The sequence below is a fragment of the Acinonyx jubatus genome, chromosome C1, assembly GCF_027475565.1.
Source record: "Acinonyx jubatus isolate Ajub_Pintada_27869175 chromosome C1, VMU_Ajub_asm_v1.0, whole genome shotgun sequence".
In the NCBI taxonomy this organism is placed as follows: Eukaryota; Metazoa; Chordata; class Mammalia; order Carnivora; family Felidae; genus Acinonyx; species Acinonyx jubatus.
In genome coordinates, this window is record NC_069381.1 from 122,038,031 (window position 1) to 123,191,463 (window position 1,153,433).

At 39.6% G+C, this 1,153,433-nt stretch overlaps 2 protein-coding genes, 2 long non-coding RNA genes and 2 pseudogenes across 16 annotated transcripts; 4 read left to right on the forward strand and 2 right to left on the reverse strand.

Moving 5' to 3' along the window:
• Nucleotides 1–629: 629 nt before the first annotated feature.
• Nucleotides 630–964,452, reverse strand: NCKAP5 (NCK associated protein 5). 13 transcript variants are annotated; one of them, XM_027055919.2, is made up of 18 exons: nt 963,982–964,452; nt 821,969–822,098; nt 612,108–612,181; nt 520,487–520,550; nt 435,853–435,986; nt 314,912–314,999; nt 286,298–286,447; nt 207,951–208,019; nt 197,790–197,828; nt 189,177–189,296; nt 126,017–126,118; nt 114,442–114,630; nt 105,889–109,661; nt 104,988–105,165; nt 97,626–97,701; nt 60,059–60,373; nt 57,148–57,284; nt 630–2,162 (listed from the first exon to the last, which is right to left on the reverse strand). In XM_027055919.2, exons 2-18 carry the CDS (start codon nt 822,035–822,037, stop codon nt 1,881–1,883), a joined length of 5,859 nt encoding a protein of 1,952 aa, XP_026911720.2. In that variant the 5' UTR covers nt 822,038–822,098; nt 963,982–964,452; the 3' UTR covers nt 630–1,880. The 13 variants fall into 13 exon arrangements, with proteins under 13 accessions (XP_026911720.2, XP_026911721.2, XP_053070898.1 ...); XM_027055920.2 differs by lacking the exon at nt 963,982–964,452 and adding an exon at nt 928,775–932,928; XM_053214923.1 differs by lacking the exon at nt 963,982–964,452 and adding an exon at nt 868,220–869,266.
• LOC106974782 (uncharacterized) lies at nt 136,364–146,607 on the forward strand. The gene is made up of 3 exons (XR_008295286.1): nt 136,364–136,690; nt 140,455–140,546; nt 143,960–146,607. It is a non-coding gene; the product is annotated as an uncharacterized LOC106974782 (long non-coding RNA).
• LOC113598361 (uncharacterized) lies at nt 815,024–815,100 on the reverse strand (annotated as a pseudogene).
• On the forward strand, nt 891,858–898,660 carry LOC128314007 (uncharacterized). Its single transcript, XR_008295287.1, has 2 exons — nt 891,858–892,395; nt 897,742–898,660. It is a non-coding gene; the product is annotated as an uncharacterized LOC128314007 (long non-coding RNA).
• Nucleotides 964,453–1,081,744: 117,292 nt separating the features above from the next.
• On the forward strand, nt 1,081,745–1,101,766 carry LOC128311853 (protein shisa-9-like; annotated as a pseudogene).
• A 26,638-nt stretch (nt 1,101,767–1,128,404) lies between these two features.
• LOC128310969 (transport and Golgi organization protein 1 homolog) lies at nt 1,128,405–1,136,077 on the forward strand. The gene is made up of 5 exons (XM_027055915.2): nt 1,128,405–1,128,953; nt 1,133,301–1,133,322; nt 1,135,102–1,135,177; nt 1,135,269–1,135,379; nt 1,136,005–1,136,077. The coding sequence occupies exons 1-5, from the start codon at nt 1,128,920–1,128,922 to the stop codon at nt 1,136,035–1,136,037; spliced, it is 276 nt and encodes a 91-aa protein (XP_026911716.2). The 5' UTR covers nt 1,128,405–1,128,919; the 3' UTR covers nt 1,136,038–1,136,077.
• The last annotated feature ends 17,356 nt before the right edge of the window (nt 1,136,078–1,153,433 follow it).

Below are 1,153,433 nucleotides of genomic sequence, written 5' to 3' on the forward strand. Positions count from 1 at the left end.
TTTTAAGACCCCGTCCCATTCCCCCTCTCTCAGTCAAGCGACCCACCTTGAATACTCCCGGGACGCCACGGGGCTGAGTTCGTCTTCCTTGGAGCGGAGCCTTGCAGCAGGTGGTGTGGGAGCCTCGGCGCCCCCGCCCCCAACCCCGCACGTTGCCACCCTTCCCCCTGAGTCCCTGGGGAGAACCCATTTCTGTGGAAATCGCTTCAGAAGCTTAGCTCCTCTTCACCGCCTGCCCTTCCCGTCCCCGCGAGGAAGCTCTCTCAGGCCAGGACGCTGATTATTTATTTTCCCATCCTGCCAGCGGAGCAGGTCTGGAAATGGGCTTAAATGACTTTCTTGTAATTCCTCTGCAGAGATCGTTCCATATCTGCCTCAGGCTCCTTCTCTCCCTTTGCCCCCCCTCTTCTTTTCATTTCTAGTTGGTTAACCCCTCGGGGAGACTGAACGCTCTGACCATTACACCCTTGTCTGCAGACCCTGATCTTACAATTGGCTGAATTACTATCTCGGGAGCAAAGGGGGCCAGTTTATTTATTTCTTCCGGAAATTGATTGTCTGGAGCACGTGTGAGAGCAAACAACTGGGCCAAAGGATCCTTGAACAAGTTCTTTGCAGATTTCAGAGGGTGCCAACTGTGATAGAACTTTTATTCAGAAATGAAACAAAATAATTTTTTCAAAGTCTGAAAGACAATGATACTTTACATAATTTTCATTTAGGACAACAAAATTCAATATAACAAATTGCACAAATTAACCAAATAACACTGATTATACAACACTCTTTAAACATACAAACGTGTGCTGAAGTAACCATATAGATCCTAAAAATATTTCTATTAGGCCTACTTTACAAGCTCCTGTACAAAAGCAATTATAAATAATTCACATCTAGAAAAAATACAAATAACCTTTAAAATAGAATTTATCCTCACATATACACAGACTTTGTAGGGAAAAAAAAAAGATCTTAAAAAGTAAGAATTTTTTGTAGCACCAGCAATTCATTTTATTTTTAAAAAAGTGAACATGACATATAGGAATTTGCTTTCATTTCTAGTTTCCCCAGATTTTAATAAAAAGAGCAGGAAGATAAAAAATCAAATACTGTTGAGAATCATAGAGAAGCACTAAGCAGAAGAGGTTGTAAGAAAATGTTTGGAGGGAAAACCTGTGGTTGAACATAGAATTAGGTCACTTCTGATCCACATCCTTTCCCATCAGTGTCACACTTGAGTACCTGTTACATTTTTCAGTGGAAGCAGAATTACACTCACTCCTAGAACCTGAATCTCCCTGGTAACAATTTTGAAATTGCATTAGAATTAAAGTTTATATCACATTGAGATTGTGAGTTGGAGAGGACAGTGAGCCCTCTGGTTTTTGGCAGGCCCTGTTTTAGCTTTACAGAGTGTACCCACAAACAATTTGAGGACTAGGACAGTGAAGTCAACAAAACACTTTAGCTGGAAATTTTGAAAAATATATTATCAACTTCTAACACTTAGTACATCATTTCAAGAGCATGGCACTGATTCAATTTATTGCTGTCTTTTTTTTTTTTTTTTGCTACAAATATAATTTCTTTTCCAAAAATTTACAACTTCTGTACAAGTATTCAAAAAAAGTGCAAAATTAAGACTTCTGCATTGTGGGTGTGTTTACATCTAATCTTGGTGAAACACAACAAATGGAGTCTATTGCCCTGTCAGAAAAGGAAGCTCCAGTGGGTTACTTGTTATGAATCTGACAATGGAGGCTCCGTTGTTGCCATGGTTTATTGTTGCCATCTCTGTTCCCCTCCACACAACTGTTTCTTAAGTGCTCCACTTTCAGCTAAGAAAAAACAACAACAACAACAACAACAAAAACAGTCCTTTATACATCATTTGAACCCTGACTTGCACAGGAAGAGAAACTATCATATAAAGAATCACTCAGGGATTCCAAATTGTCTACCCCAGGCCTATCTGAGCTACTCAAAGATGCCTCTTCAGTTTTTTCTTTTTCTTCCTTTTGTCTTTCAACCGTGTTTAGAGAGTTCTTCTCTCTTTCTAACAAAATCATAGTTTTGCTGTTATATTTATTGAATGACTCCAGGGAAATTTTAGATAATCTATTCTCAGGATCTTCTTTTGTTTCTTCAACTTGTTTCAATTTCTGCAATAAAAAGAGGAAAATATTAGAAACATATTTCTTTGGAAAATCAAGTTATTCTATCCAATATTCAATTATTGTCTGTATAACGTGCAGTTTAAAGGGATAGAGAGAACTTACAAGTCTTTAACAACCATCTGGTATAACTAAAGGTAATAATAAAGGCTACTTTAGGGATAAATCAAGACTTTAATCATTTTACTGAGATAAATAGGTCCCGATTTGCAAACCAGTGAAGTGCCACTTAATTTCATTTTAAACGGATCCATTTGAAATTTGTTCAGGTAAAGTGCCTTATATTTCTTCACCAAAGTTTCAGACTCCTCTCTTTTCTTACTAAGTATTAGTAGTTGTCTTGTTTTTAAATATGGATAAGGGATTGAGTTTCAGCCAGAAGTTGGGGTTATATGGGGGGTGGGGTGGGCAAGGCATACAATCCCTTAAATTGCCATGGGAAGCATTATCATGTTTCTGTTTTCTCCCTTTATGAGCCCAAAGATATTTGAAAGAGATCTCCAGGTCTGTGGGCGTAGATTCTAGAAAGCCCAAAGGCGGGAAAAAACATAGTAACACTTCTGCCCATTAGTAACCTCTCCCTCCAGGAGGTTCCAGTAATACCACTCTAAATGGGGATATTTGTAGGATGCTACTGGCAGTCTCTAGGACTTTATAAAACACTGCAGCCATATTCAATAATTATCCTAGGTGAACTCTATAAACATGAATGTATTCTATTGCTCAAGTGGTTCCTAAGGTCTGAGATGAGAGAAGAGAGAGGTACAGATACAAAAGCAGCACATGTAGACGTGTTAAAGCCACTAAGGCATTTCCTCTTTGGGCAACAATTCTATCCAAACACCAGGAAAAGGTAGGAACAGGGGCTTGGACACGGTCATGATAGTTACCATTTATTAAGCATCCACCATGTAAAACTCAATGAATATATTTTATCTAGAAGCATTTTCATAGGGGACTTGCAATTTACACATCTTCATTTTAAAGAGGAAGAAAACAAAGCTCAGAGCAACAGAGCTACTCGCCCAAGGTCACCCAGCAAGTGGCAAGAGAACAGGATTTGAATTCCAGGCTGGCTGCCTTCCATGCTCTTGTTCCTATTAAACCATGCTCTTATGTAATAAAAGACAAGATGTCCTGTGTTTTTGTTTGTTTGTTTGCCATCCATATATTGTTCATTTTGCCACCCATATATTCCACTTAAGTAACTTGCCAAACCATCTCAATTGCTACTGTGCCAGACTCTGATAGTGCAGTTCTGTTCCCCAACCTACCACAACCCCCACACACATTGTTACAACGCATGCACACAGGCGCAATGAGGAAATGGTGTTCTGATCCAGGGAACAGCACACATAATCCAAGCCTATGATTCTCCTTTGCTAAATATTTAATAGAGGAAAGAAAAAGATATGTAAGTGGATGCCTTTGGTGTCCTAAGAGCAGGCCGAGACACAGTTTCTCTTTCCATTATGGAAATGGCATAATTCTATAGGAATATTTGAAAATCACCCTTGAAGTAGTACTTATTTCATTATACTGTTAATGTACAGGAGCATTACTCTCGGAGCTCATTTTCAACCCCAAATGGCTGCCTTGAAATCAAAAGCAAGCTAAGGAACAGATTTCTAGGTGATTACAGAAAAGTGGCTCCATAATTAGGAATAACACCATGCAAAAGCCCCTTTTCATTGCCATGCCAATTTTTAGACATTTCTAATAAAGAATTATATAGTACCATCCTAACAATGCACGGAGAACAGGAAATGCTTTGATGTACCAAATGTAGGTAAGTGAAGGACCTTCACTGCAATTTTCTCCTCACCTGAACACCTTCTCCCTTTCTCTTTATTCAAGAACCACGAGCAGTTTCCTTGCCTATTTCTGGTCCATATGGATCTCAAAGTCACTTAATAAACACTTAATAGAGAAGGGGGCATGACACAGGTGGAAGGTGTTGGTGTTAGTGTTGAGTATATACAGCTAGGTGGCAAGGGGAGCAGGCGAGGCCCTGGAGGCAGACACACCTGAGCCTGAATCACACCTTTCCCCTTTTATTGGCTGGGTGAGTGTCCTCCAGCTCCCTTCTGCAGGTGTAAAATCGTAGGACACACTTTTATTTCAGGATTGTTGGGAGTAGTCTAAGTAAAACACCTTAAGACCTGATACATAGTAGTAGGTGGTCAATAAATAACAGTAAGGCAGGATTCTTTTTCTAGACAGTGTTTCCGAAACTGCTCTACAGGCCATCAGCATGGGCATTATGGGAAAGCTTGTTAGAAATGCAAATTCCTGAGCCCCACCCAGACTTACTGCATCAGAGATGCTGAGGCCCAGCAGATGTTTTGAACAAGCTCCCCAGGTGATTCTGATACTTGCTAAACTTTGACAATCACCTAGTCTGGAAGAACTTGAAGTCTTGGAAGGAAGATAGATGCTAAGTATGACTCAGTGTATTGAGGTAGAGATGAAGACGGAATTATTTACCACTAAAACACCCACTGTGTCAGATATAAATAGTACGTCATGTTTTTCAAATGCTTCGTGCTTGTCAGTTTGTTTCTTCAGCTGGTTGAAACAAAGGCCTATGGAGGTGATGAAAATGAAGGAATGGCCCATTTTAAGAAAAATCACATGGCTTTCTCAGTCTTCCTTTTATTTTCACAGTTTTTAATGAGATCGTTCTTGACTATCAGAACAGTATCAGTGCAAGAGTGACCAATACAGCCACCTGGCACTTAGCCTCAGTGTTGGGTAGCGACACGGAGTGGTGAGGACTGCGGTCAGCTCAGAGCACGTGCCTGCTCTGGAGACAGAAACAGCTACTTAACATCTAGCTTACTGTCACCATGCGGAAACGTGGGCCCAGATCTTTAGATTTTAAAGAGGAGGCTATCAATGTAGAAGACTATTTGCTTGTGTTTAAGATCCTCTCATTTTTAATTAGTTTGCTCATATTAAGAAAAAAAACAAAATAGCAACCCCTCCGCCCCCGCACACTGTATATGTCCAATCTCAGTCTTCTCTCTGTTTGGACTTCTGAGGTAGAGATCACGTTTTATACATTTTATGTCCTGTCTGACCCCCTCCTCCTCCTTCCCCCACCAGCTTTCTCCCTAAAGGCCTTGTCCAGTGCTCTGTCCTCAATAGATTCTCAGTGGAGACTTGATGGGTTCAACCTTCTCTGGTTCAACCCTCTCTAACAGTCTCAACTATTTGCTTGGGTTTTGCCAGTGGTCCTGCCAGCTAAGAATAAAAGCACTAAAGTAGCTTCCTTCCCTGTCTCCAATTAGAAGCATACCAGGCTGTCCTCAACACTGTCTTGTCAGATCTCAGGTATTTTTAAAATTTTGAAGTCCTATAACATTTACATTTAAAATACAAGGAGGTCTTGAGGTCAAACAGTAATGTGCTAATGATGTATCTATCGAGTGGCAACAAAACTGCACATTGGTTGGCAGTGACTGTATGTGAAGGTGCTTTGCAAACTAATCATGGTAATAACAGCATTTAATTGAGAGTCTGCTCTGTGCAGACACTCTGCTAAGCACATTGCACAGCTTATCTGTTTTCATCCTCACACCAGTTCTGTGGCGGAAGGTGTCACTAGTAATCTTCATTTGGGGCCAATCGGGGCTTGAAGAAGTTAGGTAACTTGTTTAAGGTCAGGCAGCAGTACCTGTGGAGTGTGGATTTGGACCTAGGCAGTTTGCCTGCAGAGGCCAAGCTGTTAACCTCTATCCTGGAGACAGCTTTACAAATACCAGCCACTATTATCTTTAAGAGGAGCATCTGAAATAAGGATTACAGAAGAACAATATTAATGATAAGAAGCCCTGTGAAGGTCAGTGTTTGACAAGGATTGTGTTGGTTCCATAAGACATCTTCATTTCTTTCATATATTCATCTGGATTGTGATCAAACTAATGTACTACATTTGTCACCTATAGGTGGCAACAGTTGTACAGTTCACTTTCTGGTGGGGTTTTTCACTGCACTTGGGAACCAGGTATGGCTAAACAAGGCAGGGGAAAATATATTTTCATGATTAAAATACATAGCTTTGCATATTCTTAAAATACTTTTCTGCCTTTCGTGTAACCGTGGCGTTACTGGTGATAATTCAAGCAAGTGGATAGATAGAGTTTGCGGAAATCCCCTGGGAATTGTAACATAACTAATTTAATTCCTTGTAGTCAAACAGTTAATAGATCAATGAAACCAATCTGCTATGCGACGGACTTTGTGTGAATAAATGTGTGGTCTTGACTCTCAGAGAAAGTTCCACGGAAGAGGGGCTGTGGAAATGATTTTGATTTGTGAATATGACGGAGATATACGGTAAGTAAGAGGGATGGCATTCCAAGGAGTTGCCATTTAATAGGCCCCTGTTGCATCTGTACACCGTTCTGTGTCTACTTTAGGCCCATAGGTCATTGGAATAGTCTCTATCCTTGCCCTTTTGGGTTCTGTAATGGACATAATCACTGTAAAGGCAGAAACGCAGATCATAAGGGGTTCTAAGAACCCCAACCCGGTTCAGTTTTAAGTATCAGCTCAGTACCTGGGTTATTAATAATAAATAGCTTTTGTTTCCAGACAGCTTTCCCATCCAAGATTTCACTTCAGTCTTACATCACTCTGGAAGGTGAAAAGGCTAGTGTTGGCTGTTCTCTCCATGGGGTATTTATGGAATTTGTGGTTCATACAAATTCAAATTCAGGGGAAATTGGACCTGGAAACTCGGTCCCCAATTTTCAACACAGAAATGCATACCATTTTCTTCCAGAGTCAACAATGATCGTAGACTAGAGATTCTGCCTAGACCAATATCCTGAACTCTAGGAAGGATAAAATTGAAGGCTATATGGACCCTCACCATAAGGAAAAGATGGGAAAGATTATATAAAGTGATAGAGAAAAACTTAAATGGTAAACCAGAAAAAAAATATACACTTAATGACATCAACTTCAAAGAGGTGCATGCTATACATGTACAGCCAGAAACTCCTGCCCACAGGGGAGAAACAAGTAGTAAATTCATGACATAGTGTAATGGATTAGTGTTTTATGATGGAGGCTACTCTTTAATTATTTCAAAGAAGTTTGCATCCATTGATTATATCTTAAAACTTGGTGAGTATGTCTACTACAAGCTGTCAGAAAGAGATTCACATCTTGTGAAATTCAAAGGCAGCATCACTCCTCTGCTGGACATTAATACTTACAAAGAGGACTGGCATTTTTAGCACAAATTAATGTAAACATCAACATAACATAGTCTTATTTCTCTATTGCTGTAGAGATTTGCTGCCAATCAGTTTAAGAAGACATGTGGTAGGAAAATAGCTACGTTTATAAAGTGTTTTTACTATGTGTCATGTCCTGGGTTGAGTGCATTGAACAAATTATCTCATTTAATCCTTCTCCTCCCCATTACTTGCATTAATGTTAAAACACAGGGTAGAGAGGTATAAATATTCGCCACAAACTCCTGGCTAATAAGTTAGGGAATTAGAATTCAAGCAGAAGTAGCCTGACTACAGAACTTGGGATCTTAAACATTATGCCCTAGAGCAGGTATTTGGAAACCAGTGTTTAGTTCCCTGGAATTGTGTTAATTAGCTGTGTAACCCCTCTATGACTTAGTCTTTACATTAAAGTTTTTAGAATCTTCCTGCTCTGTAAAGCTCTGTGACTCTAAAATATTCTTAATTGGGTGTCTTCCATGCATCTATTATTGGCACAATAAATAGCTCTCTTCCTCACCTATGTTCTGAACAAACTGAAGAATAAGATGAAAAGGCTGGTGGGAGAATAAAATATCAGCTTCATTAATGGGGAAGCTTACATTGGAGAATGAAATTTCTAACTGCAAAGAAGTGAGTTTCCTCATACTCATTCTAGAAATAGGCTTGGTAACTAGGAGCCCTGGACAGGGGGCAAGTGTCATCCCATAAAGCTTACAGCACAGCCAGCCTGACTCCAGAGAGAGGGTGAGAAGAGGGGGAGGTGGGTTTAACATTCCCTGTTCTCCTAGACTTGCTAATTACATAAGCCAGCCCTCCTTCTTCCCTGGACAAGTGAATGAGGGGAGCCCAGAGATGCCAAGCTCCTAGGAAGTTACCCCCTCCTGGAAAGAAGCACTTGAAATTGGTAAGAAGCTTCCCCACCATGCTCCCTACCACCACCCGACCCTTTTCATTATGTATGGTGATGCAGATTGTAACTAGTCATAAATGCCCCAACGCCAAGAAGATGCAGGAAGTAACACTGGGGGGGGGGGGGAGGGGAATCAAGTTTATGAATGCTCTGCCACTTAGTTGTCATTAAAATTATTTTTACAAAGATGCAAAAAAACCTCATAGAGGGCAGTAGGTGAGGTTGGGCAGAAAAACCTCTTCATAGGCAAAGAAATAAGAGAGAGGTGAGTTAGTAGATGTGAAAGACATAAGAGTTGCCAGGTGGATGCAGATAAATCTAATAGAGGGGACAGTTTGGCTAATCCTGGACATAGGGTGCATGTTGAAGGTCTGATTTCCCTCATCCCTCTCATGATGAGTGAATCTTGGGCACTGGGAGGATGGATCCATGGCAGAGTTTTGTGTTATGGTCTTGTTGTGGGAATGGAGAAGAGGTATTTTAAGCCAGGGATTCTTGGTTGAAGTTGTGCGCACATTGCAAAGTCTACGTTAAGCGGTATTTGCTGGGGGAAGGCCAGTCTCACAGGAAAAGATGCAGCCGAAGTCATTTCTCTTTTCTCAGAGGCACTAATCTCTTCTTTAATGCCACCTCTTACTGTATTCCTGGCGGAGCTACTTTCTGAGTAAGACATAAAAATAGATAAAATGACCTTTGGTGAACACGAGAGACCCTCCAGACTTTTCTCGAGAGTTGTGGTGTTAACCCTGTTAACCTGGTCGAATTCCAACCTGGATAATTACTTTCTCCCTGTGCTCAGTTCCTTTTATTACCTCAACTGGACACATTACTCTTCACTTGCCCTTCTGAAAAATTAATGTGACGGATCGGTAATAGAGAACCACTCTCTCCATCCAACAACTGGTCGGGAGATGCGATTCAGCGCTTGGGGCACTCTCTGTTTCCTTACTGGGGTCCTGAAGATTCTTCAGTATCTCCAGGGCAAACTGGTTTTATTAGGTGAAAGAGTAATTTTCAGCTGAGATGTGTTTTTATGACTATATTATTAACTATATTGCTGTCCTTTACCAGGATCAATGGCTTTTAGTGACCTCTGCTGGAGCCCCTGAACCCAGAGGGAAAAAATGGAGCGTACTTTTTGGAAAAAAAAAAAAAAAAAAAAGAAAAAAAAAAGGCAAGCAGAGAGAAGGTCAGTAAGGGAAGAAACAGGGTGGCTAGAAAATAATATACCTTACAGAAAGAAAAAGCACTCAGCTCAGAGATAAACAATGGCCCTGAGGACATTTAAAACTAGATCCAAAGGGCAGTAGGAAAGAGAAGTCATTTTATCAGAGAGATCAGAAATGCTCCCACATATGGAAAATGGGGGAAGATGTGGGGCCAGGTGTGTCAGTGGGAAGAGAAAAAAGGAACATAAAGAAAATCACAAATGTAGCTCATGGCAGATTAAGGCATTTGGAAGAGGAAAGGCCTGTCATTATAAGTTTGAGTTAAACTGTTATACGAACATGCAAAGGACATGTTTGTGAGGTCTGTGAACTCTAACATTAGTGCCATTACATGCCCATTTAAAGTCATACTTTTTGATTTTTGTTTTCCAGGTTGTGGATGAATCCACAAATGTAATTTAAAATGTAGGCTGATCACCTTAAGTAATGCATTTGATGGGATCAATATTGTTCAATGTCTCCAAAAGTAAAAACCTGCAGTGTTTTAAAGTGACCTAGAATTGGGATAAGGAGCCAGCTCATTGATAGTGGCTTGTGTAATTAGCTTAAGTAAATGGAACATGCTAACCTCTGTTCTTAGATTCCTTTTTCTTCTTCTAGCACAATAATATTAACTACAAATTTTATTCAGGAATGAGAGTTGTATGCTGTCTGTGCAGCATAAAGAGCTCATGAACTTCATCAGAGGAAGATACAGCATGAAGGGGCCATCTGTGTATTCCAGCACCAGAAAGCTATGTTTTCACTTTGGACTGATAGATCTGAGGCTGCTCTAATAAGAACAAAAATACTCTCATTTGGAGGATGATGAGTGTAAAAACGTTATACTAATTTTTCCCCCCATGGAAGTTCTCCGTCCAAAGATCTCCAATACCATCATAATGGTGATCATCATAAAAGTGTATCTGAAAGTGCCAAGTTTTTATTACGATGTATTCTGTGAGGGCCAAAGCCAGGGAGAAATATTCCGTGTTCTTCATTAACTGAAAATTGGCAACCTGAAATTACTTCTAATGGAATTTGGTAGACCATTTAAGAGCTGCAGTACACCATGGCAGCCAATCTCTTAGGCACTTTACTACAGTCATTGAGTCCAATGGGACTGTACAGTAAGTTCATCCAGGAATGCACAGATATTTGTACATGTTAGAATGTTCACTCTCTTCATATTTAAGTTATTCATCTCCTAATGCAGTTCATGTTTCAGCTGTAGGACTGGTCAGCCTTCCCATTGGATGCAGTTATTCCCAAGGATATGTGACATATTGAGTCCTGGAACCAGGGCAACTCAGAATCAGCAATTTATTGATCCTTGTTCTAAAGAGAAGATTCCTTGGTGGCAATTGTTCTAAAGATTTAGGAACATTAAGCTTTACATTCTGTATTGTATTCTATTGTATTGTGACAATTGTAAGATGCTCTTATACCTCATTACCCAGTAAACATGAGGGATCCTAGGATGGAAGGATGTGCTAGTTGGGACAATGTCAGTGGAACGTGCTTTCATTCTGGATTCCATCCCTTGCTCTGCCACAGTATGACAGCAACAGTCATTACCTCAACTCTGTACCCAGATCTTCACGAATATTTAAATATGGATTATGCTGCTCTTGCCACATCACTTATTTATTTATCTATTTATTCAACAGATATTTATTGGGCACCTAATATGTATTACATGGTATTCTAGACCCTGGGGATAGAGTGGTATACGAGGTAAAGCTACTGCTCACATGGAATGTACATTGGAAAAAGTCTTTAGTATCATGTCAATATAGAACAAAACTTCAGATATTTTAGGAGATTAACCCCTGAGAAATGGGCTGGAATAGTCTATCCAGCCTGCTCTTTGGCCTAATAATGGCACTTTAGAACTCAAATATCTTGTCAATCTCAAAGTTGTGGCTCTGTCCATTTTACCCCAATCCGAGTTTGGAATGAATGCCCTCAACTTGCTTAGCGTCTTTTGATCTTCTTCCATTCTTAGTCTGTAACAGCTTTTGGGCAAAACATTTTTCACAGGTTAACTAATTACTATTTCCATTCACCTTTCTTAACCACCCTGGGCCTAGTCATCTCCTAAATTCAACATGCTTAAATGAGAATTTCTTCTCTTTTCTTTAGTTCCATATTGTTGCCAATGATAACCAAGTTTTACAACCTGATCCTTTTTTTTTTTTTTTGTTATTCAGAGATACTCATTCTGTTTCTATAATAACTCATTCAAAGGATCTTTTCCTCTATGAATTCCTGGCCTAAATGTCCAAATTGTCCATTTGACTCTGAACTTATATCCATTCTATTTTATAGGCTGCTTCCATATCAATGTTCCACTTCTCCATTAGATTATATACTTCTTGAAGCCATGGACTAGATTTTTTTCTGCTTTCTTTCTCAGATTCTGACACTATGCCTTGTATCTCTTGGAGTTGATATTCATTGCATATCCATAAAGGTAGTCCGTATTAGATCTGTTTTTACTACACCATTTCCTCGGGACCTCATAGACTTGACCAAGTTTTCTGTAATGTCTGCTTTTCTGTGCTGAACATGTAAAATAAGATCATTTCAGATGTTCACCTGACTTGTGATAGTTTGGCCCCCCAGACATATTAGCAGGGGCATGGCCTCTTGGATTCCAGGTTAGCATCACGAACCAGGATGACCCTTGCAATATTGGATGTCTGACTATTATCTACTTCAAAAAAAGCAATCTCCTATCTGCGTCAAGGGCAGAGACATGTGCACTCACACACAATGGCCATGCTGGTCGGGCAGCTGTGCTCTGAGTCAGCCTCTCCCTCCTGAACCCCGGTGGGTGTGGCCAGCAGTTGGGTGACATGGCAGCTGCCATCATTTCCTGGAAACCCAGAAGTGCTAGCCAAGATAATAAAGCTTCTCAGGGGATGAAATGTTATTAAAAAGAACAGGCCCATGATAGATGGCACAGACATTGGCTCTCATTCTTAAATGCTTCCTTCAGCCAGCGAGCGCCGCCTCACCTGATCTGAGCCAGTGGCAGGCAAGGTGCTCAAGTTCAGATTCTTATCTCCTTAAAACAGGGGTGGGGGAGAACTTGGTGATGGGAGTTACAGTGTGAACATGAAAATGATGACATTCTTAGGGGCAGCAACCAGAGTGACTGTTGAGGTGACAAACCCACCGACATTACTGGGTATATCAAATCAAGAAATTAAACTGCATGGAGATTACATTACAGCTGCCTTGGTACAAAATTCTAGAACGAGGCAGCATGTGGAAGGTTTCTGTTCTGTCTCTGCCACCTGTAATAGATTCAGTTGGCAAACTGACTCCTGCATTATAAAAGGTATTCTCTTCATAAACCACCTAGGCTGGCTCAGTGCGACTTTATGAGGTTTAATTCAGCTATCCACTACAATAAAAAATAAACTTTATTTTTGTGTCATATGCACAGAACAATTTAATTTTTAAATTAATGTAAAAGCGAAAGGCGCCTTGCTCCTAGTGAAGCAAGTTTGCCCCACACAGCTGTGTAAACAGAACTCAATCGCTACGAGAATTAAGTGTGGATCAACAAAATCAATAGTTAATTGTGTAACTCAGGGTCTTTCATTTCAGATCTAATCTGTAAAGAAGGTCCAGGGAATGTTTGTGTTTTGATTTTCTTAAGATATTATTTAAAACCTTTCTGTCAGGCACAAGAGTTCACTCAGTCTTCACATCATTTCCCTAACTTATTTGGCTTGTGAGCAGTCAAGGTCGTACTGACCCTTCAGCCTCTCCAGTCTTCACCTTCTAAAGTTCAGTGTCTTTATCAGCCAAGCCACCTCATTCGGGAGTCTGGCTGGCACTAATGCTGAAAAAAACTTTATTGCAGAAAACAACCCAACGTGATAGGTGTCTCGGCACCAGACATGGCTGCATTAGTTGTATTATGAACTACCTTTTGGTCTATTTCACCACACTATGTATAACAACTAGGCAGCCACCTTCACCCCCACCCCCATCAGTAAAATATATTGTGCTGTGAAGATGCACGGTTTTGTGATGTGGCAACAACACATAGGTTAAGCCAGTAAGAACAAATATGCTATCTGTTCCAGCAATCTGAAAGGGACCCGAGGGAGGGGGTGCTCTTTGAATAGAACCTATAAAAAAAGTCATCCAATCTCATTAGCCCAAATGGATGAGAAGGGAAGGAGGGCAGGGAGGCCTCCTTTGCAAAGGGGATAGTATAATAACATTCAGAAGACCACGGGAGTAACAGATGGACTGCCTTGACCCTTGTTATATTATGGCAGAGCTAAAAATGTAATGTTTGAACTTCTTTTCCCTTTAAAGTGTAACCTTTCATATAATAAGTTAAGTCTTTCTCTCTCTTACATATTGTTAGAAGCCTTCATCCATTTTGGGGACTGAAGGCAAAATAATTCTGGAAATAATGAATCATTTTTCTTTTTCCAGCATGTCCAGAAATCCCATGATTATTTTGCTATTGCAGACAATGACCTTCTCAAAGGAGGCCTATCAAACATTCAAGATAAATAATGAGAGGGTCTCTTTTTCCTGCCTCAAGGAAAAAACTGCATGGAGGGAAGGTGTTTGTGAAAGCCTCATTATGTTCATCTCAGGAAGGGCAACAGCGTCCTCCAAGTGAAATAGAGCAGCACGTGTGTTTGTGTGTGACCAGCGGCCCCATTCAGCGGGACTCCCAGGCAGCATCCTTACAGGGACCTTCAGGGAGACACCTAAGCTTTTCACCCAGTAAAGCTGGAATTGAATGGTTCACTGGTGACAGATAGAGCACGTTTTAAACTTCTTGACTTGTAAGCTAGTTAACTAAAGGAGAGGAAGCTCTGGTTAATGCCTCCTTCCAACAGTATAGAAAAACATGGTTTAGGCAGAGTAGGGCCCAGGAGCTAAGAATAATCATAATGAATCTCCCCTTCCTCCCATAGCTCCATCTTCCCACCAAGCAGCAGATACTCAAAGGGCAAAAGGAGCCTTTCTTTTGTTCTCCCTATGGAAGCAAGGTCTAAGTAGAGAGCTGCAGTTGAAATAGCAACTTTCCCGTGATTTGAGCACTCTGGGGATGCACAGGAGTATGGGCCAGCTTATCAGAGAAAAAGTTATCTGTCCACCCTTTTATGTCTCTGTGGACAGCTGTACTCAAGTCTCTGTGGACAGATGAGGACACAGACTCTAACTTCAGGAGTAGGTACAAGACCTTCCCAGATATGCCTCCAGTCTCCTCTTTATCTTTGTTGAAACTCCTACCTTGCCCCATAGATGGCTAGTGGATGGCCTGGTTCTAGACCAGGGGAAGAAAATTCATTGCCGGTGAGGAGGATCTGACATAAGCACAGATGGGTGGATGGTGTGAGTGGGTAGTGGGGACTGTGGTGAACTCAAGAGCACCTGCTCCAGTCAGTCAGTGGGGCAGCTAGTGCTTATTTAACGAACATCTACGTAGTACTTATTATTACTATCACATATAGGGTAAGGAATTATCAAAACACACTTTCACAATGAAGACCGTGTGCATTTCTATAGGCTTGCATTGCACCTGTCACTGCCTGTTCTGTGACTTCCTTCTATGATTTTTTTTTTAATGTATAGGATTTAGGTTGATATCTAGGAATATAGCAAGTCTAGTAGTTTGTGGTTTTTTTTTCCGTGTCAAAATGAAAAGCCAGTGATGAAATAGAAAGACATTTCAAAGATATAGGGCTCCCTATGGAAAGGGGAAGGAGAATAGGGGAGTGAGAAAGAAAGTGCTCTATTCCCAGGCAAGCTCAGGAATCAATGTGTTCAACTAGGCAGTATCCAGTGGCAATGCAGGGGCAAGGGTAAAAAAGCAATCTCAAAAGTAATCAGGATACAAATGATCCAGGGCTTTAAAGATAAAATTGAAACCGTTCAGCAACACCTTGAAAACAAGCCGGTAAGCATGCAGATAAGGATCAAGCACATTACTTAGCTGGCCAGCTGAGGATGGCAACCAGCTGAATTTTGAGCCCAGAAAGGCACTTAGTATCTCTGTGTTCTGGCTCACATATCTTCCTCTCTCCAGAACGTCCTCCCCACTTTTCACGCCAGCCAATACCCACTCATCTCTGGAGATTTGGATGGAGGAAAATATTCTATGAATTCTTTTCTAGCCAGAGCCTTGACCACTTCCCCTTTTTGTTCTCACTTCATTCTCTGTGCAGACTATTATCATGGCATCAGTGGGCCTTGGATGTATATAGTGGTGGACACAGCTCAGTCTCCTGGGTAGGCTATGACCCTCTTTATCTTTTCATCCCTTGTGTCCAGAACATGCCTGACACATAGGAGGTCCAGAAACATGAGTGGAATGAACGGAGGATGCTAATTATATTTCTTATTTACTGATCATCTTTTTTCTTTTCTATAATGTTTCCTTATCTTTTACCTAATGCCGTTTATTGCCTTTGAAAGTGATTGAGTCCCAAGGATAAGATGCTGTACTGTCTGGTAGGGAACATTCATTTATTTCCCAAGGGGTAGTTGATGGTCTAATTACCCAGAAGACACTTAAGTTTCCTTTATTTAGAAAGTAGCGATAATAACCTCCCCAGTAAGTAAACAGGAAAATAGATTTTCATTTTCAAAAAAATTTGATTAACATACAATTTTCAAGGAGTATTTCTATTGCCACAAACCAAGCTCCTCACAATAACCAGCAGCACTGGTTACACAGATTAAAAGACATTAAATAAGTCAAGATTATATCATGTAGCAATGGGAAGATTAATATGTCAGTGAGGCTTTCTAAACATCCAAGTAGTTTCATGGGACAGAAAGAAATCCTCATTGTGCTCAAAATGGGGGAATTGCCTTAGAATGAAGGTTTGAGAATACTATGATGAATTTCAAGAGTAGTGGATGTCCTTAAAGAATACAAGAGATTTTGGAGAGTTGTTGAATGACTGCATCCCCTAGATGTAGGGCAGGGTGACAGCTTAGGGTCAACTCGGGAGATGCTCAGCCTGGATTGTGTCCTTAGGCACACAGGGGAGAAATGCAGTGTGGCAGAAACAGATCACTGTAACAGGTAGCAATTTTTCCCATATCAGAACTAGCATCGGCTACAGTCGTGCGGGTGGGGGACAATTCTCTTTTCCTCAACTCTGTGAAAACCTAGAGTTTCAGTGAGTTAAATGTGAGTGGGCCGGTGTTTCTCTTTGCTGGATTCAGCGCATATGGTTCCTCTGTCGTGTGTATCTACAATTCTCTTAAGTTACTGGAAAAAATACTTTTTCTTCCATCAGTGTTAAAGAAGTCACTGGCAAACTGTCCCTTAAATATTCCTGTTGGGTGATATCAAAGGATTACTTAAAGGCTGTTCTAAAGGCTATTCCCCATTGGAAAATGACTAGGAAAAAGACATTTCAGGCCAGGTCTGCTATGCATAGATACTTACATACACACATATGCGTGAGCGCACATGCACACACACACACATCCTTCTGATGCTTTCAGGGGATGGCTATAGAAATGTCATTTGAAGCAAGGAAAGAAAAAAAAATCACCCTCACAAAAATGTTTAAATGAATTTTGGTCTCCTGGTCAGGGCCAATAAAGATCTCTTGCTGTGAGCCAGCTCGAAAAGTAATGCGGTGAAGGATGTTACACTTTATGTGGTCTGAATGTGATTAGTGATTAGCACGGGTAGCCTCGGTCAGCTGGGAATAGCAATCAGGGTTTCTCTCCTGCAACCCTGAAGGGCTACAAACACGACTGGCTTCCATTCCATACAATGATGGGATATTAACTGAAAACCTAATTAACCTGTAAATGAATTATGGCCTAAGAAATACACTGTTTTATAATCAATTTTAAGTGAGTCTCTAACAGAAGATAAGAAGAAGAAAAAGCTGTAAAATTATAAGAGGTTAGTACATTCTGTTCACTGTGACTGATGATTTTGAGGGAGATAATTTTACAATCCATCAAATTTTAGTCATTTCAAAAATCATGCCTCCCAATGTATGCTGTAAATTAATTTTAAAATTTACATATTCATTAAAAATCGTACTGAAAACAGCAGGAAGTGAGCCCCATTTGAATAATAAAATAACTTGTTATTGCACTGGAGATAAAAAAACAAAAAAAAATTAAAAGATTTTTATTTGTTGCTAATAATCACATAAATTGCTATCTGAGTTAGTTAAACCAAGAATTTACATTCACCAGAAACATTGCCATAGTATTACAGATAATCCCCCAAATTCTCATTTTGGATGGAGGAAGCAGGTCTTGTAACATGTAAAAATCACCGGAAGAAAAACAGGAAGGTGAAGACCATGGCTCTTAGCCTGCTGGGTGTGCATGTCTGAGGCAGGGCTACAATCACCTTGGGGGGAGGGAAAGGGGTTTGCAGACAGGAAAACATGGCCTGGCTCTGGGGAGGAAGAACACTTGACTTATTATTATTATTATTTTTTAAAACCTCTTTATTTTACTTTGCAAAATCTATTTGGTTGGATTTCCCATAAAAAATGGAAGGCTTGCCTGAGGTACAGAACATTCCAGATGTCTGCATTAGCCTTGACTGCTGAGGGGCTGGTGACCAGCAGGGGTTGACTTCACAACACCAGGGACGTAATTGGAAGGGCACAGAATTGTAATTAGAGAGCGAAGCCATGCTACATCTGAGTGAACACAACCATTCGCTCTAGATTAACCTCATAATAGACCATCGACTCAAAGATCTGGCCCTACGGTATGAACAGTCTGGATTCATCTACAGAACAATGAAAGAGTCAAAGGAAACAGAGTGGGTATGAGGCACCGTGTGAATTCCCTAGTAGAATGTACAATCCACTGGGCAGAACAGACACAAGGTGATGTTCTCTTCAAATTCTGGGGAGAGGTGGGGGAATGACAATAACTATTTGCCATGAAATTCAGTTTCTTCGTGGCTCTTTCTTTCCACAGGGGATTCAAGATAAGATATTACCATTATCTTTAAGAAGACAAGAGATCCCTTTACGAAGTGCTGTTGGTGAGGTGCTTGGCTTACACTGGCTCCACTATGCAGAATTCACTGCTTGAGTGTACACATGGCTAATACTAGGCACTTGTGTGGCAACTGCTTGCTACATGCCCATGGCAGGCAGTGCGTACCAATCTCTGTACCCCACGCCCCCAAACGTGGATACAACCTCAGACCCCTTTTCATACACTGATTCAGGCAACTTCTGCCCATTGGTTGTTGATATCATTTGAGATGAAGGCTATTTGGTATCGCTGCTTAATGTGTGTGTCTGTGTATCTGTATACATATGTATATGTATATGTAATATATACATATATACATGCACACATATATACATACACTGAGGTATACTAATGTATATAAATATACTTACATATCAGAGTATCTTTATATTAATGGGGGAGGTAGGTCTCTTAGTGTATGTGGCTAATATTAAATATGTATATTGATGTCTTAGTATATGGAGAATTTAAGTTATCTTTGACTCTTCTCTTTCTCTCATACCCACATCTACCAGTTTTATGACAAATTGCCTGTGTGTTCTCAGATGCATTCCTCTCCTTTTTCTTGCTTTGCTCTGCATCATAGGGAATGACATTTTCCAGGTTCCTACTCTATGTGGCTTCTGGGGAGACTCAGCCAATAGCAAGCAGTGGCAGAAGACTAGAGGACAGGAGAAGGGGAAAAAACAAGGCACTTCTTCCCTTCTCTGTGACCTGTGGTGTTCCTGGAAGCAGCTTCTCTAAGGCTCCATCTCCTGTCAGATAGTCCCTCCCTGCCATGGTTCCATTGGTCTAGCTACTGGGCTTTATTGATACCTTTTGCTATTGTCTCTCCACCCCTAGGAGATGACTGTCACTTCCTGCCTCTGCTTGTCCCTGGATTGACTAACTGTCCCCTATAGAGCTCAGTTATTCCATTATGTAAGTAAGTGATTCCCTGTATTAAATTCTAGAAAGACTTAGAATGGTTCCTGTTTCATGCTAGACTCTGGCCAATACAATCATCTAATTCCATTTGATCTACTTTTTAAACATACCCTAAATCCGATAATTCTCCATCATTTGTTTTCTGCTACCATGTTAGGGCAGGATACCATCATCTCCTGCCTGGATGACCACAGTGGTTTCCTATTCTCCATATAGCAGCTATAGCATTACTCAACAACCGTAAATCAGATCAGATCAGATCACTCCCCTATTCAAAATCCTCCAACAGTTTCCCTTTGCCAAGGATGAAACCTAATGTTGCTGCCACACCCACAGGGTCCTATGTAACTGGTTCCCGGATTCTTGTCCACCCTACTTGTCTTCCTCTCTATCTCTCTGCTCCAGCCATAATGGTCTGGATATAAGTAGAAAAATATGAAGCATGATCCTACTTTATCTCTGCTGATATGTGTCTCCTTTAAATAGTAACATTTCCATGTTTCACCTCCTTCAACTTTCTTCAAATGTCCCCTCTTGAGATAGAATTATCCAATCACTCTCTCTGAAGCAGTACCCTTATTTCCTATCTAGTTATTCTGCTTGACTTTTTAATAAGCTAAATCACTATATTACCTTTTGTCTGTTTATTATCTTTCTTCTCTATAAAACATTAAATCCATACAGGCAGGGGCTTTACCTTTTTTATTTTTAATTTGCTTTGCTCTCAATGCCTAGAATGCTACCAACTAAATAGTATGAACTTTATAAATATTCTTGAATCAGTGAATATGAATGCTAAGCCTATATCAGACTGTGAAAAACAAGTAACACGAAGGAATAATTAGTTGTATTATTAAGAATACGAATAAACATATAAACACTTTTCTATTTAAATTAATATACATGTTCAAAATGGAAACTAACTGTAAGCCACGGTGTTGCTTGGTAGTTATGAAACAAGCTAAGTTAGTGAGTGAACTGTACTCTGATTTTATTCTTTCCCATGTTCACAACCCTACATCTGTCCTTTTCAGGCAACTTTCCTTGGTACCTATGTTTAGTGCACTTGTACACGATGTGGAAATACTCTGAAATTCGCATTAGTGAAAGGGAACCAGATAGTTTGTAGATAAAATCCTTTGGTTTACTTGTTTCAATTATATAAAGTAGAAAAATATATCTGAGATGTCTAGAGCTATTGTCCCACCACCAACTTCTGGCCAGCATTACAGCTATGAATGACCTCTTGTTTAAGGGACCTGATATTGATAAATCCTAAGAACTCAGTAAGTCAAACCTGATTTCTTCCTATTTAAGTTGAAAGTCTTAATACTTATCCTGTCATCTTTGCTTTTTGACCTTGAGAATTCTCATGGGTTGATGTGTCCCCTAAAAAGATATGCTAGCCTCTAATACCTGTGAATGTGACTTTATTTGGAAATACAGTCTTTGCAGATGTAATTCAGATGCAAGTTAAAAGGAGTCATGTTAGAATAAGATGGGTCCTCAATCCAGTACAACTAGTGTCCTTATCAGAAGAGGAAGAGAGTCAGACATACACAGAGGGGAGAAGATGTGGAGAGATACAGGGAGACACACACACAGAGGGAATGCCATGTGAAGACACAGACATACAGAGGGAAGGCAGCCATGTGATGATAGAGACAAAGAGGAGTGTTGTGTGGCTGCAAGGTAAGGAATCCTAAGGGCTGTTGGCAACTACCAGAAGCTAGTAGTTGGCCCTGCTAATATCCTGATTTCAGACTTCCGGCCTCCAGAACTGTGAAGGAACGCATTTCTTTTCTTTTCATTTTTTTAAGTTTATTTATTTATTTTGAGAGAGAAAGAGACAGAGAGAGAGAGAGAGAGAGAGAGAGAGAGAGAGAGAGAGAGAGAGAGAGATGAGAGTGAGAGCTAACAGGGGAGGGGAAGAAAGAGAGAGGGAGATAGAGAATCCCAAGCAGGCTCCACACTGTCAGTGCAGGGCCTGATGCAGGGCTCAATCCCTCAAACAAATCAAGAGCAGAAATCAAGAGCCTCAGGCTCAACCAATAGAGCCACCCAGGCACCCCAAAAGAATGCATTTCTGTTGTTTTAAGCCCCTCAGTTAATGGTGTTTCATTACAGTTTGCAGCAGACCTAGGAGACTAATAGATACTTGATACTCTCTAAAATATCTGTTATTAACAGAAGCCATTTTAAGGCACTAAAATTCTAGGTTTATCATCACATGCTTATTAGGTGTTTTGTTTTTTTAACTGCTGAGGAGAAGTAAAGCAAGCTTTTTTTAGTCATTTTTTTTTTTATTGGACTTAAAAATGTGATGCTGAAGGGGTGCCTGGGTGCTCAGTCGGTTGAGTGTCCAACTTTGGCTCAGGTCATGATCTCGCAGTTTGTGGGTTTGAGCCCTGTGGTGGGCTCTGTGCTGACACCTCAGAGCCTGGAGCCTGCTTTGGATTCTGTGTCTCCCTGTCTCTTTTTGCCGCTTCCCTGTTAATGCTCTGTCTCTGTCTCTTTCTCTCAAAACTAAATAAACATTAAAAAAACGTGATGAAGATTAAAAAAAAAAAAAACTTTGGTTTAACTGTGCCAGGTGAAATTGTGAAATTATGGTTGCATTAATTTTATAAAATATTAAAAAAATAATTCATTTGAAAAGGAAAATAATCAGAAAGGAAGTTATATTTAGAGTATCAGGAAATGATGGAGTGCAACATTTGTAGAAAGCTTTTGATGCTAAGCTGTGCTAATGTGTTAGTTGCCCTGTTTCCCTTGTTGGCTCACTCCATGACTGGTAGAAAATTGTAATCAACATTTCCTTGCAAATGTGTACTTGGCTCAAAACTCTTAGAGTTCCAAGGTTCTTTCTCTTTAAAAACATATTCAAATTCAATTCCCCCTTAAAATTTGAAAATGCTAGAATTAGGCACAAAATTCTACTTCTACCTAGAATTTCTCCCCACAGCACGCAAGTGGAATATAACTGGAAGGCTGTAAATATAAAGGGCTTAACTTTCTTCTCTCACTTAGGGATGATATGCAAATGAGGGAGTTACAGACCAAGTTAAACTCATGCCAACCAGAGGGCCATCTGGCATAATGATCAGAATATGACCAACTCATTTGAACCCACTCTTCTTGGAGTCCCTATTGCATCATGAAAGTTAAGGCTGGTCCAAAAATTTGAGTCAGAGATGAACTCAGGTGCTCTCCCCCGAACTCCAGCATGGTCCTCAATAAAGTTTTGGACCCACTTGGGTCAGGTTTTGCTTATAATGGAGGAAGAAGTCTCATCTTGGAATGGAAAAGACCATTTGATATTTTCTTGGTAAGGAGAAAAAAAAAATCTCAGAATGAACATCGTTTCTGCCCCAGAAAGTATATCGAGAGAAACCTGGTTCAGTGATGGAAAAAACAATCTAGAAGGATGTAGATGTCAGAGCTTACTATGTCTGTAAGGTAGGAATGGCCTTTTGATTCTAGAGCTTCTTTTTATTCCTTGCTTGATTCCTGGCCATAGAGCCCACTTGTGCCTCATAATACCTAATTAAATGATGGGTCATGACAAATTTTCAATGGAACTGCCTCTATCAAGAGGAAATGTGTCAGTCTTAATTCTACTGGTTACATACTATGACCTTTGGTGCATAAGGTGGGAATGATTAAAAAAAAAAGTAAGCCATAGAGAATTCCCATATCGTGTAAAATTGTGCCTGTATTTGAAACAGGCTATAAGGATACTTTTTGCTATTCCTATTAACTTCAGCTCATGTACCTTTACATTTCCCTCATTTGACTTTTAACCTTTTACACTATACAATTTACAATTTTATATCTTTCCTAATGTTCTATTGTTTTTCATTTCTTTTAACTCTTAAAACCTTTAAAATCATCTCACTTCAGAAATGTATATCCTTCTTAGCTTTGTTGAATTCCTTTTTCTATTGAAGATTAGATGTGTCTTCACATACCACCTATACTAGCAGTTAACTTTCATTGAGTATTTTGGCTTCACTCAACCCAAAGCTAATAAATCATGGTTTTGTTTGTTTGTTTTTTACATTAAACACTTAGGGAAATTAGTTGGCAACAAATGTGCATATATTTATTTTAAAGTTGCAATTATGAATTTACATGGACAGAGAATGAACAAATAAAATGCATTAGCTTTGTATGTAAAAATGAGGCCATGACGACCCCACAGAAGGGAAAATTTAATGACTTCTATTTTTCAGTAGCACATATAGGTTTCTTTTGGTTGATCCATTCTATACAGTCTAGTCCTCCTTATGACCAGGAGTTTACATGTACAAAAAGCTTATTAGCATTGGGATGCTACAATTTTTGTGAGCAGTTAATGCTATTATTTTATTAAAAGCTAATTGGCCCATGTAGAGATAGTGATCATGCAAACACCTATTAAATACTTCCTGTGTTCAAGGCACTGTGATAGAGGCCCCATATACATCATCTCCTTGTGATTCCATAACTTAATGGAGGTAGATTCTCTTATACCCATTATAGAGGTGACAAAACTGAGGTTCAGCAAAGTTAAGGAGTTTATGTAAGGACAGAAAAGGCATTAAGTTCTAGAGCTCATAGTCTTTTTATTGGGATCATTAGAAGAAAGTTAAATTGTCTATATTCACTGGCCATAAATGTGGACAGATATTAAAAGCTCTCAGAATTGAGGGAGAGAAATCAAAACTAAGGAGTAATTCTCCTAGATTGACAGTTGGCAATGCTTTATATGATTACATTAACCATCTATAAGTAGGTCACACTAGAATAATTAAAAGAGAGCAGGGGCGCCTGGGTGGCTCAGTCTGTTGGGCGTCTGACTTCAGCTCAGGTCATGATCTCACAGTCCGTGAGTTCAAGCCCTGCAGTCGGGCTCTGTGCTGACAGCTTAGAGCCTGGAGCCTGCTTCAGATTCTGTGTCTCCCTCTCCCTCTGCCCCTCCCCTGCTCATGCTCTCTCTCTGTCTCAAAAATAAATAAATATTAAAAAAAATAAAAGAGAGCAAATAATATAGATCTCTGAATGGTGGATGGTCTCATGTCCCCATGCTTCTAACAACGGTCTCTTAAATGGAGAGCTGTCCTTGTGTTGTCTGTCAGGATGTGCTCAGAGGATATATGCAGTTCAGTATAGACCAAACACCATGATAAGTGCCACGTAAGTTTATATTTTACTTTGGGAAATTTTGTGCATTTATATTTAAAATGTTTATTTATTCTGAGAGAGAAAGAATGAGTGAGCATAAGTGGGGGAGGGGCAGAGAGGGAGAGAGAAAAATCCATGTGGGGCTTTATCTTATGACCCCATCAAGAGCTGGACACTTAACTGACAAAGCCACCCAAGTGCCCCAATTTCGTGCATTTAAACTGCAGAGCTGTAAATCGCAAACTATCCAAATCATCTTTGTCATTCTTTATTATTAAAAATACTGGACCCCCTGAGAGAATGTCATATTAGGTCCTTTTCTGTTCTGAAACTTACAGGCTTCTCAGGATATGAAAACAACACTGGAAACACTAACAAAAATAGAAAGAAAAAATGGCATCATTGTTTTCTGTTGAGCCTTTTGTGATTTTTCTAGAGGCTTCCACAGGTCAGCTTAAGGTACCATCTTCAGGTACCATCTATGGAAAAAAAATTTCCATATCCTGAAGAAAGCTAAGTGTATATATGATGACATTTTTCATTTTAATATAGTTGATCTATTTTCCAGACTGTAGAAAACCAGGAAATGACTTTTCATTTAAATATAAGTTGAAACCCTTTGGGAAAGTAAAATAATTCAAGAAATATGGAGAATGGCTGTTTCCAAGCCAACAGGAGAAAGGGAAAGTCTTTTTGGTTTTCAAATCAGTTGTTAGGGAAAACGTTTTTCTTCCCATCAAACTTTCACTTTTCCTTCTTTAAAATAGATTAATCATAGCTGTGTATTTGGTTTTCTGCCTGCTTGTTAAAATGTGGAAAATATGAATAGTGGCTTCAAACTTTTATGAGTAAATTGTCATTTTGTGCCTTTTATTAGCCTATATTTCAAACCTCACATTGTGGGAGCTCACTGCTTACTTCTGAGCCTTTCACTGGTAAGAATATGCTAATGGATTATGCAGACCATGTCTTTATGAACTGACAGTACAATTCCAGAGGACAAAACAGCTTCCAACCATAATTCAGTAGCAAAGAAGTGTTTTGTCAACCAATTTGATGGGTTTCTGGAGTTCACACATTTTAGGACCTAATAACACGCAGACACTTGTGTATCTTTTCCTGCTTTGAAAAGACCAAACTCATTCTGTGCTTTTTTACTTATCTTCTAAATTTTGTATTAATTTTTTTAGAGATCAAAATAGCACGAGTGTAAAATTATACAACCTGCTTTCATCTTCAAAATGACTCTTTAGAGCATAAAAGGCAGCCATATTTGGCAGACCTGCCAAAATGTGAATATGGCTATGTGATGGACAAGTCATTGAACTTTTCTATGGTTCAGTTTTATCATGTTTAGCATGAGGACTAATGCAGAGTAGTCAGAACAGTATGTCTCAACCTGTGATCCCCAGACCAGCAATATCAGCAGTACCTGGGAACTAGTTAGAAATGTAAATTCTAGGGCCCTACTCTGGTCCCAGAGAACCAAAACTTCGGGAGTATGCTAACTGTGTATTAATCCATGTATTAACAAACCTCCATGTGATTCTGATGCACACTCAAATTTGAGAACCGCTGACATAATGAGTAAGAGAACACAGCTCTTAGCTACAATCTCATAGTGAATCAATTGTAAAACCAAACTGTTCCATCAGCTGCTGCTGCATGGACCCCTTTCCTACACACAAAGTGCTGGACAATCATTTGAAAGTCCCTAATGTTATGCCAGACACTGTGCAAGGTGCTGGGCACAGGGATTAAGATGTGGTTTCAGCTCTGAAGGAGCTGATACAGGTAGAAAAACACAAATAGTTTTGCTGTCTTTAGAAAAAAAAACAACAATACTTATTTCTATGGCATGTTTCCTACTTAATTTGACAATTCAAAGCATCATTCTTTGATCCCAAAGATAAAAATGGTGACGTTAGAAGTCAACACTGGGTTTCCCGGGGCCAACTAGAGGGAACCTGAAATCTACCCTAAGTTTCCATTTTGAAAGTTAAAGGAATGAAGAATACATGATGACAAATGATATAGGGATGATTGTATTGTGCTGTGCTGTGATTCACAATGGCTACATCTGTCAGACTTTTTGACAAATGGCCTCAAATATTCCCCAATTAAGTGAACTGCGTAGAATTGAACAGTTGCTGGGAATAAAAGAATGTGTCCTTCCATTTTGGGGAATAAATTTACTCCCATTCACACAAGGATGGGTCATCATTAAAAGTGTTTATGTGCCATAGGAAAAAATAAAATATAAGAAGGCAGTGGACGTAATGCATCCTCTAAGGACCTCCCAGCCAGTGTCAATTTGGCAGAGTTTGTGATGGGCAATGAGGAATGACAGCTGCTCCCTGGTGCCACTCTTGGATGCTAAGGACCCAGAAATGAAAGGAAACTTCAGCTTCTTCTCTACCTACCTCCCAAGCAATGGGAAGACATTTTAGATGATTAGTTGGCCTTGGGGAAAGAGGTGGAAGAAGCAAGACTAACAAGCCGTAAACAGGTCAGCCTAGAGGTGCAAGAGAGCCCTTGAGATACAATTATCTTCCCCTAAGAGTTTGGACTCCGAATCCAAATAGTCCCCAAGGCTCACACACTGTGAGGGAATGGCAGTCTGTTCACACCACTTACAGAACACTTATCAATTTCTAGTTCTTGTCTTTTCTGTTTTTCATCATCATATCTTGCCTACCACCATCATCATCAAACCCACTGTCTCCTCCATGTCACTAAGTTTCCTTATGGAGATTACCTTTAGCTGTCATTCCCCAGCATCCCCATTACTTTCTTCCAGGATCACTATAGGTCTAGGAACTATAGGTCTAGGAATCTCTGACTTACTGAGTGATTTCTAGGATTTTCTAGTCTGTTTCCAATTGAAGATAAAAAATATTCTTTATTGTTAGATTTCCCACAAGATTGTGAAAAATTTTCAAATAGCTGACATACTCAATTGTTTGCATCCAAGCAAATGCTGTTCTTTTCAATATAGTCACCTTAGACATATATAAATTTATTCTAATAATTCACTTTGGAATATTTTCTTCTGAGGTTCTTTTCAGAATCAGTTTATCAGATTCATTACTTCATAGCCACATTTGGTATTGACCAAAGATGGTATTATTGCCTGGATTCGCCAGATTTGCATCCGAATGATGCTGATTCCAAAACCCAAATTCACCTCCAGTGGATGAAGATATATGCTCCCCTGAAGGGAATATGGACATCATATTAATTAATGAGCTGGATTTTCTTTCTCAATTGAAATGGATAGACATGAATTGGTTGAGTCATTCATTCATTCACTCAATAAACATTTTTTTTTCAGCACTTATTTTGTGTAATCATTGCTGTCAACACAGAGCCTGATGTGGGGTTTGAAGTCATGAACCACGAGATCATGACCTGAGCCAAAATCATGAGTCTATGTTTAACCAACTGAGCCACCTAGGCACCCCAAAAGTTCATAGTCTTTTAATCTCTAATAGTATTTTGAATAAATTCAGCATTACTGACATAAATGTATAATTCCTGGCACTCATTTAGATGTCTAAGTTTTTTTATTTTTTAAAAATTAAAAAAAAAATTTTTAATGTTTATTTATTTTTGAGAGAGACAGAGACAGAGTGTGATTGGCGGAGGAGCAGAGAGAAAGGGGGACACAGAATCTGAAGCAGGCTCTAGGCTTTGTGCTGTCAGCATAGAGCCCAATGCGGGGCTCAAACTCATGAACTGTGAGATCATGACCTGAGCCAAAGTTGGATGCTTAACCGACTTAACCACTTAACCACTTAACCAAGTGTCCCAGGGTTCTTTTTTTTTTTTTTTTAACGTTTATTTATTTTTGAGAGAGAGACAGAACACGAGAGGGGACAGGGCAGAAAGAGAGGGAGACACAGAATCTGAAGCAGGATCCAGGCTCCAAGCTATCAGCACAGAGCCCCACACAGGGCTCAAATTCCCAAACTGTGAGATCATGACCTGAGCCCAAGTCAGACGTTTAACCGACTGAGCCACCCAGGTGTCCCAAAGTTCTTTTCTTTTAAGTTTATTTATTTATTTATTGAGATTGAGAGAGAGAGAGAGAGAGAGAGAGAGAGAGAGAGAGAATCCCAAGTAGGCTCTGTTAGCACAGAGTCCAACACAGGGCTTGAACCCATGAACCATGAGATCATGACCTGAACTGAGATCAAGTGTCAGACACTTAACTGAGTGAGCCACCCATGCAGTCCTTGGATGTCTAAGTTCTAATTTGTTAGATAAATATACAATGATTATTTAAAGTCATTCCTTATTCATATGTGATCACAACTGTGACAAAGACAATTGTCACCCAATATCTAATATGCTATTCTTTCTTTTAATATTTGAACCTCCTGAGGTTTAATTGGATTCTTTTTCTCCCACCTACAGACCACGTTTCATAAGTACCTTTGCATATAGGTATAGTAATATAACTAAGTTCTGACTGCTGGGACCTGAGTGAAGCCATATGTGTATCATTGAGGGCATATACATAAAATAGAGAGCTTTGTCCTCTCATTCTTCTTTTCCCCTTTCTGGGCACTGAAATATGGATGAGGTGCTGGTGAGTCAGCTTTGGATGTAAGAATGAGGTTAATACCCCAGCAGATGGTGAAGTAACAAAAGGAACAGAAGTATCTGGATGGGCTTATGGAGCAATGCCAGCAGGAATCATCTTCCTACTTCTGGACTGTAATTGAGAGGGAAAGAGACTTTTCTCTTGATTGACTTATTGTGTTTTGGGGTCTAACCTAAGACTAGTCTATATTCCAAGTCTATATTCCAATATATTCCAGACATATTTCAAGTCACATGTCTTTTCCATTTTGAACATTTAGAAGAAAACAAATTAAATCCTTTCATTCATCTCTACTCTGTACTGGGTCATCTAGATACAGCCTATGCCTGCTTTTTAAAGAATTTTTCCACCATGAATGATAAAAGTATCCTTCCTTTGGTCTCTATATCTCTTTCAGAAGCTCTGAAAGCTCCTAGCAAAACCACTCCTCCACTCATCTCCGTACCACCATTGTCGGGAGAAGTTTAGAGGAAAAAGTTCTTCAGATAAGAATGCACTACCCTGCAACTCCACATCATCACTGGCAGAATGCTTCTGGAAAGACCTCTACTATCCTCTTTACAACACAATAATATCCACAGTCTTGCCATTATTATTTTCTTTGGAATCTCATGATTAATCTCATTGAGCCCCATACACGTGTTTTTATTACTAACCACAGGAACCTTAAGGCTCTGAGGTCATTCATAATTCCCTAGACTATTACGTTCATTTGGGTCTGTATAACCTCCTTTAAGGATCAGTTTGCCACCCCTCCTATGCCCCTGTGCTCTTGAAACCCAACGCTAATTAATAGAAAAATTATCTTATATAATCTCAACCTCTTTTCTGAGTATTCACTTAAACTTCTAGTTCTTTTTTGGGGGGCGCCTGGGTGGCTCAGTCAGTTGAGCGTCCGACTCGGCTCAGGTCATGATCTTGCGGTTTGTGAGTTGAAGCCCCACGTTGGGCTCTGTGCTGACAGATCAGAGCCTGGAACCTGCTTGGGATTCTGTGTCTCCCTCTCTTTCTGCATCGCACCCCCCCCCCCCCCCCGCCCACGCTCTGTCTCTCAATAATAAATAAATGTTAAAAAAATAAAAAAAACTTCTAGCTCTTTTTTTTTTAATGTTTATTTTTGAGAAAGAGAGAGAGAGAGAGGAGGGGCAGAGAGAGAGGGAGACAAAAGAATCCGAAGCAGGCTCCAGGCTCTGAGCTATCAGCACACAGCTCAACGCACACAGCTCAAACTCAAGAAATGCGAGATATGACCTGAGCCAAAGTTGGACACTTAACCAACTGAGCCACCCAGGTGCCCCAACCTTCTATTTCTAACAGAAATCAGACCTCTGGGGAAATGACTTCCCATGGAGTCCTCTCAAGTGGTGGCTACTTTCTTCCCTATATCCTTTGTATCACTGGACCTGGAGGTGGAGTACGTATCTTTCTCTCCTTCCTTGTTGCCCCAGGATTGATTTTCATGCTGTCTGACTGCCACCCATTTCCCGTCCTTTTTATAATCATCTATGGATTTCCTGGTCATTTATTCTAATTTACTAAAGACTGTGGTTCACTATCACACTCTCCAATACAACTCTATTCACAAATCTTGATGATTTCAATGTCCATGCAGATGATCCTTTGAACACCCTGGTGTTCTCTCTCTCTTTTCTATTTTATTTTATTTTATTTTATTTTATTTTATTTTATTTTATTTTATTTTATTTTATTTTATTTATTATTATTTTTTAAACTTAAAAAATATTTATTTTTGAGAGACAGAGAGAGCATAAGTGGGGAAGGGGCAGAGAGAGAGAGAGAGAGAGAGAGAGAGAGAGAGAGAGAGAGACAGAATCTGAAACAGGCTCCAAGCTCTAAGCTGTCAGCACAGAGCCAGACGCGGGCATCAAACCCACAAACCGTGAGATCATGACCTGAGCTGAAGTCAGCTGCTTAACCGACTGAGCCATCCAGGCATCCTATGTGTCTTCTCTTTTCTATAGATCTTGTCTTCTACCCACTTCCACCACCACCTAGTGAACACCTCAAGAACCTCAATTTTAAATTTCTCACTCTCTCAGTTTCCTTGTTTACCAGATTACTTCTTCTAATACCCAAACCCAACTTAACATTAAGTCCAGCTCTCTGCCTATTTCATTATTGCTGCTGAATCTGCAAATAGATAAATACAAAACCCTGCTTATTGGTCTCATTTAATTCACAAATACTAGCTTCAAGCTGACAATCCTCATAATTTTTCTAGTCTCCCCTCTTCTAGACTGTTTCACACGTTCTCTTCTTTCTTCAAAATTTCAATACATCCTTAATATTTAGTCTCTGCTGATGACCCTGCTGTCTATTTTCCTGAGAAAACAGAATCAATCAGAAGAGAATTTTTATAAGGTCCTGCCCATATCATATCTAACTGCATCTGCCCATAAATTCTCCTACCCTCTAGTCATCATGGATGAGCGTCATGCTCCTCTCTAAGAACAACTCTCCCCCCCACCCTTGTACACATCTCCAACAACATCAATTTTTCTCCAACTTTCCTGGATTATTTCCATCAGCATACAATGTTTGGCAATTTCTCCTAGTTTTTAAAAAAAGCCCTCTCCAGTGCCCCATTTATCTATGCCCTGTTGCAAAAATACTTAAAAGTTTTATATATACTTACTGTCTCCAATTCCTCTCATCCTACTCTTTCTTGAGTTCTCCCTAATCAGAATACTGACCTATCACTCAACTGCTATTTCTCCTGTCAAGATATTCAGTGTCCTTCAGATTACTCCAAAGGTTAATTTTCAGTATTATTTGACATATTTAATATCTTTTCCACCTTGAGAACTCTTTCATAATCATATCTTCATAGAAAAGTCTAGTCAGGTTTCATGTAAATTGCTGTGCAAAGTCCCAGTCATATCAAATTCTGAATTAGGAGGTATTCACCTGTACATGGAAAATACTGGAAGGAAATGAAACAAATAATGAAGAAGGAAGACCCAAGAGCTTGTCTTTAAAACTGATGATGCTCACATTTTAGAAGAGATGTCTGTAAGCTAGAAAAACCTTTAGAATTTGTATAGTCCAACACTTCTGTTTTATAATGAGGAAGACACTGAGGCCCGGAGGAGTAGTGATTTCTCCATTGTTATAGAATGGCAGAGTTGGGACTAGCACCTAGGACTTCCACCTTGGAAGCTTACTTTAAGCAGCTTACACTGCTATACCTCTGATATATATATATATATATATATATATATATATATATATATGTGTGTGTGTGTGTGTGTGTGTGTGTGTGTGTGTTAATAAATACTTTAGAAACAATTATATAAATAGATATACAGAATAATATATGTACAAAATATATAAATATATATATACATAGAAATATCACATATATACATATATATGTACATATACAAACATATAACATCTATGTATATATATTTTCTTAAGATTGGTTTTTCCTGAATGAAAGAAAGAGCTCATGAACTCCCTCTCTGTCCACTGCTCTCCTCTTAGATATCCCTACTTGCTTTCTGGGGCTCAAGCCCATCTTCCATTAAGACAGAGCTGATACTGAAGCAAAGGACTATAGGAAGCCCTTGATCTGGCAGACCACTGGCTGAATATAAAACTCACTGCCCTGTAGCACCTTTTTTGTTCTGCTGATGAAAAGAAGCTGGATCGGGGGATTAGGGAGACTTAGCTCTGGTGCTGGCAAACTCACTGCGTGATGTTGGATCTCATCTGAACCAAGAAGAGGCTGTATTAAGTAAAGTCTTCATTCTTCCCTTCTACCCTGAACTGCCCCACTGCAGGGTACCTAGAACCCCCAAGTTACCTATAACTTTTCCTCCTGATCTTTGCTCCCTCTCCATGATCTACTGCCACCTCAGCACTGAGCTTCTTGCCTACCTGATTGTCTGTCTTGATTAGCTGAACTGACTTCTATAGGTGGGATTACTGGACTATATGATCTGGGGTTTTTGCCAGCACCCTTCCTATCTAATTTGACTCTTGGTTCAGGCTACTGTTAGCTCCTTCCCAGTATCCAACATGACATGAAAGAATGAATAAGCAATGGGGAAAGCTGGTCTTGTGAGGCAAGAGAGGCAATACAAAAGAGCACTAGAGGGGCGGCTGGGTGGCTCAGTCGGTTAAGCGGCCGACTTAGGCTCAGGTCCTGATCTCGCGGTCCGTGAGTTCGAGCCCCGCGTCAGGCTCTGTGCTGACAGGTCAGAGCCTGGAGCCTGTTTCAGATTCTGTGTCTCCCTCTCTCTGACCCTCCCCCGTTCATGCTCTGTCTCTCTTTGTCTCAAAAATAAATAAACGTTAAAAAAAAAATTAAAAAAACAAACAAACAAAAGAGCACTAGAGCAAAAGGAAAGACAATAAAAGGGAAGATGAAAAGAATGGCATTATGACACTCAAGCATAACACTCTCTGATACTGATTCTGGCCTAGAAGAATATAAGGAGCCTAGGGTAATATGTGACTTGTAACTAAAAAGAGTGTGGCATTTAATACTGATTAAGAGTCCATGAGGTGTCAGGGTGGCCCAGTCAGTTGATCATCTATCTGACCCTTTTTTTTTTTTAATGTTTATTTTGGAGAGAGAGACAGAGCATGAGCAGGGGCAGAGAGAGAGGGAGACACAGAATCCAAAGTAGGCTCCAGGCTGTGGGCTGTCAGCACAGAGCCTGACGCGGGAGCCCGACATGGGAGCCCAATGCGGGGCTTGAGCTCACAAACTGTGAGAGCATGACCTGAACAGAAGTGGGAAGTTTAACCAACTGAGCCACCCAGGCACCCCTCTGACTCTTGATCTCAGCTCAGGTCTTGATCCCAGGGTTGTGAGATCCATGTTGGGCTCCACACTGGGTGTGAAGCCTGCTTAACAAGAAAATGAGTCCTTCTAACATCTAAGAAGGTTGCAAAAGGCAAAAATTGGAGGTAGATAATTTGTGGGTGTGCAACTCATAAAAAAATGGAACACTGGAAAGTTCTAGAATTCTAGAGGTCTCAGATCAGGCTATTCTTTAATGGTCACTTTTCCTACAGTTATTTTAATATAAAACAGATTTAAAAAACTTGGCTCTCAGATTCCCAGAATGGGATTAATCACAATCTAATATTCATGACAAATTATTGGACTACACATGGTCCTTTTTCATTAATGATATTTATTTATTATACTATAATGAATGACTGTGGAACCACTACCTAATCCAAGGACTAGGATGTTTTAAAATTTCTTATGTCTGCCTACTTGTTCTTCTGTATGCCATCCTCTGCCTTCCCTACATAAGTAACCACTATGATAAATCCTGTTGTTATCATTTCTTGCTTTTCTCTTTGTTAGTTTTATCACATACGTAGGTATGATAAATAATGTTGTTTAATTTTCTTGTTACTGAACTTTATAAACAGGGTATCATACTACAAGCATTCTTGTGAGACTTGCATTATTCATTAAATATGTTACTTACATAATTCCATAGACTTGGTTCTAGCTATGGTTCTTTCCATTTCCCTGTTGCATAAGATTTTACTGTGTGAATATGGCACAATTTGTTTTTCCATTAACATGCCAATGAACATTCTGGAGGTTCCCAGATGTTTTTACAATTACAAACTGCTGTGGATAGCCTAGGGCAACCTTCCTGGCACTCATGTGCTAGAAGATCACAAGGGCATGTTTCTGAGAGTGAAGTCAGTGGATAAAGGAGCATGAAAATAATCACCCTTAAACAACAATGCCAAATTCTTTTTCAAGGTGATTCTTACATTTACACTCTCAAAAGAAGTGCAAAAGAGATCCTGCAATTTATGTCCTTCTTCAACACAACACATTATCAGAGTTTTAAATTTTTGTCAATTAAATACATATAAAATGGTATTTCAATGATGTCTTCATAAAACTTTTCCTGATTACTAACCTAGTTAAGCATCTCTTCATGTGTTTACTACTCATATAATTTTTTCTATTCTTTAAAATGCCTTTTCATGTTGTTGGACCTTTTATCTCTTAAATCCTTATCTTTTTCTTATTAACCTACAGGAAATCATTACATATGTATGCATGGTGCTAATCTTTGTTAGCTATATGCGATGACAGTCTCATTTCTTAGTTTGTATTCTGGATTTCTTTTTTTATAAGGTATCCACTGATGAACAGAAGTTCTTAATTTTCATGTGCTTTTAATGCTTTCTGCATCTGGTTTAAGCAACCTTTCTTTTCACTCAACTCAAAAGGAATTTTTAAAAGTTATAGTTCTAGTTAATTGTTATTGTTATTAGAAGTACAGTAAACTCTTTTATATTGATCTTGTGTCCAGTCGCCTTGTAAAACTTTCCTGCTATTTCTAGTAAATTTTTTCGGTAAATTCTTTAGGGTTTTCTGTGGACATATCTATAACATTTAAACTAAAGGAAAGAAATAGTGGTATACAAAAAGAAAAGAAAAAAACAACAACAACTCCAAAAACCAAAAATATTTGATCACAAAAAAGGAAAGAGAGGAGATAAAAGAAACGTGGAAACATAAAAAATGAATAAGCTACATGTTGTGAAATAATTAGAAGAATAAGAATATAACCAAATAAAGATGAAAGAAGGGGAGATGATAAAAAATAAGAGTAGAAATCAATAACATAGGAATTAAAAATATTAGGTTTAGCAAAGTTAAAATTAATTCTTGGATGAGACTTAAAATTTGACAAATCAATGGTTAGCTTGATTTAAACAGAAAAGGTTAAGTAACTTATTAATAAAAAAGGGGATGTAACTACATATATAGTAGGAATTAAATGGATAATAAGCAAATTCAATCAACTGGTGTATGTCAATAAACATGTAAACTTAGACCAAAGGTCCATATTCCCATAAAAATTTATATTATTTATCAGAACTGACAGAAGATGAAATAGAGAGCCTGAAAAACTTTATAACTATTAATGAAATGGAAGCAATCACTAATCTTTCCACAAAGAATATATCAGGTCCATATATAAGTAAGTTTTTTTTACACTTTTTCAAAGACTAGATCATTCTAACTTATACAACTTCTTAAAAAATAACAGAAACAGGGAATACTCTCCACTCATTTTATGTAACCAGTATTACTTTGGTAGTAAAGTACATGAAAGTACGAGGTAAAGAAAGCATAAGAAAATAACAACACTGAGCCATTTCAACCCATTTAATAAAATGAATTAATAATAAAATAATAATAATTAAATGGGTTAATACATAAATATGGATGTAGAAATCTTTAGCAAACTATTAGCTAACTAAATTTATCAATACATACAAAATATATTATAATGTAGCTAGATTAGATTAATCCCAAGGATCTAAAGCTGGTTTGACATTTAAAATATATAAGTATCTTTTGGGGCGCCTGGGTGGCTCAGTCGGTTGAGCGTCCGACTTCGGCTCAGGTCATGATCTCACAGTCTGTGGGTTCGAGCCCTGCGTCGGGCTCTGTGCTGACAGCTCAGAGCCTGGAGCCTGTTTCAGATTCTGTGTCTCCCTCTTTCTCTGACCCTCCCCTGTTCATGCTCTCTCTCTGTCTCAAAAATAAATAAACATTAAAATATATAAGTATCTTTTACTTTATTAAGAGATTAAAGGTAAAAATCACATGGTTATCCAAATAGATGCATATATACCTTCTGATAAAAAAAAAAATCAACATGAATAAATGATTAAATTAAAAAAAAAAAAAACTAGGGTTCTTTGTTAACTAGGGTTAAAAGAAATTATCTCTAACCTGATAAAGTTAATTTACCAAAAAATAAAAGCAACAACCAAAAAAGTTATAATGAACATCATCATCCTAAGAAACATTGGAAGTAACCCCTTTAAAAACCAGCAATAAGACAAGAATGCCTATCGTTGCCACTTCAACATTAACTGAAGTTTCTTTCTTCTAAAAGCATACATCCTTTTCAGAGAAGCTCATATCAACCTTCCCTTTAAATGTAACTCTAGAAACAGGTGTTCTTAGACTCAAGGTATAGTGTTCTGAAGAGGTAGAACACTACACTCTCCCCCAAAGTCATTATCAAATTTCTTTTCAAAAATAATGCTCAGCAGCATGGCACATTTTAACAGTCATTTAAAGAATGGAAAAAAAGAGGAAACGTATAATTTTACATAGTTAGTTGTAAATCTAGGAGCATTATCCAGGCTAAATATCATCTCATTCTGGGACCAAGGAATTAAACTCATTTTGCTTTTTCTTTTTCAACAAATGCAGAGCTTAAAGAGCAGTTTTAGCCCATAATTTTGTTCATCTTATGATCCAACTGGTATTATGCTGAAAAACATTTGTAATTTAACTGTATTATGTGTGTGAACTTTGCACTACAAGGAGAACTAAAGAGACATTTTATGGCACTGAAATGATAATTTTTTAAAGCCTTTTTTTTTCCTTTTGAGAAAGGTGTCAGAGAATCTGTTCATTTATGCTTTGGGTTTAGTGAAGAGAATGACTTATTTCAGGACCAATGACTTTTGCTCATTTAACAAATATTTATTAAGTGCCTCTTGTGTGCCAGACACTGTTCTAGGCACTGGTGATACAACAGTGAACAAAACAAAACATTCAGTCCTTATGTTGTTCAATGTCCAGAAACACATGGATGCTATTCAGTAATAAACAGGGCAAGGATGAGTCCAGGAGGGCCTAGAGTGAGGGTCCCCTGTCCAATATGTGCTTTCTTCCTCTCTCTGAAAACCTTTCATTACTACATTTTAGGTACAAGAAAAGCGTCCAAATTTATCACCTTCCAGGCTTCTCTCACTGCTCCATACTAGAGCTACACCTCACTGAGTTTTTATTGGTAAATTAATTTATAGTAATAACAATAGCCTGAACTGAAAGAGCATCTTTCAGAAAGGTATGTTGCATATGCTGTCTCATTCAAATCTTGCAGTTAGGTGTTATTATATTATTTGACAGAGGAGAAACTGAGGCTCAGAGAAGCTCAGTGATACTACATATTATGAATAGTAATTTGACTCTTAAGAATTCATGAACATTTTCTGGTATATCTGGTTGACTGATTCATTTTCTCAGGCATGCATGCATTCATTCATTCATGCATTCATTCTTTCATTCACCATCTCAGCAAATGCTGAGTTATATATCAAAGAAAATTTTGGATTTCATGTTGTTGTCCCTGAATGCTGAGTGTAGTCTTTATCTACAATCCATCAATGCACGGATATTCCCCACCTATGTAACACTGTACAACCCAATGTACGCACATTTTCCTTACCTCTTCCTTCGCCAGTGTATGGCATAGAAAAACTCAATAAACAATAGTTTGAACAATTAGAGTTTTTTTCCAACAGAATAATATCATTTGTAAAGTGATGAATACCCTAATTACCTACTAATGGGAGAATCCAAGCAGAGGCTGAATAAGGATAGGATGAGGAAGATTCATTAAAGTATCCGTTGAATGCCAGGAATTAGGAGACTATGGCACAAAACAAAACAAAACTCTTCACCCTCATGGAACTTACATTCCAGTGATAGGGAAGTAGATGAGAGGACTCACAAATTCTCTTCCAACACAAAATCTCTAGGTTATTAGACATGGGGATAAAAGAAAGAGAGAAAGTGAGTTTTTTGTTTGTTTTTCAGCAAAGGCTATAGGACAGATTCATATGTAAGCACAGATTCTGGGAAGAGTGACTGCAAATCCAAGTCTGTTCATTATCTGTGTCTGTGCTGACCCTCTGCTCACCTTTCAAACTCACTGGCACACATAGATCACAACCACTGCCAGTTGGCACTGGCTTTACATTACAAATTACTCTCATAAAACCATATGTCCTTCTGTTCTGTTAACTGCCGAGGGGGAAGGCTGGCAGGAACTGCAAGTCACCGCCCTCTTCTGACCCTCTCTTCATTCCCCAGCTCATTCACTTGTCCATAGGAAAAATTCCCTTCTCCTTCATGCCCACTCAAACTTGACTCTTCAAGGCTCACTCTAGAAGTCCCTCCAGGAAGATACCATGACTACTTTATTCCTTTTTCTGGGAACCCTGTTGGCACTCAATGTCAAACGCACAGACCATTCAGTTACCCAGGACTTCAAAAACATTCAGTGAGCCCTTGCCATGTGCTAGAGATTCAGTATAAAAGGTCACAATTCCTGCCATTAAGAAACAAGTAGGGGAGACATATGAGGACCGTAGCAATTTGACAGTTATGGTAAGACTAGAGTACCTCAGGGGCACCTGGGTGGTTCAGTTGTTAAGCATCTGACTCTTGATTTTGGCTCAGGTCATGATCTCATGGTTTGTGGGATCAAGCTCCATGTCAGATTCTGTGCTGACAGTTTAGAGCCTACTTGGGATTCTCTCTCTCTCTGCCCCTCCTCTGCTTGTGCACTTTCTCTATCCCCATCTCAAAAATAAATAAACATTAAAAAAAAAAAAAAAGAGGGCACCTGGGTGGCTTAGTCTGTTAAGTGCCCAACTCTTGATTTTGGCTCAGGTCACAATCTCAGTTTATAGGATCAAGCCCCATGTTGGGCTCTGTGTGGAACGTGGAGCCTGCTTGGGATTCTCTCTTTCCCTCTCTCTCTGTCCCTCCCCTGCTCATGCTCTCTCTCTTTCTCTTTCTCAAAAATAAATAAATTAAAAGAAACCCTTTATATGTTAAAAAAAAAAAAAAAAAGGACTAGAGTACCATGGAATCACAGAGGAGGGACAGAAGCCTAAATCTAGAGTTCTGACTTTGAAAGCATCTACTCCACTTGAAATGAGAAATAAGACTTCATTTGATGTGGGAAGAAAGACACTATGATAGTTCAAAATGTAAAGTCACAGAGGAGTTATGAGAGGGGACAGGCGGGTATGGGTAGGGGTGGGAGGCTCTGTATCATCCTTTTGGGAACTTATTTATATGCAGCTGGTCTTATTAGTGGATTGTTTTAAAAATCAAAGTATAATTTTCATACAATATTCTATAAGTTTCAGGTGTTCAACACATTGATTCAATATTTTTATGCATTACTAAATGATTCCCATGAAAAGTATAGTTATATCCCCATGACTTATTTATTTTATAACTGGAAGTTTGTATTATTTATTTAATGTTTATTTATTTACTTTGAGAGAGAGAGAGAGACAGAGACAGAGACAGAGACAGAGAAAATGAACATGAAGTGGGGGGGCCCAAAGAGGGAGAGAGGAAGAGAGAGAATCTCAAGCAGGCTCCAAACTTAGCATGGAGCCTGACGTGGTGCTCATTTTTGAAACTGAGAGATCATGACCTGAGCTGATATCAGGAGGTAGATGCTTAACCAACTGAGCCACTCAGGAGCCCCTGTATTTCTTTTAATGTCCTTCACCCATTTCATCTGCCTCCCAACCCCTAGCCACTCTGGCAACCGACAGATAATTTTCTGTATCTAGGAGTCCATTTTTGTTTTGTTATTTTGTTTTTTAGATTCCACATATAAGTGATATCATATGGTATTTGTCTTTCTCTCTGTGACTTGTTTCACTTAGCACGATACCCTCTAGGTCCATCCATGTTGTCACAAATGGAAAGATCTCATTCTTTTTTATAGCTGAGTCATATTCCACTGCCTATCGCTACCACATCTTCTTTATTCATTCATCTGTAGGTGCTTCCATATGTTGGCTATTGTAAATAGTGCTGCTATAAACATCAGAGTTCATGTACCTCAAGTTTATAATTTTTCTCTACAACTAGACCCTAAGCTCCGTGTGGGGAGGACCATGTCTCGTGTTCCTTCTCTATTCCCCACAGAACTTAACTTAGTAATGATGCATGGTGAATTTCTAAAAGTACTGAGTCTCCTCACAATCAGTGTAAAAGGAGAGACTTCACTGTCTAATTGGCCTAAGATCCTTCTCTTGCACATTTAACTTCCTTTCCTTCCACATGTTCAGGCCTCTAATGTAAGTGCTTCAAAGATCAGTTAGTAACAGAAGGATAGTACACTCTATGAATTGCCCAGAAGGCTCTTGAAAACAAGCACTTCTTTATCTATACATAGGTCTTCTGATCTTTTTCCATCAATTAGGCCTCAAGGTGAAATGACTTAACACAGCAAACTCCAAACTCCAGAATGTGGGGATAAAAGGCTCAGGCTGGCCAGTTAAATCCAGCCTTTAAATGTGGAAGAAACTGGGATCTTTTTGTTTTACCCAGTTACCAAATTGTCTCCCTCATGTCATAAAAGAAATGGATTGACTTTTTCTTTTGTTAAATTATTCCTTTAAAATAAAACTGACTTGAAACAACTGGATAGTCAAATTAAGAAGTTAGAGCCATATGTGAGGAAAATTCCAAACTGTATGGGTACAAGAGTAAACATGAGGATCATTTTTTCCCAATAACTTTGGAGTGGGAAGGGGCTTGTCATAAAATAAGAGATTTATGAGCTTGTCCATATGAAAATAAAACCTTCTGCACTGCAAAGAGCATCATATGTGATGTCACAAGCAGATGAAAATCTGAGAACATTTATTTTGTATTATAAACAAAGGAATAATATCCCTAAACTGAGATGAAAAAAAGACTAACAAACCAATAGAAAATTGGGCAAAGGTAGCAAACAGATGATTTATAGAAATAGAAACACCAGTGGCATTTAAGTAAGTTTAAACAAAAGTTCTCATCCTCACTCTTTTTAAAAACATTTTTAATGTTTATTTATATTTTGAGAGAGAGAGAGAGGCAGAATGTGAGTTGGGGGAGGGCAGAGAGAGAGGGAGACATAGAATCCGAAGCAGGCTCCAGGCTCTGAGCTGTCAGCACAGAGCCCGACGCGGGGCTCAAACTCACAGACCGCGAGATCATGACCTGAGCCGAAGTCAGATGCTAAACCGACGGAGCCACCCAGGCACCCCTCACCCTCACTATTAATAAGAGACATCAAATTCAAACCATACTGGAAAATTATTTCTTCTGTGTAATATTGACAGGACACAGAAGTTGACCTTGAATTTGTAGGTGAGGCTTTGGGGAACAAGGCATGTTGATCACTGCAGGTGGATGTGAAAGCAGCACAAGTCCCCCGAAGATACATTCACTTTTTGACTCAACAGCCCAATTTGGGAATCTATTCCATAGAAAACTAGTTAAATTAATTATAACACAGCCACACAATATAGCTGTGCAAAAGAACATGGGAGACTTTTATGTGCTGACATAGAATGGTCTCCAGGATATACTGCTGAGTGGAAGAAAGCAAAATGAAACAAGATGCTGACAGTGTAGATAGTAAGCTTCCTTCTGAACACAAAATATTTATCTGCATTTGTTTGGTGTGCACAAAGACTGGGAGGATAAACAAAAAAACAGTAAAAATGGTTACCCTGTATGGGGCTAGAGGCACGGAGATTGAGAAGGGACTTCTGTGATCAATGCAATAAGATCAAAGTCTGAAAAATGACACCTGAGGGAGACTGCAAGACCTTCTCCAAATAGCGGAGACTGCTGAATACTGAAGCATGAAGCTTGACAAGTAAGGGAATGCAGCATTTGTGCTAGCATGTGTGATAGAACACTGGGCAGAGGGATGGGAAGACACCTGCTTGTTTCAAGTTTTGTATTTGAGTCCTTCCACACCTCTTAAAGAATCATGGGCACAGGATGCAATGAATGATGTCAGCACAGCTTTGGGCCTTCCCTAAAAATATTGAGCCTATAGACTTTTCTACAGAATCCTAATTAAGGCTCAAGGAAGGCACCTGATGGTTTCTGGGGGCAGGGGGGTCCCAGGATGAAAAGGGTCAAAATGACCTAATTATAGCACCGGATGGGCCAAACAGATCAAGAAGGTGAAAAAGATGAGAGGGGAAGAAAACACTCTTGAAAATGCTTTTGGGGGCTCATAAACAGGGAAGCTGGGAGCCAACCACCAGCCTTCTCTGCCTGCACAAGAGGGAGAGCCAGCTTGGCCAATACCATGGAAAGGACACTATCTCCTTTTCTAATTAAATTCCTTAAAGAGTGGGCTGATTTATTAATTTATAATAAAATCTCTGGTCTAATTAAAAATGGTACTTTCTCCCACCTGATGTAACTTCACCATATTTCTGATTCCCATGTAATTGAATCTGAAAACAATGATGCTGAGTGATAGCTTGGGATATTGCTACTTACTGTGAAAATAAATAATAAGGAAGGAGAATGCTGCTTGGCTTGTTTCAGGGAAGTTTAAATCACCTCTTTCTCACTTCGACTGAATTTTAACAACATTTAAAGATAATATGATATTTCCCATAATGAAACTGTATAATGTTGGCTAATTTATGGGAGAGGTTTACCTCTCTGAGGCTTTAGCATCCCGTTAATTTGGCCCACAGTTTGCAAGGTCTCTGAACTCCCCCACCCCTATCTCATATCCTCAACCTTAAATTCCAGGATTTGTTTTTTTCTTTCAACCCATTGTACATAATATTGCTCATATTTATTTAGCACTCTGCAAATTGGAAGACTTGTGACATCTATTGTCATGTCTCAACTGCTCTGGGAGAAGGAGGCAAGGTGGGCATCATGTGGCAGACAGAAGGGAGGCTCAGAAAAGTCAACACTGGTCATCCAGGATCACAAAGTCTATTTACACAGCTTGACCTAGAACCCAGGTGTCCTAACTCCTGATTGTGGGCATGTCTAACATTTCCAGCCAAATGACCAAAGCTTTTGGTTTCTAGGTTCCAAGAGATTCACAGGGCAGCTAGTTGTGTTATTCACTGAATGATGCTTGACATTTTTTCTTGGCAAAACTCCTGTTTGCTGCTTAGGAAGGAACCGTGTGTGTGTGTGTGTGTGTGTGTGTGTGTGTGTGTGTGTGTGTTTCCCCATGAACTCACCTGCTTGGTTGTACCGTATGTGTATGTTTCTAGGTTTCTGGCTGGTTGAGGAGGAGCAAATTGGCATGGGAGAATGTTAGAAATGATCCCTTTCTCTATCCTTGAAGTTTAAGAAGAAAGCACTCTAAATAATTAGGATATACCCATCTTCTTTCCCTTCATACCTCAAAGGTTTGCATACCGTATTCCTGTTTTGCATACTATAATAATTACTTCTAGAAATAGTTACTTCTGAACACTAAGCCCCTTCTTTTTCCTACTTACCCCATTTCTTCAAGAGCCTTTCTTCTATTGACCTCAGCAGTTTTATTCCTGATATTTATGTTAATCTTCTAAGTCTTACACATTCAGAGCGAAGAGTTCTGGCAAGAGGCCCTTTCCAAATGTCACTATGTGCTTTTTAGCCAAAAATGAAACTCTAAGGTTCCCAAGGAAACCCAAACACCTGTTGACTATGTTTTTTCTTCACTTTTCATCTAATTGCAATTTACCTAATTCACTAGAGCAGTGTGAGGATTAACTGTCCTCTGGTTTCTTTCAAGTCTATAAAGGATTTCCGCCTCCTCAGGGCATATGTTCTCTAAGAGAGACAGAAATGAAATACTAATAAGAGATTTCATGTACAGCAGTCTCAAATAGTCTGTGCTCTGTGTTACCATTTCAGGCAGTTGGTGTCTCCCTACCACCCTCTGACAAAGGCTCTGGTCATGCGGTCAACAGCCCAGTGTGAAAAGCCCAGACAGACGCATGAACTTCTTTTCAAAGCCCGTTGGAGGAAGTGCATTTTAACTACCCATTTAGGTGCTGAATCAGGCCTGGGGTGCCTGCTGGGAAGGAAGAGGGATTTGGCTGCTATCATATTTTGGCATAAATATTTGACAGCTTGTCCCTCCCAATGAAAATTTCTGATGCCTTAAAGGGTAATCTTCCCTTGGCTTCTTCCCGGTTTTGTTGACATTTTGTGCAGGATAATACTTGGTTATTGGGGGCTGCCCTTGTGCATTATGGGATGTTTAGCAGCCTCCGCAGGCTCCACACACCAGGTAAGAGTCCCCTACCTCTGAATGTGAAAATCCCAAATGTCTCCAGAGATTGTCAAATGTCTCCTGGGGGCACGACCATCCTGTTTGAAAGCCAAATCCTGTGTGAACACTCACGGTATTACTTGGATTATGGGCAACCTCTACAAAAAAGCCATCCTTCAATAGGCTCATGGGGCTGTCTTGGAGGTCCAGCAAGCGACATCCCCTTCTGCTCCCCCTGCATGAGGCTGAGAGGACGCACAGTTTCCCAAATGATGTGTCATCCAATTCACTGCTTAGATATTTTGTTTCAGATCCTTTGCCCAGTTTCTTTCTACCCTGGCAGCCAAAGATGGCTAATTTGCACAGCATTAAGTATTATTTGCTCCCCCCACATATTCCACAACAACAAGGGATTTTTTACTTTGCAATTCTACTTTGCAAGCTCCTGTTTAAATGTTTCAGGCTACCACACATTTGAAGTTGAGAAGGTAGCACTGGGGGTGCTGTGGTAATGACTGGGGGGAGAACGTCCGTCAAAGAGTGACAAACTCCAGGAGGGGGGCGTCTCTTCCCTCCAAAATGTCTCATTAGGGTCCCAGACTTGGCCTCCCTCTCCTCTATATCCCACAGTCCAATTTAATTGAGCGACGGCCTCGCCACGGCACACTGCTCTTTCGACAGGAGGGTAAACTCATTCTGTCCATCATGACATTTGCTTTCTTAAGGGCCTCACAATATGCAGCTTAAATAATTAAATTCAGGTCACATCTCAGCCTCCGTTTTCAAGCTTGTCTGAAGGCACGGTGGGTTTTTATTTTTTTCTTCTGATGGTTACATTTTGACCATGTGATTTTTAGAAGCCAGTGGGGTTTTTGCTTCTTTGGTTTTATTGTTGTACATGACACTTCTTCCCACTGAAACCCCCAAACCTCAGCATAGTACAAACCCCCTCCAAAAGCTGAACAAGGGCTGTGGGTTTTCTGATGGTGGACAAAAGGTGACAGAGAGAAACTTGAGACCCTGGTTACCATAAGGGTCTCAGAACAGCCTGCTTGTCATGGTCAGTACTTTTCATTTGTCACCCAGGAAACTTTATTGCTAAGAGATGAATCCCTTGTGTCTTATTGCCTGTGTCCATTTACCTTGAGTTGGGATGAGCTTGTCAAAAATAAAGCAAATCTTTAAAATGACCTAATAAGAGTGAAGTTCCAGGAAGGACTAAGGACAGCTCTTACCTGGAGTGTCCATTTTAAACAATAGATATCTCTGGGGGAAACTGGGAGTGATTATAATGAGTTTGGATTTTGTTTAACCTAATGCTGATTTTGCATATTACAGAGATTTGTCATCTTTAAGTCATATGCCAGATGAATGCTTTAAAATAGATGCAACTTTGTGTGAATTTTCTATAATATAGCAAAATCTGATTGCTCTATTAATAGCCAAAGTCCTCGGCCTTGGGAAGGCAGGGTGGCAGCGTTTTTAAAATTCATCATCTCTGCATAATTAGTTGTGAATCTCTAAGTATTCAAGCTGAGGAATTAACCAGGACCTGGAGCTGTTATCCTTCAGGGTCCCTTTTAATATTGTTCCACAGTCATCATTTCCTTGTGTTTTTCTAATTACTGCAAAACCAATTGTTTTTAACTCAACTGTCCTAACTCTTTACAATTTGTTGAATGTAATCACCTTCAAAGGAAGAAAGTACACTTCGTGTTCAGAAAATTGGAGCTTGATTAGATCAGAATCATCAGGTGGCTATGGGACCCTGGTTCTGAAGCTTCACTTATTTGACATGATCATTACAGTTTGAGGGCATGGGGCTCAAGGAAGGAGGGAGTGTTCTTGAAAGTGAGCTCAAAAATGTGATCCATAGATCCTCGTGGGATTTAATTTGGAGAAGCAGATTTATGAAAACTCAAAAGAAATAGGAATTTAGCTTTCTTACTCTGAGAAGCCAACAGTATGGCCCTGGGCAGTAGAACACAACTGTTTAGGGTCCTTGATGATCTCCTCACTTAGATGGTGCCTCAGGTTTAGAAGCATCCAGGGAGCAGGGCTGTCACTAACCTGGCCTCAACCCCCAGTGTCCAGCATTGGTATGGACACCAAGCAAGGGCCGAATAAACCAAAATGAACTAGTTTAGAGGCCAATCATCTTCTTTGCTTTTATTCTTTTGCCAGTCTCATTTACCTATCCAGTTATCCAGTTCAACATGGAAATTTTCAAAGAACAAATATGGCAAGAACAAAGGTTTTCAATCTTGATTTGTCTCTTTCAGATCTCAAGGGTATGATGCATTTTCATCAGTAAGACTGACTGTCTGTGACAACAATTCCCAAAGTGGGGAAGAGATTATGAAAATCAAGCCAGGGTTCATGGAGCCATATGAAAGAAACAAAAAAGCAACGGATTCTGAAATGCCTCCTCAGCACCCATGAAGAATCATCATTGAAGAATAAGCTAAAATTCTACATCCTTAAAAAAAAATGGAAAATGGATTCATTGCTTTCTCCAGCACAGCCACCAGGGAAAGAGAAATGTCCTAGTAGGTAGCAACTCTGGGTCTTTATTTCTCGGAACAAGGAAAAGTCCAAATGGAGCTTGATTAGAGGAGCTAACCAAAGGCCTTAACAAGTTTTGAGAGTTAGTTATAATTTTATTCAATATTTATGATGTTGTTTAACATTTATTAAACTAGGCCTTGTGTTAAGTGCAGAACATAAATGAGGGGCAATCTTGGCATTAGTGAGAGAGTTTATTGTGCAAAGAAATAAGTACAATCTCAAGTGACGAGTGGCAGAAATAAAATCAGGGTATTACAGGAGAACAGATAAGGAAGAGTAATTGAGGTATGGCTGATGGAGGAGCATCTGGGAGGACTTCCTAGTCTGAACTGAATCTTAAAGACTAAGTTAGTAGGAGTTACGTGAAGGTTAGAGAAGAAGGTATTGATATGAAAGATATTCCAGGAAGTGAGATCACAAGAGCAAAGGTATGGAAGACCCTAACAGCATCATGTATTCAGGACAGAGGGAGCATTCTGATGACACATAAAATTTGAGACAGAAAATGGAAAAAGATGAAGTAGGAAAGGCAAGGCCAAGGTGGGCCTTGCAAACCTTATGGAGGAGGAGATTGGATTTTTGTTTGTGGGTAATGGAGAGTCCTAGAAAAGCTTCCAGCAAAAGGAACAACATGATAGGATGATGCATTTGTTGGGGGGGGGGGGTGGGACTGGCAAGTGGGCTGTGTGGACCAAGGAAGGCCCTACGGGGGCACTGGTAGAGGAGCTAGAAAGAGGGAATATTCGAGAAGTATGTGGTAGGGAAGCCAGCAGGCTCTCAGGACTGCCAGAATGTGGAAGGTGAGAGAAGAAAGAGTCCAGGAAAACTAACTTCACACACTATATTCCTAAAAGAAGGGCAAGACCACCAGTTAAGACAGAGAGCCTGGGAAGTAGACGTTTCTAGAGAGAAAAAGACCGGCTTCAGTTTGTACTTCTACCATTGAGGTACCTGGGGGGATTGGTAGTGGTGGTGCGCAGCCTGGTAGAGGAGCTAGAAGCTTGAGAGACAAGCATCAGCTAGAGACTGTTATTTGATTTTTTACTAAACAGGTCCAGCAGGTTTGGCAGCGGTGAGACTCCCCTACCTCCCTTCAGAGATCGGGGCTCCATTGCTGCAGCTCGCTGGGTCTTGCCTCATCTGACATTCTGCCCCTGGCTTGCTCTCTCTCCCCATCCCCTTCCACCTCTGCCCCATGCTCATGCCTTCTCCAAGCCCCTGTATGCAGGAAAGAGGCAGGAATGTTTGTTATGCCTAGCTTGGCAAATGAGAGTGGGCATCTCTGTGGAAACAAAGCCAGAAAATTACTTCTGTTGGAAACCTCACCCGCTGGGCCACCTACCCAGCTCCTAAATCCTGCTCCTGCTGCTCTGCTCTAACAACCTGGAATTTTCAAATATATTTCAAAGTTAAGCTAAAGAAACCAACCTTGAAAGAAAAGACGTGTATTTACTTTAGTGTTTTATGAGCCCGTAGGCAGGGTTTTGGAAAGTAGGTTTCTTTGGCCACATTCAGTATGATTTAAAGAAGCAAGTGGGGAGGAGAAAACAAGGGAATGTGGGGTCACAGGACACTCCGTTTGAAAGGAAAGGCCTCCCAGGCATGCTGTCATTGGCAGGGCAAGTGGCTAATGATGGAGCAGTGGCCTGGGGGAGGGGTTGGTGGGTAGTATAAGTGTATGGGGTGCGAGGCAGAGGTCCCTGACTCTGCATTTCCCACAAACCATGGAGGGACAGACTGCCAATGTCAAGTGCCTTCCTCTACCTGTGGGAAATTGCAAGAAGCCAGGGAGAGAGGGCGTATTTGAGAAAGGACCATATCTCGGAGAACATCCAATAAAGCTTCCTGGTCTACTGGCAATTCCATTCTGCAGGGTGGGGACCTCTATTACAAAATCATGTTACTTAAACAGGCAAGGGTGGGTCACTTTCATAGGTGCATGTGATGAAAACCAGGCAAAATGGTGACTGGAAGGGAAGACAATCTTAACCACATACCCAGGACATGCATTCCTTGTAGTGTTTTTCTCTGAATCGTTTCTATTTCCTTTTCAGATCAATTTTGCCAGCATTTAAGAAGTTAACACTGCTGCATCCACCATACCTGCCCCTTCCTGGGGTTTCTTGGAAGCCAGCATGCACCCACAGCCACGCCAGCTGTCTGCATACATTCTTTCTTCCTGGCAACACTGTCATCAGCCAGGATGAGCGGCTGCCTGCTCTGTGAGGGTGTGTAGATGACAGAGCTCTGGCAACAAGTTCACTATTAAAGGCAGAGGGCAGGTGCCAGGCTAGAGGAAAGCGTCTTCTTGCTGGTGGTGCTGCTTCCAGAGTTACTCTACCTAGACCTCAGCTTCTTATCCAAAGAAGCACCATTCGCTCAGAGGCTGCAGCAATACTATGAAAGAAGCCACTCCTCTCAGATGGGATTTGCTCTGGGTAGAGAGATTAGGATGAGCAAAGTGAGTATATTGAAAAAACAACTCAGTCTGAGACTCCCTTCCTTTTGCAAAAAGATCAAAAAGAAAAGTTAAAGGAACAAGTTCACTGTTTACCAGGATCCCTGGCCATCCCCTAATGTTCATTTCTGATTGCTTTGCATGACTCATTTAAACAGAGCAATGTTAAAATTTGCACCCTAAAGTAAGTTCTTTCATACTCCAGTAGCTGTTCATTGACACAGTTTGGTTTAATCTCTTTCTCTCTCTCTATTAAGTTTATTTATTTATTTTGAGAGAAAGCACAAATGAGCACACATGAAGTGGGGGGAGGGGAGGGAGGGGCAGAGAGAGAATCCCAAACAGGCTCCTCACTGTCAGCGAGGAACCCCATGCAGGACTTGATCCCACAAACCATGAGATCGTGGCCTAAGCCAAAATCAAGAGTCGGATGCCTAACCGACTGAGCCACCCACACACCCCTGGCTTAATCTGGTTTCCTTTTCTAAGATGTTTTCAAATTGCCTTTGGACCATCTTCCTCTTCCTCCATTTACTTCCCTCCAAACCCCAACCACCCCTACTCCCCACTGGAAGCCCACTGCCAGAGGGAGAGACAGGATCACTGAATACAAAGCTTGTATCAAGCTACATACGGAATCATGGAACTCCCCCTCAACCTCTGACATCTTTCTACACCAGGCTCCTAAGACACCACACTTCCCTGGGTCTACTGCTCCCTCCCTACTTGCTTCTGCTCAGTTTCCTTTGGGGGCTGTTTCTTTTCTCCCTGACCAGTCAACTTGGGAGGACCAAGTCCTCTCTCTATCAATACTCCTTCCCCTCCTGGCCTCACTTGGATCTGCTATGTGCTGATGCTCAAATTTACATCTCTAGACCAGACCTCATCTGCTGAGCTGCAGATGCCTATAGTATGCTGCCTACCCAACACCTCCACCTGCTTCACAGGCAGCTCACACTGAGCATGTCCAAGATGCTTCCTCAAGCTCCAACCTCAGCCTTCTCCATTTCAGTCAGTCAGTCCCTTCCAGGACCCAAACATCAGATCCACCCTTGACTCTGCTTTTTCCTTTACCCCCACCCTCTAATCTATCAATAAATTATGTTGTCTTTTTAACTAGACCTGGAATCAGACCATTCTCACTCCCTGTGTTATATTAGATGGATGTGGCTATTAATATTTAAGTTTAACTTAATTAAAATAAAAAATAAAATAGAGGAAAAAATGGAATGGGCCAAGTAAGAACTCATACGAAAACAAGAGCAAAAATTAAATTTAAAAATTAAATTTATATTTCCTTTCTTATACTAGCCACATTTCAAGTGCTTATGGGCCACATGTGGCTCGTGGCTCTGGTACTGGACAGTGCAGATGGAGAACATTTCCATCCCTGCAGAGAGCATTACTGGCCAGTGCTGTTCACTCCTTTCACTGAGACCACCCTGTTCCAGTCCATCTCTTGCCTGGATGACTATAATAGCCTCTGAGCTGATCTTGCTTCTTCAGTCTTCATGACATGGCAGCCAGAGTGATCCTTTGGAAATATCTCAGGTTATGCCTCTCCTCTGCCCAAGGTTATCTAAAGATTCCATGCATGTCTATCAGAGAAGAAGCAAAGTCCTCAGAATGGCAAGCAAGCCCTTATGAGCTCTGGTACCTTTTACTTGTCTGACCTCATCTCCCCCACCTTCCAAACTGATCTGACCACAACCACGCTGGCCTCCTGCCACTCCAGCCTCCAGGTGTCCAGCCTCCTGGGGTTTCTTGGAAGCCAGCATGCACCCACAGCCACGCCAGCTGTCCCTTTGGCTGGTCCCTTTGCTGAGCATGCTTTTCCCCCATATGTCCTCCTGGTTCACTCCCTCTACTCCTTCCAATCTCAAACACCACCTTCTCAGTGAGGCTTATTTAGACACCTTTTAAAAATGTTAACCTCCCCCCAGGGAGTCCTGCCCTCCCGTACCCCACCCTGCTTCACCTTGTCTTTTCCACAGCACTTATCTCCTTTCAGCAAATGATATGCATTTACTAGTTAATCATATCTATTGTTTACTCTCTGGCGGGGAATTTTGTCTAGATACTCACTGCTGGAGAGCTGGCCCAGAGGAAGCTTTCAATAAATATTTGTTCAATAAATAAATGGAATTTTGGACTTGGAGGGGGCCGTGGAAATCATTCTTTAATGGAGCAGCTGAAGGTCAAGTTAGCTGGAGGTGAAGTGAGTCACTGTGGACCCACAATAAGTTCAAGGGAAAAGCTTGGACAAGGAGCTGGCCTGCCCCTAGGTGTCTTCTGGGCAGTCCCATAACAATGACCTTCCTTTCCCCTTTCTCTGCCATAACCAGAGGGGCACTGACAAACCACAGGGAGCAGCAGGGACAACAAATGGGGGGACAACAACCTAACTACTATGCCAGGGGTATTTGTCACTTCCTTCCTGGTAAGACTTTGTATGACTTAACCATTGGTCTTGCTTCTCAGATGACTAGTAGGAAGCAAGGAACAAATTGGAGGCTCAGGTTAATGGCCAGTGCTGGTCACTACTTTCACTGAGACCACCCTGTCCCAGTCACTAACATCTCTTGCCTGGATGACTATAATAGCCTCTGCGCTGATCTTGCTTCTTCAGTCTTCATGACATGGCAGCCAGAGTGATCCTTTGGAAATATCTCAGGCTATGCCTCTCCTCTGCCCAAGGTCATCTAAAGATCCCATTCATGTCTATCAGAGAAGAAGCAAAGTCCTCAGAATGGCATAGCCAGAATAGGCCCATATGTTATGTTGCCAAGACTCTTGGAAACTGGAAACACACATGCTTGATAGGTTTTCCCTAAAGCAATATAGCAGTCTTGTTTTAAAAAAGAAAGTCATGCTTTCATCATATAATTGATAAATTAGTATTAGAAAAAACGTTGATTAGTATGACAAAATGATTCTCCATTGCATTACTGAAATACTTTGGACAATCCAGAGTAGATTACAAGGAAAGTAGATCCCAGATCCCAGTTTGTGTTATGGGTCCATTTGTCCTCCTGTAGCTATAAGGAAAGGCCATCTGAATATACACATTTTTAAATGCCTAGGGATGATGGTTTTTCTGCTGCCAATTCTGATTCAAGAAGAAAATACAGTGAGCAAGTCTGAACTTCAGAAACAGATCTGTTCATAACGGCATGGCTCACAGGTGCAGAGCTACACAGCACGATATTAGTAAAAAGCCTGGAAGACTCCATCCATGGCTCACTGGATGATTTAACTTGCCAGAGGATGTAATTAAGAACAAAGTTATCTTTCTAGTCATTCCTTCATTACAGAGATAACTCAATTGGAGACTTTTTGGGAGATGCCAGATTTGGAAATAAAATCCTTATAGACTGCACTGAAATGTCATGAAGATTATACCAGAAAACAAATTGATACACATAGACAATCTTCTGTACATAGCAGAAAATTAGATCTCAGGAGAAAACGCGGGGCTAAGATGTAAAGTCAAGGGTGGGGGCATGGAGGCAGAGTACTGTGAAAGGCAGAATCAGCGGCTTCCCAGAGAGAGAGGAGCCCCGAATGCCCAGGTGCTCCCAGAAATTACCTTGGGTGGCGCTCTTCATTGCTTTCACTAACTTGCCCCTTCCAGCTCCAAAACCATTATTTCCATAGTGCAGGTCACTGTCACTATCACTGCCACCACTGGCAGAGTACGCACACATTCTGGGTACCTTGTCCTGAATAAGTAATACGAGACCGTTAAGATTATTCACGCAAGTCAAAACGGGGCAGAACATCCTATGAGAATGGCAAACAGTTCACAGTTGGCTGTCATTGTGCGCACAGAATTCCATTCTGCTGCCCCACCCCCAAGAACAACTCTGCTTTTCCTTTCTATCTGCCTCACGCCGAGCTGGCACAGTTTACTCAATTATTGGAGCTGCAGAAACAGGGCTGTGGTAATGAAGCCATTGACCACTCGGAAGCCATTGTCCCAAGCAGAGGAAAGTCCCTGCATTTACCTGCTCTGCATTTTGTACCCTTCTTTATGGGGTCTTATTTTTCTCAAGTGCCTATTATGAGCTGCTCATTTAAGCCTAATGGCTTATTTGTTTAACTGATCTCAGCATTGGCTTTCGAGTATCAGAGGGTATGAAAAAAAAATCAACCTTAAGCACAAAAGAATGCATGCTTGCCTAATTTATAATTTTCTTCTACCCCTTGAAAGGACAGGAGCCTTTAGAAGTGTGTGATTGCTAACCCGATATAATCCTTGAATCGAGTGAAAATTCATGGGTTGAGGGACTCAGTCTCCCCTCTTGCTCACATGCACACACAGCCTGACTCTTGAGACATCACTGGTGTGGTGATGCAGCCCTGCCAGGAATTGCTGAGGTGGTTGATGGTGTACAAACCATTTCCCCTTTGTGCATAGAATCAGAATACTAGATCCAAGATTGCATCCCGGTGTACGGAATTATAAAAGAATGTCTTTTAGGTTTGAAGGCTTTCCTGTTAGAGCCTATTATACCTCACCCATCCTAGACAGTTCAGGTACAGATGTATGGGATGGGTCTCTAAAGTCTGTTAGGGAGGATGTCATTCAGTTGGAAATTATAAAAACTCATTTTAGGATGTAAGCTCCCTCAGCTAGGGTTACAAGTTCAAGCAACAATTCATTTCCTTTATACCTTCATTCATGTATTCATTCATTCACCCATTTAACAAATGTTTATTGAGTGTCTATTCTGTGCCAAGAGGTGTGTTAGTCTCTGGGGTTACAGAGCTCAATACAAGAGATACCGGTAGCCCAGCAAGGATGATGTCCTCATGGATAAGTGTCCTGGCTGTGGTTCTACGGGAGCCCCACATCTAGAGTTCCAGCAGGACCCCAGTAACATTTTCTGGGTATGATGAGATGCACATTTTCATCTCTCCATTCAATAAACACTAGTGGAACCAGGCACTGTGATGGTGCTAGAAATATAAGCTAACTCTTGCTTCTAAATTTCCTTCCCTGGTAGTCAGCAAAGCAGGGTTCTAAGTTCCAAGCCACAGCAATCACTCTCTCAAATCAGAGCAGGATTTCCAGTGGGCAGAGCTGGGGCAGGATGAGGGAGAGAACCCCAGAGAGGGGTATGTATTTGGTGGGCATATATGTTGGGGGAAGAGTGTTCTTCCCTCACATACAGGGGGACAGCAGTCCCTGGGCTGGCACTCAGTTGTTATTACATTTACTTTCTTGGACTTGCCTAAACCTCTTTGCCACTGTCACCACCTGTTGGTTTTGAATGATTTCCCTTCCAACTCTGGGTGTCTTTAGGGTTTTCTCAACTTTCCAGTTCCCAAAGCAAGCACAGAGTCCTTGGGACAGCCCATGGACCAGCAGCATCAGCATCACCTGGGAATCTGTCAGAAATGCTTGGACCTCAACCCAATAGTACCAAATCGGACATGGTATGCATGGATCTATAGCTGTCCAGGTGATTCTGATGCCCACTCAAATTTGGGAATCATTGATTTGGAGGAGTCTTAACATTTTTATGTTTAAATTAAGGCGTGATAGGGGCGCTGGGTGGCTCAGTCGGTTAAATGTCCGACTTCGGCCCAGGTCATGATCTCACAGTTCATGAGTTCAGGCCCCGCGTCAGGCTCTGTGCTGACAGCTTCGAGCCTGGAGCCTACTTCAGATTCTGTGTCTCCCTCTCTCTCTCTGCACCTCCCCAGCTCATGCTCACGCTCTGTCTCCGTCAAAAATAAATAAACTTAAAACAAATTTTAAATTAAGGCATGATAAAGTACACTGGCTTACTCTTTTCCCATTTAGGCTCCTGCTCTTGACAGGCTACCCTTCTGAGTGTTAGACATGGAATTCTGAGGGCTGAATTCTAGTCCTGACTCCTTTCCTGTGGACCCTGAGCATGGTCCAGCTTCTCTCTGGAGTTGTGTTCTCTGCTGTAAATTGAGACTCTGGGCCCAGAGGGTCTCTCTCTCTCTCCTTTTCCATAACACCATGCTGAGGTGCTAAAGGCTGAAAGAAGGTTCGGCCCCAGTGACTGTGGGGGACCCCAGATGTGGGCTAATTTGGTTATCTTCTCAACATAAGTTGGTAGAAACTCTAGTAGAAATAGCAATGGGTGCGCCTAATGCCACAATTGGGAGAGGCAAAGGCAGCAGGAGTGGGAAGAGTCAAGGAAGGGTGGGGGAAACTCTGATAATTGATCCATACGTTCCTCTTCCCCCACCGTGTCACTATCAGGTGCCACCAAAGACACTGAAGGGGCCCACCCCCAGGAAGTTGAGAAACAGTGAACAGTTTGAATATGGCCCAGGTAACTAGCTGGAAAAGGTAAACAGGAAGAAGCCTAGAAGAGAATATCAGGTAACCCCAAGGGATGATAGAATGTCCTTGAGCCATGAGCAACTTCCCAGGTCCAATCACACATCAGGAGGCATATGTGTGCCATCTCAGGGTGGATGAAGATCCCATAGCAAAACGACGGGACTGAAGACACAGAGATCTCACTGACACTCTGACACTGGCAAGTCACTGGCCTACCCCAGACCTCAGTTTATTCCTCCCTAAAAGAAGTATAATTATACCTCCTTTATCTGTCTCATAGGAGCAAGGTAAAGGTTAAAAAGTAAGAAGAAAATAATGAAAAAGTATCACTGAATCATTCTTAGTGGTGTTCTTATCTTGGGAAAGTTCTATGCCACCTAGTCTGGACAGATCATCTATGCCTCAAGAATCTAGGCACAGATCTGTGGAGGCGTTTCACTTCCTCCCAACAATCCATGCTATCACTTAATAATTCAGGCAAAAAGGTGAGCTCTGGACCTTAGTTTTTATTCACCGAGCCAATGGCAAATTTGGTTCAAAAGTTGAATCTATTGTAAAAGTGTTTAAGGAGATCATTGTTCACCGTTGGGGCAATAAGTGGAGGTACCCTTCTGTCAGCCTCTCCCTTACCTGGGTCTCAGCCGTGGGGGCTGCACAGCCCCAGTCTGGAAGCTGCTCAGTTGCCATTGTGTTTTCGGCATATTCAAATGACGAGCCGGTCTGAGGCCTTGGCTCTGCTTCATTCTGCTTTTGGGAATTGATTTTTCCTAAATGAGAAAATGTACGTCAAACCACAATCAGCTTTCTTCAACTCTTTACAAGTTCAGGGAGGGAAGTGAGGGAGACATTCAAGAAAAAAAAAGTCCAAATACACTCAAAGCTGGGTAGCCCAACATTCTGTCCCCTGTAAATCTGTGCTAATTAAACATCTGCATTGCATGTTGTGTGTATCTGTAGAGGATGTCCACCTTGGAGAGCTGAAGGCAAACTTTCTCACAAAACGTTGATAGACTTTTCACATTAGGAAGAGGTTAGGGGGAAAAATCATTTGGGAAACAATGATTAGTCCTCAAATAGTGTTATCCATCAAATAACAAACAGGTTTCCTTTTTGGATCACTTCTCAGAACCTTCATTGTGCTACTGGAAGTTGTCATGATGTCCAAAAACAGGATTTGAATTAGAAGCCCTTCCCAAAGATACTTGGGCAGGGAACCCTTATTTTCCTAGAATACCCATTATGGTCATTCCCAATGCACTCATAATGTACAACGGGAAACTTTGCTCTTAAAGATCTGGCAGGGCAGTGCTTCTCAAGCTTTTATGTGCATACGCACCAGCCGAGTTTTTGTTAAATTGCAGATTCTGAATCAGGAGGTGTAGAGTGCGGGTCTGAAAGTCTCCATTTCTGAAAAGCTCCCAGGCGATCCTGATCCCAACTAGCCGATGGATCACACTTTGAGTAGCAAGGGCGCAATTAGCAGGGAATGATTAAAGAAAGTGCCTCGATTACCCTTAATAGTAGATTAACCTGCAGAGTGTACTCCTTCCTTGTGCCAGAAAGGAGAATTGCTATTATTATCCTCCAGCCTCAGTGATTACCGACAGGACATGCTGTGATAGCCTCTCAACAGCATTCTGCTTGTGAGCAGAAGTGAAGTAATTGTATTTTCATCAGCACTGAGAGGTTTGTACAGTTACCTCTATTTTTGATAGGGGAATAAGTGAAAAACCAATTCAAATACAGGCATTAGGGGAGCCTAGGGGGCTCAGTCTGTTGAGCATCTGACTTCAGGTCAGGTCATGAACTCACGGTTCATGAGTTCAAGCCCCATGTCGGGCTCTGTGCTGACAGCTCGAGCCTGGAGCCTGCTTCGGATTCTATGTCTCCCTCTCTCTCTGCTCCTCACCTGTTCACATTCTGTCTCTCTCTCAAAAATAAATAAAGATTAAAAAAATTAAAAAAAAACAAAGAAAACAAATACAGGAATTAAACAGGAAGTGACTCCTCCTCTAGGCAGGAATAACCTCACTCTCCTTTTGTTCCAGCTGGTTTTCCATTCCCTGGCTTTTTAATTGAGTAACCAATGGCCATAGAGAAAAGAGAAGCCTTGGAAAGGCAGCCCTACCTCTGGACCACAGTGATGGCATCATTTGATAGATAGGAAGCTTTGGGGTGGGAGACACAAAAATACCCTGCAGTTATGTTGACCTCACTCTCTACCATATACTACTTTTTTATAACTCTTCATGACAATTTAATTAAGACACAAACCTCCAAAATCCAGCACAGTGGATATTAGCAGCAAGATCAGAACAATCTCCTTCCAATCCCCTTCTTATGAAGCAATTCAAGGCTTGTGGTTTCTATTCAATTTGTTATAATGACAGTGTTTAATCATGAAGTCTACTTGGCAGCCCGCCGCTGAATTGAGGTCACACATGTGACTATTCAAGCATGGAGCATATAATCTATAACTAAGATCTTGCCCCTGAATCTCTGGAGGCTGTGTCATTAATTAACAATGCATTTATTTAAAAAATAATATGCATTACAGCCTTTTAAAATGTAGCCTTGGCTTGAAACGAGCAGAAGTTTGTGATGAAACATTCATGGCAGTTAGTATTATTGTATGAAGAACTCAGCCATGGGATTAGCTCAATCACATTTATTCAAAGATATTTAATTAAATGCCTTCTTTTCTAATTTCTCAAAAGCCTATAGTATAATTTCTACTTGTGGCTCCTTTCTAGTCATCAAATTATAAAAGAAAGTGTTTAGAGTTCTTGTTCATATGCTTATGCACGTCATAAATGCAACATAAGCCATGCAAGTTAAAAATTATTTAGTATCATCCTGCACTGCAATAAATATTTTTAATCTTGAGGGAACAATGAAAAAAAAAAAAACTTTGACCCTTAGCCTGCTCCTGTCTTTAATCATGGAAGCTTGTTTCAATTGACGGTGACGAAGGGCGGTACGTTTCAGTGCAGAGGCTCATTCCACTGCATTGCAGCTAATGCACAATCTACTGCTGAGATATCAAACAAAGTTTTTTATAGTTCAACATATAAATATATTTGAGCAGGATGGGAATATGTCAGAAGACATACATTTCTGGTTAGAGGGCAAACAACATTTCAGCTAAATTTATGTCTTGAGGCTAACCTGGTCTATATTCAGATTTAGGTTTTACAAGATAAAATCCTATGGGTATGTTGTGTTTTTTTTTTTTTTTCTCTTAATCAATTTATATATCCATATACCTGTGCTTAGGTGCTTGTTTCCTTTATATGTGTGTACACTCTTTAATGTAATGCTAAGAGTAGATGATGTTTAACAGTCGTCTTTTTACTTTTTGGTTGAGGATTTACAGGGATTTTCATGCATCCACGTTTCCATTGGGCAGAGGTCACTGACTGACCTCCTGGTGGAAACCTTCTCTGCTGCATGTTTTCCATTTTTTTTTTTTTTTGTTTTTTAGCAAGTGCATTATTTTGGTGTGGAAACAATCTAATTTGGAAGGTCATAGGTGTTTTACCTGAGGAGGCTGGTTTGGGGAGGCGACTTTCAAAAGGACGCATCCCCCTGGTGGTCATGATGGGGTCGGATGTGGAATGAACAATGGCATTATCTGCAGAGACATGGCTGTCTGCAGAGGAAGGCACTTCTCGTTCAAGGGTCTGAGCTCTGATAGAGGAAGATGCACAAAGTGTTGGCTGGAGAGGCAGGATGGGTTCGGTGTCCTCTGGGGAGTCTGGGTGGCATATGTACCGCCCTGTGGAGCGATTTCCAGAGTCTGGGAGTGGGAAGGTTCCGATCCCACTGTCCAGTGTCCTCATCAGGCAGTTTGATTCTAGACAAAGTAACAACATAGTGAGGATTAAAGAATATTCACATAAAGGAATAAAAGTATCACAGGCATTTGTATCTAATCTGGAGGAAGGGAGATATCTAGAAGGAAGAAATACTATTAATGGGGTAGTAAATTTCCAGTGAGTGGCATCATAAGATTTAATTAAACATGGAGATACTCCCTTCATTTAATATGAGGTAAGGCAGCCAGCCATTCCTGGCAGTGAGAGTCACATATACATTTTCCTGGCTGGTTCTCCAGAATTATCATACAAAAAGAACAGTCATTAGAGACCAAAACATATTTTTGGTAAGCTTTATTTCAACTGGGAATCATATGACTTCAACCAATTAGGTGAAACTTATTAACCGAAATATGATGAGTAGTGAGCACACATAACACATTGAAGTGATGTCCTGACAAAGGTAATTGTGCATCTCTTACATGAATTATCATCCACTTGTCAGTTAACGGAGTCTCTGGCCTCTCAAATTTAATTGTGAGGGCAAGTAATTCACATGCTACAGGGATCATCCCCAAACATACCTTACCCATGATAACATCACTGTATCAAGTGGGCTTCATTTGGCCCAAGTGCCATTTGAAGTCAATTTGTTGAGAAGACCACAGAGCCACTTCATGTCTTTCAGTGACTTTATGCAGTGACAAAACCCATCAGTACCTTCGGATATCTTGTCACTCCCAGAGATCTCACTACTCCCTAAAACAAATCAAGTTGGTTTCACCATATGGGGGTAACATATTCTGCTGTGTCTCATCTTTAAGAAATTTTATACACAAAGTTCAGTATATGAAAAATTTATTATGTATTTCACTTCTAAAATGGTGGTATGATTTACCAAAGCCAATGAGACAGCTTCCAAGATCTGTTTGTCACCCCAAAAGTCTCATGTTTATATGACAATCTTCGAATAAAGCATCCTTAGTAAAGTTTTTGTCAGCAGCTTATACACCTAAGACTAAGTAAGAGGCACAATTCAGCACCCTTTTAGGCATGGCAGAGAATATAACGGAATAGGGCATAATCTTTGCATCAAGAGGCTCAACAGTGAATATTTTACAGTGAACAATGGTTTGGAAAATGGTAAAGTCAATAACTATTACACGACCCCAACACAGGATTCTTAACCTCTTGAGGTCTCAGGTTCCTCACAGGATTGCTGTGAGGATAAAAATGTTTGCCAGCAAATTTCTAGAATTGAGAATGACACCAAGCATACTGTGAAGTGGCTGGAGGAATTAAATAATGAACAGTGACATACACAAAATACTTAGTATATATATTAGATATTAGCAGATAGTTTATCCATCAGTGCTTTTCTTACATAATCGCCTTTGATGCTGAGCAACTAGTATCAGAATTCCCAAATCTGTCCATTCCCTACCCTCTTCCTCAAAACCTCTTTGCTGTAAATGAGTGGAAGAATTCTGGGAATTTCCTAATAGTAAGGTAAAAAAACAAAAGGGTAGGGGTGTGGACAGACGTGGTTGTTGTAAGTTCTAGTAGGTTTGATGCTGGTTTTGGAAGCACTGGGAAGACAGTCCCTATCAAAGGAGAAGCTTCTGTTTTCAAAGGGATATTTAGTGGGAAGATGCAGATATGCTCTTGCATTTAGCCATCTCCTATGCCATCTGATCTCAGATACTGGTTAGGGATTGCAGGGGCCTTGATTCATACGACTATGTTCTGGGTTAGGCTTTTGTTTTGCAGGATCACAAGGGCTAAGTTTTAGTTCCATTCATTTCAAGGCCTCCACCTGGGCAGCTTTATTCTCTATCAATTTTAAAGATTATTCTTTATCTTCTCCATTCATTTTCTCCTCAATTAAGGGGACCTGATTGTTACAGAAGGGCCTTTTTGAAAATGAACAGATGTTTGCATGGGGAGGCATTGCCAGACGAGTTCAAAAAAAAGACCCTGCTATTCAGAATTTGAGGTCCTTTTTTCATTTTAGCCTAGAAACACAAAACCCCTCGGCTTTAGCATATCTGTGCGTTGTACTTGGGGCAATTCTAAGAGGCTGAACTACTTCAATATCATACAGGAGCATGTGGGCCTTCATCAGAACTGGTCCAGTGTCCGGGAATGGGAAATGGACTCAAGGCACACAGCAGTGGAGGTGTGTTAGTCTCCACGTGCCCCAGGCTACCTCCTGTAATAATTTACTCCCAGCACCTTCAGGACTGCACCTGAACTAAAGAGTGCTCAGCAGGAGGAGGCAGGTGGAGCTCTTTTCCTTTTGTGGGCATGCATCATCAAATCCGGTTACTTATTGTGGCCAAAGGACTTTACTCCTTTCTTTGCATCAGTCTTCATCTTCCAACCTTATAAGGTAAGAACTATTATCACCATCTACAAATGAGGAATCATAGCTCAAAAGGTCCAAGTAACTTGCCCAAGGCCTTACACTATAAAAAAAGAGTTTGGATTTGAATCCAGTCAGATGTATTTACAAAGACCATGCTCTTAACCATCAAGCTATCCTGATACTTGCCCAAAGTACGGATAAATCCAGATGTGGGGTCCACTCGTTTAATAGCCATTGAGGCAGCCTTGTGAATGCAAAGCTCACAGAATGCCCCTCTGCTCCTAAGCAGGAGTTCAGCTTCTCCTATGGAATTGGAGCAGGTGCCTGAATTCTAGCTGGTTCTCCTGCTCCCCATCCTGAGGTCTGAGTCTACTGTTGACATTCTCTGTGTCTAGGTGGTTGTTGCCCCATCATGCAAGATGCCTGCACGCCCTGATCTGCATGGTTCCTGAGAACCACTATTGCTCAGTAACTCTTCCCTCTACCTTCTTCAGTTGCATCCGTAGACTTCCATGCCAACATTTTTCTGGCCTTAATCTTTGCTCTCTGGACTAGGTGATAGGCATTGTCTTCAAGGACAGTTTTTCTGGCTTTGTCTAAGAACTCTCTCCCCTACAAGTATTTGATGGGGAGCACTGAATCCAATCCTCTCAAATGGAGACTCAAAAAGCAAAATGAGATCCATGGCTGCCTCTTTAGTGAGCTTCTGGGGAAAAGCCACAGACACCAAAGCCTGTGTGTGCTGGCCTGGCCTAGCACAGAAAATTTTCTGGCCAAGACAGAAAATAGGGTAAGGAGGGGTATTGGGTAGGAAAAATGATGAAGGCTGTTTAAGTATGGTACTCTTTGGAAAATACCAAAATTTTCTGGTTTCTGTCTCCTTAAATCATTTTTCTTTCCCTTCTTTCCTTTTACAATACTGTCATACCAGAATATATAAAACAGGACTTTTGGTATTCCTGAGTTCTCAGATTCTCTGAGAAGTGTGTGACACTAAACTCACAAACCACTTGCTATTAAAGTCATTTTTTATTTCTAATAATTACAGATGCCAAATGTAGTGAATTTGAAGAACTCATTTGTAAGTACCTATGAAAAGAGGTGTAGACAGTCAGGGACTCAGACACCATTTGCCAAGTTTCACCCTCAAGCAAATTTCTCCAGAATTGCATCAACCTTTGGAGGTGGAGTTTATATTGAAAAATGCTGACCCCTTTGTTATGTACTTTCTTTAAGGTGCTGTAAGTTTCTGACAGTTCATAAAAATACTGTAACCTGAGAAAGTATAAGATATTGTACTTCTGAAGTCAGTTTTTTTTTTCTGAGAGAATTATAAGAACCACAACGTAATTAAATGGCTGTGATAGGAACAAAGTTCAAAGTGGCAAGCTGACCTTGCATCTCAAATGAGTTGACAGTCTTGATCTTGACAAGACTAAGTTCACATTTGTGGCTGTGAGAACAGATGCCAACAGGGCCTTGCTAATGAGTTCAAGGGTTGGGTCTCTGGATGGACCAGCAGGTTTCATTCTTCCAAGGTCACCAATCACTCTTGTGACCCTGGTCAGCCCTTCCATGTACTCCTCATTGTCCCATTTGCCTTTATCTCCCATTCTCCCAAGGTTAAGTTCTCTCACTTATGGGCACCAACCAGCCCTAGACATTTCATCAATGACTCACAGTGGTGCTTCCCAGTCCTTTTAAAGTCATGGCACATACAGAAAATTGTAGCTCACTGAGGAAAACACTGGCTACACCAAGGAAAACACTGGCTACTTGAGAGCTGAGGGCTCACCATCTCAGCACCCCTGAGTCCCATTTAGGGTGTCAGCATCAGAATGGCAGGGAATCTTTTACAGGATGGATTCAGAATCTTTTGCTCACCCCTCGAATCTACCACCTTGTAGATCTCTGGCAGGCAAGGAGATGGATACCTTTTTGGTCTCTTAGCAGCTGATACAGAAATTTCTATGCCCTCCTTCTTTGGGAAAAAAGCTCAGAGTCCTTGGGTTAGGAATACTGTCTGGCATCAAAGCTTCAGTACAGGGGAACTGTACTGTACATAAAAGGGAGAAAAGCAGCCCATGAGTGGGTGAGTAGTCAGAAAGGGTGAGGTTCTGCATTGGATGGTGGCAGAGAAGAAATTCTGGAGAAACCTTTCTACTGCAGATTTGTCAACTGTTAACTTAGGGTGCACAATGTAAAATCCCCACTCAGTTCACCAAGGAGCATTAGCACTTAATGCTCCTTGTACCAGAAGCCTCAGCAGGTGGTTTTAGTTTTCCAATCTGAAAATTAGATCATACAGCCTTCTTCATGGGGGAGCACTGAGGACTAGAAACATAGCACCTAATACACATAGCATGGTGCCTGGAGCAGGCACAGAGCTAACATTCAGAAAACAGCACAATTCTCAAAATCAATGTTATTAGACTGTAAACATCCTGGGGGCAGACTGGATCTTATTAATTTCTTATATAAGTCCATTCCTGATTCTATATTTTCTTTTTTTCAACAGTATGGTAATTATATGCTGATAGAGCTGGTAATAACAATAGGCTGATCAAATATTCTCCATCATCAGTGCTCAGCACAGCACTGACACATAGATAGTTCTCACTGAGTGTAATGAAAAGAATGGGTGGAGAAGAAAAAAAATTGCTCTAATCTTTAGAAAATTCTTTCTGAAATTAAATTGAATATGAAGCTTTCCTTTTGAAATCCCAATCGGCTGCCTTTTGTTCTGACTCTAGCAACTAAAGAAAATAGCTGACTTCCTTCTTCTGTATAGCTATTTTTCACATACAGCCAGACTTCATTAATTCAGATAGCCAGAGGGATAAGATCATTGAGAGTTATTGGATATTTTAAAGACCAATTTCTTAAGACTTCCAAGCCGTTAGAACAAGAGTCCATGACCAAGACAAAGGACAGCTCCTGGGATGATGTTTCGGTGTCCTCCTCAGTCTCCTGCCCCTCCTCCTCCACCCCCCAAAGCATCACTGGTCTGAAGGTTTCAGATCTAACAGGAGCCAGAGTGGCATCATCACCCTGGCCCTCATCCTCAGGAATTCTTGATGCCATGCTGAGTGCTGGAGTCCCACTTGACATCAGTGCCCTTAGTACTGTAAGAACTAAGCTCTTATAGAGTCAAGTTCCTGGGAACATTTGTAGTGAGTAGATGAGATTATGCAGTAACATCTTATATGTATTTACACAAAACAATGAGTTTCTCTCTTTTAAAACAATTTGTTCTCTCATGTGGATTGTCTAGGCTTCTTCCAAACTTGTTTTGTACTATTTCTTTACACAGTAATGTTATCTTTAAAAATAGCTGCAAAGGGAAAAGTTTATTTCCAGCACTGTTTCAGTTAATATAAATTTCCAGGTTGGTGGAATCTGAATTAGCAATGATTTTGAGTGTTTGGAAAATGTGGCTGATTTTCCCTCAGCCTTCTCCTCTACGGATTAAAGTGTCTCGAACGTTTTCTCACACAATTCTCTTTTCTCACACATTTTTGTGATCCTGTGGCACAAATCTTAATTGCTTGAGTTTGTAAACTCAAATTCCTGGTATTATTAATGTATTTGTCCAAAGAGATTATTTCACAGAATAGGCTTGACAAAACCTGACTTGAGTTCTAAGTTACTCAGAATATTCAGAAGAATGAAGTGAAAAAGAATAGGTGAAGTGGAAAGGAACAGGGCTCAGAGCCGGAAAGAGAAGGCTTGAAGACCTGTGGGGCTACCCGCTAACTGTGTGACAACAGGGTTTGGAAACTATTCTGACCCCATACAATGACAGCACATTTGTAATGAGCCTGGCACAGTGCTCATGACAAAGCAGGTGCTCTGTAAGTTTCACAAGTGGTTGTGAGGGAAAGGTGGGGGCCCCTCACATACACTGTCATGGAGCCCAAGGTAAATCAAATTTCCATCTGCGTGGTTAGTATATTACTGCAGCACCTGGGTACATTTTACCAAACAACTACCTTGTGGTTGTTTTCCTAAGAGATTACCTTTTGGCAACCATTTCCTTAGGCCGGGGGGTGGGAGGTAGGGGGTGGGGTGGGGAGGGGGGCAGTTACCTGATTGTAATCATTAATGAGCAATTGTGAAGATCCAGCAAAGTACTTGGAGTTGGCTGCAAGCTGCCTCATATATAGAAAAGGTGGAGTCTGTTCTCTCAAGAAGTCCATTTCGGAGTTGGCATCTGAAAGGCTTTTTAAAAGCCTAGATGAATGATGTTTACTGATGTCGCTTTACCTACAGACTTATTACATTCTCGGGGAACATTCAAAAATTAGTAAGCCATGATTTTCAGTTAGCAAGGGTACGGCTCATCTATCCTAAACAGTGTACTTGCTCCCAGGCAGTGATCTACCCTCTCTCACAGAATCAAACAAACTACTTTAGTAACCGCTGATTTTTGTCCTCTTACGCACTAATAAGTCCTAGAAAAGTGGAAAATTTAAAATCCAAACTCTTTTTTACTTTGAGCATTTCAATCCTATCTACAAGTTTCAGCCCAGAAATGCAGTGAGGATCCAATACAATGCACCAGCCAGAAAGGGTGTCTATATGGGTGCTTAATATTCATGCCACATTATTAATTGGCATGCTTTCTTCTAATGCAAGTGGTCATGTAAATAAATCTTTGTATGAGTTCTCTCCAGGTTCCTAAACATCTTTAAGCTACGTGCGGTGTTGGCACCAGAAATTCAAACCACAGATGGGAGAACAGATCTCTTTATTTGCACATCCTTCTCTTCATCTGTATGACTGAAACAAGTTAAAAAAAAAATAATCCTGTTGCCAACGCCACAACAATTACATGGAGGTTATTCACTCTGAGTTGGCTCCATGGTTTTTTCAAAGTCGTCAGAGATGACTATATTGGCTATTTATTCACAACAATGGGGTAACTTTGGCTGTGGCATTAAGATGACCTTTTGGAAGAGTAAATTCAATTTGATGGCTTTGGAATGCATGAGAATACTCAGCCTCTGAATTCCAAGTGGATTTAAGCTTTCTGAGACTTGAAAAGTTTATAGAAGAATGGGAATTTGTTTTCCATTCCCCTACACTCTCTTTGATATAAAGGAAGACCTGGATGTTGGATGTTGGGGGTCTGGGATTCTATTACACAGGGAATGAATATGAGAAAGAATACAGGAAATTAACATGACAAAAAATTAGAGGGACAAACCAGACCATGGAATTTCTTTGTAAATATGAAGATAAGTTATTTAAACTGACATAGAAGAAATGCCACCTTAGGCTGGGGTTGGTTTCTGGTGAATAAACATTCTGCATCTGATAGTAGCATCACATAAAATACTGTAGTGAGATGTCATTTAAGAATATAAACTGGAGAAGGTTAGAGATGGGTTCTAAATGCCCGTGTAGACCATCAATTCATACAAATACTTCTTGAATTTAGTCCCATATGCAGCTGGTAAAACCCTTGAAGGAAAAAAAAAATCCTTTGCTTGCTATGTGTTCCTTCCTGTCACTGACACTAAAACAACGTTTAAGGTTCTGAGGGTGGTCTTGGTCTAGTATTTTGGGATTTGTTACGCAACTTTCCAAACCCTTCTTGATTTTAAAAATGTTAATAATTATCTCTATTCTCATATCCCCCCCAGACTGAGCAATCTTGAGATCTTCACATATTCCTTCATTTCATGCTATGCTACTATGCTTGTTGTATAAAACTATGCTCAGACTTGTATGCAATATTTACTGTGATATAGAAGAGTATGACCAGTATGGTTTAACTGACAGCATCTGTTTGAATTGGTCAGCTGATCTAGGAACTTTGATCACAGACTCCTACATCCTATTTTGGGAGTCACCACTTCAGGTCAAAGTCTTAGATGATGAGTATACACATAGATCCCTCCTAACTCTCCTAAAAAGCAATGCCTACCCCTTGACCACTTTCCTATCCATATGTCAAGTCCTGCTCTCTTTACTTTGATATTATTCTAACTTAAAAGAAAACAAAACACAAACACAGTACTCTCATTAGCCAAACTTTCTAGAATATAACAATGTGGAACCACAATGGTTCCAGCCCTGATCTGTGATCACAATGTTTTATTTGCAGAAATGCGAGCTTATTTCTCCCTCTTGTTTCCTGTTACCCTTGTTCATTCTCTATCCATGACAGAATTACTCTATCCTCACCTTTTTTCCTCCCAATCTAATTATAACTTAGCTGTCTGCATCTTCTTTAAATATACTTTTGGACTGGTGCTCATGAACGGCATGTTAAATATCTAAACAAATGATGTTTACAGATTCTCCTTTGTTTGCAGACTCATTATATTCTCAGATTACATTCCCAAATTAGTAAATCATGATTTCCTTGTAGAGAAAGTACAGCATATCCATCCCAAAGGTTATCCTTGAATCTGTTCAATAATCTAACTTCTCTCCTACATTCATTCCATCTCTATCTGTCCTGCCAAAGGAAGTGAAAAGTTAAACAATTATCTGGTGAATCTGATAGACACAGATGGCTCTTATGGGTAATTCTGTGTCTCTAAATCTCTTTTACTCCATATCAGGTTTTCTGAATTATATGGACTACTGCCTCTATTCTCCATTTCACCTGCCTAGATAATATCTGCTTTGATGAAGCAACTGAGGGAAGGGAGGAAAGAAAATAAATTGGGGGTAAGGTGTTGCAGGAAGAGATTCAAAACAGTTTGATTTGGCAAGAAGCATATAAAAACAAAGAAACACGGGGAGATGAAGACATATCAACTTAATAAATAACAGATAAAAATTTATTAAAGATGTTTACAAGAGCTAAAGCATCTTATGTATTATTACCCAAACTTTTTTTATATTAATTTTTTACATGCTCTAAAATTGCAAATTATTTCAGTTTGTTCATATTACTGTAGTTATAGATATTTAATGAAAGCCTCCAGAAAGATACAAATGTGAAGTTCATAGATGTTTTTCTCCATTTGTCTCTATTTAATCAGTCTCAATGATTTTTTAAATTATATGCAGAAAGGAAGAAAGCCTGAGTCTTCATACTCCTAAACTTTTTTTTTTTTTAATATTCACTTTAACATACCTTACTTGCTTGGTTCAGGATTTTAATTATTATATGGTGATCTATTTTAAGTGAATATTTAAGGACCATTTATTTTTCTTTTATGTGACTTCAGTTGAAATGTGGGTGAAGAGAAGGCTGAGGTTAATGTGAGCCTATCTTTCCATTTCAGCTGCCACTCTCCACTCTCCAATATTCCATGGTTGTCTCTACAGGAAGATAATAAAGAAGTAATGAAATCCAACAGACCAATGGATATGGATATAGGTAAAAATACAGAGAGGTTTTTGCTTCTGCCCATTAAGTATTAACTGCAACAATGCTATTAAATACTTTTTCAGATATTGGACAGTAGGCAGCATACGACTTGACCTCCGAATCATGGGAAACAAATGAGGTGAGCCCTACAATCTCCCCAGCCTTCTTCCTGACTACCGTTTCCAGACTGAACTACAGAGAGAAGGAATACAGAGCCTGCAGGTCCTGCTGAATTGAAGAGATAAATATAGGTGCGTGCGTTTGTGGGGTGGGGTGGGGATCAAGGTTGCTAGAATTTGCAGGGCTGTATATTGTAAAGAAAAGATAATAGCAGAGGTATGCCTAAAGTCTTTGGCCCTGTACTAATCTGAACATGCATGAGGTAACTACATTCATGATGTCAGAGAAACAATTACTATGAAGCACTAAGTTAAATAATTTCTTGAGCTCACATAAAGCTGAAAATAGTTTATGTTTCCACCATTCAGGGAGGCTAGGCTTTCCAATATATGGGCTATAGGCTAGAGTTCTAAGAAGGGACATACTTAATAATGAGGCTAAATTATACTTTGAATAAAGGTTTCCCTGAACAAAGAACAAAACTTGAGAGTAAGCCTTGAAAAATAAAACTAATCTGCAAATACTTTTAAAAGAATCCTAGAACAAAGTCCAAAAATTTTTATAGGACTACTGAAATCTGGCACCCAACAATGTAAAATTTATAATTTCTGACATCCAGTCAAAAAGCACTAGGCATGCAAAAAACAGAAAAATATGATCTGTAATCAGGAGAAAAATCAATCAATAGAAACAAAAGCATTGATAAGAGATAATGATGTTCAGGAGAAAAATCAATCAATAGAAACAAAAGCATTAATGAGAGATAATGAAATTATCATAAAGAACCTTAAAGTGTTTTTTTTTTAATCTTTTTTTAACGTTTATTTATTTTTGAGACAGAGAGAGACAGAGCATGAATGGAGGAGGGGCAGAGAGAGAGGGAGACACAGAATTGGAAGCAGGCTCCAGGCTCTGAGCCATCAGCCCAGAGCCCGATGCGGGGTTCGAACTCACGGACCGTGAGATCGTGACCTGAGCTGAAGTCGGATGCTTAACCGACTGAGCCACCCAGGCGCCCCAAGAACCTTAAAATATTATAGATATTATAAATATGTACAAAGTTATAAAGTAAAACTTGAACATAATTAAGAGATATCAGAATAATAAAAATACTCAATGAAAATTATAGACAGGAAAAAAACTACTAAAATTGGAAAAAAAATACACTATCTAGGATTTATAACAGATTAGCAGAGATATCAGAAAAGAAAAAACCAACAGTGAATTTGAAGACATAACAATATAAATGATCCAAAATAAAGTATATAGAGAAAAAAGACTTAAAGAAATAGAGCATCAGTGACCTTAGAGTCAAAATGAAGTAGTTTAAATATGTATAACTGGAGCTCCAAAAGGAAAAAGAGAAAAGAGAAGAAAACTTACGTGAAGGAATAACCAAAAATGTACCATATTTGATAAACTGTAACCCCAAATCTAACAGACTCAATGAACCCCAACCAGAACCAACATGGAGAAAACTCCAGTAAGACATATCATAATTAAGTTGCTGAACATTGATGATAAAGACAAATCTTAAAAGCAAATGAAAATAAAGATACTTTACAGAAGAACAACGATAAAACTGACAGTAGACTTCATGTCAGATGCTATATAATCCAGAAGTCAGTAGAATTACATCTTTAAAGTGCTGAGAGAGGAAAAAAACTATTAACCTTATAAAATTAATTTCAATTAATCAACTTTTCAATTATTGTAAAGATCAAGGAAAAAGAAATATTTTAAAAACAAACAAGAGCTGAGTGAATTCATTGCCAGAGGATTTTTAGTGTAAGAAACATTAAGTGTATTTTCACAGGCAGATGGAAAATGAGTATCAGGTAAAAATCTGGATGTAGGAAAAAAAAAAAAAACACCAGAAATGGTAAGTATATGTTGTAATATAAAATGTATTTCTATTTTTAAATCTTTTTAAGGATAAGTAACTAAAGCAAATATAGCAGCATATTGCAAGGTTTCTAATATATGTAGACATAAAATATAACAATAGCATAAAGGAGGGAGAGGTTACAAGAAAGCAATCTATGATATATTATTTAAGATAGTGCTAAAATAAAGATGTAGACTACATTTAAGCATTACATTGAGCATTAAGGGATAACCTGCAAGTAGATATAAAGGGGAATTATGAAAAAAATGACTTAAAAGAAGACAGAAAAAAATGCAAAACTATGAAGAACAGAGGGGACAAGTAAAGGTAACATATTAAGATGGCAAATTTAAACCCAACCATTTAGATAATTACATTAAGTGTAAATGGCTTAATCATGCTGATTAGTAGGCTGAATCTGTCAGGTTTGGTTACCTCAAAAAAAAAAAAAAAAAAAAGCAAGATCCCATTATATTCTACCTATGAGAAATCCACTTTAAATATGTTCATGGATTAGAAGATTTAATACTAGGGGTGCCTGGGTGGCTCAGTCAGTTAAGTGTCTGACTTCAGCTCAGGTCATGATTTTACAGCTCATGAGTTTGAGCCCCATATGGGGCTCAGAGCCTCGAGCTGCTTCAGATTCGTTGTCTCCCTCTCTCTCTGCTCCTCCCCTGCTCATGCTCTCTCTCTCTCCTTCAAAATAAATACATTAGAAAAAAAATTTTAAAAAGAAGATTCAATATTATTCAGATGTCAAATCTCTCCAAATTCATCTGTAGATTCAAGGCAATTCTAATGAAAACACTACCAGTCTTTCTTACAGACAGTGACAAACTGATTTTACAATTATTTAGGAAAAATATTTGGAAAAAGTATTAATTTTTTTAACTTTTTTTAATGTTTATTTATTTTTGAGAGAGAGAGAGAGCAGGGGAGGAGCAGGGAGAGGAGATGCAGAATCTGAAGCAGCCTCCAGGCTCTGAGCCATCAGTACAGAGTCCCACGCAGGGCTCGAACCCACAAACCATGAGATCATGACCTGAGCTGAAGTCAGATGCTTAGCCGACTGAGCCACCCAGGCACCCCAGGAAAAAAAAAATATATATATATATTAAAAGTAAAACAATGTTAGAGGACTGATGCTACCTGAATTCTATGTGGCTATATGTGGTACTGGGTGAGGAGTTGCACATTAGACCAGTGGAACAGAACAGACATTCCAGAAATAGACTCACACATATATTGTCAATTGTCAAAGATGACAAGATAATTTAATGTAAGAAAGATAATGATTTGAAAAAAGGTACTAGAAACACTACATACTCATATGGAGAATAATGAACTTCACCTCTTTCTTCACACTGTATACAAAAAAGTATAGACTAAAACATAAGAGTGAAAAACCATAAAAGTTCTAGAAGAAAACAGAGGTTATCTTTGCAAGCTTTGATTAGGCAACAGTTTCTTAAATAGAGCTCAAAAGCAAAAAACATAAAAGAAAAATGATAGACAATCAAAATAAAAAAAAAACCTTACTATTTAAATACACTATAAAGAAAATTAAAAGGCAACCAGCAAGCTATAAGAAAATGGCAAAAAAGTATATCTAATAAGGGGTTTGGATTCAGAATAAAAAGAACTCTTATACTACTAAGAGAATAAACAATTCAGTACAAAATTGCACAAAATTTTGAATGCCTACATCACCAAAAAAGATATGTGCATGACAAGTAAACATAGGAAAGGATGTTCAACATCATCAACCATGAGGGGGATGCAAATTAATATCACAGTGAGATACCACTACATTCCCATAAAAGCGGCTAAAACAAAAAAGACCAATAATAATAAATGTTGATGAGAACGTGGAGTAAGAGGAACTCTCATACATTGTTCTTAGGATCACAGAATGGTAAACCACTTTGGAGAACAGTTTGGCTGTTTCTTGTAAAGTTAAACATACACTCATCATGTGACCCAGCAATAACACACTTGCTCAAGAGAAGATAATACATATGTCCACCCAAAGACTCATACACACGTTTAGAGCAGTTTTGTGTATAATAGCCCAAACTCCAAGTAACCAAAGTGTCCACTGGTGAGTGCATAGATAAACAGATGTGGTATATCCATACAATGAAATACCAATTGGTAATGAAAAAACGAAAACACAACTGTGAAGACATACAATATGGATGTTTCTCAAAAGCATTTACATTAATTAAAAGATTCTATTCACATTAAATTCTAGAAAAGGCAAAAGTATAATGATAGAAACAAATCAGTGGTTATTTGGGACTAGTGATGTTGAGAGTAGATTTTATGTAAAGGAACATAAGGGAATATTTGGGGGTGATGAAAATGTTCTGTACCTTGATTGCCATAGTGGTTACACAGCTCGTACACTACTCAAAACTCATGAGACAATATACTTATATAAGCCTGCATTTTGTTGTATACCAATTATGTCTCAATATTCCCGATTCTAAACATTATATGCTCAGCCTTCTGATAAAGAGTTCATGAAATCCAAAAGTGCAATCCTGGTTGAACATGGCTGAATAGAGGAACCGGGCTTTCTGAGGTATAACCTTGAATTCTCCTTACAGGCATCTGAACATCATCCTGGGAAGGAAGGGTCTTCAGGAGGCACCAGGGAGCCAACTGAGGCTATTCCTTAATCCCAGATCAGGCAGCACACAAAGGACTTTGTTTATTCCTTTCTCCTTTCAACAATCCTGGAAAGTAGCTACTATTATCCCCATTTGACAGAGGAGGCAAGCAAAGCTCTGGGAAAACAGGGTCACTTGACATAGTGCAAGTCTGACTCCAAAACCCAGGCCCTCTCTATTCATTAACCTGCCTCCAAGTAGGGTTGGTGACCCCTAGTATCAGAGATCCTGCCAAGTACTGTAGAGCCCAGTATTTCTCTTGCTTGGGGGTGGTGCACAGACTCCTGGATTCTCTGGATATGTGCCTGACTCTCCTCTGCAAAGGACCATAGCCACTGAATCGTGACTGGACATACCATGTGGAAATGCATTTGACCTTCACCATCCCTCATATTTCTGCAGAATAACAACATTTGCAGATTGCTAACTACAGGGTGAATGCTGTACTTGTGTCAGATCATGATAAAATATGCAGTGGACACATTTTACATACAAGGAAACTGAGATTTAAGAAGGTTAATAAAGTTGTCCATGGTCATGTAGCTACATGTAGGAGAGCCAGGATTTGGAGTAAGGCCTATACAAATCACAAAAGCTCGTAGGGCTGACTGCTACATGATTTTAGTGTTGTCTTCTATATTCAGTTTACCAAGCACTCTGAATCAGTAAGGATGCCTTTGGTGGAAAGTAACATATTAAATAGTAAGGATGCGTTAGCACATAGTCCAGAATTCAAGCAAAGCTTCAGGGCTGCCTTAATCTAGAGCCTCTGTCTCCACCTCCCTGCGGTTGTCTTGGCTCTGCCCATCCTGTGTGTCAGCTTTGGCTTCATGTCTGTAGGAACCAGCTCTAGGAGCTCCATACCAGTCAGCTGTATACTCCCAAGTCCAGAAGGAAAGAGAAGCTGGCTCTTCATGTGGTTTCTCTCTACACCTCCAACCATTCTGTCCCCTGAAGACTAGCCAAATGAGGTCACAAGCTCATTCCTGGACCAATCCATGTGATTTGGAGAAAGCCATTCACTGACTGGCCCAGGCCAAGTTTCTTGAGCCAATTGTTTGCAGGGTAAATTACCATAAATGCCTTAATAACTTCATACCCGAGGTGGAAATGAATATTGGGAGGCCAACCATAATGTTTGCTACATTCTTTCTCAGTTGTTATTTCAATAGAAATTTACAGCAATGCTATGCCTCAGTGACAATCTCCTCTTTACAGATGAGAAAACAAACAGAATATGTATGTCTCAGGAAACAGGGACATGTGCAGCAGCTAGGATTCGAAGTCATGCCTTCTCATTCCAAGTCAACAGCTCTTTCTCCAACTTGGACAACTGCTATGACTGTACCCCACTTGCCCTCTTTAGACCACATTCCAAGATGTTGCTGAGAAGATACTCATTTTCGAGCTCTGAGCTTCTGGTATGTATCATCATTTTTTCCTAATTCAGTAACCACTCCATTACGGACTCCAGTGAACCATTTATAAACAAGTCAGGAGGCTTTTTTTCAGCACTTCATTTCTAATGAGGTTTTATAGCTATCATTTAAAATAAATACATAGTCTGATGTACCTTAAAACCTATTTAGTGTTTTGTAGACATTCTGCTCTTTTCCCTCTTTAATTTCACTTTCTAAACAATCTCATATTCAAAAAGACTGTCCTTTTCAAATTCTTCTTCCACATCTATGGTCAACACACTATCAAAACATACCCCTGGCCTCTGGCTCTCATCAGCTCTATTCATTCTCTGTAACAGACCTAAAAAGAAGGTTCTGGCCTTTGTGCTTTTAAAGCGAGAATGTCACAAAGGTAGTATCTTTTTCCTTAAAAAGATGAATAAGATTAATAAGATGGGGAAAAAAACCCTCAAATATCTGCTTAACTACACAGGGCATTGTTTCAACTAGAGTTCCAACAGAAATGGGGAAAGATAAAAGGCTGGTGGATGATTGTGGCTTCAGTACCCAGCAGAGCCCCAGATGTTAGTAAAAGGAATCCCTTGCACCTTGGGTCTATCTTACATTTAAGGCATGCTGTCATGAACCTGATGTCCTTTGATTTTCTTGGCAATAATGTGCTGAGTTGGGGAAGGCAGAAGTCAGTATATCCAATTTACAGACACAGAAACCAAGGCAGCAATCTGCTTACTAATAAGGGACAAAACTGTAACTGAAACTTAGGTATTCTTCTTCCAGGTTCAGCGCTATTTACACCACATTATTTTGATACCTAAAAAGTTAGGAAAGATGTATGAAAGATATGAAGGCTCAGAAATTAGTTTATCACCTCTAACTCCAGATTTTAAGTTTGAATGTTACGTATTTTTGGCCTTTCCTTGGTGTTAAGGAAAAGTAAACAAGACTTGACAGAAAATCTGATGAGAAGCTGCAATCATTGTGACCCAAGGCCAATACATAAAAATTCAAAAGATGTTATCAAGAATATATGTTGGTACCAACTAGGGCAACTGTCATAACACGGCCTTATCATTGCATGTTAATTAATATCGAATGCTATCGATTCTTCAGACAATGCGTCTCTCTGCAAGAACAGAGGAAAGAGATGAAAGAGGCATAAAAAAAGACTCTTATTTTTCTCAATGTGAAGAACTGGGAGTAATGGGGGGAGGTCTTTAAAATAAGGAGCCTAGCTGGAGCATGAGGAAAAGATCACAATAGGGAAGTGACCATGGTGAGGAGGTGAGGAGGAGAAGAGGAGGCTGAATGGAATCAGGACCTCGGAGGCCATATTGAAACATCTGGAGCTCAGCCTGGAGATTTTGTTTGTAAACAGTGTTGCTGGGGAAGCAGAAAGAAAAGCTATAACCAACAGCATTGCTGAAGGTGAGGTTAAGGAGGAAGCCAGAGGCAGCTGAAAGAGCTTCAGGATGTAAAGGCTGGACATGTCTCTGGGAAGCCCAAGCAAGTCATAGGACACTTAGTGATCCCTAGGCCCTCTCTCTCCCCAGCTGATTGGAAAAGGGTCAGGAATGGAGCAGAATGAGGCAGAGGTTGAGTGGGCCTTTCTGTGGGATCCTGAGGACTGTGGCAGAGGGGAACATGCTAGAATGTCGAAGGTTTTTGATAGCTAAATCTGCTTAAGTGTGCTGGGGAAGGAGAAGCTTTACTCTGAATGACACAGCTCAACCTATTTGTTTCTGAAGAATTCCTTTTGGCTTCTATTCCAGATGCCTGTAGAACATCACCCTACAAATGGAGTTTATTATCCTTGTAAATACACACTCACTAATGAGGCATGGCTTATTGTGAAGCAAGGCACGTGCCCCACAGCCTGTGTCTGATCCTACTCCAAGACCTCCATCATCCCAGGACACTTCACTCAACATGGCAGGATTCACATGCTTGATGCAAAGCCTGACTGGATTCAAGGATCCTTGTGCAATTAAGGAAGCAGGGGCAGGTATGTGGATGTGACTCTAAGGTGTCACTTTCTCATATGGAGGTTGGCGAACAATAAGAGTTTCTCACTCCATGCACAGCAGATTGCTTTCTGTCTGGCAGCTTAATTACAACATTCTATACAAGTTATATCTATAAATGAAGGCCTAGCACAAATTCAGCACAGCACCTCACACACTGTGGAATCCTGGACATGCTGCTTTGAGGGGAGGAAGGCCATTTAACCCCATTCCTGGCAGCCCAGTCTTCTTGCAGAGCAGAGCAGCACGCAAATTGCACAGTGTGCTAATTGTCATCCATGCCTCTGGCCAATCAGCACAAGTGCTTACATGGAAAGCAACTCCCACTGATTTCAGCAGGAGCATCTCATGAACACCTGAAATCATCATTTTTGCTCTTAGAAGAGTTTGCTCTAAAACACAAATTCTAATAGGGATCTATTACTATGTAATGAATAAATATTCCATGCATGTGTGCATGCATTTTTCCAGGGGCCTTGGGCCCTTTCATCCTGCAAATGCCTCTTGAATCTTTACTCCCATTGGATTGAGAGGAGCTCATCTGTAGAGGGCACACACCTCTTTGAGGAAGTTCACATCTTACAGATGTCAGAATGAGTTTTGATCCCAGATTCGGTTGAAGTAAAAAAGAAAAAAAAATCTAGCTTTGTTTGCTCATGTGAAAGTGGAATGCTCAACAGGAGGGCTCCCAATACCTGGGGGTCCACTAGGGCCTCCCACTCCCCTGTTTTACATAAATGGTGATGATGTGGGCTGTCTGATATTTGACTCCTGGCATTTGCAGTCTCCCTAGCCCCTGCCCAGTTTATAGGATAAATTCATCTGCTCATTTTTTCCTTGGCCCAGATGAAGCAAACTGGTAGTCATCTGCACAGATGACAGCAGTTCAACTTCCTCTAACTAGCTGATATTCTAATCATCTTGTTAAAATCTAATTACGTGTATTGTACAGAGAAACAGAACCAGTAGGCTCTGTGTGTGTGTGTGTGTGTGTGTGTGTGTGTGTGTGTGTGTGTGTTATAAGGAATTGGCTCATACAGTTATGGAGTTATGGAGGCTGGAAAGTCCCAAGGTCTGCAGGGAAAGTAGGCAAGTTGGAGACCCAGGAGAGCCAATGGTTCAGTTCCAGTCTAAGTCCCAAGGTTTGAGAACCAGAACTGTCAGTGTACTTCCAGTGTGAAGACCAGCAGGCTCGAGATCTAGGAAGAATTATTATTTCAGTCATTTCTAGTCTGAAGGCAGGAAAAAAACTAACACCCCAGCTCAGAGGCAGTCAGGCAAGAAAGAGAAGTCTCTCTTACTTTGGGTAGGGCCAGTCTTTTTTTTTTTTTTTTTTTTTTTTTTTCTGTTCAGGCCTTCAACTGATGGAGGAAGCCCACTGCACTTAGAAGGGCAGTCTGCCAATGTAACTGTTAGTCTTCTCCAAAAACATCCTCACAGAAACATCCATAATATGTTGATCAAATATCTGGGCACCCTGGGGCCCAGTGAAGTTGACATATAAAATTAATATCACAGTAATTAAGGAGCGGTTGTTTGTGGCACACAGTGATGATTAAGAAGCCAAAATGTGTGTGGGGGGCATTTTTAAATTAAAACATAATTTTTATACCCCCTTCAAATAAGCACATGCAAGATGGCCGATTTAAGATGAGCTTAATGGAAACCATCCTGCTAATACCCTCCTCCTCCCACCCAAACCTTGGAGAGACATTGCTATTACTTAGGAATGAAATCACTTTTTTAAAACTGCTTTCCTAACATTTTATGATGGAGACTTCTCAAACCTTATGGAAATTGACAGAGAATAATGCTAAGTTCTCTTCCCAGATGAGGCAAATGAGGCACAGGGGGAAGAAATAGCTTGTCTAGCATTGTAATATTTGGAAAACAAATGTGTCTGCACTTTAAGAACTCAGGATTGCATCCCCCTGCCTCTTTTTAAAAAGTGTGTGGTGGCAATTTCCTCGTGTAGAAAATGATGGATATGTTGGTTATTAAAGAGCTGATTAAAAAGCAGGTGGAAAGCAAAGGGTTTAGGGGCTATTACTTTTAAACAGGGGGAACTCCAGTAGGTGTCCCCACAACAAGGTAGCTTCTCTTTTGAGACATCTGGTGCTGGTGTGGGGTACCAGATTTGTTGGTATTTGGATAGCATGCTGGCAGTCGTTGGCCCATCCACCTTCTAGAGACTTACTACTTGAGTGTGCCCCTGCTGAACTTCAATTGTCAGTAACTACACCTCTTCGCCCGAAGGTAACAGCCCCAGAATCAGCCCTTGGCTAATCAATGATGGGAGGTGGTGACGAATACCCAGTTTCCTCAATCCTTAGGTAGGGAAACTCTGCAACTGGGGTGCTATAGCCTAGTGTATTCCTTCTGTCACTTACATTGATAGCCACGGCTGGCAGCAGGTGTGTGTGACCTGTGTCCTGCTGTTGCTATCTTGAAATGCTTAATAACTTTTAGACAAGGGGCCCTGCATTTTATTATACACTGGCCTGTGGGAAATATATGGCCAGTCCTGGTGGTAGCTGGCATGATAACCCACCCTTTATTGGTTGATTCCCCTCCCCTGTCTGACTTCTACTAATTGTTCCTGTACTAATAATTGACTCATCTCTAATCCCTTTTTACAGGGTCTACTTCTGGGAGACCCCAAACTAAACTGTTGCAAATGTCACCAGAATCCTGACAAAAACACTATGAAGAATTAACAAAAGCCATCCTACTAGTTTTTAAAAACAAAACAATAATGCACATGGGTTTAAAAATTACTAAAAATAGTGTGGTGATTATATAAGCTGTCATTTCCACACCATATTGTAATATCTAGGGAGGTTTTATAAGCAAGTAGTACCCAACTAAGCTTCCCAACTTTGCTGCATCTCAGATCAAGCGCCCAGGTGAATCCAGCACGCAAATATCTCCCTGAAGAAGTAGGCCAATAAATAGCAGCAGAGTTGACATTTAAACAATGGCTCTGAACGCCATCTGCTTTAAAGAAATTATTTGTCTTTGCCAGCATGTCAAGAAGAATGAGTTCACGTAATTTAGGAACTCCTAAGGCATATAAATTCTTGATTATTTACAATGACAAGACTATCTATAGCCAACAAGTTTCTTTTAGTAATATCCGACATAATGTCTTAAAAAAGGGTCAGGGAAATTGACCTAAGAGGAACATACTAGAGCGATTCAATCTTCAACTAAAGTTTAAGAAAGAGATGTAAATAAGGATTCTGGTTCCAAATAAGATCAGCTGAGCTCACCAAATCCAAGAGCCCATGTCGTCTCTCTTTTTGTATTCCTAGAGTCTAGCGCAAAGCCTGGAATAGAGTCAGTGCCTAATCGATAATTAGGAACTGACTGGAAGTTTTATGGCTGTGCCTTTGAGGTTTGAGTACCAGAACATGAAATCGTCTCACCTCTCCTGGGGAAGAAGCTCTAGGTTTTCCCGTTGGCCCTATCTTACACACTGAAATTTGTTAAATGGGTGTAAAACCAGTGCATGAGGACCAAGTGAGAGGAAGAGACGGGTGGGACACTGCATGTGGTGGATGGTTGTGGTTTAGGTGCGTTGGCAGCATGTGGGGGACGCAATACTTGAGAAATGGCTGGAGAAACATAAAGCCATGTTAGGTCTTTCTCTCCATGTGTGAGATGTACATCCAGGAACTTCTATGACCAAATCCAACCATCCTTAAGTCATATTGGTTTTCACTGTGAATCCTGTTACCACCTTGTGGTGAACTATAAGACAGAAAACCTCGTTGAGCCTCACTTTCCTCATCATTTAGAGAGATGATATCCAGATTAGTGGCTTTGTAACAATGGACAGATATCCTGACTACTTCCCTCACCTTCCTCAGGATACATAAATGTTAGTGCAGTTTGATGGTTAAGTGAAGCTGTCCCCAGAAAGGCTAGGCTTTTTAGGCTGCTTACTGGATAAATATTAAGGACAGAGGGGTTAAGAAGTCATATAAACCCATTTGGAAATGTTTTAAAATTTAAGAGTTTTTCCTGACCAATTTTGGAACATGATGTATCTTTCTGATCGAGTTGTATGAAAACAGTTTTCAGTGAAAATTCTTTGTCCAAAATTCTTTTGGACATACAACCAGTCCAGATAAAAAATGTGGGTGAGAATTTAAAGATGAAAAAAAAAGGTAAAGTTTTGATTACTAAGTGGAACACACTAATTTTGTACCAATGGGGGAAAACAAATCCCCAGTACCTGGAGAGTAATGGAAGTGAGGTAAGAAGGGAATTAATTATCTTTTTTTTTTCCTTCAGAACTATTCCTGGATGCTTTCCCTTTTTCCTGAATGAAAACGCTCCCCATGCTACTTTTCCAAGCTGCTGTGAAGGCCTTGCAGTCAAAGTGACTGCTGAGCCTAGGATCACACCTGACACCACCAATCACAAGACAGCGAAGGTGGCTTAGCTCCTATATTTTCCACAGATGACACTTATGTATGCCATTGACTCATGGCATTGATAATGACACTGATGCCATGGACAAGTAGAGCTGTTTGAAACTGAATGCAGTATCTCTGAAACCAAGAACTAACCTGAATTCTTTCTGGCTAGATTGGGAATCACACAGTTAGGAGCTCCAAGATGGGCAGCCACATGGGGGCCCATTAACCTGTACCTCTGACTCATGTTTGTCCTGTTTGGAGTACCTTAAAGACTGTAAAGTCTTTGTGTCCAAAAGTACCATACCATGTACTGTCCATGGAAATGTCCTTCTTGTGTCCATGAGGATGACCCTATCAGTGACTACCATGACACTATCTCAGCCTGGATGGAGACATTCAAGTCAGCTTCAGATTAACTGCGAACCTTTAAGGGGAATAACTGAGGCCAATTTTGGTCTCACACTGCTGTATGGAGTCCTACTGATAATAATTTTTCTGTAAGACGTTTTGGACAAGGGCCAAGGTGACAGATTGCAAAGAAAAGAGTTGTCGTAGCAGGTCTGACAAGGCTTACCTTTAGAAAGGCCTGATTGCAAGTCTGGCCCTTTACTAGCACTGGGGAACGTGGATTTTGAGAGGGTTCCCAGCACCCTAACTGATGAGAGTGACTCACTATGCCTAAACCGTTCACGTGAACAATGTGGTTTGTAGTAAACACATGCTTTCCTTTGGGGAAAATGGGATCTTTATATGTGCTGGTCAAGATGGTACCTGTGCGATCAGCCCCCAATAAAACCTTGGCTCTGAGTCTCTCAAGAGCTTCTCAGGGGGACAGCATTTCACATGTGTTGTCATAACTTGTTGCCAGGGGGATTTAGCATGCCCACAGGAAGGGGACCCTTGGAAGCCTGGGCCTCATTACCTCTCAATGATGCTCCATGTGACATTTCCCTTTGGTGGTTTTGCTTTGTATCCTTCACTGTAATAAGTCATAGCTATGATTACAACTAAAAGCAAAACAAAACAAAAATGAAAGAAAATGATATCCATAGATACCTATACTTTACCCAGTATCTATCTTAATAATAACTAGACTAACAATGAAGACGAAGAGTTGAGTTCTTGCTAGCCCCTGGCATAGCTGTCAAGCACTCATCTGCAAAAAGCTCATTTCCTGCTTCCAACAACACTTCAACGTAGGTCCTTCTGTTATCTCTGTTTGGCAGATGAGGGAATGGAGGCTTAGAGAAATTCAGGAGCTTGCTCAAGATCACAGCATCTGTTAGGTGGCAAAGTGGGACCTGGAACATAGGCCTATGTGACTGCATCCCCCTGGCTGGGATTTGAGGGGATCCATGGGAGCACTAAAAAAAAAAAACAAAACAAAAAAACGCAAAACTTTAGGCAAATGCACGATGGGTGACGCTACTGTGACAGATGATAACTAAGTCCAGCCCATAAATTGTGAACATGTTTTGAAAATTTCTCCTTTACTCTCCTTTACTGTGATTGAAACCCCGTCTTCTCACAGATTTATGAGAAGTGGGGACTTGACATGGACGGGCATCTTGAAGATCAGGTATACCCCCATTCCCTCAAAGAGTGTTAGAAATTGGTCTGGGCCAAAAAAAGAAAAAATAGAGACTACATAAAATAAATTCTCATCTTATGATTGAGGAAACAGAGAAATGCAGCATTTTGCACTAAGACATTAAATCCCAGACTGGGCTTTGGATCCTGACTCCATTCATTTCCTCAGGACACTGCCTCCTCCTTGCCACTTTTCTCTTTAAAATCAGACTCCAATGTAACCCAGTATATGAAGAGTGCTTGTATTTATTATTTTTTAAATTATAACTTACATAGGAAAGTGACCTGTCTTGAAGCAGAACTATACACAAAATACTTCTGACATCGGAGAAACATTCTGATGACTGGGTCAGTGGTGAAGCGAATTAACACCTTTGGAAATATAATCCACTCATCCAGAAGCAGGGCAGCAGATGCCCACTCCAAGTGTGTTCTTACACACATAGGATTCCTTCCAAATGGACTCTGAAGGCAGAACACATGGCTGAGTTTCAAATGGGCAGAAAGTCACCTTAAAGCATATTTCCCCTCCATTTGGGAGTTGACACAATCGAGTTACAGGCAGAGACTGTTTATCAAGGTGGCATGAAAGTCTCTCTTCAAATTCCTCCTGCTTTTATAATCAAACAATAACATCTCCAGAGTATAGGTTTTAGCTACATAAGAAACATATTGGAAATTGATTCAATGCTGCTGGCTTGGCTGTAACAATGTTTCATAACCCAGTAACCTCTCAGTTTGTTCTTCCCCCTTCCCGAAAGCTTTTAGCTGTACCAGGGTGGCAAAGCATAGATAAAGCAAACATCATCCTTTTATCTGATTGTGTGCAAAATGAGTGGAGAGGCACTGTACCACTGATAAGATGATTGCTAAATGAGTCTTCTCAAATTCTATCAGTGGGCTTATGGAAGAAATTAAGACTGACATTGATAAGTTACTTTCTCAGGCACTACCTTTTTCACAAATGAGGGCTTGTCTTTCACAGCAGTTAAGCCCTATTTGCACGTGTATGATTCATTAAAAAGTGCCCTGATCAGTTCCATGTTGTAACAGAGTCACTGAGATGCCTTCCTTTCTCTGCATCCTGTTCTCTTCTCTAGGACGCTTCTTGAATATGGATTCATGCAAGTCAAGACCACCCTATTCCCAAGATCACGTTTCTTCTTTCCTTCCTTAGTAGCATATTTCATTACACAACTCAATTTTCATCTCTACAATTTTCCATTGCCTTCACCTGATCTATCATTCTGGCACTGTACACTTCCCTTGTGCTAAGGTATTTGCTCCAATGTGCCAGACTTAATGAACGTATTACTGGGATTCCCCATGGACTGGATGTGAGGATCACCTTAATTGAGGTTTTTTTGTTTTTTTGTTTTTTTCATCAGATATATACTATTGAGTTCTTACAGTAGGAACAGAACCTTCCCAGTGTCTGGAAAGCTACAAGTTCCTCTCTGGCAGGATCTCTCTCTCCTTCCTTTTTCCTCCCTCCCTTTCCTCCTTCCTCCCTCCCCTCCCTTTCCTTCCTTCCTTCTTTCCTTCCTTCCTTCCTTCCTTCCTTCCTTCCTTCCTTCCTTCCTTCCTTCCTTCCTTCCTAAATCACATCTACTTCTCAGTCACTAATTTTTCATCACCTTCACACATAAGCGGAACTGCTGGCTTTAACTGCACTTAAAGCACAGTCGGTTCAGCCAATCCATAACGTGTGGCCAACTCAGAAACATCTGTGGTCGACTGGACAAGAAAGAGACAAAAATTCAAGAGTTTCCCACAATCTCGGTTTCTGACGTATTCCTCTGACACTTGATGTACTTCAGAATTGATGATGAGTAACTTAATATGGGTGGTCAGGGCCGTGTTCCTTTCCTCCCCCCTCCCTCTTCTCTAGGCCAGTCTCTCTTCTGGAGATGCTAAAGGGCCAGCCAAATGGTAGGAGGGAATGGAGTGTGGTGACGGATGCATGGTATAGACCAGAAGGATAAATGGAAGAACCATTCAGCCCACAGATACACTTGCCAAAATATATTTGTGTTTTGTTTTGGATGGTATTTTAATTTTTATCTTTTTTTTTAAATTGTCAAACATACTATAAATACGGGAGTAGATACAACATACAGATTCATTTAAGTCACCACCATAAAAGAACACCCATAGCCAACCCTAACAACAGAAAGAGTGTTTTTAAGACACTCTTGTGCTCCTCTCTGGTCATATCCTTCTACTCCGACCTCTTCATAAGACAATCACAGTGTTGAATTTCATGTTACTCATCAACTTTCCATGTTATTTTTGTTTTTACAGTGAAAAAATGACATTTTTATTAAATTTATATATAAGCTCATCTACAGAGTTGTACTGATTTATGATGTAAACATTTATTACTGTGGATACTGGTCTAAAAGTTTGAAAGACATGGCCATTCAAAAAAGCTTGGCAAGGACATCAGGGAATATGTGGCAGGGTGACCACAGAAACATTGTCATAAGACAAAAAAATGGAAAACAATCCAAATGTTCATCGACAGGAGAAAGGATAATTTTTAAAATATGCATGCTATGGAATACTATAGAGCAGTGAAAACTAATAAATAGCAGGTGCATGCACCCTCATAGATTCATCACAAAAACAATGTTGATATAAAAAAAGCCAAATGCAGAATACTTACAGTATGATTCTAGTTGTATAATGAGCAAAACTAAACAAAACTGTAATAAGGCTATCCAAATAAAAATGAATATTAAAAGATTACATGTGTATTATATATATGTGTATATATATATATATATATATATACACATATATATATGCACACACATATACATGCATACATACATACACACGACAATTTCTTTACCCATTCATCTGTTGATACACTTAGATCATTTCCATATCTTGGCCACTGTGAATAACGCTGCAGTGGATGTGGACATGCAAATGTCACTTTGAGATAGTGATTTTACTTCCAAATAGAAAATAGAGGTATCACACAACGCAGCAACCCCACCTCTGGATATGTATCCGAAGGAAATAAAATCCCTATCCCAATGTGCAGATTTCCTTTTATTTATCTTGCTTGGAACTAATTTGGCTGTCTGTAACTGAGAATCAGTACCTTTTTTTAATTTAGAAAATTCTTAGTCATGAATTCTTTTGATATTATGTTCACCCTGCTCATTCCATTCCCTCCTTCGTGAGCTATTATTAGATGCATGTGGATTTTATGATCTCTTACTTAATGTATTTTACCCTCTCCTTCACTTATCCACCCCCTTGGTTCTCTGTGACACATTGTATATAATTGTTCAACTCTGTCTTTTAGTTGAGTAACACTCTCATCAGTGGTAATCAATACTAACAGCTTTTGATTTTTTGAAGTTCTTTGTATCCTTTTTTGATATCAAACTTTCATTTGTTTTTTCCTTTGTTACTGTTCATTTCCATTTGTGTTTCCTTGGAATACATTAAATACTTTTATTTTACATTCTCTATTGGATAATTCTCAATTCTGCAGTCAATGCAGGACTTATTCTATAGCTTGCCTTTTTTTCCTTCCCTGCCACTCGCTAATGAAATCGTTATTTCCCCTTCTTAGTGATCTTCTATTGTGATTTAATCTTCCTTGGAATTTTATCCGTGTGTAAAGTTTAGAGTGGTTGCATCAAGAGAAGATCTGCATTGGATTCTGTCAGGTTCCTACAAGCACTATCACCTTGAGTCTGCACTTTTTAAAACTTTTCATTACGATAAATTTCAAATATTCTCAAACAGTGGGGTTGCACAGCTCGAAAAATATTAATATTCTGCCATTCATGTCTCAACTATTCCAGTTTCTTCCAGTTTCTTCTCTGTAGTATTTAAAAGCACAGTTCAGAACACTTAAAAAAAATTCAAGCTGGGGGATTTAGGGGACACAGAGAGTGAATGAATGCCTTGATCCACAGGAGTGTGAGCCAAGGATTCAATCTTCAGAGGAGACTTTTTTTTTTCCCTTTTTTTCTTTCTTTCTTCAGCTAGAGTTAAGACTGAGTTGAGGCTAAGTTAGGAGCTTATCCTTACGGTCTTCCTCTGGGTTTGTTGCCACTGCTCTTGGGAATCCAGCCTGATGCGGGTGGGGAAGGTATGTTTTTGATCTAACACCTTGCCCTGCTCAGCCCCTGGGCTCTCATTATGTCAATAGTTTAGCTCCTTAACACCAGGCTCCAGGGAGGATGACAACTGTTCCATGTCATCCATATCTGAGGGACTTCAGTACTAAGTGAAAGTGAAGGCAAACTAGGACAGCTGGTCACCCTAGCCCTTGGTCATCAGACACTGGCACATACCCTGTGGGTAAGTGCTGGTTACAGCACGTCCCCCCCACTCCCCGCCATGGATTCTAGCTCTCTTGCCGTCCCTGCCTCTGACACATTCCTTGTAGGCAGCTCCACCATGCATTTAAAAGAATAAGTGTATTTTTATATTATATTCTACACTTTTAGTTGTGAAATTCTGGGAAAGGACTTTGAAATTCTAATTTGAAATATTGCCAGATAAAAGAAAGTCTCTGAGGATTTGCTTTTTACAATTGAGCCCGCATTTTAAAATGTATCATATGTCACATAAAAATCTATATTTTTTGGCTTCTGGTGAAAAATGGAAGGACTTGGTTACATAGGACCAGCCTTCTTCTACAGTGACAATGGAAATTGACAAGTAGCTGCTCCCCTGGGGTGGGTTGTATTGTCTTCATTCCTTAAAACTCCCATCACTCATGTAATATATGCTTGTATATGTCAAGTCTGGACTATCTCACTCATTGAACCGGGGGCTTATTGGAGTTTTCAACCCCTGACCAAGCAATCTACTAAAGGGATCCTTGAACTGTGGTGCCTGCAAGGTGGCCAAAAAAGTACCTAGCCATCATTTAGCATTCTTGGGGGTTGCTTTGGTTCACAACTATGGACTGAGCTGGGTTTGGATGCTGGCTCCATTCCATACCAGCCACGTTGCTGAACAGAGTATGTAACCTTTCAAGACATCCATTTCCCCACTTGGAAAGGGTGACCACAGTATCTAAGCTGCAGGGTTGCTGTGTGGATAAAGCAAGGCAACATACATAAAACACGCTGGTCAGTGCCTAGCATATAGAAAGTTTTTAATAAACAGTAGATATTCATATATGACCATCTTACTTCTTTCAGAAATTTACTGTCACACTGGGCAGGTTTCTGGTTCAGGGTCTGAGGCACTCTGCTTTTTGACCTTGTTTTGACCTTCTGCCTATTCCTCACTGTGCCATAAGTTACATACATGTGCTTATGTTTACTTTAATTGAATGAACTTCCTCTTAAGAAATTGAGGGAACTCTACAAAATGAGGTCTATGTATAGCTATTTCAGATTCTCCAACTTACACTGTACAGTGATAGGCCTTGGAAAAATGTGGGAAAAAGGGCAAAAATTATTTAATGTGTCTACCATTACCTATTTGGTGAGCCCTTTCCCCTTCTCGCACCTGGGTTAATTCCTGCCACCCACTAGGGCTTCAGGTCTGCCTCTGCCTCCAGCAGCTGAGTGTCCCCATCTGAAGAACACCATGCTTACCTTTCCTAAATGTCAAGCCATTCCTTCTTCTGATTCTCATTTCCCTGGAAGGAGAATATACCAGCCTCATGACTCATCCCTTTAGGGTCTTGCTGGTACTAAGCTGAGAAATGCACTACTGCTATTAGTCAGTGAGGCTCAATGTGCACCCTTTCCAGAGACCAGGTATTGTGTAACAAGCCACTTGAGGGCCTTTCCTAAAGGGGTCACCAAAGGGTAGGAAATTCTAATATGCTACCAGGAGAGATCTTTTGGGGCAGAGAGCCCTTTGGCAACCCTTAAATAATCCTGGGTGTCTACCCTTTCACGTAAATATGTGACTCTATTCATCACAGCCCACCATTCAGGAGGAATTTTAAAAGTTGGAACATGAACATGAAAGTGATTGGATGGCCACTTCTGATCATGTTAGCCTTTCTTTAAAAATCTCCACAGTCTGTGTGTTATTCTGTAGGATAAATTTCAAACATCTAAGGCTGGCTTTCAAGGTCTCCACAATCTAGTCTCATCTTACAAACCAACTGTATCTGTACCTTATTCTCAAAAATTACTCTCTACTCTAGCCAAGCTGGTGTTCCATTAACTATCGTCCCCTGCAGTATGCCACATTCCTATCTTCAGGCCTTTGCTTACCCTCTTGCCCTTGAGTTGAAAGACATCTCCCTGTCCCCTTGGCTGATGAGATCCTAACCTTTAACGCAGTGGTTCCCAAACCTTGCTCCCCACCGGAATCACTTGGGGATCTTTAAAAAGACACTAATGGGTAGCTCCTATCTCCAGAGCTTGTGATGTGTTATGGGGTGTGACCTGGGCATCAGCATATTTAAAATTTTTTATGTTTATTTACTTTGGGGGGGAGGGGCCAAGATAGAAGGAGATGCATGAAACAGGCTCCAGTCTCTGAGCTGTCAGCACAGAGCCTGATGTGGGGCTCAAACCCATGGACCACAAGATCATGACCTGAGCCAAAGTTAGATTCTTAACAGACTGAGCCATTCAGCTGCACCTGGGCGTCAGCATATTTAAAGACTTCCCAGGGGATTCTGATTTGCAGCAAAGTTTGGGAAACACTGGTGTAAATGGAAAATTCACTTTAACTTCAATATCTTATTCTCTTACTTTTGTCTTTTCCTCACACATGAAAATCAACCTTCCTGGCTTTACCAAAGCTGGATTCTACACCAATCTGTACACTCATATGTATGCAGAGTATTCCTGTAACTTAATCTATCATCACAGTGTATCTGTTGGCTTTTCTGTCTCCCTACTAGATGGCTGTTCACAGAGCAGAGGCACTGTGTCTTACTCATCCCATATCCCCAGCATCTAACCCAGGTTGTGGTTTGTAGAAGATACTCAGTATAGGCTTGTGGACCTAAATAGAACTCCGCTTCCTTGTGTAATCTATAGGAGCAAATATTTTCCAGGAGTAAAAAAAAAAAAAAAAAAAAAAAAAAGTCATACATTCAACTCTCCAAGTCTACAAATCTCTATCTCTAGTGAAAGAAAAACAAACAAACAGAGGAAGGGAGTCACAGACCAGACTTTAGTAGGCTCATAAATACAGAAATCTCCACCAGAGCCTCAGCTAGTGACTCTCTCTGGTAGTTAGAGGAAAGTACTTATCAGAAACAAGTTTACAGATGACAACAACAGAAACCCAGCCACAAAGGAATGAAAAAAACAAAACAAAAGCAAAACCAAGGAGGATGACCTGTAATATTCCAAGCACAGGACTTAGTATGTAATGGATATTCAGTGGATGAAAATTGATATTACTCTTTCCAGTCCTTGTCAGAAGAAATCAGATGGTCCTATTTCCATGGTTCTACCTTCATGACAGGTGGATTCATATTTCAGGCTGTCAGATGCAAAGCTTCCCCTTTAGAGTTTGTCACTTGCAGTTGTAAATTGCAGAACTCTATGTAGTCACATGGAAGTGTCCTTTCCCAACCTATTACTTTATACTACCTCTTAGATGTCCAATTTAGGTACACTACTCCATCTTATTCCCCATCCATCGACATTATTATCTAAATAGTTCTCAGTTCAGTGCCAGTCTGTTAGCAGTCAACAGAACATCATTTACTAAAATTGTAATTGAGAACATTTGTACTTCCCACTCACATTTTGTTTTGATCAATAACTCGCCCTTTCTACAATTAAGCTTAAACATGTCGGCACACTATTTAAAATGTGACATTTGACTTAAATAGCCATCTACTCAAAAGTTGTAAAAGTCTCATCAAGTTTCTACAATATGCTTTAATTTTATTTTTAGTATGAATGACACTCCCTGCATACAAAATTCCTAAATTTTTTCAAGTTTTCTCAGTGGGGAAAATTGGTAATATTCTCAAAATGAGACAGATTATTATCATTAACTTTAATTGACCAGCACCTATAGTCCTGAAAGGCCTGGTACCCTCTTGGTTTTAATTCTAGAGAAAGGAAAATTCTAGATACATTATATTTCAGAGAAGATTTATGTGAGCTTTTATATACTTTGTGGGTGACTAAGTATATATTACTCATAGACACAGTGGTGGCAAACTAATCCCAGATCAATATATTTTCTCAAAAAGTTACTCAAGATTAACTATACTAATAGAGAGTGGTTGTTCAGGTCATGCAAAACAAAAACTAAGCATACATCATTAAAATTCTGTATTTTCCAAAAACTCTTCAAATTTATTTTCTATAGTTTTCTTAAATTACAGTGACAATTTATGTTTCTACCAAGGAGGTAAGCTTGGTAGGGGGTGAGCAGCAGGCTAAAAATGGTATGTGTCCTCTGAAAGCCATTGCCCCTTTCTTCCAAAGAACTTCCTTTTTTGTTTTTCCTCCTGGACATATGGCTTGCTGCCTGGCATGTTTCCTATCCTATGTACTACATACTGGCCAATGGCAGAAGGCATGGGTCAACTGCTAGGAAGTATTCAAAAAGGGATCTTGCTGGTTGGAAAGTGAATGGTTTTTCAAGCCATCTTGAACCATGAAGTGGCCTTGGGAATGGAAAACATATAAACCAGAGGGGCAAGATAGGAGAAGTCTGGCACTGTCCTAACATCCTGGATTACCTTCTTCTGGACTGTTCTGTGTGACAGCAAGAAAATTCTGTTGTTATTTAAACCGCTGTATTTTGGGGTATCATTCACTTCCATCTGAATCTAACCCTACTGATACTAATAATTAAGGGAAATCCAGTCTTGGATTGAAAATAATTGTGGTCTGGGTAATTCAAGCTGTATAATCTATGTACAGATAATGACGGTTGACCATATTGTATTAGGTCATTAATATTGATGAGGGAGCAAAAGGCAAGCTAAGGACAAAGCAAAGCTAACACCCTTGCACCCCCTAGCCCCAACCATGTTGCAATATGTTTGCAACTGTCTTAATGATTTACAAGAAAAAAGCAATCTCTAGAAACCTATAGACTCAATTTCCTGGAGCCCTAATATCTCCCCTCCATAGGACAGAAAATCTTATATGATCACTCTTCACAGCCCCAGTGCAGCTTTTTCTTCCCATGATCCTGTCCCTATGCTTTAATAAAACCACCTTTTTACACCGAAGACATCTCAAGAAAGTTGGCCGTAGGTTCTGAACCCCAACACTCCAAACCACATCAATATTAATATAATAAGATATGTTCCAGAACTCATTCCATTCAGATGAGATCCACATCTAGGTTTTGATTCTTAAATTCTCCATGTAACTGAGGTACTTGATTCAAGCGTCTGTGAGACTTTCTCTTTCTCTCCTAAGAACCACAGCCAGAGACACTTTGACCTCAGCCCAGGCCTTCTCTCCTCTGCTGTGTGAAGAAGCTACTGCATTCCTAGACCTTCATTGGAATGTGACAATAGAAACTATGTGTCATATGACCCTTTCATCCTTTCTGTTTGTATCAAACTCCAGACTGGGCACAATGCGATGTGGATTCCATGCTGTATGGCTGAGTGAGAAAAGGTTAGGAGAACGAGGTCTGTATATTAGGCAGAGGTGAAATGGTGATTGTAGCCGGTTATCTAAATCTTCTCTACTTGGCTCAACACAGCTTTGTCCCGCTGCTTAGCCTTCAGGCAGTCTATTTCTCAAAAGTACAGTTATATGACAAAATAATTTTTCCTCCCTGGCACTGTGCCTTGTGCTATTTATTGTCTGAAATCAGGTTAATTCTGTCCATTCTTCCTCACCCCATAATTTGCTCAAAGCAGTGATGTGAATGCCTGAAACTTTAATAAAAGTTTCAAGAGTTCCTCTTAACTGGAGGTAAAACTTTTCTTGAGTCTTTGTTATAATGCAAATATGTGACCTGAAAAGATACCTGCTTCACCTATTACTCCACTGATGTGAGTTAGTCTACCAGATTGGCTAGCTAAAGTCTAGGAGAGAGCAAGGGATAATGAAATGAAATGAAATGTCCCAGGAAAATGGAAATAAACTGGTGAATAGTCTGATAAGTAAGTCAAAGGGGATCTTTATTGAGTACCTGTTATCCTCCTGCATAATATATTAGCTGCTGGCTAAGGCCAGTTTGGGGAAGAATGGAAAAAGGAGGAGGACAGAAAGATCACTTGGGGGAAATTCCTGAGGTGGGTAGGAGGGTACCAAGCAACTCCACAGAGCTACCCAAAGAAAGCCAGATTCTTGGGGCTAGACAATGCCCTTTGTCATGCTCTCCTTTGGTCATAGGAGCCAGAAGCCTTCCTTTAGAACTAAGAGACAAAGAGGGCAACCAGCCAACAGGGGAGGGTAAATAGATTTCATGCAGCCATGGGGCACTGGGACATTTGACCATTGGGCTATTGGACAGATTATTCTTTGTAACTCTTTTAAATTTGGAGAAAATAATACATATCCTTCATTTCACTAGAGCCTACCATGAATCCTTGTTTTCTTGGATATCATTCAATTCTGCTTGGTTTCTTCCTTAAACTCCTCAAAGACATTTCCTCCTCTTTAGAGGAATTTCCAGATCCTCTGCCTCTGCTTAGAGGATTATTTTTGATACTATCACTGGCCAGTGTTCTTAATATGAAACAATGTTTTTTGAATTCCTACTGATCATTTAATCCCATTAGATAATTAATATAATACACAGGGTGAACCTATTATAGTTAAATAGCAGGAAAGAACAATTAGAAATATGAGCTTTGTGATCATTTGTGTTAGCACTTCTATTAGGCTGGGCTAGTCATTTTCTTGTTGTTTATTAACGTGGAAGTCTGACATTTATCAGGGTGATTTTAAAGAAAAAAATCTAGTTGTATTATTTTAGTTAATTTATGAATCTTGAATTTCAATATAAAACAGGCTTAGTTAACACTACTTTATGTTATAACCAACTCCTAATATTTATTAAACTAACATGACAAAAATGTAAACATTCAGATTCACAAATTTTCTGATTATTCTTCTTTGTTAATGACATTAGCTGTTATTTGGTTAGAAGGATAACATATTTAGATTTGCTCGGTTGCAAAGCACATTCTATGCTTATATAACATTTTGAGGCTATGTGACAATACTTAGCTTAGACAAAATGAAGAATACTGGGTTTACCAGCATGCTAAAAATACCTTCTCAGTCATTCTTGTGGAATAAAGAGAAATACCCACTTGTTTGTTGAGTCTCCTTCAGTCTTCAAATGGATGAAGTTTTTACAAGGTTTGCAGTGATCTTATGGATTGATTAACCCAGGGAATGTTCTCAACCCTGTCCTCTCTGCTACCTTATGCAGTAAACAGTAGCAATATACTGACTTTCCCAGCATCCTTTGCAGCCAGGATTGTCTTTATAATCTGGTTCTCCTCAACGACATGTAAGATGGAGTCTAGGGGGTGGATTGTGATGGAGCTTTTACTCTTCCTTATACTTTGCACCTTGAATATAAAGGAATGCCCAGAGTGGTGGAAATCAATTTGCAACCCAACAGGTCTGAGGACAAAAAGCCAGGGCTTTTGATAACATTGTTGACTTGCTACCCATCTTTCATGTTTTCCTTTTTCCAGTTTTTTTAATTGTGTAAAATGATCAAATGGCTTTATTCCATATAATGATTACTCAGATTTGCAGTTGTTGTTTTATTGGTAGCTGATAGCAGCTTATTCACATAGTTCCCCCCTAGTTTGAGGAGATAAATCTCCATAGTGTGAAGACCAGGTCAGGTCTCTGTCATAAGCATGGTCCAAATTTACTTCCAGGAGAGTACTCTAAAGCAGCACTTTCCAACAGAGCTCTGTGTGATGATGGAAATGTGCACACAGACCACATAGGATATGTAGCCAGTGAGCACGTGAAATGTGTGCAGTGCCACTGAGGAACTGAATTTTTAATATGACATAGTTTTAATGAATTAGAACTGAACCTGAAATGGCGACATGTGGTGACTAGCTATTGGGTCAAACAGTGCAAACCTAAAAAATCACTAGCCTACGAAAGCATACATTACTGTAGTTCTTTTAAAAAAAAATCAGCCTCTAATTTTATATGTTATTTTACAGGCCCAAGAACACCTCATTATAGAAAAATGATGATCCAGCAGGGCATTACATAGTGTCATGTTTGAAGGTTGTTAAACAATATTTAACTTGCATATTAGCTAGCTACACAGAACTGATACCAATTTAAGCATTTTACATTGACAACTATAATAAAAGATGTCTTCTTGGAATAATAATCTTATTCAGACTGCACTCATTCAGCTGTTTGTTAAGGTTTTTGGCTCCTCAATTACAAATGGAAAGGATAATAATGGAGTGCCGGTCTCATTAAGCTGTGGGGGTACAATAACTCTCTGAGAGAAACTGTAGATTACAGTTTGCAGAAGACTTCCGGGTACACGAGAAAACCAGCCATGGAGGGTCTCTATAGGACCCAAAGAGTGGGGAGGTGCTTGGAGCTGGCAGCTGAAGATACAGGAGCAGTGGATACTCTAACCAGACTAGAAACCAGAAATGTGTGGGGCTGTCATTCCCTAGAACATAGGATTCGATATCAACTGCTATACCCAAATGTGATTGGAAGAAATTATTCCATCATGCCTTGGTATCTGGTGTAAACCTCCTTAATTGGCATGCTTGCTTTCATAGCTATTTTTAGAGCCTGAGGAAAAACTAATTCTGTCATCGTCCAAGGTGGCTGCTATCACCTGACAGGATTATAGTCACAGACAACTACTCCACCAGTTACCTCCTGGCTGCTGAAAACAGGTCAGCAAAAGGTCAGCAAAGTCTTTTCGTGTTGGGAAGCTGAGTTCCTTCCACCTAGGCCTAGGCACGATTTTAAGAAATAGCTGAACAAATCAAACTTATTTCACACACACGGATACTTGTAATCAGGGTTCTAACAGAAATGATGAAGAAAATGAGTTGTGAAGTTTCGGCAAGCCATGTACACTGAAATCTATTAGGTTCTGTGTGTAAAACATATTCAATTAAAAAATGATCCCATTTAAGAAAGCTACCACCCCGCATTTCTATGGCAGTTGTGCAGAATGCTTCTTGAGACAATTATAGAAGCTGGATCGATTCAAAGTTGATTTTTTTCCTCAGAGAAATTATTTACACTCAGTATTGTTTTCATTTCATCCTGACAAGTACCTACTTCTCATCAGTTTGCAGCGCATTGCTCTGAAAACACGCATGTTTTCTCTATAGGTCCTGCTTTGAACCCCTTACTTTATGGTAGCTTCCAATGTCTGAGAAGATAAAAGGAAGCCTGTGTGAGAGGTTAAGACCCAGTGCTCACAGAGGTGAGGCATGGGATGTGCTCTGTAGGAACACACTGTATCTGCAAGAAGGTTGCATTAAAAAAATATCACCCATGAAGATGTACATGACGTGGATGTTTACCTATGATGTGGCTCTGAAATGTGGTCTCCGCGATCACATCTTCATCCTCTTGCAGGTCTCCGCTTGCTTCTTTTATCTGTGGCAAGAAGAAAATACTGTAAGTTCTTCTTTATTACATTCAACAGATTGTCTGCAATCCTCAGAATGATGGTTGGTTCTGTAAAAAATGTGGGCATGTGTGACTCAGGGTGTGTATGTACATATACGTATACAAAGACTCTTCATTCACTTGGCTTTATGACAAGTTTTAATCACAAAAGCATATTTTCAGAAATATAACCCCAGACCTGAAAATGAGGATTTTCAGGGTAACTAATTCTCCAAAAAAAAATTAGAGATAATAGCTTTGGCTTTTAATACTTAATAAAGTCATAGCTGTTAGGAAAAATTAAAGTCAAAGGACATATAATTCCTCCAGAGACAGTGACTTTCACCACAAGTTATTTTAATAAGAAGAAAGAAATATACTTAGATCTCCTGACCCTTTCCTGGAATGTAACTCTCTAAGAAAATTGTTTTTTTTGTTCTTTCTGTGATGAAACATAAGGTGACTATGATGTATGCTTAGTGGACTAGAGCAGTGACACATTCATATCGATTTTTTAGGTCAAAAACATTCCCCTTATATTTCAGTTGAAATATCCAGATGCTGAATGGGGTAGCATTCAGCAGAACTCTAGAGACCTGAATAAAGTCACAGTGTTTTACAAATGAGAATTCTGAGATCCAGTAAGTTTCCATAAACATATTGTAAGTGGAAATGCTGGGATTACAACTCAGGTCCCCTCCTTCTCAATCTAGTGACAGTAGTAGCAACAATAACATTATCAGTACCAACCATAATTTAAGATTTTTTTAAGTATATTTATTTTCAGAGAGAGAGAGAGAGAGAGAGAGAGAGAGAGAGAGAGAGAGAAAGCAAGTGCAAGAGTTGGGGAGGGGCAGATAGAGAAGGAGAGAGAGAGAATCCCAAGCAGGCTCCTAGCTGTCAGTGCAGAGCCCGATGTGGGGCTCAAACTCACAAACCGTGAGATCATGATCTGAACAGAAGAGTCAGATGCTTAACTGACTGAGCCCCCCCAGTGCCCCGGTACCAGCCATAATTTAAAAAGCAAGCTCTTAAATACTATAGAGCAGGAGCTGTTTGAGCTCTTAATGCCTATGATCTCATAATCCTTAGAATAATGCTAGGTGCTATTGTTAGCCTCCTCCTCCTGAAGAAACAGACAAGTAATTACCCAAGTGGTGGAACCAGGATTCAAACTCAGTAGTACCGACTCCAGATTTGTGTTCATTTGAGGGAAATTTGTTGTTCTCAAATGTCCATTTGACTATGCCAGTAGACTTGGCTTCAATATCAAGGCAGCTTGTGGTCCTTGGCAGAATGACCCAAAAAGCCCTTTTAAAATATATCCCCATCGGTCACCTGGGCAGCCAATGATAATGATGTGAACCATGCACTGAATGCAATGGAGTTCTGCTTAGGCACATGCATTAGAGGCTGTCAGTGGACATGTGCAGGGGCTTGAGTGGAATGCCAAGAAACTCTTATTTCATACTTGCAATGTTGAAAGTCATATGGTACATAATGACCTTGAGATACATTTAGCTTTTACCTGTTTTTCATATTTAATGGAATAAGACCAATATTTATATCTTAAGACTGCAGTTCCAATATCAGAATGGAATTGGTGCTTATTCTGTATATGCTGATAGTCAGATGGTGGTGGACTCAAGAGAATATGTAGATGGCTACCTGAACCTCACAAGGAGAGACCAAGGGTTCAATATCCAGAGGCCATGCTTCCTCACTTTCTTTCCTCATTAGCCTTTTGCTCTGCAGGCATCCCCCTGTTTGTTAGCATGTCCAGAAGAGGAAAGTTAGGGAATGGGGCAGGCTGTGGTGGGGGGGAAGGCTTCATCAATAATCTCTGTTTTCAGTAGTGGACATTTATGCACAGCAGAGAAGAAAAATGCCATGAGCATCAGCAAGGCTAATGTGTTACTTATTTGCCTTCCAAGCTTTGCCTAGCTCAGGGATCTGTTTGTGACAAGGCGATCAAAAGACTCACTGAAAAAGGGATCCCAAAACACCTTCATTTCCATCAACCCAATCTGAAGCTTCCAATCACATTTATAGACACATCAAGGAAATCTGCTTGTATTTTCAGTGCATACCAACTCTTATGCCAACATATTTAATGTTTTTCCTTACCTGTTATGTAAAATAATATTTCCTTTAGGTTTTCCTAAACTGGGGGTGCCCTGCTAACCTGCTGGAATATAGATGAATCATCATCTTTATCAGCCTGTGAGATTCTAAACTAAAGATTCCAATAATTAAAATAAGATTCTCATCTTACAGATGAGGAAAAGAGGCTCATACAGGGTTAGTGATCTCTTCAAGGTCAGAAAGGATTTCAGTGTTAGAGGGGGCACTCCTGGCCCCTATTCATTGCTATAATTAAATTTTTCATAGTGCATGATACTGTCACAGATGTCCTTTCTAGACCTTCCCAAGAACTAGGATATTTTTTTAGTGTTTGGCAGTTAGATATGTAGGCAGTACTCCACGTATGTAGATGGCTCCACGTATATATAAGCAACATTTTTATTTAAGAGTAGCAAAAATTTTCCGAGTGTATGTATGTGTGTGTGTGCACGCACGTGTGTGTGTGTGTGTGTGTGTGTGTGTGTGTGTAACTTCCCTGCTTCCCTTCCCTTCTTGTTTCTTAACCAATCTGTGGAACTTCACCACCACTTTTCTCCAAGTATCATATTCAAGACAGAAAAAAAAAGGCCATCCTTTTGTCCTACCTTCCAGCTCTCTGTCAGAACTTTTCTAGGGCGTTCTGTGCTTAACAGCAAATGTTAAACGTGGCCTCTGGGTATTTATCAGAGGAACAGGGCTTGCAGACAAGGTCCCTGGTTCTTTCAGCTTTCCTAGGCTGATGACCCGTGAGGAGTAGATGACCCATGAGAGGAAGATCCAAAGATGGGTGAAGAACTAGCAAAGGAGTGGAAAATGAGGCATGCCTCAGAATGGCATACTTGTTAGTTCTAATCATCTATACAAGTAGATTCCAATGTGAAGTGGCGAGGAATTAAAAAAAAATCCATTTGCCTATGGAAATGAGGGGCATGATTTGTTTTGGCAGCAGATTCCCCTTGCTAATTATATTTTTCATTGGCTGAATTTAAAATGAATTTTCATTCTTGATCGCACAGGGTCTGGGTATTGGTGAGTCATTGTAGGAACTTTGCTGGGGATCAGGGGCTGCCAACTCAAGATTAAGAATTTGCCAAAGATAGGCACAAGTGGGACGATCTTCACGTGACAAAGCCCTTCAAAGATAGGAGTGGTCACAAAACCCAGAAGTTTGGCTCAGAAAAGAATAGTGATTAGAGATGTAGAATTTTCTCAAGCATTGTTCTACCAGAAACAGACACAACCTAATGTCAGTAATGTCCTATTTGATAAGAAGTAGCAGGTAATTCAAGCAATAACTATGGGCTATTTTCGGTTTAAGTTTGTTGTCAGTATGTCAGGGGCCTTCTAATGGTACACCTCCAACTTCTGTCCATCTTTTGGGGTCTGCAGTTGTAGTTAAGAACTGTACCAAATACTAATCCCTAACAGGAAACCAGTAAAGTGTCACTGTGCCCATTATATTCTATTCACCCCTACAATTAGAAAAGACAGGGAGGAATGAATTTACAAAGGACCCTGAAGGAAAATGGAAAAAATAATTCAACACATGCACACACAGACACACACCCAACATTTGGGGATACCCTTCATTTGGAATTCTGCTTCTATGTCTTCTATAAATCATCCCAACATAAACTGCTTCCCAAAAAACAACATTGTATTGTCAACATTTATTGCAAAGGAACAGAATATAATGAACTTAAGTGAGACAAGAAGCGATCTTTGGAAGGAAAACTCGAAAAGGCATTACTTTTAGAAAAAGTTAGTCATTTAAAAAAATTTGCAGGAGGAGGGCAAAATATGCATGCTTCTTATTAGCATCAAAATGCATTTAGTACAGAACTGTTCAATTAAGGATGTTGAAATTACAACATTTTGCAGAACTTAATCAGATGATAACAATTTGCGTAATTATTGTACTATTTTATGCTATTTCATCACCACCGTATCATTTTCATGGGATAGTATTTGATGCTTTTTTAATTAGCATATGTGATTTTTTTCACACTATGGGACACTGGCTGAAAAAAATACTCATAATTTAAATTAAAATACCCATATTAAAACGGCCATCTCTTCCCAGTGCATGAATAAGGTATACGATCTCGTTAATTTTGTTAACAATTTTTATTTTGTCCAGTGATAGTCAAGTAGGAGCCTGGAGCTGTCTTCCCTTGAGACTTCTTATTACACAAAATTATCTGAATCCATAGGAAGGAAGGATTTATAACACATAGCAAGTAGAGTGCATTTCTTTCTTTCTTATTTACTTAATACCTATGCAATCTTTCCTGGGGATGCCTTTTCCCCTCTTGTCATGATTTTATATAATTCAAGTAGAAGTACAAAGTAACATGGCCCTTGTCTAAATTACACAAAAATTAGAGCTAAGTGGTCTGTGAATGATGGCCTAAATGGGGACATAAGCCTCTAATTAAGGTTCTGAAAAGAGAAAAAGATTGAATTCAGCAAAGAATTAATGGGACTTTTACACATATTTTAAAATGTATCTAGCAATCCTGAAAATGGGTATTGATATGCAGCTACCAGTGAATGCAGTGCAGGTCTGCTACATACATGAATTTGTTACATGTATGGAAATGCTCATGTATCAGCATAGATTAGAATACAATCCCTGAGGACCCTCATAACTGAATATAGTCTTGGTGTGTAAAGGGAAGAGATGGTGGTATATTATAACATTTTGAACAGTGATTTCACTAAAAAACAAAACAAAACAAAACCCATGTGACACGTAATGTATTATGCGTAGCTACTGTTTTCATCCCGAGTGAATACTGTCAGAAAGATTCTCTGCAATAGAGTTTAAAATAAGCAAATGGGAAATTTACCTTGAGCTCTAGTAGGGGAAAATTCCCTCAAACTCTGAATTTTAATAGGTTTGTGGGCATTCCCATCAATGTGCTATGGTATTAGAATATATCCTATTTTGCAACGAATTTCCTTCCTGTACAGGCTGATAACATATAATAAATAGGTTTTCACTGCTAGTCTTGTACTAGTCCCAAAGGAGACTATGGCAATGTCCTTTTTGAAATTAGTAATTTTAGTCCATTCCACATTGATGATTATGGAGATGAAACAAAAAAAACCCACTGCATTTTACATTAAAAAAAAAAAGACTAGGTGGTCAACTATCCAGGTTAATAATATTCCTCTGTATGGAAAAGCTTCCCAGCATGACTAATTTCCTCTTGCAGCTAACTAGAAAAAATTAGCATATCCCTATTGATTATGTATTTTGGGGTGGTTAAGTAATCTTTGTACTTCACAGAAAATAATAAGAATGTTTCTTGCTAATATTCTGGAAGGACCAAAGGACACTTATTACTACCCTGAAATATAGTAATATAGAAATATAGTAATTCAGTGAAAGACTGAAGACGAGAGACAAAAAGCACGAGAGACAAAAAACACTTCCTGTAGTGTTAGGAAGTAACGAGAAAGTAAAAATGAAATTGTGAAAGCCAAACAAAGGTTTTTTGTTTTTTTGGTATTTCTGTGCAGCAAAGATATATACCCTAAGCTGTCAGAAACATATTAAATGGGGCATAGTTAAATTGAGTGCCTCTGATAAGAGGCTCTGCCAGGCTATCAAAGTTTTAGATCAGTTGGATTGAATTTCTGGCATATTGCACGTTTCCACACTGTTCATTCTCTCTTTCCTTTCGGTGACACTACAAGGGCAGCCTTACATATGCTTATAATTTGTGATTTTACAATGCGGGGGACATCTACATTTTCAAAGAAGGGAGGATACCATGGAAGCCCAGAAGAAAAAGGAGGGGGGAAACTTTTGCAAGGACCTAGTTTGCAATATGACTTCAGAGCATTTGAAAAAAAAAAAAACAAAAAAACAAAAACTTTATAGCTCTTCCGAGTCCAAAGCTATTTGAAAGAAAAATGTGCATTTGTGTTAAATTAAATTATGTCTATGAAATTCTAAGGGACCCTAAATATCAAGAATTCATTAAACTAGTAATTAATAATAATGAATGCCAATCATGATTACTTCTAAAATCTCCTGTGAAACACTCTAGAAAAAAAATGTATAATTACTTTATATTTCAGGTTTTCCCTAAGAAAATGGTAGTATGTACCATATTTTACAATCTCTTTTATTATACTACAAAAACATATGGATACAGTAATTCTATAAAAAGAATTTCTTTTTGTTTGTGGAAGTGCTTCAAAACTTATACAAAGGAACAATAAATATCACCAAATCAATTATGCAAGAACAGAAAGAAGGTAAGGAGAGCAAATGCAATTTAAGGTAATTTTAAAACCAAAATATTTGAAACAAGCATATCCTGGGGAAATATAAAAATACTCTTTCATTTTTTAAATATTTATTTTTGAGAGAGGGAGAGGGAGAGAGAGAGAACGAGAGAGAGCTCACATGAGGAGGGCAGGGGAAGAGAGAGAGGGAGATAGAGAACCCCAAGCAGACTCCATGCTGTCATCACAGAGCTAGACTTGGGACCAGATCTCATGAATCATGAGATCATGACCTGAGCCAAAACCAAGAGTCAGCCACTTAACAACTGAGCTACCCAGGCCTTTTCGTTTCTTAAAAGAAATTACCCCTGAGTTGAGCTTTTCACTTCATAATTAAGAGACTCAATAATAGGGAATCAAGTTCCAAAATAGATTTCTTCAATACTTTCTGTCTAGGTGAGAGGAATTGGTACATACAGCTTTCAGGGAAAAAAAAAAAAAAAAAAGAACAGTGCTTAAATCGAGCCATCAAAGTAGCCAACAATCTCTCCAATTGTTTAGCGCTATTATGTTTTATAATCATGTCCACGCCTTTTTGTGTTGCTGGAAATGATCATCAAAACAAATCCCCTGCATAGGAGGCTAATCTGAAGATGACACCAGCCTGTCAGTTGCAGGCACTCTGGTTATACTGCCCTGAAAGGCAGCTAACCCAGAAAAGATCCTGGAGGCAGCGACTCCATTTGCAATATTGCTCTCACTTCTCTGCTGTCACCAGGTGTCTCTCCTTTTCCTTGAACTTTCTCCCCCCATTCACCTGATAATCTTGTGCTTGTACATTGCCATCAGCTTAGCTAGAAAGAACCCAACCAGATTCACTTCATAACCAGGATGGGGGGAGCACTTACCAGGGAGCTTTTCGGTATTTCCACATCGGCTTTGGTTTTGATGTTTTTCTTGTGGTTTCCTTGAGTGCTCCTAGAGCTGCTGGTGAGGCAGGAACCCTGGGAGCTGCCCTTTAACACACTCCTGCAGGAAACATTATTTGATCCACTTTCTGTCTGTTGAGCGGCTTTCTTATCAACTCTGCAGGTAGAAAGTGATTCCTCTGATAAATTACATTGCTCTTCTTCAATCACTACTTTTCCCAATCCTTTGATGTTTAAGATAACCTCTTAGTATCTCTTTGTCTTTAAACCTTTGAGTAATAAATGTTTGTCAGTGGCCTTGATCAGATCTTCATCTGACATCCCAGGAGTGTGTCAGTTTAGATTTGATATTTATTTATTTATTTATTTACTTACTTACTGCTTGTGAGATGGGGGAAGGAGGGAGCAAAATAAAAGCCACTGAAGAGTGATTGCTAAATACATGTCTGGCTTGAGATCAGCAGGAAATATAATTACCTCTGGAACGTTTCTAAGTATACGTTTGCTTGCTTGGCACAATCAATGAGGTCGGCATACCTTAAAACGTATGTGTAATTTTCTTCCATTTCATGCCATGTGGGTACAATCCACGGTCCCAGTGTAGGCTGAATTTCTATCAACCTTGATAAAACTTACCATTCTTTAATTTCAAAGACCATTGATTTGGTTAACAAAGTAACATGGACTAAATTATCATTTTATGGCTAACTTTTATTTCATTGTTTAAATTCTGGCTAATGTACAAAAGACTGCTGCCACTGTGCATTTCTGTTTGCATGAAAACATGCTTGACTAGCATTTCATGTGCAGGAAGCAAACGACCCTCCCTGTTTTGGGGGGGGACCCCTTGACACTGCCACCCTCTTTGCCAAGACCTTACCTGTTCAAAAGTTCCGTCATAAATGCATCTTTCGTTGAACATGTGACAGGGCTGGGTCTACTTCTTGGTTCAAACTTCGTTTGGTCATAGATGTCTTGTGGGGTCTTCAAATTATTTTTGCTTTGTAAACTATTGTCCGGACTCTGTGCCAACCTAGTGTTCCTGGCAAGCTCATTTTCCATTTTACACTGCAGCTCAGGCTTCTTTTTCTCTTTTTTTCTCTCCGATTTTAGCTGTTTGTTTCCAAACCCCAAACCTTTTGCATCCTTTTTTTCCACTTTGGTTTTGGAGACATCCATTTTCTTGCTACTGAGAGCTGGAAGTCGACTCCTCCGAAAACCAAACCAGCTGGCTAAAGAAGGCCCCGGCTTTGGCTTCGCTTCCACAGAGGGGGACTTTGTTTGCACTTGGCCCTTTTCCACGTTTTCCTGAATGCACAACATGACCTTTTCTTCAATTGTGGGTGAGAGGGGGGCTTCGGGGCTCACAGCACCAGTCCTGGTTGTAGAAGTATCTGGACACCTTCCAGAAGTTTCTAGCTTGGAGGTCCTGCTTGTTTCAAAACTGTGTGGATGCTCTGTCCTCCCCAGATTCTGCGGGGCTCGTGGGCAATCTGTTGGGGCGGGTGGGCATGTGTAGTGGTCACTGTTTGGTTCCTCAGGGACAGCCATGGTGGGACATCCTCCCTCTGCATAGCCCTGCTTGTCTTCCATTCCACAGGGGGCAAGGAGCCCTTCAGATGTTGGAGGGACCCTCAAAGGCAACTTGCTTGGGCTCCCATGCTGGCTACTGGGGCTGCTGCCTGCACTCCCTAGGGAGCCTTGCCTGGTGGAGAGATGTCCCAGAGGCCTCCCCACGCTGGGGAGACTGTCAGACATGGGAGCAGAAGGGGTCTTGTTGGGCGAGACTTCCGCGGAGGAGCTCTGTCGGGTGAGGGAGTTGCCTCTCTCAGCGGTGTTGGTAATAATCTGAGTTCGAACTTTGCCTGGCCCTTCCATGGGGGGAGTAGGGGGCTTGTCACCCGAGTGAGCACTGAAACTCTGGCTGCGGGCTTTGGCTCCATTCATGCCTAGAGCTGGTTTTAAGTGTGGCTTATTGGAGGAAAGGGATCTTTTCACAGCCCTGTTTTCTACCCCATCTTTTCCATCAGCCCCAAGGATGCTATTATCCAATGACTCTGGCATTGCCGTTTCCAGGGGAAGCCCTTCAGCCAAACTGCCTTGTGCCTGAAAACACAGTGGAGTCACAGTTCTTTCTCCCACTGTGGTCTCCATGCTCACTGGATTCCCAGCATCCTCTGGCTTAGCCTTGCTCACAGCCACAGAACTTTTAGAGGCTTCATTCAGACTGTCTTTTTCATGTTTCCCTGGCACTGTAGAACTTTTCCTGAGCAATTGGGGAGATTTCATGAGAACTCTGAACCCAACCGGGAGGCGAGTTTTCAGCCCTTTCTCATGAGCGCTTTGACAACCATGTGGGGTGTTATGGCTTTTGGAGGAGGGTGATGATGAGTGACTGTTACCCTGAGATGATGGTGACTCATTCGCCCCTAAGAAGGCAGGCTTGGGTGAGGTGGGGACACAGTCATTCATTTGTCCTTTTCTTCCTGGGGACACACTTTGGGGGGACGATATTTCCAGTGGCTCAGGGGCTGAAGGACAATTCTTGGGAGTCTGTAACCCTGTGTCTGCTTGTGTGATCCCAAGCGTTTGGTGAGGTGGGGTTCTGGGGACACCTCTCTTTGGAGAGACCTTTAGGGGCCCTGGGGCCATCACAGCAAATGAGCTGGTTGGGGTATGAGCAGAACATCTGGTTTGAATCACTCTTTCTGTGGAGGGCAGAGGGTGAGTGAAGATAGGCTTTTTGAAGGCCATAGAAGGTTTCTTCCCTGGCACTTCTGTCATGATCTGATTAGAAGAGATAATAGGAGCAGAGGATCCCTTCAGAGGTGGGGATTTGAATATGGTCCTTGCTGTTTCATTGGGGACCCTGGTGTCGGGCTTGGCAGATGAGGGTGGTGGCAAATAGTCATAACTGGGCCTGACGAGAAGGGAGCCTGACCTGTCTGGAGGGGGTGGGGGGGAAGGTGATTTCATCCCTGCCTCTGGCCCAGGGTCACAGTGTTTGTCCCTCGTCGGGGGTTCTCCATTGTCACCTGGCTCATTGAGGGGCCTTGGCAGTAACTGTGATGCTGGAATCTGACTCTTGGAGCACTGGACCCAATCCTTTCTGCTGGACATTTTGGAGCCATGAGGAAGTTGGCCAGGGTGTTTTGGAATGTGTGAATCTGGCTGCAAATCAAAAAGGGGTGCTGGGCCCTCAGTCTTCTTGAACCGTGAGAGCTTCCCAGGAGCTAAGGCTGGTGATTTTTCAAGAGACACTGGGCCCAATGAGGGCACTCTTGAGGAGAGTTCAGGCTCTATCATTTTTGATTTCTGAGGTGAAGACTTGCCCCTGGCAGGGATTTTTGTCAGACTTTGTTTCTGATAGATACCCATGGACACTGAAGACCTAGAATTACTCTGGCATGACACAGTGAGTGTTGGTTTGGCCGATCTTGGTCGCTGAGTATTTTGTGTGACTGTCCTGGGGCTGAAAGAGCCAGCGGGTGCCACAGTAACATTATCTATGTCATCTTTTGGAATGTTTTTCTCAGTTTCCTCTTCGGGTCTCTTCAAGAAAGTGTAGTCTCTTGCTGCAGCTCCTGGCTGTAAATGAGCCATTCCCTGAGGTAAAATTTCAGTGTGTTCTGCCTTGGGTCCAGTAGGGGCCGGATTGATGGAAATTTCATTTCTGGTAACAGTGACAAAGCCAGTCTGGTGAGAGCTGAATTCAATAGGCTCGCCATCTTCCGCGTCAAATATGACGGTAATGCATTCTTCTGAAGAAGTCCTTTTTACAACCCTTTGCTGCTTAATGAAGCTAAACGTCTTTGGTCTACTCTCTAAGGGGATGGGCACTTGTTTTTCCTCCTCATCAGGAGACCCCAGTTGAGATTTTCCAAACCCCATAAGGATGTCCAGATTCTCCATGGATCTGTCAGTGTCAGCAGTCAGTGACAAGTCTGAATGGCTTTTCTCGTCACTGCTACCGATGTGCAATTCATCAAAGGCTTCATTGTCATCGGTGTCTGAAAGCTGTAGACTGAGAGCCACACGGCCCTGACCGCGTGGCTCCCTCTCTCTCTGTACTTGAGGCGCCTGCACACTTGGGCACAGCATCCTCTCCAAGGGGCAGTTGCTGGCACAACTGGTCCGATTCTCAGGCCTTTCCCTGGGGTAAACTGAGGACATGCCTTCTGTAAAGTGTTTTCTATTCAGCTCCCAGCCAAATAGGCTGTCAGAAACACTGTGGGTTAATTTATGACTGTGCAGCCTGCAGCCCTGACTTGGAGCTGCCTGGAGCAAGGCTAAGGAGGAAGAGTCCTCATCAGCATCATCGTGGGAATCTGTGTCATAGACAAATGTCTCATGGGGCTCCTTGCTGGGGCTCCTCGTGTCAGTTGGTTTGCAGTGGGGATACCCCTTGATGCTGCTACTCTTAATTCCTGGAGAATATATTCCTTCATTTGAGTTCATGCAATCTTTATAACCCCATTTTGTTATCACTGATGGGGGTTCAAGTAACACCTTTCGCTTCTGTAGCTTTCTTAGTCCTTCCAAAATGTGACTTTCCTTGATACGAGTGGGAGGTAGTTCATCTGTTGGACTAGCGAAGCCACTTGGGAGCGAAGAGTCAATACTTAGCCTTTTATCCCAGTTTTGTGATGATTTCTAGGAAAGAAAAGTACATGTCAGACATCACTGAATCACGTGGATCACAACTACCAAAAGGAAAAGTCCGTGATTAGACTTGATTCTGGTGGTTCAGTATTCCTCTATAAATGCATACCTTAATTAATTAATGTTAATTAATCATTAACTATGCAGCAAATCCCTGCTTTGCCAGCTTCTGAGCTAAGTAGCCCATGATGTAATAAAGTAGTAGATAAGGACCCTGCCCTCAAGGAGCAAGCAAGCCAGCAGAGGAGAGGAGACTTGACACAAATAACCAGAAGTCAAGGGGGCAAACGAGGAGTATGAATGTAGTAGGAACTCCAGAAATTCAGAGAGAGGTCAAACCTCTGTTTGGAAAAGCCATGAGAGGCATATAAGAAGATTTTTGGTGTGTGTGTGTGTGTGTGTGTGTGTGTGTGTGTGTGTGTGTGTGTCTGTGTGCGTGTGTCTGTGTTTCAAACCTCCCTAGCCCCTAAACAAAGGATGAGTTTGCCTTGGCTGAAACCTGGGGGAAATGATCTCCAGGTAGAAGAAGTGGGATGGCAAAGACCAAAATAGTGAAGATATGTTGAAGGTGCACTTAGGAAATAATCAGAAGACAATATGACCTCATTGTACAGTATTTACAAGAGGTAGAGTGGGTAAATGGAAAAGCAAGTTGGTCCCTATATTAATGGTCCCTTCCATTCTAAAATTTGATAGTTCTGGGTCTTCATAACTTTCTTTGATAGAAGGGGAACATCTGTGAAACACATACATACATCTAACAGTGGGACACTGGCTGCTAGAACCCTATAGTAATGATTTGCCTACCATGAAAGGTCAATTTTCTGTTCTTCATACCATCCCAAATACTAGTGCTGATTTTGACTAAGAATGACACAGAAAAACCATTCTATCCTACACAGACCTTCATATTTCTCATAGTATTGCTAACCAGAAGTGGAGGGCAGAAGTAGAGAAGTAGCATTTACTGACCATCTGCTGTGTAGCAACCACTGGAACAGGGCTTTGATTTAATATTCAGAACAACACCACGAGGGAGATATTATCAATTCTGTTTTACTAGGGAGAAAACTGAGAGGCAGCATGGTTAGTCTGTTTAAGATTACACATTTAAGGAAGAGTTGGAACAAAGGTTTCAAAAGCTCTGATTTCCAGGGCTCTTCCTGGGACTCGGTTCCAAAGTAGCATTGCGGAGATTCGAACCCAGGCAGGCTGGCTCTCGAGCCTGCATACCCATTGGCAATTCTATGTGACTGGAGCCAAGTCTCTCTGTTCTCTTCTCTATATTGTCAATGTCATAATAGAGATCATACATAATCGTAGACAATCTTCACACCCCTCGCACCCCTCTCTTGAATGGAACCTGCAGAGTTTTATCGCATACCAAGACTCAGGGAAATCGGTGGGATTTGGGCACGGACCTCAGTCTTTTTTTTTTTTTTTTCAAGGTTATATGATTAAAGGTGAAGAACTTCTATGAGTGAATCTGGTGGTTTCAGATGTGTGCTCTGTGCCCACCTTGCCTAACAGTGCAACTTCTCTTGGCATCTCCATACCAGCTGCCCCCGCCCATAACTGACCACAAACCATGTGCAGAGGTTGAAAAAGTGTCAGAAACTTCATGTTGGAGCCTTGGCTTTTTAGTAATCTGTGAACATTTGGTTACATCTAAGACATTTCCATTAAAATTACTCTTGCTATCTACAACACATGGTGTTTATTTTTTTTATCTGTTATTTGTTGATTGTTTTTAAGTCAAATTATATATTTTCTTTAGAAAACTCTCCAGTATCAGAAGTTGCTGTGGATAGATGCTATTTGGTGATGCCACCCCTTTCCTCTCCTTTTCCTCTATGCCAATAAAACTTCTTTGGAAATCAGGAGAAATCCCATTAGTGAGTTTGGGTATTAGAGACCAACCAGTGGGAGGGCTGCCCCTCCTTGGGTTTCTAAGAAGCTCCATGATCCTGATAGTCACGTTCACAATAAGAAGAGAAGCCAGGCAGAAGTACTCTGCAAGAGCTTGAAAAGGCAGATTTGTTAAACCCATAGAAGATGTGCTCAGCCGAGCTCCCTCTGCCTCTTTAAAGCCTGGCTTCCTGAGGTTGGATTCATCCCAGGGCCAGTGGCCATAAACCTCCCAGGGCCCAGCTCTCCATCCTGTGGAAAACCAATTGAGGAATGTGGTTAATCTCACAGGATAGAGAGCTGGGCCCTGGGAGGTTTTATAGTATTCAGTAATTCAGTAATTTTTATATAGTAAATATATAGTATTCAGTAATTCAGTAATATTATAGTATTCAGTAACATGAGAAAAGTTTGGAACAATCTGGAAACTTGAAAAAAAAAGCATGAATCTTCTATAGGAGAGATGAGGGAGGAGCTGGCATTTCCACAGGCAGCTTCATGCTGTGCCTGGAAAACAGCTGCTCTGGGAGGCAGTGCAATTGGCTGAAGGATGCTGCTGATAACATAGGGGCCTAGGTTCCACGTCCATAGTCTTTTTCTATTTCTTGACTGGACAATGGTTTCACACAGCTTTTTTTTTTTAATAACATTCTTGGTCTTAATGTAACCAGTCCATCCCAATAATTTGAATAATATTTCAAGCTTGGCTGATTCAACAGGGCCACGACAGCAGAATGGCAAAGAGTGAAAGTTCTGGAACCAACTAACCAGCTCTGCCACTTACCAGCTATGAGATCTTTGGCTAGTTACTTAATTTCTCAGCAGCCCAATTGCCTCATCTGTACAATGGGGGAATAGGCAAACCTACTTAAATAGGCTCTTATGAGCACTGAATGAGCTAATACTTGTGAAATACTAAAAGAGCTGGGTGGCACATGGTAATTATTCATGAATTAGATCCAGATTTCTCCATGCAGAGCAGCCTAATGCATCTCTTGCAGGCTTCCTTTCTGTTTCTATAGAAAAGAATATTAAAAAAAAATAATTGTGAATTATGAAAGAGCCATTGGTCATATATTTATTATTATGCAAGTTATTATTGTAGTCATGTGAAAATTCATAATACATGACTTTATTATGTAAGTTAATACTAAATGAGTACTTGGTACATGGTAAGAACTGTAGAAGTTTCTTAAATAATATAAATTTAAATGTCTTTATGGGCTGGGTCTAGTTTGCTAGGTCCTTGAAAACTGGGACTATGTGAGATGTGACAGGTGTGCTGGTACTCCAATTCATTCTGAGACAGGACCTTATGAAATTTACAGATGACCGTCACCTGAGTGTAAAAATTACATAAGAACCTAATTTCTCCTTTCTCAGGGAAGAGGTTTCCCTAAAAGATCAAGGATTGCTTGAATTGTAAGAATTTCGGGAAAAAGAAAAGAAAAAAAGGCAAGGCAAAGGACAAAAAGACAAAGGCTCTGAGGGGGGAAGAGAGGGAAAGGGGGAGTGAAGAGAACAGAGCAAGGGCTCTGGAGCCAGTGACAACCACAAAGAGAGGGAACATTCCTGACCATCTTCCCAGTTTGTTAAGAGTCAGGTTCCAGCAGCCATTATTCAGAACTTTGAACATCTACTCAGAAGGAACAACTTTGATAATATATACATGCTGTATTAGGAATCTGAGTCCAAGGGAATAAGCTCTAAATTCCACTTTGAAATTTTTTTCTGAGTTCTTGTTCAGAGTATGACAAAGCTACTCCCTCACTATTATTTTCTGGCAGTTATGGAGCCCTCCTGGCTTCTATGCTTCCAAATCATAAATGGGAGTTTACGCATATGATAGGAAAATGACCTCTGAAACTTCTGATTCAGGGTTTCCATTGTTGTGTACTTTCTGCTTTTCTTCAATATGGGGAAAGGGCAGAAGTAGCTCTTCCACACCCTCTGCTTATGGCAGCCTGTACAGATGCTTGTTCGCTTGTGAGGGCCCACCTAGCAGATGGGAGGCATCCAGCAGCAGGAGTTACCTAACAACCTGGTGAAAAAACTCCTGGCATCTAAGTCAGCGCATGCCTGCCTCCAGTGGAGGCACAGTCCCTGTCATCTACCATGGTATTTTCTCTCTCTGCCATGCCACCCTCCAATTTATAGTCAATTAGTGCTTTATGAGGCTATAAAACTGAGTAAAGGAGGTCAATATAATACATGCCATGCTTGAGTAGTAAATTCCTACAAAGCTAATGATACTTTGAAAACTTTCGGCCATTTATTCTGAGATGATGTACCATCCTCCCTATCATCTGGGAAGAAAACAACATTCACTTTGAGTTCTCAAGGGATGCTTAGTCGGGGATGGCTTGGCCAGTGGCCTTGCTCACTGTCATTTGCAGTGGGCATTAGCAAGTCTTTCTGAGCATCGCAGCAATAGAAAGTGTCCATAAAACTAATTGGAAACATCTGAGTTGGCCTGAAACATCTCACTTTCATTAGGCCAGGGCTCTGGGTTCCAAGTTGATATGAATCTATGAGCTTGGTGGGCTCCAGCAAAGCACAGAAGGAAACTGTCTTTTTCCTCCCAACTCCCCCTCCTCCCCCAATGCTGTCCAAGTCATTTGGGTTAAATCATCCTTCCACCCCTCACTTGCTGTGGGACTTCTGGCAAGTAACTTAACATTTCTGAGCCAGCTTCCTCTCCCATATAATGGAGGAAATGAGATCTCCCCATATAATTCTGTGAGCAGTAAATGCACAGGTACTCAACAAATGGTCATTCTCTTCCCACTGTCCACCTTCCTGCCAGAAGAGGATTCTTTCCTGGCTCACTCTGATGCTAAATTGTCTCAAAAGGAAGCCTTACCCTTTTCCTGAGGTTCTTTCCATCATGCCATGTGTGGGAGGAGCCGCTGGAGTTCTCACTGCAGGTGCTCGAAAGAGACAGCTCACTGCTGCTGCAGCTGTTTCGAGGACAGAGATGACCAGGGATGACGATCCCCAAACCAGGGCATTTCAAAGCAGGGGCTCCTGATTTTGCATTCGGCTGGCATTCCTAAAAAAGAAGGACAGCTCTGAGCTAAGGCTTTGCTTAGGGGACAGTAAATACCAACTTGACATCACAGTGAGGTAGAAGCAAATGTAGCCTAGTGCTTAGAAGGACAGCTTTTGGGGTCAAACAGCCTAGAGGTCCAAATCTTGGCTCTGCCTCTTGCTAATATACTAGGAGGAATTATTTAATCCCTCAGAGCTACATTTGTTCTTAAAGTGAATAATGATACTATTATCATTACTGCCTACCTTACAGAGTTACCACAAAGACCAAATGGGGTTCTAGATTAGAAGCGTATCACACAGTACCTGGCCTAAGTAGGTACTTGATTATGATGAACTGCCATCACAATGGCAGAAATATCACAATGGTAGTTTCCCACTTTCTCCAGTCAGATGGGTCAAATAATCAGATCCATATCAAGCCATGACCAATGGCACAAAAGAATGAAGACAGAGTAGCATTTTTGGCTGTAGGGTTCAAGAGCATGACCACTACACTGGGAGTTTAGTGACCTGGATCTCAGGCTGCATGTTGCCCCTGGCAGGAGACACTGAGTAAAGAAAGCATTTAACTTCCATGCACCTCAAGGTCTTCCTTTGTGTGTATGTGGGGGGGGGGGGGCAGTTCCACCAGATTGTTCTGGCCCCGCACACAGCATCATTCTGAGTCAGGAATCAAATACCCGGGAAGTCATGTCTAGTGGCACATCAAACTGAGGAATTAGGGGGTACTGTTGGAAAGGTTATGGAACTTTCCATATCATTTGGCCGTCTAAATGGTAAAGACTGCCACATCAACTAGATCTGGGTTCCATGACAAAGACCCAGGTGGGGGCACAGGTGACAAAGTTGTAAACATCTAAAGCACATCCTGACAGCCATATTCTTGGCCCCTAATGTAATAGATGAAGCTCCATGAGCTGGACAAGCTAAATTAATTTAGCATCCTGATCACGAGAAGAAAGTCTCTCCATTACCGTCTCATTCCACTCTCCTATCTATATAAAGCTTTGTCTCAGAAGCTCTTTGATGGGGAACCATCTGTCTTTGTGTCATTCACAGAATGGCAAAGCCTCTTACTTATGCAATTTATTGACACTTTATGGGTGCCTTTATTACCTGAGTACTTATCACTGTTCTCCAAATGCAATTCCAGCTGACAGTGACTAAATCCCCACTGGAGGAAGGAAAGGCATGCTGTTCTGGGAGTACTCAGGGAACATGCTAACCCCCCGCATAAGTACAAAGGGTATATTTAATTTCCTCTCTAATAAATATCCATAACGCTTAATAAGGTTAGGTTTTCAACATCAAGCATTTGCCTGCTATCAATACTTCATTTTTGCTGCATAACAATCCCTTTAAGTGATCTAAATATGCTAAGAAATTTTACTATTCCATCCCCCACCCCCGAAATTTGGCTCTAAATAGCACTGAGAGGAGAAACTTGTCTAAAAATTCAGCATTCAGCAGTATCTGTTGATTTATGACCTTGTTACTGCTGCATGTAACTTACTTAAGGAGAGTTTATTATTTGTACCTTGACAGATGTCTACAACCAGTAGTGCCTCTGCACAGGTTGCCTGACATCGACACTTGGGCCACTGCGTACATCTAGGACAAACTTTCAGAAGTAACACATTACACTCCCCTTCTACTCGTGCACTTTCCTATTTTCACCATCCCCAAACCTCTTTCATATTTTGTTGCTTGAATAAGCAGGGTGGTGGTTTTATTTAGGACTGCCTCTGCTCTGACAGACTGGTCTGTTCTCCAGAGGGAGATTGTGACTGTGTCCTGTGAGACCATCTAGATCTAAATTTTTTCTTTTCTTTTCTTTTTAATGTTTATTCATTTATTTTGAGAGAGAGAGAGATCTGGGAAGAGGCACAGAGAGAGGGAGAGAGAGAATCACAAGCAGGCTCCGCATTGTCATTAAGTAGCCCAACATGGGGCTGGAACTCATGATTCATGAAATCATGACTTGAGCCGAACTCAAGAGTTGGACACTCAACCATCTGTGCCACCCAGGTGCCCCTGATATAAATTTTTCTAATGGCCCTTTTCACACTCTGCATGGCTTTCGGTTACCGTTTGTACTCTACCTTTTCTCGAAAAACCGAAACTTTCATGATTTCCCTCTGTCTTTCCCACCTATTCCTTCCTACTATACCTATCAAAATTATATCTATTTTTACAGCTCAACTCCATTCCCAGGACACTTTTTACAAATAAGCATCCTTGCCCAGTTGTTTCCCATGTGTGTACCTCCTGTATGGATGCTGGATTAAGATGACAGGGAATTTAACCTCAGAGCTACCAAAGGGAGGAACTGCTGCATCTGCCTTTGACCATGAACTTGAGATGAGCAGATGTGATGGAGCATACTTCAGGGAGGTGGAGAAGACCTATTACTGTCATATAGAGACCGGTGGGGTTGGGGGTGCTTAAGCAGAGAAGTATCTTCCAAGTCAGGCTTCTCATACTTCAATGTGTACATGTATCATCTGGGATCTTGTTAAATGCAGATTCTGAGTAATTCTGAGGTGGAATCTGATGTGTAGTATTTTTGACAAGTTCCCGGGTGCTTCTATGCTGCTGTGCCAGGACTTTGAGTAGAGGGTCCCTAGGGGAAGGTATGAAAGAGGTCTACCTCTGATGTGGGTTGCTTGGTAGCAAGTTGTATTACCACACGGCCTGACCTGGACTTTGGAGCAGGATGAAGGGAATGGTCTGAGCCTACCCATGGACCAGTGCAGTGGGGAGAGACTATGCATACGTGTGTAGGGGGGTGGGGGGGGGGAACTTACAGGGTAATTCCTTAAAAGAAGAGGAAGGGTCAGTCCTCCATATTGGATATTCTCCCATATTTCCCCCACATTAGACAATCAATATTTGAAGTTAATAAGGGACCTAGAATCTCTTACATCATGGCTGCAATGCGAGCTCCTTTTTCCTGAAGTCTCCTTCATCAGCAAATGATTATCAAGCAGGATTATCTACTCCAGTGAATAACTAACTGTTGTGTGGTTGAGTGCTTGAACTCTAAGGCCATTTATTAGGTTTAAACTCTGGCCCTTCCACTTGCTAACTCCTTAACCTTGAGAAAGTTATTTAACCACTACATGCCTCAGTTTCCTTATTTGTAAATGGAGATGATGAAAGTACATATCATATAAGATCACTGTGAAATCTGGACAGCCCCTGGCATACAGCAATGCTTAGTAACATTTAGGTGTTGCTACTATTTTTTTTTTATATACGTGTGTCTTGACTCTCAAACTAAATCACAAGTTTACAGTCTCCCTAAGAGACTCTATGTTATACTTTCTTGTGGTGCCAGTATTGTCTGATACCTTGCACACAGGAACTGGACTGAGCAACAGCCAAAAGTGTGGGTGCCCTTTATTTCTGGGAATTATTGATATGAAGTTCTGGAGAGATATACTAGCAGATACTGCTCTTTGTTATCATTCCCCATCTTTGCCACGGTGTTCTGTGGCTGTGGCATAGTGCCGATTATGAAGAACAGAAGAGTGCTAAACGGCAGGAATCTTATTATTGCCCCAATACGGTTGGTGGGTACTGTGGTACATGAATTTTATATATTGTGGGATTTCATCCTCACCACGATTCCCAGAAATAGAAAAGAAATATCATTATGCTCATTTCTCAGATGGGGAACTTGAGGCACAGTGGCACTGCTGTCTTGCGTAAGGTTACCAAGCTAGTACAACATTCTGAAGTCAGGCCCACATCCTAGCCATTATTCTATGGCACCAAGTAAGGACCTTAACAATAAGCAGAAATCCTGGACATATACAGACCATAAAGTACCCAACAGGGAAGAGATCTAATTAGCAATAGATGATTATTATTCAAAAGATTTTTGGCCCAAAAAATGTATAGTGGTTTCCACTGTAACATTATCTTAATTACGTTGACTTCATTGGCAAAATACACCCCTTTTGCACTAGTCGAAATGTTTTTTTCTCATTGTGTATTTTAGATTACTACCTTGGGTGACTCATGCTTTAACATCCTTAGTGTGAGAAATACAAACAAAATCTGTAATTAAAAAAAAGAAAGTAAGGAGAGAGGACTGTCTACCCTAGAGAAACCGGGACAACCTGAGGGGCCATAGGTGGGTGACTGCAAACTAGGGGAGATAAAACGGGCTGTGTAGGCATGGAGAGGAGGGATCCCCTTCTGCAGACAGACAAAGGGAAGAGAAATTGTGGCTGGGGAAGCATAGGACTGTATCTGGACAACACAAAAAACATCAGATCGGGATGGAGAGAGATCCCATCTGTAACTGCAGGTTAGAGGATCTCTAACTGCAGATCCCATCTTCGGACTGGGGCTGGTTGCCCTGTTCATGCACCTGGTGAGGAGGGAGCCACCTCCAGGTTCGGTGGCAGATCAGGGGCACGGTCCGCAGCAGGAGAAACCGGCCCCCTCCCCTGAAGTGCTGTGGCACAGGACAAAACCAGCCAGGACCACATATCAGGAGGCGCTTCCCCAGTACCGGGGTGCACAGAGAGGGAGTTTAAATCCCAGCCAAGCACCAAGGCCACAGTCGGAGGAGTGAGACAGACAGCCTAGTCTGTGCCCATGGCATAGTAAGGATGGCTTCAAAGGAGTGATTTGGGACACCAGGTCGTGGAGGAGACACTGGGGGGTTGCCATTTTTCTCCCACCACCACCAAGGTGGGGGTCTCAGGGAACTGACCTCGGGGCCCAGTGGAGGTGGGACCTGTCTACACCAAACCACGCCCCTCCAAGCCAGGTAACCGTGTATCTACTGGAGTGGGATAGACATTGTGGAACCAGACAGACCCCCTCCTCCAGACCAGTGCTTCTGCATTGCCTGGATTAATTCTAGGACAATTCTCACTATATAGATATATTCTTCCTTCCATTTCTCCTTCTTATCTCTTCCCTCCTCTAGGCTGGTTACTATGGCTATTGGTTTGTTTAAACGGCCATATTTAATCCATTCTCTTGATACAGGTTCTTCTTTACATTCCTTTCTCTCTCTCTGGAATAATCAACCAGTACAGTTTCTCTGTCTGGGTAACTTTACCTTCGTTTCTTTTTCCCCTACCTCCTTATTTTCCTCTGTCTATCTCTGGATTAAGCCTTTTAGTTTCTCTGCCTGGTCATTGTTCATTTTTTCTTTTTCCCCGCCCCTGTCATTTCTGTCTTTGTGTGTGCTCTTCTATCAGCACCACCTCCACCCTGTTCTTTACTTGTAGCTCATGTTTCTGGTTTTTTGCTTTTGGATTGTTTTTAGTTTTTTGATTTTGTTGGTTTGTTTTATTGGTTTGTGTGTCTGCATGCTTTTGTTTCCTGTTTGTCTGTCTGTTTTCCTTTCCAGGGCTACTTCAGGGAACAAATCTAAGTACACCTGGTAGAGGGTCCAAAACATCACTACAAGTAGGGAAATAAAATAACCAAAGTCACAACACCAGAGAGCAAGTAACACTCTCCAAAAAACACTTACTGAAGGGCCAGGCCCAGGACAGTGTATGACCCTCTTTAATATAGCAGTGCTCACAGGTGCAGAACACATAACAAACTTTTAAAACTCATAAGGGACAGAAAACTAGCCAAAGTGATGAAACAGAAAAATTTTCCTCAAAAGAAATTCCAGGAAGAAATGACAGTTAAAGAGTTAAAGAATTGATCAAAAAAGATATAAGCAACATAACTGAACAAGAATTTAGAATAATAGTCATAAAATTAATTGCTGGGTTTGAAAAAAGCATAGAAGACAGCAGAGAATCTATTGCTGCAGATATCAAGGGACTAACAAATAGTCATGATGAATTAAAAAATGCTATAAATGAGGCGCAAAATAAAATGGAGGCAGCCACAACATGGACTGAAGAGGCAGAGGGGAGAACAGGTGAATTAGAAGATAAAATTATGGGAAAAGAGGAAGCTGAGAAAAAGAGAGATAAAAAAAAAATCCAGGATCATGAGGGGAGAATTAGAGAACCAAGTGATTTAATCAAATGGAACAATATCCATATCATAGGAATTCCAGAAGAAGAGGAAAGAGAGAAAGAGGCTGCAGGTGTGCTTGAACAAATCACAGCTGAGAACTTCTCTAATCTGAGGAAGGAAACAGGCACTGAAATCCAAGAGGCACAGATAACTCCCTTCAGATATAACTTGCATTGATCTTCTGCACAACATATCATAGTGAAACTGGCAAAATACAAGGATAAAGAGAGAATTCTGAAAGCAGCTAGGGATAAACGGGGCTTAACATATAAGGGTAGACACATAAGGGTAGTAGCTAACCTATCTACTGAAACTTGGCAGGCCAGAAAGGAGTGGCAGGAAATTGTCAATGTGATGAACAGGAAAAATATACAGCCAAGAATCCTTTATCCATCAAGCCTGTCATTCAGATTAGAAGGAGAGATCAAGGTTTTCCAAAACAAACAAAAACTGAAGGAATTCATCACCACTAAACCAACCCTATAAGAGATCCTAAGGGGGACTCTGTGAGTGAAATGTTGCAAGGACTAAAATGTACCAGAGACATCACTACAAGCATAACCTACAGATATAACAATGACTCTAAACCCGTATCTTTCAATAACACCGAATGCAATGGACTAAATGCTCCAATCAAAAGACATAGGGTATCAGAATGGGTAAAAAAAGCAAGACCCATCTATTTGCTGTCTACAAGAGATTCATTTTAGACCTGAGGACACCTTCAGATTGAAAGTGAGGGGATGGAGAACCATCTACCATGCTACTGGAAGTCAAAAGAAAGCTGGAGTAGTCATACTTATATCAGACAAACTAGACTATAAGTTAAAGGTTGTAACAAGAGGTGAAGAAGGGCTAATGCCCTAATTACAGGGTCTGTCCATCAGGAAGAGCTAACAATTATATATGTCTATGCACCAAATTTGGAAACACCCAATTATATAAAACAATCACAAACATAAGCAATCTTATTGATAAGAATGTGGTAATTGCAGGGGACTTTAATATTCCACTTACAACAACGGACAGATAATCTAGACAGAGAATCAGTAAAGAAACAATGGTCCTGAATGATACATTGGACCAGATGGACTTGACAGATCTACTTAGAACTCTACATCCCAAAGCAGCATAATATACTTTCTTCTTGAGTGAACATGAAACATTCTCCAAGATAGATCACATACTGGGTCACAAAACATCCCTCAATAAATAGAAAAGAATTGAGATCATACCATGCACACTTTCAGATCATAATGCTATGAAACTTGAAATCAACCACAGGAAAAAGTCTAGAAAACCTCCAAAAGCATGAGGTTAAAGAACATCCTACTAAAGAATGAATAGGTCAACCAGGCAATTAGAGAAGAAATTAAAAAATACATGGGATAAACAAAAATGAAAATACAACAAATTAAACCCTTTGGGATGCAGCAAAGGCAGTCTTAAGAGGAAAATAAATTGCAATCCAGGCCTATCTCAAGAAACAAGAAAAATCCCAAATACAAAATCTAACAGCACACCTAAAGTAACTAGAAGCAGAACAGCAAAGATACCCCAAACCCAGCAGAAGAAGAGAAATAATAAAGATCAGAGCAGAAATAAACAATATAGAATACAAAAAAACAGTAGAGATCAATGAAACCAAGAGTTGGTTTTTTGAAAAAATAAACAAAATTGATAAACCCCTAGTCAGGCTTCTCAAAAAGAAAAGAGAGAGGACCCAAACAGATAAAATCACTAATCAAAATGGATTTATTACAACCATTCCCTCAGAAATACAAGCAATTATCAAGGAATACTATGAAAAATTATATGCCAACAACTGGACAACCTTGAAGAAATGGACAAATTGCTAGACACCCACACACTACCAAAACTCAAACGGGAAGAAATAGAAAATTTAAACAGACCCATACCTAGTAAAGAAGCTGAATCAGTTATCAAAAATCTCCCGACAAATAAGAGTCTTGGACCACATGGCTTCCCTGGGGAATTCTACCAGACATTTAAAGCAGAGTTAATATTAATCCTCCTCAAGCTGTCCCAAAAATATAGACATGGAAGGAAAATTTCCAGACTCATTCTATGAAGGCAGCATTACTTTGATTCTAAAACCAAACAGATACCCAGCATCAAAAAAGAACTACAGGCCAATATCCCTAATGAATGTGGATGCAAAATTTCTCAACAAGATACTAGAAAATTGAATTCAACAGCATATAAAAAGAATTATCTACCATGATCAAGTGGGATGCATTCCTGGGCTGCAGGGTTGGTTCAATATTCACAAATCAATCAATGTGATACATCACATTAATAAAAGAAAAGAACCATATGAACCTGTCAATAATGCACATTTGACAAAATACAGCATCCTTTCTAAATAAAAACCCTCAAGAAAGTTGGGATAGAAGGAACATACTTAAACATCATAAAAGCCATTTATGAAAAGCTCACAGATAATATCATCCTCAATGGGGAAAAACTGAGAGCTTTCCCTCTGAGATCAGGAACACAACAGGGATGTCCACTCTCACTACTGTTGTTTAACATAGTGTTGGAAGTCCTAGCATCATCAATCAGACAACAAAATGAAATAAAAGGCATCAAATTGGCAAAGAAGAAGTCAAACTTTTACTTTTCACAGATGACATGATACTCTACACAGAAAAACCTGACAGACTCCACCAAAAGTCTGCTAGCACTGATACATGAATTCAGCATAGTCGCAGGGTATAAAATCAATGTACAGAAATCAGTTGCTTTTTTATACACCAATAATGAAGCAGCAGAAAGAGAAATAAAGAAACTGATCTCATTCGCAATTGCACCAAAAACCATAAAATACTAGGAATAAACCTAACCAAAGATGTAAAAGATCTGTATGCTGAAAACTATAGAAATCTTACGAAAGAAATTGAAGAAGACACAAAGAAATGGAAAAACATTCCATGCTCATGGATTGGAAGAATAAATATTGTGTTAAAATATCAATACTACCCAAAGCTATCTACACATCCAATCTAATCCCAATCAAAATTGCACCAGCATTCTTCTCAAAGCTAGAACAATCCTAAAATTTGTATGGAACCACAAAAGACCCTGAATAGCCAAACTAATATTAAAGAAGAAGACCAAAGCAGGAAGCATCACAATCCCAGACTTTAGCCTCTACTCCAAAGCTGTAATCATCAAGACAGCATGCTATTGGCACAAAAACAGACATATAGACCAATGGGATAGAATAGAGACTCCACAATTGGACCCACAAAAGTATGGCCAACTAATCTTTGACAAAGCAGGAAAGAATAGCCAATGGAAAAACGACAGTCTCTTTAACAAATGGCGCTGGGAGAGCTGGACAGCAACATGCAGAAGAATGAAACTGGACCACTTTCTTACACCATACACAAAAATAAAGTCAAAATGGGTGAAGGACCTGAATGTGAGACAGGAAACCATCAAAACCCTAGAGGAGAAACAGGAAAAAAACCTCTTTTACCTCAGCTGCAGGAATTTCTTAGTCGACACATCTCCAAAGGCAAGGAAATTAAAAGCAAAGATGAACTATTGGGATCTTATCAAGATAAAAACCTTCTGTGCTGTAAAGGAAACAATCAACAAAACTAAAAAGCAACTGATAGAATGGGAAAAGATATTTCCAAATGACATATCAGATAAAGGGCTAGTATCCAAAGTCTAAAATAATTTACCAAAACTCCACACCTGAAAAAAAAAATCCAGTGAAGAAATAGGCAGAAGACATGAATAGACACTTTTCCAAAGCAGATATCCAGATGGCCAACAGACACATGAAAAGATACTCAATGTCACTCACCATCAGGGAAATACAAATCAAAACCACACTGAGATATCATCTCATGCTGGTCAGAGTGGATAAAATGAACAAATCGGGAGACTATGATGCTAGAGAGGATGTGAAGAAATGGATCCCTCTTGCACTGCTGGTGGGAATGCAAACTGGTGCGGCCACTCTGGAAAACAGTGTGGAGGTTCCTCAAATAATTAAAAATAGAACTATCCTATTACCCAGAAATAGCACTGCTAGGAATTTACCCAAGGGATACAGGAATGCTGCTACATAGGGGCACTTTTACCCCAATGTTTATAGCAGTGCTTTCAACAATAGCCAAATTATGGAAAGAGCCTAAATGTCCATCAACTGACGAATGGATAAAGAAGATGTGGTTTATATGTACAATGGAATACTACTTGGCAATGAAAAAGAATGTAATCTAGCCATTTGCAGCAACATGGATGGAACTGGAGGGTATTATGCTAAGTGAAATAAATCAGGCAGAGAAAGACAGATACCATATGTTTTCACTCATATGTGGATCTTGATAAACTTAACAGAAGACCATGGGGGAGGGGAAGGGAAAAAAAGTTACAGAGAGGCAGGGAGGCAAACCATACGAGGCTCTTGGATACTGAGAACAAACTGAGGGTTGATGGTGGGTTGGGGAGAGGGGAAAGTGAGTGATAGGCATTGAGGAGGGCACTTGTTGGGATGAGCACTGGGTGTTGCATGGAAGCCCATTTGACAATAAATTATATTTTAAAAAACGATATGGATGAAAAAAAAGGAGAGAGACAGAGTGAATGAAGGCAAGAGTTTCTTGGATATAAATTGCACACTTAAAAAATTCCTGACCTTAAGGCCATATTATAGATTGGAAGGCATTAAGGTCTTCATGAATGTTTAAAGTGACAGCATTCCACTGAAATTTAATTCCAATCTAAATTGAGAATATTTACCTTTGATATAGAATATCCTATCTACATTGATAAAGTTATACAACAAAATCAAAAGCCAATTATCCACAAATTTTCATCTGTCACTGTTTTAAGTCTAACATTTTTCATTACATATTTATTTGGCTCTTGTATTTTTCAAGTTACTTTCTTTATGTCAATGAGAGTTAAAAGCCATGCTGGTTAAAGTTTTGCCAAATAAGCACAAAGCTAACCCTAGCTAAAAAAAATGTACAGCCCATGAATTTTTAAAAGTTCATACATAATATATCATAAAAGTAGGATGAATAATATAGGACATGGGCTTTAATAAAAAGCTCCTTGACCATTTCTCAGAGACTTTGAGATGTAATCAATACCCAAAAAGGTATCTTGGGGACAAAGTCAAGATTTATATTTTTGCCAAGAGTGACACTTTCTGCTTACTCTATCAGCTGGGGGACATAATATTGAATTTCAGAGAACACAAGAAAGGAAGGTATTTTTATCTGCCTGACAATGCTTCAAGGATGCGCTTTATGGTTCACTTGTGACATCATATTTGATGGAAGGAAAATAACCCGAACAAGCACTCTGAAGGCAAGAGGGAAACTCACATGAATCTCAACATCAGTTCGTGACTGCGTCAGACTTCGGCTTCTTTCCATGTCTGAGAGCAAATCTCCAGATGAAAGATCTAAGATGCGTGAGTGAAGTTTCTAGGTAAAAAGCAGAAATGTTGCACAGTGGTGATTTAATTGTTTGTTTCCAAATCCTGGCTTGGCCAGCTAAATCTCAAAGGAGTTGACATTTCTAGATTAGATAATACATGTCCTAACCCAAAACGTTTATTCTAGTTTATGAGCAAGCCATATGTATGTATGTGAAAACTATAGCTTATAAATAGTAATCACACGCTCACTGTCTGTCAGTTGTGCTGGAAAGTATTAGTAGGAAAAAATATGTAGGAGGAAAAATGTGAATCATCCAATACACTTACTGGCTAGTATGAAAAATAACTTTCAATATTCACATTAGAAAACAATCACCATGTTAACCTTATTATGTTGAATAGTGGTTAAATCTGAGCAAATAATTATAAAAGTGACCTTATTTCTAAACAGCATTGATCTTGTAAAATCTTCCCTTGGATACATTTTAACTCAAAGTCATTAATGTCATCTGTTAGGAACAATTAATGTGAATAGAAAATAATTGCATCTGGGAGCTGGGGACGTGGAGGATTTTGCGCATTAATATTCACATGCTATTTGATTATATACTCAATTCTTTATTTCAGCTTTGCTTGGGAGGCCTGCTTAACCAGGGACATTTCACTATGTTAATCTTTATACTAATTACTAAGGCTTTTCTGTGGACATTAAATTTGATCTGTTTAATTGCAAATACAATAAAACTCATGATTTATGTCTAATGTTTCTGCAAGGCTGATGACATTTTAAAATGGTACTTGTAGCCTGGTTTGTCTTGGTTACAACTTTTGTGACTTCAGACACTAAAAAATCGAATTGAGTAAGTAAATAATGTGGCTAGGCGTGCCTCCCTCACCTCTGAAAAGTTTTTCAATTACTTTTTCTCCCTGGAAAGGCCTTGCTGCATACAGATGTTGATCCAGGAAATGTCTGAGCTTCTGTGTCACTAATTAGTGTTAGGATCATCTTAGAGTACAGGGGTGGCCCCACCGGTCACTCTGTTCTTGCAGATGTGCCATTGTCAGCAGGGACTCTAAACTCCACTAAAATGAGGCACATTTGACTCCCCTCGGACTGAACTTGCATGACAGCCCCTATGTGTGTGGTTAGTTGGCCACTCAACGAACATGCCTTCAGCACCTGCTGGAGGATGAGCACTGAGGTAGAACTGTGCTGCATCCCTCAGCAGGAGGGCATATTTTCTATTATGGATCATTGTCCTCCTTCCCAGTGAAGCTCTAAATCACTATTTTCTTCAAATCAAAAAAAAAAGTTTTTTAAAAATATTTATTTTTGAGAGAGGGAGAGAGAGAGGAAGACACATAATCCAAAGTGGGCTCCAGGCTCTGAGCTGTCAGCACAGAGCCTGATGCGGGGCTCAAACTTAGACTGTGAGATCTTGACGTGAGCCAAAGTCCGATGCTTAACTGACTGAGCCACCCAGGTGCCCCTAAACTCTATCTCTACCCCCATAGTGGGGATTGAACTCACGGCCCTGAGATCAAGAATCGCATGCTCTACCAACCTAGCCAGCCAGGCGCCACCCGCCAAACCCCCCCCCCCCCCCGCCAAATTTTTAAATGTTTACTTATTTTTTAGAGAGAGATAGCACAAGTGGGGGAGGGGCAGAGAGAGACAGAGACACAGAATCTGAAGTAGGCTCCAGGCTCAGAGTTGTCAGCACAGAGCCCGATGTGGAGCTTGAACTCATGAACCTTTAGATCATGACCTGAGCCAAAGTCAGATGCTTAACTGACTGAGCCACCCAGGCACCCCCACTGTTTGCTTTAGACCAATACTTGTGCTTTCCTCAATCTGTGTTTGTGGGGCTCCTTTGACCAAAAAGGGCATAAATTTTAAACCAGCTGCCTGTTATTTTGAAAATTCTAACTTTTTCAAAAGAGCTAAGACATCAATAGGTCACTAGAGACCTAGTGACCTATTGTTTCTGTGCAATTTTTAGAATCCTTAGCTTGAGCTCCCTCTAGAAACTGAGTCAGCTGGGGGCAATAGTCATTTAATCCCCGGGACCTACCACAGTGTGTAATAGTAAGTAGCGAGTACCCAACTGATGCTTGTTGTAGTCTATAAAGAAAAAGATGTCTTTGTATTTTTTCTACCCACATATACATTTTAAAGATTGAGAGACTGCCAAAAGAATGATAATGTTCTGAGACATAAGGATCCATTTATCAATATGCAAACAGTCCAAGTTATAGGAAATGACATTCAAGAAAAGAAATGATGATTTTGAGTGGTATATCATGTGATATTGGGGAAGAGTCCTTCTAGGTTAGCTATCTGATGTAATTTGGTTCATGGTTGCTCTTCATTCCTTATCAAATATATGATGTCATCCTTTGCTTTCTGTGTGAATCTATGTATGTATAAATGCATCCTCCTAAATGATGTTATATTTTAGCAGTTTATATCCAAATGCTCACTTCCCCTCAATTGAAATTAGTAACATGGTGTGAGAGAGGGGGCAGGTCCTAGGACAAGGGGCCAGGTGATCTGAGTTCCAGCTCTAAGAGTTTTACCAGATCTTGGGAATGTAACTGCATCTCTGTCTCTGATTCCTTGCTGGGTATGGAGGGATGGAAGTGGCTACTTAACCTACCCCACAGGTAGGGAGAGGTGTTGCCATGGTTAGGAACAAAAACAGACAGGACAGTGTGTGGAAATTCACATAGCCTTACACCAATTACTGGTCAAAACTGAGAGTTGTTGGTAGGTAATTTCTTAAATGCTAAGGTACACATGGATCCTCTGTTGTTAGAGTTTCCACACATGTAAGGCAAATTTCCACATATGCAAATATGACTTGGGAAACAAAATCTATTTCTGTGTTAAGGCGGTAGGCAAGAAAATAGTGGGTAAATATCATCTTTTCACACACTTTGCCTTAAATAACCAAGAAAGCTCAAAAGTCCATATATGTTACATTTATTTTTTGTTGTTGTTACATTTCTTATAAGAATAATTTTTATGAAAGGCTTATATTTTCACATATGTATAGGTATATATAATACCCTAGTGAACATATTCTCATGGACACGCACATACAGGGTGTACAAGAGAATAAGCACATCACTTTTCAAACTGGTACTGTGATGTTATCTATGCTTAGTAACGATCTTGGCGTGGAACACCTGGGTGGTTCAGTCAGTTAAGCATCCAACTTTAGCTTGGGTCATAATCCTGCGGTTCGTGAGTTTGAGCCCCACATCGGGCTCTATGATGACAGCTCAGAACCTGGAGCCTGCTTCAGTTTCTGTGTCTCCCTCTCTCTCTGCCCCTCCCCTGCTCGCATTCTATCTCTCCCTCAAAGATCAATAAATAGTAAAAATAAATAAATAAAGATCTTGGTGCAAAGTAGGTAGAATATAGGTATGGGGAATTCAATTAAAGTTATTGTCAGAAAGAGTATAACTGACAGGAGAATACTGTGACCTCTTGAAAGAAGTCTCCCTGCTTAGTTAGAGGGAAAATTCTCAGCACATACCTATCTATAGTTCATGTTCACGGCTAATGTCCATCTGGATAAAATCTCTCACCTGAAATAATTCAAACTTAGAATTTTTAACCTGAAAATCGAGAGGAATCTTGGATTGAGATGTGAGTTTTTAAATGTTTTAGACATGAGAGGTAGCAAGATTATTCAGTAGAGGTTTAAAATTGACCTCACATCACCTCTTATATTATCTCAGTAACTTAGATTCCACTTGGTGTTAGAAATACAGATTCCCAGCCTCACACATTTCCAAACCAGAGGTCAGTGAGATCCGTTTGCTCAAACGCTCCCTTTGATGGAGACAGTCTACCCCTCCCTTCCTTCCAGACTGGTATTATCCAGTCCCTCTCACTTTTGAGCTGATGCTTTTGTCTATCTTCTCATGGCACACCTTCGGTGCTCCTTCCCACCCACCTAAAAACCTGCTCATACCTCAGGATTGCATTAAAACCCTACCTGTAAGGTTGTCTGTCATCAGTAGCCCATACTGGATTCCACACTTAGCCAGATGATATCCCTGGCCCATTTTGGCCCTGAACCTGAGGGCCATGATGGCTGAATGGCTCCTGTATGTAGGGTCTATTTTCCTAACAGGGTGATCAGCTCTATGAGAATGCAGGTCAAGCCCTGTATTTCTGCTTTGTCCCTGTGGCAGGGACTGGCTAAGTGTCATGGAATGGATTTCCTCTTTTCTCTGGGCACATAGTTAGATGGCATTTCCCTCCTTTGCAGTGAGGTGTGGCCATGTGACATAGTTAGTTCTAGTCTGTGGAGTGTGAACCAAAGTGATGTTGTTCCTGGCCCAGGAATACCTTTGGTGTGTGGTGTGCTAGGCTCTTTCCCCTCCACTGGTTTGATGCAGCCAACTGAGCATAACAATCTTGTAAACCATGTGTTAAAGATGGAGCCACCAGGGAGAAGGAATTTGTGTTCCTGAATTGCCGACTGAAAGGGTACCACCTAGGGACCAGAGATAACTTTTTGGACTTTCAATGAGGAAGAAATAAATGTGTACTGGGTTTGAGACATTATTCACTTGGGGGTTTGCTATCATGATTAATATTAGCCTGGCTGAGATAGTCCTCCTCTGAGATAAGCACTCTGTAACATACAGGATAGCCACTCCATCAGTCAGTCAACAAACACAGATTCACACACACACATACACACTACACATACAACACATACATAGTCACACACGTATATAGGGTTAGGTCAGCAGCCCAAGGGGACTTCTCCCCCTGAGGACTTTCAGCTTCACAGGGAAAAGGTATGCTTTCTGTCACTATGTAGAGACAGGGGTGGGGATTTATGTGATGTGCTAAAGTGTATTGCAATCCATAGTCAGAACACTCCCTCATGCCAGTATAAAATACCAAGCTCAGCTCTGGGGGGCCTGGTGATGCTGGGGCGGCTAGTGCCAGAACCACACCAGGTCACTGATATTTGGTGGATGACCCTGTCTTGGGTCTGCCCGCAGTATGTTCTCTGCACGGTTCTGAATCTGTAATTCAAAGCAGAGAAACGTTCCCTTTGACAGACTGTGCCCAGGGCCAGCTGCTCTATATCTGGTGGGATGAGGGCAGAGTGGCCCCTTCAGAGCAGCAGATACTGATTTGGCAGCTCGCCAGTTAACGATGGTAGTGGAGACTGGACGTGGCGGTGCACTTGGGCCTTCAGAGCTGGGCTGGGGGACCAGTTTCCCTTTTCCTGTTTCTCTCCTCACTCACGGAGCTGCAGTTGTCCGGCGCTCAGTGAAGACTGTGCATTTAATAGAATTCTGCCTCTGGGTTTTTGCTGAGGATGGAAATGAGGTCTTCACTGTAGGGCTGCTGATTTCTGAGGTCAGGAAAGCACTGAATCCTCATTTAGTGGCACAAGGTGAGGGTAAAAAGTATATCTTTATCTGAGAAGTTTGGGCAGCGTGGGAAACCAGGCTGGAAACATCAAGTGGACCAGGGTGATAGAGCAGGTTCTGCGTCCATCAATGTACTTCCTAACGTGTGAAAAGGAACGTGTGGGTTTTTCATGCCAAGATCTCAGAAGTTATTAACTCAGTGTAAGATGTAAAGAGGAAAGGGCTTTTCTCCCTTTAGTCTGATTCGGTGAGAGAATTATTCTAGGCTTATAATCACTCATACAATTTATTCTCCCCTCTAACTATGCAAATCCAAATATCTGTAAAAAAGAGACGTTATGGGAGTGGATATGGTGTACATCTGATTAATGGGTTCTACCAACATGAGTAATTTAGGCTCAGCAGCAGAGGTAGAAGTGAATTAGTGTTTTTAACGTGATTTGCCTCAATACCCTTGATTTACTTGACCTTGGTAGATACTACTGTGTGGATATCCAGAATTCTACCTCAGGCCTGTTGTATATTCTCTCCAGAGTTGTTTTTTTCTCTCTGTGAAAAAAGTCTCTCAGTTAAAGGGGATGGCTTCTGTGCCCACAATTCCTGAATTCCTGTTTTATTTATCAGGTGAAAAGGTCTGTTAATTGCCACACGAACTACTGCTAAACCTTCTTTAGTGACATTTTCCTGAATTCTGTTCACAATATGCTCCACCCATTTGAAGGTATCTTCTACTCTCAAAAGTGCATGGCAGGATATTTAGAAGACAGACGCAAGAATTTTTCAAAATCTGCCCCCTCACCATTGGCATCTTTAACTGTTCAGCATCTGGCCCACGAGATGGGATATCAGGGCGTCCTCCTCCCCTCCTCCTGCCTGCTCCTTTGCTGCGCACTGCTGCTCCCACTCTCTTGGCTGGCTGCTCGTTTGAACTTGGACTTTTTTAAGGGATCACCCTCACTTGCAAATCTAGTGGCCTGGATCCCGGGCTGATTTCTCGAGTGGAAGAACTCATTGCTTTTTCAGCTCCGGCTTTGTTTGCTGATCACCCTGACTCCACTTTGAAGAGCTCATCTCAACTCACAGCCTCCAGAAAGCTTCCTCGAGCCTCACTCCTGCTCCCTCAACTCAGCCCCAGGTTGGCCCTGGGGCTCCTGTTTCATCTCCTTTAATCCCACCACACGGGAAGCAAGTCTGGAGTGCACTATTATGAAAGCCTCTGGGTGTCTTTTGATACTCCTAACTTCAGACGATTTCCTACAATTTCACCACCTTTCTGGATAGTCTCTGTTACAGGGGCAGAAAACACAAGTGGTGGATTTGGTATGTTTAAGAGACATGTTCTAAATATGGCTCTGAGCTAGACATAACCAGGTGAATAAGCTTTGTTCCTCCTGTTGGATAACAAGGCAATTTTCATAGGTATGTGTAGGCTCCGGAAGGAAGTTCAAAGAAATATCAATAGCGTGGAGACTGATTAAGATAATTTCTCCTTGGAAGCTTTACTCACCAGATTATTATCCAAAACAAAAACAAAAACAAAAACAAAAAACAAACCAAAACAACCAAAAAACAAAGTTTTACTTTATGCACATACTTAGACTTAATATTTTTGCCATATTCAGGAAATGTGATTTTTCATCAGCCCTTCCAGATACCATCAGGAGAGCAGACCCCTGGTTCACATGTTATAGGTTTCATTCCATTTCATTAAGAATTTATTATAAAACAGAACATGACATAACTGTATATTATATAACTGAGTATAAATGATCATTTCTTAGATTGACAAAAATTTGAGCCTAGGACAAAAATCTTTCTGGATAAGAGCTGATGTTTAATTAATTATGCCATTATTTCCATTTTGGGATACAAAGATAAAACATAATATCTGCATTCAGCCACCTTGCTGATGCGACAGAGTATGATTTTCAAATGTTCTCCTGGAAGCTTTTTAAAAAACACTTTCACCAAGATTTGATCTCACTTCAGAGTCTGAAATTTTATCTCTCTCTCTCTTTTTTTTTTAACCATATACAACAGTTCTTGCTGCAATTATATTTTTCCCGACAACTTCTAGACTTGCCCTGAATATCAATCTTTAGATGCCCTGGGTACATTCTGTTTCACTCTGGATGCCTCTGTAAATGACATGGTCCTACATCCTCTTTTCTACTTCTCTGGGATCGAAGGTTATAAAATACTTTTGAAACAATTATTCCAGAGCTATATTCAAAACCTTCTTTAAGGGTCTCTGCTACAATGACAACCTGATTATCTGGTGGCTGCCTAAGGGAGCATTTGGGTTTGGTGACTAGGAAGTTCATTTGGGCACTTCTGCAGCTTAAACTGATGACTGGAGTATCTCAAATCTGTCCTGTCCTCTGAAACTCCATTAACAGTGCCCCGAGGACCCACAGGGTAAGAACCAGCAGGAAGATGAATGGAGATGAAAAGAGCAGACCTTGCCCTTGGGAACCTCCACTCTAATTAGTTCAACAAGAAGCATTTATGAAGCATCTACTGTGTACAGAGTCCCGACTATGAACTATGAACAGACTCAAGGAAGCTCATTAGTGGAGCCCACTCAATATCAATGAAGAGCCCACAGAGATGAGACAAAAAAAAAAAAAAAAAACCATAAGAATTCTTAAGGCAGAATATGCAAAAGAGATCATGGTAGAGTAAGGGTGATACGGAGGCAGAAGTGGGGAGGGATGGGGGTCAGCCTGGTAACACAGTTACATATGAGTAAGATAACGTTCTGTGTAATAAATGTTCACACAACAAGGGCTTAGTTCTCACTCTCAAGCTTCCAAACCTCTTGGTCTCTTTATAGAAAACAACAACAAAAAAGATTCAGAAATATTTAATATGTAACAGTGAAGTGGCAGAATGTTGGGAATGTAGGGTTAGGGGTTCCACAGCAGGCCACCTGTGGGCAGGTGGGGAGCCAGTTCCGAAGAGTGATTCACACTTGCTTGCCTGTGAACAATCTCAAGACTCTCTGAAGCTTTCCTTTTGTGTTCTTCCCTGACTCTGATCTGAGACAGGAAATGATTCAGCACAGCCTGAGCCTATTCTGGGATCTAAGAGATACAGAAGTGCTGTGAAACTTCCATTTTTGTCACTAATTACTTTAACAGGTACTTTAATAAGTGCTTGCCAATTGCCCCTGCTGTTTTGTAAAATTATCTACACTGCATTTTACATTTTTAATCAAGCTTTATTTTTGAGAAGTTTCCTGGATTGCTGAAGCTTTTGCTTTTTACATGTAGGGGGACAAATTTTCCCTCTGATTTCATAGAACTAAAGAAATTAGGCAGGGGTCGGGGGTGGGGGGGGACCTGGCCTGCTATTTTAACCAGGCCTATTGGAAATTTTGGTGGTGGCCACTGGAGTTGAACACACCATTTCTTAGGAAGAAATGAATCACTTCCCGCCCTGTGGGGTACGAAGGCTCTGTATGAAGTCTCTGCCCTGAATCTCTATCTCATGGATCCTCACGCTAAATGTGGAAGAAGTTACTATCTTAACTTTTAGGGATGAAGAAATTCAGGTAACCAAATCTAAGGAAGGGATCCAAAGTCAAAAGGTTATATTCCAGTAAGAAGTAGAGCCAGGATTCTTTCTCAGATATGTGTCCTTCTAAGTCCAGACTTCCACATTCTGTTTGCTTCTCACGTGAAGAGAGGGAATTGGTCTCTTTTGCAAGGTGAGTTGTTTATTTCTGCCTAAGTGTTTAGCCCATAATTTGGGTCACTCCCATCAGTAGCTGTAGACATTTTCTGAGCTGTGTTTAGCATCAGGTATGTCTTTCACGTATATTATTCTTTGAAACGCTCATCATCACCCATAGTAAGGACATCATCATTCCCATTTTATAGGTAAGAAATTGAGGTACAGAAGCTAAAAATCTTGTCTAATGTCACATAAATAGTATCCCAGGTAGTATGAGTGCAGGGTTCATTCTCTTAATTTCTATAATTGGAACTGGCTTATGATGGTTCGTTATATAAAATTTACAAAAATAACAATACAAATTAATTAGACAAGACAAACCATGTAAGATTAAAAAAAGAAGTACCTCGAAGTATAATGTAATACCTTCCCTTCCTACACTCAAACATCATTAATTCATTTATCAAAAAACATACTTTCATTATTATTATTTCATTATTATTATGATCGGTAATTTTATTGGTACTGGTGATGTTTTTATTTCCTCTTTAGAGCTCCACATTCTTTCTGGAAAACACAATTTTGTATATAAATTTGGATCTAACTTAAAATAAAACTAACGAGAAAAACAGCAAACATTTATAGACTATATGCCAGGTGCTATGCTTAGTGCTCCTATTATTTTTTTCTAATTTAATCCTTATAATCACCTCATGAGGTAGAAACTATTATAACTTTGATTTTTCAAATGAGAAAATTTAAAGAACAAGAGCAGGTGAGGTACTGTTCAGTCAGGGATTTGAACCTGGACTCATATGTCACGCCTGCCTGTGATAGGGTCCCCTCCCTAAGGAAAAACACAACAAAACAAAAAACCTTAAGGCAACCTGGCTATACGCATACCTGACAACATCCCTCATGACTTTCTAACATGAGAGCACTTAATTAGACCACGTGTTTGTGTGTTACCATATATGGGAGACAAAGAAGTAAAAAAGGTATTAAAAAACTATGCCACATGGCATTCAGGGCTGTTTCTAGGGTACCAACCCAACTGAGCCGTACTGGCACAAATAAAGTTACTTCCTGGAAAGAAAAGCCTCTATGTCATGACTCTGTGCTAGAATCCTGCCACATGACCTCTTAGGACACCACATTCTCTGCCACTGTGATGTCTTACCTAGGACACAATGATGAACAAACACAGTCCCCACCCCCAAAGGCACAGGTAGGAAGACAAGCCATCGGGCACCCTCACTGTCATGTGCCATGTAAATCTCAGCAGGGGGCTCCATGGAGGCTTTCCTGAGAAAAATAGCTAAATCGAGAATGTAGGAACAAGAAATGATGACTCAGGTGAAGGAGCCAAGAAAGGAGGGGGAGAGAAAAAGGCCTTCTGGGCAGAACGTATGCAAAGGTCCAGAGATGAAAGAGTGTGACATCTTTCTGCAAACCGTTGAGCAAGACCATGGAGGCAAAAAGATGAGAGAGACATCTCAGCAGTAAGGAACCTGTGGCAAGTCATACAGTGAGTAGTAAGGGCTCAGACTTGAACTCATCACTGTCTCCAAGGCACATGCTTTCCCCTTTATCCCTTTGCCAGGCCCACATTTTTTCCTAATGCTGAACTTAGCTGTGGCCTCCGTTACTCTTATCCATGTAAACAAGCAAGGCGAGGTCTATAAGAAGGGACTGGAAGGGTCCCTGGAAAGAAATGCAGACACGGTGGAGACACACAGAGCTTCTGTGCCTTTGAGGAGTGCTTCTTGGTTGCAGGGAAGGCAGGGGGTTCAACCTATGATGCTTACTTCACCGCTGCATGCTAAAACTGTGCAGATTGCTGCTAGCACTCCAGAGGTCTCTAATCGCTAATCAAGAAGACACAGGGTGACTCCCTTGGTGAACCAAAGGGGTTCATTTTCCAGGCTGTTGGCAAGAAATCATACCTGGGCCCTACTCTCTTCTTGCAAGTACAACAAGGAGACATCAAAATAAAGAGTGCCTAGCACTAGAAGATTAAACTCCAAGGAAGGGGAAAGGTCTTGTTGGTGTTTTGGAAACAAACAAAACAAAAAACAAAAAAACAAAACAAAACAAAAAAACAAAACCAAAAAAAAAATGGAGAATTATATATAAGATGTGTGCCTCCTTACATTATTAAAAGAAAGCTGAGAACAAGTGAAATTCAGAGTTTGGGAGATATCTGCTGGGGCCTTCACAGACTATAGGATTCACCCTCATGGCACTTCCTGGCATGGAGTCTAGCGTTAAGGACTAGATCAGACGCCCATGAAAATGACTTTTGTGCTATGCACTCATCTGCATTTTATAGGCCAGTGTCCTATAAATGGCCTTGTTCTAATAGGACAAGTTCCTGGAGTCCCATTCATTTAATATTTGTGAAGATGTATTACGTAAACTCAATTTCTGGCTGAACGTTCAACGAGGGCCCATAGTCTCACTGCCCCTGATAGTTAATACTAAGTTGTACATTATCAGGTTTCAGACTTATTACTTCAGTTTGCTTTATAGGCTTTGTTGCCACAGATCCACATCAGTTTCCCTGTGGCTTTATCCCCACAGCAGTTTTTTAAATCCACTGTTACTTTACCCCATGGTAAGAAATGCCTCATGGTGTTACAAACAAGCAGTTGAAAATTGTTATTTATGTGGCTCCCTAATAGCAATTTGAAATATAGGGCATAAAATTACTAACTTACAATACTGTTCAATATTAACAGTGGGAAAGGTAATATGTTAAACAGACATTAAAGGATTAGCTGTAAAATACATTTCACTAAGCTAAATCATTTCTTGGCAAATGGCAGTTTTCAGCTATTACGTAGGATTTATCAAGTCAAGTGGATTTATTTTTATTTTTCTATTAGTTTGCTAAATATATTCTATATTTAAATTTCAATCTTGTGGATTTTTTTCCCTGGCATATTAAGAGAGGCTGTTGAAAACAGAATGTGAAATAGAAGTGATGCCAGACTTTCAAGTCAAAATCGCTCCTTGGTTTCTCCAGCAAATCCTCCAGCAAATCGACTAAAGACTCAAATGTAACATCCAAGAGAAAAGTAAATGGATATGATTTTACAAACATTTGTATGACAGATTAGGGAGTTACAACTGCATCAGAGAATACAGTAAAAAGGCATGTTCTCCACAAGACATGAAACAGTGTTTCTACTCTTTTTCTTTCTTTCTTTTTTTTTTTTTTTTTTTTTGCTTCAGACAACACTTTGTTCTAATCAAGCATGTTCAGTAAACGTTTATGTATTTGTGAATCAGGCACGGAGGAAGAAGGTGGAAAGAGAAATTCCTAATCTCCCAGGGTGGAAATTGTGAAGTATTAAATGGATATCCGATGCATAAATACAAATAACATAATCTATTTTCTTCTGAGGCAGTCACCAGTTACAATAATCCTAAAATTATCCTATCTTCTCAAATCCCTCAAGATTTATTAATTTTCATAAACTGCTTTGATGGAAACTTTCTTAAAAGGTGCAAAGTAACCTTTCTCGAGCTCTCCTTATACTTCAGATCATGGACAGCATTTTCAACCTCAGAATACCAAAAGTGATTTCCTACTTTTCAAAGGAATTGGTTATGGATATATAAATAACTATTACAAAGAAATGAGCATTATGGAGCAAAGAAACTGCTCTTATACTCATTTGAGAAATGATGAGAGGATCCAGATTCCCAAGAAGTAATTATTATTATAAAATTAAGGGTCTGCTTTGAACACTTGTTAATCATCAGCTGGTTTTAAAGACAAAATTTTTTTTCCCCAAGACTGTGAGTCGCAGACTATAAAGATTTCTCCCCAAATGTCCCTGTTAATAATTCTAAATGGCTTCAAAACATTTATTACATATAAATTTTTACTTTTTTTGTTCAGGTGTTTTATGTGGGATGGTAAATTTCTTTTCATAAATACTTTTATATTGATCAAAAACTAATGGAATAAGACGCCCTCCAACTTGAGTACATAAAAATACAGTCAGCGTGTAAAATGTGAGTCACTTATTCAGAAAGCCAGTGGTTGGTTCCCGGAAGATGTCACCTAGCCCAGCAAGTCACTGAGCTAGGCTAGGATGGAGTCCGGGCCCACGCACTGCGGCCATATTCATCGCATCACCTGGACACCTCCATCAACTGGAATCCAATGAACCCCAACCCTTGATTAGCTGACTTACTTATTATTACCTTTTTACCTGACATATTTAAGACAAAGATGATCAACAACTAGAAAACTAGCTTTTAAACATTCAGGATAAATCCTGGGTCTGAGTTTACACATTACTCCCTTCCCCATTTGCCACATCCATAACCAGGGAGGCAAGGCTGGCACGTGGCCAAGGTATGATCCGGCTTGGGTTCAGATCCTGGCTTTGTGTAATTTAAGGCAAGTTACTGTACCCTTTGAGCCTTAGTTTCCTTTATGGATAATAGTAACAACATCAACTCAAAGGGCCTCATTGCAGATTTGATGTTCAAGAGAAGGAACTCTGGAGTTATAAGGTTGTGGTAAGAATTCAATTCACCAAGGGGTTTGGACACATGAAATGCTCAACAAATGTTAGCTACTTTCATAACCAGTGACATAACTTGTGCAATGCAGGGGACCATTTGTAAAAAAAAAAAAAAAAAAAAAAAAAAAAGATACTAAGAATTTCACAGTGGTGACAGAACAGTATTACATCAAGCACAGGGCCCTTCTAGCCCCTGTGTGACTGTACAGATTTGCACCCAAGAAGTCCACCCTGGCTCTTATCTTCTCTGATTATTTATTATTAGACTCAGAAAGATACTCCCAGACCAGAAAAAGATCTGGTTATGTTCCCTTTGCTAAGCTTGCTGAGGTAAGAGTAGACTTGAATCTTAACATAATTTTCAAAGACAGAATAGCCTGATTCCCACCCCCTCTTGCATCTACCCTCAATTAGTGTCAGTGCCAAAAGTATGCCTGATAGTATAAACCAAAAAGAAGTCCTGAGACAGCTTCCTAATATCATTTCCAGTGAAAAGCCACCATTTCGGTAGCATGTAGGTGATGATAATTTGCAACACGAGACCCCAAACTCCAGAAAATGCCAATAGCAGGGTATCCAGTTGAGATAGAAAAAAAAAGACACAGAGCAAGGGAGAGTGGGGTCAATATTTCTTGGAAAATCAGTTTTGTCAATTCTGAGGTAGCTGCTTTATAATCAGAATGTTAGGTAGGAGTGGCTTGTTCTAAGTCCCTCCTGTTTCCACTTATTTCCTTTCCTGTTCCTACAGGAAGATTGCCCATATCCTGGAAAATGCTCCTGCCTGGACAGGAAACATGGGAGGAATCCCTTGCTGAGACATCAAGATGGCTCCAGGTGAAAGTAAGCTGAGCTGTGTCTTATATTCACATTTTCATTTCTGTGCCCACCCACCTGACTTTCCTGTCCCACTCTTTATTTTGTAATGTTTATTTTTGAAAGAGAGAGAGAGAGAGGGCGCATGCATGAGTGGGGGAGGGGCAGAGAGACAGGGAGACATAGAATCTGAAAGCAGGCTCAGGGCTCTGAGCTGTCAGCACAGAGTCCGAAGCAGGGCTCGAACTTGTGAACTGGAAAATTATGACCCGAGCCGAAGTTGGATGCTGAACTGACTGAGCCACACAAGAGCCCCATTTCTTGTCCTACTCTTTAGCAACCCCTTTGTCATAACACTCCCTGATGTTCCCAATCCTGAAATTCACTTATACTTATCCTGTTGCTATTCATGGTCTCTAACATGACAGATTCAAGGAGCAGTTCTTAGTAAAAACCCTAGGCAGACAAACAATGAAGTTATATAAAATGGCAAATAATGACTTCAGAATTCTACCCATATAACCTTTCCAGATAAATCTCTGAGAACAGTTTCCTTTGCCACTGCACTATCTAGACATGGCCTCCCAAAGGATACATATAAGTCACAGCACCAAGTTTCTCCTATTCCCCTCCCTAAACTGTAGTGTGTAGCTATAATTGCCAAGTACAAAAACAGCTATTATTATATTATACCATGTGGTACCACTATCACATATCTCTCAATATGAAAATCCTTTAGCAATGTCCAATTAACCTTAGCCTGGGCCAAGACAGACTCTGTCATGTGCCAGCAAAGAACCATGTAGCCTGCTGCTGGTCAGTGGAGTAATTGTGAACCTCTTAAATTCTTTTTTCACATTTACTTCTTGAATCTGTCACCAGACCCTAGAACCCTCTGAAAGAACTAGGCAGTTTTCAGTACAATCTCATTATTGACATTTATGTTGATTGATGTTGGCTCTTACAGAATTGGAATCTGCAGATCAATTTCCTTATTAGATTCTTTCTCACTGCTGCCATAATCATTTTATCACATAGGCTGCTGCTATCAAATGCTGCTTTGTCACTATGTAATGGGACAAGCCAAACCAGTTCCTCTAGTCTGTTACAAGAAACAGAAAATTCTCCTGGTTTTAAATCTGACTTTCCTCAAATTTTAAGAAATTCCTGGATAATTATACTTGAACATCCTCTTTGTAAAAACTATGCCCCATGGAGGAACCAGTGATAATCTTAAGGTAAGTGCACACAATACTACTTAGAACCATTTGTCCTTTCAGAGACTGTCCAATGTCAAATTATGAAACAGGTGCCATCCACATGGTGACTTTTGCCAGCTAGGTAGAGCAGGTGATCATGTCAGGGTCTCTGGTAGGCTTCCCAAACCTGGCCAGGTAGTTTTGTGTAAAGGGGGAGAAACAAACCCTCCAAAGTGCTTCTAGCTCCACAAGTGGTCATCATTTGTAAGAGAGCTAAGAAAACAAAAACAAAAACAGGGTGGCTGTCATCAGAGGATGCATCCCTACTCTAGAGAGAACAACTCAAGGGTATTAAGTAAACATTGCATGGAAAGAATAAATAATCATCCTTGTATCTACACAGGCCTGCAATTCCTAGGAAATATACAGACTTTGGGGTTCCTTAATGTGAGAGCTCAGAGATCCATGAGTAGAATTCAGAGCCTTTGTGAACTTGGAGGAAAAAACAATGCATCTTTAGTTTCACCAAACTTGAACTAAAATTTAACATTTCCGGGGCGCCTGGGTGGCTCAGTCGCTTAAGCGGCCGACTTCGGCTCAGGTCATGATCTCGCGGTCCGTGAGTTCAAGCCCCGTGTCGGGCTCTGTGCTCACAGCTCAGAGCCTGGAGCCTGTTTCAGATTCTGTGTCTCTCTCTCTCTGACCCTCCCCCGTTCATGCTCTGTCTCTCTGTCTCAAAAATAAATAAACGTTAAAAAAAATTTAAAAAAATTAACATTTCCTTCAGTTGTGAATGTAGGCATGAAACTACAGTGGTATTAATTGGTGACTCTGTCACTACAAGAGATCACAGACATCTTCATGTCACATTGCAGTTGTAGTAATATCTATAAATATTATATATTGGAATCATTACATAAGAACTAAGTTAGAACTTCCATTTGAGCTTTTTATTTCATGCTTTAGGAATGAAGCTCATCTTACATATTTTTCAACACCTTAGTAATGGCACCTCAGTATAATCGGTTTCCTTTTATAATCCCATGTCTTCGTGCATGTAATAGCATTGTTCTGAGAAGGGGACCAAAGGCTTCTCTGGTCTAAAAAAAAACTGGGCCATGGCTAAAACATGGTTATCAGCCTCAATTACGTCACTACTCCCGAACCCTCCATCTCACGTCGTTTGTGATGTGGAGACGTTCTGTTGTGGCTCTGACTTCCCACATGTGTGAGGAAGAATGGGTGGATTTCAGCCATCCTGGGTCCTGATGGTTACCTCCAGCACCTGGTAATGCTGGCTCTGGTTGGGCAAGGAACGTACATTAATTTGAATCTCCACTAAAATAAATGAGCTTTCTTTTCATTGCCAAGCTGAGCTCTACAGCTATGATTGTTATGTATCGTTGCAATCTAGGCCTTAATGGCATTTTAGCCCTGTGGTGGGTTCACAGAGAAACTATTTTCAAACTTCAAAAGGCCATTAAAACATGTGCAGATGTCTGGAAAATTAATACTATTATCTAACTCTCACCCTTTGCCTGTAGGAGGCAAGGAAGAGACAAGGCTCAATAAAGATATTAGAGATCAATACATGGTCATAAAGCAAAGTGCTGTCCTTCCGGGGAGTGCGGGTGGTGACAAGTAAGGAAGCTGACAGTGCTTTTGAAGACATTTTCTCATTAGATTTTTTTGTCAAAGTCATTCACGTAATCTATTAAAAATTTAAAGAGAGAATAGGGATGGCATGGAAGGTAGAAGAAGGGAGAAAGAGATAAAGATAATTTTCTGCTACCCTACTTCAATTTTGATGTTCAAGGTCCTGAGATCTCAAGAGTGGAGGTGTTCATTCATTCACATGACAGAACCCGGATTTGTCAAGGTTAATGTTGAACAAGTTACAGTTTCTGTTCTCAAGTGTTTTGAATTTGAGAGACTTCAGCACATTCTGTAAATTCTCAGGATACAGAGATATTCTCATAGTTTCAAGGCTTTTATAAAGTTTTTAGAACCATGGTCTCTTTTCTTCCTTTTTATCATTTTATTTCTAACAGATTTTATTCTGTAAGTGTCCCAGCTACCCCAATAAAACATGAAAACAAGACTTAATTTTTTATCACAGAATGGAAGCTTTACACTTTTGTTAAAGAATTTCTTTTAGAGAGTTCTTCAATATAGAAAGAGGAAAGAGAAAGAAAAATGTTTTAGAAGACATTTTCAGCAGTTTTTTGTCTGTTTTCTCAGATGGATGGAGCTGACCATGGGAAATATACTGGAAATTCTTAAAGCATTATATGGAATCATCTCTACAGATAGCCCTTCATCAAAAAACCTGAAAACATTAACAGACTGTGGGTAGCACATCTGTTTAAATTCAAGAATAAAGAAGACTGTGTCAGCCTCAGCCAAGATTGCACCTACCTGTAAGAAACAGAAAAACTGACTCTAAGGGGCTTAGACATAAACAAATCTTAGGCATCTGTATTCTTACAAAGCAAGAAGTTCGGAGCCAGGTGGTCAATGAGATTACGGGGGTTATTTGTTAGTACATCATAACCTAGCTTATACTGACAAAGCAAGCTCACATGAAATGACACCCAAAAGACCTGTGGCAAAGGGTCTAAAACAGGAGCATGTATTAGCAATCTCTCAACCATATTTTAATTTCACTGGGGTAATTGTGGGTAACACATCCTTCCAAATGGAAAGTTTTCCTTTTCAATTTCAAATTAAGGACTCTCAGGATTGCATTCAGCTGTCAACAACAACAGCAACAACACAAAAAGCCTGACTTACAATGTCATAAGCTTATAGTAGCGTTTATATTTCTCACACAGCAAGATGTCTGGAGGTAGGCAGTCCAGAGCTGGTGGTGTAGTTCATTCATATCATCAGGAAGTCAAACTCTTCTCATTCCTGTCTTGTTCTGCCATCTTTTGTGTGAAGGCTCATGCTAAGATAGCTGCTATATTTCCTGGCATTGCCTCCACCTTCCAGATAGGAAGAAGGGGTAAGCATAAATGAACACTATAGCTGTGTTTCACCCCTTTTATCAGGAAAACAAAAGCTTGCCATAAATCCCCACAGCAGATTTCCACAAAGGTCTCACAGGCCAGAAGCAGGTCAACCTGGACTCTCTTAGTACAAAGGAAGCTGAGAAACAGCATATTTGTCTTTCTAGTATCTGGGGTAGAAGAAATAAGGAAGAAAGGTGTCAGCTGAGTGTGGTGGTCATGAATGCTACTTACTAAATATGTCCAATTCTCTTTCCTTCTCGGGACATGTCTACTTGTGTTTCTTAACGCCTCTATGGTTGAGTGGGGCCATATACTTAGTCTGACCAAAGCATTTTTAATAGTGATGTGAAACCATCCATAGCTCTCTTCTTCTCAGCCTGGTGATTGGCAATGTTTGAGATGGTGGCTACTCCATCAGTAATGTCTCCTGAGTGTCTAAGATGTGTGGCTGGCTCCCGTGCTGACCTACAAAAGTAATCTAGCATAAGAAACAAATCTTTGTGTCTGAAGCCACATATATTTTGCAGTTGTTTGTTACTACAGCTTACCATAGCCCATCCTGACTGATTCAATGAGTCAACTTAAAATGTCAGCCAGAAGGAACAAGTTTGAGAGGCAAGTAGTCTCAGGTAGGCCAATGTCTTAGAGATCTCTGAAGCAATACTGATTTCAGTGGGATGATATCCTGAGGCCAACTTTCTCTACTTCAAGTGCAGTTAAGTGGTCTTTAATTCATACTGTTATAGCTGTCCTTGTACTGCCCATGGGACATAGACAAATTATCCCTCTCTCCTGTGTCTCTACACAGGTGAGTAGCTAATGAAACATAGCGTGTTCAAGGTAAGCCACCAAATTTAATATGAACTTCCAGGATGACCACCCACAAAAATTTAATGTATGATAATGACAGATGGCATAGTTTATGACAAGCCTAGTTAATGATACAATTCACATGTCTGCATTGCTGAGACTGCCCTTAAGAGGAAGCCAAAAAAAACTAGGGGTGCGGGGAGGTGACTAAGAGTTAAAGCATTAATGGCCTCTTCAGTTACATTAAGAATCTGATTTTATCTCTGAATATACTATTTCACAACCTCAGCAAAGTCAATAGAAATTCATTCAGTAGTGACAGGGCTTTTCCACAAGGACTCCAAAGCCACCAGTATCAAGCCACTGTAACAGAGGCAAGTCATTTGGGAGAAGAAAGGGGACATTAGGAGACTTTAGTACAAAGGAGGTGGATTGCTTGACTAGCTGTTTCAAGTTTCACTGTTGTTCATGTTTCATTTTTAACTACTACCCCTGGTCTTACCATGGGATGAGAGAAGTAAGCCACATGGATTTGCGCCAGCAAAACGCTTAGTTCCACAAAAGATAGCAACACCGAATCTTCCACAACATGCTTCTGTGCTAAAAGTCACTTAACATAACTTCAGGCTCATCTGGATGGAAATGTGTGGAGAGTAGGGGGAGCAACAAGGAGAGTACTCAATGGCTACAAGTGTCAATGCTGATTCAGTCCCTTCGAGACAGTCCTGTTCCAGTTCCCACTTGCAAAGGCCAAAGCTTAGTTTGAAAACAGCAATGGAAGAACAGAAGGTCATTGTCACGTAATGCTACACTTCCAAGGGAGCTTTCAAGTGCTCCTTTAAAAGAAGGTATGTGAGGGGCACCTGGGTGACTCAGTAGGTTAAACCTCTGACTTTGGCTCAGGTCATGATCTTGTGATTCATCAGTTTGAGCCCCACATCAGACTCTGAGCTGTCATGGGTTCGAGCCCCGAGTCAGGCTCTGTGCTGACAGCTCAGAGCCTGGAGCCTGCTTCAGATTCTGTGTCTCACCCTGTCTCTGCCCCTCCCCTGCTCACATTCTCTCTTGGTCTCTCAAAAATAAATAAACAAACCTTAAAAGAAGATGTGTGATAAACTCTTCCTTTTCTAAACTCCAAGTACACCTTCCCTGCATGTGTACCTGCCTCATTTTGTGTGTGTGTGTGTGTGTGTGTGTGTGTGTGTGTGTGTGTGATCTTCAAGTGTGAATTTTTAAAGCAAACATAAATATTGTAACTTTAGGGGCATTGATAATAACGGTTATAGCTATAGTTCCTTCTAAATATTTCAATGGATTCCCACTCTTCCATAAAAAAACATAAACCCTTTAAATCTTTGAATCATTTAATTTTATGTATTCTTTTGGTATTTCATTTGGGAGTTATGGGGTGTGAAATATGCACCATGATGAGAAAACAATTAACCAGCACACCTGTTGTTTATGCATATCGTATTGAAGAAGGGCCAGCTGGAGCTATTATTTTAATCCACAGTATGGTGTCAACCAGGGGGCTATCAGAGGTGACCTGATGACACTGAATTATACTTTCATTTGTATTACATGCCTTGCACTTGGCCCTGATGCTGGAATGATACTTCTCAAGTTAAAAATGTGTCTTTAACCCATAATTAGTGAGATTTTCAGATTTAGTAGAAAAATTAAAGTTCAGATTTACTACAGAAGTAGTAAGTGATAGAATTGTGTTTTTTTTTTTATTTTTTTAACCTTTATTTATTATTGAGACAGAGAGAGACAGAGCATGAACGGGGGAGGGTCAGAGAGAGAGGGAGACACAGAATCCGAAACAGGCTCCAGGCTCTGAGCTGTCAGCCCAGAGTCCGATGCGGGGCTCGAACTCACAGACCACGAGATCATGACCTGAGCCAAGTCAGACCCGTAACCAACTGAGCCACCCAGGTGCCCCGTAAGTGATAGAATTGTATTAATAACAGAGAAATTGCCATTTATTATATTACTATAAAACAGGGAATTCACAGGTAAACAGGTAGGGAAAAACTGGCCATTCTAGATTTGTTCCTAATACAAGAGGAGAAATATTCTGTTTGCTACCTTTCATTAACAGACTGTTGATAGTAGATGGAAGCAATGCATATTTTAAAAAATCTTAACCTCTGCTTTAAAATTTGATTTGGGGCACATGAAACCAATAATTATATATCTGGCATGCTAAATGTAGATATGTGGGGGTGGAGGGTTATTTTGTTTAAGACAATGGTTTTCAATCTATCAAACCTGGTGCCCCTTGTAAACAAATATTTTTTAATTCCCCATTTGCTGTATGCCAGTGATTTTCACAGTTATTATAACTTACTATACAGTAAAGAATTAACATTGCAGGCCTGACTGCTATTTCTTAAAAGGCTTGCTTATAACATAGGCCCTGGGCTGGAATCTGAATTACAGAAGGTTCCTACTGTGCTTACTGATCATGGTAGTTGACTGTGCCTAAATTGTTTATACAAATAATGTGGCTCATGCAGAATACCTGCTTTCCTTCTGGGAGTCTAGAATTTGGGTGTGTGCTAGGCAGAGGGTGCCTACCTGACCAGCCCTATTAAAAACCCTGGGAACTGATGCTGTATGAGCTTTTCTGGTCAACAGTATTTCATATGTGCTGTCACAACCCACTGGGGAAGCAGGTGCATCCTGTGTGACTCAAACAGGAGAGTTCCCTTGAAAGCTTGTGCAGGTCTCCCCAGACTTCACTCTATGCCCCTCTGCCGACGGCTGAGTTTGCTTTGTATCCTGTCACTACAATAAACCTTAGCTGTGAGCACAACTAAATACTGAGTCCTGTGAGCCCTCTTAGCAGATCGTTAAACTTAGGGGTGGCATTGGGGACCCCTGAAACACACACACATACCAACTTCAAAAAAATACATATAATATATAAACTTATAGGAAATGAAATATATGTGTAATTTGTAATAGAACAATACGCTTGTCAATATGCAAATGCTCAGGCATTACTCTCCTACAGGGTGTAACGAAGTGGTCAGATGCCTGCACCGTGGAATGACCACAGCTGTGACACTATAAACACAGACTCTTACAGGTTTCTTGTGCTGGAGACTCAAATATAATGAAGACCGCTACAAACAATGGTGTGCTTTCCTCGGATGGGGAGCAATTCTTGGTGAAACTCTAAACAAAACAAAGCTCAATTCTTCCCTTAAAAAATTCTGACCAAATTCAGCTTACATTAAAACCATACCCAAAATACTTTGAGTTTCTGCGTAAAACAGTGTGAGATGCTCTGCTCAGATAATCATGCGCCCACAGTAAGATCAGGTGGGATGGATGAGGCAGCAAGGTGCACGGGGCTAGGTGTGGCATCTTTGCCTCCAGTCTCTGAAACGCTTCCTAAATACGCGCCAACCAATGATATGCGCCAAACACCTCCTTCACAAGGTGCACCGCTGCTCTGTTCAGAACTACTGGTCTTGGAGAACACATTAATGACTCTGTGGGGCCCAGAAGTGGGGCTTATGGGGAATCTGATATCAGGCGGATGGAGATGCTAAGAGTTAATGATAACATCAAGGAATAAAATAAAGAGAGTGGGTTTCCCTAGTAGCTGAGAGCAGACTTCAGTTCAAATTAGTCTAACAAACCTTTTGTAGGCACGTACAATGCGGTGGGAAAGGACAAGGCAAAAGCAGAGGCCAGGAGAGAGAAAGTGCTTATATTTAGGGGCAAAGAGTCACTCCAATTATCCCCAGAGGTGATGATACAGAAGGGGCTGCTTTTCATACTTGAGCGGAAGACCACAAAGAGAGGGTGGCAAATATGAAGTGTGTCTGTCATTCAGCTGGGGACAGAGTGTGGGGGTATAGTCATAAAAATAGTTACAAATGCAACAACTAAAACTGTCACCAGCTAGACCCCAGACCTGACTTTTAATGTCCACCTGCTTGTACTCATTAACCTTTATCTTACATTCTTCCCTAAGCTCTTCTTTCTGGTTTGCCTCTTAACTCAGGCAAATGAGACCCTAAACCACCCCTCGGGTGATGGTGACTGTGCTGACAAGGCATCCCACTGGCCGAGGCCACCCAGACTGCTTGAGCTAACCCCATGACCCAGGCCTGTGCAGATGGACTGTGGAGTGAGTCCTGGAATGATTGGCAGTTAGTTTTACCTCTTTTAATACTACAATCTCCACCCAAGGAGGCACCTCAGCCTCATTTGCATAACATACAACGTATGTATAGGCATGTTTCCTTAAGGCACACGTGTGACCTTATGGCCGCCTCTAATCCAGTGACAAGACTTCCTGATCTAAATATTCATCCTAATCCATTCACCCTCTCTGGGGAGTCAAAGCTTTGGAAGCGATTCCTCACATGATTTCCTTTCTTTGTGCAAAAACTCACTTGGAGTTTCTGACTCACCAAGGAGCAAAGTCACACTGGTTGGGTTACAAAATGAATGCACAGCTACTGTGCGTCAGGCCAGGTCCTTCCTTATGTGTTATTTCAATCCTCACAACTTCCCTGGGAGGTGGCTATGTTTATTAGTTCCATTTTACAGATGGAGAAAACAGAGGTGGGGAAAGGTAAAACAACTTGCTCGAAGTAAAAACCTGGACGATCTGGCTCCAGAGTGCGTGCCCTTAAGTTCTATGCCATGAACAATGCATGGGAAGCTGTTATAATCACACACAAAATTTCACCGGATTTTCACAGTCTGTTGATTCATGATCTTAAAGTCTGTTTACTGATTCTTGTTTTTGAATAAAGGCCTCTAAAAATAGATGGTTTAAATGTATTTCAGTTGAGTTTCTGAGATGTGATGCAGCTGCCGCATAGCTTTTACAAAGCCCAAGGTTGACCCTGTACCTGTTTTAGTTCACAGAGGGGCCACTACTATATAATGAAGACATTGGTTAAGACATTGGCTTTGAAGTCAGACTCAAGTTCACATCCAAGCTGAAGCATCTACCAGCTGTGTGATCTTATTTGTTATCTGCAAGAAAGGAATATGTTTCCTCATAATATTTTATGGTAATGAACGGATACCCTCCAGGGAAAGCACCTGATGGCACACTGAGGAGTGCTCATTGAACAGTCGTTCTTATCATGACTCCCCTCACAGTGCACAATCATGTACTTGGTTCAGTCCCAGAAGGCAACTGCCTCTCAGGCCACCCCTCTGGCAGCCTGGTGAGTGTGCTGGCTCAGCACAGAACAAGATGGAGAAGTAGGTGTTTCCTGTTGGCATTCTCCTGTCCAAAGTTCCCTGGGAGTCTTAATGCCCAACACACACAGCGCCCTTCTACAGCCCTGCTCTGAGGCCTGTGCAGGCCCAGTCTGGGCTGTGCTCCATATGACAGGTCTGTCTTCATGATGGCATAGTGCCATCTCAGCTGTCAGCTAAGAGACTTCGTGTCTCATGAAGAAACTGGGGATGGAAGGCTGAAGTGATGATAAAAAAGCACTTACAAATATTTATTTGCATTTACTAAAATGATAGCAAGTCATCTCACCAAACGATGAAAGTATTAGCTATGCTTTACTTATGTCAGAGTAATAATGGGTACAATGCAATTAGTTTCCAGTTAACGTACACAGTATGACCTTTGTAGGGAAATAAAGTTTGGATTCTAGTCTTGCTAACTGAATGCCTTTGGGCAAGTTTGAAGTTCATTTCATTATCTACAAGGTGAGGGCAAGAATGCCTACCTTATAAAGTATGGGGCAAAAATAAACGAGAGAATTTATAAAAAGCATCATACTTACCCCACAGGAAATTCTCAGTAAGTGGGAGCTGTTACTATGATCTACAACAGGGACTTGCGAACCTATGGGCTAAATCCCTGTTTTTGTAAATATATTTTTAAAGGAACACAGCCATGTTCATTCATTTATATATTATCTATGGATGCTTTGGTCTACAATGGCAGAGTGAACAGTTCAGACAGATACCTTACAGCCTTCAAAAACTCAGATTGTTACTATCTGAGCCTTTACAGAAAAAAAAATGTTTTCTGATTCCGGATCTAGAGTAGGAGTTTTTCAAGCCGTTGCATTCATCAGAATCACCTGTAGGGCTGGATGAAACCCACACTGCTAGGAGTTCCCAGCTTTCTGGTTTAGATCTGTGGTGACCTGAGAATTTGCATTTCTGACTTGCTGCCAGATGATGGTAATGTTGCTGGGACAGGAACCTCACAGGGAGAACAAACCATCTAGAGAAACTTTACCCACCTCTCCTTTCTGCAATTTCAATAGTATACATACATATCATAGGGTTGTTCTGTTGCTGTTGATACAGACATAAGAGGTATTTATATTCTCTATCTGGCGTTCCCGCCAGATTTTCAGATTGCATGACTAGTGAGGACAACTTTTCATCCCTTGGTCCCTACTACAGTCCGAAGACATGACAGATAAGACTCAAGGTTTCTGCTCCTCTTCCGCTGGCTAGAGTCTGTTCCTTTCTTCTAACTGAAGCAGAAGCAGAAGCAGAAGCAGAAGCAGAAGCAGAAGCAGAAGCAGAAGCAGAAGCAGAAGCAAGGTTTGAGTTTACTTCCTTTCAGCTTCCTTTAACCCTCCACCAAGGCTTTACTGAAGTATCCATTCTCATGTTACCCTTTTGAGCTCCTTTCCAAGTTTCAAAAATTATATTCGGTGACATGCACAGAAATAAAAAAATACCAGAAAGTTCTTGTAAGTGGGACTCCAGTTTTTATTGTTGTCATTGCTGTTCAATGTTCCGTTTGGTTGCTTTTTGAAGGAAGTGGGGAGATGATTGGCTCATTGGTACTTCTGATTATTACGCTAAGTGCTAAGGACAGATAATCCCTTGCTGTTTTCCCCCTTGCTGAGTTACCAGGAACTCAGGAGAGTAAACAGTATTTTAATCCAAGGAACAAAGGACCAAGGTGCAATGTGGGCTCTGGTGGTTGACAACAAAAAAAGATATTTTGGGGACATGAGTCATCCCCAAATCACACCACAGAGATAATAGCACAGTTGACCTTACTCTACCCATCTACTGAGTACTTGAATATCCTTAATATTGCTTCCAGCAGAAGTGAAAATAGTACAAAGCAACTCTCCTCTCATTGGGGTGGATAAAGGTACATATTTATCATCTGCTCAGTGACATCCGGAAGCTGGTCAGTGTTTAGAAGAACAAAATAGAGTAATTATCAAAAGAATATCAAGTGGATCAATGGCATTCAGTGGCCTTTTAATTTAAAACAATTATATATGAATATATATTTATTATAAATATAAAACTGTTTATCATAAGAAATACATATCCTTATAATAAAACTTCAAATAACATAGAAGCATATGGAGTAAAAGTTTAAGTCTTTTTAACAATTTCCCCCTCTTCTCCACCCCCAATCAGTTCTTTTTCCCAGAAGTAACCGTGGTTTATATATGGTGTGCATCCTTCCAGAATTTACAAACACATGCTGCATTAATTATGCTTTTTTGTTTGTTTGATGTAGTTTTGATGCTTTCACATGGCGGAGGCTTGCCGACCCTAGAGAGATGATTTCTCCTAGGGTTGGCCATTTCCTAACTGTAGTAAATACTCATGGAAGGGTTGTCTTTCATATGCAAACTAACCAATCCAAAGCCCCTACTCCTCAACTATCTCCTTTATTGGACTCTTCTACTCTATTACACTGTCACACAGTACCCCTGCCCTAATCACCTCAGGGTTAAACTTCAGACACCTAAGGGCACCCCTATACCCCAGAGCCTGCTGAAATTATTCAAACTAGTCAGTCCTAAATCTGTTTACTCTGCCTCACCGGTTCTTTCCAGCATAAACTACAGTAAAGGTCCTTGCCCACGTTTTCCCTGAACTCCTTCGTCATGATCAACCCTGGTGCTTCCCTGGGCAGCCCCTGCATAGCAATGGCATATATCATTCTCTTGGAACTGGAACAAAGGATCTTTTCAATGGTGATGGTCTCCTCATGTGCTGGCCTCAGCATACCTGACTAATAATAAAACTTGCATCTTAAAACACATACTAACACACACACATATATATATATATATGAGCTGATGACAGTACTATGAATATTGTTCTCCAAATTTTCATTTTCTTTTCTTTATGAAATAGAATATTTTGAAATTATTTTTGTGTTCAGTAGATGTAGGTAAATCTTACTCATTTTTCTCACTTCACAGGGTTGTAGCACATGGAAGAACCAACCATCCTACTTTGGTTGTTTCCAAGTCATTGTTCTGAACAAGGTTGCAATAAACACCACAATAAATCTATACATGAATGTGTGCAAGAATTTCTGCAGCAGAGAAACCAAGATTAAGCATTTCTGAGACTGAGAACATATATACTTACATTTTTTTTAAAAGTTTATTTATTTTGAGAAGAAAGAGAGAGAGTGTGTGGAAAGGGCAGAGAGAGAGGGAGAGAGAGAGAATCACAAGCAGGTTCCACACTGTCAGCACGCAGCCGGATGCAAGACTTAAACTCACAAACTGTGAGGTCATGACCTGAGCTGAAATCAAGAATCAGACACTTAACTGTCTGAGTCACCCAGGCTCCCATACATTTTTGCAATAAGGAACCAAATAGCCTTACACACACACACACACACACACACACACACACACACACACACACGTACCAATTCATACTCAACTATATTTGCTTTTCACGTGCCAAATACTGGATGTCAGTTTTTAAAATTTTTGTCAGTTTCTAGTTCTTATCAAAGTACATAAAATAGCCTAACAGGATCTGATTTAATTTTCATCAATCTGGGGAATTAATATTGCTATTCTTGAGTCTTCTCATCCATGGACACTGCATTCTTCCATAATATATATTTCTTACTATCCAATACAATTTTATAGTTTGCCTCACCTATGATTCATAGAGCTCTTAAACAGGCTTATTTCTTAATTGTGTTTATTGTGTTAATATTAATGCATTTCCTGTGATAATTTTCTAATTAGTCCATATATAGAAATGGTGTAGAAGTTTTTCTACTTTTATATTACACATTAAAGAATTTTCTCTCTGTAAAGTTTTTCTAGGAATACTTTGGATTTCATGGATAACGTTTTTCAGAAATAATAACAACTTGGGGTGCCTGGGTGGCTCAGTCAGTTAAATGTCCCACTTTGGCTCAGGTCAGGACCTCACAGTTCATGGTTTGAGCCCTGTGTCAGGCTCTGCACTGACCACTCAGAGCCTGGAGCCTGCTTCAGATTCTGTGTCTCCCTCTCTCTCTGCCCCTCTCCCACTCCCACTCTGTCTGTCTGTCTCTCTCTCAAAAATAAATGAACATTAAAAAAAATTGAAAAAAGAAATAACGACTATGTGTCTTTCTTTCCAATACATATGCCACATATATCTTCAGTTTTCTTATTGACCAGTAAAAATTAAATAGCAGTACATAAAAATTTATTTATATTTTTTATGATTTGAATTTAAATGTTTCAACTTTCAATATTAAAAATGATACTTGCTCTTGGATTCTAATAGACAATTATTATCAAGTATCTTTTAGCTTTTTTTTTCTCTTTAACTAATGAAATATAATTTCTGGCAACCATTGAGATGATCATATGAATTTTTTTACTTTTATTATTTTTAAAAATTTTTAATGTTTATTTATTTTTGAGAGAGAGAGACAGAGAGACAGAATGTGAGCAGGGGAGGAGCAGAGAGAGAGGGAGGCACAGAATCTAAAACAGGCTCCAGGCTCTGAGATGTCAGCAAAGAGCCCAATGCGAGGCTTAAACATATGGACGCTTAACCAACTGAGCCACACAGGCGCCCATCTTTATTTTTTTAATTAGAGGATTACATTAATGAAATTACTAAAGGTAGAGTTTCTTTGTACTACTGGAATTAGCTTTGCTTGGCTATAATTTGTTGTAACTTTTAATACATCACTGGATTTTTCAAACAACGTGTTGATCTTTATAAAGACTGCATTGCAGGGGGAAATGAGAAAAGTTCCTTCATGCATCAAAATCATAAGACTTTCTTTAATACTGAGTATGGCCAAAATACCCTTTCCTCCCATTTCTTACCTTTTCCCAAAATTGCTTAGTGATCTACAGAAGAGGGTAGGTCTTTTACTTACAAGTGTTTAGATTTGAAAGAAAAAAAAATGGTACATTTGAGAAGAGGTCAAATATGTATTTGAAAAACAAGGGACCCACGGAATTTGATATGAACAACAGGGAAAATGACATACAAGCTTTTAAGTACTTCAATTGAATGTGATTGATAGAGAAAAACATCAAACTGTCTTGTTTGGTTTTGCTCCTAGTTCATTTCATAACTTTTGGAACATGTGACATAAAGTTCTATTGATTAAGGGGGAAGAGGGCTGGTTAACTCTTCATTCCCCTCCCCCATGGATGTAGAAATGCACATATTTTATCTATGTATCCATGAAGCTATAAATATGCCTTTCTAAGAATGTAACTGACATTATTGTAAGAGCCACTTGAGGAAAGTGAGCATGGGGAGAAGTAGAGAAAGAACCTTGCTGGTAATAACAGCAATCTAGAACTGAAAGCCAGATAAAGACTGTTATATGTCCTGCTTCTTAACACAGTTCAAATTTCTCTGTGGACTTCAGTCCACCAAACATAGATGAGAGAAGGCTGCATTCCTTTTACCTCCCAGACCACAGAGCTGAGAACACTGGGGGAGTCCTCGAAGTGGTCCTTGTGGTTGGCAGTGAAATCATGCCCACCTTGTTTTGTGCCAGTTTTGTTGTTCGCAGGAACAGCTTCATAGGGAACCACTGACTTGGAATAAAAGGCAAGTCTCCATAGGATGTTATGTATCAACATTTAAGATTACTGTGTTTTTTTTTTTTTCTGTATGTGTTTCATGAGTAGAGGCTTAGACTCTGTGTTCATGTGGGCTCTTGTTGCCCAATGTCACTATCTGAGTTAGCCTACCCTTCTAGAATGGGAGAGAAAACTTCCCAGCCGAAATGGTTTAAGTAACAATAAAAATCATCTGTGTCAAAAAGATCAGGTAGTACACTCTTGTGAAGGTGTTGCTACTTTGTTGAGGGAAGGATCTTTGCTGTTCCAGCTTCTTTCTGGGTCATTGGGCGGCGAAGGTTTCCTACCTTCTCTTGAGATGATTTTCTTCTTTTATCTTCTATAGAACATTATGCATTCAATTTTACTGGTATAAAGCTCTCCTTATCTGTAGTTCACACCATTTTCTAATTCCTAATGTCACTTATTTGCATTTTTACTCATTTTTTCCTACAACAGGCTTGTTCAAATTTCTCTTTGTTGGGGATGTCTGTTGATTTTTTTTCACTTCCCTGCCTTTCCTGGATTGATTAATTTTTCTTTGTTCCAATTTTCACTGAAATAGTTATTATACTTATCATAGCCCTATTCTCATTGTTTTCCTTTTAATCTTTAACTGCCAGTTAATTTCATGTCAATTAATTTTATTTTATCCACATAAAATACATAAAAGTTTAAAATTCCAATATTACTAAATGGTTTATAATTAAAACAAAAAATTAAAAGTCTCTTATCCCACCCTTCTTTACCTCTTGGGCCTATAATCTACTACTGGTTTCCCTGGTATTTGGCTTCAGCTTTTGGAATAATCATCATAGTTATGGCTTATAAAGTGCTTACTGCGTATCAGATACTATTCTAAAAGTATACACACAGAAAAGGAAACCATCAAAAAAATGAAAAGCCAACCCACTGAAAGGGAGATCATATTTGCAAACCATATATCTGATAAGGGGTCAATATCCAAAACACATACAGAACCCATACATCAACAGCAAAGAAATAATCTGATTAAAAAACTGGCAGAGAATCCAAATAGACACTTTTTCCAAAGAAGATGTACAGCTGGCCAACAGGTACATGAAAAGTGCTCAACATCACTAATCATCTGGGAAAAGCAAAAGAAAACCATAAAGAAAAATCACCTCATGCCTGCTAGCATGGCTAGTATCAAAAAGACAAGAAATAACAGGTGCTGGTGAGAATATAAAGAAAAGGGAATGGTTGTGCTCTGTTGGAGGAAGAGTAAATAAATGCAGCCACTATGGAAAACAGTATGGAGGTTCCTCAAAAAAAAAAATTTTTTTTAAATTGAACTACCATGTGATCCAGGAGTTCCACTTTAGAGTATACATGTTCAAAGGAAACGAAATCATTGTCTTTAATAGACCTCTATACTTCCACATTCACTCCGACATTATTCACAAGAGCCAAGACCTAGAAACAATGTTCAAAAGTGTCCATTGATGGATGAATGGATAAAGAAAATACACACACACACAGACACACACACACAATGGAGAATTATTCAACCATAAAAGAGAAGGAAATCCTGCCATTTGCAACAACTTGATAGACCTTGAGGACATTATCTTAAATGAAATTAAACAGAGAAAGACAAATACTGAATGATATCACTCATATGTGGAAGCTAAAAAACAAAACAAACAAAAACCAAAAAAAACCAAAAAACAAAAAACAAAAACACCCAAAATGTCCAAAAAGCAAAAAGCCACAAACTCATAGAAACAAAAAATAGATTGGCAATTGCCAAAAGTGAGGGGTGGATGGTGGGAGAAATGGGTAGAGATCAAAAAGTACAAACTTCCAGTTATAAGAAATAATTTTTTAAAAGTAATAAAAATATACATATGTCATTTAATTCTCATTATCTTTTATTACTGGTGGGAAAATCACAGTTCAGAATCATTAAGGAACTCTCTTAAGGTCACACAGCAAGGAAGTTGCAGAACTAGGATTCAAATTAAGGCAGTATCTGTTAAAAAGAGGTACTGCCTCTCAAAAATGCTTTGCTAACATGTGTTACAGTTATTTCTTGATTTATCAACTTTAGACATCATCTACTGACTTTGCATTATAGTAAATAAAGACTAACATCTCCTGTTACACACCCTCTCCTCCTGCCCCTTCTTATCCTTCCAACACAGTAATCTGCAATTGCTATTTATTTTTTAAATATATTTATTATTTTGAGAGACACAGTGGGAGGGACCGAGAGAGAGGGAGAGAGAGAATTCCAAGCAGGCTCCATGCTGTCAGCACAGAGCCTGATGTGGGGCTTGAACCCACAAACTGCGAGATCATGACCTGAGCTGAAATCAAGAGTCAGATGCTCAACCGACTGAGCCACCCAGGTGCCCCTGCAATTGCTATTTAAATCCATAACAATTATATTATCAGGGCCATTGATTGCACAGTTAACCAAACTGCACTATTTGTAATAGGCTATTTCATAATACTATTTCAAAATAGTGACGCTTTTAAGAAACAATCCCTTATTTTCTTAGAAGTAGCTTTAACAAAATCCTGTTTTGTTCGGAAAACCTGTATTTTTTTTTTATAAATCTCCAAATGACCCTCAATATTTTCCATATGCTCAGATATAAAGTTTCCTTTTTCTTAAAGTTCCTGATTTTTTTGTTTTTGTTTTTTTTTCCCCTAGAGCCCCTTCCCAGAGCCCTGGGGTGAACTGGTTTCAGAGCCTGCTGCACAACATTTTATTTTATTTGTGGGTCTACCCTTCACCATCATTTTCAGTCTTCTCTTTGTTGATTTGCTGTGTCAAATCCTCCATTAGGAGAATATCACGTTTTCCTGCTTACTACTCCATGGTAGCTCTAAGAAACAGGACACCTGCTAGTTTTAGTCTGAGTCCCCATAAGCTGGAAAGTATCTTTAGTCTACCCTCATGCTTGATTAATGTTTGGTTGGTTATAGCAGGTTGAACACATCATTTCACTGTCAGCCCAACAGTGATGCTACTGAGAAATCTGATGCCATTCTGTTTGTAGTTCCTATTTTGTGACCTATAATTGCCCTCTTAACCCCTTGATGACTCCTGCCTTTAAGGAGCTTCTTTTTTCCCCAAGTGTTCTAAAATTTCATGATACATTTCACGTTGGTGTTTCTTCAATCCCTGCGTTAGGTACTCATTGGACTTTTCAGTTTTAATGCTTGTGCTTTTTCCTGCTTGGAAATTACCTTATTCATTTCATAATTGCCTTCTATTTTCTGTCGTCTCTTTCTGGTATTCCTATTCCTTACTCCTGCATTGTTCCTTTAATTTCCTTATTTTGGGGATTCTAATATTTCATCTCTTTTCTCAACTTTCTGGAAGATTACCTATATTTAACACTACAACCCTTCCATTGAATCTTTTATTTTGGTTACCACAGTTTAATAGTGAAGAATTCTTAAATTTCTCTCATCTCTTTTCAGGGTAGTAATTTCTTTACCAATGGATTTAGTATTTTCTCTCATATTTCTGTTACGTCTGGGTCTCTCTTTCCCATTTGTTTTGGTGTCTTTTATTTTTGAATTTATCCTGAAATGGCTGCTCATTCTTGATTGCCCATAAACATAGGAGAAAGTATTTCTACAGCTGATTAGAAGCCTCTGCTCATGGGCGGGGCTTGTCTGTGGCTGGGCTCAATGAGGATGATGAACTGACCTTCCCACCGGGGAGAGCCCCAAATGTCAGGAATTGGAAGCTGTTCATCATTTCTGAAATGAATCCTCCAAGCCCTTTCCCGGGCTGGAAGCAGGGTGTTATATATCTGCATGTTGATGTTCTGGCAGCTAGACGGAAGAAGGGCAGGTATGGATGGGACTCTATAGTGCAACATGCAGACTTTCACTTAACTCCTTTGCAGCCCTAGTATCCTTAGCACGGAATGCTCCCTGCTCAATTTCTTCACAGGATCAACCCTTTACTGCTCTGTGCATGGGTGTGAGTGGTGATGAGTGAAGTGAATCTGGAGGTCTAGCCACAGACACAACCCTCCTCTCTCTAGCACCTGAGGGTCTACCAAAGGTACCCTGAAAGAGTTCTCCAGGGAGAGTTACTTGCCCAGTGTCAATACTTAGGCTGCAACTTCTTCCATTTCATTAATTCTGCTCCTATTACTTGACTGGCTTTACTTTTCTAAAGGCTTATAGAGGTCTTTGATCTACTTTTGTTTCCCCTTCTGTACTGTTTTAGTGTCATGGGCTAATTTCTTATTTCTACAGCAAAAGAGTCCTGGGAGTAGAAATCCTGGCTGAAAAAGAAGTATGTATTTTTAATTTTAAATATTTTTATTTTTATTAGAGAGAGAGAGAACACAAATAGGGGAGAGGGGCTGAGGGAGTGAGAGAATCTTATGCAGGCTATACTATCAGTGTGGAGCCCAACGCAGGGCTCGATCTCACAACCCTGGGATCATGACCTGAGCCAAAATCAAGAGTCGGATGCTTAACCCACTGAGCCACCGAGGTGCCCCTAATTTTAATACATACTGATGGCTGGCTTTGCAAAACTGTAACACATCATAAACACGAGAGTACCCTCTCCATAATATTCATTACAGTAAATTAGTATTATTTCTCTCCTAATTATTGCTATAATTGGATTAAAATATATCTAATTGCTGCCTAAATGTTAATTACCATGAATTCTAGTGAATTTCAGTATCTTTTGAAACGTTTGTTGACCATTTGGGTTTGCACTTCTATAAACTACTCTCTCATATATTTGCTCCATTATCTATTGTATTGCATGTTCCGCTTGTCAATTTGTAAGAGCTTTTTGTATATCACAGATATTTGTCTTCTGTGTCACAAATATTTTTTCCTCTGAATCCATCTGTCTACTAACTGTGTTAATGGTATTTTTTTAAGTACACAAAGTTTTTATTATTTATAGAATCAAATATATTCACTTTTATAGCTTCGGGGTCTTCATTTGATTACACATGTGGGATCCTGTATTAGTTTGTAATATCTATCATTTCCGTTACATTGACATCTGTACTCTACCTAGAGTTTGTTTGTTTATAGGGAATATGATAACCAAGTAGACCTATTTTCTCTATACCTATTTTTTTACAGATAGTTGGCTAGTAGTATAACCACCATCTTTCAAATAATCCACTCATTTTCTGCAGAATTAAAATTCTGACTTTATTACATGTTATATTTTCAAATATATTGAGATCTATTTCTGAATCTTGTATTCCATTCCCCTGGTCTGTTTGTCTATCCCTATGCCAAGACCATATTGATTATTTTTAATGTTTATTTATTTATTTTGAGAGCGAGTTAGTGGGGGAGGGGCAGAGAGCAGGGCAGACTGAATCCTAAGCAGGTTCTGCACTGCCAGCACACAGCCCAACCTGGGGCTCAAACTCACGAACCAGGAGATCATGACCTGAGCCAAAATCAAGAGCCAGATTCTTAACTGACTGAGCTGAGCCACTCAGGCACCCCAAGACCATGTTGATTTTAAACAGAGTACATTTACTGTATGTTCTTATCTAAGGACACAGGTTCCCCTGACATTTCTTCTTTTTTCACACTTTTCTTAATTTTTTTCTTCCTAAGCATCTATTCTTCCAAAACCATGTTAAAATAATTTAATCTAATTCTAATATTTTGGTGTGTGACTTCTATCATGGGGTCCACTACATTTCTTTCTTTTTTTTTTCCTCAGTGTATTTCTTTTAAAATGTCTTCCAAAATGCCTTACAGTTTGAGCCCTGACTATAAGAGGAGTTGACTTTCTGTTTCCATTCCTAGGTGTTTATTATTACAAGAATAGGCAGGAGCTACTAATTTTTGTTTTATTTTGCCTTCAAATAAACAAGGTTACCATTTTTACTACTTTAAAAGAAATTAGAGATGATTTCCAAGTATGTATTTTAAAATGAGTAAAAGAAATAGTTGTTAAGTTCTCCTTTTCCAAAATTTATATCTGCCATTTCATTTTTGTGTCTTACCGCATTTACTGGAAACTCCAATACAATGTAGGACAATAATGGTGATATCAAGCACTATTGTTTATTTTCAGATTTTAATTGAAATTATTTCTGTGGGGTTTTGTTTGCCAAAGAATTGCTACATATTTTCTATTATATGTAATTTGTTTCCATCTTCTCCATCTTTCTTAGAAATTTTAGTGGGAATGGGTACTGAGCTTTTCAAGTATACTTCCAATATCTTTTATCTTGGTCCTATGGCTTTTCCATTTTAATTTGTTCAAGTTGTTATACTGCGTTATGTTGACATACTTCCTGATATCGAAGCACCTGGGCATTTCTGGAACTACCTCATTTGGTTATAGTGTATTGTTAAAGATATTTCTTGATTCTGATTGCCAATATTTTCTTTAGAGTATGTGCATCTAAATTCATGAAGGCTGTTTATCTACAGTTTTCATATATGTACTATCTTTCCCTGGTTTTGTGTTATAGTTATGATGGTTTCATCTTTCATATAATCTGAAATGATTCAGATACTATTGGTATTACATACTTGTTTAAAGGTCAGGCAAGGCTCAGCTATAAGCCTATCCGTTCCTGGGAACTTTGTGAATGGTTAGTCTTTAATCACCTTTCCAGGGTCTTCTGCTGTACACTTCATTTTTTGTTTTTTTGGTCTATATTTTTTTAGGCAATAGTGACTTCAAATGTGTTGCTATAGACTGGATGTGTATTTATGATAAACTTTTATATTTTTTTCTCTCTTGTATCTTCTGTGACTATGTTTTTTCTCATTCTAATATAGTTCAGTTCTCCTCTTTTCTTTCCTTATTTCTTTTTGGTTAAATGAGAAGATTAACATTTTATTGGTAGTTTAAAAATATCTTTTGGAAATATACATATTAACACACATATAAATTTTCTATTTATTAATTTCAGCTTTTACTATTAGGTAATTTCCACTTTGTATTTTCCTTTGGTTTATCTTGTCCTTTTCATAATTTCTTAAAATGAAGGGTACCTGGGTGGCTCAGTCAATTAAGTGTCTGACTTTGGCTCAGATCATGATCTCATGGTTCATGAGTTTACGCCCTGCTTTGGGCTCTCTGCTGACAGCTCAGAGCCTTCAGCCTGCTTCAGATTCTGTTTCTCCCTCTCTCTGCCCCTCCCCTGCACGCACTCTTTCTTTCTTTCTTTCTTTCTTTCTTTCTTTCTTTCTTTCTTTCTTTCTTTCTTTCTTTCTTCCTTCCTTCCTTCCTTCCTTCCTTCCTTCCTTCCTTCCTTCCTTCCTTCCTTTCTCTCTCTCTCTCTCTCTCTCTCTCTCTCAAAAATGAATAAGCCTTTTAAAAAGTCTTATAATTTCTTAAAATGTGGATTAAGTCACTTCATTATTTTTCTGTCCTTTCTAATACTAACAACATTTATAGATATTCAATTTCCATTTTGCTATGTCCCATACACAACTTCTGCTTTTGTCACCTGCCCATAGATTCTGGGCTGATGTCTGTATCTTTTCATGGCTTTCTAGATAGTCTGTAATACCAGATTTGCCATCGTCTTTGATCCAAGGATTGTCTAGGAGTATAGTTTATAATTTCCAATTAACAATACGTTTGACAACTTTTTATAATTTATTTTGTCAGCTTATTATCAGAGAAACAGCCTATAAAATCCACACACTTTTTATTTCATTAAGGTTTTCTCTGTGGCAAGGCATAATTGATCTTTCCAAGTGTTCTGAAGGCATATGAAAATAATGGATATGCCTTATTGAAATGATACAGGGTTTTGTATATAGCTATTATGTCAAGATTATTGATTATATTATTTGTATCTTTATAGCCTACCTACCTATTATTTGTCTATCAAAGTTGCCCATTTCTAAAAGAATCCATGTCTTTGTGTTCTGAAGTCTTCCTATAATAGTAGGTAGTATATTTTTTTACTACATTCTCTTGGCATTTAGGCTGGCTGCTTTGTAAAGTAGCTGCTGTGGTATTTGGTGCATACAATTTTATGACTAAATTTTTATTCATGGCTTATAATTTTTTTATTATCTAATGTCTCTCTTTGTCTGTTTCAGGCTTTTAATCTTAAATTTCACTCTATCTGTTATAATTCCTCCATAACTGTTTTATGTTTGCATTATTTGGGGATCTTTACTTATTCATTCATTCATTTCCCCTTCACTGCTTTTTTTTTATTTTGTTGGTTTTTTTTTGTTTTTTTTACATCAATCGCTTACCATTGGGTGTTATTCTCTAACACAATCTGAAGATCTCAGATGGGGTCTATCTTACTTTAGATATCTTATGTTATATTGTTCCCTTTTCTCTTACCAATTCAATATTTTAATTTGCTATGTGTTTCAATGTTTTCCCCTTGCTAACTTAAAAGTTCTAGTGTTCTTCTGCCCTGAATAGTACACATATTTCCCACACATTTGAAAAAAAAGCCACGAGACCAACTTTTTCCCCCACAGAGACACATTTCTATCTTTCCACTTCCCTGACATCCTCATTTAAGGCCTGGAGAATACTTACTTCTGCTTCCCCCTACTCTTTCTCACCTTTGTTCTTCCCTTCCCTCACTACTCCCCACTGTAAGGTTTCACTAAGGACAGCTTAACATTTTAAGATATAGACAAACAGAATCTTCCTTGCAATTATGAGTCATTTGTTTTGAGCCATACGAAATACACATATTAGACATTCTCAGAAGTCCATCGCTATAAACATATGTGTATGCTTGCCTATGTGTCTATAGCATGTCTCTATATACATAAGTTATTGTATTATTCTCAAATTTATAACATTTTCCTGCCATTGATGTTATTTTAATTTACTTTTATTCTAAGTAATGCTTTTCAACTATATAAGTAATATATGAATACATTTTCACTGTAAAGAATTCAAACAATACAAGAAAGAGTCATGTGGCCATCCCTCATCCTATTCCCTTCCCTAACGCAGCCACTGTTAGAATATAGCATGTAATTTTCCAGACTATTTCCCATACACACACACACACACACAGACAGACATATATACATACATACACACATGTGTATTTAATATAAATGGTATCACGTGATCTGTACAGGTTTGCAACTTTACTTAATATATTTTAGAGATCTTTCTTGGTGAGTAAATATAGTTGAACATAATTTGTCACATAATACTGTATAGCATGTGTGTAGCATAGTTTTTTGATGGACATTTAGGTTGTTTCTACTAATTTGCTATTGAAAACAATGTACAACCTTTTACATGTCACCCTTTAACATGAATGAGGGCTTCTGTAAACACTGGATCTATGGAATTGCTAAGTCAAAGAGTAGTGTTTTACTATTAAATTGCTACCCAAGAATTGCTGTACTTAACCAGCATTGCATGGAGTTTAGATTTTCAATGACAGTGCATGATGATCCTCTCTAGCATTTTTTTTATGCCTTTCTATGTGCATTACAAAATGGCTATCATATCCATTCAGTGAAATGACACTGTGTTCAATGTAGTAAATGATAGTATTTTTCCAAATACCTTTTATATGTCTGTGTGTTGAAACACTACTATATGTGTACTATAGGACTAGAGTATCCATTTCCTGAAATAACACTATTTTGCACGTAGCAAACTCTTGGACAGAACTTAATATGATTAAATTTTTTTTACGCTAGTATGTTGGGGGAGAAAAGGTATGTTGTGTTTCAATTTCTACTTAGTAGCAAGGTGAGCATCTTCTCATGTTACCTTAGCTATGTGTGTTTCCTCTCCTGTCAACTGCCTATTTTCATTTTTTGTCTTCTTTCTGCATCTTTTTCTAACGTAAAATTCTAACTCTAATTCACAAGTTATCTATTTATAGAGTTTAATCCTTTATTATAATATATGTTAAATTATTTCTCCCAGTCTGTTACTTATGTTTACCTATGTTTATGGAATACTTGGTCAACACAAATTTTTAAATTGTGAAGTAATCAAATGTAAAAATTCTTTCTTTTAATATGTCTTGGTTTTACACCTTGTTTGAGAAAGCATCTAACACACTAAGATTAAAAAAATATTCTTCTGCAGGCATCTAGGTGGCTCAGTAAGTTGAACATGTGACTTTTGATTTTGGCTCAGGTCATGAACCCAGGGTTGTGGGATCAAGCCTTACATTTGACTCCATACTGAGTATGGAGCCTGCTTAAGATTCTCTCTCTCCCTCTTCCTCTGCCTCTCCCCTGCTTGTACTCTCTCTCTCCTAAAAAAAAAAAATTCTGTATTTTCTTCAGTATTTATATGGTTTTGTATATTTATGATATTAATGCATGTAAAATTTTATATTTCTTTATGGTAACATGGGCTGTAATTATTATTTTTTTCAAATGGATTGCTAAATGTCCTCCAACCATTTATGCATAGTTCATTATTACTCACTGCCACCTTTATCATAAAATAAATTCCTACCTAAAAATAGGCTTGTTCTTGGACTTCTCTTACATCAATCAATTTATCTCTTCTTGGTTCAAACCCACACCATTCTAATTATTACAGTATTTTTGTGTATTCTGAAATATCAAAGGATAATTTTTCCACACCACATTTTGTGTAGTGCTTTATTTTGAAAGCTGTCTTGGTTACTTTAGAACATTTTTACCCTCCCAGGTGTATTTTATAATCAGCTTGAAAAATCCCATAAAGAATTCTGTTGGATTTTGATTGAAAATGCATTCAATTTCAGATTGGCTCTAGAAGAAATAACATTTTTATAACATTGACTTTTCTCATTTCATGGATATACAATACTATTTCCATTTATTCATTTCTTCCCTCCTTTTCTAATTAAAAAGTTTTGTCATTCACTTAGATCTTACATGTATCTTATTAGGTTTATTTCTAGGTAGTTCAGATTTTTTATTTATATTATGAATGGAATGTTTTCCCAATTACATTTTCCAATGGGTTGTTACTGAGAGAGAAGAAACTTCTTGGCTTTAGTGTGTTTTAATGTCAAGCTACCTTGGTGAACTCAATAACCACCAAATTTTCAAAAATTTCTTAAAATTTTGTTTCTACTAATGAAAACTGTATTTTCCAGTACTAAGCATTTAATGTGATAGAATAAATTTAGAGTTAAGTTTCAGAATCGGCTTTCAAGTCTATGCGTACATATTATTTCATGCTGACTCAGCATTCAATGAGTCCATACCCCCATTCCATTCCTCTCCCACCCCAACCCCCCAAGATTAAGAGAAAGAAGGATTTCTGTTTCTTGCCAAATCCCTCATTTTACCTAGTGAGACCTAAAGAATTTAAATGACTTGTCCAAGGTCATACAATGCAGCACTGGCAGAACTAGATTAGCTTCTGGGAGGTTATTGCCATTTCTAATGTAATAAGAATAACAGTCACTTTTATAAATTGTATATGCTTCTAATATACAGCTTTGTCCGTTTTAGTATTCCATGATATTTGTGTAGGATTTTATGAATGTGTAAGAAATAGGCACATTTCCATGTCATGAAAATACTGCTGGCTTTCAATTATATTTCTAATTTTAATAATTTAATTAACTTTTATTTTAATTTTAATAATTTAACTTATAAATACTTTTCATAAGTAGGAAATGGGTCATATTTATATTGTAACACTATGTAAGTATTTCCAAAGTGGTTGAAGACAATTATCAAAATGCTTGGGAATGAAAGCCAATGAAAAGTTATTAAACCCCCAAAATGCCTTGAGCATTAAGAGTCAACGTGGTATAAAAATTGGGCCAAAAATATAATTAAATAGCTATTATCAGCAGTTTAATACACTATACTATGTACTTCACATACACTATCTCACTTAACTCCAAGACATACAACAACTAAGAGACAAATATTATTGTTCTTACTTTTTTTTCCCTTTCACAGAGGAGATACTAGAACTTTAGAGGCAAAATTGCTTGTCCAAGTTCAAGACATTTGTCAGTAGCAAAGACTGAAGTGGAGCTCAGGTGTATTTAACTCCAAAGCCCTTTTCCTAACTTATTTGTTTATTAAACTATTTTGCTTAGAATCCAGCTAAGGATATATATATCCACCCATTTGGCAACACTGCATAAGTACACCAAGTCCTGGGGACATTTTAAACTATTAACTGAGACACAAATGCATCTGTAACCAAAAAGCTTGTCATGTAACTTGCTGAACATTTTCCATGAGTGAGTCTGATGTAGTATTCATGACATATCTCATCACAAATTAAAAAAAAAAAGTCATTGTAGAAGAATTGATATATGCAAATACATGGATGAATATCAAACACATGCTAAATAAAATAAGCCAGACACAAAAGAGTATATATTATATGATTTCATTTATATTAAACTCTTGAAAAGGCAAAATGAATCCAGAGTCACAGAAAGCGTATCAGTGGTCGCCTGGGGCTGTGTACTATGGCGAATTGACTGGGAAAGTGAACAAGTGAATCTCTTGGGGGTAGATGATACCTAATGCAAATATTCCCTAGGAACAGGTCACAACCATTGGTTGAATTAATAATATACCATGTGGATCTTAAGGTTTTTTTTTTTTTTCAATCTGGTCAGAGAATAGCAAAATTCAGCTACTAAAATAAACAGTCTGGAAGCTTAGTGAACAACCAATTGTGATAATCCGTCTAGCTGAACAAAGGGCACACATGAACATCTCCAATGTTCTATTTTGATATAGGATTCATGCAGTGAGTTGTTGTTTCTTCCTTCTTGCAATGGACAAGAGATTGTAATGAGAAGATAATTTTGCATCAGAAGCAGCAGCTTACAGATTATCTCTTTCAATTTTTCTCATTCTTACGGCAAATTCTGCTACAGCATTCATAGTAATGGAATTTTGCACTCATATTATTATAAGATTTTTACATTAATTCAAGGATCTCAATGCTTGCCTTGAACAATGTCAAATATAATGGCAAAATATGAGCAAGACTTATTGGAAAACATCTGTATGCATCTCATAACAAAAAAATGCACAATACACTCTATTTTGAAATTCTGATTTTCTTCACATTAAAATTGCCTTCAAATATACCTATTATGCAATATGATTCCTATGACATGATCCTTTATTCATTATCCCCTCCCATTAATATTTGCTATGTAAGAGAGAAAAACAATCCTAAAAAGGAAAAAAAAAATGAAGACAATTCTCTCTCTTAAGAGAACTTGTACTTTGAATTTATAAAGGTGAATATTCAGGGATCTAGCACTCTTGGCCAAGTTCTGAAAACAGGTATGAAGGAAAAGAAGGATATGAAATAGAAAGTATCCAATACAAGGTGAATGAATAAAGGTAAAAGGACAGTTATAGTGCACATCATCAGCATAGATTAAATCTTAATTTAGGATTAATTTCTTAATTAAGGAAATTAATAGATAGGCTTCACAAGGTCCCTGGACATGTTGAGGTTATAAGCAAATTTTTCACTGCATGTAGGAAAAAAGCCTACTGCCTTCTAAGACTCTCCAATGATTCTGGCCATATGCCGCCCACATTCCCCTAGATTAGATACGTAGCTAATTCAGGGTATATCCCACTTATCCAACACTAGCGTATCTCATACACATATTGTTGCTTAAACATTCACTCTGAGCCACAGAGCTAAAAACCCGTAAGGATCTCCTTAGAGCTAAATATTCCCAGAGAATCCCCAGAAATATAAATTCCCAGGGAAATCCAAAAACAACCAAAAAGCCAAGAGCAGAGAGACACTGACTTCATTTTGGGTCTAACACCTCAGACTGGTTTATCAAAAATATTCCTGCTGAGCAAATGGATCACTTATTGCACTTTCCCTGTTCCCTTGCCTCCCCCACACAGGCCAATGACCTCATAGGCAGAGAAAGGAAAGAAGGCAGCATTTGTTCAACTTCTACTCTGTGACAAGCAATGTGCTTGGCATTTTGGACACCTTTCATGCTTTGTTTGGATGGAAAGTTAAGATTCTGGGAATCGCAGCAAACTGTCCTCACCCAAGCAATCTGTGGTGGAGTGTGGACTTGAATCCCAGCCAGCTTGGATCTCAGCAAATCTTTCTGCCCAACTACACAGTGTCTCCTGCCCCTCGCCTCAACCTCTTTGGTCTTCTCCCACAGGGAGTTGGATGTTTACAGCCAGCTCACTCCAGCTAAACCATTTCCTAGGGGCAACTGGGTGGTTCAGTCTGTTAAGCCTGCAACTTCAGCTCAGGCCATGATCTCACCATTCGTGAGTTCGAGCCCCACGTTGGGCTCTGTGCTGACAGCTAAGAGCCTGGAATCTGCTTCAGATTCTGTGTGTGTGTGTCTCTCTCTGCTCCTCCCCTGATTTCTCTTTCTCTCCCTCTCAAAAATAAGTAAACGCTTAAAAAGTTAAAAAAAAAAACAAAAAAAACATTTCCCAAAGCTGCCCATTACGCCACAAGCAAATTTCTTAGGACAAGCGCACCCTCGTCCTTCATTTAGGTGAATTTCAAATGTATTACTGCATGCTCATGGTGGGAAAGGTACAATGCTGGGAATCAGAGTGCCTGGCTTCTAGCCTGCTCTAAAGAGACTATGTGACCTTGTACCAGGCGCAAATCAATCTAACTATCAGATGGCGAGGCGGGTAGATTACACTATCTCGAAAGTTGAGATGTAATATTCCGAATCTATTATTCCTTGGCATAAACGTGTTTCTAGGGAAAGTCATTTGATCATGTTACCATATTATTAGATTCAGTGCCCTTATTCAGGGAAATATCAATTATGCCCACAATGGTTTAGTCCATAATTCAGATTATTAGGACATCACCCCAGTGTATTTTATTTGATTTGTATAAAGTGTAGCACATTGCTAAATCCAAACAGACCCTTAAATGCCATTTAACCAGATGATTTGCTGAAAGCTACTGCAGTATTCTTTGCGTGTGCAAGCCTGGGGAAAGTGATGAAGGTGAAGTTGGAGATGAGATGAAGCTCTGAAGCAGGAGAAGAAGGACCATGGCTGAAAAAACGCAACAGCCTCTAGGAATTTCATTTTCTTGTATTTAAAAAAAAGCATTAATAATCTAGGTTTCTAGTAAGGGTTCAGTGGGATGATTCTTGTCTACTAATAAGGTATAAAGTGACCTCAAAGCAGAAGAATCAGGCATTATTTTAGATCTTGATTTTGAGACATGAGTCTGACAGTTATTGATAAAAATGGACCCAGGTAAGGGATATAAGCTGCTTTATAGGCAAAAAAAAATCTGCTACAACTTGAATGTATAAAAATGACTTTATGGACAGGAGAATGTGGTATTTTCTTGTTTTTTCAACCACACAAAAGTATCCTATTACTTCACTTGTTCAGAGATTTCCATCAGAGCTGTGGAAAATTGGACTGGGGCTTGTGTATGTATTTATGTATGATAGTGGTGGTAGGTAGGTAGGTGTTCCTTTGTCCTTGAAGCCAGTCCCAACTGTTCTGGGGCAGCCAGGTACACAAGCCATGCATCGATCATCAGGGGAGGAAAGCACCTTGTCCTGGTATTATTTATCTCTGTCTTTCTGACCAGTTTGGAAGCCACTGTGAACCTAGTCCCAGCATATTTCTTAGCAAAGGCAGAAGTCCAGGCACAACTAAAGGCCAATCCCATTTGTTTCTAGTGTCTGACCACCCCAAGTTACACTGAGCTTCAGACCTGCCTGAAGTTCTCCCCTCATGGAGACACAGCCTGGTCTGGGCAGGCTTTGCTGAGAGATTCCAGATGCTTCTATGTGCCTTTTTGGTGTATATCCCTCATTCTCCCCTCCCTTCCCTGACCCATGCAGCCAAGACTTCAATAATATTCTGATAGGTTAAACATTTGTTCTGGAGTCTCCTGGATAGTTGGCAGCAGACTGCAAAATCACTGCCCGGTTCCAGAAAGTGGCTCTTGATTATGTCAGGGTAGGTCTCAGACAAGTGTACCCTCATGGCAAGAGAAGTGTTAGAACAAAGCCAAATCACTTTTTGCTCCTGGAAACACTGGTCTTTCATGTCAGAGTTTGGGTTACTTAATCTTTTTGTGCCAGGAATAAGATTTCCCTGGTGTGACATCCACTGATAGCAATGGACATTCTATGACTTGGAGTGCCAAGAAATTAATGCTTTAATCTGCATAATCAAATCCCCAGGTAAACATCACCATTCCTTTCTCAGTACTTTCTATCCCTTGCATTCCCAAATCCATCCTTGCATTTACCCAAAATTCATAAAAATGCAATACTTATAACAATTTTTACTGGGGGAGCTTTTAAGGTTCCTGTGATAAACATTTACTGCATGAAATTCACTAAATCCAGGATCATCAGGTTTTCTTATGCGTTTGAAATATGAAAAATATATACAGCCTGAATGTTGCATGCTATAAGGTACATTTCTTGAATTTACATTTCAATCACTTAGTCTATTTCAATATACTGTTGATTTATATTCAGGTTTTAAACCTCCATTTAATGTTAAAATCCTTAAAACAAACCGTAGCCACAGAGGGCTTTTCATTTTTCATTAGTTTTCTTAACTCAGCTTAACTCGATTCTTTCTCTGATAAAAAGCTAGAAAGAATTGTTGTTGAAGGGCACAGTGACAGAAGACTCAATTAGCATGACGCTCCTCACAGGTGTCTGTTTCCCTCCGGAGCTCAGTGGGTTAACCTGATATGGTTGGAAGGGACTGAGGAGACCAAAGGACACCAAATCAGGTTAAGGCGATTTTATGATTTTCGAATTCTGATTAAAGCCAGGATGTGTGGTTGATATAAATTCCAGTATTAAGCTTAGCCTGGAGTTTAGTCTGCAAATTGCTTTTTAGAACAAACAACTGTTCCTTGTTCAGTTTCGTGGCCAGCACCTCCTAAGACTTTCCTCACACCCCAGATAGTGTTAATCATTCTTTTCTCAACTCGTAAATATTTGTCTCATTTACTACTCGATCGCACAATTGTTTATTCATATTACCTGTCTCCTTATTGAAAAAAAAAAAAAAAAGAAAACCTGTGTCCTCAGTAGGTGATCAATGAATTGTTGAGATAATGAATACAGCAATATATTCTGGCTGTACTGGGAATATGACTGTGAAGTCTTGTACCAGGTGTTCTGAGCATGTACATCATATTGTAAGATAAACCCACCCTCTCTAGAGCCAAGAAAGAAAAGCAGGCTGAAGACCAAATACAGCCCACAGATGTTTTACTGGAGCTCTTTGGTATTACCAAATAGTTGAGTTGGGTGCCTATATTTAAAAATTGAGAGACTGACCACAAAAGTCTGCATCTCCAGGTTGTTAAAATACCTAAAGCTATGGAAACACCTCATCAGCATTTCTATGTGGTCACAACTGGCTGGAGCTGGCAGTGGAGTACAAAGTCCTTTGCTTATTCCTTTGACTGGCTCAGCCCCTCATGGCATTTCAGTTCGCCATGTTGGTCTTATGGCTTGAGATTTTTCAATGTCTCAGGTAGGAGGATGGTTTATGCAGAGGCAGCTGTACGCTCTTGAAAGCGATATTTGGGACACATCTAGTTTTAGGAGGCTACAAAGAACATGAAGCCAGGTGCCTTCCATTAAGTAACTTAAAATTTGGGTAGGGGGTTGGGACAGGAGAGAGAAAAACTCATACCTCTGAAAAAATATAGAAACATCAGTTCCTCGGCTAAAGGCATATCTATGCAACAAAATTCTCTACAGCTCCAGGGAACAAACAATTCCAAGATGAAACACAGATGAGACCCTAAGGTCTCACTGGCAACAGGAAGACATAAAGCAAATGCAAAAAACAAAAGAAACAATGTCAACAAAACTACAGTTCACTTAAAAGGAGAGATGAAGTTCTCCTCAGCTGTTCCAGCTTATCTCAACACAATATTGCAAAGTCTTTCTTCTCTTGTGTGCACAGTACACTAAGGACTGTGCACACTTCCTTCTTTCTTTTCCACTCCTCATGGTGGCCTCATTTGTGAAGCCATTTCCTTCTAACCTCCTCTGTTGGCAAGCCTTTCCATGTGCCTCAGAGATTCACTCAATCCTTAATTCACTCTACATTTACTGAGGCTCACCTTTGTTTAAGTTAAGTACTGGGAAGATTCTAAGGTCAATAAGGCAAGGTCGTGGTCCCTATGAAGATAAAAGCTAAAGCAAGCAAGTGAAGACTAGCAGTCATACCCTGACTTCCTTATAAAAGACCGCTTGTACCCCTGACCGTTACATAATGGTGACAAGAAGCACATCATAACACAGCATTTAGACATGATACATGGACAATTAAGGCCAGGGCCAACTGACTTGGGAATGAAGAGTAAACACGTATGAAAATAAAGTAGCCTACTTACAAGGTGACATATCAGTACAGCCTGGAACCTGGTGAGCAAGGTGTGTGTAGGACACTGAGGGGTGGGGATGGCATGATTTTATTCCAGGAGCACTTCCAAAGCATATACATATAAAACAGGATTGGAAGGAGGAGGGAGACCTTCCCCATGCCTTCACATCTTTGCACAGGCTGTTTCTTCAGGCTTGTGTTTATATTCTTCCTCGTCCCCGAACAAATGTCTATTCATGTTTCTAGACTCACAAGGAGGCATTCCTTCCTCTGTTAGTCCTTCCCAAAGCCCCTGACCCACCAGGGTTAGTCCTCCTGCCCTGCTGCCCTGACCCTGTAGCATCTCGTGCGCCTCTCACCACAGCACCACATTCTCCTTGGTACTTGTGGCCTACAACCGCTGAGGAAATGCATTTCACTACCGAATCCCCAGCACTAACCTACATTTGGTGCTTCAGATTGATTAAGTGAAAGAAGAGGGATAGCAGGGGTGGATGGGAGGGGTGGGAGTAACAGCATTTCCAACAGGGGAATGACATACAAAATGGAACAGTTGAAGGAAAACCTATGTTATGCTCTGTGGAGTGAAAAGTATTTCTGCTTGGCTAAAGTAAAGAATTTGTGTCAGAAAGGGGAAAAAAAAAGAAAAATGAAGTTGTTGAGGGTGAAGCAAGTCTATAGACGGCCTTGGATACATTACAAAGAGGGGAAAATCACATCTTGCCATAACCTGGAAGATTCTTCCCCATATTCTCTGCTACTCTTACTTGATTCCAAAACAACCTTGCATGGGGCATCTAATAATTGAGAACCCTGCCCTGCAGAAGCTGTGTGATCTTTCAAAGTGTCCTTTGCTTCTCAGAAAGGCCATTCTCCATACTCCAGACAAGTGAATACCCTTCCCAGAGCTTATTGCATGAGAACTCCTGCCGCACATTCCTACTATGTTTTCACATTTAACAGATATCCACAATGAAGCCACCAAAGTTCTCTGATCACGCAGGATAACAAATCACCACTGGCGGTGCTCTGCCATCCGGGCTCTGGTGTCACTCACCATCCCTACAATATCACGACAGACTCCTCCTGCCATCCTGTGGGTATTTCTAAATTAGATACTGGGTCCATAGAGCAGAGCCAGAGGCCCCTCCACACCTGGCACAGAACAGTCCTGAGGGAAGAGCTGATCAATTTTAGAAACTCATAAGGCAAATCTATATCTTTGCAGGGTGGGAAGCCAGGTAGCTGCTCTAAATATGTATGGATTTTTTTTTTTTTTTTGCCACTTCTCTTGACTCCTTCTTAGCTTGTGGCTCAAGAGAGGCCCAATCAATCCGAATGAAAAGCCTCCAGCTCCAGAAGTGAAGAACCATTGTCCCATTCTTTATCCAGTCCTTTACCCACTCACCTACTTCTCCCTTGCTGCTTTTTGTGTTATTCTAAAGTCTCCTAATTACTTCTTCTTTTCATCTCACTTTTCACCTCAACTCTGTATATTTAGAAAGTACCCTAAAGGCAGGTGTGCACACCTTTTAAAAAGCAAATATGTACAGTTAAAAACATTTAACTGGTTGATGTCTTCTAATTCTCAGAATGACCAAATACCCTGGAGAAGGTACCTTCATGTTGGTTGTTAATTGATTGTTCAGCTCTGGGTAGTTCTGCGTGGCTGTGTTCTTTATGCAATCACAAGTTCTAAGGTAGCAAAGAATGTAAACGCCTAAAAAAAATCCTTCTTCTCAGAAATAAAGAAAGGATTAAAAATATAAACTGGGTACCTAGCTACAGGGAAACTAATGGAAAAATATACCTAAGTGGACAGAAAATGGCATAATCTTCAAACTAAGATTGCAATCTCATCACAGTTAGAAACATCCCCCTCAAGAAGGAAAAAAAAAAAAAAAAAAAAAAAAAAAAGAGGTTAGAGTGGGAGAGAGCCAAAGCATAAGAGACTCTTAAAAACTGAGAACAAAGTGAGGGTTGATGGGGGGTGGGAGGGAGGGGAGGGTGGGTGATGGGTATTGAGGAGGGCACCTTTTGGGATGAGCACTGGGTGTTGTATGGAAGCCAATTTGACAATAAATTTCATATATTGAAAAAAAAAAAGAATGAAAAAAAAAAAAAAGAACATCCCCCTCAATAGTGATGTGATCAAGATGGTGATAGAGGTTGCTCCTGACTTCAGTTCCCCTCACAAGAAGACCAACCATCCCTAGATAGGACACCATTATGAAAGTTCCCAAATACAGGAGTGAGGCGGAAGCAGCCCTTTGGACTACAGAGACCAAGAAAGACCACACTGGAAGGGTAAGAGAAACAACTATACTGTGACTGCATCAACTCTCCAAAAGACTGACAGACCACTGCACCAAGAGGGCCCTTGGAGCCTATGGTTTCTCCAGTGGGAGAAAAAAGAGCCTGAGATAGACATCCAGGTCCCTCAGCATTGTGGGTCACTGCCTGAGAGGTTCATTTGGGTCTCATCCCATGGGGATTGCAGAGGACTCTGTGGAGCTTGAACACTGGAGATCAGATTGGGACAGAAAAGAGGGGCAAGGCTTATAGTCACCAGTGTTTGGATCTGGGCAGACCAAGTTCCTTCATGCAATGGCACCTGAGATTCCAGCCAGTGGGTTTGCCTATCTGCAGAGACAAGCCAGTGACCTCATGCCAGAGTACTCAGTATGCAGTTCTGTCTGGTATGGGTCCCTGAACAATGAGCAGTGCCAGCCTCTGGACCTGTTCTGCTATCCCACACAGACAGCAGAGCAGATTTGTAGCCCCAATTACTATTGTAGCTTCCAGCTCCACCTGACCAGGAAACCTAACCAGAGCACCTGGGAAGCTGTGTGCCCATCCTACAATGCCACTTATAATGGCATTTGAACAGAGAGCTCAGCCAGCAGCTCTTACCATCTGCAGAGACCAGCTGGTGGCCTCATACTGCCAGGAAACTTGGTGTACAGTTATGCCTGATTTGAGTCCTTGGTTAGTGAGTTTTCCCAGCTTTGAAACCTGTTCTGCTGTGCCAGCAAGGCAAGGAAGTGGGCTCAAGGCCCCACCTATTGTTGAGTATAGATCTCCATCTTACCTTCCCAGGAAGTATACCCAGAGCACCAGGAGGTTGCATGGCCCACTGTAGAGCCATGTTTTGTAGTGGTACTTAGAAAACCCAGCCAGCAGCTCTGCCCATCATCAGAGCGGATGGCCCTGTCTGACTAGGAGCTCAGTGAACAGTCTTTCCTGATTCTGGTCCACAACTAACAACGTATAACAACTTTGGACCCTGTTCTATGTCCCTGCCTAGGCAGGGAAGCAAATTCACAGGCTTGCTCAACTGCTATGTAGAGCACCCACCCCCACCCAATTAGAAAGCCTAATCAGCAAATGTGGAGCCCATTGTCCAGCTGCATTTTGGAAGGGACCCAAGCCAACAGTTCTATCCAACTGTTCACAGCTAGTGACACTTCCAACCTAAGGTCTAGATCAGTGCCTCACCCAAATGGAGACCCCCCCAATAGCAAACCCCATTTACTACCAGCTTGCCTTGCCCAAGAATGCTACCAAAGATATTCAGAAACCTCTTCAGAAACCTCTTCAGATATATAAACCTCCTGAAAAACAATTAGAATTATCCTCTTAAAGAAGTTTAGTAAACTACAAGAATGCACAGGCAACTACACAAAATTAGAAATGTAATGCATAAGCAAAATGAGAACTTTAGCAAAGATGAAGAAACCATCCAAAAAACAAACAAACAAACAAACAAACAAAAATCATAAAGCTGAAGAATACAATGACTGAAGAATTCAGCAGAGAGCTTCAGCAATAGACTCAACCAAGGAGAAGAGAGAATTAGTAAACTGGAAGACAGGTTATTTGAAATTCTCCGGTCATTGGAGCAAAAAGAAAAAAAGAATAAAAAAGAGTGAAGAAAGCATATAGCACTTATGGCACATAGTCAAGAAAGAACAATAAACACATTAGGAAAATCCCAGAAGGAGAAGATAAAGAGAAAAAGACAGAAAATATATTTAAAGCAAAAATGGTTGAAAACTTCCCAAACCTGGGGAGAGAAATGGACATCCAAATTCATGAAGATCAAAAACTCCTCAATAGGTTGAACCTGAAAAGGCTACACTGACACACATAATAACTAACTTTTCAAGTCAAAGACAGATAATTTCGAAAGTAGCAAGAGAAAAGTGACATGTCACATGCCTGGGAACTTCCATAAAGCTATGGGTAAATTTCTCAATAGAAACTTTGCAAGTTAGGAAAAATGACACACTATATTAAAAATATTGAAAGAAAAAAAAAAACTAAACCCCAAATACTATACCTAGTAAAGCCATCCTTCAGAAATGAAGGAGATAAAGACTTTCCTAAACAAACAAAACCTGAGGGAGTTTATCACCACTAAAACTGTCTTACAAGAAATGCTAAAAGGTGCTCTTTACATGGGAATAAAGGTATGCTAATTAATCTTATAAAAACACATATCTGTATGTGCAAAATTCACTGGTAATGATAAATATGTAATCAAAGACAGATTTTCTATTATTATAATGATGGTGCGTGTCCACTTACAACTTTGGTTTTAACATAAAAGAAAATGCATTAAAAATAAACATAAGTACAATAATTTGTTATTGAATATACAATATAAAAATATGTACATTTTAAAATCAATATCCTAAAATGTGACAGGGAGAAAAGAAAGTGTAAAGCTCCCATCTGCTATCCAAGTCTAATTGTTATCAGCTTACAATAGGATATTATAAATATAAAATATTTCAGATAAGCCTCATGGTAACTACAAAGGAAAAACCTATAGCAGTTATACAAAAGATTATGATAAAGGAGTAAAGCATATTGTTACAGGAAGTCAAAAAATCACAATAGATAATAGCAAGATAAAAAGCAAGGAACAAAACACCTACAAAATTAAAAGACAATTAACAAAATGGTAATACTAAGTCTCTAGCTATCAATAATTACTTTAAACATAAAGTGATTAAATTCTTCAATTAAAAGACTTAGGATGGCTGAATTGAGTTTTATAAAAAAGATCCAATGATATGCTGCCTACAAGAGACTTATTTTGGCTTTAAAGACACACATAGATTGAGAGTAAAAGGATGGAAAGAGGTATTTCAACCATGGTAAACCAGGAAAAAAAACAAGTAGCTATATTTATTTAAGACAAATGGACTTTACACTAAAAATGGCCAAAAGAGACAAATAATGTCATTATATAATTATAAGGGGGTCAATCCATCAAGAATATATAATAATTATAAATATTTATGCACCCAACATTGAAACACTCAAATATATAAAGAATATATTAACATAACTAAAGGCAGAGAGATAGCAGTACAATAATAGAGAATTTCAACACTCCATTCTTAACAATTGATAGATCCTACATACAGAGAATCTATAAGGAAACAGCAGATTTGAACACTATAGACCAAATGGACCTAATAGACACACACAGAACATTCCATCCAACAATAGTAAGATACACATTTTTCTTAAGCACCAAGGGAATATTTCCTAGGATAGATCATATGTGAGAAAACAAGTTTTAGCAAATTTAAGAATATTGAAATCATTCAAGCACTTTTTCTGACCACATTAGTAAGAAACTAAAAATCAGTAACAGGAAGAAAATTAGAAAACTTGCAAATATATGAAAATTAAACAATACACTCCTGAAAAACCAATGGATCAAAGAAGAACTCAAAAGATAAATAAAAAAGGTATCTTGAGACAAATAAAACTGAATACACATCAAAACTTGTGGGGCACAGCAAAAGCAGTTCTAAGAGGGATTTTTACAGTGATAAACACATGCATCAAGGAAAAATAACAATCTCAAATAAGTAACCAAACTTAACCCCCAAGGAGCTAGAAAAAAAGAACAAATTGAGCCCACAGTTAGCAGAAGGAAGGAAGTAATTAAGATTAGAGGAGAAGTAAATGAAATTGTGAACAGGAAAACCATATAAAAGAATAACAAAACTAAGGTTTGGTTTTTTGAAAAGATAAGCAAAATTTGTAAACATTTAGCTGGACTAACCAAGGGAAAAAAGACAGAGGATTCAAATAAAAAAAATTATAAATGAATGAGGAGACATTATAAATGATAATAAAGAAATACCAAGGATCATAAGAGACTACTCTGAACAGTTAAGTGCCAATAAATTGGGCAACCTAGAGAAAAAAAAAACAGGAAAAATGTCTAGAAATATGCAACCTAGTACAACTAAATCATGAATAGAAAATCTGAAAAGACCGGTAATGAGTAAAGAAATTGAATCGGTAATCCAAAACCTCCCAATAAAGAAAAGCCTAGGACCAGATGGTTTTGCTGGTGAATTTGACTAAACATTTAAAGAAGAATTAATGCCAATTCTTCCCAAATTCTTCCAAAAAACTGGAGTTTATAGAACACTCCCAAACTCACTTTACAAAGCTGGCACTACCAAGATACCAAAGACAGATAAGGATACTACCAGTAAAGAAAACTATAGGCCAATATCCCTGATGTATGTTGACAAAAAAATCTCAACAAAATACTTGTAAACTAAATTCAACAGCAAATAAAATAGATCATCCACCATGATCAGCTGGGATTGATCCCTAAGGCACAAAAGTTTCAACGCATGAGAATCAATAGAAGTGATACATCACATTAATAAAATAAAAGATAAAATCATACGATCATCTTAGTAGGGGCAGAAAAAGCATTTGACAAAATTCAATGTTCATTTATGATAAAAACTCTCAACAAACTGGGTGTGGAAGGAACATACCTCAACATAATAAACACCACAAGCTAACATCATACTCACTGCTGAAAGATTTTTCCTCTAAAATTAGGAACAAGACAACGGTGCCCACCCTCACCACCCATATTCAACAGAGTATTGGAAGTTTAACCAGAGCATTCAGTCAAGAAAAATAACTAAAAGCCAATGGAATCAGAAAGAACCAAGTAAAACTGTCTCTATTTGCAGATCCAACAAGCAATTAGACTTAATGAATTCAGTAAAGTTGCAGGATACAAAATCAACATAAAACATCAGTAGCATTTCTACACACAATGAATTATCAGAAAGAGAAATGAAGAAAACAATCCCAGTAACAATATCATGAAACCAATAAAATACTTATGAATGGATCTAACCAAAAAGGTGAAACATTTCTATACTGAAACTATTAAACACTAAATTTAGAAAGAAATGGAAGAAAACACAAATAAATGGAGATACCGATGCTCTTGGGTTGGAGAAGCTAATTTTGTTAAAATGTCCATATTACCCCAAATCATGTACAGGTTTAATAAAATCTCTATCAAGATTTCAGTGGTATATTTTACAGACATAGAAAAAAAAAAACCCTGAAATTAGTTTAGAACCACAAAAGACCCCGGAGAGCCAAAATAAGCCTGAGAAAAAAGAAGTAAGCTGGAGGCATGACATTTCCAGATTTCAAATATATTACAAAGCTACAGGACTGAATTTAAATGTTATTGGTAGAAAAATAGACATATAGATGAATGGAACAAAAGTGAGAGACTCTTCCCACCACTCCACCAAAAATACCCCATGCATATATGGTCAACTAATATCTGTCAAGGGAGCCAAGAGCACTCAATGGAGAAAAGACAGTCTTCAATAAATGGTGTTGAGAAAATTGGATATTCACATGCAAAAGAATGAAACAAACAAATAAAAACTCCTATTTCATACCATGCACAAAATCAACCTGAAATTTCAGGGTACAGGCTTAAATATAAGACCTGAAACCATTAAACTTCTACAAGAAAACACTGGGGGAAAAAAGCTCCTCAAAATTGATCTGGGTAATGATTTGTTGGATATGAAACCGATAGCACAAGCAACAAAATCAAAAAGAAACAAGAAAGACCGCATCAAACTAAATGATTCTTCACGGCAAAACAAATGATAAGAAAGAAAGAAAGAAAGAAAGAAAGAAAGAAAGAAAGAAAGAAAGAAAGAAAGAAAGAAAGGAAGGAAGGAAGGAAGGAAGGAAGGAAGGAAGGAAGGAAGGAAGAAAGAGAAAAGCCAACTTATGGAATGGGAGAAAATATCTGCATATCATGTTTCTGATAAGAGGTTAATATCTAAAATATATAAGAAGCTCATGCAACACAATAACAAAAAATCAAGTAACCCCATTTAAAATGGGCAAAGGGCCTGAATAAACATGTTTCCAAAGAAGCTATTCAAATAGTCAATTGAATAGCTATTCAAATAGTCAACACATTATTTTATTAATGTGTACATGTTTGATATAACTAATTACCAGCGAAATTCAAATCAAAACCACAAGCTATCATCTGATACCTGTTAGAATGCGTATTACCAAAAAGACAAGAAATAACCATGGAGGTTCCTCAAAACATTAAACATAAAATAATCATATGATCCAGCCACTTCTGGGCAAATGTCCAAAGAAAACAAAATCATTATCTCAAGGAGGTATCTGCACACTCATTTTCATTTCAGCATTACTTACAATTGCCCAGAGATGGAAACAGCACAAGTGTTCATTAATGAATGAATGGATAAAGAAAATGTGATACACACACACACACACACACACACACACAATCCAATGACACATGAATGAACAAAAAAAAATGTAATATGGGGCACCTGGTTGACTCAGCTGGTTAAGTGTCCAATACTCTTGATTTCACCTCAGGTCATGACCTCAGGGTCATAAGATCAAGCCCTGTGTCAGGCTCCATGTTAAGCATGGAGATTGCTTAAGATTCTCTCTTAAGAATGGAATATATACATATATATTCATTTATACATATGTATATATATGGAATATTATCAGCCACAAAAGAGAAAATCCTGGCATTCTGACAACATGGATTGACCTTGAGGTCATTATGCTGAGACAAAAAGACAAATACCATACTCAAAACTTCCAATTATAAGATACATAAATCCTGGATATATAATATACAGCATAGCGACTAGAATTGACAATACTGTATTGTATTGAAAGCTGCTAAGTAAGTAGATTGTAAATTTCTTATCACAAGGAACAAATTATAACTATGTGAGATGTTGGATGTTAACTAAACCTACTGTGGTGATCATTTCATAATATTTATGTGTATAGAGTCATTCTGTTATATACCTTAAACCTATACAACATATGTCAGTTATATCTTAATTACTCTGGAAGGAAAAATAATACAGAAAATGACATTGTTGCATACACAAAAAACACAAACAAAAGAAAATTCTTCCCCCCTCAAATTATTTCCCATAAAAAGGTCTGTAATTAAGTGTTGAACAATCACTGAGTACATACAATGAATACATATTATGAACAGTGATAATATCGGTGGGAGGTAAAATGCCACATTCAGCATGGTTCTTGCCCTCATAGAGATTGAAAGGAAAGGTTAGCATAAAACCCACAGTTCCTGGCATTTCCACTACATGCCTTCCACCATCCCTGCCATGAGAGATTAGGATTATATAATTCCATACAGGACCATGACCTGCTTAATTGTGTGGGATGGGTCATCAATACTAATGGAGCTTCAGCAAGGGGAAAGTTCCAGGAGCACTGCCATGGCCCTGGGGTCCTTGAAAGCTGGCAGCACCAGCCTAAGTCTCAGAGAACGGGATTCATTGCTGTGGGTAGTGTAAAGTGTATTCTCCTGTCAAATCAGACTGTTGAAATAGATTTACACTCTGAAAACAAAGATTTAGGGGAGAAAAAAATAAACAGAAGTACAAGAGAATTTTAAAATCCTCTAATATCATATGAAATAATACAGGGGCGCCTGGGTGGCTCAGTCGGTTAAGCGACCGACTTCAGCTCAGGTCACGATCTCGCGGTCCGTGAGTTTGAGCCCCGCGTCGGGCTCTGTGCTGACAGCTCAGAACCTGGAGCCTGTTTCAGATTCTGTGTCTCCCTCTCTCTGACCCTCCCCTGTTCATGCTCTGTCTCTCTCTCTGTCTCAAAAATAAATAAACGTTAAAAAAAATAAAATAAAATTTCTTTGTGATGATGGCAGATTGTTGTACAATTCTGCAATGATGTCAAAAAGTAAGACAACTTTGGGGCGCCTGGGTGGCTCAGTTGGTTGGGCGGCCGACTTCGGCTCAGGTCATGATCTCACGGTCCGTGAGTTCGAGCCCTGTGTCGGGCTCTGTGCTGATGGCTCAGAGCCTGGAGCCTACTTCCGATTCTGTGTCTCCCTCTCTCTCTGCCCCTCCCCTGTTCATGCTCTGTCTCTCTCTGCCCCAAGAATAAATAAACGTTAAAAAAAAATTAAAAAAAAAAAAAGAAATAATACCATAAAACAAAACACTAGCAAAAAAAAAAAACACTCTAGGAAGTGACAGCAAATGTTTACACCTTGGTTCTAAGCTGTATTCTCAACTGTTTGCGTGAATAATCTACATTACGTCATTTCTTTTCTTTCTATTTTGTCCTAAGGATATGGGTATTAGGACCTTTTGAAATATCCAATGAGAAGGAAAAGAAAAAAAAAACTGTGTTAGGCAAAAAAAATATAAGAATAATGTTTTATCAGAATAAGGATAACACAGGTGTCCAAAATAAGACAAAAACAGAACACAGAGGAGAGGGGAAAATCATGGATGCCACAAATCAAGAGGCTTTCAGAAATGTGTAAATATGGTCATTGCCCTGTTGTGATTTCACTGCAGAAGCCCTCTGATCCGACCTGATCACATGGTCCAGTTAATCAAAATGTCAGTTACGGTATGGAATCAGAAGTTCCTCATGATCATTTGTATTCCATAGAGGGAGCACAGCAGGGAGGGGGAAAGGAGGGACCTGAGCCAGACCATGGGTTTAGATTCCCACTCTGTCAACTACCAGCTGGGGGACTTTGTGCCTAACAGTCCCCATTTGTAAAAATGGGTGCAATGATACTTCCTGCCTCATCGGATTGTAATGGAGACTAAATTGGTGAGCATTGTAAAGGCTGTAGAACAGTATCCTACACATGGTAAGCACTATGCGCTTGTTAAATAACATTGTTGGTAGGGCCAAGGCCACTTCTTTGCCTGGGGATCCTATTATTAGAGTCTGTTTTTTTAGGAGGGAGGGATATCAAACACATGCTTTATGCGTTGTCTATGCATATGTCTTTGTTTCGTTTTTCTTAACAATGTAACAAGAACTTAAAATGATTTCCGAAGCAATATGCATACAGAATGCCTCCACAGTTAATATAATTCTCCAGCTCCCATAATTTTTTTAGTTAGGCACCTATATTTCATTTGATCATAAACATTTATTTAGTGACTTGCCTTTACAGACGGCTTTCAAGTATTCAACTTTGTTTTATATAAACAATTCTTACTGTACCCTATTTCATCCCTATATAGTAGTTTAAAAATTACATAATTACCATTTTAAGTACTACTTGCCTAAACATACTGAGTCACAAAGATGGCTCATTTATGGTAAGAATTCAACTCACCTCACAAGAGAAGTAAAGACACTTAGTAAAGAGTTCTCTACCAGTTTCCAATGTCTGATAAAATGACTGTTGTTTAACATGATTTACAAAAGGAAATGGTGAACGTTGGTTAATGGGCTCAAATAAGGTTAGTTAGAGACTCAAGTTCCATTAAGAACACTACCTTGGGATTTTATTTGCTGTACTGGCTTCTCAAGTCTTTAGAATTTAGCTCAACTTGTTTATTTTAATAAAGGGCCTTGCTACTGTGATTTGTTACCACCCCTAGTCCCAGAAATACCATTCCGGAAACTGGAATCACCACAGAACATTACTGCTATTCTTAAGAATTTAATTTTCAGGTTAGTTTCTCCCCCCCACCCTGCCCCCAGCATGTACCTGGTTCCTTTATAAATTTCCCAGATTTTTGTAAACTAGCCCATAGAACTTCTTTTTTGTTTCTCCTATACACAAAAAATTGCTACATAATATCTATGTAACCTCATTTTCTATTCCTAAGGACAAAGAACTGACTGGTTCTTATGAATTATTTTCTTTTCTACTTTTTACAGTCTATCTCCTAAAATCATAATGGGTTCAACAATCTTCTTTCTGTATTTCTCTTCAAGTGGGCACTTTACATTGTAGATAATCATTAGGCCGTTTCGGCAGGGAGCAACTAACACAGGTTTCTATGATATACAGAAAACTAGTTAGAAATGTACTGTACTGAGTCTCCAGTCTATGGGCAGAAGCTGTAAGGTCAATAATGTTTGGAACCAGGGGCGCTGGTGGATTTGCCATGCCCCAAAGCCACACACTCCAAAAGGTTAGGCTGGATGGGCATGACTGGGTAGTTCCAGAGCATCCACGCAAGACAGGAAAAGTTCAGAAGAAGTGAGGGCATAAACTTCCCTTAGGTGTATGCAAAATAACTCCCAACTTACAGAATATACTGGTGTCATTTATTCATTATTCCGTTCAACAAATAATTAAAGTGCTTCCATAGGTGCAAAGCACATACAGCCTGTTTTTATTTTTAGCCAGTGCTCCACTGTGTGTATTTGTGCCACCAGACAATGAAAAATACAAGTCACATAATGAACAGACCCCCTGAAAAGCCAGAAACTCCGTCTATCTGTGATAGATGGTAGAGCACAGGCATCCCGCTTTCTACCATTCTTCTTTACAGAACCATTAGCAACCTATCTTTTAGAAATGTTATTCAAATTAGAATGGCTCCCGAAAGTGAAGACTATTTGGGGAGGAATACAAAGTGGGTTGGCTGAAAATACCCAGTGAATAAACACTGAGTTCTATTGTTAGCATACGCATCATTCTCTGCCATTTGGATATGGATTTCAGAAATTTGTAACAACCAATGAAAAAGTTTAAATATCCATGGCACATGTGTTTACTCTGGAAATAAGCCACCATGATTCATAAACAGAAACGATAGATCCTTAAACATTGTTCTCAAAAAGCCTGAAGTTAAACTAAGCAAAATGGAAAAATTCATGTACATGCAACAGCTGTTAAAAGTAATTATAATATTGGATCTTGATACGAGAGCAAAAGAAATACAACTTTTTACAGATGCAAGATTCTCTATGATAAACATTTGTTGTGGTTGGGACCAGGAAACAGAGATAGACCAATTTTTTTCTGCATAATTTTTGAGTCATAAATTATGAATGATGCTGTAACAGATAAAGCAGAGAGGAAATTAATTTAGGAGATGAGATCTATTGTGCAATTCAGAGGCTGGTTTTAATTTGGGGAGGGGGAAATTATATTTTGATGTTCGGCTTTACCAAACATCTTTCTTTCCCTGAAATAACCTGCAATTTCTCATTATTTTCCTGAGGAGTCAAGGAAAGATATTCATACCAAAGTTCAAAGGGTAAATTAGCAACAATTTCCCAGCCATATGGAAAAGTGTTGTCCTGTAGAACTTCCTATGGTGATGAAAATGCCCTATCTATGCACCTTCCAAAATGGTAGTCACTGTCCATATGTGGCTTTTCAACACTTCAAATGCGGCTAGTATGTCACAGGAACTTAATTTTAATTTAATTTTCAATTTCCATTGCACCACATGGTTAGTGGTTACTGTGCTGGGCAGTGCAGTCTAGAGGATAGCTCTGTCTTTTCCCTTTCTCTCAGCCAATCAGGCCAGACAGCTGGGGATTATTTTTTGTACGTTGCCCCTGTGAAGCCTAACCCTTTGCTAGCTTAGCCTCAGAAGGGCTCTAAGCAAGGCTCATGGGAGCTTGTCTGAGCAAATATACACATTAACAGGATTTGAAAAAACCCAGAAAACAGCAAAGATCAGCCTTCCAGACCCCTTTGCCAATTCATTTGTCTCCCTGCAAATCAGATATAGTCTCTGGTGCTTTTTCAGGGATGGCTTCAAAATGATTCAAATGGCTTGACTTTCCATGACTTTTCATGTTATGAAGGAAAGTAAAGAAGGAGCTCAGGGAGAGCATTTAGATAAAGGCAACCTGAAAACACTGAGGCAGGATATAGGAGGAATCGTGTGTGAGCAGGAACTCCGCACAGAGAGAGGTATGAAAGAAAAACAAACCCCAGCAGAATTTTTGACTACAGAGGGAATGAAATGAAGAAATGTACTGTGGCATTGCATAAAACTCTTCTTTGCTTATCATGGAACGCAAGATTACTAACATTAGTCCCCAAAGTAATCAATTATTTCCTGACTCTATTCCAAAGTTTACTACAGGACACCTTCTGTCCCTTTTACCTGTTTATTATTTGTTGATGTATTTCTTTATCTAAACGTAGCTTTAAAAAGTCAGAAATTTAAGAGACATTCAATTTTAAAGACGTTCCTTGAAAAGGAAAAGAATCAGGGTTCTGATACACTATGCCTTGCCTATGGAGATCCTGGAAACTTTCAAACTAAAGTAACTTCTTGTCAATAGCATTTCAGTAGCAAAGATTGGTTCCACATAAGCACATACCTGAAGGAGCAGATCAGAAGTTGGTCTGATTCGCTGTTGGAACAGGATGCTTAACGTTCGATTCTGTTGTTCTAAATCAAACACTCTTGTTTTCAACTTTACACATTCCTCCCTTAGATCCTACAACAAACACAGTGAAAGAAAAAAAAAAGTCCATAACTGAAAGACACCCTTGCATATTATAACCATATTTTATCTGATATTTCAGACATATTAGTACAAAAACAGTATTTTTATCCTTCAAAGCCCCCAGGAATAAATCACACACGATGCTTTCTTCCACAGCCCATTGTCTGATAGAATTATTATGTGCAGGGAAGACCAATTTGAAAAAAAAAAAGTACCTTGAAATCAGAAGTGCATTAATCTAGTATGCTATTTTTGAAGATGGTAAATGTTAGCGATATGAAGTCAATTTAAGTTTCCACCTATATATTTTGCCTTTTCACTGTCTTCATAAAAGCAATCATAAAGCACAAACCACAAGGACAATAATGTTTTTGCAGTGAATAGAGATGTGATGAACTAAAGAAACTGTCACTTTTGATAGAGCCTTTTGCTGTCATTTGTGGAAACAAGTTGGAATTTTCAATGCTGGGGCTAATAGAGCCAGTGATGCATTTAGTGAGAGAGAGGCAACTCTGAAGTGAAGGCTTTAAAAGGCCACTTGAAACGGCCCATGCTCTGAACTAGTGCATTTCCATGTGTTTGGAGGGGTTCATCTTGGTGCTGGGGAAGAAGTTGAGTAACCGTACCTGGGCATCCTTCTGGAGCAGCACTTTCGAATAGTTCAAAGACCACAGAGACCTTGTCCCCAGCTTTCATGAGGGAGGCTAAGGCACAGGGGCTTTAGGATTCTCTGGAATATACCAAGGAGCTGTTCTGCAAACCGATTTGTGATAACGATATGTGCAGTGCTTAAATGTCTACATCCTCTTTGATGGGGGTTGAGAAAGACCAAGTAGAATAATGTCCCAATTCAGAGTTCTTTGAAAGCTGACCCTTTCCTACATGTCAAACTTGATATTTCTCTATTTCTTAATTTCTTTTTTTAAAGGCATCTGCTCTTGCCATATGAAGAACAACTGTCTGCTGTTTTGTTCTCAAACGCACTCATGCACTCCTGCTACCACCTGCCCCCACCTGCCATCATGTTCCCTTCTCATCTACCTCGTTGTTCATTGTGACTGATGTCCATTTCAAAATCTGTATCCTCTCTGACACTTCTTTAAAAAGTTTATTTTGAGAGAGAGAGTAAGTGTACACATAGGGGAGGGGGAGGGACAGAGAGACAGAGGGAGAATTCCAAGCAGACTCCACACTGTCAGCATGGAGTCCGATGTGGGGCTCGAGCCCACAAACCATGAGACCGTGACCTGGATGGTCACAACTGAGCCACCCTGGCTCCCTTCCTCTCTGATACATTTATCTGGCATCCCCCGAAGACCATTCCTTTTTCTGAACTCCAGTAAGCCTTCAGTACCTCTTCCAGGACATTTAGTATACACTGCTTTGTACTGATTTCATCTTTCATGCTCTAGACTTATCTTGTCAATTAGATGGCACATCCCTCAAAGGCAGGCATAAGAAGACAGACCAATAAACAACACCACAAGCAGTTTGTCCTTTCACTCTTTTATTCCATAACCTGGCAAAGCACCACATACAGTATGACCTTAATAAACTGTGTGATTATTTTGGTAACCGGGATGATGATGATGCCAAATTCTATTCTCTAGTGTTAGTGTGACGGAGGCTTTAAGTTTCTCAGCACTTCTAGTTTGTGCTTCTATATATTCTGATGTGGGACAGCTACACCCTTGCTAAAGCTCTGCAAGGAAGAGAGAGAGCACCAGGCAACAGCTCTGATCCCCAGGCCCTAAACAAGAGTCACACAGGTGAGTGTGCCTGTCCATTAACCTTGTGTCAACCTAAGTGTGAAGCCAGACAGTCCTAGCTTCTGAAGCTTTACCAGAGCCTCATTATATCCAGTTGTATTTCTTCTATTTACAGAGGGCAGGGAAATAGGCCAAGGTGTGGCTCACGGCACAACTTACACTCTCCTCATATTTTTAGTTAAATGGGTAGAGTTTATGCATAGGATGGTTACAACTGATTGTAACCTACAAATGCAGAGCATAGAAAAAGAAATGTCATGTTCTTTTAGGCAACCAGGTCCAAGATATAGGAAGGCAGCAGCCATTCAAGGCAGGGGCAGAAGTGTGTGCGCGAAGGGTGCTTGGGTGGCTTAGTCGGTTAAGCACCTGACTTTGGCTCAGGTCATGATCTCATGGTTCATGAATTTGAGCCCTGTGTGAGGCTCTGTGCTGACAGCTCAGAGCCTGGAGCCTGCTTCGGATTCTGTGTCTTGCTCTCTGTCTGTCCCTCCCCCACTCACACTATGTCTGTCTGTCTCTCTCTCAAAAATAAATAAACATTAAAAAAAGTGTGTGTGCACATGAGCAATATGCATTTGGCAGAGGCCACTTTGGGGGCCTAGGCACCGCTCACATTAAAGGCTAAACTTGTTTCCTTTATTTAGAATTCAACCTCTCTCTGTGTCTGACTTATTCTACTTTTTTCTCTTAACGTGCCTATAACTCCTCTGCACCCAAACACTAATTGTTTTCAGTACTGGTAATTAAGTAATTAATAAAACTTGACTGTGAGGTAAATAAATATTAATAGTACCTATTGTGTTGGAAAACATAATCATTCTCATCTGCAGGTGAAGAAATGCAAGTAGAAACACACAAGTAAGGGTTTGCAAGAAAGGAGACCTGTAAGGAATAGCACTGATGATTTTTTTGCAGCAAAACTGAGATACCTTGAAACAGTTCTTCAGATGGGTAAAAAGAAAAGAAAGGAAAAGAAAAGAAAAAGAAAAGAACACACACACACACACACACACACACACACATCCAGCTATTCTATAGAGATTTTTGGTACAGGTGCCCAAATTTCAATGGCCATTACTGTTACTTAAGACGGTAAAAGTTCGTTTAGCAGGGACACGAATTATTGACCTGGAAAACTGTTCATTGCTCTTGGCTCATCTAGATCAGCGCATGGCAGAGGGGGAAATAGAAGGCTTTAGGAATGTGACTGTGGTCTTACGATCATTGACAAACAGAATTGAGCTGGTCTGAGAATCTGTTCACATAAAAGCTCATAATTGTCTATATTGTTCTAAATTCTTGTTCTCTTTACTTAATTCATGGATGGTAAGTGATGTCAGATAGTTATTATCTTAAGAAAATGTATTAAAAACCATGGATGTGTGCCCATGTGCACACACATAAGCACAACCAGACTGGGCAGATGGAAAGAGCACGAGAGAAAAACAGTAATTTCTCTTACCACTACAGTGAGGCCTAGGCTGACATAAAGGGACATATGACACATATCGGCTGGCTACAAGAACCATTATTCTGACCCTGACAGTTATAGAGGTGAGACCTAGACTATCCTTCTGGTAAGGCGTTAGAAACAAATGAATTCTCCTCTGCTTAGATGCTATCACTGGTTCACAGTGGGGGCTGGGACACCTGTTCTCTCTCACATCCTTCTTTGTCTTTTTTCCTAGCATGTTCCAGGCCTCAAGACAAGTACCCCACTGAAAATATAGGGTTGTGTCTTCTGAAATGAGAAAGAGACCTTATATAAAATTTTATTTGGGGGAAAATGATGCCAACGGTTTGACTACATTTAATCTCACATAAGAAAGTACATGGGTCTTTGGGTCAAGAAAATAGCCAGACCTGTTTTCCTTGCAATCTGCATGTCACTAAAAATTGAAAATAGTAAGAGAGTAAAGCTGAATATGAGGGCAAAATATACTGAGCAATACTGGTCTAAAGGACCCTGTGTGTCTTCATGATCTCAAACCATAACTTCCCTGGAGTATCCATACACTATAATCCTGGTAAGTTTCATCTGCATTTGGGGCTAAAGAAGATTCTGGATCTACTTCTATATAGTACCTATGAGTATAGCTGCTTTAATGCATTTAGAGCTAAACCATTATCCATTGAAGTCAATTTAATAACATGTTGACTGCTTAGGAGTAGGACAGATACTGACATCACTAGAGTATTGTTGAAAACTATATCTGATTTTATCATGCAAAAATGATACTATAGTGGTAAAACTGCTTCAGATGGAATGCATATCATGGGAATACACATCAGATTGGGAGTTAGGGGTCTGGACTCTGGTCCTCATTACCCGTACGACCTTGAAGATGTAATTTATTCTGGTTTTGTCTCAGTTCCTTTACCTATAAACCGAGCGACTGCACAAAACAGGGCTTTCAAGAGAATGCAAGTCTCAGCTGCTTCGTGAGATGGCTTTTCAAGTGTCATCTAATTCCTTCCCTGAAGCTTAATGGCCACCATACCTACCTGCTTCTCCTTGTAACAGTCCTTCTCAGAGGCTGTCACTGATATATCCCTATCTTTTCCTAAGATGCCAAGACTTCTGTAAAAAGAAAAGTCCTTTCTCAGACTAACCAAGGGCCTCAACATCAAATATCTAAAAGGCACGGCAGATAACAGAGATGTGTGCCTGCATCAGGCCAGCCCTAATGAACAGAGGGTCGTTAGTCCTGTGGCAAACTGAATACTGCAAGCCTTCATCCCAAAGGCATTTGGATTAGAACATCATTAATCTGGGTGATGGCTGAATAGTTTATGTAATCATAGTAAATTAAGCCCATTACCAAAGCTAGTTGACAATCTCAGTATTAGATGCTTGCTGATAAGGTCCCTGGCAAGTGTGAGATTCTAGGGTCCAAAATAAGATGGATTCTGAGAAAGCCCAACTCCAGATTTCCAGAGTCAGTTTTGACTCCAATATATGCTTTGGAGATCTCGCATGGTTTCCTTGCTAGCCAGAACTGGAATGTTCCCAGAAGTTTTAAGAAATCCATTGGCTCCCTCACCTTTTTGTTCTATTTCCTGCAATCTCAACTAATAATTGAATTTCAATCCATCTGTTGATTTCCACAGCCTCATCCTGGCTGCTGAGCTACAGTGGGGAAAAACAGTAAGTGATCCAATGGAATCTTGGGGGCTGAACACCGCAAAAGGAAGCAGATGGATTTGGAGTGTAATAACCTTAGGCTGAACATATGGGCTTTGCCACTTCCTGCAATCAGAGCTACGGGAGCACTATTTCCTTAGTCCTATCTTAACCCTGCAATCAGAGCTACGGGAGCACTATTTCCTTAGTCCCATCTTAATGGGGTTGCGGTGAGAACAAAATGACTTAGTGCATTTAAAGTGCTAGACGTGAGGTATGAGTCCTTGTAAGTGCACAGTAAATATGAACATATCCTCTCCAGGGGACTGGATCCTGCACACACCAGAGCCAGCCAAGTAGACACAGGTGGCCTGACTGCCCCTCCACAAGGGATATATGTAGAAGTTTGGAGTTCTTTCAGACACAAGCTACAGAACTCTGTTTTGCATCTACCCAGTGGCTGCACTGCTGGATTCTATCACACAGAACCTTATGCCGTGTAGGGAAAGAAAACAAAAAAACAAAAAACACCATGTAAATAGTTGCTTATTCAAAAGAACATGAAGACAAAGCTAAAGTTGATATGCTGGAAAATGGCTACAAGAAAAAAGATTTTCTTCCAAGTTTGGTGATAGTGGCAAAAACATAACAAAACAAAACAGAAAAACCTATGGCAGTAAAGAACCTAGGACAGTTACATTTTCAGTGAGTGTAATTGACTTAATGAAGATAAAATATATTTCAGACAAGAATTTGAGGTGAGCCTGAATTATTGATTCACTTGCACTTGTAGCCTTGGACCTATGATTTGGAGTCATAAATGGAAGTGAGCTGGGTTTAATATTGTCACTTTAGCTTTATTGATCTAAAGGATGGACAATCTGCTGTCTTAAGGGAATCCACAGGTTTCTGAGATAAATTGAATTACTTGACTAGAACAGTATATGTACATTTAACAGAAAGTGATAAGTTCGTGGAAATAAAATTTTTTATCAGTATTGGGAAAAAGAAGTACATTGTTATTTCAAGATGCTTATCTCGGCCAATTCATGAGTGCCAGAAAAATGCTTCTTTGGTTGTTCGTGGTAGATTTTCTTTGTGTCATAACAAAACAATAAACTCTAAAACTGCATGGTTATGACTGTAATTTCACCTCAAAACAAATTTTTTTGTGTGACTTGGATAAATCACTCAAGATTTCTGCTTTCACTCTGTGCCAGCTACAACCTCTTTAGAATCAGTTTTTTCATCTGCATTTGGAGTACATTTTATTTCCTATACCATCCTCTTAATTAAAAAGAAATCTGAGTCCTTTTGTAGCAATTTTACGGTCCCTATAAAAACCAGGAAGCACACGTTTCTGCAGAACATGATTCTTTTGGAATCCTGGAAACTCCTGGCATCTCTTTTTGCCTCAGAGTGTCCCCGAGGTATGCTATCTCACATGGCACCATGTCTTCTATGTCTTATTGCTTAACGGTACCAAGGTAGATTTATCTGTTTACTAGTTATTACTTGGATTTGTGTAGCTATTTTTTTGTGGCTGACCTGAAAGTCCCATTTTCCTTTATATTGTATCTGATGGCTTCCTTTTCTCTTTCCTGAGGCACCGTTAAAAAAGATGGGCACGAGAAGGTTTCAACAGTTACACGTAGAGCTCTCAACAATGCTTCCTTCATTCCTAGGTTTGTAATTAAATGAGCAAAGAGTTTCCACCAGGAGGAAAGCAAATGAGAAATTAAAGCTTTTGAAAAAGAAAAAAAAATCAAATATGTTGTGACAGAAATTGTGAGATGCACAAAAAATCTGTTTTTCCCATTTTTCCACAATACTATGACAGTCAATTTTCAGCTGGGCACATACCCAGGATAAAGGCTTCATTGTCAGCTTCCTTAGGTGTGGCTGTGTGACTAAGGTCTGTTCAAGGAGATGTAAATAGGGAGGTAAGAAAGCTTTTGGAAGTCTCTCTTAAAAGGCAGCTAGTGTGTGCCCTTTACCTTCATTTGTTTCAGCTTTTCCTCCTTCCTGATGGCTGGAATGGGGATGTGTTGGCTGGAGCTAAGCAGCCATTTTGGACCGTGAGGTGACCTTGGGAATGAAGGTCATATTCCACAGAATAACAAGATAGAAACCAGAGTCCCCATGGAATTTATGGAGCAGAGTCACTGTATCAACCCTATACTGCCTACCTATAGATTTAGATATGAAAAAGAAATAATAGCTTAGGTTATTTAAGTTACCACTATTTTGGATCTCTGTTACTCACACTGGAACCTAATTCAACCTAATAGGTGTACTTAAATCTCTTTATTTATGTGATATTAATGCAAAATCTGAACCAGTTAAAATCATTTGAAACAGAAAGCCATGATATTTTAACAAAAGTAGTTGAGAAGAAAATCTAGCAAAAAATATTATCACAAGGCCTCCGTAGTGTAAATTAAAAATGGTATTTATTTACGTATCTCCATGAGAAGTGGTCAAGCCCTAATAAAATTATGTTTAATGAAAAAAAATTAAAATGTCACAAATTATTTTGCTATCATTAACCATGTATTCCAGAATATGCCACATGATCTAAGATTTTCTTTTACAGAGGAAGTCCTCATCTCACAGAGAGGTAATTCAGAATACACAGAGAGGTAATTTCAGATTTAGTAATCTGAAAGAACTAGAATTTAGCTTCTGAAAAACATTATAGAAAGAGATGGAAAAGTTTCAATAAAATGGACCAAAACAGCCAAATTTGAGCAATTATCTCCCTCTGCCCATTCTGGCCCAAAGACATGATTGATCTTCATACTATCTGAAGCCAGAATAGGGACATGGCATAGGAGAAGACATACAAATCTCATGCTCAAAAATCATCACTTGTTTTTATCCTTCAACTTTACTGGGGAATAATTGACAAATATAACTGTATATATTTAAAGTGTAAAATGTGATGATGTGCTACACCTTACAGGGTGGGATGATTACCAAGATCAAAATAACTAACACATCCACACCTCGCAGTAGTTTCTTTGTTTGGTGGTGAGAATGCTTAAAATCTACTGTCAGCATCTTTCAAGTATGTAACACTGCCATTTTTTTTTCCATTTACCATGAGCCAATCCCTATAGGAACTCCCCAATGTGCTTTCTTTCAAAGAATGGCCACTGCAGTTCTGGGAGGGGGGAAATGTTATCCCCACTCTACAGAAGAGGAACTAAGACCCAGAAAAATTAAATAATTTCCCTAACCTCTAAGACCTCTTCCCTGAATTTTAGGCTTCTGTTAATGCTGTCCATGAAAGCTATTCATTTTATAGGAATTGGAAGAATCCACTGATATATTTAATGTCTGTATTTACCAAATAAATGGGTGCATGGTAATCTTTCATCTTCTATTACTTTACAAGAGTTTGAATTTTAGGATTCTATTGGTCACTGATGTTACTTTGTATGCCCATCTAAAACACACACAATTTTAACCTAAGTGAATAAATAGAAAAGTATTGCATCTATCAATCACAATTTCCTAGTTTGACAATATGAGTTCCAACCTATTCACATAAGTACCTTGAAAATAATAAGTCAGAAAGTGACCTACCTTTTGAGTGAGCAGAGCTTGCACAACTTGGTTGGCTACCTTTAAAAAATAAAGAAAGAGTTGCCATTTATAATAATGAGACTTTAGATGCATAGACTCTAATTTACCAATGTGTTTCCCACAGCTTATTCTACCTAATTAGCTCCTTATTTGCCTCTTTCCTCCCCATGTAGAGAACCTGATTATTTTCATAATAGGCCTATCCTTCTAGGTAATATTTTGCTTTTTTCCAAAGGTGACCTTGTTGCTAATTAAGATGGTTAGGTTGGAAAGATCATTCATACCTTGACTTCCACATTTCCATATTTGGAAAAATAATATCCTTTCATATGTAAAGTACTCCAAGAAGGCTAAAAAATGATACAGTGTAAAACACAATCCTAATTATCTGTACACAATTTCTACACTTTGCTGATTTACAATGTCCTTTGCCTCTCCTTCCTATACTTCTGCTGTGTGACTATTTCACTATTTAAAATGACTTGGAATAGAGATAGGTTTGAATGGTGAAGGATGAGAGCAAATCATCGTTCTATCTATGTTCTTCTTACATCCCCCATATCTTAATTTGTGCCATCCTTTTGTCACTGCTACCAGTAGCAGAGTCTGATAGTTGGTGACTCTTGTATCTATTTCCCCCTTTCTACTAAGTAATAAACTCTGATTTTTTGGCTGAGTACATTCAAATACATACCCTACCCTTCCTTGTAGCTAAGTGTCACTTTGTGACAAGCTTCCAACTGATGAGTTATAACTAGACTTTTCTTGGGCTTATAGAAAGTATCTAAGAAGAAGAGGGCTCACCCTTCTTCTTCCTTTTCCTGTCTGGGATATAAAACTGATAGCTGGAACCTCAGCAGCTACCTTGACAGTGAAAGTCACTGAGCCTGGCCCTGATGATACAGGGAGTTAGTTGCACTATCTCTGTACTTCTATGAGAGAGGAAACATAAATGTCTACTTTTTTTTTTTTTTTTTTTAGTTTCCTCCAATATGCAAACATATGGAGTTCTAACTCATATATTAACATAACCCTAGTTTTTTTTCAGGTATCAGGCAAGTTAGGGCAGTAGGAGAAGCTCTCCTCAGTAGAAGCCCCTCTCAGCCCAAGAAGGTGAATCTTGATTAATTTAAACCAAACACAGCAATTCCATTTAGTGAATGGTTTAGGAGTGGGTATGTGCACCATTCCAGCCAAGGGCCTCATATAAAACTAGCAACATGTCTCTGGTATTTTGAAGATCTGGCATTTTCTCTAGATAACCATTCATCATTTCTCTGTGCATTTGTGCTAACATTTCTTTTTCACCTGCAGGTTTCAAAAACACTATATAGGAAACCACTCACTAAACTTGACCATAACCTTGAAACTATGTACCCATATAGCTACTATTGATGAAATTAAGGTGGGCAGGTGAATTACACAGTGTTTTTCAGGTAGTACATAAACTGTATACACTTAATGTGATCACTGAAACTTATAGCATTGAAGAGCAATATTTAAATGTCTTAGACATCAGGAGAATGTCTAATGTCTCATTCCTTTCTTCCTTCATTTATTTAGTATAAATATGTAGAGTATTTGCAAAGCTAGATGACTGGAATGTGTTCCTTGGTTCAAAGAGAATATAACTAGTAGGAAGTTGGCAAGAACACAATTATAACACAGTGTGATAGGCATGTAATCATCTTGGTAATTCTCACATTCAACCATAGCCTGACGGACACGCTTTCATTTTTTTCTCTTGATAACCTATTTATTTTTGGTGATACTCAACTATGTGTGCTTGTTCTCCTGTCTAGTATAGTGGAACAGATTAGGGTAAGAATGTTTTCATGGAGCTTAATTGTTTCTTTACTCAATATTGACAAAGTAGTGCATCCTTAACGACAGTTGGCTACCAATAAGTCTCACAGAAAATTAAAATACAGGCTGTCATCAACTGTGGTTCGGAGGCATTCACAGCACAAGCAGTAAATGATTAAAATCAGATTACCTATAATTGATTAGTTGGACTATAGGCAGAAGAGGTTTTTTTTTTTCTATCAGAATCCTTGCCAAATTTACATTGCTGATATTAAGCAAATTAGAGAGACCTTTCATTAAAACTAACTATAGTTTTGAAATAAAAGCATTATTGATTTATTTTTTTTTGAAATCCATCCCAAGTTAAAGAAACATATGTAAGGAATCTCACAGACAAAATTAAACTGTATTTTCCTTAACTGGTACTTTTTTCTTTTTCCTTTATCATTTAATTTATACATGATCATAACAGTGATAAATGCTATTCAGCCTTACAAATTGACCAATAGTGTCATCTTGAAAATCTTTCAGTTTTTAAACATTCATTCCAATTCATAAGTCACTGAGAATTTAAAGTCAAACTGGAGGTCATCCATTTTATTCTTGGCAAATTAAAAAAAAAATACAACAACAGAAGAATTCAACTATTCACGCAGCCTGAATCAGGAACAAGGCACCCAAATTAATTCATACCATAAATAATTTAATGCTTTTGGATCTCAAACTTTGGATTTGATTTACAGTCTCATAAAACTGCCTAATATCAATATTTTCTTTCCTTTCTCCAAACTGGTCCCTCACTTAAACCGGGCTGTGGAACAGTGGTCACATAAAATAGCTCTCTCCATGATTTAACGGGAGACATAAATGAATATCCTAACTGTAACAGCCCGCAGGAGGAAATACGTTCTATCTTTGCAATCCGAGTATGTTGCCCTATAGGCTCCATCTCTGACACAGCTCCTTCTGGCAGGTACTTTGGACAATTGCTCTACCTAATAATTGAACAAAGATACACGAATGCATTATTTCTTTACCTACTGACATGGGGTTATATTACCCAGAAGGACTCGCAGGTCCTCTGCAGAAGAGCAGGCCGGTTTGTACAAATGCTTTCCCGGGTACTGTCTATAAAGACAGTTTCCTGGGTTTCATTACTACTTTTAACAGCCAGCTTCCCCGAAGCATCAATAGAACAGCTGTTTGGAGCTTGCGCCTGCAACCTCTAATAGGTTCACAAGATGACCCCTGGAATGGGCCCCTGCCCTCATCATAGAATTACACCCTTAACACTTGGGTTGCAAATAATCACACACCCACAGGCCCAGCTAATGAGAACAAATAACTTCCAGTGTCACCTGACAGCTTTTCTCTCCAAAGAAAGGAAAAATAGCAGCTGGGCTGGGCCAAGGGGACTTGAGACACACTGAGCAAAGCTGACAGTCCTTAAGCCTCTGGCTTGTTTTACAACCTGCCTTAGGCTCTCTGTGGAGACCTCCCTGCTCTGCCTCAGTGGAGCAGGACTATAGGGGAGCCCGAGATGCCAAGGAGAGAGCCTAGGTACCTCTCTTTTCCCCTGGCTAAGAATTCTCTCAGACAAGCCAGCCCCTCTGATACCGGGCTCATCTTCCACCCACACAAGTCTTTGTTCTTCTTCTTCTCCAGCAGGCTTCCAGGTGGCATCTCCCACCCCCAGTCCCCTGTTGCTGCTGCACTCCCCAGGAAGCAGGTGGGCAGAGGGAGGAGTCAGGGCTGCGGTATTGTCTGCTCTTACTTTCAAAATCATCCCTGAGGCTGGATGCGAAGTCACACTGGTGTGGAATAAACCACACTTATTCCAAGAGGGAGCCAATCCTCACCACATCCAGAGGACAGCCAGGGCTGGGTCAAGGGTGGTAGAGTGAGAAACTCAAAATGCACCAAGCTCTGACAGGGCTCCTCCTGCCTCACAGTCCTGCTTTCATCCTTGCAGGTGCTATTTTATCATGCAGAGCAAGTGTCCTACCGGCACGCCCCCTTAAAAACCTTGTTAAGAAAGGACAAGTTTTGGAAATTGTGCTTTGGAGAAATTTTCAATGCTTCTGAGTTTGATTTATCATACTGAGACAGCTGGGGGTGAGCGAGTGGAGTATTGGGCAGAATCACGAGAAGGACTTGGGTTCAAATGCTGCCCGTGTTAATTATACACTGATATGTATGGGGGAGAGGGGGCAGCTTAACTCTATACATCTATGGAGGAGGGGGAACTGACTACCTCTCAAGTTGTGAAAAGTGCATGAGATGATAACTATAACCGGAAAAACCACCGTGGACAGTACCTGATAAAAAGCAGTCACCCAATGAAAGTTAAATCTGAATCTGAACATTTGAACTTCAAAGACTAAAATGCATTTTCAGGTAAGTAGTTAATGAAGAATGGTTTGAGAATAAAAGATGTTATTTACATAGGAATGAAGTGTTTGCATGTGTGCGTTTATAATATGCATGTATAAATATGAATCACTAAGTACCTATATTATTTATTTGCTCTGTAAAATACTGGGAGTGGGAGAAAATCATCTAAATGTGTATGTGGGATTGCAGGGAAAATTAACTGGGAAATTAATTTGGGGCTGGTAATCTCCATTCATTAATTTAGTCATTCAACAAATACACATCAAGTGCATCATATGGGCTACAGATTATGCTGGATCTTGGAGAAATAATGGTGAATAGAACACGGGTGCTGCTTCATGGTGGTTAGAGTCTGGAGCAGACACAAGAGGTCCCTTATCTGTTGATTTCCTGGTCCATTCTTGCAATGGGCATTTGAAGCATGTGAAAGCCACAAGCAGGATCATCCCCATCTCCATCGATAAGACACTGCTTTTCAAGATTCCTTAGGACCCAAGCGAGGGACACACACTGAGAATGTCTGATGATTCCACAAGTCCTGGCTTACAGCATGGGAATCAGAGAGGAAGGTCAGAACTGCCCTTAACAACGTACTATTGCCTTTATTTAGCCTTGGTTTAAAAGAAATTCTGGGGCTTTTTTTCTTTTACTGAACTACCTCCGAAGTCGAGTTTTTCCTGCCATTGTGCTCTGAAATAGAGAGCACAGAAAAGTCAAAGACCTCAAATGTGGATCCTCACTGACTATAAGGAACTCGCCCTATTCTGATGGTTTGAAGAGGAAGGCAGGTTCTCTAACTTCTTTGTGCAAAGGCTCTGCCTGGGAAGTCTGTTAGGTTGCCAATTTCCTCACACTCCATTCTGCTTGGATTTTCAGCTATTTAACTGAGTGAGGTATGAGGATCTGCACTTATTTTTATTTTTTTCTGTGTCAATTTTATTTTTCAAATTTTTATTTAAATTCCAGTTAGTTTTCATATAGTGTAATATTAGTTTCAGGTGTAGAATTTAGTGATTCATCACTTATATGTAACACCCAGTGCTCATTACAAGTGCACTCCTTAATCCCTATTACCCATTTATCCCATCTCCCCTACTTCAACAACCTCTCCTTGAGTAACCCTCAGTTTGTTCTCTATATTAAGCATCTCCTTTCTGGTTTGTCTCTCTTTTTTCCCTCCTATGTTCATGTATTTTGTTTATAAAATTACACATATTACTGAAATATGATATTTGTCTTTCTCTGACTGACTTATTTGGCTTGGCATAATACACTCTAGTTCCATCCACGTGGTTGCAAATGGCAAGATTTCATTCTTTTTGATGGCTGACTAATATTCCATTGCATACATAGACCACATCTTCTTTATCCATTCATCGTCAGTGGACATTTGGGCTCTTTTCATACTTTGGCTATTGTAGATAATGCTGCTATAAACATCCAGATGCATGTATGCCTTTGAATCCATATTTTTATATCCTCTGGGTAAATACCTTGTAGTGCAATTGCTGGGTCATGGCGTAGTTCTATTTTTAACTTTTTGGGGAATCTCCATACTGTTTTCCAGACTGGCTGCACCAGTTGCATTCCCACCAACAGTGTAAGAGGGTTCCCCTTTCTCCACATCATCACCCAAACCTGTTGTTTCCTGTGTTAATTTTAGCCATTTGGACAGGTGTGAGGTGATATCTCATTGTAGATTTGATTTGCATTTCCCTGATGATGAGTGATGTTGAGCATCTTTTAATGTGTCGGTTAGCCATCTGGATGTCTTCTGCAGAAAAATGTCTATTCATGTCTTCTATTTTTAAATTGAATTATTTGGGGAGGGGGTGTTGATTTTGGATATTAATCCTTTATCAGATATGTCATTTGCAAATATTTTCTCCCATTCTGTCGGTTGCCTTTTAATTTTGTTGATTGTTTCCTTTGCTGTGCAGAGCTTTTTATCTTGATGAGGTCCCAATAGTTCATTTTGCTTCTTTCCTTTGCCACAGAAGATGTATCGAGTGAGAAGTTGCTGTGGCTGATGTCAAAGAGGTTGCTGCCTGTGTTCTCTTCTAGGATTTTGACCTCACATTTAGGTCTTTCATCCATACTGAATTAATTTTTGTATATGGTGTAAGTGGTCTAGTTTCATTCTTCTGCATATTGCTGTCCAGTTCTCCCAGCACCACTTGTTTAAGAGACTATTTTTTCCCTTAGGATATTCTTTCCTATTTTGTCAAAGATCAGTTGACCATATAGTTGTGGGGCCATTTCTGGGTTTTCTCTTCTCTTCCATTGATCTATGTGTCTGTTTGTGTGCCAGTACCATGCCATCTTGGTGACTACACCTTTGGAATATAGCTTGAAGTCCATAATTATGATGCCTCCACCTTTGTGTTTCTTTTTTCAAGATTTCTTTGGCTATTTGAGGTCTTTTGTGCTTTGAACATCTGCATGTTTAGCAATTGCTGCACATCTTTCTGCAGAATGGGCGCAAAAACACACTTTGACAGGATTTACTTTTTGCTTGCTCAGATACTGTTGAGGAACTAGAAATAACCCAAAATTTCCACATGGGTCTGTTGCTCTTCTATCATAATATCCAAGTTTGGAAGAGCTTCTATCTTCTTACTGACACTTTCTGAAAATGTTCTCTAAAGCATAGCATTCAGAGGGCCTAAGTGCAACAGTTCTTAATCTTGGCTGAATATTGCAACTCCCTGGAGTCTTCAAAATTTCTAACACCCAGGCCCCACTTTAGACTAGAATTGGATCAAAATCTCCAAGGTGAAGCCTAGTTGGCAGTATTCTTAAACCTCCCCAGGTAACTCTGAAGTGCAGGTAAGGGTGAGAATCGCTTGGACTTCACCTGCTCCAGCTCCTTTGGCTAAAGATACCCTTTCAGTTCTGTCCCTTTCACTGCTGACTCACCCACTGTCTCTCCTGCTCTTTGGTGACTGTCTTATATGTTATCAAAGGCCCCAGTGCACCTCATTTTCTGTGTGAGTGTCTCTCATTTCATTCTTCTGTGATTAAGCATCCCCCTCACTTCTTCTGCCAGGCTGGGACCACCTTGACTTTCCAGATCTGCGTGACACTGACACCCAACAAATACTTATAGGATAGACTGAATCCATCTAGATGTAAGGCAATGGTTTGAGAAAATGTTCTTTTGCTTATTTTTATATGTGTCATTATCCTTCTGTCCATGGGAATTAGTCAGTTCTAAAGGAACTATGGGCAAAGCATTAGTGAGAATAAACAGAAATTCACTGTTTGCTAGCAAACTGTATGTCAAACAGCTAGATGAAGAAACTAGACTCAAACATGAAAACCTCCTACCTGCTTAAGAAATCCTTGGTGTTGCCTTTGTATTGCAAGGCAAGGAGATGAGGATCTAGGTAGCAGCAGAGGCGATGTGAAGTGGTGAAGTGTGTGGGCATGCATGTGTTCTGGCAAGCCTGTGTGTGTGTCTGGATGTGGCTCTGCGTCCTTCTAATAAACATACCCCTTTTTAAGGATACACAGAGGGGATTTCCTACTCCCAAGCGTTTTTCTCAAATCCTCAACATGTTCTTCTTTTCCCAGAAAATAACAATCAGTGCAAAAGGGATTGAAGCACATTTTAAATTTAGATTATACCCACTTGTGTATGTTTTATGAAACCCACTAGCAAGGAAATAACATACACGAGGCCTTACCTTGTTAGTTTGTCTAATTAGTCTAAAAAGCCTTGAAAACAATTTCCAGTTGGCATTATTACTACACTCAACTACCCCTTTGAGAACGTTCTCTTACAATGCATGGAAATGGATTGTCTACCCTCATGCAATTAGTTACAAAACAACTGGCATGTGTAATCAGGGGCCAGTATCATGAATACAAAACATCTGTATTGCTAAGAGGGGTTCTGAGCTGCCAACCACCTCTTTGGCAACAGTTAATTTTTGCAATCAAGAACAGAGGGACTCTCCCTCTAAAAATTCTGTCTTCAGAAGAAACTCCGTGCAAAATGGTTCTGTGGATGAAAAATTATGGTTGGCTCGACACATCCCGACAAAACCTTCAGCATGCAGGCAGAGGGAGCATATGGAAAACAAGACTATGAGTTTCCATGAAGAAGTGCTGTGAGCTTTTTGAGTGATGGGGAGGGATGACCAGTGGGAGAACTGGGACAAATAAGAAGTTTCTATGGTGTGATTCACATAAATTTGACTTCTGAATACAGATATGGTTTTCTCAGAAATTCTGTACAGGAGGTTAAAGTGAAACCTGGCTTATCGATACATATGGCCCAAGGGCAATATCTGTTTCTTTCTTGCCCTAAACTTTGTTGGACCAAGAGCCTGGGGCACAGGGTTTAGAAGTGCTAAACTGGCTTTGCTAGACTGAGTCATTGTTCCCCATTTATGTCAACTTACTTCAGCTATTCTTTCAATTTGGGGCCTTGTAAAGATGATTCTGAGTCTTTTTAAGTCCTGACAGGGCAGAGTACTGCAAATGCCATTTTGCTTGAGTAACTAATACATATGGCTAGAAATATTAAACAATGAAAGAACTTTCTGGAAACATGGTGAGGGTTCTTCAACCACACATCAGTAACCATAAGGCAAGGTGGTCCCTGTATGAAGACAGCGGGTCTCAAACTGTAGGGTGTATCAGTGTCATTTGGAGGGCCTGTGAACACACAGATTGCTGGCCCACTCCCAGAGTCCCTTAGGCTGGATGTCTGGGGTGGGGCCTCAGAATCTGCGTTTCTAGCAACTTCCCAGGTGAGGCTGATGCTGCTGGGTTCAGGGGTCACATTTTGAGAATCCCCGGTGGAGGAAAACAGCAGCCCCAACTGCAACTCTGAGGAGAGAGGCCACTTCGGGTTTAGAAGGAGGGGGGGAAGGTGTAAGGTGGCAGCAATGATGTCATAACTGAGATTCGAACCTGTGTTCTTTATGGAGTCACCCGTCACCTCCTGGGACAGTGTGGGGAAGGGGAAGAAAGATCAAGAGGGGTTTTTTGGAAAAGATTTTCCTAATTGTTAGTGAGGAGGAAAAGACTGAAGATATACATGCTAGTTTCCACCAGTAAGGTAATGGAATGCGATTAAATGTAGCTTTTCATACTTTCTTAAAACCTGTGTCAGCATTTCATATCAACCCTTAAGATCAACAGATATATGCAAGTTTTTCTTTATTTGGACAGATGACTAGAAAAGCCATCCCGTTAAAGTAATAACCACAGTCGCCAACAAAATCCCAGATGAGAGCATGTCTGTGAGGTGAAAGGCCAATCCCGGTTGGATGATCCAGCGGGGGCTGAGGGTATGATCCCGGGTGGAGTGTGAGGGGAATGGCTGTGAGGAGAACGAGACCCCACACACTCTTCAATTTCCCCTTTCCCACCATCCTTGCCTTTGTCTCTTTATTATCATCAAATAATACTTACCGGGTTTACTCACGTGTGTGGCTCTGTCTTCTTCCACTCTGCTCATATTTTCTTCCTCACTTCCCTTTCTCTTTGTGGCTTGTTCTCAATCTACTGATCCTTTCCCTCCAGCTGCCAACTGTGAACATCATCCCCACCCACTACATCAAGGGTCTGCTTTTTCAGACACGGCATCCAACTGGCGATGCAGCGTGCCTTGACATAGCTTTTCTCATTCACAGGCTGGGATCACACTTACTGGGAGGAAGAAATTTATCATACAGTGAGGCATACCTCAACTGTGCCACAAGAATATTAAGTAGTAACCAAAAGGAATTTACAGATGCCTGTACAGTGAAATAGGAAGAGAAGGGAAGAGGGAGGGAGGGAGAGGCTGACCTTCCTTCTCAGTGTCCACATACATGTTTGCAACCTTCCTTTGGAGATCAAAATGCTAATGTTCTGTGGAGGCTGCTAACAGACCTATATTAAGATCTGACCAAGGGAATCCTAAATAGTTCAGCCTTTTGTGAAGAGCCTTTCTACTCCGCTTACCTCATCAAGACATCTCTCATACTGTTCCCTTTGATTTTCATTTTCCAAAGCCAATGCTGAATTCTCTGCCTGCAGTGAGATACAAAAATAATACAAATAAATCAATGAAATGTTGTGTTAGGTGACAGCTTATTCAATACAGTTACTAAATATACCTCCTCGGGATCCAAAATAATCTTTGAGAAGAATCTTTGACAGGTTTGCTCTAAGTACTATTATAAATAACTCAGGGATGACTTGTGTCCTATCAACTTGTTCACAAAAGTACATTACCATTTCAAGAAATGCAAAAACTTGATATTCTGAACAGGTATCAAATAAAATCATGGCCTGATGTGAGAGTGTTCTGTAAAAAGATTACAATGTTTATTTCATTCTATGAAAATGTCAATGTAAGAAATGCCTTAATCCACTTCATTAAGACCTGTCACAGTTTCACAACCCAATATTTGTTTAGGCCATAGAAAAGAATCTCAGGTATATTCATGAAAGCATAATTCCAAATGCAAACCAAACACGTGGCTTTCCTTGTTAAGCAATGGCTTTTGAACATAAGAATATAATGAGAAATTTAAGAATTTTACTATATTTGAGTCCCTCCCCTCCCCCTCCCTTTTAAAAATTACTGCCTCTCTGCTCACCAGAACCATGTGGGTGTCTGAATGTTAAATAGGTTACTATAGGATACCAGGTTGAATATGATTACTACATTACAAGTGGAATAAAAACGGGAAAACGTCATGCTCATCAGCATATTAGGTTTTAGAAGGAACATGAAATGGTGACATGGGCACTGCCCTCCACATCTGGTGACCTGGGCCCCCTTCAGCTACTACTGGCTCTAGTCTGAATCCTGAACTGTCCAAGTTAACCTTCCCAAGGCTGCAACATTGACCACACACCCTGCTCCCCCAAACAAGCTCCCCCAAGCAAACTGGCTTCTACCTACCCTTCACTACCTACCCCTTCACCACAACCTGTCTTGACATTTGGAAGCGGGGGTATAGAGTTCTAAATCCGTTTTTACCCCCAAAACAACGATGGTGATTTTTAGGTGTTAGAAAGAAGGACCAACATTTTTCCCCTTATAGTTTCCTCCTACCTGTTTTTTTTAACTTTCTATTTGAAATAATTTCAAACTTGCAGATAATTTGAAAGTGGAAGGAACTCCCTCATACCTTCTCCTCAGAGCCACAAGCTCTGTAACATTTTGCCACATTTGATAGATCATCATCTCTTTCTTTCATTGTTTTTCCCTGAAACTTGAGAGGGAACTGCAGGCATGATGTGCTTTATCTCTAAATACTTTTGTGTATGTTTCCATTTTCTTATACAACCAAAGTACAGTTGTCAAATTCAGGAAATATTAATTCATACAATACAACAATCTTATCTTCAGTACCTATTCCAACTCATCCATTGTTCCAATAATGTCGTTACAGCAATTTTTTTTTTCCAGTCCTAAAACCTATCCAGGGTCAGGCATTGAATCTATTTGTCACCCATATAGGATCTCTTAATCTGGAACAATCCTTTGGTCTTTCATGTCATTAATTTCTTTTTCTTTTTTTCTTTCCTCCCTCCCTCCTTCCCTCCCTTCCTTCCTTCCTTCCTTCCTTCCTTCCTTCCTTCCTTCCTTCCTTCCTTCCTTCCTTTTTTCTTTCTTGGAAGAATACAGGTCAATTATTTTGTAGAATGTCCCTTAATTTGGGTCTGTTTCAAGTTTCCTCTTGCACACTTGTCAGGAATAGCACAAAAATGGTGTGTGTGTGTGTGTGTGTGTGTGTGTGTGTGTGTGTGTGTGTGTGATGCTGGGTCCTTCTCAGTGCACATAATTATGTCATATCCATATACCTGTTATTGGACATGTTAACTTTGATCATGTGGTTAAGGTGGGGTCTGCCAAATGTATTTCAAAATCACTTGCCTTTTGTAGCTAATAAATAAATCATGCAGAGATATTTTTAGACTATGAAAATATACTATTTCTCATCAAACTTTTATCAATTTATCTTAGCAACCATTGAATCTTGCCTGAACCAATGATTATTATGTTTGCACACGTTGATTTCTCACTCCATTATTCTACTTACACTTATGAGTTTGCATTTTTTCTAAGAAAGTGCTTTTCCTATTTGTTATTTACCTATATGAATACATGGGCTCTTATATTATTGAAAGGGTTCTAAGTCATTACTGAATTTATTTTGATGCCCAAATTGTTCCAACTTTAGAAAGGTGAACCCTTGTAACCTGTGCCTTTTGACATGTTTCCATCATTTTTTTTGATGTTTATTCATTTAGTTGGAGAAAGAGAGAGAGCACAAAGCTGGGGAGGGGCAAAGACAGAGGGAGAGAAGACCCTCAAACAGGCTCTGTCAGCATAGAGCCACACACAGGGCTTGATCCCACGAACCATGAGATCATGACTGAACCGAAGTCAAAAGTCAGATGCTTAACCGACCAAGCCCCCATATTTCCATAATTTTGAGAAAAGACTCTTTTTAGGCACAAGAAAATGTTTCAAGCCCACTTTGCTTTTTCTCTGCCCCATTCCTGAGATCAACCATTTCTCTAAGGAATCATGTTTGCTTTTTTGTTGGGGAATGATATTTGGAAACTATGATCTGAGTATTAATGTGTTCCCATTGCTACTGAGAGGTCATTTCTTCCAGTCCCTTTCAGTAAAAGGGTTTCTCTCTTCTTCTCTTCACTACACCTACACACACACACACACACACACACACACACACACACACACACACACTCCATCCCCTACAGAATTCTTCCTTGCCTTCTCCTTTTCTTATTTGTGTCTTCCTTTTCCGCAGGGAGAACACAGGCATTCACTATTATTACGTTTACTCATTTATTCAACCCTACTGCGCATACAAAATTGTTACAATATGAAAAACAGTAGTAAGAAGAGTTCACAATTTGTTTTTTCTTTAGAATGCAGGTATAAATAGTAACAATATTGTGTTCAAAGTTACTAGATTGGTAACTGTCCCCCTTTCATAACGGTTACGCTATTCATTCCTTCCTGGAGTTCAGTCCATTTGTTTCTGATGGTAGTAATATTTAATTTCTCTTCTTGTGCATTTCACTTCCACTTTTGAATATAGAAAGCGTTAATATGATTCCCAGTGTCAAAACTATACCAAAAGATATACTCAGCAAAGGGTCACTTCCTCTCCCACCCCTTGTCCTCCATGGCCCTCCACCTCTTACAGGTTCATTTATAGTGTTCTCTTCTCCCTTCTGTGTCTTACTTTATTGTTACTATCAAGTTACAATGATGTCCCTTGGCTCTCTGCAATTACATATGCCACAATTCCTACCAATCCTCTTGTCACATTCTTTCTGCTTAAATCAGCATGTTTCACATTCATGTCCCGTTCTTCGACCCTGCACCTATCCTTGTTTTAGCTTCTTTAACACATGATGATTGGAGGAGGTGGTCATATATTTTTCTTCATTTCTTTAGCATCTTAGAATTTTCCCTCTTCCTTTTTTCTATCAGAACCAGATCTTCAAATGGCACCTCTTCCTTTTTCCTTGCTTCCCTCTCTCCAGAAACATTGCTTCTCTGAGACAGTTATCTCAGGTCCTCCGCACTTTCAAGCCCTGCCCTACAGCCAGCACTGGGCACTTCCGGTCTCCATCCATGGCCAGTACTGGGAATGTTTTCCCCACACCCTCTGCTCCCACCCTCGCCTGGGACACACAGGCTTGTAGCCTTTGTTCTGTGGATATTTCATTTTTATCTTTCTACTTAACAGTGATTTGGAGTTCTAATGTTCTATTTTCCAGTAACTCAGAAGACATGGGTCATATGTGGTTTTCTTTGTGCCTCTGATGACTGCAATGTTTTCTTTGACAGATATATTAAAAGCCCCAGCTTTAGACCAGTTTGTTAGTTTAATCAACAATGAAATTCAGGTCGAGTGATCAAATGACAACGGGGCACAAAAGTTGAGGGAAATTGCTGGGAGAAGCCGTTTTGGATGTGGTCTTGCTAGTGTTAGATCATCTCACCCTATTCCTGGTTTGAGTCCCAGGATTCAAACCCCTGTTTCTTCTTCAGGTACCAGTACTAATACTCGACTTTGACTTCTTTCCTACATTCTTGTCATGGGTAGACATCTGCCACACAGCCCAGTGATTCCACCTCCGCTGATTATCTGCTTATTCAATATTGGTTATTCATAGGCTGTTTCTTCTCTTCGTTTCCCCCCCCCCCCCCCCCACCTCCCAACACTCAACTGAAAGCTGTTTCCTTTTGCTCGCTGCTGTTTCCTTCAGGGACTGTTGTGGCCTGTCACACTGAACTTCCTTCATACCTGCAGCTGGTGTTACCTCCCAGGTCCTCCCTCAGTCGAGGTGGGAGGACCGGTTCTAGGTTCTAGCCCCAGTGTGGCAGTCTATATGGCAATACCCATCATGAAACCTTTAGCGAGCCATTTAATGTTGCTGGGTTTACAGTTCTTTAGGTAATAAATGAAGGGAACAGCCTAGCCAATCTACAAAGCGACTTCCAGTTCAAATATTTGAATACTGTGAATCACAGGGGAACTTCCAGAATTCCAATTCTATAAAGTCGCTGCTTTCTTTGGAGAAACTGAGCTTGTGTGGGGTCTGCTGCTTTCAGTAAGGCAACCACACAAAGGATAATGCGAATAGATAAAGGAGAGAATGGCAATGCCAGTTTACATTGTTTTCACTTTAAACGTCTTGGAAAAACTGTGTAAGGAAGTAAAGCTGAAAATGGGAATTTATATGGGATGTCTCTCTCTCACTCCTACCCACAATATCATGTTGCAATAACACTACAATCGATCCATTCAGATAATTACCATCATTACACCACTTACATTACTTGCCTCACGTTTACTGCTCTGACAATCTATTACAGGCAAGCAAATTAAATACCTAAAGGGTTCTGGGGAAGACAAAGTCGTCACATTTATGGTTAATGCGTTCTGTTACAGAGACCAATTTAATTGATGTAATCCTACATATCCCAGGGGACAATAGAGATATTAACAATTATGCCGGTGAAGTTCAAATAATCTTGAACCTGTGATCTTCTTTAATGCATTTGCACTTATTATAAATTCAGGATTTACCTGCTACCAAGATGAGGCAACAGGGAAAAAAGAAAACAAAAGAAACAAACAAACAAAACAAACCTTAATTAAATGTGATTTAAAGAAACAGTGGATAATTTTATGGCAGGGATGGGAAAGGACAGGGAGAGAGGAAAAGAGAAGTAGGTGTTACTACTGAGACTTACAGAAATGACAACACAGGTCTTTTTTAACTTTAAGAAATTATGTTATTAACTCAGTATACTCAGAGGATGTAATTAGAGCATGCATGCTAACTAAATGCACTGGGTCTTGGTATTCAGTTTTGCCCTCTATAACAACCAAAAAATTTGCCAGACTTACTTCCTGATTTAGAGCTCCGGGTGGTTTCCTCACAACCCCCAGTCGCTGGGATCTAAGTTCCTGATTTCATCTCTAAAGTTCTCACACATTTTTATAAAACTGAATAGCTTTCTAGAGTAAATCTGTATCGTTTGGGTTTACTGTGGAGGATTACTGTAAATTAATTACTGTAAATATATACTTAAAAGGAACGATGTTTTTCAAAGGTCTTGCTCAGTGAATAAATGTTAGCCAAAACTTACAAATGACTGAACAGACTGATGCTTCTAGATTGCTGTTGCACATTAATTCTCTAAATGCTTATCATATTTGAAATCTCTCTATACCATAAATTAGCTTAATACATCTTTGATGACTAATGTCTGTGTTCCCCCAAACTCCATATGGTGAAATTGTAATGCCTGATGTGATGCTACTAGGAGATGGGACGGGTGGTCTTTGGGAGTGATTAGGACATGAAGGTTGAATCCTCCAAAATGGGATTAGATTTATATAAAAGAGGCTCCAGAGACCTTGCTAGTTCCCTTCCACCATGTGAGGACACAGCAAGAAGGCGCTGGCTGTGAACCAGGAAGCAGACCCTCAACAGATCTTGACCATGCCAGAGGCGTGATACTGGACTTCCTGGCCTCCAGAACCGTGAGAAATAAATTTCTGTTGTTTATACACCACCCAGCCATGGTTTTTTGTTACAGTGGCCTGAATGGAATAACACAACATCCTCTTCCATAGCCAAAGGTAGGATATTTCTGCGCAAGGAAGTTCCCTCTGCATTAAGTAACAATTCCACTGTAAGCTTTTTACCTTCCATAGCCTTCCCACTCACCTATCCAACATCCATCTATCTGTGTTTCTGCTTGAGAGCATGTGGCATCTCTCAAGGCAGGCCAGCCTCCTGGGTCTCTCGTGAGGACCCAGATCTTGTTTCCTGGGCTGCACGCCTTTGCTTCTGCTGCATTAGCCTGGAGTCTGCCCCACCTCCCTAGTGGCCCTTCTAAATCCCACTCAATATTTTGTGGTCTGATTCAAACATGAACCTCAAAAGCTAAAATGGGGGTGTATATTAAATTTTAAAAAGCAATTTCAGATGTACAAAACTATTTGGAAACCATTACAAAGAATCCTCCTACCTTTCACTCCCAATGCCTCAAAAGGTTACCTTTTTGCCACACTTACGTTATTACTTGTTTAAAATCAGAGATCACTAAAAGAATTTTTTTCAAAGTAAGATGCAGACATGATATCCCTTTACTCCTTAATACTGTGAAGAGTATTTTACGAAAATACTTTTTCTTACATAGCTGCTGTATAGTTATCAAATTCAAGAATTAACTTCCATACAAAATCCTAGTCCACTCTACAGACCTTGTTCACATTTCACCAATTATCCCCCTAATGTCCTTATTGAGTCCAGGATCAACTCCAGGTTCCCTGCACTTAATTATCATTTCTTTGTAGTCTCCTGTAACGTGGAATAGTTCCTTTGTTTTTCGTGACTTTGACATTTTTCAACAATACAGGCCAGCTATTTTGTAGAGTATCCATCAATTTGTTTCATGCTTCCTCATGGTTACATATAAGTATTTTTGGCAAAACTATCACAGCGATGATATCGTGTCCTTCTTGGTACATGACATGAAGAGATATGTGGTGCAGATTTATCTCATGACTAGCCTGCTAACTTTCATCACTCAATTAGGTTGGTATCCATCAGATGTGACCATGAAAAAGGTATTTCTCTTTATAATCAGTAACTATCTTGTGGGAAGTTACTTCAAAACTATATAACTACCCAAAGTCTTTGAGATTATGCAAATATCTAAATAGCCACACATTGTTCATATATTTTAGCATCCGTTGATAATTTTTTGCCTAAAACAATTATTACAGTGATGGTTACCAATAGCAATTTTTAAATCCCAATATTACTCCTATGTTCATTAGTTTGAACTCTATTATAAGGAGGGGGTCATACATTTTAACAATTAATTATAATGCCTTCAATTGGGATTAATAGTTTTATGAATATTGATAATATTCTCTCAAGCCAAACTGTAAGCCCTTTGGGACCAGGATGATGCCTTATATGCCTCTTTTCAAAAGAGTAAGATTTAAAATTTTACTATAGTTTTGGGTGGAGCTAAACTCACTTTGATATTTATATGTACTTAATACCAGTGAGTTTGCACAAGTAGGATGTCAGGCACTTTTACCAATGTGCTCTCTGTGGTGGTCACAGACATACATACAGATATATCCTGATGTATCTTTTTGATAAGAACTTATTCACAAGTGGGAAGTTAAACAAATGACAAACAATTTTTACTCTTTACATATGTCAATTTATTATTATGCTATCTATAGTTTCCAAACAACAACAAACAGTATACACCATCTGACACATTTTGACAACTGGCAGAATATTTAAAGTTTCTACTTCTCTATACTAAGCGGTATGAGAAATTGGGTTTTTGTTCCTAAAGTGATAATTTCACTCATCACTAGTATTACCATAGCGGTAGATTAAAAATGACTGAAAACGCTTTATGATGTATGTCCTATACCCTGGACTGACCTTATTGACTTGCCTGGCTAATAGAATGTAGCTGAAGTGCCATTATGGGGACTTCCAAGGCTAGACCATGAGTGTTTTGGCTTCTACTTTGGCCTCTCAGAACACTAGCTCTTGAAGTCTTGAGCTGCCACGTGAGAAAGCTGGTATGTTCACGTGGTATCAGGCCAGGGCCACACGGAGAGGCCCTGGAGGATGAGATGCCCTGTAGAGAGATACAGGCCAGGGAGCACTGAGAAGCCAGATATGGGAGCAAGGAAGCGATTTTGGAAATGGATCTTCTAATTCTAGGTTGGAAATGAATCCAGCTGTGTCCTTTTCAAATTCAGGACCCACACAGTTGTGGGAAAAATAAAACAGTCGTTTTAGGCCTCAAAGGTTACACAGCAATAGATAAGTGGAATGGACATATTTAGGAGATGAGCCAGAACATCAATTTTTCCCTGCATACATCCAGTTACTGATCTCTCACTGTTCTCCAAGAAATATTCTATGGAGGCTACAAAGATATACAAAATAGGGGCTACCTCAAAGAAGGAAATAGCCTCATAGAGGAAACAAATTAATTGCTCACATTGAAAGCTATCATACAATAAGACTAGAAGGAAAAATAATCAGCTAATTTTACCTGAGGTAGGAAGAGGGAACTTGACCTTTGAATGAGCCTACTCAATAGGCATTCAAACCAACAGCAAAAGTCCTCATTGGAATGAATAAAAGAAGTATTACAATTGTGAACAAAATACCAAGCAAATGACATCTGGCTTGTATTAGGAACTGGAAATTATCCCACCATGATAGAATCCTGGGTGTAGATACTGCCAAATTATTATGAAAGTGAATAATGTCAGGCGCCAGTAAATATCCACTGCAGAGAATATCTTGGGTTCAAGAGTGATGAACAAGAACAAACTGATGGAGTGCAAATGAAAGCAGTAGAAATGCAGCAGGGATACTGTGGTCTGGAGGAAAGAAGGCGGAAAGAGGAAGGAAAAAAGAAAAAGAAGAGAAGTCCAATCCACAGAACTTAAAAAGGATGCATCCCTGTGGCTACCTCTGCTGCAAAAGGTGGTCTTTTTCAGAATGTGTCTTCCCATCTGACTGAAAATCTTTCAGTTCAGCAAAGGTACACAGGTCAGAATAAGGGTAAGAAGGCTATTTGGGAAAGTGTGTTCCTTTACAACTCCCACCCTGAATTGGGGTCCTGTGGTACTCTAGTTAAATAACTTACTTGCTAACTACAGTGCCATCCAATTCGGGTCTCTGGGCCAAGGAACCTCACATCCAGCCTTTTGAACAAAACAAGGCATGCCCCAAATATCCAGAATTACACCATAGTCTGTTCTATTTTGAACTAGAAACACTAGGAGAATAAATCACCACAGGAGGGGCTAAGTCTGCCATTAAGCATGCCATCCAAGTATGCACATTTTGATTTAGCAGAGGCGTGGAAAGCCTGAGTACAAAGGACGACACCAAGAACTGGACTTGGATATTGAATCTCCTTCCCTTTATCACCATCAAATGAACCTGATGGGGTCTGTATCATTCACCTTATCATAGCCCGTCACTGTAGTGACTGTGCTAGAGATAGGTGGCTAAGGGGTATTTCCCACTGACTCTATTTAAGAGCAATAGTCTCTTATACCCAGGTGGTGTCTAGGGCTCCTATACATTTTGGAGGAAAATTCTGTCATCCTAAAAAATTCAGGTAATAGTTATGAGCTGTGCCCATCCACAACAGGAATGAACACAGACACTTGTGTATCCAAACATGAAGACATATCACCGAAATGTCCTTGATCTTGCACTCTAAAGACCTTAGGGATAGTCGCTAAGTCCAGGCCTAAAACAAGGCAATGGGCACATAAATTGAAATAAAACGTTATCCCTCTTTCAAGGAGTTCAGGATCCCATGCAATGAGAATGTGGTATGTAGTACCTGTCTGCAGGTTCATTTTTGAAGAATTAAATAGAAAACGTTTCACAGTGAAACTTCTGTGTACTTCCAGAATTTAAATCCTTAGGTGGGGCTCTAGACCAGTGGTTTGCAAACTTGGGTATGCATTAGGGTGACTTGGTGTGTTTGTTAGGTCAGCTTGTCAGGCACCAACAGTGTTTGGATTCAGCCCATCCAGGGAAGGACCCATGAATTTGCATCTCCAAGTTCCTAGGTGATGCTGATGCTTACTGGTCTAGGAACTGTATTTTGAGAACCAGTGTCTCAGTAGGATCAGTTTCAGAATGAAGGCAGTGGTTACTTTGCACCACCCCCAGCTGTCGCCAACTTTGAACGTCTCAGGAGTTTCTTACTGCTTTTCTGGATTTGGAGGTGGCCGCCATGTGTGTCTTCTCCACCGGAAGCCCTCAAAAATCTCTTGAGTGGAACAGGTGCCTGCTCTCTGCTTCCACAATGTATCATCTGTGTACCTCTAGGAGAGCACCTACTGTAAAGATTCTCACTTCATGTAGATGAAAACGTACAAGTTTGTGCTTTGCTTTCTCTTATTCATTTTATGAGTCTGCCTCTCTCCTCTTACCTCAGTGATTCTCACTGGGGAGAAACAGTCCCTTAGAGGATATATTGATGTGTGTCTCTGTTTCTGTGCGTGCATGCGAGAAAGGGCGCACGCGCGTGTGTGTGCGCGCGTGTGTGTGTGTGTGTGTGTGTGTGAATAGGAAAAAATGTGTGTCACTTGGACAAATATTATTTGATATTGTATTATATCTGAAAAATAATAAAAGGTAATGCTTTCACAGTAGAAACAGAAAAGAAACCTCCATAATTTTCTTGCCTACAGGGGACATTCAGGAAAGAAATCCATGTATGGAGTTGGGAGGCGGTAGGAGTGGTAAGAAGGGTATATCATCCTAGGAGCAAAGTCTGAGATTCTAATGGGAGGACACAGTGTGCTTTTTTAATTTCCTTTTTATTCTTATTTTTTATAATGGAAAGAGGCCTGGCCTTTGAAGTCAAGTAAGTGTTTATTTGGATCCTGGTGCTGCCTCTTGCCTGCCATGACCGCAGGCAAGTCACTTGGGCTCTGAGCCTGTCTTTCCTTGGTAAACAAGAGGAAAAGGAATACCCATCACTCCTTTGATGTTGAATGGCATGATGAATGTAAGGTACATCTAACACAGCGCCTGGCCCCTTACAGGATTCGATCAATGTCCGTTTCCTTCTGTCCTTTGTAGAACAACTCCCATCTGAATCTGGGCAGCTCACAGGCTTCTGCAGGGGGAGAGGCGTCAGCCAGGGGGTCTTTGTGGACTGGGGAGATTCTAGCCAAGAGCAGTGTAACATGGGCCCTCACACCTGGGTCTTTTAAACAGCCTTGCACATAGGTCAGCTTCTGGCACTGGCTCCCTTCATCTGAAGCCTTCTCTTCTCCTTTCCCTCCCTCTCTTACTCCTCATTCCCACTTGCCAGAGCCCATTTATCTACCACCCTCCCCTGCAGAAAACTCGCTATCACAGAGATACTCCCAACTTCCTTCACATTAAGATTCACAGCTGATAAATAAAGCACTAAGAGGATTTGCATTTTAAGAGAGGATTAAGGAGAGAATCTTTAATTGTAGCAATGGCTGAATTAGAAAGCGGGAAAGCAGGCAGGTTTGCAGGGGTGTAGGTTGGTCTGGGATAAGCCATCACATTTCACCTTGAAGCCATGTCACAAGTGATCACCTACTGGGCTCTCTTGTAAGGCCTAGAAGGACTTGATCATGAGATTCTCTACTATGTCATAGGGCAGTTGAAATGAACCATGTCCCACTTGGTTCTTCCCAAACTGAACATATGAAATAGTCATCTCTCTTGTGGGTTGTGGGTGCCACTGAGCCACTAAGAACAGGGTGCCACCTGTTCTTAGGTGCCTATTCCCTGCCACCCCTTGGCTACAGCACCCGCCACATGCAGTGCAGGGTGGTTGATATCCACCCAACCCCTGGCTCAGTGAAGGCAGACCATGTTGTTTCCTCCATCCTGCACTGCCTGGGACGCAGAAGGGTAACCAGACCATTTGTAATTCTGACCCTTTCCACGTACAATCCTTACTTCCCAGGGATGTAGACTGCAGCTATGATTATAAAAAGAAATTTTAATTGGTTAGGGGAATAAACACTTCTGTTTTATGCGTCCAAGGTGCTGTTTCTTGATTCTTCTCAAACTTACCTTCAAACCCTTGCCACTTGCCAAGGCCACAGATACAACGTGTTGGGAAATCACCACCGTTGCAGATTCCATCCCCACCCCTACACGCGGTACTATAAACTATAACAGAAAAGTCCAACTAAACCCTTTAGACTGATATGGAGTAAGAACAATCAAGCCAGGCTGAGGGAGACACAGGATAGCCAATGGCTCGGGGACCTGAGACAAGAGCTGCGCACAACCTCCCAGCAGCGGGACCACATTCTCACCTCCTCAAAACAAGCTCCTCTTTGTGAATGTGCTGGCAAATGTTTAACAATCCGCTCTCTGGGAGAGAAGAGTCCCACTTGGAAGTCTTTTCCAATTTCCATGGTGTAAATACTGCCACCATGATTGAGTCCAAGGCCCCAGAGCTCAGATAATAGTAAAATGGCATCACTGATTTGAAATGAGATATGTGCCCCTATGTTTATTGCAGCATTATTTATATTACTCAAACTATGGAGGCAGCCCAAATATCCATCAATACATGAATTTGTAAAGGAGATATGGTCTACATACACAACGAAATATTACTCAGCCATGGAAAAGAATGAGATCTTGTCATCTGCAACAACATGGATGGAACTAGAGGGTATACTGCTAAGTGAACAAAGTCAGTCAAAGACAGATATTATATGATTTCATTCATAGGTGGAATCTAACATAACAAAATGAGCAAACACACAAGCAAAAGCAAAAACAGACCCATACATAGGGAGAAAAAACTGGTAACTGATGGGAGTGGGGGCAGGATGGGAGGTACAGGCTTCCAGCTATGGAATGAATAAGTCATGGATGAAAGGTATAGCATAGGGAATATAGTCAAGGGAATACAGTCAATGGTATTTTAATATTGTTGTATGGTGACAGATGGTAGCTACAGTTGTGGTGAGCATAATATATATAGTTGTTGAATCACAATGTTGTACACCTCCAACTAATGTAAAAAAAATAGTAAAATGGGGGGCTCAGTTGGTTAAGCGTCTGACTTCAGCTCAGGTCATTATCTTGCAGTTCATGAGTTCGAGCCCCATGTCGGGCTCTGTGCTGACATCTCGGAGACTGGAGCCTGCTTCGGATTCTGTGTCTCCCTCTCTCTGCCCCTTCCCCACTCAGGCTCGCTCTCACTCTGTCTCTCTCTCTCCCAAAAATTAACATTAAAAAGTTAATAAAAAAATAGTGAAATGTAAAATAATCAGGAAGTGATGAGTTTTGAGTGTGTATTGTCTTTGCCGTTAAATGTAACTTACATAATTTAATTAATAATACTTGCTGTGTTTAATGACAGGCTCACAAAATTCTTGAAAAAATAACAGTTGGATCTCCAAAGCTGGTATGTGCTTCCTTCCACACACCATTATTCCCATCTATCATAGATCTTGAGACTATCTCTCCGATGGGGTAAATGTACCCATTTATATCTGCTAATACAAAAGGGTTTACTGATTGTGCTCTGCTTGGAATTTTATTCAGGAACCTACTTGACTCAGCAGTGACCATCAGGCCTCTCAGCTTGATGTCATTCCCAGCTCTGCTCTCTTCCTGAGGTCTGTTTATGTGATTTAGTTTCAGAAACTCAAGTGTCATATAAAGTGTCATAAACTGAGAGCACAGGAACCTCCTCCCTCATTTAATGAGGTGCCTTCCTTCACCTCTGAACTTGCTAAGGAGGTTAGCCTCACCACCCCTCCCCTGAAACTCTTTCATCCACCACTTCTCAGGCCCTGTCCCCAACCCCACACAAGCTGGAAGAGGAAAACTGATGCATTCAGCTTGCAAAAGACTGCTTTTGAGAGTCAGACATGTGTGGATTTAGGGAAGTGAAGATTTGTGGGTCTGATGAGTGTCTGTCTTTAAAGGCTGATGCAAACATTCTATTAGTCCAAACATTTAATTGCACTGTCAAATTATGCCTATTAAAATTGAAAATTTCAGCAATTCAACAAATTACATATTTGAGTTCAAGATGTAACAAACATTTTCCAATCATGACAGAGCCAACAATTTAGGTACTCTAAAATTCTTAGCAAAAGCAACCTTTACACATATCTCCCCCACCCCCAAGATGTGCTTCAGACATAGAAAATCTATGACTTTTAAGTAATTCCTCAACCTGAATCACCTGCTTCTTAGTAGAGGAAGACAACGTCTGGTCTCAGACATTTCTCAGACTATATTTACTTATATTTTGTTTTTCAAAATCTTGAGGAATGGGTATTTGTCCCCCGGTACCAAGAAGCAGGTGATTCAATTTGAGGTATTAACTGGGAATTCCTTGAGGAATAGGATTATTTGACTTCTGAACTATTCAGGAACTGAAGGACAAATGGGAAGAAAACAAGAGCAGACATCTGTGTTCCAGGAATCATTTTACGCCAAAGAGGAAGTTACTTAAAAAATGCAAATAAAAGTACAAAGATATACCATCACACACACACACACACACACACACACACACACACACACACTAGACAGGCACAAATTGAAATTTTTATATGCAAGTGTTGGCAACAAGAACTCTGAGATACCACAGGTGGGAGTGTACATTAGTTATACCCATTTTAGAAAAGTTTGGCTTACAAACAATAAGAGACTCTTAAAAACTGAGAATAAACTCAGGGTTGATGGGGGTGGGAGGGAGGGTAGGGTAGGTAATGGATATTGAGGAGGGCACCTGTTGGGATGAGCACTGGATATTGTATGGAAACCAACTTGACAATAAATTTCATATTAAAACAAAACAAAACAAAAAACAAAAAAAGAAGAGCTTGGCTTAACCTGATAAAGGAGGACAATCATACATTCTGACCCAGCAATGCCACTTCTAGGTATACTAACTATACACACCTGTGAACATATATACTAGGATGCCCATATACGTGTATTCACAATAGCTTCAAAATTCAAAAGAAAATTTACAGTGCATTGGATAATTTGTGGTAAATTTATATGAGAGAATACTACATAGAAGTAAAATACAGTGGAGTAAAACTACATGGATGAATCTTGCAATCACAGCACTGAGCAAAAGAAGCAAGATGTATATTTAAACATACATGTGTGTATGTATACACACAGGTGACTCTTGAACAACAGGGGTTTGAACTGCAAGGGTCCACTTATATGCAGATTTTTTCTACAAATGTAGCATATTTTCTCTTATGATTTCCTTAACATTTTTGTTTCTCCAGCTTACTTTAGTGTAAGAATACAGTATACTGTACATATGACACATGAAATACGTGTTAATCGGCTGCTTATATTATCAGTAAGGCTATTACTTAAGTTTCTTGGGATCAAAAAATTATATGCAGAATATCAACTGTGTAGGGGTTTGGTGCTCCAACCCATGTTTTTCAAGGGTCAGCTGTGTGTGTGTGTGTGTGTGTGTGTGTGTGTGTGTATACCTGCATACATATACACACATATATAAATATACACACACACAATACACACGTACATCAATACACTGACATGATTTCCTATACAGAGTCTAAACAGTGAAAAAGTTAAATTATATTGTTTAGAAATACATATATAAAAAGTAAAACTCTACTCCACCCCCCCCAAAGTAAGAGAAGGATCATTACAGAAATCAGATTAACTAGTATATCTAGTAGGGAGAAAGGAAGCTGTGGTAAGAGAGGAGCCCGTGCAGGAGTCCATGGTACTGGCAATATTTCATTTGTTAACCTTATGGCAGTTACTTAATTTCTTTGCTTTATCATTCTTATCTGTCAATGGACATTTCAAGTTCCTTTCTGTACCACACATCACAAACATATGCACACATGCTTATACAAACAAACCCACAAATAAGTGATAGAGCACTGGGCAGGACATGAGGGCCAGGCATTTCTGGAAGGGCCTCAGTGGGTTTGGGGAGCTGAGTTCCACAGTAACAGGTCAGTGAGTAGATAGTAGGTGACACTAGTTAGGGATAAGGCCACAGAGATGGAAGGAGCCAGATGTCAGGGTGAAGGAACAGGAGCAAATGTGTATTTCCCTTTTCTTTTAAGTTTATTTATTTTGAGAAAGAAAGAGAAAGCATGAGTGTGGGTGGGGCAGAGTGAGACAGAGAATCCCAAGCAGGCTCCACACTGTCAGTGCAGAGACTGCTATGGGGCTCAAATCCATGACCCATGAGATCATGACCTGAGCCAACGTCAGACACTCAACCAACTGAGCCCCCCAGGTGCCCCACAAATGCTTATTTCCACTAACTAACCCCAGCACCAGTGACTGAACGGACTGAAGAGAAGAGAGAGAGATGAGAAAACACATGACTGTCAAGGACGACATGGAGGAGGGGGAGAAAGACATGCATTTGAGAGACAATTCAAAACAGATTCATCAGCTCCCAACCAGGAGCTACATGAGGAGGAGAGCTGAGAAGTGAAGATGTCATGAAGGTTTTTATCTCAGGTCTCTGAGAGTGCGATAAGGTCTTTAGTAGAAATGGAGAACAAAGTGAGATAAACAATATTATGGGAGATTTTTAGAAAAAAGTCTATTGGTTTGCTACGTAATGATTTTTTTTCCTTCCTGCAGAGAAGACACAATGGCCACAAACGTATAAGCCTGGTTCTTACACAAGATTTGCTGGTAGTCACCCTAACTCCTCTCCTCTTTCTTCCATTGTTGGCACGTTTTCATGAAATTCTTAAAAATTTTTTTAATGTTTATTTATTTTTGAGAGAGAGAGAGAACAGGGGAGGAGCAGAGAGACAGGGAGACACAGAATCAGAAGCAGGCTCTGAGCTGGCAGCACAGAGCCCGATGCAGGGCTCAAACTCACAAACTGTGAGAACATGACCTGAGCTGCAGTTGGACACTTAATCGACTGAGCCACCCAGGCGCCCCTTCATGAAGTTCTTTTGTTCAGTCATGCCAGTGGCTCACACTAACTCTTCCCTCTCTCTTTAGGGAAGAATAACGTCCCTTTGCTTAAGAATCCACAAGGAAAACATATTAAGCTTTAGGAAGATTGTGGTTCACTTTACTTATGATGCATGACTTCTGGCCTTTCCACTCAGGACAACTGCCCTTCCACACAGGTGGAGGAGACGGACAGTGGAGAGTCAACGGAAGGCAACCTTCAGCCCTGCTCCCCACTTTCATCTACTTCCAACACGAGTGGGCAACAGCTGCCCTAAATGGAAGCTGTCTGCCTTTCTGCAAGGATAGAGTGCAACAGGTAGCATTGTGTCTAAGGCTAATCTAGTCTGGGTTTGGTCTTTAGCTGGAACTTACAAGGGTATATAAAACCCCTGGACTTATTTGTATCATTTGGTGTCTAGAGATTTCTACTCGGGTTACAAAAAAAAAATCTAAACAAGATCTGGTCATGAGAGAGGAGTTACCCTTGAATTTGTGGCAGCTCTCAAAATAATTCTGAAGAAATCATAAATTCAATTTTGTATATTTGAGATGCGAGAGTAAGTTCTAGAAAAGGTGTGTCCAGGAGTTGTAAGCATGGGTCTAATTTAAGACAAAGCCAGGGCTGGAGCCATTGCTGTACCTGGGATGGAGAAGAAAAAGGGAGGAGCTCTACAAAATGATGATGATGGTGGCAATGACAGTTAACAAGCACTGATGATGACCATGTGCCAGGCTTGGTGTCTAGCACGTAATATACTTCATCTTCAAAGGGAGAATCTGTTGTTCTCTCCACTTTGTAGAGAAGCAACCTGAGGCTCAAAGACATTTACTGACTGTCTTTAGCTCACACAGACCTGACAGAATCACAGGTATTCTAAATCAGTACTGTAAACACCTTACCATTCTGAACTCCCAAATGTTACCCTAAACTAAATATCCTTGTAAAAACCACATTTCCTGTTTCCAAGTCCAAGAGCTGAAAGGGGGTGGGATGTTTTCCCACTCCTCTTTAGAGAACTGGCAAAGCAGCAGGATTTGCTTTGAAAACGGTGGGGAAAGAAGAAAGCTAACACATTTATATACCATCCTAATTCCTCTCAATCCAGCTTTTAAAATTTCCTGGGCTGTTTTGTGTGGGTGAGTGGGTGGGAGCTGGCAGATATTTTTAAGCAGTTGGGACCCTGGGGTGATAAGGGATGAGGAGAACTGAAATGTAATTCCTTTTTGAGGCCTAGGATAAAAGAAGAGTAAACACCTCAGCTTATAGCTCAGCTCAGGTACAATAATAGACATGTAGGCTGAAAGCTAGCAGCCACCAATTTTATTAAAAGACTTTTTCTGTTTGAATTACACATCGCGCTACCAAGATAATATTGAATCTCTGTGCACACTGTGTACTTACCCAGTGATGCTACTCAGGAGGTATTTTATACCTAGATGACGTCTCATAGAGATATTTTAAGTATAAGCATAGTGTGATATCCAGTGATCTGGTTCTTTAGTTGAGTTTGGTGGTCTTAAAAACATTTTCTAGCAGCATGATGTGGCAGAGAAAACACGGTTTCAAATTCTGGCCACTTACTGTGGCAGTGATCAAGGTGTTTAATTTCTTTTGACTTTATTTTTCTCCCCTCGTAAACTTGCCAGACTCCCTAAAGCCTTTTCCAGCTATGAAATCCCAGACGTCCTCGAATTTATATAGTAATTACTGCAATACTAATCATCATAAAATCATATATTCTTAAAAGATGATAAAGACAATCAGACTTCTACTTCTGTCATGGTTCAAACAATCTCTTTTACAAAATTCTGAAATATACGGCCCTCACTTGTTCCCTTCTTTGAGTCCCTGAGGAGATCAGCCAACTCCTGCCAGAACTCACAAAGCCTAGCTGGCCTCGTTTCTCTAAGCCAGACTTTGATGCAATCTGTTGATCAGAGAGAAGGGTAACCAAACCAGAATGAAGTCTCATTAAGACAAACATAGATGAAATGTAGGGTTGTGTACAGCAAAGCTTATTTCCATGTCTCAACAGATGGCGAGGAAAACAATGTCTTGTTGATCTGGTTAGAGCAAATTATATATGAAGAGTTCTTCTATATAATGAGAGAGTATGTGTTGTGTGTGTGTGTGTGTGTGTGTGTGTACAGCATATGCCAGCACTGTAGGAATAGGAACCACTCAAGTACCCCAAAAGTAAGGTCTATGAAGAGTTTTGTAAAGTCCTATTTCATGTTGTAGGAAATCAGCAGTGACATATGAAGGGCTTGCAACAAGGTCCTAGAATTGTCAGAAAGGAGCAGTTACAAGTACTGTTCTAAATGTTAACACCTAATGCATTCACACTACTTCCTCTTACTATCATGTTTGTGAACTCCAGAAGAACTTTCTTTGCAACTTGTATAACATTTTCTGTTTTCCAGGTCTTACACATCAGTCTGGTGTACCAATCAAAATGTTTGTGATTCCTGTTACTATTGATTTTGGCCTTGGAGCAAACCACATAAAATAAAAAGATGAAAACCGAAAAGAATAAATAAATAAAAACCCAAAACAACACACACACACACACACATACACACACACACACACACACACCCCTCTCTACATACATACAAAATAGGGTTACTCAACCTCAGCACGACTAACATTTCGGACCAGATTTTTGTTGTCGTTGTTTTTGAGGGGCTGTTCTCTGGATTGCAGGATGTTTGGCAGCATCCCTGGCCTCCACCCAATACAGACCCATGGAACTTTCAGCTTTGTGAATGCATTTTATTACCTTTTAGACTGGGATATCAAGTCTAACTGAGTAATTTTATAAATAAAGGAAACTGGAGCTCAGAGATGTAAAATAATGACTGTCCACCCGACCATCATAATGCATCTCTTGGTATAAGACACAAGAAGACTGGAGCTGAAAGAGATCCCAACTTTATCAAATCCAGTCTCCAGGTTGCAGACAAGAATATGAGACCTCTCTTTGTAATTTTTCTGCCCTTCTACCCATTACACTGATCATCTGGATAACTGGTTCTGATAGTTTGAGTATTAAATAAATCTTCATTTTACCCTTCCAGGTGGCAGGATTTGGGCCCAATTTACTTGAGAAGATATGTTCACAGAGCATGTTCCCTTTGATCAAGTAAGTGACGACAGGTTGAGACAGCTCCAGGCTCAGGTCTCACACCTGCTGAGATCCACTCACGTCCCATGGCAGCCAGAGCACAATTATCTAGTCAATTGCTCTGGAGGGAACATCATCTCAAAAACATGACCAAGTTCACACCATCGTAATTAATCAGACAACTGCTTTAGTGTGATGGCAGTTAACACTTCACAGACGTGGAACTGTCTTTTTAGATCCAGAAAACACTATTCACATTAAGGCTGAGTTGTATTTACATAACCGGAGTCCCACATTTGGATGCTAATTAGCAAAATAATACCCACAATGCAATCCCACTTAAATATTTCACCTCTGGGTGGAAATACATTAAGTAAACAACATGTAGAATGAAATAGGATTGTGTCAGTATAATATATTTACAACAGAAAAAGTACTTGAAGTCCTGTATAAAAAAACAGGCTCTTTGTATTTCTTTAAGCTGTCCTAGAATTACTGTCTTTGAAAAATGTAGCTTTGGGATACTATCAAGACAGGACTATATAAAGAACTACTTTAAAAGAGCAAAGAGCAGAGTTGCTCTGTACATTAATTGCATGTAAGTGTATGTCAGGAGTTTGAAAGGGGCTGGTTGCAATTTGCAAATCCTAGTACAGGGTTTCAGCCATAATGATGTTAGATCATCTTCTCATGCTTGTGAGCAGAAATAAGACTTAGTCATACTTCTAGGTGACATGTATTTTGCTTTTCAAAACCAAAGGCCTTCATTTTCTGTTAGCATTTGAGCATTAGTTTGTTTCACAGCATTTGAGGATTCCTGAATTTCTGTGCATATTGATCTTTCACTTACCAACATTCAAATACAAAAGTACTTATTATTGTGCATCACAATGATAATAAAACTGACTTTAAAGTATCCAGGCAAAAAAAAAATACCACCTATATTAGTCTGGAATGAAGTATTCTTAAATCTGAGGAAGTCGATTATTTTATTATTCAAAGATCAACACAACATGTTAAGAAGTGAGCACTTTAAGAGAGGGCAAGGTGGGAAAGAGGCATTTATCAGGCACTGAGGGGAAAGCCAACGAGGGTTGATAGGTGAGATGTCCAGTTAGAACTTGACTAGCAACGCAAATCTCTGCTAGGTATCACTGATAAAGGTCAAGGGGAACAGAGTTATGACAGTGAACTTTAAAAATACTGACAGGAAACAAGAGTACTGGTTTCCATGTGCATTGCTTTGCTATTCACATAAAACCATTAGTCCCTTCACAGAAAGGTTTATTGATTTACACAGACACTCATTTGTCACATCCTGTAAAGTACATTAAAAGCTGCCCAAGTATTTCAAATGTACTCAACAAATATGCCTTCTCACCTGTGTGCAGTCTGGGGCCCTGGCTGTAAGATATTTTCAATGTGAAGCTCTTGATTCAGGAGAAAGCAGCAACTAAAAAAGTGTGTGTGGCCTTAACACCCCTCCCTGATGTCCTGCTGACAAGTCCCTCCCCTGGTTGGGGACTTCTGGTGCCAGATTTCTACATATAAGAGGATTGCAATGGGTTCAATGCAGAAGGGATTTGCCACAGAGGGGCAAGACATGGTTTCATCTTGCTCCTCCCCCATTCCCGGACTTCCTGTAGTTTGTCACTTCCACTAGCACCTGCCTGTCTGGCCCTGCATTTAGTGTGGGAGACAATACGGACTAATGCATTACAGTGGCTCTGTCATCGCCCATGTGGTGGTGAATTACAGTACCACAACTTATTTTTTTTTAATTTTTTTTAACGTTTATTTATTTTTGAGACAGGGAGAGACAGAGCATGCACGGGGGAGGGTCAGGGAGAGAGGGAGACACAGGATCTGAAACAGGCTCCAGGCTCTGAGCCATCAGCCCAGAGCCTGACGCGGGGCTCGAACTCACGGACCGCGAGATCATGACCTGAGCCGAAGTCAGACCCAAGAGAGCCCAACAACCTCCCATAGGATGAGCCCTGGGTGTTGTATGGAAACCAATTTGACAATAAATTTCATATCAAAAAGTAAAAACTAAAAAAAATAAAAATTCTGTTTCTCAGTCACACCAGTGACATGTCAAATGCTGTTTGTCTCAATGGCTACCATATCAGAGGACATAGCTAGAGAACATTCCCAACGCCAGACAAAGTCCTGGAGAGCACTTTCTAGAGGTTGATATACATTATTTTAATTTATTAACTAATGCTTTATAGGCATTATTATTTAATCGGAGGTACAGGCCCATGCCTGATAGTCACCAAAAATTATTTAATGTGTTGACTTGGGACATATATGGTGACAAAATTCAACTTACTATATCTTTATTATATTTTTTCTTCCAAATCATGTTTCCATCTTTATCTCAATTTATCTTCACAATATCCTTATGAAATAAATATGTTAGACATCTATCATTTCATCTCACCAAGAGGGAAACATATAAGTAGAGTATGTATATTCTATGAGCAATGTCTATCCTTTGGAGAGTTTTGGGAATAAGAAACAAATAAGGTAATAAATGCTGATCAGCAGTAGTGAAGTTCTCATTTTTCCTGATTTGAAATTACTAAGACCATTTTAGAAAAAAAGTGAAATGTACACAAAAGTATGAAGAAAACAAAAATTGCTCAAAATTACATAACCCATAGATAACCACCATTAACATGGGGTCACTAGACATCACATATGAGCAATATGGGACCCATGACTAGACATCACAGCTGCTGGCCATTGGGAGAGCCATTTTACTTCTCTACTGGACACCATTTGGGGCCTGACCAGCATTCTTTATTCTGGTAACAAACCCACATCTTCCATTTAGGGAAATACCTCATCCTGAGTCTACCTCCACTGGGAATGTGACACTGGGAATGGGGTCACTTTCTAGAGGTATAAAATGTATATTGTACATGACAGTTGATTTACTAAATGATGATTTTTTTCTCACTTAAAACAAAGTGGATATTTTCCCACACCATTAAAAATGATGACACATATACTGAATGCAAAAGCGTTTATTGTGGGATATATACTATAGATTATTTTACCTTGTCTCACTTGTACTAATAAAAATAATGCTACAAAGACTGTGCTTAAACATAAATCTCATTTTAAATCGTAAATTATTTCTTTGGAATGGAGCACCGCAAATAGAATTAATGGGTAAAAGCCTTAGAATGTTTTCAGTGATTCCTGATACACATTACCATTTGGCCTTCTGTAAAGGCCTTATCGATTTTCACTTCCCCTGGGGTGTATGTGAGTGCTACTCTTCCTTCTCCAGCACCGATTAGTACCATCTAAACATGTTGCCAGTTTTGTAGGCAAAACATCCTCTATTATTATTTAACATTTTATTTCTTTGACTACACGGGAGGCTAATTTTTTCCTATGTTTATTAGCTAATGGTATTTTCTCTCCTGCGAATTGTCTCTTTATATCCTTTGCGCAGATTCCTGTCACAATGTTTCCATTACGAATTTATATTAAATCTTCACGTATTGAGGATAGCAAAAATTGTTTTAGTTCTGATGTCTTCTCTTTTCCTGTCTTTTAATTTTGTTTGTAATATATTCAGGTTCATAACATTTAAATGTTTATAAAGTTAAGAAAATCTTTTTCCTTTGTGATTTTCTTCATTGACTTTATAATTAGAAAGTCCATTCCCACCCAAGAGCAATTAAATAGTCACTTTCCTCAAGTTTAATAATGTTTCAAATCCCCTTTTTGGTGCATTTACCTCTTTAACTCATATGGGATTCACATTATGCTGTCAGGTAAGTATCTTATTTTCTTTCCAAATAATGAAAAAATTGTTCCAGAACATTTACAGACGCAGCCTTTGTCTCCTGGTTGATAGGTGATATCTTTTTAAATTTATTTTATTAAAAAATTTAATGTTGATTTGTTTTTGTGTGTGAGAGAGAGGGAGTGTGTGAGTAGGGGTGGGGCAGAGAGAGAGGGAGAATGTGAAGCAGGCTCCAGGCTCTGAGCTGTCAGCACAGAGCCTGATGCAGAGCTTGAACCCATGAACTGTGATGTCATGACTTGAGTTGAAGTCAACACTTAACCTACTGAGTCACCCAGGTGCCCTGGCTTTTTTTTTTTTTTTTTGAGTTTATTTATTTATTTTGAGAGATAGTGTGTGGGGGGAGGGGCAGAGAGAAAGAGAGATAGAGAGAGAGGGAGAGAGAATCTCAAGCAGGCCCCACACTGGCGGTGTGTAGCCCAATGAGGGGCTCACCAACTGTGAGATCGTGACCTGAGCCATGGTTGGTGCTTAACTTACTGAACCACCTAGGCACCCCTGTGATACCTTTTTTAGAAGTGCTAAACACTTAAATATGGTAAAGTTATTGTCAGATGACTTATACTGTTTTATTGATTTACCTGATCTAGAGCTATAAGCACACTTTAACTACAAGTTGATACCATTTTAATACTTAATACAGTAAGCCATCATTTGTTATTCTTCTTCCTCTCAAATATTTCTTGTTTTTTTGTTTGCTTCTTTCTACATTGTCTATAGAATCATTAAGTCCTCCTCATTCCCCTCCTATAATCCAATTGATTTTCACTTCTTTTAAAAAGTTATAATCAACCTTTAAATTATTTGGGGAAGAAATATCAGTTTTGCAATATTTGGTCTTCCCCTGCAGGAACATAGCATACCACTTTATTAAATTCTTGACTTCTCTCGATAAGTTGTATACATTTCTTTAAATGAGTTCTACACTTTTCTTTAAATAGTACTTTATGACCTTCATTACAATTATACACTGAATTTTCCCCAATTATTTTTTGAACCATTATTCCTCACTGACAGAAAACAACTGATTTTTGTAATAGTCATATCTGACCACTTTATTACACTCTTTTATTAATTCTTAGGTTTATTTCACTTAATTTCTCAGGTTTGTAGTATAGAGAATGCCACCTGAAAATAACAATATGTTTTCCCTCCTTTCCAATAGCAGTGCAATTTTACCTTTGAATCATGTATTAAGGGAAGTGGCAGGACTTCCAAAAAGGCATTTACAAAGTATGCTAATCACTGGCACCATGGTCCTGACTATACTTCAATATCTACAGTATATTTTCCTATTGAGAGTGATAGTGGCTGCCAGATAAAACTATTTATCTTAGTAAGGAATTTTACTTTTAGTTCTAATTTTCTAAGAGTTTTAAATAGGGATTGGTTTGGAATTGTCTGCAAGACGTTTGGTCTATTTCTCTAAAGTGGCATGGGGTTTTCTTTGTCAGATTTGGGTATCTTTCCCTTCTACTCTAACTTCTGGAATAGCTAGCAGAACATGAGAAGTACCTAATACTTGAAATTTTACTAGAATCTTCCCATAGACCACTTGACTAGAGGGACTGAATTCCACTTTAAGTAGACGAGGGACAAATTAGCTGTTAAAGGAAGTGCCAACAACAGTGGAGAAGCAGATGGGCATTTTCCAGATGAGTGATGATGCTGCATGCAGGAAGTGATCTGGGACTTGTCATCACCCTACAGAAGCAATATGGTCTCATAACCCTCACTCCAAAATTTGGTTTGGATGTCGAGACTGATGATACCACGTATGCACCAAAAAGTTATGAAAAGATTTATTACTCACAAACTGAGTTTTTCCGGGGAGCTCTGAACATGGCTTGGGCAGCCAGCACTTGCAAGGTCTGAACTTTCTGACTGAGACAAAGGAAGGAGCACTTGGCCTTTCTTATCAACTTGCTGAGATGTGGCACAGAAGGGAAAGGAAGAGCGGTGGGATTTGAAAGTTGTCAGCAAATATCCAAAGTGGAAGCCAACTATTTATTACAGCAGAGGTTGAGGGAGGGGCACAGGAAGACAGACTTGATGATAGAGAGGAAAGGCAAGAAAACTGGTGTCTCTAAATGGCCTTAGGAGTTTGGGAGGCAGGAAAACAGTAATCCTCCTCCACATACTGAAAACTGCATGATGCATAAGGGATTTAGGGTACAAAAGAAATTGTTCTTTTATCTTCACTGGTATAACTTGAATGGCTTACTATTTGGAGGAAAATTTCATGGATTTATACCATGTACTAGAATCATGACTTCTGTACCATAATCAGAATATTTGTCATTGAATTCCAAAAAAAATTATTTTAAACAATCAAGAGTAGAAACAAAGAATTTAGCCTCTTCCTAGCATTATGTCTTCCATTTTGGTACACAGAATTACCTGTAGAATCCAAACAGACAAACTTTCTACAGTCATAAGCAACTGAACCAACACTGTGTAATAATACATACTTATTAATAACGTCAATAGCTAAACTTATTGAGAATTTACTACGTGCAAAAGTGCTTAATACTGCATGCATCATCTCATTCAATCTTAGGGCAATCTTAGGTATTCGTATTATTAGTCCTCCTCCTACCCCACTCCCTTTACAGAAAAGTGATGATCAAGGAGACTGAGCAATTTACTTCAGATCAAAGAATCAGTAAATGAGGGGCTAAGTTTTCAGCCTAGAACCCTTTGATTCCAAATCACCACTTGCTTTTAACCACTGAGCTGCACTGAATACCTTGTCTATGAACCTACACCATAATAGTGTGCGGTTCATAGGGTGGGTGTCTGAGCTCATTTGAATCCCAGCTTCCACTTACTAGCAATGTGAGCAAGTTTAAAAAAATTCTGCAAGTTACAATTTTCTCATCTTTAAAAACTAAGATATAACAGTATCTACTTCCTAGGGTTCTTGAGAGGACTGAATGATTAAACATTTTTAAGGGATTCAGTATATTATCTAGTACACATAAATTATGTGCTTAATCTAGGTTAACTCATTTTAGTAATAAGGTCATAGGTAGGAACATTAATTTTTACCTAGGAGTGGTGACAAAATATTTAGAATAATATGTAAAAAAGCACAAATACCTAGGAATTGAAAACCTCTGGGTTGACCTTCAACTGCAACCAATTATTACATAACCAAAGTCAAGCATTTCTGAGGTTGTATAAATACTTTTCCAACTTAACCTGATCTTTTGCCTAAAAGGTAAACCATTTTGAGGAGGACTTGAGTGGCTCAGTAGGTTAAGCGTCTGACTCTGGATTTTGGCTCAGGTCATGACCTCACAGTTTGTGGGATTGAGCTCCACATAGGGCTCCATGCTGAGCATGAAACCTGCTTGGGATGCTCTCTCTCCCTCCCTCTCTCTCCCTCCCTCTCTCTCTCTCTCTCTCTGCCCCCCTCCTTCAAAATAAATAGATATCTATAATAATTTAAAGAAAAAAAAAAAAAGTAAACCATCTTGAGTACCCTACCCGGCTCTAACATGGATGTTTCAGAGATTCAGATCTCTATGGCAATAAAGCCTCAGGTCTACTTCTTGCCAAGAATTTAGAGAAGCCTCTTCAGTTTAGCCATGAGGTATAAACTCCTACATAAAGATGTCTAATTTACTCATACAGACTCAAGTTCACACTCTCTTCTTTGCAGCATGATAAAGATACTTCCCATTGCGTATTCCTGAAGTTATCATTGGCATTAAATAAGGGGCAGAATGGCTGCCCTACAAGAAGACTCTCATCACTGGACAACACAACTTGGAACCATCTACATAACTATTCAATTTAATGTAATCATTCTTTAAAAAGCCTCACATTCAAAAGACGTTTATTTGGTCAATGCTTTTATTTTCATTTATTTATTTTTAAAGTTAATTTATTTTGAGGCGGGGAGGGGAATAAAGAGAGAGATAGGGAAAGAGAGAATTCCAAGCTGGCTCCATTTTGTCAGCGTGGAGCCCAACGCTGGGCTTAAACCTACAAACCATAAGATAATGACCTGAGTTGAAACCAAGAGCCAGATGCTTAACTGACTGACCCACCAGGCACTCCTGACCAATGTTTTTCTACGTTAAAGCTTGTTAGCTCCAAAAACCAGCTCATGGTATAAGTGGACACCTCTAATTGTTATAAATTCTTTCTTTAGATTTTCACCCCTAAAATCTTTATTAACTCCTTTTGCCTTAAGAAATATATTACATCTATCTATATATGATTCCATAAGAAAGCTTTTATAATATTCAGAGACCTAAGTGATATGTCTTCTTGATTTTTCTTTTCCCAAATTAAGTAGCTGTGGCCTGAGTTCTTTCCATCTTTCCCTACAACATGATTTTTAGATCCCTCTAAAGGCAAACTATTTCATTTTCTTTCCTTTTCTTTTTTTTTTTTTAAATACACCTTCTGGTTTGTCAATTTCTCTCTTGAAGTGAAACTATCCGGAACCAAACCCTTTAAGATGTGGTCTGCATGAGGCAGAATGTGGCAGGGCTAATCACAGTGTCTAGAGAAAACATTATCCTCCTATTAAGCATCCTCTGTCTGACTTGGCTCTTAGCACACTCTTGATTCATACTGAATTTATTTTTAACTACTGTCCCAAGTTTTCCTCCGAACGCTAATTGCTTTGAAGCTCCGGGATTTAACAAATTAATTTTTAACCTACAAATGCAGGAACTAACATTTATTCCTGTTAAATTTTATCTTGTTTACCACAGCCTACTGTTCTAAGATACTAAGATATCATAGAACATTCAGAATTATGATTTTGACAAGATCAAAGCTATTCTCCCTTCCCAGCTAGTACTACCTATACATTAAAACACTTGCTTGCCTTCTAATAGTCATGTCGGTGATAACATATGATGAGTAACGTAGTTCTGAAGATAGACCTCTGTGGCATAGGTCTGGAAAGATTTCTCTGAGTTAATTAGTCTTTATTTGGCTAGATCTGTGTACAATGGGGCAGCTGATTATGCATCTGTCCAACTGAGTGATCCACCAACACATTTCTTAATCCTCTCTGAACATTATCCTGAGTCAAAGGATAGATGCCTTAATGAAATCCTGATACAACCAATTTATAGCAGTCTCAAGATAAACAGTTAATTTTTTTAATCTGTTAAAAAAAACCACTTTATTTCTAGTGAGCTCATGCTGTGTCTTAGTGATTCCATCTTTATCATTTGTTGCTTTCTAGACATTTTCCAGGTACCAATATCAAGTCCCTGTGGTCTGGTTTTTAGAACCTTTTTTTTCCTTTATAGAAATAAGAGCTGTATTTTCCCATTTTTCTGGTCCTTTCGCTTATCTCCAATATGCCATTTCCTCAGGGATTATCAACAGTGGTTCTAGAATAGTATCCAGTACTTGGAATGCAATTTACCCAGACTGGAGAATGATGAGTCATCTAGGGTTGCTAACTGCCTTACCAGTCCTGGAAATCGATTCTCCCCTTGGGATAATGAACCCATCCTTCCCAGTGTGAGAAACACTTTACAGAGTCCACAGACAGAAAGTACGAGGTGACTAACTTTGCCATTTACTCTTCTTGCTGCTGCAAATGCTGCTGTTTCATGATGTTACCAAAAGGCCCAAGTGGTTGAGGAAACATATATGTTTTTTTTTTTTCTTCTCAGAAGGATGAGAATAGTACAAGGTTTTATTTATTTATTTATTTATTTTTTCAACGTTTATTTATTTTTGGGACAGAGAGACACAGAGCATGAACGGGGGAGGGGCAGAGAGAGAGGGAGACACAGAATCGGAAACAGGCTCCAGGCTCTGAGCCATCAGCCCAGAGCCTGACGCGGGGCTCGAACTCATGGACCGTGAGATCGTGACCTGGCTGAGGTCGGACGCTTAACCGACTGCGCCACCCAGGCGCCCCAAGAATAGTACAAGGTTTTAAAAAGCCCTCACCGAATATGCTAGGCCTTGTTAAATATTTTCTATAAAGTATCTCATTTAATTTCTACAATAAGGCTATGATAAAAGTACTGTGATTATTCCCATTTTACAGACGGAAAAAGCTTACAACTGGAGTAGCTAAGGAACTTGCCCTAGGTACAGCTAGTAAGATGTGGACTTGATATTCAAACTCAGGTGTTCCTGATATCAGTGACCATAAGTATTAACCATTATGCCACAGGGCAATTTATTTAAAAAATGTAAATTTGGTTGACACTCTTAACGTTTGGGTTTGGTAAATTTTGGCTTATTAACATTTATATTCAAATATGCTATTATTTTAAATTTGTGTCTCTTGTCCTTTGTAACAGTCCTTTCGTCTAGTGAATGTGCATACCCTTTAAAATCTGGTTTTATCATTGAACTCCCTGTGTGATTATGTCATTATGTTAAACAGCTCACTTCCTTCCTTCTCGCCCTACTATGGTTCAAGAGATTTGTTATGAGTGTGTCCATGCATGCACAGATGCTGCCACTGTCTTCAAAGCGCCTCCCACGTGCATGGCCAAGCTGCCCTTTGCCAGGGTAAGTGGCCTCTGTTAGATGAGAGGGCCCTGGTTTCCATCTTAAAGTGATAATGGAGAAATGTCTCTGCAGCACAAAAGTAGGAAGATTTGTTATTTCCTGGGAACCCATTATATGTGTCTATTCTACTTTGTGGTGGCTTCTGTCAACTCTGGGTCTGCAGCCAGGGGGCCCTCCCAGGCCCTCCAGCTGCTTGAGAGCCAACAATCACTGCTGCTGGCTGCTGGCATAACCTGGATGAGCTGGTGAATCAGGGCTGTTTGCACAAGCTATGAAAGTGCGCCAAAGAAGCTCATTGGTGAAAACAGCCAGGTGAGGGAACAGTTCACATAGTTACCTATTCAGCAGAGCCTTCACTCTCAGAGCCTTCTGTCCAAAGTCAGATGCTGACCTCCAGGGACAATACTGTAGTGACAGAAACAGGCAGGCATGGGGACCTCCTACAGGGCCACACGGGGACTGCTCTGCCTGCAGTCAGCCATGCTCTCCTTCTGTGGTATGATGCCATTTAGGAAAGATCACCAAATTTGAGCTCACGATGTAACAAGAGTTTCCCAATCATGACAGAGCCAAAAATTCAGATACTCTAAAGTTCTTAGCAAAAGACAGAAGTTTTAAACATATTTTAGCCCCCACATGTGCTTTCAGAGATACCAAATCTGTGACTTTCATGCATAGAGTGAATTTTGTGCTGATCCCAGGCCTGACATGCAACTTCATTTCAGTCAAGCACAAGAAGGGGAGTAAGACAATGTGTTCAGAGAACCCTCAGGCTTTAGATGGAACACTCAGACTTTTTCAGAATATCTAGGACCCACATTAGAACCTTCAATTCTTTGTGGGCTGTGTTCTCTTTCAGAGTGTCCATGACTTCACTGTTACATTTTCAATGAATCGTTTGCTATCTTACTTCTCAAAAACCAGGTAGGGCATACAATCTAACTCTTGCTTTGGTTCCTCTTGTTCCATGGATGCTCATTTGCTTTCTTAAGTTTTTCTTTATGGCCTAAAATAATAATAATAATAATAATAATAATAATAATAATAATAATAATAATAAAGGGGCGCCTGGGTGTCTCGGTCAGTTAAATGTCTGGCTTCAGCCTCTGTCATGATCTTGTCATTCCCAAGTTCGAGTCCCACATTGGATTCTGGGCTGACAGCTCGGAGCCTGGAGCCTGTTTCAGATTCTGTGTCTCCCTCTCTCTCTGCACCTCCCTTGCTCATGCTCTGTCTCTCTCTCTCTCAAAAATAAACCAACATTAAAAAAAAGTTTTCCTTTACTTCCTAAGAAGAATCAGATCCCTCCCAATGCTCAGAGTTAAGCACACAGTTATGACCCCCTCTTCTCCCTCTGCTCTCAGAGAGGGAAGCTACTTCTGAGACAGGTCAAGAATTTATGACAGACACTGCTTGCCGCAGCCTGAAATTCCAGCAGGCTAGCTGAGATCCCACACCACTACTTCTACTGATGCTTTCTTTCAAATCAGATGAGATTAATCATCCTCCACCTGCATACTCTGGCTTCATCTCTCAACCCTCCTGATATGCACTGTGCAGCTGTAAGCTACTCATTTCTGAGTACAACTTCACAAACTTCTAGTTTACTTCCAAACTTGACTTTTACCCCTAAAGGATATTAGAAAAAAACATGGTTTACACAACCTACTAATTGCATATTAAATAAACGGAATAAATTATTCATTTATTTAATAAACTAAATTATTGTGGTTTCTTTCCTGCACCTAACTTTTGGAGCTGGGCTATGCCCTGGATATGGGAGCCAAATCATAAATGTGGACGGTGCTCATTTACTGATAACCCACTATGTGCCAGTTGCCTACATAACATAATCCAACGCTGAAATGTTATGTGGTAATCATACAGGCCTACATTACTAATTTATAAGAAAAAAAATCAACTAATGGGCACAGATATTCAAGTCACATAGTGGTTCAGAGAATAGGCTCTGGAGCCACATGGCCTGGGATCTGACACTATTAGCTGTGTGATCTTAGCTAAGACTTTGAACCTCTCTGTGTCTCAATATCCTTTTGTGTACCCACAATAAGAGCAGCTGCTATAAGCTTTTGCAAAGAGCAATTACAAAGTGAAAAGTGCTTAGGACATGTTGGCTACATAGTTCTCTCTCAATGAACGTGAACTGTCATCTTAATTTTCATTATTATTTATAAACCAGGGATTGACCCACACGGCAGATTCTAAACATTACAGATGTGAAGAGCCGTTTTGGGCTTCCACCAAAATGACTCAGACAACACCGTGTACATCGTGCACTTACGGTAAAAATTTGTTGAATGAACATTTGAATAAACAGGCCTTCAATTTTTAATATACCCGCAAAGAACAGGACTAGCACCGACTGCATGGAGAAAATTCTCGTCATAATTTTCCATCTTCTCTATCCTCGATTAGCATACTTATCCTCTTCCTCAATCTACAAGTAAATTTGAAAAACTAATGGAATTCAGATTTATTTATGAAAATGAATCTGCTTCTTTGTCTAGGCCAATGGACCGAGTTGGTAATATTTCTCAAGGTGTTTTTTTTTTTAAGATTCTTAAAGGAAACATATAGTTAAAACTCAAGCCAGTTTAATACACCTTGAAAAATAAGCATAAGAGCCTTAATTGCCTTTTTCTTGGCATACATCAATTCCTACACATAAAAATGCAGCACCGAATAACAATAGTGAGCCATGTTCCTTTCAAATAGCACATCCTTGTGAATACTAGCTGTCTATTATGTTTCTTAAAATCTAGGAGGCTGAACCATATTTGTGAAAAGAAACTTTTTAATAAAATTTAAAAAGCCTAATTCTCGTGCAAGGAAGAAAAGCTAGAAATGTCTTTCTCTCTCTCTCTTTTTTTTAATTAATACAAAACCTCCCCACATGCTTCAAAACAGTAACAACGTGATGTTAATATAACTCATTATAACTGCAGTCGTTTATTATAGAACATTCTAGGCAAAAAATAATGCTGTGTAAAATATAAGAAAGAGGGAAGAGGACATTTGGGGAATTATAAGCAATTTCCTTTTCAGATAGAAGTTTATAAGTCCTAACAGAGTTCTGTTGTCCCTTTGACCAGTACTCACAAGTATTCCCATAGAATGATACTTCCATTGAAATATAACCCTACATTTGGGGAGCCTGGGTGGCTCAGTCAGTTAAGCATCCGACTCTTGGTTTCAGCTCAGGTCATGATCTCATGGTTCTTAAGTTTGAGCCCCACGTCATGCTCTGTGCTGACAGTGTGTAGTCTACCTGAGATTCTTTCTCTTTTCCTCTTTCTCTGCCCCTCCCATGCTCAAAGTCTCTCTCTCAAAATAAATAAACAAACGTTAGTGCGTGCGTGTGTGTGTGTGTGTGTGTGTGTGTGTATGTGTATATATATATATATATATATATATATATATATATATATATATCCTTACATTTTTTCTTAAAGTAGATTTCAGAAACCTGGATATATTTTTTTTCATTTTAGAAAATCAAAATGAAGTTATAAAAGTGTTATTATGCACATCAGTGACTATTTTCACATAGAGCCCCAAAATTTTACACTAGAAATAGTCACTGAAAATTCAAGTACACTCCCCATGTCCCACTGGTTTTTAGGGGAGCTAAAAAATGCCTTGACACTGGTGGTCAGAAATGATTCCTGGAATTGATTTCACTTATTAGAAGATGTGACCCTGCCTGTATCTCTTCTTTGTTCCTGATATCTATAAATTGAAGGGAATAGAATCAGAATCAACTGGAAGTTAAAAAGCAATCCCTCCCTCCCCTGACAAACACACACATACCAACTTCATTACAGAGTTTTTAAAGCCTAAATGGTTGGGTGTTATGGGCAGGAAGACTGTACTTTTTATAGAGAACACATGTGATCTTGTTGCACAGGCTGGTTGAAGGACCTCTTGGTTCTATGATCGTTGAAGTTATTCAGAGATTGAAGATCTGTGCATTTCACTATCCATAAATTTTATTTCAATAGAAAAAGTGATAGCTTTGGGGCACCTGGGTAGCTCAGTCAGCTAAGTATCTGACTTCAGCTGAGGTCATGATCTCGCGGTCCATGGGTTCAAGTCCCGTGTCGGGCTCTGTGCTGACAGCTCAGAGCCTAGAGTCTGCTTCGGATTCTGTCTCCCTCTCTTTCTCTGCTCCTCCCTCACTCATGCTCGCTCGCTCTTGCTCTTTCTCTCTCTCAAAAATAAATAAACATTAAAAAAATTTAAAAAAGTGATAGCTTTGTGATTCTGATGGTCACTGAAAATGTTATTGGAGGCCACTGGGTAAAAACATCTATCCCGCGAGGAAGTGTGCATCTCTGGATATGTGAGCTCTGTGGCTTCACCACTGAAGCAACACTGCTATGTTTTGACACCCCAGAGAAATCATCAGTTCCCATCCTGAGTGTCCTCAGTGGCAATTTAAGATGTAGCCAGAACTCAACCAGACATCAAGTAAAGCTATGGTGAACATGTCTGTGGCACACCTTTCATGTCAACCATGATGTTCCTAAGAATGTATCTAAGGACAGAATTTAAATGACAATTACAGATGTGCACAAAAGATTCAGGTGCAATATCCATATGATGAGCCTAAGTCGGGATGGGTCACTTGATGCACCTGCCAGACTTAAGGCCAGGGCAGTGCCGGTGTGTGTCTGCCTGAGTTCATGTTCTTTGGAAAGGAAGTCTGCAAGGCGAGAAGCAGAAAATTCCGCGGTGTTATATCATAAAGGAAAAGGAGAAGTGGGCATGCTGTGTGCTTTCCTATAGAGAAAGGGACAGGAGGCTCAAGTGGATGGGTCTATCTTTTGATAGGATTTGGGAACTAGTACTCTCATCCCCGGAATGACACTTTGGGGCCCACAGGGGAAAGGGGCGTTCCTGCCATTTTTTTTCCCCCTAGGAGACCTAGGGAATGCAAAGCAATAGGAACGAAATATCTGAGATAAGGCACAGCAGAGCCCTCAAGATTATTAGTTGTGCAAAACTGAAGACAGAATATAGCCTAGTGAGGGAGACATCAGGGTCCTTGTGGGGGTTCCTAGAGCAGCAGTCACAGAGAGGGCCTTCTCTAAATTGCTTTCCACCCAGGGCTGTGTGTATTGGAGGGTCAAGCAGGGAATGGGAGAATGTGTTTTCATGTACATATAAATGAGCTTTCTGGGGATTTCTGAAATAACTGTGGAGCAGTTGTTTTTGTGTATGTGGAGGGAGAAGAGTGAACTGAGCTTCTGTATCACCTGGAGGTGGGAGAAGATGGAAAAGAGCCAGCAACATTTGAGTCCTTCATGTGACATAATATGAACTCATAGGCAGATGAGTTAGGGAGATGGGGGAGTTACACTTATAATATAGTAAACTTGGAAACAAAGAAAATGTCCAACAGTAGTGAGTGAGAATTAAGTGAACTATCACACATCCATACAATGTAAGGCAGGGCTATATGACTCAAAGAATAACTGTGTATATTTTCTATGTATTTCACAGCCCACTATTCTCATTCTCACTGTTACTCCAAGAGCATCCTGAGACCTCAGTGAGCAGAGGCAAAGCTCAGAGAATTTGACTGTGAAAGTGAAGACAGTAATATTCATGTCTGCAGAGCCTGCCCCCTTTTCTTATCAGCATCCACAGATGGGAAATTCTGCTGCTGAAGGAAACGTGGGGGCAATTAAGAGGGGCTGGCAAGTTCCGCCTGGGGTTAAAAATGTCACCATGCGTACAGTGACCATAAACTTTATGATCAAGCACAGTCACTACTGAGACTGAAAGAAGGCACTAATTGGATGGACAACTGGGGCTTGCAGTGCCCCATTTATGCATGGGGCTGGTGGACCCCCTGCCACTGTTACAAATGGAAAATGGATCACTACACAACCATTAAAGCTGAATCTGTAAACCACACATCATGATGTGTAAAGACTCCACCTGTGACATTATAAAAAGTCATATTACAAAACGGTACATGTATATGCCCCCATTAAAATAGGAAAATACATAGAAAAGAATAACTGGAAGTCCACATGTGGAGAAGAATGATTATTCCTGGGTAACTGTATAAAAAGGATATTTAAATTCTATAGTTTTCAATTTATGTATTAATGAACATTTATTACTTATACAACAAAATTTTATGTAAAAAATATGAAAGAAAGTTGATGTTGGACCAAAAGTTTAAAACTTTTTTAATGCTTTTATTTATTTTGAAGGAGAGAGAGACAGAGCATGAGCAGGGGAGGAGCAGAGAGAGGGAGACATAGAATTTGAAGCAGGCTCTAGGCTCTAAGCTGTCAGCACAGAGCCTGATGCAGGGCTGGAACTCATGAACTGTGAGATCATGACCTGAACCAAAATTGGACACTTAACCGACTGAGCCACCAGGCACCCCCAAAGTAGAGTTTATATGTGGCACTAGATGCTTAATTCTGAAATACAAATTCTCGCCAACATTTGGAATTATGACTACTGTTTTTCAGTGGACTCAAGTTATAATTTTCTCAAGGATATGATCTGTGTCTTCTTTCATGTTTTACATATTTATAGGGATTGGGATAACACCAGTTTGTAGTGTGGATATAGGTTAATATGTGGCCTCTGTTCTGGGGTAATCAGATTGAAATATTACATTTTAGGTCTTGATTCTCTAATGCAAGATTTACATAACAGTGAGACCCAAATCCTCAGTACTGATGCCTATTAAAGCTCATAGAATGACTTCCATGTACCCTCTGTCAGGCAGTATTTAAGCCATCTACATGCTTTATTTAATTCTTACCATTATCCTATGAGAGACTATGAACTCTTATCATGCCTATGTTATAGATGGGAAAGCTGAGTTAGAAAGATGGGCAGTGACCTGTCCAGGGAACTAAAATGCATCATGTCTCCTCCATCTACAATGGCCTTTCTGAGACTACTCAGCTGCTCTTAAGTCCACTGGAAAAAAGAGAATTTCAGTGGTTTTCAACCTTGGTGAAGATTTTATGCAAATAGTTGTTTTTTTTCTTAATTTTAATATATACCTTTTTATAACTCACCTATAAGATACATACATTTGGTTGCTTATTATAAATAATTTGTTTACAGGTATACTTTACTGTTATACTGAAAAGGGCATTGCAATTATAGTTCACAGACTCAGGCAACATGGCCCTTTAACTTCCAAAATGAGTCACTTCTGGTTTGTCCTTTAATCTACTAGGGTGGTTTGTTCCTTTGTTGTAAAAACTTGCTGATGCTCTAGTGAAGGTATCTTTTCTGCTGTAAAATCTGTAATTCTATGATTATTTTTATTTGCTGACCAACCTGAAGAACAGACATAAACAGTGTTGATGAACGTTCTTTGACTTGACTGGCTCCAGACCAGGGAGACACAGATACGCTGGAGAACCTGTGTTCACGAGCAGAAGTGGGACTTCACTATCCAGTCCTCATGGGCTCTTGACTGAGGCCATCTGAAACACTAGCCTATAACTCTCATTCCTTTTAATGTGTCTTTAGGGCTACAAACCGTAAGACTTCCTTCCCACCAATCACTCCATCACTTTACTCTGAATTCCACTTACCTCATTTCATAAATTTACTTTCTCTGGGGATCTTTCTATTCCTCTGAAGAAGGACCAATTTAAATCATCATTAAATCATCACATTAAACACCAGTTACCACTGGCTACAAGCGGAGCCAAGAAGTGTATTATACCGTGTCTTAAAATGCTGTCCATGCCTTTTTAATTTTAACATAAAATCAGAACTAGCTATTTTATCATGGAGGATTTAATAAGTTTACCTTTTAAACTAATGGACTATAATGGGTTCCTTAAATTTTGCATGTAAAAACCCCTGGGATGGGAAACTTTCAATTTCTCCTTAGTAACTCATCACTATAAATCGGATGCCTTTAATATACTAAACACCAATGCCGTAAGGAGCTCAGAAGGAACTTGTACCATTTTCCTTCTGATGTTTCAGCCACAAGGAAAGGCTAGTTTATCTCTGAAAGGTAGCACTCAAAGCAATTTCATTTTATTTCCCTCCACAGAAGATAGCAGATATTTAAGCACTCCCATAAAAGATCTACCCTTAGATATTTCAGAATGACCAGTTTCTTGGAGATTTCATTGGTTTCTCTCTTGCCAGAGAATATTTTTTTTTCTAAATAGGTTTTAATTCTGTCATCGTACATTCAGTGAATATTTTATAATATAATATTGGTTTTTTTCATAGCCAGTAGTTAAATATTAATAGTAGAACGCATTTATTGGATCGTTTCCCCTCCAATTAAAATGTTGCACTAATAATGATAATGGTGATGATATTATAACATCGATAATGGCAATGCTATTGTAAAATAACAACATTTATTTTTGGTCCTTCTCCAACACTTTGCATTCATCTAGATTTCTAAAATAATAAAAAAAGGATGATAAAATCTAAGTTGATTCAAAGGTCAGTATAATGTAAATAACAATGCTTTCTGAAGATTCCAAGTTTAAGAAAAGCCATGAAAAGAAACTGTTTCCTGAATACTGCACAGTTAATCACAATCTGGTCCCTAAAGTTCTCCTACAGTGAAAGGTCTACACACTGTCAATTATCAGGATGAAAACTCAAAGTTGTTTTTAAAAATTCATGCTTTCAAACATCTGATTTCAAACAAAAGAAAGATATTCCCATTCATTCACAGAGTTGGCACCATGTTAAGTCCTGAATGGCCTGGATTAGCTTATTCTTTAACGATTAAAGGATCTAATGGTTCATTTCATGGGCCTACAACCTCAAGTCAAAGGGGGGAATAGAAATTGTCAAGTTTTCTTTATTTCAACTTAGCCAATGTGACATTTCATATGGCAAAGTGGATTTGCAGTGACAAGAGAGGAAACGGATTTACATGCATGGTTGGACAGTTGATATAGCCCTCTTGGTCTGGGGCGATAGAGAAGAGAGTGAAAACCACACATAGAGGCAGGACACTCCAGGATGGTGTTTACTTCAGCTACGAATTCATCAATTACCATGCCACTGAGAATCCCAAGATTATAATATGCCATGCAGTCAGAGGATGTGGAGGCGCAGAGCCTCTGGTAAAGAATGTTCCCGTCTATCCTGTTTTGATTGTGGGTTCTGCACAGTGGCACACAGAGCCCGTTGGAACCAGGGCATCTGGAGAGAGGGTGGGCGTGAACTGCAGCTGAGGGGGAATCGTTCACTGAACATACTTCACAGAAATTGGCTAAATGTTATCAAGCCACGAAATTAATGTCAACACCAATCATAGGATTAAATATACAACATTTGATGCAAAATCAATAGGAAGATGATGGTAAAGCTTCTGAAAACAGGTAAACTCGACCATAAATAAATCACATCAGAGTGAACAACAGAAAGAAAGGGAGAGACTGAAAGCAGAAGAAAGGAGATAGGAAAGAAACAATAGAGACGAGAAAGGAAAGAATAAAGGGCTAAGGGAGGAAAAAATATGATCTCTAGCAGACATGTTGTATACCTCCTACTGCACCATGCATCAGCTCTAGAGAAATTGAGAGTTTATGTGAAATACAGCAATTTGTCTCAAAATCATTGAAAGATGCTGAGGCTAAATGGTCTCTCATGCAGCTTTCTCACGGGCAGGAAGCACCTATAAAGCTAGAAGGAGAGGCCAAGCCTGGCTTGTCTCTCTACCTTAGGTACCAATGGGAGGAAAGGTGCCCTTGTGGCCTAGGTGCCAGTGATGGTCATGGTACAAATTGCTAGAATCCATTTAAAATCCAAATAGCAAGAGTGTTATCCCTTGGCTATTGCCTACATATCTAGCTGTGCCTATGTGAGTGAATGCCCGGGTCCCACCATGAACACCTTCTCCTCCTTATCACAATAGGCTTCTTATTAACTTTTCTTTGGTGATTAAACTACTAATGCTAAGGTTTGGGTATACTGATGTCAGTTCTGAGGTCAGACAGTTCTCAATCCCGTTTCACCACTTACTTAGCTTTGTTACCTGAGACAGGTTACCTACCCTCTCTGAGGCTCGTTGTTCCTGGGTAGGAACAACAACATGTACCTCAGAGGAGGTCCCTATTCCTATTTTACTCTCACATTCTACAAACATTCTCAATTATTCTCCTTGACTATGTACTGAACACTATCACTGGACTGGTTGACTAATATTGGACAAACTACATTTTAAAACAATGACTATAACAGATATAAAGAAAGGCACTATATAATAATAAACGGGACAATCCAATAAGAAGATATAACATTTGTAAATATTTGTGTCCAACATGGGGTACCCAAATATATAAAGCAATTAATAATGCACAAAAAGTTAGGCACACAAGAAAGAGGCCTCCTTTTGTTCACATATCACCTCAAAAATTGGGGGAGGGATAAGGGGAAAAGTCAAGCCAGGAATTAAGCAATGCTTAAAAAAATCAATGTGAAAATATTTGCTAATCATGCATCTCGTAAGGAACTGATATTCAGAATATATAAAGAACTTCTTTGACTTAACAACAAAAACCAAACAGCAGATTAAAAAAATGGACGAAGAATTTGAATTGACATTTCTCCAAGAATGATAGGCAAATGACTGATGAATATATGAAAAGCTGCTTAACGTCACTAATCATTAGGGACATACAAATCAAAACACAATGAGATATCACCTTAAAATGGCTACCGTTAAAAAAGGAAACAAAACAAAAACCGAAAATAACACATTTGCAAGAAGGCGGATAGAAGGATGGAGAAAGAGCCCTGAGTCTAAGACACGGTATGGGCTTGCAAATATGGCTATGCAGAGAGTTTGTTCTGAGTAAATACATCGCCCTAATGGCTTAAGCCAGCTTGCATTGGATTTTCTGCCATTTGCAACTGAGAGAGTCCTCACTAATAAGATAGTTAAGGAGGAAAGGCATGTTCTAGGAAGAGGGATCTACATATGCAACAGCCCAGAGGCCAAGTAACCAAGGGCCATTCTGTGTACATAGTTTGGTGAGAGCATTTAGTAGGTGTGAAGAGTGATGTGGAGAAGAAGCTGCAAAAGTGTGGAAGAGCCAGATTCTTCTAATTCAGTGTCACTCTGCCAGAGCCACTGTAATAAAATGCAAATATGATCTCAGAATTCCTCTCCCCTGCTTAAAATACTTTAACGACATCCCAAAGGTTTTAGGATGAAGTTCAAACTCATTAGCTTGGCACCCAAGGCTCCTGATGACCCGCCTGTTTCTTCTCTCTTAAGTTCCATTTCCCACATCTCTCCCATGGGTACCCTGTGCTCCAGAGAAGTGGAACTACTTACTGTTTTCCAAACATGCATGCTGTTTCATGCCTTTGTGCCTTCATTTTACATGCATTACATCATTTACTCCTCACCAGAGCCCCAGGAAGTGGGTGTTACTGTCCTCATTTTCCAGATTGGGGAAAACAAGGAGTGTAGAGAATTTGAGGAACATCAAAAGCCATACGGTCAGTAGAAAAGAGTGGGATTTGAACACATGTCTGTCTGACACGAAAGTTCTCATTCTTTCTTTGTTGTTGTCACTCATCCTACCTCTTTTGCCTTCTGGTCCATGGATCTGTATATTTCATAGACTGGTCTTTTAATGGACTAAATACAACTTCAGGATCTCTGGAGTGGGGCTGCAGAGATGCTTACCAATCAATTCAAGCTACTTTGCTACTAAAATTGACACTTGCATTTTCTTCATTTAGTCCACAAACATTTCTGAGCATCTCCTTTGTGCCAGGGAGTGAGCAAGGTGGTGGCACTACTGGGGTGATGTTTATAGCAGCACTTTCAACAATAGCCAAATTATGGAAAGAGCCAAAATGTCCATCAACTGACGAATGGATAAAGAAGATGCGGTTTATATATACAATGGAATACTACTTGAATATGAGAAAGAATGAAATCTGGCCATTTGCAGCAACATGGATGGAACTGGAGGGTATTATGCTAAGTGAAATAAGTCAGGCAGAGAAAGACAGACACCATATGTTTTCACTCATATGTGGATCCTGAGAAACTTAACAGAAGTCCATGGGGGAGGGGAAGGGGGGAAAAAGTTATAGAGAGGGAGGGAGGCAAACTATAGGAGACTCTTGGATACTGAGAAAAAACTGAGGGTTGATGGGGGGTGGGGGAGAGGGAAAAGTGGGTGATGGGCATTGAGGAGGGCACTTGTGGGGATGAGCATTAGGTGTTGTATGGAAACCAGTTTGACAATAAATTACATTTAAAAAAACCCCCAAAAAACACAAAACAAAACAAAAACTAACAAACAAACAAAAAACAAAGCTAGCCATAGCCCTTGACTTCATGGTGCTTACAGTGATCTACGCCTTCCACCTGATTCTCATTGAGAAGCCTTCCTGGCTACACACAAGAATGAATACCTTTTCGCTTTCATATACACATAGCACTCCATCATTGCTGCTGCTGAGGAAATATCATCAGCTGCGTTATTCTCAACCAACGCTCATGAGTTATATCAGAGATTAATTGATCAGGTAAATGGGATAAGGAGGAGAATAGACTGGGAATAAATCAATGAAGGAAATAGTGTGCTGTGTCTTATATAGCTGGGATCAATCGTGTTATAGCTCACTCAGCGAGGCCCCAGATTGCAAAACAGCCTGCTTGGAAGGGGTCATGAACAGGGCAAATCACTGATTTAACGACATAAAAAACTTTCATTGCTTTATTTATACTCAATTTCTTACTAAAGTGAACACTGTCTCTCAATAGTACTAATTCTGCAGGATAAAAAACTAGCAATGTGTTCTTTTCTATTAATTGGGAGAAACCTGATCATCATTCAATAGGCTCTTCGTGGAGAAAGAAATATGTAAGAATTAAGAATTAAAAAAAAGAACACAAACCACAAATTCAGCACCAATAATCCAGTGAAAATAAAAAAAAACTGTTTTAAGATCAAATCTTTAAAGGTACTGTTAGAAAATCGAATAATTACATTGTACATATTATTTGATAGGCTGGGTTATGGTAGAAAAACTGATGGAATTTTGCCAACAAAAATTATAATCAAAAAATAAGAAAAGATTATTGAGAAATGAAAAATTCAAAGGGAAATGTCTAGTGTCCAAAAGCACCTTTTGTGAACATAAACCTGTATCAGTCCTTCATTCCCCAGCGAGAGCTGGATGGTGTCTGAGAGATGAAAAGCTGGACGCCGGCCTGGTTGGGCTGAGTGAGAAGTGATTAAGGCATCATGGGAGGGAAAATGAGCAGCTGGTCCCATAACTGGTGGGAGAAGGCTTCTCACTGTCCTGCAGGGTGTGCAGAGGGGAGGGCACGCTGGTGCCCAGAGAAGCCTCTTTGGGCAAGCAACCTTCATACACCTCAGCTGCTATTCACGGGCAGGGGCTTTTTCTGCCCTGAAAATGTTGTTTGTGGCAGGAGACATTCTACGAGCAGAAAAAAAAAAGCCGTTATCCCACGTAGGAGAAAAGACAGTTTTTTGTTTTTGTTTTTGTTTTTTTTTAACTGCAGCGGCCATAAAAAATGGACTCATTTTTCTTGTGCTGTACCCTGGACCCAAAAAATAGTTTCAGAATTTCTAAAAAGACTGTATTGTAGATGGAAGTTTTGTTGCAACCAGCCAGTCAGAAGTGGGGATTAACTTAAAAAAGACTACATTTCAAAAAGGCCCTGAATCCCCAAATTAAGAAATGTAAAATGTTACTGAGAGATCTCTCCTTTTGTGTGTGTGCATTGATCATGTTTATTCAGTGAGTCACACTTGAAATGCAACATGTCAAATCCTAAAATAGTATTAATTCTTTTAAAACTACATGAAATTTCCCGTTATCAACACGGACCAATAAAATACAAACAGGCATAATTGGTGGAAGACAACCCTTAACAGCTAGTGCAGGTTAATCCTTTGGTGTGGATTAGATTATAAAAGGTATAAATGGCAATTAATCTCCAAGTCTTACATACACATTAGGGATTTTATTTGACTAAGCTTGGTGATTACGTGAGTGTTAACCAGAGTAACTTAAGAGGCAGGGAAGCCCCACACCAAATCACATTAAATTACACAGGAGCTGGAGGGATCCAAACTGAATTGAAGAATTAACATGGAAAAAAAAAAACTACGAAATATTTTCATTACAAGTTAAAGAATGTGAGATAGATCAGGACAGATTTTTTTAAAGCTATGGGATGAAATGGAGATTTAATAAGAGCAAGGCAGGAGGAAGATGCTACCTTGAGATTCAGAATTATATGCTTTTCATTTCATATCCCCACAGATACTAGCTGTGTCTTAGACATACCAGTTATTTGCTACTTTGGGGGGATGGTTAATTCTAGTCTGAAGATCATCTGTTATAGTTGAGAAAGTGATTTTGCCCACAGTGACATATTAAAGAGGGGGAAAAAAGCTATAAAATTGAGAGTTCTTGGGCGTCTGGGTGGCTCAGTCGATTAAGCATCCAACTCTTGATTTTGGCTCAGGTCATGATCTCATGAGTGTGAGAGTGTGGGGTCCGTGAGTGTGAGCCCCACATCGAGTTCTGTGCTGACAGTGAGGAGCATGCTTGGGATTCTCTCTCTGCCTCTCCTTCTCTCTCTGCCCCTCTCCCTCCAAAATAAATAAGTAAACTAAAAAAAAAATTGAGATTTCCAGATAATTAGGTATTAGTAACTACTATGCTTTAAATCAAGAACTGGGTTCTATCACTAAGCAGTATGCTACGGAAGTTCACAAAGCAATTTCATTTATTCCCTTTGCTCTTTCTCATGGAGAAGAGGCAAAGAGACAATGTCCTGCATGTTGATTTATAATTGTTTTCCAGTTTCACGTGTATGACATATATCTGTCTCTTCAAGTAGAAGCATATTTCCATCCTTCTCTTAGACTTCTCTATATGCCATCCACAGTGCTTCGAATATGGGTTTTAAATGCTGTGGGAAACAGCATGCGGGATGGGTTGAGGTCAAACTGCCTGGGGATCCAATTTCAGCTTCATCATTTAGTAACCAATTGATCTTGAGTAAGTTATCTAACCTCTCTGTGCCTTGGTATCTCCATCTGTAAAATAGTTATAATAATAGTCTCCACTCAGAGGGTTGTTGTGAGGATTATGTGAGTTTTTCACGAAGCTCTGAGAACAATGCCTGGCACATGGTGAGCAGTATATAAGTGTTACATTCAAATAATTTTTCTTTTTTGCTAAATGACCAAATATTGCTTTGCACCTATACCAGTTAATATTATTCAGCAATTTATGAGGCTTCCCTAACCAAGACGTGGTTTGAAAATTTGCTAAACTTAGAACAACTCTTACTATTTAAGATAAGCCAGAAGATAAACAATAGCTATGACACACATACCTATCTTGTACGATGTTTCATAATTATTTATTACTTGCTGAAAAACTTGAGTGGGCAAAGGGAGGAACAAAGCAGTCATGTTAACATCTAAACCTCATTAAAGTTTCATCTTCTTTTAAAGTCCAGGAAGACAAATGAGTTACCAGAGGAATTTCTTTTCCTCTGTAAGGCTTATACAGCTATTTGAACATAACTGCTAAAGTAAATTCAATGGGATCTCCTAAATGGCCAAATGTCACAGTGGGGGCAGGTAGGGGAGCTGACAGAGCCCAAATATCAGTGTTGGGTATAGATTTCAATGTCTGAGATGAAGTTGATATTAGACTCTTACTTACTGAGGCATTTTATTTGAAAAATATATAGTATGCTAATTTTTAATATGAACATTGAAAAATAAAAATGATTGTTAATTTATTAAAAAGCAAAATGAGTAAGTGACAAATCAGATTGAGGGAATTATCCTCTTAAAAAATATACCAATGATTACTTGGCATGGAAGGTACAGCAAATGACAAAAAAATGGCCATATTTTTTTTTCTTATCTCTGTATGTTTATCCTTTGCAATGTGACCTTGCCATCCTTCCCATCAAGATATGGGATCTATTTCCAACCTCTTGAATCCAGACTGGTCTTGTGACCTTCTTTGACTAATAAAATGGAGAAGTAAAGTCATAGGAGTTCCAAGTCTTGGACTTGACAGGCCTTGCAGCTTCTGCTCTCATTCCCTTCTACCATCATAGGAAGAAGACTGGTCTAGCCCACTGAAGGACAAAAGGTCACTTGGAAAAGACATGATCCATATCTGCTGAAGGCTTCTAGATCAGATAGCCAATCATCAGGCATGTGACTGAGGCCATCTTGGACATTTGCCAGATGACTGTGGCCACATGGGTGATCATTAAGAAGAACAGCATGAAAACCACCCAGGCCAAATTGTTGGCCCAGAGAATTATGAACAAATAAAATCATTGGTTGTTTTAAGTCATTAAAAGTGTGAGGTTAGTTTGTTATACCGCACTAGATAACTGATACTGATGGCTCTCAAACCTCTTAAAATGAAATCAAAATTAAAGAACTATAGACATTCAAAATGAGTCAAAGTAGGAAAAACACACAAAAGACTTTGCTGTTTCTACCTACGACTGTTTGACATAAAATATTTTCAAAATTAACAATTAACTTGGAGAATTCCTGGCTCTCCATGCAGAGGTAACTGGTTTTGCTTGATTTGTGTTACCTGAGCTAATAAAAAAAGGTAAAAGATAAAATATCATATTTCAAAATCTAGAAAGTATTTTGGGAACACATTTTAAGAAAATAAAGTCCATTAGATTTTTTTTAAGTGTATGAGAATCATTTTTTAAGTCTTTTATTGAGGGAAAGTACTAAGAAATGAATCCACATGTCTTTCCTTTAGCTGAGCATAAATCTCTAGTGACTGGGAGCAAGAATATGGGGAGACCTGTGGAACTTTGCTCCATGGTCCTCAACACACAATCCCCTCAAAATAGGGGTAAATTAAGTTCAATGTGTATCTCATTTCCTCTTGATTGCCCTCATATTTGTCCTCTTTTATGCCTATTTCTTCCTACTTTTGGTCTCTGCGATGGCTTTATGATGTGTCAACCTGGGAAGGCTGAATTATATTTCCCAGAATCTCCTTTCTTGTCCATTTCAGAGTCACAAGAAAGATGATTAGGAGATCTGGAGGAGGGAAATGAAGCCATAGACATTGTGTAGCTCACACACGTTGTTACCGATCTGCTGATTCAACCAGTGGCCATGAAGCAGCAACTGGGCCTGCAATTGTTCTATCTTTTGCTGGATCCCTCTTCACTTTTTCTGACTCCTGAGACAAGGATGTGTGCTTAGCTCTGTGACAAATGGCCCTTGCAGGATGCTGTTGAAACCAAGGTCAGAAGCAAGGATACGAGTTTCAGTTCACCATTATGGACTTCCACCTCATAGCTGTGGGCACCAGCCTACTTGTGATCTTCCCTGACTGCCTTCCCTGTAGACTTGAAGCTCCAACATCGGAGGCAGACACCACAGCCTTATGGAGACCATTTAACCAGTTCCCACATCTGCATAAGCCAAGTCCCTGTAGCATATTTGCTGGTTTTGGTTTTCTGGTTGAACCTTGACTGACACTGTCATTGTTTTGACCATGATGACACTAATAAGGTTATCTCCAGGTCAGTAGATCCTCCACATCTCTGGAGAAAAACCAAAGAGCCCTCAAGAGACTATAGAAGTGGCTTCAGAATTTCAGAGACAGTTAGTGGAGATGATGATAGAAAGATAATACATATATAGTACATACTATGTGCAGGTTCCCAATGCTAAAGACTCATTTTTTTCTACCAAAAACCCTATGAGATATGTACCATTATTTCCTCTTCCTCTGTGCTTTGATGGTCAGAGAGATTAAATAACTTGCTAGTAAGTGGAAAAGCCAAGAATTAAGCTCAGGCATTCCAACTCCATAATCTATGTACTATGTACTGTTATGCTCTATTACATGGCTTCAAATCAACCTGTATCTAATGGTTTTCATTCTATAGTTACCTCAGCTTTTAGAAACATTTCATGTGGGAAGCTAGCCTATGACAGTGTATCAGGACATCTCAGTGCTGTTCCTGATTTCTTATGTTGCTACTAACTATCTCTGCCTTGGAGAGGTCATGCTAACTCCCTTATTCATAAAATGATCTCCATGTTTTCTTCCAGCTATAAAAATTCACAATTCTATAATGTTCTGATAATGACGTTATAAGGTCTTTGAAGGAAAGCAATTATATACAATAAAATCAGATTCGAAAACCTTCGCCTATGGATTTTACTTCCTTGCATTTGCTTTTCATAACTTCCCATATCAAAAATTCCTCTGTAGCTTCCTATGTCATTATAATTATAGGTTTTTATTTTTTTCATATGTGAGGACCCCACTAATCTATTTCTACACACACACACACACACACACACACACACGAAGACTTGTGAATAACCACATAAGAAATATACTTTGACTGTGAATTGAAGAAATATATGACAAAGGCCAAATGCTACATATATACCAATATATGTACCAAATGCTACATTTGGTAATGCTTTTAAGAGAAGTTGTTTTTATTAAGTGTAAGAACATCTGAAGGCATCTGAAAAACATATTCACTGTACAGGAAAAACTGCATGGAGTTACTGATCTTTGGAAGTCTTGGAGTTACATTTTCCTTTCTCCCTGGGTTCTTGGAGTACACACTAGGCAAGTTTTGCTGAGCATTTCACTGTTATTCATCTATTTTAATTTTATTAAACTTACAGTACAAATGTAATTATTCTTATGAAATATATGTCAAAAATCAAAAGAAGAATAGTTCTAAATGCCACAGCTTTATCCTCTTTAGACTTACTGCCTATTTTTTGTTGTTGTTGTTTTGTTGTTTGTAAATCCGTAGGTTTTTGGTCTTATAAAAATTTCTGATCAGGAATGTCATGTCACTTAGTCACCATCTTTCAGGAAAAGATTTTACGAGAGTTAAAAAGTCAGGAGGCAGGTATCAAGTTGGAGACAGGGAAGCAATACAAGGTGTAAAAACAATCCAGAAAGACTGAACAATCAGCCCCAGAAGAGTAAGAGATGACTGCTTTTACAGGCTAGAGTCCAAATCAATGGCCTTCAGTATTTGGTTGAAGCCTGTACTGAGCTGATGGCTATAAAGTAAAACGGTAGTACTGGAACTCACCAGAAGGGTTAAGGTGACATTGCATTTGGAAATGTAGCAATAGCTAAACAAAACGTGGACATGATAGGAACAACAGCTGTGCTAGCTATTTTTCTTTTGTCTGAGCCTATGCCAGAAAGGGGCTTACTTTTCTGAGAGAGAGAGAGAGAGAGAGAGAGAGAGAGAGTGAGAGATACACTACATGCATGCATTATGATACTCCTAGCTACACACCCTAGAACTCATTACTTAGAGGACACACAGCAAAAAAAGGTCATGCACCCCATCCCTGGCACGTTACCATGGCAGTCTCAGTTACCTTCTAGGGACAACCTTGATGGGGTTTGAAAGTGATGAAGAGAGGATTAAGGGTTAACTGGCATAGTTCAACACTGCCACCTCAGACAAATCTTTTCTGATGATCCTCTGATTCTACCCTTCAACCACAAGCTGAACCACCCTCACTTCTATATTTTGCCAAACTTGTGCTATTATACATGGCCTTATACTGCACTTTAAAAGTACTGTATATATCTATCTTCCCCATTAGACTGTGACTGAGGGCAGGAACTATGTCTCATTCATTGATCTGTTCTTAGTATCTGGCATGGAGTCTGACTTATGGACAATGCCCAGGGAATGGGAAATGGAATTAAATAAATCCTGTTATTTTACCCTAGAGAGCCAAATTTAGGATAAGAATCCATGAGGAAATTTTTCCAAGTATGTGTACCAGTTTCTTTGGGGTTGATGACAACTGCCTTTATTTGTGCATAAAATAGGTAATATTTATTCTTCTGTAACTTCACAAAAGACAACAGCAAAAAGCCTTCAATATGGCCATGATCCAAATTAAAATTCTTCAACTCCAAAGAAATAACATGGATCTGATCAAAATGTATGAGTTGCTTTTTTTGTCACCATAATTTAAAGACAGATAAATGGTATTTAGGATTTATATATACATGTGGAGTCCAACCTCATTATGATGATTGTACCTAGAAGCCAGGGAGTTTTGAATCTTAAATGTATTTTCAGAAAAAAAAATGTATTTTCAGAGAGAAAAAAAACCTACAACAATAGCTTTAATTTAACTGGAGACATTTATTGCACAATCCCCAAAGAGCAGGATAAATTGTTGAGAGCATCAGCACACTGTCTATTCATCTGGCATATTAGCATGAAAGGGGGCTTTTTGCCCACTGGAGGCTGTTCTCTTCTCTACAGGATCTTGCTTTTGAGATCTGTGAAATTGCTGTTTCAAATACAGTACATTGAGATTCACTCTAATCTTAACTATGGAATTAAAAAAGTCATTATAACTTTAAGTATAACTTGTTGGTATATTTGGCCAAGTCACGAATCTTGCCCTTGAGACCAACATCTACATTATACCAGAAAATAGACACATGTACAGCCAATTATCTGTTTCTTTCAGTGATGGCACGCAAAAACTATGTAAAGGCATGGATAACTAAATATGGCAACAATCACTATATGGGAAAGATATTCTTTAAAGAATTATACAATGATCACAAAGTAAAAAGTAACTTTGAAAATCACAGTTAAAAACATACCTTTTAAATCAATTAAAAACCGACTTGGTGTTCAGACAAGGGTGACTGTTCCTAAGGGATCACATGTGATATGTAATACAATATGGTATCTATACAGCCCTCTGTGATCTAGTGTGGAAAACTATGTGGCCATCTACTTGACATGCATTCCATTTCTCCTATGAGAGTACAGTGTATAAAAATCATAGGGCTGGTCAGTATGGATCACGCTTTTTTAGGTCTTGTTACCCCAATTTACCTTATCAAATTAGGGTTATGCCATTCCTCTTGTGACAGTAATTGGTTAATATATCCAGAGGATAAACCAATCAGTACCTGGCTTTTTTCTGGCTTTTCTTCTTTTCAAGGTGCTACTCCAGGAAAGAGTATGTAATCCATTTTAGGCTCAAGAAGGGGAGGCTTCTGGAGATGGCTCTATATTTTTCAGGGACTCCTGTGAGAGATAGCTTTGGTAATATATTAAGTGGATATGAAACTTGGATCTGCTACAACCATTTATCTGCCTTGAGGGAGCCATCTTAGAATGATGTGAACATATGGAAAGGTCAAAGGCAATAAAAATTATACAGAAAGATGTAGCCTGAACCTTCACAAAGTTGTAGCAAAAGCCCAACCTATTTCTGGACTCCTTTAAAATGCTCGATATCGTGACCTCAGTTTTCTATTACTTGCGGCTGAGTGCATCCTGATTATTACAACAGTAAATAGGAACTGTGGTATCAGAGCTGATTTCTGAACGAAGAATACGATTTTGACAAGTATATAATAGGAATAGGAGTCTGCAGAGCCCTTTCCAGGGTCAAAAAATTGCAGGAATAAAAGCAAACAGATATAGAAGCATACAACGTGACCAGGTTCAAGTGCAGCATATAAGAAGACAGGTGGTAAGTGAAGCTGAAGGGCAGGTGACTGCAGTTGAGTGACCCTTCCAGAATGCTAACTCTGGTAACAGATGGCCACTGGACCAGAAGAGGGAAAGCTAAACACAGGTGGCTATCACAGTAATCCGGATGAGAGATAATTAAGACCTGGGCTTGCACACTGCTGAAGATGGAGAAGAAAGGATGAGTTCAAAGGGTGTGTCAATGACAGAATTGTGGTGTCATACTGCATGAGAGAGAGAGTAAAAAATGGACTGTGAGGTTTCGATCTTGAAACATCATTTGGTAAAGGCTAATGCCTTCCCATTAATCAGAAATAAGAATTCAGGCAGAAGCGTGAGTTAAGTCACATTAAATCATTTTTGGAATATGTTCCGTATGATTTTTTAAATGATAGTTACGGAAACAATCTAAATACAAAATAACAGGAAGTTAGATGAATTATGGCACATTTACTGAATGAGCGAAATACTATACAATGAGTTATTAACATTTTCCTGTGGATAGCTCACTTGATTGCTAATATTTCCATGCCAAACACATCCCCATAACAAAGGTTCTTCGCTTTGTGTGGCTGTAGCAAGATGGTGGGTTACATGTTCATTTCAACTCCATCTCTTTCTCTGCCACTAATAAATCCCTGGGCACCCAACAGTTGATAACCTTTATGAAAAAGAATGTCAAGAAAAATGCTTTAGACTTGGGGAAAAATAACTAAAAGAAGCACTGTTCTGATGTAATGCCAGTTTTGAAAATTAAGAAATATATATACACATGGGAAAAATAAAATATACACCACTATGTTTATAAACATTAACTTGGTGTGGTAGGATGTATTTTTTCTTTGGCTTGTTTATAGTTTTTTCCCCTAAAATGCACATGTATCAATTATATAATTTTAAAGGAACATTGTCTGTTGGGTTCCCCAGAGGCAGATAATGAGATAAGGATTTGCATGGAAGTGATTTATTAGGAAGTGTTCTCAGGAGAAGCCAGTAGGTGGACAGAGGAGTGAGAATAATCAAGGAAGGAGACCAATCGAGGGTATTAAATCAGATAAATCCAATTGGGGATGACTTGAGATCAGTCCCTCAAGGTCAAAGGAGCTGGAGATATTATTACCACTCCTCCTGTTCCTCATTGGTTAAGGGCTTCCCCTGTAGAGATAAAAATGATTCTCTGTGCAGGAAGGAAAACTTGAGGGCAGTCCACCCACCAAGAGAGACAGGTGTTGGTTGTTAGGAGCACATACAAAAATAGCAAAGGGATGTTAAGGAGTGTGCATGGCACACTGACTGCATCTGCTAGACATATTGATAATATGAAGTCTTCACTGTTTTGTTTAATAAATATGAAAGCCTTTATTTGATGACTATGTTCGTGCATATTAAAACTGTTTACTTTTAGGGGCACTTGGATGGCTCAGTCAGTTAAGCGTCCGACTTCAGCTCACGTCATGACCTCACAGTCCGTGAGTTCGAACCCGGCATCAGGCTCTGTGCTGATGGCTCAGAGCCTAGAGCCTGCTTCCAATTCTCTGTGTGTGTCTCTCTCTCTAACCCTCCCCTGCTCATGCTCTGTCTCTCTCTGTCTCAAAAATAAATAAAAACGTTAAAAAAACCTGTTTACTTTTGGTAAAAAAGTAAAAACCCCAGAGGACTGAATAATAATGTATTATTGGCTCAGAAATTCTACAAAGGGAGGTTTGAAAAGTCTTACATTTTAAAATGGGTATGTTAGAAATTAGGACCATTAGGATATAAAACTTGATGACATGTGGAGACACCAAATGTTGATTTCTTCTTGTTGTTACCAAGCCAAGATGGCTGAAACTTAGCAAAAGGAATCTCCCTTCCTGACAGCAACATGCCAAACTTTTAAGAACCTTTGCAAAAATCAATGGTGGTCTGAATTATTCAACTAGTGTAAAACAGGCTAGAGTGGAATGCAAACTACTTTGTTTCCATCGAAGATCTAGGACAGCCATCAATTATGAATCCCCAATGTAAATACTCCTTAGGAAGAAGAGAAAAATGCCAGATTTGAGAACACTAGCTAACTGAGTTGACCCTAGCTAAACCCCAGTGCCTTCTCCTATTTGCTAATAAGAAGAACAGACCCATTGGCACAACATAGGTTGGGAAGACCATGGGCTCTTGTTATGTTTCAAAAGGGACTGGACCAGGCTATACCATCTTCTGAGCTTTAAGCTCTTTTCTCTTTTCAATAAATATTCAGTATGTTGAACCTTTAAAAGGCATCTCCTTCTCCAATCCCAGAAGGCTCAGTCTATATGGGTGGCTGCCAAGGTGGCATAATTTAAGGTGTTCTGGAAAAATTCTGTTTATCCCCAAATAGCTTCTCTCTTCTAGCCTCTCAGCCATGGAAAATCAATCAAAATGGGATATTTTAGGAATCAAGAGCAACAATGGAGAGCAAAAATGAATAGGGATACTCAGGGATTCTTACTCACAGCAGAAGTGATTTTATGGATAGACTTCAAGAGTTCTGGGATCTCATGAAAATATTTGAGAAACATTGCATGCATACATGTGAGTACTGTTTTAGGTAATGGAATCTAGGAGTTACATTATGTTTTCAAGGTAATCCATGACCCATGAAAGGTTAAGGAAACAAAAGTGAGAGCACACCTGTATTCTCTATGCTTGACTGGCTACTAACTGGCCAGGTGATCTCATACTGAGACTTTTCCTCCCTCAGTTTAAGATTCATAAATTTCTGAGGACCTCACTTTTTCACTTGGTTAGTTTCAGAGCTCCAGCACAGTGCTTTTTTGTGCTGCTGTTGTGTTTGTTTGTTTGTTTTATTGTTTTTCGGAGAAGCAAATGGCCTTCTTTCAAAGACTACTGAGGAATATGTCCAAATACTTCTGTTGTACCTGTTCCTTATAGGTCACTCCTATAGCTAGGGGAAGAGTAATAAAATACAACAACATTGGGGCACCTGGGTGGCACAGTCCGTTAAGCATCCGACTTCAGCTCAGGTCGTGATCTCACCATTTGTGAGTTTGAGTCCTGCGTCAGGTTCTGTGCTGACAGCTCAGACCCTGGAGCCTGCTTTGGATTCTGTGTCTCCCTCTCTCTCTGCCCCTCCCCAAATCGTGTGTGCTCTCTCTCCTCTCTCTCTCCCTTTCTCTTCTCTCTCTCTCTCAAAAATAAATAAACATTAACACATTTTAAAAATATTTTAAAATAAAACAACACTACTGGAGAAAAGGGGGGAAGATACTTGGGGGTGAGGGAGCGAAAGAAGGAAGGAAGTCAGAAGGGGGAGGGAAAAAGAGATGGCTTTCACTAATAATATGGTGTTATCTATGAGGCAGAGTTGAACAGAGGTAATGGAAAGTGGTTGTAGGATCAGATTTTTGCCCTCCCTTTCACTTCCTTTGAGTATTGCTGCAACATTCAAAATTTTAAAAGCTCAGTTTTAAGAGGTTTTTAATTAAATTAGGATGCAAGGCAGGGGGAATGCATACATGTGTATATTCTCTTTAATTTTTACATTTTCAGTTATCAAATCATCCATGTCCTCCGATGAGTGATAAAATACAATAAAGTAGAATTTTTACAAGCCTCTTCATTTGTTTAATAGTGATGATGTGGAAAAATGACCTTTTAAAAACACTCAAACATTTAACTTTTGATCCTAAGTCTTCTCCCCACAGCTTAGTTTATTAAAACTGAACACATCTTGACACTATAAATTAGGAAAGACGAGAGGGCAATCCACTATAATTAGAAGTCTGGGCTAGGCATTCTAAGGGATAGATCACTACAACTATTATAATGCAGTTTATTGAAAATTTTATTGAGTCTCATTCATGCACAAGTAATAGAACTGCCACTCATGAATTAGGCTTGAATAAGAAAAGTCAAAATTGCAACAACTTCAGCAATCCCTGTAGACTGAGATCAGCCTTCTTTCATGCACAAATGTGCTTCTTTCATTAACAGAGGTAAAGGTAATACTATGGGGAGGGGTAGGCAGAGAAAACTTTTCCAACTCTTTTTGTGGATTCCACACTCCTGACTGTGTGCTCACTTAACACTGATCATCAGCATAAAACAGATTCTGATCACACAAGTGCTTGTATGGGCCCATTACACTTATTAAGTACCTAGTGTGCTTGGCATAATTCCTTAGTTTTATTTATGGGAAGAGACCAAACTGGGATTGAGACTAGAGACAGTCCCAAAGACATAACAAGAGCCCATGGTCTTCCCAACCTATGTTGTGCCAATGGGTCTGTTCTTCTTATTAGCAAATAGGAGAAGGCATTGGGGTTTAGCTAGGGTCAACTCGGTTAGCTAATGTTCTCAAATCTGGCATTTTTCTCTTCTTCCTAAGGAGTATTTACAGGACTCAGTAAACATTGGACCATAGATGCAGTTAACAAATATGGCCTCTACCACTGCACTCCTACACTTTATTGAGGTATTTACACTTAAAATATATCAAATAGAGAGACACCAATTTGTGGCTTGTAAATACTAGTTACACCTCATCCTCCAGGAACATAAAGTGATATAGAAACTGAGTAACAGTTAAAAATTAGTAAAAAGCTAAATAAGCAACAAAAGAGTAACATGGCAGCATATCTTTGACAATGTAGAGTGCAGCCATTGAAATTACAGTGGATTCTTATGATGAGATGTGAAATTTTAAAAAGTAAGTTGTAAAATGTAATATATTCTTTTGCAAGGATCTGAGCCTGTAAATGTTATTCTTTTTCAGAGATCTGGGTCTGTACTCATGCCAGATGATTTTAATTAAGAAAAACATACAGGAAAAAAATACAATAATAAAACAAAATAGGATGCTAATACTGTACCATGGGGAAGAATAGTTAAAATTATGAGTGATTTTGAACTCTCCTTCTGAATTTTTTATAATAACCTTATAAATTATAGTGTACTCATAATTAACTTTTATACTAATAAACACATTACTAACGAAAATAAACATTATTTACATTCATATATGAATTCAAAATTTTAAGTATTTCTCCTACTCTAACTTGATTCTTCAACTGCCACTTGAGGATAAAAGCAAAAATACTAAAAAACCAAGCTGTCAGATCTGAAGACGAAAGACAGTGAGTAAAACTTGGTCAAGTCTGCATTGTTGGTGGGCCACACCAGTTGGTCTGGAGCAAAATATGTCCTGAAAAACAAGGTTGCTAATACCCAATTTAGCATTCCTTTCTCCCCAAATCACAGTGCTATTTTTGGTATAAACTAAGTACATCTATTAGAGAATGTACTTAAGGGGAAAAAAAAATCCCTTTCTGTTATTGCTTTTGAGGACAAGATTTCTGTTGTTTCTACCTTCCAGCAACCATTGTATCATTCTCTGGCATCTTTCCCTGATTTTCCTTTGGTAGACCACTCTTCTCTCATTCATGGTCCATACAGATTTAGGTAGAACTAACTCTATCTCTCATGTCCATGGTTATGCAATGGCTGAGTTCAGTGGGCCAGCAGTCTGCACAGTCTAATGGACTCCAACCTCATTTAGTGTGAGTAAGCCCTGAGATCCTGTTGGACCTTAGTTGGAATAATATTCTATCCACTGGGGTTGCTAGGCCAGTAGCAAAGGAACCTAGTGCTACAAATGATCTTTATTCCTACATTTTGAAAGATCCTGTCTGAAAATGGAATAACCCAAAGAGGAGAACAGCTGAAAATACAATGGGATGTTTTCTAGTGATATTGTCTGAAACCTGGACCTAGCAATACCTGAGACTTGACGCTATTACTGGACTTTTCTTTTACATAAGTTGGTAAATTCTGTTATCTCTTTAAGCTAATTTGAATTTTGCTTTTGTTGTTACCTGCAGCCAAAAGATCCTGGACTCATATTTCTGCAATTATCCATCAAAATGTACACAAACATACTTTCTGGTCAAACAAATGCTTACTGATTAAAGAAACCACTGTAATTAGATATAAGGTTGTCAAAATTGTAATCATTCACCACTGTTGTGATCCATTGTACTTTCTCCCCTGGACAAATGTATTTGAGCACCTTTTAAGATACTAAATGAGAAAATACTGAATTAAATAGCTATAGCTATTTGATTTATCTCAAATGTATGTGGTATATAGTTCCTCAATAATTTTGGAAGGAAACAAATTACTTCAGATATGCTCACCCACATTGGGCAATCTAAGTGTCTATGGTGTTTAAAAATGGGTTTTGATCAACAGGTCTTAATTGACAAAGCAGAAAAAGGTGTTTAATTAGCCATCCTTATCATTAACATTAAACCTGAAAACATTTTTATTAATGGTCATAAAATATAATGTAGATTGGTGATTCTCAAACTTTAGCTTGCATCAGAATCACCTGTATAACTTGTGGGGGAAAAAAAAAAAAAACAATTCCTGGCCACACTCCCCAGAGTTTCGGATTCAGTGAGTCTGAGTGAGGTAGGGCCTGGGACTTTGCATTTCTAACAAGTTCCCAGATAATGCTGATGCTGCGGGTTGAAAAACTACAAGTTAAGGATCACTTGTTTAGATTCTTTTTTTTTTAAGTTTTGCATTTGGGCATAATTGCTTATATTTATTTGGTGTCTTTGTTTTAAACATGTGAGCTCACATCTTCTGACATGCAGGTATATTTTAGGTCTGAAAATTCTGGACATAAAGGTCATGATGTGCTTTAAAGGTGGATGAGGAATAACACACTTTAATCTGGGCAAAAGCTTGATTAAAATAACTCATTATGGAAGCCAATCAACCTTAATTTCCAATAGATGACAGGATCAGTCAGGCATTCTGCTATATCAAGCAAAAGTCAGGCTTAAATGTTGTCCAGCTGCATTTATTAGCAAAGATCAACAGGTCAAAGTAATCAAGATACCACAAATGCTTAGGTGACTCTCTACCTCTGCCTAATAGAACTAAGTGGTTTCTATCTGCCAATAGGGACAAGTAGCTCTTAGCAGGAGCAAATAACAGTTTAGCAAAACCTGTGTAATCTGCATCCAGTCATTAAAATGAGAGTACAAGTCAAAGAATCTGCTGATACCAGGTAGAAATGCCTTATTATTTTGTAATAATTTAATGATACCAATCAATTTCATTCAAGTAAGAGTTTCTTGGACTTGAAACTAGGGAAGGGTCTAAATTGAGTGTTATGGGGCCAAAGCTCAAAATCTCACTGGCTTTCTCTAGACTTGCTTAATGGGGTTTCTATATTGATAAACCACCACATTTCCCCCTATATTCCCATTTAAGCCTTAACCACTGATGAAGTAAGGATCGTTCATAGTTTAACAGCTAAGATTGCATTATAACAGAAACTTCATTATAAGTTCTATGTAAAATATCTTCTCTATCAATATGAACATAGTTCATTTTAGCATATCTCACTTGAAAAATATATACTTGAAAGGTAAAAATGTGCCAGCATTAGCTTTAAAGCTGGTAAATCACAATTGGCAATAAGGATTTTTATTTCTGTATGGTAAGGAGGTGAGATAACATAGAAGCACAGAGTTGGAGGAAATCTTAGACCTTCTGCTCAACCTCTTATACAAATGAGGGAAGCAAACTTGTAAAATGGCAATTTATTGTCACAGGAGTTTAGCTAGCTATGGAAACTATATTGAGGGTCATAAGTTTCTTATTTCCCCAATCGATAGAGGTGCCTTTTCAACACATCTGCAGATGACACAGAACAGGGTGGAGAACACAGATGTTGGGCACAAGACTCAGGATCCAGAAAGGTTCCAAGAGCCTGAAGCAAAGGATTACACTAGAATACATCCAGCAAAGTAAAATTTAAGTCAATACAATGCCCCACACTCTAGTCAAAAACCACCATGCCAGAAGGGGAAGAAAAGACATGGTGTCAGCACATGGCACAGAGGATTGACTTAGGGGTTACAATGAGCAGGTGGCCTCAACATTGGTCAACAGTGTGATCACACACCAGGTGTGATTTAACAGGTGTGCAGCACATGCAGAGGGGAAAGAGGGACAAGATTTTATTTTGCCCTTTACTGCTCAAGTGGTACCTGTCATTATGTTCTGTTGGATTTCCCACTCACCAGGCATATGGAAAAATGAGATTGGGGCTCCTGGGTGGCTCAGTTGGTTGAGTGTCAGATTCTTGATTTCGGCTCAGATCATAATCCCAGGGTTGTGAGACAGAGGCCAGCATTGGGCTATGTACTGAGCATGGAACCTGCTTAAGATTCTCTCTCTCTCCCTCTGCCCCTCTCCTTGCTTCACACATACTCTCTCTCTAAAAAAAAATAGTAAAAAAATTTAAAAATGAGATCAATCAGGGAGAAGAATCAGGATGGTGAATACACTGGAACTATGTTACATAAATGCAACAGCAGAAGAAACTCTGGCTATTGAGCCCACAGGAAAAAAGTCTTGGATAGGATGTGATGGGAGTTGTCCTTGAATGAGACAACTTGTCATGGAAGAGGAATGGAACTATCCCACGTGGCCCTGGGAGACAGAAAGAGCATTCTTTGGCAGAACTAGACTTCAGAGAATTCTAAACAATGAAAGTCACTCAAAGATGGATGATAGCTAAATAAAATTTTGGCTACCATTTTATTGAATCCTTATTTTGTGCCAACCTCTGTGCTGAGGATTTTTTGTTACCTCATTTCACCCTTCTAACAACCCTGTATTAGGTTCATTATCATCTTTAGTTTAAATATGGGGCAACTATAGTATAGAAAGCTTGAGTAACTTGTCCACAAAGGCATAGCTGGCTGGTGTGGTACCCTGGATTCAAATCCTGGCTCTCTGCTAAGCCAGGTGCTCGATCTCTGCAGCACACTTCTTTGGGCTGCTTTGAAAAATAGGTTACCTGCCATTGGCAGTGTCCTAAATGTAGGCAGACACTGAGTTAAACATAACCTTAATGTTCTCTTCCAGTGAGAAGAACCTGAGACTCTGTGCTTTGTAGAAATGGGAGAGCCACATTTTGAATGTCTAGCTATACTCATGTAAGGTAACACAGAAAAGGGTTTTTTTTATGAATAAGAGAAAATTACTCTACGAACATTGTGAAAATGCCCTGGGATTCTTCCTAAGTACCACTGTCAGCTAAGGAGTTACTGCCTTCCTGGGACAAAGAAGGGCACAGTGGGGTTGGGGCTTCAGGTAAAACATTTCCCCGAAAACATTTGCCTAAGTTTCTGAGGAAAGCAATCAAACCAAGACAAATGAAAGACTGGGACTGAGGGTAGACTTTGCCCAGGTGAGTTCAGGGGTTAGTGAGTCTGCTCTCATTCCAGAGGCACAGCCACTGGACAAACGCCATGAAAACAGAGGACAAGACCTGGGCTTGAGTCATACAACAGGGACAAGACCTAGAGGCAGGCTATAGACAGGACAGGCCCCAAAACTGTCCATTGCCCTATGCACCTGGTAGGGGAAAGGCTGTGCTATTGGTCCTCAGAAGACAGGAGAAGGGAATTTTGGATAATGTGTTCCGTACACCTACACCCCTGAGGAAATGAGGGGCCTGGGGAAGGGGCTCACAAACCTTCCACAGTCACACCTGAAGCATGAAACACTGGTGAGTGATTTATCCCTCCTGTGGGGGTGGGAGAAGGAGGAGGACTATCAGGGGTTTCTCCAACTCCTTAACTTAATGAGAAGACCAGAGGGCTGAACAAGTCACACAGGGGGTGTGGCAATCAATGCCAGCAATAAAATTGCCTAAGGAGCAGAAAAGAGGATCTGTAAGCACTTGGGGACTGATGAAGGTATGTCCCATCATCTGGATGCCTGATTAGTAGAGCACAGGTCACTCCTAAAAGGTCACTTTTCCCACAAGCTGGGTGAAAAGAATTTCCCCCGTCTTACCCAGACTTAAGATTCTGCTATTCAATTAAGAAGAAAGAAATAAGTGTCCCTTATACCACACTTTATGCTAGCTTTTAAATATAGTAGTCTTTGTGGCACAGAGGGTTGAGCATCCGATTCTTAATCTCAGCTCTGGTAATGATCTCACGAACTGTGAGTTCAAGCCCCACGTCTGGCTCTGTGCTCATGGTACAGAGCCTGTTTGGGATTCCGTCTCTCCTTCTCTCTGCCCTCTCCCAGTTGTGCATGCTCTCTCTCAAATGAATAAAACTTTGAAAAAAGAAAAGCATTACTTTTTCATTTAATGCATTTGTATATGTATTATTAGCCCATCTTAGAGACACTGTAGTGGAGGCTCAGACGTATTGATAAAATTCCCCAAAGTTAATAATAGGAGCAGGTTCTGAACCAAGGACTAAAGAGTTCAGTCTCTGAGCTCCTTTCTACCATGACGCCTCAACTTTAGGGAAATTTCAAAGTACAGAGGAGTCAAGAACCAAACAGGATAAGCTGTCTTTACCTTCATTTCTTTGGCTAATAGGTACAGACAAGTCCCATTTGGCTTTGTCAGAAAATTTGTGTTCATGTGACAGTTATCCCAAGATATTTGCATTTAACTATTAGACTCTTGGAGTGGGGTAGGGAGCTAAAACTAGAGGAAATGAGTGAAAAGGGGGATAACTGAGGACATCAGATGGGAAGACAAAGGAGGCTGGCTATGTGATCACCTCTCAGGCTGTTTTGGTAATCAATGTCCAAGTCTACTTCTGTAAAAGCAGCTGGGAGTGAGGTTCTCAGCCAGATACTTTTTAAGAAACAGGCTGTCCTCTGGCAGAGCCAAGATAGGTGACCTTCTAGGACATCCAGAGGAAAAGAGGCAACGGATATCATATCCAGGGCTGTCTTCAGGGTGAACACCCGGATTTAATTCAGTGGTAATGAGTAATGATGATATTTTTTGCTGGTCTTTGGAATTTATAATGACCCTATGGGAAACAGCTGCCCTCAGAAGTCATCTATCTTTCTGTGAGTGCTCACTAAAAACTCACTGCTCCCACTTCCCCAAACCATCTCTAATTTCTGTGTTGAAAACCAATGAGTAAGTAAAAACTTACAAAAGTGAGCTAGCAGCTTCACTTCATGAATGTTTTATCACCTTCCGAAGTTCATATATGAGACCAAATTATCACAGGATTCATTTTTGAAAAGCAAAAGTTAATAAGGCATTTGAGAAAGATGGATGAAGTCAATGAACAGGTGTTTCCTACACATACAATAAAGACTTCTTTCTCCCAGGGGCATGCTACGTCTACCCAGAGGATCAGGGTTCATTTAAAAGGTTACTTGTTTATCACATGCTTAATGTGGGTTCAAACACAGGTGGCAATCCTTAAATAAAAGAAAAAGCATGGTGAGACACAGAAATCGAATAGGAGAACTACAAGAATTACACACTTTCAAGTTGTTAACATTGGGATTTTTTTAAAAAAGCTCTTATCTTGGGTGTTAAAAATAATAAAAGACAACCTATGGATTCGTTAACTCTGCCTAAAAGTCATTACATGGTCTTGCATAGCAGCGTTGATTTAAAAATAAGATATGCTAATTTATGTACCAATAGAACAAACGAAAACTAGAAATGATGCAAAGTAGGTGAGTCTATCCTGGGCTTTGTCATTTCTTGGTTTATCAGTGTTAGTAATTATGTGTAATTTTAAAATAAAATGATTCCTTTAGCATATAGCACACAATTCCCCGCAGCCCATGAACGGAAGACAGCCTAGTACTATGACTATTATCTTGGCTTACGATCACTAAAGCAGGGCCCCTCTTCAGCTTTTAAACCTTTGTATTTATGTGTAGAGTCCATGGTCTGGAAGATGCAGGCAGACACCACAATTCAAGCCTGTGGGCACTGTCCAACAGGGATACAGGGTGAAACTGTCACTATCTGTCCTTGCCCTCCAGGAGCCCACACGTTAGGGCTGACAGGACACTTGTTTTCTTTTGGAACTTAAATCCCAGATAAGGGAAATGTGAATTCACAACACCACACTTTAGGGGACAAATATACTGCATTGCTTCACCGGTTTCAGTTGTCACCTGCCCCAGGTTGCCTTGTGAGAATTGCTTCTTATTCCTTAGAAAGGATTAATATATACTTTCTGCTATGAAATTAGCTCCAGTGCTGAGATACACAAACTTGCTACCAAAACTGAAATCATCCGGACCCAAGATGCATGGGGGCTTCTGAAGTCTTTCTCCAGTTCCTTGGCATCCTTATAGGTGCCTCCTGAAGGAATGCCCAAGGGATACAAGGAAGGGAGGGGAACGGGGACAAGTGTCTGCAGACTGGCTTAGATAATGATAGACTGTAGTGATGACTGTCTTTCTGTCTTTCTTTCTTTCTTACTCTATTTCTTTTACCATCAACACAGATCCCATGCATTTACTATTTCATATGAATCTTTTCTCTGTACTTTTCCTGAAGCAATGATACAAATGAGCCTCCAGAGAAAAGCAGGCTTCTTTATGAATGACTGGTGTGGGGGACTACTGTGGCTATATGCAGGTTTGCAGCTCGTTGTAACATGATCCATCTCAGCCGGTTATGTGCGGAGAGCAGCTGGCAGCAGGTGCCCAAATAGCTGCTGAGAGAAGTTAAAAGGGACTACTGCCTGCTGAGAGAGCAGAAGAATGGCTTTAAGGACTCCCTATAGCACAGCCTCCAGCAGCCAAGGGGGCTTTGGCAGGGAGGCAGGGAAAACAGCAGCAGCTGACAGCCTCACTGACAAGCAGTTGGAGAAAACATAAATTGGCCATTCAGAGTGAAGGTCTAGGGACCAAATGGGAGTCTAGGAGGTGGAGTGACAAATGGTGACAAGCTATTTGGACAACCTCAAAGGAGAGGCTGAGTACGAAGAGATCCATCCTCCAGGCTCTCTGTGTGCAACGTCCAAGATGAAAGACACCAGCACAGAGGCAAATCTTGGCCAGCTGGAACGCAGAAGCCCTGGTTTTGGAAATGACCATAGACCCAGGTAAACATTTTGCCTTCTCCCCTCCCTCCTCCTCACACCTCCACTTTGGCAAGTGAAAAGCAATCCCTCTGCACAAATAAATCAAGTTTAGAAACTAAAATATCATATGATTAATATAAGGTGACTAGCCGATTCATTCTAAACAACTCATTATGTGGAGGGAGAGGCAAACACAAATGAAATGAAAAGGATTATGCCCCACTGAATGTTTGGCATCCCAACTCAGAAGCAATGAGGATCCAGCAAAATGAAATCCGCAAAAAGAAATGTGATGAGGAAGAAGGACAAGAGACCCCCTGTCCCTGTCCATCTACCCAGTGATGAGAAGAAGCAGAGAAGCTGGTGAGTGAGTAAAATAGGAGGATCAGTAGTGAAAGACAGTCTAGAAGTTTGGAAGCAAAATAGCCCATTGTCCCTAAGTCACAAGATGCACTAAAAGAATGTCCATTCTCAGACACCCATGCAGCGTGAGGGGGCAACGCAGTTGTGTGCAATGCACATACACATGGTGTGTGTGTGTGTGTGTGTGTGTGTGTGTGTGTGTGTGTGTCTGCCTGTCTGACAGTAAGTAAAGGAGGATATAAGAGTGACAGAAGAGAAGGAGGAGGAACAAAGAATTCTTCTCTACCTCTTTGAAAAACTGCCTTTTATAATAAAGACATTAATTTTTTAAACAGACCAAACTTTAATCTGTTCACTATACATTTACTCCTAGCATGCACCTTACTAAAAGTATTTTTGAAAAATTCCTTCTTTTGGATTACCAGCTGATACAGTTTAAGATTCATATGAGATTATCAGATAAGTATGTTTTAATATTTTCCCCCCAAATGTGTTACCAGTACATTTACCGTATTTCTATCCGGCTGGCCTCAAGAGGTTGCAATGTTATATAATTGTTATAATTATTATATTCAGTATATACTTATTAAATAATGAGCATAATTTAGATTGGTTCTGATGATCTATGAAGCTTTTAACACCTTTGTGATGAGGCCTTCAGACTCGCTTTTGGGGCACTGAGAATTGGGTGAGGCCACAAGTGGGGTCTGCCTTCAAGAATTTACATTCATCTCAGAAAACACCCAGACACTGAATTTGGGGTGAAACAAAATCTGTTTCTTTTCTTATTTGTCTCTCTCTCATAAAACTAGACTGCTGGGGGATTTTTGGGTATTTGGGTTTCTCAGGAACCCATTTTATCACATGGACTTAGACACATCAGCACTTCAACACACTGTCTGCCCACAGTTGCTGCTCATTTGAAGCTGGAATGACCTACAGAGTTACTTCCCTCGAGTTACAACACCGTGCGGGAGGCAGTCTCCTCTAAATGAATTCATGATCAGCTTGGTATTTTATGAGATTACCAAAACCAATTTGACTTTGACCCTAGGCACAGAAAAAGCAAAAAGCAATAATGATGCCACATGAAAAGGTGTTTGTCATGCTTCTAAGAAAGTTCCTGTGGCTACGGCTACAAATGAGACACAAGTGACAGAAACCTCTCTGTCCTGAGAAAGAAGATCCAAACTTCCTGAACCGATTATGTTCCCTGATTGTAACTGTAAAAGGATTTCTTCTTTTTCCTTTGCTATGTTGAGACAGTGTCTTCACCCAACAAACAACAGGCACTTATTACAAACCACACCTTCTTGAAAGCACAGTGGAAACTTGCTTTCTAGGAGAGCTCCACTTCACTGTATTAGTTGAAAATACTTATGAACATGGAGCTCTGAAAGAGAGGTTGTACCGACTTTTGGTGTGCTATCACTAATGAGCCCCAATTAGGAAGCCAGGGATGCTACTGGGCACGCTGAGGATGTTTACATTTCCTAAGTTACATTCACAAATAAGACCAAAGATGTATTTTATGTGGTTCTAAAACAGAAGTGATTATCTAAACTAATACTGTGGAGATCCTTCCACCCATGGTCCTTTGCGTTTATTAATCTCTCCCCTCCCCCGCCATGTTCAAATCTCAAAATCCCTGATTCATTCTAGCAGTTGGTCACAGTGCTTTGGTAATAAAGTAAAACTGTGTATTTCTCACTCCCAAAGCAGAAAGGCTCTAGGGTTGGGGCTGATTTGAATGCTAATGAGTTAGATCCCCCTCAAAAGGCTGCCATGAGAAATCAGAGTAAGTAGATTCCTTACAACACTTCATAGTGTTAGAGTGGCCATGTTTCCTGACTCAGCTGCTAAAGGTAATACCTATGCATATAACAAGGACACATTTCTGGACCCCATTCTGGAGCCATTTCTCCCCCCAAGGCTGTGTAACATTTTCTCCCAGCAAATGAACAGAATTTATAGAATGCCCTGGTTCTGTAACTGGGACTGCTCATCAATCATACTGGTTTTTGAATCACAGCTTCTAATTTTTATTCATGACACTCAGGTATGTTACTTAGAAGCGTCACATCTAGGACAGCTCAGACACCCACTGTGGAAAAAGAACCAAGATTTGGGGTTTTGTTTTCCAATTATACTCATGACATACTAAGCTTAATCATACTTTGTAGATAAGGATTAAAATGCTAATTGGCTGTAACTGAGCAAATTGAGGACTTTTGATTAATCAAGCCAGCCAGCTTTCAGTTTCTGACATCAAAATTTATACTCTCCAGGAAAAAAACAAGGCCACGGCTACATAACATTAAACCAACACACAATTAACAACACTTTGTTCTAATTATCTGTGGGCACAATTAATGTTGGCTCTATGGTTCATTTTTCTTCTTTGATGGCTCTTAAATATTTATGGAGATTAGTCCTTGATGCATTAGCCTTCTCTAAGATCTGGGGTTTTCTTACAAGCTCCCACGCAAATCTGAGTAGGGCAAAGTAACACATTTATGCAGATTAACTCCTGACATATTGGCTGTTTTCTAACATCCGAGGTATTTCCATCAAGCTTCCCCCCAGATCTGGCCCCACAGGGGCATTGTAGCCACAGGTGCCCTAACACTTGAGCCCACCACCTCCCACTGAGGACTTTTTCTTTCCCCTCAGCAGTTGGTCATAACCAATAAAAGGTTATGTCTTGATTGAACAAGCTTCCAGGAGCTGGAAGGCCAGAAGGGCTGCTGTAAAACAGTGCTGTAGATGCTAACAAAACCCAAGGTAAGAGGAATCCTCGGCTGCCTATTACTGGGGAGAGTAAATTGCAGACAAGCTGAGCTCCCTCGCATCAATAGTAAAAAGACAGGCAGAAAGACAAGGAGAGGCGATCAAAGGCTTTCAGTGATTGGTACAACTTCTGTTTATGGCACGCACGTATTTTTCTACACTCCAAAGTCAGTGGGGGCCTAAGTTTCAAGGCCATAAATATTCTCCCCAAGACTCAAAACTGTTCACACTGCCACTCGTGTGTTTGTTTGGCCATGTTATGTTATGCGGTAAGCGGGACTGAGGCTCCTGGGGAACTACAGCTCCAGGGTACTGTGGGGGCTGGAGGGGCTGGAGGGGCTGTTAGTTACAGATGTCTCTAGACAGATTGGAGGTATGATTAGACAACTCCATAAATTGTAAAAAGGGGGGGCTGGCACCTGGGTGGCTCAGTCAGTTAAGCATCCCACTCTTGATTTAGACTCAGGTCATGATCTCATGGTTTGTAAGTTCGAGTCCCACACCTGGCTCTGTGCTGATGGCAAGGAGACTGCTTGGATTCTCTTTCTCCCTCTGTCTCTCTGCCCCTCCCCTGCTTACTGTCTATCTCTCCGTCAAAAATAAATTTAAAAAATAAGCTTTTAAAAAAAAGAAGAAATATTGTTAGCTCTTAATATATATGTGTTGGGTAGATGGGTATTTCCATGCACTTGCACACAGAGGACAGGAAAAGTACCCTAGACTCAGGCAGGCCCACTTGCTGGTGGCTCCTTGAGACTTGTTCAGGCTTTGTTGCTTTTATCAAGGTAACTCCCTCTGCTTCTCCTCTTACTGTTTGCCTGTAAAATTTGCATACAGCCTTAAAAACTTGGTTCAAGTGGCACCTTCTTATCTCTATGCATTCTTGAAAACAATCCAGTCAGGTACTTTTATCTTGGTGTTTCATTGATTCTCGTACATAATTTTTAATTTTTTTGGAAATTTTAACACACGTTATTATTTTCATTATTTAAATTAGCATATTTTTGTCTTCCTTCCAACAGCGTGAATGTCTCAAGGACAGAGAACATGTTCCATGGATCTTTGTAAGTCCAACATCCCATAGCAGTGAAGGTCTAGAGATGCCAAAGAAGGGAGAGAGGAAGGAGTGGGAAAAGACAGAAAGAGGGAGAGAGTGGCAAGGATGAAGAAGAAGGAAGAAGAGAGAAGAAGGAGAAAAGGAGGAGGTGAAGGAGGATGTGGAAGGGCGTTAGAAGAAAGAAGATAAGCACAGAAGGAAAAGACTATATCTAAGCACCAACCTACCTTCCTGAGTGATATGAAAGCATTTCTGACATTTAAGTAACCAAAACACTAGAACTTTGCCAGATCATGGAATTGATGGGCCTATCAGTCGAGATGATCCACCCTCCAATGGCCAGGGTATGAACACATGCCAATGTCGCCCCTCTCTGGAGTCTGGGAGTTCTCACAGAACTACTAGAAAGAGGAGCAATCCTTTCACTGGTGTTGCTGATTCAGTGGGACACTAACCTGGAAGCTTCTGGTTGTGTCTTTGCCAACACATAAAGAGAGCCTGCGTAACAGTGAAACCCACACAGAGTTGCCTGGGTGGCTCAGTCCGTCAAGGGTCAGACTCTTGATTTTGGCTCAGGTCATGACCTCATGGTCATGAGAGCATAGAGTCTGTGTGGGATTCTCTCTCTCTTTGTCCCTCCCCTGTGTGCATGCACTCTCTCTCTCTCTCTCTCACTCTCTCTCTCTCTCTCTCTCAAAACAAACAACAAAAACAACAACAAAAACTTACAAAGAAGAATGGAACCTACTTAGAGGAAGGCAAAGCTGAGAGAGGGCAGCTGCTCCCTGACCGGCCTGAACCTCGGCATTCACCTGTGCCTCCAGCCATCGTTATACCTCAGTCTGAGTTCTGGCAACATGCTATTGCCTAACTCAGCCAGAGTAAAGCCTCTATGATTTGTGATTGAAAGAACAATCACAAACAATACTTTGAAAGAAGAGCAGGATGGCCTGCATGGTGAAGTTTTCCCAAGAATTCAGATCTCTGGAATTGCTTGAGCAGCCCCTGAACCATCCTACCATTTTATCCTGTACTGAATAACCAGGGTGGCTCCCTAAAGGGTGGCTTGGGGGCTTTTCCCTAACTGTGCTGTCCCCACCAGAGTCACATCTGGAATTATTAATTTCAGAGAGCCATTTATTCTTAATTAGATATGAAGAGATCTGCCTATTTGCATAACTTTAAATTTTTTTAATGTTTATTCATTTTTGAGAATGAGAGAGAGAGACAGAGACAGAGGGCAAGCAGGGGAGGGGCAGAGAGAGAGGGAGACACAGAATCCAAAGCAGGCTCCAGGCTCTGAGTCATCAGCATAGAGCCTGACGCGGGGCTCGAACTCATGCACTTTGAGCTCATGACCTGAGCCAAAGTCAGACGCTTAACCGACTGAGGCACCCAGGAGCCCCTAACTTTCTTAAAAGAATGGTCATATTCTAATATTATATTAAAATATATGCATAAAAGTCTTAGGTACCAGGATTTTCATCACAACATTATAATAATGAAAAAGTGTCAACAACCTAAGTATCTAAACCAGAGATTAAATAAATGGTACTCTGTATCCATTTGACAAATTTTTGCACAGCCATTAAATCCTATTTTAAGAATTAAGATAGAAAAATAATATTGATGTATTTATTACACGAAGGAGCAAGCTACTAAACTGTATAATGTGATATTTTATCATTTTCTAATTTGATTAAGTACAACAGAAAAAATGGAAATAGACATGTCATATAACATATTTCTGAGTGGTATGATTACAATCTCTATTGCCTTGTATTTTCCTTTCTATGATATGACTGCTACTTTTATAATCAGAAAATTGCTAGTAAAAAGTTATATACTGACATAGGATTTTTTTTTTAACTTCAAGCCCCTTTGCTGAAGAGAAGTTTTTGTCTCTAATCCTAGCTTTGTGATTGTTGCTAGGTGACCCACAGTTGGATACAAATTAATCAGGAGAAAGATATACAGCAGATGCTTTCAGACAGGGATGTCTGGAGTTACCTGTCAGCAGACTGTCATAGAATTTAAAGATGAGAAGGAAACAGTTAAGGATTTCTATTCAGACTACCACCAGCGTACTGCTTTATTCCTTTAAAATTTCCTTTTATGTTATCTTAGGATAGGAGAGGGTAAAAGTGAGAGGAAGGACAAGGTAAGAACTTAAAGCTAACTGGGAATGTTAAGAAATGACACCTCCTCTCATCAGCAGAGAGCCAAAGCTAAGCCCGGTGTATCACCCCCAATGCCATGTCAGGGGAGCCATCCAGGCAGGGCAGAAGATGCTTCAGAGCACTTGTGGTTACAAGCTTTCCTCAGGCTCCAACACACTCTGGCACTGAGCATGTGAGGGTGGGACTTCTGCATCTGAGTTTGAGCATTCATGGAAAGGTCTACTCAAGACTGTGTTTGGTACTGAACTGAACCTAAGGTGTTTGAGGAGCTTTTAATATCACCCTAAGACTCTACCATCTGTGGTTTTCAATCCTGGCTGTGCATCTCAATCTCCCACAGGGCTTGACGACAACACAGATGTTGATTCTCCATTTCAGACCTCACGCGTTGGAGTTTCCTGGGTTGTCATCTAGGCACCTAAGTATTAGAAGCTCGGTTTCTGCCCGGGTTTCATCCCCTGTGGATTTCACTCCTACATTTCTATTTCTCTCTCCTGCCTCAGGGATTTTGTCTTTTCCACCGCATCACTCCCATTGGCACACTAGCATGACCTGAACAGTACCCTGCTTTTCTCTGCTGTTGTTTTTAAGGGCTTGTACTGTGTCTCTCTTCAGGCAGGACTGTCCCCATGTCGGCCCCACTTCACAGGAAAACTTCTCAAAAGATCCTCCTGTATGTGTTTTCTCCACCTCCTTGCCATCCTACCCATTCACATCAGAAACTGTTGTCATCCAGCTTTTAGCTCTCCCCATCCCTTGCCAGAGTCAGTGATGGATTCCGTGCTTTATCTTTCTTATTCTGTTAATGGTACTGACAAGGCTGCCCTTGAAACACTTTATTCTTTAGACTTCTATGACACCTCACCTTTCTGATTTTTCTCCTACCTCACTAATGACTCTTTCCCAGTCTTGTTGGCTAGCTCTTCATCCTCTGCCGGACCTCTAATGGAGGAGCACCCCCGGGGTCTGTCCTCTGCCCTCTTAAGGTCCACATTTACACTTACTTCAGATGTGGCCTTATTAAGTCCCATAACGTAGAATGCCATCTATATGCTGATGACTCTCAAATCTATATGCCTCCAGCCCTGACCTTGGCCTTGAGTATCCAACTGCTTACCAAACAACATCACTTGAATGTTTAGTAGGAATCTCAGCTTAACATGGACAAAACAAACTGATGATAGTATATTCCTTTCCCCAAGTCATCTTTCCTCCAAGCCTGGCTCTTTTCAGAGATCTACTACAACCCCATATTCAGTTGCTAAGGCCCGAACCTAAAGGTCACTCTTGATTTCTCACATTCTCTTACATTCCACAGCCAATCCTTCAGTAATGCCAGTAGGCTTTGCTTCTAAAATACATACTTACTTGACCATTTCTTATCACCATAACATAGTGGAACCACACTGGAGTTCAAATTCTGACTCTCACACTTATTGACTGCATAGCGTTGGGCAACTTACCTAGCTTTTAGGGGCTCAGTTTCCTCATTTGTAAAATGGAGATGATAATCTTATCTACCCATCCCCACACTGTTATTATAAAGATTAAAATAGTGTGTGTGTGTATGTGCACGTGTGTGCATACATGTGTATGTCTATATTCACAGACAGGTAGATAAACTGGAACAGTGCTTGGACATACTAAGCTCTAAGTCAGAGCTTGCCACCACTGTCACTATCATTATTCCCCTCTAGTCCACTGGTCTAATGATATTATTATATATTATTATTTCCTATTAGTCCTAGGTACCCATTCTAGACCGGTCTACTAACACCTCCCATCTAGACTCTAAAACTACCTCCCACTTGGACTTCCTGTCCTGCTATTAGCCCACAAGCAGCAAGACTTGTCTCTCTAAAGCACAAGTCAGACCATGTTATTTCCCTAGTTAACGATCGCTGATGACTTTACTTTAAATTTATAATTATATTCAAAGTCTTTTCTGTGACTGTGGCCTATAAGATTTTAAAGGGTTTGGCCGTTTTCTACTCCTCCGAATTCATCTTCTTCCCATTTTTTAACCTTATACCTGTGTCCTAGGGCAAAGATCTTTCTTTTGTTTCTCTAACTTGCCAACTTTTCTACCATATCTAGGCTTCCTCACCTGCAGTTTCTCTTTGTCCTTTGTCCACTGTCCATGTCTTTATTCAGTTGTCTCCTTTGTGTTACTTATGGCCTGGTATCAGCTGCCATTGTAGGTAAATAACTCCTCTGTTTCTATTCTCCACTCTCCATAGACTATCTCACCTGACTTTTCTTTTTCAGAGTCACCCATTTGTCTATTTATCTGTTTGCTTGCTTATTTATTACTTAAGTGTGTAATTTCTGTCTCTGTTCTCTGGGGTTTTGGACCATGAAAATTGATCTACTCCTAGTGTTTGGACTATAGAAGGTATTCAATAAGTATCTATTGACTATGAACTCAACATATAATTGTGATGTGCAGACAGCTTTGAGAATTACTATTTTAAACTACGTCATTTTAAATAGGAATTACTGATTAGCAAAAATGCTTATGCTTAGCACTTTAATTGTCATACTTTCATGGAAAGGTAAAACTGAGTAGAAAAAGCTGTTATATACTTTAACAGATTTAATTGCCATATTTTTCTGCACAAAGTAAATCTTTTATATAAGAATCCAAGTTCTTCTGACCTTGAGGCTATAGCTAAGGCATCAGCATTTACCTGGAGGCTCAGAACTCCCAGGTTGTCTCAGGCCTGCTCTCCCTCTGGCTAGAGTCTGGGAATCAGTGATGCTATCAGAGTTGAGAGTGAGAAAAGGGCATGTCCAGCCCTTTTCTAGTCAGGTGTGCAGCTGGTCAATGAGTGACGAGAAAGGGCAAGTGGGAATGTGGGGAGAGGGGCCTGAGGCAAGCAAATCATGTATTTCAAGGAACATGCCCATAAGCAAATCCATAAGCAATCCTGAGGCCAAAACCCAGGGAAGACACAAGATCAAGTCAATGGATTGTGGAGGTGAAGTCTGGGAAAATCCCTTGAATCAGTGGTCAGGGATAGGGTTGGAGAGAGGGGTGGTCCTTTCACAGATGTGGCCTGTGACAGGGAAGTGCTACTGAAATGATGAGCTTGATCCTAAGTTGAGTAAGCAGTCTCTTAAACACAAGTCTTGGAAATGAAACATTTTTAGAAAACACTACAACTGGCACTATAAAGTTACAGAAAATGTGCAAGTGGCATCTGAATGACCCATGTGGCCCTTATGACACAGATATAAAATACACCAAATGGCTCCTCCACCAGATATCAGGACCCTAAACAAATATTACAATCTAGGGAGGGGAAAGTAGTTGCTGGGTGGTGAGGGTAATAGTCTACCCTTCTTCATGAACACTTGAAAATTACTGAAACCAAGATACTGAGCAGAGAGAAAACAATTGATAAGGGGAGGGGGAGGAGGGGATATTAATAATTATTTTGATTTCTGGCCCTGGAGCTGTTTTTGGAAGGTAAATATCTTATTTAGCAAAATACCTTGATGAATTCTGGGAATGGGATTGAATGAGACCAGAATTGGAGTACAAGGACAGAGTATAGAGCTCTGCATAATTAGTGATGGGGGCCTTGGCCATGGGAGAAGGAGCAGGTGGGAAACACCTGGCCACCTCCTGTGCCAGGAGACTAAGAAAGGGGCAAGGGAGAAATGCCCTGTAGCTGGAGGACTTGGAGGAAACAGCTAACTAAAGACCAAGTTCAAAGCCCTTAGCTTTGAAATATTCTGCCATGGAGTACCCTTTAGTGAATATGTGTCTCCATATGCTTTGTGGGGTTGGGTTTTGGAAAAATTAAGTAACAGGATTCTGTTTCACATGAGGTTGATTCTGAAAGGAAAAGAAAGAGGGACTGAAGCTGAATCATGTAGTAACTAAGCCCCAGAAAGGACCACAACAGGGAACAATCCTGGGGTGGGGCTGGGAACACTTGACTCTCCTCAGGTCAGGGAATAATGTGTTGGGATAATATGAACTCAATTCTCAAATTCAGGGGCTCCTCAGATATTTTTTAGGTAGCTTTTGAATATTATTGCAATATTAATCATGAACATAATATTGGAATTTAAGTCTATGAATCTTCTTCTTTTGCACACTTTCCTGGGAACTGTGTGGGGAGTAGGAATTAAGAAAGGCTGATTTCCATCAGCCTATGGAACATCCCTCTCTACTTCCTCTAACACCAGGAGCCAAGAGATTAGGGTACACAAAGGTGAGTGTTTCAAAAATACACTGATGAAAAATATTTTTTGTTTTCCTAAAATCTTGTTATATAACATCAAATTTTGCCAAAGTAAGTTTGAAGCATTATGGTTAATTCCCCTGCCATCTTCCAGAGGAACATTTTGTTAAAGTGTATACATCTGGGTGGGGGGACTATGCCCAGCTCTGAGTGCATTCAATTTTCCTACAATAACTGCTAACTGAAGCAAAAGATCCTATACAGAAAGCACATGTAATAGATGTTTAAACATTAAATTAAGTAAAATATTAAATTCATATGTAAACTGTATGACACATATATATGGTTTGTATGTGTATTTTATATGCACACACATATATATTAATTAAAAATATAAATATATATAATGAATATCTATTTTTATTTTCCTTTCAAATAGATGGTGGTGAGCATTGTGGGCAAGGATAGAGTTCAGTTAATATTGAGCAAAAAATTTTAGGAAACGAGCAGTGACATTGTGACCAGAAGAAACTAATTTAGAAAATAAAATATTTTTGTGGATTAAAATTGTGCGGATTAATCACACTTAGAGATATCATCAATTGCATCCAACTAATGGACGCAAGACTTGTGGCCTGAAGTATAAAGATCTCCGTGAATGAAAAAAAAATACTGTTTCTCTCTTACTCAGCGAGGGTTTAAGAAACATTTGCTGCCAAAGATATTTTTAAAATACCTCTTAGCTTGATTAAATAAAATGTCCTTCACAAAGTTGTCTCAGTGACAATTAGATGAACTAAGAGCAACTGTCACTATAGTTAGGAATAGAACTAACAATTTAAGCACATGGTTCTGGGGAAATAAGAAACTGTAGTATCAACTCATTTCTACTATTACATCCAGGTAATTCAAACTCTAAACGAAGCTATGATTTTCTCAAAAGTCTCAGAGAGCAACCTCAGTCTCCCTTGAGAAGGTTTTCCCACCTTCCTCAGTGACTGTCTGAGAAATGACACAAGTATGAGAAGCTTTGGGAAATAAGGTTGATTCCTGGCTGTTTGCCCCAGGGGAGCTGCCAGAAGCTCCCTAAACTGACTTCTCTTGTGCCCCATGTTTGGTATCAATTGCTTAACTTGTCAATCCTTACTCACTCATTTGTGGAGTAGCTCAATTTTTTCATTCATAGTTCTTGTGTTAATCATTATAACCAGGTAAATAAGGACAAAAGTGATTTAGCAGAAGTCAGGAGCCTTGCAGTAGGTGGATGGAGGAGACCATGTGCCAGGCACCGCTGTGCAGACATTAACTCTGCATCAATGCCCTATAAGGTAGGTTACTGTTATGATCCCCATCTTTGCAGTTGAGTAAACAGAGGCACAGAGAGCCTAGTGAACTTACCAAAGATTTCAAAACTAGAAAGTAGTAGAGTTGGGATTCAAAAACAAAAAACAAAACAAAACAAAAAACCACATGAGAATCTGGCTCCAAAGTCCATAATCTTAACTCTTTTGCTTTACCTTTGCTGAGGCAATTAGTGTGGAAAGGGCATGCTCACTATAGACAACATGGTAGATTGGAGGCAGAATTGCAGTAACCAAGCATAGGAAATAAGACCTCTCTGGGGTCTTGTTTCTTCACATTAATTTTCAGGCTTCTGCAGACCCTACTGTTGAACTATATTTTGTAGATGTTAGCTGAAGGATCCTTGCACCTAGTTAAGATGAGATGCGCTCACCATAGGCTGGTTTAAAAGTAATTGTTCCTATTCTATGCTAAATCAACTCATAGAAAAAGGCATGTTCACTGAGTCTTTCAGCATGTGAGATATCAATCAAGAATAACTGGAATGTGGGGTCCCTGAGTGGCTCAGTTAGTTAAGCATTCAAGTTTGTCTCAGGTCATGGTCTCATGGTTCATGGGTTCAAGACCTGTGTTGGGCTCTGTGCTGACAGCTCAGAGCCTGGAACCTGTTTCAGATTCTGTGTCTCCCTCTCTCTCTGCTCCTTTCCCATTCATGCTCTGTCTCTGTCTCTCAAAAATGAATAAACGTTAAAAAAATAAAAAAAAGAATAACTGGAATGTTCTTTGAAGACTTCTATAAATGTTCAGGATTTAGCACTTGCAGGGATGTCAAAGGCCACTAAATAAAAGACCAGTGGTTCCAAAGCGCTCTGGAGGCTCCAAATCCTCCTTAAAGTACCCTTAGCTCAGCCTCACCTCTACATGTATCTGTTTTCTATGCTAAATTTCCACATAGGTTGTTATTGTTTTTGTTTAAGACATGCTTCAACTACTTAAAATTTTTTTTCTTGCAATCATCTTTATATAGTAATGGATATTTTATTTATTCACTCACTCAAGTATTCATTATATTAGGCATTGGGAAAACAAAGTGAAATACCACACAGCACCTTCCCTTGAGTGCATGCCATTTTAGGAGTACTGATCCAGTTTGAGGGCTGAACTGAATTTGAAATGAATTATTGTCCTATGTACACTTAAGGCATTCCAATCAGAGTCACTAGGGCAAGACTCTCAGTGCTACAAATTTTAACCGCTTACTCATCAATTGCAAATGATTCACAATGGGAGATCTTAGGATCCTATTTGTCTAGGAGAACCGAGAAAGGAAGACTTATTCTCACTCAAAACCAATGTTAATAAAAGAAGCAGAGCACTGTCATTTTTCCTCAAACATGAAAAAATTGTTTCATTTCTTACCTCTAGAGCTTTCAATCTTTCCAACAGCAGTTTGGTGTTTTCTTTCCCATCGTCGACACTGCTGCTTTCACTCCTCGAATCCTCATCCACCACCATGTGAAGACCTTCCAAAGCTTCCTTGTGTTTTCTCTCTTCCTCTGACAGTTTTTCCTGAAGTGAGAAAGAATTATTGCTTACGGTAATCTTCCCTGAAAAATAAACAAGAGTCTAAGGCATAAAAGTTTGGAACCTCTCTATTGCTTTTGCATTCTTTTGGGGCTGAGGTAGAGAAGATTTTGTTAAACAAATTCTCAGTGGTGCTTATATTAGTAAAACACAACAGAAAAATTAATGAATCCTGGCAGGATAAAGCCATTGGGTCAATACCTCTGAATGCACAAGTCCTCTACCCTGTTGGAGTTGACCCAGCCAACAAAAACCTTAGGATGGGATCATGCAGTTAATCCGTTTTTAGCTGCACCATGGAATTCAGCTGTACTCTAAAACTGGGAAAAAAGAATAAATCAACCCTTATACCTTGATTTGTGAAGAGCTTAGCTCCAAAACATAAGATCATTAAAGTCACTGGACATGCAACTATTTAATTATTCTAAGGGAAAATAAAGTATTATGAAATATTGAAATGATAGTGATTTCAGATTTCTAAGCTGAAACCAATTAGTTCCTTTGGCTTGATGACACAGCTCTTAAGGACCCTTTAGTTCCTTTTCTAACACTTCAGGATTTGTCGTATAGCCTTGAGGCAGACATAAAATGTTGTTATCTTGTCTTTCCTCCCTGTTGGAAGCTCCTCACTCAACCTTATCGCTGGCAGCTTTGGGAAGTTGAGAAGTGTTAATTTGAGCCTTATGATTGCCTCTTGTTTTCAAGGGAAAAAGAAATGTCAAGAGAATATCATATGAAAAGAAAAATCTCATCCATTCTATACATATATTAATACCCATGTGCTCCGGAACCAGGTGACATCATTCCATCACACTATTTAATTCTAACAGCACACTGCAGAAGTCCTTGTCTTAATGCAACTGGTTGTCAACCATGTGGGCTAAATTGCAACATCAGAGGTGAGAGACTTCTTTACATTTAGCACTAAATAAAATCATTTATAAATAAGAAGCACAAAAGCTAGAATTCTTAACCTCTATGTCCCTGTACAATCTACTTACAGGGGGAAAATTCAGGTTTTCAAACTGTTCCCAAACTGTTCACAAAAGTGCTTTGGAGGCTCCAAAAATGTTTAACTTATTTTTGAAAATAAATTATAAATTATGTAAAATATGTCTTAAAGTATAAATACATATATATAGATATACATGTATTTGTATATAGGTATATACATATACCTGGAGACCACATGGTAACTTGACTCATGCTACTCTTTTATACAGATTTCAAGATATAATTTCTTCTGTCATCTCTCTGTAGAAATGCACAATTGGTTAGGAAGGTGAGAGCTCTTTATGAAATCAGGCCTCGGCATGTTTAACCACATACAACAGGCAGACATGTTCACTTCTATAGCACATATATTTCAGCCCAGATAAATGTCAGGCAAGTTTAAGGTGGACATCCTCAGGGCAGGGCAAAAATCCAGGTTATGACAGCATTTTTATAGCTTTGATTCTTTAAGGTCTGGTCACTTGTCACACTTTCATTTCCATGATAAGGAACATAAAGTATATACAGTTATCAATTGAAATGAAGAGGTCCTTTTATTTCTCTTTTAAGATTTGAGACTGTAATTACAGTCTCAACACTAAACTTAGGTTGTAAAGCAAGTCATGTTTTAAAAAATGGCATCTACATCTATTTCTCTGTGTGAATCATGGTTTGCTCGTTCCTCCAATTCCACATGTTTTTTCTCCCCCTTCCTCCCTTTATGTCTTATAATAATTAGGATTCTACACCTAATTAAAACAAACAAGAGCTACTGGTGTGGAGAATGAGAAACCAAAAGACTTGGTTATATGACAACCGGATTCCAGATCTACCATTTACCTGCTTGGCAAATAATCTTGGGCAAACTCCTTAAATTTCAATAGCTCTTGGTTTCTATGTCTTCTAAATACCTAAATGAGGTTAATGCCCAAAAATAGAGCATACACACATATTTAGTCAATTCTCATTATTCCTGATAATTCTGTTCCATAAAGTTGCCATGAATTTATTAAAATTCTGTTCCATAAAGTTGCCATGAACACTGAATTAGCAAATACTGCTTCTAGGGAAAATACAGGGTATTTTCCTACAGGGTAGGCAACATTGTCAGCACTAATCAATACATAGTCTTTTTTTTTAATTTTTTTTTAACGTTTATTTATTTTTGAGACAGAGAGAGACAGAACATGAACGGGGGAGGGACAGAGAGAGAGGGAGACACAGAATCGGAAGCAGGCTCCAGGCTCCGAGCCATCAGCCCAGAGCCCGACGCGGGGCTGGAACTCATGGACCGCGAGATCGTGACCTGAGCCGAAGTCGGACGCTTAACCGACTGAGCCACTTGATTTATGAGTGTTTCTACTTAAAGATACCTTATTTAATATGTATTGTTAATTCATTTACATTGAACTAGCAGCCTACAGTTCTACAATGCATACCTGAACAAAGTTATCTAACACCTGTTTTCTCCATAAGGCACATCACAGCCTTCTTACACTTAGGAACACTAAGTAGCATTTCAGTCCTATGTTTGGAGGCCATTTTGAACAGCAAAATCACTAATAAAAAGCATAAAATATGAAAAGTGTGGTACTAAATAGAACACCAAAGGACATTTATTTACAGTAGGAGATCAAAAACAAGCAGGCAGAGTGGTGCCTTGTTTGACCTCAGCCGGGAATGTGTGTGTTAGGTGACTCAGAGTTTTCACTGTTCTGTGAAATTTACCATCAAAGCACTGCACATATTGACTGCAACCAAATTTTAGGGAGTAGATGAATTCAGAAATACAAAATCCAGACATAATGAGGATTGACTGTAGACACACACACACACACACACACACACACACAAAGTGTCTAGGCACAGTGCCTAAATATTATTATATGAAACAACTGGAAACGATTCAAGATGATATAGATTATATGTGAGTGCTTAGATTACATAAAATGCACGAGTGATTTTACACAGTTTGAAGAAAGGGCGATCAATGAGGACTGTGGGATGTAATTTCATGGTAATGTAACATGACTTATGCTTTGATACAGTGATCCAACTTGAATAGTTAAAGAGACAAACAGTGGGATTTTTTGGTTGAAGAGAAAACTGAAACAAAGGCCCCCAGGAAGGAATTAAGTTTTGTCCCTACTGGTTTATGAGAAAACCAGTTAGATTATATTAACACACAAAAATATAGAGAGAGTAGGTGAGTACAGGATTGTAGAGTAAAAAGAAAGGATTCTGGGAAATGAGTAATAAAAATTCAGACACCATTCATTAATTTGTTCATCCTATAAATGTTTATTGAGTGTGAACTATTGGCCATTTGCTGTTCTAGGTGCTGGATATATGGCAGACATGACAAAGTTCCTACATTCCATGAATTTATATTCTAATGATGGGAAACATTCCTAACGCCAAATCAAATCAAGAAGTTATATAATTGTAGCTAGTGGTAAATGCTATGAAGAAAATAAAACAGTATGATGTATGGTCAGCGGTGTGTCTAAAGAAAATTTTTAGATATGGTGATATCAATGTAAGGTGTACCAGCATAAGAGGAGGTGGCCATGTGAGCTGAGACCAAATGATGAGGAGGAAGAAGTCAAGCAACGGTCTGGGATAAAAGCATTCCAAACAAGTTAGAGCAAGGCCAGTGTCCAGAAGCAAGGCTAAGCTTTCCTTGCTGACCAGCTAGGAAGGAGTCCGTGACTGTAAGAGCATAGTGACTGTAAGAGCAAGAATAGTAGGAAATGTCATCAGAGAAAGAGTTAGAACATGGGAGGTCTTGCAGAGCATGAAAGGAGTTTGGATTTTATTCCAACTGCAATAGAGAACTGGAGGCTAATCAGGGAAGTGAAAGATTCTGGTTTACATTTTAGAAACCTCATCCTGACTGCCACAATGGGCTACAAAAGGAAGGAGCTAGGAGACTGGCAGGGACACCTTTATATAGGAAGAAATAAAAACTAGGAACACTGTGAACTTTTTAAACAAAAAATTTCCCAAAACAGTTCTCATACTAGATGGAAGGTCAGAAGCCCTGGATTCAAAGCCCAGCTTTTACATGTTTGCACCTTAATGGGAAAACCATCCAACTTTGTTAGTTCTCAGTTTTCACCCAGATGTGAAATGAAGCAGTTGGACTAACTGCTCCTTCCATGGCTAAAGCTCTAGCAATTCAATTGCACAACACAATTTTCAGGAAGGAAATGTCAATATGCTCAATGGTGGCAGAGATGACAGGAGAACAGAAAAAGAGCCTCTACATTTTGTAATAAGAAGGTTATTAGTGGGGACCTGAGAGCTAAAGTGTGATGATGGTACCCACATTGCCAGTGGTTAAGCAAAAAGTGAAAAAAAGAGATAATAGAGGCAATTTTCGTAGATGCTTATCTGAAAGTCTGGCAGGGATGGGAAGGAAATACAAAAAACCGTAGCCAAAGGGCATCACAGAGATAAGAGGAAGCCTTTCTCAAGACACAGAAAACTGAGCTGTTTGAGGAAATAAAGAGAAGAGGGACAGCATAGGTGGGAATGGTGAAGAGGAGACCTCCTAAGCAGAGGGGGCAGAGGATGAAGGACACTGATGGAAAAGTCAAGGTTTTTCAAATGTGGCCCCCTGAAAAATATCACTTTGCAGCTTAATTCCTGAGTTAGTGTTTCTATATCACTGGTTAATGTCTAGCTTAAGTTCTTAAAGAATGAAGATCTCAGAAACCAGGCAACACAAGGATGAGAGTGACCAGGGAAGAGATGGGAGCCATTAAAGGGCATAACACAAAGCAACTACAGCTGAAACCACAGAACACTGAGAAAAATGGGGCCAAACACAGGCTCAGAATCATTCCACCCCAGAGGTGAGGGAGTTGGAGTTTTTAGGCACCAACCACATAAGAATCAATGGTTGTGGCTACCTGCTGGGATGTCAGTTTCCTGGTATTTCCAGCCTGCCATAGGCAGTGAAACTATGCATACTTCCCACATAGAAGTACCCCCTGGCACAGACACTGATAGCTGGAAGTCAAAGGAGTACTCTAGATGATTCTGGAGCATGGGCAGGGCACTGCCAATGTCAATTACAGGCAAAGAAGAGACTTGCAACTGTTGTGATATGACACTGTCTAAGAAAGAAAGACATATCTGTCCACTGCTTAGACCAGTCACCATCCTAAAAGCACACTTTGCTGTGTTCTGTACTGTAAATGCCCTGAAACCAATCTGGAAGGTAGGATGATCTTTCCTGTCCTTTCCTTCACTTTTGTGTCCTAACCACTTACTGGTGTGAGAATGTTAGAGTATAATGTAACAACCAGAAAGAGGGAAGATAGAAAGGACATATACTACATAAGTAGGTGAGCAAGAGAAAAATAAGCAAAGAGAAAGTGGTGGAAGAGAGAAAAATCTGAGAGAGCTGGAAACACAGCTATACCGTACTTGACAGATCACTACTGTCCATTTCAGAAAAGCTAGCTACTGAATTTATATTAGATGTATAAAAGCATGACAATATATTTTTTAAATCAAGTATCTGTATTCTATCCACATGTAAATAACTCATTTCAACCAGATTTTAGTTTCTTTGCTAAATAATCATCTGTGATACACATGGCAAGAGAGAAGACAAAAACATCTGGTTGTGAATGAAATATATTCTCTTGAACCTCCACGTAGAAATAAATAAATAAATAAATAAATAAATAAATAAATAAATAAAAATAAGCCAAGTCTACTCCTGAGGATGTCAAACTGTGAACAGAATAAGTTGATTCCAGAGGTGACCTGTTTTCATGTTTTAGTTCTTTATGGACTTTAATCAGCAGTGAATTCTATAAAAGTGAGGCCACCACACAAACAACTTTCACTCCCCACATATTTTATATATGGTTGAGACCATAAGCTTGTTTGCCTCAACAAATACCAGCCAGTATGCAGGAAGCTAAAGATTTAGGAGCTCAGTTACTCTCCAAGGGTTTAAATCAAACTTTGCCTTGTCAGTACATAAAGCAATCCTTAGCGCTGTAAGTTTCTCTAAGTGGTTACCAGGGTAATGATTCACTTTTGGGGGAGCCCTCATCTTTTGTTCTCAAGTGGTCAGCATCATCAGGCCTGTGTAAAATAATATCAATCAACACAAAGCTCTGGGTCATATCGGTTCATCTCAGACAGATGACAGTCCAGGGAGCAGAGAGCATGCAGCGTAGCTCTTCAATGATGGCCAGCGACTGTTCACTCAAAAACACTGTGGAGGAAAACGATCATAATGCCCTTCCCCCAAAAGCATCTTTTACTCATCTTTGGGTCACCAGTTTCCCCCAGCCCAGCACACAGTGGGACCCAAGGAAAGTTTCATGTGGTCACCTTACTCAATAACTAGTTAATCCATCCATCCAATAAATAATTACTGAGCAGCTCCTATGTGCCAGGCACTGTGGAAGATGTCTTGGGAAGAAAGGTGAATAAAAACACAGGTGACCCCTGTTCTCGGGAGCATAGAGTCTTGAGGAAGGAGACAGTTACTCAAAATGTCACAAGCAAATGTAAAATAGTACGGCTATACGCATTGTGAGGAAGACTTTTCAGTTTCTCCAAGAACAAGTAACAGAAGGATGCAAAAGAAAGGCCAGAAAAGTGTGGGAGTTAGCCAGGAAATGACTATGAGTTGGGAAGAAGAGAGGTCAGTTTAAAAAGTCTGAAAGGAGGCCTGATGGGCTGATGGGACTATGCCACAAGTCAAGGAACTTTCCCTTTACCCTAAGGTCAGTGGGAAGCCATTGTTTTCCTCTGCACACCTGTGTATGTGCATGTCGAAGAGGTGACAGTGTAGATTTGTGTTCTCGACTAGCCCTGTGGTACACTGTGAAGGATGGATTGGAGGGAGGTTAGCATAGATGTGGGGAAGATAAGATACTACTGCAATCATCTAAGTAGGAGTTCACTGAACGATGATTAAAATGACAATTTCACAAAATGAGACCTCATAGTTTGTAAATCATCTTGTAATTTTGGTTGTTTAGTAAGAAGCTCCTCCCACAATGACAAATAACTAACACTTCCTTGGGTCACTGTTGTTCACGTAGTGGGCCAACAGCAATTGGCATCAGAGTCAGGGTGGCAGTGACAAGGAAGAAGTGTTGTTTGTTTAAAACGCAGATACCTTGGCCAACTATGGCACTAGTCAGTCACAGTGTCTAGGAGTGGGGCCAGGAATCTTTAATTTTAGAGAACACCCCAGGTGATTCTAATCCATGCTTAAGGATCTCTGGATGAAATGCGTAAGCATAAAACATAAATCACTTCAGATAAGCTTTTATGGCTGCATATTTAATTCTTTATAAATTAATATGTAAAATGGACAGATAACTAATCATCCAAACCAATACCCACTGGAGACTAAAGGGGGATAGTGGCTATTCGTAGTAAATTAGGACAGTAGGTATAAGCCAGGCAAACTGGGATATAGTCACCCATAACTTGCTAAATCCTACTTCAGTAATAGATGTCAAATATTGACATATAATAGAAACCACTCTATATTAGTGAGACAAGATGCCCTTGGGAAATTCCTATTTGAGGTCTGACACTTCAGTGCCCACCATGTTATGATTGTTCCTTCTCACAGATGGCATTAATAGTTTATAACTATTAATTCTGCAGCAAGGAACACTAAATTTCCAAGAGATAGTTTCTACATGTGCAGTGTGAAAGAGATACAACTCCTTTGCTGGGAAAGCCTTCCTAATTTAAAAATAATGCTTGCTTTCCCCTTTCTTTGTATTGAAAACATAAGGAGAAATCTGTCCATTAGAGATTTACATGAGGTAGGAAAGAGGCAGCTGGTTGTCACAATGATAGTAAGAAAAGTGATGAAAGAAGTTTAAACCTTCTGGCCCCTTCCCCCTCTTCAGTCCCACTGGGAGTGTAGTTGCCTGGTTATGGTACAAAGGCTTGACTTCAAGATGGTGGCCCTGTTGTCTCCTACCCCATCCCTGGGGTGTGATGCTAGGTCAGTCCAGGACTGTAAGGACAAATGAAGCACCCCAAGTCAGGGCAGAGGTAAGAGGCACTGTGTGTCACTATGTTGGCATTTTATTGGACAGGAGGAAAGGAGAGTCAACCTCATCCATTTCTTGAGGGCCAACAAGTTCCATGTCACTGTGATCTATTCTGATCCACGGTGGGAACAAAGGCCCTTTGTATCCAACTTCAGAATAAGTAGAAATAAGAAATCTACTTTATAGTCCTAGCTGTGCCACTAAACAGCTGTGTGATTTTAGTCAAGTCACATAATTTCTCTGTCCCTTGATTTCTTCATCTGTGAATAAAAAGCACAGAAATAGACTAATCCAAAGGTCTCTTTAAATTTATATGATTTTGGGGCGCCTGGGTGGCTCAGTCGGTTAAGTGGCCGACTTTGGCTCAGGTCATGATCTCGCAGTCCGTGAGCTCAAGCATCGCGTCGGGCTCTGTGCTGACAGCCCAGAGCCTGGAGCCTGTTAGATTCTGTGTCTCCCTCTCTCTGACCCTCCCCCGTTCATGCTCTGTCTCTCTCTGTCTCAAAAATAAATAAACATTAAAAAAAATTAAAAAAATTATATGATTTTGATCATCTGTAAAAACTCAGCTTGGGACGATAAGTATATAAAATACTGCTGAAAGTTTAGAGATTTTAATACAGAATTCTATTAAGATTAGATCCAAAAGATACCTCACCTCCTAAAATCTTTGTGCTTCTTTTCCAGCATGTATTTTTCTCTCTTTATCCTTTTTTTTCCCTTGAAAAACCCATTCCTCTTTTTGCTGTGTACTTCTCTTGGGCCCTAAGATACAAGTCACCTAATGTGGGGCGCCTGGGTGGCTAAGTCAGTTTAGCATCCGACTTCAGCTCAGGTCATGATCTCACGGTCCGAGGGATTGAGCCACATTGGGCTCTGTGTGCAGACAGTTCAGAACCTGGAGCCTGCTTCAGATTCTGTGTCTCCCTTTCTCTCTCTGCTCCTCCCCTGCTCATCCTCTAGCTCTCTCTCTCAAAAATGAATAAACATTAAAAAAATTAAAATGTTAAAAAAAAAAGAAGTCACCTAATGCAACCTTTGCATTTAGCACATTCCATTCCCTGCCTGTAAGAAACAAAAAAGGTCTGGTGAGCAACAGTAAGAGAGTTTAGGGAAAGACACTTCTAACACTCACAGGAAATGATGCCCAACCAGAATCCTTTCTGAGGGCATTTGCTGATGGGAGGAATGACAACAAGCATCTACTGGTCACCAGGCTTTAGAAATTTTTTTTAAAAAATTACTCATCTATCAATTTTTATTATTTTTTAACTCTGATGATTGGCATAAAGCCAACACACAGACACAGTGGGTGGACAGTAGTGATAGTTTTACTCTGTTCTAGCATATTACTTACTTTCTGATGGGGACTACCTTATCTCTTAGTCCTGCTCAAAAAAAAAAAAAAAAAAAAGAAAGAAAAAAAGAAAAGAAAAAGAAAAAGAAAAAGGAAGGAAGGAAGGAAGGAAGGAAGGAAGGAACCCACCTCAAGTACCCATAGTTTTCTAACCTGTAGACAGCAAAACAAAACCAGGGTGAATGTGAAGACACATTAAATTATCCAACCTTGGAAAGCTAGACAGTTGTAGAAGTTGGATTAGAGTTATTTCATTTTGAATATCCAACCATGTGTTAAATCCACTGACTAATTAATGGTAAAAATACTTTAGGACCGATCACATAAAGCAGAGACTTGGGAGATGTTAGCACGAAACGTCAAGTTCCTTTTAGGAAGTCAAAGGTACAACAAATAGCATCTAGTATTGGTATAACACCTCGGAGTTAAACCAAACAACCCCATAATACCATTTTCCATGCTCAGAGCAATGGGGACATAAGGCAGTCTAGACCCCCTTTACAGACAAGAAAACAAACTCTAATAGGCTATTAAGTGATTTGTTAACAGGAAGTCGGAGATCAAGAATTTAAAAGCAGTTCTGATTTCCAATGCCATGCTCTTTCCACAGACTCAAGTTCTTTCTTCTAGACTTTCTCATGCACCCATAGATTCATCCTATGTGGTAATTTTATCTGAGAATCGGGATATTTATCTAACTATGAACCATGCTGCTAACAACATCTCTTCCAAGGCTCCTGGGCCATTCCTCTAGGGAGTGGGTGACTTTACAGAGATGTCAGGTTTGGCCTTAGACTATCAGCAGAACAGGTTTAACAAACCACTACCACTTCCATAGTTAATGATGATTCAATTAGTTCAAAATATAAACACACACCATGATACAAGCTAAATGGAAATGTAGAGGCCAATCGTCTGGCCGACAGCCACCCCAGTGCACACTCGTGGCTTCAGCTTCTAGGATTTATTTACTCATTTGTTTTCTGGTGGTGGGGAGGGTGTACAGAATATATTGTCACTTTAGATAGCACTTCAGCAAATACTGTAACAACATTCCCAGGGACTGCTAGCAGCTTTTGTTCAGTACCAGCATACTAAATTTTAAAGGGGGAAAAATAGCGCCATATAAATCACAGGATTTTAAAAGAACATCCCAATTTGTTCACAGTTTAACATTACTACTGTCAGGCAAAACATATAAAACTCTTCTTTTTCATCCCCGGATTTGACTTACAAAGTGAACCAAGCACACAGTAAAATCCCCAAGATTAAATGTGTATGATGGATAAGAGAACAAAGTGTTTTCTTTATGTCTCTAATATGAACCCACGACCACTGGCATATCAATTCACATCTACTCCACATTATTCTCCACTCAAAACACTCCTCAATGTTGCAAACTATCTTCCATATTGAACAGTTCTGTGAAGTTACGTTAATAAATTTTCAGATGATGCTTTTATTGTCTGTTCCATCTATCAGCAACATTTATTTCCTCAAAAAAAAAGTTCAATTCTAAAGGCACTTTACATAAAGGAAAACTCTACTGTGGGAAAGGATGGTGTAAAAAACTGGGCCATAATTTTCATTAAAGGTATGCTCCAGATGGCTGGACATCTAAGAAGATTAACAACAGAAATTACATGTTTATAGTCCCTGGATGGTTGTCTGAGTGTAACCTGTGCAGAAAGAAACGAACAGCAGTCAGACTGTCATGTAGATGAGGAATTTCAGTGGCTAATGGTTAAACTTAAACACTCGGGGCTCATTAACAATAACTCATAAATTAATGTCAAAATTTGCACCCAATCTTTCTCTTCCTCCTCTGCCCCCTCGTGCCCTGTTCCCATTTTGTGAAAGAATTCATAGGACAGGGGATCCAGAGAGGCTCGAGTGGGAGGCTGAGCTCATGAATTGAGCAATGGCCATCCCAAAATGAACTGATAATTAGGCATTAACTAGTTAGCAGTATGTGGGTTGCTATATTACTGATGTCTTTATATATGTCTTCAATAGCTATATGTCTGAGATTCCTGGAGAACATTTTAATTTAAAGTAAATTCAAACAATTTAAACTTTTCTCTCTGTCCCCATAAATACACATTGTTGTATGACCAATATGTCCAAATTTTTGTTTCAGAAAATATGGTCAACACTATATATATATATATATTTTGATCACTGATGGCAGAAATTAATTTATCTTCTGTGTCTGTTAAACTCAAGTGAATTGGGAGGGAATTTTGCTTCTGCTAAGAGAGAATTCTTTAAGTGCTCAAATATAATAAGAAGAGTAACAACAACAACAACAACAACAGCAGCAGCAGCAGAGTGCCTGAGTGGCTCAGTTAAGTATCTGACTGTGGCTCAAGTCATTATCTCCTGGGTTCTGAGTTCAAGCCCTGTGTCGAGCTCTGTGCTGACAGCTCAGGGCCTGGGGCCTGCTTTGGATTCCATTCCTCTCTGCCCCTCTCTTGCTCTCTCTCTCTCTCAAAAATAAACAAACATTTAAAAAATTTAAAAAAATAACAATAGAACAACAACAAAATAGTTCATATGGAGAAGAGACTTTATCATTCTAATTTCAGTAAACAGACACTGTATGTAGTTCAACTGCTCCCAATTATAATTCAAGACCTTCAGGGGCAGGAATAACATTTTACATATCACACCACATCACTACACCCTGCACAATACAGAATGCACTCAATGAATATCCAATATTGTCGAAAATGATGATGTTTAATGAGGATGATATTACCTTGTTTTACTTCTAATGATACTGTGTGTAATATTAATGCTGAATGACTTAAATATTCATAAGAACTTTCGACAGACAACTATTTTTAAGCAAGTATTGTGCCATTAGAAACATAAAGCAATGGACTGATAGAATATTTGCATAGAAGATAAAAGCACCATTAAATTGATTTCCACTCTTAGAAAACGAGATTTTGCAAGCTTCTCCTTTAACTGACATGCCCACCAAATGTATCTCATACAGGAACACGTCAACTTTTAAGCCATAAAGTTATCTATCCTAAAATATCCTGGGAATTTCTGGAGACTCATAGACCCACTCCTAGCAAGGCATTGCATTCTTCCCACCTTTTTTCCTTCCCAGGGTTACCTAAAAGAAAAGCTCTAATGAGGTGCATTAGTTATACTTTTGAAAGTCAGAGATGGATTATATAGTTAATTCTCCTGAGGGCTCGTGTCAGATCAGACAGAAGCCTCACCTATTTGCACCTAAATGGAACTTAAGGATAAAGCAAGAATATCACATTTTTTCTAGCACAATTTACATAATACCTGATCTCTCTAGTCAGGCAAAGCTCATAGAATAAGACCCAACTGAAGATTTCACTGAAGAAATGTTGCCAGAAATACTGTCCTGGTGTGCTTTTTGACATTAAAACTATTATTTTTATCCCTAACCTCTGAAAGCAGCAGGAAGCTATCACTTGAGGTGCTTCTTTGTCATACAGTGGGATGTACATTCTGACAAGCCACTCTGAGCCACAGTGGGAGTGGTGAAGCAAAGGGCTGTCTGGTGAAGATACCTATAACCCTGTCAGATGATTCATCTTGGTGAATGAGGGAAGGAAAAATTCAGATAAATTAGCAAGAAATGAGCATGATCCTTAAAGATAATCAGAAAAGTCATTATATAAATATATATTTAAATATAAATATAAATAAATATATAAACATACATATGCATCACAAACTTGCATAGCCACTCTTCATGCAAAGTCACTGTGCATTTAAAGAATAACGAACTGGGCAAATTGTGGTTCCCGAGACAAACGCCTCTCCTACAGGTCTTCCAACTTGCCCTGACAAATAGTCTTCTAGATCCCACCTCTGGTCATCTTAGTGCTCCCCTGTTGCCAGAGGGAAGGAAAAAATATAAAACTAGCCACAGACCTGGTTTCTTGTTCCAGGTCTGCTGCTCCTGGGCAGTGTGGCCTTGTGAAAGTCCTTTGGTTATCTGTGACACCATTTTCTCACATGCAAAATGCAGTGGCTAGATACTGGAGGTAACTTTCCTCCTGAGCACCTTAGACTTGCTAACTATCCTGTTCATCTCCACACTATGACTCACCTTCCTGTGTCACACAGCAACTGCTCTCTTAGAGAATATGGATAGCAGAGACTGGCCACCTTATACACAGCCACATGACAATGAACAGCTGGCAAACACATCCTATGTACTTGATTACACTAATAATGAGATTATCCAACCCCTTCCAAGCAGCCCTCGTCTCCAAGATACCAGAAAACCAGTTTATAGACTCTCCCCATCACCACAAACACTAACCCTAAAGCATTCTGCCCATAACTCTGGCTACACAACACAGTAAGCATGCCAGTTTCACAGTGTGACATGCCATGAAACTCAGATGATTTTGTGCACCCAGAACTATCCCAGATGCTGGTAAAAGTGTCAGAAGCAACTGTGCTTCAGGCCATTCTGGAAATTCAGTTCCAAATGAAAGGCTTTGAACTTGTTGGGATGAGAGGGGTTCCAGGAGTTCCTTGTGAGGATCAGCCCTGGGTTCTGGCTGTTTACATCCTCTCTGCCAAGTTTATACTGTCTTTCCAGGGCCTGCCTTTCATTATGCCAAGGACAAAGTCTTCGGTAACTCTCTAAAACTTGCTAATTGTTTGAACTTTACAAAAGGAAAATAGGCCTCAAGCTCAGTTAATAGGCAACACTAATTAGGGTGAATTTAGAATCATGTCTTGTTTTCTTTGTGTCCATGATTCCTTCCTATTTATGCAAGTGAAATGGTTTTCCATTTCCAGCAGGGTCTTCCTACCAGCAGGGATTTCCTTGACACTACTGTTTCCTCAGACCTCTGCACTAGGGCTCACTCCTTCCAGGCTGAGATCTCCAAGCTGGGCCTACACTATGCTCTGGTTATTTTCCCAAGTGGCTCAGGGACCCAGCTGTCTCAGTGCCCTCATGTTCTCCCAACAATCCTGGCCTGCCTTCTACCCCTCCACTGCCTCCCCAGCAAAGAGCTCACTATAAATCCACGTGCTGCATATGACTGGGAATAAGGTCCCTAGGACCTCAAGAGGTTAAGCCAATCCTCAGTCATTACAGCTTGCATGGCTCAGTCGGGATCTGGACCCAGGCTGTTGGTCTCTTAAAGGCTTTAAGCTCACCCATAATCCTCTGGTGCCTCTCATCAGGATACCCATAATCCATTGCTGAACCTCACTGGAATATCCAAAATCCTCTGCTGTACCTCACTGGAGTTCCCATAATCCTCAGCTGTCTCTCATCACAGTATCCATTGAAGCAAAGGATCTCTCCATTTATCTGAATTTTAGTTTCTTTCAAGGACCAACCCACCTTCCACATTCTGCAGAAGGTCAACATGCCTCCTAAGCAAAAGGGACCAGGCCAGCTACTCCGGAGGAAATGCTGGTGGCAGGATAATGAAAACAAGACCCTGGCTGCAGGATGCTTTAGCATGATGAGCAAGAAAAGAAAAACATATAGCTGAATCTAATGCCTAGTCGTGTAATGGTTCTCAACCAGACTATGAATTAGAACTGACTTGGGGAGATTTAAAATTTTGGGTGCCCAGAACACACACCAGATCAATTAAATCAGAATCTCTGGGGTGGAACCAGGATATCACTAATGTTTAAAACTCTCTAGATGACTTCAAGGCATAGCCAAATGTGAGAACCACTGGTGTAGAATGTAATTAATGCTACCCCTGCAAGACTATGGGACTTGGAATCAAGAGGCTAAGTTGACTGGAGCCTAATGCTGTATGACCTTTAGAAAGTCAAGTGCCTCTGTCAAACTCAGTTGCTTTAAAGTGAACATGAACTTATTGTATTTTCTATTTTGAGAGGTTAATGTGAGGATCAAATGAGATGGCGTTGTGAAAGTCTACACTGTAAAACAGAATATTAATTGTTACTGTGGCAATTTTCACTACTGTTTCTCTAATGGTGTTGTCTAGATGTTTAGGAAAAATAGGTAATAAGAATTCGTGGAGGGGTGCCTAGGTAGCTCAGTTTGGTTAGGTATCTGAGTCTTGATATCAACTCAAGTCGTGATCTCGTGGTCATGAGATTCAGCCCTGTGTTGGGCTCAGTACTGAGTATACAGTCTCTTTGGGATTCTCTCTCCCTCCCTCTCTACCCCTCCCCCCCCTCAGGTGCATTCACACACACTCTCTCTCTCAAATAAATACATAAACATTTATATAAAATAATTATTAATGGAAAAGAAAAAATACAATAGTAGGGCTAGACAAGTTAAATATAGTGACCCAAGAGAAATACAACCTAATTCAGATCATAGGAATACATTTACAAGTTATTTTGTAAATGAAATAAGAAGTTTGTAAGAGCATGCTTGCAATGAAATTGTTTTCAGACCATCACTTATAATTACCACAGAAGTTTACTTACTCAGACTAAGATGTAAGCTTGGCATTAGTGGGGAGAAATGCATTTAACTGTGCTAATTTATTTATTTCTATGAAAAATTTTTTAACATTTATTTATTATTGAGAGACAGAGACAGACAGAGCATGAGCATGGGGGGGTTGGGGGCAGAGAGATAGAGAGACACAGAATCCGAAGCAGGCTCCAGGCTCTGAGCTGTCAGCACAGAGCCCAAAGCGGGGCTTGAACCCACAAACCACAAGATCATGACCTGAACCAAAGTCGGACGCTTAACCAACTGAGCCACCCAGGTGCCCCTGATTGTGCAAATTTATTAATTTAGTTCAAAAACAAAATTTATTGGGGGAGAATGACAAACCAACCAAATAGAAACATGCCTGGAAAAATGCATTTTGATCTGTTTACAAAACAATGCAATCATCATGAATGAGGATCTATCCTTGGCTATTCATTTAAACAGGTAAGGGAAGAATATAAGCCATTGTAAGACCCCAGTTCAATGAGCTTGCTCTAAATTTCCTTTCAACCTGTCAGTTTGCCACTTGGTACAGTCCACAAAGGACATGCAGTAAATGGTGCTGGGACAGCAGGCCACGACTTCAATAGTTCATTTTGATAGTATCAGCCTGAGGTCTGAGCCCTGAGAGTATGGGGGGGGGGGGGAGGGCCAAGAGGAGCAATGCTTCCTCTCTCCTTTGTATGCATATGATGCCTGGCAAACCAGAGAAATGATGGCTGTAATTTGCAAGTTGCATTTGCTCCTTTTTCTCTTCACTTCTTTATCCCTATGCTACTTCCTAACAACTCTGTTCCCTGGCACTACTGGTCAAGAGGGAGTCTCACCCAGACTTAACCCAGAGGCTTATAAACTCCTAAATTCCTTTAGAAAAAGTGTTTTCCTTTCCCCTTCCACTCTAAACCCCACATCCTAAATTCCAGTGTTCTGAGACAAGCAGTAAGAACAAAGCCCACAGATGTAACCAGTTCACACTAACATGTGAATGATCTTCCCTTGAGTATTTTATATTCTGGAATCTTTATTTCTTACAAGGGATGGTGCTTTAATGGATGGAATTTCACAGAACCATATCTAAGGGAGAAAATGTTGGCAGATAGGGTCTGGGGATGACAGATGGTGTAGTAGGAGGAGATATTACCACAAAGGCCAGCCCTATCTGGGAACCTGACCTGGGTTCAGCACTCTTGAAATGTTGACATTTCTAAGCGTTCCATCATTTTCTCCAATTCTGAACTTTTAGGTTCTCAATAGCCTCCATGGCGCTAGCCACTAAGGTAGACTAGAGTGGGGGCAGGATAAGAGGACAATCTGCCTGTGTGAAGAGAAAGAATGGATGAGTAGACAGGGCTACAAGTGTCATAAGAATACTAGCGACTGTGTGTTGAATACGTAACATGTGCTGAACACGTTACCATGTGCTATCCCCAGTTGTTAGATGAACCGTCTGGGGAAGCACTTTAAAAACGGCAGCCTTTCTAGTTAGCCTTATTAGGCCCATTATGGAGAAGAGAAATGGGAGACTCACGTTAAGTTGCCCAAGCTGACAAAACTGAGTGAGAAAAATGAGATCCACTCCCAGGTCTATCTGACCCCAAAACTTTGTCTTTAATCCCCCTTCATATGTTCTCCAACCATAATCCTTTATATGCATAGTCTCTAGAAAGTGAGGAGCTGCTGAGAGTTCACAGCATCCTTTTTCATGATCCACAACTTTCCTTTCCTCAGACTGTTTCTTCCCATTATTAATCTGAATGAGCTCTTACACAGGAAAAGGAAGAAAACACTGAGTACTGTTTGCATCTCTATTAGAATGAGGGGCCAACAGACTGACATGGGATGGAGGGGGCAATGCATGTTCATTGAACTTCTCCACTATCTCCACCCTTTGAGAGCCTGAGGACTTACCAAGCCCAGTGCACAGGAGGCAAATCCTCTGCCTTTGGGCACTGGCACAGCTGGTATAGGCCTTTAGCATCCTCAGCTTCAGTAACCTCTTGTTCCAGGCAATAGAAAAATAGGAGCAGGAGGGAAAGCAATCATTGAGTTGTCGTTGACCTTCTACGTTCCCCTCCACCTATAAATCAAATGTCCTTATGATGCTACTTCCTCCACTGCTCTTCACAGAGTTGGGCTGGCTAGAAAAGATCTCCAAGATCACATAGGTGGCCCTTTAGCAATGCTAGTGACGTTAGAATCACCTGGAGACATTTTTAAACACACCAAGGCCAAGGCTCTTCTGCTGGAGAACAGGTTCTAGGTCAAGGCTCAGGCAGGTTGAGACCTAGAACACTGCCTAACCCCATGTCTTTCAGCTGAGTTCTGGGAAAGACACATTCTGGAAGTGGGCCAGAATTCTCAAGCCCAGAAATTGCTGTACAGAGAGCAAAGACAAGCTCCTGAGCCTGCAAGGACTGTGGTTCTGCTCCTCAGACATGGTGGACAGGCCAATTAACACCTGAATCCTGCAATGACTTCAATGCAGACAGCAGACTCCTAGCCGACCACTCTCCTCTCACCGCACACACCGTGATTCCTCTTCATTGCATTGCAGTGCTTGGTGTGCAGATGAAATCAATAAGGACAATACAGCTGAAAGGTTACTGTACAGGAGCTCTCAATAATGAGTGTGTGTGTGTGTGTGTGTGTGTGTGTGTGTGTGTGTGTGTGTGTGTGTTGTCCAGCAGATGCTTTCCACTTCTTTCTTAACTATTTCCTAATTCCAAAATTGTACATTTGCCCCCACAGACTATTTTATCTCCATTTTAGAAGGCATTTAGCCAAGTCCTAAAACAAAGAAAATTACAGTTTTATTCCTTCAGGTGAGTTAAGAAAATAGGATCAAAGCTCACAGACTGATATCATCGTGATTTTGCTCTGTTCAAATTCATTTATTTCTAAGAGGAAGAAAGAACTGATGTGCCTGGTTAATGATGTGAACTACCCAAAGTGTCTGCATGAGTTACACACTTACTAAAGGGCAACATCTTTTGGTTTCTACCTACAGAACCTTTTGACCTAAGACATGTACTGGGTATTCCAAAGTAAAGTGTGGCCCTTCCTGAGATGAGTTGAGGAGAGCAGCTCTCAAGTTCATTGGCAATAATCAACTCGCCTGTATGAAGAGAAGGTGCTTCTCCAGGGCACCATTTTATTCATAAGTTACATTTGTTTTAACAGAGAGACCATATTCTGCTTTGACTTGGTAAGAGTTCCGTTCAGGGTCAAAACATCTAACAGAGAAAGTGTTCATGTCTGAGCACAAAATTTAGACAGAAATGGAGAATGAGAAAGTCGAGTCAGAACCCATTAAACCAGGGAATTTAAATTCCCGAGAAGAACAGAGGTAGTTATTTAAACTCTGAGTGCTATTATTTAAAGCCTCTGTTCCTTTCAAAGTATTTAATATGACTTTGGCATTTCATAGGTGAATGCTCTCCTCAGTCAGATGTCACCATATGAGATTGTTTTGAAAACTTCTGGAATTCTGGAAAGTCTTCTGTCGAGTGCAAAATCATTAAATTCTTCTTACGGAATAATTTCAAAGAGAAAATGATTTTATGAAAGACAATGTTCTTAGCTGTCCTGAACCTCATCACACACTTTGGTTTTGAGAAATCCTGTCTCCTTTACCTAAATTTACTATCTGAATAGAAGATGTTGCTTAAAACAAAACAGAATAGGACAAAAAGAGGAAGGAAACCATTTCCTCGAGGAGCAGTTTCAGCCATTTAAGACTTAACACACAATAAAAATACTCCTTTTATTACCATTACTCACTTCAGCAGCTACTCAAAGTTCACAGCAATTCAAAGAAAAGGCCAAATTTCTTAAAGCGGAATCAAAGGCATTTGAGATTTCCTGAGATTACAGGTCACAGACATACATAAAAAAGCTCAATAAAAATATTTCATATTCCATTGTGTATTATAATTTTATAAATGCCTATGCAAAGACTTAGCCCTCTATCAACAGACACTCAATAGAATTTTAAATCATTTTTTTTCCAACTGGTATGCACTCACAGAAGGTACTCACTTTTGATCTGTTTTTGCATTTGTTTACCACATTCTATTTAGATTAAAAAAGAACAGGAAAAAAAAAACACTTTTCTAAATCACTTGTATGAATTACAAACAAGCTCTTTAAAGAGTTCTAAAGAATTCAGCTCTCTTGGCTAATTAACTGCCAGAGCGCTTACTGAGATAAATACTGTGCATGAAAGAATCAGTATAGATGCATATGCATGCACTGGGCTGAGAATGGGGCTCTGAACCTCAACTCTTGTTTTCTCCTTTGCAAACTGTGGGAACAGGGGTGGTGGAATGGATGGATACTAAAGTACCTCACAGGTTCCCAACATACTGATGGACCAGAAGAGTCAAAATGACTCATCAAACTTGGGGAAAAAAATGACAAAACAAAAGAGATCATCCTAAAGAGGGGTCCGGAGAGCTCAGTCTGTTATGATTCCTTCAGGTGATTCTGCGACTCAGCCAGGAAATGGAGCCAGGAAACTTGTAGCTTCTAAAAATCACAGGTATTTCAATTTTGCCTTGCATTTACATATATTCATGAAAAATGGTTTTATGTTAAAAGTTTGAAAATATCACACTTGAAATACACTAGGAATATTGCTATTGAAAAGAGCTTTCTTAGAAAGGTAACTTTTGTAATTGATTGTTTAATATAATTTTTCGAACTTAACTTTTCTTTCTAGTGCACTGAAATTTTTTTCACTGAATTTTTTTAATGTTTATTTTTTGAGAGAGAGAAATAGACAGAGAGACACACAGCACAAATGGGGGAGGGGAAGAGAGGGAGGAAGACACAAAATTAGAAGTAGGCTCTAGGCTCCAGGCTCTGAGCTGTCAGCACAGAGCCCCACACAGTGCTTGAACCCACAGACTGAGAGATCATGACCTGAGCGGAAGTGGGACGCCCAACCGACTAAGCCACCCATGTGCCCTGAGTACACTGAAATTTTTTAATTTGCTTCAGTCATTACAGGGAAAAGAGGTGAAGTTTAAAGTCAAAACTTTCCCACTCCTGATAAGAATTCTAATTTGTGAAATAAGTAATATCTCTGCTGGGCAGGTCTTGAGCTAAATCCTAGCCTATGTCAGGTGCTTTCTGTGTACATAAAAGGGTCTGGATATATTCTTGATGACTGACAGATTTTAGGATAACTAGAAAGGATCCCTTTCCCCAAGCCATCACCTGGTTCATCATATCTGAGAATACTTTGAAGGAACTGCTTAAGGAAAAGTCATTTTGATTTGCAATTAAATCACTTCAAGTGGAAATGATTTGGGTAACACACTAGATTGCTTTAAACACAATCTACAGCATCAATGACTGAACTTAAGCCATAGTTGGAAATAATGGAGCTGGACTCAGAAAACACACAGCTCAGGGGTGCCTAGTTGCTTGAGCGTCTGTCTGAGTCTTGATCTTGCCTCAGGTCCTGATCTCATGTTTCTTGAGATCGAGCCCTGTGTCAGGCTCCTGGCTGACAGTGTAGACCCTGCTTGGGATTCTTTCTCTCCTTCTCTCTCTGTCCCTCCCCTGCTTGCATTCAAGCATGTGTGTGCTCTCTCCCTAAATAAATGAATAAACTTAAAAAAAAAAAGAAAAGAAAAGAAAAGAGGAAAAGAAAGGAAAGGAAAGGAAAGGAAAGGAAAGGAAAGGAAAGGAAAGGAAAGGAAAGGAAAGGAAGGGAAAGAAGAGAAGAGAAGAGAAGAGAAGAGAAGAGAAGAGAAGAGAAGAGAAGAGGAAAGGAAAGGAAAGGAAAGGAAAGGAAAGGAAAGGAAAGGAAAGGAAAGGAAAGGAAAGGAAAGGAAAGGAAAGAAAAGAAAGAAAAGAAAAGAAAAGAAAAGAAAAGAAAAGAAAAGAAAAGAAAAGAAAAGAAAAGAAAAGAAAAGAAAAGAAAACACACAGTTCAGGGCTCTCCACGGAGGTGGGACAGAGTAAAGGGGTATAGAGAGGGAGACTCAGACACTGATGCAATGTGCTCTCTGCTAGGACAATGACTTAGGCACCTTTTGGAAACAACTCTACATTGCATTGTTATGGTGATCTACTCACTCTGCTAAAAGGGTACAAAAGAGCTCAGGCAACCTAACAAGGGTAATGTGTAACTTTTGGTAATATGTAATTTAACCTCTCTGTGCCTCAGTTTCATCTTCTGTAAAATAAGGAAAATGATAGTACCTACTTCAAAGCGTTCTTGTGAAAATCCAGTGTGTTCACCCTTGTAAGATGATTAGAATACGACCATCCATAGTAGGTGCTCAGCAAGTGTTGGCCAGCAGTAGGTCAGAGTGCATACTGTTGCTAGAGGCACTTGGTGCCCATACTCTGCGTAGACCAAGCCATGCAGGACTGCAAAGAAGTGTCAAAATCCCAGAGTTCTAAGAGCAAGAAGAAACCCTAGAAATCCTCTTTCTGTTTTGAGGATTGGCTTTAGACTAGCATATTTTATGTAGTCCATGTATAAAAAAATAAGCCACTATTTAAGACTAAAAAACCCATAAAAACTTGAACTTCGATCTTCCTTTGAAACATAAGGCCACCTGCCCACACTGGTGACTTCTGGGTGGGACTGTTTCCCTGAGACCACACAGAGGCTCTCAGGGTGCCACTGTCTCCACCACTCCTGAACGTCCTTTGGCATTAAACCAGGTGTGGGTTGCCAGTGCACAGTTTTCAAAAGCAAGGCTTTTGTCTTTTAACAAAACAAACAAATCAACCCAAAAAAACCTCTCTCTGTACCTGTTTCCCTACCGAAAGTAGAAAAATAGAACGTGAACCCTTAGAGAAGATTTGACCTTTCTCATACCTGGTCCACTTGGGCCATTTACACGATTTGTTATAATGTAGGTATTGCATTTGTGATGTCTCATCTGGTTCAACACCTCTTCTCTTACAAATAAGAAAAATGAGGACCCCAGGGAGTTTAGGTGACCATCTGAGGTCCCAAGTCTTCTTAGTGGTGGAAGCTGTACCCACGTGCAGGTCTTTTCCCCCCTCTCATCGAAGTTCCTGCTTTTCCAGCCACTGTCTTCTTTGTAGCTACTGTAGGTTCAGTCTGTGTTCCAATGAAGAAGCAGGACAGGAAGCCTACCAGCTGCAACAAGAAGGCACCCCAGGCTGCTACAGACACCAGAAGCCTGTACCCGGGGTAATTCATCAACAGTGGTTGGATTATCCTTTCTCAGCCAGGTTTCCTGTCTTAAAGAGTCTTTTTTTTTTTTTTTTTTTTTTTTTTTTAAGATTTTATTTTTAAGTACTCTCTATACCCAATATGGGGCTTAAACTCACAACGCTGAGACCAGGAATTGCATGCTCTACAGACTCAGTCAGGTGCCCCCTGTCTGCCCCCCGCCTTTTTTTCTGTTAAATATTCTGATGGCTGAAGCAGAGGAAATGACCTTCCTCTCAAGCAACTGCCCCATTTCATCTATGCTTAATCCCACCTCCCTTTCATGTCTAATCATGATTTCTTTTCTTACTTCACTAAATGACATGGTGACCCAGGTGATGAAAAAACATAAGATGACACATAAGAAAACCCTAGACGCTTAAAGTGAATGAGCTGGAGAAAGAAACAAAACAGAGGAGAAATTGCAGCTGTTTCTACTTGTTCAGGTTCCTCCACCGACAATCTTTAAGTTTTCCCTTTCCTGCCAGCGAAATGAGACTGTCCTACGTACCAGGCCTAGCACTTTCCCTACGTACACACAATGATGCTATTTCTCTTACACATGTGGCTTTCCTACCCGAGAGATGACAGGCGTGAACACTACCGGAATTACTAATTTATCTCAGTTTACTTACACGTATTTATTTATTTTGTATTTTGACAGTGATTCTGTGAGCTGGGGGGCTTTAGAGTGTGCTCATTCCCCACCCTACCATCAAACTGTCCCACAGACAAGGGCTCAGTTTAATTCTATAGATCTCATTTAGGAAACTCAATGATCTATCTCCAGTTTTACCACTGAGCATTTGCCAGAGTTGAATCAGGCCTCTTAGACATAAAGGTGAAACAGGCTCACCCTTAGAAAGGAGCATGATAATACCTATTTTAGAGACTGATGGAATGAAAAAATGAGATCCATTCTGTGCCTTTGTAAACTATAAAGCACATGTGTGTCCTATGTGTCCTAACAGTCAGATGTCGTATTAAAACACTAGGGAAATAAGGTGTTCTGAGAAAGGCAGGCTGTAGGACTCAGGAAGAAGCTCATGACTCCTGATTCCATTTCAAGAGACAACAGAGACAGAAATAAACAAACAAACAAACAAACAAACAAACAAAGGGAAAACAGATTATTAAACATAAGTCCTAGTCAGGAGGAAGCGCCTCCAGGAAGAGCAGTGTGGCAAGTTTGGTGGCATCTTCCTGTGTGTTCCCAGAACCCATCTATGCAGGCTGCTCTTTTGGCCCCTATCACACTGTTGCATGTATTTCATTATTTGCCCTCCCTCCCTCCCTACTCTCCAACATCTTATAAATTGAGCTTTCCAGGAAAAGGCCTCTGTGAGACAGGCATCTTTGTATCTCCAGCACTTAGCTTGCTGTTGGCTAGGAACTTCCAGCCTGCTGGGTTAATGTTACTTAGTGTGACAGACAGACAATGCCCTTGCCCCCCCACCAGAGATGTCACAACCCAGTCCCTAAAATCTGTGGCAATGGCACCTCATGTGGCAAGAAGGACTTTATAGATGTGATTAAATGAAGGATCATGAGATGGGGAGATAATCCTGGATGTGCCCCACGTAATCACAGGATCTCTGTAAGAGGGAGGAAGGGAGGAGGATCAAACTCAGAAAAAAGAAACACAACAATGCAACCAGAGTTTGGAGTAGCCTAGTTTGAAGATGGAGTTAAAAACCATAAACCAAGGACTGCTAGAATCTGGAAAAACTAAGGAATCAATTCTGTCTTGAGGCATCAAGAAAGAATGTTATCCTTCCAGCACCACTAGTATACTTTTGACCTCCAGAATTATAAGAGAATAAATTTGTGTGGTTTTAAGCCACTAAGTTTATAATAGCTGAAGTAGGAAACAAAAACACTTAGATAAAAAGTAAATGCGTGCCTGTCATTTGAATGAATGGGCAAGTGAACAAAAAGAGAGAGCTCTGAATAAAAAAGGGAAAGACCTAGATTCAGGTTCCAACAATGAGCTGGGTAACTTGGGCCCCATATGTAATCTCTCTGGAACTCCTTGTGAAGAGCCAAGGGCATGGAGACAGACCGATTAGGAGTCAAGGCGCTCCTAGGCTATTTCATGCTGTGCATCTTTGGGCAAGTGTTCAGCTCTCTAAGCCTATGTCCTATCTATAAGATAGCAATAGTGACACAACTGTTGGGGGAATGAATGCGCTCCAGTCTAGTTACATTTAATGGGACTCTGAGTTAGGCGCATGTGAAACTAGGCACATAAAAATGTTACTAATGTCACTTCATGCACAAACCTTGAAACCATGACAATTCTCCAAATTAAAAATGAGTGAAGGCTTAAAAACTGTGAACAAACTGAGGGTTGATGGGGGGTGGGAGGGAGGGGAGGGTGGGTGATGGGTATTGAGGAGGACACCTGTTGGGATGAGCACTGGGGGTTGTATGGAAACCAATTTGACAATAAATTTCACATATTGAAAAAAAATGAGTCAAGGACTGCACAATGGTAAAGCTGGTAAACTGTGAACCACTGGCTGCCACATGGTGGGTCTGCTTTAGCTGCTGAACAGAAACACCCACTTGTCCTTTGCGGGAACCCATGTTGAATTATGCAAGTTAGAAACAATACAAGTAACAAATTATGAGAGGTCTCCAGGAACACACCCCTAGAACAAAATATGACCACCCTTTAATGCATGCAAAGCAATTACCATGGGTCTGGAACACAGGAGGCTATTATTCTGCTATTATTATATTAACTCACTGATAAAAGCCTCAGAATAAACACTTCCACGATGGAAAATGAACCAAACTCCAGCTTTCCCATGGGCTTTAGCTTTCCCTGGGCCTCCAGCTCCTGTCAGAGAATTCTCACAGTTGGAAAATCTGAGTCAGGTGTGCTAATAACACCCCAGATTATGAAGTAATAGATTTTCCAACTCTTACCTAAAACAAGGAGGTGTTAACTGTGTGCTCTACTGAGACCGCCATACACATCTTGCACACCCTCTTTGGGCCCCTCAGCCATATTTAGACTACAATCAGTGACATGACAAGGACCTTCTTGGGGCTCAGTGCCAACCAGCAACACTCTTCTTTCTCTTCTCTTCATTCTGTTCCTAGAACCCTCAGAGAACAAGGTTGTGCCTGGTACATACTACAAGCTCAATAGATATCTCTTGAATGTATAAGTGACTTTTATGGATCATACAGCCCATGTCTCTCTCCCATTTTCCAGACAATGAGCCACAGGCCAATTAGAGCAATGACTAAAAAATCCCTTCCATGTTGCATGAATTCGACTTAGTAACTGTCTCCTCCCAAGAGAGAGGAGCTAATTTCTCAAATCCAGCAGACTGGGTTATAGAGAGGAAATCGTTTAAATAACATTTTTAAAACTGTATCTGTTTTTCTAAGTAGCTTCCAGTTTCACAAAATGAATTCTGATGCTAAGTGCCCCATAATGAGGAGATCTGGAAAAGCATAAGAGCAACACTGAATTATTTAGCTCTAACTAAAGCCTGGTGTTACCTTGAGGAGGAACAAATGACTTATGTTTCAGATTCTTTTAGGCTGCACAGAACCACTTAATGCAGAACCAAGTCCTGTTTTACTTGTACCTCCATTTTCTACCAAAGCACAACTAATACTTGGGAAAACTTTAGAGCGAAGAGGACTTAAATCCTTATCCTAACTTCGGGTGACCACACATCAGGAAGAGCTGGGCAGGCATTCCTTGTGTAAAGACCACCCCTCGAGAAGAATCTAAACCCTTTCCCTAGAAATGGACGTTAGTGATATTTTTTTCCTACTGTTTTTTTGGAGCTAACTTTCATCTCTTCTCTGGTAGCTTAAGTCAATGGCTTGCACTGTTGTCCCTGGAGCTGGAGAACAGATGTCCCCCTTATCATAAAGTAGCCTTGTATGCTTCAAGAGTCAACTACTTAGTGCACACACTTCTTAAGGCTAACCATGCCTGGATTTCTTAACTTCGTGTAATACTATGACGTTTATTATCTGGTCCCTTCTGATCTTCTTCATAACAAGTTGGGTTGTAGACTCCTGAATCCATACACTGAGGGAAAATCATGTGACATGATCTTTACCAGACAGGTTTCCATGCGTGCCTCCCCAGACACTCTTGCTTTTTAGTCAGAAAAAAATCTAGGGTTGCCCAGTGTTTACCCCAAGTTTCTGCCCATTTCCTTGCCTTATTTAGCTGTTGGGGCTCCCTATGCTTAGTTGTACAATGGATAGCAGGTCTCTATTTGTGATTTTAAGTGATTTCCAGTAAAAGTCTTCAATTTCTCTATGTCAGGTGCCTGTGCTCTTTCTGTGTATTTCCCTTTCCCACCTTGCCAGCGCCGTCTCATCTGTGTGGCCAACTTGGGTCGTGCTCAGATCGGAAGCTCTTCTTACCATGCTGGCTGCTTTGCTGTGTTACAGAACCATGGAATGAGGATGATCAGAAGACAGTGACTGGCCGCTTTGTCTACCACTTACCAACTTGGACCTCTTCTGACTCTACAGTGCCCAAGGTGCAAGGCCACACCCATGAGCACAACATACAAGCATGACCTCATCCAACTCTTCTGAGTACCCCCAGTCTCACCATAAAGATTTTTATCTCATCAGGCCATTATTTACTTACTTTGAACTTCTTATTCTTCTTGAGCCTGCCATGCAAATTCACACTACTATACCTTTCTCTAGGCTACCCTGCTGTTGGCAACATCCTTCTTCCTGTTCTCTCTCAGGTCCCTAAGTGTCATACCTCTGAAATATACCAAGTGTCATACCTTCTTGGAGGTATGGCACTTAACTTCCCAGACAGGATGAGTCACTCCCCTCCATATTCCCAGAGAATGCTACAGATACCTCTGTTATCACCCTGACCATGGAATATACACTAAGGTACTTTTTATTTAATTATTTCGAGAGAGAGAGCGAGAACACAGATGGGGTAAAGGTAGAGACAGTGAAATCCCAAGCAGGCTGTGCACTGTCAGCATGCAGACTGATGCGTGGCTTGACCTCACAAACTGTGAGATTATGACCTGAGCCTAAATCAAGAGTCAGATGCTTAAATTGACTGGGCCACCCTGGTACCCTAAGTACTATGGTACTTTTATAGGTTTCTCTGTTTCACTATAAACTTATTTTTTTCAGCTTCTTATGACCCAATCTACAATTTGTTTCACAGAGTGCAAGATATAAAGGAGTTAAATAAACATGTATGTGATTCCTTAAGCAGAGGTGACTGTATGGTCCCCAGCACCTGGGTCTGGACCACACTTGTTTATTTATCTCTGGGTCAGGGAGGACAGAGTTAGAGAAATACAAGAAAAACAAGCCAACTGGTGCCCAGCCAAGAGTGAGAAACGTGGTGTACCTGATAGACCATTATATTAACAGTTTCTTCTTTTTTCTGCTCTGGAGGCCCTTGACTCTGCAATAGATTTCGCACTGTTTCTTCCATCCTGAGAAACAAACAGACAAAATAAAGAATTTCTTTAGAGATGGTTTGATTAACATGGGGCTATTCCAGTTAGAAATATTTCTTCAGTATAGTTCCAGTATAAGCTTATACCTGGAAATCTCTTTTCTCTTCTCTCTCCTTCATACCCTCCTTTAGGAAATCTGTCATGAAGTCCTTTAAAATTAGGAATGTCTCTGAGTTCTCTTTGTCTTTACCATTCAGGTCCCTATCATTGGCTTCCTGCATTTGTACTCATGCAAACATCTCCCACTATCCCTCTTTCCCTTTCATTTGACACAATGTCACCACATTAATCTTCCTGAAATACCACTTTGATTTTCTTAAATCAATTTTCAAAGTTGGTGACGAATATTACAGGAATGCATCTTCGCTGTTAACACACTGTTACATCTTTCCAGGGTGGTCTGTGTCAGCACACAAAGATCTATTCTTTTCAGGTACTTTCTGGTATTTCATGATGTGAATGCACCATACATTATTTAACCATTCCTCTACTGATGGAACTTAAATTACTTCAGATTTTTTATTCTTTCAAATAATAAACATCTACACATACAGCCTAGTGCACATTAATTAGTACTTCTATGGGTTCTAATGTAACATATATTGTATGTTATAATCCTATATTGTCTTACATTCCTACTTCCAATACCCATTCCCCATTGCCCAAAAGTAAACAGTAAAAAAAAACAACACATTTCCATTTCCACTTTGAGACACTGTCTCATGTTGTTACTCCTTGAAATGGCAAACCCTGCATCTTCTCATTTCCATCCATCTTTCAAAATCTACTTCAATTTCACTACCAAAGAAACATCTTCACAGCCTCCCTCCACATTTCCTTGAATTTTTACAGCCTTATGCTTTACATCACTCATTCTATCATTTAAAAACTCGCCACTTTAATGCTCAAATTATATGCATGTTCTTTCTTCTGAAATTAATTACAATATTTGGTATAAAACCATGTCATAGATTTCTTATGTGTCTCCCCCCAACTACAGATAAAGTGGGTACTCAGTAGACAGTTGCTATATGAATCCTTTGTTAATGCATTTTTAAAAAGTATTAAGTAGTTACTCTGTGCCAGGCATTGATCATGTATATTCAAACTGTGTTTGGATGGCCTTGTCTCTGGGGCCCATCTGTGAGGATACATGGACCATACTCTTAGGGGAAGACACCTGAGCAGGATGCTCTGAACACAGTGAGTGCTCTCTTGCCCAGAACCTGAGTTGGCTGTTTCTATCAGTCCCATCCTGAAGACTGTATTTCCGTGACTCAGTATGATACTAGTTTAAAAGACCTGAGGGAAAGCAGGCTCATCCAGCTTTTTTCTCTCACTAAAAGCTTCTGGCAAGACAAATTAAGGGCTCCAGGAGGCGACTGAATTCATGAAGTGGCAAGACCATTACAGTAAACAAAGGAGTACAGTTCCAAATGCCAAACTTTCTAATATGGCATAAAACTACTTAGTGGCAGAGTGAGGAAACTTCAGATGAACTGGGCCAGTTCAAGTCTAGGTTATAATTGGAGAAATTCTGCCTTCACAGGGCATGCCATCAAGATCCACTCAAAATTTTAGAAGACAGTGGACATTGATTATGAGCACTCAAAGAATGATTTGTGACTATATTTATCTAAGCCATCTCTTTGTGCATCCAAACAGGAGAGCAAAGTCTGGCTCCCTGTATTTTCACAAGTCTTACGTTATTAATGACACCAATAAAATTAAACAGTACTTTCAACTTGTTGAAGAACTCTCATCTACTAATCATTACAATGTACTTTTAAAAGATCACTACATCTATGTGGTGGATGAAAAGCAGAGACACAGAAAGGTTAAAGGTTAACTGACAGGATCACAGCTAGCTGGGTAGGTTAGGATGAAGCCATTTTGCCTGAATATCAAAGAGTGGCTACTTTCCACTAGATCTTATTTACATACAGGAAATGATTTTAAATGAAGAAGAGTCTTAACTTCTAATCAAGAGTTACCATGGTGAACATCTATTGGGTGCTGAGCCCAAAAAGGCAAAAACACCATTTCTGACCTTAAGCTCTGAGAGTGCTCACAATCTTGTAGAAGAGACAAACTGAATTTATTTACCAAAAAAAAAAAAAAAAAAAAGAAAAGAAAAAGAAAAAAAAATAGGGGTGAAGAAAGCACAATTCTGAAATATTAAGTGATCAGAGCCAATTTCTAATATTCTATTTCACTGTATGAAAAAAAAAAACAAATTATCTCTCAAATGGTAGCAGATTTTCCATGATGTTTGTCAAATCTGTCATAAACAAAAAAAGTAATGATAATGGTGAGGAGTTGCTCAAGATCAGGCAGCTTGTGTATGATAGATCAGGGACTGGCCCCCAGCATCCTAAATATCAGTCTATTTTCTCTACCTCAGTACAGAGGCTGCAGGTCTTTCTTATTTCAATCCGTATTTCATTCATTTATAAATATTTGGTTTAAAATGTGTCTCAAGTTTGTTAGATTCAGTTAAAATTAAATCTTGTCTTCTTTTAATAAGTTGAAATATACCTCTGTCAGTGCATATCTTGCTGAATTATCTCTTCTGTATAATTAAAAGTTCCATACAGAAGTTGCTAGATCAAAAAGAAAAACATCTATTCACCTTCCCCCATTTTTCTTGGCTTTATGTTGAGAAAAAAGAAAAGAAAAGAGAAAGAGGCAGGCAGGAAGTTGTTAGATTCTCAAGCAGCCAAGACCCACAGTAACACTGTGAACATCATTTTCTGGCACTACTTCATGATTAATTGAAACCAATTACATTTCCAAGCCATATCCTGGAACAGAGTTGCAGGGACCCATCCCAACCTTTGGTAAAAAATTAACTTGTCTCATCTTTTCATAACCTTTATGAATCTGGTCATAGAGAAAATAGTTTGAACCTGATGAGAAGATACGATTATTTATTCCCTGATGACATCTTCTTTCTTTTAATTCTCATTTAGCAAACATCTCTCTTCATTTTCCTGACAATCAAAGACTGTGAAGCACCATTCATTGTCATTTGAGGTCCAATGGTATTTTACTTTATCCTATTATTTTGATAGCTGATGCGTGAGGGTGTGCATTACCAGCCTTTACATAAAATACTTCCACTATCTGTTTTTCCAAATGTGGCTAAAAATAAGCCAGTTTCTTTTCCCAGGCCAGATGTGGGCAGAGATTTTCTTTTTTTCTTTTCTTTTCTTTCTATTTTTACAAACTGTTGATTGGCTTAGCATCATCCTCAATCATTGTCTTTTAGCTCTTTTTTCTTCTTCTTTTTTTTTTGGGGGGGGGGTGTCTAATCTGTGACTAAGTTCTTTCTTCTCCTAAATACTGGTCAAGTGGCAGTCAATGAAAAATACATAGACCTTAACTGCATTTGTTGACATGCTTTAAGCTTTAATGTATATTAAGAGAACTATTTTTAAAAAGTTAAGTTCTACACACATCAGAGAAAAAAACTAAATTCATTTGTCAACAGTGTATTTCAGATGCCATAGGTATAAATGTAGGAGTTTTTGCCTCATGAAGCGCTAGATACTGAGCAGAACATTAGACTGAAATGTTCTTTTGTGACTCCTCTGATCAGATATTCAGTTTAGCACAGGTTAGTTTTTGACAGAAATAGAACAAAATAAATGCAGAACAAGAAGCCACTCTCCCCAACTCAAACTGATAACTGATGGGGCTCTTTCAACTGAAAGCTGAACTGAGTCATATTTCAAGAAATATTTTAATGGGTGCTTGCAGATTAATCACATAACACATTAATAATGAAATAAACAATGAAATTACTCAATATTCTCTCACTGTCTCTTATGTGAGAGGTTGCAAGGTCATAATCCATTCATTTCTGCCTTATTAACAAACTCCGAGTTTCTTGAGGTCAGTGGCTCTGCCTTGTTGCTTACTTTATCTCTAGCAACTCAGCACAGCTACTGTTACGGGATAGGTATTCCATAAATTCTTTTTAAATAAATGAATGAATCTAAGTGTTTCTTCACTCATCCATCCCTTGGCTCCTTTTGATTTGCAAGCAGACCAATATGTAAATCTGAGTGGTCAGAGAGAAGTAGACAAATGAGAGGAGCCAGCAAGACTGGAGGGTAAGTCTTATGCTGACATTTGGGGCTAAAATGTCCAGCTCCTGGTCATTAGTAAAACAAACTAGCTATCTCTCAGAAATAACTCCCTGCTCTTTCTGTAACACTGAATGTGCAGTCTACTGTCAGTATTAGGCTAAACTAAGCTAAGCTAATTAGCTTAGATGGCTAGAACTGTACCTTAATGAGGCCAGGGTTCTAGATTCAGTCCCCAGCCTGGACATCCTTTAACACCATCGGACTCCTGGCTGACTAACCTCTGCACAGACAGTCCAGTGTTCTGCTTCTGGGGCAGAGAGGATAGAATTATCTAAATGAAAAACATATTTTGCATGACCTCCCATATCACTTGCTTTCAATTTCTTTTTCTCATTCCACTTCCATTGCTTTGATCAACAAGCCATTTTACCTCCCCATTTTAATTGCAGTACAAAGCTTTCTTCAAGTTTAGGAGTGGAAAGAAAAGCCTACTAATTTTCAATTCCAAGAGGAAACCATTCATGTGGAAATTTTGCTGGTTTAGTATAGGTTTCTGCCCAACTGAACCAACTTGTTTCCTCAGAAAATGAGAGTTTCCTCACTTAGAAGCTAGCATATCTAAGCATGTAAGCATGGACAATCCCCAGGTCCACTGTGACTTTAATGTTCTTAACCTAGTCTCTGCTGATCCCCACTGCTATAGTTAGGAACAGTAAATCTACAGCGAAAATAACTGAAAACTTCACAGAAACTGAAGCTCACTCTGGATAAATGTCGGAGGGCCAGAATCTCTTCTTTCTTTCCTAGATGATATATATTTTTAATTCAGCACAAATTTTGCAAGAATAATACTGTTGTCCAGAAACCACAGTGCTCTAATTCACTCGTGGGGATGCAACACCATTCATAAACAGATCGAAAGGTGCTGGTCCAATTTGAATTACTGCATCATATTCTCTTCAGGGCCATCTGTATGTGAGCAGAAAGCACCATAAATTTTCTCCTAGGCAGGCTTGTGCTGATCCTGCACTGGGAGCTTGCTGAATGGGGAGAGGCAGACATGGAAAAGGCAGGGAAGCAGAGATGCCATTCAGGGGAGAAGCCCCATTTTCCACATGGAGTTGAAGGGAATCCCCTGAATGTTAACAGGCAAATCTCAAGTGTTTTTGCTCACTGGTGGCAAAACAAAGTTGCATTTATGGATTTATGTGACTGTAGAGTTCATACTCATCCAGAGAGAAAAAGAGAGAGACTCCCATGGGTGTGAATGCCAGAAAGAAGTGTAGCACATCAGCTTTCACTATGGTTAACACTGGTTAACACTTTGAAGGTAGGGTTTGTACTATATACCAAGAATCCTTGAGAGGTCTGTAAAATGGGTTACTTCCCTTAATTGAGTGGAGGTTTTGGTTAATGCAATAATTATTAATTATTATGATGATGTCTTATTAATACAAAATAATTAATAGTCAATATAACCACCCATGTCCAGTCTCATGAGATCAAGAAGTTAGTAAACTTTTAAAGCTATCCTTGTATAATGAAGTTTCATAAACAAACCCAGATTTAGTTCTTTTTAAAATTTTCTCGGGTAATCCAAAGTAGGCATGTTCTTTGAGTCTGATACAGCTCAGAAAGCACTTGGAATTGCCAAGATAAGTACTTTTAATATAAATGTATTACTTGAGGGATAGATCTTTATAGTTCAGCATTCAAATGTTAGGGGAACTTTGAAGATAGCAGACAGTTCAATTTATTGTTAGCCTTCACTATTTATTCTTTTTAGCTATGTTGATATGAATAATAAAAAATACTTGAATATATCATAAGAAAAATTACTGAATTTTAATTAGAGGCTATTCTGTTCTAGAAAACTCATGTATCAACTTGGAACATCATTTTTCCATTTCTTAAAATGAGAATTTTCTAATTTTGTCTTAGTCAAGGAATAATAAAATGTGAACTGGACAATCAAGATTTCTTTCTTAATATTCATTATTAAACTTTTGAAACTTTAAATATAGCAATATAATGGTGTAACTCAAGATGAGTTCACTATGCTTCAGACAAGTTATGCATTTCTCCATAGTTGTAATTGGCTCCTCAGCAGATAGTTATAACCCCAAAGAATACATCAAACATATGATACTCTGTTCTCTCACAGTTCAGACCTGTTTGGGATATGACCCAGACAAATTAAATACTTGAATGAAATGATTGGACTTGATTCTCATTGGCAAACTCATCTTGAATTTGATTCTCATTTTCCATATCTTAAAGGCTTTTTATTTGGGGGGGGGGACCTTGACAAGTGTTAAGTCATTAAAGCTTAGGGAGGTTAAATCAACAGTGACACCGGATTTTAATAATGTACAAGGCACAGTAAGTAAAAGGTGCTAATCTGTGACTTTTTTTTTTTTTTTTTTTTTTGGTATGTAGGAGAAGATCAGGAAAATCCAGTTGGCCCTATTCGGTATCGAAGTATAGCATTAAATTTTCTGGAAAAATACAAGTATAATTTTGGCAAAGAAGTGCATTATGAATCCATAAAACTGGCTTCTGTATCCTCATGAATGTCCATAGGGCATTTTCACTGGGCCTGCTATTTAAATCACATAGTTCTTGTGGCGTTTGATCCACGATATTTCAGAGTGGTTTCTCTTAAGCAAGTAGATAGGGCAAAACCATAGCACATCCAGAGAAGTGGTGTTATCAAATCCTCTCCCAACCTCAACTCCTGTGGCCACAATACAGTCAGTATATCTCAGTCCCTGGCACTCCCTAAAGTGGCAAAAATGGGTGTGGGGGTAGATATTCTTACCAGCAATATAACTTAGGACAAATAACTTTCCCTTTCTCTTTCTTTTCTTTCTCTTTCTTTCTTTCTTTCTTTCTTTCTTTCTTTCTTTCTTTCTTTCTTTCTTTCTTTCTTTCTTTCTGAGAGAGAAAGAGAGAGGAAGTGGGAGAGAGAGGAAGAGGGAGAGAGAAAGAGAGAAAGAATCCTAAGCAGGCACTGTGCTCAGTATGGGGTCTGACATGGGCCTCAATCCCACAACCTTGGGATCATGAACTGAGTTGAAATCAAGAGTTGGATGCTCAACTGAATGAGTCACCCAGGCGCCCCAGAAAAATCACATTTTCTAAGCCTCAGTTTCCTTATTTGCAAAATGGATATTTCATGCCAGCTCTGCTTACCTCAGAGAGATGTTAGGAGGATTCAATGAAACAAAATGTAAAATGCTATATAAATTGGCATTTGTTTTCATTGTGGTTTATAAAGATAGTTCTTTTAGAAGTCAAGGCCCTTTGAAATAGAGATCCTTCGGCAGTGGTATTAGAAAGGCAAAGAACAGGCTCCTTGGGATTATCAGCCAATCAAGCTAATACTTTATGGAGGCACCCACCTTTATTGCCTTTTTCCAAAAAGTATAGAGAGATATAGCACTTCTCTCCAAGTTTCAGACAACAACTGGTTTGAAGAATAACTTACTGTATTGGTCATGATACAGTAGGTTATGCTCTAATAACAAACAATCCCAATAGCTCATTGACTAAAAAATAACTAAATTTCTTATTGATCCAAGGTCTGATCACCTTAGCAGTCAACTATTCTCCTGGAGTAGAGAGGTTCTATGTCCTGGTTTCCCAGGACAGTCCAGTTGATGTCTATTATACCGGTATAATTAGTAATAGCACCCTTTTTATTGCAAAAAGTGTCCTGGTTAGATCCCTGTCAGTGGAATAACTTAAGTATTCTGGCTTCTCTAACCTTCTCAGCATGAAACTTTCATCATTGCTGGGAAAAGAGAAACTGGAGAATGTTATAGGGATTTTTATTGCAGAACTTTCATTCCAGAACTTCACTTCAGTTTTAAGGCTATTGGCCAGAACTAGTCACATGGACCAAATAACTGCTAGGGCTGGTGATAAATTTAGTTTTGTGAGAACCCAGAAAGGAGAAGAGAGCCAGTTATTCGTGCTAACATAATGGCTTCCATACTTGTATTTTCAGAACTGAAGACATATATGGAACTACGTCTCAGTGACTGTCTACTCTGCCTGTGTAACTACACAAAGTTGTTTCTAGGTGACTCAGTGTCCAAATACAAGAAAGGCAAGAAGCACTGGTCTTCTTGCCCTTTTCTTATTGGGTATTACTTATCTCCCTCTGCTGGGCAACTGAGCTGTCACTGCTGAAACTTCTCTCACTTCCCAGCTAGATACTGATTGTCACCCTTCTTTCATTCATGCCAAATTGATTGCCAGCCTATGCAATTAGTCTCTCTGAGCCTTCTGAACTGTTCACAAACGTGTTTCCTCTGATCGAAGAATCTTCAAACAAACACCTTCAAAGTCTGCCTTGCTTTGAAGAACACACTATTAAGCTTCACTGTGACAATGGATAGTCATGTTTTTGATGCAGCTTATTTTATAGTAAATATCTGTCAACATGGAAAAACAGCCTGCACTGCCACAAAACTTTTGTAACCTTCCAAATTTTACTGGCAATGAAAATGAAAGACATACTTTCTCAGTGGTGTCAGTGGAGGGAGATATCTAATGTTTTACTACTGCTCATCCAATAGTCCTTGTTTAAAATATCATCACCATCCACGATATGGCAGTAACTGGCATGCTTGATCCTTAGAAACTCTGAAGTGTAGAAATGTGTCAAGATTTAACCAGTAAAAGTGAAAACTGGGGACAAGAAGTCAATTTAAAGTCTGCTTCTATGTTAGATTTAAAAAAAAAAGAAAAAAGGAAGCATCAGAGTAATATGCCATCCATATTATTTCCCAGAGTAAATTGTGGGATATCACAAAAATGCATTTTGTCAATCATCATAATCATCTCTTATTTGGATAGAGACATTTCTGTCAATTACCATAAGAAAAGGATTCCCTCCTTCCCCTCCTTGCCTATCCAAGCATCTTTCAGGCTCCAGTCTAAGTCTCACCTCCTTTTTCCCTGACAACTCTAGCCCATAGAAGTCTCTCCTTAGTCCATTGAAAAATATTTTTGCTGGAACACTCTGCAGAAAATCACCAAAGGTTCTCATTAGCAGTTCAGATTACCAGGTCCAACTGAGACCTAGTAAATCAGAATCTCTGAGAGTGGAAGCCAGGAATCTGTACCTTTTACAAGCATGTCCTTTCACATTAACCTATGAGAATCTATGTCTTACTCTCATGTCCTCCCCAAAACACTTACTCACATACTAGCTGGCACTGTTAAATATCATTAAAACAATTTCATGTCCAGGTTTCTTAGTTCTACAACTAATTTGTTATCTTGTTAAAGGCTCCAGTGTGTATCCCATGTCTTCTGTTACCCAAATCACGTAGTGGAGTACCAGTTGATCCTGGGTAAGTGGAACTTCCCTAAACTGTGGAGTTACTTCATTTGGGGTATATACAATGTTGAAAAATAAGGGGAAAAGTATATTTAGATGAATCTAATTTTAATTCCAAATGCAGAAAACTTAAAAATAACACTTGTGATATGAATACTCATTCATCTATTCAATCACTCATTCATTCATTTATCTGTTCCTTTATTTGATAATCATGCTTACTGTGTGCTTTGTGCTATTACTAGAAACTCAAATAAAGAAAAACTGCCAAGTGTGGGAGATAGGCAGGCCAACAATTACCCTACAGCAGCATCAGTGCCAGAAGAAAATGCTAGGGAGGTTTAGAGATATAAGAGGCTACCTCTCTTAAGGTACTGATCCATGCTACACTTTGGCAAAGGAGCAGGATTTGGCTTGATAGAGAAGGGATTTTCAAATGTAACTACTGCTTTCGTTTGCAATTTTTAAATTGCGTATTGTGAGTTCTCTTAATGAGAAATATACTTCAGTGCATGCATACTAGTCTATATGTCTACTGAAAATAAGGGTATTCCATTTTAGTTTTGTACAAGTGTTGGCATTTTAATCAAATGCAAAGCATTTTAGGAGCATGTGGGTGGCTCAGTCAGTTAAGCGTCCAACTTCTGATTTTGGCTCAGGTCACGATCCCATGTTTCATGAGATTGAGTCTCATATTGGGCTCTGTGTTGACAGCATGGAGTCTGCTTGGAATTCTCTCTCTCTCTCTCTCTTTCTCTCTCTCTCTCTTTCTGCCCCTCCCTAGCTCGTGTGTGCACACACTCTCTCAAAGTAAATAAAAAAATGAATTTTAAAAATGCAAAGCATTTTAAATCATTGTTAATACAAATCAGTTAAGGCTCTTCCAACTGAATTACATACATTTAAAGTTATGTTCATTGATTAATAGGAATTTAATAACTGCCCTTCACATAATGTCAACCAGGACCTCTAGGTAATGCTCCCCCAATGGGCACACATTCATAATTTGAGCATTTGTCTCCTTATGTTCCCTGTACATGTGTATTTTTCCCAACAATTTAGGATGTTTAGGTTTTCCCCAGTATTTAGAGTATGCCCTTCTTGGCCCTTGATGTCTATGAGAAAATAAAGAATAACCACATCAGAATATCTTTTGCTAAGAAAAAAAACTGCTCTAATAAAACTTATACCAATAACTGCAAAATTCCCCAACCACGAGGTTGACATTCAATTGTTTTCAAATGTTTCTTATCATGGAATACAAGTTTTTATATAGCACTATTATCGCACATTGCTGCACAATAAAATGGATGTTGAAAAATACAATGACTTTGGGCTAAAATAGTGTCCATTTGTCCTTGAATTTTCAATGCTACAAAATGAAAGCAAGGTTAGTTGGGAGGAAAGGGCAGAGAACCTATATAATGACATTAACTTCAAAAAATAAATTTACTTTGATAAGTAAAATCACCAGAGAAAGAAGCACAATTTTCAGATTTATTATAAAAGAAAAAAAGTAAACTAAGCAAAGATACTCAAAATCTGCCAAGTGATAAGATTTTTGAAATATAATTGATGAGCGGTAATACAGTTCACCTTTGAGCAACACATCTAGGGGCACCGACCCTCCAATGTAGTGGAGAATACACATACAGCTTTTGATCCTGCATAATTTAACTACTAATAGCCTGCTGTTGACCACAAGCCTTACCAATAACAAAAAAAAGTCAACACATATTTTGTATGTTGTATGTGTTCTGTACTGTATTCTTAAAGTAAGCTAGAGAAAAGAATGTTATTAAGAAAATCACAAGGAAGAAAGTTACAGTACTGTATGGAAATTAACCCATGTGTGAGTGGACCCATGCAGTTCAAACCCCTGTTCTTCAAGGATTAACTGTGTACTATGTTGATTAAACTACTGGAAAATACCATGACACCATGCATAGATATACACAGTGTTAACTACTTTGTATCTTAAAGCTGTGCTGCCTTGAAATGTTCAATCTATGGTCAAAAGTCCTTTTCCTGCTCCCTGCATATAGACAAAAGAAACTGCAGCCCTCTGCTTCCTGTCAATCCATGCGTTTATTGTCATTTTGACAAAGACTAAAAACCTACACTAAACGAACGTCAAAAACCAAGTAATAAGCAGCACATCTGCCTTTCTTCCGAGGATCTTGCCTCCCCCAGACAAAGAAGAGAAGCAGGCTTAATTGTGAAGTGCAGAGATTTCTCCCAGCTTGGGAAGAGGGAGGAAAGGGCCCCTTCTGCAATACCCGGCTACAACATGGGTCCCTTAGGACTTAATTATCTCTCTCTTGTTAGGCTATAATAGGGGCTCTAAAATGAAATTGCAGTTTTTCTCCAGCCAAGAAATTGATTAGTAAAGTTGTATAAATCAAATGTCAACATTCTTTTTATGTTTGAGTGTGGCCTGCAACCGCAGCCTGCAACAGAAGTTGTCATTATCACGCAACAGTTAATGAGGATAGCTACTGAGGCAGGGAGCACATCAATACCGAAGAGGAAATTTGCATCCACATTGACTGGTAGGGTTTTTGGTGGTGCTTATTTCCAGATTTTCTATATAGATGGAGTGGCTGATTATCACTCTATGAAAAACGTTGCTGGTGTCCTTGCTTGGACATCATACTCTCTAGGGGAATTCATTATGTCCATGATCATCTCAATGGCAATGCCAATTAGAATACTGACAGACATGGAGGCTTCTGAACCCTCTCTTCCATGGCTACTACTGGAACCCTGGATTCTGTTCTTCCCCACATCTTCTGGACCTTTGCTCTCAACCTGCCGTTTTGGCAGCTTTTTTGTTCTTTCCATGAGTTTCTGTTTTCATCAAATGTCAAATAAGTTAACATAAACTTTATCCTAGTGGAAACTTCTTTTCTCCCCACTTCTCCTTTTGCAATTTATCCATCCCTCTTGTCTCTCTACCCCCTACTGCCAGTAGTTTATATGTTCTGCTTTCACATTTCCCCCACCAAATCCATCTCAACAACTACCTTTAATCTGACTTTTGTTCTAACCACTATGACTAGAGTGGTTTCTTATCATCAGTAGACCTGAAATCACCACATTCAATAACCTTTTCAAAGTCTTTTGGGTTAAGCCATTTACCTACATTGGCCACCTCTTCCTTCTCCAAGTTTCCCTCTCTGTTGCTTTCCTGACTACATGCCCTCCCTTCCTATTTGAACACTTCTCTGCTTCCTATGGACATCTCCCTCTTCCATCACCAAAAATGGCCACATCTCCTGGCCAGGGTGTCATTCTCCCTCTCTCGGCTAGCTCTCTCTGTGTCTGTCTTTCTCTCCAAGCTCATCTATACCTATTTTGCTTCAGATTTCCAAATCTAAATCTCCAAGCCTACATCTGGCTTTTCAATAGCCCATCAGACATGCTCAAGTCAATGGTTCACCATAACCTAATGCACATGTGCCAGTTAGCATATCCTCCCTAGACACTCTACCCTATCTTGTCTTCTCCACTGGGACCCGGGCAGTCTTGCCAGCCTCTCTTATGCTTTCCCTGCTGGTTAAGCACGAAGCCTGGGAACTGCATCTTCTCAGACTCTACTGCCAGCTTTCAAGTTTTGTGAATGAGGTGCACTCATGATATTCTGGAAGCTAAAAGGAGGCATATGCTTTTTCTCCTCTGCCAACACTGGTGCAGACCCTGTGAGTTTGCCCCAGGTGGCGGGACTCTGTACTCCCTGTCACCTTTCTCATGGCCACACAGCTGCCGCACCACTGGCAGCAGCTCACAGTCTTTCTCCACCTTGGGTAGTAGCAGCAACCTCCCAACGCTGGACCACAAGCCCAACTTGACCTTGGCCGCTCGTAGAGGCCCCCCAACTTCTGCTCCTTGAAATGTGCATTTGTTTTGCAGGTATGTGCATATGTGGGCTAAGTCCCTCTGTGCTGCAAGTAGACCGTCATGTCTCTTTTCCTGACTGATACTCATCATCATCACCCGTCACTTGGAATGAAAGGTTTGTAGCCTCTTTTCAACTGTCTCCTCCTTCCTACCACTTCCCAAGGGTTCCCAATTCCTCCCCTTCGATGCCCTCCTCTTTTCTTGACCCATGTCCTGTCCCTACCTAGACCAGGCTCCATTTCCTTTTCTTAAACTTCTCTATAAGTGGTCTACCTAGTTCTCCTACCTAGTTACTTACTTCACGGTCCCCACCTGCATTAGGTCAATCTTCTTCAAACAATCATTCTTACTGTTTCAAGAATTTAGTTGAAAACCTTACTAAGACTCATCCTTGCTGCCTCCAGGGCAATGAGTGAACATGAACCAAGGCATCTGCAATATTTCCTTCTTCCCATGGCCTTATTTCCCCCTTTTCCTCCTCATATTCCATATGCACAGTCATTCATGGCTACGTGGAATTATGCTTGCAGTATACTCTTTGCTTTCCAGCCTCTGAACCTACTTCTTATTATATTCCCTTCTAGAATGCAATTTCCCACTACCCCTAGTGAAGCTCTTCAAATCCTTATTAAAGCATCAGTTCAAATATCACTGAAAATCCCCATATCCAAATGTATTCCTACAACATACTGAACCTAAACTATATAGCTCATGAGACCATTCCAATTTTTGCATCTCAACAGGTGTGCTGTCTCTGTGGCATATTATGGGTGCCACATAACTTTTATTTGAACTATGTTCTCTACACTGGGCTTAAATCTCTGGTTTGGACAATTGTGAAAACCAAGAAAACATGAGACTCAGTTCATTTACCATGTTTGTGATCCAGACTAGAAAATAAGATCTGGGTATGAAGGTCTTACCATATTTGAAGCCTTACCTATTCAATATTTAATGTTGTATCCAGTGAACCTCAAAAATCTCTTTGCCAAACTATAGTTTCATTTTGAGTATTGCTTGAAATTAGTGGATCATGAGAATATAAACTTTCTCATGTATAATTTTTCCATTTCAAGACTTTCTGCTTCATAGACAAGAACTAAGATTCTAAATGTGTAAATACATATATATTAATTTGAACCGTATGAAACTGCTGATATTTAACCATTTTTCATCTATAAAATGAGTTTTATATGGTTCAATCTAATAAATACATTAAAAGGATTTTGTTGCATAGTTACTTTCACAACCGGGTTTGCTTTATGTAGTAAGGTACAATAAACAAATGTACTTAAAAATAGATACATCTCATGGGAAAGGGCTTTAATAATGACAGCAATAATAATAGCAATACGTATTGAGCACTTACTATATACCATCCATCATGGTAAGAATGTTACCTAAATTATTTCTCTCTCTCTCTCTCTCTCTTTCTTTCTCTAATTTCTTATGATAACTCAGTTTTAATCACCATTTGATGAAATAAAAAACTGCTGTTTGAAGTGCCTAAGTAACTTGCCCAAGGTCACATAGCTATTAAACAGTGGAAGAATTTGAAATAGGGAAGATTATTCTAGAGTTGCTACTTTTGACAATATTAAAAAGTTAACTATTTTTTCTCCAGAGGGATTTTTGTTTCTTTTGCCCTCCTGGTGATACTAGGAAAAAGAATGAAGAGAAATGAAACTCAAGAAAGAATTCAAATGTCACCTCCTCTTAAAACCATTCTTTGTCTACTGGGGCTTTGATCTGTTTATTGTATTTCTCTATAGCCATTTATCTTTTTTTCCTTCTATGTTGGACTTAGCATATATTGCTTCCTCCCATAACTCCACATACATGTTTAAACTTCCCAATAAAATTGTAAAGTTCTGATAGGACAGTAAGCATGTCTAATATACTTCATTTCCAAGAGCAAGGAGCTCTCTTTTATTTCCATCCAAACACAGTCCTTCCTTCCTTCCTTCCTTCCTTCTTTCTTCCCTTCCTCCCTTCCTTCCTTCCTCCCTTCCTTCTTCCCTTCCTTCTATCCTTCCTTCCTCCCTTCCTTCCTTCCTTCTTCCCTTCCTCCCTCCCTCCCTTCCTTCCTTCCTTCCTTCCTTCCTTCCTTCCTTCCTTCCTTCCTTCCTTCCTTCCTTCCTTCCTTCCAGTAATTACTCGGCCTTAACATTGCAGAGTACAAACAACAAGATAAAAGACCCAGTCTCTACTCAAAAGGAACTTACTACTGTTCCACAGGGGCACACAGAGTGTGTCAACATAAACAATGGCACAGGTTGCATACCTTCAGAGAGCAGAATATAAAGAGGGAAGACACCAGCAGTGTGTGAGTTAGTTACTTCAGAGAGAAATTTTAAAAACTGATACTGTTTGGGTGAAGCCTAAAAGGTAAAGGAGGATTAGCCAATGGAAAACCTTGAGGAAAGCATACCCAAAAAGAGGGAACAGTGTGTACAAAGGCACAAAAGAGCCTGGAATATTTGGGTCACTGTAAGTGTTTGGTTTGGCTCAAACACTTGGTTTGACAGGACCAAACAAAGAAATGGGGAAGAAAGTTAGGTGAAAGAAAGGAAAAAGGAAGAGAACAAAATTTTCTCTGGAATTTAGAAAAATCCACATGAGAGGAAAGCAGTGGTCCCATGCCAAACAAGAAAACCAGATAAACTCAAAGCAACTGTCCAGTGACCAGATTGATGTCAATTACCTCAAGCCCAGGCCCATATACAAGAGAGCTTGGTATGTGGGATGTAAGAGAGTCACTATCACATGAAATTTGATGATTTATAATAGATTTGGGAAAGTTGGAAATACAGTCAGATGGACACAAAAAGCTGATGAAAACAAAGAAGGTCCTATTTCTACCTGCTCTGGTAATTGAAGCTCTTTAGCTGAACAGATGGTGCATTTCACCAAAAATCTGATGGAAACAAATCTTTACAGGCCTTCTGTATTAAGATATAATTTAGCAGCCTTCCCTGGAGGTTTGGCATGTTCTTTGTCTAAGTATAATATAATACAAAGAAACTAGTCTTTAGGAATCCTTAATTAAATAGTCTTAATGCTATATAATAAAATGTGGTCTAATTGCTATCCAAAATGAATCATAATAAGAGGAGGTTTTCCAAGTCTGGACATGTTGCTAACAACACTCAGTATAAGAAAGGATTTTATTATATTTTTTAGAAGTATGTGTCTGAAAGGTTCAGGAAAAGAGAGCTGAATCTGGACGAAAGAACAGAACTGATGGCCATATCCAAGGTGATTAACTTCACAGACAAGGCATCTGCTTGCCTAACGAGGAAAATGTATTTTGACAGAAGACTAGAAGATACAGTAATGCAATATTTATGGATTGCAACTCAAATGAAAACACCTTTTAATATGTAATCGAATGACATAACAAATTTATAATGTCTTTTCCATTTCATAAATTTGCATTGAATAATGACAAAGGGCAAGGAAACTACCCCATTGTTAACTGATTGATATGCAGTGTGAAATGTGTTCAATATTTATATTCTTTCCACACCAATCTTCTATTTTTATTTATATGATCATTTCCTGACAAACATAATATGAACAATGTCTGGAGAATTTTTATTAACAAAGTGCTAAGACAATACTGCTCTGCCTATATAAAACCATTTGCTAATGTCTGATGTCAACACCTATTTATATTATTTTTTTCCTCCCCATGTTTTCTGAAGGCAATCATTTCCCATTAAATTAATCCTCACCACCTTCAAGGCATTTGAGTATTCTTCTGGCATTTCACATTCTTTGGGAAACCTCTGGGTATTCAGATTCATTATGGAAATTCCTAAAACCAAAGCAGGGTGAGGATTTGGAAGTGTCATATACTTTTCTTTTCCTAATGTAGAACCAGAGGGCGATGCACAAACACAGTATTTCATTTTGCAGTTAAGTTCAGGTGAATTATTCAAACTTCAAAATGTGAAATATGCCACGATTACCATTATTAAAACCCCAGTAATGCCCCCACCCCTTTTTTTGGAATGGAAACATAGGTGAAGGTGCCCAATTAGTAATGAACAGAGAAAGCCACAGCATTCTTGCCTGCAGATTCTGAAGAAAAATCTTTTCTAACAGTTCAAATCTTCTTCATTTTACTAGACCATAGACTCATTTCACTGACAAATCCTTATGCTTCAGGACTTTTTTGGGGGCAAGTTTCTCCCTCCTTCCTGCCCTCTTCACACATGGAAGCAGTAACACTGAAAAAGGCTTCATGGACTGCAGTGGAGGCTCCACAACTATGAAGCTTCAGCTTTACAATCAAAATCATGCTTTATGATGGGTACTACTTCTCACCTACCATTTAATTTCTTGGGCTCATCCAAGATGGTAAAAAAATGAAAAAGCAGCAAATCTAAGCTCTTAATGGCAGGTGAGAAAGGGTAAGGGACAGTCTTTTCAAACCTTTCTGAGTCCTCTGACTCAAGTCCAAACTTCCTAGGATTCTCTCTTCGACCTCTCAGATCTTGTTGGTTTTTCAACCAACAATTCCTCAAGCAGTTGTTGTCAATAACACTGTTCACTATTCCATCACTCATATCTTGTCTTCCAGTGTTCCCTGCAGCGGTCTAGGTGTGTGTCCTGCTGATATCCCAGGCAAGGCAGAATGTGGCCATCTGACTCTTCATCCCACCCATATCACCTGGGAGAGCACAGGGTACCCCCACTTGTGCAATGGCTTACCAATCAAGTTGCCTTAGGAAACCACATAGAAGAAGCCTGAGGTCTTGTGGGCATGCTGTCCTGTTTTAGTCTTGTTTTTGAGTCAAGCATCATCAGACTGTCTGCATGCTGGCTACTAAGGTGTTAACTTCCTCAAGAGACAACACATTATTTGCATAAGGATCACAAGGAAGAGGCCAAAGAGCAAAATGGTTAGTATTACTATCCCTAGTTCCAGAAAGCCAAGGTTTTACTTCTACTAGATGTAATACCTCAGTGTCTCAGTATCCTCACCTCTTATACAGGATGTGAAGATGACAAGAGTTTTAAAGGATTGCAAGCACTGAAAACTGTACACAAGTGCTCCTCTTGCTCACGTTCTCAATGGGTGTGTGTTATCATTTGCTCTGGGATTGAGAACAATTAGCAACAGCCCCTGAAAGACAGACTCTGAAGGCTCTTTTCCAGTTTGCTTTTGTTGTGGGTATTCAGAGTCAGGAAGAGCACAAATCTTCATCTATAGAAACTGAAGGGAAATTTTATCTTCAAAAGAAACAAGCTCATGGTTGGCATTATGCAATGCCAAAGAGTGAGCCTGCAAATTGTGAGGAGTGGAGGGTGCCTCAAATGCTTCCAACCCTCTAGCCTGGTTGATTTTTAAAAGTCACCCATGAAAAGTTCATTTATTTACCTTAAATTATTGTCTATTAAAATGCAAAGACTCTTGGAAGGAAAACATATTAATGAAGGAAAAAGGCCTAGCCATAGGAATGAAGATAAACCTTAGGTGTGATCTTATTTCTTCTACTTTTCTACTGTACAGTATAATTTTATGGAATCTGCTTAACCTCCTTTTTATCAGGTATAAAATAGGGATACCTCATTGACTGGCAATTTAGAGTGGAAATCATATAAGGAAATCACATAGTTGAATGCCTGTTATACAGAAGGCACTCAATATGTTGCAGCTCTCATTTATTTTTATTATTTCAACTCACTGTGAGTAGTTTACCAGATTATTTGAAGCAAACATTCATTGATAGTAAAAGGTAGGAGAATGCACCATTGCAATATATAAGTGTAGGAACTCAGGTGTGCCACCCCAAAACACACCACTTTGGCATATTGATTATTCTCAGCTATAGGCACCTGAAAAGTGGCAAATTTAGGAAGAGGTTTTCTGTAAACTCCCCTTATCTGCCTAAAGACAGATCTTCCAGAAGCAACTCAACTGCCATCAGTTCCCTGTGTGTAAATCTCATCAGCCAGAGAAGAAGGACTCTCATTGAAGGGTAGGAGACTAGAAGTCCACACCACCCCTAGACCAATTTTGTCACACTATCATACCTCCTGTCTATAAGTGTCCCTTCACTTCCTAAAAACCGTTTGCCCTCCCCTAAGACCCCGACATCTCTCCTGCCTTTTCCCTAGTGGAATGACATTCAATCCCGAATTCTAAAGCTGTCTCTTCAAGTTACTCATTTTCCCTGGATATCTCCCATGTAGATACAAGGTGTACATGTTAATAAACTCCCATTCATTTTTTTCTTATTAATTTTTTATTTCAATAACTTTATTAAAGAAAGGTAGAGGGAAAGTTATTTCTCCTCTCATATAAGATAATTTGATAGAGGAGACAGAAAAGAAAAGGGGAGGGCACTAGCAAAGGTGCAGAGAATCAAGGCAGCAAGAGGCCAGTATAAGCAGAAGACACTAGAGCTTCCCCTGCTCTGAAAGCCAGGGCCTGACCTGTGTGTGACTTTGTTTCTCCCTTCACACTGTTTTACACCTTAATTAAAGTTTCTTAATTAAGTTCTGGAAAAAGTCCTTCAAAAACTCGGCCCTTGACTCTGATTATTCCCTGACTTTGCAGCCCCAGAAAAGAGTAACGAGGCCACACAAGACTGAGCAGGAGGCACCTGGGTCATCCCCACAGGGTAACAGGAACACTGGACTCAACTCCAGCATGCAGTGGGCGTACCTAATCATACTCAAGAAGTTGGGAAAGCTGCCTAAACCAATAACCCCTAAAAGAAGGAAGCTTATCGTCTGAAAACACAGATAATTATAGGTAAAATCACAATGGAATAAAGATAAAAACATAATCATCTCTGAAATGTGTGATAATGATTATAAAAAACAAATCCTCCACTTACATCTTCTGGTTTACCCTTGTTTTTAGTGAAGTTGAAAATGTCTGCCCGGGTCAGACCCTGCACACTGCTAAGGGAGCTGTGCTAGGTGTCACTGCCTGCTTTCTTTCCCAGGCTCTGCCACTGACCAGTCATGTGGCCTTGGGTGAGTGACGTGTTTCTGTTTCCTCATGGGTAAAATCTGCCTGTCATAAAATAGCTGCTCAATAAATGTTACATCCTAATTATAACTGAAATTATTTCTCAATTCAAATATTTATTAGCCATTTACCACATATTTAGACATTGGGGCAACCAAAGAAGACTCTGAGTGAGTCCATCTTTGTTCAGTGAAGGTACGAAGGTTGCTAGGAACATAGTGTAAAGAATATTCAGTGATAAGCCATAGAATTTGGCTTTGATTCCACAGCAGATTAGAAACAATGGGCGTTTCAGAGAAGAAAATTACTTAACAAAAGAGATGTCTGTGGACCCTGAGTCCTTTGGTGGTCAGCTAGAGACTGAGGGCCACTTGGTCCAGACAGCGGATGAGGTGGGTGGAGATTACAGAGGGAAACAGAAAATAAATAAAGAAATGCATAAAAGAGACACTTTCAGGAGTCAACAGGACTCAGAAATAGCTACATAAATGAGGAAAGCTGAAGGAAAGCCAGAAGGGACTGTATGTAGTTGCGTGCATTCTTCCCACAGAAGAATTTTAAGGGAAGCTAGTTGGGGCCTAGGTCAGTGTGAGTTTGTTTATTAACTTTTATTTTATTTTATTAAAAGAATTCTTCCCATAAAAAACAAAATCTAGGGACAATATAACTGGTTTCAAATACAATGTAGTGAGCTGCATGCAATTTTGCACAAAGCAGAGGCCAAGCAGAAGGCAAGTATGTATGAACTAGTCTGCCTCAAGGGGTCCGGGATATCTTCCCAACAAAAGGCAAAATCTGGGTGGTCTCATGAAAGGTGGAGAGGTATTCACCAAGCAGAGAAGTGGAGGAAGACTATTCCAAGGAGAGAGAGCAGAAGGTACAAGGATGCAAGGGTGGAAAACGGTAGAGGCGTGATGTCAAAAAACCATGCCAATTGCACCCAGATGAGCAATGTCCATGGCTTACTCTTGGTAATGGTGCAAATGCCAAAATAACCTCCCCATCCACCTTGGAGCACACACTAAATCTCCATCCAACACACTCCCTTAAGGAAGTCCTCGTGAAATAAACAGTTCGGACTAGCCTTCCGCTACTTTTGAAGGAAATCAGATCAGCCAGCTATGACAGGGCAAATATTTCTGATGCATTATGCATTGTAGTATTTCAGAAAGTAACACCCTTAAAGGAGAAATAGGTCACAAGATGCAGAGATTTTATTGGAAAGAAGTATGGACATATTTGGTGCCTAGAAATCTGGGTTCCCTTGCAGGGAGTGAATCTGGGGAACAGCAGGACGAAATTGGTTTCAGTGGGCATGAAGGCAGGAAAAGCTCAGAAATGAACAATGAATATATGCTAGAATGTTTATTTCTAGAGCTTTGATGAAAAATTTGTTTAATATATTTCTATTTATGAATGTGTGTATATATATATATGCACACATATGTGTATGTATGTATATCTAAACATATGAGTGTTATGTATATGTACATACACAAATGCACAGGATACTTAATCCATTAATTGTATTTGCTATTATGCAAATTTCTGTTCTTGAGCACAATAAAGGTCAATGGTATTCATACTTTTGAGATGACCCCCAATGATCTCTGCTTCCTGTCATTTATATGACTGTGAGGTCTATTTCCCTTGAGGATAGGCTGGAATTACTGACATGCTTCTAACCAACAACATACAGCCAGTTTAACGGGATGTCACTTCTGTGATTATGTTACAAAAGTTTGTGACTTCCCCCTTATTGGCAAACTCTCTGTATTGCTTTCTCTGCTTGCATGCTTCTATGAAGCAAGCTGCCATGTTGGAAAGGCTCATGTGGAAAGGAACTGAGAACTGCCAGTGGCCAAGTTGCAGAAAGAAAGTGAATCCTATCAATGCCATGTGCTCTTGGAAGACAGTCTATCCCCAGTGGACTCTGGAGGTGCTGACAGCCCCAGCAGACACCTTCAATGCAGCCTATGAAAGACCCTGCAGAACAGAATGCAGCTAAGCCATGCTCAGATTCCAGACGCACAGAAACTGTGAAGGAATGAATGTGTGTGAGGTTCTAAGCTACAGTTTTGAGGTAGTCTGTTACAGGGCAACAGATTACCAGCATAAGGGGCAAGTGTTAAAATATATCCTCTTTATTCAAACAAGGAAAACTGTAAAGTTTCCCTCAATATTGACTCTGACCAGCAAGAGTCTCCTAAACATATGGTTAATTTTCTCTCATATGTTTTTATATGTATTCTATTGTAATTTATTTACATTTCTTCATCCTATTTCCCTGTTGCTTTGTTTCTCCTTTAATTATAAAGCTTAGTTGTGAACCTACCATCTTCTTTATAATCAGCGAGGAACTTCTTGCCAACGCAGGTCTTATATAGAGGACTAGCTCTCTTTGATATATTCAATGTACATTCTTTATATTTGAGACATGTATGGATGTATTAATTACTTCTCACTGACATGACTGTAAACTACATGAGAGCATGAAGGATATCTAATCACACAGTGTAAAGATCTATGACCCAAACAGAATTGCTTGTACTTCATAGATCTTCAATGCATATTTGGAATTAATTTTGCAGATATAGTACAAGTATTCCATAGCTCTGCCATGCATACTTGGGATTAATTTTGCAAATATAGTACAAGATATTTCATAGGAAGTTCATAGGACTCTTGAAAATAAGTCACAAAAGGAGAAATTAGTGAATGTCCTCACTTACTACACAAATTTGAAATAAGTTATAAAAAAACATACTTTCTCTTCATATATATTTTTCAGTAGAATATAAGCCAAGGATGCTAACCACTGGACCCACATAAGGTATCAAAACAAAATAATTCAAAGGGAAGGTACACTTTTACATCACAGGGCTATCTACAAATATAGTGCTCATTATGCAATAAAATAATAGACCTTAATAAGCAAATACAAACTATGGCATTTTATTTAATTCTAAAAATTTAGAGTTAACTTATCTCTTACGAAGGATAAACAAAACATTTTTTAGAGATGTTGAAAACTCATTTACTTGTATTTAGCACAGAAAATGTGGAAGAAAGTTACACACTTATTTTAAACAATTATAATTTCCCAATATTGAAAACAACAGCTGTGGAAGAAAGTAATTAACATGATTTACTATATAATCATTATATCATTATATGCTATTTAGAAATACAGTAACAAAACTGAGTGGCTTTCTTGCTTGTGCTCATAAAAGACAAAACAAAACAAAAAAACCCTGTTTTCTCAGTCTTCTCATGCATCAATTGTGCTTTAAAACAGTTTTGTTCATTTATGAGAGAACATTTTATGACATGTTTCCTTGTATTTTGGAACTCATTACCCATTGCCAGGTACAGCTGCTTAGTATGTTTGCCTAGCCCCACCTACCCTGTGACAAATAGATCTAGTGCACATCTTCCTGGAGTGATAATGCATTTGACTATGTGCCACAGAAAAGATGATGATGAGTTTGAAAAGATAACCAAGTCTTCTACTTGCCTATTTCTGACTATGCTTTTAGGTGTTTTGCAAAGAATGAAAATACCAGGTGAATTAGTCCAATTACCCCCCTAGAGAAAGGGACAAAGAAAAGGAGTTTTCTCCCTTCACTTTACCATCCTTATTACTATCCAATTTTCTCAAACTTATTCCTCCCACTGCCTTTTGTGGTTGAAGTATGATGTAGCCAAAAGATTTAAAAACAGGCAAATATCCGAAACATTTTCCTACATAGAGTAAAATGTTTCTTAGCGCTGTATCTCTAAAAATAACTAAATGTTAGCTATCTATAGCTTAAAACTATTAATAAGTCAGCATATCATCTATTTGATCTATGTTTATTTGCCTTTATTTCCTTTTGAGGCTAATGATGATTTTTGAGAGTGTAAAGACTCATACTTTGTATGTTTCCAGAACCAGAAAACTAAGATCATGTCATTCAATGAAATACTATGTTAGAAAGAGTATGTGTAGAGGTGGTAAACAAGGTATTACTTCAAATTTCTAAGGGGTTAAATGTCTGTAAGAGGTACAATATACTGTCACTAGACTGTGCTGAGTGTTGTGCATAGAGGTGAGTTTTAAAGAAGAACCCATCACTTTTTAATTATGGCATCAACACTCCACTATCTGTTAGCAAGCAGTAGGACTAAAAAAGATAAGACCAAGAAGAGTGAATGCAGACTTTCTGAGTAACTACAGCCCAGAATTAAGGTAACAGAGGATTTTATAACACAGTCTATTTGGGATATTTCCAGTGGAGTCACTATAGGCCCAAGTTCATTCTTGAACTCCAGGGATGACAGTCATTGGGGTCGGTCCAGTGATGATAGCATATTTTCTCATCATGGCCATCTAAAACCACAGCCAACTACATCTGTCCTAATTTCTGTTAAAGAACACAATCAGGGGTCATTGTGAACTCAATTTCCATAAACTCCCCTTGCCTTGGGAATAAGAGGAGGCATTAAAGAAAAAGGTAAGGATGACAAAGAGTTCAAGAATTCAGAAAAACAACTGTCTCTCAACCTGAAGGGTATTTTGCTATTTTGACCAAAAAAAAAAAAAAAAAGGAAGAAAAGAAAAGAAAACTCCTTCAGAGGAAAAAGATGCAACTTTCTTTAAAGGCATTTAAACTTGCCTTATTAGATTTCATGTTTAGGCCCACACATTTTTCTTTTAATTTTTTTTAACGTTTATTTATTTTTGAGACAGAGACAGAGCATGAACGGGGGAGGGTCAGAGAAAGAGGGAGACACAGAATCTGAAACAGGCTCCAGGCTCTGAGCTGTCAGCACAGAGCCAGACGCAGGGCTTGAACTCATGGACCGAGAGATCATGACCTGCGCCAAAGTCGGCCACTTAACCGACTGAGCCACCAAGGCGCCCCTAGGCCCACACATTTTTAATCAAATGAGGGTTTGTCTGGGAGGCTCACAAAGCTTTGGGAAGACCAGTGCTACCTAAGGCTCCCAGAGAACTATCCTTGGTGCTGACTTCACATGCTTTCTGCCAACACTTCCCTTGCCTGCTATTTCGATGCTAATCTTTTCATAGACAAAGTCCCCCTCACTCCAGTCCAGGATGCTCTTTTGAGATACACTGCTCATCTGACAAATAGTTTAACCAAACAAGGATCTATCCAGACCTCTATCAACCCTGTCTCTTCTGCCCTCCTCTACTCCTGCCTAATTCATTAGGTAGCTACCATAAGAGTTCACTCCAGTCAGCATGACAGGTAGCTGTGAATTGTGCTATTGAATGGGGGTAAGAGACACACTGCCTTGGAACTAAATGCACTTAGGAGTGCAAGACATTCAGGAACAGTGAATACAGCTCTCCTCTCAAGAGACAATAAGCCCCTACGTCTATTTCTCCCTTGAGCTTGTAACCATGAAAACGACTTGTGACATCAAAACTACCCCAAGCATTGAGAGATGATGGTTCTACTCACATCAGTTCACACACATCACCCAGTATATAATACCCACAAACCACACTGCAAACACCCTTGAGTTTCTATTTCACTCACTGCAACTCCTAAAAGATTATAGATTATAAGGCACTAAACACAACAATTTACTGGCACTTATATTCTAGACCTGGTTGTAAGTGCTTTGTATGTGTTAACTCATACCATTTTCAAGATAATAATCTCTATGAGTAGCTATTATCATTATCACTCACTCACCTACCCCTCTTAACTTAGATGAAGCAAATAAGAGAGACAAGTTATGTGACTATCTCAAGGTCACACAGACTGTAAGTGGTACAGTGGAATATGCAATGAGACAGTTTGGCTCTAGTATCCGGTATCCAACCTGCTTCATGTCCCTGCCAGCTATATAGGGAACTTGTACAGGGAGGGGACTCTTACCTTAAAAGGAGGGCTGGACTAAAACACTTTGAATTCTTCCAGGCTGAAATTTTTGTGGTTCTAAGAACAGTTTTGCTTTTGTTTTTGCTTAAATAAATGGTCTTTCCCAAAAATGTATATTATATGTTAAAGTACAATTTATAAACATAATAATTATAATTTGTTTAAAAAATACTCATTTATTTGTTGCTTAATTGCTTAGTTATTCAAAATTTTCAGTTCTATATTTGCTTATAAAATACTATATGCAGTGTATTACATTGAGTCTGTACTTGTATTTTAAATTTATTGATCTTAGGATAAAATTCGTAGAGGGAATTATTTGACATTCCTCAGAATATATTTTCTCATGGACTCAAAAAATTTAATAATATAAATTACTATAATTACTAATATTTCTATTCCTATAAGAACAAAAACAAAATATCTCAATAAGTTTTGTTTTGTTTTGTTTTGTTTTGTTTTTTTTGCCAGATAACTATTAACTACCTATTAAATCAAACAAACTAAAAAAATCTTCTGGTAACTTTTTTCCTAAAATGGGCCACATACTTTTAAGTTTCATTGGTATGATCTGAACATAATTTAACCTTTCCACAGCCATTTAGGACAGTCATTATAACTATCAATTGCTGAGTATATATAATTTTCCTATCCTTTTTCTAATTTGTTATTTGTCTGACACTGTTAACACCATACTTGCTTCTAACAGTTATTTATATATATATACAAGATCTCCCTTACTGGATTTCTATGAACTTAGAAACTTTATAACCCAGTTGATTAACAATGCGTCTAAAATAGAAGCAAACTAATTATGAGTGAGAAGTGAAGTTCTCTCCAAAAAAACAGAGCGAGTGCATTTAGTATACAAATCACAAACCATTTGTTTTCACTTCCACAAAACATTTTGAGTCGTTTTTTTTTATATTCCCAGCTGTGTCCTAGGAAGCTGAACTCATCCCATCACTGAATTTCATACACATTTAATAGCCTTATCAGTAGCTGTAGCATTAACTATAGTAATGACATGGATGTGTATTTTTACATCAGCTGTGGTGCTAAGATTGTCACATGCATTATGACATTTTCATTTGCCACAACTTTCTGAAATGGGCATTATTGTCCATATTTGAATACTATCATATAAAGGTTACAGAGGTAAAGTAAGTTGACTCAGACAGTTAGAATGTGGTGGGGAAAGAATTCAAACCCAGGTCTGTATGACCAAGAGTAACACTAATCATTATCCTAATTGTGTGGAGAGAAGGAAGAAGTTTATTCAGGGGAGAATTTATCACTGGATAGAAACATAACTGTGGATCCAATTCAGCTTTTATAGGCTGTCTTAGTTATGTCCAGTTATGTCCAAAATACCACACGGTAACTTATAAACAACAAACATTTATTTCTCAGAGTTCTGGAGGCTGGAAAGAGCAATATCAAGGTGTCAACAGATATGGAGTCTAGAGAGGACTGTCTTCCTCGTTCACAGATGACCATCTTTCCACTGTGTACTATATGGCAGAAGGAGGCAAGGAGCTCTCTAGGGCCTTTTCTATGACAGCACCAATGCCATTCTCAAGGGCTCACTGCTCATGACCTAGTTACACCCCAAAGGCCCCACCTCCAAACACCATCACAGTAGAGATTCGGTTTCAACACTGAATTTTGGGATAACACAAACATTCAGTCTGTAGAAAAGGGCTTTCAAAAATGGTCCATATCTAAAAGTAGAAATGTTACCTGGTGTAGTATGAGCTAACACTAAGAAGGCTGAATCGGTCAATATTTACTGAGTATCTACCTTGTGGATTTCAATAATAAATAGCTTCTCAGGGCCTTGAAATGAGTGGTGCCTGCCCCATCTAAGGGTGCAGGCTAACAACTGCCCTCAGGACATATCAGGCTTCTCAACGGGAAGCAGAAAGAGACAATGGGGCAATGAGCAGAGCTGGAAAATGCTCACTGAATGTCCATTCCTGTTTGTTCTCCTCCTTCAAATAAGCCATAATCGACTTTGGAAACCTACTGGACAAAAAAGAAATGTTAACAAGGATTTTTCTGGTTATATAGCTAACCCCATTAGAAAACAAAATATCCCTGAGGGTCTGGTGAGATTGGCTGCCCAAATCAAGAAAATCCTCTTAGTTATGTACGCAGCTGTCAATGCAAACAGGCACTTTGCAGAAGCTGTTAGCCAAATCCCCCTCCTGCACAGAAACAGTGTTTCAGAAATGTGCTCTGTGGTACAGATTAGGTTTCAGTGAAGAAGATAAGAACTTTTATCACTGACAAATTTTCTCATCAAATCACATAATCAGGGCATTGATTTTGAGACAGAATGACCTTGGAGGTTATAGTGGGATGGCTAATGGAACAGTAGTGGTAGTGCCTATTCCTGGGATGATGGATGAGCAGCCAGACACCAGATTCCCCAACCAGGGTCTCATATTCAGTGTCTTTAGGGGCCAGGCAGGCAAAGCAAATCAAGGGGCTGGCCAGGGGAGCAATCCAGCCTCACTTCTATCTGATCAGGCCTGCTATACAGAGTTAATCCTGTGTCAAGAGATCATGCAATTCTCAAGAGAAGACAGAAATCCAGATTTTATAGCTATCTACATATTTTAAAATCAGAGAGGGGACCAACATCCCCCTCCCTTCCCAGACTGCCAGTATCATCTCTGACCCAGAGGACAGGCAGGTAACTCAAGATAAGTACAGGATATTCTGACTGGCAAGTTGGATGAAGCCTGGTTAGCATGTGGAAATTTTGATAAGATAGAAAAATTAAGCTATTAAAACAGTTATTTTTTATTATAAAATCATAAGTGCAGCAGGTACTCAGGCATAAGGTTAAGCCTTAGGGATAGAAGAGGAGTCAAGGATATCAGTACACATAATTTTTGCTAAAACACACACACACACACACACACACACACCTACCTGTGAAAGACCCCAAACTGTGCTTTTACATTTTGATGTGGCCATTTGGATGTCACAGGATCACAAGTGCAGCTTCCTATTATCCCTTTCAATAAAGATACCACATCCGATACCCTGTGGGAGTGGACAACATGTCTCTACAGTCAGTGCCAGGGCCAACTCTAGTTCAGTGGGTGGCACTTTTCAGAGAATGGTAAGGGGTGTTGGTCAATGTCTTGGCCAGTGGGAAAGTGGACAAATCAGATAATATTAGTTTCTGGTGGTCATTTTTGACCATAAACTAAGTAGCTTAAAACAACAGAAATTTGGGTCACGTGGGTGGCACAGTTGGTTGAGCATCCAACTTCAGCTAAGGTCATGATCTCGCGGTTTGTGAGTTCGAGCCCCGTGTCGGGCTCTGTGCTGACACCTTGGAGCTTGAAGCCTGCTTTGGATTCTGTGTCTCCCTCTCTCTCTCTCTGCCCCTCCCCTGTTCATGTGCTCTGTCTCTCTGTCTCTCTCTCTCTCTCTCTCTCTATGTATATATGTGTGTGTGTGTGTGTGTGTGTGTGTGTGTGTGTACCAAAAACAAATAAATAAACATTAAAAAAACCCCATAAATTTAACTGTTCACAGTGGTGGAGGCCATAAGTCCAAAATCAAAGTGTCAGCAGAGCATGGTCCCTTGGCTCTGGGAAGGAATCTGTTCTTTACCTCCTCCAGTTTCCAGTGACCATCAACATTCCTTAGCTGTGACCACAGCTCTCTCTGCTCTATCCTCACAATGTCTTCTCTCTCTTCACTTCTGTGCATTTTTCTTACAAGGATACCCATGATTACATTAAGGGCCCACATAGATAATTCATGATAAGCTCTTTCTCTTAAGATGATTGACTTGATCCTGTATTTTGCCATATCAAGTAATTTGCACTCTTTTGCCAAATAAAGTGTGAGTTAAGAGAAAGTATATATTAGTCTCTGACCCTAGCTCCTGTCATGGAGCTCCTAAAATCCTTATAAATTTCTAAGCAATAACAACACTAGGAATGTCTTTTGTTCTGCTGAGGCAACTATAAATGGGCTCCTGGATTAGGACTGGTTACCAGAAAGACTAAACCATGATTAGAAGCTTGCAATTTTCAACCCCACACTCCATTTTCCAGAGAGGGGAAAGAGGCTAGAAATAGTTAATAATTGATTGTGCCTACATGAAGAAGTCTCTATAAAATCCCAGTTATAAGGGGTTCAGAAAACTTCCAGGTGGGTAAACACATTCACATACCAGTGAGTAATGCACCCCAACTCCATGGGGATGGATACATTTGCACTTGGGATTAACCCAGACCTTGTCCTATGTATCTCTTCACCTGGCTGTTCATCTGTATCCTGTATCATATCCTTTAATACACTGGCAAACATAAGTAAGTGTTTTGCTGAGTTCTGTGGGTCACTCTAGCAAATAAATCAAACCTGAGGAAAGGTCATAGGAACCTCCAACGTGTAGCCAAATTGGACAGAAATTGTGGGTAACCTGGAGACTTTCTTCTTACAAATGCATCGGAAGTAGAGTGGCAGCAATCTTATGGAACTGAGCCCTTAACCTGTGGGAACTGACGCTATCTCCAGGTAGAGAGTGTTGAAATTGAGTTGGATTATAGGACACTCAACTGGTATTACAGGGAGTGGCTTGGTGTGGGGAAAATCTCGACACATTTGGTGATAAGAAGTGTCAGAAGTGAAATGTTTTGGGTGAGTAATAAAGGATGAATACAGGGAAGAAACACAGAGTAGGGGAGTTATTTCCTAGAAAGGAAAATCAAAAAAAATATTATTTTTTCTTCACATAAAGTGATACTTACAGGTTCTGGGGCTAGGGCATATGGATGTTTTTTAGGGAACCACCAATCATTCCACTATAGTGGCTAATTGAGGCAGGCAGCAGAGACCATTAAAGGTCTCCAGAAATTTAGAGCACTTCATAAGATCTCAATTCTGGGAAACCTGAGGGGGCTTACAGGATTTCAATAAATGAATTCAAGTAGATGAGATCAACAAGTGATCACTGTGACAAGGAAACCCACATGACAGGATCTCCTCTGACAGGAGGAGAAGGTGTGGGCAGCTGATGGCTTAGGAGTCCTATCCATGGCCTATTTCCATTCCCAAAGGTAAGAGAAGTCCCAGGACAACAGATAAGACTCAGTCTGACCATTGGTTTTTAGGCATCTTGGAAAGGTTCCGGATTAGCTGACCTGTCAGTTGGCAGATGAACAAATGCCTCTGAAACTGATACTGCTGAGAAACACACTCAATGACGTAACATACACCTCGCAAGCTCCCCTTTGCATAGACTATCGGGGGCCGAAATGCTATAGAGTAAGTTGAGTTCTTCCAATTTACCTTAGCTATTTAACTTTAAAAACAATTTTAATGTTTATTTATTTTTGAGAGACAGAGCATGAGCAGGGGAGGGGCAGAGAGAGAAGGAGACGCAGAATCCAAAGCAGGCTCCAGGCTCCGAGCTATCAGCACAGAGCCTGACTCAGGGCCCGAACCCACAGACCACGAGTTCATGGCCTGAGCCGAAGTCGGACGTCTAACCGACTGAGCCACCCAGGCGCCCACTATTTAATAAAGGAATATTTAAGTGATTTTGCAGTCATCATCAATACAGACACAAGGTTCTATTTTTCTTAGTACCAGAACCCCTGATCTTGAACTTAAGAAAATAGTCCAACTACCTTAAGCTTACGCATAACTAAACTCTACTACAATGCTGCATATGCCATTGTATGGCAAGGGTTAGCCCTGACCTAGGAGTTCAGATACCATGAGATTAGGAACACATCATTCCATCACCTGTATATGTATAGCAAGGGTTAGCCCTGACTGAGGAGTTCAGATACCATGAGATTAGGAACACATCATTCCATCACCTGTATATAAACACACTAAGCTTTTGAGCTGCCCCTGCAAGGCCAGGTCTGGACAATGGAGTGCTGAGCCCAGAGTCAGGCAAAATTTTCAGAGAGAATGCTAATGACATGTTCCTTAGTATCAGGCAGCCACCAGTGAGCTCTAAACACTGGTACTGTCAGCTAGAAAGTTCACAGAACCAGGAGAAAGTTCAGTGTACACACTCCTCAGAGAGAGGGGTCAGGATAAAAAACTGTTTCATGGACAGCTTTGTTTTGATTTTTTACAGAAACTTTTTTTTCAACTCTTTAATGATTTCTAGACAAATTACTCAACATTTACTGAGTATAAATTTTAAACAATTGAATATGTCAGTAAAATTCTAAGTGGAAATAAAAAAGAAGCCACTCCATCTGTGAAACTGTGTCTTAAGAGATACAGGGAAATAAATATAATTCTACTACTTTTCTGAACAATTTACATGATTTTAGACCATGGTGTTAAAACTCAGCAGACACAAATTGGGGTAGGTCATTGTCAAAATGCAGATACCAGGAATTCAACTCCAGAGTTTCTGAATCTGATTCAACAAGCACCCCCAAAGTAATTCTATTATAGGTGGTCCAGGAACCACACTTTGAAAAATACTTTCCTAAGGTAAATGGGTGCTAAAAAATTAATAAGAATTATTTGAGAAACATCTATTCATAATAAGACCATAACTGATATCAGTGTACCATAAACTGAAGTTGTTGATCAAACATGTCAGCTCAGGGATTTCAAACAACATATTTTTAATTTATTTTAAACATATCCTTTTTTATAATTTTTTTAATGTTTATTTATTTTTGAGAGAGGGAGAGAGAGAGAAAGAGTGGAGGGACAGAGAGAGAGGGAGACACAGAACTGGAAGTGGGCTCCAGGCTGTCAGCACAGAGCCCAACACGGGGCTTGAACTCATGAACTGTGAGATCATGACCTGAGCTGAAGTCAGAAGCTTAACCAACTGAGCCCCCAGGTACCCCTATTATAAACATATCCTTAATTTGGCGGATCCTTGATTTGGTTTTACCCCTTCCAAAGACTGCTTTTAAATCCTATATTCCTTTTACTCAGGGAGATTAACATCTTAAACATTTACAAAGGAAAAAAAAATATTTAAACCTTTTTACTCATTGAAAAGCACATCTAGCTTATCTTAATTAATAGAAATGATAATTAATGAAAATGTGCTACAATGCTCTTCAACCCTCAACTTTTGTCTAATAAAAATTATCTGGTAAGGAACAGCCTATACACTTTACTGATCCTCTTCCAGTTGGTTCTTGTGTGCTGGTATTCCCCAATATTTCTCACATTCTGCACTATGATACATTTATCTATGAATGTCATCCACCCCATGAAACTACATTCTTTGGAATTAGGGCGATGGCACTCTCCATCCTTGTATATGGCCTCAAACACTGCCTTGAACAAGACTGGTATAAATAAAAGTTTATTAAGTTGTGAAATGGAATATGTTCTTTTTAATTATATACTCCATTTTATGTGCATATACGTGTATTTTTAAAAAATCTATGTAAGTCCACCAATTTGTTTCCGGAAAGAAATTGTTTTCTAAAGAAGGAAAAATAAAAATGTATACAGGATACTGTCAAATTTTGAAAGAATCTCAGGCATATAGATGTAATCAGACATTGATGAGTTCCTTTACAAACGAGAAATGACTTAGATCCATTTGAAGTGGGAGGGTTGTGAAAAGTTGGGCTGGTCTAACCTTTGAGACTCACGCTACATCGGTAACATTACTGGTTACACGTAATTTCTCTATTTCTCCAGGCCATGCAAATTTAATTAAAAGATACTGAATTTTCTCCTAGATAATTTCTGGGCTATTCATTCAAATTTGGAGTAGATAAGAGGTTCAGAATGGCCTGAGTGCAATGACAAATGCTAACTTATGCAAGAGCAACATCCTAAGAATAGTGATGATTTTGTAAAATACCCAAAGAGATTTGCATATTTCAGATTCTTGAGTGGGGTACAAATGCCCATACATATGTGAAAACTATGAAATTTGGAAAAGCAGATACTCTATCTCTCTCTGAACTGATCCGGAAATAAAGTAGGGGAAAGAAAAGGCAAACTGTGTAAGGAGTGCTGAGGGTTCAGCAAGACATCTTTTATACACACTTTGACCTAGAACTGGAAAAAAACCAAGCCTCCCTGCTACAATAAATCGTAGAACAAGAATCACAAAGCCAATCACTATAATGGAAATGACTGTCCATTGTGATAAAAACAAGGATGGACCATGGCAAATTCAGATACAATTCTGATGATAGTACTGATAGCAAGAATTTTGCAAATAGTGTTCATTTATTACATGAACTTTAGCAATATTCTATATCTTAATTTTCCCCCATCATCTATACCTATTCATTAGGCAAATCATTTAAATCATATGTTTATGCAGTATTGATATGTAAATAGTTATGTGTATATAGCATTGAACTGGTCATTATTCTGAAGTCTATGAACAGAAGTTATCTTTTTTTTTAAAATAAAGTTTATTTATTTATTCTGAGCAAGGTAGAGAGAAAGCACAAGGAGAGGAGGGATAGAAAGAGGGAGGGAGAGAATCCCAAGCAGGCTCCACGATCTTAGCTCAGAGCCAGATGCAAGGCTCAAACTCAGGAACCATGAGATCACGACCTGAGCTGAAATCAAGAGTTAGCCACTTAATGGACTAAGCCACCCAGGTGCCCCTATCTTTTTTTTTTTTCTTTTTTTATCTGAGTTGACATTTAACTCAGTTCCATTTGAAGAAAGGTTGTCTTGCTTCATCTGTTAAATGAACTCCTATAAAATTACATGAGACAAAATATACACTTCAGGAAAGAACCTGACCTTGTTCAAACATCTGACCAATGCACTCAAGCACTAAACATAAGTCCTTTGTTCTGTATTGATTAAAACTGCAAACACTGACTCTTCTAAATAGAATATTCTTAGTCTCATAAGTAAGAAAGAAATAAATAACACCCAATACATATTACTTATAAAGTAAAGGAATAAATCAGGTTTTTATCCGAAAGATTTTTTTCTAACAAAATTCTCATTTAACATTATTCTCTTTGCAGTTTAAATTCTATAAATGACAAAAAAGCAAAGAATATCATATATTCCACTGATTTCCTCTGTTTTTATGATATGCTTGACAATTTCATCAAAAAATCATCTGATAATTAACTGTAGTCAGTTTTTAGAATTTGATTTAGTTTTTATTATAAGAAACAATCACACAATCTAAGTTTATAACAAGGCATCTTTCCAGGGATTTTCAAGTTTCTATATGAATTCAACAGCCCCAACACAATGAAATGGTAAGGAATAGAAAGCACCTACCACAATGTCTGGCAGAGTGAGCAGTTAGGAATTGTTTGGTGCTCACTAAATGGCTGCTGGTGTATAATGGCAAGTAAGTGGTTGAGGTGGGAGGAGGTGATACAGGCAAGTGGTATATTTCTTTCTTAGCCTCCATGTTAATGTTTAAGATATTCTTCTAAATGGAAGATGAGCAGACAGTAAAATAACTCCTACATGAATCCAAACAATTATTCAGTGAAACATAAAGTAAATATAATCATTACTTAAAATATATCTGATAGGTCACTGGACATGACAAACTTATGCTTCTTTTAAAATTGCTTTTCTATTGGCATACTAAATTTTTATTTATAATAGGAACAGTGTAACTACTCTGTAAACTAGTCTAGATGCATGTGCATGAGAGAGAACACATGTATGTTTTTTTTTTTAATTTCTTATAACTAAGGATTAATGTTAAAGACTTGAATCTAACAGATTTATCCATGTAGGACTTTCCATTGGCATTATTTAATCACAATTAAATAGATAAGTGAAAATCACCATTTCTTTAGGGTGGCCTGGTCTACCTAATTCTTGTAATGTACTTGTTCTTTTGTATTGGAAAAATACTAGAATTTATACAGATAAAATAATTCTAGAGGATCATCAAATATGTCAAAAATTCCAAAGAAATGCTTCTGATAAGTTTAAGGGTTTTTTTTTTCAAAAAATAAAAAAAATAAAAATAACTTTACATTACGGTAAAATAAGACCCTAGTCATTTTATGTAGAAAAAGATAGGATTCAGTAAGCAGAGAGGGAAACATTAGAGCCTGAGGTGACTGGATGATGGACAACCCAGCACCTAAAGCTATCAAGCCAATAATGGTAGAACCTGAGAAAGAACAAGGGGAAAGTGGAGGGGGAGGGCTGACCAGAACCTTATAAAACAAGGACCCTCGCCAAGAATCCTCAGGCATTCAGTTTCGAATGTCCGCTCTCTGTAAAGAGAGCTTTCTTACTATTCTTCCTTTCTAATTTTACATTCTAATAAACTTTTGCCTGCTGCTCATTTTGTGTCCACCTCTTCATTCTTTGAAGCAACGAGACAATGAATCCTGGGTATTGTGGTAAAAATCCCGCAACAATTTGTATTAACTATTTTTGAATTATTTTCTATATTCTTGAAGCTGTGGCATAGGAGTCCTTGCTGACCACAGAGACTGCTCTTAGTGGTGGGGGGGGGGGCACTACCTAATGCCTATAGAAAACAAACTGCTTTCCTTCAGATCACGCCTTTCATATGCAAACAAACCAATCCAGACACCAAACTTCAAAACATCTCTTCTATCTGGTTCTTAGATTCCAGGAGGTAATGTATTTCTGCCATAATCACCCATGGCCAGGCAAAAGAAACCTAGAGCAAGTACCTACAGTGGAGCTCACTGAAATTATTCAAAATCAATTCTAAACCTGCTTACACTGATTACCCTTTCCTAAGGAAATCATATTAAAGGCTCCTGCCTATGCTTTTGCTTTCTGACCAAGACTGGTGCGTCCCAAAGTGACCCTGGATGGAATGCTATGCCTCCCATTTCCAGGTAGATCTGTAAACACAAAATGTTTTCTTCATGATACTTATTTATGTTTCTGTGTGTCTTACCATACCTGATTACAACAAACGTCAGGTACATACTACAATACCATTAATTAGGTAATTAAAGATATCATTTGAGGAACACACCTGTCAGGAGAGGCACAACATTCCTTCAAACATCAAAGAAAGATGTTTGCGAATTTCAGTGGTAGGATCCAGGATCATGTTGTGGGCATCAGGACAAGTTGTGAGTGAGTGTGGGATTGGCTTCTATACTAACAGTATGGAAAGGCTGGCCTTCCAGAGGGTAGAGATTCTCATTTGATGTCCACTGGGAGTAGACAGAGAATCCCAGAGAACTCTGATGATATTTCTATTTGGGGTTTAACATTTTATGTCACATATTAGCTTGTAGAGAAGAGTTAGAACAGTTTGCCATGGAACTAATTTAGGTTTTAGTAGAGAAATAGAACAGAAGAGATTAAAAACAAAAACAAAAACAAAAACAAAAACTGGAGTTTAATCAGTGCTGAATATTTATACTCCTGTTTACCCATCCCATAGTCACACTTTGGCTGCTTTATGAGTAAATTATATATTGTCAAACTCTTCCTTAAATTTTCTAGCAATTACAAACTAAAAAATACAATTTAACAAAAATAGGGTAATAAGTTTGCTCATTGCTTGTAGAGTATCCTTGTTTCTAGGCCCTTTCTTCAGACAGAGCTAGGAAACATATGTGAATGATAACACATGCATATACACACACCTATACTTATTTTTATACCTACCCATAAAAAGCTTGCTGAATTTTTTTTTTAATTTGGGATAGTGTTAATTTATAAATTAAGGAGAACCTTAAATATTATTTTAATTAACAGATTAATTTTTCCATTTGTTCAACTCTATTTTTATGTACTTATTAGGTGTTTTCATAATTATCTTCATGTAGAAAAAAATAAATGGAAAATAATAGTATAAACAAACAGACAATGAATTTAATATTAGGTTAACTCTAAGACTGGAAGAAGGAGCATCAGATGAAGAAGTAATATATGACCATCACTTCACTGTAATATTCTATTTGTTAATCTGGGTACTGAGAAGTGTTTATTACATTATTCTTTATGAAATTTTGACACAAAATATTATTTAATTTTTAAAAATATATAAATGAAAAAAAAATTAAACATTTTCTTAAATAACTTTCCTTAAGACTTAAGTTCTTTTAAGAAGTTGTAAATTCTTAGAACAAGTGAATGCTTCAAAAGTAGAAACCCTCCAATAGAGCTTTAAATTTCATTAAAGACAGAAGTTACCTAGACTCTTAGAAATTGCTGAAAAACCATAGAGGGCAACTGGTAAAGTACTGCAAATCATTTACTTGATTTCAGAGAAAGCAAGAAACAAGTTCTGAAAATGGAAGTATCAGCATGATTTTTCTCCCGAAGGGAAATAACATGAAGGGTCAGGAGAATACATGGCTCTTTTTGTTGGAGTTGATGTTACAAGCATCCCTCTACCCACCTATCCTGTTGCTGGCTCCACCTCCACAATCCAAGTAAATTGGTAGGTTGACTCATCAAAATAACTCATGCCAAAAAAATATTTCTCAGTGATTTGCCCTTGTTCCCTCTTTAACAACAGAGACCCACTTAAAGTGCAATAGTCTGCACTTGTCCTCAGTAAATTCAATTACATTTCTTTCTGGCTACTTCAGCTGGCCATGATGATTGTAAATTATACCCTGCCCCCATCTTCCTGGCTAATTTTCATCCCCACAATGTGAACTTGATGGGGATGCTTTGTTTTTTCCACTCCAAAGTTCTTTTAGCAAGGACCAAATTATAAACAGTGCTGTGTTATGCACTTTTCAAAACCCTGTCTGTAGACAAAGTCTCAGCAACCCTCTGCACCTCACTTCTGGGATAACTAGTACCTGTTCATGCCCAAACCTCTGCTTTCTCCTGAACTTCCAATATTCACTAAAACTGCCAAGATTGGTGATCGTCCTGAAAAACCTTCGTATGAAGTAAGTCCAATCTGTGTAGGTTTGAAAAAGACAATAAAAAATATGCTGAATTATGAACTCCCAGAGTATTTTTTTCCTATGGATAACTGGAATGAGAAACTTTAAAAAATTTCTGCTATCATTTTTCAAAATGATTATTTTAACTTTAAACATGTAAGAACTCTTCAATTGCCTGGATGATTATGATGTAATTGCAGTTATAATTACAAAGGACTTCAATTCAATTTAATTTTAATTATTTAAAATTTGTAAACACTCCAGGAAAACCTCATTAAGCTGGCTGAACCAGCTCATTTGCAAAAGGGACCAAGGAGTCATCATTTACAATTATTCACATTACAACATCCATTCAACTCACACTAACCATTCTGATTAACTAGTAATCATACTCACTTGGGGTGAACAGCACTGACAAAGCTTGTTATAGCTTTTAAAAAATGATTTGCAAAGCTGCATATATAAAGCAACCCCCACATTCAAAAACAACCAGAACTTTGGCCTGTAAGCACACTGGAGGGTAAATAGAAAGATTCTCACAGAATACATGCATTTTAAAATATCTATGTGTAAAATTGATGTCTTGGAGTCCCTATCGATTCAGGTTTGTCTTTTTTTACTTTAAGATTACATGATCTGCACACCTTCCTCAGAGAAAGCACATCACTGTGATGTGAGGCTCACAGTCAATCAGGGGAGTGAGCCTAAGCCCTTGCATAAGCTGTGTTTAGAATTAAAGTGCCCTGCTGTAGGAGGGTAGGAGGGGGAGAGAGTGCTTGAGTACTAAGTGTAGGAAAACCCAGCTCAGTTGGAAGCCTAGATCTTTCAACCTCTGAATCTCTCCTTAAAATAACCCAAATACGAGTAACTGCCTCACAGAGTTTTGTGGAGGATTAAAAATGCCTGGCAAATAAATAGAAGATGTGCAATATGTATAGTTTATAACATTAAAAATGCAAAGCTAAGGGTTAGCGTTCTGTTACTTAGTTCACAGCTACTAACATTCTGGTGAATGATGTGTGTGAATATATTTTAACTAAAAAGGACTAAACTTTTCAGAAGCCATCATTGGTTAGCTTACTTATGAGAATTATAATAATTAGTGAATAAAGAATGTGGGTTATACAAAGCACACATGGATAATTTGCACAATAAAATGTTGTCCTATAACACACATTTTCTAGACAATATGAGGATTCCTGAATAAAGATATTTTTAGGCAAATTAAAATCCCACCTGGTGATATAACACTCATATTGTCACATTTAACCAGATCTATTCTCATCTATTATTAAAATTTTGGCACTTCCTGCAGAGACTTGGCTAGAAACAGAATAATAACAATAATCACTCTTATTGCTCACTTTTACAAAGGGCTTTTAAATTTCTGAAATGATTTTAAGATCCACTGTTTGAGTTTGTCTCCACAACGATTTGTAGATTTTGAGCATGAGCAGATTTTACACAAGTGCACCAAACAATCAGTGGTCATGGCTGTTAAGTGGCAGAAAGATTGCTTTATAATTGGTTTTACTTCTCTTTGGAAAAAACTGACACACTACATTCTGGCCAGGATGTTCTCTTCTCTACTGGGAATCCCCATTGCTCTGAACTACATTGCTAAGTCTTGTGCTTGTTGCTCTGGGACTCTGGCATGCTTTGGTCAGTCATCCTAAGTCCCAGCTCATCTTTCAATGTCTGACTCAAAGAAGCCTCACCAATGAATACTCAAGAGCTATCATGCCCAATGCTCTAGACAAATGCAAAAGACAAAAAGGTGTAGAGTTATAAAATTGGCCCAGAAGTTTCAAAAGAATGGAGACAAAGTAATATGGTAGTCCCCATTTATCTGCAGGTTCATTTTCCACGTTTTCAATTCCCCATGGTCAACTGCAGTCCAGTTGATGGATTGTCAGAAAGTCAGTAGTAGTCTAACAATGCATCACAATGCCTTCATCATTCACTTCATTTCAACGCAGAGGCATTTTATCATCTCACATCATCTCAAGAAGGGTGGGTATAGTACAGTAAGGTATGCTGAGAGAGAGACCACATTCACACAACTTTTATTATGATATATTTTTCTATTTTGTTATTGTTGCTAATCTCTTACTGTGTCAAATTGATAAATTTAACTTTATCAGAGATATGTAAAGAGAAAAACACCATGTATAGAGTTTAGTACTTGCCACGATTTCGGGCACCCACAGGGGATCTTAGAACATATCCCCCATAGATAAGGGGAGATGACTGTATTCATAAATAGGTAAATATCAATTTAGTCTGATGGGCTAAGACCCAATAAGAAAAGACAAATAATTATTCCACCGAGTTGAGATGAGTTTGTCATTGCTTGTTCTGCTGGCCTTTCCTATCTCTGACCATTCATTGCTCTTACTGGTAATTCACAATTTAGCACCTGCTGGGTTTCTCAGACTCTTGCATGTGCTTTATAGCTTTTCAGTTGGAGTATAAGGCACTTGAGGGGAGGGATTGGGTATCATCTTTCTCGTGAATAAATCAGCCCTTTCCATAGTTACAAAATTAGGGCTCAATAGAGATGAGTTAATTGTGTGTAGAAGATTCAGTGGGCAAGAAGGAAGAAGACTTAAGAGAAAGGTTTTTTTGTTTGTTTTTGTTTTTGTTTTTTTAAAGAAAAACATAGTAATGGTAAGCTAGTTTGGGGAAAAGAGGGATGGTTTTATATGGGGGAGTTTAGATGGGAAAAAAATGTGTAACCTTTGCACCATTTGAACTCTGCATTGTGAAATATATATATATATATATATATATATATATATGTATATATTTATATATATATATAATGGGATATTATATATATATAATGGGATATTATTCAGTCATCAAAAAGAATGATATCTTGCCATTTGCAATGGTGTGGATGGAGGTGGAATATATTATGCTAAGTCCGTCAGAGAAAGACAAATATCATACGATTTCACTCATATGGAATTTAAGAAACAAAAGGAATGAACATGGGGGCAAAAAAAAAAGAAAGGCAAACCGTAACACAGACCCTTAACTACAGAGAACAAACTGAGGGTTGTTGGAGGCTGGGTGGCTGGGGGAATGGGCTAAATGGGTGATGAACATTAAGGAGGGCACTTGTGATGAGCACAGGATGTTTGTTGTATGTAAGTGATAAATCACTAAATTCTACTCCTGAAACCAGTATCACACTATATGTTAACTAACTAGAATTTAAATAAAACCTTAAAAAATTAAATCAGCATTTTACTGGATAATAGAATGTAATCTCTCTTATTTCCAAAATGAAAACCATGAAAAGATGGTAACACACTTTGCACTAAATCTACTTGGAGAAGGAACAACATTTTCCTGCATTCACTCAATTCATCCTGGAATATAATACATAAAATTGTAATTCAGAGCACATTATCTATGCTGCTATTTATTTTCTGAAACATTAGTCCTGTAATACTATTCTACATTTTTATATTAAAATATGCTCTATAAGATTCATGCATTTATTCTCAGGGGAACTGATCTATGTAAGTTTTGTAAAATGTTGACCAACTATTTGAATGAAGAACTGAACCAAAGATCATTGATATTCTTCATTTATCACTAACCAGCCTTTGATAGTTGAAAATATTTGTTAATCATTCTTTGCCTCAATTTTATCACCAAAAAGAAAGAGAAATAAAAGTAGTTGCTTTGAAATGTATGTGTGACTGCACACATTTGTGAAATTCTCTGAGATTTTCCAACAGAAATGCTATTGGAATCATTAAAATTTAGTGAACCTTGGGAATTTGAATCCTTTAATACTCCAAAGGTAAAGTAATCAGATTAATGGATTTTTTTTTTTCTTGGTTAATCTTGTCAAGAGTCTAGGTTGTTCAAGATCAGATGTTTTCCACCTCTCTATTGAAAAAAAACTGACTTGACGCTTTGAGTCGAGAAATAAAAGCCAGCTTCCTAATTATTCCCTCTGTGTGGTCCTCTGAGACTATAGCTGATCTGGGGTTAAACTTACTCTTTAGCTAATTAAACTCCTTTTTTGTTTTTAATTAAGCAGCCCTAACGACCTTCCTTTATGGACAGCTGGCTGCGCTATAATCAGAATAAGTTTCTTATATTTAACATGGGGTAGGTGAGTGATGACCAAAAGGGTCTTAAGAAACAGCTTTTAGTTTTACCAAATACAACCAATAGTGGGGAAGGGGACAGGGAAGTGGGCTGGAGCAATTCCAAGACTGAAGTGGTCACAACCGAACAGGTGCAGGCTCGGCAAGGCCTGGGGACCTGGGAGGGATGTTCTGCCAGCATGCACAGCACGTCAAACCAGGTCTGCAGCATGTACCCTGAGCACCTCAAAGAATTAAAAGAGACCAGATGTATGGATTAAAGCCCATGACGAAACTGCCAATCCATTATTTTATAATGCACAGTGAATATCTAAAGAAATCAAGTCCTCCGCTCCCCCTGAGGTGATTTCATTGTTTTAAAATATTCAAATGTACCTGCTCTAAGCTACCATCAATTTTTTCTGAAAATGAGGTCTAGAGAAATGTAGGCTTTCAGTATGTATTTGTGGAATACTGCATGGACGAATATAAATGAATAAATGAAAAAGCAAAAGATCATTTATGAACCCAATTCCATATCCTCATTCTGTAGATGAGAAAGGTGAGGTCTAGAAAGGTTAAATGAAATACCCACGCCCCCAGGTAGGTTTTTTCAATAAATCTTTACTGAAGACCTACTAGATGCCAAGCAAACTGGGGGCTATAAAGATGATCAAAGCTGCCTTTCTCCTGTGCAGATGGGCTTATCCCTTTAGAATGTTTGAGACAACCCATTCATCATTGGTTTCCAGCAGCTGTGCAAGTAACTTTCAGGTTCACAAGTCAGAGGCTTGAAAACGTTGTTTTTACTTTTCGTCAATGACAAAATAAACATCATTACACCAAGTCAGCTTCTTATTTCTCTGAATCCTGTGGAGTACCCAAATTAGGATTTCACATACTAATCATTTACCAGGACCTCCCTCCATCTGGAGCCAGGCCACAGTTACTAGAGCATTCTTATTATAAAGCTAATGGTGGGCAATGATTATGAGGACAAAATGTTGGTTTTCCACCTTTCTAGAAAGGGATATGAAGGTGGAGGCCTGGGTGGGCAAGAGGAATGAAAAATGGAGGTTTTGCTGTTAAAAAGCATTTACATTTTACCTGAAGAAAAAAAATCTGTTTCTTCCTTAAACTTGTGAACAATTTAATGTAAAACATTCAATACCATTATGTTAAGATAAGCCTCTTTGAAAGAGTGAAAAAAAGAGAAAAGTTGCAAGAAGGCAATAATTAAACAGAATGTCAGAGAGAAACAGAATCAAAATCATAAGAGTACTACTTTTTTTAAGTTTTTTTTTTTAATTGAGATAGAGAGAGACAGAGAGAGCACGCGCTGGGGAGGGGCAAAGAGAGACAGAGAATCCCAAACAGGTTCCACACTGTCAGCACAGAGCCCAGGCTTGATCTCAAAAACTGAACTCTAAGACCATGAGATCATGACCTGAGCCAAAAATCAAGAGTCTGAAACTTAACCAACTGAGTTACTCAGGTGCCCCAAGAATACTACTGTATTCTTTCTGGGTTGAGGAATGAGAAACAGGAAAGAACAAAAATGTAGAAGAGAAAGGGAAGGGGGGAAGCACAGTCTTGAGATAATTTTTGGTTCCTATTCACCTGAGCTATAATTTTCAGTGATAAGCCAATCCCTGTTGTCCCACCTTCATGTGGTCAGCTGGCAAACTATTCTTCATGGCTCTGTCTCTGCTCCAGTCCTAGGAGAGCTTTTATTCTAGAGTGGCTAGACCTAACAAAGTATTCCTCCCCAAGCTGTAATTTTCAGGACAAAACGATACTGTCCAGAAAGCAAGATGGTGTCTACTTGAGTAATATAACTTATGGCTAGAAGGTTGCCGTCCGTAGTCTAGTGACCCAGAATCCTCAGGAAAATCAAATGCTCCACATGAGTGGCAAATACAAACTCACATTCTAAGAAGTTGCTTGACACCCACTTGCCAACAATTCCACTCATAGCTCTCCTTTCAGCCTCTTGATTTTACAATAAAATTTTCCTTTCTAAAATACAGCTTGGCTATGGAAATAAATTTTAATTATATAAATTTGCAAGGTGACCTTTAAAAAAATCAAAGGTTAACTTTCTTTACTGTCTAAATCCTACTGTGCCACGCACAGCCATGCAAATCAGCACCAGTCTAATCTGCTTCCCTTATGATTTCTACTCTCTTTGGCAGATTTCCATTTTGTTTTTTCAAGTCTAAGTTGCCTACAGGGGGGGGGGGGTGGGGGGGGGGTGGGGGTGGGCGTAAGATTTCAAAGGAAGCTCCAGTTCCTGGTGTCTTCATGTAACTTTGGTTTTAGTTACTAAGGAAATACTTCTTTGCAGCAGCTACACTATAAATCCTTTAATTCCTCCTTCTCCTAATTCTTAAGTAATCCATTCAAACTGCAAAAGCAAATACTATGAAAGCATTCCATAAAACACAGAGCTTGCAATCGGATATATATATGTGTGTGTGTGTGTGTGTGTGTGTGTGTGTGTGTGTGTGTATAAATAATTTTAATTTAAATATATTTAAATCTATATATATATAAATATATAAATATAAATAATTTTAATTTAAATATATTTAAAACTATACAATTTAAAATAATTTAAATATAATAAATTTTAAAAATAATATATATATAAAACTTCAAAATTTCATATTAATTTCCATTAGAAATTCAAATTCAAGTAGTCCATGCAGGGTAACTAGATGAATAGAGGCAGTGTATGATAGATAAAGTTAGTACATGCAACATAATCCTGCATTGTTTACCAGAATCAAGGAGGATGGCAAAATCAAGTCAGAGGCTGGCATAAAATTTAAGGCTAAAACTATCCGAGCTTGTAAGAAAACACAGGCGGCATTTAGTTATATACTAAATCTAAAATGCTTTGTTCCAAAATGTTTACTAACAAACTCAATTATTCCTTTCTCAAACAGTGACTGAGATCATACCTTGTCCAATAAAGTACTAGGAATAAAATGATATGTTACATCCCCTGCCCAAGAAGGAAGAGAACCTATACAGAAATAACCACAGAACAAAGAAAAATATGTTAAGGGCTAAAGAAAGACACAATATGCTATGACAGATGGATAAGAGAAGAATTTAATGCTGGTTGAGGTGTTGGGATAAGCTCTAATGTAAAGAGAGACATTCGTGCTAGGCACTGTTACCAGTGGACCATGCCAAGATGGTGGCTGTGAGAAGACGTATTCCATGCAAGAGCGCCAACACTGGGTATGTTTGCGAGTGTTGACATAATGGCAAGTTGGCCCACTGTCCTAGAAGAGGTGGATAGATTGAAGCCACAACCAGGCGAAGGAATTAGAGTACTGAACTTCAATACAATGGTGATGGGTACAATTTCAGGTGTTTTTAGTAAGACTGGAAATATAAAATGGTAAAACTAGAAAGTATTCTTTACAAGGTAGAATGACACATTCCCACTTTTATCAGATCTAACTTGGGGTTTCCTCATCTATTAGACCTCCAGGAGACCGCCGTGTGTCATCATTCAGCAAAATCATGAGTTAAGTGTTGACATGTATTAAAGCTTTGGTCTTTCACCAGGTAAGCATTTTCATTTCATCACACAAAAATAAAAACTTGATGAAAACACCTATAAAACATCCCCACTAATATCTTAAATTGACACACTTTTTTTGTTTGATGACTCTGAATCATTTCTAATGATCTACCTACCAAAAGTCGATTTTAAAAATAATGCATTATAATTCAGAGAATGAAGTAGGGACTCAGGAGTGAGGAGTGGGGTTATCAAAAAAGGGCCAACGTAGGGGAAGGCAGTTCTCATTTAAGAATCAGGGAGCATACAGATCCAAGGGTCACTAGGGAATTATAATGCAATCAACCAAAAGGGAAATGTGAATGAGTCACCCAACCAAAAGAGTACAAAACAATATCAAAGGTGATATAAAGAGTGAAGAACAGAAGGTTTTAAATAACAGCAAACAGCCTGAAGCACTTCATTTTTATCTTAAGGTATGGAATGTAGTAGGTCAGCCATATTGAAAAGGCCAGAGGAGGATATGCTAACAGATACCAGTTTATTTAAACATTAAAGAATTAAGATGCCATTTTATGCAAATTCAAACAAAAAATAATATCAAAATAAAATACATCATAGTTATAGTCGATTTAAGCTCTCAAATACACAGAGTGAAGATAAAATGACAATGTTGTGTGGCATTTATTGCATTATTTAATCTACCCAACAGTTATTCTCTCTCTCCAAGTCTCACAATAGCCAGATGCAGAGCTGCAGGAAAATATGACTTCCAGCAATAGTTCGTTCGTTCTTTCTTTCTTTCTTTCTTTCTTTCTTTCTTTCTTTCTTTCTTTTTTTTTTTTTTTTCAGTGAGGAAGTCAAAAGTACAACTATTCTTTTCTGGAATTTTCCATCTGGCCAGTCTGGTTTTGAGGTTCACCTGCCTTCCTTATGGGGTGGGGGGTGGGGGTGGTTCATTTCTCCATGAGCTTTAATAATAGGAACAGTAAGTATTTTCTTCTTAAGATCATTTGCAACACCTTAAGTTATTAAGATGCTATTAACCAATATGTAGATAGATGAACAGATAGAGAGACAGACAGGTAGGTAGGCAGATAGGTAAATAAATTCTATTCTTGCTACCCATCCTTCAATCTGTCCCTCTACCTACTTTTCTATTTTCCCCAGTTAATCAGATCACTCTTGAATCCCCAATATTAACCTATATTCTAGGCAGGAGAATTTCATGACTGAATCTTCTATCTGATGTGGATTCTCTTATCTGCACCATTTTTCTCTATGATCTTACCATCTGGAATATTTCATTTTTTATTTTTATTTTTTGCCTTTCTAGGACTATCCATAATCTCTCTACCCCTCAGTGGCCAGCTTACTTCTGGCCTCTTCATGAAAACTTCCTGAAAGGCAGTGTCTCTTCCCTGATTTCCTATACTCATTATCCCCACTGTAACAATTATACTCTATCATATATTAGTTTCAAATTATTCTACTATGTGATTCCATGCTCTTCTATAACTCTCCATTGCATCCAGAATGGTATCTGACAGTCTTTCAAAAGTACTTATTAATAGATAAATCCTAAAATTTCCTTTTTTAAAAAAGTTAAGGGCTAAGTAAATAACCTGATTTGCTTCTCTTAAATATTAAGCCTTCAAGTATCTTTCTGTTTCATTTTCAATGAAGATTTCTTATAATTACATATCAAATGCTAAATAACACTAGGTGTGAGAATTGTGCCTAACTAAATATGACCAGGGTAAAGACTACATGCACATCTTTTATCCTTTAAGTCAATAAGCACTTCTTAAGTGCATACTATTGATGACAAGCAGAAAAACTTTCCCTTGGATTTTTTTACAAAAAATGAATGTGCACATTTGACAAAAGCAAAACTCTTTTTTTTTTTACATTTATTTATTTTTGAGAGACAGAGAGAGGCAGACCACAAGTGGAGGAGGGGCAGAGAGAGAGGGAGACACAGAATCCAAAGCAGATTCCATGCTCTGAGCTGTCAGCACAGACCCCAATGCGGGGCTTGAACTCACAAACCGTGACATCATGAAGCTGAAGTTGGATGCTTAACTGACTGAGCCATCCAGTTACCCCCACAGCAAAACTTTTTTGAAGAAAGACTTACTTTCAGGCAATTTTGTTTAATTTTTTTTTAATTTTTTACTTTTTTGCAAATTGTGCTTAGGAATCTGTGGCTACAAAGCTGAAGAGTATCAGGGTGGTTGTTTTACGTTGCTCAAACTGGCAGCTTCTTGAGTATAGAACGATGAGGAGGACAGGGAAAGTCTCCTCACCAGCCAAATCAGCTGAGATAATCCAGTGATTACCATGAAAAATGACATATATTGCAGCCAGAGGACCCTACCCTCCCAGGACATGGTGAGATACCAAAATTGTTAACTCCAAAGAAATGCCTAAAAAAGTACATTCATTCTTCAGTGGGACTAAGAAAATCATCCCAGGAGCTAAACTTCAAACTACTTAAGATAAAGAATTACATTTAACAGCATAAATTTCAAAAATCAAAATTATGATATGATTGTAATATCTTACATATGTAATGACAAGTTCTTTTCTTTTGTAACTACAAATACAAAAACCAGTAACAGGTGGTGGGTATGTTCTGGGAAAGGAAAAAATCAAATTTTCATGGAAGGCCTTTTTTGGGAAGATTGATTTCAATTTTTTTAAACATTTATTCATTTTTCAGAGACAAAGAGGGACAGAGTGTGAGCAGGGGAGGGACAGAGAGAGAGGGAGATACAGAATCTGAAGCACGCTCCTGGCTCTGAGCTGTCAGCACAGAGCCCAACGTGGGGCTTGAACTCACAAACCACGAGATCATGACCTGAGCCAAAGTCGGACACTTGACCAACTGAGCCACCCAGGCACCCTGGGAAGAGTTGATTTCAAAAGGAAAAGTGCTTTTCTGAAAAAGTCCTACAGAATATATCTATCATGACAGGTTGTTGTAGAGCAAAAACCCAGTTTATTCAAAATTCCAGGTATCACCAAATATAAACACCACGGAAGGAAAGGTTTCCAGTGCCACTAGATTTTATAGTTGCATGTTCCTGTATACATTTTCATGGACTAGACTGATCTAAATATAAGAGACTATCTTCTTTCCCGTTTCCTAGCTGTCCCCGAAATCTACTTTGCTGCCAGCTACAATCCTTCCCCGTTTTTATTTAAAAGCCATCAAGAGTCTACAGTAGTAAAATTGAATGGAGATTTCAAACATGGACCAATTTTCCTTTCTTATGACCTATGAAGATAAATGCACACACAGTTGTAAGGAATACAAGCTTTGCCCAAGATATACACTAGAATAAAGAGACATCATTCTTCTTTCTGGAGAGAACTGAAGATTTATTAGAAGACAGCATGTCGGGCAGTCTTTCAAATATCTTATAATTTCGTTTGTGACATTCTTTCTTTCAGGGGCTTCATCATCCAGGCTTCTTTTCCCTCTCCTTGCTAGATTCAGAGGCAGCTTATAATCATGATAACTAACCCATCCACCATCCACGGAAAACCATGGGGATTGCCTGTACCTGTGAACCTGCAATTAAATAAAGGCACCGCATCTGTAACAACCATGGAGATGGAAAAAAGCAAAACTAGCTTCCAAGTCCTTGAATGCCAAAATATTCGAGAAAACTAGTTTGAAAAAAATTTTTGCATTATTAAGACTCAAGAAATTGGATTTTACACTGGAGTAGATTCAAATTCAACCACTGTATCTGAGTGCTGTTCCAGGCACTGTCATTGAGGTACTTGTATATATATTAGCTCATATGATCCTCAAAACCTTCTTAAGAGAGATTTAATCTGCATTCATAGTTAAGAAACTGACACTCAGAGAAGTGAGCCAGCCTGCTCAAGTCACAGAACCAGATGAAGAGCAGAGCTAAGACATGAACTCAGGTTTTAAGTACTCAGAGAGGACAGAATTAGAGAAACACATTGTCTGCTGGAACTTCCAAATCTCATCTTTGAATTTGTTGGAGAAAATGAAAATTAAGGAGTAGAAAAAGAGAGAGGAGTTTTCAGAGGAAGAAAGAAATCAGGCTTGTAATTGATCAAAGTCCTTCTCTTCCTGTAGGACTGAAGCTTTACTATTAGTACCTGGTGGCTTCTGGGCCACTAGATCTGTTCCATTTTAAGCAAACACCACCTTTCTCTGTCCTCCAACCATCAGGTGTCATGCACATTGATTCCTTGGGAAGTTCACAGAAAAACATACATCTTGCCTATCATGCAAAATATCATTCAAATCTTGCTGTGCTTCTGTTCTCTAAAATCCTTCTGATGAGCGTTAAACATGAAATGTAAAAAGTTATAGAGATGGAACAAGCCAAGTGTTAGAAACAAACCCTAGGTGCTATGCTTTTGTAAGGAATTAAAATGGCTAGGGCGAAACCATTAAAAATAAATTTAACATTCAACTTCCATCTCCACAGTGAAGACAAAAGGACCAATTACATATATTTGGTGTTATTTTGAGCTCTGGTTAAAGAGGAAATAGAGACCAAGGAAAAAGTTAACGTATCACTTTACAAGGTTGGTATCTATAACTTCTGTTAAATGAGGGATGAGGCAATGCTCTCTGCCAACATCACCTGGGTCAGGTAAGTGTATCTGCAGATTTGCAGTAGAGACATTAAGCAGAATTTTCAAAAGAATAGGGCAATGACTATTACTACAATGCCGAAGAGAAAAGTATAAATGCACAACCTGAGATATGAAGACTCAGCATCATCTTGAGGAAATAAACATTTCTGTGTCCTTCAAATGAGCTACTCAATAGTTGTGAAAAACAAAGCAATCCTTTCAGGTAGAAATTCATCAATCATTCTGCTTCTTCTTGCAGAAGTACTGAGGTATGGGATCCGGTGGATGGCTTGAGATACATTTTTAAGAGAAGGGCTACAGGTTTAAAAATATATTTAAAAGATAGTTCACATTTAATTTTATTTCTGGTGAGATTAATGTTCTACAACGTTGGATTAACTAAAATGCTCTGTGAAATAATTTGCTTGGTGAATCAATCTTCATAGTTCAACTGCTTACAAGGTTTACAAAGAAATCCTTATAAAACCAAACAAAGAGTCAGTAAAAAGCACCCATAAATTGACTCACATAGAAAAAAAAAACAAGACTATATTACCAATATATTTATATCTAAATAACAGAGTAAGGATTTGAATATGTTAGAAACATTGTAATTGGTCCAATCTTTCCCAGGGTGTTCTCTTCCTACTTCAAAGTGAGGGGACTAGAACAGTCAGGCAAAACCCAGCTCCTGTAAAAGGCAGTAGTATACATATTATTCCAGACAAGCAAAGCAAGGTCAATGCAATTCCCCCAAGAGAGACATCAGAATGACTCTAGATTAATTAATCGCAGCAGGAAGAAGCTGAGTGGCCAGAGATGTTGCTAAATTGCCCCTATAGAATGGACCAAGAGGCACTGGCTTCCTTAGGAATGAAATGGAGATGTGATTCCGAATGTCACATTTTGGATTTATAATCAATAATTCTATTGTCAGATCATTTACAACAAATGTGTTTATTTAGCTGGCATTGACAGGAAGCTCAATTTCTTATCTCTGAGCTATTTGAAGTTATATATATACGCTGCCAACATGCATTTATAAGTGCCGAATCTATCTGCAGTTTCTCTTTTTCTGCTAGGAAGAGTTCATATAGCTTACCAAAGAGCCTGACCAGATCATAAATCAAGGGGAAGCAATTTCTGATAACTGAATATGAGTTTCCTCTAAAGCTTTTATGTGACGAAAGTCTGAGGAGCTCTGTGACTAGCACAAAAGAAAACCCATCACAACCCCCCACCCCCATCAACTGCTGGCCTCTTTGTTCTAGAAAGCACAACCATAATCGGAAGGCTCTTTTCAGCACTGTGAAGCACATATGCCCTTAGAGTCAGGAAGGCCTCCACCGCTTAACTTTCTGTCTGCTCACTGCTCTCCTCACATCCAATATAAGCTGAGCAGAGTGAGTTACTACCAACTTCTGACTCCAGCCCAAGATATGTTTTCAATTTGCAAGAAAACTCACACTACCTAATTTGTATATCTTGTGAGGGGAAACTGCTGACATTTGAGAACGAGGAAAAAGCCTTTAAGACCTGCTACAGGGCAAATGACAGTAAGTATAAGGAATACCTAACCAACCTGTTGCTCCTTTAGAACTGCCCATGGCCATTGCCAACAATGAGAACTTTCTAGGTGCCAGGCACCATCAAATCAAACTCAGCCTCAGTGACTCATGAATTAAGATTCCTATTTCATTTCCCTCCTAGCAGAGATGCTGAGGAAACGTGGAAGATGCTGACATCAACTTATGCTGCCCTACCTTATGCAGTCTGCGTCTTTGCCTGGATTTTCATTGCTAGCTATAAAACTATAAATGAGACACCATCAGGGAACTGAACTGGATACAAACAAATTTGCAATGCTTTACCAAGTTGCCTTCAGAGCTACCCCCCACCCTGCCCCACACCCCTACCCCAAACAATAGTGATTACAACTGGGAGATAAAGCTTTAAGTACACTGATATTTTAAGTGCTGTTTTTTGTTTTATTACAGCTTTGCCTATGAGAAGAAATCTCTCTAAAAGGGGTCTTCTAACAATATAAAAATCACATATGTGCCAGAAAGAATGCTGAACTGAAAACCAAATTTGCTTCTAAGTAGATAATGCCACTTTTCCATGATTATACAACTGAAAGAACAGATTAAGAAAAACTGTTACAGAGTTTTTCTTTTACTGCAGCAAAACCATTTCAAAGAAAAGATAAACTCAGGGAACGATTACAAATGTTGTAAAAAGCCGAAGAAGCCTTGGTAAATAAGGAAGTTTTAAATTACTACTCACATAAAAATAAATGTTACTGTCCATCACTGCTCTGGGTAGGATACGCTTTGCATAAGGGATACTTAGATCCTAGAAGGAAGAACACTGAGAAGATTGTAATGCAAACTCCACATTGTTTATGAGTTTCTTCGCCTTCTAATCTCTCTGAACAGAACCATTTAGTAACCACACCCATGACATTTTCTTTTATTTCAAATTCTGCCAGAACTTAAAAGTTCACTGAAGTAAATGGACTGGTACGTCTGAGGACATGGTGTTAGTATCAACCTCCTTAGCATGTGACTAAAATAAGGGTGCTTCGAGGGGCTTTGCAACCAATGTTTTCACTGAGCAGCAACAGCCAAACTAGATTAAAATGAGGAGGACAATGAACAGTCCTGTAGCCTCACCCTTTTGCTGAATGTGTTGATTGCCACCAAATTATTAGAAGAGTGTTCTCTCATCTCCAGCCACCAGAGTAAGCAAAAAGGAAACATCTCATAAATCTACATTCTAACAGCCATACTTATAATTTTTAAAAAGCTCAGATGGTAAAAACAGCTGTGAAAAACCCTTTTGTGTCTTTTTCTCCTTCAACTGAAATCGTTCCCTCTTGGAGCGCCCGGGGGGTTCAGTCGGTTAAGTGTCCAACTCTTGGCTTCAGCTCAGGTTACGATATCACAGTTTGTGAGATCCCGTGCTTGAGATTCTCTCTCTCCTTTCCCGACGAATGCGTTCTCTCTTTCTCCCTTCTCTCTCCCCGCCCCTCCCCCCCACATAAACAAACAAACAAACAAACAAAATTAAAAATAAAGAAAATAAATTTAGGCTCTCTTTGTAAAAAAAAAAAAAAAGGAAACAATTTGTTCTCTCTTATAAGTTAGTTCACTATACGGAGGGATACAAAAACGTACTTCGGAGGGAAGATGGTACAGTTGAAAGGTTACTGACCGGGCATCAGGACACCTGTCTAGGTACACTAGGTGGCCTCATGACCTTGGCCAAGCCACTGAGAGGTCACGTTCCTGAAAGTTATAGGAGAATCTTGTTTGGTGGCTCATGTGTACTGAGGTGACATTACGAGATAATATGAATGTTTGGTAGAAAATTGTTTATACTGCTACAGTTCATGTAGATATCATTGATTCATTGTCCCTTCATCTTAATATGAACTGCTACCTCTATTCACCCTTAATGTCAAGTAGTTGAATAAAAGAAATGTTTGAAGGTGTATGTACACACATGCTTGCATATATATTTTTTTTTCTCATATGCTTCAGTTAGATAATTAGAACTGAAGGAAGCATAACTGATGAACTAGAAAATTTAGTACAAATAAAGCAAGAGAAAGCTGGAGCTTCAGTGCATCAATACAGCGAAAGACAAATTAAAGTCTTAATTACCAAACTGTAGAAGCTATTTAAAAATTATGATTCATGTTAAAAGAACTCACAATTGAAACAGCCTTGTCATCATATTTCCTTTTGTTTTCAATAAGTGTCCCCGTTTCTTATCATACAGAAAACTGTCTTCTTTTTTATCCTTTAAATGCCTCTTCCAGTGCCACAATTAAATTCAAATCCATCACAGAAAGTATAAACTAAGTTCTCTGGATAAGATACATAAATAGATACTGCCAAAGGAACTCAGTTAAGAGAATCCACCAAAGCAGACAAAGTACATTTGTTTCCAAGTCATCCTACGCACATTCTCTGTCTCCCCGCTCTCTTTCTGCCCTACACTCACACATTCCCTTATACACACATACGCTCATAGATGGAAAACAATGCAGACCTGGAATGTCACATGCTATACGTTTCATTATTCTGAATAAGAACAAATTCATTTTCCATGCAATTAAAAGGAAATGCCATACATCCCTTCACATGTAAAATCCTGTTGTGTATTTATTCTGGTCTCAGAAACATTAGACTAAACATTCTGCAATAATTGTTGAAATGGTTGAGGTAGGAGTGGGGAGGATAGGGAAGAAAAGGGAAATATTAATATCAGAGATAGCCTCTATAAGAACCCTCATTGGTATGGGACACTGTAGTGGAATCTATTTTTTCTAGAGTGTTTACCTCAATTTAAGCGGAACAGTGGCAAGTTTTAATTTTAAACAAGTTCTGACTTAGGAATTACTCCATTCAAGTATTTTTCTGAGTCCCTGGGGGAAAAGAACACCCAAATTTGGGAAAATTAAGGGAATCAAACGCCATTTTGTGCAGCTAATATTCAATACAATTTTTAAGGTGTGACATCATTTTATTATAAGAGTTAGAAGCTTGCCATCCATATTCTGGGATTTTATTATCCTTCATGTAAACTCCTGTTCTATATGTTCAATAGCTTATAAGACATTCTAACACAAGCTAATGCCACTTAAATTTAGTATATTTAAAACAGGAGACAATATTTCTCAGTCTGCCATCAAGAAAATAGGCAACCAAAATCACGATTACTTAGCACAAAGTTTGCTGGAGTCTAGCCTCTAAAAAGTGAACAAAAGGAATCCAGAATCATGTGAAATGGGAGTAGACACAGCTGATTAGGTTTTAGAGCTAACCTTAGCAGGAGGAGCCAAGAGTCAAGTGTGCAGCAGTGTGAAGTAGTCATTGCATGTGGGCCGACCCTGAGAAGAATCATGAACTTGGGTAGGATGTCTTTCTTCACATGATGGAGATTCCCAGGGAGGGATCCATCCATACCCCCAGTAGTTGCAGGAAGAACTAGGAAGTCCTGATGGGGAAGGGTCTGGAGAGTGCATCTCAGCAGTCACTACAGGTATTCAGCTGGCAGCTGAGGTAGAAATCTACTGGGAAAGGTGGGGTTTAAGGTCACCTGAATCTTTGTAGGCATACCAGTGCTGAGAGCCACTCAGATAAACAAAGCCTATACTTTGGGACCAGCAAGACAGAGCTACACAGGTCCTTCCTGCTTCCCTTCAGAGCCACTGAGAAATTGTCTTCTTAAAATATAAATCTTCCTGGTCTTTGGATGATCAATTGTTTTATGTCATCTGCATTGCTCTAGTCACAGTAATAGTATTAAGATGGCCATCGCCTGAATATACTGTTGGGGGTTTGAAGAAAAGGAAGTGAATGGCAATGGGCAATGCCATCCTGCTTAAATCCAGTACCCCAGGCAAATGTAACAAGGGCCCCCTTCTGGACGTCAGTTCATAGATTGGTTCCCTGATCAATGTTGGGACTGTTAGAACAGTAACTCCAACTCTTCCCCCAACAACAAAATTAAGAAAAGTTAAAACCACTGTGTGAGGAATTATCTGACTTCATGCAAGTCACTGGTGTCTGGGTGAGGACTGAAATAGTGGGCCACACAGAGGGGTCTGTACCATGACACTGCTTGCTCATTAGTGACTTACCTGTTACCCAAGGTGTCTGAAACAGGCTTCACAAATGGCCAAAGATTTCAGAATATAGATATACAGGAAATACTCTTTTCTAAAGGTTCAGCTGACACATTTGTAACTAAGCCAAAGATACAACATGAGTGAACCTTAAAAGCCAGTTAGGGATGAATGCAAATATGAATTAAATTCAAAGTTTGAAATCAGGAATTCTACAGTTGTAGATTATAGTTTTCTGCTGCTTACTCAGTCGGATAATACACATAAACTATGACACTGTGTTACAAAACTGTGCCTCAAGGACTAAGCAATACAGATTTCAGGGACCAACATTACATGGTGAGGTATTCATGATTCACAGAGAAGTTGAAAATTCAATGCCTTGAGATCTTTCTATATAGATCCCTTCCAGTCCAAGTAGAAAATAACTTACAAATGTAAAGCACTGAGACATAAAATTCTGTTATTCTGTATATCTTATTTTAGTTCCTTTCTAAGCCCACTTGCTAAATCATTTCCTTCTTTGGGGATATCTTGGACCCCTTTCAGATCCCAAATCTACTCTTTCTGTTCCCCACCTGCCCAGAGATGACCACTAAAGGAGATAACGTTCTGATGTGGTCACCTTCCCATGCTGCACACTTTTTCTTCTCATTTCCAATCAAAATCTTTTATTTCATTCCCCCAAGGACCTTCTCCCTATTAGGCAATTGATGAAATAATAAAAACTAGGTAATGGTAGCCATTGTTACCTAATGGGGTACCCACCCCAGATATAGACAGATACTAAAGTTTTATTCATCAGCCTTTTAAGCGCTATTATTGCACAGCAAAGTATGAAAAAAATGATAATATTACAGTAAAGCCTGCAGTTTCCTTCCAGCCCCATAAGATGGTGGGTTTGCTGAGGCTGGGTAAAATGGGAATAGTTTACAAGGTACTTGCTTGACAGTGACTGCGTGAATGAAGGCAGAAAAAAGGTACACGTGATTTACAGACAATAATAGATTAACAATTTAGAGTAATGGTAGGAACAAAAGTCTAGCACCTTATAATTAGAGAAGTCACTCAGTAAATATTTATAAATTTCATTGATTCATTCCACAAACATATGCTCTATTTGGAATCTAGTATTTGCTGTTCAGTAGGTACCTTTAATTATGTATTACAAAGTGATCATTTGTGGCTGAAATTTCAACAGTATGGCAGGTATGTCAGAAAGCATATTTGTACAGAGAAACCTTTGCAATGTAATTAATATCACCTTGCATATACGGCTATTAGAACTAGAGATGAACCAACCTGCCAAATTCAGACACTGATATTTACATATTGAGTTTGTCAATGAGGAAGAAAAAAAAGGACATTTCAGTGTGCGTTTACCATTTCCTTTTGTAAAAGGTGATATGAGAACACTGTCTCCTTACTTAATGAAAAATACAATTAGCACACTCAAGGCTGTTAGGAGAATTACCATGTAAGGATAATGAATGGAAACTAAAGAAAGACTAAATTAAAACAGGATGATATAGCTAATGAAATATGCCATGCCCACTAGGCCAACAGATCCTTCTCATCCAAACTCTGGATCAATTTTTAGGTAGGGCTGGTTATAGGAAGGGAGTCTTAGTACCCACTCCCCAGAAGAGAGAATTTCACATCAATCTACCTATACCCAAGAGAAGAGGGCAAGGAAATTTTTCTTACATCTTCTCTCCAGTGTACCTGAGGACTAACTTCTTGGTTCCCATTTCCTAAAGAGGGCCAGTCTCTTGCACAAATTCATGGAGTTAGAAATGCTCACCACCTTGCTGCCATTCTAGACTCCACAGGAAACCTGGATACCTTAAGGAATGAATGGCTCTTTCTCAAGTCACTGCTACTTGAGGCCTCAGCATAATAAACCAAAGAAAAATTCATGCAATAACTGCCAAATTCATATACCATACAGTTTTACTGGAGACGTGTGTGTGTGCACGTGCATGCACATCCACTTGTATAAGGCAGCTTATTTTCCAGAATATGTACCCAGAATATATATAGTTTTCAAAACTATGTATGTATAGTTTTCAAAAATCTTGCTTTTGTAGACATTATGTGAGTATCCAACCTCAAGACTACTTACTAATCTTAACAATTTAGTAGTTTAAATGTACATGAAAAGTCACTTCAGCAATTATAATTCTCACATCCATTAACTACTTCAGGGACAAACTAATGGAATAAAACTTTAGCCATAAGAAAGACAAAAAATGACACTAAAGAAGCAAAAGGAGCATAACTATTCATTTCCAGAAAGTTTTAACTGTAGACTAATCATATTGGTGGGGAGCAACAGAAGAGTTAAAAAGGTGTGAATTGCAGAAAAAGAAGGCACTATCAGAGTTATGTTAACTGCAGCATTATCTATAATAACCAAGGTATAAAGGCAACCTCAGTGTCCATTGATAGATAAATGGATAAGAAAATATATAGTGTACACAGTGTGCATACACATGCACTGGCATATTATTCATTCATAAAAAAGGATGAAATCTTGCCATTTGTGACAACATGGATGGACCTAGAAGGTATCATGCTAAGTGAAGTAAGTCTGGCCAATAAAGACAAATACCATGTGATTTTACTTATATGTGGAATCCAAAAACAAAGCAAATGAACAAACAAAAGGAAAAGAAAAAAAAAGATAAACAGATTCATAAACATAGAGAACAAACTGGCGGTTTCCAGAGGGAAGAGGGGTGGGAGATGGAAAGAAAAAAAAAAACAGGTGAAAGTGATGAAGAGGTATAAACTTCCAGTTACAAAATAAGTACCTCACAGAAAAGTACAGCATACCGAATATAGTTAATATTATATGTCAACTACACTTAAATTTTCAAAAACCTATTAGAATATTTTTTTAAACAGAAGGAAGACCTACAATTGGATTACAGTGGCCCCATGTACCAGGAATAGTGGAATGCCTATAGAGGAAGTTGTCACTCTATTACCTTTACCAGTTAAATTCTACTTAACAGAAATCAGAGAAAATTCATGAGGCTGGGCAGTCCTCTGATTTGCTAAGATGCTCTGAGTACAGAACCATGGGAGGCCTCTTATTCCTTCTGAGCCTCAGTATTCTTAGGCACAAATAAAATCCAACCCTCTTGCCAGTGATCTTAAAGCTATACTTGTTGAGTTCTGAAATTCAGCAAAAAAATATTAATACATTCCAGGATATCATATGCTTTGAAAGGGAGAGACAGGAAGATAATTAACATTTCCTAAGAGCCTCCTATATAAAGACACACTAGCACCATGGATAAAAGCAGAGGCTCAGAGCCAGACTGATGGTTTCAGATCTCACCTCTACCATTCACCAGTTCATTCATAGAGTGTTCTATGTATCAAATGAAGTAATACCATTGCATAGCATAGTAAGTGCTCATTACGAGTTAGCTATTGTTTTGCTACTTTGTGCTGGATCCTTCCTTACATGTTCATGTCCTCTCTTGCTTCAGTTATTTGCTGTGCTTTTCTGTTTCCCTAGATTCTTCTAATTCCCCTCACCTTTTTCCCTCCTGCCTTCCTTTCTTATGCCCTCTCAACATGTCACCATTTCCAGGAAGCACTGTGTGACCTCTCCAGATTGAAACAGGAGCCCTCACACTCCCATCTCACCATGAACTCCCACCATGTGTCTAACTGTAGACAACTTGAGAACAACATCAATCCCCAGGGTTCAACCCAATGCCAGGCATTTACAAGGACTCCACACTTACTGGATTAATATGTTCCTTTGCTGAATCCCTATGATAGCCCTACAAAATAGAAACACTACTATTTCCATTTTACAGTTGAAGTATATGAGGAACGCAAGACTGAGAGGTTTGAAGTAAAGATCCAAAGAACACATTACTAGTAAAAGCAGGTTCCAGGATATGAAAAACATCTGTCTGAATCCATAGCTCATGCTTTTTCCTGAGTCTACCCTCCACGTGAATGTGACATTATGGATTTAACGAGAGACTCATTTACAAAAGTGAATCTGTGCCTAAAATGACAAGCAAAGCACACAGGTTTGGTATAAATTATCAGCCTGGTTTCACTAAGGGAGATGTGCCAGCGAAATATCATCTTTAGAACAGCCTTCTCAAAGTGTGGTTCTTGGACCAGGAGCATCAGCATAATCTGGGAACTTGTTATAAATGCAAATTATTGGGCACCACCCCAGAACCACTGAATCAGAAATTCTGGGGTAGGCCCTGGCAGTCTGTATTTAATGGGTCTTCCATGTGATTTGAATGCTCAAGTTTGAAAATCACCTGTTTCAGGTATGTTCATTCATTGATAGGTACTCCTCTACTTCATATGCACAACCAGTGTAGAAGCGGGATGTTTGCGGGATGATACAGGTCTGTAACTCTTCCACTTAGTTATAAGCCAACAACATAGACAAACTTTCCACTGAAATCTTAAATACAATGAAATATATTAGGGGTGTTATGCAATTTATTTTGAGAAGATGATGCCATTAATTATTATTAACAGGCACTTTTAAAATAGAGTTTTGTTTTTCAAGAATCCCAACATTCTACTCATTCCAATTCCAGATCATTAGGTTCTTAATTATGGCACATTAAGTGTCATTTTTAATTCACTGGTGAATATTTATTGAGCAACTGTCAGCCAGAACTTCTCTACAAAATGGGATATGACGCCAACTAAACAATGTCCATGCCCAGAGTTTATGGTTAAAAGCATTCTAATAGCAAGCCAGTATGGCAATCAATGGTATTTCAAATGCAAATTTTTGCTTGTGAAAAATTAAATATGCTTAAAAATTAAACTATCAAGTCATGTTCAAGAACCACTATGTCTATAGCATTTTAAGCATCTACTCCCTCTCTCTCTGCCCTGCCCCCATTTGTACTCTGTCTCTCTCAAAAATAAATAAACATTTAAAAAACCTTTAGAATAAGGGGGAGGCACCTGGGCGTCCAACTTCAACTCAGGTCATGATCTCACAGTTTGTGACTTTGAGCCCTGCGTCGGGCCCTGTGCTGACAGCTCTTTCTCTGCCCTTCCCCACTTGGACTCTGTCTCTGTCTCTCAAAAATAAATATTAAAAAAAAATTTAATAAAAAAAGAATCCTTACAAAACTGACAGAATCCTCAAAATATTTACTTAAAACCCAGTTAAGGCTTCCAATTCTAAGATGCAGTAAGCATACTATCTATCCCACTGATCACAATAAAAAAGATAACTGAATAGAGTACATATAACATCTATTTTAAAACTCTGAAAAGTTAAAAAAGAACAGGTGGGTCAGAACTCAAGGAATCACTCATTAGGCAATGGAATTCTTGTTACTTTTTTCTTTCTAGATTTTTGGTCTAGACTTGAGGACAGCCCCAATTCTCAAATTGTAGAGCAGCTATGAGCAGAAAAATGTCCAAAAGAAAGCATCACTTTTTGGCCAGAAGACAAAGAAGGGGGACATTAGTCAACAAGTATATATAAAAGTCACTCTCCTCTCCTTTTCTCCCCTCCTCTCCCTCTTCTTTCCTTTCCTGTTAATTTCCCAGCCACATACTGAGTAGAGCCCTGATGATGAAGATGTGCTCATGCCAGGGAAGCAAGCATTCACATACTTAAAACTCTCTAGAAGAAAATGTCTATGACTCCTCTGAAAGGGGGTCTTCATGGTCAGAAGAGTGTACAGAAATTCCTCATTATTTTTTTCTTCCTATTTTGTAACAAAAGTTGACTCATTTGTGGAAGGCATACAACAGTACAGATAGGTTGAAATCTAGCTTTGTGGCTAGGGCCAGGGAAAGGGATACCCTGAGAGCTAGAAAGTATTAGGAAAATCACAGAGAAGAAGGTGAAGACAATGTATACCTATTATACCCAGGATAAAGTCCCTGGCTCACTCCCAACATACGCATATTTTGAACTGGCCTAAAAAAGCACATCAAGAGATCTAATAGCTAAACCAGAATGTAGACTACTGCCCAAGCCCCAGATGGATGCCAGCTTGGTGCATGTGCTAGACAGGTCTGAAGGGTACCACAGAAGTTCTGAAGGCTGCTAGAACCACAACTCACAAAAGGAAAGATGGGGCTCACGATCTAAGCCTAGTTAGACTGACTGCTTACTAAAACAAAAAGAACCAACATTCATCAAAAGACTTCAACAGAACACAAAGTCTCACAATGAGCAAAATGCCCAAATTAATCCAAAGTAATTTAGCATACAAAAAAATGAGAAAAAAATTAACTCTCAAGGGGAAGAAAAAAATGGATAGAAACCATTCCTAAAATTATGCTGTTAAAATTCCCAGCCAATGAATTTAAACTGTCTCTTATAATCATGCTCCACAAAATAAGGATAAGCACTCTTTTGCTTTTTGTTTGTTTGTTTTAATTTTAGTTATTTAACATACAGTGTAATATCAGTTTCAGGAGTAGATTTCAGTGATTCATCACTTACATGCAACACTCAGCGCTCATCACAACAAGCGCCCTCCTTAATACCCATCACTTATCTAGCCCATCAACCCACCCACCTCCCTCCATCAACCCTAAGTCCATTCTCTATAATTAAGAGTGTCTTGTGGTTTGGTTCCATCTCTCTTTTCTCCCTTCTTAATTTTATATTGTTTTTTTTTTAATTTTAAAAGACAAACACTCTTGAATGAAAAGATACAATTTTCATAAAAGAAAAAAATATATGTAGTGATACAAATAGAAATTTAGATACTAAAATTTTATTTTAGTTTATTTTCCAATGAGAAATAATTTGAGCTAAATTTTATTTTATTTTTTAATATAATTTATTGTAAAATTGGCTTCCATACAATACCCAGTGCTCATCCCAACAAGTGCCCTCCTCAATGCCCATCACCCACTTTCCCCTCTCCCCCTGCCATCAACCCTCAGTCTGTTCTCTGTACTTAAGAGTGTCTTATTGGGGTGCCTGGGTGGCTCAGTCAGTTGGGCATCTGACTTTGGCTCAGGTCATGATCTCACAGTTTGTGAGTTCGAGCCCCACGTCAGGTTCTGTTCTGATAGCTCAGAGCCTGGAGCCTGCTTTGGATTCTCTGTCTCCCTCTCTCTCTGCCCCTCCCCTGCTCATTCTCTGTCTCTCTCTGTCTCAAAAATAAATAAAACATTAAAAAAAATAAATAAAAGAGTGTCTTATGGTTTGCCTCCCTCTCTGTTTGTAACCTTTTTTCCCCCTTCCCTTCTCCCATAGTCTTCTGTTAAGTTTCTCATGATCTACATATAAGTGACAACATATGGTATCTGTCTTTCTCTGACTAACTTATTTCACTTAGCATAACACCCTCCACATTGCTGCAAAGGGCATGATTTCATTCTTTCTCATTGCCAAGTAGTATTCCATTAAATATATAAACCACATCCATTCATCAGCTGATGGACATTTAGGATCTTTCCATAATTTGGCTATTATTTAAAGTGCTGCTATAAAAATTGGGGTACATGTGCCCCTATGCATCAGCACCCCTGTATCCCTTGGGTAAATTCCTAGCAGTGCTAATGCTGGGTGTTAGGGTAGACCTGTTTTTAAATTTTTGAGGAACCTCCACACTGTTTTCCAGAGCAGCAGCACAAGATTGCATTCCCCCCAACAGTGCAAGAGGGTTCCCATTTCTCCACATCCTTGCCAACATCTGTTGTTTCCTGAATTGTTCATTTTAGCCACTCTGACTGGTGTGAGGTGGTATCTCAGTGTGTTTTGATTTGTATTTCCCTGATGAAGAGTGACATTGAGCATCATTTCACGTGTATGTTGGCCATCTGGATGTCTTCTTTGGAATGGTGTCTTTTCATGTCTTCTGCCCATTTCTTCACTGGATTATTTGTCTTTTGGGTATGGAGCTTGGTGAGTTCTTTATAGGTTTTAGATACTAGCCCTTTATTCGATATGTCATTTGCAAATATCTTTTCCCATTCCATTGGTTGCCTTTTAGTTTTGTTGACTGTTTCCTTTGCTGTGCAGAAGCTTTTTTTTTTATCTTAATGAGATCCCAATAGTTCATTTTTGCTTTTAATTCCCTTGCCTTTAGAGATGTGTCAAGTAAGAAATTGCTGTGGCTGAGATCAAAGAAGTTGTTGCCAGCTTTCTCCTCTAGGGTTTTGATGGTTTCCTGTCTCACATTCAGGTCTTTCATCCATATTGAGTTTATTTTTGTGTATGGTGTAAGAAATTTATTTTAAATTATTTTTATTAAATAATTTAAATTTAATTTATTTTAAATTTATTTTAATAAATTAAACTTGAAATTCACCATTCAGGGTTAATAGCAGAATAGAGACAGTTGAAGAAGGAATCTGAGAACTTGAAGATAAATAGAAAGTATTTTAAGTAAACAAGGACAAAAATAATATACACACAAATAATAATAATAATATACAAAAATAATAATAATGGACCAAAGGAACCATATCCAAATGTCTAACATTCATGTCATTGAACATTGAACTTGAGTGTCTAATATTCAAGTCATGGAAAAATAAGAGAAAAAAATGAAAGAGAAAAAAAATTTGAAGAAATAATGGCTGAAAACTTCCCAAATTTGATAGAAGACATAAACTGGAAAGTTTAAGAAGCTCAGTGAATAAGACACTAAAAAAAACAATGAAAACTGGAAGGTTTAAGAAGCTCAGTGAATAAGACACTAAAAAAAACAATGATAAAGAAGAAATCTTGAAAGTAGCCAGAAGAAAACACCACATGATACATATGAATGATTTAATAATTGGAATAAAGTGAAAATTTCTAATCAGAAATCATGGAGGTCAAAAGTGGAATTATATTTTTAAAGTGCTGAAAGAAAATAACTGAAAGAAAGTAATTCTGTCAACATAGAGTTCTTTATATAGTGAAAATATCCTTCAGGAACAAAGGTAAAGTAAAGGCATTCTCATATTAAAAAAGATAAAGGGAATTCATGGGCACCATAGCTGTTCTAAAAAAGATGGGCGTTGAGGAGGGTACCTGTTTGGATGAGCACTAGGTGTTGTATGGAAACCAATTTGACAATAAATTTCATTTAAAAAATAAATAAATAAAAAATAAAATAAAAGAGATGCTAACAGAATTTTTTCAGGAAGAAGGGAGATGATGCCAGAAGGAAATCTGGAATTTCAAGAAAGAAGGAAGAGCAAATGAAATGTTAAATATCTGGATAAATATATTATTATTATTTCTCCTCTTAAGTTCTTGGAAATATGCATGACTATTGAAAGTGAAAAAAAACCACTTTGTCTACTGGGGTTTTCAATGAAGGTACATCTACGTGTAATAACTACGTAACTACTACTTTGTACCAAAGGCTGACCCATTTGTGGAAAGGATGAAACAGTGCAAGTAGGTTAAAATCCAGTTTTGTGCCCAGAACCAAGGAAAGGCACACCCTGAGAGTTAGAAAGTATTGAGAAGAAGGTCAAGAAAATATAAAATACAAAGAGACCTATAGGGCTGAAGATTTCTATGTTCTACTTGGGGAGTTAAAATATTAACTCTGAGTATACTATGAAAAATTAGGTATGCATATTGTGATCCTTAGAGCTATCACTATAAAATCTATACAGGAATATATGTGAAAAACAACAGATAAGTTAAAAAAAATAAGAAAACAGGAAGTCACTTTAAAAAATTTTTTTAACGTTTATTTATTTTTGAGACAGAGAGAGACGGAGCATGAACAGGGGAGGGGCAGAGAGAGAGGGAGACACAGAATCTGAAACAGGCTCCAGGCTCTGAGCGGTCAGCACAGAGCCCGACGCGGGGCTCGAACCCACGGACCGCGAGATCGTGACCTGAGCCGAAGTCGGACGCTTAACCGACCAAGCCACCCAGGCGCCCCCAGAAAGTCACTAGGAGAAGATATGAACAACATTGTCAACCAACTGGAACTATCTTGCATATCTAGATCTGTAACCAGCACGCACGGAACAGTCACCAAGATAGCACACATCCTAGTCATAAAGCAATCCTTAACAACTTTAAAATAATTAAAATCATAAAAATGTTTTCTGATAACAAAATTAAAGTAGAAATCAGTAACAAAAATATCTGAAAATTTTCCAAATATTTACAAGATACTTCTAATTAATCCATGGGTCAGAGAGGGTGTCTGTCTCAAGGGACATTAGAAAATATTTTATACAAAATAAAAATGAAAATACAACACATCAAACTTTGTGGGAAAGGGCTACAAAGGTTGCTGGTGAGAAATTTACAGCATTATGCACTTACATTAGAAAAGAGGAATGTCCTGAATCAATCATGTTAGCTTCCACTGTAAGAAAGTAAAAAAGAAAAGCAAACTGCACTTAAAGCAAAGTGAAAGAATTAAATAATACAGAACAGAAATCAACAAAATTGAAAACAGGACAGTATAAGGAAAAACACAGTAATCAGAAAATAATTCTCTGAAATCTATCAATCTTCTTGCTCTTGGTGTCCAAGAAAAAAAGGAAAGAATATACAATTTAACAATATAAGTAACAAAATGGTGAATATCCCTACCGAACTCAAAGACATTAAAAAACTATAAAGAAATAGTATAAACAACCTTATACCAATAAACTCAATCACTGTGATGAAATAAACCAATTCCTTGAAGGACACAAACTACTGAAACTCACTCAAGGATAACAGACAACCAGATTAGTCATCTCTATTAAAGAAATTAAATTTGTCATTAAAAACCTTCTAAAAAAGAAAACTGTTGACTAAAATGGTTACACTGGTGAAGAGAACCAAACACTAGGGAAGGAACATTTGATTTTTATACAATCTCTTCCAGAAAATAAGAGAAGAGCATTTCCTGACTCATTTTATGAGGTCAACATTACCACTAGCACCCAAATCACAGACAGAAAATTATAAAACAGTATGCACTTTAACATAGGTGTGAAATTTCTCAACAAAATATTAGCAAATATATTCCAACAATATATCAAAATGATAGTACATCCCAAACAGTGGAGTGCATCATGGGAATGTAAGTGTGGTTTAACATTCAAAAATCTATCAAAGTGATTCAGTGTTAACAGACTAAAAAGATAAAAACACATGATCATCTCAAAAGATGCATTACAGAATGAGAATAGGTAATTTTTTAAAATGATAACTTTGGATAGATCAAGCTGCCTGATTTTAAGAGATACCATAATGCTACAGTAAACAACACAGGATGGTGTTGGCAATAGGACAGACATATCGATCAGTGAAAGAAAATAAAATCCAAAAAAAAAAAAAAAAAAAAAGGCCCACACAAAGAACAGGATAAGGAAACTTTCTGGGGTAAGAGAATTTGTTTTAATTTCCCAGTTGTGGTATTTACATAATTATGTGTATTTATTAATGCTAATAAAACTCTCTATAAAAAAGTAGATTCTTGTTTCAGTTAGGAAGAGTGTTCAGTTGCTTCTAACAGACTCAAGTTTACACAAATTATGGGATTATTTTACACTCACCAAAAAGACTAGAATTGGGCAGTCCAAAGCTACCAGAACTACTTGTCTGAGAGTGTCTTGAGTCTACAATACATATTAGTCTGCTCTGTAATCCTATGAGTGTAACTGCTTCCACCCTTGAGTTCAGTAATGGTCATATGATGACTGCTGGTGCTATAGCCATCAGGTTCAGATAAAAGGAAGCAGGAAGAGCAAAGGAAGTGGAGAAAGAAAAAGGGCAGCTGTCAGCTGAGTCAGCCCCATTAAACAGTGTTCCTGTAAACTGCATAAACAAATTCAATCCTACATAAATCGCACTATCTCTGCAAAAGAGCATGGGAAGGGTATGTTTTTTTAATTAAAACAAATGTTAATTTATTTTTGAAGGAGAGAGAGACAGAGCGTGAGTAGGGCAGGGCAGAGAGAGAGGAAGACGCAGAATCCAAAAAGGGCTCCAGGCTCTGAGCTGTCAGCACAGAGCCCAGCGCGGGGCCCAGCTCAGGGCTAGAAACTTTTGAACAGGGAGATCATGACCTGAATCAAAGTCCAGCGCTTAAACCACTGAGCCCCCAACGCGCCCCTGCAAAATGCAGTTTTAAAAGCTGTACTCACGGTCATCATCCACAATACAGAAATCTTGTTAATAAGAGGAGAAAGGGAAGAATAACTATGGAGTAGACAAATAGTTTATGTATTTAAACAACTAGTCACAAATTTGATACTAGTGGTTTGGGACTCTTCATTTTAGAAAAGCAATTCAAGTCAGTGGAATTCAACAAGAAAGGAAAACAGAGAACAGTGAATCCCATTCACATATTTGTAAAAGTAGAGCCCTACTTGTAATGCTTAGGAAAGGCAGTATGACACAACTGTTTTTACCAACATAGTTGTTTGAACATACACTGATACTCCATCCCTCAAAATTATAGAATCATCCTATCTTAGGGTTTTAGGATTAATATGAGTAAGTCAAATCAAACTGGAATTAACCACGCATGTTTTTTCTCCTTCTTGATGGACCAGAAAAAGAGACTCAGAAAGACATGTGTGTTTAGGTCATTCCTTCCTTCTCCATACACAGATTTTGCTGGCTGACCCTGTTCCAGAAGCGTGGATGCATGTGGTGATGAAAGGTCATTTCACGACTTCACACATTACAGATGGTGACTCTGGTAAAAGCTAGAAAAAGAAACTTCTCACTACTTACTGTTGCTAGCATTTTGTTTCCTGCCAACACAAAAACAAGTCCTGATGATGGGACAAAATGTTTTCTCCAAATGCAGTTTTGTCCTTGGAAATGCAGCAGTGTAGGAAACATGGAGGGAGGGGATGCTGGAGGGAAGACAGCTCCGTCGGAGGCTCAGCACTGTCACTAACCAGCTACTGAAACTTGTGCATGTTATTTCTATGACTCTCAACAAGCTTTGTATATGTGCTGCCGAAGCGAGCACACTCTCAACAAGCTTTGAACAAGGATTCTCATATCTTCATGTGTAAAATGAAAACCAGAATACAGTGACTTGTCCAAGAGTCACATACAGAACATGAACCCAGGTCTCCTGACTTCCAGACAGTGCACACTTGCCAAGCATATGATGTTTTTTGTCTAAGATGCCCATAGTTTCTCCCACTCTCTTCTACCTCTGTGCAGACAAGGGAAGATTGCAGAAAAGTAAAACAAAAGGCCAGCATGCTGGTTCCAGCTCTCTGACCAAGTACGTACGCAATCTTAGGCTCAGCCTCCTCAGCTATAAAACAAGAAGGCGATCCTAGACTAATGACAGCAAATGACCCCCACATATATTTGACACTGAACTTCATCAGATATTTTATCTTACAGCAGGAAATGTTATTGGATCACCTTTTGGGAAATGTGATCAGTGCCACTCAACTTCTCAAGTCATGACACACAGAAAATGAAGGTATGAGCATTCTATTCTAGCATAAATGGAAGAGAACACTTGAGGTAGGAACGTGAAACCACGCGGGTGCCCTGAGGGTCAAGGGGCAGTCAGTGCCTCTTGACTGACTGCAGTTTCAGCTGCCACACATGAGTTGGGAAGCCAGAGCCTAAACTCCAGCTCAGATTCTTAAGTGCATTCGATACCACTCTGGAACCTGCAGCTTTATGGTTCTTGTAAGACCCAGCTCTGGGTGGGGCAACTCCCTGAGATCTTTGCTGCCAGACAGCGAATTGGGATGAAGGTGGCAATCCTTACAACTGAGGAGACTCAAAACACTGTAAGAGGCAGACAGGAAAGCACCTACCTCACCAAGACAGAGGAAGGAAGATAAGCCTTTCATCTGCTCACTTTCCCAACTCCTATCTCATCGCCCCACCACCTAAACCAGACAAAGGCAGAGGAGAAAATGATAGAAGAACATCCCTCTTGAACATGATGCACAAATTTAGATTGCATTTTGATCACCGACTGCCTTTGTAGAACCTCCTTTCCCCATAAACCTATGTGCTGTTCTCTTCAACCTGGTTTCACCTGGTAAGGACTTCAGCCAATGAAAACACTATGGAATTTTTTGGTTTTTGCCCCAAGAGATAATCCTACTCTGGCCTAATCAAAATTAGATAAACACCCAGTGCCCAGAGATGACAGAATATAAACAGCAGGCTTTTCATATTTTACTGAAGTTGCAAAAGAGATGGAATACATGGAATAATAATCTGGAACAACTACACATTTAGTAACTAGGAAGTTCAAATCACTAGATTGCTATGCTACTTTTTTTTTTCTTTCTCTAAACTAAGCAAGCATTTAGAAGAAAAAAGACACACAACAAAACCCACTGACATCAGGGATTTATTCAGCAAAGCAATTTCCAGAGGCTATCCTGGAATCATTTCACATTCAGCTCAATATTCTGTATCTTCCACATCTATATCTTTTGTCCTATACAATGATAATTGATGGTCAGCATTACAGCCCTAAGGTCCTACAACACACTGAATCATCAAAGGGAGATTCAATTATATTCATAAGACTGGATGTGCCATAGCAGCAAAGGGGACTTAGAGATTGAGAAGGGTTGAAACAAAGGATTTTCTGGTTAACCCTTACTGAGTCAAAAGGAAATGAAAAAGATTCAATCCTATGCAATATTCTGGTTGATAGAGAGAGGTTTTGATATTTGAATGTGCATAAAAATGAGCATTTATGATCTTACAGCCAACTCAGCAGCAATTTTACTGGAACAAGATTTTGCATTTTTGCCCAGCAGAAAGTCGACTAACTTTTTATGGGGCTATGCTTTATGTGATTTTGCATAATTAAAAATATATTGTAGGTTTATTTTTGCTTTTACATAAATGATACATGGGCTATTTTAGAAACATGTAAAATATAGACTCAAAAGAATGGAAAAGATCTTTGGGAGTTTTACCACCAAGGAAAAGTCATTGTTAATATGTGGTAGGAACCATTATCACGTTCCTTTACCTAGGTGTATATACACACACACACACACACACACACACACACACACACACACACACACATATATATGTATTTTAATTTTTAAAAAAGATTTCCCCAAATCCATTTTAACCTATTATTTTACTTAACATTGCATTTAATGTTACATTTCAATAATTTCATGTAATTAAAATTATTCTACAATATTATTCTTAATGGTTGTAAAATACTCTGTCAAAGAGGTCTGGCGCCATTTAATGGTTTACCATTGTTGAATACAAGATTTGTTACTTGCTTTTCATTGTGATAAACAATGTTGCAACTGACAGCCTACAATTCATAGAATTCAATCTTTGCTTACTTCCATAGTGACCCATCTAGCACAGCACCTGGCACACTGGAGATCTTCAGTAAATAATGATTTCTTCAGCATACTTTCCAGAAGAGAATTGATAGATACAAGACTATGAATATATTTATGACATGTCAAAGTGCTTTCAGAAATTTTGGAACAATTTATACTCCTGACAGCGCTGTGTGAGGGATCCCAGAATAAATATTACTCTTAAACAAACAACCACCACCAAAGTATTCACTTGATTGCTATATTCTGAGTAACCATTAAAACACTACTGGGGATGTTCTGGAAACATGTCAGGGAAACTCAGACATGATATTGGATTGGTAAAGGTGACACGTCCCACATGAGTTACACTGTCCTAAGTTAGTCCCTCTAAAGTCAATGAGGCACTCCCTAAGAGAGGTTTTCCCAAGCTTTAAATCGGGGCCTGGCAAAATTCTCAGCTACTGCCTGTTTTGTAAGTAAAATTTTATTGGAACACAGCCACACCCACTGGCTTACCTGTTGTCTACAGCTGCTTTTGTGCTACGATGACAGAGCAGAGGAGTCACAACAAAGACATTGCAAAGCCTAAAATACTACTATCTGACCCTTTACAGAAAATGTTTGTCAACACCTTCTTTAAAGCTCTAAATTGACATTTGGTAGTGTGTGTGTGTGTGTGTGTGTGTGTGTGTGTGTGTGTGTGTGTGTTTAAACCTAACTAATGGTGGGGCGCCTGGGTGGCTCAGTTGGTTAAGCGTCCGACTTCAGCTCAGGTCATGATCTCACGGTCCGTGAGTTTGAGCCCCGCGTTGGGCTCTGTGCTGACAGCTCAGAGCCTGGAGCCTGTTTCAGATTCTGTGTCTCCCTCTCTCTCTGACCCTCCCCCATTCATGCTCTGTCTCTTTCTGTCTCAAAAATAAATAAACATTAAAAATAAATAAATAAACCTAACTAATGGTGTGTACCCATAAGAATCAGATAGCAATATTTACTGAATGCTGTGAGGCATGCTAATACTCTCAAATTGAGAGATGTCTCTAATTGTCGAGACAAGACAAATAGACATGTAAGAATCAGTCAACAAGAGCATTACAGCATTGGAAGACAGTCATGGAATGAAGAGTGGAAGTACAGAAACATTTCAAAGGAGGGAGAGAAAAGGTGGGATTGAAAAGTTAGCAAATTTCACTGACAGAAAGAAAGCACTTGAATTAAGCCACGCATTAAAAGAGCATGGCTGTGAAAGAAGAAGGGGGAGATTGTTCTAGAATCAGGAGCATCAGCAGAAGCAGAAAATGTGGCCACATGTGTACTGCTGGTGGACCAGAGCACCTAAGAAGATGTCAGGACATAAGGCATAAAAATACAATGTGCCTATGTGCTTTGAAAGCATTCATCTTATATTTAAAGGAAGCCCAGGATACATCTTTTACTTAATAGAAGAATCCTGTGAAGCAATTGTTTATCGTGCAATCCCCCTCTATACCTCATAATATCAAACTTTCATGTCCTTCAATTCTAATTCAGAGTTTTTTTCTCCAAAAATACGAACACCGATGCAAAAACTACAGTGAAAGATAAGAAAGCCTAGGGAAAAAATAGGGCCTGAAGACAAATACACAGAAACACAAAAGAAGGACCAGCAAAAGGATCTCCATCTCTTCATATGTGCCAAGCCCCCATTTAACAACGCATTTTTCTAAATCTGCCAAAAATACAATATGCTTATTTTCTAGCTCCTTTCATCCAAGCTAACACAAATGCCACTTCAAAATGAATGTCTTTATTTTTGTTGTTTACAAATTTTAAGATTCAAAATGCTTTTTAAAACATGCAAAGAAAGATACATTTACAGTGTGATCATTATTATTCAACAAATCTTCATGGGAAACCACACTCTTCTCAACGCTGTCATCAAGCACAGATGAATATGACGTGAAATATATTCTCTTTCTCAACGTCTTGTATGTGAAGGCGCAGGGGTAAGGGGGTGACCTTTTAGGAAAATGTGGTGTGCGGGAGAAACTTTTCAGAGAGATTTCACAGCAGTTTTTGGTGAAGGAAAGGTTAGTGAATAAATGTATCAAAAATGCCACCAAAGAATTTTTGATCCCAATATAAAATGTTGTCAGTGTTACTCTCAGCACACACTGTTCAGGACTGTATCACTGCTCCGGTCCGTTATCCTTGTGTTAACACACATCTGACTTACGTGATGTGTTACACACGTAGGTAGGTTTGAATCACAGAAGCAACAGGCGCAAGACTAAAGGCTTGTTTCCACAGAAAGAGTTAGGAAGGAGTCATAGCATACTGCTTTTTCACTAAATGAATATTCACTGGGAAGGCTGATGGGATGAAGGAGAGACGCCCAGTTCACTCTATTCATCTCCTCCTGGCCAGGGACCTCCTCCCCATTACCCAGGCTGCCAATGGAGTTCCTATCTTTCTTACTTCCTTCCTGGGAGTGCAAGGTCCACTCCCTTGAGAAGCAGTGGACTGAGAGTGGGAGCTCTCCTTTGGACATCTAGGTAAGCACATCCACCACCCCCTCAGGCAAGACCTATCCCTGGTGTCAGGTTATGGAAGCCGAAACATTTTGAGTTAATGACTCCTGTGAGCCCCAATGGCCTACTGTTTAATTGTGTAATTATAGACAGTTAAAAATGCATGATATGTAGTGGAGAGAAAACAGTTGGTGCTTCGGGAGCCATTATGGATTACAGTTTATGAAAATTTAAAGCTATGCAATATTTATATGAGCTGGGCTGCGCTGAGTTATCCTGTAAATGCGCCCTGTTCTGTGGCCATTGTTCCTCTCCAGAAGCTAAGAAAGGTAGATGAGGATCCAGAAAGATGCCACAGAGACTGAGGATTTGGAGAGAGAGCATCTTCAGTGCTCTGCTTCACAATACTCTTTAAGTTTCTGTGCTTCAGTGATCTTATTTGTAAATAATGTCAAGAAAATCCAGTCAACAACACATTTTAGTAACTATTTGATAGTTGCTCAAATTCTTCTATAAGAGGATTGCAAGGACTTTCTTTTTATCATCACTTGGATATTAGGGCTCCCCCCACCACAAAAAAAAAAAAAGCCCACACTGTATTAGTCAGCATTCTCCAGAGAAACGAAACCGATAGGGTATATATAAGATGGTATTGGTTATAGGAATTGGCTCCCATGATTACAGATGCCAAAAAGACCCACCATCTGCTGTCTGCAAGCTGGAGAATAAGAAAGCCAGCGGTGTAATGCAGTCTGAGTCCAAAGGTTTCAGGGTGGGCATGGGAGGGGGGCACAGAGAAAAGCTGCTGGTGTAAGTCTGGGAGTCAGTCCAAAGGTCTGAGAACCAGAAGCTCCTATGCCCAAGAGCAGAAAAAGATAGGCATACCCGGTCAAGAAGACAGAGACTTCTGGAGCACATGGGTGGCTCAGTTGGCTGAGCATCCAACTCTTGATTTCAGCTCAGGCTATGATCTCACAGTTCGTGAGTGCAAGGCCCACATCAGGCTCTGTGCTGACAGCCTGGAGCCTGCTTGAGACTCTCTCTCTTTCTTTCTCTGTCTCTCTCAAAAATAAATAAATAAACATTAAAAAAAAAAAGGACAGAGGGGCGCCTGGGTGGCTCAGTCAGTTGAGCGTCCAACTTCGGCTCAGGTCATGATCTCGCAGTTCATGAGTTCAAGCCCCGCATCGGGCTCTGTGCTGACAGCTCAGAGCCTGGAGCCTGCTTCAGATTCTGTGTCTCCCTCTCTCTGCTCCTTCCCTGCTCATGCTCTGTCTCTTTCCGTCTCTCAAAAATGAATAAACGTTAAAAAATTTAAAAAAAAAAGGAGAGAGAGATAATTCAACCTTCCTCTGCTTTTTTGTTCTATTGGGACCTCAGTCGATTTTGTTCTTTTGGGCCTTAAATGGGATGCCTGCCCATATTGGTGAGGTTGGATCAATATTCTTTACTAAGTCTGCTTACTCAAATGCTTATCTCTTCCCAAACACACTCACAGACACACTCAAGAACAAGTTTTTACCAGCTATCTGGCTGTCCCTTAACCCGGTCAAACTGACACACAAAAATCACATACACACCAAGCTAAAAGTACCTTAGATATCTTTGGGGATAAAGCAGTGGATTAGCAAGTATTTATAGGCCACCTGGCTGTTCTTTAAGGTTAGGCCTACTAAGGGTCTTACCAAGCATAAACCCATCCAGTCCACAGGTAGCAATGGAACTAGTCACCAGGAATATGCTGGAGATTGAGAAGGAAAAGTATAAAAGCAACAGTAAATAGCTACATAATCACTAAAACTTAACATTTGGTAAACACCTGATGCGAGATCAAATTGTATTCAATGAGGTTCATGTACTTAGTCTCTACAGGAACAAGGACTGATCTCTTTTCTTCCATCCTTCTCCCTCCTTCCAACCTCCCTCCTGCTCTTCCTCCCTCTCTCCTTTTGTCCCTTCTTTCCCTTCCTCAATTACTCCATTTGTTTGCTCATTCTTTCCCATTCACTGAGTCGCCAAAATTTAAGGAGATCTCACTATGTATGTGTCACGATTCGTGCTAAGTGCTAGCTAGGAACACAGCACTCATCTTTGATCTCAGTTCTTAAGGATTCAAGTCAACTGACAAAGAAAGGAGAAAGAACTTCTTTCTGACTACCTGAAGTATATGAAAGAACAATTCTAAGAAGTTCAGAGGATCTTGTGCAACTGCCTGTAGCAGTCAAAGATGACCCCAAAAAGGACGTGACCTTTGAGGTCGCGTTTGAAGGATGAATAGGAGTTGCTGAGCACAGAAACTGGATGAGGCGTCCCTGGCACAGCGAGCTGCATTCACCAGTGCATAGGAGCTTGAAGAACAGAGTGCATGAGGAAGCTAGTATGCCAGTCAGGGTGGACGAGTAAGGAAAAAAAAAAGTGAGGGACAGGAAAACGGCAAGAGAAGCAGTCACATTGCAAGGGACAACCTTGACTATCATATTGAAGAGAATTAAGTGCATCTGGAATGCATGGATAACAACAGAGTTTTACCTGGGAACCTGTCATCACCCTTTAGTGTAATGATATCATAGAAATACACGTGCTATGTGCAGAAACCATGCACCTGGTAGAGACAAAATATTATGGATATTTAGAGTCAGATCTGCTTTCAAATATGTACTGTAGGTACTAACTCTTTGACCAGAGCACGTTGCTAAAACCCCCCAGAATCTTGATTTCCAATTTGCAAAACACACTTTGTGGGGTTGATTTCAAGAATAATTGGGATGTGATGAGAAAATGCTTAGCCAAGTATCTTCACTAGGCTATGAATTTGTCTCTTGCCTTACCAGCCTGAAACACATCTACATGGTGTCTGTCTCTCATCTCTGATTTCAAAAGTCCGATCTCACCCTGCCCTTCAACTAAAATAAATACATAAATGAATGAAGCTTTCCGCTCCCCAAAGTCACCTTTTTCAAGAGCTCTATAGCCACAACCCATGACCTCAGCATCACTAACGTCAGCATGTAGTGTCCCACATACTCAGATGGTGCCCTTAGGTACTTTTTCACATGCGCCCTTCACAAATCTCAAGGCATTTTTCACATAGACCTTCCTCATCTCCCTCGTAGGTGGAGGCATGACTTTGCATATTCATAATAAATTTAAATATAAATCTTGACAGGAGCTGACAAAGTTTTCCTGTGAAAAGCCAGATATTAAATATTTTAGGCTTTCTGGGTCACATAGGTCTCTGTGGCATATTCTTCTTCTTTTTATAAACACCTCTTTAAAAATGTGAAAAAATACGTTCTTAGCTAGTTGACCACACAACAACAGGCAAGAGAGGGGGTGGGGGGCAGATTTGGGCTGTGGGATATGGTTTTAGTAACCCCTCGGTGAGGACAATAACGTGATAGTATCTGGCAGCATTCACAATACTTGCTTCAAGGAGTGCTGAACTGTTGCACTACTATAAGCTCCAAAAGTGTGCGAAGCTCACTAAATAAGCACCAGGCACCACTATTTTCAGCAAATTTAGAGATGATGCAGTATTTAACAGAGAATTGCAAAGCAGTAACTCTCTAGGTTGCCTTTGGGGAGAGAGAAACTTTATAACCAGTATGACTACAACTTTTTAACACATTGAATTAGATACAGAAAGGCACACTAACATACACACAATGACAATGAAAGAAAATACATGAGATTTTTAACAGTAGTGACAGGATAGATTTGGAGAGCTGTTTTTGTTTTTTTCATTTTGCTAGAATGCCAGATGGTATAAAAGAAAATCCACCTATTCCTTCTTGTCTAGTCTTGGAGTCACCTAAAAGTGTTAAGTCCAGTAAATGCACAATCAAACGGGAACTTTTTGTATTTTTTTAAACATGTATTTATTTTTGAGAGACAGATAGAGACAGATCATGAGCAGGGGAGGAACGGAGAGAGAGGGAGGCACAGAATCCGAAACAGGCTCCAGGCTCCGAGCCGTCAGCACAGAGCCCGACGCGGGGCTTAAACTCATGAACCGCGAGATCATGACCTGAGCCGAAATCGAGTCGTACGCTTAACCGACTGAGCCACCCAGGCGCCCCAGAACTTTTTGTTATAGGCCCACGTTTCAGGTCTTTGGGTAGGGACGCTCACTAATTGTTTCATTATTTGTTTAGATCCACTGCCCCATCCCTGGCACTCCACAACTCTAGGGACAGGGCCCCTACTGCATAGCAGGAGAAAGACTAAAATATACCACAAATGAGAGCCAGAAGCAGATGTCACCCCTTTCCCTATGAAGTAGTTAGAGGGCAAAGGAAGCCAGTAACGGTATTCTCTTGGTAATAAATGTCCCCAATATACACTCAATTGCATTTTCCACAGATAAGAGCCAACTAGCAAGCACACAAACTCCCTAGATATTGAACAATCAACACCTGCTACCAGAACCTTCTTCTCTCAGTTTCTAGTTAGAGAATTGTCTAACTAGAGAATTCTACATGCACAGTCTGAAGCAAAGATATAGTTTCAGCCTTAGAGTCAACATAGGACAAAGCTTTTCGCTACTTCCTGTACCACCTTTCTACATTACAAAAGTACTGTCAAAGCTCTTTGACTCATGGACATTAACTCAATATAATCTGCCTATCAGGCACACCTTACTCACAGTTTTGCGACAACCTTATGGCATTTCTTGGGACCCCAGCATTTAGTCCTCCTTCTCCTATTTCCCAGCCTTGCTTATCTGTCAGGTGACGCTTCCCAGCTCTGGCTCAAGGTCTGCATCCCCAAGCTGTAGAAGCTGAACTAAAAGACCTGTTGAAATCTTCTTTGATTATTCTTTGGCGTTTATTGAGCCACACCATACATGTCTCCTCTGCCCACTCACGGGACATACCAGTGTTGAAAGGAGAAACTCTTGGTTCCTGGGATGCTATCGTTCAAGTGGAGGAAGAATCTGAACAAACTGCCATTTTTTATTTGACGCCAGATCTAGTCTATTTTCCTTTTGAAGTCAAGTGAAATACCACATTAAAATAATTTGAGATCAATTGTTTACAGTGTTTTGCTTATATTTTCTCAAAAATAACACTGAGAGAGATCATATTTGCTTCATAATGACTGAGGAATATACTAACTGATTTGATTTTGTATGTGTGTGTCAGCCTGGGCAATAATTACTAAAGGGGACTGGATACATGTGGGGTGAAGAAACACTGAGAGAAAGAAAGAGCCTTGAGGTGATCTTAGAGGTGAATGTTTTGTGTTTCTATGATACAGGAATTTAGTTACCAGACAACGATGTTATCACATTGACATCTCTTGGGTACACTAAAAAAATAGAGAGAGAAAGTTACTTTTCAAGAGCCAGGACTGTAAAAGGTGGAACCAAGGAGAATTCTTGGCCATACAATTTGTTAAAAACTTCATCTGGGATCTATTAATCTCTGAGTTTAATTAAAAGTCCGAATGAACAAACTGCTATTTTATCTGATGCCCAGTTCCATTTGGTTTTCCTTCTGACACTAAGGGAGGCTGACTCGAACTTTTCTTCCCTATCTACTTTCATTTACTCTTGTAAATGAGTTTAGACCTAATGTGTGACCCCCCTGGGGCATTCTATAACTAAACTAAGTTACCGGGGAGATTTGCAAGTCCAGTAACAAAGTAATCCAAAGACCAAAAAGAACAGTCTAAAAAAATTGCTGTTTCTCTTTTTCGATCAATCCTCAGAATTAGAGGCAGAATTTATTGATAAAGACAGAGAAGTAATCCTCTGATAGAGTGAGTTGGTATATCCATGTTCTCCATACTCATTCAATTAATAGACTTCACTGTATGCAAACACTGATAAGTGGATGAAATGTGTTGTTTCTTAATGATCTAATCTGTATTCTAACAGGATATAGGCTCTGCTACACAAACACTTTGCTTGGTTATTTCCCCCAAACATTTATGCCTCAAAGTATGCAAGCCATTTATTTTGACAGTGGGGCTTGATGCACATCTCTGCTGTTAATAGCTCTGCAACCATTTTACAATGAAAATATCACACAACTGGAGCTAATCTCATTATTTTCCATATTAATAATTCTTACAGCAAGCAGAAGATCATCAAAACCCAGAATGGTAATACACAGATGTTTAATGTAGATGTTCAAGAGCTCCTAGCCAAGTCATTCTTTCTGTCAACAAATATTTATTGAGCAACTACTCTGTTCTAGGCACTGTGGTGTTTGTACATACTTTTAAATGTTTTTTTTTTAAGTTTTATTTATTTATTTTTGAGAGAGAGAGAGAGACAAAGACAGAGAGAGAGAGAGAGAGAGATTGATTGATTGAGCATGGGAAGGGCAGAGAAAGAAGGAAACACAGAATCCAAAGCAGGCTCCAGGCTCTAAGCTGTCAGCACATACCCTGACGTGGGGCTCGGACTCGTGAACTACGAGATCATGATCTGAGCCGAAGTCGGATGCTCAACCAACTGAGCCACCCAGGAGCCCCGTTTGTACATATTTTTAATAAAACAGACAAGGTTCTTTTTCTCAGGGAGCTGCCATTCCAGTGGGAACATTAGACCACTGAGTTTAACAAACAATCAAATGCATATTTACAAATTGGCATAAATATTACAAAGACTATACTTTTCCTCACCATAACCTTCCTTAAACACACTTCATTCCTGTCTATCAAAAGCCCAGTTCTATTCATAAGTTTGTGCCAAAGTTCTGCTACTTCTTTGTTTTTCTTCCCAATTCAAAAGTTAGCTGTAGATTATTTTAGTTTTGATCTGATGTGAAAATATTAAGCCTTTGGTTCCAAGAATTCCACATGAACAGCCTGAAATGAAGATAATTATAGTTCATGCTTTAGAGTTAGCACAGGACCTGAACAAAGCCTGTTGTTAATTCCTATGCCACTTTCTTCTATAACTTTATAAAAGCGACGTCACCTCTCTTTGACTCATGGGGACATTAACTCAATACAACCTGCCTATCAGGCACCCCTCATTCACAGCTTTGCAGTAATCTTCCAGCATTTCTATGAACACCAGTAGTTAGTCCTCATTCTCCTACTTACCAGGCTGCCTCATTTCCCTCAAACATGGAGTAGATTTACTCTTTCTGTCAAGACTTCTCACACCTCTTCTTTTTATTTATTTATTTTTTATTCTTGGTTTATTTTTGAGAGAGAGAGAGAGAGAGAGAGAGAGCGAGCAGGGGAGGGGCAGAAAGAGAGGGAGACACAGAATCCGAAGCAGGCTCCAGGCTCTGAGTTGTCAGCACAGAGCCTGACGTGGGGCTCAAACTCATGAAATGTGAGTTCATGACCTGAGTTGAAGTTGGACGCTTAACCGACTGAGCCACCCAGGTACCCCACACCTCTTCTTTTTAAATAAAGCTCAAGGTTTCTGTCCCCTCCTAAGCACATGTGCACAGGCTCTCCCACCTTTTCTTACCTCTAGCCCTACCTGCCTTGCCACCATACCCTCTCCTCTTACTACCCAGAGAGAGAAGGCTTCTTCTGCCTTTTGCTTTTGTTTAACACGTGTGGTGCTCTCACATTTTCAACTGTCCTGTTATTTATGGTAATGATTTTCAACCCTATCAGATGCAATGTTCCATTTTATAACAAATGTTATGTAATACTCTCTTTACTCTCCTGAAATGAAATTAACAGATAATATAACTTACCTACAACATTATTTCAAAAAAAAAAAATCAATATGATGCCCTAACTGTATTACAAAGGCAAAATAAAAGGGAAGGGGAGTCGTTTGTAATAAAATAGTATGTACTGAGAAAGGCCATCCTTGAATACATAATGAATTAAGCAAAAACATGCACCTGCATACAATTATAATGGATAATTTTGAATTTAAAAGAATTAAAACAGGGGCACCTGAGTGGCTCAGTCGGGTAAGCGTCTGACTTCAGCTCAGGTCATGATCTCACAGTCTGTGAGTTCGAGCCTCACATCAGGCTCTGGGCTGACCGCTCAGAGCCTGGAGCCTCCTTCAGATTCTGTGTCTCCCTTTCTCTCTGCCCCTCCCCCCACTTGTATGCTTGCTCTGTCTCTGTCTCTCTCTCTCTCAAAAATAATCAAACATTAAACAAATTTTCAAAAAAAATAAAAGAAATAAAACAATTTAAGTCCCATACAAGAAGCACAGAATATAAAAGAACAGAGGTAGAAGTTGGCACTAAAATAAAAAGTTTGGGTTAACAATACCAGATCGGATTTATTTTTATATGATAAGAAACAGAGGAAGACAGCCATAATTAGAACATACGAGACAAATTACAGACTGTCAAAATGGAGAAATGAGGAAGTATGCTGTTCTCATAAAGGACCTGAGCCGTATTTAAAAGTGAATCTTCTACATTTTCCGTTGAGTTATGACATGCAACAGGGTCATGATAATTACCATAGAAAACATCAATTATCCTAAAATCCCACCTTCTGCTGAGATGTGTGCTCTACCTTAGTTCTTAAAACACTTTGGATCACACACTCTTCAATAAGCCCTGAGAGGTAAGTCAGTTAGAGAAAGATAAATATCATATGATTTCACTCATATGTGGAATTTAAGAAACAAAACAGATGAACATAGGAGAAAGGAAGGAAAATTAAGATAAAAACAGAGAGGGAGGCAAACCATAGGAGACTCTTAAATACAGAGAACAAATTGAGGATTGCTGGTGGGATGTTGGGTGGGGGGATGGGCTAAATGGGTGATGGGCATTAAGGAGGACACTTGTTGGGATGAGCACTGGATGTTGGAGGTAAGTGATGAATCACTAAACTCTCTGCCTGAAACCATTATTACACTACATGTTAACTAACTTGGATTTAAATTTTAAAATAAAAAATAAAGAATAAATTAATTAAAAATAGGCCATGGGAGGTAAAGGATGAATGAAAAGGTGGAAGAGTAATTCAAGAAGCTGAAATAGGTTTGCGTGGCTGTCTCTTTGGACAGAATCAGAATATGATGGAAAAAATGCAGAAAAAATAAAATAAATTAATTTTTAATAATTAATGTTTCTTATCATGGTGTTCCTATATATATATATATACACATATACATATATATGTGTATATATGTATATATATGAATGTATATTATAGCAAAAATATGAAATATTTTTAAAGCAAGCTTTAATAATGAGAGTCAATGAGGTCTATTGAGCTTTACTTGTCTCAGTAATTTAACAATGTTTGATTTAAGTGTTTTAATCAGAACCTCCTATCTCTGTTACATATTTGTAGAAGGCAACTACAAATGTAGACAGGTGTTTGAAAACAGGAGTCTGTTCTTGTTAACTTGATGGTACAAATTATGATCCAATTGCTGACACAGCTTACCAAAATGGTGGGAAAAGCTCTTGTTAAGATCTATAAAATAAAGTACCCACACTGAAAAGTAGGTCCTTAATGGGAAAAAATCGGCATATATTAAAACTATCCAAAACTATTTTGGGTGTGTACATAAAGTGGAGTCAGTTTCCAGGCACTTATTTGTGCTTATGTGAATGTCCAGCAGAAGCAGGGGCAATTCTTAGTTTCAGAATCTTTACCACATATTGAAGGGCATCTAGCTTTCCTGGCTCTGACACGCTAAAAGCCAATAGTGCATCTATAGGAAGGAAGATAAAAACAGAGCCCCTACAATTTCAAAGCATCACTTAATGGGCAGTACTCTCCTAATTAGGACCATCACTTTGTTAGAAACCTTTTCAAAATCAAATCTCATAGTATTCTGCCTTCCAGTTCTGCCCTATAGCTTTTAATCTTACAACCTGTTTTTCAATATGCCTTGTTATCCACCACCCCAGGTGTATGAGGGTGAAAAATGACTCCTGAACAGACTTGTAAGTCAAATCTCTAGACCCTAAGAATGCTATCTTACTCAGAAAAAGAAGATTTGCAGCCATGATTATGTTAAAGCCCCTGAGATGAGTAGATAATCCTGGATTATCCAGGTGGGCCCTAAATCTGATGATAAGTATCCTTATAAGAGAAAGAAAGGTAGATTGGAGACAAACAGAAGAGGACACAGAGAAGAGGAAGAGGCAATGTGACCATGGAAGCAGAGACTGGAATGATGTGGCCCCAAGACAAACACTGCTGGTAGCTACCAGAAGCTAGAAGAGGCAAAGAACAGATTGTCCCCCATGGAACAGAAGGGAGCAAAATCATGGGACCACTTGATTTTGGATTTCTGGCCTACAAAACCATGAAAGAACAAATCTGTGTTGTTTTAAGCCACCAAGTCTGTAGTAATTTATTACAGCAACAAAGGAAACTAATGGATCAGATAAGTTGGTCACTGGCAGGGCAAAATTAAAATTAATACCATGTTTTGTTTACTTGTTTGTTTTCCCCTAAGACTTTCATATTCCCTAAACCGGGTTGAACACTGGGTGGGGGAAAGACCGAATGAAACATGTTTACTCTCTCATACACCCCACTCAGCATCTTGAAGGATATGAATCTCAAGCTTTTCTTCTGTATTACTCCATTACACAAACTAGAATAGAACAGCTTTTTCTCTTCTGTGATGAGATTCCATTTTATAAGCCGGAATAGAACCGTCCTCCATTCTTCAAAGCACTCACCTCCTTTTATTTATTTATTTATTTATTTATTTATTTATTTATTTATTTAAAAATTTTCTTTAACATTTATTTATTTTTGAGACAGAGAGAGACAGAGCATGAACGGGGGAGGGTCAGAGAGAGGGAGACACAGAATCTGAAACAGGCTCTAGGCTCTGAGCTGTCAGCACAGAGCCCGACGTGGGGCTCGAACTCACGGACCGCGAGATCATGACCTGAGCCGAAGTCAGCCACTTAACTGACTGAGCCACCCAGGCACCCCATTCTCACCTCCTTTTAAAGCTAAACATTCACTCCTGTGATTCTTTGGCAAATGCTAGTTTCCCTACAAGAATGCAAGCCCCTAGGGAACCTGGTGGTTCCGTCGGTTAAGAATCCAAGCCCCTAGAGAGAAGGACCTCTGGGTGTATCATCTCATCACTGTTTATTCTACAGCTTGGCATGGTAGCCACATTTAAACATGTATCTATAAATATGTTATGAGTGAATATGTATATACAACCATTTACAAATGTTTTGGTTAGGAAAAAAAAAAAAGAGACAATTGTCATTCGCTGCCACAGTAGCAGCAGCAATACATGTTTTTCCAGAATAAAGCAATGTTTTAATGAGTAGATTCTTCTACATACTGTATTTAAAATTTCTGTTTCGGTGGTCTCATCACCCCAATGTCTGATTCAATAGTTTATCATGGTCAGTTCTTGGCCAGTTTAGAAGGTTGAATTGTGCCCCCTCACTGACTCCAAGTTCATGCCCAAAACAGAACTCAGGGGATGTGAACTTATTTGGAAATAGGATCTTTGCAGATGCAGTTCAAATTAAAATGAGGTCACACTGGATTAGGGAGGGCCTGAAATCCAATGATTGGTGCCCTTAGAAAGACAGATTTACATACATGGAGACAGAAGTGACACATACACAAAAGGAAGAGGGCCAAATGACACAGGCAGGAATTGGAGGAGTTCAGCTACAAGCCAAGGAATATCAAGGACTGCTAGCAACCACCATAAGAACAAAAATTAGAAAAAAACAAACAAACTAACAACAACAAACACAAAGAGGAATCCTTCCCTAGAATCTTTACAGGAAACATGACCTTGCTGACACCTTGACTTTGGGCTTTTAATCTCCAAAACAGTAAGAAAACAAATTTCTTTTGTTTTAAGCCCCTCCCCCCCCCCCACCTGTGGTACTTGGTTATGGCCATGTTAAAAGCTAACAGACAATAAACCATGGGCATATTTTACAGTTTGTCCATGGTTCTTATAATGAGTCACCTCACCTTAGTAACACCATTTCTATTAGCCAGTTCTGGCCAACAGAGAATGATGGGGACTCAGGGGCTCAATTCCAGGTGAAGACTGCAAACCAGTGTCACCTGAGCAAGTGGTACTGCACAGATGGGCTCAGGGGCCAGGTGGGCTTCTTGGTTTTATCATGACCCTGTCTCTTTCTAGTTACAAGACCTTGGTTAATTTACTTAAGAGCTCTGTGCCTTAATTTTCTCATCTGTATAATGGAGATAAAACCCCTTACTCACTGATTTCATGCTCCATGTAAAATGCTTAGCATATTTACCTAGGACAGGATAACTCTGTTCCATAAATAAAATGAAAATAAGTCATCACTAAAAATAAGTCATCACTTCATCCAATAAAACAAAACTAACCAGGTGGTTGCTGTAATACAATTCTCACCAACTAAATACTTTTATTCTGTGTAAGGAGGACTTTATTTTCCTTACACATTGCTCAGGACTTTGACTCCATGAGTTGCCTTTAAATGTAAAAACCATTCCATTTTGGACCAGCAACACCTGCACACCACTTACGGATGCCTGAACTTGCCCAGCTTACAATATAGGAAGCTTAGCACCCAGCAATGATTTCTGAACAAAGCTCAAAGTCAGGAAACATTATGCTACTCACTGTGGATATTGGGAAACAAACCCTTCTTCTGTAAGGTTTTTATAATTAAACATGATGACATCTAATGATGTGTTCGACCTCTTCTCACTCGTGCAAAAACTTTATTTCTACTGGAAATGCAAGGCCTGCTTTCCTCCTTCTAAATAGTAAAGGAAAGAACATGTAAATATCTCTGCAGCAGTTTCTGGTACAGCTGGTGAGAGTGGGCAGGATACATACCAACTACTACTAGGGTTTTCAAAGAATATGGCTATGGTCCCTGCTCATTTTACCATTTGATAGAAGGGGAAGAGACAGATGCATGTAAGTGCTACGGAAAGGGCAACTTGAGAGATCCTGGTGGTAATGGAATGTTTTATTATTTTATTTTTTTGAGTGTTTCCTATCTTGATAATATTAATGTCAACATCCTGGTTGTGATATTGTACTCTCATTCTGTAAGTTACCATGGAGGGAAACTGGGAAATGGGACCATGAATATCTATGTATCATTTCTGACAATTACATGTGAATCTACAGTTTTCTCAACACAAACCCCCAAAACTTAATCAAAAAATATCCAGAAGCCTCCAAAATAAAAATAAAACACACACAGGTTATCTGAAAAATACAAAAAAAAAAAAAGGTGCTACATTACGAATTAATTCTTCTAAAACACAGACTAGGCAATGAATAACGTTCCTAGTATGGGACAAACAGTGGGGGTAGGAGAGCACTGCCTGATGAGAAAGAAAGGACATTGGGAGCAGTAAGGACATTGGGAGCTCTGAGCATGGGAGCAGTCCTGGGGGCCCTGTAATATCAGGTGGGAGCAATTCACTTGCTAGATTGCAGGAGGTCTGAGCAGCTCAGGCAGGGGCATGTGGTTTCAAGTCTTAGGGACAGGAGGACAGTCCAGTTGGTTGCAGGATGCTCAGGGGGGTTGGGAAGTGGCTATTTGCCAAACAATGTGGAAATATTTTAATATTATGGCATATATGTGTCTATCAAGGCACCAGTTGGTAAATATCGACCCTGGATAAGGCTGTGATGAATTGGATTCGCACAATGATAATAGCCAAACCCTGGAGCAGTCACATAATAGAAGAGAGCCATGAAGAGACATAAGAAAGCACCACTGTGCTTCAGTGCAGGCAAACTCAGTTCTACAAAGAGTCAGCAAGGTGAAATGTCTGAGTCCTCAAATTCTAGTTTAACATATTTTCTTACTTTCTAATTATATTAATTCAAGAACAAAATATCCTTGTTAAAGAATTAAACATTCCCATTAAGGCTGAATAGCATCTACCTTCCAATTTTTAATCTATTCCCCAGAGCTAATTACACTTCTTAATTTGGTAAACTCATTTCAGGTATGTGTATTCACACGCATTTGGTATTGTGTTGGATGTTAACTATGTGTTTACATATGTGGTAAGCAGAATTTTAAAATGTTTCCCTCAAACTTCCTGTCTATTCCCCAGAATGGTGAATATGATATCACACCCTGATTATGTTGTTATGTGGCAAAAGGAATTTTGCAAATATAATTAAGGTCGCTAATGAATTGACTTTGAGTTAATCAAAAGAAAGATTATTCAAGTGGGCCTAATCTAATCATACATGCCCTTTAAAAGTGCAGTTTTCTCTAGGTAGTAGCAGAGGGGAAGTCAGAGAGACTCAAACCACAGAAAGAATTTGAGGTACCATTGCTGGCTTTGAAAATAAAAGGCATCGTATGCCAAGGAATGCTGGAGGCCAACAGAAGCTGAGAGTGGTCCTCCAGACAGTCAGCAAGGAAATGGGACGTCAGTCCAACAACCACAAGGAAGTGAATTCTGTCAACAACTTGAATGAGCTTGGAAGCATATCATCCCCCAGAGTCTCCAGGTAAGAACCCAGCAGTCTGGCTTACACCTAGGTGTCAGCCTTGTGAGACCCTTACGCAGAGAACCCAGTTGAGTCCACTCAGACTTCTGACCAACGGAAGTGTGAGATAATAAATGGGTGTTTTAGACCACTAACTTTGTAGTAATTTGATACATAGCAATAGAAAATTGATACCACATATCATTCTGCAGTTTGTTTTTACTGAGAATTTGTTATAAATATAAGCAAATTAATTCATTCCTTTTTACCTACTTCTGTTCCACAGTATAAGTAGAAAAAAAATTTTTTTTTCCCAAAGATAGTTACCAAGAATTCCTCCCATCACTTACAAAGCTGCCACTTTCTTATTTCCCTCTCTTTGAATCTGGGCTGGCCTTGTGATGTGTTTTCACTATTAAAATCTGGTGAAAATGATGTCCTAGGACTTCAGAGCTCAGATCTTGAGAGACCTTAAAGCTTCTGATTTTGTCATTTTGGGATCCATGTAGCATGTATAAAAGCTTGAAGTGAACTACTGAGTGATGAGAGATCACCCTGGAGAAGAGTGAGGAGGAAGGAGAGGGAAGGCTGGGAGGGAGAGAGATAGAGACCTAGACAGACCCAGGCAAGCTTGTGGTTATCTCAGGAGTCTCTATGTGGAGCAGAAGACCGCTCAGCTAAGTGCAGATAGCACAAAGAATTATGAGAACAAATACTAAATCATTGCCTGTTTAAGCCACTGAATTCTGAGGCAGTTGGTTATGCCACAATAGATAACATTATAATAAATAAACCATGAATAAATTATGAACATTATATTTTCCTTATCGATTTCTCCTACTGTCGGACATTTTTTAAAGAGTTTATTTATTAATTTTGAGAGGCAGAGGAAGAGAGGGGGGTGCAGGGAGAGGGGGACAGAAAGAATCCCAAGCAGGCTCTGCATGATCAGCATGGAGTGTGAAGCCCAATGCTGGGCTCCAACCCATGAACAACGAGATCATGACCTGAGCCAAAATCAAGAGATGGATGTTTAACCGAATGAGCCACCCAGGCACCCCCATTTTTTTGTTTTCTAATTATTAAACTGGACCACGTGAAACTGACATTCCTGTAAGTCAAAACTGCTCAAACGTCATCAATTTCTTAAGGTTCCATCATACAAACACTCTTGTCATAAATATCCCTTCACATACCTCTGTGCACACGGAAGCAATGTCACTGCAGGGCAAATACTTAGTAGAACTGTTTAGTTGTATGATAGACACATTCTAAATTTTAACAGATGTTGCAAAATTGCCCACTAGAATAACTATCAATGTGCCTATTACCAATGTATAACGTTATCCTATGTCCCTTGATCTATATATTCCTAGAATTCCATTTTAACAAAAATAGGGCTCAACATGAAGCCTACTTCACATGGACAAATATAAAACTAAAGTAGTGCTGGCAACCTGATATAAAGTCCCTGATAATCCACAAGGCATTTTAATTTGAGTTTTAAATAGCCTACGGTAGGTGACTATTTGAGACTAGATAGACCTTCCTATTTGTACAATAGTTAAACTAACATAAGTCGTGTTTATGGTCTATGAGTAGAGCTTACCTAAGCACTGGGAATGGAACTGGAGTAGAGCTATACTGGGAGTGGAGGAGTGCACCAGCCTAGGTGGTCACACAGTTTCAGTGACACTAGAAGATGAAACATAAGGACACTGTGCTCCACAGATAACAGTGCTATCCATCCATGTGCCAGTATCATGATGGTTGGGAGGGTGAAATTTTGAGAAATGTTTAGAACATGTTTATAAGATGTGGCTTACCAAACATTTGTCCATGGCAGAGGCATAGACTCTTTTTATATAGCATTTATGTGTGGAAGGTGTACTTGTTCCCAGGATCAGTTCTGCTCTTTTTCTGTAATCACACAAATTTCACTGGGTATCTGGTCACACTGCCCACCTCTCTTACTTGATGATCAGAACGTTTACTATGAACAGGATTCAATGAGAAGGAAGGAAAATGGGAGTTCCCGGAAGATTTGGTGAGTGGTTACATGAGTATAGAGACGTCCTTGTAAAACAAAAGAGGCCAAACACCCAGAGGATGTAACAAAAATTGACGCTTAGCTCACAGCATGGCTGCACACGTCTTACCGCACAGAGACAGGGAAGAATCATGAACCCACATGGCCCCAGTTGACTGGCAGTTCACTATAAATTGTTTTGTTTTCTAAACATTAAAATCACATGTTGTGAAGCACATGGCAGCTAACACAATTTATCAGGGGACTTGCCAGAGCTAGGGTTGTTGGGTATTCCTGTGTGATCAGTAACCCATGTGTTTTCTACACTGGGGTGAACGCTGTTACCCAGGAAGGCAGCTGACACTCTCTCATCCCAGTGAAAAAGCTCCATCTTGATAAGTCACCTGCAAAGTCAGTGGCCTTTTGGCAATCTATTATACCCTTTTCAAAAGTTGCATATGTTTAGAAAACAAAACAATTTACTTCCCCCAAAGCAAATACGTAGAAAAAAAAATTCAAGAAAAGCATTCAAATAAATTAGAACTATTCCAAAAACAGAGTGGGGAATACCTTCTGAAATAACGTAAATACCTCAAATAAAAAATTTCCAAGGTAATGTGTTTTTAATCAAATGCATCAATCTCAAGTTTTTACAACATCTGCAAACTTGAATACGATTGTATAATGTGACCAAAATGCAATAAAATAATTGCATTAGGGTCTTGGCATCACTTTATAATAAGTGGACAGTAATTGTTGTTAAATTACAGCTGAATCTCTGCAGAATTAGATATTGCATCATATTAGGATCGAATGACTCTGTCATGATTAATGATACTGCAGTGAATACCAAGAGAATTAAAATGATTAGCCACTTATTCTAAAGTGTTGACATTTTTCCATGATTTTAGAGTAGTTTCAAAAGAACCTGGAAATTAAACTTATTGCTAATGGCTATGGAGATAAATCCAGAGACAAATATTCCTTAAAAGGTCAACTTTATTAATGAGAAAATATTAAAATTTTTTAAAAAACCACTTAGCTGAACTATCCACCTTAAATAACTAACAGCAAATGATGTGTTTAACGTCCTAGTTATATTTGAATAATACAGACATATAATTAAGGGTATTCAGCTATAATTAAAATCTTCATATTAATTCTCTTTCTAAATAATTTATGCACTTCAGGCTACATATGTGTGGTGAACTAAAAAAAAATGCATTACCAGTTTCAAAGAAGTTTATGTTATTCAATTGTAAGGTCTTTTGGCAACTTTTAAAAAAAAATTACAAAGAGTAAAAGCAAAAATTGGTGTTTAATTGTTTATGGAATATGTTTAGGTTATAAATTACTTGCAAAGAATTCTCAGGAGAAAATTTGGTGGCAATTCATTAGACCTACACTTGGCAGTGTCTTACTAAAGTAATCATACACCTGAAAATGGACATTAAAGAAACATTCATAGAAAGTGATTTGTGTTTTTCCTACTGCTTTAGTATTACTGAATATTACTTCCTAAGATAAGTATCAAATTACACAAGATATTGTGGTTCTTAGAACCAGCTATTCTTGGCCCCAAGAGTAATTTTGTAAATGACTGAGAAATGCAAATGCTATTAAAGAGACTAAACATATGGAAATAACAACTTTGAACTGGTACAAAAACAGCCACGAGCTGAAATTTTGAATTTGTGTCTAATTTACCCAATGATCTCTCTGGAATATGTTTTCTGCACACACGGGTTCAATATTTTTTTTTTCTGACCTGGTTTCCCAGTAAAAAATAAGGTAAGAAAGATACATGAAATACAACTGAGAAAACATGTAGAACTCTTCAGAATAAAGTTAATGTATCACCTCCAGGGTTTATCACTGTGATTAGGAGCCCTGCCTTCATCTTCTCAGAAACTCATGTATAAAATGGAACAAAATTTGAACACATAATATTGGGGTCAAGTAGCAACAGGATCAGGCATTCTTATTGCTTACAGCAAACTTGCAAAACTTTCCCCCAAAATCTTGTTTATTTGAAACTCCATGTAAATTATATTCTTAAATGTCCTTTCTCTTTTGATCAAATTAGGAGTAATACTTTCTATTTAAGCAGTTGAAATGAACTCTCTTCTGTGGCTTGGAGAAATACAGTTGTATTTCAAAATGCTTTACAATGATTTTCCCCATACAGATGTGAGATTAAAATTACCATTTTTTTAAATACTTTGTTTGTATTCTTAACATTTTTGTCATATTGACACTACACATAAATGATTTATAAAAATAACATTTTCTTTACAATTCAACAACAACAACAACAACAACAACAAAAAGCTAAAAGCAGACACTGAGGCATATGGAAAGGCAAACCCTTAATATCAAAAGTTGTTTCTGGATGTAAGTGGAAGAATGTTCCAATGGGGCTTCAAGTCTCACTCAGAGGTTTATGTTTGGCTCAATAGGGAAGAATGTTAGGAAGTAAGGATCTTCCCTTGGATGCTGTATAGCTGAATGCAATGAAAGATACAACATGCTAAAGATAAACTTATCATATGACATTCAAATCAGTCACTAGTGTCCTCAAAAACATATCAGAAAGGCCCCTAAAAGCACACCTTGGTTCTGAAAATGGAGAAGAAAGAGGAGTTTCTGGAAAAAGTATATCTTAGAAGAAAAAGTGATTTTGTAAAATCTTAGCCAAGGAAGGAATGATTGTAAGAGAAAGCGTGAGGTCATTAGGAATGCATCATGCCAAACTGACTTCTTCTTTAGTTTTCCTCTTTTTTTTTTTTAATCAATAGATTTCTTAGCTCTGGGAAAGGACATAGGTCAAAGCACAAAGGAAGGAAAAAAAGGAAGGAAGGAGCTGTTTTGTTAATCAATTTCCTACAAATATTTCGTTAATTGCTACTTGTCTAAAGCTCATTCAGTTGTTTCTTCAGGATCTTGATCTCAAAATCCAAGTTCAAACGTGTTTTGCTCTAATACATCTTCTACTTTATTCACACCTTCAATTGTCCCTAAAATATGCCTATGGCTCTGGCATTGCTATTGGCTCAGGTTTTTTTTTTTTTTTCAATGTTTATTTTTGAGAGAGAGAGAGACAGAGAGACAGAGCATGAGCAGAGGAGGGGCAGAGAGAGAGAGAGAGAGAGAGAGAGAGAGAGAGAGAGAGACAGAATCCAAAGCAGGCTCCAGGCTCTGCACTGTCAGCACAGAGCTCAACGTGGGGCTCGAACCCACGAACAGCGAGATCACAACCTGAGCCGAAGTCAGATGCTTAACTGACTGACCCACCCAGGCTCCCCATTTCAGATTTAATTGATAGGTCAGGCAAGCATGTAAACACACACACACACGAATGTATACAAACACGTTGGTCTCATGAGTCCTTTCCATTAATAATCATAAGAATCTGACAGGGTACAAATTTGGGACTGAGCTTCTGCAGAACTGGATTCAGGTCCCAACAGTGCAATTAGCTCGATGGGTGACTTTGGTAATGTCACCCTTCTTCAATCTCCCCATTTGAAAAATTCTGGACTTGGATCAAGGATATTCCTTTCAGCTATGAGTATGTTTTATCATCCATGAGTCATGTCTGCTACTTCACCCTATTTCTATAGTGCTAAAAGCTCATTTCTCTTCATTTTCCCCAGTGAGAATGATTGCTAGCTTTCCTCTTAGCAATCTCATTACATATTTTTACATATTTGTTGGTTATTATGTTTTCTTTCCGTCGCTTTTACACATGAATGAACAGCATACGTTATCTTCAGCTTCAAAAGCTCCAACTTCATTTTTCATTATTTTCTTTCATGGCTACTTTTTGAATCCTATTTCCTAATATCCACATAGGGTTGTGGTTGAGAGTGAAGTCTCTGGATTTAGGCTGCCTGTATTTGAAGCCACTTTCTGGAGGGGAAATTTTGGAATGGTCCTTTGAAGTGATGAATGGTAAGTATTCTTATTTATAAAATGAGTACATTTTAATAGAAGCAAACTCTTAATTATGACACTTATAAGACAGAATGCACCTTCAGCATGCACTGGAGGTCAGACACATAACTGACACTATTTAAATTATTATTTGGGGTGTTTTTATAGTTTCTGATACCTCCTCATCTCCAGGATGCCCCAGAAAACTGGTGCTTTCAACAGAATTTACCCAAATGAGCACTAAACAAAGCTGAAGAGAAATAAGTCCATCCACTTAGGAAGACATGGTACTTTCTTTTTAATAATTAACTACATGGCTAAGGTGAATTCTATTTATAATCATGCCCTAGGCCCTTGTATCAACTGCCTGAGCCCATGACCTCAGGAACAATATTTCAGTATTTCTGGCTAAGAGGTAACCGTTCTGAGTGGGGAGAGGACTCCTGCCTTCTTGACCCAAAACAAAATCATTTAAAAAACAGAGAAAACTACAGATCTTACAAAATAAAAATAAATAAAGAAATAAATAAAAGCCAAAAGTGTGATTCTTTCTTAATTGACAGAGAAATGAACCAGCTGTAGTGCTACCTCTGAACACAGCACCAAAGAGATGTGTCCACAAATCCACCAGAACTTCTACCTCCTGAAGATCTAATTTTTGCCAAATACCTAATTACATACCTTTGACTATGTCCTCCCTCACTGTCAGGAAACTGGAGGTGTTACTGGTGAGCCCAACAGTTCATTGCTCGATAAAACACTCATAACCTCAAAATGTAAAGTTGGTCACTCCCTCCTAAGCAACCACATTTGTTAAGCCAGACAGAGGTGGGTTTCAGAATCTTGAGTATGTAAAACTACATGAAACTGACACCAGTGTCAGGGGTTTGCAGAGAATGATGGTGAGAATGACCATGCTTTCTCTTTAGATCTCATTTCTGGTTTTTTCTTCCTCGATTACCTTCAGGACATGATCTTTTATATTACTGTTCTAAGTCTGCACTTTCCTGTGGCCTTTTATATGTTTTTCTTACACAAAAGAAACTTACCTTTTTTTCATTCATGTGCATCCTTCCTAAATACTCAAAGATCATGTCACCCAACCTGGCCCTCCTTCAGCTGTTTCCTTTAGGGTTCCTAAATGAATTTCATCAAACCTCAGAGATTTCAACATATTCAATTATTGAAGTGTGCCTTAACCTGCTTGCTCCAGATGAGAACTCACCCGGATGCTCATTAACTGTTACTGTATTAGCATCCTTTGACTATTAACCTTTATAGTGGAGGCTAAAGAGAAGAGTTGGCAATGATTTCCCAGCTCTCCTGCCAGGTGCCTGCCCCCCACCCCTCTAATAAGTGGCAGGCCGCCTCCTCTGGGAGAATCTTCTATCTTTTGGACACATTACCCAATTTCACTTCATTTTCTAAAACAAAAAATCGCATTGTCTTCCTGTGTTTTCTGCTCTATTCCTTTCATCCTTCATATTTTTACAGATATCTTTGGACTCTACTACCAATTGTACCTAGAATTTTTTTGTTTCCTCATTGAAAATTGTACACGAACATATATATGTATATATAAATATCCTCATAGGATTCTTTATTTTTAACCTTCAACCAGGGAACACAGATGCTTAAAATCATTTCATCCTAGATTTGCTAAGGGACATTACTTTTTTATTTACCAGCTGGTTCAGAAGGACAATATGTACATAGACATAATTACTGTCCTTTCTGCTGGTTTTAGTTTGAGAGATTCTCATTATTCTCATCTATAAGAGGATAAAATAAAATTTTCATTCAAATCTCTCCAACTCTCTTTATCACTCTACTTGGGAGCATTTCTTTTGTCCACCTACTTTCTAGAACTCTCTATGTTGCTCCATTCTTATGCCACTCAAAATTGGGCTGTGTCTGCGTTAGCCATTTTATTTCAATTAGTAGGTTCTTCATCCAAGCAACCCAGGCACAGTCAGCCTACCAGCATTCCACCATGCCAACCAGTGGTACCACCAAACTCTTACAAGGAATGCTGGGTTCCAGGATTAAAATCCAGTGAATCTTAACTGGTGTCCAGTACACTTGACAGGCATAGGAGCAAATGGGAACAGGGTCTGAAGAGAGGATCTCCATACCTATTTAGAAAAATGCCTTTGTAATGGTATATTTAAACTTCCCGCTTCTGTTTTTGGCTAAAAAGTGTTTTGTGTGTATGTGTGTGTGTGCACGCATGTGCATGTGTGTGTTTACCCTTTTCTCTCTCAACATGTTTATATTAAGCTTTCACAAGCAGGAAAATAAAACATAAATCCTGATCACTCAAGCCAAAATACAACCATATGTGCTCTTCTCACCTACCCACCATCCTTATATTTTATTCCTTCTCTCCCTTGGCAGATGTCTTCCCTTAAAAAAAAAAAAGAAGAAGAAGAAGAAGCAGCAGCAGCAGCAGCAGCAGCAGCAGCTTACAGTATTGGAAAAGGAAAGCACAGTGTGGGCTACATACCAGGGGATAACTTTTAGGAGATATCAAGAAAGTGGGGCCACCTCACCACATCTTTTAAAAGTCATCAGGGCCAGCAAGGCCTGCTTAGTGGCAATTATTTGAGGCACACCTATTAGGCATCTGCTCAGCTGCTATTTTTACCCACTCTCCAGAGGGAATATCAATGCTTTGTTCCCATTTATGCAGATGCCAAATAAAGGTCACCCTGTTTCAGAAAACATACAAACAGTGATATTTGTATTCAGTCATTTTTAGGTAATGACTTTTCTTCTTTTTCTTAAATGCTGTTTGGAAGTGGTGAGGCAGAACTTGTGTGACTATAAAAATGGTACTTTTTAAAAATATGGTTAGGCCAGATTATTGAAAGACCAGAATTGTGAAAACAGCTGCTTTGGAAGTATGAAAATTTTTATGGACTCATAAAACGTTACAGTGAGAAAGAACCCAAGAATTTATGTTAGAAATGAGGAAACTGAGGCCCCAGGATATTAAGGGAATTTCTCAAGGTCATTTAGCATCTTAGGGCTGAAGTAAAAGCAAAAATCAGTCTGGTGGGTTTCCCAGTACATGCTATTGTCTCACCCTTTTCAAATGTCAATCTTTTTGTTAACCTGGCCTTATACAGGAGAAATTTTTAGCCTATTCCACTGTTTGGATTCCACTGAATCCAAAAGAATGTAGTGTGAAAAGGTCATTTTTAAATTACCAAAGCTTCCAAAACGTTGGTTCAGAAAGGATCATCTAAATGCTCTTGCTGCTTCCAGGTAAAGTCACAGCAAACCCTCACCACTCTTCTCTGTCAAGTCCCAAAGGGTAGGAGGGCCCACTGCCAGTCCCCACAGCCTCCGTGTCATTACCTAACAGTACAGACTACAAGCTAGAAGGGTGATGATGGGCTCCCACAGGTTCTATGGGTCATGGATATGTCTGCAAGTCAAATCACAAACTCCATACCCTTGCATTTTGCTTTGCATGAACTCTATATTACTGCAAAGTTGTAGGACATAGTACTAATGTCATTTTAGAAATCTGAATTCTAGCTCAAAAGCAGCAGAACATCTCAATCTTTAAAGGAGATTTGCAACAAACTGCACAAAATGTCAATAACATGCATTAACATTAGTCAATCCATATGTTCTTTTGCTGAATTTTCATATGGAGAGCTTGTACAGTAGTGGCATATCTGCATGGAGTGGAGAAAATGCCTTTGAAAAACCTCCCAAACCCCCAACAGTGCTAGAAATCTGTCCATGATGAGCACCTCTAGTGAGATGTTTATTGAATATCCACTATGAAGTGGGTCCTATGTTATGTTCTGCAGATATAGCCATGGATAGATAGAACCCTTGGCCTTGGGAAGCTCAAATCTAATAGGAAAATATACCCTTAAGAATAAGTCAGGGCCTCAACTAAAAGGTTTTGTTGGGCTCATTTCATCATCTTATTTCTGTCCTTCTAGAAGGCACATTCCTCTAAAGTAGAAAATAACCTTTCAACATTATCTAGGTCACCTGCCTGGCCCTAGGCAAGAATAGGACTTAACCATTACTGTCATTTAAAGAAATTAGCCTCTTTCCAATAGTCTCTCTAATATGTCACTGTATTTCCTATTAGTATATAGTAATATTACTTCTAGCTTAAATCCCTCATGCTGTAATTCATGTTCCCTTCCCTTCTTTTATTGACTCTTTAGGGAAGATGGGATTTTAATAATTCCACTAATTTAACTTGAAGACTTCCTCAGTTTCCTGTTTTCTGGGATCCATAGTCTTGATTTATAATTAGGTAGGTAGTGTACATAATTCTCCTCCGTGTCCGTCCTAATCACAGAAGTCTGAAAATTGTACACAGCAGACACAGAATTATCTGCCAAGACAATGAACACTTTAGTCAGGATTTCACCAGCACTAAGACTGAGGCATGCCAAAAGACAGTGTTTTCTTTCTTTTGTTTTTCTTAAAGTTTATTTATTTTTTTGAAAGAGAGAGGGACAGTGTCAAGTGAGGAGGGGCACAGAGAGGGACAGAGACAAATCCAAGGAGGCCCAACACGGAGCTTGACCTCACAAACCATGAGATCACAACTGGAGCAGAGATTAAGAGTCACATGCCTGAGCCACCCAAGTGCCCCTCTGTGTTTGCAAGTCAACATTCCAGGACAGCATCTCTCTTTTTAACAACAGTCTTCCAGGGAGCCCCTTGTGAGACTAACAACAGTGACCTATCTCTTTAACTCTTCTTCCTAACCTAGGATCAAACAAGTTCACCAGCATAATAAAAGTTTTCATTTTGAATGAATGATGAATGAATGAATAAAAAAACAAGGAGTTTCTACTCTCACTATAATGACCCTTCTTATATAATATTTTTAATATTTGAGAGAAATTTGTCATGGCCCATAATTTGTTTTTTAATCAAGTCTCTTTAATAAAGTCATTCTCTTTTGTCTTCTTCCACATATTTGTTAAGGTCTAACCATTCACTCTTGCACAGAATTTGCAAAAGAAGCAATCCCATCAAACCCTTCCTGAGATTGAATAAAAAGTCCCTGATCATACATGAAAAGGCCTCAAATTACACAAACATTAATTTAAACAAAATAAGCTCCCTGAACACTCAGGATAATAGTGCTTTGCAGAATTCAGATCTTTTCTTGGCTGTAATGTATCGAAGAGCTATACAGTCAGGCCTTTAAACTCAGATGAGTTTATTTATAGAAACAAAATTCTACAAAGCAATTTGGAAATAATATGTGCTACTGAAAACCCAAATACTGTAAATTATCTTCAGTACTAAATCAAGGAATCAGCAACTCTCAACCATTAAATCAGTAATGTTTTCTATAGAGAATTCTGTCTCCTGTGTGCTTGCAAATGTAAACAGAGTTATTAAATAGTTACCACACAAGGATATAGAAAGCAGAACACTAGAAAGTGTTAAATTCATGATGTTGCTCTAATTTTAAGTTTTCATTTATACTTTTTGTAAAGGCTTAGAAAATCTGTTTCATTTAAGGATACCTGTATGTTATATATAAAAAAAAAAGCTATAATGATTTCATTATTTTTGAAGGTCTTTTTCAAATGAAGCATTCTTCCAAATTCAAGTAATTAAGTATATTAGAAATATTTCTCAAGAACTTATCCCATTAGGCATTTTCAATGGAATCAAGATTTTTCTTTTAAAAAATTAGAAAACCAAGTAGGAAGACATTTTCATGCAAGTATGTTAGGGAAAGTCCTTAAAAGGAGGTAAGAAAAAATAATAGCAACATAAATTCAATTATTGTTCCAAGTAGCCATAGAAACATGCAGAAACATGGTAATTCAAGTAAATAAATTATTCTCATTTTGCTCCTAGCTGACACAAATTACTCATTTCCTTGGACTTGATACAAGAAGGCTTCAGAGGAAAAGAAGAAATGCAATCAAAGAGCCAAAAAAAAAAAAAAAAAAAAAGCACATTACTCATCGTCTGCCAGCCTTGAAGTAACTGGGGTTTACTATCATCCCTCATCCCCCACAGCATTGCAGGAGATGTTCATGAGCCAGACTCTTACATGCTTAAATGATCTCATTCATAGATTTGATTTGCTTTTGTAGGCTCCTGCAACAGTTCTGAATGGTGGCATTGTGACTTCCAACCAATTGCAAAGTGCCTTTAGTTATTTGTTACCAATTAAGTATTGAAGTTTGCAAATGACATGCATTAAAAAGCTAACTGAGTTTATTTCTAAAATAAGCAGGGGCAATAAAATATTAACAACTAATAATAGGGCCTGGGCATCCACGGACCAGAAAGAACTCAGGCCTGAGTGGGCTGCCACTGTCCCAGGTGCTGGATGGTGGGTGGGTCCAGGGTACTAGAGAAGGAATGTATTAGTGCAGACAGCACCAAGAAGAGGGAAGCCTGAGAAACCTGAGCTTTTATCAACCAGGAGAGAAGTAGCGTGGCATCTTAATACCCTGGTGCATGTACCTATTAGGGTGAGATAAAGGGAAATATCATTTTGGTTAAGCAAATTGGCCTCACTCACATATTTACAGTTGCATTTTCTTGAAGAGGAAAGGAGGTGGGGTGACGTGCTAGAAGCTACACATAACCCATGGCTTTTCCAATCTGTGATCCCAAGGAATTATGCCACATATAAATATATGAAGGCAGGGTTACAACTCTGCCCTTTTGCTCTCCTACACTGTGTTCGTCGGCTAGGGCTACCAGAACACAAAGCCACAGACTGGGTAACTTAAATGAGCAATTTATGTTCTTGAAGTTTTCAAGACCAGAAGCCCAGATCAATTGGTCATCAGGATTGGTTTCTGGTGAGGACTCTCTTCCTGACTTGTAGATAGCCACCTTCTCAGTGTGTGCTCACATTCTGTATGCACAGAGAGAGAGAACAAGCTCTGATATATCTTCCTCTTCTTATCATAATCCTGTCCAATTAGGGCCCCACTGTTATGACCTAATTTAGCCTTATTTACCACCCCCCAACCTGAAAGGTGCCATGGCTTTACAGTTACATTGGAGATTAGGGCTTTAACATACGAAATTTGGGTGATATAATTCAGTCTATCACACATACCATGTGAGAGAAAGAGAGGCCTGCCCCCACATATTCTCTACTCTGACCAATCTAAATGAAAGTGAATTCAGAATTATTGGTAGAAACAAACAGCCTTTAAAAGCAGACTGCCAGTATAGAATTACCTGTCCTGTATTCATCCTGAGCCGAGCCTCACTGAGGGATGGGCCACCTTGACTAAAACCACACCTAATCACTGCCACTTTCCAATTTATCAGCCAGAAAATACTGATTAGATACCAATTTTATTCCCAGACCAAGGGGTTATACAAGAAGATCCACATGGTTTGGGGGGAAATGAGTGTATATACGAATCAACCAGTGGATAAATCAGCTTATTTCCATTTACTCAGTGAGAACCAGTCTTCATGACAGCCATGTGAAATCTGCACAGGTAGAATAATACACTACAAATACTACTGTGATGACTACTCTGTCATGTGTCTCTGCCATGGTCTCTATGGAAACAAGGATGTTCCCTAGCACAAAAGCATGTCCCAGAACAGACTGGGCCTTGGTACCTTTGGTGCAGGAACAGCAATGTAAGTGAAACTGTTTCTTCTTCATGGTAACCAGTTGCAATTCTACTCAGGAGCTCCATTCATATTGCACTCTTGTGAACATCTGGTGTACAGGATGCTTAGATTTAAAAATACAGAATAGTGATCACAGAATAAATGGTAAGTTAGTGGAAAAGCACATGATGTTTTAATTCTAGGAAAAGAGAGACACAGCAGAGTATTAGTAGAACCTTCCAAAAATAGAAACCAAGATTATAAGTGAATTAAAGGAGTATATGAGAGGACAATGAAACAATTCTGGATGAGATATAGAAGTGCAAAATTCTCCATACAAAAAATGGGAAGATCAAGGGCAGTACAAAATATAGAAACAGCATAAAACTTTGGAAGTACAATATAGAAGCACTTACTTGTTTTATGGCCTTAGCTCTCTGAACCTCAGTTTACTCATTTTTAAATAGATACAGTGCCATAGATTTCAGTGGCTAACAGCAAGGATTAAGTCAACACACACAAACCCAGGCACATATACGCACAGAATATCCATAATAGAGCCTGATAATACACAGTAAAAACACTCATAAGTATCTGCTGAAGGAATAGATGAACAGTAGAATTATCAGCTACACTTCTGATGCAAACTCTCAGCTGAAATACTAGCAACAATAATGGTAATGCCATTTTTAGTAAGACATAAAAATCTTAGAATCCCTTCCAAGTCTTTGTGCAGACAAAAGAGTAGCATCCATTTAGTTTAATATAAAATTATTGTCAGAGCTACTCTATAATTTGCCTCCTATAAATGTCCAGATGCCACTACATTGAGTGTCCAATGTCTAATGTCCAATGTAGTGGCATCTGGACATTTGTAGGGTAGAGCGGACGGTCTCATGATTGCCTTGTTCTATTAGAGCTGACCCAGAGTCAGATGTTTGCAGGGAGTCTATTGCTGGCCTTATACTTTGAATAATTTTTAGTATGAAACTTGTCCCCAAATGATAAGCCAGGGGGCAATCAAAGCAGTTGTCCTTGCTGAATTCTGTTTACAGCTGTTCCCCAAGAATATCCTTCCTTCTTCTAGTAAAGTTTTCTGCCAACTTTAACATAGCAGTGTCTCTCTGGCTGAGCACAACTGTATTTGTGTTGTAGAGTTAAGGTAGTATAGTCCAGTGCCCCCACCTTGGACACATCTATTCCTTCAAGGATGGTTTGAAAAATTAGGGATTTTTCTGGGGCGCCTGGGTGGCGCAGTCGGTTAAGCATCCAACTTCAGCCAGGTCACGATCTCGCGGTCTGTGAATTCGAGCCCCGCATCAGGCTCTGGGCTGATGGCTCGGAGCCTGGAGCCTGTTTCCGACTCTGTGTCTCCCTCTCTCTCTGCCCCTCCCCCATTCATGCTCTGTCTCTCTCTGTCCCAAAAATAAATAAAAAACGTTGAAAAAAAATTTAAAAAAAAAAAAAGAAAAATTAGGGATTTTTTTCCTGAATATGTTTTGAGCCGATGTTAATTCTACAAAGTAGACAGGCAACTAAAGCCTTTGAAATTGCTAAATACACTTTGAGAGCAAAAAAATAATTTTTTAGGAAGATTAATGTTCAGTTTGTATTTCACTTAAACTGTTATCAATATTTGCAAAGCCAAATGTAAAAAAGCAATAAAATATATCAAACCATGAAAGCAAAATTAAAGGTTTCTCGTATGAGTTGTAGAATTTAACCTAACAGTCCTATCCCAGGCATGATATATCAAGGTCTGAGCTGTGAGCACTAGGAGACTCCACTCTGATGCTTCTGTAACCCCTCTTTTCTATCAGATGAGGACTCCTTAGAGTCAAGAAGATGTGCCTCCCCTCTGTCCCATGATGCTCTGTTTACTTGTGAACCAGCAATTTCCTTCCAAATGGCCCTGAGCCTATTGCCAGGACCAGTGTGAGGCCTCTCTGTGCTCTTAAGTCCCAAGAAGTGACAGTAGGGAAGGAGTGTGGGCAGGGTAGACACCTAAAAGCTAGGGTATCTGCTGGGTGCACTAAAGCCCCTTGTGGTATGGGATGATGGGGCCTGGGGTAGGGAGAGAAAGGCAGATAGATAACCAAAGGATTGGGCAGCATGCTGGGACTTAGGAACTGGTTGTCGGTACAACCACAAGCCAGCAAAAAACACCAAGGAATGAGAGAATTTTAAACTCGAATTTGGTCTTCCAGGACCTGATGAAGGTATATTCATCAAGGTAAGAGACTAGAACATATTTCATTTGGCAGTTTGCTAGCTTGATTTATGATTTTTGCATATTTACACCTGTGGAATATGGCCACATTTCTTATACACTTGCCCTAGGCTCTGTAAATGTTAGGGGTCAGGCTGTAATGAAATTAACTTTAGAAAATTACAAGCATATAAATGAAAGAATAATTGTATTAAGTTCTGTTAATTTCTTTAGCAATATTAAGATTACAGCTAATAATCTACAAGAAACTGCATGTTTTTGAGGTTCTTTTTGTTTTTAATGAAAAGTTACAAACTTCTACAAAAGTAGAAGTTAAAATATAAGAAACTCACACAAATGTCTCCCTCTCTTTATGCCCTCCCCCGGCTCACACTCTGTCTCTCTCTCTCTCAAAAATAAATAAACATTTAAAAAAAATTTTAAAAAGAAACTCTCATCTACTCAACATACAGCTTCACTATAAAAAACTCAAAGCCAATGAGGCTTCATCATCCTTACTCCTGATTCTCCCTCACAATTATTAAAAGCAAATCACATATTTATGTCAATTTGTGTGTTTAGAACATGAAGCACTTTTTAAAAAAATGTGCCCATATATCACCACACTTAAAAACATGAACTATATCAAATGTTCAGAAAGTATACGAATCTTCCAACCAATTATTTTCACTATTTCTTCAAATCAGTATCCAAATAATGTTCCCACAACATCTCTTAAGACCCTTTATCTATAGGTTTTCTCACATCCTCTTTTCTTTCTTTGCAGTTTATTTGTTGAAGAAACCCGGCTGTTCTTCCTGTAAAATTCCCCATAGTTTGGATTTTTCCCAACTTATTCTCATGATGTTTCCCATAAATTGGTCATTAGATCTATAGGTTTGATTAGATTCAAGCTCATTTTTGTGTAAGATGTTTTCATAGATGGTGTTGGGTATTTTTTTAATGTCTATTTATTTTTGAAGGAGAAAGAGAGCGTGAGCAGGGGAGGGGCAGAGAGAGAGGGAAACACAGAATTAGAAGCACACTCCAGGCTCTGAGCTGTCAGCACAGAGCCTGACTCACAGCTTGAACTCACTAGCCATGAGATCATGACCTGAGCCGAAGTCTGACGCTTAACCGACTGAGCCACCCGGGCACCCCGGGTATTTCTATCATGCACACACAATGGGAACTGTTTCTCTCTGTGATGTTATCAGCCAATGATGCTCACTGCCTAGACCCATTATTTCATTAGGAGTTGCAATTCTAATGACATTCTTAATAACATTCTAATTATATCATCCTGTTTTTCATTTATTAACTGAAATATCCTATGAAAAGAAACTTGCCCTCCCACCCAACAGTGATTTAGTTATAGTTCTTAAAGAAAGGCAGGATAAATGCTTGCTTTTTTTTTTTACGTTATTTATCAGTTTTGAAAATAATGATGGGGCACCTGGGTGGCTCAGTCGGTTGGGCGTCCAACTTTGGCTCAGGTCATGATCTCACAGTTTGCGGGTTCGAGACCTGTGTCAGGCCTTTGTGCTGACAGCTCAGAGCCTGGACCCTGCTTCAGATTCTGTGCCTCATTCTGTCTCTGCCCCTCCCCCACTTGTGCTCTGTCTCTCAAAAAATAAATATAAAAATATTTTAAAAAATAAAAAAAATAAAATAATGAGTTGGTTCTCTAGCATCCTCGAAAATTTGTGTTGGGGTTGTTTTATACCATTATGAATGAAAGGATTTAAACATAGATGGTGCATTTCAATACACTGCAGTCATTACTCTTATTGATGCACAAATGGAAACATTTTTGACCGGTAGAAGCCTTTTCAAATTGGATCATGCAACGTTTTAACTACTGTCTCAGGATGACAACATTAACACTGCCTCCAAAAATATGATTACTAAAAATAATTACTTCTTTGCTTTTTTCCAGATAATTGAATTTATATTTTGTTCCATTTTAATTTCTATTTGACAAATAATAACATGGAATTAGTTTTAGGTGTACAACACATTGTGTCTTTTTGTTTTTATGTTGTGTGTATGTTTTTGTCATTAATAAATCCTAGTATAGATGTATAAAATTCTATGCCTGGAAGTCATTTCAAATGATTTTGTGCATGTGTAGTTTTGTCACCAACAGTGAGATGTGTTTGTTTTGTTGTGTTTTCAATGGGTGAAATTTTAAATGAGATGTTATAATTATATTAAATATTTTAATATTTCTGAAGTCAAATTCTTTTTTAATTTATTTTATTTATTTTTATTTCTTAAAGTTTATTTAGAGAGCAAGAGAAGTGGAGGGGCAGACAGAGAGGAAGAGAGAGAATCTGAAGCAGGCTCTGAGCTACTGGCATGGAGCCTGATGTGGGGCTCAATCCCACAAACCTGGGATCATGACCTGAGCCAAAAACAAAAGTCAGAGGCTCAACTGACGGAGCCACTCACGTGTCCCTCTAAAGTCAAATTCTGAAAGTTTATTCAGAGAAACTTAGCTTCTATTCTTGTTCCATTCTCTGTTCTAATATCTATAGCTATTTTTAAAGTTTTACTTTGTCCTTCTAAACACATTTCTTTCAATGTGTTTGTTTGCATGTCCACATACACATGTATACACAAATCCCACTTTCTTCTTAGATTAATTATAGTATATTAAGCATCTACTTTTCTCTACCTGGCACATTTTTCTCTTTCTTCGTGTAATTTGATGATTACATTTATATGAAAATAGGAGAAAAATATTGACTGAAACATTGAAAATGAGAAGGAAATCTAGATGAGGGTTTTTGAGAAGGGGTACAGTGGAGAGGATGGTGAACTCCATAAATCACCATATTTGTATCCAGCATTCATTTCAAATTTAACTGAAGATCCATTTCTCAAATTGTTAAGGGTTCATTAATCAAGCAATTCTTGAAAAGGACACACTGATATATGAATTTAATTAGTATAAAGTTTTATAAGTTTCGGAGTGAGTTGGTTTGAAAACACATGCCTACAACCACATTTTGTGTCTTGTGCTAAATGACAGAGAAACTTGTTAGTCATGTAGAACATACCCCAAGCAATAAATGGATCCACATGGATCCTCAAAGACACTGGAAGAAACATTTCAGAAAGTAGCATACATCTAAAACACTGTTTTTAATTTCTCCAAACACAAAGACTGAAGTAAAAACCTCCTCTTTGAGAATCTTAACATCTATTAATTTCATAGTATACAATAGAAAGGGAATATATGTCAAAGGACAAATGAGCCTGAATGGAATCCTGGCTTAGCTATTTAGTGGCTGTGTGACCTTTTGCAAATCATTCAACTTCACTGGGCTTTATTTCTCTTTTCTATAAAATATGGATGCTAATACTTCCTCATAGAGTTTGTCAGCGAAGAGATTACATGTTTAAAGCACATTCCCAAATCCCAAATGGTAAAAGGTCAACACTCAGTACACTTTAGCTCATTTTTTTTCTTTTGTGGATAACAAACAGGAAACATCACACAGTAATGGCTAAGTTCAAATCCCAGCTATAATACATTCAAGCTGTATGACAATGGGTAAACTATTTAACCCACATAGGCCACAGATTTATCATCTGTAAAAGAGAGATAATTGGAATATTTCCCATGGAGAGTTGCTTTAAGAATTAAATTACATGTGGGGCATCTGGGTGGCTCAGTCAGTTAAGCATCTGACTTCGGCCCAGTTCATAATCTCACAGTTCATGAGTTTGAGCCCCAAGTCAGGCTCTGTGCTGACAGATCAGAGCCTGGAGCCTGCTTTGGATTCTGTGTCTCCCTCCCTCTCTTCCCCTCCCTCACACGTGCTCTGTCTCCTTCTCTCCCTCTCTCTCTCTCTCAAAAATAAACATTAAAAATTTTTAATAAGAAAAAAATGAATTAAATTATAAGTAATATGATGGTTCCTCCATTACAAACTGCTATATCCCTGGTACCTAGAATAGTACCTGATATCTGGTAAGTTCTCTTTAAATGCTAATAAAAAACTAATGAGTTAAATATACATCTCATATATCTTATGTTTAAAGGGTCATTTTAGGGGTACCTGGGAGCATCAGTTGGTTGAATGTTCAATTCTTGGTTTCATCTCACGTCATGAGCTCACAGTTTCATGAGTTTGAGCCCCGCATCAGGCTCTGTGTTGACAGCTCAGAGCCTGCTTGGGATTCTCTCTCCTCTCTCTGCCCCTCCCCCACTCATGCACATGCTCGCTCTCTCTCTTTCTCTCTCTCTCAAAATAAACAAATATACTTAAAAAAAAATAAAGGGTCATTGTCGAAGTTTCCAGTGTGCAACTTTGCTGTTTTTTTCCATCTGAGAGTTCTCTCCTTGTGCATTTAGATGCTGTCCTTCTGTGCTTCATTCAGGTTTTATTAAATGATGGATGTTCTCACTGTCATTGCAACCTCTAAGGTCCTGGCCTTTCCTGAACTGGGCTTTCCATGAATTGAGGCAGTAACTACAGCCTTACTACTCTACCACTCAATTCTTTACTCAGGAGAGACTGCTTATAAAGTCCGAGTTTGCAGAATCTTGAAACCATTCAAATCTATTACAAAGACCTGTAGGGTATTTCCTGATAACATAGCGTGTGCTTTGGTGATTGTTTCTGAAAAGGCAATAGACTTGTAAGTGTTATATGTGTCATGCATATTGGAAGTATACTAAATATATTACTACTTCACTAGGGACTCTCTTGACAATAATGTGAATTGCTGAGGGAATAGAAATCAATTCTTTAAGTGTTTTCTGACACCAAAGGTGACCGCTGGGCTTCAGGAAAAGGGTTCAAAGTAAGACTGACTTGTGTGATTGAGATATTCATAAGATCAACCTGCAAAGGTAGGCCAGGCATTCTTTCACTACCCAGGATGCAAGGGGATGACAAAGGCCTAAATTCAAACAGCTAGTGTGAAATAAGGGCCTTAGCAGAACTAAGCTCGAGCAATACACAACTGTTAGCTGCTTCTGAAACCCATCACGGATACTCACACCTTTAGACCTATCTTTGCGTTCTGTTCTCTTAACCTAAAATGCCCTTCCTTCAGTTCTGTATTAAATCCTCCTCACCTACACATCCTTCAATAGTCATCTCAAATAAATCCCTTTCTGACATGCTCAGTTTTTCTTAGGTCATTTTTTTTTTCTCCCTTTCTTGCAGTAAAGATTTGATTTCATCTAGCATTAGTTTTTTTCAAGTGTGACTCTTTCTTTACCATAAGATCCTTAGAGAGAGGGGAAATGACTTATTTTGTGTCCCTCTACCTTGCTTAGCACAGTCAAACCAATTTTGTCATTTTCTTTTTAAACTGTCATACTTTTTGGTCTCAGTAGTTCTTGTAAAAACTTACTGCCTGTGCAACAATACTATCTGAGTGAAAAATTTTTAAAGTGAATAAAATAAAGTAATTTAGGAATCTGAAAGTGATTTAGGTAAATATGATACGGCAGAATAGCCAAATGTCATCCAGAGTAGGGGTTCAATAAATGGTAGCTTAATATAGCAATAGGGCCAATTGGAAATATTTACTTCAACATTTACAAAACACCTACTATGTATCAGGCAAAAGCTATAAGAAGTTTACATTCTACTGGGGGAATATACTATATTGAGGTCCAAAACCGTTAGCAAGAAAAAATATATACTTAATGTATTTACAATATGTATAATAATTAAGTGAGGAAAGTGGAATTAAAAAAAAAAAAAACATCAGAGAGAAAGTGAATTTGGAACTGGGTTTTATTAGCTAAATACATACTGTCCAAGTCCATAGCCAAGGGGAAATCTGGGTCATCTCAGCTAAATTCAATGACTACACAGTTCATGTAATAAATATAATTGTATTTTGGTGGTAGGCTAGATGTCTGAAGGTACCATTTTCATCATCAGTCCAGCTGGTTTGATGATGCTGTACAGAAATATACTAAGAAAGTAGAGGCTATAAAAGGGATACGCACTAAAGAGAGAGAACTACAGAAACTTCTTTATGGACTCTGAAATGGGAAAACAGTGGCTACCAAGATCTCCTTTTAATTTAATAGAATTTCATTAATCACTGGGGCCCAAGTTTCTTTGGGTACAATCTCAGTCAACTGATGATAAAGTCTAAGAAACCTGGTCAGTGGCAGAATGTCTACATATACGATCAAGGCTGAAATCTACATGAAACACAATTGTTTCTAATATTTTTAGTATCTTCATTTTTCTATCAATGATCATAAACTACAAAATGAATTAACGAGGAAATAGACAATATTTGTCCAGATGCCAGAAGTCCTGGGGTCTAGACTGAGATCCACCTAGCCATGTGACTGTGGACAAGTCACTTCATTTTGGTAAAGTTGTAATAGTGTTATTTATTAAAATTATGATATCAAAATGTGCCTTTGTTTACAATGCCAAAGGTTAAAGTGAAAACTGAATGAAATAATGTAAGGAATGGTTTTGGGAACATTGAAAAATAAAAGAAGTATAAAACATGATATTTGTGACTATGTTGCTATCAATAATAATAAAAATGCTTATTATAAAAGAGAAGTTTGAAATGTTGCAAAAACTACATTAAACATGGCAAAAGAAACTCATCTTTGTGCTTGGTGAAAATATATCCTGTCACTTGCTACTACTCCAAATGAAAGGTGAAAATCTTCAGTCACAAGAAAAATACAAAGAATTCTGAAACACAATTTTTTTTTAATTTTTTTAACGTTTATTTATTTTTGAGGCAGAGAGAGACAGAGCATGAACGGGGGAGGGGCAGAGAGAGGGAGACACAGAATCTGAAACAGGCTCCAGGCTCTGAGCTGTCAGCACAGAACCCAACGCGGGGCTCGAACCCATGGACCGCGAGATCATGACCTGAGCCGAAGTCGGCCACTTAACCGACTGAGCCACCCAGGCGCCCCCTGAAACACAATTTAATGAAAACCACAACATGTTTCTTTTGTCAGAAGCCCACAGCTTCAGCACAGCTAATTCTCTGTTTTATTCTCAGAACATTCCTAAAAGCTCCAGGCTGTTCGTTAACAGCAGATGTACATATTTATAAACAAGAACCATGTTAACTGAATAATTTTTCACAAATTATATCAAGGATCCCAAAGAAGAGTTCCAAGTGTTTACAGCCAGCACTCAGAGACACACTCTGTGGGGATACCATTCATTAAAGGCACTGCTTATGGACGAAAAAGGTAATCAGAAAATAATCCTCACTCCTCAGATTGCTGCCATTGCATTTGCCCCATACGCTACCATAGAAACACTCGTATAAATGTTATCTGAGGGTCATAAAACACTCTCTGAAAGTAAACTTTGCCCTATGGGAAGTAAACTTTTAATGCACCAAATTCCATTTAGTGCCCTGCAGACAGGAATTCTGCAAAGAATATTCTGAGAAAAGGCAACTCATCTTTTATAGGTGAGTACTCTATCATAGAAGCTCAGGAATGGAAAATCGGGTCTTCATCCTCCCCGGCCATCATGGTTTATGACTCTAAGAATGATGACTATTATCAAAATTTTACAGATTCACAGGGAAGGCCATTCTACAACTGCTCTTGGAAGCAAATTTCTATCATAAACACACTACCTTTAAAACTCTTCCATGGTTAACCTTAGTCGTACATAGTGCAATTCTGGCCTCATCTTTCTGTTTAAGTGAAGATATTCATTCATTCTTATATTCATTCATTCATTCATTCATTCATTCTTCAACCAACAAATGTTTATTGAATGCCTATTATGGAAAAGGTTATTGGTTGTAGTGTAAGAAATATATGGGGATATGAGAAAAGATCTCCACTCCTTAGGCAACAACCCTGAACTCCTTATTTAGATCATTACTAGCAGCAAAGTATAGAAACAGATGCCAATTTGCAGAAAATATGGAGGACAGAGAAACATGTTCAATTGCCCCAAGAATAGAAAACAACTAATTTAATTTAAACTGATAAACTCTGTAGGTCAAATGCTCCAGGTTCTTCAGTAGATATCTGAAAGAAAATCAAGTGATGGAAGGCAAACTATTCATTAAAAGAAACCTAAAATATATAACCAGTTTTATAACAAACAACCAAGACTAAACTAAAGTGTCTGGGGATGCACATTAAGTGATAACACTATTCAAAACACCAGGAGGTTATTGCTCTAAAACCAAGATATTAGTTATTTAGTTGGGGGGGAAGATGAAGGTTGAAATTGGGAAGAGGCCCCTAGGGCCCTCTGGGGGGCTAGCAGAGTTTTCTTTCTTGACTTGATGTTGGTTACAAGTGTTCACCTTAAAATAATTGAATAAGCCAGGTATTTCTTGTGTGGTTTTCTGTATCTGGGTTTTGCTTTTCCAGATGCATTTGTTAACATGGAATAACTCCTAATCTTTGTTAGTGAGAACGCAAAATTGCACAGCTACTTTGGAAAAAGTTTGGCTGTTTCTTGTAAAGTTAAACATATATTTCCTACATGAGTTTGTAATCCGATTCTTAGTTATATACCCAAGAGAAATGGAAAACAATGAAACTAGAGCATGAAAGTTGCAAGTTTATAGCAACTTTATACTCCTAAAACTGGAAGAAACCCATGAGTAGCTGCATGGATAAACAAATAGGTACTTTTTTTTACAATGGAATATTACTAAGCAATAAAAGGGAATGAACTACTGACACATGCAACAACAAGGATGCATATCAAAAGACACACTAGGTGGAAGAAACCAGACACAGAAAGTGAAATACTTGATAAATTAAGTTGTATGATTTTCTGGAAAAGGCAAAACTATAGGGAGGGAGATCAGTCATTGTTCATACATTTGGCGTATGGAATTGGAATGGACAAGAAAGGGAAATAAAGAAACTTTTCAGGGGCGGGAAAATATGCTATATTTTGATGGCAGCGGTAGTTATATGATGGTGTATGTTTGTCAAAACTGATCAAACTGTACACCTACAAAATGGATTTTCTGTAGACCTGACCAAAAAAGTATTTATTATTGACAGTAAGAATGAACATAGTTTACAATTTTAAAATAAAATGGATTCTATATCCTGTATTTTCTTAAAAGAAAAAAAAATAGGTTGGGGTGGGGACAGTAACACAGTAAGAGTGCGATGGGTAATTAAAAAAAAAAGTTTAGAAGAGAAACTAAATCACCGTTTTTGTTTGTTTTGTTGGTTGTTCGTTTTTACTGATGGCTATTTCTTCAGAGAAATTGTTTAAAAGTGAAAACAATTCTGGGTGTCATAAAGTTCTTTCTGTTCAGGCTTTTTCTGAGCCAGTTCAAATAAATCCTAAAGCAGACAACATCAGAGCCGAGAGCAATAATGGTTATGTCCACTGCAGAGGATTGTAGCTTCCTTTTGCCAGTCAGGTTCCTGAGTATTCAATTTTGTCTGTCCTCAGCAGAAATATTTCATCTGGGCACGGCAGCTTTCTAATCTTGATGTCTCCAGAGTCAAGTAACCAAAATAGACATGGTGAAAGCCCACCGTCTCCCCCTCCCGCACCGAGCTACACAAGGATCATAGTGTAGAGAGCAAGATAGTTCACTCCAGGTTCCCAACACAAAAGCCTGGTGGTTAGAACTTCAAGAAGGTCTGGTTACAACTTCACTCAAGTAATACATTTCAGTTTAAGTATAGTTTAAATTCACTGTCTTTTAAAAACTGTAAGAAGCATTATAAAACTATAAGCAATTCAACTTTTTCACTTTACAAATGAACAAACTGAGTTCTAAAAAGGTCGAATTACTTAACCAAAGTGATTAAGTTAGCTAGAGGTGAAGCTAGAGGGGAACCTGGGTGGCTCAGTCCATTAAGTGTCTGACTTTGGCTCAGGTCATGATTTCGCAGATTGTGAGTTCAAGCCTCCCATCAGGCTCTGTGCTGACAGCTCAGAGCCTGGAGCCAGCTTTGGATTCTGTCTCCCTTTCTGTCTGCCCCTCTCCCATTCGTGCTCTGTCTCTCTCAAAAATAAATAAACATTTTTAAAAATTTTTAAAAAAAGAAATGGAGCTAGAACCACATCCTAGAAAGCCCATTTAATAAGATGTTGCTCTGTGAAATAAAACCAAAACTATAGTCTGTGTTAATACTATTTTCACTACTAGAGATAAATAACACACAATATAACTTCTAAGTTTTCTACTCAACAACGTATACCTCTATTAAGAATTTAGGAAACATTTGACAATGTCATCATGCCTTATGCAGAAACAGAAATACAAAGGAATTAAGAAATGCTTATTATTAGCTGTTGCTCAGGGAGCTGAAAATGGTCTTCCCCATTCCCCCTCCCCCAGCCATTCTCTTATAGTTGGTTTTAGTCTCCCTCTGCTTTGCTCAAGCAAGAGCTTAAACACTAGATCACTAAGATATAAACTTTTTACATTAAAACATGATCCATACTATGTGAATGAGGCATTTTAAAAGATGCTATTTAAAAATCTTTCTTGGGGCGCCTGGGTGGCGCAGTTGGTTAAGCATCCGACTTCAGCCAGGTCACGATCTCGCGGTCCGTGAGTTCGAGCCCCACGTCAGGCTCTGGGCTGATGGCTCAGAACCTGGAGCCTGTTTCCGATTCTGTGTCTCCCTCTCTCTCTGCCCCTCCCCCGTTCATGCTCTGTCTCTCTCTGTCCCAAAAATAAATAAACGTTGAAAAAAAAATTTTTTAAATCTTTCTTCCATCTGTGTGATTTGAAGAAAATTTATCATTTAACCAGCACTGCCTTCTCATTTTAAACTTCTGGTAGATTTTCTCAAAGGAGATGAGAGACCTCCATTCTTATGAAAAGTCTTAGCTAGAAATATTGCTTATAGCGTGGAAATAGCAACTCCAAATCAACAGAAAATATCCCTCTATATTCATCAGGAGGAACAAGACGCTCAGGAGAACCAGCCCCTGTGACAGGTTAAAGTTGATAAAGGTCTGAGATGGGAACAAATGTAGAAAAGGGCAGAAGAGCTCTGTGCTATCGATTGTCCTAAGGTCAATTGACAGCTTTTCTCATCTTGTTATGTTTTACTCCTTCTAAAGATGTAGAGAAAATGTTCTTTTAATGCACCAGACAGATACAGAGGCAGAAGGGAATATGTGGGTAGAACATTTAAGGGCATATTATCCTCTTCAACACACACTTCTATGCCAGGTGCCTACAGCTTCCAAATGGGCAGCAGAAAATGAACCCTAGGATTCCATAAAGTTTCTGAGAGCCGATAATGTGAACAGCAACCAGTGAATGAGTTAAGTAGTAAAACCATCTCAATTTACGTCTCCTTCAAGTTCAGCATGCAGCTGACTGCACTTAAGCATAGCAATCAACTGTGATAGAAGAAATCCCAGTTACAGTAAGCAAAGAAATAGCTTCAAGGTAGCAGATAACTGTGCAGGGAGAGAAGGTCAGAACAGGTGAAAAGAAATCCTGGAGGTAGAGAGTGAAAGCTTGGACTCCATTTGGGTGATTTTTAACTACCCTTGCCTATTATGGGTGACAAAGCTTAATTGTTCCCTTTACTTAAACTTACACTGCATGGTGTAAATATGCACATACAAGCACTTGCATGTGCACACACACACACACGGGGAACGTTTCAAGGCTGTGGAGAAGCACTAACTAATTCCTAATGATGCTATGAGTGCGATATGGGTTGCTAACAGTAGATAGTTTATGAAATATGTCTTCGTGGTGGTGAGTCTACCAGGTTGATTCTAATTTAAAGCTTCAAATATACTGCAGCACAGAGCTGTCATATGATAACCATGTGTATTATTATTGCTAGTAGCACTAAGCAATCACTCATTTATTTCACCTGGCTTGATTCATGCTTTTGCATGATAACATGCCATTAACAAATATCAAGTTTGGCTGTCTTGAATTTGGATAAAAGTTCCCTTTATTTACAGCTACGCTATATATGTGGGGGTTTTTTGTTCATTTACATACATAAGTCTTTTCCATGTGGAGTCTACATTTTGTGAGGATACATACTGTGTTCTATTTTATTGTACACACAATAAAAATGGTTGATTGTCTGATAAGAGCAACAGCTTTCAGCAATAATCCACACATTGACTGTACTGCTTCCAAAGGAACCAACTCAAATACAGGTGTAAATCATGCATGGGTGACATGATATCAGAACTCTGTATTGCTGATTTCTCCACAAATCTGTTTTTTTTAAAATCATTGTTATTTTACCCACCTGGTTGGAGAGAGTGTTCCTTAAGCGCTTCTCTAGGTGAATCTAAGGGATGCACAACCACCTCATTCACTTAAGGTAATGACGCTGGGGGTTCCAACACTAATCATCTTTACATAGGAGGGAAAGCAGTGACATAGCCTCACTCACAGCATTATTACCTCAGCTGCCTAGAGATGCACACTTCAATAGAACAGTTAAAGGGAGGGTAGAGACAGCTACCCAATTATAGAAGGGTGGACACAAAGCTAATCCCACATAAAATGTGCCCAGACATGTATACCACACAGATGACAGGTCAAATAATCATTATGACATTTGGAAGGCATCTTTGATTTATATCACCAAATAGCAAGACAAAGAAGCCACCTGTCTCTAAGCACCACCCTATGGAAATGTTCCTTCATCTACGGCAACGGTTTAATTTGGAAACACCTTTTCTCTTCTCCATATTTATATTAAAGGATGTAATGGTCAGAATCAAGCTTGTTATGGCTTCCCGAATCATCCTCAGTACAGGCAATTTATGATTTATGAGCTTAGAGCTGATTATGTAATCTATGGTCACATCTCTCTCCCTTTTTTTATTACCCAAATTTTGGACCACTGCTGATCATTATACCCTAATCAGAGGTCAAGAGGAAAAGGGGGGGGGATTATAAGTGAAGGTTTGGTGGCCACATAAAAAGAGAATTACTCATGCAAACGTTTTTACAGATGTTTATGGCCTAAGTGATCTCCTTACTCATTACCCCAGATAATCACAATGTTCAGGTTTGCCTGGTAGCTTTAAGCCACCATATCACCTCACCGAAACTGCATAAAATCAAGCCCTGGACTAATTATGCTGCGGTGCTCATTCTGATGCCTGAACTCTACCTCATACATACACTTAATTGTCCCAGCTTCTAACTTCACTATCTGCTTTCTTCTCCAATGCCTCACCTCATCTTGAATCTGAGACTCAGTATCTCCTTTACTACTGTTCAGATGGCCCCATAGTGACAACACCATCAACTATACCAGGAAAATACTTCTCGTAGTTCCACCCAGTCCTCAGCATCTCATGTCTCTGTGCTCCAGGTTAATAAAAAAGGACTAAAAAGATACAACACATGTATATTTAGATGTTGCCATGAACTTGCAGTACAGTGCCTGACTTGAGAACCGTGAGCACTGGAGTTCTATTTTACTCATTATCATTTAGATATGAACCCAGCATTCCTATTTCACATACTGTGAACTTCATAAATTCCTTAACTTTGTAGACATAAGTGAGATTACAGAAGTAGCAGTACTTCTAAGAATTAATCCTACTCTGAACCATTTTGGACCACTGTCTATTATATCCTCCGGTGCCATCTCTGAAGGGGCCGAGGGATGTGTTTTGGTATGAGTTTGTTACCAGAGATAATGTCTCTCTCCCTGAGGAGTGGCAGCCTTTGTCTAGGAGATAACGATTACATATGCTGTTATACATTCCTTTTGATGTTGTCCACAAGGAATGTTAGAGGTAAATCAAATGCTCACTGTCAGAAAACATGTCAGGCCATGTAAGAATGATAACTTGCCACATTATCCTTTTATAGCTTTTATTTTCTATTATTATTTTATTAGTCTTATTGTAAAACTACCTTTTACTGTAAGCTACTTTGTGTCTTTTGAAAAGGTGAGTTACTAGCATTATTTTCAAAGTAAACTCATCCCACAAATACACTCAAAGTAAATCTACATCTCAGACAGCATGATGTACAAAATAAACTCATTAACCCAGGGAGAAGAAGGAGAAAATTATCCGTATACATATGGGCATTTAGATGCTGACCACATCCAAAGGTGATGAGCTATACAAATGTTCTATAATACAGAGAATTTTACAAAGACCTAAGTTATAGCAACAAGACTGCTCAAGTAAACATAACTAGAAATATCTCATAAACCACAGTTTAAGATGTGAAAGGTCATCAAAAACGGTTCAGTGGTTCTACTTAAATTATTGCCTAACTATCCTACCTGCGATATATGCTTTTTTTCCCCATCTATTGCTGAATTACATTAGTTCTTTGGCTGTAATTGGACTTGAACTTTTCAGTTCCAATGATGCTTTACATTAGGAAACTGAATATAGTGGTGGAAAATGTGGAGTGTAGAACCAATTACTATTTGTTCGACATATAATTATCTTCTCTTTCAGCTTAGGATGTAGCCTTGGCTCTGGTGCAACTCAAATCTGTATGGGTGTCATCTGATTTACAGCAGATGACCTGGTATCATATGAAAATAATTTACTGTGCCATATGTCTCTGGCTCTGTAAATCAATAGCTTGAATACAGAGACATCTCAATTAGACAGTGCAAGAAGGGTAGGGCAATCTACCTCCTCCTTTCCTATATCATTAAAATGGCAAGTATTACAAAGCAGTGCTTGTTTTAGAGTTGCTTCAAAAGTGGGGGCTGGATCTATTATTTCAAGTTGGGAGACATAAAGTGAGAGCTGCCATCAAACCAAATGAAAAATTGAGCACAAGGTTGTGTAAGTAATAGCTTATGAGGGGTGGGACAAACATTTGTTAAACTATTGATTGGTGCATTTCTACAGCACCTGTGTATTATCATGGGCTCAGAGAGTGGAATGGGATGTTAAATTATGACTCAGAATACAGAGGAGTCACCCATCCTTTCTAACCTGCTCCCCTAAGAAGTCTCTAAACCAAAGTCACAAACATTCATGGTATTCATCACAATGAAATAAATCATCTGTAGGCTCAACTTTGGTTTCTCCCTGCAATGCATTCAAAGCTTAAACTATCATTATAAAAGCTTCATAATGAGGAAGCCAAATCATCTATCACTGATCACATCCAAATCCCAATAGGAAATTAAACAGAAGATCCACATAGATTGATCGGAAAAGTTTTAAGGCAACTTCTCAAACTTGATTCTGCCTGGGATAACCTCAAGAAAGAGAAAAAAATAACGCAAAATTAATTCCCTGATTTTGCAAATGGTGAAGTGAAATACAGAAATGAAAGTAAATCGTCTTTCACAGAGTTCCCTTATCAGGTCCCAGGATTGGAACTGCACATGTCTGTGTTTTTTCCATGGAATTGAACAGACTTTAAATAATAGATTGAACCTTCAACTGGTCCCATAGTAACTATAATTGGTAGCTGAAAGATTCTGACTGTGCAGGAATTAAATCTAATCAGAAGCCTCCTTCCAAATTCAAGTTACGTCTTTTTAAAGGAAGGAAACACATTGACTTAGATTTTTTTAACCATTGGTAAATGTTTCCTTTAAGTACTGAGTAAGTGCTTCCTGAACAATTAGATTCACATTCTCTGTCCACTTTAAAATAGAATTATAATAACTGGTAAACTTTCATCCTCCTGGTTGGTCTTTCACAGGGCATTCCTACAGGCCACACAGCGACTACTTCTTCCTGGAAGATCCCTTGGAAAGCCATGAGAGAAGAAAAGACAACCAGATCCAATAAAGTCAAGACTATGTGAGGTGCAAATATCAAGTCTCAGCCAACCAGCTCCAATACTATCTGATGGCTGGGCCAGAAAAGAAGGTCTAAGCTCTTAGGAAATTAGCTTCTCAAATTCAAGAGAAGCTTTCACAATGAAAACTCAAGCACAAGTGCTATTGGTGCAGGAAGAGATGCACCTCCAGAATCAAGAGGCTCAGTTCAGAGGCGTACCTAGAGAATTGTTGCTGCAGACCACGCATCTGAACTCGGTTGCGCTCAGACTCCAGTGTCACCTCCTGCAACCGCTTCTCACTCTGAAGACGTAAGTGTCTCTCCTCTTCCAATTCATGCATCAGCTTCTCATGCTATAAAAGGCACAAAGGGAATGACTTTTTAGAAGGTGTTTCTTAATTACTATGAGAAAAAAATAATTAGTAAGAGCTGTCAGTTACCAACCGCTAAGTTGGACTTTATATATAAATTAATTTCATCCTCATTACAACCCCATCAAGTAGGTTCTATTATTAACCTCCTATTACAGATAAGAAAACTAAGGATCAGAGACATCTAAGTAATTTGTCATAAAAACCAGAAGGTAACAGTTATCAATCCTGCCTGATTTGTCTCTAATGCTTGAATAATTTTCACTAAACCAAGTGGCTTCTTGTGCAGATATGAAGATCTATGACCCAATAATGCTATCAAATATGTTGTAATTCAAGTAGTGATGAGTAAGATCATTAGTAGGCTGTTCAGAATTATTTCATACCTTCAATGTCTGGTATATGCTTTTAAAGAAACATAACTGACTTTTTAAAATTTACCATCTTAACTATTTAAAAAATTTTTAAGTTTATTTATTTATTTTTGAGGGAGGGAGGGAGGGGGGGAGAGAGAGAGAGAGAGAGCGAGAATAAGCGGGGGTAGGGGCAGTGCCAGAGACAGGGGGAGAGAGAAAATCACAAGTGGGCTCTACACTGACAGGGTGGAGCCCAATGTGGGCCCTAACTCATGAAATGTGAGATCATGACCTGAGTTGAAATCAAGAGTGGGATGCTAAAGCAACTGAGCCACCCAGGCGCCCTGAAACATAACTAATTTTTATACAATGGCCTGCAATTTCAACTTAATTAGGCCATGGAGTTGATGAGAATAAGGTTAAATAATTTGTTTTTATTTCTCTAATTAGGTTTTCACAGATAAAAATAGGGTAAACCACTCACTTTATTATTATCCCAGAAAACTAGCCCATTCACAAATGGGACTCAGGGTTTCAAAGGACTAGATGACTCAAAATAGATGGTCCAGCAAAAACTCATTCCAAAAACAAGGAGTCAAGTTGGCAAAAGAGTAGGGGAACCCTAATCTTGCCTCAGCCCTTGAACACAGCTAGATGAATATCAAATCGTTTTGAACACCCAAAAAATCAACCTGAGGACTGAGAAAACAAAACTGCACAACTAGAGGTAGAAAAATGGCCACATCATGGAAAGTAGGAGCTGCAGAGAGTTGATTAGGGGGAGAAAAGAACTGTGGGTGCTGTGATGGGGAGGGAGCACTGATCAGAGAGAGAGAGAAGTGAAAGAGAAAGAGAGAGAAAGAATGAAAGCACGCACAGGGGACTTCACAAGAAAAACTCTTCCTCAAAACCGCTGGCTGGGAAAAGAAGAGAGGATGACTACTACAAGTTTTTATAAGGAGCAGAGCACAGCATCTGGAGCACAGATTTGCAGGTCTGCACCATTGCCAAGGTTGTGCCTGGTGGGCCTTGTGGTACTCCGGTGGGGAAGGAAGGTGGAGACCCAGAAGTGGGCAGTGTGGTCTGAGGCTCCCCTGGGTCACAGGCAGAGAAACAGTTCTCCTGCTTGGATACATTTGGGAATGGAGGCACGGCCTCTGAGGGAGCAAAAGAATTGCCAGCACCAACATGCTGCCCTGTTTTCTAGCATAGGAACAAAGACACTGGGTGAGAGCTGCAAACTTTGGTGCCGGCTTTTTGTTGCACTTTACCATAAACTCTGAACCACTGCCCAATCGTGTAACCGATTTCTGAGACAAACCAGCACCGGCCACAGTGCAGTGAGACCCTCCCCCAGAGGATCAGTGCAGGTCCGAACTCTGGGAATCTCTAAAACTTGAAGTTCTTAAACCCAACCACACACCTGTGATAAAACACAGATGTACTGGCAGGCAGACATCTCAGGTACAGACAGGGTAAAGGCAGGGATCTGGCAGAAGCCAGGGACACAAGAGAGTTGACTGTTTGCTCTTTTGTGAGGGCTTCCTGAAGAGTGGTGGACAGTTGTCCACCTGGGGATGACAGAGTGGGATGATGCCATTTTGCCCCATGCCCAATGCACTGATGAAACTCAGTGAGCTAAACAGCAACATTCCTTGTGGGTTGGAACCACTTACACCAAGCCCCACCCCCCGGGCCCTGCAGGGGCATCTCCACCAGTTCAAGTCCTCCTGAGAATCAGTACAGCAGGCCCCACCCCTAGACCAGCACAAAACCTTCCCATGCACCAAGTCTACTGCTCAGAGGGAGCTGTAAAGCTTCAGCTCTAGGAGAAATAGGATCTAGCTTCCTGGTGTTTTTGTTTGTTTGTTTGTTGGGACCTAGCTTCTTTAAACCCTCAAACCAAAACACACCTAGGATCTAGTTTCCTTTTTTAGGGGGCTGGATATGGTACCTCTTCTTAATATAGGCATTATGTTCAGGAACATAAATACAATAGGTTTTCCTAACAATCACACACATTCAAAAACAGTGACCCGGACAAAATGACAAGATGGGGGAAGTCACCTGAAAAGAAAGAACGGTAAGTGGTCACAGTCAGGAATTTAATTATACAGAAAAAAAATAGGATGTCTGAACCAGAATTTAAAACAATAATCATAAATATACTAACTGGGCTTGAGGAAAGCATAGATGACACTAGAGAACCCCTTAATAGATAGAAGAATGAAAAACTAGTCACACTGAATTTAAAAAATGCTATAACTGAGATGCAAAACCGAATGGATGCAATTACAAGGATGGACAAAACGGGGGAACACTCATCTAAACAGAAAATCAACAAGTAAGCAAAAGCTTTGAATGACACAATGGACTAGATGGACTTAACAGATCCTAAAGCAGCAGAATAAACATTCTTTTTGAATGCACATGAAACATTCTCCAGAATAAATCACATACAGGTCATAAATCAGTCCTCAACAAGTACAAAAAGATCAAGATCATACCATGCATGTTTTCAGACCACAACACTATGAAACTTGAAGTCAAACACAAGAAAACATTTTGAAAGACCACAAATGCATGGAAATTAAAGAACATCTTACTAAAGAATGAATAGGTTAACCAGGAAATTAAAGAATAAATTTAAAAAATACATGGAAGCAAATGAAAATGAAAGCATGACAGTCCGAAAACCTTTGGGATGCAGCAAAGACAGTCCTAAGAGGGAAGTATACTGCAATGCATGGCTACATCAAGAAGCAAGAAAAGTTCTCAAATATACAACCTAAACTTACACTTTAAGGAGCTAGACAAGAAACAGCAAATAAATGTTAAAGCCAGCAGAAGAAGGCAAATAACAAAGATTAGAGCAGAAATAAATTATATAGGGGGGAAAATGATACAGAAAAGAAAAACAACTAAGAACTGGTTCTTCAAAAGAATTAATAAAATTTCCTAGTCAGACTTAACAAAAAGAAAATAGAAAGGACCCAAAAAGATAAAATCATGAATGAAAGAGGAGATATCACACCCAATACCACAGAAACATAAACAATTATAAGACAATACTATGAAAAATTATATGCCAACAAACTGGGAAATCGGAGAAAAATGGAAAAATTCCTAAAAATATACAAACTACCAAACTGAAACAGGAAGAAATAGAAAATTTGAACAGACCCATAAGCTGCAAAGAAATTGAATCAGTAATAAAAAATCTCCCAATGAAGTCCAGGGCCAGATGGCTTCCCAAGGGAATCCTACCAGACATTTAAAGAAGAGTTAATACCTATTCTTCTCAAACTGTTCCAAAAAACAGAAATGTAAGGTAAACTTCCAAACTCATTCTTAGAGGCCAGTATTACCTTGATTCCAAAACCAGAAAAAGACCCCACTAAAAATGAGGATTATAGGCCAATATCCCTAATGAGCATGGATACAAAAATTCTCAACAAGATACTAGCAAATCGAATCCAACAGAACATTAAAAGAATTATTCACCACCATCAAGTAGGATTTATCCATGGGCTGCAGGGCTGGTTCAATATTTGCAAATCAATCAATGTGATACACCACATTAATAGAAGAAAGGATAAGAAACATATGATCCTGTCAATAGATGAAGAAAAGGCATGTGATAGCATTTGAAAGCATCCATTCTTGATAAAAACCTTCTACAAAGCAGGTATAGATGGAACATATTTCAACATTGTAAAAGCCATATATAAAAGACCCACAACTAATATCATCCTCAATGGGAAAAAACTGAGAGTTTTTCCTCTATAGTGAGGGATAAGACAGGGATGTCCATTCTCACCATTACTATTTAACATAATACTGGAAGCTTTAGCCTTAGCTCTCAGACAACAGAAAGAAATAAAAGTCATCTAAATCAGCAAGGAAGAAGTCAAACTTTCACTATTTGTAGATGATATGATACACTAAATAGAAAACCTGAAAGGTTCTAAAAAATTGCTAGAACTGATACATGAATTTAGCAAACTTGGAAAATATAAATCAATGAACAGAAATCTGTTGCATTTCTATACACCAGTAATAAAATGGCAGGAAAAGAAATTAAGGAATCAATCCCATTTACAATTGCACCAATAACAGTAAGATACTTATGAATAAACCTAACCAAAGAGGTAAAAGATCTATACTCTGAACACAACAGAATAGTTATGAAAGAAATTGAATAGGACAAAAAGAAATGGGAAAAAACTCCATGCAGATGGCTTGGAGGAACAAATGTTGTTAAAATCTCTATACTAACCAAAGCATTAGACCTATTTAATGCAATCCTTATTAAAATACCACCAGCATTTTTCAAGAGCTAGAATAAACAATTCTAAAATTTGTATGGAACCACAAAAGACCTGAAGAGCCGAAAGCAATCCTGAGGGGAGGTGGGGGGGAAGTGAAGCTGGAAGCATCATGATTCAGGACTTATGTAGCAAAACTGTTGTCACCAACACAGTATGATACTGACACAAAAACAGATACTTAGATCAATGGAACAGAACAGAAAACCCAGAAATGAACCCACAACTACATGATCAACTAATCTTCAACAAAGCAGGAAAGAATACCCAATGGAAAAAAGACACTTTCTTCAACAAATGGCATTGGGAAAACTGGACAGGAAACAGTGGTTTTGATCTGTCCAGAAGAATGAAATTAGACCATTTTCTTATACCATACACAAAAGCAAATTCAAGATGGATTAAAGACTTAATGTGAGACAGGAAACAACCAAAATCCTAGAGGAGAAGATATGTAGCAACCTCTTTGACCTTGGCAGGAACAACTTCTTACTAGATAGGTCCCCAGAGGCAAGGGATACAAAACAAAAATGAACTATTGGCAATATATCAAGATAAGCTTCTGCACAACAAAGGAAACAATCAATAAAACTAAAAGGCAGCCTATGGAATGGGAGAAGATTTTTGCAAATGACATATCTGATAGAGGGTTAGTATGCAAAATATATAAACAACTTCTAAAACTCAACACTCAAAAAAACCAAATAACCCAGTTAAGAAATGGGCAGAAGGCATGAAATGACATTTTTCCAAAAAAGACATTGGCTGGCTAATAGACACTTGAAAAAATATTCAACATCATTCATCATCAGAGAAATTGAGATCAAAACCACCATGAGATACCACCTCACACCTATCAGGATGGCTAAAATTAACAACTCAGGAAACAACAGATGTTGGCGAGGATGCTGGAAAAGGGGAACCCTCTTACACTGTTGGTGGGAATGCAAACTGGTACAGCCACTCTGGAAAACAGTATGGAGGTTCCTCACAAACTTAAAAATAGAACTACCCTATGACCTAGCAATTTCACTACTAGGTATTTACCCACAGGATACAAAATTACAGATTTAAAGGATACATGCATCCCAATGTTTATAGCAACATTATCAACACTAGTCAAATGATGGAAAGAGCCCAAGTGTCCCCTGACTGATGAGTGCATAAAGAATATGTGGTGTATACACACACACACACACACACACACACACACACACACACACACACACACAAACGATGAAATGTTACTCTCTCACGAAAAAAAGAAATCTTGCCATTTGCAATGATGTGGTTGGAACTATAGCATATTATGCTAAGCAAAATGAAGTCAATCGGTATAAGACAAATACTGTATGATTTCACTCATATGTGGAATTAAAAAAAAAACAAAACAGATGAACATATGGGAAGTGGGAGGGAAGAGGAGAGAGGGAAACAAACCACAAGAGACTTAATGATAAAGAACAAACTGAGGGTTGATGGAGGGAGGTGGGTGGAGGAATGGGCTAAATGGGTGATGGACATTAAGGAGGGCACTTGTAATGAGCACTGGGTGTTATATGTATAAGTGATGAATCAGTAAATTGTATGACTGAAACCAATACTATTCTATATGTTAACTAACTAGAATTTAAATAAAAAATTGGAAAGAAAAAAAAACAGTCACAGAACTGGTAAAAAGTATGCAAACTCAGATCCTCCTGATGTTACTGATTCACCCATGCTAATGTCTTTTTGTTTTTGTTTTAGTTTTGTTACTAGAATTACTTTTTTTTTTTTAGCATGTCATTCTATTATGGCTATGGTTTCTACTAAATTAAGTATTTTGCATGCAGAATAGATTATCTTCTGATAAAAAACAAAGAACGGCTCAATGCCTGACTTTGAGGGACCTACGTTGTTTCAGGGGAGAAGGGAAGCAGAGACTGCAGGCTCCAAATAGGACAAGGTGACTCTGAACTATAGATTACTCAGGATGAAATGCAATTCACTGCATCAGACATATTCACCAGGAGTGATAGGAAAGGTGGACTTTCTCTAGCTCTAATTCATGGGGGAAAAGTTCTCCTGAGGATCATGAAAGAAGCATTAGAGTATGATCTGGAAATAAATCAAGATCTTCTAAAAATATTTGCGCATTCCCTTTCCTGTATATTTTTGACCACGCCCTTCCTCCTGGGAGGGCAACAAGTCCTTTCAGGTCTCTGTATTCAAAATTAAGATAGCTTCCAGGTTCAGCTTTGAGCCACCTCTCTGGAACTTCCCCACATCAAGTCTGTCTCCCTTCCCTGATTTCCACACCACCTACACACTTTACCACCCTGTACGCTCTTACTTACTTTCTTCTATTATTATTTTTCATGTGCATTTATCTATGATTCTCCACCTATATAAACATCTGTTTAAGATTAGGACTACATCTAATGTGCATATGTATTTTTGTACTTAGCATACTGGAAATGTTTTGTTTATTGATTCTTGAACTGGCGCTTAGCTAAGTCAGGCCTGTAACTTCTGTCTCGATCTCGTTGGTGGTCAATTTTTAATCTCCACAAAATCAGTTACTTCTGTCAGATTCAGAAAAAGTAAAATCAAACTCAAATCTTCTTTCTGTCATGTTCCTGCATCTTTGGCAAAGGAGAAAAACATGGTTTAAAAAGAAAAACATGCTAACTAAAGTCAAACCTATAGAGAAAAAAAATGGTAAAGTTTATATTACATGAATTTTATCATTTATTTATTTTAGTATTTATTTCACTATTTCTTATTTGTTTCCTCATTTATGTTTTATTTTTTTAATATAACAAACTGTCAGGTCAGGGGCGCCTGGGTGGCTCAGTCAGTTGAACAGCCAACTTCAGCTCAGGTCATGATCTCGGGGTTTGTGAGTTTGAGCCCCGCGTCGGGCTCTGTGCTGACAGCTTGGAGCCTGGAGCCTGCTTCTGATTCTGTGTCTCCCTCTCTTTCTGCTCCCCCCCACTCACACTCTGCCTCTCTCTCAAAAATAAATAAATATTTTAAAAAATAAATAAAAATACAAATACAAATACAATTTACTGTCAAATTGGTTTCCATATAACACCCAGTGCTCATCCAACAAGTGCCCTCAATATAAATATATTTATATTTTATTACATATATTTCACCACAATAAAAATATGAAAATAAAATCTACTCTGTTATTATACATAATCAACACTCCTCTCTGTATAAACTCATTGGACCAAAAGGAACATGGATAAGTTACCTATATTATAGAATTTGCAAGACTGTGCTTTGGTTCCCAAAACAAAACAAATGGTGTATGTTAAATAGTTAAAAAGCACATCCTATAAAAAAGGTGAATTTTAGCAGAGAAGACAGTATCCCTTCTTCTTTCACAAGTAAAGAATGTTACATAGATTCACGCATTGTCATATTGATGAATCCCCAAAATCTAAATAGGGAGCGCATTTTCCATATGAATAACTTTTTCTGTTCAATTTGTTAATGCCTTTTCAAATAAAAGGAAAATGATAGCCTTACAAAACAGTGAAAGTTCTAGGGAATTCTAGGACTAATGAGGCAAAAGTTGTTTACTAAAATATATTCCCTTTAAATGGTGTGTATTTCAATTAAACCATCAAAGCTTGACTCTAAGCCACATCTACTTTCTAAATGTAGGGAAAAAAAATTTTACCCAAATTATAAAACATGGATAAAAATAACAGTAGAATGTGTCAATAGACTGGCCAGATTTTTTTTAATAGTTGTATCCTGGATATAAACTGATCTGTCCCCAAAGTAATTTTGATTTTCCCCTAGGTTTGCTCTAGATCTTCTAGAGTAGGGAGTTTCGGGAGTGAGAGACGCAGAATAGTTGAGTGTTATTTATATGGTGCTGCTAGGTACTGAAGAGCAGTTAGTAAAAAACAGTATCACAGAAATCTGGGTTACAGTATTGGATGCGGCCAAATTTCTATGGCATGTCTCTTTCCATCGAACCCATGGGCTGGGCTGGCTGTAAGAAGCCATCTTAAAAAACGCTCTGAGTGTGTTTTTCAAAACTCACTGAAGATCACTTTTGTATTTCTCCCAGTTGTATTTAGCAAGTTCACCTCTTCCCTTTCTCCTCCTTGGCTTTTCTTACCATCGTACCTAAATAGCTACAGCAGGAACACAAACACTGGCCCACGGGCTAAGTCTAAGTGATGTGACACATATGTTCACAGGACACTTTGCCAGCCATACATTATTCATTCTGTTTAGAGTCATGGACTTTACTTTCATTCAAAAGGCAGGTTTGCATAGTTTTCTCAGCAAAAACTGACTCTGAGTGGGTAAACTTTCAACTCCATGTTCCTCTTCAGTTGATGCTTCTACCTATGAAATAAGTTCTATGAGAAAAATTTTGAGTTTGGAGAAAACTTTACAATTTACAAAATTTTCCTCCTTCATTGGTTCATCTAGTCCTCCGGACAACTTGACAACATCAATAGTTATCAATGCCATTTAAAGATAAAGAAAATGATATAAAGAGATGGAAGGTGCTTGCTCAGGGTTCCACTGTTAGAAATGATAGCTCTGGGACTAGAACCAAGTATTTTTTTCTGACCACAAGATTCCCTCCAAACCCCAACTTTTTTTCCCCTTGGGATAGTCAGTTCTGCTCTAACATTTATTTTTTAATCTTTTAATCCTTTATGTATTTATTTTTAAAAATTTTTAACATTTATTTTTGAGAGAAAGGGAGAGAGAACACAAGCAGAGAAGGGGCAGAGAGGGCGGGAGACACAGAATCTGGAACAGGCTCCAGGCTCTGAGCTGTCAGCACAGAGCTCATCACGGGGCTCGAACCCACAAAGCGAGATCATGACCTGAGGTGAAGTGAGATGCTTAACCAACTGAGCCACCCACGTGCCCCTATCCTTTATTCATTTTTATATTTGACATATTACATATTAGTTTCAGATGTACAACGTAATGATTCAATGTTTGTATACATTGAAAAATAATCACCACAAGAAGTGTAGTGATCCTCCATCATAATGCATAGTTACAAAGTTTTTCTTTTTATTCTCTTGTGATGAGGCCATTTAAGATTTATCCACTTAGCAACTTTCAAATATGCAATATAGTATTATTAACTATAATTGCTATGCTATTACACACCCCATGACTTATAAGTTTGTACTTTTTGACACCCTTCACCTCTTTTGCCCAACCCCCATCCCTCCTACCCTCTGACAACTGCCAGTCTGTTCCCTGAATCTATCAGTTTGGTTTCCCTTGTGGCTGAGGTTGGTTTTGTTTTTACATTCTGTATATGAGTGAGTATATATGGTATTTGTTTTTCTCTCAGTCTGACTTATTTTACTTAGCTTAGTGCCTTCAAGATCTAGCCATGTTGTTGCAAATGGCAAGAATCCTTTTGTGTGTGTGTGGCTGGGTAGTAATCCAGTGTGTGTGTGTGTGTGTGTGTGTGTGTGTGTGTGTGTGTGTGTGTACCACGTCTTCTTTATTCATCTATCCATCCTGGACACTTAGGTTGTTTTCATACCTTGGCTATTGTAAATAATGCTGCAACAAACATAGGGGGCATATATTTTTTTTAATTAATGTTTTCATTTTCTTCAGATAAATATCCAGAAGTTGAGATTGCTGGATCATATGATACTTCTACTTTTTAATTGTTTCGGGATTTTCCATACAGTTTTCCACAGTGGCTGCACCAATTCACATTCCCACCAACTGTGCACAAGGGTTCCCTTTTCTCCACATCCTCACCAATGCTTCTTATTTTTTGTTTTGCTTTGATTTTGATAACAACCATTCTAACAGGTGTGAGGTGATTATGTGTCTGTTGGCCATCTGCTTGTCTTCTTTGGAAAAATGTCTATTCAGATCCTCTGCCCATTTTTAAATCATATTTTTTTTGCTATTTATTATAGTTCTTTATGTATTTTGAATATTAACCCTGATGGGATATATGATTTGAAAATACATTCTCACATTCAATAGGTGGCCTTTTAATTTTATTGGTGGTTTCCTTTGCTATACAGAAGCTTATTTCTGTTCGATCTCATTTGTTTACTTTTGTTTTTGGAGTCAGATCTAAAAAATCAAAACCAAGACCAATGTCAAGTAGCTTACTGCCCACTTTTCCTTTCAGGGGTTTTATGGTTTTGGGTCTTACATTCAAGTTTTTAATCCATTTTAAGTTAAATTTTGCATGTAGTGTAAAATACTATTATAGTCTCATTCTTTTGCAGGCGGTCAGGCAGTGTTCCCAACACCATTTATTGAAGAGACTGCCCTTTTCATATTGTGTATTCTTGTCCCCTTTGCTGTAAGTTAATTGACTGTATAATCATGGATTTATTTCTGGCTCTCTGATCTGTCCCAATGATTTTTGTGTTTGGTTTTTATGCTAATACAATACTGTTTTAATTATGATATCTTTGTAATATAGTTTGAGGTCAAGGAGCCTGATGTCTCCAGCCTTGTTTTTCTTTCTCATGACTGCTTTCACTATTCAAGCTCTTTTGTGGTTCCAGACAAATTTTAGGGTTTTTTTCTATTTCTGTAAAAATGTCACTGGAATTTTGATAGGGATTGCATTAAATCTGTAGATTGCTTTGGGTAGTATGGACATTTTAACAATATTAATTCTTCTAATACACAAGCACAGAATATCTTTCCATTTATTTGTGTCTTCTTTCTTTCATTAAGGTCTTACAGTTTTTGATAGACAGGTTTTCTACCTCCTTAATTAAATTTATTCCTAAGTATTTTATTCTTTTTGATGCAAGATCATGACTAAGTACCTTTGGGCCCTCATTTCATTTTCTGGCCCTCAGCTTCATTTTCTGTTCTTCTTCCTGTGTCCGGTCTTTACTGGTTAACATTTCCCAGCATTCTGATCCCAGTTTTATTCTCTTCTAACCCTAAGCATCCCTACTTTGGACATGTCACCCACACTTGGGATGTAGTCCCTAAGAGCACTTCTTTAGGCCTCTAGCGGGGTGGCAGACCAGGGGCTTGCACCTTAGAACCAAGCTCCCGGACACACAAATACACCTCTTTACAAAGACTGGTGTGTTTCAGTTCATGTACAGTGACGGTTGGGGGTGGTAATTTGTCAAGAACTGTCTCTCCAATGGTTTCCCATGGTCTTCAGGAACACAAGCCACTTTGGTCTCCAGATCCATTTGCTCAGTGGGTCCTCTGGTAGCAGCCACAATCACCAGGGTATCAGATGTAAAGAAACCAGGGAACCAGATATGTGTAAAAGACCAGGGAAGCAGATATGTGTAAAAGCTTCCCTCTTGGGAGATAATGTCACTGCAGCATAGTGGCATTAGTGAGGCAGAGGCAGAGTCTAAGGATGGCATCTGTCCGTGCCTCCATCCCTGGAGAGAATGCCAAAAGGCACGTGCCCCTTCAATAGATGCTTTAAGATTAGCAAATGAAACTCCTTCACATATATATAGTTGGATGCTTTTCAAACTGCTACTCCTGAGCCAGACCCTGGGGTGAGCCAGTGTGTGCATGAGCCTTTTAAGAGCTGTTTCTTAGTTCACTATAAAGCCTTTGGGTCTCATAGAGGCAAGCCCCAGGAGTCTTCAAAGCAGATGTTTTAGGGGCTCATCTCTCAAGTATTGGTCTTAAGAGTTAGAGTGCCTGACATAAGCTACAAACCCTTCACTCCTTAAGGAGAGGCCCTGGATTTGTGAATTCCCTCCCAACTGCGAGTGGCTGAGCTGGGGATGGTTTACAGTGAGACTGGATCTCAGCCTCTCCTACTCTCCTGAATGAGAAAAGGACTTTTCCCATCTGATGCGAAAGAGATGTTCAGATGGTTTTCAGAGAGAACTTTCCATATGTAGTTGTAAATTCAGTGTATCTGTTGGAGGAGGGTAGTTTAGGATCTTCCTACAACACCATCTGGACCACCTCTTAACACTTATTTTAAAAGCATAAATGTGTTTTAAGGTAATGGCTCTGTTAGGGGACAATGTGAGCATGACCCAAATCTCACATTTGCTTATGCCTGATGTCATTCACAAGAAACATGAAGTGAACACAGAAAACTGCAGCCTGCTGAACCTAGTGTAGAAAGAACACAAATCATACATATCTAAGACAGATGGGCCCTCATTTAGTGTGCCCATTACGAGCCACCCCACCCATATCTGGTGGCACAACTTGCCCTCTGATTTCAGGCAGCCTTCCTGCCACCATTTAACAATAACTCACAAGCTGGAGCCTGCCCTTCCAATGACCCCTTCCACAAGCCAACTGCCTGTCTTTTTTCAAGGTGAAGTAGCATATTTATTGTAGTATTTATGTATTTCTTAACCATTTAACACATGTAAAACTTAGCTGTCATTTTTATTAGATTTCTGTCTTTTTTTTTAATGTGTTACTGACCAAGTTTTTGACTCTTGTGTCCTACTTCCATTTTTCCCACAAGCCATGTGCATTGAGTTTTAGGAATGCAAGGTTTGTGTTCTAATGAAGCTGACTGTGTATCACAGTTGAGAAAAATAAATCTGAATCAAAAGCAAAATTCCAAAGTCCTTTCCCTATTTGGGCACAAGCAAAGAGTTGGGCCTTTGACAAAGAATCAAACATACAAACAAAAAGAAAAGTGTATTATGTATACCAGTGATCTTGTTCTAGCTCATAGAGGTAGAGATCTCATCTCTATTTCATTTAAGAGCTTAACAGAGACCTTAAACTTCCTCAAACTTAATTACTATCCTCCAATTAAGCCCCCAGGGAAGAAAACTCCACAATTTCCTTAGATAATCCATTCCATTTTCTTAAACTTCTCTCCTGATAATTTTGTTAGACTTGCTTAAATTGTTTCAAGTATTGAAAAGCCATTTTTATCTGCATGTTCCCAGGAAATGGATAAAAATCTGTATATTCTAATAAACATAAAAAAGAGCTATGTACCCACATGTATTTGAGCAAAACCCACATGGATTTATTCATTCCACTCAGATCACAAATGTTTACTGAGAAGTTACAGGGTGCCAGACACTGGACCAGACCAGGAGACCAGCAAAAAGTTGAATAGAAAAGGTTCCTGACAGCAGCCTATTTACACACAGTGAAGAGGGCAGGTGCTAAATGAATTATCACACAGGTGAATGTTATCAGCATAAACTGATGGATAATTAAGGGTTTGCTGAAAGATGACAAGAGCAAGTGATAGTGTTTGGTGGCTTACAGGAAGGCTTCTCTGAGGAATTAATATTTAAAATGAGACCTCTGTGATGACTAGGAGTCACCAAGTAAAGAGAAGGGACCAGCACTCTTGCTGGGAAGGGTCTTCAGTCACACATGTGAAGAAGGAAGAGTAGCCCAGTATGCCTGGAGCCTGCTGAGCAAGGGGATGGGAATGGCATACGATAGAGGTACAGAGAGCAACGCATGGGCCATGGGGGACCATGAAGATTGTATTAAGGATATACGATCGCATCCTGAGTAAAACAGTAATTCATTGCAATCAAGTGAGTAATAGGATCTGGTAAAGAATTTGCAATTATCATCTGACTACTGTGTGGGAGAAAAATGAATTAAGAGTCTAAATAACAGAATGAGAAAATATTTAAATAGAAAATGGTGAATGCTACCAGCTTCTAGTTTAGGCTGTATTTGCTACTCACACGGTTTTGGACAAGCCACTTAAAAGTTAAATGTTTTAAGCTAGTTTCCTCTGCATACTAGAGAGAGTAAAATTGTCCAAGCCAATTTCATAGGATCACTGGGAGGAATGAGCAAAATAATGTACAGTAAAGCACTATAAAAACTTGAAACTCTCATATAAAAATAAGATATGACTAACTAGAATTATATAACTTTTTCATCTAATGTAGTTTAGTTACTTTTGATAAATTCCATAAAAATTTTAGTTTTTAAGAATCACTACATATTAAATAAATATTGTAGTTATAGACTATTCTTAAAATGCTCAAAATGTGTTTGAGTGGATCAAACTTTAATACATTTTAATGTAAGAACTGAAAGATTAATCACAGATATCATCTAGAATGCAGAAAATGCTGTGTTTAGACATCCCTAAAAAACATTATTTTTTTTAATCCCACTACCTAGTATGATTTTAAACAGATGGCTTGATCTGTAGGGTGCCAAAACTTCAGGGGTTAATACTAAGATATTAACACTGAATTTCAAATATAGAAAGTCAATAAATAACTCTATCTTGGGCCTAGTTATATTTGGTAATTCTAGCTACTAGCTAGTATGCTACTAGCAAAGTTAGTTATAGAAAACTCAAAGAATTTGGAAAAGAAAGAAGAATTTTCTTTACTTGCTATGAAAATTCTAGTACCATCATACATGGTCATGTGTCAGGTGAAACACCTGCTCTAACAAGAGAGGTGTCTCCCACATATGCTCCAGGTACTCTGTGTAAGTCCTGAATAGTGAGTGACATGGGGCATTAACTCATCCAGAGGTATTCTACGTAGACGACATTAAAAGAGATACATAATAATATGTAGAAAGGTATTCACTATATGTGTACATTTCAAAAGATTTCCTAAACTGTGTCCAAGTTATAATATTCTTGTCAAACACTTTATGATCAAAGAATCATGGGAAAAATACTACTACTCTTAAATAACAAAAGGATCGGGGTGCCTGGGTGGCTCAGTAGGTTAAGCTCCGACTTTGGCTCAGGTCATGATTTCACAGTTTGTGGGTTTGAGCCCTGTGTCGGGATCTGTGCTGACAGCTCAGACCCTGGAGCCTGCTTCGGATTCTCTGTCTCCCTCTCTCTCTACCCCTCTTCTGCTCGCACTCTGTCTCTGTCTCTGTCTCTCTCAAAAATTAAAAAAAAAACATTAAAAAATAATCTAATAAAAGGATCTAAAGTAAGAAATGAAAAGAGGTCATTAGAGAAGGTCATAGGGATTATGATATTCTTGGGTATTGATGAAAAAAATATATAAACTCATTCAAGAAATGCAGAATCTGGCAAACAAGTCACATGTGACACAATGGAGATTTTAAACTAGACTATTAGGAAAGATAGGTACATTTGATTCAGTAATACAAACATAAAGTGTGGTATTAAGACTCAATAATCAATTCAGAACTTCAAGATGTGCTTAGATTTGCTTATTAAATGGTGGCCAGACAGTCACAGATACTGCCATGTGTTCACCAATTAACATCTAATGTATACTGACACATTTTAAGATTATACAAAGACCCCAAATAACCATTCTAATTCTCTTGCTACCTATTGAAAACCTAAAATTGGCAAGTGATTTTTATCTTCACAAGTCCATAAACCAAACACATATCAGCAACAAAATCAAAATGTTATATTTACATGAAAACTCATTTTTAATGGAAAAAACTCTATATTAACCAATTTCTAGCAAGCCAATGTAAAATGGGTCCTGAATTAAGCTACAGTTATTACATCTAATTGCAGCCTCATTTTTGCTTTTTACACAAATTGCAATATATTTTCCCCATAAGGTTCTCTGAATTCGATATCTCCATTAGTTATGAAAGATTCAGTTATCTCAGAAGCAGAGAAACAGATAAGGAACCTAAGAATTGATTTTTTTAAAGCCCACACTGTTGGCTGTAACAGAAGAATCAGAATCAGATTTTGAGATGCTAGGATAGAAGCAGCGCAGTATACATCCGCAGTGCTGATAACATCGCCCAAGAGAGACAAAGCTTTTATTCTAACAACAACAACAAAAAAAATATACAGAGCTTGGTTTAAAAAAAAAGTGAGAAGGGGGAGAAATGGTGAGTGAGAGAAATGAATAAGAGAGTAGGGGGAAAGAGGAGGAAATTTCAAGGGTAAAGAAGACAGACGGGCACTTAGGAGGATCTTAAAAATGTCCTCAAGCTAGACAGGAGCTCTAAAAGAAAAGTGCCACAGGTGAGTCACTCCATAAGATTAAACTTTCTTAGGCAAAAATTATGCATATGAATATGTTTTTTTTTTTAACTTAGCAAAGGAATACAGATGTGAGCTTTATGGAAGGACTATTTCCAGGGTGGGTTATACAGAGAAGCACAATAAAATGAAGGCTTGGCATCTCAATATTGATATGGTTTGTAAAGGCATGTTGGAACAAATTATAAGAAATTGTGGTATCCTATAGAAAGAGAGAAAATGAAGCTGTCCTTTGCTTATAGTCAATGATCTGTATTATTTATCAATTGGAGCTATAAGTGAAAAATAAAACAGCAATACTATATCCACAATATAATGTAACACAGTTTTGATTATATTATCATACAGCTGAAAAAAATTGGAAAGTTATACATTGCTCCATTTCCCACATTTTTCATCACCTTAAGTGTCCTGATTTTCACCATCATGATTCCAGTGGGTGGAGTAAGCATGAGGCTGGTAGTCTGGGTTATTATCTTTTCAGTTCTTCTATTAGATGGCTGTGCAACTTTGGGAGATACAATTACCCTCTTTGGACCTCCTTTTAAAATGGTATGGTCCCTTTCAACTCCTACGTGTTATATACCCATGAACTTAGTCATAATTATGGTGATGGGGTTTAGGACCCCTTACTCCAAAATATGGCACCCTGCTATACTGAATATCTTAAGCTAAAGAGTTTGAGAAACTGTCAGAGGCAAAAAGGTCACTCCGACCTCCCCTCTTCCCTGCAACAGGTCATTAAATCCCCATGTGAGAGGAGCCCTTCCTATAGGAATGAGGAAGTAAGGCATTCTTATCACCAGAGATAGGGAATTGGGGGCCAAAATATCTGTACAATCAAACCTTGGAAAACTAACCCTTATCTTCCTAGTTACTTCTTTACCCTTCTACCCCGAGCCCTAATCCATCTGTCTTGTCAATTCTTCACAAATTGGTTCTTTGTCTAAAAGGTATAAAAGCTTCCTGCTTTGGGTCTTCATTCTCTTTTAAAGGCCTCCATGTATATGTAAAAATTAAAAAAAAATTGTGAGCTTTTTTCTTACAGTCTGTCTCATATCAGTTTAATTCTTAGACCCAGTCAGAGACCTTAAGAAGGTAGAGAACCTTTCCTCCCCTAATACATCAAGGAAAAACATAATTACTAATGATATGAAGAGTATAAGGAGATGAAATCTAATGTTTCTAAGATGGGGAGGGTGTACGTATGTGGGAGATTAGTCATAGTGTGGATTTCATTTGATAATGATAAAGGTGACTGGCATCCCCTGACAGATAACTAGGTGGGTGAAGCTGTGGATTGAAGAGGCTAAGGGCATGGTTTTTGGGGCTAGTGTAAAACAGGAAAGGCGATGTTAAAAGGTAACATGGGACAGCACACAACTGGGAAGAGAGGTGGTAAAATGCAGACCCCAGAGGCACTGGATTTAATTTGACTCCCAAACAACTGCAGGTCTCGGTAGATCTTGAGAAGAATGACAGAATCTAAATGATGTTTGAGCAAGATAATTCTTCCTCAGGGTAGACTCTAGAAGTGAAGGACTACTGTAACAGGGACAAGCATAGACTGCTTCTTTTTTATTACTGTCATTCATTAGCAATGGTTCCTTGAGTTGGAAAAAACCTTTCCACAGGGTTTTCTGGCTCACTGACTTTGACTTCAACAAGCTTCTCAGAAAGCCATTTCCTCCCAAGCCCTGTGAGTATCTGATCATTCTGGGGCTGACCAAGGAGAGCAAAACATTGAGTAATAAACCAAATGAGTTAGTAAGCTTGTTATCCATGGTCAGCTGCCTAATTCAGACACATTCTTTATTTTACCCCAATCATTTCCTTGAGTTTGTGTGGTCAAAAGGTTCGATTCTCAACTTAGAAAACAGCTTCATTTACCCTACCACTGGGTCCTCTTATAAGAAGTCAGTGGTTCCTTCTTTTCCCCTGGTCACAAATCTTTCTCTGTTGTCACGTTAATTGATCACAATTAACAGTAGCAATTAATTATTCTATCCCTTTGGGAGTTCTCAGAAGTCATTTTTTTTAAGTGCCATCCTACCTGATTGAAATTGTAAGTATTCTCTTCTGTTTTATGGATGCAGTATATTTCATATGCAGAATGGGGAGGATCTCAGTTCTTTGAGGATTTTTACTTCCAGTCCTCTGCCCTGAATGAATCTTTAGACTTTAGAATGGTTCTAGATTTATTCCCCAGTTCACCCCCACTCTGTTCCTTTTCTGTCTATCCCACAATGTCTAGTAGGCAAATGAATGGCAGCTTCAGCAGATTTCGCTTCCATTTCAAAATCCAAATCACTGTATTTCTCTCCTTGCTCCTTATTATAGAGGGTCCAAGATCTTGTGTTCTCTATTCTACACTCCTATCTTGAACTTCAGCTACATTTACTGTACAGGTTAACACCTGCGCCACTTTTCTCCACCCTAATGTCTCTTCGCTGCCCATCTAATTTATCCCGTACATTGGTGCTTCTAATATTCAACTTAGCTCTTTTTTTTCAAATTATAGGTCATATTTCTTGCTAAGCATTTCATATGCAATCATTACCTCGTATCTCTTCAAGCAACATGCTTTTCTTTAGGCAGGTATTGAGCCTTGCCCTTGGTAATGAAACCCCATAGAATATTAGCGTATCATTGAACATGTCAAAAGTGTTCAGTATACTCTTGTTGAGGTAAACTGATTCCTCTTGACCTCACACTACTCCTTTCCCTTAGTTGGCAGCCAGCTCTAGGTTTGCAAAAACTCTATCAATGACAACTTTCAGTCTTTAATCACTCTGAAGATAGTGTGATGAGATTTTCTTTGGTTTAGAAACCCCATAGACACAGTTTACCCTGTGTGTCATTTCCTGTCCTTTACACAGCCTATGTTTTACCTTCTCCCAGCAGCCCAGAGAATGTAATCCTAAACTTCATATTCTAACCCCTTATCTGCTTAGTCACTTTCTCCTTAACTGGTAAGTCAAAAATTTCTTTTCTTAGAGGATTTGAAGTGACTTCCTATAAAAGCATTTCTAATTCCATTATTCGGGGATAGCACATTTTACTGTTCTTATTGTTCATCCTACTAGATTTTACAGAATTGTAGGTGGAAAAAAAAAAAACCTATTCAGATAAAGAAGGCTTTTTTTCTCTATGATTAGAATCCTTATATTCCTGTCTTTCTTCACTGAATGGCTGTAATTATGTGTATGGGAAATTAGAGTATTTGCTATGATAATTATTCACTCTTCTAAAATAGGAGAATAATTATAATGTCACCAACAGACTGTTCAAGGTAATACTGGAGCTTTCATTTTAAATCTGCCGAGAAATAGCTTACGGGACCGTCCCCTCAGTAATTAATATTAATTTCTCACAATACATTTTATTCACTTGGAAAACACACTAGAATACCTTCCTATTTCACATTTCATTGTGGAAATGTCTCTTCGATATTTTTTTAAACAAAGCCCTGAGAATATCTGGATTGGTTTTTACATTGCCAGCTTCTATTATTTTATGATACTAGATTATATTAGAAACCTGAAATTTTATAACAACATGATTTTTAGAAGTCTGCCTTATCCTTGTTAGCAAATGCAAACTTTCACATTCTATCATTCCATTAAAAGGTCAACTATAATATTTAAAAGATCAATGTGGAACTAATCACAAGTTTTGGTTCACTGCTTTAGTATTTCATTTCACACAGTTACCAACTTAAGAAGAAATTGAAAATACTACATATTGAATAATTAGAGTGTGTTATTTGGGGAGGTAAGGGTAAAAGAAATATCATTTTTCATGGGGAAATCATGAAAAGCTTATAAATGAGTTGAGCGAGTATAGTTAATCTATAGAAAAGGAAAATGTATATTCTTAAAAGGCAATCTGAGCACCTCTTTTAAAAGTACACTAACATCTTGGTTAATCACATAAATAAAGGGGGAGATTTCAGTAGATAATCTCAGTTTCTAAGTGGTGGGAGATGATCACAAGAGGTAGCAAACAGAAAACATGGTCCCCTATTATACAAATAATAGTCATGAAAAACCAGTGTAGACTACAGTTACCACAAACAATGTCTGTGACATGGTTGGATCTCAAAAAGCTCACACAAAATTCATGGTTATAGGTCTTTTGTGTGCAATTTAAGTGAACAACAGTAATGTGTTCTCAGGTGCCCTGTTTGTAGTCTTCTGGCTTCTCTCCAGCTTCACACTCCTGGCTGAATGTTCAGACCTCTCACACGTACAAGTAGTCTCACTTGGACAGCGTAGTCAGACTTGAATGAGTACAACCAAACTGTCCAGCTAGGGTTTCATGTGGATGCATTAACATCTTTCCCTTTCTGTAGGTCTTGAAATTTAAGGGAAATGGAAATCTTTAGACTTGAAAGGCACTTTAGTTTATTAAGTACAACTGAGGTCCTAAAGGTACTAACCACTAAACAATCTAGTCTATCCTTTGTCACTGTGCACAGAAGATTGAACCTTCTTTGTGAAGCCTCCCTTCCCAGGTAGTTCAGAGCCGATTTTTCAAGAGCTTGTTGGAATTTTGCATCTGAACCAGTAGAAATTATAGGTAAAACTTTTATTTACATTTATAAATTAATTTCCTTTGCAATATAAACCTTTATATACACGCTTAAAATTAAACACCTACAAGAACACGGAAAAGCAACCAGCGAGAAAGATCACAAAAGATTTTAATCATTATTATATTAGTATATTTAAAAGCCATCCTAGAACAATTTATCTTCTTTTTCTGGAATTAACATTACTGAAAGCTAAGTGTTCTTATGAGGTCTTGAATGCTATAAAATGTGTTTCATCAGAGCGCCTAGGTGGTTCAGTTGCTTAAGCGTCTGACTTCAGCTCAAGTCATGATGTAGAGGTTCATGAGTTTGAGCTCCATACCAAGCTCTCTGTTGTCATCACAGAGTCCACTTTGGATCCTCTGTCCCCCTCCCTCTCTGCCCCTTCCTGCCTGCGCACGCGCTCTCTCTCTCTCTCTATCTCTCTCTCAAATAAATAAACATTAAAAAAATTGTTTCCTTCATTTTTACTGGTAGAGGATATTGGTACATTGCTCTACAAGTGTATGTTTTTATACAGACTAGAAATACCAGAATTTTTGAACAAAGGAACAGATTCAACATGTTCAAAGAAATGGTTCCAATTAGCGAGTTTTAACAGACATTAATTAGCATGGTCAAGGAAAACACATGTGCCATTACACAGGCATGCCATTCATCACATCCAAATACCTACAACAGCAGCTATCATCTCTTAGAATGAGAGGAATTACACACAGTCCACAAATTACAAAGGGTTCAGTATACTTATGTTATTTTATAAGCAATTATTGAATGCATAAAGCATACTACAGCACAGAGAGTCTGTGGATTTATTTCACTTTTTTTATGAAAAAAGGATTCATCTACTCAACAACATTGTAGCCACTGGCATTAAATTCAAACTGTGGCTTGTACCAGCATCCCCACTGATGTGAAAACAAGGAAACATGTACCTACGTTTAAAGAGCACCTACCTAGTTCTGGAAAATTAAAAAGGAAATTCTAGAAAAAAATCAAGAGAATTAAAAGTAAAGAAAAAAGAAAGGAATGCTCTTAGTATCACAAATAGGAATGATATTGATGTGGAATTCTGACTGGTAGTTCTAAGCACTTTCCACGTAATTTAATACCCACTGGATTTTCACAACACTAGATAGGAGGCACTATTTCCAAAGCAATTTTTTATTTTTAAGATTGTGAAGCTAAAGCCACGGGAAATAAACAGCAAAGCCAGAGTTTGAGCTCAGGAGATCTGATTCCAGGGTCATAGAGCTTGACTGCTTCCACTTAAAAGTACCAAGGTGTTTCTTTCCCAGTCTAGTAAACTTTCACCTCAACTGGTGAACCAACTGTCATTAATTTTACCCTTCACCTTTAGCCTTACCCTGTTAGACATGGGATGCAAGAGTGACTTAAGAGACGGTCTTAAAAAGAGATTGTCTTTGCCAGTAAGAATATGATAATGTAGTAGGACCAAGATGATCATATACCAATTAGCTGAAAAACCATGACTATTTAAAGCAAGGTCTGGTCAAATTTTTCCATCAGGAACCAGATGGCAAATAATACAGGCTTCATGGGCCCTATAGTCTCAGCTGCCAATACTCACTTCTGCCTTTGCTGACTTAAATAATATGTTGACAGGTGGGTGTGGATATATTCCAATAAAACTATAAAAAGAGGTAGGGTGTGGGGCAGCTCAGACAGAATTTGTGGACCCTTAATCAAGATTACCAGTTGACATCTCATGAAAATAAATCAATTCTAATCATTTATTTTCCAGGAGGTTGTATTTCTTTTATCCAAAATTCATAAAGTCCTCAAAAGCTATGGAGTTGGGGAACAATCTTTTTGTTGAGAAACATACACAATCGACATACTATCCCCCAAATTTACTGAAAATGTAGCCACTGTTGACAATCTGAAAAATTAAGTTTGGATTTTTCCAGAAAGGATGACCTTTTAACAGTTCTAGAAATCATGTAATATTTGTGCTTGTCAGTGTGCTATGAATAAATATTTTATCCATCTCTGTGTGATTATATCTCAGTACAAAGGCACTAATTTTATGTTATACATAGAATTATATTTTACCGTGTGGAGGTGAGCCATTAGCCACTGTTTCTTTTTATTCTCAGGAATAGATACTTCCCCCATTCCCTTGGAGAGGGAATAGAGTCTATAGTCATTTGCTCCCAGTGTCATTTAATGCAAAAAATTATTCAAATCACTTTAATTCAACAATTTATAAGGGACTTACTTCATGTCAACTAATCTCAGCATTAGATACTTCTGAATATTAGTCATAACATATGTACAGATAAACTAGTCATATAGATAAACATGTTTTTTTCTTTTAATTTTTTAATGTTTATTTATTTTTGAGAGAGACAGAGAAAGAGAGAGAGGGAGGGAGAGAGGGAGGGAGGGGGGGAGGGGCAGAGAGTGGGAGACACAGAATCTGAAGCAGGCTCCAGACTCTGAGCTGTCAGCACAGAGCCTGACACACGGCTCAAACTCACAAACAATGAGATCATGACCTGAGCTGAAGTCGGCTACGTAACCAACGGAGCCACCCAGGCACCCATTTTTTCATTTCAAAAGCCTATGAGATTTAACAGGAGCTGACAACTTTAAATGCTTTTCAATCATATATTCTCAGATGCTGAAATAAAATTTCAAGTCTAACCACTCATTAAAATCAATTCGGTGCACAATAAGACCCTTTAGTATACACATGACAGGCTGTAGCAGAAGAACCATTTCACCATCTCTCTACCAAAATTTTTATATTTACTATGTGCTAAATAAATTACTCCCCTACCACAGCCACTAATTCAGTCGTCATGACATCTGAATTGATCTGGGAGAAAAAGACTTAAATTTGTAATCTATACCTTGTGTAGCCCTTGAGTTGTGCCTCTTTTACTGATAATTTAACTCCACAAATTGGGTTTTCGTTCAGATTTTAAAGACTTCAAAACTTCACACATCCTTTTGTTTGTTATTCATGGATTGCTGTTAAACTAAATGTTTTCCATTCTGGGAATAATAGTTTCTCACAAAAATAAACCCAGGCCTTGACAAGCAACTCCACACCATCTTACAGCTTTCCTAAGAATGAACAGCATGAAAAACTACTACCTCCAAGAATTAAAAAAAAGAACACACTGACTTCAGTGCTTATGCAATGTTTACAAGTCTCTTAGAGCTGAATCATTCCACTATAACAAAACTTCATAAATTAGAAAGCTATTGGATGGTGAGCTTTCTGAGAATAACAATACATCTTTGTCCTTTATTACTGTTTCAAATCATTGCAACCATACTGCTCATGTTCATTTTTACATCTTCTCTGGTGACAAAGTTGTTAAACAGCAGTCTCTAGATAAAATGGGGGTACAAAATGTAAACAATGACTTTGTGTTTTGTGAGACAACTGTCCCAGGACAGTTTTATATGGCTTTACCACTTTTTTTTTTTTTACGTTAGTTGTTGCACTTTTAGACCCCAAATGCAAAGCATGATTTTACATGGGACTTTTTTACATACTCTAAGCTGTGAGTTCCTGGCATTTGTGAACACGTAACTTCCAGTTATTTGTTCATCACATGATTTCCTCCTTTAATACAAGTTCCAGTGGGAATCCATAGTGGATGTGAAGCATGGCAGCCAGCAGCATATATAACGTGTACTCTGTACAACCTTTCTCTAGGACACTAAATTCCCAAAGCATGTAACACTCTTTTCCATCAATAAGTATTTAGTTGTCTGGGTGAAAGCTAAAGCAAGTTGGGGGGAATAACACCAAACACTTCCAAATACAATAAAGAGGAAAACAAGCCCTTCAAATGCACACACTTTCAGTAAGTTATGCCATTCCTTTGCCTTCGTGTTTATTAGCCAAAAAAAGAACTCAAGGAACAAGGACTTTAAATCATTTGAACCTTGCATGTGTTTATCCGTGACAAACAGCAACAAAGGCATTTACAATTTTTATTAGCAGCAGTTGATATTTCCTGCCAACAGAGATGGTTTTGCATTGCAGTGAAGCAATTCAATGATCCAACTCCAAGGTTTTCAAAAGATGCTTTCTATTTCTTGCTCCAAGATAGCACTTCTAGGCCTTAGCTCAAAATTGCCACCAAGTGGACGGACAAACACTGCTCTGGCTGTACAGCAAATGGCTGCTTCCCACTCTGGGAGAACTGAACAAGTCATAACCACCAGCATTTACTGAATACCTACTACGCACAAAGTGTTCTTTTAGATACTGCAGATGATTACGAGCGAGAAGGCCAAAGCCCTATTATGGTGCCAGTGTTCTCTAAACCTCAAAGTATACATTTATTTATTTCTGTATACTCTCTAAGGGGAGACAATAGCCTGTTAATGCTACTGTACTGAGAACAAGGGCAACACTCAGCTTGGGGAAAGCTTTCTTATTGTCAACAACTATCTAATTATATGAACAAGAAGCTCCTGAATACATAAAATTAGAGTCATTTTTAAAACCACTGATAGCATCCAAGAGACCAATAAATTGAAGGTTATGTGGACCCTCCCCCCACTTTTACACTCCTTCATGGAGATGCTGTTCTAGAAACGATAGTGGTGGTCATCACTCACTGTAGTACTGTAACTGGCACTAGGCACTTGCACAGATGAAAAGCATCTGCATGCCTAGCTCCTCAGCTGCCTTTCTTCCCACTGGTTCACCCTGACCTTTCATACCATAGAGCTTCAGGTAGATGAAACTCCAAAGGGAGAGAAGCTGCAAACATATTTGACAAACCAATTTATTTAATGAAATATCAAATGTATTCACATGTGTGATTCTAAGTCCTATTTAGGCTAATCCTCAGCTTCTAGCATTATTTATTTTGCCCTATAAAACCTATCTTCTCTCTTGGAAGCATGGGCACCAAAGGGAGGAACAGTAACTTTTAATGGGCACAGTTAGAACTAGAAATTTTTATCTGAAAACCATAAAGCTTTTAAAAATGAATTTGCAAATGTAATTGAGCTTCTAATAGCTGCTACTGATAGTAATTAAAGAAATCTCATTTCCCTAAATTAAACATAATGAAATGTTTTTCAAGATCAAATAAAACTAGAAAATGCCATCAGGGTGATAGAATTTGCCTCTAAAAGTGGTATTCTGGAATTTGCAGGGAAGCTTCAGTTGCTAGCAAGAGCCAAAGGCTTATAGGGTGATGGGTAATAGGGAAGTCATTTTCACTGTTTTATATCAACTTTTATTGACTGATAACCGATCTGAAAGGCAGTATATTGCAGGGCTTCACATCGCAGTGCGCATGCAAATGTAACAGACATCCTTAAAGCTCTTCTGTTAGGGCCTTTAGGAGTTTGTTATTTAATTAAATGTCAGCTTGTCCTCAGTTCAACTTGTGCATTTCATACTTTTAATGTCTAATTTTTACATTTACATTACTTTTGTCTTTTCTTAAGGTATTTGGGGGCCAAAGTGACTATGACACCCTGGCCTCTGTTAACAGGCAGGGAAGCGCTTTAATAGTTCAGAACTGATCACTGCCTGCTGCCTCATTTCTTCATAGTCTAAAAAACAAACAAACAAACAAACAACATCTATATTTATTTCTCTCTTTCTCTTTATTTTAGCAGTTTAAATGTCTGGTGGTCAAGAAGTTTTTCCTTCTGTTGGATTTAAATATTGTGTGCCTTAATTTAATTCCTTGTCTTATTATTTAGACTTCCACAAAGCTAAGAAAGAATTAGTCTCACAACTCTTCATAAAAATGCTTTGTTCCAGGAGAAAATAACTAGGTCAACCTTTAGCCTTTTATTAACAGATGCCCTACCTCTCATACAAGTGGTATAAAGCATGAGAGGTATGCCTCTCATACATATGGTATAAAGTTTTTGATCATTTTTGCTACATTCCTCTGTTGCTTTTACATCCCCTTTAAAACTGGTTATCAAAATCAGATACAAAAACTGTAGCAAGAGTTAGATTACTGTCAAACTAGGCAAAGAAGCACTGATAGATCTTACTAAATTCCCGGGCTCTATGCTGCACCCCATAAATGCACAAGGGCTCTATGTGCATCCCTCCTATCTCCCCACACCACCAACCCTTCTCTTCTGAGAACCTTCCATTTGTTTACTGAAGTACATGTAATATGTAGTCAACAAATACCTATCTTTGACTAATGATTCTTTTCTAATTTTTGGTCTATAATGATCCCTCCCCCACCAATTTTTTTCCTCCATCATTAGTTCCTCGATCATCTTGCCCATTAAAATGGCGATTTGTTTCCTTAGCCCAGAACAGAGCATACTGCTTGTATTAATTAATTCATTGACTATTAATTCTTTATTTTGTGCCACGCACTTAATAGGTATTGCTAATTCAATTCAGACTAAGACAAGACTACCATCCTGAAGATATTTAAAATCTAATCAGTGATATTCCTTTCAAGTAAGATTTATTTTAAATCATTTTACTTTGTACATCTGTTTTTTAAAGTATAAATTAACTGTCCTATATTAACATTCCTTTCAAACTGAGGGATGAGCATTTGGTAACATTCTATGTGTTGACTTGGTCACTCACTCACAGGTTGCATTTGTGAAAATTCAGTGAGCTTTACCACTATGCAGCTTTTTTGTATGCACACCATACTTCAGTGAAAAGTTTAAAGAAGAGAAAATCTAGGCAATTTAGATACAACACCAGGAGCATGATTCGTGAAGGAAGAAACTGATGATCGGGACTTCATTAAAATTAAAAACTTATTCTCAGGGCAGTTGGGTGGCTCAGTCAGGTGATTTTGGCTCAGGTCACGATCTCACGGTTTGTGGGATCAAGCCCCACAGCTGCTTTGGATTCTCTCCCCCTCTCTCTCTGCCCCTCCCCCACTCTTTCCTCTCTCTCAAAATAACTAAACATTTAAAAAAAAACGTATTCTCTGTAAAGACTCTGATAAGAGAATGAAAAGATAAGTCAAACTGGGAGAAAATCTTTGCAAAACACTTATTTGATAAAGAACTGGTATCCAAAATATTCCAAGACCTCTTAAGACTCAACAATAAGTCACAAACTGATTAAAAATATCTGAATACACATCTCACCAGAGAAGTTATACATATGGCAAAAAAGCATATGCAAGGATGCTCAGCATTATATGTCATTAGGAAACTTGAAATTAAAAGGGCAATGAGATACCACTATACACTTTTCAGAATGATTAAAATCCAAAACAATGACAATACCAAATGCTGGTAATGATGTGGAGCAAGATGAATTATCATTCACTGTTGGTGAAAATGCAAAATAGTACAGCCAGTCTGAAAGACGCTTTGGCAGCATCCTACAAAGCTAAACATGGGCCTCCTAAAAAATCCATCAATTCCAATTCTGGGTATTTATCCAAATGAGTTGAAACCTTATATAAACACAAAACTTGCACATGAATGTACATAGTAGCTTTATCCATAATTGCATAAACATGGAAGCTACCAAAATATCCTTCCATAGATGAGTGAATAAACAGACTGTGGTATATCCATGCAATAGAATATTATTTGGTGATAAAAAGAAATGAGCTACCAAGTCATGAAAAGGCATGGAGGAACATTAAATGCTTATTACCAAGTAAAAAAAAAAAAAAAGAGAGAACATTGTAAATGCTGCAAACTATATAATTCCAACTTTATGACATTCTGTAAAAAAAAAAAAAAAAACCTAATAAAAGATCAGTGGTGGCCAGGGGTTCAGGAGTGAGCAGATGAATAAATAGGTGTCACAAAGGGGACTCTTAGGGCAGTGAAACTCTTCTGCATGATTCTATAATGGGGGATATGCGATATTATGCATTTGCCAAAACCCACAGAATTGAACATGAATGCAAGCTGTGGTCTTTAGTCAATAATCATGTAGCAATATTGGTTTACCAATTATTACAATTTTACATTGTTGTACCAAATGTACCACACTAATGCTAAATGTTAATAAAGGAGAAACTGGGGAGTTGGGGAAGGTGATATGGGAACTCTGTACTTTTTGCTCAATTTCTCTGTAAACCTAGAACTGCTATGTAAAAAGGCACAAAACAAACTGGTTTGATAGCTTCAAACTATTAAAAGGCTTCACTCAAATCTAATCAGAGTACTCCAGGGATCATAGACCCTGAATGTCTCCCTTCTACCTTTGGGATAAAGTTGACTTGTAGGCATACAATGCAGAGTTGTTGGTAATCCAGCCCACTCAGTCCAGCCCCATTTCCAGCCACTTCCTCAGGTGCAGTGTGCTCCTGGCACACCTCCCTATTGTCATTCTTATTGGTCCTAGAATACTTCCTGTCTCAGTAAATCTCCATCCCTTGGTCAATTTTGTCAACTCCTCATTTTCTTAAGCCCACTTTAAATAGCTCCCCACCTGGAAGTTTTCTTTGCTACTCTTGAGTAAAATGAGTGCCTCCTTCTTCTGCCTTCCAATCATATGCTGTCCTATTAATATTGTTACTGTTCATGTCTCTGCCTTATTTGCTGGGTATGAACAACTTGACAACTTGAGGACAAGGATCATGTCTGAATTATTTTTTCACTCTCTGGTGGAGAGTAGTTGTTCAGTAAGATTCTACTGAACAACACATCAATAAATGACATAGAGAAGCTCTTTAAATTACTATTAATAGTAACAATTGCAACTCACGTGAGACAAAGGTATAACGTCAATGTTAATGACGTAATTTCTATGAAGACCTGAAATAATATGGACTAGGTAGCTGCCATTCTGATTATATAATTTACCATTGCAATGACACTTAAAGGTCACAGTGGAATCATTTGTTCGTTAGACACACTCTTTCTCAAAGACCAGATGTCTCAAGTAAGACACTGGTAAGTGCTAGACCACAATCCAATTCATGGCTGAATCATCTGATGAGCGCCACAAGGGTAGAATGTCAATGTGTGATGGATTAGAGACAGATATATATGCTTTATATGCTAGACATGTCGAAGTCAGAGGCAAGCATTCTGTTTGGAAAATTAAGGATTCTGACTTACAGTCTTGACCAGGTGAAAAGCTAATTCTGTTCAGCAGTGTGAGTCCAAGATGAAATGTGATTGTGGAAGTATCACAAGTCATTCCCACCATTTAAACATGCATGCTAGGGTAAGAATCTATACCTGGGCTACATTTCTTTCTTCTTAAAGTCTGCTTTGGCAATTCTATCTACTCTGAAACCTGAAGCATTTATCTCTATGTGAGGAACTCTCCGGTCTGTGTGCCCCTTAATGCAGGGACAGAATAACTTCCATTTGCCCTCCCTGACTAATTCTATACCATTTTCCACGCTGATCTCTGTCCTGGGAGGATGCCCTAACTGGCCCTCATTCATGGGTTTTGTGCTCTCTGGCTTCCTGTCAGGGCTGGCTCAGAAGCAGCCCCAGGAGGAGATCAGAGGGGGATGTAGGAATGTGTATTTATTTACCTAACTCAATTAGTTCTCAATGCTATGTGTTAGAGCACATCAGAAACACACAGAAGGCGGCTTATTAACATGCAAATTGTTATGACCACTCCCAGTATTTCTCTTTCTGTAATGCTGGGGTGAAGCCTGAGCATTTGCATTTCTAACAAAGTCTCAGGTGGTGCTGATGCTGCTGATCAGAGCACCACTTTGAGAACCACTTGCACATTTCCCTCCCTGAAAGATACTTCTGAGTTACTAGTATCCTTCCACCCAAAGTCACCGCTCCTCTCAAAGTGATCCACCCCACATATGATTGCAATGGCCGACTTCATGTATCAACTTGGTGAGGCCATAGTACCCAGATGTTTGGTCAAACATTATTCTTGATGTTGCTGTGAAAATATTGATAAAATTAACATTTAAATCAGTATACTTTGAGTAAAGCTAATCACCTTATATAATGTGAGTAGGCCTCATCCAAGCAAGTAAAGGCCTTAATAGAAAAACAATGACCTCTCCAGAAGGAGGAGGAATTCCACCAATGAACTACCTGTGGATTTGAACTGCAACCCTCCTCTGGGTTCCCAGCCTGGTGTCCTATCCCAGAGATTTTGGACTTGATAAGCTTCCACAATCATGTGAGTCAGTTTCTTAAAATTATTTTCTCAATAGATATACAGACAGATAGATAAAAGAAAGAATACACACACATGAATTCATGCATACACACACATCCTGTTAGCTTTGGCTCTCTGGAAAACCCTAATAGAAGGACAGTATCCCTCCAGGAAACATGTTTCCTACATTTTTCTTCAGATAGGAGGATACCGTTTGACTGCTTTGAAGTCTCTGGTATCTGCACTGTGTCTTATGGTGTCCCTATTTCCACACTTTTGTAAACAGTCCCTAAGTAATACAATCTTCTTGTATTATCCTATTTCAAATGTGTCATCTATTTCCTGTAGATATCCCAGCTAGTACAATGCATCTTAAATTCAACGACTGGAAAAGTCAACTTGCCTTCTTTCGTTCTAAGCCTGCTGTTCCTGCTGTGCTCCCTCTTGTGATTAATAGCTTCCTCCCAAGCACCCACACTCGTAAGCTTAGCATCAGTTTTTGACTTCTCATAAATGTTGGTTCAACTTTCTAGGTTCTCTACAATTCTGGAAGTCTCTTACTACAGTGCATGTCTTTTTTTGTCTTTGTATCTCCAGAGCCTAACAGCATGTGCTAGTTACAGGCAGTCCCAAATTATGTGCTAATGAAATAAAAAAGTTAAAAATTTATATGGATTAAATATGCTTTCATATACACTGTTTCCAAATCCCAACAAGCAAAGGTCTTCCAATGAGCAAGACTGACTACTAACATGATGGGTGTTGGTTCTTCTTCAACAATAATAATTCTATCTATTCTCCATTCCCATTTCCAGAACTCTGCTTCATGATTCTATTATTTGTGACCCAGATAATTATATTAGCCTTCTAACCTGTTTTCTTGCCTCCAATCTCTTGTTCCTTTAATCTAGTTGCATCTTAAATCTCTGACCATGACTTTCTCCGTATTTCATGACGTTCTACTACCCAACTAAGATAATCCACATTTCTTAGTTTTTATTTGTGAGAGTCTTCAGAAGCTGGTCTCAAGCTAAATTCTCAATCAATCTTATCACTTCTTTGTATGCAATATCTAGTCCAAGTGCATTCACTTTAAACACATTCTGAGTATCTCCAACTCTGTCATACTAATCCCTTTGCTTGAATCCATTTGCTACTCATTTTCATATGCACCTGTCATAACCAAGCTCCTGTCCTGTTGCTGCCACTATGCCAACTTACAATGACTTCTCATTGACTCAAATACTTTCAACCGTTATTGCCCTCACCTCACATCTATAATCTATGTATACATGTCTCATTTCTCAAAATAGACTGTAGGTAACCAAATGACCTACCAAATGGTGCTCTACTTTTTGTACCCATCCAGCCTAAATCATAGGCATTGCCATAGCCCAACCATGGTACACAACACATCCTTCAATGTGTATACCTGTGGCCTACGAAAAGGTATGCCTCTAAGGAACCACTACTTTGCTCCTACTTCAGGGCATTAACAATACATAAAGGAAAGTGTTCCCATCTGCATGGGGTTTACAAATTTCAAAAGGGGAAGCAGACTCTATATTTAGCTAGTTTTACTGAGTGTTGTGAAAATAGCACTCTATTATATGCTTTGATTCATGGTTTCCACATTTCTGTGGTTTTTTGTGTAGTCTTTTATTTTTGTTTTTGTTTCCGTTTTGAGTAAGAAGTGTGTGTGTGTGTGTGTGTGTGTGCACGCTATTTTGTTTAAGATGTACTCCTAGGTAATGTAACTCAGAAGATTTTAACGTAGCCCAGGAATCTCCATATTAATGAGCACCCTAAGTATTTAAAATGCTAGTGATTTTTGTTTGTTTTTTGTATTTGGCTCCCACTTTGAGAAACACTGAAATAGTGTATAAAAGAAGAAAAGAAACAAAGACCTCATGCTATTGATGGCACGTTGTAAATAACACTATTAAATATGTCCTATTAATTGAAATGCTTATTAAATTAATTTTAATCTTTTCATTTAAAAATTCATGTAATCCAATAAATTAAAGTATTTTTCAACTGAGAAAATGATTCTCCATTTGCCTCACAAATCTTTACCCCACATAACTGAAGGTATACTAGCTAATGTTTTATCTCATAAAATACTGAGGGGTAGTAATATGGATATTATATGATATAAAACATATTATGCAATTCAACTAAAGGGTGAATGTGCTTCTAAATGAAAGACAGTATGGGTAGCCAGAGAGAGAAGTATTGCTCTATACATATAAAGCTAAGCAGAAATCAGACAACTGTCCTTTAGGAAATTTAAAATATTCCATCCCTCCTTTCTGTTTGCTCTTGGTTAGGGAGGTTTTCATTGAAACCTATTTGAGGCAAGTGCTGAGTATATTTGCTATCATTGTGTTCTTTGATCTCAGTATATTGGATGCAGCTGTAGAAATAGGTAATGTGGGCAAATACGAAGAAAACAAACTGCTGCCTGCAGATAATTTTTTTCTGGGCTGTTAAGGGAAATCCAAGATGATTACAAATTTTCCTCCATTTATTTTTAAGACAAGAATAGCGACACACACTTCAATCTTCAGAATAACAGTTTCACCTTTTGAACTCACTTTGAATTATGAGTCAAGAACATTGTGCTACATTAATTCATTTGTTCATTCAAAAATATCACCGAGATTTTATACCAGGCACATAAATAAGGCACCACCTACTCTGACAGTAGTACCCAGGTGTCCTATTCACATCCCAGAAAAATGGATTCTCCCTCTCCACAACAACCGAGTTATATAACCTGTTACCTCATTTCTACATTAGCTCTGACACTTGCTGTTCTACATACTTCAGTATTCTGTGGTCTCAATCCATTTTATATTCAAGCAACAGAACTGCCTTCTCAAATATAATTTAGATCACTAGCCATTGGTTCGATAACACAAAATGGTGTCTCAGGGATTATCAATCGTTCAATTAATCAGTCAATAACTAAAGTTATTGAGAACCTACTGCTGTTCTAGGCCCTGGGGGTAGAGGTAAAGGACAGAGGGAATAAACAACAAGTTTAACACGTGACTTTGGCTCTTAAAGACTGTGGTGGGCTGCATGACAGCACTGGAAAGATGTCCACATCCTAAACCCTGGAACCAGTCATTTAACAAAAGGGATTTGGCAGATGTAATTAAGGTCATGGGTTTTAAAATACAGAGGTTATTTTGGATTATAAAGATGGGCCCAATATAATCCATGAGACTTTCACAGAGGGTTTCTCTTGCTGGAGGCGGAAAGAAGTGGCAGTGGGAGGTCAGAGAGATTCCAAGCAAGAGGATTCAGGGCACCACCACTAGCTCTGAGACATAGGGACCCACGTACTAGGATTGGAAAGAGGCCTCTGGAAGTGAAGAGTGGCCCCTGCTTCAGGCAAAATGAGGCCCTCAGTCCCACAACTGCAAGGAACCAGATTCAGCCAACAACCTAAATGAACATGGAAGTGGATTTTCCCAGAGCCTCCCAATAAGAGTCCAGCTGACCAACACTTGATTTGTGACTTGTGAGACCAGGAGTGGAGAAACCAATCAAGCCAACCCAGATTTATGATCTACAGAACCTAAAGAAAATATTATGTATGTGTTGCTTTAGGCTCCGTAATGTATGTAATTTGTTATGGAAGCAATAGGGAACTAATACAAAGACCCTATAAGTGATCTATATGAGGGTAGTACTACTTTATAAAGCAACACATTCCATAATTAAGAAGATGCAGAGTCTCGTAAGAACCACTGACATAGTCCTACAAGGTTTGAAAAGATTCAGACAAGAGAAAAGCGTTTTTGTTTTGTTTTGTTTTTTAATTTTGTTAAATTTTATTTATTTTAGAGAGAGATAAAACAGGGGAGGGGCAGAGAGAGGGAGAGAGAATCCCAAGCAGGCTCCACATTCAACATGGAGCCTGATATGGGGCTTGAACTCACGAACCATGAGATCATGACCTGAGCTAAAATTAAGAGTTGGACACTCAACTAATTGAGCCACCCAGGCGCCCCAGGATGAGAGAAAAGTTAATGAGGCTTGTAAGAGTCACAGAAGACTTTGTGAAGGAAACAGAATTTGAACTGGTTGAATAAAGAAACTATTAGATAAAGAGAAGAAATCATTTTTAAAAAGTCAAACAATTGGCAGGGGCAGAAACAAGTAAATTGAGATGACTATGAGAAGGGTAGTTCAAAAGTGGCCAATCTTGTTGGTTAGCATGGGGAGTAAGGCTTACTTATTAAACAGCAGCCTGACAATTGTTCTTACGGGTCACCCTAGGTCAAAGTTTGGAAGAGGAGCAAAGGGAAGGGAAGCTGTCTGGGCACATGATGGGGGCCTCTCTTCCCATCCCTTTTTCATTCAGACTTTTTCCACATTGACGGGTTTTATATATTGAATTTCTGGGTAGAGCTGCATTTAAACAAAGATTACATGGCACTATCAGTTTACCAAGGCTACTATAACAAAGGACCACAAAAAAAGTGACTTAGAACAACTGAAATTTATTCTCATAAATTCTGCAGGCCAGAAGTCTGAAATTCAGGTGTTAGCAGGGCCATGCTCCCTCTGAAAGCACTAAGCAAGGGTCTGTTCCAGGTCTCTTCCCCGACTTATGGCTATATAATTGCAACCTTTACATGGCCTTCTCTATGTGTGCATGTCTGGGTCAAAATTTCCTTTTTTTAAAAAAATATTTATTTATTTATTTATTTATTTATTTATTTATTTATTTTGAGAGAGAGAATAAGCAAGGGAGGGACACAGAGAGAGGAAGAGAGAGAAGCCCAAGCAGACTCCACACTCAATGCATCTGCAGGGCTCCATCTCACAACTGTGAGAACATGACCTAAGCCAAATCAAGAGTTGGACATTTACCCAACTAAGCCACCCAGGTTCCCCTTTATTTTTTTTAATGTTTATTTATTTTTCAGAGAGAGAGAGAGAAAGAGAGAGAGTGTGAGTGGGGGAGGGACGGACAGAGTGAAGGAGACTCAGAATCTGAAACAGGCTCCAGGCTCTGAGCTGTCGGCACAGAGCACAACACGGGGCTGAAACTTGGGAATGGTGAAATAATGACCTGAGTTGGATGCTTAACCAACTGAGCCACCCAGGAATCCCCTTTCCTTTTTTTAAATAACAACCCCCATCTTTGGACTCAGGGCTGACCCTGCTGCATTAGGACATCTTAACTAATTACATCTTCAATGACTATTTTCAAATAAGCTCATGTCCTGAGTTATTGGGGGTTAGGACATCAACATATGAATTTGGGGGAAGACACAATTCACCCATTACCACGGCTAAAACAAAGTTTGAGAACTACATGTATCAATGAGCAATTCTGACCACGGTTGAAACCCCTTCATACAATAACTTACCTTCCAACGTGCCCAAGCCACACAATTTACTCATTCTTCTCCCCACCTACTACCTCCTTCCTCTCTTAAAACTTCCTATACCCAGGTCCAAGGTTCAGTCCCAGAATTTTCTCCTTTAGGAAAAATTCATATGATAACCTATTTCTAGGGACATTATTGAGCTTTATGTATTATATTAACAATAAGCTATCTTACTTGTTAATAAACTGCTTAGTAACCACTGCCTTGGCATTCTCTATGAGACTGGAGTCAATACCCATGACTCATCTGAATCTTCTTGTACCTATAACCCTGTTCTATGCACCCACTAAAATTAGTCCACCTAAAAATATATTCAAACACTACATACCTAAGAACAGTGAATTCAAAGCTTAATCTAAACTTTGTTCTGTAGAATTACATCTCTAGCCCAATATGTAATTCAAGCATACACGTCCCCTGTCAATGTGTCAACCACTGGGACTGGCAAATACTGCATAATACCCCTGTAAACTCTACTGCTGACGTTCTGAGACTCAAGCCTTCCACTCAAAACCTCAAAAGCACCACCTAGTGTTCCAATGTCAACATATGTGTCAACACACTACTGAGCAAAGGACAGTGGTGGTCGCCCTGGCAGCCAGCATACACTGCAGGTAAAAATTAAATCTTAGAAGCCCTCCAGTAAAATTCACGTTTGAAAAGTAACCACATCCCAGAAAGCTCAGGCTTGTCATAAGAAGTTTTTGCTTTATATTTTTTTATGCGAGTAGGTAATAAGATACATGGAACATTGGCGTATGCATAGACATCTTTGCCTATAAGTACCAAGGATCTATAGCTAAGGTAAAAAGTATAGATTGTTCTTAATTTCCTTAACAACTCTTTATTTAAATGTTTATTTATTTATTTCTGAGAGGCAGGATGGGTGGGGCAGAATGAGAGGAAGACAGAATCCCAAGCAGGCTCCATGCTGTCAGTTCAGAGCCCGACATGAGGCTTGAACTCATGACTTGAGACAAAATCAAGAGTTGGACACATAACTGATTGAGCTACCTAGGTACTCCCATAAAAAACTCTTGAAATATAGGTTTAGAGTCAAGAGGCTTTACAGGATTTCTTCACTCCCAAAGGACAATTTGGATCAGATTTGCACTTTCTCTTTCTTGTTCTTATTTTGTGCCCTCTCAGAGATCGTAGAGTCTATAATTATGCATTCACCACTTTCAAAAGCCTATGTTTTCCCCACCATACCACTAACCTCCTCAGAAAGGATGTTCCACAGAAGTAGGCGAAAGGCCAAGAAAAAAAATGTTTAAAGTTTTATGTAATTTTTATCACAGCCAAGGAGTGGTGTTGCAGAGACGTATCTTTTTTGTAAGAAGTCATTTAATTACTGCATTTAAAATTCGCAGAAAGCACTGTGCTGAAGATTAAAGATCTACATGGAAAAACATTGTTGAATTTAAAAAGTACCATACCCACATTTACAAGAGTTATAGCATCTTAAGTTGAAAAGGGATTGCTCTATGGAAAGCAGAAGTATAAATACAATACTTTAAGCCACAGCATCTTATTTATTTTTGGAAAAAGAAGTGCAGCACTTATTTATCCCTGTAAATATAGTGTTACTATGAGGGGAAAAAATCAAAGTGATCTATAGAAGCCCTAAATTCTTTCCTGAACATCCTTGGGATGGTGACTCTGCTCAACCTCCACACCTGATGCCACATTTTTACTCTTAAGGAAACACTGAATTGACTTCCTTGATGCAATACTTTTTTTTTTTTAATTTAGGAAATATTCCACTCAAGTCTTTACATCTTCACAACACACAGTCTTTTAAGAAGACAAGCCAGAAAATTGAGAGCTTCCCAAGCCACTTGTGACTCCTCTTAAATTACTTTCTGCAGTTAAAATAACTGTGTTTGTAAACCAAGTGCTTTTCAAGAGTAGGATCCCCCAAACAGCCATATGTTATTGTTTTCCATGGAAGAAAATGCATTATTGTGAAGGCTCAGTGACATAAACGTGGCACTAGAGAACTAGGGTGATGCTTTCACTTCCATAAAAGGAGAAATATAAAAGAGAACAGCCCAAGGAAACGCAGGTACGATGCTTCATCTCAACAGAGGCGAAACATGTTCTGAAATGTTCTACCTTTATATGTTTAAAAAAGATGGAGAATTAAGTTTCAAGGAACTTCGAAGTAAAAAAAGAAAACACAGCAAACAGCTCTTCGGAAACCTCAGGGGGAATTAGAGAACCATCACTCCACGTGACAAAAGCCCAGCATTTGGTCTACTTGGCGTCTGCCTGCATGATTGGCCTTGAAGGCCCCATTTACACTGGTGTTCTCAGATCACAGTTGTTTCTCATGCTTTAACTTGATTGGCTCCATTGGTGGCGGCACAAGGGCACTGAGCCGAACCCTCATTTGTCAGCAGCTCCAAACTGCCCGATGCTACTGGAATCTAAGCCTTCCAAAGTTCCTGAGTTACAACCGGCAACAAAAAATAATAATAATAATAATAAACTTTCCCCATGGGAAAGTGGGGACAAATATTTAACTTGCCAAAAGTTCTCAGACATTTTGGAAACCCTTTCTATTACATTTCCTTAACACTGAAAGTTGTCGGTCAACACTAAGTCAGGCCAGCTTTATACTTTTGCTGGTTTACCAGTAAAACCTCAGAATAAAAACTGTTTGGCACTGTAATTTTATTTTTTGCTTATTTTTATTTTTTTAACATTTATTTATTTTTGAGACAGAGAGAGACAGAGCATGAACGAGGGAGGGGCAGAGAGAGAGGGAGACACAGAATCGGAAGCAGGCTCCAGGCTCTGAGCCATCAGCCCAGAGCCTGACATGGGGCTCGAACTCACGGACCGCGAGATCGTGACCTGAGCTGAAGTCGGACGCTCAACCGACTGAACCACCCAGGCGCCCTGTGGCACTGTAACTTTAAAAGGCACAAGCTTCTGCATAAGGAATTTTATAATCCAGAGGGGCTGGAATTATATTTACCTATGTGTTCTTGAAAAGGTATAATGAGGAATAGAGTTTAATTTTGCTGCTGTTGTTATTTGTTTAAAGTTTTCGTTTTCCCATTAACCTCTCATTTTAACAGAAATTTCATTTTGATTTCTCAGGTACCTTGACACCTTAAGTTTTAGTTTCTCTGGCAAGCAGTGATTTCATTATAGATGAATTCCAATTCAAAGAACCCTGTTATTTAGAGGCAGCCTTATAAACTGGGTAAGAACCTTTTCCGCATACTTCGACTGAATAATTTATCTGTTTTCTAAGTCTGTATTCTCAAAACTTAGATATCTTAAATATGGGCATATCTCAACTGAACAAAAAGAGTGCCAACTGAACACCTACTTTAAGCATAGTAATGCCTAAGAAAACAGATGATATAAAGCAAGTTAGGCACCGCAAACAATGAAAGTACAATTCCAAGCCCATGGGCAAGAACTCCCATTTCAAACACTTCAACGTGTACAGATCCATTCTATGGGGATGCGAAGCACGGAAAAACTCCCCGTGGAGGCAGGCAAATATTCTTTCATGACAGATAAATTAATCCCTTTCAACAGTATGTGGTGGCTCATCCACGAAAACAACTATGGTGCCAAATGGTGTAAAAATTTCCAACCTGCTGCTGTGTTTCCATTTTCAAATATGGCTCATACCCACAAGAGGAGGGAGGAAAGGAGAAGGTTAGAAAAGTGGGCTCTGGAGGAAAAGCGGAGTATGAATCCAGGTTCTGCCTCTTTCCAGCTGAGACCTGGTGAGGTCGTTTACCCCTGGGTACCTATTTGCATCCTTTTCCTTGTCTTTGCCGAATTCAATAAAATAATAATGCATTAAATATATTTAACTTATGACTATGTATTATTACTGTTATACCTTATAACACAAATGTATGAAGTATAGGCTGGAGGTTTTGGTGACTGGGTAAGACTCTGCTCCTCATCTTGTCTATTACCATTCCTACTGAGAATCAAGTACCCATTTTTGGCAGTTCTCCGATGTGGCTTACAGATGTCCACCCTATTTAAATGACACACTCAGGTCTGGTTTGCCCAGATTCCTAAACCCCTGCCCTGTAGTCTCCAAGGAACCTCTTCTTTCCAAGAATCCACCCAAATTAAAACTTACAGCATGTGGGCTGGTATACCAGAAACACCCTGAAAATTGGAAAGTATATAACTTGTTTTAGAAGACAGTTGTTGGAAAACACCTTAACAAAAAGCAATAAGCTGTGTTTGGGCGTCTGAAGAGATTCCTCCTCCGAGGCATCATCAATCTGTACCAACATGCATGGATTTGTGGTCTTAACAGGTACAAAGAAGGACTAGATAATACTAAGTGTTGGCAAATACACAGAACAGTTCTTAAGCAGAATGGTTCTCAAAGGACAATGGTTTCGCCTCTCTTCCTTCAGGGGACATTGTCCATGTCTGGAGACACTTTTGGTTTTCCAAAAGGGTTCTGAGGGTGCTCAGGGTGCTACTGACATCTAATAGTGAGAGGCCAGGAGTGCTGCTAAACATCCCACAGTCCACAGACAACCCCCACAGAGAATCATCAGGCCCAAAATGTCAATAGCACTGAGAGTGATAAACTGATCTAAAGTTGCAGTAACTCTCAGGCACTGCTGGTGAGATTGCAAACTACACAACCCCCTTGGAAAACAATTTGGCATTACATGATAATGTTTGAGATGTTCATAGCCTATGGCCCAGCAATTCTGTAGAGAAGACCTTCAAGAAACTCTTCCAAGAGTCACATTTAGTATCGTTTGTAGAAGAAGCCCAAATTTCTATCAGTAGAAGAGGTCAATTATGGTATATCCATCCAATGTAAAACTACAGAGCAGTGCAAATGAGTGGATTGAAGATGCATGCCTTGAGAGAAAGAGAAAGCAAAATGACTCTCCCAGCAGAAGGGAACTGCAGCAAAGAGAGTTGTGGAGACACAGTTAGTGGGAAGTCCATGGCTGACCACAGAGACACTTTAGATTCCAGGGGATCTAAACTTTAGGCTGTGAAATAAAAATGTCCTCTTTCGTCACCAAGATCTAGGGATCATGCCTTCAATATTATTTGTCATCCTTGACCCCAAATTCCACTCCCCTAGTCACCCTCTGATTATTAATCAGCTCTTTATGTATGTTGGGGCCCATGAGGCAGAGCCCTGGAAGGTAAAAGCCTTTTGTTCTCATGAAGAGAAGATTTTCCATTACAAAAATTACTAAACTGAGTTCAATGTAGTCATAATTGTTTTCAGCTCAATTTGTGACAGAAATTTATATTATCTTTTGGTTAATTCTGTCACCATTTTCAGTCAACAAATGCTCCAGTGCCTACTATACGCGGGATGTGGTGTTTGGTGCTGTACAAACAGTGGGGACCAAAGAGAGGTCATCTCTGCTCTCCAGGAATGCCAGGCCAACTGAAGAATGTGCTCTGGAAATATCAAATGGGATACTGTGGTAGAAGTAATGGGGTGGGGTGCATCAGGGTAGGTCTGTCCAAGGAGGCAATATGGAACAGAGAGGAGAATATGGAAAAGAGTCAGCTATGCAAAGAACTGAGAAAGGAACATTCCAGGGAGAAGGAACTCTGAAATTTTAGAGAAAAACTAAAATAATTTTAATGTCGTATGCAATTTAATGTAATAGTCATTTTGCCTGGTTCATACTTTACAGAGATGTAATCATACTAACATCAAATTTGCTATCTTGTTTAATAGTATTTTATTAATATTTTTTCATGTAACCACACAATCTTCATAAAAATATGTTCCACAGGTGTTCTACACTTCAGCTATATGACCTTTTACTTAATCACTGCCTTAGCTTTCAGGTGTTTGTATTATTTACAATTTTTTGCCTTCTGAATAGCACTGAAATGAAGGTCTTTATTTACATAATTTCACTATCTTTTGTTTTATTGTCCTATGCCAATTTCCCCTATCTTACATTTAAACACAATACCCACACTAGGATAATGGAAAATGTTTCATTACTGATTCATCTTAATCACTTTTATATTTAAAATCCTTAAGTTTAGAGAACAGCTCATATTATCTAAGTCATAAAATGTCCTTCATTTTGGCACAGTCTCCAATGCTCTTCAAAATTCATCACATACATAAACTAAAGAACTGAACTAGAGCTACCAAAGACTTTAAAATTGGAAATCTGGTTTTAGGAGGCTGACATTTCTCTAGCTTGTGATTTAACGTATGTTTTTGCTTTTTGTAGTCTGGCAGTCAACCTTACATATTTCCTCTTTGAGATGGTTTCTGATCACGAGGCCACATTATATGACAGAATTACCTGGGACTACCTCTGAATTAAGTACCACTAGACTGAATCATGATAAAATTCAAAATTTCAGCTCAAAGGCTTTCTCATGTGTCTAGTACCTTGCGGGTCTTGAGGTTAACAAGTTGTGGTGTGTGAAAATCCCTCCTTCTGACACCAAACTCTGGCCTCTCTCAGAAATCCACTTACATAAAAGCAATAGAGTTGTCATATGATGAAACTCAAGTCCTTTGTGTTAACAGAAATGGTAAGTGATGATATTTAGTACTGGGATGATAAATGACAACCTGAAGAAATCGTCACCTAACTTGCTTGGCCCATTGCTCTGAATATCACAGAGGGGTTGAAGGCAGCACAATGATTTACCCATCATTGACTGATTAAACATAAACCATTGGAATAAGTAATATCTTTGCCATCACTGAAGACAATTCCAGTGTGAATCCTTTCTAAACTGCTTCTTGGTGAATGGCACAACAATAATCAAAGACTGCCTTTGCAAATTTGCTCAGAGATGATACATCACATGCATATATTTAAAACTCCCACCCTGAAGCGAAAGCAGGACAGGAAAATAGTTTTGTTTTGTTTTGTTTTTCTAAGAGATGAGAAAATTATTATTTTAGAGGTTAAGAAATCTGCTTGAAATAGTATATAATTAGTGAGGCAATGAACTCCGGTCTCCTAATTCCAAATCAACTGTTCTGTGCCCTGATATCCTACATGAAAGCATACTGGAAAGGGATGAGGTTCTAGTTCCAGCTCTGTCATGAATTCATAAGTCATATCACCTTATGCAAGTCAAGAAACTGTGGGGCTCAGTTTCTTTATTTATAAAGTGAAAAAATTTGATCACATGACCTCTAAATGTTGAAAATTCCATTAAAAAAATTTTTAAATAAAAATTTTAATGTTCATTTATGTTTGAGACAGAGAGAGACATAGTGTAAGCAGGGGAGGGGCAGAGAGAGAGGGAGACACAGAATCTGAAGCAGGCTCCAGGCTCTGAGCTGTCAGCATAAAGCCCAACACAGAGCTAGAACTCATGAGCCGTGAGATCATGGTCTGAGCTAAAGTCAGATGTTTAAATGACTGAGCCATACATGCGCCCCGAAAATTCCATTTTTCAAATTATTTTTTATTATTAATTATTCAATTTATTTAAAGTAAACAACAACCAAACAGTTTACCGATTTCTCCCAATTCCAACCCCTTCCCTTGGGCAACCACCACTCTCTTCTCTATATCTTTGAGCTCACTATTTCCTATTTGTTTTTAATTTTGGATTTCACATAGAAGAAATATAATACGATTTTTGCCTTTCTCTGACTTATTTAATTTAGCATAATACCCTCGAGGTCCATCCATTTTGTCACAAATGGCTAGATTTCAATTTTTTGTATGTATGAATGATATCCCATTGTTATATATACCACAGATTCTTTATTCATTTATCTGTCAACAAACACTTAGGTTCTTTCCATATCTTAGTTTTTGTAAATAATGTTGTAATAAACAGGTGGATGCATATATCTTTCTGAGTTAGTGTTTTTGTTTTCTTTGAATAAATACCCAGTAGTGGAATGACTGGATTGTATGGTATTTCTATTTTTAACTTTTTGAGGCACATCCATATTGTTTTCTATTATAGTAGCTACATCAATTTACATTTGTACAAATAGTGCATAAATGTTCCCTTTCTTACACATCCTTGTGAACAGTTCTTGTCTTATCGATGACAGTCACTCTAATAATATGTTATGAAGTAATATCTTACTGTGGTTTTCATTTGCATTTCCCTGATGATTAATGGTGTTAAGAACCTTTTCATGTACCTGTTGGCCATCTGTGTATCTTCTTTGGAAAAATGTCTATTTGAATCTTTCTTTGCCATTTTTTAATTGAACTTTTTTTTTGGTGTTGAGTTGTGTAAGTTTTTTTTTCATATATTTTGGATACTAACCCTTTATCAGATATGTCATTTGCATTATTTTCTCCCATTCTGTAAGATTCCTTTTCATTTTGTTGATGGCTTCCTTTGCTGTGCAGAAGCTTTTATTTTGAGGTAGTCCCAATTTGTTTATTTTTTATTTTGTTGTCTTAGTTTTTTGGTGTGAAATAAAAAAAAAAATCTTCACCAAGACCTATGTCAAGAAGATTAACCTGTATTTTTTCTTCTAGGAGTTTTACGGCTTCATGTCTTATATTCAAGTCTTTAATCTATTTTGAGTTAGAGCTTTGTGTGTGGTGTAAGACAATGGTCCACTTTTATTCTTAGCTGTCCAATTTTCCCAAAACCAATTATCAGAGAGACTGTCCTTGCCACAGTGTATACTCTTGAGCCCTCCGTCATGAATTAGCTGACCAAATATGCATGGGATTATGTCTAATCTCTCTATTCTGTTCTATTGATCTATGTGTCTGTTTTTATACCAATACCATACTTTTTAAATTACTATAGCTTTGTAATATAGTTGGAAATCAGGGAACCCAATGCCTCTAGCTTTGATCTTCTTTTTCAAGATGCTTTAGTTACTCAGGATCTTTTGTGGTTCCATACAAATCTTACAATCATTTGTTGCATTACTTTAAAAAATGCCATTGGAATTTTGATGGGGATTGCACTGAATCTGTATATTGCTTTAGGTGGATGGACATTTTAACAATATTAACTCTTCCAATCCATTAGCATGGAATATTTTTCCATTTATTTATGTCTTCAACTTATTTCATGACAATAGTTTTCAATACAGGTCTTTCACCTTCTTCATTACATTTATTCCTAGGTATTTTAATTTTTAATGAAATTATAAATGAGATTGTTTTCTGAACTTCTCTTTCTGTTAGTTCATTATTAGTGTATAAAAACACAACAGATTTTTGTGCAATGATTTTTTAACGTTCAACTTTACTGAATTCATTTATTCTAACAGTTTTTTGATGGAGTTTTCAGAGTTTTCTCTATATAATATCAGGTCATCTTTAAATAATGACAGTTTTACTTCTTTCTTTCCAACTTGGATACCTTTTATTTATTTTTCTTGCCTAATTGCTTCTGTTAGGTCTAATACTATTTAATAAAAGTAGGGAGAATGGGCATCCTTGTCTTGCTCCTGATTGTAGAGGAAAAGCTTTCAGCTTTTCACCAGTTGAGTATGATGTTAGCTGTGTTATTAGTGTTCAATTGTTGTCAGATATGGTCTTTATTGTGTTGATGTATGTTTCCATTGTAACTGCTTTATTGAGATTTTTTATCTCAATAATGGCTCTCATCAAAGGATGGTAGATTTTGTCAAATGGTTCTTCTGTATCTATAGAGATGACAATATGATCTTTATCTTTCATTTTATTAGTGTTGTATGTCACACTGACTGGTTTACTGTTGTTGAACCATCCTTGCATCCCTAGAATAAATTCCACTTGATCATGGTGTATAAGTTTTTTAACAGATTATTGAAATTGGTTTGCTAATACTCTGTGGAGGACTTTTGCATCTATGCTAATCAGGAATATCAGCCCATAATTTTCTCTTGTTGTGGCATCCTTGTCTAGTTTAGGTATTAGGGTAATGTTGGTCTCCTAAAAGGAGTTTGGAAGTGTTCCCTCCTCCTATTTCTTGGAAGAGTTTAAGAAAGATTGGTATTAATTCTTCTGTGAGTGTTTGATAGAATTTACCAGTGAAGCCATCTGGTTCTGAGCTTTTATTCAATGAGAGGTTTTTGATTACTGATTCAATCTTCTTACTATACATCAATCTGTTCAGATTTTCTATTTCATCATGAAACATTCTTGGCAGGTTGTATGTTTCTAGAAATGTATCTGTTTCTTCTAAGCTGGCCAATTTATTGGTGCATAATTTTTCACATTAGTCTCTTACAATCCTTTGGTATTGTAATTTCTGTGGTATCAGTTATAACTTCTCTTTCATTTCTGATTTTATTTGAGTCCTCTCTTTATTCTTGGTAAGTCTAGCTAAAGGATTGTTAATTTTGTCTGTTTAAAGAACCAGCTCTTAGTTTTATAACCTTGTCTATAGTTTTTATTCTCTGTTTTATATGTTTTTGCTCTAATTTTTGATATTTCCCTCCTTCTACTAACTGGGTTTCATTATTTCTAGTTCCTTGAAGTATCAAGGTAAGTTGTTCACTTGTCTTTTCTTGTTTCTTGAAGTATTCATTTACATGTATACATATAAGTAACCTCTATTTATCTTGTGTACCTCTTAACTAACAACTGTAATTATAGTTATATTTACTATGTTGTCTTTAATCTTCATACTAGATCTATAAATGATTAATCCACTAACTTTATAATTTAATGTTCCAGTGAAATTTATTCTTTCATATGTGTTCTTATTAGCAATAAGTACCCTCTCTTTTCAGCATAAAGAGGTCCCTTTAACAATTCTTGTATAGCCAGTTTAGTGGTGATAAACTCCTTTAACTTTTGCTTCTCTGGAAATCTCTTTATCTTTCCTTCAATTCTGGATGATAACTTTGCCATGCAGAGTATTCCTGGCTGGAAGTTTTTGTTCTGGTTGTTTTTTTTTTTTTTTTATAGTATTATTCATTTTTTCTTTTAGAACTTTGAATACATAGTGTGCCACACCCTTCTGGCCTACAACGTTTCTGCTAAAAAATATGCTAATAGTATTATTGAGAGGGAAAGAGGGCCCCTTGTTCATGTTCTCTGGCTGCTTTTAAGATTCTCTCCTTGGGGCGCCTGGGTGGCTCAGTTGGTTAAGCGGCCGACTTCAGCCCAGGTCAGGATCTTGTGGTCTGTGAGTTCTAGCCCTGCGTCGGGCTCTGGGCTGATGGCTCAGAGCCTGGATGCCTGCTTCCGATTCTGTGTCTCCCTCTCTTTCTGCCCCTCCCCCGTTCATGCTCTGTCTCTCTCTCTGTCTCAAAAATAAATAAAAGTTAAAAAAAAAATTAAAAAAAAAAGATTCTCTCCTTATCTTTAACTTTTGACATTTTTAATTATTATGTGTCTTAGTGTGTGTCTCTTTGGGTTCATATTATTTGGAACTCTCTGGGATTCTTGAACCTGGATATATGTTTCCTTCTCCAGATTAGGAAAATTTTTAGCTGCTATTTCTTCAAATAAGATGTCTGCCCCTTTCTCCCTCTCTTCTCCTTCTGGGGGCCCTATAAGGTGAATGTTAGTCAATTTGAGGTCCTATTAAGCCTCTTAAGCTACTCATTTTTTTCTTTTTTCTTTTTGTCATTCTGATTGGAATAATTCCACTGCTTTGTCTTTAAGTTAACCGATTCTTCCTTCTGCTTCATCTAGTCCCTTGTTGAACACCTCTAGTTTATTTTTCAATTCAGTCATTGTGTTCTTCAGTTTTGTGACTTTTGTTTAGTAGTTGCCTATACTTTCCATCTCCTTTTGATTAACTTCCCACTGTGTTCATGCATTCTTCTCCCAGTTTGGTGAGCATCTTTATGATGATTACTTTGAACTCTTTATCAGGTAATTTATTTATCTCTATTTCATTAAGGTTTTTCCCCCTCCAAGGTTTTATCTTGTTCTTTCATCTGGAATAGATTTCTCTATTCTTCATTTTGCTTGATTTCTATATAGTATATTTCTATGTTGATTTCTATACAGTAGATAAAACAACCACCTCTCTTAGTCTTGAAAGAGTGGCACTGTATAGAAGGACACTCTTTTGTTCAACCCTGTCCCAGATCTTAATTGTCTTTCAAACCTTTGTGCTTGTCCAAGCAGCCTATTATATTTTCGATAGCTCCCAGTAGTTGAGACTGTGTCCTGAAAAGGAGGATCTCAGCACCTAGATTCAGACTGACTGGACGCCAGACTCTCAGACATCAGCTTTTAAAAAGTATGCAAATATATATACAGTTCCATGGGACCACAAAGTATCAACCCTGCTGGCCACTAGAACCAGACAATCTGGAGGTGTCCTCTGTGTGGCAGTTGTAAAAATAGGGGCTCCAGACAAGTGTATAAGCTCTTTTCTCAGAGATACCAGCAAGCTGGAGTAAGGCAGAGACAGAATGCCAAGATAACACCCACATCCTACATTCCTTGAAAGCAACTCCACTGTGCACTAATGTGTGCTCAACATGAATCTTTGCCCACAGTCCAAAGTTCCATGACAAGCAAAGAGGCCTCCTTCACAGAAAGCCTGGGGATGTGTATGGAATAGGCCTCAGTCTGTTATTTGTGCAGTGCCCTGGGAGTGGTAGGCTTCCAAGTACTGCCTGTCTGACTACCACAGTTCCATGGGACCCAGGAATGAAAGCTCCCCACCTTAGCCAGCAGAGGCACATGATAAAGGTGTGTCCTCTGGCAGCAGCTTCAATAACCTGATACCAGATATAAAAACAAGGCCACCATACAAGTGTAAAGCTCATCCCAGCATACTCACAGTAGAGGGTGAGCACAAAGATAGTGCCCACCTTCTGACATCTCTGGAAAAACTTATAGCCATCCCTTAGATGCATGTTTAATTAGGAACATCCTCTCAAGCTGCAGTCATGATGATTAGCTAATAGGCCTCCTTCACAGAAAGGCCAAGCTCCTGGGTACTTTGCCTCTTGCTGTGCCCTGGAGCTGGTAGCTATTAAGAATTCTTTATTGGTTACAGTCCTGTGAGATCCATGAATATAAGTCCCAATGGCCACGAGCATCAGGTGAAGTAGATGTGCCCCTGGCAATAGCCACAAAAATCAGAGTACCAGACAGGGATACGAGCCCCTTTCTGGGTGATTCCAATTATAACCATGCCACGAGACCAGGATCACAAGCTCTATTGGTCTCCAGAATCAGGCTATCAAGAGGCATCCTCTGGGCACAGCCACAAAAAGAAGGGTACCAAATGCATGTAAAAGCTCCCTCCTGGGAGATCCTGGTGCTCTTGAGCATGACAAAGGGAAAGCATGACGATGGCACCTGCCAGTCTATATATCCAGAGAATGTTCCAAAAGGCTCCTATATGTGTGTGTTAGACTGCAGCTCCTTAAGCCGATGCTTTACTACAAGTGGGTGAGCCTCCTTTACTTAAAATTTGGACATGATTGGGGGCACCTGAGTGGCTCAGTCAGTTAAGCATCTGACTTTGGCTCAGGATATAATCTCACAGCTGTTGAGTTCGAGCCCCACATTCCGTTCTGTGCTAACAGCTCAGAGCCTGGACCCTGCCTCAGATTCTGTCTCCCTCTCTGCCCCTCCCCCTGCTTGCATGAGCTTTCTGTCTGTCTCGTGCTCTCTCTCTTCACTCTCCTTCTCAAGTATAAATAAATATTTTAAAAATTTAAAAATTTGGACATGATTGGTTGCCTCTGAGCTAGGTCCTGGTGTGGGTTGATCTGAGTGCATGAGCCTTTAAGAGATGTTTCTCAGATTGCTACTATCTTGTGGGTCTCAGGACAGCAGCTCCATTGGTTTTCAAAGTTAAATGTTTTGGGAGCTTGTTTCTCAGATGCATATCTTAGAAGTCTGGGTGCATGATGTGAATCCTCTACTCAGTTAGATGATCTGGATTTTGAGTTACCTCCCAGTTTGTGGGTCACCATTCTGAGGTGAAGTTTATGGGGAGATTGTGCCCTAGGTTCTCCTACCCACTTTGAAATGGTTTTCTTCTTGTCTAATGTGTAGTTGTCATATAGCCTACCTTTAGTGTTTTTTTTTTTTAAGGAAATTATTCCATATGTATCTGTAGTGTGAGTGTGTTCAAGGAAGAAGATGAGTCTGTGATCTTCTTAAGTTGCCATCTCATCAAAATTCTATTTTCTGTTACAGACTTTTTTTCTTATTTACATGAGAACAAAGTGTCTCCCCACTATACATTCCTGCTCCCCACTTATCCAGTTATACTCCTACCCATGGTAAGTATGTAGATAGTATCTGATTCAATAAGTGAACCTCAATGCCATAATATAATAGTGGTAACAGTGATGAAAAGATATTAATAGCTATTTTTAATTTTGTGTTTATTATATGGAAGGCACTATTTTAAGTGCTTTATATTACAACTCATTTAATCTTCATGATGGCCCTAGAACTAAGTAAAGTTACTATTCCCACCTACAATTAGAAAACTCGGACCTGGAGACATAAAATAATGTGTTCAAGGTCCGCTGGAGTCAAGATTCAAAGTCAAACAACATGATCTTACAGCACATGCACCTAACTTCTACTCTATGAAGCCACATTCCTTAACTTAAAATTTTGTCAAACTAGACTTTAAGAGTGAACTTCAACTAGGGCGCCTGGGTGGCTCCATCGGTTAAGCGTCTGACTTTGTCTCAGGTCATGATCTCTTCGAGCCCCACGTCAGGCTCTGTATTGCCAGCTCAGAGCCTGGAGCCTGCTTGGATTCTGTGTCTCCCTCTCTCTCTGCCCCTCCCTGCTCATGCTCGCTCTCTCTCTCTCTTTCTCTCTAAAAAATAAACATTAAAAAAAAGTGAACTTCAACTGATAAACATGATAAACATTCTTGACCACAGATCTTGCCTGAATCTGCCTTATCTAGAATAGTACCCTACTACTATGTGAAAAGACCCCAACCAGATTTTCCCTAATGTATTAATTCTTGTACATTCTTGATAGAGATGTCTGTACTGTTTATAAGGTCCCTTTCATTATAGAGACTCCTGACACCAAAGGAATTACCTGGGCAATGCCCCACTAAAAGAGATCTACTACAGTGTGAAGTCATCAGAATGGGTCCTACCCAATAGTTGGCTCCTTTCCTCTACTCCACCTGCTGGACTTTTTGTAGAGCTCCCTTCCTCTTTTGAGTCAGTAGAAAGTCAATTAATTCAATTTGCTATAAAATCTTCCACTCCTAGGAGAAACATTGAGACAAGAAAGTATAACGGGGAAAACAAAAAACAAACAAAAACAAAACAAAACAAAAAAACCTTCTACTTTTAACTCCAGGAAGAAAAAAACAAAATATGCACAGTTTTATTATCCATGTTCAGTATTAAATGAAAGTAATTTTCTTGCATTTTTGTAAGGTCACATTTGTTTTTTATGTTAATGGGGTAAAGTTTTCAGAGCAAAAAGGCTGAAATTATCCCTCAAATAAAAATAGGGTTCCTAAATGTGTGGTCTATGAATTTACCCAGCCCCAGTGCTTCCTCTCTGCACCATGGACAGTGTCCTCATCTTCTAAGTAGCCCAGCAAATGGAAAGAATGTCCTTCTCTCCTGGTAGCTCTGGCACTAAGGGGCCATGCTAGTCGTTCTCCTCTCCATTCTTCATCAATTTCCTTGTAGAGCTGTAGAACACAGCCCAGGACCCAGCATCCCAGCATAATAAGGGTGACTATATAAGAAAAGTCCACCAGCATTTGTCAGCAGCAGTAGATGCATACAAGAAACATCCTAAAGTTATAACAAAGACTTCTGAACAGCTCTCACCAATCTCGTCTAACTACCTTGACTCTGAAATGCCTAAGTTTACTGAAGTAAACCATAAGGCAACATATCAAAGTTTCTCACTGCTGTTGTGTCTCTAGAATTCCACCACCACCCTAATCCTGATACCACCAATGAGATGTGCTACAGTAAATCTCACTCCCACTAATCAAGATGGAAATCTTTTCTTTCCCAATTATGTCCAATTGCACAAATGAAGCAGCACATCTGTTTGCCTTTCAAGGAGACTCACCCAGGGGATTGTGGAGCCTTACTGACATAGCAACTAGATGGTTTGTCATCTATCTCTTCCTCTTATGGAGCGTTTCTGCCATCTTTTATCAGCAGTGATACACAGCTTCCTTTTTGTGACAGTATTAACCCAGGACTGCTGCTGTAAGCATCCAGACTGTGCTCGCCGCCTGCAGGGACTTCTGATGAGAGTTTATCAGGACTGCTGAGGCTGGCGCTTTTATATTAAAGTGGCTCCCATTCACAGTTATTAGTGTGTGTGTGTGTGTGTGTGGCAAGCCCACACCTACACGCACATCAGGCTAGCTCACCAAGAGAGGGCTTCATAGAGCAGTGGGAATCTGTTTCCAGTTAGAAAATAGGATCACTTCTGTGCAGTTGAAAAACTAATCTGATATGAAATGGACCTGGCAGAGTTTAGAAGTAATGGCTCATACCTAGATGTGGCTGCCAAAGTAAGGTATTAAAAGAGTTACCAGCATAAGGTATCACTGTGCAACTCAGGGTTGTTTGTAAAGCAATAAACAAACCAATAGATGTAAAAGATGCACTATATTCCCCAACCACAGTATAAGGAGGCTGAAATAACCAGACACTGACTTTTAGAACATGTTTTCCCTCGGATGACTTTTTTTAAAATAATTTTAATATGAGCATAATATTATATTCTACATAAGTCACAGAGATTCATGCGAAAGCAATCCTCTTTAAAATGGCTAGAAAGATAGGCATTTCCAATGGGAAAACATTGACAAAATGTATAATTTCATTGCCTTTGGGGGCGTCTTGTAAAAATGTAAGGCACAGAGTTGGCAACTTGGACTCTGGGGTCAGACAGAGTTCAAAGCCAGCTCTGCAATGCCCTAGTTGTGGGAACTGTACTCTGAACTAGTACAATGGGGGTATTAATAACAGGAGCCTCCTCCATGGGTTGTTGTAAAGAGCTTGTGTAGAGCCTGTGAAGACTAAGTGTTCCACAAATATTAGCCCTTGTCATCATTATCCTGAGCGTATTGTGGTTTCTGTCATTGTGGGTTCTCAAAGGACTCTGCAGGGGCTGTAACAAGGAAGTCTGCCTAGTAGCTTCTGGTATCACCCCTACCTTTATGACTTCCACTTTTGGCACTGTGTTCATAGTATTGTAATGGGTGGGGAAAATGGAAAAGGAATAGTGCATGCCTTACTCTAATGAGATATTCTATCCATATCCTGGCAACAATGGGAGTGCATACAGCCTATGTTGTGGAGCCTCCTGACAAGACTCCATTCAGGGCAATGGTGCAGTGGATGAATAATCTGAAGCCATCTGTATTCTCTTCTTTTCTAAATTTCCTTTCCATACTGTCTCTGTTGAGGTCCCACTTGGTTTTGCTTATGCTTTGGGTCTGAGACTCTTCTCAACTTAGGAGTAAACTTTCTCCAGTTGTCTTCAAAACATAACCATCTCCTTGACACTGTCATGTTCGTTCCTGCACTATTCACAATAGCTGAGATGTGTAAACAACCTAAATGTCCATCTACTGATAAACAGGTAAGGAAAATGTGGCATATGCATACAATGTAATATTATTCCGACTTAAAAGAGAAAGAACTACAACATGAATCAACTTTGAGGACATTATGCTAAGTGAAGTAAGCCAGTCACCGAAAGACAAATACTGTGTGATTCCACTTAGACGAGGTATCTACAAGAGTCAAATTCATAGACTCGAAGAGTGGCTCCAGGTGGTGGGTGGGTAATGGGGAGGTAATAATCAACAGGCATACAATTTTGGTTAAGACAAGTAAGTTCTAGAGATCTGCACAACACTGTGCCTGTAGTCAACAGTACTGTATTATCACATCAAATTTTGTTAAGAAGGTAAATCTCATGTTACGTATTCTTAGCAAAACAAAATAAACACATACACAAAACCATCTCTTGGTTTGGTGTAGTCACTCAGACAATAAGCTTCCTGAGTCTAGTAAACTAAACTAGTATACATAGTCACATGGATCCTGACACATTATAATTATATACAGCATGGCAATGATTTAATCTTGAGACTCTGAAGCAACATGGAATAATCAAATAATTTTTCACACTGGAATTTTAGACGTTTGAGCAGGTTGGTAGACAAAGGGAGAGTTTTGAGGCTGGATGCTTTTGAGGACATCTCTCAGATTATAATATATAAGCTACAACCTAACTTTCATACTGTGACATCAACCCCACAAAAGAAGAAACAGATGCTTTTGTGGAATGGTAAGGAAATGTAGGTTATTACATGTTTAATTAAAGATTCAGCCATTTTAATCCAGCAGAGATGTGATCCCAACTGAGTAGAAATGTGAGCTTTGAAGAATATAGTATATATATTTTTAATTTTTGTTGTTTTTTTGTTTGTTTTTGCTGATGTTGTTTTAATAGAGAAAAGCATTAGGACCTATCTACTCGTTACAGGGCTGAAAACAACCTCATGTTACCAGCCTCCGGTCCTGTTATCTGAGGCAGTCTCCCTCCCACCCCAAAGGCCACATCTGGTTCCATCAAGCTCAGAGTACCATGCCACATGCATTCCATCTGGAACTTGCTGAGGAAAGAAAGAATTCAACTTGGATTTTAAATGAATGTGGCTCCCTCTTCTGGTAGAAAGCAAGAATCAATAAAATTCTCTGAAAAGGAGAGCAGGGGATTAACCTCTCTCCCAGCTCCAGAAATATTTGTCAACACAATACTCCAAACTAAGGGACAGACCCTCCGTGGTTTTTATATTTTGATACAAATGCTAATGTGTCAAAGAGATCCACAGTAAAATGCATTAACAAGGGAAGGAAAGCACAGAAATCGTTCTTCAGAATAGAGAAAAATGAGACACTAACAAAAGAATTCTCCAAGGGCTATGTTTGAAGATAGCATTTGAGGTTAAAATAACTAAGTGTTTTCTTTAAATATTAAGAAATTGCCTTATGTTCCCTTGGTCTCTTAAAAAAAGAAGCCATTCCTATGAAGTTACACATGGATGGAGGGACTGAAAGACAAACCACACACTGTGACCAAGTACATATGTTAATATGCCAAATGCTCATTTGACACTTTGATTTTTTATCAGGTCAAAACTGTAACACTAAAATTATCTTCCATCACATCCCTACAAGTAGGTCTCGTGAAGGAACAGTTTGAGAAAGAGCATTTTGCATGCGAGAAATAAAAACTTGAGCCCCAACCGTATAATTGTTTATCATTAAGGCAAAAATGTAGACAACCGTAAGAGGTGTACCATATACCTATGCTTTCACGAATTTCAACAGCAACACCAATTTTGTATTGCTGATGCACACATGTGGCAATTCCTAAATAAATCCTAAAAGGCTGAGCACTCTAGGGGCCTAAGAAATGGTTAAACACAAAACAAAACAAAAGAATAATCCTAGCACTCCAAATAGAAGAGTCCATTTAGACCCCCAGATTTTGTCTCTTAACACTTCAGTGATTGCTAGATTATATTCACTCCTGAATGATCCCAATGTTTCTGGATCACAAACCCTGCCACTTGCTGGAGGCTACAGCCCAGATTTATCATGTCTTTATGAAAGAGTTTCAAGGCTGGATGCAATGTATTGTGCTCCCATGCAGAAGGTTCAAGTTCAGGAAGGCAGAGAGCTACACTCTCATGCCAGGGGCACCCAGAAAAAAACCCAGGTGCTATTTTCTTTGGTTTCTGAGGACGCTTCACTCACAACCTCAATGAAGATTAGGTAACTTATTCAGAAGTGGGGATGACAGGAGGTTGGGGATAGGATATTACCAAGACAGCTTGGAGAGATGTCACATTCTCTGTTCTTCTTATATAAAGAGGTGTATTGCAACTCTGGGGGGAGCCGGAAGAAAGCTAATGGATACGGAAACATCAAGTATCATGCATATCCACATATAACAGATTTATCAGGAATTTGGAAACCAGGAAAAGGGATAAAGAGAATGGAGAGAAGACAAGAAAATATGCACTTTTTTCACTGATAAAAATACATGTAATTAACATTGGTATAACAGCATTAACTAAAATAAAAAGCTTATTTAAATTTCATTGATTTTTCTACTAATATCCTTTCCTTTTTCCAGGATCCCAGATTGCATTTATTGCCGTGTCCTTCCAGTTTCTAGGAGTTCATCAGTCTTTCCTTGACTTTTATAACCTTGATAATCATCAAGAGTACTGATCAATTATTTTGTAGATAGATCTCAGTTTGAATTTCTCTGATGCTTTCTCATTACTGGAAAAAGTTTATATATTTTGGGGAAAATATAATACACACACACATGCACACGCACACACACACACACACACACACACACACACACACACTGTGTTCTTTTCAGTGAATCATATCAAGCAGTTAATAATGCCACTATGTCTTAATACTGGTGATTTTCATTATCTTGATCACTTCGTTGAGGTGTTATCTGCCAGGCTTCTCTACTGTAAAGTTTCTACCTTCTCTTTGTATTTGATATATATCTTGGGTGAGATCATTTGAGGCTTTTAATACTCAAGATTCTGCCCACTAATTTTTAGCCTCGATCAATATGGACTCATGGAAATCTATTTTATTCTGCAGGTTTAACTACAATACTGAGGCTTTCACATTATTCTCTCACTCAGATAGTTCCAGCTTTGCTTATTAAGATTTCCTTCAGGTTGGATCCTGTGTTCTTTTTGAGAAATTCCCATCTATTTGGGGGTGTTTCCTTACTTTCTGACACAACAAATATTTCAAGTTCATCTTGTATTTCCTGCTCCTGCTATGGAATCAATCACTTCTTTAGAGTCTCAGTTTATTTTATTGGAGATTAAGTGTTTTGAAACCAAGATCTGGTCTCAAGTTAAACTCTGTGACTGGAATGCCAATGGTTCAAGTCCTTTCAATGGACAGAGCAAGGAAATCTATGTATTTATAATAAATTATGCATGCATGTATATCTACATTTCTGTACCTATAACGTGTGTGTGTGTGTGTGTGTAAGTGGAGTATACACCATGTGCGTATGTTAAAAATACACACACACACACAACCATGAGTTTTTACTAATACCTCTAATCCCAAATATCAAAGGGTTCATTTTAGCTTTATCCATTTCTTTTTTGATAACTTCTTTCTCTAAGAGTAAAAAACCCAGTTTTAAATATCTGCAATCATCTACAATATACCTACTTGCTTAATTCTAGTATACAAAATTGTTTACGAATTTCTAGCCCGTACCCTGTGAGAAACATCTTACCTACTAGATGACAGCACTTATGTACAATTATCTTTATCTTTCACCTCACATAAGTATCCAATCAAAATACTGTTTTTCACCATTACTTAGGTTGGTTCTCCACTCACCTCCTTCACTTTATCTGTTAATATTTTAGAATATAGTTAATATAGACAGAATATAGAATATAGACAGTTAATATGTTACTGTCTTTATTCCATTGGGGGTTCCTCACACATCCTGATTGGTCTTAATCAGTTGCTTTTTTGAGGAGTATGTGGAGAGTATGGGAACAACCCTGTGACTCTAGAAGTCAGAGCTGTACAAAGATTCAGTGTGTCACTTTTTCCTCATCCCCCCTACCTTGCTCCCATTACCCACTTTTCCCACCCCTTATCCAACCAATACCTATAGGTAACCAATCACTTTATTCTCTCATTTCTTCTTCGTGTTTATTTCTTTTATACCAATGGGCAGATACGTGTATATTTCCTTATATGCCCTTCATTCTTACATGAAGAGTACCATACTATAGATATTCTCTTGGGCTCTAGTTTTTCATTTAACAATGTACTCTGGGAATCATACTACATCAATTCATAGAGATCTTCCTTTTTTGTTTTTCTTCTTCACATTCACATAGTATTCCATTGCATAGATATCCTACAGTTTATTCAAACCATCTCTTATGTATGGGCATTTAGGTTGTTTCCAGCATTTTGCAATTAGAAAGTGTTGAAGTGACTAACCTTGTGCCTGTGTGCTTTTACATTGCTACAGATGTATCCAAGGATAGACTCTTAGAAGTAGGATTGCCAGGTCTAAAGGCAAGTGTATATGCAATTTTGTTAGATAGTACCAAATTTCCATTCAGAAAGACCACACCAATTTGTGTTCCCACCAGCAGTGTATGATGGTATTTTTTCCAGAGCTTCGACAACAGAATGTGTTATAATATTGTGTAGTCTTTACCGTTTTTATAGGTGATAAATGATAGCTCAGTGTTGCTTTATTTTGTATTTCTCTAATTATGACTGAGTTTGAACATATTTTTCATTTGTCTGTGGCTCATTTTTATATATTTTGTGAATTGTATGTGCCCGTTTCTTTTCCTTTTTTTTTCTGTTGGATTTTTGATACACTGACCTCAGTTTTAAGGATTTTTAATATGCTAAGTATGTCAGTCCTTTGTTGTGATATACATTGCTAGTATTTTGCTCTAGCTTGTCAGCTGCCTTTCGGATTTGTTTACAGTGTTTTGGGTCATGCAAAAATGTTTAATTTTCATGTTCAATTTATCAGCCTTTTCTTGCATCTGGAGTTTGAATCATAGTTAGAAAGCCCTTCCCTAAACCAAAATTAAAGAGAAATTCATCTGTTTTCTTCAAGTATTTATAGTTTCATCTGTTACATTATAGTTTCATCTGTTACATTTGTTACATTTGAATTGTTACAATTCATTGTTTTTCACAATTGAAGTACACAGAATTTTTTTGGTGCTGATTTAAAGCTTCATATCCATTTATTCTCACAACATTCTAAGAATTGCCTTGATTTTCCTACTTTGACTTAGACCAAAGCTAACTCAGCAGTAAGTAACTTGGAGTCATCAGCTGGATCTGACCGTCAGACTGAAGCTTTATGCAGTCCACATTTTCCTCCTTTCCTTATCTTGTCTCTTCTGCTCAGTGTCTGCCTCTGTCTGTCTGTCCCACTCTCACCTCACAGATGGGAAGCTAGAACTCAAATGATAAGCTTAATTGGGTTAGGGGCAACAATGGAATGATTTCCTGACAGCCCATTCTTTATTGGAGGGTACACTCTAAGCTCCATATACCAGCCTTCATTGTGAAATACGAATGCCAGTGACCATGGTAAATCCATTAATAGGACTTGCTTCCCATTATTAGCGCCATCTGAGTCTGTTAAAAATCTTAACTAGGAGTTTAATTTCTCTACAGAGGGCTTTAAATTAATTAGGGGTTTACATGCTAACAAAGAGCCTGATACATTCATAAATCAGTCCGGTGTAGGAGGACTATGTGAAGAGAACGTCTATTCAATGGAGACCTCAAATCCAGCATCCCCGTTGGGCTCCCAACAAAAGGGTGCAGGTGTGGAATAGGCCACTGTGACAAGGAAGTCCCAATAATTATTTTGCATCACTTAAACCACAGCAGGTAATATAGCAAATCAAAGTCCCAGGCGCTCAGCAAGTGAAACCCACGTTACCATGAAAAGCCACATCATATCACTTTAACCTCTGTAAATGAATTGCCATAACACTGTGATTTATTTTATACCAAGTCCAAGAATTAAAAGGACATTGATCAAAATGATCTCCTTCTCCCCCCGCCCTCTTTTGTTAGGAATAGAAAGTAACAGATGGAACCACTTTTTTTTCTACCCCCCCCCCTTTTTTTAATGCAGGAAACATCACTTCAAGAACCTTTGAAATTGCTAGCTCCTTTTACCAAATACACTTGCCTTAAGGTTTATACTCACAATCTGTTGTTTGAAAAGAATGTTACTCTTATTTCTTTAGTTAATCACAAACTTGTACTTCCGAATCAAGTTTAAAAATGCCTAACAATGATTCCCAACCATATACATTTCCAAGTGATAGCAGTGTTGGGTTTTTTTTGTATCATTTGATTCAAAAACACTTGATGAATGCAAGTAATGACAGATACACTTTTAAAAGATTTTGTGTTTCATCTGCCACAATAATATCCAGCACTACATGAAAACCATGAGTGTATGTATGTGAGAAATGACTTTTTTCAATCGTGGATTCATTTTTGAATAATTTTGTATTTCACTTGACACAAAACATCTACCAATAATATGAAAGACATAAGTGTATGTATATTTTTTAAAACACTGTTTTATTTATTTTTTAAATTTTTATAGGGGGAGGGGTAGAGAGAAGGGGAAAGAAAGAATGCCAAGCAGGCCACACGCAGAGCACAACGCGGGGCTTGAATTCATGAACCGTGAAATCAAGAGTTGGACACTTAACTGACTGAGCCACCCAGGGGCCCCAAACGACTGCTTTTTTATAGTCTACAAAACTATCTAGCTTACATGTGGATTTATAATAGTAAATTGTCACTCTCTATGACAGTCCCCCTTGCAGTCATGTCTTTGTAATCTCTTTGTCCTTGCTATTCAGTCTTCACTCCCTTTCCCAACCACAGGGATCTGAATCCCACATGGTGGAAGCAAATACGTTTAAATCTATATAAGTAACATTTAATAATTAATTCCTCTTTGAGATGAAAACTTGACTATATCAAATTTATCCCCCTCCCCAAAAAGTGTTAAGAAATCAATAGTTTTAGAATATGAAGCCAAAAATTCTCAGTATAAATATAACATATAAAAAGCTATTGTGGCCTTAAGCTAAATAATCCAGGTTGCAGTTCATTTTAAGTTTGGGAATCACTGGAGTGAACACTAAGAATTTTAGTGAGTGACACAGGATTTTTTTTTCCCCTATACATATGATATAAAAAGCCACACAAAGTGTGTGTTTTCCATCTAGCCATGATCACAGCATTTGGTTAGGGTAACAATGATGTAGGCCCTGCAGAGTTCACTGCCATGGTGAAAAGACAGAGAGAGAGAGAGAGAGAGAGAGAGAGAGAGAGAGAAAGGAGAAGGAAGGAAGGAAGGAAGGAAGGAAGGAAGGAAGGAAGGAAGGAAGGAAGGAGAAGAGAAGAAAAAAGAAAACTAATGAAAAGAAAGGGAAAAGGAAACTGAAAGGGAAAGGGAAAGGGAAAGGGAAAGGGAAAGGGAAAGGGAAGGGAAGGGAAGGAAAGGAAACATTGTGTACCAAAGAAGAGGTATTTAATCACATTACCTATTCTGCCCTACCTCCACCCCAGTGTAAAGAGAAGTATGAATGACAGGGAGTAGGAATCCAGAATCCACTGCCCAAGCCTTTCCTCAGCCTCACTTTACCCTTTTCCACCATACAGATGTTCTCAGAATGCAAACATGCACTGTGCCAGCCAAATTTTAATAACAAAATAAAACAAACAAACAACCTCTTCCTCTGATCCTATAGTTCCCTGAGGCTATCACCTCAATTTTTGGCTAATACAAGTTTCTATAGATTGCGAAAGAGTGACCTCTATTTGAGATCCCAGCTTCTATTTTGGGCATTTTCTAGACTAGATTCCCATACTTGTGAGGCTATGATGAGGCACCTAACACAACTTACAGAACTAGTGTCAAAGAAGGCCATAGCAGGAGCCAGACCTTGCACCCTTGCCAGAGGGTAAGTGATCCCCTGCTCCCCATGATGTAGGCGGAGGACTTCCACCTCTGCCCAGGGCTAAGGAGGCACCTCCAGTCCTCTGCCCACTCTCTGTGGGATAGTGTCAGAGAAGGCCTGGGGAAGAGACGGCATTTTACACCATCACTCAGTGTTAAGGAGGCCAAATTCCCCTCACGTCACAGCAGGCCATGTGGGACAATAACAAGGCACTCCTACCCCTCTGCATCTGGGGGCATATCACTGAAGGTCTATTAGGAAGTTTGAATTCCCATTCCTGCTTGGTAGTAATGAGAAGGGTCCCCTTGGGTATCAATGTAGGCTGCTGGGGAACCCAGGCTTCTTCCCTAACCTGAGGAAGAACCTCTCCCTTCTGCTGGGCAGTGTCAATGAAGCCAGGAAAAGAAGAAGGTTTAAATAAGGTCCAGAATCTCACAGCACACAATACCCAAAAAGGTCCAGATTGCATTGAAAAAAAAAAAATCACTCATCATACCAAAACTCCAAGATCTCAAACAGAACGAAAAAAAAAAATCATCAATAGGTGCTAATTCCAAGAAGACAGAGATGTTAAAATTATCAAAGATTTTACATTGGCCATGATAAATAGGCTTTGATGAATAGTGATGAACATTTCTGAATCAAATGAAAACTAGAAGGTCTCAGCAAAGAAATTAAAGATATAAATGGGAATTTTAGTACTGAAAAACTCAATATAAAAAACAAGGGCTCGACAGCAGAATGGGGTACAGAGGGAAGCAGCAGAGAACCTGAAGGTAGAGTGGTAAGAAATACACACTCTGAACCACAGAGAGAAATCAGACTGAAAACAATATTGAACAGAGCCTTAATGATGTGTGGGACTCTAACAGAGGATCTACCTTTCATGTCCTCAGAATTCTGGACAGAGAGGAAATAGAAGGGTAGGGCTGAAAAAAACACTCAAAGGAAAAAAAGTGGGTGAAAATTTCACAAAGTTGACAAAAAGCATAAACTTACAGGTTTAAGAAACTGAATAAATCCAAAAAAGTTAAACCCAAAGAAATTCCATACCGAGATACATCACAGTCAAACTTCTGAAAATAAGTCTATGGGTACCTCTTGAAACCCATGAGAAAGAAATTACACCATACTTAAAAGATCAAACAGAATTTCAGGAGATTTCTCATCAGAAAACATGGACACCAGAAGAAAAGAGCATATTTTTCAAGTGCATAAAGAAAAAAAGTGTCCACCCAGGAGACTCTAGCCAGTTAAAATATCCCTTGGAATGAAAGGGAAATTAAGATATTCTCAGACAAAGGGCAACAGAAGAGAATCTATTGCAGTATATCTATCCTAAAAGAATATCTAAAAAAAATTCTCTAAATAGAAATGATTAAAAAAAAAAGGGAATCTTGGAACATCAGGAAGAATGAATATGATAAAAATATGAATAAATACAATAGACTTTCCTTCTCCTAGTAAAGTTTCTAAAATCTGTTGCAAAGTTGAAGCAAAATTTAAAGCTCTGGGGGTTATATTTACGGGATGAATCACTGGATTATACTCCTGAAACCAATACTACACTGTATATCAACTAACTTGAATTTAAATAAATAAATAAATAAATAAACAAACAAATAAATAAATAAATAAAATTTAAACTCCTGGTTATGTGGTTCTAAATATGTGCAAAGGAAATATTTATAATATTTATATTTAAATGGGGGAGAATAAAGGAATATAATGCAAGGTAAAATTTCTGTACTTGACTTGCACTGGTAAAATCATAGTACCAGCAGACTGATAAGCTATGTATATATAATGCAATACTTAGGGGAACCACTAGGAAAGCTGTATCAACACACAATTAAAAAACATTATAAGTAAATCAAAACATAATTCCAAAAAATGCTTAAGTAACCTGCAGGAAGGTAGGAAAAATAAAGGACAGAAATGAAAATAAACAGAAAATAAAAAATACAAGGACAGACTTAGGTCTTAGCATATCAAAAACTCCTTTGAAAGTAAGTGATCCTAACAGACCATTTAATATACAGAAAATTGTAGAGGAGATTTAAAACCATGATTGAATTATATGTCATCTACACTAAAAATAATATATAATATATAATACTATAATGATATGGTCAGGTTAAATGTACAAGGATGGAGAAAAATATATTATGCAAATATTCATCAGAAAATAACTAGAATGGCTATATTAATACCAGATAAAGTAGACTTCAAAGTACAGTAAGTGAGTGGAGACAAGAGAGGTATATCATGTGATTATAAAAGGGACAATTCACCCACAAGGCATGGCAGTCCTAAGTGTCCATGCACCAAACAAAACAACTAGAAAATGTGTGAAACAAAAACTAATAGAATGGAAAGTGTAAATATACAAATTTACAATTATAGTTGAAGTCTAACACTTTTCTCAACAACTGATAGACCAACTATACAGAGTATCAACAAAGATAGAGAGGAACTCAACAGCACCATCCATCAATGGGACCTAATTAGCATTTATAAAACATCCCACACAACAACACCACAACATACACAAATACTTTCTGGTCTCCATGGAGAATTTGCCAAGACAGACCACATTCTGAGCCATAAAACAAACTTCAGCTGGTGCTGGAGACATTGCACATCCATAGGCAAAAGACAAACCAACAGAAACAAAATAAAACAAAACTTCAAACTAAGTCTCTTTTCAGATTTAAAAATTAACTCAACATGGACTCAGGTTTAAAGGTAGGTATAAAAATGGTAAAACTTTTAGAAAACAGGAGAATATAGTTGAGACCTAAAGCAAAGCAAACAGGTCTTAGACTTGATGCCAAAAGCACACTCCATAAGAAGAAAAATGGAAACACTGGAATTCATCCAAATTAAAAACTTCTGTTTTATGAGATATTCATCTTAAAAAGATGTAAAGACAAGCCACAGTCTGGGAGAAAGTATTTGCAAACCAGAAATCCAACAAAGGACTACAATATACTAATAACCTTTGATAGAATATGCAAAGGACTCTCCAAGACTCAAGAGTAAAAATATTCAACAACCCAATCAGAAAATGTGTGGGCTGCACCCGGGTGTCTCAGTTAGTTAAGTGTCCAACTTCATCTCAGGTCATGATCTTGCGATCTGTGGGTGCAAGCCCCACATCAGGCTCTATGCTGACAGCTCAGAGCATGGAGCCTGCTTCAGATTCTATGTCTCCTTCTCTCTGCCCCTTCCTTGCTCGTACTTTGTCTCTCTCCCTCTCTCAAAAGTAAACATTTAAAAATGTGCAATAAAACACAAAGAGATTTCCAAGTTTATTTATAGAAAGCAATTAAGCACATGAAAGATATTCAACATTACTAGCCATTAGAGAAACACAAAAACCCAAACAAAATATCACTACACATATATGAGAATGGCTAAAGTAAAAAGGACGAACAATACCAAGGATGTGTAGAAACTGGATTACTTACACAATGGTGGTGGGAATGTCAAGTAGCACAGCTACTCTAAAAACAGTAGGGCAGTTTGGTAAAATACGAGTCATGTAACCCAGCATATTTCAATTCTGAGGTATCTATCCCAAAGAAATAAAAAATGTTGACACAAAAACATGTACATGAGTGTTTACAATAGACTTTATTAACAATAGTCCCAAACGGGAAGCAATCCAGATGTCCTTCACAAAGTGAATGATTAAACAAATGTGGCACATCCATACCATGGAATACTATTTATCAGTAAAAAGTGGGGGGGTGCCTCTGTGACTCAGGTGGTGAAGTGTCAGTCTCTTGATTTTGGCTCAGGTCATGATTTTACGGTTTGTGAGTTAGAGCTCCACATTAGGCTCAGCACTGAGCATGGATCCTTCTTGGGATTCTCGCACTCTCTGACCTGCTCCTGCTTGTGTTCTCTCTCTTTCTGAAAATAAACTTGAAAAAAAAAAAAAAAACGAAACCAACTATTGCTAGTTACAACTAACTGGATGAGTCTTCAGAGAACTATTTGGAGTGAAAAAGGTTATATACTATATGATTCCTTATTTATAACACTCTTGAACTCACAACACTATAAAAATGGAGAATAGACTAGTGACTGCCAGTGGTTAAGGAAAGGGGGTGGGAAAGAGGGAAATCCATAAAATCATAATAGGAGAGATCCATATGATGCTAAATATATTTTATATCTTGACTTTTTCAATGCCAAGTAATATCATGATTTTTACTATTTTGCAAGATATTGCCAATGGAAGAAACTGAATAAAGGGTACACTGGGATGTCCCTGCATTATTTCTTACAACTTCATATGAATGTATATTTCTCTCTCAAAAAAAGCTTAATTTAAAAAAAGCTAGAGAAATGATTATTTTTTTTATGAAGACACTTTCACTTCTTTCCAAACACCTTAAAACTCAGTGTTTTGGTAATTAACAATTAGTTTTATTAAATTTGTAAGGGAAAGTAAATAAGTAAAAACTAACCAGTTAGTTGTAGTCTCTAAATCACATGGTATTTCATTTTATCTTTTGATTATGAAAAGTAAATGTCTAATTCCAAATTATATCTAAAAAGAGAGTTTCCATAAAATACCAATATATTTTAGTAGACAATTAAGGACACTGAAGGTTGCCTACTTACAAAGAGCACTGGTGATCAGGGTTAGAGTTGATAAGGGTAACCTGACACTAAATTAATTCACTGCTTTTAAATTTAGTACATATTTGCACAATTATATACACATGCATACAGAATGTTCTTATTAGTACATACTGAGGTTAAAAATAATGACTATTTCAACAATAGCCAAAGTATGGAAAGAGCCCAAATGTCCATCGATGGATGAATGAATAAAGAAAATGTGGTGTATATATACAATGTCATATTATTACTCAGCAATCAAAAAGAATGAAATCTTGCCATTTGCAACTACATGGACGAAACTGGAGGGTATTATGCTAAGTGAAATTAGTCAAAGAAAGACAAAAATCATATGACTTCACTCATATGAGGACTTTAAGAGACAAAATAGATGAACATAAGGGAAGGGAAACAAAAATAATATCAAAACAGGGAGGGGGACAAAACAGAAGAGACTCATAAGTATGGAGGACAAACTGAGGATTGCTGGATGGGTTGTGGGAGAGGGGATGGGCTAAATGGGTAAGGGGCACTAAGGAATCTACTCCTGAAATCATTGTTGCACTATATACTAACTGATTTGGATGTAAATTTAAAAATAATAATAAAAAATAAAACAAGTTAATAAAAAAATAAGAAAATAAATAAATAATGACTATTTTCTAAGACTTTTTAAAAAGACTCATGAGAGATAAAAGGGGCAACAGTTTTCTCTGACAAGGGTTCACAGGTGGTTATTCTGTACCTGAAATTAACCAGCCAATCATTTAGGGCTATGTGCCTCGGTTTACACATCATCAAGCAATGAAGTGCTTTTCAGCAAATATAATATTGCAGTTCTAATAAAATGTTTTATCCAATAATTGAGTAAACATCTTCCTCCTCCACAAAGTCTTTGAAATGCATCTTATTCCACATATAAGGTAGGGACATTATTTTGTCTTTCTATTTGAACCACTAGCAACCACTAGATAAAACATTTGAAAAAAAAATTCTCCACAGATACTCAAGGAGATACTTTACTTGTTTGGGCCAAGAACAATGGTGAAAGCAATGGTGAGGATTAACCAATGTGGAAACTCAGGATAAATACCCTTGAAAGGGGACTTCATCACAGCACCTTTCATGAGCTCTTGGAATATCATGAAGATCAGAAAGTTTGAAACTGAATTTTAATGATAATTAGCAAAGAATTTTTGACAAATTTTCTAAAGCAATTCGATACAGAAAGTATGTCTGTTTAACAAATGGAGCTAAAAAAAAAGAAATAAATCAAAATTAGAATATATAATCTCAAAATAACATTGTTTCCACCATAAAAATGAAAACAGGTCTGACAGAGTCAAGATTATAAATTTTAGAATCTCATTAGAGAACTAAAGATATTAAGAAACATGAATGGACTGAAACTCAGGAACTGATGAATCCCCACTCCAAGGAATCAAGAGACCCATGGTGGCTTTCATCCTAAGAAAATGGATGGATGAGAAGTCTGTCATTGATGGGAGAAACCAAATAAAATGTTTATAAGTGTTTTAAGTTTGAGTGTGCTGGTATGTTTATTTAGAATCCTTAGGAGTCACAGCTACAAAAAGAATCTAAAAGGGCAACACTTTTGCCCTGCTGGTAGGAATGCAAACTGGTGCAGCCACTCTGGAGAACAGAATGGAGTCTCTTCAAAAAATTAAAAATAGAGCTACCCTACAACCCAGCAACTGCACTACTAGGTATTTATCCAAAGGATACAAAAATGCTGATTTTAAGGGGCACATGCACTGCGACACTATAAACAATAGCCAAATTATGGAAGAGCCCAATTGTCCATCAACTGACGAATGGATAAAAATGTGGTATGTATGTATGTGTGTGTGTATGTATATACATACAATGATATATTACACACTGATACAATGATATATTACTCATCTATCAAAAGGATAAAACCTTGCCATTAGCAACAACATGAATGGAACTCAAATGTATTCTGCTAAGAGAACTAAGTCAGCCAGAGAAAGACAAATATCATATTATTTCACTCATACGTGGAATTTAAGAAACAAAACAGATGAACATAGGGGAAGGGAAGGGAAAATAAGATAAAAACAGACAGGGAGGCAAACTATAAGAGACTCTTAAATACATACAGAGAACAAACTGAGGGTTGCTAGAGGGGTGTTGGGTGGGGGAATGAGCTAAATGGGTGATGGGTATTAAGGAGGGCACTTGTTGGGATGAGCACTGGGTGTTATATGTAAGTGATGAATCACTCCTGAAACCATTATTAAATTATATGTTAACTAACTTGGATTTAAACAAAATTTTAAAAATAATAATAAAATGGAATATGGCTTAAAAAAAAGAAGAATCTGTACCATCTGCCAATCTTTGCCCACTGTTTACTGAACCTTCACCTGGAAGCACTGGGTCAGAGAAAGAGAGCTGAGAAAGAATCCCCCTAAAGTGTGTGAGCATCAAGGACCACTAAGGCCAAGGGCAGGGCAAAGAAACCCGTGACATACACTTGACTTTCAGTAAATACTCATCATGGGCTGTTAGCTGATGGAGTGTCATAGAGATCTGAGAGAGAACTACCCCAAGGGACATATACAGAGAGAGAGAGTTCCTAAAGCTGTGGGTAAACAAAAGAACTAAGGGACACAGGCACTCCAGCTCTCCTTGAATATGCTGCTGCAACCCCTATTGCTAGAGGCAGGGCAACAAAGTGGAGGGTGATCCTTAAGACAAAGAAAAGCTCAGAGTGGGACTAGAAAGCAAAGAGTACTCCCTCTGACTCGAAACCTTATCAGGTGGGCTGTAAAGAAGTACATTTGTTTCACTTAGCATAACACTGTATGGAAACCAATTTGACAATAAATTTCATATTAAGAAATAAATAAATAAAAATAAAATTGGGTAGATAGTCAAAAAAAAAAAAAAAAAAAAGAAGTACACTTGATGTCAATTAGGTTTCCAAATATTGACAGTTAGGAAAAAGCAAAGGAAATATCTAGGGCCTCTACAATGCTCAGTATTCAAACCCTACCGAAGGAAATTTACTAATTCTGAACTTAAAAAAAAAATCACTTAGGGTTTCCATTTCTAGGAAAGAGAGCATGAACACTCAAGTCCATCTCTTTTACTGAATGCAAATATAAATCCTGGGCAGATGCACAGAACTGCTATCTGAGGACTCTGAAACGTAAATGATAGCAGGTATGCTGGAGAAGAACAGAATGAGAAGTTCTATCATATGAGTAGTGATTTCACAACTTTTTCCTCTCTGATATTACCTGGCCTGGAATCAAAGATGACCCAAAACTCACAAGTGCACACCAGGCCTGGACTAAGTTCTAAAAGCAGCCTTTTGTGGCCTCAGGTGCAGGAAAGGGAGTCCATACAGATTAGATAGTGGGGCTCTCTAATATTTCGTTGTTTCCTAGTTTCCCTTGTCTCCTCCCACAGCCCCAGGCAATTCTGCACTGCTGGTACAGCAGACAGATGGTACTGAGACAGCAGGGTAGGTATCCGAACTCTGAGGGAGGGGGGCCTTCTTTCTTCCTAGAGGAGCTTCAACGACAAGAGTGATGCAAATTCCTACAGCTTCTTTCTGTCTTTTGACTGCTTAGCTCATTGTACATCAAATACAGATGTAACTGTGGGGAGTGTGCAGAAGTGAAGGAAAACTAAAGCCTCAGCTTTCCCGATGAGAGATCAGAAAAGAGAATCTAGACAAGTAAAATAATGTCAGAGAAATCATGGAGACAAAGATGAAATGAGCAATCCCATAAAGTTGCATATGAACTCCTATGCCTACTTTTGAGATGTGTGTTTATATTTTAGTAATATATTTAATAATCAATGTGAAATGAGACTCACTTCTGGGCAGTGCACACATGGAACGAAACCAAACAGTGCTGTGAACACTATGAAAAGTGAAATGACATTAGAACCACAACCTACAGAAGGCAGGTCAGAACTTGAGATTTGAACCTAGTCTGGCAAATGATCAGTGAAAATAAATAAAAACATCCACATTCTCCTTCATATTCAAGAAAGACCAGGAGTCTCATGATGTAATATTCAAGATGTCCAGGACACAGTCCAAAATTACTCAGCAAATGAAGAAATGGGAAAATTGCAACTCACAAGAAAAAAGACAATCAACAGACGCCCACCCCTGGATGATACAGATGTTGGAATTTTTTAAGGCATTAGAAAAGCAAATATATCATTCTTTTACTTTTTTAATGTTTGTTCATTTTTAGAGACAGTCAGTGAAGGGAAGGGGTGGAGGGAGGGAGAAGGAGAGAATCCCAAGGAGCCTCTAGGCTGTCAGCATAGAGCCCAACATGGGGCTCGAACTCACAGACTGTGAGATCATGACTTGAGCTAAAATCAAGTCGAACACTTAACTGAGCCACCCAGGTGCCCCTTTCACTCTTTTCAACAGAAGAGCAAACCCTTGAAAAGGGGCAGGGAGATGGAAACAATATCTTACCAAAGAAATAGAAGATAAAAATAAAGAAAATGTTGAAAGTAAAAAATAGAAAACATAGGAAAAAAATTGAAAACTAAGAGACAGAAAAACCAAAATAAAAATTCACTGGATTAACTCAATAGCAGAATGGAGACAACCAAGAAACAACCTATGAATGTGAAGATACATCAATAGAAATTATCCAAAATGTCAAGAGATAATAAAAATGAATATAAACTCTGAGATCTGTGTGATACTACCAAAATTTCTGTGATTCAGAAGGATAGAGAAAAAATGGGGTGCAAAAAATGGTCAAATACATAAACTTACTAATTCAAGAGGCTCAATGAATCCCCAACAGGATAATTTCAAAGAATTCTATGTTCCAAAACATAGTTACACTGTGGGAAACCAAAGACAAAACAAAGCAAATACACAAACAAAACAACCAGAGACCAAAATTCAGGAAAAACAAATCTAATTACTACAGATTTCTCATCAGAAATCAAGGTAGCCTTGTTGGGATGAGCACTGGGTGTTATATGGAAACCAATTTGACGATAAATGTCATATTAAAAAAAAGTAACAATAAAAAGAAATAAAGGTAGCCAGAAGGAAGTAGAACATCATTTTTAAAGTTCTGAAAGAATGACCAACATTTAGAATATGAAATTTTTAACAAGTTTCATTTCATTAACACCAAAACCCAGAAAACAATTAGGGTTAAATTTAATAATTAGGTGTTCAAGAGCTCTGCACTGATAACTGTAAAATACTACTGACAGGTAGCATTTGAAAAAGATAGAGAAACAGATATAGGGAACAGAAGAGGGAATCCAAATATAGACTTGTACATCTAGAGGGAATGGTTTCCAAAAACAACACTAAAGGAAGCAAGGTCAATTCAAAAAATGATACAAAAATAAGTGGGTATCTGTATTTTTAAAAATGAACCCCAAGCCTCACTTCACACCTTGAACAAAAATTAAGTACCAATGAATCAAAGATATAAACATAAACCCAAACATATAAAGCTTCTAAAGGAAAAAAAAGAAGGTATTTCAGTCAATACAGGGTATGGCAAGATTATTTGATTACAGAAAGCGCTAATTGTGACTGACTGACTAAATAAATAAATAGAGTGTTATCTTTGTTAAAATGCTTTTGCTCATCTGGGGCGCCTGGGTGGCTAAGTTGGTTAAGCATCCAACTTTGGCTCAGGTCATGAGTTTGATCCCCGCATCGGCCTCTGTGCGGACAGCCTGGCGCCTGGAACCTGCCTCTGATTCTACCCTCTCTCCCTGTTCCTTCCCTGCTTGAGCTCTTTCTCTCAAAAACAAATAAACATTAATTTTTTTAATTAAAAAAAAATGCTTCAGCCATCAAAGGACACCATTTTTTTTTCAAATGAAGAGGCAAACCAAAGAATGGGGAAGAATGTGCAACACTTATTTTGACAACAGACTTGTATTCAAAATATATAAGAAACTTATGAAACTCAGTAAGAAAACTTTTCACTTCCCTCAAATAAGCACAATTTGCCAGACACATAAAGGGACAATAGGTGGATGAAAAGCGCTCAACATCTTCCATCATAAAGGAAATGCAAATTAAATCACAATGAGACACCACCATGTATCAATTACAATGTCTAAAATTAGGGGTGCCTGTGTGGCTCAGTCGGTTGAGCATCCCCACTTTGGCTCAGGTCATGCTCTTGTGGTGAGCTTGAGCCCCAGACCCTTTGCTTCTTACACACACAAGTTAATGATTACTGTCTGACTGTTTTCTCCATGTTCACATGTGTAAGATCTTGTTTTCTTCATGTTCACCATGTGGGTAATATCTTGTGAGCTCAATAAATAAGGAGACAAAACCCCTGTTTGGGGCTCTTGTCTCCTTCTGGAAATCAGCCCCTCTTGTATTCAATTCTTTATCCACTCTCTTGATGGACAAGAGAGAATTCCAGACTCATATTCTGAGACACAAAAGAGCCAAAAATACTCAGTGGAGAAAAGACAGTTTCTTCAATAATGATGCTGGTCACTTGGATAGTTACACTCAAAAGAATGAAATTAGACCCCAATCTTCCATACTCACAAAAATTAACATGAAATGGATTAAAGACTTAAATATAAGACCTGAAACTATGATACTCCCAAAAGAATATGTAATAACAAAGCTCCTCGATATGGCTCTTGACAATTAATTTTTGCACATGACACCTAAAGCACAAACAACAAAATAAAAAAAAAAAAAAAACAAGTGAATACAATAAACTAAAAACTTTCTGCATAGCAAAAGAAACTATCAACAAAATGAAAAGGCAATATGTAATGATTAAAAATATTTGCAAACCATATATATGATAAGGGGTTAGTATCCGACATATACAGGGAACTCTTATAACTCAACAGCAATAGTAGTCGTGGTAGTAAAAATAAATTTAAAGAATAGGCAAGGGACCTGAATAGATATTTTGCCAAAGAAAATAATATTAATGTTCAACAGGTACATGACAAGATGCTCAACATCACCAATCATTAGGGATATGCACATGAAAACAGTAAGATCCCACCTCATGCCTGTTAGAATGGCTAGCATCAAAAAGACAAAAGACAAAAGACAACAATGCTGGTGAAGGGTGTGGAGGAAAGGGAACTCTCAGGTACTCTTGGTGGGAATATAAACTGGTGTGGCCACTATGAAAAACAGTATTGGGCTTCCTCCAAAAATTAAAAATACAACTATCATATGATCCAGCAATTCCACTTCTGGGAATATGTACAAAGGAAATGAAATCATTATGTCAAATAGGTGTCTGTACTTTCATGTCCATAGCAGAAACTATGACAGGAGCTAAGACATAGAAACGACTTAAGTGTCCATCAGTGATGGATGAATTGATAAAGAAACTGAGGCATATGTATATGGAGGGAGACTATATGGAGAATACATACATATAATTCTATATATATATAATTAAATAAATATAGATAGGAGTGAGAATATAGATATAGAATATGTATCATATTCCATAATAGATATAATTCTATATAGATAGATATAATTTTATATAGCTATATCTATATAGAATATATATGGTATATATATAGAGGGAATATAAATAGAGAATACAGAAAATATTCTCTATATTCTATATAGATATATCCTATACAGAGATAGAACATATATCTATATAGAATCGTATCTATATAGAATTATATATATCTCTATATAGAACTATATCTATATATGCCTATATATATAGAGATATATAGAGAATGGAATAATATTAATTTATTAAAATTGAGGAAATCCCACCACTTGTGGCAACATGGATGGACCTTGAGAGCATTACACTAATTAAAGTTAAGTCCAACAAAGAAAGATAAATACTATATGATCTCACTTATATGCGGAATTGAAATTTAAAAAAGAACTCATTGAATTAAAGATGAGACTTGTGATTATGAGGGCAAAGGTACAATTGGATGAAAGTGGTCAAAAGGTACAAACTTCCAGTTATAAGATAAATAAGTGCTAGAGAAATCATGTGTAACATGAGAACTGTAGTTACCACTGCTCTATGATAGATGAAAGTCATTAAGAGTAGATTCTAAGAGTTTTAATCACAAAGAAAAATATATTTATAATATCTGCATGTAATGATGGATGTTAGCTGAACTTACTGTGGTCATCATTTTACAGTAAAGTTTAAGCCAAGTCACTATGCTGCATACCCCAAACTTATACAATGTTGTATGTCAATTATATCTCAATAGCTAGACATAAAAAAAAGAGATACAAGGAAATAACAAACCAACAAAAACAGTAATGGTAGTATGTCAATGGGACACAGGAGCCAACTAAAGTAACTGCTAATGGCCCAAGCTAGAACAATTTGAGCAAAAAAAGATTTTATACTGGTTGGTAATCTTAAATATAAACATCAATGCATTCATAATATAAAAAAAATGATAGAAAATAAATAGGAGGAAGAGACAAATATCTCAAGCAGAAGAATCCAAACTAATTTAGGTAGATACTCCACCCTCAAGGAGGTGGAACACAACTCTCCAACCCTTAATAATGGGCTATGCACAGTGACTTCCTTCCAGAGAGTACAGTATGGAAGGGCGTGGAGAGCACCTTTCCGGGAGGAACCTGACAAACACCACCTCAGTCAGGTGATCCAGGTATACTTCAACAGTCATAATTATATTGATAATATCCAAACCTCACATGAAATGATGAAAAAACACTTTAATTTGATATCTACATTTCAAAAATATAAACCCATCTAATCATGAAAAAAACATCAGACAAATCTCAATGAGATAAATCCCTAAAATTCACTAACCAATATTTGAAACTGCCAAGGTCATGAAAAGCAAGGAAAGTATGAGAATCTGTCACCACCAAGAATTTTAGGAGACATGCATAATGAGGTGACTCTGAATGAAATCCGTATTCTATATAAGATTCTGAAAAAGAAAAAGGGACATTCAGTAAAACTATGAAAATCTGAATAAAGCATAGACTTTAGTTAACAATAATGTATCCATATTCATTAATTGTGACAATTGTAACACAATAAGATAAGATGTTAATAAGTGGAGAAACTGTATGGGACATATGGGAACACTCTGTACTATCTGTGAAATTTTTTTGTAAATATTTAAATGTTGTAAAGTAAAAAAGAAAGTTTATTTTTAAATAGTGAGTTGGGATATGTCTTTCAGTTTCTTTTTTCAGCACCAATTTGTATAAAACAGCATTTCTTTCACTAAAGGTTTGGTTGAATTCTGTAAAATCATCAAAACCTCGCAGCTTTTTAGGGGACAGATTTTTAAAAACTTTTAACACAAAACAATTTTTAAACATTCATACAAGTAAGAAGAAAAGTACAAAAAATACTCAGCATCTATAGTTACCAAATATGGCCAATTTTGATTCCTCTAAATCACCTAATTCCTTTGTCCAGTATATTTGGAAGTAAACCTAGACATCAGAAACCTGGACAAACCTAGGAATTTTACTGGTAAATATTACTGCATGTATCTCTAGACAATAAGGACTCTTTTTTAAATATACAACCATAGTAGCCACAGTATACCTAAACATTAATAACTCTTCATCTCAAATACCCAATGTTCACATGATCCAAGTGACTTATCATTCTTATGCATAAATTGATAAGTTAGTAATTGCTGACAATTTTATGATATTTCTTCACTTTGTAATTCATTGGTTTTAATTTCATTATTTCTTTCTTCATTATTTAGGTTTTTTTAAATTCTTCATTACTATTTGACTGGATGATTAATTTTAAATCTATTTTTTGCCTATTTTGTGCATTTAATTTAAAGCTATACATTTCACTTTAAATTTTAATTTGATTGCATCTCAAAATTAGTGGTTCCATTGTCAGTGAGTTTAAATATTTTTAAGGTTCCTTATAATTTGTTTAAAAATGAGTTACTTAAAATATTATATTTTCATTTTCAGATTTACTCAAAAATTTCTGTCTATTAATGATTTCTAATACTACTGACTGAAAAGGGATCATGAAAACTAGGACACTGATGTATTTGTATAATAAGTATTTTATATTTTACATTTCATAAAAGCAAGGACTTCATTCTACTCTCTGCTGATACTATGTTGAATAAACAAATGAACAAAATAATATGTAGGGCCTATTTCCAAACTTCAGCACATTTACAGAAACATGTCCTGAAGTTTAGGACCTACCATTCTCAACTGTTCATAAATTAAAAGCCAAGTAGATAGAAATGATTTTTTAAGTTGGCTTTTATAAGGAAATTATAAATTTCTGCTCTTTCTCCAGGTATATATTGTGGATATATTTGAGCAAGTGATAAACACTGTGAATGATGTTTTGTCCCCAATGTTCCTCTTCTTTGGATGATACTTAGAAGTCAACATACTGACTGCTTTCTACATCAACCTATTTACACAATGAGACAAGTCCAAGCTTTTCAAACTGTTAAAAACACAATTTTTCAAAAATCAGTTGAACTTCCATATACTAATAGTGATCAGAAGGAGAAATTAACAACAACAAAAAAAAACATTTACAAGTGCACCAAAAAGAATAAAATACTTATGAATCAATTTAACCAAGTAGATAAAAGATTTATATGCTGAAAACTGTAAGACATTCATGAAAGAAACTAAAGGTGACACAAACAAATGAAAAGATAGTCTGTGCTCAATGACTGAAAGAATATTATTAAAATGTCCATGCTACCCAAGCAATCCATAGATTGAATACAATCCCTATTAAAATCCCAATGGTATTTCTCATAGAAATAGGAAATTTAAAGCTAAATAGACAATTTTAAGATTATGATGGAATCACAAATGACCCAGAATAGCCAAAGCAATCTTGAGAAAGAATAATTATATTACAAAGTTGTAATAATCAAAACAGTATGATATTGATATAAAAACAGACATAGAGATCAATGAAACAGAATAAAGAGTCCAGAAATAAATGCATGAATATTTGGTCAATTAATTTACAACAAAGGAGTAAAAAATATATATGAAAGTCTCTTCAATAAATGGTGCTGGAAAAACTGGACAGTCACATGCAAAAGAATGAAACTGGACCACTATCTTAGACCACACATAAAAATCAACTTCAAGTGGGGTAAATACTTGAATGAAATACCTGAAATCATAAGAATGCCAGAAGAAAGAATAGGGGTAAGCTCCATAACATTCTTGGCAATAATTTTTTGGATATGACACCAAAAGTAAAGGCAGCAAAGGCAAAAATAAAACAAACAGGATGATATCAAACTAAAAACCTCCTGCAAAGGAAACCACCTACAAAATGAAGAGGAAATACTTGCAAATTATATATCCATTAAAAGATTAATATCCAAAATATATACAGAACTCATAAAACTGAATAACAATCTAATTACAAAATAGGCAGAGAATCTGAATAGGTATTTTTCCAAAGAAGATATAAAGATAGCCAACAGGCACATTAAAAAGTGCTCCAATAATACCAATCATCCAGGAAATACAAATCAAACCACAATGAGATATAACCTTACAATAACACAATAATATTAGAATGACCATTGCACACAAGACCAAAAAAAAAAAAAAAAAAAAGTGTTGCCAAGGATGTGGAGAAAAGAAAACCCTTGTGCAATATTGGTAGTAGGAATATAAATTGGTGCAGCTACTATGGAAAACAGTATGGAGATTCCTCAAAAATTAAACAAAAGAAGTACCATATGATTCAGCAACTCCATTTCTGGGTATTTATCAAAGGAAATAAAATCAGTCTTGAAGGGCTATCCGTACTCCCATTTCACTGCAGCATTATTTACAACAGCCAAGACATAAAAACAACCTAAGTGTCCAACAACATGAATGGAGAAAGAACTCAGCCATAAAAATAAATTAATCTTGCTTCTGCATTTGCAACAATGTGGATGGACCTTGAGAGCATTATGTTAAGTGAAATAAGTCAGAGAAAGACAAATGCCATATGATCTTACTTATTTGTGAAATCTTAAACAAAAACAAATTATACATGCAGAGAACAGATTAGTGAATGCCAGAGGTGTGGGGGTTGGGGCATGAAGTGAATGAAGGTGGTAAAAAGGTACAAATTTCCAGTTACAAAATAAGTGGGTCCTGAGAACATAATATATAGCTTGATAACTATAGTTATAATACTGCTGTATTTTCAAATTTGAAAGTTACTGAGAATAAATCTTCTCATCAAAAAAAGTTCTCATCAAAAAAAAATTAAGTATGAGTAAAAGTTCTCATCAGAAACAAATTAAGTATGGTGATAGACGTTACCTAGACTTTTTTTTTTTAATGTGCATGGAGGGGCAGAGAGAGGAGAGAGAGAATCTTAAGCAGGTTTCACGCCCAGCACAGCACCCAATGTAGGGCTTGATCTTACCACCATGAGATCATTACCTGAGCCAAAAACAAGAGTTTGATGCTTAACCAACTGAGTCATCCAGGTGTCCACAGACTTACTGTGGTAATCATTTCACTATGTATACACCTATATCAAATCATGTGTTGTGCTCCTGAAGCTAATATAGTATGTTAATTGTATCCCCCAAAAAGGTAAAAGGAAACACTTAATTTGCCTTAGTCACATCCTAACCCCCTTCTTTGACTACTATTAGATAGAAAATCAGATGTATGACCTACTGGACTATTGCAAACAACAAACTTCTAATTATATCAAAACCAAATCCTGATCCCAAGAAAACTACTAACAAGAACTGATATTCTTAGAGACTATGGCTCCATGTCCATCCTGGCAGTGTCTGAGTATCTACATGCAGGATAAAATGGAATCTTAACAACAAAGTAAATGGACTTTCTTTGTGTCCTTAGTGCCTTGAGATGAGAAATCAAGAATTGATATTTTTCTTTTTCCCAAGTAGAAATTACTCAATGAGATGAAAAGGATCTATACAGAATCTAAGATTTGGCATAATTAGCCCAAGCATTTCAAAAATTGTGTTCAGTAGAATAATAGCATTCTTTGTAAATAATATCTCTGATACAAAACAAAGATAAAGAGTGGCAGAAATGATACCCTTCGAAAACTTTTTTTAACTTAAATTTAAGAAAACAGCAAATATACTTAAGCCATTGTTCATGTCATTTTTGAAATGGTCTCTCTGTGGTAATTTATTGTGCTATAAATATAAACAAAAACATTATTTTTAATGTAAATACATATTTTTTTAACTCAAACTCTTATTGTCATTCACAAATAAAATTGTCTTTGTAAATTTGGAGAAAAAAATATGATTAGAAGGAATCTGGCCTAAAAGTAATAAGTAAACTATCAATTTCTAGTAAATAAAACAATTTACAATAGTGTAAGAATCAACAATCGTTAATGAAAAAGTACAACCAGTCCAGGAGTTCATATAGATTTATAGGGGTATTTGGAATATGGTGAAGGTGACAGCAAAGGTTAGACTGTTTAATAAATGTTGTTGGGAAATTAATATCAATTTGGGAAAATATGTCTTTTCATCTCTGCCTCACACCAATTTAATTCCACAGAAGATGAAAAGATTTATGGCAAAAAATATATATACTTTCCAAAAGATAAGGATAATGAGTATCTGTACACTTTGGGGGTGAAATAGGTCTTTCTACATATAATAAAATTTAAGATGACATTAAAGTCTTAAGGACAGAATGGATTTTATGCGAACTGAGCCAGTGTTAGGGAGTAGACGCTGAAACAGAATCTCCTGGAATGAAGAAAAACAAGGTCTTAGAGCAGTCTGTGAAAAATAATGAAAAGTAAGTATAAAAACAATAGTGATAGTTATTCCATGAGAGAGTTAAGCGCAAAGGAAACAAGTATGAAATATCTAATTGCTGGAAGAAGGCTCACCCAGATAAATACTTGGGTTAACAGAACAAAAGAGCAGGCAGAATTGATAAAACCTGGTAACGTACATAGGTAACTACTGGCAAGCTCATGATCTTCTTACTTCCACAAATGTATCAACCAGCCATTACAAAGCAGTCTCTCTAGGGGCACCTTGGTGTGTCAGTGGGTTAAGTCTCCAACTTCAGTTCAGGTCATGATCTCACAGTCTGTGAGTTTGAACCCAGCATCGGGCTCTGTGCTCAGAGCCTGGAGCCTGCTTTGGATTCTGTCTCCTTCTGTTGGGCTTCCCCTCCTCTCTGTCTCTCTCTCTCTCTCTCTCTCTCTCAAAAATAAACATTAAAAAAAAAAAAAAGCAATCTCTCTACATACAGTGTGGTACTCTGGATTGAATCCTAGATCACAAAATGGAAATTATTGCAAAAACTGGTGAAATTCTAATAAAATCTGAAGTTTGGTTAATAGCAACATGCCAACAGCAATTTCTTAGTTTTGATAATTATGCCATGGTTCTGTAAGACACTAACATTATAACTCCAGATCAAGGGGATACAGATGTGAAACTTTCTTCTAAGTCCAAAATTATTCAAAAACAATAGGTGAGCTAAAATAATACAATAAGTTTCTCAAAAATGGTGCCTTGAGTACTATCTTAAAATTTCTAAGTAAAGAAATGTATTGCATAAAGTCAAATTTTTAAAAGGGCATGCTTTGCATTAAAGACTTTGATTATAAGAAGTTCATTGATGATTTAAAAGAAAGAGCTGACTCATTATTTTTTTTCAAAATACTTACTAAACTTTTCCATACCATTTTCCCTTTCATGTGGATAAAAATACAGAATACTGTAAATAGTAGTCTTTAAATAAAGTGATGTGGTTGTGATGAACTGCCTTCTGCTTTTGCTGTAGACATGACAAAGTTCTGGGCTTGTAACAGCAACAGTTAAATTTAGAGGATGAATAGAAGTGCCTGACTTTAGGAGCTGTCAGATACTGAAAGAATCAGGACTTCAGAAACAAATGAATCCTACGAGGAAAAAAGCTGAAGCATGTAATTAAGTAGAAAACCAGACTTAAGAGGAGAAAAACCTTGAGAAAAAGGGAAAAGAAACAAAATAAAGGACACTAATGAAAATCAGGGCTTATGGTGTCTCTAAGATTGCGATAAATCATAGAAGGTGGGGGGGGGGGGGGACAGTGATATGAATAGTAGTAAATCACATCATGTCACTGCATCACACAAAAACCTTCCAAAGGCTCCTATCACTCAGACCATCAGCCAGAGAACCCTGGGGACCCTGATGACTTACCATTCTGTCCCCAAACACACCTCTGACTTTATGTTCTACTATTCACTCTCTCCCTCACTCCTCTCCAGATAGTCTGTCTCCATGTTCTTCCTCGGGCACCCCAAGTCTTTGCACCTGTTCATCTCCCAACATAAAATGATCCTCCCCCAGATAGTACCATTATTCACTCCTTTGTGTCCTTCAAGTTTTGCTCAATTACTAACTTTTCAGTAGTAACTAACTTCACTACTATGAAACTTTATTTAAAATAGTGATTTCCTAGAACTCCCAATCTTTCCTACCCTCATCTTATTTTCTCATAGCTGCTTCCACCATCTATCACTCTAAAAACATTCAATGTCTGTCTCCACAAACCCTAGAATGTAAGCTCTCAGATTTTTGGCTGTTTTTTTTTCTTCCACTGATGTTTCCCCAGTGCCTAGAACAGTGCTGGGCACATAATAAGTGCTCAATAAATATGTGTTAAATCAGTCAACACATAAGTGTGATTTTTCTTTTTAAATTTTTTTTTTATTTTTAATGTTTATTTATTTTTAAGAGAGAGACAGAGAGACAGAGTGCGAGCCGGGGAAGGGCAGAGAGAGAGGGAGACACAGAATCTGAAGCAGGCTCCAGGCTCTGAGCTGTTAGCACAGAGCCTGACGTGGGGCTCAAACCCAAGAACTGTGAGATCATGACCTGAGCCGAAGTCAGGCACTTAACCGACTGAGCCACCCAGGCGCCCCAACTGTGATTTTTCATTACCGTAATTAAAATATGAGTAATAAAATACTAGAAACATCTCCAACGTTGTTTTCTGAGCAATGAGAGTAATTTTTTTGTCTCCCTGCATTTTCTGGGTATTTTCTACCCTGAACAATTACTTGCACAATATTTCAAAAGGGGCTTTTATCTTTTTAAAGACTAGTGAGTTATCTGCCGGAGATTATTTCAACTGACGTTCATTCACTGGCAATCAGAAAGATACATTCTTCAGAGGCATGTTCTTATGAGCTTAAATAACACTTAGCTATTACCAGGAAAAGCTCCTCATCATAAAAACTTTACATAAACAAATACTCAGTAACATGATCCACTAAGCTAATGGAACCATAAAATCCCAACCTCCTCATTTTGAAGATGAAAAAACAGAGAGCTAGAAAAGTTGTCACTTCTTCCCATTCAGTTAGGACACAGCTGATGACATGTACAACAGGAGCTAGCCTGAAACAAAAGACTGAAACACTGCAGAATGGCCTAGCCCATACACATTTCCCAATACAGTCCAGCCCCAAAGTCCAGACTGGACATTCTCAGTTTACTATTTGACTAAACCTTCACCTTCTCCAGTTTACTTCCTTTTCATTGTGCAAAGATGCTTGTGAGCAGTTGTTTCTTATCATTTGGACACTCAAGATTCTCTTTGCATTAAGATCGCCAGAAGAGCAAACAGTTGATCACTTAAGGATTTTAGCACAAAGGCCACTGCACCATTCCAGAATCCACTCAACATTCCGCCTCTTGCTCCAGACTTTTGCCTTCCCTGATAGAAGGGAGAGTCCAGCAGATTTTACAAATTTCTTATTCTTTTCGGTGGATGGATTGTCAATTAGCACTCAAAATCCAACAGACACAGACTGCAAGGTCTAAAAATGTACCACTTCTCTTTTTCATAAAAGATAATTCTTGTACTGAAAAACTGCACCTGTACCATTGTTTTGTCATAAGTGAGAAAAAAAAAATCTGCTGTTCTAGTTTTTGCTTAGAGGTAGCAACAGCAGGTAATCCACACATGTGCATACTCTGGGTCCCCAGACAGTCATCTCTGATGTTAGAGTGGCACACAGGCAGATACTGTGGCAAAGAGAGTCTATAAAATGAAGTTGCTATGGACCAAAACAACATATTGATTTTTTAGTACAATTCAAAACACAAGGAAACATCAGTTCTCTGAACAGCACACACTGGAAAAGACAGGGAGAAATATACCACTGTGGCGCACAGAAGGAAAAGGACAGATGATAGTCACATTAGCAAACATCCTAGTGTTCTTTTCGATTGTTTGTTTCTAAGTTCAAAGAACTGAGAGGCTTAAATTATGTCGAACTGTTCTTATCTGAAAACCCAAGATTGCTCATTTGCCAACACTGTGCTCACAGCTGGAAGCCTGGGTCTTCCGGAAATAAAGCCGTATAACCCTCTGAATGTTGGAACATCCTCTTCCATGTCCAAATACTTATTTCTTTTTCTCAGTTAATACAGTCTCCCTCCTTCCCCACCCCCACCCTCCCTCTGTCATTCTCTGTAAATGGCACAACTGTCCAAACTGCATTATGAACACATTATTTACCAATACATCATTAAGTCTGCTGCAAGCAAATATTTTTCTTAGATAGCCTTAATGCCACAAAATGCCTTTCAAGCCAGAAATCTCTGGCAGGGAGGTTCAGAATCAGGAGAAAGCAACCAGCACTTACCATGGCCCCCTCACTTCTTCTTTGGGCAACTTCTCGCTGCAGTCGGGCCACGGCCAACTTCTCCCTGGAGAAACAAAAGCACATGGTTAGTTGACTATTCTTCTCAGGGTAGAGGTACACTGGCATGGCTTTGAAACATTCTTTTGAGGTCTCCAGAGGAACTCCTTCCTTGGTTTAGCTCACTTCCTTAACTAAACTTTCTATAAATATTTGAAGTAGTTCATGCATTGTTTTCATTGAGTGTCATGACAGAGATTTTTTGTCTTGGATTTTATAAAAGCCAAATAAATGTTGAATGCTGCATAAAAGCTTCCCTTTAAGTTCATTAACATATGTAATTTGTAAATAAATTTTCCATGGCTAAAACATTTCAGTTGTCCTTTCTGTATCAACTTTGCTTGTATATAATTATTTTTATTTCTTTTGTTGCTTTAAGCAGATCGTGAATTTTATTGTTTTTATTTATTTAGTTTTTAAATTTTGCTTATTTTTGAGAGAGAGAGACAGAGAGACAGAGAGAGAGGGAGAAGGGCAGAGAAAGGGAGACAGAGAATCCAAAGCAGGCTCCAGGCTCTGATCTGTCAGCACAGAGCCCAACGCGGGGCTCAAACCCACGAACCGTGAGATCATGACCTGAGCTGAAGTCAGACATTTAACCGACTGAGCCACCCAGGCACCCCTGATTGTGAATTTTAAAAGGCAAACAGATATAAATCTGTATCATTCTTGAAATAATAATAGAAAATCCTTTACAGACTTGCTACATCAATGTACCATGCTGAGTCTTTTACCTGATCTTACATGAGTTTGACAACAATCTGATAATAGGCTTTATTATCCCAATTTATGTATTTGGAAACTGAGACTCAGACATGCTAAGTAACATACCAAGCTCCCAGCTGGTATGTAGCAGTATTAGGATCAAACTTCAGTTTAGTTTTGTTTTTTTTTTTTAATTTCACAAATCCTAAATAAAAACTTTGCTTATCATTGTTCAGAGCCTAGAAAATTTGTAAAATTTAAAAACCTTTTAGCATTCTTTATTTTACAGTGGGGTTTATCTAGTACCTGATTTCATTTACAAAAAAAATAAATACTCACTAAAATTTTAAGAATTCTTTGTAAGGAATTTTGGATAGCTTTTCAATTCTTAAAAAAAATAAAAAATAAATAAATAATAATAAATTTTTAAAAAACAGTATATAGACAAAGTAGGGACAAGTGAACATTCTAGTAATCTTCCAATCTTAATTTTAGCAAGGATTTTCCCTGAAATCCTTCTACTGCTATCAAGATGTGAAAACACTTGTGTGATATTTCATCCCTCAATCTTCCCCCTACACAGGATCACAGGACCGGCAATTTGCAAACAGCAAAAACAGCAAGGGAACAACTGGATGCCCAGCTGAGTGAGAGAACGACTCCTGTCCTAACCGCTTGGGTCTTTGAAGTGCCAACAAGGCATGTGCTTTACTCTGGTTACAGTTGAGTACATTTTTTAGTAGGGATAGTTCTATTTGAATTAGTGCCTACAGAGACAGGTTACAAGGAATAAAACTAGAATCAGGAGACTCCTGAGGGGACAAAGTTTTGGGAGCCTGGGGCAGGACCCATGCATAGGTCCTGTGAGAGAGGGCAACGAAATCAAGAAGACGAAGCCCAGAAGAGATTAAGTTATGCACCTCTCTTTGGGAGGCAAGCAAGGCAGAGATTATACATGTGTTCTCTGACCCAAGTCCTAATGATCAGATGAAAAGAACAAAGAACTGAAAAAGAAAAATATGACTGACTCCTGGTTTAATATGAAAAATAAACACATGGTAAATATAAAGACAAGGAAACTGGAGAAGAACATACCCTATACTCTAGGATTGAGCAATTCCACCCTGGGATATAAACCCAACAGAAATGCATATGTATGTTCAGTAAAAGACATGTACTAGCATGTTCATAAATGCATTATTTGTTATCACCTTAAGCTCAAAATGCATACCCCATTAACAACAGAATGGATAAACTACAACATAATTATATATGGGGATACCAGAAAGTACTGAGAAGGCTAACCACAATACCATATGGAATACCACAAGCATATGAAAGAAATAAACACAGAAAAGTATACAGTTTATGATTCCATTTATATAAAGTCCAAAGATAGGCCAATTAGGCCAGAAAAATAAAAGATGTGAATGTCAAAAAACGAAAAGGTAAAAAACCGTCTCTAGTCACAGATGACAGTTTTCTAAGTAGAAAATACTATAGAATTTTCAAAACAACCTAACAACTAGTAAGTGAATTTGGCAAAGTCACAGGATAAAAGTGAATACACAAAAATCAATTGTGTTTTTACATACTAGCATCAAACAAGTGGAACATTTACTTTAAAAATTTCATTTATGGGGCACCTGGGTGGCTCAATCAGTTGAGTATCCAACTCTTGATTTCAGCTCAGGTCATGATCTCACAGTTCATGAGACTGAGCCCCTAGTCAGGTTCTCTGCTGCAGTGCAGAGCCTGCTTGGGATTCTCTCCCTCTCTCTCTGTCTTTCCCCGGCTCATGCCATCTCTCAAAATAAATGAATAAATATTTTTAAAAACTATTTGTACTAGGGTCAAAACAAAATACTTAGGGAATAAATCTACTAAAGATTTGTCATACTACTACAGTGAAAACTATAAAAATAAACTCAGAACAATTAAAGGAGACCACACACACACACACACACACACACACACACACTCACACACTCTGCAGATCCAGATCTCTTGAAAGGGTCTTGGAAACACTCAGCATCCCAGGACCATGCATCAAGAGCTTAATCTAGAATATATAGAATTAGAAATGGAAGAACGGTTTGGAAAATTTCCTGGAAAATTTTCCAATCTTTATTCCTCATTGCTGAATCTTCAGCGAAAGATTTAATATATATAACAGCATGTTAATTTTCTACAAGAGCAGTTTAGCATAAAGAAGTCATTCTTAGAAACAGAGCAAGAGTCTAGCTTAGCACAATCATCCTACTAAATGACGAAAGAGCTCTCACACAGTTTAAAGGTTAGGAACATCACTGTTTTATTCTTAAAAGAATTTGCTTTTATAACACTATTAGGAATTGTCACACAGTATAGGTGCATGTCAAATCTTATAAAATTCCATTTGTAAGAAAAATTTAGTGGTTTAGCCATTACATAGTTTTTAAAAAGGAAAATATTAATACACCATGAATTTTATACTCTGCCCATATAGTATATTTTTAGTCATTTAATAAACAGTGAGTGAATCAATGTGAAAGGCTCATGTTTGAAGTAGCAGCATGTTAGCCATTCAATTCAATGAAACAGCAAAATATGTAGAACCTGGAAACATCAGCTTAGGCCTGACCTACCACCACGTGAATACAGATGCCCCGATTTCCAACAGGCATATGGAAATGCATGACGCAAACATGGAGAATCTCAATGTAGTCTGAGTCACAGAAAAGACCATCCCCATCCTGAGCCCTGCAAGCTAGTCCTCTTTACTTAAAAGTTGTAAAATTGGGTAAGTCTAGTTACTTGGGAGAGACCCTGATTCAAAGTCGTTAGGTAGTGAGTGAGCAGAATTCTCAGGAACAGCAAATACAACTGTCTCTTTAAGACCATACTCTGTAACTGGTTTAGATCATTGATTCAGGAAATGCAATACACATAATGTCATGGAGCATGAATCTCTAAGGCTTGCAAGTAACAGCTCAGGGTTTTCCATGATGTAGGTGGACAAGAACAGTGCCATCTAGGTCCCACTATAGCAAAGCACCCCCATTTTGACCTATTTAATGTAGTAAGTTTATGAACCCTATATCCTTTTAAAATAGTGTCAAGGCCACAAAACAAACAATGATTACTTTCTTGAGGTTCAGAACTTTCTATCTCCCAAATCTTTCATATCTTTGGTATTTCATGTATTGGCAGGGTTTTTGTTTTTAGTAGGGATTATATTTTATTTTCATATGAAGGAGTTTTCATTCTTTATAAAATTTAAGGAAGTGATAGAGTCATTGATGGGTGAAAGCATCTATGGTGAAATTCTCAGCATTTCTATATGTTCACATTTCCGGGCTCAAATTATCAACTTAGTCAAAGTATTAAAAATAAATGGGTCTGCCTTTTTACAGCCATCTCATTTGCCCTTGGGTTCAGCAGTCCCTTGGCAAACCATATCTTTAAACCCCCAAGGTCCCAATATATGTGTGAAACCAAATGGGACCAGCATCTTTTTCATGCAAATTCAGCGTTCTTAAAAACAGCTTTGTTTAAAAAATAAAGAAAGAATCCTTGACTTGCATGCTACCCAAGGCATATTAAACACAGTCACATACACATACACTCTTGCTCCTATTTGAGGACCTTAGCTCATCTGCTGGAAACAGACAACTGTGCTTTTGCAATGCATTGCTGTTTTGTTTTGTGTTTGTAGCAAAGCCAGTAGCTCATTATGAAGGGGGTATTGACTTTATGATTGCAAAACAAATGCCCAGGGATATTTTTATTGAGAGCTGTGGATTCTTCTTTACAGAATAGGGATAAAAGAAGGATATAAAGAATATACACACAATGAAACAAAAGAGACCACAAGCACTTCTCTTTCAGATAAATGCAAAGAGAATTTTTCTCTCCAAAAAAGATGAAACAGAACTATTTCACTTATTCCATTTTTTACCCAAAAGGTGAATTAGTACCAGGTTTCTGAAGTCTGTCAGTATAGCCCCAGATAATTTTAACTAAAGATAATAATGGCAACAGCAAAATTATTTATGTGAACCTTGGAACTTCACAATACCACTAATACGAATGCAATTTAAGTCCATGGGAAGAGGGTCCTCCATGAAGACAACAGGATGGTGGCATTTGTAAAATCCAGGAAAGACCTGCAAGGTCTGCATGGTTGGAAACACAGCAGCTTGCAAAGAATATATTCGGTTTGTGATGTGTGGAGACGGCAAACTGAAGGGCACTGCTGAGCCATCTGTTGCATGAGTGCCGAAGACAGGACTGTCTGGAGACAAATCAATGTTCTATTGCGACTCTAAAGGCAGCCCAGCACCCACCCTGAATGGGTGAGAATGAAACCAGTGAGCAGCCCCTGCTCTCCACTAGGCAGATGGGAACCCCCTGAGGATGCCCTGAAGGAAGAGCAGCACCAGCACACAGCCTAAGTGTGAAGAATTACGTCTACTCATTGTCAGTCTTAATGCCCCAAACTACTCCATACAAACAGTGCATTTGAAAGGTACAGATCTAAAGGCACATCAAGGCAGCTGTCAGTGTATTAGATACTCTGTGTTTTGATGAAGCTGCCAGACAATTTGTGTCATCTCTACTTGACTTTCCTAGAAAAATAAAGAGTAACAAGAAATAAAATAAAATATAATCAGAAATTATAATAAACTATAACAAAAACAGATATAAGGAATAAAGGATAGACGTGCTCATATATGTATTTAAAAAGAAAAAAATTCTTTGGCATCTTATAAACCCAAAGACATTGTGGTATTTAAAGAAGCCTGTAATAGCTCCCAAAATATCCTAACTTCATGTTAGTTCTGGTTCTTAGGTTAAGTTCCTACTTTCCACAGTATTTCAAATTATTTATTTTTTAAAGTTTATTTATTTTGCAAGAGAGAGAGACAGAGACAGAGAGAGTGCACGTGCATGCACATGAGAGGAAGAGGGCAGAGAGAGAGAGAGAAAGAGAGAGAGAAGGAACCGAGCAGGTTCCATGCTGTTAGCATAGAGACTGACGAGGGGTAAGATCATGACCTGAGCCACAATCAAGAGTTGGAGACTTCACCAAGTGAGCCACCCAGGCACCCCTCAAATTATTTAAATATATAAACAGTTATGTATGATATGATATACATACCAATCTCTTAATTTATTCAGAATATTCTGCTATGTGACCATGTAATCCAATGATGATGAAAATTCTGATTAATTCAGCAAATAATGTGAATTCGCTCTCTGCTTGGCACAGTTGTAGGTCCCGGGAAATATAGTCCACTTTCAGAGAGCTCAGGGTCTAATAGACAGCACACCAAAGCACACCAGTGTCACGAGAATGTAATAAACACAACAGAAGAACAATATATTCAAAGCTGGATTTTAACACTAAAGTGAGGTGATAATTTTATCAAAAGATTGAAATTGAACCTCCTTTACATGGGAAGGCACATTCTACTATTTCTAAAATCAAGTTGTTTTTTAAAGTTCATACTTTTCAGCAACAAGTCACATAGAGAAAGCAGGTTTTTTCCCACAAATATTTTAACTATTAAGAATCTCTGTAACATGTTTTGGCTGTTATTCCCTAAATGCCTCAAGGCATTTTAATGTAATGGTATTAGACTTTAGTGCCCCTTTGGGTCATGGTTTTATCCAGGTCACTTCTTTCAGAGACACGTGACTGACTTACTCTTCCTCTTCTGTTCCAAAGCATTGTACCACCATATCCCCAATTTAAAAAGGCAACAGTAATAGCTAACATTAGTGAATAATTACTATGTAAAGCACTACCCTCAGTACTTTACATGAAACATTTAAAGTCAAACAATGCCATGACATAGGTATAATTAACATCTCTGGGATATAAAGCAATAATTCTCAAAATTTTTGGATTCAGAGCCTCTTTACACCTTTGAAAACAATTACCAGGGACTCCAAAGAGCTTTTGTTTCTGTAGATTGTATCTATCAACATTTACCATATTCCATTTTAAAATGAGACCTTGAAAATACATATTAATTTATTTGAAAGAATAATAATTCCATCACAGGTTAATTTAAACAACACCTAACTACGAATATAACAAAACTTAGTAAGAGTGGTACTATTTTATTCATTTGCAAATGTCTTTACGATCTGGCTAACAAAAATTACATCTGAATTCTCCTATCTCCTTCTACATTCAGAATGTTGCAATGACACACGATGAGTAGCCTCTGGCAAAACAGTATATGCCCACAACAGAAGGACCATGAAAAAAGGAAAATAACGTTTTAGTATTCTTATAAAATTCGTCTTGACTTCTAGATCCCTGAAAAGGTCATAGGGCCCTTGCAGCCCTGTGGTTCACAATTTGAGCACTATTGATATACCTTCCATGAGGAAACTGAGGCTCAAATAGGCTGAAAAACATGCCCATCAAGCCACTGTTCTTAAATTTAAATGCCATCGTGCATGTTTTTCCAAACCTGCCAAATAGCAGTGAATCTCACTTGTTAGAACTTGTGCCTCTGTATCTACTATCACCTGTTACCATTATCTCTACTGCTAGAGAAGTAGTCACAAATAATGCAAGAAAATTTTGCAGTCTTTAAGGATGAAACATATTTCCAAACCATTTTTACGCCAATCAACATGAAAACCACTAACAGAACTTTTCTGGAATGCATTGAATTCCAAGTACTATGAACCTCCATTTCTGGCAGAATAGAATAAAAATGCTAATCAAACCCCCAATATAAACCTATGCTGAGGCAAGAATTCTGTTTCAAATAATACCCCCTCCCCCACGCCTGGCATTTTTCCCTACAAAGATACCACCAAATGCCTAAAAGGAATTAGAAAGATGATTACTGTCATTTATACCTTGGGGCAGAGAGCCACACTTAAAATCTTGGGCAAAGGTTTCAATTAATCATCAGCCTTCCCCATTTGTGAGCATGCCCTAAGAACAAGAGCATGGTAGTGACCTAGTATGTCTGTAAGGAGAGCAGGTCAGCTCCCCCAGGAGGCCTAGGACCATTCTCTGCACACAGAAGCGTCCTGGGGAGTAACCCGCATCAGAGGCATGACAATGCCTAGTGCCAGGTGTGCCTGTCGAGCAGGCAGATGGGGAGACCGGTGGCAGCCGTCCCTGCATAACAGTTAAATTAATTAGCCTTTCCAAAGCAGATCATTTAATTACTCATCCACTCAGATATTCAAGGCGAAAAAAACTTCAAGAAACTTCTAGAGATACAACACAGAGGAAACAAACTTCTTTATGCACTTTTTCCAATATATAATGTCCACGTTGGCCCCAAAACTTTGAAACACAAAAATTTACACTTTTATTACCGACTTTAAGGGATTTTATTAGCATCCACAATGTATAAAAGTCAGTAAGTTGAGTGTATGTTCTAAATTGGTGACCTTCATACAATTTTGTGCAGTAATTACTAACAGGGAGCTGGACAGAGCATGGCCAACATGCACACCCCACTGACTCTGAGAGAGAGCAGCTTAATAACGTTATGCTGTGCTAATTAAGGAATTCCCCTCTCTTCCCCCAAAAATAATTAACACAGACACTTTTTAAAGAGGTGTGCTGGAATACAGAGATCATCAGTAAAAACAAACCCTAATTTTAGCTACCTGCCTTTCTGAAGGCACATGGTCCTTCATCCACATGGTCCTCCTTATCGAGCTTTCTAGAGCTTCTACAATTTGTTTTTTCAAAGTTTCTAGTATTCCAAATACTGCACCACGTAAGTGTTCTTGAAACCATTCTTCCCTGAATGTTCCTCCATTCACAAAAATGAGGTCTCAAACCAAACATTCATTTTCATTTACAGATTCATGGATTCATCTAGAGAGTCACTCCTGCTGCCTATAGCAATCACCTGCCTACCTTTTTTTCTCCCCAACTGTGCTCTAAGACCCAGAGAACTGGGACTTTACGGTCTTCCTGTGTCCAAGGAACACACATACCTGTCAATGAATCAAGGATCATGCTTCAGAGCAAAGATGGCCTCACTGACTTGAGACAAGATCACAGGCTGCCTCCACCCATATACAGATACCAGAGGTTGGTCCCATGCCCAGAGCTTAATGAAGTGTGCCAATGTAACCACACAAGCTACCTGCAATCCCTACCGCTATCATCACATATGAAGCATTCTGCACATTTTAGATGTACCAAATAATATTGTTAATAAATAAATACACCTATGAAAGAATGAACTTGTATTTCTGGGTTTTCTCCTTTTTATTTTTATTTGGAACTGTGAGTCTTCACTAGAATAATACACATTAATTTTTATTAAATGTTAATTACAACATTTTTGATACAAAGGGGCTCTACTGATTTATTTAATGCAATACTGAGTTAAAGAAACTCCATTATCTTCTCCTCTCTTTGTTGGGGCACAGTGAAATCCCAAAGCTCCCCTACCTAATGTGTTTCTGAAATACCTATTAGAGCAAAAACCTATCCTTCCACCAAGTTTAAATGGGAATTTCTAGTCTTAACTTTTGCAGTAACTTATTTATTGAGCAGAAAGTCAGTTCAGGGACCTCAAAAATCATTTCCTCGAGATACAGCTTTTATGAACCATTGAAGAGCCACTTGACTCCTTAAACTTAATTTTCACTTCTGAGAAACCTAGATTCTAGACTGAGGATTCCTTATATTTCCATGTTTTTTTAAAGAAACTTGGAATTCCCCATGTTTTCATGCATTTCCCCCATATTCCTTCCCTTAATATTAAAATTCCACTAATAAGACACGATTCTAGCTGTGTATTATGTCTGGCAATTAAGAAAAACTTGGTAAACAACAGAATTGTATTAATAATGTTTGATTTTCTTCTATCAATTTTGGTAACATTCAAAAGTGATGGGCTGTATGTAGTTTCCTACATAAAGGGAATTCTAAGGAAAAGAAAACACGTACTAGCCATCTCCTAGGGAGCATTCCATACTGTTGATGTGCCCAACAACGGCCCTTATGTGACAATTAATTTTGTTTCCATGGCTTTCAATTATCAGTGGCCCTGAAATTACATTCTGTCTCCATTTTCATGAAGGTCCTAAGATACTACCTGTGACTAGACTTAAGGCATCTGTCTAGACTCAGAATAATAAAGCTTACAGGTTCTTAAGAGGCAAAAAGGTAATGCAGGAAGCCCTGGTGGACTATGATACAGCCTAGTTTATACCTAAAACCTCCTTCCGTCATTTTTGGGATGAGTTACACACACAAGGTGAATGCTGTTCAACAAAAGGGTGGCTTTTATGATAGACTGGTAATGCCATCAATTCATTCCACCAATATTATGCCGCCTCCTATGTTGGAGGCACTTTGGTAGGCTCAGTAGAAGATATAATGATGAGGAGGCTTAATTGTTGCCATCAAAGAGCATTCTGTGTCTACATACCGTGTTACAGGTCCCCCAAAACTCCTCTATAGAGGTCCTGACTCCCAGTAACTCAGAATGTAACCTTATTTGGAGGTAGACAAATTAACATAAAGTCATTAGAGAGGACCCTAATCCAGTATAACTGGGGTCCTTAAAGGGACAGATTTGAAGATAGACACACAGGAAGAATGCTATGTGTGATGGAGGCAGAGAATGGGATGATAATGTGTCTATAAGCCAATGGATGCCAAAGATTGCCAGCAAGCCACCAGAAGCTCAGAGAGAGGACTGGACAGATTCTCCCCTATGGACCTCAGAAGGAAGCAACCCTGTGACACTTTGATCTTAGACTTCTAGCCCCCAGGACTGTGAGATGATACATTTCTGTTGTTTAAGTTCCCCAATCTGCACTACTTTGTTAAGGCAGCCCTAGCAAAAAAATAAAATAAAATATGTTTGAACACAATGCATCTCTGTATATACAAGCATACACAAAATTCGGTAAAATGTAATGGTGCTCCAAGCTCAGCAGGACTGTTTACTTCTGATCAAAAAAGAAATGGAAGTCTTTATAGAGGAAGTGGTAGTCACATTTCACACAAGTTAAAAGCCATAAAAAGTCACAAGCCAAACATAGGAATTTATGACTATAAAACTATAAACTATTGACCGCAAAGCTGTTTTGTTTTGTTTTTTTTTTAATCTAAGGAGCTCATTTCTTTTACATGCCATTTCTCAAGCGAGTTCAAGACAACTATATGAAGGGTTTATTTTTTTAAGTTTATTTATTTGTTTTGAGAGAGACAGAGTGTGCAAGCAGAGGAGAGGAAGAGAGAGGGGGACAGAGGATCCAAAGCAGGCTCTGTGGTTAAAGCTTAACCTACTGAGCCACCCAGGTGGCCTTCCCTATATGAAGGATTTAAATGGCACACTTCATACCTGAACTTCCACAGGTATGCATTCTCTTAAACAGAAAAGAGTTTTAGTAATATCATCTTCCTATTCTTTTTACTCCCTCTTCTGTGATTTCCAGGATAAGATAAGGTGCTGTCTCAATGCTCCATTACAAGAATATTGACTTGGTTGGCTTTCTAGACCAGGGATGGTTTGCAAATACACTAGCTCACTCTCTGGCTGCCGTCCCCATTTCACGAGTATGCACTGGTCACTTGCAGGTGACTGAGAGTTAGGAGACCTTTGGACCTGGAACTGGTCTGTCTAGAGACAAAACCATAACCAGGCCCTCATCAGCTCAGGTCTCTACCCAACCAAACCATTATCAAACTTTAGGAGAACTATAAATTGCCTGACTTTCATAAACCATTCAACTTAATAATCTTCCCCAAAGCGTTCAGTATTTTTTGATGCTTTGATCATTTGCCAAATCATTTTTATGAGTCCGTAATCTAGCAGAACCAAGATCACCTACTTTCCTTTCAGAATCCTTTTCCCTGTTGAGCTTTGTAACCTGATTAGATTCTTCTTTTCTTATCTTTTCATATGGATGGTATGAATTTGATTTCTCCTGACTGCAAGAAACAGAAACAAACTCCAGAAAGAATAAGAAAGATGAAGCATTTTATTGAGAAGATTATGGTATTTCAGTAGCAACTGAATGGCCAAACTCTATGAAGGGCAAGAATAAGGGCACCTCCAAGGGAATCTGCAGCAAGAAGTCAAACACCTTCTCATTAGATGTTCCCATGAATCCCTGGCTCAGCTCTGGGGACTTGTGGCTTCCATTTCCCATCTCTTTCACATTTTAAACTCCCTGGAATAAAATCCTGATTGGCATAGCTTGCATGAGGCATACACTCTGGATTGATGAGCTTTTGGCCTGGGGTCAGAGTCATATAGCACTATCTTAGACATGTTCTGGCCCATTATGGACTCAGGACTGTTCTCAGAGAAGTAAACAAGTCTTAGTGTCTACCACATGGTTTGGTCATCTGCACTTCATATATGTCTTGTCTTTTTTTTGGAAAAAGCTTTCTACATATTTCCTAATTAAAACTTACTTGGACCTGTAGCAAAAATAAATAATCAGATATCTTTCAGATATCTTGTATTTTTTAATGTAATAATTTTTATATTCATTCCAACTAAGCTAACTCCATTTGAGATTTTCTGTTAAAACACCTAGCTGGAATTGAGCCTAGATGTGCTTTCTTCATATTGTCTTGGCCCCACCCACTATCACTATGACTTAAAAATTTATATTGAGCTCACTCCTCATTTGTTTCTTCTAGAATACAGAAATAGCCATTTGTGTATATATTGCTTTCTGGATATTGTCCTATAGTCTCCACTGTCAGCATGACTTAATTTATATTGAGCACACTGCTAGAAGTGTTATCAACTATCAAGCATGTACATGTTCACACAACATGTATAATATCAGAACTAGAGAGTACAATTTTAGGAGACACAACAAACCAGGAGATACCTTCCTACTCTAATTGCTATCCTTCACACCATTAACAGCAAGACTGTTCAAATTACCAACAAAAAGATTTTAAAAGACTCAGACAGTGTAAAGGGATGTCAGTGTAGAAAATCTAGAAGACAAAAGAGAAATTCTTATCTCCCAATATTCTTTGTAAATAAATAATCTAATGGTGGCCAAATATGTGTAATACTCAATTAGTGTCTGAGCTGACCAGTAGCTAAAAATCAACAAAAAAAGTAAAAAAATTGGAAACTTTAGAGGGAAGAAGGAAGAATAGAGATAAGAGAATAAAGCTGAATGTCTAAGAGATGAAAAATGAATGGCGACCAATCTGTGAAATAATTTAATATATGTTACATCAGGTAAGACCGTAATGGGGAGGAAGAATACTCTCAGATACAGGACCATCTAGGATACTCTCAACAGAGATAAAAGTCTTTTAGAAAACAGGAAAGCAACTGGTATGCAAACAAAACCAGATGTTTTTGAAGAATAATAATAGCACAACTACCGGGCCGAAAAATTCTGTCAAAATAGGTTACTGTAAACTTTCTGTTTATATGCAAAGAAACCTAAGCATTTATAATTACCATGTTTTATTGATATAGTAAGAGAAAAATTTTTAAATGAAGGCATCTTCTGATTCTTAAAACAAGAGAGGGGAAAAGCAAGTGGTAAGTGGTTCAAAGAGACAATAAAAAGCCACTTTCTCAAGGATGATAGACACCCACTATTCCTGAAGGCAGATGATGGTTAAAGTGGTGAGCACTATTCTTTGCACGCATTTTGGTTACTTTTAAGCTAAAGGAGAATATGAGTAATGATGACAATAATACTTTCACCGTGATATAATCCAAGCACTTTCCAGATGGTTATTAACTCATTTAATCTTCACCCTAACCACAAGGGGGGCACTGTTATCTCCAGTTCACACATAATGAAAATAAGGCACAGAAAGATTAGGTATCTTCCCCATGATCACAAAGCTCGTAATTGATGATGTCAGGATGTGGACACAGGACCTCTTGCCTCCAAAGCCCCCTTCTTAACCTTACTTCTATGCTGTCCATGTGATTCTAGCCAGACTTAGAATTTTCAAATTGCATGTAGTCGTTCAGAATGTGGACACTAAAAAAAAATCTTCATGTATTTCATAAGAAGCTCTCAAATCCTATCTTAATTCCCCTTGGCACACAGGAAACTAAAGAAGCAGAATAGAGTTGTGGTTCACAGAACAGACTGCGTGGGCTCTGAATCCCTTGTCTCCCACTTACCCATTCGATGACCTAGGGAAATTTACTTACCCTTTCTGTTACAGAGCATCATTATTTACAACCATGCACTGCCCCTTTTCTATAGGAGGATCTGACTTCCCTACCCCATTGGTATCAGCTTTGGTCATAGAAATGTGTGTGGAAAAAATGTGTAATTTTTAGGAAGCAACTAGGCAAGAGCCAGGACAAGGAGTACCATGTTCTCTTCTCTCATTATGATCAGCAGTGTTAGACAAAGAGGATGGCCTGCGCCCTGAAGTGAGGTTGCCTCACAGAAGAGCCAAAGACGCATCTCAGACATCTAGAAGAGTAAGAAATATGCCATCATTGTAACTCACTAGGATTCAGGGGCTGTTTGTTACTAAGACCCAACTGCCTCTCTTCACTCATACGTTCTCTGTTCCTCGATGCCCTAGCTGTTTCTAGGACTGTTGCAAGGATTAATGGAATTATTTTTATGAAGTATGTAGAACAGTGGCACATGAAGTGTTACTCCTTATAATTATTTTTATCTATAAATGGAGGGAGAGAGGTATTAGTGAGCCAGATACTAACCTGAAAAGAATACAAGCAGAGAAAAAGACTGCCAAAAGGAAACATCCCCAATACTAATCAAATCAAATGTCTTTCTGTTTCTCAAATTCTTTAAACTCAGTTCTCACATCATACTGGTTGCCCTTTAGGCTTTTTGCAAACTTCTCCTCAATGCTCCCTTATCAACCCAGGAATCTTATTTACTTGTTGACAATTCAGGGTTTTAATATTGCTGACCAGGCTCCAGATACTTTTCCTTCTACAAAATACAGTTACTTTGGCCATGAAGATATTCCTCCTCCATTTCCCTCAGCTGTCTTTCTGGAAACAGAGTTGAACACAAGTTTTCCCATCTGTGGAACACAATTTTAACGAGATAATAATAGCTGTTACCTCTGTTTCTAAGGGTAAAGGATTAGATAACTTTGACAAGTTTCTTTGTTTCATGAGTTTGGATTGGCTTTCATTTGTTAATGTGAAAATTTTTATGATAAAACTCTTGCCAATTAACTTTCCACACAACTTGCTTTCAGGGGACACCTCAGCTGACCACTCCAGGTAGTATAATAAGGTAGTCTCAATAATATTGAGACCTCTTATGCCCAAGAGGAAGATACTGTGAGCCTCCTTCTAATCCATTCTAGAAATCAGACCACTTAAGTGGGGTCCAAAGAGATCTTTGATATCATTACCCTTATTTTAATTTTTTTTTTAGTGTTTGTTTATTTTTGAGACAGAGGGAGAGAGTGTGAGTGGGGGAGGGGAGGGGAGAGAGAGAAAGAGAGAAAGAGACAGACAGACAGACAGACAGACAGAATGCTAAGCAGGCTCCAGACTCTGAGCTGCCAGCTGAGAGCCTGACACGGGCTTGAACTCACGAACTGCGAGATCATGACCTGAGACCAGGTCAGATGCTTAACCAACTGAGCCACCCAGGAGCCCCTCATCACCCTCATTGTAAAGATGGGAAAATGGAGACTCAAAGAAGGTGAATATCTTGTTGACAAAAATAAGTCAGTTGAAGAGCAAAACCTAGATAGAACAGAGTCATTATCTATAGGAGCCAAGCTAGTGCTATTTCCAGGGCTGATTGTGTTCCAGAGAAAACCACTGGGACACATGAGTGTATCTGGATACAATGAAAATATGTTAAAAATTCAGTCGACAAATTCATTCATTCCACGTAACTGAGCATTTTAACTGGGTTTTAATCTGACCTATTCACAAAAGCCAAATAGGTTACTGAGAAAGATACAATAACAGAGCCCCATTTTACAAAGTTGATATGTAAAGCAGGTTGGTAGGACTGAGTCAGTATCAGGGCTTAACTAAACTGAGATATAAAACAGAGACTGAATTAATTCATTACATCAAAATGCTTTATTTGGCAGTTACTTACTACATAAATAGCTCACCAGCTATTTTCCCCAAAATAATAATGATTAGAATGGCTATCATATCCAACAAAAAAAGTCTGAAACAGGCAATAGCAAGATCAATGTTCAGAAAATAAATACTGAAGGCAGCTATAGCTGCTTTTGGCTGTTATTGGAGGCAAATAAAACTCAGTTATTTCTAGCACTCATCACTTTAATGATTTCTAAATTTGCTTCTCTAAAAAAAATGTATCGGAGATTAATAAATTTACATGAAAACAAATAGAAGGTGTACATTGCTAAGGGCTTCACTCTCTTCACTTTCATTCTAGCCATTTTTCCCAAACCCAGAAGAAAGACATTCCCTAAAGCTTTGCATGGCTTCTGGCAAAATCATCTCCCATATAACTAAATAAAGAGAGGATGTATTTTTTTAGTGGATAATGATAAAACTGAGATTTATAGCTAAAAAGATTATTGATCACAAAAGCTTTGCTTTTTTTTTTTTCTTTTTCTTTTTTCCTTCCACTCCCTGGCTAAGTTCTCATGGCTAAAAGACAAAAGAGAAAACAAAACAAAGAGAAAGGGATTCTATAGGCACCCATATACAAGAAAGTTAAAATAGTTGAAAGTCACAATAAAAATAGATTGTCATAGATGGGAATTCCACTAGAGCAGGACAATACATTTGCTTTGGAGAAGGGCTCAATCCCTTTTTAAAAAAATTTACTGATAGACAAAGTCCAGAGCTGAAACACATTTGTGGGATCAAAGGCAAAGTAACTAGCAATGTCCTAGTTAGCTCAAAAGGAAAGCAAACCAAGCAACAAACAGACTCTCTTGCAAATGGAGAATGTCTTTAGTACAATACAATAAGACTGTTGTATGTGACACCTTGATAAATTAAAGAAACAGAAACACTGTCACAAAAAGAAAAGGAAGAAAGGAAGGAAATTCACAAACAGTGCCCACAAAAGATGGATAAGAAAGTTTTAAGAGAATACATGCATTGATTAAAGGCAAGCAAGGAAAACAAGATAGCTGCTCTATCTAGCTAACCCCCAGTGCACATGTCTATTGTATTGTTTCCTTTGGCACTGACTACAAGAGAGCTTCATCCTATGTCTCATAATGCTATTATTTATAAAATAGAAGAAAAACATCCTGATAAGAATATACCTCAATAGGAAAAAAGTCTCCTATATAATCTGAGTGAACAGATGAAAAAGAAATGCTTTTTCAAAGTAATAACAATTACAAAGCAACCAGTGAACAAGATAAGCACTTGCAGAAGGGAGCCACATGAAATCTATTCAACCAACCAGCTTTTCTGTTATGTGAATCCAAGAATGGATCACTGTCGCTCACTGGGAAAACCTGTGGTGTTGTAAAAATCAGCACCATCAGTATATGGTTGGGGAGAGGAATAGAGAAAAGAAATAGAGCAAAGGCTGACAATACAACTCCTTGTAATTCTTCATTCAACATTATGATCCTTGACCTACTGCATTTAAAGTCAATATGGAAGACACAGGATTTTGAAAAGTACACACATACACGGTGGCTCCTAATCTCCAAAAGTGAAAACTTGCAAAATAAGTATTTTGGGTCCATGATATTATCAACGCTTGTTTCTTGCAAGTATAAATAGAATGTTCAACTGTGTATGTGAAGTTATTTTCATAGTCTGGCCCCAAGTATTAGTGTCCCTCATACTAAAATTATTTTGCTGATACAGCACATTATATTGAAATAAAAAATCAAAACAGTGAATTACAAGTCAAGTTTATAAACAATCTGTTGAATATGGGTGTTTCCTGTTTTGTAACTTTATACACAATATGTACAGATAACTACATTTAAATACCAACAATTTTATATACTAAGTGCAAGGTGATCAGTTTTGCTAATTTTGATAATTTGCTAGAGGTAGGAAAGAACAAACAAATATACAATACAATTATTTGGCCAGTACTTACTGAGCCATTATCTTACTTACTGCTCTGTTATGATCCTACATGCATTATCTTACTGAATCCTCACAAATCTCTCTTTTTCACCCATTAGCAATCAGACCTTCTGAATGAAGCTCCTATACTTTAAGCCACTGCACTACACTCCTTCACAGCAGATTTTTGTGGTACCTAATTCGCTGTTGGCTACAAATGGAGTTTTATTCCGCTTTTGAAACATGATCAAACCAAGGATAATTCTGGCACTGATTCCCCAGCAGGTCTGTGGCAGGATAGGCCCCAAAAGACTAGGACCTTTAAGCAGACCCACACCCCAAGATATGGCAGATAGTTGGGAGCTCTTCTGATCAGGGTTCAATGTAGGAAACTCAGGCATGCAAGCGACAGGAGCACATTCTGACAGGGTACAGGTAAAAGTCCAGATTTCCAAGTCCAGAATGTCATGAAAGGCAGGGTCCTATAAAGGGATTTAAAAGCTGGTGGTCAGCTGAGGGTGTGAGGTTCAAGGACAGAACTCCCATGTCTGCAAGGTATGATGGCCAACAGTTAAGACTCTTCGATAAACTGAAGAATGTGGCAGAATTTCAAGATATTCACACAGAATGAAGCAAATCAGCACAAGAATGATTTGAACACACACCTAGGTATTTTTAAGTTTACTTCTCAAGAAAATCATAGTCTTTAAATGAAAAGTATCAGTTAACTATTGTTCTATTGAAACTATGGCACTATTAGTTTTCTGGACTCTGATAGGTATGTTTTGAAACATGGCAGGTCTAGATAGCTACAGCACTGATATTCCATGAGGAATGGGCTAGCTTTAGAAACATTAATTCCAGTACTGACTATTGTGTATTCTTTAACACATTGCTCATATCTGGAGACATCTGTTAGGAACAAAATCTAAGCTTGTACTTTTGTTGACTTATCTTCCACTTTAACTCTCAACTGTTGGCGATGAGCTAAACTTTACGGATTCATTCAAATTTCAGACAGAGAGACAACAGAAGGCTTGAGATCAAATTTTACTTTTAAAGTATCTAAGGTTTTAAAGATTGTCTTTGCTTTTTCAAAGAATTGAATATATTAAGGGAAGAACTATGGGATAAACATATTTTGATAAAGTATGCAATTTATTATTAAGTAAACATTTATATGAATATAGACATATATTTAGGGAGATGGACCCTGTCTTACTCAGTCTAGAGCTCAGTGCACATTAGGCCTTAGTAGATGCTTCCTGCAGTGAAATTACTTAATATCTGATTTCCAGATTCATTATCTTCAAACTTGAGTAATAACATCTTCATTCTTCATTATTCACACACTACACATTTGCAAATTTGCCTACTCAATAAAGTTTATTTGCAACCCCAAAATCAATACTTGAGGCATTTCACAATCACTTGCAGAAATGAACTGACCAACAAAAAGTCAGAACACCAACCTGCACAGTCCCAGATAAGGATGAACAAGGTGACACTCTGTAGCTTTCATAACTGTAAACAAGTGTCCTTTCCATTATTTATTTAGTGCCACATTTTTTGCACTTTTATGGTTTTTGTTGGTGATTTTGCTTTTTGAAATTGCACCTAAATGGAGAGATGAAATGCTATTTATTGTTCCTAAGCAAAGACAGACTGTTTTGTCTTATAGATAAAAATCATGTGTTAGATTAGTTTAATTCGGCTATGAGTTACAGTGTCATTGACTATGAGTCTAATGTTAATGAATCAATAATATATATTAAGTAAGGGTCCTTAAAGAGAAACACAAAAAGAACACACATGAAGTTATGTACTGATCAGTTGATAAAACTGTTATGACCAGAGGCTCACAGGAACCTGTGTATTTCTCCTGAAAGCAGTGCTTCAGCATTCGCTAATCCAGTGTTTGTGGAAACTTTATAGAACATAGCTACTACAACTGATGAGAATAAACTCTACTTTCTCCATCAAGTTTTTTTGTGTGTGTGCTTGTTTGTTTCTTTAGGTCCAGGAAAATGTAGGCTAATAATCTGGTGAAGTAACCAGCACAGGAAGGCACTTAAAGAATTTTTACTTACCTAAAAGCAAAACCATTGTCATCTTAGGCGTCTGCAAACAACACAACTGAAAATATCAAACTCAGATTCACTATATTCCATTGAAGAGGATATAAAAAAGGAAACTGTATTTAAATGTATCACTAAAGTCAATACATTAGAAGAGGGAAATATGAAGATATTTATAGTAAGTCAAAAGGCATCTGAGGTATTGGTCAGGATAATGTTGTTAGAAAACATGGTATCAACTCTGCTAATTATAAAATCATGGTCTCTTATGCATAAACCATTCAAACTAATCCAATTAAAGTGGCAATTCAAATGTGAGCATATCAGTGACAAGTCTATTACATCTATGGGTTTCAATTATGAAGTTGTTATGATAGTAAAAAAAAACCAGGATTTGAACATAAAGCACGCATAAGCGCAAAATCTTGTCAGCAAGAAATACCCCAATTAGATGAAACTACAGAATTTACTTTAGAAAATGTTAGTGTATCACTTAGCAAAAAAAAAAAAAAAACACAAAAACACACAAAAGTTTGCACCTTGATTAATTGAGAAATTCTAGTATTCTGAAACAGAGATAGATATGTGTATGTGTGTGTAAAAGTGTAACCAAGAAATTCTTTCTCAGTAGAGGTAAGACCATTTTAATTCAGATTTCACTAACTCAGAATCAAGAGCTAAACAGGTATTTTAACAAAATTACAAGGATAAAAGAATGATAAAATTACATTAAAGGAGGCTGAACTTGTAAAGCACAGTATTAAGAATTAAAAACAAAAACTTGTCAAGATTATGAAAGCATCTATTTACATATAACTTATTTATTCAACCAATATGCATTAATTCCCCAACAAATGTATTGAGTTCTGCTCTGGGCCAGCCATCAGAGATATCCCAGAGAACACGGCAGACACAGAACAGCATTTCTGAAGTTCAGATGCGAGTAGGTGAGACAGACTTGTCAAGAAATGCATTGCAAGGTGATAAATACAATTGAAGATGGAAGTGCAAAGCAAGAAAAACGTTACCAGGCTGAGGCTGGTACTATGACAAGAACCTCTTAAACATGTGTCTCATGTTTAAAAGCTTACATTAAAGTAAGGCTTCTCCAGGGGCCACTTTATCGACTTAACTCTAGTGAACAGAAATACCAGAAAAATAACACAGCTGCAATTCCAAAGGGGTGGGAGGGAGACCTCACTAACCCAGACCAGTTTGGACCTCTCCCCTCTCACTCTTGGGTCACTTTTGCTATCAAAACCACAGCCAAGTAACTAAGTTACTAAGCCAGAGGATAAAGGCATTGGACCCTTCCCATGGTGCCTCTGGCTGGCAGAGACCATGCAAGGAGAGCACTCCCAACTCTTCCCAATAAAAACTTGTCACGTAGTCTCTCCTGTGAGAAAGAATTAGATTTCCATTATCTTGAAGTTACCTGGCGTAGTCAATTGATGGGAAGTTTACCCACTGTAGTCCCCTTGTGAAAAATGACACTTGAATATTAGGAGCACCTACTTTATCCCTTTCTCATCCCCCTCTGTTTTTAAAACAATATGTATGTGATTTTATGTCCTTTTCCATGCTTAGGATCTGAACAGTTTATGTGTCTGAGGCTGCTGGAGAGGAGCAGGATTGGTTCAAAGAACTCAGTCCCCCACAAGTAGGTGCCTGCACACTAAATGTCAAGAGCCTAGAGCCAAGGAGGCCTTGCTGCTGAACATGAGCTACCTCTACCCACCCTGACTGACTGGGCTGTATTTAAAGTGACCTACAAAGTCCATTCCTCATCAGGCTTCCTTCCTGGAAGGAAGGTGAGTGCTCCCACTCCAGGCACTAGGGAGACACCGATGGGAAACAGAAAGAAGGCAAAGGTTCAGACATCTGTAAGATTTCTGGACATAAGGCACATGACAAATTAATTTGAACACGACATCAAAGAATGAGCAGAAAAACGAGGAAAGGAAGGCCAATATTTTAAATGTAAATTGCATAAACTGCATTGATATGTTAAAAAAAACAATTCACTCCTAAGATAAATTTAAAACAAAATTATTTATGTATTTTTATGTCTTTATAACACTTTTTATGTACATATAACTTAATGTATTTTGTATATATGTATATCTGTACATTTATATATTTCATGTATATATTATATATTTGTGCATATTTACATATATAGCACTCCATATATTTATGTATATATATCACACCAATTTTAGTGTTTATGTACATATAACACTATGTATATATAATGCTATATTTGTGTATATATAATACTAATACTCAACTGTATATTATACACACACATATGTGTGCAAATATATGACTGCTATTTACCCAAATCCATTTCCTGTTCTTGTAGGCACAGAGGTAAACAACATTTCCCTGCCTCTTTTGCAGTTACGATTCCAGTCAATGAACTCTGATCACAGTGATTTGTGCTACCCGTAAGGTTGACCCATAACAACATTTTACAGATGGTTCAATGCATTTTCCAATTTTGGCACATGAGGATGGAGGGGACCCTACAGAAATCTTGGAAACCACAGTTTGAACACAGTAGATCTTCCATCAACCTGGTTCCTTGAGCAACTGCATGGATGAAGTTTTCCCCACTAAATGTGAACATATATCTAGTTGTATTATATAAACAGAAAAGAGATTTATTAGCTAAACAACTAGAGATTTGAATTATTTTTATCACAGTCAAAACTACCCTCTCTATACCCTCACTTTTCTGGCAAACAAGGAGATAGAAGTTTATCACAACATCATAAATTCTAACATGTTTCCAATGCATCTTTCCTATCTCCCTTCTATTCCTGTGCTTGCCTGTCTTTCTGTCTTTGCATGGGGATGTGATCATATGAGTCAACAGAAAGAAGGACATTTATTTGAGCAGACTTCTGTCAATATCATTTTTAGGGGTGGAGGCCTAAGCATGCACGTGGCATCTGTGAGAGAAACTGACTGACAATCTTAACTTTTCAAAATGTATGCAGACTGCAGTGCCATTATTCCAAATCCAAAGACAAATACCACAGCCCCCAGAGAAACACAAATAAAACACTGAGTGTAATAATGAGCACACAGACATCAAAAACTAAAACCTAATCATTTCCAGCATTCTATCGGAAGGTTGTGATTGTGAGTGTGCCTTTTCTCGAGGCTGAGGACAGGAATGTAGAAGCGTGTCTGCAGGTTCTGGCATCTCATGGGCACAAGGAAACATGATTTTAGTGTAGGACTCAAGAAGGTTGAATTCAATGCATAATTTCACAGAAAGCCTCACATTAGCTGAAAAACTAGAACACAGGAAGCAATCTGGAGATCACAGCTCTAGTAAGCCAGCTAAGGAAATCTGGTTGTCCCTCCCTCAGGTTAGTGTCTCTACCATTCAGTACTTACACTTGTCTAAACTTTCTTTAAGTGCCTTCCAGAAAAGACTCCCAACTCTTACGAGGCAGCCCAAATGAATACCCTCAAAGGCAAAACATTCATTTTATTTTCAAATGAAGCAGCTCTGTGGTCACTTCTCCTCTATCTCTTTCTTTCCTAGACGAGGTTCCATGAAGACATGTTTGATGACCAGGAGAGCTAAGAGAGCATTTCAGATGCAGAGACTGAGCTCCAGCTTCTAGTTCTTCCTCCACCCAAATGTATGTTTCCACATAAATCACAACCTCTCTGTTCTCACTTTCCTCATGGCAAAGCAAGAGGAATGGATAAGAGGCTCAGTACGTCCTCTTCCAGCTGTATCAGTCTATGTGTTAGCTTGCAATTTATCTTCTATTCTAGGCTAATAACCACCCCAATTCCTTTATTAGGTCCTTATGTTAGACGTAAAATCCATAACGTAAAAACTGGTTTTAAAATGCCATTTTACAGTCAATCATGATGGATTCCCATAACTATGATTTTTTTGTACCTGACAATCAAATCAGTCAAATGCACTTATCAAAATCCATTTAATACATCATGTGCTGGCATCTTCCAAAATATGTTCCCTTATTATGTTTACCAGAAAGATTTTTTTAATGAGCAGCTGCCTCAAAATTAATTAATGATACAGCTCACACTATAAAGTTATAAGCCAAAGCCCATTATAACTAATGCATTTTCAGTGTAGCTCAAATTACAAAGGATAGTGAAACTCCAGATGATGGCCCATTTATTTAGAGCAGTATGTGAATCAACAAATATACAGAAACATGAAACAAACAGTCCTATTCTTAATGCATATTTTGAGTATATTCTGTAAATACTGTATGATGAAATGCTAGAATATTAAGGAAATCTATTGTAACTTATTTCTTCCTATATACTCTTAACGTTTTCTACTATATAACCAGACTATAGGAAATCAGAGTATTTAATTGTACCTGCTAGATTCCAATTCTTTCTACCCACAGAAATTCTCAAGCCAAGGAATTATTGTATAGCCCATTAGCTGATTTCCTTCAAACACCACCACTTTTCATTTATACCCTGCTCACGTACTACATTCCAAAGTGTTTTGAAGGAAATAAAAATGAGGTAAATAAAACTGAAACACTGCTTTGCCAACATTTTTTTTAAATCAAAATCAGGTGTAATTGAAAGAAAATGATTACATGCCTTGCTGGCATTTGTTCCATTTTTTAGAACAAATGTTCACACTCACCTAGGGGATGTTTCCATCTGCTTCTCTCATTTTGGTTTCCTTTAGCTTTAAATTATAATACATAGATAAATTACCAATATCTTACTACCTAAAAATATATAACTCTGGCCTGATTTTTTTCAAATACACTCTACCAAAAATGAGTTCTGTTTTTCTCAATTCAGATTTCAACAATTAATCTTTAAGTTAACAGAAAAAGAGATCCTATCACCATTTGGGGAAAATACAGATTTCATCATCATCCAAAAGTACTAATTCCAGAGCTGCACATCCTATACTTATGAACTCAGCCATGAAGAGAGAGTATCTATTCTTTTGTAACCTAAAATCCAAATTTAATGTGTAGGTATATTTTGAAAAAATAGAAACTAATAAAATAATAAGTTAAAAACATTAAACAGAACACAGTAGACAATACATTACAACTGGACATCAAGTCATATGCATTTGTGGCTCAGGCCAGTACAAAAGTGACATTGTGAAAACAGATGTGACAAACCTTGACCACACCAAACCCTGGTAAAAAGCCAAAGCTTCAGTACAGCATCCATACACGTTGGCACCCCCATGCCTCACCTCTGACGCCCCCAAAGTAGCTGCATAACTGATTTATTTTCCATCCAGATGGTTGGCGTCCTGTAGACAGACTTAAAATGCTAACTGTGTCTTGGGCATGCTTATTCAGTGAGTCTTGAAAGCCATTATTCACTAATTTCACGTGGAAATGAAATTTCAGCTTCCCATTGTGTACAAATAACTTGGCCACTTATACGACATACAAAAAGTGCTTTTCGCCAGGCAGGAGTGGATGGCTGGAATGCAAAAGCCTTCCTGTGTGCTTTCCTGGCTCGGGCCCAAGCCGGCATATGGCGGCCCCACCAACCACCTCCATATAGAATACTAGGTGAATGCTTTAAGCAAGCACTGATAATGTGATTTACAAAGCCCACACTGGACGGCTGCTGTTTGCCTCTATTTTCATTCAGGATAGAAGATTAATCTTTTCTCAAATAAAAGCATTTGATGACATTTTGTGCTCTCACATCCATCCTCCCAACATTACTCGCTACTAAAATTTTGGTATATCTAGAAATAATCTTGAGTTTCTAAGCTTTCTTACTTTACCATTATCTTACTCTTGAATGCAATTCTCAACATAGGCATCACCCTCTGTTTCAAGTCTGGAACTGGCAGGCAAAGAAAGGCTGGCTTTCAGAGAGCCAGTCAGAGGTTTTAGTAAAGCTCATGTGTTTTGCTTCTGTGCAACGTTTCCACACTGTGCTTATAAACAACTACTGATACTTTCTGGAATTTCATTCCAGAAATTGTTCTCTTTCACATGTCAAAGAACTCTCTTCCCTTCCCTCTTTGGGATTTTTTTCAGAATCAGCAATGCTACTCATCAGTAATAAATAAAATTTCACGGGTAGATATATATTAACATTTCACACTGTGGCTGAGGAGCTCAAAGTATTTTACAAACACTGCCAAAATCATCAGTGATTTCCAGCCCTGAAATCTGACTTTCGGATCTTCCCAAGAAGATTTATTTGCATCACGTTTGCAAAATACAATGTGTATTTATAAATACAGGCATTTATCTAATACTCAGCAACAGATGCAACAAGTCATATCCTGGGACTGGCAGAACTTCCCAGAGAAATGAGATATGCCTGCCTAGGGTGATCCTTTCTCTCTCCTTCTGAGGTATAAATGGCTTTTCCTCGTCTCCTACTTTTATCTACCCTACCAAATAGCTCTCTGTTCCTCCCCCCATATCTGTAGAAGGCTAATGACCCTCCTTGTCTTAGATACCCCAGGAATGTGTTTTTGTCCATTGCCCTTCCCCAGGCTTGTCTGCTATGTAACTGAATTTCAGGATGAGATGAGTGATATAGATTATGAAGATATTTAGGACAATAAAAATAAACATGATCAAGACAAAAGAGCTCAATCTTTGTTCTGCATTACTCATCCAATTTCTGAAAATAGCAATGCTGTCAGAGTCGACTCGGAAAATACCGTTTTCTTTTATTTTCTTTTTCTTTTTTTTTTTTTTAACAATAAAAACAACTGATAGTGCACTCAGAAAAATCAACTCTGACTTGTTCCTAGAATCACAGCCCACTAAAAGAAAGGGATATGGCCTTCCATCAAAAAAAAAAAAAAAGTAAACACAAGTTAAAAACAAGGAACTGGCTCCAGCATGGAGGTGACATCCAGAAACAAACAGTGATCATTCCAGAATTTCTAGAAGGGGCTTCAAAGGAGCAACCTGGTTGGAATGAGGAGAAAGGGTATTTGTCTTAAAGCTTTATTTGCAAAAGCAACTCACACTTATAATTGGACTGTGGGTTTATGAAGAGTGGCCAGAGCAGGTGGCCAATGTACATGCCATGAAGTTAACCACTTCAATAAAAAACCCTGGAAAGAATAGGACTACTGTATGCACTATCATTCAGACCCTCAGAAGTCAGCTTTCGTCTATCAGCTTTAAAACAATTGTAAATAATGGGGAAAAAACTTTGAGACACAATAATGGCACTCAAAAACTGCACAATTCTAAACTGAGAGACACACAAATATTGAAGCAAAAGTGAATGTCTATTCTTCTACTTATAGCACCTTGCAGGTCATTACTGGGAAGGTTTTTGTTTTAATAGAAGGCCTATATGATGGAGTACTTTTTACAAAAGCATCATTGGCACAAATATCAACTGACTACAAAAATAGAGTAACATGATATTCTTCAGTGTATAGTTTGTGTCCCAAACTAAAATACAAAACTATGTCATAATAATGCTTGTTTTAGATTTTAAGTGTATGTTGCTTTTGGCTGACCTTATTATAAAGAAAGTCAAAAGCAATCACTTTTAGGGTCCTTTGAGAAATCACCCTTCATTCCCATCTTAAAAACAAAGTCAGAAGCATAAAGCATGGATTCTTCTATAATTAAAGTGCAGCCCCATTTTTTAAATCATGAAAAAGAGTTTCAATTGATAGAGGGCGGGTCCACAAAGTTGTACCTGGAGAAAACCTTTTCCACAAGTCTGTTTTGAACAGAAAGGCAGCTCTTGTTGAATCTGGGATATGTGACAAGATTCTCACAACAAAGCAAGTCTGCTTCTAACAGACACTAGATTGAAGCATTACATAGCATTTCATGCAATGAAATGGAATAACTAAGCTACTGAAAAAAAAAAAATACTTCCTTGGTAGCTACCACGAAGCAGTGAAGGTAGCAAGAGAAAAAAAAAATGCTGTGACAGCATTTTCTTTTGATTCAGCCCAGTAGCTACGGAAACTATCTTTTAAAGAGCAATTGGTGCTCTTCCCTGCAAACCATATGAAATAAAACTATGTCTTAGCCTCACGGATTCCATGGTTGGAGGCTTCATTTTTCAACACGTTCAACTTATGTAAGCTCAACTCGAGCTTTAGCTCAGGTATTTGCAAGTTGAAGCTATCATATTTGACTGATACTGTGGATTTAAATTAGAAAACCCATGAAGGTGTTTCTGGATAAAGCTGCAAGGAGTCATAATGCTCAAATGAGGACAAGTAAACGTTTGTTAAATCTGCTTGATGTGCTCCAAGAAATGTAATGTTTGCTTCTTTCTATTTCTCTCTCTCTTCTTCTTCTATGAGGTAAGAACGGATGGAAATTCCCAACACTTGCCATGTCATCAGCCCAAGTGTTTTCTTTCCTGTGGCTGTACATACACCATAGGTGATGAGTGGCAATTCAGGGTCAAGAGTTTCCTCCTGATTTAAGATTTTTCTTTTGTGGCTCCCTCAATAGGAAAATTGTAGGCAAGCTAAAAAAGAGAGCAAGTCTATGGTCTGGCTTTTTTGCCTACGTGAATTTTAATCATAAACTATTTGAAATGGAACTCTCTTCAGAAATCTATTTCTAGACTTATTCACTCTAATTCTTTAAGGTTAACCATTTTATATCCTTAATGATATTCATTTTTTCTTTTGAAACACAATTTCATAAAGATGGATATTCTGTGTGCTCATTTTCCTACTCTAAATACCACCTTAATTCATCTTCATTGTGTCTTACTCTCTTCAGTCAAATCCCCTCAGAATCTATTCTTTTTTTCAGCATACAACCTTCTCTTATCAAAGAATCCAATTCTAGAATTTTCAAAATTATAATTGAGTAACTATTACCTTCAAACATGCATGACTTTGTCTGATTGAATTGGTCAGTGTCATCTTTCTCTTTAACCTCCAAACAATCTCACAAAACGTATCAAAGTATCACAGCCTGTTTACAGAATCTTACTTTGTGCACGGTTAGCATGACACTTAAAACATTAAAGGCTGTGGGAAAAAAAAGACATTATAGGCTGTGTATGATACAAAAGATAATCCTGAAGAACAATGAAGTACAAGATTTAAATGACATTAAGAATGATTATGAAATAAGAAAATTGAGACTATATGCTTAAAGCATATATGTTCAAATGCTTAAAGCATTTGATCCATTGAACAAAACAGAGTCAGAAACAGACTCACACATAGACAGTCACTTGATGTATGACAAAGATGACAAAGCAAAGTTTTGGGAAAGAACAATCTTTTCACTATATGATTTTGGGTCAGTTGGAGGGAAAAATGACTTTTTATCCTTTGGCCATATCACAAACCAAAATCAATTCCTAAAGGACTACAAATATAGAACTAAAAGGCAACATAACACAGCTTCTATGAAAACAAAACCAAACAAAACAAAAACATAAGAACATGTATCTTCAGGATTTGGGAATAGGCAAAGGTTTCTTAAGGAAGACACAGCAGGTACAAAGCATAAAGAGGGAAACTGACACAGGGGATTTATGAATAGTAGGGATACCTCTTCCTCAAGAGGCACATTCAAGAAAAAAAGGTAACCCATGGAGTAGGTATATGTATGTATACATATTATATTATATTATATTATATTATATTATATTATATACATTATATATTAAATTAAATATATATATTTGCAATACCTATATCCAATTAAGGACTTGAATCCATACCATATGAAGAACTACTAAAAATTAACAAGAAAAAAAAAGATATAACCCAAAAGAAAACCATGAAAATGACTTGAACAGACATATCACAAAAAAGAATAACTAAATAGTAAGCAACCAAATGAAAAGGGCCTCGACTTCATTAGTCATCAGGGAAATGCAAATAAAATCACAGTGCAATACTGCTATTACCCACCATACTGGCTAAGATTAAAAAAAAAGAAAAGAAAATATTAAGGGTCTGTCAGCAAAGATGTGAAGAATACAGAACTCTTGTATGCTGGTAGTGGGAGTGTAAATTGGCACAATCATTTGGGTGAACTGGCAGCATCTATTAAGTTGAACACATATACTCAGGAGCCAACAATTCCATTCTCAAGAATATAATCATTAGAAATATGAAACCATGTTTACCAAATACATGTACAAGAGTATTCACAGTAGTTTATACTCCTCAGAAAAACCTCAACCCAGGAAATACCAAAGTGCCCATCAACAGTCAACTGTATAATTAAATTGTGGTATATTCAGTTAGCAGAACACTGGACACCAATTGGAATGATCAATTTCCAACTATTTTCTTTTTTTTTTTTTAATTTTTTTTTAACGTTTATTTTTGAGACAGAGAGAGACAGAGCATGAATGGGGGAGGGGCAGAGAGAGAGGGAGACACAGAATCGGAAGCAGGCTCCAGGCTCTGAGCCATCAGCCCAGAGCCCGACGCAGGGCTCGAACTCACATACCGTGAGATCATGACCTGAGCTGAAGTCGGATGCTTAACCGACTGAGCCACCCAGGCGCCCCAATTTCCAACTATTTTCAACAATAAAGGCAAATATCATAAATACAACATTGAATGAAAAAAGAGAAAACAAGAATCAAATGTTGAATGACTCCATTTTTATAAAGTTCAAATGCAGGAAAACCAATATATGCTTACAGAAATCAGGATAGTATCGACCCATGACTGAAATGGTGAGGTAGTTTCTTGGGGTATTTTCCTTGACTAGTTACATTGGTGTTTCCACTTTGTTAAAAATCAGTGTGGTAATACTTTTGATGTGTATGTGGTTGTGGGTCAAAAAGTTTTCAAAAAATTAAAGGCACCATTCCCATTTTCAACAAACATAATTTTAAAGTCAGAGCACAGAGAGAAAAAACATGAGAATGTTTTTCAAGCAACACAGCACAATTAGTATCAATCAGCACATATTCAGCAAGCTCCTATACTCTTGGCCAGTATTTTAGGAATGATGAAAAAAAATTATAAACATAGGGGGAATGTCCGGCTTTCCAAAAGTTTATAAGTCAAGAAAAAGAACTAAGATTTAATTTTAATAAAGAAACAAAATAGAGAATAACAACAGACACTAGTTGATTATAATGCTGGGGCCCACAGCTATCAGACTTTCCCCTGGCTGTGCTACAGGGACTGGGAAAGAAAGAAAGGGACTGGGATTGAAATGACCAAGAAAGGCCTCATGGAAGATGTGGTCATAAGTGTAAAATACAGACCAGGGCAGTGATAAATTAATAGTCTGGAAGAGAAATGGGAATGATTCCAGGGAAGGAGAATCCTGGAGCAGATGAAAAGGAGACAGTAGGGAAGAAAATACTCAATAACAAACTGTATTCTGGTAGAGACAAATAGCAAAATCATTGTCCACCTTCCGATGGAATAATGACTTGAAAAAAAGCTTGTTAAAAATGTACTTATTCATTCAACTATAATTATTGTAATGTTATGGAGACTTTTCAAATTATGGGTCACAACATATCAGTGAGGAGTTCCTCAATCCAGCACTCCTTTCAACATCATCAAATGAATTTGGAATTTAACCATGTCCTGCATTCATTGCTTCCCCCTTGCTCTAGATCACAAATGTTGAGACCTTGCAAAATCATTGACATCCCATGTATTATTTAATGTAGTGTCGGTATGTATTTTTAAACTGTGTTCCATTTGGAAACACCTAATATGCATAGCCCTGCCCTAAGAAGGGTCAGGTATTTGGCTATTTGGGGAAGGATTTTGAGTTGGCTTCCCTTAAACTATCTTGATAGTTGTCATGTTTCTACATCAGTTTCACTCTATAAATCTAGCTTCAGGAAGGCTAATGGCTATTTGATGATAGAGCCATTAATGATGTGGATATTAAAAACTCTGACAAATGTAAAAAATATTTTTTACATAGAACAATTTTATTCTGTATTAATTTCCTGCCCCCTCACAATTTTGCAGCCTTCCATTAAAATCACATAAAAATTTCCCAACCCCTTCAAATTTTACAGCATTAAATTAAAATCCCCTAAGCAGCTTCCACCCATGCAGCCACCCCCATCACTTTAAATTAAAAGGAAAACTCACTAGGAACCCAAGGTCTCATGTAGTAATAGCATTCCAATCAGCTACACAAAGCATTTATTGTGGGACAATGTGCATGAAAAAAGACCCATTTAAATATACGAACGCATGTTTTCTTTATAGAAGCTCATACTGGGAGTAGAGAAGACCTTCAATTCATTCTGAATCCTGGAGACCTGGAAGTAGGCAGGCATGGACTACTTCAAGTGCACATTCACTTCCTCTTCTACGTAAATCTGTCTTTCCCCATATCTTATGGTTTCGCAATTTTTCCCCCTCACAACCTATTTTCTGCTGAGGTGACTTAAAGTCATGTCTGTCTCCTGTGACTTGTTCCAGAATTACTCTAAAATACTCGCAAAGATGTTGCTATATTAGGAAAAATGGATGGAAATTCTTAAAGTCCTTTCAGGGACTTTGCAGCTCCTCTGCCAGCCATGTGTTGATTGCTTCCTAATTGGCCCGTCACGTTACTGATGGAGTGTTCAAAGCAGTTTAGGAATTTATTCCCAAAAGCTGCATGGATATTCTAGATAAATTATTATCTTACTGCCTAGTTGGAAAACATGCTCAATGCTAAAAGGGAAGTGGTAATGAACTTGTCAACGTACAGTTGCTTTCATATTAGGTAGTCAGTCACACAACTTCTTCTAACGTCTTTAAGCCATTTTCAGAAGATGGCAGAATTATAATGCTGCACTAAGAGGGTGAGTTGATATGCACTGCTTCTCCTTGAGATGAACTATTCCTAAATATATACCCAATCATGCAGGGGTATGCATATTCCACCTTCTGCCATTTGCTCCTTAGATTTCTTTTTTTTTTTTTTTTTTTTTTTTTTGTCCTCTTCCTTAAACAAAACCACACAGGGCTCCACCAAACCAAAAGCAACCCACTGTTTCTGGACAGAGGTAGTGAGCATGTGCCCTACTCCCACACTCCCCTCCCATGGCCTTCCTCTACAGTGAGGTACATGGGACACTGACACGTGAGACAATTTCAGAGGAGGAACTGTTGTATGATGGAAAAAAAGGCAGGAGTGGAGCCAAGAGCCCTGGTTTCTAGTCCAAATTCTGACACCAGGTAGTGATGTGTCATTGGGCAACACATTTGGACTTTTTATGCTTTAGCTTTCTATTTTATAAAATTCAGGGGTGAGACTAGATAACTGCACTGCACTCCAGCTTCAAAATTCTGTTTTATATTTAGTTGAATAGTTTACACATTTGCAATGACATCCTTTACTAAGATGCACAGGGCACATATCAAAACCTTGACTCATTCTGTTTATTTTTCTACCAGATCAACAGACTCAACCCTCATCCCTGGAAGAACCAATTTCCTATTTCCTAAATTCCAATGTATACCTTCTCATTTACAACAGAAATAATCTCTTCACTACTGAGTTTTAGACTTGGCACTACCCAGTGATGTTACTCAGTATCTTACTTATGTTTTTCTTTCCTTAAGTTCTGTCAAGGAAGATACCTCTAAGTTCATTTGCCCTGAATTATGGATTTTCATTTAGTCACCCTCTTCCCCTGCAGCTCACAATGTGCATCAAATCCCTAATGCCTTCATATTCCCATTTAGGTAGCTGTGGTTGGAAAAATAATGCACCCTTCTCCCCAAAAAAGACGTCTACATTGTAACCATCAAATTTATGGATTTGCTAACTTAAATGAAATAAAGGACTTTGCAAGTGTAATTGAGTTAAGCATTTTGAGATAAGGGAGATTACCATAGGTAACCAAGGGAGGATTATCTACATGTCCTTTTATTTATTTTTTAAGTTTATTTATTTGAGAGAGAGAGAAAGAAAGTGAGTTTTGATCCCACAAACCACGAAATCATGATCCAAGCTGAAATCAAGAGTTGGATGCTTGACAGACTGAGCCACCCCAGGTGCCCCAAGTATCCTTTTAAAAAGGATGTGAAAAAGGGACACCTGGGTGGCTCAGTAGGTTGAGCGTCCTACTTCAGCTCAGGTCATGATCTCATGGTTCCTGAGTTCGAGCTTCATGTCAGGCTCTGTGCTGACAGCTCAGAGCCTGGAGCCTACTTTGGATTCTGTGTATCCCTGTCCTTCTGCTCCTTCCCTGATAGTGCTCTGTCTCTGTCTCTCAAAAATAAAAAAAAACAAACATTAAAAAAGTAAAAAAAAAAAAAAAAAAGGATGTGAAAGAGTCAGAGTCACAAAAGGAAATGTGACTCTTCTCCACGGAAGTGAGATCAGAGTGATCCCACTGCCAGAAGAAGCCATAATCCAAGGAATGTGAGCAGCCTGTGGAAGATGGAAGGGCAAGGAGTGGATCTTCCCCTAGAGCCTTAAAAGGAACATAATGCTGCCAACCACTTGATTTTAGGACTTCGACCTCCAGAATTGTAGGATAATTCATTTGAATTGTTTTAAGCGATTAAGTTTGTAGTAAGTTGCTAGAGCAGCAATAGGAAAATATCATAGTAATTATTAAGCTTTTTATCTTTGAATCCCCCCAAAAGAGATAAACCACATCCCCCATCACATCCTGTACCTCTACCAGTTCTAGCCATGGCTTGGATGTAAAAAATAATATATCCAAAGCCTGTATATCTACGCTGGAGTAGAAAACATCGATGCAGATATTCATGTGGAATACAGAGAAATGAGGAAGGAAAAGAGGAAGAAATGAGGAAATATTTATCACCAAACTACAAATATAGCTGTCAGACAAAGGTCCCAAATGAACAGATGAAGGGCTTATTGAGTTTGTTCCTGAGGGATACCTCCTTAAATGCTGTGTGCAGGCCCACCATAGTCCTGGCCCTGGGAGCCACTTCCCCATTCCATACCGCTGAGGGCACAATGGTAGTAAATTTTTCTGAAGTGGGAAAATAACTTCCGGGTAAACCCAGCCTGGGCAACCAAGGATCCCATGGCCCATGGCCCCAAGTGTCCTCTTAAGTCAGGGAAGACACAAGGAGGACCAGAGGCGAGTGTCATGAAAGCAGAGGTCCCAGTACATACTGTGGGGATCACTCCAGTCCGTCTCCAGCCTTGCTACAGAGCTGAACTCCAGCTGGCCATCAGCAAACCCCTGCTGAGCACTGACTCTGCATGCTGTACTGTGTTCCTCGCTCTTGGAAGCAATGCCACCAGGGAGTCTTTAGCCTGGCATAACACTCTGCTAGACGGGACCCACATTAAAAGGACCTGCTGACCCATACCTCTTACTTTAGCCCCAGAGCAGCCAAACCCATCATAAAGATGTTCCTCCTTAGCATTCTTCATGCTTTTTCTCATCAACCTTATGTCCCACCTCAGAGCATATTTCTGGCTCCTCTGGCTCTAGCTTAGATGTCCTCCAGCTGACACCACCTCTCTCTGTCACAAAAACTCTATGCTAGGCCAGATAATGACCCCCACCCATCAATATGTCCCCAGCCTAGTCCCTGAAACCTGTGCAAATCACACATGGCAAAAGGGAACTTTGAAGATAAAATTAAATTATTGCTCTTGAGATGGAGAGGTGATCCTGGGTCATCCAGGTGACCCAAATTTTATTACAAGAGTCCTTATAACAAGAGGAAAGCAGGAAGGTAAGTGTCATAGAGGAGGTGTGACCATGGAAGCAGAGGTCAGAGTGCTCTAACGGCTGGAAGGGGACCAGGAGCAAAGGAATGCAGGTGGCCTCTGGAAGCTGGAAAAGACAAGCAAATGGATTCTCCTCAAGAGCCTCAAAAAAGTACGCAGCCCTGACAACACCTTTATTTTAAACCTGAAAAATCCATTGCAGACCAATGACTTCCAGAACTATAAGACAATACATGAGTGCCATTGTAAGCCACTGCATTTGTGGTAATGTGTTACAGCAGCCATAGAAAACTAATACACTCTCTAAGACTGCTCTGGATACCACCATGCCCAGCCTGACCTGATCTGAGCATGCTTCTTCCTTTGTTCTCTTGGTCCTTCAATTAAAAAATGACACAAACACAGTCTCTATGTTTATAAGCTATCTGACCCCAAATCAACTCCAGTCAATGCTATGAGAGCTCCAGAGGAGGCATGTGATGTCTGCTATGGATCTAATGTTTGTGCTCCCCAAAATTTCATATGTTGAAGCCCTAATCCCCCATGTGAAGGTACCTGGAGGTGGGGTCTTTGAGAAATAATAATGAGTCATGAAGGTGGACCCTTCATGAATGTGATTAGCATCCTTACGAAAGACGTGATGAGAAGGCAGCCAGGAAGACATCCTTCCCCAGACACCAAATTGTTTGCCAGCACCCTAATTTTGGATTTCCAGCTTCTAGAACCATGAGAAATAAATGTCTGTCACTCAAGCCACCCAGCCTGTAGTATTTGTTATAGTGGCCCAAGCTGACTAAGACAAGGCACATGGTCTTGTGCCTTGACCTAGGAGGGCCCTGACCTAGCCAATGGAGGAAGGAAGTTTAAACTAAGACCTAAAGATAAGGGTTACACAAGAGAAGAGAGACAGGCAGCCAGCAGTGTGCTTTCACAAGCTAAGGAAAGAGAATGGGGGCAAAGGAAAGCAAGAGGAGAAGGCAGGGCCCAATCAGGCCCAATGCTGAGGCCTCAGCAAGAGAGATTTTTTTTTTTGTTCTAATTCAACCTAAGTGGGGAGGTTTTAACCAGAGGAATGACAGGAGATCTGCAAGAATCAGGTTCCTGACAGGACATCAGAGAATAGAGTCTACAACACAAAGGAAAACAATGGCTTCAAGCCTTTGAGTGTTTGATGAAATGTGTAAATATTTCCTACAAGGGACTGCTCATTAATCTGCAGCTATGTGATCGACCCTTAGCAGAAACAACTCCTCTCCTGCTGAGCTCACCAGTAAGCAGTGTCTTAAGGAAGTAGGATGGGGAGAGAAACACGCCATGGAGCATGGAGAAAGCATGCAGCCAGGATGGGCCCTGGGAGGCCAAGCCCCGGCAGGAGCTTAACCTGGGGTGGGCCAGCTGGCAAGCAGCCCAGGCCCCAGATGAGTGGGGACGGTTAGAGCAGGACCACCCACCTCAGCCACTTCAACAGGTCACTGCTGGCCAGAAGCCTGCATGGCTGGGACTTCTGTCTCACCTGGCACTCACTGCGGGAGTGGGAGTGATGCTTTCCTTGGCTGAATTCTCAGTCTCACAGTCGAGATGAAGCTGGGTACAAGCCACCCTTCAGGAGTGCTAAGAAACAGCACCAAACGATCCTCCAGATACCTCGAGGAGGGCAGAGGATGAGGTCGGCTGTTCCGGAGGCCAGCTCTGCCCTCCTGGGTATTTTGCTGCCTGCTAATTTCCCAGTGGAAAAGACCCCATGTGGGAAACAAATCTTCTCAGATTTATTTTTATTAAAGTTGAAAGCAAATATCTGCTGCTAGTCATAGAGCAACCAAACAGAAGACAGACAAATGTATGTATTTTGACCCAGACCCTAAAACTACCATTGAGCTCCCAAAGACAGGTCAGGCCTTCCATGAATATGTTGGTCCTTATTTGGTGACATGGCTCTCACCTCAGCAGGCTCAGGGATCTTAAGGAGGTCAACAACACTAACCACAATATCCAGTACATGAAAGATGACCCCCACCCCCAAAAGCATGGAAAAGCACAGAAGGCACCATACCCAACTTCTAAAGCAGAAGTTTGCTACCCACTAAGAATTTAGATGTGAAGTTTAGAAAATGCAAATAAACTCAGTGCATATAAAGAAACATGAACTCTTAACATTTATTTTTAAAAGCTTATTCTTTTTAATAGCAATGGAGATCAGACATGATACAAAAGCAGAGTTTCTGCTCTGTGAATAATCCACTGCATTTTGTTTATTTGAGTGGTTCTCTGAAATGGAGGCCTTAGATCCCAAAAGTAGGAGGAAGTCTCCTCATATTTGGCCTTGGCCATAACCCATTAAAATATTATTCTAATTTCTTTAGAAAAAAATTATCTCACAGACCTTGAGTTCAAGAATTAGAAGTACATAATGTAAGGGGAAGTTAGCTGCAGTAAGTTAATAATGCCCCTCCAATACCTGAAGCATCATTATTCACAAGATGATGACAGTCTAATCCCCACATCTGCTGATTAAACAAACAAGAGAACAGAAGCTTGGTTTTCAGGCTGGAGAGATGTTTATTAGTAATGGGGAGAGAGCTCATGGCAGTAAAGATTCCTGAGGAAAGTTCTAAAATCACTTTTCCAGAGATCTTTAAAAAGAAGGAAGAAATGTGTATGTTCAGGTCAGTTTTGAGGGACCCATGCCTAGAAGCAATTGAAGAGAGGGGAGACTCTTTGAGCTTTGCATTCTCAACACACAACTCTCTTTCTTGTTGCAGCCAAGCAGACACACAAAAGCCTAACCTTCCAACAATGTCCCAAGTCAGAGACATCTCATCACTGGCTGAAGCTCGGCCCCTCTCTGCACCAACAGACACCAACAGATCAGACCATAAGAGGTCTGTGAGCAAAGCTTGCCATGTTATGGTCACTTTTAAACTCCAAGGATATATTTCTTCTGCCCTGATGTTGATTTAGGCAAAGGAGGGTACACTAACATTCTCCAGCATTCTTGGCGGAGTGAGCTCAAACATTTCCTTTATGGCCCAGAGGTATCCAGAGTCAGGCTGCCCAGGAGCACCACCAAATGGAGAAAAGTGTCTCTTCAATAATGTCAACCAAAAAGAGAGCCCAGAAGGCTTCTAGAGTCCTAGTGTATGGTACCTACAAATTTAAATTTGGGATTGACTTGCTGCTGGTAGAGTTCATGTCCTGAATAATCTTCTGAAGCAGCCATTTACAAAAGCAAGCCACAATCTTTATCACTCTTCTTAACCAGATAGCAGTCCTGGGGTGCGTCCGCAGACTACAACTTTGTTGACATGTGAGGTGAAGACTTTGCCAGCAGCATTCTGGACAGAGGGATCCATTCACACCCCCAGTCCTCTGACAGGATAACTGATTCAGTATTTCAGGGTACAGATGCCATCTATCTAAAGCTGCCTCTCTCTGAAGTGGGCATCCGTAACATCATTCCTGGTGCAAAAATCAAGCAAGCAATCCCCAACTTTACCCATTCATTTATGATGACACAAAGTACACTGATAATGCTCAATGCATTTCAAAATATAATCTGTGTTCAGCTCTGTGGCCTGAGAAAGCAGATTCCTTAAGAAATACAGGAAAGGAGGAAAAGAGAACAAAGATATCTGGGATGTCTAATACATGCAGGCACTCTGCCGGACCTTTACATAATTTACTTCTTTTAACATTGATGACAAGCCTACAAAGTGGTTAAGGCAAGTATATTCTTCCACCTTTCCTGGAATAGACAGTGTGTGTTTGTGTGTGTGTGTGTGTGTGTATGTATGTATATAGATACATATATATACACATATATCCCACAAATAAAACAAATGAAAGCTGTAAAATAGAGAAGTGAAGGGCTGGAGCTCACAACGCAGACAGTTGTAGAATTACAAAACATCCTGCGAGCTCATGTCCTATCTAGCACCCTAATTGTCTTTTCAATACCCTGCACTCATGAGAATCACTTGACACTCACACCTCCTACCACCGCCACCCCCCGCCCCTTTCATCACACTGACCCCTCAAGTGGAAGCAATATGGACATGTGATGTCTGAGGTGCACAAGCCCTGGGTTGGAACTCTATTTCTGTGTTTTCAAGCTTTGTGCCATTGGGAAGGTCACGTGAGTTCCTAGTCCCAGTTTCTTTATCAAATGAGGATATAGGGCAAAGCCATGTGTACTACAGTGAGAGAAAAAGGGCAAAATGCATGCAAAAATGGCTTAAGATTATAAATTCAGATATGATTTGATATTATCACAAAATCCCTCCCAGACATGTTCTACCAGCTCCTCTACCACGTGAACCTCATAGTGACAGAAAATGCTTGACTTGAGCATGTTCTTTAGAAGAGCAACCATTAATTCCATTAATTCATAGAGTGGCAGAGAGCTAGACAGACATCTATCATATTCATGGCTCCACTGCAAAAGCCTGAGAAAGATATCCCTACAACTTTTACATGACAAGCAGGACTCTGATAGTTGGTTTCTAAAAATGGTCCACCAATAACTCATAGTTCTAGGTATTCATGCCCTGGTTTAGGCCCCTCTCTCACTGAAAATACATTGGTCTTGTGAATCACTATAACCTATAGAACATGGCAGAAGTAACATCCTGCCACTTCCAGGATTTAGCCTTAAGGAAGTCTAGGAGCTCTTATTTTTGCCCTGGGTCAGTATATAAGAAATCCTCCTGGAGCGCTGAGATGGAAAAATAACATGAATCACATGGAGATCTAGAAGTTTTTATTTTTTCCCTGAGTCACCACATAAGAAGTTCTGCTAGAGAGACGGGATGGAAAAATCACATGGAATGAGACCAATCCAGCCATATCTGCAAGCCAGCTGAGCCCAGCCTTCTAGTCATCCCCAACAAAGCACCAGACATGCGGGTGAGCCATCGTCAGTCCAGCCTCAAGGTGATTACAGCCCCGGCCAATAACATGAGGAACAGAAGAAATACCCAGCTAAGCCTAATCAACTTTCAGACCTGTATGAGGGAGTACAATAGTAATTGTTTTAAACCCTAAGTTTGGAGGTTCCTTATTATGGAGTAATAGATAAAAGTAACAATGAAGAGGATGGAGAGAGCTATCACCATTTGAACATTCACTATATGCCTCACCTTCTACATACATCATCTAAATTAATATTCACTACCATAGTGTAAGAAGGGCATTAAGACACCAATTTACACACGACATTGGGTGAGGTTGAACTCTCCAAGGCCAGGTAGAGATGGATTTGAAATCAGTTGTGATTGCTGAGCCCATTTTCTCAGGAACTGTGTTAACATTTCTCACTAAACATGTTACATAATTGTTGGTCTCTATTAAAGAGGGAGAGTATTGGGTTAAACAAACAAAAAAAAGGTTGTTAATTACTAGACATCTATTTTAAATAATATAAATGGAAGCCATGTGTTACAAGGAAAATAGCTTTCAACTAGGAGTCTGGAAACTTGAAATCACTAGCTGTGGGAAATTGAACAAGCAATTCAATTACCGAAAAAAGTTTCCTTTTATAAAAGATGAAAATAATAAAATGTTTTCTTAGATTTTTGTGGGTGCTATGGGATCAAAATGAAATAATGAGTATGAGGGACTTAGGCAAAGAAAAAAAAAAGTTTTCTAGAAATATGAAGAATTGTTGCTGAATTAACCGAGCTGTCAAGCACTTCACAGTTATCCCAGAAGTTCTCAGTTCCACTATTTGTATTTTCTTGCTTTCTTTAGGGATGAATGTTCACATAAATACTGGTCTGTTTTCAGAGCTTTGAAACACATCGTTTTTTTTTTTTTTTTTCAAATGGGAAATAAACTCAAAGACAACCATTTAATACATTACTTATTAACATTTTTGGAAGCAAAGCTAAAAAGCAGAAATCCTTGGGCTTCTAGTAAATGGCTATATTCCCCATTCCTTTGATCCATTGATTTATTTGAGTTTTGTCCCTCGGGGAAAACTAAGGTGTAAGCAATGGCTTTAGGGAATGTGTGTCCAGAATACTCATAGTCCTAACATAGGGTGAAGGAAGGTCTAGTGATACTGGATACCAGAAATTAGTACAAAATATAGCATGGCTATGTTGACTGGCAAAAAGTGAATATTTGGACTTACCTGCTGTTCTTTCAAATGAAATGAGATATAAAAATCCTCATAAAAACAGGCCCTTTGCCCTTTGGGCAGTCAGTGGCACCCAAGAGCACTAAGAGTCCTCTGAACTATCCATTTACCATTTTTTTTAAGTTTATTTATTTTGAGGGAAAGAGAAAGAACATGAGTGGGGGAGGGGCAGAGAGAGAGAGAGAGAGAGAGAGAGAGAGAGAGAGAGAGAGAGAATCCCAAGCAGGCTCTGTGCTGTGCTGGCAGCACAGAGCCAGATGCAGGGCTGAAATTCACAAACCGTGAGATCATGACCCAAGCCAAATCAAGAGTCAGATGTTTAACTAATTAAGCCACACAGGTACCCAGAGCTTTTGTTTTGGAAAGCAGATGGTGTCACTGGTAGTCTCACCCTTTTTTTTTTTTTTGTATTGGAAGAAAAATCTAATACCAAAATAAGATAATCAAGAGTTGTAGTAATGAACAACTTATGTATCAACTCCTAAGTAAAACATGACAGTGGTAAGGAACATGATTTTTATTAAAGGTTCAGTCAGTTGAGCATCCGACTTAGGCACAGGTCAAGATCTCGCAGTTTGTGGGTTCGAGCCCTGCGTTGGGCTCTGTGCTGACAGCTCAGAGCCTGGAGCCTGCTTCGGATTCTGTGTCCCCCTCTCTCTCTCTCTGCCCCTCCCTCACTTGCACTCGCTCTCTCTCTCTCTCTCTCTCTCTCTCAAAAGTAAATTAACATTTAAATTTTTTTAAATAAAAAAATAAAAATAAAATTATATTCTTCCCCAAACCCCAAAGCATATACATTTCTATTATATGAATAAACTAAATATTGTGGTTTCTATTTAAAAGTGGAAGGAACAATGGGTATATTAAGACTATATAAAACATTCAGTCTAATGCCCTATTAAAAACTTTCAAACAAACTAAGGGTGAAGTTAGAAATATAGTTTGATCTATTTGGTTTTAGATGTGTGATTTAGTTTGTGGGAAATGGTACTCATCTGTATATTAACATAATATGTAAGATACATGTGTATGTTTATACTTATGTGATATTATCTCTTGTTCACTGAACAAAATGGAAACTTACACTCTCTTCTTAAACTTAATTTTGTAAAAATAGAAACTATGAGAAGGAGCTAATTAAATCCTTCATTAAAATTAAGAACCCCATTAGGAAAAGTTGTGCCCACAAAACAACTATTGTACAGTGATTATGGTTGATTTGGCATGTCTTTGTTCCAACCTTCTTAAAATGCTGTTACAATTGCTTTTTTGTTATAAACATTAATAATACACTGTTCACGTTTGCTTTTATTTTTATCAAGTAACATGTATAACACTCTGAAAAATACTCTTAAATTTATATGTCAAAAGACAAGGTCAACATTCTTTTTTTTTAATTTTTTAAAAATGTTTATTCACTTATTTTGAGACAGAGAGAGAGAGAGAGAGGGAGGGAGGGAGAGAGAAAACAAGCAAGCAAGCAGGGGAGGGACAGAGAGAGAGGAAGAGACAGAGAATCCTAAACAGACTCCAGCACGTTGTCAACACAGAGCTGACAAGGGGCTCAATCCCATGAAACATGAGATCATGACCTGAGTGGAAATCAAGAGTTGGATTCCTAACCGACCGAGCCACCAAGGCACCCCTGCAAAGCCAATGTTCTTAAAAGCACATTCACCTGTGGAAACAACAACAACAAAAAAAACCCATGAAAATCTTGAGTGTGTCGTAACTTCTAACTAGAGAATAAATATGGCCACATGAACCATTAGAGATCATTGTTTTGCATTCATTACCATTCTACAATTAATGAAAAAAACATAAAAACATTCTACTGTTTAAAAAAAATCCCTGTCTAGATTTAGCACACTAGGGGCCATGGACAACTGTGCCCAGACAGAGAACTCCTTCTAAGCTGTGCCCCTCACCTCCCATTTCCTTCATCTGCCACACCTTATCTCTTAGATTCACAGGGCGATAGCAGGCCATTTTATGCTAACTAAACAAACAACAACAATAGCTGGACACATCATAATAATTCCTTCACAGCCAACAGTCTGTAACACACTTATGAAGAATATACAATCACTACTCAGGAAAGGAAAGGAGGATTTTTGCAATTATGCAGTGAATTTAGCCAATGAAGACAGCCAAATGAAGAATTCAGGGACCAACATGACCTTCTTTAGCCTCAAGGAGTCACCATGCTCAATGACACTGCTGCATCTACACAGTGTAAGTTAATTTAACAATAAGACACCAATGGGCAGAGATCCATCCAGGAAGAAGCAGAGAGAAATACAATTCAGGGTTTTCAAGGCCATGAGAAGTACAAATAAGCAATATAACTGGAGAATCACAAGGATTCAGACACTTTACGGAATTCCACACAACAAAAGAGAAAAATACTCAGAAATGTTCACACTAATAATGGCAAGTACTCTGAATCATTTGCAAGCTTCCAAACACACGAACAGGGTTATAATAGGTGTAGGAATGGAAAGAAGTAAATACAGAGAATAAATGAGTTATTAAGCATTTAAATGCATTTATATTCATAAATATGTAAGAAAACTGGGAAACTTATCATAACCAATTATTCCGATGAACAATTCTAGAGAAAAAGCAGTGAAGCTTCTCATTTAATACCACTGCATTATACTACTACCTATTTTGGAAAAGGAGTGTTAAGAACATTTCTCAAAGGCAGAAAATAGTCACAGAAAAAGAAAAAATCATTATTTTGTGTATTCTTAGGTGAACAGCCAAAAGCCAGAAGCATAACTCCCGTGCACAGATTAAATAGAAGGTGAAGACTAACCCTCAGAGACCAAACAGACAAATGATGGGACTCAACACCATGCAGTGACATCTCTGTATCTCTAGGGATGAATAAACTCAGGAGAGCTGACAACAAAATCTGCATGACTTCTGTGTGGTGTCCACTGTCATTTCTGATAAAGCTCCCCGCGATGAAGAAAAACAATAAAAGTAGCCTTGAGCCAGACAAAGAACTAGATTCCCAACAGTGGGGTGCAGGGTCTCTTCCCTGTGCTGCAGACAACCCCTTGGTACACAGAAGCCACTTCCTTCCAGAGGGAGATGTGATGACTGCATGGTGACATTTATGGCAGTATTACACCTGATGTGAGGCTTAAAATAGCAGGGCCATGCTTTAGTCATATTCTCTTGAGGAAACATTTGGACTATAGAACATCCCTCCAAAAAAGGTGCATGTCTACAAAGTTTAGAGTAAGTTCAGGTGTGTGTCTCAAGTTCAGAGTACATCTGGAGTACTTCACTGCTCTTGAGTGTCAAATAAGATACTAGAAATTCAGAAATCCAGAGAGAGTTTGCTACATAAGATTCCTAATGCAAAAGAATCTTAAAGTTTAGAGCCATTTTTCGTTCTCACACCTTGGCAGCTCTTTTTTTTTCTGGTCATTCAAAAAAGAGTAGGGGTTCTCACACTCCAGTAATTCCTGAAATCTACCTTCCTTCCCATTCTCAGGTTGTCCCCTAACCCAGTCCTCTGTATTGCTTGATACAGTCACTCTCCTAATAGCCCTGTGCTCTCCAGTCAGATCCCAATTTACACCATTTTCAGGCTCATTTTCCTAACTTTTCACCCAGATAGCCTGTAATTCAAAATTATCAATGGCCTCCAATAGCATTTCCCAAAGTAAGATCCACAGATATCTGCCCTCCCAAGATGTTCTATTACAAATGAATTCAGTGATTAATAATATTCATGGGGAAAAGGGCACCTGGATGGCTCAGTCAGTTAAGCGTCTGACTCTTGATATTAGCTCAGGTCTTGATCTCAGGGTCTTGAGTTCAAGCCCTGCATTGGGTCCCATGCTAGGTGTGGAGCCTACAGGAAGGAAGGAAGGAAGGAAGGAAGGAAGGAAGGAAGGAAGGAAGGAAGGAAGGAAGGAAGGAAGGGGGAGAAAGAAAGAAAGAAAGAAAGAAAGAAAGAAAGAAAGAAAGAAAGAAAGAAAGAAAGAAAGAAAGAAAGAAAGAAAGAAAGAGAAAGAGAAAGAAAGGGAGAAAGAAAGAAAGGGAGAAAGAAAGAAAGGGAGAAAGAAAGGGAGAAAGAAAGAAAGAAAGAAAAGAAAAGAAAAGAAAAGAAAAGAAAAGAAAAGAAAAGAAAAGAAAAGAAAAGAAAATTGGGGCAATGCTTAGAGATTAATAATGCAGATTAGCATATTAAAGCCTCTGAGAAACTCTGTAGGAGAGAAAATTTTTTTAACTTTTTCTCAGCTTTTCCTACCTTCAACCACAGGGTTGTGTTTTGACTCACACACCTACATCCAGCAGAACTACCACCTTTGGAAGATGGGCTTTGGGAAATGTTAGCCCAGAGGATAAAGTTGATATTGCTTAGCATGCATGCACTGACCCATATTAATGGGTTCCTGATCCACCTCTCCACCTGCTCCCACCTGTCTTCGGGGGCTGCTCAAGTGCCCTCCTGAGAGTCTGAGTGGAAGTCACCTACCTCCTGGCTCGCTCTTTCTCCCTGTTTCCTCATATCCAAGTCCACTGGGGTCAGCTTACATTCTCTTTCCCCCCAGGAGGCCTCTGTCCTAGAAGTCTCAACCACCCCTGCCCTCACTCGTTGCTTCATCTTCCAACTACTTTTACACATATTTCCTTTTTCTATTTCACATGGCAGGGGAGCGGGGGGCGGAGGGAAGGTGGGGAGAGGTTGGTGCCTTTGAGGATATGTCATACTCCACCTGGATAGTATACTCCTTGCAGGCATTTGTATCTTTTTTTTCTAATGTTTATTTATTTATTTTATCACAGAGAGAGAGAGAGAGAGAATGGGTATGAACGCGCATGGGGGAGGGGCATAGAGAGAGGAGAGGGAGAGAGAGGAGAGGGAGAGAGAGGAGAGAGAGAATCCCAAGCAGGCTCTGAAACTCCAGCACAGAACCCGATGTGGTGCTAGAACCCAGGAACTCTGAGATCATGACCTGAGCCAAAACCAAGAGCTGGGACATTTAACCAACTGAGCCACCCAGGCACCCCAGGCAGGCATTTGAATCTCTATAACTAGTTCTATAACTGACTTATATCTAATTGCATTTTATGATGATTTACTATGAATCCATAAAACCCGGGACAAGATCTTGTGCAGTGCAAGTGATCAATAAATATCTTCTTTTTTTTTTAATTTTAATTTTTTTTAACGTTTATTTATTTTTGAGACAGAGAGAGACAGAGCATGAACAGGGGAGGGGCAGAGAGAGAGGGAGACACAGAATCCGAAACAGGCTCCAGGCTCTGAGCTGTCAGCACAGAGCCCGATGCGGGGCTCAAACTCACGGACTGTGAGATCATGACCTGAGCTGAAGTCGGAAGCTTAACCAACTGAGCCACCCAGGTGCCCCTAAATATCTTCTTTTAATGTGTGTTTATTTTTGAGAGAGACAGAGACAGATTGTGAGTGGGGGAGGGGCAGAGAGAGAGGGAGACACAGAATCCGAGGCAGGATCCAGGCTCTGAGCTGTCAGCACAGAGCTGAGCAAAGAGCCCAATGCAGGGCTTGAACTCATGGACTGTGAGATCATGACCTGAGCCAAGTCAGATGCTTAACTGACTGAGCCACCCAGATGCCCCAGAATAAATATCTTTTAATGAAAATAAAGTGGATTTCTCCAAATATTTCAGTACAGAAAGAGGAAGAAGGAGACTATGTCAAGTCAGAATGAAACTCTCAGAGTGACTGAAATTTAGCAGAGTGGGTGAAGGAAGTTCACAAAGCAGCATGAGAATTCCAAAATTTCAACAAAATCATCACCAGTGCTGAAATGTCTAAGGAGAAACCACGGACCTGAGGTCATGTTCACCAAACTCTAAAGGGGACTGTCCTATACAAAAGATATGTTCCCTAATCTGGTCTTAAGGAGACATGATGATTTTCAGGAGGAGAAGAAAACATCCCAAATCAGATATTTTTCTAATTCCTAATACAGTAAATTCCTGTTTCCTTCCTTCTTTCTTTCCACCTGCCCTCTACTCAACACATTTATTGAACACCTGCTAGGCATTCAGCACTGAGCAAAAAAAAAAAAAAAAATATCTGGAAATGTCTCAGGGAAAATCAGAACAAACTATGAGGTACAGAAGAACAAAGGCTCCTACCTTGTGAAAGTCTTAGTGAAATGTAAGTACATTGTAAAACAGTGCATAAGACAACAAGGATGAGATAGCCTGAAATACTATCTTAAAGCTGACAAAAGCAGAAAGTGTGCAGAATCATGCCATTTCAAAGTTGCATGTTTCTTTTGTTTATTTGCTTCTTTTGAGAACTAATAACTTTCTGTCTCTAACTGTTGCATATTAGAATAATGGGCCCTGGTCATAGTCACTCTATGTCCAACATGTTGCCTGACACATGGTGGGCACTTAGCAACAGTCTGATGAGTCACTTACTGGACAAGAAAATGAATAAGGCAGGAAACAAGTCCTTCCAGCTATGTGTAGAAATGCTGCATTTGACTGAAAATTTTGGTGCTGTACGTCCTTTAAATCAGAACACAGTGGATGGTGAGCTGTAAAGAACAATCTATGCCTTCTTGAGTTAAACAAGTTTCCTTTAAAAATACCATTCTGAGAGATTAAAATTCAGATGCACAACAAAATATTTACATAGCCTACATGATTCCCTGTTAATGTTACGGTAATTTAGGCAAATTTACTATTCCTGAGATGAAACCATCACTCCAGAAATTTGGAAGACATTCTATTTCATACAGTTTTAATAGGAAAAAAAATGAAGAGTGACAGCTGAGTTTGGACATTTGTCACTTGGGAGAAGGTGGGGAAAATGGTACTACAATATTATAATATTAATACATTTAGGTAATTAAAAAAAACACAAAACAAGAAGTGATTACAAGTGAAAACAAAAGAGGAACAATCTGGGAGAAGTCAAAATGATGTACATCAGGTAAAATGTGTGTTGTGTACTGTTTGTTGATTGTGCCAGTAAGCTGAACTAATTTTACATTTTACGATGCCACCCTTAGCAATCAGCACAAGCACATGCGTGAGTATAAAACTTGGTATGAATTAGAGAACATTTTGGTAGCCTAAATCCCATGCCATTAAAAGAATAATCATAAAATTATTGATGATAAGGTGGTCTTTAGATTAAGGAAAAGCCTTCTAAGAGAAGGAAGATATTTCCCTGAAGGCATTTGCAATGAACGTGAACAAAGAACAGAAAAAAAGACAGAGATAAATTCCTCACTGGCTAATTAACAAAGCCCAATCTTTTCTTTCTTTCACTTCTACAATGCTGTCAACAGAATGTAGAGGATCAAGAGACTGCAGAACCCAAACATGACCCTAGATAATGTAGTTATTAAATAAATCGCATTCAACATTTCCAAACAATTCATTCAAAGCATTGGCAAAAACCACCTGAAGTAGGCTTATCTGGTAAGGATAACTCTCCCCTTTGCACCCCATAATATTTTGTTAATAACACCACTCTGGTACTTAAGTTTCTTATAATATAATATCTTTATAATGGAGAAAATAACATCTGTGTCACAGACAGCATGACTGCTTCCTTTAATAAAGAATGTGTCTGACACTCATCAGGGCTTAATAAATGACAGGTGTCTTTATTATGATGCTGTTCCTTCTTATTATGTTGTTATCATTATTATTATTTATCATATCAACCCCTGCTCTCTTGGAACTTGAAAGCAGAAAACGAGACTGTGGTTTTCATTTTTGCATTCCATGCAACCCAGCACAGCACCGTTCTCAGGCATTTGATGACTTAATGTTAACTGAAACTTTCTAGGGTTACCATATGGACTAAATTTTTTGTGCCTGAAAGAGAAAATTGGTCATCAGACTTGTAGAAGGAACTTGCTCCTCCTGAAAGTAGCTGCAATTGCTTTAAACTATAACTTCCCTATAATGGTTGTTGTCTGTGAGGTTCTGGGAGATAGTTCAGAAATGAGCTGAATGTGAAAAAGTCTGACTAGGTCCCAATCGATATGAAAATAACACTAAAAGACCTTAGCAGATAGCATATGCTAACCTTCTGTGCATTAGGGACAGTTCTATGTCCTTGATACATGTTAGATTTTACTCTTAAAAACTTACAAATGTATATGGTTTTTTTTTTTTTTCATGTTTTACAGGTAAAGAAACTGAGGTCATTTAGAGAGATTATAATTTTGGCCCAAATCACATCAATAGTAAATGCTATGGGAGTGTGACCCCAGATCTGTAAGACTCCCAAGTTTGAACCCTTAACCACTGAAACATACAATTTTAGTAACACTCTGAGTTCACAATCCATTTACAAGCCACAAACTTACCTCCACAGGAAGTGCTATGACTTCTTTCCAACATCTTCCCACACAGCATAAACTGATTCGTTTCCCTCCCTTTTCCTCAACTCTCCTACCTGAGTTACCTGAGAATCTAGTTACTGGCATCTTCCTTAATGAACTTTGTAGGTTACATTCTCGAAAGCAGTGTGAAACGGCCATGCCCTGAGAAGAGCAACAAATTTGTAAGAGCCAACCTGCTGACCGAGAAGTCTGAGCAGAAGGGGGCATGTAAAACAGAGTTTACATAGGTGGAAGAATAGAATATCCAGGAAGCAACTGCAGTCAGAGACAGCAGCCCTCAGCACTACTTCACTGCAGCAAGAAGGCCTTTCAAACACCCGCGTTCTGCGCCCTTCAAACTATACCTGCAAGAACTCCACAGGACAAAACCATCAGATATTTGAAAAGAAGATGCCTGTTTGCCAGGCATGAAATGCACAGTTCTGCAGAAAAACAAACAAACAAACAAACAAAACAAAAAACAAAAAACTAGGGGGGCTTGGAGCACAGACCCTATTCTCTAAAAGCGCTCCCCAGAAAATACCTATTGAATGAATGGATGAATGAATGAATGAATGATGGGCCCTACATTAGAGAGTTGTGGGGAAGACTGATGACTCTGAACCAGGCTGACATTAACCATCATCACCACAGTGCCAAAATCTCTGTTCCGTTCACACCTCTCGCATTAAACAGGGAAATGTGAGCAGTATGCCTGAGGTTGGGATCCACTGCACCTTCCTCTTGACTTCATCATTTTGAAACCTGAAGCTGCTGAAGTCTGTCAGAGGAGCGCCAATTAGGTCCATCTAATTTCCCAAACATACGTATATTTGTTATGTGTTTTTCATTGACATACAAGTTCTAAACTAAACTGTAAACGAAAATGTTATAATTTCTAAGAATGAAAATAATATATGGCAATGCCAAATACAGAGTAATGGGCTTTGGTAAACAAATTCTCCAGCAAAAAACCTAAGGAGAAAAAAAGGACACTCACAAAACCTACCCATCTAAAAGTTCCCACAAAGCCACATGGTACTAAACAGTAAAAAGCTACTTTGGTCATCTCCATTTCTTCCTAGTAACAGACCTTGCCCTGTGATTACCTCCTTGGCTTATCGGTTAATCTGGTCATACCCACAGCCAGCCTCTGGCCATAATAAGCTCTCAATGATATACTACCTTGCTTGCAAAACTTTGAAGAAAACGTTTCAAAATGACAAGGATGAGTATTATCAAGATGTTTGAAGTGCCAACCAAATTTTATAACTATCAGCCAGCATCCTAAAAATCATTTTTGGCGAAAAGTCATGAATGATATTCACAGCCCAGAAGTGAGAAAAGGCTTCCGTCCATGCTTAAGGAGGAGATGAGAAAATGAACACATCTACATGAAGCCTTCATACGCATTCTCCCTGCAGATGATAAAAAAGCAACACTGCCACTTATCCACCTGAGATATCCCCAGTTCTCAAAATAATGGGTAAAAATGATCAAAACCTTAATTGTCTTCATATGGCTCAGACAAGGCACATAAACTCTTTTATGCTCCCAGCACAGAAAATTGCTTCATTTCTAGAGTAAATATATACTAGAAACTTGCGGATATCTCAAGAATGCCTTGTAGCTAAAGAAAGTAACATCACTGCCTACTCATTTGGCTTAATTTGCTAGTCTCTCAGCAACTTCATGCTTACGCTTCCAACCCCTTTTAGATCCTAGGATGAGGCAACAGTCCAGAACCCTGGAAAGTTGCCGTCTCCAGCAGCCAGCAGTTTACTGAGCCACCATGGTCCCAGGATGGACTTTCTTCCCAGGATGCCTTCCTGGGAATGTGCATGTCCCATGCATTCCACTTATCTTCTCTAAGCTACATTCCAGTAACTAAGCTTCATAAGCTTCTTCTGAATTGTTTATTCTGTGTTCTAAAGCTCCATCCGCTGTTGAGATGATTTGCAAGATTCCTTTTCTTTTCTGTTAAGCAGGATTGGTGAGTATTACCGGGCCTTTAGGTGGAATCACCGCTATTTAAAATTCCTGCTGCCGAGATTAAAGGAGATAAAGCCTGTGAAAGCCTTTTGTAAACTGTAAAGTCCTGCTCATATGTAGTGTGCTGTTATAATATTAGCCATAATAGCAATAACCCCAATCCAGTTGTAACACAGGCTTTAAAATGATAATAGGCATTTGGGTCTTGTCTTTGCTGCATTCCCAACGGGGGCCTACACTGGTGCCCAGCAAGGGGAAGCCTCTCGAAGAAAGTTTTGTTTGGATGCATAAACGGATGACTCTAAAACATCACATACTTGTCCAAATTAATGTCCACAGGCAAAAGGAAGCTAGGCATGACAATTTAGATAATGAAAATACTTGGCAAAAATACTGTGGTGTTGAAAAGAAATACTGCAGAAAAAGTTCTTCTAAAGATAATTCCTTCAGTAATGAAATCTGGCCCTTTGCAATCAGTATTGGGGAGGGCAGGGCGTGGTGGTACAGGTTGGGGCAGGTATTTCCATTAGCCCTGAAAATTTGCCCTAGTTCAGGATAGCTTACAGGAAGAGGCTGCCATCCCAGAAAAAGCCTAGGGTAATAAGTATGAGGGGGTTAAAAGGAAAAAACAAAACAGAACAAAACCCAAAAGCAGCAAAGTCTATCCCAGCAATGGGCTTATTTTCAGGCTCTTTCCAGGGGTGGAAATGACCAAATTCTCTGTGGGAGAATTTTAGAAGTATTTTAGAAAATGCTTTTAGATGCATCTGTGCTAATCACTCTGGTCATTGAAGGGTTGATCTATTTTAAGGACCTGTATGCAGGAAAGGGTGTGGGAAAGAGGTGGAGGATGAAAATAGAAAGGAAGATGGTAGTGTCCAGGAACTGGGGACTCATTTATCCTACTCAACTGAAGCCTTGAAAATAAGAAGGGAAACTCTGGAGTAGCAGCTGGTTACTTAGGAAAGCAAAGGCTGGCACCGAATTTAACCCCAGAAGATGAGGATATCCTAACACCCTTTTTATCTAAGGGGCCGGGTGGGGTCTAGAGGAGAGAAGGAAGAGAGCCTGCTACCTGGGCGGTCTGCAGGGCTCCAGCGGTAGGGAGGGCCTCTGCATCAGCGGCTGCTAAGCTCCAGAAAATATCGTATTTCTGCCCATCAATCAGCATTAAGCTGCTCTGGGGGCTGAGCTTTCGGCACTGGTAGTTGCCAGTAGCAACAGGGCACACACTCCTCACTCCTGGCGAGCTGGGGCGGCAGCAGCAAGGGAGGGGGCGGTCAAGGCTACAGGCTGTGAGCTGGGTAGACAGGGTCAGGAATCCACTGGTGATGGGGGAGGGGGATGGGTGCTAGGTAGAGGCGGGCGTGCCCTGCAGGGGCCAGCCCAGGTAGCGGACCAAGCCACTGGCCTGTGTGGGTGGGAAGTTTTGGGGTTTCTGGTGGCACAGCAATGCCCTTGCCAACCTCAGCAGCCTGCCGTCCCAGCCTGGAAGTGTCTCACTCTGCTGGCATCTGGACAAGAGAGTCAAGGCCGAGAGGGCAGAAGCCAAGCTGGTACTGCTGGTGGGTGGGTTGGGGTTCTAAAGATCCACCCCCTCACCCGCCACCCCTCCACCCTTCAGAAGTCTCTGGAGAATGCCAACGTGGAATTATGTCTGCACGTGTGAGTGTTTTCGTTTGCACTTCCAGCACAAAAGCGAGGCCCCACAGGTGGAAAGGAGGTTGTGCCTCTGTGTGTGTGTGTGTGTGTGTGTGTGTGTGTGTGTGTGTGTGTGGTGCTCGGACTGCGTGTGGACCGTGAGATGGCTGAGGCACACGCACGCGGCTCCCACCCGCCGTCCCGCCTAGGGCGTCAGGGGTGTCTGGTCTCAGGCACTTGGGGAAGAGAGCCAGAACGGCGCGCCACCTCCCCGAACTTCTCCCCCTGCCGTTGGGATCCGGTAAGGTGGGAACGAAGGGCAACGGAGAGGGAGGTGGAGGGCAGAGGTAGACCCAGGAGAGCATAGGAGCGGGCACGGATGCAGGCAGCCCTTAGGCACCAATAGGAAGGACGGAGCTGAAAGGCCAGTGGACAGGCCCGGGCTTCGGGCGCAGGGGGCGCGCCTGCGAGGGGCGAGGGCTAGCGTCTCCTTACCTGGCCTGTGCTGGAGCATTTTGCAGCGGGGCGGGGGCGGGGTGGGTGCCACCCTCCCTGGGGGCCGACCCTGCAGTGCTGTCACTTCGGGGGGCAGCCAGGCGTTGGCCGCAGAACCCGGAGTTGACAAACTTGCCAGGTCCGGAGCGCGCAGAGGTGGCCCGGGCCACGCACGCCGCACAGCCCACGGCAGCCGGGACACCGCGCGCTCCCAGGAGCTCTTCCGCTTTGTTGTGTTCCACTGGTCTCCCCGCGCCTGCCTCTGGGTGTCTCCGCGCCCTCCCAGCAATGGGACGTTTCGCCCGCGTTCCGGGAGGCCCCTCGGGTCTGCGTGCCACTTTCCTCCCCGAGGCGCGTTAAAGAGCTGCCCTGGAGCGCCTGGCGGGGCTGCGCAGTGCGCTCCTACCGGGCGGCTCCGGCCCGCAGATTCCCGCCCCCCACCTTCTCCCCCTCCCCGCCCCTCCGCGGCACCCCCATCAGAAGCTGCTTAGGATCGGGCTGTCAAATCCAGCCCATCTGCTGCAATCGTAATCAGTCTCAACCGAACGGTTCTGACAAATCTCCGCCTGGAGCCGGAGTTGGGGAAGCCGGTGGGCTAGGGGCGGGGAGGGGAGGAGGGGGCCACAGGGGCGAGGGGGCGACAGGGGCTGTGTTCTGGGAGAGAGGGGCCTAGAGGCTTTCATTGTCTGTCCCAAACAGAGGAACTGAAATGGGAAATGGGGATCCCCAAAGCGAAATACTGTTTTCCTTTCCCAGTTCCTAGTAAGAAAAATCAATCCACCCTGGCAGGCCCTGGCATACCCCACCCCCATCCCAAGCCACTGCCTGCTGTGTCTGGGTGGAACGAATTTCTGCTAATGAACTACACAAACAGGTCCTGTAATCTTATCATCAGGCTGACCCACAGACTGGCAGAGATACCCAAAGTATTGTAATTGGCAGGTAAGAGCTAGAACTAACAGCCATTTGTCTGGAGTCAGAAGTTGATTCTCAAGTACATTTGGAAATAAAGCTTACAGAGGGAGAACCGGCCTGTCAGTGGCAAAGAAGCATAGCCCTTCCAGTCGTGTTGGCATTTCGGGAGATAAAAGGAACATTTGTTCTGGACAAGAAAATACTGAACTCGGTTTAGCCCCAAGTTAGAGCTTAAAGAATTTTCATAATTTTTTTCCCATTTTCTCGTGAAAATGCTTTTTAAAGAATATCTATTTTAACAGAAAGTGATGACTTCGAAAAATGATTTTTCCAAACTAGTTTCTTCTACAGATGAAATAAGGTGCTATACTTTGAACTATTTTAATGTGCCACTTCAGTATAACCACACATAGATCTACTGGTTATACCCTTACAAGGAAATAAGGCAAAAGTTTTTAAAAATCAGTAAAAATAACAGTGGTCCTACATATACATAAACAACTCTTAAAGCATCAAGAATACAACCAGCAGGATTGTGTATGGTTTTGTACATTCTTCTCAAGTGCTAGAAAATGTTCAGTTGCCCTGAAGGACGGTAGTTGTTGGGGAGAATAATTGGTTGGATAAACACATCACCAGTTGAAAAGCTGAAGGGGAAAATTTTAACCCATTTGTTCAGATAGGTATAAGAGCCATGCAAAAATAAGTATACTGTGAAAATTTAACACAGTTTGAAACTGGCGCTCAAAAGCATTCTTTTGCTTTGTGCTGTCGGTGAGAAATGTGGGCATGCCACATTAAGTGCCCACTTGTCTAGGCAGATATTGTGTCTTCTACTTTTTTTATAGCCCAGTGGTGCTTACAATAGCAGTATGTAGCTATGGGCTGATGGTTTGGAATTTTGATTTACAGGTCAGGATTAAAATCATATACATCACTGTGACTTGCTTGATAGGTGAGGGGAAAAGAGGCTCAAGTGTTACTTTTCCCAGTATGTAAATAATCTGAAGTCAAGTGCAGCTTCTGATCAGATTTTAAGACATTTTTATCAATATTTAAACATCTGAAGTTTTTCATTGTCAATTTGTTTAATGTGTTATTAATATTAAGACTTTTAATTAAAAGACTCATCAACATGGTGCCAAGAAATAAGGATTTCAGAAGAAGTCCTCTCCATCAGAATCAACTTTCATGCTGGTGACTAATTTAAAGAACAGTGTCCAGGAAACTGCTGTTGCCCAGGGGAGAAAAGAGCTAAGCTGAGAGACGCCAGGCTGCAAGCACCATCGTGGGTTCTGCTATGTCCTTCTCTCAAGTTGGTCGTTTCAATTGCATCAGGGCCAAGCAATTGGCCATAGGCATAATGGGTGGCCCCAACCTCCAATTCATCAAGTCCTTGGTTCTAACTTCAAAATATATCCTGTCTAGTTCTTTCAATTACTTATATGAGTGAAAAAAAATCACACAAATATTTTTGACTTTATGGAACTTACATTCTGGAGGGGAAGAACGACATTCGGAAAGAATACATAAGGAAATCGCATTCTCTGTTATAAGGTAATCAGTGCTATGGAGACAAAGCAAGGAAGGCTGAGCAGTATCCAGGTTTAAACAGAGAGCTCAGTGAAGGTCTCACTGAGAATCTAAGTGTAAGTGCATGATTAAAAGAGGTGAGGGAGTAGGGAAGCCATGCAGGTGTCAGAGACAAGAAGTTGGTACAGTGGCCCTTAGGATTGAGCCCAGTGAAGGAACTGCAGGTGGGTAGTAGGGATGGAACAGGGCGAGTACAGAGGGTTAATGGAGATGGTCTGAAAGGACAGATCACTGTGTGGGACCTAATGGGCCAATTTAAGGACTGGCTTCTACCCTAAGGGATATGGAAGGACAGGGACACAGAGGGTTTTGAGGAGAGAAGTTTCACGATCTGACTTTTGTTTTAATGGACCATTCTGACTACTATATTGTAAATTACAGGTGCAAAAGGAGGGAGGACGTGGGAAAACCTGTTATTAGGCTACTCTTAGACTCAACGTGAGAGAGGATAGACAGGGCCATGGCAATATGGATAATGAGAATTGGTGGCAATTTAGAATTGTTTTGAATTTAGAGCCAATAATATCTGCTCAGGACAGGGGATTGGAAAATAAAAAAGAAACAAAAGTAAAGAATAACTCCAAATGTTTTGCCTTAGCAACCAAAAAACACAGAGTTGTTATTAACTTAAATGGGGAAGCCTATGGGAGGAGCAAATTTTGGTGGAAGGAACAGGGGTTAAGTTTTGGATTTGTTAAGACTGGGATACTTATGAAATTAAACTTTAAATATAATTAAAGATCTCAGAATAGTTCCTAGACTTTGGTAAAGGCCATATGTTTGTAGCGGTGGACCTTGTGTTAGTGAAGTTTGTATTGGATGTCACGGTTATTATTGATGTTTACCAACCAAAAGGAGATATTGATTTAAGTCTCTGAATAAACATTCAAGGATTGTGTTCAGGGGACAAGTCTTAGATGGAGATGTGAATTTGTAAGCTATGTAATATATACATAGTTAAATCCATCACATCAAGTAGGCCATTAAGGCTGTGAGTATAGTTAGAAAAGAGAAGACATTTGAGAATGGAATCCTGAGTCATTCCAACTTTAAAAAGCCAAGAAGATGAAGACCAATGAGTAGAAGAGACCATCCTAAGGGGCAGCTTGGGAGAGAAAGTAAACTAGGAGTGTGGGCTTCTCTAGAAACCTAGTAAAGAAGATATTTCAGTAAGGAGGGAGTCATCTGTGAGCCACAGTCTCCCGATATGATTGGCATTGCAGAAAACTCAAGGAAAGGGGCACATGGGTGGCTCAACTGACTCATGATTTCAGCTCAGGTCATGTTCTCACAGTTGGTGAGTTGGAGCCCCTGCATCTTACTCTGTGCTGATAGCATTGAGCCTGCTTGGGATTCTTTCCCTCTCTCTTTCTGCTCCTCCCTGGCTTGCACTCTTTCTCTCTCTCAAAAATAAATAAATAAACACTTAAAAAAAAAAAAGAAAGAAAGAAAGAAAACCTAGGGGCGACTGGGTGCCTCAGTTGGTTAAGTGTCCAACTTCAGCTCAGGTCATGATCTCGCCTAAGTTCGAGCCCCGTGTTGGGCTCTGTGCTGACAGCTCAGAGCCTGGAACCTGTTTCAGATTCTGTGTCTCCCTCTCTCTCTGACCCTCCCCTGTTCATTCCCTGTCTGTCTCAAAAATAAATAAATAGAAGTTAAAAAAATAAAAAAAAAAGAAAACCCAAAGGAAAATAGAAGAAAACTATGAGAATATTCATCAAGGTTATTGGATAACTTGTCTAATGTCTGCTTATAATACTACATCCAAGGTGTCCTAGCACCCAGGCAAAGATGAGATGCATGAAAAATATTCAGTGTATGATGGATTAAGTAATGAATCAACCAAAGGACTAAATGCCTTATGCTGCAAAGTATTTCTCAAATTATGGCCCGAGGATGATTTTGGAGAGGTCTTCTGTTCTCTAAGTCAAAAGATATTGATGTAGGACAAGGTTTATAAGAGGGAATAGATTGGGAAACATGATGTGTTTCCCATTTATTAAGCAATGTCAATAGACAAAGACTTCTAGCCCATAAGTCTCATATTAAATATTTTCTCCAACCATATTTGATAAAATTTAAATTATTAACAAAGAAATAACTCACATACATACAGAAGTGAAAAAACACACTTCTGTAAGTAACCTTACAACTTGAGACAACAACCCACTTAAAATAAGCAAAAGATTCAGAAATATACTTTAGCAAAATATATATATATATATAAATAATAATTTTTAGTAAATAAATAAATAATTTTAATAAATAATTGCATGAAAAGTTGCTCATCATCATTAGTCACTGGATAAAAGCAACTTAAAATCACAAAGGAAAAGAGATATGCACCCCTAGATTTAGTGCAGCATTATTTACACAAAAAGATATGGAAGCAAGTGCCCAAGTTGTCAACTGTCAAGGGTCAACTGTATCTATAAAAGGTAATAACATACATGAATCTCTTCATGGCATTATGCCAAGTGAAAGAGTATCATACATTCTGACTGGCTTTTGCTTCATTCTGTTTGATTCTAAAACACTCTAGAGACAAAAAGCAGATCCATTTTTGCCTGAGGCTGGGGATAGAGATGGGACAGACTACAAAGATGCACAAGGCAAGTATGTAGTCAGAAATATTCTATATCATGATTGTGGTGGTGTTTACAAAACTGTCAAACTCATCAAGTTATATACTTAAAAACGTGATTTTTATTGTATAAGTTATAACTTAATAAAAATATTTTTAAAAAGATTTTGTTTTTAAGTTATCTCTACACCCAATGTGGAGCTTGAACTTGCAATCTTGAGATCGTTACATGCTACACTGAGTGAGCCAGTCACGTGCCTTCTTAATAAAAAAAAAATATTTTAAAGAATTAAGAATTTAAAGTGAGTACAGTTTGCTTGTTTGTTTGTTTTTGTTTTCTTTTTGTTTTTGTTTTATTTTAGTAGGGGAATTTTAGTGCTTTCCCATTTGAGAAGAGGAAGCTTACCTCAGAAATAACACCAGTTCACAATCCCCAATGAAATAACTGATTCAAGTAAGGATCACCAATAGATACTGAAAGATGGTAAAGAACAGGAAACTGAATATTCATATTTTAACAAATATCACTCCCTAATGTTTGCTAATTGCTAAGGGAAGAATTTATATTATACAAGGGAGAAATCACCTGCCATGTTCCTCCTTGTATGATGCCATATGAGAGTGTAAAACATTGCTTACGGAGTTTTTATTGCAAAGAAACATGTTCAACCTGAATCCAAGCAAGTCTTTTGACATAATTTTTAGCTTACATGAAATATGCAACCTAGAGAATTAGATAAATGACACCATAAGGAAACAATGAGGCATATGCAGGATAAAGGATGCTCCTGACTTTCAAAAAGCCAGTGTCTATGAACAGAACAAAGTAGGAAGACTAAAATAGATTAAGCAAGGTAGGGCATAACTAAGTGAAAGTAATGCGATTGGTCTTTCTCCAAAATGAACAGCTATGAAAGACATTGTGGGAACAACTAGACAAATGTAAGTCAGGCTGGTATTAGATAAGAGAAGTTTCATCAGTTTTGCTAAGGGTAAACATGATATTGTAGTTAAAAAGATTTTGTTAACGTTTATTTATTTTTGAGACAGAGAGAGACAGAGCATGAACGGGGGAGGGTCAGAGAGAGGGAGACACAGAATCTGAAACAGGTTCCAGGCTCTGAGCTGTCAGCACAGAGCCTGATGTGGGGCTCAAACTCACAGACCACGAGATCATGACCCGATCCAAAGTTGGCCACTTAACCGACTGAGCCACCCAGGTGCCCCATATATTGTAGTTAAAAAAGAAGTGGTCTTTATTGTAAAAAGACACATGCTATAGTATTTAGGTTGAAGTATCATGGTGTTTACCACTCACTTTGGAAAAAAATATACATGAAACAAAAATGTTAACATGTGTTGATGCTAACTTGTGCATAGATGAGTGTTTTATTCCCCTGGACTTTTAACTTTTCTATATATTTAATTTTTTTCTTAATAAAAAATGAAAAACTACAAACTTCTAACAATTATAAATAGATCAATAATTAATGTAAATGGGTCACTAATTAAGTATAAATAAATCAGAAAAATTAGAGATTAGTATCTGAAACTGACTGTATATCAACACTTTGAGAGTGGAAGGAACTAAAGCAGTACATCATGAGAAATACTTTAGTGCATATTCTAGAAATGAAAAAAAAAATGGTAGATGAATGTGCACAGCATCTAACCCAAAAGGATAGGAAAAGAATAACAATAAGTACATGGAATAGAGGAAATAAAGGTAAAATCAAAGTCTAATAAAACAGAACACAAAGTACTAGTACAAGATCAATAGAACAGTATTTGCCTAGACCAATGAAAACCAGAGACAACATAAATCAATAAGCTTAGGAGAAAAAAGGGCTACACAACTGAGAATACAAGAGAGATTTAAAATAATAGAACTACTTCACCATGAGCAACCTTAAGGCAATAAATTTGAAATCACAGGTAAGATGATCAACACCCTAAAACTTAAAAATAGGACACTTAATAAAACTCACTCAAGAATCAAAAGAATCTTGAACAATTTCATAGATAAACTCAGTGGTTGAAAAAAACAAACTCCTTGGGTATAATCAACAGGCCCATATTTCTTTATCAAGATATAATTCATGAATCATAAAATTCACCCAGTTAAAGTGCACAATTCATTCATTTTTGGCACATGCAAACTGTGCAACCACCATCACTTCCATCACTTAAGTTTGGAAGATTTTCATCACCCAATAAAGAAACTCACACTACCTAGTAGCCATCACTCTTTGCTCTCCAGCCAGAGGTAACCAAAAATCCATTTTGTTTCTCAACCAAATTTGCCCATTCTGGACTTTTCATATAAAGGCAGTCATACAATATATGACCTTTCGTGTTTGGTTTCTTTCACTTAAGCATAATAGTGTCAAGATTTGTCCACGTTGTACCATTTATCTATACTCCATTCCTCTCTTCTTATTGCCAAATAATATTTCCTTGTATGCATATACCACACTGTACTTATCCATTCATCAGCTAATGGACATTTTGGTTGTTTTTTTTTTGTTGTTGTTGTTTCTACTCTGTGGCTATTGTAAGTAAGTCTGCTGAAAACTTTCATATGCCAACTTTTGTGTGGACATGTTCTCATTATCTCCTGTGCATATATCAAGGCACACAATGTCTGGGTCCTATGATAACTATGTTTAACAATTTGAGCAACTGCTAAACTGTTCCAGAGGAGCTATCCCATGTTTGATTCCCATCAGCCGTGTATGAGGGTTCCAATCCCTCCATATTTTCTCCAACATTTTTTAGTATTTATTATTGATTATAGCCATCCTAGTGGGTATTGAGTGGTAGCCTTCTTTGTGATTTTGATTTGCATTTTCCTAATGGTTAATATTGTTCTGTATCTTTTCATCAGTTTATTGATCATTTGTTTATCATCTCGGGAGAAATGTCTTTTCAATTCCTATGCCCATTTTTAAATTGAATTATTTGTGTTTTTTGTTGTTGTTGTTATTGTTAAATTGTAGGCCCAGCTTTTTTTAAAGTAATTTTTACAAAACTTGGAAACAATACAAAACCTCTAATATCCCTATCTAACAAAAAAAGTTATAGGAAGTAGGAAAAGCATGCAGGAGGAGAAAGAGAAAGGGCAGGGGCAGGGAGAGAAGAGGAGGAGAGACTTTTATGAGTCTTGATACTTGATACTAAATACTTGATACCTTCATACTAAAAGTAAACATAGATCATATAGGGAAAAAATTAGTAAATCTGAAAAATCCTAAATAAAACAGGATATATCAATAGAAAAATAATAGCAATAATGGTAATAATAGTATAATATGACCAAATAAGGTGTAACCTCTAACACAAAGGTGATTTGGTCCTAGAAAACCCTATTAATTTCTAAATATACACATATTTTAGAAGATTAAAAAAGAGATCATTTCAATAGTTGCTGATTTTTTTTATTATTTTTTAATAGTTGCTGAAAATTTTAATAGCATTCAACATTTACTCATGATTTATAAACAAAAATCTTTCACAAGCTAGAAATAGATGAGAACTCCCTTATGTTGATAAAAGGTGCTTACCAAAAAATCTATAGCATGCATGATACTAAATAGTGAAATTTAAGCACATTTCCTTTAAGTTTTTGTTCTAGACAATGATGCTCATCACCACTCCTGTGCAATATTTTCAAGGTCTTAGAGCAATGACATAAAGAAACAAAAGATATAAGAATGAGAAAATAGGGGCACCTCAGTGGCTCAGTCAGTTGAGCATCTAAGTTTTGATTTTGGCTCAGGTGATGATCTCAGGGTTATGGGATCAAGCCCCATGTCAGTCTCTGTGCTAAGTGTGGAGCCTGCTTAAGATTCTCTCCCTCTCTTCCTCTGCCCCTCCCCTGCTTGCTCTCTTTCTCTCTCTCTAAAATTTAAAAAATTAAAAAAAGAATGAGAAAGTAATGAAAAAAAACTACCATTATTTATAGTCAATATTATCTCCATAGTAAACTGAAGAGAAACTAGAGGCAAATCATTAGGTACGTGAAAATAGTAGTGCGTTTACTAGATAAAAGAACAACATATGAAAATATATAGTGTCTCTAGGAAAGGTGACAAAATATGAAAAACAACATTTTTAGAAGATCTCTTTTAAAATAGTAAAAGAAAGTATATAGGAATGAATACTAAGATGTTAAAAATCTTTATATTAAGTACTTTGTTGAAGGGCATAAAAGCAGAACTAAGCAATTAGGAAAACAGAGTGGTAGATTGAAAGATGCAATCTCCTGACTTAATCCTTAAATGTGAAATACTATCAGTCAAAATCCCAGCAAGTTTATACACTGAACTTTACCAGCTGATCTTCAAATTCTTATAAAAAAGTAGGTGGCCAAAAATAACCAGCTAATCTTTTGGAAGAGTGACTGCACAAACATCCAAAAAAGGTCAGTCCCCTCCTTTGTGGGTAGAGAAGTGAGTGAGATAAATACATCAATGAGAACAAAGAGAATCTAAAAACAGAACCACATACATGGGATCAAGGTATAAGACAAATGTATCTATTAGTTAGAGGAGAAAGGCCTGGCAATTGAAACAATGGCATCAGGTCGACTTTCTATCTAAATAAAAAAGACAAAATTAGAATGCTACCTCAGACCATTCACAAAAGAATAAACTCAGATGAAAAACTCAATGTGTGAAAGAGAAAACCAAAGTTGGAAGACTGACACTACCCAATTTTAAGAGTTATTAAAAAGCTACAGTAATCAAGACAGTGTGGTATTTGTGAAAGAACAGACAGAAAGATCAATGGGACATAATGAACCAGAAATAGACCTCCATACAGTCAACTTATTTTTGACCAGAGCAAAGGCAAGACAATGGGGCAGAGATAGTCTCTTCAACAAATGGTGTTAGAACAACAGGATATTAATCATTCAATTAATCTAGAAACAGACTTTACACCCTTCACAAGAATTAACTGAAATGGATCACAGGGCTAAATTTAAAATACTAAACTATTAAACTCCTAGCTGATAACCTAGGGGAAAACCTGGATGACCTTCAGTACAGTGATACTTTTTAGATACAACACCAAAGATATAATTTATCAGAGAAATAATTGAAAATATTGACCTTATTACAATTAAAAACTTCTTCTCTGTGAAATATAATATCAAGAAAATGAGAAGACAAGTCACAGATTTGGAGAAAATATTTGTGAAAGATACATCCGATAAAAGACTTACCTAAAATATACAAACCATTAAAACTCAACAATAAGAAAACAATGCCATTTAAAAAAGGGCCAAAGACCTTAAAAGATACTTTACCAAAAAAGATACACAGATGGTAAATAATCATAAGAAAAGACGCTCCACACCATGTCATCAAGGGAAGGTGAATTAAAACAATAATGAGATACTACTTTATACCTGCTAAAATGGCCAAAATCCAGTGACAGCACCTCCTGGGGGCAAGGATGTGGAGCAACAGGAATTCTCATAGGTTATTGGTGGGAATATAAAATAGCGGAGCCAATTTGAAAATAGTTGGATAGTTTCTTACAAAACCAAACATAATCTTACCATATGATCCAGTAATTGTGTTCTTTGGTATTTACCCAGAAGAGCTGAAAACTTAGGTCCACATAAAAACCTACACATGGATACTGACAGCATCTTTACACATAGCTGCCAAAACTTGGAAGCAACCAAGATGTCCTCTAGCAGATGAATGGATAAACTATAGTACATCCAGACAAGGAATATTACTCACCACTGAAAAAAAACAATGAACTATCAAGCCATGAATAGCATGGGGATACCTTAAATGTATATTACTCACTGGAAGAGCCCAATGTGAGAAGAATATATGCTATATAATTCCAACCATATTATGTTATGGAAAAACCAAAACTACGGAAACAATTTAAAAATAAAGTCAGTGGCTCCTAGGAGTGAGGTGAGGGGGAGAGATGAATAGGCAGAGAGATGAACAGAAGGAATCTGATGGAAGTGAAAATACCCTGCATAATATTATAATGATGGATATGCCATTATCATTTGCCTGAACCCACAGAATGAACACCACCAAGAGTGAACCAAAGGTCAACAATGGCCTTGGGGTGATTATTACATGTCAATATAGGTTCACTGTTGGTAAAAATGTACCATTCTGGGGATTAATGTTGATAATGGGGGAGATTGTGCATGTATTGATACAGAGGGAATATGGGAAATCTCCATACATTCCCCTCAGTTTCACTGGAAACCTAAATCTGCTATTTAAAAACTAAAGTCTAAAAAAAAAAAAAAAAAACAAAAAAGAAACAACAACAACAAAAACCTCTTAATATAAAAAGCCAATCTATAAAACTTTTTGAAGCATGCTCTGGATTAAGACTTTCTACTTCAGGTTGGGAAGTAAAATGAAGTACATTGAATCTCTGTGGGGAAAAAAAACAAAAAAAAACATTACCATGAAGAAAAAGAAGTCAAGGCACAGTTTAGAAGAATCTTTTTTGAAAAATATATATCCTAATATGAATCCCAAAGAGAGAATTCAAACTGAACTTTCAACTTTTCTAAAAAAATAATGATAAAACCACTGGATGCATTTAAAGTAGTGATCACAGAAAAATTAACAGCACAGTTAACAATAAAAATTTGAAGATATAAATAAATTCTCAGTTCAAAAGGCCAAAAAGGGAAACTTAATCAGTGAAAGCACAGGAAGGAGACAAGAAGGATAAGAGCAACATGTACTGAAGTAGAGAACAGAAAAGCAATAAATACAGTTAAGAAATCAGAATCCATCTTGTTTCTTTTAAACAGATCACTACATAACTTAATCCAAAGCTGTGAAGGCAAAAAGAAAGCACAAATATGCAAGATAAGATATGACTATAGGAAATAACCACTGAAATAGAAAGAAAAATTAAGAGGGGACTAAACAGATCTCATCTCTATGCAACTAAATTTGAAAATACACATAAAATGGAATAAGTCTTTGGAAAAGATTTTACTGAAGTTGGTTCTATTCAGGATAGAAAACTTAATCAGACCAACTTTTTTAAAAAAGCAATAGAGAAAGCAATTAACTCTCAAGATTAGACCACTCCAAGATTCCATATTGTTTTTCCAGAACATGAAAAATGAAGGAAAACCTGGTAATTATTTTTATAAGGCAAGTATATCATTAACAGTTACTATGGACTGAATGCTTTTATTCACAATAAATTCCTATGCAGAGAGCTTACCTCCCAATATAACAGTATTAGGAGGTGGGGCCTTCGGGAGGTGGTCAGGATTAGATAAGGCTTTGAGGGTGAGCCCTCATTAATGGATTACTGCTCTCATAAGAATCATGAGACAGCCTGCTTCCTCCCTCAGCTCTCCACTGTGCAAGGATACCAGGAGAATGAGGACACAAGAAGTCAGTGGTCTACAACACAGAAGAGGGCCTTCACAAGAAGTCAACCATGCCGGCATGCTGATTGCAGACATTCAGCCTCCATAACTGTGAGAAATGAATTTCTTTTGTTGATGAACAAGAGAGTTTATGGTATTTTGCTGTAGCAGCCAAAACTAAGAAAACAATTTAATCTGATTAAAGACAGTTAAAAAGTATGATAGCCCAATGTCACTATATATCAATGCAAAAAATGCTAAATAAATACAAGCAAAATGATGCAAGACTACATTAAAAAATATACCATGACCAAAAGCCACTTGCATCTGGCTCAATATTAATATACCACATCACTAAATCTAATGAGAATAACCGCATGAGTCTCTGCACAGATATTTTTAAAGCCTTTGACAAAATTTAACTCCTTCCCTGATAAAAACTCAAAAATATAGGATTCTATGTATATTTTCTTCACATAACACACACACACACACACACACACACACACACACACACACACACATGGCCTCAATGTTCACACCAGTATCTTAGAGAAATACTTGAGGCATTTCTAGTAAAATCATGAACAAGGCAAGGCTGCCCACTGTCCCTACTACTATTCAACATTTTAGTGTCATCAATGCAGTCATACAACATAAATCAAATGGGAGCTAAGAATTAGAAAAAAATAAATACAAACTATATTTTCAGATGACATGATAGTACTCCTGAAAAAATAATGCCAATCAATGATAAAATTAATCCAAACAATAAAAATTCAGGTTCAATAAAATTAATATACATAAATCAATCACCATCTTATATACTGTTGGGGGGGGTATATTGTTCTAGAAAACCTCATTTACATTAGCAACCAAGACAATAAAATATTGAGGGAAAATCATAAGAAGAAATGTATAAAACCTGCATGAGGAAAGCTTTAAAATGTCACGAACCATGAAAGCAGACTTGGAAAAATAGAAGACCTTCACTCTGCTATGATACAATGACTCAGTATTATAAAAATGTCACTTCTCTCTAAGTGAATTTATAAAATTAACATAATGCCAATAAAAATACCAACAAGATTTTTTTGCAGCCAGACAAGTTACTACTGAAGTTCTTACAAAAAGTCTTGTAAGAATAGCCATTAAGAAAAGCTGGAACGAGAAATATAGTTCACTGTGGAGCAAACAAACTATAAATCTCCTGTAATAAAAAAAAAAAGTCAGGCACTGGTGCATGGATAGACAAATAGGGTAGGAACAGATGACAACATCCAGGAAGAGACCTGGGAACACGTGGAAATACATGATCCACCAAAAACAGCATTTCCAATCACAGGGACAACAATGGGTTTTTAAATGAAGAATGCTGAACAAATGACTGGCCACTTGACCAAAAAGAGCATTAAATTCACACGTAAACTATACAGAGCACAAACTGCAAAGAGATTCAGAATTTTAATATATAAAAAAAAATGAGGCCATATAAGAAAAACAGAAACAGGTAACCTCTCTATAACAGTGACTCAAAAAGCAGATACAGGAAAAAAATCAATAAATTTCAGTGTCTTTTTAGACAGCATGTTATATTTGTTTTTAATGGCTGTTATAACAAATGATAACAAGTGTAGTGGCTTAAAACAACACTAATGTACTGCCTTATCATTTACAGTAAAATTCCGAAGGTCTCACTGGTTTCAAATCAAGGTGGGGGGAGGGCTGCACTGCTTTCCAGAGACTCTAGAGGAGAATCTGTTTCCTTAACTTCTCTAGCTTCTTAGATGCTGTCCACATTCCTTAGCTCCTGGCACTTTAGTCCATCTTCAAAGCCACAATTGTGCAGCTGTATGACCTTTTTTTTCCAGCCATATCTCCCCCTCACTATAGCCAAGAATGATTCTTAGTTTTGAAGGGCCCACCTGAATAATCCAGGAATACACTTTCCATCTGAGGGCACTTAATTTAATTATAACTGCAAAGTACCTGTTGCCATGTAAGATCATCTATTTACAGATTCTGGGAATTAGAACATGGACATCTTTGGGAGCCATTATTCCTTCTACCACACATAGCAACATGAGCGCACATGCGCGTGCGTACATACACACACACACACACACACACACACAAATAATCAAAAGACTACTGATGTGCTAGGAGAAAATGTCTGTTATAAATCTTAAACAAAGACTAATATCCCTAATATACAAATACAAAGAACTCTAAAAGGAAGGGGAAAATCTTAAAAAATTAGTAAAAGTTATGGACGATTGACATGATGTGAAATTGGTCTCTGAGCATATGAAGTGTTCAAGTTTACTCATCACTAGAGAAAAGAAAATGAAAACTACACAGAGCTATAGCTTCTCATCTATTCCATGGTAGAAAATGGAGACATTCAAAAACTCCTTCTGTTGGTGAAACTGTGCATGAACACACATTCTCATATATTGCTAGTGAAAATATAAATTGGTACAAACTTCCTGAAGGAAAATTTGTCAACATCCAAAACACTTCATTTGCATTTACCATTTGAGTGAGCATTCTCAGGTTTTGGAGTTTCCCCTGAAAGCACACTTCTAACTATACAAAAATGCATAGGTACCCTGGTTATTCATTGCTGCACTGTTCATAATTTTAGGTTGTTGCTGAAAATGTCTCTGACTTATTATTGCTTTCATAGATTCCTCTTTCCACTTATTTGATGGCTCATCTTATCTTTCAGGGTGGATTATAAACTATTTTGCCATCTTTTACAGGCAGTTTCTACACTCTACAGTAGTACTGAATCAATGTTTCCTGATTTTTAAATTATTAAGGTTGGACAATCATTGTTTTGAAAGAAATTTCATTTTGAAATAAAGCTCTCATATAAACTAACACTGTATGACTTATTAATTTTAGATTTACCCCAGACTGGTATCTATTATACTAATTTCTACTTAGTTCTTACTAAGTTTCTGGGTTTTGTTTTTTGTTTGTTTTGTTTTTATTTTAAAGAAAGAGAGAGAGAGAGTGCGAATGGGGGAGAGGAACAGAGGGAGAGATAGACAGAATTTTAAGCAGTCTCCACCCTCAGCACAGAGCCTGCCACAAATCTTGATCTTACAACCCTGGCATCATGACCTGAGCTGAAATCAGGAGTCAGACACTCAACCACCTGAGCCACCCAAGTACTGCCTAAGTTTCTGTTTTATCACAGCCAGTCTTAATCAGATAATTTTGGTTTCTTCAATAATTAAACCTCTGTGGCCAGGGCTGAATTGAGCCCAGCTACTCAAAGCAAGATTCTACTGGACTTCCCACACTCTTTTACTGACAACTGAGCAGACCCTTGTTCTAGGATAGCATTATCATCATTAATAAAATGTGTACATAGAATGTACTTAAGGAGTGCCTGGTTACTCTCCTGGGGCTTGGTAACAATACAAATAAATACATACCATGCTCTATCAATCATTCTACTTTTAAACTTGAATGGCCTTTCATTAGTAAAGGTACTCATTCAACCATCATTTATTAAGTAGTTATTATATCAGACCCTGCGCCAGATTTTTAAAATCAAGTTTATGGTTTTCAAGCTAAAAAAGAAAAGGTGTATAACTTCAATCTTTAACAGCTAATTTTGTGTATTTTTTGTTTGTATTCAGATCCTGTCTTTACATTGTCTCCCAAAATCACTGCCTGTATTACTTATGTTAGTATGAACATATATATGTACATATATATGCACACATATTGGTATGTTTATATATGTGTATATATATAACTTGTGTATGTCTCTATAATCCCATACATGACTTTCATCAGAATACCTCCCTTTTTATTGGGAGCCTATTAGCAAAGTAGTAACATATGCACAAATTAGGGGGAGGACTCCCCTCCTTCACACATCTGCTTATTTTGCTTATTTGCGTTTGCTTACATCCACCAAATCAGGGCTCAGAGCAGCATCCACACATGTGTGAAATGACTGTGTAAGTGGGATAGTAGAATATATTTAAACTAAATTTGCATGTAGGAAATTCATTATCTCCTCCTCTACCCTAGCATGGGGATAGCTCCTGTGGTTTTCCAACAACCTATACAATGTAATCCTATGCAAGTAATATAAACATGTTTTTGAGAGGAACTCTAACAGAAAATTAATAGTGTGGTATCTTTCTCACTAGATGATAAAAGAATTTTACAAGGATCTTATCAATCCTCTCAGTTTTTACTTGATGAGTTATGGGTTTAGATTTTTTATTGTTTCTCATCACAGAATCACAGAGAGAATATGTTTACTGAAAAGAACCTAATACCATTCCTGCCTGCGTTATAGATGGGGAAATTGGGCTTGCGTGGTATTTAGGACCACACAAGGGATTCAGAGAGAAAACTACAAGTTGGCTGCAAAGTGTCCCCACCCACTTCCCAGACTGCTAGCCACTGGATTGATGGGGCTTGAGGTGCCTGTGGGGCTCAGCACAGCAGCTCTAAGCATGGGGGAGAAGGACATGGAAACACAAAGTCAAATTTGGAACGACCCGCAATGCTTCTTGACATATTCAGGAGTTGGTATGGATGGGGTTGTAAAACAACACAAGAAAGTATAAAAATTCATTCTAGATCAGGAATTGGCACTCACAGTAAAATCTTGCCTATTTTCCTAAAGTTTTATTGGGACACAGTCACACCCACTCAATTATGCACTTCCTGTGGCTGCTTTTGAGCTCCACATTCAGAGGTGGGTAGCTGTGACAGGGACCATAAGGATACAGCCAGTAAAGCCAAAAATATTTACTTTCTTGCCCTTAACAAAAAACGTTTGTGGGCCCCTGCCCTACATAATATTGCCCTCTTACCAGGCACTATAAACATGAATAAATACACTCTAAAAAACACTACTAACAATTATAATTTTGAGTTACACTTTGAAATAACTATGGTAATTAAGTACATGTTATAAATTCTAATGAGCCCTCAAGTTTCTGGTACAAGTTGTTCTACAGCATATACATTCCTATGGAATGTTAGTGACATTCCATTTTTAATAATAAGAATAGGAGGCATTTTAGCTAATTAACTTTTAAAAATTAAACCTAAATTAACTTTTTATAGTCAGTAATAACTACAGCTGAGATTGCTTCCAGATAATTAAATTATAATGTTCCTAATGAATGGATCCACTCTAACTTTCTCTACAAAGATAATTATAGTTGCTTATATAGTTTCATTTTGTCCTTTGTGCATACAAGATTATTGTACTTTCCCAAAATGTAAACATGGATTTTTATTGTTAACTATTTTTTAAAGTTTATTATTGTTTTAGAGAGAGAGAGAGGAAGAGAGCACGAGCAGAGTAGGGGCAGAGAGAGAGGAAGAGAGAGAATCCCAAGCAGGTTCTGCACTGTCAGCGCAGAGACCAACATGGGGCTTGAACTCCCAAACCATGAGATCATGACCTGAGCCAAAATCAAGAATAGAACACTTAACCAACTGAGCGCCCAGGTACCCCAAACATGGATTTTTAAAAATCTATTTTTTTTGAATTAAGAATACAACATTTACCAGATTTTGAAAATAGCCTATACAATTTTTAAATTGCAAAATTACTGTTTGGGCAAAATCGTAAATTCGAAGAAGTGTTATGAAAGAAATAGAATTTTGAGACATGTTATGGAAATATATGGGGCATAAGATAAAGGGAAGAACTATAGCTGAAATTGACATGTAAGGGATTGAAATAAAGTAGAACCATAATAAATTATTAATTTTTAGGAAATATATTTGGCCACCAGAGAGAATATGTTCTGTCTTTATACTATTTTTGGCCTGTATATGGAGTCAGGATAGGCTAGGTTACATTATGGTAACAAACGATCCCCAGATATCCCTGGATTAAAGTGAAAGCTTATTTCTTCTTCACACTACATGTTGGGAAGGGCCTGTACTCAGTCATTCTATGGCTCCAGTTTTATAATAAACCATCATGCTGAGCACTGATCGCTGCCATGCCAGAACAAAAGAGCACATTGAAGGGTTGCATATCTGTAACTAAATGCTTCAACTTGGAATGTTACTTTTGCTAGCCACTCATTGGCCAGAATGAGTCACATGACCTCTCCAACCACAAGGAAACAGGACTTGCAATTCTGTAATGTGCCTATAAGGGATAGAACTGGAAATATTTATTAATAACTCATTGAATATTTAATGATTAAGGACTCAAGCTGTGAGCCAAACTAGTTAATTGTCTGTGCTTCACATTCTTCATCTGTAAAATGACACAAACACCAAACCTCATAGAATTGTGAGGATTAAATGAATTAAATAATTGTAAAGTGCTTCAAAGAATACTGGTATAAAGTGTTATCAGTGCTTTATTTCAACCTTTGCACTTGCCACACTGCTCTTCAGAGTCAACAACAGAGGAGAGCTGTCTTAGAAATGCTGACTTGGGCCCAGCAGGGATGCCTAGGAAAAGAATTCTGGACAAAAAAAAAATACATGATCAAATGAAAGAAATCAAAACGCTGTATCTTCCTTCAACATACATTGATCCAGGAAGCAGGAGACAAGTCATTAGTGAGGTAATGGTTTAGTTAGCAGAAGTTGGAGGAACAGGGGGATAAAGACACCAAAAACTAATAGTAGGTCTTAAGAAATATGAAGGCCAAGGGTGCCTGGGTGGCTCAGTCAGTTGAGCATCTGACTTTGGCTCAGGTCATGACCTCATAGTTCATGGGTTCGAGCCCCGCATCAGGCTCTGTACTGACTGCTTGCTCCGTACAAGCAAGCTTACTCTATGTTATGCTTACTCTATGTTATGCTTACCCTATGTCTCCTTCTCTCTCTGCCCCTCCCCCACTCACACTTTGTCTCACTCTGTTTCTCAAAAATAAATAAATGCAAAAAATAAAAAAATTTTAAAAAATAAATATGCAGGCCAGAAGGTGAATAGAGCATGTGAACACACATGGACATGGTTAGTAGAGGATGCTGGATAGGGCTACTCTACAGTATACATATTTAAGGAACACAGTATGTGAATTGAATCTCCCTAAATGCGCTTTACAAAACTTCCATCAGGCTAGAACTGAGAGCAAAATACAAGACTCCAACTACCAAGGACAAAGCCAATAATAAAGAGGAGAAATGGGAATGAAGAGGAAGTAAACCAAGAATCAGTGTCCAGGAAATATAGTCAGAGAGCTCCTCCACCATAGAAACACAGCAAGTGGTAGACTGATGGCAATGTTCATTCCTATCAGAACTCCCGTTGCCTCAGCACTGGCAAGTGTGTTTGCTCTGAATCCCTAACCCATGACTGTCCACCCCTGACAACCCATGATGACCATGCATCCAAATGCATGCAAACAATCCTGGACTGTTAGGCACCAGATGAAGAGATGAACAGACATTATTTCCTCTTCCACTAGCTTACTGGTTAACAAGAGAGCCAGAGGAGTTATTGACCCACCTATAACATAAATCAGAATGAAGTAAGGAGTACAGAAAATGGAGAAGCCCATTTTCAGTATGGATTCAGAGAATGCTTTCTGGAGGAGATGGCTTTGTAACTGAGTTTTTTTTTTTAATGTTTATTTATTTTTTAAAGAGAGAGAGAGAGAGAGACAGCACAAGTGAGGGAGGGGCAGAGAGAGAGACATAGAATCTAAAGCAGGTTGCAGGCTCTGTGTGTCAGCACAGAGCCCAATGTGGGGCTCAAACCCACAAACTCTGAGGTAATGACCTGAGCCCAAGTCAAATGCTTAACTGACTGAGCCACCCAGGTACCCCACGTAACTGAGATTCTTAGAAGAAGAGGGATAAAAATTTGGAGGATGTAATAAATACCAAAATAATGGAATATCATGAGCAACCATGAAAGTATGGACCGTTTGGACCATTAGGAGTGGGTACAGGATAAATAAGTTTAAAAAATAAAAGGGAGCTTTTTTTCCCCATATATTTCCTATAGTGTCACAAATTCAAAAGATCATAGAGCTGAAAAGGAATTTCAGCTCAAATTCCTGCTTTACAAATCAAAGTCAGTACCCAAGTGACTTACCTGTGGTTACAGTGTCAGACTCAAGAGTAGAATTCCTACCATAATACTGAAAGTGTATGTTACTTTAAAAGATAAAAGATTCAAGAAAACAAAAATGATTATGAAGCTACTCTTGTGGTTTTTCTGTGAGCATTCTGCATCAGAAGCAAAGTGACTTACGTCTCTACGGTTATAAATGATATGAATAGAGTGAAATCGAATTATTCATTAAACCCTAATGTGTCTAATGGAGGGGTCACCACTTGAAGCTTGTGTGTGTTTAAGCCAAATAAGAGGAAGCTGCATTCCACAAAGTAGGGATTAATTTTATGGAACTTATTATCCAACAAGAGGTGGGAGAGGTTAGAAATACAAATAGATTTTAAGTGGCTTATATAAATTAATGACAGACTCATCATAGTTAATAAAAAAAAATGCTATGTTTGGGTCATGTTATAAATGTTTGAAGTTAGTATCAAAGAGGCCCCGCTTGCCAACTTTGCCAAAGACAGAGACGGCACTGGGCCATGATGCTCCTTGACAATTTTTGCTTCCATTTGTGAAAGCCTCCAAATGTTGCATTTCGAATGCCATGAGAAACTGCCAGGTTTGTGAATTGAAGATGGATATTCAAGGAGCCAATCTGTAACAATATATGAAGCAAGTCAACTATATCTGAAGTGTCTGCTTCCCAAACAAGTATAAAGGGTATTTTTACGCTCCAACTTTACATGAAGAATCAGGTCTTAGAAATCCCATGAGAAAGTTTTCCTAAGGATTTATCCACACTTTCTTCACTGGTTTGCTCAAATGAGAAGCAGGAAACCTTCCAGACATTTTGAACCTCTGACCTTTTTTGTGGTTTTCCCATCAACACATGCAAACCTCCATGCAGCAATTCAAAAATCTCTTCTCACTGCATTATAGCATGGCCGTATATTATCCCTGTATCTAGAACACTTCCCATTTCCAGCCCATTATAAAGGGGTTTAACTGCACGTTCCTTAGGAAAAAGAAGATCTCATTGGTTCATAAATGTAGGAACCCAGTATCATATATACCTATCTGGTTTTTAAAATGATTTTCCCAAGCTGCCCATAACTGACCCTTCCCAAATGTTTCCAGTTGATGAGTGAATAAGCTTTTGCCTTTCACCCAATCTCAGCTCATGCCTTCTCCTTGATAATATCAGGATATCCACATCTGATGATGGTCTGGGCTAATTCATTTACTCCAATGTCTAGCAGCCATTTGACAGGAAAAATAATCTACACGGTATTTATTGCAAAATCTTCACCATTGTGACAAAGATGAATGCGAACTTCACACCGTCATTTTTCAACTGTTATTCAAACTTGAAAATGGTTTTCAAATGTTAACATTAAAATTATGAAGAGGAAGATAATGGTTCTACTTTAAAACTGCTTGGAAATGGAACTTCTGTAACAATGCCTTAGCATTGAGCCAGAAAAATAAACTTGCCCACTAACATAGTAAATGGGCCAGAAATAAATCTGTCCAATATGGCAGGGGTTGGGGGTGGGAGCGCATAAAGAAGAGGCAGTGGAATTGAATTTCCAAAATAAATGAACTGAAACTTTTAACATAGTGTATCTTCAAAAAGCACGGTCTTCTTTTGTGAAATGTGCATATCACTGTCACAATATAGTTGAAACTGGAAAAATCTAGATATGAACCATGAGAAACATCTACAGCACTCTACTTTAATCTCTGTCTTCAGCAGAAAATCCAGTAGTTCCATTCACTTTGATGCACTCTATATAAATATTTTCTCATGAGCTTTGTTTCTCCCTTCTAGCATTAACCTCCCTGACAATCTTTGACTTTGGGACTTTAACTGTTAAATTAATAATTGTTCACTTCAGTGATGATCAGAAACTCACTCTCTTCTCCCTCCTGAAGGCAAGAGTAATTGGCCAACAAAAGTTCCACCAAGGTCAGGAATGGCCTAATTTACTTGTAATTATTAATTGTGCTTTGACCTTGTAACCATAAGTAAAGCCCTGGCTTTGGAAAAAAGAAGATGTGAAACAGGACATGGCAATTTAAAAAATAAGAGAATAAAGGCGCACTAGAGAAAAAGAGAACGGATTTTCTAAATTTAAAACACTCTTTACCCTTTCTTGAAATAATGATTTATATTCTTTGAGTCCACAAGAGACTAAGCGGATATGCATGATGCAATGCTGGAATTTTAGGTATTTTGCCTAAAGGTTATTAACAATTAGTACCACTGGGGGGAAAAATCATAAAGTTAGAATAAACAACCCTCTCTCAAAGGATGACTGGAACTAGACTTGTAATCTGGTCATAATAAAATATATTGTGTTTATATTAGAGCCTCGCATGTTAACAGGAGAATTGACAAACTAGAATAAATCTAATAGGTGGCCATGATTAATTGGGGTCTGAAAAGTAAGTTGTGTGGGGAGGAATGGAAGAACCTACATCGTTTCCTTTTGGAAAAATGAGCACTGAGGTCAAACATGCAAAATGGTCTCCAAATATTTAAAAAAGAGATGGTACACAGAAGAGGAAATAGTCCTTACAACTAGAACTACTGATGGCAACATTAGGGCTGGAGAGTGAGAGTCAGATCATTAGTCATCTGGCATGAAGGGGTGACTGGCCTCTTCCTGTCCAGCGTAGCAAAATCCACTCTACGCACCATCAGAAAGATGGGCCCTCAGCTTGGACTCTCACATTTGCAGTGGTACACAGCTCATTATCTCAAGCACACCCTCTTCTACATTAGAGGCTAGAAGCGTCAGAACATTCCTTTCTAGTGTTGAGTTGCCAACTCTCAGGTTCTAACTTACACAACTGGTTAACTAGTTCTGTCTTCATGAGTAACTCAGGATGTGGCTAATCCCTTCTCCACACGGCAACTCACTGGAGTTTTCACACAATTATAGGTCTATCCTTCAGTTTTCTATTTGTCAAACTAAATAACTCTAATTTCTTTCACCATGATTAATTTATTCTGCACATCATACCATTCTAGTCACTGGCCTTCTTGACTTTTGATGGTCTGTTATGTCCTCAAATGAAATCTGAAATAAATATCCTTGATACAGTGTCACCAGCAAGAATACCACATAGGACTTTTAATTGCCCCGTTCGAGAGAATCAGTTAATATGTGTTAGCTGAATACTTATTATGCTCAACCTAAGCTAGTCACCATTTTTTTTAAATTTTTTTTTAACGTTTATTTATTTTTGAGAGAGAGAGAGACAGAGCATGAACAGGGGAGGGTCAGAGAGAGAGGGAGACACAGAATCTGAAACAGACTCCAGGCTCTGTGCTGACAGCACAGAGCCCGACGCGGGGCTCGAACTCACGGACCGCGAGATCATGACCTGAGCCGAAGTCGGCCGCCCAACCGACTGAGCCACCCATGCGCCCCGCTAGTCACCATTTAATATATAGCAGAAGGCCAAGTGCTGACAATATCTGTACAATTAAAATTAAGGTACATGGGAACAGTTCTGGAGTTTTTGTAAGATGTGAATCATTACATGTACATTTGTAGTATAATCCCAAGTTAAGGGAAGATCAGAAAAAGAGTGGAGCCCAGGCAGGCTGAGGAATCCATGGGAGGAGTTATAGATCAGGAAGACCCAGACTGTAATTTGAAGGATGATACAAGTAGTCTGAAATGGAGACAAGGACAACAAGAGAGAGAGTATGTGTGTAGCAATAATCAGTAATAAAGGAGGTCAGGGTTGGTACGGACATGTGTAGCTAGATATAACAATATTCAGATTTGTACTGTACCATTTCCCATAGTACTTTCTTTCTTGTATTCTATTTCTGGGTATTTATCTGAAGGAAATGAAAACACTAATTCGAAAAGATATGTTTACCCTTATGTAGTTAAAATAGCCAAGATATGGAAGCAACCTGAGGATCTATTGATGGATTAATGGATAAATAAGATATATATTCATAAGTATTAGCTATAGAAAATTATTCAGCCATAAAAAAAGAATGAGGCCCTGCCATTTGTGACAACATGGAGGTGGGGGGCACTAAAGGGCATTATGCTAAGTGAAATAACTCAGACAGAAAAAAAAACACCTACCATATGATTCGGTTTATTGTGGAATCTAAAATAAGAACAAGACAAGATAAAACAGAAACATAAGAGTAGAGAGAACATAATGGGATTTCCAGAGGGGTGAGGGTAGAAGGAACAGGTGAAATAGGTGGAAAGGAGCAAGTGTTGCACACTTCTAGCTATAAAATAAGTCATGAGGATGTAATATTCAGGGCAGGTAATATAGTCAATAATCTTGTAATAACTTTGTACGGTGATATGAGTAAGTAGACCTATCTTTCTGATCCCTTCATAATGTATAATAGTAACAAATCACCATGTTACACACCTGAAACTAATAATGTTGTATGTCAATTATAACTCAATAAAGAATAGTAAGTAAATACATATGCTTGACTTTGCTAAAAATTTTCCAGGACTCCGATTTCCACAGGCATGTAATCTGGCAAACTAATCCATGAAAGAGTACGAAGAACTAAGAGAGTAATGTTAGGACTCTCATCAAGTGGCAAAAGTAAAGATTTCAGAGGTAATTTTCTGGATACCCAATTTCCTTTATTTCAAGCATGGGAATTCTAGGCAGTCCAGTGGGAGAAGTATTTTTGGATAGATGTAACTTTTGGTACATTTTAAATTACATCATCTTGGTAACAAATGGTCCCAAAGGCCAAAGTCCTGAATTTTGTATCTCATCCAAAGAATTTCTCTTTTAGAGTGGCCTTCTGTAACTGGCCCCATTTATATCTTCATTTCCAAAGCAAAGATACAAGAAAAAAATCAATTAGACAATAACAATGAATAAATCCAGGTAAATACACATTCTGGCTTTCAATTAACCAGCGAGTCTGTGAATCTCCAGGGACTACTGAAGAGCCATCATAAGACAATTCAATTTCCCTTAATAGGGACCATAACCCCAGAGTTGCTTTTTTTTTTTAATTTTAATATTGTGCAATTGACTTTTCTTATACCATGCTGTGCTCACAGCCTCTGTGGAAACTTAAACATTATTCAACAGGACAATTTCCTGAAAAACCTTTTGAAAGTGGTCACAGACTGTGACCTGCTCGGGTGCCCTGGGTCTGCCAGCATGCTGTTTTATTACCTTTGGAAGGTTCCATGCCAAAACACAGCCCAAGGATTAGAGCGTAAAGAAAACATGGTCCATATAAATAATGTTCTGCCTTCTTTCAAGAAGGGAAACTGTCACCTTCCACTCAGTAATCCCTTGTATCTGTCGCTTCTCTCCCAACCTCACCTCCCAACCCTTCAGGAGTCCTACAAGGTAATCAGTAAGAATTACAGATTGTGAACTCTCAGAAAGGACTGTTGAAAACACTTTTTTCACCCCTTTCTTATATCAATGGGAAACCAAGCTCCCAAATGCCTAAAACCTGTCCCAAGACCACAGCAAGTGGCAGCATCAGCACCTGCAAGCCACGAACTAGGAAGGATCTGTTACAAACTTAGTAATAGTACAGCACAGTCAGCAAACAATCTGAACAGAGACACTGATGATACTGTTGAGCCAAGCAATGCCAGCCCTAACTAGTCTGTAGTGGAGAGCAGCAATATTTTAGAAGAGAGTGCCCCTTATTTGTAATTACATTCTCTAAAGCACTTAGCTAATAAAACAGCAATTTCCTTGTACTTGTTGGCTGTCCTCTTTACTCACCTTTATTTTCCCCCACTGTTTTCCATGTCACTAATCCCCTGAAGACTCACCCTCTGTTCAGTAGCCTAAGTCAATGCTATTAGGTTCAACTGCACTCTGACTTCAAAGTCAATGTCCATCTTCATGAAATTTCTTACAACCTTCTCTGCAAATACCCCATTCTAGCCTTTAGATCAAGCCTTCATTCTGTTTTTAAAAGTAACTTGATGTGTCTAACATTTTTCTGCAACTCACTTTTACACAAGGTGGAAAAGAAATAAACGCTTGTGATTTCAGGTTTGGATTTTTAGCATAGATTTTTTTTTAACCCATCATAGTCTCTTAAGTCTTTTCTTTCAAAATTTAAGATATTCTTACATTGCTTCTATTGATGAGGTTCTTTGCATCTCAAAATTGGTAAACAAAGGGAGCAAACACTGGGGGCAGAAATACCAATTTAGAGCCTCACCCAGGATGTGCACCCATCATGCAGACATGGCACACCTTAAAACTTCTTACTGTATGACTGCCTTGTGAAAAAAGCATAAAGTAAAAGTCTAGTAAAGCAAGCACACTTCATGATATTTATCACTAATAACACATGCACCTCTTTATTAAGTGTCCCCATTTTAACTTTCTAAGAGTAATTGTCTTTAAATAGTATGCCCCCTTTAGCATTTGTACACCATACAGGCAGATGACTTTTTACTAGACTTCTTGACTTTTTTCTTGCACAGACTACAAATGAGCTCAGCTCATCCCCAAAGAACATATAAGCCCTTAATAAATTCTCTTCTTGAATCATGATTATTCCCTCCCATGGCTATAAAAGTGATTAGGTTGTCTAAAATGTGAATTACTAAGTTACAGAGTTGACTAAAATACTTCAAATTGTCTCTCTGGTTTTGAGGTAAACAAAGTTTCATGTTTGAAGTTTTAGGTCTTAATATAAGTGCTATGAGACACAAGAGTAATGAGAAGATCTGCTTCTATGGGTCGCAGACCCTAGGGGTACAACTGGCCCTCACAAGGAAATCAGAAAACAAGCATGACTGAGAACTACCTGGTTGGACCTGGTATAGTGGACATTTAGGGTGAGGACAGAGCCACTGGTACATGTCTGGAGTATTCTTGCTGAAGTGTTGTCCTCCTTAACTGGACTTGATTAGTGGAGATCTCCCCAATTGGTAAAACAGAGTTCATGGAGAAATGTAGGATTGAGAACTGGAGTGGTCTTTCTGTCCTAGGCAGATGGTTACAGATAGCGAAAACCTATGATTATCTCTACAGAGAGGACACGTACGATACTTCATGAGTGAGTATTCAGTAAAGAGCAACGCCAGATCATCAAGGCAGCCGGGTTCCATAAAGCAATCTCCGAGGGCTCCTGGGCCATGAAACCAGTCAGAGGTTGCCAGCCTCAGCCAACCTGACAACAGACATTCTTATCTTAGAAGTTTTTTCTGCCCTGAGATACCGAGTATGCCTTTACCAACTACTTTACAATTTCAACCTATTCCTGATTTTTTGATTCGAGGGCACACTTCCATCCTCAGCTCTTTGTTGGATTATTCATGAGTTCTAATTTATAATTCAAAAGTATTCAATATGCCATATAGTTAAAGCCTGAGGGGAAAAAAAAATTACAGTTTGCATTTCCTCTTTTCAGAGAGGCCAGATAGCTCTCCCCAGAGTTAAGAGGGTGGAGGTGAGGTTCTAGAAATCCCTGCTTGCTGCCAGCCCTCTAAGTACAAAGATTCACAAAGAATGAAGGTGTGTGTGTGGGGGGGGGGGGGGGAGAGGAGTAGATAAGCAGAAAAAGGCAAAAGGAAATTACTCCTTTTAACTTCATAGTTACTCACATAGCGATATGTAGTTATTGCCTAATAATCAATTTCTTAAAAAAAAAATCACAAGTATGCTTAAGCACTAAGAGGTTAGTAATTTTGTTCCATTAAAACTAAAATTAAATAGAAAGCTAGGGAAATTACCCCTTTCATTCCTTCTTCCACCAAAAAAAAAGGCACTTCATCATTTCTTACTGTGGGTGTACTTCAGCCTCAACACATGCATTTAGATCAAGTGGGTCATTTATATTGTTGCCTGCTGGAGTTTTTCTCCTTTCAACTTAGTAGGGAATATTTGGTATCTTTATTACCCTAAATAAATCTACAAAATGCCTTTTGCTTGCGCTCTTTGTTCTAACTTCAGATAAATAAATCACATTAGGTTCCTGGCCGTCATATTAAAATAAGCATGGACCTAAAGATAATAAATGTGTTTTAAGCCAAATGTTTTCAGATTAGATAGAGGTAAATATCTCTGGATGACCCCCGAATCCTATTGATGTTGAAATATTTGGGGGGATTTTGAGAGTATTTCTTGAAGGAAATAAACCTGTTTAAGCTAGAAGTAGAATTAATTTCAAATCACCTATGGACCTGCGTGTATAACAGGATTCAACACAAGCTTCCCATGGCAGCCATAAATCCATCTTTCAAGTGGGGATACTTCCCCAGTTGTCTTGAAGGGCAATTTTATAGCTTCATGGGTTCACCTAATGCCTTCATCTATAGTGTGCTTTATTAACTATAAAAAGCTCTAGACCTGAATTTCTCATCATCTTATATACAGTTATATTCAAAAGTCTTAAAGGCAGTGCAAACTACATCTATTCAGTAACTGATTCTCCCTCTGCTCTCATGCCCTCAGATTTGCTCCTCTTCAGGAGTCAGATCCAACAGCCCCTCCTCAGGGAAACTCCTGGACTTCTGAAGGACAGTCTCCTAAAACCTGTTTAACAGATTCTTCCCCCTAGGCCCATTGAATCACCTTGATAAATTTAAGTGAATTTTCTTTCAAACAAGATTTGGAGTGAAGAGAAGGAGAGAAAACCCATAGGGTTGTAAATAGCCTATTTTAACTATTTATTAGGTTAGGACCTAAATAGACCTTCTGTGCTGGAGTAGCACAGTCCTTTAAAGGGTGGACAAATTTTATTTAAAAAGGGGGTGGGGGGAGGGAAAATCCTGTATATAAAGTTGATGCAGAGTTTCACTGTGGCATTTTTGATGTCTCCTTGCCCCAGAAGGCCTCGGTTCAAATACTAGGCAATTCCCTTAGTAGTTAAACATGTAGACCACATACAGGTCACCTAAATAAACTATAATGTTGATGAATCCTCAAGTACAAGGTCAGATATGAACCTGAGTAATCTTCCTGTTCCGTCAATTCAGTTACATTTCTGGGCTTAGTTCTATTAGTCCCTTCTGCTACTGAACAGAAGTCACCTTAGAGACAAGAATGCCACCTCACCTGGGTCTTCAGAGCTGTGAGAAGATGCCTAAATGCTTCCTTGTCCCTTTAAAGCAGCACCATCAGGCTATAGTAAGCATCCTTTGGGATATGGTTCAGCCCACCAGCCCCCTGCACGTTGTCTAGGGATGACATAACTGGTGAAGCATGTGGCAATACCCAATTTCCAGAGCTCTGATTTATTCTCCCTTATGCTGGGCAGAGGGCATGACTTAGAGGCAATACTCTTATCTTGGCAGGGGTTTGAGACTGTCTGCATCTCTAAAACAACCCCTGGTGGGTAATTGAGAAATGACATTGATGGGTTTCCAGGGTGGCCCTTGTGCTTACACTTGCCCTATAATACAGCTATGATTTAGAAATCCAGCCCAAGGGTTGAGAGGAGGGGAAGATCATGCAAAGCACGCTAGCCCTGGTCTCCTTTGACCCCGGCAGAGTGAGACAGAGGTGCAGAGCTGGGGGACCATGTGCTCTTATTGAGTTGGCATAGCATGAGGTTTGCTTTCAGAGCTTTTATTGCTATTAGAGAGCACTGAGCTCTCTCTGTTTGCTGCACATTTTATCCCCCGGAGATAGACTCTTTTTATCCTGAAGGGATTTAGAAAACAAATCACAGTTCTTATTTTATTTGGTGTCCACCATTAAGAATTCATGCAGAGCAGTTTTACTTGTTGCCAATTAAGATCTCCCAGTGGAAGTCTATGATTACAGCAAAGGCAACCTGTTTAATACTCGGCATCTCCTTAGTCTACATAAATTAACCCCATGAGGGTAGAGATGGGCTAATTCTTAAGATGCCTGGATAATTTGATTTTAAAATCCAAGATACACAGAAGGTAAATCTCCAAGAGCTCTGGGCTGGACTTTTCTCAGGGCATATGTGCTGCTTCTTCTTACTTCCAGTTTACAACTATAAGTCAATTTCTAGGTAACCCATGAAGAAAGCATTTTCTTTTCTCAGGAACAGAGTAAGAGTATGCAGCCTCTCTATAAGCAGTTGTAACATCACTCACATTTTACAGAAATTGAGATCAGAGCTGAAATGAACTGCAGGCACTTGTGCCAATTATCTCCACCCAAAAATGTATAAAGACATTGAAATTAGGAAGACCATCAATGAGTGTTTGAAATGTGGATCATTTCATTTGAGTGTTCACACTTAGATAAGCAACATTTTGAAACATGAGAATGAAATACTTTTTGTCCATTTTTTTTCTTATCTCTTAACTTAGCATAAGAATCACAGATAAGCGAGAAAGCAAAAGTAAAAGTCTATTTTAAAGAATTTTGGAAACAAAAAAGACCCTGAATAGCCAAAGCCATCTTGAGAAAGAACAAACCTGGGGGTACCACAATCTCAGATTTTAAGATACAATACAGAGTTGTGGTACCCAAAACAATATGGTTCTGGCACAAAAAGAGATACACAGATCAATGGACCATGACAGAGAGCCCAGAAGTAAATACATGAATATGTGGTCAATTAATCCATGACGAAGGAGGCAATATACAATCTCTTCAATAAATAGTGCTAGGAAAACTAGACACATCCATGCATAAGAATGAAACTGGACCACTTTCTTATGTTGTGCACGAAAATAAACTCAAAATGGTTTAAGGACCTCAATCTGAGACCTGAACCATAAAACTCTATTAAGAAAACACAGGCAGTAATCTCTTGGACACCAGCCTTTACAACATTTTTATGGTTATGCCTCTTCATGCAAGGGAAACAAAAGCAAAAATAAACTACTAAGATTACCAAAGTAAAAAGCTGTGGTATAGCAAAGGAAACCACCCACAAAACAAAACAAAAAAAGCCACCTATTGAACAGGAGAAGATATTTGCAAATGATATATCTGATAATGGGTTAATATTCAAAATATATTTTTTAAAATGTATATAACTCAACATCAAAACCCACAAATAATTCAATTAAACATGGGCAGAAGACCTAAAGAGACATTTTTCCAAAGAAGAAACACAGATGGTCAAGAGACACACGAGAAGATGCTCAACAACACTATTCATCAGAGAAATGCAAGTCAAACCCATAATGAGATATCACCTTATACATGTCAGAATGGCTAAAATCAGAAAGAACTAACACATTTTGGTGAGAACTTAGAAAAGGGAACCTTCGTGAAGTTGGTAGGAATGTAAATTGGTGAAAACACTGTGGATAACAGAATAGAGGTTCCCCAAAACAATAAATATGGAAATATATATGGTCCAGTAATTCTACTACTGGGTATTTACCAAAAGAAAATAAAAACACTAATCCAAAAAGGCATATGCACCTCCATGTTTACTGTGCCATTACCTACAAGAGTGAAGATATGGAAGCACCTTAAGTTGCCACTGATAAATAATGTATGATTTTACACACACACACACACACACACACACACTGGAATATTACTCAGCCACAAAAAAATAATGAAATCTTGCCCATTTGTACCAACATGGATAGACTTAGAAAATGTTATGCCAACTGAAAAGTCAGAGAAAAACAAATACCATATGATTTCACTTGTGTAGAATCTAAAAAAAAAAAAAAAAGAAAAGAAAAAAAACAAAGTAGAAACAGACTCATACAGAGAACAAGAAGATAGTTGTCAGAGGGGATGGAAGATAGGCGAAAAAGTTTAAAGGTAAATGGATCAAGAGGTACAAACTTCATTTATAAAATAAATAAGTCAAGGAGATATCAAGTACAGCATAGGGATTATAGTCAGTAACATCGCAATAATGTTGTATGGGGACCAATGTAACTATACCTATGGAGGTGAGCATTTTGTAATGTATAGATATGTTGATCACTATGTTGTATACCTGAGACTAGTAACATTGTATGTCAGCTATACTTCAATAATCTTTTTTTCAAGTTTGGGTACACTAAAATTATAATTTTATCATTGGATGGGACAGGTCTCAGTGACTTTTATATCAATCAGGGATCTATACATCATTTTCAATTAGATATCTTACTTTCCTTGATGATGTAGGAAACCATCACATTTCACATTTCCTCCTTGAGGAAGCAGGAGTTAAATGCTTTACTAGGGCCAACATAGCCAATGATCAATAGTTGTTCAGATTCTTGGAATTTGGTGCTGAGGCTTGGGCTGCTCCTCAGAAAAATGATGATGAATTAGAAATTGCATTTTTCCTATATTTACATTCCCCTCTTACTAATAATCTGCACTCTTCACACTATTAGAGGACCTTTAATTACAGTACCCATCCCAGTAGCAGTGAATTATAGGAAGAGGGAAGAAATTGTTATAACCATGTTTCCGTATATATTTCTGTATATTCTGTATATATTTCTGTATATTCTGTATATTTGGTGACTGAACTGGATAGATCACTATTTCCCAAAATATGTTTCTTGGAATTTTGGTCAGAATAAATACTGCAAGAAAAATAGGATTTTTTTAAGAAGTCAAAGTTCTCTTTTATACTCTATTTTTGAAACTCATAGCACATGTTAGCCATTTAAATTGCTCTGAGAAATTCTAGAATTCAAACAATTTTAAAACTTGGTTTTACCTAATATATTTCAAATTTGGACACAGAGGAACCCATTTATAAAAATCTGAACATTTACCCGGGGTATTCATTTTTCTTGGAATGGGATTAAGAAAATGTTCATAGATCATTTAGATCACAGGTTCTCAACAGGAAGGAAAGAGGATTCTGACCTCTGGGAAACATGTAGAAAATGTCTGGAGACATTTTTGGCTGTCACAATATGGGGGGGAGAGGGAGGTACTGGTATGTGGTAGGTAGAAGCAAGACATGATGTTAGATAATTTATAATGCAGAAGACAACCTTACTTTTACCCCCCTCCCAAGATAATGGTCTGGCCCCAAATGTCTATAGTGCACTGACTGAGAATCCCTAGCATAGATACAGCATGTTCAAATGGGACTCTGATCTGGGATCTGTAGGCTAGCAGGTGGCACTTTGCATTCACCAGATCTTGTCATTTAATGTTGGCCATGCAGACCTTATTCTTTATGTACAGACTACTGATAACACTGTCTCCAAGTCAATCTATGAAAATCTGAAGTGAACACTTTGATATCATCTGGTGAAGTTATCAGCAAGCTGTTAGGTATCTCTGTTATTTTACTGATTTCTAACTTATGCTCCTGAAAGCTTTCTATGATATATATGTATTAAATGCTACAAAGTGATCCATCTGTATAATTAGAGAAAAATAAGGTTAAACATGTATCTGTAAATATTGTATAAATGTATTATTTTAACCATCATGTATTTCAAATAATCGCAGTGTTCAGTAATCTTAAAAACTAGCTTTACTGATAGCTTCTTTCTACAGAAAAGGAAAATTATTCCAGAAAGGACACCCCATGGCCAGTTTGGGAAGGCCAGGCCTAGAGTCCAAGGCTCCAAAACTTCTGGTCCTCTTTCCTTTTCTATAATCATGCTGCTTCCATTTTCCACACTTAATTTTATATGTGACATGAAAGAGTTATTACCACCATAAATATTCATGAATTCAATTTGTATCTCCCAACTGTTTGTGTTTGTTCTCAACTCTTAATTTGAGGCTGCGAATGGATAAAGGTTTCTATCAAATGTTACAAGAAAGACATTCTCAGTAGTCGTTTTCTTATAATCTCTCTTGTCAGTCAGATATATTTAGCCAAATCAGAAATGGCAGCAGATGATACAAAAATCATTAAGTGACGGGGCACCTGGGTGGCTCAGTCCGTTAAGTGTCTAACTTCAGCTCAGGTCATGATCTCACAGTCTGTGAGTTCAAGCTCCGCATAGGCCTCTCTGCTGACAGCTCAGAGCCTGGAGCCTGCTTCAGATTCTGTGTCTCCCCCTCTCTCTGCCCCTCCCCTGCTCATGCTCTGTCTCTCTCTGTCTCAAAAATAAATAAAAACATTAAAAATTGTCAAAGAACCTTCTTATGCTATTCTTAACCTTCCACATTAAAACAAATGAACATGCAGAAATTTAACAACCCACTTCAACATCTAGTAAACCAGTTGTCACCAGGAATGTTGATTTTTCTTCATCAAGCAGGGAGGTGCAGAGCAAACTAAGTCAGCCCACACTTGTGGTCAGATCTTACACTGGATTTTAAATTCTGACTCTACCTAGTCAGATGAATTCACACAAGTTTTCTGTTAATGTCAAAAAATGTCTTTTCTGAGCTAAATGACAGCTCATTGCTAGGCAGCTATATTTAAACTTCAAATTTCTTTGCAATTTGAAAACCAGAGACAGATTATAGGTCTATTTCAGTAGAATACTAAACAGGGCCCCCAAAATAACTAGTTATCTTGAGAGTATGATTATGACAATATATCTGTGTCACAGCAGATGTTTTATGCTATAAGAAACAATGACAATCTATTAAAGACTAGTGGGCCCTTCTATAAAAATAAGCTAAGACTTAATTTTTGTATCCCATCTTGTATCAATCTTCACTGGGTCCCATTCTTTTATCATTAGCCAAATAGCAACAGTATGTCATGTGTCTATCATGCTTTTGATCAATACTCAAACACTATAGCCATCAATTAATGCTGACTACAATTATTGTTAGAACATCTAAGCATTCAAGATTTGTCTGTTATATGTAGGTTGAAGTATAAATGGGAGGCCATCAATTAATATCAGCAGCAATGATAATAGCCCACTTCATGAAAATTATAGCAGTTACAAATCAAAAGCATAATAAAAATCAGAAAAAGTTTATACTGACTTATGGGGACATTTGTTTAAGTGTGCTTGAGACATGACATGCTATTCTTATGATATTCTGCACATCACCGATTTTACCCTAAGTCAAGAAAGTATTTTTAAAATTTAATCATAACCAGAAAGAATTTCCCACCTTGTTCACTGTCACTGGCATATCCCTCACCCCAAAACAATTTGGCTACAGTTGCAGTTATGATATTGTAATAACCATCAGAAAGCCTACCACTTTAAGTCAATCAAGATCTGCTTATAAAATATAACCAAGTATAATTTCATGATTCAATAAATAGTATATAAATCTGCTATTATTGGTTTTCATTTTCTTTTCAATACTACCCATTCCCATCTTCTCTCAGGTAGTTATTCTGACTATTCAAATGCCATTGCCCTTTATTGTTATTCAAATGAAGCCTTTTTATTAGATCCTCTGCCACTACATATAAGGCTCTACTTCTCCAGCAGCAATTATTCTATTTCTGAAGGAAAATAGAAGTGATTGCACACAAAATTCTGAGCTCTTCCTTTACGTTAGGTTAAGTCTATGCCTGAAATTGGATTTTCATTTAATCCTATCCAAGAAGACCAAAAGGTTTTTTATCAGCTATCTTATCAAAGCAGGAAAACATTCTTTTCCATGCAGGTTTTTTTGGTTCAAAACCCATGAAATCATAACTCCTTCCCAATGATGTATTTAAGACACACTTACTGACCAAATTAAACTCTAATTTGTTTTATCAGGTGGTGTTCATCTTTTTTTGTATATATTTTTCTTTAAAAAGATAGGGAAAACCAAATATCCTTTATAAATAGTTGGAATAAAATTTATAATTCATTTAAATAACTTTTACACCTTGGAAGAGATCTATGGGAAATATAAGCCAAAAGATACATAACTATAAACACACTGTTCCCAGTTTTATTAATACAATATACTGGTTAACAAAAGAAAACTTTACCAATACCAGGTTATAGCTCTAAAGAACATATCTAACAAATATCACACAGTTATATAAAATTAACTTGTATGTCTGTTAGCAGCAAGCAGACTCAAAAAATATTTTCTTTTGTTGTATCCTACGAGAAGTTTTTCCATGCACCGAAATAGACTGTTACTATAAGCACAGATCTGTTCTTAAGCAGGGAAACTGATATAAAGCACAGAACAAATGAAATTATTAGGCACTTTGCCTAAGAACTACAGTCCCTCAGAGAAGACAAATTTCAAGGTTATTAGGATTTGTTACAAGAGGCATGAAGAAAGGGCAGAAGAGCCTAGTACAGAGACCAATGGTGATACATTTGGATGAGATTGGACAAGAAAGCCACAGGGTTAGCAAATATTTACCGGCCATCTCTGTATACAGAGAGAGTACTCTCCCCCACCCATGCTGCCAAGAGATAAGAAATAAAGGACTTCAGGGGCTTACTGACCCTGGGGAGAAAAAGCTAATTACATTAAACAATTCTGGCACTATGGGAGGCATCATGTGATTCAGCACTAGCATATTTATTCCAGATAACAGGAGCCATAGGAATTTAGGAAAAGCAATGGCAGATTCCATAAGAGCACCTATGCAGAGCATGACCACATAGAAAATAACATCATAACCATTTTGATCAGCCTCAATTCCTAAGAGGCCCCAGGGACCAAGTATCTTGAAAATATGCCTTTTATGATATTAACCTTTTTTTTTTCCAAATTACCTATACCGATGTTCTCCCATAACTTTCTTTATCAAGAATCAGAGCCCACCAGGAAGAACAAAAAACTAAACATGAGAGGCCTATAGAATAGCATTCTTAAAATATCCTCCTTTCATATGAAGAGAAGCAGACATTTTAAGCAGCTGTATTCAACTTTTTAATTACAGGAAAACTCACTCTTTAAGCAGGCAAGGGTGAGAGAATTTGGGTTCTAGTTTCCACAATGTAAGTTTGCTGTGTGGCCTTGGACAAATTAATTTCCTGACCTTGACAAAGTGTCATGATTTGAGCAGGTCCTTGACTTAAGCACAACTTTTGGCACTATTGCTTTACTTTCATTAAAGGTATAAAATTCTCTAAGGACCCTCTGGTGATTTTTGCTTCCAAAGGTGATTTTGACATCAAGTGTAAGAAGAAAGTTTACCAACTCCCTGACTCTGTGATCAACACCAAAGCTATCAGGCCTGCTATAAGTCAAAGGCATGGATTTCACTCACCTCCATAGACTTCTGTGTTGTTCCTCGAGCTGAGTTAGAAGATGCTCAATATATTTATTGGAGTCCATGTATTCCTGTACATGTAGACACACAAAGACAAATAAAGCTCATTACAATAGTCACTGGAATTTGGATTATATTTCTCTTTGCAGAGAAGATTTTTGACAAAATAATCCCTGATCCCTCTCAGTTCTAGGAGTCAATGCATCTGTGACTTACATGCAGAGTTCCTCATAGATAAATATTTTCTCCATAAATTTGGATCATTCTATAAACAGAGAATTTGACTTTTACAAAGTTAGCATAAAAGCCCTCTTATTCACAGATGAAAGCTAAATTTCATGGTCATCTACACTGTGGTACACATATTTTACCATATAAAAATAAGTAAGCCAATGATGCTGCTGACCTTAGAAGAGTAAGAATAAAGTAGACAATACAGGTCTTGATTACACTGGTCTTATTATAATTACTCCCTAGTAAAAACACTACTTTAAAAAACTTTTAGTATTTATTTATTTATTTTTACTGTCTATTTATTTGAGGCAAGGGGCAGAGAGAGAGGGAGACCCTGAATCTGAAGCAGGCTCCAGGCTGCAGCTGTCAGGACAAAGCCTGATGCGGGGCTCAAACTCATGAATGGTGAGATCATGATCTGAGACAAAGTCGGATGCTTAACTGACTGAGCCACCCAGGCACCCCGAAATATTTATTTATTTATTGAGAGTGAGAGAGAGAAAGACAGAGTGTGCGCGCACGCATGAGTGGAGGAGGGACAGAGAGAATCCCAAGCAGGCTCCTCACTGTCAGTACAGAGCGCAATGTGGGGTTCAATCCCACAAACTGAGATCATGACCTGAGCCAAAATCAAGAGACAGATGCTTAACCAACTGAGCCATCCAGGTACCCCTGAAAACAATACTTTTGAACTATATAGAATGCTTTATATATTCACTGAGCATACTGTTTGCAATGATGAAACATGTCCATTTCCCTTTATCTCTTTATATAAAAACATAGTCTAATTAGTTTGGGTTTTTTTCCCCCCTTTGGTCTCCTAGAAAAAAAAATCTACCTTCTAAGAAGATATGAAAGCAAGGTATATATTTTTTCAATATGTCAATTTTTGTCAATCAAAATGTTTTCAAGAAATATTTCTGAAAAAATAATGAATTCCCTTACAACATGAGATTTATAGAAGTTTAAAGGTTATTAAAATGATTTTTTAATTAGTGATTTCTGAGTATGAGGTTCATATGCAATAGTTTCATTTTTCATCTATCAAGCAAAGCACAATGTGTAAAATTTCTGATGATTGATTTCATCCTGAACCTGATACTTCTTTTACTTTCTCTTTGAACATCTAGCCTGCAATCCTCTGTGTTTATAGCATATCTATACTATGGAAGAGTATGCAATGATTTCTGTGTTAAGGTACCCATGAAAGTTACTGTTTTGTTTCTTATGGATTTGAGATAAAATGAGAACTTTGATTAATAATGATTCTTTCTGAAATAGATTTGTTTTGATTAAGTGCTATGTTTAATCTATTGCTCCTATAAGAATATGCATTATAATGAGGGAGGGTAGAAACTACACAGTAAGAAGGGAGCTGATATTATGGAAAAAGTCCTTTCCTGAGTTTCTGGACCTAGATCTGCTCATGTAGCCCTTTTTACCTTTCTACAATATTTCAGTTAGACTAGATAGCACACCACATCCTTTCCTAGCTAAAACTGCTAATTCTCTAACAGTATAACTTTATTTCAGATGATTAGCGAAATAATATTCTTTTCCAGGTTAATAATTTAAACAAGACCATTGAGCATATTAAATCCAAAGCAGAAATCTGTTAATGAAGAAAGTTTTAACAGTTTGCAGATATGATATTATGTATCTTGATCAAGATTTAAAGATTTAGAACACTCAGTTACCAAAGACATTAATTTTCAAATACACCCATGAAATAAATTTTAAACAGGTTCCAGTTAGAAACAAATATATAAATCTCAAAGTCATTCATTCATTCTTCAACTCAATTGTTTTTTTCAAAATCTATTATTCTCCAAATGCTATTCTAAGTTTGGTTCATAGAGTAATAACCAAGAGGGAGAAAGTTCCTGCTCTCTAAGAGCTTACGCTCTGTAGAGGGAGGTAGTGAACACATGGACATCTGATTGGTGATATGCTATGAAGGCAACACACCAGTGATGAGAGAATTTAAATGGGGAAGGGCACCTCCCTGGTATAAGGTGGTTGGAAAGAGATCCAAACAAATGATATTTGAGCTAAGACCTGGAAGAGAAGAAGGAGGTAGGCATATAGAGAAAAGAGAGAGGAGTGAAAGGAAACAGCATATGCAAATATCCCCAATATGTGGTGCTAAAGGAACAGAAAGGAAGGCAGTGGGGCTGGAAACAGAGTGACTATGGTGTGGAGTCTAAAATACAGTTAGCAAGCTAAGCGAGGCCAAAGCATGAGCAAGCAAGCTCTGGAAAACGGTTTGCGCTAAAACCCATGGATTTGTTATTTTGTTCACTCTTCTTAGCTCAAGCAAGAGGATGAAGCTGAAAGGTATGTGATTATAGATAGGATCTTTCAATCAAGAGTTAGGTTCAAATCCTAGTTTTGGTACTTACCTAGCTATGTTCCCTAGGTCAAATTATTTAATCTCTCCAAGCTTTATTTCCATCATCTTCAGAGAGAGAACTCATAGTCAATTTACAGAGGTGTTCTAAGAATTTAATAGTTTAAGTATGCATATATTATAGTGTCTGCCAAGAGGTAAGCATAGGCTTTTTCATAATACCACTCACCTCTTCTCAAAGGCAAATCACTTCACAATGTGAAGGTAATATCCATTTTCTCTTATCTTACCCAACATCAAATTTTTGAGTGTATGCTTCTTCAATTACAGTTGCTGAATATTAGAATAGGATGTTAGAGATGAATAGTAAGAATACAGATTTTCAACCATTAGGGGCCTCTGAATTGGGATTTACAAGCTATTTCAAGTAATGATATGGGCTGTTTCAATTTAAAGTAGCTTCACCTGGGGTGCCTGGGTGGCTCAGACATTTGAGCATCCAACTCCTGATTTTGCCTCAGGTCATGATTTCAGGGTCATGGTATCAAGCCCACACTCAGCACAGAGCCTGCTTAAAATTGATTCTTCTCTCTCTCTCTCTCTCTCTCTCTCTCTCTCTCTCTCTCTCCCTCCCTCTCTCCTCCCTCCCTCCCTCTCTCTCTTGCTCTGCCTCTCTCTCTCCCTCTCCCTCCCTCTCTCCCCCTCCCTCCCTCTCTCCCTCACTCTCTCCCTCCCTCTCTCCCTCCCTCTCTCCCTCTCTCCCTCCCTCTCTCCCCCCCTCTCTCCCTCACTCTCTCTCTCCCTCCCTCCCTGTCTCCCCCCCTCCCTGTCTCCCCCTCCTTCCCTGTCTCCCCCTCCCTCCCTCCCTCCCTCTCTCTCTCCCTCTCTCCCCCCCCTCCATCTCCCTCTCTCCCCACCTACTCCGCTCTCACTCTCTAAAATAAAAAAGTAGCTTCACCTGCAAATAGACGGCCAATAGACATGTGAAAAGATGCTCAACATCACTAATCATCAGCGAAATGCAAATAAAAGTTACAATGCAATATCACTTCACACCTGTCAGAATGGCTGAAATTAAAAACACAAGAAACAGCTGTTGGCAAGGGTGTGGAGAATAAAGGAATCCTCTTGCACTGTTGGCGGGAATGCAAACTGTGCACCCACTATGGAAAAGAGTATGGAGGTTCCTCAAAACATTAACAACAGAACTACCTACCACAGGATCCAGTAATGCCACTACGGGGTACTTACTCAAAGAATACAAAAACATGAATCTGAAAAGATATATGCACCCCTATTCACATGCAATATTATTTACAATAGCCAAGATATAGAAACAGCCTAAGTGTCCACGGATAGATGAATGGATAAAGAAGATATAGGGGCGCCTGGGTGGCTCAGTCGGTTGAGCGTCCGACTTCAGCTCAGGTCAGGATCTCACGGTTCGTGAGTTCAAGCCCCGCGTCAGGCTCTGGGCTGATGGCTCAGAGCCTGGAGCCTGCTTCCGATTCTGTGTCTCTCTCTCTCTCTCTGCCCCTCCCCCATTCATGCTCTGTCTCTCTCTGTCTCAAAAATAAATAAACATTAAAAAAAAATTAAAAAAAAAAAAGAAGATACAGACAGGCACACACTAGAATATCACTCAGCCATAAAAAAAAGAAAAGAAAAGAAAACTTGCCATTTGCAACAGCATAGATGGATCTAAAGGGTACAATACTAAGCAAAATAAGTCAGTAAGAGAAAGACAAATACCATATGATTTCATTCATATGTGGAACTTAAGAAACAAAACAGATAAACAAAGAAAAAGAGAGACAAACCAGAAAACTCTTAAGTACAGAGAGCAAGCAATGCTTACCAGAGGGGAGCTGGGTGGGAGAGAGGTGAAAGGGATTAAAGAGTACACTTATCATGATCAGCATGAGGTGTTGTAAGGAAGTGCTGAATCACTAGATTCCACACCTGGAAGTAATATACCACTGTATGTTAACGAAACTGAAATTAAAATTTAAACAGCATGTACAAACTTTTAAAACAAAAAAAAAATATTAAGAATAATATAAAGATTCCCACTCTCTAACTGCTCCATGATAGCGAGACAATTTAGGTGGGAGCTCTCCACAGTGTCTGGGTAGGATACCCCTGGATCCAGCCAGGAGAACATTAGTTGCGTGAATACTAGAGTGTGCTATTGCTAAGGTGCAATGAAGAAGCTGAATCTAGTTCAGCAGATAGCGGTTATCACCAGGAAAATTCAACTCACGCAAAGGTTTCCTGACCTATTATTTTTTCTTAACTAAAACTTACACAAAACTTCATTGCGTCAGGCATTGGGCTAAGTACTTTTGCAGTATTTTCTCATTTAAACTCAATATCCCCAAAAGGTAGATACTATTATTATCCCCATTTTGAAAATGACGTAACAGACTTTCCAGGGTCACACAGCAAGGAAGTGGCAGAACCAGGATTTGAGTCCTGATATGAGTCCAGTACAGAACCACTCTGTATGTTCTTCCTAAACCCACCCTGCTGGCTGACTCATCCCCATTATGTTTGTATATGCTATTCCTTTTGCGTAGAACACTTAACCAAAATATCAATAGTGGCAACAGTAATAAAATTTATTATTAAAATTAAACAAATAAAGTACTTTCACCCATTTTTCCATTAAACTAACTACAGCAATAACTATCAAGTCCTAACCCACGTGATAATGGGAAACTGGAATTATGACTTTTCCCTCCTTTTGAGCTTTATTTTTCTCCATAGCGCTTTCCCTCTAACATCCAATATATTTTACTTGAGTACTTTCTGGTATTGCCTATACCACACTCATCTCTCTTCTCTTCTCAAACACACACACACACCTAACTGAAATGAATTGAGAAAAAAAATATGCTTATATGTACCTTCTGTTAATTTCTTCCCTGGCTGAAACAACTTGGGCAACATTCTCATACATTTATCATTTCTGTCCCCTGAATTGAAGAAATTGGTTAACTAATAAGAAATCCTTATCATTTTGTAAGAATAAAAGAGGGTTCCAATGGGAACCACTTTTATCCATCCATTTGGATATTAACTCCAAGGAAACAATGGATGGTGAGGGAAGATTGGTTTACAGTGAGCTACAGTCATTATGAAGTGCAACGTAGCTACTATATCTAGAGCAAGAGCTTGGATATCAAGCACATTCTGGATGTTACTAAACAGGGTCTCCACTATTTCAAAGTATCTAAGGCACAGGCAGAAAGAAAGGGCATGACAAGATTCCATCTCACTAAAACAGCTCCCCAGATTGCCTGAAAGACACTGGATATTTGGGAGAGCTTAGAGAAAAATTTTCTATACATTCAGATGGACAGAAAGTAGAATGGGCACTGTCCATAGAGTATCTGGATGGATCACTCCAGAATAAGCACACTGAAAACATACAACATAAAACCCATGACAAAGCACATCACGCTCAGTCACAGGACAGCATGTCACTCTGAAAATGATTAAGAAAAACATGAAAAGCGTTTTAGAAAGAACCTTAACATGTTCAGTAGTATCCAGAAAGAGTGGGACTGTCTGAAACATGCGCAGAAAGCTTTAAGGAAAGGAAAAGGTGCAGAGATGAAAAGACAGTCAAATTAATTTTGTAAAAATGGGTAAGCTGAAATAATAAAATGAAATAAAAAGGGAGGTGGGTGAGCTAAGAATTTCAAGGAAATATCAACCACCATTGCAAAATTGAAACCTGTTGATCCTACACTGGGATTTTTATGATGGGGTGATTCTCCCCATCATGGAATGATGCCTTAGTGAAGAGGGTCCAATGGGTGTTGGTGTAACGGCACTGAACTGGTCACACAAATGAAGTCTACTCCTCAAGTATCTCATCTAGAAACCATCTAGGTCAGGTCCTTAAATACTCTTCTGCACCTTCTATGGTAGGGTTCACTTAGTGTGTCTACCATCCAGTTAGTGAAGACTGAAACTACTATAACCTGAAAAAATACATATGCACATATCCCCATTATCCTTGGTGTGAGAGTTCACGGTCCACAACACAGTTTACCTGTGAAGACTGTCAGTGTCTCAGGCATTGCTTTGGCCACCATTTACTTCTTATGTCCTCACCACAAAGACTTGATCCAAAGTAATGCTATTAACTTGATAAACATTCTAATCTACTCATTTTCCTTATGAAAAAACCCACATCAGGTACAAGAGTAGAACTGATGATGAAATCACATACACAGTCCTGTGGAGGACAAACTAAATCTAAGTAAATTAAGTAAAAGATAAAGATGAAAAGAGAGACACAATGGGTATTAGGTCAGAAAACAGGTTTATCTAACAATTATGGCTTTTGAGTATTTTACAAGATTTGGAATGGAAACAATGATCTAAGAGATAATTAAATATTTCAGAATATAGAGGAAAAAAGAAGACTTGAATATACACATCAAAAGGGCTCATCACATCACATTCCAGGCAGAAATTATGGAAAAACTATCCACACATCCACTTGCATAAGAGTAAAAGAAAAATAGTGGATGGGGCATCCAAACTGACAAAGGGGTTTCCTACCAAGGATTTCAGGTAGGTTGTTCATAGTTTCCAGCCATCCCTGATGTCCACTGAAATAAGGTACATAGACATTGAGTTTTATTCCATAGATATCACCAATCAAGTAGCTATTCTATAACAAAGCAACAGAAAGATATTTTTAGCTATTCATGAACTCAGAAAGTAAAGCACCTAATTTAATTGAAAACATGTGTGTATATGTACCTTGAACTTACTTTAGGGTGTGTCTATATGTACATATATTCCAAATGTCCAAGAGATGAAAATGTACCTAATACATATATGTATACGTGCATGTGCATGTGTGCATATACACATGCATTCTAAACCTGGGTGATGCATAAAGGATTTATAACATAAAGCAAAAATTCAAAAGAATTTAAATGGATTTTATGTCCAAAAATGTAAATATAAAATTAAACAAAGTCCCAGAAGAAAAATGTAAAGTATACATTATATATCTTTGTCATGGACAGAGGAGGAGAACAAGAAAGAGGAAAGCAAGATCACAGAAAAGTCTCTGTACATAGGAACAAATTCTTGTTCTATACTTGACTTGATAATCATAAAAACTTAAGTACAAGGGTACATTTTGTCTACATGTTTAACAATTGAGGAAAGCAATTTGATAATAGATCATGCAAATTAAAACGTACATGTACCTTCGACCCAAAAACTACATGTCTAGAAAACACCCTGAGTAAATAATCAAATTAAAACAAATGACGTTCAGATATTATTTATGACAGCATGGAAAAACTGGATATAGCCTAGCTTCCAAAATTGCGGGAATTATTAAGAAAAAAGCACACTTTGGCCATTTTAAGAATTATATAATTTCTTAAATTTGTAAAGAATATGTAATAAAATGGAAAACACTATAATATTAGGAGATACATAGGATTTAAAACAATACAATCCTTTTTTAATCACAATTTTGAAAATATACACAAAATATTAAAAGAGAATAAAACATGGTATATGGTAGTACCATAGGTTAAATTTCTTCTGTATACTTCTCTTTCTAGTTTATGTTCAATATACAAATTTAAAAAGTGATTTTTTAAAGGAAAATACAGCCCCAGAAAATAACATCCACAAAGATGTTATAATTAAATTTTAGAAAGTGAGATCTAAAATATCACAATGCAGTAGTTTATGTTCTAAAGCTAAGCTAGTGTTTGAAACAATAGTCCTTCTTTTTTTATTACTTGCCCTTGTCAGTGTTCTGCTAAAAGCATTTCACCCAAGTTACGATTAGAGAGGAACACTAAGTTACACCATGATATATTTGTATAATATGCTTAAAAGTTTAACAAAGGTACAGCACTAAAAAGACATCTGCTTCTTGGCTAAAACTTATGCAAATTAATTCATTTTGGAGATGTATTTCAGGAAATTTGCCTTTCATTTCTTTAATGCACATGTTTCAAGGCAATTAGTATGAAACATTTAAAGCGATTAGAGGTTTATAGATACACCTAACATTGCATATCTGTGTAGCATAAGCCCATTTAATGTGAACCTCCTACTGTCTGATCTAGGTCAGTTCTGAGCAAGACCCATTATAAATGAATTCTAATGACGGGAGGATCTGATGTATCATTAGTTTTAAGTGGAATTTAAAATATAATACTAAAATCAAAGCTTGCAGAGATCCCAAATCCATCCACATAATCTTGATGTTATAATCAGTGTAAGTTACGGCAGAGTTTGTAAAAACTGTGTCAGCACTCTTGTACGGTTCCCAATTCACCTTTGGGCAAAGAAACACACACCAGGAGGCCAGCTGTTCAAATCACCGCAACTAACATTAAATACAGGGATTTCCATAATTAGAAAATGACTAACAACTGTAATAAATGATGTTGCCCTCAAAAATTATTTGTCACCTTAATGAAAAGTTGCACCTGTGCAGTGATTGTAAAAAGCTCAAACATACCAACTTTGGGAATTACACAGCACTAGACAGAAAGTGGCCTCATATTTAACTGGCATCTGTGCCAACATAAACTCTTCCAATGAGATACAAATCAATTCAGGAATACCAGCTCTAACAAATTGATCTAACTGCCATTATCTCTCCATCAGCCATCTCTTACTCTTCCTTGTTCACTCATCAAACAACTCAACCTTGCTTCCACTCACACTGCAAACTCTTCTGTGGAATTGTTCTGTTAGAGCCACAAGTGACCTCCACAGGTGTAATCACAGGTTCCTTATAATTAGTTCCTGCAGCACTTGACATTTTCAACCATTCTCTATGCCTTCTTGGTGTTCTGTGAAGGGGTTTCTGGTCTCCTGCTACTGCTCTGAGATCTTGGACTTTTTCCTTCCTTCTTCCAGCCCTTTATGTATCAAGAGTAGGGTTCCACTCTAAAGCCTTCTTTCACTTTCTGCTGGCAAATTCAGTAGAGTACCTGGGTTTTCAAAATCACTAAAAATCCAGAAGTTCCCAAATGTTTACTTCCGTGCTAGGTCACTCTTTTGAAGTCCAATCCTCTGTATCCTGCTATTTACCAAAACAGGTTCCTTTGGATGTGCACCACTCTTCAGAGCACATCTTACTTCATTTTTATATCCTCCAATACTTAGCAGAGAAGTTGGAACATTCCAAGTACTTGAAAGTGTGTTAAATAAATGAAAGCATCAATTTATTTATTCAGTTTCATAACAAGAGAATCTGAAATTATAAAACTATCACTCTGGTCTTCCAGAACTGCTTTTTTTTTTTTTTAATTGAAAAGGTTATAACAGTCTTAGGGGCATTCAGCAGTTTTTCCAAAATTACTGTATACTCACTTTTTTCCATTATTACAAATCAGAAATGGCTTCTCAAAGATAACCTAATGACAATTTTGCAAGAAATCAGTGTTTTTCTGATCTCCTAATCCTGAAGTAGATCTACAGACATTAGTTATCTATGCCATGGAAGTCATATGAGCTCGTAAGGATCAATACAATGCAAAAGTGATAACCAAAGTTTGCTATCAAATGGAGGGATAATTGATAGCATGATGAATAGAAAACCCTACAGAATACAAACACCTCATAACCTCTGCCATGTATGAACATTTCATTATTATCCATTAACAGCAACATCATAGATACATATAAAACCAGAGCCATTGAAAAGCTTTATTGCCTGCTATTTTTGTATCAAGGCAATGTAAGCAATACAAATCAAATTATTAGTACAGCTTAGCTGTACAATACATCTCAATTTGTTGGAGACTACCAACTTGTCCCCCGTTATACACATTCTGTTATTTCTTTTAAAGACAGCTTCCAGTTGGACACATGGCTTCTAAGCTAGAGATTCAATTTCCATCAAAGTCAATGCGAAGTTGTAACTGAATGCAAGCCAAAAAGACATGAGCAAAAATGGTCCATGCAATATCCAAACAATCTCCAACCCAAAGACAAGGTACTTGCCAATTATACATTCACCCCCCAGCTGGGAATGCTAACAACCTTGGGCCCAGAGACAGAAGGTTTATGTTGCTGATGGCAAGACTGACTGGTCTTAAAGTAGCTGTCCACCCACCCTAAACTTTCCCTTTGGCCTCATACATGAAAAAGAATGAAGTTTCTGGTTTATTTAAAACTCTTTATTTTGGGTCTCTATGTTACAACAGCTTGGTCTATACTGTAAGCAACAGTGTAAATATTAGTCAATAGTTTTGAAATTAATATAGCAAATACACAATGTTAAATACTAAGCGGCTAACTTTACATCTCTGTATTGATTTATGGATACAGGTTTGGAGTCACAGCTTTCTGAAGCACTTTGAGCACTTTGGCATCCTTCTATCTGATTGATCCTTCCAACAGCCTTGTGTCATGCTTACCATTTCAATGTACAATACAGAGGCTCAGATTGGGGTTAAATGATTTGCTTGGGGTCCAACAGTGACAGATTTCAAACAATTGCTCAATCTAGTACATTTTTCACTGCACCAGGCCAAACTGAAGCAGAGCATGCCCTTCCCACAGCCAACTGCTCTCAAGGTAGATTCCATATTGGTAAGACCAAAAATGGAAGCAGAATGACTTCATTGTCCCCTTCATTTAGGGAGATGTGGCTATATGCAATGCTGGAAAACAAGGTCAGAAATAAACCTCCAAATTCAGGATAATTATATAATCTTCCTAAATTTGGCTTTGGTTTTGCTTTGATTTGCCTGACCGGGTTGAACAAGGCCAAGGGAAGAAATTCGGTTGTCCTCTCATGTTTGGCATTCACTTCTCATAAATGGAATAAATCCAAACACACACCTTTTAATTTTTATCAAAATTGATAAAGATGCTATTACTGATAACTATGTATTATTTGAGGAAAAACATAAGAATTATACTTGGTTTTAGGTGGGGGAAAAAGATGTGATTATTGTATTTCTAAGCTATGTATGCTATTAATGGCAGTTTGGGAAATCAGTATGTATAGGTTAAATGAAGGAATTCACTTAGGTGGTAAAAATAACTCAACTTATTTTTAGGTGCACCCCCACATGTTGAAGGTGAAATGAGAAATAATTCTCCCTCTCCTAAAGTTCTGCAAGTCAGTAACATATCATTAGTCAACATGGCAGTCAATGGTGTACATACACACACACACACACACACACACACACACACACACACACACGAAAACAAATATTTAAGTGACATAGCAGAGTCTTCATTTCAACTTTGATCATTGCTTTGATGGAAAGACACTGATAGAACTTTGTATAAGTGGACATGCTCAGTTAGGTAGGTCACTAGCTGTTGTGGGTAGAAGAGTTCAGCCACAGAAAGTTTAAGGACTACTCCAAATCTGGTAACACATCAAAACACAGAATTGACTGATGAATCCATTTCATCATTATATTGTACTTTTCTCATGTTTTTTTCCACTCAAGTATTGGATCACACAGTGCCATTCCACTCATTACAGCATAACAGAGCCCCCTCAGTCTACTATCAGTGCCCTTCAAAATCTGGACAGTTGTGTTCTAATTTTATCTCCTATTACTCCTCCAAAGTTGTCCTGGGACACTGAAAAAGTCAAACTCCTTGCTTTTACTAAAAAGGTCAAGATATACACTATAATTTCAACACCTAGTATAGGACTTGGAAATATGTGCCCAGAGGTAAGCTGGCACCAATGTCATCTATCTCCCCAGTTAGAGCTTTAGGGCATTTTAAGAGACTTGTGCACTTGAAGCATCACCTGGGGGATCATAACACATTTGTTTACTCAGCCATGGTTCTCCTTTGTTCACCTGAATCATCTGAATCACCTGGGCTGATTAAAACAGATTGTTGGGCTCAACCCCAAAGATTCTGATTTGGTGGGTTTGGGATGGGGCTGGAGAATCCATATCCCCAACAAGCTCCCAGGTGATTCTGATGCTATTGGTCTAGAGACAACTTTTTAAGTATCATTGCCTTACTGTTACAGGCAATAGTTTATTGCTTAGCTCTATTACCATTCACTGTTCTCTTTAAAAAAATAATGATATCAGTGTAAATAATGCCTAATTCAATAAGCAACAAATATTTTTTAGTGTGAATTTATGTTCAAGCACTCTTCCAGGTCAGGGAATGCATCCATAAACAATATAGACAAAAGTATCCACCTTCATGAAATTTACATTTTTGTGGAGAAAACAGACAAAACAATTCAATTCAGTTAAGTTTTATTTAGAAAAATTAAAGAGAATAGAGGGAAAAGAGGAGTTGAAGTAGAAGACTCAGGTGAATATAGACTGATAAAGGAGGAGACAACACTTGAGCAAAGGCCTCAAGGAAATGAGGAAACTAACCCCAGACAGCTATCTTGGGAGGCTCATCATAGGCTGAGAGAAGAACAAATACAAAGACCTTGAGACAGAAGTGTGCTGGCAAGTTCCAGGAATAGCACAAACATGGGATACGGAGAAGAGACAGATCCTAAGGGTCTAACTATCCTGGTAAGAACTTTACTTTTGCTCTCAATGAAGTAAGGAACAATCTCAGGGGGATTTTACCTGAGGAGGGAAACCATCTCACTGAAGTTTGAAAACGATCCCTCTGCTACTTTTAAAGGCAAAAATGGGAGTGTATTTATACAACAGGAGCAGAAGCAAGGGGACCAGCTGGAGGCTACTGGCAGGAGAGGATAGTCACTTGGACTAGGACATCACAAGGAGAGTCATCAACTGTTGCATTCATATGTATTTTTGAAGATCAAGGTGACAGAATTTACTACCAGGTTAAATGTAAGAATAAGGAAAGAGTGAATAATCAAAGATAATATTTGGGTTTTGGCCTAAGCAATTGAATAATGTTCCATCTCCTAAGACTATGGAAAGAGCATGTTTGTATAGGGTGTTGAATAAATTGTTCTCCTGTGGGCAATTAGGTTTGAGAAGTCCACTGCATATGGAAGAGGGAATGTTGATGCGGACATTTGTCTTCAGATTAAAGGTCTGGGAGCCAGAAATTTGGGATTCCATAGTGAGTATGAATAGTATTTGAAACCATGGGACTGAGGTGAGATCACCTGATGAAGGAACAACACTGAAGAAAATGGGATCCAGTAATGGAAGTTTGGGAGGAGGAGAATGAGCCAATAAATTAAGGAGAAGCCAATAAGAGAGGAACAAGAAACCAGTATTTCAGAATAGTGTTTCAGGAAGAATGGAATAGCAAATGCAATCAGTGTTAAAGTAAGGAGGGCCCCCAAATTAACCATTGCAGTTTTCAATATGGGGGCCATTCGTGTCCCAGCAAAAGCACTTTTAGTGGAGTAGGTTTTCCAAAGTCCTCACTGGGGAAACTAAAGAGAAAAATTGTGCCAGGGGAAGACAGAAACTATGAGCAAAGTTTTCTAGAAAATATTAGGTGGTTGTTAAAGTTCAGTGTTCCTGAGAGGCTACAGAGGCTCTGGGGAAAATGGCAGATCCCAGGTCCCAGCCGAGAGATACAGATACTGTAAGTGTGCGAGTTAGGTGGGACCCAGATATCTAACTTTAAGAACTAGGGAGAAAGATGTTGCCAGTTATCCCTGAGGCACCTTTGGAGAATGGTCTCCAAAATAGTGATCTTGGTCATTTCTGAGGAGCTCACAAAACAAAACCAACCCATCACCAGCCATCAACCAACAAATCAAACCTTCCCTGAACCACTCACATCACCTATTCTATTGAGGCAAGTTGGGGCCTTAAGTTTGTTGACACTCCTGTATCATTAGCAAATAAGACTGAAAGTAAAGATGTTTTAGAAAAAGAACAGGTGGAGATGCCTGAGTGGTTCTGTCAGTTAAGCATCAGACTCTTGGTTTAGGCTCAGGGGATGATCTCATGGGTTTGTGGGTTTCAACCTCACATCGGGCTCTGCGCTGGCAGGAAGGAGCTCACTTGGGATTCTCTCTCTCTCTCCCTCTCTCTCTCTCCCCCCCACACTTGTACTGTCCCTGTCTCTAAATAAATTAATTTTAAAAAATAAATTTTCAAAAGAAAGAAAAAGAAAAGGAACAGGTGGTCCCACTCATGTCAGAGCCAGGAACTCTTGTAGGAAAATCCAGGCTGCCTATCCAAGGAAGATGTCCTTTGCCACACAAGAGGGTTATAAAAATATTTTTAAATGTTTCCATATTCATCTTCAGTAAGTGGCTTCCCTCAGGAGATGGGGTATTTCCTACCGGGTGAGGGGATTATTCATTTATACATTAACACATAAACCTTGTTTGCATTTTTATTTTCTGAGTCTGAAATATTCAAGGATTTGAGTATGTTGCCTGTTAAACTGCACTTCTCACTTGTGAGCACATAAATCACACTGGAGAAAAGAACATTGTTCCTGGAGCAAGGTATTTCAAAGACTTCCCTTCCACTGCCTCTGGGAGGGAATGGGTGTTACTCAGAAGTAGATGCCATTTATGTCTATTTTTCATTGTAAAAAATAAGAAAATGAAAGTAATGAAATGGATCTTAAATTTTCCTCACTTTCATGTGGCTGCAGGCTGTTGTTTTAATTATTTAAACATCCGGACTTGTTTTGGTGAAGAGAAACACTTACATTTTCCTGTTGCATTTTCTAAAACAAAAGGCAGCAGAACATATGAATTGCCACACTGACCACCATGTTCCCCTCTTACCCCTGAACCTGTTCTCCATATTAACATCAAATAATGTATATTGAGAGACCACGGGTGTCCCCCTGCCACACGCCACAGGAAATAACGGCTAGAAGCTCTGAGGAGATATGCTGTCCCCTCTCAGCTATCTTCTCAGATGCCACAGGAAATAACGGCTAGAAGCTCTGAGGAGATATGCTGTCCCCTCTCAGCTATCTTCTCAGATGCCATATTTTGCGAAGTATGTGTGTGTGCATGCACACACATAGAATAAAGCTGTATTGTCAATGCAAAATGCACAAAAGTACTAACAGCTAAAAATTATGCAAAGTCAGATTTTCATGTGATTGACAAAAGCTACAAAGCCACAGTCAAAAGCATTCCCAAGAAAACAACTAGTATGAAGAGCTGAACCAGAAAACCTTTAAGTTCACACCAAACTTTGAAAGAGTAAGTGGGTTCTCTTGGACAACAGTCTATGTAATTGATGTGAGCATAATATCTGTGGCCATCCTCCTCCCTGCACATACTAAAGGTCAAGTACAAGGGAAGTTCTAACTGAGGTTAAAAGAGAGATGTCCTCTATGGAGGGTTAATTTCATCCTGAGAGTCAGGGCCAGGAACCTGGGGTAGGGCGTGGGTTCTGTTGGAACACGAGGGTCTAAGAAAGAACAAACCACAGCTCGAATTCACTGGAGTCTGTGCCCGCAGACACTGTGAGCCTGTTCAGTAGAACCTTCTCAGTCAGGGCTGTTGGTGTGGATGACCCCTAATGTAATATGGAGGGGAGTAGGCCATTTCTTCAGCTGTAGCAACCCCAGTGCTGAAAAGAAAACATTTGAACTTGCCCAACATCCTTCAGGAAGAGGCCAATTCCACAGAAACAGATTCAGCTCCTTGAGGGCCAGTTAAGTGATATTTCAATATGGTTGCCGATGCCAACATCAATAAGGGTGCAATGGGCATGGAGGTGGGGGGAGAGAGCAAAACACATCTGGCTGCCACTCTTCCTTTTCATATCTTTAAATATGACCATAAAAATGCCAAGTGGGGACTAATAGGTAAGAGGGGAAGGCCCCTCTTTTGGCAATGGGTACCTGTCTCCTATAAATAAAGAGATTCCATCAGTTGGCTGACTCCTACTTTCATGGAGCAGCCCCTCTTTCCACTTTGGAGTCTTAGCTCTGCCAAGGCACATAGGGGAGAAGTTGAGCAGTGGTTAAACATGCACCCTTCTGAGACTACGGAACAATTTTCTCCTTTGACTTTGCCTTGTGAGACCCTGAGCCTACAGCTTCACTGAGTATCTGAAATAGCTTCCAGGAGAATCTTGCCTAGGAATCAGTTGCCAATCATACGAAGAAGATTTTAGCATAGTTTTGAAAGATGGAGAGAAAGGACTTATGAGGTTCAAGATACCCCAATAAAAAAATTCAGTAGCAAACTTTTTCATTTTTTTTCTCAGAGACGGGATTAAGTACTATCTGTTTCCTGGTACCTTCCACTCTCAACGCAGTAGCTTATTTTATGTGGAGAAAAAAAAAAAACCTGAGATTATCCTCCACAGTGCCCCAAATGTGGTATAAAATGATTACCACTCTTCTGATTAAAAAGTGTTTTTATTAGTGGTAACCCAAAGGTTACCCAAAGGATACAGCCTGAAGGAAACTGCACTGTTCTCTTGCTTGAAAGGTAATTAAAAAGCCATTTTGCCCTGACAGTGGAAACTCTCTGATTCAGGAGAAAAGAAGTTTCTTGTCTCTTGAAGGGCAAGACAAATTAAGTATGTGTTAGAATGTGGTGACACAAGTCTATAATGCTCCCACTTGGAAAATCTAAAGAGAAATATTGCTAACACATAGCAACTTTTAATTTAGAGCAAAACCTCATGCTCAGAGCTTCTATTTCTGTGTCAGTTCACCCCTGGAAGAGAAGCAGGGTGGTAACACACTGTGTTCTCTGGACCAGCATCATTAGCATCACCTGCAAACTTATTAAAAACATAAATTCTTGGGACTTTCCCTAGACCCGTGAATCAGAAATTCTCCAGGTAAGGCCCAGAAATATGTTTTCTTTTGGTTTTGTTTTAGTTTTTTTTAATGTTTTAATTTTTTTAATGTTTTTTAAAATGTTTTAATTTTTTTTTAATGTTTTAATGTTTTTGTTTAATGTTTTTAATGTATTGAGAGAGAGAGCACGAGGGATGGAGAGGCAGAGAGAGAGAGAATCCCAAGCAGGCTCCGTGCTGTCAGTGCAGATCCCAACAAGGGGCTTGCTAGAATCTACGAGCCACGACATCACGACCTGAGCTGAAATCAAGAGCCAGAGGCTCAAATGACTGAGCCACCCAGATGCAATATGTTTTTAGAAAGTCCCCTGAGGACTCTGATCCCACCCAACTTTGCAAACCACTGCTTAATCAACAGTTAATAAATTAATTACCCATCATCATTACATTCATTACCCACATGTTTCCCCCTCCCCAAATTTAAGGTTAACTGATTGCCCAAGTCTATAATTCATTTCTCTAGTTGCCCTGAGCATTGAGTAACAATGCAAGGTTTCTTTTTAACGTATCTTATTTTTGAGTGTAGGGTGCTAGAGAATCATTTAGTGACTTACTTCATTGCATCTGGTGAAAAATCTAAGTTTAATTAAAATAACGTAAAACCAGCAATAGCCACACCGCCATGAAGCCCACATTGCTACCAATCGTGGAGGTGCCATTTTACAAAACATGAGATCAGTACCCGTGATAAATAAAATGGTAGCAGGTGCACCTGTGCTGTTATTTACAATTTTTTCTTCAAGTATTTCCTCTAAAACTGCAAAAGCCTGTAACTGAATGGACTGTACAATGTCTGGGACCTGAAGAGTCACGGAAGTGCCTTGTACCCGAACAATCATCCAAGACAGGAAGTCCATTTTAAAAAATACATGTATGGGGTAGCCATGCAGAGAGTTCACTTACCAGTGGATAATAATTTAACTATCCTAATCCTTATTTTTGATGAAAATCAGCCACACTTAGACAAGGCAGATGTGCTAAATCAATTTAGGAAGGCAATTTACTGTGATGAGGTTGTTACTGAGTCAAAAAGAACATCAGGGAATTTATGCAAATATTTTGGGGAATTTGTTCTGAGTATGCAAATGCCACATAATTAGTTATCACACTTTTCATGCAAAATTAAATTTGCTATAATAACAAATCACACTCAAGAATAAGGCTAGTTAACATGAAAAGGCCCCTCATTTTTATGACTGAAAGGCTGCAAATTGAGGGTAAACTGCAGGTGAGTCTAATTCCAGCCTCCAGCATTGTTATTCATTTTAGTCAAACAAACCTACTACAACAAGAGGTGGCAGGATTTTGAGGATTTTGGACAGAACTTGTATGCATGAGGGAACTACACGAAGTAGAAGCAAATGGAGCCTCTGCTTTGGGACTAGGCTGTCTCAGGAACGATTAGCCAGATAGAGTATCTTTTACCCTTTTAGCCTGTAATTATTTTTGAAGGACTCAGTGCTATGGTTTAGTTTACCAGAAAAACAAAGTCAAATTTCTCTTTTGGACTATCTCTAAATTCTCACTACTGCTTGCTTTCTGCCTGCTCCAAGCTGACAGGCTGGAGAGAACTTGGACTTCAAGCACACTGGCTCTCTATGACTCATTCAGTCAGCATCCTCCCTGGTAGGTGGTCTCTAGACCTCCACTTGCTGGCAAAGCTCTGTGTCTGCTATCCTTGCTGAAAAATATGGGAATTGGGTTCTAACTACCTCCAGGCCATTTCAACTGTAGTGCACCCCTGCTTGCCCATGGCTGAGAAGTTTCTTAGTATGTGAAGTTTCAGTGCTAACACTGGGAAAGTCTTGAGAAAATTGGGACAAATTGGACACTCTTCCATGATCACCTTTTCCTCTATTACTATCAGCCTCTTTGCCCATTCCTCATAACTGGGCTTCAGTTTTTCTAAAAATGATGTGAGAATGAGCTCAGCCTTGAAGTTCAGTGCTATGGACCATCACTAACTCTAGGACAGACTTTTTTTGCTCATCCACCATCCACTGAAGCAGTGGCTGTTCATTCCAGCATGGACCATAACTCACTCAGATCTTGCTTCATCCTAAGTGGACTGCTCCACTTGGGACCAAGGGGTCACCATCATCTGAGGTTCACTCTCAGAGCTCTCCTCCTCTCAACTCCTCCCCCAGATCAGAGCTCCAAAGATAGGTCTGTCTACATCACAGCCATGCCCGCACCTTGGATACTGTGCTTATATCAATTTCTGTTCTGTGTCATTCACTGGGACGAATCATTCAACTATAATAGACTCAATTATACTCTTGGATTACATCTAAGTCCACACTAGTTCATTATTGATATTCCTGTTTTAGTGCTTTAAATAGACTTTGCTATCCCTTAAGGAAAGGACTGTTGTACTTTTTGAACACTCGTGCTCTCTTTTCTCACAGGATCACAAGCATTGGGCATACTGTTGCTTTAGAATCTAGACTACTCACGTGCTTTGCCACATTAGCATAGTGTATATAATGACAAAAACAGATTCTACTACCATGTTTTTTGGAAAAACAGGAACACAAAGCTGTACTGAAGCTAGGATACTCCAATGTTTGAAAGCTGCATTTATCCATTAGAGAGATAAGATGACAAAAATGGTAGGGATATTTTGTAAGAAGGGGGGAAGTGAATGATAACACCACAAGGTCTGTCTGGCTGCCTGCACATGGAGACATCTAGTTTCCTTTTAAATCTGGCTGTTTAAAGCACCTGACTTCTCCGGTTTCAAGAGCTCAATTACCTACTTCTTGCCACATCCCTAGCTTAACAATCAAGTATCCCTGGCAACCTTCAGTGTGTTTGACCCCTTCCTCTTCTATCTTTTTTAGACTGAAACACCAAAACCAGGATTATAACCAGATCAAGTCCCAATTCCCAATAGCTGTTTAATTCACTCCAGTTTGACAGTATTGCCTTCTCAACTTTAATTATAACTATGCCTTGTCTTTGCCCAATACTCAACCTAACTTGCTAAATCTTAAAATACCGAATGTTTATGCATTTACTTTCATGAAAGTTATATTTTTGTAAAAATTATGTCTAATTAAAAAAAAATTTTTTTTAACGTTTATTTTTGAGACAGAGAGAGACAGAGCATGAACGGGGGAGGGTCAGAGAGAGAGGGAGACACAGAATCTGAAACAGGCTCCAGGCTCTGAGCAGTCAGCACAGAGCCCGACGTGGGGCTCAAACTCACATACCGTGAGATCGTGACCTGGCTGAAGTCGGACGCTTAACCGACTGAGCCACCCAGGCGCCCCATGTCTAATTTTAAACATTTTATAGCTACTGTATCTCACAATCATTTGTAACGTATCATCCCTTCATTCATCACTTTGGTAAAGTCCATTTTATATACACTAGGTTTGCTTAGCAGAAAGTCAATAGATTTGATTAGACAGAGTCCTTCTAATCCGTAAAGACACAAGTAGTTCAAACAAATATTTTAGTACCCACTGTACAAATGACGCTCTGCTAAATGCATCAGCTTTGGCCTCTGAAAACAGGACAAAGCATGGATGTAGGAAAGTTATATATAGTAAATTACAGAGACCTATTTTATAATGAAAGGCTATCATTCCACCCAGGATTGAGGTCCAGAGGTATGATTAAAGCCTATTAAAACTGAACTTGTGGGAAAATAATTTATAAAAATCACATTTTACCTAAAGCTTTATTCTCAACATAACACCATCAAGTTAAATTATCTTTTACAACATAACAGTAAAACAAGTACTTCTATCTCCATTTTACTGATAAGAAATCTGGACCCATAAGGTTCAAATAACAATATTTGAGTAAGTACTTGAAAACAAAATGTGTAATCATCAAAAATGAAAGAAAAAATATTACCTTTATTTTCATAATTTTCCTAGCCCATAGAGAATATTCTTCAAAAAACTGCATTTCAGAATCTGTCCTGGGGTCAGAGCCTAGGACATGTAGAAGCTATATAGGCTACGAGTCCTCTGGGTTTCAGTTTCCTTTTTTATAAAATGAGGAGATGCAGCCAGATCAGTGGTCAGCAAACTTCAGGGAACATCAGAATCACATGGAGGGCTCGTTATAACACAGATTGCTAGGCCCACCCCTGGAGCTTCTGATTCAAGAGACCTGAAGCAAGACTTGGCAATGGGCATATCTCACAAGTTCCCATGTGATGGTGATGCTATTGGTCTAGGAGCACACTTTGAGAACTGCTGGACTATATTACCTCAAAGGCCTCTAAGATTTTTAATGTGGAAAGATTTAATTAATATTCTTCCATTTAGACCAGTTGCAAATAAGCATTCATTTATCCATCCAACCATCCATCCATCCATCCATCCTTTCATCTATTTGTTCAACAAATTGTTTTGGACATTTATTACTAGTGTGTTTTCAAATAGATCCCAGTTTGGGTAAAAGTGGAGAAAATGATTTAGTAGAGAAAATAATTTATATCCTTTATGGGTATTTGACAATACTCTTTAACTTCACTCCTGTGACCATGTAAAACCAGAAAAAATGAATTAAATCAGAGAAAGCATGTAAAAATGAGTAAGATAGTATCTGCCACACAAGATGAACTCAGCAAACATCAGCTGCATGGATCATTGACACACAGATAATCCATGGATCGCACTCGCTTTTCTTTTCTCACGGTATCGTTAGAGCGGCTAGCATCTCTCCTTTTTTCAGCATTTTGGGAATTTCCTCCGTATCATTTACTGGAGGTTAAATAAGCAAAGACCAAGGTTAAGAAACCAACGACCAAGACCATGCTGAAGAAGGGAGACGCTGGGTTAAGAGAGGTGAGGAGAATCACCTATAAGCAACATAACTGATTCCTAACACGAGTTACCCAATTAAAAACAAAATTCCTGCCTACACATTATGTACTAACATTCGTTAAGGCCAACTGCGCCTCAAGGCACACATTTCCTGTGCACCACCTCACTCCTGGCCATGTGGTTGGGGTAGGAGCAGGGAGGGGTGGGCGGCACTGGCAGCAAAAGAGATAAAATAAATAAAACTGGCAAAACCAGCACAGTTGTCTGTGGAATATGACAGAGAAGTAAATTAAACCTAATCACACTCCCAGACCAAATCACATTTCTAAAGGGCTAGAGTTCTGCAGACACATGTTTAAATAATAATAATATAATAACATTCCTGATGCTATTTTGATAAGACTCTAGCCCTCAGGTGCTCTTAGCTTCTTACTGTGAGAAATGGTTGTCCCACCTACAGCCTGGCACCAACCATTTCAAATTATGCCCAAAGCAACTCCCAGAAACTCCCCCCAGGAGCTGCTGAAAGTCACCCACACTGCGTGAGATAGATCTTGAGCTCTGGATGGAAATCTTAATTTCCAGGTCTGTCTTCTAAAAATACCAGCCCTCATATACAACCTTTAACCTCTTCTGGGATTCTAAGATACAACCAAAGTTTGAAATTAAAACTTTAAAAAGGCTGGACTGCATTAAATTTAGCTTACCTCTCCCTCTACAAACCAGAATGGAGGGGTAAACCAGGCCTTCCGAGCAAACAGCTCCCTTTCTGGCTCAAGGAGCACGAAGGACCCTCCTGGGACAGCACAGAAGGCCTGAATGGCATTTCAGTTTCTCTGAGCTTACTTGTGGCAGTAAAACGGACTCACTGAGAAAACCCTTTAACAATATTTACTTGGAATTGCACAAAAAAAAAAATATTTTAAAGGATTTTTAGGAAGTAGGAAAGTCTGTTTCACAGCCAGCTGTGTGAGACAGAACTGCAGGAAGGCTTCTGGAAACTTTCGGCGGTGCTGGAGCTTCCTAGCTGTGTGGCCTGGAGATGTGCTTCCTCAGCTAGGGCACAAAAAGAAACTCCTAGAATTTCTTCAAAGATGTCACGTGGGCTTTACAAAGAAGCCCTGATTTTAGCCAAACAGAAAGAATACGTTAGTGTCACACATGACCATCAATTGCCATCAAGTAAGAAAAGCAGAAAATACATATTTTATTTTTACTTTAATTTTATCTTCTGAGAGAGAGAGAGAGAGAGAGAGCGCGCACGCGAACACTTGCGTGCAAGTGGGGGGGGGGGGGCAGAGAGACAGAGACAGAGAGAAAGAGAGAGAGGACCCAAAGCCAGCTCTGTGTGACATCAGTGAGCCAGATGCAGGGCTCAAACTCATGAACCATGAGATCACAACCTGAGCTGAAGTCTGATGCTCAGTCCTTGGGCCACCCAGGTGCCCCCAAAATACATATTTTAAAATACACGCTGTATGCCATGCAATTTCAGAATCCGTGTATTTATTCACTCAGCAAGCTCTGTGACACACCTGCTTTTTGCAGTGCTAAGAGCTACTGAATATAATGGTGACAAAGATAGACAGGGTCCCCTTCCTCACTGCCATACATAATCCTCACATCCACCCAGGAGGGGGAAGGCACCATTATCTTACTTCATAAATGAGGAACTAAAGCTTGAACATGGTAACCCACTTCTCCAACTATACACAGTATGTGAGGGAGAGCCAGATGTTATAATGAGGACTCTGTGTCTCCAGAGTGTGTGCTCTAACCTTTAGGGAAAGATGTGTCCAAATACTGTAGGAAAACTGGACTACTACAGCCTGTAAAGACTGAATTTATGGGTGAGTGTCTACATAAGCCTAACAATAAGGTGCTTTTCTAACAGAAACTGGCTTTCTTTCATAGCACAAGCCCTTTGAGATTATGTTTACCGAGGGATTTTCATGCACTATAACTCATTTTTATTATTTCAACCCTAGCCTCCCTTAAGCACTGGCATCTCGGGTTTCTACCGCACCACTCTGCACTGGTTTAAGGGACACTGCATTGCTCGAGGTTATTGGTGGGCACCTGTGGTGGACATAATGTGATTCAGGAGATCAGGAAGCCCCCTTCTTTCTAAGAACCACTCCTCCCCTACCCTGTGGCACTGGATTCTTGCTCCCAGGGTGGAACCTGTGACCTGAATGAAAGGCAGGCAGCAATCACATTCCCCTGGAGGTATTGATGGGTTCAAGGATGCGCAATGAATCCAATCAGAGCCAAAGAGGTTTTGCTGGGACTAAGATGTGAAGAGCATCTTCTCTTTGCTGGCCTTGGGGTTGCCAGCTCAGCATTTGTTACAGGGATCATCACCACCTGTGTCCCTCACACTGTGCCTTTGACCTGCCTATCCTCTTTTCAACAAGCCTGAAGTGTACACTTCTACCAGACCTCATCAGCAAAACGCTGCTGATGATATGAGCTACAGAAAAGGTGAAACCATCCAGTAAATGTTACCATGGATGAAGGCATGATGCCGCCTCTCAGGAGTTATGATTAACAAATAAATATAATCATGCAGCTCTCTTTTACACTCATTTAGCAGGGTGGGCCGATTCAGAGATGAATGGCTCAGCATTTCTGGCAGAGGAAAGGCAGCTACTTAAGACAGTCCTGAATGAAAAACAATAAAACCCACCACCGGGCTGATAAGATGGGATCACTGAGGGCAAAGGGTCCTTAAACAACAGCTAACAGTTCTACCTTCCCTCAGAGATACTTTGCAGACTCTGGTATGAAATACTTTAAGGAAACCTGAAATTCTGGACATTAGCAATATTAACCTGAAGATTCATATCCTTCCACGCCCCCGTATCAACAGCCCTCTGTCCCATTGTAATGACATGTGAGATCTGTGACATCACCCACAGAGCAGGATTCAATGATGACTCATCCTTCTTTCCTCCCCCCCCCCCCCAAGGCCACCAGCATCCTGCTGCTCAAATGGAGTGCACAGACCTGAAGCATCAGCATCTCCTGGGTGCTGGTTAGAAATGCAGAGTCCCCGGGGTGCCTGGGTGGCTCAGTCCTTTAAGCGTCCAACTTTGGCTCAGGTCATATCTCACAGTTTGTGAGTTTGAGCCCCACATCGCGCTCCGTATTGACAGCTCCGAGCCTGGAGCCTGATTTGGATTCTCTGTCTCCCTCTCTCTCTGCCCCTCCCCCGCTCACGCTCTTTCTCTCTCTCTCTCTAAGAATAAATAAACATTAAAAAAAGAAGAAGAAGGAGGAGGAAGGGGAGGAGGAGGAGGAGGAGAAGAGGAGGAGAAGAAGAAGAGATAATGCAGCATGCCAGGTCCTGCCTCAGCACTAGGGGCTCAGAATCTGATTCTAATAAACTCCCAGCTACTTCCCCTGTACTGTGGGCCACATTCTGAGTAGAAAAGGTTTGGACTTCAGTGTTTCTTAATCTTACTTGATCATAAAGTTCCCCTGGGGAATCTTCTTACACTATTCTGGGCACAACCCTATTGTTGTGCCTATTCTGGGCCTATTACCTATTTCTGGGCAAAACCCCAAACCTCTCAAATTAGAATCTCCACAAAAGAGACTTGGGCATTTACCAGGCAGCCAACGTGATTATGGGGGGCAGGCAAAAATGGGAAACCCTGGGAATCAAATTTCCAGTGCCAGCCTGTGCCCTCAGCTGCTAACCCTTATCCTGCCTCAAATCTGTTGCTTAGCAGATGGAAACACACTACTGCTCCCACTTGGGCTATGTCTTTTTCCCTTTTTTCCCTCCAGAAAGCTGGATACCAAATGCTCCATCTTCAGGACCTACAACTTTTTTTTTTTTTACCTTTATATTGTTACGTGAGAAAGGACCTCAGAAATATTAAAATTCCAATTCTATGCAAAGAATGAAGATAGCTTAATAATCATGGTCCAGTGCCATTGCTATTTATGGTCTTAGTGTACCCAAAACGAAATGAAGATTCTAATTGTTCTGCAGGTTGTAGACCAAATGTATTGCTTGGACTAAATAAATGACTTTTTTTTTTTGAGGACTCACAAAATGCAGCAGTGTTAGTAATGGAAAAAATGGATAGAAATAATAACTCTCTCCCCCTAGGATCTAGGAAAACAGCATTTGAAAGGTTTTCTATATTGCTTGAAAACTAGTAAATATATTTAATATGGTTGCTAAAATTCTTCAGGCCTCTGAAAAATCCTTAAATATTAGTCCTTCCTTAGCCTTGGATTCTTCATAAGACAATAGGATTATTCATACCTGTAGGGTTCTTCCAGTGATAAGTCTAAAAAGGAAAAGGTATACCAGTGCTTGCCACTGTGGGGTGACCTTGTACTCCAGGAGACATTTATTTGGTTGTTGTATCTGGGAAAGAAGGGAGGAGGTCCTGGCAGCAAGTGGGTAAAGCCAGGGACGCTGCTAAGCCTCTTATGATATTCAGGACAGTCCCCACAATGATGAATTTTTCAGGCTGAGATATCAATGGTGTCAATGTGGAAAAATTCTGATGCAGACCAGGCACTGTCCACATCCTCAGAGCTCAAATATGAACATCACCCTACTCTCCACCTACTTCCATCAGCCCATAGTTACCTAGTCAGTAGAACCAAATTTGAAACCATGTTCCTCTACCTCCAAAGCTGTATTCTCTCTATTCCAACATGCTACCTCTCACTGCAGAAAAGACTATGGTAATCTTCCCATGTTGATTTATACGCGTCCCTGAAAATTGGAAATCTTGTACTCCGTCCTCAAATTCATTGAACATTGAACACTCTCATTATGCCGTTTTGGGTGGAAAGTAGCAAATGGAGGACTTGAGGAAGTGGATGAATCCCAAGATGCAGAAGGCTGGGGAAGACTAGTATTTTTTAATCTATTTTGTCTTCAACAGAGCAGCTGAGTTCTTATGAGAATCAAGATGTTTAAAACTTAGTATGTTTTTAAGAGGAAAACTTGAGATCCAAATGACAGAGGCAGAAGAAGAAGTTGAAAAAGATTAACACTTTCTGACTTCTCTTACCACCAGATACAGCTCCTAGAGGCTCCCTGGCCTGGACAGCACTTGACATACTTTGACAACCAAAATGTTAAAAATTTAAGAGCATTAAATAACGAACACATAACATAAACATGGGGAAAATACCAAACACTGTGAACTCAGTTATGATGTCTTGGTAACAAGGAGTGAAAGCAACCAACCCATCTACAAATGGAGAAAAATATATACAAATTTTATTCGAAAGGTAGACTGAATGCATGCCTCATGTTTAATTTAAAATGAACTTGCATTTCAACCTTGGATGAGTAGTGCTGAAATATGATTAAATGCTGGAAAGTTTCATGGAAAGAAAAACTTACAGCAATCATAGTATTAGATTTTTATTCCCCTAGGGTGTCTATAATCATAGGACAAATGATTAAATACACCCTTTATGTGGAAATGCCCTGTAGTTACCATGAACCTCTTATTATGAAGAAAAAGTAAGACAATAAAATGGAATTTGTTTAAGGAAACATTTAGAGTTTCATTTAACTATTTCCTTTACCCTCATATATCAGCCATTAAACCTCCTCTATTAAAATTTAAGAAGATAGAATTGAGTTTTCCACTAAGTTGTTGAAGAAGCCTGAGAGGGGGGCTATTTGAGAGGGGCTGTTCTAAGACAGAGGCTACACTGGCAGAGCCATCAGGAGTGGTTCAGTCTTCACGTCTGGCCTCGTCAGCTACTCCTACTTTGCAGTGCACTGACCTGTGGTGGACAAAGTGCAAGCAGGGGGTAGCAAAATGGCCAGTGGGCAAGGGAGGGGTTCGTTAGGGACTGCATTTAAAAAGAAGAGGGATGGGGCCCCTGGGTGGCTCAGTCGGTTGGGCAGCCGACTTCGGCTCAGGTCATGATCTCGCACTCCGTGGGTTCGAGCCCCGCGTCGGGCTCTGTGCTGACAGCTCAGAGACTGGAGCCTGTTTAGGATTCTGTGTCTCACTCTCTCTCTGACCCTCCCCCATTCATGCTCTGTCTCTCTCTGTCTCAAAAATAAATAAACGTTAATAAATAAATAAACGTAAATAAATAAATAAATAAATAAATAAATAAATAAATAAATAAAGGAGGGGGTTCCAGGCATGCTTCACAGTTTTCCAGTAGACGTAGCAAAAGAGAAAGAAATAATAGAAGCAGAGGAGCTCGAGGTGGAATTTACCTACCAAAGACACCATCAGTTTAATAAAGAATAGTTAAGCCTTAAAAAAGAGAAAAAGAGGGGTGCCTGGGTGGCTTGGTCGGTTGAGCGGCCGACTTCGGCTCAGGTCATGATCTCACGGTCCATGGGTTCGAGCCCCGCGTCGGGCTCTGTGCTGACAGCTCGGAGCCTGGAGCCTGTTTCAGATTCTGTGTCTCCCTCTCTCTCTGCCCCTCCCCTGTTCATGCTCTGTCTCTCTCTGTCTCAAAAATAAATAAACATTAAAAAAAAATTAAAAAAAAAAGAATAGTTAAGCCTTAAAAAAGAGAAAAAGAGGGGCGCCTGGGTGGCTCAATCTGTTGAATGTCTGACTGAAGTTTAGGTCATGATCTCATGGTTCGTAAGATCAAGACCCACATGGGGCCTGTGCTGACAGCTCGGAGCCTGGAGCCTGCTTCAGGTTCTGTATCTTCCTCTCTCCCTGCCCTGCTCCTACTCTCTCTTTCTCTCTCTCCCTCTCTCAAATATAAACATTAAAAACTAAATTAAAAAAAATATAGAAAGAGTCCAAAAGTCCATCAACTGATGGATGGATAAAGAAGATGTGGTTTATATATACAATGGAATACTACTTAGCAATGAGAAAGAATGAAATGTTGCCATTTGCAACAACATGGATGGAACTGGAGAGTATTATGCTAAGTGAAATAAGTCATTCAGAGAAAGATATATGTTTTCACTCATAAGTGGAATTTGAGAACTTTAACAGGACGATTGCGGGGAAGGGATGGGGAAAAATAGTTTCAAACAGAGAGGAGGGGAGGCAAACCATAAGAGACTCTTAAATACAGAGAACTGAGGGTTGATGGGGTATGGGGGGAGAAGGAAAAATGGGTGATGGGCATTGAGGAGGGCACTTGTTGGGATGAGCACTGGGTGTTGTATGTAAGCAATGAATCATGGGAATCTACTCCCGAAGCTAAGAGCACACTGTATACACTGTATGTTAGCTAACTTAACAATAAATCATACTTAAAGAGAGAGAGAGAATAGCTGATAAAATCGGAGGTGTGAAACGGGCAAAGCACTGGAGAGAAGCTGAAGGGGAGAATGGACTCGACAATGGGTGTAACATAAAGTCACCTAAATTGTGAAATTCAGGTTAGATACAAGAGAAAATATTTGTACTATGAGACATCAAATGATTACTCTATTAATTAATTTAGTCATCACAGCTAATTCTGGAATAGTGTGTGCATTTTATAACTGCTGAATGCTCCAGAATTTTGAATACACTAAAGAAGACAAAGGACTCTACTATGGGCTGAATTGTATACCCCCAAAATACATGTTTAAGTCCTAATCCTCAGAATCTCAGAATGTGACTGTATTTGAAGATACAACCTTGAAAGAGGTGAATACTATTAAATAAGATCATTAGGGTGGGCTCTAATCCAACATGACTGGTGTCCTTATGAGAAGTGGCCATTAGGACACAGAGAGGCACAGAAGAAAAACTATGTGGACATACCAGGAAAAGACAGCCATCTACAAGCTGAGGGGAGAAGCCTCACAATAAAAATGACCTTGCCAACACCTTGATCATGGATTTCTAGCCTCCATAACTGTGATAACATCAATGTTTGCTGTTTAAGACACCCAGCCTGTGGCACTTGTTACGGTGGCACTAGAAAACGAATACAGACCATCATACACTGTACAGGGAAGAAGAGTTCACCACCGCTCTTCCCAGCTTCACCAAATCACCCAAGGAGTCTTACAATATGAATTCTGGTCTTCTGATCTGTGGCTTTGGGACAAGTCTGAGGAATCTATGTTGCTTAAATGTTCTCCTGTTACCCTTGAGCTGTAAGCTTTAACCTGGGGGGTGAAGATGCTATGAAAATGAAAAAGAATGTAATACTGGGCACTATTTTCCAGAATTAGAAGGGAATAGGATAAAGAAAAGTGTTTTTTTTCCCCCTTAATATATCAATAACTAACTTTTTTAAAAAGATGTGTTGTATACTGTTTTTTAAAAGTATAAGCTCAGTCATTTAAGCATCCAACTTTTGATTTCGGCTCAGATCATGATGTCATGGTCAAGGGACTGGCCCCTGCATTGGGCACTGCACTCACAGCATGGAGCCTATTTGGGATTCTCTCTCTCCATCTCTCTCTGCTCCTCCCCTGTTTGTGCTCTCTCTCTCTCTCAAAATAAATAAATAAACATTAAAAAAAAGTACAGGTTTGTGGCATAAAACATCTATTAACAAAAAGAAAAATAGTTTGCAAGTCTCTTAATTATAACTTCATTTTTGATGTATAACTTACTGAATCACAGTGTTTGTGGCAGCTAAAAACTATTGAGCATACACTATATACAATTAACATATATTAATTTATTTAATTCACACATAGATGCACGCACACACATACACACACACCAATGTGGCATATAATTACTATTAGTCTACTTATTTTACAGATGAAGAAACTCTGGGTGAAGACGTGCATGTGAGTGAATGTGTGTGTGTGTGTGTGTGTGTGTGTGTGTGTGTGTGTGTGTGTGTGCGCAGTTTTAGGTGAAATATAAAAGGTACCCTAATTGTCCTTGACTGATACTAAATTTTTTACACTTATAATTAATATTCTTGTGCTGCACAGATTAACTTTTATCAGTTCTGGGGCTGAATATAAATATTTAGACTCTCTCCTTTTCTTGCTGGCAGGGTAGAGTAGTTTAAGACACCTTTGTGGAGAGGGTGTAAGATGAATAGCAAACAACTGATGAATTTCTCCAAAGTTTTACATTAATGATTAAACAGCATCATCTGATGACTTACTCAGCAGCTCACAGACAATAAAACATAACTAAATCTGTCAATTAGCATTTTCATCTTCTCTCCTGACAGAGCTTAATGGCATCTGCAAAATGCAATTTCCAACCCCGAGCTCTTTGACATTTTCTATTTCCTCCTGTGTTTCTCTCCCGTCGCTCCTGTTATGACTGAAAGCAGCAGCGTGTTATACTCCATGGTGGCAAATGCATCACCTGTGGTTGAAAGGAAAGCAATTATTGTGTCCTCGCTAAATCTCAGGGTTGACTTGGGTACCGCTTTTCCACTTAAGTGCATAAACAGCCAACCCAGGACCTGTTTTAAGTGGCTGAACCTTAGCGACAACAGCTGGACTGCAGGCTGATGCCACCTGAGGGTGTGGGACGCTGCCAGAGAAGAGCGCCTGCCCTTCCAGTAGCTACAAACACAGCACTCCACATTCCCACCTGCAAAGTGACAAACAATGACTGGGAAGGTAACATATGTACTTCCTTTTCCTGCTCCCTTGGTTTGAGGACAGTGATCCAAAGTGGAGGTTGGGCTGTCTCTCAGATGGTTCTCCAGCTGGTGGGAGTGGATACTATTTACACAACTGTCAGGAATTACATTTCTTTCTTCCCCAGGCAGCTATATTTAGCTCATGTATGTGTTACATATGTGTCAAATCCTGTCTAACTCTGCCATTTCCGAATAGTCAAGAAAGGATATTCCAAGTGATAAAGAAGTATGCCTTCAGGGAAACTTCAGAGCATCACTGGGGAGCTATGCATCTAATGGGGACATCTTCATTATTTCTAGGCTCAAGAGTCAAGTGCCCTGATAAAGAAATGCTCAATGTAACATTTCCTCTTGAATTATTTTTTAATGCACCTTTGCCTCTCTGTGCTAAAGAAATTGTCTCACTAACACCATCAAGCACCAAACGAAACATTCCATTCTAGACAAATACTGCAAGCCCCTATTAACCAGAATCCAATGAACTGATGCACATAATTAACCAGATTCAGGTCTAATACCCCATTTCTAGAAGAAATAATCAATGCTCAGGAGGATATTTCATTTCAGCCAAAGAAACAAATGTCAATGCTTTTTCTGGAGTCAGTTAGCTCAGTGGTCCAGTCTGCAGTGTCTTCTACAGAGAAAGAATTTTTAGAATATTGACCCTGAGGCAACAATCACACAGTCATCATAGAAAGGTAAAATTATGACCATGCCTGCACTTATGACTTGAACATTTCAGAAATATTCTCCATGCAACGGGACAAAAATTTGTAAAGGATGTTCATGATAAAGCAAATAGAAATGTATATTCATGAATATACACCTTAGCCTCTAGTATTCCAGAGTAAAAACTTTAAGGGCTGCCTTTACTCTGCCATTTGTTTTACTTTTGAGGGAGGGATGTAACCATTCTCTCACTTCACAGATAGGTGACTTGAGCTGTGAGGTTAAATGACATGCTCAGAGTTGGACAGCATGTCGATACCCAATGCAGGTTAGACGCATGAGCTTTGGGCTGAACATCTCATGAGTAAATCCATCACCACAGAGGAGGACCACTTGACACCACTTCTCTAAAAGGTTCCCTTTTGAGAGAAAATTCTGGATTTAAAAAAGGGGTTTCTACTACCCAACAATGGTACCTCTTCCTTGCTAGTTTTTTGGAATAATTAATTATGAGGCTAAGATTTGCCCCAGGTTGTCTGAATTGTCCCTTCGTGGTAACGAGCAGAATGAACGCAAAGCCTCTACAAATTAATCTACCCAGGGTTAGTTCAGAAAGTACAATTTCTATTGCTCTATCAGCTCCAAGAGTTTTACAGGCCGCAGGTGGTTAATTCATTTGTGAGCTGTTCTACACACACAGTCACACACACACACACACACACACACACACACACACACACACACACAACAAGGGATGAGAATACGCAGATGCAGTTTTTTTTTCTTTTTTTACATAAAACTGGATCCTGGAATTTGAAGAGGTATTGATGAGTGCATGGTAAATTGGAAGAACACAGTAGAGTCACTTGGTCTGACTTCGAAGCCTGCTCAGCCATTTAATACATAACCAATGTTCTCTGCTTCCTCACAGGACTAGGAAAAGCCATGGCCTTGAGGAGCTCAACAAATACAGTGTGGAAGTGAAGTCACACAGAAATTCTTAATGGCTGCTCATTCCTACAACTACGATGCATCAAAGTCACACACCATCACCTTTTCAAGAGTTAGTACTACAGTCAGGAGTGATGGCAATTGACCATCTTCCCATCTTCCTTCAAGACTTTCCATAATCATGTCTGAAAATGTCTTGAGAGTCAATCAGACTGCATTGCTAAACACGTTGGAATAAGATGGTCCTGTCAGAGAAAACTCCTCCAATCTTCTTTGCCTCAATTTTTTTTATTATATGAAATTTATTGTCAAATTAGTTTCCATAAAACACCAAGTGCTCATCCCAAAAGATGCCCTCTTCAATGCCCATCAACTACACTCCCCTCCCTCCCACCCCCCATCAACCCTCAGTTTGTTCTCAGTTTTTAAGAGTCTCTTATGCTTTGGCTCTCTCCCACTCTAACCTCTTTTTTTTTTTCCTTCCCCTCCCCCATGGGTTTCTGTTAAGTTTCTCAGGATCCACATAAGAGTGAAACCATATGGTATCTGTCTTTCTCTGTATGGCTTATTTCACTTAGCATCACACTTTCCAGTTCCATCCACGTTGCTACAAAGGGCCATATTTCATTCTTTCTCATTGCCACGTAGTACTCCATTGTGTATATAAACCACAATTTCTTTATCCATTCATCAGATGATGGACATTTAGGCTTTCTCCACAATTTGTGTGCCTCAATTTTTATACTATTTGTTGCTTACGTACATGGTGGAGGATGGCATCAAATACCTCGGGGAACCAAATGTGAAAAAGATGGGGAAGGATCTTGCAGCCTCCCAAGGGAGCCATGTGCATTTGTGAATCTAGTACAAGGTGGTGGTAAGTGCTACGGAAGGGACCCAATTTACTATGAGAAGGAGAAGCAGAGGAGGAAAGCCAGTTACCAATCTCTTCAGAGATGGTTTATTTCAGTGGAATGAGAATGGTTTATTTCAGTGGTATGAATGTTGATGCTGGAGTCAGCTGGCTTGGGTTCAAGGCCTGGTTCTGTAATTCCCTGGTTGTCTGACCTTAAGCAACTCCTTTAGCCACTTTGTGCCTCAGTTTTCTCATCTGTAAAATGGGTCTTACACTAATAATTATTCCTGCCTCATATGGGTTTTAAGAAGATCAAATGAATTAATTAATACTTGTAAAGCTGGCACTCCATAAAGCTAGGCCACTCCTTGTAAGCACTGAATGGGCACAGCGAAGCTCTTAATAGTGGCAATTAAAATTACGGTCATGGAGTGCAGGCCATGGGACAGATAGATATCAGCTCAGGCACTTTATGTTCATCATCTTATTTTATTGAATCTTCCCAGCAAGTAGCTATTATTTCCCCATTTCTTAAGTGATCACTCCCAAGAGTTGAATAACTTGTCCAAAGTCACCATAGGTGGTGAGTGGCAGAGTGGAGCTCAATCCTATGACTGTCCAGCTCCCAAGTCCATGCTCTTTCTATCACTCTACACTGTCTGCTACTGTTCTTCCATATTTGCACATAAAAAGAATTTCCTCCAGTGGGGTGCATGTAGATTTGGCTTCGTTATCAAGCTGTTCCCCATTCATAACCATCCCCTTCGAGAGGACTGATGCACGTCTTACAGAAGAAATAGCAGTGCATGCTAATTAAAGCGTGGAGCACCAGATGCTTTGCCAGAAAGTAATTAGTAAAATTCCTGAATTAGGGTGCCCCTCACACTGGTGCAGGGCAGAAAAACAGCTTCTGATGTTAGATTTTTCATCTTGAGAAGAGGGATCAGCTCCTTTAAGTCCTGGCTGAGCTGGGTCTCTTCTGTGAATCGAAGATGTGTAGATACCCAAGCACAATGTATAGACATCGAAGATGTACAGACATCCAAGCACAAATGACATAAATGAAGTAAATGTTCATTTACTTGTCATTGTTCACTACCTTCTTTAATAAAGGCAGACATTTGCTGAGTGCTAATTGTATGGCCTGCATTGTGCTAAGTGTTTTACATTAGGTATCTTGCTCAAGTTCTGTGTGGCCCAATGGTGTGAGCCTTATTGTCATCGACACTTGGCAGATTACCAAATGTGGGCACAGAGCCGGAAGGTAATCTGCCCAGCTTGTTGCATATCTGTGGAATGTCTCAATGGAGGTGGGATGCAAAAGTGGCAATCTGCTTTCTGATCTATAGTCACTGTGTTATAGTTTCTTCCCCTTTCACTCCTAACCAAAGCAACAAAATGTTTACTTGCAACAAGAAAATTGCTATCCCTCACAACAGAAATATAACCCAGATCCTAGTTCCTAGATTACTGGAAATTCTTCCTGTTTGACCACTAACTCCTGCTCTATGGGATGCATATACCTTTTCCCTTTCCTTTAGTTGAACAAACACATACAAGCAAAGACTGTGAATATTGCAATTCATATAGGGAGAGACCTAAAAATCAGTCTAGGGTTTGGGGGCTGGGTATCACCAAAAGAAAAGCTCCTTATCCTGTATGTATTTTACCTTTACTGTAAATCTTCATTTTAAATCTGTCACTCGCTCTATAAGAATGCACAGAATAAAAAACCATAAAAAGTTAAATAAGAATTTTAGCCTAATGATATATTGATTGTGCATACATGTCTTTATTTTTACATATTCTGTGTTGTCATAAAAACCCCATTAAAAGCTGAGTTTAAATAATTATTCACTTCTCATGTTACTATTGTAATCAATTGCCTATTATGAAAATTATGGCCATCTTTAAGAATTACTTTGCTAAGTGAAGTAATTACAACTGATATTTTATTTTCTATTTCAGTTCCCCAAATTGATTTTTTATGCTAATCTTTGTATGAAAAGTGGGATATAAATTTCTTAAAGCAAAATGAATGGCTAGTCAGGCTTCATGTTTGAAACTTTATATTGTATTTGGGGGTTTTCAAGGCAAGTTGCTCTTAAGAAGACATTGCTGATTATTCTATCTGTCAGCACTGAAGGAGGAAGAAATTTCTCCATTTTATGGTCTTAAGTATCTGATATTCCAAGAATACAGGGGTATAGGCCTTCCACAAATATAAGGGTTGAAAAATCACACCTTCTGTCTACTAAAATAGCCATAACTTCTTAGAGCTTCAAGAGAAAAGCAGGGAAGAGACAGATGCCATTTACAGAATGTCTTGGATGTACCTGACATTAAATGCAATGAAACATATTTTCGCAATTCCTTACAGTTACCTGGCCAGGCAGTTATTATTATCATTCATACACATAAGGAAACAAGTGCAGACAAGGAAGGCAATTTGTGTTCTATCAAACAGCTAACAAGTGGCTGTGCTGGGAATCAGATCCAGGTCTGCTGGTTCAAAGGCCACACTTTCTTGTTTTCTTTAACCCTGCCAAGTGCCAACGGCTTAAATGAACGTGTCTTAACACAAGGACTGAAACTCACGATGATTTTACCTTTTGACAACACTGTCTTGCTAATGTTTCAAATTGAAGAGAATGCCCACCCCAGTTGTTCACTATAGTGAACTGTAGAGGGAAATGCATGAAACCCACAGGGTGAACATGTGTTAGAAGCAAAGGTGTGAATAGTAATTATGGATATAAATGGAGTTAGTGAGTTGAAGTGAAAACCGCTCAGTGAAACAAGACAGTCGTCCTAATTCTAGAGGAGCTGATAATAAGCTGGGATGTTTGAATAAGTTCCTCCATCATTGTGGCCTTGAGATAACTCATTTGTAGAGTGAAGGGTTATACTTTTCAGGTAATGACTTCTCTTTTGCTACCAGAAATGACTAAAACTGAGTCCACTTCTAAAAGTGACATGCAGGAGGGCCTCTGTCAGGCAGACGTGAATCCCTAACGGCATCTCATGGCTTCAGGATCACAGCAGGCATTCATTAAATAATGTCACCCTGATTTGTCCCAGGATCCTGGGTGTCTATTAGTGACACATACATGACATTGCTATAATAAATACTAGACACTAAAAGCGTCAGATCCTTCAGGGGCTCCTGTGATAAATCAACAACCTCCTTGTGGCTATGTTAGAAGTCAGGCCTCTTAGCAATTGAGCTTTCACACCCCTCCCCACCCCCCACCCACCCTACTCCCAAACCCACTCCCCATCTTCTTTATTTTATTATTATAAGGAATGCAGGGCTCCTGGGTGGCTCAGTTGGTCAGGTGTCTGACTCTTGGTTTTAACTCAGGTCACCATCACACGGTTCTTGAGTTCAATGCCTGCATCAGGCTCTGCACTGACGGTGCAGAACCTGCTTGGGATTCTCTCTCTATCCCTCTCTCTCTGCCCCTCCCCTGCTCGTGCTTGCTCTCTCTCTTTCTTAAAATAAACATATCAACTTAAAAAAAAGGAATGCAACTTACAAATACATCAATGTAACGGACTATGTTTCCTTCCTACATGACATGTTCAGTTCACACTTAGCATATCTGGGTTTTGAGTTTAGCTCTGCCACTCCTTGAACTTAGCTGTACTCCTTAAACTTCATCCAAACTTCTCTGGGCTTGGAGTCCTTACTGGCTTGAGACGGCTCATGTCCTAGGTGCCCCAAATTCAGGGCAGCTCTGTTTAAGATGCAGGTTGATAAACTGGAGCTCTGCATTAATGCCCTGCTAAATGTCTTTGTTACAGGAAGGGGTTCAAAGCAGTCTGATGTAGAATTTTCCTGATTGTTTGGGGCTGACTTGTGTCCCACCAAAATCCATACCCACCCCAGTACTTCAGACTAGAACTATGTTTTAAGACAGAGCCATTAAAAAGGTGATTAAATTAAAATGGGGCTGTTAAGCTGGTCCCCAATCCAACACGACCGGTGCTCCTATAAGAGAAGACGAGGACACAGAGATGTCAGACACAGGCACAGAGAGACAATCACATGAACACACAGCGAGAAGGTGGCCATCTACCACAAAGAGAAGCTTCAGAAGAAACCACACCTGCCGATATCTAAATCTCAGACTTCTTCCAGCCTCCGGGACTGTGAGAAAAAAAATTCCCGCTGTTGAAGCCACTCAGAGTATGGTACATTATTATGGCAACTCTAGCAAACTAATATCCTCATTATACCAATAATAAATCTCCTGGGGAAAGATGCGCCATTCTTATGATAAATTTCATGCTTTCACAGAGAACACATAAACCTAAACAAATTTACCTTCAAACTTAGCAATTGATTCTTTGGACTATAAGCAAATGCTATGATAGGTGCTATACTCTAAGGTTTAAGTGTGTTTTACTCCATCAGGTACATATGTTTCAATCAAACTTTTAAGAAGTCTGGATTTAAACATTAGCAAGTAATAGTAAAAATTCTCAAAAATTTAAAGGGTACCATTAAAGGAAAAACTAATCGAATGATTTCTTGAATTATTTGTTTGAATCAAATTTCTAAATTTAATAATTTGGTTAGAAAAAAAAACATCAGTTTATCATTACTGGCACTTCGTTTTTAATGGGGTAAAGGACTGAAGTTCTGCACAAAGTAATAGCAACATGCTATTGTCGAGGGCTACCAATAAATGTTTAAAGATGTGAGAGTCCCATAAAACATACAAGTTACTACTAATAATGAAATTCTGCTAGGAAAAAATGCACACCCAGGGTCTGCCATTGCATTCCAGCTCATTAACAACAGAGAAAATTACATAAGCATCCACAGCCTAAGAAGACCTTGACACATATATTAGCAACTGGATAACGCACCCCTGTCATACAGTGCAGCTCTCATTCTGAGATTAAATACTATTGCACTGTCACTGATCAATTATGTTCATTCTTACAGCATTCTTACAGCAGAGATAATGGATATAAGGATCTATTTGATATGTCAGAGAATTGAGGCACTGATAAGAGATTTGCTAAAGCAAAACTCTATTAAGTGTTTGGAGTTGACAAGACTAGAACCCAAGAAATCCCTGGAAAAAGTACTCATCCTTTCCAGGAGAAGGTGCTATGACAAATATGCTTCAAAATACAAGGCCACTTTCCCTTTCTGTATGATCCAGCTATTGTTATATGCTAAGAAAAAATCGAAGACACTAATATAACATGAATTCTTGAGAATTTAACTAGCCATCTTCTCTCTCCTCCCTCAGGTCACTTTCACAACAGAGAGGAATGTTAAGTTGTATACATTTTTAAAAGTGAATCTGCCAGAGGAAAGAATCTTCTAGAAATAATGAGAAGTTTATGGAACGTCTTCTCTTTTGATCTTTAAGAAGAACACAAGGTTAAGTTGTGGGGGGAAACAAAAAGTTTTATGAAACAGGTCCCCTGGGCTGTGAATCCATGCCTCTGAGCTATTTTTAATAAAGCATATAAACAGTGGGTTGCTTTGGTCTTTGAAAGCTTGGACTTTGGAACAAGGAAGAATGAAGAATTCCATGACTTTTGACATTTAAGAATCTTTATGTGTGTGAAGGGGAGCTAACTGAACAAGTGGGCTGGGCTGCTAGGATCAGAGATAGAGGAGACCTACTTTAACCAAATATTGTTAATATGCTCAGTGGCGGCCATTAATTTATTTCTACTAAGACAGATAACCTTCTGTTTGATACCAGGAAGAGAAATAATTAAGAAAATCTAGAGCCAGAGCAAAAAAGATAGGGTATCTTTTGACAAGGTGATTCTTCAGTCTATAATTAGCAACTGATAAATTGCTATACGGGTTAACGTTGGGGAAGAACAGCTAGTTATTTAATACTAATCTCATTTACTTCTTAAACCACCTTTCACTGACATTCGCCCTATTTTGTCCCGTCCCATAAGGAGGCCATTTGTTTTATAGAAAACAAATTAATTTAAAAAGCATCAGTGTATACCAGCTATGGTTCTGGAAACATCATCATGGTCTTTGCTTTTAAAAGTTTGGTTTTGGGTGGGGGGGTGGCTGGCTGGCTCACTCAGTAGAACTTGTAGCTCTTGATCTCAGGGCTGTGAGTTCAAGCCTCACACACTGCATGTAGAGCTTACTTAAAAAAATATACACAAATAAAATTACATTTAAAAGTTTGGCTTCAGAAGCAAATGCAGTCATCACCACTGGCAATCATCTAGTTATTTCAGCCTCCTGGGGTTAGAAAGCCAATCCCCACCCCCATGTCCTGCACACTTGCTCTTTACCAAACTTCCCAAAATACATATTCCTTGGCCAGGAAATTACTGTGTTTTTTTAATTATGCCAACTGACACACACACACACAAGGCCAGCTTTTCATGAAGCACAGGGCAAGCATTTGAGAATTGCATCAGATCACAGAAATAGCAAGTTATTCTATTGACTAGTTGACTAGCATTTTTTTTTTTATAGCTTGGAGGTAAATGCCTTTCCGTTTAAATAGAGGATGATAGGGGCGCCTGGGTGGCTCAGTCGGTTAAGCGGCCGACTTCGGCTCAGGTCATGATCTCGTGGTCAGTGAGTTCGAGCCCTGCGTTGGGCTCTGTGCTGACAGCTCAGAGCCTGGAGCCTGTTTCAGATTCTGTGTCTCCCTCTCTCTGACCCTCCCCCGTTCATGCTCTGTCTCTCTGTGTCTCAAAAAATAAATAAACGTTAAAAAAAATTTTTAAATAGAGGATGATAAATTCTAGTTATCACTTTAGAGATCACTTTAGGAAAGAATGCTCAAAGAACTCATTTCCCCTCAAAAGTCCTTTTTTCTGGCCAAACTGTATGTTACCAAACAACATGGTATTTTAAAATTTGGGAGTTTCAGCTTTCTCCTTCCTCCCCTCTCTACATTCTGCAAATATTTATTAAGATTCTATTATGCATTAAGTTGGATCCAATAGAATGCAATTGGTTTGACTTACAAAAACGACTCTGGATACCCCTGAACAAAATGTGGGGAAAGAGGAGACAGGAAGATCTAATACCCACCCTCAAAGATCTTTACAATCTAATTGACAAAGCCAAGAAACAGATAATTAATGGCTCACAACAAGAGACCCTAATAAACGTAAGTTGAGTGACATAAAATGGTGAAGGTAGTAAGAGTTGAAAGATGGTGACAGTCCCCACCAGTGGAGTAGACAAGATTTCTTTGTGGAAGGATGGCAGTAAGCTGAATTCTACAAGTGTATTCTGAAAAAGAGAGGGCACTGTAGCATCCAAGCATTTCACTTCTTATGCCTGACGGAGCTATTTTCTCCTCTGTCTCAGCTCATATCTGGCAAGGGGCATCGCTGTTTCCAGACTTCCCAAAGAACATGACGAAAATGGTTATATTTAGTTATCATTTCATGTCACTTGCTTCATCTGAACCATACTAGGGGTGTTCACAGGTTTTCATAGGTCTTACTTTCCTTTCTTTTTTTTTTCTTTTCTATTGTCAATTCCATGAATCACCATCCACTTCTGAATGAATTACAAAGCCCATCAGATCAAATCTATTCTTGTTATCTCTTACAACCATGCTCATTTATCCCATAAGATAAATATTTATCACAGTCTATACATAGCTGTAAAAATGTCAAAATAGAACAAGGTAAGAACTGCCCAACGGGGTGAGACCTACCACCTGTCTCTGACTTGCCACTCTGGAAGTGAGCAATAGTTTTCCATTTTTTTTCTGTGTCCACACACCTGAACGCTCTCCTCACAACAGTAAGTCCTTCAGGCAGTGCTTCTAAGCAGCAGGGGAATGGGTTTTCTCACTGAGAGAAATAGAGCAGATGCTCCCATGGGAAGAGAGGTATGTAATTCAAAACAGACCCTCAGTAGGTGATGGGCATTGAAGAGGGCATCTTTTGGGATGAGCACTGGGTGTTGTATGGAAACTAATTTGACAATAAATTTCATATAATAAAAAATTAAAAAAAACAGACCCTCAAGTGATCTTGATGTTCTCCTCCTCATCCTCAGGTATCCACCATTGAAAATCACTCTACTGGATATATGAATTTTTTTCTTAACATCAAGCTCAATGAGCACCGTGCTATCTTGCCTTGATAGCTTGTTATCAATCTGTCATCTAAAAAATTACCTAAATAACTTTTAAGTTACCTATAGTTCACAATACTTTAAAAACTTACCAGCTGTTAAGTAGCACAGCACTTAACACACACACACCCTAGCACACACAACCACCCTAGATTATCTCTTTACCTATGTGTCTCTCCACTCACACTCTGAACTTCTCAAGGTCAAGAACCATTTTCTTTTTTTAGCTTGCATTTCCAGTACCTGACACAGGGCCTAAAATTTAGCATTACTTAGAACCTCATTAAACCACATTTTTGCCACTCATACATGGTCACATATCAGCAATTTCATAAGATTCAACTTAATTATCGTAAGCAATGATGGATGAATTGGAAGAACAAAAGACGAGCCAATACATTCTTGAGGGCCTCAGAGAAAAGAAACAGAGAAGAAAAGAAAACCAACATCTACTGAGATCCTGATGCAGTAGGTCTTGGGTTGGAGACAAGAGCCTACATTTGTAACCAGTCACACAGATGATCTTATGCATAACGTTCATGGACCACATTGTGATAAAGGCTGCTCTTTGGGACATAAAGGGAGTAGAATGTGCTTCTGGTCAATAAGGGGGAGATAAGAGACAAGCCTGCCTCCCACTTCTCCTGTCCATGCTAATCATCTTCATCTGACCCACAACTGGCTGTGTAAGCCAGATTCAGAGAGCCCAGGACAGTTTGGATGGTTGTCCTCAGGCCTTACACTACTGTACTTTTTACAAGGATATTTTGTCCTTTAGAAAGCACCAAGAAGTGCCTGAGTGGCTCAGTTGGTTGAGCGGCTGACTTCGGCTCAGGTCATGATCTTGCTGTTCGTGAGTTCGAGCCCCTCTTCAGGCTCTGGGCTGACAACTCAGAGCCTGGAACTTGCTTTGGATTCTTGGTCTCCCTCTCTCTCTCTGCTCTTCCCTGCTGGGGCTCTGTCTCTCTCTGTCTCTGTCTCTCTCTCTCTCAAAAATAAATAAACATTTAAAAAAATTTTTTTAAAGTCACCAGTAGCTTTGTGACTTTTGCACAACAATGCCCCCCATGTCTTCCCTTCCCAGTCTGCACGATGCATGCACGGTGTACAATTGTCTAGTTCCCGTGTCCCTGAGTTGTGCCTCTTTTAGGAAACAGTTTCTGCAAGATGCTCAGAGACAAAAGCACCCAGAGGTCACTGTGTTCTTTGTTCAGATGGCCTCAAAGGCTGAAAACACTGGGGTTATTTGGACAGATTTCATCGTGTTGTGATTAATTACAGCCTACACTTGACAGGCTAGGAGAAGGTCACCACAGTGGTTCCCACAGGACTCACACCATCTCTTTATGTCAGAATAGTAAGAGATGGGTGAGAAGGTGATCTCCAAAATAAGATGGCAGGAAGTAACCCTGTAATGTGGGCTGCAGGCTCGCCGGATGTAAACTCCCCTAATGCTATCTTCTGAGTAGTAAAGGTGAAGGTTTATTCTGTAAAATGCAGAAACACAAACGCTCCACGGACATGCAACCCGCAGATGCGGATATGTGATTGACGTGCATGCTGGCTAATGACTGCACGCGCTACAATTTCACTGGTGCTTTGAACCAGGCACTACTCATGAGGGACAACGCATTAAACTCATCATGTTATGTCACCAGACATACCATGCAGTGTTGACATGCAGTATCAACATACTAGCCATTAAGTATATTTGCCTGGGTTTCTTGGTTTTATTGCTACCATGAGGAATACCAAGAAAATATAGACATATTTAATTTAGACAGACACATGACAAGAAGACAAATGTTATTAGCTAAAAATGATAAATATGATATGCCTGTCAAAAGAAATCACATGTAAAAAAAAAAGAAAACAACCTGTATACTCATGTTTAGAGCAGAGAAATATTTCAGAGAACAATCATATAAGGAAAACATAGGGGAGAAAAAATAAGAAATTTGACCCTTTGAAAAATTGTCCTTCTGAAAATTACAATGAGACCCTCACCAAAATCTGACTTTCATTCATTCATTCTGTCAACCACATATCTCTCCATCCATCCACTCAATAAACGTTGACTGAATGCCAACTATGTCCAGGTACTATCATAAACAATTGAAATGTGATCCTACGCAAAAGTCATACTAAGTCCCCGTGCTCATGGAGCTTAAATTCTATTGGGGGAGACAGACTCAAACTCATAAATTCATAATCTGAATTCATATAGTCAGAAGCACTGGTATAAATGTCCAATAAGCTTTAGCAAGGGAGCACTTGATTTGTAGCTTTTGCCATAATGTAAATACTCCTACACTGGGCAACCTCAAACATCACCAATGCGATGTCATAATCAATGCAACGATGTGATATGTACCGTCAGAACTGTAGCAGAGTAGTATAAGCTGTATAAACAGTATATAAGCAGCTACAACTCATGCCTAGACATGGAATGAAGAAGCAAATCATGGCAAGGGGCTAGATATTACAGGGAATGGTGGATCTTTTAGGTAAGTGGTTGGAATAATTCTTGGGCTAATGACATTTGGGCAGTGACCTGAATGAAAAGGAAAGAAGCCATTAAATCATGAAGTAAAGAACTGAGGGGACTGGGGCAGAAACAGTAAGCACAAAGGCCCTGAGAGAAGAGATATTTGTATGTCTAAGAAACAGAAAGGCCACTGTGTGAGGAGAGGTAGGCAAGGGCTAGGTCATCTAGGGCTTTGTGGGCCCTGGGATGAATTTGAATTCTTTATGTAAAAGATAGGAATTCAAAGAAGAGTTCTGAGCCGGCAGTGATGTGACCTGACTTATCTTTTTAAACATTCAGTCTGGTTGCTGAGGAAAGAACAGAAAACAGTGCACTACAATAAAAGTGTCCCCTGCAAAGGTAGAAACATGATGACCACTTAGGAAGGTAAGAAATGAAAGTGGCTGGGAGTAGAATGGTAGAGGTAGATGTTGGAAGAAACGCTCAGGTTGGGATATAATCGACGGGTAAATCTACCAGAAGTCACTGATGGTGAAAGGAGAAAGTAAGGAGAAGGAGAATAGGTGAATAGGAGAAAGTAAGTGATAAGTCTAAGGCAATCTCAAGAATTGCTTAAACTTAACTACTATGTGAATAACAGTCTTAGCTACCAGGTAAATAAGAGGCTTGGCTATCATGTGGTACCATTAGCTGAGATGAAGAATACTGAGGCAAGAGCAGGTGTAGAAGCAAAATCACAAGTTCAGTGTTGGTCATTTTAGGTGAGAGTTACTGACATCCAACTGGAGATGTCAAGTAGGCAGGAGGATATACAAAAATCTTTTGCTTAGGGGAGAGGTCAAGAATGGAGATACAAATTTGGAAGTCACCTGCTATCACTAATCTTAGTGATTATGCCATTGAAGCACTGTCTGAGAACCATTCATTTAGAATGACGAGACTTCGACTTTAAGGGGCCCCTGGGGAAGAGGCAACCTGTTACAGGGAGATATGTGAGACCTATCTCTCCGCTGTCAAGCAATTCGTGTTCCTGAAGCTACAGTTATTAAGAGATGCTCCTTTTCCAGAATGACCCTGTTAATATCCATACAAATACCTATTAAACTAGAAAAAGATTTCTTACCTATCCACTAGAAAACTGTGTGTTTTGATGTTCAGAAGATAGAGCAAAGGTTCTCAGCCCTGGATACACATTATAATCCCCATGGAGCTTTGAAAAATACTAACACCGGGGTCCCACCCCAAGTGATTCTAATTTACTTGCAGCATGGTGGTAGGAGGCATGGCTTTATTTTTCAAGGAGTTAAACCGGACAAGGGATAAGAAAAGGCAGTGATAGAACCAAAAACCGGAAGTCCTCCACAAAGTTGAGGATGCTTTTTAAACTCATCTGGGAGGAGAGAAGGATGTGGTCTGAGAGGGGGTGATGACACTGTGATTTTGAAGGTGGTTCTGGATGTGGCACAGGAGGTGAGATGAAGGAGAGCAAAAAGATCACTGGGGATGAAGGAACTGAAATAACCGAAGGAGGCAGGGTGTTGGAAAATCTTTGGGAAGCTTGCAGTGTTTGTCTTTCTGTGTCTAGCTTATTTTACTTAGCGTAATATATTTCAGTCAATCCATGTTGTCACAAATGGCAAGGTTTCCTTGAAGTTTGCTGAGAAAGCAGATCTCTAGTGTGCATACACACACACACACGCACACACACACACACACACACACACACACACACACAATTTGCTTTGCCAATTATGCCTCAACAAAGCTGAAAAAAATTCATTCCAAGTTTCAAACAAGTACCTTTTACAATATAACTATTGATAAGAAGGGGCCCGTTCTTACATGCAATTTTATTTGGAGAATACTGTTTAGAAATCATTCCAATATTTAAATCTCCATCCTTTTATTTTATTAATCTACCTAGAGTGACAAAACACAAAATCTGCATTTCATTTTTGGGCAGTGGGAGTAGTTCTCAGAAACTATGAAGAACAATGTTACAGAATACTGTCTCAATATCAATCACTTCCCCAACATTCCCAGATGCCCACCACTGCCACTATGGATACCACTAACCTGCATGCTGTTTTGCGATTTGTATTCTCTTGATCATGAGAAAGAGAGGTCCAAAGATTACTAAGTGCAAAGAAAACTTCTTTTTCTTCCTGACTCTTGATTCCCTCATATTGTTAAAAAAAAAGAAAGAAAGAAAAAAAACCCCACAATGCAGACAACAATTTCCTGATGATGGTTAATGAATGAAGTTCAATATCCGGCAAAGACTATGACCTCCTGCCCAACGGGGAAGGGCTTACAAGAAATAAAAAGACATATAACAAAGAAAAGCTAAAGTTTTGAAAATCTCCAAAGATGTGCAAGCAAATAAAAAAATAAGCAACTACCAAAATATTTCTTGTTACAAGTTTTTCAGGATTGGTGACTTTCTCTTGTTCTGAGTAATATAAAATATGCTCTCCCCAAAATAACTCTCGAGCATATTTTTTTTTCAAAAGCAGTTTATTCTGAGCTCACATCCTTCCCTACCTCTCATTCCTTAATCTAAAAATGTCCTGTCAACTCTTCCCTTTCCACTGCTTTCTCTCTATCCACCAAAAGGGAAAGGGGTATATTTTAGTCACTTGTATGTGGTCAATCCAAACCTTGTTATCACCATGCTGTGGCCTTTGGTTTGGGGAAATGTCATTCTGTTTCCCTAGAAAGAAGAGACCATGGCATAATGAATGAATTTGCTTCTCCAGGCACCACTCTTACTGCCCCCCAGAAGACCAGGAGGAAAACAACATGTTAGAAGGGCAGCCCCAATGCCCCCTGCTACTCTTCTTCTAGTATTTCTCCTGGCAGAAATCTCAGAGAACATAAATGAGATGTTCAGAGTAACCTGCTGTCTTTATATTTTAAGCATCTCTTGAATAGGTTCAGTTCTTTCCAATACCACCACACCATTTTGTCCTCAACTCTTGCATGGTCTACAGAACTAGCCTGCTCACGTAATTCTGTGTTTCCAACTGACCTCTTATCTTCTCAGCAACCAGAGTAAGCTTAATTTTTTTTTTCCTTTTGAAATAAGTTTACACTCACAAGAAATGGCAAAATTAGGACAGAGAGTCCCTTGTCCCCTTCATTCAGCTTTCCCAATGGTAACATTTTACATAACCATAAACACAACCTCGAGGAAATGGATGTTGGTCAGTGCCGTTCTCTAAATTCAGAGTGATCCTTTAAAAATGCAAACCGGATCATGCCAACTCTTCCCCCTTTGATAAACCTATTACTGGCTTCCCATCAACTCTTAAGAATAAGGACTAAAATTCTTAAACTGGCCTTAAATACTGTCATCATCATTACGGTCTGGCCAGGATAGACCGGCTTCTTACATGTAGTGCCAACAAACTATCCCATTTAGCATTTTAGTACACTCAACAGTATTGAAACTGAGAGTTCTGTGTCTAGTCTGCCTGTGGAGACATCCAGCTTTTGTCTTGTGCCACTCCACTTCTGGCTCCTCAGCCCCTGTGACACAGACCTTCTGTAAGCTCCTAGGATAGGATGCTGGATGTACAATGCTTCTTCCTGTCCCAGGACCCTTGCACATGTTCTCTTTGCCTGAAACACTTTCCCTCCCCACTCCCCATTTGCCTTCTTAGCTCCTACTTGTCTCGGCTGAGCTAAATCATCACTCCGTCCCCAGACTAGGTCACATTTCTCTATTAAATGCCCTCAGCATGCCCTGGACTTCTCCTTTGAATTGCTTATCACAGCCATAATTTTATATTTGTTCCTATAAATAGAGTAAGTTGTAAGAAGTCAGAGGGCATATTTGCACAATATTGTATCTCCAGAACCTGCAGGAGCTTGCTACATGGGATATGATGACTTTGTAGCTGAGAACTGAATGAATAAAAAGCTCAGTTCACAGCTTCAGGAGCAACAAAAGCAAAGTGGTTAATGGATTTAAGAAAAAACAAAAGCAAAAATCTCTTGCATCACCTTTGTAGGGCGCTCCTCACATGGCTCATTTATAATCATTTCAAAACCCAGCTTTGGGGTGAGACAGACCTCAGGTTAAAACTTGGTGCCCATTAACTGAGGAACTTTGTGCTAGCAATTTAACTTTTTTAAGCCTTAATTTTTTTCATCTGTAGATAGCAGTAGTAGTAATAATAATACTAAAGTCATCTGCCCAATAATGACAATTATAATTATTATAATAATGTGATAATTATATAATTATAACAATTATTAAGTACATAATAATTATTATTATAAGTAATAATAGTCATCACACTTTTGCGAAGGTTGAATGAAAAAATGTACGGTGCTTAACACTCAGGCATTCCTAAGTGAACATGAACCTTATTATAAAGTTGTTTTAAGTATATCATTCCCATGTCTAAGACGATTTCCTTGTTTCATAGAAGACACGCAAGGAGGACTTATTGATCCTCACCTGGCACGGTCACCCCATCATTGGCTCCCCTTTGGTCTCCTCGGCTCCAACAAGCAATGCTATCCTTGCCCCCAACGGGGCCAAACCTGGCACCTTCTTTGACTTTTCACTTCTCTCTTCCACATGCCACATCCATCAGGAATGCTGGTCTGCTTTCTCCTTGAGATACATTGAGAACCCTGACACTCCCCATTCTACCTGCTGCTCCCCACCCCACCTTATCTACCTGGATGACCTTCAAATAGGTCTCCCTGCCTCTGCCCTTGCCCTGAAGAGCAGCCAGAGTGCCACTGTTAAAATGCAAGTCACATCAGATCTTTCTCCTGCCTAAACCTTTCAAGGCTTACGGGGCCCCATGGAATAAAGCAGGACATGTTTTGTGAAACCTGCATCCTCTCTTGAATTCACTCTGGTCATTCCCCCTTTCAGATATTCTCTCAAAAGAGAGTCTTACCCAAATACCCTACTTAAAGTCACAACCTCAACACTCTACCCCCTCCCTGCTATGATTTCTTCAGACCATTCAACACCTTCCATACCTTGTGCTTATTTATTTTCTTTATAATCTGTCTTCCCCACTAGAATGGCAGGTCCAGAATGGCAGGAAATTTTGTCTGTTTGGTCCCTGCCATCTCCCTAACATCTAACACTGTGCCTGACATGGATTAGATGTTCAGTAAATAGATCTGGAATGAATACAGGGGTGAGTGAATGAATGAATGAATGAATGAATGAGGCGCCACTGCTCCTAAGACAAGACCTGTCCCAGAAATAATTTGGCATAAGTTATGAGGCACAGACTAAAACTCTAAACCTGTGTCAGTCATGTGTTCAGAGGTCCAGGAAGAGGAGGAAAGTTAGGGCATACCTAAGCACATGCTGATGCCTGGCCTGCTGACAGCAGCTGCATCAGTCTTAGCATGGACAGTGATAACAGCTTGGTAGTAGCAACTGCCTCGCCACTTCGGGGCTGCTGAGTGGCTGAGTAGACAAGGATGAGTGTGGGTGCTATCCACAAAAAGGGAAGCAAGTGTTCACATTCAGATAGTGGCCTGAGCTGGTGGGCCTACCAGTGATGTACGTGGGCTGCCCAAATTCAGGAAGATGTCTCAAAGAGAAGACTGTGGACAGAAACCCTACTAGCTTGGGGGCCAAAATGAGTCCGTTCTGATACTAGCCAAATTAATTTCCTTTTGTCAATATGTATGGAATTTCCAGAAGCACATATGCTGAGAAACTCCCTCAATAGCCACTGTCCAGATGTTGTCAAAGTACAGGCCAAAAAAAAGAAATATTTAAAGTCGCTTGTCTATCTTGTGACTCCACAGCTTTTTGCCAAACAAACAAGCTTGTCTTGTTAGAAGCTCGAGAATGAGCCAAGGCTCTGGGTGGACTGGCCTTAAAAGAAACTTTGGGTCATATTCAAACAAACTTGGACCGAGAAAAGGACATTGAATTCTCAATTAGAATGAAGTTATTCACAAACTCAAGGGAAGTGAACTTTGACAAGAAAAATATGCAAGAGCTATAGTACTGAGACCTTGTAAAATCAGCCTGCAAATATGAAGCCTGGATTATCTACTACTATCACGAAAAGGTATGAAGCTTTTTGTACAGAAGGTACAAACTGGAATATTACTTAATATCCCAAGAAAGGAGACCTTCCCACAGTCTTTAAGGCTAGAAGGCACCTAACAGACACTCTGGTCTAGGTATCCCATATAAGTCCCTTCCAGATTCTTGCCTGCAGTCTCCCTTGATGTTATCACATCCGTTTGGGGTAAGTAACAAAATCTCCAGTAATCGTGGTCTAGGGAATTCTCAGCAGTTAGTCTGATACATAAACTAATAGACAAAGTCCTATAAAAGATAACTGAATCATTACCTGGCTTATTAATGATAAAAGCAAATTGATGGTCCAAGCCTTCTGATTCCTAACAGAATACCTTTACCACATTAGAAGGGTAAGCAAAATAAGTTAGCTTCCAGTTTTTCTAGTTTGTGTGCAAAACCATATATAACTTCCAAAATATTGAGACATTATAGCCATCTGGGCAACATGTCCTAAAATCTTAGAAAACAATCTTTAGTCAAAAGAGTGTCAGTCAATGTATATAAGGTATACAATAAAACAACCTGAAGAGGTCACTTTAAGTGACCAGAAATATTAACCACATACATTCTAACTAGCTTCTATAATAATGTCATTATCTAGATGAAAGATAAAGCAATTCTGGATGGTTAACATGGTGTACAATAAAATATTTACAGTTCTTAACATTTGTACTTAAAATAATTGCTTGAGGCCTTCACACAGAATCAAAATTAAACATTTAATAACTCATTGACCTTTATGTTTATCACTCCTAAAACTGGATAAGTGAAAACAGATATTTTATTCAAATGAAATCATAATATTTTTGTAGCTCAAATTTTTTTCTCTAGCTCAATTTGGTAATAGTGTGGTTCTTTACATGAGTGATTATGAGGCTATCTTAAACTGTAGTCATTGCCCTAAAGAAAATGTTTATGGCCTGACTGGGATAATTATATTCTCCTATTAAATATCACTCCTCCAGGGCTAGTTATTGTTGAGTATAAATGTGCCACTTTATATGCAAATAAAATGTACTGAGATTTGAATAAAAGGTTCTGCAAATATCTACTCACAAATCATCTTGTTATCATTCATATTAACAGATAGAACTTCTTAAGACAAGATGCTAATACCGCATACAAGAGACAATTCTTCCCTTGAACTTTGGTTTTCAAAATGTTTAGATACAGCTGGAAATATTTCCTCTTCTCATAGCTACAGCGGATTGGGATCTGCATTCTGAGTTGTATTTGGAGCCAAAAGATTTTACAGTATTGTGATTACTTATTACCAAAACGTGTTGTTTCTTCTGACCCCAATTTCTCTGCAATCCTTTTCTTACATACCTACACACCTGAAAAAAGTCAGGACACCTCAGAGTCCAGAGTTTCCAAGACTTCTTAAATTCAGCCTAGAAGAGAGCTTCCACAAACATTGCAAAGAGTATAGTCATTTCATGCCACATATGTGAATTTTCTCTTAAAAAAAAAACTATATTCTTTGAATTAGAGCTTTGAGCAAAAATAGCACAGTAAAACCCATGATTCTGTTTCTTGCATGTGAAGAAGCAATTTTTTTTTAATGTTTATTTGGCTTTGAGAGAGATGGAGAGACAGAGAATGAGTGGGGGAGGGGCAGAGAGAGAGGAAGACAAAGAATCCAAAGCAGGCTCCAGGCTCTGAGCTGTCAGCACAGAGCCCCACACGGGGCTTGAACTCAGGAACCCCGAGATCATGACCTGATCCGAACACTTGACTGAGCCACCCAAGTGCCCCTAGAAGCAATGTTTTTTATCTCAAATCCCATCTCAAAGCAGTGCCTTATATTTTTATTAACCACCTTTCATGGTGCTATGAAACAACTTTTTTTTTTTTAATATGAAATTTATTGTCAAATTGGTTTCCATACAACACCTAGTGCTCATCCCAACGGGTGCCCTCCTCAATGCCCATCACCCACTTCCCCCCCCTCCCACCCCCCATCAACCCTCAGCTTATTCTCAGTTTTTAAGAGTCTCTTATGGTTTGCATCCCTCCCTCTCTAACTTTTTTTTTCCTTCCCCTCCCCCATGGTCTTCTGTTAAGTCTCTCAGGATCCACATAAGAGTGAAAACATATGGTATCTGTCTTTCTCTGTACAACTTATTTCACTTAGCATAACACTCTCTAGTTCCATCCACACTGCTACAAAAGGCCATATTTCATTCTTTCTCATTGCCAAGTAGCATTCCATTTTGTACATAAACCACATCTTCCTTACCCATTCATCAGTTGATGGACATTTAGGCTCTTTCCATAATTTGGCTATTGTTGAAAGTGCTGCTATAAACATTGGGGTATAAGTGACCCTATGCATTAGCACTCCTGTATCCCTTGGGTAAATTCCTAGCAGTGCTATTGCTGGGTCATAGGGTAGATCTATTTTTAATTTTTTGAGGAACCTCCACACTGTTTTCCAGAGTGGCTGTACCAGTTTGCATTCCCACCAACAATGCAAGAGGGTTCGCATTGCTCCACATCCTTACCAACATCTATAGTCTCCTGATTTGTTCATTTTAGCCACTCTGACTGGCGTGAGGTGATATCTCAGTGTGGTCATGATATTATACATGGAAAATCCGATAGATTCCACCAAAAGTCTGCTACAACAGATACGTGAATTCAGCAATGTTGCAGGATACAAAATCAATGTACAGAAATCAGTTGCATTCTTATACACTAATAATGAAGCAACAGAAAGACAAATAAAGAAACTGATCCCATTCACAATTGCACCAAGAATCATAAAATACCTAGGAATAAACCTAAACAAAGATGTAAAAGATCTGTATGCTGAAAACTATAGTAAGCTGATGAAGGAAATTGAAGAAGATACAAAGGAATGGAAAAACATTCCATGCACATGGATTGGAAGAATAAATATTGTTAAAATGTCAATACTACCCAAAGCAATCTACACTTTCAATGCAATCCCAATCAAAATTGCACCAGCATTCTTCTTGAATCTAGAACAAGCAATTCTAAAATTTGTATGGAACCACAAAAGACTCCAAGTAGCCAAAGTGATGTTGAAAAAGAAGACCAAAGCGGGAGGCATCACAATCCCAGACTTTAGCCTCTACTACAAAGCTGTAATCATTAAGAAAGCATGGTATTGGCACAAAAACAGACACATAGACCAATGGAATAGAATAGAGACTCCAGAATTGGAGCCACAAAAGTATGGCCAACTAATCTTTGACAAAGCAGGAAAGAATAGCCAATGGAAAAAAGACAGTCTCTTTAACAAATGGTGCTGACAGAACTGGACAGCAATATGCAGAAGAATGAATCTAGACTACTTTCTTACACCATTCACAAAAATAAACTCAACGTGGATAAAGGACCTGAATGTGAGACAGGAAACCATCAAAACCCTAGAGGAGAAAGCAGGAAAAAACCTCTCTGACCTCAGCCGCAGCAATTTCTTACTTGACACATCTCCAAAGCCAAGGGAATTAAAAGCAAAAATGAACTATTGAGACTTCATGAAGATAAAAGCTTCTGCACTGCAAAGGAAACAATCAACGAAACTAAAAGGCAACCGACGGAATGGGAAAAGATATTTGAAAATGACATACAGACAAACGGCTAGTATTCAAAATCTACAAAGAACTCACCAAACTCCACACCTGAAAAACAAACAATCCAGTGAAGAAATGGGCAGAAAACGTGAATAGACACTTCTCTAAAGAAGACATCCAGATGGCCAACAGGGACATGAAAAGATGCTCAACGTCACTCCTCATTAGGGAAATACAAATCAAAACCACACTGAAACAATTATTTGAAAAAAAAAAAAAAAACAACTAGATGATGCATATTTTGTCCCTATCTGTGCAGAGTTAACAATATAAGATGAATACTAACTATTTAAGGAAGCAACAAAGAAAAGCATTTCATTACCGTTTTCACTACTTTCCTGCAGCTCTGCTATCCTTGCCTGGAGCCATCAGAGGAATATTGGAGAGCCAAGCAGCATGAGTGCTGAAGAATGAGCTCTAATTTTCTGGCCAGTGCACTGAACTCCCAGAGTCAAAGGATCAGATAGATGAATGGGAGCTAAAGGAAAGGATGTAAATGAGGACATCTCAGGGCTGTTTCACCAAATCAAGACATTAGCGCACATTTGGGAATGTAATTACTTATGTTGAAATGTGGAGAAAACCCTGTTTCCCACAACCTAGAAAGTCATTCATCCAGTAGTCAAAATTAAATATTTATACTTTTTGAGAAATACCTACAATTTTATTTTTGAAGTCAGAGTCTGACTATTATACTTTTTAAATCAGAGCTTAGGGGTAACAGGAGATATCAAGTTAGTAGCTGCATTAAATTGAAAGAAGTGGGAAGGCCTTTATGTTCTTTTCTAGAGAGTACAGAAAGCCATGTTCATTGTCAACATTTCTTCTCATACAATTCAAAGACAATTGGTAGACACCTGTAAAATGCCAAGGGGCTGAGATTCTTGATCAATCTGAAAAGCAAGACCCGTATAAGTGGTGTTATGGGATATATTTATTAGACTGAAATTTCCAGAAGGGTGACGTTCCTGTCTGCTTTGCACGTTACTGCTTCATTCTTGCTGAGAACAGTTCTCACCTAGTAAGCTCTCAAAAACGTTTGACAGAGAGATGAATAAATGAGTGCATGATTTTCCATTCTTAGATATTGCACTATTTCTTATCCATTCTTCCAAAACTATAGTCACCCAACACTTATTCCTAATACTTGGGACACACACACAGACACACACAGACATATGTGAAAATACTTTTCACTAGACTTTAAAAAAATTCTTCAGTGTCCATAATTACTTAGATGTTCTGCCTCAAAGCAGAGAAATGGACTAAATCTATCCTAAAAATGAAAATAGTTTCCATAATACAATAGCAAACCAATTTAATTAACACTTAATGGTAACAGGACATAGCTAAAATCACCCTCAGAATAATGAATTTAAGTAAAGATTGTCATGGATAGAGAAGGCACAAAAGGGCCAGCATGGAGTTCATTCTTGCTCCCTGATATTTGAGACAAAGAGATTAGGTCACTCGAAAAGTTTGGGCCTCAAAAATGACCTCTTTATCAATCTTCTTGTCTTTAGTCTTGCCCTCGCCTAATTCCAATTTGCAGAATGGAGTCGGGTATCTATCTAAAATGCAAATTGGGTCATGTCACTAGCTTGCTCAAAACCCATCAGTACTTCAGTAGCTCCTACCTACCTTTTTGAGAGCAACTGTTTTGGCTCATTTGCTTGGCATAAAAGGCCTGACTTGAACTGTATCCCTCCTACAGATCCAAGCCCATTTCCTTCCACCCCTGGCCTTAAGTGATGATAAAACGAACATGGTAGTTTTTACTTTGCTGAACACATTGCATTAATTCATACCTCTGGACCTTTGCACATACCACTTCAGTTGTGTGGAATACCATCTTCCCCTTTCTTCACATTGTTGACACTTCCTCCCTTTCAGACATGTCAAATCTCCTCTAAAGAATGCTTGATTACATGCCCTTCTGTTACAGTCCAGTATAAACATGAGCGTATCTCAGTATATGTGCTGTTACATTGGAATTAACCAATTACATGTCTGTCTGTTTCTGGCCCTACATTCTAAGTATTCCCATTACACAAATTATGTCAAAGTCATCTGTTTGCTTCTAGCCCCCATTTTGAAGTCAGAGTCACAGTACCAGTGGAACTAATATGTACTGAACCAAACTGAGTATGTAACATTATCTTGCTCTTTTGCCCATCAATACTGCCTAAATCTTCAATGTTCTGTTGTGGCCTGGGAGTTTCCAGAAATCATCATCTTCTTTTCTTATATAAATTGATTACTTGAGCTACTGATATCCTTCTTAATCTATTAGTAAATAACATTATATTAAAGACTTAGGTGGGAAACATACCAAAGCATGAGTTCACTTCGTGTGCTAACACTATATTATTAAAAATAATTATTTAAATTGCAAGGGATGTTTGCATTAAAGCATCACAGTTAAATTTTGTAGTAACTCAACTACACATAAACTTCGCATATCTGGAGTGCTTCTACATTTTTTTTTAATTTAAGAGCTCAAGCAAGTTTTATAAATTCAAAAAATAATTATAAAATCATTTCTCTGTGTCAGTCAAGTAAGGCCAACATATTCCCTAGAGAGATTTTCTTATAGTTGTGATAAACTCAGAAAAAAGTATGATAGAAATGCTATCTTCCCTTTAACAATGGTGGTTCTAGCTGGCCCTTCCTATTATCAATAAACACTGTGGACCCCAGTCTCCAATCTCCAGACAATACAGTGACTTAATCAATATTCTCCAAAGCACAAAGCACACAATCTTTTTTGTCCTTTGTGCATTTTTCACATCTTAGGATTGTCCCCCTTCAATCTTCCTGAGTGCCACCTACCCACACATCCATCCCACTGTATATCACTAGTCTTTACAATTTCTTCTGAGTTTGGTTTTGTTACTGTGCTGAAATCTTATGCATAATTATGTGAAGTTGCTATGGAGATTTTGTGTGATTTGTCATGAATAAAATCTATTGTGTTTGAGATAATTCTACATACTAATGACTCAGGTATCCATTTCCCTCCTTATTTTCTCTGGGATTATAACCAACTGCATATATTTGAATATCTATAAGCAAAAGTCATTTTATAAATAACACAACCAGAAAAGTTATTGAACTCACTACTAAGATGAAGTGCTTTAGTGCAGCCAGACCAGTTTTTCATGATTTAGAAAAAAACTTCTATTACAGGACTTTTTTGAATACCAGCTGAATTCTTGCCTGCATCCTTTAGGAAGAGATCCCAAAGAAGTTCTTTTACAATTATATCTCTTAGAATTCTATCACTGATTATCTGATATATATTTTGGCTGTATTATCACTTCGAAAATGTAATTTTGAAGAACGTATTAAACTATTTAAGTGAAATTAAGGACAAATTAAAAAAAACCTTACTAAAAATCATTTATTTGTCATTTTTATATGTCAAAGACATTTTGGAGGGGGGATCTAAGGGTGACATTAATTATTTGACATTAATCAAAGGCAGTTCAGACTAATGACTGGGATCTGAACCACAGAAAGCAAACTTTAGACCACCTAAAAAGGTTCATGATTTAATCTTTCTTGCCTGACCTCTCCACTACCAACCCTGGACAGAGGAAGTTCTGAAATATCATATCGATTATCATTAGACAACTCACATAAATCTCTCTTCTAGCCTCTAGATTGGCAAAGCCAATTTCAGGATCGTGATTGATCTTTGGAGACGGACACTCCTAAGTCACCTATAGGTAGAAGAGAATTTTGATGAATCTAGCAATATGCCGTCAGAAGAGTGGCATCCGGAGGATAAAGATAGAAGCTAGAGAAGTCAAATTTCAAATCAAAGGCAGACCAACTATAGAAACAATTCCTAGGCAACACTTCGTCTGAAAACACAACCACGTTACCAGTTTCGCAAAAAACCAGTTCTGAAAAGAATGTATGATATTCACTTAGGATAATTTAATTGATACCACAGGTACCTAGACAGAAACCCAGATGGAGCCGAGATAACAAGGAGATGAGAAGGAGGGGGAACAGAGCTGGAGAGACTGAGGTAGATGCTGTGGGACAAGTTAGATCAGAGCCAATGCTTGTGTGGTCCTTTTAAAGGTAGAGCTGATATTGTTTTGTATAAATCAGGGCTGGTGAGTAACCTTTAACTACTAAGGCAGAGAGGAGAAAGAACAAAAAATAATAAAAGGAAGGAAGAGGAAAAGACAGACATCACTAAACTGCCTATTCCCATGCTGTGATAAAGGAAAGGTAAAAAGGAAACTGTATAAGCAAACTTGGCAGAGAGGAAGTCTGCATGTCAAGGCTCCTGGAGGAATTTAGGTGCCCTGACAAAGGACTCCAGATCAGTCAGGCACCAGATGAGTCTGGACAGTAATGGGTTCCTTTCATTGCCCTGGTGGTAATGCAGTGAAGTACCTTCTTCCTCTAGATTGGCAAAATTGATTTCAGGGTCATGGTTAATCTTTGGAGAGGAACATTCCAGTCTCAGGATTATCCATGAGGAACTTGCCAGTTAGGGTCTTTAAAGTACCAGAGCAGGTGACAGATCGTGGGGAATTATTCTCTGTGCCACAGCTGATTAGAAGAAAGAAGTGTTTCTGGAAACAACAGAAGATCATCCATGGAGGAAAACAGGAGACAGCTTTTGTAAGAATGTGAACAGAAAATAAAACTAGTTTAAAAGGCTGCTGGGTAGAAGATCATGGCAAATCAAATTGGAGCTGGACAAGAACTCAGAAACTGGAGCTAACAAATGCTTAGAGGGTCTTCTCTTGGGAAGAAAAAATGACCAGCTCAGAGGGAGGATTCAGAACCATATTGCAAATGGTAGACACAGCATAGCAACGGTCAACCCGCAGCAGCAGACGAGGACCTGCTGTGGTCCCTGGACATTTCTTATGAGGCTTCAGGGGAAAGTGGGCTCCTGTCATATCACCAACCAGGGCTGTGGGCCTTTCCTGGTAACAGGTATCTGAGGTGAGAGGGAGAGCCTCACCCACTCCACAACCAACAAACATACCCCACTCTTAATTCAGGTAGAGCAATGATAAAAGCAGAGACACTGGCAGGGAGATCTCTGGTGGCTTTAAAACTCAGCAGAGAAAATGAGAGAAATCTTGAGAGTGCAGGCAGGCATGTCCAATTCAAGAATGTCTAAGAGAGGAAAGAGGATCATTTGGGGAGTAAATAGCTGAATGATTAGAAAAAGTAAAAAAGATTTGGTTATCTCAGTCAAGAATCCTTAAGCAGAGCGGCAAATAGAGATTCAGAATTTCCTCAGTATCCAAAGTCCTCTTATAAATTTTTTACAAAACTTTAATAAATACCTTTAAACAGTTTATCTCATATTAGTGGCATAAAAATAAATATTAAGTATATTCATAATATATTAATAAACAACTTCTTATCAAATACCGCCACATGGTCCAGGGTCATCTTTGTAGTTTTGTTCATGATTATCTTGTCAAAAGCTAATAAAAAGAGAACATAAGTAGACTAAATGGGCTATTCCTGCCACAAGTAAAGGCAAAAATGATATATTCACACATGAAACTAACATTATGTAGCTGGAAGTGTGAAAATTGGAAAGACAGCTGGTCATCTTCCATCACAAGACTGTACAAAGCAACCAAATGCAAAAGAACCTACACCTAATAGAAAAATCCACAGAAGACTAGTCAAGATATAAGTCTAGCAGATGCTTCAGCAAAACACCATGTGTCATTCAATTCATGTTATATATTTAAATTTTATCTGGTTCTGTAATTAAATGAAAAGAATTAGCAGTAGAACGTACGGAAGGAAAACAAGTGATGAAGGAAGAAAGAAACAAGTCTGTAAAAACAGTATCAAAAAGTCCAGGGTAAGTCATGGCTTACAAAACCTGGTGAAATCTACAGGGTGTCGAGTTACGACTGTGTTTAGAGTTAGATGAGAACAAGGACAGAATTGACTTACTGCTTGATGCAGATGATGTCATGCTAATACAGAAACTGGAGAAAAAGCAGAATCATTCAATTCCTGTATCGCTTCCCCCTTTGCTATCAAGGCAAATGATCTCCAGGTTGAAAAGAAGAGGAAAATGTGAAGCCCAAGATAAGTGACGAGATCCCAAAGGAGATCAGCAAGCTTCTCTGCATAAATCCAAGTCTCAGCAATAAATTACACCTTGGGGTAATAAATGGACTTCATATGGGATGAGGGAGGCATTGTTGGCCATCTCTGGGGAGTCATGAGGAGTCAGAGAGGGGTCCATATTAAAAGCAGAAAAATGTGTTTATTTATTAAGAACATTTCAGAATGGTTTTTATTTTCAAAATCAAAGGAATAAACTGCACTTAGAAACTACAAATCAGTTTCTAGGCCAACCTCTTGCCCCTCGCCCTCCAAACAAATCATTTCTAGAATGCAATGTTTTAAAAGAGGGTGTATGACAATTAGAAAAGAAATCAATGGTCACTTGGAGTTACAGGGGCTGCCTAAGAACAGCTCCCATCCATATCTTTTTGGAAAAAGTCAACAAGACTGAGAGGCAAAGTGAATCTGGAATTCTGTTGAGTGTTTAACAAAATAATGCTTGATGACCAAGAAGAAGGATACAGAAAGAGGAACAAGATGATGGTTTGAGGGAAGTGAAGCCAGAGAGGCACACTGCAGTGTCCTCTGTCTACCACGTGTGCTAAGGATGCGCCTAAAGACCATGAGATGCCTGGACTCAGAGTCAGAAATCCCATACTGAGTAACTCCTTCGCCTCTGCTGAGCACAAGCGTCCACAAATCTGGTGCGCTGCCTGTTTTTGTTAAGTCAAGTTTTATTGGAACACGGTCACTCGTATTTGTTTACCTGTCATCTGTGGCTGCTTTCGTGCTTCAGCGGCAGAGGAGAATAGCAGCAGCAGAAACCCATATGGCCCACAAAGCTAAAATATTTACTATGGAGCCCTTTACAGAAAAAGTTTGTCAACCCTCTGACTTGTCACATAAGCTAGGATGGAACATAACCTCTGATACTCATTTTCATCTTCCACAGTATTAGAGCGAGATGGTAGCAAATGCTTCGAGAGGGATTTAATGAAATAATGTATAGGTTGTAATGTGCTATATGTGTAGAAGTCACATGTTATTAACATCATTCTGTCTGGTCAAAGATTAATAGCAATGCTTTGCACATTAAAGACTTGCCAGTCTGCAGTACATCAGAGACTCCCCCAAAATACTGAATGGGCTTTTAGATGACTGGAGGGATGGATGGATGGATGAATGGATAGATGGATAGATGGATAGAAAAATGGCTGACTGGCTGGCTGAATGATAATAGTAACCACACCTTACTTGGCAATGACTATGTGCCAAGAAGCTGTTTTAAAGACAATGGCTTGTTTTATCCTTGTAACAGACATGGTACATTATTTATATTTTAATGCTGAGTAAAGGAAAAGAGATCTGAACAATAACAACAACAGTAGCAACAGCCAGTATGTGTGAGGTACTTGCTATGTCCCAACCACTGTGCTAACTACTTGTTAAATGTTAATTAACTGAACCTCTCAGCTCTCCCGTGAAGCAGGTATCAGCACCACCACCACCATAATCATCATCATCATCACCATCATCCCATAGTTAGTGATGAGAAGATGGAGGCCCAGCAAAGCTAAGTAATTTCTCAAAGTCAAACATCTGGCAGGTGGTGGAACTGAAATTCAAAACCTTGTCTTCCTGACTCCAATAGTCTAACAATCATATGCTGGGGCAACCGATTTACATCAGTGAGCCTAAGTTCATTGAGGATAAATGTCAAGTCTTATTAAAAATAAGTCATGATTAAAAATGAACTGTTTGAAGTGTCTGATGTAATGAACCTAGAAGCAGTTTCTAGGAAAAATTTGGGATCCAGGCACAAAAGAATGGCAAAAACAGTGTAGAATTCCCATGATATTCCATATCCAGCTTCCCCTGATGTTAACATACTGTGTAAATAGAACATGACACTAAGAACCAGAAAATTAAAATGGATACAGTACTGTTACCTAAAGATCTTACTTGAATTTCACCAGTTTTTCCACAAATGCCCTTCTTTTGTGCCCGGATCCCATCTGGGATCCCACTATGCACCTAGTTGCTATCTCTCCTAGACACTAACTAGTCTAGAGTTGCTAGACTCTTCTAGTTAGTAACAATTCTTTCCCTGTCTTTCATATGTTTGACACTTTGGAAGAATATTGATTAGCCATTTTCTCAGATGTCTCTCAATTGAGTTCATCTGATTCTTTTTTCCTCATGACTGGACTGAGGCTACCTGGTTTTGGCAACACTCCAGAAATACTGTTGTGTCCTCAGTGGATCATACCAGGGAGCTCATGATGTCAACATGTCTTGTTATTTGTTCTAACAGACTACAATCTCAGTAAGCTGACACTCATGCAGCCCAGGTGTTAACACACACACATACACGCACATAAATACAAAATCTAATGACAGTCCCAACTGTGTTAAGAAACTTTTGAAAACCATGAGCAAAAATATTAATATCAGTCCTACCTTTCTTTCCAATGTCTAGATTATTGGGAAAGTGCTAGGTTGAGAGAGAGGCTATGAGCAATCAAGTTGACTTGCTCTGCCTCACTGTATCCCTACTGGCTGGGGAAGCATGTTGACTGGACTCCGGTGTGTACATTTAGGCCCTGAAGATAAGACCAGCTTGGATCATACTTCAAACACTCATTCAGTTCCTGTGTGCTGGGCTAGCCCCAATCTCCTGTCCCACCTGTGGGTCAGCCTTATTGGATGATGGGCTCTAGGAGGAAGAATCTTCCAGAATTCCACCATTACACTTGACCAAATAATACCAATATATTCCTTGATTCTATATTTAGATTCAAAGATCTAAGTTCTGTGAAGATAAGGGGAGTTTATTTTTTCACATCTTCTTTAACAGCACATAGTCAACTTTAAAATTGCAACTGAACACAGAAAGAGCTCACTGTGCATATGCTAAAAATCTATCACTCTGCTCACACAGGCATAATTATGGAGGCTGTAAGAAAACTCACTTTTTATTTATTGATCTGATTTCTATAAGTTGCCTGCATTTCAACATTTTTTCTCTCATTTTCCTGCTATATTTATACTGTCTGAAAACTATAGCTTCATTCCATTTGAAATGCGGACACTCTACAATTCAGTCACTTTAAGAAAAAGCCTTTAATAATTAAAGTAGCAAAGGTGCACCCTGCTGGCTCTAAAATACTCTGGTAAGATGTTAGCCATCAATATTTCTACAGGAAATGCCCTATTCAACAATATGTCCTTATTATTTCACTTATAGACAATTATCTGATAGCGTGCATTTAAAACCTGTAATAAAATAATAGAGGGAAAAGAAGATTGGCTCATATTAAAAACACCTGTCTAAAAAAACCTGCAGAAGTGGGAAAACTAGCACACAAATTTTTTTGAAAGTTTAGTTTTTGCAATTTTTGATGACCATTTTAAGTAACAATTACCATTCTGAGAACCTTTCATTATTAATTGCTCATCAAGAGTAAAAGAATAAAGAAGATAAAGTCAGAAATGTGTTAGAGATTTTAAAAATAATACTGAGGATTTAAAGTTAAATAAATATTTTAATTAAATACCAGCAACTAAATAAACACTTATTTTGATGGAACTTCCTTTTCCAGTACTCATTAAATTCAAATGACATTTTAAAATTTATAATGTTCCAAATATTAACAACAGTAAGGAGGCATGTGAAACAACTTACTGATTTAATAAGTCTCCTATAATCAAGACTTGAAGGGACTTGAAGCATCACATGGGGTATAAACTGGTATGATCTTTCTGGAGGACAATCTGACACTATGCACATAGAAAAGTTTTAATAATGCATGATACTTCTGCTCTCCAGATTCATCATAAGGAAATGGTAACACAAATATACGATAACGTATGTTCATTTTGTTCATATGGCTTTACTTGTACTAAAACTTTGAAAATGACATAAGTCACCCAAATAAATTTTAAGACAAATGGTCCTCAACTTTTAGGCCTCCCACCTTGAAATAAGAGCTTCCAAGTAAGGTCCTTGCAATTCTCCTTCTATGCTCAATGTGAGCTCTATCCATCTGTCCAAAACAGACAGCCAGAACAAAACAATGGCAGAAACATCCACAACAAACCCCTTCTGGGCCAAGGAATGGTGGCACTCTCTGCCTGGCCAGTGAGCCAGGTCACATGGCTGCCACACTGCCCTCCTTAGTATCTCAGAGCCTGAGCAACTGTCAACATTTACTACAGCTGTTTTCACCAGAGCAGAGATGACCCTGGGGTGGAGGAGGGACTCAGTGGACCAATCTCTGGGTTCCCTTCTAGGGAGAAGAACTTTTATCTTGACTTTTATCTTACATAAGGGGTTGGTTTTCTAAGCGAGATTTTATCTGAAAACACTCACTGTTGTAATGACCCAAAGTAGTATTATTATTACTTACTTTTTTAAAGTTTTTATTTTAATTCCAGTTAGTTAGCATTCAGTGTTATATTAAGAACAATTCACGGGTGCCTTGGGTGGCTCAGTTGGTTAAGCATCCGACTTCGGCTCAGGTCATTATCTCGTAGATCATGAGTTCAGGCCCGGAACTCAGTAGGTTAAGTGTTGACTTCAACTCAGGTCATAAGATCTCAGTTCATGGGTCCAAGCTCCACATCAGGCTCTGTGCTGACACTTCAGAGCCTGGAGCTTGCTTCAGATTCTGTGTCTCCCTCCCTCTCTCTTCCTCCCCCTCTCGCGCTCTCTCTCTCAAAAATAAATAAAGATTTAAAAAAATTAAAAAAAAAAAAAGAATGATTCAGCAACTCCATACATCACCCTGTGCTCATCATAACAAGTGCACTCCCTAATCCCCATTACTTAGTTTACTCATCCCTCGACATTACCCCTCTGGTAACCATCAGTTTGTTGTCTATAGTTAAGAGTCTATCGTTATTATTTTTTTCAATTGAGTGCAAACAAGAAAAACAAAGTGCTAATTTTAGACACAGGGATTGAAGATTTCATCAATTTAGAACAGGGCTACAATCTCTCATTCAAAACCCTTTGTAGTAGATGCATTTTTCAGGGCTCCTGGCTGGCTCAGTTGGTAGAACATTGTGACTCTTGAGCTTAGGGTCATGAGTTCAAACCCCATGTTGGTCATGGAGCTTAATTAAAAACAAACACACCAAAATGTGAGGTGATTTGGGGCACCTGGGTCGTTCAGTTGGTTAGGTGTCCGACTCTTGATTTTGGCTCAGGTCATGATCTCACGGTTCATGAGTTCAAGCCCTACATCAGGCTCTGTGCTGACAGCTTTGGTTTCTCTGTCTACATTTCTCTGTCCCTTCCCCACTCATGCTCTCTCTCTCAAAATAAATAAATATTTAAGAAACATTCAGATGCTTTTTGCAAATCAGACTATTTTATATTTATCAGATAGTTAATAGAGAAATGTATTCTATATTATGTATCACTCCCAGGAAGGACTTAGGGCTGCAACTCACAGTCAATACATTAATATTTCTTATGTGAAACATATAAATGTCTGCACCAAATGAATTACATAAAAGTCATAAATTGCCTCACATCAATTTATATCAGGTTTTTCTGCCAACTGAGTTAGGCCAAACCTTTAAAAAAAAAAAAGAAAGAAAGAAACTTTTTTGATTTCTAGAACTGTTGGATATTGGGATTGGGGCAAAGGGACTGTGTGAAGACAAAGCTGGACTATCCGAGGAGTCGGAAGCAGAGGCCTCAGCCCAGTCAGACGCACCCACTGGACTGGTGCCAGCCAACGAAGGTTCAGTTAGAAAGGCAGAGAGTCAAACAGAAAGTTCTGTATCAAAGGTAGAAATAGCTCATCAAAGATGACAAGCAGGATAGGACTTCTTTCAGCAGTCAGTAATGATGTCTATTCTGATGTCATTCTTTAAAACATGGTTTAGAAAGGGCCTATATATGCTTTAATATCCAAACAATTCTGTAATCATTTGGGGAAGTGAAAATATGTGCACTTTGTCTTGTTAAGCAGGGAAAGCTAACAAGAAATAAGTATTTACCCCATTAGTAGATAAATAGATGATTGATAGGTAGACAGAACTCATACTCATGAGTACACATGGATTAAAAGAAATCTATCTGAAATGAAAAATAACAAATTGTTAATAACAGTCTTTATCTCAGGGTTGTACAAATTGAGCTAATTTTTAATTTTTGCTTTAAGTGTTTCTGTATTGTTTAGAAAATTTTTTAGAGTGAAAAAGTATTTTTATAAAAAGAAGCAGCTCTTTACCTTTGGTGACAAATGTAATTATTTGCAGTTTATATATAATTTAGATCTTCAGGGCTCAAGTAATTCACTCAAAGTCACAGTGTTCGTTTGTACCAAAATTGTATCTGGACTCCAGTCCTTTAACTTCAAGCCCTGCGCCCTCTCCATTTTTCCAAGGCTACATTTCAAAATGAGGCATGAGTTATGGTCCCTGTCTTGGAAACACTAATGACTGAGTAGAGGAGAAGACACATATAGATAGAAAGCAATGATCAAATATCACAAGATGCTATCTACTTAAGTAACTTCTGCAAATCCTTTTAGAATCAGTGTGTGGTGAGGGGATACATACAAATCTCAAATAAAAAAGTATAACATTATATCCCATACCCATCACAAGTCTCCATGAATTCAGAGGAGGAGAAGATTTAGAAGTACCAGAGAACACTTCATGGATAAAAGATGGATTTACTTTGAATAGCCCAAGATCCAGGGGGTTATTTCCACAAGGACATATCCAAACAGCACGGACAATGACTGACAGCAAAGATAAGATTCCTGTGTGGGGCATGTGGGTGGCTCAGAGGGTTCAGCATCCAGTTCTTGGTTTTACCTTAGGTCATCATATCACTCGTGGTTTGTGAGACTGAGCCCCATGTCTGGCTCTGTGCTAACAGAGTGGAACATGCTTGGGATTCGCGCTCTCCCTCTCTCTCTGCTCCTTCCTCACTCGCTCACACAGGCTTGTCCATTATCTCTCGCTCAAAAGAAACAAATAAACAAAGAAAAAGGATTCAGAGGCACCAGGGTGGCTCAGTCTGTTAAATGTCTGATTCTTGATTTCAGCTCAGGTCATGATTTCACGGTTTGTGAGTTTGAGCCCTGTGTCGGGCTCTGTACTGACAGTAAGGAGCCTGCTTGGGTTTTTGTCTCTGTCCCAATCTCTCTCTCTCTCTCTCTCTCTCTCTCTCTCTGACTATACTCTCTCTCTCTCTCTCTCTCAAAATAAATATTTTTTTTAAAAAAGATTCGTATGTGTTGGGGAGAAGGGGGCACTGACTAGACAGGTGGAGTGGGGCCAGATCAGGAAAAGCTTTGAGAGCTACACAAAAAGTGATTTAGATGTGATGAAGAGAGAAATGGGAGCAATGGACAACTTCACCAAGAAAACGGTATGACAAAAGCCATATAACTGGTGTGAATCGTCCAGCAGTGTATAGGATAGGATTGACAGGGGGAGCCTGCATAGCAAGAGGTCAGATACACGGCTGTGGAAATGATAACAGGCCATGCAAATTGACAAAGGATCAGAATCAGGGCTGGAAGTCAAAGGCTGAGTCACAAAGATGCTAAGGTTTTGAAAGAATGCCTTTGAAAACAGTGATCCCTTGACAGAGACAGATGATTTTAGTTAGGTTCACTATCTCTGAAGGGAGAACAAAGAATTAAAAAACATGAAGTGTTCCCGTTCATTAATATTATACTATGATTATTTAGCTTTACAGATTTGAGTACTGAGGCCAAGGGGCCATTCAAACTTCCAATTTGCAACAAAGTGTGATTCTGTCCTGAAACTGAGGCCACATTTCTGCTCATTCTGTGCAGCTATCACAAATGCAGGGTTAGGCCGACATTAAGGAGCACAAGTCAATACAATTAAAGGAAGCCAACAATTAAAAAAAAAAGCAAAAATCTTCCAAATATGAACACTAAATCAATAGCACTTTCTTTTCATGGTGGAATAGGACCTTATGTGGCTTGAATAGCATTCAAATGTGTTCTTCTGATTTATTTGTAAAAGAGAAAGATATTACAAACGTAGAGACTGGATAAAAATTTAAGCGTATGTGTCTTCCCTGTGTCTGCTTGGGTATTTTATATTTTGTTTGAAGTGTTTTTTAAGAAATGATTTATTATCTTCATCCAGTCTGCCTCACCAGGGACACCCCACTGGGTCAGAGTGGCCAGTTTAGTTGGGATCCCGGTGCTTCTGAACCTTTAAATAGACAGTGCTTTGAATTTCATCTCCGGGATCAGGTCACATCCAAATCCACTTAACATTTCACTGGTATGGTTTTTGATGTCATCAGAGACCTTGATGAAATTACAATCCTATTAGTCACGATGGGGGAAGACAGGAGACCTTAGGTGGCTAATGTTCCATTCATAACAAGAAAGAGACGTTTAGCATTTGTAAAGGGCATTGATTTCTGATAGTTCCCTAAAGAACAAGGCTCAAGTGAAGAAATATAACCAGAAAAGGCTTGGGGGAAAAAAAGACAGAGAAGGCAAAGTTGCACTAATCCAAACAGCTTTAACTCCGTATACTTTTTACAACTTTGCTTGAATAAAAAGAATTGTGTATTCATGTAAATGTGGGTAGGGGGAAGGGCAGTGCAGGACAGGAAGGACATGCCTTGCTCCACAGAGATTCTCTTACTTAGAAATCTGGGAAATTACACTGAGCCCTTGATTGATGCCAAAGAGGTGCCTCTAAATATAAAGGGTAAATGGAGGTTACATGGAAGGGGCTTTTAATCTGAGTGATAAATTGCCAGATTCCATTATGCTTAATGAGTCTCATCAATGCATAGCTGGACTCAAGAAAATAATAAGATCCCTTTCAGAGCCTAGTATAAACAAATTAGAAGAATTAATAATAAAAATCCTGTTAATGTGTATGCAGTTTTAAAAAGTTAATGAACTCAATTTTAAAAGTTTGGCTAATGTATTTTTAGCATTTAAAAGAAAAATGCCGGGTCATCAAAATGGATTCATTCTTTAGTTTCTTTTATGCAAGCATGTCCTGCATGAGACTTCAAGGATAACATTCCTTTTGGTTAACTCTTCTCCAGGGAGAGCCCTGCTTAGCAGTTCCAGGATGTGACAAAGAGTGTCGCAGGCCCTAACACGCTTAAGATGCTTACTGACCTGAAAGTAACAAATGAGATTCATTCAAGTGAATTTGCCCAGCCTCATAATATGCTTCCTACCCAAAAGGATACTACAGGAACACAGAGATTCTCAGTCACCAGGCTGGCTGGTAAAACACAAATCTTTTGATTCTTGATACAGTCCCAGGTAGCACACAAGAAACAGGATCTGAAAACATCTATGCAGGGCTCAAAATAGAAGGGATGGTCTCCCATCAGCTAAGACCCCTGAGCCTACTCAGGAGAAAATTTGCTGGTTTTGCATCAACAAATATTTGTGCAATACACCATCAGTCATGGATTAGAAATCAGGCTCTCACTTTTGGCCATCAGGATTCTTTGAAGCCATCATTTAAGAAAGAACCTCAATGCTCAAGCATATAATCAAAGCATGTGGGAGATGAGAAAAAAGGTAGCCTCTGTTTTATAGTTAAATCCCTAGGCGAGAAGACATAATCAGACATCTGTGCTTAGTTAGATTTCCATTAAAATGAATGCCATGTGCTCCGTAATGCAATGTGAAATAACAGAACTCATGGTTTTCCAATGGCACCAAGGGGCATGGAGATTGCTGGCAATGATATCCACCTCCAAAGTTAGGAACAAACCTGTTTATAATATTACAAGATAATATGTATAGTGTCTGGCACACAGTAAGCACTCAATAAATATTTCTTCAGATTTGAATGGAAGAGTGACTTCTTTTATATACAATCTGCTATATAAAGTTTGTACATCCTCTATTTTACTATAAAAATAATATATGTTCTCATGCACATCTGCTTCAACCTCTGAATCAATAAGGAATGAAAGCCAGTCTCTCCTCAAACATTTTCCCCCTGCTGGGCTGCTAATGGGCTGCATCCACACCTCTGAGGGCTGTGTCTTTAGCAGGCTTCCTCCTCCTGTCACTTGTTGCGGTCTCAATCCTGTTTTGTTTTTTTTAGCCTTTTTAAAATTTATTTTTATTTATTTTTTGCAGTTACTCACAAAGTCATTGAGTTTCAGGGTTTCAACAGATGTCTTTATGCAACCTTGTCCTTCACTATTCACAAACACACCATTACACTAGATTTTATAAGGGACAAAGAGTGGAATGAATCTAAAGTCTCAGTGTTTATGCAATACAGTGGAGTAAGAAACGAATGTACACACGAAAGGTTAATGATTTTAAGGCCACACGCGTGAGCAGGCCCAGAAGAACCATAATCAGTGAGGAAAGAACGTCGTGTTGCTGCTGGCAAAGGAGCTGAGATTTGACTTCATCCTGAAGGATGAGTAAGATTCATGAGTAAGATTCATGCATGGACAACTCTGGGAGGAGACAGTATAAAGAAGGTTAACTATTATGAGCAAGGATGATGAGGATGGGAAAGTATGTAGCTGGTATGGGGTCAGTGAGGAGACTGTTATGTCTGCCACAAAGGTTTCATTATGGGAACAATGAGGTAGATGATGGGCAGGCACGTGAACCCACCTTGGGGTCCTTCAAATGCCAGATTAAGGAACGAGATGTTATCCCATAGGAAAAAAGGAGCTATATGGGATTTTAAGCATGGAAGAGACAGTAACAATGGTCTGCTCCCCCTATTTCCTCTGACTACAGAATACTTTCTCAGAATCTCATCACTGCATGCTTGTTCCAAAACACTTATTTCTTTTCCCCATGTCCAGGGGCTCAGCCATTGAGCCACCCAGGCGCCCTGACTACTACCTGTTATACAATGAACAAAATATTTAATCTTGCTACTCCTCTTCCTTTCAACCACCCCATTTCCTTTAAAGCCCACTGCAATCACTGTAACTCAGAATTTCCTTATCTGTGACCAGTTACCACCACAGGCACCTTTTGGGTCAAATCTTCCCCTCCAATATCAGTACCTTCTTTGTAGAACTCACTTGGGCTCTGGGAAGACAACATAACAGGTTAGATCAGTGGTGCCTAGATGTCTCAGTGGTGCTGATTCTGTTGATGCAAACACTTCCCCATTAGGATGGGAAGCAAGTTGAAGAAACCTTCTGGGAAGCTCAAATCAGGATCTGATGACTCATTCACTCTATCTGGATATAGGCCAATCTACCAGTCCTTGGTGGCAATCCCTCCCCTCTTAGGCAAGCCACTCTCCAAGTAAATCCTCAATGAAGATACCTCCTCAGCGCTCTTTATGGTTGCTTTCATAACCTAGTTTCAAGGATGATATAAGTTTCAAAGAGATCAGCAGTTATGTTATGATTTCAAAAATCTTTTCCTCACTCATCCCAACCTACCACACCCTCCATGAGCATCTAAAGTATCTCTAAACCATGACTGGTTTCAACTCAATGCTCCCAAATGAAGTATTCATTCAAATGACTTAAGATTTGCTCTCTTTAAATATGTTACATTCCCCAAAACTCAAGACCTATCTGCTATTTAAAATATAATATACCATTTACTCTTAATGTGGGGCTTAGGGGCAACGATTTCCTTCACAGCCAAAAATCTGTGTATAACTTCTGACTCTCTAAAACTTAATTACTAATACCCTACTGTTGCCCAGAAGCCTTACTATTAACATAAACAGTTGTTTAACATATATTTTATATGTTACACGTATTACATATTGTATTATACAATAAAGTAAGCCAGAGAAAAAGAATTATTATTAACAAAAGCATAAGGAAGAGAAAATACAATTACAGCACCATACCTACATTTATTGAAAAAAGTCCATGCATAAGTGGACCCATGCAGGTCAAATCTATGTTGTTAAACAGTCAACTGAAAGTTAAAAGAAAAGATTCTGGAAACAGATTATCCTGGGTTCCAGTCCTAATCCTTCTGCTTACTTTGTGTAACTTTGATTACATTACATAAACATTTCAGTCTCAGTTTCCTCATCTATAAGATGAGAATGATACGGCTGTTGAGATGATTTAATATATATATTTGTCAAAAGGCCAGCATATGGTAAATACTTTCTAATGTTAGATATTATTAGTATTCCATTGTGTTTTTATGCTTATATATTATGTGAAGGCATTTATCCAATCCTCACTCAGTGTTGAAAAAAATGGCAGAAAAAAGCTATAGGTGTAGGACACCAGAGTAGAATAAAGGGATACTGTCAAGGGTCAAATGTTGTACAGAAAAGATGGCAGGAGAAGAGGGAGAGTGGACACCAGACCTGGCTTGCGTCAGAATTTGAGGCAGGAGTGGCCCTGCCTTGGCAAATGATTTACGTGAGCCAGATTTGCTTTCTAAGAAAAACAAGATTTTATCTGACAAAGAGGAGTACAGACAGCCTGAGAGGACATATAAGACAAAGTAAAGATCCCTTTAGATTCTCACAGGACTCTTCCTGGAGTTCACAGAAAAAAATCTCTCCATTTCCTTAGAAGATAAATATTTTGGTTTTAAAATAAATTATTTTAGAAGTCACAAAATGTAGTAGTATATTTAGCAATACCAATGCAAACAATGCTCTTATTGTCAAGGGATTAAGTTAAATTAGAGGAGTAAGAATAGATGACTATAGGCACACACATGTCACATACGAATAGGCTTGAAAACACCAGCGGGAGGGGAGAGGCACATAATACTTAGGTTCAAAGACTATATAGAAACCCATTGTATGTGCCTCGTAGAAAAATAAATATGTTGCACATTCTCAAATAGCCACCCTCCTTTCAAACATAATATTCAGCCAGTAGAAAATGAAAGAGGTAAAAAGTGAAACAGAATAGTAAATAGTAATTAAGCAAACTTTGTTTCCCAACAACAAAACTCAAATTCATGAACAGAAATTTTCTTTTTTAAAGTTTTTTAAATACACACACACACACACACATACACACACACACAGAATCCAAAGCAGACTCCAGGCTCTGAGGTGTGAGCACAAGGCCCAACCCTGGGCTCGAACCCACAAACCGCGGAATCATGACCTGAGCCGAAGTTGAATGCCTAACTGATTGAGCCACGCAGGCGTCCCCAGAAATTTTCTTCTATTTCCACTGTCTGTAACTCTCTTTTTCTTCCTCCCCATGGTACCACTGACTCACACAGTTTCTTCCCCCACACACTTCATGCACAGATCTCAGTGATTAGCAAATGTGATGCCATCATTAGAAGCAAAATGAAAGAGATCTGTTTATAGAGCAAAGTGGTCTGATCCTGGACCTGCCAAATTATTAGTTTAAACAAATGACTACAAATCCGTTGGCCTTAGTTCCCTATATGAAAGTGAGAATCCAGGTGAGATTCCTGAGGCAGGGCTGGGGACCAGTGCTTCCCAGGTGTATAATCCATGTGAACCTGAATGGCTGGCCTCTCTCACCTTACAAGGCCTGATCTGTAAGCCTTGTAAGGCTTACAAGAGGCTGACCCACAACCATCCTCCACTTCTCCCCATCAGTCACAAACCCAGGGAGGGGATGTATGGGCTTGTTAGCAGCAAATGAGTTTCCAGCAACTCAATAGTGCTGGCTGAACTTCCTCCTCCTTTCTTTTGGGGACCTCAGTTTTCCCATTCCCACATCTCTCCATTATCAAAAAGAGTGAGCAGCATATATGCGATCCTGATCACAGATGTGGAATAAAGGAAATTAGTCTGTGAGGCAGGGTTTGTTCCTTCTCTGTATGCATCCTGTGAGGGATCAGAGAGAAGATTCCCTGGTGTCTAACACTGTTCATTCTCTATCCCAAGAAAAAGAACTTTTCTTTTCTTTCCCAAGAAAAGGAACTTCCTAGACTTTGACCTTCATATTGATTCTCCCTTCTTTTATGTTATCCACCTCCACTTAGCAATTCCTTCCCCCAGACAGCACTGAGTTGCCTTAGTGTGTAACCTGTACCCAGGCTGATGAATCACCTAGATAGTCTCTCCAGTTGGGCATGCTGTTGCTAGGAAACACCAATGGGGTTTTGCCTTTGATTCTCAGAGCCCTCTAGGATGGTGGCTTCCTCTTCTCCTTAGATTTAGGGAGGACAAGTCTGCTTTGCTTGAATCCAGGTACATTGCCCTGCCTGTTTCAGGAAGCAATTTCCTCCTCAACAGTAAACTCCTCTTCCAGACTTGCACCTTCACCTATAGTTATCCCCAAATTCTTTCACCAACCCATCTTTCTTAGACCCCTTCTAACCAGATAAATCCTCCTGATTCGCTTCTCCATACTTTCAAGTCTTTCTTTTTTTTTTTTTTAATGTTTATTTATTTTTGAAGGAGAGAGAGACGGAGTGTGAACATGGGAGAGGTAAAGACAGAGGGAGACACAGAATCCGAAGCAGGCTCCAGGCTCTGGGCTGTCAGCACAGAGCCCAATGCAGGGCTTGAACTCACAAACTGTGAGATCGTGACCTGAGCTGAAGTCGGACACTAAACTGACTGAGCCACCCAGCCACCCCTCAAATCTTTTTTAATTGAACATATTCTAGTTGCTATCCAATGGCTGAAAATTTCTTTCTTATTTTCTTCTTTAACATCCCCTCTCCTACCACCACCACCCAAGTCCATCCTATCTCCAGCCAACATCAGGTCACACAGATGGCAAACAAATCACAAAATAAGCATGGGACCTACTTTTCTCTGTGCTGTTGGTCTTTAGGGAAAGGAGATGCATCTCCAAAGCACATTACAGTAAGACCCACACAACTGGAGAAGTAATCAGCCTCAGGAAAACACTTATTAGACTTTGTGCCTAAGACCAGATTTACCATCTTTCCTCTGCTCATAAATACTCAGAAGACTCCTGCAATTCCATTTTGGATACACCCCAAGCCAAAGGGCCCTCCAACAACTGGATTTCAAACTCTTCTAAGTGGGACAACCCTAAATTCATAAATTCATAAAAACAGCCACTCTCCATCCCTATGCCCTTCTTACGGTATTGCCACAGTCCTGCAGGAGGTAAGGAGAAGTAGTGTTTCTCTGGAAATGGTTCAAATCCCCAAGAGGATGGTTTTCAGGTTGAAAATTCTACCTGAACTGTTGGTTCCACCTGAACTGTTCCAGTTCCACTACCATATGAATTGGTAGATATTCAAAAACATACTGTTCCCATGATATTACCCTCTTTGTCATTTTAGAGCTTACCCACCCTAATTTCTCACATTCCAATATATATGTATATATTTTTTTCTATGGTATTAGTCATGTTGTAAAAAGACAAAATTAGGCCAGAGTTGGCCAAAACTATGAAATGAGCCAGATGAAATGAATCTACTAGCATATATTTAAATATCTGGAAAAATGGATAACAACCTGAAAGCCAATATTTTTCACAGTAGGCATGTAAATGAAAACAGAAATGTAAAAAGGTAAATGGGTCTAATGTCTAAATGACCAGCATAAGCAGGAAAAAGAATGCTTTAGAAGATGGCCATTAAGAGCAAGTCAGGGAAGTTGGCTCTCCAGGACCTAAGGCCTGGCTAGGCATTCAGGGAAGTGTGGTGATCCCCATCAAGGACTGGGCAATAAATGAAATCATGCACAGGTACAATAAGAATGAATAGAAGACATCAGAGTTTTTATTTCAACGCAAGTCTGGCACATATCATCAATAAACACAACAAACATCTGATGAGTGAATGAATGTATGAATGAATGAATGAATGAATGAATGAATGAATGAATTTATATAAAGAGATAGGTTTCAGAAATAGTGAATTACCCCCATGCATTATAAAAGATATCTCAAATTCAGTATACTCAAAGCTAACAAAAATGAATAATTTATAAGACAATATAATTGGTATTACCACTTGGGAACAAATTCCAATAAATGGTGATTCACAACTGAAACTCATCATGCTCACACCCAACTAAAACCATTTGCAATAGGGTATCACTATTCACCACTCACAAACCAGGAGTGTGGGCATCATCTTCAACTCTTCCTCCTTCTCTGTCTGCTAGGGTACTATGCCACCAAGTTCTCTTGGGCCTACATTCTAAATATTCTTTAACTATATCCCTTTCTCTCCATCTTCATGGCCAATGTTGTTATAGTTATGTCTTAATTGAGCTTCACCAAGACCCTTGCAAACACTTCCTGACCAGTCTGCCTGTTTCATACCCCCTCTCACCCACCCTCCAAACAGCAGCCATGGTGGTCATTCTAAAACTTAGATTTGATCGACACACCTTCCCGCTTCAAACCTTCCAGTGACTTCCCACTGTCTATAGGATCAAGTCCATAGCATTTAGGCCTCGCATATCTTCCCAATCTCATCTTTTGTCATTTCCTATCTTCACCACTCCGAGGCTACAGATATGAAAGGCAGAACAGCACTGTCATGAGCCAGTCTATAGTAGTAGCACTAGCTATTGCTGGGGATGTCTGTCTGAAATAGAGGCCAGGTTGTCACTGATATGTCCCATTCCTGTAGAGAACTTGGATTCTTTTTTGGACAAGCACACCCAACCTCACAGCTCTATAGGGAGGCCTGAAATCAATTCTGGGAACTGTTCATCTGGCAGCATGGGCAGAAATACATTAGCTATCAGACATAATGTTTAGGAGTTCCTGAGTAAAGGTATCAGGGAAATAAAACAAATTTTTAAAAAATCATACAGTGCCTCATCCTGCATTTCTGAGTCACCAAAATCTGTTCCTATACACCAGACTTTCTCATTCACCTACAACTATCCACTGGAAACTGATATATCTCTATTATTGCGTACTTTAGCTTAACTCTGCCAAACTAATGATCAAAATAGAAAATCTGCCACAAAATCCAACAGTACTATTAATTCCAAATTACCATGACTACAACTAATACTATTAATAACAGTAATGACTATTAATTCCAAAGCTTAATATAAATTATTTGAGATCAGCCAAACTTTAAAAGTAATAAGTCTGTGAGTGAATTTTTAAAAGCACACAACTTTAATAAATACAGTAGAAATGTTACAGCAACCTTCTTAAATTCTTAGTAAATGCTGCAGCAAAGCCTTTGCCACCAAGTACACTATTTAAAATTCACTAGACAAGTAGGAAATAAATTATTCCCATTATCATTCTTTACCTGGATCAAAACTGGGAGGAAAAGCAAAGGGAAAACACTCAAACGAAGTATTTCACATGAAGAACCTTGAGGTCGAACAAAGGAAGTTAGAAAATGGGGTTACAGAGCAACTTCAAAATCTACCTGGCCAGACATCCAGTGCCCCCCCCCTTATTTACTCAGAAATAATTCACAGACCACCTACTATGTGCAAAGCAGTGTGAGCGTTAGACTGAAGGCAACATTCTGAGTGTTCCAAGGAGTGCATATGACGTATAAAGACAGCTGACTTAAGGGCAGATGGAAAGCAGGGCAACAACGAGGGAGGTGAGAGCTGGCCAGGATGAGTGAAGGAGCCAGCAAAGCTAAAGGCCCCAAACCAGCCTTGGTACCACAAGTCAAGTGCAAGCTCTGACCCAGGCAGGAAGCAGGTCGGCCTGTGCCAGTGGTTGCTTTTACAAACTGCCCTGAAAGTCAACAATCACAGGGAAGCCAACCTTGGGCAAACCCAGGGTTTCTCAGGATGTGTCGTTATATGTACCCCAGGGGGGTTTGTGGGATGCCTGCAAGCAGCTCACAGAAGAATATATTTGTATCTTAATAGCTATGTATTTATTTCAGTGTGTATCAGAAAAAACATATAAATAAATAAAACTAACTTTTTATAATAGTTTTATAATGAGATCAACCTCATGATTTCATTAATTTTTGTGCTTCTAGTTGTATCAAGAAAAAATATAAAGAACAATTGTAGAGATAATATAAATAAAAAAGCTATAAGTGAATGATGGTGCCGGTCTTACATATAGAGATCAGAAAGATTATACTGAAATGACTGACGTTTGGAAAAATGGGAACTTAACCAAAGAGGGAAGGCATGTCAGTAGAACTGAAAAAATCTAATGTTAGTATCAAAATGATACACTCGGAGAGGTTTTCTTCTGCTTTTCAGATCAATTTCAGACACAAACCTATCTGAATTCTTATGTAAACTTCCAAATTTTCACAGAATAACCAGTTTGGGGAATCTGAATCCAACTTCTTAGCTCCCATCTGCCAATTTTTGCATCCAATTGCATAAAGTCAGACTGGAAGGGGTGTCTTCCCTCCAGAGCATACAAATCACAGCTTGGGGCTGGGGCCCCAAGAGTGGCAGGTGTAATTAACCTGGCCGACCTTCCTCCCCATGCCTCCTCGTCCCAGCACAGGGAGAGGCCCACAGCCGGGAAAGGGTATCAGAGGAAAGCAGCGTGTGTGCCACCGAGGAAATTAATTGAAAAGAACAAAACCTCCCTCCATTCTATCTCACCCCGATTCAGAACATCTTAATTGCAGAGAGCCTAAGCTCATTAAGTGCGGCTCAACGGTTGTCAGAAGATTATCAAGTATTAAATTTAAAACCTATATAGTCTTCACGCCTCCTGATAAAAGTTTGTAAGGGTATTTTTTCAGAAGCCCTGTCTGGAATGACTGTGCAGTGGTGATTTGCTAAGGAGCTTATCCTACCAATGCGGGTGTGAGTAATTTGTTTCTAATTATTTCAATAAATGGGCTATATAAGAAATCCGAATAACAAAGTAACTTATGCCACAGAAGAATAAGTCCTGGTGCTCTCAATGTCCAGATAAGTAACCATGCTATTAAGAGCTGCCTCGTAGATAATTGTAGTTTTGTATAAAGAGAACTCTATTTACATAATATGTCAAAGGTGTCTAACGCAAAATAGGGTTTACATATAACCTTGTTGAATCTGCAGAATGAATTCATATTCCACCCTTGCATTGGTCAAAAAAACATTATTTCACACTCCATCGCCCTAACAAATAAATTAATAAAGCTTACCGCTATTCCTGTAAATCCCGATATGTGTATCTCTCTGGATTCAATATAACAACAACTTCTTAGTCTTGCCCTTGCATGTCCTTTGAAGCACTCAGAGAGAGAGAATTATTCTCCAGACTGCCCCACCCTGCATCTGACCTCCAGATGTATTTCACCAAACTGGATTCTGGCCAATGCTGGGGAAGAAATCTCAAGGCCAGTGATGGCCTCATTCTTTCTTGTCAAACGAAGGAGGAAAGTTACCAGGATGCTCTCCTTCTCTTCTTAAAAACCTACAAAATACCAGGTTTTATATTTCCACAGTAAAATTCTAGTAAAGCACCCCAGGCTCTTTATCTTTACGTGGTTGTCAGGGCAGGGACAGTGGCCTTCTCATTTATTCTCCTTTATAACCCTAGTGTCTGGAACATGTGGATAGATGTTCACTACCTGGCCCATAGTTGGTGCTCAATAAATACGTATAGGATAGATGAACAAGCATTATTAGTGCTGTATCCCAGATATGAAGAAACAATCCATTGTGATATCAGGACAGCTCAAAGGTCTGTAAAATTCATGAGGCCTGTATTTACCAGGCATCTCAAACCTGTCTCTGTGTAAGGTATTTTGTAAGACATAAAAGAATAAAAATTGCGATTTACAGTCAGATCGAGGGAACCAGGGGAACACAACTAAAACACTGGCAAGCAAACGGTTTATGCACTTATTTGGAAATATGTTTCAATATTATAAGTGTCAAAAAGCAAAGAACAGAAATATGGAAGAGAAAGGAGAGAGGAAATCTCGCTTTGGGCTCCTTTGAATCTCATCCTGCAGGACTTAAAACCTAATTCCCACTTTTAGAAAGGAAAAAACCTATGTTTGTTTTTCCCTCTAAAATCTTTATCTGTTGTTTATGCTGTTGTTTATGTTTATATAGACAGACAAGATTTACACAAGCACAGGAAAAGTCCAAACTGTTCACACTGATTAATGATGTTATTAAAGTGAGGGCTAGGACTTGGAGAGGGTACTATTTCACCTTCTATTTTATGTATTTCTGCATTGTCGGAATTTCTAACAATGAGTAAGTATCATTTTTTATAGTTAAACAAAACAATTACAAATTTAAAAGGAAAACTACAATTAAGTAACTACATTTTATGGTACATATTGAGCATTCTAGGAGCTCAATAAAACATTAATTGTCCAGAATGCAATTAACCAAAGACCTCAATCAACTGGTATTTTTTACTGCATTATACTCTTAGGAAAAAGAAGCAAGTCTTATAATTCATACCGAGAATTTAGGGAGCAGTACTGTTTGTCAAAAGAAATCAGTTTGAGGGTATGGCTAACTACCAAACATTCAGTTCCTCTAACTTATCTACCTCCATCTTTGTATGCAATTATGAGTGCTGTTTAGACATTTGCTATTCTATGTGTGGCCTCGGACAAGCAGTCTGTCAGAATCTCTGGCCCCACGCAGACCCACTGAATCAGAAACTCTGGGGGTAGACTCCAGGAATCTGAATTTTAACAAAATCCCCAGCTCATAGATATGTACATGAATGTTGACAAGCACTAGTACAGAATATTAACCCTGAGTTGCTGCATGATTCTCAATCCACAAAGAAGGACATATTTATTTCCATTATATTGTCCTTTTAAAAACAGAAAAGTAGGCATTTTATATTTTCTGCAGGAACACTAAACAGTATTAACCGATAAACAAAATGAACTAGACACATAGTCATCCGTCTCTTATTATTCCACAAAATTGTTGGAAATGACATTAGAACTTAACACAATAAAAGATAGTGGAAAACTCCTGCTCCAAAACCACTCTGTGAAAAGTACAATCCTGCAATTACTTTCTTAGCCACTAAACAGCGCTCATGCATTGTCAGGACAAACAAATACCAGATCCCAAAACTGGGACAACAAGGCATGGCACTTAACATGATACCATTCCCCATTCCACACCAATGACAGACATTACCAATCAATCATGGCACTTTATCCTTCCAGCCAAGATGGTGCATCAGAATCCTCAACAGAGTACCATAGTTAACCATGGCCCATGAATCAATATTAGCATTTATGAGGAAATATTTATCTATATTTAAAAATTGCTAGAAATGATAATAGCCTGATTAAGGAATGGTAAATGAAGGATCTGTAATTTAAGGTCCCCCTGTGTAAACAAACCAAATGAGATTACAAACTGGCCAAAGATTATCCTCTGTATCTAAAACATACTTATCTTCATTCTCCAAACTGTTTGATTACAGAAGATAAAGATTAGCAATTAGAATCAATGATATTCTAGACCCAGAAGGACTCTTAGAGACCATCTAGCTCAGCTGTTTCCATTACACAGGAGGAAATATTGACCTAGAGAAATCACACTGGCCAAGTCACACAGCTAGTTATGGCAGAGTCCAACTGGGAATCGTTCTGTCTAACCAAGAATTCTCCCACTGTATCAAAGAGTTCCAAAAACCACAAGAGCCACTGGTAGGATGAACTGGGCATAATATGCATACAGATTTGGAGATAGAGGACAATATCATCCTCTAGTCTAGGGATGAACCAAATTCATGTAATGGTACACTGTTCTTGGTAGTACAAGCCCATCCTCAGCCATCAGGTGGAGTAGAGATAAGCTACAAAATGGCAAGTTCCACCAGGGGGCACTGCACAGCTACTTCTGGAAGTCTTGTAGGAAAGGGCACCAGGAAGGAATTTCACAGGTCAGCTTTGAGGCTATATTTGCAGAACATCTGTTCTTAGGTCTCCCAACGATACTCAGACTAAAGACGTCCAAAACAAACTCATGGTTGGCACTGTGTACCTGTGCCAAAGCAGCAACAACAAACCTAGTCCCACTCTTCCAGGTAGTTCTCTCTCAAAGAAACCACTATTTATACAGTTATGCCTGATGGAAGACTAGGGGTCGTTCCTGGTTCCTCCCTTTCCCCAACCTAAATCCAATCAACAACGCCATAAATTTTATCCCTAGATATTTTGGGAATTAGACCCTTCTATGTCCCCCATTACTTGGGTATCCTTGAATGCTGCCTTCTCTTGCCTAAAATTCCACAGCAGCTCATTAGCTGGTCTTCTCTTACTTACTATGCTCTTCTCCTCAGTCTGTTCACCATGTAATGGCCAGAGTGATTTTTTCAAATCAAAATTCTGTGTCACTCTCCTCCACTTAAAACCATTCAATACCTTCTCATAGGTTTTAAGAAGACGCTCAAGTCTTTACAGAATCTGACCCCCTCCATCTCTCTTGCCTTGCCCCTAAGTTTTCCCCCAACCTTCTGCACTCCAATACACTGGTCTCTCAGTTTCCTGGCTCTTCATTACTTCTTTTACCACAGGGTCTTTATACATGCTACCTCCTCTTTATTTTCCATCCTTCACACATCAGTTCCAGGCTCACTTCCTCAAAGAAACCTTTTTAGACTCCCCAGTGTAGGTCACTCCTCTACAATATATTCTCATGGGTAAGTATTTGTTTCCTTGGGAGGACTTACATGAGTTTACAATTATATATTCATTAGTCTCCTCACCCACCAACCTGTTCTCAGTTGTCTGCAGACTCCATGAAAACAGATCCATTCTGCTCACTGTTTCATCCTCAGTGTCTAATCAGACACTGACACATAGTAGACATCCAGCAAATACTGAGTGAATGAATGAATGAGTGAAGGCTTGGTGTTTTAGCTCATACTACTGCTCATGAAGCAACCAATAATCATTTGCAGCTTCCAGGCATGTATGAGAGTCAGGAATTCTAGGATTTCTGAGGAAAAACAGCTTCTTAGCTATATCAGTCATTCATAAAGCTTATCATCATAATTCTTCTGCAAATGGCCTGTGCCTGAGAGTGGTATCTATCCTAAGCTCCAAGAGAAGCCATTTCTCTGGGTTCAGACATCACTGCCATGACATCTTATATCCTGTCATCTCAGACTGATTCTCCCTTTCAGGTATCAGCCTCACAATGTGAGGCAGAAATGCCAAGTATGTAAGCACCCAAGTTAGTCTCAGGCATGGGATAATGATGAACCTGAGAACTGTCAGCAAAAGAACATACCAGGGGGCAGATCCTAATGCTCTGGTACTTGTGAGAGACTCATCATGGAAGGTCAACAGAGAACACAAGGTGTTCCTGCTCTATACCATAGTCTTAAGGCAGTTTCTAATATTCAAAACTGATAATTAACTATACTGAGTAATCCACATATTTCTGAAGTATGCCACAGCCAAGTGGACCAAAGTGTTTTCTAGAGAGTCGAAACAATTGGAATGTATGCTTTTGCGCTTGCTCATACATTCATGTGGCTCTCTCTCTCTCTCCCAACCCCACTGACCCTCATGTTCACTTGCTCGGGTTCTCTCTCTCTCTCTCTCTCTCTCTCTCTGTGTGTGTGTTCTCATTTTCCAAAGAACTCTAATGTTGAACAATGAACTAAATGTGTATCATACAAAATTACTTTTCTTTTACAGAGAACATCTAGGGACTTGTTCTGCAACAAGAGAATCTTGAAACTGTAATTAACGTTCAGTTAATTCAGTTAACAACCTGAATTACGGTACGGCTTTCAGGTCACCTAAATTATGCTTTGATTAGAACAGTTCCCCTATTTGGAAAATACTAGAAGCATCTCAATCAAATCCTCAGCAAAGACACCTTCAACCTTATCTCCAACAAATTCCCTCACTAAGAATGGTAGCTACTGTTCACATGGTGACACTTGTCTATTACTAAAAATATGAAAAGAAATTAGGTGCCCTGTGTGCAATTCCTGGCAACCTGGCCCCCTGCTGTCAATCCCTGCATCTGTACACACACCTGTACACATACCAATATCTTATAGGAAAAGACCACGTTTGGTACCCTTCAGGACCCACGATGGGGAAGACTGCTTCCAATGTCTTCTACTTTACAACTGGAGACTAATTTAGTCCCTGGAAATGTTGTGGGTTCTAGTCAGTCATGACTAGGTCCTTGACTTTCTGGTTTAAAGCACCTATTATATGCATATCAAAGAGGACATAAAGCTACATCTACATGGCCTGATGCATCGAGGAACATGGGCCTATTTCCATACTAGTTCCTCCTTTTAATCCAGCTCCCCAGTTTTCCTCAAAATCTTTGCCTTCTTTCTTATGGAATATGTTCTTTCTAATTGTAATTTTCCCATTTTCCAAAACTACAACACTCCTTGTTTTTTTCTTGGCTACTTTTCCATTTCCCTGTCAGGACTTCCATCTCCTCCTTGCCCTTCCCAAATGACTTCTTATTTCCTCTAAAGCATTAGTTCTACACGCTGGCTGCATGTCGGAGTCACTTACAGATGTAAAAATACACACACACGTGCATGCACCTATGTCTAGGCCCCACACTAGAACAATTAGGTCAGTACTCTGGGGAATGAAGTGTGGTCACTGATAATTTTGTAGGCCTTTCAGTGATTCCACTCATATACTCAGGGGTGAAAACCTCTACCTTACAATTTGTTTACCTAATTATACCTTTTAACTTTCATTCACATACTCAGAACTTATTTATCAATAATTTATTCATTTTTGCTTATTGAAAACTCCATAGGTATCATTTTGTTAGACACTGAGAATGGCTAGATATATAGATGTATCCCTCTTTGATGTTGATGTTCTGAATATTTCTATCCTCAGTCTCCATGTTCTTCTTACCTGTACTCCCTACTCCTCACCTGTGACAGCTCTCTGCCTTTATCATGATGCCAACTACCTTCTACTTCCTGAGAGCTCTAAATATTTAGTCCAGACACTCACCCTGATATTCAGACTAGGATATCTAACTACATATTGGACCTGTTGATTTGAGTGACCTATGGACAAGTCAAATTCAGCATGTCAAGAAAAGGTTCTGACTTCCCCCTGAACTCACTCTTCTTCCTACATCCTCTTAGTTGGTGGTCCCATCATCCAAGTTTAAACCTGAGAGTCTTGCTTCCTGTCCCTCTCTCCTGCACTCCCACCCCTCACGTAACTTTGGTGTTGTCTCCAAAACATTGTGTTCATCCACACTGTCAGTGCCCAATGCCCTAATTCTGGCTACTGATGGGTATCCCTGCCCATATTTTGCTAGCTACAGTCCCATCTTCAGCAGAATCACCAGAGAAAGTAGTCTAAAGGGAAAATTGACTCATGCCACTGGTTTTCCTTCATTCCTAAGTAAAATGTAAGGTCCTTAACCTGGCATACAGTGGCCTCCAAGATCTGATCCTACACAACTCTCCAGCCACTACTAGCATGGATTACTAACCCACAATTAAGGCTATTACAACACAAAATGGTGTACAGCTTCCATTTTTCAGCAGGGATCTTTCTCACTCCCACCCCCAACATTCCATTCAGTCACCTCAGTATGCAAAATTCAGCACCACCTACCCCTACACTCTTTGGTTAATTATATTGCCCTTATATTAAGTGCATATCTCAAACAATATACCACTATTTTTTTAATGGTATAATAACCTATCTTTGTTTCGATCTGCCCAGTTACATGGTGAACTCCGTAACTACAGTAACTACAACTGTATTATTACTGTTTTTGTTATTTTTTCTTTATATTTTCAAAATGTAGCATAATGGCTAGTATGTCTCAAGTACTCAGTAGCTACTTATGAAATGAATGAAAACTTCCCACCCTTAAGAAGCTTAAAATTTTTAAAAATATTATTTTAACTTTTATGTTCATTTATCAAATTTCAGACATAGTTTCTTTGCTCTCTAACTTTAAAAATGTACCCCCAAAGCCCATTACACTCAAATACAAATAAGACCATTTAAATCTACCTCACTATAATTTTCCAGGAATATAGAGGGATGATATATACTACTAAATTATACGATTGATGTAAAATGACACTCTTGGGAAGCAACAGAGCTTAAAACTGCCTTGGTGCTTTTCATAATTTAAATGTTTTGCAGAAAAAGTTCCCAGCAGAGGATGGAGTCTACAGTCATCTCCATATGGAAACCAAGTTACACAATCAGACAAATATTGAGGCTGGTCAGCCGAATTGAGTGATATTGACTGACCTGGTCCCACATTCAAGTCAATGAGTGCTTTTTGGAAACTAGACTTTTGGATGGTATACCAAATATGTGAATGAGTAGAGTAGAGCTTTCCTGAGGAGGAATTACAAATAAGCTTATTTTATTAGTGATTCAAGCCCTGAGTAATAAACTCAGTTTGACCCTGTCAAAATCCTACATCTAGCAGCATTTTGAGAATTTGTTGGTTCCACTGCTTCATTCCAAGTTGTTTGTAGTTTAGTTGAGCACACGGAAGCTTTCAGTTATCAAAAATGTGCTTAAATATGCACATCATTTCACATTCATCTGCACCTGCCTAGCACTCATCACCAGAGGCCCAGGAATATTCAGGGAACCACTGAACTGTGAGCAATAGTTAATAAAAAATTCCTGCAGTTTTAATTACAAACAAAAACCAAGCATGTTTCGACTCTATAAAATGGATCTGGAGTATCCAGGGAGCTGCTGCTGTTTATAACCACACATAAATTATATTCATCTTTCACATTGAGTTAGCGCAGCATCACAGATACACGCATAGATAAAGCCAGCAGGATTCAGTATCATAAAAATATTAGTTCTACCACCTGTTTCAGGAATTTTCTGGAACAAATAGAAACTAACAGACAATTTACTCATCTTTCCTATCATGGGGATTTTTTTTTAAGTCATCTTCCTATCCATGGAACTAAACAAAGGACTACTAAGAACCTTGATGCTATAAATATTGAGAAGTAAAATTTCTGTGAATTATCCAAAAATCATTAAGGGTAGGAAGAAACCAAGAAGTAAGCCACACATCACAGATTATCCTTCCTTTTGAGCTCGGACTACCAAGAATCATGGTGAAAGATGTCTGAGATTCTTATCAGGGCTTTAGGTCTCCATTTGCTTATTCCTTCATTTATCATGTATTTGTGACCAGGTCTTGTACTGGGCACTCAGCACACAAAGGCAAGTTAGAAAGGTCTCTGCCTTCTTTGCAGAGATGCCCTCTGTATAATGGGTGATTCACACAAGTAATCACACAACTGGGTAAATGTGAGGATGAAGACATGCCTCTTTTACTCACGTTTTCAACAAATATTTGGACTTGAGTTTTAGAATTCAGACACTGTATGAGGCACTAGTGAACTAAATCCAGTGCTTGCCTGTGAACTGTTTATAAAAGGTGTTCACACAGTAAATACACAATTACAAAGTAGTGAGATTGGGCCAGGGTAGGCCAAGTACACGGGAACATCTGTCAAGGTCCCCCAGTTCAGACACAGGGGTCAGGGAAATTCTGAGAAATGGAGCATCCAAGACAAGAGCTAAGGATGGACATGCACTAGTCTGATGGAGGAGGTGGTGGGTGTGGGGATGAGGGCAACAGGGAGAGGGAGCTGCATGTCAAGGGACCTCAATGCCAGAAGAACGTACGCACTGTAATGATTTAAAGACTAAAGTTGGGATCTATAATCTTACGCCAAAGAGTTTTTGTATGGCAAAAGGAACATGAGATATTACATGAGATATTACATGAGATAGGAATATCTCTGTTGTATGGCAAAAGGAACATGAGATATTACAATTCCTTAATATAAGATTTGTAAATGATTATTCAAACCTGGCAAGGGAATCCAATAAATAAGAATCTGGGGGGAGGAAGCTCAGAAAACACATAACAAAATTAGATCACATAAGGGGAAAGGCAACTCGATTCATCAAAAACGTCACCAGAAAGGTGTGAGGAGAAAGCAGACCAAAAAATTATGAATCGTCAGCCTCAAAGTTAAGCCCAGGAAGATAGGATCAAAGCTTTAAATCACATGTGAAAACGCCTAACCCAGAGCCTGGGACAGAAATATTTAAAAGGTAGATTTATTTACCTGGTCTTGAGATAATAGGAGGCACCATTCCTACTATTCCACTTGAAATGTTAAATGAGAGAAATGAATACTTAGCAGTATGCCTGCCGATATGTTGGCTGCTATTGCTGTCACTGCTGTTGGTACTGTTACTATCAGCTATGAGAAACCAGTTAATAATTTAGACAGTGTATTAGTTCAGTTAGGAAGGGCATTTCTTACTCCAGGAACCAACAGTTCAGGCTCAAATATTAAAGCTTTTGAAAGGGGTGTGGAGGGTACCCAGGCTGGGGTGTGAAGAGCATGCTCTGTCCTGAGAGAGATGGATGAACTGGAAGAATTATGTAACTAACTCAAGGTCGACCACAAACTTTTATTCACAGAAACACCCTTCAACACTATGAGGAGGACCCTTCTGTTCATATAGATATAGTAGCTGGGGCTGAATATTACCTTGAAAATACCCAAGCCTTGTTTGAGTCAGAACAGATAAGATCAATAAGCCCTTTGCATTGAAAGGTATTGATTACCATTTGGCCTTGTGGTTAACATGCAAGAGAGAGACTGAGCATCTAGTCATTATTTAAGTTGTGTGTATAAATATTTCAAGGAGATTCACAGAATTATCAGATCATTGTGTAGTCACTTCTGTTAGTTTCCAGGAAAAGAATCCTGTGTTCATCCACACATCTTCTATTCTCCTTAAGACACAAACTGCCACATACATAACAAAGATAAATTATCCCCCTACTCAGCACACCATTTTCCTAAGCCTACCCCCTCCCCGTTTTCTTTCTCTTTCACCTTCCCCATTCATTGGCTGTGAGTGTATCATGGAGGAATAACTGAATTACCAAGACATGAAAAATCCAACAGACAGGGCCAGCGAGGTCAGCAAGCTGAGGAAGGTTGTAAATATCCAAGTTGGAGTTTAATCAAAGTACATAAAGTTCAGTGAACTTTGTCTATTCCAGTAAAAGGGAGAAACAAAATTATTAGGCATAAAGCGAAACCCCAGCTAAATGAACAACATCATAAGGGCTTTTTCAGTTTTTCAGGCACTTGCATTTACCTGGCCTCAGGGTCTCCCCGCTGAGCTAAGCCAAGCTGGTTTTCACTGAATAAGATTTGCTTATCCCAGGCTGATGGTTTCCTTTTCCAAACCCACAGTGGAGCCCAAATGCATCTCACATTGTATGCAGACACCCAACATGGGTTTCAGGATATTTATCCTTGGCTTCTAAGCATGTGAGTTAAGATACATGGTGTATTAGCTTGCTAGAATGGCAGAAACAAAGTACTACAAACTAGTGGCTTAAACAACAGAAAGTGCTTTCTCACAGTTGTGGAGGTCAGAAGTCAGAGATCAAGGTGTGGGCAGCACTAGTCCCCTCTGAGGGCTGTGGGGGAGACTGTGTCCCATGTCTTTCTCCCAGCTTGCAGTGGTTTGCTGACATCTTTGGCATTCTTTGGCCTGTAGATGCATTACCACATCTCTGCCTTTATCTTCACATGGAGTTCTCCCCGTGTGTGTCTGTCCACATTCCTCTTTTTTTTTTTTTTTTTTTTAATAAGGACACCACTCATACTGGATTAGGGCCCATCCTAATGACCTCATTTTAAATTGACTACTTGTGTAAGACCCTGTTTCCACACAAGGTCACATTCTAGAGTGCTGAGAGTTATAACTTCAATCTAATAATGGAAGTAAGTAGAAATTCTTTTAAATACTATGAATTTTTAAGGGACACTATCCAATCCATAACACACAGTAACAACTTTACCATTATCATTATTCAGCTGAGTCTAATAATGGGAAAGACACAGGCTTGTAGTTAAAAGGACTTAGCTTGAAATTCTGCCCTGTCACATGTTCTGAGCTTCCCTACCACGTGAGACAGAGAAAATCCCTATCATGCAAGAATAATGTGAAGAAGAAGCAGGGAAAGCAACTTCTATAAAGAAGTAATGACAAACCTTGCACATTACAGATCACTGACAACCGTTTACACCCAGCTAAAATAACCTGCCAAGTCAGACCACTCTTTCAATAAAATAAACATAAGACAAGAAAATCAAACTTATTTATTTCCTTGTGAAAAATGAAACCTCTTAAAAATAGTTTCAAAAAAAATCTCTCAACTCTCTTTGTTTACCTCTGAGACTCCAAATACCCCTTTTTCCTATAATAAAGGTTTTTATTTATGGTGGTTCACCCAACTGTATAGAAAGCAATCCAAAGTAATCCTTTCTGTTTGCCTTTTTATATTTGAGTTTTTCTGATTCTTTGATTACAAACTCTTGGAATGGAAGAACAGTGTATTCAGTGATATATGAAAACATGTTCCAAAGATAGTCTTTTTATTGACTACCTTCTCTATGTAGTTCAATGGGAATTTAGTGAAATTGTTAAGGGCACCTCTGTTTTTAAGTGCACTGTCTACTGGGGTATTATTGTAATGCCTCTGTTAGGCAGAAGCCAGACATGAGCAGTGAAAGGAATGCCCTGAGGTAGAGTCCCATGTCCTTGAAGGGGAATGATAGAGACCCGAGCTGGAGGCAGGTAGGGTGATGAATAAACTACATATCAAAGACGTGGGGGTACAACATCCTGACCTGTGGCTGACAGATCAAGAGCCACAGGTGCAGAACACATACTCTTCTCTTCCACCTGTCAGGTTCCCCTAAACTCATTATAATGAATTTTCATGGCAGGTACAGCAACCCCATGGAGAAAGGCTACCTTGACCTGACAGTTCTTTTACAAACCTGATACAAAAACTCCCCCTCGCAACCTGTGGGAGGAGGCCCCCAAATGATTGGAAGCAGCCTCCATTAGAGACTACCCCACTCTTCGTTATAGCTCCTCCCAACCCAGAAAGACCCAGCCAATTCCAAAACAACCTAGGGGCTGGTTCCACCTAGGAACCTCCTCCTCTATCCCACCTTGAGAGTGTACTTTTGCTTTAATAAACTGCTTTGTGTTTGCCATTTCCTTCTATCTCTATTCTGAGCATGGAACCCCACATAAATCTTCTCGTGGGGAATCCAAGGACCCAGACCTCCATTCATACAATGCACACTCTCCCACTGGTAACACCTCTATCCTTATTATCTAAATCTGCTTACAGAAAAACCATTGGTGCATTTCTGGGGATTAAGTAATAAAGTGCCCTGGGGCTGCTAGGTAATATCAGGCAGGTTGTAGACTGCACAAGAGTGCCTCAACATAACCACTGTCAATTTTTATACTTATTATGACAATTCTCTAGCAGATAGTTGCAAAATCTTGTTCTACTATAAATGTGTAAATTATAAAAAATTTGTAATCTGTACAACAAGGGATGATTTCTAAAATTTGTATAAGGCAATGCCTGGGCTAACTTTGTCCTTGCTGCTGGTAATGCTTCCATGTAACTCTTTCAGGCTATTCTCAGGCAAGAAGATTGAAGCCAGAGGAAAAGAGCCCGGTGCCATCTTTAGCACCCGTCATTGTGAGGAACTGAACTGGAGAGAATCTTCTGAAGAGTCCCGTATCAGGGTCGGCTTCCACCTTAGTGTCAGCTGCTGGAGGACGATTTTAGTCAGGAGGGTGTCCTACAGGAGCGGTGAGTCTGCTGCCCATCAATGGTGCTCACCAGAGAGATGAAGGAGCTAAAATATGAAATTCTTTTTGGCAAATTTTCCACTTTCTGGTCCCCACAGAGCAGCAGAAATCTGATCCCTGCAGAACTGACAACTGTCTTCACAACTGAACTTTCTGGGGAACAACTGATGGAAGGTAGCATGTGGTAGAAATCTGGCATACTGGTATGTGATAAAGACCTTGATTTGGTACATTTTAACATATCAAAGAGAGATTTTTTTTTTTTAATTTATTTTTTGTTTGTTTGAGAGAGAAGGGGTTGTGGGCAGAAGGGCAGAGAGGGAGAAGCAGGCTCCATGCTCTGCGTGGAGCCCAGCACAGGGCTCAGTCCCACAACCCCAGGACCATGACCTGGGCCAAAATCAAGAATCAGACACTCAACCGAGTGGGCCACCAAGGCACCCCAAAGGAAGAGTTTTTTATTGTCTCAGTACAAAATAGCAATCTGACCAATTAGGTCAATCGATGGAATCACTCTGAACCATATATTCTAAAACTTAATGAGCATAAGAAGTAGAAGAGGGGCACCTGGGTGGCTCAGTCAGTTAAGTGTCTGACTTCGGCTCATCTCATGGTTCGTGAGTTCAAGCCCTGCATTGGGCTCTGTGCTGACAGCTCAGAGTCTGGAGCCTGCTTCAGATTCTGTGTCTCCCTCTCTCTCTGTTCCTGTCCTGCTTGCACTCTGTCTCTCAAAAAGCGAATAAATGTTAAAGAAAAAATATATTAAAAAGAATTTAAAAAAGAAGTAGAAGAAAAAGAGTTTGTTTTAAACAAATGCATACTGTAGGTGCAGAGTATAAAAAAGTCACAATAATAAATTTGCAGGGGTGGATAGCAAAATCATCTGATATATCAACACCGACGTAATTGGAGAAAAATGTGTGGGAGTGATTGAGAGCAAAGCACAGTGCATGGAGGTTTGTGAAAAGCAGAATGGAGAGAGGGAAGCCCCTCAAGCTTAACAACTCCCCCAGCAGGAGCAGTGCAGAACACCATGGGGCAGATGGGAGGGAACAAGTTTTAAACACCTGATTCACAGTCAGCCAATAAAAAACATCGGGAGGCACAGTGTGAGAATGTGTAACATGGAGTTGGGCTGGGAGCTGCCATCACAGGTAATGGTGTCAAAAGTCACATAAACCAAGATTCTGCTACAGAGGCCACTCTTCAAAGTGTAATGAAGAAAACGAAAAATTTGAGAAAGAAGGAGCCAAGTAGATATAAAGAAACAGATACAGAAGATCAGAGGAGTATTAACACTGAGACCACCTTCCAGCTAACTGAGCACTTCCTGAATCCCAGGGTCAATTCCTGCCAAGTGCATTTCCTTCCAGAGGGAGCCCCAGAGCCTGGCCACAAAATGCCCTCACTCTTTATTCCAGCTAGCCTCAGTGAGTTTATGCTCCTTATAATCACAGCTTTGTAACAAGAACTCCAGGAATGCCAGGCACAGGAGGATAAAGTCTGAGGGGGGCAGTGAAGGACAGTTCAAGGGGAGATGTCCCTGAGGGAGAAGGAGAGAACCAGGTTATGGTTTCTGCAGCCAGAAAAGATCCAGGGTTTTTACTGCACAGTTAAAGAATGACTCATTGGCCCTAAGATTAAAAGACCAGCTATCATTATGGAGCCAGAGGAAGGGTTGGGGGGGAGGTGATGGAGGGGCAGTAAGCAGCAGAGAGAGGAGAGCTCTCTTAAGATTATGCACATATTCATAGCAAGAATTCAAACTGGGGAAGTCCACTTCAGGATGTTTTTTTCAGCATTTTATATGAGGTTTTAATGCCTCCCCAACATTTCCAATGAAGAGAAATCCCCTTCAATAAGAACACTTTCTGCAGATTATTAAAAGGGACAGTGTGAAAACTTCACTAATATTTAGAAATATATGTAGGAGAACTAACTTGATTCCTTCATCACATTTTCAAGTAACTGGTGTGGGCTCCATTTCTGACCACATAGCACAGTACAGATAGACTTTTGTGTATCAAAATTAATGAAAAAAGCGGGGATTTAGGGATCTCAGTAGTTCTCCCAATTTAAATACGCTTAAGTAACTGTGAAAACCGGTCAGTTTACACATAAAGTCATGCCAATTTAAAACAGAAAAGTTCCATTGATATTGACCACATTTTTGGCTCCTATTAAATTGCTACATAAATATATAAAGCAGGTCTGTAATACTATATGTCTGCAAAAACATATTTTTGGCAAACAGAAGTCTTTCCATTTTTAATTTCAATCTTCCTTACTCAGTATTCTTAAATATTTCTAAATTACTTTTGGTTTTAAGTATCTTCTCTGCCCTCCACTCCCCCCCCCAACCCTACCACCCTTTTTCCATCTTGAATTTATTCATCCTTTTCTTTTACGGAGTCATGCATAAAATAGTTTGATATTCATGCAGATTGTAATTTCCGGTCTCTCAAAATCCAGCTTCCAGTTGTCAGTGGAGGAATATTTGAGGTGTAATGGTATGGGACAATGGTTAGAGTGGGTTGAATTGTGGTCCCCCCAAAAATACACCCATATCTGAACCCCTGGAATCTTTGAATGTGATCTCCTTTGGAGAAAGAGTCTTTGTGGATATAGTTAGGTTAAGGATCTCCAGATGTGATCATCCCATATGATGTGGAGGGCCATAAATCTAAAGGCAAACATCATAATAAGAGATACTCAGAAGACAGATACAGAGAGAAGAGAAGGGAGAAGGAGACCAGATGAAGAAGAAGGCAGAGACTGGAGGATAGCAGCCATCAGCCAAAGAAGGGCCAGAGCCACGAGAACTTCAAGGGGCAAGGAAGGAGTCTCCCTGTGGCCTTCAGAGGGAGGGGACCCTTGTTGATTTCAGGTGTCTGGCCTCCAGAATTGCAAGGCCAAAATTTGTGTCGTTTTAAGCCAAATGTACAGCAGCTCCAGGAAACTAATATAACGATTAAATGAGATCTCTTTATTTTTCATTTGCTTTTCATTAAACTTGTGAATCATACAAAATGCTGATATTTTTGCCAATATAACCCCTAGAATTATTAAAAATAAGTATATTGGAATAAAACATTAATAAAATCAGAAGCCAAGATAAAGTTTATTTCTGAGTGCTGTTTAGTTTAAAAAAATCACAAAATGGTTTTAAACGGCAATGGTGTTTACATATTTATGCACTTTCTGGCCTAATGTTGTCAGCTGCCACAACAATTGAATGAAAGCTATAACCCATAAGAAAAGACCCAACTCCCTCTAGTTTTAATATATTCTGCAAAATAAGAGCTGAATGAAGCCAGTAGAAAGTACAACATTAATGAGAGCCATGCTTTTGGTATCAGAATTAATATGTAGTTCAACTGAATTCCTACTATGTGTCAGGCACTGCGCTGGGAGGAGAAAGAGGTCTTATCTCTCTATGAAAGTGCATTTACTCTACTATGGGGATAGGTATGTAAGTAAATTGGCTAATTTCTAAATTAATTAAATTCAGAATACAATGCCTGGGAGCTTTAGGAGATACCTCACCTTCAGTGCATTATCTAGTGATTCTGAGTCATTCTGTAATTTAAGACTAAAAATTAAACTCAAAATAACTGGTTTCAACATAATCCATATTGACAAAATCTGTAAAACATATTCACAGATTAAAACATCTGACATCTTAAAATTGGGCAACCCCGGTAGAATACTGCATGTATATTAAAATACATATTTGAAATTGGTTTGGGGTTATTTGACTAATAACAATCCCATTAGTTAATTTAGGGCTATGTACACATCCTATGGCAATACAGTTAGCAATTTAAATACAAAGTAGCCCTGTTCAAAGTTAAGAGATTTAAATGTCTACGGAGAACAACTGGCCATATATGTTATAGCATATTCTGCAATTGTTGAAAATAATGTCTATGAATATATTTTAATCACAGAAAATAATTATGAAATAATTCTATCACATTAAGTGATAGAATCAGAATACCTAGCTGCATCATGACCTCAACCAGGTAAAAATATGCATAGTAATTATCCCTGGGAATTTATATTATGTGTGGTCCTGGTAGTACCCAGAACAATTCTGGACAGATTGTTAAATAGTATTACACAATCAATTGTTGAATATCTACTCATCGTTTCCACAATGACGATTTTAGCATTTTTTAAATAAAGAAAATGATAGTCTATCCTCATTTGAACTAATAGGACCATGTTCTCAAGGAACCTAAAAGAAATGCTAATTTACAGATAAAATCCCCAAATCTGTGCCACAAATAAGGCCAAAACACCAGAACTATCCATGCTATCGTGTTCACTAATGCATGATACGTCACTATTAGAGTTGCAATCCATTGTCTCCCAGTAAAATGCAAATATCACCAGGGGGATCTCTGATCTGGAAGGTGACACCCTTGGATCCCATTGCATCCCATAGAGGAGACTTCCAGCTTTTGTGATCCAGGCACATCGTAAACTTTGGTATACATCTGCTGACATAGCTGCCTAATGAGAGGAAAGGCAGTTAGTGCGGTTATGTATATGGGGCACTTGGTAAGATAACAGTGAACCAAAGGAATCTGGAATATGAGCTAAGTGCAGGTGTAGAGCAGGAATAAGTTCCAGACTTTTTTGCAGGAGGAGATAGGCCAGACGAGGAGAATTTAGAAGTGGGACTAAGACAGGAAGACAGAAGAACAGGAAAATTTTTATTAGTAAGTCACAATTAAAATGGGGGAGGGTAACTAAGTGGTAAAGGCATCAGCCAGGCCAAATGAGAAGTAACAACAGACATTTCTCATAGAAGAGATAGCGCAGCTCTGAAGGTCTGGGTTAGCATTTCTTTGGTTAGACTCATGGTAACTGGTGTATTCCCTCCACCCTGATTTTCAAGTCAGAGTTCTACCTGGGCTCTTATGGAAACCTCTTCCTTGCTTTTCACCTTCACTGGCTTCCATTGTCCATAGGGAAAAGTATATCAAACACTTGGGCATTGCAAGGAAGGCTCTTACTTACCTCTCTGAGCTCCTCTCTTCCTACACCTTCTCTTGGACCAAATGCACTAGTCTAATCTACTCGTGGCTTCCAAACCTGCCTTCCATGACCTCTCAAGTCAGCTCAAGGAGACTGTGAAATTCCTTATGCCTTCCAGGGGGGCCATACTGTCAGCCTCCATCACAACCCATATGGTTTCATCAGGGATGCGTTAAAGATTTTTGTCTTTCAAATTAATAATCTGGAGGATTTTAGTTAGGATTCAATCCAGGAGGTTACTTCTGGTAGATGCATAGAGGAAAAGGCAGAAACCCTGGGTGTTCAGAAGGCCCCAGTGCCAAAGAAGGTGGATTCAACTTGCAGTGTTGTTCAAGCCTGACTGGCACCATGTACATTCAAGCCTTCTGGTGATACGGAAAGCAGATCCATTCAGAAAGGCCTCATGAGAATTAAGGCCCTGAGTGGTCATCCAGAGGTGGGGAAGAGATGAGAAAGGAGATTGGATGGAAAGTGGGGGCTTGGATTAGGATGCCAGCTTTGGTAACTGATGCAAAAACTCATTTCCCTTTAGGTTGTAGAGATATGGCTGATGCAAGATGAGAGAATAACTGGAGGTCACCCAGGACGGTAAATTAATAGCAATGTAGAATATAAGACACAGCTCTTTGGTGGAAACACATCCTTATTTACTCATCTGGCCATATTTCTCTAAGAATTTCTAGTGGGTTGTGAGGGACCAAAAGATTATCTTAGTTGTGTTAGTAATTGGCCAGAGTTATGTTGTATATGCCAATGGAGGAAGATCTCCAAACCTAATTGGCCAGAGTTATGTTGTATATGCCAATGGAGGAAGATCTCCAAACCTAAGATGGCATACTACTTATCTTTGAACAGTTTTGAAAATAAAATCATGGGGCGCCTGGGTGGCTCAGTCGATTCAGCATCCGACTTCAGCTCAGGCCATGGTTTCATGGTTTGTGAGTTCTAGCCCCGCATCAGGCTCTATGCTGACAACTCAGAGCCTGGAGCCTGCTTCACATTCTGTGTCTCCCTTTCTCTCTGTCCCTCCCCTGCTCACACTCTGGCTTCTCTCTCTCTCCCTTTCTTTCCCTCTCTCTCTCTCTCTCTCAAAAATAAACATAAATTTAAAAAAAATCATATCACAAAAACCAACTAGTGATGTGATTTGTCAATTATGCTTCAGAGAGCTAAGAAAGTCCTAGGTTTTCACTAATAAAGTGGGTCTGTAAAAATTAATGTCTAAAACAAATAACGTAACACTAAGTTCATTAGGGTTAAGCCATTTGTTTTGTAAAGAAAGTGAGTAATGGATAATTAAAATGCCATGCATCACTGATTATTAGCGACAATTGGTATTTTCACAGCATTCAAAAAATACAGAAATTGATTTAATTAAATTTACTTTAGCCAGTACCTCATAAGAGTAAAGTAAATGGCCTGTGGCGGATACATACGACCACATGGCATTATGAGTTATTTCTTATATGCGTCACTAAAAGTATTTCGTCTAGCCGCCAATGTTTTATTGAGTTTTTAAATATCTGAACGTCTAGCATTTAACACAAGCCTCTTGGTTCAAAACGACTATATTTCACATCCATGTGAAATGTATTAGATTTTCAGGAAAGTCCAAATATTGATGTAATTCTAAGAACTCTAGGCTGACGTTAGCTTTAAAAGTCGGGGGTGCAAACTGGTTTTGTCAGCATGGCCCTTCCTGCCTCCTCCTATGCCACATGCTGTCCTCTCAAACATCCCCACTCAGGGCACAGTCCCTGTGATCCTCCTAGGACTCTTTCATCCCATTTCCACCAGCCTCAAAGTCCCCTCTAAATAAAATGGAACAAAGAGGGTTCCTGTCATTTCAGTTCATCCTTGTGTTCCTGTCAGAGGGTAAGAAAATGAAATTGCTTATCCAGTGTGTTCCATCACTGAGCTCCCATGGGAGCCCTGGAGCTGGGCAGGGTGTGTGGAGAGGGGAGACCCCCGCCCCCTGGCAGACCTGAGCTAGTGACTGTCCTGCACTGGGCCTCCCCCGGGGAACCAGCTTGCTCTGCACACTCAGGTGGCCTGGGCGGGGGGGGGGGGGCTGCTTGATCTACGTTACCTGTTACCTTGAGTGCTCTGAATTGAATGAGTTAAGACACTGGCTTTGGTTTTGTCAACATTCTGACCATGACTGGGGGAGAATGGGCATTTGGGCTCCCTGTCCCACTGAACTATTGAAGTAGAACCCCCAAATTGAGCAAGGTATAGCAAAAGCACAATAGCATGAAAAGCAATATGAGGAATGAAAGTTTTGTTACAGATTTCATTTTAAAAAGTTTTTTAATGTTTATTTATTTTAGCAGGGAGAGGAGCAGAGAGACAGAATCCCAAGCAGGCTCCACACAGTCACCATGGAGCCTAATGTGGGGCTCAGTCCCACAAACCCGTGAGATCATGACCTGAGCCAAAATCAAGAGTCAGATGCTTAACCAGCTAAGCCACCCATGTGTCCCCAGATTTCGTTTTATAAGCAGAAAAACTATACCACTCTATGCTTGTATTATGCAAAGGGACATTTGCCAATTGTTCTTTCTTGCAAATGACTGTCCTTCTCTCTTGACTTTTGGGATATTCATATATCCTTTATTTCAATAAATGATGTTACTAGCAGACGACCCCCTTGCCTTTCTCTCTCCAGCCATCATTTTTCCTCTTGGATTTCAAAACTCACTTTCAACTTGTTCCTTTTCTGTCAACTCTCCAACAGCATTTAAGTACTCAGATCATGCAGTGGAGGGATTCACTACCAATGGTCAGCCTTCCCACATTTGTCAGACCTAGATTCAAACATGATCTACCTACAAGATCATGATCTAGCATGATCTACAAGAGCAAATAGAAAGTGACCACTGCCTACATTTCCTGTTTCTTATCCAAATAATATTCTTGTTTGTTATATTCCAGCTACACTTACCTCTATGTTTCTTAGCCATGTCAACTTCATTCCTACCTCAGTGCCTTTGCACTTGCTGCTTCCCCCTTCCTAGATCACACTTCTCCCAGATCTTTGAAGGCCTGCCTCCTTATTATATTAGTATCTTTATTGTCATGTCGGTCTTAACTGCACCCCCCACACACACAAACCACCAATTCCCCCTTGGTCCTAACTGATCTTATCCCTCTGTTTAATTTCCTTCCTACCATACATCTTTCCCAGGTGTTCCTATACTACTGCTATCTCTCCTTTTAGAGGTATAGCTCCATGGGAACAGTGGCTCGTCTCTCTTAACACTGTATCCCAGTATCTACAACAGAACACAACACAGTAGGTATACATCTTTACTGAATTAATTAATGGCAGCTGTTTTTATAAGTTGTCTCTTTTGGTAAAATAGAAAACAGGCCATCCTTTGATAGTATCTAAGCTTTGGGGGAATAATTTAAACATCTATAAACTCCCTAATTTGAAGATCCACAGCTTTTTAAAAGCACCTTCTACAAAGCTCCAGCCTATTCTCGTTTCTCGTCATGTTGGGATTTTACTTAATCACACATGTCATCAATAAATCAACAACAGCTTCTCAAATTAGAAGCCTGATTTAACCTTTGAGTGAAGAGGGGATATTAGGCAGTTTTACCTTAGTATTGACATAGTTATTCTCTTCTCTCCCGGATGAATGAGGACAATTTCCCTTCACTTAGCTACATTGATTTGCACTAAAAGAATGAATCATTCTGATGAGTCCTGAGGAGTTCTGGAGAAAGGCCACTTGTGAGAGAAGATAAGAAGTGGGATGCCAGGGAGAGGGGTTGTGTGGGTAGCTAGAATGGAGCATAAAAACCCTGGAATCCCAAGTCAGAAGGGCCAAGCTATGACACAGGAGGAAAGAGACAGGGCTGGGAGGGCTTTCACCAAGCACCTCCCCATTCCACACTTTCCCTGAGGCTGGGTCTGCCTCATGTCCTTTTGGTACGGCCCCAATTTGTTCAACAACAACAAAAACTCTTAATAAAGATGGAAGGAAGAAAGGAGAGAGGGAGGGAAGGGGGAGAGAGAGAGAAAGACACTGAAAAACAGTAAAAGGAGTTTAATGGGGGAAAACAGTTTAATGATTAATTAAGTTAATAGAATATCAAAGTTAGGAATCTATTTGTGGCAGGAATGCAGACAGAGCTTTCTGCTGAGTAAACTCCATGCACGCAAAGGACTGGGCAGACACAGACCACACTGGTTGTTCCCAGGGACACTGACCTAAGCCACACTGTAGCTCCTTCACCTTCACTCAAAGAAGCAAAGTCCATTTCAAGATCCACCTGGCCCTGCCTTCCAGGAGGATTCGCACTGTTCTTATCAACCAGACTCTTGTCTCTCCCACTGGAGGCAGGGGAGTCTTCAGTCTTTAGCACTATTTTTAACATGAACCCAACCTTTCTGACAACTCTCCTGAGTCCCCCTGTGTCTCAGATCCAACAAGAAGAACACTCAGAGAGTATTCCCCCAAATAGGAAAATGAGGCATTTCTGGGCCCCAGGTTCATACCAGACTCTAGCCACATCTGTTCTGCCAAACAAGTGAATTCATACAACACCAAATGAAAAGCACAGGAACCGAGTTTTATGATAAGAAATGCTTATCATAAAGAAATGCTTATTAAAGATGAAATAAGGGCTCCAGGAATTTTGCCTTAACTTGCAAGTAAGGAGATGCTATTGTTCAGGTGCTGATCAGTGGAGATTTTCAAGTTTTCTTAGAAGCACAAGTGTTTGCTCTCAGGATAACTACGTTGTTTTCCTTTAGGGCTTGTCTGTACACCATGAAAACAGAGAAACCAGTCTAATCCTGGTCCCAACTGTTGGCTTCTTTTAAAACCTTGAGTGGTTTGTAGTCCAAACCAGATTTGCCCAGTTTCCATTGAAGAAAAATCCATTTACCACAGCATTCAAAACAATTCAGCAAGCCTGGGAAGAAGATGGGCAAGAGATAGGGCTGGGGGCTGGGGCTGAGGCTGGGCGGGCGGGTGGGTGGGTGGGTGAGATGGAGGGGAAGCAAACAATCACATTCCCTGCACCCCTACACAGGATGGGGAGAACGAGGCAGTCCCCTTAATAGGCTGAGCCCAGAGCTCCTTTAGAAGAGCTCAGTGCCATGGGTACATCTGGGTGGCTCAGTCAGTTAAGCATCTGACTCTTGGTTTTGGCTCAGATCATTGTCTCACAATTCGTGGGTTCCAGCCCCATAATGGGCTCTGTGCTGGCAGTGAGGAATCTGCTTGGGATTCTCTCTCTCTGCCCGTACCACACTCATGCTTGCGTGCTCTCTCTCTCTCCTCAAAATAAATAAATAAACTTTAAAAAAGAAAAGAAAGAAAAGAAGAGGCCAATGCCATGAATGAGTGTGTCCCCAGCTCCCGAGCTGGCTGCTGTGAAATATGCATCACACTGTGACTATTCTGAGAAAAGATACCCCATAAGTGCCATCCTGGACAGTGCAAAACACAGAGAACACTACAATTGATGCGCAACAAATTCTTCAACTTCAAATCATGTAACAACAAAACCAAAGTTTGGGGTTAGACAACAAATTTACACACACACACACACACACACACACACTGTATACATACACAAGTGAGCCTGATTTTATAGTGATGTTTGAGAGGGGGAGATTACAGGGTATCAAGACTAGCCAGCATTAGGATAGGTGAGAACAGTCTCATAAGTCTTAGCTGCCCTAATTGGAGGGGATCTAGGCCAAAGAGAACCCAAAGGCAGATCATACCTATGTATCTGGGGTCACAGACTTCATGAGCTAGTCTACAGGTCTCATTTTCTAAGAGAAAAATCCAAGGACCCAGAAAACTTAAGTAGTGTCCCTAGAGGTACACAGCCCATAGACCTGGTCTAAGTGTATTTTCCTCTCTTCTCACTGCTGAGTGGGGACAAAACACCTGACTGTAGGTGTGACCACAAAAAGGGGAGTCATGAAACCATTGGTCTCTCCTCTCCTGGAGGCATGGAGTCCAGTCAGTGCTGCCACAGAACAACAGGCCCACTATTCCTACTCGTACAATAGATTTGGGGATGGCCGAAAGTCTGTGCTCTCTTTGTGTGTAGTATATGTATTTTGTCAACTCAGTCTGAATGCTGCTCCACGGTAAACCTAAATGCTCTCTGAGGCACAAGTTATTTCTTCCTTCTAAGACTAAAAGCTCCCCAAGGCCAAGAACTATGCTTTTCACATCTCTGATTCATTCCTATCTTGCAAATGGATGGCAATTGACACATACTTGTTAATGCTTAAGGAACTGACTGTAATTGACATTCCATTGGTGACTAAGGGGACAGAGAGTACCTTGGAGGGTGATAGATTATACTATCTGCTCATAATTCTCCTTTTCCTCCTACTCCCGCTGGTAGGACAAGTTCAAAGCACCTCCCACCACCAATGACTTTGGGCAGAAGTCACAGCCAGTTCCAAGCAGAGCCTTCTGGCATGCTCCTCTTGTGTTTGTGCCTCTTCCAAGAGGTCAACATGCCCCTGCATAGCAGGGAGGATTGCTACTGCAGTCTGGGCTCTGGGACAACGTAGATGGAACAGGTTCACCCTACAGGCTGGAGTCTAGCCTAGCCAAGCCTAGGAAGGACCCAGCAGAGCCATAGCAACCCCAAAGAATGACAAATAAATTTTGCTTATTGTAGCCACTGCATTTTTCTGGGTTGTTACCACAGCAAAACTTAATATATGGAATCTCTCTTGAAAGTAAATCTTCCATAGAGCCAGGGTGCTGTAAACTGTTTTCTACCAATCTGGTTGCACAAAACACAGAGGTCCTTTTTGGTAGATAATGACATCTATCAAAGAAGTCTGACCTTGCTACTAAGTTATATACAAAAAAAGCAAACCTAGATCAGATGCCCCTACACATATGTAAATATTTATTCAATAAACATGGATTAGCCAAAAGGCATGAAAAAGGCCTTAGAACCTGTTGGGCAAGTACAAGGAAGCCCCACATCTAGGTCCTGGTTATGCCACTCTCACCACCTGTCATGAAAGGTTTTCTAGAGGCAGACACCAAACATCCCAGAGGCAGTATGCTATTATCCTTTTAGTAGACATTGAGCAATTATAACTATGCAAAGACATAGGAAACAAGATTTGGGGTGCCTGGGTGGCTCAATCAGTTAAGTGTTTGACTCTTGATTTCAGCTCAGGTCATGATCTCACTGTTGGTGAATTCGAGCCCCATGCTTGGGATTCTCTCTCTTTCCGTCTCTCTCTGCCCCTCTCTTGCTCTCTCTCTCTCTCTCTTAAAATAAATAAACCTTTAAAAAAAGGAAACAAGATTCAAGTGCCATCTCCAAAGGAGCAAGTGACAGGCCTTACTAGTCTTCAACCCTGTTTATGCTTCAGTGGTAAATCAAGAGAGAGAGAGAGAGAGAGAGATAGGGAGGTAAGCTTACAGAATACATATAACTAATATATATACAAATAGCTTACCCATATAGAGCAAATACTAATACCTTGAACTTCACCAATGAGATCATTTCTAACATTTGTCAAGCTAACTAGCAATTCACTAATTTCACAACCAGAAGCAAATTCTGATGTTCACAAAACCTCAGATATTAACAAATGGGTAGCTGGCTAAAATGCTTCTAGAAGCTTCCCCTGGAGTATGACTAACCACACCTGGCATGGGAATTCTCAGGAAATCTGACCGTCCCCTATGATGAAATTTAAACTAGCTAGCACATACTTAAAATCACACTGGTCTAAGGGTTTTGAAGTAAATTGTGAATATCATAACATGGAGATTACTCTCCCTGCTGCATCCTCCAAAGATATCCAGACTTCCATGCCCAGGGTTAGAATCCTCCCTGTTTGCGCCAGGTTGACCACAGAAACCAGCTTGGGGATTCATGCTTCAAGCCAAGATTGCAGAGAACAACATGAAATAAAGAAAAGAAACCGTAGGAGGCAGCTTTGACAATCTAAGCCCAAATAGTCAGGGTTCATGGCACTAAATCAAGTAGAGAAAACACAAGGCAAGGAGCCACACAGTACATATAGACTTAGTGTCAGAGACCAGAATACACTGACATGCTACAGGCTGACTCAGACAGAATACTCCCTGTACTCCTCCTGCTGGGCAGCCAACAGAGGTCCGGGGGTACCTTGTCACACCATAATGTCCTGACATGCTGTTACAAACACAACATTTATGTCACAGTAACTACAAGTACTCAACACCTTTCCTACCTGACTGGTCTTACAGAAATCATTCATTCTCTGACATTGACTGAGTACCTTCCTAGCCAGACAGTGCACCTGACATTACAGATACAACTTCAGACAGTCACAGACTTTGTCATAGAGAAGCTTTGAGCAGGGGTTTCTGAATCTGGGGCCCATGGCTAGGATCCATGGATGAACTTCAGTGGTCTATGGATGCTCTGAAAAGCAAGGCCCTCTGCATGTGTACTACTCTAGGAAAATCTACACTGCTCATCAGGTTCATAAAGGAGCCCATGACTCAAGAATGATGAAGAAATGTGTGTCCATGAGGAAGCTCATAAGAGATGACTTTATAATACGTGCATTTACTGGAGTGTCTGGGTGGCTCAGTCGCTTAAGCTTCCAACTGCACCTCAGGTCATGATCTTGCAGTTTGTGGGTTTGAGCCCCACATCGGGCCCTGTGCTGACAGCTCATAGCCTGGAGCCTGCTTCAAGTTCTGTGTCTCCCTCTTTCTCTGCCCCTCCCCCACTTGCACTCTGTCTGTCTCAAAAATAAATAAACATTAAAAAAATTTTTAGTATGTGCATTTACTCAGACTTTGCTATGGAAGATCAATCTATATGGCTGACCACATAAAAATAGATTTTTTAAAATCAAAATGTCCCCCAAAACTCATAGACATAATAACTGGAATAAGGTAAAAACTTATTTAGGAAACATCCTTGTAACATAACTAATGACTAATAAAAGTGCTACTAGAGATTCTATAATAAAGCCAACTCCATCTTCTCCATTATAAAAGTCAATCACAGACCCGGTAAAGTGAGAGCCCAAGGCTGCTTTGAAACGTGACTCTATCCACAGGGTAATATAATGACTCTCAAGCCTCATTTTACCCTCCATTTGCCTCTTGATGTCAACTATGAAGTAGAATGGGCAGAATTTATATCCATAATTTAACAACCTACTGCACCTTGTTGGCTCCACTGGCCTAGAATATACATTAAAGTTAAGATAATCAATGTACAGGTAACAGGGGTATTTCCCTTTGAACTGTCCAAGCCTGTTCAGCAAGGAGTATGGCTAATGCCAATGAAATTCATGGACCAGGAAGTTATGTGATATTCACAGTGTCATTTCTATAATCCCTGCTACATCCCCATGTATTCCAGTTTGAGAAGCAAAGATTTAACCTCTGTGGAGTTCAGTTTCCTCCATATATTAAATGGGAATAATAATACCTAAATCAAAAGGTTCTTGGGAAGATGAAGTGTCACCTATAGGCTAAATCATATAATGTAATCAATCTGCCTGGTACTTAGCCGGTGCTCAGTAAGTATGAAGACCTATCTACACCCCAAACTTCCATCCACATATGTGCAAAGTTACGATCCCCAACTTTGATGTGCAGCAGCAGCCTCATGGGGAATTTGTTAGAAATGCAAATTCTCGGGCCCACCACAGACTTACAGAATCTGAAACTCCAGGACTGAAGCCCAGTGACAGTGTATTACCAAGTGCTCCATATAGTTCTGACAGGTGCTGAAGCTGATGTAGAGGAGGAATCTCAATCATGGCTGTACACTAAAATCACCCAGGCTGCTTTTAAAAACTATTGATACTCAAATCTATCTCAGACTAAATCAGAATCCTAGGCACTGATCATTATTAAAAGGTCCCCAGGGGTAAAGTGACTTACTTTAAAGCACTCAAGGAAGACCCCTTCCTTCCCCTCCTATAGTCCATGACATGAGGGGTACTGGAAATCCCATCAATATAAAGTCCTCCCCTGGATATGGAGCTGCCATACCTGTGAGACCTTGGAAAAGTTTCCTACACTTCTCCTAGCCTCAGTTTCTTCACCTACAAAAGAGAGACAGTAACAATCCCTACCGCATATTACTGTTTTCAGATGTGAAAACTGAAGGGCAAAGCCTCTGTCATTTGCTGTGTCCCACAGAGCAGGATCAGGAAGAACAGGACCCAGTCTTTGCCACGTCCTCTCTGCTGCAGAGTCATGTATATCAGTGAGGGAAGGAGAGATACCTGGGATCATAGAGAAGGCTTTTGCCTTCTGAAAGGCAGGGCTGCCAGGTAATGGCTGGCATAATGAATGTGCCATCTGGGAAGGCAACGGCAGGGCTTGTGGGACGCAAGGGAAGGCATGTGGGGCAAAAAGAAGGATCATCAGAGGGAAGAAGAATGACTAGTGTGTGTGCCCAAGGATGGATGCACCACTCATTTCCACTGCGTTCAGTGGAGAGGCAGGCAGCGCTGGCCAGGACCCATGCAGACTCAGCCTTCAGAGTCAAATTGAGGAAGGGCTTGGAGAAACCAGGGACAGTACAAAACAGAATAGGAAGAACACCTCTGTGCTCTCTGGTCTAAGTGAGATAAAGGGAGTGGGGACCCAAGCACAATTTAGCTCCTTTCTCCTAAAATTGATTTCTCTTGCTTGGTAAGGGAAGCATAAGCCCAATGATCCATTAATTCAACAGTGTGGGAGCCCAGAAACGAAGCACAGTTGACCCTTGAACAGTGTAAGTTTGAACTGCATGGATCTACTTATATGTGGAATTTTAAAAATAAGGTACAGTACTGTAAATGTATTTTCTCTTATGATTTTAACATTTTCTTTTCTCTAGCTTATTTTATTATAAAAATATGGCATGTAAAACTTTTAACATACAAAATGTGTTTTAATCGACTATGTATGTTCTCTCAGTAAGACTTCTGGCCAAGAGGAGACTATTTGTACTTAAGTTTTGGGGAGTCAAAAGTCATATACAGATTTTTGATCATACAGAGGGGTTGGCACCCCTGGCCCCATCTTGTTCAAGGATCAACTGTAGTTAATTCCAGGGAAATTTGACTTTGGGTTTATTTTCCCATTATTTCTATCCCCTTCTTCTTCCCCTGCTTCCTCCCTATGATATACACACACTTGAGAATCACCATTTCTGCTAGATGAGGATGGTTATTGTCATCTGAGAAGGAGCTTCAAACTAAGTTTTATTATTCCTACCTCCAACTACTGTTCATGCACAATATTGAGGGGTCAAAAAATGAAGAGAAGGCAGCTGGTTTTGGACTGTGACCCACCAAAGGCCATAATGGTTACTGTGTGCTGAGGAAACACTAGGCTATGCCCCTTTTCTTCCCTGACATGTTCTTCCTGATTCTGAATTCCACATTCCAATGTTGGCAATGGTACTCAGAAGGCTTTGGTCTCCCTTACTGTGCCTTCTTCTGGAGTAATGCCTCTTCCCACATTTTGTCATGGTGACCAGGAATGACCAGGAATGGCATGGGAACTATTTCTACACTTAGGTTGGAAAAGTGCCAAGGTCAGTGAGGACAATCAAGAAACACTCAGGGCAGTCTCCAGCTTCACTTATTACAAAACAGAAAGAAATCTAGAAGCATATTTCAACCCCAACACTCTGAGACTTTATTGGCATTTAAAAAAAAAATACCATAGAGGCCTTAAAACCATTTACAATAGAAACTGGCTTTTTATGACAGATGTTGTAAAAACAAAACAACTCCAAAGTTGTAATCTCCAAATCGTGAATCACTTTATTTAAACAAATATTTGAGATTTCAAAATTCCAGCACAAATACTTTGGGTATACACCACCTTGAAGTGCTTGCTTTCAGTTTGTGTTGGGAGTTTAGGGGAGAAAAAGCAGGTGGGAGGGAATTTGAAGAAAGCAAGTATGAGATGGTTGTGAGTCCAGAGGGCCTGCAAGGACAGGCTTGCCTGAAGGACACAAGCAGAATCGACCAAGTTTAAGTGGAAGCTGAGGAAAGAAGGTGCAAGTGTCAGAGAGAGCCCACACTGCACACACAGACAGGCAGGGAGGGAGTGGAATTCAGACCGAAAGACTGGAAAAGCATTCCGGAAGGAAGAGCTAGGAGAGGTTCACCTTCTAGTAAAGTTCTAAACAGCTTTTCTAGCTTCAGCAGTGGGGACCCAAAGAAAAGTATGGGCCGGTCTCCTAAATCTAGCAAGAGTGTAATACACAGAAGCTGCAAGCAGAGGTAGTAAGACAGTCCAATCCTGTCCATCAAATGTGCTCTGATTGGTCTGCACAAAGTTTAGCAATAATGAGCCAATAAGGTCAGTGTATTGGATCCGTGTATTGGTGTCAATCTCCAGGTTGTGATCCCTGCTACCAGAGCATGCTAGATGTTACCATCAAGAGAAATAAGAGGAAAAGCATAGGGGATTTCTCTAGATTATTTCTACACCTGCATGCAAATCTACAATTACCTCAAAACAAAAAGTTTTTTTTTAAATGAGCTAACCTTTACAAATCAGAAGAAATTTTATATAAAAATCTTCATTTCTAGCTGTTCTTGAAGAGTTGTTAGATCTGGCAACACCAGGCCCACACCATATTCCTGCAGTAACGTGTTATCCTATCATAACAGAGGAAGCAGAGTAGCATTGTATTCCCCAAGAAGGAAATGAAAATCTACGCTGTGCCCCATTCTGCACCAACCCTGCTTGACTTATTTATGTTATTGTTCCAGTCCCAATGGACACTAGATTTTTCCCATTCTTCTGTAAAGAGTGATGGAGTTGAAGGGTTGGTTGTTCAAAAGGTCATAAGAGTTTGTACAATTTGTCTGGAGTTTAGCACTGCATCATGAGTGAGAATACAAGGACACCTCACTGTCCTGGTTCCCTTGGGGCTGTGCACATAATAGGTATCATTACAGTATTCTTCTATAGTTGCAGAACCACTTACGATGGGTTCCAAGAAAAATCAATGCCGTACTAAATGTCATGCTATTGCAATTTCTGTCATAACTCAGAAGTCACATAAAACATAGTGAGTTCTTAAAGTCACAAATGCTCTAAAATTCTTACAAAATAAGAATTAGGTTAAGGCCTCACTTAACCAAAACTGAGAGGTATCAGGACACATACTTTAATTGGATCTCTTCATATATGCACACTCTGTGATTCAGAGACAGGCTGTCATTCCAAACTGAGTCTGCCTTCTGGTTTTCTGAGGTTAAAGCATTTTCCACATTGAAAACCTGTCTCCTTTGGTTTTCACATGGTAAATTGTTCAAGTGGAATCATTTACCCCAAGGGCAATGAAATGCTCCCATTATCACTAAGCAGCAAAGGGCAAAAGAGCCAAAGGGTAAAGACAGAGAGGAAAAATTGAGGTCATTCCTTGCTTCATGAAAAAAAAAAAAAAAAAGGAATGACATCGATTCACATTTAGGCTCATCCTTGTGTTTATGAAACACAAATCCTTCCTCGGCTCAATATAACGCCTATCTCTCTACCACCTTGCCCCCACCATGTACATCATGCTCAGATGCCACAATTCTTTCTGGCTAGGCCATTCTAATAATGATGCTGTCACAATTTCAGCTATAAAAATCAGATTTCCTCTGTAAGAAGTCTATTAGGGCCGCAAATGGGGACAAAACATGATATTTTTACATGTTCTTTAATACACGAGTTAACTTATCAAGAGAGTTAAATTGCATTTAAAATTCAGGGACAGATGTAGGCCCTGGCTAATGGTCCCTCAAGTGGCCTGGTGTGTCAGGGACTCACTGATAGGTTTCTCTCATTCCTCTCCGGTGTTGAACTCTGACCCGCAATATGTTCCCTTTATGCTTAGCCGTTTCCCAAATCAGTAAATACACAGAGCAAGCTGCTTCTGTCCACTACATCCTCAGATTTACTCAGTTTGGTTACACAGGTTAATTCACTCTTGCAGTCCCCACTGATGCGACCTCACTTCATACTGGCAAAACTGGGTTATTCATGTTGCCACTAGGACTGTGTCCCAGCCAAAGAGACTGTGTATCTGGAGTTCCTTGCAAAATGCCAGAAGTCTGTGAGTTGGCAGTGGCCAGGGGCTGCTGACGCGACCACAGCTCATGCATTTGCGAAATTAAATTATAAACGGGAGGCGCTCCCTCCGCTAGTCTGAAAGTAATGGCTACGACATGCAAACCCAATCATTGTAGATGAAATATGGAACTGGTCTGCACTGTGTGGGGCATCAACTGAACCCTGCCATAAGGCATCTGGTGGGGCCATGGGTCCCCTCCAAGTTTTCCTATGTGTGACAGCCAGCTGGCAGAGCAGCTGCAGGCCAGTTTACTCTGGGTCCAGCTGACCATCCCCCTCAGACAATCCATTGAAAGGTCAGAGGGGCTTTGGCTCTTGCTTTGAACAAGTGTTGTTTGCTCACCAGGGGTTCCATTGACCACAGGGCAACAGGACATGCAAATAATTTGCAACTTCCTTAATTAAGGTAAACTCTTAATTCCCAAAATAGAGCTCTACCTCAAAATGGGATTTTTATTTCTTTCTCAAATATTTTGTTGTAGCCACACATCCCTTGTCTGTATACAAAGACTTTTTTTTTTTTTTGAGGCTTTTGGGGCAAAAAAAAGGACAAAACTATTTTTCTTTTTTTTTTCCATTTTTGAAGTGCATCACTTATTCTGAATGGATATATAGTCCTAGATACAGGTGCAGACAGCAATCAAGTATGGTTTTGATGCCCAGAGACGAATTTATCTGAGCAAAAGTAAAACATCACTGTGAGCGGTAGTGGTAAATCGAAAGCAACTTGGTTGGATTTTGAGAATCAGTGAGTTACACCAATAGTCACAGTGAACGAAATATTTCTATTCCTCATTTAGTGTCAGTCCTCTCTGCTGCTAAGAGATCTTAGGTTTCTGTTTGGCTTGGAGAAATCTCAGGTCTCCCCTATGTCTTCATGATGTGGCAGGTTACTACACATAAAACAAGTAACTGGACAATGCCATCCTCTGTGCCAGGGGCCTCATGGGACCCTGGCTCCAGTGGGAAAAGGGACAGATGAGGTCCCTTCTTTCCCAGAATGAAATCAGGACACATCTTATTCCAGTCCTCCTTTCCTAGCAAATCCACGTGTTCTGTTTTCTGAAACAGGCTCAGTAGAGACACCTTTTGGATGTGTTTGTCAGAAATCACATATCAGACTATAGAAAAAAAAAACATTTACTCTGGAACAACTTTTTCACATTTGAGAAAGTCTCAGTATTTGAGAATTTGGTACCTTTCGAAGGGAAGAGAAGCCATCCTCTGTGCTGCCTTGATGAGAACAATCCCGGCAAATGGACACCCTGGGCTTCTGAGAACGGCCTGGCTATGACTGAAAGATGCGAGTCCCCCTCTACTGTTAAATTGGATTTGCAGGGGAAAAGGTCTAGTGCCCAACCTAGCATTGAAAAGAATCGGGTTGGGCATTATCCAAACAAGTTCATTGGGTATCATGTTGAAACAGCCACACTCCGCAGGATGTATATTAGCTGTTTTTTTCTGTTTTTGTCACTCAATAGGATTTCAGCTCGGCCCAGACTACCCATTCTATGCTTGTGTGAGAAACCTCTAAGGACCCAAGATCAAAGGGGCTTATGCTGGAGAAAACTCTATTTCTAAAGCAACATGCAACTTTCCAAGTTTAGGAAAAACAGGCCTCCAAGTGCAGCATCTTTTTATTTTACAAAACCCTTCTCTGCCAAACATGTGCGTTTGCATGCATCTAAGCGTGGGTCAATGTTTAGAATGAGAGTAAGAAACGCAAGTTTCAGTGAACGGGTTGCCAGATACTCTGCTTTAAAAATGTTGTTTAAAATGAAAACCACTTTTCTTCTCACACTTTAATATGAATAATGAAAATATCTTTCTTTTTGTCCCAGAGAGTATATTTTAAAATACAAAAAAAAAAAAAAAAAAAAAGTAGCGTTTTGTTTTGTTTCTTTTAAGGGAGCACATTCTCTTCCATTTGACTCATCTGGTTTTTCCAATTATTGGCCCCTGATCATTGGCACTTTGCTGGGATCAGCCCCAGAGGAGCCAGAAGGGCCAGTTCTTCCAGTATCTCATGATTTGTGACAACCCCAAATGGCGATTTCCCATTAGCCTCCAACTGCCTTTCCCCCTCCCCCGCTCCCCTGCTCCCTGACAGAAGGCACACACCTCTCTCCCAGGAGGTGAGCTTGCGGCACTCCTAAAGATGTCACAGCATGGAATCAACCCCGGACGCTCTTTCTCAGGTTGATTCCGCGAGCTCAGGAAGTCAGCCTGCCAACCAGCCAGCAAAGTGCCCGGTCAGTGGCAGGTGTCCTTCCAGCAGAGAGCTCACGCCTCTGCGCACTTTGTGGGAAACATGCTAATCCGAGGGGTTGGGACGGGAGCTCCGGGCTTTGTGACCTCTCATTTGAGAGGCCTCAGTGCACTGTTTACAAGATGGAGCTATTGTCCTCCATGCCTTCCATGGGAGGATCCAGAGGACCACAATGTAGATCAAAGGATAGCAAAATAGGACCTGGGAGCAAAGGCTGAATCATCCCGGCATTATTTTGCCTGGAGAAGAGAAGGCTGGAGATGGAATATGGGTTGAATAGACCAGCACGGCAGAGGGCTATTAATGTCGTCAATGCAGCCAGCTGTTCAGCACTTTCAGTGAGAAGAAAAGGAGCAGGAGGGAATGAATGTCAACCGCAATGAGAGAAATTTGTCTGAAACTTGTAACAACAACAAAAAATTCAAACAATGGGGGTTGTGATAAATGCTAAGCTGTGACGGGGAAATACACGGTTTACTTTAAAACTAAGACGTCTCAGTCAAGAGTTTCAAAGGCAAACTTGCCTGAATGCAAGGAGCAGACAGGAAGAAACTTGGAGGCTCACTTCACTTAAATACAGGCAACATATGACTTGGGCCTTTACCAACTGCTCCCTACAGCTGACATTTTCTCAGAGGACAGTGTTACAAGCTACTACCTGGGACTTCTCCGCCCTTGCTTTAGCGATTTATTTAGCTGAGGCAGAAACCATCAATGCAGCCAAGTGACCGACAAGTACGGTGGGTGATGGGCACCCTGACTTCAGTTCTGCAGCTCATCACTCCACACCGTGAAAGAGCACTGCACCTCAGTCTCATGAACTGTCAAATGGGAACAGCAAATTAATAAAAGGAATGAAAAGTACAGCAAACCCAAGTGTGTGGTACTTGGACTGCTCAGACCTCAGGGCTACTCCCAAACAGAGAAATATGCGGCTCTTCTATAACTGTTTTTATTTTTTTTATTATTATTTATATATTTAATTTTATCTTTTTAATTTATCATCAAGTTAGCTAACATACAGTGTCTATAGTGAGCTCTTGGTTTCGGGGGTAGGTTCCCATGATTCATCACTTACATACAACACCCAGTGCTCATCCCACCAAGTGCCCTTGTCAATGCCCATCACCCATTTTCCCCTTTCTCCTGCCCGCCCCCTTTTAGTACCGTTTTAAGTTACTCCCACACCAGCCTCTTGTGAGAGAAATGAAGAAGAATTCTAAGAGCAGTGAACTCAAGAGCACAGCTCAAGCTGGTATCCAGGCTGTGATTTCCCGCAGTCTGCAACCCAGCATCAAGGCACCACTGCGTGGCACCCACCAGGGCAAGGCAGACACATAGTGCTTTCATTACTGGGGCTGCGGTCTTGGCCACGTTTGGGCATCTTGACTGGAAACATTTTGCCATGAAATCCTCAAATATCAGAACTAGAGAACTCCATTGCCCATGGTACTTGTAACAGGTAGGTTTTAAATAAGTAAAAAATAGACAAAGTGTTCAACACAGTAATAAGGTGATGCATTTTTTTTTTTTTTTTAGCCCTATGAGTTCAGGCTGAGGACATATTTGGTCACAATGAAAGAAAATAAAACTTGTCCACCTAGAATTCTATTCACAGAGGAAATATCCTTCCAGAATGAAGGTAAAATAAAGGACCTTTTCAGCCAAAAGTTGGGAGATCCCAAAAGCTGGGAGAAGACCCACACTGTAAGAGGGGTAAAGGAGGCTACTTAGAATGCCTTCTGCCTTGTAAGTATGTCGTCAGTTGGAACACTAGGTTTCTGTCCATAATATATTCCACATAATGTGTCAGAGACAGAACCCTGAACTGGGACTGTCCTTATGCAAGCCTGGAACATTAGAGATGAAAAGGCCAACTGAGGTCATTTCATCAAACCCCCTTATCTTCCAAATAGGAAACAGAGGGTCAGAGAAATGGGGACAAACCAAGAATAATGCAGTCATTGGAGGGACGACATGGAAATTAGCCCCCAGATTTTATGGTCACCAAGTAATATGCTTTACCTCACTTGAAAGGCCACAAACTGATCCCCAGTGGGGCCAATGTGATTCACAGATGTATTTCATTTGGACCAAAAGTGGGTTTAAAAAATTAGTTGCTTTAAAAAACGAGAAGACATTGCCACGTAAGCTCAAGTACCTACATGAGCACAATCAACTCAAGTTCCAATGTTTTCTGCCCCTTTTATACAGGATACATACTCTCTGGTTTGCCACAGTCACCCCCACTCCTTAATGACTCCACAACAATAAGGCCATGGGTGACTTTCTATGACTCGCTGCACTCCCAGAGTTGCTTAGCTCAGACATGTATTTCATTTATTTACCTCATTTCCCTGGGCCATTTGAACATTTGATTTTGCAACCCCTTCCCTTCCATATGCTGCTTCTATTTTCCTAAGCAGTAAAACCATGCATGATTTTTTTTTTTTTTTTTTTGCAAACAAAAATCGTGTTTATATGCATGCCTGGCACACACTTGACCCTATAGTGATTATGTATATAGAACTCAAGACATATAAAAGTTCACATAAGCTAGTACAGGAAGCTGGTTTATTTGATCCACTTTTACAGAAGACTTTAAACAGTGCTAAAGACTCATTTGTTGTAGAACAACATTCTGAAGGAGAGACATGAGCATTTTGCCATTTCCCTTAACTTCTGCAGGGGAAAATGTGGCCTACCCCAGTATTTTCTATTGCACTCTCTCACAATTCCTCAGGAAGATGGGGTGGGAGAACCTAGTTTTACAACCATATTAAAAAGATAAGATAGGAGCACCTGGGTAGCTTAGTCGGTTAAGCATCGACTTCAGCTCAGGTCATGATCTCACGGTTCGTGGGTTTGAGTCCCGTGTCGAGCACTGTGCTGACAGCTGGGAGCCTGGAGCCTACTTCGGAGTCTGTATCTCCATCTCTCTCTGCCCCTCTCCCCCACTCATGTGTTCTCTCTCTCAAAAATAAATAGTAAACATTAAAAAAAGATAAGATAGACACATCTGTCCACACAGTCTGCTACATGAATTTCATAGTAGCACTATTCGTAACAGCCCCAAAGTAGAAATAATCTAAATTTGCACCAAGTGATGAATAGATAAATCAGGTGTTGTACCTCCATACAATGGAATATTATTTGGCAATAAAAAATGCTACCACATGGATGAACCTTGAAAATATCATGATGAGTGAAAAAGTAGACACGAAAGATAACATACTATAATTCTACTTTTACGAACTGTCCAGAACAGCGAAAATCTATAGGGACAGAAAAGAGATCAGTGTTGTCTAAAACTGGGGACACTGAGAGGAAACGAGGAGTAACCACTAGCACATATGCAGTTTCTTTTTATGATGAGAGAATGTTTCAAAATAGGTAGTGGTGATGGCTGCACAACTCTGCGAATATCCTAAAAACTACTGAATGGCACACTTTTTTCAATTTTTTTTTTAACGTTTATTCATTTTTGAGAGACAAAGAGAGCGTGAGCAGGGGAGGGGCAGAGAGAAACACAGAATCTGAAGCAGGCTGCAGGCTCCGAGCTGTTAGCACAGAGCCCAACGTGGGGCTCGAACCCACAAACCATGAGATCATGACCTGAGCTCAAGTCGGATGCTCAACCGACAGAGCCACCCAGGCGCCCCCAATAGCACACTTTTAATGGGTGGGTATGAGAGTATGTGAATTGTATCTCAATAAAGCTGTTATCCAAAAAGAGATAAATGAAAATAAGCCTTTTGAAGTTGGGGAAGGGAAGCTGATATTTTGGATGGAATTGCTCCAGACCAGGCAGACTCCAGTGTGGCTTTATATGTCTTATTTCATTCAAGCCTCACAGCAACCAGTCAGGTGGCTTCATTCCACCCATTTCACAGATGAAGAAATACAGACCCCTGGAGATTAAGCTGCCTCGGTCACTTGCTAAGCTGAGATTTGAACCCATGTCGGCTACCCAGAATTTTCTCCTTCCCTAAAAGACAAGTGAAGGTACTAAAAAGAAACTACTTGCCTTGGCTGTTTCTTCATGCTGCCTGTAACTATTTAATTATGAACAGGACACCAGCTTTTCTTTGCTTAAAAACTAACCTGAGATATTTCAACTGATTAAAGTGTTTCTAAAATCAAATAAGGTGTTTTTCTCAAGGTGACCCGTATCCCTTCCTGAATGCAAAGCCAGACCTGCTTAAACCATTGCTCTGACTGCTGTCTGTTGGCATTTTCTCACTACCCAATATTCTCCTTGAACTCACCTCTGCTTGCTCTCTCATTTGATATGAGAGCTAAAAACACTGCCTAATGTATGTCTCCCTCCAGTCCCACTCCTGCATATACAAAGCAGCATCCAGGTAGCACGGCACACGTTCATGACCTCCTAATCCTATCGCTATGCATGCCTCTAATCGTTAGCATCAAAGAGCACTCACAAATGAATTCATATAGACAAAGTCCTCAACTAAGCATTCCAAAGGCATGCACCAGCATCCAACCCCAATCACTTTAAGAACTTGTGTGAAAGCACCAATCATTTGGGAACGTGCTAAGGTGGGGTGAGAAGAGATAGATTCAAACAGAACTCATGTTCCTTGCCTTAAATGAGGATCATTCCAAGCTGCACAAGAATGGGCGGCCAGCAGAGTGTCTGGGATGCCAGCCATCTCTGAGCCACAGGCATGGAGTCTGCATTTACTCATATCACAACCCATTATTTTCCCAGCCAGGCTCCCAACCTTACCTCTACTGAAGCAGAAGCCAAGTGAACCAGCGAATGACCTTCCTGGGTCATCAGGACCACTGCAGCCACTCAGTTTGGCTCCTTACCACCTCAGCTCTTTGATCTGACAGCCACAGTCAAACCTTCCTTTCCTCTTTCTGAACATTCCCAGTATGCTTCCTCCTGCCTGTCAATATTTAACTACCCTGTCAAGTTACATTACATCACCTGCACTAAATCCTACCCCAGCGATAGCTAAAGGGTGTGCCTGTTTGATTTAATTCAACTATTCTTTATCAAGAGCCTTCCATTCATTCATTTCTTTCAACATGCATTGAGCACTTACTGCATTTGGCACTGGAGATACAAAAGTGAAAGATCCGATCCCCAGAGCCTACTTGGAGAGACAGACAAGACAGTGTGGTGTGTGCTATGATGCTGAAGCACAGAGCACGGGACTGTCTTCCATTACAGGCTGGCTGTTGAGAGATGCAGTGAATGGGACCAGAGAGTTCCTAAAGATGGCGGCACTCAGGGAGACCTCTCTGATGGCCCAAACTAGATCTGGGAAGTCACAAGGATGAATGCCTGGCCTGGGTCCTCAAGGAGCTTAAATTCAACACAAGGAGATCTGTCATTCTACAGGCTGGCAGTGACTTACATAAGTGCCACAGGAAGATTCAGAATATAAAAACAAACAGGATAGCCATTTCCTATATTTTCTTGATGAGTCTGATCATCAGCCATTTCTAAGACTAAATATTTGAAAAAGGTGTCTCAAGAGAGAAAACTGACTCCAGCCAGTAGACCCTTTAGTGTTGTAAATATGAGTGATTCCTGAGATCTCTGGAATAGCAGATAAACCTAGTTAGTAAAGGAGATTGCCTGCGACCCATTTTCAAGACCAGGGAAACAAGAATTCAGGTAAGAGAGTAACATTTTTCCCCGGCCAAAGGAATTAATGTGGGACAAAATGGCTTGGCCACAGGTAAACCAAGATCTGTTACATACCCTTCTAATGGCTCCATGACTTTTCCAACACAAAATTTCCTGACATTTTACATAATATAGACAGACCTGCAGAGCCACTGAGTACTACTAAACTGTGGTCTTTAACTCCATCTGGGATCAGAAGACTCAAAAGCTACTCACTTTGGGATTTTTTTCAAAGTTTGAGTTTACCATCCAAGCACAGCTCACAAATATGCCCCACACAGTCTTTTTTCTACCAAATCTTACTGTAGCTTCATGCTCCAGAGAACAAAGTCCCCCATGTATGTATGAACAGTCAAAGGATCCCACCACTGGGGAGCCTAAGAGGCTGCCATGGAAAGTACTGGAATATGTGAATTTCAAACTACAGCTCGGCAATCTCAATATATCTAATTTGGGATATGTTCCAAGCTCAAGAGCATCTCTGCATGGAAGCAGTTCTGTTAGTCAGTTTCTCAGGTAATTTTCCAGGTCCACATGTACACTTACTTCTCCAAGAGTTTCGAAGGCAAACATTTACAGTCTGTTGTTGCAATATTTTACTACAAGGTATTTAGGGTTTTGACAAATACTAACTGACATTGCCACCATTCCAGTGAAAACTGATGACCCGTATCTAATGCCCACTACTTGGTTGTGGCTGAAGACATTTTTTAGTGAGTTACTGATTTTAAGCAGAACACTGCTCCAGACCCCTCTTTTACAGTCTGGAAGAACGGTTTGATTTCAGCCTTTAATAAATCCACACTGCATGTTGAATCATCACAAAACTGAAGTTTTGCCACACTCAAGATTGTTTTTTAAATCAAGACTTTCTCAGACCCTTTTTTTTTTTTTTTGCTTAATACCACACAACACACTTGGCATTAGAAATATTATACATTATTAATGGAACAATTGTTACCACTAATTGCCAAATGCCCAGGGATTTCTGGATCCAATTAGAATGGATTTGTGTCATTTATCTTGCAATCACACTAGAAGGAGGAGGTACTATATGGCCTTTGTTTGTTTTTTATAGGTAATTCTAGCACACGTGAGGTAAATGTTTCAAATAATATTAATATCATAGGTAGTAAGAGAACTAAAATTCCATGGAGAGTAACCAGCAACTGTGACTAATGTTGCCACATGTAAACCATGAAGAAATTCAGCTTTCAAAAGATAGAATTTTGAAAATATATCTGGTTTATCTCTGGGGTATACAGCTTTACAAAATTGAAGAAAGAGAAGTTTTCAGGTTTTTGTTTTTAATAAGTCATCTTAAGGAGAAGTTCCAAAATAAAACTAATCACTCAAAATCCAATTTAATACACATTGGGTTTAGAGAGCGAGTAGCACTGTGTACCCACCATGAGTACAGATAAAGAACTTGAAGCCTCAGGCAATATTACATGACCCTGGGCAACCCACTACGTCCCCGTGATAAGGGTCTAAGCCTGCTTACCTCTTAAAAGGAGTAATTAAGGAAAAATGATTTTTGTTTAAGCTACACACCAATACTGTCGCAGGGAGTATTGTGCCTTTTCTAAAAATGTTTATTTACTTTGAGAGAGAGAGATAGAGAGCAAGCAGGGGAGGGGCAGAGAGAGAGAGGGAGACAGAGAATCTGAAGCAGGGTCCACAGTGTCAATGCAGAGCCCAAGACGGGGCTTGAAGTCACGAACCTTGAGATCATAACTGAGAGATGCTGAATGCTTAATCAACTGGGCCACCCAGGCACCCTGAGGAATACTGTGACTTTTAAACACTTTGGGAGCACAAGATGTGTTCTAGGTCACAAAAGAGTTCTTCTAATGCCACTATTAACTGTCAGAGTGTCCCCACACTGAGGCATTCCCTGAGAAGCACAGCTTGGAGTGCTGCAACCAGGAAGTCTTGGGAAGACTATGGGTTGACCACTCCACAAGCTCTATCTCACGTCATGTTAGAACTTCATCTTGGTCATATTGTTTCGCATCTTGTCTGAGCCAACAAATTCTGATTCTCCAAAATTCAGTTGATTTTTTGAAATAAATATTTATAGCTAAGCCTAATAAATAATACGGATTTTCAAGTTGTTTGAAACTTGAAACACCTATTCACGGTGTTGGGGCACCTGGATGGCTTAGTTGGTTAAAGTGTCCGCCTTTGGTTCAGGTCGTGATCTCACTGCTCTAGGGTTTGAGCCCCCGACATCAGGCTGTGGGCCAACAGCTCGGAGCCTGGAGCCTGTTTTGGATTCTGTATCTCCCTCTCTCTCTACCCCTCCCCGACTCATACTCTGTCTCTCTCTCTCTCAAAAATAAATAAACATTTAAAAAATCCATTAAAAAAATGAAACATTATCAATTACAGAGATTTTTTTTGAGGGGCTCAGGAACTAAATACAAAACAAACTCAAAAAAAAATTTTTTTTCAGAAGGACTTCATGTCCTTGCTACTCAAAGTGTGGTCCACAGGATTAGCAATATTCCCAGTACTGGAACTTGTTAGATCTGTATAAGACTGACCCACCCCAGACCTCCTGGGTCAGAATCTGCATTTCTATAAAAATCCCTGAGTGGCTCTGAGGCAGAAGCCAGTTTGAGAAGCCTTGTTTTAGAATGTGTTTAAGCCTGGGGTAAGAAGGAGCAAACCTCCATAAAAAATGTTTGATAGAGCTATAAAAATAAAAACATTCCTGCAACTCAAAGCATTTTGACCAAGAAAATGAAAGGCGTTATTGTAATTTACATTTTCTGGGCCTTGTGAATTTTACCTTCATAGTCCAGGAGGCCATAAAATGTAGCTACACTCTAAATGAGGCCAATGATTCAACGGTTTTGCTACAAGGAAACCTATAGGATGCCAGGATCCACTTCAAAGGGTACAGCCAAGATGTGAGGGCACCTCCCTCTGTGCACAGGTCTGTACCACCACCCTCTGCCCCTAGCATCTCCCTTGAATAGGGAATCAAACCTGAGATGACTCCTGGATTTTAGGTTTACAACGGAAACATCAGTGGGCAGAAGAATGCATGAAGAGCAAGTTTCTGACATATAAGTCAAGGGGTCTATTTTGGAATGGGGGGGGGGGGTGTGAGTGCTCTAAAAATCACCTGGGTAGAGACGAGGTTGGTATTTGGACATACTGGTCTAGAGCAAACCAAGTTACAAAACAGTATGCATATGACTCATCTTTGTAAAATACTTTGGGAAGATGTCAGCAGAGGGGCTATATCAGATAATAAGGGGACACAGGATTTTATAGAAGAGAGCATTTCAGGCCTAGAGGGCAATGGAAACTCATGTCCTGTGGCTAGAGGGAAAAGAGGGTAAAACAAAACAAAACCAAAGTGATATACCAAGAATAACTAAAAGTTAAAGTGGAATCCAAAGAGATGACAATAACCACAGTGAATTCTAATAATATAAGGGTTAAAAAGTTTTCTGTCTTGAAATAGAAGATGACATTATAATGTCCAGTACAGTAAGATTCTGAAACCCAAATTCTAAATATTTCAAACAGGGAGCCAGAAAGAGACTGAGTACAAAAATCTTATTTGTGTATATAGAACTGTGTCATTTGTACCTTACACACAGAAAATGTAGTCTTTTTTTATGTCTATTGGATATAAATTTACAGAAAGTGATTACCTATGTGGCCACAAAGAAAACAGTAACATTCCTTGAAGCAAATGAGGAAAGAACAAAAAAAATCCACAAAAATCTAAGTGGATTTAACTTAAAAAATAGTCTTCTAACTAATCCAAGAATCAAAAATGCAATAAATGTATAATACATGTTATTTAATATGAATATAACAATCAAGTATATTTCATATCAAAACTGGGATGCAGCTAAACTCAGAAGAAGATTTATAGCTTGAAATGTTTTTATTTTAAAGTGAAAGGATAGGGGTGCCTGGGTGGCTCACTTGGTCAAGTGCCCAACTCTTGATTTTGAATCAGGTCACGATCTCACTGTTCATGAAATTGAGCCTCATATTGAGCTCTGCGCTGACAAGCATGGAACCTACTTAGGATTCTCTCTCCTCCTCACTCCCTGACCCTCCCCTACTCATGCTCTCTCTCTTCAAAAATAAATAAACATTTTTTAAAAATTTAAAAAAAGTAAAAAATGCTGAAAATAAATGAATTAAATATTTAACTTAAAGAATTAAAAAACCTAAGAAAACAAACTTGAAGACAAGAGCACAGGAAAAAAAAAAAACTGAAATAAGTTGGCTTTTAATCAATTTATACATTAATTCAAGAAACACTCATTGAACAGTGACTAGGAATTTTATTATTATTATTATTTTGCTACTCTTCTAGATTCAGGAATATGGCAGTGAATGATTGCTGATAATTAATAGATGAACAAAAAATTCACGGTTAAATAATTGATATAGATATTTCACACGCAATGAAAAGAAACAACTCCCTACACTTTTAATACAATCTAGGGACAGAGGAAGGAAAATAGTTAAATTCACTGTTGAGAAACCTGACAAATACTACCTGAGCCAGGAGATCAAGGTCAACGTTGTCTGTGATAGATCCTGTTAATAGTATATACCCTTGAAAAAAAAAAAAAAAAACATAACCCTGGTGTAATCATGAAAAATAATGACAAGTTTCAATCAAGAGGCATCCTACAATTTACCTGGTCAATATTCCTAAAAACTGTCAAAATCATCATAAACAAAGGAAGATTGAGAAATTGCGGTAGGCCACAAGAGTCTAAGGAGACATGACAACTAAAAGTAAATGGATTCTAGATGGCATCTTGGAACAGGAAAAGACCATTAGGTAAAGGTAAGTAAATGTGAATAAAGCACGATCTTAATTAATAACAACGTGTCATTAATTGTGACCAATGTACCATACTAATTAACATAAGCTGTTAATCACAGAGGAAACTAGATGTGAAGTCTACAGTAACCCTATAGAATCTTCTCATTTTCTTCCTCTAAATTGAAAATGGTTGTAACAAATGAAATCTGTTTGAAAATCTAAAAATCAGTGGATAATTTCAGATAGAGATACAAGTGATCAAGAACACAACATAGGGTAACGTAATAGGATGGCCTAGGATGGGACGGTGGCCATGAAATGTCATCAGCAAAGTTTTCTCTGAGGCACTTGAGCTGAGACTTTCATAATGAGGTAGGGAGAAAATCTTAGGGAAGAGAAAGGGACAACGTCAAAACAGAAACTCAAGCAAGCAAGCAAGCAAAGGATAAATTAAACTGAAAGCTGAATATTTCAAAAGACAAAATAAGCAACCCTTTAGCATCCTGATTAAGAAAGAAAAGCACACAACACAGAGAGTAAGAAACAAAGTTTACTAAGGCAGCGTATCTTAATGCAAAGTCTGATAAACCTGGCATAAAAAAAGAAACTCTAATTTCCTTTATAAAATTAAATGTGTTTTATTTTTAAAATTTTTTTTCAACGTTTTTATTTATTTTTTTTGGGACAGAGAGAGACAGAGCATGAACGGGGGAGGGGCAGAGAGAGAGGGAGACACAGAATCGGAAACAGGCTCCAGGCTCCGAGCCATCAGCCCAGAGCCTGACGCGGGGCTCGAACTCACGGACCTCGAGATCGTGACCTGGCTGAAGTTGGACGCTTAACCGACTGCGCCACCCAGGCACCCCAAATTAAATGTGTTTGAAATAGAATGTTAGAAAATTATATTTAGCCTTGTGATAAAGTAAACTATGAGAACAGTTCATTTTTTATATAAGGATGAATCAATATTTTAAAAATCAATTAAGTTTATGTTAACAAATTAAAATAAAAATGCGATTATGTCATTAGATGCTAAAAATCATTTACTACTATTTTGTAAGAACCCTTCTGGGGGTACCTGGGTGGCTCAGTTGGTTAAGCGTCTGACTTCAGCTCAGGTCATGATCTCACAGTTAGTGAGTTTAAGCCCCATGTCAGGCTCTGTCCTGACAGCTCAGAGCCTGGAGCCTGCTTTGGATTCTGTGTCTCCCTCTCTCTCTGTCCCTTCCCCACTTGCGCTTCATCTCTCTCTGTCTCTCAAAAAATGAATATAATATTAAAAAAAATTAGAACTCTTCTTGACTTTAAGTAAAATAAACATCAGAGGATGCTTCCTATGCATAAGAAAGTATTTACCAGAAGCCAATATAAGATGCATTTATATTAGAGTCATAAATAAGAATGTCCTCTATCACTATTTACTTTTCAACACTGTTTGAGAGCAGATGTAATAAGATGTGAAAATGAAATAAATAATACAAATACTGGAAATAATCAAGTATATAAAAACAATTACTCATGGACTATATCTAGAACATTCAAGAAATATAACAAAATCTTTTTAAAATCAAACTGTAGTAAGGCAACTGAAAATAAGATAAATATAAGAATACAGTAGTGTTTACTTATACTATGCATTAACAGGAAATAAAGGTAAAATAAAAATCTCAAAACTCTTCTTGTATTTTGAGAGAATTTGTTTTACCGAGATGCCCAAGGACCAATGAGATACATATGAAATAAATTAGTACTACATTTGATAGAGCCTCAGAATTTGAAGTAATAATTCCCCAGAAGACAAACATCAACCAAACTTGTCTTTTCCATCAAGTTGGTCAATCCCACTCTCCATGTTCCCTATGTTTACATGAGCTGTTTCAAGCTGTCTCCAAATGTGTCATCTACTTCCAGCATAGAATTAATTACTGTATGTTGATGCAACAATTTACCCACTGCCCACTCCTACTCTGGCCTTTTAGAGACAGAAGAGGAGAGTTCCATGTCCAAGGTACACATCTCGGAAGCCCTGAAGGCTCCCTCTTTGATGTGGCCTTTGTGTTTCACTGATTTATTCCTGGAGAAAACTTGCTGGAGTTGTTGAAAGGTCAGCTGAGATCTCTGCAGGGTAAGCAATAACACGAGACTCTACAATCCCTGCAGAAACACAGGGGCACAGAGAAACAGGGTAACCTGGCTGGTGAGTGGTCTTTTGAATAGCAGGTTCATAATTTGTATATATATGAGAGGATTATTTTATTTTATTTTTATCAGTCATACCTAAACCTCAGAAGCAAATGCTTCCTTATGATACTGATCTCAAACAAGGAGGAGGGGGCCAGAGGTGATGTTAATAAAGATGAAAAGGGAGAGGGGCACAATTCCCTTTACCATTAAAACAAGAAATAAGGAATAAGTGTTCCACGTGAATGAAGAGAAGCATCAAATGCATTTATGTGTAAAAAAAAAAATAAAAAATCACAACCCAAGACCCCAAAGCATGTGAATGATTCATAACTCTGTAAAATTATCCATATAAGAAGGGGCCCTGTGAGGACCTCTGTGAGGTGCGCCTGGGTGGCTCAGTCGGTTAAGCATCCGACTTCAGCTTAGGTCATGATCTTGCAGTTCCTGGGTTCAAGCCCTGCATTGGACTCTGAGAGGACAGCTTAAAGCCTGGAGCCTGCTTCGGATTCTGTGGCTCCCCTGCTCACACTCTGTGTCTCTCTCTCTCAAAAATAAACAAACATTAAAAAAATAAATTAATTAAAAAAATAAAAAGAAATAAAAAACTAAATATGTTTCCCTCTGAAATAGACACATTTACCACATACTTGGATCCAATGAATACCCAAAACATGAAATCTATCATTACAACATTCCTTAGCCTTTGCTTCAATATCTGCAAATTAGGTTGAAAGTGAATTTTTTTAAGCACCTAATGTTGTTCTTTGTCACAGCAAGAGGTCATTAAACTTTGATAAGGGAACATCGAAGTTTGCAGTGGAACCACAGGACTAATCTTATCCCATTATCTGTATCATGCAACAAACTTAGCATCATTATAGTTTCATGAGATACAATAAAAATTGCTCATTAATTATTCATACTGTTTCCAATACACAGGGTAAAAAAAAAAAAAAAGTACACGAGAGAAGCAGAAATGCTGTTGTCCTAAACATTTAGTTAGGTCAACAGAAGACTCAACTGAGCTTAAAAACATTAGATTTCAGAGCTCCTAATAGCACTGATGGCCTGAGTGCTTTGAGAGTTCCACACCTCCTTTCCTACATGCTATCAAATGTTCCCATTACCTATTGTGTTCTTAAGCCACAGACAAACACAACATCAAGGTTATCTATCCTGTACATTGACTGAGTCAGCCCCAAACCAAGTCTGTCCAGTAAAATGTTTAATGCAAATCTTTAAACAATGAAAATGGCCCTCCTAAATACCTGGCCATGAAGGTAACACATTATTTTCATTAATATATAGTTCCCTACCAGATTCTAAGCTTCCTGGGCTTGGTAGCAAATGGTATTATTTTGCTTACCACTGTAGTCTCAGAATCTGGAAAAGCACTTGACACACAAAAGACAAATATTTATGTCGAAGAGATCCTAGACTAAGAGTATCTCTACTTTATGCACCTATAAAATGGGCATGTTATGGGGTGCCTGGGTGGCTCAGTTGGTTAAGCATCCAACTTCAGCTCACATCATGATCTCACGGTCTGTGGGTTCAAGCCCCACATCAGGCTCTGTGCTGACAGCTCAGAGCCTGGAGCCTGCTTCGGATTCTGTGTCTCCCTCTCTCTCCACCCCTCCCCTGCTCATGCTCTGTCTCTCTCAAAAATAAAAAAAATAAATTAAAAAAAACTTTTTAAATGGGCATGTTATAATTTCTGTAACCATTTCTACATTGTTGGGCATTTAAGTTTCTTCATATAGTATTTTAACAATTGATGTGATTAATATCTTTATTCATGTGATTTCTTCATATTTTGGGCTCCCAAAAGGAGAATTAGTGGGTCAAAAAATCAGAACATTTTTATGGTTCTTGATACATAGTGCCAAGTTATTTATGGATGAATACGACAAGCAAAACATGGAAGAACAGGGGCGCCTGCATGGCTCAGTTGGTTAAGCATCTGACTTCAGCTCAGATCAGGATCTTGTGGTTCATGAGTTCAGACTCCATGTCAGGCCCTGTGCTGACAGGTCAGAGCCTGGAGCCTGCTTCAGATTCTGTGTCTCCCTCTCTCTTTGCCCCTCCACACCTGCCTCTGCCTCTCTCTCTCTCTCTCCCCTCTCTCTTTCTCTCAAAAATAAACATTAAAAAATTCTTAAAAAAACACGGAAGAACAAATTTTACCATGTGCCCATGAAGATCAGCTATTAAAACTTTTTTAAATAGTAGATAACTTAAGGGAAAATTGGAATGCTATCATATTTTTTCTGTAGTTTGTTCTTAATTTCTCAAATTGGGTATTTTTCTCTGCTTAAGTAATTGTATTTTCTCTTTTGTTCATTTGCCAAGGAATGATCGGGTCATGGCCATCCCTCTGTATATGGGAGACTTTCTCAGATACTTAAAAGACCATAACTTCTCTGCCAATTTCATTCCTTTTGCTTCAAATACTCTTTCTCAAGAACACAACAGAACTTTTGAAAGCTGGAGTTTAGGTGATACTTCTATTGACCAGGGATCTTATTACTAAATGAACTTATAGGATAGGCCAGGAGCCCGTCAGAGGTCATGATGAATCCCTCATGATGGTCATCTAGATTATTTATGTGTGTGTTGATAAACACTGCTAGAGGTGGTTACTCTGGAAGAATTAGTGATTTATTTTACAGAGTCAGGCCTGTTTTATAAGCTAATAAGTACTAGCCTAAGTAAGTCATAGTCAGGGACCAGCCTACACAAAGAAATCCTAGATCTACAAAAGTTGCAGTGGTAATGCAATTGAAAGCTGTCACCAAATCCTGTTATCTATCTGGGTAGAAAAGTGCTCAACAAAATTGTGATAGCCCAGAAGGTACAGAGCTGAATTAAGGGCAACAATAAACTTTGAGTGAATGGCAGATTCAAGATAATAGCTGAGTGATAAAATAAAACTTTCCCAGTAACCCAAGTCCTAATAAAATTGCTCTGTAAGTGCTTTGGGGCTACTGGTCTCTTTAACTTCTTTGTGTTCCTAGGGCTGGAGGACATTTGGTTTTGGCCGTACGCACATTTATGGATGTGCAGGCAATTGAGGCAACTGGTAATGCAGCCCAAGGTGGAATGTGGTTTGTATAGCCTAGCAAAAGTTGGCATTCTTGTATAAATATTTACCTATGACTTCTAAAACAAAGCAATCTGTCCTTGTTCTAGACAGCAATCCTTAAACACTTGGAATGAAAGATTCCAAGAATACCTATAAAACTGTTTTAGATTTAAGAGGTCAAAAATCCTCATAGATAACCCAAGGTATGCATGGTAAAGCTAAATGTTTACCTCTTCCTTTGTTTCTATTTGGCTAGATAATGCTTGATAGGAAGAGAAAGAGCATTTATTTTAAAAATGCTGCTTTTCAAGAATCATTTATATAGAGAGAACTAAATGTCAACCACAGATGAAGAGATAGCCACATTCTACAAATAAGTTAATTTCAAGGGGAGTTTCTTTTTATCTCCCACTAGAGATCAGAGTTGAACAGGGGAAAGAAGGTTTAGTGATTAAGAGCACAGATTGGAGACAACCTCGGTTTAATCCCAGTTCTGCCTTTATTAACTGTATAATTTGGGATGTGCCATTAAATTCCATATTCTTTCATTTCCTTCTCTATAAAATGAGGTTGATAATGACAACACCTACCTCATAGCGTTGTTGGGAAGAGGAAGTGGGTTAAATATGTAAAAACCCTCTAAAGCAGTGCCCAGTATATAGAACCATATATTTTCCAATAGAAGATTAAGAATATCTTAAGAGTGGAGTTTATAGAACTGTGTTCTCTAGTACTCAACATTACTGCAGCACATAGTAGGTGATCAATAAACAATTGATGAGTGAACATTTGACTATAAAGAATTTTCTACTAGAATTTCTTTACAGAACATTTCCTTGTCCCATCAAAGCATGACAATTCAACAACAGGACTGACAGACTGTTTTCAGAAACAATTCCAGGGTGAGAGTACGTGCACCCCTATGCATCAACAGAATGAATAATGAGAGGGCAATGAACAATATTAAATAAAGAGTTTTAATGTGAATCCAAATGACTTTTCATTAATGCAAGTACTATTTTCTTGGCATAGCCGCCCCCCCCCCCCCCCCGCCCTTCTATTCTTTACTGATAAAGCCATGACTATTACACCATCTGGGATAGGTCAAGACCAAGTGGAGAGTCTGAGCTCATCCCTAATTACTCCATTATTCAAGCGGGGGTTAGAGAGTGGGTGGGAACGTTTCAGGGAAAGATTTCAAATGACACAGATTCACTAATAAAATGCTCAGGAGCTGATTTAGGCCTATTTAATCTCCAAGACATCTGAAACAAGACAACATCTGTAATGACTTCTTATCCTGGAAAATCTCAGAGCGCTTTACATTTTTTTTTTTTAATCCATGTATTTAGCAGTCACATCACTCATTTATGAAATGTAGTTCTTGTTTCCAGAGTAAAAGGGAGAAATGTTTTTAATAGGTACCGCAAGATAATGAGATGACTAGACACACAGCTCACATCACTGGAAATGGAGACAGACTGGCTTTACCAAGTTGGAATGGGGCCAGCCTCCCAGCCTTAACAGAACTCACCATACTCTGGGGGTGGCATCACCAGCTTCCTCCTTGGATAGAAATAGGATAAGAGACTAGGTAACTAAATGAGTGAGGTAATGAGTGAATTATTAAATGAACAAATATAATAAAGTTAAAGAAAGTACTGTGGCCTACAAAGATTTTAGTAGAAAGAGATAAGGCCTTTCCCATTAATCAAATCTGCCAAAGAATGGATTCCATTTTAAATATCAACACGTGTCAGGGCACCTGGGTGGCTCAGTCGATTAAGCGGCCAACTTCAGCTGAGGTCATGATCTCACAGTTCATGAATTTGAGCCCTGCGTCAGGCTCTGCACTGACAGCTCAGAGCTTGGAGCCTGCTTTTGATTCTGTGTCTCCCACTCTTTCTGGCCCTCCCCTGCTCATGCTCTGCCTCTCTCTCTCTCTCCCTCCCTCCCTCCCTCCCTCCCTCTCAAAAATAAACATTTAAAAAAATTTTTTTAAATATCAACATGTGGCTAGTGGCTATGAAATTAGACAGTGAAGGCGAGATGAGTTCCTTAGACATCACTTTTTTTTTCCTGTATTCTCTTCCCTCACTTTCTGCTTACATATGGGGTTCTTCCTTGGCCCCCTGCTTTTGTGACTATGCACCCTTTCCTTGGCTGTCCTTGAACCACCTGATATTCTGCATCACCAAAATCTAACTTTCATCCTCATTTAAAATACCTACTCTTCATGAATTTATTACTTCAGCTGCAGGCACTATAATCCACCCAGGCCCCAAGCAGGGAACCCTTCTTGACAGCTCATCTCTCTTCCTCCACCCCCATTGACATGATTATCAGTTCTTGCTATATTTATGCTTACCTTCCAACTATTTTTCATATCCACCCTCTGCACCCCAATTACCATTGTACACTCTGAATTGTCACCCACTCTTTCCTATATTTCAACTGACATTCTTAGTTCTGGCTGCACATTAGAATCACATGGCAGGGGTGAGATGCCTGGGTGGTTCAGTCAGTTAAGTGTCTGACTTTGGCTCAGGTCATATCTCACAGCTCATGAGTTCGAGCCCTGTGTCAGGCTCTGTGCTGACAGCTCAGAGCCTGGAGCCCGCTTCAGATTCTGTGTCTCCCTCTCTCTCTCTGCCCCTCCCCTGCTCAGGCTCTATCTCTCTCTCCTTCAAAATAAATAAACCTTAAAAAATTTAAAAAAAATCACATGGGGAACTGAAAATATGACTAGTGCATGGATCCACACCAAAAGATATGGTTTGGTGTCCCTGGGTGGCTCAGTCAGGTAAGCATCTGACTCTTGGTTTTGGCTCAGGTCATGATCTCATAGTTCCATGGGTTCAAGCCCCATGCTGGTTCCATACTGACAGTGCAAAGACTGCCTGGGATTCTCTTTCTTCCTCTCTCTCTCTGCCCTTCTCCCACTCACACTGTCGATAGATAGATAAATCTAGATAGATAGATAGATAGATAGATAGATAGATAGATAGATAGATAGATAGATAGAGTTTTATTCAGGATGAGGCAGGGCCCAGGCATTGGTATTTTTTAAAGCTCCCCACATAACTTTTGTGCAGTGAAACGTGAGAATAGTTCATCCTGCTCATCGGTCTGGATCTAGTTTTGTTGCCCCTGTAGCCACATCCTGAAAAAGCACCAGGCTGCTCTTTCTAGAATGTTCATCCAGAAAATGAACCCCAAATTCCTTACCTTTTCCTAGCCTTTCTACTCATGTGCTGACATTCTCAAACTCACAGAAGCAGATAAGTAGGATAGTGGTATCCAATGCTTGGAGTGGAGGAGGGGGATGGGAGTGGAGGAAGGGACAGAAATTGGGAAATGCTGATATCAAGTTTCAGTTATGCAGGATGAATAATTTCTGGAGCTCTAATGTATACTTGGTGACTATAGGTAATAACAATGCATGGTATTACTTGAACTTTGCTAAAAGAATAAGTCTTAAATGTTCTTATCACACATACCCATAAAAATAACTATGGGAGATAATATTTTAATTAGCTTGATTGTGGTAATAATTCACAACATATTTGTATATCAAAACATCATGCTGTATATCACAAATAACATTTTTGTCAATTATGCCTCAATAAGGCTGGAAAAAACAAGAAGATCTGATACAAAAAAAAAAAAAAACTAAACAAAAACAAATCATCACTTATCCATTCCTTAAAAATATATTTTTAGAAAACAAACTTAGGTCTTTTCTCCCAGCTTCACATCACTTATTGTACCTTTGTGTGATCTCTGGGGATGTTCTCTAGGGATACTGGAGAAGGCTCACATGTCATCAGGTGGTGAGGACCAAAGTAGAGATGATTCCTGTGGACAACCCAGCTCATGTCTGTTCTCACAACAGCAGGTCTGCTTTTTGTGGCCAAGGACTTGTGCTCTGGGGTGAGACTATCTGCATTTGAAGTGTGGTCTTCCACTGGGAGGGTGCAGGACTTTAGTGAGTTATATCAACTCTCTAAGCCAGCCTCTCTATACCAACTCTCTAAGCCTGTCCTCATAATGGAGGACACTGACACGCTTACCTCATGCAGCCCTTCTGAGAATTAAATAGGGAAAACTAAGAAAGGAATTTACATGGTGCCTGTTACAGAGAAAGCTCTGAATAAATAACAGCCCATATCACTTTATGACTCTTGTTGGACTTACAAATAATATTCTTCTAAAGAAGGGATTTACCCACATTTTTAAACACTTTTGTGAAAGCATTGTTCTAGAATGTTGTGACTGTAGAGAGGCCAACCTCGTTCTCCCTTGGGATCTGTGTAATTTGAGTTGTTAATGGATCCAGTGTTATTTCTTTATTCTGCAATTCAGAGACTGAAGTCCACACCTTGCCTGTTCACTAGATCCTGTCAGTGGAAAAGAAAACACCAACCTAGGACTCACATTTCGATGCAAAAGCCACAGGTGTTGGTGGGTGCCAGCTTCTGGCAGCATGGCATAAAAAGAAATGAATGCTCTTGCCAATGTTGAGAATATGACTGCAGTATGCCTGTTACAAATATTTACCTTTTTAGCTGGAATACCAGGGGACACTAGGGTTTCTGTTTAAACAGTGCTTTGAGGCAGAACTCATTGAAACAACATGGAAAGTTTTGCATAAATAAACTCTTTTATGATTATACTTGTAACACATCATACAATCAGACTGCAAAATAAAGCTTGGAGGGACAAAATAATCCCACTTATTTACATGTAACTCTAGTTTCCAATACAGATTTGTAGATAACTTTGCATAAAGGATAGTAGGATATATTTTATTCCTGGAAAAACAGGCATATCTACTAGGGTTGAAAAAGCAGCATAATTTGAGGTTATAGGCTAGGGGCTATAATCAATGCCTTAGGGTCAAACAAATACAGGTTTGAGAAAAATAAGGCACTCAGAGCATCTAGAACCTAAAATAGATGCTGTAAATTTTAACTCTGATAATAATATCATCATTAATAATATGATTCTCTAGGGATATGTGACATAATTTTACCAAACGAAGTAATTAGGTTGTATTTTATTTTATCACATTTTGTTTTATACTGCTGCTGTTAATTTGTAATTATAGATCAACCCCCAAATATTCACAGACTTCAAACCTGGTTTCAATAATTTCAATTTTCTCTGAAAGTAAGCGGATCAACACTGAGCTATGGAAATGAGATTGAGGTGTCTGCATTTTCATGACCAGAAGGCATGAGAACTTGTCCTAAAATTGTTTGATCTTGTTACCATTTCTGCTGAACACTTTGAGTCACGCCAGAGTACAGAATGCCTTTTATTTAAAGCTTCCAAAAGAGAGATTGCATCGACAGAAATTCAGAGCAAGCTGCTGAAAGGCTATATTAATCCCTATCCTAAGATATTACACTAAATATTTGACAGGAATCCAAACTTTCCTGTAGCCTTCCACTAAGAAGCTAATCTTTCATAATTTTAACTGTGAAAGTGGAGGACTTGATCTTTTCAAATGGAAAAGGTGAGTCTAATTGAATTTCCTTCTTTGGTTTCTTATTAAAGATGGGACCGGATTGAATCATATTCAATTAATGATTGTACTTGGATATATTGTTCTTTTCAGAAGCTGGAAATAAGATTAACAAAGCCAGACAAAGATGTAGGGGGCAATGGTGCCAACTCAATACTTAAAGGGCTAGGCATGCGTAGAAGTAAAGACCTATTTCAATGCCATTGATTCTGGAGTAGGCTGCTGTTCTTGACCAATTCAAGGACTGAGTGGAAAGTTGTGTGATACTGGGCATCACCTATTGAGGAAAAATAAACTTACAAATGCTACAAATAATAATTGAGACATATCATTCTAATCTCCTCCCTTCTCCTGCGAATCCAGCAAATACACCATGATCCTTGTCATTGTCGACTCAGTGCACACCTGTCCCGAGCTCACTGCAGCCTGCCTACCCAGTTCCCAGCCACCAAACCTCAGGTTTAGAGTGTTTCTCTCCATAAGGCTTAATGCAAGTCTGGTAACCATGGAGCATGTTTTATGAACCAATAATTGTGATATGAGATCTGATAAATTAGCATAATTAGGGCAAACATTTTAAAACTGGGACTGTCCAGGAACACAGATTCAGTAATTATGGTCTCTCTAAAACTGTCCCTTCTTGGGGCGCCTGGGTGGCTCAGTCAGTTAAGCATCCGACTTCGGCTCAGGTCATGATCACACAGTCCGTGAGTTTGAGCCCCACGTTGGGCTCTGTGCTGATAGCTTGGAGCCTGCTTCAGATTCTGTGTCTCCCTCTCTCTGACCCTCTCCCATTCATGCTCTGTCTTTCTCTGTGTCAAAAATAAATAAACATTAAAATTTTTTTAAAGAAATAAATAAAACTGTCCCTTCTATAAGCTTCTCTGTGAATATTTTTCTTCTTTGTCTTAAACACTGGCATTCTGCCATAATAGAACTGGCCATTCTTTTGCTAATTATCTCACGTCTTTATTTGTGTATTGCCTATATAGTGATGGTATAAGTGTTTCCAGGGCAAACTTATCAGCTCCTCTATTCTTTAGTGTTGACACAGTAGAAGACACATGATATGTGTTTAATTAGTACTTCTCTAAATAAAGCTTATTTGTGGGGGTAGGGGAGGAGGTGGTACAAATTTGGAGACAGAATCTTCTAGAGTTTCATTCTGTCTCTGACCCTTGACATCTGTGTAAGCCAGAGTAAGTCCACATTTTAGGGTGGGCATAATAATACACAACACTGTGATATTATGTGACATTTATGCAGTGCCTGGCATGTAGTAAGGCCTTCAACCATACGTATTCCCTCAGTGAACAGAAACACTGACCGAAGAGAGGTTTTAGAGTATGAGAGGGAACGGAGAGGGAACGTAGTGTCCATGAGCATGAGCTCTAGAACCAGACTGCCAAAATTCAAACCCAATTCTAAACTTCCAGCTATGGGATTTGGGGTTAACTGCTTAACATCTTTGTGCCTCAGTTTCTTCACCTGTGAAATATAAACATTAATGGTATCTACCTTCCCAGATTGTGAGGGTTAAATGAGTGAATACTTACACAAACAGGTGGCTTTGGTATTACTAAGGATGAGCTCAATTAGGAAATACAAATGAATTTGGTCAATTCTAAAGGTCTTTTAAAATTCTGGATGCATAGTACTATGAAGAAAATATATATACTTTTGCCTTTAAAGCCCCACATATAAGAGAAGGTAACATTCATACTGAGACAGGCTTTACTGCCTACACATGTAAGTAAACAGCAGATACCTAAGTTTAGCTTTTTCCTTCTCCTCTTACAACTCACACATCTGCCACCTATGGTATCTGAGCCTATTCAATTTATGATCTCCCATAACCAGCTAGGAAGTTGAATGTGGAAGAGAAAGCTGAAGCCAAACCTGAGATTCAGTTTGAAAGACTGTTTATTAGAATAATCAGTCTTCTGCAGAGATGGTCTGAATGGAGACCTCTAAGTGATTTGTCTAAGACAGATGCCCAAGGTGGGAAGGTCTGGACTCAGAGCCTGACATTGAACTGAACCTTCAAGGAACCTTCCAATCAAGTTCATCAGTGTCAAATTTAAGGTCCTTGCAGCAGATGGACTATGTCAGCACAAGGTTCATTACTTAACTAGCCAGAAGCCATGACAGGGCTAGGACAAAAAAAACACTTGTCAAGAAAAACTAGGCACTACAAGAGACTCATTTTAGACCTGAAGACACATGCAGATTGAGAGTGAAGGGATGGAAAAGCATTTTTATCATGCAAATTAAAATGAAAAGACAGCCAAATAGCCATACTTATATCAGACAAATAGACTGTAAAACAAACACTTGTAACAAGAGACAAAGAAGGATACTGTATAATCATAAAAGGAACAATCCCACAAGAAGATATAACAATTGTAAACATGTATGCACCCAATATGGAAGAATCCAAATACATAAAGCAGTTAATAACAAACATAAAGTAATCAAGAGTGATACAATAATAGCAGGGGACTTTGACACCCCATTTAACATCAATGGATAGATCATCTAAACAGAAAGTCAATAAGGAAACTGGCTTTGAATGAAACATGGTACCAGATGGATGTAACAGATATATTCAGAACATTACATGCTAAAACAGCAGAATACACAATTATTTCAAGTGCACATGGAAGATTCTCCAGAAAAGATCATATATTAGGCCACACAGTAAGTCTCAACAAATTAAAAAAAGACTGAAGTCATACCGTGCATCTTTTCTGACCACAATGTTATAAAACTAGAAATCAACCACAGGAAAAATCTGGAAAGAACACAAATACATGCACATTAAATAAAAAGCTAGTACACAATGAATGGGTCAACATAATGATGGGTCAAGTCATCAAAGAAGAAATCAGAACGATATGGAGACAAATGAAAATGAAACACCACAGTCTAAAATCTTTGGGATGTAGCAAAAGCTGTTTTAAGAGGGAAGTTTACAGCAATAAAGGCCTACCTCAAAAGCAATAAAAATCCCAAACATTCTAGATGTGCATCTACAGGAGCTAGAAAAAGAACAAACAAAACCCCAAACCTAACGGAGCTAGAAAAAGAACAAACAAAACCCAAATCAGTAGAAGAAAGGAAATAATAAAGATTAAAGTAGAAATAAATGAAATAGAAACTAGAATGAATGAATGAGTAAACAAGCGAATAAATAAATAAATAAAATAGAACAAATCGATTAAACCAGGAGCTGATTCTTTGAAAAGATCAACAAAATTGATAAAATTTTAGCCAGACTCATTAAAAAAGAGGACCCAAAGTCAGAAATGAATGAGGCAAAATAACAACAATCAACACCACAGAAATACAAAAATTTTAATGAATTTTAATGAAATTCATTCATTTAAAAATTTAATGAAATACAAAAAAATTAATGAAAAATTATATGTCAACAAACTGGACAACTTAGAAGAAATGGATAAATTCCTAGAATCATATAACCTTCAAAAACTGAATCAGGAAGAAATAAAAAATCTGAAAAGACCAATTACCAGCAATGAAATTGAATCAGTAATCAAAAGCCTCCTGAGAGGGGTGCCTGGATGGCTCAGTCGGTTAAGTGTCCGACTTCGGCTCAGGTCATGATCTTGCCATCTGTGAGTTTGAGCCCTACGTTGGGCTCTCTGCTGACAGCTCAGAACCCAGATCCTGCTTCAGATCCTGTGTCTCCATCTCTCTCTGCCTCCCCTGCGCGCTCTCTCTCTCTCTCTCTCAAAAATAAATAAGCATTTAAAAATTTTTTTAAAACTCCCAAGAAACAAAAATCCATGACCAGACAGCTTCACAGGTGAATTCTACTAAACATTTAAAGTAGAGTTAATATTTATTATTCTCAAACTATTCCAAAAAGTAGAAGAGGAAAGGAAGCTTTCAAATTCATTCTACGAGACCCATATTACCCTGATACCAAAACCAGATAGACACCAAAGACAGATAAAAGATACCAAAGACAGATAAAAATAGAACTACAGGCCAGTATTTCTGATAGACATATGCAAAAATCCTCAATCAAATATTAGCAAACCAGATCCAAAAATACATGAAAAAAATCATTCACCACAATCCAGTGGGATGTCAATATCTGTAAATCAATCAATGTGATGCATCACATCAACAAGAGAAAGGATTAAAAACTGTATGATCATTTCAAAAAATGCAGAAAAAGCATGTGACAAAGCACAACATCGATACATGATTAAAAACCCTCAACAAAGTAGGTTTAGAGGAAACATACCTCAAAATAATAAAGACCGCATATGAAAACCCCACAGCGAACATCATACTAAATGGTAAAAATTGAGAGCTTTTCCCCTAAGACAAGGAAGAAGACAAAGATATCCACTCTCACTGCTTTTATTCAACATAGGACTGGAAGGCCTGACCGCACCAATCAGACAAAAAGAAAAAGAAAAAGAAAGAGAAAGAGAAAGAGAAAGAGAAAGAGAAAGAGAAAAAGAAAAAGAAAAAGAAAAAGAAAAAGAGAAAGAATCCAAATTGGTAAGGAAGACGTAAAACTTTCACCATTTGCAAATGACATGATACTCTATAAAATATCCTAAAGACTCCACGAAAAAACTAAAACCAGTGAGCTCCATAGGGTTGCAGGATATGATATCAGTGTACAGATTTTTTTTCAATTTCTTTTTATATAAGTTTATTAATTTTGAGAGACAGAGAGAGAGAGAGAGAGAGAGAGAGCAAGTATGCAAGCAGGAGAGAGGCAAAGAGAGAGGGAGAGAGAGAATCCCAAGCAGGCTCTGTGCTCATCACGGAGCCCAGTGCAGGGTTTGATCTCACAAATGTGATGGATACAAAAGAGTATACTTATCATAATGAGCAGCAGGTGTTTGTTGTATGGAAGTGTTGAATCACTATATTATATACCTGAAACTGATATAACACTGTATGTTAGCCATATAGGAATTACAAATTAAAAAAGTAAATTCAATACAATATTTTTAAACATATATAAAAATTAAATAGAAAGACTAGGTATCAGTTGCCCTTATAGTTGCACATTGGTAAATTTGCAGTTTGCAAAATAATTCAGAAATTCGAAGGAAGGTGAGAGTAACAGCACCATCAAAATGAACCATAAACTAAGATAATAAATTAACTTCACGACACATTCAGCATTGACATTCTTAGCAGCAGACCTCAGCTACTAACAACAACTCCACACAGTTTTCATGCTACTGGCTTTGCTGCCTTCTTCTTCTCCATCAGGCTTTTGAACCAGGATTCCACAGGCTATGCCAAGTTAGCTTAGGCACTTCCCTTGCCAACTCAGAAGAAATCAATACCATATCCAAAATCATTATTTATATATTTAAGAGTCTTCTTTCCATCAGTCTTGTTCTTTTGGTCTCTCTGCCATAAAAATTCTACCAGAGATCACTATTTTTCTTATTCTCAAGTATGATTCGAATGCATTTCGAATCAGGGAACCCTGATTGTGTCCATACCATTTTCAGGATGGAACAAAATGGAATAACAAGACAGATCTACTACAGAAACAGACAGAAGGAGGTTTCATGGGAAAATCTCAGCTGAGCGCTGAGGAAGGCAGATTACTGGAGAGCTCTCTGCAGGAACAGCAGGTAGATACCAAATGAAACCACAGTCCTTGTTAGAGGCGTCCACACAAAGAAGGCTATTCGGTGTTCTGCGACGACAGACATCACCTCACACCTAAGCTGTGTTCAGTGAGAGAAAAGGAGTCAGGTACATGGATCAAGATAGGAAGGAAGAGGAGGTAGAGAGGAAATAAAATAGAAAGAGTTGCAGTAATTGGACTGAGTTAATGACTCTAGACAGAGCTATACAAATAGGAGAAGGTGAGAGGCTGTGCCCTCCCCAGGAAAGACTTCCCACACTCCTTTGCACCCATCAAAACCTTCCCCATCTTTCGGTCATTGCTGAGACCCAGTGGCCCTCTAAGAACTGCAAGCCACCAACAGCTCCCCTTTGCCACCTGATGTCCTTAAGGTTTGCATTAGTGTTTCTCAACTGGAGGTGATTTGCCCCATGAGGGCATATTGGCAACATTTAGAGACCTTTTTGGCTGTTACGAACTAGGATAGTGGACCAGCATGTACTGGGTGGAGGACCTGGATGCTGTTAACATCTTATAATGTGCAGGTCGGCACCACAGCAAAGAGCATCAGTAGTGTTATGGCCGAAACCTCTGGTATGCATCACTATCATCTGGTCCCAAATCCTCCCGGCCTTGAAAAGTAGTTCCATGTTTTGGGTGTCTGTGTTGACTCTCAGGCCAGCTTATAAGTATCTTTGGAGCATGGAGTACACTTGGTACTTCATACCGTCACCAAGCATTCTGGCACAGTGCCTGAATGCAGTAGGTAGGGTGTGTAAAGAGTGAAGAAGAAAAAGGACAAACGTGTTCATTGTGCTGGGTCAGAGCTAAAGGAAGTTGCCTCTTGGTAGCATCATCATCAAACCCTGCTAGGCACAGAATGCCATGGTAGAACGCCGTCTGAACAGCGAGCAAGGGGTGAGGTGCTCGGGCAACAAGGAGAGCCTGGAAAATAACTAAGAATGAAAAGGTGGGGGCCAGGCTGCAGCATCACATCCAATAGTCAGTGAACAAAAGCGTTGAAAAATGGGCACTTCAACTTTTAAAAGATGCTTTTAGACATAATTTAGAAAACAGTCCACAAGCTGCACAAACCGGTTAAAAATTGATCTGTGCACCTCACAGAGCTTCTGAGCCTCTGCTAGTCTTCTGCAAAGAGCTGAGTGCAGATACCCCCGGGCTTTTTGAGGTTTTTGCTGAAGAGAAACAACACAAAAAGACTCTCTTTCTTCCCACCTACTCTCTCTCTCTCTCTTTCTTTTTCTCCCCTCCAACTTCTCTCCCTCTCCTTCCCCCACTGTCTCTCTTGCTCTCTCTCTCTCTCACTTCCCCCTCTCCCTCTTTCCCTGTCTCTCTCTTCTTCTTACCCTCTCTCCCTCTCTCTCTCCCCTGCCCCATCTTTTCTACATGCTTTCCTCCATTCTCACCAGTCCAGAAAAAGTACAATCACCTCCACCATAGGGCTTCCAAAGGCCCATCCCGCTTTCACTGTGCTTGAGTATAGGTCTTATACTGTACTTCATAATTGATGGTTCCAGAGCTGTTGCTCCACTGGGCTGTGGGCCAGCTCCACGGTCCTGAGACCACACATTATCCTTTAGTCCACCAGCATCTAGTGGAGTGCTAGGCACATCCTACATGCTTGATAAACAGAAATTGTTGAACTGTTGAACAAGAGAAGACTTGTGCCTGAGACAAAGCCACACCTCAGTGAAAGGGCCAATTCCCAGCCAGCGTAGCACAGAAGCTGGGCAGCTTCAGGTCAGGACACCTCAGACACTGCTCAAATGACAAAGTCTGTAAGCTTGAAGGCATTCCCATCTGGGGAAAAGCAGCAGCCACAAAGTTCCCATTCTAGAATGTCCTTACCATCAACTGCATGTAAATTTCTAAGTATTCATTTCCAATAAAGATAAAGGATGTTTGATGTGGCCCCTAGATGTTAGTTTTTTTCAAGCAATATCAACTGCATAGTTCCAAACACACATTTGCCAAGATGTAGCTTTTCTTTCTCAACCTATCCTGTCTGATGGCAAAAACAAAAACAAAATCTTAAACTAGTCACCCCAGAGTTTTCTCAAGTTAATGTTCTCAGGGATTCGGGTTTAAAGGACTGTCACATTTAGCATTAAAACGCTCTCCCTTGTCTCTCCCTGCCTTGCCTGACTGGGATCAGTGTGAACCTCACAAGTTCTTGCAGGAGAGGGGGGAACAGCGAGTGCACTGCCTAGTCTTACTCTCTGTCTGTTCAATGCTGGCCTTTGCTCTAGACGTGTCTGTCTCTTCTTGTCTGGACTTTAATAGAACAGTACTCCTTCAGTGATGACCACTGGCTGATCTGCAGAATCGCATAACTCCATTCAGATGGGTGGCATGGGAAAGCATTGAGGCTCAGCCCATCCCTGGCAGGAACCTTCCTGTTTCAACTGACCCTCCTCCATAGGATCAGCCCTTCTTACATGGGCCTTCTCTCCTCCGGCTCAATGCTGGACTCTGCACACAGACACTCCCCTAGACCTTTGAGCTGACTGCAGTGTCTGTGGCATGAATCACCCTGTGCCATTTCCACTGTGCTGCAACAGCCCAGAGCATGTGCCCCAAGGTGGCAGCTGTCCCTGCTGGACCACACCCCTGGACAGTCACACATTCATCGCCAATCCCTAGGCTTCAAGAAGCTTCCATCAGTGGCACCCAGCTTACCCATGAGTCACCTGCTTCCACTTCAAACTCTGCTCCACAGAGCTGTTTTCTCTGTGGGAAGAGGGGTGCTGCAGTAAACAGTGAGTATAGGGACCTATTGAGTCTATTTGCATTCTCCTGATGACCTTCTCTTTTATCTTGATAGCTGTATCTTGAACCTAGAAATCAAGATTCTGGCAAGCTTATTCACTGATAGATTTCAGACAATTTCATACCCCTACCTAGGGTAACAGGCTACCCTTAAATGCATGTGAGATTATTAATAAGTGTATAAGAAAAACTTAGCAATTATAGGATTTTGTTACATTCCAATTCACGTGAAAAATGAATGGCCAGCCTTTTCCTTTTCTAAGTCTACTTCATTTTCTAAAATGTCCCCATTCTCATGATTGACCTGCTTGAGGTCTTCAAATAAAGTTAGTAGGGATCCAGGATTCTGAGTTTGTCCCATTCTTCAGATGGGAAAAGAGAATATCTGACAGAAGGAAGGACTAGTGTCCTTAAGTTTTGGTAACATGATCTAGAGGAGTACCCAGGGCACCTTAGGGTCCTTTAAGCAAAATGGAAATGCTAACATGAGAACATAAGGGGCCCAGAAACTTTACCTTATTGTAAATAACCTAAAACATTTTTTTAATATTTCTTTTTGAGAGAGTGAGCGAGTGAGCGAGTGTGAGCAGGAGAGGGGCAGAGAGAGGAAGACAGAATCCAAAGCAAACTCCAGGCTCTGAGCTGTCAGCACAGATCCTGATGTGGGGCTTGAACTCAATAACTTTTTTTTTGTCCTAAATAACATTTTTTCATATCAAATTTATTGTCAAATTGGTTTCCATACAACACCCAGTGCTCATCCCAAAAGGTGTCCTCTCAATAACTTTTTAAGACAAAAAAACTAGAAGGATTTTTTTTTTTGAGTTCTGTATCTCCTGGTATTGCTTGAAAACACCTTCTTTATCTGTTAGAGGTAAGTAACAGATTCTTGTCAAGCAAGAGGATACTGAACCTTACCCTCCATATCCCAATGGGGTGTTAAAAGGGTAAAGTGAGAAAACAGATGTGAGACACCAAGCTACAATCGGGAGATTATTAGAAGTCTCCCTGTGAGCACTCTCTCTGGGGATTTGTCAGGGCTCTGTGTTTCCCTTCCTTGTACTCAGATCCTTGCTTTTCCACTGAGTCAGGCAAGACAAGAGTCAGGATCCTTTCTCCCCTCACTCACTTGCCAGCACCTCTGAATTCAAGGCCTGACAGCTGGGCAGGAGGTGGCCCCACTGCTCCTCTGAACCCATCTGTTCTCCAAATGATCCTTCCTCAGCAGACTTCTATGACCTTCACTCATTAGGATTCCCCATGGATTGTGCTCTCCATGTGAAGAATGCCTTAACTAATTCCTTGCCTTTTAGCACCTCAAGGGGCCAGAGTAGATGCTATATGATAAGAAATAATCTCTTAGATCATTTTATTACTTCTATATGAGGACACTAAACATTTCTTGTGATTGAATGATTCGTTCAGGAAAGAAATAATTTAGTAAAAGGCCATTCTCCTATTCAAGAAAGCAAGTCGTAAAAATATCAGATAATTTCACTTTCTTGCATTTCACTGCCTTGAAACGGCTCCCAAATCCAGGTCGGTCTCCGTTAATGTGAGAAATTGGTTTTTGAAAAGAAGAAATTCATGGTAAGAAGATTTTACAAGTTGAATCTGATGGATTCATTCACAAATAATTTTATTCAACACTTTTATGCTGAAAAGCCTACATTGTGTAAAGGGTTGTGGGGATATAAAGATATTAAGAATAAAGTTTTAAATGAAACTAGTTGTTTTGCATGGTAGTTTTAAAACACTTTTCATATATATCTGACTTCATTCTCAAAAATCTGTGATGTATTTGCTGTTATTGCCATTTTAAAAATGAGGAAAAGGAGGCTCACTCTGGCATCCCTGAACTAAAATCCCAGTTCCTATAACTTGAAACTCCAAATCCTTCTCATTACACAACACTCAGCCCTTTGGTTTGCAATAAGTAAGTGTCCCTCTGAGTAGTAAATGCAAAGTGCAATTTGGTTCTTCCAGTGAGCAGTCACTTCTCACTGGAGCGATACAAGAGAGTTTAATAGGGTAGGTTGTCATTCCACTTGGTCCCAGAGGAAAGAGGATCTTGATAGCCCTGGGAGAGTGAGTAGCCAACAGTCAGGGAGAAGGGAAGAGATGAACAGAAGCACAGAAGTAAAAGGAAGCTAAGCAATTTTGGGGACTGGAAATTAGAGCAGACTGCTAGAATATGGAGCCCCTGGAGAAAACAACAAAGGAGCAGTAAGTGAAAAAGAGAGGTTGCACAGAACCTCATTACTGGGTTGAAGGATTTATACATCATTCAATGACCAGTATGTGTGTATTTGTGACAGGGTGGTGATGGTTTTGGATGAAGATGGCATGATTCAGCTTGTGTTTCAGGGAAACTAGCCTTAACGTTATGCAAGACAGACCTGCAAAGAGAGGAAGTGAGGACTGAACAATTGCCAGAGACAGAGGAGGAAGTTCTCCTATGGATTCAAGGAAGAATTAATGCAGTGATCATGGGAGAGGAGAAGAAAAAGGAAGAGAAACAAGAAACATAATACTTAGAAAATCTAAAAGGCTTAATAATTTATAGAAGGTTGAAGGTGAGAGAATGGAAGTCCTATGGCTCAAGTTGGGCCACTGGAAGACTGATCGATATCATAAATATATATGATCTGAAAGAAGAGAATCTTGCAAAAGCCTTAAGTTTTCTAAGGAAAAAGAAATATAAAAATAGTAAAACAGTAAAAACAAGCACTTGCACACTTAAATCGACCAGGCGTCTGTTGCTCATGCAATTTTTACAATTTTTTGAGTTGCATAGGATTATTACACTTACTATCATAGTGAAGACACTGAGGCAAAGAAGGTTAAGACAACTTGCACCAAGATAACCCAGCTAGGAAGTGAGGGAGGTAGGAAGGAGGTTGGCCCAGGCAACCCGGCTCCCGAATCTATGCTCTTGACCACTATGATCTGCTACCCTTCTAAGATAAGCGTGTTTCTGAACATGCTGGTTTTACAATGCCCTGGAGATGAAGATTCCTAATAACAAGGTCAAACTCAAGCTCAGAAGAGTAACTGGAAACTAAAAGTGCATATCTGGAAGGCATCTGTGTGGCGGTGACAGCTAGATTTGTGGAGGGGATGAGGACAACCAGGGGTGGGGGCATGGAGAGTCCCCAGGAAGTGAAGGTGAAGTAGGATCCGGGATAGGAAAGAAGATAGACAACATAAGCTGGAAAAGTAGACGTTAAGTGGGTGAAAAAAAAAGGGGGAACCAAAGAAAGAGAAAAGAAGAGTGCAGTCAATGAAAGAAGGCCTTTGGGTGAATTTCAAGCATTATCCCAATAACATGAAATGTGGAAGGCCATTTAGGCAAGTTCATGGCTTTATTGTGAGGAGCCAACATTGATGACACTCCCACCTGCAGCACCCAATTCTATCTATCATCCACTCACTGCCCTCCCCCCAACCAATCTATCAGTGGTACAAAATCAAATTACATAGACCCAAGAAAGGCTCAACATTGCAGAGAAAACTCCATGTGCATCTTCTATTGAGCTATGTGAGAATTCAGAGATACATAGCAAGGTCCCTGAATTCATTCTTTTAGTAAAGTTGTCTTCTTATGTAAATAATTAACCCAAAGTTAATCTGATGAACAACTTATTTTCAAAGTCTGTTTCTTTGTTTTAAATAGAGGAAAATTCAGCCTCAAGGCAGTGCCACCTTGCATCTTTATCTGTGGCCCTCATCTTGGTACCCTGAAGAGCAGCCAGTGTCCAGCCTGCTGAGACAGGGTTCCACATACAGTACTTCTAATGACCCTAGCCACACATATGGGCCACTTGTCAGATTCAGCTTTAAGCTCACTGCTGACAATACTTATCAGATCAAAACAAACATGCGTATTAAACATATTATAATTTGGTGTACATGAAGCAAGAGACAGAGTAACAGAATAAAGCAGACATAGGGTGCCAGAGGAATGTCCTAAGCCCGTATACCTAAAATGTACATTTCTAATTTATTCTTCCCATAGTATTGTATGTTACCTCTGAAATGAAAGCAGGTATTATTCTCCTGTTGAATTTATCCTTCTCTTTGTCATAAGAAGTTTGATATTTATTCTAGGGGGGACAAAAGGCATGATATGTAAGTTTCCAGAAACTCTGTGCCACAAATCAAACCTTTGAACCATCCCAACATGGGGAAGCTCATGCATTTCATTGACTCGGGAGGAAGAACAAGAACAAATTTAGCTAATCCATTCTGTATGGAATCATGTCAAGTAATCCAGTTGTTTATCTTGAGCAGTCAAGAGGAAAGACTTGTTAAATCTAAAGCAAAAGTAGCACATGTAAGCGCTTGATTTGGTTTTCTTCAAGATATCTCCAAAGGCTGCAAATTGAACTCTGCCTAGAAGTGCATGTTGGGGCAGCTTTTCCTTAAAGCATTTCCCTTCCTTTAAAAAAAGCCTACTGATAAAAGAAAAAACACATTTATGAAGATATTTTAGCCCTTTAGTCTATGTGCATCTTAATCTTTCTACCCATCTTCCTTCTTTCTACAAAATAACATAGGTAGACAAGGCGCTATGTTTACATAAACATACGTAAGATGTACACGTGAGAAAAGATACAAGCTGCTCCTCATGGCCTTTTTCTCAGTGTGACATGATGTGCTTTGACACTTCCATGCACTGTGTATATACCTCCATAAGAGCTCTTATGCTACTGGGTAACATTTCTCCCTGCTAGGCTGAACATACAAAATCAAGGACGGCTTCTGACCCACTCTGCATTACCATTACCTATCACAAAATAGCTGCTCTGTAAGTCTCTGCTTGATCAATGGATGAATAAATGAAAGCATGTTCCCAAAACTGCTGTTAACTCTCATGCATATTAGAAATGAATTTCTGCCTCAGGCTTTTGTGCTTTTTTTTTTCTTTTTTTATTTCAACTGTAGCTTGAAGATTCAGTGCTCTTGTGCCTGAGGCAAAAGTGATTGAAAGTAATCTATTTTATACTCAGAATATTTAAAGGAATTTTATAACATATTAGAAAAATGGGAAATTATCAAAATAGATGAGTGGCATTTTATAGATCACAGGGAATATATGTTCTCCCAAAGACAGAAATACTAAACCCAGATACCTCTGAAATTTGAAATAGGTGGACTTTTAGGTCCCTTCCAACCTTGAGAATTCTCTCAACAAGGAAATAGTAGTTTGTCCCAAGGAACTACTGTTCCTTTTAATAATATGACTCTCTAACTTTCAGAATTCTCTGTCTCCAAAATCTGTAGGCCAATCTGAAGTGGATTTCATGTCAAGGTTGAAATCAGGGATTGTATCATCCTGAAGGTACCACTTTTCTCTGTTATATGCCATATTGATTTGAACTACAAAGGGAGGTTAATATATATAATGAACATCATTATGCCTCATCCAAATCTCATAGAGTTTTATGGTATTTTTCTTTCAAAAGGAGTTATAAAACACAGAAGTATAAGGACTCTTAGAAACCAAATACCACAATTTCCATCAATTGTCTGAACTACTCTGACAACTCTCTGTCAAATGCTCGTGTCTGTGCTCGAACACCCAAAATCCAGAAACTCACCATCTTCCAGGAAATCCTTGGATCTCTGCAAAGAAGTCCTGTCACAAGGTATCAAAGATATACCTTCCAGAAACATCCATTGATTTGTTAAATTTAGACTCTTGGGGCAATACAGGCTAAAGTTGAATCCTTCCAAACAAACACTCATACAAATAACTTCTAAGGATTTAAAATGAAGCTTATTTTTTTCAGTCTGATTCTTCCCATTTGTTCTTTGGACCAACATTCAAAGTTCCATCCATCCCTCAAGTAATGTCATCTTGAGTCATTTAACTCTCATGGTCATTTTTCTCTGAATACATTCCAAAATGTCCAATGAATTTCATTAGTATTTGGTAACCTTCACTGAATATAATTATTTTCAGTATAATTTGAAAAGTCCAAAGTAGAGTAAGATGATGACCTTCTTTATTCCATTAATGAAGGCTCCGGATTACATATTACATTTTTAGGAGTCATTCACATTGAGATTACTGTTGACTGTTTAAATACATATTGTTACTAAGCCAATAGCCCTCTGATACTCTAATGTACACTTTATTCTAGAACCATGCCAAACTTCACATTTATTTCTATTAAATACCTTTTGTCATCTTTTTTTTTTTCTTACCCTCTAACATCTTTCTTTGGCTGAAACTTGAAAAATTTCAATGGTGTGCTATCCTCAAATGGGATATATATAGCTTCAATTGTCTTTACTCACATCACTGACCTAAACACTGAACAGCCCCAGGACCATGAAAAGAAGTGTGTAGTATGCCACAAAAACCTTCTTCTGGTTGACATCAGTCTTCCTTTGAGGGTAATAATTCGACCAAGATCTAATCCACCACATAGTATTAGCATCCAGACCACATTTCTCCACTTTTTCCACAAGGGAAAATGAGAAACTTTGTGAACAGTTTCCACATGATAAAACTAAAAGACCATTTTGCCAAAAAACAAGACAGAGACAAATTTATTATTGTATTACTCACCCTGTGTGTATGGGGTTAAATATCCATTTCAACCCAGAACCTGGAATGTGACCTTATTTAGAGATAGGGTCTTTACACATGTAATCAAGTGAAGATGAGGACATACTGGGGTCTATAAAATGACTGGTACTCTTATAAGCAGACAGAGATTTGGACAGAGATACATACAGAGAGGAAGACAGCCAGGTGAACACAAATGCAGAGAATGGAATTATGTTGCCATGAGCCAAAAATTGCTGGCAACCACCAGAAGATAGAAGAGGTAAAGAAGGAATCTTCCCTAGAGTCTTCAGAGGGAATGCAGCTGGGCTGACCTTGGATTTATACTCTAGCCTGCAGAACTCTGAGAGAATATATTTGGTTTTTTCAAGCACATAGTTTGTAGTAATTTGTTATAGAGGCTCTGAGAAACCAATACATTGTGTGTCATATGGAGAACACTCACTTTCTCCCTTCAACCTGTCCAAATACTATGGGCACATCAACCAGGCCCCTGCCTCAGTCTACTTCAATTCCATATATATCTCTCCCTTCCTTTCACTGTTCAGTCATTGAAATGAGGACTACACAACTTGGCAGCTAGTAATATACTCATTGTAATATTTTACAATTATTTTTTGAGTGGTACTCTTGTACTTCCAATTAGATTATAATCTTAATGAGGGTAGGACTAATACTTTGTCTTTTTGTGTAGTTTACAGCATCAAAACCCCACTCTGCCCAGTGTTGCTACACACACACATACAACACTCCAACCATTGACCATGATAAAACTGTCCTGGAAAACAAATAATTCAGTTAGGATACAGCTGGAATAGTTTATCCTGATAAATACTACAGCACTTTTAAAGAATATGTTACAATATGTTAATGGAGAGAAAATATGAAGGAAAGTCATATATTTTAAGGAATTTCACTAATGTAAATGTTAAAATTAATCTCTTCACTTGTTGGAGAGAATGTTCCCCTTTTTTAAATGTTTATATATTTATTTAGAGAAAGACAAAGAGAGCATGAGTGGGGGAGGGACAGAGAGAGGGAGAGCTCAGAAAATCTTAAGCAGGCTCTGTGCTATCAGTGCAGAGCCCAATGGGGGGGCTCAATCTCACGAACCATGAGATCATGACCTGAGCCGAAACCAAGAGTCAGATGTTCAACAGATTGAGCCACTCAGGGGCCCAAAGAATATTCCTAATAGTATATATTTTTGCCTCTTCTTTCCTCTTTCTTGGTCATTTGTGTTGTCCTAGTCGTAGTTATTTCTTTAACCTAGGATACATGAATGCCCTGTTAGAGAAATGATCTGTAATATGAATATGCTTTCTGTAGATTGCTTAATATCATGCAGGCTACTCACTAGGCAAGCAGGAAATCTTGTGATCTGTTGAGCCTAAATAAGGATACTTAAATGAGACTCAGAAGCCATCCTCTACTCCAGTGTTAAGTTCATGGATCTCACTACTTCCTTTTCATCAGCAGCAATTGTGAAATGCAAAGCAAGTTCACTGGGAACCTGCTTTCATCTCACCCTTATCCACATTTCACATTGGCAAGAAATTGAAGGCCCACATTTCAGTGAGCTGGGCCAGGACCTATTCATGTGCTGATATCAGAAAACTTATACCCCAGTTTCAATGAGTATCCTTCCCCATAATCAATTTCATCAGTGAAAGCCAAGTCATTCTCTGCTGAAAAGTGAGCTGTGATATCTTCTCTGTCTTCTAATGGATCTTTTCCCTGGAATGCCACACACAGTCATGTAACAATCATTCAAAGGTACAGATTTTTTTTTTTCCCTGCCAAGGTAACACATTCACCTCAATAAGAATACACGGATTCTTTTAGCAAAACCTTCTTTCCATAGCCGGGAAAAGAGGGTGACCATATTAATATCTATCAACCAGATGGCCTGTGTCTCTAATGGTAACTGATGCCAGGTAACCCCACAATCTCAGAGACCCTGGCCAGAGAAAGGAATTATGAATTTTGATTCCTTCTGGGCTAAGGCACGTATAGGGCTCTGCCACTTGGTACGTGACTAATAGGTCCTACTGAAGACAAGTCTTCTTAACCCGAAGGAGTGATAGGAACTTCAAACATTTCCTTTCTAAAATACAACCGTATGTGATCTTCCCTCACACACAATTATCACACACTGAGTAATGGGGTGAGGGAAACATATGTACTGCAAAGGAAATTTAAGGAAGAAACAATTGAAAGTATTTCATTTAGCATTCTTTAGGACAGGTGATCTAGCATATCTGAAACAGCTACCCAGCTCACTCCACTACATTAATATTTCAATTCTCTGAGATGGAGAAGAAAACAACCAACTGGCCAAAACTAATAATGCTTGGTTAAAAAACAACATGATGCCAAATGCAACCATCTCTCCTTGAGAAGACTGTTTCTCATTTATGCAAGCTTAGGTCACACTGAAGGACATCCCTGTTCCCAGGATAAGGGACCATTTAAAGAACCAAAGCATGAAATACAGCCTATCAAGAGAGCCTTGGTGACTGGGAAAACAACTAGCAGTTCTGCAGGCAGTCTATGAGAAGGGGAATATGGGGTTAGGGGAAGCCTTGATTAAAAGAAATATGTGTCCAAGAAGGAAATCCACTGATGGAGAATAATACATCTGCTATAAATTTTGACCGATGGCTGACACTAATGGAATGAGGAAACTCTCACTAGGAAAAGTCATTCACAACCATGCATCTAAGTGGCAGAGGTGAGGAGGAGGGGCTGGGGGCCTGCTGATATATTCCCTGCCTGGATACAATTCTCCCAAATGGCCCTTGTTAAACAATTTCTGAAATGTAAGAGGTGACATGACAGAAGGCTATTAGAGGAAGCAATGTGAAATCAATCTGTCCATTCATTCAGAGCAACACTGAAGCATCAGGAGTCAGACTGGAACATGCAGAAAAAGTAACTGAAGTGAGGTACAATTTTAGATGCTCTCATTGTGTAGTCCCAGCACCAATCCCTACCCTTAGAAGTGAAGGGTGGGGGGAAGGGGCACCTTTCCTCTGTATTGCCATTCCCTGGTTTTGGAAGTTACTATATTTCAATTTGTACATACACATTTTAATATAATATATTTATTTGTGTCACTAGACAACTGAGCTCCTTGAGGGATCCTTTCCCCTTCATATTTTCCTCCTGTTCCTAATATTGCTATGTAAACAAATTCATTGTTGAATAAGCAAATTTATACACAGAATGGGAGAGATCTAAAATCTCCAAATAAAGCATCCAGTAATGAATCAAAAACTAGCTTCAATTTCATCAAAAAACAAGGGAATTGGAAGTGTTTTATTATCTTTAGCACCTGATTCTAAAGGAGGAACAGCAGTTAAATAATATACGATGATTCTCCCTAGTCGTCAGCAATCAGCAAACACGATAACTAGAAAATCCAAAAAGCAAAGATTACCAAAATGAACATATTATCTACCTATTTCAAGATTTATGGAGCTACAGGATAAAGAACACTGTAATCCTCCCTGTCTTTAAACCAATCAGTAATTTTAAACTGAACTGCAATAACCTCATTAAATGAAAATTTCAACTGATTTAAAGGATTTGAAGAAATATATTCTGTATAGTATTGATCAAATAGCTTCTCTTTTAATAAAATTTCCTACTACATTAGTAACAGATGTTGACAAATCCTTATGAATAAAGATGTTTGTTGCTTTTTATAGGGAGGGAGGGAGGGAGGGAGGGAAGGAAGGAAGGAAGGAAGGAAGGAAGGAAGGAAGGAAGGAAGGAAGGGAGGAAGGAAGGAAATTCAGTTGTAATTTGAGGCAGGAAGGAAATTCAGTTGGAATTTGACAAAATATTTGTTCAATGTAATATAATTTAGCCAGTAAAACCGTTATTAATTCAAATGTTATAATTCCACGGGAAAATATGGATAAGATGGTGCTCATGAAAACAAGAAATGAAAGATTAAATGATTTGTAATAAATGAATGGTTGGGCAGATAGATGGATGCTCCCAAGGAACGAAGGCCAAAACATGAGGTGAGTTTTCTTTTTTTGAACATTTTAGATATATTTATACGGAGCAATGGTTATTCAGAAACATATTAATGATAAATTGCAAAACTAAAGTTGAAAATAAAAAAGGGACATAGGAGAGTGACAGGTTTTGAGAACCACCGCCAATTAGTTTCAAACCCATTATTCATATGTTAGAATTTATCATCTATTTCTAACTTACCTTAATAGTTGCCTGAAAAACAGCAATTGTTTCTGTTCATTAAATTGCTTTTTTGTTTATCTACAGTTGCAAATCAGTAAAAGGGACAGTATATGTTCATTTGTAGTGATATGACTACAGACTAAGAAATTAGTCACATATTGGGGAAACTGGGTGGCTGAGTCGTTTGAGCGTCCGACTTCAGCTCAGGTCATGATCTCACAGTCTCTGAGTTTGAGCCCCCCATTGGGCTCTGTGCTGACAGCTCAGAGCCTGGAGCCTGCTTCGGCTTCTGTGTGTCCTTCTCTCTCTGCCCCTCCCCCATTCAAGCTTTGTCTCTCTCTGTCAAAAATAAATAAACATTAAAGAAAGTAGGCACCTATGAATAGAAACTAAGAAATTAAGCTAATAATATTCAAATTTCTCTTTCAAGCTGCATTAAAAAAAGAATTTCTCTTGGGGGGCACAGGGTATGTATACTGAATAATATCATTTAAATGAAATTAGCCACTCTGCATGTTGTGATTACTATATATAAAGCACTGCCGGCTTACTTCAAAATCAGTATTTGGTATAGAATCATAGTTCAGCATACTACTGAAGATACTGATAAATATAATCTTTGTTGCCTGAATTAGGTCATCAGGGACTGGTCTTCAGAAGATGAAAAACACTTTGGAAACCTGTAACTGTGCTCTCAGCACCTTTGACACAGGCCTATCAATGGTACTCACATCAAACCACGTGATATTTACTAAACATTCATTTTCATCAACATCTGGCTATCAACGCTGTGGATTAAATCACATACTTATAAACTCAAGCCCTTCTTTGCCCAAGAAAAGGGTCTGTTCAGCATTTCAGATCTCGGCCTCTGTAGAAACTGAAGAGTTTTTCACATGGCTGAGATTTTTCAAAATAGTCACACCTATTATACCAATGAAGCCAAGTGTAAACATTTGTACATTCTACAAATGGTTCAAAATTTCAAGACTGTCTGGATAAACAGGTTATGTGGACCTACATACTTTCAGACATGTTTTCCTTTTCCCTAACTTTTGTTTAACAGGTCCAAATATTTTACCTAGAATTATAAAGACTTATTTGCACAACCCAACATACTCTTTCTATTCTGGTAACCAATCAAAAATGAAAACAGTGGGATATTACCTATCATATAGACAAAACATCTGGGAGAACAGTCACATATTTTTATCCAAAAGGCTTGAATTGAGCAAATATGTGGCATGATGCTTAGTTTTAGGGTATTATTTTCAGCTTGGGTGGAAACATTTTTGACAGCATAGACTTCCTCAGATGGTAAATGCAATTAAGTTTCCACTTGGATCTGAGAGAAAGGCCAAATAGTAATTTTCAAAAGAGCCTTTCATAGGGAGTTCAAAGAGAAAGGTGTCAATATATTTTCTCTGAGAAATATGACAAACAAGATATTTGCATCCATTGAACTGCACTGGGTCAGGAGACTGACCAATCCAAGGACACACAGACCAATCCAAGGAGGTATTAAGGCCATGAAAGCAACCCCAGATCATAGATCTACTGTATTCTCAAAGACGTAACAGTCGTTATTTGACAGCCAAGACATTTTGCAGATCAAATTAATCCAACTCTACGTCTCAGTTTTCAAAAACCATTTCATGATCACTTGTGTCAGTCTTGGTTAAAATACTGGATGCAGTACAGTTTTCTGCTAGCAACAAAATTTTCATTGAGTCTGGATTTGGTTCAAGCAATCCCAAAAGAAAAGGGTATTCTTTAAGGAAAGAGTCCAAAGCAAAAGGATCTCCAATTTTTCTTGGTATGCTTATTATATTGTAAAGTCATAATTAAGATGCTTTCTGTGAAGTCTAAAATTACCCATGTCCACAAAAACAAAACATAATGAAACAAAATAAAATGGCACTTGTCAATACAGTTCTTTATTTTGCCCCTCTCTAAATTCAAGGTCAATTGTTCAAAATGCCTGTATGAATATTAAAATTATGATTTCTTTCCCTTCTAGGATTTATTATGGCCAATTGGCTTTAGTCATTTTCCTGGGACAAATTTTCCAATGTCTTCATTATTATTCAACATCCACCATCCCATACTGTCACCACTGAGACATCCATTGCTCAGGAAGTTCTATCTAATGGAATAATTATGTCTAGAATGTCCTATATGATGATCTTCTAAACTTTGGTCCAAGTTACAACCTGTTTCTGCTTTTTGTTTCTTTTTTGGATTTTTCTGCTTGTGCAAATTATGATCAGAAGCTAAGAGGCCTTCATGTCAAAATGCTTTTTCTGCCACTTCTACCACCACCCGCCTCTGAAAAAAGAAAAGACAATATCAAATGAAAGCATAAAGTATCCTCAGTGAATAAGCTCTTGCACTTGAGAAACCAAGCTAATTTTTTTCTTTATGGAAAAGCAGAACATAAACTGTTTTTAATGTTTGAAAGCCTGACAATCAAATAGCTGCCAACTTAAGATTCGCAAGCATTAAGTTTTACATCAGCCATGGTTAGATGTAAATAAATTCACCTTAAGAATCAGTCAAGGCAAAAGCACATCATAACTTAACTTCCCCAATCACAGGAGCTGAGAGGAAGCTACAATGCATTACATCAAACAATATCCAAAAGGAAAACATTCAGGCTCTGTATCTACTGAGTGATGGTGTTCCATATCTTGTTGGATTCTCTGAACATTTATTGTTTTATGAGCAATAAAACCATTGCCTTGTAATCCCAAGTGAGGACCCACAGCAAGCAAAATGAAGGATGGAAACTTTGGCAGAGACTGGGACTTTCCTGTGAAATCTTTATTACTCCATTTGTGCTTCACTAATAGCACCCCACTGTTGCAAGGGTAGCAATGTACCCAACTGTAAGAGAACATTTCCTAGAATCACTCGAGGATAGAAGTAACAATCAACAAACAAGCTAAAACCCTTACCAGTGTACAGGACTTCCAGGAAAACTCTTCAAAGTCTCTGAGTTGGCAGATACCCATTTGCCTTCCTCTCTCCCTCTTCCTCCTGCCTAGACTCCCATCAGCCATAGTGTGACCTGAGATGACATTGAAGTGACCTTGAGAATGCAAGAGAATGACGGAACAGAAGATAAAGGAGTATAGGTCTCTGATAACATCTGGGAGTCACCACTATCAGTGGGAATGCTTCCTCCAGACCTCGTGTCCCATGGAAGAAAGGTAAATCCTTTCTTAAGTTATGATAGTTTAGATCTCTTACTTGCAGGTGTACCCACCAATTCCTAAATGATGTAACAGCTTTATTATAAGTGAATTTGAAGAAGGCTGCTGACTTCAAATCAGTAATACATTAGTCTTTAGTTATTCTTCCATTAGTGAGAATAGGTTGGATAAAACAAACACAACTTTTTTTTTAACGGATTCTTTTCAAGACAAGTACATATTTCCTACATATTTTGAACTAAAGTGGAATAAAAGTACCAGCCAATGTAGGTGTCAGTCCCATACACCTAACCACATTTCTCTCAGCAGCCATATAAATGTGCTTGCTAAAGTAACTGGGACAGTTGGATATATCATTAGTGTAATGAGATCTTTGTTTTTCAATTCCTGCACTGTCCAACCAGTTCCTTTTATTCACTACTCCAAAGCTATAAACTCAATTTCCAAGAAGCAACACAGGTAGCAAAGAGACCCCAGGTAAGAGTCGCTGCTGAGGTCAAGAATGCATCATATTTTGTACAAAAAAGGAACTTGACTTCCCTAGAGAGGTATGTGATAAGAAGAGAGATTCCATCTGACAAAGTGGTTCCCATGTGGCCTGCCTGGAGCCAGGGGAAATTGGATTAAATAGCTTCTGATGGCCTCATCCAGGATAAGATTTCAATGATCTTTATTAACTTCCATTAATCATTTAATCATCTTTCCATTTTGTAACTGAATTTATATCATTTTAAGATAATGGCTTCCAGGGTCTATAGAGCTAAAGCTACAATATGACCTCAAAGACTCCTCCCTCCCCTTGGTTGAATATCAAATGCTGCCACTGAGGATTGTTTTCCATTTGATGTGAAAGGAAAGATGTCCACAGAAACACTTATGCCATGGCCAAGGCAGAAAGGCAATGAAGCCTTAATCTTCATCCTTCAAAATAGGATGCTTCCTAACTATTCTACAGCTGGCTCAAGGACAAGTGTAAAATGTTTAGGATGGAAAGATAAATTTTAAAGTAATTACTTTTTAGATACCTTGTAGGAACAAAATCTTATGGACACTATTTCATTCAGGGAAAATAATAATAAACATCAAAAATAATATTCATGAGTTGCTAAGTGGGAAGAAGTATAAGGCAACTCAGTAAGTCCACTTAACAGCATTCTTCCGTGTAACGTGAAAAAAGTACAAAAATCCATTCATGAAGGCCCATTTTCTCCCCTTCCTATTTTTTTAAATCTTTTTATTTAGGAGTGATTCTAAAATTCTATTTCCATTTTTCATGCTGTACATAATAAATTATAGAAAGAAATGGTATTCCTTGAAATTTCTAACACTTCTCCTAAGACAAAAGTTAAACAGGATTTTCTCCCTTTTCCTTTGCTTAAATGAGTGTGTGAGTGTGCATGCCCTTTTTTCATCATTTCCTGTGTTCAGTTTTGTTTTTTTTTTTAATTTTTTTTTTTTTAACGTTTATTTATTTTTGAGACAGAGAGAGACAGAGCATGAACGGGGGAGGGTCAGAGAGAGAGAGGGAGGCACAGAATCTGAAACAGGCTCCAGGCTCTGAGCTGTCAGCACAGAGCCCGACGCGGGGCTTGAACTCACGAACCGCGAGATCATGACCTGAGCCGAAGTCAGAGGCTTAACCGACTGAGCCACCCAGGCGCCCCCTGTGTTCAGTTTTGATATCGGGCCTCTGTCCCCTCACATTGCAGCCAATAAATCTGTTATGAGTTTGGCTGATATATGCAGCCATGTCTGATGGCTACATTATGAATTCTGAGTTCCATGAGTATCAACAAAAATTAGTTGAGTTGAAGCTAAACAAAGAGTTAAAAAGAAACTGTTGAGTTTAGAATGGACCTGCCCATCATCACTGGATGAGGTACTGATGGGTACTAGCTAGACTCACATATGCTGGATTAGTGAAAATTTACTAGCTCCCGGAAGAAAGGTGGCTAGTATTAATTATATGGTATTAATCACAATAAAAACAATATCTCTCCAATTTAAAAACATGAAGAATGTTATGTATTAGGCATCTAGATGTTTCAGATGTGCAGAGCCAGGGAAATTCTGAAGGGCCACTATAACTTCTTGGTGGCCATGGGATCAAAGCAGATGAAGTATGGAATGGGAGGTGGGTCACTGCCTGTCCACACAGCACACATACCTTCTAAATCTACAATGTGACACCAAGGCCTCAAGATTCTGAGTGTTACCATTGTTGAATCTACCATGGAGAGAAAATAAACCCACAACAATCTTTGGGTTGTTGTTGCTATTTACTCCTCCATAAAATTTGTGAATAAATAACTCCTGGGTATAGCAAGACCATAAGCGGAGGGATTGAGGGTGTTACAAGGAGGCTGATAAAGAATCTCAGGATTTGAGAACAGGTACAAACTATTTAGATGGTCAGTTCATCAGTGCTGTTGAAATGGGGAAACTATCAGCTAGCCTATAGAGAATTTCATCTACACACAGACATTGAATTAGAAAATCCTTAAAATGGGGGCACCTGGGTGGCTCAGTCGGTTAAGCATCCGACTTCAGCTCAGGTCATGATCTCACGATTCATAAGTTCAAGCCCTGCATCAGGCTCTGTGCTGATAGTTCAGAGCCTGGAGTGTGCCTCAGATTCTGTATTTCCCTTTCTCTCTCTGCCCTCCTCCCACTCATGCTATCTCTATCTCTCATAAATAAACAAACTTAAAAAAAAAATCCTTAAAATGGCTTCCTACAACCACAATAAACTTCCCTACAGGAGACAAAAGTCACTCCCTGCCTTGGGAAATCCACATATACATATATCCCATTTTGGGGGTCTTACAGTCTGCCCCAGCTTTGCTAGAACTTTCTGTCATCTTGTGTCCTTTCCTCTCTAGTGCTAAGCTCATCAAAAGAAGAACTAACACAAAGTCCTGGTCAATAACAGGTGTAGCACCTGACATTTTCTTACCATTTTTCCTCACAAAGCCAGACTTAATGTACATTTGTACATTTCTCCCATACTTGAGATGTGAGCCTAAGCAAAGCCCAAGGAGTTATGGACTAACAATTTGTCTCTTTGGCTTATATGAGTACATTTCTATAGGGTTCCTCTGGGGCCTAGCATCGGAGGAGCCAGGGGCCAGTTAGACCAGGCCTCCTGCTCATCAAATCTTCAAACAGACTTCTGGTGTTATCTCCAAGTGAAATTATACCCATGGATCGAGAGATATACTAAAGATTGAAGGAAGACCACATGGAGGATTGTACTTAAGTAGGTTAATGGAAAAAATTTAAACACCACACAGTTTTCCTTTTTGACAGTTCTGAATTTTTTTTATATATAAGCATCTTCAAAAAACTGAAATGTCCCAGACTCTGTTGATCTCCTAAAGTCTTACAGAGGTATTCAAATATATAATAATGAATATCTAATATATATTCAGGACTGTGAAGCTTCCTCACATTAGGCAGCACTCGTAGATGAAATATTACTCAAATATGCATAAATCCTTACAGAGTAAAAGTAATTTGGCTTCAAATATTGACTTCAGTATATGTTTGATCATTTAAAATGCTTATAAAGTACATAAAGTAGAAGAAAAGGAATTGGTAATTCTACCAATTAGGAGACTTCAGTATATGTTTGATCATTTAAAATGCTTATAAAGTACATAAAGTAGAAGAAAAGGAATTGGTAATTCTACCAATTAGGAGGTAGAAAAAGTGTGCTATTTTTAACTAATGTTTAGTCGTATGGTTTGAGATTGTATTCTGTCTCCATGGATAGATAAGGAAGAGCCTGCTAACTACACTTTCCCCTTTTTGGCCTTACCTAAATAACAGGGAAATTAGCTCCCACACATTTATCATCTAATATGGTTTCATTCCTAGTTATCCTCTTGGATATTAAGCAAAAGTTCCAAACTGCTCATTTACTGAGCTGACTCACAGGTAGGGCTGAAAGAGATCCATAAAGGAATTACGGCATTGCCAGAGGTATACTTACAGCTACCTGACTTTAGGATTAATGGCAGAACAAATCTTAAGAGAAAGACCAAGATATTTTAATCTTGTGCATATTACCTATTTTAGCAACATATTCTCACACTGTTTTTGCTGTGAATATCTAATTATTACTAAGTATCAAAGGGAGTTCAGAAATATCCACCAATATAATTCATATTACAACTTCAAATGAAATTAAAATTTAATTTACACTTTTTACAATAAAATAATTGTAGCTCATTTACTAAAATAACACTTAATATGAGCAGATGCATATGATTATAAAAGCATGAAAGAAAAGCCATTTAACTTTTAACTAGAATTGTCATATATAAACTATAAACTATAACAGAAAATAATTTTACTTTTTCCTTTAACCAACAGAAATAGCATCCCAATAAATTTATAATAGCTAAGAAATTCAATCTTGAGAAAAGATTTACATTTTTAAAAGGCCTGCCTTGTAGATATTTTTCTACTTAAAATATTGCCTTTACAAGATAGCTAATATTTAATACCTCAATAAGATTTCAAAATTTCAAAATTAAGCCAAAATATAGAATTTACAGTATTTAAGCTAATTAGTACATATCATTTTTAGAGAAGAAAAGCTACTTCTTCTGATATAGTAAAATAATACCTATTAAAAACTCTTTTTCCAAGTTGAGTTTAAAAAAAAAGGGGGGGTACCTAACAAGGGAATAGAAGACACAGCACAGGGAATGTCATCAATGGTATTGTAATAGTGTTGCAAGATGACAGATGGTAGCTACCCTTGCAGTGAGCACAGCATAAGCATAGAGAAGTTGAATCGTTATGTTGTACAGGTGAAGATAATGTAACATTGTAGGCCAACCATAGGAGAGAAAGAAAGAAGAAGGAAGGAAGGAAGGAAGGAAGGAAGGAAGGAAGGAAGGAAGGAAGGAAGGAAGGAAGGAAGGAAAGAAAGAAAGAAAGAAAGAAAGAAAGAAAGAAAGAAAGAAAGAAAGAAAGAGGGAAAGAATTAATTAAAATAGGGAACGTAAGTGACTCTTTTGATAGTCCAGAGGAAACTAAAGGGTGTTCTTTCTGGATAAGCAGCACGAAGCACTAAATTTTATTGCAGCCAAACGGAAACGGGACGGGGTCCAGTGAATGAAGAGTGGCAGGAGAAGGAGTCTAGTCTTTGGCAATCTTCATACTGTGCACATTTGGAGGGAAAACCTCCAAATGTGAACATTAGTTATCTTTGGAAGGTGAAAATATGGAAAACTCTTCCCATTTACCTACATTTCCTTGTATTTTATCAGGTGTCTAAATTGAATGGAAATTATCTTTTTTTCCTAGATGTTCTATTTCATTCTTTGTCAAATCTCCTTGGTCTTTTTAATAGTTTTTTGGGGGGTTTTACTTATATTTTCATGCCTCTTTATTTTAAACAAATTGCATTAGGAAGGATAAAGCTAGAGTTTCAACAATACAATACAAAGACTTAAAGAACTAGGAGGTTTATAGCGATCTCATCTGGTTTCTGTGTGAATGGTCCAGGTCTCTCTGTGCCCATTCAGAGACCCAGGCCCACCCAAGCCATTGCATCTCAATCCCCTGGGACACCATCAACAAGTGCCTGGTAAAGCCAGGTTGTTGCCCATCTATGCTCCAGCCAGGACTGAAGAACTAAGAGTGAATAGTGATACACATCACTTCCACTCACATTGTATGTATGGAATCCTCCTTACATGGCCACACCTGATTGCACAGCCAACTGAGAATGTAGCCAAGCAAGGTAGCCACATACCCTCCCCTCCATTTGTATTCCTATTAAATTGGTGACAATCAATTTTATGGATCACTGGCCATCTCAGCCACAACATGAAACATATAAAGATTTTATATTATGTGCCTCATGTACCCAGTGTCAAAGTCTCTACAGGTCTGATTCTGCTGTCTACTATTTCTTCTGATTTTCATGTGTCACATTCTATTTCCCTTTGTGTTTTGTGATTTTTGACTAGGAGTTCATGTTCTATGGAATATTATCTATGGGAATGTTTTGAGGCCCATGTTGAAGTTACATTCTTCCAGGGAAGGAATATATTTGCTTTTGCCTACCTGATTTGTAACTAAATTATTAATTTAGGTTCTGGTTAGTCCTCACAGGCAAATGTCCTGTCAATATCTTATGGGCAGTGGACCTAACTAACACCAGCCCTCACCTCTTAAGATTGCAGCTTTGGGAGGACACAACTTGAGTGGGCCCTGTGCTTATCTGCAGATCACATCAGACTATGAAGCCATGAGAATGGAAGCCAATGGATTGCCAGACACCCTCAAATGTTGTGGTGCCCACTTACTTCCCAAATTCGAATTATTACTTAACTTTTGGCCTCTCCCAATTCCTTGCTTTTGTACCAGCTTTGCAATACATTTAAAATTATGGGTCTTTTCTTGTTTGTTTTACATTTTGATCAGGACTTTAGTTTTCCTTTCAGAAAGATTATCTGGGGTTTCCAGTCTAAGGTACCATCAGAGATAGACGTACCAAATATCATTTTATATGACATACTTACATATATGCACATACATATCTATATGTGTATATATATATATTCTATTTTATACATATATATATGATTAATAAATGACTTAAGGGAGATCATCAAGAGAACATAAGAGTTGCAATCAGAAGCCTAGAGCTTCCCTCCTTAGTCTTGCCTGTTTTGTCATTTCTTCATCCCTACAATGGGAAGAGCAATAGCTATCTTACCCATTTCTATGAGATATAATGATGATCAGATGATAAGAACTTTGCAAAGTCTCCAAACGATACTGCCAGTTGGAATTTGGACCAAGAACCTTACAAGTTTAAAAACATCCATATGTCAATAGGTACAGAAGTGTTAAAAAGCAATGATTTACAAAGTCTTTTTCTTGATATCTTCCACAGCCTCTGCCCCTGCTGAGTTGGCCCTCCAGTTATTGGCTTCACCTGTGAACAGTTCACTGCCACTGCTGACTTCATCGAATATCTTCTTTGTACTTCCATCTGCATTTTATGTGAACTCTGGAGCGATTAGTTGCTAGTATCAACAGTGGTGCACAGTCTAGGAACATTTATTGCTCCCCTGCTTGGCTTAATGTTTCTGACTTGGTACCATAATATTATTAATAGTCACAGGGCACAATAAAAGAAAATTAAGTGTTTATTTTGTTTAGGATTTAGCCACTTTACCTACAGCCTTTTTCCATTACATTTGCACATAAATGAGCATACACTACATTTTTGAGATGCAAATCAGGTTTTAACTTTGCTAATCATATAGTTTCCTTTCTGGGAGTCTTCCAGGCTGGCTTCAGTGTTACTCCTGATGCATGTATATTGTAGCAAATGAAGAAATGGCCATGTGGTAGATGTTTGCCCATTTGTGATTCATTAATAGTTGTTTTTGCAGAGCAACTATACTTTAAAATCCAATGGTACTCCACATATTCCTTTGCAATTCCAGGAGTGTATGTATTAAATTCCATTGTGAAGTCAATTGTTCAACTGAAGATCATTTTCTAATAAATAATTAGAAACAATTGCCTTGAAATATGGAATCAAAGACCTGAAAACTACTTCAAGTAAAATATACTGGAACCAAGTTTCAGCATTTAAAGGGTCCTCACTTTTCAGCATGAGAAAAAGCCCAAAGATCTGAGACATTTAAGTGGGCATCCAAGGTCAACAAAATGAGTTTACTCTACATTTTCTGCCTTCCCTACCACCTCCTACCTAGTGTTCTTCTAAATGAATTGTTTGTTCTGCCTTGAAAAGATAAATTAATATTTTACATGGCAAGAACTCTTTTATTCCTTGGTGGGATATTTCTAACTTGATTTATATGATGGTGTTTAAATGTTTAAAAGCTTTTGTAAGGCAGGGTTTCAATCGATTAAAGAATTCAGGTTCCCTTGAGGTCCCTGCATCAGGTATTATCTCAGAAGGGCTCACTTCTAAAGATTTACAATCCAATCTCCTCTTCCTGTTAACCATATATTCTGGTGAGAATCCCATTGGACCGAACGTGGGGATTTCAACCCAGCACTGTCACACAGAGTGACTGCAAACAGCACTGTTGAGCCTTCATTTCCCAATGCCCCATCAATGGGCTCTGGGTCATACCAGATTTGGGTCTGCTCACTTGGCAATTTGTATGAAACTTCTAGGAGTTCTGAGAATATGAAAACACAGGTTATTGTAAGCAGAAAGGCAGAAAATCAGTATTCTGGGAGAATCTGCATAAAATGAACTAACGTTAAATCCAAGGTAACTCTGAAAAATGTGAATAAACTTTTGCATAATACTTTGCAGTTTAGAAGACTTTTGTTTTTAAATATTCCATTTCATCTTTACTACAAAGGTAGGCATATTATGATGATGGGGATTTTTTTGGTGAAGAAACACAGTCACAGAAATGTGGGGAGATGGACTCAGGTCTATTGATTGGCTCCAGATCCAGACTGTTCCTTCTTCACATTTCTTGGGCAGGAAACACTGGCTCCAAACTAAGCTGTCTTCCCTACAGACTTCAATGCACCTTCATTACCTTCCTCCATGGCATCTTCTCATTACACTTCATTACACCAAAGGCCCTTGTCTCATTGCCTTGGTTTTGAAATCCTGTAAAAAAACAGCCACTACCCCATCTCTGACATCTCCTCCTCCAAAAGTGACCAAGAACAACATAACACAAAGTGTTTTTGAGGACTCTCTTTGGTAGGATATTTGATTTTACCATAGTTTTACCTAGCAAAACCACTGTAAAATCATGTAACTCCCTTCTAATCCATCATTTGTATTCATTTTTTTATTATTTTATGCCTTGTTTTCAATAAGAAGTTATTTTCATTGCATTGATAGTCTCTCACTGTAAGTGCATCTTTTCCCCTCTTGTCTAAGTACTAGAAGAGTCGTAGTTATTAAATTTCCCCCAAAGCTTTACATTCTCCCCAGCCAATGATACTCATCCTTAAAAGGACAAGATAGCAAAAATCCCTTTGTGAAACACTCCTGTCTACTTGACCAGCCTTATGCCTTGCTAATGAACCCTCATCCCTAAAAAGAAAAAAAAAAAAAAAAGCATTTCTCTCTAGTTAGCTAGTTATTTCAAATTTGGTCTGACTTTGCAAGGAACCTAGGGTTAGCCATCAGCGGGTTTTAAAATCAGGGAAAGTGAAAAGCCAGGAGAGGGTGGAGTGCCTGGGTGACTCAACTGGTTAAGTATCAGACTCATGATTTCAGCTCAGGTTGAGATCTCATGGTTCTTGAGATTGAGCCCTGAGTCGGGTTCCGTACAGACAGGGCAGAGCCTGCTTGGATTCTCTCTCTCTCTCGCTCTCTCTCAAAATAAATAAGTAAATAAACTTTTTTTAAGTGGTTTTATTAAAAAAAAAAAAAGCTGGGAGGGAGAGGGAAGCAACCAGGCAGGGTGAGACTCAAGTTGTTTATTGCAGGGTAAATGTTCAGAAAGATGCCACCTTTGATGATCCTGATGGTGTTTTATCTGAACTCCTGATGTTTCAGTTGTACAAAAGATGCGCCTTCCTCTAATGTTTTTCCATCATACTAAGGTCTGGGTAGGGCCAGAGAATTCACATTTCTAAGAAGTTCCAAGGGGATGCTGATGATGTTACTCTGAGGACACACTTGAAAACTACTGGTCTATATAAGACAGTATATAAAGTTTCTAATTGTGCACATTTTAAAATCTGGGCTCAGTTTATTCTTCCAGCCTTACTTTGTAGAATTTGTCCAGTGAAATTTACTTTCCTGCCATGCTAAAACTGCCAACCGTGCTCAGTCCCTGCCTGCTCTCAGAATTGTCCCTCCTTGTATACGCTGCTGGAAGAGCGCTTATATCCAAGTTCTCTTTCTCTATTGACAAACAACCACTAGAAAAATGCCAAACTCAAGCATGTATCTAGACCATGTAAGTAATAAAAATGCATAAAACACAAGAAGGACAACATAAACAGGGTTCTTTAAAGGAACAGCTTCTACCTAGCCCCTGTCTATTGTCTTCCAGAGGCCCATGCCAAATCTTAAGGCCAAAATTCCAGATTTTTTAAGCCAAATCTCCAGATTCTTGGATACAGATAATGGATTTAAAAAAAATTTAAACCATGAAATCGCATGCTGTCTGAATTCAGCCAAGGCCCATAAATTTCCAGTATATAGTTGCAACTTGGTCTTCTCAAAACTAAGTCCAGTATCTGATCCTTGATGCAACTTTCCTGACATGCTTGCCCAACAATATACTTATTGTGCACATATACATGTACAGGCTAAGTTGTACTATCATTTCTGCGCCAATGGCACTTTGCTAAAATTTGTATGTAAGTATTTGTTTTCTTTTTTAAATATGGGTGACATAGTACAGGTGACATACAATGTTGCTGTATTAGTGTCAGGTGCACAACATAGTGATTTGACAACTCCATACATTAAGCTACACTCACGACAATCAGGGCAGTCATGATACAATCCCACTACAGTATTATTGACTGTGTTCACCATGCAGCACCTTTCATCCGGTGACTTATCCATTCTAAAAGTTAACACTTCTTAGTCCCCTTCACCCATTTTGCCTATCTCTCCAACAACCCACCGCCCTCTCTACCACCATTTTATCCTCTGTATTTATGATTCTGTTCCTGTATTTTGTTTGTTTCGTTAGATTGCACACACCGAAAGCATTTGTTTCACTATTTACATAAGTATTATCCCCACTACAAAGTAAAAAGCTCAATGGCAAAAACTAGGTCTTATGCTTCTTCTAGTCTTCTTTCCAAATGTAGGGCACCCAACAAATATTTATTGAAGGAAAGAAGGAAGACCCATTAGGTGAATGAACGAAAGTAAACTCTCCCTTTATGATGTGGCATAAAGTATTTTTTTTCCACATATCATAACTGCCCTTTGTTTGGACTTGCTCAGTGACATGCTATATTTCCCACAATGAAATGTCCATATTTCAGCCATGCTTTCAACAGATGTACAGAAAATGTTGGTCCAAGTAATCTAATATAAACACTGGAAGTATTTGAATCGAGCGGTATTATCTTGGCCTGTCTTTCAAGAGGGAAATGATGGGTGTGATTCATGACAATGACTAAAAGCATCAGTATTCCCTTATCATAACTCCAGGTAATCTTTCACATGCATGCAATTAATCTCAGCATTTAGAAATAGGAAGATTTATGCATCAACCCAAGAGCCAGCTGTCTCCCACCTATTTAATCCAAAGCAAAAAATAAAAAAGAAAAACAAAAACAATTCTATACTGTGTCTAACAGAGAGGAAGTCCAGCCAAAAATTCTTCTGTATCCTCCATCCATACCTTTCTTTTACTTCTAGAGTTTTCCAGACTCATAAGCCTGTGTGTGATTTGAAAGCTGTCAAATACAAACCTAAAATGGAATTTAACCAGAAGGTTTCTTCAGCCCTAAAAGTCTTCCCTAATGAGGCAATGGTATCGTCAATGGTGCCCTTCGATTCAAACTTTCAGTGTAAATAGAACTCCTTGTAGATTGGACTGCAAAGTCAGGTATCCCTTTCATTTTTTAATAAGCATTAAAGATAATTGTGATTTTCTTTAATTATGAAATATAACTTCATAATTTGTAAGGCTTCTTATTAACAGGGTTCATTCAATTCCAATCAGGTGGCCCTCACAATGAAGTATAATGAAAGCTGCCTGTTCTGCTGACAGCATTCTTCAGCTTCCAGAGCCTTTATCAATGGCGGATAAGCCATCAAGCAGCACGTGATAGCCCTATATACTGCCTTCTGTGCCTTTACATTTTAGTAGAGAAGCTAATCTGCACACTTTTAATTTATTCTTCATACATTCTTCCCCTAGAGTCAATGATATTAATCAGTATAAAAGAAAAAGAAATTAACAGGTAAAATTATATTTTAAAATGTTTAAATGGAGCGATCCATCTTTAGTTGTTTTCCATTCATATTGAATATGCTTCGTGCTCTCATATAGTACATTGATTTTTATATTATGAATTAATATTTTCTTCAGGAAAATACATCTGATTTCCCATATCCTCCAATATAAAATACCTAAATCAATAAGGTAGTTGCTGATGATGCTGTTATAATTACCTCTTCTCTTTCTGAACACTTTCGCATTATGAGCTAGATGTGAGATTGGAATTCATGCCATGGTGCCCTGTGTAAAGTCACCCAAGCTAACCACAACAAAATCTACCCAGTCTCACTCTATGCCCCCTTTCCTTCCTTCACTTCCTCTTTTGTGGGTGAGCTTCAACACTCTTTCCCAAAGCATACTTTTAATCATGATTTGTCTCTCATGGAGAAAACCTAAGGTTGGTTGAAACTAGCCTGGGATCCATTAAACACTTTTCCAAAGCTGTTGAGCAATATGACCCTAATTTTACTTTCTTAGAAGAGAAAAATGGAGGGGCGCCTGGGTGGCTCAGTCGGTTGAGCGTCCGACTTCAGCTCAGGTCATGATCTCACAGCTCATGAGTTCGAGCCCCATGTCAGGCTCTGTGCTGACAGCTTGGAGCCTGGAGCCTGCTTCGGATTCTGCATCTCCCTCTCTCTCTACCCCTAACTCACTCGCATTCTGTCTCCGTCTCTCTCAAAAATAAATAAACATTAAAAAAAAAAAAGAAGAGAAAAATGGAGAAGAGAGCATTGCCCTTCATTCCAGGTATCCTGACTTAGCGGCCTGATTAGCTGGCTACTACTGCTATAGGTTCAAGGTCAATGGACTCTGACCATTTCCTTTAGCATACAATTGGAGAGTTGTACCTTCTCCTTTTGAAAAAATCTTGGCTGATTTATTTCAGCTTGGAAATTCTGCTCTAGAAAGACCAAGCTGCTTTTGGTACTCTAACTTTTACACATCTTCCACTTCATAACTGAGTTTTACATGACATTTTCATGGCAGTGTTTTCCATAAACACTCTCCTGTTATTCAGGTTCATGCAGATTCATAGTATAGCTTTAAGAGAGAGAGGAGACATAGACCTCTGCAAAAAGAACCAGATCTTCACAGTCTGGCTTCAAACTCATTTTCTCTTTCCGGTCCATCACAAAGAATCTCCCCAGCTCCAATCATGCCAGCAAACACCCTGCACTTTATTCATACCAGTAGCTATATTTGCACCACAACATATATCCCCAATGCATATTTCTGACATATTTCCTTGTATTTTTTTTTTCTGAGACCTTATTGGATAATGAACTCCATAAGGGCAATGACCTTTACTTGAAAATTTCCTTCAACAGATGTAAGCACAACCTTAGATCTGGAGGCAGCAACTCCACCATTTGTTAGTACTGGCACCTTGAGCCTTTCTATCAATCTCTTAGAGGCTTGATTTCTTATCATTAAATGGAGATAACCATGCCACTTTCCCTGTCACCTCAAAAGGCAGCACTGTGGCTGAAGATCATATAAATTATAGTGTGCCAGAACACTGTAAACTGCCAAGGGCATACAGATGCTGTAACAATTATACTGAATAAATACTGCTGACACATAAACCAGGAAATATTTAAGATAAGACAAACAGAACAGAGGTTTCACTGCTATAAATATAAATATGAATATTAACATAAATATAAATATGGTTTCACTATAGCCAACTAAAATGCATTTTTAAGCATTGTGCATTTTTTTAAATTAATTAATTTATTCATTTAATTAGAGAGAGTGCATGAACAGGGCAGAGGGGCAGAGAGAGAGAATCTTAAGCAGGTTCCATGCAGTATGGAGCCCAACATGGGGCTTGATCCTACAACCCTTGGATCATGGCCTACGCTGAAATCAAGAGTTGGACATTCAACCCTTTGAGCCACCCAGGTGCTCCTAAAATGCATTTTAAGTTGTTATTTCTCTTATATTCTTCTGAAGAAGCTGGAGTCTTAAACACAAAAGTGTAAGGATTACGAGGCACTAGAAATGTGTAAAGTACACTTGGCATAAGATTTTGTTGAGGCATGCCGAGGGCTGCAGCCAACTGGAGAATCCACGTCTTGTCTAAAGTAGGAGCCAGCACTGCGTTCAATTAATTATACCATGCAGAAAGGTAGGCCAAACATTTCAAGAGAAGTGGCAATCCATATTTTTATAAGCAAAATATCTAGATTTTTAAATTGTTGGCTTTAAATTCAATTCTTAAAATAAGTTTAAAATAAATGTAAAATGTAAAATACAAATACATATCCATTAGTGGATATGTCTCATGGTTCACAAGAATTTGCAACCTCTAATACAAGGTTTTCAACAACTAAGTTTGTATGAATAATCAACAAATGTTCATGAGCCCCAGTGAGAACTAATTTTGAACCAAGTTTTTTTTTTTAAATATCCAAAACAAGTATAAGGCATGGTCTTTGTTTTCAAAGCAGAGGAACTATTAATTATTAAGTGCCTATCATCTATTCAGTTACTTTGCATAGGTAATCAATTCACATTAATGTAATCCTTAAGGTGATTACTCTCATACTCACTTTATGGATTATGTAAGCAACGGAGACTATGGCATAACTAGTAAGTGATGGAATAAGAATTTTAACTCAGTTCTGGCTATTGCTAAAATTCATGTTTCTCTGCCAGGGAAAGGAATGGAATCAAATATTGAAGATCTAAAGAATCATTGAAGCTTAAGCTGGGTGGAGGGGGGACACTGTAATACAACTTCAGAGAAAGGAACACTGGTGAGGAATATGTCACTCTGAAAGACTTGGTGGAGGATGTTGGCCTTGGGTTAGTTAAGATTTAGATAAATTGAGAAGTAGAAGAGAGCATGAATGAAAGCTTGTGTAGGAGTGACTTACCCGGTCCTAATAACTTCTCTCTCCCTAAAAAAACAAAAACAAAACAAAACAAAAAACTCCATTTAAGGAATATCTATTGATTTCGCTTGCCTCAGTGTTCCTTCATCTTTTGGTAATAGTACCTTTTTGCTGTCTTTCTTTTGGAAACTATCCAGCCATTATTTTGTCCTGGAGCGTCACTAATGTGGTCACTAGAGTCACCTGCACAAAAGCATACTTGGACATGCCATACCTAGATGTGAAAGGAAGTTAAGCCCACAGAGGCAATACAAGACTACTGGTGCCCCCTCAATTCCTTGGGTATACAGTTATGCTCTTCAGAAGGTACCAGATAGACTGAGTACTAGTTGCCCATAGCAGTGGCCAATTCAGTATTTGCATCATCTTGCCCTCCTTCTCAGAATCACTCTTGCTCTTTCCCTCTTCTTGTTTCCTACAATCACTTCCCAAATGAACTACCTGTTCCAAGTCCTTGACTTATGGCTCTGCCTTGGGGGAAACCCTAAAACAGTTCTTCATGCTGAGATTCCCAAACTGCCCTTTATCCATCTTTCTCAAGGCAAGATTATTCAGCTTTTATTTTGATACTGATCTCTCCTCTACTTTTCTAATAACTTCCTTGCTTCACATATATCAGCTAGCATGGATTTCTGTTTCTTACCACCAAAGAGCCCCAAGTGATTTATAGCTTCATTTCAAGTGGACCCATATTACACCACTGGATAATAGAAGGAAAGTTAAACATACATACAAATATAGATGTCTTGCTGAAGATCTGTGTGGTTGTTGCTTTAGATGGTGAGAAACTCTGAAACATCAGATAATATTATTAAGTGGCTCTTAAAAAGCTAACATTACAGGTGGACTGTACAATCATCTGGCGGGGAGTGATTCATGGTGTTTCTGCCAATGTCCACACCTCGCATGATAAAGTGCTGAAATCCAACACTTCCTTGATAACTGCCAGGTCATTTAAAACTGAGATACCATATGGTTATATACCTTTTCTATTAGTTCACCTATAACCTCTCTGAAATCATTACCTTTTGTTGTTTCTCTCCTAAGCACTACTCCTGTGATAGAGTAATCCTTGGAGGAAAATATAAATTATTTCCTACTTCTCCAGGTGAGGAACTAGAGAAGAGATGCAAGATTCAAACTCATATCTTTTGGTTTTTTAAGCTACTGTTGACCCACTAAATCATACAGCTTTCCATTGCCACTTCAATTAAATGGGTTAGATTCCTACTAAGGCCAAGTGTATCTCTCATCTACCTACCTCCCTACCTACCTACCTACCTACCTATAATCTTCCTCCCTTCCTTCTGTCCATCCGTCCATGTTTCCTTCCTTCCAATCATCTATTGTTCTAATTTACTAAGTGACTCCAAATACAAGTATAGCCCTGAAGAGTGGCCAGTTTTCAAAAATCTGCATCTGAAATTACAAAGAGAAAACCCACATTATTATAGTGCATCTGGTACTTGTTAATTCTTAATCTGTTGTATCTTTTACTGTCATTTCTCCAGATGTGAGAGTCTATCTCATAAGTTAATATTTTGCCTAAACTACACTAAAGAATTGTTGAAACCAAGTTGAAACTCCTTGGCCCCCCACTCTTTCTATACAGGAGCTGTCTATGTCTAGCTGACTAAATGCCAAGATCATAAAAATCCACTGACTAAGAAACTTGCAAATGAGTCCAAGATTCTCCCCAACTTCACGGGGATATGTGTGTTTTATATGCTGTTGGGTTTATAAAAGAAAAAAATGCCAAGAAAAATCCAGCATGTGCTAAAAATTAATAATTTTTTGAGAACTTTGTTAATATTCTACAAAGAAATGGTCCTTTTATCTCCTAAAATAGAATCCAGGACAATGGATTTGCTTTTGAACAATGAGTTCAAAAATAGAACTTGCCATTTGGAAAGTTTCTCAAGATTTTCTAGAACAGTGGTTTCTAAATGTAGCTCATCATTAGAATAACCCAAGGGGCTTTAATAAAAAAGATGATTCCAGGATCCCACCCTAAAACTACTGAAGCAGAATCTCTGGCAGGTAGGACCAAGTTTCCTGGTGATTCTGACATTCAGCTAGGATTGAAAACCAGAGCTAGAGTCTAGAGTCTGAACATTAAATATTGCCTTAGCAGTTAAAATTTTAGTGCCTGTGATTATAATTTTATTATATTAATTTCCTTTGGATTTATATTTTGTAAGAAAACCCTGGATGGGAAATCATTTGGCCATTATTGGTCCAAATTCTCCATTTTGAAAAGGCCCTTCAAGAAGTTGAAAGAGACCTTCAAACGGTAGGTTTGTCCTCCAGTATCCTGATCCTTTATTGCTGTATTTCTGTAGTTTTGTAAGAACTATACCTCTAAGGACTGAAGACAGGCCTGCAGCGAAGATGGGATGTTATTTCCATCCTGGCTGAATCATCAGGGTTGAGTCAGAAAGCTGGAAAGGACCAGGAGAGACCATCTGGCTTAGTCTCTGTCTTGATGTGGTTGTGATTTGCTTCTAGGAATTTCAAGGCAGGGAGAGTTCACTGCTGGTGTTTCAATGTCCCAATAGTGACTAAATCCTTACTTAGGGCCACTTTGTGCTGCTACCAAGCCAGCATTTCTTGATCTCCAGTGCAGGGATTTTTCTATCCCTCCCTGATTTAATCCTTAAAACCAAAGAGCTACACTTAAAATAACATGAGAGGGGGGTGCCTGGGTGGTTCAATCAGTTAAGTGACCAACTCTTGATTTCGGTTCTGATCATGATCTCCTAGTTCATGAGTTTGAGCCCCGTGTCGGGCTCTGCTTGGGATTCTCTCTCTCTGCCCCTCCCATGCTGGTGTGCTTGTGAGTGCTCTCTCTCTCTCTCTCTCAAAACAAATAAATAAACAAAATAAATTAACATGAGAGGATGGATTGTAATCTCAATAGGAGCACGGTATAATAAAGAGAACAGTAGATTGAGTGAAAAAAATGTAGACAGCAGTCCCAGTGTAGCCACTAACAGAATGTGCAAATCAGGCCAATCATTAGTGATCTCAGTTTTTAGTTTCTTCATCTGCAAAATGAAGAAATCAAACTGGTTTTGGGCTTTATGTGTTTGTCTATCATTCTATCATTCATTTATTTCCTTATGGATGTCTTTAATTGCCTTCAGTAAGTTTCAGTGAGCTGTGCACTGAGTAAAAGTAGGGAATAAGACAAACATGTTCTCTGATGACAAATAGCTATGGTCATAAGGAAAACATAAATAATAAACAAACAAATATGTAATTACATTAATATCATTTCTGTGGAGGAAAAGAAAGGTGTTGAAGCAGCCTAAAGGAACCATTCAGGCTGGAATCTCCCCTCCTCTAGACAGCACACCTGGCCCTCTAAATCACTGAAGTGTGGAAAGGCAGATGGCTGGTGTGTTCCAGGAACTCTCCAAATGGACCGGTTGACCCATTAGCATGGAACTAATCAATCCTATTAGATTTTGGCAGCTTCTAGATGACCATATTGGTGAGGAAGTATCTATGTTTGCTTGCACAACTATATAAACATCTTCCAAGAAAATCAATAGTGTCTCCAAACTTTAGAGGCTACACTGATTGGCCCCCATGACAGCATTATCACTGGCTAGGAACTAGTGACAAGGTCAAAGACATAAATTTTGGCCCGTTAGCTTTACTTAAAAAGGGTGTCTCACAGCCACAAAATAAACTGTTAACACTGGCTCTCCTCCCAAGCAAGAACTGAATATAAAGGAACCCAACAATATATGGATAGCTTGGTCAAGTTTATCACCAGTAATGGAAAACATCTTTTGTGGTATTTTCTTTGCTGAATATTGAAGTGAGGGCTTAGCCTAGTATCAATGAACTCTATTAACAGGCTACTACTTTATACTGGGGCAGTTTGTAACGTAACTTTCCAGAATGCCTTCAGGTCAGTTGCCACAAATTATGTAACAAATCTGTAAGGCAGATGGAACGATACATGATATCACCTGCCCATCAGAAAGAAGAAAACTATGGGGAAATGAATCACTTCCAAATCACGTAGCTAATTGGAAAACATGCACACATGTACATGTGTGGACATATGCATGCACATGTGTGTGCACACACTCAGACCACAAAACTGTGCCTCTACCAACGGACTGCCATGCAGACAGCGGTAGTCACAAAGTCATAAAAAGAACAGAGTACATGAAGGACAATACGTAACTAGATTACACAGAAGAAAACAGAGTACAGCTAGCCTTTGGGTGACCTGAAAATTTCCACTCCACTCTTTCTTAAGAAGCTGAGTTGCCAGTGAATATACTGGAAATGCCAACATAGGTAACTATCACATGCCTTGTTTCCTTGTTTGTTCTTAAAGAAAAAAGATGTTAAGTAAGACACCCCAGTTACTGGTTTAATTTCACCTGAAATATTTCACTATTATCATTGTTGTCAGCAGAAGCATCACTACCATTTTTATTATTCTTTTGAGAAGAAAACTCAAACTCCAACAATGTGAAGCTGGCCATTATTCTGTCACCTGAGGTACCATTTTTAACAATTCCTCATACTTTTACTTGCTATTTAAGCATGAAGCCCCAGGACACCTGGGTGGCTCAGTAGGTTTACTGTCCAACTTCAGCTCAGGTCATGACATCACAGTTCATGTGTTTGCACCCCACATCGGGCTCTGCGCTGACAGCCCATAGCCTGGAGCCCGTTTCAGATTCTGTGTCTCCCTCTCTCTCTGCCCCTCCCCTGCTCACGCTCTGTGTCTCTCTCTCAAAAATAAATAAACATTTAAAAAATTAAAGAGTGAAAGCTCCTATACATACAGTCTGAAACAGAACCGGAGACTACAGATGGGTTAGCATTCAGCACATGGGAATAAGAGAACTATGGTTCAGTCAGCTAAATTGACCTCATTAGGTTATCAGAAATTTTGATTCTATGACAGAGTAGTGAACTTTTAAAAATATCTTTTCCTCACAGCAATCATGCAAAAAGCCAACAGTATGATGTTGCTAAATAGGGTCAAGCATTATGAAGTGCTTCTTACTGTTTTTGTTCTGATAAAAACAATTAGTACTCTATTCCTGAGAATCACTGATGGACACCAGTTCATTCAATAGGTCATTGTGTTTCCTGTGATACAGTCTTCCCACGCTTTTGCACAAGGGCAGTCATTGGCTGGGGTCTTCTTTGGGGGAGACAAGCCCTTGAAGAAACAATAACTACAGATTTTCGGAACTGCACCCTGGAAAACACAGCCCAGCCTGCTGTGGGGGTAAAAGGCAGTGCCCAGTCCTGCATCTTTGAAAGCATGGCTTAAAAATAGCCCAGAGCACTTTCCTGTTTGGAGGACTCAGTAACAGCTGTTCATAGCCTGCATTTCTTTCATACTTCCCTCCCCACCACAAAGAAAATACAAAGTAGCACTGGCTATAGGAATGGACATTATTCAACATTAATGTGCCTTCAACAATAGCACAGGAAGAGTCATAGACACAATGAAGGGAAAATGGGGAAAACTCAGGAGGAGCAGAGAGAGCAGGGAAGAGATACTTTTAAATAATGAGAAATTTAAAATAAGTACGAAGGCAAGAAAGGACAGGATTTGAAAGGTTGCTTCTGAGAGGTGATACGGTGGTGTGAAAAGGGCACTGTGGGTGGAATTCTAAAAATCAAAGTGTTTGTTAGCTCTGTAGCTAACTAGCCATGTTTTCTTGGGCATGCCCCTAAGTATCTCCATGTCTCCTTCCTAAAATGGGCAGAGGACGGCAGAAACAGAGCCAGTCGTCTTCTAAAAATCCCCTCTAATTCTGAAAATGGTATGTGGTATGAATGTGGACTATAGACAGCAGAGACATTGGGAGAAACACTGGATTTACCCTGCAAAGAGGCCCCTACAGAAGGAGTTCAAACATGAAGCAAACTGAAGTATACCCAGATTCATGGCCACCTGTTTCTACCATCTTAGGAGGGCTGCTTGATGGACAGTGAGACAGTGGTTCTTATCCCCCATGCTATAGTGGCAACACCCAGGGAGCCGCATGGTCCGAGATCCACAAGCACAAAATCCCTTCCTGTCTTCCATGGTTCCTTGAAGTTTCTATCCCAGGGTTCACAAGGCCAAGATGGCAGAATGCATGTCCTTTGACTGGAGGCCATATAACAGGCGCTGAGCAGACAAAGAGCAGGTAGAGCATAACAGGTAAAGAACAGATGTGCTGGAGTCAAACAGACCTGCATTCAATTCTGCTGAGTACAGATCCATGACCTTTGCTAAATATGTTAATATTTCTCTGATTTTCAATTGCCATTTTCTTTTAATTTCTAAAAATTTAGATAGAAATGCAGTTATCAAAGTGCATGCCACAGGGTAAGCACTCAATATACATCACCTGTTATTATCTGTTATAATTATTTTCATGGAGTGTTTTCCTTACTTTCCTTGGAGAAATATCCTTTGGCTTTCTGAATCACCCTATCATCTTTGATGAAAACATAACAAAGGACCTTCTGGTACGGGATGGTCAAGTAGCAGTGGATCACATATTGACTAAAGCTTTACCAAGCAGGCAAAAATTAGTCTGTAAGTTCCTAAGATGACCTACTTAGTAAGTAAATCCAAACACTTAAAAGTTGGACTCCAATTTTGTAGATGGAGTTCCACTGGGCAACAAATGTAAAATTTTACAACCAGCATAGATTTGCCAAGCGTTTCCCTTATGTTCACTCCTTCCATCAAGAGAAAAGACACAGCAAGTCTCCATTTGGGCAGTTTCACAAAATAGGGTATTTCTTCTAGCTCTCCTGTGACTGGACTAGGCTGAGAAATCAGCCAGAAATAAATGTAAACTATAGGCCTATGTGCTTCTCTGAAGTTAAGACTCACTTTAATGTTAGTCTTTTCTGTAGACACAGGGATAGAACATCTGAAAAAGCCTCCATAGGACAAATCATCTTAACTGAGAGAAGAACCCTCCGAAAAACTAGCTAATATTCATGGAGACAAAACTGAAAAGTGGGTGACATAGGAGATCTTTCTTGGCAGAACTGGGAGAACAGACAATCCTCCCCCAGAAGGGCTCATGAGAGTTTCTGTATGAAAGGAAGGCTTTGATAGAACTGTATTTCCTAGTAATTTTTTTTTTTTACTTCTAACACACTGATATGGCCTTCTTACAACAAAATAGAATCATAGAATTGTAAGGTAGCAAGAAACGATATAGAATGTTTCCTTGAAACTCTTTATTTTATTTGCCCAAGTAATTAATTCCTTGTCTGTATTTTAAAGTGGATCCCAAATGACCTAAATCTCAGCCCAATAAAATCACATACAACATGTGGCTTTGTCATTATTTTTTATTTTTACTTTTTTGCTGGGCACCAAGTAAATCTGTCTAAATGTCTAAGTTCCTGGACACTGGAGCCTTCAACTAGAACATGGTGGCAGCGGTACGCCTAAGGACCTGCCAAAGCAAACAGAACACCAAGAAACCCAGAGGTTCAATCTGATGAAAACTGTGGTAATCAAATCTTCTTAAACCTATGGTTTCTGTCTCGCTTGGAACACTGGCCAGGCTCCAAAGGGAGATTTCCAGGGTGCGAGGTAAAGGTGGTTGTGGAGGAGGTTGGGAGAAAACAGGCTAAGGATGCTGGCAGAATTCAGGAGCCAGGGGGGGTCTGAGAGACAAGGCACCAGTCCTGTAAAAGGTCAAGGACCTCGCTTTGGCAATTTTGTCCTTTTTGACATAACAATTTCCCTAATGTCCAAGTTAGGAGCACTCACAACAAAGCTCCCTCTGCCCAGTATCACTGACTAAAACCCTGGAGCTGGGTACAACCCAGGCATTGCAATGACCCTTACTCCCATGTTCTGAGTGGAGTCTCTCTAGGACATAGGTCCCCAGGAAGGCCAAGAGCAGGCCATGGAGAGTACTTAAGATAATGCAAGTTTCTCTAGCTCCCTCCCTAGGGAGCACCTATTCTCAGGTGATTCCAATCCTAGCCCACAAAGCAACACAAGCAAATCCTGTCAATACCAATTTTAGATTTCTTAGGCCCACTCAGTGAGCAGCTAAGATCTGCCCATGACAATAATAATGTGTGCAGAATAGTGCAAGAGAATCACCAAGGTTATGACTGAATCTAAGAGCATCTCTTAGTAAAAAGATCCAGGTAAGCAATAGCAAGAAGGGCAATGGCCAAAGGCAAAAAAAAAAAAAAAAAAAAAAAAAAAAAACTCCTCCACCAAAAATTCAAAACACAATCTCTATGGCAGGCTGTGTTCTGCACTGTCAGCATAATGAAGGCAAGGTCTCGAGCCAAGAGACTAGGGTTTGCTCAGAAGGAAAGTCAAGTGAGGACACAGAGAGAAAGAGGCACGTTATGTATCCCCATTCAGTATTAAGCAAGTATTTTTAATACCACTGGACATAACCAGTGAGACCCAGGCAAACAGAACTGACAGAGCTAACTACAAGGTTTGTGGTGCTTGATTCCAGGAATATGTTCCTTTTTAGCCAAGTCTTCCTTGTGGACTCAACCTCTAGCTGTATGCTTCGCATTCACTAAGTTTATTATCTGTTTTATGATTTCTGTTAAGACCTAGGAGTTTTCCTGAAGAAGAGGCCTAACGTAGGCCTGCTCACTTTTCCAAAAGAACCAGAAGAAACTTCAGGCAAAACACTAAAATGGGGAAATGGGAAAAGAGTGCAGTTTGATACTGACAGAGAACATGAAAAATTCTCAAACTCAGCTCACATTCACTGAAGGTTTCGTATCCATCTAGTTCAATATTCATTCATACATTTATGAATTCATGAATTTATTGAATAAATATTGGATGTCTATGACATCAGGCCCTGTTAAGGTACCAGAGAAATTGTAATAAAAAGCTCCTCTTGTGTAGTTTGCCACCCAGCCAGGGAGATGGACAATACACGCATAGATAAGTGTTTTCATGAGTAATACAAGTAATAGGAGCAATCAGTCATGAGCAGAGATCCCTGTAAAGTGAGGCAGGGAGTTTTGGCACCAGATGGAGGATCAGTGAGCCTTACCTCAGGTGCAAACAGAGTTCAAGGGGCCTCAAGATGACCAACACAGCCAAAGCCAAATGGGCCAGGTTAAGGTGAAAAACATGATGCAATGTAGCTAGTTCTCTCTGGAACTCCCATTTTCCTGGAGGCTTTCTGTAAGACCCTCCCAGCCACTCTAGGCCAGGAGACTTGCTCTCTTCTGTGACCCTACGCCTATTCTGACTCTACTGCTCTGCATAATATCTGCTCCATCAGCGTCAGATGCTAGATCTAGTCTTTTGTGTGTAGGGCCATGTCATCTCCGGAGAGACCCTGGGTAAAAATAAAGTCTTGGGAGTCAGGAAAGATGTGAATTCTAATTCCAGCTCACCACTCACTTGTTGCAAACTAATTTCTCAACCTCCACTACAAATGGGATGAGAATGTTAGTACCTACCTTATCACACAGTTGTAAACAGGGTACAGTACAGAAAGAGTGCTCAGTAATGGGAGTTGCTATCAGCAGATGAGTCAGGGTCTTATGGAAAGGAGCTATGCCTTTGATTTTCAGTTATGTCCCTAGTACTTATAACACAGTATGTTCCCTATCAGTGGTCTGTGAAAATAGCATTACATGCTCCTCAAAGCACTATTTGGAATCATCAGGGATAGATTCCTTGAAAAATTCTGTCACTGGGGCACCTGGGTGGCTCAGTTGGTTAAGCATCTGACTTCGGATCAGGTCATGATCTCACTGCTCATGAGTTCGAGCCCCGCGTCTGGCTCTGTGCTGACAGCTCGGAGCCTGGAGCCCCCTTCAGACTGTGTGTCTCCCTCTCTCTCTGCTCCTCCCCTGCTCATGCTCTGTCTCTCTCTCTCTCTCTCTCTCTCAAATATAAAATAATAAAATAAAATAAAATAAAATAAAATAAAATAAAATAAATTTAAAGATTCTGTCACTTACTAGTTATATTACCAAGAACGATGGTTCTTTGCCCCAAGCCTCAGTTTTCTCATCTATTAAATAGGAATGATCATACCAACCTCATAAAGTTATTAGCTACAACCCATGAGATAATATATAGAAAAAAGAAAGCATTTCCTGATCTAAACTTCTGGTTCAGTGGCTCTTAAGTCTTACTGATTTAAAGTCCAGTTATGTGAATCCACAAATCCTTTAAAAGGGAATTCACAGACTGCGTACCTCTCTTTGACAAATCCTTCCTGGACTGGAAGAGCAGGGTGTGGTCAGATCCATTTAGCTGTTGCCTAGACCAAAGTCACAGAAGAGGACCAATGTTTCAGGTGTATGTGACTCAGCTCGTGGTTATCGGAATTCCATGTGTTTATTTCCAAGGTGAAGGTCATTAATGGTCTCTGCACTGGTAAATCTGACAAACTGCTTTGTATTTATTTCATGTTCTACATGAGCCATGTGATATCTTAAATATCTCCCCAAGTAGCAGTAAAAAGCTGGGTGTAGCTAGGGAAGGTCACCATGCCCTAATAGACATGTCCAACAACTTTGTGCAATTCTAAATGGTACTCTGATCTTGATGGGATTTACATTTTACTGATACACTTCAATGTGTTGTTGATAGATGTAAAGCAGTCAAAGAATAAGGCAGACATGAATGCCAGTACAGGTCCACAGGGCAGAAATAAACGAGAATGAGCATAGGAAAAGAAAAAATAGCCTGAAAGCAAAAATTACAATTAGCCAATGACCAAACACCTCCATACTATTCTTGTTCAAGACCATCACATTATCCTCATGATGACTTTGGTAAGCTTATAAAATCCAGTGCCAGTATGAACATTACTGAAATATTTTGTAAACCCAATCTGTAGACCTCATGAGAGCAAGGAATTTCATCCATTTTTGTTTATTGATGGTGCCTGGCACAAGTAGGTACTCAATAAATAGTAACAAAAAAATGAGTGAATGGATGAGAATCTTGTTTTGGGGTTTCCTACTGGATTCCTAGTGTATCTTATATTGCTGTTACACTGCACTTCGTGTTCGTCATCATCCTTTCACACAATTAAAACTTTCCACCAATTACTATCTATAGCTGACTTCCCTATTTGCTTATTTTCTATAACTGACTTCCCTATTTGCTTATAGTACAGAAAAGAGTAATAAAGCAAAATGGGCAGTGCCATCAAAAGAGAACTGAGTGTAATGAATAAATGATGAGGTCAATTTCAGGCAGAAAGACAGTGACAAAAGGGAGTCTCTGGAGGGTCTAAGTCCAGCCAGATCCCTATGCACTATCACCTGAAGACCTCTCTGCTCACTTTCTGGGAAGTAATAAAGTAGAGAAATAGGGTCAGGTTGTTCGTCCATGGCCAAGAGTTCATTCCACCAGGGAAGGATGGGTTTATGAGAATAAGTTGGTGATTCTGTGGCTTATTCTACATGGACACACATTCTTTGGGTTCGCCTTTCTACTAAGACATCATGCTACCATAATGCATAATCCACCCCCTCTGATGTGGGCAGTAAGAGGCCCATATAGGGCCCCTTTCCATTTCTTGTTACCATTACAGAGACATACATTTACCTGTGCAACTTGAGACTGATTCATCATTGTACCTTAACTGTCCGTCTTCAACAGACCAGACAGACTTACCAACAAATTTGCTCATACAGCCAACTTCTTATCTTGTCCCAAACCTAGGCCTTACAGCTTTCCCTTACCCTCACTTCTCATACACTAAAATTCCTTAATTCTCTCATAATAATCTTCTTCTCTACATTCCCACTACCATGGTCTTAGTATAACTTCATCTTGGATTTTCCCTAAACTAACAGAAATATTTCTTAATCAAACTTTATGCCTCAAGTCATGTGCCCCTTCAATCCATTTTTCATACTTCCCTCCCAGGTGTGATTCTAAAAGGCAATCCTGATTATATGTCCTTGTATTGGAAACTAAATTCCTTATCACAGAATATAAGGCCTTTTGTAATCTGGCTCCTGTCACCCTCTCCATCCTCATGTTCAACCTCTCCTCTGATGATGCTCCACCTCCCAGCTCTGCTCACCCACTTGCCATTCCCAGAGCACCCTAGTTCTCCTTACTATTGTGCCTTTTCCTTTACAGTTCTTTGTCAAAAATGTCCTTCCTTCTGTCATCCGCCAGCCACTCTCATCTCTAAACCTATCAAACTTTTGATTCCACTCTAAACCTCTGGTAGGATTCCCCTACATCCATTAGGCAGATCTCCACCCAACCCATCGTGAGTTTCCCCAGCACCTGTTCTTTCTATGATAGCAACTATAATACCAGATTAAAAATTACTTGCTTACTTACCTCTCCCTGAAGTTAAAGACCATGTTTCATTTATAGGAACACACATACAGAACACAGTCCTCAATACACAGTTAACACTCACTAACTCAATGAATAAATAAATTCATCATTGTCTCTCAGTTCTGCCCTTCCATTCTTCCAGCAAATAATTTAGTTTCTGATCTCCCAGATGCCAGAAAGCAGCCACTTGAGTACTTAAAAAAAATCAACTGTACTGTAATGCTACTTAGGAGATTGAAGGGATAGAAAATGCATCCTACAATACTCAGACAAACTGGTCTGTAAGAAGGAAAGAACAAATATCCAATTACTGTGTTTGAAAGGGGAAACTGAAAATACAATCGTTGGCAGAGTTCTTCAATCAGATGCTTTGTCTTCTCGCCATCAAGGACTAGATACACACAGTCTGGAAACACTCCAAATCTTAGTGCAGTTGACAGGGGACTTGACCAAGCAACCTGTGCACAGATTTACACACTCAGAATGAGCTGATGACCAGCTGTCACCTGCCAAGAACAATTACAGCTTAGACTCATCTGAGATTTGTCAAGTCCAGGGACAGGGCAGCTCTATTAGTTATTCTAACTGCTATTTCATGAAAGCCTATTTCTGAAGGGCTGTAGTTATCTGTGCATAGAAAGACTTCCCAACTACTAAATAACAGGATGATGCAGAAGGATTCAATCCAGGGGCATGGGCATGGAGAGGGAAGGTTGGGCCTCAATGAATTATACCTAGGAATAAATCCATCAACTCATCTGGGTAGTATAAATAGTAGACCAAGGTAGAGTTACCAGCTAAACATAACATTTAAAATAAACAAACAGTAAAGCATTTCCTTGCTGATTACTCTCAGGCAAAATTTTATGCCTGCCTCGTATAACGTCATGATGTCTCAAGATCTAAATTAAATAACCCACTTGCTTTGACAGATCATTTGTTTATTCAGAAATTCATTAAAACCAGGAGTGTGTACAAAATCTAACAATATTCAAGGCTCCAGAATGTTTTTTTAACCAGGATTTCAGTCAAATACATCTAACAAACTGCTTTTGGAAATGACATTAGCAAACAAGTTTAATTCTGTGATATTATTTATAGACAAGCTGACATTACTCACCTAACAAAGCCATGCTTGTCTAATCCCTGATTAATTACAGCAGAAGGAAGCCTTGTAGAAGGGGACATCTTGCTCATCTGGAAAAAGGGTGACCTTGTGGGTGACACATGGGGCACCTCTTGAACCCAAGTCTGGACTACCTGTTAATTTCTGACTGAAGATTACATACTTTATGAAAATTTCATTTTCACATGCCTTGTGGCCAGCCACAGCCCAATATCTTCTCCCAAACCCACCGTGAGCCCTCCAGCCCATCTCACCTCTCTTTCCTTGACTCCTTAGACTACTTACACAACCTTGCTTTTGCATGTAACTTACACATAATCGAGAAAGTAGAACCATCTGATGAAATTTAGGACAGTGCTAACTAAGCACAGAGCAAATACCCAAAAAATGCTTTCTGAGCTTTGTGTCTCTTTTTACAAAGCTTGTGGTTCTCAAGGTGTGGGGCCCAGCAGCAGCAGCAGCAGCAGCAGCAGCATCACCTGGGAACTTGTTAGGCAAATTAATGGCCCCACCCAGACCTGCAGAATCTGAAACTCTGGGGATGGGAGCGGTCACCTGTGTTTTAATGAGCCTTCTACAGGATTTTGCTGGAGTCTCAAATTGGAGAATTGGTGCATTAGGATTACAAGTCTGCACCTATTTGGAAAAATTTGACCAGTTTATGAGAAGGGGAAAATATCAAGGTTCTTATGATGAGTTCGAATAAGTTAAAAAACAAAAGAATTTCCAATTGTCTTTGCAAAGAACTACTTCTTGCAGAAAGTAAACACAGTAAGATTAGGCATCTGAAAAACAAACAACAAACAAAAACCCAGGAAAACGTTTGTCTAATAAAACAACACAGATTATATTTCTAATTATCAGGAGAATCATTTAGCACTGAGTGTCAGGACAACCACAGCCTCCTGAATTAATTCTGATTCTGAGCTGAATGAATGTGCCAAGCTTATTCCCATGGAAACCGAGCACGATACAGATTGATAGGGTTATAGAACATATAACGGAGCTAAGGCAATTGCCAATTTTAGAAGATTAGCATAGAAAATTTGATGCCACACATTCATTTTCCAAATATCAGATGTGCTTCATCTATATTCGAGGATAAAGGACTGTCAAAATTTGATTTAAGAGAAAAGAAAAAGCCCTAGTACAACACAGCCTATCATCTTTGAGTTCTGGCCAAAATGAGGCAGAGGTTCTGTTTTCTTAATACTGCTTTAATTACAAGGAGACCGTTTTGAACATTGGTATTAAACAGGTTGCTATGGCTTCCTGCCTAAGAATTTGGCATGCAAGCTGCAGTCATGGGCGAGCTCTGAATGGTCTGAATAAGGTGCACACGAATAGAGTTTCTCAGCCTAAACCCCTGGCATAGAGCATCCATCAGGAAGAACACCGGGAGGTAACAGAGCACTAACAGAGGCACTGTCTCTCTTCACTTTCCTAGACACTCCTTCCATGGTTCTTACTGATCACCTGGTCATATAGAACACTCTCCCTGTATAAAAGAGGCTGCTTCAAACAGCAGCAGACCTGCTGCGGCTGTTTCCGAGCACAGAGAACCACGTGGAATGTTGTTTAGACTTCCAGAAGATTTGTTTGTTCCCTGGGCAACTCTGGCGTTTCCAAATTTTATATATGACTGTGACTAACAGGGAAGAAAGCAAACAAGAAGTTCAAAGCTGAGCTAATTATGCTCAGAGACACGTTTTTGTCTCTGGTAAATAATAGAGAAGTAACCACGGGGGATTTTATCTCTGTGTTCCCAGAGAGATACAAAGACCCTCAGGTAACACAAACACCAGAATGTTCAAAATGAGCAAATGCAATCTGCAGAGCTATGTTTATGCTTAATATCTATTCAGATATCTAAGACTCCTTCTGGCCTGAAAACTCTCCACTTCTCTGATCTCATAGCTTCTCATAGGGATGGTGTCTTTGAAATTTCATGCCAGGTTTTCACAATTTAGGTTTTTGTCAAGAAAAGAAAAAGTCCATAAGCAACATATGCCACAAATTTGAGGTTGTTTTTGTAAACACCCAGCTTTTGAGAGCTGTGCCTGACATTCAGAAAAGCTAGTGGTAGAGTTTCATATTTTGAAAGGGACGGGAAGAGAAACATATTTTTGGTAAGCAAATTGTCTGCGTGGGGGCTCCAGACAAGTTCATGGATTCCTTTCAGGATAGAGTAGTCCCCTCTTATCCATGGCGGAAATGGTCCCAGACCCACTGTGAATGCCTGAACCCTATATATACCATGTTATTTCCTATACATACATACCTATAATAAAGCTTAATTTATAAATTAGGCACAGAGAGAGATGAACAACTAATAATAAAATAGAACAATTAAAATACACTGTAGTAAAAGTTATTTGAATATGGTCTCTCTCTCAAAATGCCTTATTGTTCTGCGCTCATGCTTCTTGTGATGATATGAGATGATTAAATGCCTACATGATGAGATAAAGCAGGTGAATGATGTAGGTGTTGTGACGTAGCATGAGGCTGCTATCAACTATCTGATGATGATGATGATATGTAAGGAGGAAGATCATCTGCTTCCAGAACACAGTTGACCAAGAAATGCTAAAACACAGGTAAGGGGGACGTCTGTATTTACATTTACATGTAATGAAGCATAATATGTGTGAGGGAAAGGTGAGGCAGAGGTAAGAGATGGAACAACTAGTAAAGGGTATTTATTTATAAATAAAGGACCAAAAAGAAAATGATAAAAACAGCAAAGACATCCTGTAAGAGAAGAAGGAAGTGATTTTACCCCATGTCTTGCATTCAGCTATGCTGACCTGAAGGTCTAGAGAAGGTGAAGGAGTTTGTACTCTTTCTCCAAAAGGTCATAAACTCATATCCTAAAGCTTCACATGATTATCTCATAAGCTTTGATAGGTCATTATCTCAGCTCCCATAGATAAATTTGTTTATGGTTCCAAGAATAACCCAGTCCTCTCTGAAAGCTAGCGGTCACACCCAGGCCAGTGACCTCCTGATTCAAGGAACCTGCTTGTTGTCAATATTATTTGAATTCTAATACAGGTTTCCAACCCAAGATTGTTTTCTTCGCATGGGGAGAAGTAGGCTCTGCAAGACTAACTTGGAAGTTATGGATATTTCAGTTACTGGATTGGGACTGCCAGATGTCACTAGCTTTATCTTCTTGTTTGCAAATGTGAGGCAGATTGACCAAAGTCACTTAGGGACTTATATCAAAGAATTATTATCTATTTTTGGTTTGAAACCCAGTACCAAATTGGTAAAATTAACCAGACTTTAACTGGGAAAAAAAGTCTGGTTAATTTTCTATTATCTGGATGTGATATAAATATTTAATTCACAAAGCTTATTTGCAAGTTTAAACTACTATCACAAGAGAAGGAAATACTCAAGTCCTTTGACTTAAGTCAATCATCTCTGGGTTCTAAAAATGCGCAAGCTAGATGGAATCAGACATTTTTAGAAAGTTAGGTGATAAAAATCCATGCCAGGTGGACACATCTTGCCACCTCATCAGAGATCAAAAACCACAAAAACCAACCCATGACTCATGGCCAAGGAAAAGTGATATACAAGCCACGTGTTATTCTGCAGATCCCTTGATTTTCACAGGTAAAGAATGGATCCCAATTTGTTTCTGATGCAATACTATTTTTTCAAAGAGTTTCTCTCATCATTCACAAGGATTTAGAAGAGCATATACTTTAAACATTTATAAGTCTGGACTTCATTACCTGGAAGTGTATAATTATTCAATCTGAAATCTTCAGAGTGTAAGTCATCTTGTAGCAAAAAACACAGAATCTTATGAAAAGGACACACACTGCTTTTAACAACTCGGAGGTCTGATTTTAGATTTGAAAAGCAATGTCAACCATAGATAATTGATTTATTTTTTGTTCTATTTATTTTTATTCAAGTGTAATTATCATGAAGTTATATTACATTCAAGTATATATGATCGGATGATTCAAGAATTCTATAAGCTTCTCAGTGTGTATCAAGGTAAGTGCACCCTTAATCCTCTTCACCTATCTCACCCATCCCCCACCCACCTCCCCTCTGGCAATCACTTACTTAAGTGAAAAAAGTCAGAGAAAGACAAACCATATGCTTTCATTCAAATGTGGCATTTAAGAAAAACAAATGAACAAAGAGAAACAAACAAAAAAAAAACCCAGACTCTTAAATACAGAGATAATTCATTTTTCAAAGCAGACAGAGGAAAATTCTATTTCCTATTAATTCAACTATAATTTAAATTTGGAAAGACTTAAGCTTTGTCCTTTAAAAAAAAAAAAAATACTCACTTGGGGAACCTGGGTGGCTCAGCCGGTTGAGCGTCTGACTTCTGCTGGGGTCATGATCTCATGGTTCATGAGTTTGAGCCCACGTCTGGCTCATTCCTGTTAGCGTAGAGCCCGCTTCAGATCTTCTGTCACCCTCTCTCTCTGCCCCTTCCCTGCTTGTGCTCTCTCTCTCAAAAATAAATAAATCTTAAAAAGAATATATTAAAAAATATTCAATAGGGTAGTCACTGTACTCCAAATCTTCCAAATGAGTGAGGTCTTACCATTTATTCAACCCCTCTGAAGTTCACAAAAGTGTGACCTTTGGCAAGGCTTTTCCTTGTAATTTACAACTCAAGCATATTTATCAGATTGGAGACACTGCTCCATTGACACGTCTTTCTGCAGAATTTTGGAAAGCAAAAGAGTTCTGAGGTACAACTTGAGTAGAAGTTTTGCAAACCAGACACAGCAATAATTTATCTCAAATATCAGAGTGTCAAATGGAATGGCCACCTGGATGAGCCAATAATGCCCTTGGTAAAACAGGATCCTTAAATTGATTTTAAAGCTAACAGGGTGTCCATCGATAGATGAATGGACAAAGAAGATATGGTATGGATATACAATGGAAAATTACTCAGTCATAAAAAAAGAATAAAGTCTTGTCATTTGCAACAACACAGATGGACCTAGAAGGTACTATGTTAACTGAAATAAGTCAGATAGACAAAGACAAATATCATATGATTTCACTTATATGTAGAATCTAAGGGAAAAAAGACCAAATGAATAAACAAACAAAAACCAGAAATGGATCCATAAATACAGAGAACACACTGATGGTTGCCAGAGGGAAGGGGGATGGGGAGATGAGCAAAATGGGTGAAGGGGAATGAATAAGTTAGAGAATATCTTCCAGTTAGAGAATGAATAAGTCATGAGGATGAAAGGTAGAGCCTGGGGAATGTAGTCAATGGTTTGTAATAGTGTCGTACGCTGACAGATGGCAGCTACACTTGGGATCAGCATAGCATAACAGATTTGTCAATTCACTGTGTTGTACACCAGAAACAATGCAACATTGTGTATCAACTAAAATTTAAAAAGTAGAAAAAGAAAAGTTTATAGGGTGGCTTTGGGCAAAATTGTTTATAGGGTGGCTTTGGGCAAACGTTAAACTGGGATTACAAACCGACTTTTAAAAGGTCTATCTTGAAACATTTGAAAGGAATTTAAGCAAATAACTAATTCTTAGATAGTATAAATTATCTAATATTAAATTTCCCTCAGAAGTGAACCTTAGGGTTCTTATAATGGTGATATATTTGTGACATAAATTTCTTTCCCTATAATATTTCTCTCTTCTCTGCTCACTGATGCCTACAGTCCCATCATTAGAAATTTCCACCTTTATCACTTATTTAAATGCAACACAGAGGAGAGGCCCATTATTCTTGCTCAGTCACTGAAACACATCTTTTGCTGGGAACACACTGATAACTGAAATCTTCTTTTCTCCTTTCTTTGGTATCTCTCACATTGTACAAGACACTTGCTATCATAGAGTCATTGAGCTCTAAGGAACTTGACAAGTCACTGGGGACCCAACCTGTTATCACAAAGACAAGCCAGTGAAGCTGAGGTTCGGAAGGGAAAGGAGAATTGTCCAGAGTGTCTCATCCAGTTAGTGAAAAAGCTGGGACCAGAGTGTGGAGCCCAGAGCCACTCAGCAATTCACTCCCTAGGCATTTACTGAGCCCTACTATGTGCTGGACACTGCATTATGTTGGGGACATGGCAATGAGAACTATAAATATCTTTTCCTATAGAAGCTTGAGATCAAAATGAGTTCCCAGACTCAAAAACCAATACGATGAATCTACCTATCTAAGCGTAATTATAGAAGGGAGTCTTTGATTAACTCTTTTCGATTCCATCTAAGGAACTTAATGACTAAGATATAAAGATTATTTCCTTAGAAGTTTTCCCCTGAAAATAAGTACTAGAATTTAGATTCCACAGACACATTTTTGACTGAGATTTCCGCAAATATAATTTAACTCACTAATGAATTTTTTTCTTGTATAGAGCATGAATAGAGAGCTCAAGCATTTTAGTTGTATACTCAGAATTAAAGTTGTTTATTCATTTATTTAGTCTGTTTATTAGGTGTGTATACAAAGATGATGGACACAGAAATATTGATTTGATTACTCCTGATAGTCAGATCTAAACTAGTTACTATTAACAATAGCGAAGTTATTAACTTTTCTAATGGATCAATTTGTACGTTGTCATGGATGATGGGGAGTCTTATTCAAGTGTGAAACCTTAGTCCATTCAATTTTCCATTAATTCTCTCAGATAATTAGTTTTAAGAAATACCACCATGTTACATCTTACACTTTTCCAGTCCCCCTGGGAATATCTGAACCATGTGACAAGATCAGAAACCACAAAATTCAATAAGGAAGGGGTATTAACACTCAATACTGGACAAGCAGTCTTTGCTTCATGAAAGCATCAAGTGTCCCTACATTTTTTTTCACATCATGTACTTGTCACAACTGAATGGCCACTGCTTTGGTGTCTGGCCTCGGGTTTCCCCCACATCTCAAAACTCCATGACGGCTCTGTCAGTCCATGTGCACATAGCTTCATCTAGTTTACAGGCACCTTTTCCCGAATGTGCTGTATTTATATAGGTTGGGAAATAAGCAGAAAATACAATGCTTAGTTTGTGATCTACCATTTCGGTAGCTTTTGCAAAGCCTCCTCCAAAGGTATATTATGAGCCACTGCTCTGTTTCATTTTGGAACATCACATAAATGCTAGCTGCTTTCTGAGGGCTGAGTGAGCAAAGAAGAAATTGGATCCACGTGTTGGAAGGGAGTTGTGTCCTTGCCTGACTGTAGAGAGTTACTCCAGTCTCAAGACTGACTCAGTTTTCTACCTTCATTCCTCTTTCTGTCATATACGGAGGTTATATTATTGGTATTCATACACAGCCAAAGGGAGGAAAGCCTCCTGAACCCAACTCCTCAAGCGCATGCTTTAAGCTTCTATGACTTCCATCTGTGTGGCTCCCCACTGGGACTCTCTCACCACCAGAGTTCTGAAGGAAGCATTGCAGAAATTCAGAGAAAAATGCTGAATTTTTAATATAGCTATATTTTTTAAAGATTTTAATAGGAGCACAGAGCCTCAGACATAAGGTGCTCAATGAAAATTTGATAAGTGGAAGAATGGATGGTGAACTTCCAGGTGTGTCTGGGAAATGAAAAATCTCCCTGTGGAGGGAGGTGGTGCCTTTTCCCTGCTCTGGACAGTGGCAGGCTTCAGGAAAGATCTTCCATTGTGTACAAATGAGTGAGCCTGCTTCCTGGGCCTCTTGAGAGTGGTTGAGCACCTCCAGCTCTCAGGACCCTGCCATCTTTGGTTATTTAATTAAGAGAGTGTATGGATCACTTACAGTACTTGCCAGGATAAAGCTTTACTTAGTGGCTGCAGGGACACATAAAAGGAACAAAGCCAGTGCCTCCAGCAATGACACTTTGTTTTCTCTTTATTAGAGTGACTGTTATCATTCATGTTTTCCTTTTTCCCAGCCATTCATGGACCATCTCTCAAAGCTCCCCTCTGCTGGGCTAGACTATGGTAGACTATGGACAAGTTAAAATCCCTGTTCCATTTCCTAGTTCTTACTTCATCACATTTCTCCCTGGTACTGGAGTTTAACTTTTTACTCTCTCTCTCTCTCTCTCTCTCTCTCTCTCTCTCTCTCTCTTTGCTCTTGTGCCACATGATACTTTATAAGTAGAGGAGAAAATAGAGGCTCAGCAAAATGTAAAGGGTTGAGGAGGGCACACAGCTAATCAGTAGCAGAGCTGGTCTTATTTTATAATGCTAAGAGCTGTGTGTCCTTTCTGTTAGCTGGTTTCATTTTCCTTTCTAAAGGATCCCTGCAGCAACACGCTTATCAACAGCAGCAATAATCTTGAGCTGGATCCTCTCTGAGCAGAGGACTTTGAACACTACATGTGTGACTTGAATGGCTGTGCCTTCATAATAACCACTGCATTTGCTTTTTTCCAATTTTCCCCTGGGATCTGGTAATCACATAGGAAAAAGGATAAATGTTCTTCCTGCTCCTGCAAGATGAAGACTCCTTTTACTTAACTCATTTTTTTTTTGTTAAAATGTTTTTTAATGTTTATTTATTTTTGAGAGAGACAGAGACAGAGAGAGAGAGATCGAGGGTGAGCGCACAAGCAAACGGGGGAGGGGCAGAGAGAGAGGGAAACACAGAATCCAAACAGGCTCCAGGCTCTGAGCTGTCAGCACAGAGCCTGATGCAGGGCTCAAACTCACGAAACATGAGTCCATGACTCAAGCTGAAGGTGGACCCTTAACTAACTGAGCCACCCAGGTGCCCCTAGTTAATGCCTCATTTAAAACAAGGTTTTGTCGTTGTTGTTATTTCCAGACAGGATTTCATTAACCATGAAGTACAGATCTGATCCTTAATTGAGTATTCCAAATAGTACAGAGTATAGAATAACTAAGAAACTGGCCTGTGGTGACTTTGGTCAGACTTGGTTCTGGTTCAGAAACTCGGTGCCCGCTCTTGCTAACTTAGGTGATTTTTAAGCAAGCTATTTAACCTTTTAGAGCCTCAGTTTCCACATCTCGGAAACAGGAATTATGCTACATGCATCACAGGCTGCCGGAAGAATTAGATGCATATCAACTCTATGAGAGAAGGACAACAGTTGTCTTGGTCACCATAGAATTCTGTGAAGAACCAACCACAATAAAGATATGTTGAAAGAAAGAATCAAAATATGTATGATGGATCTGTGCAGTTCCTGGCACATCACCAATGGCCAATAATCTGTGTCTAAGTAAATTTTCCATCTTTCTTCTTTCTCTTTCATCTCTCCAGAAGATTGGGTTCCATGGTATGTGTAAAAGTAAACATTTAACGGATATAAATTGCAACAGTGGAAGAACTTTTGTAGAGTCACATGCCAGAAGTCCTTCAGAGATGAGAGGAAGAGTCTGAAGATAACGGAGTCACTCTGGATTAAGTGTAGGATACCAGCCATTCTTTATTATACAGCACACTGCTGACCATCCCCACCAGAGCTCAGAGTAAGAAAGACACCTCCAGGGAGGAATCAAAATCTGGGATTCCTGGTTATGACTTTGTTCTTCGTCCCGAGTAAAAACTCCGTCCGTACACGATGACACGCACTCCAGGCTTTTCAAGGGCTCCTGGGGAAAGCATTTCAACCCAAAATATCATCTGTGATCTGTTTTCCATCACAGAGGGGGAAAAAAAAAGGTCTGATGTTGGACATTTAGCTCCATGGGAAACTACCACCACAAATTGAATTTTGAAAATTCAATTCAATTTAAAATGCATTAAGGCCTATTTAAAAAAAAAAAATCTTCTGGGGAGTCCTTTGTTATGTCAGGAATTTCTCTGGAAAGATGAAAAGCAACCACGGATGCATCTTTTGTATAAACCTGGATTCACATACGTAGAACTTTCTTAAAATGAGGTATGAGGGCCTCAGGGCCTGCACCTCTTCCAGGCACTTCTTCAGAGAAGCTTTCCCCATCCTTGCACTGCTCGGAACACTAGTAGAAGCTCTCATCACAGCACACAGGAAAGTTTCTACACACAAGGGAGGCCAGACTGTTATCTGAGTAAAAAGCTCCAGGGAAACTACTAGAGAGGAGAGCCACCATAAAAAGTGTCATTGAAGCTATGGCACTGAGGTGGCATTCAGAAAGAAGCCAACCGAAACACCAGAGGAAGGGGAAGCCAGAAAGCTCACTGATCAAAGCACAGAGAGGCATGCTCCTCTCAACTTTGAAATGTGCTTAAGGTACACCTAGATGGCACAGGTATTAGCAGCATGAGTGCTGTGGTAAGATAGACCTCGGAGTTTCCTAGTCATGTGATCTTGGACAAATTATTTCATTTTTAGCCTCAGTTTCTTCACCTGTATAAGGGGATGCTATAGTATCTCCCTGTAGAGTTGTTGTGAAAATTAAATGAACTAATACAAATAAAATATTTAAGTCCAGCACCCAGGATATAATAAATATGTTATTGGCTATAATTATTATCAATAGCACCAAGTCAGATGAAAATGAAAAGCCATATGGAATGATTTAAGGTCATCTGATTACTCACTAACACCATCATCATCATTCCATACTAAATGATCACACACTGAGGGGAATGTGTACTGGTCCCTCCTCTTTCCATCCCCAGAATCCAGTATCCCCAACCAATGGCTGGATTGTGGTCTCTTTCCCTCCTCAGAACCCAGTGGTCCTGTGCTTCATTTTCTCAAAGTCCTTTCTCAACCAAATGACAATCGGATAAGCTTCATGTCAGACCTTTCAAGGGACATAATGCAGCTCAGTTTAGCACTTAAAAACTAATTTTAATTCTAGAATCTCAGTACCAGTCAGTGCTCACATCCAAGGTACCAACATACCCGGGTAGAGGATTAGGCCCTAATTAGAAGCAGGTCCTAAAATATTATATGAGGACCCTGGTGTTTCTGCTCGGTTTAAGTTACACTGACTTCCAATCATGCATTTTATCTTTTGGCATGCATACATAGGTGCCCAATAAATGTTACCTTTGGTGATAATAAAACAAAAGGCTAACTTTCAAAAGTGAAATAACCAAAAGACCATTGTCTGCATTCTTGGCAGCAGCCAGAGAGCCAGTTTTCCCAAGTCAGCAGCCTCTGAGGAGGCTGGCCAGGGGCCAATTCCCAGGGCTGGCGCATTCCTGGGGCCTGGCAAGAGGCCACTGGGACCCTGTTTCCTCTTGCGTTCTCTTTATGTAGCGGAAAATCTTTCCCGCTTCGAACCCTCCAAGTCTGTTTTGCCCCCTTCGAAGTAAAGAGAGAGAGAGTCACATGGGAAATGATCTTCAGCCCCTTCTCCAAATCAAGTCTCCCACTGCTCCGAGTTGGCACAGCTCGAAACAATTGAAGGCATAAGACAAACAAAAGAGAGCTCGGCTCTGCAGCCCAGTCTCCAGCCTGATTCTATCAGGGGCAGAGGGCTTGGGGCCGAGGACCCAGCAGGACCCTGTGCACAGGGAGTCATTGTACACTTGTTTATAAGGCTATGGGCACTTCTGCAAGCCTTTGGAATAAAATTGCCTGTTATAAATAGACATTGGCTGAGCTTCAAGGGTGAGAGAAGTAGGCCAAAAGTTCCAGAAAAATATAATACTCCATATAAGAAGGTCTGGAGTACAGCTCATTAACAGGGGACTACTGAGGCAGTTGGCCTAAGAAGAAAGGAATCCAAGGTCTTGTCTGATACAACCTGTAGCTAACACCTGGGGAACATTTCTGGCTGGTCACATCATGGATATGCCATTCGGTTTTTAAACATCATATATGAATATACGCAAATCAAAGATTTAGAAAAAAGTCTTTTTCTGAATGTCTCTTTCCATCTGCAGACAAAGAAAACTGCCATCTGGAGTTGCGACGTCAGCTGGCTCCACATATTTTCAGGGAGGAGGAGGAGGTAACACGCCGAGCACTATGTTGTGTGCTCCATTTGAACCCCTTCCCTTGATTCTAACAGCCCAAGCTCTTTCTACTACATTACGTGGCATCTATTTCCTCTGCAGCCTCTAAAATGAGTGCCCTACACACAGGCTCTTTGTATGTGCTTTTCCTGAAGCTGCCCCTGCTGCTTATAGTTTTGAGAGGCTGAAGTTTAGCAGTGAGGAAAGCCATCATGGCTATAATATGGTACGTTTCATTGGTATAGAGTCCTACAATCTCCAAGACAACTTTCTGAGTCTTTGTTTCTCTTATGTTCATGGCAAACCCACTATCAAGGAGACAGAGATTCAGAGAGTTTAAGAAACTTTCTGAAGGCCACACATCTACTGAAGGTCTCAACTCAAGTTCAAATATGCAGACTTGGAGTTCTAATGCAATGATCAATCCATTATATGACACTCCAGCCACCCCACAGCATTGCACTAGGCACTTTTATCAGGACCTCTTAGACAAGACAGTGTCACTGGCCATGTGGAACTTGTGCTGTGAAGATACCACATCATATTGTTCTGGTTAAACCAAGTTGTTACCAACTTCCAAGGAAATGGGCTCAAAAGCAACTCATAGGAAACTGTTTCTAATAATATAGAAATAGTAACCTAATCTGGTTTACGATAGTATTTTCTTCCCATTCCAGACTAGGTGTGGTATAGATTATAATAAGATAAATGTGCTGAATGTGTTCTGTTGGCCCCTAAACATCCACTTTCTATCCTTCTTTACCCTGCTCTGTGCCCCCAAGATGCTATGTAGGCCCCTTTCCCTCTGGTTTCCAAGTGGGTTCAGCAAATGGGAGGTGCCAGAAGGCCCTGGAGAGTGGATGGGGAAGTGGACTTTACATGCCCTGGTTCCCCACCCTGCTGGGCCAACACTGGTTGGCTGCATCCCTCTATCTAAGGTGACACTTGCTACCAAGTGGCTCTCTCCTTCTGGCCACATGGTTGTATGGTCACATTATTCCCCTGCCCTGTTATCCTGTTGAGTTCCCTACATCCTGCCCCGCCTTTGTAAGAGGCCTTTTATTAAACTGTCCTCCACGGGCACCTGGGTGGCTCAGCTAGCTGGTTAAGTGTCTGACTCTTGATTTTGGCTCAGGTCATGATCTCACGGTTCATGGGATCAAGCCCCGCCTCTGGCTCTGTGCTGACAGCATGGAGCCTGCTTGAGATTTTCTCTCCCTCTCTCTCTCTGCCCTCCCCTGCTCTCTCTCTCCCTCTCTCTCAAAATAAATTTAAAAAATAAATTAACTTAAAAAATAAACAAACTGTCTTGAGTGTGCCATCAGTTTCCTCCCAGGACCTCAACTGATGCAGTAAATAAGGAAATAATATTGTTGATGCAGTCTTTGTAGGAAAAAACATGTAAAGTTCCTAAGGTCCTCCTAAGAGGATGAAAAATTCTGACCACTTTAGATCTGGCTCTCTTCTACCTTCTCTTCCTCTTTGCTAGACCTCACCAAACAGGAAGTAGGTCAGATATTGTGCCTCAGGGACCTATCAGCAGAGCTCCAAACCTGGCCCACAAGATCTCAGAGTAGCTACCTACTGCCGCCACATCTGGCTGGTAATTTCAAACACTTTGCACTCAGCCTTGTGCCCACTCACACCAGATTATGGCAGCCCTTCATGACCTGGCCATCCCCAGGGACAGCAGGCCTATGACAATAACTCCTCCTCCCAGAAAGGCCAACAGAACCTACTTATCTGCTGTCTCTGACAGATGGATCCCAGAGTTTATCAGACCAAATGATTTTATTTCCCTCAACGCATCTATGTGCATGAGAGCAGTCAATGAATTAATTGTATTAGGAAACCTACCAAGCTGAAGACAATTGCTTATGACAAGGACTAGAAAGGTGCTGAAAGACAGAAGGCAAGCAAACCTCAGAGGCATCTTCGGAAGTGGACAATTATGACCCATTAAGCCTAGTTAAGGAACTGAAATTTTTGAGGAGGAAACATCTGGAACTGCCTGGAATGCAAAGGAACCTGGAGGAACCACTGTTTGGGCTTGTAGAGAGCAGCCCAGACAAATGGGATTCCGTGTTAGGCAAGAATTGCAAAATTAGTACATGAAAGGGACAGCATTGAGGCAGTGCATCTGGTGTTAAGTGAAGCGTTTTAATACAATGGCTCCTGGTTTTGCTGTTGAAATATTAACTGAAATTGGGATGAGTATGAGGGCTGTCACATGAATAGAAAACTGGCAGAAAGATCATAAATACTGGCTAAGCTGAGCCAAGGCAACAGAACATGGCAATAGAAAGGGAAGTGAAAACGCTGCCTAATTCCCAGCCATGAACCCTGTGGATGCTTACTAAATATTAATTGAGAATAATGAACTATACTAGAGGATGGTAAATTAGTGTGAGACAGGCTGCTGAAATACAGCTAATATATATGTACAGTTGGTATAGCATACACTGAAAAATGAGAAGAAAGGAAATCAAAATGATTTAGCTGTGTGATGTACCAGCAAGCGTGGGTAAGAGGATGGGGGAGGGATGGCAAGAGGGACAAGAGGAAAGTTAAGATAATAATTCAGGATCACAATAGAGCTTTCTTAGGGTCTCGGCAATTCCTCAAGTATAAGCCAGGCACCTTTGAGTCATACTCTATTCTTTTAAGACATTGTGGTTTTCTCAATAAACTTCTTCAGGGACCTCAGGGACACCCCAGATTAAATTTGGACCAATTTCATGGATGGAGATAAAGCTGTCCTCCTTGGGAAAGCCCTCTCTGATCAATACAGTCAGAAGAGCAAACTCCTTCCTAAATCCCATCACTCTTGTTTGCACCACTGTATACCTCCTGGTATTACTATGATTTGTATCTATGTGACTATATTTTGTAAAGCTTCATAAAATGGAAATCATGCTTTGCATTTCTAATTGAGTGCTAAGAAATAGCACTTCACAGTGCTAAGTGACCTTAGTAGGTGCTCAGTTCCAGTGCTGATCAATTAGGAACACTACAGAGGAAAACACGCACCTGTCAGGGAAAACACGCCTACTGGGTTGGAAGACCAGCTTCTAAGATCGATAAAAGCTCTACCTCTTGTTATGGACAAAACACTAGAGAATCTGCCACGGGAACAATCTTAGGCTGCCAGAGGAGGATACAGAAACCTCAGTTGCCGTGGAAACTTGTATGATCTGATGACTCCCATTGCTGAAATATGGTGAAACACCAGGAGAATGACAAGCAGATCCCTGAGCTCTAAGAAAACACAGAACACTCCAAGCAAATGTCGCTGCTCATTTGTACCTATTTCTTACAACGCAGTATCATTTTATCGTAAATAACAGAGCATTTACAAAGGGCTTTCAAAATGTTTCCAGTTCCTATCTTGATTAAGTGATCTCTGAGACCCCATGTATGTATAGGTCTATGTCTGCAGCAGGCAGACAGCCCTCACTGCAGCAGGTGAGTACAGGTGATGGAGCCAGGTGCTTCTGAGATCCTGCTCTGTGACCTGGGTAAGGTCAGCCATCTGTGTGCAGGTCTTATGGACCAGGCTTGCTAGACTAATGGCAGAGGAAGCTACCTAATCACTCTTGGGTCACAGATACCTTTGAGAATATGATTATAGCTATGGACTCCCTCCCTATAAAAAAGTGCACATATGCACATACATATAAAATTTAATACAATGCATTTCAGAGAATTCAAAACCCCTGGAGCCTTTTCATAAAGTTGCCCGATCAAGCACCTTGGAACTCAAGAGGGTCGAGGTATCATGTTAAAAATCTCTGATGTAAAACAAAAGTCTTTATACACATACTGGAATCATCCTTGGTAAAACTGAAAAGGTTGTCGTCCACCCTCCCAAACGTTTGATCCAGCACTCAGTGCCTCCCTCCTCCAGGTAGTGCCCCCTTACTCCATATCCAGTATCTCCTGATAGTGTGTACTGAGTTCACAAATGGCCACTAACCTGTGAGTTCACTCATTCATTCACTCATTCATTCATCCATTCATTCACTGCATGGCATGTTTTTCATGTGTCCAACTTGAGGGACCCAAATGTGAGTATGACAGGGCTCATGTCCTCTAGGACCTTACAATTCAGCTCAGTCAGGCCTGATTTTGCTTTCCAGGGGATACTGGGCAATGTCTGGAGACAGTTTTGGTTGTCACAGCTGGGGGAAGGGTGCTATTAGCATCCAGTGGATAGAAGCCAGGGGTGCTGCTAATATCCTACAATGCACAGAACACCCTCAACTTCGCAACAAAAAAATACAGCGTTCAAAATGTCAAATACACTGAGAAACCTCAATTTATGACAGACAGGCATGTGACAAAATGTTGAACGCAGTGAAAAAGACCAGAGGTAAACATTATGGCAGCTCAGGAAAGGGCATTTTAATAAAAACTTTGGAATATAGGATTATGGCAACAGACTGCCTTACTTTCAATGACAAGAGGAAGGAAGAAGGGAAGAGAAGCTATTCAGGGTAAGCCATCACCATACTGAACGGAGTCATTCCTCTGTGTAACACCAGAGAAGGGGGCATCAATTTCAAGTGGTGAGCAAGCAAATGGCATTTTGGGGGGAATTCCCTCAGGGGAAATAATGTTGGCACTCTACCCACCCCCATCACTCAGGGGCTCACCCAAAAGAATGTGCAGCCATGTGATCAGTTCATCACTCAAGTTATAAAACCTGTTGCATACTGCGTGACAGCTATACTTTGGATGCACCTTGTAATCCATAATTCCTCCCTACTCTATTCCCAATCCACTCTATATCTCCATCTGGTACATGTATACACCACAATGAGTCCCCAGGTGGGTAAAAACACAAAGTTATAGATACAATATATTATAGAGAGATTTTATATATATAAACACTATCATAAACTTTAATCTCCGTGGAAGCTGGTTCCAAGACTTGGTTAATCAGAAAAGGCACAAGACCAGAAGTCAGACCTAGACTGAGTTCCAACATATGCATTCTTTATTCTTTGTATCTCCCTCCCAACCTCCAACCCTTTGACAACTGTTTTAGTAAAATCAGGCCTGGTCTGTCTCATCAGCAGGCAGAGATATGGGAGATGTGCTGATACACCTGTATACTTCTAGCCTGTTGAAGCTGGGGCTGTTTACAATTGGAAGTACAATGCAAGGAGCTCCCAGTCACTGCCATACACTCCCAGTCACTGCTTCTGAGCTGCTACCTGTGGAGTGACAGCATGATCTGGAGGCAGCCACAACGGAGTTGAAATCCCAAGTCTACCACACATCATAGCCCTGAGGAAATTCCTTAATTCCTTAACCTGTTAAGTTTCAGAAGTTTTATTCATAATAGGAATAATTAAGGGTCGTCGTTAGTGAATGACAATTTCCATCTTAAGCACTGAGCAGAGTGTCCTGGCACATAGTAAGCCTCAGTAAATTTCAGCTATTATCACCAAGGGAAGAGAGCCATCCTGGTTCATACTCAGTGCATGGTCACTGCCTGAACATGCTAAGCTGTCTGCTAAAGTGGCTTGGAGGGTAGACTTTACCATCATCCTTGTGGAGGAGCCATGCTAATATTCTCCGTATCACTCCAATTTTTAGTATATGTGTTGCTGAAGCAAGCACAAAGATTTTTTTTTATCTTTAAGTAATCTCTACACCCAATGTGGGGCTTGAACTCACAACCTGAGAGTCACATGCTCCACTGACTGAGTCAGCCAGGCACCCCAGTAGACTTTACCAGTCCCCACTGCCAACATACTCTATGTCCACTGCTTAGGTATATTCTGTTTCTGCTCCTTTGTCCTGCCTTCCACTCAGATTATTTTCAACAGCAATATTGCTCATATCTCCAGCCTCCCTCCCAGCACTGTTCTTGGTGGGTTCTGATATTTTCCTGCTCATATGGGGCCCCTTTAAGACCCTTAGCAACCAGTTATTTTGGGCTGAGCCTACCTGGCCAAGCCTCCCTGTCTTTTCCCAGCCCATCTGCACCAAATCAATCCATAGCCCCCAGGTGTCTATGCTGCTGGAGAGACCTGGTCAGGACATTCCTCCAGCAGGTTCTTGACCTGCCATGATAGGCTCAGCTAGGCTGCAAGGCAGATTCATTATGTATTCACTTAAGCATTTGACACTTTTCTCATTCCACCATTGTCTACTGTCAAAGGGGAGCAGTCAAAGATTCAGCACAACATTTTGGGAAGGTAGCTACCCCAGGCCAAAGCCAGTCTGTTCCCCACCTATTGCTTCTTCCCAAAAATGAGCTTTGGCTGGATCCTCAGCACCACACCTTCCCACCCACACCTGGATCCAGAGCATGGTCTCTGTTCTTCTTGGGATATCCAGGAGACAGCCAAGATAACAGCCCTGTTGGGGGGAATAATGTAGCTGAGGAATAAAAACCTCCCTCTTATTTATTGACCTTCCTCCACTTGATGCTCACTTGAAAAATTTCAAACAATCTTGATATCAGAGCACAAAGGTCAGGCTTCCTGGAGGGCAAGCTGACCTTTGCCCAGTGGTGAGAGGCACTGAGTAAACCATATTTCACATAGGCTTCCATTAGTAGAAGGGGTCACGGGTAGCTGGGATTTGAGAAGCTGGAAACCTCTAGCAACCTAGTGATCTGTGCTCTGTATAGCATTGCTATGGTGAGAGGTAGCTCAAACATAGCACCAAGAGTCAAGAGAGCTACAGGCATGCCAGGAACACTATGAAAATGCAGTCTTGGTTAGTATTCACAATCCACTGGCTATACTGAGCAACACTAATAATGCCCCTCTATTGCATTTAGAAAAAGTCTCAGTGAGTTTTTAGCTTTCTAAAATAGTTACCTTTGCCCAAATTCATGTACTTGGGTATATATATCATTGTTTGACATCCTAAACCTGCTCCTTTGCCTGTCTCAGCATACTGTGCATCGTGAGGGTAAACACAGGTCACTACTCAGAAAGTCAGCACCCAGGAAAAGTGAACTAGACCTTCAAGTTTCCTATTTACCATGTACAAATATCCTTTAGAATCCAGGCTGCTGCCCTCACAAATAAAGTTTCATTGGAACATAAGCCATGTCCATTTATTCACGTATTGTCTGTGGCTGCTTTCCTGCTCCAGCAGCAGAGTTGAGTAGTTGTGGCTGCTCATAGGCCTGTAAAACCTAAAAGATTTACCATCTGGATTTTCAAAGTTTGCTGAACCCTGCTTTGGAATTACTTCCGGTCACTGAACAGGGGTGAAATAACTGAAGATAAAACAGTAGAAATCTACATTTGTGTATTTGTCAGAATTTGTCCCTCTGTAAATATAAATATACATATAAATATAAATTTATTATAAGGGATGGACTTGTAATTCTAGAGGCTGAGAAGCCCCATGATATTCTGTCTGCAAGCTGGTAACCCAGGACACCCAGCGCTGTAGCCCCAGTCCCAACCTGAAGTCCTGAGAACCAAGGGAACTAATGGTGCAAGTTCCAGCCCAACTCCAAAGTCCTAAGAAGAAGGAGTGCTAGTTTACAAGCATAGAAGATGGATGTCTCAGCTCATGCAAATGGCAGGTATGACCTTTCTCTGCCTTTGTGTCCTACTCATGTCTTCAGTCAATCACATGATGAGGGCAAACTTCTTTACTAGATCTACTGATGCAATTGCTAATCCCTTCTGGAAACACCCTCACAGACACGCCCAGGAGTAATGTTTTGCCAGGTATGGAAGCATCCTTGAGCCTAGTCAATTTGACTAGGAAAAGCCAATTCAGCAATGACATGAGTTATTACCAGAGGGTATGGGACAATATCCTTGGGTTGCCCCTTTTTTCTCTGCTCACCCACCAAACTGTCCCCATTGTTTTAGTTGTAGTACATGTGCTACTGAAGCAAGCTCTCGAATCACCTCAGTGCACATTCTACCTCCAGCTTCTTCATGGTGCTCCTTACACACTCCCCCCCATGACTTGGTGCCTCTCACAGTCAGTGCCATGCCATTCACCTCCTCCATGTTCTATCATTTTTTCTGCTTATTAGGTTGGCTTCCAAAAATAAACTATTGCCTTGTATCAGTCAGGGGTTCTGCACGAAAATGATGGCACACACAAATTATCTAATTGAGATTTGGGTAAAGGACCTATGCAATAACATGTGGGCAGACTTAAAGCAAACCAACATGAGATGGACTGGCAACACCCAAGAGTCATTACTACCAAGAAGCCTGAAGGGACATGGGAAGAGGAAAGGTGCCAGAACACAGAGAGAACTGTGGTTTTGTGGGAGAGGGTTGCTCAACAGAAGCTGTGACCTTAGACAGAGTGGTCCAATCACTGTGATCCAGGACCAGACGAGGACAGAACAGGAAAGCAATGATCTTGACCTCTCTCCCCGCCTGACCTCTGATCTCCTGCTAGTTACCCCCGTTGGCCAAAGCTGACTAGATGCCAGAAGATATAGGAGCCTATTGACAAGGTCTGTGTGATACATCCTCCAGGGGTGCACAGCCAGGTAGAGAAGGATGGAGTAGAAATGGTGACTATCCAGCATATCCCATAGCTACTAAAAAGTCTCAAATATAAAACAGGTTTTCCATGATGCTCGTTGGCTGACTTACTATGTGCCTGTGGAAGGCTGAATTACTCTAATGGTTCTGATACAAGCCATCGAGAGGCTAAAGGATGAACTGAAGGACTTGGTGTGGGGCCTTTCCTGCGCTTATGAATTTATCAAAACCACACTGTTTTCAGAGCTGAGGATCTAGTGTGGCCAATGTTTTCACTTCCTTCTGGTAGGGGGAAAAAGGAACAGGGTAGCATGAAAGAATTTTCCATTCATAAAAGAAACCTACTCCCATCCATGCTGAAAAGCAAAAAGTAATTTTTCCTCAAATTAAAAGAGAATTTTTGCTATTTATATGTGAGATGGTAAAAAAGATAATTCACTCCCAGCCTTCTCATCAGCTAAATGCTATCACAGCCACAAGTACCAAATAGCTGTACAGACAGCCTGGGGATGATTCTTACAAATAAAAAGGCACAGTGTGAAATGCTGACTTTTTCTGATCAAAAAGCATCCTGGGGTGGGCTGAACAGCTCTGGGTCAAGAAGAGGCCTCGATTTCTGGGGTGATTTTTATTGCTATCACAGAGAAGACTGTACTCGCCGTGAACATGCGGCTACTCGATGCACCCCTCCCGGTGAAGGCAAACTTGCAGTCACTTGTCTTTCTCTCAGGGTATGTACCCCCCACCTTGAAACATATTTTTCATTTCAGTTTCACTTACCTGTCACTTTCTTCTTAAAAAGAGTGATTTATCAAGTAAAAAATCAACATCAAAGAGCACTTCAACGTTGCCAGGGTACACACACAGACACACGCAAAAGCATACACACTCAAACCCTCCCGTGTCCTGTCCTGAAAGCAAAATGATGACTAAAGACCACCAAGGACTATCCCCCAATTGGAGCTTTTTTCAGCATCAGGTCTGTGGGTTTCTTCATGCTGCGGTTCCTCCAGCCTACAAATTTAAAAGCTGTTGCAAGGGAGCTATAATTTCTACTCAACACTTCATGATTTGATTATGTAAAATAAAAAGTATAATGAAGTTAATAGCACCTTATTCTTGCAGTACATTATGAGGAATATTTTTTTTTCCCTGCAAAATGTGGAAATGGAAATTACCTCTGGGCCTTCTAACTCTCAAAAATGTGGGTCATAATGGTTACTGCGGTGGAATTTCAAGACTTAAGATTTAGTATATTTCTCCTTCCTCTCTTCAGTTTTCTGAAGGGACATCTTCTCTTACTGGGATTTTATGCAGTAAAATGCACAGAAGTGGAGTGACGGGCAGGAGACCCACATTGTATGCTGGTTGTGGAACCTCAAGAAGAACATTTAATCTCACTGAGTCATAACCTTGTCTGCCAAGTGAGGAGACTGGATAACCTGGCCCCAGGTTAGCACTCTAGGATTTAAAAAAAAATAACATCAAGTGAAATAAGGTAACCCTGCCTTGGGAAAGAAGTGTAGTATAGGATACCAGGTGCTTCTTTTCCCTTGTATTTTCCAGCAACCCTTATCCAGAAACATCACGCTGTGCTTCTTTCCTAATTATTTGTGTGGTTTCAACATGGAGCCAAAGAGGAGGACAATGTCTTGGGTTCAAGTCCTTTATAGCCAGTCAGCTTTGACCTCATCCCTGTCTACCTCTCCTCCTGATGGGAGAGGATGGCTGCAATAGAATCCACTCAAGGGACTTTCAATGGGTCTCACCCTCGAAGCCCAAACTCAAAACGAGCACTCTTGCTGTCACTGCCTCAGTATCTTATAGGAAGAAAGAAGAGAACACTCAAACAGAAGGCAAATTTATAGTCACATGGCCTAAACTGTATACTGCTGAGTAGCATTTGAGGACTCCCATATACCAGACCACATAGTCAAAAGAGAGCACACTTTTTCAGGACTGAATCCCACATGCAGATGTGACACTTAATCTGCCTCCAGGAAACAAGGAAGATCCTTCACCGGTGTAAAAATAATCTCCTAAGCGTCACTTGGAGAGATTTAATGGGATTACGCTTCTCAGGTGGTGCCAAGCAACGAGTTCTTATTTTTCCAGTGTGCTTTTATGCTAGAAATCAGAAATTGGATCTTCAGGCCCCATAAGACTCAGGGTAGAGCCATATGCCAAGGGGAACCCAAGCTTATCTTTGGGCTTTCAGCTAGCACTGGTACTATGACAGGCTTTGATTTATGCTCACAATCAAGCCTGTCCCTGAGCAAAATTTAAATGTGGACAACGATTTCATTAATGATGTTTCCTCTTTCTCTGACTTGCAGGTACCCAAACCCCTCAGGATAATTCACTACTTTGTCCCTCCCTGCCCCAACCCAGCACTCCGTTGTGCTCTGAATCCTTTTGTTTACTAATTCCCTCAACAAAATGTTGCTCAGCTGTTTGACATTTGGGGAAAAAGCCAAGACCTCTTATTAATGAGGGCTACTAAGAATTACTGAAAGACAATAGCTTAGCATGCTTGTATTTATAGAATCTTTGCATATTCTCTGGGACTGAAGGCAGAATTGAGGACTGTAGGGACTAATCAGCAAGGATATTTTGGGGTTAAGAGAACCTTTCCTATGCTGCTCATATTATAATATATGGGCATCTCAGTCCTCTGCTTAGGTATATGACAGACCCTGTAGGCAGGTTAACCGGTAAAAAGTGTTTTCTTTGGAAAAGGAGAGGCTGAGAAATTATCTTTTCAGCTTAAGTTCCCCCCAGAAACTATCCCCCAGGAAATATACATATAAGCACACACACACACACACACACACACACGCACGCACGCACGCACACAATTTTCATCACATTCTACCCACAGGTAGAAAGACTCAAGAGATGAGAAGAGGGCACATATATTTGGAGGAGAACCTAAAATGCTATAAAATTTCTTAGTCTCTGAATGTAGGCTGGTCGGTGCATAACCCACAGAGACACAGAAATTGATTCTAAGAACAAGAGAAGAAGTAGACACAAAAGTGTCACGTAATCCTGTTCCCCATTCCTAGAAACTCACATCTAGGAATAGTTTGTGACATTAAGCCTCAGAAATTATGAGTAAATAGCTACTCTGTACACTGGCAGAGCAAGACCTACAGCAGCAGAGTCAGAAAAGTGCAACTCCTAAATCAATTCAACAAATATTTGATTGGATGCTACTCAGACCCAGACACCAGGCCAAGTCCTGGGAGCACACAAATGAATAAAGCACATCCCTCCACAACATGCAAAAGATGCTGAGCTAAATGTCTATTTCGGTAGATGAGCAAAAGATAAAGGAGTGACTTGTCTGATTTCTTACACTGTTCATATGCATTAGGGAACAGAAGAGGGAGATACACCTCTGAGCCAAGCAACTGTGAAAGAGCAGCCAACTTTCAGAAATCAGTGACTTTGTCTCTTTCCTTGGACGAACCAGATTCTCATGCACGAAGGCAAACACAACCAGGTTGTTAATGACACTTATCAGCATTAACACTTTTGCAAAGAAAGTTCATAAACAATTGAACCAGGGTACGTACCTAAGAAGATCTTAGAGACGCTTCGCTCTTCCATATTTGAAGCTCTATTGAATTCTTGTTCAACTTATCCCCAAAATTAAGATAAATGGGTGATGGAACAACTATATATAGGCTTGGCATTTGGCATCAGCTTTACAGTAGTGTTTTTGTATAGGTTAAAGTCTACTTCAGCTGGAATTAATGTAATTATATATAATGTTGACAGATTATGACATTTGCCTATTAAGACACTATACAAACATTCCAATTATTTGCTGGCTTTTGACTTTGTAAAAACTAAATGAAACAAAATCCCAGGGGATATGGCTAATGGGGTAACTGGAATAGAAGTTTCAAAAGCACAGTGTTCAGGAAATAACAGTCAAAGAATAATGCATTTTAAGCCAAAACATATAGAGCGGTAAATGAATATTTAGTACTTACCACAAGACTGCTGTCTAGAGACAGCCTTTTTCCAAAGTCCCTTTTCTCAAGCTGTCTCTTTCCCTCCATGGGTGAAGTTATTTATTTTCCTTTGTGATTTATAAGAATTCCCCTTCTGTTTCCAGGGTCACTGTAAAAAGTGAGCATGTGTTTTACCATCCGAGTGAACAGTGTTTAGACCCTTGTTTTTAGCTTTCTAACCAGAAACAAGTGTTGAAGCCAAAATACCCAGACCCAAATCATAAGTACAGAACTGGGCTCTCTCAACTCAACAGACCTCTCCGTGTTGCAAACGTCAGAGTCATCTTTATGGAGGCCCCTGTGTTTTTACAGGTCTTGCTAATGGCGCTGGGGAATGGGTTTGCAGGTTGAATCAGCAGACTGTGGAAAAAAGCAAACAGTCCGTTTCATGCCACGCTTGCTCCACACTCGTCTTCCCTCTATCAGCCAGAATCAATCTGTTACTGTGCACATAGATGCAGTCTGCAAATTCCATGAGATCAAACTGACAAAACCAGACTCCATAACCAAGAGCTGCTGAGCCCAAGGCCCGAGGAGGAGAAACTAAAACCTGAACATGATTGTTAATACTTCCTCATAAAACATTTAAACATATTGGGGGAACATTATAAGATGCATTCTCTTTAGGACAGGTGGATTCCAAATGGATGGTGGAGGATATGTTATGGTCAATGAGTATTTGAATGTCCACTGCATTTTACCATACCAGATATAGTTAATCCCTGTACTCCACTGTGGTTGCTAGTTCTAGAATGAATAAGTGTCTCGGTTAGTAAGAATAGATCATGTTTATCGAGCACTAGCTTGCAGTTTCACCAACATATAAATGGGAGGAAGTAAAAGAAATAGGTTTTAGTCCAGGCTCTCCTACCCATTAACCAAGGTATCTTGGACAAGCCATTCAGCCCTCTAAAACTCACCTTTCTAAAATGAGAAAACAATTAATGTTGGTGATCAAACGATACATGTAAAATGATTTAGAGGCAATAAACTACAATTTACATGTAAGTTATAATTATGCACACATTAAATTAAAAACCAGTTACCCTTAAATACTAACTTAACATAATTTGTCTTTGATGATTGAGAAGGCACTTGGAGGTACAGAAATTGCTCATAATTGACACAAAACATAAAGCCGTTGTACTGCTATTGTAGAAAAACTGAACTTAATAAAATACCAAAACAATCAGTTTTTGATAAAATTGAAAAGAAATATGTTCCACAGCACTCCCAATTGCTCCAAATCTAATGAGGATGTAACAGACCTGACCTCACAGCCCACAGCACATGGTCTCCTTCTCCTTGTTTCCCTCACCAGGAGGAGGGCTGGGACAGCTGTGCCCCAGATGGCATATGCCCAAATGATGGTCTGTTGTAGGAAACTGATGGACTGCCTTCTGGGACATAGGCTCTCTCCTCCATCTTCCACCTCTCACTTTAGGAAAACCAATTTCAATTCATTACTTGTCCACTCAGAAACTCTTAGGGGGCGCCTGGGTGGCTCAGTTGGTTAAGCCTCTGACTCTTGGTTGTGTCACAGGTCACAATCTCGCAGTTTCCTGAGTTTGAGCCCTGCATTGGGCTCTGTGCAGGCAGTGTGGAGCCTGCTTGGGATTCTGATTCTCTCTCTCTCTCTCTCTCTCTCTCTTTCTCTCTCCCCTCCTCTGTCTCTCCCCCTCTCTCCCTCTCTCCCTCTGCCCCTTCCCCACTCATGCTGTCTCTCTCAAAATAAATAAATAAAACTTAAAAAAGAAACTCCTAGAAGTCCATTGTGAGTTCAAGATATAAAAGCAAAATTTTCAACATCATGTTTGAGGTCTACTTCCTGCCAACTAGTCTCTTACAGTCCCTGAACACACAAGGCACATTCCCAAGACCATGCTTTAGATCACACCCTTCACCTCCCCTGGGTCTAATTCTCCCCTTGCTCCAGTGCCTGGCTCACATCCCATCTCCTTCATGTGACCTTCCTGGTCACCCTACTTAGCAAAGACTTTTCTCCCAAGTTCCGTAGGGGTCCTTAGGGACTTACCTTATTAACTACCATCATCACCTAGCATGGTTTAAATATAGGAAGCTCTTATTTTTTGCTACTGGGTAGCACCTAGTAGTTAAAAATAAACTCTTGGCAGCATTTTCCATAACAAAGTTAGTGGCATGCTATTACTATAGGCAAAACTATTAGCCAAGTGAAATGCGTTCTAAGGGCTTGCCCTTCCTATTTTCAGCTGTTCCCATCCACTTTGCACCACTCACCACCACCACCTCACCTCACTGGTAGCTCAGAATACTTTCTGTAATGATGGATCCTGCTACAGAGACTACTCAGGGCCTGAGATCTGTCCATCAAAAACATACCCTCCTGAGTCATTTACTTGTCATTTTTTGTATGTTTCTTGCCATCCTAAGTCTTATTCCAAAGAGCCCTGGTATTTGATAGGTCACGATAGATAATCCTTTGGCATTTAGCATGTATTTATCAAATGCCTAATGTATGAAGAACCCAGTACTTAGGTGTTGGTGACACAGCCATGTATAAGGGAGATTAGGTTCCTGCCTTCTTGGAACTTCGTGGAAGATACAGAAAATAAATAAGCAAACAAACAACTCCAAAACATGATAGGTACCTGCTGCAAAGAAAATAACCCTTAGTAGGCACTATTACAGTGTGTCAAGCATGTGGAATGGGAGCACATTTTAGACAGAATGGTAAAAATAGAAGCCAGCCATATAAAAATCCAGGTAAAGAGCATTCTAGAGAGAGGGACCAGTCTTTTTTCACTGACAAAAAGCTGGAGAAAGGTTTGTGTGCCCCCAGAATAGGGGATCAGTTTTTTTAGGAATGAAGGAAACTGGGAAGACAATGTGTGAGAGAAGTTCTACGATGTAAGCAACAATTCTATCACACAGAGTCTTAGAGGTCAAGGTAACTTGTTTGTTCTGAACACAACACTTAATCTTAAGGTTTGATTACTCCTTACTAGCGGATAACATTAAACAAACTATTTAATCTATATAGGTTTCAATTGATTAATCTATAAAATGGCATTAATAATAGGACCTTCTTCATAGTGGGGTTGTGATAATTAATGATATGATCCATTTAAAGAGTTTTACCAGTACTTGGCACACAGTAGGTAAGAGTTAAATATTAGATATATTGATTATCTTTCTGGGAAATGTGATTAAACTTTCACAAGCAATGCTAGTAACTGGATTTTATGCTCCATAATAGGTTGCCGGGATGGTCATTTTGGGAAACAGATCTTTTCGACAGTGGTTTAACCTGATCAATTTCTTTTCGTACTTTATGGTGCCAATTATATAGGCAGAGATTGACCTTCAAAATAGTTAGCAACTGATAAGGCACAGGGATGGGCCAGTCAGAAGGCACAGTCAATGGCAACAAGGACTACAGCTTTAGCAGTGTGTCCTGGCCAGTTACCATCCTAAATGTGTATGCTACCCCTATCCCAAGAACTTGAAAACTCACAAATTATACCATAAAGCAATCACAGAAAGGATCAAAGTAAAGTTATCCAAAAGGATCAAAGCAAGACCACTCCAGAAACAAAATGGCAACCAGGATGTGTCAATATGAAAAGGGGAGGGGTCCACAAAGGAAAAGTCAGAAAGGCTGACACACTCTGTCTCCAGCACTGTCGGCAAAAGAGAGTGCCCACATTGACATATACCCAGCAAAGACCGCAAGTCTAGAGGGAAAAGGAGTATGTCAAATGCCAGACACTTTGATACTACACTGGCCACTTGTATCATCCAACAAACCTCCTTGCTCAGAGAACACTGCCATAAAGCAATCTTCTAATTTTATTTGATTCCCAAGTAATTTTACTTATCGAAGAAGAATGGGATGACCAGCAAATACAAGGAGCCAATCTTTTGGAAATCTACATTTTTAATATGAATTTGCAATTCAGCCTCTGACTCTTTATATTCATCATTTACAATTTGCTTAGTGTATTAGTCAGCTTGAGTTGCCATAAGAGAATATCAGACTCATTGGCTTAAATGATAGACATTAATTTTCTCACAGTTCTGGAAACTGGAAGTTTAAGATCAAGGTGCTGGCAGTGTGGGTTTCCGGTGAGACATCTCTCCTTAGCTTGCATTTGGTCACCTTCTGTGTCCTCACATGACCTTTTCTTTTGCACATATGCTTCTGTGCCTCTTTCTTTTCTTTTTTTTATAAGGACATCAATCCTATATGGTGAGGCCCCCACTCTTAAGACTTAATTTAACCTTAATTACCTCCTAAAAGGCCCTATCTCCAAATATAGTCACTTTGGTGGATAGGGTTTCAACATGAATTTTCAGGGGTTACATCTCAGTCCATAAAAAGTTTCAGTCAGATGCCCAAGTCTGATCACATCTCAGCGTGCTAATAATCAAATTTCTGAATCTAAAACCGGACATAAAACCCCAGGTATCAGTGGCTACCCACAGACCCTGTCTCTCTCTGCTGGTTAATTCACTGTTGGATTTCACCATCACTACTACCCTTTGCCTTTCCCTGCTAGACTCTTCCCTATATTGTGGGTCTACAAGGTGCAAACATTATCAAGACTTCTTAGTCAGTTGGCCAACTTGGATTCTGCCAAGAGGAGGCAGTGAGAGATCAGGAAGCAACTGGAAACAAAAAGCCCTCTGCTTCCGGCTGCAGATGAGCGGCATCAATAGCAGGTGACTACACAATCCAGTAACTTCTGTGATTCCTCCAACACACTCAGTATAAGAAAAAGCAGTAGAAGCTTTCCTCATCTTTGAGTATCACCAAATTCTGCCTTTTGCTCCTCCAGCTTTTCCAACAGTTTCATTAAAAAATTCCTTACATTGGGCCACCTGGGTGGCTCAGTCGGTTGGGCATCCGACTTCGGCTCAGGTCATGGTCTCACAGTTTGTGAGTCCGAGCCCCGCGTCAGGCTCTGTGCTGACAGCTCAGAGCCTAGAGCCTGCTTCAGATTCTGTGTCTCCACCTCTCTGCCCCTCCCATACTCATGCTCTGTCTCTCTCTGTCTCTCAGTAATAAATAAACGTTAAAAAAAATTTTTTTTTAATTCCTTGCATTAACTCTCTCCCTGCTTGAAATATACAGACCAGTTTCTCCTTTCCAGGCCTGACAATAACTGATTCACACTCCATAAACATACTGCTGGACAGGCAGCCAGCCTTCCTTGGGCAAATCCTGGTCTCCTTTTTGTGAGGCTCCAGAACAATAGCATAGAATTAAAAATCCTACCAGACACTAAGTTCCTGGAGAGCAAGGACAATATTTTATGTTCCGTGTTCTCCTAGGTAGAATAATGCCTGATGCATGCAACATGGCAGACACTCAATGAGCATTTGTTGTTTGCATGAATAAATGAATAAATGAATAAATGAACGTTTACAGCTGTCTTTGTGAACACCTAAAGAGCAGGGAAGCAATATAACATTGCTAAAGCAAAGAACTGCTATACACATTTATAATCCTGAAATTACTTTTATAGCCAAACACACAGACATATTCAAACCTCAAAGAAAACATTTTGTCAGTATTTTAAAACTATTATCAACCTAAAAATTACTGCTTAGGACCTGCCTCAACTAACAAAGCACCATAACTGAGTCCTGTCCCTGCCTTTTCTGAGGTTCTAACAACTCTTGTTATAAAGAACACACATTTGCCTCCAAATGATGGGTTGGAAGCCTCTCCTTCCTTGTACTGGGAGGAAAATGGTCAAAGAGTTGAAGGAAGACAGGATATTAAGCATCTTTTTTTGACTGATGGACACTGATACTGGTCTCCCCTCCCCTCTCACATACATCACTCCCTAAGTGATGAAAATACCATTTCTTGGTATCTGTAGAATCTGTGTTGGGCTTAATAAACTCTCTTGAATTTTCCTCACAGATAGTAATGGCCTTTCAAGACTAAACAGACCCTTTAATATTCCTAAAGATGTCAGTAATTTCTTTTCTCTGCCAGACTTTATTAACCAACTGTATAATTTTCAAGGGACAGTAACCAAACAACACATTAAATAAAACCACAGAGGCATATTTCTTCACATGCACGTATTCATATGCACGCAGACACATTCACACACACTCGCTCATCCACTCACACTCTACTCAGGGAACTTTTCTCCATAGCAATCCCTGCCTCTCCCATTCCCCCACTTTCCAGCCCTGCTTTGAAATTTTCATGGTAGTGCCAGAAGAAATGGAGGAAAAAAGTAGCACCAAAGGCTTTAGAAGATCTGGCTCTCAGCCCTCTTTGCCAGGTAAACTTGGGCAGGTCCCCTAATTTCTGTGAGTTCACATTTGTCTATCTCTTCTCACCACGTTACTGTGAGGTTGAAGTGAGACAACGTATGATTCAGGGTATTTTTCAATCAGCTTCATTAAGCAACAAACTGTGCAAAATAGGATTGTTTGCAGCTCCGTACACATCCAGAGAACAGAAATTGTGTCAAACTTATTGACATGTCCCCTGCAGGACCCAGCATAATAGCTCCTATATGGTATAAATCCTATAAAGAATAATTTCAGGGGGCACCTGGGTGGCTCAGTCAGTTGGGTGTCTGACTTCGGCTCAGGTCATGATATCATGGTTCATGGGTTTGAGCCCCGTGTCAGGTGCTGACAGCTCAGAGCCTGGAGCCTGCTTCAGACTCTGTGTCTTCCTTTCTCTCTCTGCCCCTCCCATGCTCACATTCTGTCAATCTCTCTCTTGAAAAATAAACATTAAAAAAAAATTTTAAAGAATAATTTCAGACTTGAACATGCCAAAGACAAATCAAAAGGGCAGCAAGTTTCTTGTCCCTGACAAAGATGAAATCTTTTCATCCCACCCTGGATGCTCCTTCAAATCACCTGGGAACCTTGTAAAACATACCAATGCCCAGACTCCGTTCCAGACCACTGGAATCTCTTTTTTTTTTCCAGACAAAAATAAAGAAAAAAGTTTTTAAATTCCAGTTAACATGCAGTACAATATTGGTTTCAAGAGTAGAACTCAGTGATTCATGACTTAGACTTAACACCCAGCGCTTATCACAAGTGCCCTTCTTAGCACCCATCTAGCCCATCTCCAACCTACCTCCCTCTGTCAAACTTTATAGTTCTCTAAGAGACTCTCTTCTCTCCCCTTCCCCTATATTCATCTGTTTCTTAACTTCCACATATGCTATCATATGGTATTTCTTAGTTATTTCACTTAACATACTCTAGCTCCATTTATGTCATGGCAAATGGGAAGATTTCATTCTTTGGCTAATACTCCATTTTATCACTTTCTTATATATACATGCCCGCACGTGCACACACATACACACACCACATCTTTATCCATTCATCAGTCAATGGACATTTGGGCTTTCTCCATACTGTGGCTATTGTTAATAATGCTGCTATAAACCTTGGGATGCATGTACCCCTTTGAATCTGTATTTTGTATCCTATAGGTAAATAATAGGGAAAGTGATGGATCATAGGGTAGTTCTAATTTAGTTTTTTCAAATATTCATAGTAAAAAAAAAACATAATTCTTAAAAATCCTTGTATGAGTTTCCAGATAAATTATTAATTGTTCTAACTAGGACTGATCAGGACGTAGTACATTTTACTGTGAGGAATTGTTTTAAAAATAGGTTAAATATTCTAGAAAATGGTGGACCCAGAGACTGAACCAAAGTAGGCTAGCTTGGAGAATGTAAATGTAGTTCAGAAAAAAAAACATGAGTATTAGGCACACTCATCTCATTGTCTTCAGTGTTCCAGATTCAGTCCCAAAGTGTTTAACTCTCAAAAGCCTGCCTCTACTAACAATATGACAATTAAGCTGAAATTAAGTATCATCAACAGGCCACATTCCCTCTGGCAGCTATGGAGGAGAATCTGCAGACCACTGGAATCTCTAGGGGAAGGGACCCCAGGCACCAGAGTATGGTGACAGCAGCCTGGGTTGGTGACCACTGGTTGAAGCAGTGGTTCTCAAACTTTGCCATCTATGAGAGTCACCTGGGGAGTCATTGAGATCAAGTGAATCAGGATTACTAGGGGTGGATGCAGTCACCATGACGTTAAGTTCCCTGAATGACTCCAACCTGCAGCGCCAGTTTCAAAGGGTGAAGTTGCGCCCCCTTTCATGGTCTCCTTCCCTTTCTCAAGGGCTGAGGGACATGTAGTTGCTGGCAGAAACAACTGCTTTCTTTAGCCACAGCAACCAGCAATTCTTAACCTGAAAACACTGACCCCAAAGAAGAATGCCAGATACAAACAATTTAGATCAGCACCTTCCTCTGTATGCGCACTCTATCCAGCTCAGTAATCACCCTGCATAAACCGGTCTTTCGCTTTGGGCAAAAACTAATGTTGACCGAAGACGGAAATATCAGATCTAGAGTCCAAATTAATGCACGAACATCTCAGAAACTCAGAGTGAGGCCACCCATTCAGAGAATGAGGGAAAGAACTTTCAATACCAAGTACAAGGGTGGAAGAAAATCCTGATTCAAATGCTCCCAGGCCCGCTCCTTCCTTTCTCCCCACTGTTCTCCAAACATACCTGGCTCTCATTTCTAAGTGCAAAGAGTAGGAGGGAAAAGAGGAAACTGTGAATCTGTAAGATTTGCTTAGAGCTACCAAACGGAATCTTTGAAACTCCTGTCGGCTTTGTATTGAAATCTTTTCATCCACACGCATCAAGTCTACATAAAGGAAAGCAGTTGGCTTGTCTTATACTTTAAATACATACACACAGCAGTTTCCTTTTAGAAGATATATTGCCTCAATACCTTTCTGCTACTGATACACCTATTTGTGAAGTACACAGGTAGGGGTGTGTATACACACGCACACATGTATAAATGTGTGTGTTTGTGGGTTGCATGCTATGTGAACGTGTAGAAGAAGTGTGCATGTTCATGCACGTGTGAGTGTACACACTCCCAACAGAAAACCACTGTCTCCATTCTGGACAGGAGAGTAAAAAAAATACCAAATGATGGGACTTTCAACCACAAAATATCTATTTAAATCCGAACAGCACCCTGAAACTGATTTAGAAGACTGAATGCTAACAGATTTCCCGAATGTAGCCCATCCTTGCCAGATAAATTAGGGGCTGGAAACACTCTCTTCAGGATGTGACAACAGCTTTTTTCTTTGAAGTGGAGGAAAAGTTTGCATGATGATGAAAATTGGTTTTTAAAAAATGATTTCATAAGCTCATGTTTATTAAACTTCTCACCCTAGAAGCTACTCAGTAGCCTACAGCTGATAATTTAAATGCCAGAATGGAACCCTAGGAATTACTGCCTCGTGGTCTCCATAAACGTCTACCTCCAACACAGGAACTAGTGAACCCTAGTCCAGTCAGGGTCTGGAAATCTTGGCAGTTACTTAGCATGCAGCTTCAGTAAAATGCAACAGTTAAAGAATTGATACTAATTTGAATTAAGTTCCTTAGGAATGGAGGACAGGGAAAGCTCTTTGAACCTCTAAGATATCAAAAATTCAGCGATTTCCAACTCTTACCATTTAAATATTTTTTTAAGTTGAGATATCACTCACATACCATTAAAATTCAGCCTTTTAAAATATACAATTCCGTGTCAGCCCTTTTTATTACCAAAACTTATTTGCTATAGAAACTCGGGTTATGATTCTCCCTCAGTAGGGACACAAAGAAGTCTCTTCATCACTGCTTCAGGCTCCATCAATCCTGACTGTGTCATGTCCCCATCATTCTGGGTAGCAGCATCAGGGATAGTCCTGAGTTCAAGTTCTGCAACTGAAAATTCTATGACCATAAGCATTGTCTGTGAGCTTGAGCAATTTAACATCACTTGGCCTTGTTTTCCTCATAGATAAAATTCAGATAATAACAATAGCAGAAATCACCTTAACAAGATGGCTCTGAAGTTTAAAAAGCTTGTTTTAAAATAATGAGCAATGGAACGCCTGGGTGGATCAGTCAGTTAAGCATCCAACTTCAGCTCAGGTCACGATCTCATGGGTTCATGGGTTCAAGTCCCGCGTCGGGTCTGGGCTGACAGCTCAGAGCCTGCTTCAGGTTCTATGACTCCCCCTCTCTCCTCCCATTCCCCACTTGTGCTCTGTCTCTGTTTCTCAAAAATAAATGTTTAAAAAAATTTAATTAAAAAAATACTAAGATACTCAATAACTGTTAGGTATAATTCAACAGAATTCATTTGGCTCAGAATTCATAAATAGTATTTATCCAATATCTATTTTGGTCCCAGACCTGTGTTAGGCCCCAAGAGAGAGAAGAAGTAGAAAGAAAGAAAAAAAAAAAAGATACAAAGCACACATCCTAAATTTTAAGGGGGGGGGGGGAATTTATATTGTAAAAAGGTAAAAAAAAAATGTGAATGAATGAACTTTTTGGTACAAAGGAGACTCACTTTCAGTTGGAATAATCCTGTAAAACCTGCCTTTATTTCATTCAAGTACTTCCAGCTGATTTCCAGACAGAAAGTATTGCTACATTTTTACAGTGTATGAACCAAACGCTAAGAGACAGAACGGCAGGGCTTTGGAACAGGATATGCCTTTCATCTCTGGCTGCTCTTCTCCAACCATCTGTTCTTTCTCTCCCAGTCCTTCTTAGTAAAGCTTCTCCCCCCATTAAATTTCCTCCTCTACCTCTTCTCCATTTATCGCTTTAAGGAAAGTTCCTAGTTCATTACATGAAATGCCCATACGGTGCCCAAGAACTCCTTGGGGTAAAGTCAGTGTAAAAATGAAACAGATAAATAAATGACTTTTAAAAATAAATAAAGTGTGCACATAACCCCAGAGGATTGGAAGAATATTCAGATAAGTGACTAGGGAAAAGAATTTTCACAATGTGTCATCTGCTAACGCTAATGAGTTAATTAAATTAGAAAAATTCCACAGCCAGAAGCAAAAACATCCAAATACGTGGGATGCTGGGGGAATTATAGACCATGCTACTAAATGCATTCTGTTCAAGCTACCCCCCCCCCCTGCTTTGAAAAGGCTGTGGAGAGCTACACTTAAAAAACCATCCAATTTCAAGAGCGTATTTTCCATCTGGGGCCAGTTGGGTAGAATATGCTCTAAACTCTGCAAAGCCTGCTGAAAGACAACATGACTTGTTAAGAAAACTGTTTATGAAAAACAATGTTTTGAGAAGATCCAGCAAAAGGTTTAACTGTGATGTCCCCCAACATTGCTGGATTCATTATTTCCCATTAAATGCCTGAGCATACAAGTGAAAAGCCAAAACAATTCAGGAAATGGATACAATCAAATGAGCTGGACGACAGTACATTTTTGCTAAGGCTTTACATGGTAATTAGAATATTTCCAGCTACCTGGAAGCTTTTCTCTTCAAAAGGTTTTTTTCTTTTCTTTTATGGTAACCTCCTTCCACAACCCCTACATCCCAAACAATCCTCTGTGGAAAAAAAAATGCTCAAAGCCTAGGAAATCAAGATTGAAATTACCATTAACATGCTGAAACCAATAGAAGGGATTCATAATAAACCATAAAATGCAGAATATAACATTAAATGTCCTAAGTAATAATAGCTGTCAAAATCAAATGTATGAAAAAAGTCTCAAAGATGTTTATCTTTTTATATTCAGTGTTTACTTAAATTGCGAGCACTAGTCACTTGTGAGGAGGGAGGTGAGCTGAAGTTCCTTTCAAAGGTGAAACAGGTGATGACCACCCATTTACATGAATAACTAGAGAAAGTGAGGTTAAGGGTGTGGGTGTGTGTGTGTGTGCATACATGATGTATACATGTACTACACATACACTCATGTGTATATACTTACGTGTGCATATATGATGATATTTCTCTTCTTGTTCTCATGTCTCCCAGATTATGAACAGTGCTAATGAAAACTAATAATTACTAAGGATTTTTTTTTCTTGTTTCTTTTTATTTGGGCTTTGAAGGCTTAGGAATAAGAGAAGTTCTCTGGATAGCTGGATAAACCTTCTCATATTCAAGAATAGGAATCACCAGTGGATTCATTAAAATGCAGATTCTGACTGAGTAGGTCTACAATGAAGTCTGAGATTCTGCAAGTCCAATAAGCTGATGCTACTTTGATACTCTGATACTAAAGGATTAGAAATTTAAAATGGGGAACATATCTGTGTCCACTTAAGAGTAAATTTTCTCATAAAGCTATGCTCTTTCTAGCTAAATGTCCTAACTTTCTTCTGGACATAATCTAAGATATTGAAAGGACTACATAGGTCATGTAGCTTAGGTCTTACACAATCATTTTTACGTTAACCTCTATTCAGGATATTTGGAATCCCAGAACCTGAGGTTTAAATGGTTTCTTCCAGGGGCGCATGGGTGGCTCAGTCAGTTAAGTATCCGACTTCAGCTCAGGTCATGATCTCACGGTCTGTGGTTCGAAACTGCATTGGGTTCTGTGCAGACTGCTCCTCGGAGCCTGGAGTCTGCTTCGGATTCTGTGTCTCCCTATCTCCCTGCCCCTCCCCAGCTCCTGCTCTGTCTCTCTCTCGCTCTCACAAAAATAAACATTTAAAAAAAAATTTAATGGTTTCTTCCAGACCCCTCTTCACTCCCCACCGCAATATAGTCATTGTCTATAAAATAAACCTAACAGATTGTTGGCCTGTCTCTGCTCACCTCTTCTGGTGACAGAAGCTTCCACCACATTCCTCAGAAGCCCATCTCATATTTGGGGATGTGAGTAGTTAGCAAGGTTCACTCTGTCTCCTGGATTTCTACCCATTTGGCCATAATTCTGTTTCCTGCAGCAAATAAAAGCTTTCTCTTATTCAAGCAAAATACCCCCAGTTTCTTCAATACTTTCTTTTGTGAGAAAGTTTCCACAGCCCTTGGCTTCCTTGTCCCTGTCTCTGAAACTTCCTAGAACTTAACAAAAATCTAGAAGGTAATTAGTTTTATTTTATTCAGATTCCTTTAAAAAATTATAATACATGCTCTCTTTGTAAAAGACACAAGGAGTAAAAAAAAAAAGTACATAGATTGTAATGTGAAAACCATACCGTTTTCACTCCTGTCCCCAGAGATAAGGACTTTTAATAGTTTTCCCACTTGTTTCCCTGTAGAAATATGTAAATATATATTCATTTTTTCTTTCCATATAAATGGGATCAACATTTCTTTGTGACTTTTTTCACCTAAGCTATTCAATACAGATGGACCTAATTCATTTCTTTACAGCTATATGTTGTTCTATACAATGAACAATAAGTCATTTATTAACTTATGGGTAGAAATTGCAACATGCACTGTTGTTTTCTATTTTAGACAGTGCTGTCATTAGAATGACATATGCCTCTTTTGTGCTGGTGTAAGTTTCTCTATAAGGTATAGACTTCTAAAGGTAGAATTACAGTATAAAAATTGTATAATTTTGATAGAAATTGCCTAATAGCTTTTTTTCTTCCAAGATTTTATTTATTTTTTTTTATTTTTTTTTCAACGTTTATTTATTTTTGGGACAGAGAGAGACAGAGCATGAACGGGGGAGGGTCAGAGAGAGAGGGAGACACAGAATTGGAAACAGGCTCCAGGCTCTGGGCCATCAGCCCAGAGCCCGACGCGGGGCTCGAACTCACAGACCGTGAGATCGTGACCTGGCTGAAGTCGGACGCTTAACCGACTGCGCCACCCAGGCGCCCCGCCAGGATTTTATTTAGATTCAAGTTAGTTAACATATAGTGTAGTACTGGTTTCAGGAATAGAATTTAGTGATTCATCACTTACATATAACACCCAGCGCCCATCACCACAAATGCCCTCCTTAACGCCCATCACCCATTTATCCCATCCCCCCACCCACTTCCCTCCATCAACCTTTGTATAGTTTGTTCTCTATAGTTACAAGTTTATTCTGGTTTGCCTTGCTCTCCATTTTTATCTTATTTTATTTTCCCTTCCCTTCCCCTATGTTCATCTGTTTTGTTTCTGAAATTCCAAATATAAGTGAAATAATATGGCACTTGTATTTCTCTGACTTATTTCGCTTAGTATAATACACTCTAGTTTCATCCACAGCACTGATAAGGGCAATATTTCATTCTTTTTTATTGCTCAGTACTATTCCATTGGTAGGAATGCAAACTGGTGCAGCCATTCAGGAAAACAGTAGGGAGGTTCTTCAAAAAGTTAAAAATAGAACTACACTAAGACCCAATAACTGCATTACTAAGTATTTATTCAAAGGATACAAAAATAGTAATTCAAAGGGTTGTATTCCCCCTTAATAGATTTTGAAAATATTTTAAGAATGGATGTTATCACTAACAATGTATGATACTGTTTTCCATAATTGTTGTTACTGAAGAGAACCAATCTTAAAACTTTTCCAAAATTGTTAGCAAAAGAAAAAAATAAAGATCTCATTGCTGTAATTTACATTACATCATTATTAGTGAAGCTAGATGTCTTTACATGTTTGTTAGTCATTTGAATGATTTTTCTTTTTATTGCCTACTTGAGTTGTCTGCCCATTCTCCCACTCCTATTGTTTTTTTGTTACCTCATAGGAACTATTAATACATTTTGAATGTTAATTCTTCATGAATGAACATTGCAAGTATGTTCTCCCAGTCTATCTCTTGGTTTTTCACTTTGTTCATCTTTGTATAGAATGTTATAATTTATTTATGGTCAACTGTGTCAATCTTTTCCTTTATAGCTTCTAAATTGAAAAAAAAATTCCATTATGCTCTCTTAATCCTTATGGTACTATCTGAATATACCTTTTCCATAGTATAAAGCATAGATTTAACTTGGTCTTTGAAAAGTATATTCATTAATTCTGTGATTAAGTTTCCGCCACTGATTTGGAATGTCCCTGCATAATAGAAAACTTCAAGATATGCATGGTTCTTCTCCTTGGACTCTCTACTGGAAAAAAATACTAATCTAGCAGCACCCGGTTGGCTCAGTCAGAAGAGCATGTGTCTCTCGATCTTGGGATTGTGAGTTTCAGTCCCACATTGGGTATAGAAATTACCAAAAAAATTTTATTTAAAAAAATACTAATCTACTTGCCTAATCTCACACCATTACCACCCACACTGCTTTAATTATGAAGTTTTAGTAAATTCTGACATCTTGTTGTTCAAGTTTCCCTTGTTGTTGTTCTGTTTGGAAATTTCCTTTGCTATTCATGCTCAGTTTTGCCTTCCAGTTGAGCTTTATGATGATTTCATTATGTTCTACAAAAAGTATGGTACAGGTTTTTATTGGATTGTATTTAACTTTATATATTATTTAGGAAAGAATTTAGATTATATTTTTGAGTCTTCCTGTTCAGTTATGTAAATGTGTTCAGCTATGTAAATTTGCTTAATGGCCAAAAATTCTTCCCATTTCAGAATGCCTTTTCTTCCTTCGAAATGTGTCTTTGATGTTCTTGCAGTCTAGGGATGGTGTCCATTCCAGTTCTTGAAAATGAAAGGGTTTAGGACTCTTTTGACCAACAAAAAAGGGGGAAAGGATAACGAGGTCTGACACTAAACCTTAAGTGAAGTTTCTATCTTCTATCTTAGAACCCTGAAACTACTGTACTATGAAGAATTCCAGTATAGCTCACTGGAAGAGGAGAACTGAGGTGCCTAGCCACATCAACCACAAGATGTCTGGGTGAGGCCACCTTGGACCCTCCAGCTCCAGTCAACTCTTCAGATGACCACAGCCATAAGAATAAACTCGGATGAGAAAAACAGAAAAACCACAGAGATTGCCAACTCATGGAATTATGAGAAAAAAAAATAAGTCATTTTTGTGTTAAGTTAAAGAAATACTAGTTTGTTATGTAGCAAAAGATAACTTAAAAACAATATCTCTCCATTAATGTGGGTTATTGTTCATGTCCTTTAATAAATAATTATAAATTTCATTAAATAGTCCTTAGGCATGCCTCCTTTAAATCTGAGATATTTATTTATTTTTATTGTTCTTGAAGTTAAATACTTTTTTTCTGATTACATTTTCTGATTGGTTATTAGTAGTGTAGAAATAAACTATTGATAAACTTTGAACTTCAGTTTAGACATTATCCTGAACACTTTTGCTAGTTCTAAATATGCTTATTTTATTTGGTTGGGTTTTCTAGATAGAAAATAGCAACATTTTTGGCTCTTTCTTTCCAGTATTTGCTATTCCAATATTTGCTGGTCATATTGCATTGGTTAAGATAGCAAGTTGATAGTGGGAACTTTTGTTCCTTACTTCAGTAGAATTAGTTGTAATTTCTTCACCAGTGATTATGAGATTGTCTGATTTCTTTGTAACTAAGAATTATCAGATTGAGGAAATTTCTACATATTCTTAGATCACTACAGTTTTTTGAAATGTTTTATTGTTATTAAATTTTCAAACATATTAAAGTACATAAAGTAACAAACGTTGAGGTACCCACTGCCTATATTTAACATAATTAATCTTTTGCTATATTTGCTGTAGTCTTTTTCTAGGCTTTATTCCAGGGATATAAGAGTGATTCAGTATTCACAAATTGATCAATGTGACACATCACGTTAATAAGATAAACGATAAATGGTTTATATGTGGTTTTTACCATCTGATTATGTCAACAGATGAAGGAAAAACTTCTGACAAAATACAATATCCACTCATGATAAAAACTCTCAACAAAGTGGGTTTAGAGGGAACATACTTCAACGTAATAAATGCCACATATGAAAAACCCATAGCATAACATCATACTCAATGTGAGAAACTGAGAGTTTTTCCTCTAAGATCAGGAAAAAGACAAGGATGTCTTTTTATTCACTCTCATCACTTTTATTCAATGTGGTACTGGAAATCCTAGCTGCAGCAATCAGACAAGAAATAAAAAGCTGAACTCATAGAAACAAAGACTGTAATGGTGGTTGCCAAGGGCTAGGAGGTGGGGGAAAATGGAGAGAAGTTGATCAAAGGGCACAGACTTCCAGTTATAAGATGAGTAAGCTAACTGTAGTTAATAATAATGTATACTTGAAAGGTGCAAATAGTAAATGTTCTTACCACAGACACACACGCAAAATGGTAATTATATGATGTGATGAAGGTGTTAACCAACCCTGTTATGGCAATTATTTCATAATGTATTCATGTACAAATCATCATGTTGTGCACCTTCAACTTACTCAATGATATAGATCAATTATATCTCAATAAAGCTGGGGATTAAAAGAAAAGAAATGCTTTATTACTTTTTGCAGTTGGATTGAGTAGCCTCCTGTGCAGTTGAAGACAGTATCTCTACTCTGACTTGATTACTATTTTTTTATACATTTATTCAAGGTTCTTGGCATAAGAAGGAGCCACATCTGACAGGAAAACATTGGCCTGGCCATTAGTCTTTCTAAGGACTGAGTCCTCCCTCTATTTCACTGTTTCTCAAGCCTTTAAAAATTTTGTATCACCTTCCTTCAGCACCCTTCATTTTTTTTTCCTAATTGCTCTACTTCTCCCCATGAATTTTTTTCAATTTTTTATTACATTTATTTACCTTTTAGAGACAGAACACAAGTGGGGGAGGGGCAGAGAGAGGAGACATAGAATCCGAAGCAGGCTCTAGGCTCTGAGCTGTCAGCACACAGCCCAATGCGGGGCTTGAACTCACAAAATGTGAGATCATGACCCGAGCTGAAGTTGGATGCTTAACTGACTGAGCCACACAGGCACCCCTCCCCATGAAATTTTAACACCACAGATATACTGTATACCTATTTCAGTACTGTTGACATTTGGAGGGGCCACAAACCATTGTGATTTCAAAGTTTTTTGGTCTCAACAGCCATCTCTGTTAAGAATGTTTCTATCTAGAGATTCCAAACACTTTCAGGTTTCTCAATTTCCTGTTTGGAGCAATTCAATTTGACTCTCTTACATAATCAGCAAGGCTTGTGATTTTCTTGACCAACAGAAGCTGGCCATGGTGACAATGAGTTCTGAATTATTGCACTAGGTGTACACTCATTTGATGAAGCACCTTACAGGGAGAGGAGAGGGAAAAATGATTGGGCAAAGACAGGGATGCAAATCGAAAAAGCTAATAAATCAGGAAGGTAATGTAAAAGAGGGAAGCTGGCCCCAGGGAAACTATGTCCACCTGGAAGTTCATGTTCTGCCTAAAATGGGCAGCTGACACTCAACTGCATCCAAACCCACTGGACAGGAATGAAGGTTTACTTTATCAAACCACTCAATTTCTAAGAAAAGAAATTCAGATATTTTTGTAAAATCTCTCACTTTTTAAAGATTGCTTAGATTTAAAAAATCTATTTCACAAGCCCCAAAGATTCGTCTTTCAGAAGTATGCAGCTTATGAACTACAAATTTGTAAACTTTGGCTACATGAGTCCTCATGAACCTTCCACCTCCTCTAAAATTTGATGATTTTTACATTTTTAAATTAATGTAAGACTCCAAGAAGACTTAGTCTTAAACATTAACACAAAAACTCAGAACAGCAATGGGGAGGGGGGATTTAATTTTCCATCACCTGCCAATGCAATGGAGGAAATTCAAACCTTCTTTTCAAAGGTAATTTTACTCCTTTTATGTGATGTCAAAATGTGAAAGCAATTATCAAAAGTTACAGAATAAGTTCAGAAAGCTTAAAAGTTTTTTCTCCTTACTTCAAAATTAAAATAATACTTGGGTTACTAAATAATTTTTAGATATTCATGGATGCCATTACAGCACATAGATTAAAAAGCCTTTCCTTCAAAGCCAATTTTATACATTTCTTCAATTTAGTAAATTCCCTGAGGTATGTGAGTATGTACTTCTGTAATTTTTTGGTTGTCTTTATGTTTTTTATTCCTTGTTGGCTTTAGTATGCCTGTCTAATCCACACAAAGAAAGGTGTGAAGATCACATGTGGATATTTTGATAGGTCATGCTAATTAAATGGCCTGAATTATGGTCATACTTACATCTCATATTTTGCTGTGTGGATGGCTTCTGTGGGGTTTAGCAAGTCTTATTAAATTTTAGAAATTCAAATGTAAGATACGTATATCTGGTTCTGTTAATAACTACCTATGTATCTTCAGACAAATTTCTCTATTCTTCAGTTTCCCCCTTTCACATACAAAAGGAAATGAACTAAGTGAACTAAGGCCCCTTTTGGCCCTCAAATATTTTGATCTAGAAAACAATGTAAAAGGATTAAAACCTAGAGTTTTGAATTCATTGCATCTTTTTATTTAAAGCTTTATTGAGATATAATTCATGCATCATAATATTGACCCATTTCAAGTGTACTTTTCAGTTGATTTTAGTGAATTCAGAGTTGTGCACTCATCACTACAGTCAAATGTTAGAATACCTTCAAAAAACAAAAAACTACAACAACAAAAAACCCCGACACATTAGTTGTCCATCTCCCCACACCCACTGCCCACCACCTAGCTACAGCAACCCCTAAATCGATATTCTGTCTCCAAGGATCTGCTTATTCTGGACATTCCATATAAATGGAACCATAATAAGTACTGTTTGTGACTTCTTTCACTTAAGATGAGGTTTTAAAGAATTCCCCATGCCTTCGCACATATTAGCACTTTACTTCTTTTTATGGTTAAATAAAATACCATTATATGGATTACTATATCTTATTTATTTATTCATTTTTTAGTTATTAGACATTTTAATTGTTTCTGAATTTTGCTACAAACATCCATGTATAATTTTTTGTATGGACATATGTTTTCATTTCTCTTGGGTACATATCTGGAAGTGGAATTGGTGGATCAAATGGAAACTCTTAGTTTAGCACTTTGAAGAACTGCTCAACTCTTTTCCAAAGTGGCTGCAACATTTTAAACTCTCATCAGCAATGAATTAGGGTTCCAATTTTTCCACAACTTTTTCAGCATTTGGTATCGTCCATCTTTTTTATTACAGCCACTCCAGTGGGGTATGAAGGGCTATATCTCACTGTAGTTTCAATTTTTATTTCCCTAATGACTGATAATGTTGAGCATCTTTTTCTGTGCTCATTGGCCACTTGTATGTCTTCTTTGGAGGTACATCTATTCAAACTTTTGCCCATTTTTTGATCGGCTGATTTGTCTTTTTATTGTTGAGTGGTAAGAATTTGTTTTTTATTTTCTAAAAATCCCTTGCCAGATATATTTACAATTATTTCCTCCCATTCTGTGGGTTACTTTTTCACTTTCATGATAGTGCCTTTGACACACAAAAATTTTTAATTTTACTAAAGTCTAAGCCATCTATTTTTTGTTTTGTTTTGTTGTTCATGCTTTTAGTGTCACATCTAAAGAAACCTCTGCCTACTCCAAAGTAATGAGAATCTACTTGTATTATAGGAGTAATTTTAGCTCATACATTCAGATCTAGGATTTTTTTTTACTTAACTTTTTATGGTGTGAATTAGGGGACCAAATTCATTCTTTTACACATGGATATCCAGTTGTCCTAGTACTATCTATTGAAAACACTATTTTTCTCCCCAAGGAATTTGTCTCAGTACCCTTGTCAAAAATCAACTGACCATAAGTGTGGCAGTTTATTTCCGTACTCTCCATTTTATTCATTGGATATCTATGTGGAGTCCTATGTGTACCACACTGTGTAGATCTTAGTTTTGTAGTAAGTTTTGAAATTGGGAGTGTGACACTTCTAATGTCAGTTTTCATTTTCAAAATGGTCTTGGCTATTTTTCATATAAATATACCTTGTATTTCCATATGAATTTCAGCATCAGTTTATAAACTTCTACAAAAATTTAGCTGAGATTTTGATAGGGATTGCATGGAGTCTGTAAATCAATTTGGAGAGTATTACCATCCTAACAATGCTGTTTTCTGATCCATGATAATGAGCTCTCTTTCTACTTATTTGGATCTTTTTTAATACTCTTTCAACAATGTTTCACAATTTTTTGGTGTACGACTCTTACACTTCATCTGCTATATTTATTCTCAAGTATTATATGTTTTTTGGTTACTAATCTAAGTGGGATTGTTTTTCTTTTTAATTTTATTTATTTATGTTGAGAAAGTGCACAAGCAGGGGAGGGGCAGAGAGAGAGGGAGAGAATCCCAAGTTATCAGCACAGGGCCTAACGTGGCACTCAATTTCATGAACCATGACATCATGACCTGAGCCAAAATCAAGAGTTAGACGCTTAACCAACTGAGCCACTCAGGTGCCCCTGTTTTCTTCATTACAGTTTTAGATAGTTTATTGCACTGTATCACTTTTAAGTTTCAGGAGAAAAATTAGGTCCTACTTCATTCATGCCAACTTTTTCTTTCAAGTTTCAAGAGAAAAATGAATTCGTATTTCATTCATTCCAACTTTTTGGTGTTTTGCTTTAAATGATGTATTTATTTTTATTTTACTTCTAAGTAATATATTTCTATTTTCCCATTTTATTTTTAAATTTCATTTTTATGAAGGCATGACAAGACTCATAAGAGCTATACACTGTATATTTGAATTGAAGTTAAGCTGCACACAGCAGGTCAATTAAATCACTTACAGTAAATAGCAATAGACTTCTATCATCGCTGAACACTTACTGAATGCACAACACTAACATTGTCTCAGTAGCCCGTATTCGCTGAAAATGCATTCATTGCCATCTAACAAGCAAACTGCATTTAACTCTCATGACCTCAGAAAAACAGTTGTTAAGAGACCAAAACATAAATAAATACACTCATCATTTCAAGTTGTTGTTTTGATTAAATATTTGCATTTTTTGCATTAAAGGAAAAATGCCCTTTGACTGCCAAAGAAAAAAAAAGTACTATGAAGCTAAATTTCAATTTTACTATTCAAACCTTTCCAAAGCTGCCACTGTACATTGCCTTTTAAATTCATGTTAATGTTATTGAAAGTATAAAATGTTATTATATGGAAAGGAAGAGGAACAAAATATATTCAGACTAGTAGGCATTTTCCTGACAAATACAACATGTATTCAAATGGAAAGTCACATTAGGTCAGTAGGAAAACTTTGAGGATCAGAGGAAGTTAAATACTCAACACCCTGGAAAAATACAAACATTTAACATATGTACATTTTTGTGGACAATTTTAAGGATTCATGGTTACTCTGCAGCCCAGCCAAGGATAAATGGACCTTAAAGCAAGAACTTCCTATTAAATAATATTTGAAAAAGATATATAACTGTCACAGATAAATTCTCTGGGAAATATAAACAAGATAAATATCCTTATGAACCAGAAACTAAGCTCAGAGAAAAAAGAGGGTACACTGAAGTCCTGGGCTTACTGAGTTCTGGGTCTAGACACATATAAAAATGAGACAGATTTTGTGACACCTAATATGTACTAGGTGTCAAAATCTTTCTACAAAGGTTTAAAGACAAAGGCAGCAAGCTCTCTTCATGAAAACATAGTAAAAAGGATCCCTCAATCTTGAAAGAAGGTTGGTAAACACTAATTGCTGCCTGAGGCTACAGTTAGTATAGGATGCTGATCTTCATGATAGAAGGAAAGTTCCCAAGTTCGGACTTGAATCAAGTCATTTCCTAGCTTAGTTTCATCTAAGATGTGCCCAATTTTCCATTACAGGGTAGATACACCATGTTATTCATATAAGCCCTGGTTATCTTGTAAGCCTCTGCAGAAAGCATCCACAAACCCTCTAGATGGAGAGGAGTGTGCAGAGAGAAGGGGGGGAAATTTCTCATTCAAGATAAAATGGAAAAATTAAAGCACATGAAGACTAATACTGACAAAAGAGCCAAATAAAAAATAAAGAGAATTCACTGATAAAAAAATGAAAGCAGTGAAAAAACTAAAATTGACATCAGAAGAAGACATACTAATATGGCAAGCAAGTACATGAAAAGGTGCTGGACATCACTATCATCAGAGAAATGCAAATCAAAACCATAATGAGATATCACCTCACACGTGTTAAAATGGATATTATCAAAGATATAAAAGATAACAAGTGCTGGCAAGGATGTGAAGAAAAGGGAACACTTGTGCACTGTTGGTGAAAATGTAAGTTGGTGCAGCCATTATGGAAAATAGTATAGAGTTCCTCTAAAATTGAAAAATAGAACATACAATCCATCAATCCCACTTCTGAATATATGTCCAAAGAAAACAAAATCACTGTCTTGAAGAGACATCTATACTCCCATGTTTACTGAGATAGTATTCACAATAGCCAATAAATGGAAACAAACTAAGGGATTTAACACACACACACACACACACACACACACACACACAATCATAAGATTATTCAGCCTTAAAAATTAAGAAAACCCTGCCATATGCAACAACATGGATTAATGTGAAATAAGCCAACTCAGAAAGAGAAATACTGCACTATCTCACCTGTATTTGGAATCTAAAAAAAGTCACACTCATAAAACAGAGAGTAGAATTGTGATATCTAGGGACTACAAGGTGGGGTGGGGGAAATGGGTCAAAGAGTACAAATATTCAGTTAATCTAGATGAATATGAAGATCTAATATACACCATGTTGACTACACCTAATAATACTTTATTGTGTACTTGAAATTTGTTAAGACAGTTGATCTTAAGTGTTCTCTGCACACACACACACACACACAGAATTGTAACTATTTGAGGTGATGTATATGTTAACTAGCTTGATTGTGGTATCAATTTCACTACATATATATCACATTGTATACCTTAAATATTTACCATTTTTATTTGTCACCTATGCCTCAATAAAGCTGCAAAGAGGAATGAGTAAAAATCAAAATATAAAATTGGAAAAACATTCATAAAAAGAATGAGAATTTATAACACAAGAACATGCATATAAGAAACACAAAAAAGGACCTATTATAAATCTAGAAAAGAAAATCATGGTCTGAAATAAAATGCCATAACTAATACAAAGTTTAGACAAGACAATGAAGAGAGAATTAATGAAATAAAAAATTGTAGTGAAGAATTCACCTAGAATGAAGCATAGAGAAATAACTCAAGAAATATCAATTGGGGCGCCTGGGTGGCGCAGTCGGTTAAGCGTCCGACTTCAGCCAGGTCACGATCTCGTGGTCCGGGAGTTCGAGCCCCGCGTCAGGCTCTGGGCTGATGGCTCAGAGCCTGGAGCCTGTTTCCGATTCTGTGTCTCCCTCTCTCTCTGCCCCTCCCCAGTTCATGCTCTGTCTCTCTCTGTCCCCAAAAAAATAAATAAACGTTGAAAAAAAAAAAGAAATATCAATTGAAAGTTTCTGAAATACATCTAAGAAATTAAAAAAAAAAAAGAGAGAGAGGGAGAGAATAACATAGAAGAGATATCCTAAGGAATAAAAACTAAAATTTTTTCAAAACTAAAGAACATGTGTTATGATTGAAAATACAGAATAAATAAATTTAGATCAACTTGTAGAATATTAAAGGTACAGAGCATACCCAGCAAAGGGTAAATCCTAAAAGGTAGTAGACATGTTTGGGTTTTTTTCTAATATTTTACTTATTTTTGAGACAGCACAAGCTGGGAAGGGGACGAAAGAGAGGGACAGAGGATCTGAAGTGGGCTCTGAGAGCCCAATGTAGGGCTTGAACTCACAAACCTTGAGATCATAACCTAAACTGAAGTTCAGCGCTCAACTGACTGAGCCATCCAGGTGCCCCAATACTAGAGATGTTTTTTAAGTGACATACAAATGAGCCAGGGGATATTGGTGGGGGGAATGGGTGAAATGGATAAAGGGTACAAATTTCCAGTTATAAAATAAATAGGCCATAGAAATGAAAAATACAGCATAGGGAATATAGCCAGTAAAATTGTAATAACTTTGTTTGGTGACAGATGGCAACTATACTTTATCATGGTGAGCACTGAGTGATGTAGAGAATTGTTAAATCATGTCACACATTTGAAACTAATATAATACTGTATGCTGATTATACTTCAATAAAAACAGCCTTTTGCTTAAATAATAACATAAAAATAAAAATAGAAATACAATAGGATTTATCAATCAATTTAAAAATCAACATAATTCCACTGCTGGGTATTTACCCAAAGAAAAAAGACAAATGCACCCCTAGGTTTACTTCAGTATTATTTACAATAATCCAGAAATGGAAGCAACCCAAGTGTCCACTGACAGTTGAGTGGATAAAGATGTGGTATAGATAGATATACAATAAAATATTTGCCATAAAAAAGAATAAGATCTTGCCACTTGCAAGAACATTAATGGACCTGGAGGGCACCACATGAAGTGAAATAGGTCAGACAGAGAAAGCCAAATAACCATGTGATTTCACTTACCTGTGAAATCTAAAAAACAAATGAACAAACAAACAAAAAAAGCAGAACAGATCCATAAATACACAAGACAAATTTATGGATGGGAGGGATGGGGCAAAATGGATAAAATTGAGTGGGAGGTACAGGCTTCTAGTTAAGAAATGAGTCAGGCACAGGGATAAAAGGTACAGCATAGGAAATATAGTCAATGGTATGGTAATTATGTTGTATGGTGACAGTCAGTAGCTACATTTGTGGTGAGCACAGCATAATGTATAAACTTGTCAAATAACTGTGTTGTATACCTGAAATGGAAGCAACGTTGTGTGTCAACTATACTTCAACTTTTAAAAAAAAATTTTAATGTTTATTTTTTAGAGAGAGAAGCAGAATGTGAACTGGGGAGGGACAAAGAGAGAGGGAGGCACAGAATTAGAAGCAGACTCCAGGCTCTGAGCTGTCAGCACAGAGCCTGATGCGGGGCTTGAATTCACGAACCATGAGATCATGACCTGAGCTGAAGTTGGACGCTTAACTGACTGAGCCACCCGGGCACCCCATACTTCAATATTTTTTAATGTTTATTTATTTTTGACAGACAGAGAGAAAGAGAGAGAGAGAGAGAGAGAGAGAGAGAGAGAGAGAAAATGAGCGGGGGAGGGGCAGAGAGAGAGGGAGACACAGAATCCGAAGCAGACTCCAGGCTCTGAACTGTCAGTACAGAGCCCGATGCGGGGCTCGAACTCACAGACCACGAGATCATGACCTGAGCCGAAGTCGGACACTCAACCAACTGAACCACCCAGGCGCCCCTATACTTCAATTTTTAAAAAGCCTATTAGATAGCTAGACTGCCAGCATAGTTGCAGTCATCACAAATAAATGCCTGAACACAAGAAAATAATGTCTTCAGAATGTTGAGGGCAAGTAACTGTGGACCTAGAATGCCAAAGTGAGATAAAATATACCCTAAGAAATGAGAACAGTCTAAAAACTCTTTAGACTTACTCAAACAAAAATGTTTACCTTTCCCAGACACTCACTAAAAAATTACTGAAAAATGTAGTGAACACAAAATTCACAACTTTTTTCTTGTAGTCTTTTTTACTCTGCTATAACTTTTGGTTAAAAAGAAGAAGTAGAGCACCCAGGTGGCTCAGTTGGTTGAGCATCCAACTCTTGATGTTGGTCCAGGTCATGATCTCTAAGTTTGTGGGTTTGAGTCCCACTTCGGACTTTGTGCTGACAGCATGGAGCCTACTTAGGATCCTCTCTCCCTCTCTCTCTGCCCCTCCCCCCTCTCTCAAAAATAAATGAGTAAACATTTTTTAAAAATTTGTAATAATCTTGTAAATTTAACAATCAAGTTGCTTTTTCAAAAGGAAAAGACAATTTAGCGGAAATAGGGAATTATGTAAATGAGAACAAAAATGAGAGCAACATCCACAGAAAAAATAGTTTAATATAGTAATACAAAGTAATTCAAAAATGGTTAGAATAAAAAGTTTTAATTTTATGCAACCTATGCTAATTACATCATGGCCCTTCAAATTCTTGATATCCTCATGCATCCTTGAGAAAATCCTTGTGAAAATTACTTAAAGAAACATTCCTGGCTGTATACAGAATATGTGCACTGGAGTATCTGGCTTATTACACAGCAAATAACAGGTAGTTGATAATTTTTTGTTGAATGAATATTTGCAGAAAAACAGAAAAAGAGCAATAATTAAAGACGAGTGTCAACACTGTGCTGTAGCTGATGCTAAGAAATAAAGGACAGTATTTTAAAAACCTATTGGTACCTGACAAAATGGTTGGAAGGGCTGGGAACTCAACACAGGGCTCAGCTGCCAGAAACAATTCTCAAAACCACACTGCAGAACTGGATGATGAGGAAGCTGTTGTGCTGCCTCCACAGCCTAGCTCCCCTGTACCCCAAAAAGCTCAGAGCCCATGACATCATCCATTCATTAAAAATGGAAAGCTTTGCATTGGGACTGTTTGCACACTTTACTCCCTTCAGAGATGAATTCTGTCCCCTAGTACATCTGGTTGATGGAACTAAAGTCATATGCCTGCATTCCATCTGCAAGGGAGGCCAGAAATTTGCATTCTGGTTTCAATGTTGGAGAGGAGGTAGTCACAATGTAGGAATGTCCCCAAACATAGAGAAGCTGTTCATAAGATGACAAGCAGCCACAGATGTGATAAATGCCTATGGCAATATACTTACAAAAATGGTAATATTCTATATACTTCTCCACCTCCAGCTATGTAGTATCATTTAACCCCAATAAATATTCCTCCACGGTATCAATCTTGAGGACTGTACAGCATCTCATTTACTGGATATACCATAATGTGTTTTAGCCATCCCTCATTATCAGTCATGTAGGTGATTTCTAAATCTTCATGACAGTTGCTTAACTTTATGAAGACCCATGACCATTTCCTTCAGGCAACGCCATGACCACAGAGATACTCTTGTTTTTTAAGTTCATTTATTTATTTTGAGAGAGGGGGGAATGAGAGGGGGAGGGGCAGAGAGAGCGAGGAGCAGAGAGAATCCCAAGCAGGCTCCGCACTCAGCACAGAGCTGGGGAGATCATGACCTGAGCTGAAATCAAGAGTTGGACACTTAACTGACTGAGCCACCCAGTGCCCCGACCACAGAGATACTCTTAAATGTCCTCCACCACCTCTCTTCCACCCCACAGCATCCAGTCCTACTTCCCATTCATATTGTCTCTGAGTAATAAGCTTTGGAATGTGCCGCCATGTTTGGAGCTCAGTTCTAGTTCTGGGTTTCCCTTCCCTCAACTGGGGGTAGGGCCAACCTTCCCAGGAATTCCTGGACATCCCATACACTGTGATTTTCATCCTATCACCAGGTCTACAGTCTATTTGGATTGCTAGGTGTTATATTCTTATCACCTCCTCGAAATGCTTAACCTCTGAAAACTAGAACTAGCAGATACTCCTCTTAGAACAAAACCTAATAGTTTTAGCTTCTAGGTGTATAATTGGCATAATGGGGTGCTGCAGCTTTTTGGGTCTGACGGTATAATATTGTATAAGTTACTTTCTTCAAGTTTCAACTTTTCCTAACTGTAAAATGGACATCACCGCACCACCATACGATAGGTAGGAACACAACACCATTTACATCATAGGATATAAATAGGATTCAGTAACTCATATGAAGTACCCCAGCACCAAGCACATCAGTTACTAAAATTAACCATATAAAATTGCCTCTTTTTAAGTACCTGAAAACTTCACATCCAATATTATTATTTCAATCTAGTATTATCTCTGCTAACTTCCAGAAATAAACTTTTCATCAACACCAGAATCTCTAGTCTTTTAATGGTCTTTGTGCCCCCAGGCCATCAGCCCTTTTCTGTCTTCCTTTCCCCTGTATCCATCTCAGGCCCCAGCATCTGCTCCATATCATCCTTCATGAAAACCTATTTTTTATATCACTGAAGATATTTGGGTTTTTTTTTTCCTTTCCTTTTCTTTCTTTTTTTTTTCCTTATTCTCCCGTGGAGAATTTCACACAGCTTTCTTTTGGAGGGAGGACTCATGAATAATTCGTAGATGCTCACGTCTGTCCTTCCCACAACTATTTGTCCTCAAAGACGGACCACACCTGGTTCACCCAGTCACCCAATCCCAGGGCCGAATGTTTGAGATGAGCTCAATTTGTTTAAAATGAAATCAAACTCCTGAGCAGTGAGTGTCTTTGCAAATAACTTCTGCTGCTTCATGCCAACTTAGAAATCCAATGATTTGGATCTTAACAGTTTTGATTTGTATATTAAATTAAACATTCCAATGTCTGGAAACTAACTCGGTCAGACAAAAGTTGGGATTCTGTTCCTCTTTTATCCTACCTTTGGTTACCTCAGGTTACTTATCTGGATAAAATAAATCCTTTTCTCATGATTCCAGGAAATATTCCTTCAGAATATCCCCTTATTAAAACATAAAGATAAATATACATGTATATATACATACATATACATATGGCCTTTTTAAAAAGTAACACATGAATATATTCTCAAAGTAAAAAGTTAATATTATGTAGAAACCTCTGTGGAAAACAGTGAAAGTTTCCTTTTCACACACTCCCAATTACATCCAACAGAAAAAAAAAAAAAAAACTATTAACAATTTATCTTTCTACAACTTTTTCTAAGTATTTCCATACATATATGTACATTATTAAAATACATATGGTTCTCAAACATAAATTATACCCTATTCTACATATTTCTGACAACTTGATTTATTTAATAATATATCAAAGAGTCTTTCTTTGTGAGGGTATAAATAACTCTTCTTTATTCTTTTAATGGCTAGATGACTCTGTAGTGTGAATAGAGCGTTATTTGTTTGACTTTTGCCCTGTTGATGGCATTTAGACCATAAATAACTTATCACTATTGCCAATGATGCCCCAATGTGCATTGTTGGGCACTTCTTCACATACAAGGATGAACGGTTTTCTAGGATAAATAGCTGTCCCCTCTACTTTAGAAATTCCCATAAATCAAAATCACTGACTCTTTCCTGTTGTGGTTTGGATTCAGAAAGACAGAGAATGATGCCCTCAAGTTTGGGGAAATGTAACTATCAGCCTTCAGAATCAAATTCACATCTAGCTTAAAATATCCTCTGCCTACAGAATAATTTAAGTCATTCTGTGTCATTAACCCAGAACTCCCATGCCACCAGTTTTCAGTGCCCTGCAAATCACAAACTTCACCGTAAGGGTTACAATTCTCATTAGTTCTCAAAGCCTGATTAAGGGTTCACAGGAAGACAGAGTTGCTTTGGATCTTTAGGCAACAGAGGCTCATGTAAAGTCTTGACTGTGTCTCAGGAAGGACACACCCAAAAGGAAATAGACATGCAACCAAGTATTGAAGACAGCTGGTGTGGAGAATTTGAGGCTAAACTCAGTTTTTTCCTCATCCAATTTCCTTCATTATCCATTACACAATATAAAACTTATTATTTAAGCTACTCTTGGCAAAACTTTCTGCCTGTTGCTGTTTGAAGTCAACGTGGCAGGAGATGCAGAAGTAGCTGAGTTGGGTTGCCTAATTTTCAAGGTGGTTCCTAGGATGGGGCTTCTTTATCAAGGAAACTGACCAACACACTTAGGTCTCTACTTCTCTCTGCCTGTGACTGGCACAGATTTAATAAACTGGAGGCCCAAACAGAAAATAAAGGTGGTGACAGAAATTCTGAAATATACATACATCTCTGAAAATACACATTTTCATTTCAACTGATGGGCATCAAGGTATAACGTGTGGCGAGTTGCAGGACTACCTCCACGGCAGCCTCTGTGTCCAATTAGCTTCAGTAGTCATCACATGAGCACCTCTACATGCTAGATGCTAACTCTGAGGATCTACATTGTATAATGCTTCCATTAACACTCATTAAGTATACGTCTACTGCACCTACAAAACAAAATTGAAACACTTTGAAGTCACAGGGAAGAATTCTGTACCTTACAAGACACCGAACAGTGGTGTGGGGGGTGGGGGTGGTGTCAGAATTCAATGGTCCACAAACTTATCTCTGAAAAAAATATATAATGGCTTAAGAATAATCTCAATGATATTGAAGGAAACAGCACAGGGGCACCTGGGTGGCTCAGTCAGTTAAGCATCCAACTTCGGCTCAGGTCATGATCTCGCAGTTCATGAGTTTGAGCCCAGCATTGGGCATTGGGCTTTGTGCTGACAGCTCAGGACCTGGAACCTGCTTCAGATTGTGTGTCTCCCTCTCTTTCTCTGCCCCTCCCCCCACTCACGCTCTGGCTCTGGCTCTCAAAAATAAATAAACATCAAAAAAAAGAAAGAAAAGAAAACAGCACAAAAACCTCTTCATTACACAGAAAGTACTTTTGATTATAGCAGAAAAGATTAATGCTACTAGTTAAAATACCCTGGGGTTATTTTATTTGATAATAGTTTGATAAAATACCTTCTAAATTCACTTACTCTAACATGGAAATCTGAGGATATATAAAATGACATTGGTTTGGTCTAACTGAAATGGTAAAAACAGAAAACTGGAAACTCCAATGCACATGCTCACATGCATATATACACACCCTGCATGGGCACATTTGCTCACTCTCTCTTTTTCTCTCACACACACATACATACACACAGCTCATCCTACCACGCTCATTTGGCTCAGTTCATACCTTCTGATACAGTCCAATACATTGAAAACCAATGGTAAAAATGTACCCCCACTGAGGAGAATCTATACAAAAAGAGATTTTTATACAAAAAGGGATTTTCAAAAAAGGACAAGTAGAGAGAAAATGTCAGGGGACTCAACACTGTCCAAGAGATTATGTATTTCTAAAACAGTAGTAAAAGCCTGAAAGGAATATTTAGAGGAGTACAATTTATTAGATTTTCCACAATGACTACCTCTATAGAACTTCCCCAGAGCATTTTTCAACTCTGTATGAGATACCTGCCACCCCACTCAGTTATGTTTTATTTACCAAATACAGCTTGAACTGTGACTTTTTTTGAACTATAACATTTCAAGTGATCTCATGGATGTGTATTTTGACATAAAGACATGGTAACCATCTTGAATGCAACACATCCAATGGGGCTTTGAAAGGGGAAAGAGCAGTTCCAGAAGTTTGAGGGGTCCACCCCCAGCCCTGTGTCCAGAATGTACCTGGTCCACAGAACCAAGAAACTAATGACAACAACAAAACAGCTCAGGGTAAAGCCATCTCAGGCAGATGAAACACTCTGAGAGGTACAGTGCCCTCTTATTTACTCTAAAACCTTATCTGTGCATTGTGCTAGCTTCAAATACAAGGGTCTAAAGGAAAGGGCAATTATTTGTTTAATGCTTCAAAAAATGTAAGAAAGGGTTCAAAGAAGGAGACAGAGAGGAGTGGAAAAATAGAAGAAGGAACATCATTTTTACAAGGCAAAGACCTTTTCTTATCATTCCAACCATCAGCCTTTAGTTTTCTGAACACAGCTCCTATATGCTTAAATCATACAAGATATGATGAAGGCATGAGAAAAGTAGAAGTCAGAGTCCATGGTTTAGAAAGTTTTGCTATTGCCAGGGAAACAAGATTCCTGTACATTAAAGTATTACAGAAGAGTACATTGTTTTTTCTGCTTCTTCATTTATTTATTTCCAACTTCCTTCCCCTGAGGATTTGCAGTTACCTATAAAAGTATATACAAAAACAAAATAAAATAAATAATTGGGGAAGTAAAGCCAAAGGGAAAATACAAACAAGAAAATAATTAAACCGGGGTTAAGATTAAATAAAAAAATATACAATATGCTGTCCAGGCTAGAGGTGATGTATAAATTTGGCTTAAAGTTTTGAAAGCCTTAAACACAGACAGTAAGTCACACACCACATTATGTACAGAGTCATAAGACCATGGTGGTTAAGAGGGACAGGGCAACCCTTGCTAAACCAAGCTGCCCATTGATATCACCTGAGAAGGTTTCCCAAAATTAAGTAATGAACCCAAATTCCCAGAGCAGGCAGAGAGGGAGGGAATGCTGAGAATCTGCATACTTCAAAATGCGGTGACTAGGATGCTATTAGCTCTGAGGATAGGAATGACCTATAGAGATTTAGAAATGGGAGGACGCTCCAGAAATCAGATTACAAGAATTATGGAGGATGTGAAACTCAAGCTGAGCCTCTAATTTTGGATGGAGTTAGGAGAGGAGGACAGTGGGCATTCCAAGCGTGGGTAGATACACGAGTCAAATCACAGAAGAAGAAGGGACCCTAATGCCATGGAAAAGACAGCACCATCTGTATTCACTCTGAAGTAGGTGTCATGGGCCCTAGGACATATTTAATTTACTCATTAATCCATTCAATTATACTCAAATCACAAAAGAATTAAAGAGGCATATACACAATAAATGATCAAAATAGAGGTGAGAGATATGTATGTATTAGCTACCTATTGCTATGTAACAAATTACCACAAATTGAGTGGCTTAAAATAATATACATGTATTATGGCACAGCCTCCATGAGTCAGAAGTCCGAGAACCGCTTAGCTGGGACCTCTGCTCTGGACTTATAAGGCTGAAATCAAGGTGTCAGCAGGCTTGAGTTCTCATCCGAGATTTGGAGTCTTCTTCTGAGCTCATGTGGCTGTTGGCAGAACATTCTACATCTGCAGAACTCATGGCCACTTGCTTTTTCAAGATCAGCAAGAGAATCTCTAAGACTTTGATTCTCTGACCTTGAGGGACTTTAACGGACTTAACCAGATTAGGTCAGGTCCACCCAGGTCCTTTTTTATTAACTCAAAGTCAATTTAATTACATTTGCAAAAATCCCTCTTTCACCTTTGCTATTTAATGAAACCTAGTAACTGCAGTGACATCCATCATATTCTCAGGCTCTGCCCACACTCAAAAGAGAAGGAATTATATACCAGATTCATGTGTAACAGGGGGCTGGCATCTTGGGCTCCATCAAAGAATTCTGTCTACCACAAAGATGAGAGGATGAAAAATGCAAACATGCAAGATAGAAGAGTCAGCAGAGCATGTGTAATTAAACATGCAAATTTGCTCTGAGCTTCCTGGAAGTTGAAGTAAAAAGGAGACTCGATCAAATTTCCCAGTACTCTATGATCAGTTTTTAGTAGTAATTTATACAAGTCAGTCTTATAGAAGATATAAAAATATCATGTCTTTACATAGGAATCATGAAATGATACAGTGTTAAAATAAAGTAGAAGAAATAAGATAGTTGAAATTTGATCCAAAATAACTTTTTGTCAAATTGGGGATGTGTTTGTCACCACCTGGCTCCCCCACCATAGGGGAATATCAGCAATGATGGGAATAGAGTTCAATGAGGTGCTTGGTCAATAGCAGGTACCATGGGCTGATGACCCAGGTACCCATAACAGAGGTTAACCATGGAGAGGCACCATGAACTGTTCCAGGGGAAGTGAGAAGACCAAACTGCAAACAAACTCAAGTTAGAAATCAGACAGACCAAATGTATGGAAGAGCAAGAGCAGTTCAAACACCACACAGCCTCCAGCAGGTCCCACAGAAATGTTGCGTCATTCTCGTTGCCCCAGTAAATTCTACCTGGCCACCTCCCTGTGGAACAGCTTTACCCCAGGGCATCTTATAAGCATCATATGATCTCTGACAGGGCTGGTCATAGTCTCTGCTTTACTTTATGCTGCTCATAATAATTTGTTCTAAGCATTCAATAGAGTGAGCTGTGTCAACCTATATGGCATTCACACTCTAAAATATACGTGCAGTGGCATGCCAACCTCCCTACTCTCTTCTATCCCCTAAAAAATTATCTCTTTTTATGACCCCACTCACTTCCACCCCCTCCTGCTCAGGCCCACGTAGATGCCTCCCTTCCTGAATGGCTTCTGTCCTCGTGCACAGCATCAGCATTGTCTATGGAATCATTCCTGTTTACTTGTGTCCTGTCTCCCACAGTCTGATCATCTGGGACACCGCACCAACCAACCTCTTTCCTCTTTCAGTTTCCATAGAGCTTATTAGTTTAGATTTACAAAGCTTGTAGATGGGAGAGGCCATGGAATCCCCCATCTCACTGTCTTCCTCAATGAAGTCCAACCCATCACTGTCTGAGCACTTCCAGGGACAAGGAACTATTTCATAAGGTCCCAGACTCTTCCTGTGAATTTTCAAATGATCAAAAGTAATACCTAATATTAGGTGACAATTACTTCTCTTTAACCTCTACCCTTAAGTAGTAGTAAAAGTTGTGTGTGTGATTGTTCACCAATGGACATGTCCTAGAGTATTCATAGCACCACCATTTGTAATGGTCCCAAACTGGAAACTATCCAAATGCCCATCAACGGTAGAAAGGACTTATTAGGACACAGATACAGTCATACAATGTAGTACTACACAGCAATGAGCCCAAAATGTGGTATGTCATATGGATGAATCACATCCCTATAGTATGGATGAAAGAATATAATATATAATGTGTGATTCCATTTATACGAAACACAAAAACAGCCAAAATTGATCTTTACTACCAGATGTCAGCATGTGGATTACCTTAGGGATGTAACTGACAGGAACTTGAGGAAGGCATCTGAGCTGCTGCTATTTCTTGGTATGAGAGCTAGAAACAGGTGTATTCAGTTTGTAACAATTTATCAAGCTGTATACTCAGGTACATTTACCTGTATCTATGTCATACTTAAAAAAATTGTTTAAAAGTCCTCTTCCTCCTCCAAATGACCTGAATAAACAAAATTTCTTTAGACATTTCTTATAGATATGGATTTTAGAATGTTCAAGATTCTAGTCATCTACTTCTAAAACCTCTGATCATTCCTTTGGAATGTAATCACACTGATTGGTTTGTAGTGTTCTTTAAATGTCCCATGTGAGATTACTACTTTCCTCCAATATGTTGTGAACTTCTTAAAGATATCTACTTTCCCTTTTGATTCTCTAGCAGCACATATATTCAGTGTCCACTGTATACTTGGAAAGTATTCTTCTTCCCTCCTCTTCCTCAGCAAGTGCAGATAAAAGAGAATCAAATTTACATGGGACCTATTTGATTAAACAAATAAGTATTTTTTTCCTTTCCTTTTTTTTTTTAATCAAAGGCTTAATACTAATTTATCCAGTGAAGTCAAATTCTATTTTGTTCTTTTCCTTCAAGTTGATCTAAGGACTGTCCTTTGCCCTGATTTATGAGCCCTTTTCAGATGTTTCATTATGGAGAGGTGGAGACTATTAGATATAGAGAGGTGGAGACTATTAGTAAGCTGATCCCTCTGCAATACTGATTTAGTGTTCCTTACGTTTTGTCTCTATCATCCATATTGACCTAATGTTGTACTCCTTCCATATAATTTTCTCTTCTGAAGGAAGAAATACTAATTTGGACAATGATAATGATGAGAAAGAAGCATTCTAATTTCATGTAAAGTTAGTGGTATATCCTTCTTTGATGGGCTAAACAGAAGGTAAGATAAGTAATAGAATACAAACCACATTTCTAATGGAAAGAAAGAATTGTGGATTCTAAACTATGGCATGAAGATAATGCTTTTGATGTTGATAAGGCTCCCAGCTGATAGCTTATCTTTTCAGAGCAAATATTGCCAGATAAATCTACAGACATTCTCATCACGAATGCTGTTCTCTCTCTGCTCACACACTTTCTCTCTGCTTGCACAGTTGGTGCCCAGCATCCACAAGATTTTCTGAATTTTCCTCTCCTACTTTGCAGTTTTTCCCAGAGAATACTCACGGACATCAGTCACTTCTATGAACAAATGATAAAAAGAGAGGCCAACTTCTTGACCATATTCTTATACCCATCACCCAGTTGCCTTTGTAACCAATGGTTCAGTCTATAAAAGTATAGCCCACCCTACTCCAGGTTTTCTAGATATATAGATGTAAGGATAGATAAATATATAAATAGTAAAGAGAATGAAATTATGAATCTGGGAAGATTCTTACCATGCCTGTTGAAGAACTATCTCTAGAAAATTGAAGACACATGTCTGTTCTTTATAAGGATCACACAAAACAGAGAAGGAAAATCTAAGAAAGCCACTCATGCAGAAACTATTTAATCAAAGAGTAAAGACAATTATAACATCTGTTAATCTTCTGGGGAGGTTATAATTAAATGCTTTGGGGAAACACCCTTTCAAGGGTGATCCTTTCACATCTGTTGTGAGGACACACAGCATTGTGCAGTGACGAATCGCTTCGGCACTTTGGGAAAATGGGACTTCTGGGGATCACAAACACTGCAAGAGCCCCCATGCATGCAGCCTGGACCTGAGCCCACTGTGCTTTGCTCCTCAGTGCTTTGGATAATTGTCTGTATGGTGAGTCAGGCTGCAGTCATTGTCTGTTAAGGAATAACAGGATCATGGGGCTAGAAATGGCCTTGAGACTACCTGATCTCCCCCTTCACTTTGCAGATGGGGCCACTTGATCCTACAGCTGGCTTGTGGCACTTTACAAGCAGGGTTGTTCAATCCTCCCAAATTACACTCCTCCCCACCACACTGCTGCCTCTTTGGTTTCTCTCTATACTTGGGCTTGTAATTCAGATGTGTTCTTTGTTATAGGATCACCATTAATAAAGAAACCCTAGGGTTTTTGACATTTATGGAGAAGTGGGGAAACTGAAATTGTTTCCTTCTTCTCTACCTCCTGGTTTGCTGAGAAACACTGACCATCTTCACTCCCCATCTATTCTCCTTTCTGGGGAGGATGAGGGAGAGGAGAGAAAAATGAAGATAAAGAAGGAAAACAGGAAAGGATAGGAGTAAATCAAAGGAGAGATGGAGAGAGAGGGAAGATTGAGAGAAATAAGGACAGAAAAGTAAGGTGAAGTAGGAAAGAGAGAGAGAGATGAGAAAGAAGCAGGGGCAGGAGGAGCTAGGGAAGTTGGTCCAGGGATACAGGAAAAACAGTATCAAAAAGAGACTTCACCGAAAGGAACTGGACACTCCTTATACCCACCTTACTCCATAATCAGGTTCCACTATACTTCAAACAAGCAGGTCTACACATACAAAAGTCCACCGGACTTGGCAGTTTTGCTAAATGAAATGCAAAGATTGTAAAGCCAAGGGCGGCACATAAACAGATGCAATGCATTAAGCAATGAAAAATATGTCCATATGGCAAGAACATAATAAATGCATTCATGGACAGGAGGGGTATGGGGTAGGAAGTCTCCTTGGTAGTTGTTTACGGCTACAAATATTAGTATGTGCCGAATGCTGCATACATGGGGCTCTTGACATTTGGCGTTGGGATTAAACAAGTCCCTATGACCTGGGTGCAGTGTTGCCATCAGCCCTCCCAACTCCCTCCAGCAATCACCTACTTACAGAGGCCTACATGTCTTCAACTATTAGGAGCCACTAATGGTGATAATGCCCACCATGTACTGTGAGTCTATTTTTGTTCTGGCATTCTAGGTGTTTCATTTCATTTAATCCTCACAATGATCCTATAAGGAGGTAATAGAATCAAAATATCCAGTTCGAAGTCTTACTATGCAATCTGGAACAAATTAACCTTTCAGTACCTTGGGTTTCTCATCTATAAAATGGGATTAATAGTAATATCTATCTCAGAGGGCTATTTTGAGGATTAAATGAGACAACATTCATAGAAAATACATCAGGACCAGACACAATATAAGTACTTATAAATATTAGGTGAAATCACCATTGCTATTACTACATTGTGTGGACAAGGAAACTGTGCTCAATGAAGTTAAATGATTCACCCCAAGTCAACAGAGACCAAAACAGAAACTGAACCCAGGTATACCCAAGGATAAATGCCACATGGTCATGGGCTGTGTCTATTTTTCTCTGCTATTCTGTTAACTGAGTCCAAAGATCCTGATCTTCCTAGTATATGATGCAGCCTTTCAGGAAAAAGGTATCCAGAACATCTCTGGCCCAACCTGGGAAACATAAAAGGGCACATTTTTCAGTTCAGGACATCATCCTCTCTCCACTTCCTTGTCCTCATCAATGAGAGAAGAGAAATCCTTGTCCCTTCTCTTCATTTACCTTCACATCTTTACAGCTCCCATTTGATAAATGCCATGAACACTGATACTCACATGACTAGAAATAGTCACTCAGTCACTCATTGAAAGTTAGTTAAAAAATAATACCATGCCTCTATGCCTTGTGTCCATAGGCATTTGAATGCCATGAGATTTGAATGTCATCAGCTGAGTTATAAAAAGGAATGTGTTCATAAGTATAAAAGATGGAGAGGCCACAGCACTAATCAAAATCAAAAAACTTGTTTATATCCATCCATTCACCAAATATTTGCTGGGCACCTACCATTTGCCAGCTACTGTTCTATCTAAGGCTATAATATTAAACAGGATAGACAAGGCTTTGCCTTCATGGAACCTGTACCTTAGAGAGATGTTCTTAATCAAATAGTTGACCACACATTTAACTATGCTATGGACAAGTGCTATGGAAAACAAGTACCTAAAGCTATCAGAGTATATACCAAGTAGGGGAAGACTTCCTGAGGAGGGTCCATTTAGGGTGAGCAGGAGCTGTCCCAATGACAGTGGTGGGGAGGAGGGAGACTTCCTTCCCAAAAAATAGAGATTTCAGTGAGTGGGAGGAGCTGAAAACACCCAGTGAGGATGGAGAGATGAGCTCTGCCCTAATCCATTAAATGACTTTAGAAAAGACATCTCATTTCCCTACAGCTCTGCTTCCCTCACTGGAAAATAAGTGTGAAAGAGCATGTAACAAGTGCTCCTGCTCTCACATATTCTCTTGATTCTCCTTCCCTGTGTCTTCATCAAGGGTATATCACAGGATGAGAAGATTCTGGTCCAGGTGCAGGAAACAGAAAACCCATTTTTGTTGAGAGTGGGGCTCACTCAAATGTAGGAAGCAAGTATAAAAAGAGAAGAGAACCATCATGTGTTTCCCCCATATTCAACATCCAATACTAGATCCCTGAATGCTTCAAGACTAAGACCCCAGCTCCATAAGAATCATCAGGTACAGGCTGGATCTTAGCATCTAGAGTCCTGGTTTGATTGATGGGCTATTAATACATTGAATTCTACAATTTTTCCCCCTAAGAAAACAATGAAAATGAAAAGTTAAGACTTCTCATTTCTCTAGAAAGAAATACAATGTGCTTGAAAAAATAACTTTGGTAGTTTTACTGCTCTTAATCAGGTGGCCTTAAAAAAAAAATTTGGCTTCTTCAACAAGGTAACTGTTTCAACTAGTCTGTGAAATTTTATTTAGTTTAATAAGGCCCTCTACTGGCAATCTCCAAAAATACAGTCTTTTTCAAATAATTTAAAGTATTTTAACCACTCCCAACAATAAAGTATCTCACATTACCGATTATACAAATCTAGCTGAAAGAATGAATGAGAAGAAAATGAGAAAGGAAATAAATGTCATTTCAAGTGGCCATTCAAATTCACTATTCATAAAATAACTTACACAAAGTATCATTTGCTTTCCTCTGATGAAGCTATTCCAGATGTCAGAGGTATGCAGAAACAAGGATATTTATCATATTAAAATGTATGGAATATTCATGGAATCATAAAACTGAATTATGAATGCTATTTACCAACTACAATAAACCAGATCATTTCTATTTACCCACATATGAGTAATTGACTATAATTAGAATTTTTTAAAATGTTGAAGGCAGGCTCTTTAAATTGCTTCTAATACAGCACAACTGGTAATTAAGTTCTCTCGCTTGACAAATGACAAAAAAAACAGTATATGCTGACCTGAGAATTTAACTATTCATTCATATAAGAAGAATGTTTTAAAAGTAGGTTGCCTTTGACACATTTGTCAAAGGGCTGGTAGAACTGAGAAAATTTAACTACAGATTTCTAGAAAATTAAGTAAATTTTTTAAATGAAGCAATTAATAACTTTAGGAAAAATATGTTTAATAGAATGGAAATGTGATAATACATTATTTGACTCAACAATAAGCATGAAAAATGTGCACTAAATATTAATTTAATCAACAATTGTGATATATAATTCCATTGGAGAACAGAGAAGGTGTGTGAGATATAAGAAACTTATACTGTCTGTTGTAAGAGAAAATAAATCAATAGTTTTATATTACAAATAGATATAAAACATTATTTAGAAATATTATAGGGCCGCCTGGGTGGCTCAGTCAGTTAAGCATCTGACTTCGGCTCAGGTGATGATCTCACAGTTTGTGAGTTAGATCCCCACGTCAGGCTTTGTGCTGACAGCTCAGAGCCTGGAGCCTGCTTCGGATTCTGTGTCTCCCTCTCTCTCTGCCCCTCCCTCCACCTGCACACTCTCAATGTCTCTATCTTTCTCTCAAAAATAAACATTAAAAATTTTTTAAATATATTCTAGAAAAATCAGCTAAAAGAGTAGAAATTTTCTCTGAGGAGCAGGACTGGGGAATGGGGTGGGAAGGATGGCTCAGGGACCACAAGATACATATATCTTCATATATATATGTACATATAGTACTATACATGTATGCATTTATACATAATATAGGTAGTTATAGAGCTACACAAACATTTGTTTTTCTACATTATGAGCATATATTACTTCCATTTTTAAAAATTTTTCTAATAATACAATTACTACTGACAATGGGAACCATGTGGGACCTATCTTTTGAGCTGGCCCGGATCAGTGTTCTGTTTCCAGATTCAATTTGCCAAATGAAGCAAGTACCCTTCATGGAGCAGTTTGTCAGACATGCATCTCGACAGTAACATTTGTTCCCACATTTCAGAACTAACAGCTCTTCTTTCAACACCATAATATTTATCTGCCATATTATGGACTGAGCTTATATTCCAAAATGTGTTTGGGACTTTCCTCTTGAACTCAGTCCATTGGGTTTCTATAGTCTATCCAAATTCTACTCAAAGGACTCACTAATCCAGAAAGTTTATTTCTAAGAAGGAGAGATCTGGTTTCTTGCCCTGAAAATACCAAGATTAATTTATGTAACTACTGGGAAGTACCTTGTGTAATTGAGGCTTCCAAACTGACATGACACACTTCATTAGACAAGTATGTATTGGGGCATAGTAAATGTTGCGGGTAATGTTCTATGCATCCGAGAGATTTATTATTTCATCTATAAGAAAACACAACTGGGAATCCAAAGTTCCAACGGCATTAAACTTTGCAGAATTAAAGAGCTAGAGAAAAACAAGGCTATAAGTTACCTTGTGTTTAACTGGTTCTATGGCTTGCCAGTGTTCACTGTCAACCATCTTGGTTATTTAAATCCACTATCACAAAATGCTGCCACTTCCCTTGGTAAACTCTTTAGGGACAACCAAATGGCCAACCATCATTTCCATTTTTTTTTTTTAACCTAAATTACCTGGATTACACTCGACCAAGTTGAACTCCGCCAACCAAAACCCATACCAAGAACACAAATAATCTTGATGTTTAGCCATAAACTTGGACTAACCCACAAGAGGATTCATATAGCAAATACCAAAGAACTGGGCATGTGCTTTAGACATTTCTGAAAACTAGAAAATGTGAATCACCAGTTCAACCAGTTGACACCCAGAAGTATACGTCTGATTTGCTGCTGTGCCAGTACAATCAGTCCAGGAGACAAGCAAAATCAAAGTTCCATCATTGGCAAAGTTCATGAGGAAAAAGACGCCTTCTATATCCAGAGTACAATGAAGGATTAAGACCGTGGGCTCTGGGTTCAAATCCAGCGTCTATTACTGCCATGTGATGGTTACACATTACCTCATCTCTCTGTACCTCAGTATCCTTGCCTGGAAAAGGAGTATAGTGACCATAATGAGACAGCATGTGCAAAGAGCTTAGAAATGAGCCTAGTCTACTGTAATCACTCAGTGGTGATTGGGGGAAGAAAATAGTTTAAACAGTTTAAATATTTCCCATTAAACATGTATTCATACACTTTTTTTCATCATTTGTTGGGAACTCACTCTGTGCCAGATGCTGAGCTAGGATGCTGACATTACAAATTTGGCAAGGCTGTGGAAGATAAATTGGGTGGATAGAGAGGTGCCATGGGCAAGAACATAAAGGTACGAAAGAACATACAAGCCCAGCATGCTCAAGTAACAGAAAGTAGCGTGGGTAGCTAAGCCAGTCATTTCCATGAGAATCAGTGGAGGAACTTTTTAATAATGCCTGGATCTGAATCTCACTTTGGAGATGCTGATTCATTAAGTCTGGAGTGGGACATGAGCATCTGCAAGGTAAATAATAATGACAATAGCTAACACTCATTAGTACTTAATATATGCCTGGCATTGTGCTAAGTGTTTTAGCTACATTAATTTATTTAATCCACCCCCATGTCTTCATGAGGTAGGCACTCTTTTTTTCTTTTCTTTTTATTTATTTATTTATTTATTTATTTCTTTATTTTTATTTATTTAGTTTTGAGAGAGAGAGAGTGTGCTCGAGTGAGAGGCAGAGGGAGAGAAAGGGAAAAAAAATCTTAGGCTCCACACTGAGCATGGAGTCTGATGTGGGGGCTTGATCCCACAACCCTGAGATCATGACCTGAGCTGAAATCAAGAGTCAGATGCTCAACTGAGCCACCCAGGCAACGCACCCTGGTAGGAAAACCTATTAGCCACATTTTAAAGAGGAGAAATACAAACAGAAAAGTTGAGCGAGTTAACCAAGATCATAAAGGCAGAATGTGATAGAAGCAGTGTTTGAGCCTGGTCAGTCCAGTTCCAGATGCCAAGACCTCCATCACTATGCCATGCTGCCCCTGGACCTTCAGTGGAAGGGTCGGGTGAGCTGTCAGGCCAAGAGCCTCGTGGACAGACATGGAAATACATGCGGAGGAGTGGAGAAGAAGGAATCAGAGTAGGATGGTGGATATTACATCAGGAAGAGCCCTGTTGGCATGCTCAGGAATCTGGCATTGAAGGCCTTGAACCCCAGTGAAGAAGAATGTAAAGCCACTCAGCACAGTTATGTGATAATTTTGTCAACTACGTGCAGAGGTCTGGATGCTTGATGAAGAAAAGGGGATATTTAACATTAGCCATTCACTTATTCATTTATTTGGTATTATACATTGAGTAAGATTCTGTACTACTAGGTGCTGTGGATATAGGAAGCAGTAAACCATAGCCATTGATTACAATGGACAAAGGGATTTAAATGGCAAAGAGCTCCAGATTCCAAAGCACAAGTTATCACAACACACCATGAAGATCCAAAGAAGGAAATCACTACAACCCGCAGCAAGGGCAAGGAAGGTTCCAGAGAGAAAAGGAATGTAGCATGTGGGGGGAATCTAGCTGAATGTTAGAATCTGAGGTCCAGGCTGCAGTGAGAGGATGAAGGGGGAGGGGGAATCAAAGAGAAAATGAAAAGAAGCTTATACTGGCAAGAGGGGCTCCAAAGGGGAGGAAGGAAAACAAGGTGTGGGCAATAAAAAAATAAATAAAAAATACAAAGTTTGAGACTTGAAAGTAAGGTCAAAGTGCAGAATGTCAGAGCTGGGAACCACCTGATATCTCGGGAACTTTACATGATACAAAATGCCTTTTATACTATTTCAACTGCCAGAATCACCCCACTTTGCCTTTTGGCCATCAACTGTAGTCTAGTCACAGTTCTCTTTGGTTCTCTAGCAAAAAGAATGAGGAACAGAAACATCTCGAAGCATACCGAGAGCCAAAGTCAAAACAGGAACAGGGCCAGACCACCTTTATCTCTCCACCTTCACACCACACTGTTCCTACAAGAAGGCCAGCAACCACATGTGGGTCCTGGTTATTCTATAATCTTTAGGAATGGAAATGTGGAATGTATGCTAGCATGAGCACCAAAGACTTCGTTCCTTGTTGTAGCTCTGCCGCCATCTTGCCATGTGACTCTGAACAAACTATTTCCCTTCCTCATGCCTCAGGTTTTCTTCTGCAAAAGAATTAGCTGTGACTAATAGTTTGAAAACCGTTTTAGTAGCAGTTCCCTTATTTTAAATGAAAAGTTGCAAAAAGCACTGAGCATCTATCTTAGCACGGTGTGCTCTGATGGAAAAATTTGGGGCTGACAAACAGGCGGGAGAGTGCCCACCTTAGAAATCCATGGAAAACACTGAAATATTGTAGGACCTTTCTGGCACTGGCTTCTTAGAATTTTGTGAAGCCAGAGAAAAAGGGAAAAGCAGTGAAGGCTGTCCCTGCTCTCCTGGGCTAGTGACAGAGCAGCTGAATTGAGGAACAAGCTGGGGCTCCAGGAGTGAGTCACAGGGTTCGCGTGCTGGAGTTAACACGCTAACAGCCAGTTCTTGCCAATCTGTGCAGCAGGGCTGTCCCTTCTAGATGGCAGGAATCAGCTGCGATTTGCTACTGGCTACAAGCACAGAACTGCAAAGCCAGAAGCCTGAAGCACGCAGCAGAAAAGACCAATGCACGCATCTCTAAGGTAGAACTTCCAGGTGGCCCTGTGCTACTGTGATAACAGCGAGCCCATGTCCAGCTCACCACACTAGAAGCCCCTCTTCCTATTCCCCCAAGAATATCTGGACAGTTTTAAAGAGTCAGGAGGAAAATCAAAGAGAGGATGTGGATCTGAAATCCAAACCTAGCTGAGTGTCAAAATAGGACTTTTTTAATAGTACGTTAATTCAGGTTCCTAACTCAGAAGACAAGTCAGAACAGTGAACATTTCTCCAGATACTCAATGGGAAAATATCCAGATAGGAACGGTTTCAATTTCAAAACATTCTTCTATACTTTCAAATTCCCAGAGAATGAATGAGCCTGGCTGTGTGTGCACGCGCGTATGGGGAGAGGGTGTAGGCAGGAGGGAACTAGACACTGTAAACAGCATGCACATATTAGAAATCTATAAATCGCAGAAAGGATCAGAGACAAAAAAAAAAAGTGGGCTTCCCCCTCCAGCACACCAGTTAATTAATAATTAAGTCTATAGTTTTCTATTAAAATTCCTAGGTCAGCCTCATAGTTTTTGGTATGGTTGGTTGCTTCTTATTTGAAAAAAAAAAAAATTCCAAACTCCCAGCAGAGGCAAAAAAAGGACTAGGCATTCACTATCTATTATCATCTATATGCTGGTGCCTGTTCTTAGACAAGGAGTCCTCTGCACCTACCCCGGCAACTTCAGCGCACTATAATTACTAGGAACAAACACATACTTGTGGCAGCCGAGAGAACCTGTGGAAACACCTAAACATCATCACCTCACTTTAAAAGGAAAGCAAGCTGTTTAAGCAAAAAAAACTGTTACAAGAGTTTACAAAACAAACAAACAAAAAACAAAACCCACAGCTTACTTGTAGTTAGCTCTTCAGTCAATACATATCACAGTCCTGGAGACAGACACAGCCACTGCTCTCTCCAGCTAAAAATTTCCTCCCAAGTTTATCCTCTGTTTATTTTTGAAGCGTTAAAAGGCCGCACCAAGAGAACACGCTCAGTTTTCCTGCACATCCAAAGCAGCAGCAAAGTCCTGCAGCGAATTCAGAGCAAGTTTGCGGAGACTTGCTCCCTGGGCTGCGGCTCCGTGGTTGCTCCGAGCTTGTAAATACAAGCTCCGTGGACAAAGTCCCAAATGACATCACTGGCAGCTGCTTATTGTTGAGTCTTTATTAACTGACTGTCAAAAAGAAAGGAGGGGGTGGGGAGCGAGAGTATCTTTTCTGCAGCAAAGTCGGCATCTCGGGGCGGACTCCAGTGATACATGCTTAAATAATCCCATTGATTCAAATTTTCAAGAGCTTCGTTTTTCTCAGGTCAGAGCCTTTCTCCGGAAAAACACCCAGAATCGCCTCCACCAGTTGAGGCTGGATAAACTGGAGACGAGCAGGGAAAGTGTGCAATGCCAGCATGGCCCCGCAAAGTTGTTTACCCACCTGTTTCCAGTCTGCTCCAGAGTTTGATGATTCACAAATATGAATGTTAGTTATGGCTTCTGTAGCCTGACAACTTTTATTGTGATATATACACCCAGCTCGTGTCTTTCTGAAATGTGTTATCCTGGGGTGCAACTCTTTTTAGACACATTCGAAAGTTTTTCAGCTTGTGGTAGAAGAAAGGGTTTCCTGAAATGAAGGCAAAATTTTGTGTATATGTGCAAATAGGGTGCTGGAAGCTTTCTTTAGATTCTCAAAAAGAATTTTTTTAATGTCATTTTAATTCCAGTGTCGTTAACATACAACGTTACATTAGTTTCAGGTGTACAATATAGTGACTCAACACTTCCATATGTTAGGGCTTATCAAGATAAATGTATGCCTAATTTTCTTCACCTATTTCACCGGATTCTCAACATTTTAATGACCTACCTGCACCACCCACATCGGCCCCCCCCCCCAAAAGTAGCCTTTGCCAGGTATCTGTAATAGTCTCATGGAGTACTGTAAGCCCCAGTCACTTCTAACTAGCAAGATAAAAATGGGCATTTTCCTGCCTGTTTTCCACTCTCATGGAAGCTCTTCTGTCAGCTGGTTCTTACCGTTTTTTTATAGTTCTCTCCCCACCCACCCCACCCCCACCTGGGGAAATCCACAAATCCTCCACCAAGTCTCTTTCATGAAGCTCAACACTCTAGACCACTGTTCTTCCTTCCTCTGAAGTGCTATAATGATGCTGACTATTTATATTTATTTGCAGCTTTTTATATACTGACTTATATTTTTAGCTTGTTTTGTAGCCATCTGTGTTCCGTCTCCCCAACCCAGTTTGAAAGGTCTTTGAGGGCAACCATTGTGTTGTGTTATTTGTTTATACCCAAATAGCCTGCCATAGTCAATCTTAAACAGAAACAGGGGGTGCTCGGTGGGGGTGGAGACTAAGAAGGGAGGCAGGAATAAGGTTGGCAGATTCCATGGAATGGGTGTATATTTAGATTAAACACTCTCCTGGCCCTTAGGAAACAATGACCTCACATCTCACTACTTCCCCACAGTGGATGCTCAGTGCATGTCCAAAAATTATTTTTTCAAAGAGCAGCAGTTGATTTGGTAGGATATCAAGGCCCCAAAATATTCTACTTTCATATAGGAGTCACTCGAGGTACCTGAGTGGCTCAGTCAGTTAAGCTGACTTTGGCTCAGGTCATGATCTCACAGTTCGTGGGTTCGAGCCCCGCAGCAGGCTCTGTGCCAACAGCTTGGTGTCTGGAGCCTGCTTTGAATTCTGTGTTTCCCTCTCTCTCTGCCCCTCCCTCACTCACACTCTGTCTCTCAAAAATAAAAAAAAATAAAGATTAAAAAATTTAAAAAAAGGATGTACCTAAAGATTTTCTAGGTACAAACCCTTAGAGCCAGCAGTTCCACTTTGCCAGAATGAGCCCACTATATTCACAAAAGAGCCCCAGGATATAAGCTCAAAAATGTTCTGTGCAGCATTATTTGTAACCCAATAAAATACAGATAACTTAAATATCCATCAATATGAGAAAAGGTAAATATAGAAATGATGGTACATGCACAGTACAGAAAACTTAGAAAGGGGTGAAAAAATTTGAGGTAACTGGGCATGTACTGATAGGGAAAGAAGTAGTTGCTTGCTGAATGAATAAAGCAAACTGCAGTATGGAATGTAGTGTGTGATGGAGGAATTATACAAATTATTAACAGGGGTTACCCTTGGGGAGTCGGATAGGGGAATTTTCATTTTTGTATGCTCATGTGTGGTCTGATTTTTTTTCAATGAGCATATTCCACTTCTGTTATTAAAAAGATAATACTAGTATAGGATTGTACAATTTTCAAAATAAATCACAAGGAGAAAACAGCTAGTTTTTCAACAAGTCTAACATATAGTAGGTAATCACTACAGATCTATTGATGGAACACATTTTCGGAGTCTCTGTGAGGATACAGCAGCACACGTGGGGATGGAATGGGGTTAAGAAGACACAGAACCAGACACTGGATTTTCCTTCCTGATCAAATGACTGACACCGCCCCCCCCCCCCCCGCCTCCTTGCCATTACATTAGAGAACTGGTTTGAAAACCTCTCAGACTCTGTCCACCTTAAGCAATGATTAAAGTTAAGTACTCAGAACATAAAGTGCTGATCTTTCTGTTGTGCAACTGCTATTTGACAAATGGAATTTTAAGGTAAGACAAGTATGAACCTCTTTGGTTCCGTTCGCTGGTTGCTAGCAAGCACAGAGGGAAAGTCAGAAATCTTGTAAGGGCATAGGTTTGCCAAGCTCCTTGTCATGGCTGGTCTAACATTAAGGAACTCTCCAGAGGAAGGTTAGAAAAGTCTAACCCACAGAGAGTCTTCAGAGCTTTGTTAAGGACTCTAGGCTTTGAAATTCAGTGGCCTGGGGTGATGGCATAATGCACAGGTCTGTCTCCTCTACACAAGGCCTACATGACCTCTATAACTGAACCCTCAGGCATAAGCCCTGCATTAGATACTACGCTTTTCTTTAGGGGGAAAATGTCCAATAGAAAGGATGACTGAAAATTTCCACCAAAGTAAGAGAAGTTTTTCAAAGCACTATTTCCATTCCCCTAGAGAAAGCACGTTGGAGTCTTATCTTACTTCCTAGTGAGAAGATATCTTATGTCTGTAATAATTTCAAGAAAAGGAAAGTACAGCCCACATTTCCTGCATGTTTTTATTTTGCTATGATCCACACATTATACGAACCTGAGGACAGATTCTGTTTAAATGCTCATGTGGAGCCCTTTAGGTGTGATACTGTCATACTTTCCCAAGTGAGAGTTAAAGACAATTATTTAACTTGACTTACAACTTAGTATAAAAATAAATAAGGGAAAGACGATGGTGGGGGGCTGTCTTCTCCACCTCTACCAGGTGATCATTAACGCTGCTGCCCAAATTACCTCACATGCTAAGATGCTTAGCTCACCTCCCGTTTCAGGGCCTTCTCAACCCCATTCAGACAATCCCCTCTCTCCCATGAGGCTTGCCCTCACCCATGGAAGACTGCCAGGCGGTGTTATAACAGGCATACGAATGTGTATTTATCTGCTCCATTTTCAAAAGTCTGGTGCTGTATTGTTCATGATTGTTTTCTGGAAAATCCCTGAAGTCAGAGATGGTAATCAGATCCGCAAGGTGTGAAACAGAGCCCAGAGGTCCCTAAGAGATGCTTGCTGGTGATGGTCATGTAATATTGGTGACCTACCAAGACTATCATCACAGGTTTCTATCTCCAGTGTCTGATTTCCCCTCCCTCTGCCTCTTATACCCAGAAAAAAGTATAACTACCGCCATTTATTAAGCATTTATGTGTTCTATTTGCATTAAATGCATTACCTAATTTACCTTTAAAATAACCCAATGAGTTACATACTATTATTATCACTTCCTTTCTACAACTAAGGAAACCAAGGCCCAGAAAGATGTGTTACTTAAGTAATCTGACTACAGTCACACAAATAGTAGGAGGTAGAGCCACCATTTCAGTTCAGGTCTGCCTGACCTTCCAGTGTCCTGGGGTGGGCTAGAGTCCCCTGAGGATTATAAATATTGAGAAGAGATTTGATAAACCAATATGAACAAAGACAAATTGTCTTTCAGTACACCTTTGACTTGAATCTTTAGACATTCAGTATACCTTTAGACTGGAATCTCAAACTAGTGTGACTTCTGCTCCTTCCCATAACTCAGCTGTTCTGCTTAGCTTTTAGAGGACATACGGTGTAGGCCTCAAAGACAAGTGCCAAGACCATGGGAATCACACTCATGAAACTTATCCCCAGAGCATCACCTTGGAGTAAATTCTCCATGCCCTTACAGATGGGCAATATCCAATTGTGAGGAGAAAATGCTGAAGAGCAGGCATTTAAGTGTGTTTCTTATTTCCCTTTACACAGAGCCTTCAGTAACTCACAAACCTTTGCTCTGATATCTTTTGTTTCTTGTGGAGCTAACAGTTCTACCAATGCTTAAGAATAGCCTGTTGCCAGTTAGTCTACCCCGCAAAAGTTAATCTGATCAGAAATAGGAAGCAGAAGAGAATTTAGAAGGAGTAACACTTCAATATTCAAACCAGCATGGCTTTTAAAAAATTTTTTAAAGGTTATTTATTTTTAAGAGAGAGACAGAGCATAAACGGGAGAGGGGCAGAGAGAGACAGTGACACAGAATCTCAAGCAGACTCCAGGCTCTGAGATGTCAGCACAGAGCCCAATGCGTGGCTCAAACTCATGGACCTCGATATCATGACCTGAGCGGAAGTCGGATGCTAAACGAACTGAGGCACCCAGGTGCCCCATCAGCATGGCTTTTCAGGTAAGTCTCGAGGGGCCCTGGAATCTGCATGTTGGGGAAGTGGCCCACATCATTTTCATGCAGGTGGTTAAGCTTTAAGAAGCACTGACTATAACAAGAGAAATGAATATAAGACTTCTGGTCTACAGCCAGACATTGATAAAGACGAAGGAGCTTTGTCCAGGTTCCTTAGGAAAGAGCACTGTGATCAACAAGCAAATTCTTGGTAACCATTAGCGACATGAATCACATCTGGCACAAAGTTGGTACACAAAGTGTGACTCGGAAGAGACAAAACAGGTGCCGCACTGATGGCCCCAAACACACAGTCGGATAAAAACATTTTCAGGCTTTAATCGCGACAGATGTTACAACAGCCTCCAGATGTAAACTAAACAAAAACAAGAGTAAACCATGAAGTGTGAAGTCCGACAAAGTTCAGATTACTCTCACAGCAACTGCTTTGATACGTTTCATGATAAATCAAGCTTCAAATCTACAAACGCCTTTTTCCTCACTGGGGGAAAGGGAGTTCACTTGCTGGTACCCTCAACTCGCATGTAATCTATTGAGTTGTTGACATTATTGGGGCACCAGGGACCTCTGGAGAGGGGCTGATACAGTCAACATTTGATGAAAAAGGAGGTGAAGGGGAAAGATGTAAAATTTGACCTACTATGAAAATTTGTCCTGGAAATAGGGTGCTAGCCCCCCCCCCCACGCCTTTGCTTTCCCACCTAGCTCAGGCTCTATCTAGGTCCAGCCACAGAGGAAGAGCAAGGGTTAATGTGCCTCAGGCATGAGAAGCCTTTTGATGAAAGGCCCTATGTAAGTATAAAGTATCACCATGAAGTTGGAGGATTTTATTTCAGCCTCTTCATTGTGTTGTTGACAGTGCATACTGTGAGTTTGACATTTTTAACTACTTTGCTTGCCCCAAATAAAAAGGGCTGGGCTGGAGGAGGTGGGAAAAGAGGAGGGGGAGGGGAGCCATAGTCTCCCCCTAACTTGGATTTTACACCAATCTGACGTCTAGCATTAAAGTCCAGTTTGCCAGCTGAGTCCCACAATGCTACCTCAGAGATTTATGTAAATTCATTAAACTGCAAGATGCAAGTTGCATTCCTTTTAATCTGAGAACAGAGTCCTGAAACCAGAGCCTGAAGGAGGCCTCAAGGGACATGGCTGTCTATACACTGAGAAAGCAACTCATTTTGTGGCCTGTGGGGATTGTCTAAATAAAGAGACCCTGAGTTCGATTTTCACCAGATACAGAGAGGCCATTAAAATCAGTGATAGCCCTAAGGGAAGGAAGAAGGTGGAGATAGCCACCTGGTAGATGTGTGAGACCCGGATTATTGTGTCATTAGTGCCTTTAATAAAGCCTACCCTGGATGGCATGACAGCTCCTCGTGGTTCCTAAAACACTGGGGCTCTGGCACCCAATAGCACCTGCCCCCACTCCACATACCAGCCCCCGACAACAGCCCTGGGATGCAAAAAAGAAAGGCTGATAACAGGGTAGGGCACCCCAGTGAGGAGGCAGGATGGGTTCTCAAGAGGACAGACTCCCAGGCTCTGGAATCCCTGCCTGCATTTGCCCAAATGGCCAGCAGAGCCTTGGGCTGTTGGGCCTCCCCCCGCCCCCCACCCTAGGCCCCAGAATTCCTCCTTTCATGCTGACAAAGCATTTTAAGTAAAGAAGACAAAAGTGGGTGTGCTGGAAGAAAGGCAAGTCAGGGGTCTGTTGAAAGTATGGGATGGAAGAGGGGTGTAGCTTTCTTCTTTCTTCTTCCCCTCACCTTTGGAAGTATGCACACACATACACACAAACATACAGGCAACAGGAGTTCTTTTCTCTGATGGCCTGATATGTTAGGTTCCAGAAACACCTTATTTTTGTGTCAAGTATTCCTCAAGGGCCCTTTAGAAAAGGCATCCTTACAGATCAGAGAGAGAGAGGGAGAGAGAGAGAGCAGCAACTCGCTCCACAGTCTGTCTCCAATCAGACATCCCTGGGAAGTCAACAGAAGTGGCAGAAACAGAGGGGTGGAAACAGAAGAGAGCTGATCACTCAGGTGCAAAGAACACCTGTGGAAACCTGGGCCGAGGCTCCAGGGGATGTGTCAGGCTGGGCTTTGCCCCAGGTGGGCTTTTACAGGTCCAGGGCAAGCACTGTCCTCTTGCCCTCTTGCCCTTGTGAAGAGAAGTGGTCACCACGCAAGCAGGGATGATGCACATTTAGCATATCTCCCCAGAGAAGTGCCTATTCTTTCCTCCTATTCCCAGGCAAAGCTCACTCTGGTGTCTAGAAACCATTCTTTGTGCAGGAAACCACACTGTACTAGGATCCTCCATAATTACCCTGAGGAACCAGAAGGCCTGCGGGACCTAACTCCGCAGATAATAGAGCCCCTCAGCTCCTTTGTCACTGCTGGTTTAAACTTTATACTTTAAATAAATCCAGGGGGTTGTTTTAAGACAGATTAAGCTGTTTCTGGGTACAATAATCTATTGTTAAACCTAAAAATCTACCAGTGGGGAAATTATTTTAAAGTATAGCCTTCCTCATAACAAAGAAGAATACCAATTCATTTTCTTGGTTATCATTTATTATTTTGACTGATCATAATAACATGAGTCTTATCAGTGTAGGTCATGAGAGGCTAATGTTAGGTTAAAAACACTTATGATATGGCTAATACCTTCTGAATAAATATAAAAATGATAAATTCCTTGGGGTGCCTGGGTGGCTCAGTCAGTTAAATGTCTGACTCTTGACTTTGGCTCAGGTCATGATGTCATGGTTCATGGGACTGAGTCCCACATCAGACTGCACTAATGGTGCATGCCTGCTTGGGATTCTATCTCTCCCTCTCTCTCTCTGTCCCTCTCCCACTTGCTCTCTGTCTCTCTCAAAATAACTAAGTAAACATTTTTTTTAATGATAAATTCCTTGTTTGTATAGGAAGGGTATGGGTATTATAATAAGGAGCATTTAGAATGCTATTTTAGCAATAGAATACTTTTGAAATAAAATCTTCAGTAGCATTTGGTTACATAAAACAGTTTTAGGATGGTAGCCCTAATGTCCCACAGCCCATCCTGCCAGACATCTCCCACTCCTACCTGCCGAAAAGAGCAGAAAAGGGACACATATTTATAGGCACGGACAAATAAATTGAACTCAAGTACGTTATTCTTTGCCTGTCTGCTCCACCCCTTATTGACCCTTGCTCTCTGAACTCTTTTGACCCAGAGCCTCTGCAGCACCCAGTTTAGCACTTAATTATACACAGCAAGGACTTCTGTGTTCACATTTGCTTTCGATAAGCCACTGTTATCTCTCAATCAAGTTGGTGTCATCTTGACTCAGAGACCACATTCTAGACTTCGTAGTTAGCAGGGCATTAGGCGTGAGGCCTAAAAAGTAAGGACAATCAGGTGGATTTGACCAAACAGGGGATGCCAGTCACAGACTTGAATGGGTGCCAGGGAAGCAGGAAGGCAAGGTATCAGCACCTCACATGAGGAAACTTGACAGTTTTTCTTCTTTTTCTACTCTCTTTTCCTTCTTCAGCTCCCCCTCTTCCGAGCTACATGGCAGATGTAGATCATCATACCTCGCCGCTCCTCCAAGATGCAATCAGTGTAACTTAATAATGGTGAAAAATAGTTTTGGAGTCCAGAGAAAATAATATATTTTTGTCTAATAAATGTCATGTGATCTTGAGGACTATACCACGTCATTCATCTCTTAAATCACTATCTTTTTAATTTATTATTGAATCCTGTATCCTAGGCTCTATGCATATTTTGGAATCTGAACAACTATGAATACTCATGGAATATTCAGTGGGTGTCTAATGGTGGAAGTATAATAGAAAAATATTTGTGCCCCTGTTTTGAGGGAAATAAACTTAAAGTGGAGGGGGCCATTAGTCTAAGGGTGAGAGGTGGTAACAGATTATGTGTTAGAAACAGACAATAACACGCAGCTAATTGAGCATGATGCATGATGCACTAACCTCTTGGATACAAAGAAATTAAGTCATTAGTAGAGAGCCTAGTTCCTCAATGGTATTGTTGACTAAGCATGAACTGTGTTTCACATGAGGTTAGAAAGTCCAAAGGTCACCATTAGTGAAACATATCAGCTCTTTAGGGCCTTTCTGTAGCACATTCCATATATTGGACATAAAGTAAGCAGATCTTGCTCTCGTTTCAGTGTAGAGACAAGATCAATCTCCACCAAAACTTTTTGGCCTTGGACTTGGATTAAGCAATCCTTAGAAAAGCACTCTCAGAGGCAGGTAATCTCCCCATTCCTTACACCAAACTTCCATACCAGCACTAAGTGTCCAGTCCCCAGGAGAGACTCATTCAGTCTGGGATGGGTGGGTGGTGGATAAGCCAGACATCAGTTTTGGGTGGAAGTGGGCTTCTTACTACCTTTGAAATACATATTCGATCTCTGGTGAGAGAGAAGAGAGGAAAGAAGGAAAGGATACTCCAGAAGCAATGAGGTGAGGGCAGGTGTAGAGGAGGCTCCAGGATTGTTCTGTAATGCACATGGGTATGAGAGCATCGCAGTCTGGACTGAAGACACTGGCTCAGGGTCTGGCCTGACCAGTAAGGCAACAGAAGTATTCAGGTGCATGATGGCATTTAGCTCTGGATTGTATCCTCAATTTATTGCCTCTTTTACCATTTTCCATTCTTTCCCTATCCTCAGCAGTGTTTTCGAAAAAATTTTCTCTTTTAATTCACTGTCCTCATGTTCCATTTCCTTTTGATTTCTATTTGCTGCCAAGTACATGTGAAGCAAGTTTCTCAACTCCCTGCCCATCCCCCAACTTCCTACCCATCCACGTCCATGGCTTCAGTTGTAAGTCCATGAGGTGCCTTGGGAAAGGCTTTGTTTGACCCACATAGAATCCAAGTTTAGCACTAAAAGTCAAACATGCTGGGAAACCCCTTGGTCTAGGCACACCAAGAGGGTTGATCACCCTAAACCCATCCAATTTCTATTAGCAACTTCCCAAAATCTATTTTTAAAAAAAGGCTAAGTAGAAACAGTGTGTTTCCATACAAGCCACCTAACACTCCCAAATTGCTTCCATCAGCCCCTTCCGTGTAAAGATTCTGCATGGCTTCCTCTATTTCCTGCTGAGTCCCACTTCCTACAGCAACATAAACCTCTGCTCTAGTCTTGTGTTTCCATCTTCCTGGCCACCCTTCCTTCCTTCAGCAGTATCCCTTACCCTTGGACAACCTCTTTTCTTCCCACACCCATCTTAGTAAAAGACATCTGGCCAAATTCTGAACTCTTTACAAAGAAACACTGTGGCATGTCCTTCAGGGAAGGCCTCGTCTTTCAGTCTGGAACTCAACTTGTGGAGGATGCTAGCTTGTGCTTCCCAGACCCCTCCTCAAGCAGCACAGGGCCTCCAGCTGCCACCTCCTTCAGGATTTGTCTTGTCCAAGGGACCATCCTTCCCAAAGTGGCCCACATCCAGTTGCTGATCCATGTAAGAACATAAAGGCCAGGGAATGTGAGCTGATTCACTCCATGAGCCATATGCATTTGACAGCTGTCCAGAGGGCTGGCTGAGGCTTCGTGAGATTGGCATCACAGTTCACCTTCTCCTTGTGTCCAGTCCACATTCTTCCCTTCCCTTCTGTGGGTACCTACCCTAATCAACTCCCTCCACCCTGCAACCTGTATTCTTACCCAATCAATACAGGCTCTATCTCAATTTCAGCTTCTAGAAAGCCCAACCTGTGTTATAGCCTCAAACCTTATGAATTTTAAGTACAAATGGGGAAAGAATGTGTGGTTTCTGCAGAGTCCTCAATAAAACCGGTTTTCTTAGATAACTATGACACTGAATCAGGGTGAGAAACCACAATCTGGAAAGCCACAGGATATGGTCCAGTACAGAAGGAACCCAACAGATCATATGAAAAGAAACACACTTAAAGCACAGTAGAAGCTTGAATAATTAAAGAAACTACATAAGGTCAAATAATAATAGCAGTAACTATAATGACCATAAACACTAACATAGCACTTAGGATGTGCCAAATGCCTCTCACGCCACTTTAAATGTCTTCGCTCAGTTAAGCTTCACCACGGTTATGTGATTCAAGTCCTTTCATTATACTAATTTTACAGTGAGGAAACTGAGGCACACATAGGTTGAGGAGCTTGCTCAAACTTGCACAGCTAGTGAGTGGGCAGAGCTAGGATTTTGACTCAAGGAGCTGGCTCCAAAGCCTCCACCCAAACTAGATATGATGTGAAAGCAGTTAGATGTACTCCATGTATTTATGGACACTAAAGCAAGGGGAACCAGTGAGAAATCAGGCAATGAGGAACTTGAAAAAAAACAGGACTCAGAGGGACAGGTCAGATGGAACATGACAACCAAAAATGACAGCAGAGACCTCAATTCTCTAGCCAGATTCTAGCCTGGCCTTTTCCTTTCTTTATAGGGTAGGAGGTCAGCTCAGGGTTGACCAGCGTAGGAACATGTGTGAAGGCAGATAAGTGGGTATACCTAGCTAGAGTAAAGGATTTGAATGCAGAAATGCAGACAGCTCTTAACAGAAATAGGAAATAAAACTGCCTCAGTGGAAGGGAAACAAGTGATAACGCTAATGCCCTCATCCCACTCATGGCAATAAACACTACCCTCCATCATCAATAAGCTACATCAATACTTTGATGACCTTCCTTTTTCCCTAGATAAGGAAATCCTCTATTTTTTTTTAATGTTTCTTTATTTTTGACAGAGTGAGAGAGAGAAAGACAGACAGAGCATGAGTGGGGGAGGGGCAGAGAGAGAGGGAGACACAATCTGAAGCAGGCTTCAGTCTCTGAGCTGTCAGCACAGAGCCCGACGCAAGGCTCGAACCCATGAATTGTGAAATCATGACCTCAGCTGAAGTCAGATGCTTAATTGACTAAGCCACCCAGGCGCCCTGGAAATCCTCTATGTTAAACTGAGATACATTCAGCCCCAATTTCAAACCTCCATGTCTATATCCCAGTGGGTCTCATATATATACTTTTTTCTCCCCATTATGGTTCCACCATGTAAAAACAATTCTTTTATCTCCAAGAAATATGGGATAAACAAGACTGTAAGTATTTTTGGTTTCTGCACATGTCAACACAAAAAAACAGAGATTAAATTGTTGTCTTTCCCTTTTCTATCCAACTCTGCTGCTGTAGAGAAACCAGACAAACCAGTGAGCCCACTGCCAACAACACATCAGTCACAAGTTACAGGTGCAAGCCATGGGTTCCTTCCCTGACACTCAGGAGGCCAAAGTTTTCTGGCTTCCCCTAGCGACCTGTTTGCTTGCCCACAAGCTACTGCTAAGTTGGGATGACTCCAGTCATTGCTGCCTCTCAGATGAATTTTTAAACCACATTCTTCCTTCTACCTCTCTGTAGGAGGGAAGAGAAAAAGGTGAAGATACATAAATTTTTAAAAAATCCTACACTGCAAATTACTAATATTCCAAGTCTTTGGTCAAGCAGGATCTAAATTTTTGTACGTCTGTTTCTCTGTGCTGTGTGTATTATTCAGATGGATGTGGAAAATCGAACCCCATGCTAGATGCACAGAAGGGAAAATAGCTATTTTCTCTTTTACCATGGAAACCCTGTGCACCATGGGGTGCTAAGAAGAAATGAACAGCTTTAATAACTTGGGGGGATGGCTGCCTCTACCTTAGCCAGCATAATAGAGTTACGGTACAGCATAAATCACAGGGTCTAAAGCAAGCTGTCTCTTGAAGGCCCAGGGAAGCCTCTTACTCACTTAGAACAAATCAGCATGGTTTATTTCCAGGACAGGGTAAGCATTTCCCCCACAAGCTTGAATCACCTCTCTGTACCTTAGAATGCTCAGTGTGCAAGTCTTCAGAGGTAAGGGAACATTGTGGATCACATTTGCATGTGATGCTTGCATCCCGAATACACAATCACATCATGAAAAATAATAGATATTATTTTTTAGGATCATGATTCAGGCATATGTGCAAATACATGAATATATGACCCATCCAGAGTGTGTAATCAGTATAAATAGTTTAAAGCCAACCTCTCTCTCTCTCTCTCTCTCTCTCTCTCACACACACACACACACATACACAGAGTTTTAGAAATAGTTTTAACCTCAATAACAATTTGCAATCAGTTATTAAAAAGCTCAGTTGACATCATGTTTCTTCCCACCTTCTTCCTCTCTCCCTTCCTCTTGCCCATCCTTCTCATATGATTTAAGTCAAGAAGAACTTAATAATATCCACATTAGCCCCTAACACTTACTCTTTTTCAGAACTCTGTTTCACATGGAATGACCTCATCCCAAGTTAATCCTCCATTGCTGCTAAAATAAATCTGTATTGAATGAGAACATTTGTTTTCCTGTCTTCAATATGAGTTTAAAAAAATTAAAAAGTAAACGCGGGAAGGAAACGTCTCAGATACATCTGGGCTCCCGGTGAATAGTATCAAAATGCTACACGCTTGTAAGACACGGCTAGAGATGCTTATCTAATTGGATGTCTGTACTTCTTCCCTTTCCCGGTCCACTTTCTGCCGTGCAAAATTCTTCCTATGGAGAGTGAGCCCATTTTATTGGAACCCACTGGCTAACTTAGGTCCCTCTGTTCTGCTTGTGGGATCTCACTGGCTGCCCTGAGGCCCAGGTGTTAGTTTGGGAATGCATTCTCCCAGGGCAGGCATCTGGCCCTGGGTCCTTAGCAAACCAACTGTGACAGGTTCCTCCAACAGCTGCAATGGAAGCCTGAGCATCCAGGTGATTAAATAATCCTGCTTTCTAGCCTGCTCATGTGTCTGGATTGGAGCCATTTCCCTGGAATGGGACTGAACGGCTCTCTGCTCAATGACCACAGCTTGGTATCTATGGGCTGAGGCTCCTCTGGAATTATGAAATATCCCTTATCTTTCCCCGCCACTCAGACCCATAGTTATCACAAACATGCCCTTGGAAATAGGAGATCCTCCATTTGCCTGAAATGGAGTTGAAATTCCATTTCTTCATTGTAAATAACTGTTAAATTTGATAGCTGGGCATTGAAAAGCAGAGGCCAATTCTAACACTGACTGGAAAATATTCCTTTCTTGCAATGCCAGGCATGCCCACGCAACACACATTTGACAACATGTGTATGCCAGATGAAGATACAGACCAAGAAAAGGGATACTCCGTGTGTTTCATTTACATTTTCCAAAGACACAACACCATGTCCTAGAGAAATAATTAAAAGATGGCTTTTTGGTGAAGTTTAATGCTTCTGATATGCAAATACCAGTGGCCTGCCATTGAATAAAAACACAAATCCACAACAGGTGGTGGTTTAATTTAATGACAGCTAATTGCTACAAGGGGATCCTATAGACCAGTGATTTTTAACATGTGGTCTCTGGACCACAGCATCAGTGTCACCTGAGAGTCTATCAGAAATGCAGATTCTCAGGCCTACCCCCCCTCGACTGCATCAAACTCTGTGAGTGGGACCCAGCAGTAGTTCAACAGCCTCCCAGGTGATTCCGATGTAAGAAAAGTTTGAGAACCACCATTCTAGGTGAAGCTGGTGCTTGATATGATCTAACTGAGGGAGTGGAAGGGTTGCTCTGAGAGCAAACATGCTCTCGAATAATCACTGGGTCTTAATCTACTCCTACTTCAGCTAGCTCTGATTCATGCTGCTGACTCTCTCCTAAAAGGTGCTACCACCAGGTAATTCTCTGCTCTCACACAATTATATCCCCCAATACACACAGGAGTAATGAGCTGGTGATTTGTTGCAACATGTGCAGCTCTACAGACATCTAGATGTATCCACTCAAAATTAAGTCCTACTCAAAATTCCTCCAAGGGACAGACATAAATGTCCCCATTTTATAGTTGGTGGAAATCTAGGTCGCCAATGGTCTTTCAGTTACCACAAGATAAAAAGAGATCTGGGTTCACTCTTTGTTATAGCAAATAGCAGATTCCTAGTCTCTTGGTCCACTCAATCTGGTATAAAATCAAAAATCCAAAGACACTTTTCCAAGCCTCAACCACATAGGAGGTTGGGCTAGGGATATACCATTACTGGTTCAAGATGGTTCCAGTCAGCTGATACAAAATTTTGGTAGACAAAATCATCTTGCAGAACAGAATCTGGGATGATAGCCACTACTGATGAGATCATGGTGAAACAGTCATCTATATGCAGTGCTAACAGGAGTTGTAAACTGGTACAACCTTTCTGGGAAGCGATTTGGCATATCCTTTGACTTATTAATTGCACTTCTTAGGATTCATCAAAAGGAAATTGCCCACAGGTGCTAAAAATGATTAATATATAAGAAATTTCTCTGTAGTAATATTTTTATTTATTTATTTTTTACAGTTTTTTTGTTTTTGAAGGAGAGACAGAGCATGAGCCTATAAGGGGCAGAGAGAGAGAGGGAGGAAGACATAGAATCTGAAGCAGGCTCCAGGGTCTGAGCTGTCAGCACAGAGCCCAACACGGGGCTCGAACCCACTAACCATGAGATCATGACCTGAGCCAAAATCGGACACTTAACCGACTGAGCCACCCAGGTGCCCCTGTAATAATATTTTTAAAAATAAGAAAGATATTGGGGCACCTGGGTGGCTCAGTCGGTTAAGCATCCGACTTCGGCTCAGGTCATGATCTCATGGTTCATAGGTTTGAGCCCCACATCAGGCTCTGTGCTGACAGCTCAGAGCCTGGAGCCTGCTTCTGGTTCTGTGTCTCCCTCTCTCTCTGCCCCTCCCCTGCTCATGCTCTGACTCTCTCTGTCTCTCAAAAAATAAATAAATGTTTAAAAAAATTTTTTTAAATAAGAAAGATATTTTTCTTTCTCTGTCTCATTTATTTCACTTAGCAAATACCCTTGAGGTCCACCCATCTTGTTGCAAATGGCAAGATCGCATCGTTTTTTACGGCTTTGTAATACTTCAGAGTGTGTGTGTGTGTGTGTGTGTGTACACAAAACATTTAAACAATAAGATGCTATGTCTTAATTTTTTTTATTAAAAAAAAATTTCTTATGTTTATTTATTTTGGAGACAGAGAGAAACAGAGCATGAGTGGGGGAGGGGCAGAGAGAGAAGGAGACGTAGAGTCTGAAGCAGGCACCAGGCTCTGACCTGTCATCACAGAGCCCCACACAAGGCTCAAATCCACAAACCGTGAGATCATGACCTGAGCCAAAGTCGGACACTTAACAGACTGAGTCACCTAGGCACCCCCCAAATTTTTTAGTGTTTATTTATTTTTGAGAGAGACAGAGAGCACAAGCAGAGAGGGGGCAGAGAAAGACAGGGACAGAGGATCTGAAGCAGGGCTCAAACTCATGAACCACATGAGCCAAAGTCAGATGCTTAACTAAGCCACCCAGGCATGCCAGTAAGATGCCATTTCTTAAAACTTATGAGTTAATATGCAATACACCACCAACATAGATCCATGTGAATACACAGAGATATTCATTGAAAATAACTGATTAAAAACCACTGATACATTAGGAATGATGTTATAGTGTTTTATTATACCAAACCTGGGAAAAAATAATATCCCCATTTTGCAGGTAAGGGAACAGAAGTCTATAAACACGAGTGATTTTGTTCAAAATTACCTAATAAATACAGATCAAGGTCATGCTTCTCTGAATCAAAGCCCATCCTTTGCATATTCTATTGTCCACTGCCTCTGACAGTTTAAGTGGTTACACATCATGGTTGAGCTGGGAATGCAAGCCAGGTTTCTTAATTTTGTTTACTATCTATTGCAAAAAACTTACAAAATATCATTTTCTCATAGGTCATAAACCACTTCTATTTAGATTTTTTGCCAACCACCTCAAGAAGCAATGATAATAATTGGGGGGCCTGGGTGGCTCAGTGGGTTGAGCATCCGACTTCAGCTCAGGTCATGATCTCGCAGTTGACGAGTTCAAGCCTGCATCGGGCTCTGTGCTGACAGCTCAGAGCCTGGAGCCTGCTTCGGATTCTGTGTCTCCCTCTCTCTCTGCCCCTCCCCTGCTCCTGCTCTGTTTCTCTCTGTCTCAAAAATAAATATAACCATTAAAATTTTTTTTAAAAAGAAGCAATGATAATAAAAATTATAATTATTGAATGCATAATATGCATTAGGCATGTGCTAATCATTTTACATATGTTACTTCATTTAATAGTTTTCATGACAACTCTATAGACTACAAGCACAATTTACCTTATTTTACAAATGAGGAAACTGAGATTCAGAGGGTTTATGTATCTGCCCTGTACACACAGGTAGAAATTATCAAAGTAAGAATTCAAACCATCTGTTGGACTATACAGTCTATGCTCTGAATTTCCTCATTGTGAACGATTTCTAGAGAAAAAGAACTTCTCCAGCTCCTTCCATCTCTTATTCTGGCATCAAGTTTATGTGTTTTGGCATAAACAGTATCTTGGCATGGTGCTGATCATTAAACAAGAAAAAGTGAGAACCAGCACTGTTGGCCCTTATAAGAGTCTGGGATTAAGTACTAACAGATATTAAAGATAATAGGCAGATCTGGCATTTTCTCCTCAACCACTTTAGCACAGAGTTCATTAAGTGCTGAGGTTTTCAATGGTAAAAGCTCATTCGGTTACAATTTACTCAGACCCTTAGTAGGACCCCATTGAATACTTAAATATTAATGACCAATTGAAGCCAAACATTCTCTAGGTATCTAAATGCCTGGGTCTCAGACTGTCCAGTAAGCTGTCAAAACAGGAACCATGTGACTGGCAGGCCAATCACCGAGTCCTCAATCACTTCCTTTCCTTCTGTTTCCAATTCCTAGGCTATCCCTGAATCCCTGTGTACTTGACCTGGGGGCTTACCTCCTTGCCCTCCCTCACCTTAAGACCTGATGCTTTATGTGGGTGGTTCACCATCACCTTGACTTCCTCCCTTATAAGCCATTCTCAGTTGTTATTGGATCACATGCTATTATGTCAACTTCAGGAAAAGAGGCACCAGATTATTCCTTAAGGTCTGGTGCTCCCAATGGGCTCTCCTCCAAAAATTGGGAACCATGTGCTCTCACTTAGATGTGAAGCACTGTGAGAAGAAAGCTAGCCAGTCCATGCCCAATCCGGCATCTCTTAATTCTCAGAGTGGTGGTGTAGGCAGATGGGGCTACACCATGGTAAAAGATCTAGTGTAAAGTCAGTTTACACTTGATCCCATTTAAAGACAGCAATATCACATACACACACATACACATATGTACACACACACACACACACACACACACACACACACACACCACAGGTGCAAACTGCCTTCAGGAACTAGGGAGGTAACGCAAATGAAGAGCAGAGTGGGGATACAGTAAAGAATGGTGGGACTGTGATGAGCTGGAAAGTGCATGACCAGCAGAAGGCATTCAGATTATAGTTTGTTAACTTCTTAGTGGGTGGAACAATAGAGGTCTTCAGAGGCAGTTCACAATCATTGAATGAGAGAATCAATTTTTAGCCTCGACAACTGTATTTTTATCAAATTCGAATTCAGGAAAAAGTAGGGTGAAGACTCATACTAGGCTACCATCACTACCCAGGGAGTTCTCTTGTTTCACTTCATGAAGCAATAGGCTGGCACCAAGTTCACCACAATATCAGTCATCACATTTTTTAAGAACAAGCAGTGTGCAAGAACTAGAACTCAGGAGCCAGATTGCCTGGGTTTGAATCCCAGGCTCCCCGTTTACTAGCTAGGTAACCTTGCATAACTTACTTAATCACAGGCAGATCTGTAGACTAATGGTACCATTATCTCATACAGTTGTTGTAAATTACTTAGAACAATGTCTGGCACATAATAAAGGCTCAGTGTCAGATAATAATCATTGTGTGACCAACTGAAATGCCTCACTTCTGCTCCTGAGAAGATAACCTGAGTACAACATATTCAGTCATATTTCAGTTTGGCAAGGAACATTGGAATGGAAAAATCAAACGCTAATTATATCTTCCTGGGAAAAACAGTCATATGGATGACAGAAGAGCAGTTAAATTTTGTACACGCAGTCTCCACCTAAAAGGAAGGATGGGAAAAGTCCTCAGGGTGACAGAGGAAAACCAGACAGGGTTTGAAACTGGGCTTGTCCCAGTTTGAAATATAGTCAACGTAGGGAGAGAGTCTGGCCCTACCCAACTTTCCTAAGTCTTGAGAAGGACAAGGTATTCCTGGCATCTCCCCATCCCACATCCTCCTTTAACATCATCTTAATTTTTTGTTGGGTTTTTTTTTTGTTTATTTTTTTTAGTCTCAAACCATTTGTTTTTAATTCAAGTTAGTTATCATATTGTATAGTAATGGTTTCATGAGTAGAACCCAGCAATTCATCACATACATACAACACCCAGAGTTCATCCCAAGTGCCCTTCTTAATTTCCATTAACCATTTTAGCCCATCCCCCCCACCCACCTCCCCTCCAGCAACTCTCAGTTTGTTCTCTGTATTTGAGTCTCTTTTGGTTTGCCTCCTACTCTTTTTTTATCTTATTTTTCTTTCCTTTCCCCTATGTTCATCTGTTTTGTTCCTTAAGTCCCACACGAGTGAAATCACATGATACGTGTCTTTTTCTGACTTATTTTGCTTAGCATGATACACTCTAGTTCCATCCACGTTATTGCAAATGGCAAGATTTTGTTCTTTTTGATCACCGAGTAATATTTCATTGTGTATATATATGCCACATCTTCTTTATCCATTCATCAGTTGATGGACATTTGGGCTCTTTCCATACTTTGACTATTGTTGATAGTGCAACTATAAACATTGAGGTGTATGTGCCCCTTCAAATCAGCATTTTTGTTTCCTTTGGATAAATACCTACTAGTGTAATTGCTAGGTCGTAAGGTAGTTCTATTCATTTTAAAACACCTTGCTATCAACCTGCAACCCATGCCTCTCTTGTCTCAAAGCACCCGTGTTTTAAAATTGCCTCTTCTTCCCCTACTGTAACCAAAATGCCAAAATCTCATAAAGAAAGGAGGCTGATTTAACTAATTCACAGGATGGTGTACATTATTGAGTACTTCACCTGCATTTTAACCCTCATCCCCATCAAAATTTTCCAGTCCCTCTAGTATGGTGTTTTTCAAACCATAATGTATATTCCATTGTTGATTACATCAGTTTAAGGTGTCCAGACCAGTTTTGTGTTAATGAAATAAATTAGCTAATGCTAAAATGGAATTAAAAGCAATAGAAACTAGAGTGTGTACCATGGGGTAAAGACATCTGTCTCTATATGTGTCAACAATGTCATAATGTAAAATGTATTTCTTACTGAAGGTCTGTGACCAAAAGCCTTTAAGAAATACTGCTCTAATGCAAAATCCCATTGTCTGATATGCTTAGATTTCGGCCCAAAAGAACTCACAATACCCTTCTCATTTCTCCCTCCCTCCTTGCCTCCCTGCCTGTCTCTTGCTTCCTTCCTTCCTTCCTTCTTTGCTTCCTTCCTTCCTTCCTTCCTTCCTTCCTTCCTTCCTTCCTTCCTCCATTCATCAGAAAATTACTTAAGACCTATTGAGAGCCAAACACTGCTTTAGGCAATAGAGGTACAGAAGAAAACAAAACCCATAAACTCCCTACTCTCATGGAGCTCACATTCTAGAAGAAGAGAAGTTAGGCAATAAACAAATAAAAAATAGGGGTGCCTGAGTGGTGCAGAAGTTTAAGCATCCCATTTCATCTCAGGTCATGATCTCAGTTTGTGGGTTTGAGCCCCTCATCAGATTCTGTGCTGTCAGATTCTGATTTTCTGTCTCCCTCTCTCTCTGCCCATCCCCTACTCATTCTCTCTCTCTCTCTCTCTCTCTCTCTCTCTCTCTCTCTCTCACTTTCTCTATCTCTCAAAAATAAACATTTAAAAAACTAATAAAAACACAAAAAAATAGACATAACATGTATAGTATTGTTAAGTGTTGTGGTGAATAACTCAGAGCAGCAAAGATGGAGGTGATGTAGTTGATCAGAAACTATCTCTCTAATATAGAACATTGAACAAACTTGAGAAAAATGAGGAAGAAAACCATAAGAATATTTAGGGACAGATGTTCCAGGCAAAGGGACCAGTGGAGCACGGTTCCTGAGATGATAATCTGCTGGTGCTGGAAAAGAATGGCAACAAGCTGGTAGAACAGGGTTGAGGGAATTAGGGGAACTGGGGGTAGGAAATGAGATTGGGTGGTGGAGATGGAGATCAAGGTTGTAGACAAGGTAAGGACTCTGGCTTGGACATGAAGCAAGATGTGGGACCACTGGTGGTTTGCGAGCAGAGAGCTGACATTTCCTGCTTACATTTCTAAAGAAATGCCAGGACTACTGGGGAAAGATGCACTGCAGAGAAGTCAAGGAGGACACAGGGACACCAGACAGGACATTTTCTGTAATCCAAAGAGTGATGTGATGGGTGGCTCTGACCAGAACAGTGGAGGCATTAGGATGTGCTCAGTTCTGGGATATACTTCAAATGTCAGTCCAATGAAGTAAATAGCAGTGAAAACAAATTTAAAAGCCATGAATAAATTCAAGGATTTCTCCTTACGATAAACCAGAACGACTGAGTTACCTTTCCTGAGAGGGGGAAGCCTTCAGGTGAAGCAAGTTTCAATAGGAAATTGAGAGTTTTTGTGAATATGTCAAGTTGAAAGCCTAATGAAGCATCTAATTGGAGATGTCCAGAAGGCCATTGGATATACAAGCCTGGGATTCACAAGCAAGATACTGGAGATCTAGATTGGGGAGTTGTCAGTATATAACTAGTATTTAAACCCGTGAGGCTGGATGAGATCACCAAGGAAGTACACATGAATAAAGAAGAAAAGATATTCAGACAGTGAGGTAATGTTCAGGCACATTATAATCTTCTTCATGTTCACCAGATGGCCAAAGCCCCTTTATATGTATGTAGAGAGCCATACAGAGATACCTGGACCACTGCATCAGGAAGGCTGCCATTCTTTCATTCAATAGTCACTGACTGCCTACCAGTGCTGGGCAGACAGCCTCAAGGAGAAAGAAGAGGCAAAAACATTACACCTTGAAGGAAGAGAAGAGACTCACTAATGGACACAAGACTCAAGCTGACCTTATTTCCGCACATAAAAGAAATTTCACTGGGTCGCTCTCAGCTACCAGAACAAGGCCAGGTCACTGTGCACTATAAAGGACATGGGCAGGCTGGTCTTAAGCTTGTCAAGTCCCCATGGAGGGGCACACCGCACATCCTTCTCCTGCTTCCCTCCTTGTGCCCTGCCCTGCCTCACCGCCCTTAACTCCACAACGTTCTCAAAGGAGTGTCACTTGGCTGGACCTGCTAAGCAGCACAGCTTTCTTCTTCCCTGTCCTGAGTGCTCTTCTTTCACCACCTTGAGTGAACTGTGGTGTGCTTGACTAAGGGTGGGGAGGGTCGAAAGCGGATCCTGACAGCCAAGGGGAACCACCAAAACCAACCTCGGGGCGGTAACAACCCAAGAGGAGGAGGAACTGGAAAATTCTCACTTTGTGAATTGTCATGTATCTTTCAACACCATTGCCTGAGGCATTGCTACCGCTCTTTTTGCCAAGCCCTTCAACTCACTGAGGCAGAGACTGTTTTGCTTTAATAAAGCAGAATTCTTGATCCATGCTCCTGTTTCTGAGCATTTCTTCACAAAGTATATGGCACTGTGAGTGTGTAGGGAGTGTGTGTGTGAGTGTTTATATATGCTGTGAGGTTGTTTCTTTGCTTGTTAGAGAGAGAGGTAGAGAACAGGGGAGAGGGGCAGAGAGAGAGGGAGACAGAGGATCCGAAGTGGGCTCCGTGCTGAAAGCAGCAAGCCCAGTGTGGGGCTCGAACTCACAGACTGAGAGATCATGACCTGAACTGAAATCCACTGAGCCATACGGGCTCCCCAAAAGAGAAAGAGAATCTTAAGCAGGCTCCATGATAAGCACAGAATCCGACATAGAGCTTGAACCCATGCACCTGGGGGATGATGAACTGAGCCAAATTCAAGGGTTGGACGCTCAACCTACTGAGTCACCTAGGCACCCCTTATATGTTGTAAGTTTGAATGAGTAGCATGTGTTGTATGAGTGTGGGAGCGTGTGTAAGTGTGTGAGTGTGGGTGAGTGTTCGTGTGAGTATGTGAGCTGTGTGGGTGTGAGAGGCATGTGTGTTACAAGTGTGTACAGTGGTTTGTGAATGTATTTGTGAGTGTGAGTGTGTGTGTGTGTGTGTGTGTGTGTGTGTGTGTGTGTGTCTGTCTGTGTGTGTGTGTGTGTCTCCCTCTCTGAATCTGTGTCCCTCCTGTGCTGGGGCCCAGACTGCCAAGCAGCTGTAATAGAGCCAAGACCCAGTTGGCGGGAACTTCCTACCCCTCTTGGAAGATAAAGTAGGACTGCGTGTCAGGTGGGGCAATGAATCATTATTTAGATCCCAGTGATCAACATTAAACTAAGAGCCCAAATAAACAGTGTGAGCTAAGTTTGGGGCCTCATAAAGCATTTGGATTGCTGGATTTCCCTTCCTGATGAGGCGGTGTGTTTGCCAACCGAGGCTTCATGAAGTCACGTGTCTCAGAGAACAGCTGCCCCATTCTGCTGCCAGGGCAGCTCTGCTGTCTCCTCCCCTTTCCAGATAATTCAAGCATCTCCCCCTGCGTCCGGAACACAGCCCCACGTGTTTCCAGGAAGGAGGGGGAGAGCAGTGCGGGCTCCAGGCAGTTGTCCGAGGCAGGAAGGGAAGCACAGCCTGAAGTCGCGGCCCTCTGTAATGGCTTCGGGAATATTTCAGCTGCAACTGTCACTGTTGGCACCAGGCTCCATCACCCTCAGATGAAGGGCTCCTGGGCTACACTAAGAAAGAAAGAAAGAAAGAAAGAAAGAAAGAAAGAAAGAAAGAAAGAAAGAAAGAAAGAAAGAAAGAAAGAAAGAAAGAAGGAAGGAAGGAAGGAAGGAAGGAAGGAAGGAAGGAAGGAAGGAAGGAAGACAGACAAGAAAAGCCCTGGAACCCACTTTGGAATCTGCAGAGAACTGTTACCTGTACCACACCTTTTGTCATCTCATCGACCCTGAAAATTAATCAGATGCCCAGAACATTTCGTGTCACAGAAGCCATCTCAGAAACGACACCCACGCCCAGGTAACATAGGCTTACAGTGGGGATTTTTAATTTTTTCAAACTGTACAGAAGAGTATAAGACAAAAGTAAAACAAACAAAAAACCACCTCTCTTCACTCCAATAACTTCAGAAACATCTTCAAGGGTAATTATCTATTGCTACCTGTGTGGTCTATGTCCTTCCAAAAAGGGTCAATCATTTGCACACAGAGGTTTGTTCTTTTTAAAAATATAAACAGTGTTATTTTACACACACATTTATATGGGTATAAGGCATTTTTTACTTGACAATATACCTTGCATAATTTTCATATCCATATAGACTGTCTACATAGAATTCTCTTGAACATATGCACCCCATTTTATTTAACCAGTTCTTTGCTGATGGATGTTTAGATGGTTTCAAACCCAAGACGCTCAAATGTACCTAGCAGGCTTTCCTGCTAGTGAGCTACCGTGCACTAGTCAGAGAAGGAGAGTTTCAGGTCAGCCCGAGGCAAAATAAAAGTTATTTGTACGCGAAGGCATTTCTTTCTTTGTACCACACCTAATGTCAGCTAAGGCTTAAGGCCTTCATACTTATATCTCTCCTTTCTGAATCTCTTCCTCATTTGCTATGCTCTTGTACTTTTCTCCATCCCCTGTCAAACCCCAGAATTGCTAGCAAAGAACTGGAAAACAAGTTTTTGACTTCATGTACACCTTAGACTTTTCCGGCTCACAGTGATGGGAACAATTCATTAGAATACCAACAACAATTCGATACCACAAAGCAAACTGCTCACTGTATTTTTCACTTTCAATCATTGGTCTGATGTCACATAACACATACAGGAATTTGTAGATTAAAAGCTGTTTACTTTTAGAAAAGGATCCTTGATTTTTCTTCCTAATACACTTTGCCTCCCATGACCTTTAATAAAAGGAGAGCATTTGTTTGTGTAATTGTTTGTTTGAGATAAGATTCTGTGTTTAGGTTTTCATGAAAAGGGCTTTTTATGTTTCCATTTTGTCTGAAATACAACCATTTTGAGACTTAACGTTATAGTTGTAGGAACATACCCAGCTGTGTCAGGAACTAAAGGGGGATTCATTTGGGTTAAGCCTTGTTCTCAACCTCAGTCCAGGCCCCAAGAGGCAAAATATACAGTATCTTTGAAGCAGAAAGCAGTTGAGTCATTCCTGTAAAAATAATTTCCAATGACATCTGTGAACTGTGGGCAGCCGAGCCCTGGATTATCTTTCCTGAGGAAGATTGTATAGTTCACAGTGGTTATAAGATAAACAATCATTACTACCATAATTTTAAGTAGATTAGCTCTGGACAAAGCTGAAGCACAATCCACAAGGGAAGCCCAGAACTTCTTTTCAAGATTTATTCAATGTTTCAGCGTCTGTATATAAATACAACTGTGTGTATGTACGTACATACATGTGTGTATCATTTTCTTGGCCATCCTCACAAAAGAGAAGGAAGAAGGTGGCCTGACCAGCTGTGTAGTATGGATGAGGGGTCCAGGACTTGGGAATTTCCTGAAAACATTTTGTCAAAAAGCAATAGGATACACCTCAGAACCAGGGACTGGTAGCTTCTATTATCATTACTGCACATACACACAAAGGGTATTTTAATGCCCTCCCCAATTTTAAATTTTCTTTTTTTAAGGTTTCTTTTTTATTTTTTTCATGTTTATTTTTTGAGAGAGAGAGACAGAATGGGGGGGGGGGGCGGGGGGTTGGGGACAGAGAGAGAGGGAGACATAGAATCCAAAGCACGCTCCAGGCTCTGAGCTGTCAGCACAGAGCCTGATGCGGGGCTCCAACTCATGAACTGTGAGGTCATGACCTGAGCTGAAGTCAGACGCTTAACCGACTGAGCCACTCAGGTAACCCTATTTATTTATTTTTGAGAGAGAGAGAGAGAGAAAGCAGAGGAAGGCAGAGACAGAAGGAGAGAGAGAGAGAATCCCAAGCAGACACCACACCGTTAGTGCAGAGCCTGATGTGGGGATTTAACCCATAAACTCGAGATCATGACCTGCCTGAGCCAAAATCAGAGTTGGAGCCTTAACCAATTGAGCCACCCAGGTGCCCCAAATTTTAAAATGGATTCTGATTAAGATGATGCTAAAAATTTAATTTACAAGAACTCCCTGCAGTATTTTTATTCTTTGCCTTTGGCCAGAGGTTGGGGAACCCCAGAAACAGGGACTACCATTTGGGTGTTATGGTATGGCAACCGGCCACTTATTTACCCTCCAGCCTTGTCCACGTTCATTTATCTCTCCCAGCACCAGCTTCCTCTTCTGTGAACTAGAGCCAATGACAGGACTGCCCGCACAGGGGCGATGTGAGGATGAAATGACCTGCCACACGTGGAGGGTACAGCATGGCACAGCCCAGAGCAGCCTTCAGTACTGTCTCGGACAAACTCTTGAGCTGCCTTCCCCTGTGCATGTGCAGTGTGCACCCAGGCGGGTTCCCTCCTGGGAGTCCAGCCAGGAGCCCAGACCCACGCAGAGCCTTACGGAGAGATGAGGCGATGTATTCAGGCTCTACTTTCTTCCTACCCAAATCTTCTCCAATCTACAATTGGCAAACATATCCTCCCTCAGGGTTGCAGTACAGCCACTTCATGTGGGGCCAGCCCTTCTGTGATGCATTGACGAGGCTAGTAGATTCAGGCGGGTTAGTTATTGGTGACTCAGTAGAGATGAGACGGGTGGGGGCTAGTGCCATCTCCAGCATAGGGAGAGTCTGACTCTACAGATCTCTTAGTCTGAAGGCTGGGGAGAGACACCCAACCTCAGTGAGAAAAGTCCCTCCCCTGCTCTCTCCCAGGTACGTGTGCCCACCTGGCTCCTGAAACCTCTCACTTCTCTTGAGGCTCCCTCGCCTGCTGCTGTCACAAGATGGACAAGCTTGTCTACCCAGTTAAACTGTGACCTCCTGGAGTCTGAGACTGTGATTTGTTCCTTTCTGGATCTTTGGGGCCTAGTGGAGTGCCTAAAACAAAGCAGGTGCTCAATCCACTTTTAGTGAGATGCAACTGAATGGAAGAGCCACGTAAAAGGAAGGAATTTCTAGCTATCTGATTCCCCTGATATCACCAGACCATATTCTGCTGCTCCTATGTTTTACAAGACAGAGATCATTCTTCCAACCTTCCTTCTCTCATAGAGTGTGTTTTTTAATGTTTGTTTACTTATTTAGAGAGAGAGAGAGAGAGAGAGAGAGAGAGAGAAAAGAAGGGGCAGAGGGAGAAGAGAGAGAAAATCCCAAGCAGGCTCCACACTGTCAGCGCAGCCTGACACGGGGCTCGATCTCATGAACCGTGAGATCATAACCTGAGCCGAAATCAAGAATCAGACGCTTTACCTACTGAGCCATGCAGGCACCCCCTCTTATAGGGTGTTGTAAAGAGATGACAAGTTGGATCAAATCTGAGGACACTGACGAAGCTTAAATGGGGTTAAAAACAATATAATTGTTTGAAGCCATAAAGAAGATACTTTGCATCACTTCACTCTTCTGTGAGGATCACAGGATTCTGCTGAGTCACTGAGTTAATTCATTTCCTCATGTATACTTTCGCTCATTCATTCTACAAACACACGCTGAGCATAAAAGCTGAGTGAGAAAACACTCCCCTCAAGCAGCCAAGAGACTTATGGCAGAAACCAAAGAGTAAATAAATGTTCTCAAGGCGAAGGAATTTATGCTGTGACAGACACAATCCCAGAGGCCCAGAGGGACATCAACCCAACTTTCTGTGCAACACGGTCAAGCCATGACTCCTGGGGGAGAGCAAGAGTCGAACAGATGAAGATAGAAAGAAGGGCACTCCCAGCTGAGGGACAGCAAGGTCAAAAGCAGAAAGACAAGGAGCCTCGTGGTGGAACCGGATGCCCTGTGGCTCACACGGCTTTCATTTTGTATTGTTTTGTTCTATTTCACTGAATGTTTTTAGTGAGGCATGCACCGTCCAGTTCATCCAGGGCCTCAGCACCACTGTATTAACTTACCCTGACTGCCGCTGTGTGTCTTTTTTTTAACATTGCCAGCCTGGGTTCTGATGGCATTTAAGTTTGCAAAACCAGGAACCAAGGGGGGTGAGGCAGAAGACATAGGAAGGGGACAGATAGTGGAGGTCTTGGGAGGTCTTGGTGGGCCGCGGTAAGGAAGCTGAACTTTACCCTGAGGCCCCGGAAGTACCACAGAAGGGCTGCAAGGCCAGGAGTCACCAAATCTTTTCTCTAAGGGACCAGGTAGTAATCACAGCAGGCTTTGTGGGTCATACCGTCTCTATCACAACTATGTATCTCTGTGATGGACAATGAGAGCAGCCACAGACGATCTGCAAGCTAATCAGCACGGCTGTGTTCCTGTAAAACTTTATGTATGGACAATGGAACTTGAGCTGCATATCATTTTCCATGAAACCAAATGTTATTCTTCTAATTGTTTTTTGGGTTTTTTTACGTTTATTAATTTTTGAGAGAGAGAGAGGCAGAGAGACAGAGGGCACAGGAGGGGCAGAGAGAGAGAGAAGGAGAGAAAGGGAATCCGAAGAAGGCCTCACACTGTCAGCACAGAGCCCACACAGGGCTCAAGCCACAAACCATGAGATCATGACCTGAGCCAAAATCAAGAGTCAGATGCTTAACTGACTGAACCACCCAGGTGCCCCTTGATTGTTTTTAACCATTTAAAAATATACAAACCATGCTTAGCTTGTGGGCCATATAAAAGCGTATGTGGGCAGGTTTGCCTGGGACCTTAGTTAGCCACGCCCAGTTTTCTATGGCTCATTCTGGAAGAAGTGATGAGGGGGTGACATTTGCAGCATAGAAGGCAGGGGTGACACTTAGGAAGCATTTGCAATGGCCCAGGTGAGACAGGATAGAGACACGCTCTCATGGAATGAAGAAGGATGGACAAGCACTTTGGGGAAACCGTGATATTGGATGCAGGGGAAATGGTCAAGGGTGACCTCCAAATTTTTAGCATATTCGTTACTATTCATATTAACTGAGAGAAACCAGAGAAGTGGGTTCCAGGGCAAAATGGAAACAGAAGCTTAACATGGGGTCACTTTGGGGAGCTTACAGGACATACAGGAAGAAATGGGTAAGGCCATTATACCAACTGGAACCACTATGAAGCATCAACAAACACATGGCTTATATCATCACAGACTTCAGGGATGGAGGGGCGGGAAGGGGGAATCTTGGGAATCCCTCTGCCCCAAGAGAGAATTAGACCTAAATCATTTTGGACCAGGGAGAATTCCTCCTTCTCTGCGATAGGTTTAACTTAACATCCTTCGTGCAAAATGTGAACCAGTTCCCTCTCATTCCGCTGCAGGAGAGACAGAGGACTGCTGGCAGGAACCCCTGAGGACACAGCCACTGGGAAGCTCAATTTGCTCATCTTCACGAAAATCGCCGCTTGATAATTTTGCTCCCCTAAATGAGTCACCAATAGCATACTTGGGAAAAACCACATCAAAGATCTCAGTATATTGTCTCTGTGATTATCTAAGGAGCTGACTACAGCTTCCACCGCAGCAGAGTGGAAATTAGCTTAAAGTAATGTTTCTTAAAGTGTAGCACTTAGACTAACTATACCAGCGTCACCCAGAAACCTGAGAAAATGCAGATCCTTGGGCCTGAGTCCCTCCGCCCCAGACCTACAGAATCAGAGACTATGGGGGTGGGCCCAACAACCTGTGATTCAACAAGTCTTCAAGGTAATTCTGACGGATGCTGAAGTTTGAGAACCACTGGCCTGGGAGAGGCAGCCAGGGCAGCCATCTTTGCCTCCCCTGCCTGCCCCTCTTACTGCTCAGGATCATCACAGACAGTTGGTATCAGTCCTTTATCTCCAAGCGCATTCATCTCTGGAGACGCTGCAGAGCATCAGTGGGTAGGGAAGTCTGGAGTCCAGTGATGTAAAACTGACTTCACCCATCTGGATAAATTGTGAGGAAAGGGGCCCTAAGTGGTGTTGTGGTTAAGAATACAAACTCAGGGGTCACCTGGGTAGCTCAGTTGGTTAAGCATCTAACTCTTGGTTTCAGCTCAGGTCATGATCTTACGGTTCATGAGTTCGAGCCCTGCATGGGGCTCTGCACTGGCAGCACAGAGCCTGCTTGGGATCCTCTTGCTCCCTTCTCTCTGCCCCTCCCCTGCTCATGCATGCTGTCTCTCTCTCTCTCAAAATCAATAAACTTTTTAAAAAAAATGTGATAAAATAAAAGAAGAATACAACTTCAGGAATCAGACTTTGTGAATGGAGATTTTCTGCTCTATCACCTATAATGCTGGGTAGCCTATGAGAAGTTACTGAGCTTCTCTGTGCCCTTTCCTCACCCCTTTAATGGAGACAATGAGTACCTAGCTCACCAGGTTGTCGTGAGGATTACATGAGTTAATATCTGCAAAGCAATTTAACAGTGCCTGGCGCTGAGTGCCACAGGAGCGCTATTTACTATATTTCTATGCCAGAGATACCTCATCTTCAACATGCAACACAATGCATAACATACTGCAAGTTCTTGGGACAACCGTGCTCCAAAGATCTCCTAGAAAACTTAAGCCTTTTCCTGGCAACTTTATGCCTCTCTCCAAAGTCCTATACGGAGCCCTAAATTGATGAACCAGGCTGGACCAAACGTCTTTGAGAAAGTTCCTTTTCTTCTCTTCTAATTCAAAGCGCTTAATGTGAAGCAGACCTAGTGGGCCTTTCCCTAAGATGCACAGCTCGACCTTAGTCCTGTGGCTGTCACAACTCTAGGAGTCCAGTGGTGGACAGGAAATGGGTCTGGCTGACCCTGACAAAAAGGGCCTCATTGCTTTAAATTGCACATGGTGGGCAACTTTCCCCCAAATCCCCGCTGGACCTCCCAAAGTGGGTGAGGTGGAGACTCCCCCAAATAAGTGGCTGGCAAGTTGTACCTGGTGCATAGGATTCTGGCTAGGATGTACATGTATTAATATCCCAGGGCAACCGAAACAAATTATAACAACTTCAGTGGCTTAGAACAGAACAATTTTCCTCTCAGTTCTGGAGGCTAGAAGTCCAAAATCAAGGGCTGTGTTCCCTCTGAAGACTCTGGGAAAAAATCCTTCCTTGCCTCTCCCTAGTTTCTGCTGGTCGGCAGCCATCTTTGGCTTATGTATCTCTATCACCTCAACTCTGCCTGGGTCAGCACATGCTCTTCTCCCTGTGTGTCAGCATGCCTCCATATTTCCCTCTCTTTGTAGGACACCAATCATTGCACTGAGGGCCACGTCAATCCAGTAGGACCTCATCTTCACTTGATCACATCTGTGAAGACCCTTTCTCCAAATAAGGTTCCAGTCATAGGTAACTCAGTGTTAAGACTTCAACATATCTTTCTAGGGGACACAATTCAACCCACAACAGATGGCAGGTATCTCACCTTATATGCAGACTCAGGGTTGTTGGAAGTGGGGTCTGTGAGGGGCTGTGTGAAAAGCACTGAGGCCCTCACACCCCTGTAGGAATAAGCATGGAGGTCCATTACTGCCGCCTTTGGGCAGAGATGGGCAGAGGCTCGCAGGCTCTCCACCAGGGGTCTGCCTCACCGACCCAGTGAATGGGCGAGTGCAGAGAAGCAAAATGGAATGTCTTGGTGGGGAATCTGGGAATTTAGCTTGGCAACAGGGGGGTGCCATCTGACTTTTGGCAGAAGAGAAGCACTGAACGGAGTCCCCGCTGAGTGCCAGGCACACTAAATAATTGGATAATGCATACATTATCTTGCATATAAGACACACTTCACTGACTTCAAGGCAGGTCTGGCCGTGACTGTGTTGATTGAGAAGGAGAAGAGTCTGAGAGGAGAGAGGAGAAGGAAAGGCAGTGGCAGTTATGGGAACATGGGATGCTGGGAAGCCCAGCGAGGCCCCTCTTGCCCTCCATGTCTGGGACCAGGGTGAGACACTGGCACTCACGAGTATCCCCATATGCGTCTGCCTGGAAACCCTGTCCACTGCCCCAGAGGGCATGAAATCAGAAATGAGGAGGGCACAGGGGCTTTCTCACTGCCTTTTGGGAAGAATCCAATATGCTTATCCATGCCTAGCAACGGTTTTAAAGCCAATCAGTCACACACCCCGTGGTGAGGTGAGGGAATGCCAAAAGATGTCTGAAGAGTCAGAGTAGAAGCCGCCTTCTGTCAGACCTCTGGAAGGCGGGGTCTCAGCTTTACTGGCTGGGTCTCCCATCTGGTCCCAACAACGCCACTCTGCTTATGCGTTGCTGGTGAGGTGGGAATCTCTTAGGGGACCCATGACAGGATGTGTCCAGACACACGGTTCTCAAGAGAATAAACTCATCACATGAGATAACACTAAGTGAGCACACAGAAGGCCAACTTAAAAACGAGTAAGCATGTTTTGGCTGTCATTTAACAACAGATCTTGCAGAAACTCATTTCAGCTCAGGAATCAACTGTTTTCATGCGCATATCCAAGGGGTCTGAATCTTCAGTAGAAATGCGTTTGATGCCATGAGCATTTACCTGATAGAAGATTTCTCTTCTGCTTTCTCAAGACCAGAGCTTAATGTGTGTGTGAGAGAGAGAAAGAGAGGAATCAGGAAATAGGGAAAGAAGGAAGGAAAGAAAAAGGGAGGCAGGAAGAAGACAGAGAGAGAGAAAGGTTGGCCTCTAGGGACAGAGTGAAACACTTTAGTCCTGGCACACACTGTGGCGAACACACAAAACCTTTTTTGTTCCAAGGCCAGACCCCAAACAATGGGCCATAGGGACGCCTTTGAGAAATGCTCACGTGCCCACTGAAGCAGAGCTGACCGAGTTACAAGCCGGGAGCCCAGGAGTTGTCTGTAAATTGGTGAAAAATGGAGCTCCATTATAAATCCCCTTAACGGGAGGCGACATTGGCACCTCTTCCTCTTGATGTGTGGTACTTTCACTCTCAATGTGAGAAAAGGTCCCTTCCAAGGAGGCAGTGGAGAAAGTTCTTTACCAGGGACTGCCCCCTGAAGGATGGACAGCTGCAGCAGCAGTCAGATCTCCATGTATGGAGCCCTGTACACTCCCATGGCGGTGGCTGGATGGGCCCGGGAGGCTCCTATTCTGAAGGGGTCACCGAGGCAGGCCTGGCGCACCTGCAGGGTTCCTGTGCTACGACTCAGGCCCCCAGGCCACAGCCCCACCCAGGCTGAAAGTGGGCCTGAGCTGCCTTCTCACATGTCCTGCATTCGCATCCTATTACACTCCCAATTTCTACTTCTGTGTTCAAATTTGTTCTCATGAGGTCCCGTTTCACCTGTCACCTGGCCACCACCTTTCCAGCAGCCACCACAACTGCTCTTTATGAGGATGATGGATTTTACTTCTCTTCCCCGACTGAGCCCCCCAGTGGAGCCCACCCAGGGGCCTCACAGACGGCATGACCACACACGGCATGACGGGAGGGTGAGTGAATGGTCTGCAGATGTGCTGACAGAAGTGAACTCAGGCCTCTGGAAATAAAAGGCCGCTAGCCTTGCCTGCCAGCCTCTGAATGAATGACCTGTGCAATGCGTTCATTCAGCTCCCCATGCCAGATTGGGGGACCAGGAAGAATCATCCTCTTAATCATTCATTCAACAAATACATACTAATACTAACACTATGCCAGGCATGGTTCTAGGCACTTGGTGTACAGTGGGAAACAAGTTTGATATTTTTTTCAACCCCTACCTTGAAGAACTTTTCTTTTTTTTTTTTTTTTTAGTTTTGTTTATGTATTTTGAGAGAGAGAAAATGGGCACATGCACGGGAGAGACAGAAAATGGGGAGAGAGAATCTCAAGGAGGCTCCACACAGCACAGAGCCCTATGCCGGGCTCAAACCCATGAACCATGAGATCATGACCTGAGCCAAAATCAAGAGTCAGATGCTTAACCAAGACACCCAGACACCCCCTCGAAGGACTTTTTAAATGCTTTTTGCATGTGAGAAAATTCTGAGACAGAAACAAGCATGGCATGTTTCAGAGCAGATAACAGGTGAGCATGGCCAGAGTAGAGCTCAAGCAGTGGCCAGTGGAAAGCACAGAGGTTAGGCAGAATTCCGGGTTAGACCCGGAAGCCCAAGGTAGGATTGATTTTATTCTACCAACAATGAGCTGGGGGGTGAAGTCATCTGAATGATGTTTTCAAAATATCGATGTATGTGCTATATGGAGAACAGATGGCAAGGGAGCAAGGACAGATGCAAGAGGCCAGTGGAAAGACTACCACAGAACTATCTATTCGGCACAGGCAAGCATAGGAAGTGCCTCAAGAAAGCTGATGGGAGGGGTGTCCGGGTGGCTCAGTCGGTTAAACGTCTGACTTCGACTCAGGTCATGATCTTGCATTCGTGAGTTTGAGCCCCGCGTTGAGCTCCGTGCTGACAGCTCAGAGCCTGGAGCCTGCTTCGGACTCTGTCTCCCTCTCTCTCTGCCCCTCCTCTGCTCACACTCTGTCACTCCCTCTCTCTTAAAAATAAATAAGAACATTAAAGAAAATTAGGAAGAAAAAAAAAAAGCTGATGAGAACCCAAAGAAAAGAATGTCTGGAACTGTATTTCCAAGTGTGGTGACAACAGAGGCAGTGACATTGGCCTTAAAGATTTGGGAACAGCAAAGAAGAGAAGAATTAAGGGTCTGTTCTGGATGATGAGCAGAGAGGTGATTTAGGAGATGGGGTGTAGGCAGGGGTGCTGGAAAAGCGGAGGTCATGAAGGCTGAGGGGTGCCAGACAGTGAGGGCCTAAATGCCAGGCCCTGCAGGTGAGAGAGCCACAGGGATCCTTCAGGAGCGAAGCAGAGCGCCACTGGCTCTGGGAACTGAGTGTAGAGCCGGGAGCTGCAGACTTTAACTGTGAAGGGCCAGCCAGTGACGAGTTTGGGCTTCGCGAGCCCTAAGTTTTCCCTTGCAACTGTTCAACTCTGCAGCCCGAGACAAGTACATAAACAGATGAGTGTAGCTCTGTTCCAATCAAATGTTTCTCAAAAATGTAGGCCTGGGGCCTGGCTTGGAGGGCTGGTTGTAGTTTGCCCATCCCTGGGTTAGAGGAAGGGAGAGATGTGAGGCAGCCTTGGAAAGGATGTGGAGGAGTGGGTTAGACTAACGACAGAGGGAGAGGAGGACACAGATGTGAGAGGCTTTGTGCAGACTGTCAGCGGAGGACCCCAAGGGACGGTGATTCACCATTCCTAAATTTCTAGACTCAGGCAGAAGCACTTTATTCACCAGCTAAGATAAAGAGCAAGTAATGGGCAGGAGGTAGCATAAGCACGCCTCCCGCATACACACACATGCAGAGGAGGAGAAAATGGAGGGGAAGTTGCATTTATGTCCACTGGACAGCAAAGAGACACAAACCATGAGGTCAGTTGAGAAACAATGATCAGAGAGTCAGGAGGTGGCCTGCAGAAGGATGCAGCCGCTGGGGAGCTCCCAGAAGGGTGACGGTCCCCCAGAGGCAAGCTGGAGGCACTGATAGCTTTAGGGATTTAATCCATTGCAAGGCTTCTCCTGCATCTTATCCTGGTCCCCCAGTATGAGGTAGCACCTGTTTCCTGAGCAACTACCAGGTATTTAACCTTGGACTAGGGACTGTAAGGGGCCTTGAAAGACCAGGTGGTACAGTCTTCACTGTAACTCATAGGGGAGGCAAGAGCCACTGAAAGGCCGTGGGCTGTCCAGTTCACCACAGTGTCTGGGAGTGCTTCCTGGGGGAAGGGGGCACCTGGAAAAGCAGGCAAAGCAGGTGAGAAGTGTCCGGGGTGGTGGGGGGGGAGAAAATGCAAATCAGCCAATAACGGCAATGAGCGGACCTTCCCAAGAAGTAAGAATACCCAGTTTTAGGCTGTTACATAACTAACATTAGAATGCATGGGGAAAATTTGATTGTGTTCTTCCTTCCCCCCAGGCTTACTGAAGCTGCTATTGCTGAGAGGCAGCAGAGCACAGCAGCTAAGAGTGGAGACAGCAACCAGGTTTGAGTGGCAAGTCTCCATGACTGTGTGGCTTCCCCCTTCCGGGGCTCGGTTTACTCCCTCTGCCAGCAGACTGGATCATAACAGAGCCCACACATGGCACATGACACTCACGATGGATGCAGGGCTCACACCCACATCAGCCTCAGTGCAGGATGCCCTTTTCCGGAGCTCACCTCTGGGTTTCCCTTACTGCTTGTGCTGGGGTCCAGTGACAGGGGAGTGGAGCAGGGCTAGAGGTCAGAAGAGTCCCCCCCTCCCCCAACCCACTCAGCACTGAGGATTGTCCTTTCTCTTTCTCTCACTCTGCACCTTAATGCAAGGAGAACAAAAGAGCACCTTACAGCCATCACTATATACTTCCCTCGGCCCCTGCCTTGCAGACAGTTATTTTCCTTCTCAAGATTGAAACTCCTCAGGTAGAGAACATTTTGCAGTTTTAATTAATACAGATTAATCTATCTCCCGGGGCTGTTTGCGGTATTAATCCCTACCGGGTGCCTTAAGCTCCTTAGCAGACAGGCACTGCATTCTCACCAAGTAGGCTGGACTGGATCCTGAAGCCCTATTCCCCCTGCCACTGCCCCTCATCTCATATAACGGCCTCCTCGTTCTCTGTAAATTGGTTGGTTGGGCCCTGTGATTTTGAGTTTATCCTCTGCCTGGTGCAATTATGTGTGAAAATCCTTGATCCTTGCCTAGGGCGAGGGGAGGCAGGGATATTTGTGTGGTCTGGGCACTGAGCTCGGGGTTCAATCCTGCTATCTCTGACCTCCTCCCTGGGTTCCTGAGTAACTCATGGAGAGCGGGAGGGGTAGGGTGAAGTCATGGCTGGGGGACACGCAGAGAGACAGAAGGAACAACACTCAAGAATATTGATGGATTTGATAACTTGGCGTAATAGCCTAAAACCATGCTCCCTGAATTAGTCATAGGGCCTTGTTTAGAAATTGTTGCAAGAAATAACTCTGCTCATCGATTTGTGAAGGCTTGTTATATATAGGGTAGGTATATCAATATAAATAATTTGCATTTGTGGTTTTGCCTAGCTCAGTGCTTTGTTGTTGTTGATTTGATTTGTTCCTATGTGGGCACCCTATTCCCTGAGAAAACCCAAAAGAACAAAGTGTTACAAATGCATCTCAGCTCTTTGGGTATATTTAAAATTTCATTCCTTGCTACTTTAGCACATGTCTTACAGAGCTGCAATGACCTGGGTAAATGAAGCACAAAAAGACAGCAGGAACTCTCCTCTGAGGCTCCATGAACTAAAAAACCAGAACAAAATGTTAAAAAAAAAAAAAAAAAAAAAAAAAAAAGAGGAATGCACTCACTAAAATTGAAGCAAACTATCTCTTTGCATACACTGTAATCCATAATTGCATTGGTAGGTTAATGTAGAAAAAAATGCTGATTTTTCACAAGTTCACCTTGGCCTTGCTAAAACTGACAAACCTAAGTTGAATCAGATTTTAATATAGCTCCAAACATTTCTTAAAACAGAACTTCCTAAAGAAAGAAGCATGCACCTTCATTTGTCTGGTAATATGCTCTATGAAAAAAAATATATGAGGCGCAAATAAATTTGGTAAATATCCCATATAATGACATCTCTTGGAAATCACAATGAGAATAAGCACATGAAATGTTCCAGGAAGTCTGTAGAAAAGTGACTTCTGTAAAATACTTACGTTAGGAAGCCTGTGTATCACATAGAACTTACAAACAACCCCTCCAAATACCTTTTGGAGTTAGTCCATAAATTCCAGGAGGAAGCTCATGCTGCCTTCTCAATATTGGTGATAAATACATCAGCCAGATTCTTGAATACCCATTCCCCATCTAAAACACATGGTTCCCCACTGACAAATAAGACTGGTGCCTGTATCTACAAAAGCCTCTAAAATGATGCTTCTCAAACTCTGGTATGTATCAGAATCATCTGGGAGCTAATGAAAGCACAGATACTCAGCTTGTCAAGTTAGGACAGGACCTGAGCCTCTGAATTGTTACTAAGTGCCTCTATGATTCTGACACACATCAAGCCTGAGAAGGGCTGTTCGACAAGCCAGATCCAGGGATGCAGTGGAGCCCAGGAGAGGTGAGGTTTGGGCCTGGCCTACAAGCTTGTCAGAACACTGAACCCACAGGGGCTTGCTGAGCATCAACCAGCCACCAGCCACTAGCCATAGGCTACAAGAGGGCTACTATCGGGGTCATTTTAGAAGGTGTACTATTCGTGGGGGGGGGGGGGTTAATTCTTTGTTTGCTCCAGATATTGCCCATTGGGAGACTAATAGAATAAAATGGAAGGAACACACAGTATAGCTCAGTTGGTCTCCAAAAATCCCTTTTCCTAAACAGGACTCCACCACTGGTATCAGAGGATGTAAAAGTAGCTTGAGAGACTGGGAAGGAAGCACAAAGGCCTGAGTCCAACACAAACTACAATCTTTTTAATGGCTTTTATAATTTCTTAGGTCAGTATCGACAGTATATAGAAAGCCTTCATCATTTCCAACTCCTTTAAATTGTCATTTTAATCATTCTGACTTGAGGAAAAAAATGTCAAAAAGCTGTTTCCAGGTAACCTTTTCACAGAAATTGTCTAATCAAATCATAAATCACTCTGAGTCATGGACATGAGCTGACCACTTCCCTCCCAAGCCTGCTGCCAGGCATGGCAGTCCCCTGCTGGACCTGGGTGGAGCGTCTCCACTTGGATGGCATGAAATTGGGCATCCTCTGTCCATTATTCCACCAGCTCACCAAGCCTAACCCATGTTAGAGTTGAGTCTTGAGTCTCTCACTCAAGAATCAACTAGGTAGACATATTTGCCCAGATCAAACAAGCCGAGACAACACCGGATTAAGCCTGGGAGGTGTGGGGGGAAGGTTTGAAAGGGACTGAGGAAGAAAGACTTTTTGAAGAAACCCTCCTGTGAATAGCAGATAGTCTACCTTATGAGATTCATCTGAAGATGCCTAAGGGTATTTTCAATGTTTCCAAAGTTTAAATATGACAGAGTGGGGGGGGGAAGTACCCATAATTTTCAAAGTTTAATCTTAAATTTACTAAAGGAAATGGTGAAATCTCTAAGCACTCGCTTAAAAAGACCACGTATCACGGACACATGGGATGCAAAGCCTGCCATCACTGCTGACATTCCCATCCCACCCAAGTGGCCACAAGGAAATCCCTGGGTGTATTTTCTTGTGGAGTGAGTCTGGGACTCATTTTAAAGACTGTATAATCATGAGTTTCTGTTTTAAACATGACAGTTCAATCTAAAGAAACCCAGTGACAAGTTACTGGTATTAACTCACACCTTCTTAGAAAATTCCCACTCCTAGATCTAGCTTCTGTATTTGGGGAGCTTTTTTTCTTTTCATCTGTGGATCCAGTAAATACCTAATGTGAATATGATTTTAACATTTTCTCTCCTTCCAATACAAAATTATTCTATGTGATGACATTCCTAAAAGGTAACTTGTATTCGCATGAAACAACTTGAATGAAATAAAGCTATACCTCTATAGTCCTTCTTACTAAAACTCATTGCTGGCCTTTGTTTCTCCTACATGTCTTTTCTAATGATGAAATAACTTTGCTCTCTAAAGATATATTTCACCCACTTTCTGGGTTGCCTGGGTAGCTCAGTTGGTTGAGCACCTGACTCTTGATTTCAGCTCAGGTCATGATCTCACGGTCTGTGAGCCTGTTTCAGATTCTGTGTCTCCCTCTCTCTCTGACCCTCCCCTGTTCATGCTCTGTCTCTCTCTGTCTCAAAAATAAATAAAACGTTAAAAAAAATTAAAAAAAAAAGAAATAAATTTCAGCTGCAGAGGTATCCAAATGGCTGGTAACCAAAGAGATGGGGAATCACATACATATATGGTGTAGTTAAAGGGCATGTGTCCAAAATAAGTTTGACAATTCATGGTAACAAATTTTACCCAGAAAAATAAAATAATAATAACAGCAACATTGCTCCTTTGGTCAAAAGCTTTATGCCCTACAGTCGTGATACTCCTTTAGCAATTTGGAATCAAGAGCCAATAGTTTATGGGAAGACACACAATCATAATGCAGAGATCCTGGAGATGCACAGTCCGTTTCTTGACTAGGAAAGGAAAGAGTCCTAATAGCACCAGGATTCAAACTAAGAGACTGGGCTTCTTTGAGCAGCTCTGCATTACTTAGCGTGCCACTCTGGGCAAACCCCACCCTCTCTCCATGTGTATTTTTCTCTAGGTAAAATGGAGGTAGCACTCCAAACATGATTGCCTCAAAGCTTTCATTCGAGACCCAAAAATAGAGGTCAATGTGACGTATCATTGCCAGTCTCACCTTTTCAATTTTTCCTAAAATGCCCTCAGAATTTGGATTTGGGAAACTCTTTTTTTTTTTCTCCTAAAACACAAGTCCAATCATAGAACTCCTCTTCAGACACTCTTAATTGTCCATTATCTGAAGAATAAAGTTCAAATTCAAGATCCCTCACAGTGTGTGCTTCCCCACATCTCTCGGTGTTCCCAGACCAACCACACTGAATTTGTTGGCATTTTTAGGATGTTTCATGTACTTTCACCTCTGGGTCTTTGTACGAAGTGCCCAGTCTGTTTCTGACCAAAATCGGCCCCTCCTCAACAGCCAGCCCAAATGGAGCATTCCCTTAAAGATATCTCCACGATATTATTCATTAATTCACTATTATGAACTGTTTTTCGTGTGCCAGGTATCAGAATAGTACAATTTTATTTTCCCTGCCATAGTACTTCATGTGTTTTCCTAACACAGTGCTACTTTAAGCCTATTTTGTGGGATTTTGGTTACTTTACCACTAGATCAAAGCTCTTGGAAGAAAGAAGACTCACACCTCTCTATCTCCATGATGGTACACAAAAAGCACTTGACAAATGTTTGTTGAATGAATAAATTGCATTTTATTCATCTTGAGATTCTCATAATTTTGTTATTAAGGCAGTCACGTGAGCTTAACGGCACATACGCTCTGAATGGATGAAGGGCAAATCTTCTGCCATGTTTCTTTCTAGAAATGAGTACAACTGACTGTGAACAATGCAGGGTTTGGGGGCTACTGACCCCCTACACAGTTGAAAAACCATGTAAGTGGACCCACACAGTTCAAGGGCTTACTACAGTTATAAGCCACACATATGAAGACTTTGGATTTTATTAACTACCAACTAGAAAAACTATGTCCTTATCTGATACTTCCCTTTCCCTCCTCAACCCCTTATTGTCTACGGGCCATGATGGGAGCAAAGTTGAGACTGTGGCCAATCTTCCTGATTTACCTTTCCTAAAGACAACCAGGCTTCTAACTTCATGTCCAGGATAACATCCATTGGCTAGCTTGGCCTTCTCCATCTTGCTGGCCCACCAGAACTGGGTTTGTAGAGACAAATACATAATACACACGCATCAGAAAGTTTAGAAACATTTTTGAAGAATGATAAAGCACAAACATTTGGAGAGGGTGTGTCAAGAGTGACTCATAACAAATAGCAGTAATAAATAAGGCAATTAGTAGAAAAGAGGGTACCACCCACACAGGGTGGTAAAATCCTTAGGAATTTTAATTTAAATTCCTGGGTCAGCTTTATTCTAGAGAAATGTGGTACTTCTTAACCTTCAGAAACCTACTTAAACCCAAGAGGAGACAAATGATCCTACGAAAAGTTGGTGTCCTATACTGGTTTCTTAGGCCTCCTTCCTCCTCAATGTGAATAAGTAGCATTCATGTTTTATATGGAACTCATGCTAAATCATCTTTTCCCTCTTTAATGTTATAAGCAGGGAAACAATGGGGTGATTTCTGTGCAAAATTGACCTGATGTCTACAAAAGGCATATTTTTTACACAATGGCCAATCCCACAAGTACCCTGTAGTCCAGAGGGTTGATGAAAGAGACAAAGGAGATAATAAACTGGGTTCGGGTGAAGATGGATTGGAGATGTATTTATATAGTGGCAGTGTGTGCCTTAGGAATATACTGGGAATGTGAGGGAAGAGGCTGGAAGAGATAATTTCTCAGCTTTGGGCTAAGGGACCGTTGTTCCAGGAGCCTCTCCCAATCACTATCCAGGTGTCTCTGATCTCCTTTGCACTAATGAAATTACCAGTCAGTTTCCTCCTTCCCTTTAGGTGGGCCATGCTAAACACAGAAGGCAAAGGGGTGCTGGAAAGTTCCAGGCAACCCAATATCCAGAATAAAGGAGAATAGTCTTCTCCTCCAGTGAAAAATGAAGGCCCCCCAAACTTTCTGGCATTATTCCACTGGTTCAAAGTTAATAAGCAAACACACACCCTCAAAGCTCTTACAAATATACTAAAAGGGGGCACCTGGGTGGCTCAGTCGGTTAAGCGTCGCACTTTGGCTCAGGTCAGGATCTCACAGTTTGTGAGTTCGAGCCCCACATCGGGCTCTGTGCCGACAGCTCAGAGCCTGGAACCTGCTTCAGATCCTGTGTCTCCTTCTCTCTCTACCCCTCCCATGCTCGCACTCTCTCTCTCTCAAAAATAAATAAACATTAAAAAAAAACAAATATACTAAAAGAAACTATAACAAAATATTTACAGTGCTTATTCTCCAAGGATAGACCACTATGGCTTATTTTATCTTCCTTCTTTCTGTTTATCTATATTTTCTACAGGAAACATATTACTTCTCAAATCAGAAAAAAAATTATATTAAATTCTTGCCCACTGACACAGATTTCCATGAAAATACAATCCGTGCCGGTCAGAGGGGACTGTGGGGCTAACAAGGTGCTTCAGTAATAAGAGAAGAACACAGAGTTTTTTTTTATTTTCAGGGCTTTCTGGGGCTTTTGTACTTTTTCTTTTCTGTTCTTAGAAATGTGAGAGTGACCTCCTGCCCAGAGAGATGACCTTGGATTTAAATTTGAAATGCTAGCACAATCTGAATGCCTGAAAAGGGGCACTGCACTCAAGAACATAAGGTGAAGTGTTGCTCTGTTCTTGGCTGACACTTGATGCACCCACCAGAGCACTTGTTGCATCACTCTCAGAGACCCCCTCCACCTCTGCCGGCTGCAAAAAGCATTTCTGGTTCCCTCCTCTGTCCTCAGAGTTACAGCAGCCATAGTCTTTCCAGGTGGGGCCCAGAGTGCTGCTGAGAACAGGCACATGGTCATATGGGGAAAAATTCACCCTTTCATTTTATCGCCTTCTGTTGCAATATTTGTCAGGATGGCAGGTTCATGGGCCCCTCAGTTCCCCAGAGGTTCTGTTTTCATGTGTTGGCTTGGCTCTCTGTCAGAGACAAAAGGGATTTTCCCCTCTAAAAAGTTTCTTGAGTTATTTTTTTTTGTCTGTCTTTTATCCTCAATAATATAGCAAGACTTCTGACCCCTCATGAAGTAACATAATGTCTGATAGTTGCTTTAAAATATTCTACCAGGAGTGAAAGCCTGGGTGAGGGGAGTCTGGCAGCTAACAGGCCCTCCTGGTGGGCTCCTACTGGCTATTAGAGACACCCCCACACTAACTAATTTCTAAAAGAGAGCAGCTAACATATCCTCTCTGCTATTAAACTCCCCTCAAATAATCCTTGTTTTCAAATCTCTCATCTTCTCTTTTATAGACTGGGCAGGATGATGGTGTTGACCTAATCTGTTTACTTACAACACATCCTATGCCAAAGTGTCTAGTGACACCCTATAGAATGTGGGTGCACTTGTCACCAGAGACCAGCTTTGGCACTTCAGCCAAAACTCTTAGACATCAAGAGAGTCATTTGGATGCTCTACTATGGTCACATAGGTACATTATTAATTTTGCTTACCAAGAAAAAGTAAAATTTCTCTTCATAGAAAGCTCACTATTTAGTCTAATTGCCATTAGTAGGATACAATGGACCTCCCATACTCTTGAGAATTCCAAGAACACCAATGTTGACCTTGGAGTTTAGAGGAAAATAAGATGAACTTTTGAAACCAGAAAATGCCAAAAAGACTTCTAGGGAGATACTCTAAGTCTAATCATGGAAATAAGATATTATTGTGTGAAGAAAAAGACAGGTAGACATAGGCTGAAATACCTGGATTTAGTTTCACAGCAAATGACACCACTGAGTTATTCCCATAGGGGGGAAAAATCAACTGAGAGCATGTCCATTGAAAAGGTACATCTTTCTTTATCCCTACATGATCTTCAATCGCAAACACACTAAAACTGTTTTTTATGAGGACATTTAAAAGTATGGCACTTTGCTGCATAATTAATCAATCCTTTTAGTCTTCCAAGTAATATATATTGAAGTACTTTTTAAATTGCAAAATGATGAACAAATATAAGACATCATCATCATTAAGTTGGCATTTTATTTTTTTTTTATGATTTTAAGCTCTTTTTTTATGATCAATGTGAACATTCTCTCTGGGAAACTTCATCTCTCCTTGTCTCCATGTTAATGTGCTGGCTCTAAGAAATGCTAAGAAAAATGTAGATGTAAGTTTTATGTTCTTAGACTTGCCACATTATATTAGTGTGGCAAAGAGGGAAAAATGGATCAAATTAACTCCAAGAACTACTTTGGCTTTGTCTGCCAGAACTGTAAGAAAGACCTAATGGATGCAAAACCTTCGGCAGTGTTGTCCTTGAGAGGGTGTTGCTGTTCAACTACCCAGTCCATCAGGAACTTGGACTGAGCACCTACCATACAACACAGAAGTAGCAGGCACTGAGAAGGGATACCTCAGAGCGGATGCCACAGAACAGATTCCCATGAAGAGAATTTACAGTGTTAAGAAAGCAAATAGCGAGAAGAAATAATTTATGAACTAGACATAGCATCCTCAGAGCTGAAGCCAAGTTAAACTTGGATATCCAGACAAAGTCCCCTGAAGACACTTTCTCTTTGCTTCCTCAGAATCTCTGAAAATAAATCACAGAACAGGAGATTCAAGCTTCTGTCCCATGTAGACATTCCCCCAGCAACATCTCCATCCTTTGAGGGAATTGCTTCCCTGAAAGAAAGCTCACGATATGAGAATGGCCTATACCACTACTCTAATACCCAATGAATGCAAAAGTACTTTGTAATGGGAAAGATTTATACCAATGTCTGCTGCTATAATTCTTGAGAAAGAGTTTCTTCATGAAGATGGTTTATCTTCCATCCATATCAGGCCAGAACTAAAATTAATGTTGCAATATCAGTAACAAAATCATATTTATCTAGCTCCACCTCTCAACAAGGAATTTTATCCCGTATTTGATTATTCAAAACAACACAGGAAGTTTCTCACGTTAGCTTGAAAATAGAATAATCTAGGATATGAAACGAAGTTGGAGACTTCTAGCACAATCTTTGGGATGTGGTGTGGCACCAGCCACAGCTCTCCTGCCTGCCTGAAACATGCTATTCATACTATTTCTTGAAGTCCACTGAAGAATGGCCTCTACAACTGCCTCTGTTCCACATGAGGACTGGCTCCCTTCCAAGGCCTCCCTACCTTCTCTTCCCTGTTCCAGGGGTGGTCCAGCACTCCCTTCACTGAAGTGGAAAACAGACCCTTACCCAATCTTGAACAGCACATGATTATGCTTGGGCTATAAAGCAGGAGTTGGTTGTGTTCCTAGGGTATGAACAGAAACTTGAAGGCACTCCTTTTGGTTTGACCTCCTTTCTCACAGCTCTTTCATGAGTCCTTGGAGAGAGCATTCAATGAATCTTCTGAAGCAGCCCTCTCCCATGATCCATTGTCAACAAACCAAGTTCCCTCCCTGAAAAGGAGTTTCTACCCATATGTTTCTCAGTCACTCCTACAAATACAGCCCCAGGGGGGATTTGCCATGGAGCTCCAAGCCCCTGAGTAAGACCACCACAGACCAGCCATGCTCCATCCCCCTCTTCCTCCCTCTCTGGGTTTTGTTTGGGGCACAATTTCAGACACTTAGGATTTTGGCCGCATAGTCGAAGGGATTAAAAGGCTCAAAACAACAGTAAACAAGTTGGCAATAATTATAATACAACTACTCCACAATGTTTCTTGGTGCATATAAAAGCACTCATAGTCAGCACACACTATTCCTTTGGTCCCCCTTCAGCATTAGGACTCTATTTGTGTAGAACCATTTCCGGTCCTAACAGACCCTTTACGGACTGAAGATTCAGAACTCTGATATGTTTCACCATGCGTGTAATGATTTGGGATGCCACATTATGCATACCATACTCCTAATGGCACTTTCGATTTGATGTTCCAACTAAGAGATACAGCTTTAAGAGTAAAGATTTACATTAAAAAAGAAAACAAAAAGACACTGATCAAAATTTAACAAACCTTAAAAACTGAAAGCAGAGTGAAACACAGTAACTATGTCTGGGTTGGTGGATAATGTATAGAGAAGAGAAGGCCTTGACTGAAGGTCATTGAAGGGCAAAGGAGTCACACAAAGAGATTCTCCTTGCAGAAAGATCACTAACAACTACATGGAAGAAGGACTAGAATGAAGATTAAAGACCAGTTAGAAGATGTTTGAATGATACGGATAGGGTAGTGGCAGAAAGAGTTCAAGGAAGAGATGTATTTAAGTGATATTAAGCAGGCAGAATCCACATGTTCTGTGAGTTCTGTCCTGGTTTCTATTAACTTCCTGATAATGCACACTTATTAAGGACTGTGGAGACTCTGATGACATATGGCATCCCACATAAAAGTCCTATCCCTGTTCTTTTGGGTGGTTTCAACTTTGCTTTTGTCCCAATGGGAGATAAATGTTCATTCCAGCCTCTGTGTGGTGACCCCTACTTGTCCTGCCTGTGGTCTGAAGGTAGAGTTGCTTCTCCTTTCCTGAAATTCACCATTGTATTCCTTTACTTCTTCCCAATCCAGTCCTTTTTCATCCCCCAGCTTTACTGGGATGTAATTGACATATAACATTGTATAGGTTAAGATGTGTAATGTGATGATTTGACACAAGTGTATATTGTGAAATGTTTAACTCAGGCCTTCACCTCACATAATTATCATTTTTTTCTTGTGGTTGTGGTAAGAACATTAAAGCTCTATTCTTCATAGCATCTTTCCATGTAGTACAGTACTGTTACCTGTAGTCAGTGGAATTCCTTAGTGGAATATATCCCATGAAGACATGTGCGCGTGCACACACACACACACACACACACACACCTAAACTAAACAAGCTACAAGTCTTAAACTCTTTACAGTATTCAATTGTCAGGATGCATTTAGTGGTTATTCTGAGACCACTGCTTACATACTGTGAAACAAATCAAATTAGTAATTAATGCTGGTATCACTGTATATTGATTTTTAGCATTGTAAAAAGAAATACAGGTGTAAGATCAATATGGTTAAAATTCTGTAGTCCTGAATGTGCATCAGATGAGCCTATTTAAATCCATGGCACATTTTATCTTAAAGGTAATATACATATTTCTCAGCTCTGCATAATGAAAAAAGTCTCAAACAATGACCAACCCACTGGCAATGAGCCCTCTTAGAACTCAAATCAGGCTTTCCAAATACCAATTTTCACCAGAAGGAACCAGTCTTCCTCAGATAAATAAATAACTTTCCTGTGAGGCAAGAGAGAAACACACAGAAACTGAAACGCCTGTCATGCCAGAGAACAAGGAAGTTTCTCTCCAAAGACCACTAAGTCCATGCCAAAAGCATGCAATAGTGAACTTGAAGAGAATACTACCAGTCAACATGAGGAAAAACAAGAGCATCATCAATGATAATAACTGCTGTGGTTTAAGACACATTAAATGTGTTTCAATACATGAGTTCATAATAATACCAAAAAACAAACAAACAAACCAAAAACAAAACAAAACAAAACAAAACTAATTGGTCACCAGGGGAGGATACTAAAGAATTAACTCATCATTTTGAAAACTACTAAATATAAGTAAAGAATCAAGGTTCTCTTTTGTAAATCCTACTGCAGGTAAGCCAATGGACAAGGGAAAGTTTCTTTTTATAAAATTATTCTTCCAGGGGTACCTGGGTGGCTTGGTTAGATGAGTGTCCAACTCTTGATTTCAGCTCAGGTCATAATCCCAGGGTTGTGAGATCGAGCCCCGTGTTGGCCTCTGAGCTGAGCGTGGAGCCTGCTTAAGATTCTCCCTGTCTCTCCCTCTGCCCCTCTCCCTGCTCATGTGCTCGCTCACTCTCTCTCCCTAAAATAAAATTTAAAAAAAAGAAAGAATTATTCTATCAGTAAATGAGGATGAAAGAATACAATTAGAATACTAGTCCCTAGGTCCACAGTGAATGAATGGATCTAGGCAACAATCATTCATGATTATGATCCTCCAAAGAAAATCAACCTGATAAAATGCACATACCAAAATGAATATAAAATAATATCATCTAGGAAATATTCTTACTCAAAAATGGACTCTGAGTCTAACCAAGCTTCTAGGTCAAAATATCAAGCTAAATGAAACACAAGGTAGAGAACCATGTCAAAACACCACCACAGGATACAAACAGCAAAATTTTAAATGTGAAAAAATTTATAGGACAACATCTTTTCTGCCACAAATACATTGCAAGGGAAATAAAAGAGGGAAAAACTTATCAAACTAAAGAGAATTAAGAGACCTATGCACCAATTGCAGTTTATTTACTTACTTGGATTCCTATTCAAAGTATGAAGAAATCATACCACAATTGTGAATATTTTGTATTAAAGAGAATTACTATTATTTGGGGTATGATAATAATAATATTGTTATGTTTTTAAAAGAGTCTTTATCTTTCAAAAATAGACGTTGAAATGATGGAATACCTGGATTTGTTTCTAAATAACCTGGAAGTAGTGAGGAAGTAATTAAGAATAGATCATGGGGCACCTTGGTGGCTCAGTCGGTTAATGTCCAACTTCAGCTCAGGTCATGATCTCACAGGTTGTGAGTTCAAGCCCCGCATCGGGCTCTGTGCTGACAGCTCAGAACCTGGAGTTTGCTTTGGATTCTGTCTCCCCCTTCTCTGCCCCTCCCCCGCTCATGCGTGTGTGTGTGTGTGTGTGTGTGTGTGTGTGTGTGCGCGCGCGCTCTCTCTCTCTCTCAATAATAAATAAAAAATGTTAAAAAAAATTTTTAAAAAAGAAAAAAAGAATAGATCAAATAAGATTGGGTATTAGTTGACTAATTTTCTAACCTAGGCATGAGAAACACGGATTCACTGAACTGCTTTCTCTAATTTTAGACGTCTTTTAAACTTTTCAGAGTAAGTTTTTGGAAAGAGTATATAAATTTTAAATTTTTTAATCTTTATTTTTGAGAGAGAGAGACAGAGACAGAGACAGAGACAGAGACAGATTGCGAGCTGGGGAAGGGCAGAGAGAGAGGGAGACACAGAATCCGAAGCAGGCTGCAGGCTCTGAGCTGTCAGCACAGAGCCCGACACAGGATTTGAACCCACAAACCGTAGGATCATGACATGAGTCGAAGTCAAATGCTTAACTGACTGAGTCACCCAGGTGCTTGAGAGTATAAATTTTAAATGAAGTTGAAGAGAAGCAGCTATTTGGGGAAAAAACAATTTACATAATATCACATTATATCAATGATATAAAATTGTAATATTGGAAAATGTCCACAATGGAAAATTAAAGAAATCAGATTATAGAATTATATATAAGGCATGATTTTTAATTATGCAACTGTATGTGTGTTGTATCACAGATGGAGATATGACCTGAAAGCTTATTTTAAAAACCACTCTTCTAAAATTTGCATGCAGTATCTCACTTTATCTTTGGAGAGATTCTTCCTGGCTTCTGTGTGGTCCCTTGAAGTTATGCAAAATAGAGCAAGAGTGAATATGCAAATGTGTTGAAGCAATCTACATGCAAAAGATTTTGACTGAGATGTTCTGTTTAGTAAGTATAGAACAGTTGCATTTAAAAATTATAACTCTGAAGAGCGGTTCCTTTAGAGAATGTTTCTTCTTCTAAACCTGGGCTTAAGGGGCCCAACCACATACCTTTAAATCATGGCTTGTTTTTAAAAAAATGTGATGCTGTTCTGTGAGCAGTTTTTTGTAGGGGATGTAGCTTGGCACCTTGGTAGAAACAGAGATTTGATCTTATCTTCCAGGTCAGAAAAGATCCAGAAATTAAGGTCCTTGTTGGGCTGGATGCAGCAATAACCTAGACTTTAGGAAATTCTTTCTGAGACCAGTGTAAGGAAATTACTTGTCCCCGTGGCCAGATAGACCAACCCCCTACGGGTGGGGTTGGGGTCCTCTATTCTCTGAAGAGAATGGAAGCTCCTATTTCAATCATTCTGGAAAACAGAGTAACACTGGGGCAGTCACTGAAAGCTGAAGGCAATTCTTGAACTCCACTGGAAAGAGGGATTTCCACTTCCAGCGAGGCTAGGGCCAGTGAAACTGTATGAGTGGGCATTCCTACAAGCAGTTTTAATTTATTTTCTGCTTTACATTTCTCTTTCCTATCCCCTAAACTTCAGTAAATTCTTCTGAAAAACAAAGCCTGTTCCCAGCTATGCATTGGGAAATCATGGAAGTTCTGTCCCAAGAATCAGAAGGCAAAGCCAAGAGAGAGTCAGTGTCTTCTTGCGGAAGGTCTAGTGGTGACCAGTGGTCACCAGGGGAGGCCTGAGGAGGAATCATCAAGTTGGTCATGTCACATGGGCAGCAGCAGACATAGCACAGCAGTATGAGGTGGAGGCCAGAGTGGAACAACACTCTGTTTCTGAGCATTTAGGAGACCAAGCCTCCAAAAAACCCTCAGAAGCTGCTGGGGTGCACTTTCTGGCAACTACATTATTGGAACTCAATTCTGCATAACTAGACATTAAAAATGAGAGTTGAAGAGGGGCGCATAGGTGGCTCAGTCAGTTAAGCATCCAACTTCGGCTCAGGTCATGATCTCTGGTTTGTGAGATTGAGCCCTGAGTAAGACTCTGTGCTGACAGCTCAGAGACTGGAGCCTGCTTCAGATTCTGTGTTTCCCTCTCTCTGTCCCTCCCCTGCTCACACTCTGTCTCTGTCTCTGTCTCTTTCTCTCAAAAATAAATAAACATCAAAAAAATTTTTTTTTAAATTAGCGTTAAAGAAAACTAACCAGGTGACCTTATCTTGTAGTCTTGGGTACACAAGGGCCTCGTGGGCTAATACTTCATATGCAAATGTGTAAATGTCTGTGCTGGAAAAGAAAGAGAACACTTGAAGGACAGGCACCAAAATGTTAACTGGCCAGGTCAATCCTTGCTGTGGGATTATTAGAAATGTTTATTTTCTTTTGTATACTTTCCACATTCTTGCAAAATGTCTACCAGAATAGTCAGAGCAAATGTTACTTTTTAAAACTTCAAGTAGCCTTCTTTTAGCCTGGTTTGTAGATGTCTGAAAGGTTGAAGTTCCCCAGAACTCTTCTGTCGTATCGTGTCTGCCTCATACACTGTCCATCTCCTCCTAGAAAGTCTCTATTTTGTATTCACAGTGACGTCATTTCTCTTTCTTGCCTCCTTACCCTCGTTTCAAATATTTTCTTCCACGCTGCCACCCTTAGGTTCTTCCAGGAAAACTTACTTTATACTTTTTTTTTTTTAATATTTATTTTAGTTTTTAGAGACATAGAGAGAGCAAGAGTAGGGGTGGGGGCACAGAGAGAGAGGGAGACAGTGGATCTAAAGCAGCTCTGTGGTGTCAGCAGTGAGCCCGACGGAGGGTTTGAACTCACAAACTGCGAGATCATGACCCGAGCCAAAGTTGGATGCTTAACTGACTGAGCCAACCAGCAGCCCCAAAATTTACTTTTTAATGGAGGTCTAAGTTAAAGAAATACAACTGTAATCAGAGCAATCCAGTCCATAGCTGAAAAGTGAGGAAGGCATTTTTGGTTTCTTTGGCCTTTCCCTGAAAGTAAAAAAATCATTTCATCCACACAGGTGCCTGGATAGAATAGATTTTTTTTACACATCATCATATATAAAGCCAGAGTCTTTGAACCTTTTTTCAGAGGTTAGGACTGCAAGGGGCTTGATGGGTGGCTTGAAGGAGAACTTTCTTTCCCCAGATCCTGCTGTGTAGGCTGCTTTGTAGTAGCAACACACAAAGACTGACCACAACCAGCTTTCATCTGCAGAGACTGGCCGCTTGGTCCAGAGCACCGTGCCTGTTCCTCCAGGACACTGTGCAGAAGGAAACGATTGGTAAGTGCCCAAATCCTAACAGAAACAAATGAGTTCTTCCTTCATGATTCCTGTCACAAAGCCAGTATGTGAATAGCAGTGAATGTGGGGAAGGTGGCACCAGAAGCGGAGGGAAGGGCGTAGACCGGAGACATGATGTTCCTGAAGCCAACTGCCGACTTCACAACCTGACCAAGGAGAAGGCTATCAAGAACACATGGCACAGCCCAGATGCCATTGCTTCCCCTTCCCATGCAAATGGCAGCCTTCCTCACCAGCCACGGGTTTTCTCACCAAACCAGGGGAGCCTCACAGTCTTTCTCAACACATCACTTCAGGCAGACACGGGGTCGTCACGGCAAAAGACAGCCCCCTGCCATACCCAGCCTAGGGCAAACAGTCTCCCTCATCAGCAATGCACCGGGAAAGTAAGGTGTCTCAAGATATTCAGAAACAAATGCAGGCGGGAAGTACATGATTGCAGAAAGATGGGCACCATCCCGCATGTCAGGCTCAGCCAAAGAGCTGGGCATAAAGACAGCACCCATATAGAAAGGGGCACTACTACCTTTCACAAAGCAGTTTACAAACACCAGTCGGTTTGCATCTAAGAAACCTGGTGTAATCCACATCACAAACCTGAGAGGTGAACAGTATTAGCTTCATTTTATAGCTGAATAAGCTGAGGGTAAGTGTATGTCATGATCCCAAGGGCAGAGCTACGAGAGATTTGAATCCAAGTCAGTCTGATTAGAAAACCCAGACACTTTCAGTGACACTAAATATTAGTTATATGAAGATACATACACCATGATTGATCAGGCTCATGAATAAATCCATCTCGCCCCAAATCACAGTCTTGAAAAGACTTCAGTGTCTAGGGCTTGGGCCAAAGAGAAGAGATCACGGGACTGCTCAGCACATAGAGGTACCCTGCCTCATCCTGAGCAAAGAATAGAGTTTAATCCTTCAAATAGAAACTCTTATCTGCACAAGAGCAGAATGAGATTGTTACCAGCCACTTCAAATCTTACCTTCTCACCACTGTGCAGCTCCTCCCCAGCTATTGTCTACTACACCTCTCTCTTACTCACTGAATATTTCATACATGAAGTAATGGAATGCTGAGCTATGGGCTATATGCTATCCTTTTGGTTTCCATTTAAATTTACAGCTTGCCTGCATGAAAAGAGTCCCGGGGTGCTAACTAAGGTGGTGATTATACTGTCCATCAATTAGTTTGCATTTCAGCACAATGTTCATGGCCCCTTTCCACTCCCTCATAACAAAGGGCTGTTTAACTCAACACATATACACGCATGCTTTCTCCCAGGCATTTTTACTGAGTGTGTGTCACCCAGATGTGCCTGCCACAATATGTTAGTTGTATTGGAAAAATTACCGGAAACATACTTAAGCTAGTAAATGCCGCTAGCTGAGACCAGTTTTTCACTACAATCTCCTTTTTCCACCATCCCACTTTAGAATGTTACCATGTTACCTTCCTCTCCACACAGAACATTTGTAAGCTAAGGAATCTTTGTTTGATAGTTTTCCAGGGAAAACGCTTTTTTGGAATCTTCATTTCTGAATGTAGAAACCCTTTGTATACTTTTTAGATAATTATGATGATAAGGAACTAAGAAGCTGAAAGTGGTACACACATAGGGTTGCCAGATAAAGCACAAAATGCCCAGTTAAATGGGGTGCCTGGGTGGCTCAGTCAGTCTTGATTTCGGCTCAGATCTCACAGTTCTTGAGTTTGAGCCCTGCATCGGGCTCTGCAGTGACAGTGCAGAGCCTGCTTGGGATTCTCTCTCTCCCTCTCTCTCAAAAAATAAGTAAACAACAACAAAAAAAAATTCAAAATGCCCAGTTAGGTTTGGATTTCAGATAAATAATGATTTTTTTTAGTATATGTCCCAGGCAATATTGGGACATATAGTAAAAAATTGTTCATTGTTTATCTGCAATTCAAATTTATCTGGATGTCCTGTATTTTGATATGCAAATTCTGGCAACCCTACACCAAAAGAGAAAATGGAGAGAACACTAGATTCACATGTGTTTAAAAATAACTTGAAGGCTGATGTAACAGTGAAATCTATTAGAACAAATGTTCTAGATAGGCATAAGATGCATACATCTACTGTAATTTATGCATTGCAATAATTTTAAAGTAGAAAAAGAAAAAAGAGATTTGGGGAAATAAATAAACATAGTTCAAAGGCCATGAAAGTTACAAGATGCTTTTTGGGAGGACTTTTTCATGAGATCCTAGGATTTCCCAGTCTTATGACCATCAGCCTGATGGAAAATCTCACATAAAAATAGGACTCCCCTGAAAATATAAGAGATTAAGAGAAATACTCTTCCAAATTGAAAATGAAGATTAATACTGCTTACGAAGCTCTAACAATTTTTTTAAGTTGATCATTTTTTTAGTAAAACCAGGTTTGATATTTTAAGTCCCAATTTGTCCTCATAACCACTGAAGACAAGCAACTTAATTAAATAATCAATGAATTTGTTGAAGGCTACCAAACATATGGCATTGTGCTCAGAAAACTTAAGGTCATAAAATGAAGAGAATAGTTTGTACTCAAAAAATATACATTAGAGAGAGAAAGTTACATAAATAATTATGATTGACAGCACATGAAAAGCATGTATAGGGGCACCTGGGTAGTTTAGTCAGTTAAGCATGACGACTCTTGATTTCTGCCCATGTCATGATCTCAAAGTTCTTGAGATCCAGTCCCAAGTTGGGCTTTTTGCTGACCAGCATAGGCTTGGGATTTTCTCTCTCCCTCTCTCACTCTGCCCCTCCCCTGCTTGTGCGCTTGCTCTCTCTCTCTCTCTCAAATAAACTTACAAGAAAAGAGAGGAAGAGAGAAAAAGAGAAAGAAAGAAAGAAAGAAAGCGAGGAAAGAAGGAAGGAAGGAAGGAAGGAAGGAAGGAAGGAAGGAAGGCAGGCAGGCAGGCATAAATAAAGTAGGGAGCCAGCAGAGGTGGTAATGGGTCAAACCTCCACCAAGGTGAAATCCAAGCTTAACCTTGAAGGAAGCATATGATTTCAATATGTAGAGTGACAGCAGACACTCTAGGGTTATGAACAAAGACAAAGAGTGAAACATCATTAGGGCCCAAGAAAGACTGAGTAGGACAGGACATGGAGACTTTGGTGCCTGGGAAAGTTCAAGAAGGAGTGGCTAAGGGTCATGTTATGGAGAAATTATAATGCTAAGATTATATATTTTGGCAATAAGAATTTATCAAAGATTTTCAAGGGAAGGAGAGTCATAAGATCTGTTTTTTTGAAAGATAACCCTAGAAAACAACAATAAAAGTTAGCCTACAGAGGTTGGAGATCAGAACACTAGCTTAGGTATATATTCAGTCTTGAAGAGGCATGTTTAAATTAAAGAAGAAACAATGGAAAAGAGCTATTAAAGAACACTGACAAGGGCAGGTCAGAGAGGTAGAAAAATAAGAAGAAATCAGAGTCACAGAAGTCAGTGGAAGAGAAAGGTTAGCCAAGAAATGAAAGCTTTCAAGTAGGCAACTCTCAAGAAGAGGCAGTTGGATTTAGCAATAACGCATCCCTGGCAGACTTTTCAGAGAACAATTTTAGATCAGTGGTAAAGGCAAGGGTTTGGTTAGAATGAAGGGAAGTGTTTCTGCTTCCAGCAATGTAACTGATAAAACAGGGCAAGCCCTTTTAAATATAGATCTCACTTGAAAGGAAGGGGAAAAATCCTAAGAGCTAAAAAGGATACTACCTACCCAACCAAACAAACAAAACAAGAAGCAAACAAAACAAAACAAAACAAAAACAACACACCCAGAAAGGAAAACAAATGCTGAATCAGTCACTACTTGGGTGGAATTTTCCCCTTCCAGAGACCTAGAACCACTTGGTGAACAGGTCACAAAACCTCCCCAAGATGGGGAGCTCAAATTTAGATGCCCACAAAACCCAAGACCTTTGAAAGACTGGATGCTCCAGGGGCACCTGGGTGGCTCAGTCCGTTAAGCGTCCGACTTCGGCTCAGGTCATGATCTCACAGTCTGTGAGTTCGAGCCCCTTGTCGGGCTCTGTGCTGTCAGCTCAGGGCCTGCAGCCTGCTTCAGATTCTGTGTCTCCCTCTCTCTGCCCCTCCCCTGCTCATGCTGTGTCTCTCTCTGTCTCAAAAATAAATTTAAAAAAACATAAAAAAAAATAAAAAAAGACTGGATGCTCCATGAAATGGTGGATTTTTAGGAAAAAAAAAATCTACTCACCTACAAAAAGAAGACAATCTGGAAAATGATCCTATCAACCTCAGGTCTTGTCAGGAAAATAAAACCTCCCCATCATCTAACCATGAGTAGCCAGATAAAATCTAGGACAAATTAAGTATGTCATGGGACATACTTAATACTTTGAAAAGTATTAATTATCTGAAAATAAAGTTTAACTAGGTACCCTGAACTTCTTTTCTTACATCTTGTCAAATGAGCCTTTGTTGCAGGATTTTTTACCACAATACCTGGGATTCATTGTCTCACCACCTCAAAGAATCAAGAGGTGGATACAAAATGAGCAGCAGGCAAAAGTTTATTATAATATAAGATTAGAATAGTAGAAAAGCTCTCTTTACAGAGAGGGGACATTCAAAAGTGAATGCCCAAGGACTACAGGGAGGGTCCTTGTTTTATAAGGTTCTGGTCAGCCCTCCCCCCTCCCTTTCCCCTTGTTCCTCCTCAGGTTTTACCCTTATTGGCTAGTAGTTCTAGGTGCTGGTAGTTCTAGGTGCTGGGTTGTCCATTCCTGATTGGATCATTTCCATTGTATGAGGGGTGGTCTATGGCCATACTTAGGTCTTTTATCAAATTCCAGAGGGGAAACCTGAGGGGAGTAGTTGGGGTCTGTTACATTCTTAAGAGGATCCTTATGCTTAAGAGAGCTTGCCGTGGTCAGACACTCCCAGCAGTGTTCCAAAATAGGTATTTTTCCCCATCGAGGGACCTCAGGCCCTAATCTTTCCCTCTCTGCCTACTGAATCCTATCTTCTCTTATCACTCAGATTAGGGAAGTACAAAAAATTTTAAGGGGAAATCCTTTTTAATGTAAATACATATATTTTTAATCCACACCTAGAATACCATAGCAATTCTATGGGTCACCAAAGACAAACATGACCTTAAAAACAGCCAAAGAGAAAGTACCTTCAAATATGTATGTGTGTGTGTATATATATGTATGTGTGTGTGTGTGTGTATACATATACATATTAGAATGACACAAAGAAATTAAGATTCCAATGATAGCAGATCTCTCAGAAGCCATGAGAATAACTCCCACGTCCAGTTTCCTACCTACCTAAACTGCCACTCAGCAGTGAAGTCAAAGAAAATGTATTTTCTGACAAGCAAAAATTTTCAAGTTTACCATGAATAGACTTTCACTAAAGGAATGAGTACAGAAAGTATGAAATGAACGGTGGACAAGGAAATTGATGAATGCATAGGTAAATCTAATCAAGCATTGGCATGTAATAGCCACATGATTGTGTCAAATTAGGAAAGCACAAAAACAAGGTAGAACTAAAATATTTTACAACACTAAGAAGTTTATAAGAGATTTTTTTCATAAGGGAAGACACTGCTATTGTATTAAGTTAAGCAAACATAGAATTTTAAGGGCAACAAATAAAAGAATACAAGCCCACAGTGATTAAGAATAATAATAATAAAAAAAAAGCTGTGCGATAAGCACAGAGCCTACTTGGGGTTCTCTCTCCATCTCTCCCCCAGCCTCAAAAAAAATAAATAAAATGAAAAAAAATTTTTAAACAAATTTGTACAATATCAATCATTAGAGAAGATCTTGAACAATGGGATCTCTAATGTATTACTGGTTGGAGTATAAACTGGTTCAGTAATTTGAAAACCAAATGGTAATCTTCAATAAATCTGACAAGGCACAATCCCTATAATTCAGCAATTCTACTCCTAAATATAGACCTTTAAAAACTTTTGCATATGGACACAAGGGGACATGATCACGGCAACATTATTTGAAACAAGAAAAAATTGGTTTGGGGTGACAAGTGATGATCAATAAGGAACTTTCCAAATTTCCCAGTAAGAAACTAATTGAATAAAAGGGGCCTTTCCAAGAAGGAGGAGTTACACTTCCCATGGGTTCCCCAAACTCCAGGTGTTAGGTAGCTTATGTGCCTAACAACTACCAACAACTCATACTTCATCCTCAAACTGCTTGACACCAAAACAGTCTGACCATCCCCAACTCCTACAAGGGTCTTCTCCTGTTAAGCTCACCAAAAGGGAGAGCAACAGGATGGAGACATCCCACTGGTGGATCCATTCTGCAGAAAACCCATCCCCAGTGCATCCAAATGCACATGAGCTCAAACACACCTCTGGAAATGATACTGGGAGACCATCTCCCACTTTGCTGCCAGCGAGTCCCTGTTTGCACCAAGTAATAGTGCTGATATCTGCCCTGACTCCTTGACATAAAAGTTGCAAGAAAACGAAATATCCATTAGCAGGAGAGTATATAGATAAACCACGGAATTTTATACAACACTGAACATTATCATCATGGATGAATCTCACTACCACAATAATGACTGAAAATATGGAGAAGATACCAAGTCACAGAAAAATACACTCAGTAGAGTACCATTTGTGCAAAGCTTAAAAGTATGACAAATAATATGACATAGTGATTAGTCATACATACATACTTAGTACTATTACAAAGAATGACATGGGGGTGCTTGGCTGGCTCAGCTGAGACAGCATGCAACTCTTGATCTTGGGATCTTGGGGTTTACACACGTTGGGTGTAAAGATTACTTACAAAAAATAAAATCTTTAAAAAAAAAGAATTATATGGGAAGGATAATTACCTCACCCCAAATTCAGAATAGTGGTGGCATCATTGTGTACTGGGAGAAAGTGAGATATGAGTAGGGATAGGTTCCCACAAGCATCAGTGTTACTGGTAATGTTCTATTTGTTCAGCTGAGTGTTGAAACATGAGTCTTGACTATGTTCTTCTGTACACATTGTCTTAAATATTTCATAATGTTTTAAATGAATAACTACAAGGTAAAGAAGCAGAGTCAGCACATATCATTCCTGTAAAGAGGAAAATATGCAAGAATTGAAGAAGGTACCTTTTAGGCTGGGGATGGAGGGCCCCTCGGAGGCCACTCAAATGGAATTCAGTAGAGAGACATTCTCCAGAATGTTCTGAAGTCATTCTATAGCATTGAGACGCTTATAAACAAAATTATATCTTCACTAGCAGAGGGAGGTGAACCATATAATAGCTTTATTTTAATTAATCACACAAACTTCTGCATAACATTTTTTTGCCTATCTTTTAATACACTAAACAACCCCTAAACACAATATCCTTTCACTTGTAAATAAACCACTTTCTATATTACCTATGCAAATGTCAACATTTAGGCTGGAATTGCACTAATATTCATTGCATATGCTTCTGGTCTTATAGAGTAGCTCTGCCTCTAAGCATTTGCCAGTGAATGAATGAATAAATTAAATAAATGAAACTGTATTAAAGAGTTAGTGTGTAAAGAATTAGCTTAAATGGCTCAAATTCATGTTGATGGCAGCCAGATACAACATCCAACAAATAAGAACAACTACAAGTCAAGAGCTGTGCAAGGCACTAGCGCTATGAAGACAGTGAAAGTGCTTCCAGAGAGACCATGCCAAACTTGTATCATAACTTTTATTACCTCTTATGGAAATGACTCCCCCATTCTCCTATGCCCTTTGTGAAGACAAATTTTGCTCAATTTCCCTCTTTATTCCTATTCAGCAAATAGACATAGAGGTGGATAAAGGTGACAGTTAAATTAGAGAATGAAATAGAAGCTCTTGGGAGTTCTCTGGTATCTGGGAATCTTTTACATTATATGCATCTCTGTTCATACAGACATCAGAGATTTGATTTTAGCTCTAAGAGCAGCAAATGTTAGCAACAAGGCATTTCTCTGCTTTCTCCAAGTAAAAGATTCCAATTGTTTCCTTTCCTTCTAATGTCTTAAGGTTTTTCCCCCCCTTCAAGCAATTAGATTACTTTAGGAGAGAAAATATACAGTTCAAATTTTATTTTAAGAGATAAATTATTTTTACCTTTTTCAACCATCTAGTGGCTTCTTCCACAGCTGCATCTGGTTCTGCATTTTCTGCCACCAAGGGTGAGGTTCCAGAAATTTGCTGTATAATCCTAGCCCATCCCATAGAGGCCAGCCATGAGCTGGGAAGACTCTGGAGATAGGGCTTTTGGAGCAGGTCAGAGTCAAGCACCAATTGTCCTGTCCACGGCCATCCTCTGCTCCTGTCTGGTTGTGCCTGGCACCAACAGAGTGGGAGAGGAGGAAGGCAAGCACGTGGGCATAACTTCCTGCCAGGGCAGGAGCCAGCCTCCAGGCCATGGCCCCAGAGTCTGCTCTGGGAGACTGTTGTTTGTCCAGTTTAACCAGCTCAACCCGAGGGAACCCCATGCCTCAGCACGTAGGGACTAGAGGGGGTGGCAGGACTTCAACAAGTCAGATGTCTGCTTAGCAGAGCTACCTTGAGTTCAAACTCTTCCAGACCAGGCTCACCATCAATCACCTCTACTATGTCAACGGAAAACCTATCATACAAAAATGTCTTCCTCCATTAGTGATCAACACATCTATCCTGGTTAAACCCTCACTGGCAGATCAGCCCAAGGCATAGCTCACCATTTTACCCAGGTGAACATACAGAAAGCCTTGTCTTCAGAAATAGGCAGTCTGCCTGGTTTTGTTTGTTGGTTGGTTTTTTGCTGCAACAATTCATAGAAGAGTGTCAATCAGTCGGCAAGGGGGGAGGGGAAGGAAGATGTGGTTGATACACCCTTAAAAAAGGGTGTTCTGGGTAGTCAAAACATTTATAACTAGAGCATGATCTTCATGGAGTGAGGCTAACGTGTTTCACAAGCAGGCAAAACTGTAAAACTTCTAAACTGAGACACCCGTAACATTTCACATTGCCTATGAAATACTGACAGGAAATACTACTTTCAGAGAAAACTTGATAAAGTTGAGATAATGCAGTGAGAAATCTAACTGCTGAGGAACTGGATTCCTGCCTTCAGCCCTGGTTGGTCCATTCATTTATGGCAGTAAATAAATGTTATGAAAGTTCATGTAAAAACTATTATCTAAATGGTTGAATATGAAAGGCTTGCATTATAGCCAGGCATGCATTTCTGGCAGAGGAAGCACAAGTTTGTTCACAATGTCTTTTTTTAGACTACTTTGAGGAAGAATGTCATCATTGGAATACTGTGAACCATAGCAAGTTTCATCTTTTTTTTTTCTTTATGGAATGAGAAATGACATCAGTTTACATGTCATCTGAGAAGAAAGGAATTTCTTTTGTTGAAAGGCATCCACATCTCCCTGTCTTTGCAAGGCTTTGTTACTGAAACAGACTTTATTATTGTTAATTGTTTGGCCATTTATGGGATTGGTAGCTAAATAAATTTTTGTCTCACCAACAAGTCTGTGCATTTACACATATTTTATTGACCTAGTAATTTTACCAGTGTTATACACTCATGACGATCTTAAGGAAATGCTGACACTTAAAACCCCATTACTTTCAACTCGGTAGGAAAATACCATAAGAAGAAAACCTTTAACCCATATGTATAAAACCTAAAAGTATTTCAACCTACCCCACAACGCCACCTTGGCCTGCAAACCTTTTCCTTCTCATGTGTTTTTCTATAATGATAAACATATTCCAGTTAACTTCCAAGCAGCATTCAAAGAATAATCCGTGGCTGCCCTATTTCTAGCTCCTTTACCCATTTGATATCGGGTTGTCACTTCTAATGTTTTAATCACTCTCAAATATATCCCCATGGCCACTGCCTCTGTGCAGTCCCTAGACATCTTTCACCTGAATTAATCTCTCAACCCATCTCTCCACTTTCAATCTTCCTGTCTATAATCCACTTTCCATCACTTTGAGGCTCCTCTGGCCTTGTAGATAAAGTCCAAAAGCCTACAGTGTGGTACCCAAAGCCCTCATGATGTGGGGAAGCTTTTCTCCCTCTAACCATTTCACCAAGTTCTCCCATTCACATTCTATATGCCAATCATAGAAAAATGGTTGTGGTTCTCAAAAGCACCATGCTCTCTCTCACCTGTAAGCCTTCATATCTTTGCTCTCCTCTGCCAAAAAAACACTTCTTTCCAACTTTCCCACCCATGACTGAAACCTTTACCCATTGGACTCCTGCTTGTCTCTTACAATTCCATTCTGGCAGTACTTCCAAATGGAAGCCTTCTCTGACAGGCCTCTGCCCTACACTTGGTTAAGCACCTTCTGTATGCTCTCTGGGTACTAAGTGTTTGACACGTGTTTGTAGAATGAATCCTTTACCCTAATAAGCATTTCCAATTCCATGAAACCTCTGAAGTGACCATGATTATTTGCTTGCCATCCCATCGACATGGTTTGTATATGCCCATCTCCACACCTTTCCCCACTATCCACCACCTTGGGATGTTTTCCTTCTTCTTCAGGGAAGATCTCTCTGAACATTTATTTCAATCCTAGGCAATGTTTCTGACCTCTGAATTCATGGCACATTTTGCATATGTTTCTCAATTAGCATTTATTTATACACAGTGCCAGTGACATCACTTATATTTTAGCTTTTGAGTTTTTCAACTTTTTTTTATGGATATACATCTAGTTCTCCTGTCAATTACACTTTAAGCAAGTTAAAAACAGGGAGAAAAGAGAGAGCCGAAGCATAAGAGACTTAAAAACTGAGAACAAACTGAGCGTTGATGGGGGGTGGGAGGAAGGGGAGGGTAGGTGATGGGCACTGAAGAGAGCATCTTTTGGGATGAGCACTGGGTGTTGTATGGAAACCAATTTGACAATACATTTCATATATTAAAAAATAATAATAATAAAAAATAAATAAATAATAAAAAATACATTATGGAAAAAAAAACGGAGAAAAATACCACTTTGTGCTTGTGTTCTTTCTCCTTCAAATTCACATAGTTCAGCAGCACTGTGTACATAACAGATAATCAATACATATCATTTAACATTTGTTATATGATTAGGACAAAATTAATAAAGACTACATTGTGTGATAAAAATATGTTTCATTTTCAAAAAAATAAATTATTTCAAATGAGATCATAAACAGAGAAATTCATGACTGTCAGCATGATTTACTGTAGGCTGGCATGTAAAGCCTTGTGAAGCAGCTATAATGGAAACTCCAATTATTGTGCCAACAGTGTGAATGCACTCAGCTGCAGGACAAGCCAGATGTCAATCAAAAGTGGAATAAAAACAAGATGTACACTCTCCAAACGAATTTGTATGTATATTTAATCAAAGAACTCACAGTCCATATGGCAGTAGTAAAAGCAAAAAAGAAAATTAAAGGAAACATAAAAAAATAACAAAACACTAAATGTCAGAAGTATATTAAACATATCGTTAACACAATAACTGTAAGTGGGTTAAACTCCCCTAATATCTATTCACACTCATCATAAACAACATTCAATTATATGCCTTCTAGAAAACATACATACCAAACAAAGTGACTCTGAAAGACTGCTCATCCCACAAATATTCTTTTGTAGGGCATCGACTATATACCAACACCACACTAAATGACATAAAGATTAAGTGTTAAAAGACAGACAGGGATATACAAGGCAAATGCAAACAAAAAGGAAGCAAGGGTCACGATATTAACATTAAGGAGGTATCATTAAAGGCAAGAAGCATTATGTAAAACAATAAATTGTTTTATCTGTGTGTCTCTTAATGAATACAATCTATCAGAATACTCACTGGAAGTGGTAAATATATGTATCTATCTTATAGAGCTGTACTAAGTAAAAAAAAATTCATTTAAAACACCCACCTCAATACCTGCCACATGATACATGCTCAAATTTTTTTTTTTTTTTTTTTTTTAGTATTTGTAATAGTAGTACTAACAAGTTATGCTAGTCATTGATATTCAGGCTGTAGATAATATAACATCAAAGTAAATAAAGGAAAATACTGGAAATATAAGGAGAAATTTATAGAATCATAATAAAAACAGAACGAGCAGGGGCACCTGGGTGGCTCAGTTGGTTAAGCATCCTACTTCAGCTCAGGTCATGATCTCAACCATTTGTGAGTTCAAGCCCGGCGTCAGGCTCTGTGCTGACAGCTCGGAGCCTGGAACCTGCTTCAGATTCTGTATCTCCCTCTCTCTCTGCCCCTCCCCTGCTCATGCTCTGTCACTCTGTCTCTCAAAAATAAATAAATGTTAAAAAAAAAAAAAAGAGTGAGTAGGTTTTATCATACTTCTTTTTGTTCTTAAAGGAACAAGTGACAAAAAAAAAAAAAGCTCATAGGATATAAATAATAATGACTGATAATATATGTTGGGATGAGTGTATGTGTGTATGTAGATGCATGCATTTTTGTATATTCTACAAACTCCATGATCTACAAAAAAATAATTGCTTTCTTTCCATTGTTCATAGAACATTTACTAAAATTAACCATTTATTAAATCAAAATACAAATCACGATTGCCAAAGCAAAAGATAGGCATTATTCTTTGATGTCTGCAAGAAAACTGGAAGTAAATTACAAAATGATAGCAAACAAACAAAAACTTGAGAAGTTATAATTATTCTTCCAAATAGCTCTAAGATCAAAGGGAATATAAAAACCAAAATTATAAAATAATGGAATAATTAAAAATTATGATAGTGGAAACAGGATATAGAAAAATTTGTGGGATGCAATCACAACTGTACTCAGAGGTAAACCAACATCTCTAAATGATTCGATTAATCAAAAATTAGTAATAAATAATAAGTGATGAATGTTTGTATCTAAAAAGGTAGAAATACAAATTTAGGAAAAGCTTAGGAAAATTAATATAGTTTGAAGCAGAAAATAATTTTAAAAGCAGGAAATGTAAACAATTTGAAAATGGGCTTAATATCTTCTTTCCATAAGAATAAAAATAAAACCAGGGCATCCAGGTGGCTCAGCTGATTGAGCATCTGACTCTGGGTTTCAGCTCAGGTCATGATCTCCAAGTTTGTGTCATGATTTCAAGCCCCGCATTGGGCTCTGTGCTGACGGTGCAGAGCCTGTTTGGGATTCTCTCTCCTCTCTCTCTGACCCTCACCTGCTCATGCTTGCTCTCTCTCTTTCAAAATAAATAAACTTAAAAAAAAAAAAGATTGGGGCACCTGGGTGGCTCAGTCGGTTAAGCATCCAACTTTGGCTCAGGTCATGATCTCACGGTCTGTGAGTTCAAGCCCCGCATAGGGCTCTGTGCTGACAGCTCAGAGCCTGGAGCCTGTTTCAGATTCTGTGTCTCCCTCTCTATCTGCCCCTCCCCTGTTCATGCTTTGTCTCTCTCTGTCTCAAAAATAAATAAACGTTAAAAAAAAATTTAAAGAAAAAAAAGATTAAAAATAAAACTATGATAAGAGTATGAGGAAAAACCACAGTATTCCTGAATAAAAATTAGGGTGAATATGAAAACACAGAAAAATAAAAGGTTAGAGTGGGAGAGAGCCAAAGCATAAGAGACTCTTAAAAACTGAGAACAAACTGAGGATTGATGGGGGGTGGGAGGGAGGGGAGGGTGGGTGGGTGATGGGTATCCGAGGAGGGCACCTTTTGGGATGAGCACTGGGTGTTGTAGTATGGAAACCAATTTGACAATAAATTTCATATATTGGGAAAAAAAGAAGACACAGAAAAATAGATGGCTTTTTATATGTAAATATAAACATGTATATAAACTATACACACACACATACACACACACACACACAAATATATGTTTGTATTTGGAGAGAAGGAGAGATCTGTATCTTTTACAAAGCATACCATATACCTGGCCTAACAATTTTGAAGATGTCAATAATCTATAGGTAAATTTCTCTTGGAAAACAAGAATTAAAAATTACTAAATAAAATAATCATTAAAATTAATTTGTCCAGGAAAATGGGAAAAATTAAAGAAGCAAGGGAAAATGAATGTCCAAAAATTCTTTTTTAAAAAGTCATTCCATTATTACACACAACTAATTTCAAGGAAAATATTTCCACACAATAATAACAATATCATCATCATCATCACCATCTTTATCACCATTATCTTAGCAATAGACACATTTATTTAATGCTTACAACCAGCCAAGAGCTGTCATAGGGCTTTGCCTGTATAATCTCATTTAATCTCACAAAGCCTATCTATAATCGATGCTTGTGTTTACATTTTATAGGTAATGAAACTCATTCTTAGACAAGTTAAATAACTTTCCCAAGGTCATAAAACCTGCAAGTGAACAAGCCAGCGTTTAAACTGAGGTCTGTATATGTCCCCAAAGCCCATGGGCTCAATGACCATACTTCACTGCCTTGTGGATACAAACAGTTTCGAGAACACAGAAAAAGATAAACACGCTCCACATTAATTTTGTGAACCTTCATAAACCTGACAGGAAAACGTGATGAAGCTGGCAAATATCACAAACAAGAAAAAGTATAGGCAAATAAGCAAATAATAAAAAAGGAAAAATACAATGATGGTGGTGAGGATGATTTTTATGAATTCTTAACTAAAAGAGTAACAAATCAAGGCCTACAACTTCAAAAAGGAAGAAAGAACCATAAACAAGAAGTGTCTGATATGATTTAATTTTTACAACACTAGATCAAGTAGATCCTATATACCTATACAGATGTTTAAGAAACATTTGTGAGGGGCACCTGGGTAACTCAATCAGTTAACCGTCTGACTTAAGCTCAGGTAATGGTCTCACAGTCTGTGGGTTCAAGCCTTACATCAGGCTCTGTGCTGATGGCTCAGAGTCTGGACTGGAGCCTGCTTCAGATTCTGTATCTCCCTCTCTCTCTGCCCCTCCTCTGATTGTGCTGACTCTCTCTCTCAAACGCAAATAAACATAAAAAATTTTCAAAAAAAATAAAAATAAATAAAAGACATTTGTGAAATTCAGCATCTATTCCTCATTTTTGCTAATTCAAGGTGAATCAGAAATAGAAGAGTGTTTCTATAGTATGGTAAAGAAGTTCTATCTGAAACTAATAGTCAAATGTAATAAATAATATAATATGACCTCTTTGATTCAGGGACAATACAGGAATACCATGACAGAATATTGCTGATCAATACAAGGAGAATAGAAAAAAAAAGAGGGAGATATATAAGTATTGGGGGAAAATCAACTGTTTTCAGACGCTCATGCCTTTTGCTTTGGAAAGTGAAGGAAGATTAAGTCCATCACCTTTGGGAATTCCATACCCCAGGTGGTAAATGGTAATAAGTGCTTTAAATGATTTGAATAGAGGTAGAGCATAATCTTTTGCTTATGAAGTTTAATTTTTTTAACATCAAAAACTTTCACAGACTTCTATGTGATAATTTTGTGTTTTTATCATTTGCTGAATCGGAGAAAAGATTATGATTAAAACCTACTATGAGTTTAGTAATTTTTTAAAAGGCCATTGTAATTCCTTCATTCACTATACGATGTGTGTGTGGGGGGGTGAATTTACACACCCTTTGCAATAACTCCATCTCCCTCCCACTCACAAGAGTTCGTGGCCCACGGGCAGGAACAACTGCTGGAGACATCTTCAGAAATCGGTAAACAAGAAATCTGAGTGGGAGAGTATCGCCTGAAGGAATAGCCTGCATGTTTCTCAGGCATGGCTTCGTGCCTCACTGTTTTACAAAAACTGTGAAAGGTACCTGATAAGTGCATGAAGTTCAGTTCCTATATTTACATAGTAGATTAGAAGGACTCTGATTCACCCATGTAATTTCTAATTAGGAAAGATCAGATAGGGAAAACCAAGTTGTCAAATTTTAATAGAAAAAGATACATGCTACATATTATACAGGACAAATTAAAATCACAAGGCAAGAGAAGAGGCTGCAGAGACTTAAAGAGTCAGATATTTACTCTTTAAGAAAGGAGAATGCACAGTTCATAAACAAATTTCCAATGCCTCCCAATGTAGTCACATATGTACAAGCGTAAAGATTTACAAATAAAATAGCAAATAATGCCAATTAAATGGAAACCAACAACTTATTGAAAGATAATTCATCCATTAAAAGCTTTTCCATTCAAAATGGATTTCAGCCAGAAACTGGTTTTTCATTCCTCCCTGTAGTATGCATTCTTGGTAGCTACTTTCAGAACATTGCCAACACTATTACACATTTGCTTTATATAGCTTTCAAGTTGCTCTGCAGTTTCTCTCTGGCCAAAATCTTTACAAAAACTACTGGGGGAATAAGAAGCATAGACAGGTCGCCTCCCAGGCTTGGAATCCATTGCCTGAGCACTTTCTATCCAAATGTCTATTGCTCCCTTACAGTTAGAATGGATAGTGATCTCAGCTAATTATTTTATCACTGAGTTCAGCAGACTATAGAAGGATGAATCAGTGATCTGCATTCAAATTGTACCGTTTGTCACCACTCACACTGAATTTTGGGTTTGTTTGTTTTGTTTTGTTGTTGTTGTTGTTGTTTTTAACCCAGGTAGACCTAGAAAGAAGTCAACAAATCCATCTCTGGCCCTTACTAACTGGAAAAAAATTTACCTTTCCTTTCTGAACCTCAGTCTCCTGATCAGTAGAAAGAAAACACAGGATCACGTGGAATTATCACAGTAATGAGGTTAAAGTACCTGATTCACATCAGGCATTGCCTCAGGGAGTTTTCACACTTCTCTCTTGTTCTTCTGTACCATGTTCCCAGTTTTAGGCATTAGTCCATGTCCTCTAGCTCCAATGTGTCTAACTCTGGTTTTAAGGCTTTGAAATAAATCTTAATATTTGAGGCTGCCTTGGGAAAGCATATTATCAGCTCCTTCAAGACTCAAAACAACAGAAACTTCCCTTCCATTTTCTCTTCTTTACTGTGCCAACAGTTGGAACACGTGCCTTCAATTCAAAGCATATTAAGGAATATATTACCAAGATGCTCTGTAATTGTTCTCAGACGCATGCCTTATTTCAAATAAATGGTAAGATTCTTAAACATAAAGAGAAATGGTTTCTACTCCTTTGCTCCTCAACAATGAAGTCCAGGTTACTTCTCCATACATAGTGGCACTCAGTAGATACTTGTTAGCCTACTCTCACTATTATGAAACAAACCAGGAAATTTTTCAAAAATAAAAAAATAAAGTAAAATAAAAATAAATAAATATGAATCTATGTCATTTATCAAACACACTTAAATGTCCTTTAAAGATAATACCATTACAATGAAACTTTAATTCATTGGTAAATTCAGATGGTTAAATAGTGGGCAGAAATTTCTACAAATAATATTTCTCTGAAAGCTGTGGGACATCTTAAAGATTTGATTCAAGTGTACTTGGCCACATCTAGGACCAGGTCTTATAGACCAGTTAGCTGTTATTCAAATATTCAGGGGCAGATAGTGGGTTTAATCTAGCAAATAACATACTTCTGCAAAAATCAGGCTTTGTGTTGTCTTTATCAACTAGAAAAGTAGAAATCATAACATAATAGACTTGAAGACAGAAAGAAAATTAAGGAGATTAGGTGGTCCAGCCCTCCATCTTCAGGGAAGTACAGTGTTATTATCACCATTTTACTGATCAAACAACGAAGACCCAGAGTGTTTTGATCATTTTTCCAAGGTGAATGTTGAAGGGGGGCAGGGACAGAGGCAGAGTCAAAGTTCTGGTGGTGACAAGGCCTGAAGTTCCCTGGTCTTTGAGGCAGCCACTCCTTTTGCCACATCACGTATAAGTTTAATAAATACCTCAAACCCTTAGACTCGGGATTATCAAGATGGTTTAGGTAAATAGTAGCACCTATAGTAGTCTTTCTTCCCTGTCCTGGCTCAGGACCAGTGATTTCCTGCCTGTGCCACCAAAGTCTCTATGTTCATCCCATGGATGAACTGCTCTCCCTGTGCAGTTTCTCTTTTGCAGATTCAGGTTCTGGGCCAACGTGACCCATCTTCTCTTCTCCTAATGTCCCACTATTGGTAACTTATTGAGGACAGTGACAGTGTCATATTCACAGAACCATTCCAGTGTCCATCATAATACCAGACACATAGTAGGTACTTCATAGTTTTCAATGAGTGATGAGTGCCTCAGTGGTGCTGAGTTGCCATGAAGGTAGTTTGACCACTGAACTTGGTAAAAGAACCACCTGTCATAATTCTCATCTTCTTTACCATCACAGCGTTTCCTAATTAGGCTCTTTTCAATTCCCTGGAAGTGCCATAACCTGCAACTGAAGTCTTGGACAGACTCACGCATCACACAGCAGAAGCATAGGGCTTGGCAATTCGACTGAATTACCACTCCAATTCAATCAAAGCTGCCCTCAGCTGAGAACTTTAACTGTAGGCAGACCTAGACCATCATTCACTCATTCAGCCCTTTCTTTGGGCTCAACTCCTGCATATCTAAATGAAGATAGTATTTACTCCCACAGCTAGTGAGATCATGGCAACCTGATGAAGAAATATTCTCCCAAACAGAGCACTGTCCTCAATATCTTCCATGTGATTTCATGCTACTGTGAAATCATTCACTTTTCCTAGTCTGCAGGTTCCCACATAAATACCTAGTTTAAGATCCTAGTAGCATCAATAAAGGGAAGCATAAAGTATGCATTTTTCCCTAGGGGTGAAATTATCTTAAGTCACCATAAGCTACCATGCCTACATTGAGAATTTACTTCTGATTTAGCTTTTCTTTTCTCATATGGTCTTAAGTTAGAATGCAAACACTAGGGGCGCCTGGATGACTCAGTCGGTTGAGCGTCTGACTTGGGCTCAGGTCATGATTTCACAGTTCGTGAGTTCGTGCCCCGCGTCAGGCTCTGTGCTGACAGCTCAGAACCTGGAGCCTGCTTCTGATTCTGTGTCTCCCTCTCTCTCTACCCCTCCCCAACTTGTGCTCTGTCTCTCAAAAATGAATAAAGATTAAAAAAAATTTTTTTTTAAAAAGAATGCAAACACTAGCCTAGGACCTGGGGGTAATGTGAATATCAGGAGAGAACAGAGTCTAATAAAGTAAGAAGTTGAACTTTCCACCCTACTGCTGACCACTCTTCAACGTTACCTTAAGCACACACTGAGATCGTCACTGGTCCGACCCAGATTTGGGAGCCAGTCTTAGTGAGGTGTCTCACCCACCGAGATCCTCATGGTACAGCCTTACCTACCTTGCCCTCCCTTCTCCAAGCCCAGGGAGAAACCGGATCCCAAAGGTCTGAGAAAGGGCTACAAGTGTCATCCTTAACGTACTGGGTAATACAAACAGTGGAGCTAACAGAGAAAATTACAGCTGCCAAAATTAGAGGCAGCTGCTGAAACTCAGCAGTGAGAAAGACTGGCAGCACTAATTCAGCAATCCCATCTGTGAGACAACATGATTCTGATGCTCGGTTGAGCAGAGGGAGGTCTGAGGTACATGGAGCAGGAAGGGCTCGCAGAGTGCCTGTGCACTCGAGTCCAGAGACGGCTGGGACCACAGAGGACAGAGCTTAGTAACCAAAAGAACTAATCCAACCTCTGAAATCATAGCATTCACCTGGTGGCCTATGGCTGCCGAATCCTCTCCACTCTGAGAAGATGGATGTCTGTGAGATAGATATTTACTCTCAAACTTTTTCAAAGGTTTTAATATATCTCCCTCCCTGTTCAAATGCAACATGCACCATAAAAGTAAAAAAACAAGGGAGCATATTAAAAATCAATCAGTGAAACGTATATGGGTTCTCAAGTCAAACAGACCTGCATTCAAATTCCGAGTCTACCACCTGTTAACTATTTGACCTTGAACAAGTGATTCAACTTCACCGAGCCTCAATTCTCTTACATGCAAAATAGCCATCTTTTGAGGAGGAAATGAGGCAAGATGCACAAAGCACCTGACACATGCTAAACACTAATACAGTGGCTATTGTTATGGTTTGCTGTTAGCATAGTGCTTGGCACACAGTAGGTGCTCAATAAATTCTAATGGAATCCTATCATCAGGATTCACACTAGCACAACTGAAAACTGGGACACAAGATAGTTCATTGGTGCATGGGGTCTGGAAAGTAGCCTCCATGAGAGAGGAGATAAGTCTAAGTTGATCTTGAGAAATAATAAAGATAACCACTTCCCTGCAACACTCTCCCCTACTCCAGAGTTCTATCTCTTTCCAGGCAGAGATGGCATTGAAAAGGCTCTTGTCTTTTTTTAAATTTTTTTTTCAACGTTTATTTATTTTTGGGACAGAGAGAGACAGAGCATGAACGGGGGAGGGGCAGAGAGAGAGGGAGACACAGAATCGGAAACAGGCTCCAGGCTCTGAGCCATCAGCCCAGAGCCTGACGCGGGGCTCGAACTCCCGGACCGCGAGATCGTGACCTGGCTGAAGTCGGACGCTTAACCGACTGCGCCACCCAGGCGCCCCGAAAAGGCTCTTGTCTTAATAAAGCAAAGAATTGTCAGCAATTGAAGCCCAAGTTAAAAAGAATAAAGTGTAGGGTTGTCTCTATCAGACTGGACTCTAACACAAAGAGGATTTCACTTCAGTCTTCACAATTGGAGAGGTCTTTTATTTCTCCTTGGATTCAAATCTTAATAAACGAAATACATTTCCCCACCCATTTCTCTCATCGCCACCCCCACCATCACAAAACAACTTTGTCTCCCCGTGACATCAGCACAACACACCTCATTGTGTGCCCTAACAAGCTTCCCCTCCTCCCACTTTCCCATACTGGCTCAGTAAGAAGGAACAAGGAACAAGAGACGTGCTGGTCAAGGATATATATGCAGAGGAAGATGGGCACATGCCTGGATACACATGTTAGCCAACCACTAATGAACAATGTTGATAGTTCAAACCATTAAAACCCATTATACACACACACACACACACACACACACATACACACACACACACATATACACATAAGCGTGCAGTCTTTGAGAGAACTTGTTACACATTAATGACTAAACTTATTTATCTTTCTTAAACTTCGCCCTTCTCTCCTCTTGTCCCTCAGGAAAGCTTTTATTTCCAAAGACAAATTTTCAAAGACAAAGACAAATGGTGGACATCTACTTTCCAAGAAAAATCAAGAGACATTAGAGTAAGCAGTTCCAAGGATGAGAAACACTATAGCAGCGCACGATATGACAACAAATTAATGCTTTTCATAGCGTCTAGCAACCTTCGTCCTGAATGTATATAATTAAAATAAGAACCTGGTGTTACTTTGCCGTGTGGTCAAGGATAGTTTTATTGAGAGCAGATCACACAAACTGAGTGCTTTGTAAACTGCAGAAAGTGATGAAGGGGGCTGGGAGAAGCCAGAGGGAGAAGGTCTAGAAGCGCTGAGTCAGAGCTTAGCTATTTGGGGGATTCCACTCTTCTCCCTGGGGGTTAGTAGAGCAGAAAAGACAACCAGTTCTGACCCCTGATGATAAACAAGGGAAAGAACCCAAAACTCCACAGAATTCTGAAAGTTTAAAGAAGCCCTAAAAAGAACTACCTTAAAGAGCTGAAAAGTTCAAAATAAAGGCAATATTAATAGAAATGTGAGAGCAAGTAAAGCCGTGACTTAGCCAACAGCCCTCCGGGGAACAGAGCCCACCTTCTCCAGCCACTCTCAATCGTCCTTTGCATTTGGTATGTCAAAGGAGGTAAACATTCCCTGTGCGTCCCCAACTGATGGTAGGGGCCGGGTCCTTAGGCTCATTTGGGGCTGGAAGGAAAACCAGATTTAAGATTATAAATTGGCTGATGAAAATCCACATGTGAGTTATGAGAAATTGAGTATGATCCCTGAGGTATCCTAAGAATCCTTAGTAATTGGAAAACACACCCTATAAGTCTGTATTTAAGGTGCAATGGGAGCCAGGAAGTAGTGATGAGTGAAATACAGCTCCTGACCACAGGGAGATTATAATCGCATTAGAAAAAGAAGTCAGGTGAAATAGAGAGGATTAGAAGTAAGATGAAGATAGTTTGGCTCTGTGTCTCATTGATAAAAAGAAATCAATTAGAATGGCAGAAAGGAGAATGGTTTCTCTGCTGTCCTGGGAGTGGGCATTTCCAGCACCCTCGCCCCTGTTATTTTAGAGGATTCCTCATTGTGTATGATATGGATGGGATGGAGTGTCTCTCAGCCTCCTGCCCACATGGAGTGGGCACACAAATCTGGCTCATCCAGCCAGACACTCCCACCTGTTTCTGGATGTAGACATGGCAAAGCAACGACCTGGGCACAATTAGGCTCACTCACAGTGTCTATGGTAATGCTCTGCAATGGCTGTGACATCCTGGTCTTACTTCCTTTTGTCCACGACACTTTCCATCTTCCTGTTTCTGAACCACTGGACTTGCCTCGTTTCCAGGCTGCTGGCTGGTTCTCCGGCCTCCTGCTCACTCTCTGATGCTCTGACTGTGGCTCCTTAAACTGGTTTCTGTTGATTTGACCAAAAATACTGAGTCCTATGGCTATCCTATTTGTAGGAAATTCCCTTGTTTCTACTGTACTGTCACTAGCTTTTAAAAAAAATAAGAACTATATGCTTATTCATCTTTCCTAGCCTTAGAGCTCTTGGCACTGATAGCTCCTTTGGAAGACTATAATTAATTGAAAAAAAATCTAAAGGCATTGAATGATGAGTATTCTTTTGTGTGTGTTTGTTCTACCACTACACTAGGCAGGTAGTAGATGCTCAATTTGGTACTGTGGAAAGAACTCTGTTTGGAGTTAAGTTATATTCTACTTCTTCCTTGGAATTCCTCAGGCTGCTCAGACAAGTCACTTACCCTCCCTGAGCCTTTGTTTCCTCATTTGCAAACGGGGACAATAATTCTTAACTCATTGGACTCTTGTGAAAATTGAAGCAGACATTAAATTAGGACATGATAGCCTATGTACTATCATGTACTATGTGTTATGATATATCATGATAGTACCATTCAGCAAACGGTACTGGGACAACAGGATATCTGCTTGTAAAAGAATGGAATTGACCCTTACTTCATACCATATGTAAAGATGGTCTCACAAAGGATCACAGAGCTAAATGTGAGGGCTAAAACTATAAAACTCTTAGAAGGAACAAGGAAATACCTCTTCATGACCTTGGGTTAAGTGATGGATTTTAGAGATGATGAAGAAAGCACAAGCAATAAAGGAAAGGAGCAGATAAATCAGACTTAAACAAAATGAAGAACTTTGTGGGTCAAAGGGCAACAACAAAAAAAAATGAAAAGCCACAGAATGGGAGAATACATTTGCAAATCATATATCTGATAAGAATATTCTGGAGTATCTGAGGAGAATGAGAGTGACTGCTAACAACATTTTCTGGGGTTATGAAAATGTTCTAAAACTATATGGTGGTGATGGTTGCACAATCTGTGTATATCCTAAAAACCACTAAAATCTATACTTTAAATGGTATACAAATGATATCTCAATAAAGTTCCTAAAAATTCAATGAGACAGCGCTACAATGTATACGTCTAACCACTGCATACAAATATTCATGGAGCAAGGTCTCAAAATATTCTAGACTGTGTGGTTTTATTTATGATGATTGATTAGGCAGAAAGTGCTGGAGAGAATGACTAATGGAAGGTGCTTCAGGCTGGGTGAGTACAAGAATTCCTCCAAACCATTGGGATGAGACATTCTTGTGTAAGAATCCTCCACATGTCTCACAGGGATTGTACACTGTATTCACACGTCTCACCTGTGTTTGAACCTGTCACCACTGTATCCAGTGCCCCCAGGGGTTCTGTCCTACTTGACCTTTGTCCCTTCAGTCAAAATGCACTTGAAATGCTGAGGAAGTGTTCCTTCTCCCCTCTTAGGAGGGGATTCTTACGAGCTGGAATCTTTCTCGTGGCCTCACCTTTCAGCACTTTTTTCTTACTGCTGACTTAATGTAGAATGAATTTGCCACAGAAATTGAATCCTTGATATCCAAATTATTCATATAAAGTCAAGGGTTTGTTTGCTTTTCTGGTTTTTGTTGTTCATTCCTCTGTTTTTCATAAGGGCATAGCAAAAAGATTAGGAGAGTATACACCAGAATTAGAACAGTGAGCATCTCGATATACTTTGTGATATTTTCCAAAAATTCTATAAAGAATCATTATTAAAAACACACTGTAAATAGAAAATCATTGCATACTTCAAATGTTATAAATTAGCCCCAAGACAGTTTATGAAGAGAATTAATCTCTAAAGTCAAAATACTCCCCCAAGATGTATTAGAATGTCCACTGGAGTAAATGTGTGTGTGTACGTGTGTGTGTGTGTGAAAGAGAAGAGACAGAGACAGACAGATGTACGTACATTTTGCCTTTGATGGTTCCTGTGGAATTAGAAAGACACACGTCTTTGCCAATTTCAGGTCGAGGCAGTAAGCAAATGTTCGGTTCCAGTTTGCAGATTTAACATGGTGATTTGCACCATGGTTCATTCATCTTGTGACCTTTCCTTGGCACCTTCCCATTGGATTCTTACAAGCAAAGGAAACCTGAGAGATTTGTATGACCAAGCCAGCACCCCTACATTTACAGTCTTGCAAAAAAAATTCTAGTCTAGACAATAATTAAAGTCAGAAATGTAACTTCATTAAAGCACATCTTTCCCAAGCCCCAAGGGCCAGTCCTCAGCACTCACATACAGCAGTTTACTATTTATGCAGACTGTTCTGGGGGTACACATGGAGATACCCTCTCAGGCACGACCTTCTCTTCCCATCTCTTAGAAGGAATGTGAGAAAGAACTGGAGACAGGGATGGCTGGCTTACTTGGGTGTGGAGATGAAAATGGGATGTTTTCCTAAATATGTACGGCCAAATGTCAAGAATCACAGTAGCGTAATTAACACATCAAGAAAACAGACACTGAATCTGATCAGTCAGGAGCCTTGTAAACCCTTAAGACAATGTTTCAGAAATCACAAAACTAGCAACATGAGGGGCTTTGATGGCCTTTAGATCTATTTTAATCAGCCTATAAATTATTATTTTAAAATTACAGTTAGCATTTAAAATGGGGATATTTTACCTAAAAAATCAGATTTCTAGCTTTTCTAAAATAATTTTTAAAAAATATATACAGAGCCAGCTCTTTTTTGGCAACAATTGCTGGAGCTAAGTAATGGCTACATCCTTCGGGCATTCAGCAGGACACGCTCTCCAGTTCACCCACATCCTCATGAATCCCTGCCTCTGCCACACTAAGACCCAGTGACAGTTCCATTTATCATAATGCAGTTGATTCCGTTTTTCTCACTCCTGGCAGGCTTCCATTTTTTCTATCACCTGTACAGCCTTCGCAGCCTTGTGGGTTTGAGACCTCACCAACCTCCCTCCCACTCCGGAACCACTTCCCCTGGCCTATGCCTTACCAAAGTTATTCCTTCATCTAGAATTCTCCTTTCGAAACTTTATGTTCCCTGATACTTTGTTAGGAAACAGATCTTGGTTCAATCCTGGAATTACCTTAAAGGCACTGTAAGCTTCTGAGTGAAGAAGAGAATGATATGGTATAGGAAAACAACTGCATTGGAAGGCAGTAAACTCAGATTCAAGTCCCTGTAATAAGTGGATTATCAGAAAAATGTGAGTTCAGATCCCAATTCCTGGAATTTCTAGTTTGAGATCCTCAACAATGTATTTAACCTCTCTGAAGCTCTTTATTTATTTGTGAAATATAAACATTTACCCTACCTGACTCACAGGGTTGTTGGGAAAACCAAGAATATAGTCTAAGAAGGTGATAGGACTAAATCAATTTAAAATAATTGAGGGCATGGGAGGTGAGAGTAAATTATTAGGTTACTTTGAATGGTTTGGCAAAAAAAATACATCTTGCCAAATTTCCAAATTCTCTCTCTCAAAAAGCAAATAGCATAATATCATGATTCCTAACTGTATTTTGTTTTTGTTTTTGTTTTTACCATTTATCTAGGTCTGTGGGTTGTTTCCTAAATGTGTAGAGTGTTTTAAGGGTCTAGATGACATTTCTCTTTAAGTCTCCAGAAGACCCAACTACCTAGAATTCTGCCTGCCACAGTTCTACAGTTCCCACTGGTAGAGAAGTTTCCACATACAAGCATTTTGTAATTGGCTCACAACATATGTCTGGTATGTACAATATATAATTTTGTGTGTGTGTTAGTAGGCATACCTATGGCACTCTGATCTGTGGCACCTAAAAAAGAGAAACGCTGCAGAAATTGATCACAAAACAAATAACTCTTTTAAATTTTTTAAATTTTCTCTGAGTATAAAGTAATAGATATTTGGGGTGACTAGATGGTTCAGTTGGTTGAGTTTCCCACTCTTATTTTTAGCTTAGCTCAAGATCTCACAGTTCATGTGATTGAGCCCCACGTCGGGTTTTGTGTGGAGAGTGCAGAGCCGGCTTGGGATTCTCTCCCTCCATCTCTCTCTACCTCTCTCTGACTCTCTCTCAAAATAAATAAATAAACTTTAAAATAAAATAATATATTTATTACAAATAATTTGGTTATGGACATAATTCTTGTTGTAGGTATGTATCATAGATAACCACTGTTAACGTTTGTTGAATTTCTTCTCCAGTCTTTTTTCTATTTGACTATATTTCCATTATTTTTGTTTTACTATTTTTTTATTTATTTATTTTTTATTTTTTTTTAATTTTTTTTTCAACGTTTATTTATTTTTGGGACAGAGAGAGACAGAGAATGAACGGGGGAGGGGCAGAGAGAGAGGGAGACACAGCATCGGAAACAGGCTCCAGGCTCCGAGCCATCAGCCCAGAGCCTGGCGCGGGGCTCGAACTCACGGACCGCGAGATCGTGACCTGGCTGAAGTCGGACGCTTAACCGACTGCGCCACCCAGGCGCCCCTTGACTATTTTTTTAAAATCACTGTTTCAACTGGCTATATAACATTTCATTTTACGAACAGAACATTTTATTTCTTTGATTACAATGGTGAGTGGTGAAGCTGCATTTTATTGACTATGATATTAATATACATGACTTAAAGGCAATTTCAGCAATATGAAATTATACAATAAAAAACAAAGAGTTGTCATCTCATCTTGGTGGCAATGCTTTCAAACTTTTGTTTGTATGCACATATATGCATATAAAGACATGCCTTTTTAAAAATAAGTTCATGAGGAGAACTATCTATTATGCTACTAGAAGTCAAAAGAAAGCTGGAGTAGCCATACTTATATCAGACAAACTACACTTTAAATTAAAGGCTGTAACAAGAGATGAAGAAGGACATTATATAATAATTACAGGGTCTATCCATCAGGAAGAGCTAACGATTATAAATGTCTACTCACCGAATACGGGAGCCCCCAAATATATAAAACAATTAATCACAAACATAAGCAACCATATCGATAAATGTGGTAATTGCAGAGGACTTTAATACTCCACTTACAACAATGGATAGATCATCTAGACACAGGATCAATAAAGAAACAAAGGACCCTGAATGATACATTGGATCAGATCGACTTGACAGATATATTTAGAACTCTGCACCCCAAAGCAACAGAATATACTTTCTTCTCAAGTGCACACAGGACATTCTCCAAGATAGATCACATACTGGGTCACAAAACAGCCCTTCATAAGTATAAAAAAATTGAGATCATACCATGTACACTTTCAGACCACAATGCTATGAAACTTGAAATCAACCACAGGAAAACGTCTGGAAAGCCTCGAAAAGCATGGAGGTTAAAGAACACCCTACTAAAGAATGAATGGGTCAACCAGGCAATTAGAGAAGAAATTAAAAAATATATGGAAACAAATGAAAATGAAAATACAACAATCCAAATGCTTTGGGATGCAGCGAAGGCAGTCCTCAGAGGAAAATACATTGCAATCCAGGCCTATCTCAAGAAACAAGAAAGATCCCAAATACAAAATCTAACAGCACACCTAAAGGAAATAGAAGCAGAACAGCACAGACACCCCAAACCCAGCAGAAGAAGAGAAATAATAAAGATCAGAGCAGAAATAAACAATATAGAATCTTAAAAAACTGTAGAGCAGATCCATGAAAGCAAGTGTTGGTTTTTTGAAAAAATAAACAAAATTGATAAACCTCTAGCCAGTCTTCTCAAAAAGGAAAGGGAGATGACCAAATAGATAAAATCATGAATGAAAATGGAATTATTACAACCAATCCCTCAGAAACACAAGCAATTATCAGGGAATACTATGAAAAATTATATGCCAACAAACTGGACAACCTGGAAGAAATGGACAAATTCCTAAGCACCCACACACTTCCAAAACTCAAACAGGAAGAAATAGAAAACTTGAACACTCCCATAACCAGTGAGGAAATTGAATCAGTTATCAAAAATCTCCCAACAAATAAGAGTCCAGGACCACATGTGTTCCCTGGGAAATTCTACCAGACACTTAAAGCAGAGATAATACCTATCCTTCTCAAGCTGTTCCAAAAGATAGAAAGGGAAGGAAAACTTCCAGACTCATTCAATGAAGCCAGCATTACTTTGACTCCCAAACCAGACAGAGACCCAGCAAAAAAAACAGAACCACAGGCCAATATGGCCTGATGAATATGGATACAAATGCCAATTTGGCCTGATGAATGGACCTGATGAATCTGGATGCAAAAATTCTCAACAAGATACTACTAGCAAATCAAATTCAACAGCATATGAAAAGAATTATTCACAATGATCAAGTGGGATGCATTCCCGGGCTGCAGGGCTGGTTCAATATTCACAAATCAAACAATGTGATACATCACATTAATAAAAGAAAAGAACCATATATGATCCTGTCAATCGACGCAGAAAAAGCATATGACAAAATTCAGCATCATTTCTTAATAAAATCCCCGAGAAATTCGGCATAGAAGGAACATACTTAAACATCATAAAAGCCATTTATGAAAAGCCCACAGCTAATATCATCCTCAATGGGGAAAAACTGAGAGCTTTCCCTGAGATTGGGAACACGACAGGGATATCCAATCTCACCACTGTTGTTTAACATAGTGTTGGAAGCGCTAGCATCAGCAATCAGTCAACAAAAGGAAATCAAAGGCATCAGAATTGGCAAAGATGTAGTCGAGCTTTCACTTTTTGCAGATGACATGATATTATACATGGAAAACACAATAGACTCCACCGAAAGTCTGCTAGAACTGATAAATGAATTCAGCAAAATCGCAGGATACAAAATCAATGTACAGAAATCAGTTGCATTCTTATACACTAATAATGAAGCAACAGAAAGACAAATAATAAAACTGATCCCATTCACAATTGCACCAAGAAGCATAAAATACCTAGGAATAAACCTAACCAAAGATGTAAAAGATCTGTATGCTGAAACCTATAGAAAGCTTATGAAGGAAACTGAAGAAGGTAACATTGGAAAATGGAGAAATGGAAAAACATTCTGTGCTCATGGATTGGAAGAATAAATATTGTTAAAATGTCAATACTACCCAAAGCAATCTACACATTCAATGCAATCCCAATCAAAATTGACCAGCATTCTTCTAGAACAAGCAATCCTAAAATTTGTATGGAACCACAAAAGACCCTGAATAGCCAAAGTAACATTGAAGAAGAAGACCAAAGCAGGAGGCATCACAACCCCAGGCTTTAGCCTCTACTACAAAGTTATAATCATCAAGACAGTATGGTATTGGCACAAAACAGACACATAGACCAATGGAATAGAATAGAGACTCCAGAATTGGACACACAAAAGTATGGCCAACTAATCTTTGGCAAAGCAGGAAAGAATAGCCAATGGAAAAAAGACAGTCTCTTTAACAAATGGTGCTGTGACAACTGGACAGCAACATGAAGAAGAATGAAACTCGACCACTTTCTTACACCATTCACAAAAATAAACTCAAATAAACTCAAAATGGATAAAGTACCTGAATGTGAGACAGGAAACCATCAAAACCCTAGAGGAGAAAGCAGGAAAAAAAAAAAAAAAAAAAACCTCTTTGGCCTCAGCCGCAGCAATTTCTTACTTGACACATCTCCAAAGGCATGGGAATTAAAAGCAAAAATGAACTATTGGTACCTCATGAAGATAAAAGGCTTCTGCACTGCAAAGGAAACAATCAACAAAACTAAAAGGCAACCAATGGAATGGGAAAAGATATTTGCAAATGACATATCAGACAAAGAGCTAGTATCCAAAATCTATCAAGAACTCACCAAACTCCACACCCAAAAAACAAATAATCCAGTGAAGAAATGGGCAGAAAACATGAATAGACACTTCTCTAAAGAAGACATCCAGATGGCCAACAGGCACATGAAAAGATGCTCAATGTCGCTCCTCATCAGGGAAATACAAATCAAAACCACACTGAGATATCACCTCACACCAGTCAGTGGCTAAAATGAACCAATCAGGAGACTATAGATGCTGGCAAGGATGTGGAGAAAAGGGAACCCTCTTGCACTGCTGGTGGGAATGCAAACTGGTGCAGCCACTCTGGAAAACAGTGTGGAGGTTCCTCAAAAAATTAAAAATAGATCTACCCTATGACCCAGCAATAGCACTGCTAGGAATTTACCCAAGGGATAAAGGAGTGCTGATGCATAGGGGCACTTGTACCCCAATGTTTATAGCAGTACTTTCAACAATAGCCAAATTATGGAAAGAGCTTAAATGTCCATCAACTGATGAATGAATAAGGAAATTGTGGTTTATATACACAATGGAATACTACTTGGCAATGAGAAAGAATGAAATATGGCCTTTTGTAGCAACATGGATGGAACTAGAGCATGTTATGCTAAGTGAAATATGTCATACAGAGAAAAACAGACACCATATGTTTTCACTCTTATTGGATCCTGAGCAACTTAACAGAAGACCATGGGGGAGGGGAAGGGAAAAAAAAAGTTAGAGAGGGAGGGAGGCAAACCATAAGAGACTCTTAAAAACTGAGAATAAACTGAGGGTTGATGGGGGGTGGGAGGGAGGGGAAAGTGGGTGATGGCCATTGAGGAGGACACCTGTTGGGATGAGCATTGGGTGTTGTATAGAAACCAATTTGACAATAAATTTCGTATTAAAAAAAAGAAAACAATTTGACAATAAATTTATATTAAAAAAATAAATATACAAAAAAAGATAAGTTCATGATACACATTTATTTTTAGCCTACATTTTCAACTTCCTATATCATAAGATCATTCCTATCAACTAGATCTACATCAGTTTCTAATAGCTGTATGGTACTCCATCGCGTGATTGTACTATCGTGTATTTAACAATCACCTACCAATGGGTTTGGGATTATTCTCAGTTTTCACCAGCATGAGTATGACTGTGATAAATATCCTTTATAGACTCATTGGTTATTTCTTTAAGATACATTCTTAGAAGTGCATTGCTGAATCAGAAGTATGCTCTCTCCTATTCAAATTGCTTCCCTCCCAATTTGCCCCAATTACACTTCCACCAAGAGTAAATGATGTTGCCTGATTTCCACGTCTTCATCAATGGATGATGAAGTTTCATCTTTGCTAATAGTTAAAATAATATATCAAATTTTCATTTGTATCCTTTTATTCCTAATGAGATTGAACATCTGTTCAAATGCTTCTTAGACATTTACATTTCTTTTTGGTAAACTGCCTTTCAGTTTTGTTAACCATTTTCTATTGGTAGAGTAATCTTTTTCCTGTTGATTTATGAGAACTCTCCAAGTCCATGATTTATTTGACCACTCTCCTACTGATAGTTGTTTTCCATATGTTATCATGAATATTTTTATAAGTAAATATTTGTACCCATCACATATTATTTCTATTGAACAGAACAAATTATAATGGAATAGAATAGATTAAAACACTCTAATACATGTTGCTAAAAGGCTTTCCGTAAAAGCCATACCAATTTACACTCCCACGATCAGAATATGAGAGAGCCTACCTAATAGCAATCCATTTCAAATGGAATCAAAGTATTACAACTATGCAGATAAAGACATAAAAGGGCATGGCATATAAATCACAGAGGCAGGTGATAGTCCTGCTGTACGATTTTTAGAAGCAGGATAGAAGAAGACCTGAACATTTGGTAGAACCTAAATGGAGAGGGACGTAATCATTATTTCCTTTGGAATTTGGCCTAAACCTAGCTCCTTCATAATTCACTGAAAATATGTAACTGTGGCTAACTGAAAGTAAGAAATCTGATTAACACATTCAACATCTTACCTTCTCATATTCCACCGACTAACTCCAATCACTTATGGTGGAGATACCTGCCTCTCTTAGAAATGCTACAATGCCAGTGAATCCAAAGAAACAACACAGCCACTTCCTGGTGATGAGGTCAGAGTAGGGATTCCTGAAACCAGCCCTGGATGACAGGAAATAGTAACAGCTCCGCATTTTGCCAATTAAAGTACAGAGAAGTGTTTTAGACAAAAGTTTTAAGCAAATGAAACATGAAAATTTTCCTCATTTGGTAAATAAAATGCTTCGCAACACCAAACTCAGATCAATGCTTTTTCAATAATCAATACTGGCAGATTCTCAATTCTACATGCTCTTCCCAGTGAACAAATCCCATAGGCAGGGATAAATTACAGCATGTGGTGCATGGCAACAGCAGCAAGATTGCAAACAAGCTGGCAATGCCTCATGCAAAGAGCTGATAAGGAATGTCTAATTGATGGTTCTGAAGTACTTTCAAGGTATAAATCCAATAACATTAAATAGCAGCATCATCCAATTAAAGCAATTAAGAATTAACAGCCTGTTTTTCTTCTTTCAAACACAGGTTATCACACACTAAAACAATCCTAACAAGCCAAACTACTCCAGTAATATATTTTTTGTTATATGTGTATTTTTATATATATGCCATGATTTGTGTATAAATTAAAAGTTCAGTTCTATGTCTTTTCCATTATAATTCAGCTGATTTTGGTTGTTCTTCCCATCTGTTACTAGTTATGGATCATATTATAATCACCATTTTCTAACCAAAAGCATCAAGCTCGCCATTGGGACTCTACTAAACAACATGACAGTTTCTTGAAAATGGTGTTATCTTTGTCATTTGTTTCAGTAGAAACATTTCAGAGTCTAATTATTAATGGTACTGCTCTGTTGTGGCTCTTTTCATTTGATCCTTACTCCCTCCTGAGACTTTGAAAATTCTGATGACTTCCAAATCATTTTACTAACTCAGACCTCTTTTCTATATTCCCACTGTGTGCTTCTAAATACTAATTGGTCATTTGTACCTAAGGTTCCACAGACAGTTCAGTCTCACATACCCAAAGCCTACCTCTCAAGATTCCTCTTCTCCCAGTGAAAAGTGCTTCTTCTTTTATCTTTTAGGTAATGAGGTCACCAGCCTGGGTAACTGAAGCTCTAAAAGTCAGCCACCTCCTTCTCTTTTCTCACCTCTCTTCCCCCTTCCACATCCTATCTATGCTGTTCCAGCTTGTAGCATGCCTGCTATAGGCACCATACTGTCACCATACCATGATATTGGTTTGCATCCTCCTCACTTCCTAGCAAGATGATCACTGTAGCTTATTAACTGCTACCATCCCCAGGCTTTCTTCTACCTACACCCTGATAGAGCTGCCAACAAGCTGTTTCAGAAATGATGACACAATCACATCACTGTTCTTCTTAAAGCCCTTGCTGACTTCCCACAGCCAATGGTCCAGAACCGTTCCTTGATGAAGATATAGGTGTCAAGGCAAGAGAATAAAATACATTTAAGATTGTGTAGCTTGATTCACAACTTTAAAATATTTGACTTGTGGTATCTGTATTTTTTTTATTTGTATTTCATTTGTACTTTTGCCTTATGCTCAGAAATGGGTGAGGTTAACCTGACTCAGGGGTATCCAATTACTATGATTTCTCCCCTTAACATTTTTTAAAATAACAGATTTATGGGGATATAATTCACTTAGAGTAAAATTATCTTTTTTCAAAGAAACAGCAAAATTCAATATTTTTTAGTACATTTGCAGAGATATGCAACCATCCCCAGTATCTAATTCAAGAATATTCTATTACCCCAAAAAGAAATGTCAAGCTCCATAACATTTTATTATCCTAAAAAGAAATGTCATGCTAATTACCAATCACTCCCTAGTCTTTTTCCTAGCCCCTAGCAACCACAAGTCAACCACTAGTCAAAATGGATTTGCCTATTTTGGACATTTCACATAAAATGGAATCATAAAATGTGGCCTTTGGTGTCTATCTTCTTTCATTTACAATAATGTTTTCAAGGTTCATCCATATTGTAGTATGTATCAGTACTTAATTCCTTATTACAGCTTGATAATATTCCACTGTATGGATATACCACATTTTGTTTATCCATTTATCAGTTGACAGACATTTGGGTTCTTTCCACTTTTTGGTAATTATGCATAATGCTGCTAAGAACATTCATGTACACATTTTTCCGTGGACATATGCTTATGATTCTCTTGGGTATATACTTAGGAGAGGAATTGCTGGATTTAATGGGAAATCTATGTTTAGCATTTTAAGAAATGGCTAAATCTTTCCTAAAATGGCTGTAACGTTTTATATTCCTACCAGCAATGTATCAAAGTTCTAATTTCTCCACATCTTTGCCAACATTTTTTTTAATTATAGCTATCCTAGTGGGTATGAAGTAGTATCTCATTTGGTTTTGATTTGTGTTTATCCTAATGACTAATGATGCTGAGCCTAGTTTCACGTGCTTATTAGCTGTTTGCTTATTTTCTTAGGAGAAATAACTTTGGATCCTTTGCCCTTTTTTAAAATGAGTTATTTTTCTTCTTATGGGTGAGTAGTAGGAGCTCTTTATACATTCTGGCTGAATAATACTCCACTGTACAGAATATATGTTTCTTCTCAGATACATGATTTACAAATATATTCTACCATTGTGTGGGTTGTCTTTTTCACTTTTTTAATGATGTCCTTTGAAGCACAAAAGCTTTTAATCTTTATGAAGTCCCATTTAGCTGTCTTTTCCTTTGTTGCTTTCTTTTGGTGTCATATCTGAGAAAACTAATCCAAAATCATGAAGATTTACTCCTCTGTTTTCTTCTTAGTCTTTTATAGTTTTAGCTCTTACATTTAGGGCTGTGATCCATTTTGAGTTAATTTTTGAATAAAGTGTGAGTTAGGGGTCCAACTTCATTCTTTTATTTGTGGATACCCATCTGTCCCAGAGTCATTATGTTGAAAAGACTATTCTTCATCTCCACAAAACTGCCTTACCACCTTTTTCAAAAATCAACTGACCATAAACCTAAGTGTTTATCTCTCAAGTATCACTTCTATTCCATTTATCTATATGTCTACTCTTATGCTAATGACACACTGTTTTCATTACGGTTGCTTTGCAGTGATTTTAAGTTCAAGAATTGTAAGTTACAACTTTGCTTTTCCTTCTAAGATTACTCTTGCTATCCTAGGTCACCTGCATTTTCATATAAATCCTAATATTATCTCATCAGCTTCTGAAAAAAAATCAGCTTGAATTTTGATAAGGACCATGTTGAATCTATCAATTTGGGATAGTATTGGAATCTTAACAATACTAAGTCTTCTGATATGCATGCAGGAGATATATTTCTATTTATTTAGGTCCTTTTTAATTTCATTCAGCAATAGTTTTCAGTGTATAAATCTTGCACTTCTTTTGTTGAATTTCTTCCTAAATATCATATCCTTTTGGATGCTATCCTAAATTGCATTTTTTCTTAATTTCATTTTTGAATTGTTCATTACTGTTATATACACATATGATTGATTTTTGTATACTGATCTCGTATCCTGTAACTTGCTGCATTCATTTATTAGCTCTGTTTTTCATAGATTCCTTAGGATGCTCTATGTATGAAATTATGTCAACAAATAGAGATAATTTTACTTCTTTATTGCAGCCTGAGCATCTTTTATTTCTTTTCTTGTCTAATTGTTCTGGCTAAAACTACAATACAATGTTGAATAGACGTGGTGAGAGCAGACATCTTATCTTTTTCCTGATCTTAGAGGGAAAGGTTTTTCACTGTTAAGTGCAATGTTAGCTATAAGTTTTTTGTAAATGCTCTTTATCAATTTGAGAGACCTCTTCTATTCCTAGTTCATTTAGAGTTTTCATCATGAAAAAGTGCTAGATACTTGTTTTCATTCATTTATTGAGATGACCACATGAGTTTTGTTTTTTATTCTATTAATGTATTATTATACTACATTGATTATTTTTCATGTGCTAACCAGTCTTGCATTCCTGGGATAAATCATCTTACTTAGGCTGGTGTATAATCCTTTTTATACATTGTTGGAATTGGTTTGCTAGTATTTTGTTGAGTACTATAGTGTCTATATCTATAAGATATGTTGGTCTATAGTTTTTGTTTCTTGTTTCTTTGTCTGATTTTGATATCAGAGTAACACTGGGTTGGGAAGTGTTCCCTTCTGTTTTATTTTTTGGAAGAGTTTGTGAAGGATTAATTTTCTTTTAATTTTTCTTTTAATATTTTATTGAACTCACTGGGTAGCTATCTGGCTTGGGCTTTTCTTTGTGCTAAGTTTATTGATTACTAATTCAATCTTTTTACTTGCTAAAAGTCTATTCAGATTTTTATTTGTTTTTTAGTCAATCTCAGTATTTTGTGTCTAATAATTTATCTATTTCATCTAGGTTGTCTAATATAACAATCTACTTCTATTAATGCCTACTTTATTTCAGTGGTATACAAAAACTTTACTTGTGTATAGCTCTATTTGCTACCCTCTCCTTTGTCCTTTTGTTATCATACAAGTTCACCCACATAGCTTTATACTTACAGCTTTGTCTTATAGGCATCTTTTAAATCAGGCAGGAGAAAAAAGGAGCTATAAACAAAAACACATATACCGTGTCTTTTATATTTTACTAGCGCTCTTTATTCCTTCATGTGGGTTCAAGTTACTGTCCAGTGTACTTTGATTTTAGCCACAAGAACCTCCTTTAGTATTTAATGTAGGCAAGTTCTGTTAGTGGTGAATTCTATCAGCTTTTGTTTATCTGATAATGTCTTCATTTCTCCTTCATTTTTAGAAAAAGTTTTGCTGGATATAGAATTTTTGGTTGTCACTTTTTCTTTCAGTGCTTTGAATGTGTCATCCATGGCTTTCTGGACTTCCTGGTTTCTGAGGAGAAAATGGCTGTTAATACTGGTAAGACATCCTTATACACTTCTCTCTTGTTGCTTTCCAGATTCTTTGACTTTTGACAGTCTGATTATGACATCTCAGAGTGGACCTCTTTGAGTTTATCCTACTTGGAATTCACTAAGCTTGTTGGATATATAGATTCATGTTTTTCATCAAATATTGGCAGTTTTCAGATATTATTTCTTCAAGTATTCTTTCTGTCCCTTCCTGTCTCTCCTTTCCTTCTCATGCTTCCCATTATGTATATGTTGGTACACTTGATGGTGTACCACAGTTCTCTGAGCTTCTGCTTACTTTTTTCATTCTTTCTTTTTTCTTTCTGTTGATAGATTGAATTATCTCATTTGACCTGTCTTCAAGTTTTCTGATTCTTTGCCTACTCAAATTTGCTATTGAATCCCACTAGGGAATTTTTCATTTTAGTTATTGTACTTTTCAGCTCCAAAATGTCTATTTGTTTTCTTCTATAATTGCTCTTTATTAGTATTCTTTTTGCTGAGATAGTCTTCTCATATATTCCTTTATTTTTTCAGACATGATTTCTTTTAGTTCTTTGAATATATTTATGGTCACTGGTTTAACATCTTTGTCTAGTGACTCCAATGTCTCGGCTTCCTCAGTCAATAATTTCTATTGACTGCTTCCCCTGCCCCCAACCTCCGTGTATAGAACATACTTTCTTGCTGTTTTGTATGTCTCATAAACTTTTTGGAAAGTTGGACATTTAAGATAATATAATACAGCAACTCTGGAAATCAGATCTCTCTCTGACCATGGTTTGTTTTTTCTGTTTGTTGTTGTTGAAATTATTGCTATTTGTTTAGTGACTTTTATGATCCTATTTTGTAAGGTCCATATTCTTTGCCATGTGCAGTGAGCTTAGCTATTAGCCAGCTAATAGCTGGGCAGGTATTTTTTTAAAGGCCGTCAACCAGTACATCTTCCAGCCTTTGCTAACAGGATTTCTGTGTATGGTGGGCCACATCTTCAGTTTTCCAGCTATTTCCAACTCTTTATTAGGGTTCATTCCCTGTGTGTGCAGAGGCTGAAGGTCAGCCATAGGTGAGAGACTAGGGCCCTCTTTGGTCTTTTCTAACTAAGAATATTTACACTTCTACCCATGTGCATGCCTTTTTACATTCCCAGGCAGATGTGTGAGTTTTTCAAAGCCCCTGATGGACATCTCATTTCCCAGCTGTTAATTTAAAATTTTTTTGATTAGCATCCTGTTTTCCCCAACTCTTATTGCTGCCTCAAGCAGCTGCAATGTTAAACAACTGCAATGATCATTTCTGACAAGTGTCTCAGGAGAAAGATTTTCTGCACTGAGTGAGTTTTGAAACAGGTCAAATAATGACAAGACCTGAAAGTGGGAGTTCCCAGAAAGCTACCAGACAAGTCAAATCATGGCCATTCTCTGGGAATAAGGCTCAGCTCTAAACATATTTTGACCCATCCAGTGGATTCTAGGCTACTGTTTTACACAGCTCCCATGATGGCAAACCTGCTGCTTTTCAAGGCTTCTTCAGAGCTAGAAAAAAGGGAATGGGAATAGGGCAAATTAAATGACACAGAGCTCACCGTTCTTACTGAGAGTCACATATTCTTTTCCTGAATAAATGCTCCTCGGATTGTTGTAATCTTTTAACTGATCAAGTTCTACAAATGTTGATTTGATCATTTTTGTCCATGTTTGCCTTACTTTTATGACATAGTAGAATTTCAGAGGCCTTTACTACACAATTCTAGAAATACTTCTCTTTCCCCTTAGCATTTTACAGGCACTAAGGTCAGGACTTTATGTATTTTTTTCATCATATACGTTTTTGTCAAGTAATCTTTGTTGAGTACTCCACCCCTTGCCAGAGCCTCTTTCTTCAGGTTATCTTTGAGTCTTTAAAATTTTAAATCTAAACACAATTTTCAACTTGTTTTCTGCTGTCAAATGACAAGTAACAATTGCTACCTAACATCATTGTGTTTAATGAAGATAAAGTGAAATCGAATTTTAACCAAACAGAACACAAAGACTTAAAATTTTCAAGCAAACATATAGCGTGACGGTGGAGGGTTGTCCTGTTACAAATGAAATACTCTTATCATCTAGGACTTTTTGTCGTAAGAGAAATTTTGATACCCTTAATCATTGTGGTTGTAGTTCTCTCCTACCCCTTTAATACTCTCATCTACAGACCCACAGATTCATTGATGATATTCAGCAACATTCAGCAAAGATGACCAGGGACCTGTACTGATGGCTAGATTTTACCTTGCTAAGGCACAAAGTTGATAACAGCAATAGATAAACCTGTTAATTAATTAACCAATTAATTAATAGATGCAATAGGATGGAAACAAAACTGGAAGGTCTTAGGTGAAGGAACAACAATCAGGAAAATAAACTCTATATTATAACTACATATTAATATAACTACATATTAGTATTGCAAACTTAAGTTTCAGAAAATTTCGGGACTGAATCTGAGTCTACCATTCACCAGCTCTGTGACTTGGGGAAGTCATTTTACCATGCAAAGCCTCTGCTTCCTCTCTGAAAATGGAAATAATGCATAAGTATTTTGCAGATGGAGTGAATTCATGCATATATAGCATTTAGTGTCGTGTATCTCTCATAATAATCCCTCAATAAATGATAATACTAGGACGTAACCAGAAAACTCCCATCCCTGAGCAGACTGGCTAAGTGCAGCTACACGAGTAGGTTTGTATTTTGAGAAACAAGGTATGTTTCAAAAGTGAAGAGTAATGCCTCCAGGGCAGTCTTCCATCTCCCACCATAGAGACTTTTCCCAGACTGATTCACATACATTAATCTCTCTCATGTATGCCACATGTTACCCACCTATAAATCATAGATTTCCAGAAAACATGTCATTCATTCACTCATGCATGCATTCTCATGATCAACATTTATTGGGCATATTACACATGCCAGGCACAGTGCTCACTTCGGCAGCACATATACACATGCCAGACACTAATCTTAGCATTGGTGTAAGAATGATAAGCAAGCAGACAAGGTCCCTGCCCTCACAGAGATTACCTTCCATAGGGGCTAGGGGTAGAGTCTAGTGACTCTGTTCTAGCAGTAGAGACTAAAAACACCAAGATGGTATTTCCCTGACTCTTCAATAGTGTAGGTTTTGCCTAAGATTTGCTCCAGATTTCACCCAGGAGACCCCCATCCACGGGATTTCAAAGTCAGAGGGAAGATCATGAGGTAGATGCTGTATTTCTCCTGCTCCTGACAGTGGCTTAGGTATTCTGCAATTTTTTTGGCCAAAGTCCCAGTATCCCCTTCCTAGATTTCTATGTAGATTTCTATGTAAGACTGGTCCTAAGGTTTCCTTGACCAGGCGAATAAAAACACAGGCCTAAGGAAGGGAGGGGCTACGAGAAGACAGGGGAAGAGATTTCCAGGTCAAGGAAACATCAGGACCACAAGCCCAAATTTGGAGAAGAGTTCATTGTATTCCATCCTCAGAAAGAACAGTAGCATGATTGAAGATTGGGGAGAAATGGCTCAAGATGAGACTAGAAAACTACCCAGGTTCTAGAACTGCTCAAAGTGTGGCCATGTCTGGTGCCCCTCTGCAAACTGTTTGTTGAGGATCTGTGATGAGATAGGGACAAAATGTAAGAGTAAATGTTTAGCAATTTTGTAACAGCTTTACATTGTCATAGCAGTCAAGCAATAACTGTTGGTCTGTAACAAACTGGAAATTTACAAAAACAAAACTGGTCTTTCACCACAGATAGTTTGAAAAGCATTGCTCTCCATGTCTTGCCTCTCAAACTTCTCTGTGAAGGGGCAGATAGTAAATGTTTTAGGCTTTGGGGGGCTGTAGAAACTCTGTCCTAACTACACACCCCTGCTGCGGTAGCACAAAAGTGGCCATAGGCAATATTTCAACAAAGGGGTATGGTTGTGTTGCAGTAAAACTTCATTTAGAAAAACACATGGTGGGCAGATTTTGGCCAGTCATGCAGCAATTTGTCAATCCTGCCCTAGGCCACAGTAAGAGACTGGGCCGCACTCTAAAGGCAATATAACCATCTGCTTAACCATTGTATGTTAGTTATACTTAGATTAAACAAAAACAAAAACAAAAACAAAAAACCTACCTGCTTAATCAAAAACACCCCTCACTCTTGTTCCTTTGCCATCATGCCTGCAAGTATTTGTAAAGCCTTCGTTTTAGTGACTCTAAGTCAGAAAAAAACCTTAAAGCTCCTCCTACCTCCAGATCAGAGTTCTCAAAGCTACCCTGTCAGATGAAGTCTCCATTTAAAGGCAAGGTACCTTTTGTCTATTGCCTGCATTCTCAAGGAAAGATGATGGCACCGTTCACCTTGCGTAGCCTGATGAGCCAACCTACGGCCCCAAGGGGTCACAGCCTTACGTTCTCCAGGACCTGGTCAAACCTAGGTTGACATTGCCCTCTGAATCAATTTCCTGAAGCCCAATTTCCTGAAGTATACTACCCCATTTTTCTTCTGTACAAAGTTACATTTCTAAGTCCCAGTGTACTTTTGTGACCACTGCCCATCCCTGGCTCTTTTGGTATGTCTGCAATGGCTGTATTGGGCAAGAGGCCTGCCACATGTGTAGCCTTGTTTTTCTCTGGGTTCAGACACTGCCACAGGCAGGAAAGCTTTCTGCATACACACATGTCTCCATTTACACAGCACCCACTTCATAAACACGACCCAACACCCACCCGTACAGTGGAACGCCTTATTCTCTCCCCCACATGGAGCATAGACCACTGTGTGTGTGACGGGACGGACGCCTACCAGCAGGTCTCACACACAGAGGGTATAGAGCTGAGGCAGTTCTTGCTGAAATCTCTCTTTTATTTAAGATTTCTTTCACTGACTCATGACAAATCTAATGGGTAAAACTTCGCTGTTGCAAGTTTCCTTAAAATATCCCTTCTGGGCCTACCACCATTTATCTTGGCAGCAGGTAGCCTGGAGAGTTTTGGAAAGTCTCAGCTTGGCATAGCCTCAGAGCTACTGGCACATTAAAGATTAATAAAGCGCATTTAACTGAGCTCAGGACACTGCAACGTGATCCTTCACCGTGAAATGTGCAAGATTCTTTGTTTGCAATGAACAAAACTGAAGCCAAAAAGGGCCTACGGTGACAAGCTAAGAGAGGAAACAATCAGGAACTTTGTGTATCTTTCCTTGGTAAATTGATGGGCAGGAATCAATGCCCCGGCTCAGCTATACTCTTCTTAGCACTCTCAGGAATTTAAGATGGGCATCTGAGTATGATGCACAGAGCTGGGCATGTGTAGTGAGCTCACAGAACCACAGAGATAGCACAAACGCAGTGGGTTCCTTAAAGTATGAGAAAAAGACTGACTCCAAACAAATTCCTAGTCTAGCACATTCTCCAAAAAGAGTCAAGATAAAGCAAAGCATTTCAAAGCATTTTGGACTTGCTTTAGTAAAAGAGAATGTGTGTGCTTGACTGAATATTAACCTAGGAAGGAGAAAACACTTTTTGCATGCATAGGTAGGGGGCTGGCAGCAGAATGAACCAGGGAACATTTAAAATGAAAATAAAAATTAAACAAGCCTGTACATCGGAACTGTTGGTTCACAAAAGGAATCTATTTGCTATCAATCTGGGGACACCTGGATACATGCAACAAATACTGGGACAGAGCAGTGGAAGCAAACATTTAGAAATGTATCATTCTGAATTCTGGCAAAGCGCTGGTGGACTCCACGTGCTGGGTAATGCCTTGTGTCTATTTACACAGTGCAATCCCCTCACGTCCTCCAGAAAAATCCCAGGCAAACCCTGTGCTGTGCACATCAGAGCTCTGGAGCCCTGCTCTGAACACCTCAGGCGCCCTTTCTTCCACACCAAGATAAACATTAAGGAGAAGAAAAAAATCAAGAAAGAAAGAAAAGAAGAAGAAGAAGAAGAGAAAAGAAAATTCTGTCCTTACCTAAAAGGCATAGCAGACAGGGACACGGTGAGTGTTTCACGTTAGCCCACTCAGTGCTTTCTCTTTCATTCGGTCAATGTTCTAACGCTATTGATGAGAGTTCCTGAGGTTTTCGGATCTTCCTTCAAGAGTTTTAATCACTGGCTTCCCCAGCCCGGGTTTAACAAACACCGCTGTGTTTTGTCAATATTTGTATGCAGCACCACATTGGGCAACCGGCCAACACAGCGTTTCAAGAGGCAAGGGGAGAAAACGGACACCCTGACAAACATGCTTCCCTCTTTTGTGTCTTTCAAGGTGGCGCCCAAAGTGTCATCTTTGATTCTGACGGGAGCTAAAGATAGCCTCTTTTTGTGACTTTCTCCACTGCCCCCAAACGCCTGGCTGGGCTGCCCGAGCTGGGCTCAGCAAAGTTTGTTTTTTGTCTCCCTGCCCTGAAGTTCTCCGCACAACCGCCCGGCTTGCCTCTCCACCAGCTGCACTTTAAATGTATTTTAATTGGCTGGAATGTCGAAAGAATCCATTTGGCAGTCGTTTGCATGTGAAGCACGCCCAGGGCAGCTGAAAGAGGCCCCAGAAGCAGCCGATTACTTCATCAAAAGCTGCAGTTTGAATACCATTGACTCCTACATAACTACAGTGAACTCAATTCTATAGGCAAGAAGGAGTAATTAATAATTTGCTGAGAAAATTCTTCATTCATCTAAAAGCCAAAAATGCAAAGGGAAAAAAAATCCCCGCAGACACAACAGTTCTTATGAAAGGCTTGATTTATAGCCTCCAGTTCTACTCTTCACAAACATTGACTTTGTATAGCATTACAGGAGGGGGTCTAATGCATAATTCGGTTTGCCTGAAAAGTTAATTTAAGTAATTTTCCTTTTGAATGATCCCCTGAGATACATCCTTCTATTACCTCTTTATACATTAGCCATATGCTACAATAAATATTGTCAATACTTGTGGCATTTCCTCATTCCCTTTATTTTTCTTGGTTGGCTGCAATAATTAGTTCGTGGCGTCCACTAGATCCAGTCACAAATAAATTCACTCCGAGTCAAAGTGGATAGTCATCACTATACAGAACTTACGAGCCATACTGAAGTTTAAAATTCTTTAAAACAAATGTCAGTTCAAACAGATTCTAATCAAGGGGGAAGGAAGGCATATACAAATGTAATAAGTATATATGTCTCAAAAATAAAATAATGATAAGATACATAAAATAAAGAAATGGAATAGCTTTTAAGTGGGTCTTGACCAATATTTTGCTGAGAAGCCTTTCTAATAGCAATTAAACTGGGCTTACAGATTTAGGAGCCCTGGAGAGTAAATTTTGAAGAAGCACCCTAAGTAACCCTGATCTTCACCCCTCATTAACAACCCCTGGTTCAGAGTCAGAGTATCTAGGAGGATCTTGGCACATCTGAGGATGTCTCTCAGTGGAAAATATGAGCCAGAGAACATTGTCAAATTTGTTCTAATACCTTTTCTTCACTTCAATAAAATTGTGGTTCATAACAAGACAGTACAAGAGAAAGAATGGTGTACGAAAGTTGCTTGGGTGAATTTGTTGAACAGTTCAGACACTGAAAACAGCACCCAAAGTGAATGGGCTTCGTTTGCAGAAAGGCAGAGGAGGAGAAGATCTGGAGAAAAAATGAGGGCCAGCTGCATGGACACACAGCCTGCAAGGTTACACAGAGCCCCCTGATCAGAATGGAGCAGCCTTGGATTAATGCTGTGCTGGTGCCGTCTTGAAATTCTTCACTCTGGAGCCAGGGACCCTGCATTTTCATTTTGCATTGGGTCCAGCAAATTATGCAGCAGGTCTTGACAGAGATAATACAAATCTACCCATTTCAATACATGGTTGAAAATGAAAAGCACTGGGAAGACCATACTGAGGGTGTGGGTAACACTCTGCTTTTTGTCTGACCCAACATTCTACTTTAGATTTTGCAGCAACTGAGAGGATTGAGGAGGGTGATTTAGGAAGAAGAATCTCTCTAGCAAACATGGGGTGAGAGTGATATGGCAGGTTCTAACTGGCCCTGAGCCTATGGTTCACTGTTTGCTATATGACCTCACTTCCCACAGGTTCAGAGAATTTTTTCTTTTTCCTACAGCCAGTCCCCAGTAGTCACTCTATGGGCAGGAAGTTCCATGTATAACCAACACCCAATTTTAAACTATTCCAGAGTCTTGATTCATGGTTTGACAAAATTAAATTCAGTGCCAAAGACTGAAGGGCACTGTTTACCCACTACTGTAAGGTCCGGTGGCTCACAAGTTACAAGAGTTCTATAGATCGGGGACCCATGGGTCATCTTATACTTCCAAAAGTGTTCTCCAAGACCAGCCTTTATACCTGGATTCTGGCCTGCCTTGGCCATAACAGAAACTATTAGAAAAAAAAAGAATTTTTCTTCTAGAAAAGAAATTGGTCTCAGATGCCAAATACTTAATGTCACTGGCATCTTGTATCTATTGGCTAGACTGTTAACATGCTCTGATACTGGTACTTAGCAAATAAAACAGATTTGCATTCTAGAAATAGAATGGAATTCAGAAATAAGCTGGTCCAAACTATTATTTTTTGAAAAACTATAACTGAGGCAACAATTAATGACTTCCCAGAAAGTCAATTAAAAAAAAAACACTGTGTAGGCTGCAAACTTCCTTTGGCTACACATGTTCCTATGTTGGACCAGGAAAGTAGTTCCCCATTCTGACTTGCCCACTGACTCCTAGATATATTCCTGGATCTCGTCTGCTTTTATACCTCCAGATTTATTTCAAGTGCCCAAGACCTAACTCCTTGTCTTACCCCTTATGAGCCACTTTCATGCACAGCACTGAGTGTGATGCATCTATAAGGACTTCTGAACTTACACAAAACACACGGCATAGCCATCATAGAACAGGACCACCTAGGAATTGTTGAATCTTACGACATAAATTCTTCTCAGCCACTTAGAGAGCTTTATTATATATCCTGGGAGAGGCAGTCTGAAAATCTCACAGTGTCCAAGGAATCGCAAAGTGATCCAGTTTTAACTTCCTGCCAGAGCTTGCCAGCTTATGCGCCCTTCTTTATCCATAATCTGAGTATAGGCTTCAATAGGTCAGAGATTCCTTAGGCTGTGGCGATCAATATGGGGCCACACAGAGGCTTATGGCGACTCATGGACACAAGGCAAGAAACCATGTACTGGGATGCAGAATAATCTATTAGAAGGATCTGATAGGTTCTAGAAGTCATATATGGGTTAGAGCCAGAAAGGCAAATAGAAGGCTCTGAGCATGAATGTGAAGGTCGTGATGCTAATGAGAAACAAACCAAGTGCCCAGTGCGCCATGTTTCTTGCACCGAGCCCGACAGGTCCCCAACTTCCTCATGTGTCCGTGGGTAGGTATACTAACTATTCCTACCACCCAAGACTAGAACATGCACGCTTATCACAGTCCTCAATCATGGTAACACTGAAACCAAGAAAGCTCAGAAAGCACTCAAAACTCACATGACAAATCTAGGTCAGCCAGCCGGTAGGTCAGAGTCCAAGAAGACAGAAAAAGCAACAAAGTCCCAATTTCTGGCAAACCAGAAGACTCACACATGGCAGATTTGGCCAAGTCAATGAAAAGAGTCAAATCCCAGTTTCTTGGTTCTTCAGGAAATGAAGAAGCAAATCAAGACAAACAACAAGTGGATTAAGATACTGGTTTGTAAAAGATGCCCCTAGGGGCTTCTGCTTGGAGAAACAGGAACCTTATCTTAAACATGGCCAGCCTGTGGCTTGGGGATGTTGTTCACTGGGAAGTAAAAAACCCAGGAGGAAAACACAATACAAAACATTTGATCTATTAAATTCAATCAGACTAGTATTAATGGAGCTCGTGCTGAGTGTACGGTCCTTCTCAGGATCACAGGGCTGAGTGATGAATAGTTCTGGCATGGGGTTGTACATTATTAGGTTAGGGCTGCCATAACAAAGTACCATAGACTGTGAGGCTTACACAACAGAAATTTATTTTCTCACAATTCTGGAGGCTAGAAGTCCAAGATCAAGGTGTCAGCAGGGTTGATTTCATCTGTCTTTCAGATGGCCATCTTCTCCCCATGTCTTAACATGGTCTTTCCTCTATGTGTATCTGTGTCCTAATCTCTTCTTATAAGGACACCAGTCAGATTAGATTAGAGTCTACCCTAATGACCTCATTTTAACAGATTATATCTTTAAAGATTCTATACTTAAGTACAGTCAGTCTGAGGTACTGGGGATTAGGAGTTCAATATAAGAATTGGAGGCAGGGGGACACCATTCAGTCTATAACAGGTGCCTTGGGGTCACTTCTCATTTACTCCAGAGCCACTTTACTATTGACCATTTAGAGATGGGAAAATTCAGACATAGATTAAGAAATCTGTTGGAAGACACAGAGCAGAGCCAATATGATTCTAAAGCCCCAGTTCTTAACCCAATACCTTGCTGTGTTTCCAGAAGCCAAGTTTGTTTGTTTATTTAATTAACATGATTCCAACAGCACTTGGTGCCCAGAATCTATATCTCATACTCCATGAGTTCCTGGAGCTTGGCCATCATAAATCCAATTCATCAAGCATTTATTGAGCATCTATGAAATAGGCCAAACTTCTCTGCTTGCTGGCAATTTTTTCCAAGAGATGACAATAGTAGTCATAGGTGTGAGATAACTCACTAAGTTTTGGAGAAAGAGGAGACCTAAAGACCTGAAGTTAATGACTTGATGTCTACTGAGGAGTGTCCCATGGCTAGGAAGGGAGGCTGACACTCATGGGGATCCCTGAGGTCAATGTTCAGCCTTCGGAAGCCAGAAAACCACATCACAGCTCCTAAAAATGACAATTACCATAGAAGCTATAACTTAGAATCACACAAGAAGCCCTGGGCAAACTGATGACCATATGTGAGGAAAGAAGAGAAGGAAAGGAGGAGAAAGAAAGAAAGAAAGAAAGAAAGAAAGAAAGAAAGAAAGAAAGAAAGAAAGAAAGAAGGAAGGAAGGAAGGAAGGAAGGAAGGAAGGAAGGAAGGAAGGAAGGAAGGAAGGAAGGGAAGAGAAAGAAAGAAAGAAAGAAAGAAAGAAAGAAAGAAAGAAAGAAAGAAAGAAAGAAAAGAAAGAAAGAAAGAAAGAAGGAAAGAAAGAAGAAAGAAAGAAAGAAAAACATGGTAGGAAATATTTGACAGGCACATGCCATACAGAAGGTATTAGTCTAGACAGTACTGATAATGTCTCTTTTAATCCTCACAAAATGCTGTGAAGGAAAGTGTATTTATGGTTATTTTAAAGATTCATAAACTCAGTCTTGGTTGTGTTAAAACTTTTGCTCACATTGTCACAGATAGAAATTGGCAGAGCCAAGATTTAAACCCAGCTTTATTCATGTTTTCCTTAAACCTCTCTGCCTGCCAACTCTAAACCAAGCAACGAGAAGCAAGCAGGAAGCTCATACTAACAGTCAATTGGGCTGTGCTGGATGAGGCACTATCTCTAATGGGGGCACCCTTATCCCCACAAGTCCGGTACCTACGGAGGTCAAAGCCCCTGGGTGTGAAACTATGAAATTGATTTCAGAAAAGATTGGCTGCTGGTGAGACAGTGCAATCCAGTGTGAACTGAAATGAGAAAGGTCAGAGAGACTGTCTGCTGATGGATAGAGCTAGCACAGGGCTAGTTCTCTGATAACAAAATAAATGGGGCTTGTTGATGGGGTTCACTTACTTTATGCAAATGATTCCGCCCGTGTATTTATTCCTTTGTTGCGTGGGGGTTTGCCTTGATAAAATATATCAGCTCCAACCACCAGGGAAAATAAATCTTGCTGGCCATTCAGAAACCAGACTCCAGATTCAGAGCTGGATGAGACAACCTTTTAGTGAAATCAGTGGTCTGCTAGGCACCAGGGAATTCAGATGTTGTTTATTCAGTGAACAGATAACGATTTATAGCTAGGAGAGAGACAGAGAAAGAGTCATAGAGGAGAGAAAAACATCCTGACTTGTATTTGTATTCAATGAGTGCACTTTAAATTGCCAATATTTAAAGAGCTGTCAGAAGATTAGGTGTGGATCAACAATTCGCCAATATTTTGGTAAGCCACAGATGGTGGACCATCTATGATGGCAGGTGCTGAAAACAAATGTATAATTCCAACTTCCATTTTATCTTGACCATCAAAGAAGTATCAAAATAGTGAAAGAGAGGGGTGCCTGGGTGGCTCAGGTGGTTAAGCATCCAACTCTTGGTTTCAGCTCAGGTCATGATTTCACAGTTCGAGAATACATGCCCTTCATGGGGCTCTGTGCTGACAGTGCGGAGCCCGTTTGGGATTCTCTTTCTCTCTGCCCTTCCTTCTCTCTCTCTCCTTCTCTCTCAAAATAAACAAATAAACTTTAAAGAAATAGTTAATGAGAAATAAAAATTGCTATGGGTGTTAGAAATGCATTTTTGCATAAGTGATTCTTCCTAATTTTTGTCACATGGAAAGTCATGATAGGATCTTATATCATCCAGGATATCACTTGCTGGCTACTTAAGAAAGCAATTCAATAGCATATTTGAGAGCCAATCACCCATAATGCCTTCTGTATAGCAGATCTTTTTCCAAGTGCCTCAGATAGAACAGCTTTATGAAGGTAGGAGTCATTATTACTCCCATTACTCCTATTCTACAGGTGGAAGAACTAAGGCTCTGCGAGTTGTCCTCAGTCACAATGACATATTTCAAACTAGAGCTGTAATTCAAAATAGGGAACATGGCTCCTCACCACTGCCCACCCTGCCTCTCATGGCAACACGTTGTCCTGGGCATTAGGAATTGAGCAATTGGGCACAGAGCCCCAGCTTCATCTAGCTTCACTTTATTGCTCTGCCTTTTCTTCTACCACCTTCTTCGACAGACAGGGGTGTCTCCTCCTTACATCAATATAGGCCTCTGGAGATGCCCAGTTTGATAGAAATACCTTAAACTTCTTATTGTTTTGGGTTTTTTGGGGTTTTTTTGTTGTTGTTGTTGTTGGTTGCGTGTGTGCATGCGTGTGTGTGTGTGTGTGTGTGTGTGTGTGTGAGTATTTCCTGCCAGGAAAATGTTGTGCTGAAGCATTCTGTGGAGGAGAGAAGTGAGGGATTCTGGGCCTGATCTTCCCTTAAAGCTTGTTTTCAGGATGGCCAGCTGCCCAACCCATCTCTGTGTTATATACTGCTTTCTTACAAAAAATGTAACTCCTACTTAGGCAGAGGCAACAGGTTTCAGTCTTCACAGTCAGATTCACCTAAGGTCAGCCACTTCTCTGCCATTTACTGTGTCACCTTGGAGAGGTGACTTAACCCCCCTGAGTCTTAGAGTCTTTACCTCTAAGGAGATGATAATATGACTATTTAAAAAGTACTTAGATCATATAATGTGAAAATGTCTGGTTTATTAGTGGCCCTTAATTCATGTTAATTTCTCTTTTCTTCCATTGTCATGCCTGGACTAAAGCTACGAACATGAAGACAACTGGGGAGCCCTTACTCCCAGAACTCTCCTCAAGTACTCTGGACTTAAAGATGTTTTAGCCATGTATTAAGGCTCCTACTGACATTGTCTTTAGCTGCATAAGCAAAATCAGTTGCTGAGAAAATGCCTTATAATGGTAAATATCTGTAATAGCAAATAACATCATTGGACTATTCTGTAGGATTTCTGAACCACATGTGACTGAACTCTAATTACTTGTGGAAAAAAATCAGAAAACACAGGAGTCCACAAGACAGTTCGTTCACCAGACTTACCCGTTGTTATAAATCTTTAATGATATGAGTATCTATAATTATCTAATAGCTTTAAGAGTCATTTCAAAGAGAAATGCTATCCTATTTTTTGTAAGCCGCAAAACAATAACACTTTTATAAGTAGGGTTGCACTTAATATTTCACTATATATTATTAATATTAATATTAAACTTAATATTTCAAAGTCACTATCCTTGAGGGGCATTTTTTCTTATCATCCCCAATGGCCATTTTCAACATGTTCCCCCCATTCTACTTTTGTCCCTTTCCATTATGTTATAGGAAAGGCATTTAAGAAAAGCAGACTAGAGAACATCATGGCAAAAAAGAAAAAAACAAAACAAAACATTTTAAATGCAAGCCCAGTAAAGCCAGAACTAATTTTTGTCTATATAAACACGATAAGTTCAGGAAACATCAGTTCCACATCCAGCAAAGACGTCTGGAAGAGATCAATAATGTAGTTATTTATTACTTATTTATGTGTTTTAACTAAAAAAAAAATGGCTTGAATTGTATATGGGAAAAGGCAAAATTTATAACACAATCAAGTACAGATATTTGGCAAGATGTATGTAAAATGATGATATATGGGAACAAAAAAAAAACTTCACAGAGAAAATCAATAAATAACCAAAAGGGAAGCCATTTAGTTCCAAGCCTAAAAGATCAAAATAGTTAGATGGTAATTAGAGGATATTCTAGGTTTGAGTTCCCTTATTCCTCACCTTTAAAAGATCATTCCCGGGGCGCCTGGGTGGCTCAGGCAGTTGAGCGGCCGACTTCGGCTCAGGTCATGATCTCACGGTCCGTGAGTTCGAGCCCCACGTCGGGCTCTGTGCTGACAGCTCAGAGCCTGAAGGCTGTTTCGGATTCTGTGTCTCCCTCTCTCTTACCCTCCCCTATTCATGCTCTGTCTCTCCCTCTCTCAAAAATAAATAAAACGTTAAAAATAAAAATAAAATAAGAGATCACTCCCTAGGGGTGCCTGGGTGGCCCAGTCCCTGAAACATCAGCCTTTGGCTCAGGTGATAATATTAAGGTTTATGAGTGCAAGCCTCGTGTCAGGCAGTAGGGGGGTGGGGGTTGGCGGGGCAAGAGTGCTGTCAGCGCAGAGCCTGCTTCAGGTGGTGTGTCCCTCTCTCTCTGCCCCTCATAAGTAAATAAACAATACAGAAAAAGTCATAAAAAATAAAAGATCACTCACTAATTCAAATGCACATATGTAAGAAACCTTTTATTTGATATTGACGGAACACCTTTGTGATAAATAATGAGAAGAAAAAAAAAAAGACGTCCCAAATATTATAGACTTCCTGGTTCAGTTAACTTGTGTAAAAATTATACCCACTTAGGGAAAATGAAAGATTGAAATATTGAAGCGCTTAAGCTCTGAGAGCCGGATGAAGAGTAGGGTTCATTTTAAAACTATAACCATAATCTCAATTCCATATGCCACATTTCAAGTTACCATAATCCATCCTCAGGCTACCTTTTATTTTCTTGGGGTTTTTTTTTCTTAACCCAATTTGCTCATTTACTCACTTGTTCTCTAGACCTACTCTACATATTCTCACTGTAACACTTGGGGCATGTTCTTCTAACACACACACACACACACACACACACACACACACACAAACACAAACACACACCATACCTGCACCCACATCTACCTGTGCACCAGGGATATAATTCTCACTTCTTGGCTGAATCTTCCAAAGCCCAACGTTAAGTCCTATCTCCTCAGAGATGTCTCCATTCCCAGTCATTCCAGCCCACAGTGACATCAGATTACTCCCTCTTTGTCTGTGGTAAGTGACAAATAGTCTTAAAGAATGCCTTATGTTGGGATTTTCTCATGAATACATTGCATCTGTCCATTTGCAATTGGTCGTAAGCTCTTTGCACCGAGTGTTCCTATGTACCTTTTTGATCCCTGACTTCTGTACTTCGCACAGAGAAAGTGGTCAATAGCACTCTGCTGACCATTGCTTGGTGCCCTTTCTGGTGTCAGCAGTCAGCTTTAAAACTTTTCCAGCAAAAAGAAATAGAGAGTTCACTTAAGATTATCTGCCTGGGTCAGTCCAATGAGACCATGAAATAGGCCTTCAAAGACCCAAGAAAGCGTTGGTTCCTTCCTGGTGTAGAGCTGGTGGCCCAAAGTCAGTATGCTGGGCCCCCCTGTTTGCTAACTGTGTCATGTTGGGCAAGTTCTTAACCTTTCTGTGCGTTGCTTTCCCTGTTTGTAAAATGGTGATTGTAACAGTTATAGCCAATAATTGTATAATGTTCCCTAAGCCTTTTGCAAATAATAACTCATCTAATTCTCATAACAACACTGTAAGGTAGGTCCTACTATTATTATTTTCTATTTATATTTTATACATTAGGAAACTTGGGTAGAGAGAGGATCAATTTCTTGCCTACAGTCACAGAAAGTGCCAGAGCCAGAATTTTAATCCAGGTAGTGTAACTGCACAGTCCATGTTCCTCACTGCTATGCTGAACTGCCTACCATGAAAAGTAATATATGCTATCAATATGAATTTAACAAGGATGAAAAATATATTAAAGTTCTTGGGGACTATGGGGGAAGATACAGTTAGGCTTCTTTTTTTTTTTTTTTAATGTGACTCCTTTATGTATTAAAATATTTCCACATACGATGTGTTACCTTCTTTGTCAAAGCAAGAATTAGAGCTGTGGGAAGGATAATATTAGATGGTCATGTTAAGCAGTGAGCACAGGGCCTGGCAGCTGGTGTGAGCTCATGGGTTTGGAGCAATTGTTATGATTATTACTGTAATGATGATGGTCACTGAGTAGGGGTTCAGACACCAATGATGTCACTTCTGGCTCTTCCTTGCCCTGTCACCTCTCTGCTTTACTCTGCCCAAATCTCTAGATAGATGGGTTGAAAATTTATCCCTTAAGGAAGGGAAGAGAGGAGCAAAGAGATCCTTCCCACTGCTTGATACACACCTCACCTTTACCTTGGTAGATCTAGGATCTAAATGTCTCCTTCACATTGTAGCCAAACTGGATTATTTTTTTTTCTCCTAAATGTCTTGTACTTTCCCAATTTCAAATATTTGTTCAGTCTGTGCCCTCCAGTACAAATTCTTTCTCTCCTAAATCCACTGCTATTTGCAAATTCTTCTAAGCACCTTGAAATTTTACTACATCTCCTGTTAAATGAATCAATGCATTCATTTAACATTTATCCATTTTGTAAACAATGATACCCATACTACTGGGTTCCAGGCACTTTGAGAGGCACTGGGAGTGATCAAAACCAGAAAGCCTCAGGCTCTGGGAGGGGAGAGGGGGGCAAGAAGATCAATGATTAAACACCAGGTGATAAGCCTAGGCATGTAACTTGAAAAATATGGCTCCTTCTGTCTTTTGAATTTCATACCCCCCTCTTTGCATTCTTTTTGTGATTGCATATTCTGTCTATTATTATTCATGCTCCTCTTTTACACCTTGATTAGTGTATAAGCTGACTGAGACCAAGGGACATGCCTTGCTCCATGTATCATCAAGAAAACCTCAAGTTCAAAATCTCCCTAAATTGCACTGAGCTCTGAATCCTGCCATGCTATAGGTTATAACAAAACTGCAATTATGAGAACAACTCTGAGGAGTTAATCATTAGTTTAAAAAAAGAGATATTTCTTCATTGTCTTCCAGGGTTCTTTAACAGGCAACACCCAACCAACCCTCAGCCACACTCAGACACAGAGTGAGAAGTGGGAGATTTAGAGCGTCAGCTGCTTAAAAGCCATTGCTGCAACAATGACATATGGTTCTTTATTAGTGGGCCTTGCAGTGCTGAGCAATTGTATCTGCCAAAGGGAGAATATTCACTTCAGAATTTTGGATGTAAATATTCAGTCCCTTGTGATTTTCATGTCATTGCTAATGGCATATAAAGAATGATCCAAGAAAAGTATAAATAATCATTTGGCTCTACAATGGAAATAGCAATTCTGACTGTAACCAGCCAAAAATGAAATAGTGCAAACTTCAAACTCCAATCAGGAGGTTATCATCTGTATCCACCTCAGAAAGGAATTCTTATTGTCAGAGTGCAGAATGAATTTCTAAAAAGGGGGAAAGCACTAGCCTATTTCTGCAACCCTATTTCAGCTAACAAAATAGGCAGACCCCAAATTACAAATGAGTTATATTTTTAAAGAGCTTTTGTAAGTTGAATGATCAGAACCCAATTTCTAACATGGCCATATAATGGTGGTCCAGTTTCCAGAAACAAATTTTCCATAAGGGACCTAAACATCTTTGAAGGTGTTTCAATAAGGAAGTGAGATTCCAGTTCCAATTGCAAAACACAGGATGAGATGACAGTTTGCAAGGATTTGTTTTGGCTGCTCAGCATAGATAAACAGGTGTTCCCTTCAGTGGCAGATTGCAAAAATGGCCACAAAGACCTTCCGTTCCTATACACATGCCTCTTTGCAAAGTTACTTAGCAGTTCCTCCTAAGGCCAAAGAGCAGAATCAATATCTTCCCCCTTAGAATCAAGGGGTAGAGTCTATATTTTCACTCCTTGAATTTGAGCTTAGCCACTATGACATCTTTTAGCCAATGGGACAGTAGCAAATATGATATGAGCAGAGACTTGAAAAGTGTTTGTGCATTGAGACTTGCCTTCTCTTGCTGTTCTTGGGAACCCTGATAGCCAAGTCTCACCCAAATGAGATCAAGCCAACAACGAGACATGGAGGGAGTCTCTCCTAGACCACTCAGCCACACCCAAGCAACGAGCTGACGACTGAGGTCAGTTGAGCATTCCAAGACCAGAAGATGTGGCCACCCAACCCATAGAATCATGAGAAAAAGCATGTGGTGTTTTTTTTTTTTAATACTGGGTTTTGGTAATATTTTATGTAGCAAAAGCAAATTGGTATACCTTCATCCCGTGCTATTTGCTCCATGTAAATCTTTCCCCAAATTCCCCAAATTCTATATTTTGGGGATGGGAACCTCCTGCCCAGAAATTGCTTAAGCTATACTCAGGATTCACAGTACTGGAAAAATCTCTCTTTTGCACTTCTGGGGTGACAGTTACAGATACAACCCAGGGAGCTAGAATGGCAGTTGTTACAAGAGACCATCTTTCATTTTGACTTGAGCAACACCTGGCAGCATTAATGGGAGCTAGGGGCTCCAGAATGGAGAATGGGAGCAGAAGATGCCATAACAAAGATTCTTTGACAGTGAGGGGAATTCTGAAGTGGGAAATTTACATATTGTGGTGGGCCTTTAAACTAAACTATTCAAATCCATTCTAACAACCACAAACTCCCTCTAGACCTATGAAAGAGGTTGCAGATCCTGTAAAGGGGGGCCTAGAATAGATTCCACACACTAGGAGAGGGTGGGCATGACTGTTGAATGAGCCCACTACCTTACCTGACACTTAACTAAACCCTAGGCAAGTTCCTTGCTCTTGAGCATTTTGCATTGACACATCTACTTCCCAGAATGTGCACATTTTCTAGTTATCAATGGAGAGATTTGGCCTAGGATTGCCATATACCCAGCACAGATGTCACTCCTTCACATCTCCACTGATGATGGCTCTAGGGCCAAATCGGTTCTTACTAGGCCCAGCCTCAGAAGCCCTCCTATCAAACTGCTCCAAGAATCCACCTACCCATCAGTCAGAACTGATTGCCATTTCTGCTGTGACTCCATCCTGAGCCAGGATGAACTCCATTTTGTCCAGTATCCTCTTGAACACTATGTCTATCAATCTTGTATTTATGTATTTTCCCATAACATATATATCATCATAATAGGTAACTGCTTATCTCCTTTCTTGGCTCTTTCTTTGCCCCAACATTTGTTTTCTTGATTCTGTTTTAATGATTTTTAATATAAGTCACCTAATTTTATCACGGATCTTTAAAGATCATTACCCAACAGTATTAGAATAAGGTGATACATAAAAATATAAAGTATTTATGTAATTACCTCTTTTTTTTTTTTGACCTGAAAGCAAAGATTTCATCTGCCTCTTGTTAAGTTCATCCTGTAGTTTTCCAAGTCCTTATGTTACAACATCTTTCTGGATCTTGATTTTTGTAGCCAACATATGACTTAGGACTCTCAATTTCATGCTAACTGAAAATATGGTATATATGCCTTCCATATTTGCATCAAGGTCCACGCTAAAAATTGTCAAATAAGAGAGAAAACGTTGGCATGCTACTTGAAGTCTTCCTTCAAATCAAATCATTCATCAGCTACAAATCTACCTAACGTTACAGGATCCAGCCCACATTTCTATAATTCAGATATCACAAAAATCTGTCAAACGCTTGAAGAAGTGGAGAAGGGAAACATTCCATTCAGGGGGGAATAAAATAAGAAAAAGAGCAGAGAAACATATGATCTATTTCTGAAATGGAGAACACTTTCTTACATTAAAAAACTAATATGAGAGATGCCTGGATGGCTCAGTCAGTTAAGTATCCAACTCTTGATTTCTTCTCTTCTCATGATCTCATAGTTTGTGAGTTCAAGCCCTGCATTGGGCTCTGTACTGACAGCAAAGAGCGTGCTTGGGATTCTCTCTCTGCCCCTCCCCTGCTCATGCTCTCTCTCTTTCTCTCTTTCTCTCAACAAATAAACATTTTTTTAAATTAATGAGTCTATGTAAAAAGCAAAACAAAACACGATTCCAATTTCTTTGAACAGCTCCACATTTGAGTGTTTTGAAAGTTTTGTTTACCTTAATTAAGAAAATTGATTTTTCTCTCAACTCTATTTCCATAGAACTTGAGAATGTGTTCTGTTTAGTACTGGACATCATTAGTGGGGTTGACCAAATACTTCTCCTTCTATTCCTTCTGGCTACATGGTATGGTTTCATATCCCTGCCCTCTCTGACATTTGACATGACTGTGGGACTTGCTTTGTCCAAAGAAATGTGATCAAAATTACCATATTATTTTGAGTTCAAGCCTTTAAAAGCTGATTTATCTATGTCATGGGCCTGGAAAGCACACGCTGAGTTGTAGCCTCCATCAGCCTGGGACTTTCAGTAACTGCCATGATCAGAGCTCCTCTGCTGAACTGCATTGAACTTGTGTATGAAAGAGAAGACACTGGGTGTCATTTGTTACTGAAAAGTAATCTATTCTATCCAAACCGGTGTATAGAGTTCCCATATGTATGCATATGCAACTGTGTATCTGTATTAGAGTGGGGAAATGAAGATGAATTGGGTGTTGGAGATACAGCAGCGAGTAAGATAGACAAGATTTCCTAGCATTATGGAGCCTCTATTGTATTACAGGAAGTCAATAACCCTCTGATTTTTCATTTCATGTGATTCAGAAACTTCACTATTAGTTGTGTTCATAGGGAATTTTATCTGAGGAAGCTGCATGCTAGACAACTTCCTCTTGCCCTCAGTCACACAGAGATGAGTAAAAGACACTGTGTGACCCCTCTTTCTTGAGTCTGTCTGTTCTGAAACATGCCCTTAGTACAAGGCGTCCTTCCATTCTTCCCTCAGCAAAATCTGGGGCTGCTGTCATTTGTTCACCTTCTCAAACCAGGTTATGCCAATACTGCTGGTGTGTGGACCACACTTTGAGTAGGAACAGCTTCAGCTGGAAAGTACTGACACCCTCTGCATCCCAAGTTCTTGAGAACAGCTGGGGTGGGAATGGGGTGTAAGGGTCAGGTCCAATGGTCAGCTGTGGGTCCTCTGTTCAGACTTCCTATTTGGAATTTGTTTTCAGCAATGCCAAATAAGTACATTTAAACTGCATTCATCCTGGTGTCTCATCTGAATCAGTATTTTATAAAAGCTCACCTGTGATTGTATGTGCAGCTCACCCAGGATAGGTGCTTTTTCCAAGAATGACAGGAAGTTCTTTCTCCAAAAGGTAATATACTGAGGCCTCCCCAGAGAAAGTCAGCACTCACCTACTATTATGTAAAACAGAGTTGCCTCGGTTTTTTTATTGGGGTGAGAGTGGGGCTATTGTTCCGCAGTGACATTGACCTTGAATAGCATCTACCTCTGTTGTTCCAATGGATGGATTCAATTAAACTCTTAGCATTCATTACTCTCCCACGGAGGGAGGGGCTAGCAATATCTCCTATACAACATACCCATATTAGATGAAATCTATCTATTTTCTGTAAACCCACGCACTTTACCAAACAAAATGTGGGCTTTGCTTATATTAAACTCTCCAATTCTGACTATGATTCAAGTTGTTTTGTTTTGTTTTTTTGACTTTATCCCTTATTCCTCATTGTCACATAATATCCCATTTGTTCTTAACAGATCTGGTCTGTGAGTTTCCTTTTTGACATTTAAGCCCTGGACTTTTGGAGTTTCAATCATCCCTTTATTTACATCTCCAAGTCTTTAACTGGATCAGCAGAAGTCATGATCCATTTAACAAACAACACTGGCCACTGCTTGAGAAAAAGATGACAAAAAAGTTCATTGAACAATAAGAGACTATAAGAAATTATCCAAAGAAATGAATAAATAGCCTCAATCTCTACAGCAGTATTGTACAAACTGCAGGTTGTCACGTATTAGTGCGTCATGAAATCAATTTAGTCATTTCTGACCAGCATTTCTAAGGATATAAAATAGAAAATATCAGTATTTGTCAGGTACTGTCTTATGAAATTGCATTTCATATATCTGCCTGTGCATGTGTGCATGTTTGTAAGTCTGAGTGTGCGCTGTGATACAAAGCATATTGAAAATCATCAACCAAAGGGTATCAAATGATGTCAGACATTCTGAAAAGGGATGGAATGGTGGCTTACTTTCCTGTTGACTACCTCCTTCCCCTCTGTCTTTCTGCCTCCCAAGCACTTCATCTTCTCTTCATAAAGCTGTATTAGTTCAAATACTGGAGTGAAACACATTAAGGCTGAATCTTCATGAGACTTTAGATTCCCATCAATCCTGTACTATAGCTGGCTCAGTACTATAGCTGGCTCAACCTTTTGTTTGTCCAGCTACAGGGTGTATTATAGCTAATTAAAGACAAGTAAAACTAACTCACCAAGTGCCAATGCAGAAGCAGAAAGCCCTGTATGGCAAATACAACTTAAGGTTGTAGAAGTAAATGTTTTAAAAGCAAAATAGTATTATATACAGCTCAGGGAATTTCTTTTCAAAACACAGGCTTTTTTCATCATCCTCCCAAATTTTAACACTAACTAATCTAGCAGAGCAATACTGGGAATTTAGCATCTATTTTTCAATCACCACTTTCCTGGATCTTTTTGCTCTTACCCCTGGAGCGCTTGTCAAATAAAATCAAAAAGTCTGCAGGAACAAAGCCAAAGTCAAAAGTGAAATGATGAAGGTTGGGAGTGAATAGAGGAAGAGAAAAATGCATACAAGAGCAACCCCCAAAGGAATAGGAGAACAGCAGTTGTGGGAGAAAGGGACCCCACAGGGGAAGAACAAAACACGCTCAGACGAGCTTCAAAGAATTCTTCATGGGTAGGCACAGTAGGAAAAGGTTAAAATAATATGTGCTTCTTTCAGTTAAAAAACAAAAAAACTCAAGTACAAAAGGACACTGAACAAGACCAGGGTTTTGAATTTGCTTGCACCTGTTCTCTACAGGAGGACCTGGTAGCCCCTGGAAGTGGAATGCCTGGTAAGTAATAATTTTCTTTGATGGATAAATTAATGATGAATATAGACATGACTATGACAACTGTATAAGCAACTATAATGTATAAAGGTAATAGGAAAGAGTAGTATTTACTAGATCATAGCTGTATACATTCCAGGTAATAAAATGGAATTGGAATTGAACTTTCTCTAGATATTCATCCAAGGTAGACACCCATTGAACCCTAGGTTAAAGGCATATTTAGTGAAGATTAGCAAATACAACAAGCATACGCTAGAACTCATATCTTCAAGTGGACTCTCAACTAATTTTTAACAGACCCTGCATTTGACTTATTACCAGTTTTTCTCATAGAAAGATCAGAATCAAAAATCAAATATGAAATTCTAATATTTTCATGTAATAACTTTTTAAAAAATGATGTGTGTAAATAATCTAAACATGGACATTCATGCACTAAGCTATAGGCAAAAATCTCAATTCACAGATAGTACTCAACTATATAGGCAACATATTTGGCAACTACCAAACCATTTATTACTTGAGCTTGGTCTCTGCTCCATGCTACCAGGACCTCTCACTCAATTTAGTTCAGCAAGTATTTAGTGATTACATAATACAGTCATGTTTTGTGGTGAGAGAATAGCTTTGTATTTTGTTAAGCCCCATAATTTGATATAATTTTATACTCAAAGAAAATTTTAAAAACTGTAATTTGTGTGTTCTATTTTTATTTTTTGCTCATTCTGCCTAGAGATTTATCAATTCAGTTTTATTGTTGTTGCTTTGATTGTTGTTTCCTTCAAAAACCCAGCTTTGAGTTTCATAAACTTTTCTTTGTTGTTCATCTGTTTCTGATTTTATTGATTTCTATTCTTGTATTTATTATTCCCTTCCTTCTGCTTACTTTGGACTACTTTGTTCTGTTTTCTTAATTTCTTAAAGTAGAAGCTTAGATTACCAGCTCGAGATTTTTTTTCTTTTCTAATATAAGCAAGCAATGCTATAAATTTTCCTCTAAGCACTGCTTTAACTGCATCCCACAGATTTTTATATGTTATTTTTTTCAAAATATTTTCAAATTTGTATTGAGATTTTCTCTTCAACAAATTTGCCATTTAGAAATTTTTTCAGGACTCCTGGGTGGCTCAGTTGGTTAAGCATCTGGCTCTTGATTCCAGCTCAGATCATGATTTCATGGTTTATTAGATTGAATCCTGTGTTGGGCTCCATGCTGACAGAGCAAAGCCAGATTGGGGCTTGGGATTCTCGCTCTCTGCCCCTCACCCAGGTGCACGCTCTCTCTCTCTCTCTCTCTCTCTCTCTCTCTCTCTAAATAAACTTTAGAAAAAGAGAATTGTTTTAGAATTTTCCAGATATCTTTTTGTTATTCACTTATAGTTTAATTCTAAAATGGAACAAAAGCATACTTTGCATGATTTCTCTTCTTTTTAAATTTGGTAAGGTTTATACTGTTTATAAGTTTGTAAGTTAAATCTTATACTGATGAATTTTTTATGTGCACTTGAAAAGAGCATGAGGTCAAATGTTGTTGGGTGGAATAGTCTATAAATGTCAATTAGGTCATATTGTCTGACAGTATTATTCAGGTCTTCTATATTCTTACTGATTTCCTATCTGCTTGCTCTATTAAATACTCAGTGTTGAAATATCCCTCTATATTTTTGATTTGTTTATTTCTCCTTTCACTTCTAACAGTTTTTGCTTCATATATTTTGAAGTTCTGTGCTAGGTGCATCCACATTAAGGATGGTTATGTCTTCTTGGACAGTCAATCATTTTATCATTTTGCAATATTCCTTATAATCCCTAATAATATCTCTTGTCTAAAGCCTGCTTTGTTTTGTTTACTATAGGTACTACAACATTTTATGGTTGATGTTTGCACAGCATATCTTCCTTTATTTTACACCTATCAATGCCTTTGTATATAAAGTAGGTTTCTAGTAGATAGCATAGATAGGTCTTTCTAACTGATCCAATTTGACAATATCTGTCTTTAAACTAGTTTGCTTAACCTAATCACATTTAATGTGGTTATTGATACGATTATATTAAAATCTACCACCTTGCTGTTTTCTATTTGTCCCACCTGTTCCTTGGGTTGGAAGGCAATTCTCTATGTTTCTATACATTTTGTAGCAGCTATGGTTTCAGATGTGTAAGAAAAAAACAAAAAACTGAAAGGACAGAGATAGTGTCTACTTGCAAGACAGATTTTTTTCCTGACCAGGAGACCTGAGTTTGATTTCAATTTTTTTACTTGTTTTAGATTCCACATATAAGTGAGATCATATAGTATTTTTCTTTCTCTGTCTTACTCACCTCACTCACTTAACATAATGTCTTCAAGCTCCATTCTCATTGTCATAAATGCCAGGATTTCCTTCTTTCACATGGCTTAATAGTATTCCATTGCATATATAAAATCACATTTTCTTTATCCATTCATCTATTGATGTAAGCTTAGATTGTTTTCATGCCTTTGGCTATTATAAATAATGCCATGAACATGGGGATAACGAGATCTCTTCAATGTAGTGATATTGTTTTCTTCAGATATATGCCTAGAAGTAGAATTGCTGAATCATATAACATTTCTACTTTTAATTTTTTGAGGAATAAATAATTTCAAGTAACAGAAAAACTGTCTCCAGCTCCTTAGTTTTTCTCTCCCAAGGAAAGAAGGATTTATTTGATTGGTGACCTTGGGAAATGGGTCATTATCCATGTTTGTCTTAGGCTTTGTTTGGTAATCTCCTTTGGAACTTGTGAGCCCAAAGGCCATGTTCCTTCTCCTTTCTGCTCTTTGTTCCTCCCATAAGCAAACCAATCATCAAGGTAAAGATGTATCTTGGAGAGATGGAAGAGGAGAGCCTTTCACTGTTTGGTCTTCTCAAAGCCACAATCTCCAACCCTGCTTTACCAACAAAAGAAGTGGGTTTTTCACACCCTATCTAATGTCTGTGTCTTCTCATTTGGTATAAAATTTTCATTCCTTAAGACCCCAGGAGTAGTGGAGGGAGAAGAATTTGATGAGATGAGGTTAAATAAACTGGGAGGTAGAAGGAGAAGTCAGGGAAGACCTAGGTTGAAAGCAAGGTAGATATGGTAACTATTGCCTCTGAGGAATAAGGCTGGTACACTTACAAAGTTTTACTGCAGGGGCGCCTGGGTGGCTCAGTTGGTTGAGCAACCGACTTCAGCTCAGGTCATGATCTCGCAGTTTGTGAGTTTGAGCCCCGCATCAGGCTCTGTGCTGACAGCTCAGAGCCTGGAGCCTACTTCAAATTCTATGTCTCCCCCTCTCTCTACCCCTCCCCTGCTCCTGCTCACACTCTGTGTCTCTCTGTCTCTCAATAATAAATAAACATTAAAAAAATTTTTGAAAAAAACAAACAAAAAAAAAACCACAAAGTTTTACTGCAAAAGAGGAAATGCCATGCTCATTGCTAATCTTGGGGAAGAAACGCATGGTGGAGCTTTCTTGTGAACTATTTTCTCCCCACCAGAATATTTCCAACTCCTTGTTTTGCTAGGGGTAAAAACTTGGACTGCACAAGTTATAAGAACTTTTTTTTTGAAACCTTTTTATCGTTCCTTAACACTTCCAAAACGTGAGCCATAATGTGAGGTTTTGAAAACAAATAATCTTTTGAGAAAAGAAAAAAGTCCTCTTGATCGAATTCTATCAATCAGAATTGTGCCTGTCATGGTAAAACACTCCCTCATGTAATGCAAATATCTGCAGTACTTTCCAAAATAGGTCAGCTAAGAGGATAATTGGTTTGGCCCTATTGTATACACCAAGCGAGTTATCAGACCAAAGCAATAACCCTCCCATTTGTATGCAGGTCAGAAAAGAAAAAGGCACTCCAGAGGTATCTACATTATTCTCTGAACAGAAAATACTGTAGCAAGATATTTGTATTTTGGTCTGTAGTGCCAAAAGATAGACTTTTATTATCATTAGTATTTAGTAAATAGCATCAGGCTCAAAGACAAGCCTCATTCAAATGCAATAATGCCTTTGTGATACAGGCGCTATCTATTTCACATAAAAAGCTTTCTTTACATTGTTGTAAGTAATGTGCTATTTCTACCAGATGTCAGCTCAAAGTAGAATTGTAAACACTTTGTGGCATGATAGATAATACAGTGTTGATATTCTGGACTGTTCAAATCTGTAATATAAAGATGGGTAGCAGAAAAATATGAATACCTCAAAAAAGGAGTTAGAGTAAAATTATTATTTTGCCATTTTCTAGAAACTTTCAAAATCTTTTTCTCAAAGTACAATGAGGCTGAACCAATTCAGTTTCTACACATTTGACTTTTAGACTTTGAGAACAATTTTTTAAGGTATATAAACACAATCACAAAGAAGCCAATAACGTCAATCAAATACATGTCTGATAAAATTTTCAGTTCTTAAGAAAGCTTTTATGAAAGATCAATTCAAACTCTAATATATTAAAACCTTATAATGAAGCTTAGAAAACAATATGAGCAGCAACAAATATTTATATTTAGGGCAGTTATAAAAATAGTAATTGAATATTAAACTGATGATTTTTTTAAGTTGATTTATTATGAGAGACATAAAGAGAGAGCACATTCACAGGCATGTGCAGGGGAGGAGCAGAGAGAGAGAGAGAGAGAGAGAGAGAGAATCCCAAGCAGGCTCTACTCTATCAGTACAGAGCCTGACACAGGGCACAATTTCACAAATCTTGAGATCATGACCTGAGCTGAAACCAAGGGTCAGGCACTTAACCAACTGAGTCACCCAGGTGTCCCTTAAATTGCTGATCTTAATCAGATATTCGGGTATATAATTTTTGAAAGGCTATTGCTGCTCTCACCACACTATGTGCATTTATTACCTCTAATCATGTTACCACAAAGAATGAAGCAATTCCTTAACCTAGAATAGGAAGACATGTTATTAATAAAGTATTTAAAATATGTAAGTGGAGAGTACATGTCATTTTAAGAAGGCTGTGTCTGTGCAATCTTGAGACTTAAGGAGTGATGTGACATGATTATAGAGCTAATTCATACAAACACATGCACACACACATGCACATGTACACAACAACTATTGTAAACTTTGGGAAGTTGAAAATAAGGAAGACGTTGATCTATGCAGAGTGGTGATATAGATAGATCAAACCCTGAAGATAATTATTCAGAATCAGTTTTAATCTGGCTAAAGATTGTTCTTTTTCCTCCTTCCAAATGGGAGACATTTTCCAAATGCAAGTAGAGCAACTAAACAAGTTTTAAAGCTGCCTTTTGCATTCTTTGAATCTTGTGGTGAAAAGCCATCCCTACTCCAGGACAAAGTAGAAATCTCAGCTCTTGCCATTCCAGAAGAGGGAACCATCTTGGTAGTCTGTGGGGCCCTGAGATACTTTGGATCAGGAGAGATCAGGAATTCCTTTAGCAGGCTCCAGTGGTACAGCAGTAAAGGCATATTCAGACTACCCTAGAAAGAGAGACAGAGAGAGAAAGAAAGCCAAAGAGGTCTTTCTATAGGGCTGTATTAGTTTCCTACTGTTGCTATAATTAATTACCACAAACTCAATAGCTTAAAACAACATCATTTTTTTTATCTTGCAGTTCTGTAGGCTAGAAGTCCATCATGAATCTCACAAGTCAAAGTGTTAGGAGGGCTATGTTCCTTTCTTAATGTCCTAGCAAAGAATCCATCTCCTTGCCTTTCCCAGCTTCTAGAGGTCACCCACATTTCTTGGTTTATGGCTTCTTTCCGTCTTTGTAGCTAACAATGTTGCATTTTCATAATCACATTTTCTGTCTCTCTTCTGTCTCCTTCCAATATTAAGGAGGATTACATTGGTAATCACACCAGATACTCATTCATGAAAATTCAGGATCCTTACCCCATCACAAAATTTTAATTTAGTCACATCTGCAAAGTACTTTTTGCCACACAAGAGAATATATTCATAGGTTCTGGGAATCAGGAAGTGGTAATATTTGGAGGCCATTATTCTGCCTACTGACTAACTGGAATGCACTTTAGTCATGGCTATTGTCAAGACTGGTTGTCTTTCATGGGGCCAAGCCACCCATACATGAGTGAGTCACCAGTCCCTTCAAATCATGTCACTGAAAACCAATCATCCCTTAAAATTTATATATGACACTTAAATACAAACTATCATCCTCAAATACTTCCTTAGAACTTCCTTGCCTAAAACTTAATGTGAACAACTTTCAATAGGGTTGTTTCTAGAGCACTGAGATCCAAAGAAAGAAAAGCTCATGGAAAAATGACATTTGCTTGAAGGGCCTACTGATATCCCTTGCACAGGAAATGTGAGAAGAGAAATCATTGTCTGTGTCAGTGTTATCTCAAAACTGTTCTGTGAAACAATAGTCTTTTGAGATGCTATGCACACACTTCCCACCTGCACGCACACATGCATGTGCACAGGCACATGGGATTCTGAAAGCATTCAGGGAAGTACCAAATATTATTCACTTCTTGATGATTCTCAATGCACCTTAACATTTTAAAGATATGAGAAAGTCTATACTGAAGAAATATGTGTCTGATTCATTTCTGGATTCTTGAAAATATAAAGGGGTTTCCAACTTTAATTTGATCTCTATTTTGTCGGTATGATTCCTTTACTGAGAGATACCTTCATGGGAGAGGTTCCATCTGCTTCCAGAATTCCTTGCTGCTGAGCTTTAGGGCAGTCTGTGACCAGCTTGCAAACACCTATAAGAGTAGTCTCCAAATCTGTTCTGATCTGATTGTCTACTCCCTCAGGAAATTTTTTTTAATTCCTTCACTTATTTCTTCATACTTATCTACTTATATATGTTACATATAGACATTCAAAATCTTTTACCTTTCTCAGGACCCCTGGGTGGCTCAGTTGATTAATTGTCTGACTCCTGATTTTGGCTCAGGTCATGATCTCACAGTTCAAAGGATTGAGCCCTGAGTCAGGCTCTGTGCTGACAGCAGATCCCAAATGGCGAGACATCCATTAGGGTAAAATCCTTGGTTTTACTTGGGAGGCAGAGTGAATTGTTGGAGGGATAGATCAGAACACAGAAACTAGGTGCTTATAGCTCAGCCCTTCCCTTTTTCTTGGGAATGCTCCTGGCCTGAAAATGAGACACAAATGGAGGGGGGACAGTCTCTACCCCTGCTTGGGGTGGCCTGCAGATGCTGGGGCTGCCTTTGGATGCATGTGTACATTTATCAATTCTGGAATTCCATATTGGGTAGCCCATGGTTGCCTGCCACATACCCAAGTCATATTGTCTCAGATACCTCAATCCCTATCTAACTAGCTCCCTTGTTTATTTCTAAGTGGCTCCAAACTATATCAGGAAAATGCAATGCTGAAATATTGTGGGATCTTAGGAAAATTTACTTTAACTCAATAAGTCTCTGTTTCCTTGCCTGCAAAATGATGTTAGTGGCATGACTTTTAGGGATTGCCTGGACCACACCTTAACATTAACTGGCTATGTTTCTGTGCAAACACATGCTAAGTCTTTCAGTTGCATTTACTCATGCAATCTTCACAAAAACTGCATAAGGTAGGGATTATTATTATCCCTAATTTACGATGAGGACACTGATACTTAGAAGGCAAATAAGATAACATGGACCATGCTCTCATGCATTTATGTTTTAACAGAGAAACAGAGAAAGCATTCAGAACCTATACCCCAGGTTCCTTTCTAGAAGGGTAAACCAAATGGAAATGACAGGGGTTGAACCAGGAACTTCATACAAAAGTGACTGACTGACCACCAGCTAAGTATTCTTATTCTCTAGTGGTCCTCTGGATCCAGAGTCCTGAAAGCCTTACTCCCCCACCCCAAAACCTCTTTGCATCCAGTGTGCTTCAGACTGCAATTTATGGTACATCAGTGAGTCATGAAACCAATTTATGATTTAAGGCCATCATTTTTCTGAGGGAAGGAAGAGAAGGGAAGGGAAGGAGAGAGGAGGGGAGCCAAAAGGAGGAAAGGAAGGAAATAATGGAAATGGAAACAGTGTACACCACATAAAGACCACATTACAGTGTTTAATGAAATGACTGGGGGGTGTGTGTGTGTGCGCGCGCACACGTGCACACCAGGTTGCAACATAAAGTATATTTTCTTACTGTGGTTCATGACCCAAAATGTTTTAAATTCATGGTTCCATTTTATTTGGCTTATCATAAGCTTGTTTTCATGGTGTTAAGTTTGGCTCTAATCTCGCTCCAAATGCCAATCTATTTTTCTCAGCTGCCTCCGGAAGAGAAAGGTGAAGGGTTGTGTGTGCATAAGAGAGTAGTGAGAGGGACTGTGGCAGAAAGTGAGGATGGAAGTACAAAAGGTGGATCGGGTATTAATGACTTGCGTGGCCTTTGTTCTTAAGGGTAAAGGGCAGCCCTTCAGGACTTTTGATTAGGGAAGTGATGTGATTCCATTCATAAAAGGGAGAGGGTGGTAGAGGGCGAGAATGGAAACAGGTGAGACAGGTGGCATGTTCCAGGACAGGAGTAGCTGAAATGGAGAGAGAGTGGAGGCTTATGTACCAGTCAGGGTTTGCTCGGAGGATGAGAGCTACTGGGAAAAATATATGATGAAGATTGCAGCTAACACAGTAGGGCACAGTCTATGTGAGGCTGTTGTTTCCCAGCCTTGTGCTAGAGCCTGAAAACCTCAGGGCAGGCAATTGGGAAGGGAAAAGCACAGGAGGTAGAGGAAGTAAGGGCAATCAGGGACTTGTGAGACTGAGCTAGAAATCTCCAGGAAAGACTGCAACCCACTTGTCTCTCACCACGTCCTGGCCTTCAATTAGGATGATGACAGGTTCCTGAGTGAGAAGCCAGACCTGTAATCAAGGTGCTAAGATACATCCAGCCCAGGATTCAGAGAAGCTGGAGTACAACATCTGCAGAAGCTGGAGGCTGCAGGCCTGGCCATTTCCCAAATCAACAAGGTGATACAGCAGATAAATAACCACATAGATGAACTGCAATAGCCCTCACTGTTTGCACCTACCTGCTGAGTGTTAAAAACAAACAAACAAACAAACAAAAACCACCAAGTCTTGCGCACAATTTTTCTTGAGGCCTATGATCACTAGGAATTACTGAGGGAAGAGAATTCTGGAAAATGTGCCCCCAGTTTAACTAAATTGATTGAAAATGAACACATCAGAGGGGCCTCTTCTTATGCACAGAAAAAGGAAGATTTAACTTTGTACTTCCTGGGAAAAAGATGACTCTTAAAGGGAACATACCTAAACAGTCCTGCATTAGCAGTGATTTACAATTTCAGCACCTCAACACAATAAGAGTTTTTTTCTTACTCACACAGAGTCAGCTGTAGATCTCAGCAATCTGCAATGCAGCTCTCCACCACATGGTGATCAAGTGATCTGGACAAACCTACCTTGTGGATCCATCATTCCAACCCAAGGCCCCACGATCACTGCAATAGGGAAAAATAATGCACCTTCCATCCTTCAGACTAAAGGAGTAATTGCACTTCTGTCCACAGCACTTTGGCCATCATAGGGCATTTTGGAACAAGCTATAGAAACAAATTACTAAAAGTTCAAGGTATGTCATCATCATATCATTATCATTATCATCACTGTGATCCTGTGACAGCTACTGTAGACACTCTTAACATTCATATTACTCTTACAGGTGATAAAAGAATATTTCCCTCTCAATGCCACTGTATTAAAATGTCATATCCAAGGGTTCTGCTAGACCTGTTGCCAATGTAGTATGATTTGCACATGGTACATGGCCTGCCCAAATTTATATTCTACAGTGGTCTGCCATACTGGAGATGCCCAACTATTGGGAACACTTTTGAAGTAAGGTTTTGAAGGTGCCTGGCTGAATGACAATTTGTTGCTTGGGGAAAGAAGAGTTTCGCATTTTGATTTTAGCAATTTTAATATAAATCAAATTGGTCCTAACAGGGATCAGGGTCTCTGTGGTGTTTTCAGACACGACTTATGATGCCAATTGTGTGTGTGTGTGTGTGTGTGTGTGTGTGTGTGTGTGTGTGTTCTGACACCAATCAATTATCCAATTCTCAAACACCAAATGGGTTGTGGGTGTCCCATAATTCAATTCAATTCTGATATCTGGAATTAGCATGGATCTGCACAAGTTAAGGGCTGAGTGCCACAAGATTGCCCCAGTTCTGGGTGGTTCAGTCAGTTAAGTATCTAGCTCTTGGTCTTAGCTCGGGTCATGACCTCACAGTTTATGGGATCTTACAGGATCGAGACCCACATGGGGCTCTGCACTGACAACATTGACTTACTTAAGATTCTCTCTCTCTCTCTCTCTCTCTCTCTCTCTCTGCCCCTTCCCCACTCACTGTCTATCTCTCAAAAAAATTAATTAAAAAATATATATATTACCCCAGTTCACATGTACCACAAATAGTGTACCCAGGCTACCCACACTTCCATCTGGCCAATTACAAATTCGAGGGTTCCCATGATCCCCTTCCCTAAGGTTTGATAATTTGCAACAACAATTCATAGAACTTATTAAAGTGCTATATTTACAATTATAGTTTATTAGAAAGGATACAAACACCCAGATAAGGAGGTACATAGGGTGAGGTCTAGAAATGTTCTAAGTGCAGGAGCCTCCATGCCCCCTTGGAATCAGGATATGTACTCCCCCAGTACATGGATCTGTTCACATACTTGGAAGCTCCCTGAACCCCACTGATTAGAGGTTTTTATGGAGGTTCCTTTAGGTGGCATGATTGATTAAATCACTGGCCATTGGTCATTAAACTCAATCTCTAGCCCCGCTGCCTGGAGGTCCATGGGTAGAGCTGGAAGTTGCAACCTTTCAGTTATGGTTTGATATTTTTGGGTAGCCCCCATCATAAAACTATCTAGCCCCTGACTCCCACCCCCTCGGTTCCCCACCATCCCACCTCCCTTCATGTGTCATCTCATTAGCATACAAAGACATTCTTATCACTCAGGAGATTCCAAAGGTTGTGGGAAATCTGTGCCAGGAACCCAGGAGAAAGAGCAAATAAATATTTGCTTTACTTTTATTGTTTTACAGGGTCTAAAGATTTTATGACAAGTATAGAAAACTCCAGAGAATAGAGTATTGGCCACGGTACAAGGCCAGAGGGTATAGGAGGAACACCACAGTATGGGCTCCTGGAGTGCTCAAGGACCATGGAATCCTGCGAGGCAGTACTAGAAAGGCAAAGGAAATGACTGACAGATGAATGCAAAGGAACATCCTACCAAAGATTGCCTAGAAAAGTTGATGTTCTAATCCCTCCTTAAACAAGAGTTAACCATGTGTTCTACAACACATCAGAAGTGAGCAGAGCAGAACTGAGCATTCCATGAAAGCAAAACCCCCGAGGTCCTTCAGGGAATAAAATATTCTGACCCAGTTTCTATTTCCTAGAAGCAGCTTATTTGGGCTATTATCACTGTGAAGAATAAATAAGGAATATAGTATAAGCATTTATTTAAAAGCTATACCAGAGGTCAGTATATGTAATGAAAGTCAGACGTGAGGAGTGTGTATGTACATATGTGGGAATGACAGAAGAGAGAGAATGGGTTATCTGGAACTAGAGAACTCTAGAAAGCTTTGGCTTTTTCTAACTGATGTTATTCCCCTGGAAGCTAGAACTCTCTAACTACTTAGGTGAGTGATAATGGGCAATTATCTTGAATTAAGCAACCAATTAGGTGCTTCCATTGTAAATGCTATACAACCATGAAAGTACTTCAGGAGAAGCAAGAAAAAATTGGTTGGTGGGGGGAGGATATCTTTAAGGATCTAATAAGTGATAATGTCTAAGTGATATATATACAGTTTTTAAAACATACTACAAAGGAACTCAATAATACAGGGACTATATATTATCTATTATTAAGTGGAAAGGAAAGTGTTCCTTGGTTTTAGTTAAACATTTTTCTTTTGAGGACCAAGTTTTTGGGTGCTTTTGTGTTTTATCCCTTACTTGGACCACGGTGGGCTTCACATGCCTGTGCAGGGGGTCGTCTGATTTGAGGCATTCCAAGAAGTGTCTCTTCCCCAAAATATCCCTCCTAACCATCACTTAAAAGTCATTTATCACCTTCTACTATCATCTCCAGGCCTATTTATAAAATGCAAATATCTATGGGATAAGTGGGATACAGCCACTTTTCAGAACCCTCACATTAACCACTGCCAAAGAAGTGATTGGATGGAGAAAGACGAGGGCCTCTTCAAACCTCAGATCATGGTTTAAAAACCTCATCTGCTATAACAAACATAAGTTCTAACTTCTCTGTTCCGTTTCTTGCGACCTCCAGGCTGAATGTGCCAAATGTTCTTCATCACTACACTCTTCATGCTTAGTTCAATTCCTCCTCTCCCTTCACCCCTTGACCCTGGCCGTGAACCTGGCGAACTTTCCCAGTTCCCTCAACCTCACCTCCCATTTTATATTTCTGATGCAATGACATCAGTGGCTCAGTTTTCCTTTCTTTCTCACACTCATGGGAAGAAGGCAACACCGGTCACATGTTGGCGTGTGAAGATTTTTAAACCTATACAAAGTAACTGAGGCTGGAGCAAGATGTAAGAGGGGATCCAAAATGTCCATCCGTTGTGCCACAGAGACCCGCTGATACACGCCCTTTATATTCATTTCTCCTCTACAACAGGGGGCTTCTCTTTAACATAGAAATAATATCAGTAATAGCAAACGGGCTGCTTCGATGTGAAATTGAGTTGCTAAGGACAGGGTCACTACATTGTCCAATGCCAAGCAAGGGTGTCATCTCCATCACAATGCATATGAATGGTGGCCGTGTAGTTGTAGAGCACACAGCCTGTGCAGCCATAAGCAGCAAATAAGGCAATGAGATAGTCATTTTATTTTTTTTAATTTTTTTTAACGTTTTTTAATTTATTTTTGAGACAGGGAGAGACAGAGCACGAACAGGGGAGGATCAGAGAGAGGGAGACACAGAATCTGAAACAGGCTCCAGGCTCTGAGCTGTCAGCACAGAGCCCGACGCGGGGCTCAAACTCACGGACCGTGAGATCACGACCTGAGCAGAAGTCGGCCGCTTAACCGACTGAGCCACCCAGGCGCCCCAGGAGATACTCATTTTAGATATAAATTCTGTTAAGTTTTAAATCAAAAAAACAAAATTAAATTCTTCTTGCTATTTCATCTAAAACTGAAAGGGCCTAGGGTCCATTTTAAGAGAGTACCCCTTTGTAAACAACACACCAATTATCTCCTAGGATTTAGTCTGGCTCTGTCACTAATACCTTGTGAGATCTAGAAAACACTGCAGATCCATTATATTTTGCTGATGGCGTGTCTCTCAGACCTTATGATGATCATTTAATTCCAAACCCAACCATCCAGTTCATCTCAGAGAGAGCACATGGCTTGCCTATCCTCACAACATTTATTAACTATATCAGAACAAGAAGCCAAGGTGGCAACGCTCTGAAAGTCATTCCACTAGCTTCTGAGGCCTTTGAAGTCAGCTTCCTCCTTCTTTGTATTTGTTCCTCCAGGAAAAAGTGAAGTTGTTAGGGTCAAGTTACTCATTAAGTGAGAATAATATAAGAGAATGGGCTAAAGTGCTTGCAAAGAATTAAGTCAAAAGCACACATAGGGTAAGATTACTCTCTCAGGTACTACTGTCATGACTGGGCTCTTGTAAAAGCCCACTGCCTCTGTTTCCTCATATATAAAGGAGGATAATGAAAACTTAGAACAAAATAGTAGCGCTGAGAACAGACCGTTGTGTGCAGTCCGCATACAATCAGTGTTAGCTACTATCATCACTTTCCAAACTTCAAGATGGTCTAGGTGAAAACCAAGAGCTAAACGTCTACTTATATAAGAGAGAGTGTGGGCAATACTGTATTGTCCCAGTTTATAAGTAATTTTATTTACTGAAATAGATTTAAATCCCACTTCAACACAAATAACTATTTCTTTGAGCATGTACCACTGAAAAAGCTCACCATTTAAAAGGGGAAACCACTAATTTATATGTGGTAAATGCATCAAGAGACATAAGTAAGGTCATGTGGTACAGAAAAGGGACTAACCCTAAGATCAAGATTTGTGATATTTATGATACACAAATGTGTGTGTATGTATATATATGTGTATCTGTGTATAGGTGTATGTATATGTATATATACACATATATACAGCCCAACCCTATAAACAGCAAAATTAAATAAACAAATCAAAGCTGGTACCTTTCCATTAGTTTAGATTCAAAGATCAGTCGGGATGAGGGCCTTACCTCTCACAATGCTTAGTTGCTTTTTTCACATTTATGTGGTGTTTTTTTTTTTTTAACTTTTCTTTCCATGAGTAGTCCTGGAGTTGAAACAACAATAACTTTATCTTCACTATGATTCTTTAGAATTTTAGTAATTATTTATTGGTTTCATGAAAGGCATTCCAAGTTTATCCTAAGTGACCCTATTCTAACAAAAATCCCTTGAATGGAGAATTTCAGAAACTATAAATTGGAATTTTGGAAAACATTTTCTTTGAACATATAGCATCTTAAATTGTGCCACATACCTCTGTGGCTACATAAATATTCAATTCAGCAAGTATGTTCTTAGAACTCATACTTTCAAGACATTGTACTGGTATTAAAACAAGATCCTTTGGGCAAGGTCGATTCAAGGAACACACGGAGTCCTGGAGAATACTGAGTGTGGAAAGTGAACAGTTAATAAGGTAGAATGGGCTAGGACTGCAAGAGAAGTACCAACATTTACTTTCATGGAAGATGTGAGTGATTCTTGCTTACAGGTCAGACAGATCTTCAGAGAGATGGGACTTGAAGGATGGAAAAGAGCCCCAACGTGGAGCACTATAGGAGCTTCACCCTATTCTGCAGGTCCTGGAAAATGTTCCAGATGTTGAGAGTAACAGAGTCACATCAGGAGTCAATACCCTTGTGGTTCTGACAGTGGAATCAAACAGACCTCACCTTGGCAGGAACCCCAACTCCTCCACTAAGTATTTAACTTCTCTGTCTTGATTTATCTGAAGAGTGGGAATAATAATAGCACCTAATTGTAGGGTGTTTATGAGATGTATCTGTGATGGGGCGCGTGAAAGACATCATTAGTCCGGTGGCTCCTGCAGAGTAATATTCAATAGACGATTAGAATGACAGTGACCACCATGATGGTCAAAGAGGATGAGGAGGACAAAGAGAGAGAAGCTTGTTGACAGTGAGGATAATGTTTGAATTCGTTTTCATGTTTATGTCCCAACTCCTACTACATAAAGCCTGGCATGTCATGGGTACTCAATCTATTTGTTGAATTACACTAAAGAACAAATTTATCCCAGGGAACCATTAGTATAGTCATCATCTCTTGTCCTATACCCCCAGTAGATGTCTGAAATCAAAGATGGTCCTGGACCCTATGTATACCATGTTTTTTTCCTATACATACATACCTATGATAAAACAGGCACAGTAAGAGTTTAGCAACAATAACTAATAATAAAATAGAAAATTTATAATAGCATACTGTCATAAAGGGCACATGAATATGGTCTCTCTCTCTCTCTCAAAGTATCTTATTGTCCTGTACTCATCCTTCTTCTTGTGAAATGATTAAAATGCCTATGTGAAAAAATAAAGCGAGGTGAATGGCACCGGCATTGTAACATAGCATCAGGCCACTACTGACCTTCTGAAAATATGTCAGAAGGAAGATCACCTGCTTCCCAATTGTGGTTGATGTCAGGTAACTACAACCATGAAAGGCAAACCAGGGATAAAGGGGTCTACTGTATATTTGTTTGATATATTCACCAGCCTTGGGGGAATGAGGGGAAAACAAGTGTATGTAGTAAGAAGCAGCCTGAAGAAGAAAAATATAGACTGGATAATTTGAAGTGCTTATTAGAAAACTCTATGATGAGAATAATTACTAAATATACCAACCAAATTTATTATCTTTATATCACAACTGGGAGAAAAATGTCAAGGTCAATGAAAACCACAGAGCTGAAGTGGAAAACCTGGCACCATTGAAAGGTAATTGGGTGTTCTTGCCGGCTTCCCTCTCATTAGATTTGATGTAATTGTTTTTAAAACGTCAAGACATAATGACAAGTATGTATTTCAATATAACCCTGATGCAATAATCAAAAGGGTATTTAAAATTCACTGTACAATTACAGTTCCATTAAATCTAAGTTAACTGCCAATTTGAGTCACTAAATCTGTTACGTTGCAACACACATGCAGTGTGTCTCCGTCACAACTGAATCATAACCAGACTTTGTTCATGGCTCTGGGAAAAGTTCTGCCGTAACATTTTAACAAGGGCCGAGTGATGCACACATGTAGTAACAATTTGCCCCTAGAATCACTGGGAGCCCAGTACCCATATTATCACATCAAGGGTGGGAAAAAGGGCAAGACCGCTTGAGTCATGCAAGCAACAGGCAGCTTGATACATGTCACCCGGAGGAGGAATTTGAAAGCCTTGCATGTCTTTGCACTCAAAACCCTGACTTCAAGCTACCCTATTTTGTTGTGGGCAACTTCTGAAGGATTGGCTGAGATGATCCCTGGTTTGCATTCCTCGGAATACCACAATAAAACAACTTCAAAAGAGTCCCCAGAAGTGGGACTGGCCTCGAGGCATTCAAAACATTGTGCCTAAGGGGTCTTAAGAGGAAATAGCTTTGAAAAGGCAGCCATCAAGTGCTCCGGGGCAGGCAAGAGAAAGAAAAGATCCTGCGGGGAGGCAGCTGGCCCATCCAGCTGTGGAGGGAAGCGGCATGATGGATGGCTTCCACTGGGGACAATGGGCGGCTGTGAGGGACAGGTCTTTGTTCCCAGGTTCCTGCACCCTCTCCTTTGACCTGCACCACTGACCCGTGTGCTTGTGCACAGGGCAGGGACGCCCGGCCTTCTCCAAGTTAAGGCCTAGCACAATTACTCATGCAAAGGACCCACTGCCTGCTGCTCCCTGCCCCCATTTCCATGCAGTCCAGCCAGATGGTGACAGTGTTGGAGGTGGAATCCTGGACTATGGAGAACAAGGCTTCCAATCTGCAAACTCATTTCAGGATTAGCACAAATCAATTGCACTGAAAGATAAGAGCTGGGGGTGAGGGTAAGCCCTAGTTTTCCTCCAAAGGACAAAGTAATCACACGCAGGTGGTTCCTTAAGGCATAATTAATTTGTGTTTCCAGGGTTATTTTCCAATTCAAAGTAGAAAGGGGACACATCTAAGAATCTGGTGAAATTCAGCATATTCCTCCCACAATTGCAGATTTCTGGTCAGCTTCCTGGGTGTGAAGGGCAGGTCTGAGCCTGCAGTATCACCATATACCTGACTCACTCTGGCCTCAGGATCCTTGTCCATACAACATGTTAATTCCTTCCTACCCTTCCAGTGAGTGCCTCGCTGGAACAAGCTAACTTAAAAACACTGTGGAGAAAGAAAAATATTGCATATCACTTATACATGTAATCTGAAAAAAACTGAGTTCATAGAAGGAGAGAGTAGAATGGGGCTGCGGCAGGGGATGGGGAAAATGGAGAGATGCCAGTCAAAAGTACAAAGATGGGGGCACCCAGGTGGCTCAGTCGGTTGAGCATCCCACTTTGGCTCTGGTCATGATCTCACAGGTTGTGAGTTCAAGCCCTGCATTGGGCTCTGTGCTGACAGCTCAGAGTCTGGAGCCTGCTTCAGATTCTGAGTCTCCTTCTCTCTTCCCCTCCGCCCCCCTTTCTCTCTCTCTCTTTCTCTCTCTCTCTCTCTCTCCATCTCTCAAAAATAAATAAACACTAAAAAAAATTAAAAAAAAAAGTACAAAGCTTGGGGAGCCTGGGTGGCTCAGTTGGTTGAGCGTCCTACTTTGGTTCAGGTCATGATCTCACAGTTCATGGGTTCAAGCCCCACATCAGGCTTTACACTGACAATGAGGAGCCTGCTTAAGATTCTGTCTCTCCCTCTCTCTCTCTCTGCCCTTCCCCCACTTGTGTGTGTATGCTTTTTCTCTCTCTCTCTCCCTCAAAATAAACAAGTAAACTTAAAAAAAAAAGTACAAAGCTGCAGTTAGGTAGAATGAACAAGTTCTAGAGATGTAAGGTATAGCATGATGACTACAGTTAACAACTGCATATAGTATACTGGAAGTTTGCTAAGAGTAAATTTCAGATGTTCTCGCTACAAAAAAAATTAAAAGGTAACTATGTAAGAAGGATATACTAATAAGCTTGACTCTAATAATCATTTTGCTATGTGTGTAGATGTCAATACGTTGTACACATTAAAAATATACAATTTTAGATTAAAAAAATTTTAATTATAAAAATCTTAAGTGAATGTAAGCAGAAAAAAACATGGTACGAAACACAAGGAAGACTCATCTGTTGACTCAAAATGTACAACGTGTCGCAAACATACTGCGATCAGTTGCGAGCACTAAAGCCTGGTAATAATAAGAGTAGCGGCTAATATTGCTATGCATCTATTTTGTGGCAGACAACATGAGCAGCACAGAAAGCAGGCATCACTAAGCCGCATAACCCTACTAAAGAGCAGTGTTATTAATCTCACCTGACACATGAGGAGACGCAGACTCACAGGTGTTAAGTGACCTGCCCCAGGTCATGCAGCTCGTAAACAGGTGAGCTAGGTTTGAACTTGGTTCCTTAGTCGGAAAGCCTACACTCCTCCCACTGGGCCACTTGTCTGTGTCAGGCTCCACCACCCCAAGGCTGTCCTGGAGCTCAAGTTCAAGGTGTCCAAGCAACACAAAGACCTTTCCACCCAGAGCACCTGAACAGTGTCCTGTTACCATCCACAAGCTTCCGTACTGACTCACTGAACCCCTCCCAGCTCCCAGCTCCATGCCTTTATCCCAGTAACTTTGGATCACTCCTCACAGATGTCCCTTCTGTGCTCAAAATGACCACGCTTAAAAGCACACACATCCTCTCTCCTCACCCCACCCACCCAACCAGAATTTCTCACAATTCAACCTCGCCCAGTCCCTCAAGCAGAAACTCGACACCATGCCTTACTCTTCTCTTGACTTTCTCTTCCACCTGGGCTCCTGCAGCGCCCCCCCCCACAATCTGAGCCTTTATTACATTCCAACTATATAATAACCATAATTCCCTGTCCTGTTTATCCTAGAAATAGTCTAACATCACTTCCTGAAGTGCAGCTGAGACCCTGTCATTACCTTGCTCAGAAACCAGTCCCTATGTTACCTCCACAATGAACCCTCAACTCTTTAATAAGCATTTGGGACTCTCCTTGATTTGACATCAATCTACATTCTGAGATGACACCCCCAATTTTCCCAACCACATATTAATCCACTACCAGAACCAGCTAATCAGAATTCAACTGAGCAGGATCTGCTAGAGCTAAGACTGTATCCCAGACAGATATTCCATAGCTGAGTTTGGGGTGTGTGTGTGTGGGAACTGGGGTGGTCTGGCAGCTGTACTGCAGACATCTGGGATGGCTAATGGCCTGGAGCAAATAGAAGGGTCTGGCCAAAACAGTCACCCCAGGCATGGGACCCATGTTCCATATCTGCTAAAAACAGGGTAGCTTCCTAGGTCTTGGGAAATGTGAACGCCAGACAGGATACAAGCCAGACAGGAAGGAACAATACAGGAATTGCCTTTCAAAATGGGAGTTAAAGTGCAAAGAAGTCCAGGGCACCTGGGTGTCTCAGTCGGTTAAGCATCCAACTCTTGATTTTTGGTTCAGGTCATGATCCTGAGGTTTGTGAGATCAAGCTCCATGTCAGGCTCTGTGCTGCCAGTGCGGAGCTGGCTTGGGATTCTCTCTCTCTCTGCCCCTCCCCTGCTCTCTCCCTCAAAACAAATAAACATTAAAAAATTTTTTCTGAAGTGCAAAGAACCAGGTAAAAGGGCCCAAGGGATGGGAACCAGAATGACCCGGCAGAGAGGATGCAGCATCAGGCTGGTGGATGTGGAGCTACCAGGAAGCTTGCCCAGGCACCTTAAATGTTTCTTAGCACTATGGTGTTCATGGATTTGCATCGTTTGGTGTTTAATTACTTAGGGTTAAGCAGTGGATTACAGGCATACTCAACCCCCTCTGCCCATCAACGGCAGTGGCAAGGTTGGGGGGCATTGTGAGTGGGGAAGTATGCGTGGTGGAGTCCTTCCATGATATGTTGGAATACAGTTTACCCCTGCTTTTTGCTTCTACCATGATGAAAAACTTGAAAATTTTACTACGACCCTAAAGAAAAATTAGAACTGAAAAGCAAGTTTTACAATTTGGGTGCCTGATTCCATACACTATTATGTTTCATGGTTTCTGAGGATTCTGGCAATTATATATATATATGTATACACACACACATATGTGTGTGTATACATACATACATACATACATATATATATATGTATGCATATATACACACAGGTCAGGTGTGTGTGTGTGTGTATATATATATATATACACACACATATGTATATACACACATATGTGTGTATATATATATGTATATATATATACACACATATATGTATATATATTCCATCCTAGTGCTGGGATATTACATTCGGATGTGGGGAGGGTAGAAAAGGAACATTATAAAGTGTGGGAAGAAATGGGGTTCTTTGGACCTCTCCCTTCCCCCGCCACACTAAGGAACTGATAAAATAGTTCTTCTGGTTGCATTTTGGAATTTGGTTTCAGTCACTCTCAACAAATTCTTTTGTCCTTGTCAAAAACCTCACAGCTTCAGACATTGCAGACATTGTTAAATACAAGCTCCCGGGCTGGAGGTGTCCGAGTTGACTGTTTTGTCTGATATTCTCGTGCCCAGTTTCAGGGAAACAGGGTAAGCTGATAGAGGCAAAACCGCCTCCAACAGAGAGAAATGATGACTTAAAAAGACTTAATTCTGTCTGGATGAGACACAGGCCCTCCAATGCTGCCACAAAGAAGGAGACAGCTTGCAAGTGCCTTTTTCCAGAACTGATGTAAATTAGAACATTTCCTAAGACAGGTCAGCCTGGAGTAATTTTCCAGTTGACTTGTCAAATAACCAGGGGACAAGCTCCCACATCTCAGTGCAATGCAGAGGAAAACCCCTAGTAATTTCTCTCGGGTTTTCACATTTGTTCATTTATGGTGTGGAAAATCGTCCGTGTGTGGCTCATCGAGTAAGCAGGCTGGTGGGGATCCACCCAAAGCTAGACCTGGCACATAGTGGGTGCTTAATAAATAGCTGTTGGTCACCACTGTGAAAACTGAATGGTCCTTCTGTTCACTGTACAGTCAAATCCCCAGCAGATGCTTTCAAAATTTTAGACACCCTGGCAGCTCCAGGAATCCCCCTATACATAGATTCCCCGGCCAAATTGCATATAAAATAAGGGTTTGGGTTCATTTTAAAGAATTTTGAAGAAAAAAAAAAAGCAAATGAAGCATTTTATTTCATTGCCTCAATATATATGTGTTGTTTCTTGTTTATCAGGTTTTGTGGCCTCCTATTTAAACAGCCTCCCCTTTCCCAGGCTTTGACCTCAAAAATCAGATGCACTCACTAGTGATGTTCACGTGAAGTGAGGCTAAGAAGGGAGAACCCAGCGTCAGGCCAGGATCTGAGATATTTGTGCCCAGTGGTGAAGACAGTGGGGTCCTTACCAACTGGCCTCCTGGGGGAGGCAGGGATTGGACTTTGCTCCTGGCTGAGCCATCTCCAGGCCTACTGCTGGCCCTTCCATAGATTCTGTGAACTCTAAACTAATTTATTTCGTACCTCTTTTGCTTAAACTAGCTAAAGAAGGTTAGGATGTTACAAGCTAAGCACACTGACTGCTATGTGTACCTTGTGCTAAATGCCATGGTACACGTGAGGATACAAAGACAAATAAGACATGAATGCAGCTCCCAAGATTCCACAGTCTGAAGACAGGTACAGACTTGAGCCCATCAGTATAATATAGTATGTGTCACACAGTGTGATCAGACCAGTGAAGGAGGCTCCCAAGGAGACCCAGGGTATGGCAGGCAGAGGGAAAGGACAGTCTGCATGGGAGGGTGCAGACCCCTGGGTACCTCAGCAATGGATCTTGACCATGCCATCCGCAGCCCCTCAGACCATGCCTTCATGTAGGACTTGGTCTGACCCAGGATGTCTGGGACAACAGACAGTGCAATCCTATCACCTAATAGGGCTCAAACTTATTTATATCCAAGCCCAGCCTGGGCATGCAAAGATACAGTCCCAGTTGCCAGACTTCTGTGTTCCTCCCTCTATCCTGCTGTTCATTTTATCTGGATGTTGTAATTCCCTCCTGTCACAGACAAGCTGTGGCCATGGGGACAAACACAACAACCACAGGGAACTCTGGTAGCTCAGGCAGAGTGGGCTGTAGTTTGATTCTTTAGCAGGAAGGGGCGTAAACAGTTTTGGGGGGATGGGGCTAGCACCCTTTCAACACCTCCTCTCAAGGTCTGACCATCCATATTGCAACCGTGTTTACCTCTGCTTCCTTTAACATCTTTTTACAAGGGTGCCTGGGTGGCTCAGTCAGTTGAGCATCCGACTTCGGCTCAGGTCATGATCTCACAGCTCGTGAGTTCGAGCCCCGCGTTGGGCTCTGGGCTGACAGCTCGGAACCTGGAGCCTGCTTCGGATTCTGTGTCTCCCTCTCTCTCTGCCCCTAACCCACTCGCATTGTGTCTCTGTCTCTCTCAAAAATAAATAAACATTAAAAAAATTAACATCTTTTTACAATAATTTTAACAACCTATAGTCTCATGGCTTGTATGGCAGCACAGCAAGGAGCCAGAAGATAGCCAAATGGTGGCATCCAGGGACAAAGCCCAGACTATAGGCAGAACAGGAAATGCAGGTGTGAAGCCACTGGGCGGAGGGGCAGAAACCCATCTGTGCATTGGAAGGAAACTCAAAGGTGTCGAGTCAGTGTTGCCCCAGGACCAGGTATGCTCGGAGCAAGCTCCCAATACCTAGGCAGTCCATACTCTTCACCTTATCCTTCCCCCCTGATTGGATCCTCCTCCATGCTGCCCGCCAGTACACTTTGGGCCTCAGGAGAGTTCCGTCAGTGTGGACTATAACCACAGTGTGTGATTTCTCAATTGCTCAGCCACACAGAAGCCTGCCTCCACTGGTGGAAGCGAACCTCCCAGGGATGGTTTTGCCTAAATCACAACTGAACCGGCTTTGGACACTGTACCCAGCAACAGCAGCCTCCAAATCGCAACTGGTTCCCTTGAGTACCCTCTCCTAGACAAGATAGGGGCTTTCCAATGTGTGGCCTTTCTCAGGCCAGATACCAGGTTCCATCATGTTGTACACACATCTGAGGGGAAAACAATACTACATCACAGTAAGAACATGCGGAACATCATTCCCCTTCCTCTTCTTTTCCCATCCCTTCTTACAAAAGAAGCAGTCTCAGCTTGGTGCTGGTGCATTTGGAACACTTCCCTCACAGTGGTCAATCTCCCTTTAAAATCAGATGACCGGTCTCAAGGTGAGGATTTCCACTGGCAACACTAGCTAGCTAAAAGGTAATAATAATGTTCTGTTTTCACTGATTTATGCAACCAATTAAAAACTATGCCTATGGGGCACCTGGGTGGCTCAGTCAGTGAACGGTCTGACTTCAGCTCAGGTCATGTTTTCACGATTGGTGAGTTCGATCCCTGTATCTGGCTCTCTGCTGTCAGCACAGCCTGCTTCAGATCCACTGCCCTCCTCTCTCTCTCTGCCCCTCCCCTGCTCGCTTGAACATTCTCTCTTTCAAAACTAAACATTAAAAAAAAATGCCTTATTATTACCTTTTCAGATTTAGAGCAATCATATTGATATTAGTTTCCCTTTTAATTTTAAATATATTTTTTAAATAAATGAATGTAACACAGAGGAATAAAATGTTTGAAAATTATTAGGACACAGATAACGCAGAAAGTGTGAAGGCCCCTGAATAAAGTTCGGTGAGTGTACCCCTACTCTGTGGCTCTCCTTCTCACCCTTCCCTGTTCTCTGTGTGCAGTCTCTGTTCCTGGGGGGTCATCTCATGGGCATCCAGCCAAAGCCGGGGCACTTGAAGTCATTGGTGTTTGATCCTTTTCTCTCTTTTTAACTGTTTTCACCACTGTTTGTCTTTCACCCCATTTCCCCATTAGCGAGCGAGTTCCTTGAGGGCAAACACAATGTCACTGCTGTCTTTCCAACCTGCCTGCAGCTGCCAGTTGCAGTATTGGGCGCACAGTGGGCGTTCGATACATGCTGCTGCCAGATATTCACCAGCATCTCCACTCCCAGCAGACACTGGAAAAATGGGTCATCTATTTGGCAAAAGCAACAGGATTCACCAAGACAAGATCTATGAACGGCGTAAAATAACAACAACAACAACACCAACAAACCCATCAAACTCAGCCTTTTGGAAAAAAGACTTCATTGTTGCAAGGATACCAGTATGCCTGAAAATGGCAAAAACCTGGGGATTTTCCATAGATTAGTCATGTGGTTTAAATAATTAGAACCGAAGTCCCAGTATGAGATTGCCCCCAGTGAAACTTGAGCAGCTCCCAGGGTAAGTTTAGTCTTATGTAAAAAGGAGAAGCTCGACAGACTGACAGCTAGAAATTAAAAGAAGGAGGAAATCAAGAAAGAACCTGCAGCCCAGAGAGAAAAGAAAATGCATGTGTCATGTGGGCTGGGCCTGGAGAAAGTGTGTAGAAAACTCAGGCAATGTGGTGAATATATTTGCAATTTTATGGAAAGAATCCAGTCTACACTGAAGGCATTCAGGGTATTTGTTTTAATAACATTCTAAGTGAAAGCCTTTTCTCAGGTAATAGAATTTCTTTCCATTTTTATGAAGTCAAAAATGAAAAATAAGCTAAAGCAAAAGAATCTAATTTCCTATAAGGTTTTGTTTTTAGTTACTTATAAATGCTAAATCATGGGGACTTCAACACCAGAAGGCATATGTTGATCATGAAAATGAAATAAGAAAAATAAAAGAAAATCTTAGAAACCCACTCATAAATATTGACCTTCCCTTTTCCCCATCTCCAGCTCCTACCTAAAACTTCATATGTGAGTGCCCACACACACACACACACACACACACACACACACACACACTCACACACCCGGGGAGAAATAACAACACTGGCTTTCAGAGACTGAGCAAGGCGGACTGTGAACTGACCTGTTCTCGAGATAGAACACATTTGTTCAACCAATTCATCACCTCCTGGTAGAAGTCCACAGAACCCAACACTGCTGCCCAAAATGCCCAAACTTAGAAGGGATCAGGAACACCTTGTGGTCCCGAGTAGCCCACAGGAGACGGAGTTGTTGGGGGCCTTCTGACAAGGCCATCAGAAGGATACACCAACCCCTTTCTTAGCACAATCAAACTTCTCAGCAAAAGGCTACACTTGTATTGCAGGCTCTGGAATCAATGGCAAAGCTTCTCAATGTCCATTCCATTTTGTCAGTTCAACCTAAGCTGTACACTCTGTAATCCATTAGCATATCTTTCATCCAGAGTATTGTCAAAAACTGCTCATGAACCATCAAATAAATCTCCTTGTTCCCAAAATAGCAAAGGTGTGACCTCTGCTTCCCACTTATACATATTTGAAATTGTCATCATGAGCTGTGAGCCATGTCCTTCTCATTTTTTTAAAGTATATTTATGTATTTGAGAGACACTGCACAAGTGGGGGAGGGGCAGACAGAGGGGAGAGAGAGAGAATCCCAAGCAGGCTCTGCACTGCCAGAGCAGAGCCTGATACAGACCTTGAACTTAGGAAACTATGAGATCATGACCTGAGCCAAAAGCAAGAGTCAACATTTAACCAACTGAGCCACCCAGGCCCACCATGTTCTTCTCATTTTTACATGTCTTTAGAACCTCTAGTCTGCCTATTTTCAGGACATGAAACTAATTTTGCAACCTCATCATATGAAGCCACATGCCTTCCTCTGTATTAACTACCAAACAGTCCTCCCTGCACCAAGAGTAAGCATCCTATGCAAAGTGGGCCAGATCTGTGGCCCCACAGAGTATCCTCCAGTCTTCCCTCATTGACTTGGCTGGATGGCCTCCTCTTCCTCATCCTCCACTTAGCCTTCTCCCTCCTAGAGGTTCCCTAGCCTCTACAGTGCACCCAGGCTTTGGACATGGTTCATACAGGCATGAGGAAAACATATCCTTGACCCTTAGAAGCCTAGACTAACTCTTTACAACTTTTTCTACTTTTCCCTGAGTTTGTCTTTTATTCTTTTCTCTACATGGGGCCAATATTAATCCAGAACCCCTATTCAAATGATAAGAACTGTTTTGGGTAACTTTTAAAAAACTCTTTGGAATTTGATTGCCCCTATCAAGGAGTCACTGGAGGGGCTGAATGGAATATGAATATTCTTGTGGGCATACACTGATGTTTACATAGAGAGAGTACCATGGAAAGAGTGGCAGTTCATAGCAAAAACTGAGTTTGAATCCCAGCTCAGTCAAGAACCTTAGGCACCATCATTGACCCTTCTAAGCTTCAGTCATCTGATGGGAAAAAAACAGTGGAGATAATGGGAGCTATTTCAGTAATTTGCCACAAGTATTAAATAAGTTCCTTTGCACCAAGTCTGGATCATGTAAGCTGTCAATAAATGCTAGTAAAATGTTATTAATAATGATATCATCATCACCATCATCAATATCATCATCAGTAGTAGTAGCAGCAGTTTTGCTATTACTTGAAGTCAGAAGACCTGGTTTCCAAACTAGTTTTGTGAACAACTTATTTTCCTATAATAGATCTTTGATGTTATTTCTTGCTCTGTAATAGAGAATGAGGGTTCAGACTGTGGATTCTCATTCTAATTCCTTCTCCTCCTCCATTTATTACTTACACAATGTTGAGCAAGCTACTTAACCGCTGTGAGACTCAGCCTCTTCATCTAAAAAATGCAGGTGATAATAGCACCTACTCTAAAGGGCCATTATAATTATTAAATGAGTTGACGCATGTAAAACGTTTAAAAGTGCTTGGCACATAGTAAGTGCTCAAGAAATGTTCTCAAAATCTGTAATAGGAGGTACTGATATCCACTGGGCAGGTTATGGACAGGATTTGAGATATTGCATGAAAAGTACCCACACAGTCTGGTGTAAGTGGTTCTGAAGCCAGTATATATCTTAAGAGTTCCCTGGGTATACTTTAATAAAACTTGCCCCAGAGCAGTTACAACAGAATCTCTAAGAGTGGGGCCAGGGCAGTTTTAAAGCTCCTCCATACGACTTTAATGTGAAGCTAGGGCAAAAAAATCACTTGTCTAGCAACAGTAATAAGTAAAGTCACTAAAAGGTGGTCATTATTACTCTCTCTACATACACATGTATCCAAAAGTACAAAAGAAGCAGGGGAATGTTGCCTGATTTATAGAAAGATTAAGCACTTATTAAAAACATTGTGAAATGATTCTTCTTATACTCACGCTCCACCCAACCAAGAGTTCATTTACTAACCAGGAGACAGCTGCCAGAGAACATTAAGAAGCTGACAGACATGAAAGAAAGCTTTATTGCCACAGATGAACTACAGATGCACACAAATGCCTTGTACATTTTCAGGGCTCAATGGCTGTTCACTAAATTGAATTGATACCATGATGTAAGTCAATGGGGGAAGACTGATTAATACATGATACTATGGCTTAAAGCAAGGTACACATATGCATGCACATGTACACAGTCTCACAAGCACAGGCCTCTCACTGTCCTGCTTCACCTCATTGGAGTTCTGCCTCCTCTGAACTCTTCTCAACACTAACACTACTGTCACACAAATAAGCAATATAAGGGAGTCATACTTTACCTTATGTTCATAAGCATTTATGCCTACTGTTATTTATTTATTTATTTATTTATTTATTTAAAATTTTTCTTTCAACGTTTATTTATTTTTGAGACAGAGAGAGCATGAACAGGGGAGGGGCAGAGAGAGAGGGAGACACAGAATCGGAAACAGGCTCCAGGCTCTGAGCGGTCAGCACAGAGCCCGACGTGGGGCTCGAACTCACGGGCCAGGCCGTGAGATCATGACCTGAGCCGAAGTTGGAAGCTTAACCGACCAAGCCACCCAGGCGCCCCAAGGCCTACTGTTATTTAAAACGATCTTTTTCTGCAAAACAGTGATGCACTTACAAATGGAAATTAATGTCCACACTAAACCATGTATACAAATGTTCATAGCAACATTATGCATAACAGCCAAAAAGTGAAAACAATTCCAAAGTCTATCGATAGATGAGTGGATAAAGAAAATGTGGCATATCCCTACAATGGAATGCTATTTGGTAATAAAATGAAGTACGGATACATGCTACAATGTGAGTGATTATGAAAAATGTTCTAAGGTGATGAAGTCCCACACAAAGGACTGCATATTCTGTGATGCATTTTATATGAAACATCCAGAGTAGTCAAATTCACAGAGGCAAACAGATTGGCAGTTGCCTAGGGCTGGGCTGGGAGTGTTGTGGAGGAGTGCCAGAGAGCATTAATAGGGAGCGACTGCTGAGTACAGGTTTTCTTCTGGGGAAGAAGAAAATGTCCTACAATTAGATAGTGGTGATGGTTACACAATTCTAAATACACTAAAAATCACTGAATTGTGTCCTCTGTGGTATGTAAATTACATCTTAATAAAGCTGTTAAAAAAAATCGATGTTCTTAAAGATGACCCTGATCGACCAAAAAAAAAGAAAAACCAAAAAACCAAAAACAAAACAGGAAAAGGCTTAAAGTATTTCATATACTTCAGCTATGAAGGAGGAACAATATATATTTTAGGAAAATTTCTTTAACATTTCAGCCTTTTAAATTATGCAGACATTTTGTTAATGCAAGTCCACTTTATTTCCCAATAAGCAGGAGCTTATTGAGGCTGGTGGATAAGGTCTTTGCCAAGGAGGGGTCACCTGCAGCTTCTTCCTGCTTCCAGAGGAAGAAACTTGTGTGTATATGTGGAGGTGGGGGTGGGGAGAGTCCTTACCTCCACAGTATTTCCTAGGGAAGTGCTGCCTGCTAGTGTTCTCTGCTTTTGCTGGGCCAGTCTGGGAGTAAACTTTCACCTGCCTTGTGGGCAGAGGCAGGTTCCAGGAGGCCCTGCATAATGGTAGATTCCATTAGGGTCACTGCTCTCTAGCTGACCTGCCAGTCTCATGCCATTTTTAAAATCTCTTGGGAACATCTATTATGTTACCCATCCAGGAACCATTTACTCCTTCTTCCCTACTTTACAGAATCTCAATTTTGTTTGGGTTGCAAAGTGTACAATCTCAAAGGATAACTTGTGCTTGCTCTTAAGTCAGTTATGGTAATCCATTGCTTTGTTAGTGAGCAGTCTAGTGGGGGGCAATATTTCCAAGTCTGGCTAATAAGGGAAAGTCTGCTTGAGAGCATATTGGAAATATGTATTCCTTGATTTTATTTTTAGTATTTTTTTAATTTTTTTTTAATGTTTATCTATATGTGAGAGAGAGACAGAGACAGAGAACAAGCTGGGAAGGGACAGAGAGAGAGGGAGACAGAATCCAAAGCAGGCTCCAGGCTCTGAGCTTCATCATAGAGCCCAAAGTGGGGCTTGAACTCACGAGCCATGAGATCATGACCTGAGACGAAGTCAGACACGTAACCAACTGAGCCACCCAGGTGCCCCTGTATTTCTTGACTTAAAGAAATGATAGGGATGTTCAAAGATAGTTCAACCTCTTTTCTCTCTTCCATGAATGTAGTTGTGTGTAGATACTTTGAGACCACAAAGGAGACATTTCCTAGACACAGAGGTAGGAAGAGCAGAAGAATGGCAAGAGTCTGGGTCCATGATGAAATTACCAAGCTGTTGAATTGACTTTGGCCAATTGACTTTTACCTACCTTCTAACTTCACATTATATAAGATAATTAAACACCTTACTACCTAATCCACCATTTCTTCAATGTCTATTACATGTAATCAAAAGGGTATTAACTGGTACATCTACCAACCTAAAGATTCATAGTTCATTCCAGACGATGGCTTTCTGTTAGCATCAGTCAGAATTAGGTTTGGCTATATATAAGCATAGCTTAAACAATTAGCAGTGAAAGAAGTTCAGAAGTAGGGACTTCAGAGGTAGCATGATGGTTCCACAGTCATCAAGGACTCAGGTTTCTTCTATTAGTCTGCACTAACATCCTTAGGCTGCCATTCTCAAGATCACTTCATGGTCTCAGGTGGCTGCTGGAGCCCCAGCCTTCCCATTCACATTCCAGGACAAAAGAAAGGGAAAGCATGGAAGGTCAATAAAGAAGAATACTAAATATCTAAATTGCCTATAAAGAATATCCTAAAGTACCATACAACACTGCTTAAACTCCAGGACTAGGTCATGTGATCACATTGTATTACAAAGGAGGCTGGTAAATGTCTTCTACATTGTTATGGGTTCCCATTTTTAAGAACGAAGGATAAAACGGATATTGCAGGAATAGTTACAAATCTCTGCTGCATAGGGAATCTGTCCTCAGTCTCAGTATACTCTTCCATTAACCAAAGGTGACAGAAGATGCTTGATGCAAACACCATCCAAAGAAACTGGGCTGGTGGAATGCACAGTCAGTGCATGAAATGTTTCCATGTGACAAAATGTATGTGCTTTTCAAGATGACACTTTGAAAATGGGTAATATATTTTTTAATGAACTCCGAGTGAAACTCTTTGGTTACATGGAACTCTGACTGAAAACCAGTAAAATGATGAATCACCGATGGCACCCAGCTTGCCCCAGAAGATTCTACAACTGCCCAGGAGCAGGTGATACTTGAGACAGGAAAAACATTCCAAGGAAAGAAAGAGCACTGGGTGCCACAGCCATAATTTACTAAAGAATCGGTTTTTAAATTTTAATATCAAAAATTAGCTTGTGGGAAATAACTGCTAAACTGTGTGCCAATAAAACTTATTCTGACGAAAAACTCGGGATAAAATATCTTCTGCTACTTTGGGTTAATTACATAGTATTCTGGGAATAAAGAGTAAGTTACTTAAAAACACTTAACTTTTACTTAAAAACTCCTATCTGTGTAAACCACCATTTTCTCAAATCTGTGGTAACAAGGAAGAACACGTAGAACAAACTGGAAACTGGAATTGATAAAAGACTGCAACATTATGTTCTAATTTCAAATATTATGGATCATCAAAACAGTCCCATTTTTATCCCTAACTTTATATAAGACAAAAGTTACACATTTATGCTGATAAAATACTGAATTGTCTAGTCAGTATCATGGAATCCCAAGTAATATTTAATTTGAAAACAGAATTCTATTGCTAAAAACTATTGGGAAGCAATTGCAAACATGATTTGAGAGCTACTGCCTTATTCTCAAAGTGAAAGTCAGCCCAAATGTGGTTTGTGCTTCTCTACTTGAGTTCCAAACCAAAAAATGTTAAAAATGAGCATCACAAATCTTATAATCGGATGAAAACCTTAACCCCAGCCATATCCTAATTTATGATTGGATATGACTTTAGAGCATATCTCAGACCATATGCTTGGACTGTAACATCTTGCCGCACAAATCACCAGCATTGCACAATTTCAAGCTCAGTTGATAACAGGGACATTCCCTTTTATTCCCCACCCACACATCACAAGCAAGAAGATGCATGCCTCAAAATCTACCTCCTCCTCCTCATCTTCTCCCTATTCTATGTAGAAGGCCAGCCATGTCCAGGATAGCCTCTTCTCCCAGGCTGGCAAACACGGGTTCCTAGACACTGTCCACTTCCTCACCTTCAATGTTCCAAAATCTATTTCACACTATCTCATTGCTTGATGACTGCTAAGGGTTCTTATGCTGCCTGATGACCAAAGAGTGACGTTGTATCACAAGATTAAAAATTTTTGCTTACCAGCAGACATGGAATCTGCCTTCTCAGTCCTGAAGAAACTGAAGCCGGGAGATACTCCTCTGCCCTCTCTCCAGCAGATCCTCTGGATTTGTTTTATCTATGAAGCATTCACATAAAATGGCATCTGAACAAGTTACACTTTTATCTATAAGAACTTTGGAAACAACAGCTTTTCTCAAAAGTGGCGTAAGGGAGGGCAAAGTGCTCGCTCTTCCTGAAACAAAGAAAGCAGCCAACCAGCAATGGGAAACATGTCCCTCCTTGTATTATAGAATGAGAGAGCCACCTGTTTCTCATCTTCATAATTTTGAAAGTATTCACACTGTCCATAACCCGGTGGTTGATTGCATGGACTTGACATAATAGCCCAATGCGGTCTTTAATCTTTTTCACTAAAGATTATTTTTAAAAATCGGTTCTCAAGGTAAAACTGTTTCATCATTCTAGCTGCATCTCTCATGACTATCTCGGACTCAGCAACATCAGTCTTAGGGACTGGCATCAGCAGCCAAGTATGGACAGAGCACACTGTCCCTTCTGATGCACTTGGTGGCATCCTGGATGAGCAGCACCCTGTCCTATACTATGTCCTGCAGGTGACTTTTAGCACGCCAGGCTTTGCTTTAAAGATCTTCTGTGCTTCAGCGCACCTAGGTGGCTCAGCTGGTTGAGCGTCTGACTTCAGCTCAGGTCATGATCTCACAGTCTGTGGGTTCGAGCCCCACGCTGGGCTCTGTGCTGTCAGTGCAGAGCCTGCTTGGGATTCTCTGTCTTCCTCTCTCTATGCCCTTACCCTGCTTGTGCACTCTCTCTCTCTCTCAAAATAAATAAACATTAAAAAATTTTAATTAAAAAAAGATCTCCTGTGCCTCTTAATTTCTTTAAGGAACAGCCATATAGTCTAGCAATTGAATATATGAACCCTGGCATCAGACTGCCTGAGATTAAATCCCCACTTTGCCACTTACCTGCTGCATGACCTTGAGCAATTGCTTAACTTTGCTAAACTCCACCTTTGTCAGCAGCAAAGTGCAGATTAAAAATACCTCCTACTTCTTTATAGGGTGCTGTGAGAAGGTAACACAGAACGCCTGCGTCTGGCAATGCTTGGTCCACATTAGCTAACATCACAAATGAAACCAAGGTCTGTGCCTCTACTAAAACAAAAGCTACTTAGAATCAGGGACCCACAGGCTCATAGTGGTGCCTAATTAGCATGTACTGAACAAATGAATGAATGGATCCATAAGGTCCAAACTCTCCTGCTGAGTGTGGACCATCAGAAAGTGAATGAGCTTTACTGCCAGATGGATCCGAGTCTGTGTCCTGGTTCCTTCTATTCTAATTACCTCAACACATGGCATCTTGGCTGCCTGCGATGTTAAATATGAATGGAATGCATTGCAGGGTGACCACGAGGATGAAATGGGGTCATTTTGGAGTGTCAGAGTAGACTTGAGTGGAGTCTCCTTCTCCCCAGGCTATCTGGAGCAGAAGGAGCTGAGCCCAGATCCCTTTGGGGTCCAGTGAACACAGGCTGCTTTGGGAAGGAAGCAGATGCATTCTTAGCAAAATGCAGCCTCGGTTATAGTTCTTAGGAAATAGTGTTAAAACCATGTGAATAGGGGATCTGTGAAGGAGAGTCATCTTTCAGCTGTGAGGTTTGCTGCTTTATAAACATTTTAGCTGAAAACAAGCTGCAGCCAGTGTGGAAGTTCTCTTTTTGGCCCTCCCCACCCCCTTGATGATCAATTCTCACTTTCTTCCCTTCCAGCCCCCAAGTTGGGAGACCCTGAAACCATGCTTCATTGTCCGCATTAAATGGCAGCAGAAACTGCAGAGAAGTAGCTCAGCACTAAGTGGATAACCAAGGTTGAGAAATGTGTCAGACGCAAGAGAGACTTTGGAATTGATGGGTTTCTGAGTGGGCGTAGATGGACCCAGAAGTCTGCTGGGAGCCTCTGGGGAGTAAGAGAGGGTTAAATAGAGGGGAATTTGGGGATAGGGCTGTGATAGCCATGGAGGTGCCACTAAGGTCCTTTCAAGAAGAGGGGCTCCTGGGTGGTTAAGCGACTGATTCTCCACCTCAGCTCAGGTCATGATCTCAGGGATTCCTGAGTTTGAGCCCCGCACCAGACTCTGTGCTGACAGTGCAGAGCCTGCTTGGGATTCTCTCTCTCCCTCTCTCTCTCTCTCTCTCTCTCTCTGCCCCTCCCCTGCTCACACTATCTCTGTCTCTCTCAAAATAAATAAACTTAAAAACAATTTTTTAAATTAAAAATATTTTTTTAAAAAGATCCTTGCAAGAAGAGTTCCTATCCAGCTTCTGGAAGAGTGATTAGCTGATGGCCTGCAGCTGTTAGCATCTTCAGGATTCATCTCAGCCCTTTTGCCGATGCCACATTTTGCCTGGGCATCTGCCAGCCAGTGACAGCAAGGAAATCTGACCATTTCTGCCCAGAGCAGGACCCCTCTAGTGGGCGGCTGTTGCATCAGCCGAATTGGTCAGAGTGGCGTCACAGCCTGAGGTCTCCTGGTACAATACGCTCTTCTTTTACCTTCCATCTTTCACAGATATTACCTTTCCCCTCCCCCCTACCCAGACTGCTTGTGCTCCTAACTCAGTCTCAGCATCTGCTTTGTGGAGCAGCTAAGTGACCAGGGAAGGAAAAAGGATCATTAGAAAAAAGACAGAGGATACCCCTGGAAGGCCCTTGAGAGGCCTAAGGTGCATTTACACTGGTTAGGACCTGCTTCTGTGTTCTGGGCAAGGTAGGTGGCCAGATTTGTGGGTTAGGGCCCAGGGCGAAACGGTAAATGCCACGATTTGTTTTGAATGTATTGTCTGATGGGTATTGAGGAGGGCACCTGTTGGGATGAGCACTGGGTGTTGTATGGAAACCAATTTGATAATAAATTTCATATATTTAAATAATTAATTAATTAATTAATTAAATTAAAAAATGAATGTATTGTCTGAACTCTTTTTTTTAATGTTTATTTATTTTTGAGAGAAGCAGAGAAAGAGAGAGAGAGAAAGAGAGAGGGATACACAGAATCAGAAGCAGGATCCAGGCTCTGAGCTGTCAGCACAGAGCCTGACATGGGTCTTGAACCCACAAACCATGAGATCATGACCTGAGCTGAAGTTGTATGCTTAACCGATGGAGCCACCCAGGCGCCCCTGAATGTATTGTCTGAACTCTTGAGTAGAGAAGACCTGAAATCTTCCGGCGTGTTTGTGTCGGTCAGGGAACAGCAGGTGACAGCTGCCTACCACAAGGTCACTAGCAGGCATAGGAACAGTATGTCTGGGAATGATCAGTTGTCAAGAAGACCCCCTTATTGGAGAGATGATACAATGCCAGCTTTATCAGCTCTGGTTGTGCCTCACCTCAGCAATAGCTTGACACATAACAGAGAGAAGAGGGAATTGAGAATGTCCACAATGTAAAACAAGGTTCTGTGTCTGGCAGACAGTTGGTGCTCAAAAATTGTAAATTGGCCTGATCCTATGTTTCCAATCTCATCTCCTAGCCTTTGTTTGAGTTAGGCTCTCTTGCATATAACTGGGTTCCCATATAACAGTGATCTAATATAAAAGTTTATTTTCTTACTTCATAAAAGTGTCTGGATTTGGTATTGGAGCTCCATGGTCAGCAGGAGTTCAGGCACTGTATACTTTTTTTTTTTAATGTTAACTTATTTTTGAGAGAGAGAGCGTGCCTACATGCAAGTAGGGGAGGGGCAGAGAGATAGGGGGCAGAAGATCCCAGGCAGGCTCCACGCTGACAGCAGAGAGCTCGATGCAGGACTCAAACTCAAAAATTGTGAGATAATGACCTGAGCTGAAGTTGGATGCTTAACCAACTGAGCCAGCCCAGTGCCCTGTATATCTTTTTCCTCTCTAATCTTTATCTTCTAGTTTCCAATTTGAAGATAACCTCATGCTTATAAGGTGGCCACTGCACCTCCAGGGATCACATCAATGTTCTAAGAAGCAAGAAAAGAGGAAAAGACAAGGATAAAAACGTACATGCCTATGACTGCGTCAGGGCCTTTTAAAGATCTGTCCTGGGAGTCCCAGTCCTAAAAGACTTACTCTTCCACCTACCTCATTGGCCATTTTTGCTGCAAAAGATGCAGAGAAATGTGGTTTTCAAAATGGACCTATCACCTAATGTAATAATGTGCGAGGTTTCCTATGAAAGAAAACAGAGAAGGTAGTAATGTGTAGGCAACTGGTACCCTGTGCATCTTTTTAAGCTGGTTTTCTCACAGTTCCTCATCCAAAAGGTCATCCAGACCCAGGACTGAATGGACTCTATGCCTTCTTCACCATCTTATCTAAATGTCCAAATTGAATCCCTCATCCAAGGTCCCGGACAAGCCTCCTTTTTCCATGAAGCCTTTCCTAACCCCACCCCAGCCAAGTGACCTCTCTTCTCTTACTGAAAAGTTACTCAGTTGGTTACCATTTTTCATTTGTTGGTCCTACACCACCAATGAGAATATGATATTTCACCTTACGGGTAGAAATAGTAGATTATCATTATCTCTCAAGTCAACAGGAAGTGCAAGGCACAATTTTAGGTACTACATGAACCATGTGCCAGATTAATCCATTTATGAAGTGTTACTAACTCATTTCTTATAAATAAAGTCAAGATTATTCTCCCCTTACATGCACTCAAATGACATTTTCTTTATCTTCACAGAGTTGCATGAAGTCTTTCTATTGCTTATTCTCATTCATTTGACATTTCCTCTCACCAAGGAATTTTGTGTAATACATAGCCTGGAGCTTACATCCAAGCAGATGTCCTAATCAGACATACATTTCTAACCTACTTTCAGGCAGGAGATGGGGAGGCTCTCATCTTGTGCTGAACGCTACCAGCTGCCTACCGCCATATCTCATCTTTTCCCCACTAACAGAACTCTGATAGAGGGGGTATAGAAAGCAGTGATGTTCCAAGCCAAAGAAAACAAAACAAAACAAACAAAAAACAACTGCATTCTCTCCCACCTGCAGCCATAGGTGGCCATCTGACAGAGCCTATGCAATCATATGGTTAGGTGGCCATGTGACACAGCCCTAGCCAATGAGATACACATAGGAATTGTTACAGTCCAAGACAGCACTTTGAACTTACCTGGCACTCACATTTTTGCCTTCCGCCCTTCCCTTCCCCCCTGACAAGAACAGACAAACGTAGGTGGTGGAGTAACCATCTTGCAACCATGCAATAAGCATGAAGACAAAAACCACATGGTAAATATGGCTAAACAGAAAGAAGCAGTTGGTCCCTGCTGGCACAGAGGAGCTGCAACGCAGGACTGGCTACCTTTTGACTTCACTTTATGAAGTAGTAGAAAGTAACCTCCCCACAAAGTTTAGCAACTCTTTCTCAGACACTTGTAACCTTCAGCAGAAGCAGAAAGCAATTGTAGCCAGTACTCACAGGGAGAAGTGTCCCAGCAGCTAAATGTTCTACTTAAGCAGGAGGTTGCTTTTGGCCTCGGGCACTCTTACAGCACAGTATTTTCTACACAAATGTCACAAAGCTCTGCTCCTTTCACTGGAGTTTGTGGCTGTGTTGGGCACCGTACTGCCACATCATCCTCAGACACTATTAATTTCTATTCCTTTCAATTTGGCATAACGTACAATAGGTTTTCATCATTAACGGTGCCCAAAATGTCAGCAGCTTATGCATTTTCATAAAATCTTCAAATCAATGCAGTAAAGCACACATCATTCAGAATGTAACAAAGGGAAAGCGGCTGAAAATGAGATACCACTCCAATTACTTTCTATTTATCAAGACACACATTTTTCACCTCCATATGATGCACTCTTGAAGTGGCTCTCTTTCGTCACATGATAACTAATCCAATTCTGATATGTTCAGAATACACCATAAATCTTTTAGCCTCACTAATTTATGGGATTTTTTTTTTCTTAATCATTCTAAGTAGGTGCTGAGAAGACAGAACTGGCCCTTCAGCTGTCAGAAAATTTCAACTCTTCCTTAATCAGCTTTCTGACAATACCTAATGTGACCAAGCAGTGGTCCTCCTTTGCCAGAACTCAGGCATTGGCAGGATGCAGAAGTTTACTGCTGCAGCCAGGAAGGTCCCAGAGACGGGCTAGTCACCCTGCCATCCCAAGCCTTTCCACAAAAAAAAAAAAAAAAAAAAAAAAAAAAAAAAAAAACCAGAACAAACAAAAAGTGCTACCATTCCCCTTAACTACAATTCACCCCTGGCCTTGTACTCAATGCCTGTGGTAGTCACTTAATGGACATTTTTAATAAGGCTCGGTGTCTTCTCTTTCACTCCTGTTGTAGGCATTGGTGTATGCATACCTTAGGGAAAAAAATTTAACAGTTGGTTTGGTGGTCATCCTCTAGCATCAGGGATGCCTGAGGATTTGACTCTTTATCAACATTTCCTCAGGGAACCCTTAAGCTAAGGCCTATACTGGACCCAAGGTGAATGGGAAGCCAGCAGAGGACAGCACACCATTCCAAGCACCTGTACTACATTATTGAGACTTTACTGGGAATGAAGGAACCAATATTGATGAGACACAGCTGCAGCAGAGAAGGGGCGTTAGTCACAGGGACCTAGGGGGTCCCTGAGTCCAGAGAACAGATTGTGAGAGGGAGATCTGCATGATGGAAGTTTCTGGAAGAGGGCTTCCAGGATCTGTACCTGTGAGGGAGTGAAAGCAAGGGACTTAGGTAGAGGGTGAAGTGAATCACAATTTATTTGTAAAAGAAGCCTTGGCTGATCTGAAAAAAAAAGGGATGGTTCTTTAGAGACATCCCATATTGGAGTAACCCCTGAAAGAGAATCAGCTATAAGTCATTAGCAGCTAGCATCCCTGGGGTAGAGGGCAGGGAGGAGTGACTTGCTTCTGAAGTGGGGGTTCTGAGCAGAGTCGCTCAGAATCAGTCAGAGAAAATATGTGAGTAGCTACTTGTAAAGCTGAAGGGACCCCAACACTTATGGCTTTCTGTAGCCAAAGAGGCTATCTAAATGATCAATAAGCATACAGTGTTGCTTAACATTGTTAGTCATCAAATTGATGCACACAAGAACCGTGGTGAGACACCACTATGCGCCTCCCGGAATGGCTAAAATTAGCCAGTCAACACCAAGTGCTGACAAGGGTGGGCCCTCGTACACTGAGCATAACATTCATATGCTAGAGGGTACGCTGACACAACCACTTTCTTTTTAAAATTTTTTTTAACGTTTATTTATTTTTGAGACAGAGAGAGACAGAGCATGAACAGGGGAGGGTCAGAGAGAGGGAGACACAGAACCTGAAACAGGCTCCAAGCTGTCAGCACAGAGCCCGACGCAGGGCTCGAACTCACGGACCGCAAGATCATGACCTGAGCCGAAGTCGGCTGCTCAACTGACTGAGCCACCCAGGCGCCGCTGACACAACCACTTTCAAAAACCATCTGGGAGGGTCTAACAAACTTGAACTTACCCCAATCCTATGGTGTAACAATTCTGCTCCTGGGCATGTACCCAACAGATTGTACATAACAGTGTTTGTCATAATAACCAAAAACAAGAACCAAATATCTCTCAGTGGTGGAATGGATAAGTAAACGCTAATATGTCCACGCAATCAAATACTACAGAGCACAAACAACCAACTGCTGGTGGAAGCAAAAACATGCAGAGATCTCATAGACACTATGTCGAGCAGAAGAATCCTGACATGAAGATGTACATGTTGCATAATTGTATTTATGTGAAGTTCAAAAACAGGCACAGCTGCTCTATGGTGATAGAGCTCAGAATACTTTTTTTTTTTTAATTCCTGGGGAAGGGGTAAGACAATGACTGGCAGGAACACAATTGAGCCTTCTGGGGACCTAGAAATGCTTTATATCTTGATTTGAGTGGTTGTTTTATGGGTGTATACATGTAAAAATTTATCAAGTTTGGGCCCTTGAATGTATGATGTTATACCTCAAAAAAGGTACATTACTTTTAATAATGAGGAGAAGGAAAAAGAAAGAGGAAGAAGAAGAGGAAGAAGAAGAGGAGGAGGAAAAAGGGAGAATAAGAAAACCACCAGCTGTGAGACCATTAGGCAGAGAGAACAGAAAATATCAAGTTCCTGAAGCTAGAACAGGCTTGCTATAGATGGTGATAGGAAGTGCAGGGCATAATGCACAAGGAAGGGAAGAGTTCCTGATGAATCTGGAGAAGCAGACAGGGCTGCTCAAGTAGGGCCTTATGATTATGGAAGTGTGGATTTTAATCTAAGGGCAATAGGAAGTAATTGACTGACTTTAAAGCATCAAGGAGTCAATTAGCACATTATCTGATCTGTGGGCTTTTTCTAGAATCACTTTGGCTGCTTGGGAAAAAGAGTTGCGTTATAAAGGACAACAGTACATGCAAGTAGGGAGACAGTTCATGAGATTATGGGAGTTAAAAGGGCTGGCCGGAAAGGCTGTGAGTGACGGACTCGCTTGCAAAAATCAGAAGCTATTCATCTTCCGTTCGCCACTTCAGACACTTTCCACCCTCCACACCCTGCCCTACGAGGGAGTCCTCCAGTAAGCTCCCTTGACCTTAGACTACTGGTTGTCTCAGCAGAGGAGAGGGCTGGAGGGGAACTAGAAGGGTGTTTATTCCCTGACTCCCTCCTTCCCCGGTGAACTGCCACATGACTGAAGAGAACAGTTCCTATCAGGCAGCCTTTTCTGATAGCTATGCATTCTAGGTTCTGGAAACTGCTCCCTCTCTCACCCCTTCAGAGATGTCTACATATTTGTAAGGATTCATTTTATTGTATTTTCCTAAGCACCCCATTGGAATATACTATTTGTTTCCTGTTGAGTATGAATTTCGTACAATATCCAGACCATTGCTGGATACATCAGGATGACCTAGAAGTCATCCCCAAGGATAATATGTATCCCACATGCCCTTAATGAAGCAGGGAAGTATGTTTATTCACTTCAGAGTCCTCTTAAATGTCTCCTCCATAATTGTACTTATCACAACTGAAGTTAGTTGCCATTTTAGATTCTTAAGCTCCATGGACATAGTCCATTGGACCATTTGGTCCATGAAGAGGTCTGTCTTATTGCCTGCTGTATTCCCAAGACTTAGAACAATACCTGACATATAATTTAATAAGTTGAAGGATGAAACTGAAGGAGGCAGAATAAGAGGATGGAGGGAAGAGGAAGAATATGGATTTTAAAATTGGAAGAGGAGGATGGGAACCCAGCACCCCCAGTTACCATTAGCTGTGTGCTCCTATACATCTCATTTCTCAAGGTTTCCATGTCCATATGCCTATGTATATAAAATTAGGGTAAGAACTCCTTCCCTGGCTAATATTTGTGAAGATCAAATGAAGTACTACTTATAAAAGTAAATGAAGCAGTAAATGAAGCAGCCGTCAAATATGAGATGTTATTATTAAAATACAAGCATCAGTAAGATGGGGCAGGGCCTGGTTTTTATGCAGCACACATCAGCTGTTGCAAGGCATGGAAAGATACCATGATTTTTACAGTTTTAAGAATAATTCGGCCCAAGTGGCTGCAAACCTTGGAACTTAGTAATGTCGCATGCAGGTGTTAAAGAATTTGGACAGCCGTGTACAAACATGACAAGGTAACATGTGCCTTTTTCTCCATGGTTCCTCAAGTAGTAAAGTGAAGCCAGAGGCCAATGGATACAATCATTTCAGGCAGCTTCCGGAGCACAGCACATATTACTCCTCAGCTCCATCACAACCATAACACCACTGTTGGAGGGCCATGTAACAAGGGGTGGGCCTGGAAAAACCCAAGAAGCAGTGAGTTTACAAAAACAGAGAACTCCTCTAAGAGTAGAGTTAAATCTCTTTTTTTTTTAAATTTTTTTAATGTTTATTTTTGAGAGAGAGACATATACACAGAGTGTGAGCAGGGGAGGGGCAGAGAGAGAGGGAGACACAGAATCCAAAACAGGCTCCAGGCTCTTAGCTGTTAGCACAGAGCCCAATGCAGGGCTCCAACCCACTAACTGTGAGATCATGACCTGAGCAGAAGTCGGACGCCCAACCCATTGAGCCACCCAGGTGCCCTGAGTTCTATCTCTTATGAGGGACACTGACACTAATAGCGTATCTTGACATTGTATATGACCATTCATATTTAGATAGGAGCAAGTTATCTCAATTCTATATAAGCTTTTAAATATTAATTTCACGTCTGTGTTAGAGTCTCCAAAGAAACAAATAATTTGAATATGTGTGTGTGTGTGTGTGTGTGTGTATGTCTACATATAAAATGTTTGTGAATATGTATTCACACACACACATACATAAATACATACCAACAGTTACAGAAGCTGGCAACTCCAAAATCTTTTGGGTGGCCAGCAGGTCGCAGACCCAGGAAGAGCCAAGTTGCAGTTCGGGCTCTGTGGGCGTGTCCCAGGTCACTGTACCTTGACTGACACTATCCGCTCTTGCTGGGATGCGCTTTCTTCTTCCACTTGTCAAAATTCTATTTATTCTTCAAGATACTCAAATGTCATTTTTAAATGAAGTTTTCCCTAAGAACACACTGATTCTTCCCATCCCCTTTTCCTAATCAGAATTATTCCCACCTGTGGGCTCTCAGGCACTGTTCATAATCCCTTGTTGAGAGGTCTAAACACGGTCTGACTTATAGTTTGCTGTGTGGATGTCTCCTTGCCTCCCTTCCCCACAAAATCATAAGCTCTTAGAGAATAAGAACTAGGATTTCCTCTTTTTTTATTCCTGGTAGATCACACAATGTCTAGTGTAGAATAAATACACTTACTTAGCATTTACTTGTCATTTAATAAATACATTCACTTAGGACCAACTTGGAGCTAGGTACTATACTAATTTTATGTGTAATATCTCCAATCCTTACAAAAGCCTGAGAGTTAGATAGTATCCCCATTCTACAGTTGAAAAAACTGAGACTCAAAGAAGTTTAAATGATTTGCCTAAGACTATATAGTAACCCAAGTTTCAGCCCAAATCTGTCTGACTTCACAGGCCTCCGGGAATTGGACGCCTTATTCATGGCAAGCACAGTGCATCTATAAAACAAAGAAGAGTAAACTCACAGGAAGGGCATTTGCTATTTATTACTTTACAGTCTTGGGGAATGAAAACAATAATTCTCCCTCCCTTACTAAAACAAGCACAAACACACAGATACAATTTTGCTCTAAAGATTACACTAAAAGCAAAAAGACTGCATTTTCTCACTTTGTATTATTGAATAAGAAATGTTTTATGGATTAATGAAGTTGGGGGATGAGTAGCTAGTAAATCTAGCCATAAAAGGAGACATTCTAGATCATAAAGCATATTTTATTCATCTTGACAGCTATGGTTTAATTTTAAGTATTTATGATATTACTTCATAGTAAATATGTCTAATTCATGGAAGCTAGGTAATATGAGATCCAGCTTTGGAAATGTCCTCAAGTTTTTGCCATTAAAGCTACATGTAGAAGGATTTTGTGCTAAGAATTATGGGTTTATTTGGTAATGACATGAAAATTATCCATGTTCCACTCTCCTATAAAAGCACTACTTCCATGGCTAGTACCATTACAATTACCAAAACTACACTTGACTTTGTGGGAGTAAATCAACTAACATGTCCTCTATTATACATCATCTGAACTGAATATGAAAAATGCCACAACGGGGAGTCATTATATTAAAAACAATTTGCCCTTTGAGCTTACTTTTTAAAAAAACCACGCAGGATAGATTTTGTAACCTGAATAATTACACATTCTTATGTCAATGTTTTTACTTTTACAAAAAATAGTTGATTCTTATAGAAAACCTTTTTTGATATTGCACATCTTCTTTATGTTTGGGGCTAGGGAGAAAGTAATGGGACTTTAAATGATGTAAATCTTAATAAAGATCGCACTTATGACTCCCCCACCAGCTGTGAGGGGCCCTGGTCTCTGCGTCCATTGGACTGTGACATATTTACAAAAGAAAGCAGAAAACATAACCTTTGGCTTCCCTGAAAATCCTCACATGAAAGACTTGGCTGTGATTTAGGGAGACTCAGTGAAGAGTCGTCACAGGGGTTTCTGACCATGCTCATATTTATGAGTTAGTCATCCAAACCCACCGAGATGCTCCACATTACCTGCAATTCATATCTTGGATACCAAAAGGAGAGCTCCAGAGCATGGAAGAACTCTATTCTGAAACAATAGCAAAAAAGTTTGAGATAGAGTTTCTACCCATTTGAGGAGTAGAAGGACAAGAAGAGGAATATAAACAAGGGCCCCAGTGCTCTGTTCAAGTCATTTTACCTAAGAGTTTTTATGCACTAAGTTGCTTTGGAATTTCTAACCAAAGTCTTTCCATCAATATGTTAGGAGAGCACAGAGAAGCTTTTTGTAGTATGCCATCACTGATTCGCCCTACAGGCAAATTTCACATCTTGCTCCCAGGGATAATAAAAGTGGGGAGTTTCTGCCATGAGGAGAAGGCCCTATTGGAAATTCTAGATAAAACTCTGTCCTCTTGTGGAACTTTAATGTGATGACACCTGCAGGGAACAGGCAGAGGGTAACATGTGCACTAGAATTGAGGTATCCCATCCAATCAAAGAGTGGACCCATCACATTCTCAGGAGATATCTTCTCCAATTAAAAAAAGAAAATCCATTGTAGCTTGTAGCTAGGCCATAAGAATACTTCAGTCCAGGCTGCACATTCTCAAGGGGCTTTCCAACTTAGACTTTGGAAGCCATCTTCAAAAGAGGCTTCCATATCATTAGCTACAGAGATACCCTGACAAGATTGGAAAGTGTATATGAGCATCACACATCTTTAATTTTTTGTCCACTGGCTGAACTACACTAACCAGCTTTAGTGAACAATGAATTGATACATGACATGAATCCCATGATTATCTTTTGTGTTTAAATATTAGGTTGTGGGGCGCCTGGGTGGCTCAGTTGGTTGAGCGTCCGACTTTGGCTCAGGTCATGATCTCGCAGTTCATGAGTTCAAGCCCCACGTCGGGTTCTGTGCTGATAGCTGGGAGCCTGGAGCCTGCTTCAGATTCTGTGTCTCCCTCTCTCTCTGCCCCTCCCCCACTCATGCTCTGTCTCTGTCTCAAAAATAAATAAACATTAAAAAAAAATTTTAAAAATATATTGGGTTTAAATTTTCAAACTTAAAAAATACCATTTTAATATCTTAATTTTTTAATGTACTAGAAACTTTAACAGGTGAGAGTTGAGAGTACAAGAGGGACCGAGAATGGGAAAGAAAGAGAGAAAGGGAGCAACCTGCATGTCTCTCACATCCTTACCATAGCATAGAATGTCATTTCCCATCTCAGTGCCTTGAGCCCTACCTAAACTTCACATGATCTCACCTGTCTGAGATACAGCTGGCTGCTTCCCCCTCCCCCCAGAATTCCAATAACACGTCAGTATTCTTTGTTTTAGCACATAGCTATTTGATCTTTCAATTAGGTCAAAGAAACTTTGGCCTCTATGTTCATTCTCTTCTTGCCTAAGGAAAAAGTCCTATTCATGCTTGAAGACTCAGACCAGGCACCACCTCTTTTAAGAACTCTTCTAGACCCCTTCCCTTTTCCCTCCACATTCATTGTCAGCCTCTATGCTCCTTTAGGGTCCTTGGCAGCCCTCTGTCTCTGCCCTTGACACAGCAGAGAGATGCTGCTTACGTGTTGGTCTCACTGGATTGTGATCTACTCTGAGTCAGGGATTCTATCTTAAGCATCTTCGACTCCCCAGCAGCTAACACAGTGAGTGGTGCAGATCTGGGACTTAATGTTTGTTGAACTTCATGAGCTACTTTGAAATACTCTTCCAATTTAAGTCTTATCTAACCTGTCAGTCTCTCTGCTCCACAAGGGTGGGTAAGATGTGTATCTGATCACATGAATATCTGTAATATTTGGTGCATAGTGGGACATAATAAATACTTGTTGAATGGGTGAATGAATGTGTCCTGACCTTAGCCTCTCACTACAATTTCAAGTTGCAGGAGAAATGAGAACATAAAAATTCCATCTGTGAAAGTGTCTTTCTTATTTACAACTTTTTTTTCTAAATTCACTGTCAAGAGGATACCATAGATTTCCTTTCTTTGGTTTTTGCCAGAAGAGAACATCTGCTGTGGCCTAGAAAGAAAATATACCTGTGTTTAAGGATGGGGCAGAAACTCAAGAGTTTTCCAGATGTTTTCCACCAAGCTCTGATGTTTAAGTGTCTAGGGAAAGTCATCAATGATACATAGCCCAGGTAGAACAAAAATTTTGCCAGTATTCATTCATTCATTCATTCATTCATTCATTCATTCATTCACATAGTCTCTCAACAAACATTTACTGAGCATCTTCTCTGGGCCAGGTGAGGCCATGTGCTAGCTGCCAGGGAAACAGCAATGGGTAACAGACAAACCCTTTCCCTCCAAGACTTCAGAGCCTACCGGGAAATTAACAGTAATTAAATTAACAACCCCAAGTCTGTGTGGTCAGTGCTGTGTTAGCAGTGAACACAGGGTATGAATGAAGCAACGGTCAGGGTTAATTTGCTCTGGAAACTTGTCTTTACTTCCAGAATAGGCAGGGCCACATGTGGGCACCAAGGGCTGTGTGAGGCCGGCAATGACCTTGACTGGGATGCTGATGACACTCAGATAATGCTGGGGCACACAAGCGAGAAGAATACAAAGAGTCATCTACACGAGGATCTTGCTTTCCCATCCACTGAGTGTAGACCAAGGCCTCCCAAACTTCCTCATGCATTTGAATCATCTGGAAAGCCTGCTAAAAATGTCAATTATTTTTCAGTGGGATCAGGGAAAGGGTTGAGATTCTGCATTTCTAGTAAGGTCTCCGGTGATACTGATGCTGCTGGTCCATGGACCACAATTTGAGTAGCAAGAATACAGAAGAAAAAGCACTGGCTTTCAGACGCTAGCAATCTGGATATCAAATCCCACCTCTCACAATTAACTATATGCATTATTCTTGGTGAATTACTTTTGCTTTTTGATCCTCAGTTTGCTACATTTGTAAAAAGATAATAAAATCCGCATGATAAGATTGCTATAAGGATTAAATGAGAGCATTTGAAATAGGTACTCAATAATTACGAGCAATTACTCAGAGGATTTTCCCTCTTTCCTTAAATGTGTTTGGAGATTATCAGAAGAAAATTCCAAATCTTCCATGCTCAGATACAATTCTACTTACTTTTGATCAGTATTCTCAGTTTCTCTCCACGTGGGCCCACTGTCTGTTCGGGATTTCTTTTTATTCCCAACACCTCTCAATTTAATATCAGATGCTATTCATGAACTAGCTGGCTTGTTTATCTGGGTTATTAATGAAGCTGTTAAGTGAGACTGGACGGGAAGTGAAAGCCCCCTGCTCTCTGCGTCCCCATAAATCACTGCCCTGAGCTGGGAGGGCTTCTGCCACTTGTCAGTCCCTATCATCCCACGCATCTCAATGAATTGGAATGAATTTCATGATTAAAGTTTCATGAGATGCCACATCAAACATTCTCTAAACCTCAAGGTCTAACACTTCTATAGCACTTGCTTTTGTCTTCTCATCCTCTGGTGTTATCACGGAAAAAGCGTGCAGGTGCACCTTGCAGGATAGGATTTTTTCCTTTAGACACCCCCACTGTGGATTCCTCATAGAGCTGTTATCTCCTCGGTGTTGAGCAGCTTGCTTTCAGCCTCAGCTCCCCACCTGACAGGTGACCAGCTGGCTCTGCACATAATATATGCCTTTTACCTTGGTAATAAATCTGGTGGCTGTACACCTGCCAGCTTGCCCGTGGCTCCAGGCACTTGCATATTCATGCTGCTGGACCCAGGCAAGCATTTCTCCATCCTCCTGCCATACGTGCACAGTCAACGACCTCATCCTCATACAACCATGTGCTTCCAGACCCATAAGAACAACGTTGCTATGAATCTGACCTGCGTGGGTTCACATGTTACACAGCAGAGCAATAGGCCTATTTTCTTTTGAAAATAAAAATAAAGGGCTCCCTGTCTAGAATCTGCAAGGCTTTCTACCACTCAAATACATCCGCATGTTAACATCATTAAATGAGTATTTCTTGGGGCTCCCCAAACAATTCAGTATTAAATGAGTTAACAGCCATGACCCCAAACTCTTAAAACACTAATGGAACTCTCCAGAAAAGATCAGAGAAATTTTAGAATCCATTTCAAGAATGCTTCATATTGGTATCCTCTTGGCTCATTTTTTAAAGGAAGCTCTTCATATTCCCCAGAAGGGAGAAATTAATATAAAGGCAGGTCCCTGGGTTTGCAAGTTTGCTATAGCCTTCTTAAAAGAAATCTTTGGTATGCAGAAAAGAGGTGAGGTCTGCAGAACTGAGGCAAGAATGCAGTTTAAAAGTTTGCAGAGGAAGGGCTGTTAACCAGCAAACTCATTCTCTCCCATTTGGGGATCCAGGAATCTCAAAGGCAAAAATGCATAGTATCTTTTGTCTAAACTTTCTTTTCTTCCTATCCTTAAATAGTAACAAGATCCAAAACTGCACTTTTTCTACAATTTCACTATTTCAAACAGAAAGCATTTGGCTATGCCCTTTGCATCCTCACATGCATTGTCTTTCTCTCACTGTCTCTCACACACACACACACACACACACACACACACACACACACACCTGCTGTTTCACTGTCATCTATAACTGTGCTGTCCTGTATGGTAGCCAATAGACACACATAGCTCTTTAATTGAAATTTAAATTTAAATTAAGTGCAATCTAAAATTCAGTTATTTGATCACACTAGCCATACTGCAGTAGCCACATGTGACTAGTTGCTACCGCTTTTAACAGCGCTGATGGAGAACATTTTCATCACTGCAGAAAGTTTTATTGGCCAGTGTTGACCTATACAGTACTTATCATATGATAAATAATCAGGAAATACATGTTAACTAGTTGTCTAAATGAGTGAATGAATGTGTACTACGGTTTTTCCAAATACATATTTTTCCTTGTCTTTATTCAACTTCTTTAAAAATAGCTTACTTATTTAAGAGTAAATGAAGTTAAATTCTCCCACCTTACACCATATACTTATAATGCTATCTTATTTGGCATATATGTCAATATAAATATAACTTAATTCTTTCTAATCCAGTGAGGAAGATTCACAGATTTGTCTATGTATACATTTCAAATTTCTATGAGGTAAAAATCATTAAAAACTTAAAATATCAACAAACATGTGGTTACTTTTAACATATGTGACTAGTAAGGGATTTAAATCCATAATACATAAACATTTTTAGTATCAATTTGGGGTTGTCTGGGTGGCTCAGTCGGTTAAGCGTCTGACTTTAGCTCAGGTCATGACCTCATGGTTTGTGAGTTGAAGCCCCACGTAGGGCTTTGTGCTGACAGCTCAGAGCCTGGATGGAGCCTGCTTCAGATTCTGTGTCTCCCTCTCTTTCTGCCCCTCCCCTGCTCATAGTCTGTCTCTTACTTTTAAAAATAAACATTAAGAAATAAATTTTTAATCAATTTGAAAAATGCTCTAATAAAAATTGGACAAAAGAACAGCAATTCACAAAAGACTACAAATAGTCATTTTACTCATTATAAAAAATTAAAATTAACCTTACTACTAATCAAAGAAAGGCAATCAAAACATCAATAAGATATTTTCACCTACCAGTCTGATAAAGATTAAAAAATACTCTCATAAGCAGCACCAGCAGGAATGTGGGGGAATAGATACATAAAATCTTGATGTTCTGAATGTAAACTGTTATGGCCTTTGGGGAAGGCACCTTGGCAGTTTCAACCAAAATTTTAAATATGCATATATCTTTATCAGCAATTCCATTTCTCCTCAGTGCTCAGCAGTACTCAGACAAATGCACAGAGGTTTATGTACCTAGAAGCTTATTAGAGCACTGTTTATAGGAGTGAAAAATAGATACATCTAAAAGTCTGCTGGGGCACCTGGGTGGCTCAGTTGTTTGAGCATCTGACTCTATTTCTGCTCAGGTCATGATCCCGGGTTGTGGGATCGAACCCCGTGTGGGGCTCTGTGCTGAGCATGGAGCCTACTTGAGCGTCTTTCTCTCTCCCTCTGTCCCTCTCCCCTGCTCATGCTCTCTCTCACTCTCTCTCCCATAAATAAATAAAATAAATAAAAACAAATAAATAAATGTATGCTAACAGGTTATATATATATATATATATATATATATATGCAATGGAATACAGTGTTATTAGGTTTTTAAAGCAGTTTTCTATTACTAAAGTAATATATTGATAAGTCAAAAAACAAAATGCAAAATATTTTATATATTATCACTAATATATATGTATATACACAGAGCTCTATAGATAGCCTACTTATTGAGGGCTATCTCTGTGCCCATCTCTGTTCTAACTGGCTTATAAATTACCATATATCATCTTCACATAAACCTATGATACAGGTAGTTACTGTTATTATGTACTTTTACAGATAAGGGCACTGAAGCATGGAGAAAACACTAGCATAAAATGGGTTAGCTAATAAATGGTAGAATCAAGATTTGAATCCAGGGAGGCTAGCCTCAGTCTCCCCACTTAACACTGCCAAGTAGTGTGTTGGGAGGCATTGGGGAAGATACAGATAAACAGATACAGAGACAGAGACATAAAGAGACTGATCCCAAATTTTTACACTTGGTTACATCTAGTAAATGTAATTAGGCTTAAAGGTGGAATATGACAAGAGAGTTTCAAAAAAAAACAAGAGGGGCGCCTGGGTGGCTCAGTCGGTTAAGCGGCCAACTTCAGCTCAGGTCATGATCTCGCGGTCCGTGAGGGCTGTGAGTTCAAGCCCTGCGTCGGGCTCTGTGCTGACAGCTCAGAGCCTGGAGCCTGTTTCAGATTCTGTGTCTCCCTCTCTCTGACCCTCCCCTGTTCATGCTCTGTCTCTCTCTGTCTCAAAAATAAATAAACGTTAAAAAAATTTTTTTTAAATAAAAATAAAAAAAACAAGAAATAGAGAAAAGTTTTCCTTATTACAACTTTATAATGTTTAAATTTTATAATAAGCATTATCACACAATAAAAAATTAAAATCTGGAAAAACATGTTCTATCTGATTTTCTGGAAAGGGCTTAGAAATATTGTTTTTTACTTTAAAAATGGAAAGAGGGCCAATGTGATTCACAGACAGCTTGGAAACTTCACATACATCCAGTGATCTGGAGAGAAATCACAAGAGTCCTGGCAAAGACTGAGGCTGAGTAGAGTCCTCTGGTTTAGGAGATTTGCAACACTTGAGAAAAAACACACTGGCCAAGAGTGACACTCCAGTTGGCTATCTGAACTGCAAGCCCACCTCTGCTATATGCATGTATCTTTGTCCTTGGGTCATGACTTGGCCATACTAAGCTTTGGTTTCCTCACCTGCATAAAAGCAGCAATGATTGGTCCTCCCCCATAGGCTTGTGAATATGGAATGAGGTCTGAGGAAAGCGCTTTGGGTGTCACCTGGTGCACTGTTGGACTCAACCAGCACTGGCCACCATGGTCATTGCTGCCACACTGAACTCTTATCAACCCTTTCTTGCAATTTGGAAACAAGACTGCAAGTTGATCAGGTCATCTGAAGCAGCCCAAAGACTAGAAGAACTAACTTAGCACACTAAATAGGGGGTCTGACTATAAATGAGAGACTATGGCCAAGTAACTTGATGAAAAAGATTAATGAGGCTTAAAGGAATACCTCTTAAAGGGCTACAGGCATTTAAGTTCTGAAAGTCCAATCTATGTCCATCAGGTCTCAGAATATGCCAACAATTTTATTCAAAAAGATGGTATCTACCATCACTCTCCCATTTACTAAGGATGAAAAGCTCCCAATAACCCTGTAAACCCTTCTTGTTTCCAGAGCTCTTGCTCTCAGTTCATAGCTCCTGCCTGTCACTTACAAGCAAAGAACAAATATTCAGTAAGTACTCATGGCAAATCCCATTAAAAAAATCATTTTTTTCTTTTTGGAAGAGAGAGTGCATGCGTGCATGTGAGTGTGAGAGGAGGAGGGACAGAGAGAGCGAGAGAGGGAAAGAGAGAATCTTAAGCAGGCTCCACACACAGCTCAAAGGCCAATGCAGAACTCAATCTCATAACCATAAGATCATGACTTGAGCCAAAATCAAGAGTCTAATGCTTAACCAACTATGCCACCCAGGTGCCCCTAAAATATCTTGTTAATGAACAAAAGAAAACCAGAAACTTCTTTTAAGGACAAGGGCCCAGAAGGTGCCCATCCAAGATTTAACTGTCATATGATTGAAATGATAGTTTTGAGAATGACTATGTCAACAAACTACACCCACCATCCCAATGTCCTTCCTGCTCCACATTACTTCTGTGTGGGGACACAAATATTTCCACAGACACACATATTCACACATCACACATATACATATGTGTACACACACACATGCATACACAGAGCTTGTCTCCCGCATTTTTGAAGGCTGTTTTGAAACACAAGGCACAGCCAGGTTAACAAAACATGCTTGAGGCTATGTTCTGTGTGTTCATTAAACTATAAAGCATCTTAAACCTACAATTAATTCTAGGTAAATTAAAGGCATGACACAGCCATGGTACTATTGCAAGAATATTTGTGCTAATATCTTACATTTTTTACACTAAATCACCCTGCTGGAAGGTTTAACAGCCATTCACATTTATAACTGCTTTCTAGATTTTTTTTTCACCAACCTCAGTTGTCAAAGCATTAACGAAGCTGGCTTTTGGGAAGAATTCCAATTCAGAGTTATTTTTCCATGAGGTACTTAAGACTCCACACAGCAGCTCGTGATTATGTTGGCAGTGGCTTTGCATAACTGTTGGTTTCCTGTAGTATAAATAAGTGAACAGCTAAGAATGCCAATGTTTTGCTCTGACCAAGAAAAAGCTCTCAATAAATGACAAGGAATTGCCGTCATTGGACTACTTAAGTTTTTGAATTTTTTTTAAAATTCGGTAAGTTAATTTGGTAAGTTAAACCAAAGCAATAGAGCTAAATAATCATATAATACACGCTACCACTCTGAGATCATCCTTCAAATTAAAAAAAAATGTTTAATTCCCAAAGTCTTTTTAGTTGACAAATTCAGCTGGACAAAGGCCATGAGGGTCACTGATGAACACCAATGCAGATAGTGTCCAGTTTTTGCTAAAGGCAGTGCAGAGAAAGTCAGAGCCTTTGCCTTTCTGAGATTTATATTGAGAAGGAAGAAAAAGAAGCTGGGGCTAGGACAGAGGATAGATCAGAAGGTCAACAAGGGAATTTGCAGAGGAGAAAGCTTGGCAAGAAGGGAATGTGCACATGAACTCTGGGGAGCAGCTCCTGAGAGAGAGAGAGACTTTGTTTCTCATCAGCTATCCTGGTCAAGAGCAGTACAGGAACTCTGTGGGGTGAGATATCAAGGACCTTGAAAGAGCGTGTGCCTTCTGCTTCTCCACATCCTCCAAAATATCTAGCACTAAATGTTCCCCAACCAGTGTCTGTTCTCACTCTGCCTCACCCACAGTAATCCAGTTCTATTGAGCAAAAAGCCAGGTAAGTGTCCTCCCGCAGTGCCTTGTGTCATTAACTATCCTTCCACCTTATCTCTTCCCCTGCCCTTTCACCTCCCTCATTCCAGCTGGGGTACCCCTTTTCTCCAGGACCAGCTGACTACAAACTCATTTGTCTCACATGGCCGCTTTTCTACTGTTCAGTAGTTGTTACTTGTCTGTCTTCCCCTCTAGAAAATGAGTTTCTCCAGTGTAAGACCATGACTTAGGTGACCTTTATCCTTACAGCCTAGCCTAGTGGTGGCACATAGTGGACTTTTGAGACATGTTTTTGAGAGAAAAAAATTAATTAATGAAGTTTGTGTTTTCCACAATTGGAATTGCCCTTATTAGATGCAGCCTGGCAAAAAAAATAGTAACACACACTGCATTAAGCAAATCCTTTTAACTGATTATTTAAATATGTTGAAATCACTGAGATAACACAGTGATTAACTAGGTAATACCTGTTTATTTTAACATATATTATATATAATTGTATACAACCCCATGTTATAATATAAAAAACATTACATTATACATAAAACATTATTTATTATCTCTATTATTTTTTCCTTTTTTTTAATATGAAATTTATTCTCAAATTGGTTTCCATACAACACTCAGTGCTTATCCCAACAGATGGCCTCCTCAATACCCATCACCCACTTTCCCCTTCCTCCCACCCCCCATCAACCCTCAGTTTGTTCTCAGTTTTTAAGAGTCTCTTATGGTTTGTCTCCCTCCCTCTCTAACTTTTTTTTTCCCTTCCCCTCCCCCATGGTCTTCTGTTAGGTTGCTCAGGATCCACATAAGAGTGAAAACATATGGTATGTGTCTTTCTCTGTATGACTTATTTTACTTAGCATAACACTCTCCAGTTCCCTCCACGTTGCTACAAAAGGCCATACTTCATTCTTTCTCATTGCCAAGTACTATTCCATTGTGTATATAAACCACATCTTCTTTATCCATTCATCAGTTGATGGACAGTTCCATAATTTGGCTATTGTTGAAAGTGCTGCTATAAACATTGGGTACAAGTGCCCTTATGCATCAGCACTCCTGTATCCCTTGGGTGAATTCCTAGCAGTGCTATTGCTGGGTCATAGGATAGATCTATTTTTAATTTTCTGAGGAAACTCCACACTGTTTTCCAGAGTGGCTGCACCAGTTTGCATTCCCACCAACAGTGCAAGAGGGTTCCCGTTTCTCCACATCCTTGCCAGCATCTATAATCTCCTGATTTGTTCATTTTGGCCACTCTGACTGGCGTGAGGTGATATCTGAGTGTGGTTTTGATTTGTACGTTGAGCATCTTTTCATGTGCCTGTTGGCCATCTGGATATCTTCTTTAGAGAAGTGTCTATTTATGTTTTCTGCCCATTTCTTCACTGGATTATTTGTTTTTTGGGTGTGGAGTTTGGTGAGTTCTTTATAGATTTTGGATACTAGCTCTTTGTCTGATATGTCATTTGCAAGTATCTTTTCCCATTCTGTTGGTTGCCTTTTAGTTTTGTTGATTGTTTCCTTTGCAGTGCAGAAGCTTTTTATCTTTGTGAGGTCCCAATAGTTCATTTTCGCTTTTAATTCCCTTGCCTTTGGAGATGTGTCATAAAGCCATTTACGAAAAGCCCACAGTTAATATCATCCTCAATGGGGAAAAACTGAGAGTTTTCCCCCTGAAATCAGGAACACGACAGGGATGTCCACTCTCACGCTGTTGTTTAACATAGTGTTGGAAGTGCTAGCATCAACAATCAGACAACAAAAGGAAATCAAAGGTATCAAAATGGCAAAGATGAAGTCAAGCTTTCACTTTTTGCAGTTTCACTTTTTGCACACATGATATTATACATGGAAAACCCAATAGACTCCACCAAAAGTCTGCTAGAACTGATAACATGAATTCAGCAAAGTCCCAGGATACAAAATCAATGTACAAAAATCAGTTACATTCTTATACACTAATAATGAAGCAACAGAAAGACAAATAACGAATCTGATCCCATTCACAAGTGCACCAAAAATCATAAAATACCTAGGAATAAACCTAACCAAAGATGTAAAAGATCTGTATGCTGAAAACTATAGAAAGCTTATGAAGGAAACTGAAGAAGATAATATTGGAAAATGGAGAAATGGAAAAACATTCCGTGCTCATGGATTAAAAGAATAAATATTGTTAAAATGTCAATACTACCCAAAGCAATCTACACATTCAATGCAATCCCAATCAAAATGGCACCAGCATTCTTCTTGAATTTAGAACAAGCAATCCTAAAATTTGTATGGAACCACAAAAGACCCCGAGTAGCCAAAGTAATGTTGAAGAAGAGGACCAAAGCAGGAGGCATCACAATCCATCTTCAGCCTCTACTACAGAGCTGTAATCATCAAGACAGCATGGTATTGGCACAAAAACAGACAAACAGACCAATAGAATAGAATAGAGACTCCAGTATTGGACCCACAAAAGTATGGCCAACTAATCTTTGACAAAGCAGGAAAGAATATCCGATGGAAATAAGACAGTCTCTTTAACAAACGGTGCTGGGAGAACTGGACAGCAACATGCAGAAGAATGAAACTAGACCACTTTCTTACCCCATTCACAAAAATAAACTCAAAATGGATAAAGGACCTGAATGTGAGACAGGAAATCATCAAAACCCTACAGGATAAAGCAGGGGGAAATATTATTTATTTATATATAGGTATAGGTTTACAAAAACAAGTTTTGCAATGTATGATATAGTTATAAGTCACCTCTATCTGCCATTGCAAGAACTACTTGAGCAACCACTGTTCTTTTTACCAAGATAGTCATTTTTAATTTTGTTTTATAATGGACATCAGTCATACACAAAAGTAGAGAGAGAACAGTATAATAAACCACATGAACTCATTACTCAACAATGTTTGATCAGAACTAGTCCTATTACATCTCTGTCCTCAGCTAACTCTCTGCCCTGCATCACTTTAAAACAAATCTCAGACATCATATCATCTATAAATATTTCAGTTAGTGTCTCTAAAGGATTTTTTATTTTTTAATTTTTTTTTAACGTTTATTTATTTTTGAGACAGAGAGAGACAGAGCATGAACAGGGGAGGGGCAGAGAGAGAGAGGGAGACACAGAATCTGAAACAGGCTGCAGGCTCTGAGCGGTCAGCACAGAGCCTGACGCGGGGCTCGAACTCACAGGCCGAGAGATCATGACCTGAGCCGAAGTCGAACACCCAACTGACCAAGCCACCCAGGAGCCCCTCTAAAGGATTTTTTAAAATATAGTATCAAATCACACCTAAAAACTTAATAATTCTTTAATATCAAATATTTAGTCAGTGTTCAAATTTCTAATTGAAACATATGCTTTGTTTATGGACTCAAAATGAAGACAAGATCCATACATTATGGCTGCTTGAAACATTTCTAAACTTTCTTTCAATTCATAGTTTCCTCTCTTCATCTTCTTCTCGTTCTTATCATTTATTTGTTGAAGAAACAAGCTCATTTATCTTCAGCTTCCCAGTCTGGATTTGCCATCTTCATTCCGTGATGTCTCCTGATGTGATCCTCTGTCCTCTGCATTTCCTGTAAATTGGCGGCTGCTTCTAGAGGTTTGTTGAGATTCAAGTTTCATCCATTGGCAAAACTACCTCAAAGGCGGGGGTCTATTCTTTGGTCAGAAGGCACATCATGCGTGGTTTCTTCTTTTTTTGTGATATTAGTAGCCACTCATGCTCAATGTCAAGATCCACTCATTGATTAGTGGTTCTAGCATGGTGTCATTCCAATGTTATCATTGCGTCTTCACTTATTAACTGGATACTTCTCTAAATATACATTTCCCATTATCTACTGTTTGGTTACTCAGTGGTACAGTTTGTATAGGAAAGACAAAATTAATATTTGATTCTTTCTTTAGTGTTCATAATTATGAGTTGGTTCCCTAGCATCCTTCCATGGTGAGCAGTTAGGGTTCTTTTCCCCTCTGATGTCATTTTGAATTCATGGATTTATTTATATGTGATGAATATCCATCCATTCAAGTTAATGTCCTTATTTGATCCTCAAATTGTTTCATCTTTGACCAGTGGAGCCTGGTTAAAGTTGACTCTTGAGTCCTTTTGCTATGATCCTAGTAACCCATGACAGTTACATTAAGACAAATTAAAACAGTCACAGAATAAAGAGAACTTTTATGCAGATGAGCACCTCTCTTTTCTCCCAGATGGTAGCATGTCTAATTATGCCATGCTACTCACTGAACTTCACTTGATTCAGAGAATTCCCTGAGAAATGCTACAGGAAAAAAAAACTGGAACCCAAGGGCTAGAGCCATGCCCTTTTACCTGGCAGATAGTTGTCAAGCACTCAGGAAATATGAGGGTGTTTTATTAACTATGCAGCTTACATTATTGTTTTCTTGAGACTACAAACCTGCATTTGGCTTGATCGTTAGTTTGCAAGAGTATATAATTGCAGTAGTCAATTTTGCAATGATTCCTTCTGGAAGTAAAAGTAAATATAATGTAGATAATGCCCAAATTCCAACTGGCAAATGGGGTTAGTCAAGATGATCCTATGGCCCGACTTCTCTTTACCTCCTTCCACCTAGAAGTGGGTAATAATCCCATCCTGGGGGAATGGCCCAGACATCGAGGGCTCAACAATGAGAGAGCCACAAAAGGACAAGGAAGGCACCAAGCCACCACTGTTTATATTTTTTTAATTTTTTTTAAACGTTTTATTTATTTTTGAGACAGAGAGAGACAGAGCATGAACGGGGGAGGGGCAGAGAGAGAGGGAGACACAGAATCGGAAGCAGGCTCCAGGCTCTGAGCCATCAGCCCAGAGCCCAACGCGGGGCTCAAACTCACGGACTGCGAGATTGTGACCTGAGCTGAAGTCGGCTGCTTAACCGACTGAGCCACCCAGGCGCCCCGAAGCCACCACTGTTTAGTGTGCAATATCCATTCCCAAAAATGTTTACAAATCATGGAGACAAAATGTGACTTGGATAACTTAAGGTGGATTATACTTTACCATAACAGAGTGGGTAGATCAATTTAATTTTTCTTCCAACTAGTGTGGGACTAATGTTGTCTAACCAGTTAAGCAGAAAGCACAAACACAGGCATATCTTGGAGATATTATGTGTTCACTTCCAGACTACCATAATAAAGCAAGTATCATAATAAAGCAAGTTAAATGGGGGCACCTGGGTGTCTCATTGGTTAAATGTCAGACTCGTGGTGTCAGCTCAGGTCATGATCTCACAGTCATGAGACTCAGCCCTGTGTAGGGCTCTGCTCTGTGAACAGAGCCTGCTTAAGATTCTCTCCCTCTCCCTCTGTACCTCCCCTGCTCACTCGCATTCTCTCTCTCCCCACTCTCCAAAAAAGCAAGTCAAATGAATTTGTTTCCCAATGCATATAAAAGTTATGTTTACACTACACTATAGTTTATTAAGTGTGTAATAGCATTGTCTCTAAAACAAAGTATATACTTCAATCAAAAACACTTTATAGCTGAAAAATGCTAACCATCATCTGATATTTCAATGAATCATTACCTTTTTTGTTCATAGACAGTCTTTCTTTCCTCAATGTTGAAAGCTACTGACTGATAAGGGTGGTGTTTGTTGAAGGCTGGGGGGCTGTGACAATTTCTTAAAATAATACAATGAATCTTGCCGCATCAGTGACTCTTCCTCTCACAAACAATTTCACTGTGATGCTGTCTGATAGCATTTTACCCACAGTAGAACTTCTTCCAAAATTGGAGTCAGTCTTGTCAAACCCTGCTGCTGCTTTATCAACTAATTTTATATAGTATTTTAAAATTTTACATATATATCATTTGTTGTCATTTCAACAATCTTCACAGCATAGGAGATGATTACATCTCAAAAACCACTTTCCTTGCTCAGCCATAAGCAGCCACTCCTCATCCATTCAAGTTTGATCATGAAATTGCAGGACTTCATCACATCTTCAGGCTCCACTCCTGATTCGAGTTCTCTTGTTATTTCCACCACGTCTGCAGTGCTTTTCTCCACAGAAGTCCTGAACCTCTCAAAGTCATTCATGAGAGTTAGAGTTGACTTCTTCTAAATTCCTGTGAATGCTGAATTTTGACCCCTTCTCATGAATCATGTTCTTAATGGCATCTAGGACAGTGAATATTTTCCAGAAGGTTTTCAATTTACTTTGCCCAGATCCATCAGAGTAACCACTATCTATGGCAGCTATAGCTTTATGAAATGCATTTCTTCCATAAGACTTGAAAGTAGAAATATCTCCTTGATCCATGGGCTGTAGAATGGATGCTATGTTAGCAAGCCTGAAAACTATTAATCTTGTTGTACATCTCCATCAGAGCTCTTGGGTGACCAGGTACATTGTCAATGAGCAGTAACACTTTGAAAGTTTTTTTTTTTGTTTTTTGTTTTTTCTCTGAACAACAGGCCTCAATAGTGGGCTTAAGATATTTAGTAAACTATATTATAAACACATGTGCTGTCATCCAGGATCTATTGTTACATTTATAAAACACAAGCAGATAGATTTAACATAATTCTTAAGAGCCCTAGGATTTTAAGAATGGTAAATGAACATTGGCTTCAACTTAAAGTCACCAGCTACATTAGCCCCTAACATGCAGTCTGTCCTTTGAAGCTTTAAAATCAGCCATTGACTTCTCCTCTCTAGCTATCAAGTCCTAGATGACATCTTCTTCCAATGGAAGGCTATTTCATCTACATTGAAAATCTGTCATTTATTGTAACCAGCTTCATTAATGATCTTAGCTAGATCTACCACATAACTTGCTGCTTCTACTCCATCAATACTTGCTGCTTCATCTTGAACTTTCATGCTATAGAGATGGCTTCTTTTCCTTAAACCTCATGAACCAATCTCTGCTAGCTTCAAACTTTACTTCTGCAGCTTCCTCACCTCTCTCACCTTCATAGAATTGACGAGAGTGAGGATTTTGCTCTGGATTAGGCTTTGATTACGGGAATATTGTAGCTGGTTTGATCTATCCAGACCACTCAAACTTTCTCCATATCAACAATAAGGCTGTTTCACTTTCTTATCATTCATATGTTCAATAGAATAGCACTTTTATTTTCCTTCAAGAAGTTTTTCTTTTCATTCACGACTTGGCTAACTCTTTGGCACAAGAGGCCTAGCTTTTGGTCTATCTCAGTTTTCAATATTCCTTCCTCACTAAGCTTAATCATTTCTAGCATTTTATCTAAAGTGAGAGACATTTGACTCTTTCACTTGCATACTTAGAGGCCATTATAGAATTATGAACTGGATAATTTCAATATTGTTATGTCTCAGGAAATAGGGATGCCCAAGAAGAGGGAGGGAGACAAAGGACTGACTGGTCAGAACACACAGAGCATTCATCTATTAAATTTGTCATCTTATATGGGTGTGGTTCATAGCACCCCAAAACAATTACAATAGTACCATCAAAGATCCCTGATCACAGATCATCATAACAAATATAATAATAATGAAATAGTTTGAAATGTTTTGAGAATTACCAAAACGTGACAAAGAGACACAAATTGAGCAACAAATACTGTTGGGGAAAAAAGGCATCAATAGATTTGCTCAATGCTCGGTTTTCCTAAACCTTTAACTTGTAAAAAACACAATATGTGCAAAGCTCAATAAAGTGAAGCACAATAAAATGAAGTGCACCCATATATGATCATTCTGTTTCCCCTCAGTCACTAAGCATCTTCATTGTCTCATTTTCTTTCGCCCTTCCCTCACCATTTTTTCTCACCTGCAAACATTCACTTTCTTTCTTTCTTTCTTTCTTTCTTTCTTTCTTTCTTTCTTTCTTTCTTTCTTTCTTTCTCTTTCTCATTCATTCATTCATTCATTCATGCAATAACTAGTGGTTGAACAACTTCTGTATGTCAATGGCTGGGGATACACTGTGATGAACAGGATGAGCAAGACCTCTGCTTTCAAGGAGCTTCCCTTCTGATTGGAGGAACTAGTCAAAACATAAGTAAATAAGGACACCTGGTGGCTCAGTCAGTTAAGTGTCTGACTCTTGATTTCAGCTCAGGTAATGATCTCACAGTTGGTGGGATTGAAACCCCCATCAGGCTCTGAGCTGACAGCAAGGAGCCTGCTTGGGATTCTCTCTCTCTTTCTCTCTGCCTCTCCCCTGCTCATGCTAAAAAAAAAAAAAAAAAAAAAAAAAAAAAAGTAAATAACTTAACAAGATAGTTTAGATAGTGAAACATGCTATAAAGAAAATAGGACAGAAGGAAATGATAAAGCTCCCGAAAATGGCTAATTGGAGAAGGTTGCAGATGAACTAAATATAGAAATCAGTAATGTTTTCTGTAAATTGCCAGACAGTAAATATTTTAAGCTTTGTGGACCATATAATTGCAACCTTGAAACTTCTTCAACTCAGCAATAGGGATATTATCCTGATAAACTGATCCTAAGTTGAAAATACCGTATCAAAAATGCATTTAATATACCTCACCTACTGACTATCATAGCTTAGCCTAGCCTTTCTTAAATGTACTCAGAACACTCAGATTAGCCTATGGTTGGTCAAAATCATCTAATATAAAATCTATTTTACAATAAAGTGTTAACTATCCCATGTAATTTTCTAACTACTGTACTGAATGTGACAAACAGAATGGTTGTAGGGATACAGAATTGTTATACGTGTACCAATTATTTATTCTTATAATTGTGTGGCCGACTGGGAGCTGTGGCTTGCTGCCACTTTCCAGCCTCACAAGAGACTGTCATACAGCCTATCACTAGCACAGGAAAAGATCAAACTTCAAAATTTGAAGCAAGGTTTCTACCAAATGCATATCCCTTTTGTATCATCATAGAGTAAAAAACAACAACAACTTAAGTTAAGCCATTGTAAATTGGGGACCATCTGTACTCAGCTTAGCCACTGCAGCATGAAAGCAGCCTTCGACAATATATAAACAAATGGGTATGGATGGCTGTGTTCCAATAAAACTTTATTTATAAACACAGGTGGATTTGGCCTATGGGCTGTAGTTGGCCAACCCCTGAACTAGAAATCTATTTCATTGATGGTTTGATGGTCCTACTCAAGAAGCCCAGCTATCTTTCCAGAATAGCTTCTGTAGACATACCAAAGCCAACCTATTATTCTAACCACCTTGCAGGAGACGTTGGAGGTCTTAAACTACACAATCCTACTTGGCTCTAGTCTCACTACCCAAGTGTATAATAACTGAGGATTTGAGATAGTACCCTTAGGAAAAGAAATGGGATAATTATAATTTGACTTGAACTCTTCATTGCAATGTTTGAAATTCACTACTTTAGGAAGTCTAAAGATGTCACCCAATGTGTGAGCCTATTTAGCAACATCTTGTGCAAAGTCTTTTGGAAATCCTAATAGTTTAAGTTCATTGTCTCATAACCCTCTGCTTTCCACATTATCTCCTTCATACTCTTTCTCTCTTTTTTATCCCCACCACATTTGTCAAACAAGATTTACCCTTTACAAAACCACAATAGCTAGTTTTTTGTCAGTTCATATTTCTCCAGATGTTTTGTGATCTCATTCCTTCTTAATGTCTCTCAGATCTGCCTACCTCTGAGGTTAGGCTGGATGGTCTATAATTCCTCATCCCCTGCCACTCTAAATGGGTCCCTGGCTAAGCAACAGCCCCCTTCAGTGAGGTCAGCCAGAGAAAGTCATACATATCATAAACATGCCATGAGCTATTCAGCAATAACATTCAGTTGAGTTTGCTTTAGTTCAGAGGCCAAGGGGATTTGGTGGAAAAAAATACACAAAAGGCTATTCTATGGGAGTAAGCTTGACAAAGTCAACTGCTAAAGAAAACTAGAGCCAGACTTTTGGCATCTAGAAAAGGAAGAAAAGATATTCTTCCCATCCATTTCTATGAGATCCCCAGAATAAGAAAACAGATATTATATGTGGTTGCCATATGCTTTCATTATGATTTCACTCTTCTCATTATTAACCCACAGTGTCAGATCCAAGTTCAGCAGTGACTTGACCCAGAATTATGAGTTTATCTGCTAGAGGCACAACATGCCCCATTGTTGTGAGTGGATCTGCCCCATCCACACAAACTCTGATGAAAATGTGCAAACTCCAATGCTGGGGGGACATGCACTGCTTTAGGGGCTGTGCCATCTGTTCATTCCTGCTCACTGTTTCTCATTTTCATCTTCTTTCCTCTGAGACACTAACCCAACCTGACAACACCCAGTGGCTTCTGAAATTTTTATCAGATCTCCTTGTTCTCACAATCCTAGTTCTGACCTTCACCCTCTGACCCTACATGAGGCAGTTGTGGGTAGTGGTACTCTTACTTTCCAATGTAACCCTGACCAAATTGGGCCATCAGGCCAGCTCCCCTAGTCTCCATGGTAGAAACTGGAGGTGGGGGGGAGCGAAGGGGGGGAAATCAGCTACCAGAAGTTGAAATATAGGACCACAGGGATGAGTGGAAACTGTGAGACTACTGGTAAGTCCAATTCTCTAAAGTCACATCAGGGCCAAACCTGAGGGTTGGTGCCATTTTGAAGGACATCAGTAAAAGTGGGCTGGAAGTCTACTTCTGGAAGGTTGTTTAGGGCAGATAAAATCCAAAGAGATTGGATATCATTACTAGGAAACCAACCACAGGGACATGGTGGAAGCAAGGTCAGAATGCTGACCTGAATAGAGACCAAGGCAACGCTGCTGAAATCGGGCTCCATTTCATTGGCCTATCTACAACCTATCTCCAATCTACAACCATATTGGAGTAAGCAGGACATGGTCTTCAGCTGTCCATAGCCTTATATTCAAATGATCAAAAATTTTGTGTCCGTTTCATGAAAAGGTTTGAAGTGAAAGGAACTTTGTCCATGCTGGGGCCAAAGTATTCAAGAGGCAGTAGCACTACTTCCCAGCCCTGCCCAAGATATGCTGGTAAGGAGCTGGTACTGGCTTGGGGTGGTGGGGGAGGAAAGTAGAGGCAGATCCTTAGCTGCTTGTTTCCAGTGCTATCTTAGGCCATCTCAGTTTTCCCTTTAAGAAAGAATTTCTTTCTCAGTGCAGGAGGAATGTGGGGTGGAGAGTCTCTGTCAGGGGAGCGTGTGAAATCAATGACTTCACCCATAGAGACAAAGAGTTGTCTTGAGTCATTAGCATTCTGGTCCCATGCACACCTCATGGTGTTGCAAGCTGGCTGGTTGGGGTTGAAAGGGTAGCCCAGAGTCATGAAAACAATGTTGACCAATTCACACTAAAATGGAGCACACAAACGCTGGCCCACAGCATTGAGGAACAATGACTAAATGTGGCTTTTTGAATGCCCCCCCCCCACAAGATCTAAAAATACAATGCCTGTGTCTATCTATTCTAAGGGGGGGACCTAGGCACTGATAAAAGTCAGACTGTTTATTGTCAGCAGCAAATTGAGGGAGGAAGATTCCTAGAATAAGGCCCAGCTGAGTAAATCAAAAGCATAATGTTCTAATCAGCAGTTAGGTTTTACCATGTAATGGAGATGAGCCACATTCGGTAAATTAAGAGCATAGGACAGAGATATGACACATCACCCTGAAGCAGGGTACAGGCAAAAAGAAATGTCTGGGGACCTATCGCACTACTCTTCAGGCCTGTGTCTCAAGAAGGATGAGATGATCCCCTTCCTGATGCTTCCCCAGTGCCTGAGTGGCTTGCCTTCCCTCGGATCCATTCTCAAATGAAGCCTTTGCCTCAGAACATGGAAGGTGAAACTAATCTGATCAAGGAATCTTCCTCTGAGAGGCAAGAAAGAGAGAGGCTTCCCATCTCTTTCCTCTCAAAGGAAACATTTGCATTTTCACACAGCCCTTCAGTGACCTAACCCAGAAAATGCTAAATAGAAAAGAGAGGTATTCACAGGCCTTTCTGAATGTAACAGTCAGGAGGAAATAAAACACTGCATTTGGAATCAGACAGACCTGGTTTCAGAGAATATTCTTCTATGTGGTTTTGAGCAAATGACTTTTCTGTTGTTCCTCCTTCCCCCACTGCTCATTTTTTTTTTCCTTCTTCTTCATAGTAACGTTTTGGTGAGCACCTTCTCTCTAGCAGGCTCATGAGTAAATCAAGGAAAATAACAGCCACTTCACAGATTTCTTGTGAGAATTGAATTTCAGACTCTACATAAAGCAGGTAGTCCTGTGCCTAGCACACAGGAGGCATGTAAGAAATGAATATTGTCAACATTCCCTTTGCAAAAGCAGCTCCAGTCTGCTGAACTTTACACTTGAGGAAGTCAGGGAACAACTTCAATGTTCATAGGAGACCCAGGTGGCCAGACATCTTTCTCTTGATTCAAGTGCTTGAAATATCCTGAGCACGAGGGGGTGTGCTCTCCATTTGAGAGAGCATGAAGAAGCTAAAAGGGCTGAGCTTTTATAGGTTGGCCAGGAGAACAAAGTGCAGGCCATGTACTGTTGTTTGGGAAACTCTCCCTTCGTGTTTAAAATTCCACATTTTAAGACCAGGCCTGAAAATGAGAGGTGAGAGTTCCAGAGCTGATGATTTCTTTAAAATCATCAGCTGAAACATTCTAAAGGCCCCTTTAAAAATTAATTAGGAAAGCCGGAAATTTAATAAAAAGTGTTCAGAACTAGAAAGGACTTTCAGGATAACAGAGCAGATAATAGGTATATAAAGAGACTGGGGAAAAGAATGTCCAGAGGACTAGTGTCTTGCAACAGTTTGTGAAAGAACAGGAATTAAAGAGCAGATTTCAGGGACACCCAGGATCCACAACATCCAGCTGGCTTTTGCATTTCATCACGCAAAAAAATAATAATAAGAAGAAGAAAAATAATAAGAAAAATAAAAAAGTGACCTTGGCCTCCTCATAAAAGGAAAAGAAAAGGAAGATTGGTATGGCACAAAGTTCATGGGCCTAAAATTTCAGCCTATGGAATCCAAGTCCCAACTCTGGCCACCAGGCTGTGTGTCTTGGTCCAAGTAATATCACCCATCTCCATGTCTGCAATCAGAAGCCCTTCCACAGCTGCTAAGAGCTGTCTCCTAATTCCAGATATCATAGGCATGCAACTCTCCCCAAAAGAGTAACAGAACACCCAGGGTGTAATTGGCCAACAGACTTACTTCGAGTTCTTTTCCTCACTCTGTCCAAATAAAGGCAACTGCTCTCTGCCCATCTTTTATCAATAGCATTTTTGTGCTATCATCCCCAGGGTCACTAGTTGTTTGTTCTTGGAGTATTTTCTGGGAAGCTTTTTTACTGCCATGCTGAGTCTCTGCAGTGAGCTTAGAAGAGCCTCAATCACACAGGGTATCTCAGACAGTAAAAAAAAGAAAAGCAAGAAGAAAAAAACTTAAAGAATTGCAATGTTAGTATTAAGCTGGTCTATCCCAAACTGCTTAATGGCATAACTGGGAAAATGAAATTTTGCCTTCCTTTGGCTCTGAAATTCTCTGCCACTAAGACAGAAAAGAACAGGTCAAAAGCTCAACTCTTTGTTGGCTGAGACAAGAGACTGAGTCTTTGGATTTAAATTCATCTTTTTTTTCCCCCATAAATTCAATTCACCTAGTAGGCAGTGGGCAGCTCCTCCAAGATAAGCTAGTCATTGTGTTAGGAGACAAAGGTGGAGAAGTGTCATCCCTGCCTTCAAGGAGATTATGGTCTGATAAGACTGAAAGTGGGTAAGAACAGGATTTCCACCTAACACCCCTAACACCAAGCAGAACGTAAGTACTTCATTCAGTCATCACATGTCTTTCATTCTAAAGACATGTATTGGATGATCTGCTATGTGTCAGGACAAAATGTTTAGCACTGGGAATTTAAAACATAAATAAGCCAGGATCCCAGCATTCTAGGAATTCATAGTCCCATTAAGGATACATCTGTGTCTGGTGCCATAAGACAGAGTCACAAAAAATTACAGAAAGGAGAACTTTCATTATGAGGTGATTAGACGAGCTTCTAAAGCACAGGTGACATTAAGGGAGAGTTTGCACATTTCCTGTCCCAGACTTGGAATCATCCATGTCTTCAAGGACATCTAAAAACAGAGGTCTAGAAGGAAGAGTGGTCCAGGTGAGTGCATAGCATGAACAACAGCACAAAGGTGGGGAAATAGGAGGCAGGGTCATGAAACAGCTAGTAGGTCAGCTGGGCTGGTACATGGCAGGGCACACAAGGGAGAAGCAGGGTCACAGCTAGGGACTCAGGTTAGGATAGGCAGGAAAACATATGTGGAATGCCCAGGTGATGGACCTGATGGATCAGGGAGACCAGTGAAATGACTACATGAAAGCAGGAACCAACTAGTTCTGGCCTTCAGAAAGATCTGGCAGCAAAAAATGCAGTAGTTGTGATGATTATAGGAATTATAGGTGGGTCAAGTTTGCTATCGCAGTTGAGATTTAAAGTAATGGAGAACACTAGTATCCAAATTGTGGTCTTGACATACATTTCCCAGTACAAGAAACCAGGAGTCCTTGGAGATGTGATTGGCTCCCAGTCTGGGGCAGGAGATATACAAGATGGGTCTGGAATATCTTGTTATGTCAGACTATTGAATTGTGTAAAAAGAACTTGAAACCAACTTGGAGAAGCTACCACAGGCCAAACACAGAGCAATTCAAGCACCATATCAGGAACACAACTAAAGGGAATCAAAGTACATCACACATATTAAATCTACAACCTCTTATTTAAAAGAAAAGCATTAATTGGTCACTGTTGAAAGATACTGGAAAACCAACTGTTAAGTAAGGGAAAAGATCATGCACTTATCTTTCCCACATGAAATGTGCCACTGGGAACCCACATGTTCAATGAAACGAAGTTTATCTTCTAATGCTGGTAAACACATAAGGAATGATAAAATTTAGAATATCACCATTTTGCCACTTCTTATGAATGAATGGTTGGAAGCATCACCATTAAAGGAGAGACGAACAGATGTTATGTACTTCTTATGCCATTCTAAAGAAGTCTTGCCAAAAAATAATCTGTAAATCAAATCTGTAGACCTACCAATCAATTAATGGGAAATAAAAGGCACAGAGGAACATGTCTAATGACATCACAGGATACAATTAGCAAGATTCAGACCGCGGAAAAAACCTAAAGATAAAAGGCCCGAATTCTTAAACAAATACACTGCAAGGGAAAGAAAAAGGGAGATGAATGAAAAACCTGTAGCTTAAAGAACACTTTAAAAGTGCTATCAACCATTCACAAATCTGGACTTTACATGGATCCTGGTAGAAACAAACTGTGAAGAATAAAACCATTTATGAGATTTTAAGTACATAATAATATGAAGAAACTATTGTTAATCTCTTGTTTGAGCTGTACATAATATTTTGTGGTTATGTTTCTTAAAAATTTACTTTTGCATGTGATTTAAATGTTCCATCCATAATAAAATGTTAATAGTAAAATCAAAACAATAAGAAAGCCATGAAGGATTGAATAAGGAGCCGAGGAAAGAGAGACAAGGTGCCAGAGACATATCTGTGTAGGCCTGCAGGGACACCTAGCCCCTGGCCGAGTGCCTGGCTGGGCAGTCGCTCAGGTCCTGACAGCTCTTGGCTGTTCCTCTTCTCTTGTCTTGGCTGAAATTCTCCTTTGTTTGAATTTTCGTACCTCCTTTTGAATATCTTCTCACCTATAACATTCTGGTCAAGCTTCACCTCCTTCTTGCAGCCTTTTCTGAGTGCCACCCATCTCCAGGCATACAGGGAGTGCCCTTTTCCTCCTCCTTCTCCTTCTCCTCCTTCTCCTCCTCCTCCTCCTCCTTCACCTCCGGGCATACTTGTCAATGTCTTCCACCACCATGGCTAGCTCTCCCCAGCTCAAGAACTGTGTCAAACATATGCTTGCATTCTCCGTGCCTAGCAAAATTCTTGTCACACAATAGACACTGAAATAGCTGGATGAGCAATGAACGGATGACTCTAAACTTTTGGTGACCATTGCAAATGTGATGTCACTTATAAAAGTAAGGAGATGTGAGATGTTAGAGTGAAAGGTGGATGATGCACTTTGCTTCAGACTCACTGAGTCTACAATCCAAAGGACTCGAACTCTTAAAGGAAAGCTGGAGTCAGAACTACAGATTGGAAGCCCTGTCCACAGTGATGAGCATTGAAGCCATTGGACAGGAGAGTCCTATAATGCAAAAGGAATATTCCATGAGCATGCTGTTGAGAACAGACTTGGGAACTAAGAGGATACAACAAGGAAATCATATTAAAAACCAAAAAAAAGAGAAAATAAAAGGGCATAACTTTTAAGAAGGAGGTGAGGTGTAGGACAGAATTCCAGATGGATCCTCAGAAGGAGGGAGCCCTGGAGAAGTCTAAGCTATGCCTGAAGAGGAAGCCCTTAGTTCCCTGCAAGGACATTCCTCCAGCAAAGAGTGAATGAAGGCAGGCAGAGGCTAGAGGTCAGACCTCAAGGTCAGCGGAGGCCGAAGTGGTTAAAAATGAAGTGTGACTATGGCTCTCTTTTCATGAAACTGGTGAGGGAGAGTTAGAAACAGGTAGTAGCAGCTTAGGACATATTTTTTAATATTGCAAGAGAGAAAGGTTATGATACAAAACACTCCTGGGAGAGACATAGGGGAATGAGAGACTTCTGACTCTCTGAATGTCTGTTCTTTGTTTTACTCTTGTGTCTGAAGGAGATAGTAAGATGTTACTATCACTGGCTCTTAGAGCGTGAGCAAAACTATACAAAAATAGATGATACTTATGCAGCAGTTACCATTGCCAGTTTGTTCTAAGTGTCTTACTGACATTGGCTCATTGAGCTCTCCGACTCCAACCTGATGGGCATGGCACTGGTATTATCATCCCATTTTATAGGGAAAGATACAAAGGCACCACAAGGTTCAGTAACCCATGCAAGGTCAGCTTGTGAAAAGGAGATCCAGACCTTGAACCTGCTGATTTGGTTCCAGAATCCATGTTCTCCACCACCATGCCCTGTGGTGTCTGACGTGAGGTGAGGTAAGTTTTATTGGAACCACCTTACAGAAGAGAAAACTAGTTCAGTGAAAACGAGAAACTTGCCTACCAATCAGAGGCAGAGCCAAGATTCAAATCCACATCTTCCTGTGCCAAGTCCAGCATTCTTTCCATTACCTATTGTTGCCTCTTTTTGATAAAGGAGGCAAGATGTTACCTACGAAAAGTGAGAGAAGTTTCCAGGGGAACTGGGCTCCTGGAGAGAATTTTTAAAAAGGAAAAAAGCTTGAAAAAGCTTTTGTGACTAATGTGGTAATGAGTCAACAATAGGTACAATTTCAACACAGATGCTATAACCGGAAGGCAAATTCCCACAGAAAAGAAGAGTTATCACTAAGTATCTGTTAAATTAATGAATTCATGAATGAAACTGATAGTGACATCCCATTTGCCTCCATCCATTGGTCTCCAAAAACATCACCCAAAATAAGCTATATCAATAGAAATTACACCTAGTATTTTTTGAAGCTCATTATATTCCTAGCACTGTGCCAAGCACGTTAAATGCATAATCTCATTTAATTTTCATGACAATGCTATCGAGTACCATATTATTATTATTATTATTATTATTATCATTATTATTATTATTACATCTATTTTGCAGAGATGACATATGTGTCTAGCTAACAAGTTGGGGACCAAGATTTAGGCCCATCTTTGGTAGGCTTCCAAGTCTGTGTTCTTAGTCACTAAAGGTGTCAGTCAGTGTTTGCCCTGGCCCCAAGGCTTCTAGGACACTTGACACCAACCTTGGATATTCATGTCTCAGATGCCCTGTTGGAACCACCTAATCCAAGCCACTAACAGCAGCTGATGGCTGGGAAGTGAGCATTTAACACACATGTTGTCCTACTAGAGACTGACTCCCTACCTATGATTTGATGTAAGAAGATGAGCTGGAACAATCAGATTAATCTTGTGGAAATTTAACATTGGGTATCCAAGGCACTGCGCAGTTAGAAAAAAACAAAGTTATATGAGCATGAGTGGGGTTGGACCATAGAGCACTTGTAGGGCTGTGTGTAAGCCAACTGATGGAAAGAGAGAAAGTCAATGAATAAGTCTAGAGGTGGATGGACAGATATACAGAAAGTAACAGCAATGCTATGAACAATGAGGGAAAGACCAAACAGCTCTTAAAGGAGTCAATAAAAGAGTAGATTTGTTACCTTATGTTCTTCCTCTTCCTGTTCCTATGAGATCTGGACATTCTCTGGAAGCCAACCTTCAAGGTGGCACCCAGTGATCCCCAGCTCCTGCTAGTCACATCCTTGCAGAGGTGCCTCCCACAGGGTTGGTATGTATGATAATAAAACATGGCAGAAGTGATGGTATGTCACTTCTGGGATTAGATTATAAAAGCCTATTAGGTGTTAAAACCAGGATTAGGTTATAAAAGACTGTGGCTTCTGTCTTGGCCTTCCTTTCTTAGATTACTCACTCTGAGAAAGGCCAGCTGCCATGTCATAAGGACTCTCAGGCAGCCCACGAAGAGGCATGCCTGGAAGAACAGAGATTGTCAGCCAACAGCCTGTGAGGTAAGGCCTGTCGACAACCATGTGAGCCAACTTGGAAGCAAATCCTACCTTAAGATGACTGCTGGACAGCAACTTTATAAGAGACCTAGAGCCAGAACCACACCATTAGGCTGCTGTTGGATTTCTGACCCACAGACACTGACAGATATAAATGTTTGTTGTTTTAAACTACTAAGTTTTACAGTGAGTTGTAATGGAGCAATAGGTAACTAATATACTTTCTTCACTCCTGGGAGATCTCTGCTCTATTTATTGCCCTATAAGCTTCTTTCTAAAAAGCACCTACTTCCTGGAAATGATTTGAATATGACTTTGTTTCTTCTGGCTGAAACTAAGCCACTGCAGTCAGTCAATCCTTAAAGACAACTTCCCCTGGAGCCTCAACAACTCACCTTGATTCCTGACGCTATTTCCATTCCATTTGCTCTGCCTGGGTTAGGACTAATCTCATTCTCTTCTTGTATCTGCATCCATATGGTTCCAGGCCAGCTGCCCAACTTTGACCTACCAACAGGCTGCACACTTGGCTTCCAAGCTCCTGATAACTGGCCATCTAGGTTCTCCCTTGGCCCAGCCTTCTAGTTTTTTGTGAGCCTCAGAGTACTAACTTTGAGTAAGTCTCCTCTTCCTACCATCGCCAAAGTCACAGCCTTGTGTAGTACTTATACTTTTTTTTTTCTACATGGACTTTCCAAAATTCAATGTCACATTCACCATTAAACAAATATTCATCAGTACCTACAATATGGCAGGCATAATGCTAGTCATTGGGGACATAGAACTGAAATAAGACACAGCCCTAGTCCTCAAGAAGTTCTTGGTCTAGTTAGAGAAACTGGTGCATAAATAAATAATAATTAATGTGTTATGAAGATTTCCATGGAAGTGGTGATATTTGAGTGGTTCAAAAAAGCTAACTAGGAATCCTCCAATTATGGAGCCTGAGAAGGTGATTCTAGGCAAAGGGAACGAAAGAGAAAAGTTTTGCATTACCAATGAAAATAGAAAATTCCCCTTGGAATTTGCACCAGCTACTTACTTAGAAATTAGGCATTTCATATGCATACACTTTGACCAAGTAATTCCAAGAATTTTTTACTTACAGCTATCTCAGAGCCTAACTAGAAATATATCTTATGGATAAATTCAAAATGTACATGAAGACATAGACACACAGATATTATGGCAACTTATTTTCCAATGGAGGAAAGAAGAAACACAGCCTAAATGCTCATTATTGGTGGAATAGTAGAAACAGATTATGTACATTCCTACTATGAATGTACTAGGCAACTGTTAATAGAATGACCCAACTCTTTAGGTATAGCTATAAAATACATACAGTGAAAAAAACAAAGTGCAGAGAAATATAAATAGCATACTACCAATTGTATGTACGTGTATGTGCTTGCATTCCTTCTTATTCGTCAGTTTGTTCAACAAATACTTGTTGATCTCCTATGTGTCCAGAACTATTCTAGAAGCTGGGGATTCAGTGGTGAACAAGATAAAATGTAGGACCCCAAGCTTACAGTCTAACCCACTTGCTATGCATAGACCATCTCTGCAATGACAACAAAGAAACAGTAACAATTGCTGCCTGGAGCAGATGCACTGCAGGGCTGAAAGTCAGGAGTATAAGTGTCACTGTCACTTTGTATATTTTTTGGTACCATTAGAAGTTTTACAATGTTCAAGAGTTATCTAGTACCCCCCCCCCATTTAAAAAAATTTGTTTAATGTCTATTCATTTTTGACAGACAGAGAGAGACACAGCACTAGTGGGGGAGGGGGAGAGAGAGAGGGAGACACAGAATCTGAAGCAGGATCCAGGCTCTGAGCTGTCAGCACAGAGCCCGATGTGGGGCTCAAACTCATGAATGGTGAGATCCTGACCTGAGCCGAAGTCAGACACTTAACTGACTGAACCACCCAGTTGCCCCAAGTCCCCCCAAATTTTTAATTAGAAAAAGACAATAATCATTTCATAGAATTAAACCACTTGTAACAGTCAGATTTAATGCTGCTCCAAAGTACATGCATTCTACATTCCCTACTCATTCAATTCTTTCCCTAAAGAAAAACTCAGGCCAAGAAATGCTCCTGGAAGTATCTCTCAGACTGATAGTTTCTGGTCCGAGTTTATCTCTAGACCAGAAAAGGGTCAGCAGTAATCAAAATGCATGATTTTTTAAAGAAGAAATTCCATTCTAAAGTCACAGAGAAAAATAGATTTTTATGATAGGCTCTGAGTTGGTTACTAATCCACAGTCCCTCCTGTGAAAGAAATAACAGAGTTGGATATGATTAGTATCATTCTAGTACATGGCCACAACATCACTTTACAAATGATTCCCAGCAATGAGGCAGAAAGAATGTGCCAGGATTCCAACAGCAACCCTAATGGCCGGGTTTGGGAATGGTTCTGGAAGGGGGGCACTTGCTGAAATATCCGGCCTCATGTTTTCATTCAGGTCTTATGGAAACACCCAGTGTTCCCCCCTCTAGCTGACTAGCCTGCTAATAATATATCACCTTCACCTCAAACCGACATAATTCACTAATAACATTGCTGGTCGAGAACTACGTTTAGGCATGTATTTGGATTAGGCGTGATCTGTGATGACAAAGGTTTCGAACTAAGCACAAATAACAAGGATAGATTTATGCAGGCCAGGATGCTCATTGTGGTTATTTAACACAATTACATCATTTCGCTTGGCAGTGGGAAAGGGGGGAAGAAGAAGCTTGTGAAATGAGCGTCCGGACCCCTCGCACTAGTTCCAGCCAGCACACAGAAAAGCACTGTTTGAGTGGCCCCTCTGTCTTGTCAGGGCTGTCTTGACATCCTACATCATCCCAGCTAGTCCTATCAGACCTCTGTCTTTAAACAGAGGCTACCATTCAGACCTAGTCAGATGAGAGTCTTGTGATACCTATCATGTCTCTCCAGAGCAAAATGAGGTCACTAAGTACCTGGGAGTGTCACCTCTGTGACTGGAGGCAACAATCTGACCTAAGATTCCATAATTTGAGCCTCTATCTGCCAGACTACATTGAAACTCCCTCTGAGTTATATAGACTTCAATGTCTCTTTTTGTTCTTTTCCACTGAGTTTTACGGGCAGTGGGTTCCCCTCCCTGCTGGATATGAGGTGTTGTGGCCTCCCTGGGCCAAAACCACTGTTGACCCAGGAGGCTTGTACTTGGCTTTCAGACAGCCCTGGCAGACGCTGCCCACGATTTGGCTCAGGGCCTGCTCCACAGACTTTGTAAAGCAGTGGAATCAACACAAGGAGACAGTAAAATGTAATGGCTCAACATACATCCAATTCAAAGGATAAGAAAAATATTATAGTCTGTATCAACTGCATTACAACTCCTTGTAAGGTACAGTGATTCTAAAGGTTGAAAGCATTTCAGAACATTTGACATCTTCCCCTGGGTCTCGCACAGTGTCTGAAGCAACCATAAAAGCACCATCTCTGTAAGATGGACATCAGGTAAGAGAAGAGACTTTCATCGCCCTTGGCTGAGTCGGCCAACATTTATAGCACAGCAAGGCCCAGGCACCAGGTCAAGCACACAGATAGGTACATGACAGGGTATACTCCCTCACTTCTGCGTGAACAGGACATGGAAAATATCACTATCCCTGTTTTACAGATTAAAAAAAACAAGAATAAGAGAAGATCAACGATTTACTCAAAGTCAAAGAGCTAGAATTCACAGAGGCCAGATCTAGACCTGCACTCCAGGAAAAACCCCAGGGGGAAAGACTCATCCTATTAGCCTTTGTGGACCAGGGTTCATAAAGCAGCTGTGTGTGTTTCTCGTACACAGAGACCTGTGCCCAGGAAACGGGCACAATTACATGCACAAACCCACACACTGAGTCCTCCACTTCCCCAGAAGCCACTGATCAATCTGCTAACTCCCATTTACCAAGAAGAACACTTGAAGGAAAATAAGGGGGAATCAGAAAAATAGGAATACGAAATAATCAGTGGAACACAAAGTTAGGGAAGCTAGGATGGTTTAATCCTGAAATAGGAAAGTTTATGGTCATATAGTAAGTAATTCTCAATTGAAGAGTCAAGACATATCTCTGGGTGATTGTGCAGAAGTAATGAAAGATGCCAAAAGGGTCTTTCTGCTACAAATTTCTTCCTTTGATAATCTGCCACATGTGCCTAAAAATTCCATTTCCTGGAGCCCATGCTTGACATTAATTTGTATCACCTTATTAACCTTTAATGCCTTGTCATGGATCAAAATCAACCACCCACATATACCCTGCAGAGAGCAAGGTCATGTGGGAATAGGAGGCTGTCTGCAAAGAGAAAGGCAGAAAAGGCCTGTGGATCTGAGGTCACTGAGAGCAAGCAGGTGGGTGATAGTGGGTGAAAGGGTCTGTGTCATGTGGGGCAGTAGCAGAGTAACGGTGATGCTATCAACAGTGGCAAGGAACTTGGTCCTCTGGGACTAGCATAAGCATCCTGGAGCATGCACAGTCAGCCGAAGTGGTTCACAAGATGAGCATACAGGTAGAACACTTTGCTCTCATTTTTTTGCATTCATTTTAATATATTTAGAAAAATGACTGCCAGCATAGCCGGCCTCTCATTCCATAGATATCAGTGCTTACAACAAAACTGGATTTTCAAAAAGTGATTGGATTTAAAAACAATTTGATGAGGAGGTCCGCAGACATGGCAAAAATTGTGACAGGGACATCAAAATAGCTGCACTTTTGAAAAATCTGATTTAGACCCCTGTCATGTTCTCAGCAAACACTGAGCACATCCTTGACTCCAAGCACCATGCCGGGTCAAGGAGGACCTGCCCTTGGGGAGTTCACAGGCTAAGGGTAGTGAGGCAAGAGAGGCATTGCAAAAGAATGTGCCATGGCCACCGTAAATGCAGGGAAGCGAGGGACCTGCCCAGGGAAACTGTCTGGGAAAGGGAACACAGAAACTGAGTCTAGGAGCATTTGCAGGCATTGGACAAGCATGGGAGGAGCACAGTCCCAGACAAAGCACATCTACATTAAGCCTCAGGCATCTTGAAGCTATTGTTCTGAGCCTCCTCTACCTCTGTGGGCCTCTGCCTCCATCAAGGGTGGTTAGTGGGGATGGCGGGTAGACAGGAAGACAAAAGCTAGAATTGACCTCCCAACTGAGGGGACCAGGTCCAGTAGATATTGGAGGGCCACAGAGTCTGTCCGCCAGCTGATCTGATTCTAGGTCCCCACACTGCTCCGGTCCTTGAGTGTGAACTATGAGCTTCCCCAGGGTGCTCTGGGTGCTGACCTCCACAAGTCCCAACCCCACTTTTTGACATTTGGGCTGCTTCCGCAAAATGACCAGTCCCCATGTTCTCAACACCCCCTACCCCTGCTTCTGCATTGCTTGTGTGTTTGATTAGTCAGCCTTTTGTTCTTGACCTTGGACTATACCACTAATCCAATACCCTCCCTACTGTGGCTCAGAAGTGGGGGCCAGATCCCTTCCTATTTTGAAAGCAGTGTGCCTCTTATCCATGGATAAAACCACACAGACTTGAACAGATAGTGGTGGATTTTTCTTTTCCAAAACTCAGGCCCTTCATTTCAGAAACCATGAAAACTTGCATGATTAAAGAGTGAAATTAATTAGAACACTTAAACTTCACCAAGAGGCACATTCAAAAGAGCAGCCAAATATAAAGCAGCAGTCACCACTGCCACTGCCTCTGAGGGTTCTACGAGGCACTGCCAGCTTAAAGAGATAGGCCCCAGACAGCACCCAGGAGGCCAATAAAGGACCATATGCAGCTTTAAGATGCTATACGAAACTCACTGCAATTATGGGCTGAGGCATTCAGCAATGATGTAATTCGATACATTTAATGAGCACCCAAATACACTTTTAAAAAATTCTTACAATCATGCGATTCTTACAACCAATTTTCTATATTTCTCCAGCCCTAAAAAGAGGGGGGGACAGGGAACCGAAGTAATCATGTCATAATAAAAATATTGAACAAGTTTGAATCTCTTTTGTTCTTTGATAAAAGGACCTTTATACATAATAAGTGCTCAATAAATACAAGTTTTATAATGTTATGGATCTAAAGGTCATAAAAATACAACATTTGATCCAATGCTAAGAGTATTTTCCTATAGGAGGCATTTCAAGGAAGACATCGTTAATATCTATCACAGCTTTTTAAATAGACTCACCTTTGTTTTGCACCATCTTCAAATCTCAGAGAGTTTGCACTTCCATTTACCACTCCACAACCATGTGGCCAGCAACATCAGGTAATATCTCCATTTCACAGATGAAGAAACTAAGGCCTAGAGGAGACAATACATTACAATCTTGTAAGTGGCTGAAACACAGCCCCTGACTCAGAGGGCTCCTCTCTCGTACTTTATTTCAAGTAATTATTGTGCCTCCACCACTTGTTCTCAGTCATGTGAAAATGGGAATAACCTGAAGAGGAAAACAGAGAGCACTTCCTCAATGGGAATAACCTGGAAAGGGGTGGAAGGGGGAGGGGAGGAAAAGGAGAAGAGAAAGAAAAAGAAAACAAAAAAAGCAAAAATACCCTGGATCTCATGTCTTAAAACAGATCTATTTTTCAAAGAGCCACTGAGCACTCAACCAAAAACTCCATCTTGAGTGAATGTGCCTGTGTGCAAGGCATCATGCTTTTAAGAAGAGAGCATTAGATGAGAGGGTTGAGAGCTGAAAGCCAAAACCCTACTGAAATTTCCTCAGAGGTGAGCAGCACACCTAGTTCTAAGGGTGAGTTGGCATGCTCAAAAAAAGACAGTTTTCACTCTAAAGTTTGCATCTACTGTGGGGACTCGATAAATCAGCAGGACATCCCTTCTCATGCGTCTTCCTTTCATTGCTCAATCTTCAGAGGTTCCCATGTTTCTCCCCAACACACAAATCCCCCCCCCCCCAACTGCCATTTCCCAGGCTTCACCAAAACATGGCTCTCTCTTCCATTTTACGAAACTTGAAATCCATTCATACTGTGAGGCTTTCAGTCATTGAGCCTTTTCCTTTTAATCAGGTCAATATGCAGCCTACTAGCATTAGGTACACGCTCTACTTTACCCTAAATTAATTGACATTTGCTTCTGTAAGTCTTACCAAATTACTACTGATGTTTTATGTCTCACCTTACACTATAAATTCTCAAGAGAAGAAATCAGAGACACATCCTTTTTTTGGGTCTGCTTTTTCAGTTCTCTCCTCCAAAATGTCTAATTAAGGGACACCTGGGTGGCTTAGTCTGTTAAGTGTCCAACTTCCGCTCAGGTCATGATCTTGCAGTTTGCGAGTTCAAGCCCCACATTGGGCTCTGTGCTGACAACTCGGAACCTCAAGCCTGCTTTGGATTCTGTGTCTGCCTCTCTCTCTGCCCCTCCCCCACTCAAAATCTGTCTCTCTCTTTCAAAAATAAACATTAAAAAAAAATTTTAATGTCTAATTCACTCAGAGGGTCCATAGATTCTTCATTCTCTCTCACTCATCTTCTCCCCTCTTCATTGTGGTTATTTTCTCACCTAACCACAACTTTATCTGGTAATTATCAAAATCACAATTCAATAAACAATCCTCATGTGTTCAATGAGACAAATGTAATTAAAAATAGCATTAATAGATCAACTACACTTTACATTTTACAAATTACTTTCACGTATATGACCTCCTTGTTTGCAAATTCCAGGTGTTCTTGCTGATTAAAATTCCTGTATCCAAAAGGGAATCATGAAGGAAAGTATCTTTAATTGCTTAATTCGTTTCAGCTCTTTAGGTATTAATCTAATCTGCACCATTTTGTTGGTATCACTTAAGAGCCATTTTTAAAAATAAGCTCAAAGTTCCATTTGCCCAGGTGGGAAGATTATATTTCAGGATTAAAAGGGAGAAGGAGGGTGGGGTGAAGAAATGATTGCTATTTCATCAAGAGAACTAATGCAGGAATTTCAAAAATTTTTTGCTTGCTGGCTAACAATTATCTTACTGGGAATTAAGAAAACAGGAAAAAGGGGTTTAAACTGTTCCAAAATCCACCAGCTGTTTCTAAAAGCTCTTAATTTAATCCTGGGAGGTACCTTTTCACACTAAGTAATCCTGTCGAGAAACCTCTGTATATTTTTGTCCTGCTTTAGTTCTTCTAAAGCGATGATGAAGAATCTAAAACTGGGGGCACAGCGCAATCTAGTGGTGGGAATGGGTAGGTCAGGATCTTTGAATCAGGTGGTTCCCAAAAGGCTTTTGAGACCGGAGGTGTCTGCCTCTCAGCCTGGACGCTGCGGAAAAAGTAACTATTCCCTTCCATTGAGATACATAATATTGTTAGGACATCTAATAAGCAGCAGAGTCTTAATGACAAAAGTCTCTCCTATCTGCTTACCCCTAGTAAGGCTTTCTCTTTCATTATGGAGGCAAGTCCTAATGGTATAATAGGTTAGGAGTTGCTCAGGAATAGGCAATTAAGAATGGAGGAAGGAGAAACCAAGCCCTCACAATAAGGTATGGTCAATTCATGGACAAAAATTAATGTTGGTCCTGCTTGGTTCTTAGTAAACATGAAATTAAATTGATGATGATGATGATGATGATGATGATGGGGGACCTGAGTGGCTCAGTCGATAAAACAACCCACTCTGGGTTTTGGCTCAGGTCATGATGTGATGGTTCATGAGTTCGAGCCCGGAATGGGGCTGTGCGCTGACACGGAGCCTGCTTGGGATTCTTTCTCTCTCTATGCCCCTCCCCCTTGCTCAAGCTCTCTCTCTCTCTCTCTCTTAAAATAAATGAACTTAAAAAAAGAATGTTAAAGTGATGATGATGAGGGAGGTGATAGTGATGCTGGTAATGGTGATAGCTAACAGTTATCAAATACTTCTCATATGCCACATCCTAAGTACCTTGGTAACTTATTCTATCCACCTGACAACACTGTGAAATCAATTTCTCTGATGGAAAATCCTAAGAGAGAGACTAAGTCATTTTCCCAGGGCCAAACAGATAGTAAGAGGGGATTCATATCCAGGGTATGTTCCTTTAATAATGATGTTAAGAAAAGTACTAATTTTCAGATTTAGATAAAAAGAGTTACCTCCTGAAGTAGCATACCATCTTCAAAGTTAGAATAGAGAAGAGCAGCCCAGCAGCATCAAAGAGCCCACAGTGTGCTTTTGCAGATTTTATTCTGTCCAGGCTATCTGGTTTCATGTTTATTTCCCCCTCCCACATGCATGTGCAAATGAGCACACGCGCACACAGACAACAAGCATGCTGTACCACAGGGATGTGGTGAGTGGGCTCATAGGCTGATGCCGTTGGAGCTGGAAGAGGCCTTGAAGATGACTTCAGTACAGATTCCTCTCCATTTTACAGACGACAAAACAAGACCAACAAACACAATTGATTTTGTACATTTGAATTTATTACTAATTGAAGACTGACAACCTCCAAGGACTCATGACATTTTTGGGAAAGTACAAAGATGAGCAAATCCTGATCTCTCCCATCAAGAGGAATGGGGTCTGGGAGGGAGAAGAAGGGTTCATCGAATAACTGTCATGGCATGGAAAGATGTACAAAGGGTTTTGATGAAAAAAACAATTAATAGTTAATAATAATTATTATTACCAGTGTTGAATGTTCACTCCATGCCAAGCATAGTACATATATTACAACACTGATATTTGTAAAAACTCTGAGAAGTTGGTATTATTACCGTTTTATCATCCCATATCATATTTATCATACTCACTTTACAGACAAGGAAACAGGCTCAAAGAAGTTAAGTTGCTTCCATCTGTTGGCAAGTACTAAGAGGCAAAGGCAGGATTTTTAACCCGGCTGCGTTGTATGGCAAGACTGATGGTGTGAAACCCTCCCACTCCAAAGGAGGGGTGCAAGTGAGATTTAACCCTTACCCTAACCCCCAACAGTAATGCTAACCCTAACTCTTCCCTTAAGAGATCCCTGCTTCTTCAGCTGTGAAAGTGAAAAGAGCCATTTATGCAAAATCACAATTACTAGCGGCATCAATGCTCCCTCGCTGAGGAGTGGCGCTACACATGTGTGACCCCTCCCATGCCGAGGGGAACCGGGAGCATGTATGAACCACCTAGGGCACCAAGGGGGGCCGGGGCTCATGGGTGAACACCCTTCTGCCACCAGGGGGCACTGTGCGCATGCGTGTACACCCTCTGGCGCCCAGGGGGCAGGGTGCATGCGTGAACACCTTCCCTCGTTGAGGGGGGGTCGGGGCGCATGGGTGAATGTTCTCCCGTGCTGAGCGGGTGAGGCATAGATGTCAATAACCTCCTGTGCCAAAGCGGGGGGGTGGAGCGCATGAACACCCTTCCTTGCTGAGGGGGGACGGGGCTAATGTGTGAAATCCTCCCGCCGTGAGGGGTGTGCGATGCATGCAGGTACGCCCTTCCTCGCAGATGGGTGGTGGTGCACATGCCTGAACATCATTCCGCCCTAAGGGCGTGCTGTGCTCATGCGTGAATACCCTCCTGAGGAGCGGGGCGGGGTGCATGCATCAACACCCTCCGTGCAGAGGGGTGCAGGGTAATGCCTGAAGCCCTCCCATGCCTGGAGGCAGGGAAGTAAGCTTGACCTCTTACTCTAAAGGTAATCCTAACCATAACCCTTACCATAGGAGATGCCTGCTTCTTCAGCTGTGAGAGAGAAAAGAGCCAGCCATGAACCCTCAGATTTAATAATAGCATCACTACTCTCTTGCAGGGGGGGTGGGGCACATGCCTGAACACCCTCCAGCGGGAGGGGGTGGGGTCAGGTGTGACCTCCCTCCCTTGCCAAAGGGAAGTGCACGCATGACCTAACCCTTACCCTAACCCCAAAGAGTAATCCTAACCCTACCCCTTACCTTAAGAGATGCCTGCTTCTTCAGCTGTGAAACTGAGAAGAGCCACACGTCAAATTTAATAGTGGCATCACTACTCCCTCGCTGAGGTGGGGCAAGGCCTGTGGGTGACCCCTTCCAGTGTCAAGGGGTGCAAGGTGCATAAGTGACCTCCCTCCCCCGCTGAAGCTGGGGTGCAGGTGTGACCTAATCCTTACCCAAACCCCTAACTCTAACCCTAACCCTAACAGTAACATATGCCTGCTTCTTCAGCTCTGAAAGTGAAAAAAGCTATTCAGGAAACGTCAGATTTAATAGTGGCATCACTACTCCCTCGCAGATGGGGGGGTGTAAGCGTGACACCCTTTCATCCCCGATTAGGGGTTCAAGAATGACACCTATGCATTGCTGATGTAGGTGTATCGAGGCTGTCCTAGAAGGGTGAAAAGTATGATTTGCATACTGTAGGCAGATGTTAGGGCTGTGGTCATGAGCACTGGTAGTAGGGCTCAGGCATCTTAAGATCTGAATACCAAAAATAGACAACCAATTCTTAAGAACAGAAGAATTTCACAATAAAAGCAATAATGCTGGTATGTGCAACAAGAAATGTTTGTCCTTGCATAAGTTTCTTTCAGCGCGGATAACCAAGGACAGTTAACAATAAGACAAAAATAACCTAAGTATAAAGTCAACATGAACCCAATTGTTGACCCAACAGAGATAGGCAATGAAAGAAAAATGAAAATAAGTAAAAGGAACTGAACGAACACAAACCCCACTTGTTTACCAATCATACCACCTCTAATATTTCTAGTATTGGAGGCCCTGCCTGCACAGGAACCTCGTGAAACAACCATGGTATCCCGACTCAGCACAGGTACCATAATCACTTGTTCCCTAAATAGTGACTCCTATGAATGGCCACAGGAGGGTTTTACTGTCTCTTCCAATCGGTGAAATGGACCTTCCTGTGAAAAGGCAGGAATAGGACAAGAAGACCCTATGGAGCTTTAATTCACTGGCACAAAGAGAATACACCAATACAACCAACATGGACAACAAGTTTCCCCATGGGCCAATAATTTAGGTTGGGGTGACCTCAGAGAATAAAATGCCCTCTGAAGGATTTAGATTTACACTTACCAGTCAAAAGTACATCACTTATTGGTCCAGAATAGTTGATCAACACTGTAGATACTATACACATACCCTGCCAGAGTTTCCTTTTCAGGGTGGGTGGTGGTTGTCTCCACATTCAGTGCAAGATTATGAAATGGTGGTGGTGGCAGTGTTTTCTCCTCTCCTATAAAGAGTTACAAGGCGACCATTTTGTGAGAGCCAAGCAGTAGCTGGGCTGCTCCTGGATCCCTCACTGCTTCAGATTCCCTGTCCGGCGTCCTAGCAGCGGCCTAGCGGAAAAATAAGAGATGTCAGAAGACACTCAGGTAACCAAAGATGTGAATGAGGAGCCTACTGAAATACCATCAGAAGACAATGGGTCAGTGCTGCTGTCCACAGTTACAGTCCAGTTTCCAGAGGCATGTGGGATGCGCTAGAGGAATGCAGTGTCACAGTGGATGAGAGGTGTCCAGCCGGTAGAAGAAATGCTGCACGTCCCTGATGCTGTCTGGGGAAATGTTGTATATGTCAACTATCCCAAAGATAACAAAAGAACAATAGAGACAGATGCCTGCCATCCAGAAAACCTCTGATTTAAAATGTTTTTCGGTATATTTTTTTGAGAGAGGGAGAAAGAACACAAGTGGGGAAGGGGCAGAGAGAGAATGAGATACACCGTATCTAAAGCAGGCTCCAGGTTCAAAGCCGTCAGCACCGAGGCCGACTCAGGGCGTCTCGAGCCAGAATGGAACTCTTAACCCACTAAACTACCAACATGCCACAGAAAACATCTCACTTAAAACCAGCATCACTACAGCATCCTCGATGAAAGGGCGAAGAATAGACGCGTGCATGACGCCTCCATCGCGGGGAGGTGGGGGGTGGGGACACATGCATGACCCCCTTCCGGAGCCAAGGGGGCAGGCAGGGCACATGCGTGAACACCCTCCAGTGCCAAGGGGGGGGTGGGGCGCATGCGTGACCCCACTGTGCCGTTGAAGGGGGTGGGCCGCATTTGTGAACTCCCCCCCCAAGCCGAGGGGGGGCGGGCACACGCGTGACTCCCCGCTCCGAGTGGGGAGAGGGGCGCTTGCCCCCTCCCGCGCCGAGGCGGCAGCGCAAGCGTGACCCCCCTCCCTCCCCAAGCTGGGGGCCCAAGTGTGACCCACCACCCTCGCCCAGAGGGGGCACATGTGAGACATCCTCTCTCCCGGAGGGGGCGTGTGCATGCGTGTTCCCCCTCCCTCGACTACGGGCGGGGCGCATGCGTGACCATCCCTCCCGCGCCAAAGGGGGGCGTGGCGCATGCATGTCCCCTCTCCATCGCTGAGGGTGGGCGGGGGGCATGCGTGAACCCCCTCCCGAATGAGACGACGGCGCAAGCGTGATCCGCCTCCCTCTCCCTCCCCTTCGCCTTGGCCCTGGGCCAAGCAGGGTTGCGAGGGTGACCTAACCCTTACCCTAAGCATCCTGCTCATTCTTCACAACCCCTGTATATGGTCATCTCTTCCATGAAGTCTTCCCGGATATTGATCTCTTTCTCTCACATACCCAGAGTGCACTGTTGAAACTTTCTCTTTCACATGACCTGCTCTTGGAAGGACTTAACTGTATGTCTGCCTTTCTGTATCTGAATGTAATGTCCGGGTGGCCACGACTTGCCCCATTCATCTTTCAGGTCTCACATAGTTTCTAGCTCAACACACGTTTGCTGCGGGGAATTGAACCATGGAAAATATTACTATGAATTTTGATGGTATTTAATTAAAGGAAAGTAATCTCTGGAAAAAATGGGTCGTGTTTTGAGAAAACAAAGAATAGTTGTCTTAGGGCTCTTTTGGATGAAAGAACCCCAAATCTGTTCCAATTAGCTTAGGTGGAAGTGGGTTTTTAAGGAAAGGTCAAAATCCCAAGAAAATCTAGAAATCTAGGTCTCTCAGAGTAAGAAACTGGGTGGTACCAGGGAATCTTCAGCTGTACATGTATGTGTGTGTGTGTGTGTGTGTGTGTATATGTGTGTGTGTGTGTGTGTGTGTGTGTGTGTATAATTTGAGAGAGAGAGCACGCAGAAGAGAGGGGCAGAGGGAGAGAGGACAAAAACCCAAGTAGGCTCCATGCTCAACTGAGCGTGGGGCTCCATCCCATGACCCTGGGATCATCGCCTGAGCCGAAATCAAGAGTCAGACGCTCAACTGACTGAGCCATCCCGGCGCCCCTCAACAAATATTTATTGAGCACCTAGTATGTGCCAGGGTGGTGGTAAGCACTGGGCATACAGCAGGAGGAAGATTGTACAATTCCTGCTCTCATGCAACTTTGTCTGGTTCCTAAGCATTAAGATAATGGGACTGCCCACCCCCCGACTGTGTTTTCTTAGCTCAAGTTCTTGAGGACAAATCTAATTGGCTTTAGGCAGCATTACAATTCACTGGATCCTCCTGGGTCAGGCATCTGCGTCCATCTCTGGCCAGGCTATGGAGGACTTTTCTCTGCAGAGGGTACGGGGTTGATTAGGCGCCCAAATGTGCCTCTTGTAAAAAATCATCTTATTCTACATGATTTGTAAAAATGTTATTTATGATTCATTTTATATCCTTTAAGGCACCATATTCCAAAGATAACTCTAATAAAGAAAAAGCCATTTCGTATTATAATGGTAACATCCTATGCTGTTGTGGGAAGCTAGGACAATTACTGCTTTCATTTGAAAGAAAGTTCAGCCTGAGCAATTAGCAGACGTTTTTTGGAGCCGGGACCTTAGAGACCATTGGATTCTACTGACCTATTTTGCAGATGAAAAAACCAAGGCCCAAGGAAGGGAAATGGTTTAGTCAAGGTCAAGGATCCATCATGGAGGGGCTGAGACTGGAACTCAGGTGGTGGTTGTTGAGCTGTTTGGTGCTCTTTTCTTTTCTTTCTTATCTACCCTTTGTTCAGTGCATTTGCTCGTTTTCTTTGCTTTTAAAAACATTTCAATTGATTACTTTGCTGGAATAGTTGAAGCATTTAGATGGTTTAAAAAACAGTACACAGAAGCATGCAGGGAAGAGCAATGTGCCTCCCCACCCTTCCAGGTCCTGAGGGTCACGACTTCTTCTAGTGCATCTTCCCAGAAACAGTCTGTGCATTCTAAAAGTAAGTGTGCTTGGGGCAACTGTGTGGCTCAGTGGGTTGAGTGTCTGTCTGACACTACTCAGGGCATGATCTGGCAGCTGATGAGTTCAAGCCCCGCATGGGGCTCTGTGCTGACAGCTCAGACCCTGGAGCCTGCTTCAGATTCTGTGCCTCCTTCTCTCTGCCCCTCCCCCACTCATTCTCTGTCTCAAAAATAAACATTAAAAAAATTTAAAGTAAGTGTGCTTGTATTTCTGCTTTACATATAATATATGTATATTATTATTATAAATATAAATTTACTTCGAAGTTTAATATTTGTGTTATTTATATAAATACATTCATATAATAAATATACTTATATATTTTTACATATTTTAATAAAGGACAGTATATTTATTATATATTTTTATAAAATACATTTAGATGTATAATAATGTGAATTATGATTTATTATAATTTACACCATGTTTAGAATATAAACATATTTATTTATTAAATATGTAAGTAAGGCAATAATGTTAAACTGAGTTCTGGATTTTTTTTTTTTATTGAATTATGTTGAGAGAGAGATGGGGGAAGGGCAGAGAGAAAGGGAAAGAGAATCCCAAGCAGTCTTTGAGCTGTCAGCTCAGAACCCTGCGCAGGGCTCAATCCCATGAATGGCAAGATCACGACCTGAGCCAATATCAGAAGTCGAATGCTCAACTGACTGAGCCACCTAGGCACCGCTAGAATTTTTTTTCACTGCTCATTTTTTGTAACTGCTGTACAGTATTCCAATATGGAAGTTCTGTGATTTAGCCAATACCTCACTGATGGAGAGATCTCTCTGGGAGACTATCAGGTCTCTCACCGATGGATGTTGTTTTCAGTCCTTTGCTATCACAAACTGCCATAATGAACACTTTTCTACATCTGAGTATGTATGCAACGACACCTTTCTCTCTTCTCCCCTCTCCTCCTCCCTTTTCTTGCCTCTTCTCCCCACCCCTGCCTTCCCCTGACCTCTCCTTCTCCTCTCCATCTGGCCAACTCATGGCATTGGGGAGGAGAGACACAAAATGTGACACTTGTTGGTGATGCGGTGAAGGCCTGAAGACAGAAACTGGACACACAGTGTCCAGGTCAGAATTATAATAGGAATCAACTTGAGTCAATTTGGGCAAAAACAGGAGGAAGGTAGGAGGACTGCATTGGAAGATCCAGTAGTAGCATGCAGAACCCCCAAATCTCAGGATCCGGAAAGCCATCAACAAGGTAGTTAAGTTTCTTTTTGTCTTGTTTCTGCTTCTCTCTGGAATCAGATCCATTTTCCCTTTCTGTTTCCCAGCACTGTTGGATCCTGTCTGTGCATGGAGGCCAATGGGATTCCCCACAGGACTCGGTATAGACGTTCTCAGCTCAGACTGGTTTGCTTTTTCTCGGTCCCAGATGGGCGATGAGGACCAGATTGGCTGGCAAAGTGATCTGCAAAAGATGCAAATCTGAATGGATGTGTCTCTCTTTGCTTTACATTGTTAGACAAGGTACCATCATTATAGGAAGCAGTCTTGAACCCCTTAGCAAGGCTTTGAAACACTTTAAGCTGACCCCCTACTTGACGTTTCTTTCCAGTCTTTTCTCCTCAAAAGCTCCAAGTTCTGGCCATGCCAAGCATCAAATCATTTTCTGTAGACACCAAGAGTGCATCACTTGGCCAGGACAGTTGCAGGTTGGATTTCAGCCCCAGCTCACCCATGGGTTGGGGACATCTTTGTGGAGCGCACATCAACATAGGTGTACAAGCAGAAGCAGGAAATTGGAGTCAGAAGAGATTAGGAGAAACAGAAATCACTTGATCGTCGTGTGGGTGGTGATGAAGGTTAATGCTAGATTTCCCTTTATATGGGGATGGTGCTGTAACTATTTTACTCAAATTACAAAGGACATGATGGTCGTGGCAACTACAGGATTTGAAAGAAGGCATCCAGTAGATAGCACCTGGTCCTCACAGGCACCTTCCCTGTTCCTTTAGACTTCCCTAGTTTGTCTCTATTCCGGATAGGTGGATAAGCAGGTTATGTCCTCTGCAGGTACCATTAACCACCAGAATTGGTGCAGCTGATGTTGGTGATGGAGTGGATGTCTCTTATCAGAGGCGGGCCATCACCAAGTGCTGTTGATTTCACTACATATTGCCAGGACCCTGAATTATTGCCTTTCTACTTTTCTCCTGGGATAAAGCAAATGACTGTCTTCTGCCGCCAGCACTGGTTACCCTGATCTGCTCTCCACAGAGCAGGTGGGGTCATCTTGCAAAAATGCAAATCTTGGTCAGGTCACTTCTGCTTCAAAGCCTTCCTGGTACCCTCAGGTTTAAATTCACTACCCTCCCTCCTCCCCTCCACTCCCTCTCCTGTTGGATCTGGACCTCGCTACCCTTCAGCCTTAACTTCCACTTCTGGCCCTGCCTTCCAGTCTTTTTGCCTAGCTCACTAATGAGTGATCCTTATCTGGAACTCAGCCTAGGCATTACTGCTTGTATTAGTTTCCTCTCGCTGTTGTCACAAATGACCACAAATTCGGTGTTTTAAAGCAAGAAAACTGTATTCTCTTATACTTGTGGAGGCCAGAAGTTCAAATTGAGCCTTAACAGGCTAAAATCAAGGTGTCAGCAGGCTGACTCCTTCTGGAGGTTCCAAGAGATAATCTCTTCCTTGCCTTTCTCAGCTTTTCAGTTTCTGGGACTTGTGGACTTTTCCTCCACCTTCAAAGAACATCACTCCAATCTCTGCTTCTGTCATCCCGTCTCCTTTTTCTCTTCCCTGGTCAAATCTCCCTCCATCTACCTGTTAGAAGAACACTTAATGATTACAGTTAGGGCCCCCTTGGATAATCCAGAACAATTTCTCTGTCTCAAGATCCTTAACTTAATCACATCTACAAAGTCCTTCCTGCCAGGTTTGAGATTCCAGGGATTAGGACTTGGATATCTTCAGGGGCCATTATGTAGCCCACTGCCCTGCCATCCTGAATCCAAGGATATAGTAAATACATTAGATCTCCCCTGGTTCCCTTAGGATGCCCTACTTCCCGGTTTATATGCATGACAATCATCCATTGAGGAAAGGACTGGTTATACACTCACCAGCTCTCTTTCCTCCTCTGAGTATGTAGGAACACTACAGTTCCCAGACTCCTTCGTGCTTAAGTTGGGACCATGTGACCGAGATCAGCTAATGGAATACGGTGGGAAAGATGTATGCCACTTCCTAGGCATGGCCATAAACTACCTCACTCCATCCTTCTGTTCTTTCCTCTATGGCTCCATATTGCCTCTGCATGGCTTCCACATGGCTGAAAGTAAATGATTTTGTGATGGTGGAGCTACATGATGGGAGGGACCTGGATTCCTAAGTCACCATTTACTGTGTTAAGCCACAGATTTTGCGGTTATGCAGTACAGCACATGACCTACCCTGACGAATAAATTAAGTCTTTTTTGCTTCTTTCTTTAGCAAACTATGGGCTCTGTTATTTCCTGTTGTATCTGCCACCACCAGCAGAGTGCTTGGCAGAATGTGAGCATTCAATAAAGGCTTGCTAAGTGAATGAAAGGCAACTGGATTCAGGATGAGGACATGAAGGGAGGGGTAGGCAAAATTAGGGAAAAGTGTCACCGTCACCATGAGAGATGATGAGGGCTGAAGTGAAACAGGAGGAACGGGAATGACAGGAAGGAAGGATCTGATGTTTGTTCAGGAGGGAGAATTAACAGAACTTGGTGACCAACAGGATATGGGAGATGAGACAAAGGGAGGCACCAAGGACCACCCAGTTTACTGGTTGGGACACATGGTTGGCTGTTGGTGCACCGAACTTTCTAATGTTACAGGGGTTGTTCTGATTATGTCAGTGAAAACACAGCTTGTATAACTTTATGTGACTGTTGCTTCTTTGCTGACAGTAAAATCTGTGTGTATAAAGTTTCTCCTGGAATACTGTCGGTGGGGCAGTCTTGGTGATAGGGAGATTTTCATTCTACCATGGTTGGGAGTAATGGCATTTGAACTGTTTGGTAGGTTGAAGCTATCCTCTAAATGTTTGTGTCCTCTCAAAATTCCCATCTGGAACCCTAATAACCAATATGATGATATTAGAAGGTAGGGCCTGTGGGAGGTGGTTAGGTCATGAGGGTGGATCTTCACAAGTGAAATCACTCTTCTTATAAAAGAGACCCCACAGAGCTCCATCATCCCTTCCACCATGTGAGGACACAGTGAAAAGGTGCCAGCTATGAGCCAGGAAGAGGGCTGTCATCAAAATGTGTCCATGCTTTTGTCTTGATCTTGCCAGCTTCCAGAACTGTGAGAAATAGATTTCTACTATTTCCAAACCACCCAGTGTATGACATTTTGTTACAGCAGCCCAAATGGACTAAGACAGTTGATAAAAAAAAAAGAAAAAAAAAAAGGTACAGTGATTCACACATTCTGCATGCATGTCCCTTTTCTTTCTTTCTTTTTTTATTTTTTTTTCAACGTTTATTTATTTTTGGGACAGAGAGAGACAGAGCATGAACGGGGGAGGGGCAGAGAGAGAGGGAGACACAGCATCGGAAACAGGCTCCAGGCTCTGAGCCATCAGCCCAGAGCCTGACGCGGGGCTCGAACTCACGGACCGCGAGATCATGACCTGGCCGAAGTCGGACGCTTAACCGACTGCGCCACCCAGGCGCCCCTCTTTTTTTATTTTCAGAGAGAGAGAGAGTGTGAGTGGTCAAGGGGCAGAGAGAGGGAGAGACAGAATCCCAAACAGACTCCACGCTGTCAACACAGAGCCCGACACAGGGCTCGAACTCACAAACTGTGAGATTATGCCCCAAGCTGAGATCAAGAGTCAGAGGCTTAACTGACTGAGCCACCCAGGCACCACATGCATGTCCCTTTGCAATGCAACTTTGCCACTCCTCCATATTCTCCTTGAATATGGATTGCCTTTGTAGTTTGTTTTGTGCCAAAAGAATGTGATATTCTTTTGTACCAAAAGAACAGTGATAATGTGCCTGTTCTGACCCTGGGTCTCAATAAGTCTTATGTGCTTTATTTTAGTGACTAGGATCCTTGCCCAGGCACCATGTGAAAAGCCTGGGCTAGCCTGATGGCTTATGAGAAATCTCATGGGACAGAGAGGAACTGTCCCAAATGAAGTCTCTCCCAGACCAACCAGCACCCTGGTGACCTGGCAGTTAGCAGCAAATGCAAGAGTGAGTCCAACCAAGACCAGAGGAACCATCCAGTTGAGGCCAACCTAAGTTGCCAATCTATGGAACTGTTAGTTAAATAAATAGTTATTATTTTAAGCCATTAAATGTTGGGATGATTTGTTACATGGAAAAAACTAACTGATACAATCCATATTTATAGGCATTTATTGGAACAGAGAGACATGGGTCTGGGGAGTTGTGTGGTTTGCATCCAGCCATAGCTGATTCCTGGGGATGCACCTCATCATTTCAGCCAATGTAGCTAGCTGGAAAATGCATGACCCTAAAACCTATTTTGGTTTCACAGCACAGTTGGAGGGACTTAAATTATTCAGAGAATTGCCTCAAACTACCACTTTACTTGTGAATAAAACCTACTGTGAGGTTCTTAAATTAGTCATCCCAAACTCTGGGATTTCATCTATAGTAAAATGACCAAAAACTAGGCATGATAAGTTTACCATTTTTTCCCTGGTAAGAAATATTTAAACACACACACATACATAAATATAAGACTAACATAATTTAGAAGTGAATTGTGACACAAATAAAGTATACAGCTTTAAAAGAGGTGCTTATAGAATATCTATTTCATCAACCATAATTTTTCTCAATTTTCTATGGACTAGAAAGCTAACTATGGAAAACTTCAGTATTGTTCTTAGGACTGACATTTGAGAACTACCTGTTGTTTTTTATTTATTTATTTTGGGGGGCAGAAAGATAGGGAGAGAGAGAATCCCAAGCAGTCTCCACACTGTCAGCACAGAGTCCCATGTGGGGCTTGATCTCAGGAACTGTGAGATCATACCCTGAGCCGAGATCAGGAGCTATATACTTAACTGAGTCACCCAGGCGCCCCGAGAACTATTTTTAAAGAGAATCTACCAAATTTCTTCCTGCTATGGGGGTGCCTGGGTGGCTTTGTTGGTTAAACTTGATCTCAACTCAAGTCTTGATCTCAGGGTTGTGAGTTCAAGACCAGCATTGGACTCCACACTAGGCATAAAGCCTACTTAGAAAAAAAAAATTCATCTTGCTATGTTGCTGAGAATGCTTACACACATGTAACCTGGGACTGCTGGGATGTCAACACTTTGAGAGAAGCCTTTGCCTGTGTAGGCGGAGTGAAACATCCTCCTGTAAGTTCCCATATACTTGACCTCTCTTTCTGCCAGAGTTGCATCCCCTACATAGAGGACTGGCTGCAGAATTGGTGAGGCCCCGTGTTCAGAAATCATTTAAGAGTTTTACAGCAATGGCAGAGCAGCAGACGAAGCATGGGGCCCTCCTGAGCATGGGTTGCTGTAAGGCTGTACAGACTGCATGCCCAGGAAGCTTGCCCTGCCTCTATATTCTATCTTGTCCTGGAGATCTGAGAAACTGGAGAGCAAGGATGTTGTCTCAGCCTTCTGTCTCCCCAGGGCTCAGGGCAGTGCCTGACACCTGCTAGGCTTCTTCAGGTTTCCTGTCATAAGAGTGACTGTTTACTAAGCACTGCCAAAGTTCCATTTCACTGTGCTAAGTGCTCTATGCAAGATATGGAGTGTTTGTAAGATTAGAAGATATGGGGTGTTTGTAATATTAGTAGATATGGAGTGTTTGAAATATTCCTGGGTAAAGCACCATTCTTTTTTTTACAGTTTTGATTGATTGATTGATCGATTGATTGAAAGAGAGAGAGCAAGGAAGCACATGGTGGAGGGGCAGGGAGCGAGAAAGAATTCCAAGCAGGCTCCACACTGTCAGCATGGAGCCCAACACGGGGCTTGAATTCACTGACCATGAGATCATGATCTCAGCTAAAATCAAGAGTCAAGAGGCTTAACCGACTGAGCCACACAGGTGCCCCGAGAAAGCACCATTCATATCCACATCTCATAGATGGGGAAACTGAGGCTTAGAGAGGTTAAGTGACTCATTTGAGGTCATAAATCTCCTATAGAAAGAACTAGGATTTAAACATGGGGCGGTTCTCAATTGGTTTTGCAATGTCTGCTCATCAACAGTGTTTGGTTGTGGCAACTGGGAGGTGCTACTGGCATCTAGTGAGTAGAGTGCAGAGATGCTGCTGAACCTTCTACAAGGCACAGGACAGCCCTCCACATCACAGAATGATCCACTGTAAAATGTCAATAGCATTGGGGCACCTGGGTGGCTCAGCCGGTTAAGCTACTGACTTTGGCTCAGGTCATGTTCTCACAGTCCGTGAGTTTGAGCCACTCATCCGGGTCTGTGCTGACAGTTCAGAGCCTGGAGCCTGCTTCAGATTCCGTGTCTTCCTCTCTCTCTTTTTCTCTCTCTCTCTCTCTGTCCCTGCTTTGCTCACGCTCTGTCTCTCTCTCTCAAAAATAAATAAACATTAAAAAAAAATAAAATGTCAATAGCATTTAAGCTGAGAAACCCTGTACTCACACCAAAACCCATGTTTCCCAAACATAAGACACTTCATCTTATTTTATTTATACTTTATTAATAAATACTATAATGTATTTATTATTCTTCTTAAATGGACTTTAAATTGATGTGCACCTTAAATGTTTCTGCCCATGAAGCCAAGTGTTTGATGTGTCATAAATTTTTTTCTGACACACATTAAAAATAAATATAAAATTATTAAAAAAACATGTTTGGGTACCACCAAAAATCATCTCACCTACTACTTGTGGTCTGGGGGAACCAAAATTTAGACCCATTTCACTTCTCTTGTAGTTTCCTGTATCTTTTCAGAACAAAAGAATAAAATATATCAAATCAGCGTGTTGCCCCAGCACGGCAAGGTGCTAGCCACATTTTGGCTTCTGTTGGAGAAAGTCATCAAGGGGACATGACCTTCAGTTGACCCCTGAGCTGGAGGTGGGCAATCGGAGGCTCATCACCCCCTCCCCTGTCCTTGCAATGTATATTCCAAACACTGTACTGGCACTAGGAGTCTGCTTCAGGGATGCAGCGTTGAGAGAGCGAAGTGCTGTTAAGACCATCTGGACGATATACTACTGACCTCCATTTTGGGTCGTGTGTAATATAAACTTGTAAGATTCTGGCAGGCAGGTGCAGAGATCCACTTGCCTTGCAGGGCCCAGGGTAGGCCTTGTAAGTTCCCTTGCTTATTACCCCCACCACCCACCCATCTGGAGACATCTGCCTGCTTCTTTGGTCTCTCCTTGCCCTCTGTTTACGGGGGTCCAGTTTTGACCCCCCCCCCGCCCCCCAGCCCCCAGGTAGCTCTTAAGGTTCCCAACCAACAGCTCCTGTGTCATCTCTTTTTTCTCAAGGCTAACAGTTACTAAGAAACATTTTTGAAACCCTAAAAGTCACCAGATGAGGACTATTAACAATCAACGCCTTCGGCCACAACACAGTCTAATTTGTGGAGTTGCGTATAGACGGACGCGGGCTCCAAGTCTTGGTGAACAAACCCCCTTTGTAACATCGCTCCTTCCCCTTAATTGTTGGGGAGTATGGTTGCAGGCTCCTTGCTAATTGTGCTGCAGACTGACATAGTTAAGCCTAGAGCAAACAAGATTCTTCCTTTGATATTAAAAGTGCCTGTGTTGTAAATACTAATGTCATCATCTCTTTCATAGAAAGCACTTTCCTGAAGAGCTGCGTTTTAATTTCAACACATTTACATGAATTCATTTGGGTAGTGGTGGGGGTGGTCTTTGATGATGATTTTACATTTTCTATGAATTTGACAGGTGTTTCAATTAGGAAGTAAATAACCACCCCCCCCACACACACACACGCCGCACCCCTCCCTGCCAGAAACCCTGAGAGAAATGCTTTCTCAACCACATGTCCTAAATGGGGACATGTTTTCAATAATCACACATCTATTAGGAAGCAGTGACTCTATTTACTGAGTTGACATACCCAGAGGAAAGTGGCTTTCTTCCTTCAAAGAGTAATATGACCCTGATTCTCCCCTTCTTGTACATATTTTTCAAAGGCTTGGGAAACAGGTGCGGGCAATATTCCAGGCCAGAACAACAAGGGAATTTGGTTTGGTTAAAGTTCACAGGGCTAGCAGGTTTAAAGTTTGGGATCTGGCAAATAAGCCATGAAGGGTCGGTCTATCGGGTTGGCTTCTTTCCAAAACAGGCTCCCTGAACTCTCCTTGTGACAAACAGGGGACAGTCTCTTAATTAAAGCCAGGAACAGCAGGCAGAGTGAGTCTCCTCTGAGGACCGGACTCAAATGTTCTGGTGACAAGCAACATTTTACAGAGATTAGAGACCGATTCTAAAATGGGCTTTTCTGTCTAGAGTTTGTCTCTTTTCATGAATGTGTTTTCTGTCTGTCTCTCTTTTTTAAAATCAAATTTAGAAGTGTCCGAACACCCCCAACTCTTGCGGGAAGGTGTCTGTGACCTATTCTTCTACCAGGTCCTTGCCCTAGGCTCCCAGCTCCGATGCTTGCTGGGAGGTGCCTTGGTGGGGTGCAGTAGGGGTGGCCAGGCAGGAAAACAGAGGTTAGGAGTCTGGCATTCTGCACCCAGCCTTGGCTTTCCCATTTGTTGACCATGTGACCTTGGGACAAAGCCCTTAACCTCTCTGAGCCTCAGCTTCTTGGACCTTGGCAGGCGTGCTGGAACAGTCCTTTCAGGTTCTGATTTAGTGCTTAGATTTAGTGCTTAGACCAATCCCTCTGTGTGGTCCCGACAGCAGAAACTCCATTGTCCGTTCTCCCTTGGTTTCACACCAAGGTCTTGCATAAGAGCTTAATAAGTTAAACAAAACAGCCTATAAATAGTTTTTGAGTGTTTCTCATGCTTCTCGCTGCTGTTAGGTGCTGGGAGATGCTGCAGGAGTCAAGGCCCCTTTCTGCCCTGGAATTTACCATTCAATGTGCGGAGACAGGCACAAACCAAATATATAATGTAATGTCAAATGGACAGAGAGTCTAAGGACCTATTTTAGGAAGGCACTACCTGCAGTGGTTAGAACACAGACCTAAGAGTCACATTTCTGGGGTCAAATGCCAACTGTGTAGCATCACTTGTTGTGCTACTGTGGGCAACTGGTTTAACTGCTTTGGGCCTCAGTCTCTCCCTCTCTTGTATGGGCCTGGTAGTATTACCTAGAGATAGAGTTAAATGAGATCAGTCATTCCAGCGGTTTAGCAACTATTCCCAGATTGTGTGTGAGATGCCAGGCACTGCTTTGAGCATCTGTGAGGAGGTGATTTTAGAAAAGATAAGCTTAGGGGGTATGTTGTAAGCATCAAATAAATGTCAGCTATCATTAGCTCTCACATACCAATGCTTGTGTTTGTAGAGGCTCACACAGTGGTGGTGGGTGTGGGTCGACAGACATCCACACTACCTTATTTTGGAAATCTCATTCCGATGGCTCTGATGCATTTAGACTAAACAATCTCACACCTTGCCCAGGTGGTTTGGGACATAATACAGTCCTCAATTCAATGAATCTCCCAGGGCTGGCATACTTCTGGATATGCTGGGTCAGTGTCGGCCTGGTTCATTTTTTGCTGGAAAAGGGTCATTCTATGCTAGTCTTTCAGAAGACAGGAGGTGACATTCTTTGAAGAGAAGGCACAATTAATTCTCCACGCTCCCTGTCATTTTGAGAAAACTTGCCATAGAGTCCAATAACCGCCTCCCCAGCCATGCTTTTTCAGTTAAAGAGAACCCACTATGTCATTTTCTATGTGACCCAACTTTTTGATGCTTTGAAAATGAAAATGACCCGAGAAGCCCCTAACTGAAGCCCAATGGGGGGGCTGGGGTGGTGGAGATATCATTTCCCTGCAAACCGCCCAGCTGACTGCAAAGTGTATACTTAATTAATGCAATTAAAAAGAAAACAAAACGCAGGGGCGTGTGGAGATCTAAATTCAGTGTAGCAGCTTTGGTGCAAATCCTGTTTTTGGGGCTATTGGAGTCAAATTCAAGCAGAGGAAAGAAGTGGTAGACATGAGAGAGGGCTGACGGATGGCTGGAATCGGCTGAGTGGACAGGGCAGATTTGGAAATGCTGACGGGCGACAACCGGAGGCTGAAAGCCGAGGAAACAAGGCCGGACTGCGCCACATCCGGTGAGGATGTCTGGGGAGCTCCGTGAGCACAGGGCCAGCAGTCTCCGGAGACCCACGCGCGGGCTCCAGGCGCGGGAGGGTGGCTGAAGCTAGGTGTCCAGGCCTTGCGCTGCACGGATCTGGGCGCGCAGAGGCGGCGCGGCGGTGTGCCCTCCTGTGGAACGCAAGGAACGCTGCCGCGAGGTCGTAAAGGGACAGAAGTGGCAGATCCTGGGGCCTGGGAGAGTCCCAAGGAAAGACCTTCCGGCACGTGGGACGTGCCCCTGCCTGGGCCTGGTCTACTGCCTCTCCCTACCCCCTGCGCTTCTTTGACTTCAGTTCCTCCCACGGCCCTCTCCCGGGGGTGCTTACCCCGGGGCCAGTGGCTTGCCACCCCGCCTTCCCAGCACAGCCTCGGTCCTCCGCAAGTCCCGGGGAGTAGAACCATCCCGGACGCGCGCGCCTGACTAGAGGGCGCAGTCGGGAGAAGGGAAGGGCGAGGCGAGACGGCCCCGGGCACTATGGAGGGGCGATCCTGATCAGACTGTGTCCCAGTCTGCCTTGGAGTGGAAGCCACTTAGTCGGTCCCTACCTAACCCCGCCGAGCCCCCCCCCTTCCCTGGAGGGCAGATTCGAGCCGCAGCTCCTGCGCACTCACGCCTGAAAAAGCCACGGGCGGAGCCCGCCTCTTCGCCCGGAACAGGTCTGAGCCGCGACTCCCTCCCGGAGAGGGCGCGGGAGGTCCCGCAGCCATCCTCCACCTGCTGGGAAACCCGAGCGGTGCCTTCAGCCCCAGTGGCTGCCTAAGCTCCCTCCTCCCCGCCCGCTAGCCTAGCTCAGCTCCGCACGCCCCCCAATTCGCTCCCGTTAGCCCTCCGGAGTCACCTCTTCCGCGCCCCTGCCCCTCTGGAGCTCGCGCCCTTTCAACCCCCTTCCCCCATTCCCTCGTCCCCCTCCCCCTTTCCTCCTGCCTTCCCTTCATCCCACAAGCGTTGCTTGGCTCTCTCCAGGGCACTTGGCGAGCTGGACGCAGGGCGGACTGGACTGAGAGCGGGCGCAGGGCGGCTAGTCCGGAGCCTCCCGCCTAGGCGAGGCGCTGACAGATCGACTCTCCGCTGCTCTCCGCCCCCCACCCCGCCCGGCCTCTCCCCCCCCCACCCCGCCCGGCCTCTCCCCGCCTCTTCCCGCCTCTCCCCGTAGCCCGCCGGACCCACACCCAGCCCTTGTCCCCACTCATCCTCCCCGCGCCCGGCCCCTCCCCCTCGGCGCGCAGCGCGCGGCGGGCGGGAGGCGAACGCTGGCTGAGCCCAGTGCAGTGACCGCCCACCGCTGAGCGGCCCGCGCAGCTCCCTGCCTGTCCGGCCCGCGGCGGCTCGCAGCCCCCGGCAGCAGCCTCGGCAGCTTCGGCCGCACCTCAAGAGGCGGCTGCAGCGGCTCTGGCGGCGGCCGAGCGACCGAGCCCAGGCTGGGAGACATGATTTCGTCGCGTCCCACGGCTTCTCCTCGGCTGCTTCCTCCCCGAGCTGTGCGCCCGCGTGTGCCGGGCGCAGGAGCGAGTGGGGCACGGGCAGCTGGCGCAGCTGGAGGCGTGGTAGTACTGGCGGAGGTGGGGGGAGGGCAACTGCTCCGGGGCCACCTCGGGAGAGGCCGGCGAGGACCCGGGGGTCTCGGACGAGCCACCTACCAGAGCGTCCACGCCGGACTTCTACCGGGGCTACTTCGATGACATGGGCCAGTGGAACCAGCGGTTCACTCGGGCGACTTCATCTTCTGCTGCGGGACTTGTGACTTCCGGTTCTGCTGTACATTTAAGAAGCGGCGACTGAGCCAGAGCACCTGCACCAACTACGACACTCCGCTGTGGCTCAACACCCGCAAGGCCCCGCGCGCAAGGACGACTCCCCACACCACCCCACGAAGGACAAGACCACCCTGATCCTTTACATCATCTGCGGGTGGGACGTCATGGTGCTTGTCGGCATCTTCACCAAGCGGGGGCTGGAGAAAGCGCACCGGCGGCAAAGGGAGCACGTGTCCAGGTGGGCTGCAACCCCTCCCGCCTCCCCTCCAGGCGCCGCTCTCCCTCCTCTTCCCTCTCCACCTTTGCCTGCGCAATGGCGATTCCCCCACCCCCCGTATCTCCGCTGGAGGAGGTCGCCCAGGAAGCCAACTTGGGCTCCCAGCTCGGAGAGTGGGCGCTGGGCTCCGCACAGGTGTGGACTCGAGCGCGTGTGTGTATGTCTCTGCCCTCCTCCTTCACCCTCTCGCCGCCCCCTCCCGCCTAGGATTGAAGCGGATCTGAGACACACACACAGCCCGGAAGCCCACGGCCCCGGAATCTTGGGTTTTGGCGAAGGGTCGACCCCTCGTATTCCAGTTGCTAGGTTCTAGGTAAACAGGGCAGGCGGGCCCAAAGGGAAGGGCGGCCTGTGTAAGGGAGGGAAGGAGTGTGTGCCGCCTGCAACTCGTAAGGCTCGCGAAGAAGAGGCGAGGGAGGCAGAGAGAGAGAGGGGAGGGCGAGAACAAAAGCCTTGCCTGGAGCGGCCGCCTCTCTCTCCTTGAGCTGCCAGGTCCCTGGAATTGGGACCTTGGTTGCCTTCCTGTCTTTCCTGACCCCTCCCTGCTTTCCGCTGGCGCCACTTCTCCCTGCTGCGGGTCAGGGCCTCCACCTCGCCCCTTGCAGGGTTGGCCCGGACTCCATGGGCGGGAGCCCCCCTGATTCCTCAACTTTCCAGTTTGCTTTATTCATTATGCAAGTCCCAGCGGAAGCGAGTTGCAGCAGATGGGAGAAGGCATTTGGGGATTAATGGAGCGATTTGCCTTTTGCTTTTTTTTTTTTTTTTATGTTTATTTATTATTGAGAGACAGAGACAGAGCATGAGCAGGGGAGGGGCATAGAAAGGGGGAGACACAGAATCCGAAGCAGGTTCCAGGCTCTGAGCTGTCAGCACAGAGCCCCCACGCGGGGCTCGAACTCAAAAACCGCGAGATCATGACCTGAGCCCAAGTCGGTTGTTCAACCAACTGAGCCACCCAGGCGCCCCTGCTTTTGCTTTTTAAAAAAAGTGTCTGAATTGATTCGCACGACCCAGTAACTCTGGAGGCAGAGGACGCAGCCACAGGGAAGCATCCCCCAGACGCGTCGCAGGCCAGGGTTGGCGTGAGGTCTGGGCGGGCGGGGTTGGCGAGCGACTGGCGGTCTTGGAACAGGTGGATGGCTGGGTGCTAGCTAGCTCGATCTGGCCGAGTGTGGGCAGCGGGGTCGCCATGTGTCCCCCTACCCTCCCTACACACAGACACACACCCTCCCCACACCTCCGGCGGGGGCCCATGTGTGCTCGTGTGAATGCACGAGCTCCGTGCGCCTGCCTAAAAAATCTGAAAGAGACGCACCCAAAACAGGCGAAGCAACATTACCACCTCACTAGTCATTATTTTCTACTTATACGCAGAGTATCCGATGATTCCCACCCCCCACCCCCAGAGGGGAGGGATTTGGGGCAAGAGGTGAGGAAGTTCCTCTTGGTTTGGGTCAGCAGGGAGGTGTGGGTGGATGTTGGGGTCTTGAAGCACAAAAGTTAGCTTCAGGGGATTCAGGATACTCTGACCAACTGGGAGAGTAACACGCTGGCCCCGCCCACCTCCTGCTCCCTCAACATGCCCTGTCGCCAGCCCCACAGGCCAGTTTCACTTCCCGGAAGTCCCCACCAGTCCCTGTAGCTTCCCAGGGTCTGTGTTAAGGTGAAGGAAGAGTACCAAGGCAGGACTGCGGCAGGCGACGGGTGTCGCCTTGGTAGGGAGAGAGTCCCCCAGGGATAGGTAGGCTCCCTTGCAGATTCGTATTAATTCCTCTGCTGAAGTATATCCCCTGAGCCTTTCTTGCAAACCAGCGTTTCCAGGAGCCCTCCTGGGTGTTTGGGTGGGGGGTGGAGGAGGGTAGGAAAGGTGGGAAGGTTCGAGTGGAGTTAAGGGTGGGCGGCTCCCTTTGGCCTGTCGCGGGGGCGGGGGGGGGGGGGGGTGATGTGTGATCTTCAGGCTCTGTGTGATCTGGGTATTCCTGTTGAGACAGCGCTCCACCGCCGACCTCACGGCCCAGGAGGGACTCATGTTCCTGTCCTGCCACCTTGAAGCTCTGTCTGGAGAAAAAGAATCCCCCCAGGGGTTGCAGCCACTTTTGCAGGGACCACAAAGGGCTGCTTGGGGGTGGAATCTCGGGGCACCCAGTCCTCTGATAACAGAGCCTGGACACAAGACTCTCCCTGGACACAGTTTGGGAATTCCAGAATGCGGTGGAAGTACATTCTCTTGAAGAGAAAGGATAGTTGGTTTTTATTGGCAGTTTCCCCGGTGTGGTTTTTGACCCCAGCTGCTGTTTATCACCTGGAGTGCTTTAAAAAAACAAAAACAAAAACAAAACGTGTTGCTAGGGGCCCCGCCCTAGGCAATTTAGATCAGAATCTCTAGGGTTGCTGAGTCTGTATACTTCTGTAAAGCTCTCTAGGCTTTCCTGTGTGTAGCCAGTTACTATTACGGAAAAGGAAGGAACAGTTGTGAAGCACAGCACTAGAGGTGTGTGTGTCTGTGTGTGTGTGTACTCACATGCGTGAGTGTGTAAACACTCCTTTAGTGTGCATGACTGCCTTAGGAGACAGGTGCTGTCAGTTGCCACTTATAGAAGAAAATCATGGCTCAGGTTGGGTGGCTTCTGCAATGTCACACAGTTAGTTATAAAACTGCAGTCCCCAGCCCCCTGATTTCAACTGTGTTTCCAGTTTGGGTGAGCAATGGGTGGGGGTGGGGGGCTTCCTAGAACACACATTCTTGTGTTCTGTCCGGAAAGGGAAAGATTCCGGGTCAGTAAAGGTCTGGGATGAGCCCCAGAAATCCGCATGTAACAGCCTCCCCGAATTGCTCCTCAAAAGTGGCCTACACATTTAAGGAAGACTGTTCTTGAGTTTGGGACTATTTTACAGTCTTGGAGGTGGATGCATTAATCCAGTGCCACTCTCTTATTTGCATTTAGTTGTGTGTTTTCTGCACATATTTCTGCTTGTGTATTTGTGGTGCTGGGGGCTGCCCCAAGGACCGTCCAAATGCATGTTGCATTTCAAGTCCCAGCCACAGGTCAGGGGGTGGCATATACCCAGCCACCTGAGAGCTTCCGGGTGAAATTAACATCTCAGCCACAGCCTTTTAATTTGTCTTGGGCTGTGTGGGTCACTGAGATGAAGGGTTCATTCTCATTTCATCGGAAAGCACCCCCACGTCACCAACTGCTTCTGGTGACCCACGCACTTGTGGTATCCCAGAAGAGACCTCCGTGATGTCAGTTTTCAGACCCAGAGTCCTAGGCATGTCGGCTGCTCCTTTCTGGGCCAACTGGGACCTGAAAACAAGAGAAAGTCGCTAATTCCAGGAGCTGTGGGGGTCTTCTTCTGAAGAACTTTAGAGACCCTCATTCACCAGCCACAGCAGCCTTACATCCAGCAACTATGTATTGGAACAAGTGACTGCAAACAGTGGTGAGCTGTGGTTACCCATCCACGCAGGCATATTTTGTTTGGTCTGCAAGGTATTGCTATTTATGTATTCTTTTTTAAAAAAATTTTTAATGTTTATTTATTTTTGAGAGAGACAGAGCATGAGCAGGAGAGGGGCAGAGAGAAAGAGAAGGAGACACAGAATCCAGGCTCCAGGCTCTGAGCCATCAGCACAGAGCCCAACACAGGGGTCGAATCCAGGAATGGTGGGATCATGACCTAGGCGGAGGTCGGATGCCCAACCGACTGAACCACCCAGACGCCCCTATTTATGTATTCTTATTTTTAGTTTCTCTTTCTCTCTCTTCTTACTGTGAAACATTTTACGCATACAAAAGAAAAAACTTAGAAGGACAGGAATGTCTTCAGGGTTTGTCACTCCCGGTACGACTGCCATTGGGGCCGGCTCATTCTCGGCTGTGGGGGGCTGTTCTGTGCACTGTAGGGTGCCTGGCAGCCTGCTTCGACTCCCCCCACTAGGCGCCAGTGGCAGCTCCCTTACAACCCAGCTGTGACAGTTAAAAAAAAAAAAAGGTCCTCAGTCATAGCCACATGTCATCCGGGGGTAGAATCACCCCCATTTGCGAGTTACAGATCTAGACCACACAATTATTAGTATTTTGTCATATCTGCTTTAACACACTCTATATTTTCACTTTCTCTCTCCCTTTCTCCCTCCGTTTCTTTTTCCTCTGTTTCTTGGTGGAAACATTTGAAAAGAAATCACAGACATGGCACTTCATCCCTAAATCCTTCAGTGTGGATCGCCTAAGAACAAGGACATTCTCCCACATGACACAATCCCAGGATCACACTCAAGAAGAAGGACAGAAACTCTGCAATACCATCAAATAGCCAATCATGGTAACATTTTCCTGGTCATGCAGAAATGTCCTCTGGAGGTTGGACTGCCAAACTCAGATCCAGTCAAGGCTCACTGCATCTGGGCTGTAAAATGTCTTCAGTGTCTATATTGCGTTTTAAAACCAACTTAGAACCAAGGAGATTTCACATAGAAATCCCGATTTCTGACTTCTCTTGAGAAATTGGTAGAACTGACAACACCGGACATGCATTTTCACAGGGAAGCTGTTGGTTGCCACCCAGTGGTGACTTCCCTCCTTAGGAAGCTCTCAGGTTCACCTCTGTCTCCACCCCCCACCCAGTTCACTTAGTGCTGGTCCCTGCAGTGCCTGGAGACGCGGTCAGGCCGACCTCAAGTCAGATGGCTGGAGATTCCATCCAGCCTGGCCACTTAAGAGTTGTGTGGCCTTGCGAAAGTGACTTCACCTCTCTTTTAGGTTCTTGTCTGTAAAATGAGACCACGGCGATCCCTATGTCCTAGGCTTGTGTGAGGGTTTCACTGAGACTGGGCTTAGGAGGCCCTTAGCATAGGACCTCTTTATGGTCACTGCTCTGCAAATTTTACCCCTTTGCCATGACCCTTATTATTGGAATTTTCTACCCCTTACCTGCCAGAGGGGTAAATGTTGTAGTCTGAAACTCGGTTCCTAGCCCTCACTCTGTTATATCTTTTTAGCTATGTGACATTGGTCAAGGCTCCTAACTCCTTCAGACATAAGCAGCGGAGGGTGACAGGTTCAGAATAGGAGAGAAGACCCAGGTATGGCCACATTGAATGCCTTGCAAAGTGTTGGCCTGGGTGATATTAAAGCCTTGTCCAGCCTGCTATTTTGCCGCGAGCTTGGGTATAAATTCTCATTTAATTTCAGGCCCTGCTCCAGTGAGGCAGGCGTTAGGACGTGTGCCTTTGAAGAGGCACAGATTGCTTTCCATGAGGATGAACAAGGCCCTGGGGAGTGGAGGAGTCAGACTTCCAACCCAGACAGTCTGAGGCCAGAGCACAGGTCCTTGACCACTAGGCTGCACGGCCTTTGAGCGGACACGTGCAGGACTTCCGTGCTCTCAGATCACCTAGAAGTGCTTGCAGTTCTGCAAATGGCAACACGTGCCAGGGGGGCCAGATCAAGAAGCCACTGTAAGATCAAGACCAGGAGTGTTTCCTGCATCTGCCCCTGGCAGGGCCAGCACCCTTGGAGGAGGCATTGATGAGAAATGACCTTGGGGGTAGGAATGCCTGTTTGAAGCTCCATACACTTGAGGCCAGTAGGGAACACATGCCGTTATTTTGCCCACCTTCAAACAGAATCAGAAATCCAAGTGGCACATTACACAGCACAGTGTCCTGGGTGCTTTTCAAACACACTTCAGAAGAGCTGGAGTCCCTTTTAAAGAAGTGGCATCAAGGGATAAATGTCTTCCCTTCTTTTGCCTTTTCTCTCTTCCTCCTGTTTCCCCTTTTTCCTGCATGTCTGTGGTTACCCTGTGGCTTTGACCAGCTCCCCAGCTTGGAGAAACCCTTGCAGGCACATCTCCTTGCCCATGGAGTAGTCTCTTTATATTCTTTTTCATGGCAGGTTACTTCTCTTTGGGCAATGGAGTCCTTGCATTTTAGCAGTCACCTTCAGTGGGGTATACTTTATACATTAAAAGGCACACATTTTAAGTTTAAGTGTGGTTTGAGGAGCTTTGCCTGTACCTGTGTAACCACCGCTCCAGAAAGTTAACTCGTTCCCACAACCCTTGCGTTCTTGAAAGACTAAAAGATGCTTCTGGTACAACAGGAAATGCTCCAGAATCCTATTCAAGTGTTTAAATGTCAGAACACAGTTTAGACCTCGGGACTCCTGGAACCTTGGAAGCAAGATGAGGAGGTTCTGAGCTCTGTTTGGGAATGTTGGGGTCTTTTATTTGCTCGCCGTAATTGGAAAATGAAGGAACACCGTGTTCTCTTTTTGTTCCTCAAATATATCAAGCTCATTGCTACCTTGGAGCTGTTGTGTTGGCTTGGCTTGAATTCTCCTCCATCAGACCTCACATGCTGGCTCCCTCGCCATTGAGGTCTCTGCTCCAATGTCGCCTTCTCCGAGAAGTCATCCCTGACGGATGACCCAGGCTCAGTTACCACTGCCCCCCACCCACCCCCTCCAGCCCATTGCTTGGTGTTCCTTGCTTCATTTCACATGATAGTCTAAAATTAACTTATTAATTTCCTGGTTTGCTACTTGATTATCTCTCTGTTTGCATTACTGTCCACAGTGAGGAGTGCAGGGACACTCCACAAATCTGTTCTGTTGTATCCTCAGTGCCTGGAACAGTATCTGGCACAGAGGAATTCTGGTTTTTGACATCCAAGTTTACAAAAGAAAGTACCTCCTCTTTTATTCATTCATTCATTCATTCATTCATTCACCCATTCACCTATTCATTTAATAGGTATTTATGGAGCACCTATGGCATACCTAGCACTGTTTTGAGAGCTAAAAGAGAATAGTGGCAGTACAGACACAATCCCTGTGCTCAAAGAACTAACAGTCAAATGGCCCAAGACAAGTAACACACAAGTACATATAGAAGGAAATTGACACTAGATTGAACCTTATGAAATTGCCAATATTCAATCATCCTTGACCGCACAAATGGCAATGTCTGAACCTAATTGTTCTGAACTGGGACAAGGGATATCAAGGAAAATTCTAGTTTCTTTAGTAAGGTACCTGTATTAGTTAGGGTTCCCCAGAGAAAGAGGACTATATTTATATATACATATATACAGTTGAAGGCTGTCAGACAGGAAAATTCCCCTTTACTCAGGAGGAGAGGGTCAGCCTTTTGGTCTGTGCATGCTTTCAACTGATTAGACGAGGCCCACCTGAATGATGGAGGGCAATCTACTCAGTCTGTTGAATGTCAATGTTCATTTCATCCAAACACACATTCTCAGATGCATCCAGAATGACCTTTGACCAAATATTTGGGCACCCTGTGGCCCAGTGAAGTGGACACTTAAAAGTTACCATTATAGTTCTTTTAGGAACTTAGTATTCAGGGTGTGTCCTTTGGAGCAGCCTCATTTTCATGACCTGGGAGCTTGAGCAGAAGAATGTTATGCCATGCCTCAGACTTACTGAAATAGAATCTGCATTTTATCAAGGCCCCTAGGTAGCATGAATGCACATCGTTTGAGAAGCACTCAAACCATGTGCTACAAAAAGATGACAAATCCTTGGGAGTTTGCTTGGTTTATAGCACATAGTTGGTGATTTCCATTGTGTTATTTATGAAGCTTTTTGGACACGTATTTTTACATGTTTTTTAGTATGTACCCCAATCCATACACATCTGTTATACTAATAAGTATGTGCATGTACCAGTGAACAGTTATTAGGTACATTATAAAGCATACATTAAAACAAATTTTAAACTGAGCTGAAGGTGCAGTAAATATTATTGTAAAATTTGTTGGTAAGCACGATGACATCGTGCAATCATTAGCTAATGTCAAAGCATGATGTATGTTGAGGATGAAACTTAGCATTAATAAACAGTCCATATTTTGAATATTTTTCATGAGAGTTTTGATTATTCTTGGCTGGCTTTGATCTGAATAGAACATCATTGTTTTTAACCTTGTGACAAGCTAGCTGTTCAAGAGATGGGGAGAGTCAATGCAATTGTTTTCTTGTGCTTCCTCTATCAGTATTTTCTTGAGTCTGTAGTTTTATTATGGCAGGGGGTGGGGGTAGTGGTTTAAGCCATATGCCTGCTTAGTGATGGTTAGCCTCACTAACCCTAGATAATGTATCTGCATATCTCCTTTAGGGGGGCACATAGCTATAATATGGGCAACATACCCCACCGATGGTGCCACTGCCAGTCATCGTTCTTGGTCTGAGCTTCCTGATTGTCACTGTCTGACGCAGGCATTTCAAGTGAGGGTGCCAGCATCCATACATACATCGCATTGATTCCCCACTTTGACGACTAAAGACCGTACGCAGGAGTTCTCGGATTTCCTGTCCCTATGCCAAATCATTTTATGTGGTCTGTAGAGTGAGTGGACTCTACTTTGAAGACTGCTTTTCCAGGATATGGAGGCCTCTTAAGAACTCTCATCTCCATTGCATGCCCTGGGAAGGGCTGCCTTGGGGAAAAGCATCCTTGGCTTTTCAGGAATTTCAGCACTCTGGAGAAGCCCAAGGGATCTGCAGATAGTAGTGCTGACCAAGTTGATGGTAGCCGTCCTGATAACTTACTATGCGAACCTCTTGAAAGCCTGAATAACATGGAATTATGGGGAGGGGAGGGACTCCTTAGAGAAACTGGTGAAAGCTATGGCTTCTTGCTTGAGAAAAATGCACAAACAAAATTTCCACTCAACTCCCGAGGGGTCCAGGGACCCCCTGAAACTCATGATGAAGAACCTGTTTAGAAGTGAAAAAGGCAAATCAGGTTTGGAGGGTCTGCTTTACCTCAAACATTCCCTTTCCTGCACCTCCTTGAGTTTCAGACTCTGCTTACAGCACAGAGTGAGGAAGGAGGCTGAACTCCGATTTCAGAGACACTCAGTTTTGTATGTCAGTCCCTGCATTGATGCGCCAGGTGAACTTGAACAGTTTTTTAGCTCCATAAAATGGGTAGGTTTTCCTCACCTTAAATGCTCCCTTCCTTATTGGCTATCCTCCAGCTTCATTGGCCTTTTGGCTTATACCTCAAATATCTGAACTCTTTCCTGCCCCAGGGCCTTTGTACTTGCTGTTCCCTCTGCCGGGAAGGTTCTTTCCATCATCTTTACATGACTTACTCTTTACCGTTCAGGGCTCAGCTCAAATATCAACTCTTCAGGAAAGCTTTTCCTGATCACCTTGTGTGTGTGTGTGTGTGTGTGTGTGTGTGTGTGTGTGTGTCTCAGTTTATTTAGAATTTTAAAAAAGTGTACAATTCATTGATTTTTGGCATATTCACAAAGTTGAGCAACTATCACTACTATCTGATTTCAGAACATTTTTATCGTTGAAAGTCTGTATACATTCCAGAGCCACTCCCCAGTCCTCCCTGTCTCCAGCCCCTGGCCACCACTGGTCTACTTTGTATCTCTGTGGATTAGCCTATTCTGAACACTCAATGGAAATAGAATCATGTACCCTGTGGCTTTTTGGGTCCTTTGCAGGAGCCTCAAGTTTCCAGGTTCCATCCATGTTGTAGCAGGTATCAATGCTTCCTTCCTTTTCATGGCCAAATCATACTTCACTGCATATCACACATTCTGTGTGTCCATTCATTAGCTGATTTGGGTTGTTTCCACTTTTGGGCTGTTGCAAATAAGGCTGCTATGTGCCGGTGTCGCTTGATCATGTTACACTTTTTCAAATTTATTTAATATGCATATATTTTTTATCCTGTCCCCTAGAATACAAGCTCCAGGAAGACAGTGATCTTGTGCATCTTGCACACTGGCTGTGTTCCCAGAGCTTTGACTAGTGCCTGGCACATAGTAGGCAATGAATGTTTGTTGAGTGAATGAATGAATGATTGGGAGCTGTTGTTATTCTCTTGTGTCTTGGCACACTCCTCTAATTCTTGCGGGACTCTTGCTGTGTTATCTGTATTTCACATCTGACACTTTTCACCAGCTGTGGTTTTTGGGCCATTGTCTCATTGCCCTCTGAGCAACCACTCAGTCCCCAAGCTTGGGGCTTCTGTGAGCCTAGCACAGGCTCAGACTTGAACGTGCACTTGAAAGCACAGGTAGCTAACTCTGGAGTTTCTGAATCAGTAGGTCTGGGTGGATGTGAAAATTTGCTTTTTAACGTGCTCCCAGGTGATGCTATTGCCGTGGGTTGGGAGACATTATTTGAGAATTGGTGCTATTGGGGGGGTGTAAATTGCAGCAGGCAGGGTGGCCTCACTCAAACAGCTCCCCTTCCTTCTCTGTCTCCCTTGATGTGGATTCAGAGGGTTCTGGTTTGTTAAGAGCATCTGGATGTATCCTAAACCATGGCAGTGTCACTTGTGAGTGTGTACCCTGAGAAGCTCTCCCTGGTCCAAGAGGAGGCATGGATGAGGACGCCTATTGCTGTGTTGTGTTCAGAGGCAGGGAGGCAGTGACCATCTAGGTGTCCATAATTGGGGAACTGGATAAGCAGGGCTGATATTCTTCCATTTCACCATGAAACCACTGGGTAAAGGAGATTCACACTTAGAACTTTGGCTAGCTCTCATGTCGTGCAAAGAGGAAGAAACAGAATGAGGTTTGTGGTCAAAACACTACTCGTGTCAAAGATACACACATTGCAATTATACCTACAATAGTATATATCGTTCAAGGATAATCCTGTCTCGGTAAAGACATGGTGGAGCGTAGGTGAAGGGAAAGAAATGGGGTGGTGAGGTCTGACCTTAGATGTGATATATGCTTAACACTTACCTGTGTTCTGCTCTCTGTGCAAACACTGAGCTGCTTTACTAAGGTTACATCTAATTGTGAAGGTCACTGTTCTGGGTGAATTGTGTACCCCCACCCCATAACAAAAGTTTTTTTAAAGTCCTGGTCTTTTTTAGTGATCCTCAGAAAGTGGTCCTCAGAATGTGACGTTGTTTAGAAATAGGATTTTGCGGATGTAATGACTTGAGATGAGGTTATCCTGGAGGAGGGTGCACCCCTAACCCAGTATGACTCGTGTCCTTAAAAGCAGGTCTTCATGGGAAGACAGAGCCTCCAGGAGACACATCAGGTGAAGATGGAGGAAGAGCCTGGGGTGAGGCAGCTGCGAGCTAGCAAATGCCAGAGATTTCCACTAGAAATCCACCAGAAGCCAGGAAGAGGGAAGGGAGGAGTCCCCTAACGTCTTGGTTTTGGACTTCTGGCCTCCGGAACTGTGAGACAGTGCATTTCCATGGTTTGAAGCCACTTAGCTTGGGGTACCTTGTTACAGCAGCTGGGAGAAACTAATACAGTCACTTAACACCTCTCAACTTATTTTCTTGACAAATAATAGTAAAAAGAATATTGACCCTTGGATGAATGTCAAGGAGATGAAACATGATGATAAAACACTGTTGGTGACTCAGGTTGTAACCTTGCCATCCATCCCAGCTACTGATTAAGAGGGGCACCAACCTGGGGGGGGGGGTGTGGATGGATCATGCCAAATCCTCCCTAACTACAGGAAACCCAATGCACTCAGTGTACAGAGCTGTGAAAACAGACTCTTGTTCAAAGCCCTGTACAACTGGCTGTGTGACTTTGAGCAGGTTAATTCACCTCTCTGAGCCTTGGTCTGCTCATCTGCAAAGAAGGAGTAATAAACCTCATAAAGTGTTTGTAAACTACTTAGTTGAATTAAGGCTTGTAATGTGATCGGCATGGTGCCCCGCTTATGGTGAGCACTCCATGAATGTTATTTGTGGTTAATGGTGGGCCATTGCTGTACATGGAGTGTGGTATCAGGCGTTAGCTATGAGGGGGGACTGAGTTTATGGGGTGCAGACACATTACGTATATTTGTCATTAAATCTTCTCCACAGCTCTGCAGGGTGGGTGATACTGCTAATTACACATCTATTGTGAGGAACGTGTGGACTGTTTTGCATGAAGTCCTTATGTAATCTGTAATTGCAGTGATCTTTGTTAACTTCCTGCTGTCTTTTTCTCCCTCCCACCTCTAACGAGCATGCAACTCCGTGGAGTAAGGGGCCTTGTCCTCATAAGCACAGTGCTCAGAACACAACAGGTGCCAATCATTGTGTTTGGAATGAACAGATTTAAATTCTTTCTCCTTTCAGGGCTCTTGCAGATGTCATGAGACCACAGGGCCACTGCAACACTGACCCTATGGAGAGGGACCTCAACATTGTGGTTCATGTCCAGCATTATGAAAACATGGATACCAGAACTCCCATAAATAATCTTCATAAGTATAGCATTGCAGTGTGTTTCCAGCCCCACTTGGTGACCCAGGCAGTGGTCACGTGTCCAGATTTCATGGGGTGTGTTTGGGTTCATTAAGAGCTTTTCTGTTTGTTGACTAGTTAGAAGTTTTCTTTCATCTCTCTGGGATGTTTGGCATCATCAGATTTCCCTTGGTTGGTGTCTCTGTTAAAGATTGATCCATTTGGTTGGCTTCTTATGATTGGTTCTTCTGTTAACTAATGGCCCTCTTGGTTGGTTCATCATGGGTACTTAGTTAACCAATGGGTTACTTGGTTGTTTCATTTCACGTAGTTAATCTGTTTGGCAGTAACCCATTTTGTTGGTTCATCTTGATCGGGAAATCGGTTAACCAACAGTCCATTTGCTTATTTGTCTGCTTCCTGAGGTGGACCAGTTATGACCTTTAATCTTCATGCTGTTGTCAATGAACAGATAGTAGTTCAGAAGAATTTGATCTCTTTTTCATAAAAATAGAGTTTCATAAAAATGATCCCAAACTACTCTGTGTGAGTATGCACACATGCACATACACTTGCGTTTGTGTGTGGGGTGTTGAGTTGTGGTTATGATGGTTTGGGGTGCTTATTCCTTGCTATTATGTTTTCAGGTTACTCCCACATTAAAGTAATGTGGAGGGCTTCATTTAAAATAACACAAGCCAGACAGTTTAAAGGATGCATTTAGTTGTGGCTGGAGGTTCTCAAAAACACGGCACATTTTATAATCTGGGTGGCCTTTGCTGAAGCCCCATTACAAGAGCTGCATTGGTATCTTATTTGCTGAATCATCGTTTTGGACTGTTTGGCTGCAAATTTTTATGCTTGCTGGGTAGAGGAATAAATCGGTGGTATTAGACACAGGTGATGTGGATTCTCCGATTCTGCACTGTGATAATTTTTCATAGCCTTGGAAATGTTGCCACATATGTATCAAGTCAATGTTTACGTGGTTTGGAAATGGGCTACTAAATAGAATGTCCTAGGTTTCATTGTATTCAGTGATTTGGCATTATTTATTTATGAATCGGGCCATAGAATGGCATGAGGAACGGCCACATCTTACAGCAAAATACGTCAGCAATTGGAAGTTTTATGACCAAATCTCACAGCCCTGAAAGATACAGTAAATTGCACCAACTCAGAAATGGCAATCACTGAGTCCCGTTCTGGCTCTGATAGAAATGAGCACATTCCCTTTCAGATGTCACTGGGAAGTAAGCAGAACCTAGTTGTATGTGGGTCCCAGATGTCACACATGAGAGAATATGATTGTGAAATAGACAAAGGTGAAATGGTGTGGAGTCTGTGGCTATCGAAGGGGACTGTTAACAAGTTTCTCATGTGAAGTTATAAGCTTTAAGATGGTTTTTGAATCAACACTCAAAGGAAATAACAAACTCATTGAACTCATTTTTATCAGGCCAAAGGGCAAGGCACATTAATGAATCTTGTTTAAGTAAGGGACTTCTGTTTAAAGTTGTACTGAAAACAAATTACTGCTCAGAGATGAGTGTCTAGGCACTGAGGAATTCAGAAGTCTCTTGTGACAGACTAACTTGATTTATTTATGATTCTTGCTTTTGGTGTATGTCTGAGTCTCAGTAATCAGAGATATTTATACCAATTAAAAAATGTCTTGTAATATTCTACTGGGTAGATGTATGCCAGAGCATTGCTGGTGGACTACAGAAGAGAATGCCAAGTGTACATAAACATTTACTGCATTCTTACAAGATGTTAATTTCCTATACTGCTGCTGGGTTAATCCAGTTCTTATTTCCTAGAATTTTGGGGAAGATCTGGAAAGATAAGAAGCATATAGCTCTTCCACCGATTTACATTAATCAGTTTAATTTTATTCAAAAACTTTTAAAATTAATTTATTTATTTTTGAGAGAGAGACAGAGTGAGCAGGGAAGGGGCAGAGAGAGAGATAGAGAATCCCAAGCAGGCTTCACACCGTCAGTACAGAGCCTGATGGGGGGCTTGAACTCACAAACTGTGAGATCATGACCTGAGCCGAAACCAATAGTCAGACGCTTAACCAATTGAGCTACTGAGGGGCTCCTTAATCAATTTAATTTTTACAATTAATTTAGTAGTTGCTAGTAAAGATAGCCTTCCTTGGAGTGATTTTATCTTTTTATTGATTCACAAGAGCTATTTACATACTGTAGACACAGGGAAAATTTACATGTTCAGATGAGGGAATGATTTCGGGAGTTCATTGAGAGGATAGGCCTAAATGACTGATATTTGTCAATTATTAGGGGTTCAAGAGGCCAGTCAGTCACCAGAGCCCATTTTGACCTATAGAGAACTAGGAGAGAAGGAATTCATTCCAACTGAGAAGTTAGACCAGCTCTTGGTGCCAGAATTAGAGTGCACCTATTGAATTGAACTCTTCTCTGGACACTGTGAGCAACGAAGATTTACCATTACCAAAAATGGAAAGAAAGATGCATCCATTTGTGATATACCAAGAGGGGGCACATCATGCCATTGTTGCTGTATTCTTCACTAAACATTCAAGTTATCAGATCTGACTGGGAATTCGATAACCCAGACTTGAATGTCATTTTCATCTCTATTCAGTGACCCATTCAACATAGCTTTCAGAGGGTACTCATCTCCATCTATTTCTCTTTCCTCATCGTTTTTTTTAGTATTTATTTTTGAGAGAGACAGAGTGCGAGCGAGGGAGGGGCAGAGAGAGAGGGAGATACAGAATCTGAAGCAGGCTGCAGGTTCTGAGCTGTCAGCACAGAGCCTGACGCGGGGCTCAAACCCACGAACCATGAACCTGAGCTGAAGTCAGACACTTAACCGACTGAGCCACCCAGGCGCCCTCTTTTCTCATCTTAATACTAATGCTAGACTCCTTTCTGATCTTTCCATTATGCCTTAATCAAGCTAAGAGAATCAATAGTCTGCAGAAATCTGGATATTTGGAAGGAAGGAAGTAGAGGACTAAGGTAAAGGCAAATTGGGGTGGGGGGGTAGAGAAAGCTTCATTGTGGGGAAATGTGGTCAACTTCCCTTTATAAATTTCCTAGGGTTGATTTTTCCTGTGATATGCAAGACTTGCCTTTTTATCTGAAGATGAATTTTTCTTCAGCTGATAGTGTTCATGTTCTTTCCAGGCATTCAGTGATATTGCCTAAAAATATTTAGTCTGATAATCAAAAGGGCCTCGACCTCTATCAAAGAGGTAGAGGAGGGGCAGAGAGAGAGGGAGACAGAATCTGAAGCAGGCTCCAGTGAGCTGTCCACGCAGAGGCCGACGCGGGGTTCACTCTCACGGACTGCAAGATCATCATCTGAGCTGAAGTCGGACGCCCAACTGACTGAGCCACCCAGGCGCCCCTAACAGCACACTTTTTAAAACATATATATAATTTTAATTTTATATTTACAGAGAAGTTGCAGAGGTAATACCCAGAGTTGTATATACTCCTCACCCATACTTCCCCCTAATGTTAACATCTTTCATTACTGTGGTATACCTGTCAAAACTAAGACATCAACATTAGTACATTATTTTTAGCTAAACTGTGGATAGTGTTTGGATTTCACTAGTTCCCTTTCTTAAGTCCCTTTTCTGTTCCAGGATCCACTCCAGCATACTACATTGCATTTCGTACAGGCAGCTTGATAGTAGGATTTTGGCTGTGAGGTCTTGTTTAGTGATGTGGTAAAGACTGAAAACGACACCAAATAAGTCAGCGGCAATTACAGAGCCTTTATAGCCACGGTATAAAAAGTGTCTCCCAGTGTCTATAAAAGCATCCACATAAAATTATTCACCTGGTCAGTGTTGGAATAGAATCAGTTCATGTTTTGACTATGCTCTCATATAGGCTCATGGGACAGAGTCCCCCTGAGTGTTCTACCTAAACATGCAACCCCTCTTTTGAATTGGGTTGATGTTACAATGTTACTTAGCAGGTGAGATGTCACACCAAACTGAGGAGAAATACTGGCTTGATATTTCCTGACACAGAAACCATCTGAAAGACCAGGCTCCCGTTCCAGCCTCAGCTCTCCCCTGACCACTCCCCTGCTCACCTCCAAAACCATTTCCCAGTGGGTTTACAAAGAACCAGATGAAAAGCAGATTCATGATTTAGCTTCTGAAGATGTTGTGCACCTCATATCTAGGGCCAGATGGATTTCCATTCATTTCCCATATTTACCAAGACACCCAAATGTCCTATACTTGACTTTTGGAGACACTGGCAGGGATATTGCCAAATATCTTTTAAAAATTGGGGGAATTTCCTAATCAGGGGAGGTGTATAAGAGTAAAAAAAATATGTAAGATAGTGAAATATTAACAGTAACTTATATAAGCAGTATTCTAACCCCTCCCTCCACATTGAATGTTCAAAACCTTATTAGGTTGGTACTGTTATTTCCACCATCATTAGAGGTGGGGAAACTGGAGCTCAGAGAGGTTAAATGACTTATCCAAAGTTCATACAGCTACTAAATGGTGGAGCTGGGATTTAAACCAGGCCAGTCAGACCCCAAGGTCTATGTTTTAACCACTATACTACGTGACCTCTCCTTTGGGTACAGGTGTTTGCAGAAGGGGGAAGTCTTCCCCCCTAGGAGTTGAAGTGGTTGAAGGATATGTGAAGTGAACCAAAAGATCCATTGGCATTGTAGGAAAGAGCTATTTCCAAAACACATTCCAGTGTAGGTCTTATGATGAGTCCTTCTTCAGGAGGAACAGGAACTAACATTTATTGAGCACTTGCTGTGTGCCAGGCATTGTGTTAAAGCTCTGGATGCATTAGCTCATTTTGTACTGAAAACAACCCTCGAACAGCTTTGCTCATCCCTGCCTCAAGGATCTTTGCACTTGCTGTGCTCCCTGCCTACAGAACCCTGCTCCCAGGCCTCTACCCTTTTACATCGTATGCACAAAGCTGCCTCATTGGAGAGGACTTCCTTGTCTCCCTTGGGTCCCCAAATTATCTACTGTTCCTCTTTCCCCCATGATTTTCTTCATGACTTTTGTTCTTTCTGAAATTGTCTTCCTCCTTATTTATGCCTCTTCCACTACAGTGTAAACTTCATGAGAGCACATACTTTGTGTTGTCACAGCGGCATCCCATACCGTGGGAACCGGGCTGGCTCATGGCAGCAGCCCCATCCATTTCTGTCCAGTGAATGAAAAAGACTATGGAAGGGGTATCATTATTCCTGTCTCATGGAGGAGAAAACAGATTCATAGAAACTAAGGAACTCACCTAACATGATGACTGAGATTTACTTTAAAAATTGCCAGGAAAATATAAAATTGTGGGGGCAGGTGAAACAGAAGGGGGGAAATATCATTGCATACTACTACTAACAAATATTTTTATTATTATTATTTGGTGGCCAAATACATGGGAGTCCATTCTATCTTTGTGTGTATTTGAAGATATCCACAATAAAATTAATAGCGAAAAAACTTGTCCATGGTGTCATAGTTAATAGATAGCGGAACAAGGATTTGTCCCCAGGTCTGACTACATAGCCTGAACTTCATTGGATACACATGGGGTATCTTCTGGTGAATATCCAGGCTCAGGAAGGGTAGGAATCAGGGCTACCTTCAGGACTTTAGTAGGTGGAGTGAGTAAAGCATCAGTTTTGTCTTTAATGCACTTAACTGCTGTGTCTTTTAGTTCATATTCTGCAGAGAGAGAAAATGTGATGAGCTTTTGACCAGCCAGTGGTCTGGCTTCCCCTGGATCAGCTGTCTGACCCTGGTTCAGTCAGTTGAGTCGGGTGGAGAGTATCTCAGCGTCTCTCATGGCTGTGGTGGAGCCGGTTCTCCAAGAAGGCCAGGCTTGAGAAGTGGGGTGGAGATTGCTGATTTAAGCTTTGTTGGGGAGGGGGCAGGGGTTGTGTTTGTTTTATTCACCCCTGTATCTCCAGTGAAATGACGCAGTGTTCAATAGGTGTTTGTTGAATGAACGAACACCTACATGGGTGAATGAATCTCTAGCCACTGGAACCCGTTAGCAGGACCCTTAGGATTTTGACTTTTGAGGGAACATGGCCAATTCCAACTCTTGTGAGGCTCTCTTTTGAACGAAGCCATAGCTACCAACACTCTTGTTTCTGAAACGTGAGCATTCTTTTCCCCATTCGGGCAGACTAAAATTGTTCCATCTGAAGATCTATGACTGTTGGGTTTTGGCACATGGGTCAGGAAGTGATGGCGTTAGTAAGAGTTAGGGGTTGGATCTGTAGTGGATTATCAAACACATTTGTAGGTTCAGTGCAATGGCTTGAATCACTTTTGTATGCTTTTAAATCAAAAGTTCTGTTTTTCTCTTGAACTATTCAGTGTTATGGAAGGGTCTCTCACATGTGGTTGATGCCCACTAAATATGTCCAGTATGTCTTTGAGATAGTGCAGTGAGGCAGTGGGGCATATGGACTTGGGAGGTAGATATAACTGGGTATCTGCTCTGTCACCTATTGGGTATGTAATCTTGGGAAAATTAACTTCATTTTCTGAACCTCAGTTTCCCATTCTATAAAAGGAGCAAAATACAAGACTGTTTGGGAGGATTAAATATATTAACACATATAGCATAGTGGCCGGTAACCTAAATGTTGGCCTTTACTCTTATCATTTGTGGAACGACTGAACATTCATGCTAATGTGGTCCATTAATGAGGGGGCAATGATACACAACACACAAATTCATTGTGCAGTTGATATTTCAAGTGAAAATGTTTGCCCTCTGCGTGTGTCAATTGGTGACACAGTCTGTGTGTGTGTGTGTGTGTGTGTGTGTGTGTGTGTGTGTGTGTTACTACTAACGTGTTTGATGCCAATGAGAACTAAAGGATCTGTCAATTTCTTCCCAAGGAAATAGTTCTGATGGAGAAGCTGTCCTATTCTTAACCATTTGTTCCTGTCTTATGTTTTTTTTTTTCTATTTCCATTGAAACACATGATCTTTTGTTCTGTTAGGAATATTGGTTTTAACATTTTATTTACAATGGCAGACCAGGCCCATAGGAATCTGTATGGTCTCAAAAACGTCTTGTATTTTCACCCAGAAAAATGAGATTGTGTATTCATGAGTGTGTGTGTGTGTGTGTGTGTGTGTGTGCATGTGCGAGCAACACAGAAACAGAGCACTTAACAGGGAAAAAAAACTTACCCTTTCCACTTTTCTTTCTTTTCTTTTTTTTCCACTTTCTTTCTTTTTTTTTTTAATATGAAATTTATTGTCAAATTGGTTTCCATACAACACCCAGTGCTCATCCCAACAGGTGCCCTCCTCAATACCCATCATCCACCTTCCACTCCCTCCCACCCCCCATCACCCTCAGTTTATTCTCAGTTTTTAAGAGTCTCTTATGGTTTGCCTCCTTCCCTCTCTAACTTTTTTTTACCCTTCCCCTCCCCCATGGTCTTCTGTTAAGTTGCTCAGGATCCACATAAGAATGAAAACATATGGTATCTGTCTTTCTCTGTATGACTTATTTCACTTAGCATAACACTCTCCAGTTCCCTCCATGTTGCTACAAAAGGCCATATTTCATTCTTTCTCATTGCCAAGTAGTATTCCATTGTGTATATAAACGACAGTTTCTTTATCCATTCATCAGTTGATGGACATTTAGGTTGTTTCCATAATTTGGCTATTGTTGAAAGTGCTGCTATAAACATTGGGTTACTACGATCATAGCAGAAGGACTCAAGAGTCAACTTTAACCAGGCTCCACTGGTCAAAGATGAAACAATTTGAGGATCAAATAAGGACATTAACTTGAATGGATGGATATTCATCACATATAAATAAATCCATGAATTCAAAATGACATCAGAGGGGAAAAGAACCCTAACTGCTCACCATGGAAGGATGCTAGGGAACCAACTCATAATTATGAACACTAAAGAAAGAATCAAATACTAATTTTGTCTTTCCTATGCAAACTGTACCACTGAGTAACCAAATAGTAGATAATGGGAAATGTATATTTAGAGAAGTATCCAGTTAATAAGTGAAGACGCAATGATAACATTGGAATGACACCATGCTAGAACCACTAATCAATGAGTGGATCTTGACATTGAGCATGAGTGGCTACTAATATCACAAAAAAAGAAGAAACCACGCATGATGTGCCTCCTGACCAAAGAATAGACCCCCGCCTTTGAGGTAGTTTTGCCAATGGATGAAACTTGCATCTCAGCAAACCTCTAGAAGCAGCCGCCAATTTATAGGAAATGCAGAGGACAGAGGATCACATCAGGAGACATCACGGAATGAAGATGGCAAATCCAGACTGGGAAGCTGAAGATAAATGAGCTTGTTTCTTCAACAAATAAATGTTAAGAACGAGAAGAAGATGAAGAGAGGAAACTATGAATTGAAAGAAAGTTTAGAAATGTTCAAGCAGCCATAATGTATGGATCTTGTCTTCATTTTGAGTCCATAAACAAACCATATGTTTCAATTAGAAATTTGAACACTGACTAAATATTTGATATTAAAGAATTATTAAGTTTTTTTATGTTTTTTTCAATATATGAAGTTTATTGTCAAATTGGTTTCCATACAACACCCAGTGCTCATCCCAAAAGGTGCCCTCCTCAGTACCCATCACCCACCCTCCCCTCCCTCCCACCCCCCATCAACCCTCAGTTTGTTCTCAGTTTTGTTTTGTTTTGTTTTTAACGTTTATATATTTTTGAGACAGAGAGAAACAGAGCATGAACGGGGGAGGGGCAGAGAGAGAGGGAGACACAGAATCGGAAGCAGGCTCCAGGCTCCAAGCCATCAGCCCAGAGCCCGACCCGGGGCTCGAACCCACCGACCGTGAGATCGTGACCTGAGCCGAAGTCAGACGCGTAACCGACTGAGCCACCCAGGTGCCCCTGTTCTCAGTTTTTAACAGTCTCTTATGCTTTGGCTGTCTTCCATTCTAACCTCTTTTCTTTTTTTCCTTCCCCTCCCCCATAGGTTTCTGTTAAGTTTCTCAGGATCCACATAAGGGTGAAAACATATGGTATCTGTCTTTCTCGTATGGCTTATTTCATTTAGCATCACACTCTCCAGTTCCATCCATGTTGCTACAAAGGGCCATATTTCATTCTTTCTCATTGCCACGTAGTACTCCATTGTGTATATAAACCACAATTTCTTTATCCATTCATTAGTTGATGGACATTTAGGCTCTTTTCATAATTTGGCTATTGTTGAGAGTGCTGCTATAAACATTGGGGTACAAGTGCCCCTATGCATCAGTACTCCTGTATCCCTTGGGTAAATTCCTAGCAGTGCTATTGCTGGATAGGGTAGGTCTATTTTTAAATTTTTGAGGAACCTCCACACTGTTTTCCAGAGTGGCTGCACCAATTTGCATTCCCACCAACAGTGCAAGAGGGTTCCTGTTTCTTCACATCCTCGCTAACATCTATAGTCTCCTGATTTGTTCATTTTGGCCACTCTGACTGGTGTGAGGTGATATCTGAGTGTGGTTTTGATTTGTATTTCCCTGATGAGGAGCGATGTTGAGCATCTTTTCATGTGCCTGTTGGCCATCTGGATGTCTTCTTTAGAGAAGTGTCTATTCATGTTTTCCGCCCATTTCTTCACTGGATTATTTGTTTTTCGGGTGTGGAGTTAGGTGAGCTCTTTATAGATTTTGGATACTAGCCCTTTGTCCGATATGTCATTTGCAAATATCTTTTCCCATTCCGTTGGTTGCCTTTTAGTTTTGTTGGTTGTTTCGTTTGCTGTGCAGAAGCGTCTTATCTTCATAAGGTCCCAGTAGTTCATTTTTGCTTTTAATTCCCTTGCCTTTGGGGATGTGTCAAGTAAGAAATTGCTACGGCTGAGGTCAGAGAGGTCTTTTCCTGCTTTCTCCTCTAGGGTTTTGATGGCTTCCTGTCTCACATTCAGGTCCTTTATCCATTTTGAGTTTATTTTTGTGAATGGTGTGAGAAAGTGGTCTAGTTTCAATCTTCTGCATGTTGCTGTCCAGTTCTGCCAGCACCATTTGTTAAAGAGACTGTCTTTTTTCCATTGGATGTTCTTTCCTGCCTTGTCAAAGATTAGTTGGCCATACGTTTGTGGGTCTAGTTCTAGGGTTTCTATTCTATTCCATTGGTCTATGTGTCTGTTTTTGTGCCAATACCATGCTGTCTTGATGATGACAGCTTTGTAGTAGAGGCTAAAGTCTGGGATTGTGATGCCTCCTGCTTTGGTTTTCTTCAGAATTACTTTGGCTATTCGGGGCCTTTTGTGGTTCCATATGAATTTTAGGATTGCTTGTTCTAGTTTCAAGAAGAATGCTGGTGCAATTTTGATTGGGATTGCATTGAATGTGTAGATAGCTTTGGGTAGTATTGACACTTTGACAATATTTATTCTTCCAATCCATGAGCATGGAATGTTTTTCCATTTCCTTATATCTTCTTCAGTTTCCTTCATAAGCTTTCTGTAGTTTTCAGAATACAGATCTTTTATATCTTTGGTTAGATTTATGAGAATTATTAAGTTTTTAGGTGTGATTTGATACTATATTTAAAAAATCCTTTAGAGACACTTACTGAAATATTTATAGACGATATGATGTCTGAGATTTGTTTTAAAGTGATGCAGGGCAGAGAGTTAGCTGAGGACAGAGATTTAATAGGGCTAGTTCTGAGTCAAACATTGTTGAATAATGAGTTCATGTGGTTTATTATACTGTTCTCTCTCTACTTTTGTAGACTTTGTATGACTGATGTTCATTATAAAACAAAATTAAAAATGACTATCTTGGTAAAAAGAACAGTGGTTGCTCAAGTAGTTCTTGCAATGGCAGCTAGAGGTGACTTATAACTATATCATTCATTGCAAAACTTGTTTTTGTGAACCTATACCTATATATAAATAAATAATATTTCCCCCTGCTTTATCCTGTACGGTTTTGATGGTTTCCTGTCTCACATTCAGGTCCTTTATCCATTTTGAGTTTATTTTTGTGAATGGGGTAAGAAAGTGGTCTAGTTTCATTCTTCTGCATGTTGCTGTCCAGTTCTCCCAGCACCGTTTATTAAAGAGACTGTCTTGTTTCCATCGGATATTCTTTCCTGCTTTGTCAAAGATTAGTTGGCCATACTTTTGTGGGTCCAATTCTGGAGTCTCTATTCCATTCCATTGGTCTGTGTGTCTGTTTTTGTGCCAATACCATGCTGTCTTGATGATTACAGCTCTGTAGTAGAGGCTGAAGTCAGATTGTGATGCCTCCCGCTTTGGTCTTCTTCTTCAACATTACTTTGGCTACTCGGGGTCTTTTGTGGTTCCATACAAATTTTAGGATTGCTTGTTCTAGATTCAAGAAGAATGCTGGTGCAATTTTGACTGGGATTGCATTGAATGTGTAGATTGCTTTGGGTAGTATTGACATTTTAACAATATTTATTCTTTCAATCCATGAGCACAGAATGTTTTTCCATTTTTTTGTATCTTCTTCAATTTCCTTCATAAGCTTTCTATAGTTTTCAGCATACAGATCTTATACATCTTTGTTTAGGTTTATTCCTAGGTATTTTATGATTCTTGGTGCAGTTGTGAATGGGATCAGTTTCGTTATTTGTCTTTCTGTTGTTTCATTATTAGTGTATAAGAATGCAACTGATTTCTGTACATTAATTTTGTGTCCTGCGACTTTGCTGAATTCATGTATCAGTTCTAGCAGACTTTTGGTGGAGTCTTTCGGGTTTTCCATGTATAATATCATGTCATCTGCAAAAAGTGAAAGCTTAACTTTATCTTTGCCATTTTGATGCCTTTGATTTCCTTTTGTTGTCTGATTGCTGATGTTAGAACTTCCAAGACTATGTTAAACAAGAGCGGTGAGAGTGGACATCCCTGTTGTGTTCCTGATCTCAGGGGGAAAGCTCTCAGTTTTTCCTCATTGAGGATATTAGCTGTGGACTTTTCATAAATGGCTTTTATGATGTTTAAGTATGTTCCTTCTATCCTGACTTTCTTGAGGGTTTTTATTAAGAAAGGATGCTGAATTTTGTCAAATGCTTTTTCTGCATCGATTGACAGGATCATATGGTTCTTTTCTTTTCTTTTATTAATGTGATGTATCACATTGATTGATTGTGAATGTTGAACCAGCCCTGCAGCCCAGGAATGAATCCCACTTGATCATTGTGAATAATTCTTTTCATATGCTATTGAATTCGATTTGCTAGTATCTTGTTGAGAATTTTTGCATCCAGATTCATCAGTTCCATTCATCAGGCCAAATTGGCATTTGTATCCATATTCATCAGGCCATATTGGCCTGTGGTTCTCTTTTTTTTTGCTGGGTCTCTGTCTGGTTTGGGAGTCAAAGTAATGCTGGCTTCATTGAATGAGTCTGGAAGTTTTCCTTCCCTTTCTATCTTTTGGAACAGCTTGAGAAGGATAGGTATTATCTCTGCTTTAAATGTCTGGTAGAATTCCCCAGGGAACACATGTGGTCCTGGACTCTTATTTGTTGGGAGATTTTTGATAACTGATTCAATTTCTTTGCTGGTTATGGGAGTGTTCAAGTTTTCTATTTCTTCCTGTTTGAGTTTTGGAAGTGTGTGGGTGCTTAGGAATTTGTCCATTTCTTCCAGATTGTCCAGTTTGTTGGCATATAATTTTTCATATATTCCCTGATAATTGCTTATATTTCTGAGGGACTGGTTGTAATATTTCCATTTTCATTCATGATTTTATCTGTTTGGGTCATCTCCCTTTCCTTTTTGAGAAGACTGGTTAGAGGTTTATCAATTTTGTTTATTTAAAAAAAAACAACTCTTGGTTTCATGGATCTGCTCTACAGTTTTTTAAGATTCTATATTGTTTATTTCTGCTCTGATCTTTATTATTTCTCTACATCTGGGTTTGGGGTGTCTGTGCTGTTCTGCTTCTATTTCATTTAGGTGTGCTGTTAGATTTTGTATTTGGGATCTTTCTTGTTTCTTGAGATAGGCCTGGATTGCAATGTATTTTCCTCTGAGGACTGCCTTCGCTGCATCCCAAAGCATTTGGATTGTTGTATTTTCATTTTCATTTGTTTCCGTATATATTTAATTTCTTCTCTAATTGCCTTGTTGACCCATTCATTCTTTAGTAGGGTGTTCTTTAACCTCCATGCTTTTGGAGGTTTTCCAGACGTTTTCCTGTGGTTGATTTCAAGTTTCATAGCATTGTGGTCTGAAAGTGTGCATGGTATGATCTCAATTCTTTTATACTTATGAAGGGCTGTTTTGTGACCCCGTATGTGATCTATCTTGGAGAATGTCCCGTGTGCACTCAAGAAGAAAGTATATTCTGTTGATTTGGGATGCAGAGTTCTAAATATATCTGTCAAGTCCATCTGATCCAATGTATCATTCAGGGCCCTTCTTTCTTTATTGATCCTGTGTCTAGTTGATCTATCCATTGCTATAAGTGGGGTATTAAATTCCCCTGCAATTATCACATTCTTATCAGTAAGGTTGCTTATGTTTGTGATTAATTGTTTTATATTTTTGGTTGCTCCCGTATTAGGTGAGTAGACATTTATAATTGTTAGCTCTTCCTGATGGATAGACCCTGTAATTATTATATAATGTCCTTCTTCATCTCTTGTTACAGCCTTTAATTTAAGGTCTAGTTTGTCTGATATAAGTATGGGTACTTCAGCTTTCTTATGACTTCCAGTAGCATGATAGATAGTTGTCCATCCCCTCACTTTCAATCTGAAGGTGCCCTCAGGTCTAAAATGAGTCTCTTATAGACAGCCAATAGTGAAAGAAACCAGAAAATTTTCATGTACTGATTTTCCTCACCTTTTATTGAGGGGAGATCTATCAGTCTTAGAATATAGGTCTTTCTTGCAGGGTTGATTAGTTTTATACAGATTATCTAGTGGAGAAGGGGATTTTCTTTGGTTAGGGTCACACTCCTTTTGGTAGAAAATGAAAATGCCACATCTGACATGGAAGGGCTGAAATTTCAGGATTAGCTGTCAGGAGTTGAGTACAGATACTTTTCAAAGTACTGTTTTCAGTTCAATCAGCTCACTGTTCTTCAAGATTCGTGTTGAATTTTTTTCTTCTTTTAAAAATAACAGCCAATATAAAATTGAGCAACATAGTTTAATATCATAATACATATATTAAAATAATTTATAATAAGGTTTTAGGAAGCTTCCTGAAAACCCCGATAAGAATTCTTAGTAAAGTTAATTACAAGTTGAAAGGGAAACCCCATGACATTATTCTGAGAATGCAGTTGATGAAAGAAACTAAATGTAATCATATTCTGAATATTTTATTCAATGGAGACTTAAACTCATTAATTTAGGTATTAGGCCTGGAGTTGTGTGCTCACATGAAGACTGCCATGCTCAAAGCAGAGCCTGCACTGTCTTCTACTAATTTAAATCCAGCCCATTTGTTCCCCAAGATGGGCCCCACATCTGGAGATCTGTCCATGGTGCTGAATCACTCCCCGATGCAGTTATATAGTTCAAAGTACCCAGCAAGAAAAGTTTATCTCCTAGAATGCTGGAGCTTGAGACAACGTCAGGAATCATTCTTGCCTTTGGTTCACCACACTACTGGTTTCAAAGATGATTAAAAATTTTAAAGAAACTTATGAACTGGGGGATCAACATAGTGTGCTAACTTCCAATTTTGCCAAGAAAGGAAATTTTGTAAAAAGTAGCTATAAAATACTATCACCATCATTTCACAAATGATATGGGCATTTTAACAGCAGACATGTATTTTCTGAAAACAGAATACAATTCCTAAATCAAATGCAGTGTTAGTTTTATGAAAAATTCATTCCACTGTCCTTATTCTCTCTCTGTTTCTGTCTCTGTCTCTGTCTCTCTCTCTGTCTCTGTCTCTTTCTGTCTGCCTCCAATAAGTTGAGAATGAGAACATGGATTTGCAGTTTGAGGAATAATTGATTATTCCTTAAATGCTTTGTTCACTGAATGAGTCTTTATTGACTTTATTGGGGCTTGGTGCTAGGGATACAGAGATTGGCTCTGTGTGTGTATGTGTGTGTGTGTAAGTATGTAGGTATATATGCATATATCCCTTCCTAGACATTATACTCAGTCCATTCTTTGCATTTTATGAATAATGAAACTGACGACCAGGGAAATGTGTGGGTTTTCTTGAAGTTACACAACAATGAAACTCATGAGATTAATATTGTCTTAAAAATATTATTGAATATTTAGGACATAATAACTGATCACGAATACATATTTACTTGGCAGTTCTCTGAAATGGACTTAAAGATGTTAAGGGTAGGAATAGACTATGGCTATTGGTACAGTACTAGTTTAGTTTGATGCCTTACCTCTAATCCAAAGGACCTCTTTGAAATATTCAGATATTCTTAACATTTTTAACAAAATATTGACTTGTCAAAAGCCCATTAATTGGAAGTTGTATAAGGGCAGCATGTGGTATTTGTCTTTGTTTATTGAGTAGTAACAAGGAACGGAGAAAGCGCCTCATTCTTCAGAGGCATTACTTAAAAAATTTTAGCACATGTATTCAAAGTCAAAGAAGGTCATCAAACAATTCTTTGATAATAGCCAACAAAGACGTTGCACAAGCATGTTTTTAAAAATTGTTCCTTGTGAACAGTTTTCTTCTCTAATCAGCTTAGAGGTGGCTGGATTCAGATTCTGGTATGTTTCTTTAAAACATGTATTTATTGTTTTCTTGTTTTGTTTTGTTTTACTTACGACTGTTACATACATACATATAATTATAGAAATTTTCATCTAATGTGGTACAGAAAATTCTTACTTCTCTCCTTAATAGCTCCTTTATAACAGGATCTTGGGGCTCCCTGGTGGCTCAGTCAATTAGGCAACTGACTTCAGCTCAGGTCATGATCTCGCAGTTTGTGGGTTTGAGCCCCATGTCAGGCTCTATGCTGACAGCTCGGAGCCTGGAGCCTGCTTGGGATTCTGTGTCTCCTTCTCCTCCTCATGCTCTCTCTCTCTCTCTCTCTCTCTTTCTCTCTCTCTCTCTCTCAAAAGTAAATAAACGTTAAAAAAAATTAAAAACAAAACAGGATCTTAAGCCATATAATTATCAATTCTATGTAAACTAGAATATTCATTTTATTTCAACATGTAACTACCATGTATGATATACATTCTTAAATTTCATCTACTTTGTTCAGTGTTCTGTCTTCAGTGCCTGTAATAAGGTCTACCACATAGTATGTGCTCAATGCGTAATGCTAGATGAGTGAATGAATTTATAGAATTTTGGTACTAGAAGGAAATTCAGAGATTAGTTAGCTGGTCACCTCAATTTAATTACAGTACTGAATAATCATCTATAATTTTACCTGCTTAAAATTGCCTCATTTTGGGGCAACAACAGCACCCTGATTTTTCTGTTGGGTGAACCATTTCTCATCTGCATTTTGGGTGGAGCTCATCTCATCCTACTATTCCAAGGATGAGGTGTTGACTCTGTCATAAGCCAACAAATGTATTCTATTCCCACAGTGTACTCTAAATTTTGGAATAATGTAATGTTGGTCATACAACTTTGTTATTTTTCATCATAGTTGTTTTGAGCACAGCGATGGGTGTCAAGACTGGGCAGTTGACCCAGTAAGAACTGGGTTCACAATTTTGTTTCTGTACTGGAGAGAAAAATAACTTACTGATAGGGTTGTAAGGAAGATAGGATGTACTCCTGGAGTTGATGGAAGCCATCTTGTCACCGCAAGGCAGAAAACCTTCCATGAAATAAAGCTATTGTGTAGGAAGGCAGAATGGAGAGAGTGAGTTTAGCTCTGATGATATTGGTTGAGTTCCTGGATCCAGCCACCCCCGAAGTGAGATTTTTAGTGACCTAAGAGAATGAATTTCTTTCAAACTTAATCAGCTTGAGCTTGATTTCTGTCGCTTTCAATGGAAAGAGTGCTGATTTCTGTAAGCAAAAGCGACCTTTTATTAATTAGTCACAGTTTTCAAAGCATATATCTCATTTAACTCTTACAAGAATCACCTGGGACTACAACCTACTAGCCAGGAATATCCAAATATATGCATAAATGTGCTAATTCTGTTGTGATTTTATCCTACTAGACTGTGAGCTCTTTGAGGTCTGGGTTTAGGTCCCAGCATTTGGACCTGAACACACAGTAGACAATTAGTAAATGTTTGGTAAAGAAACTATTGAAGCCCTGCCACTTAACTTGTCATGACTGGTCGAAGCTAAGGGACAGAACAAGTCAAACCCCAGTCTAGTGCTTTGATTGCCCACCTTGCCTTTGAGGCCTGGCCACTTTTGGGGTATAGTGATATGTGGGTTTTCACCTTAACTTCATTACATCACGAATTCCATTACCTGCTTAACACTAACCAGTTGAGCTTTCCATTGCTTGTTTCCATTGCAGTAAAAACAAAATATCAAACTCCTCACATGCCCACAAGGTCCTAAGTAACTTACTTGAGCTCTTGCCCTTCTACTCTTCATCTTGCTCGACCACGGCAAGCTCTCTTTTTTCTACTTTGAACATGTCAGGATTGCTGCCATCTTAGGAGCTTCACTGTTGCTCTTCCGTCTGCCTGTGACACTTTTCCCCAGATCTTTGCAAGTGGATGCTCTTTCCTGCCATTCAGGGCTTGGCTAAACTGTTATCTCTTTGGGGAGGCCTTCCTTATAGAAGGTAGCCCATCCTATATAAAGAATCCTACCACCATCCCTCTCTATTAGGTCACCATTTTCTTTTCTTTTTTAGTGTTTATTTATTTGAGAGAGCATGTGCACACATATGTGCAGGCAAACAGGGGAGATGGCAGAAGAGAGAGGGAGAGAGAGAATCCCAAGCAGGCTCCATACCATCAGTGCAGAGCTTGACATGGATCTCGATCCCACGAACTGTGAGATCATGACCTGAGCCAAAATCAACAGTTGGATGCTTAACCAACTGAGCCACCCAGGTGCCCAGCCGTTTTATTTTCATCATAGCACATTACCTAAAATTATCTTGTTTACTTGTTTTCTTTGCTTCTTCCCCACCAAAGTGTCAGGTCCGTGATATCAGGGACCTTGTCTGTCTTGCTCCCCACTTGTATCCCCACTTGTATGCCTAGCATAGCACCTGGCACATGGTGGGTGCTCTAAAAAAACTACTCAAATGAATGCTGTCAAAATACAAGACTGGGCACATTTTCAAGTACTTGCTATTCTTACTTCTTTGTCAGTTCATTGGGGTTTTATTTCTTGTGGACTAAATCTTTAGTGTTGTTATCAGTTTAGCTAAGCAGATGCCAACTTACATGCGAAGAGAAGTTGCATCCCTTAAAAGATCGTGGATAAGATATTCCAGCATTGCCTGGAAATTATGAAATGTCACACAGAGACAGTGCTTTCAGAATCCAGTCCACTGATTTAATCACAATTGATTTTTGTCATTAGCATTTCCCCCCAGTTTGTTTCTTTCAGCCTCTTTGGGTCATAGATGGCCATGTAATGTCCTATCCATGCTGACTCTCAATTTCATCAGCCCAAAAGCAAACTAAGGAAGGAGTTGGGTGTGTTTAATCGTTATGCAATTGCTATGGTGTGTTGATATGGATAATAAAAGACTGGTGGTACAGAGTAACCTTAATCATATCCTGCTTAGGATCACAATATTAATTTAAATGTATTGCCAAGCAGAGTATTATATCTCCAGCAGCTATGTTCCACATTTAATTATTATATTTAAAAGGAAGTCTTGGGGTGCCTGGGTGGCTCAGTCAGTTAAGCGTCCGACTTCAGCTCAGGTCATGACCTCACAGTCCGTGAGTTCAAGCCCCGCATCGGGCTGTGTGCTAACAGGTCAGAGCCTGGAGCCTGCTTCAGATTTTGTGTCTCCCTCTCTCCCTGCCCCTCCCCTGCTCATGCTCTGTCTCTCTGTCTCAAAAATAAATAAAAACATTAAAAAAAAATTTTAAAGGAAGTCCTAACAACCCAGAGGGAGGAAGTAGTGGGTATGAGGGGGGAGAAAAGGTCACCACAGATCCACAGATTCATTTCATATCCTGTAATTGGGCATTCATCCAATGGCAGGCCCTAAGCCCTGGCTTATCCATGGGTTCAATCAAGTATTTACCCACTATTTGACTCTGAGTCCCCAAATGCCCCAAATATGCCACCAGATCTTATAATCCTCCCCTCTGGAGCAAAATCAGGTCAAGCTAAGAAAAGCACTTAAGAACAAAAGATGCAGCCTTAGGATTTTCAATCACGAACTCTCTGAGCATCTCCTATCACCCAGGATACTTGTTAGTAAATGTCTGGAAAGAAAATAAGATAGAATGTGTTGTATGGAGAGAGGAAGTTTTTTTGTTTTTGTTTTTGTTTTTTGGTTCCCTTTTCTTGGTTTTCATTCTTTGTGACCCATTGTGCTTGCTTCAGGAAGGTTTCTGTTCATGCAAGCCCATCTTATTAAGCCATCACTGTATGTGAAACACTTATGAGGCTTACTTGGGGGAAAACTAATAGCACCGAAAGCATTTATTGGATACCTGTTGTGTGCCAGATATTTCAAATATATTATTTAATTCTCTTACCAAAGAGAAAGTGGGTAGGATTATCTATATCTGACAGAGTAACCAGGTACAGATTATCCTTCTGATAGATGGATTCAAATGCAGTGTGGTCTGGGACACCTGGGTGGCTCAGTCTGTTGAGCATCCGACTTTGGCTCGGGTCATGATCTCACTGTTCGTGAGTTCAAGCCCCCACATTGGGCTCTGTGCTGACAGCTCGGAGCCTGGAGCCTGTTTCAGATTCTGTGTCTCCCTCTCTCTCTGTCCCTCCCCCACTCATGCTTGTGCTCTCTCTCTCTCTCTATCTCTCTCTTTCTTTCTTTCTCTCTCTCTCTCTGTCAAAAATAAATAGACATTAAAAACAAAAATAAAAACAAAAACAAATGCAATGTAGTCTGACTGCAAAGCCGGGGCTCTTTCTTCCACCCAGAATAAGCAGCCCTAGGGTTCCTTTTGGGTGCTATCACTCATGACCTCTAGTGTCTGCCTGAAGTGGAGTGTTACAAGGGTCTTTGAGGCTGTATTCAAGCTTGGTGGGCATGAGTGGTGAGATTGAGTAGCCGGGTTTGCTGTTTGTGTGCTGTTTATGTTTACCCCTGTTTCTGCAACACATATGATAAAAGCCCCTTAAAAAACTTATGATTTTATAAATGAGGGAAGATAAATATAAAATGAGGGCATATAAACCAAATTGATGGATTGGAAAGGCCTCAACTGTGTGTTGCCTAACATGTGGCATTTGAATGTATAGCACATTTGAGTGTAAGCATATCTCTGTTGAATGAATAAATGAATACATGAATGGATAGTTTGAGGCATTTGAAAACTTTCTGTTCTCTTAGGTTCTCAACATATTTACAGGTAGCAAGTCTTACCACCATAAAACTACATATCAGAACTGCATTACTTATAGTTTCCTATAGGCATGCCAATCCAGGACTGTATTCATAGCATATCCTTGTGTTTGTCTTCATTTTTTTAATCATGCTTGATGTAACAAAGGGCAATATGAAGAATGCATATGGATTCTTGTAAACATTCTGTTGAAAATAGGGCCAAGTCTATTGTGCAATTCTTTCTATAGAGAATGACTTCTGTATTACACATTCATTCAACAGACCTTTGTCTTGCATTATCTTGTTTAAACACTGTGCTAATGGGGCAAAAGCAAGCTACATCTCTGACCTCTGGAGCCTACAAAGTGAGTGATGGAAAACTGTTTTTATATTTAATAGATAAAAGTAAGAATTATTATTTGTGATGTGTATAGGGCGAAACAAGGAAGGTGATGGGATAAGGAATAACAAAGCTAGCATCACTGAGGAGGTGACAATTCAAGTAAGGCCTAAGGATGAATGAGAAGGAATCATCCAAATGAAGGGTGGGGAAAAATGGTATTCTCAGCAGAAAAAAACAGAATGTGCAAAGGCCCTGAGGCAGGAAAATACATCACCATGCCTGCGGAACTAAAGGAAGCCCAATACAGCAAGAGTCTGGTGAGGGAAGGGGAGGGGTTATAGTAGTAAATGTGGAGAAAGGCTATTCAGAAATGAGAAGGAACAAAGTGAGATACTAAGTATAAACTGTCTCTACAATTTTTTAATTAAAAATTTGTTTGAATGTTTATTTTTGAGAGAGAGAGACAGTGAGGGGTGGAGAGAGAGAAGGAGGCACAGAATCTGAAGCGGGCTCCAGGCTCTGAGCTGTCAGCACAGAGCCCGACATGGGGCTTGAACTCACGAACTATGAGATCATGACCTGAGCTGAAGTCAGATGCTTCTGACTGAGGCACCCAGGTGCCCCATAAACTGTCTCTACAATTTTTGAGAGCCTGCTGTAACTAGGCATTGTGTTAAATGCTTTACATCTATTGTAGTGTGTCTCAATTGTTCATCTGTCCTTTTTTTATTTAAAAAATTTTTCTTTAATGTTTATTCATTTTTGAAAGAGAGAAAAAGAGCACAAGTGGGGTAGGGGCAGAGAGAGAGAGAGGGAGACACAGAATCTCACTGAAGCAGGCTCTAGGCTCTGAGCCATCAGCACAGAGCCCAACGTGGGGCTCGAACCCATGAACTATGAGATCATGACCTGAGGTGGAATTGAAGGCTTAACTGACTGAGCCACCTAAACACCCTTGATCTGTCCTTCTACTAATGCTTCCTAGTGGGTGTTCCACTGAACACTAGTCCTCTGAGATGTTCTACAAAACCAAAGTTTCTTGGCTAAATAAATTTGGGGATACCTTCATGCTCTCTTGCCTCTTAGAGATTGTCAGAAACATGGTAACACATTAAAGACTCAGAGAATACACGCAATAAAGCCATTTATGATGGCATTCATGTCAATGTTTTCAAACCAATAGATCTAGGGGAAACATCTTTTTGTCTGATAATTCTAGATAGATAGAGGAAATAACATCTGGAGAACTAACTTTGAAGAATGCTGCTGGATGAATGTTAACTTAGCCCTACTTCATCACCTTCTTTGGTGGTAAGCTCATTATGTGCCAAGGTGATCCATTTTGCTTTCAGAGGCAGGCCTCCTTGATGGGAGCCATCACCGCAGCTGGGGAGTCCTTGTTCCAATTCTACACCAAAACGTTTGGATGGTTTCTAGGAAATGGGATGCTTGAGCAGCTGAGATCTGAATATAACAACTCTGTAAGTTTCCATGGTTGGAGGAGAGTCAGGCCAGTCCATTGCCACGTTTTCTTACCTTACTATGGAGGAGAGTCATGCATAAGTGCCTCTAAGCTGTGTGGTTTCAATTCTGTGATCTCAGGTCAGGTATGGGGAGAAGTGAATGGGAGAGGGGAGCTGAGAGAGAGAGAGAATGAGAGAGAGGGCAGCATAATATATAAAATACTGAACATGTATCCTTTTGTTGGAATTTTAACTTTATTTTTCTAACTGTGTGATGTGTAAATTTACCTGTTTCACGTGGTTGATATTCTTCATCCTAATTCCCACCCATGTCTGCAAACATAGAAAAGAGTAAACAATGACTGCTTTGGGTTATTTATAGATTAATTCAAGTTCTAGAAACTCAGGATTAGTGATTTTGATTTGACGATACTGGCATATCATAAATTTACTCAACATTAGAACAAAAATACTTGTAACAAATCATGAGACTTCCAATGCTGTCATTAGCTTCCTACTCCCTTTAATATGAACAAATTCTTTACAGTAATGTCTGGTTAGATATAGGTTTGGTTGCTTCAACAAAGACACACAATAATTTATTCCTTCCTTCCTGAGTTGTCTGGGCATATGCAGTCCATAGCTGGCTTAGCAGCTCCACCCTCTCAGGGACTCAAGTTCCTTCTGTGAAGGTGCTCCACTACCTCTAGGGTAGAGCTGAGAGGACTCAGCATCATGGGTAGAACTGAGAGGATTCTGCATCATGTCCACATCCAGGAAGTGCAAAGTGAAAGTGGGAAAGGAAGGATATGTCTCTAGCTTCAGTGAACAACCAGCAAGTTTCACATATCACCTCTGCTGACATTTCATTGGTCTGAACTTAGTCACCTGGCTGTAGGTAGCTTCATGAGAGGCTGGGAAATGTGGTCTTTCTTTTTGTGTGGTTATGTGTTCAGCCAGAAATAGGGGATTCCATTTCTATGAGAGAGCTGAGGCATGACTATTGAGTGACCGCTACCAGTTTCTGTCAGGGTCTACCCCTTTGATTAAACAACTGTCCATGAATACACACAGAGCATTATCCCCATACATAGAATATTGTCATCTTCAAGAAATATAACCTCAAAGTCTCATAGAATGGCTACCTCTGAGTCAAAATTTAGTATCTCTTGTTATTGTTTGGTTCTCTCCATTCAATAGGGATAGAGCTCCCTATCTGACAAACTATAAACTAAAGCATGAGTTATCTCTACTCTCCAGACCAACCAACATATATCCCTGGAGTAGGATATTGCTTTAAAATATCCTACGCCTGGGTGGCTCAGTCGGTTGAGTGTCCGGCTTCGACTCAGGTCATGATCTTGTGGTCTGTGAGTTCGAGCCCCACATCTGGCTCTGTGCTGACAGCTGAGAGCCTGGAACCTGCTTTAGATTCTGCGTCTCCCTCTCTCTCTGTCCCTCCCCCACTCATGCTCTGTTTCTCTCTGTCTCAGAAATAAATAAACATTAAAAAATTAAAAAAAAACTCCAATATTGGAAAGAGAAGAATGAATAATGAGGTAGCATAGGTCCATGACAATGATCCAACTCCCCTGGGCAGGAATTATGAAAGCACCCTGTCCCGGCACTGTTTGAGGTCTCAGTTCATTCAGCAGGTCCTGATTCTGCCCTCTGGGAGGTATTCCTTCCTCTGCTGTCATCTTTAGCTTTTGTCTTTTCCTCTGGAAAATTCTTTCATGTTCATCATCCTCTGTGGACAAATCTGAAGTGGCCATTTTGAAGAACATACCCTTCTTGAGGATAGCATGCTTTTTGCAGCCCACTTCCTGCTAGTACAGAAACGGGATCATAGGAATTGTATTAGAGGTCAAACTAGTCTATACCTTATGGGCAATGGCGTTAAAAGAAAGGATATGCTCTCTCCTCCCCATTTTCCTAGGCTTATCGTTGCATTTGCAAAAAAAAAAAAAAATATCCTTCAAACATTTAGGTGTCTGGTCTACTTTTATGTCTGTCAAATTCCATATATAAATAATCATACTGAAATATTTTGTTCAGGTATACTTTTGGGGCCTGAAAACTCTGGTCTTCTATATAGTTTCTTCTGGTATTTACCAAGACTTCCTAGCAAATTAATGACAGCTATTTTGCCCTTAACCAGTTTGCTTTGAGTTATCTGTATTGGGGACGTGACTGAGAAAGGCTTGGGTGTCCCTATCTCTTGAAAGCTACTTATAATTGCTTCTGTTTGGGGTGCAGAAGTTTGTGCCTCTTTCAGTCCTTGGAGGCACCAGTCACTGTACTCTCCACCAAATTGGATTGTCATCTGCAGGCAGAAAGAGCTTCCTTAGAAGGGCTGTATACCCTTGCATTGGTGCTGGCAGTCTGGCTGACCTGAGATCTATTTGTGGAAGGTTCCTGGTGAATGTGGCAAAATGCATCCAACACACAACAGCATTCCAAATATTTCTGTTAATTTCTTCTTGAGTTTCAGGTTCTGATGGCATATGATCTGCCATGAAAATGATAATAGACAACAGCTTAGTGTTTTGTCCCAACATAAAAAGAGTCACCAAAGTTTCAGCCTGTAATATCTGTGCCTCCCCACTTACTGCCTGCCCACCAAACATATGCCATTTATTTTGGGTTCTAAACTATCAGCCACTCACTTCTTGCACCAAATTCTGTAATAGTTTGGACATAGATTGGGCTGCTCTAACAGGGGCTATAAATAATGGTGGTTTCAACAAAATATGTATTTTTTTTCTTTCATGTAACACTCTAGGCATACGTTCAAACCTGGAATGATTACCCTATGGCATCAAGTGCCCAGGATTCTGTATTGTTGCTCTCTTCTTCCTTACCTACAAGGTCAAAGATGACTCAGCACATCAGGTCCTCTTGCAGCCAGCAGGGAGGGAAAATGGGGAGAGGAGAGCATATCCTTTCTTTTAACACCATTGCCCATAGCACACATCACCCCCATTTGCATTCTGTTGACCATAACTTACAAATTCATGGTAATTTAAAGTCTTACTCTACAAAGCCATGTACCCAACTAAAAATCAGGAATTCTCTGACTATGAGAGCAAAGGTGGGAATGGATGTTAAGTGGCAACAAGCAATACTGTTGACAACAAGTCAATAATCTTGACTCCACTCTTCTTTTCCCACCCTGTCCTCAACATGGGGTCATCTGGGTCCTGGCCTTCACCTCTCAGTTGTATCATTCCCACCAAGATCACCCTGTCATAGCTTAATGCAAGTTAAGCTACTCGATCCTACTGTAGCAACTGATGCATTAAACCTCTCCCTCTCCCCCAACCCAGATATCCAGTCAGCAAGACCTCTCAGTTCTATGTCTGGAAACAATTGCTGAATCTTCCCACTACTTCCGGTCTCATGCAACTAACATAGGCCAGGCCACCATCATCTCATGCACAGCCTTAAAATTGACCTGTTTACTGTAACTCCCACTTCCATTTCATGTAAATCCATTCCCCACCTCCAATTAGAGTGATCTTTTAAAAATGAAAGCTCACACCAACAATGAAGTGACAGAAAGAGAAATCAAGGAACTGATCCCATTTGCAGTTGCACAAAGAAACCATAAAATACCTAGGAATAAATCCAACCAAAGAGGTGAAAAATCCATACACTGAAAACTATAGAAAGCTTATGAAAGAAATTGAAGAAGACACACAAAAAAAGGAAAAATATCCCATGCTCCTTGATAGGAAGAACAAATACTGTTAAAATGTCAATACTACCCAAAGCAATCTACATATTCAATGCAATCCCTATCAAAGTAACACCAGCATTCTTCACAGAGCTAGAACAAATAATCCTAAAATTTGTATGGAACCAGAAAAGACCCCAAATAGCCAAAGTGATCTTGAAAAAAAAACCAAAGCAGGAGACATCACAATCCCCGACTTCAAGCTATACTACAAAGCTGTAATCATTAAGACAGTATGGTACTGACACAAGAACAGACACTCAGATCAATGGAATAGAATAGAGAACCCAGAAATGTACCCACAAACATATGGCCAGCTAATCTTTGACAAAGCAGGAAAGAATATCCAATGGAATAAAGACCGTCTTTTCAGCAAGTGGTGCTGGGAAAACTGGACAGCAACATGCAGAAAAATGAACCTGGACCACTTTCTTACACTATACACAAAAATAAACTCAAAATGGATGAAAGACCTCAATGTAAGATAGGAAGCCATTAATATCCTCGAGGAGAAAGCAGGCAAAAACCTCTTTGATCTTGGCTTCAGCAACTTCTTACTCAACATGTCTCTGGAGGTAAGGGAAATAAAAGGAAAAATGAACTCTGGGGACCTCATCAAAATAAAAAGCTTCCACACAGCGAAGGAAACAATCAGCAAAACTAAAAGACAACTGACAGGATGGGAGAAGATATTTGCAAATGACATATCAGATAAAGGGTTAGTATCCAAAATCTGTAAAGAACTTGTCCAACTCAACACCCAAAAAACAAATAATCCAGTGAAGAAATGGACAAAAGACATGAATAGACACTTCTCCAAGGAAGACATCCAGATGGCCAACCGACACATGAAAAAATGCTCAACATCACTCATCATCAGGGAAATACAAATCAAAACCACAATGAGATACCACCTCACACCTGTCAGAATGGCTAACATTAACAACTCAGGCAACAACAGATGTTGCGAGGGTTCGGAGAAGGAGGATCTTTTTTGCATTGTTGGTGGGAATGCAAGCTGGTGCAGCCACTCTGGAAAACAGTATGGAGGTTCCTCAAAAAACTAAAAATAGAACTACCCTATGACCCAGCAATTGCACTACTAGGCATTTGTCTGTGGGATACAGGTGTGCTGTTTCGAAGGGCACGTGCACCCCCATGTTTATAGCAGCACTATCAACAATAGCCAAAGTATGGAAAGAGCCCAAATGTCCATCGATGGGATGAATGGATAAAGAAGATGTGGTACATATATACAATGGAGTATTACTCGGCAATCAAAAAGAATGAAATCTTGCCATTTGCAAATACGTGGATGGAACTGGAGGTTATTATGCTAAGTGAAATTAGTCAGAGAAAGACAAAAATCCTATGACTTCACTCGTACGAGGATTTTAAGGGACAAAACAGATGAACATAAGGGAAGGGAAACAAAAACAATATAAAAACGGGGAGGGGGACAAAACTGAAGAGACTCATAAATCTGGAGAACAAACTGAGGTTACTGAAGGGGTTGTGGGAGGGGGGAATGGGCTAAATGGGTAAGGGGCATTAAGGAATCTACTCCTGAAATCATTGTTTCACTATATGCTAACTAATTTGGATGTAAATTTTAAAAAATAAAATATACAATTAAAAAATAAATGAAAGCTCAGCAATAGCCAGTGAATGATTAAAATTCTTCAATGGCTTCTCAGAACTTTCAGGAAAAAGCACAAAGTTCTTAACTGGTTTGCAAGGTCCTGCGGAAACAGCCTTTAGTTACTTCTCCAGCTTCATCTCTTAAAAGAAGTCTGTTTTCTCTCCTCACCTTTTTGCTCCAAGCATACATGAGTACCATTTGCATATCTATGTCCCAGGTCCTCTTGCATCTCTGGTTGCTGTTACTGTGTTTCAGGCATTATGCGAAGTCATTTCCACACATTGGAATTTTATTTATGTGTCTCTTTATTTTGGTATTTATTTATTTATTTATTTATTTATTTATTTATTTATGTTTGATGAATAAAGATTTTATGTATTTAAGACGTACAATGTGATGTGTTGATATATGCATATTGTACAATGATAACACAATCAAACTAGTTAACATATCCATCACCACCCATAGCTAGTTTGTTTTTGTGGTGTGGTTAGAACCCTTGAGGTCTGCTATCTTAGTAAATTTCAAGTATCCAATATGGTATTATTAACTGTAGTCACCGTGCTGTACATTAGATCTCTAGAACATGTGCATCTTACAATGGAAAGTTTGTACATTGATCAACATCTCCCCCTTTTGCCCATCCCCCAGCCTCTGGTAACTACCCTTCAATTCTCTGTCTTGTCAGGTTTACCTTTCTTTAAATGGAGGTTTCACATGTGCGTGAGATCATACAATATCTGTCTTTTGTGTCTAATTTCGCTTAGAATAACCTCCTCCAGGTTCACCCATGTTGTCAGAAATGGTAGAATTTCTTCCTTTTGTATGGCTGGATAATATTCTACTGAATGCATAGGCCATTTTTTTTATGTGTTGGACACTTAAGTTGTTTCCATATCTTGGCTACTGAATAATATTGCAGTGAGCGTGGGAGTACAGATGTCTCATTGAGATAGTGATATATACCCAGAAGTGAGACTGGTGGATCATATGGTATTTCTATTTTTAATATTTTGAGAACCTCCAAACTGTTTTCCATAATGGCTATCCCCACTTACATTCCCAACAATAGTGCTTAAGGGTTTGCTTTTTCTCCACATCCTTGCCCACATTTGTTACCTTTTGACTTTTGGGGAATAGTCATCCTAATAAACAGGTGTGAGGTGATAGCTCATTGTGGTTTTGGTTTGCATTTCCCTGATAATTAGTGATGTTGAGCATCTTTTCATATACCTGTTAGCCTTTTGTGTGTCTTCTTTGAGAAAATGTCTATTCGGGTCCTTGCTCACTTTTTCTACCATGTTATATGGTTTCTTTGCTATTGAGTTTGTGAAAATTACAAAAGGAAACTTTATTTAAAATGGAAGTGTTGAATTACTATATTGCATACTTGAAATGAATGCAACACTGTATGCTCATGAACTGGAAAGAAAATAAAAACTTAAAGAAAAAATACTATAAAATGGAGTCAGGGGGCCAGAAGGGGGAAGCTCACAGGCTCTATCACGTGTCATTTGTTGCAGACCCAGTGGAAGGAGACATACCTTGTAAGCTGATACTCCTTCAGCTACTGCTGAACTACCCCAGCAAGAGGAAGAAAGGTCTTTCTTCTTCCCTGATGACAGCCCAGCCAATGAGAGACTGTCACAACTTAAGCAATGAAAACCCTCTCTACTTGGATCTCCCAGTTTACCTCTTTTAATATAGCCCTCCCAACTTCCCCCTTTCCTCTATAAAAGTATTCCTCTCCTTTGTTCTCCAGACTTGCTATAGCTTACTTGTCCCAAGTGGCAGTTCTCTGCTATTCCTGAATAAGCCAATTTTTTTTTTTCTGGTAACGTAACTGGCAGTTTTATTTTTAAGGTCCACTATTCATATGAGCTCCTTTTATAGTTTGGATATTAATCCTTTCTTGGATATGGTCTGCAAATGCATTCTCCCGTTCTGTAGGTTGATTTTTCATTTTGGTGATGGTTTCCTTCCCTGTGTAGGAGCTTTTTAGTTTGATGTGGTCCCAGTTGTTCATTTTTGCTTTTGTTGCTTATGCTTTTGGTGCCAATCCCAAAAACTTGTTGCCTAGACCAAAGTTAAGGACATTTCCTCCTTGATTCTTTCTGGAAGTGTGATGGTTTCAGGTGTTACATTTAAGTTTTTAAGCCATTTAAAGTAGATTTTTGTGTGTTTTATAAGGAAAGGTTCACTTTCATTCTTTTGCACGTGGGTATACAGTTTTCCCAACATATCTAATGAAGAGATAGATGGTCTCGTATTCACCCATCGCTGGGGGTCACCTTTGGGGAGTCCCCTTTGCAGCAGCTCATTTCTGAGGTTCACAGACACCCATACTCACGGAGAAATAAAAAGACACCATAAGCCCAGAATCACACCTAGCCTCACCTGGAAACTCAGGTATGGGGCTTATGGACAGACTCACACACAGACCCACACTACAGACATGGCCAGTGACACCCTGAGGAGAACACACACACACACACACACACACACACACACACAGATGCACACAGATGCACACAGTCAGAGCCATGAGACATACCCTACACACAGTGGAGACATACACAAAATACACACACGCACACACACATACACACACAATCAGGAAGACCCGAAGGGGCAACAAATTCACACCTATAACTAATATACATGCATACAAAACCCAGACATACATAGACACTCCCTAGGGATACGCATTCCACCAGATACAAGGGACTTTTGAAATATGCAGTCACGCGGGATGTCAGTTGTGATCTATCAGGGGCAAAGGCGGCTGATTGGTGGGGAGAAAGTATAGAGCATCCAGATTGCTACGGCAATGCTTAAACAGGTGAAGACTTGGATGAAGAGGGATCTTCCTCTGCTCCACCTGCTCCTGAGAGTCCACTTAACCTGCTGTTTGTGTCCTGCTCATCTAGTGATTTACTGACCTGCTGGCCTACTAACCTGTCTGAACCCTCCTCCCTCCCCTCTTGTACTTGATCTGATCCTGGTACTGTCCCTGACCCCCTTCTTCTCCTGACACAACCCCTCCCCAATCCCACCCCTGTTTAAACCCCTCCAACCCCAATTACCACCCATTTTCCACCCCCTCCCTTCCCCGCCCACCCCCACCTCCTCTCCACCCCCATCTGCACTTCCTCTCTGGCCCCTTAAAGGACCAGGACATTGAAGGTTCAGAAGCTATTTTTCTGTATGCTCTTACTCGGGCATCCCGGTGACCCAAACACGAATGTGAGTACACATCCGACATCTGTGGATTTTTCCCTTTTTTATTGTTTTTTTTTTCAGACTGTAGTTAAAAAATGGTTTTTTCATGGGGTCCGTGATGAGAGCTCGGTTGTTTGTGAAGACCGAGAAGGTTTCTTGACCAGCTTGTAGGGGTTCTGGCCACAACTGTCCACATCAAGTTGTGGATCCTGTCAGGGCCACTTGGTCCAAAAAGAGTACCGTTGACAGGATGGAAACCAGAGCTTCACAGTGTCAAGAAAGAAGGACCTGTGAAGATAGTAAAAGCCACTGAGATCTTTGTCTTAAATAACGGGCTTGTATGATGTTTGAATTATATCTCACTAAAATCGTTTTTAGAAATGTCAGGAACTCTTATTTAATAGGAGCCATTTAATACTATTAGTAGTATTTCATAGTATTAGACTGACTGGCTCCTGGAAGCCCTGTAAAGATCCTGCTTCAAGCTTTGTAAGTTTAGGGTCTCTCTTATATGTAGTTAGTTTTCCTATCAGCACATCTTTCATATTTGTGAAGTTTGGTAGCCTTGGGAACAGTGGTATCTGAAGCTTGGTGTTGGTACTAGAGGGTTAAAAAGTGAAATGTCCTTTGTGCTCTGTGCTTCCTGGTTTGTTTGTTTTTAGGAGCTTGTGAAGCAGCTCTCTCCCTCTGGTGTTGGAGGCTGCCCCCAAGAACTCTGTGTCCAACCAGGTTGATGAGAAGCTCAGCATAAATGAAGTGGCCTTGCCCTGCTTGGACACTTATAATAGGAAAATCACTAGGAGTGGTGTGATCAGAAAGTGAATGAATTCTTATCCTTTCTTTAGCCAAGTACGTACAGGGTGTTGATTTACCCAAAGCAAAAAGGGTCTTGAATGTCCTTAGGATTGTCCAGCTATAAAGAAATACCTGGTTCCCAGTGTGAATGTTTTATTGTATCATTAAAAAGCAAAACCTGTACTCCTAGGAGCCTGAGAGAGAGACAGGGAACACCCATAGAAAGAAGTAGATTTCTTTAGATTGGCATGCACCAGATTCTTAGGGATCTGCAAAGTCCCAAGTCAGGACAAGCTAAATGGAGGCAGAATCCTCCTGCATGAGTACCTCCAGGCAAAAAAGAGTCTATTCTGTTTGTTTTGAGTCTAGAAAGGAGGACATTTCTTGGTTCTGTTTACTGGAATTTCCCCCCTCTACCTAGACTGCATATCATAGATGAGTTCAGCTCTCCCTCTCCCGCCTCCCCATGGATAAACTAACTTGTCGCATTTCCCACCTCCACCTGGTCGTGGCCATTGTCTGTGAGAACCTAGCGTTATTGGTCCCATTGGATCTAATCTAGTTAACAGTAACTACTGATATCAGCATCCAGATAGCTGCCAGGGGTATCAAGAGTGCTCAGGACTGAGGATGTTTACCATTCATGTCAAGATCTCTGTCTTTGGTGCATTTGATCCCCATGATCATTGTGCGGACAGCTCCTGCTCTCTTTCAGCCAGTCAGTGTTCATTTCCCACCAGCACACATTTTAGTGACCTCAGTTCTGAGAGCTGAAGATACATATGGTACACATTTTGGAGACTACTTTCTAGAGAGGCTTATTGGCACACAATTAAAGTTTGGTATGTGAATTAGAATGAATTGCATTGTGAGTGTTGTGAGTGTATGTTCTCCTAAAACACTGGTAAGTCTAGTTTTAGTAAAATGATATGTGTTCTGTTGTTTTGGTGACCATATCCAGGACTTTTGAATTCTTTTAGAAAGTAATTATAGTAATTGCTATTGACTGATTTAGGTGCAACACTGTGAAATAGGAACTTGAACTTATTGTATTGGCTATTTGGAGATGTGTGTTCAAGTAACTTAAAATCTCACAGATTTCATCAAAATAGACAAGATCACCTGATTATGCAGATCTTTATTAACTTCAGAAATCTGACAATTTGGGCTGTGATTCAGATTCAGAGTAAACCTTGAATAAAACCTCGTGGAATGCCTGGGTGGCTCAGTCAGGTAAGCATCTGACTCTTGATTTTGGCTCAGGTCATGATCTCACGGTTTGTGAGTTTGAGCCCAGCATCAGGCTGTGTGCTAACAACGTGGAGCCTGCTTTGGATTCTCTGTCTCCCCTCTCTCTCTTTTCCTCCCCCACTCTCTCTCTCTTTTAAAAATAAATAAGCTTTGGGGTGCCTGGGTGGCTCAGTCGGTTAAGCGTCCGACTTCGGCTCAGGTCACGATCTCGCAGTATGTGAGTTCGAGCCCCGCGTCGGGCTCTGTGCTGACTGCTCAGAGCCTGGAGCCTGTTTCAGATTCTGTGTCTCCCTTTCTCTCTGACCCTCCCATATTCATGCTCTGTCTCTCTCTGTCTCAAAAATAAAAAAAAGTTCAAAAAATTTTTTTAAATAAAAATAAACTTTAGAAAAAAAGGAAATCTCAGTGTTTGTAGAAACTAAACAATAATGTAGACCTTATTTTTGCTGGAATAATCCTATATTATTGTAATAGGAGCTGCCCATCTCTCTCAGTTATATCCATATGTGTAAACATCTGTCTCTATAACAATCTCATTTGAATCTCTAGTACATTTGTATTGTTACTTTCTCCCATCCTTCCATAAATTTTGGCGTATTTTTGGAAATGTTCCAAAGGATTTTATCCAGGTACTTCATGAATGTACAACAGAAGTCATTTATTTCTTGTCTACTAAAAGTTTACCTTTACTTTTTTCTTTTTTGTCTCTTTTTAAATTTTTAATGTTTATTTCTGAGAGAAACAGAGATAGAACATGAGCGGGGGAGGGGCAGAGAGAGAGAGAGAGGGAGAGAGGGAGACACAGAATCTGAAACAAGCTCCAGGCTCTGAGCGGTCAGCACAGAGCCGACGCGGGGCTTGAACTCACCAACCGTGAGATCATGACCTGAGCCAAAGTCGGACGCTTAACCAACTGAGCCATCCAGGTGCCCTGTAAAGTTGGCTTATAAATTCTTAAGTTCTCCTAACTGTTTAAAAATAGTTCCAATGTGTTTGTCAGCAAAGTAAAATCTCCAAGAGTGGCCTATTAGATTTTCCCGGCAGCTTCAGTGTGGTATAATTTATGTATAATAACAATACCTTTTTAAAGAATACACTTTGTTGACATGTGACATAGGTAAGCAGCAATGAAGCCATCACCACAGTAAGATGGTAAACACAGTCATCATTCCTAAAGGTTTGCCCCTGCTCCTTTGTAAGCCTTCTCTCCTCCCTCTCCTTCATGAGGAGGCATTTGAGAGGTATGCTTATAACCTCCTGGAGGCTGTTTGAAGATTGTTAATAAAGATGATTCTTTGTGACAGATATTATAAATGTCTTTGATACTCTTCATTATCTCAAATATTATTTCAGCTTGTCCATATTTTGGCTGACCATTTCCCTGTTGGCTCTCGTGTGATCGGAATTTCGTGGAAGCTTACTGTTATTACTGCCACCCTTGCAATTTGCACATGTCTGATTTACCTCTGGAGAGTTGTCCTTGCTGTGAGTATACTAAAGTACCTTATAGATAGCCTTGTAATCCTAAGTAAGCAGAAATTTTTTTTTTTTTTGGTAAGCACAAATTTTTAACTAGACCTCTATATGCATTCAGTACTTCAAATTTCCCTTTCAGCACTGTGTTCACTGCATCCCACAAATTGTAATAATTCCAATATTCATTATCATTTAGATGAAAATGTTTTAAAAATTCTCTGAAATGTCTTCTTTGACCCACTTCTTTTAGAAGTGTTGTTTTATCACTAATATTTTTTGTAGTTTTCCAGCTGTCTTTCTATTATTGATGTCTAGCTTGCATTTGTGGTCTGAGAACGTATTTTCTATGATTTTGTTTACTTTAAGTTAAGCTGTATTTTATCACCCTGAATATGGTCCATGTCAGTAAATGTTCTATGTGACTTGAGAAGAATGCGTATTTTTCTACTGTTGAAGTGTTCTATAGATGGTAAGAATCCAAGTTGACTGATGACACAGTTCAGTCCAACTGTGTTCTTAAATTTGAATTTCTGTATCCTCAATCCGTCAATGACTGATAAATGTTATTGAATTCTTTCAGCTATCATAATATATATGTCTATTTGTCCTAGCACTTGTGTCAGTTTTTGCCTCATGTATTTTGACACTCTGTTGTTATGCATGTACATTAAGGATTATGCTTTCCTGGAGAATTAAGGCTTTACTGTTGACCTCAGTATCTCTGATAAGTTTCCTTACTTTGTAGTATGTTTTGAAGGATAATTTCACTGGCCACAGAATTCTAGGTGGATGGGTTCTTTTCTTTTAACAGTACAAACATTTCATTCTTCTTGAATTGCATGGTTTCTGAATTCTGAGTATTTTTTGTCCTGGTTCCTCTTAGGTACGGTGTTACTTCTCCCTGCCTCCTGCAACTCCAGCCCCCAACTCTACCCCTTAGCTTCTTCCATAACTCTTTGTTTTCAGTTTTCTGTTGATTGAATAGTATATGTCTAGGGGTAGTTTTATTGTTTTGTTTTGTTTTGGCGGGGCGGGGGGGTTGGTGGTGGTATTTATCCTGCTTGGAATTCTTTGAGTTTCCTGGATCTGTGTTTTGTGACTATCATTAATTTTGGAAAATTCTCATTTTCACTTCAAATGTATCATCTTTTCAGTTCTTCTCCAGGTATTCCCATTTGTGTATGTTACACCTTTCATAATTGTTCCACTGGTCTTGGATTTTCTGTGTTGTGGCTTTAATTTTTTTCTTTGTGTTTCTGTTTTGGATATTTCTACTTGACATTTCCTTCTGCTTGTTGAGTCTTTCCTCAGCTATGTTGTGTGTGTTAATAAATCCACCAAAGACATTCCTTATTACTATTAATGGTGCTTTCATTTCTAGAAGTCCTTTTGGATCCTAGACTTAGCACCTCTGTGCTCACATTCACCACCTCTTCTTGCATACTGACCACTTTTTCCATTAGAGTCATTCTCCTATTAATCAGAGCGATTTTAAATTCCCAGCCTGATTATCCCACCGTCTCTGCCATAGGAAGTGTGATTCTAATGCTTGCATTCTGTGTTCAAAATATGTGGTTTTGGGGGCACCTGGGTGGCTTAGTCGGGTGAGTGTCCGACTTTGGCTCAGGTCATTATCTCGCTGTACATGAGTTTGAGCCCCGCGTCTGGCTCTGCACTGACAGCTCAGAGCCTGGAGCCTGCTTTGGATTCAGTGTTTCCCTCTCTGCCCCTCCGCAACTCATGCTCTGTCTCTCTCTCTCTGTCCAAAACAAATAAACATTAAAAAAATTTTTAAACACAGAATTAAAAAAACCAAAATATGTGGTTTTTCCTTTTAGGGTACCTTGTAAGTTTCTTTGAAACAGCCCCTTTGGGGTCACATTCTTGTTTAAAGAAACTGAGGTGAATAGGCCTTTAGTGTGAAGTTTTGTCTTTACCTGGCTAGGTTTTAGGCTGAGTTTACTCCCCTGTGAGACAGGAAGGAGGAAGAGCACTGTAGTTGAGTATTTCCCTTCATCTGCATTGCTTATCTTTAGGAAAACCCGTATTAGGCTTTGGAGAAAAAGTTTCTCTTGAGGACAGACCTTCTAAGGAAGAACAGAATACCATGAGTTTATTTCTAAATGGCTGTTTTTCCTCTTTTTTTTTTTTTTGCCTATTTAGGAATCTTTCCCTTCAAAAAGAAAATATGAATATTAAGTATTTGTAAGGCCATCTCTCCCTGCTTAGGAAAGGAAACATGTGACCTTAATGGACTATCCATGCTTTTCTGTTTGCCCTCCATAGATACACTTTCTTATAACAACATTATTATGACTAGCTTTTTGATACCCTGATGATATTCCAATATCCTGGCAAGATGTTGGGGCTCGCTTCAACATCACATCATCATTTAAAACTTTCGAATAGGGATATACGTTCTAGGGGTCAAGACAATGTGTCTACCTTTTGTTAAGGTAGAGTCTTGCCTGGATTTCATTGAGCTATAATTCATCAGGGGATGACTTGGGTCTGGGTGTTACTGAACCACCAAGACCAGGTTCTTAAGTCTCAGTGTCTTAGTAATGAACACTGAATGCAAGGGAAACAAAGCAATCGGAGTTTATTAGAGATAGCTCGCATACAATGGAGCCAACAAGAAAGAGGAATATCGATCCCCAAAGGGGTGGTGTGCCAGGCTTATAAAGGCACTTTTCCAAAGGGTGAGGGGCTGGGAGTGGGGAAGCATCCTTCAGTCCCACAGTCATTATTTTGTGGTTGTTATTTTTCAGTGGACACAAGACAATCACAGGATGTCTTTTTCCATGGTTGACATTCTTATTTAGGGCTCCTAGAAAATGAAATACTTGTGCAGTCAGGCTTTAAATTGTTACTTCTGATTTTGCCCAGACAACCATTACTCCCTGATACCTGTTATCTCTCTTTTGTTCACTTTTCCAGAAAGAGGTATAGAAACTTCTGATCCTTGCCTCAGACCAGTTCCCTTTTAGGAGTTCAGTTCCTCTTGCTTTTCTTATACCCTCTCACAGGGAGCTCTTTTTGCTTTTTTTTTTTTTTTTTTTTTTGAAATGTTAGGCATCATTTCTTTTGTTGCCTATGCTTTTTCTCTAGCCATGTTTCACTCTCTTTCTTTCTCATTTGATGACTTTTTTTTTTTGGAAGACCCTCTGTTTTTAGTGATCTAGGAAAATCATAGCACCTGACATGTTTTAATTGTTTATTGATTCAGAAAGCAGCCAACCCTGTGTAAGATTTCAGAAAGCCTTCTGGAAAATGAAAGGGGCATATCTTAGTACAAAGGTTTTCCTTTTCTTTCCTCTCCCCTCCTTTCCTCCTTGCCTTGCCTTCCCTTCCCTCCCCAGCGCTCCCCTCCCTTCCCTGTCCCCTCCATCTCTCTCTCTCTTTCTCTCTCCTTCTCTCTCTCTCTCTCTCTCTCTCTCTCTCTTTCTTTTGTCATTTCATATGATCCCAGGTTCTGGACTTCAGTGTGGATATTGGGTTTGACTACAAGAGAAAAAAAATCAGGCAAATATCTTAATTATATATTTTTATTTTTTTATTTTTTTTTATTTTTTTAAAGTTTTTTTTTTTCAACGTTTTTTATTTATTTTTGGGACAGAGAGAGACAGAGCATGAACGGGGGAGGGGCAGAGAGAGAGGGAGACACAGAATCCGAAACAGGCTCCAGGCTCCGAGCCATCAGCCCAGAGCCTGACGCGGGGCTCGAACTCCCGGACCGCGAGATTGTGACCTGGCTGAAGTCGGACGCTTAACCGACTGCGCCACCCAGGCGCCCCAATTATATATTTTTAAAACTCTCTGTATTATGCACTGACAAAATTGAATATGTTGATGTTTATTTAATAGAATGTAAATCTATCTTTTGCTCAAAATAAGCCATGAATCTTTATGCTTTTATCAGAAATAGTTTATAAAGAATCGTGAACTAAATATGAAATTCTAATTTTTTCTTATATTTAATTTATGAATTTATTAAGCTGAACAAAATGATGATTGTAATTTCATTGGATTACATTTAATATTTTATCAGGAGATATAAGTTTTTACTAATAATATGTTTTGGTTTTTTTTAATTTTTTTTAACGTTTATTTATTTTTGAGACAGAGAGAGACAGAGCATGAATGGGGGAGGGTCAGAGAGAGAGGGAGACACAGAATCTGAAACAGGCCCCAGGCTCTGAGCTGTCAGCACAGAGCCCGACGCGGGGCTCAAACTCACAGACTGTGAGATCATGACCGGAGCTGAAGTAGGATGCTCAACCGACTGAGCCACCCAGGCGCCCCACTAATAATATGTTTTGACCTCAAACTTAATTTTGTTTCTTCCTCTCTCAGGTACAGCCTCAAGTATATCAAGGTAAGATTTTAGGTTTTAGTATTCTTTGTAATTTTTTTTCAGTACTCGTGTTTGATGTGGATTTTAATTTTTTAACTAGGGATAAATATGGTGACTTCTGATGTCTAATTAATTGACTGTTAGGAGGCTATGTGACAATGTGGAGGGATTTGCTCTCTTAAGATAAGAGACCAGGGGAGGAAAACATCACAGGAGGAAGAAGAACAGAATGAGTGTAATTCTGTACAAAAATGGTTAGGAAACAAGTGATGATATATGATCCTGAGGTTTGGAGTGAGTACTTTGCCATGACCTGGCTCTTGATGAAATGTGAAGATGAGAAAACCTTCTTTGAGTCTATCAAGAAGCCTAAGCTTAGAGAAGAAGCCAGATATTGCCAGGAAGGGTGTGTGTCACAAGAGAGGTTTAAACCAAGGTTTTGAGTCTGAGGTGGAGGGAGCCAATCATGCCAGGGGAGAATGAGAAGTGAATGTGATACAAATGGGGGTAATGTATTCTGCATGGGCCCCATAGACTGTGGTGATTCTGTGGTGCTGTCTTGAGAGGGTGGCTGCCTGACCCATAACAAGCCCGCAAAGGCTGGTTGGTATTCATCGCTGTGAATGCAGCAGTGGTGGCAGTGAGAAGAGTGATCTCAGGGCATGAGAGCTCTCACACTGGGTCAACAGAAGAGAAGTTTGCACTTTGTGGTCAGATGAGAGAATTAATTCCTGTTAGAGGAGTCTGTCTAGAGCTTACATGTGTTATCCACCTGTAATTGGGTGCTTCGTGTGTGTTGTTTTCCTCTAAGGTGGGAGGTAACATTCTCTTTTTGGGATGTAAAGCTTCTCTTTTAGGGGCTGTGAGTTATCCAGATCCTCCAGCAAGTGTGTTTTTTTCCAAAGACCTTGTCCTCCACAGCCCCCAAGCTAGGATTCATGAAAGGCAATCTGTGAGCAGCAGGAAGTCATTGAAGACTTTTGGGTAGTCAATCAATCAACATTTGGAGCTTTCCTTGTGTGGAATTCAAATAGCACCTATAAGTGGAAGTGGCACAAACCAGGACTAAATGATGGATTTGATTATTTGTTTGTTGGCAGGGATCTACTTATGTACTTTTATGATTGGAGGAGAGAAACATAAGTTGATAGGATTTGATTTTTCTCTTTCATCTCTGGTGGTGACATAAGTACTTGGAGTGATTGAATTTTCCAAGAAGGGTGCTTCCAGATGGGAGAGAAATTAGGAGAAGACATTTTATTGCATTTCTCCATTTTGGACGATATTTTAAATAGGAATCTCATTGATATAAGGTTTTCTTAGGTTTAAAATGCTGCTAAAACTTGATTTCTTCAGGCACAATGGAAAGCTAAAAAGTTACTTACACCCCCCGTCAGATAATGTGTCTGTACTAATGCACTGAGATTATTCGATGTTACTGGGTTTGCTAATAATCTTAGAAATTGTTTTCTCTCCTTTTAGTTAGTTTATAGCTAATAACTGAGAAGATCAATACATTTAAAAAGAAAACAGAACTTGCTGATGAAGTATCCATTTGGGAGCAGAAGGGATCATTACCCTTTCAAAGATTTTTTCTGATTTCATTTTGGTTATTTGTACCTCTGGTAGTGTATCCTACTGACCTATTTCATGTGTTCTATAAACAGTTCTAGTTCAAGACAAGCTTCACAAATGTCAAGCACTGTCTGTTTATTTGTGGAAGGAATCACACATTAAAAGATGGTTTTGTCTATCACTATGCTATTTGTGAATTCTAATCCTTTGTCATATGTTTTATAGATCAATGAATCAAAGAAATGTCTTTAAGAAACTAAAAGAAATTAAGTTTCTTTCTGATGAAGCTCTTAAATTAAAGGTAAGAACCCCTTCTTTGCCTGGATTGCTTTCTCAAAACAGAAGTGAAAATAGTGAGTTATTATTTACTGATCCATTGCATTTTGTTGAAGGAGGACATCAAAACAGTTGAATATTTTAATGAAATTTTAAGTGACAGTCTTCAAAGTGCACGTGCTACCTTGCAATCTGAGAGAGAGAAGAATGTCAAGAATAACGGCTTGGTAAGAGTTGGCTGCTGAGTTTTACTGTCATTTGGCTTTGGAGGCTTTTTGTTCATTGGGTGAGGTGAGCACAGTATGTTCACTTGCTGTTTACCACAGTAGAGATTGGGCCTCTGGGAGCCAAATCTCCATCTGCAGTGTGAGCTGGAATTTCACTAGGATCACCATGAGGAGTTTTGCTATTTCAAGGACTAAGAAGTACCTTGTGTTTTCACAACTAGGTAATTATCACATCATTTCAGCTCTGCCCTCCAAGATATGAAGAAAATTCTAGAAGATATTTGAGCGATGAAGGGTGATTACTAGCCAAATTGTATAGTCCCTTCCTGTCTTAATGCTGAACAGATAATTTTCAATGTGAATAGGGAAGGAGATATCTATTATCTATCTATCTATCTATCTATCTATCTATCTATCTATCTATCTATTGATATATATTCCACTAAGAAAGCCATTTGTGAGCTCTTTGATTTAAACTATTTTCTACCAAGTTGGCTTTCTCCTTGTTATATATATGCCTCAGGATCTTTCTTTGTTGCAGTGTACAATCATGTTGTGTTAGGTGAATTCACATTGTTGTGTGATCATTATTTCTTGAATGTCTTTTCTCATATCTGTCTTAAAGTCACAAGATGGAAATGGTGAATTCGAGGATTGAGAGCTGAGAACCTTGAGGTCCAATAACTGTGAACTGGAAGGTGTGCTGTCTGTTGGGGAGAAAATCCCCATGTGAGTACATGACTTTGCATTGGGAAGGGAAAGAATGCCTTCTTGCCTTCATGGTTCTTGCCCTTTTCCTGTCACACCAAAGCCAACTCTCAGGTCATGTGCACACTTATAAAGAAAATCCATTTTTTACAGAAAATAAAAAGGCCTTAGAAGACAAGTATAATGCATTGAGGTCTGTGAAAGCAATCAAGGAAGTAAAAGTCAAACAGCTGAAGGAGAAAGCACATATCCTTGAAGAATTCTATAAACAAAGAAGAGTGGCTGCAGAAGAGTAAGATGTTCAAATATTAATTGTCACAAATCCTGTTGTATGAATGAATGTCGTGGCCGGTATAGAGAATTTTTGCCAAATGCATTCCGTAGAATTGTGCCTGACCTTCCTACCTTGCTTTCTGTAACCTGCATTTTCCCCTCTGTCCTTAGTGCTTGTCACACATTATTGTGTCATGTATTTAGGGTGAAAGAGGGAAGGTACCAGCTTTAAGAACTCTGATCCCTGATACCCTCTGGATCCATTTACATTGTCGCATGGATTTCAATCCTATCACATTGTCTTCTCAGCCGGGAATTAGGTTATTTTTGTTCAGCACCAGACATGGGTCAAAAATATGGAGGGGGGAACGCCTGGGTGGTTCAATTGGTTGAGCATCTGACACTTAATTTTGGCTCAGGTCATGATCTCATGGTTTGTGAGCTTGAGCCCCACATTGGGTTCTGCACTGAAAATGCTGCAGCTGCTGGGGATTCTCTCTCCCCCTCTCTCTCTACCCCTCCTTCCCTGTCTCTCTCTCTCAAAATAAGTAAGTAAACATTTTTTTTAATTGGGTAAAGAGAAATTGAGTTATATTGCTGCAGAAACAATGGGAATTTCTTTCTGGAAAATGGGTTGGGGCACCAGCAGTACTGGACCCCTTCATGCAGTCTGCTAGTGAGGTTGTTCACTGCAGGCCCAATCCCTAAGAAGGCCTGGGTATTTCCTGTCCCCCTGCATTTCTTATGTATAACAATCTTTGGTTCCAACCAAAACCTGGAGCTTCACTAGGGCTCATCTTTGCTGACTGACCCTCAACTACACTTGTTTACTTCTACGTCTATGTGCATAAAGTTATTTAGCTGCTTTGCAGTTCAGTTTTCTGTCCCTGAATGTATTGATGAGTCCTGGGGACACTGGCTCCAGCTGCCAGGCTGGCTTTGTCCTGGGCTTCCTTCTTCTCCATCTTGGTCTCGTGTGTCTTCATGGGGTCGTTAGAAATTTGGTGCATTCACTCACTTGTTTCCTCCTTTGTGCAGTATTTCCTTTTGTTCTCAGGAGATCGGGGCCTTTAGAGTCCCTCATTCACGTTTAAAAGTAAACTCTTCCTTCCCTTCCCTGGAGACTCAGCTTCATGATAGTCCTTCCCACACCTGGGGTGGGGGCTGCTGTGTCTCATTGGCATCTTGTTTTTGTTAATTTGTAAGCTCTTTTTGGGAGTGGGTACAGAGCCCTGACCACCTTTCTATCTTCAGCCTCTTACAACAGAGCCACTACATTACAGCCACTCCAGAAAGCATTTGCTGAAGGACTGCCTGAGAAGCCAGAGGGAAATGCACGTGCCTTTCTCTGTCTAGAGCTTTTTTGTCAGTTTCTAAAAGTCAGGGCTCCCCGTGGAGGTGTAAGACTAATGATGATCTGTTGCTCCATCCTAATGGGTATAGTTGATCAGACATGGTTTTTCACATTGAACCAAAATGAGTCTTCACCATCCCAAACAAAAGACCAACTCTGGGAAGGCACAAAGTGCAATGTTATTTGATGACTTCGTGATGAAGGAGTAGAAGCAGAAAACTAGAAAGACACCTCCAATTGCAGAGACGTGGCAGCAGACAGAGGTTGATTTTAACTTAAATGAGGTGTTCAGTTCATTTCTCTGATTGTGGTGTCAGTCTGCATTTATGGGAGAGGTGAGGGAAGGGATATTTGAATCTAGGCCTTCAAAAGTGCTGGGAGGTAAAAAAGGAAGAATTTCTGGACCTTGGCTCCTGGATTAGGTATGTATGTTTCTCATCTTAGGAAACTGAAAATGGCACAATGTGAACTGGTGGCAATTGAGAATCAACTGGAAGCTACAGAGGAAAATTTGAAAATAGCTAACAAGGAAATATACAAGTACAAGTGAGTTCAGATACTAATTAGCAGTGGCTCATGAAACCCCTGTCCATTTCTTGTTTTTCACATTTGTACAAATTTAGACTCAATTAACAAGTAATATAAATACATATTCAGAGGACATATCCATAGAGAATGAACAGATAGAAAAAGATAAGGTTTAGAAAGAACAAAAAACAGTCAAGTTACTAAACATTTCCAGAACTCCAGTATTGGCCTGACCATGTGGAAACTTCATCCATGCCAACATTCCTCAGGGGTGGTGTCAACTCTCATAATCTATAGGAAAGCAGTGTGTGGTAGGATGAATTATACCCATCAACATGGTAGTGCCATTTGATGGCCCTGGTTTTTGGGAAATATGGTGAAGATATATGTTAAGGGACAAAGAGCTTTATGATGAAAGACACTTGTCACATGATGAATTAGGGAAAGATTAAAAATGGGAAGGAATTCTATGAACTCTGAACCCTATAGGCATGGAATAATGAGTAAGGAAAGGATGTAACAATAGCTTTGATCCTACTGTACATTTATAATCATGTAAGAATAAATTGTATCAGGGGACAGATATAAGGTTGATGGGAACGTGGGCAGATTATTTAAAATCATACCCAATATTGGGCCTTATCTGACAAAAGCAATTGTGACTCACAGGCAACAAATTGAACAAACACAAGAACAGCTGCAGCAGGCAGAGCTCACCTTCAGACACTAGGTAATCTGAGTTCTGCCTGACATACTGAACCCTTAGCACCTCATGCAGGTGAGTGTAGTGGCCCTTGGAATCCCTAAACACGGGCTTTTCATTGTTGGCTTTTTCAGATTGCAGTTCATGAGAAGAATGCTCAGCACAACTGGGTGCTTTCTTGTTTCCTCCTCTTTCTTTGGTGCACAGTCTGGCAAGACTGAAGGTGGATGTGTTTTTTCTCCCCCAGATCAAGACTCAGATCTGGGACAGGGAGATGGCAGAACAGAGCAGGGAGGTCGCCCACTTGAAACAGGTGTGGGAGCTTGACGTGTGGTTTTATGGGTGTTTCAAGGGATGAAACTGTGCTGTTTAGTATCTAGTAGAGGATGTGGTGTTGTAACTCTTCAGAAGTCCATTCTTTTTCTGTATCCAAGACTGGATGTTATGGAAGGAAAGAGGCTGCCTGAGGGACACACGGGACAGAAACCAATGCCTGGAAGACCAAAGATGCAGAACCCTCCAAGGAGAGGTAAGGAGCACATTGTGACATGCACTGGCCTAATTTCTGCTGCAAAGCCTGTTCCTTTCGGTGATCATTGTGTGGCCTGGACAGAACCACAAGCACTACCTAAGGATAGCAGGTGGTCTGAGGGGGTGACAGGAGGGTGTTCTCCTCTGGTGCCCTAGCAGCACTGCTAAATTTCTGTAGTTTTCCTTTTCTCATTAGTATAAGATTAGTCTAAGTACATTTCTATTCAGACATAGTTATAAAATAACTGCTCACATGTGGAAGGCAGCTTACATATAAGCTGAAGGATTGAACAATCCACCTGGAGCCAGAAGAAAGACACACATTCTCTTCCATTGAGGGTTCTTTGATGTTATCCGCCAATCGATACTCTCATTTGTATTCTTTTTTTTAGTTAAATTTTTAATGTTTATTTACTTTGTAGAGAGAGAGTGTGAGTGGGGGAGGGGCAGAGAGAGAAGGAGACACAGAATCTGAAGCAAGCTCCAGGCTCTGAGCTGTCAGCACAGAGCCCGACGCGGGGCTCGAACCCACGGACTGTGAGATCATGACCTGAGCCAAAATCAGATGCTTAACGGACTGAGCCACCCAGGCATCCTCATTTTTGTTCTTAATCGGTAATGAAATGGTGATTTCCCATGATGTACACTGAGAAACCTCTGTCTTAGTGATGACTTCTAGATTGCTAGTTGAGCCTGACCTGTCCACAGCTATTTGATTAATTACAAAACAATATGAACTAAGGCAACATGAGGTCTTTATCAAGGTGAGGGGATGGTTCTCCCCCTTATCCTTGGGGGTCACCTGAGGCATGTGGGATACCCTCTGCCTCTGGTCAGGGACCTGCATGTAGGGAAAAATTTAAGATATTTGAGGAATGAGAGGAGAGATTGTTTTCATTTCGCACAGTCCTCTAAAAGCAGAATAAACCTCTATCCCTTCTAGGGCCATTAGCAGATCCAGAAACCGGTGTGACCTCTGTGAGTTACAGCAGCTCTGACTGTACCAAGAATGCAGACAAGGACAAGGTAAATGCTGGGGCCATTCTCAGTTATAAGTCTTTTGGGAAACCCTCCTCTTTCGGTACAGCACACTCTCCTGGCCTTGTCTCATTTTGCATGTTGTGTGGTATGTCTGTTTAATTCTTTGTTTTCCAAATGCACACTCATAACCCAGGAGCCCACAGGCTTCTCTGTTTTCATTCAGCTTATCGTCTTTCTGTGGTAAGTTTAGAATCTCGAAGAACTTACAGGTTGAAGACCTTAGGGCTTTTCCTGCGTGTTTCTGTAAATAACACAAGGAGGATGACCCCACACTCCACACTCCGACTCCTTCCATGCCTCAACTTTGTGGGATCAATGTTATTGTCATTATTTTCCTCTTTTTGGTCAGGCAGTTAATGTGTTCAGACAGTCCCCTTTTCACCAGAACCATGCACTTCCTGGGTGTTTCATATGCATGTTACATGCAACTTATGGTCGTGGCTGAGCGATGTTTGCTTTCAGCCCAGTCAGCTGCAATGGTCCACTTTGCCTGTTCCGAGCAGGGTTTGGTCCCTGTTACGGTAAGATTCCAGTCTGCTGCTGCCTTGGGTTTGTAGTTGGGTCTGACCAGATGTATCCATTTGTTGGGACTATGGTCACCCCTAACTGCAGGGTGCTCTTCCTGCCCCTGAGAGACTCTCATTAGTCAGTAGAGCCTTCAGTCAGCCCAGATATCTGCCACCAGTCTGTCTGTTGGGGTTGTAGTGACCCCCAAAGTGCAACACTTTATCCTTGTGCAGCCCCTTTGAAGTTTCTATTGGTGGCTGAGGCCGGCATTCACATCAGATGTGTGCCTCCAGCCCACTGCGGGGGCTGCAGCCCACTGGTGTACATGGTTATCTTCCCCTCTCCCTGCGCCAGGACAGGCTGTCAGAGATGTTTGCGGAAAGAGTCATGTCAAGAATAGCTTTGCAGGGACTCTGGCTGGGTTGGGTGGGACTGGATAGCACAGTCCCCGGGAGAATGCAGGACAGGGCTCCAGGTGTAGCAAGGGAGGTGAAGAGCGTTCACACTGGTTCCAGCAAGTGTCTGCACATCTAGGCTTGGGCAGGTTCAAGAAATGGCACCCACCTGGTCTTTCATTCTTGGAGAAGTCGGCTGGAGACCCCTGCCCCTGCTGGGCATGTTCTGAGATTAGTAAATAAATCTTCTATTGTGTTGCCGCCTTTCAAAGGGCTGCCTCTGCGTTTGCTGGGCTGGATGTTTGCTATGCTGGCTCATTAAGGGAGGGGATTCCTGTGGCTCTCCAGCTCTCCCAGAGCTAAGCCCTCTGATTTTTAAAGTTCATGGACTTAAGGCCCACTGATTGTATAAACTTGTGAATTTAAGCCCCATGATTTTCAAAGCCGAATATTATGGGGATTCATCTTCTCAGTGGAGGTTCCCCGTATCTGGGATGCATGGTGAGGGGTCTCTTCCTCTCCCATCTCTGTCCTTGTGGTCTCCCTCCCATTTGTGTTTGGTCTCCTTGGGAGTTCGGTACCAACCTGCTCTTCTGCTTCCCTACCCTTTCCAGTGTAGCTCCTCTGAACGATTAAGTGTGGACAGTCACTTCTGCCAGGTTTGGGGTTGTTTTCTAGGTTAGTTCTCCTGATATGACTGTTTTCTAGGTGCATCCATGAGATGAGGTAAGCTTAGGACCCTCCTACACTGCCATCTTCCCAGCATCCTTCATGACAGTATTCTTTTTCAAATAGATTGCCCAGTTTTATTTGCTTATTTATTTTTAAGTTTATATTTTTACTTAAAAACTTTTTAATCAAAATATTTTTTTTCAGGAATAAAATAGTGATTCATCACACCTTTAACACCCAGTGCTCATCCCAACCAGTGTCCTCCTTAATGCCCCTCACCCCTTTAGCCTTTCCCCCCATCCAACACCCTACCAGAAACCCTCAGTTTGTTCTCTGTATTTAAGATTCTCTTTTGGTTGGTCTCCGTTTCTGTTTTTATATATTTTTGCTTCCCTTACCTTATGTTCTACTGTTTTGTATCTTAAATTCCACATATGCGTGAAGTCATAATGATATTTCTCTTTCTCTGACTGACTTATTTTGCTTAGCATAATAACTCTAGTTCTATCCATGTTGCAAATGGTAAGATTTTGTTCTTTTTGATCACCAAGTGGTATTCCATTGAATACATATCCCACTTCTTCTTTATCCATTTATCAGCATGACAGTATTCTTATTATGACGTCCTCTTGTAATGGAAGCATTTTGTCATGATTGGTTGCATCTGCTTTAAAATCAATATCTAGGGGAAGTATTTTTCTTCTTATATTCTCAATAGTGTTTCAGGTGTAACATAATTTCCTAGTAGCATTATAATTCCTTTGAATTTAATTACAAAATATGACCAAATCTCACCCATCACTAGCTATATGTTAGATAGATCTTCATTATAGCAATCTCTAATTACTTTAAATTTGGAAAAATCCTAGTATTTGGGCTTCAAATATGTTCTTGTGATCTTCTAAACTGTAAGTTATTTATTGCACAAAATGTAAAATCTCAATCACTCCCAAAGCATTCTTTCATTTTAAAAATGATCTTTTCCCTTGCAACCATCATCTAGTAAACTGTGATTTTAAGTGATTTTCTTAAACACTTCTGTTTGAAAAACATATTGATGAAGCATCATATCTTCATGTTAATTCTTTTTCCATTCTGTAATATAAATGAATTAAAAATGGCTGCTATATATTGGCAGGCTGGTCCCATTTGCTCAATATCCTGTTGGTGCCAAGCTCAAATGTTTATACATCCAGTTTGTTGTTGTTGTTCTTGTTGTTGTTGTTGTTTTTCAGTAGCCCTAGGGGCACCTGGGTGGCTCAGTTGGTTAATCCTCCAACTTCAGCTCAGGTCATGATCTTGCGGTTCATGGGTTTGAGCCCTGTGTCAGGCTCTGTGCTGACAGCTCAGAGCCTGGAGCCTGCTTCGGATTCTGTGTCTCCCTTTCTCTTGGCTCCTCCCCTTCTCTCTCTCTCTCTCTGTCTCTCTCTGTCTCTCTCAAAAATAAACATTAAAACAATTTTTTTTAAGTAGCCATAAATTGTTTTTTTTGTTTTGTTTTTTGTTTTGTTTTTTTGCCATTTCACTGTCTGCCTGATCTTCATGCCTGTGAAATTACGACAAACATCTGCTAATCAGAGATTAAGATCACCTCTGGCTGTCAAAGACCCTAAGCTGCTGGTGACTTCTGAACTCAAGTCCCTCAGCCAGGCTGCTGAGAGACAACACGTAGGCATGTAAGTACCCTCTCCACATTACCTCTTCCTAAGACGCTACCTTGCCCTCTTCTACTTCAGGGTGGTAGCCCCTGGAAGGTCAGATGCTGTGAAGGACCTCCCCTCATGCAGACCTGTCAGAGTGGCCCAAATACTGCTACCTGCATGCTGCTGCCACCTCATTGTCACATCTTTCTCCTTCAGCCTGAAAACTCTTGAACTCAACCGTACATTCTTCCCAACGTCGAATGTTTTTCTGAATTGGAATTATTTGATTCTGTTGTATTGCCACTAAAAAGATGCATGGAAACAAATTAAAAACAAGGATTCTTTAGAATAAGTGAGCTAGTCACAATGAAACACCTGGCCATTTGTACATTTTTGGAAAATGTTAAGCCATGATGTGAAAAACATCATCCAGAATCTAAATAGGTCCATGCTGTAGGATCACCAACTTTATAGTGAGCCCATCAGTGACACACTCTTTGAAAATCAGAAAAACACATAATTCCATACTATAGAATACAATGTAGCATATATGTTATCATCTTAGTGTAAAATATGTAAAATGGCTACTTTTGTCAATTATATTTATTGTGTATTCAATTTTTTATAACATACATGCTATTATTTAAATAAAACAGCAGTAAGAACATGAAAATGAGTAAGTGTCAACTGTTAGTAAATAACAGAACTCATTATGCAGTTACATGTGTTAAAACAATGATTATTCATATACTTTTAATATTATTACAGTTTTAGATTTATTTTAAAAAGAGTCCATATGGTACCAAATAAATGAGTATTTTCAAAGCTGAAAGCATTTGCATTATGTAGATACCCAGTCCTCCAAGAGGTGACATGTAACTTCCCACTTCTTGAGATGTGCACTTATTTCTCTAGAGAGAACATACATCATGGACAGGGGAGAAACCTGAAAAGCACTACCTCAGCCGTGTGATGAAACATAAAATCAACAGTGGCAATTCATCTTGAGAGTAAACATTCTTGATATGAATCGATGGGGATGGCATTTTGCCTCTGTGATCTTGTGCCACCAAGCACATAACTCCAGTATAGTCATTTGAAAAAACATTATAGGAGCGCCTGGTTGGCTCAGTCGGTTAAGCATCGGACTTTGGCTCAGGTCATGGTCTCACAGTTTGTGGGTCTGAGCCCCACATCGGGCTCTGTGCTGACAGCTCGGAGCCTGAAGCCTGCTTTGGATTCCATGTCTCTCTCTCTCTGCCCCTTCCTCACTCACACTCTGTCTCTCTCTGTGTCTCAAAAATGAATAAACGTTAAAAAAAAATTAGACGTATACCAACTGAGGATCATCCCACAAAATACATTCTACAAAAGTACCCCTCAAATTTTGCAGATCATGAAAAATATGGAAAGTCTGAGAATTGTCATAGGCAGGTAGAGCCTAAGGAGACAGGATGACTGGATGTAATGTGCCAGCTGGGATGAGTCTGGAACAGGAAAAGTTAAAACCTCAGCAAATCTGAGTAAAATAGACATTGGTCGATTGTATCAATTTTTGATTACTATACCAACTCATGTGACATTAATAATCAACAAACTGAGTCTTAGGTATGTGAAAACTCTCAGTACTATCCCCACAATTTTTATTCAGTAAATCAAACCTATTGTAAAATTAAAAGTTTATTAGTAATCTTGGTTTATGTTTTTAACACATAATATGGCATAATTAGTCCTGCCCTGAGTGACTAGTATCTACTCTTATAGTTCTTACTATTATTTAAATAATATTTATGTTATAGAAAACTGAATGATACACAGTATTATGTAATTCACAGAAACAGAAACATCTAGTTTCTATAGTTTATGTTAAGATAATAAAACATATACAACATATGATATATAATTATTTCTGATCTAGAATGGGTGTGTCACTGATGCACTTTCTATAAAGTTTATGCCTACCATGACATTGGCTAATTAGTATTCATAAAGACAAAAACGACAATAAAAGAATAGTACCAACATGGGCAATATAGATTACTGTGGGGGATAATATGAAGTTGATGTTAAGACACTGTATTCCTAGGGTGTTGGCTGTTATTTCACCTCTTTCTTTTCTAATTTTATTTATTGTTGTCCTCTCTTCTTTTGTTAATGAGTCTGGATAACAGTTTATCAATTTGGTTTATCTTTTCAAACAACCAGCTCTGGTTTTTATGATGTGTTCTATTTTTGTGTGTGTTTTTATTTCCTTTATTTCTGCTTTAGTTTTTATTATTTCCTCCCTTCTGTATTTGGGCTTTGTTCTTCTAGGCTTAAGGTTAGTTGTTTTTTTTTTGTTGTTGTTGTTTGTTTGTTTTGGGTTTTTTTTTTTTGAGATTTTTCTTACTTCTTGAGGTAGGCCTGATTGCTATAACCTACCCTCTTATATCAGCTTTTGCTACATCCAAGACTTAAAGTCTTCATTCAAATTCCAGTTAGTTAACATCCAGTGTAATATTAGCCCCAGGTATACAATATACTGATTCAACACTTGCATATGACACCTGGTGGTGCTCATCACCAGAAATGCAATCCTTAATCCCCATCACTTATTTTACCCATCTCCCACCCACCTCCCTTCTGGTAACCATTTGTTTCTCTATAGTTTCTAGTCTGTTTCTTGATTTCTCTCTCTTTCCTCCCCACCCCATCTCCTCCCTGTGTTCATTTGTTTTGTTTCTTAAATTCCACCTGTGAGTGAAATCATATGGTATTTGTCATTCTCTAACTTATTTCACTTAGTATAATACTCTGTAGGTCTATCCGTGTTGGTGCAAATGGCAAGATTTCATTCTTTTTATGGCTGATACTATTCCATCACATATATCTATATATACCACACCTTCTTTATCCATTCAGCAATAATGAACACCTGAGCTGCTTCCATAATATGACTGTTATAAATAATGTTGCTAAAAACATAAGGGTACGTGTATCCCTTTGAGTTAGTGTTCTTGTATTATTTGGGTAAATACCCAGTAATGTGATTGCTGGATCATAAGGTAGTTCTATTTTTAACCTTTTGAGGAACTTCCATACTCTTTTCCACAGTGGTTGCACCACGTTTGCATTCCCACCAGTCAGTGCACAGGGGTTCCCCTTTCCTCATATCCTTGCCAACACCTGTTGTTTCTGTGTTGTTGATTTTACCCATTCTGACAGGTGGGAGATGATATCTCATTGTAGCTTTGATTTGTATTTCCCTGATGATAAGTGAAGATGAGCATCTTTTTATGTATCTGTTAGCCATCTGGATGCCTTCTTTGGAGAAGATGTTGCCCAATGTCTGTTGCCCTTTAGTTTTATTGATTGTTTTCTTCGGTGTGCAGAAGGTTTTTATTTTGGTGTAGTCTCAGTAGTTTATTTTTCCTTTAATTTCCTTTGCCTAAGGAGGCATATCTAGAAAGAAGTTGGTACGTCCAATGTCAAAGAAGTTACTACCTATATTCTTTGCTAGGATTTTTATGGTTTCAGGTCTCACATTTAGGGTTTTAATTCATTTTGAATTTATTTATGTGTATGATGTAAGAAAGTGTCCAGTTTCATTCTTTCGCATGTTGTTGTTAAGTTTTCCCAACACCATTTGTTGAAGAGACTTTCTCCCATTGGATCATCTTTCCTGCTTTGTTGAAGATTAACTGATCCTATAATTGTGGGATTATTCCTGTGTTTTCTATTCTGTTCCACTGATCTCTGTGTCTGTTTTTGCTTCAGTATCATACTGTTTTGGAGCCACAGGAAGGATCCATTTCTGATTGATATAACAATCTCCTAGTCAGTTAGAGGTACTTGACTGAGAAATCATTGTATCATTCAGATATGGATGGATCCTTCCTCTGTCTCTGTGTTTCCATGCCCGAACTTCTGGCTGTGCCCAAGAATAAGGTAATCTTCAACAGTAGATGGGACATATGAAAAAGACACAGGAACCATCTGAAAAGATTGCCACTGATCAGATCAAGACAACCTGAACATCAGAATGAATCATGGCAGGAATGGTTTCCCAATACTGAATGATAAACAATCCATGAGTCTACAGTGATACCTAAAAAACATTTTTTAAATGGGGATTGGAGAAAAGAGAAATACCTTTACAAAAGATTACACACAAATAAAGGTAGAAATAGAAAATGGAGATAAGAAATCACCTTTTAAAAACCATCATTCTAACAGTTTGGCCACCAATTATCAGTAGATGCTAAAGTTGTTGGGTGAAATAATGTTGGGGCATAGGAAATGGACTGTGGGAACCACAGTGAACTTAATAACTAACATACAAAGAAACCAGGCTGTGTCATGTGGCTCATGATGCAGGGTCAGTGTGAAGGGCACAATATCAGACAGTAAAAGATTTTGAAAAGAGAAGAAAAAACAGAAAAGTATAGACAAATAGAATGCACATATTGGTGGTGAATGTAAAGTCCAAGAGAAGAAGGTCACATTGAATTCACTGGATAAAAAGATCCTGTTAAAAATCAACAACTAGCTAAACCAACCAACCAACCAACAACCATAAGCTGGTGACATGATACTCATCTAAAATGCAAGGTCATAGACATTTTGAAAATAAGACACTGGAAAAAACTAAAGTATGCAAATACCAATCAAAGAAAAGCTGCTCTGGGTATAGTAATATCAGATAAAATATACAGAAGGCAAAAAGCATTGCTAGATATAAAGAAAGTTGGTACAAAGTAATAAAAGGTATAGTTCACCAAGAAAGGAAAAGTTGTGCATCCCCAATTACATGGCTGGCAACCGTATAAAGGGAAGTATGCCAAAAACTGCAAGAAGAATCAAATCCTCAAGCAGAGTGGGAGATTTTTTCACAGCCCTCTCTCAGCAACTGATAATGGGCAGACCCCAAATCAGTAAGGATGCAGAAGATTTGAACAGGAAGCCATCTTAATATAGATTATATACATAGACATATATAGAAATATATGTAGGTAGTATATACAAACATATGTTAAATAAATAGTCAAAATAGATACAATAAAATATGTTTTAATATATTTTCCTAGTAGATATTAGGGAATACAAAATATAAACTTTAATATTATATATAATTAAATGTAAATAATACAAATATTACAAATACTATAAATAAATTTTAAAATCTAATGCATAATATATTAACATACAGAATTGTTATTTATAAAAATTAATACTTTATAATAACACTTATATTAATACTTATTAATATATTATAATTATGTATTATGTATTTTGTGTATGTGATTTATCATAAATATATATTATTTTAATATGGTATATTATAATCAATATAATAATTATAAGAAATATAATTATAAATATTAATATATAGATGTATAAATACACAAAATAAATGTAAATATAGGGAGAGAAATATATACAGAAATACTCTATCAATTTCTATGTGTATATATATAAAATATATGTATAATCTATAGATTTCTGCACATTTGCAGTTATGTTCCAAGAACATCCTCTGTGGGTTTCATTCTTTTCAAATATATTTAGACTTGCTTTATGGCCAAACTATGGGAAAGAGGAGAGAGGGAAACAAACCACAAGAGACTCTTAACAATAGAGAATAAACTGAGGGTTGATGGAGGGAGGTGGGTGGGAGATGCACTGGATGAGTGATGGGTATTAAGGGGGGGCATTTGTGATGAGCACTGGGTGTTGTGTGTAAGTGGTGAATCACTGAATTCTATTCCTGAAAACAATATTGCACCCTTATGTTAACTGAAATTTAAATGAAAAAAAAAAAAAAAACTTTGTAAACATATGACATGTGCTTAAAAATAATGTATCCCCAGATGCCTGGGTGGGTAGGTCTGTTGAGCATCGACTTTGGCTCAGGTGACTGATGCCCTGTGAGTTCGAAGCTGGCATTGGGATCTGTGCTGACAGCTCAGAGCCTCGAGCCTGCTTCAGATTCTGTGTCTCCTTCTCTCTCTGCCCCTCCCCCACTTGTGTGTGCACGCTCTCGCTATCAAAAATAAATGTATAAAAATTTTTTTAAAAAAGTATTGCTTTAAACTTCAGCACTTTTTAAAATTAAGACTTGTTATAGTTTTTTGGGTATTGAGCTGTGGAAGTTCTTTATATATTTTGGATATGATTGCTTTATCAGAGTTGTCATTGGCAAATGTCTTCTCCCATTCAGTAGATTGTCTTTTAGTGTGAATGGGTAAAGAAGTGATTGATATATATATATATATCTATATATATATACATATATTGATTGATATCTATATATATAGATATATATCTATAGATAGATAGATAGATAGATAGATATAGATATATATATCACACAGCAATATTATTCAGCCATGAAAAAGAATGAAATCTTGCCATTTTCAACAACATGGATGGAACTAGAGACTATAAGGCTAAGTGAAATAAGCCAGTCAGAGAAAGATAAATACAGTATGGTTTTATTCACGTATGGAATTTAAGAAACAAAAGGTGGAACAAAAGGAGACAGAAACAAACCAAGAAACAGACTTTTTTACTATAGAGAATAAGCTGATGGTTACCAAAGGGGAGTTGCTTGGGGTATGGGTAAATTAGGTGATGGGGATTAAAAGGTGCACTTATCATGATAAGCACTGAGTAATGTATAGCATTGTTGATTCACTCTATTGGACAATTGAAATTAACAAAACATTGCATGTTAACTATACTGGAATTAAAACTAAAAACTTAAAGTATATATAATTTGCATACAATAAATAAAATCAGAAAATTTATTATAAATGTAAAGTTTGGATCACTGATATAAAGGCAAATAAAAAGAAACCATTAAAAAGCATCAAAAAAAAAACCCAAAAAACAAAAACAAAAACAAAACCCTAAGCTAAAATGGAACCAAAACAGGGAAGGGAACAATGATATTCAATTGTATTTCGATGAAATTGCCTGCCTGAAAAGTCCCTTGAATGGGCTTTAGCTCATTGCAGTTTGAAAAAGGACAGTAGCAAGTATAAGACAAGCTCAAAAATGAATGGAGGGGTCAGGTCCCAGTGTACTCTGTCCCCTTGTGGGAATTGCTAAGGGAAACACTTTGGTGTTTTGATTCCATACAGATTAAAACTAATTAAGATGTCATTTTCACCTCTTAGGTATACAGAAAATGCACAAGTTTGATCACACTGTCAGCAAGACTTAGGGGAAACAGGCATTCTTAGACATTGCTGGTGGGAGTGTGAATATAAATTGGTAAAACAACAATTTATTAACTAGAGGGTATAATTCTAAGTGAAATAAGTCAGAGAAAGACAAATACCATATGACTTCACTGACATGTGCAATTGGAGAAACACAGCAAATGTACAAGCCAAAAAGAGACAAACAAAAAAACCAGACTCTGAAATACAGAGAACAAAATGGTGGTTGCCAGAGGGGAGGTGGGTGAGGGACATGTGAAACAGATACAGGGGATTGAGAGTGTATTTATCTTGAGGTCCACTGAGAAATATATAGAATTTTTGAATCATTATACTGTACATCTGAGAACAACATAACACTGTATGTTGATTATACTTCAATACAAAAATGAATAAACTGTACATGGGGTGCCTGGGTGGCTCAGTTGGTTGAGCCACCAGCTTCGGCTCAGGTCATGATCCCACCATTCTGAGTTCAAGCTCTGTGTCAGGCTCTGTGCTGATAGGTCAGAGCCTGGAGCCTGCTTCAGATTCTGTGTCTCGCTCGCTCTCTGTCCTTCCCCTGCTCACACTGTCTCTGTCTCTCAAAAAAGGAATAAATGTTAAAAAAATTCTTAAAAATGAGTAAACTGTACAAACAAGTAAACAATTTAGGTATGGAAGGCAGTCTAATAAAATTAAAGATGCATATACCATATCCCCACAATTTCACCTTGTTTTAAGGTGAAAATTAGCGTACAGATTGGCTACCTTTGCGTAAGAGGGGATACAGATATTTATTTGCTTGATTGTGCATAAAGAACATGGGAAGGCACAAATGGAATTAAGAACAGAGATTTCCAAGAAGTAGAAGTCTGAGGATACTTTTTTTTCTTTTAATAGCAGTTTTAGGTTTACAGCAACATTGAGCAGAAGGTACAGAAGTTTCCCATATGCTTCCTGCCCTCTACATGTATAGGTTCCCCTCTATCCATGTCTCCCACCAGAGATGTACATTCATTACAATAGATAAATGAACCTACATTGACACATCATTACCAGCCAAAGTCCACAGATTTCATTAGGGTTGATTCTTGGGTTGTTCATTCTGTGGGATTGGACAAATTTTTGATAACATGTATCCACCATTATAGTTTCATACCCACTAGTTTCACTGCCCTAAACATCCTCTGTGCTGCACCTATTCATCCCTCCCCCTCCCTCTTCCCTAAGCCCTGATAGTCACGGACCTTTTTACTGTCTCCATCATCATGCCTTTTCTAGAATCTCATATAATTGGAATCCTAGTGTATGCAGCCTTTTCAGATTGGCTTCTTCCACCTAATAACATCTCTTTAGGTTTTCTTCCATGTCTTTTCAGAGCTTGATAGCTTCTTTCTTTTTTTAAACTTTTTTTAACATTTATTTATTTTTTAGACAGCATGAACAGGGGAGGGTCAGAGAAAGAGGGAGACACAGAATCTGAAACAGGTTCCAGGCTCTGAGCTGTCAGCACAGAGCCCGACGTGGGGCTCGAACCCACAGACCGTGAGATCATGACCTGAGCCAAAGTCGGACGCTTAACCGACTGAGCCACCCAGGCGCCCCGATAGCTTATTTCTTTACAGCACTTTACAGGAATAATATTCTTTACAGGAATAATATTCCATTGTTAGCTATACCACAGTTTACTTAACCATTCACCTATTGACAGACATCTTGGTTAAATCCCACTGTTGGAAATTATGAATAAAACTGTTCTAAACATCCATGTGTTGGTTGGTGTCTGTGTGGATAAAAGTTTTCAGCTGTTTGGATAAATACTAAGGAGCACAATCAATTGTTGGACTGTAGGGGAAGAGTTTTGTAAGAACAACTGAACTGTCTGCAAAGTGGCCATACCATTTTGCATTGCTGCTATTCTAACAGATGTGTAGTGGTATCTCACTGTTGTCTTATTTCATTATTTTTTAGATGTTTATTTGTGAGAGAGAGACCAGGAGAGGTGTGGGGTGGGTGGTGGGGACAGAGATTCCAAAGCAGGCTCTGTACTCACAGCAGCAATGTGGGGATTGAACTCATGAACCATGAGATCATGACCTGAGCCAAAGTCAGATGCTCAAGCAAATGAGCCACCCAGGTGCTCCCTCTCTATTGTTTTAATTTGCATTTCCCTTGTGACATATGATGTAGGGCACATTTTCATATGCTTATTTGCCACCTGTATGTCTTTCTGGTGTGGTGTCTTTGAAAGTCATTGCCCCATTTTTCAATTAGGTTGTTTTCTTACTGTTGAGTTTACAGAGTTCTTTGTGTATTTTGATAACAGTCCTTTACAGATGTGTCTTTTGCAAATATTTTCTCCCAGTCTGTGGCTTCTAATTTTGTTCTTTTGATGAGAATGACTTCTTATTTGTTTTTACTCTTTAATATTTGGTTTGAATCATTGGACTCCAAAACTTAACAGTATGGTTTGAGGAAAAAAACCCTAAACTTGTTTGAGAATTTGCCCTGG

Bases quoted from the DNA above. Each gene is read 5' to 3' on its own strand.
- NCKAP5 (XM_053214921.1), bottom strand. From the start codon at position 769,121: ATGGCTGATGGGAGTCTAGGCAGGAGGAAGAGGGAGAGAGGAAGGCAA. The intron at 612,182-769,016 runs GTAAGGGTTTTA...CTACATGTACAG, and splicing joins CCTGGAAGTCCTGTACACTG to GAATACATGGACTCCAATAA. The intron at 315,000-435,852 runs GTACGCCTCTGA...TTTGTTTCTCAG, and splicing joins CTGCAGCAACAATTCTCTAG to GATGGAAGAAACAGTGCGAA.
- LOC128310969 (XM_027055915.2), top strand. From the start codon at position 1,128,920: ATGTCTGATTTACCTCTGGAGAGTTGTCCTTGCT. The intron at 1,135,178-1,135,268 runs GTAAGAACCCCT...ATTTTGTTGAAG, and splicing joins ATGAAGCTCTTAAATTAAAG to GAGGACATCAAAACAGTTGA. The intron at 1,135,380-1,136,004 runs GTAAGAGTTGGC...TCTGTCTTAAAG, and splicing joins ATGTCAAGAATAACGGCTTG to TCACAAGATGGAAATGGTGA.